At 39.1% G+C, this 987,742-nt stretch overlaps 10 protein-coding genes across 11 annotated transcripts in view; 6 read left to right on the top strand and 4 right to left on the bottom strand.

Moving 5' to 3' along the window:
* The first annotated feature begins 251,291 nt into the window (after nucleotides 1–251,291).
* On the top strand, nucleotides 251,292–251,966 carry LOC130867772 (60S ribosomal protein L19-like). The gene has a single exon (XM_057759940.1). The coding sequence runs from the start codon at nucleotides 251,308–251,310 to the stop codon at nucleotides 251,896–251,898; it is 591 nt and encodes a 196-aa protein (XP_057615923.1). The 5' UTR covers nucleotides 251,292–251,307; the 3' UTR covers nucleotides 251,899–251,966.
* Nucleotides 251,967–327,808: 75,842 nt separating this feature from the next.
* Irs4 (insulin receptor substrate 4) lies at nucleotides 327,809–341,203 on the top strand. The gene is given in 2 exon segments (XM_057760052.1): nucleotides 327,809–331,521; nucleotides 340,219–341,203. A coding segment is annotated over 1 exon segment (3,696 nt). The 3' UTR covers nucleotides 331,505–331,521; nucleotides 340,219–341,203.
* A 25,154-nt stretch (nucleotides 341,204–366,357) lies between these two features.
* Col4a5 (collagen type IV alpha 5 chain) lies at nucleotides 366,358–560,150 on the bottom strand. Its single transcript, XM_057759380.1, has 51 exons — nucleotides 559,929–560,150; nucleotides 496,722–496,781; nucleotides 493,010–493,099; nucleotides 486,241–486,285; nucleotides 481,239–481,283; nucleotides 481,095–481,157; nucleotides 478,615–478,668; nucleotides 478,255–478,281; nucleotides 476,609–476,689; nucleotides 475,249–475,311; nucleotides 472,136–472,171; nucleotides 472,004–472,045; nucleotides 471,746–471,838; nucleotides 470,293–470,346; nucleotides 470,151–470,207; nucleotides 469,129–469,173; nucleotides 465,448–465,501; nucleotides 464,294–464,335; nucleotides 461,913–462,045; nucleotides 453,539–453,712; nucleotides 453,027–453,110; nucleotides 448,298–448,390; nucleotides 446,736–446,806; nucleotides 446,275–446,466; nucleotides 445,238–445,406; nucleotides 443,833–443,925; nucleotides 443,635–443,739; nucleotides 438,663–438,760; nucleotides 437,034–437,184; nucleotides 421,727–421,840; nucleotides 418,626–418,793; nucleotides 417,631–417,720; nucleotides 416,841–416,990; nucleotides 413,673–413,771; nucleotides 412,362–412,451; nucleotides 411,514–411,653; nucleotides 404,497–404,623; nucleotides 396,606–396,686; nucleotides 395,277–395,375; nucleotides 393,810–393,860; nucleotides 392,416–392,601; nucleotides 383,270–383,403; nucleotides 382,397–382,469; nucleotides 382,011–382,082; nucleotides 378,440–378,568; nucleotides 377,830–377,928; nucleotides 374,276–374,488; nucleotides 372,795–372,972; nucleotides 370,345–370,459; nucleotides 369,762–369,934; nucleotides 366,358–367,520 (listed from the first exon to the last, which is right to left on the bottom strand). Exons 1-51 carry the CDS (start codon nucleotides 560,007–560,009, stop codon nucleotides 367,439–367,441), a joined length of 5,058 nt encoding a protein of 1,685 aa, XP_057615363.1. The 5' UTR covers nucleotides 560,010–560,150; the 3' UTR covers nucleotides 366,358–367,438.
* A 1,522-nt stretch (nucleotides 560,151–561,672) lies between these two features.
* Nucleotides 561,673–877,648, top strand: Col4a6 (collagen type IV alpha 6 chain). Its single transcript, XM_057759972.1, has 45 exons — nucleotides 561,673–561,889; nucleotides 562,095–562,146; nucleotides 708,437–708,520; nucleotides 804,544–804,678; nucleotides 811,207–811,251; nucleotides 818,253–818,369; nucleotides 821,126–821,194; nucleotides 822,986–823,021; nucleotides 825,806–825,868; nucleotides 827,100–827,135; nucleotides 827,320–827,361; nucleotides 828,320–828,412; nucleotides 830,003–830,056; nucleotides 836,892–836,951; nucleotides 838,414–838,458; nucleotides 838,824–838,877; nucleotides 839,585–839,654; nucleotides 840,637–840,744; nucleotides 841,818–841,967; nucleotides 843,499–843,603; nucleotides 844,790–844,950; nucleotides 845,646–845,825; nucleotides 846,354–846,537; nucleotides 851,937–852,008; nucleotides 852,262–852,369; nucleotides 853,331–853,552; nucleotides 853,922–854,083; nucleotides 855,700–855,870; nucleotides 856,661–856,804; nucleotides 857,639–857,764; nucleotides 858,142–858,323; nucleotides 860,098–860,161; nucleotides 861,164–861,238; nucleotides 861,585–861,692; nucleotides 861,789–861,896; nucleotides 864,179–864,250; nucleotides 864,515–864,640; nucleotides 868,888–869,004; nucleotides 869,331–869,492; nucleotides 869,642–869,740; nucleotides 871,564–871,710; nucleotides 872,753–872,869; nucleotides 874,268–874,459; nucleotides 875,156–875,442; nucleotides 876,165–877,648. The coding sequence occupies exons 1-45, from the start codon at nucleotides 561,879–561,881 to the stop codon at nucleotides 876,423–876,425; spliced, it is 5,076 nt and encodes a 1,691-aa protein (XP_057615955.1). The 5' UTR covers nucleotides 561,673–561,878; the 3' UTR covers nucleotides 876,426–877,648.
* On the bottom strand, nucleotides 691,970–692,495 carry LOC130867789 (huntingtin-interacting protein K). Its single transcript, XM_057759971.1, has one exon. The coding sequence runs from the start codon at nucleotides 692,490–692,492 to the stop codon at nucleotides 692,124–692,126; it is 369 nt and encodes a 122-aa protein (XP_057615954.1). The 5' UTR covers nucleotides 692,493–692,495; the 3' UTR covers nucleotides 691,970–692,123.
* LOC130867788 (40S ribosomal protein S2) lies at nucleotides 740,555–741,495 on the top strand. The gene has a single exon (XM_057759970.1). It carries the CDS (start codon nucleotides 740,574–740,576, stop codon nucleotides 741,453–741,455), a length of 882 nt encoding a protein of 293 aa, XP_057615953.1. The 5' UTR covers nucleotides 740,555–740,573; the 3' UTR covers nucleotides 741,456–741,495.
* Nucleotides 877,649–879,237: 1,589 nt separating the features above from the next.
* On the bottom strand, nucleotides 879,238–902,745 carry Atg4a (autophagy related 4A cysteine peptidase). Its single transcript, XM_057759189.1, has 12 exons — nucleotides 902,635–902,745; nucleotides 898,775–898,860; nucleotides 896,912–897,010; nucleotides 893,407–893,508; nucleotides 893,128–893,200; nucleotides 889,769–889,848; nucleotides 888,981–889,168; nucleotides 888,781–888,859; nucleotides 884,807–884,952; nucleotides 883,425–883,481; nucleotides 880,874–880,982; nucleotides 879,238–880,213 (listed from the first exon to the last, which is right to left on the bottom strand). Exons 3-12 carry the CDS (start codon nucleotides 896,970–896,972, stop codon nucleotides 880,143–880,145), a joined length of 966 nt encoding a protein of 321 aa, XP_057615172.1. The 5' UTR covers nucleotides 896,973–897,010; nucleotides 898,775–898,860; nucleotides 902,635–902,745; the 3' UTR covers nucleotides 879,238–880,142.
* Nucleotides 902,746–931,386: 28,641 nt separating this feature from the next.
* Psmd10 (proteasome 26S subunit, non-ATPase 10) lies at nucleotides 931,387–940,270 on the top strand. 2 transcript variants are annotated; one of them, XM_057759190.1, is made up of 5 exons: nucleotides 931,387–931,517; nucleotides 935,004–935,102; nucleotides 936,322–936,468; nucleotides 936,560–936,726; nucleotides 939,872–940,270. In XM_057759190.1, the coding sequence occupies exons 1-5, from the start codon at nucleotides 931,404–931,406 to the stop codon at nucleotides 940,023–940,025; spliced, it is 681 nt and encodes a 226-aa protein (XP_057615173.1). In that variant the 5' UTR covers nucleotides 931,387–931,403; the 3' UTR covers nucleotides 940,026–940,270. The 2 variants fall into 2 exon arrangements, with proteins under 2 accessions (XP_057615173.1, XP_057615174.1); XM_057759191.1 differs by having other exon boundaries at nucleotides 936,560–936,647; nucleotides 939,872–940,011.
* Nucleotides 940,271–952,973: 12,703 nt separating this feature from the next.
* Nucleotides 952,974–953,594, top strand: LOC130868182 (vacuolar protein-sorting-associated protein 25-like). Its single transcript, XM_057760437.1, has one exon. It carries the CDS (start codon nucleotides 952,974–952,976, stop codon nucleotides 953,499–953,501), a length of 528 nt encoding a protein of 175 aa, XP_057616420.1. The 3' UTR covers nucleotides 953,502–953,594.
* A 13,185-nt stretch (nucleotides 953,595–966,779) lies between these two features.
* Vsig1 (V-set and immunoglobulin domain containing 1) overlaps nucleotides 966,780–987,742 on the bottom strand; it is a 109,543-nt gene continuing 88,580 nt past the window's right edge. Inside the window, exons 3-7 of the mRNA XM_057760147.1 lie at nucleotides 981,444–981,642; nucleotides 973,895–974,050; nucleotides 973,415–973,534; nucleotides 969,211–969,352; nucleotides 966,780–968,132 (exon numbers count right to left, since the gene is read on the bottom strand). Coding sequence (XP_057616130.1) covers nucleotides 967,784–968,132; nucleotides 969,211–969,352; nucleotides 973,415–973,534; nucleotides 973,895–974,050; nucleotides 981,444–981,642 — 966 coding nt within the window. The 3' untranslated portion in view covers nucleotides 966,780–967,783. The remainder of the gene's footprint in view (nucleotides 968,133–969,210; nucleotides 969,353–973,414; nucleotides 973,535–973,894; nucleotides 974,051–981,443; nucleotides 981,643–987,742) is intronic.

A 987,742-nucleotide genomic window follows, 5' to 3' on the forward strand; every position in this document is an offset into this window, starting at 1 on the left:
AAAGTAAATATAAAAAAGTAGAAACATAAAAAATGTTCAAGTGTTCAATAAGTTATTAATATGAAATCACTCCTGGTTTTGTTTTTTATGTAGGATATTAGTGGTCTGAATGTCCTTTTAGAACTGCCTTAGTTTTGTCTCATATCTTCTTGTATATTGTGTTTTCATTTTCATTCAGTTGTGAAAAGTTCTTAATTTCCTTCTTGATTTCTGTATGGACTAAATTTTCATTTAAGTGTGAGTTCTTGTGATTCCACAAGTTTGGATGCTTTCTTTTGCTTCTGTGCTTGTTATCCAGCTTTAATCCATGGCTGTCAGATAGGATGTAAGGTGTTATTTCAATTTTCCTTTATCCAATTGAAACTTCCTTTGTGTTCTACAATGTGGTCAATTTTGTAGAACTTTCCATGAGCTGCTGAGAAGAAAATATATTCTTTAATGTTTGGGTGGAACGCTCTGTAGATGTCTGTTCTGTCATTTGATAGATGCTGTTACTTTACTCCAATGTTCTCTGTTTAGTTTTGTCTGCATGACCTGTTTATGTTGCAAATTTGGTATTAAAACTACCAACTATTATCTGTGTGAGGGTCAATATGTCATTTAGTTGTACTAGTATTTCTTTTATGAAAGTGGGTACACTTGTGATTGTAATAGTCTCATGGTGGATTTTTCTTTTAATGGGCATATGGTGTTTTTCCCTATCTCTTTTGATTAGTTTCAGGTGCTCTATTTTGTCAGATATTAAAATGGCTACATCTGCTTGCTTCGTGCATTCCTTTGATTGGTATACCTTTGTAACCTCTTCCTGGGCGGTGGTAGCACACACCTTTAATCCCAGCACCCGGGAGGCAGAGACAGGCGGATCTCTGTGAGTTCGAGGCCAGCCTCTTAAATATACTTTTAGACTAAGGTGCTATCAGTCCTTGATGGTAAGGTGCATTTCTTGGATGCAGCAGAAAGATGAGTTCTATTTTTAATCCAACCTGTTAGTTTATGTCTTTTTATTGGGGAGGTTGTGACTGTTAATATTGAGTTATTAATGAGCAGGGTGTATTAATTTATGTTATTTTGTTGTTTTGTTGTAGGTATTTCCCCTCTTGATAAATTGTTCTGGGGTTATTATTCCTTGTGTCTTTTTGAATGTTGTTAACAATCTCTTCAGACTCATGTTTTCTTTCTTGTGCCTTCTGTAGAACTTTACAGGTGGACAGAAATAGTTTAATTTGTTTTTATTTTGAAGTGCTTTTCATTCTCCTTTGATTATGATTGATCATTTTTCTAGGTATGGTAGTCTGGGCAGCATCTGTGGTTTTGGGGGGTTGTAGCACATTCATCTAGCCCCTTTTGACTTTTAGAGTCTCCATTGAGAAGTCAGGTGTAAGTCTAGTAGAGTTGCCTTTATATGTGCTTTAGGCTTTCTCCTTGCAGTTTTTAATATTTTTCTTTTGTTCTGCACATTCAGTGTTTTGATTATAAAGTCTCCTGGGGAGTTTCTTTCCTGATCCTGTCTTGTTGGTATTTTATATACGTCTTATACCCTGATAGGCGTCTCTCTCTCTCTCTCTCTCTCTCTCTCTCTCTCTCTCTCTCTCTCTCTCTCTCTCTCTCAACCTGGGAATTTTTATTTTGGTGTTGTTAAAAGTATTTTCTGTATCTTTGACCTATTGTTCATAGCTTTGACTTCCTAGGTGATTCGTGCATCAACCTTTTTAGATTTAGCATTTCTTTAACTGAGCTATCCACTTCCACTTTCTTTTCAAGAAGCAAAATTCTCTTTTCTGTGTCTTTTAATCTATGACTCTTACCTCTTAAGTTTTTGTTTGACTTCCTGAGTTTTCTACCTCAAAGTTTCCTTCCATTTTGCTTTTCTTTGGCAATTCTATTACTTTTTAATGATCTACTTTGTGTCTTTAATAACTTGCACTATTCCATACAACTATTTGTGCTTTTACTGTCTTCTTTACATCATTTATTGATATTCTCTTAAAGATACTTGAACATACATGTAATTGCTAATTTGAAGTCACTGTTTTTTTGCTTCAGGTAAAAATGCTTTTCTCAGGGCCTTTTACAATAGAGTTGCTGGCTTCTGGAGATGCATATTGTCTTGATTATTCATGTTTTTGTTGTTGTGATATCTTTTGTAGGGGGAGCTAGACATCTGGAGTTGTTTGTTGTGTTTTGGGTATAGCTATCTGACTTCACTATTAATAGATGAACATTCTATTCTTTGGTTGCTGTTGCTGTAATCAGGATCCTAGCCAAGTGTGGTAGCTGTGTGGTCCCTGGTAGCATAGTTTTGTGTGTCAATAGAGAGTCACTAAGGAATGGTGATACACTGAAAGTAACACCTGGGTCTAGCCAAATGCGGTGGCTGTGGGGTTCCTGGTAGAGAATGGATCTTCAATTCGGCAGAGATTCACAAAGGAACGTAGAAGAACTAGAAGGAATGGCTGAATGGGGGAGTGGAGAAGAACTACACTCAACTGATAGGTTGAATTCCAGCTTATGGACATGGTCTGCGATGAAGGCTCAGGTTGAGAGGCAGCCTCAGGTCTAAGGATAATCTGAAGAGAGTGGAATGGAGAGTGAGAGGAGGCTAAAGGTAGCCTACCCAGGTCCTAGCCAAGTGTGTCAGCTGTGGATCTCTGGTAGAGCGCTGTTCTGTGGAGCTAGGAGTCACAACGGGATAGAAATTGGCTAGAAGGAAAGGTTGAAAGGGGTGGTATGGAAGAACTCTGGGGACCCTGAGTTCACGCCAAGAGGATAAGTCTCAAGGGGATGGAGATGGCCTGGGGGCAGGGACTCATGCTGGTAGACAGAAGAAGGTTCAAGAGTAGTCTGGAGAGACCAGAGTTGATGAGGAGAAGCAGGTCCCTAGCCACATGGTTATTCAGTGCTGCAACTGACCCAACTTAGAAACAGGTCCATTGCCTTATTGCTTAGAATGTTCTCTACTTACTCTTCATTCTTTTGCAAATTGCTGTTGAATTAATTAGTTTCTTGCTCTTTTGCCTGCAATACTCCCTGCTGAATTGATTTGAGATATGGATTTCCCTTAGGTCAGCCTGTCTTTAATTGCAACATTCCTTATAATGGATGATAGGGGACAGGATCAGCATTCTTCTCAGGGTGCTATCCATCTTCAATGTCAGTGACTTAGAATATTTTTTGGGCCTCTTTGATTTTGCAACATCTCTGCTCCCCTTACTCTCTCAGGAGGGGGAGACTTTTGGCAGAGAGCTTTAATGACAGCAGCAGAAGCAGGGGAAAGTAAAAAAAATATTGAGTAAGCCTATGGGAGTGGGGTCCTCTTCTGAGGCTTAACTATTAGGCTTAATTCCAATTGAGACTTTGTGACTAGAACAGGTCATTTGCCTCATTTGTGGGAGGGGGATCTCAGTTTCAGTTATGAAGAAAGTATGGATTTTATCAGTGTTTGTAAGCCTTATTTCACCTCAGAATCACTAGGCAATGGTAACAGTAAGAAGGCAGAGGCAGGAAGATCTCTGTGAGTTCGAGGCCTGTCTGGTTTACAGAGTGAGATTCCAAAAAGCTCCAAAGCTACACAGAAATACTGTCTCAAAAACAACAACAACAGCAACAACAACAACAACAACAACAAAACTGATTCTAAAATGATATTACTGCTTCCACATCCTTACCACAAACCTGTGGAATCATGGTGAGAATTTTAAAAACACTAATATTTCTTTTTTGGAGGTGTATTCATAACTCAAACTGCATTTATTTTGTAAGGAAAATTCTACTTCTTAATAAAAACATTAATATTTCTAATATACCAACAAGGTTAAGCTAAATTAGGGCTTCTCAGCTTTCAGTATGGCTAAAAGTCACCTGGGAATATTGTGTAAATATTTGTTTTTTTCTGATTCAGTAAATCTAGTTTGGGGACTGAGATCTTGTTTATGTAACAAGTTCCAAGGTGATGTCTATCCTGAACTTTGAGAGAGAAGGCTGAAAGTTAAGAAAGTTTGCTAAATATGCAAATACCATCCCCAACAGACATTCAGCAGTCTCTGGGGACACTGTGGGTTCTTACAAGTGGGAGAGGTGTTACTGGTATCTAGTGTGCTAAGGAAAAGCATAGTGCCAGTCATCATACAATGCAAAAAAGAGAGAGCTCCTGTTTCCCCAAAGCAAGGGGAAATTTGGCCCAACATGTCAGTGCTGGTGGTTGAGAGACACTGTACTAGATGGTCTAATTTAAGATCTCATAGGAGTTTTACATTGATTTAAGCTTAAAGTTATATATGGTGACTAATAATCACTGAAACAACATTTTATTTCCTAGCCCCCAACTAAAATTTTTCCAAAAGATCTGTCAAGATTTGTTTTGTTGTGGAATAATCTTTTAATACACTGTGAAGATATGTCTTCGTCAAGGTGCCTTCTTATTGGTTTAATAAAAAGTTAAATGGCCATTAGCTAGGCAGGTATAGGTATAGGTGGGCCAGTCAGACATAGAGGACACTGGGAAGAAGAAAGGCGGGGTTACCAGGAGACACAGAGGGAGCAAGACATGCTGGAGGCCAGGTAAAGCCAGGAGCCACATGGCAATATGCAGATAACAGAAATGGGTTGATTTAAATTGTAAGAGCTAGTTAGTAGCAAGCCTAAGCTATGGCCAAGCTTTTATAATTAATAAGTCTTCATGTCATTACTGGGGAACTGGTGGTCCTGACGAAAAGGTCCAACTACATTGTTCAATTTACTTCCCTGAAAATAACACTTGAGAACTGAGAACAGAAGAACTATTCAGGGTGAGAACCTAAAAGGCCTTTAGCAATCAATTCAACTCAAGACTTTCATCCTACAGATGGAGATATTAAGGTCCATAGAGGGAAGCCATCAGCCAAGCTAAATTGTTTTAAGGAAATTCTTCACATAGTTAAAGTTGTTAAGGTACGCAATTGTTTACAAATAGCAGTAGTATTATCTGCTTCTAATTGGCACACTTTCTTTAAATGAACTGGGTAAGGAGGCTCGTTCTCTCATTTGGACACCACTACACTTGGATTCCATTTCTATTCACATCTTTAGAATAATATTCTAACAAGCTAAATGCCGTATTATTTGCAGCTATTCTAATAGGGCAGGGTTTGGGAGAATTCACTTTGGGTTGTAGTAATGATTACATATAAATATTTATTGGTGGTTTATAATATATCAGCTTTTATGTACTTACCTGATATTAAAAAAAAAACACCAATTCTATTTCATAGATCAGGAAACTGAGCAATGCAAAGATTAGTTCATGTGTCCATGGTCACACAATCACTAAGGGGTAGTATCTCAATTTAAGCCCTGTAATTGGATTCTAGTGTTCATTAATTATAGAATGAATGAAGAATGAATGCTGAAATTTGGCCAGCCCAGCAAAGAAAAACAAATAAAATAGTATATACACTTGTTTCCTTTTGCTATGAGCATTATCTGCAGTTGTCACAAGCCCCGACCACCCACTCTATAGTGTAAGTAATCAGAATTTTCTCTTTCCCAAGGTAAATGCCATATATGTCAGAGCTAGGACAGCCAAATCTATGAGATAATTCATGTGGCTTAAGCAAGAGGCCTAGGTTAAAATGCTTTAAAAGTCTTGGGCTCAGGCTGGACTCTTCAACTGCCTTCACTTTTCACTGCCGTTGATTTCATTTCTCAACTGACAGTGACAGGCACACATTTGCAAAATGATGTCTATAAGGAGACCCTGTGATGTTGGACCAAGAACCTCTTAAAGCTTCAATGAAGACAAAGGACAGCAGTGGGCAGACAACTGATAAGAGGGGGGAATCATATTGAATTTGTTGAAAGAAATGATGAGCCAAACTAGTTGGAATGAATAAATATCTTGAGAAGAACTTTTTTTTTGCAGATAGGTTTGTGCAGGAATAATTGTGCAGGAATAACCTGGAACATGGTTAAAGAACAAAGAGGAAGTTGCCAGTCATAAAATTTTGAAATCTAGAGAAAATCTTTATTCCAAATATTCATGCTATTTTAAGTGAGTGTTGGTTTTTTTTTTTCTTTTCTGGTAATAAGGAAAGTATCACCAGGAGGACCAGGGCTGTTGATTATGAATACAGTGAAGTTAATAACCATGATTTTCTGCCTACACATGGTAGAACTATATCTAAATCTAATCATAGATTGCATCTAGATCATAGATGTTCTTGTATCAAGCATTTTATATTTATAACTGCTATGCTATAAGTAGCATGTAAATACATTGGTGACCTGGAGGAAGAGTTTTAGACTTTGGACTGCAATGAGATAGGTAGGATCACTAACTGAGTTATCAGGGTTATTCCACAATATCATAAGGACATGACCTGCTATCTCTACGGAAATATTTATAAATGATAGCTCTAACAGAACACTTGACTTATACATCACAAGACTGTATTAATCCTAAGCCTTTTGCAAAGATCTGTCATAGTTCAACATTGAAAACCTGGTGAATTTATATCTCTTTAGACCTCGGCATTCAAACTAAAGGCAGGGGACTGAACTATATAACAGATTTCTAGTTTTCATATTTGCCAAATATGTGGTAGTCTTAAATAGAGACATGGAGTTGGGCTTTATACTAGGAAAGCAAACTGAGATTATATCTTTTTTTGGCATCTAAAGGAAGAAGAGTACCAATAAATACGTTAAAAACCTTTCTCTTGTTTCATTATTATCAAAATGTGACCCACTACCTTCAAGGAAAAGGTGTGACTGTGGGTAAGACTAGGAGCGGTGTTTATGCTCCGAGACCTTGCCTTGTGTTTTGTGTTTGCCTAGATTCACACATGGTCTAAAACTTGTCTGTATTGTGCCTGTATTGTTCCAACTTCCATCATTTCACTGGTTCTAGAAACTTGCTTTAACCCCAGTTCTTTCTGTTTTGGTCATTAAAGTTCAAATTGGTCCCTGGAGTTGTCTACAATCATCTTCTTTCTTTGATAGAATAGATCTCCCTATCCAAAATCATGACTGCAAGCTTGAAAGCAGCCTAGTTAGTGCTCCTTTCATTGGATTCAGTTTCCTCCAATTTACCTTCTTTGGCATTTATTCTCTATACCAGTGTCTAACATCTTGGGCCTCACATTCCTCTTGAATGAGGTGAGAATCTTTAGGTGTGAAGAAGCTAGATAATCCAATACCCTCGGAAAAATGCCACAATAAACATTGCTCAAGTGAGGAACTGAACAGAGCCAGTCTGGTCCTCATACGTGGAAACTCTTCACCTGGCAAAATGCCCTCCATGTTTGCCAAGAGTCTCTAGGGTCCCGGTGGTCCTCACCTGGCAACATAATGGTGCTGTGTGTGACACAGTGGCCGTTGGCCCTGACTGGGGATGTGTTAGGAAATATTTGGAAACTTTGTGGTTAGAGATAAAGCCCTGCTTTGCCTATTTTCATGGTGAAAACATGGCCACTGTGGTTAATTATAAGCTAGTAGAATGATGCTACAAAATATGAAGCTGAAAAGAGAGCATACAAATTGCCATCCAGGAAGTGGGAGGACCTTGGTCTTCCTGTAGGGCAGGGAATTTGGACTGCTCTTCAGTATCGAGAGGGAGGGGGAATGGACTGGGGGGAGGAGAAGAGGAGTGGGGATGGGGGAGGGGAGTGGGGGGAGGGGGCAATGTGTGGGAGGAGGGGAGGGAAATGGGAAACGGGAAGCAGTTGGAAATTTTAATTAAAAAAGAATAAAAAAAATTGCCATCCAGAGGTAGTGTAGGCAAACTCCAGTGTACCACTATACCACCCAGTAATTGATTGACTGACCTGAGGCTTTGGGAGCTATTAAGTCTCAAGGAAAGGAGAGAGCGATACTTAAACAGTCCTGCCTCCTCCACCTGTTCCTTGGAAAAGAGGTATTAGAAAATCTAAAAATAGCCCACTGAACTGAATCCCTGAAGGTTTTTCAGATGTTCACCTGGTGGCCTGGAGCAACATGAAATTTTATATCCTATCTGCATGACACAGAGCTTATATATATGCTGATGTGGAATGAGAATGTTCAATTCATGTTTCTTCATTAGCCTGCAATATCATATATGCTGAGCTCTTCAATGGGAAAGTGGAAAATAAACTTTAACACGAAAGAAGTAATTGCTTCCTCTTTCATGGAATGCCAAGTTTTAATTCCAAACCAATAGTCAGTCCAAACAAAGGACTATCTACTTGGCAGTGTTTGAGGCTATTGTAAAATGAAATTGTAACTCTGATTTAAGAATACTTCTCTAGACTCTGCCAAAACAAAGATGAGTGTTCATGGTTTGGTTGGCTTTAAAATGAAGATATTTTTCATTATGTGTGATATGATAGCCAAAAGAACAATTCCATGTTTATAAAATTAGACTTTAGAGCTAGAAAGATCATAGGAAACAAAATGTCAATACTAAAAAGCATCATCATCTACATTGGGGTTTAATCATTCTTCCCCTCCCAAATCAATCTGGACAAATGGCAGTCATCTTGGAAGAAGTTTAGCATGCTGCAAAATGTATACTGTACATATAAGTCGGGAACATTTTCTTGGACAGCTGACATTGCAGATTTGTTATTTTCTGCTATTTCTTGCCTTTCCCAATAAAAGAAAGGACACATATGGCAGATAAATTTATATATATATTGGAGAATGCGACTATTTGCCACTATAGTTGGGATATAAATGGTAACTTAAGAAAGCTTGTTTTAAGGTTGAAGCAACACTTGATAGCAAATAATGAATATAGCATTGGAAATTTGTGTAGAATATCATTTACTTAAAGATCCCAGGATGAAAGCTCTGTCACACCATATTCCTGAAAATCTTTTTTTTTTTAATTTTTCCTTGCATTTAACTCAAGAAAAGTTTCATTTCCAAGTCCCCTCAAACCATTTCCTTTTTTTATTGTTTTCATTGAGCTATATATTTTTCTCCACTCCCCTCCTTCCCCCTCTCTTCTCTTCTATCCTGTCCCATGATACCCATGCTCCCAAGGAGATCTTGCCTTTTTCTATTTCCCATGTATATTAGATCCATGTATGTCTCTCTTAGGGTCCTCTTTGTTGTCTAAGGCTCTCTGTGGTTGTGAATTGTAGGCTGATTTTTGTTTTATGTCTAAAAGCCATTTATGAGTGAGTAAATACTCTATTTGTCTTTCTGGGTGTGGGTTATCTCACTCAAAATGATGTTTTCTAGATCCATTCATTTGCCTGTAAATTTCAAGATGTCATTTTTTTTTTCTGCTGTGTAGTACTTCATTGTGTAAATGTACCACATTTTCCTTATCCATTCTAGGGGCATTTAGGTTGTTTCCAGGTTCTGGCTATTACAAATAAGGCTGCTATGGACATAGTTGCGCACATGTCCTTGTGGTATGACTAAGCATCCTTTGGGTATATACCCAAAAGTGGTATTGCTGGGTCTTGTGGTAGGTTGTTTCCTAAGTTTCTGAGAAATCTCCATACTGATTTCCAAAGCAGCTGTACCAGTTTGCACTCTCACCATCAATGCAGAAGTGTTCCCTTTACTCCACATCCTCTTCAGCATAAGTTGTCATCAGTGTTTTTGATCTTGGTCATTCTGACAGGTGTAAGATGGAATCTCAGAGTTGTTTTGATTTGCATTTCTATGATGGCTAAGGATTTGAACATTTCCTTAAGTGTCTTTCAGCCATTTTAGATTCCTCTATTGAGAGTTCTCTGTTTTGGTCTGTACTCCATTTTTTATTGGATTATTTGTTCTTTTGATGACAAATTTCTTGAGTTAGTTGTATATTTTGGAGATCAGACCTCTGTCTGATGTGGGGTTAGTGAAGATCTTTTCCCATTCTGTAGGCTGCTGTTTTGTCTCCTTGACTATGTCCTTAGGTTTACAGAAACCTGTACTCCACAAAATTGGAAAACTTAAAACAAATTGACAATTTTATGAATAATTATTATTTAAAATTTTGTGGATAATTATTATTTAACAAACTTAAATCAAGACCTATAACCACCAAAGAAATAGAAACAGTCATCAAAAGTCTCCCAACCAAAAAAAGCCCAGGATCAGATGGTTTCAGCACAGAATTCTACAAGATTTTCTAAGAAGAACTAATACCACTACTCCTCAAATTGTTCCACACAATAGAAACAGAAGGAACATACCCAAACCACACAAAGACATTACTAAGAAAGAGAATTACAGATCAATCTCCCTCAAAAAAAAACACTTTAAAGAAAGCATATACCATAATAAATAGAGAAATCCCCTTCTTGGTACCTAATAAGCAAGAGGATCTACGCTGTAGTTCAGCAGAACTGCCTAAAATGAGATTATATCAGTGAAATCAATCATCAGATTGATGGCTCTACAATAAGGACAATTCCTTTCTTTGATTTATTTCATATATGTTGTTTGATAGATGTCATGAATAATATTGATGTATATTATTGCATTTATTCAATTATGTGTCTACCTAACCAATAGTTAAATGCTCAGATATTTTACAGAAGGGTGAGGAGATGACTTAGTGTGTGAAGTGTTTGCTGTGGAAGCAGGAGGACCTGAGTTTAGATTCCCAGTACTTATGTAAAAGCCTCAGACCTCAGCATATGTGTCTGTAGCCCAAGCACTGGGGAAAGGGTGAGGGTTGGAATAAATACATGTGAATCTCAGTGCTTCACTGGCCAGTGAGTTTAACTGAAAGAGTCAGTGAGCTCCATGTTCAGTGAGCAACGCTCTCTGAAACAAACAAATAATAAAAACACAAGACAAGAAGACACTTGATGTCACATTCTAACTTCCACATGCATGGGTAAGGATACTAATACATGTATACACATGCATATACACAATGTTATATAGATAACATCTCACATATTGTGTATTGAATACTCACTATACACTTTGTCCTTAACTGTGGTAAATACCATAAACACAGAATTGAATGAGCTATAAAATAAAACAGCTCTCTTAAGTATGTAGTCTCAGGAAGGCTGAGTTCTGATTCCGACTTTACCATTGACCTATGAGACCTAAGCTCCTGTTCTCATGCATCCCTACAATTTACAAACATCAAGAGAACATGATGAAAGGTATTGAAGAATCATCAAGTTTTCAGAAGAGAGGTGAAGGGGTTCTAGGTGTTATGCAGTTTTCTACTGTCTTTCACAGATCCTATGGGGGAGGAAGAAAGAGTTGCTTTTGCTGGCTGTGTGTTTCGCAGTTTGACCCTTGTTGTTCTCTTTTCAGTCCCTTCAGGAGAAAAATCCTTAGAAGATACACTTGAAAAAATGTCCAGTGGAGTTGTCAGTCCCTTGCTTGTTTGGGCAGGACAGCTGCGCATGACGCACCCCATGTGTTTTTGTTTAGTGCTTCCAACATTCTAAACAAAGCATGCCCCTTCCCTTGAATTCTTCCTTGGATGTTTTGTCCAAATCTTTCTTGTCTTCTGTAAAGTCAATCTGCTGCAATGTGTTGTCATCTTCCCTGCATATATAAAGCATTGAAAAACCGCTTTTGTTTGTTTTTGAAAGCTCTGGCCGTGAACATTCCTCTGCACCATCATCATGACTGCAAGATACTGGATTTTGTTTGCACCAGGAAGAAAGGCTCTAGTTCCCAGGAAGTAGCATAATGTTGGCTGTGTCAGGGGTGGGGGATGTGGAAAACCCTGGTACTTAGATCTGGGTCTGGTTATTATTATAGAAATTAAAGGGCTGTTATAAGAAACCTACACCATGACTCAGACAGCAGTGCTCCCTGAACATCATCAACATCCTATGTCTTTCCATCTTTTTCTTTCCTGTCCTGTCTGTTTCCCCAGTAGAGTAATAGCTCCATGAGGAATCTAAAGTAGGATAATCAGGCAAATTATCATGTAATCAATGTAGTCTTAGAATAGGCATAATGATTCAGTCAAGACAACAGGAGTGAACTAGTTTGTCTGAAGCAAACCAAGAGACTGGGTTCCTTACCACGGAAGTCACAGAAACTTCAAATCTCCAGGATGTGTGTCCAAGGTAGTGAATCCTATTCTGTGCCTACATGTGACATCACAGGGATGCCTAGTGGAGTTGCTCAGGACAGCGCCGTAAAATGAAGGAGCCAACTAGCTAGTATTCTCATGTAGACATCTGTGCAGCATGTTGTTGGGTAAAATTGCTGTGCTGAATGCAAGAAGGAAGAACAATTAGAGCATCAATTAATTAGAATCTTGCTTTTATTCTGCTGTGAAAGGTAATTTTTTTATTAGGTGAATAAAATTTTAAGCTTACCCCAAGCTTTAATTATAGTGCTATTATTTTAAAATATTGGCTGGCCTTGTTCCAAGATACAGAACTGTTTATATTTCAATAATCTAAAGGTTGTTCAAACACATTATAATTTTCTGATAAATACTAATGACCTAAAAGAATTCTGGATTGTTTTGTTTAAACAATTGATTAAGATGACAACAGACCTGGAATTACACTAAACCTATTTCTCTCTTTTTTAATTTAAATAATATTTTTTCCATTTATTTTGCATACCAACCAGTTTCCCCTTCCTCTTCTTTTCCCATTCCTTTCCTTTTCCATCTACACCTCCCCATCCACTCCATCTCCATTAAGAAAGGGGCAGGCCTCCCATGGATTTGCACAAAGCATGGCACACCTAGTTGAGGCAGGACTGAGCTCCTCCCTTATGTCAAGGTGGGGCCAGGTAATCCAGCATGGGGAACAAGTTACCAAAAGCCAGCTAAGCACCAGGGAAAGGTTCTGATTTCACTGTCAGAAGCCTTACTAAGAGACCAAGCTATACAACTGTCACACACATGCAGAGGGCCCAGGTCAGGTCCATGCACATTCCTCGACTATAGGTTCAGTACATGAACTCCTGGGAGCTCGGGTCAGCTGTCTGATGCCGCCCCCCCCCCCAGCTAGTTCAATCCCTCCTACCTTTCTTATGTAAGACTTTCTGAGCTCAGCACAGTACTTATCTGTGGATCTCTGCCTCTGCTTCCATCAGTTACTGAATAGACTATCTCTGATGGCAGTTATGAAAGTCACCAATCTGCTTAGAGTAGATGGCCAGTTCAGGCACCATCTCTACCATTGCTAGGAGTCTAAGTTAGGATCATCCTTGTGGGTTCCTGGGGGTTTCCCTTCACCAGATTTCTCCATAACCCTGAAATGGGCCTCCTATAAGGACATTTCTTTTGTTATTCTCCCCCTCCATTCTGCCTCCAACCTGCTTCCTGCACCCAGCTGGTCCAACTCTTACCCTCTAGTTCCCATCCCTCCATCCTCCCAACCCCTACCCTTGGTTTACCAAGGAGATCTTTTCTACTTCCTCTTCTCAGGGAAATCCATGTATCCCTCTTTGGGCCCTTTTTACTATTTATTCTCTCTGGGACTTTAGATTGTAGGTTGGTTATCCTATACTTTACTCCTAATAACCACCTACGAGAGAGTACATACCAAGATTGTCTTTCTGAACCTCAATAAGAATAATTATTTTTCCTTCTTCCCTTCTGCAGGGATACGGGATCCACCAGCTCAGCCTGTTTGGGTGCTGGGACAGGGTGCTTAGGGCAACAGGGCCAGTGGGAATTGTTTTGCTTCAATAGCCTGTCTGCAGCAAGGTAGCCCCTTGTTAGCGAGGTTCCTGGCCACCAAGGGAACCTGATCCTGTTCCATAAGATCCACCGGATAGTATTTGAAGGAAGACATGGGCAGGCGCCAAGGCAAGAATTCCTCCACCAATCTGAAAAACAACATGAAAACACCAGAACCCAGTGATCAGACAACAGAAGGTCGTGAACACCCTAATCCAGAAGAAGGGGGAAAATTTGACATTATGAAAGCGATAGAGTCCCTTAAACAGCATGTAAAAAACGCCCTCATGGAAATGGATGAGAAGTATAACAAAAAGTTTGAAGAAATGAATAGATACGTAAATGATACTCTGGGAAACCAAGAAAAAACAATCAAACAGTTAATGGAAACAGTTCAAGAATTAAAAACTGAAATGGAGGCAAGAAAGAAAACAGAAACAAAGGGCCGACTGGATATGGAAAATCTAGGGCAATGACCAGAGACTACAGAAATAAGCATAACTAATAGAATACAAGAGATAGAAGAAAGAATGTCAGACTCTGAAGACACTATTGAGAAAATAAACGCACTGATCAAAGAAAACAGCAAATCCAACAAATTCTCATCATAAAACATTCAGGAAATATGGGACACACTAAAAAGACCAAACTAAGAATAATAGGGATAGAAGAAGGAGAAGAATTACAGCTCAAAAGCCCAGAAAATTTATTTAACAAAATTTTGGAAGAAAACTTTCCCAACATAAAGAAAGATATTCCTATGAATACTCAAGAAGCATACTGAACACCAAATAGACTGGACCAAAAACACTATCCCCTCGCCATATAATAATCAAAACACAAAACATACAGATTAAAGAAAGACTATTAAGAGCTGTAAAGGAAAAAGGGCAAGTAACTTATAAAGGTAAACCTATCAGACTTACTTACATGGAACTTCTCTATGGAAACCATGAAAGACAGAAGGTCCTGAATAGAGGTACTGCAGAAACTAAGAGACTATGGATGCAAGCCCAGACTACTATACCCAGCTAAGCTATCATTCACTATCAATGGAGAAAACAAAATATTCCAGGATAAGAACAAATTTAAACAATATGTAGCCATAAACCCAACCTTACAGAAAGTAATAGAAGGAAAATCACAACCCAAGGAATCCAACATTGCCGACACTGCCTATAATAACTCAGAAAACAAGTGACCCTTCACCAGCACAACTCAAAGAAGGGAAACACACAAACTCTATTACCAAAAAAATAATAACAACCGGAGTCAACAACCACTGGTCATTAATATCACTTAATATCAATGGACTCAATTCACCTATAAAAAGGCACAGGCTAAGAGATTGGATACGAAAACAGGATCCAACATTCTGCTGTTTACAAGAAACATACCTCAACCACAAAGATAGACATTTACTCAGAGTAAAGGGTTGGGAAAAGGTTTTTCAAGCAAATGGACCTAAGAAACAAGCAGGTATGGCCATACTAATTTCTAACAAATCTGACTTCAAACTAAAATCAATCAGAAGAGATAGAGATGATCATTTTATACTCATAACAGGAACAATTCATCATGATGAAGTCTCAATCCAGAATATCTATGCCCCTAATATAAAAGCACCCACATATGTAAAAGAAACATTACTAGAACTCAAGGCAGACATCAAACCACACACACTAATATTAGGAGACTTCAACATACCCCTCTCACCAATGGACAGGTCTATCAGACAGAAACCTAATAGAGAAATAAGAGAATTAATGGAGGTAATGAAACAAATGGACTTAACAGACATCTATAGGACATTCCACCCAAATAGGAAAGAACATACTTTCTTCTCTGCAGCTCATGGAACCTTCTCGAAAACTGACCACATACTCGGTAACAAAGCAAACCTCCACAGTTACAAAAAAATTTTAGTGACCACCTGTGTTTTATCAGATCACCATGGATTAAAGTTATAATTCAACAATGAGGCTACCCCCAGAAAGCCGACAAACTCATGGAAACTGAACAGTCAATTGCTGAACCACACCTGTGTCAAAGAACAAAAAAAGAAAGAAATTAAAGTCTTCCTTGAATTTAATGAAAATAAAGACACAACATACTCAGACCTATGGGACACTATGAAAGCAGTGCTAAGAAGAAAGTTCATAGCACTAAGTGCCCACATAAAAAAAATGAAGAAAGCACACATTGGAGAATTAACAGCACACCTGAAAGCTCTAGAAAAAAAAGAAGCAGACTCACCCAGAAGGAGTAGACGACTGGAAATTATCAAACTGAGGGCTGAAATCAACAAAATAGAAACACAGAAAACAATCCAAAGAATCAATGAAACGAAAAGTTAGTTTTTGGAGAAAATCAACAAGATCGACAAACCCCTATCTAAACTAATCAAACGGCAGAGAGAGAACATGCAAATTAATAAGACCAGAAATGAAAAGGGGGACATAACTACAGACACAGAGGAAATTCAGAGAATCTTTAGATCTTACTACAAAAGCCTATATGCCACAAAACTGGAAAATGCAAAAGAAATGGACATCTTTTTAGATAAGTACCATATACCAAAGTTAAACGAAGACCAAGTGAACAATCTAAATAGACCTGATAATCACAAAGAATTAGAAACTGTTATCAAAAATCTCCCTTCCAAAAAAAGCCCGGGACCAGATGGTTTCAATGCAGAATTCTACCAGAACTTCCAAGAAGAGCTAATACCTATACTTCTTAATGTATTTCACAATATAGAAACAGAAGAGTCATTGCCAAATTCCTTTTATGAAGCTACAGTTACCCTGATACCAAAACCACACAAAGACCCAACAAAGAAAGAGAATTACAGGCCTATCTCACTCATGAACATCGACACAAAAATTCTCAATAAAATACTGGCAAACCGAAACCAAGAACACATGAGAAAAATTATCCATTATGATCAAGTAGGCTTCATCTCAGAGATGCAGGGCTGGTTCAACATATGCAAATCTAGCAATGTAATCCATCATATAAATAAACTGAAAGAAAAAAAAACATATGATCATTTCATTAGATGCTGAAAAAGCATTTGACAAAATTCAACATCCCTTTATCATAAAGGTCTTGGAGAGATTAGGGATACAAGGGTCATATCTAAATACAATAAAAGCTATTTACAGCAAACCGACAGCTAACATCAAATTAAATGGAGAAAAACTCAAAGCCATCCCACTAAAATCAGGAACACGACAACAATGCCCACTCTCTCCATACCTCTTCAATATAGTGCTTGAAGTTCTAGCCATAACAATAAGACAACATAAGGGGATCAAAGGGATTCGAATTGGAAAGGAAGAAGTTAAACTTTCGTTATTTGCAGATGATATGATAGTATACACAAGCGATCCCAAAAACTCTACCAAAGAACTCTTACAGCTGATAAACACCTTTAGTGATGTGGCAGGATACAAGATCAACTACAAAAAATCGGTTGCCCTCCTATACACTGAGGATAAGGATGCAGAGAGGGAATTCAGAGAAGCATCACCTTTCATGATAGCCACAAATAGCATAAAATATCTTGTGGTAACTCTGACCAAGGAAGTGAAAGATCTATTTGACAAGAACTTTAAGTCTTTGAAGAAAGAAATTGAAGAGGATACCAGAAAACGGAAGGATCTCCCTTGCTCTTGGATTGGGAGGAGCTACATAGTAAAAATGGCAATTCTCCCAAAAGCAATCTATAGACTCAATGCAATCCCCATTAAAATCCCATCAAAATTCTTCACAGACCTTGAGAGGATAATAATCAACTTTGTATGGAAAAACAAAAAACCCAGGATAGCCAAAACAATCTTATACAATAAAGGAACATCTGGAGGTATTACCATCCCTGACTTCAAACTATTACAGAGCTTCGGTATTGAAAACAGCTTCGTATTGGCATAAAAACAGAGAAGTCAATCAATGGAATCGAATAGAATACCCAGATTAACCCACAAAACTATGAACACCTGATTTTTGATAAAGGAGCTAAAAGTATTCAATGGAAGAAAGAGAGCATCTTCAACAAATGGTGCTGGTAGAACTGGTTGTCAACCTGTAGAAGAATGAAAATAGATCCATATCTATCGCCATGCACAAAACTCAAGTCCAAATGGATTAAAGACCTCAATATCAATCTGAACACACTGAACCTGATAGAAGAGAAAGTGGGAAGTACTCTACAACATATGGGCACAGGAGACCATTTCCTACATATAACCCCAGCAGCACAGACATTAAGGGCAACATTGAATAAATGGGATCTCCTGAAACTGAGAAGCTTCTGTAAAGCAAAGGACACTGTCACTAAGACAAAAAGGCAACCCACTGACTGGGAGAAGATCTTCACCAACCCCGCAACAGACAAATGTCTGATGTCCAAAATATATAAAGAACTCACAAAACTAGACGTTAAAATGCTAATTAACCCAATTAAAAATGGGGCACTGAACTGAACAGAGAATTCTCAACAGAAGAAGTTCAAATGGCCAAAAGACACTTAAGGTCATGCTCAACCTCCTTAGCGATAAGGGAAATGCAAATCAAAACAACTTTGAGATACCATCTTACACCTGTCAGAATGGCTAAAATCAAAAACACCAACGATAGCCTTTGCTGGAGAGCATGTGGAGTAAGGGGTATACTCATCCATTGCTGGTGGGAATGCAAACTTGTGCAACCACTATGGAAAGCAGTGTGGTGGTTTCTCAGGAAATTTGGGATCAACCTACCCCAGGACCCAACAATACCGCTCTTGGGAATATACCCAAGAGATGCCCTATCATATGACAAAAGCATTTGTTCAACTATGTTCATAGCAGCATTGTTTGTAATAGCCAGAACCTGGAAACAACCTAGATGCCCTTCCACAGAAGAATGGATGAAGAAAGTGTGGAATATATACATATTAGAGTACTACTTTGTGGTAAAAAAACAATGACTTCTTGAATTTTGCATGCAAATGGATGGAAATAGAAAACACTATCCTGAGTGAGGTAACCCAGACCCAAAAAGATGAACATGGGATGTATTCACTCATAATTGTTTTTTAGCCATAAATATAGGACATTGAACCTATGATTCGTGATCCTAGAGAAGCTAAATAAGAAGGTGAACCCAAAGAAAACCATACAGTTATACTCCTGGTTATTGGAAGTAGACAAGATTGCAGGGAAAAAATTGGGAACTTGGGGGTGGGGTGGAATGGGGTAAAGGGGAGATGGGGAGAGAAAAGTGAGAAGGGGAGGATGGGGAGAGCTTGGGGGAATGGGATGGCTGCGATAATGGAAGGATGGATATGGGAGCAGGGAAGTATATTTCTTAATTAAGGGAGCCATTTTAGGGTTTGCAAGAGCCTTGACTCTAGAGGGGTTCCCAGGGGTTCGGAGAGATGTACCCAACTATGTCCTTGGGCAGCTTAGGAGAGATAGCCTGAAATGGCCCGATCCTATAACCATACTAATGAATATCTTGCATATCACCATAGAATCTTCATCTGGCGATGGATGGAGATAGAGACAGAGACCTACATTGGAGCACTGGACTGAGCTCCCAAGGTCCAAATAAGGAACAGAAGGAGGGAGAACATGAGCAAGGAAGTCAAGACCGCGAGGGGGGCACCCACCCACTGAGACGGTGGGGCTGATCTATTGGGAGTTCACCAAGGCCAGCTGGACTGGGACTGAATAAGCATGGGATAAAACCGGACTCTCTGAATATGGTGGACAATGAGGGCTGATGAGAAGCCAAGGACAATGGCACTGAGTTTTGACCCTACTGTATGTACTGACTTTGTGGGAGTCTAGCCGGTTTGGATGCTCACCTTCCTAGACCTGGATGGAGGGGGGGAGGACCTTGGACTTCCCACAGGGCAGGGAACCCTGACTGCTCTTTTGACTGGAGAGGGTGGGGGAGGGGAGTGGGGCCTGGGGAGTGGGGGGAGAGGGAGGGAAAAGGGAGGCAGGGAGGTGGCGGAAATTTTTATAAAAAATTTTAATAAATACAAAAAACATCAAAAAAGGAAAGAAAGAAAATATATTTTTTATAGTTCCATCCATTTCCTTGTAAATTTCACAAGGTCTTTTTTTTTCAGCTGAGTAGTACTCCATTGTGTAAATGCACCACATTTTTCTTTCCATTCTTTGGTTGAAGAAAAGCTAGGTTGTTTCCAGGTTCTGGCTATTATGAATAATGCTGCTACAAACCTTGTTGAGCAAGTGTCCTTGTGGTATTATTGTGAATCCTTTGGGTATATGTCTAAAATGGGTATAGCTAGGTCTATAAGTAGATTGATTTCAAATTTTCTAAGAAACCACCATACTGATTTCCAAAGTGGTTGTACAAGTTTGAACTCCCACCAACAGTGGAGGAGTGTTCCCCTTACTCCGCATTCTCTCCAACGTAAGCTATCATTAGTGTTTTTTATCTTAGCCATTGTGACAGGTATAAGATGGTATTCCAGAGTCATTTAATTTGCATTTTTCTGATGACTAAGGATGTTGAGCAATTCTTTAAGGGTCTTTCAGTTATTTGAGATTGTTCTATTGAAAATTCTCTGTTTAGATTTTAATTGGACTGTTTGGTATTTTCCATTGTATAATTTTGGCTTCTTTGTCAAAAATCAGGTGTTCATAGGTGTATGGATTTATGCCAGGGTCTTTGATTTAATTCCATTGATCTATGTGTCTGTTTTTATGCTAGTACCAAGCTGTTTTTATTACTATAGCTCTTTAGTAGAGCTTGAAGTCAAACAATCATGTACAATATAGGAACTTCTAAAGGTATCATCATTCTTAATCCTATTTCAAAATTCCCTTGGCTGAGGAGCATGAAGATCCAAAAATGGCTATGCTTCTGCTAATGGATATGTGAATTGTCATGAAGGACTGCAGCAGAAGGAAAGAAGAGAGTGGTGGTTTTTCAGGATCCAGGTCTGACTTGGCATTCCTGTTCTACTGTAACCACAGCAGCTTCATAACTCATGGCAAGTTCCTAGCTACTCTAACTTTAACATCCCCATTTGGTTAATGAGTCAACATATGTAAAGTGATGAGCACTCTGTAGTATCCTATTTGCTACATGATACATGAAAACAATTCCAGTTTGCTCAGTTGTCTTGTTTGTAATGGCATTTCCTCATGCACAGCTCTCTAGAGTTTACATCTGAATTTGTGTGCATGTACTCATGGAGATGCATAGATGTGCATTTCAGTGTTCAGCAATGAGTACCTCATTCTGCATCTGTGTGAGTTACAGCTGCATTCATATATTGAGGAATAGAATGTGTGTATGAAGATGTTCTGTCTCCACAGCTGCACATATGTCTCTATGTCCGAAGCATTATTTCTCTACTTTTAGTATACCTTTTCTTATTTGACCTTGATTTTATCCTTATGGGGGTGACCTAAGTCATATAGATGGTTTGGTTTTGTTTTTATCTGTGCTGTGAGTGTATGTAAACAAAGGATTTATATCCCATGGTTAATTATTGTGTTTCTTTATTCCTCATTTGTTTCCCTCCTGCTCTCAAATGTCTCTTCTTTCCCCCTTTTTAATATACCATCTTCCTGGCTTTTTATTCCTACTAGAGCATTGGGAGGTGGCATCTAAAGTGGATAGATCAATCCTGAAATGAGGTGTGAATCCCTGGTTGACTTGCCCTTAGCTGCCCTCTCCTTTCAGGTACAATTCAAATCCCAAGAGAATGTTTCCGAGGGCTCCCAGAATTCAGAACTTGAGAATAGAGGCTCACCAAGTGGGACAGAAGCAGATTAGCCAGACCATTGTGAAATGGTTTTTGTTGTCTTTTTCCAGGTTTGATTTTTCTTTCTTTCTTTTTGTCATTTAAGAAGCAGGCCTAATGACAGCTTTCTATATTTCTGCCTACACTTAAATAAGCATTGTCCATATCTTCTCAAATTATCCTTCTCTTTGTTCTTGTTCAGTTAAATCTCCCATTTCTTTCTTAGTAGAACCTATTTGTTAAGAAGGAAATATTTCCAATCATTTTAATTTGACTTACAGTATGAATTGTGACTATATTAATTTGCTTATTTTACTTGAAAATTAAGCACAATATAATCTCAAAAATAATGTACATTTTGAGGGAAACTTGAGTCTAATAAATGGAGATAATACTATTACCTTTTTCATAGGGTGCTGGAGTTGAGTGCATGAGAAAAAGGCTAGAGCAAATGGCTGATATATATATATATATATATATATATATATAGTGCTATATTTTATTAATAATTCTATACAGGCCATATATTAATAATAATAATTCCTTACACTTTAATGTATAGACTAACAATATGTTAACTTTAAATATTAGGAAACAAGACTGGAGAGATGGCTCATGGATGAAGAGTATGTGCTGCTCTTCCAGAGGAACTGAATTCAGCACCATATCAGGAAGCAACTCACAACTACCAATAACTGCAGCTCCAGGGGATCCAACAGCTTCTTCTGTACTCCCTGGGAACTGGCACTCACATGCACCTATCCACACACAAAACAGATGACCAGGAAGTCTGAGGCTGGATAGCTCAGAGAACTATGATGCAAAAAAATCAATAAAATGATTCCTGATGATATTCCTGTATACTCATAGATCAGTGCCTCCAATCATTATTACAAAGACTTCCCACGGCAGCTGATGGAGGCATATGCAAAGACCCACAGCCAAACATTAGGTACAAAGAGAACCCAAATTGGAAATATCCATAGAGTCCATTCCTTCAGAGCTCTGTGAACCACAAGGAAGAGGGAGAGGAAGAATTGTAGTAGTCGGGGGTGGGGGTGGGGTGGAAGACACCAGGAGAACATTGCCCACAGACATTAACTAAGCAGGGCTCATAGTGACTGAAACAGCAATCATTTAGCCTGCATGGGTCTGCGCTAGGTCCTCTTCATGTATGTTATGGTTGTTTGCTTGGTGTTTTTGTGGGACTCCTAACAGAGGGAGTGGGAGTGCCTCTGACTTTTTTGACTGCTCTTGGGACTCTTTTCCTCCTACTGGGTTGCCTTGCTCAGTATTTATAGAAGGGGTTGTGCCTAGTCTTATTGTATCATGTTATGTCATCTTCTGTGGATATCCCTGGGAGGCCTGTTCTTTTCTGAAGGGAAATCTAAGAGGAATAAATAAATAAATAAATAAATAAGTGATTTTAAAGAACGTTTATAAAATTGAGGTTCAGGGAAGGCTTGATCTCATCAAGATCAAATATACAGTACGTGTATAACTAGTGCTAAATTCAAGTCCATATGGTTTTAGTAACTCAGAACCACTTTGTACTTTCTATTTTCTAGCACATTGTTTGTTTTGTCGTATTTATAGTGTATATGATAGGGAGAAATGATGATTTATGTGCCAATCCTCCTCACACTTACTTTATTAAGTATAATACTTATTGCCTTTCCATACAATTCTATTTTTATAAAATTTATTACTAAAGGGTAGTAAATTACTGAGTTGTAATTCATCCCCATGCATCTAAATTTTGCATTTGTATTTTATAATAGGCACACTGGCAGTGCACACTTTCATACTCTAACGTCTGTAGCCCAAACCTAATGTTTTACTTAAGCTATTAAATCAATGCACCATACATTAGCATTATCAGTAGAATTCTGAATCGTGAACTTACAAACTGTTATTTTTGCAAAAGTGATTGCTTTCCTTTCAATTTGTGACTGACACAAATTCTACCAATGTAAAGGAACAGTAAACACACTTTAGTAGAAGTAAGATAATGAGGGCTAAATACATGTTTGTGGAGAGGAAAATAACTGTGTGTGTTTCATGTTCTGGATGAGCCTGCCTCTGCCAAAAATAAGCAAACAACTAAGCTAAACAAACCTTTGTCAGTTGTCCAATCAAGCTGAGAAGACTAGAAGACTGATAGCGTTGCCTAGGCTTTCAAAATGATGGGAAAGAACATTTGACTGTCTGAATGGAAAATACTCAAGGTAGAATTGCTGTTTGGAAAAGGTTCTAAAAGATTTGGAAGTGGGTTGTGCCTTTAGAGACCCTGAAGCAGGTATGCCTTCACACGTGAGGTGCAACCTCAGAGTGATGAGTAAAGTTTCAATACAAAAATATCTGAATTTCATACCCCAGTAAGTGCTGTCATCTCCAAAACAGAATCTTTCTTCTTAACATTAGCTTTTAAAACATACTTTTAAAAATTCTTTTCTGATGTATAAAACTGTGTCCCCTTACTCCAGAAAATGGAATGGCTACCGGGAACTTGATAGGGTTTCTGAAACCTAGAAAACAGCTCCTATCTTCTCAGCCATTACTCAAGATGATTACTTGGGAAACTAAAGGGGCACTGAGTTTTTTGTTATACTAAATGGAGTTATTTACGCAGTTAAAGGCAGTGAGATTCATATGGCCTGGGATATTCTCTTAGGTCTAACTCTCTCTTCTCTTTTGTTTTTAAGTTGAGTAGGTGCTAGTCCATCATGTAGGCATTTATTTTCGTATGGATAACTAATGAAGTTAAGTGAAAATATTTTATGAAATATACCACATGAGACTCATTCATAGATGCAAACAAAAACAAGTGACATGTCAGAGGGAAATGGGGTGATACAAATCTGAGTAGCTAGATTTTATGCAGGTGACAGACGTAACTGGTTTAGGACTGTTGTCCTAGAAGCCTTTTTAAAGAGCTTGATAGTGTACATGGGGTTTGTTTTAGCAGAAGCTTCAGAGAGGTTCACCATTTTAAAAACATACAACTATTCTTTACATTTAATAAAAATACATGAGAAAGGAGTGCCTGACTAGCAGGCAGGCCTCAAGGTCCCTGCCAGCGAGTGTGGGCCTCTGCTTCTGGGGCTGCAGGGTCTGCTGTGCTCTCCTGGACCCGCCCTGCCTGCCTTCTTCCCTTGGTCCCTGGCTCATTGGGCTACCAGGTGTCCCTGTGTAGTTGCTGAGAATATCCATCTGGACAGGTGAGTGTGTACTATCCAGGGGCGGACTGTCCCTGAATAGAGCACAAACCCCCCTCCCCCAGCTCCTGCTGCAGGGCTTTCTTTCCTACACCCCCCCCCCAAGCCTGCCTTGTCTGCAAGGTCCTTTGCTGAGGAACAGCTTCCTGCTCCTACACTAAGGCTACCCACCCAGAGCAGTGAGTGCCTGCCTACCGGGCAGGCCTCAACAACCCCCAAAAGGGAGCACAGGCACCTCCAGCCTATGCTGCAGGGTTGCCTGTGTTCTATTCGACCCAGACCTACCCCCTGCATTCGCTCTTTTGTCTGCGGGTCATTGGACTACCAGACGTTCATGTTTTGGTGTTGAGGAGTCCATCTGGAAGTGAACAGTTCCTGCCCCTACACTGAGGAGATAAATCCAGAGAGTTAGTCACAGCAAAGACTGGACCAAGACACCAGGCCTCTCCTGGCTCCATTTGAAGGAAAAGATGGGCAGGCACCAATGCAAGAATTCCTCCAACAACCTGAAAGGCAACGTGACATCACCAGAATCCAGGAATCCCGAAATAAGAAGAATTGTACACCCTATTCCAGAAGAATTAGAAGAATTCGACCCAAAAGTGAATTATATGAAAATAATAGAGGACCTTAAACAGGAGGTGAAAAACTGCCATATTCAATTAGAGATTACAAACAAAAAGGTAGAGAAAATGAATAAATCTCTCAAAGATACCCAAGAAAACCAAGAGAAACAAGAAAAAGTAATCAAACAGGTAAGGGAAACGGTTCAAGCCTTGAAGAATGAAGTGGAAGTAATAAAGAAAACACAAACCGAGGGAAGGATGGAGATGGAAAATTTGGATAAACGAACAGGAACTACAGAGACAAGTACTACCAACAGATTACAAGAAATAGAAGAAATAATCTCAGACACTGAAGATACCATAGAGAAAATAAACACACTGATCAAAGAAAACAGCAAAACCAACAAATTCTCATCACAAAACATTCAGGAAATCTGGGACACAATAAAAAGACCAAACCTAAGAATAATAGGGATAGAAGAAGGAGAAGTACAGCTCAATGGTCCAGAAAATATACTTAATAAAATTATAGAAGAAAACTTTCCCAACCTTAAGAAAGATATTCCTTTGAAGGTCCAAGAAGCATACAGAACACCGAATCGACTGGAAAAAAAAAAAACCATCTCCTCGTCATATAATAATCAAAACACAAAACATACAGAATAAAGAAAGAATATTAAGAGCTGCAAAGGAAAAAGGTCAAGTTATCTATAAAGGTAAACCTATCAGACTTACACCTGACTTCTCTATGGGAACCATGAAAGCCAGAAGGTCCTGGATAGATGTACTGCAGAAACGAAGAGACCATGGATGCAAGCCCAGACTACTATACCCAGCCAAGCTTTCATTCACTATAAATGGAGAAAACAAAATTTTCCAGGATAAAAACAAATTTAAACAATACGTAGCCACAAATCCAGCCTTACAGAAAGTAATTGAAGGAAAATCACAACCCAAGGAGTCCAACAATGCCCACAATAACTCAGACATCTAATGACCCTTCACCAGCACAACTTGAAGAAGGGAAACACACAAACCCTACTACCAAAAGAAATAAAGAAAGAAAGGAAAAATGACTGGAGTTAACAACCACTGGTCATTAATATCACTTAATATCAATGGACTCAACTCACCTATAAAGAGGCACAGGCTAAGAGATTGGATATGAAAACAGGATCCAACATTCTGCTGTTTACAAGAAACACACCTCAATTACAAAGACAGACATCTACTCAGAGTAAAGGGTTGGGAAAAGGTTTATCAAGCAAATGGACCTAAGAAACAAGCAGGTATGGCCATACTAATTTCTAAGAAAGTTGACTTCAAACTAAAATCAATCAGAAGAGATGGAGAGGGACATTTTTTACTCATAACAGGAAAAATTCATCAGGATGAAGTCTCAATCCTGAATATCTATGCCCCTAATATAAAAGCACCCACTTATGTAAAAGAAACATTATTAAAACTCAAGGCAGTCATCAAACCACACACACTAAAAGTAGGAGATTTCAACCTCCTCTCTCACCAATAGACAGGTCAATCAGACAGAAATCTAACAGAGAAATAAGAGAATTAATGAAGGTAATGAATCAAATGGACTTAACAGACATCTATAGAATATTGCACCCAAATAGGAAAGAATATACCTTCTTCTCTGCAGTGCATGGAACCTTCTCGAAAATAGACCATATACTCGGTAACAAAGCAAACTTACACAGTTACAAAAAAATATCAGTAACCACCTGTGTCTTATCAGATCACCATGGATTAAAGTTAGAATTCAACAACAATGCTATCTCCAGAAAGCCTACAAACTCATGGAAACTGGACAGTCAACTACTGAACCACACCTGGATCAAGGAAGAAATAAAGAAAGAAATTAAAGTCTTTCTTGAATTCAATGAAAACGAAGACTCAACATACTCAAACCTATGGGACACTATGAAAGCAGTGCTAAGAGGAAAGTTCATAGCATTAAGTGCCCACTTAAAGAAAACGGAGAAAGCACACATTGGAGACTTAGTAGCCCACCTGAAAGATCTAGAAAAAAAAGAAGCAGACTCACCTAGGAGAAGTAGAAGACTGGAAATAATCAAACTGAGGGCTGAAATCAACAAAATAGAAACACAGAAAACAATCCAAAGAATCAATGAAACAAAAAGCTGGTTCTTGGAGAAAATCAACAAGATTGATAAACCTCTATCCAAACTAATCAAACGGCGGAGAGAGAATATGCAAATTAACAAGATCAGAAACGAAAAGGGAGACATAACCATAGACACAGAGGAAATTCAGAGAATCATTAGATCTTACTACAAAAACCTGTATGCCACAAAATTGGAAAATGGTAAAGAAATGGACACTTTTTTAGATAAGTACCATATACCAAAGTTAAACCAGGACCAGGTGAACAATCTAAATAGACCTGTTAGTCGCGAAGAATTAGAAGTTGTTATAAAAAACCTCCCTACCAAAAAAAGCCCAGGTCCAGTCGGCTTCAATGCAGAATTCTACCAGAACTTCCAAGAAGACCTAATACCTATACTCCTTAAGGTATTTCACAATATAGAAACAGAGAAGTCATTGCCAAATTCCTTTTATGAAGCTGCAGTTACTCTGATACTAAAACCACACAAAGATACAACCAAGAAAGAGAACTACAGGCCAATCTCACTCATGTACACCGACGCAAAGATACTCAATAAAATACTGGCAAACCGAATCCAGGAACACATTAGAAAAATTATCCATTATGATCAAGTAGGCTTCATCCCAGAGATGCAGGGCTGGTTCAATATACTCACATATATCAATGTAATCCACCATATAAATAAACTGAAAGAAAAAAACCATATGATCATTTCATTAGATGCTGAAAAAGCATTTGACAAAATTCAACATCCCTTTATGATAAACGTCTTAGAGAGATTAGGGATACAAGGGTCGTACCTAAGTATAATAAAAGCTATTTATAGCAAGCCAACAGCTAACATCAAATTAAATGGAGACAAACTCAAAGCTATTCCACTAAAATCAGGAACACGACAAGGCTATCCACTCTCTCCATACCTCTTTAATATAGTGCTTGAAATTCTAGCGATAGCAATAAGACAACATAAGGGGATCAAAGGGATTCAAATTGGAAAGGAAGAAGTTAAACTTTCATTATTTGCAGACGATATGATAGTATACATAAGCGACCCCAAAAACTCCAGCAAAGAACTCCTACAGCTGATAAACACCTTTAGTAGCGTGGCAGGATACAAGATCAATTCCAAAAAATCAGTTGCCCTCCTATACACAAAGGATAAGGAAGCAGAGAGGGAAATCATAGAAGCATCACCCTTCACGATAGCCACAAATAGCATAAAATATCTTGGGGTAACCCTAACCAAGGAAGTGAAGGATCTATTTGACAAGAACTTTAAGTCTTTGAAGAAAGAAATTGAGGAGGATACCAGAAAATGGAAAGATCTCCCTTGCTCTTGGATTGGGAGGATCTACATAGTAAAAATGGCAATTCTACCAAGGGCAATTTATAGATTCAATGCAATCCCCATTAAAATCCCATCAAAATTCTTCACAGATCTTGAGAGGACATTAATCAACTTTATATGGAAAAACAAAAATCCCAGGATAGCCAAAACAATCTTATATAATAAAGGATCATCTGGAGGCATTACCATCCCTGACTTCAAACTCTATTACAGAGCTTCAGTATTGAAAACAGCTTGGTATTGGCATAAAAACAGAGGAGTCAGTCAATGGAACCGAGTAGAAGACCCTGATTTTAACCCACAAACATATGAACACCTGATTTTTGATAAAGGAGCTAAAAGTATTCAATGGAAAAAAGAGAGCATCTTCAACAAATGGTGCTGGCAGAACTGGTTGTCAACGTGTAGAAGAATGAAAATAGATCCATATCTATCGCCATGCACAAAACTCAAGTCCAAATGGATTAAAGACCTCAATATCAGTCTGAACACACTGAACCTGAATGAAGAAAGAGTGGGAAGTACTCTACAACATATGGGTACAGGAGATCACTTCCTACATTTATCCCCAGCAGCACAGACTTTAAGACAACATTGAATAAATGGGACCTCCTGAAAATGAGTAGCTTCTGTAAAGCAAAGGACACTGTCACTAAGACAAAAAGGCAACCCACTGACTGGGAGAAGATCTTCACCAACCCTGCAAGAGACAAAGGTCTGATGTCCAAAATATATAAAGAACTCAAGAAACTAGACTTTAAAATGCTAGTTAACCCAATTAAAAAATGGGGCACTGATCTGAACAGAGAATTCTCAACAAAAGAAATTAAAATGGCCAAAAGACACTTAAGGTCATGCTCAACCTCCTTAGCGATAAGGGAAATGCAAATCAAAACAACTTTGAGATACCATCTTACACCTGTCAGAATGGCTAAAATCAAAAACACCAATGATAGCCTTTGCTGGAGAGGGTGTGGAGAAAGGGGCACACTCTTCCATTGCTGGTGGAAATACAAACTAGTGCAACCACTCTGGAAATCAGTGTGGCGATTTCTCAGGAAATTTGGAATCAACCTACCCTAAGATCCAGTAATACCACTCTTGGGAATATACCCAAGAGATGCCCTATCATATAACAAAAGTATCTGTTCAACTATGTTCATAGCAGCATTGTTTGTAATAGTCAGAACCTGGAAACAACCTAGATGCCCTTCAATGGAGGAATGGATGAAGAAAGTGTGGAATATATACATATTAGAGTACTACTCAGCAGTAAAAAACAATGACTTCTTGAATTTTGCATGCAAATGGATGGAAATAGGAAACGCTATCCTGAGTGAGGTATCCCAGACCCAAAAAGAGGAACATGGGATGTACTCACTCATAATTGGTTTTTAGCCATAAATAAAGGACATTGAGCATATAATTTGTGATCCTAGAGAAGTTAAATAAGAAAGTGAACCCAAAGAAAATTGTATAGTCATCCGCCTGGATAGGGGAAGTAGACAAGATTGCAGGGCAAAAACTGGGAACTTGCGGGTGAGGTGGCTTGTGGCTAAGGGGAAATGGGATGAGAAACGTGAGAAGGGGAGGATGGGAGGAGCTCGGGGGATTGGGATGGTTGGGATATAGGAAGGGTGGATACGGGAGCAGCGAAGTATATATCCTAACTAAGGGAGCCATCTTAAGGTTGGCAAGAGACTTGACTCTAGAGGGGCTTGCAGGTGTCCAGGGAGATGTCCCCAGCTGGTACCTTGGGCAACTGAGGAGAGGAAACCTGAAATGATCCTATCCTATACTGATGAATATCTTACATATCACCTTAGAACCTTCATCTGGCGATGGATCGAGATAGAGACAGAGACTCAATTTGGAGCAACGGTCTGAGATCTTAAGGTCCAAATGAGGAGCAGAAGGAGGGAGAACATGAGCAAGGAAGTCAGGACCACAAGGGGTGCACCCACCCACTGTGACAGTGGAACTGATTTATTGGGAGCCCACCAAGGCCAGCTGGTCTGGGACTGAATAAGCATGGGTTGAAACTGGACTCTCTGAACATGGCGGACAATGACGGCTGATGAGAAGCCAAGGACAATGGCACTAGGTTTCGATCCTAATACATGAACTGGCTTTGTGGGAGCTTAGCCTGTTTGGTAGATCACCTTCCTGGACCTAGATAGAAGTGGGAGGACCTTGGTCTTCCCGCAGGGCAGGGAATTTGTACTGCTCTTCAGTATCGAGAGGGAGAGGGAATGGAGTGGGGGGAGGAGAAGAGGAGTGGGGATAGGGAAAGGGGAGTGGGGGGAGGGGGCAATATTTGGGAGGAGGGGGAGGGAAATGGGGATCGGGGACAGGTGGAAATTTTAATTAAAAAAGAATAATAATAATAAAAAATACATGAGAAACATTTAAAAAGTTTGAAGAAGTTACAGGGCATCAAAGTGACACCGGACATGGCTCAGGTAAATGTTGTGGCATGTGCATTTCATGTCATGTGTATAAACAATGTCATTACAATGTTGTCAAAACAGGACAGACACAGACGGAGTCAAGGGCTCCAGGGCATCCAATGTTAGACGACATGGGTGAAAAAGTAGGAATGAATTGCAATATTTATTATTCTAGTTTCCTTTCTGCTGCTGTGATAGAATACCCTGAAAATAAGAAACGTAGGAGATAAATGGATTATTTTAGCTCACAATTCTGTGAAAATCTATTCCATTTAGCTTCATATTCCATTACTGTCCATCACAGTAATGGGAGATGTCACATTGGTAGGAGCTTAAGGGAGTTGGTCACATCATATCCGTAGTTAAGGGCAGAGAGCAATAAATGCATACATATTTACTTATGCTCATCCCCTCCCTATGCTTATATAGCCCTTAGCTATGGAATGATGCTTCCCACATTGTTCTTTGCTCTTCCATGTAAGTTAATAGTCAAGTTAAAACACTGACATGTCCATGGACCAATATGATCTATGCAATCCCTCAATTGAGACTCCCTTTTCAGATGACTCTGTGTCAACTTGACAATTAAAACTAACCATCACATTTGTTAAGCATTTGCGATGTGCTAGGTTTCTTCAATACTTTCCTTTAAATCAAGCATGGAGGCAAAAAGCCTGTAGTCTCAGTTACTCGAGAAGCTGAGACTAAAAATTCCTCCTCCCATCTTCCCAACATTCTTCCTGGCCCGAAAATCCTGCCTAACTATTGGACGTTGGGCATTTTATGAAATCATTCACAGTGCCATATCTTCACAAAGTGTAAAGGAATATTCCACAATGGTTTAAAGCCTTCCTGGGCTATACTGAATTGCAGGCCAACCGAGGCCACTTACTAAGATCATTTCTCAAATTTAGAAAACAGAAACAATGACTATGGCTACAACTCAGTGGTAGAACATTTGCCTAGCATGTGTGAAACCCTAAGTTCAGTCTCAGTACTGATTTAAAAAAAAAAAAAACAAAAAAAAAACAAAAAAAAAAAACTGTGTGTGAACTAGAGCTTATTTCAAGGCTGAAGAAACTAAGACTAAGTAAGGGAACATGCACAATGATGCACATATACTAATTGATACAGCTAGTGTTGGTCACAGACCTCACAGACTCGCAATTTCATGTTCTTCTTTGATATATTAAGTCACTCTTCAAAGACAGGTGCGTCTGGATTTGCTCATGGAGAAGAAAGAGCTACAATAGAACAGCCTTTTGAAAAATACTAACAGTCTGAAGGAGTGGAAGCCAAAAAGGTGACCAGCTAGCGATGGTGAATATAGGAGAAATAGTGAAGTTTTGAATCAAGTGTGTAAAGTGCTATACTGCTGACCAGCACTAGCCAGCACACATTTTTTTTTAGACTGCAAAATGAGTTTTGAAAATGTAAAACTTCTTAACAGGGTCTAAAATGAGAAAATGACACATAAAAATGCTGGTTTTTAATTTTATCCCCTGCCCCCTGGAAAACCCCAAAAGCCTGGAAACATAAAGCCGAAGATTCTGCAAGGCAAAATTGGGTAGAGCCAAATTGTATATGCACTGGATACTCATGTTCTAGGCTTCAGAGTCAGTACTATAGCTTAAACACAGGCTGCTTTTGCCATTTTTATTTGCCAACTAAACCTGATCATTATTGAAACTTAAATTACCAAACAAGGCAAAGGTTTTCAGTACCCCAACTCCTGTACCTGAGAAACTGACAAAAAGGAAGGGTTTCAACTTTCCACTCTGTCAGAGTTGATATCACAAAATGGTTCAAGTTTCTTTCAAGCATTAGGTAATGAGCCATGTAGAAGTTTGAGCATGTTAAGGAACCTCATGAAGGATGTCACACCCTATTGTCTTTGCCACCACTCTCAGAAAATGGCATTTTATTCAAATAAACATCCACAGTAAGCATCTACGCTACTACTTATAAACCAAAATATTTTAGAGTGACCCTGACCAGCTATATGCAGGTTGGTAGCTCATATTCAGTTACAATGAATCCCTAAAAAAATGTCACAGCCTGCATTGCATTGCTCTCTAAACTTGAAGAGATTTCTCGCTTTTTGCTGGGGTTTCCACTCCTCCTTACCTTACCGAAAAGCCTTTAAGTCACCATGCCTTAAGAAGGTCAGTTATGTCTTTAAGTTAATTAAACAAGCTGAAGATGTTTTTCAGGACAGCGGTCCCATTCAAATGAAAAACCTTGTTCCTCTTCCCATTTCCGTGTTTACCTCACCCTCACTGCTCTCTTCAGTGTGTCTCTTTTCTCTCTCTGAGCACAGATGAAAAACATCATTGAATAAGAAACACAAACTAACTAGTCAACTCACTACAATACAAAAAAATAATCCTCACAGTATAATGATGAAATGGAACTTAGAATGGAAGGCTATGCACGAAACAGAGATAGGTAGGAAAATTCTGTATGTTAACATATCTACAGTGGTGGGGTTGAGAGAGTCTCCTTGTCCTTTCCAGCAGTTTCTTTTATTATGAAACCTCAACACATGCTTGAGAAGCCCCACAGAGTATCCAAAAAACAACCCTAGACCTCTGGAGAGCCCTAATGAATAAAAAAATGAAGCAGGGTAAGGAACATGGTTGTTGGAGGAACTAGTTTCCACCAAAGAGTTTATAAACTGACCAGGAGCCAGTACTTCAGCTCTTAGACCACAAATAAATTACACTAGTTATGATAAAAAGCTTTTCTATAGATGTAGAAAACAATAGCTTTAAAGAGGAAACTCCCAGGCAATTCCTAGTTTTATCTAAGACTTCCCTTTCTCAATTTAAAACGCAATGATTTCCTCCTGTGGTTTTTCTCAATGGGCCAGAGGTCTGATAAGATTGTTTCCTTTCTGCACTTGGAACTTGGCCATCTCACTTGGAAGAAGTAACAGATTTGTCTTTCTTGTCTGGCTCTGAGCTCAGTGGGATAAAAGGCACTTGAGATGTGGGTTCAGAGAGTGCAGAGAGGGATGAATGTGCCTAGCCTAGGGTAGCCTTTGACTCGAGTCCTTTACCTCAGTTCCTGAGAAGGCTAGCCTTTCTACAAATTGCCTTGGTTTGCCAAGATGTTCCAGAAGTTGAATAAAGGCCATGTGTTACTATAATACAATGTTAACTATAAACAACAGATAATTATTTTCTAGAGGTCTGGAGTTTGAAAGTCTAAGATCAAGGGTTTACAGTTTCGGTTTCCTCTGAACAGAACAGGTTCTGTTTCTACTTCAAAGATGATATACCTCATTGCTATATCTCTGGAAGGGAGGAACATTGGACCTCAACATGGTGGAAGAGGTGGATGGAGAGAAAAGAAGTGAACTCAAGTCAGATTCTTTACAAAAACATCTAGTCATATTCATGAGGACATAATCACCACATAAGTACACCACATAAATGTAATTAGGTTTCAACACAAATTTGCAGGGGCATCCCGACTATAGTCTTGCTTTTGTTCACAAAGGAAATCTATTTATTATATTTATTTTTTATTTATTTTATGTTATTTTATTTATTACCTCAGCCATGCTTTTTTCACAAGTAAAATGTATTTATTACATCTTAACAACCTTAGATGTCTTTCTAGCATCTATATAAAATATAAAATTCAGAGTATCAAAACAAAGAAACAAAAAAATTCAGAGTATCATTTAAGTCAGATATAAGTTAGGCTCAAAGAAATGTTTTACCACCCGTCCAAACTAACAGCCTATGAAATAAAAGAAGTTATATGCTTCCAAAATATATTGATGAGACAAACAGAATAATTATACCAATTCTAAAGAGGAAAAAGGGGAAATAGACAAGAAGAAAACAGTATTGGGTCCCAAGTAAGTTCAAAATGCAAGAAAGCAAACAACATTTAAACTTGATGGTTTAAGAGCAATCTGATTACATGTCCTATCTTCAAAACTCACTGGGACAGGATTTGGGATCCCAGAGTTCAAGGGAATCCCACTTGTACAGGGTTGCCAGACCCAGCTCACATTGATGCTTTCATGTGTTGATATGTCTTCCAGGTTAGGACTGCATGTGTGAGTAGCTGTATAGTTCTGGGGGCTTCTGGGTAGCCCCCATGGCTTCACTAAGCACTGCTTTAGTGTGAAATTTCTGTGGTGTCCCAGACCATACTCCGCATAATTTGCACCCTTTGAAATCTGTAGATAGAGGTGACCTTGTACATAATGAACACCTACAAAGTCAGAAAAGCTTGTAAGTCGCCAAAATGAATGACGTGAACTCTTTGTACCTTAACCACGTGATCCACAAATAGGGTAGCTAAAGAGGGTTGGAGCAGAGTTTAAGGAGTGGAAATGTGGGGTTGATACTGGCAATCACACATGAGGTCCTAGAGGCTCCCAGTCTCCTGCTTTGAAATTTTTCTTCTACTAAAGTCTACCTTGATGGGCCTGTGATGGGACTAGATACCTTAAAAATGTATAACATGTCTTTGAACTCAATCTCCAACTATCTTTATTAGTAGCACCCAAATGTTTTTTTATTTTTTAAAACTATCTTTCTTTTTCAATTTTACATACCAATTCCAGTTTCCACTCCTCCCCTCCTCCCTTCCTCCCACCTTTCGCCCACTCAACCCCCATCCACTCCTCAGAGAGGGTGAGGCCTCCCATGGGGAGTCAACAAAGTCTGTCACATCACTAGAGGCATGAACTGTCTTTTTGGGGCTCATTTCCTATGGAGGGATACCTTGCACCGAGTTTTTTAGCCTTAACTTGGCTTTGGCTTTCTCACCCAAACAAGCATGTGTGTGTGTGTGTGTGTGTGTGTGAGTGTGTGTGTGTATATGTTCATATGTGTATTTGTGTATGTGCACACAAATGCACACACACATTCCCAGGCTGAGCATTTTCCAGGTTGTTGTTTTTCCTTTGGTTAGAAATTTCAGCTTTTAATCATGTCTCCCCTTCTACACACTATTGTAACAGTTCAGAGAAGCCACATAGTGCCCTAAATTCTTGTTGATTATAGTTTAACCTTATTTTCTTCATTCATTACTCACAAGTTCATTCCAGACTCCTATGACATTGACACAATTTGGCCAACGTTTTTGTGACTTTATGAATAAGGTTGGCCTTTCCTCCACTTCCCACTACCATTTCTATCAGACAGGGCATAAGAAGAGCCTTTATGTTGGCTCATTCCTACCAGTGTCCTGTACATGGCCACCTGCATAGAGGCTTTCATTGTAGTTTTCCTTTCCTGAGCCCTCTCCAGAATCTCCTTTGATGCTTAAATCTAGCCTTTCTCTGCTGTCTTAGTTGGGGTTCCTATTGCTGTGAAAGGACACCATGACCTTTGCAACTCTTATAAAGGAAAACATTTAATTGAGGTGGCTTACAGTTAAACATTTAATTGAGGTGGCTTATAGTTTCAGAGGTTTAGTCCATTATCATAACAGTAAAACATGGTTGCGTGCAGGCAGACATGATACTGTGGCTGTAGCTGAGAGGCAACAGGAAGTTGTCTGTTTTTATGGGTATGTTGCTACTGCCTGTTGTGAGGTCCCCATTTCCTGGGGGGGGGGCAGGGGATGAGAAGATGCGGAGGCAACAACACAGACTCCAGGAGACTCTAACACAGAAGGTCTTTTTGTAAATAGGTTGGGGGTTTTTATGGGGTTGGGGAAGATAAGCAGCCACAGCAACATTCCTGGTTGGTACTTTTGAAACTGGCAGGTCTCTGCTGGCGTGTTGTGATTGACTAGTAATGCACGCCATTAGTCATTGTGCTTTTGGTCAGCTGACAGGTTGTCTTGACCAATTTTGCCTACTTATTGTGAGTTTGTATGTGCTTGCTTGTGCTTTTGCTATTGCCCTGCCTCAGTCTGTGACACTAGGTGTGGCTTGAGCATATATGAGACCTCAAAGTCTGCCTTCACAATGGCACACTTCCTCCAAAAGAGTCCTACCTATTCCAACAAAGCCACACCTTCTAATAGTGCCACTCCCTTTGGGGTCCATTTTCTTTCATAACACTCTACCCAGTATTCACTAAACAAACAAACAAACAAAGGAACTATTCCAGGTTTGACTCACCACCTAGGTCCAAAGCCACTTCCCCATTTTCAGACATAGTAACCTGTCAGATTAATTTCAGGACCTCTGTGAGAGCAAGAGTCTATGGATGCTCAAATCCTTTGTTAACAAATAAAAAGGTGTCATTGACCCTGGAGAGATGGCTCAGTGGTTAAGAATACATATTGCTTTTCCAAAGTCCCAAGTTCAGTTCCAAGTATCCTTGTCAGGGAGTTCACAACTACTTAACTCCAGCTCCAGGGGATCTGACACCTCTGGCTGCTACAAACACCTACATACATGGCATATACTGCCACATACACATGACTAAAAATTAAAAAAATAAATGCTTTTTCAAAAATGGTGTATAATTTATATACAGTCTATGCTTATATTCCCATATGGTTTGAATAACTTGTAGATTATTAATAATACATAATAGAATGCAAATACTTTGTAGCTAGTTATTATACTTTTTAGGAAATAATAACAAGAAAACAAACTTGTGTGGGTTCAGTAGAGGTGTAGCTTTTTACTGAAATGTTTTCTTTAATTTTTTAACTGAAAATAGATTTCTAATACAATATTCTGATTACAGTTTCCCTTTCCCCAGCTCCTCCCAAATCCTCCACACTTCCTCACTCCCCCAGATCCACACCCTTTTTTCTCATTAGACTACAAACAAGCATCTTTAAAAATAAGAAAAACACATGATTATCTCATTAGATGCTGAAAAAGCCCTTGACAAAATCTAACACCCTTCATGAAAAAAGTCTTGGAGAGAGATGGGATACAAGGGACATACCTAATTATAATAAAGGAAAATTATAGCAAGCCTGTAACTAATATTAAATTAAATGGAGATAAACTCAAAGCACTTCCACTAAAATCATGAATAAGACAAGGCTGTCCACTCTCTCCATATCTATTCAATATAGTACTTGAAGTTTAGCTACAATAATAAAACAACTTAAGGAATACAAATTGGAAAGGAAGAAATCAAAGTATCATTATTCGCAGATGATATGATAGTATACATAAGTGACCCCAAAAATTCTACCAGGGAACTCCTACAACTGATAAACACCTTTAGTGAAGTGGTTGAATAGAAGATTAAAAGCTGAAATTTCTAACCAAAGGAAAAACAACAACCTGGAAAATTCTGAGCCTGGGAATGTGTGTGTGCATTTGTGTGCATATACACAAATACACATATGAACAAACACACACACATACACAAATACACACACACACACACACATATATATAGTTTGGGAGAGAAAGCCAAAGTCAAGTTAAAGCTAAAAAACTCGGTGCACGGTATCCCTTCATAGGAAATGAGACCCAAAAGACAGTTCATACCTCTAGTGATATGACAGACTTGACCTCACCCTCTCTGAGGAGTGGATGGGGGTTGGGTGTGGGAAAGGTGGGAAGAAGGGAGGAGGGGAGGAGAGGAAACTGGAATTGGTGTGTAAAATTTAAAAAGAAAGATTGTTTAAAAAAAAAAAAACATTTGGGTGCTACTAATCAAGGTAGTTGGAGATTGAGTTCAAAGACATATTACACATTTTCAAGGTATCTAGTCCCATCACAGGCCCACTCCTGGGCATGCACATAAAGCATGTTCCATCCTACCACAAGGACACTTCCTCAGCTATGTTCATAGTAGCTTTATTCAAAATAACCAGAACCAGGAAATAAGTTAGATGTGCCTCCATTAAAGAATGGCTAAAGAAAATGTGGTACATTTGCACAAGATCTCAAGTGGAGGCATTGGTACACCAATCCAGCTACCAACTCTTCAACCTACAGTTTTCCTGCCTACAGAGTGTTCTGGAACTGAACCCTAGCAGAATTGTCATCAAAGAGACCAGAGAGATTTCAATTTCATCCACCTACCAACTCTTCAACCTACAGTTTTCCTGCCTACAGAGTGTTCTGGAACTGAACCCTAGCAGAATTGTCATCAAAGAGACTAGAGAGATTTCATCCAGCAACTGATGGGAGCTGATGCAGAGTTCCACAGCCAAACATTAGGCTGAGCTCAGAAGTCCTGTGGAGGAGGGAGAGGAGGGCCTAGAGGGGTCAGAGAAACTAAGAGGACACAAACCATGGAATCAAATGACAGGGACTCATGGGGCCTCACAGAGATCTGGGAGCCTGTAGGAGCCTGACATAGGTGTCATTCATTGTACTATATTCATACACGAATACAATGTCTATTGATGATGTCCATGTATCCTTCTTTAACTGAGCCCTCATAGGATGGATATTACCATTAATAGAGTCTGCCTTCAGTCTCCTTCCAAAGGCCTCCTCTACCAATACTGTTGAATCAAAGACTTGACTTCAGCATCAATTCTGGCAGAGACAAAAACTTACAAGTCACAATACCACAGTGTTCCTCAAATTTTATCATCCATTTAAGTTATCCATAGAACTCATTAAAGTGTAGAGTGAACACTGAGTATAACTTTTTCTATACCTTTTACAAGGCAGTGATCCATTTGTGAGACCAAATGACAGAATCACTTTCCCAAGTTTCCTACCTATTCAATTACCACTAGAGTTGGTAACAAGTTCCAACAAAGAAGCTCTGTGAACCATTCAGACTCTAGTAGTTTGGACGAAGTCATGTGTCATGCATGATTCTTGGGAGTATCCCAGGGTTCAAAAGAGTATCTTTTTTGTTATTGGCATTCTGGCTAATACAGCTTCAGAGACTTTATTCATCTGAACAAATACCATGACCTGAGAAAGTCACTGTATGGATCTTCTAAAGGTAAGAGCTCTTGAGAATTTGAACAATGGGACAGAAAGTTAAAATCACTTTCAGTGGCTCTGGTGCTCCTATACCCTAACCATTTTTTTTAAAATAACAGAACAACCTTTCTACTTTGGCAAATGCCCCTGGTGACCCAACAGTATGAGCCTCATCCCCACAATTGCCTTTTCAGAAGCAGAATAGACAGATCTCTTGTCTCCACATTTTCTTTGCTTATAATATGCTTGGCATTCTATCTTTTGAGGGCGATTCCTTTGGGTTAACTCCTATTCTAATTCAAAGATATAAAGGAATAGTGTCACATCAAGCCACCAACTACATTTAACAGCTCTGAAAGAGTCCTCTGTGTAGTGAAAGGAAAAGCAACTTCAGGACCAATGTAATCAGATGTTACAGAAAATTTTTGAGCAGGATGCTGGATAGAGGAAAAAAGATGGTCGTGCTAAAACGACAGGCAAAAGGATGCCAAAGACAACCTGCCATTCTGAAGTAGTAGTTGAACTCAGAGGAGAATCCTTAGCAAAGGGGACCTTTGTGCCTTCCCTGATCATCTCAGATAACTGACTGTTTTCATTTCTACTTGCTCCTTATTCACCTTGGACTTCTTGTTTCTCTCTAACTTCTTCTATGCTTGGGTTTCTAAGATGCCAGAGGAAGTCGTTAGTGTGTCTTTGCCTCCATCCTTATTGCCATCCCAGCTGGTGTCTCTTAGGACCCATGAGGATGTCAAAGACATCATATTCACAGAATTAAATCACATATCAGTCCCCAAATTTTTCATGAGTGATGTTAATGATCAGTTTATTGATGGATTATAAGCAGCTGCATACTTAGTCTGTTTTTCCAGGGCTGCACAGGGAGCCCTGACAGCTATGACTGCCTTGGACTCTGAGTTCTGTGGGACTGGAAGGATCAATTTGTATGGTTATTGGAAACCTGTTAGAATTTCTCTGTGGCTTTGGAACCTGTCCTGGAACTTGCTTTGTAGACCAGGCTGGCCTTGAACCTACAGAGATTTACCTTCTGTGATTGAAGGCATGCACCACCGCTGCCTAGCCCACTGCATGAGTTTTTGTAAAGTAAGAAAAAGGTGGGGATGGTTGTGAGTTGAGAGTGAAAGAAGTTCTGATTGCACATGCTGTCTTGTGAGCATGAAGAATGTGGCATGATATTTTCATGCCAAGTACCTCTCCTTGTAGATTATAGGAACACAGGAAGCCTCACGGTAATTTTTTTTTAACGTAAAGGACACTGGCAAGAGAGTGTGGGTCACAGGAGTCCTGACCTCTGATTTCTCTGTTCTAGAGATTGAAGCAATAGTGAGAAAACTCTTTCCCATATATGTTTCAAGTGCCAAGTTTGTTCCTGAGCCTCAAAAGTAGTCTAGGCTTAATTGGCTCCTTCACTCAAGAGTTTAGCTGCCATTGAGATTTATAGCTGACATGAGCAGTAAGAGGTTGGCGAGTTTGTTGGCACTCTTGGACTAAGCAGAGTCTTGGGAGCTGGTCAGGTGACAAAATGGTGGTAGGAATCAATACATGAGAATGAAGAGGAGGCCCATATGAAAGTTTTCCAGAAAATTCAGTGATCTTTGAAGTCTACACTGGTAACTTCCATTTTGTGTAAGGCAATGAACAACATTGGCTATGCTTACTGAGCTGAAAGAGAGAATGAAATCATATATTTGAAGAACATTGTCAGATTTTCTGTTATCCATAACCCCTTAGAGAAAGGAGTTAGAAACACACACACACACACACACACACACACATACACACACACACACACACATTTGTAAGATCCCCAAATAACACTGTGCCTTGGTTATAACCATTATATGCATAAGAATAAAACATCCTATTTGGGACACACATTAAATGCTAATTGACTGATAAAATATTGGAAACCCAGAGAGATGAAGTGTCTTATTGAGTTCCTACAGTGAGAAGAGGAATATACTTATACTGTAACTCCTGTTTCACTATCAGAATAACTTTTCACCATTGTGGCCACAATAGCAAAATCAAAATTCTGTACTTTTGAGAACTTTACACTAACTTTTATTAATTAAGATGGTCAATTTGCCATAAGCAAGAATAGTGAGGGTGAAAGAAGTGGTTAACCCTCACATATAAAAATCGCATTCCCCAAGTAAATTGTATTTCTAAGAATTCCCTGTAGACTTGTAACAATGATAATACTATTAGTATTTTTCCCATATTTAAAATTAAGATCCTGAGGCATCATATGTTTGGTGTGTCTCTGACACATTTCCCTTTAAAAACAAATTTCTTTTTCATTTTATAAAATGCTAAGCCATACAATGGATCCCTTTGCGCATTCATTTTCTTCTTGAAAATATTATTCTTTAAAACCTTGAATCCATTGGTTTATAGAAGCAAGCTTTACTGTTAATGACACTGCATCCAAGATGTTGCTAGCCAATTATTAATTATGCTCCTGTTTTTTTTTTTTTTTGCTAGTCTTCATTTTTCTCTATCCTGTAACTATAAATAATGTCCAACTTAACATGCCTGCTTTTAGCATGTTCTCCTAGCCAAGGTCCTGGGGATCAGCCAGTCTTTTGTAAGTTTGATTCTGACACATACCCCAGAGTTTGTCCAAGTCTCCAATCTGTCAAACTTGCCTAGAAATCTCCTAAAAATTACTTTTCTGCTGTACTCTATACTTTGGATTTCCAGAGGATCTATTCAGTTGGGTCTTTGTTTTCCAAGAGGTACTGTTATGCTGGTATCTGAATCATATCTATCTAAACAAACTGAGCAAGCTGCTGAGCTGCCTATGTTGTCACCATCAGAAGACAGTTTCCCCCTTCATTCATATTTTATCACATTTTCCAACAAACATTAAGTACTTGGTTGCAGAGGGAAAGACACATTCCCTGGACTCCTGGGCTCTTGTTCTGCAAGAGTCAGTAGGCACACAACCCATAGACACACAGATAACAATGACATGGCTTGGAAATGCCGAAGTTGACAGAACTGAACAGTGCAATATGTGCCCGCGTGTGTGTGTTAAAACTACATAAATGGGCTAGGCAGATGGCCAAGTAGGTAAAGTGTTCTCTAGCACCTAAGTAAAAGCCAGGTGTGGTGGAGAATGTCAGTAACCTCAGCTCTGGCTGAGTGGGGAGGTTGTGGAGACAAACATCCAGGAGGGTTGTTGAGCTGCCAATGTAGTTGGAATGGCAAGCTCCAGTTCAGTGAGAAACCCTGCCTTAAAAATAAAGTTGAAAGCAATTGAGGAAGAGACACCCAGTTGACCTCCAACTTCCATACACACATAGAGGGGTACCAGTAATCCCGTACAGCATGCACCCCTGTACACATACAAATAAATCTATGCATAAAACAGAGGCATTTTCCCCTTAGGCTTTTGTTTTTTTCCAGAAAATTGGGAACTGGAAAGAATATAACCTACATAGAACTGTTAGTCAATAATAGCCTTCTAGGCTAGTGTTCCCCATAATAAAGGAAAAGAAAATCCTGCAGTGATGCAGCTATATTTTAATTTTATTTAATAGACAAAAGTCTTCCCATCTTATATGGATTATCAATTATTTCTTGCCTTTCTTCTACTTCTTTACCCATTTCTGCATGTTGCTTCATAATCTCTTGCTCCTTCAATCTGCTCCCCTCACTTCCTTTCTTAACTCCTAGAGAAGGAGTTGAAGAGATGGGAGAGGGGGAGAGAGGGAGAGACAAAGAGACAAAGAGAAGGAGGGGAACAGAACGGGAGGATGAGATGGAGCTAAATAACCTTCAGCTGTGTCCCAATTATCCATAAGTACTCTATAAAGAGTATAGTCTGTGTCACCTTTATGAGGAAATCATCATTTATTTATCTGTTAAACTCATAGTTACAAACTTGCTATTGGAAAGGAACAAATCCAGATACTTTTGAGGACCCTCCTCTACCCAGGGATTTCTTGCATTTAGCTTACTGTCTTTGAAATGCTTGGCTGGTGGTCACTTAAAACTACCCATTCATACACAACTCAAACAAACAAACACAAAGCCTCCCTACTTGGTGTAGACTGTAGTTGATTTTTATTTATTCTTTGCTTTTAGTGGGCCCACCACCCAGCTCTCAAACACATACACGGAGACTTATTCTTACTTACAAATGACTGGCCTTAGCTTAGTTTGTCTCTAGTCATATTTGCTAATTTAAATTATCCAATTTCTCTTTAACTATGTTTTTGCTTCTGGGCTTTTTACCTCACTTTATTCTCTGTATCTTGCTTCCCTTCTTAATCTGCGGCTGGCTGTGTGGCTGTGTGGCTGGCCCCTGGCATCATCCTCTCTTTGTCCTTTACTTGATCCTCCCTCTTTCTCTCCTTCTATTTATTCTCTGCATGTCAGTCCCAGCTATTTCTCTCTCTTGCCTAGCTATTGGTCATTCAGCTTTTTATTAGATCAAGTAGGTGTTTAGACAGGTAAAGTAACACATTAACATTTCATTTGTTAAACAAATGAAACATAAAAGAATGCAACACGTCTTTGTATCATTAAACAAATATTCCACAGCATAAGCAAATGTAATACATTTTAAAATAATATTCCTCAACAGTAGATCAAACTAGATATTGCACAGACAGTAGTGAATAATATAGCATAGACAAAGTTTCATGGGATTTTTTTCTAGTTATAGAAGTAGAAACCAAAAAACTAGGCAAAAATATAATCTCAACAAGTGCTATGATGAGTCCAATTGGTAAGAACAAGCTACTATGAATAAAAAAAGTCATGGACACATACTTAAAGAAGTATTGTTTAGAGTAAGGTCTGGAGAAGGACAGAACATTTATTCTCATGGACAGAGAAAAGGCTTACCACAAAAGAAAATACACTTTTACCCTTCTAGCTAGGGTTTTTTGCTTTCTGACATTTGTCAACTATAATCATGCTAAAATGTCTAAAAGTATTAATTGGAAAGTTCTGGAAATGTTAATGCATGCCCTCTTCTGAGTAGACTTATGAAACATTGCAGCATTTCTTGTTGTTCTACCTGGGATGTAAACCATCTCATTGTCAAGTATGCTTATGCTGTATACCCTACTTATCCATTAGTCACCAAGGAGTCATCTCAGTCATCAGACCAACTCTCTCAGTATTGCAGCATTTTATATAAATAACCGCTATTCAACCTAACCTTTATATAACAATAGCATTAAAGTACAAAAACAGTTTCGTTGACAATTTAGATACATCAAGGATAAACAGAATACAGCACTTTTCCTGTAAGTGAATTCATAACAGATTCTTGACTTAATAAAGGAAGAAAGAATTGTACATTGACGTTTCTTCTGAGGTAAGAATGAATTTTCCATTTTTTGAAGTTAAAAATATGAAAATAGAAATTAATGCTAGTTTTTCTGTCACCCCTCCCAAATGCAAAAGCTACATTCCTAGTGCAGGTCAGGCACTTAGTAGAGATATTTAGGAGGCATCAAATTCAGTTTTGTACAGGTGAACTCACAGGTTATGTAGGCTTTCCATCTACTTGTTTTCAGGTACTTAACAAATGTCTGGAAACATACATAATTGATATACAAGGGAAATATTGAAGCTCTCATTTTGTAGTGTGAACAAGTAGAACAAATATGAAGAACTGAAGGCTAAGGTTGTGCCCAGGGTATAAAGAAAAGACAGTACATGGTACGGTGTTATGAATAAATCAGACTATCATACATCTTTTTGAGTATACAGGCATGTAAGGCATTCTTTCATCAAACTACATAAGCATGATGATGCCACTGCAAAGATTTCCAGGGCAGTCATAAATCCAAATGTTCCATTACTGTTGCCAATATCACATTTTAGAATGAGTATACATGTTACAATTTAGAGTTTAGAGAATATGGTATAGCTATCTATATCCTGAAGTATCTGTCCCATGTTTATTTTATAGGATGGATAGGTGGGCTACAGAAAGTTTGTAAATAATGAAGGAGACTAGTGCTCAATATATAGTTGGCTGTTTATATATGACTGGTGTGTTATCTTTGTGCTGCTGTGTGACCATAATAGCTAACAGAAACAGGGGAGGATATCCTTCTTCCTGCTTAAAGTTTTAGAAGGTTTCAATCTGTGTTAATGGCTAAGACGTAGAAGAATAGCTTAGTTAATGGTGGCACACGAATGTGGAGGAAGATATTTACATCACAACAGACAGGAGGCAGAAAACAACGCTATAACCAGAAATCAAACCAGAAATCTTCAAAAGCTTGTGTTTATTGACCAGCTTCTGCCAGGTAGGTCTCACCTTCTAAAGAACCTACAGCCCACTCCCACTGCCCACATAAACACCATAGCACTGCAAAAACAAACACAAATAAAAGCAAGCAAGCAAACAAACAAAAAACCCACAAGCATTTAGAGCAGTAGTTATCAACCTGTGGGTCGTAAACCCTTTGAAGGTCACATATCAGACATCCTGTATATTAGATATTCACATTACTATTCATAACAGTAGAAAAATTAGAATTATGGAGTAGCAATGAAAATAATTTTGTTTGGTGTTGACCACAACATGAGGAACTGTATAAAAGGGTCACAGTGTTGTTAGGAAGGTTGAGAACCACTGATGTAGAACAGAATCTTGAAGTGTTTTACTCAGATAATAGAGTGCGTACATACCGTGGGTAAGGTCCTGGATTCAATCCTCAGAATTAAATATGCACGCACACACACACACACACACACACCCAAACACACCACACACACACCTGTCATGAGCCTGTTTGAGGACATTTCCTTTTCAAACAAGAACAAATGGGTTCTAGGTCCATGGAATAACCCAATCGCAGACCAAAAATAATATAAAACAATTTGTGAATATTTTTAACCAGCCAAATTTGACCTTTTAGAGAGAACCAAAAGTTGTCCTTTCACCTCCACAGGTATGCTGAGGTACTCATGTGCCTACATTCACACACATACAGATAAAGAGATTGAGAGAGATGATAGATATTTTCATAAATAAAAACAATTGTAACAAATAAATATTTTTAATGTCATTGAATAGAAAGGTCAGGAATAAAATTTAAGGGTTTAGGGCAGTTATATCAAATGAGGTCTTGAGATTTGGGAATTCTTTTTCTTTGGTCACCTGCCATGTAGTGTATGGGTGAAATGGCTCAGAATAAAGTCATGGGGTTGAAAACTCCCTAGTTTTCTCAGCAAGAATGTGTGCCTTTTTTGAGTTAGGAGGCTGGTTCTCATGAATAGCATGAGGAACCCAACAGCTTCTGCCACTACCTCTCCTCTTCCTTCCAGCACACAGGTCACATGGTGCCAAAGAGAGGGATATGTGAAGGCTGGGTTTAGCCAAGGGAAGAAAAAGCCACTTAATCACTGTGTGGTTAAGGTTAATAGAAAAAAAAAGCAACACTACCAATAGTTCTTGAACTATTAAATAGGCACAGCAAGATGTTTGAACACTTAGTGGAGTGGATATGATGTAAGCTGGGGGGCAATAGTGCTCTGTGATAAAATATTTGAGGATTTACAAGCACACAGATTGAAATCTAATCCCATATCTGCCATTCTAGCTGTGTGATCCTGAGTGAGTTACTCTACTTTACTGTACCTCAATTGTCACAGATAGAGAACAAATTTAATAAATTATTGCTGAACCACTTTAGTGAGGTTATATATAAACTACTTATCACTATACTAGGCATAAATTAAATGTATATAAGTAGTGATTTTTATTTGGGAACAAAGATGGGTGGAGTCTCCCATCTAAATTGTATCCCCAGGTGCTTGCAGTCAATAGGGCTTGGGTTGGTGCTTAATAATGCAGAAAAGTTGTGAGGTGGAAATTAGCATTGCAATGATTGAATTCAGGGTGCATTACTGATACAAGAGACTCCTGCAGTGAACTTAGCAATGAACAGAATTCACACTGTTGTATAACCTGTTCTAGGAAAATTCTAGTTGTATAGGACTAGATTATTCAGATATTGGTCTAGGATTGGGCTTTTCAGTGATAGATGGAACAGCCACAAACTGGCAGATCCAGAGGGTAAATGCAAACCTTTTTCTAAAAAGTACTGAAGATCTAGATGAAAAGAGCACAAATGAAGAAATCTTAGAGAGCTGTCGGAAGACAGAAAAAAAATCCATGCCAAAAACAAACCATTAGGGATCCGATCTAGAAGGAGTGGGGACCAAGAGCAGCAACCTGATGTAGGTGGGTCTTCTTTCTATGTGTTGCTTTCATTGGTTAATTAATAAAGAAACTACTTGGCCTGATAGGTCAGAACATAGGTGGGTGGAGTAGACAGAACAGAATGCTGGGAAGAAGGGAAGTAAGGCAGACGCCATAGCTCTCCTCTCCGAGATGGATGCAGGTTACGATCTTTCCCAGTAAGCCACTACCTCGTGGTGCTACACACATTACTAAATATGGGTTAAAGCAAGATGTGAGAATTAGCCAATAAGAGACTGAAACTAATGGGCCAGCCAGTGTTTAAAAGAATACAATTTGTGTGTTACTATTTCGGGGCATAAGCTAGTCAGGCGGCTGGGCACCAGGCTGCAACACAGCCTGCTGTTCCTTCTACAGCAACCTTGTTGGGGGAATTCTAGTTGGCTGACATAAAGCAGACTTGAAGACTAACTTTTGGTTTTATTGAAAGTCTGCTAAGTAGTAGCTTGGGTTGGTATAGGCTTGGGGTGACAGTTTTAATAATTTTATTAGGAGGATATAATTTCTCTTATGAGAGGAAATACAGAGCTAAAGGTATGAAGCAATTTGTCTAATGACACTCAGTTGATCCCTCAAAAACATAGAATGGTGGAAATGAATAAATGGAAACCTTATGTAAGACAAATCACCGTAAATAAAAGAACATTAGCAGTTAGATTATTTTCTCAGAGAATTTGTAAATTAGAATTGGGATCATAAAGAATGCATTATAGTTTAATGGCTAAGAAATGTTTACTGGAGTCAATTTATCAGCTGTGTGGTCTGGAGCAAATTACTTAACCATTCAGTGTTGCAGGTTTCTCATCTGTAAAGTGAACCAACAATAGTGTACTTAACCCTCAGTATCTTTAGTGAGATTTGCTCCAGGCTGCCTTGCAAAAAAATCCCAATCTACAGATGTGCAAGTTCCTGATTTAAAATAGTAGAGTATTTGCACGGAACCTGTACACATGTTCCTATATACATTAGCACTTGCATTGAACTTCTTACATGAATTTCTGGAGGGAGAAAAAGAATTGAAAAAAATGATATAATGATATTCTAATTTCAAAAATAAAAAAGCTAAAAGTTGTTTCTAAAATAATTATTAATAATTAATACAATACAAATGTCACTACTTGTTATGTTCTGTTGTTTATGGACTAATAACAAGAAAATGGACATATTCATATTCAGTACAAATGCAAATTTGTAGATGGAGACTGCAATTTCATTTCCCATCTGCCCAGACCCAAATAATCACACAGAAACTATATTAATTACAACACTGTTTGGCCAATGGCTCAAGTATACTCCTAACTAGCTCTTACATCATAAATTAACCAGTTTCTATTATATTTTACCACAAGGTTTTGGATTTGTTACCTCACATCTTGCTTTTGGGGCTGCTACATGGCATCTGCTTCTCTCCACCTTAATTTATTTATTTATTTATTTATTTATTTATTTATTTATTTATTAATTAAAGATTTCTGCCTTCTCCCCCCCACCACCTCCCATTTCCCTCCCCCTCCCCCATCAAGTCCCCCTCCCTCATCATCCCTAAGAGTAATCCGGGTTCCCTGCCCTGTGGGAAGTCCAAGGACCACCCACCTCCATCCAGGTCTAGTAAGGTGAGCATCCAAACTGCCTAGGCTCCCACAAAGCCAGTACATACAGTAGGATCAAAAACCCATTGCCATTATTCTTGAGTTCTCAGTAGACCTCATTGTCCATTATGTTCAGCAAGTCCGGTTTTATCCCATGCTTTTTCAGACCCAGGCCAGCAGGCCTTGGTGAGTTCCTGATAGAACATCCCCATTGTCTCAGTGTGTGGGTGCACCCCTCGCGGTCCTGAGTTCCTTGCTCGTGCTCTGTCTCCTGTTCTTGATTTGGACCTTGAGATTTCAGTCCGGTGCTCCAATGTGGGTCTTTGTCTCTGTCTCCTTTCATCGCCTAAATGTTTTTCTTTGGGTTCACCTTCTTAATTAGCTTCTCTAGGATCATGCATAATAGGCTCAAGTCCCCTATTCATGGCTAGAAACCAAATATGAGTGAGTACATCCCATGTTCCTCTTTGTGGGTCTGGCTCACCTCACTCAGGATAGTGTTTTCTATTTCTGTCCATTTGCCTGCAAAATTCAGGAAGTCATTGTTTTTTACTGCTGAGTAGTACTCTAATATGTATATATTCCATACTTTCTTCATCCATTCTTCCATTCCCGACATTCAGTTTAGCTTTCCTGTCTAAGTTTTTTTTGTTTTGTTTTGTTTTTTGTTGTTGTTTTTGTTTTTTTTTGAGACAGGGTTTCTCTATGGTTTTGGAGCCTGTCCTGGAACTAGCTCTTGTAGACCAGGCCGGTCTCAAACTCATAGAGATCCGCCTGCCTCTGCCTCCCAAGTGCTGGGATTAAAGGCATGCACCACCACCGTCCGGCTTCCTGTCTAAGTTTTATTCTTAACTTTATTCTTCCCTGCAATATGCCAAAATAGCTTCTTTATTAATCAATAGTAATAAAACATATTCACAACATGCAGAGGGTAATCCTACATCATTTCACCTTTTCTGTATAAAGAAAGGAAGGTTTTAACTTTAGCATAGTAAAATTACTTATAACAAAACAGTTACCACACAAGAATTACAGTTACAATATTTAGTCTATTTGTATTATGCAAAAATTAAAGAAAATATTCTATCATCTATATCTCTTTGTGAGGCTTAAGTTTCATATCTAATTTATCTTTTATCATACCAAGAAAAACTATACCTATAACTATCTGTCTTCAACTCCATCAAAGATCTAAGAAGGATATAATATTACCTAAGTAAACAGAAAGTACATAGTAAGCAACTTCCAAAACTCTAGAATTTACAGAGACATCTCGCTGCCTGGACAGTCACCCAAATTTGTTCTGTAATATTTGGTTATCTGTCTTTAGCCTACAGACCCATAATATCTGGCAGACTTTTCCATGAAGCAGGAAATTTGAAAGACTGTTTGCCTATATTGGAAGTTTGTCAGCCACTTTCTTCTGTGTCCAGCAGAATGTCTGGCAGACTCTTTCATAAAGAAGGAACCCTGAAGGACTGTCTCACCAGTATAAACCAAGCAGCCATCTCTTAAAGAAGCCATGCCTCTCTGTTTGTGGCCAGCAAACAGCCTATCTGAAAAAAGTGTGACTACCAAGAAGCTCCAAGTGACTCATGTTTTTTGTGCATATAGAAGCCCTTTTTAAGCTTTATTAGGCTTTATGTGAGTGCATGTTTCTGAACATTGGGTGCCATTATGTGGATAGAGACTGTACTTTCGTTTTCTGGCTGCCCAGATCCAAATAATCATACAGAAACTATAGTAATTATAACACTGTTTGGCCAATAGCTCATTTGTATTTCTAGCTAGCTTTTACATCTTAAATTAACCCATTTCTATTATTTAATGTTTTGCAATGAGACTTGTGTTTATTACCTTATATCTTGCTTCTTGGGTAGCTACATGGTGTCTGCCTGACACTGCCTTCTTTCTCTCAGAATTTAGTTTAGTTTTCCTGCCTACCTATATTCTTCCCTGTCATAGGCCAAAGCAGTTTCTTTATTAAGCAATGGCTAAAAAACATATTCACAGTTTATAGAGGGAATCATATTCAGTACAGATCCAATAATTCATCCAAATAACTTCAGCACATACTTCATTGAATCCATAGATGTAAAACCTGGGGAAATAGTACTGGTTGTACCTACTGCTTAGGAATGTTCTATGACTTAGTTAATATAAATAAAGTACTTATGATAGTGTTTAACTCAGAATATGTACTACTTAATTGTAACTATTAATAACATTATTACTAATAATTAAGATTATGAAGATTAATTTAACTAACATATATAAAGAATGTTTTAGAATGCCTTTACATTATAAATACTACTTCATTATAAATAAAACACTGAGAATTAAATTAATATAGACCTCAGAGGAAATGAACCAATCTTACAAAACCATGGTAGACTACCATCCTTTTAGACATCTGAGAGAGACCAGTTGGTCAAAAAGAGTTCTTTATAAAATATACTTTCAGTTTTAAACACTATTTAAAGCATATTTTATTTTATCTTTTTGTGTTGAGGTTTAATCCAAGGACTTTGTAAAAGCCACACAAATTCTTTATCTCTGAGTGACATCCTCTTCAGTGCTTCATCTGTAATGTGCAATCACCAGAATCTGATTTCTTCAAGGAAGGAGAAAGGGAGATGATAGTCAGTACTAAATTTTGAGCTATTCAGTTAAAAAGCAGAATAATGTATAAAAGAATACAGTGGTTCCAATGGGACCACTTAAGTCAAACTTTATGACCCAATATTTCTTTGAGATAGCATTAAGAGTTGGGCATTGACACATGAGTCCCATACTGCTTAAGTTCTTATTTTCTTGAGATCTCAAGGGACTTCAGGATCAGAGATAGCCCCAAAGCTCCCAATTTGTAAATGCCTTGCCCACATGAGATAGCTCTACCTATCCTTGGCTGCAGGGGGACACTTGATTTTGCTCATTACCATGGGTTCTATTTATGTTATGGGTTTAATTTAACATTAGTGATGCATTCAGAGAGGAGGAGAAAGAGAAGAGACTCTTGGCATGTGGAACCATTTGGAAACAGGAGTGAAGAAATCATATTTACTGACTCAGGAAACAATATTACTTGCCTGGAAGAAAGAATTCAAGATAGACAGTAACAGAAATTCGGTAAGGAGGGCTTATTAAAGAGGGATTTGACACATAACAAATTTGAATTTCCTATGAGAAGTTATTTAATATCTGAACAGAAGAATTATATGCAAATACCCCAGGAATATTTTGGTTACTTCTATGCCCTGCACTGGAAGAAGGTAAGACAGAGTTCAAGAAGGCTTGAAGATAGGGAGTTCTCTGAAAGACGATGAAGCATTCCCTTTTGGATACAACTGTATGGAAAGAAAATCAAAGCCATAGGAAAAAGACTGGAAAGAAGGGATAACAAGAAAGTAAGTGGCTGATATCAAGAAGGCTTGCTGGTCTATTTAACTATGTTACTGTTTGAGATGAGACCTCTGCCTGGAACCAATTTTTACTTTTCTTTATTTGCCTCACATTCATTCTTCTAGATAGAATCCATTCTCCACAAAGGTTCTATGATCTCTCAGACCAACTTAAAATGATTGGCTCATGTATATGTTTCCTGTACTATGTTGTGGGAGCTCAATCTGTTTAGTCAATGACAGACTTGCCATGGGCTTGGTTTTCTCTGATAAGAACTGAGGTGAGAGGGAGCTCTCTCTCACTTGGACGTGGAAGGCTTTGTGACCACCATTTGGTGACCTGGTCCAGAAATTTCTCCATTCTTCCATGGTGGACAAAAAGGCAATGGTGTCACTTCCCACTATATTTGTGAGTGTGTGTGTTCCCTATTTTACCCCTTAATAAAGTTTTCTTCGCAGGCATCCTTGAATTTCTCGTAATACCTTTACATGGAGAATTTCTTCCCTTCCTCTGGACTTCCCATTCTCTTTCCCCCTCTGTATCCTCATTTTCTTCCTTTCCCTCCTCTTTTTCCCCATTCTCATTTTTCTTTAAATATTTTTGAAGACTCAATATAATCTAAGGAAAACTAAAGAATAATTGAAGACAAGCATTTCCTCTGACTGACTGCACCATGTCTGGAAAGTGATTCAGTTTCTTATGTGGTGCTATTCTAAAGACCATCAGAGAAAATGAAATCCAGTGTTGCCAACATAGAGAGTATGGTATAATAAATAATGCATTTTGGCTAGGAATTCCCTGAGTTATAGGTCTGCCTTTGCTATGCTAATTAAAGAGTCAAAGTTTGTAGGATACAGAGTGGTTGCCAAAAAACCTAGCAACATAATTAGAAAATTGGAGCTAAAAGGAAACCTTTCATGGAAGTTGGGAAGGCTATAGACTGAATACAATTGTGTGGCCAATGATTTAACTAATTATGCCCATGCAATGGAACTTGATATTGAACATATTAATGCATTGGAAATGCTATGTGCCTGGATTCCACAGAATGTTAGAGACTTTGTATCACTCCCATCCTCAAGACCTTGCCTTACATATGTCTTCATGTGATTATTCATTTGTGTAATTCCTAATAAAGTGGTAAGTATCAGTCTAACCAATAACAAAGAATTAAACCTCAAAAGGACTATGGGATCACTAGAATTTGGAGCTGGCTGGGAAGGAGTGTGGGAGGTTTGAGATTACTTACATTTGTAACCAACATTTGAAGGGAGGGGAGTTTTGTGAGACTCTCCCCTAACTCCAGGTATTAAGTGTCCAAACCAAACAACTTCATTCTTATCTTGAGGAATTGGCAGTAATTCTATACACCTAACTTCAGGATGGAATGGATAATCATAGTAAACCAATTCAGTACCAGATAAATAATATAAGAAATGTAAGGGAGAGTTGAAAATGGTGTATTATGAAGCCTTGACTTAGCAGCAGAGCAAGTACTAAAGAGAAATAGCATCAACTTATGAAATGGGTATGATTATTCTAGCCTATAATGCAATTTCAAGGATCTTTAAATGTGTGAGAGTTGGGTAGAAAAGGTTTCAGAATGGTGTAACATGAGAATTGCTTGATTGATCATTGCTGCATTTGAAGTTGGGATGGAAGAAACCATTACCTAAGGTATGCAGGTAACTTTGAAGTATAGGAAAAAGAATAGCTTGCTAACACAGGGTGTTTCATTTCAGCCTTATATTAAATTTATGGTAATTTCTTATAGAATCCCCAGGAAATTAATACAGACTCATATTGTCTTCACTTTCCACCATTATCCACACTGGCCTTTCTTGTGTTCTGATAGATTACAGAATGATATTTTGGTTTTCCTACATTTTTTGAGACTTATCTTGTGTCCTAAAATGGGATATATTTTGAAGAATATGTAGTCTTTAGTGTTTGGGTGAAATATTCTGTATATCTGTTAGGTACATTTGGTTTATAATGTCATTAAATTCCAATGCTTCTCTGTTTTCTTTTTGTTCACAGGTGTGGGAGGTTCTTCTGTCTATGTGTTGCTTTTATTGGTTAATGAATAAAGAAATTGGCTTGGTCTATGGCATGGGAGGAGGAAGGTGGGGTTAGAAAGACAACAACATGGAGCAGCCACTGGAGATAGACATGCTGAAATGTTGCTGGTAGGTCACAACCTCATGGTGATGCACAGATTAATGGAGATGGGTTAAATGAAGATGTAGGAGTTAGCCAATAAGAAGTTAGAGCTAATGGGCTAAGCAGTAATTTAATTAATACAGTTTTTGTGTGGTTATTTCACCTCTCAGCTAGCCAGGCAGCCAGAAACCAAGAAGAAGCCTGCTGTTACAAATTGCTGCCAATGTGGTGAACTAAATATACTTAAAAACCTGAGAGAGCTTAATTATAGACACAAAAATACAGTTTAACACAGCTTCTTGCTGTTTTCTGGCAGCATGTTGCAGCTCCTTTAAGAGAAGTTTTCCTGATTCAGCTGTAGCAAAAAAAAAAAAAAAAGCCATTTTAAAATGCTGGCTTTCTGGGCCTAGCATTAACTCTGACTCTTTCCAGCAGAAAGTCTGGATAAATGTATGTAGGCTTGGAAGAGAGAAGAAAAAGAATATAGAGAATCATAAAAGGAAGTTAATGGTTTTAAAAAAGAGTCTTTAAAGAGGCAGAGTACAGATAGCCATAGATTAAAAAGAGGAGAAAACAATAAGCCACACAGAGAATCTAGATTATGTATATTATTGTGTTTTCTTTGAATTTTTTGACTGTGAATGAGCTAAGTACAGAGAGACATTTCATTGTATGGGCTGCTAAATTAAACCAGCAGGTATATTATAAAGGTATCGTGATTTCCAAATTTGGATTTAAGGATATGTTGCTTTGGAAAGAGGTTCTTCTCTTGTTTCCACAAAGGATGAGAACCTATGGATTGCTTCCAGATTGCTGTGATTTGATGGAACAAGAACCCCCCCCCCAAAGGTTGCTGTAAACATCCCCCAAAAGAAAATTGTTAGGTGAAATGGATATGTAGGATCTACAGAGAAATGACTGCTGAACTTGCCTAAAGGTGAGATGATCCTTCAGGGTTCCTGCTTCATGAAAGTGTTTATGAGACATTCTGCAGGAAATAGAAGAAAGTGACTGACAAACTGCCAATATAGATGAAACTGTCTTTGAAATTTCCTGCTTCATAGAAAAGTCTGCTGGATACTATGGGCCTGTAGTCTGAAGATGGATACCCCAATGGAACAAAAGAACTTTGGGTGACTGTCCAGGCAGTGAGATGTCTCTGTCAATTCCAGAGTTTTGGAAGTTGCTTACAATGTACTTCCTGTTTACTTAGGTAATATTGTGTCCTTCTGGAGTCTTTGATGAGGTTGAAGAGTAGATAGTAATAATATAGCTATGATAAGAGATAAAGTAGATATAAACATTTTAACTGTAGTTATTGCTTGGTATATGTTTTTCTTTCTAATTTTACTATGTTAAAGTTAAAACCTTCCTTTTTTATTTAAACAGAGAAGGGGTGTAACATAAGGGCCTGCTATGTTGGGGTTTCTGTCCTGCCCAGTTCCCACAGCTGGCAAGTCCCAAAGAAAACCACACAGAGGTCTCCATAAGTTATGAATTGAATAGCCCATTAGCTCAGGCTTTGTATTAGCTCTTATAATGTATATTAACCCATTATCCTTATCTATGTTAGCCACATGGCACAGTACCTTTTTCAGCAGGGCAGGTCACATCCTGCTTCTTCCATGTTCTGGGCAGGACTGTGAAGGAAATGGCTTCCTTCTTCTTAGAATGCTCCTGTTCTCATTGCCCCGCCTCTACTTCCTGTCTGGTTGACCCAGCTATACTTCCTGCCTGACCAATCAGCATTTATTTAAAACATAATTAACAGAATATGGACAATTCTCCCACACCAAAGGGGAAATGGTGTGGGAGGTCCTTCTATCTATGTGTTGCTTTTATTGGTTAATAAATAAAGAAACTGGCTTGGCCTATAGCATGGAGGAGAAAGATGGGGTTAGAAAGATGTCATGAACTTTGCTGGTAGGCCACAACCTCATGGTGATACACAGATTAATGGAGATGGGTTAAATGAAGATGTAGGAGTTAACCAATAAAAAGCTAGAGCTAATGGGCCAAGTAGTGATTTAATTAGTACAGTTTCTGTGTGATTATTTCGGGTCTATGCTACCCAGGTGGCTGGGAACCAAGAAAAAGTCTACCGTTACAGTTCACATGACCTGCAATCAACAACAAGCTGTCCTCTTATTTCCAGGTGCTTGAGATGGCATACAGGTGAATGCAAACAGACATACACACACACACAATGCACATCAAGCTGTCCTCTCATTTCTAGGAGCTTAAGATGGCATACATGTATATGCAAACACACAGACACACACACACACACACACACCAAGATGTCCTTTCACTTCCAGGTGCTTGAGATAGCATACATGTGTACGCAAATACACACACAATTCAAAAGTAAAAATTATTTTAGATTTATAGCTTTAAATATTTTCAAAGAAAACTCAAAACTTGACTATCTTCAGTAGTGAGTGAATCCTATCGTGTATTCAAAGAAAAATGAATACTAATTTTTCACAAATTTTTTAAAAATCAAAGGATAGAAACAAATTTCACCTTATTTTATAGGTTCAATGTTACCTTGATATAAGAATCTGACAGTCATAACAAGGAAACTATAAATCAATATTCCTTCTAAATATGGTGTAAAACATGTTGTATAACAGTTTCCTCTGAGAGTGAATCATTCCATCCTATAAGGAAGTTCTTTTAAAAGGAAGGTAAACAATTCAAAATAGCTTCAAGAAATCCCTGAAACTGACCAGGTTCACCAGGCTTCTCCCTTCCAGAGTAAGCAGAGCTAAGCTTCACAGAAGACTCTCAGAGGAATGAATATGCCAAGAAGACTCTCAGACAAGCTCAGCTGCAAAGGAAACTCTAAGACTAGACCAGATTCCTGGAAAAAAGCAGAAACCAGCTGAGCTGCCTAGAACAGGTTTAGACCACTGAGCCACTTGAAAGGCCATTCTTCAACCTGCTGAGCTGCCTTCAGGCTGTAGGATGTCCCAGCTTCGTGAACTATCATGCACACTGCAGTGGGCTTTCTTTGGTGATGTAGCTATCTTTGACTCATTTCTGCTCCTGTAAGCAATGCCTTGCCCATACTCTTGTACGTAACCCCAGTAAAATCCATTGGTTCACCAAACTGGACTTTAGTGGTATCCATACTTTGGTCTTTCTGGGGTTCCCTATCTGGGGTGAGTAGACAGGTGTGCTGCATCTCCCCAGGGAAAGTTTCGTCACACAACATTTTCATCAAGACACCAACAAAAAAAGTCCATTAGCCCATGACAAGAAGTGTTCTACAAGGTAGAACAATGTACCCAAATCAGTATAACACACCATGATAGTACAATATAGGACAAAACTCACATGAAAATCAAAAGACAGGGAAAAGGGATTTGAATTAACATAACACACATTCATGATTAAAATTCTCAAGAGATTTATCAAATTATTCTGAAGAACTTTTATTTAAAAACCTAGCTCACGTATAACCCTTAGAATTCAGCCTTGTGGTATGGACCCAGGGTCCCCTACTCTTTCACCCACACCTTCTAACCAATCTACATGCCTTTGTGACTCTCGGTCCAACTGCAGAACAGTTTTCTATCAGATACCCCAAAGCTACCACAATTAGCTGGGATCCACGCAGGCTACCTGTGACTTCCTTCCCCTTCTCCATTCTGGTCTGAAGTTCCCATTTCAAAACAAAAATACATACTAGAGAAAAGACAGCATCATCAACAAATAGTACTAATCACACTATATAGCTGCATGTAGAAGAATAAAAACAGATCTATATCTATCCCCCTGCACAAAACTAACTCCAAATGGATCAAGGACCTCAATGTAAGACCCAATACCCAGGGAAGAAAGTAAGGAATAAGTTTGAATTCATTGGTACAGGAAAGAACTTGATGAGCAGGATCTGACTGTGCAGGTGCTAAGAACAATAACTAATAAATGGGACCTCCTGTAGCTAGAAAGCTCTGCAGAACAAAGACCACCACCATTCAAGCAAAGCAGCAGCCGACAGAATAGAAAAAAATCTTCACCAATTATATACCTGACAGTGAGTTAGTATATAGAATATACAAAAAACAAACAAACAAAGAAAATGAACAAACAAACAAACAACAACAAAAAAAAAACCCAAGACCTTGAGCATCATGAAATCAAATAACCCAATTAAGAAAAGAATTTAGAACTAAGCAGAGATTTCTGGAAAGATTAAAAAAAATGTCTGAAAGCCAGTTAAAGGAATGTTCAACATCCTTGGTTGTCAGGGAAACGCAAAATAAAACTACTTTGAGATTTCATCTTACTCTAGTCAGAATGGCTAAGATTAATAAAAATCAAATGACATCAGGTACTATCAAGTATGTGGAGAAAGAGGACACTTATTCCTTGTTGGTGGAGGTGTAAACAGCTATAACCACTATGGAAATCATCATGCAGGTTCCTCCAAAAGCTGAAAATCCATTTAGCAAACATCCAGCTATACCACTCTTCGGGATATAACTGAAAGATTCTACAGCTTATTACAGAGATACTTGTTCATTCACGTTAATTACTGTTGAGTTCATAATAGCTTGAACTGGAAACAGCCAGATCTATAATGAATATGCTACATTTATATAATGGAAAATTATTCAGATGCTAAGAACAATGAAACTATGATTGCAAATAAAGGAATTGGTTTAAAACAATCATAATGAATGGCATAATACAGATCACAAAAGACAAATATTGCATATTTTCTCTTATAGGTGAATGTTAACTTTTAAGTTTTTAAATGTGTGTGCTATAATCAAAATAAACACAGATGTTAGGGGCCTAATAATATACCAAGGGGCAAAGGGGATATCCCAAGGTAGGAGAAATAGAATATAGTGTTGTTGAGTGGTAAATGGGAAACTAGAATCAAAAGATTAAATGGGGAAGAGGATGGGAGAGCAAGATAAAGGAGGGACTATAGAGAGGAACAACTATACTAGAGATCTTTTTAAAAATTATATGGAAACATACTACTATAAAAGCTTCCTAAAATACATATATGAAATGAATTTAAATGGAGTCAACATATAATGGGGCAGACAATGCCCCCAACTAGACATTTTATGCTACCAAGTAAAACCTCCAGTTCTAGGAATTGGTTTTATCTTTTTAAGTCATTGATCAAAGGGGTCTGATAAAATGCCTCCAAATATCACAGGTAATTTCCAGGGCTGTTTCATCCTGATAGTAGGGTCATATTGATGAAGTCAACATCTATTTATATCATCAAACATGGAGCTAGTGCCTAACTGGAGGCTTCATTCCAACTATCATTCGTGCTGGAGAGTACTCTGCTTCCTACAGGGGGAGTAAAGTAATCAATCATCAGCACCATCCAGCTAAAAACCCTGTAAACTACAGTATCAAGACATACTGGTGTCATAGTGGTACCAATGTTATGGGAACAACCAACCACTTTATTAAATTGGATTTAAGACCTACACTATGAGATTTATCCCATACCTGACAACTGCTAAGGTGATCAACAACCTGAGATTAGATATGCTATGGACCTACAAGAAAACTCTTATTACTCTTCTGAAAGAATATAGCAATAAACTAACTCCTCATGACATATTATTGTATTCATAGATCATTGCTTCACTCAATACTCATTAAATAATCCTCAATAATCTTCTTCTTGGAGTAGATGGTAATTAACACAAAAAACCACTACTAGACATTGTGCAGAGAGTGAGAGATTTTGAAGTCCTCAACCCTAAATTGAATGTCTTTATCAAACTCCTCTCCCCCAGGCTCAAGGATCTTGTATATGGGGAGGTGCAAAGATTGTCAGAGTCACAGGCAGTGGATTACTCCAAAGTTTTAGCGTTTTTCAAATATGACAGTCCTGATACACATATGAACTTACATACATCGTGACAGCATGCAAAATACCCTGCACAATTTAATGCCAAACAAAACTTCACATGGAGAAGGGAAAGTGAGCAAAAAGTCCTACCAAGAAGCTATTTACAGTTCATAGCTGCTGGGGGAGGGAAAATCAGTTTTCTCCAATGGAATGAGACTGGATAGATCAAACAAACTCCTGGATTGGTCTCATATCCACTAGGTGTTAACCAGCACAAAATGTACTCCATGATTTTTTGTTTGTTTGTTTTTGTTTTGTATTACTGGGTTTTTTATTTGTTTTTTTTGTTCAGTTTTTGTTTTTGAGAAAGAGAGCTAGAGATTGATAGTAAACAAACATGAAGTTGGGGAAGATCTGAGAGGAGTTGAAATAATATGATAAAAATAGGTTGTATGAAAAACATTAAATAAAATTTAATAGTTAATAAAACATAATAGTTAATATTTTTATCTCTCTAATGCATTTTCACTTAAGCTTTGCATTTGAAATGTAATATGCAACTCAAAGTTCACTTATTTGCATTTATACCACTAACATTTGCTGAAAATAATTTTGTTCCCACAAAGTTTTTCTTGAAGGTTTGTTAAAAAAATCAATTGTGTACAAATGTGTTTGTCCCATGAACTTTATCCCTATATAAATTCCCTGTACATCTTTATGCCAATACCATACTCTCTTCATTATCATAGCTTTATAATGTATTTTGAAACCAGGTACTGCTAGCTGATTCTAACTTTGTTTTTCTTTTGAAAATGTTTACCTATCACAGATTCTTTTCACTTTTAGAGGAATTTTACAATAATCAGCTTGCCACATTCTATATGAAATATCTCTGGGAATTTGGTTGGAAATGCATTGAATCTATGGATCAATTTGGGGAAGAATGACATATTCATGTCCCACTATCTGAATCTGCGAATCGAGAATCTAAATTCTCGATTGATTGAAATCTTTACATTCTCTCAACAATATCTTCAATTCTTATGGAAAGTCTAATGAGTGTTTTATCAGTTTTGTCACAAAGAAAGTGGTGCTTAACATTTTATCTTTTTGTTAAATATATTTTATACTTTAATTTACTATATATGATTGTTAACATCCAGACAATCAATTTTAAATTATGAATCTTATATTTTGAATCCTAGATGAACTCATTTATGGTCCATAGTTTGTTGGTTTAGTGTCATGAAATCTGCAAACAAAAAGAAAGTTACTTTGGTTTGGATATCTTTTATAATTTTATTCTTATGTCATTGCACAGATCAGAATTTCTTGTCAATGTTATCTAATGATTATATCAAATTTCCATGTCTTATTCAATGTTTTAGGGGAAAAGCATTTTCACCTTCACCATTAACTATGGTATTTCCCGTGGCTTTATTTTTGTATTGGCTTTTTTATACAATAATTTTGATCATACTCTTTTTGCTCCTGTAACTCCTCTAAAAAGACAAAAATATATCTCAAATAAAACAAAATAAAATGCACACATACAAAACCACAGAGTTCGTTTTGTAATGGTTACCTACTCTTGAGCAAGAACTTGTTTTAAGGAAGCTCAGTGAACTTCAAGTAAGTGCAAAGAGACAATTCAATGCAATAAGAAACAAAACGATTTTATCCCATGTTTTTTCAGTAGCAGTCCAGCTGGCCTTGGTGAGCTCCCAATAGATCGGCCCCACTGTCTCAGTGGTTGGGTGCACCCCTCATGGTCCTGACTTCCTTGTTCATATTCTCTCTCCTTCTGCTCCTCATTATAACCTTGGGAGCTCAGTCCGGTGCTCCAGTGTGGGTCTCTGTCTCTATCTCCATCCATCGCTAGATGAAGGTTCTATGGCGATATGCAAGATATTCATCAGTATGATTATAGGATAGGTTCATTTCAGGTTCCCTATCCTCAGGTGCCCCAATGAACTAACTGGGGACATTGCCCTGGGCATCTGAAAAAACATGGGATAAAACCGGACTCTCTGAATGTGGTGGACAATGAGAGCTGACGAGAGGCCAAGGAGAATGGCACGGGAACCTTCATCTGGCGATGGATCGAGAGAGAGACAGAGACCCAATTTGGAGCAACGGTCTGAGCTCTTAAGGTCCAAATGAGGAGCAGAAGGAGGGAGAACATGAGCAAGGAAATCAGGACCACGAGTGCACCCACCCACTGTGACAGTGGAACTGATCTATTGGGAGCTCTCCAAGGCCAGCTGGACTGGGACTGAATAAGCATGGGTTGAAACTGGACTCTCTGAACATGGCGGACAATGAAGGTTGATGAGAAGCCAAGGACAATGGCACTAGGTTTCGATCCTAATACATGAACTGGCTTTGTGGGAGCTTAGCCTGTTTGGATGCTCACCTTCCTGGACCTAGATAGAAGTGGGAGGACCTTGGTCTTCCTGTAGGGCAGGGAATTTGGACTGTTCTTCAGTATCGAGAGGGAGGGGGAATGGAGTGGGGGGAGGAGAAGAGGAGTGGGGATAGGGGGAGGGGAGCAGGGGGAGGGGGCAATATGTGGGAGGAGGGGGAGGGAAATGGGAAACGGGGAGCAGTTGGAAATTTTAATTAAAAAAGAATTTAAAAAAATGAGAAAAAAAAAAGAAACAAAACGACCAAACAAAAATTTATTAGAGATTGAAATCACAGTTATGGGTCACATAAAGAACATTTGGGACAATGATGAACCCCATATGCAATAACAGACCCATAAGATTAAATCATCTAGTCATGCTATAGAGATTCGAGGTTCTGTAAGTATATATGGTTTTTATGCCAGCCCTACATAAATAATGCTGTTAAAAAGATAAAAGAAAATATTGGTAATTTTATGCTATGTGTAGGAGTAACTATGCAATTTCCATACTCTGATTTCAAGAACTTAATAGGTTCTCTTAAGGCCTCAAATCCCACATCACTAACTCTGGTTTTCATTGTGGTTTTAATTAATGACACTTTTCATACAACATATTTTAATTATTTCTTTGGGAAACACGCTTTCCCAACTCACAACTGCTCCAAGATCCTTCCCACATCCATATCCATATCCATCCAACTTCGTGTTTTCTCTCTCTCTCTCTCTCTCTCTCTCTCTCTCTCTCTCTCTCTCTCCCCCCCTCTCTCTCTGTCTCTGTCTCTCTGTCTCTCTGTCTCTCTCTCTCAAAACAACAGTAAATAAGATGAGAGAGAGAGAGAGAAAGAGAGAGAGAGAGAGAGAAAGAGAGAGAGAGAGAATATGAATGTCTGTCTGAACCACATGGCCCAGAAGTGCAGAATTTGTGCTTAATTACCCAAGAATTGGCCTTCAGGAGAAGCTGATTCTTCAAGATTCATAAGGAAGGAAAGCCCAGTGTTATGAAAAATTGTGGCTAAGGGTTGTAAATGGCAACAGGCTCAACAGAATGCTTGAGAAACCAAAGATAATCTAATATTTAATCTATCTTTGTTTCATTTGGTTGAGGAATTAATAATTAATTGTGATTGCCTAATAAAAGACTACTTTTTTACCACAAAATAGTTCTTTCTGTCATACACACACACACAGACACAATCTCAGAACAAGTTGGTTATGAGCTGTTACAAATTATGTTTATCATAATATTGAGTGAGGTAACCCAGACCTAGAAAAACAAATAACATATGCACTCACTCATAAGTGGCTTTTAGACATAAAGCAAAGAAAAGCCAACCTACAGTTTACTGCCCCAGAGAACCTAGACAACAATGAGGACCCTAAGACATACATGGATCTAATCTACATGGGAAGTAGAAAAAGACAAGATCTCCTGAGTAAATTGGAAGCATGGGAACCATGGGAGAGAGCAGAAGGGGAGGGAAGCAGAGAAAATGCATAGCTCAGTAAAAACAATAAAAAAAATTCTGTTAATAATTACTCAAGTTCCAAACTGGTTGTTTCTGTGCCACTTTGAAGAAATATGTTTCTTTAGGATAAATGGGAATGTTTTCACATGCTTTTGGTAACAAAAAGGAAACCATTTTCATTGGGCAACAATCTCACAAATTATAAGTGTAGAAAGCCTTCTCTTACATTTTAGTAACAAACAAATTTTGATATCATGGAAAATGAATTTGGAGACACAGAAAAACTCATTTACATAGTATGCCTTTGAAACCAAAGGGCTGTCATTCCTTGACCATCCGGGACTCCCCCTCTATTATATATATATATATATATATATATATATATATATATATATATATACACACACACACACACACACACACTTTTAAAAATCACTGGTTGTTTCTAAACTCTTCGTGGCCATGTTTTCTGTATGGTAGAGGGATGGCTGCTAAGGTGCTCATATTTAGGCAAAATAATATCCTTGCCCTAAAAAGCTATTAGATTATTATTTTATTATTGTTGTTGTTAGATTTAAGCATAGGCTATTTTCCAATCTGTCTCTTTTTTGCTTCATAAAATTCTATAAGTATATTTGGAAAATGGCTCTGGGCTTTTAACATACTTTACAAAGAAGGGAATAAATACCTTTCAAAATACTATATTGATGCACCTCCTGTTTACTTAGGTAATATTATATCCTTCTGGAGTCTTTGATGGTATTGAAGAATTGATAGTTATAGTTTTCCTTAGTTATGATAAAAGATAAAGTAGATATAAATACTGAACTATGGTTCTTGATTGATACCCATTTTTCATATGTAATTTTACTATATTAAAGTTAAAAACCTTCCTTTTTATTTAAACAGAAAAGGGGAGGTGATGTGGGATTCCCCTCTGTATGCTGTGAATATCATTGGTTAATAAAGGAACTGTTTTGGGCCTATTAAAAATACTATATTTTTCTAAATTCAAACATGTTCTAGCATTATCCAAGACCAGTAATTCTTTCCTGTCTCTTTCATGTTTCCTCTACTTAAAGTTGTTCAGAGAATGAGCATTCCATTCCATTTTGGAAAACCCATTCTTAATGTGCCAAAGTTCAGTTCCTCAATGGCACTGAAATGAACACTGGCTTAGGGCTAAACTCTTTGAACTTCATTTTCCTAATCTGTAAATCAATAAGACTGAATGACATTTCCAAAACCACAATCTCAGAAGCTTTATTTCTGTCAGTTAATGATTCATAAATCATTTGCATATTCATTGAGTCATCAAGTATTTGCTGTGCGTATGGCATGCGTCAAGTCCCAGACCAAGTAAGGATGTGATAGGGTAGCAGATAAAAGCATTAAAAATAAATGATCTTAGTTTTTATAAAACTCTAGTAGGGCTTCTTTTCATGTCCAAGACCCTTTCTTTAGGGAATGAGAAATAATTAGTGGTCTTATTTTGGATGACGAGTCATATCTTATTTGCATTTAGAAAGCCAGGTGTGATTTTGTGGAAATTAGTGAAGAGGCACTTGCAAGGTTTCAAACAGTGAGAAGGACTTGAAGTAAGGAGATTCAGGGCTATATCAAGTATTGGCAATATAAAGCAGTGAAATTTGAGGACCTCTTGAGTGTTTAGTATTGTAACTGCTGTAGGACACGCAAAATAATATTTGATTCAACCTCTCTCAGCTTAGTTTGAGAGTACATACTTCCTTGAGAAAAGTCGAAATACTTACGAACACCCAAATGGAGATGGGGGAGACAATGTTGTGGAGTTCATTCTGATGATTAATTCCTCAAAGTGATGCAAAGCACTACAAGAAGTGAAGGAGAAGAAAGATGTCCGCTAAAGTAGTAAAGTAAAACATCATGGAGAGAGAGAATGAGAAATTTTTGATAGGGGCAAATATATGTAGGCAACAGGACACAAGTTAGGAATACCAAGTGGGTTGTTGGCAGACTAGCAAGTGAAAGTGGCAGAAAGTGCTAGTGGATAGATGTTAAAGCAATAATTAAAGATAAATTTGAATTTTTTACATTGTAATAAGATCTAGGAAGGCATTAAAAACTGCACTAGATAGTTAAAATTTTAGGGAAGATGGTGGAATGGGAGTTTCAACCATTATCTTTCCAAAGTAAACCAGTTATAACCACCAGCTATGAGTGTTTTACTTTGTTTTGTTTTTTTCTTGTGTGTGTGTGTAGGCCTTGTAGTCATACAGGTAAGTTCTAAGCAGAAGTTAAAGAATATATACCTTAAAGAAAGTAAGAAGTACATGTTCAATTTATCTATAGAACCCCACCCTATATTTCAAGAGAAAGTCTGCAGCCTTTTATTCCTCACTGTTGGAAAGAGAGGACAAACTGAATAGACATCAGGTATGTGGGATTCAGCCTCCATATCTCATCTCTTTCTTGGTTCATACACAGTACTGAGAAGATTTGCATAGCCAAGTGACCAGGAGATGCTTAAAAATGTGTATTATGTGGGCGAAATAAAGTTGTCTATAGCAATTGAAGATAAATTGCTTTTAGATTAAAGTAATTGCTAAAGCTATAAAATGTGTATAGTCTTCATATTAACCACAAAACAAAATATATAGTAAATACATAAAATGCAAAAAGAAAGGAATGAGAACACATAAAATGTTCAAGCAAAAAAGGCCACAGCAAGAGTTAGAAAAGGGAACAATGAAAGAGACACAAATCAATGAACAAAATGGCAATCATAAGTCTACCTATCAATAATGACTTTCTAGTTAAGTGAGCTAAATTATCCAATCAAAAGACAGAAAGTGTGAGCCACCAAGCTAGCTCAGCTGGTCAAAGCACTTGCTGTGTAAACCTGATGACCTGAATTCAAAGCCCCTGTAAAATTGTCCTCTCTCCCCCAGACCCATGATGTATCATATGCATGTCCACATGCACACACCATAAAAACCACACATAATAATAACAGTAAAACAGAGTTTTAAGATAAGTAATTTTTAAAAGACAGAGAGTGACAGAATGCCTTTGGAAAGGCCAAGAACTGGGTCTGGAGAGTTAAGAGCACTTGTTGCTCTTTCAGACAACACAGGTTCTGTTCATAGCATCCACATGGCAATTCCCAAGCATCTGTAACCACAGTTCAATGCACTCAGACACTCAGGCACCAGCTGTTACATTGTGCACATATATGCCAACAAAACATTAACACACCTGAAATACAAATTAATCAATCGATTTTTATAGACCAAGAACCAGCTATGGACTGCATATATACACTCAATTTAACTTTAAGAAAATTTGGGTTGATGTTTAGATTAAACACAACTGTAATCCCAATGTCTAGGCGACTGACACAGGAGGAGAACAAACTTGAAGGAGAGTCTGGGATGTAGAGTGAAGCTCTGTGTCACCAGAGTCAATGATGAATGAATTAAAGGAAGAAAAAGAAAGAAAGAAGGGATGAAACAAAAGAAAGAAAAAAAAGACTGAAAGGAAGTGAAAAAAAACCAAAGAAGGCACTTTATTATTATGAAAACCAAGGAAACACGACAACTATACTTAAAGACTAAAGAATGTATTTTAGCTAGGTATTGGTGGCGCACACCTTTAATCCCAGCACACCAGAGGCAGAGGCTGGCAGATCTCTGTGAGTTCAAGGTCAGCCTGGTTTACAGAGCAAGTTCTAGGATAACCAGTGCTACAAAGAAAATCTGTCTTGAAAAACAAGAAAAATACAATAAAATAAATGCATTTTAACTAAAAATATTTTGGAAAATATCAACATGGTCCTTATATAATAATAAAGCTGTCAATGCAATACTTCATTTATATATATGAATCCAATATCGCAACAATATAAATATATAATAACAATGCATATAGCAAATATTTACAGACGTGAAAACAAATGAACATTTGTACTTACTTGTGGGAAAGCAATGTTTTCCTCAATGATTAGACGAGAATTCTTATTGTATTCAATACAGTACTAAAGGCTTACATAGAGCAATTAGTTAAGAAAGAAAGGAAGGAAAGAAGGAAGAAGGGAAAAGTGAGAGTAAATAGGAAGGTAAGAAAGGAGTAAAGAAGACAGAAAAGAAGAACGATCATTCTGAATGAATAGGAAGATGAAAAATTGTTTCTGCAGATTCTATGTTATTATTTATATAGAAAACTCTATATACTTTGAAAAAACTCTTAGAACTAAGAAATAAATACACTAAGCTTTTGTTATACAAAACCAACAATCAGTGACATTTCTATATTTTATTAGTTAGCTTTATGTTACTAGAAGGAAATGTCTGAAGTAGTTAACCTATAAATATAAAAGGTTTGCCTTTGCTTATGGTACTAAAGACTGTGTGTCTTCATGGCTTTAGGCCTCTTGTGAGGACATCAAAGAATAGTGATATCACATTGTGAAGCAAAATCCCTCACCACACAGGGCATGAAGTAGATCAGATTCCCATAATCTCCTTTAAGAGTGGTTTCCCTTGACATAAGTACCACATACAAAACTCCACCTCTCCAAATAGTGCCACCCTTTATCACATGACCATTTGAGGGACCATTACACTAATCATATTATTATGCCCGGAACATCTAATGGCTCATGGTTCATGTCCATTTCACAATGAAAATTGTATTCAGTTCATTCCTGAATCTGCACAATCTTTTTTTTCTCATTTTTTTAATTTCTTATTAAAAATTTCTGCCTCCTTCCCACCTCCGCTTCCCATTTCCCTCCCCCTCCCTCTCCAGCGGGAAGAGCAGTCAGGGTTCCCTGCCCTGTGGGAAGTCCATCTTAACTGTTGCAACATCATTTAAAATTCAAAGTGGAAACTCTTAGAATAAAGGCACTTCTGTAAGTTTTAAAAGTGAAGGCCAATCTGGTCTACAAGAGCTAGTACCAGGACAGGCTCCAAAAGCTACAGAGAAACCCTGTCTTGAAATACCAAAAAACAAACAAACAAAAAAACTGAACAGAGAATTCTCAACAGAAGAAGTTCAAATGGCCAAAAGACACTTAAGGTCATGCTCAACCTCCTTAGCGATCAGGGAAAAGCAAATCAAAACAACTTTGAGATACCATCTTATACTTGTCAGAATGGCTAAAATCAAAAACACAAATGATAGCCTTTGCTGGAGAGGATGTGGAGTAAGGGGAGCACTCATCCATTGCTGGTGGGAATGCAAACTTTAGAAATCAGTGTGGCAGTTTCTCAGGAAATTCGGGATCAACCTGCCCCAGGATCCAGCAATACCACTCTTGGGAATATACCCAAGAGATGCCCTATCATACTACAAAAGCATTTGTTCAACTATGTTCATAGCAGCATTATTTGTAATAGCCAGAACCTGGAACAATCTAGATGTCCCTCAATGGAAGAATGGATAAAGAAAGTGTGGGATATATACACATTAGAGTACTACTCAGCAGTAAAAAACAATGACTTCTTGAATTTTGTATTCCAATAGAAGGAAATAGAAAACACTATCCTGAGTGAGGTAACCCAGACCCAAAAAGATAAATTTGGTATGTACTCACTCATTAGTGGATTCTAGCCATAAATAAAGGACATTGAGCCTATAATTAGGGCTCATAGAGAAGCTAAATAGGAAGGTGAACCCAAAGAAAAACATATAGTTATCTTCCTGGATATTGGAAGTAGACAAGATTGCCAGGCAAAAATTGGGAACTTGGGGGTGGGGTGGGGAGAAGGGGAGAGAAAAGGGAGAAGGGGAGGATGGGGAGAGCTTGGGGGAATAGGGTGTTTGGGATGGAGGAAGGGTGGATATGGGAGCAGGAAAGTAGATATCTTAATTAAGGGAGCCATCTTAGGGTTGGCAAGAGACTTGACTCTACAGGGGTTCCCAGGTGTCCAAGTAGATGTCCCCAGCTTGTTCCTTGGGCAGCTGAGGAGAGGGAACCTGAACTGGCCCTATCCTATAGCCACACTGATGAATATCTTGCATATCACCATAGAACCTTCATCTGGAGATGGATGGAGATAGAGACAGAGACCCACACTGGAGCACTGGACTGAGCTCCCAAGGTCCAAATGAGAAGCAGAAGGAGGGAGAACATGAGCAAGGAAGTCAGGACCGCGAGGAGTGCGTCCACCCACTGAGACGGTGGGACTGATCTAATGGGAGATCACTAAGGCCAGCTGGACTGGGACTGATGGAGCATGTGATCAAAGCAGACTCTCTGAATGTGGCTGACAACGAGGACTGACTGAGACGCCAAGGACAATGACACTGGGTTTTGATCCTACAGCATGTACTGGCTTTGTGGGAGCCTAGTCTGTTTGGATGCTCACCTTCCTAGACCTGAATGGAGTGGGGAGAACCTTGGACTTCCCACAGGGCAGGGAACCCTGACTGCTCTTTGGACTGGAGAAGGAGGGGAAGGGGGAGTAGGGGAGGAGGAGAGAAATGGGAGGAGGGGAGGAGGTGGAAATTTTTAATAAAAATAAAAAATAAAAACAATAAAACTATTTTCATTGTTAAAAGATGGTGAAAAGTAAGAGTAGATGTTTGTGTTCTAAAAGGAGAGAGGATTGGCCCAATGTATGACAAATACTTAGCCAAGCAAATGTAAATTCCCAAAGACCTGTGCCTGACATCAAGAGGACACAGTGGTAGGTATGGTCCTTCAAGGGCTTGTATAAACACACCTTTATATACTGACAGGTTTTAGCCACCATAGCCATTCTTGGTCTTGCTGTGCACACTGCCTGTACCTTTCCCAATTGGCATGTGCTGCTGACTGACTCCTCTCCCTTCCTTAGTTTCTATTGTATCTTTGAGTTTACTCCCACAGTTCTATTACATACTAACTGTTGGGGGCTTTGCCAAGGGATTTTCACCCTGTGGCATATGGCCTGACCACACAAGATTTCCTTCGCAGTATTGATGCAAGCTGCCATGACCTTGCCCCCCGCAAAAAAAATAAAAAAGCCTATTGTAATTCTGCATGTCTGAAAGATCACCACTACATAGATTATATCAAGTACAAACTGTACTTGGACCTCTTGGACCTCTTTAATCTTCAACTAGAGCATCCTTTGAATGTCTTGGTCACTAAATATGAGAAAATGATGCCATGAAAAACTCCGATACAGTTCTTGTTGTAGAGAGCACCACGAAGCTCTTTTCTGAAATAATTCTGTCCTGGAATGTTTTTAAAATCAATGTGCATTTCTGTACCTTTGAAACTGTGGTAATGATGTGAGATGATAGAATTATAATTATCTTTATTGGGTAATTACTTTCATGTACGTGTGTGTATGTATGTATGTATAGAACTATACTGTAGCAAGAATTCTAATTGATCTTAATAATAAAAACCCAGAGGCAGATATAGGAGTTAATGCTGAAGATCAGAGAAACAGAACAGCCAGCCACTAGCTCCTACCTTTACCTCAGACCAAAGTGGTGGTCCTCTCTCCACGAATCCTCAGACTGAATGCTCTCTCTACAAAACCTCAGCCTGAATGTTCTCTACAAATCCTCAAACTGCATCCTCAGATTGAATCCTCAGACTGCCTTCAGAATGAATCCTCAGGCTGTATCCAAGCTCCCGTCTCCTCCTGCTTTATACTCCTCTCTCCACCCAGTCATATCACTCCTGTCTCCACCTCCCTAGTGCTGGGATTAAAGACATGTGATCCCAAGTGCTAGAATCACCTTTATGTAAGTTCTCTCTCTCTTTTAGACAGATTCAATCTTGTGTAGCCCAGGGTGGCCTTGAAATCATAGTGATCCATCTACCTCTGCCTCCTGAGTACTGGGATTAAAGGTGTGTGCCACCACTGCCTGGCTTCTATATCTAACTACTGGCTTAGCTCTGCACTCTGGTGTTCAGGCAAGCTTTATTTGTTAGATTACAAAAAAAAAATCACTACATCATACCATGAACCTTAACTGTAAACACTTTTTAAAATATTTCAACTACATATCAATACAACTGGAAAATGTATTGTTAAGAGTTTATGCTGAATATACTATAAAGGTGTAGGTGTATGCATTTAATTTTCGAGATTATAATTACAATATTTCTCCCCTCCCTTTCCTCCCTTCAAACCCAAATACCCATTTTTGCTGTCTTTCAGAAGACAGGATCACTGCTATGGGCTTCAGTAAATACATTTGATGATAATGTGGAAGTTGAATCAAAGAAGAGATTGGGAGTTCGATCAGGTGTCACAGTATATTATGCTCAAACAGTCCACCTTGTTAATTCATCACTCTTTCTCTGTCTCTTCATATTCTTCCTTTTCTGTCTCCTCTCTTCTTCCCTCTCTCCTCTCTCCTGTTCCTATCCCTCTAATCCCTTCTCTTTTCCTTTTTTAACCTCTGGCTCCTGGTTTAATAATATCCTTATGCATTTGTAACTACTATTCAAAAGGCATGTCTCGGTTGGTCTTGGTAAAGAGAAAGCTTTTTTTCTATGTTGGTTCCAGTCACCTAGATTCCTTCCAAGCACCACTGAGTGAGCGGCCTCTTGGAACTGCCTGAGTCTAAGGCTCAACCACCTCTTTGCCTGACATGAACTTCGTGTCTCATTCTCCTACCTTTCTTAGCCGGTCTATTTTCCAAACACTTACAGAAACAGCTTATCTGCAATGTCAGGTCCACCGCTCCAGCACATGGAAGGCCCTGAAACCACAGTGACATCTTAAGAGTCAGCAATCATTACAGGTGTCTAAGAATTAAAATGGCATTAGCAGACTCAGCCCAATTAGCTCAGGATAAGGAAAATTTTCTTCCCTAGGGTAGCCTGTGTTTTATTTCCTAGAATGTCACAGCTAATGGCTTCCTCCGAGATTATTCTTTCATGATAAACTTACAAAAATCTGCAGAGAATAAGTAGATTTTCCTAGATGACTCTGCTAATTAGTAAAACCTGGGATGAAGTACCATTTCTAAAGCCCCAGGTCTGCCTTCTTTTCATTATATTAGGCTCTCAGGAGAGCATTGTTCTGATGCCTGTTGCTACATACTAAAGAAAAACTTGCTCTCATGGGGCTATTTTTCAGGAAATTGAAGATGTGCAGATAAGAAAGATTAAGAGACCTGTTAGAGTGATTAATCAACTACTGGGAATTGCAAAAGAAATCAGAGGCTGCATGTGAGAATCACAGAGTGGCCAAGAACAGAGCAGCAACATTTAAAAAAAAAATCTGTTGTGTTTATACAATTCATTTTAAACTTAAGTTTATTTACTTTGCTTGGACAGTCTCATGCACATCTTTAAAAACATTTTTATATTTTGAAGTTAAAATATAAGTACATCATTTTCCCTCTTCCCTTTCTTCCTTCCAATGTTTTCCATGTACACCCTTGCTCTCGCTCAAATTCATGGTCTTCTTTTCCTTAATCATTCACACACACACACACACACACACACACATCCTCCTTGGTCTGTATAATGTCACTTATATGTACATGATCTCAGAGCTGACCACTTGGTACTGGATAACCAACTGGGGGACCTTTTCCCTGGGGAAGACTATTTTTCCTGCTCTCAGATTGCCTTAGGTGCCTGTAGTTCTTTGTCTAAGGTTGAGACCTAGTGAGCTTTACCCCCTTCTTTGTTAGCATGTCAATTGATGCTGTCCTTGTTCTTGTCTAAACTTAAATTTTAATTAATAGAAACATAAAATGTATTTACTGATAGGTACAGAATAATGTTTCAATACATACATACATGATACAATGTTTAAATATAGTTCAATACATTATCTCTAATATTATTTCTTTATGATGAAAACTGTCAAAGTCCTAGTTTCTTAAATTCACAACATGTTATTATAATTTAAATTCTTTAATATGCAATATTGCACCTCACCTTCATGCTCCTGTCTAACTATAACAATGATGAATATTTTCCAGAATTATATTCTCTATAGCCTCTAATTATACCTTTTTCTTTTGTTTTTTTCTTCCCATCTCTTTTTGTTTCATTTGTTTTGCTTCCTGCTCCCCTCCCTCCACCTTTCCTGCAGATGAAAGCAATACTGCATTTTAAACTTCAGTGGCTTTATGCTCATTCCTTTATGTTGAAACACTGTACTTGGTTTTAGCACTTTGATTTTACATTGCAAGCTCTTGTTGAATTAACATTTCTTTTGAAAGATTTATTTTTAGCTTCTTGGGAAATTCTATGCAGATAAATCATATTATCCCCCAAAAGGGAAGTATTTATTTCTTCTGGTATATAAACTTTTATTTTCTTGTTCTTTTGCATTGCACAGAACTCCCTTTACTGCTTGCAAGGCAGTCACTTTTCATCATTTACTGTAATGCTAGTTTCAGGTACCTTTCAAATGCTCTTCCTGCTGAGGAAATTTCCTTCTACTCCTATGTTTTTCCTAAGAGAAATTATTATGAATGAATGTTGAATTTAATCCAATTGCTTTCCTGAATAGACTGATATTAATATGTACTTTTTTCTTTTGTAGACTGTTAATATGCTGAATAGCACAGATTTTCAGATGTGAACCAGACTTTTGTCTCTAGAGTAAACGCTACTTAGTTATTGTGTATACTTCCCATTACATACATCTGAGTTTCATTCTTAGTATTTTGTTAAGGATTATTTTGCACCAATGTCTATGAGTCATGCTCTCTATAACTTCTGTTTTTATACTATCTTTGATTTGAGTAACGGGGTAATAGTAGTTCCAGAATTCTCACCCCTATTTTCCCTCCAAGAGATTGTGAAGAGGTTGAATTAATTCTTTTTTAAATTCTAGGCTGGTGACAACTACTGTGATTTGGAACTAAAACCAGAAAACCAGTGCAAGACATAAACTACATCTTTTCAAGTTTTTAATCAGTGGGGTCCTATTGGCCCACTCTTAAACATTATGGACTATTGCTACTGTTTTCAGTTACTCTCAAGAAATTTATAGAAAGACCTTGTTATTAATAATGCCACACACTTGAGTCACGGAAAATGGAAAAATCAAGATGGTACTAATCTGGAAGCTTCATTACTATTGGCTAACTTTGGTAGCTCTAGAAGGTTCTATGCATGCTATCAGGGTAGAAACGTAATCAACAGCCTTACTGAGCTATAAACCCTTTGAACTTTAGTAATGTTATGTGTACTGGGGCAACATTGTCATAAATTTTATGGGTGTAACCAACCACATTCTACTAAGTTTTAAAGTCTACTCCATAAAACTGAATATACACCTGGTATTATTAACTGGGAAAAAAAACCTGTGTTTTTCTAAGCCGTAGATTCTAGAGGAGAACCTAATAACGCTATTATTTGATTAAATGGACATAGTATTTTTCTTCCCCATAAGTTCTTGTCTTCATACCTATAGGTTGGTACATCTCACAGCCCTCATCAGAGGAGCTTTTTTTTTTCAATAGCTGGAAATTAATACAGAGATCCACCATGGTCAACATTCAGAGAATAAGATTGTGGATAACAAGTTCAAACAAGCCACCTTTTTCTCACCGTCTCTACTTAGTGCTCAGGGATCATTGCAGAAGAGGGGGTGGGAGACTACAAAAGCTAGAGGTAGCAGATGTTTGCAGCAAAATAATATTTGGCAGACATAACAATGTTGCTGCACACATGAACTCATGAAAGTTGCAACTGCATATACAAGATCTGCACAAGAACAAGTCAAAATTCCAGCATGGACAGGGAGAGTGTTTTCAAGTCCCATGCCTAGTTTAGAAGCTATAGACAAGTGATGGCATCTGGGGGGGGCAGTCATTTTTCTTCAGGGATGTGGCCTTTGTAAGGGTACTTATATTCCAGGAGATGATTGCATACCTATGAACATATGGGTATCACTAAGTGAGGTTTTTTTAAGTTCATGGGAAGTTGGGAGAGGTGGTGAAGGTGTTAGGGGGAGAATTGGAGAGAAAAAGCAGGGGAGTGGTAATTTTAATCAAAATACAATAAGTGGATATATGAAATTCATAGATAAGAAATTTTTTAAGATCATATGAAATGTTAGGTCATTGAAATCTCTCTTCCTTATTGAGTCATGGTAGTTTTATTTGCATCCTTAATTTGTATCATTTCCTCTGCTTGCTTTGTGTTTGTGTTGCTTTCATTTCTTTGAGATTCTAAGGGTTGAAGTCACTGATTACATAATTTACTTTCATGCAGCACTGTGCATTATCATTTGGGTGTTATTTTAGCTAGCTCCTAAATGTTTTATCGATGTTTGAATTCAGCTCAACATATATATATATATATATATATATATATATATATATATATATATATATTTTTTTTTTTTTGGTTTTTCGAGACAGGGTTTCTCTGTGGTTTTGGAGCCTGTCCTGGAACTAGCTCTTGTAGACCAGGCTGGTCTCGAACTCACAGAGATCCGCCTGCCTCTGCCTCCCTAGTGCTGGGATTAAAGGCATGCGCCACCACCACCCGGCTTCAGCTCAACATATTTTTGAAAAATTTTCAACTTAATGATCCATTGATTACAATTTGAGCTGCCCATATGATTCTGGGTGTTAGACCATCAAACAGAGTGTGACCTCCTACCAGGAACCATATCCTTAAAGAAAACTGACTCTTCCTCCTTCAGAAGCTATCAATTGTTCAGTTCCTCACTTATGGGCTGATGTTAATGAACCCCTTCCTACTCTATGCTAGAATATTAACTGGCTTGACCTTCTATAGACCTTGTGCAGGCAACCACAGCTTCTGTGAGTTCATGAGGGAAGCAGTTGGTCCTGCCATGTACAGAAGACATTGTTTTGCTCAGAATCTCCTGACCTCTGACTTTTATAGTCTTCCTGTCCCTCTTCCGTGGTGGTCCCTGAGCCGTGGGATGGGTATGTGATACAGATGTCCCATTTGTGGTTGCACACCCCATAGTCACTTATTTTCTGCACTTTGAGCAGTTGTGAGTTTCTCCATTAACTCCCATCCATTGCACAAAAGTATCTGTGATGAAGCCTGAGAGTTACCCTACAGTATAAAGAGAGAGAGAGAGAGAGAGAGAGAGAGAGAGAGAGAGAGGAGAGAGGGAGGGAGGGAGGGAGGGAGGGAGAGAGAGAGAGAGAGAGAGAGAGAGAGCGAGAGCAGTTTTATACTACTTCCATTTAGCAAAATAATGGTAATAGGCTCAGCTCTGGGGCTCCAGTTATGGTTCTTGACCAGATGTGCTTCCTGATGAATAGCTCTCACATACTGAATGAGTGCTATGAGGCTGCTGGAATTAAAAAAAAAAAAAAAAAAAAAAAAACACGATCAGTTTGACCCAGTTGCAAACCCTGTAAACTGCAATAATGACTGGCTTCCTATTCAGCATTGACTTAATTTCTTCATGTCCTGTGACCAATGTCTGCTGTGCCTGAGCAATACTATCACATTCAGATAAGCAACCAATTGCAATGGCAATAGCTTGTATCATCTGGAGAATCTCTGGGATACCTATGACTGATTGGAAGGGAAACATGCCACATCTTACATTTTTAAAAAAATTTGGTAACTTATAGCTTCCAGATGAGAATAATCTCCTGTGTGGATGGATAACTCTAATTATACTTTTTATATGAAAAATACATATAATAAATAGTAGAGCTTCATATGGCTGTGAAAATGGACTTAGAGTTAGTTATTCCTCCCCTAATCTCTTCAATTTTTTTTCTTCAGTGTTTCAAAGTTTTCACCAAACCTTGGTTATGTTTACTTTAAGGGATTTCTTTGGGTTACTATGAATGGGATTATTTCCCTAACTTCCTTTTCTGTATGTTTTTCAGCAGTGTATAGGAAGGCTACTAATTTTTGTATGTTAATGTATCCTGTTACTTTGATGAATTAATTTATCAGTTTTAAGATTTTTCTGGTGGAAATATAAAGGTGTTTAATATATAGAATCACATTGTCTGTAAATAAGGATACTTTGACTTCTGTCTTTCATACTTGTATCCCTTTTATTTTCTTCTCTTGTCTTACTGTTCTAGCGAAGACTTCAAGCACTATACTGAACATGAGACGGGGGAATGGACATCCTTTCCTCATTCCTGATTTTAGTGGAAATACTTCAAATTTTTCTTCATTTAGTATCATCATCTCAATATATTTAAAATTTTTATTTCTATTTTCTCTTTGATGCATGGGTATAGAAGTATGTTGTTTAGTTTTTAAAAGCCTAAAAATGCATTTATTTTCTAATTAGAGCTGTGACCGAAGAGCACAATCAATATGACTTTATTACTTTCAGATTTGTTGAGGTTTACTTTATGGTCATTAGTATAATCTAGTTTTATGGCTCTCCCATAGTATCTTGAATATAATATGCACTAAGAATCTACATTCTGTTACGTTATATACACTATATATCTATATATATAGATATATATCTATATCTATCTATCTATCTATCTATCTATCTATCATGAAGACTTTCTTAATTGATTGTGTGGTTGAATTCTTCAATAACTTTACTGATTTTTCAGTATTAATTCTCCCAATTATTGTTGAGAAGAATGCTGTAATCTCTATCCATAGTTGTGGATTTGGCTATTTTAGCTGTGTCATTTTTTATTCAGCATTCTGTAACACTATTGTTTAATTCACATACATTTACTAAGTCTATGTTTTTCTGGTTGATTATACTTTTGTTATTATGTACTTTCTCTCTGTCCTTGGTAAATATATGTGTCTGATGTTAGAATACATTTGTAGGTAGTCTAAGATTATATTTTTCCTTCCAGACTCCCACTCTTATTAAAAGTATAATATACTTTTAATAAAACTTATTAAAACTTAGGTTGTTTACAACTAATGTAATTTTGGTATAGTACGGTTGATTTCTGCTTGATTCTTTGTTCTTTATTCTGCTTTCCCTCGCTGTATTCTCTTTTTTCTACCTTAGTATACGTTGCTTCAGTACACATTTAAAGTCACACCAGAAAATATACATTTTGCTTCAAAAATTGAGAATAAGAGCACAAAATGTGTGGAAAGCATCTTGTATTCACCACAGGTTTTTTTCTTTGCTTTCTGAAGTTTAATTATTCCTTCTTTTATTGTTTTTCTGCTACTTAGAAAATCTTTGGAGAAGAACGTTTTTCTTTTTTTGAGACTGATTTATTTTCCAGCACAGTTCTGAAGGCTATTTTGACTGGGTGTAGTAATATGAGTTAACAGTTTTATCAGTACTGGAAAAACTCCAGTGGTGCTAGTTTCTAGTCTCTACATTTTATGTGTGTGGAAAATTTGGTGCCATTAAAATTGTCTGTGCATAAGGTGCCATGTCTCATTATAGCAATATACTTTCTTTGTAATTAAGTTTTCAAAAGCTTAGTTATATGGGGTATGAATTTTTGAGTTTTCTCATTTGGGTTGGCTTAAATTCTTGAACACTTGATTATTTATTTGAACGTTCCTGTTTCTTCACCAAATAGATATCTGCATTTGGTTCCAATTTATAATTATATATACTGTATGATGGAGGAAGGTCATTGGTTAAATAATAAAGAAACTGCTTGGCCCTCATAGGTTAGAACATAGGTGGGTGGAGTAAACAGAACAGAATGCAGGGAGGAAGAGGAAGTGAGCTCAGATGCCATTTCCTCTCCTCTCCAGAGCAGAGGCGATGCAGCCAGCCGCCAGGTCAGACATGCTGAATCTTTCCCGGTAAGACTAGTGCTACACAGATTATTAGAGATGGGTTGATCGGGATATGAGAATTAGCCAGTAAGGGCTAGAGCTAATGGGCCAAGCAGTGTTTAAAAGAATACAGTTTGTGTGTCGTTATTTTGGGGCATAAACTAGCCAGGCGGCCCAGGAGCTGGGGTGGCAGGAATGCAGCCCGCAGCTACCACTACAACTGTATTTTATTTAAACATTAATCCATTTATGACGATATAGATTGATTCCATATTTTCTCTATTGTGGATAGAGCAGCAGAAATATGCTCATGCATGTGTCTCTTTGACATACAGATACATTCTGCCCTGGATATTTTATGAATAACTAAAAGAAAAGGCTTCAGATACATAGCAATAAAAAGAAAATTGAAATATTAAATATGCTGGTTTGGTTAGTATCTACTGTACACCAAATTTTAAATGTTAACTTATGCCCTATAAATTTAGAGAATTAAAAATAATCATTAACTTTAGTTTTTTTGTTTGTTTGTTTGGTTGGTTGGTTGGGTTTTCGAGACAGGGTTTCTCGGTGTAACAGTCCCTTTGTAGACCAGGCTGGCCCAAACTCACAGAGATCTACCTGCTTCTGTCTCCCAAATGCTGGGATTAAAAGTGTGCTCTGACACTGCCTGGCTCATTTAGTGTTTTATTTTATTTTATTTTATTTATTAGTAAGTAACAACAGTTGTTCAGTTGAAGTTGAAGAGAGGAAGGGAGAAGGGATTTTATGAGCAAGGGTGGTCAAGATCATGAAAGGGAACTCCACAGAGGTTTGTAAATTCCCCTCTATATACTGACAGGTTTTAGTCACATGATCTTGAGGGAGTTCATGGACTAAACCAACAGTTGGGGAGCCAGCATGGAACTGAACTAGGCTCTCTATATGTGGAAGACAGTTTTGTAGCCTGGTCTGTTTGTGAGACCCCTGGCAGTGGCACCAGGATCTATCCCTAGTGCATGAAGTGGCTTTTTAAAGCCCATTCCCTATGGTGGAATGCCTTGCTTGGCCTTCATATGGGCATGGGAGGGTAGGGAGGAGAGGCTGGATCTTGCCTCAACTGAATGTGCCAGGCTTTGTTGACTCCCCATGGGAGGCCTTACCCTTTCTGGTGAGTGGATGGGGGTGGGTTGGGGGTAGATGGACAGAGCTGGGAGAAGGGGAAGGAGGGGGAATTGTGGTTGGCACCTAAAATGAATAAATAAATATAAAAAAAATAAAGTAAGAGATTATGTATTGGAATTTTTATTTTTATTTTTTTTAAAAGAAAACAGTCTTTTTTATTTTACATACAAAACCCAGTTCCCACTCCCTCCCCTCTTCTCATACCCTCTACCTCCTCCCCATCCCATTTCCCCCCAACCACTCCTCAGAGAGGATAAGATACTATGCTTTGGGAAAGGTTCAAGGCCCTTCCTACTATATCTAGGCTGAGCAAGGTACCCATCCAAAGAGAATGGGTTCCCAAAAAGCCAATACAAGCAGTAGAGATAAATCTTGGTTCCACTGCCAGCGACCCCACAGTCTGCCCCACCCATACAACTGTCACCCACATTCAGAGGGTCTAGTTTGGTCCTATGCTGGTTCCTTCCCTATTCGTCCTGAGTGGGTGAGCTCAGTCCAGTGCTCCACTGCGGGTCTCTGCCTCTGTTTCCATCAGTTGCTGGGTGAAGGTTCTATGGTGACATTTAAGATAGTCATCAGTCTGACTACAAGGCAAGGCCAGTTCAGGCACCCTCTCCTCTATTGCTTAGGGTCTTAACTGGGATCATCCTTGTGGATTCTTGGGAATTTCTCTAGTTCCAGGTTTCTTGCTAACCCCATAATGGCTTCCTCAATCAAAATATCACTTTCCTTGCTCTCATCTCTGTCCTTCCTCCATTTTGACTATCCCATTCCCTCAAGTTCTCTTCACCCCTCCCATTCTCCCCTCCTCCTCTTTCCCTTTTACCCTTCCTTCTCCCCCACCCCCATGCTCCCAATTTTGTCAGGCGATCTTGTCTATTTCCCATTCCAGGTGGATCTATGTACGTTTTTCTTAGGGTTCACCTTGTTACTTAGATTTTCCAGAGTCATGGACTTTAGGCTTGTTATCCTTTGCTTTATAGCTAGTATCCACATATGAGTGAGTATATACCATGTTCATGTTTTTGGATCTGGGTTACATCACTCAATATGTTTTTTTTTTTAGTTCCATCCATTTGCATGCAAATTTCAAGATGTCATTGATTTTTCACTGCTGGACAGTACTCCATTGTGCAAATGCACAACATTTTCTTTATCTATTCTTTGGTTGAGGGGCATCTAGGTTGTTTTCAGCTTCTGGCTATTACAAGTAATGCTGCGATGAACATAGTTGAACAAATGTCCTTGTAGTATGATTGAGCATTCTTTGGGTATATGCCCAAGAGTGGTGGTATTGCTGGATCCTGACGTAGGTTGATTCCCAGTTTTCTGAGAAACTGCCATACCGACTTCCAGAGCGGTTGTACAAGTTTGCATTCCCACCAAAAATGGAGGCGTGTTCCTCTTATGTATTGGAACAATCTTAAGGGGCTTCTTTAAAATATTTGTCAGAAAATTTTACTATCACTGTCATCTTAGAGTTATATATTGATTTTCTTTTTACTGAATTTGAGATCTTCTTAGTTGTAGGCACAATAACAGTATTTACTAAACCGTGGACAAGTGATGTGTGCTATATTAGACTCTGCTATCTATCTTGGTTGCTTCTCACACTGCATTGGGAAAGACAGGCACTTCCCTTATTGCTGCCAGGTGAGAGTGGAAGTCCAAATCTATCATTCACCTTCCTTTGACATTGACACTGCATACATTCCTTATTGTTCTTGCAGAAGGTGGGAATTCTAGTGCCTTTACTAGTTTACACAGATACTTCCCAGTTGAGAAAGGTAAGGAAGATTTGCTATGTCTTTCCACATGCCATTGTGTCTGCTGAGGGTAGTCCAGTGAAAATGTGAACAGACGGTGCAACTGTCTCTTTGCTATATGGACACCGTCTGCCTTGGTAAGGGTGGACTTAGTATTGCTGATCAGTGAGGAAAGTTCTTGCACTTTGCTATGTTTCCTGAGAAACCACTGCAGCATGGAGGAGGAAGGGTACCTCATTACTGCTGGGTTCCACTGGCATGTGGAGATTAAGGAAGGTGTCTTTATTTCCTGTTTGCAATGATAAAAATCCCAGCTCCCTACTTGGGCTTCTCTCACAATAGCCTGTTGCTATTTAGCTGCCTGGTCATAACCCCGAGAGGGTTGTAGGCAGTCTACATGTCCTTTACTGGCATGTGTGTGATGGGGTCACAGATTTTTTTTAGTGGTACTTGGCTAGAGTAGAATAGTTATTATCTAAAAGTTTTCTGGCTCACTAAGCTGTCCCTTTCTCTTGTCCTTTGGCTAGGGAGTATAGGCACTGGGAACTTTTTGTTTCCACTCATTGGTATTTCTTAGCTAAAGACTTCTTCAGTCTCATTTCTGGGATATATAAGGCAAACAGAAAATAAAGGGAACACACCATTATGTTATTCCTTGGGTTCCCAGGTCACTATTTGTCCTGATTTCTGTCTTCTACTTGTTTTATATACAATGTTTAGTGTTTTACCTAAAATTGGGTTGAATTAGTAAGGGAAAATGAGTCTATTCCATATTTACAGGATCAGAATAATCAACTGTCTTTTGAAGTAGAATTGTGTGTGTGTTTACTCATGTGCCTTTTCTCCCTTTGATCAATTTCCTTACACCTGACTATTTCACGTAGTGCCTTATTCACTTATGCTAAGAAGGCGCATTGCATTGGTCTAAGTCTGTACTCCAGAGTGTTCAGGGGCAAAAACTCCAGAGAACCTTATCTTGGGATTGAGTCCCTGTTCTAGTGCTCTGAAATCTTTTGAAAAGTTACTTAACTTTTCTTGCCTCCCTTAACTTTTGCTTCATTCCTGGAATAGGTATAATGAATGCACTGATCTCAGAAGATAGGAATAAGAATTAAATGAGCTAATATGTATATATTCAAATTATCATTGGCCAAATAAATTAAAGTGGTGTGCTTGTACTTTACACAATTAAGAAGGATTTCTTGTTTATGTCTGCTAAGTCAAACTCTGAATAGTTCCCATCTCTCCAGCTGTAACACTACTCTTCTCCAGTTCCCTATAAACCAGTTACTCTCAATTTTACACACTTCCACAAGTTCATAATGGTGTCCTTCAGCTCCCATCCTCCACAATTTATCATCCTCATCGTTGACATGCCATAGGTACCTTTTAAAAAGCATATCAGTACTTTGTTTTCCTGTAAAGCACTGTTGAGTCACAGTTCTCAGCTTCAGATACAGCAGCAAGAGATCTCTGATCACTTTTGGTGGCGTCTTTTTTTTTTTTTTTGAGTGCAATAATCCAGTGAGACTAAGTTTAAGATACAGATACTTTGAGAAATGATTTTGGTAAGTGTTCAGAATGCAAATATGTATAGAACTTGTGAGAGTATAATAGGCTAGCCTGAAAAAGTAAAAAAAAAAAAAGAAAGAAATCTGTATTAAATCTGCTCTATAATTTCACTAAAAAATAAACAAAAGACCCCGGATTGCCAAACAAATGTTGAACAAATTGAGGAATGCTTGAAGTATTACAACACTAATTTCAAAGTATACTATAGACCTGTAGTAACAAAAGCAGCATGACACCAAACAGACATGTAGATTAATGAACGGAATCTCATATAGGACACAGAAACAAATTTATTCAGTTACAGCCACCAGAGTCTTGACAAAGGTGCCAATGAAAATTCATTGGTGAAAAGACAACCTCTTTCATAAATAGTTCTGAGGAAACTGGACATCCAACATGATTCTTCAAAGAACTTGAAAGAACAATTTTCATCTTCATATAGAAACACAAAAAGCTTAGGATTGTGAAAATGCTGCTGAATGATAAAAGTACTGCTGGAGGCATCACCATACCCACTCTCAAATTAGAGTACAGAACTATAGTAGTAAAATCAACATGGTTTTGGCACACCTGCCCCCCAAAATCAGACATGTTGATCAATGGGATCAAGTTGAAGTCCCTGACACAGGTCCACACACCTAAAGACACTTGATTTTTGACAAAGTAGCCAAAAATATCTAATGGAAAAGAAACAGCATCTTCAACAAATGGTGCTGATCAAATTGGATTGCTGCATGTAGAAGACTCTAAACAGATTCATACCTATCACCCTGTACAAAACTCAACTACAAATGGATCAAAGACCTCATCATAGAACCAGATACACTGAATCTGATAGAAGAAAAAGTGGGTAATAGTCTTGAACTCACTGGTACAGGAAAAGACTTTCTGAACAGATCAGCAGCAGCACAGGCACTAAGATCAATGATTTATTGGGACCTCATGTAACTTAAAAGTTTCTGTATAGCAAAGGACATCATCATTCAGACACAGCAGCAGGCTAAAGAATAGGGGAATTTTACCAACTACACATCCAATAGGGGTCTAATATAAAAATATATAAAGCACTCGAAAAATTGAACATCAAGAAAACAAATAACATGATTAAAAATGGAGTACAGATCTAAACAGAGAATCCTCCAGAGAGAAAATTCAAATGGCTGAGAAACACTTAAAGAAAAGTTCAACACCTTTAGTCTTCAGGGAGATTTAAACCAAACCAAAACTACTTTGAGATTACATCTTCTACCAATCAGAATAGCCAAGATTAACAAAGCAGATGATAGCTCATGCTGGCAAGGACGTAAAGTAAGGGGGAACACTCATCCATTCCTAGTAGAAATGCAAACTTGTATTATTGAAATCAGCATGGCAGTTCCTCAGAAATACGGGAATAGATTAACTTCAAGATCCAGTTATATCATTGTTGGGCATACAACCAAAAAATACTTCATCCTATGACAGAAACCCTTGCTCAACCATGGTCACTGCAGGTCTATTCATCATAGTCAGAAATTGGAAACAACCTAGATGTTTGTCAGTAGATGAATCAATAAAGAAAATGTGGTACATTTATACAATGGAATATTACTTAGTCATTAAAAATGAAATCATGAAATTTGCAGGTCAGTGTATAGAACTCGAAACAATCATCCTGAGTGAGGTTAACTCAGGCCCAGAAATACAAATATGGTATGCATTTGCTTATATGTGGGTGTTATCTGCTAAGTTATTGACAACCTACAAATGGTATAACCACAGAGGTTAGGTAGAGAGTAAGGGACCAGGGGGAAGAGATAGATTTCACTAGGAAGGGTAAATAGAATAAATAGTTATGGATTGGTGGGGGGTTCTGGAATGGGATGATCAAATGAAGGGGGAAGAAGGGGTGGAGGAAAGGAATACAGGAGGGAAGGCTAAAACTGAGGGTCACTGGAAAAATAAAATGGAGACCTAATATAGTAGAAGCTTTCTATAATATATGCATAGATGAAGTGATCTAAAATGAAACTGCCAAATAAGAGGGGAGACAGAGGCCTAGTCTCTTGTCACACCACATGAAGCTTCCAGTACCAGGGTTGGGTTATGTATAATTGACTTGGCCTAAGTGGTCCCATGGGAACTCTTAAACAACCCAGGCTTTTGCTGAAGTTTATTGGTGGCTATCCACAAACTGAAACAGAAGCCCCTACTGCTAAAGATAAAAACCTATACAACTCATCGGACATGGAGGAGTTGAGATGGTGCCTACCTAGTGCATTCACCCCTACAGATTAGTATTCATGATACTGGAAGATACTATGCATGCTACCAATGAAAAAGGGTAAATATTAACCCATCTACATACTTTTTGATTCACAAAGAGTGGCCAGATTGTAAAATAAACTGGTTTAATAGTGGCAAAAATCTTGTGTGAGTAACCAACCAGTATCTGATTTGAGTTAAGTCCTATTCTATGGGATAGAAGCCATGTCCAATACTACTCAGTTGACCAAGAATATGTGAGTAGATATCCCAGGGACCTAAGGGAAAGCAAACACTACTTCTCTGTTAAATGACTCTAGCAATAAAACTATTCCTAACAACATTCTGCTGTACTTATAAATCTGCCTTGCTCAGCCATTATCAGAGAAGCTTCTTCCTACAGCAGACGGAACCAAATACAGAGACCCACAGGCAGACATTACACAGAGAGTGGGAGACTTTAGAACACTCAGCCCTAAAAGGGACGTCTCTAATCAGTCCCTCCTTCAGGGTTCAGAGGATTTTTTTAGAACAGGGGGCAGAAAGAGTGTATAGTCAGAGACAATGGAGGACACCAAAGAAATAAGGCATTCTCGACACTACAGGGCTGGCTCGCACATGAACTCACAGAGACTGAGACAGGATGCACAGGGCCTGCATGGGTCTTCACCAGATGGGGTCCTAGAGCTGAGAGTGGAAATGGACCCATGCCTCCATTCCTAACCCAGAAGCTATCACGAATTGGCAGCCACTTGCAAATGAAAAATTGATTTTCTTCAAGGGAGTCTTATTAGAGAAACAAACCACTCTTAAGGGTAGGCTCCAAGCCCAGCAGTAGATGGCTAACATGGAATGAAAGCAGCAGCATTGGAGGGTCTTTGTCTATTGTCGAGTCAAGACACTTTTTTAACCTTACAGTTCCTTTGTTTGTATATTATGGCTTCTTCTGGTTGGGGTTTTTTATGGGATTTCTGTGTGTGAGAATCTCTCTCTCTCTCTCTCTCTCTCTCTCTCTCTCTCTCTCTGTACGTATATGCATTTCTTGTGTTTTTTCTTTGGATCTTTTTCTTGTTTGGTTGTTTGGCCATATTCTGATTGGCTTGTTTTTTAATTTATCTTATTGTATGTATATTACTTAATTATTATTCCTAAGAAGCCTGTTGGTTTTCTAAAGAGAGACAGAAAGGGTGTAAGTCTGGATTGGAGAGAGAGTTGGGAGGAACTGGGAAGAGTGGGGGAGGGAGATCAGAATATATTGTATGAAAACAAACTATTTGCAACAAAAGAAAATGCTGTATATGGAGAAATACATTATTGGCACATACAACCTGCAAGAAGGGTGAATAAATGCTAACTTGGCAAGGTAGTTCATAGAGTTTTCCAGCTCCTAGGGGAGATGCCAGAAAAGGCCGTGTGTGGCCTTCAGCTGCAGTTAATCACTGCTGCCTTTTACCTCCCAACTTAGAGGTCATGTGTCCACTGGGCCCTTTCTGTAGGCTCTTTCCCCACTTTTTCCCTTCACCTTTAATCTTCCGGCCTATTAGTCTACCATTGTGAGCTCTTCTGTAAATATCTCATCTATCTTTCTCTTTTCTCCCATCCCTGTCCAAGGTCAGTCTGGTTCTTTTGAGGATTAATGCTGAAGGCAGATAAGCTACGCAGCAACTGTTTGTCATCAAAGTTTGCTGACTTTTTGTTCCCTTACTGCGCCTTGCATATGGCTGCATTCTCACTGAGACTACTCTTAGTCAGGACTCCATTATCTCACACTTCCTACACATTTTTCTCGACTCTAATAACTACCATCCCTTCAATGCATTCTCAATGCCATTCCCAAAATGATGTTCCCATTGCACACTTTAAAAATATAGCTCTTTGCTGGGTGAGGGTGGCATGCACCTTTAATCCCAGCACTTGAAACGCAGAGGCAGATCTCTGTGAGTTCAAGGCCAGCCTGGTCTACAAGAGCTAGTTCCAGGACTGGCTCCAGAGCAACGCAGAGAAACCCTGTCTCGAAAAACCAAAACAAAAATATGGCCCTTTATCAATCTGCCTTTAGGGTAAAGGCAACAACTTTCATCTAGTTTCAATTCCTCCTATATTCTTATTCCAGTCCCTTCCCCAATTCCAGATCCTGCTGTTCGGCCTGAAGAGGATTTTAACACTTAACAAAATACCCCACAGGCTCCCTTATATTCTTGTAATCTTTGTCATCCTTGTAACTAGAGTAGGGCCATTTGGACTGTAGTGACCAGTAAATAGTGAGCTATGATGTATGTTATTTCCAAGCTTCATCCAAGTTTAGAGTGAAAATACCCATATGACCTGTCTCTTCTACCCTGCTGCAGCAACTGTAGAAATATTGTTGAGTTGGCAGGGTTACAAAATGTAAGGGAAGCGGTTCCTGAAGTACTAAATGAATGAGAATCCTTATCAATCTGCACCTGACTGCACAGAAGTTCAAAATCAGTTCTTTTTTTTTCCAGACAGGGTTTCTCTGTGTAATAGTCTGAGCTGTCCTGGAACTCACTTTGTAGACCAGGATGGCCTTGAACTCATAGAGATTTGCCTGTCTCTGCCTCTCAAATGGAGAATTAAATGCATGTGCCACCACCTTCCAGCCCAGTTCTTTGGTCTCTTGATAAGTTCAGCTTTATCTTTTGCCTTGGTCAGCACCACTTATCTTGACAGTGTAGCCGAACACTTTATTGCGCTCACTCAATTCCAACCACTTCCATCAGCTTCAGCAATGCAATAATCACATTCTAGATACTACCATACTGAATTATTGGACCTCCAGAAAACTTATCTCCAAATTTTCATGTTCTGATTAAAACATCTAATAATCTTCCATTCAATTTGCATAGATCCCATTGGAATTGTTCTTCATTATCCTTGAGACACTAGAACACTTGCCCTTTCTTAGACTCAGTCTTTCTAAGTACATCTTCATGTTCAGTGTGCAATTCAGGAGCTATGATCACTTGTTTTCTTTCTTAACCCTCACCTTCCATTCCCAAGTCTAGGCATTTATCTACTATATGTGTTAGACAAATTTTCTCCCACCACCACCAACTGAATATGAAGGTCCATTTGGTTTTGATTTTTAGATTAAAATATACAAAACCATTGCCCCAAATGGCATAAGTACACTGGTGGAAGTCATGTCTTCAAGTTTCTAAATTCATATGTACTCTCAAGGTTGATAGCCAAAATTTTTTTCTGATAGGTTGCCACTCATTTTTTTTAATTTGTTTGGGTTTTTTTGAGACAGGGTTTCTCCGTTGCTTTGGATCCTATCCTGGAACTAGCTCTCATAGATCAGGCTGGCCTCGAACTCACAGAGATCCACCTGCTTCTGCCTCCCGAGAGCTTGGATTAAAGGCGTGCACCACCACCACCCGGCTCTTCATTTGTCACTAACATCTGTAGCAAGAGAAAAATTCTCCCTGGTACTGGAAAGCTAGATAACTGCCCAGGGCTAGTGAGATCATGAATCCTAGAAAAGATTCTCCTGATGCCACTCTGCCAGATTAGCCAAATTCTTAACTGCATTCTCAATAGTTATCCTTATACTTTCAGAGAGGCATAGCTCTCACTCCTCCTCAAAAGAGTTTTCCTTCACAGCATATGGAGATCATTACAAGAAAGCACAACTGGTCCAGATGCAGACAACAGCTGATGAGAGCGTACCCAGAGCCAGTGACTATATCTACAACACAACTTCTACACCTTAGCTTCAGAGAGAAACCTCAGAACTACCGCCAGAAACATGGTCCCAGCCGGAGGAGCTGGAAGTCTGTGAAAGTTTCCAAGAAATGCCAGGGAAGATACACCCCTGATACAATGCAGCTGCCTAAACAAGATCTGAACAGTGACAGCACTAATATAGATGCTGATGAGCAAGGGGGAAATCTCACAGGGCGACTAAGGCAACTAAGGAATGCTGAGAACAGAATTATGCTTCCCTGGGGATGAGCTCCTTAACTGGCTACCATTACCAAAAGGAATATGATCCCCCCTTTTTTAAAACAAGAAATTTAAAGCAATCTTGAAGAAATCAAAACAACCTTATATTTGTTTTGTTTTCTCTTTTCTTAGAAGAGGGTTCTTCTTTTTCTAGGACAAAAAAAATCTTACTGGTGATTTGCCTCCACAGTCATTTTCCATCATACTTTAATTCTTCCTTTCCCAGTGATGTACATCTACACCCACCTAGAAGCATATATTAAAATCCTGTGTGTTAAATAAGTCACCTACCTTAAAGACTAGATCTCCTATTGTCCCTTTAATGATCTTTATGGCTAAAGAGCAGTTGGCAGTCAGTGGCTTTTTTTTGTGGTTGTTGTTCTGAGTTACTCTTCGGTCCTCTGCACTATGTCTGTTCTTATCTCTGCTGGAACCAGTCTTAGGAGATGTACCGATTAAACCAGTTTCAAACAACAAAAGAACGCGTCTTTTCTTACAGTAGAAAAGCATGCTTGTCCCCTCAGCAGCATGCAACTCTCCTCTGCACTGTATCTTTCATGGCTTCTGAAAGTCCACTCTCTCCTAGTTCTGTGGCTGATTCTGTTTCTCTATTGATTGGTACATGCTTCTGCTCTTGATATTTCCTCCTTTGACTTCTTATGTGAATCTAGAATGTTAAAATTCTCCCTATACTTGCCTGTATTCATCTGCTCTGTGGGAGCTGCTAAGTACACTTATCTGATTTGCTATTTTTCTTTCTGCTTAGATGTTTCATAGAATCTTAAAAGTGAGGATGCTTAGCCCCGTGTGCCCCAGATAGTATCCGTTTTAGGATTCTCAGTCACAGAAGTCTCCTGGATGCTCATGGCAGAAATATAGAGCTCATTTTCCTCCCCTTCATCGTGCCCAGTCTCCCTCTTCCTAGATTCTCTAAAATCCTAGTGCAAAATCGTGAGTTCTGTTAGAAATCTTTATGGATTCGGGCCTGGGGAGCTGGATCAATGACTAAAGAACATATCACTGTAGTATGAGGACTGGAGTGACAATTCCCAGAACCCAAGGAAATTTCCAGCAGGTGTAGTGTGGTGGCTGACTCTTTGGAATAACAGCACTGGGAAGGCAGAGGTAAGGGATCCCTGGAGCAAGCTGGCTAGTTAGGCTAACTGAATTGCTGAGCTGAAGGTTTGAGGGAGAGACTCTGTCTGGATATACTTGCATGTGTGTACACACACAAGTGAAAACCACACACATGCAAATATGCACACACATGTGCACATACACATACATAGGCATGCACCAAAAAGATAAAGTTTTATAAATTTGCCTTTGTTTTTGGTTTGTTTAGTTTTGAGATTGTAATTTAGTCACATTTCTCTCTTCCCTTTCCTCCCTTCATACCCTCCTATATACTGTTTCCTTCCTCCAAACCCTCTCATATACACCTCCTTGCTTTTTTCTTTATATATTTATATATTTGTTTATATATTTATATTCCTTATTTCTGCAAAAGCCTCACAGAGTGTCTCTTTGATACTGCTATCTATTACCTACAATAATCCAAATTGACTTCTGAAAGCACCACTGATTGCATCAAGCACTCCCAATCTTACATGGCCATTCATTGTTCACAGCATAGCTTTCAATCTTGACATAGCATGCAAGGTACACTTGATACACTTTAATCCTACTTTTTAATTTCATCATCCTACACTCCCACACACTCGATGGTCTAGTCACATTGAGTTATTGCCATTTTCAAAATATCTTGCTCTTTTAACAACTTTGCCATTTGCCTACACGTTCCCTCAGAAGTGATTATCTTTGAATTCCTTTCTGTTTATTCTGCTTCCATCTTCAAAGGTCATGTTTGCTGTACCTTCAGGTGTCTTGGATTGCTTCTGAAGTACTTAATTTAGTGTTAGCCTTGGCCAATGAATTTATGAGATAGTGCCCTTTTCTTTTTGTTACATAATTTCGCTTTCCTCTTAAATGATTTCATTAACTTTCTTCCAAGGTTCATGCATTACTTTTAATCTTTGAGCATATATATATATATATATATATATATATATATATATATATACCTGTTTTGCTTTTCTTTATTAATCCTATCTCTTCTGGAATTTCTGGGTCTGTTCCTATGGAATGATTTTTTTCTTGTAGTTATGTAGTTATGCAGGTTCTTGTAGTTACAGTTTCCCGCTAGTATTAATGCCTAATTTTCCTATTACTTGAAGTTGCAATTGTGAATATCATGCAATTGATGTGTGATCGTCTTATCTTCCTGCAAATCTAATGGATACTTTTCTGGAAGACTGTTGACTTACTTGTATATCATCTTAATCCTCTTGGGTCTTTACATATATGAGATGGTCTTTTATTTTTCATTTCTGCTGAGGAGTGACTGACAAAATTGTTTTCACATTATTAAACATTATATAGTTATTACCACAGTCAAACTAATCAATATACCCACCATCATTTTCTGATGAGAATTTTTAAGATGGGACTGATATGTTAGTTTTAGCTTAATTTTTTGAGGAAACTCTGCATTCTCTGTAATTGCTATACAGTTTTTATGCCAATCAACAGTATATAACAGCGTACACTATATCTTTGGTGAGACATTATCTTTGGACATTCCAACAGCAATGATGGTGTGATAAAATAAGGTTAGAGGTATTCCTTTCTCTTTGGCTTTTGGGAAAGCATAGGGGGGATTGGGATTTATTCCTTTTTAAAGGTTTTGTAGTATCTACCAGTGAGGCAATTGGATCCTAGGCTTTCTTTTCAGGCAACAGTTATTTTTTTTTATCATCAACTTAATATATTTTCACTTTGTCAGTGTTGAGGTTTTCTCTTTTCATGAGCTGATTTTGATAGATGGTATGTTTCTTATGATCAACTCATTTCTTCCAGGTTATTCAAGTTGCTTATAAACTCACATAGTAGTTTCTTATGAACATTTTATTTCTGTGATATCTATTACAACATCTCATTTTGCATTTCTTATGTTATCTATTTTGATACAAAACACAACTTTTATTCCAGGGAAATTTTGTTCAGAATCAGATAAATGCTCATGTGACAGAAACATGAATTCAGTTTGCTACAAATAACATATTCCCTCAGGAAGGTAGTTAAATGAATAAAATTACAAATCAAAACATTTGTCAACAAAGCCAGTACGTTACAATGCTGGGGACATCATATTGGTGGGTTGTAACTAAATGGGGAAAACTCTGTTACAGGGTTTAAATGTTATCTGATGACATTCTCAGCTATGGAGCTGTTGTAAATTAGTGGTCAGCTAACAAAACAGTCCACATGTTTATCAGATTGTCAGAAGATGTTAGATCAATGTAATATATATATATATATATATATATATATATATATATATATTCTGTGTAAGTTTTCTATGCAACACAATGAATATTATACAGTTCAGTGAATATATACAGTGAAAGAAGTTTTAAATTTTTAAAAAGGATGTTAGCTCTGACATAGGTACACAACAAATTTAAAGGGACTAAATATAGACCAACAGAATTCTGTTTCTGGATCTGCAACATTTTCATTATCCAAGACCTATCAGTCTTTAAATCTTATACAATCGTCAACATAGACATAGCTTTTTTTTTTTTTCTGGAAACTTCCATACACCAGCTCGACTAGCTAAAGATTTGACAATTTTGTTAGCCTTAAAACAAACAAACACATTTTTTTCCTGATTTTTTTTTTGTTCTTTTTCTCACCTCTGCTTTACTTTTGTTCTTTCTTTTGTTATTTACTTCCTTGCGTTAACACTGGGAATGTTTTGTTCTTTTTATTTCCAGATCCCTGATGTGTAAGCTTTATTTAAACTGTTTCTTTTTTCAGCATAGATGTTGATCAATGTAATTTTCATTCTTGTCTGTTTTTACTGCATTTCTCAAATTTTGGTATTTTTATCTCAATTTTAATCATAATATTGCATTAATTTCCCTATTAATAATTATTTTGACACATCTGTTGCTCGAAAAATTACCATTTAATTTTCACATATTGTAGATTTTACATTTTCCTTTTTTTTCCCTTCAAGAAAGGGTCTCACTATACAGCCTTGACTGGCCTTGAATTCACAAAGATCCTCCTGCCTCTGCTTCCTGAGTGCTGGGATTGAAGGTGTGTACCACTATTCCTGGTCTTCATTTTCCTTTCGTTATCATCTTCTAGCTTCATATTGAAAAAATATTTAATATGACTCAAAAAATTTTAGTCTTAAATTTATTAGCACCAGGTTTGAGGTATAATATATCATCTGTTCTTGAAAATGTTTTTATGTTTTAGATAAAAAAAATATGTTTTGCTGCTTTGTGATGTATTCTATGAATACCATTGGTTAATAAAGAAACTGTCTTGGGCCTGTGCAGAGCAGAATGGAGGTAGGTAGGGAAAACTAAACTGAATTCTGGGAAAAAGAAAGCAGAATGAGGAGAAGCCATATAGCCCACCACAGACAGATGCCAGGGACAGAACTTTACACAGTAAGCCACAGCCACGTAGAAATACACAGATTAATGGAGATGGGTTAGTTTAGGATATAAGAGTTAACCAGAAACACCCTTAAGCTATTGGCCAAACAGTATTGCAAAGAATATAGTTTCTGTGTGATTATTTCAGGTCTAAGAGGCTGGGCATAAACAAGCAGCCTCCAACAACAGCTTTGGGTTAAATGTTTTATTTATTACTGTCCGACTAGGTCAATTTGATCAAGGGGTAATTCAAGTCTGCTGTTTCCTGTCTCACTTTGTGTCTACATGATGTGTTAATTATGAACAGTGAGGTATTGCTATCAGTTTGCTAATTTTTACTTTGTGTATGTGCTGCAATGTTTGTATATATATCCACAACTATGGCAGACGGCTACTCTATCGTTTTGATCTCTTGCTACACTTGCTTTCCTTCCTTTCTTCCTTTCCTCCTCCTCCTCTTCCTCCTCCTCCTCCTCCTTCTTCTATTTATTTATTTGTCTTTCCATTTGTAAGTATAGCTGCTTTTGTCATCTTTTACTTTCCATTTTCAGGAATACTTTTGCTGAATCTTCACTTTTAACACATGATACAAAGATTTAAAACTAAAATAAAGTTTGTTTAAATCCAACTTGACATTTTGTGTCTTTTGTTGGATAATTTGTTCTATTTACACTTAAACCAGCTATTGATGATTGTGCTACTATTAATATTTCAGTTTTGTTTTTCTGACTGTTTTGAAGTTTCTTTTTATTTTTCTCTCTCTTTTTCTTTGAGTTGATGACTTTATCTAACAGTATAATTTGATTAATTTCCATTTCTTTTATTTTTCTACTAGATTCTTGCTCTTTAGCTATTAAGAGTTTACATTAAGAAATTAATATATTCAATTCTCTGTTTTATGGTGATGACAAGTTAATTTCAGTTACACAACACATAATATTTTCTGACATCTCAATTTGTGTTTCTTTATAGTTCTTAGAACCTCCTTAAACAATGATTTGAATTTCTGACATCTCAATTTGTGTTTCTTTATAGCTCTTAGAACTTCCTTAAACAATGATTTTAAATTCTTTGTTCCATAATCTCTAGGTCTCATTTGGGAGGGGATTAGCTAATGGAAAATTCACTGTATTACTTTTGTCAGATTATAAGCCTTTAATTTTCTTATAATTCTTAAAAGTCAGAAATTGGTTAGCATGTAAAATGAATTTAAAAATTTAAATAAAAATATTTAAAGTCCACCTTGCTTATTTTGTATTTATAAAAGTAGTCCGTGACTATTCCCTGACTCAGGAAAAGATTTTGAAGTTTTTGCATGTTCTCTATGGATGTTCCAATTCTACAACCTTTCTTCCATTTGGGGTATACTAATTAAGATTGTACGCCTTCTTTAGTCACACAAAATACAAAAGGATTTTAGAGTCTCCTCTTTGTTTCCTAGGACAGTATCGTGAAATACTTCTTTCAGCCACATAGAGTCAAGTCAGTTATCTGCATGAGACATTCGTCTCTAGAAGTACATTCAGAGGGCACATAACGCCACCCAGCTCAGCCTGCCTGGGCGCTGGGGTCGAATCCTCAGGGCAAGCGGGCTGGGCGGGAGTTCCTGTGTGTCAATAACCTGCCTGCACCAAGCAAGGTAGGCGCTTTGTTTACAAACTACCCAACCAGCACGGAGATCTGTTCTCGGTGCCAGGAGAGCCATCTTTGGGGTGAGTTTCTGACTCGCGGCAGTAGCCCCGGACAGGGAACTCAGAAGTTCCTCATTCCCCACCCCTATACTTCCTGGGCTCCCTGCAGGGGCTCTACTCCACGCATATTGCCTCTCTCGTTCTATCCCACCCAGCTTACATCCAGAACCCTCCTCCCCTCAGCCTGCCTTCCCTCTTTGGGCACATAAGGCCACCCAGCTTAGCCTGCCTGGGCGCTGGGGTCGAATCCTCAGGGCAAGCGGGCAGGCAGGAGTGCGTGTGTGTCAATAACCTACCAGCACCAAGCAAGGTAGGCGCTTTGTTTACGAACTACCCAACCAGCAGGGAGATCTGTTCTAGGCGACAGGAGAGCCATCTTTGGGCACGGAGATCTGATCTCGGCACCAGGAGAGCCATCACTGGAGCACCAGGAGAGCCATCACTGGGGAGTGCCATCACTGGGAAGGTACATCAGTAGGCAAGGAGACCTGATCCTATAAAAGAAGATCCATAGGGGAGCACTCAGAGGAAGAGATGGGCTGGCGCCAATGCAAGAATTCACCCAATAATCTGAAAAACAATATGAAACCACCAGAACCAAGTGACCTCACAACAGGAGGTCATGAACACCTTAATCAAGAAGAAGTAGAAAAAATTGACTTTATGAAAGTGATTGACGCCCTTAAACAGCATGTAAAAAATGCCCTTATAGAAATGGATGAGACGTATAACAGAAAGTTTGAAGATTTGAGTAAATCAGTGAATGATACCCTAGGAAATCAAGGAAAAACAATCAAACAGATAATGGAAACAGTTCAAGACTTGAAAACTGAAATGGAGACAAAGAAGAAAACACAAACAGAGAGCCGGCTGGACATGGAAAATCTAGGTAAACGAATAGAGACTTCAGAAACAAGCATAACCAACAGAATACAAGATAGAAGAAAGAATCTCAGATTTTGAAGATACCATAGAGAAAATAAACACGCTGATCAAAGAAAACAGCAAGGCCAACAATCTCTCATCACAAAACATTCAGGAAATATGGGACACAATAAAAAGACCAAACCTAAGAATAATAGGAGTAGAAGAAGGGGAAGAAGCGCAGCTCAACGGTCCAGAAAATATATTTAATAAAATTATAGAAGAAAACTTTCCCAACCTAAAGAAAGATATACCTATGAAGGTTCAAGAAGCATACAAAACACCAAATAGGCTAGATCGAAAAAAAACATCCCCTCGCCATATAATAATCAAAACACAAAGCATACAAAATAAAGAAAGAATATTAAGAGCTGCAAAGGAAAAAGGTCAAGTTACTTATAAAGGTAAACCTATCAGACTTACACCTGACTTCTCTATGGAAACCATGAAAGCCAGAAGGTCCTGGATAGATGTACTGCAGAAACTAAGAGACCATGGATGCAAGCCCAGACTACTATACCCAGCCAAGCTTTTGTTCACTATAAATGGAGAAAACAAAATTTTCCAGATTAAAAAAAAATTTAAACAATACATAGCCACAAATTTAGCCTTACAGAAAGTAATTGAAGGAAAATCACTAACCAAGGAGTCCAACAATGACCACAATAACTCAGACATCTAGAGACCCTTTACCAGCGCAACTCAAAGAAGGGAAACACACAAGCTCTACTACTAAAAAAGTGACCGGAGTTAACAACCACTGGTCATTAATATCACTTAATGTCAATGGACTCAACTCACCTATAAAAAGGCATAGGCTAAGAGATTCGATATGAAAACAGGACCCAACATTCTGCTGTTTACAAGAAACACACCTCAACCACAAAGACAGGCACCTACTCAGAGTAAAGGGCTGGGATAAGGCTTATCAAGCAAATGGACCTAAGAAACAAGCAGGGGTGGCCATACTAATTTCTAACAAAGTTGACTTCAAACTTAGATCAATCAGAAGAGATGGAGAGGGACATTTTCTACTCATAACAGGAACAGTTCATCAGGATGAAGTCTCAATCCTGAATATCTATGCCCCTAATATAAAAGCACCCACATACGTAAAAGAAACATTGCTAAAACTCAAGCCAGAAATCAAACCGCACACACTAATAGTAGGAGACAAAAACACTCCTCTCTCACCAATGGACAGGTCAATTAGACAGAAACCTAACAGAGAAATAAGAGAATTAATGGAGGTAATGAATCAAATGGACTTAACAGACATCTATCGAATATTCCACCCAAATAGGAGAGAATATACCTTCTTCTCTGCAGCTCATGGAACCTTCTCGAAAATTGACCACATACTCGGTAACAAAGCAAACATCCAGAGTTACAAAAAAATATTAGTAACCACCTGTATCTTATCAGATCACCATGGATTAAAGCTAGAATTCAACAACAATGCTACCCCCAGAAAGCCTACAAACTCATGGAAACTGAAGAGTCAACTATTGAACCATACCTGGATTAAAGAAGAAATAAAGAGAGAAATTAAAGTCTTCCTTGAATTCAATGAAAATAAAGAAACAACATACTCAAACTTATGGGACACTATGAAAGCAGTCCTGAGAGGAAAGTTCATAGCACTAAGTGCCCACTTAAAGAAAACAGAGAAAGCACACATTGGAGATTTAACAGCCCACCTGAAAGCTCTAGAAAAAAAAAGAAGCAGACTCACCTAGGAGGAGTAGAAGGCTGAAAATAATCAAACTGAGGGCTGAAATCAACAAAATAGAAACACAGAAAACAATTGAAAGAATCAATGAAACAAAAAGCTGGTTCCTGGAGAAAATCAACAAGATCGATAAACCCCTATCCAAACTAATCAAACGGCAGAGAGAGAATTTGCAAATTAATAAGATCAGAAATGAAAAGGGGGACATAACCACAGACACAGAGGAAATTCAGAGAATCATTAGATCTTACTACAAAAGCCTGTATGCCACAAAACTGGAAAATGTAAAAGAAATGGACACTTTTATAGATAAATACCATATACCAAAGTTAAACCAGGACCAGGTGAACAACCTAAATAGACCTGTTAGTCACGAAGAATTAGAAGCTGTTATCAAAAACCTCCCTTCCAAAAAGAGTCCCGGACCAGATGGTTTCAATGCGGAATTCTACCAGATCTTCCAAGAAGACCTAATACCTATACTCCTTAATGTATTTCACAATATAGAAACAGAGGAGTCATTGTCAAATTCCTTTTATGAAGCTACAGTAACTCTGATACCAAAACCACACAAAGACTCAACCAAAAAAGAGAATTACAGGCCAATCTCACTCATGAACATCGACGCAAAAATCTTCAACAAAATACTGGCAAACCGAATCCAAGAACACATTAGAAAAATTATCCATTATGATCAAGTAGGCTTCATCCCAGAGATGCAGGGCTGGTTCAACATACGCAAATCTATCAATGTAATCCATCATATAAATAAACTGAAAGAAAAAAAACCATATGATCATTTCATTAGATGCTGAAAGCATTTGACAAAATTCAACATCCCTTTATGATAAAAGTCTTGGAGAGATTAGGGATACAAGGGTCATACCTAAATATAATTAAAGCTATTTACAGCAAGCCAACAGCTATCATCAAATTAAATGGAGAGAAACTTAAAGCCATCCCACTAAAATCAGGAACACGCCAAGGCTGTCCATTCTCTCCATACCTCTTCAATATAGTGCTTGAAGTTTTAGCAATAGCAATAAGACAACATAAGGGGATCAAGGGGATTCGAATTGGAAAGGAAGAAGTTAAACTTGCATTATTTGCAGATGATATGATAGTGTACATAGGTGACCCCAAATACTCCACCAAAGAACTCCTACAGCTGATAAACACCTTTAGCAATGTGGCAGGATACAAGATCAACTCCAAAAAATCAGTCGCCCTCTTATACACAAAGGATATGGAAGCAGAGAGGGAAATAAGAGAATCATCACCTTTCACGATAGCCACAAACAGCATAAAATATCTTGGGGTAACTCTAACCAAGGAAGTGAAAGATCTATTTGACAAGAACTTTAAGGCATTGAGGAAAGAAATTGAAGAGGATACCAGAAAATGGAGGAATCTCCCCTGCTCTTGGATTGGGAGGATCAACATTGTAAAAATGGCAATTCTACCAAAGGCAATTTATAGATTCAATGCAATCCCGATCAAGGTCCCATCAAAATTCTTCACAGATCTTGAGAGGACAATAATCAACTTTATATGGAAAAACAAAAAACCCAGGATAGCCAAAACAATCTTACACAATAAAGGAACTTCTGGAGGCATTACCATCCCTGACTTCAAACTCTATTACAGAGCTACAGTAATGAAAACAGCGTGGTACTGGCATAAAAACAGCGAGTCGACCAATGGAATTGTATAGAAGACCCGGATTTTGCCCCACAAACCTATGAACACCTCATTTTCGATAAAGGAGCTAAAAGTATACAATGGAAGAAAGAAAGCATCTTCAACAAATGGTGCTGGCACAACTGGATGTCAACCTGTAGAAGAATGAAAATAGACCCATATCTATCACCATGCACAAAAATCAAGTCCAAATGGATCAAAGACCTCAATATCAATCTGAACACAGTGAACCTGATAGAAGAGAAAATGGGAAGTACCCTACAACACATGGGCACAGGAGATATGTATATGTATAACCCCAACAGCACAGACATTAAGGGCAACATTGAATAAATGGGACCTCCTGAAACTGAGAAGCTTCTGTAAAGCAAAGGACACTGTCACTAAGACAAAAAGGCAGCCTACTGACTGGGAGAAGATCTTCACCAACCCCACAACAGACAAAGGTCTGATCTCCAAAATATATAAAGAACTCAAGAAACTAGACGTTAAAATGCTAATTAACCCAATTAAAAAATGGGGCACTGAACTGAACAGAGAATTCTCAACAGAAGAAGTTCAAATGGCCAAAAGACACTTAAGGTCATGCTCAACCTCCTTAGCGATCAGAAAAATGCAAATCAAAACAACTTTGAGATATCATCTTAAACCTGTCAGAATTGCTAAAATCAAAAACACCATGGATAGCCTTTGCTGGAGAGGTTGTGGAGAAAGGGGTACCCTCATCCATTGCTGGTGGGACTGCAAACTTGTGCAACCACTTTGGAAATCAGTGTGGCGGTTTCTCAGAAAAATTGGGATCAACCTACCCCTGGACCCAGCAATACCACTCTTGGGAATATACCCAAGTGATGCCCTATCATATGACAAAAGCATTTGTTCAACTATGTTCATAGCAGCATTATTTGTAATAGGCAGAACCTGGAAGCAACCTAGATGTCCTTCAATGGAAGAATGGATGAAGAAAGTGTGGAATATATATACATTAGAGTACTACTCTGCACTAAAAAACAATGACTTCTCGAATTTTGCATGCAAATGGATGGAAATAGAAAATACTATCCTGAGTGAGGTAACCCAGACCCAAAAAGAAGATCATGGGATGTACTCACTCATAATTGGTTTCTAGCCGTGGATAGGGGCCACTGAGTCTATAATTTGTGATCCTAAAGAAGCTAAATAAGAGGGTGAGCCCAAGGAAAAACATATAGTTATCCTCCTGGCTATGGGAAGTAGACAAGTGTGCCGGGCAAAAGAATTGGAATCTTGGGGGTAGGGTGGGATGGGGGTAAGGGGAGATGGGGAGAGAAATGTGTGAAGGAGAGGATGGGGGGAACTTGGGGAAACGGGATGATTGGAGGTAAAGGAAGGTTGGATAGGTGAGCAGGGAAGCACATATCTTAGTTAAGGGAGCCACCTAAGGGTTGGCAAGAGACTTGAACCTGGAGTGGCTACCAGGTGCCAGGGCAATGTCCCCAGTTATATCCTTGAGCAGCTGAGGATAGGAAACCTGAAATGACCCTATCTTATAGCCATACTGATGAATATCTTGCATATCACCATAGAACCTTCATCTAGCGATGGGTGGAGATAGAGACAGAGGCCCACACTGGAGCACTGGACTGAGCTCCCAAGGTCCTAACAAGGAGCAGAAGGAGGGAGAACATGAGCAAGGAAGGCAGGACCATGAGGGGTGCACCCACCCATTGAGACAATGGGTCTGATCTATTGGGAGCTCACCAAGGCCAGCTGGACTGTGACTGAAAAAGCATGGGATAAAACCGGACTCTCTGAACATGGCGGACAATTTGAGCTGATGAGAGGCCAAGGACAATGGCATGGGGTTTTGATCCTACTTCATGTTCTGCCTTTGTGGGAGCCTAGACAGTTTGGTTGTTCACCTTCCTAGACCTGGATGGAGTGGGGAGGACCTTGGACTTTCCACAGGGCAGGGAACCCTGACTGCTCTTGGGTCTGGAGAGGGAGAAGAAGAGGAGGGGGGAGGGGGAGAGGGGCGGGAAGAGGGGGAGGGAAATGGGAGGCGGGGAGGAGGCGGAAAATTTTTTTTCAAAAAAAAAAAAAAAAAGAAGTACATTCAGAGACAGGTCCAGTGGGCAATAATGGGTGAGTTACATGGAATGTTCCAAATGCCTGCTAATGATAAACATCTCAATTAGCTCACAAGAAGGCTTACTGAGTACAGAACAGAAAAATTCTTTTCCTATGTTTTCTTGTCTTAACCTCACCCAAATACCTGACCATGCCAATGACCTTAATATTCTAGGTAAAATGAGAAAAAAAATGAGTCTCTTTGGCAGCATCCTGAATCAATTCTGAGCTGTGCTGCCATGGGGATAGATGGCATAGGCAATCAAATAATAAAAAAAAAAAAAAGAAAAGGAAAGAAAAAGCTTTTCTCTCGCTTTTGCATGTATTGCTTTTCAGAATTATTTGTTCCAAAGGTGTTGGAATTTCTCTGTAAAACTCCTGATCTTGCACCGAAATACTCTCATCCGGTGGCAGTTGTGGAAAACATTGTTAGATAATTCCATCATCTTGTTGATGTCACTCCTAAAACAGTCTGTATTCTTGGCTCATTTAGAGATATTGGCAAGCTCCTGTGTGCAGTGGATTGATTGCTCTAGGTGCTAAGACCACTTTGTTTGGCTGGTCGAAAATTTAATGCCGTCCAGTCTTCAGTGCATTCTGGGAATTATTTAACTTATATCTCTCTGGTTATCCGGCACCTGTCTCAGAGTGTCACAAAATGCATGCACCACTGATTTATAGGCAGAGACTACAGGGGCCCAAGCACTCTTTCTCCTCACACAATCTACCTCAGCAAAATGGCCAGTTTTCTGTGTTTTCAACTTGGTCTAATCACTGCAGTTCTGTTGGTATTTCACTGGCACTGCGCTATAGTACAGAAAATGGCTCTGAAAATATTTTCTCACCTTAATTTTTGAGAAAATAGACATTAACAGTTCAGTTACCTGATGTACATTTCAATAAGGTCAGGAGATCAAATCACCTGATTCCCATCTCTGAATAAAAAAAGAAAGAAAAAAAGAATGATAGAAAGGAAAAAAGAAAGGAAGGAAGGAAGGAAGGAAGGAAGGAAGGAAGGAAGGTTGAAATGCTAATTCCTTAGCATTTCAAAATCTTTATCCTGATATGAAAAGTCTCAAAGTTCAAGAATTTGGCTCTGCTATACCTTACTATTGTTTCCTGTTGTATGCTTGCAACACAGTATTTTTAGTATATTCATTCAGAAAAGATAAAGGAAAGGACAGAGACAGAGGGAAGGGGCCAGGGCGTGGGAAGCATAGAGAATGAAGAAAGAGAAGGAACTTTCCCCCTTTTAATAACTTCAGCAAACCACCAGGATTTGAATTCTACTTTCTTTCCCAGAGCCATCTAATATGTCCACTGTAGTCCACATTGGGATGTGCTTTTCCCTCCTGCAATTGCTTGTGAAAGCAAAGAACACCCAAGTAACAACTTTGCCATGGATGGGCCTGACTTGACTTATGTTGGTCTACTATTACATATTAGTCAATGATCAGGACACACACCTAAGTAAAAAGGATTTGAGGGATGCGCCATGGTGGATTATCTAAGCAATCACATGTCATATGTGCTGCAACAAGGCTCACAGAGAGAACATGTGCTGTCTTGGGTATGATATCGCTAATCCACAACAGAACCTGCCTCTTGCCAGTCTGACATTGTGCTTCAGTTGATAATGAGACTGCTCAACAACAAACTTTACAAGTGGCACTTGCCATGCTGCCATTATATGGAGTGATCATATTCCCGTGGAATTTGGGAGAGCCTGCAGACAAACCAAGTCATTTCCTTCTAGTAAGACATAACTGAAGAAACTGAAAATTCTACTCTTGACCCTGGGTTCTGATTTAAAATTTGTATGTAAGATAGCTTCTCTGTTTATAATGCTGGTTTTTACCAGACACAAAGATGGAAAATTACCCATCTTTTCCATTTTCACCCATTTTCACCTCCTTATTCTTTCAGGCCTGGACATTACATTCAGGCCACTTAAAGGCAGTCAGAAAGGGTTGTGGTATGTTTAGTCTTGAAATTAACTGAACTTTCATCAAGTTGATGGATGACAGAGCCAGGAAACAGGATCATGAATGCCTTAGCTTGAAGGGGTAGAAAACATACTCATCATCTGTCTTGACTTGGCAGGTGAAGTAGGGACCAAAAACAATGGAGATATTCTTGTCACCAACTTAATACCCATCCACTTCTTCTGGCTTCTTGAAAAGTTCCAGAACTTGTTCTTTCAGTAAGAGAAAAATAATAGGGCCAGGTGGTAGTGGCTCATGCCTTTAATCTAACCAGAGAGAGAGAGAGAGAGAGAGAGAGAGAGAGAGAGAGAGAGAGAGAGAGAGAGAGAGAACGAACATACCAACAAGCAAGCAACCAGACAATAAAATATACAAACTCATCAAAAAGCTAAGTATAAATTTAAAGCAGAAAAACCTTACAAACACCCTATACACAATGGTGATAGTAAACTTTTTAAAAAACACTCCAAAGTACTCCTTTTCATAAAGTACTTAGCTTTTCTTTAATGAATGATATGTCTTATGCTTTGTGAGTTCTAACAATACGGAATACGAAATCATATATTATATAGTTTGAGCTAACTAAGGGTTTTATTGAAGTAACTGATAGGTTGCTAGGTACCACTGTTATGGTTTTATTACACAAAAGTGGCATTCTGCTTTCCCACAATCTCACTCTTCTGGCTTGTGGCTTCCAGGTCTACTCACTGCTTACATGACTGGCTCTGTGAGGACAATGGCTGTGAAGACTAATCTCCTGTTATAAAGTCTCCTGGACCTCAAACAAACACAATTTGTCACAACAAAATAATATCAGTACTTAATTTACCTAATAAATTTTTCATACCAACTTTTTATTTGTTTATCTATTTATTTGTTTTACATGCCTACCACAACCTCCCTTCCCTTCTCTCCTCCACTCCCTACTCACTCATCTCCTCATGTTCCCCTGAATCTACCGCTCCTCTGTATTCTCTCAGAGAGGTGCTGCCCTCCCTCCCCTGTGATTCAGCAAAACATGGCCTATCAACCTGCCATAAGACCAAACACTTCTCCCTGTATTCAGGCTCAGCCAGGCAATCTAGCTTGAGAAATAGGATCCCAAGAGCTGGTCAAAGCATTAGGGACAGTCCATGCTCCCATTGCCAAGAGTCCCACAAACAGATCTAGCTACACATTATCTCATATATGCAGACATCCTAGATGCATCACATGTAGGCTCTCTGGTTGTGGGTTCAGATTCTGTGAGTTCCCCTGAGCCAGGGAAGCTGTTCATGTGAGCTTTCCTGAAATGTCCCTAATACCCCTGGCTCCTCCAATCCTTCCTCCCTCTCTTCAGCAAGACTATCCAAGCTGGTCCAATGTTCGGTCTTGGGTCTCTGGATCTGCCTCCAACAGTCACTGGATAAAGGCTCTCCTCATATTCCAATTTAAAATTGGGGTACAGACATAAACAGAGACTTCTTGACAGAAGTATCTCAAATGGAAGAGAAACAGTTAAGCTGTTCAACATCTGTAGCCATTAGGGAAATACAAATAAAAGCAACTTTGAGATTCCATCTTACACCTGTCAGAATGGCTAAGATCAAAAGGACAAATGAAAGCTTATGCTGGAGAGAATGTGAAGCAAGAGGAACACTCATCCATTGCTGGTGGGAGTACAAACATACATACCAACTTTTTTAAGTTTCTTCACTTAAACTAATATATAAACACTCTGATATGTATAGGTAAGTATACATACACATATATTTAAAAAGTCAACAACTTTATTTTCCAGGTTTCAGTCCATTTCCATTTAATTTCACTTAAAACCATTTCTCTTAATATGAATCATATTTTGGGAAACATTGCTTTGAAGACTAATTGACAGAATAAAAGAAAATATCATAATGCTTTCCCTCAGTCATCCTAAGACTTAGGAGACCTATTTCAAAAGCAGCCAGTACCTCACCAAATTCCATTCTTTATTGCTGTAATGTGCAAGTGTGCCCTGAAAACAGCTTCCTGGTAAGGATTTCTTACATCTAAGCATGTATAGCTATGTAGGTAGCTTTGACCAGATAATACATATGAACGTGATGACTTCATTTCCCAACCACTTCGTTTCCTTTTCTTTTCACATCAGTAGGCATGGGAGGGGCACACATTTTCTTTATACTGGGTATATATTCAAATATATACTTACATAATAAATATACTTACCTCTCAATGCCAACCCTTTCTCAAGAGGCAATGTATAACTTTTAAAGATAGGCTTGAAATCATACCAATGTTAAGTAGTGTCCTAGAAAATTTCATCACGATCTCTGGAGAAAGAGCATAAAAACTATCCCATTTATTAGTAGAAAGTTTCAAGGCTGTTAAGATACAATTTATTGACTCCATTGCAAGTTATAACCACTTGCAAATGACAATTTAGTTCCCTCCAAAGAAGTCTCACTGGGGATACAAACTACTCTTCAGGACAGGATGAATGCCCAGCAGTAGATGATCAACAGAAAACTCAATGGCATCTGTGGAGGTTCCTGTTCTCATAATGTCGTATCAGAACTTTCCCTGTTTAAAAAAGTTATTACTTTTTGTTGTTATTTCATTTTATGCACACACATGCACACTTCTCTCTTTTTGCCCTATGTGTCTTTTGTACACATGTTTTGTCTTACAACTTAGTGTTTTTATGGGATTCTTGAGTTTGCAAATGAATGGATCTCTGTTTTTTGTGACTTCTCTTGGGCTCTTTTTCTTTTGTTTTGTCCAATTCTGATGTGTTAGTTTTTAATCTTATTATATTTTATCTAATTATATTATATTTTACTATTATCCATTAGAGGCCTGTTTGTTTTCAAATGAGAGAAAGGGGGTGGATTTTGATGGGAATGGGAAGTGGGGAAGAACTAGGAGGTATAGATGGGGGATAAACTGTTATCAGAATATATTTTTGAGATAAAAATCTATTTTCAATATAAGGAAAATATTTTAAAACATTAAAATAATAAGAATATTAGAATAATATCAATAATATTACAGATTAAGATGTCACAGTGACTATACTTTCTCTACCCAAAAATAATGAGTGAAGAAATGCATACTACTGAAAATTTTTCTAAAAGAATTCCAATTCTTTATGACTCTCATTGGTTAATAAAGAGCTCACTGGCCTATAGTTGGGCAGGAAGAGATTGTGGAGGAGAGCCAGACTAGGACACTGGGAAGAAGGGCAGAGTCTGAGAGGCTGAGAGGCAGATGCAGTTCCTCTGTATCTTCTGCATGATGTATAGAAAATGAGGTAGAAAGCCATGAGCCATGTGGAATAACTTACATAATAAATATGAGTTAATTTAAGATGAATGAAGTAGTTAGTTACAAGCCTAAGCTATCGGATGAGAATTTATAATTAATATCAAGTCTCTGTGTGGGACTTGGGAGCTGACCATTGGTCTAGATTTAAAAAAAACTTTGCCTACACCAAATTATGCTGGAGAAAATCTATGAGGCGCATAAACCAAGGATGGGCCACATAGAAAATAATAAAAAAAATTACTTTTGTCATCCTTCTGCTTAGTCTTAAACAACTTACAGCTCCAGCAGGGATCTCCAGTGAGGGGAGAAGGATGACCATAGTGATTCTAGCAATCACTGGGCATAGAAGCTCATTGCACCACCGAGAGCCCACATATCTTCACTGTCTCTAAACCCAGTTAATAGAGAAACTCAGAAGTAGATAAAATTATAATTTAAAAAAGTAGCAACCACCATAACACCATGAAAAAGCCACCATTACACTCTCAACAAAGAAAGAACTATTCATGTGCCCTTCATTCTTCGCCCCAAGGCAAGTGCCACTGTTACACCATATTTTTGTTTGGTCAGAGTAGCTGCTATATACTACACCTTCTTCCAACCTCTAAAACTTCTTGCGGAGAGCCCCACATACCACCAAGTTACTAAAGTTTAGCTCTGAGACCACTCAACAGACACCTGTGCCGTGTACACTGGTGCTGCCACCTCAACAAATGTGACCATATACCATATTTAGTGCCTTGGGCTCTTGTTAGTGCTGTCTTCCATCTGTAGGTGAAAATAAGAACAGGGTGACTCCAGCACCTTTTTCACCACTGAGAACTCTCAATGCTGATACAGACACTAGCATCCTTGACTGCCAAGGATCCTGACAATCTTCCAGGGCATTGACTTTATCTTATAGAATGGCATAAATATTAAGATATTGCAACCTCTCTTAATCTGGAATCTCCAAAGCTGAAACATCTAATGTATTTCCTTTCTGAATCTGAGACTGTCATAATCCACTCCACTCAGCCAGGACCCCTAAATTCACCCATAAAGGAAATTTCCCAACAAAAACAAGTCTTTAAAATATGGAAGAAATGGCTGATCACTTAAATGTGAAGGCATTGTTGCGAAAAGAAGTGTGTGTGTGTGTGTGTGTGTGTTGTGAGTGTGACAAGGGAACAAGAAAACATGATGTCCCAAAAGGTACATAATTATTTTTCAGTAACTGACCCTAGAGAAGTGAAGATCCATTAATTGTCTGACAAGGACTTTAAAACTCACTTTGAATAAGCCACAAGAGAAGACAGATGAACAATTCAATTATATCAGAAAACACTACAGGAATAAAAGAAGAGGTTCAAAAAAGAAGCAACCAGAGTGAATGAAACAGTTTCTGAAGTGGGGGGAAAGGCAATATATGAAACACAAATCAGATGAAGTTTCAACTGCAGAAATAATGAAGCAGGGGGGAATAGTCTATTAATTTTAAGACAGACAATTGTTTGATTTACAATGTGCTTTTTTTTTTTACTTCACAATGGTAGGAAAACAAAATGTAGACAGAAGAAAATGCAATATGAATTTTAGATTTGTATCTTTTCTCAAGCAAGCTATATGTGGTATTATTTTGTCCTGGGATGCTAAGCAGTAGCAGTGAGCCTTAGCAAACAGCCACAGGACCACAAGAGCAAACATGACACTCTCTAGTACTGTGTTAACCTATGCTGCTTGGAAGTTAGTATAGTAGATGAAATTTGAATTTATGATACTTTCAACATATATTAGGTTTATTAGGACAAAATCCCCTGGTAAGTCTAAAGGGATATGCATCTAGTCAGAAGAGAAAACAATAAAGATAAGGAAAGGAGAAAATCTAGGGCAGTTATAGTAGGTTATCAAGCAAAATAAGCAGATTGTGAAATTCTTGTAAGAAAAAGAGAGAAAGTGGAAAAAGAAATCATGGTGCCAGGTACAGTGGCACACACACAGCACTTACAAACCTGAAGCAAGAGGAAATCACAAGTTTGAGATGATTGTAAACTATACAGAAAGTTTAGGACCAACATAGATTACAGAGCCATACCTCATCTCAAAAACTAAGCAAACAATCAAACAGCAACAACAAAAAATTACTTATAATAATGGTAATGGCTAAAAAGTCCTGTAAGTATTGATAGTAAAACTGGCATCCAGATTTATGAAGCTTAACCAGGTGCCAAGGCACATGCCTGCAATCCCAACACATAGAAAATAGAGACAGAAAGATCAGCAGTTCAAGAACAACCTCACCTACATAGCAAATTTGAAGCCAGTATGGGTTTGACACATAAGACTGTGCCAAACAAAATAAAGTAAAGCACAAATTCATGTAGCTAAAAGGTCCTCACATAATAGTGTACCTCTATAAAGTACATGAAGATACATTATAACCAGTGTCAAAAGTCAAGTTAAAAAGAAAAACTTGAAAGCAATAGAAAAGTAACTCATGACCCATTACTTGTGCTCCTTAGATTTATGTCAATTTGACACAAGCTAGGGACATTGTTTTATTTACTTTCTATTGCTGTGATAAAACGCCATGCCACAGGTTACTTATAGAAAAAGGAGATTGAGGTTTACAGTTTCAGAAAGATAGAGTCTATGACCATCATGATAGAGAAGGTGGTAGTAGACACTGGAGCAGCATCTGAGAGCTCACGTTTTGAGATACAACCACAATGCAGAGAGACAGTGTCACTGGCAATGGCCAGAGTCCTTTGAAACCTCAAAGACTACCCCCAGTAGCATACCTCCCCCCCAAAATGCCACATCTTCTAATTCTTCCAAAATAGTCTCACCAACTGGGGACCAAACATTCAAACATATGAGCCTATAGGGGCCTATTCTCATTTAAACCATCACTGTCATCTGGAAGGATAGAACATGAAATGAGAAAATGCCTCTAACAGATTGACCCATAGGCAAGTCTGTGGGACACTTTGTTAATTAATAATTGAGGTGGAGGGCCCACACCACTGTTGGTAGTGCCACACAAAAACAGCTGGTCCTGAGAGAAAGGTAACTGAATGTGAGCAATGAGAGCAATCCAGTAAGCAGCATCTGCCTACCCGCACCCCAGGCATCTGCTAGTTCCAGCCTCTGGGTTTCTGCCTTGATATTGCCTTGATTTGCCTCGATGACAGAGAACATGATTTGTAAATATACCCTTTCCTCTTCGAGTTGTTTTTGAACAGAATTTTTAATCACAGCAATAGAAAGTAAGCTAGGATATAGCCAAACCCCATAAGACAAATACCAGAGTTCACAACAGAAGCCTAGCAAAAGAAACTAAGAGAATATTCCAAATAGCAAAAGAAAACTGCCAACCATGAAAGCTATACCTGTTTCAAAAGTTCTTTAAAAATGAAAGAAGAAAAATCTTTCCACGGGAAGCAAAAACTGAGTGGGTTCGTCAGTGGTAGACCGTTTTACAAACTATGTTTAAAGAACTTCTTTCAAATTAAAATGGAAACATGATAAGGAACTGTGCAAAGGCATAGAAGAATAAATCTCACAGAGAAGAGCAAACACATAGATGTACAGATTATTGAAACACTCTAAAGGTCACAACTAAATTACTTTTACTTGAATATAAAAGTCAGAAAATCAAATTTGTTGCCGCTGACTGACTACACAGTGCAAATGAAATCACCCTAGACCTGAGTCAGAAAGTGTGTGGCGAGAGCAAGAAAGTTCAAGTGATTTTTGTAAATGCAATTGAAGTTACACTAACTTAAAAGAGAAAGAGGTAACCACAAACAAAAATCCTTTTATGTAGCAAACATGGTACATAAAAGTTAAAGGGAACCAAAGCAAAGAAAATCCCTACAAAATGCAAATAACATAGAAAGGAAGGAAGAGAAAGAAAAAACACAAGATATTCAGAAAACCATTCTAAAATGACAGTCGTAGGGTCTTGCTTATGAACAATGACTTTAAATATAAATGTACATTTATGACCAACCAATATGACTAAATGGATACAATAAATTATAAGCCTCATCAGAATGTTGTTTGTAAGAGTTACATGTTTGAACTAGAGACACACACTGGATGAAAGTAAGTAAAGGGATGGCCATTTTTTTTTTACAATATTAATCCTACCTTTCCATGAGAATGAGGTGACTTTTCACTTTCTAGTATTTTTCTCTATCTTTCTTTAAAGATTTATAGTTTTCATTATAGAAGCTTTGTCAGTGCCTTGGTTACATTTGTTCTTAGATAATTTATTTTCTCTGATGCTATTATGAAAGGAAAGATGTTCATGATCTCTTTCTCTGTGTGTTTGTTGATGGTGTACAGAAAAGCCATTGATTTTAGGAAGTTGATTCTGTATCCTGCCACTTTAAGTCCAAAGTTACCAAAGTTAGGTATCTACCTTTTATTTTTATAACTGTGGTTTTCGTTTTCCCCAAAAGGGAGATTATATAGTATTTGTCTTTCTGTGTCTGAATTGTTTCCCTCAGAATAGTGCCGTCCCATTTCATGAATGCTGTCACAAATGGCTGACTTTCTGCTTCTTATGTGAGGGATAATCTGTGGTGTATGTATACTTTCTATCTTATTTATCTGATGACAGACATTTGTATGTCTTGGCTATTGTGAATAGCACCAAAATGTGAATGGAGCTGGAACTATTTCACTGAGGTTCACATTTCCTTTTCTTTCCACACCCAGAAGTAGGATGGCTGGATCGCATAATGTAGTTTGAGACTTTGAGGAAACTCCATACTGTTTTGCAAAATGATTGTGCCAGTGAACAATCCCATCTGCAATTTTCTCTACACCTTTATCAACACCTGTTGTTCTGTTTTTCTGACAATGCCATTTGGACAGGTTTAAGGTGATATTCCATCTTGCTTTCAATTTTCCTATTTCCATCCTTGCGATGAGCAGAGATGCTTTCCACGCACCCTGGATATCTATACATCTTCTCCCCCTCCCCCTTTTTGAAGATCTAGGACAATTTGATCAGAGTTTAAAAGAAACAAGCAAGGGCAGTCAAGCCGTAAATCATATCAACTGTCTGAAGGAGGGAAATGGAGAAGAAAAGGAGAAAGATAAAAAGCTATACTGTTTGAGTTAAGCCCAAATGGAGGTCAGGCATGTGGTGGGAAATGGGGCTTTAGAAAATAAGGAGCTCTAAAGTACCAGGAAATACCAGGTTCTAGCCAGCATCCAAAAGAAGGAAATGGAGGTAAAGAGGGAAGGAAAAGAAAAGTTACACCTTCCTAAATCAGAAAGGTGGGCACACCTAAGGAAGGTATAGCCTATTCTCTCCTAGTTTTTAGCATAGGGTGAATCTGCCTTCCTAGGGGTAATCCTGCCTTCCTGTGAAGTTATTGACTTTACCCAAATGAAATATTAAGTCTCCACCAAGGTCAGAGATATTATCCTCTTTATCAGAAGGCAATGCTTTTCCTTTAATCGGCCTCCACTGCTGCTGTGTTTTTTTCCCTTCTGAAGAGAGGATACTAAAATCATTTTGGAGATGAACTGAAATTGCAGAATAGACATAACCTATTCTTACCACGAAAATCTAGGGATCTAGCACCAAAGCTGTTTTCCAGAAGGAATAATTATGTTTTGGCTAGAGTTTTAGTTCCGACTTTAAGTATAGCCTCTGGGTGGGGATGCTCATTTAAGAAGAGATAAGAAACCAGAGCTCCCTTGTGCCATTCCCAGCTAGAGAAACAAGAACATTTCTGGATCGGTTGCTTGTGGGGTCCCTGCCCTGAGCTACCTGTCCAGTTTTGCCCTTTTGTTATCTTAATTCCCTTCTCTGAAGAGGTAATCCTAACTGCCATTAGGAAATTGGGGCAATGACCTGTCTAGCTTCTGACAGTTGAATGGGAGCATCCGGTGTCACAGGGTATTCCTCCAGTGGGTCAGTTATAAAGACTCTGAAAATGTCACAGTAGTTTTACTTCTGTAACTATCAAATGTGGGGAGGGAGGAAAGGAAGCCCTTGAATGGCACCTGGAAAGAAATATGAAGGAAAAGTCAAGGCAGGAGTTAGCACCACATGCTCTAGACAGGGGGCCGGGAGTGCCAAAAAGGAAGATGATTTTAAATTGTTCAAAGTTCATTAGAATCTCAAGAGCATCTATCCACTGGGTTCCTCCTCAGAGATTTTCTCTTCTTTTGGGACTCAAGAGTGAATCCAGGATCTACTTCCAGGCACTTGGATAGCTGTTGGAGTTGCTAGACTCACAATCTGAGGGAGAAGAAATTCAAGTATCATTCTGTTTGCAGGTTAAAACAATAGCAGGCCTGTCTTGGTAGCAGGTGGATGCTGCAGTGTTGAAAACCAGCCAAGTTCTGAACTACTATATCTGGGTAACATTCTCCTTCTTACAAAATTCTTTAATAAGGAAACAGTTGGTTAAACAACATTTCCTATGGTGTTAAAAGCCTAATGTCTAGGGAATATGGCCTTTTGGAGTATTAGCTTAAACCTTACACAAACCACTAGAGGCAATTGAGGTTCAGAGTAGGAGAAATTGTCTTCCTCAGGAACGTGTACACTAGTGCGCATCAAATATCAAATGATTAGCTCTGAAAACATGTATAGACTCAGCAGGTTACATTTAGAAATATGTGTGTCTATCTATCTATCTATCTATCTATCTATCTATCTATCTATCTATCTATCTATCTATCTTCTATTTATCTATGCATGACTGTAACAACAATTAACAAAAATGGGCCATGAATTTGAAAGAGAGCAAGGGGATATTTGGGAGGGTTTTGAGGGAGGAAAGGGAAGGGAGAAATGGTATAATTAAAATATCAAAAAGAGCATGCCAATTACTTTAATCTTTAGCTATATTTTCCTGTTGGGTATTTAAGGCTATGTAGGTAGCCAAAATTAGCCATTTTTCTTTTTTACTCTCAAGGTCAGTAGAAGATATGGTTGTCGGGGGTCATTTAGATTTGGGAGGAGCTGCTGGCCCCTACACATCTTCTTTTGATAAATACGTGTTCAGTATTTCCATGGCCCATTTTAAAAGGAGGTTATTTGGTCTGTGGATTGGGCTGGTTGTTTTGTTATTGAGTTACACAGGTTTTTTACATTTTGGATATCACTTCCTCATATTAAAACTTTTCCTCCATTATAAAGATTGTATTTCTATTCTTCAGATTCTCCTTTGTGGCCCAAGGGCCTTGTGGTTTGTTACAATTCTATTAGGCTACTTTTATTTTTGTTGCCTGTATTTTTTTGTATCTCAGATAAATAGCTTTAAATTTCAAGGAACTGGATAGACAAAAATAAAATAAGCTTAAAGTTAAAAGTAGGAAGAGGGGGCTAGAGAGATTACTCAGCAGTTAAGAGCACTTGCTGCTCTTCTAGAGGACCCTGGTTCAATTCCCAGCATCCACATGACAGCTCACAAGTATCTGTAACTCCAATTCCAGGGGATCTGACACCCTCACACAGAGATATATGCAGACAAAACACTGATGCATATGAAATAAAAAATATTTTTTAAAAAAGTAGGAAGGGAATAAAAGAGATTCAAACAGAAATAAGTCAATATACATACAGGGAAAATCAACAAAAAAGACTGATTGGTGTTATAAAAAAATAAAATCAACCGACTCTGAACTAGAACAAGAAAAAAAGAGAAAAGACTCAAGTACATAATATTATAGATGAAAAACAAATATTACAATAGATGCCTCAAAATAAAGTGGATCATGAAGGACTATCATGAATAATTATATCAACAAATTTGCTAAGTAAGAAGCATGGTAACCTAGAACAAGTGGAAAATTCTCAGAATTGCAGAGCCTTCAGTATTGCATTAAGAATAAGTGGAAAACTTGAACTGTATGTTAACAAACACAGAGGTTGAATTAGTAATGAAAAAACTCCCGACAAGAAAACTCTAGGACCAGTTGCTTCGCAGGAGGAGTTCATCAAATATTCAAAGAGCAATTAGTGCCATTGTTTCTTAAACTCTCACAAATAAATGAACACACACAATAAACTTTCAAATTACTCATTTTCTAAGAGAAAGTGTCAAGTAGTTCCTGATGACCTCAAGCTCTATGTGGTTGAAGATTACCTTAAATTTCTGATCCCCAGGTTCTGGGATGGCCTGTTTTCTATGATACTGTAGATCGAAACGAAGGTTTTGTGCATACTAAGTAGGTGTTCTACTAACTGAACTGCATCTCCAGCTCTTCCAATTCATTATGTAAGTCACTATTTCCCATCTACCAAAGCTAGCAGAGATGCCGTAAGAAAAGGAAAGGATAGATCGATATTCTAAATGAATATTCATGTGAAACTCCTCAAGAAAATGCTAGCAAACCAAATTCAACAGTCCATTAAAAGGATTATATGTCACAGTCTGTGAGGGTTATGATTTGAATATGAAGTGTTACCCACACGCTCCCCAGCCGGTAGTCACACTTTGCAAGGTGTTGCAAACATTAGGAAGTGGGGCCTAGATGAAGGCAGTGGGTCAACAGGGATGTGTTCTGGGGAGATATACCTTGTCTGTGGCCTCTTTTTATCCCCTTTTCTCCTTTCTGGCCACTCTCTTCATTCAAAGCTTCTGCCACATTCTCCTGCATGTGGGATAGTCTGCCTTGTGTCTGGACCAAAGTGGTGAATCTAGTGGGCCTTAGACTGAAATCAGTGCAATAAATCATACAGTGTAGTAATTATTCCAACTTTAAACCATTTCAGGCATCAGTATTTGTTATTGAGACAAGAAGTCTGAATAACACAATGAGAGATGAGGGTGGTTCAACATACATACATTGTTGACTATGATACACCACATGATCAGAAAAAAAAACGTTCCATACATGATCATCTCTTAATAAAAGTCTTTGAAAAAAATCAGTAATCATTAATAATAAAAGCACTCAATAAACTAAGTATACAAAGAAATTACCTTGACCCAATAAAGAACAGATAAGAAAATTTCACAGTTAACAGTTAATAGTGGAAAGTGGAGAAAACTTCTAAAATATTTAACAAGGTAAAGATGCCCATGACTACCTCATTATGTAGCACAGTGCTTGACGTACAAACCAAAGTAATAATCAAGAAACATAAACATGCTGGGCATGATAGTGCATGCCTTTAATCCCAGCACTTGGGAAGCAGAGGCAGGTGGATCTCTATGTATGGTTAAGGACAGCCTTGTCTACATAATGAATTCCAGTATATCCAGGGCTACATAGAGAGACCCTGTCTCAAAAGCACAAAAAAAGAAAGAAAAGGAAAAAGAAACATAAATACAAAGCATCCAATGGGAAAGAGAGAATTATGTGTTTGCTGATGACATAATCTTATATATTAAAACTCTTAAAGATTCAATGACCAATATCTGTCCAAACCAGTAAACAAATTCAAGAAGCTTGCAGTATATAAAATCAATAACCAACATTTAGTGCAGTTCCTAAGCAATAAGGAGCACTCAAAAAAGAATACAAAAAAGAAATTAAGAACACTATGTCACTAATAATAGCAACCCAAACAATAAAGACTTATGTACATATCTAACAGAAAGGTGAATTTTATACTTAATTTATATACAATCTTTAATTGACAAATAGTCCTTTAACAAAAGGGAAAAAATTCAGCTAGACATGGTACCACACACCTGTAATCCTAGGAGGGTCATAGAAGGAGGACAGCCAAGACAATCTAACAAGTTCCAGAGTGGCCTAGGATACTAACACATTTACTCATACAAACAAACAAACTTCAAGTATACTCAAATAGATACTCATAATCAGTATGGTCTAAATTTTTGAAAATCTATAAGATTCTCTGTATAAAATTTTTAAAAAATAGTTCAATTTTTCTATGGAAGTCATTTCTATTACAGTCATAGCAGGTGTGGAAAAGAATAGAAGAACCAAGTTAGAGCACTATATATACTACCTGACTTTAAAGTTCTCATGATTTTCTATAATAATGACAGTGTGGTTGTGACAGAAGAAGCTACTTATAGATCAATGAACAAGAGATCACAGAAAAAGACTCACAGATTTGATTGGTTGGTTTTCTCTAAATGTGATAGTAATTTAATGATAACCTAAAATCCATTCCAATTCCTATTGGAAATGAAAATGTGAGAAAAGGTGGGACCTTACACAAAGGATACTGGAGAAAATAGATATTCAAATTGAAGTAATGAAGTCTGATCCTTATCTCTCGTCTCATACAAGGATTAACTATGGTGTATTATAACTCAAAACATAAAATCGGGACTACAGTATTTCTAGAAGTATAATGTAAAATCTCTACATTCAGAAAAGAGGCAAAATTTTGTTAGCCATAAAGTGTATTGATAGAAAACAAATTTATGAGCTATACTCTTTAAAATATAAACTTGTGATATCTGAGGAGGTGGGGGATTGAAGTGCCTGCAATATAAGTGAGAAGGCCAGAATTCAGTACCTCAGAACCCGCAGAAATAGTGGGTAGACATGGCAGCCCACTGGTAACTCCAGCACATGGAAGCCAGAGACAGGGATGCTAAGAGAAACTAGTCAGAGTAGCAAAGTGGCTGAGAGCTCATGCCTCAATGACCAAGGAAGCCTCCCAATGTCAACCTCTTGCCTCCGTATACATGTGTGCACATGTCCTTCCCATCCCAACCACACACACATATCCTACACACACATGAGAAAACAATAAATTCAGTGTCATTTGTCACTAGGCAAATGAAAATGAAACCCCGATGAAATACTAGGATATGATAATCAGAATTTCACACTTGATAATTTCCAAATGTTGGTGGAGATTTAGAACTACCACAACTCTCCTACATTACTAGCAAGCATACAAAACAGTACAACTTTGCATATGGTTTTTTTCCCCACCGAAACTTACATTGAGGTTTGACTCTGGATGTAGCAGTGTTAGGAGGCAGGGGGCTATTTGGCAGTGGAGTTCTAAGGATTGATGCGATGCCATTCTTGTGTGAGTGTGCTATCACTCTCACAAGATTTGGGTTAATTATAACCTGAGAAAGCAAGACTGCCCCTCGTGCTTTACATCATACATACACTTTCGCTCGCTCTTCCCCTTTCTCCTATGAACTGAAACAGCATTAGGTCTTCACTAAAAGGGTTGTGAGTTTTTCTTGCTTCAGAACCATGAGTTAAAATAAATACTTTTTAAAAAAATTAGTTATCTCAGGTATTTTTTCATGGCATTGGAAAGCAAGGTAAAAAAAAAGACACGTGGGGAAACTATTTTACCTTTTATTTAAACGTACACACACTACATGACCTAAGGCGCCTTTTAGACCATTATTAAAGAAAACATGCTCAACTATCATAAGTCCATATTTATGGCAGCATTATTTACAATCATACAGAACCAATAATGACACAAATGTCTATTCTCATGTGAGTAGATTGTGGTACATTTATACGATGAAATATGATTCAGTAATAAGAAATAAAAAATTACAGATATATATTATGGCATGGATAAATCTCACAGTGTTATCCTGAGTGAGTGAAACCACACATGTTTGACTCAACTAACATTAAATGCTACAAAACCCAAGGTAGGAATAGACTAGTTATTGAGTAGGGATAGGGACGGTGGGCATTGACTATAAATGGGCACAAGAACACTGATCGCAATCATGAAAATGACAAGTATCTTGATTGTGTCAAAGCTCATGTACATATACATTTTAAAAGGTGCAGTTGATTATTTTTAAATTATGCCAATATCATTAGTTTTTAATTTGTTAAAGTTAAATATTTTATATGTGAATATTAAGCTTTAGCTATGAGTGTTTCATTTATAATATCCACAAAGATTAAGTAGTGAGGAAAGGAAGGATCTCCCACGGAAAGGGAAATAAATTATAGTATTATCAAAGGTAAAGGGGAAACTAGTAGAGTAGAGGATTAAATGGGGGAAGCAATGGGAAGGCACTGTAAAAGAAGGAATAAAGGGAGAAATAACTAACACTAAAGGCCTTTTGAAAAAACATATGGGAATCTACGACTGTAGAAGTTTCCTAAAATACATACATATATAAAAGGAATTTAAATGAGTCACCATGTAATAGGAGAGACAATACCCTAACTAAATAACATATGCTACCAAATAGAATCCCAGATGCCGTGAATAGGTTGCATCTTTTTGAGACGCTGTCTAACGGAGCCCCACAGACCCGTCCAAACGTCACAGGCTTGCTGAGGCTATTGATTACCCTTCACAAACCAGTGGTAAGGCCTTATTGTTGAAGATATCACTCACTTATGTCACTGAATATGGAGAAATCGAGCTGGTGCCCAAGTAGAAGCTTCACCCCTGCTGAATAGTGTTCATGGTGCTGGGACGTACTCTACACGCCACCAGAGGAGACATATAATCATCAATCTCAGACAGTTATGAACCCCATGAGCTATAATACCGATCAGCTTGCAAGATATGCACAGTGGTGCAATAATGGCATGAATATTAGGTCAACAATCAACCATTTTTTATTGGATCTAAGGACTATTCCATAAGCTGGAACCCTTCCAGGACACTGCTAAAGTGGCCAAGAGTCTGAGACTAGATAAGTCATGAGCCCAGGAGAAAACCTGCTGATACTATTCTGCTAAATGAACATAGCAACAAAATGCCCCCTAATGCCAGTGAAGGTCATCAGGGTCTCACTCAACCTCAGCAGAGAACCTTTGTCTTGCAGTCAGTGGTTATTTGCACAAAGACCCATAAGTGAGAGTCTGGAGTACTCAGCTCTGACGGGAGTGTCTTGATCCCACTGCTCTCCCATCAAGGGTCAGAGATCTATGTGGAAAGAGAGGCAGAAAGATTACTCTAGGAGCCAGAGGTTTTAGACACTTTTCCAGACACAACAGGGCAGATGCACATATGAACTCACAGAAACACTGGCAGCATGCAAGACCTGCACACACTCGAGTTAGACAAAATTCCCAACATGAAGGAGGGGAAGTGGGCACAAAGTCCCACTTTTAACTCAGGAGCTATTTGCAATTGATAACTGCTGGGAGATGTCAAAATTAGTTCTTCAGTGGAGTGATACTGTAGATCAACCACACACCAGTGAAGGTGTGATACTCAGGAGGAGATAGCCAAGGCAAACTGGACTCCATGTTTTTGTGTGTTTTTTATTGGTTTCATTTGGTGGGTCGTTTTTATTTGTTTGTTTTGAGATAGAAAGAACATGAAGTTTGTTGGGGAAAGATTATGATCATTATCTATTTTATGGAATTCTCTAGAAATAAAAAATAGGAACAAAAACAAAATAAAAATATCTAGTTATTATAATACTTCCCTCTATTCGCTCTAGATCCCCTTACGCTCTTTGTCCTCCATCTCAAATTCATGGTCTTTTATTTTTTTGCTTTATATGTACACATAAGTGTGTAAATACAATCTGCTGTGCTCATTTAAGTCCATTTAGTTCACTTGTATGGATTTGTTTTTAAGGCTGACCATTTGATGTTGAATAACCATTAATTTTTTGAACACTCAATGAAACATACACTCTATAGTATTGCTTCTCAAAGCGTATTCCTAAATTTACATACAGCATTTGATACCATGGAACTCTCTGGAAATACAGAATGTCTGTCCCCACTGAAGAGTTACTGAATCAGAATCTATGTTTCTACGAGATCCACAGGCAATTCCATTGCGCATTAAAATCTGAGAAGTAGCAGCATAGGTGAAAATGGAAGCAGTAGCTAGAAGCAGCCCAAAATTATTACAGGGTGGAAAGGCAAGAGAACCCAGCATCATGCTCAGGTGAACAAAAAAAACACTTCTGTTATGATTGAGACACTTTGATTACTTTCTATGTACTGGTGTACTTGTATTCACTCAAATTTAAGGTTTATGATGGAATTCCATATTGTCTTGCTGTAATTCCTGAAGTAAAGTGCAAACACTAAGATGTGCCATGCATCTCTGACTTTCCTTTCTCCTGGGAGTGTATTTACTATTTAATAAGAGTAGATAGAGCTCAATATGTGGCACAGACCTATAAGCCCACCTACTCAGAAACCGCGGCAGGAGGATTATAATTTCAAGGCGAACCTGAGCATCTTAGTGACATCCAGTCTCAGAATAAAATTTAAAGGCCAAGGCAGGGAGCTTAGTACTAGAGTTCTTGCCTAGCATACCCAAGGCTCCAAGTTCCATCCTCAGCACTACAGTGACAGAGCTGGAACAAAGGCAGATATAAAGCAGACAGCACAAAGCAGATAGATAAACATTTTCTTGTTTCTCAAAGAAAGATGGTCAAATCTGAAAGCAAGCTCCCTGTGTGTGGTGCTACAAATGGTTCGCATAGGCCACTAAGTGCAGGCCTTCAGAGACTTGACAAGAAGTAAAAACCTGGGACTCTCCAACCATATCACAGAAAGGCTTGATGGCACTGGACAGAAAAAGGACCACAAATGGTTTTGTGTGTCTACAAAAGTGAGCAAAGCACCCAAAAAAGGATATTATTGAGCTCTTGCCATTACACATGCCAGATCCTGTTCTAGGTACTTGCCTGCACATAAACCAATTTGACACTAGCCACAACTTAGAGCATGAAGATTTCTCCCTTAACTTTGGAGCTAGATAGTGAGAATCTAAGAAGTCAGATCCCTTACCAGACCTCACCATAAATGCAATATAAAGCTGGAATTCGAGAGCCGCCCTTTTTTTCACAGGAGCCTCGAGCCACCTTGTATCTACCTCTTTCTCCTGATGCATTCCCATCAGCTAGTGTGAAAGAAAAAGACCTGGAGCCAGGAATGCAAGAGCCAGACAGTGAGCTGGAGCTCTATTCTGGATACATCAGAAGCAAGGGGATGTGGCCCCTTTACCACCCTCCCTACTTGGCCCCATTCTGAGCTCAATGCTCCTCACACCTGGTCCTCTTCTTTCTTTCTTCCTCCATTTTCAGCCTCAACACCCTGGCCCCTCGGAATCCCCTTTTCTCTCTTGTCTCCAGGCCACCCAACTCTTGTCTTTTCTCCCCTTCCTTTCCTTTGAGTCCTAACCAGTGCCGCCACCTCCATGCCCTCTGTCGTCATTCTGGGAGCCTCCTCCTGACCCCCACTTCCTCTCCTTTTTCTGCTCTCTGTGTTCCTTTCTCCCCTGCTCAGCTTTCAAGGTCCCATTAGGATGCCACTATCGACTCAGTCCTCACAAAGGCTAGGCGGTTTTGAGATGAAGTAAAACGTCACTAATTTGTTCTAATTGGGGGGAAAGGTCAGTCCGCATTAAACGAAAAGTATGAGTGATAGGATACGGGGAGGGGTGAGTGCAATCTCATTTCTTTCAAGTACATAAAGTAATCCCAGTGACTGAGACAAGAGGATAAAAGGCAAATCTATATGTTTCGGAGATCTGGAAGTGGGCTGGCAAATAGGCACAGTTCTTTTATAATTACGACATTCAGTTTAGGGCTATAAATGCTGCTACTGAGGTCTTCACGATGAAGTAGGCTAATATTTCTCTTGTTTACACAATTAGTCTGAAAAGAGAGCTCTTTCATCATCGATACAGGTACAGTTCTATGAGAAGGATGCACCATTTCAGACCCATTTTCTCAGGCCGCATGGCCCAGAAACAAAGTCTTTTGTTCAGTCAATTTTGGAAACGAGCAATGGTTAATGGTAATAGCAGCAGCAGCAGCAGCACCAAATACTCATTTCCCCTGGTTTGCTTCTATGCAAGAGTTATTATCAATGGACTAAATACCCTGTTGAGGCCGCATTATTTGGGGGGAAGGGATGCAGAGGTGTGAGAGAAGTAACTGAATGGACACAAGCTGAGCCAATCCTCAGCTAAGCAGCATGCTGTCAAATGCCCTCAGTTTGGAGTCTACTGATTTAGAAGCCAATTTGTTGAACTAATTACAATGGTAAACAAAAAATTTCCTGCAAAGATTTGTAAAAGTCTTTAAAACTTTGTATGCATTATCCAATACTTTCAAGGTGGTTCCTTCACTTATGTGCAATTATTAAACTAATTAGCTAAACTGCCACAAATCTTTGGAAGCACTCACCTAGAGAAAACCCGATTTGGAATGCCTTCTGCAGACTATTTTACCTTATAACTTATGAAAAATCAATCCATTTTCTTTTCAAATAGCTTGTAATTAAGATTTCCTACTTGCTAGCCTCCTCTCAGCTTGTCCTACTCCTAGCTCAACAGAGTTTCTTCTCTGTACACCGAGACTTGAAGGGGCATGAATAGGGAGCTGAATTCTACCAACATCTTTCTGAAATAGTGAGAGTTCAAAATTCCTGAATTTGCGTGCATCCCAGACCCCATCACTGACGATATAGTGACGTGTATGTAACTGGAAGAAGGGACTGTTCCAGCACACTTTAACACGTGTTATTAGAGTCACTCAGGAGTGAGCTAGTTCTTGCTATGAGGATATAGTGCATGCAAATTTATAGCCACATTTATTCAATGCTTGGGGGAAGATATTGGTGTAAAATAGCTTTTTCTAAATACCATAAACTAAGAAGCACTTTCAATTATAAGATTTATTTATCTTTAACTCCAAGAAGACACCAAAGAGTTCCTTGAAATTGTGTAGCATGTCAAAGCTAGGAAGAGAGAGGAGCAGCTTTTGTTTACAATTAGAAGTACATCTGAAGGGACTGGCTTTGTTTCAAAGCTATGATACATGCTGAACAGGGTTTGGGGGCCACTATTCTGAGATTTATGCATTCTGTGCTTGGAAAGGATCAACACAGGTTCTTCATTATCAGGATCTACTGAGTGAGATGTAGCTGCTGGATTAAAGAATATTGGCCCATACTTGGCAACTTTCAAGGCAATCTCAGAGAGTCATTGCCTTTAGCTTTCAAAGAAAGTATCATGGGAAATATTAGAATGACTTCTCAGTTGGAATTTTGGAAGAGAAAAATGCCTGAGTGTCACCTTCTATCCTCCTTCATGTTGCGTTAGCATATTTTAATGCTGCTTCAATCTAGTTTGATATGATGGGCACAAACCATTGTTGTTCAGAAAACTATCTGCTCCTATGTTCTGTGCTTTGAACTGAAGTAAGGCTACACCCTAGTCTTTTGTTGTTGTTGTTCATTTGAAGTGTTTATATTTGCTTTCAACACTGTAGAGAATGGGGATAAGGAAATTTCTTTTTGCATTCTTGCTTCAAACCTACAGAAACAAACCTGTCAAATGATCAAGGGGCTTTTTAAAACATATACCAAAAATAGTCAAATGCACACGTTATAGAAGTACAGTTTACATTGGGAGCTCTCCAAGGCCAGCTGGACTGGGACTGAATAAGCATGGGTTGAAACTGGACTCTCTGAACAAGGCGGACAATGAAGGCTGATGAGAAGCCAAGGACAATGGCACTAGGTTTCGATCCTAATACATGAACTGGCTTTGTGGGAGCGTAGCCTGTTTGGATGCTCACCTTCCTGGACCTAGATAGAAGTGGGAGGACCTTGGTCTTCCTGTAAAGCAGGGAATTTGGACTGCTCTTCAGTATCGAGAGGGAGGGGGAGTGGACTAGGGGGAGGAGAAGAGGAGTGGGGATAGGGGGAGGGGAGCGGGGGGAGGGGGCAATATGTGGGAGGAGGGGGAGGGAAATGGGAAACGGGGAGCAGTTGGAAATTTTAATTAAAAAAGAATAAAAAAAGAAAAAATAAATAAATAAATCTAAATCCAAAAAAAAAAAAAAGAAGTACAGCTTACTAAACCATAAAGCATTCACAGCAGTGTGTGTGTGTGTGTGTGTGTGTGTGTCTTTAAACTAAGCACACAGAATTTTTGGAGTTAGCTCTAGAGGCTTCCCAGGGCTTTCCAGTTAGGATCAGGGTATTCTGGATGGAGAAGGAAGCTTTGGAGATCACCCACTCTGATATTTAGTTTTTCAAATGGCTTTTGTTCAAATGTCTTCAAACGGTGCCTCCAAACACAACATAGGCCGCCACCCAGGAGGCTGAGGACTAACTCATTCCCTTGCCATTCCTTCCCCCATTTTCAAATGGAGGCAGCTGAGCTCTAAGTATCTAATAAAATAAATCACTAAAGAGCGTATGTAAGCACAGTGACAACTTTTGCTGTGTGGAGGCATCTTCAGACCGCACTCATAAGAACCTCCCTATCCATCCAATATTTAAAGCAAACTCCGTTTCCTTTAAAGAGCTGTCTCAGGGGGGAAACACATCAGAAACGTGACTTTAGAGCACATTTTTGATATAGAGAGTTGGCCAAGCAGAATGAGGGTTAAAGGTGCTCCCACTCTTACTTAGAGAGCTTCCAGTTTACTTCTTTCTGAGGAGGTCCAATGTCCCAGAATACTTGGCTTTGTTTCCTCTATGTCTAGGAGACAAGCCGGAGAATATGTGTTTGTGTGAATAAACAGTGTGTGAGAGACAGGCAGGGACACTCACAGAAAGAAACACATATACACAGTGACACAGACAAACTCACAGAGACACACAGAAAGCAACAAAGAAACACACGTACTCAGATACACATATTCACACATAGCAACAAAAAGGGGAGGCTGAGTGACGATAACTGAGTGGGAAACTGAGATGGGCACAGAAACAGAGTGGAACTAGTAAAGTTAGATTGTTAAGAAGAGGTTGAAAATATGTGGACAGAGAAATGCAATAAGAAGAAAATACTCATAAAGACAAGGGGGGAGAGAGAGAGAGAGAGAGAGAGAGAGAGAGAGAGAGAGAGAGAGAGAGAGAGAGAGAGGAGGAGGAGGAGGAGGAGGAGGAGGAGGAGGAGGAGGAGGAGGAGGAGGAGGGAGGGAATAGAAAAGAAAAACAGTGGCAGAGGCTTAGAGTGATGGAGAAAAACTGAGACATCAAGAAGAAATTCATAGTGACAAAGGCAGACATCACTCTCATTCTCTTTGATTCTCTTGTAGAATCCTCCAATGTTTGTTTCCTATAAAATGTAAATTAAATTTCACTCTTATTCATGGAAAACTACTACGAGGAAGTTAAAAAATCTGATCATTGCAAATATGTTCTTTTTATCTCATTTTATTTACATGGAATTGCGAGTGAGTCACAGTTAGAGGAATATAGGAACAGAAGTAAAAGGGTTGACAGGGGACTGACAAGGGAAACATACTAGCATTTTTTTCCCACCTTCAGTGTGAGACCTTCATAGCCCTCTATAGTCTGGCACTGCTGGCTGCTTTTGGTGCTATGCTCCATGTAAAACAGATACAGATACACTGACTGTCTGAAACCCATTTACAGCACGTCTGTGTACCTGGTGCCCATTGTAGTCTTTAGGCCCTTCTATGTAATCATGGAGTTAGGGGGTTGTACCGATCCCAGCAAAGAATTTTTCATCTTATTTCTTCCACCAGGAACTTTCCCTCTGCTGTCTAATGTTGGTTAGTTCACAGCTTCCATGGAGGACTTCAGAAGCCAGACATGGTTAAGGCCTGTAAAGCTGGTGCTCTGGAAGCTGAGGGAAGTGAGGGAAAGCTATAAGTCAATCTGAGTTGCATAGTGAGTTCCAGCCCTGACTGAAAGGTGCTATCCTGTCTCCAAAGCTGAAAAGAAATATATATATATATATATATATATATATATATATATATATATATGGTACTGGGAATACCTAACAATTTGCAAAACAATTTTTTGTTCAGTTTTGAAAGAGGCTTTTGCCGTTTAGTCCAGATTGGTCTGAACTGTTAACTCCCCTGCCTCAGCCTCCTTGGTGTTGGGATTAAAGGCGTACGTTACTACTCAAAACTGTATTGTATCTTTTTATAAGCCAGAGGCCAGAAAACTATAGCCTGAGGCCAAGTCAGAACGTCACTTATGTTTTCATGGCCTTGGTGCTACAGATTATTTTTATTTTTTAAATGGTTGAAAACAAAATAATGGTATTTCATGATACTTAAAAATTATATGACGTTCAAAACCCAGTGTCCCTAAATAAATCTGCATTGTGACAAAGCCATGCTTCTTTGTCAGAGCCTCCACCCAAGGCACAATAACGAAGCTGAGTAGCCAGATAGAACCATATGGCTTGCAAAGCCTACAATACTTTATTGTTTGGTTCTAACATAAAAAAAAAAAAAAACTAGTGACCCTGAAGCTAAGTGGTAGTTATGTATTTGTGAATATTTAGAAAGAACTGCAGAGGTGTGCATTCATGTTCAAATGCAAATAATTTTTCAAAGTATGAATAATGGAAGATTAACTAGAACTCTTTCTCAGATGCTGGATGCATCAGGTACAGAAAAATTCTGAATCAAGTAAGTCCCCCCCTTCCTTCCTTCCTTCCTTCCTTCCTTCCTTCCTTCCTTCCTTCCTTCCTTCCTTCCTTCCTTTCCCATAGATGATAAGCACTTCTTCATAGAGCTTCTTTTTTAGGAGCATCTTACAGGAGGCCTTCGAAGAAACACTGATATATAAATTAATCTACCATTACTGTCCTTTCAAATCCTAAAATGCGTAATGACTAATGACGTCTTGCAAGGAGAAAATAAACATGATTAGTATGCCATTTCCTATTCCCCTTTCAAAAGAAGAACAAAGTGGTAAATTACAAAGTATTTTAGCACTACTAGAACACCTAAGTCTTATTCGTGGTCCGTGTCTGAGTCATGCATTAAATCACTGTTAAAGGTCATCATGACTTCTCTGAACAGGCACTCATATTATTAACTAAAGCTTTGCTAAAGTAAAAATCCCCATGCTACTCTTTCTCAGGAAAATATTTGTCACTACCAAGAGGCCAGTGTAAGCCAAATGACAGTGATAAATGCACTATAAACATTTCTTGTGGGAAGCTTGCAATGATGCAATTTCTTTACATTGTCAAATTTGTTCCTAACTTAAGTTTCATATTTTGCTGTTTCCAATACTTATAAATTGCGCTATATGTCAAGGAGAACATTCCAGGGTAGAAAAGAACAGTAGCGCTGGAAAAAAAAAATCTATCTACAATATGGCTTCAGGGTGGGAAACGCATTTGTTGCTGAAAAGCCGGCACGCAAGTTTGAAATCACAGGCTAGCAATCAGACAAGCCAATGACAGCCTTTTCATTATATAGGAGTTAAATTGCATAGTCCTGTTGTTGTAGCTACCGCTGTTGCTCCATATACAATTGCAAACCAAACAATATGAGAGTGATTAAAATCTTTTGCTTCCTATTAAGGACACTTGATGCCGTCATCCAATTTGCATTCAGCTTCAGGTCTTCCAATCAAGCAAATTTCACCTGTGTTCAAATAGCTGCCTGCTCTTAAATTGGGCTTGCTGGATCCCTTCAGTGTGCCTCCGGGTCCTTTCTTATGAACTCTGATTACTTGAAGTCTTGAGAGGTTTGTCTGCAATCTGCAGCTAGTCCAGTAAACAAGAGACATTCATTTTTACACGGCCACGTGTTCTAGCATGGAAGTGCTGCAGGATTAAATGAGATAAAGCACCATAGCACAGTAGTGGAATGACTGATACTGGTGCATCTTTGCCAGAACTGCCTATTACTCAGGCTGGGGGTACAGGCCAGGGGTAGAGTGCTTACCTAGAAAGTGCAAGTTCTGGGTTATTCCTAGCACCACAAAGAAACAATGAAACAGGTGGATTTAGCAATTACTAAAACATATGATACCTATATTTTCATCATCTATTCATAAGCAAGTATAGTGCTGATATGTCAAAGCAAACGATTTCATATGCAAAGCCTTAGGATCTCACTAAAGAAAAAGGTTGTTTTGAAGTTTTGTCTTGGAGCTGGAGAGATGGCTCAGGGGTTCAGAGTGCTTCTTGTCTTTCCAGAGGGCCTGTGTTTAGTATCCAACACCAGCAGCAGGCATGCGTACACCACTTGTTCAGGAAGGTAATCAGTTTGGCATTTACAGTAAATTGGGTGGCAGTGAAAACTGAAGGGTGAGCAGAGAAGCAGTAGCTGTGTTGACTAACATGTCTGCCTTGATGGAATGGCCCTTCATCTGGGTTCAGGTCACTAGTCATTCACTGGCTATTGAGGAAATTTAAGATCCTCCTGCCTCAGCTTCCTGAACACTATAGGATGGTGAGCTAAGATTAGAGCTATGCGCCATTATGCCTAGATTGGAAAATGAATTTCTAATATGGTCCTGCTTTAATTTAGTAAATAAACCAGGAATAGCTACATGTCATTAGTGACTCCTGTACCTCATAGAACAGTCTTCAGGGGACTGTTTGCTTTGCTTAAATAGTTTTTCATTAATTGTTCTTATCTTCTTTTGTGCCATGGGTCCCTTGGGAATCTGGAAAATACTTGCTACATAATTTTAGTATTAAATTTAAGAAATCCTTCTTAAAATAAAACATTATTGAGACATATGCTCACACTATATATTATTCATCTTTTTCTTTTTTGTTTTTATTTATTTACTTATTTTAAAACAACCTTTTCTCATTTTACATACCAATCGCAGTTCACACTCCCTCCCCTCTTCCTGCTCACTTCACCTTCCTCCCACCCCACCCCCCATCCACTCCTCAGAAAGGGTAAGGCTTCCCATGAAGAATCAACCAAGTCTGGCACATCACTTTGAGGCAGGACCAAGGCCTTCCCCACTGCATCTAGGCTGCTAAGCAAGGTATCCCTCCATAGGGAAGGGGTTCCAAAGAACCAGTTCAAGCACTAGGGATAAATCCTGGTCCTACTGCCAGTGACCCACAGACTGTTCCAGCCATACAACTGTCACCCACATTCAGAGGTCCTAGAGTGGTCCCATGCAGGTTACCCCACTGTCAGTCCAGAGTCAGTGAGCTCCCACTAGCTCAGGTCAGCTGTTTTTGTGGGTATCCCCATCATGGCCTTGACCCCTTTGCTCATATTATTGCTCCTCCCTCTCTTCAACTGGACTCTGGGAGCTCAGCCCAGTACTTGGCTGTGAATCTCTGCATCTGCTTCCATCAGTTACTGGATGAAGGTTCTATGGTGACATTTAAGGGAATCATCAATTTGATTACAGGGCAAGGCCATTTCAGGTACCTGCTCCACTATTGCTTAGGGTCTTAGTTGGGGTCATCCCTGTGGATTCCTGGGAATTTCCCTAGAGCCAGGTTTCTTGCTAGCCTCATAGTGGCTCCCACAATTAAGATTTCTCTTTTCTGCTTTCCCTCTCTCTCCTTCCCCTCATCTCGACCATTCCATTTCCTCATGTTCTCTTCTCCCCTCATTCTCCCCTTCTGCTCTCCCTTCTCCCTTCATGCTCCCAATTTTCTCAGGAGATCTTGTCTATTTCCCCTTCCTAGGGGGATCCATGTATGTCTCTGTCAGAGTTCTCCTTGTTACCTACCTTCTCTGGAATCATTATCTGGTTATCCTTTGCTTTATGACTAATATTCACTTATGAGTGAGGACATACCATATTTGTCTTTCTGGGTCTAGGCTACCTCACTCAGGATGGTTTTCTCTAGTTCCATCCATTTGCCTGCAAATTTCTATGTCATTTTTTCCACTGAGTAGTACTCCATTGTGTAAATGTACCACATTTTCTTTATCCATTTTTTGGTTGAGTTATAGGTTGCGTCCAGGTTCTGACTATTACAGTAATGTTGCTATGACCACAGTTGAGCACATGTCCTACTCACCTTTTTCTGAAAACAATAGTTTTGGAACTTATTCTCAAATATTTTCCACCATCACCAAAGTTAAAAATTTATTTTTACTACCTCAAGAAACCCCATTTCCTTTGCCAAATACAAGGTCATAGAGATCTATCCTTATGTTTTATTTTAGGATTTGTATAGTATTTACTCTCATATTTAAATCTGTGAGTTAGGTTCTGAATATAGTGTGTTGTAGGTAAGCATATTCATTATTTTTGCATGTGGAAATGCAATTGTTCCAGCAAAATTTCTTGAAAAGAATATTTTTGAAGGAATAGTCTTGACACCCTTATCAAAACAAAATAAAGCAAAAACACAAAATTAGTTGACCATAAATGTTTCAATGTCTAGATTCTTGAAATTTTTCCACTGACTTATAGTTCTAACCTTACACCACTGTGACTTGAATACTAATTTCAAAATCAGGAAGTGTGAGTCCTCTCAACTTACTGTTCTTTAGGAAAGTTTTTGTAGCTCTAAGTCCATTGGCAGATTTTAGTATCAGCTTAGTTTCTATAAAGAATTAACCTGAGATTAAAATCAGCATTAAATTGAATCTATAGAACATGGGATAGTTTTTCATTTATTTAGATCTTCTATCTTACTAAGAAAAAACATTTCAAATTTTAATAATTTTCAGAGTGTATAAGCTTGGCTTTATATTTGTTAAATTAATTGCAAAACATTTTATAATATTTGATATTATTATAAAAATTGTTTTGTTAATGTTTGGATCACTCACTGTAAATATTAGAAACAACTTATTTTTTTGTATTAGCCTTATTTCCTGCAAGCACTCTAAATTAATTAATTAATTCTAATAGTCTCTTAGAAGATTCTTTAGGTATTTCAATAAACAAGAGAGCATCATTTGCAAACTGATATGCTTTACCTCCCCCTACCCAATCTGAAGGTCATTTATTTTTTCTTGCTTATTTACGCTAGCTAGAACCTCTAGTATGAGGTTTAGTATAAGTGGCAACAAGTGTGGCCATCCTTGTCTTTATACAGTTACTAGGGAGAAAGAGTCCATTTACTCACCATTTACGTATGATGCTAGCTGTAGGGTTTTCATAAATGACCGTTTCCATCCAGGTAAAGAAATTTCCCACCCATTAAGATATTACCAAATTGATAGAATAGGGTGCTTAAAGATCCATTTCAGAATATATAACAATACAGTGAGGGGAAAAACTGGAAGAAGTTTCCTTCTATTCTTTGACTATTGATAGATGTTAAACAGGGTATTGGATTTTAAATATTTTTGTAATCCATTGAACAGCTAGTGTTAATTTTTAATCTATATATTATGCATTTAAGTGCTTTTTTTACTTGCATTTATTTATTTATGTTTGAGATGGAAGGTTTCTCTATGCAGCTCAGATTCCCCTGGAAATTTTGCTATTTAGGTGAGACTAGGCTCAAACTTACTATATCCCTGACTCCAATTCCTTCTGTAAATTCTGGGATTACATGTTTGCACCACTGCATCTGGCTATATATGATTATTTCATTAGATGAGTTTTGGATGTTAAATCAAGATGGTGTGCAGTTGGAATTGTCTTTGGGCTGCCAACCAGCTCCCAAATAAAGACATGGAGACTTATTGTTATTTATGAAAGCTCAGATTTAGCTTATATGTGTCCCCTAGCTCTTATAACTTAATTTAACCTGTTTCTATTCATCTACATTTTGTCTTGGGGCTTTTTACCTTTCTTTCATTCTCTATGTTCTGCTTTCCTGCTTCCTCTTTACCTATCTCTCAGGTCCCTGGGGTCTCTCTGGTGGCTCCCTCTCTCCCTCTGCCTTCTTCTGTTTCCGCCAGTCTAGATTTCTCTTCCAACTTTCTCTGCCCAGAAGTCTCTTCTATGCCTCCTGCCTAGCTATTGCCTGTTTAGCTTTTTATTAGACCAATCAGGTGCCTGAAGCAGGCAAGATAAATAAGGCAACACTTCTTTGCATAATTAAACTAATATCCCACAACACAAATTAATGCAACACATCTTTGCATAGTTAAGTTAATATTCCCCAACACTTGTGTCCCTGGAATATTGTCTCATTGGTCACCATGTATAATTCTTTTTTTAAAAAAATATTTTGATAACTAGATCTTAAAATTCTACAGTTTACAGCCCCAAATTCACACTTGAGTCTTTTTCATTTTTTTACAAGTCTGTGCCAACAGAGACAGGCTATGAAGCTGACTGTCATATGGTTCATTTGGATCCATAAATACCCGAGTTCTCCAGCACTGGACCACAAACCTCCCATTGTAATGCATCTGTGTCTGTCTATGCTGGAGCTCTGCCATGGTCCTGCCGCTTGTGCAATGTGCTAATGCATGTAGTGTCAAGCAGGTTCCATGCTAGGAGGATTGGGAGACTTTCTGTGCCCAGGTTCCATGATCCATTAGCCATGCCTGCTTTGGCAGACATAAAGCCTTACTGAGGGTGGGGGCTGAACACCAAAGAGAAGAAGTCAAAGCCTGTACTCTATTCCTGAGTTCTATTCTGCTACACAGACAATATGGTCTCATTACTCAAATGGCAAAAAGGCAGTTTGAAGGGTACAGAGCCGCCAATGGCTTCCCTGGAACCTAGATGGAACAATATAAGTACCAAGCTGGAAAGGGCTAGGCAAGGCATCCCACTGAGAGGCTGGTGATGGTTTTCAAGTTGCAATGCCCATTGGAGTCAGCATCTTATCCTCTTGGGTCAACCATGCCACTCAAGAGAAGGTAGCAAGACAGTCTCAGAATATGCCTCTCTGCGTGCATGGCACACATACAGAAATTGCTTTAACTTCTGGATAAATGCAGAACTTTCTAGGTCAAACTAAAAAAGATTACATTCTAGTATTACCCAGGATCCAAGACTGGGTAAAAAGACAGTATTTTTCATTAAAAGTTCAGAATGTGGGGATAGAGTTTCAAAAAGCACCATCCTGGTACAAGATATGAGGACTCATGCAGAGTTGTATTTCTAGAAACATACTAAAGCTATCAGATGCAACCTCTGCTTGGCCTGCATCTTCAGTGTTCCCCCACAACAAGAGCTGGAAGTCTACTTGACCTAGTGGACTGTGGGAATGTCATAGCACTTGCTATGTAAGTATGCCTGGCTGTTTACCCAAGTCCTCCACTTTCTGCTTGGATGCTCTTTCTAGGACCCTTTCCATTTTCTGCTCCTACATCTTCTGGATGTATACCTGGGTCTGTTTCCTCTAGTCCAAACAGTCCTATTATTCCTGGATCTTTTTTTTCTCATTCCCATGTGTTTTAATTAGTTTCCTTGGTGCTGTGATAAAATACTTGGCAAAAGCAACTAAAGGATGGGGGAGTTTATTGTGCGAGGGTACAGTCCATCATTACAAAGGAGACATAGAGGCAGGATGGTGAGGCGGTTGGTCAAATTGCATCCACAGGCAAAAGGCAGAAAGTCATGAATGGTAATGCCAACTTGGCTTTGCCCTTTTTACTCAGCCTGGCACACCAGCCTATGGCATGATGCCACCTACATTTAGGATGGTTCTTCTCTCTTTACTTAAACCTTCCTGGAAATACCCTCATGAACGTATGCAGTGGTGCATCTGTAAGTGATTGTGACCCAGTCTAACTACCTTCTGAAAATTAGGCCTCACTTTGATCCTTCCTCTCCTTAGTCAGCCTTATCTCTTCAGAGATCCCTCTAGGGTTTGCTCCCATGCTTTCATGACACCCACCTGAAGCTCAGTGCATACTTTATTTTTTCAAAATATGTTGAAAGTTTCAATTGTTAATATTTTCTCAAGGATTCATGTGTTCATGTTTATATGATAATTTAGGTGGTAAAGTTTTCGTGACACCTTTTCTGACTTTGGAGTCAGGGTACTACAAGAAGCCTGTATTTAGGAAAACATTCAGTATTGATCATCTGAGTCTTTGATACAGTTTAATGAAGTCCTTTTGGTCCTTTCCTTTCTTTTGTGGGAAGTTTTGTTTTTTATTTGTGTGTGTGTGTGTAAGTGCATTGTTTTGAGCAAATGGTCTTCCTAGATAGCCCAGGCTGCCCTCCAACTTGAGATTCTACTGCCACAACTTTCTTAGTGTTCGTATTTCAAGTATATACCATTGTCTTCCCTTTCTGGGTACATTTTTAATCCAGTCTCTTCTCTTGCTAGAGATGTACTCAGATTGTATGCCCTTTTGTATTGGTTCAGTAGTTTATGTCAGTCTAGGAATTTTCCCTTTTCTTATGAGTTGTTCAATATATTGGAATAAAATAGCTAATGATATTCCTTCATATACTCCAATTTATTTTTTATAAATTTCTGACTGTAGAAATGTGACTCTTCATTTTGATTTCTCTTGGTAAAGTCATCTTAAAGTTTTATCGATTTTGTTAAACTTCCCAAGAAACCAACTGCTAGTTTTATTCAATGTTTCATTAGTTTCCATTCTAATCACTGTGTCCTTTTCTCCTGCCCTCTTTAGATTTGGTTCCCCAAGCCTCCATTTATCCACTATTGTGTCTTTTTTTTTACTTCATTTTCAAACTGTATTCCCTTTGAAATTACTGAAATGCTTCTGCTGAAAGTCTCCATTCTTGTTACCATGACCACCTTGGTATCCCCTCTGCAGACCTCTTCACTGAGTTTCAAATTGCTTGCTATTAAGAATGGAAGCTTATTATCCTTATCTGAGAAATTCACTGTCACATCGCTTTTAACATTGTCTCCATTTCTTCTCTTCCCACAAAGTTTGGCCCAGAATGTAACAGAATCATTCCTGGGCTGTGAGTTGAAGGTGCTAGTTAGCTCTTCCTTATTCCGACACTCCAGCATGAAAAAATCTCAGTACTGTTACCCAATGGCAAGCTGGTTTTGTCACATATTCAAGGAGAAATCACTCTGGACAAATATTTTTGGTCTCTGTGGTTACTTTAAGATGTCACTGTTTTTTGGGGGTGAACCTTATCCTGATCTTTTGAATAATCATTATACATTTGTCCGGTTTCTTCTCTCTATACTTTTAAATATGTCTTTAAAAATCTTTTAAAAAATAATATGGCCTCTATTTTACTTTTGGTGAAAATTAGTGATTAACTCATAAATCCAGCTGTCAACACCTGTCCCTAGAATGTTTTTCTAGTACATTCTTGTGCAACAAAGAATTTCAACATATAGGAGTGTACTCTTGTTCCTTCAGAAAAATTTAAACTAAATAGAAGTCTGTACGAATGTATTTTCTTGCCCCTTTTGATTACATGTCAATCTCATAGCCTTGCACTTTTACTTTTTGGCCAAAATTTGTGTCGGTATTATTCAGGAGATTGTCTTCAAATAGAAAAAAAATAACATGCATAGGTAAGTGATGGGAGGAAAAATGAATGATTCTCTTTCCTTTTCAACAAGCAATGTTATTTTTTGTTGTGCTAAGTAACACTTACTACAGGTAAGATGCTACTATTGGGGATTGTTCAGTATCATTTCCAAGTCTAGGTAGGTGGTCTATTTTAATACTGTTTAGTTTCTTATTTTCATACACACATTTCCTGTAAAGACATTCTCCACCACACACCTGTATTTATCTACTGTATTTCTACACTAGAAATCTATGATCCTATGTTTTCACCATCTCCTGCACATAAGCATTCTACTGTGTTGAGCTAGGTTCTTTAGTACTCGTTGGATCCACTAGAAAGTCAAAAGCTCAGACCAATAAATCTTATCATAGCATTCTTTTTTTTTTCGTGCTGATTTTTTTTATTAATTAATTAATTTAATTATTAAAGATTTCTGCCTCTTCCCCGCCACCACCTCCCATTCCCTCCCCCTCCCCCAATCAAGTCTTCCTTCCTCCTCAGCCCAAAGAGCAAGCAGGTTTCTCTGCCCTGTGGGAGGTCCAAGGACCACCCACCTCCATCCAGGTCTATTAAGGTGAGCATCCAAACTACCTGGGCTCCCACAAAGCCATTACATGCAATAGGATCAAGAACCCATTGCCATTGTTCTTCAGTTCTCAGTAGTCCTCATTGTCCATTATGTTCAGCGAGACCGGTTTTGTCCCATGCTTTTTCAGTCCCCGGCCAGCTGGCCTTGGTGAGTTCCCGATAGATCATCCCCATTGCCTCAGTGTGTGGGTGCACCCCTCGCCGTCCTGAGTTCCTTGCTCGTGCTCACTCTCCTTCTGCTCCTCCTTTGGATCGTGAGACTTCAGTCCAGTGCTCCAATGTTGGTCTCTGTCTCTGTCTTCTTTCATCGCCTGATGAAGGTTAATATTCAGGGGGATGCTTATATGTTTTTCTTTGGGTTCACCTTCTTATTTAGCTTCTCTAGAGTCACGAATTATAGTCTCAATGTCCTTTATTTATGGCTAGAAACCAAATATGAGTGAGTACATCCCATGTTCCTCTGACAAAGGTCTGATATCCAAAATATACAAAGAACTCAAGAAATTAGACCGTAAAAGGTTAATCAATCCAATTATAAAATGGGGCACTGAGCTGAACAGAGACTTTTCAACAGAAGAAGTTCAAATGGCCAAAAGTCACTTAAGATCATGCTCAACTTCCTTAGCAATCAGGGAAATGCAAATCAAGACAACATTAAGATACCATCTTACACCGGTCAGAATGGCTAAAATCAAAAACACCAATGATAGCCTCTGCTGGAGAGGTTGTGGAGAAAGGGGCACTCTCATCCATTGCTGGTGGGAATGCAAACTTGTGCAACCACTTTGGAAAGCAGTGTGGCGGTTTCTCAGGAAAGTCGGGTTCAACCTACCTCTTGACCCAGCAATACCACTATTGGGAATATACCCAAGAAATGCCCAAACATACAACAAAAGTATATGCTCAACTATGTTCATAGCAGCATTGTTTGTAATTGCCAGAACCTGGAAACAACCTAGATGTCCTTCAATGGAAGAATGGATGAAGAAAGTATGGAATATATACATATTAGAGTACTACTCAGCAGTAAAAAACAATGACTTCTTATCATAGCATTCTTAACATATGTTTTAATCATCACTTATCTCCTAGAAATCTCCTTCTCTTTCACACACCCCCCACACGCACACACGTGCGCGCGCCTAGATTCTCAAACAATTAAAATAAAAAGTAAAACAAAACAAAAGTAAGACAATGTTATGAGAAAAATACTCCCCCATGTTTCTCTTCTAGTTTAAAAATATTTATTTATATCTGTTAACTCAGTACATGCAGAAGTTTTTATCTATGGTAACCGCTAGCAGGGAAAACACAAACCTTAATAAAGCAAAATTCTCTCTTCTCACAAACCAGTTGGATATTTTCTGAAATCAATAGGAAATAAAATCAGTGGGGAGGAGGAGGTTGGAGAGAGCACTGCTTGCTAATTTTTTCTTGGACAAATTGAGCTTTCAGCCTGGCTGAATATTGCAGAGACACCAAACAGAATGTTAGAAAATCAAGCTTATCTGTACTTCCAGAATTTTATGTTTAAACCAAAATACTAAGGTCACATTTTTAGACATCTGTAGTGTTCATCAGAGCAGAAAGCTTTACTTAGACAACTTTTCTGGATGTATTAGAGATAAAATGGGAAAATAATAAACAAATGGATTTAGTATTACATTCTTGTTTACTTCATTACACTTGGTTCTGTCTTTGACCCTTAAAGTATGAGCTTTGGAAGCGGTACTAAGTGTAGTTCTAAACTACATTTTTCTGTCTTCATATCGTGTGCCATAATAAAATATGGGCTTACATCTATCTAATTATGACATCAGAGAGGCACTCCATTTTGCAGTCTATTTCCAGGAACAACAATTAGTGTCTCCATCCTTTTCCTTATCCTAATATTTCCTCTGAGCTCGAGAGTTCAGTTACCTTTCCAGGAAGTTGAAATGTGAAGTCTGACTGACCTTCCATGAATAAAAGAGAAGGATGTTCAACCCTGTTTGAAATTAAGGAAACCTTTTTTTTTTCCTAGTGACACTAATAAAGTCAATAAAATTGGATAATCTAGCTGTCTCTCCCTAAAGAAATGATCTTACTACCCTTTTTACACATCTACCATTACCTAGATAATTTAGGCAAACAGCATCTGCTTTTCCCATGAATTGCCTTGGATTGTCATGCCGTTGTTTTTAGCCAGAATTGTCTAGATTGATACAGTGTGGGTTCATGAAAGCAAAGCAGGCTACCTTCAAATAGATGTAAGAGTGGAATTTTATGCATTAGATGCATGCCATTTATCACTACTGCCTTTGATGTTTGCAAAGAATACCTTTTGTGGAGAGCACAGAAGACATGGTACCTAGACGCACTTAGGGATCTTTACACCCAAGTCTAAATGACAATAATGGGATGCAGGTTACTCTACAAAGCTTTGATGAAGTGTATACCTCAGACAAAATATTGTAGTGATCCTACCGTCACTACTGTGTGGTTGCTTTCTGGAAACATATTGGATATCTTTTCAGAAGATACTATATAAAATGTTAGCATTTTATGGAAACTAAGCACAAAATTTACTTACCAGGAGAATTAAAAATAATATAATCAGATGGTCCATACTACTCCAGTCTAAATCATCTTGATACAAGGAACCTTTAAATGAGTGGTTAGGTAACTATGAAAAGTCCCATATTGAGGCCAAGGGCCACGATATGCTGCATCTAGTTGAATAAAAGTCCTGGAGGAGTTTGGAATACTTTGAAAATTGCAATACATAAACCAGGAATGCCTTTTTTGAACAACATATAAAAAAGGAATTCACAAGTCTTCTCTACGGATTCTGAGCCCTCTGATCTTGAGGCTTTTTTTTTTTTTTTTTTTTTTTGTAAAACTTGGGTGTTCCATCTTAGGAATTTACTTACAAAGGAAAGGTGAGCAAAATTTTTCTGATGGTCTTGTGTTGGCTATAGCAATGCCCCTGTAGCTCTTCAATACTTGCCAGACTTAGTCTAGAAACCATGCAAAATATTAATGAATGATTTATTTTATCAAATTTTCCATGAAAATTGTCTTTAGAACATGACAGTCTGAACTCAAGAACAATTTCTGTTTTCCTTATGTGTTAATATTCCTAATAATCCTATACTTGATAAACCATACTTTATGAAATACAGTTTTCAAATACAGAAACACAGCCAAATAATGCTGGACCAAAGAATGTTATGTACCATTAGATAATGAATTTGAAATGATCTCAGCAACATATACAATTGGTTGATCCTAAAAACACAATCAATATTGAAAGTAGAGGTCAAATCTAGCCCTGAAGAGGATTTCCGCAAGTAGTTTTGGTTTGTTTTTATTGTTGTTGTTGTTGTTGTTTTTGTTTTTGCAAAAGACAATTTGTGACATGGAGAATGACATTTTAAAGATAAGCTAATGGTTGAGTCAAGTTCGAAAATATTTTAAAAATTTATCTGTCCATTTGATCGTAGAGATACTAAGACTGTTTAAAACAAGGAAGAGTCAATCTGTCACTGCAGTCACATGATCTAATCAACCCGAACTTAAAATGAGTTACACTGCTTATAAGTATCTGCATATTAAATAAGTGTTCTGAAGTCCTGTTGAATTAGAATTTTGACTAGGAAGAGATAAGAAAAATCTTATGGACTACAGTTTTATGAGCAAGCATTTGAAAAGGCAGGAATAACAGCTAGAGCCTACCTAGGTGAGGGAAGGTGACCAAGTTGGTAAAAAAGAGAATGCTTCTTTACAATGATATAAAGGGCTTAGTTTTACTTGAATATTATTTTCCCTACTATTATACTATATTATGGTTTTTATATATTTTTATAACTTCCCTGGCCACAGGGTACCCAGATATTTTGTCAAATATTATGCTGGGTGCATCAATGATGTTGTGTTTTAGATGAAGTTAGCTTTTTTTCTCTTTTCTTTACTTTTTGAGGCAAAGTTTTCCTATGTAGCCCAGGCTGACCATGAACCCATAATTCTCCTACTTCAATTTCCTGAGTGCTGAGATTTGTAGATGTATACCACCACAGCCAATTGAGATTGGCATTTGGTTGATAAACCAAGTGAGTAGGTCATCCTCCCCAATATAGATTGACTTTGTGCATTCAGTTAAAGTCCAGAATAAAAACAAGATGCTTAGCCTTCTGCTCCTGCCTGTTTGTCTTTATGATGTCAACTTTTCTTGGCTTTTGGTCTCAAATTAAAAAATCACTTCTCTTGGTTCTCCATTGTACAAAGGTAGGATCTATACTATCTGTTCTCCTGGATCTTCAGCTTGCTGACTATACTATAGGTAGTGTGTGTGTGTGTGTGTGTGTGTGTGTGTGTGTGTACATTCACATTCATGCATGCATGTATGTCTCCTCAGTTCATAGAAAGGGATACCCTTTTCTAAATTTGTACATTCTTTTTAATCTCACTTTCTCTGATATCTCCAATCTTTCCCTCTCCATTGGCATATTTTCATGTGACTGAAATCATATGCAGAGTTTTTTTGTCTCATCAAAGCCATTGCTTAAATCTTCCTTCCAACACACCATCCCCAGAAGCTCCCATCTCAGCTACAACTTTCTCTTTTTTCATCACTAATTTCCAGAGGAACTGGTGGGCATCTCTGGTTTCAATGCCTCACTGCTGACTCTGTTTATTTACCCTGCAGTCAGGCTTCTGTCTCTACCAAATGAAAATGGTTTCCTGGGATTTTTATTTTCTTTCTGAATTGCCAGTTTACCAACATATGGGTCCTGGGACACAGTTCAGGCTATAATAAAACAAGAGTTACACAGGAAGTTGACTATGTGGCAAACAATTCTCTTGAGAAGACTGTGCAGTAAGGACAGAAAGAAATAATAAAATCTAGTGTAGAGAATCAAGGTAGATGGAAATGTATTGTTTACCTTGAGCAAAATCTGCAGGTGGAAGAGAAAGAGCCAGTTTACAATAAAAGCCAAAACAATAAAAAAAATAATTTATAGAGCAAGGACTCGAGGTTTAAAAATGGACAGAATCACTTAGAAATATACGAGAAGTGACTGTTTTACAAGCATAGAGTAAACAAGTTAATAGACTACCTGGAATATCTATTACTACTGTTCCTCTACCCAGAATAGCTCATCTCTTTAGTTCTGCCACTCAGTTTCTGTCTCTGGTGTTGCAGCTTGAATGCCAGCTGCATTTTCCTTCCCATGGAGGAATAAACCTTTAAAACCTGCCTAGTTATAGCGAAAAGACTACAAATCCCCTCTTCAGCTGTATTATGTGAATAAATGCAGTTTTGTGATTTATTCTGGAACTCAGAGAAGTCCTTATAGCATGGTTTCTGTAAACAGCCCAACTTCACTAAAAGTCATACTACTTGTTGAAGGCTCTATACCTCTTGTGATGACATCTCCACTAGGAAAAAAATGGACTTGGGAGCTTATACACGGAAAGTACTCTCAAAGTCAATGTCAAACCACTCAAGAAAAGCAGCCCTAATTTTTGGGGACACACCTCAACTTAACCCCAAAGTAGCATTTCTCATTTCATTTGGCTTTGGCTCAAAACGGTTTCCATCTGTTACCTGAGATCAATATCATCTTCACAAAAGAAATGTTTTTGGTCTCCAAGGAAGTTCCAAAAATTGCATCCCAATCTCTAAAGACAAGGCTAAAAGTAGGTTTAGAAAGATTCTTTTGAACAATGGTAGCTTCTTTAGAATAACTTTATGAGTTCCACTTGGGTGGTGTGAGAAACGATTTCTTGAAGTTCTAATGCATTCATTTAAAAACTAACCCTAAGGCATAGGTTATTTTAGAATGCTTCTGGATTTTTGATGGATTCTTTTCTTATCTGTTCAACTAAATTGTAAATGTCATGAGCTAGGTACTGTGGCTTCTTTGTCGTCCTATATATAGTTCTAATTGACATCTTTGAAAAGATGCTAGCTAATGTATGCTTTAGATTGATAATCAGTATTGATGCAAGTTCTATTCAGTCTGATGCTTATGATCTAGGCATGTAAATAGTAGTAATGTTTACTGAACTGTTTAAAACATATCACATGTAACAGGAAAAATCCTTGCAATGAACAGAAGTAACAGGTAGAGTGGATGATGGTGGCATTCTGCCAAAATGAGCCTTTAACACGAACCAAATGAAAAAAAACAGAAGACTCTAGAAAACGAAATGATCAATCTTGTTTTTTGAGGACAAGTACAGAGCTGCATCCACAGTGCTACAACTTAATCTGATAGCCTGGCCATAACGTGCATAGTACACATTGCTCCACCTTTCTGTTTCAATTCTTACTCTTTCCAAGAGCCCTCAACCCCTCACATGTTAAGCACCTTTACAACTGACATATAATTTCTCAGGGATGTCTCTGGAAATGACTGTGGATCTTACAAACAAACCTAACTATCTCATTGTCAATTTCTACTGTCTCCTTCTAAATCATCCAGGATATATCCCAAAGACAGACATTTTCTCAATTTATGAAAGCATACCAACATTTAGGTCCGCATCCTAATGTCAAAATTTTTACAGATTGATATTTCAATACCGATGTCATAGTCTTAAAAACATGCAAATGAAATCTGGGTTATTATTGGAGAGATAAAATGAAAAAAATGATGATGTTGGCAAGAGCAAGATTACGAATATTCATGAAGAAGGACAAGCATATATTTCCCTAAAATCTAGTGCTCTCTTTTCCAGAGGAAGCCATCTGGCCTTTTTGATTGCTAGTTAAAACCAATTAACACAAAATGGTGATACTATCTTATTGGGTTTCACCACAAGCCTCCTGGTTTCATCTTTAATCTTCTGGTTTCCTTTTAAATGTTTTCTGTTAATGGTACAAATTGAAAGCAACAACAGTAACAACTCATATGTGAGCTGAACAGAGCCACGCTCAAGCAGGCATTTCTCATTAATATCTGTAATCATCACCTCGCCCCAAAGAGACCGAGATGATAACAACTCAAGCCTGCTCACGCACACAGACCATTCCCTGTGGCTTTTCAAGCAGCCAGCCAACCAGCTGACCTCCTACTTTTGGTCCACACTGCCAGCACCTGAGGTCCTGGGAGTCTCTCGAGTGAAACGACTGTGGTGTCAAAAACGCTCATGCTCCTGACTTTGCACATATTTCTTCAAAGTGGAGCACGATGACCCGAGAGCGAAAGAAGCACACATTGCTGTACAAATGGTGACAAGAAAGATACTAATTCAACCTATTTACATGTCACAGTCACTGGTACAAAACTCCAAATCCCTCATTAATTGCCTGTCTACTCCGTGTTCTGGTCCAAGATTTTTCCTCGTAACTGCTATCAGTTAAGTCTGCCTGTCTTTCCAATTTTCTTCTTCTTTGTTTTTAGTAGTGTTGGAAATTAGATGTGGGTCCTTCTATGTGCTTGGCAAGTCTTTCCCACTGAGCTGTATCTCAGCCCTGAGATTTTCTTAATCAACAGTTTTCCCCTGCGTCATTGTTTCACTTGTCACCTCTCCCTTTCTCTCAGACCTCAGCCATACTACACCTTTCCATAGTCTTCATTGTTGTATAAATGAATTAGATTTCATCGGAGGAAGGAGATAAAGGAGGTGACATACAATCGCACAAGTTTCAAGCAGATATATCACCTACCAATTTTGTGTGCAATTGTGACAGATTAACTAGATAAATCATATAGATTCAAGATAGACTAGCACATTAGCTTCCAAACTGTTGCATACATTTCTTTTGTGATCTGAGATGACTTTACATGGTACACGAAGCAACAATCTGATGTTAACAGTTGTGCGTTTATTTCATGTTATGAGTCTACACACACAAGGGAGACATAATTGTATTTTTATACTTTTCAGATACGTTTTTAGTTGTAATAGAATTATATCATTTCCTCCCTTCACTTTCCTCTCTCCTTTTTTCCAGCTGTCCTTCTTTGAGCCCCCCCCATATTCCTTCTCTCCAGTTAGTAGTCTCTCTCTTTTTTATTATTATTGTTACATACAATTTCTTGTTATTTGTGTGTATATGATTTCAGGGCTGACCACACTGCATTGAACAATCATAGGGAGTTTGTCCCTGGAAGAGGCTAATTCCCCTTATCCAAGAAGTTCTTTGTATAGAGATGGGACCCTTCAAATTTCCCCCCTGCCTTGTTAACATATCCATTGCTATTGCCATTGCTCACATCCTATTTACTCAACCATTTCTAGGAGATACTGATTTACAGCAAACATCCTGGTTTCTGGCTCTTATAATCTTTCTACCCCCTCTTCTGTGATGTTCCCTGAACCATCGAATGTGGGAGCTGTGATGTAGATGTTTTCATCAGTAGTAGACACCCAACAATCTGTTCATCTCTGCATTTTGTCCAGTAGTGGTTTTCTGAGATGGTTTCCTGTCGACCACCTTGACGGGTTACTCTGTCTAGGGTCTGTAACCTGCCTGGCTGGTCAGTTATTCCAAGGTCACGGAGAGGTGCTACCTAAGAAGACATGGGCAAGAGAGAGGAAGAAGGCCAAGCATAGTTCTTGTCAAAGCCTCCATTTATTAGAGTCATTGTTACAGCTTATATAGCCCCTGGATGAGGAGCTTGGGGGGCTGGGGCATGGGATCTTGCTGCATGGTCCAAGCCAGTCACGAGGTCTTTGGCCAGGAGGTTATGATCGGTCAGGTCACGATTCCTTGGTCAGGAAGTCACGAGTTGACACACCTACTTCTCTAGATAGTTTGGAATGTGAGGCGGGTTCCGCTAACAGATAGCTCTCTATTAACAGTTAATTTGGGTGTGGGATAGGCTTTGTCAATAAAACAATTCTCAATACAATTGGGAAGTAGAGCCCTCTGCAAAACTCAGGGCAATGATCCCTATAATAATTTTGGGGGAGGACATGGCTCCTGACAGTTTCCATTTGTTATAAACGGAGGACTCTTTGATGGGGGGGGGGGTGTAGCTACACTTATCTTTGAGTAGAAGGATAAGATTTAGAATGTAATAAAGGAGGGAGGAAGGTCATTACAGAAGGAAAAAGGGGAATGAGGGGACAGATAAAACCTGGGTTGTTTAATATAGCCTCAAGGAATCATATTATTTTATATTTACCTAGAATTGTACACAATACATGCAGGTGTATATACGTATATGTATGGGCACATGTGCACTCACCCTTGCTCGCATGCGTACGCATACGCGCGTGCACACACACGGTTCTTACCTTCTACCTTGATGAGACAGGGTCTCTCTTGTTTCTGCTGATGTGCTGAGTACTCTGTGGATTTGAACTCAGGTGGTCAGAATTTCATAACATGTGCTTTAACCCACAGAACCATCTCATTTTTTAAACAAATGATATATTTAAGTTAGGGATTGGGCATCCAAATTACTCTTCAGGCAGGAAAAAAATGAAATTTCAATTATCAGACAAAATACATCAACATCTAAAAAGAAGAGGCATAGTGGAAGGTTGATTCAGGGGAAGAAGAAATACCGGCTTTGAGGAAACAAATCTCCAGGGACATTAGAAATTATTATCATTGGTAGATAATGGAGGGATATCTTCATTTGCACAAGCATCTCACCTGAAATAACATGTTGATCTTTTAACAACACATGCACACCTCTATACATTCTATATTTGTTTAGAAGTTAATGTTCTCATGTATATTTCCATCCTCAACCTGTGAACATCTGTAGGTTTGCTGACCTATTTAAAAAAAAACAGTTGTGTTTAGTATAACATAATGGTTCAACCAATCACTATAGAATTAAAAATAAGGAAGATTATATGTCAAAGAAAATCTCTTGTGATAGTTTTAATTGTGAGCTTGACACAATTTAGAATCACATGAAAGAAGGACCTCTGAGAATATATGTGTGTATATATATATATATATATATATATATTCATTCAAAAATTTCCACTTCCTCCCCTCCTCCCATTCCCCTCCTGCTCCTCCCTCCACCTCCAATGTTAAGTGATGGCAAGGTACCCTGCCCTGTAGGAAGTCCATGGCCCTCACCACTCCATCCAGGCCTAGGAAGGTGTGCATCCAAATAGACTAGGGTCCCAAAAAGCCAGTACATGCAGTAGAAACAAGTCCCAGTGCCATTATCAATGGCTTCTCAGTCATCCCCCATTGTCAGCAACATCCAGAGAGTCCGGTTTGATCACATGCTCGTTCAGTCCGAGTCCAGCTGGATTTGGTGAGCTCCCATTAGATCAGGCACATTGTCACAGTGGGTGGACGAACCTCTCACGGTCCTGACTTCCTTCCTCATGTTCTCCCTCCTTCTGCTCTTCAACTGGACCTTGGGAGCTCAGTCCAGTGCTCTGATGTGGGTCTCTGTCTCTATCTCCATCCATCGCCAGACAAAAGTTCTATGGTGATATTCAAGATGGTGGGAATGCAAACTTGTACAACCACTTTGGAAATCAGTGTGGCAGTTTCTCAGGAAATTGGGAGTCAACCTACCTCAGGATCCAGCAATACCACTCTTGGGAATATATCCAAGAGATGCCCAATCATACTACAAAATCATTTATTCAACTATGTTCATAGCAGCATTATTTGTAATAGCTAGAACCTGGAAACAACCTAGATGCCCCTCAATGAAAGAATGGATAAAGAAAAGTGTGGAACATATACACATTAGAGTACTGCTCAGTGGGGGAAAAATGACATCCTGAATTTTGCATGCAAATGGATGGAAATAGAAAACACTATCCTGAGTGAGATAACCCAGACCCAAAAAGATGAATATAGTATGTACTCACTCATTAGTGGACTCTAGACATAAACAAAGGACATTGAGCCTATAGTCACAAGTGTAGAGAAACCAAACAATAAAGTGAACCCAAAGAGAAACATATATAGATCCTCCTGGAAATTAGAAGCAGACAAGATCGCCAGGCAAAAGTTGGGAGCATGGGGGTGGGGTGGGGTGGGGGGAAGGGGAGAGAGGGAAAGAGAAAGAAGAAGGGAAAGACTGGCAAGAGCTTGGGGGAGTGGGAGGGTTGAGATGGAGGAAGGGCAGATGTAGGAGCAGGGAAGAAGATACCTACATTAAGGGAGCCATTTTGGGGTTGGCAAGAGACTTGGCTCTAGAGGGCATCCCAGGTGTCCATGGGAATGTCCCTGCTAGGTCCTTGGACAGCAGAGGAAAGGGTGCCTGAACTGGCCTTGTCCCATACTTTGAGGCTATCTTTAGAGTATGAACTTGATTACACTAATAGAAGTGGAGAACCTCACCCTAAATGTGGGCTCTGACCTGAATGAAAAGGAGCAAATGAGATGAGCACGATCTGGTATGTATCCAACTGCTAAGGTCTGCTTTTGACTGCTCTTGAATGTGACCAGTGCTTTCAAAGTCTCGCTATTACAACCTCCCTGTCATGAAGGAACACATCCCCCAACTATGAGCTTGATAAGCCCTTTCTCCCTCAAGTTGCTTTTTTTTATCAGGGGAAAGAAAATCAAGACAATCCTTAAAATTTTGGTAAAATTTGGAGGTGATGTAGTATGAACTGACCTACATGTTTCTGCGAATTAGCAAGATACAGACTTGGAGTTTTTTTTTTTTTTATCAGAATGAATCAGAGAGAGTCATTTATTTACTTTAAACGGCCCCATACTGCTATAATAACAGTGAATGAGTTTGGGTATTATTAAGATAGAAAGACCTCTAAGTGAAGTATAAATACTGAGGTAGTATAATGTAAGAAACAAACAACAAGCATAAAATACACACCACCCAAAAGCATGTTATTCCCCAAGCAGAATTAGTACTTTGAGAAAAATCAGAAATCCTTAGAAATAGAAAGGAAAATGCCATGTTATACATAGTTTTCAAAACATCTTCCTACAATTTATTGATAAAAATTCCTGTCATTTCCTTAATGAATCTATAATTGTGACAAGACACCAAAACCAAAACAAGTACTCTTTCCCTTATTATTTAAGCTAATGTGTGCAAAGGGGAAAATACTTACTGATAACAAATTTCTGGAATGAACTCAAGCCTTCTCTCACATGAAATCATCTTTCTTTAATTTTTATTATCAGTAGTCAGAGATATTAAGAACAGCTCTGACGAGTCTTCTGTAATAGGTGGACTATACAAAAGATCATGATGTCTACTTAAATAGTTACCAATCAAGCAATAATTAGACCTAAAATGAGACATCATTTTTTAATCTTTGAAACGATGAAAAATACCCCCTTAATATTTTAGTCTTTTGACATAATCTCAAAAGATTTTCTGTTTGCTCTGTAAATGTGAGGTGGAATTAAAATCTAAGACTCCAAGACGACTTTTTAATATCAGATTTCTTAAAATACTAGCCCACTAATTACTGAGAGCTCTAGCAAACACAACCTAGTAATTATGGCTTATCGTGTGGGTACAACTTGATTAAAACTACACTGATACAGGACCATTAACATATTTTCCAAATGAAAAATTAATTCTGAAAGACATATGATATGGTACATGGAAAGGCAAGTATTTTGAATACTACTATTAATTTCTGGCCATATAAAATACAGAGATAAGGATTTAGCTAGCTATTTAATATTTTCTTTTTTCACCTATGAATATTGTCTTTTATTTTGGAGAGATATAATACAAGAGAAAGGCTTATGGAGCACACGCAGGAGACAATTACATTAAACACATTCTGATTATCTTAGGAATAAAAAAAATTCAATGAAACCCTTTGAGCATAGTTTGAATTTAATCTATAGTAGATTGCAGAGTGTCTACAAGCAAAATCCCAAGGTCGAGACATCCTTATCACCATCCATTCTTTAAGTTGATGCAGTAGAAAGAATATTTCTGACCTAAGTTATCACCTCTGACATTTTCCGAAAAGCAATAAAATGAATCAAGTGGGAGCCAGTAGGCCTGTATTCTAATCCTTAGCTGTATCTCTAACTGATTTTACCTTGCCTTTTGACCTTTTAGAGATATGTTTTTTCTATTAGTAAACCAAAAACAACATCTGCTTCACAGGATGGGCTAGAGAATTAATGAGATGATGTCTGAGAAGTACTTGAATATCAGATGTTCTGTCAATTCTGAGTATTGTTATTCTGTATTAAAATTCATTACCCTTCTCAAAACCATCTAACCAACCTGCCTCATCTGTGATAGGGTCACAACACATAGGAGGTACAAACGAGAAAATGTCCAACTGGGTGCCACATTCTTCTTGGTTTCACCTATCAAAAACTAGTTAAAATTTTCTTCCTCACTTTTTAAAATTCAGAACATTTGAACAAGTAGAATTTATTGATTACAAGCACATGGCTCCCAAAGATAGGTATTTTTCAATTTGGTCATTCTCTAATGTACATTTTAAGTAATTCTACGGATAAAAAAAAAATGCCCTCTTGGTTTTTGGAGAAAATCAACCTTCTCCACTTTTTTTCCCCATCTGTAGAGGAAAAAGGTAAAATTTGGTGTCAAATACCTGAAATGAGTAAACATTACAAAACTGAAACTGCAGATGTTGAAATTAACACAAAAACATAGCATAGAGAATCTCCTAGTACTTTTGATTGTTGCAAGATATTTAATTATGCTATGTAAAGATATGGCACTATGATTGTTGGTTTAATAAAAAAAACTGGACAATAGCTATGCAAGAAATATAGCATAGAATTATGGACAGAAAAAGGCAGAGCCATCAGCAGAGGCAGAGGGAGTGAGACTCATGAAGAAGGAGAGGTATAAGCCGCTAGTCACATGGCAACATGTAGATGAATGGAAATGGGTTAAGTTTTAAGAGCTAGTAGGACAAGCCTAAGCTATAGGTCAAGCTTTTATGATTAAAAATAAGCTTTCATGTCATTTTTGTGAAGTGACGGCCTAAAGAAAAAGCCTGCTACACTTGATTTCTACTTGACAGTTCCAGAATATATTTTTTGTTTTAATAAGTTAATAGCTTATGCCTTGAAATGAGGATAATGATCACAAATTGGTGGGAAACATGTTTAATATGATTACATTTGAAATATTTTGAAATGCTTCATAAAAATTGAAAGATTTTGATGGCCCGATAAGCCTCTCTGCCGATGCAATAATCTAAATCAGACCAAACCGAGACAAATTAGTAAAAGCCCAGGTTTAATGGATGTCAGCACTCCCAGATGGCCTTCCAGGCTCCCCAGAGAGAGGAGATAGGAAGGAAGACTGGAAAACTACAGAGAGGGGAAAGGAGAACCAGAAAGACCATGTGTTTGTTCTCTGGGGGCAGTTTAAATACCCTGTGGGAATGGTCTTGAGTCTTTCTAGGGAGGGGTCACCATTTGGTGGGTTTTTTTGGAGATGGAGTTTGGACTGAGGCAACTCCCAGAGGAGGGGGCTGGGATAAAAAGTTCTACCCACACATTCCAAACTCCTTGAATATAGGGGTACCAGGGAGCTGGGGTGACACTTCCAACCAAACAAAAATGTTTAAAAACAGAAATTGAGGCTAAGAAAGGTTTGCTATTCCACCCAAGTTCATAAAGGGAAAGATCTAATATTTACAGCATATATTAGCAGTACAAATTTCATCTAGTTTCTGTTATACTGCTTTAATTGAATAGAATTTCCTGAAATTAAAAAAAAAAAAAAAACTCTTACACTGAATGTGTAATCCTTCTAGTGATCTAGAAATCTATACAAATGGTTTCTCACCGAAGACATTGTGTAAGGTTACTCAATCTGCTTTGCCCTTCCAAATTTGTCTTTGATTTTCTTCTTTGGAGCTAGTATGGCAGGACATTAAGGAATACAGTTTCCAATACTGCTCCCTGGAGTGCTGCAGAAAACCAGCCTTCACTTGCATCTATCATACTGCTTTCCGTGCCTTTCTCTCTCTTGCTCCCTCTGTTTTCACAAACCCCTTTGATTTTTTTCTTCTAGGGCTCTGTCTCTAGCAAAGTTTCCACTTGATGTGGAGCTATTTCCTACAAGAAATTCCAGAATATAAACAGTTATACCACCACCAAAGACCATAGGCTCTAGTTCCAGCAAAAAGTCTTCTTAGCAAACAAAGTGGTTTCTATTCTAATAATGTCTCCCCTACTTGGGGAACACAAGTTTTTCATATATTGTTCTTTTTTTTCACATTAGCCCTTTGAAACACTTTGTCAATAGTTTCTTGTTTCCTCCCATTTGAGAGAGAGTATGAGGCAAGAACCCCCGTGGAAAAAAAGGCTAAAAGTTAGCCAAGTCGCTGAACGAGGGGAAAGTTGAAGGGGGAAGGCTTTAAGAAAACATTCTTAGTATGGATGGTTAACTAACAACAGGGCATAAATGTAGGACACAGGTGGTCAACACGTGTTTTTAGCAAAGGCAACATTATCCAACAGACTGCAAAACTCCTTTAGAATATTGGCATTTGCTGTATATGCTCAGAGAACTAGCAAGAGGTTTTACTCTAGGCATTGTTTCTATTGTGTCAGGAAAACCTGACAGAAAATCCTGCCTGGTCTCTAGCAAGACTGCACTCTAAGTCTACAGACACCCTAATGAATCTCTACAAGCCACATTCTAATCTAAGTCTACAGACACCCTAATGAATCTCTACAAGCCACATTCTAATCTAAGTCTACAGACACCCTAATGAATCTCTACAAGCCACATTCTAACAGAGTCCAGGGAACAGCAATATTGTATAACACAGTGCCTACTGGTGTACATAATCCACGTTCTCTGTTATCTACAAGAAGGTCTTTAAACTAACAAAGGGATTTCATTGTGGTGATCAGCTGCTGTAGTATTAGAGAAAGTCTTTTTCAGCCACTTTTAGGAACTAGAAAAGCATTACTGCTTTCTTCATTTATTGTTCCAATATGCCCTCCATACGCACAGCTAAAAACCATCGATAGATGGCTTTGGCAGAGAGGAGTGGGATTGTTTATGACTTATGCCTTCACAGTAGTTTAGCTATTAAAGAAATGTCGGTGTGATGATCTTTACTATCGATCATTACAGAAATGTCACACATGCCCACCTGCTTCTAGACTCCTATGACCCAGACAATGTCTCCTGAATTAAAGAACAGAAACTCTTATTGGTTCAGTGTCTAGTGAATTAACAGAGAGAGACTAAGTGTAGTGGGATAAATGGCTGTCATGTGAGTAGAGTCCAGCCTTCAGTCTTCTGTCATGTAGCAGTTGCTTAACTGATGGAGGTGGGTCATCTTTCTATCTGTTGTTTCATTGGTTAAGTAATAAAGAAACTGCCTTGGCCCCTTTAATAGGACATAAAATTAGGTAGGCGGAGTAGACAGAACAGAATGCTGGGAGAAAGAAGCCGAGTCAGGAGTCGCCATGATTCGCCCACCAGACACAGACGCAGGTTAAGATCTCCCTGGTAAGCCACCAGATCATGGTGCTACACAGAATATTAGAAATGGGTTAGATCAATATGTAAGAGCTAGCCAATAAGAGGCTGGAACTAATGAGCCAGGCAGTGATTAAAAGAATACAGTTTCCGTGTAATTATTTTGGGGCATAAGCCATGCGGGTGGCTGGGTGCCGGGGACGCAGCCCCGCCACTCATATTACAACACTTAACGAACGCAATTCTCTGCCAGTATGCTCTTCTAGAGGGCACCACAGCAGCACCGAGAACCTAGGTCTGAGTAGACGTAGCCAAGGAAAGGCTGGAGATGCCAAACCATGATTGAGTCAACAATTTTCTCACAGTACATGGGCAAGGAATGCTGGAAGAACCAAGCAAACTCCAGTAGCTACTGGCAAGGTTTCCCTGAATAATTTGTGTCAGTGCATTATTTGTCATCTACATGATTTCTTTGATTCTAAGTATTTGCTTAAGCATGTTGCGGTGTGGTGGTGACTGTTTGGAAAATGCTTTTGACCACAGACTTCTCATATTCAGTTTGAAAAGGTGTTCTGGGAGAAGATGGAGGACCAAGCACTTGAAGTTAAGTTCTTTTCCTTCCCCTGGACTCATTGAAATGAAGGAAACCCATTTTCAAATATAAGGAAACAATAACAGGGTGTACAAATAGGAAAGATATTCAGCAATAGCCCAGAAAGTTTGAGGTCCTTCTTAACAACACAAAGCAGATGAATAATGGGGGAAATAGAGGAGAAGAAAACAGAATCTAAATCTAAGGTAGAACAGATTCTTCCGAGAGCACTCCAGAAACATAAGTACTACATAGACTCAGGAAATACGACAGTAGAAGAGGGCCATGTGTTTTCAGTGAAAAGTTCTAGATTCAGAAATACTCATCTTTTTCCCCCTTTTTTAAATTTTAAAACAATCTTATTTTACATACCAGTCCAGTTCCCTCTCTCTCCTGTCTTTCTGCTCCCCTCACCTTTTCCCCACCCCACAATAAATAGAAAAAAAAAAACAGGATACACAGGGAACCAATCTTAAGTAGTGATATATGTTTTTGTATGGAAATATATGCATTAATAAAAAATAAAGCACTATTCAGGAAAAAATACTCATCAACAAGCTCTTTTTCCAACCCACAGCCGTCCCTCCCACTGACAGCCTTAAGTGTTTGGCATCTTGGATTTGTCGTCAGGATCATTCCTGAAAACTGTACCTACATTTTCAAGACAGGAAACTGCCAGCAAGAGAGGCTCTGGGAAGGCAGCAGTGTGGTGCTGGGTGGGTGGGTGGGTGGATTTTAGAGATCTATCTGGTTATCGAAGGGGAATTTGAGGCAGACTTTGATGTCATAATGGTTTTCTATGAGTCAAAGATTTTCCTTCCTCCTTGCACATCAAAATCTCTAGGGAGCAGTCCTGTAGAGAATCACTGCTCTGAAGCGTTCCCTTTCCCCCTTGAGACTATAATTTAATTACATCTCTCCCTTCTTTTCCTCCCTCCAATCTTTTCTATACCCTTGCCTGCTCTCCTTCAAATCCATGGCCTTTTAGTTTTACGAATTGTTTTTACATGCATATATGTATTTCCATTATATGTGTTTGTGTGTGTGTGTTACTAATAGAATCTGTTGACTCCATATGATGTTTATTTTTATTTTATTTTTGGGGTTTTCGAAACAGGGTTTCTCTGTTGCTTTGAATCCTCTCCTGGAACTCTCTCTGTAGACCAGGATGGCCATGATCTCACAGAAATCTGCCTGCTTCTGCCTCCAGAGTACTGGGATTAAAGGCGCCACCACTGCCTGCCATAATGTTACTTGTATTTGTGTTTCCAGGGCTGACCGTTTGGCACTGCACAACCAGTTGGTGCGTTCTTCCCTGGGGAGGAGCTTTCCTCCACTGCCTATAGTTCTTGTGGTAGGGTTGAGTCCTTGTGGGCTTTGCCCTATTCTATTTGCTGTGTTCACTGGAGAAAAGTAAATATCAACTCACATAACTGCATGAAAGGAAAGGTATAGCTATACAAGTTGGGAAGTGGGAAAAACTGGAGGGGTGAAGATTATTTAAAAGATGCCGATTTCAACATCTTTCATTCCTCATATTTCAAATTGATACTGATTAGTTTAAAGTTGAGTTAAGAAATATAGATTTATCAAGATTGATAAATATAAAATAATATAACAAATATGGAAAAAATAATGAAAATAAGAATTCTTGAACATAAGTTAAAATTCTCATCATTCAAATAAAAGAAATAAAATAAACTGAGCACAGAATATATCTCAAAACTATCTAAATATCTGACACATATCCACTCATGTAACTGCTTAGATAACTTCAAGGTAGGTAGTATTGTTATCACTTTAACAGAAAACTGAAGCCTAAAGAAATCAAAGAATTTGCATTAAAAAAAGTTACCAAATCAGAAAGTAACAGGAACAGAATTCAAACCCATGTATTCTCCTTCTGAATCTCTGTTGTCAACCACCAAATTATCATAACAGGGAAAGGGTCAATAGATGCAATTTAAAACACAAAGAAGGACTGGGGGTGTGGCTCAGTGATAGAATACTTGCTGGGCACGCAAAGAGCCCTGATCCAATCCTCAGTACTATAGAAAAGTAAATAAATACAACACCAAGATGAAAAGGTATTTTCTAGTTAATTTTAAAATCCTGTAAAAAAAAAAAGAAAGAAAGAAAGAAAGAAAGAAAGAAAGAAAGAAAGAAAGAAAGAAAGAAAGAAAGAAACCAGCAACCTGTGTCTTTATTCACCGGATTCAGGCCCAGCTGGGTGTGAAGATGAGGATGTTAAATCTACTTTTTAGTTTAGTTTTATGAGAAGCTTGGAAGTGCTTTGCCATGTACAAAAGCTTTTACATAAAAAAAAAAAAAAACCTACAACCAAATAAAGCCCTAAAGCTTTTAAATGCATTCAAAAGTAGGAAACACACAAAACATTCCTAGTAATTGTTTTCTAAGGTGGGATAAGGCAGGAAACTATACACATGTTTTCCATCCTCTCTGTGGGCTTTTCAAATTTCCTGCAGTTACTTTTGTCTTCTAAATTGTGGGAATCTCAATGAGTAGGTGACATTGTTGAAAACAGTAGGACTTGTTAATCCATGCATTGAAAAACAAGTGCCTGGGATACCATTGGGGAACTGCGACAAGAAGTCTAGCTCGGTTTTTAGCATGCAGTGGCCCTCCAAATCAACACGGATTCCTTTCTTCTCCATCCCTTTGTTTCTCTCTTCTCCCTCTACATGGCAAAGTAGACACCTCGAAGCGGTTACATCAAGTAGTTTGTCACAGGTTGTACACTTTTCTTTTTAGTCTTTTAAATATCAGAATCAATTCCAGAACATTAGAAACAGCTTTTATCTGAGGCTTTCATGCAACAGATCCCAGATATGCTACATTTAGCATGACCAAGATAACAAAAAGAAAAGCCTGCCTTCTTGAAAAACACTACAATTCCTCCATACAAGGCATTATTTATGGGCAGATAATTCATCTTGACAGCTTCAGAGGGATTGAATTTCTTTGGTTGTACTATTAAGGATACCCTCTGCTGGTCCAGTTCAAGACCTAGGTTAATCTAAGACCTCTCACAGTTGTGCATTTGATCAAACTAAAAAGGTGAATCTGAATCAACTTTCAGCATCGAAATTTCAAATGGGAACAACTCAACATAACCTTGACTTTATGCGGGCCGTGTAGCTCCACTCAGTGGCTATGCTGTTAGGAACAGAGCAAAAAACTTCAGTGTTGTCTACCTAGCAATGCAATTCAGACACCACCACCCCTTCATTTGGAAAGAAATCATCAGAGGGAGGGACTCGAGGACAGTACAAATAGTAAAGCTATGGAGCTACTTGTACTTCTTCCTCATTTCTGTCACAACAGGGCTGCCTTGTCAGTTTGTACAGATGTCTTATGTACAGATTATGCTGTTTGCTTGTGAGCAAATTGCAATGTTTGTATGCTCTGGCTTTTGAAGCCTAAGAGGAGAAATAAAGACAGAGTTGATGTTCATTTCGCCATTCTAGTGTATACATGAAGCTAGCAACTTGCCAGTTTAGAAAATGTCCATGTTCATCTATTCCCTCCTCCCTCTCTTCGACTGGACTCCCGGAGTTCAAACTGGTGCTTGGTTGTGAATCTCTGTACCTGGTTGAAGGCTCTGTGATGATAGCTGGGGTAGTCATCAGTCTGATTACAGGAGAAGGCTACTTCAGGCTCCCTCTCCACTATTGCTAGGAGTTTTAGCTGGGGTAATCCTTGTAGATTCTTGGGAATTTCAAGCAGGGGAGGTCTGGATCATGATGGAGAAATCTACAGTGACAGCTGAATGAAGCCTGTGGAAATTCATGAACTTGAGACTGACAACTGTGGAGTCTACATAGGACCGAACTAGGCCCTCCATATGTGGGAGGCAGTGGTGAAGTTTGGAACGCCTAAGAGGTCCCCGGCAGTAGGACCAGAATCTATCCCTGGTGCACGAGCTAGCTTGCTGAAGCCCATTCCCTATGGTAGGATGTCTTGCTCAACCTTAATGCAGAGAGGAGGGGTTTGGTCCTGCCCCAACTTAATGTGCCAGACTTTGTTGACTCCCCATCAGAGCCCTTGCCCACTGGGAGGAGTGGATGTGAGATGGGCTTCTGGAGGAAGAGTCTTGGGGGTGGAGGGGAGAAGAACTGTGGTTTGAATGTAAAATGAAATTTAAAAAGTATATAAATTAAAAAAAGAAAATGTCCCTGAACTGATAAACTGCACAAATGTTTTACTCACTAGACTATAAGGGGACTCAGAAATTCTTAGCTTTTTTGGGAAAAAATTCAGTAAAGTTTGAGATGCTCTAGAGAAGTTATGTATTATTAGTCTTTTAAGGAAGGGAACTTCCATGTATACCATTTACCTATACATGAGTATCAGGACATACTGACTGAGCTTTCTAGTTGCCTAAAATTGTAATCTTGGTATCTAGGAATTTATATTCAAGAAATCAGGACTTGAAATAATGGCCTTAGATATTGTTGGAATGATATCAAGTTCAGAATTATTAGATGCAAACTCTTCAAGAAACATTGAAAATCCCCAAGTAAGATAATTTAAATCCATGACAAGTTCTTAATTCAGAAAATATCTTAGTTAGAATATTCTCATAGGCCAGGTGGTGGTGGTGCACACCCTTAATCCCAGGACTCGGAAGGCAGAGGCAGGAGGGTCTCTGTGAGTTCTAGGACAACGAGAGCTAGTTCCAGGACAGGCTCCAAAGCTACAGAGAAACCCTGTCTCAAAAACCAAAACCAAAAACAAGAACAAAAGAATATTCTCATGAATATTTGTAGCAGTAATCTCTTTTTTAAAACATCAATATTTAGGTGTGCATTCAAAGTACTGGCTTTCATCATTCCATTTTTATATGCAGGTGTCATTATTCCTTGTTCACATTCATTCTCCATCAGCCACTGCCCTTCTGCCTCTCCTCCTCTCTCCCGTTAGTTCTCTTACTTTCTTTCCTCATCCCCTTTTTTGCTTTCTTATTATATGTATTCCATTACCTTCTCTACATCCTATGTCATCCCTTAAGATCTCTTTCTCTCCTGTAATTGATCCCATGTGTACTATTATGACGTACAAACACATAAACATATAAACATACAGAGATATTTCATTTTAAATCTGGCTTCCTTATATGAGACATATATTGCCTGTGTAGAGTCTGACTTACGTTAACATAATGATTTTTGGTTGCACCTACATACCTGAAAATGTCATGATTTCATTTTTCTTTAAGGCGGTATACAATTCCACTATAAATAAATGTGTATTTATCACATTTTCTTTAAGAATGATTGCATCTGTTGTTTGATATCTAGTTTACATTTCCTGGCTCCTGTGACTAGTGAAGCTGTAATCCATGTAAACAAAGATTTACAAGTTTCTCTGGGGTACACTGATTTAGGAGCTTTCTGGTTGATATCTTTCTGTAAGATCATTTTACTGAGGCTGTCAGGCAAGAAAGAATATCAAGGAGTTTCATAAAGCTGGCTGCAGGTCTAAGGGTGTGATGTAAGAGTCTAATTGACAGTTCCCTAGTCATACGGTTTCCCAAAGTGTACATTTCCTTCTATAGCAAGGATTTGGTGAAATGTTCAATTTCTTTCTTTTCTTAGACCTAGGGTAAAAGGCATAAGAATTTGGTGCAGCAGCTAGAACTACATTGAGTAACGTTGGATCCTTCTTGAAAGTCCCAAGATCCTCAGAGTATATATTGAGAAATGTTTTATAGTTTACTCAAGTGTAAATGTTCTAATTTTATAAATATCTATAACTGATTCTTGTGGGTATAGCTCAGTTCCTCTTACATGAGTCTTTGTACCACTCAAAGCATACAAAACAATAATTTTCCAAGAATATGACAGTGGACCTGCATGTCTGAAACACTTAAGAGTGGAGAAACACACAGTTTGTGTTTCACTACTCCTGACTTTCTGCCTCTGGATAATTTTCCAACACTAGAACAAGGGTGTACAGTCCAAGTATAAAGCAGCAGTCTCATTACAGGAAGTAAAGAGAAATTGGAGTTATGCATTGATATTGTCACTGAAAATTGGGGGGTGGGGTGGGGGTGGGCTTTAAAACTCTGTGGTAGTACGCTTGGGTTTTTTTTTTTTTTAATCCAAATCTTTAGGTTTTCATGTTCAGGACTATGTTCAGAAACATTGGTTAAAAGACTTGGGAGTTAATCAGAGAGTTCAGAATATATGTCATGCTGAAGATAGACTGGAGTGGTTTTGCCGAAGAAAACGACTTTGAAGAACATGCCAGACATTCACTTGGGGTATGAGGATGACTACATTTAGAAACAAGAACCACAATGGAAGAGCAGGGGCCGTTTGTAGCCCTTTCCATCACAAACAAAACTTAAAATTAACAATGTTTTCTCCTAAGGGTATTTGATCTTAGTTAACATGTTTTTGTTTTTTTGTTTGTTTGTTTGTTTTAAGGTTTACAGTGCTAGGAATGAATTCCCCCCTGTGGATGGGGCTCAAGTTCAATCAGGAACAGCTGGTTAATTCCATAGCTGTAGTACTACTAGTTCACAAAAGGACATAGCTTGTCTAGTAGGTTGGTCTCATAGTTAGTAGGGTTCATAGCCAATAAATTCTGCCTCAGTCTCCTAAGTGCTAGAAATACAGACACACAACAACACATCCAGCTGGTATTCTAGGAATTTTACTGTTTTGCAGAACAAAATTTGCTCTTTGAAAGAAGATAACAGAACTCAGAGTATCTGAAAAGTATCATCTACAGTGTCTAGCACAAAATAAATTAATAGATATGTGAAACCAGGAGAATGCAAACAATATTATTTAAAATTATTGGGAGATATAGAAATTATCTGGCCATTAAAATTATCAAGAATAGAGTTTTTCAGGGTTTCTCTGTGTAGCCCTAACTGTCCTAGAATAACCTCTGATCTCAGAGATCTGCTTGCCTTTGCCTCCCAAGTGCTAGGATTAAAGGTATGCTCCACCACCACCTAGTATGTTAAGAAAACATTTTAAACGCTTATTACAAGTATGTCTTGGAAATTAGAAGAAAAAAGGGAAAATTCTGTAGAGAGAAATAAAACTTAAACAAAGGGGAAAACAACTTTTAAAAGAACCAGATGAAACTGAGGGGTGGTGTCCAAAAGCAAAAACAAACAAACAAACAAAGCCTACAGATAGTCAATTTCTTACAGCTTATCAGAGAAAGGAAGCAATAAAAATAAAAAGTTATAACATCCTGTGCATGAATCTGCCTTAGTCATTATAGATACAATTCTGATTTCTTAAAAGTCACAATTAAGTAGTCAATGTCTATCCTAGTGAGTAACGTAGTAAAAAAAAAAAAAAAAACATTTTGACCATTATACAAAATTCTATAGGACATTGATTCAATGCAATTCTGAAAACACTATTAGTATGTATTTATTTATTTATGGTAGAAATTTGTAATCAGAGTATAAATTTTATTTAGGAAATCAAAAGACTTCCTAATAGTGAGACTATATAGAAAAAGAAAAACTAAAGGACTTTAAGACGTTATAGAACTTAGGACTTTATAGTGAACACCAAAATGTGACACTGACATCAAGAATAAAACTAAATAGATCACTGGGAAAGAGAGTGGTCATATATAAACTCGCATACGGTGTTTCAGGGACCGTACAAAACAATTTACTGGAACAAAGCAGTAAATTGGAACAAAACAATTGACACTAGAATAATTGAGTATCCACGTGGAAGAAAATCCTCCACTATCATAGTATCTCGTGTAGCGAACAGAAACAATACTGAACATGTCTCATAGATGTATAAAGCCACAGTGTCTTCTTACAGAGAACATATGCTATAAGGAAATGTGCTATAAGGAAAAACTGTTGTTTACTTAGTAAAAATAAAAAACTTCTGCTCATCAAATGACAACACTAAATGAAAAAAGCAAGCAGAAAACTGGATGAAAATATTTATAATGTATGATAAATAATTTATATATAAATTATATATGCATATATAATTTCATATATATGAAAGAATTTGTGTCAGTCGTAAACAAAGACCTATCCAGGAAAACTGAATAAAACACTTGAATATAAAATTCATGAAAGATAGCTGATTAGGTAATAAGAACACAAAAGGATACTCAGAACCATTGCTTTTTCAGGAAAATGAAAATTAAAAAACTATATTGGGACAATTTTGACATACTCATTATAATTGCTAAGGAAAAATAATGATAATGAAAAGTTGAAAAGCATATAGAACAATGGTTCTTCTCAACCTTCCTAATGCTGTGGCACTTTAATACAGCTCCTCCTGTTATGACCCCCAACCACAAAATTATTTTTGTTGCTACTTCATAACTGTGAATTTATTTTTATAAAATATAATATAAGTATCTGATATGCAGGATGGTCTTAGGTAACCCCTGTGAAAGGGTCATTCTAACCCTCAAGGAGGTCACGACTCACAGATTGAGAATCAATAATATAGAGCAACCAGAATGCCCATAACTTTAGAAGTGGGAGGCAAAAATGCCATAAATTTGGAAAGTTATTCAGAAATTTCTTATATAGTTAAACATATCTGCCCCATAACAAATACTTCCACCTGTATGCAGTTATCCAAGATTTGAAAACATTTGTTCACAAAGACTTCTTTAAGAATGGCATGACGTCTTCACTGATAACGATTAAAATGTAAGACTAAGCCAGAAGTCTACCATAAAGAGTATAATAAGTAGCTCTGTATTCATAAAATAAATTAGTACTCAGCAGTAAAAACAGATGAACGAGTGAATTAGTAGGCATTTTTCACAAAATAACTGCCTATGTTTAAAAAAATCAGATCACATTTACTCAGTGGTGATAGGGATAACATGGAGAGGTTGAGAGAATTTTCTGGCATCATAGAAATATTCTATATTGTGCTAGGAATATGTGAAAGTAGACATATGCTTTGTATGGAATGGCACACTGAAGACCTTAGCTTTCCTATAAATGTAAAATTATAATTTGTCTAATTCTTGTAACTCCTTAAAATTGATTTTAATAATATATAGATTCAAAGCAATAAAGTAGTTGAATTACCAACAAATTCATAAGACAAAGAAGACAGGAAAGGAGATAAATAGCAATGGGGAATTATAAGTAGAAATTGCAAAACAGTAAACTAGTCATTTATATTAATAATAATGCTAAAAATAACAGATTAAGCATGTCAGTTAAAAGATAGATGTGTACAGATGGATTTCTTAAGTAATTAACAACATACTATTTAAGAGACACACTTTAGCCTAGTGGTGGAGGTGCAAGCCTTTAATCTCAGCACTTAGGAGGTAGAGGCAGGAGGAACACTTAGTTCAAGGCAAGCCTGGTCTACAGAGCAAGTTCCAGGATAGCCAGGGCTACAAAGAGAAACCCTGTCTCAAAAAACCTAAAACCAAAACAGAGAATGTGTGTGTGTGTGTGTGTGTGTGTGTGTGTGTGAGAGAGAGAGAGAGAGAGAGAGAGAGAGAGAGAGAGAGAGAGAAGCAGACAGAGACTTTAAACATATGGACACATACACGTTGCTGTATAATTTAAAAAATACATAAATGCAGTGACCATTACTATAACCAAATATCAGAGAATGTAGCCTTGAAAAAAAGAGAGGAGAATCACCATAAGAGAGTACTAATTATGTCATTGGTGAGGGTAGGATATCCTGTGTCTTATCCAAGGCTAGCAGATAAACAAGACTATATTATAATGACAAAAGCTTCAATTCATCAGAATGACAAAGCAAGCATAAGACTTTGTTTACTCAATAACCTGTCTTCCAAATAAACAAGGAAATATTGATACAAATAAAAATTTGAGAAAATTTACATAGTTATAGGAATTTTTGGTTTGTTTCTTAGTGAGGTAGGTAGCTTTTAATTTTTAAATTACATTTATTTATTTATGTTCATTTATGGCTGTGTACAAGAATTGAAGTCAGTGGATATCTCATAGAAATCCATGGTTCTTTCCTTGCACTTTGTGGGTCCAGGGGAGGTAATTCAGGTGGGCAGCTTGGCAGTAGAGCTGTACCCCTGAACGATCTTGCCAACTCAAGGGGAGGTTGTTCATTTGTTTTTATTCTGGGAATAGAACCCAGGGCCTTGACAGTGCTAAATGTATGCTGTGTGCCACTGAGTTTGACTCCCAACCCCTCGTGGTGGGAGATGTTTATCTCTATTCTGATAATACTGGTCAGAACAAAAAGATAAGATACTAAGATTATAGAAGATTTAAATAACTTTATCGAATTTACATAACAGAACACTGCTGTGTGAAGTCCTTCTGTATATGTGTTGCTTTTATTGGTTAATGAATAAAGAAGCTGCCTTGCCCTGTGATAGGGCAGAGTAGAGCTAGGTGGAGAAAAATAAACTGAATGCTGGAGAAAGAAGGAGGAGTCGAGAGAAGTCATGTAGCCCCACCAGAGACAGATGCCAGACCAAACCTTGCCGGTAAGCCACAGCTACATGGCAGTTCACAGATTAATAGAAACGGATTAATTTAAGATATGAGCTAGCTAAAAAGACATTTAAGCTATTGGCCAAACAGTATTACAAATAATATAGTTTCTGAGTGATTACTTTGTGGTCTGGGCAGCCGGGAACAATCAAGTGGGTTCCTACTACAGAATACTACATCTAACTACTGTTAAATACATTCTCTAAATGTGAAGATTAACACTGATCAAAATAGATCAGATGTTAGATCTTAAAACAATAATCAGTAGATTTTAAAAGGCTAAAACACTAAAATAGAGAAAGAAGAATCAGTTAAATTAAATGCTCAATTTTGAAGGGAAATTAAGTAAATCTATCCAGTCTGGAAATAGATGGACAGGCATTCAAAAAGGAAAGAAAGAAAGAAAGAAAGAAAGAAAGAAAGAAAGAAAGAAAGAAGAAAGAAAGAGGAAGGGAGGGAGGGAGGGAGGGAGGAAGGAAGGAAGGAAGGAAGGAAGGAAGGAAGGAAGGAAGAAAGAAAGAAAGAAAGAAAGAAAGAAGAAAGGAGGGAGGGAGGGAGGGAGGGAGGGAGAAAGAAAGAAAGAAAGAAAGAAAGAAAGAAAGAAAGAAAGAAAGAAAAGGGAAAAGTAGAACAGAGAAATAGAAGAAAATTATTTAAGAAATCGTGAATGAACTACAAGACAGGCATCATTAGATCAAAAGTTTCCAATATGTTCCCTGCATAGTTAGAGAAAAAAAATGTCACTGTGTCTGCGTCTCTGACCCTGTCCCTGTCTCCTCTCTATCTCTATCCCTTGCACACATGCACATACACACATAAATGCAGTTAAATTATTGTAAAATTTCAGTTCCCTGGGAATTAAAGAGTTCCTAAAAGTGTACAAATTTAAAGAAATCAAGTCACTTAAAACAAATGAGAACTAAGATGTCTCAGTTTTTGCTACAGCTCTGTATACTTGGGAAATGACGACATTTGAACTGAATGGGAACTTTATTTTTCTACCAAAAATCCTATCCACAGTCAAAGGATCAATTCAAAGAAACCTCCTCGTCCCATGCACCTTTTCACAGGAGACCCATTAAAGATGAGCTTCAGCAAAAGAAAAGAATGAACAAAGAATAATCAGTCACAGTATTCAGGAAATGTATCTAAGCTAAAGGACAAGTCAGTGATGACAACCCAGAGAGAACAATTGCAATTTGAAGCAGTTGGCCAATGGATGTAACAAGATTTCTCCTGGCTCCAAAGGGTCAGGATAGAAGATCTTTGGGGAAAAATCTAGGAAGACACTTCAGGGAAGGCATTGAAAAGTGAAAGAAAAATTTACTATTAACTATGGGAAAATAGCTGCTCAGCACGCACTGTGCTGCCCAACTTTGCTCTCAAGTGAGCAATTTTTGAGCATCTATAATAATGTAAACACTGCTCACTGATTTAAATAAGAAGAATGCTCTGAGTACACAAGGAGGTCTGGGAATCCAGACAGAGAATAAGAATGAAATCCCACTGTTTTGTATTTGGGAATAAAGAGGTAACACATGGAACTAAAATACTAAAAGCAATAGAACACACATATTATTAAAGGTGATGAGTGTTATTATTTTTTATGCGGGGTTGTTGTTCGGGAGGGAGAGACGAGACACGCGGGGTTGGGGAAGGAGAGACGAGACACGCGGGGTCCCACGTGGGTAAACTTTAATGGGGGAGGGTAACATACAAGGAGCGGGAGTGAAGAGACGGAAGGGAAAAGAGGGGGGGGGCGGGTTGGAACGCCTGTTCTTAAAGGGCTCTGGGCATTCTGGGAGAAAATGTCCTGCACTTGCGTGGTTTTCCATTGTACCACTGGGGTTTGTAGTCCACTTGGAGACCGTATTTTCTGCGCATGCGTGGCCTTGTCTCCAAAAGAACAGCATTCCACCCTTTTGGTTTTATTAAAAAAATTGAGGGGGGTTGAGGGTCTTAACGGGTAGGGAATAGGGGCGTAGCCCAGTCTCTCATGACTGCTTCCTGCTGACTTTGGGCGTCGAGGGGTCCGGGGAGCATCCGAATGTCCTGATGATGTCGTATCGATGTTTTGTCCGCTGGCATCAAGTGGCTGATTGAAGAAATCGCATCTGTCTGGAGATTGCATCTGTCTGGCTCTTGAGTAGCTGGGTCACCGTTAGGATGCTGGAAAACAAAGTCGCATTAGTAGAGAGAAAAAAGTTAGAGGGGAAATTTGGGGTGGAGGGGGTTGGGGTGGGGGGTGGGGCTTCAGGAGGCCAGGGGTTAAGAATAAAAAAGTAAATGATACTTATTCCATTAATTGAATGATACTTATTTCGTTCCGCTTGTGTCTGCTTTGTCCAGGTGGGTCAGGCTGGTGTCTTGGAGCTTAAAGAAAATGTCTTAAAAGAAATAGATTTTAATCATATATTCCTTAACATTTTAGGAGTCACTGCTGCAGTCAGTGACAAACCTGTTATGTCAGGAACTTGGTTAAGAATTTGCTTATCACCTGAACCTCTTGGCTCTGTGTTTGATGATGATTCCTGTAGAGACAACTGGATGGTTATTTAGGAATTTAGAAAAGGGAGGGTGTATTAGCACAGGAGGAAAAAATGAAAAATGAGACCATTGTTTTCCTTAGGCTGGAGTAGAGGGGGTTGGACCTGTTGTCCTTTGGAACTTGAGGGAACACGGTCCCGTCTGAGTTACCGTGTAAGGAGGATTGTTTTGAGCTGTGGGGATGAACGGTTTTAGATGTGACAGGTGAATCCAGTGAGGAATTCCCTCGAGCTTGGCAGCTGTGGGAGTTAGAAGGATTACCCTGAGGGGACCCTGCCATTTAGGGGAAAGGGGTGAGGGACGTTGACCTGGAGGTGAGAATAAAACCTTATCTCCTATTTTAACTGGCGGTGGACATGTGTTAACACATGGTTGAGGTAGTGAGTGATCTGTGAAGTCCCACAGCAGTGAACGTAGGTGGAAAAGGAGGGGGGTGAGCAGGTGATCAGGAAGAGGAGAGGTTCCCGATGGGAGGCCAGGGGTTAAAACCGGCCGCCCATACATAAGTTCAAACGGTGAAATGAAAAGAGGGCCCTTTGGGAGAGCCCGAAGTCTGAGAAGGGCCAGAGGCAGAAGCCTTACCCAGTCGAGGTGAAGTTCTTGTGACATCTTAACGAGGGCATCCTTTAAAGAGCGGTTAGTCCGTTCTACCTTACCTGAAGACTGGGGGTGGTATGTTATATGAAAATTCCAGGGGATTCCAAGTGCCCTAGACAGATTCTGAGAAATCTGGGAAGTAAACTCTGGGCCGTTATCTGACTGAAGAGAAGTTGGAAGCCCAAACCGCGGAACAATTTCTTGGAGGAGGATATCAGAAACTGTCTGGGCTCTCTTGTTAGAGGTGGGGAAAGCTTCAACCCACCCAGACATTGTATCCACCAACACCAGGAGATATTTAATTTTTTTAACTGTGGGCATATGAGTAAAATCCAGCTGCCAGTCAGTTCCCGGAAGGGAGCCCCTGGCTTGGTGAGTAGGGAAAGGAAAGCTACGATTCCTGCGACCTGAGGTGGGGGTGGGGAGAATCTTCCAGCCGCTCACGCGACCTGCGGGGGCGGGGGGAATCTTCCAGCCGCTCCTGTGACCTGCGGGGGTGGGGGGAAGCCACATCGGGGGAGCTGGGCGAAATCCCTGTAGATCCAGAACGGGAGCTTGTTGGGGAACTAGACGGAGAACGGTTAGGTGACCTGGAGGAGGATTTTTTGTGCCTAAAAGAAACTTTGGAGGAAAGGGGAATGGAGGAACCGTCGTTAGATCGGGCAGAACGGGAAGGAGTAGCCCCGTGAGGCCGGGGAGGTGGAGGTTCATCCGCGGGGTCCATAGCAGGAGCAGAAGGTTCCGGGTGGGGTGGCATTGCTAAGAACATGTGAGCAGGTGAGCACTGAGAGACAGTAGAAGGATCCGTTTTTAAAGCCATGTAAAAGAATGCCATAATATACATCATTTCTTTCCATTTAGCAGAACGGTGGCAAAAGTTAGCTAGTTCCCGTAGAATATCGGGGTCAAAAGACCCGTGCGATGGCCATTTAAAGCTTCCCTGTAAGCCATAGGAGGGCCACACCTTAGAGCAAAGACGGATGAGTGTAGATAATTTAACAGAAGGAATTAAGGCGTGGGGCTGTAGAGCTTCCAACAGCTGTCCCAGGGGAGAAGAAGGGGGAATTGGTTTAGCAGGCTTAGCGCCCATGGCTAGAACCGTGAAAATATCTGCAGAAGGCACCCGAAGATGCTCCGAACACAGTTGCTCTGGACACAGGCGTCCGAGTACCTAGAGGACCGTGCTATGGGCTAACTGATCCGGTCCTAGTTTTTTACGGGAGACGGGGGTCTCGGCTAGGAGGGGACAGTTAAGCCCGAAGGCTGCCCGTTGCAGCCGAAGCCGTACGTACAGAGGACAGAGAAAGAACGGAAAGGAGAGGAAGAACCAAAAGCACCAAACTTTTGGGCGCGGATAAAAACAGGTCTAGCCTAGGGCGGAAGGCCGGGGGAAGAGGGGGGGGGTTAGCAACCACACCCAGGACACGCCAGAGGAAGCCGGGAGCTCGGCCGGCCTCCTCCAGGTGAGAGGGGATGGTTAGCCAGCCCAGGTAAACTCACGAATTAGCCGCTGACGGTTGGAGAGGGCCGTGTCGAGATGGCTGGAGCACGTGGAGTGGTTGTAGGTCGTCCGGTTCTGACCTTGTCCCGGGGGAGGCCCCGAGCTCCAGGAGGCGCCAAAACCCAGAGTCGAGGCCTCAGGTGAGGGCCCCGGGGCGAGAAGGTCCCCGAGCAGACGGCACCAATGTTATTATTTTTTATGCGGGGTTGTTGTTCGGGAGGGAGAGACGAGACACGCGGGGTTGGGGAAGGAGAGACGAGACACGCGGGGTCCCACGTGGGTAAACTTTAATGGGGGAGGGTAACATACAAGGAGCGGGAGTGAAGAGACGGAAGGGAAAAGAGAGAGGGGGCGGGTTGGAACGCCCGTTCTTAAAGGGCTCTGGGCATTCTGGGAGAAAATGTCCTGCACTTGCGTGGTTTTCCATTGTACCACTGGGGTTTGTAGTCCACTTGGAGACTGTATTTTCTGCGCATGCGTGGCCTTGTCTCCAAAAGAACAGCAATGAGGTATCAAGCTAAAAGGTCAAAAGGAACTGAGCCTGAGGAATGGAGAGTAGGCAAAAGTGAATAGAGAACAACCATTTCCCATAGGCCTACATGTTTGTTTGTTTACTTGTGTATTGAGCTCTTGTTATTTCTGTTTTCTCATTCACAAATATAGATAGAAAAATCACTGATTTTTTTTAAAATAATAAAATAGATGTTAGAAAAAAAAACTCTGGTGACCAGAAAACAATCAAGGAAAGCCTCTAATGTAAAAGAAGTTGAATCAATAAAGATGATCTTTGAACATGAGATTCTCTATGTGAAAGTGAAGACAACTGGAAACAACATTCACACAAACCACATCCAACTGGCTTCACAGATACTGTGAAGAAAAGTGCCTAGAGGACAGGGGATTCGAAGTTAAAAATATGAGTTTTGAAAAAGAAACAAAAATTCCAATGAAAAGGTTGAGAAGTAAAGAGAAGCAAACTTCCTGTTCTTTATGTATATACAAAGTAGAAATGGAAAATAAAAATAGTTAGAACAAAAGACAGAGCAATGCAGAGAAAGATCATTTCTCTATACATGAAAGTGACATTCTATAAATTAAATGTTTCTAAAGCTACTTGCCTTAATGATTTTAAGAATTCCTAGTAAAAACAATTAGGCCCGAATGAGTGAAATGTGATTGGTGTAAAATTTATCAAAATCAGATTCTAGAAGACAATAGAAAAATGCCTCTAATGTTCTAGGACATGTGTTCTCATCCACAGTTTTAAACCAAGAGAAATGTATCAATTAAGTAAGGGAGTAAAATGAAGACATTTTTCAGACAAGGAGAGACTAAACAGGCTTACTTCGCTGAACTCACTTAAAAATCGTTGTGGCAAAATGAAAGAAGAAACTGAGAATAAAGAAGTGGGAGCAAAGAAAAAGTAAAGAAAACTTGGAATCTCAAGAAGTCCTTGATCAGTCACTATATTGCAGCAGGTATTGGAAAAATAAAAGGGGTCTCTGGGAGAATGTTCACTAGCATTGATGTGCAGTAAGCCAGGGCAGTGGGGACCATCTGTCACAGTTGTAGGCTATAAGAGGATGCAATTTAAAACCCCAAAATTTAAAATGATGTAAAACAAAATAAAAGTTATCCAGCTTTTATTTTTTATTGCCACCATATACCAACAATTCTTTTTTTTTTTAAAGCAACAATAAATTATCTATCCCCGAAAAACTCTTTTGGCAACCTTTCTAAAGAATTGCTGTACTTGTTTTGGAGTCAGCATGATTGGATCCACCCTCCCCACCTGGCCCCAGCCAGTAGATATGTCAATGGCATCTAGCAAAAACAAATGGGAAAGATTAACACTAATACTATAATTAAATGTTTAATAGGTTGAAAATACTAGAAAAATACATAAACAAGCCAGGCAGTGGTGGCATTGTCTTTTAATAACAGTACTTGGGAGGCAGAGGCAGGTTGATCTTTGTGAGTTCAAAGCCAGCCTGGTCTACAGTGTGAGTTCCAGGACAGGCTCCAAAGATACAGAGAAACACTGTCTCAAAAAAAAAAAAAAAAAAAAAAAAAACAAGAAATGGAATGCTATCATGTACACTGGAGAATAGAAATGGTACAATTTAAATTTGATATATAGCATTCTCCATTGATAAGAGGAACAACTATGTAATAATTCAATTTGGCTATACAATGAACATGGTAGTTATAATGATAGAAGCAATCATATGTTACTTAAGTATGAGTGCCTAACAGGATGCAAATATTACTAGTTACTTAATTATAATTACTTAACACTATATAAAAATAAAAGCATGTAGTTGCTGACAAGGAGTGGGTGCAGGAAGAGGGTGTGTCAATGTGTTGATCTTACCAAGTGATATCAGTGGACAGGGAATTAGAGGAGGTTGAGCTACATTGCAGAGGCAACTAGGTGTGGAGCTGAGAATGCAGATATAAACTATTCCGAGAGGAGCATTGACTAGAAGGGTATAACTAGCATAACAGTATATTAATAGAAAATATCTCAAGGTAATTAGGATTTCATTACATTATCCTGTTATTTGGGGATATGAAAAAACATATGGAAAAATTTAAATGTTTGGAAAGAGATTGCAACTAAGGAGGAAGATTAAGGGTAATGAGGTGTGGGCAGGGGAGAATTGCTTTTCCTCTTTTTTTACTATAAACCTCTCTATGCTATTTGATCCTTTGATTGTGTATTTAACCTATTACTGTGCTAAACTTATTTAAAGTTTTAAAAAATGAGTAACTTTGAAGAATTTTATAATAAACTCTTATAGAATAAAAATATACTCTCTAGTCTGTAGTATGCTGTGTTAACAACTTATGGAGCTGGGCAAATGGTTAAGCTGATAAACCACTGGCCATACAAGCAAGAGGAGAAGAATTGGGATCCCTAACACCCACGTAAATGCCATGTCGGAATGGAAGTCCGCCTGGTATTCCAGTGCTCAAAAACGGATGATAGGAGATCCCTGAGCTAGCCAGACCTTACCAGTGAGCTCTCAATTTGACTGGTCGACTCTGCCTCAGTGAAGAAGGTGGAGAGCGACCTCAAGGAAGGTTCTTGGCATCAACACTGAACCTACACAAACACACATTGTTGGCTTGCATGTGTGCATCCAAACACCCAAACACTGATCAACATAAAAACATATGCCCCACATGGAAACACATACAAAACAATGTTGTAGGAATTTAGCAGAGTTACTATATCCGGGTAGACAGTAGAATGAACCGCTAGTTTTTAGAAGTGCTTTGACCCTGAAGAATCCTTGTGGAAACGAGTAATCGTTTTTCATGATTTGTAGAATTGTTTTGCTGAAGGGGACACTGCAGCCATCCCATGACTTTCGTCACAAGACACCTCAGGCACATCTGAGGGGCCTGTATTATTATTGTGTATTGTAAATGATACATAATAAAGGACTAGACTCATAGGGACATGTGATGCTTTCCTTCAGGAAGATATGTAAATTATATTAGGGACCTTGGTATGAGGAAGTACTTTGTGTAACAATTCATAAATATGCCTTTGTATGGCTCTTTGGGGTACAGTCCATCAGACAGGCTGGACCTTCCTGCTGCCACAAAGGCCTTAAAATTTCATCTTGGAGTGTCTTCTTCCACTGACCGAAGCTACACACGGTGCACTCTGACAAAACAAATTTTTAAAGAATTTATGAAAGTGCCATATAGAGTGCAACTCTGCAGCCAATGTAAGCATGTGTTTAGAAGACTGTTATTTCTATTTGTCTGAGTTACTCAACGACTGATGCTAAAGAGCAGTTAAGTCTCCATAACCATCCACGTTCATGATGGGATTTCATTGTAGCTCAAAGAGACAAGAATTCAGAACTTGAAATACCCAAAGTGGGATAGTAGCATATGTTGTACCATCATTGATGGTTAGAAAAACAAAACCATAAACCATATATTCTTTTCCTTAAGAGCCTCAGAGAAATTAATATACCTTAATATGAATTATAGGGAGCAAGCTAACTGGCCATCCTTTAAGATAACATTTGGGTAGCCATTTTAGGTAAAGGATTTATACTGTAAAAATCAAGATTCTATTATTATATCTAAAATAATCACTTTATTTAAAATAATTTCTAAAGAATGAGTTTGTACAATACATAATTCTCAAATTTCTTTAAAGGGAATCTTGTTTTTATAACTATAAAAATATTGGTGTTGAGTACCACTTACCCACACAATACACAAATTCATTTCAAACCTATTTTCTAGATATAAAACTGCTCTGTAACTAACTTTCCTCTAATTTTATTACATAGCCACTGCCACTAATAGGAGTGAAAGGAATGAGGACACATATAACAATGTCATGGGTCAAGGTTTTTACCCTTAGAATGTCTAAATCCAACTTTTATGTAGGTTATATAAACAATGTCTTGCTTTATTTCTTTCCCCACACTAAAACCTTAATTTAGGAATAATTTACAGACCTGCTGTCTACCATAGAATGGTACCAGAAGCACATGCTACTGGCTGCTCTCTCTATATGCATTTCTCTCTAAAACATCCTTTTGTAGCTTGCTTTGTTATCAAAGCTAATTGTCTTTTGTTGTTTTTCTTTTTTGTTTCAATTTCTCCTTTTCCCCTACCAATCCCTTAGGCCAGCAGTTCTCAACCTGTGGGCTGTGACACTTTTTGGCGCGGGGAGGGGTGTCACATAACAGGTATCCCGCATATCCTGAAGCAGCAATGAAAATAATTTTTTGGTTTGGGTCACCACAACGTTAGAGGGCCGTAGCATTAGGAAGACTTTAGGTCTACCACTGGCAACCACGGCATTACTAATTGTACCCAACCAGTAGCATTGTTTTTTTGTTGAAGAAAAATTTCTGATATTTTAGTTAGCACATCAAAATTCTTCCTCTATTTTCAGATTTCATTTTTTTTCCCTACTGTAGCCTGACTCTGCTTCTAAGTGGCACCACTCTAAATGTCTCTTATTAATGATTTTCAGTATGCAAATGCTACTTGCCTTCCATGTTCAGCATGAGATGTAAGAAATAATGCAGGGGCTTAAGAAAACAAACTTGAAAGTCTTAGGCATGACTTGGCAAACAAAGTCCAAATGGGATGTTTATTAGGAAAGCCCAGTTCTTCTGAAGGAAGATGCCAGTGATGCGAGGAAATGGGCCCATGGGCTGAAGGAACCCACTCCTATAAATCAACACAAACTTCTAGTTCTGTTTGAAGAGGTTAATTGAGGGAATACCTCGAGAAGGCATGCTCTGGTGTCTTCTGTCTCTAAGAGGCAAAATGCATTTTTCAGGCACTTGTCTGAAAAGATAACTCGTAGACAGCCTAAGCACACCTGCTTTGTCTAAGTCCCACAATCATAATTGCATTTTCCAACAGACAGTAGACTTGTTTGGATACCACGCTAAGTATATGCGGCCATTTAGTTGTCCTAATTTAACAACTGATCGTAATTTAAAAATGAGATTGGTTTTCTGCTACAATAGCAGAGCCTGGCTTCTCTACACCATGTGCTTTCTCATTTAATAACTATACAGAGGTCGCACAATATTCTCTATGACAACCACCTCTGTTCAAAAGGAACACTGAGCACACAGTCGCTTCTTAATTAACTCAGGTCATAGGAGAAAGGCAAGGTAGAGATTAAGTCTAATTCTCCAGGTAAGCCCTACAATACACTTTTATCCACTCATTTCTACCTCTTTCCTAATCACGGGTTTTATGCGGACCCTTGATAATTAGGTAAATGCAGAGATTTACGTTTCACTTCCTTTCTTATCCCTAATGAGCAAAGAAGTGAGGAGGGGGAAACAAGAAGAGAGGTATTATCTGCTAATAGGGCACATAGTCAGTCACTAGGTCTGAAAATTTCCGCGAGTTTATTATTAAGACAATAAATTAGGAGTAAAGTAAATAAATAAATAAAAACTGTCAAATTAGTAAGCTTCACTGCACATTTCTATCTAGTGTGTGAAATATAACCAGCAACTATGTAGTTCCAGGTCCAGAAGTACTCATTTCGGCAGAGTTAATCATGATATTGCCTTATCTTCCTTTGAAATCTTTCTAATCCCAAATTTCAGTTTCTCATCTAGGATATTCAAATTGTGCCATGGTGAGTTTGAAGAAAGAGTAATAATTATCAAAGCAGCTATTTTGTACAAAAGTTTGCACAATCACTCTGCTGGTCATTTAGCTATGATCCATAGACATTCCGAGCTCCATCCAGTAAGTTTCCCTGGGAAAATAAGCATCCATAGTCTCCAATTCTTAGCCATGTGAACGTCCCTGTAGATAAGGCTCACCCTGCAACCTTCTGCAGCAGTTGGGAGTAATCCTAGGCCAGAATGCCATTTTCTCTGCCCAGCGCACACAAGCAATGAAAACTACTGTCTATGGGAAGGGGTGCACTGGCAAATAAAAAAATAGTCCTTGCTTCATTTGCAATGTTCCTCTCTCCTGGCCCCCTTCACTGTTTATCTGTAAAGTGAGGCAGATGGACGAGATGCTCTCTCAGGTACCATCCAGGGAGTCTGAAATTCTTCTCATAAAGCTTGCCAGTTTACCCTTTTTTATTTTTTCCTTGGAGCTTTGCTCTCGACAGAAAATCAAAACATCTGAAGTCAGCTCAAATGGCTAAATAGGAAAAATAAACACAGTCTTTTCCCTCTTTGGGTACTTTTATCATCCCCTATAGACAAAATGCTGAAATTAACGTGGATGCAAGTCATAATTTTTATATTCAAGACCAATATCTTTGTCTGGTGATCTTACAAATTTTACTAAGTCGAGTCCTTATGTTAAGGGAGACTTGAAAACCAGCCAGCAAGATGTCTTAACAAGGAGAAGTGTGTGTCACACAAGCCTAACAACAGCCCGAGTTCAGTCCCCACAACTCGTGATGGAAGGAGAGAGTCAGTTCTCCAAAGTTGTCTGTCTTTCTGATCCCCACATGCACATTTTGGCGTTCACGTAACTGCTCTCTGCTCTCTGAGGGCGCATGCAGGTGCAAGCACACATGCGCATACATAGACACACACACGCACACACACACACATGTAAACAAAACCAAAATGTAAATTAAAAATAGAACTGAAACAAATAAAATATTACTGTGTAACAGTGACTCATATTGGTCTTGAGGACAAATATTTTTCCACTGTAAAATACTGTTGTTATTTTTTACTTACAGATAAGATACACACTCAGAAAGAACTGATCACTGTTATCTATATTCCAGAATAAGTCAACAGTGAATTTCTTTTTATTTATTTATTTATTTAATTAATTATTAAAGATTTCTGCCTCCTCCCTGCCACCGCCTCCCATTTCCCCCCCTCCCCCAATCAAGTCCCCCTCCCTCATCAGCACGAAGAGCAGTCAGGGTTCCCTGCCCTGTGGGAAATCCAAGGACCTCCCCACTCCTTCCAGGTCTAGTAAGGTGAGCATCCAAACTGCCTAGGCTCCCACAAAGCCAGTACATGCAGTAGGATCAAAACCCAGTGCCATTGTTCTTGACTTCTCAGCAGACCTCATTGTCCGTTATGTTCAGCGAGTCCAGTTTCAGGCACAACAAAAAGATGTGTGAATAGGTAAATAATATGTGTTTATATATGAAAAGGAGGTGTCATGACAAGGCAATAATCAATTTGAAATAGGCAAGGAACATGGCCAGAACACAGTGCAAGAGGGGCAACATATAGGGGGCTCAAGTTCAAGGGCCAGATCATAGAAAACTGTTATTAATCTATTACATAGCTTCAGTAGTGTGTCCCCAAGTGTGCTATACATGGGCAATGTAGTTTTGGTTAATATAATTTTAATAGTTCTACATTTCTTTTAGTATAGTCAATAAAAAAAGACATTCAAAACTATTGTTTCACAGATGTTATTTCTCAGGACAAAGTCAGATTTTTAAATGAGTAAAAATTTTTAAAAATTACTGCCTAAAGAATATTACAGATGGTACATAGGTATGGCAATAAAGGAACAGAAAGAAAAAGAAAATATGCGTGTGAAGATCAGATTACTGATATGGGAAATGGTAGTCTATGGTGTCTCTTGTAGGGATTTTAGGCAGTGGATTGAAACTATTAGATTAAAAATTTTGAACTATCTACATGGCTTGGAGTGTTGTATGAGGTTTTACTCTTTTGGGCTCCTCTTTTGGGGGGCCTGCCATCCAGCTCCCAAATAAATCTCACATGGAGGCTATTTCTTGTGAATGTTTGACCTTAGCTTGACTTGTTTCTTGCTAGCTTTTCTTAAATTAACCTGTCTACTTTTTCTCTCTGGACATTTCTCTTTCTTAATTTTGTATATCTTAACTTTTCTTCTTACTCTGTGACTAACTGGGTGACTGTGTGGCTGGCCCCTGATGTCCTCCTCTCCTTGTTCTCTCCTTTGTTCTTCTTTTTTTCCTTCTCCCAGATTTTTCCTTCTATGTATACTCTCTCCCTGCCAGCCCCACCTATCCTTGCACCTGCCTCGCTATTGGCGGTTCATCTCTTTATTAGGAGCATCAGGTATTTTTGACAGGCACAGTAACACAGCTTCACAGAGTTAAACAAATGTAGTGTAAGCAAAAGTCATACACCTCAAAATAATATTCCCCAACATTGGAGGACAGATTAAAGGAGAGTGACTGGTCAAGAAAGTATTGAAGTAAAGCCTGAACTGAGGGAGTCACCGTGACCCTGGGAGGAACAGATAGATAGGAAGGGTTTTAGTACTGCTTAGTGACCAAGCATACCAACCTTTGATCCAACCTGTAAACAAGAAACCATACTTACTGTGATGGGGAAACTGAGGAGACAAATAGAATCGCTAAGCTACACACAGATTAACAATGTTAGGAAGTCCTCCCAGTCTTTATTTTTAGTTTTCACATTTTGATACATAGAATTACAACATTTCTCTATTCCTTTTCCTCCCTCTAAATCCTCCTGTACCCACCCTTCCTTGATCTCCTTCAAATCCATGGTCTCTTTTTTCACTAATTGTTATTTATTGTATCTATCTATCTATCTATCTATCTATCTATCTATCTATCTAGTCATTCTTAATAGAATATATATTCTTAAATATAATCTACACAGTACTTATAATGTTATTTTATGTATATTTCCAGGGCTGACCTTTTGTCACTGGACAATCAGTTAGTGTGCTCTTCCCTGGGAGGATCACATCTCCTGCTCTCAGCTTTCCTCAGTTGTCTGTAGTTCTTTGTATAGGGCTGAGGCCTCGTGTGCTTTCCCCTACTCACATTGTCATGTCCATGAGTGTCATTCTTGTTCAGGTCACATTGGGCAGTCATGGTGGTGATACTTTATGGATGCCACTTCTGATGTTACTAGAAGGTTCATTCTCACAACAGGCTAAAAGCAGATGAGGTTGGCACAGACCAAAACAGAGGGTATACTTGAAAATTTGGAATCAGAGAAAACTTTTCCAGGGATAGCTGCAGACAAAAAGGGTTGGCTGGGAGTATAATGTCCTTGATAGCATGCTTGTTTAGCATTCACGGAGCATTCACAAGTTATCATTCAAGTTTAGGTACCCAGCACCACATCAAAATGTGTGTATGGTAGCATATGATTGTGATCTCAGGAGATGGAGGAAGATAGATCAGGAATTCAAAGTATTCCTTGCTAATACAGTAAGTTTGAGGCCAGCCAGGGCTACACAAGATTCTGTCTCAAAGAAGAAAAATAAGAGATGGAGACACATTGCTGGCCTTCTTTCAAGTTTCACTTAATATAAGTTTCACTGTGGTAAAATTTGTTAGACCACCAAGACACTAGACTGTACTATAGAAATTATAGCTTGCATGCATATTAATTTCAATTTTTTATCTTTAGAATATGATAAAATCACCCCAAACATTGGTAAGGAGCATGGCTTGGTAAAAGAGATTTCATAACTTTTCTGGAGGTAGTTAAAAGCAGGAACATAATTCATTCAGGGTAGTGTAGATACTGAGACTATGAAAGGAACAAGGATGAGGCTTCATGGGAAACTACAATTAAAAAATTAGGCCAAGCAGGTGTAGTGTAATAGTGGAGTGCTTCTCTCACTTGCCAGTGTCCTGGGTTCCATCCCCAATACAATCAACCAATGCTACAGAAGCACAAATGAGAGAGGGTCTCAAGATGGAAATCGTTAATAATTCAATATTTACCTAGAATTATGGAGTAAAACAATCAAATATATAAATGTATATTGATTCTTATTTTACTTCACCATTAAGGAAAAAGAGTCCATGAATCTGAAAGAGAGTAAAGGGGTCCATAGGATGTTTAAGAGTGAGGAAAGGAATGGGAGAAAGGATGTAATTATAATCTTAAATAGCTTAAAAAATAATAAAATAAAAGTTCATGGGTTATGGCTTAGTAGTTTATCAATTTCTTTTGGAAGAACAGTTTCAATGGAGGTTTAGGGGTATATAGCAATTTATTACACTGATCTTTAAGGAACATGGGAAGTGAGGAGAGATTTGGAGACAGTGATATGGCTCAATTTTAGGAGGTCTGCTTTAATGGTTATTCCTGGTTGTCAACTTGACCACATCAGGAATGAACTAAAACCCAAATGGATGGACACAATTCTGAGGGACTTTTTCCTTAATTAAACCATTTGAAGTGAGAAGACCCACTTTTAATCCAGCTCTTTTGAGGTGGCAAGACACACTTTAATCCAAATCTTCTGAGGTGGAAAGATCCACCTTTAATCTGGGCCACACCTTCTGCTGGCCCAGAAGGACACAGAAGAGGGACATTTGCTCTCTTTCTTGCTTGTCCTTGTTCTTGTTGGCAAGCCCATCCCTTCACTAGCACTAGAGCCTACTTCAGGATTCTGAATCTGGTGAGGTGGGCTTCTTAAGAGAGTTTGGAGATGGTGACATAAGAAGCTTTGGCCTTGCTACTTGGGGATTTGCCGAAGAACTACAACCCTGGTGAAACAGCTGAAAGTTTTCTGGGATTGGACAACACAAATTTGACATTCATTTGCATAACTTCCTAATGCCCTTCAGTCGGTTTAGTAGTATTGGTTTTGGAAATTGAAAACTGAGAAAGTGGAATAACACAAGATTTGAAGTTAGCAAATCAACTATTTCAGAACAAGAAGTGGTGAGTACTTAAATTGTTTCTCAGGGTATTGGTTGCAGGTTTATGGGTGTAGCTTGGTTGGTAAGATGTTTGCCTAGTGTAACATGAATCTCTGTGCTCCCTCCCTAGAACAATATAAATTGATCATAGTGATGTCTCATGTAATCCAGAATTTGAGAGTTGTCAGCCAGAAGAGAATAAGATCAAGGTCATCCTCTTGGCTAAATTGCAGGTATAGAAACCGTTTGAGATATGTGAGACCCTGGCTTCAAACTAACTAACTAACTGTCTATCTTAATTAATTAATAATACCAAGAGACAGTGTTTGGAATGTTGGAAAGGATGAAAATGAAATTTTTTTTGAGAGAAGATTTCTCTGTGTAACAGTCCTGGCTGTTCTGGAGTTCACTTTGTAGACCAGGCTAGCCTTGAACTCAGAGATCTACCTGCCTCCGCCTTCTGAGTGCTAGGATAAAAGGTGTGTGCTTTCACCACCTGCCAAAAGTGACTTTTTAAAAAACTAAAGATGTTGTTAGCCAAATCACTCTTCTGAAATCATAAATGTGACATTCTCTTTGTTTCTCTTTAGCTTTGTGTTTTTGAAAAAGTAAGTAATGAATTATGGAACGTTCTATGAGTTATATCCTAGCTATAGGATGCATTGTTTTAATAGATATCCATTTTACAGCAGACACAGCTGAAGCTCAAGGTTATTGGGAAAGCTAGTTATTAACAGTTAGTTATTAACACAGAAAAGTTCAAATTCCAATCTGTCCAATGTAAAATTCACTGCACTTTTCACTAGTCCATGCTGTCTAAGAAAAGTCAAAAGCAATTTAAATTTGAGTTACTACATGATCAAAAGAACATGAAGCAGTTTGGGGAGAGCAATACTTCCCAGAACGAAGACTCGAAAAGGGACTGTTGGTGGACTACAAAGGTCACTGTTCTGTAGATTGATCTCTTGTATGTGTTAACATTTGTAGAATGGCAAGGTCTATACTTTGGTTTCTGACGTGAAGAAGTAATTTGCTTATGACATTTAAACTAGACATCTCCTCATTGGTGTCTCATTTAAAGTAGTGCCAGGCTTCCCATTAGTTTTCAGAAGTTTGCTTTTTTTTTTTTGCCTTTGGCAAATGAGAGGTGGAGATGCAGGTGATCCACAGAACTTTTCCTGGATCCATAGATTAGAAGAGACAGAAAGCTACTACATCAATGTCCTGGAAATCGTGTCTTACCCTTGGGACTTAGTTGAAGAAGTGACTGTATTTGAATGAGGTAATTCTTGACACTCAGAATCTTGACTACAGTTCCATAAAGGCCTTGAGTCAGGAGCAGATTAAAGTAACAAAACAGCCAAACCCATGTTTTGAGGGAGGTTGCTTGTTCATTTCCCAGTCACCCAGACACAAAATAAGCACACAGAAACTGTATTAATTAAAACACTGCCCTACCTATTAGCTTATGTATATTTCTAGCTAGCTCTTACATCTTAAATTAACTCATTTCTATTATTTTATATTTTACTACGAGTCTTGTGGCCTACTGGCCAGGGTCTGGCTGGCAGCTAACGTCTTTCTCCTCTGGCAGTTACATGACTCCACCTATTTTCTCGCAGCATTCAGTTTAGTTTTCTAGCCTAGCTTTATTCTGTCCTATCCCAGGCCAAAGTAGCTTCTTTATTCATTAACCAACAAAAGTAGCACATACAAAAGGACTTCCCACGCCACCCATGAGCCAGAAATGAACATCCTCAGCTAGAAACTCTCTTGAACCTAGTCTTCAGCTGAGAATAATATAGCACAGCAAACTCCACTAGACTTCAATCCTTGCTTCCTGAAAGCAGAAAATGGCATCATTTTATCTGCTAATTTAGGGATTCATTCAAATATCTCAGTAGTTACAGTATGTTGTATGATGATCTCTGTCCCATTAAATACTGAAATAAAAGGAAGTAAACATTTCTTAGAAGTAAATGTTTCATTGAGCTTGTCTAGCACTTGTGATATCCTCATCATAACCCTCTGAGAGGTCTTATATGCCACAGTTCAAAAACTAGACACAAAGAAGTAAATTAAGTTTCTCAAAATTATGTTCCCAATAAATAGCAGAAATGGTATGTTTCCTCAAATATACATGGCTTTGAAATTTCCTAACACCATAAAAAACACTGAAGTAACAAGTAACAAGGAGGAAGACACTTTTGATTGTGATCTAAAAAGGACATTTCAACCTACCTGTCCTCAAACTATTAATAACCAACCATGCTACCTGGTAACTTTTACTATTGTTCTGAAAAAACAATTGCATGTGTGCATGTAGATGCACAGGGATGCACACACACACACACACACACACACACATATATATATATATATGAATGTATAAGGAGGCCTAAGGTAGATGCAATTTCTCATCCTCAAACATCTTCCTCTTTATCTTTTGAGATAGGACATCCCATTGAATCTGAAATTTACAGATTCATCTAGACTGCCTGTTCAGTAGTCCCCAACCATTCTCCTGTCTCTGCCTTTCCAGTTATGAGATTACAGGCACACACCATCACACCTGTTCTTTTCCTTTCCTTTCTTTATTTTTTATTTTGACATAAATTGCAAGAGATCAAGCTCAGGTCATCATGTTTATGCAACAACTACTTTACCAACCGAGTCATCTTCCTGGCCATATAAAATTACACATCACAGATTCCTCTAGGATTCATAGAAGCATGTTTTATTTTATTTTGGATTTGATTGGTTTAGTTTTTGCATTTTTTAAAATTTTTATTATGTGGCACATTTACACATTAGAGTACTACTCAGTGGTGAAAACCAATGACATCTTGAAATTTGCATGGATGGAACTAGAAAACAGCATCCTGAGTGAGGCAACCCAGACCCAATAGATGAATATGGTATGTACTCACTCATAAGTGGATACTAGCTATAAGCAAAGGATATTGAGCCTAAAGTTCATGATCCTAGAGATGCTAAGTAACAAGGTGAACCCTAAGAAAAACATATATAGATCCACCTGAAAAGTCAAAATAGACAAGATCACCTGACAAAATTGAAAGCTTGGGGGTAGGGGGAGAAGGTAGGGTGGAAAAGGAACAGGAGGGGAGAAGAAAAAAGGGAGGAGAACTTAAGGGAACTGGATAGTCGAGATGGAGAAAAGACAGAGATGAGAGCAAGGAAAGAGATATCTTGATTGAGGGAGCCATTATGGGGTTAGCAAGAAACCTGGCTCTAGATAAATTCCTAGGAACTCACAAGAATGACCCCAGGTAAAACCCTAAGCAATAGAGAAGGTGCTCTAACTAACCTTGCCCTGTAGTCGGACTGATGAATATCTTCATCCAGCAACTGATGGAAAGAGAGGCAGAGACCTGCATTGGAGCACTGGACTGAGCTCCCAAAGTCCAGTTGAAGAGTGGGAGGAGTGAGAATATGAGCAACGAGGTCAAGACCATGATGGGGACATCCACTGAAACAGTCTACCTGAGCTAATGGGAGTTCACCAACTCCAGCAGGACAGGGAAGGAACCAGCATAGGACCAAACTAGTCCCTCTGAATGTGGTTGACAGTTGTATGGCTGGGTCAGACTGTGGGGCCACTGGGCACCAGGATTTATCCCCACTGCTTGTACTGGCTTTTTGTATTCTCTTTGGAAAGATACCTTGCTCAGCCTAGATATAGTAGGGAGGGCCTTGGACCTTCCCCAAAGAAATGTGCCTTCCCCTTTCTGTGGAGTGGTTCCGGGGAGTGGAGTAGGGGAGTAAGTGGAGGAAATGGGAGGAGGGGAGGGAGTGGGAACTTGGATTGGTGTGAAAAATGAAAAAAAGATTGTTTTCTTTTTAAAAAATAAATAAAAAAGAAGAGTAACACACATTTCACATATATGTATTGACAAAATATATTAGCTATTATTGTACAGATGTTTTAATATACATACATTCACAGTATGTGTACATTCATGAGTATAGCTGCAGAATTCCTGAATGAAAATCATGGATTATAAAAATGTCAGTTTCTTAGAATTGTTCTTTTTGTTTTGTTTTGTTTTGTTTTGTTTTGTTTTGTTGTTTTTCGAGACAGGGTTTCTCTGTAGCTTTGGAGCCTGTCCTGGAACTAGCTTTTGTAGACCAGGCTGACCTCAAACTCACAAAGATCCACTTGCCTCTGCTTCCCAAGTGCTGGGATTAAAGACGTGTGCCACCACTGCCCGGCCAAATTTTCTTTCTTTCTTTCTTTCTTTCTTTCTTTCTTTCTTTCTTTCTTTCTTTCTTTCTTTCTTTCTTTCTTTCTTTCTTTTTTCGAGACAAGGTTTCTCTTTAACTTTGTTGTCTGTCCTGGAACTAGCTCTAGTAGACCAGGCTGGCCTTGAACTCACAGAGATTGCCTGCCTCTGTTTCCCGAGTGCTGGGATTAAAGGCGTGCACCACCATGGGCCCAGACTTAGACTTGTTCTTACATTGCTAGAATGTAAAATAGTAATATTGAAGGGATATTTGTGAAATGTATATAAACTTCTTATTTTATCTTTTCCAAATATAATGAATCCATTATAATTTATGAATTCAATGAAAATAATATATACTCCTTCAACCTATGTATCATAAATTAAAAATTATTGTTTCTAAAATTGTTTTATCATGTGTGAGTGTATGACATGTGTCTGTAAATGCCCACACATACATAGTACCACAGCCTGTGTGTGGAGGTCAGAGGACAAATTGTGGAGTCACTGTTCTTCTTCTTTCAACTTTATGTGAGTTTCAAGACTCAAACTCAGGTCAAAAGGATTGTGTAGCAAACATCTTTGCCCACTGAGCCACCTTTCTGGTCCCTGTCTTGTTTCTTAGTTATAAGACAGTATCACACTGAAGCCCAGTCCATGGAACTCATCATGTAATTCAGGCATGTCTAGACCTCTCCGTTCTTGGATAATAAAATATGAGGCATCACATTACAAGTCTAAAACCTTTTTGAAATGTTTAAAATAAATCATATTACAAAAAGTACACTAAACTGAAATATGGACATCAAATGTTAAAAATATTCAAGTGGCAGTACATATGGTCTTTACTGATATTATCTAATAATAGATCTAACTAAAACTTAAAAACATATTTGGAGAAAATAACTCCTCAGTTTCTCTTAGATATTAACAAAAAATGAAGGTGGTGTTTTTCTATAAAATGTTAAACTTGAATTCAGAACAAGAACCTCTTAAGAAAAAAAGGAGCTCTACAATGAAGATAATTAAATTTTTAGGACGTTTGCAAGATGATTGTATCCACTGCCCAAAAGCAAATTATTTTTAATAATAATTTTACTTATTTTTAAGGAGGAGTGGATTGGGAGGATGGGAACAGAATGGATTGGGGAGGGACTGTGAGGAGAAACTGTGGCCAGAATATTGAATAAATAAGCAAATTTATTTTAAAAATTAGTTTTTGGAATTATTCTATAATTGCATCAATCCCCTCTCAGACTCTCCCCATTCATTCTGCTTGCTCTCTCTCAAATTCATGGCTTCTTTTTTTTTAGTTGTTATATAAATACATACTTGTGTACAGAGATCTTTCTAAAGAAAGAAGTACAACCTCCTCAGTCCATACAATATTACCTGGTTATTGGAAATTGAAAAAAGTCTACTGTATATTTATGCCACATTTAAAAACTCTATTTATTGGTCGATGAGCATCTAGGCTGGGTCCATAGCTTAGCTCTTGTATAGTATAGCCATTAATACTGACATGCCGGTATTTCTGTGGTGTGTTGACATAGATTCTTTTGAGTATAGATTCAAAAGTTGTATAGCTAGATTATATGATAGCTTTATTTTTATTTTGTTATTTAGAAACCTTCATACTAACAGTTTTATTTTTATTTTGTGTTTTAGAAACCTCCATACTAACTTCATTATGTCATTGGCTGCACCAGTTTATACTCCCAGCAGCAGTGAATAAAGGTTGTTTGTCTTTCTCCGTGCTCTTGCCGGCATTTGTTGTTATTTGTTTTATTGATAATGGCCATTCTGACTGGGATGAGATGGAATCTCAATGTGGTTTTAAGTTACATTTTTCTGATGGCTAACAATGTTAAGCATTTTTTTTCTGGTATTTATTGGTCACTTGTATTTCTTCTTTTGATGACTGTCAATTCATTTGCCCTTTTATTGACTGGATTATTTGCGTTTTTGATACTGAATTTTTATAGTCCTTTAAGGATTCTATATATTGATTCCTACTGTGTTATACTGGTTTAAAAATAAACTAATCATACTGAAAAGGTTATGATAACTACAAAATAGTTTCTTAATTCTTTATTGCATTTTATTGTCTATATTCTCAAGGTTATTTATTTATATCTACTGTATATGTATGGTGGAGATACTATATATTGGCATGTTACTTATAATTCTTGATATTTAATTACATTGAGTTGATAACTTGATAAAGGGTGGGGGAAATGAGTTTTTAATCCTGCAGAGATATCTGTTTAATATTTAAAATCATTCTACTGTGTTCCTGAGCTCAATATTAAGAATATCTGGTAAGACAGGCAACACATATATCTCTATGGAACTCTTTTCAATATCTAATAAAGTCTCTTTCTTTTCTTTTCTTTCTTTCTTTCTTTCTTTCTTTCTTTCTTTCTTTCTTTCTTTCTTTCTTTCTTTCTTTCTTTTTGCTACTACATCTAAGCATAATCCACAAGAAAAGAGTGACTTCATCTAACTAAAGACTTATTCAATGAATAAGAATCAAAAGACAAATCATAGCCTGGAAACAGCACTTTCTAATCAACTGTTTTAAAAAGTACTTGTATCTAGAATATTCCTAGAACACTTAAAGCTCAATAAGTGAACAACCAAATGAAATAATGCATTAATGAAGAGATATGAATATCAAATAAGCCCATGAAAAGATCTAATTCATCATTAGAGACATAGAAAGTAAAGGTACAATGAAATGTCACTAACCAAACACTACAATGGCTGAAATTTAAAATTAAAATTTAAAGTAGTGATTGCATCAAGTATAAGCAAACATGTGGAATATCTAGAATTCTCATACATTGGTGTTAGGATCATAAAATTGTACAACTATTTTAGAAAACAGTTTGATAACTTCTTATGAATATTAACTTTCTCCTATCATATGACTCAGTAAATCCCCTTTCATGTATTTTCACAGGAGAAGTATACGCTTACACAACTGCATATATGACTGTCCAGAGAGCATCATTGTTTTCAATAACTAAACTGGAACCAGTCTTTTGTCCATCAATAAATGAGCAAATAAAAGGACTGTGTTATAATTAGATAGTTGATAGTATTCAGAAGTGAAAATGAATGTTATTAATACCTTTAACTTGAATGAATGCTGAAAGTTATACTGAATGAAAGAACCAAGCTAATAAAAAGTACACATCATACTATTTCACTTACAGAAAATTCTAGAAGCTGCAAATTAATGTGTCATAGCATAAAGCACATCCTTGGTTTCCTTGGGGACGGAAAAGAGAAGTGCAGAGCATAAGGGAGGAATTACAATAAGGAAAGCTTGTCTGACAGATAGACACATCCATAATCTTTTGATTGTGCTTACAGTTTCACGGGTATGCACATATATTAAATTGTGCACTTTAAACATATGCAGTGTAGTGTATACCAATTATACCACAAATAATCTGTTTGTCAAAGAGTAAGATTGAGCCTATTAGCAAAAAATTTTAAGTGGCACTACAGCAAAGAGCTGCAGAGATGGCAAATGAAATAATCACACACAATTACTGCAATTTCTAATTGTTTTTGAGATCTCCTTTGGTGTATTGAGTCACTGGGGGGTCGGCTTTTGCAGAGATAACTGTTTTAGAATTACTAAATGCTATTCTCACAAAAGTCTGAATATCTCCCCTAAATGTAATTCATGTATGCCCCTCCATATTTCCAGTTTTAGGTGGATATATTTGTGAAGAGTAACTAGTTTTTTTTTCAAAAGCAAGCATGATGAGACAAAGACAGTAAGCAACATGTCTTAGATCATCCAGTAGCTCAATAGCGGAAATGGGACTATTTTCTAGACCTCGGTTTCTCGGTAGTTCTGCAGAGTGATCAAAATTCTTGTCAGGTTACTGCAAGGTAAGCTTGCCCATTGGACGAAACTGTTGCACTCAATTCTAACAAGACGTTGGGAGAAAATTCATTATAATCAAAACAAATGTTCGAAGGACGTTTTAAGTTGGTTAGAATTATTGCATCTTAATCAAAAGGTCTCTTATCAGGATTCTGTTGCTTGATATTGCTAATCTGTTCATTTAGTACACAGAAATCTCACATTCAGCCACAGACCCAGGAACAATATCTGGGCCAACATTTCATTAACTTGTATATTTTTCCCAAACTAATGATTGGTCGTGTCCCCCTTTCCCTGCGCCTCCCCTTTTCTCTTTAAATGTTGCTGGGGTGATTTTGGCACTGCTGAGAAAGAGGCGGAGGGAAATGGGTAGGAAAAGGGGGAGTTTGAGGGTGAGTTACCAGGGGCCACTGCTATCGCTCTCAAAACTTACAAAAAGGAAAATAGAAGAGTGGGAAAACTCGGGCTATGTGAATTCTGCCGGAAAATTTAAGGTAGCTCTAAGAAGGCAGGCCACAATGGTGATTGAAGATGTTTGTATATGCCTATTTAAGGACCGTTTGCAGATAACATCCAACCGATTACTCGCAGACCCCTATTCTTCCTTTGGAAGCATACACAGAAGCACACCCCCCCCATGCGTACACAATGGCAAACAGAGACCTCGCTGGCCGCTACAGAGACACGTGCACTCTCTCAGGCAGAAACAAAGAGACAAAGGGACACATCCAGGAAAACACACGTTTCAAGCCCTCAGAAGATTAGTTAGGCACAGAGGGGGGAAAGAGCCATAGGTGGTAAGAAAGGTGGGGTGGGCTGGGGTGGGGGGCGGGAGTGGAGGGGGCCGCTGTGAGAGATTGGCTTAGCAGTTCAGTGTGAAAGAGAGAGGGTAAATGAGTTAGTGTGAGTCCTTAGAAACTTCACCTAAGGGATTAGCAATGATTGAGCTACAAATCTCCCCCAGTATTAGTGTTTCTGGCTACTAAAATAAATTCTAATCACATTCTAGACGTCCTCTAGTAGAGTCACTTTTCCAGCCCAAATTCCAACCCAATTCCACAACTGTGGAAGCACAAAACGATGATACTAGTGTGCGTGGATAGACTGCAACTTATTTATTAGAGCCTCTAGTGTGTATTTTTAAGGAAATGAGCTTAAAGCTCAGGTGACAGACAAAAAGCCAAATAAAGAAATAATGAGTTGCTATCTGAGAGGATCTCTGAATCGCCGAAATGCATAACTACAACAAAGTGAATGAGAAAAAAAAAACAAACAAACAAAAAAAAAAAAACAAGCTGCCTTTTTCTCCTTTAAAATTATTTTCATTGTTGGCACACTTTTGAAGGCACACGTAGAGATTCTAAACCAATGCTCGATATAGTTTTACAAACGGGAGTCTTTGGAGTCAGGGTTTGGGTAAAGTAATGAAAAATTTTAAATACACAGTGTTTTTAAAAACATGCATTTTTTATTACTTTTCAACTGTGGCAAGACATTTTTGTTTCCATAAGGACCTGTCTCCGTAGGGTGCAGAATGGATTGTTTAGTACAATTGCAGTCACCCTGAGCACAGCCGATGAGTTTTCAATGAAACAGATTCCCGTTTGGCTCTCCCTGAGAAATGACAATAGCGCAGATTTAGAGACTATTTTCTACATACAAGGCGCTGCCGGAAACAGCTCACACACGTCTTCACATATTATTCACAATTACATTATGAAGTCGGTTCAATGAGTTTTCCCATTTTACCGATAGGGAAACTGATATTCAGGGAGATTTGTTATCTTACTGAAAATCAACAGTTAGTCCGATGCACAGCCCTGATTGGAATCCAAATAAGCCGGCTCCAGAGGCTACGCTGTTAGCCAGTGCTGTACTGCTTCTAACAACCATTTGCTTCAGGTTGAAAGAAAAAAAAAACTGTTATCAAGAATTTATTTTTAAAGCGAAAGCAAAATTCAGAGTGTTTTTGGCATCAGCACACAGTGAACACTCTCGTCTATATTCTTCATCTCTGCCACTACATACGTGGTTCCTAGACTCCCTGACTCACAGTCCTGAGCCCCGGGGTTTGCACGATCCTCAGGAATGGAAAAAAAGAGCTAGTTCTATTCAGTGAACTCCATAGCTCAAGTTGGAAAGTAAACTAACACTTTTCAGAGGAATTGATAACTTGTGTTGTAAATATAAATGTTTTCCACTTAATTTCCAGTGAACAGGAAAAGTGAATCAATTACGACCTCCTATTGCTGAACAATCTAAGTAATCAAGGCTGTGCTGCAGTAAATGTAACAATTGTTTAGAGGTATACTAAGGCAATTCTCCAATAATAACATCTGTCTGGCAAAAGCTTTCCTCTCTTTTATTTAGCTAGAACATAGACGAATTTTTATAGAGACCTGCCTTGCTGTAACAGTGAAAGATTGTTAATTACAGGAATCTAGATTAGGAAAGATGTATGTGTTCACTAGTGATAATTGTAATATGATCATTAAACATTATTGTTTAGCAAATAACAGTACTAGATGAATCTGTGATCATTATGACTATAGACCAAAAAATCAAGGAAGAAGATTGAAGGAAAACCAAAGAATCATATTATGATAGGTTTAAAAGTTAAAAGCTGTTGGGCAAGTTGCCATGGATACCATGTCCTGCATATAATTCCAAGCTTTTCCTCTCAGTTAAACACTAAAGGCCTGACTCTCCAGCTATACACCTCCTTCCTGTGCACTCAGCAGCAGCTACTTCATGTGGAAAGTCTGTGTTTTGATGAGTGGGAATGGAATGATACATTTCCCATACAAGAATCCTGACGTGCTGAACAGGTATTTGAATGAGCGTAAATCCAGGAGAATTTTTATCCCACTTCAGTTTCATCCAAGATTTCTCAATTAAAACTCAAGAGTACAATAGCGCTTAGAAATCTATAGTAGAGAATCAGAAATCAGGACTTGGTAGAACAATAGACTTACATGGCTTCTTTTTATGTTTTTATCAGACACTTACCACCCAAGGGTGAACATTCGTATTGCCCGTTTATTGGGATTTCACAGGATCGTGGCAGAACAAATAATACAGCAGATTAAGAATTCCATCTGTGTATCACAAAGACAGGCATGCCAGAAACATTTATCAAAAGAAGTACCTGTGTCAAGTGTTCACTGACAGTTTCATATTTTTTGATTTTAACAAAATGGTTACAACATTTCTGGTGAGTTCAGCTATCCCATTAGAGGGCTCACAGGAAGAGACAAAAAGCCGAGAGTGTGCCAGTCCTATGTGCAGCCACAGACTGCAGAGTGAAGCAGACCCCAAATTAAGAGTCTGGTAGCTGGATGATTTGGGGTAGGTAGGTAAATTGTTCAGTCTTGCAGAGCTTCTTATATCGATATGTTCTAATTTTATAGTACTGTAAAAATAATGGGAGGAATACCTGTACTATCGAGTTGCTGTGCAGATAAAATAAGTCATGCAAGTAGAAAACATTAATGCTGATTTTTCACAAAGTGGCAAGATTTCAGTTATTCTCTAGCACCACAAAACCATTTGTTTTATTCTTTTCCTCCTTTATTTATCACTTATCTTGTCCACAGGCAGTCTACCTTCATTTTATCTTATCCCTGCCTCACCTGGCAATGTCTGCTGGGCAACTCACATTTTTCTCCATTTCCCCTCTGCTCCATGGGAAACAGAACTTCCTTTTTGTGTGGTCTTCATTTTCTTACGTCATGAGCTAAGTGATTTTCCCACAACTTCTTGGCACTTTACCTAGTTCTCAAGCTCTCAATTTCCTCTTCCCCCGCGTTTTTATTTTTCTGGCCTCCTGCATAATCCCAAATGATGTTCTCTATCTCTGTCTCTCTTGGGTGGGGATATTCCTAACTGTTTCCCCACCCTGTTTCGACTCTATTGTGCCTTCCCGTGAGTTCCATGAATGGGCATCTTTCAAAAGTTTCATATTGTTAGCTAGACTCTTCTACACACTTGAAAACATAAACATAAAAATTCTAAGTTTAACTAATTAAATATTAACAAGCCTGATCAAGAAAAATAAAGGAAAACTGTAAATCCAGATTGTAAAATTGGTAGATAATACTACATATAATTTCATGGAAACTAAGTCAAAAGACTAGGTGCAGTGTACTATAAACAAGATGACACAATCAGTCCAGAAGAAATAGAAATGTGCAGAGTAATACTTATAAAAGAAATGCAAAAATAATCAAATATGTAATCCCTCAAAAACACTTGATGGCACTCGGGAGGCAGAGGCAGGTGGATCTCTGTGAGTTCGAGACCAGCCTGGTCTACAAGAGCTAGTTCCAGGACAGGCTCCAAAGCCACAGAGAAACCCTGTCTCAAAAAACCAAAAAAAAAAAAAAAAAAAAAAAAAAAAAAAAAAACCACTTGATGCCTAAATGGTTTAACGGTCATTAGAAGGAGAAACTTTCTAATCAAACTGGTCCACAGCATGAAAAAAAAGAGCACTCTGCACCTTATTTTCCTTCTGTTGTACACCTAGAAGAAAGAAAAGAAGGAAAGGGAGCTGTAGATGAGCATAAATTAGGGATGTTTTCTCAAACAAATTGTTAACACAAAGGATTTAGGAACAACAAGACTGGAATCTCAGAAAGGGCACATAAATCTTAGAAACATCAACAATGAAATGTATGCATCAACAGACTCCAAAAGAAAATCTACCAAGGGACATGCATGTCTTTAAATCAGAAAAGTGATTTGATCTTTCATCACTTAGAATTTTTTTGTTTTGTTTTGTGTTTTGAGACAAGGTTTCTCTGTGTAGCCCTGGCTGTCCTGAAATTGAAACTGAAGACCAGATTGGCTTTGAACTCACAGAGAACGGTCTGCTTCTACCTCTTGAGTGCTGGGGTTAAAGGCTTGTGCCCCCACTGTCCAGCATGACTTAGAATATTTTAAGACATTCCTCCAAACAAAATATTCCTCAATGCAATGTTTATTGTAGCATCATTTATAAATTGACAAGTACAGAAATATAATAATTATCTACATAAGAGAAAATGATTCACTAAAATAGAGTACAACCCAATAACTTAGCAAAGCATTTATCAGGAACTTGTATCAAGCATTATGTTTTACCAGGAATAATTAATGCTTCTCTGCTTTTCTACTAAAATTAGAAACAAAGCAATGAAGCCGGACATTAGTATTATTTTTTAATATAATACTAGGGTCTTGACTAATAAAACAATGTGAAAATTATAGAATTTGCCAAAATAGAGACATGAAATACTCTTAGAAAGAGGAAAACATCACCCTTTTATTGTTTTCCTAGAAATCTCCCAAGAAAAGTGTTGGTCAGGCATTGTAGCACACGTTTCTCATTTTAGCAATCAGGATGCTAAGGCATGAGGTTTGTGTGTTCAATGCCAGCCGGGCCACATAAGTTAGTTTTAAGAAAAAAGAACTGATTAATATTGTAAACAGCTCCACTCAGATAGGATGCAGATACGTGGGCATGCGTGTACACACACACACACACACACCTTTTTATTACGTGTCAGAAATAACCTGATTAAGCCGGGCGATGGTGGCGCACGCCTTTAATCCCAGCACTTGGGAGGCAGAGGCAGGCGGATCTCTGTGAGTTCAAGACCAGCCTGGTCTACAGAGCTAGTTCCAGGACAGGCTCCAAAGCCACAGAGAACCCTGTCTCGAAAAACCAAAAAAAAAAAAAAAAGAAATAACCTGATTAAAATAGGTAGGTCAATGGAATAAAATCTAGGAAGAGAACAAGAATCACATGAAAAAATTTCGGGCTGGACATATAGTTCAGACAATGCTAACAGGCATGAGATCCTAGGTGAGATTACCCCCACACGGAGCCTTATGGTGCATACCTGTACTCCAAGAACTTTATAGGTAGAGTTCAATAACATCCTTGATCACATACCAAGTTCAAGTCAGTGTAAGCTTCATGAAATCTTCTCAAAAGAAAGAAAACAAAAGAAAAAAGGAAAGAAGGGAGAGAGGGATTGTATGGTATAAAATAATGGTGGCTTTTTATATCTCCGGGGTAAAGATGGCTTTCTGATAAACAGTATTGGGACAACTGGATAATCATTTGGCTTTTTTATATATAAAAAGAAAGATGCAGCCATGCAGTGATGGTGCACGCCTTTAATCCCAGCACTTGGGAGGCAGAGGCAGGTGGATCTCTGTCAGTTCAATGCCAGCCTGGTCTACAGAGGGAGTTCCAGGACATCCAGGACTACACAGAGAAACCCTGTCTCAAAAAAGGGGGGGGGTGGGAAGATCCATAGCACATATCATAAACAACAAACCTCAATGGATGAAAGAGATTCAATGTAAAAATGGAAATAGTAGCAATTATGTTATTGGAAAAAGCTTTTTACATATAACTCAATCCCAGTACAATAAAAGAAGTACTGGTGAATTCAATATGTAGTTCGTTATATCCCACATAGAATAACTAAAGGAAGGACAAATAGACAAATCACAAACTGTTAGAAAATAGCCTTCCTAAGCCTGGATGTAGCCAGAAGGGCCTTAGACTTCCCACAGTAGGACTGAAAGGGCGTGGGAGGGAAGGGTGTGTGTGGGGGAGTGGGAGGGAAGTGGGAGGAAGGGAGAAAGTGGGAATTTTGATTGGTATTATTTATAAAGTAATAAAAAAATAGTAAAAAAACAGAAAATGATTTTGATGTATATCAGTATCTCTATTAGAAAAACAACCCATACATTCAGTGATTGAAAGACCAAACCCCAATTTAGAAAAAAAAGGTGTGTGCGTGTGTGTGACTAAAGACATGAACAAATAATTTTAAAGTGATAAAAAATGCCTCATAAAAATATAAAAAAATGTCCTGTATCACTCATAGTAAAATAAGTAGAAATTACTTTGGATCTAATTAAAATCTTTTTAACCTACCAGACTGGCAAAAGTTCAACAACTTTAATAAAACACTTGGAGAAGCTAAGTATAAAGGTCTCTATCACACTTGGCTGAGGACAGAGTAGAACACGTTGGATGCTTCTGCATTATTTAAGAAAACTACATGTGCTAGAGAGAGCCTGTGGAAGCCAGAGGTTTGCTTTTTGTTTGTTTGTTCGGTTTTTTTGTTTTTGTCAGCTGTCTTCCTGCATTGCTCTTAAGATTGAACTTGGAGTTGCCCAGTTTGGCTAGGTCATCTGGCCAGCAAGTCCCAACAATCAATCCTCTTGCCTTTGCCTCCCCGGTGCTGGGATTGCTGCTGCACCTGGCTTTTTTCTATGTGAGGCTGGAATTCAAGATCAAGTTATTAGGTCTGCATGACAGACAAGCATGTTACTGACTGGACCATCTCCCCAGCCTCCAGAATTGCATAGGCTTTTGGTCAAGTAATTCCACAGTAACTTCTGCAGTGCAACTTTTGTGGTGGTATCATTATTTACAAATACTGGAACAAAATAAATGCCCACTTAAGAGAAATTGATTCAGTAAAGTACAGTACCCCCTTACATAGAACACTATGTAGCTGTAAAATAAATGATAATGATCTTCATAACTGATATGGAGTAAACTCAGCGATGATTTAAGATCTTGAGAATGTCATGTGCAAGAAAGAATGTATATATTTTGAAATATGCCACTTTAATGTTCCAGCAATTTTCTATCTTCTACATTTGGCTGTTAGTCTCTCCTGTTTTGAGGGGCAGTGGTGACCTCACCTATTTGATAGATATGTTAAGAGATGTTGATGTTTTTAGTTTGTACAGCATTTTATTTGCTTTGAGTAGAGCACAGGAATAACTTTCAGCTTCAGGTTTCTTTTCAGTTCCAGTGTTTCTTAACATGAGAGTTTTTTCTTTTCTTTTCTGCTTTGTGATTTCTCAGTGGCTATTAGTAGATGTTTATTTCCTTTCTCTGTACTACCTGAATTTTCTTTTTACCATGGGCCTCTATTTACATATTATTTCTGCAAATGGGCATTAAGTTTAATTAAAGAAAAGGACTCCTGGAAAAATAAAGTCAAGCTGTGTAAGGGAGGACACGCTAGGTGCTATGTCTTTAAAGACAATCTTAGCAAAGATGACCTTCCATGGATGAAAAACAGCCAATACTGAGACAGCAAAATATTCTATGAACACTGTGCTGGAGTAAATCAAAAAGAAGGCAGAAGAGTTTGTGGCATATGCTCAAAGTCTTTCATTTCATATTCTGAAGAGTTGTAGCATCTATTTAGGCTTCAGAAACTGGAGATATGGAATACATGCTAAAAATAGGGAAACATACCATATGGAAGGCAGCCTGGAAACATAAGTAAATAGTCTGGTATGGCAGCTTGCAAGAGGAATCAGTTCTAAAACAAACTCAAACAAGGAATGTATCCATTAAGGTTCTTAGAAAAAAAGCACATTCCAGTTATGTAAAGCAAGAAAAATATTTGTAAATAAATGTTACGTAGTCCTGAGTGTCTTTGGTGAGGGAAGGTTGCAAGTAAAGGATTAACCCTAAGCTTTCAGGAATAGTGTCCAAGGTCTGGAGCTGTCCAGATAATGAAAAGCTGTGGTTTCTGCTCCTGGCAAACACCAAGTGCCAGGACCTTTAATTGACTTTATCTGATAGTACTGCCAATGCCAATGCCACATCTGTGCTGTTAGTGCTCCCATGATTTAGATCTGCCACCACTTGTGATAGAAATATGAGACCTCCTCACAGAGCCAGTTTGTTACTTGCAAATCAATGTCTCAGATGACTGCCCTTGTTTGGCATATCCTAGGTTACAGACTTGTTTCCTAGCTGCAAAGGAGGCTAAGAATTTGAGATACGATTTTTATATTTAAAGAGTGAGCTTCATTACATAAAAATGTCCCTAAATATATAAAACATATTCAGAAGATGATGGAAATATCAATGATGTTCATTGCAAAAATGTTCATAATCAGACAGAGACAAGACATGAATGCCTTTGTAAAGAAGCAGACGTTTGCACATGATGGGGCTCCTCAACATTTCATCATGGGAGGAGGAGGGCCTCATGAGTAGCTGTTGACAGTCGATGTCTATTGAGAGTAGGGGAGTCATTTTCTTCAGTGGTGTAGCCACAGGCATGAGTAAGTTGTTCATAATCTAGTAAGTAACCCCCGCCCATGTTTATGCCAGCAATCCCAATTAAACTGAGCAGATCATAAAGAAAGACAAGAAGAAGAGGAAAACATGTTGGGGAGAAAAATGAGCAGTGTTGTGCAGAGGATGAGAGAATATAAGAGGAGAAAAAAGGAACAAAATATCTCATAGATGTGTATGAAATTGTCAAATAATGTTTTTAAAGTAAACATAAAATTACAGTATACCTCTTTGGACACTAACAAGGGTTAAAGGTTTAATAGTAGGAAAATATTTTAGAATATTAATAAAACTTAGTAAAAAGAACAGAAGGTAGAACAATAATAGGGGATTTTCAGGTATATAGAGAAAATTATTTTAAAATTTCTGGGCTAAAGCAGGTGAGAGTAGGTAATAGGAGTTACTATAGGATTTGAGGTCTAGAGGGATCAGAATCGTGTTTTACGATATTGGATAGAATAATGATAAATCTTGGGATTTAGAGGCAAGGAAATCAGAGAGGACAGTACTGCAGTGGTGCATGTGAGACATAATAAAGAGTGATAGATGAGTGTACCCCTTACTCCGCAACCTCTCCAGCAAAGGCTATTATTGGTGTTTTTGATTTTAGCCATTCTGACAGGTGTAAGATGGTATCTCAGAGTTGTTTTGATTTGCATTTCCCTGATAGCTAAGGAGGTTGAGCATGACCTTAAGTGTCTTTTGGCCATTTGAACTTCTTTTGTTGAGAATTCTCTGTTCAGTTCAGTACCACATTTTTAATTGGGTTAATTAGAGTTTTAATGTCTAGTTTCTTGAGTTCTTTATATATTTTGGAAATCAGACCTTTTTTTTTTGTTTTTTTGGTTTTTTTTTTGTTTTGTTTTTTGTTTTTTTGTTTTTCGAGACAGGGTTTCTCTGTGGTTTTGGAGCCTGTCCTGGAACTAGCTCTTGTAGACCAGGCTGGTCTCGAACTCACAGAGATCCGCCTGCCTCTGCCTCCCAAGTGCTGGGATTAAAGGCGTGCGCCACCATCGCCCGGCTGAGATCAGACCTTTCAATTGTAGGTGGGAATTCAAACTTGTGTAACCACTTTGGAAATCAGTGCGGTGGTTTCTCAGGAAACTGGGAGTCAGCCTTCCTCGGGACCCAGCAATTCCACTCTTGGGAATATACCCAAAAGATGCCCAATCATACTACAAAAGTATTTGTTCAACTATGTTCATAGCAGCACTATTTGTAATAGCCAGAACCTGGAAACAACCTAGGTGCCCCTCAATAGAAGAATGGATAAAGGTGTGGCACATACACACTTTAGAGTTCTACTCAGCGGTAAAAAACAATGATATCTTAAATTTTGCATGCAAATGGATGGAAATAGAAAACACTATCCTGAATGAGGTAACCCAGACCCAAAAAGATGAATGTGGTATGTACCCACTCATAAGTGGATTCTAGCCATAAATAAAGGACATTGAGCCTATAATTCGTGAACCTAGAGAAGCTAAATAAGAAGGTGAGCCCAAAGAATAACATAAAGTTATCCTCCTGGATATTGGAAGTGGACAAGATTGCAGGACAGAGGTTGGGAGCACAGGGGTGGGGTGGGGTGGGGATAAGGGAAGATGAGGAGAGAGAAGGGAGAAGGGGAGGATGGGGAGAGCTTGGGGGAATGGGATGGTTTGAATGGAGGAGGGGTGGATGTGGGAGCAGGGAAGTAGATATATTAATTAAGGGAGCCATTTTAGGGTTGGCAAGAGACTTGACTCTGGAGGGGTTCCCAGGTGTCCAAAGAGATGTCCCCAGCTTGTTCCTTGGGCAGCAGAGGAGAGGGTGCCTGAACTGGCCTTCTCCTATAGCCACACTGATGAATATCTTGCATACCACCATAGATCCTTCATCTGGTGATGGATAAAGATAGAGACAGAGACCCACATTGGAGCACTGAACTGAGTTCCCGAGGTCCATATGAAGAGCAGAAGGAGAAAGAACATGAGCAAGGAAGTCAGGACCGCGAGGAGTGCGTCCACCCACTGAGACGGTGGGACTGATCTAATGGGAGATCACTAAGGCCAGTTGGACTGGAACTGATGGAGCATATGATCAAACCAGACTCTCTGAATGTGGCTGACGGTGGAGGCTGACTGAGAAGTCAAGGAAAATGGCGCTGGGTTTTGATTCTAATGCATGGACGGGCTTTGTGGGAGCCTAGTCTGTTTGGATGCTCACCTTCCTAGACCTGGATGGAGGCGGGAGGGTCTTGGACTTCACACAGAGCAGGGAACCCTGACTGCTCCTTGGACTGGAGAGGGAAGGGGAGGAGAGAGAGTGGGGGGGGGAGGGAAGTGGGAGGAGGGGAGGAGGTGGAAATTTTCAATAAAAATTCAATAAATAAATTTTTAAAAAAGAGTAATAGAGAGGGAATGGAGAGGAAGAAAAGGATCTCGGGAGTAGAATCGATTAGATGTGAGCTGCAAGGAAACAGAGCAAATGTGACAATGAGGTTTTCAGCCGGGATGCAGAAGGAGGTTTTACTCACGGTTAGGGCTAATTAAAAAGCTTCGAAGAGGAACATCATAGTAATGAATACCTACATCAAGATGAAGAAGTGGAAAAACTATTTAGATAATTTGAATGGGAAAAGCTGCTACTCATTCTAGAATAGCTCTGCACTTCAGAACACATATTGTTCTTGCAGGGGATCTGAGTTTGGCACCTGCCCCCATGTTTGGCAACTCACAACCACCTGTAACTACAGATCCAGGGTACCTGACACAGTCTTCCTCCATGAGCACACACTCTTAAATGTACATACCCACATACCCCCCCCCACACACAAATTTACAAAGATACATACACAGATTTAAAAATAAGGCCTTTTACAAATTGTTTAAGTATGAGTGTTTTACCTATATGTATGCCTATATATCATGGGTGTGCCTGAAGCCTGGGAAAACCAGAAGAGAAGATTGGATCCCCTTGAATTGGAATTGTATATAGTTATGAGCCACATGTGGGTTCTGAGACTTGAACACAGATCCTCTAGAAAAGCAGCCACTGTTCTTAACAACTGATTCATTTCTGCATTTCCTAAAGTTCTTTTTTTTTTTGTTTATTTTTCTTTTTGTTTTTTGAGACAGGGTTTCTCCATGTAACAGCTCTAGCTGTCCTGGAATTAGCTCTTGTAGACCATGCTGGCCTTGAACTCACAGAGATCTCCCTGCCTCTGCTTTCCAAGTGCTGGGATTAAAGGTGTGCGCCATCACCACCCAGTTCTTAAAATATATTTTAAAAGCTATTACCGAGGGAAAAGGAAACTTTTCACATCTTAATTAAGAGATTTCATCATCTAAATTACCCTATACTCCCTTTTATCATGGTGTGTAGACAGAGGTGTGTGAATTCATGAGAAATGTGTAGTCGTAAATTATGGTATTTATTGATAGGAGAATAAACAGTCTTTATCAACTAGTAATATGTTCAATGTTATTAGAGTGTTATGAGGGCAAGAACTTTGCCTGTATATTCACAGCCATAACTCAACACAACTCAATTTGTACCTACTGTATAAGAGGCAGTAATTAAGTACACACTGAAAGAATTATTATGTATAAATGAATGGAAAAATTTTACTGTGATCTAATTTCTAATGCCATCTTATGGTAACCTTGCTGAAATAGGTAGCCTCTGCAAATCTAGTAGAAAGCCTACACAACATGTAAATCATAGGGATCCTGGTGTATGAAAAGAAGAAAAAACTGTTTCTCTTTTGTTCTTTTTGATCAGTGAAAATATTCACTAACCCATGTCAGCTGAGTAAAAATGATCGTTTTTGTACCCCTTTCCTTAAAAATGCAGACACTACCATATCTGAATGCAGAAAGCAATAAAATTTGCAAAGAAACAAACAAAAATGGGGGTCTTGCTTATTTAAAAATCTAGTTAAATGGATTAAATATAAAGTTTCTTTCTCTTTTTCTTTTTCCCCCTTTTTCTTTTCTTCTGTAGTTTGCTGCCCTGTTCCTCTTGACCTTCCACAGTGTTTTCTCATTTTTAGTGATATTTGAAATAATAATTATTAGCATAAAACTTTACCACTCCATCATTATACAGTACACTGTCAATTTTAGATACAAACATAGGGCCTTTGAATTTGTCTATAAAATTACCTAAATTATAAAATCTGTACCACATAAAATAATGGCAATATTCTAGCTCAAACTCATGTTGTTTTATTTAAACAATAGAAACACTGAACAACACTAACTTATCTTTTTTTCTCTTCTTAGCATGAAACTCAAATTCTACCAACACATTCTCTCTTCAGCTTACTGTTGAATATGGAAGGATTCAAAATAAAAGAAACCTTGATTTGTTCTATCTTTCCCTTTTTTGTATGCATTACTTTCAGATTGAATGAGTATATGCTATATGGAAGTAACATAAAGAAGAACGTGGTAAGCTTTCTTGATAGTTCATGTTTTTAAGTTATTGTGTTTCTATATTAGAGACAAGCTCGTTTTTGTTTTGTTTTGTTTTGTTTTTCTAGACAGGGTTTCTCTGTGGCTTTGGAGCCTGTCCTGGAACTAGCTCTGTAGACCAGGCTGGCCTCAAACTCACAGAGATCCATCTACCTCTGCCTGCCGAGTGCTGAGATTAAAGGCATGTGCCACCACTGCCCGGCTAGAAACAAGCTCTTATAAGCAAGGAAAGCATGGGCTGTTACTTTTTAACGGCATCTTTCTTATTAATGTTAGGCTTCAATATTTCTAAACTGAATGAATCTACTGGAATTCTGCATGGTAAGACACAAAAATACTATATGCACACGCAGTATCATGAAGACATACATTCATGTTGAATTTATGTTCTCTGCTTAAATGCTTGGACGATTGTCCCATATGACTAGATGGACAGTGTAAATATTGTTCATGTGTTGTCTTATAAAACATAACTAGCAAAAATGACTAAGAATACCAAGATAACAATATCAGAGTTTTAATCAAGCACAAGGTTCCTCTGAGTGTGGAGCCCTGAGTGACTACCTGGTCAATTGCATGTGAGCTGATCCTTGACCTTATTTGTTCTAACTCAAATCTTACATTGTTGACAAAGGATGTGGATACTGATGTCAAATTTAGCCATCATATTGCACTGCTCAGACAATTTATAATGAAAACCATGAAAGAAAAGTTTCAAGTCACTTTGGTCAGAAAAAGAAGAGGCTTAAAAATAGGAATATTTTCCTATGACAGTCGTAGCATCTATGAATATCTTTATTTCCACATAAATAGGTATTGTCTTGAGATTTTTCTCCCCATTCATACAAATCCTTTACATGCACACAACCATAGTTGATCACAGCCACCAAGGACTCCTAATGTACAATTCTAGGAAAAACACTTACAAGCTGAGTAAAACCTCGAAACAGGCAAAATGTCTACCACCATAGGAAAAAAAAGCAAAAAAAAAATGTAAATAAAATTAATAAAAAAGAAATGAATGAGGAGAAAAAAGTTAGAGAGGGATGGGAAATGGAAAGGAGACAGGCAGAGGATATATAGACAAACAGCTAAAAGAGGAGTGAAAATTAAATGATGGATTCTAAAGAAGGGACAAAAAGGAGTGAGTTAGACCATGGCGCCATTCTCTGTTGACACTGAAAACAAAGTTGAGAAGTTGAAAATGCTGCTGTGATTGCTAATAAAGTTCAAATCTATCTAACGACACGAAACACCATCTATCTCATTGATATATAGCTACTGGAGAGATTAGACAAGATTTGGAGATAGCAACAGAATCAAACAAGAATAATGCCTTCTTTTACTAAGACACAGAGAAGAGCCCAACAATCCCCATCTCTAACAGCCTTTATTTAATTTCTTACGAGGAAATTGAGTTTCCTACCTCATTAACCATATCTAGGTAAAGTTAGTAAAGTTAGTAGCATATTGTTTCTTACTTTATTAAGATTCATGGGATGCCTGTTAGTTTTAGCAACTAGGCATCTGTGCCCACAGGGTCACAGCCAATAAGAGTTTGAGTCTGTCCTATTGGGGTGGGGGGGAATATAATGTCTCCAAGGAAACAATGCAGGACAATTGTACCAGCTGCTGTTTGGATTCTTGAAAAGCCATTGGAAGTGAATTCTTAGAAAATTGAGACCTTATTTAACTTTATAGTGCATTTTCCTCCAAGGACGGCAGCAAACACAGTATTTTATAAAAGATCATTATTATCGGAGAGTAGGTCAAAAGCGCTGCACATTTATTTGGTTCGATTTTAGTGCTCCCTCTCTACTCAGCCACTTTATTATTTTATTCTATTCTATTTTCAGGGTGTAATTGTGGTCTTCTTGTCTATATGAAGCCAGGTTTATGTATTAATTTTTAGTAGCTGTGGTCTTTTTGTCTATATGAAGCCAGGCTTATTTATTTATTTTTTTTATAAAAATGATACTTTGTATTATTCCAGAATCTTCCATGAATCTAATCATGGTGTTGCCCAGCTGTGTGGCTGGCCATCGCAATATTCAAAAGAAATGTTATGTAAGTTGTTTTCCTTTTTCAAAATTTGCGTGGCTGATAAAAATATCAATTCAAATATGTGAAAAATAATGAAAGTTATTTGAAAAGCATCCTAAAAAACATGCCTAGTTTTAATGGTGAATGAAGAGGCCATGGAAAAAGGAACTGTTTTTTATTATTCTACTTAAAATTATTTTATTATTTTATGTGTATAGGTGTTTTCCTTGCATGAATGTACCATGTACATGACTAGTACCCATGGAATCAAAAAAAGTCATCAAATCCCCTGAAGCTGGAGTTAAAGATGGTTGTAAGCCACCATGCGGTGCTAGGAGCCAAAACTGGGTCCTCTGGAAGAGTAGACAATGCTCTTAACTACTGGGTCATCTCTCCAGCCCTCTGATCTACTTCCTTCCACTTTTCTTGAAGTTTAGCTGTTAAATAAAAATTATATATATAGTACAGCAAGTACTGGTTTGATATATATGCACATTTAGAATGATTAATGCAATCAAACTAATTAATACATTTATAATACCTAATGACTACTTGTATTTCTTGTGATGATACCATTTAAGATCTACTAAGCAAATTTTAGGTCCACAATACAATATTATTAATTACAATAAGGGACTGTCCCCTGAAATAGTTCAACAAAATGATATATTGTTTAGAAAACTCTTTCATTAACTGACTTTACAACAATTCATTTAACTACATAGATTCTTGCAAGATATAATAAATCTGTTTGAAACTTGAACTCAAGGTTTTACACATGCTAGGTAAGTACTCTACAACTGAACTATGCAAGTTGCCACAAGGTAGGGTAATTACTAATCCATACTCAGCATATGTTTTAGGGCTCTGAATTCTCTAGCTGGTCCTAGCATTCGTTGAGTATATGCTGGCTGGCAATAACAAGATTATCATTTGAGTATCTTTCTCCTTTCAGCAACTTTGGGTTCATTTATGGTAACATCTTGCTGTTGTTTTAATTTGTATTTCATAGGTGACTAATGAAGTCAAGCACCTTAATATATTTACTGACATTTTAGATGCCTTCTTTTGCTAGATGCCTGTTCAAATCTTTGTTTTCTTTTTTGTTGGATGTTCCATATTCTAAGAATTAGTTTGTTCTTTATATGGTCTGGATATATTTTCTATTAGCAACCTAGATTGCAAATAACTTATTGTTTGACTTGTCTTACAATAGCAATTATTTGTTAGACACCAACAATGACTTTCATCTAACCTTAGCTTCAGATAGATAGGAAGCAGAAATTCTATTTTTTAACTATGGAATATATATATATATATATATATATATATATGCATTAGATCTGGAAATTTGAGGTAAAGGTTATTAGTAAAGTATTTGCCTAGCATCCTTGAAGGCTATGATTTGATCTCCAGTATTAAAAAGTAAAATATACATTAAAACCCAGACAATAATTAAATTATGCTCATTTGGGGGAAGCATTAATATCATCTTCTGTTCTGGATTCTTGGACATTTCATCCATTCCCTGAAGTCATTATATTTCTACATACAGTTTGATCGAAAATTTACATTTGGTTTTCTCTTAAAGGACGCAAGATCAGTTTTTATGTCTACTATAATCAAATATGTTTCTCAAGCTAGGAGCACATGTCATTGTTTTTGGTCTACTGACAGATTGTCTTGGCCAATTTTGTTTACTCATTGTGAGTTTGCATGTGTTTGCTTGTGCTAGCACTATTGCCCTCCCTCAGGCGATGATGGTAGTGCCCAACTTTAATCCCAGCACTTTGGAGGCAGAGGCAGGTCTACAGAATGAGTTCCAGGAGAGCCAGGGCTACACACAGAAACCATGTCTCAAAAAAAAAAAATCTGTTTTGAGGTTTGTAAGCCTTTCTTTGTTTCCACAAAGACTCACAACTTGTTTACCAATTTTACATATTTATGTAAGATTAAATGGGGGTGGGGGAGCTGGTGGAAAAGGACCTCGCCAGTTTAAGTACAGGTAATTCTTGCTTAATAATGTAAAAAAAATCACACTAAAATTTTAATGCCTGAGACTAAATACTAATATACAAAAAAAGTACAGAAGAGAAAAATATACTTTCAGAAGCTTACTCTATATTCATTATTAGTGAAAAGAAAGGTTTCTTTGTCTCTGGATAGGCCCTTGAAGTGTATAGCTGGTGTGCAGGATGCACTCACTAATAATTAAGAATAAGATTGTCATAAAGTAGGGAAATGTGTGTCTATCACAAACAGGTAAATTATATATCACAATGTCTGTACCCTTTACTTGGAACAAGTGGAGCGAAATTCATAATGTTGTATATTTCCATTTTAAGCAAGGTTCATTTCCCTTATCCAGGTACTCTTCATCATCGAGGTAAAAATACCCCTTAAATTTTATTTTCTACTTAAGGATTTGATCTTCATTAAAAGTGAAATTTGAGAATTAGAAGTAAAGCATACTAACACATATGTGTGAAAATACCGTAATGAAATCCATTATTTTATATGCTGCCTTAAAAAATAATTTAAAAAAAATTAAGAAACATTTCAATTTTAGATATGGAGCGATGAACTAACAACAATTCTTCAAAGTTCTTTTAGATAATTTCCTGAGAATACTTGGATGAGGGAAAGCATGTGTATGAGAGATATAGCGCAGGCTTTTAAGATATTGTAACTTGAGTGGTGAAAGCTACATACATCTTTGGGCATAAGGATAGGTATTCAGAATGCAGTCAAAAATTATACTGGTTTAGGAAACTGGCAGCATCCTCTAGGGTTCATGGCCTCACCAGCCATGGATAGATGACTAGGTTAATAGTATCAAGCATGAACATATAATGTATAGGGAAAGGCCATAAATTTAGGAGGGAATTTTGTGTGGGGGGTGCTGAGGAGTTGGAGCACGGAGATGGTGGAGTGGACATGATGTAAATATAGTTCTTTGCATGAAATTCTCAAAAAGGTAAAAATGAGAAGTGGTAAGATTAGGTTATGCTATATTCCATGTTTACAAAAAGAAAAGATATTAGGGCTTAAGAAGGGGGTTTTAACAAATCTTTTGACTTGAACACAGATTTCTCCAGGTGTATTATCATCTGAGAAGAAAAGTACATTTTTACACTCTTTTCAAAGTTAGAGTTCCTGCTCCACAAAGTATCATTATTCACCAACACATACTTAGAAAACAGCAAAAAAAAAAAAAAAAAAAAAAACCTGGATACTAAAACAAGTACTTAAAAGAATCTGCTTCAGCAGAAATAAACAAGGATAATTATTGAGCAGCATGTCAACTATTTTACGTGAATCATTTCATTTTAAGGTACTTGAATACAATTACTATTATTTTATGAAAACTGACTAGAGAAATTTATATCTAGTCTTAAATCTTTTCTATTTGGATTGTCTCAGTTTCTGAACTGATGTAAATAAAATTTATGTTTCTTATGTCTATGTTATATGAATACCATATGTATGATTAACTATTAACACATTATGCACAATATTTAGTACAGTGTAAATGAAATATAATGATACATAGGAAGAGGTTTATCAATAGATTATTGATTTCATAATTTACAGCATAATACATAAATATATCAAATAGCTAAACATCAATGTCAGGTGATATTAAAGAAACTGAGGATATAGGAGATAGATATTAATGTAAATAAGTCATTGAAATGTGGTTAAGAAATATAACTGTGCAAAACACAATATCACAAAAGAAAAATTGGTTTTGGTATACATCATTACGGAAGTCTTCTAAAAAAAAGCAACATTGAAAAGTATTGAAAGAGAGCAGAAGCTGATTGACTAGGTAAGTAGGAAATCATTTCAAGAAGAGAAACCAGAATTGATAAAGGTAGTGGTAGGTCTGGATGGTTTATGTAGAAGAAATTTGGGGTGACAATTTTTATGATCAGAAAATCCAGAGAGCTACTCTTAAAGTGATATTATCACCGTTTCATAGAAGACACACCACTGCTTCAGAATTTGGCTATTTCTTTGGATTGGCTTTGGAAGACTGATAGATGCTATTAAAGTTTTAAAGCTGTATTAAATTTAATCTACATGAAAGGACATATTCAAAATCCCTGTGAGATACAATAATAACTATTCTAGCAAGGTATGTCTACTGGTACAATAGGGCATGAAAGTTATGATAGTAACTAATTACTTTCCTATTGAGCTTAATGCCTGATCCATGAGGTGGTGCCCATATCCGACAGCATTATCATGGCTTAAAACATATGGTGAGACAGGTCATAGAACCTTGGGAAGAGCCTGCTACTATTATTCTGTTGAATGGACACAGTATCAAATTGACTCATAATGACTTATTTTTACACCCATAGACTAATGCATCTCTCAGTCCTCATCAGAAAAGCTTCTTCTTGTATAAAATGGTAGTTAGCACAGAACCCTACAACTGGTCAAAACGTAATGAATAAGAGACCACAAAGTGCTCAGCCCTAAGTGGGATGCCTATAACACATTCTTTCCCCCAGGACTCAGAGATCATTGCCAAAGAGGAGGTAGGAAGATTATAAGACCAATAGATGGTGCATCACAAAACAAAACAGAGATACAAAACAGTATTTTCTGGACACAATAGGACAATAGTGCATATACTGATTGTAAAAGCATGCACAATCCTTTTTTTTTTTTTTTTTTTTTTTTTTTTTTTTTTTTTTTTTGGTTTTTCGAGATAGGGTTTCTCTGTGGTTTTGGAGCCTGTCCTGGAACTAGCTCTTGTAGACCAGGCTGGTCTCGAACTCACAGAGATCCGCCTGCCTCTGCCTCCCAAGTGCTGGGATTAAAGGCATGCGCCACCACCGCCCGGCGCACAATCCTTTTTTGAATTTAAAAATCCTAGCATGGAAGGGGAAGGTGGGCATGAAGTCCCACCTTTAGTTGAGACACTATTGACATTTGACAACTGCTGAGAGAAGCACTGTCAGTTTTCTTTAGAGATGCGACTTTTGGGACGTTGGTCATGCTCCTGAGCAAGCTCCACACCCAAGAGTATTTGGGCAACAAAGACTGGACTTGGATGGTTTAAAAATCAGATAACAAGAATTTGAGTGGATAAGGAAGCAGGAGTGGATCTGGAGGGAGTTGGGGCAGGAGGATGTATATGACCAAAATATATTGTAAGAAATTCGGAAATAAAAATATTATTTAAAAAAAACAAAAGAATAACAATGGATTGTTTAAGCTTTGCAGATACATCCAGATATGAGGTAGCAGGGGTGAGAGGTGGTAACCATTCCTTCCCTAGTAAAAATGACAAGGGAGAAAGCTTTCAATGTAGCAAATCACTATTTCACCTTCCACTGAGAACAGTAGATAATTTGAAAGTAGGATACATTTGTCTTTCTGCAACCAAAATAATTCACTTGTTGAGTTTTAGCAAGAGAATATGCCTTCATTAAAGTCATTGTTTCCTATGATTAAGCAGCATCGTATTTTAAAAATCCCATCAATGTTTGAAGACATCTATCATGTACTACACAGCAAGTGGTACCATAAATACTTTTATAGCTTTCTGCTTCTGCTGCTACCACGGGGCCTGTGAAAAACCTTGTAGGGAAGAGAAACATGAAATGAAGCAGGTTTTGAAGTTCTCCTTAAACAGCATCTGCACCATAGAAGATGGGCTCATGGATTCTGCCAATTTTGAGCATCTCCTCTGGTAGAGAACAGATGGAACCTGAAAATCTGGGAATCTTGGTGGAAAAGTTGTAATACTGAAAGGAGCAAGTGCAAGATTATTGCAACTTCCAATAAGTAGTTGAGATATCTTGTCAAATAATATCTGAAGAAGAATAATGACATGACTTGTTCCATGTGGTTACTTAGAGCCAAGAAAATTGAGTATTATGTGACTTACACACTAATTAGGATGAACAGAAAGAGGACAATGACAATTAAAATGCAGTGACATGGAATGTTTTGTATGAATTTATAAATAAAATTTAGGAGTAAACAGCAAAGATGTGATTTTATACATTGATCATTATAATGAAGGCATTAGGATTAGCCAGTTGAAGGAAGATGGACTTCAAATGATGATTGGCTGTTTTTCACGCTATAAATGAAATATCACTGGTCAGGAAGATGATTTAGTGGTTAAAGGCTCCTGCAGCCTGATGACCTGAGTTCAATTCCTGGGATCTTCATGGTGGAAGGAGAGAACTCCTACAAGTTATACTCTGACTTCCATACACACACACACACACACACACACACACAACTTAATAAATGATGCAGCTCCTACCCCCCCATACTGCCTCTCTCTTCTTGCCCCACCCAGCTTGCATCCAGAACCCTTCTTCCCTCTGTCCCCTTTCCTCTTTGGGCACATATCACCATCCAGCTCAGTCTGTCTGGCGCTGGGGGCAAATCCTCAGGGCAAGTAGGCAGGCGAGACCTCCTTTGTCTCACTGGCCCGCCTGCACCAACCAAGGTAGGCGCTTTGTTTACGAACTACCCAACCTGCACGGAGATCTGATCTCAGCACCAGGAGAGACAGCAGTGCGGTGAGTTTGTGACCAGCGGCGGTGGAAGCAGCCCTGGACAGGGAACTCTGAAGTTCCTCATCCCCCTCCCTATACTCCCTGGGCTCCCTGCAGGGGCTCTACCCCCCCATACTGCCTCTCTCTTCTTGTCCCACCCAGCTTGCATCCAGAACCCTTCTTCCTTCTGTCCCCTTTCCTCTTTGGGCACATAACACCATCAAGCTCAGTCTGTCTGGCGCTGGGGGCAAATCCTCAGGGCAAGTAGGCAGGCGAGACCTCCTTGGTCTCACTGGCCCGCCTGCACCAACCAAGGTAGGCGCTTTGTTTACGAACTACCCAACCTGCACGGAGATCTGATCTCGGCACCAGGAGAGACAGCAGTGCGGTGAGTTTGTGACCAGCGGCGGCGGAAGCAGCCCTGGACAGGGAACTCTGAAGTCACTCATCCCCCTCCCTATACTCCCTGGGCTCCCTGCGGGGGCTCTATACCCCGCATACTGCCTCTCTCTTCTTGTCCACCCAGCTTGCATCCAGAACCCTTCTTCCTTCTGTCCCCTTTCCTCTTTGGGCACATAACACCATCCAGCTCAGTCTATCTGGCGCTGGGGGCAAATCCTCAGGGCAAGTAGGCAGGCGAGACTTCCTTTGTTTCACTGGCCTGCCTGCAACAAGCAAGGAGAGACATCACTAGAACACCAGGAGAGCTAGCACTGCAGAGAGCCATCACTGGGAAGGTACATCAGTAGGCAAGGAGACCTGATCCGGTAAAAGAACATCCAGAGGGGAGCATTCGGAGAAAGAGATGGGCAGGCGCCAATGCAAGAATTCACCTAACAATCTGAAAAACTATATGAAACCACCAGAACCCAGCGACCTCCCAACAGGTGGACATGAACACCTTAATCATGAAGAAGTAGATAAAATTGACTTTATGAAAGTGATTGACGCCCTTAAACAACATGTAAAAAATGCCCTTATAGAAATGGATGAGAAGTATAACAGAAAGTTTGAAGAATTGAGTAAATCAGTGAATGATACCCTAGGAAACCAAGAAAAAACAATCAAACAGATAATGGAAACAGTTCAAGACTTAAGAACTGAAATGGAGGCAAAGAAGAAAACACAAACAGAAGGCCAGCTGGACAGGGAAAATCTAGGTAAACGAATAGAGACTACAGAAGCAAGCATAACCAACAGAATACAAGAGATAGAAGAAAGAATCTCAGATTCTGAAGATACCATAGAGAAAATAAACACCCTGATCAAAGAAAACAGCAAGGCCAACAAATTCTCATCACAAAACATTCAGGAAATATGGGACACAATAAAAAGACCAAACCTAAGAATAATAGGAATAGAAGAAGGAGAAGAAGCGCAGCTCAACGGTCCAGAAAATATATTTAATAAAATTATAGAAGAAAACTTTCCCAACCTAAAGAAAGATATACCTATGAAGGTTCAAGAAGCATACAGAACACCAAATAGGCTGGATCAAAAAAAAACATCCTCTCGCCATATAATAATCAAAACACAAAGCATACAGAATAAAGAAAGAATACTAAGAGCAGCAAAGGAAAAAGGCCAAGTTACTTATAAAGGTAAACCTATCAGACTTACACCTGACTTCTCTATGGAAACCATGAAAGCCAGAAGGTCCTGGATAGATGTACTGCAGAAACTAAGAGACCATGGATGCAATCCCAGACTACTATACCCAGCCAAGCTTTCGTTCACTATAAATAGAAAACAAAATTTTCCAGGATAAAAACAAATTTAAACAATATCTAGCCACAAATCCAGCCTTACAGAAAGTAATAGAAGGAAAATCACTAACCAAGGAGTCCAACAATGACCACAATATCTCAGACAACTAGAGACCCTTCACCAGCGCAACACAAAGAAGGGGAACACACAAAATTTACAACTTAAAAAATGACCGGAGTTAACAACCACTGGTCATTAATATCACTTAATGTCAATGGACTCAACTCTCCTATAAAAAGGCACAGACTAAGAGATTGGATACGAAAACAGGATCCAACATTCTGCTGTTTACAAGAAACACACCTCAACCACAAAGACAGGCACCTACTCAGAGTAAAGGGTTGGGATAAGGCTTATCAAGTAAATGGACCTAAGAAACAAGCAGGGGTGGCCATACTAATTTCTAACAAAGTTGACTTCAAACTTAAATCAATCAGGAGAGATGGAGAGGGACATTTTCTACTCATAACAGGAACAATTCATCAGGATGAAGTCTCAATCCTGAATATCTACGCCCCTAATATAAAAGCACCCACGTACGTAAAAGAAACATTGTTAAAACTCAAGGCAGCCATCAAACCGCACACATTAATAGTAGGAGACTTTAATACTCCTCTCTCACCAATGGACAGGTCAAGTAGACAGAAACCTAACAGAGAAATAAGAGAATTAATGGAGGTAATGAATCAAATGGACTTAACAGACATCTATAGAATATTCCACCCAAATAGGAAAGAATATACCTTCTTCTCTGCAGCTCATGGAACCTTCTCAAAAGAGAGCATCTTCAACAAATGGTGCTGGCAGAACTGGTTGTCAACGTGTAGAAGAATGAAAATAGATCCATATCTATCACCATGCACAAAACTCAAGTCCAAATGGATTAAAGACCTCAATATTAGTCTGAACACACTGAACCTGATAGAAGAAAAAGTTGGAAGTACTCTACAACATATGGGTACAGGAGATCACTTCCTACGTTTATCCCCAGCAGCACAGACATTAAGGGCAACATTGAATAAATGGGACCTCCTGAAACTGAGTAGCTTCTGTAAAACAAAGGACACTGTCACTAAGACAAAAAGGCAACCCACTGACTGGGAGAAGATCTTCACCAACCCTGCAACAGACAAAGGTCTGATCACCAAAATATATAAAGAACTCAAGAAACTAAACTTTAAAATGCTAATGAACCCAATAAAAAAATGGGGCACTGATCTGAACAGAGAATTCTCAACAGAAGAAATTCAAATGGCCAAAAGACACCTAAGGTCATGCTCAACCTCCTTAGCGATAAGGGAAATGCAAATTAAAACAACTTTGAGTTACCATCTTACACCTGTCAGAATGGCTAAAATCAAGAACACCAATGATAGCCTTTGCTGGAGAGGTTGTGGAGAAAGAGGCACACTCATTCATTGCTGGTGGGAATGCAAACTTGTGCAACCACTTTGGAAATCAGTGTGGCGATTTCTCAGGAAATTTGGGATCAACCTACCCCAAGATCCAGTAATACCACTATTGGGAATATACCCAAGAGATGCCACATCAAATGACAAAAGTATCTGTTCAACTATGTTCATAGCAGCATTGTTTGTAATAGCCAAAACCTGGAAACAACCTAGATGCCCTTCAATGGAGGAATGGATGAAGAAAGTGTGGAATATATACATATTAGAGTACTACTCAGCAGTAAAAAACAATGACTTCTCGAATTTTGCGTGCAAATGGATGGAAATAGAAAACACTATCCTGAGTGAGGTATCCCAGACCCAAAAAGAGGAACATGGGATGTACTCACTCATAATCGGTTTCTAGCCATAAATAAAAGACATTAAGCATATAATGTGTGATCCTATAGAAGTTAAATAAGAAAGTGAACCCAAAGAAAATCATATAGTCATCCGCATGGAGAGGGGGAAGTAGACAAGATTGCAGGGCAAAAACTGGGAACTTGCGGGTGAGGTGGCATGGGGCAAAGGGGAAATGGGATGAGAAATATGAGAAGGGGAGGATGGGAGGAGCTCGGGGGATTGGGATGGTTGGGATATAGGAAGGATGGATACGGGAGCAGCGAAGTATATATCCTATCTAAGGGAGCCATCTTAGGGTTGGCAAGAGACTTGACTCTAGAGGGGTTCGCAGGTGTCCAGGAATATGTCCCCAGCTGGTACCTTGGGCAACTAAGGAGAGGGAACCTGAAATGACCCTATCCTATACTGATGAATATCTTGCATATCACCTTAGAACCTTCATCTGGCGACGGATCGAGGTAGAGACAGATTCTTAATTTGGAGCAACGGTCTGAGCTCTTAAGGTCCAAATGAGGAGCAGAAGGAGGGAGAACAAGAGCAAAAAATCAGGACCACGAGGGATGCACCCACCCACTGTGACAGTGGAACTGATTTATTAGGAGCCCACCAAGGCCAGCTGGTCTGGGACTGAATAAGCATGGGTTGATTCCGGACTCTGAGCATGGCGGTCAATGAAGACTGATGAGAAGCCAAGGACAATGGCACTAGGTTTCAATCCTAATACATGAACTGGCTTTGTGGGAGCTTAGCCTGTTTAGAAGCTCACCTGCCTGGACGTAGATAGAAGACCTTCGTCTTCCCGCAGGGCAGAGAATTTGGACTGCTCTTCAGTATCGAGAGGGAGGGGGAATGGTGTGGGGAGAGGAGAAGAGGAGTGGGGATAGGGGGAGGGGAGTGGGGGGAGGGGGCAATATTTGGGAGGAGGGGAGGGAAATGGGAAACGGGGAGCAGGTGGAAATTTTAATTAAAAAAGAATAAAAAATTAATAAAAGAAAAGAAAAAAAAAAATCGACCACATACTCGGTAACAAAGCAAACATCCACAGTTACAAAAAAATATTAATAACCACCTGTATCTTATCAGATCACCATGGATTAAAGCTAGAATTCAGCAACAATGCTACCCCCAGAAAGCCTACAAACTCATGGAAACTGAATAGTCAACTACTGAACCACACCTGGATTAAGGAAGAAATAAAGAAAGAAATTAAACTCTTCCTTGAAGACAATGAAAATAAAGAAACAACATACTCAAACCTATGGGACACTATGAAAGCAGTTCTGAGAGGAAAGTTCATAGCACTAACTGCCCACTTAAAGAAAACAGAGAAAGCACACATTGGAGACTTAACAGCCCACCTGAAAGCTCTAGAAAAAAAAGAAGCAGACTCACCTAGAAGGGGTAGAAGACTGGAAATAATCAAACTGAGGGCTGAAATCAACAAAATAGAAACACAGAAAACAATTGAAAGAATCAATGAATCAAAAAGCTGGTTCCTGGAGAAAAATCAACAAGATTGATAAACCCCTATCCAAACTAATCAAACAGCAGAGAGAGAATTTGCAAATTAATAAGATCAGAAATGAAAAGGGAGACATAACCACAGACACAGAGGAAATTCAGAGAATCATTAGATCTTACTACAAAAGCCTGTATGCCACAAAACTGGAAAATGTAAAAGAAATGGACGCTTTTTTAGATAAATACATTTTACCAAAGTTAAACCAGGACCAGGTGAACAACCTAAATAGACCTGTTAGTCGTGAAGAATTAGAAGCTGTTATCAAAAACCTCCCTTCCAAAAAAAGTCCAGGACCAGATGGTTTCAATGCGGAATTCTACCAGAACTTCCAAGAAGACCTAATACCTATTCTCCTTAATGTATTTCACAATATAGAAACAGAAGAGTCATTGCCAAATTCCTTTTATGAAGCTACAGTAACTCTGATACCAAAACCACACAAAGACCCAACCAAGAAAGAGAATTACAGGCCAATCTCACTCATGAACATCGACGCAAAAATCCTCAACAAAATTCTGGCAAACCGAATCCAAGAACACATTAGAAAAATTATCCATTATGATCAAGTAGGCTTCATACCAGAGATGCAGGGCTGGTTTAACATACGCAAATCTATCAATGTAATCCATCATATAAATAAACTGAAAGAAAAAAACCATATGATCGTTTCATTAGATGCTGAAAAAGCATTTGACAAAATTCAACATCCCTTTATGATAAAAGTCTTGGAGAGATTAGGGATACAAGGGTCATACCTAAATATAATTAAAGCTATTTACAGCAAGCCGACAGCTAATATCAAATTAAATGGAGAGAAACTTAAAGCCATCACACTAAAATCAGGAACACGCCAAGGCTGTCCACTCTCTCCATACCTCTTCAATATAGTTCTCGAAGTTTTAGCAATAGCAATAAGACAACATAAGGGGATAAAGGGGATTCAAATTGGAAAGGAAGAAGTTAAACTTGCATTATTTGCAGATGATATGATAGTGTACATGAGCGACCCCAAAAACTCCTCCAAAGAACTCCTACAGCTGATAAACGCCTTTAGTAATGTGGCAGGATACAAGATCAACTCCAAAAAATCAGTCGCCCTCTTATACACAAAGGATCTGGAAGCAGAGAGAGAAATAAGAGAATCATCACCTTTCACGATAGCCACAAACAGCATAAAATATCTTGGGGTAACTCTAACCAAGGAAGTGAAAGATCTATTTGACAAAAACTTTAAGGCATTGAAGAAAGAAATTGAAGAGGATACCAGAAAATGGAAGGATCTCCCTTGCTCTTGGATTGGGAGAGTCAACATAGTAAAAATGGCAATTCTACCAAGGGCAATTTATAGATTCAATGCAATCCCCATTAAAATCCCATCAAAATTCTTCACAGATCTTGAAAGGACAATAATCAACTTTATATGGAGAAACAAAAGACCCAGGATAGCCAAAACAATCATATACAATAAAGGAACTTCTGGAGGCATTACCATCCCTGACTTCAAACTCTATTACAGAGCTACAGTAATGAAAACAGCGTGGTACTGGCATAAAAACAGAGAAGTCGACCAATGGAATCGTATAGAAGACCCGGATTTTAACCCACAAACCTATGAACAACTGATTTTCGATAAAGGAGCTAAAAGTATACAATGGAAGAAAGAAAGCATCTTCAACAAATGGTGCTGGCACAATTGGATGTCAACCTGTAGAAGAATGAAAATAGACCCATGTCTATCACCATGCACAAAACTCAAGTCCAAATGGATCAAAGACCTCAATATCAATCTGAACACAGTGAACCTGATAGAAGAGAAAATGGGAAGTACCCTACAACATATGGGCACTGGAGATCGCTTCCTATGTATAACCCCAGCAGCACAGACATTAAGGGCAACAATGAATAAATGGGACCTCCTGAAACTGAGAAGCTTCTGTAAAGCAAAGGACACTGTCATTAAGACAAAAAGGCAGCCTACTGACTGGGAGAAGATCTTCACCAACCCCGCAACAGACAAAGGTCTGATCTCCAAAATATATAAAGAACTCAAGAAACTAGACTTTAAAAGGATAATTAACCCAATTAAAAAATGGGGCACTGAACTGAACAGAGAATTCTCAACAGAAGAAGTTAAAATGGCCAAAAGATACTTAAGGTCATGCTCAACCTCCTTAGCGATCAGAGAAATGCAAATCAAAACAACTTTGAGATATCATCTTACACCTGTCAGAATGGCTAAAATCAAAAACACCAAGGATAGCCTTTGCTGGAGAGGTTGTGGAGAAAGGGGTACCCTCATCCATTGCTGGTGGGACTGCAAACTTGTGCAACCACTTTGGAAATCAGTGTGGCAGTTTCTCAGAAAAATTGGGATCAACCTACCCCTGGACCCAGCAATACCACTCTTGGGAATATACCCAAGAGATGCCCTATCATATGACAAAAGCATTTGTCCAACTATGTTCATAGCAGCATTATTTGTAATAGCCAGAACCTGGAAGCAACCTAGATGCCCTTCAATGGAAGAATGGATGAAGAAAGTGTGGAATATATACACATTAGAGTACTACTCTGTGGTAAAAAACAATGACTTCTCGAATTTTGCATGCAAATGGATGGAAATAGAAAATACGATCCTTAGTGAGGTAACCCAGACCCAAAAAGAAGAACATGGGATGTACTCACTCATAATTGGTTTCTAGCCATGGATAGGGGCCACTGAGTCTATAATTTGTGATCCTAAAGAAGCTAAACAAGAGGGTAAACCCAAGGAAAAACATATAGATATCCTCCCAGCTATGGGAAATATACATGACTGATGGGCAAAAAATTGGAACCTTGGGGGTGGGGTGGGATGGGGATGAGGGGTGATGGGGAGAGAAAGGTGTGAAGGAGAGGATGAGGGGAACTGGGGGAATCGGGGTGATTGGGGGTAAAGGAAGGTTGGATAGGGGAGCAGGGAAACTCATACCTTAGGTAAGGGAGCCACCTAAGGGGTGGCAAGAGACTTGAACTTGGAATGGCTACCAGATGCCCAGGGCAATGTCCCCAGTTAGTTCATTGGGGCACCTGAGGATAGGGAACCTGAAATGAACCTATCCTATAATCATACTGATGAATATCTTGCATATCGCCATAGAACCTTCATCTAGCGATGGATGGAGATAGAGACAGAGACCCACACTGGAGCACCGGACTGAGCTCCCAAGGTTATAATGAGGAGCAGAAGGAGAGAGAACATGAACAAGGAAGTCAGGACCATGAGGGGTGCACCCAACCACTGAGACAGGGGGGCCGATCTATTGGGTGCTCACCAAGGTCAGCTGGACTGCTACTGAAAAAACATGGGATAAAACCGGACTCTCAGAATGTGGCGGACAACGAGAGCTGACGAGAGCCCAAGGAGAATGGCACAGGAACTTTCAACTGGCGATAGATCGAGAGAGAGACAGAGACCCAAATTGGAGCAACGGTCTGAGCTCTTAAGGTCCAAATGAGGAGCAGAAGGAGGGAGAACATGAGCAAGGAAATCAGGACCACGAGGCGTGCACCCACCCACTGTGACAGTGGAACTGATCTATTGGGAGCTCTTCAAGGCCAGCTGGACTGGGACTGAATAAGCATGGGTTGAAACTGGACTCTCTGAACACGGCGGACAATGAAGGCTGATGAGAAGCCAAGGACAATGGCACTAGGTTTCGATCCTAATACATGAACTGGCTTTGTGGGAGCTTAGCCTGTTTGGATGCTCACCTTCCTGGGCCTGGATGGAAGTGGGAGGACCTTGGTCTTCCTGTAGGGCAGGGAATTTGGTCTGCTCTTCAGTATCGAGAGGGAGGGGGAATGGACTGGGGGGAGGAGAAGAGGAGTGGGGATGGGGGAGGGGAGTTGGGGGAGGGGGCAATGTGTGGGAGGAGGGGAGGGAAATGGGAAACGGGGAGCAGTTGGAAATTTTAATTAAAAAAGAATAAAAAAATGGAAAAAAAAAATAAAAAAAAATAAATGATGCAGCTCCTTTGCTCAAAGTATGGACCTAAAAGATAAAAGGCTGATATCTAACAAAAGCCTGTTAAATGTCATGTAACTAGATTCTTCTTAAAATGCACATGAGCTCTGGAATAAGATAAACTAAGTTTTATATCCAAATTCTGTCACTTGCAATTTGCTTTTCCTTTTGTATTCAAAGGATTCATTTGACATGAATATAAGTATCATTAACCTCCTTGTGCTACCAATGACAAGCTGGGTGCTAATTTGTTCTGCTTAGGCAGAACCATGCCTGACAGCTTCCTTGGTGTTCGAAGCCCTTCTTTAGGGATCAGGCTTGAGACTACAGAAGCTTTTGACTCTAGACTCTTAGTATCCATAAGTATGCAAATCTAAAGACATAACTTTATGTGCTCAGGACAGAGAAATCTCTGGGCCTTCAAATCCTCCTACTTCTTCAGCTAGTGTTGGAGTCCTCAGCTCTGGATGTTGGAACCCTTGCTCACTCTTAGTTCTTGACACCTCTGGAACTAGTTCTTCCATGACCAGAGCTCTCTGCTTCAGCACTTTGTAGCCTCTTGCCTTCTGGAGTTAAAACTGTCCCCCACCTCCTATCTTCTCAGTAATTTAGAGTCTATGTCTCTCCAGAATTCTTCACTCACCCCTGTCTTAGGCACTGAATGACCTGAAGGCTTACAGATTTTGGAGTTTCTGTGGCTCATAGCCTAAGTAATTAACCCCCAGCTGATGTGTAGCTCCTAGTAGTCTATGTGCTTGGAAGCCAAAGGTTTCAACACTCAATACTGTCAGGTTGGTCCACTCTACCCATGATTTTTTTTTAGGTTGCTATAAAAGACTATTCAAGGAAGGTCATGTTGTCTTCTCGGGGTTAAAAACACAGGAGAAGCTTCTAGTTAAGCCAAATGAGAAATCCCTTTTTTATTTAACTAGAAAAGGAGCGCGTCACACTTGTGCTTAGTTAGCAAGTTCATCAAACATTTCCTTGCACGAGCATGGATTCCATCTCTACCTACCACAAGTCATGAGTCTTGCCTATGAAGTAACCATAAGCCTGAGAACTTATTTGACTGAGTCACTGGAGAAGTGTTTCCCCCTCCTGTACTGAGTAAAATAACTGCAGGATGAGCAGAGTTGCCTGAAGCTTGTCTTATCCAAAGTAAAGCCTTCCAAAACTAGTGCAAGTTACCCAGAGTAGCCAGAAATGCAGCAAAGCCTTCTGAACAAAGCCTTTTGCAGCACTCCTGCTTACAGTGGTGTTTGTGTCTGAAATGCAGTTTCCTCGCAGCTGTCATACAGTGTACAAATCAAGGAGGGGCTTTCACTGGATTTCATTGACAAAGAAGGGCCTATCTAACACACAGCTCCTTGTTTCAGGCATAAGGAGAGGGTCTGTCCGCTGCCATTCAAGGCACCAGATGGCCAGCACCCAACAGTTTTGCTCATTCACAAAAGAAACAGAGTACTTAAAATGAAGACTTAGAGCTAATATTCTTAACAGTATTTAACAATGCTTAACTGCTTCCCAAAGCCCAGGGGGAGGGTTAGGTCCTTCTAACCTCTATGATCTGAGCCTTTGCTCCCTCGCCATCTTTGGAAGAGGGTAATAAGATAAACACAGATTTCAGTGGTCAGGCATCAACACATTTTCATTTTTGTTCTATTTTGTCATCATTGAATTCCTGGAGTGAACTGTTAATACTGTGAATTAAACATATTTGAGTCATTCTACCCTCTAATTGGTTTGATACAGTCCCTGAAAACTCAGAGTCACATCAAAGGGCAACTGTTTGTATCACATCAGCCTCTTGCTGTCATTGATACCATGAATTGTTATGGAATCCTAAACCTATGCCTCCTCAGTCTTGTCTTCAAGAATATTAGTCTTCATCTGGTTTGAATCTCATATCTCATATGTGCTTCTATAATGTCCATTTCCACACTTTTACATCAAAGCATTTCCCATTAGCCTTAAGATTCTTACTAGGACTTTTTTATTCCTATACAAATGAAACAGTGTCTGTTTTTGGAGAAACTGTTAGCGCTCCCCAAATCAAAAGGACTTATAGACTTTCTCATTAGGAGAAGGCGAAAGCTAGTTACTCTAAAAGCTGTCGACAAGAGAGATGGAGGTACTCCTTTCTTGAATGAATTAATAAATCAGCCAAGCTAAAAGTGTTATCAAGAGAGATTAGCAGCTAAGTGCTGATTGCCCATGGAGTTGACTTCTGATGAAATTCAAAAGTCACCATCCTGCACAGTTCTGAATATGATGGGTTTACTTTGCTAGGGTCAATACCTCCCATCTTCTGAATTCAATTATCGTCTTCGTGGATGACACACAAATCTACTTGTCTGGGCTGCACTTAATCCCTGGGTTCAGTGCTGTATAACTAAGGCAACCATATTTTCTGCACCAAGAATCAGAAGGCACATGCATGGCCCGACAAAAGATTGCTTTCTTTTTTTCTGATGTGTGAATTATTCATACGAAGACTTGCAGAGACAGAAAAATTCAATCACACTTAGTTGTACTTTTAATGAATTTACTGAAAAGATATGTAGCAGATGTCTATCGCTGTCACCGTCGGTATCAACATACATTTATCCTCTGTAGCTTTATCCAGCTTAAACTTTTCCTACAGTCAATAGGAAATGTGATCATTGTTCTTGTGTCCTGAAACAGGTAACTTAGGGTAATGTTCAACTCACCTAACCACGTGTTCTGCACACCGGATTAATCCGTACATGATTACTTCTTTGAGAAAAAAAAAGTTTTTCTCCCTATTTTGCTCTTCTAACTCTGCTGCCACAGTCATGATACTAGCTGGCAGTGATCAGCTTACGTATGGTAAAAAGAATTGGCAAAATGTGTCAGTGTGATAGATTCTTGGGTCTAATCCTTATAGACCCTGGTTTAACACAACTGGGGAAAGAGCTTGAGATTTGTGTATTTTTTGAAGCAGGGGTTCGTGTAGCCAGGCTGTCCTCAAACTTGCTATGTAGTCAAGGATGTCGTTAAACATATTGCTGTCTTTCCTCACTCCCTGAGTGCAACACACCAGGTTTATACAGTGTTCAGGTTGAAGTTAAGGGTCTTTGCATGCTAGGCTAGCACCCCACCAATGGAGCTGTGTCTCCAGCTCTGAGGTTTCAGTAGTTTCTGGAACAGGTAATCCAAGCAACAGCATTCACTATGAACAGTTTACTTTGATATTACATATTTAAATTTAGTTGTTTTAGTAAAAGCATCTATTTTGAACTGTAAACGCATGTGGAAGGGAAACTGCTGTCTGTGATTGAACTGAAGATAAAATGTGTCCAGTGGATTTAATCATTCTACTGAATAAATCAGGACAAGTACCTCCTTCCTCGTCATAGCAACGTAATCTCATTGTGAGGCAAGTACCTGATGAAGAAGAGGTAGCATACTAAAAATCACCACATAATAGAAATGAGAAAAATAAAAAGCCTCCAATGTGAATGGCTGAACCTCAATGTAACTTGCTTGTATTTTGAATTAAGTGGTATTTGGAAACTTTTTCCATTACTTACAATTTGTTTGCTTGCCTAGTTGTAACGTTGGATGACTGAAGTGTCCATTTTAGCATGAAAATTTACAAAGACAGCATAATGTGACTTTAGCATTGCTCCCAACTAACTGGATCCACTTCCTGATTTGTGATGGTGGAGGCATTCCTGTTTCCCCAACTTTCATGTTACCCTGTTTCCCAGACACTGTTTTAAGTCCTGTATAGAAATCTCTGCAGACACAATCATTAATTATCACTGTACTTCAAATTCTCCAATGTAAAATCAAAATCCTCTTGAAGTTTGTTAGGGTTTGTAAAGGTTATCATTTTCAACAGGTAGGCATACCGAGACCCATTGCTATCTTTTTACCTTTACCTTGTGTAAAATTAACAATCTGTTGAGATTGGTATTCTGCTTTTGTATTTGTTAGTTTGGGGAAGAGGACCCCATATATACATATATATGTATGTATATATATATATATACATACATATATCCCCATATATACATATATATGTATGTATATATATATACATACATATATATGTATATATAACTTTTCCTCATATAAAGGGTAATATATAAAATTTTCTCCACATTGTGCCATTTAATAATTTATTCTAGACAGTTATCCATATCAATACTCTACAGTTGTTTCTTTAGTTTTTGTTTGAATTTCTGCCAATGTTCCATTCTACAAATGGAATGCTCAACAACTAACTGAACAGATTTCTTAATGAAGTATCTAGACTACCTCCTCATAGTAATATAGCTTGCACCTTTTCATATGGATATACCCAGGCAAATTATCCTGCACTTAGTATTATTGCACTGAAGGGTTTTGCTGTTTTTGGTTTTTGTTGTTGTTCTGTTCTCTTTTGTTTTGTTTTGGTTTTGGTTTTCCGAGATAGAGTTTCACTGTGTAGCTCTGGTTGTCCTGGAACTCACTCTGTACACCAGGCTGGGCTTGAGCTCACATAAATTCACTTGTCTCTGCCTCCAGAGTGCTGGAATTAGAGAAGTGTGCCACCACTGCCTGGCTTCACTAAGGTTTAAAAACTTCAATATGAAAGATTTATTCCTTATGGACAGGAAAAATCTTCTGTATTATATTTTATTTTTAAAGTTATAATTTGTTTTAAAATTAACATATTCTTCCTTTAAATGTTTGAATCTATTAGAGTAGTAATCCTCTTTTACATTACTTCCAAATCAAGCTTAATAAATTTTGTCCTTAAATAAAAACTATTTTGAATGTACATTACACTACGTATTTTTTACTCATGTGTAGTATATATATATATTGGAAACACATATGGACAGTTATAAAAACATTATATTACTCTACGGTTTAAAATTGCATAAAATTTACCTTATTGTGTATATAATTTCCTATATGTTTAGTACTTAGCAATCAGTAGAATTGTCTTAATATTGTTTTTTTTTTTTTTTTTAAAAAAAAAAGATGGTTTCTTTCTAAAGCTATATGGTATCCCTGAAGGGTCAGGGAAGGGCTTTGCTAATTGTGATCACCCAGAAGTTTATTTAATAATAATATAAAAATTGTTGCAGTATATTAAGCATTGATATTTTCTAAGGTGGAAGAAAAGGAAACTATTCATAGTTGCCCACTTATCAAAGAATAACTCATTATGCAGAACTAGACATACAGTCTCAATTAACAATAAGAGAACCAACAAATATATAATCTTATTGTGTGCCAAAGAGAGTAGAGCTGAATAACAGTAATGCCTCTAACAGCAAGGAGCACATTTGATGAGTTACAGGCTTTATATGCCTTTCATTTTTTTTTTTTTAGTTTTATTATTATATTATATTATATTATATTATATTATATTACATATCCAATCAAAAGAAATGCAACTAGCATAACAAAGAGATAGCTGCATGGCCTATTTACTACAAGACTTTATAATAGCTAAGATATAGAATCAGCTTAGGTACCGATCAGTGGCTGAATAAATACTTCATAGCAGTTAGTGAGATGGCGCAGCAGGTATACAATGTAATATTATTCAGCTACAAAGTCTGTTGATTTACATAGAAGTCCTCTAAATTATTTGTCATCTTTAGGATCAGAGAGGACTCCTGGCCCTACAAGATGGGTGAGTGATGAGTAAACTTTTTTTTTATTATTCTTTTTTACTTAAAATTTCCAACTGCTCCCTGTTTCCCATTTCCCTCCCCCTCCTCCCACATATTGCCCCCTCCCCCTGTTCCCCTCCCCCATCCCCACTCCACTTCTCCTCCCCCTAGTCCACTCCCCCTCCCTCTCGATACTGAAGAGCAGTCCAAATTCCCTGCTCTACATGAAGACCAAGGTCCTCCCACTTCTATCTAGGTCCAGGAAGGTGAGCATCCAAACAGGCTACGCTCCCACAAAGCCAGTTCATGTATTAGGATCGAAACCTAGTGCCATTGTCCTTGGCTTCTCATCAGCCTTCATTGTCCGCCTTGTTCAGAGAGTCCAGTTTCAACCCATGCTTATTCAGTCCCAGTCCAGCTGGCCTTGAAGAGCTCCCAATAGATCAGTTCCACTGTCACAGTGGGTGGGTGCACCCCTCGTGGTCCTGATTTCCTTGCTCATGTTCTCCCTCCTTCTGCTCCTCATTTGGACCTTAAGAGCTCAGACGGTTGATACAAATTGGGTCTCTGTCTCTCTCTCAATCCATCGCCAGATGAAAGTTCCTGTGCCATTCTCCTTGGCCTCTCGTCAGCTCTCATTGTCCACCACATTAAGAGAGTCCGGTTTTATCCCATGTTTTTTTCAGTAGCAGTCCAGCTGGCCTTGGTGAGCTCCCAATAGATCGGCCCCCCTGTCTCAGTGGTTGGGTGCACCCCTCATGGTCCTGACTTCCTTGTTCATGTTCTCTCTCCTTCTGCTCCTCATTATAACCTTGGGAGCTCAGTCCGGTGCTCCAGTGTGGGTCTCTGTCTCTATCTCCATCCATCGCTAGATGAAGGTTCTATGGCGATATGCAAGATATTCATCAGTATGATTATAGGATAGGTTCATTTCAGGTTCCCTATCCTCAGGTGCCCCAATGAGGTAACTGGGGACATTGCCCTGGGCTTCTGGTAGCCATTCCAGGTTCAAGTCTCTTGCCAACCCTTAGGTGGCTCCCTTAACTAAGGTATGAGTTTCCCTGCTCCCCCATCCAACCTTCCTTTACCCCCAATCACCCCGATTCCCCCAGTTCCCCTCATCCTCTCCTTCACGCTTTTCTCTCCCCATCTCCCCTCATCCCCATCCCACCCCACCCCCCAAGATTCCCATTTTTTGCCCATCAATCTTGTCTATTTCCCATATATGCCTTTCATTTTAACAGACATTATTAAATTATATTCCCATATAACAAACAATGCCGGTTTCTACTCTCATTTATTCTTATAAATGAGAATTCTTACTCTCTGCTTAGCATTGCCCCATTTTAAATTGGGTTCTGTATTTTCCTGAAGTCTAGGATTTTTTATTTCTTTATATATTTTAGATATTAACCCTCTATTGAATGTGTAGTTGGTAAAGAATTTTTCCCATTCAATAGCTTGTAACTTTCCCCAAATGCTGGTGTCGTATGCCATACAGAAGCTTTTTAATTTCATGGGGCCCAATTTATTAATTGTTTTTCTTAGTGTCTGTGTTATGTCCCCTTCACAAAGTCTTGTGTCAATTAATTCAAGCCTATTCTGCAATTTCTCTTTTATCAGGTTCAGCGTATCTGGTTTTATGTTGAAGTCTTTGATAAATTTGTAGTTGAGTTTTGTGCAGGATGATAATAAATGCAGACCTTTTTGCATTATTCTGCTTGCAGACAACCAGTTTGACCAGAACCATTTATTGAGGATTCCATCTTTTTCCTGGTGTATATTTCTGGCTTCTTTGTTAAAAAAAAAATCAGGTGCCTGTAGGTGAGTGGACCTTTGTCTGGGACTTCAGTTTGATTGTATTGATCAGCCTGTCTGCTTTTATGCCAATACCATGAATTTTTTTATTACCATAGTTCTATGATGGAGTTTGAAATCAGGTATAGTGATACCCCCAGAAGATCTTTTATTATATGGGATTGTATTAGCTATCCTGTGATTCTGTTTTCCCATATGAAGTTGAGTATTGTTATTTCAAGATTTGTAAAGAATTGTGTTGAAATGGGGGGTTGTAGTGAATCCGTAGACTGCTTTTGATATGAGGGCTGTTTTTACTATATTAATCCTACTGATCCATGAGCATAAGAGATCTTTCCATCTTCTGATATCCTCTTCAAATGCTTTCTTTGAATACTTGAAGTTTTTTGACTCTGAGATTCCATCTTACACTTGTCAGAATGGCAAAGATAAAATACACAAGCGACAGCTCATGCTGGAGCAAATATGGAGCAAGGGGACACTCCTTCATTGCAGGGGAGAGTATAAACTTGTACAGCTATTTTGGAAATCAATATGATGGTTTCTCAGAAAACTGGGAATCAATCTACCTCAAGACTCAGCTATACCACATGGACATATACCCAAAGGATGTTCAATCAACCCACAAGGACACTTGCTCAACTATATTCATAGGAGATTTATTTGTAATAGACAGAAAGTTGAAATAACCTAGATGCCCCTCAACCAAGGAATGGATAAAGAAAATGTGGTACATTTACACAATGCAGTATTTCTCAGCTGTTAAAAACAATGATATCGGTAAATTTGAAGGCAAATGGATGGAACTAGAAAAAGTCATCCTGAGTGAGGTTATCCAGACCCAGAAAGAAAACCATGGTATGTACTCACTCATAAGTGAATGTTAATTGTAAAATAAAGGATAGTCATGCTACAATCCACAGACACAGAGAGATTAGGTAACAAGGAGGGCCCAAGTGGGAGACACATAGAACTTCCTGGGAAAGAGCAATAGAGGAGATCTCCTGGGTGGACTGGGGGTGGATGATCATAGAAACTTGAGGTTGGGGTTGGACAGAGAGGGGGAGTGCTGAGAAAGATAACTGGAAAGGAGGTCTTTATAGGGTTGGGTAGAAGCCTGATGCAGTGCTGTGTGGGACAACCTTTATGTATGCTGTATATATATGTCACTTTCATTGGTTGATAATAAAAACTGCTTTGGTCCATTGCAAAGTAGAATATAGCTAGATGGAAATCTAAGCAAAGATACAGGAACATGAAGGGTGGAGTCAGGAGAAGATGCCAGCCGGCCACCTGAGGAGCAAGATGTATTAGAGCACAGGTAAAGCCATGGGACACATGGCAAAACATAGATTAATATAAATGGCTTCATTTAAAGGTAAGAGCTAGTTAGTAATAAGCCTGAGCTATTTGGCCAAGTATTTTGTGATTAATATTAAACTTCTGAAGATTATTTAGAAGTAACTGTAGGACAGGATGAGACAGAGAAACGTGATTACAATGCAAGAACTCCCACAAGTCCACAAGGATGGTACCAGATAAGACTACTGACAGCAGTGGATGCATAACCTGAACTGGCCATTCCCTGTGATCAGATGAGAGTCTTAATTCAGTGGCCAATAGAGGCGGATTCAGAGACCAAACATTAGGCTGAGCTCAGGTAGTCCTCCTGAGGGGAAGGAGGAAGGGTTGTAGGAGCCAGGGGCTCAGGGACATAGCAGGAAAACCCACCAAAACAGCTTACCTAGCTCATGAGAACTCACAGAGTCTAAACCAACGACCAGGAAGCCTGTATGTGACCAACCTAGGATGCCTGTGTATATGAGACAGTTGTGTAGCTTGGCCTATTGGTGGGACACTGGGTAATGGGAGCAGGTCTGTCCCTGGTGCTTTGGCCGACTCTTGGAACCTATTCCTCATGCTTGATTGCCTTGCCTAGCCTGAATTCAGGAGGAGGTGTTCCATCTTATGACAGCTTGAAAGGCCATGCTTTGCTGAATCACAGGGGAGGGAAACCTGCACCTTTCTGAGAGATTATGGAGGAAGGGTGAATTAAGGGAATGGTGGAGGGGAGAGGTGGAGGAGAGGAGGGAGAGGAACCTGTAGTCAGGATGTAAAATAAATAAATTTTAGGAAGGACTTGAAGATTTTATCATGCAAGCTTTTTACTTGCTCAGTTAGAAGTACCCCAAGATATTCTATATTATTAGAGACTATTGTGAAGAGTGTTGTTTCCCTAATCTCTTTCTCAGTTCATTTCTCATTTGTATGTAGGAAAGCTACTGATTTTTGTGTGTTGAGTGTTTATCAGCTGTAGAAACTTTCCTGATATAAATCACATTTATAATCCCTTTACTTTTCTATGCTTGTTTATCTTTCTTCTTAGCCATTTATCTTTTAAAATAATGTTTTAAAGTATCTTTTAAATAATATTATTATATCATTTCCCCCTTCCCTCTCATCCCTCCAATCGCTCCCAGGGACCTTTATGGTTTCCCTCAACTTTTTGCCTTTTTCTTTAACCATTTTTACATAAATACATACATATATATGCATATATATATTCCTAAATACGTAAATACAACTTACTCAGTTTGTATAACATTATCTCTAGGTATATGATATATTTACTTTTAACTTATAATTCATGTAAGGTTTTTTATAATATGCTTTTTACAGGAAAAAGTACATTGAATATGTAGAGGTGGCTCAGCTGTCAACAGTCCTTACTGCTCTATCCAAAAGGACAGAGTTTGGCTCCCAACACCCACATCAGGTGGATCCAAAACACCTGTGACTCCAGATCCAAGAAATTCAATGCTTCTGTCTCTGTGGATGTCTACAGACACGTTTGTGTGCACAATTGTGTGTGTGTGTGCACTCACAGATAAAACATATCTTGAAAACTGGAAATGTATAAATATGCATTAGAATGTATTAGGAGGATGGAGAGAAATGATTTCAATGTTTTTCAAATACCTTATTCTGAGACTTGCTTGGATGTGTTGCCTCACAACATTTTCAAGATTTAGATTTTCCTAAATGCTGATCACTTCCATTGTGCTCATTTTTTCCCTTTTGAATAAGTGATTAACCAAAGGTCAACACTAAAAGTAACAGTTTGTGGGTTTTTCTTTTAAATTCCATTCTGTTATTGTAGAGTCATTTTCCCTAATTGGTCAATGTCCTTCGGTATTGAACTGTGTCTTTGAGAATATTTAGCTTTCCTTGTGTAATTTACCATCATTTGTAAGCCTGACAAGTTTTTCTTCAAACATATATCACAGACAAAACTACATCCTTAAATATAATTGTTCTCTTGATGACTTGATTACAACTTCACTGTTTTCTGATTGCTGAGGATTTCTAGTGGCACAGCTATTTATTTCAGTTGTGGTTTGCAGCACCTAGTAATACTCCTGCTAGGAAGAATCACCAAAGTAACAGTGTCCCTTACAAGGTAACAACAGCCAGGCCTGCTAAGAACAACCGAAGATCCCAGAAGGCCAGCACAAATGAATTGGTCAGCACTCACACCAGGCAACAGTGCCTGGATAAAGCTCTTTGCATTCACTGTGCCTTACTTTTAAAAATTATCCGTCCCTCTCTTTCATATCTAAAATCCACTCCTTGGTCAGTTGCCTTGGTTACATTTTCATTATGAGATCACTATATAGTAGAATGCAATCCTGTTTGGTGTTATTCCAATCAGAAAATGAAGGCAGGAAGATTTCAACTTATGACAAAAAAAAATGTTCTTACAATTGGGGCTTATTCCAACAGTAAAACAGACTGTCTCTAGAAATAGGTAGGCTCCTGCTCCCCAGAGGTATTCAAACAGAGGTTCAGATAGCTCCCATTTCCCCCTAAATTATACCATCTGTCATCATTAAAACCAATTAATTCAATTTTAAATGAAAATGTCCATTGTGTTTTTGAATACACATGAATATTGCAAAACATTAAAATCATTCAGAGAAAATGAAAGCTTACCTTATTATCACGTCCTTTGGGGTCTTTCAGTGTTAATAATTCCATAAGTGTCCTTCTAGACATTTAATTTGTCTGTGTAAACATATTGATTTTACATAAATGAGATTATGCAAAATCTGTACAATTTTCTATAAACTTATTTGTTCAGTTAAAAGATAGGATATGTTTTCATGTCAGTAATAAATATTGCTGTAACTTAAATTGACTCTATTTTAGTATGCAGAGCATATGTCTAACTCAAAATCAAGAAGAATTAAAAAATAGTTTCAAAGAGAGAACATCTAAGTTTGTTATGAAAAATTTCAACCTTCCAGAGAAATTGAAAGAAAAGTACAGGGAATTCCTATGTGTTCACTTCCTCGATTCTGCAATAATAACCATTCCACTTCCTTTATCACATAGCAACCCATCTTAATTTTTGAGGCCTTTCAAAGTAAAATGTAGAACTCATTACACTTTACTTCCATACGTCTGTCTTTAGTTGGAATCCAATGTTTATTCATGGCTCTTAAGTCAGAAAAATCATATTCTGCATAACTCATATTTTCATGGGAACAGCTATTTAACAGAATCATGACTAATGCAGCCTAAACCTTTGTCAATATACAAAATACTTCAGAAGAGCAGTATGCAGGTTTGTCCTTCTTTCCATAGAGACCATATTGCTTTATCATTCGGTGCCAAAAATTATAGATCTCATTTCTCTCTTATCATTATAGAGCATTTCTATATTGAAAGGCCAAATGACTACCACCTCCCACATGGTTAGAGTGAACAAACAATACAATTTTGTAAATTGTTCTTGCCTTTTCATTTAGAACATATATTTTTGATATCTTCCTAAACCGTGTGTTGAACTACTAAATCCTTTAACAGAGATCTAATATTCAATAATATATATGCAAAAAATTATCCCTCACTAACAAACATCTGAGATGCCCAGTTCTTCCAGAATTACCAATGAAACTATAATGAAAGGCATTTATTTCCACAGTTATTTTGTTATATCCTTAAAAATATCCAGAAACCATATAGTGGGGTTTTAGACAAACTTTATTCCCACACAGTCTGCATATCCCAAAGGCAGTATATGTGATTTATATTATTTGAGAGCATTGGTTACCTAGAGCTGACAAGATGAAGCTTATCTTCTGAGGTTGAGAATCTCAGGACAGAACCAAACTTGGCCTTCTAGGCTATGAACCCAAGCATCACAATGGTCAGAATCAAAGGGAGCTGAGATAATCATTATAAGAATATCAAACCCTGAAAACAATGTATGATCAACCTTGTGCAGGAAAAATGAAGGAAGATGACATATAATTTTCTACGGAATTCATAAAGTGTACAAATTCAGAGGAGTGAGTCTGAGACCTTCCTGGCCAGCTTGTTATGCAGACTCCTGAGCTGTACCCTGGTATTTCTTATTCAGAAGGTCTTGGATAGGAAGTCAGAATTTAAATTCTAACAAGCTGTTAGATGGCATTGCTTCATTTGGTTGGGGGGGCTACACTGGCATTTTGAGAATAAAGACTGGCAAGGAAACTTATATATTTCTGCTTCTACTGGTGGAAATACTATTCTGGTTCTTCACTCAGGCCATTCTGAACAAGTTCATATTATAGAGAGATATTTAGTGATTACTTTCAACATTTGTTTGACTATGTTTCCTTGTGTTCTTAAAACCAAATCAAGTCCCATTAATCTCTGCTTCCTTAATATTTCAAGTCATTAAATCACTATTATTGTGCCAGCATTATAAATTTTAATTTTAATTAAAAACTACTTTCTGGGCACGGCGATGTTTGCCTTTACTTTAACCCCAGCACTTAAAAGGAAGAGGCAGGTGGATCTCTGTAAAAGCCAGACAAATATGCAGAGAGATTCAAGTCAACCAGGGATACACAGTATGACCTTGCCCTAAAAGAAAAATGAAGAATTAATTAAGTCTCCCATTATGAATTTATCAAGTACTATGTTTGAATGGAAGGTTCAGTTTTTTGTCACGTTGACCTAGCTAGAGTCTATCCAGACAAAACGCAGATTTGATATGTGTAGCAGAAAGTTGAATTATTTACTTTTCTCTAGAATCCACATTAATTATGTTAATTTGCAGGGCTACATGCCAAAATTGAAATCACACTGAATCAGAAAAAGCAAATTAAGAGTATCAGTGATTGTGTATGCATGCACACACTATTCCTCGGGGCTATTTAAATTTTGAGATATCAAATTTACTAGTTGCTCAGAAACACACCATGTCTGTATGTCACAAGATTTCTTGTAAATAATCAATATATGTATATATATATATGTATATATATCAGGATAGACATATATTTTACATGCCAAATTCTATTCATCTTATATTATACTGACATTTTAAATAAAACAAAACTTTATTATTAAATAAGAAGAGGTAGCCAAAATAATATTAGATTGTATTGCTTGAAGGTACATATATTTTCAATTAGATACTCACAGTGTATTATTCACTAGATACTATGTATACAAATTATAAGAAGATAACAACTCATGTTCTTGAGCATTTTAGTCAATCTAGTGAGAGAAACATGTAAATAAGTAACTTCAAGGTATATAAAAAGGGTTATCGTAAAAGTATGAAGAAAATGCCACAGACTCAAAAGAACGATTCACCTTTTTGTTTTGCTAGAGTCACAAAAAAATTACAAATATTATAACATCTTAATGGTGTTTTGAAGACGTTGTTTGTTCACAAAGATAAGAAATTTTCAGTTTCTCAGAAAATTTGGAATTGATCTACTTCAAGACCCAGCTATACCATTATTGGGCATATACCCAAAGGATGCTCAACCATACCACTAGGACACTTGATCAACTATGTTCATAGCAGCTTTATTTGTAATAGCCAGAACCTGGAAACAACGTAGATGCCGCTCACCCAAAGAATGGATAAAGAAAAAGTGGTCCATTTAGACAACGGAGCATTACTCGGCTGTTACAAACAATGGCATTGCCACCTGTGGCAGGCAGGAGAGCTGACCTAGCCCCTCAACGACTGTAGCACTAGGGAAAGCAGTACCTGAACCTCACCTAAGCAGCACAGTGTAGCTGACCCTGTTGGCTGGAATGACGGTGAGCTGGCTCCCAGAATGTGAGAATGGAAGATCTGGTCCTGGCCCTCATCTGCCATATGATGATGTGAACAAGGGGGAATGTTCTCCCCACTCCCTCCTCTCAGCACCTGTGGCAGGTAGGAGAACTGGCTCTTAGGTCGGGATAACTGGTGAGTTGACCCAGTATCTCACTGAAGCACTTGGGAAAGCAGGTCCTGGACTTCACCCGGGCAACTCAGTAGAACTGACCCTGCTGGTGATGGTGCATCTGAACCAACCCTGAGCGCCTAAGGGTGGGAAACCTAGTTAGTCCCACTTCTTATCTGTCATATAGTGTGGGCAGGGGAGAGAGGTCCCCCTTGCCCCTCATCTCCTGCTGCCTACAGTACTCAGGGGAGCAGGCCCTGCACCTCACCTGGATACCATAGTAGCGCTGATCTTGGTGGGGGCACAGGTGAGCTTGCCCTGCAGTTGTAAGAGTGAGGAAACTGGCCCTGCACCCCTTGTCTGCCATGTGGTGGTAAGGGAGAGCGAAAGATGCCTCCCTTTGCCACCTGTTCGTCCCTTGTCCCCTGCAGCAGACAAAAGAGTTGACCCTGTGCCTCACCAGATACAGAACTAGGAAGAGTTGGTCCTATGCCTTACCTGAGCAACACAGTGGAAGGGACCCCCATCGATGGAGGTGTGGGTAAGCTGGCCCAGAGAACATGAGTGTGAGAGGCCAAGCCTCTCTGAATAGAAACAAGAGGAGTGGATGCAGGCACAAAGAGGGGTGGGGCTGGTAGGAGAGGACAGAGGGGGCACTGTGGTTCAGATGTAAAAAATAATAAAGTAAAAATAAATAATTTTTTTAAAAAGGCCATTTTGAATAATGGGACTTGTACAAAAGTTGAAGTTTGGAATTTTAAAAGGACTTAAGGTATAACTGGGGGTGTAAGTCTGTGGTACAATGCTTGCCTAAAGTTTGTATTGCACTAGATTCGTCTGGAAGAAGAAGAGAAAAATACCTTTCCATGGCTGAGTTATAGGTGACAGAGATAGAAGTGGTGGGGTGGAGGTGGAGCAGGAAATGCAGATGAATGTATGGGCTATGGAATCCATGCTAAGGACTTGGGGAATTAGACTGAGTATTGAATCTTCGAAGAAAACATGATGCTTCTCTGTTAGAGCTAAATATTTCAGTTCCGCTGGCACAGCCCTTTACACCAGTATAGTCAGCTCCTTCCTTTCCCTCCTTCTTTCTTCAACTAGTTTAGTAAGTACACCAACTCTCTATCATATTGAAGAAATGCCTGAGATGAGCAACTTAATGAGGATGGCTTTTGCTTTTGGTTTCTGTCTAGTGTCATTTGGCCTTACCATTTGGCACTTGTGGTGAAGCATGATTTGGAGCACATTTTTTTTTTTTTTGATTTTTCGAGACAGAGTTTCTCCGTAGGTTTTGGTTCCTGTCCTGGAACTAGCTCTTGTAGTCCAGGCTGGCCTCGAACTCACAGAGATCCGCCTGTCTTTGCCTCCAGAGTGCTGGGATTAAAGGCGTGTGCCACCACTGACCGGCTTGGAGCACATTTTAAAAGAAAATGGCACACTCAGCTGTCTATGGTTGCTGGGAAGCAAAGCAATAGAGAACAAAGGGCTTGTATTCCAGTACCTCTTTCAAGAGCATGTCCCTAAGAGCCTAAATTCTTTCTGCAAGGTTCCACTCTCCCCAAGTTTTCATAGACATCTCCAATAGAACCATGAGCTGGGGTCCAAGCCTTCAATACCCGAGCCTTTGGGGGCATTTAAGATCCAAACCATAGCAGTGACAGTCTCCGAGTTGAAAAGCATTATGCCAAATCAATTGAGTACTCTGAAGAGAAATTGAATAGCACCAGATAACATGATCTTAACTTGTGGTCTAGTAAATTGCTCCTGTTGTACAAAAGGGACTTGAGAAAGTGTAAGGAGGGTGCTTTGGACTGATTGTGTCCCTTAAAGTTTACATGTTAAAACCTATCCCCTGATGTTGTCATCATTAGAGATAGCATTTTTAGTAGGTGATTGAGGTCAGATGCATTCTCCCCTGCACCCCGCGCCTAGCTCTACCCTGCCCTATCAACAGGCCGAAGCACTTTCTTATTCACCAATGGCATTCACAACATACAGAGGTGAATCCCACATCTCCTCCCCTTTTCTGTTTAAAAAGGAAGGTTTTAACTTTAATATAGTAAAATTACATATAGCAAAACAGCTATCAAGCAAGAATTATAGTTACAATATTTATATCTATTTTATAGATTATAATTGTTCTTCTCTTCGTCTTCTTCGTCTTCTATTGGTCTTGAGTTCTTGGTCTTCTCAGTCTTCTTCGTCTTCGTCTTCTTCACCGCAAAAGGAGGGAAAGGAGGACGCAAGACACAACAAAACTCAGCCTGCGAGGTTTATTGCGGCGTGCAGGAGAGAAGGGGAAAAAGAGAGAGAACAGACGGCGTTTCAGCCTTTTTAAAGGGTCCCCAATGTGCATGCGTCAAGCGCCACGTTCTGCGCCTGCGCAGCCTTTGCGTGGAACGCTAGGGGCTCCTGGGAAATGTAGTTCCCCAGGCGAGCCAAGCTCAGGGGCCTTCTGGGGAATAACAATAATAACTAAAGAAAACTATAACTTTTATGATTAAAATTTCTGCATACACTGGTGATTCTATCTTATTATACAACTTCAAACTGCAGATTTTAGTGGGTGGAAAATAAAGCAAGATGCTATATCTGAAAGAACTTTTCATAAATGTCTGAATCCAAGCTTATATTTATTAAAAAGAATTCAAATTCTAATAAGACTAGCCCTCTGGATTAAGTCAGTAAATATAGTCAAATTCCTTTTTGGGTGAATACCTGTAATATAAATGTATTTGTATCAAAATATGGGGTTATTAACATTAAAAACCTGACTGTAAAACTTCCTAAAAAAAAAAAAAGAAAACTATAACTATAAATTATTCAACTCCATCAAAGACTCCAGAAGGATATAATATTACCTAAGAAAATAGGAAGTGCATTGTAAGCAACTTCCAGAACTCTAGAATTGACAAACACATCTTGCTGCCTGGATAGTCACCCAAAATTCTTCTGTGCCTTTGGGGCATCCATCTTCAGCCCACAGGCCTATAGTATCTGGAAGACTTTTCAATGAAGCAGAAAATTTCAAAGACAGTTATGCCTATATTGTCAGTTTGTCAGTCACTTTCTTCTGTATCCTGCAGAATGTCTGGCAGACTCTCTCATGAAGTGGGAACACTGAAGGATGGTTTCACTTTTAGGCAAGTTCAGCAGTCCTATGTGGGTCCTGCATGTCCAGTTCACACAGCATACCATCAAGCAGTCCAGGCAAGGGTAGTTTCTTGCACAGATGGCTAACAAACTCCATGAGGAGGAGCCTCAATGATACCCATCATCCTTTTGAAGTAGATTGGTGCTACCAGGAGCAGATGTATCTCATTGTCATGAAAAGTCCATATATATATATATATATATATATATATATATATATATATGATTTTTATTGAGTTCTACATTTTTCCCTGTTTCCCTTCCTGCCTCTCCCCTCCCCTTCAATCCTCTCCAATGCTCCCCATGCTCCCAATTTACTCTTGTCTTTTTCTACGTCCCATGTACATTATATCCATGTATGTCTCTCTCTTAGGGTCCTCATTGTTGTCTAGGTTCTCTGGAGTTGTGATTTGTAGGCTGATTTTCTTTGATTTATGTTTAAAAATCACTTATGAGTAAGTTCATATGATAATTGTCTTTCTGGATCTGGGTCACCTCACTCAAAATGATGTTTTCTAGCTCCATCCATTTTCCTGCAAAATTCAAGATGTTATTTTTTTTTCTGCTGTGTAGTACTCCATTGTGTAAATGTACCACTTTTTCCTTATCCATTCTTTGGTCGAGGGGCATTGTAGGTTGATTCTAGGTTCTGCCTATGACAAACAAAGCTGCTGTGGACATAGTTGAGCACATGTCCTCATGGCAAGCTTGAGCATCCTTTGGGTATATTACCCAAAAGTGGTATTGCTGGGTCTTGAGGTACGTTGTTTCCTAATTTTCTGAGAAATCACCATACTGACTTCCAAAGTGGCTGTACCAGTTTGTACTCCCACCAGCAATGGAGGAGTGTTCTCTTTACCCCACAACCTCCCCAGCATAAGTTGTCATCAGTGTTTTTCATCATGGCCATTCTTACAGATTTAAGATGGAATCTCAGAGTTGCTTTGATTTGCATTTCTCTGATGGCTAAGGATGTTGAACATTTCCTTAAGTGTCGTTTGGCCGTTTTAGATTCCTCTGTTGAAAGTTCTCTGTTTAGGTCTGTACTCCATCTTTTTTTAATTGATTTTTATTGAGCTCTGCATTTTTCTCTGCTACCCTCCCTGCCTCTCCCCTCCCCTTCAGCCCTCCTCCAGGGTCACCATGCTCCCAATTTACTCAGGGGATCTTGTCTTTTTCTACTTCCCATGTGGATTAGATCTATGTATGTACTCCATATTTTATCGGATTATTTGTTCTTTTAAAGACCAATATCTTGTGTTCTTTGTATATTTTGGAGATCAGATCTCTGTCTGATGTAGGGATTGGTGAAGATCTTTTCTCATTCTTTAAGCTCTCATTTTGTCTTGTTGATCATGTCCTTTGCTTTACAGAAGCTTTTCAGTTTCAGAAGGTCCCATTTATAAATTGTTTTTCTCAGTGTCTGTGCTGCTGGGGTTATATTTAGGAAGTGGTCTCCTGTGTCAATGTGTTCAAGTGTACTTCCTGCTATCTCTTCTATGAGGTTCCTCTTAATGGATTTTTCCTGTGACTAATATGAAATGTCCTTCTTTATCTCTTTTGATTGATTTTAGTTTGAAGTTTATTTTGTTATATATTAAGACAGTTGCACCAGCTTGTTTCTTAGGTCCATTTGATTGGAAATTTTTTTCCCAACCCTTTACTCTGAGGTGATGTCTGTCTTTGAGGTTGAGGCGTGTTTCTTGTATGCATCAGAACGATCAATTATATTTTCGTATTCAGTCTGTTAGCTTGTGTCTTTTTATAGGTGAGTTGAGTCCATTTATATTAAGAGATATTAATGACCAGTGATTGCTATCTCCTGTTAGTTTTCATTGTTGGTGATATTAATTTGTGTGTTTTTCCCTTCTTTGGGATTTGTTTCTGTAGGATCATCAATTGTCTGTGTTTTTGTTGATGTAGCCAACTTCCTTGGGTTGGAGCTTTCCTTCTAGTACTTTGCATATGGCTGGGTTTATGGCTAGGTATTGGTTAAATCTGGCTTTGTCATGGAATATCTTGTTTGTCCTTCTATGATGATTGAAAGTTTTGCTGGGTATAGTAGTCTGGGCTGGCATCTGTGGTTTCTTAACATCTGCCTACGCTTGACCATGACCTTCTGGCTTTCATTGTCTCCAATGAGAAGTCAGTTTTACTTCTGATAGGTCTTCCTTTATATGTTAATTAGCCTTTTTCCTTGGCAGCTCTTAATATTCTTTCTTTACTCTGTATGTTCTGTGTTTTGATTATTATGTGGTGAAGGGACTTCTTTTTGATCCAGTCTATCTGGTGTTCTGTAAGCTTCATGTGTCTTCCTAGGAATATTTTTCTGTAGGTTGCTAAAGTTTCCTTCTTTGTTTTTGTTATATATATTTTCTCTTTGAGTTGAACTTCTTCTTCTTCTATACCTATTATTCTTAGGTTTGGTCTTTTCACAGTGTTCCATATTTCCTGAATATTTTGTGTTAAGCTTTTGGTAGATTTAATGTTTTATTTGACTGATGAGTCTATTTCCTCTATTGTATCTTCAGAGCTTGAGATGCTCTCTTTCATCTCTTGTAATCTGCTGTTTATGCTTGCATTTGTGATTCATGATCTTTTTCTCATGATTTCTGTTTCTATAATTTCCTCAGCTTTCATTTTCTTTATTGTCTCTATTTCATTTTTCAAGTTTTGAATAGTTTCTTTCATATGTTTGATTGCTTTTTCTTGGTTTTCTTTAAGGGGTTTGTTGATGTCTTCCAATTTTTTGTTTGTCTTTTCTTCCTTTTTTTTGAGGGAATTTCTCATTTCCTCTTTAAGAGTCTCAAAAATTTTCCTGAAGTTTGTTTTTTTAGGCCATTTTCTTCTGTTTCATCTAAATTTGGTTGCTCAAGTCTTGCTGTTATAGGGTCACTAGATTTTACTGGTGTCCTGTTGCTCTTTGTGATGTTATGTGTGTTCTTAGCATGTTCTATTCATGTTTTCCTCTAGTTGGTGCAGTTGTGGCTGTCTGTGACTCTGGTGATTAATCTTCCAGGTGCTAGTGGATCTAAGGCTCAGATGGTTGCTCCTTGTGGTGCAGTCAGTGTCCAGGTTCCAGTTACCCTGTTAGTCACTTCATGTTCCTGGAGTTACTCAGCGCTCCCAGGGTTTGCTCTGCTCCTGTGGAGTTTGCCTGCTTTGGCCTAGGTTGCCGGGTCAGACCTGTTTCTATAAATGCCCCTGATCTGGATCTGCTCCTGCAGAGGTTTCTGGCTTGGAGTTGGTCCTGCAAAGGTCTCCGAATCTGATATACTCCCTCGAGGTCCCAGACTCGGGTGTGCCCAGATCCACAGAGGACTTGGCTCAGGCTTACTCCCTCAGAGGTCCCAGACTTATGCCTGACCTGCAGAAGTTTCTTGTTCCTGCTTACTCCCTCAGAGATCCTAGACCAATGCCTGAAAAACAAAGGTCCTGGCTCAGTCTTACTCATTTAGAGGTCCCAGACTCACACTTGGGCCCACATGGGTCCTGGCTTAGGTCTGTTCCCTCAAAGATCCCAGATTCACCTCTAGACTTGCAGATGGCTCTGGCTCTGACCCACTTTCTCAGCAGTTGCTCCCCTGTACCAGTAACTGTTCCTATGGAGCTCGCCATCTCAGGCCTGCTCTGGTCTAGGTCACTGGCTCAATCCCACCCCTGTTGAGCTTGCTGCCTCAGGCATGTTCCATCCTAGGTTGCTGGGGTTCACCATCCCAGGCCTGCTCTAGCCCAGGTTGCTGGCTCAGTCCTGCTCTTGTGGAGTTTGCTGCCTCAAGCCTGCCCTGACCTAGGTCACTGGTTTAGTCCTGCCTCTGTGGAGTTCACTGCCTCAGGCCTGCTGTGGTCAAATGCATTCTTAAGGATGAATTATAATTTGATAGAACTGATGATTTTATAAGAAAAGAAAAATATTCTCTGTGAATGTGTCTGGATTATCCCCTTTCTCTCATCCTACATACAAACACCAAGATGGGCCATGTGAGCACTAAGTGACAGGATGCCTTACACAAGCTAGGATGTGGGCCTTCACCAGAATCTATCAAGGGAACATGCTGATCTTAGACTTTCAGATTCTAGAATAAATTTGTCTATAGTTTGTGGTCTTAAAATCCCAAGACAGAGTGGAAAGATATTACTGAGTTGATTTTGTATGTGTAAGATTGAATTAAGGGTTGATTTAGGCCAAGTGGTAAGTACTTGAACCAATTGTACACTAACATTTGATGTGAAGCAAGTTAGTGATAAGGGATTCTTCCATGACAAGGCAGCCCATTTCATAACGGATAAATTGTATAAATGGAAAAGTTTTACAGGAAGATGTACTGTCTATCTTAATTGCTACCAAGTCATCTTATTCTGTAGAGCCCCCCAGCATCGATTGGTAATTAAATAGTGGGAAATGTTCAATTAGAAACCTGACATCCCTTTCAACAACTTTGCACTTACAAACCGGCATAAGGTTGAAGATTTATGCTTTTCCTGGGAACTACACTTGAAAAATGTAAACTGAACAGGAATTTCAGAAAATTTACCTTAAACCACTTACCTGTTATATAATAACATGAATGCCAGCAATAGCTGCTGAAAGCACTTTGATTTTCCTGGTCTGGCTATACCTTACAAGTTCAAGTTCCATTTGCTGTGATGTTGCTCCAGCTCCCAAAGAACTTTCATTGTTGATGCAGCATGCTAAAGTATACATACATGCTACTGCAAGGAAGTCCTTTTCTTTCAGAAATGCAGGCAGTTTGATTGGATTATAAAGTAGGTTATGAAAGAAACATCCTAGATTACTTACCTTACTTATGAATATATGATAAGAATAAAATGAAATTTTTTTTTCTTTTTTGGTTTGTCAAGACAGAGTTTCTCTGTGCATCCCTGACTGTCCTGTAACTCATCTTGTAGACCAGGCTGGCCTTGAACTCAGAGCTTCACTTGTCTCTGCCTCCTGAGTGCTGGAATTAAGGGTAAGCACAACCACAGCCCAGCTCAAAAAATTCTTAAGAAGTATGCTCGACAAAGACTTTCTCTAAAACCTCTGGAGAATTTTGATTCTGCCAAGATGTAGTAAACTTGTTTTCTTTCTTTTTTCCACAAAGTACAACTTATATATGGACATTATATGTATGTATGTATTATGCATGTACATATATTTACATATATGGGTGTATATATGTTGGTTTCCTGCATCCTCCAACAGCAAGGGCATTCTAGTCATGGTGTAATAAGGGAATTTAAATATACTTACTGGGGGTGCCGGGGAAAGTCAAGTGCAAAACTCCTTAATATTCTATTGCTGTGAAGAGACACCATGACCAAGACAACTCTTAAAAAAGAAAGCATTTAATTGGGTAATTGCATATAGTTTTAGAGGGTCAGTCCATGACGATCAGGTGAATCTTCCTATTCTCTTAAGAGAAGATGGTCATAACCACCTCAGTGAGGAACACTAATTAAACTGCCAGTCAGATATAGCAATCGTATGTCCTAGGACAACATATTTTTCATCAAAATTTTGTAACTTTGCCACTGGGATGTCATGCACACAGTTCACAAGCATATAGTACAATGTTTAAATAACTGAAAAAGCAATTACAAACATTCTTGCAACAAATAGAAAGCCTTGGCAAGTAAAATGGTAACAACAAATAAGTAGAAAATATAAAAATGAATAAAATGAAATTTATTAAGATCATGGACTATAAGAGCAAAACATAAAATGGCTATATTTATATTTAATACACTAAAAATGAGTAACCTAAGAAGAAAATAGTTCAAATTCATTTTATGATAGTATCAAAAGAATAAAATACATAAAAATAAATCTAGCAAAGGTAGATACTAAATTAAATATTAGAAATTATAAAATATTGCTGAAATTAAAGAACACCTAATTAAGTAGAAAAATCTTTCTGGTTTGGAAGGGCTAATACATTTAAGACAGAAATGCTTGACCAAGGAACCCTAAATTTTAATGCACTGTCTAACAATATCTCAATTATTTGGTAGGAGAACAGAAATGGCATGATTGATATACAAGTTTATAATGGCATTGACAGACACACAAGTAAGCAAACAACAGAGAGAAACACAAAGCTGGAAAACTCACATTTGCCAGTTCTAAAACCAACTATAAAGGGAAAGTAATCAAACACTATGTTACTGGGCTAAGATAGATCAGTAGGTAATGGTACTTGGCACCAAGTCTTACTACTTGCGTTTGTTCCTTGCTATCCACACGCGACCGCACACTTTGCATCCCCCGCCATAGACATACAATAAAGAAATGCAACAAGATTAACTAAAATATTACCAGAATATATATAATAGAATACATACACATATGCATATATGATATCAATCATGCACACATACTACGATGGAATAAGTAAATTTTAAAATTTTATGACCAACTGATTTCTAATAAGGGCGCCAAGACTATTCCATGGGGAAAGGTCTATCTCCAACAAATAGTGCTCAGACAAATGGGTAGCCATACATAAAAGAACTAAATATAGAGCTTGCTTACCCTATATACAACATAACTCAACATTAAAAAATTAACTTTTATCAAAAGATCTAAATGAAGGAGCAAAACAAAACTCTTAAAAGAAAGTGTAGGAAGAAGTCTTCACAGCTTTCAATTTAACAATGTTTTCTTAGGTATGATACTAAGGACATAACAAAAAAAACCCAGATACACTTAGATTTAATTGAATTATAAAACACTTATGAGCCAAAGGACACAATAAACAAAGAAAAATGGCAACTCCCAGAACGGTAGAGAGGCTTTATATATTATGTGTCTGCTAAGGTTCTAGTATCTGAGTGGCATAAAGAACACATATAACAACCACAGAAAGACAATTCAATTTAAAAATGGCCAAAGGTCATGAATAGAGATTTCTCCAAAGAAGATTACAAATTGTCAACAAACACACAAAAAAATCCTCAGAAATATCTATTCTTTGGGAAAATACAATTCAAAAGCACAGTGAGATCCTCCCTCACTCCCACTAAGATGACAGAAAGAACTAGGAGGAACAAGCAGAGCAGCAGGCAGGCAGGAGCATGATCTAATATGCTTGTGAAAGTATTGGAATCAAATGATGTTATGGGAAATATAAAAGATCCAACCATTATGGAAGGCAGTTTCTACATTCCTCAAAAAGGATGAAATTATTTAAGATAAGGATTACAAAATTGGATTAGATGTTACCAGTTTCATAATTTTAATTTTGAGTGGACAGAAACATTGAGATCTTGCTATATGGAAAGCAAAGAACCTGGAAGAAATTAAAGTCAAAAAAACAAAAACAAAGAAATAGAGATACCATGGAGTAAACCCAGAATTCTTGTGTTTTATACCTGAGTGATGGTCCAAGCTCAAGAAAATAATTTTTAAAAAAAGTTGACGAATCTGATTTCAAGCTTTATATCACAATACTTATATCAAAATACACAAGAGTATAGGTAAATGTTTACTAAATAGAGAAGATAAATATACAAAAGGGGAAAGAATCTGGAGCAGAGACAAAATTTCAGGATAAAATGTTTGAATTTTTTCTTGAAGTAATGATAAAAATTCAATTAATAAATTCTAAAAGTACTAGAAATGTAAAGTGCCTCTCAAAGAGAAAGAGACAGCCTTGAAAGAAAAGTGCCCTGAATAAAAAAAAAAGAAGCAGATTATCTTCAAGGCAGCAATTGAGATTCAAGGTTGATGTTTCCAAAGCAACAAAAGAAACCAGAAAACAAGAGAATCATAACTTTACTTAGCTTAATAACAACTATCAGACTAGAAGTTAGCATTTACCAAAAATATTAATTAGAGACAAAGATAAAATAAATATTTTTTTCAATCAAACAAAAGCTAAGATTTCTATTATCAGATCTCAACTATGACTGAGGTTATGTGTAAATGATTCATATTAGGAAAAAAGAAGAGATAGAGTAAAGAAATGAATAAGCACATGGTTAAATCTAAATGAGCATTGACTCTGACACAACAATAATAATTGTGGGACAGGAACAAGAGTATAGAGATTTTGAGGTGAAGAAAATTAAAAAGTTCTATGAAATTATGGAAGAGAAGTTTGGGCAAGAACGTTAGGGCTATGTTATTGGAAAGATTATAAGTAAAACAAACTACATATGAATGTAAATCAGGACCTCATAGATTTAGTTATTTAGTGACATGGTGTCAAATATATAGTAATTAGATGAGGCTAGACAGAAGTTGATTACAATGAAGAAACAAAGGAGGTGAGAGATGAGCACAATGTATAAAACAGAACAGAACAGTAACCTAGATGTGAAATAGTAAGAGCCATAGCTACAGGGGAGGCCGTGAGAGTAAAAGGTAGCGATAATATGAGCACAATTGGGAAAGAAGACTAGGTAGACGAGATGAGAAAAACTGACAGTCAAGGTTTTACAACTGGAAAAATAATCTGTTAATGGACATGGTTAGATTGCAATAACAGCCACTTTTGCAGGAAAAGTAGCAATGCAGTAATTATAAAGTTATTTCAAGAGTCACTGAATTGAGATGAAGAATCAAATGTAAAAAATCAGCAGGAAGTTAAAAATGAACAGAGTGTAGGAACATATTTGGACCATGATTTAAAAAAAATGGGGTGTCATGGACATTTTGATGCATTTGATGTGAGAGACTGTATGCACACAGAAAATCAGAGGACCAAATGTTAAACTGAAGTATACACATTTGAGAGATAAGATTATGAAGGAATACAGCAATGGTAGAAAGACAAAGAAAGCAGTGGTGACAGAGGTAGGACAAGATCAGCACAAGGTACAGTGTCATGGAAACCAATAGAATAATATTTCAAAAAGGAGAGGATGATCTGCATTAAGAGTTTCAGGCAAGTACAGGTGCAGAAGAATGGAATCATTTGAAGAGGCCCTTGATCCATCACCCATTCTATTCTTGCTTTTGTTTGTTTGTTTGTTTTGTATCATACTCAGTTTTTTATTGAAGGGAGATAAGTCTCTTTTGCAATCCAAAGAAAACAGAGATTGAATTAAAGATCACTTGCATGCTATCTTTCTTTTTTGTATAAATCCAACCTTGTCTAAGAATTTTCTGATGAGTCATTACGCTCTTCAACAAAACTAATAGGGACAGATGATATAGGAACAAGAGGGCTCAGAAGCCTCCAAGAGTTCTATAGAATCACCTAGAAGATGAACTGTGGTATCAACATCTCAGGTGGTGAGTTGAAGATGTAGGGCAGCTTTGCCTGTCCTTCCTCCCTTTTGTTTTTCTTCTTTTAACTGACAAAAACAATTGCATGTATTTTGAAATATATGTATATTGTACAATGACCAAATTAAGCTGAATGTTATAGCATATTCATTACCTCCCATACATATTGTTTTGTGGTATGAACTTAAAATCAATATGTTTAGTGATTTCCAAAAGAACATTGCTGTTATTTAGTCACTTTGTTATTCAATAGATATTTTTAATTTATTGCTCTAGTCCAACTGGAATTTTATATGCATTCATTCAACATATCCTCACTGACCCCAAGCCCTGAGAACTGTCATTCTTCTCTCTGCCTCTATTGATTCAACTTTTCTGGATCCTGCATACAAGTTCAGAACACACACGTGTCTTTCTGTGCCTAGTTCATTTCATGTGCCATTATGACATCCAAGTTCAGGATGTGACAGGGCTGCTTTCTTTTAAAAACCTTTATGATATTCTTTTGTATACATTCACCTGCCAGCAGAAACTTAGCTTGATTTCCTCTTTTGGCTACGTGAAAAATGCTGCAATGAACTTGGGAGTATAGTTATGTCTTCAGTGTACTGATCATTTCTTTTGCTATATACACAGTAGTGGTATTGCTGGGCAACTCAGTTCTTTGAACATTTTGTTTCTTTAGGAAGATCCATACTGTTTATGATAATGGATATTCTAATCTACATTAGTAGTGTACAAGAATACTCTAGTCCACACCCTTGCTAGCACATGTCACTTATCAATTGCTAAAGGCATATTTTTTTAGCTTTAGTAACACTTCACCGTTAATTACTGTGATGTCAAGCAGGGTTTTGTCAATTTTTCTCACAGTATATTTTGATCATGTTTTCTCCTTCCCCAACTCTTCCCAGTTCCTACCCACCTTCATAAGCACAAAACTGTTTTTCTCTCTCTCCCTCTCTTTCTTTAAAAAACAAATAAATGATAAAAATTAAAACAAAACAACAAACAAGAAACAATGAAACCCCATAAAACCATAAGAAAAATCAAAACAAACAAGCAAAAGACCAATAATACAAAAAATGCCCAAACAAAACAAAATGAACTAGTCAGCCTTTTGTATGCTTTCTTTGAAGATATGCCTATACAAAACTTTCTTCAATATTTTTTTGATCTTAACATGTACTAAGTACAGAGAGTATTGGATCTTTTGGCTTATTCATATATATGAGTATATATACAGACATATAAACGAAATTCATGACCCTTGCCATCCTCATTCACCTTAGCCTCCTACCTCCACTTTGTCTTTTTCTCTTCTAAAACAGTCCAACTCCTATTTCCCTGTCATCTCTTATTTTTTTCCAAAGAAAATATGTGATACTTATCTTTCTGATTCTGACTCATGTTGTCCTAAGTCAATGATCTCCAGTCCTAACCCATTTTCTGGCACACACCGTAATTCCTTTCTTTCTGTTACTGAATAATTCTACACTGTGTCTATTTACCCCCACTTTCTTCATCCATTCAATACTTTATGGGAGTTTTACCCTTTCCCTATACCTTGGTTATTGCAAATCATGTCCTAATATATTTGCAAATGCCAGTACCTGTGAGCGTTTGTTTTGCAGTTAATGCTGGAAGGAAGCAAAATGACATCTCCAATAGATTGTGCAGCTCCTCTCCTCAAACTTCCTCCCCACTCATCTTGTTGTCCCAGACGCTAACTCCTACAGTCTTTCTCTGGGAATCCATCAGCCATACCTGACAGAGAAGCAAGTAGGCCAGTGAAGTAGACAGGTGAACCTCAAATTTTCACTCTCCCTCCTACTCTGCATACACTCCAGTCCCCCCCATCTCATTCCCAGATCTGTAGCAAATTTCCTGCTGTTGTCTCTCCACACTCTTTGCCCCTATTCCATGGAGGCTAAGCAGATCCTGGTGGGGACACCCTGATATTGTCTCTCCTGGAGACTCCCTCATTATCCTTCTTAGCCCATCCCCATTCCTAAGTGTCAGTTCCCAACACACAGAAACACATTTTACCCAGAACCTTCAGTGGTCCCACTTACTTTTAACTGACAAAAATAACTGTGTGTATTTTGAAATGTATGTATATTGTATATACATCATGGGATATATACCACCGTTTCAGAAAATTTTCCTACCAGGTAACGGAAAGCCACCACACTCTCCTATGAAATGGAGAGAGGAACAGTAATCAGGGAACAAAACACCCACCCAACAGAGACAAAACCAGACTTCAACAAAAATTAGAAATACAATCTCCCCAAACCCAGATCCTTACATGTCAGCATGAAAACATGATCAGTAGTAGCGAAGATAGTATGTCTCCATTAGGGCCCAGAAACCCCACGAAACCCCACTACAGTAGACCCTGAGAACTGCAACATAGTTGAAGCACAAGACAAAGACCTTAAAATAAGCTTCATAAAATTGATATAGGTCCTTAAAGAAGAAATAAAGAAATACCTTAGAGAAATCTATGAAAATGGGAAGGGAAACTATGGTTAGTATGTAAAATAAAATGAAGGAAAAAGAATAAACACTAAACAAAGCTAATTATAAAAAGAAAATCTGCCTTTCGCTGCTGCGTCCGCAGCCATGAGTATGCTCAGGCTACAGAAGAGGCTTGCCTCTAGCGTCCTGCGCTGTGGTAAAAAGAAGGTCTGGTTGGACCCCAACGAGACTAATGAAATCGCCAATGCCAACTCCCGTCAGCAGATCCGGAAGCTGATCAAAGATGGGCTGATCATCCGGAAGCCTGTGACTGTCCATTCCCGGGCTCGCTGCCGGAAAAACACTTTGGCTCGACGGAAGGGCAGGCATATGGGCATAGGAAAGCGGAAGGGTACTGCCAATGCCCGAATGCCCGAGAAGGTGACCTGGATGAGAAGAATGCGGATCCTGCGCCGCCTCCTCAGGAGATACCGTGAATCCAAGAAGATTGACCGCCATATGTATCACAGCCTTTACCTGAAGGTCAAAGGGAATGTCTTCAAAACCAAGCGGATTCTCATGGAGCACATCCACAAGCTGAAGGCAGACAAGGCCCGTAAGAAGCTCCTGGCTGACCAGGCTGAGGCTCGCAGGTCTAAGACCAAGGAAGCAAGAAAGCGCCGGGAGGAGCGCCTCCAGGCCAAAAAGGAGGAGATCATCAAGACTCTGTCCAAGGAGGAAGAGACCAAGAAATAGAACTTCCCTAGAGTCTGTACATAGTGGGCTGCCTGTGACCTCAGGTGGATCAGTCATTAAAATAAAACAACCCCCCCCCCCAAAAAAAAAAAAAAAAGAAAAGAAAATCTGTGAAAACACGAATGGACAGTGGAAGGAAATAAATAAAACAGTTCAAAATCTGAAAGCTAAAATAGAATCAATAAAGAAAATCCAAACTGAGGGAAATCTGGAAGTGAAAAATTAGGGAACTGGAATAGGAACCACAGAGGCAAGCCTCACCAACAGAAATCAAGAGATGCAAGATAGAATCTTGAGTACTGAAGACATTATAGAAGAAACACCTTTTTTTCAAAGAAAATGTTGAGCCTAAAACAATACTGGCAAATACATTCAAGAAATCTGGGACACTATGAAAAGATCAAATGTATGAATTATACAAATAGAGGAAAGGAAAGAAACCTAGGTCAAAGGCAGAAAAAATATTTTCAACAAAACCTTTGAAAAGAATTTTCCTAATCTAAAGAAGAAGGTGCTTATCAAATTACAAGGATCACACAGAATACCAAATAGGCTGGACCAGAAACAGTTAAACTAAGATCTGAAATCAACAAAATAGCAACAAACAACAACAACAAAAATGATACAAAGAAGTAATGAAGCACGTCAGTAAAAGTGACAAACCCTTATACAAATTAACAAAATAAGAAAAGAAAAGGAGGACATAGCAGCAGATACTAAGGAAATCAGAGAATCATAAAGACATACTTTAAAGACCCATGCTCTACCAAATTGAAAAATTTAAAAGAAATGGTTACCTTTCTTGATAGGTACAACTTGTCAAAGTTAGATCATGGCCTGAAGAGGTGGCTCAGAGGTTAAGAACACTGGCTTCTCTTCTAGAGGCATAAGTTCAATTCCCAACAACCACATCCTGGCTCACAACCATCTATAATGAGATCTGGTGCCCTTTTCTGGTATGCAGGCAGAACACTGTATGCATAATAAATAAATCTTAAAAAGAAAGCAAAGTTAAATCATATAAACAAATTAAATAGACCAATAAGTCCCAGTGAAATAGAAGCTGTCATTAAAAGTCTCCCAACCAGAAAAAGTCCAGAGCCTGATAGTTACAGCACAGAATTCTACCAGACTTTCAAAGAAAAGTTAGTGCCAATACTCCTCAAATTGTTCCACAAAATAGAAACAGAAGGAACATTACCCTACTCATTTCATGAGGCCATAGTTACTCTAATACCCAAACCACATAAAGACTCAACAAAGAAAGAGAAGTACAGACCAATTTCTCTTATGGACATAAATGAAAAAATACTCAACAAAATACTCGCAAATATAATCCACGAACACATCAAAAAGATCATCCACCATGATCAAGTAGTCTTCATCCCAAAGATCCTATGATGGTTCAATATCCAAAAATCAGAAAACATGAACCACTCTATAAATAAACTGAAAGAAAAAACACATAATTATCTTATTAGATTTAGAAAGGCCTTTGAAAAAAATCCTATACCCATTCATGATAAAAGTTCCAGAGAGATTAGGATACAATAGACGTACCTAAGCACAATAAAAGCAATTTACAGCAAACTTATAGGCAACATCAAATTACATAGAAAGAAACTCAAAGCAATTCCACTAAAATCAGGAACAAGGCAGTATTATTATCCACTCTTTCATACACAATCAATCTAGTACTTGAACTCTCAGCTAAAGCAACAAGACAACTGAAGGAGGTCAAGGTCATACAAATTGGAAAGGAAGAAATCAATGTATCATTATTTGTAGCTGTTATGATAGTATATATAATTGATCACAAAAATTCTATCAGGGAACTCCTACAGTTGATAAACGCTTTCAACAAAGTGGCAGGATACAAAATGAACTCAGAAAAACCATTATCTCATCTATATACAAATTACAGACTAAGAAAGAAATTAGGGAAACAACACCTTTCACAATAGCCTCAAATAACATAAAATATTGTGAGGGTAACTCTAGCCAAATGTGTGAAATACGTTTATGATTAAAAAATTTTAAGACATTGGAGAAAGAAGGAGGAAGATATCAGAAGATGAAAAAATTACCCATGCTCATGGATTGGTAGGCTTGACAGAGGAAAAAATAGCCCTTCTACCAAAATCAATCTACAGATTCAATGCAATCCCCATCAAACTGCAAACACAATTACTTGCAGATCTTGAAGGAACAATTTCCAGCTTCATATAGAAATACACAAGACCCAGAATAGCTAAAACTATCCCGAATAATAAAAGCCCTGCTGGAGGTTTTGTCATCCCTGATTTCAAGTTGTATATAGTTCAAGAGCTATAGCAACAAAAACCACATGGTGCTGACACAAAAACAAATTTGTTGATGAATGGAATCAAATTGAAATTCCAGACATAGGTTCATACATCTATAGACACCTGATTTTTGACAAAGAATCCAGAAATGCACACTGGAAAAAAAGACAGAATCTTCAACAAATGGTCCTGGATAAATTGGGTGTCTGAATGTAGAAAATATATATATTCTCACCCTTAACAAAACTCAACTCCAAAGGGTACCTCAATATAAAACCAGATACCCTGAACCTGATAGAAGAGAAAATGAAGAATAGCCTTGATCTCATAGGCATAGGAAAAGACTTTCTGAACAGAACATTGTTAACACAGGCACTAAGATCAACAATTAATAAGTGAGACTTCATGAATATGAAGCTTCTATAAGGAAAAGGACATACAAAGAGGCAGCCTACAGAATGTGGAAAGACCTTTACTCACTATACACTTGTTATAAAGCTAATATCCAATATAAATAACTTAAATAACTTAATATTGAGAAAACAACCCAGTTAAAATGGAATACAGATCTAAACAGAATTCTCAATAGAGTATTCTCAGATGTCTGAGAAACACTTAAAGTAATGTTCAACATCTTTAGCTATCAGGTAAATGCAAATCAAAACTATTTTCAGATTTCATCTTATAGCAATCAGAACGGCCAAGCTCAATAAGACAAGTGACAGCTCTTGCTGGCAAGGATGTGGACTAAGGAAAACACTCCTTCATTGTTGGTTGCAAACTTGGACAGCTGCTATGAAAATCAAATGGCAGCTTCTTGGGTAGATGGAAATTGATTTACCTTAAGATTCAGTTATACCACTCATGGTCATAGACTCAAAGGATGCTTCATCCTGCCACAAAAACACTTGCTCAACCATTGTCATTGTTTTTCTATTCATAATAGCTAGAAATTGGAAACAAGCTAAATGTCCTTCAACAGAAGAATGGATAAAAAACATGGTACATTCGCACAATGGAGCATTAATCAGTCATTTAAAAATAACATCATGAAATTTACAGGTATATGGATGGAACTGAAATTAATCATCCTTACTGAGGTATCCCAGACCCAGAAAGACAAATATGGTATGTATTTGCTTATATGTGGATATTAGCTATGAAGGACATGATAACCAAATTACAATCTATAGAAACAAAGAGGTTAGGTAAGGAGTACTGGACTGGGTGGGGGAGGGTACATGGGTCCCCCTAGGAAAGGGAAATAGAGAAGATAGTAATGGATAGATGGAAGACTGGATGGAGACTGTTTGAGGAAGATCAATGGAGAAGGGGAGGGAGAGGGGAACAAGGGACAACTAAAATTAAATGGCATTTGAGGGGTATAACAGAAACCTAATACAGTACAACATTCATAAAATATATACACATATGAAGGTGATACAAATGAAATTGCTAAATAATGAGAGCAGCAGAGCCCCACTTGGCCTCTCTTGTCACCAAATGACGCTTCCAGGACCTGGATTGTGTTGACCAAAAGGGTCCCATTAGAATCAAAACATGCCAGATTGTTGCCAAGACTATAGGTTGCTTTCTATAAATTGCTAGTAAATCCCCATTTCTGAAGACAGCACCTATACAGATCATTGACCATGGAGAGGTTTAACTGCTGCCTATATAGAGCCTTCACACTTACCTGCTAGTGTGTTTGGTATAGGACAGTACCCTTTACTCTACCAAACAAGAAATGTAAAAACAAACCCACAAACAAACCCTATGATCTACAATGGTGTCCTGTCTACAAGATATGCCAGCATAATGATGGCAAAAGTTCATGAGAATAACCAACCAATATTGTATGATTTGACTTAAGTGCCACCCCACAAGATGGAATCCATACATTTCACTACTTGAGTAACCTAGAACCTGAAACTAGATAGGCCAAGAACTTAGGGTAAAATCAAGATCAAGTACTACTGTTTTTTTTTAAAAAAAAAATGAAAAGAAAAAAAGCAATACAATGATTCATAATAACATTCTTCTGTACTCACAGATTAGTGCCTACCTCAGCTGTCATCAAAGAAGTTTCTTCCTATATCAGATGGGAAAAAATCAGGTTTGTCAAGGAAGACCACTTGAAAAATCTCGGGTAGGAACAGATGGCCCAGATATCAGAGTTATATATCCAGAACAGATTCAAGATGCTCCCTGAGATGATCAAGCCTCACAGGATACTCCAGTCAGGACTTGATCATAATTCTTAATTTTTTTAGGTCCCCATAAGATTAACAGCACCCCCAACCAGCAGGTAGTAGCCTGGAATACTATGCCTACATTCCCAAATATTGAACTATGTATGTTCTTTTTTTAAAAAAAAAAAAAAAAAAGAGGGAGGGAAGTGGTGTGGGACAATTGTCTATATTCTGTCAATTATGTTTTAAATAAATGCTGATTGGCCAGTAGCCAGGCAGGAAGTATAGGTGGGATAACCAAACAGGAAGTAGAGGTGGGACAATGAGAACAGGAGAATTCTGGGAAGTAGGAAGCCCATTTCTCTGCAGTCCTGTCCAGACACCAAAGAAGGAAGATGTAACCTCCCTGCTGAAAAAGGTACCGAGCCATGTTGCTAACACAGATAACAATAATGGGTTAATATAAGCTATAAGAGTTAATAAGAAGCCTAAGCTAATGGGCCAATTAGTTTATCATTAATATAGACCTCTGTGTGATTTCTTTTTTTTTTTTTTTTTTGGTTTTTCAAGACAGGGTTTCTCTGTGGTTTTGGAGCCTGTCCTGGAACTAGCTCTGTAGACCAGGCTGGTCTCGAACTCACAGAGATCCGCCTGCCTCTGCCTCCCAAGTGCTGGGATTAAAGGCGTGCGCCACCACCGCCCGGCTCTGTGTGATTTCTTTAGGGCTAAATGGCTGTAGGACCTGGTGGGAGAACAGAAACTAGGCAGGACAGATAACCCTGTCAACACAAGATAAGCAAATTAAATAGATCTATAGCAGCTAAAGAAATAAAAACAGTCATCAAAAGTCTTCTAACCAAAAACCAAAAAGAACAACAACAACAAAAAAACCACAGAACTAGATGGTTTCAGTGCAAAATTCTATAAGATTTTCAAAGAAGAACTAATACCAATACTCCTCAAATTGTTCCACACAATAGAAACAGAAGGAACATTGCTAAATTCTTTTTACAAGGCTATAATTACCCTGATACCCAAACCACATAAAGACATTGCTAAGAAAGAGAATTACAGACCAATCTCACTCATGAACATTGATGCAAAATACTCAATAAAATACTGGCAACTGAATCTAAGAACACATCAGAAAAATCATTCACCATGATCAAGTTGGCTTCATGCCAGAGATATAGGAATGGTTCAACATATGAAAAACTGTCAATGTAATCCACCATATAGACAAACTAAAAAGTAAAAAACACATGATCATTTCATTAGATGCTGAAAAAGCCTTTGACAAAATACAACATCCTTTTATAATACTTAGAGAGAGCAGGGATACAAGGAATATACCTAAACATAATAAAGGCAATATACAAGCCAACAACCAACACCAAACTAAATAGAAACTCAAGCCCACTGAAATCAAGAACAAGACAAGATTGTCCACTCTCAAAGGTGTGTGCCACCATGCCTGATTGATAATTACCTTTTTTATTTAGAGACTTATGGGAACCCAATCATCTTCATTTTCTTTCTTGTGTCTGTTTTGGAATAGGAATAACTATTTTATGTCTGTATCACCATTGTACCATACAAATTTGTAAATATTTTGCTCTTGTCCATTTCTTTTTTATATATAATTTATTTCTATATTATGTGCATTGGTGTTTTGATTGCATGAGGGTGTCAGAAGCCCTGGAACTGGAGGTACAACAGGTGTGAGTTGCCATGTGGGTGCTGGGAATTGAGCCAGGCTCCTCTTTAAGAGCAGCCAGTGCTCTCAACTGCTGAGTCATCTCTCCAGCCCTATCTTGTTTATTTCTTACTTCAGAGAAATTTGTCTGAGGAATAATTTGATTTTGAACTTCACTTACACTTGATTTAAATGTTTTTGAGATTAGATTTTAGAAAGATCACCCATGCTCTTAGGTAGGCAGAATTAACATAGTAAAAATGGCAATCTTCCCCAAAGCAATCTACAGATTCAACACAATGCCCATCAAAATCCCAGCAAAATTCTTCACAGACATCAAAAGAACGGTAGTCAACTTCATGTGGAAAAGCAAAAAATACAGAATAGCTAAAACAATCCTGTACAATAAAAGAACTTCTGGAAGCATCATAATCCCTGACTTCAAATTCTACTACAGAGTTACAGTACCCAAAACAGCCTGGTATTAGAATAAGAACAGACCAGAGGATCAAAAGAACCGAATAGAAGACCTGGACATCAATCCACACACCTTCGAACACCTGATTTTTGACAAAGAAGCAAAAAGTATCAAATGGAAAAAAAGAAAGCATATTTAACAAGTGGTGCTGGCATAACTGGATATCAACATGTAGAAGAATGAAAATAGACCCATATCTATCACCATGCACAAAACTCAAGTCCAAATGGATCAAAGACCTCAACATAAAGCCAGCGACACTGAACCTTATAGAAGACAAAGTGGAAAGTACACTTGAACACATTGGCACAGGAGACCACTTCCTAAATATAACCCCAGCAGCACGGACACTGAGAGAAACAATTAATAAATGGGACCTCCTGAAACTGAAAAGTTTCTGTAAAGCAAAGCACATGGTCAACAAGATAAAATGACAGCCTACAGAATGGGAAAAGATCTTCACTAACCCCACATCAGACAGAGGTTTGATCTCCAAAATATACAAAGAACTCAAGATATTGTCATCAAAAGAACAAATAATCTAATAAAAAATGGAGTACAGACCTAAGCAGAGAACTCTCAACAGAGTAATCTTAAATGGCTAAAAGACACTTAAGGGAATGCTCAACATCCTTAGTCATCAGAGAAATGCAAATCAAAACAACTCTGAAATTCTATCCCACACCTGGCAAATGGCCAAGATCAAAAACACTGATGACAAGTTATGCTGGAGAAGTTGTGGGGAAAAGGGAACATTTCTGTATTGCTGGTGGAAATGCAAGCTGATACAATGCCCTTGGATGTCAGTGTGGCGATTTCTCAGAAAATTAGGAAACAACCTTCCTCAAGACCCAGTAATACCACTTTTGGGTATATATCCAAAGGATGCTCAATTGTGCCACAAGGACATGTGCTCAATTATGTTCATAGCAGCATTGTTTGTCATAGCCAGAACATGGAAGCAACCTAAATGTTCTTTGATCGAAGAATGGATAAGAAAAATGTGGTACTACACAGCAGAAAAAAAAATAATGATACCTTGAATTTTGCAGGAAAATGGATGGAGCTAAAATCATTATTTTGAGTGAGGTAACCCAGACCCAGAAAGACAAGTATCACATGTACTCACTCATAGGTGGTTTTAAACATAAAGCAAAAAAAAAAAAAAAACCCAGCCTGCAAACCACAATCCCAGAGAACTTAAACAGCAAATAGGAAATACATAGATCTAATCTACCTGGGAAGTAGAAAAAGACAAAATCTCCTGAGTAAATCGGGAGCATGGAGACCTTGGGGGAGGGTCAAAAGGGGGAGGGGAGAGTCAGGAAGGGGAGCAGAGAGAAATGTAGAGCTCAATAAAAATCAATTAAAAAATAAACTTTAATTAAGAAGAATGATTAGATTTTTAGATGCCAGAGTTGATGCTGGACCAAGTTAATTGTTTTGAGATTACTATGATACATTTATTTTACTCATGAGAAAGAAACTATTCAGGGTGTAAGAACAAAATTCTAGAGTTTGTCTTTGTGACCCCTCAAATCCTATTGAAACTTGAGTTCTAGTGTCGCAGTATTAAAAGATGGAATCATCAAAATATGACTGTATTGTAAAAAACCATCCAGCATGAAGACCCTTACCACAAAAGTTTTTACAGTGTTTGGCCCCTTTCCCCATGTAATTTCCTTCAATGTAAGTACCTAACATTCAAGGAAGAATCTTACACTGAATACATTGCCCCCTTAACCTTCAATTTCCTCTATTCTGTAATATTTGTATATATTATTATAACATAAAATAATATAGAGAATAAAAGTAATATTTTGTTCTGTATAAGCTATCAACTTTTCAATATTTTCATCTAACAGCAGAAAGTAAGACATTCCATGTATTAAGTTCCGTTACTCTCATTAGTTTCAAATTTTTTTCTTGTATTTAATAGTCATCAAGTTGACAAAAATGTACCTACACATGATTTTATTTTTATTTCTTCTCCTTTGAGTTTAGGTCTTCTCATTGTTTTGCAAGTTATTATTTAGCACCAAAACTGAGTTTTACAGCACTTTTTAAAAAAGTATTCTTCCTGGGGGTAATGAGAAGAAAAGATGAATCTAAGACTTTTTTTCTTTTTTAAAAAGTTGTATTAGCAGGGAAGGTCCTTGGGCAGCTGAGGAGAGAGAGCCTGAAATGGCCCGATCCTATAGCCATACTGATGAATATCTTACATATACTATAGAACCTTCATCTGGCGATGGATGGAGATAGAGACAGAGACTCACACTGGAGCACTGGACTGAGCTCCCAAGGTCCAAATGAGGAGCAGAAGAAGGGAGAATATGAGCAAGGAAGTCAGGACCGCGAGGGATGCATCCACCCACTGAGACAGTGGGGCTGATATATTAGGAGCTCACCAAGGCCAGCTGGACTGGGTCTGAAAAAGCATGGGATAAAACCGGACTCTCTGAACATGGCAGACAATGAGGGCTGCTGAGAAGCCAAGGACAATGGCACTGGGTTTTGATTCTATTCCATGTACTGGCTTTGTGGGAGCCTAGCCTGTTTGGATGCTCACCTTACTAGACCTGGATGGAGGGGGAGGACCTTGGACTTTCCACAGGGCAGGGAACCCTGACTGCTCTTTGGACTGGAGAGGGAGGGGGAGGGGAGTGGGGGTGGGGAATAGGGGGAGCAGGAGGGAAAAGGGAGGCGGGGAGGAGGCAGAAATTTTTAATAAAAAAATAAAAAGAATCAGAAAAAAAAGTTGTTTTAGATTTATTTTTTTTAAAGAATTGTTATTATTAAACTATCAACACTACCCACAGCAATCTGCCTAGTCAATGCAATCTCCGTCGATAATGCACTGGCATTTTCCACAGAAATAGATGACTTTTACTTTGTGGAGCCATAATAAAGTGGAAGTGCACCCCTGCACAAATCCCAAGTGGACCTTGTCCTCAATCCACCTGTGATGAGGGGACATGGCATGAGCTTGACCTTTCAGCTCTTCTCGTTACTCTGAACAGAATGGTATCCTTTGCTTTTTGCAAAGCTCCCTTGATCTTCCCTAAATTACTAAAATAAAATCAGCATTCAAAAAAAAAAAGTGGAAGTGCAGGAGAAAATATCTACTTTGCAATCAATAATAGCTTTTAGATCCCCATGTAGTACTCTCTATTAATAAAATGTTTTCAGATATACAAATATGGAAAAGAAATTATTTAATTCATATGTTGGATTGCTATGAAATTCATTCATTCTATTCTGATCATTGAATATTCAACATGGAGAAAAGCATAAAGTATATAAATAAAAGATTTCACATAAAAGTTAGCATATAAAGGACATCAGAGTTTGATAGCATATATGGGTATATATAAAATGTGAGTATTTGAAAATAGTCACGATTAATAGGTAAAAAGAAATAGAGGCAAGATGCATAGTAAAGAAGATGTTCTTAAAAAGAGGAAACAATACACACATACGTTGAAGGTGTCATTTCCATTGTTATTCATGTTACATATTGTTTTACAAAATTTTTCACTAATTGGGGGCAGCTATGTATACAGTAGGGTCTTAATAAGAATGTATCTATGTGGTGCTTCTTCCTTTCCCTGTTTCTGAGAAAATAAATGCAGACAAGAACAGCTACACTTTGTTCTTGCAGTTCACCTCATTGGACAGGACAGATCCTCTCTTCTACCCCAGTTCATCATCACTTATCATATTAGTAACTATGGCGTGATGATGTGTTGTGCAAATGAGTATGCTTGATCATACTCACTACCTATGAAGGAAGGGTTAATAGATGAAGGAAGCAGGGAAGCATGAATTCAGAGTGATTTAGGCAGTAGGAATAATAATTACACTCTGAGGCCCGGGAGGCCCAGCTAAACAATGAATGAAAAGAAAAGCTTCGGACCCAGGTGGGAGAGTGAAAAAGCAGGAGTCTAACAGAAGAGTCAGTCAGGGTCTGATGAATTAGTGCAAAAGTCAGTAGGCTTCTGTTACACTCTGTCTCCTTTTGTGTTTTTTGATTTCTTTGTCTGGTTCTTCCAAGCTTTCCTTTTCCCTCCCACCTTTTCCCTCTGGCTGTCTCTGAAAGACCAGTTCTTCATCCCTCATCCAGTTCCCTTTGTTCTCACTCCTTCAAGGGAGTTCATCTATTTTCCTCATTTGTATATTCCGGGTATACAAATGATTCTAATACAACTAGCACCAGTACTGACTAACAAACTTTGGACTTGTTTTTCTGTTTTCTAGTTCTATTGCCCACAAGGTATTTTCCCTCGAGTTTCTTATTGTCTCCTAAAATTTAATATGTCAAAATCTTAATCATTTTCCTTTCTCACTTGCCTTATGCTTTTCAACACAAAAATCCCTCCCAAAATCACCATTAGTTTTCCAGTGTCTTATTCTTACAGTGGTTAAATGTTTTTGATTCCTTTGAAATCTTTATATGCTACCAAATTTTTCATATCCTTTCTCTGTAAGGCTCCTTGTATTTTGACTTTTTTTCCTTCTAACATCATAGAAAGTAATATTTGGTTATCACAGTATCTAATTAAATGGCTCCCTTGCCCCAGCTTCTCTTTGCCCTGGCACATCCGTCATAAAGATGCTAAATTTAAATTCTATTACTCTACTTGTCTGAACTTCACACATTATCAAACCAAAGACTTTTGCCTAGAATTCTTAGCCTCCCCCAGCTATCTTTATGTCTTTGACCTTACCATCTCTTTTCTCACTTATCCCCAAAGCAGAATCACAGCAAGGACGCCATGTATGTATGAGGGATACATTTCTAAAAGTCAAAGTAGATGTCTGGGGCCCATGCATATTATCAAACCTTATGTATTTATTTATGTGCTTTTTTCAGTCTAAACCTAAACATTAACCTGTGTAGCCACCCTTTCCCCACAGTGACATATGACATTCATATTTCAGGGAATCCCTCCATATAGGTTCTAGACTTTCTGGTACATGTTGTAATCTGTTAGAGCATGTTTTCTGTTCATATCTTCTACCCACTAATGTAAAACCTGTTCCCCATTAGCAAAGCACTTGCCCCACTAGTGGTTATACCTTTCACAGTCTTAAGCATGACAGCAAAAGGGGTGGATTTTATTTCTGTCTCCACCATTTTCAGGGTAGGAAATTCATCCTTGTAAGAGAGCTTAGCAGCCTCGGGATATGACCTTTCCCCTTATTTCACCCTTTCACTTATGTGAATCACTGTACAACTCCTTTGGCTTATCTGAATTGCTGCCATTACTGTTTTGCTGGATGGCAATCATTACGTATAGTGTTACTCAAAAAATCATGATACTACTGTGAGAGAAGAGTAAATGCTAAAGGTCTAGTGGGCTGGTAAAATATACAAGATGAGAATTCTGGACAAAGAAAGGAGCCATGTTCCATGTAGGATAGGCTAATGTGGGGCAGTACGATATTTTATCATACTACCTAGAATGGCACACAATTCTAAATATATGAGTTGCTGACTTCTGAAATTATCCATTTAATATCTTCCAAGAGTGGTTGACTATGGATAATTGAAATAGCAGAAATCAAAACCTGGGATTAGGGAGGACTCTTGTAATGTATGGATCTTTATTGGAAATTGCATCAGGCTATCAGAAAAGATTCTAGGAATTAGATGTCAAAACTGTGCAGGTACGTACATTAAAGGAAGAAGTAGATAGAGTGCAAGGGAGTGCAGTATGACAAGAGAGAAGAAATCAAATAGCAACAAAAAAAGAAATCAAATGGCAAAATCTTGAGGTAAACAAATCCTTGAAAGGAGACATGAAGAGAAAGGCCAGCAAAAGAGCTTGCCAAACACAACTACAGAAAGTAGATTTTAAAAATCACTTAATTAGTGCCTATTTTAGGTAAAAATCACTTCATTAGTGTTTACTATATATTAGGTGTTTCATGAGTAAGTTCCTGTAGTCCTTGTAACTAGTGCAAAGGTGTACATTATCACCCATTTGGTAATGCAATCAAAATAGTCATACAGGCCAAGTGTGACATGCACTGTAATCTTAGCACTCAAGAGACCGAGGCAGGAGAATCATACATTGGAGATCAACCTGGGGTACAAAGTAAACTGTAGGCCAGCTTGGGCTATACATTGAGAATATTAAAGAGGAACATGAGATGTACTCACTCATATTTGGTTTCTAGCCATAAATAAAGGACATTGAGACTATAATTCGTGATTCTAGAGAAGCTAAATAAGAAGGTGAACCCAAAGAAAAACATATAAGCATCCTCCTGAATATTAATTAACCTTCATCAGGCGATGAAAGAAGACAGAGACAGAGACCAACATTGGAGCACTGGACTGAAGTCTCACGATCCAAAGGAGGAGCAGAAGGAGAGAGAGCGAGCACGAGCAAGGAACTCAGGACCGCGAGGGGTGCACCCACACACTGAGGCAATGGGGATGTTCTATCGGGAACTCACCAAGGTCAGCTGGCCGGGGTCTGAAAAAGCATGGGACAAAACTGGACTCGCTGAACATAGCGGACAATGAGGACTACTGAGAACTGAAGAACAATGGCAATGGGTTCTTGGTCCTACTGCACGTACTGGCTTTGTGGGAGCCTAGGCAGTTTGGATGCTCACCTTAATAGACCTGGATGGAGGTGGGTGGTCCTTGGACCTCCCACAGGGCAGGGAAACCTGATTGCTCTTTGGGCTGAGGAGGGAGGAAGACTTGATTGGGGGGGGATGGGAGGTGGTGGCGGGGAAGAGGCAGAAATCTTTAATAATTAAAAAAGAAAAAAGAAAAGCAAAGAGCTGAGGCTACACTTTAGTGGGAGAGTGTTTGCCTGACATGAACAAGGCTGTGGGGTGTACCCCCAGGACAGAAAAAGAAAAATCACATAGTGACGGGAACTGAATTTTAATCTGAATCTGCATCTCTTTTAATTGAATGGCTGTATTTTCATCGAAGCACACTGCAAATGAATGGAGAATGAGTGATGACTATAAATAATCTGCTTTTGATTAGGAAGAGGGCAGAGTACATCACAGAGCTGAGTTTCTGTGTGCACTGCTACACAAATGAAAACTGGAGCTTCCATGGGGAAGAGATGAAGCCACATCTTGAGTAGGTAGTATAGTTAAAAGAAAGTATATTACAGTAAGGGAGTCAGATTCTACTGGAGCTGGAGGTTGTGTGCTACCCAATGTGAGTGCTAGGAACAGAACCCTGGTCCTCTGAAAATGCAGCAAGCACTCTTATCTGCGAACCATCTTTCAAGACCCAATTCTTCTTTCCTTCTTCATTTTCTCTTCTGAAACAGGGTCCCATGTAGCCCAAGTGGCCTGCCTGAAACTCAATACATAGTCAAGAATGACTTTGCTCCTGAGTGCTGAAATTACTAGTGTGTGCCACCCTGCCTTATTTAGCAAGGTGCTGAGTATCAATTCCAGGGCTTGCATGCTAGGTAAGCACTTTATCAATGGCGGTGCATCCCCCAACCCACAGTTACTTCTTAGAGACAGACTAGAACAAGGGAGAAGGAAGATAAATATTTTGAGATTTGAAAGCATGGGCGTTCTCTGTCTGTGTAAGGAGATCAAGAAGTTACAGTGATGATCCTTTCACAATAAAGGTCTGCAGTATTCCAAGCTCCTTCCATATGTTCTTCTTCCTGCTAGATTCCTATAATTTTATTCATCAACCAGTTTACATAAGAGGAAACAAACAGAAAACCCTGGCCAGATCTTCCCAATACCCTTTGCCATTTCTTCTGTAGAGCATATTTGCCACTCCTATTGGCTCCCTTTATCTCCTGCTTTTTCCACTGTCTTGAAAAATGCCAGGCGTGCTCTTACCACTGGGCTTTTGCACTAGCAATTTCCACTACTGCAAAATCCCCTACCCAGCATCTGCATAATCTCTCTCAGCCCCTTCAAATTTCCGCTCAAATGTCTCTCTGTGAAGGCAAATCAGACAATTCAGCTTAAATATCTTCCTTCACACTTAAACCCCAATCTCTACCATTTTGTTCTACCCTACTCCACAACACTCAGCTAACATGCTATATAAATTTCTGCTCTTTGCTAGTTTTCTGTCTGTATATTACAATATGAGCTGATGGACAGAAATCAATTTTTTGTCCCCTTGAAAATGCCAGAAACAGTATCTGACACTAGTAACTGTCATTGAATATTTACTGGACAGGTGAACAAGTAATAATGAGAGGTCAAACTCAGAAGCTGGAGGTAGAAGAGCTACGAGAGGTAACACAACCTCATGGTATAACCTCCCAAAGCAGGCCGATGAAGTCATAAGGAAAAGCATAGGTACTATAACCCTGGACTCTTAGCACTGGCATGTAGACTGCATTGCTTAAGGAATCCTGCATCCTACAGTTGCTGCATTCAACAAAAGACTACACTTCCTTAAAGTCATATGTTCAAGACTTTTTCAACAGGTTTCCCTTGCTTACTTTGTTTCTAACTGCTAGGAAACCAAACATGCTTCAGAATTTTGAATCAAACTTGGATGTACATTTCTTCAGAGAAAAAATGGAGGTTATAGCTTGAGAAAAAAGACAAAATTAGAAATAGAGTCAAATGGGATGACTCAGAGAGAGAAAAAAAATTAAGCCTGACCACCGCCTGACGACGACCTGAGTTCAACTTTTAAATCTTAATATGAAAGAACAGAACTGACACCCCAAAATTGTCTCCAACCTCTCTCCATGTGTACAGCAGCATGTGTGTGCTTGCATTAACCCATGCACAGCAACAACAACAATTTCAAGAGAGAAAACTGAGAATTGACTAGTTTAACCTTAACCTGAATCAGAAAGTATTTGGAAACAGAAGGTCAGGGAAGAGAGATAGAGATAGAGATGATCTATCTATCTATCTATCTATCTATCTATCTATCTATCTATCTATAGAGGGGGGAGGGAGGGAGGGAAAGAGAGAGAGAGAGAGAGAGAGAGAGAGAGAGAGAGAGAGAGATGGGTTCGTATTAGGAGAGGAATAACTGTTTAAGAAACACGGCACCTAGGCCTTCTTTCTCTCGCACATACAAAGCATATGCAGCTATGCTCACAGTTAACCTCCAAATTTCACAAACTCTATCCTTCCCACAATGTTTATGCAAGTTGTTTCATGACTTGTTTTGTCAGGAGCCGTGTCCCCCCAAAATTTACAGGAAGCACCGCCGTGAGGAGTTTTTGCAGAGAGCTCCACTTCCCAATTGTATTGAGAATAGTCTTATTGACCAAGCCTATCCCACACCCAAATTAACTGTTAATTGAGAGCTATCTGTTAGCAGAACCTGCCTCACATACCAAACTATCTAGAGAACTAGGTGGGTCACCTTGTGACTTCCTGACCAAGGAATCGTGACCTGACCTACGTGACCGGCGTGGACCACATGGCAAGGTCCCATGCCCCAGCCCCCCAAGCTCCCCATCCAGGGGCTATATAAGCTGTAACCATGACTCTAATAAAAGGAGGCTTTGACAAATATGCTTAGCCTCCTTCCCCTTATCAGCCTATGTCTTTTAGGTGGTGCCTCTCCGTGACCCTGGAATAACTGACCAGCCAGGCGGGTTACAAACCCTAGACAGAGTAACCCGTCAAGGCGGCTACATTGTTTATGTAAAGATACAGATTGATATAAAAGTTCAAATCTCTCTGTGTCTGTCTGACTGGCTCTCTGGCTCTCTCAAATACATACAAATACATTTTTGACGAGCCTGAATACATATTGAGTCATATACCATTCCCTTACACAGATAGACACAGTCAACTCCCTCCTATCTGCCATACCACTAATTTCCCTCCTACCCTTTCTCTCCCTTCTGTCAGTGTGCACAGATATAGATCTGTGCACAAACATATCTCTCAACAAGCTTCCATCCAGAACAACACACCTCCACTGCCTTTTTTCAATTACCATCTGCAATGGAAAAGAGTTTCTGGTCTTCACAAAGACTAGCTACTAAATTAAATAGTCAGGAAGTAGGAAAAACATTTGTTTCCCATGATGTACAATTTTGTTGCCACTAATTTTAGTAACCAGATCAACAAAAGTGCTGCTCTATGGGACCATCTGCAGTGACATGGAAATCCCTGCTACGAAGAATCCTTATACCAAGATTATTTTACCTGCAGCTATGAGAAGGGGCCTGCTGGCAGTTTTAATGTGCACATAAGGGACATAGAAGCCTATTTAAGAGTATAGGCCTTGAGCAGCTTCATTTATGTTCAAATAATTTCAATTATTAATGATTATTATCTCTTTGTTAAGGCACTTTGAAGTCTCCTAAATTCTGTTCCAGTTAACAGATTACTGAATTTACTTGAACGTAATACGATCACATTTCTTTCAAAATGTTCTATTACTTGGAGTTTCCCTTAATTTAGATGAATCTTTACGGTTCCTTTGTACTCACCCCCAAGCCCCACTCTGCAATTAGAGTAAATGAGGGGCAGTTCTCAGTGTATGTAAAGATTTAAAGCTTTTTCTCCATTTCTGCCTTGTACTGGAAGGAAGTGAAGGAGAGAGCAGAAAGTCAACACTGGGACCCCAGAGGGGGAACTCTGGGAGGTCTGAGCAGGTGGATCAACAAGAAGAAAAACAAGAGGGGGATTAAGATGGAAGAAGGGGGAGAGGTTTGGGGAGATGGTACAGGGAAAGGGAGTGCACAGAAGAAGAGAGGATAAGACTGAGGAGCAGGGGAAAAGGTCCCAGGGAAAGAAGGACTAGGGAGAGACGGAAATAGAGATATGGACAGAGACACAGAGACAGACAGACACAGAGACAGAGACATACACAGACACAGAGAGACAGGGAGACATAGAAAGAGACAGAGACAGACACACAGAGAGATCTCAAGCATGTTTAATTAAAATGTGACCAGATAAATGGTAGTTTCCTTACTAAGTTCAAGATAATTATGCATATAAATGCAGCCCATAAATACTGACCCCCCTCTTTCCTTGAGTTTCATTTTTTTATATTTATTTATTTATTATGTATACAATATTCTGTCTGTGTGTATGCCTGCAGGCCAGAAGAGGGCACCAGACCTCATTACAGATGGCTGTGAGCCACCATGTGGTTGCTGGGAATTGAACTCAGAACCTTTGGAAGGGCAGTCAGTGCTCTTTACCGCTGAGCCATCTCTCCAGCCCCTTGAGTTTCATTTTTTGCTCGTTTAAGCAGAACTAAAATCATTCCAACGTAGCTGTTTGACCATATTTCCTCTATTTTTATTTTCCTAACTTTGCCATGATTATTTCAAAACTTCTTTGTTGATTGACTTTGTTTTCTCTTCATTCCTCTCCCACAATCCCCCTTCAACTCCCCTCCAAATTCTTTCCAACCACTGAAACCTCTGAAGCAGCCTGGTGATCCTCCACCCCCATCTTGGCCTCACAGCAAAGGAGACTTCTCTATAGGAAGATTGTGGGTGTGTCAGGAGACAGCTGGGGAGCTGCTCTCAAATGCGCATACTCTTGGGGTCACTTTTGAGGCAGCTGAGATGAGTTAGCTACTAACATCCCTATGATTAGCAACTTTCCCTGAGACTCCCTGAGGGTAATCTGCTTAGCAGCTCAGTGTCCCCTCTGCTACAGACTCAGAGCAAGCTGTCAGGTGCAAGGTTAAACAACAGTTTTTCACATTAAATTATTTGTTTTGAGGAAGAGTCTTACTCTGCAGCCCACAGTAGTTTTATACTTATTGTTTAGATCACATTTACTTTGAACTTGTAACATTCCTTCCTTGGCATCCCTACTACTGGGATTATGTGACTGTATCTAACATATCTGGTAATTAAATAAAATTGTAATTGATACATAAGAAAACAAAAATTAAACACACGAAAGGGGACAGCATTACATTTTCATGCATACGTACATGGCAATATTTGAGTCAGGCTTAATGTAGCTGTTTTTTCAAATAGTTAACATTTCAGAAGCCTGAAATGTCCAAATTTTGAAATGCAAAACTCATTGCTACTCTTAAGAATTAAAACTTTTTGCAGTGCTGACATTGAAACCCAGGGCCATGTACATAGCAGGCAAGCAACCTATCACTGAGTAACAGTGTCAACTTTCATTGCTGATGTCTAGGGCTACTCTACTGTACAACTGCACACACCGAAATGTCTTCTTCCTGCCCCAACCCTCTCTCACCTGCATGTTTCTCCATTTCTGCAGTTTTGTCTTCTTATTCATTCCAAGTCTTAAGTGAAGAAAGCCTCCTTCATAAAATGAAGCAGCGAAGACAGTCTGCAGTCTTCCTTAAGCATCTACCTTTTGGGGAAACCTTTCTCACTCTGGACACTATAATCACAGTGATCCCTTTCCATTGAGAGTGGAAAATGGAGAAAGCTTTTCTGTCCTTTTTTTTGTGCAGAAATACTAATCTTGGTCTTCAGATCTTCTCCACTGACTCCCAAGGGTCTTTGCAGTGCTGATGCAATTGCACGCAATGACAACGATGAATTCTATGGGGCATAGGGATGTAAAACCATGAGATGAACATTTCCTTGTCTAGATACCAACAATGCAGTTCACTGTTTTCTAGATGGACAAAGGTTAAAAATAGGAAAGTGAACAGTGTTCTAAACAGGGCAATCTAGTAGCCCACAAGATTTTGGCCTCAAGATGCAGCAAGTGACCATGTATCAAGCATCTGAGCTATATGGGGTGACACATTCTTCAACATATACCTTCAATATCTTTGATTCCCAGGACCCTCTTAGCAGATCACTCACCTAGCTATCTAGTTTCTTTGAGCCTTGGTACAGGAACACTGGACATAGATCTTTCAGAACCTGGGTTCTCTATCTCTGTACAATGAGACTCAGGAATTCAACATTACATCTTGGGCTGTGAGTTAATGGGAAAGAGTAAAGAAGAAAGGAAACGGAGATAGATGAGGAGGTGAAAACTGTGAAACTCTATATTAGGAGCATCTCTTGTGACAGAGACAAATGTGCACATACCTATAGTCTTAGAGGAAAACTGTAAACATGTCTCCTTTAAGTTGATTTCAGGAAACGTTCCCTAGGAGACTTCCTCAGTACTGAGAGTGTTTGCAGAATACCGTGACCACCATGTTCTGTCAGCACCAGAGTAGCCAATTAAGAAGATGGAGCCCCTCCTGTTCTCAGAAATGAAAGATGCTTCTAACTCACCCATCTCTGAGAAAACTGGGTTTGGGGGGTTGCATAGTCCTGCCTCAAGAAAGCTGATGACCCAGTTGCCTGAAAATACTTCCAACAAATCCGACTCTTTACTGTCCAAATATTAACAGGGCCAGTAATTATCTAAAGCAAAAGTGAACTCTATGGTTCAAGATTTAACAAGTCATTCAGTGCTTGCAGCATGCAATTTCTGTCTACACTTCAGCGACTCTGAGAGTGAGTGCCTCCCTAAATGGTGCACTCCGTGTGTGTTCCTTGGCTAATCCTATTTCTGGCCCTGTATCTCCATCAAAAAAGAACGTAGAAACCCAGAGCGATATCTCAGCAGTTAAGAGCACTGACTACTTTTTCAGAGGGTAGGGGTTCAGTTCTCAAAGCCCACATGGCAGCAGCTCACAACTGTCTGTATCTCCAGTTCCAGACACACAGTTCCAGACACACAAGTGAAAAAATAATTAAAAATAACTTAAAAATAAATCATTTTTAAAATAAATAGAATTATTGTTTAAAAAAACAAAAAGAACATAGAAATACAAGCAAAATACCTGTGTCTCCAACTTCAAATTTACTGTCTCAAATTTCATACTCTTTGATGATATCTCCCTGATATTTTGCCGTGTCCTAAGAATCAGCAATAACAGCAATAACCAACAATTTTTGTAAGTCTTCTCAGGCCTTATAGCACATCCTGGATAAGTTCTCTTAGAAGATTCTAGGGGGTCCACATTTCACTTTCCTCCAACCAGTTCTGTACTTCTGATGAGGATCTTAAAGATCAAGATGTTACTCTCCCGAGGGTCCGCATCATATTCTCCTGTTTCCAAGAGTATTTGTTGCTCTCCCATGTGAGTTATCCTTTTCACAAAGGTTTAGTTCACTACTCATGGTTTGGGTTATTGTGTTCTGCTATCTTTCTCATATGTATCGGTATCTATGTACTTAAAATAGTATAGTAGCCTTCTCTCACTATTCCCATAACTCTCATTAACAACTTTAGCCATGCCATCTTTGTCCCATTGGCCATAGGATTCTGCTATTTCTTCGAGTACCATCTTATACATAAAATGTCTTAAATAAAGCATATATCTTCTATGCTTTAATGATTCAAAGTCTGCTTTATTTTGTCTTGTTTTACTAAGCTGTGACAAATTTACCTAAAATTCAGTTACCGCAGCAATGGAAATCCATAGTTTCTCATGGTCTTGTTTAGTTCAAATTCCTCCTATGATATTAGATTCTAGCACTGCTATTTGTTTTTGTGGATGCTTCGATTTTTGTGGCTGTGTTGTATCATTCACAGAATGTAAAATTCATAAGTATGTTTTGTAGAAGAATGGTGACTAAGAGCTGTGCGAGATGTCTCAATGTTCAAACACTTTCATAGCATGTGCAATACCCTAGGTTCCACCAACACCACAGCAACACCAACAATGAAAAGAATGACAGTGAGATGGACATATAACCAGCTTAGCTTTAACAACAAGTATGTTTAACATATCATACTAGAGAAGTCTCTCAGGATGTTTTTCTCATATTTGAGGTTGAACTTCAATGTGGATCTTCACTTTTATGAACACTATTGGTAAAAAAAAATGTATTTAAGGACCCTAATATGACACATTTGACATTGCTCTCGTAATGTCAAATTTTGCTCAGTACAAATATAAAAGTAAAAATGTTTCCAAAGACAAATAATGCAATTTACAAATAAATAGTATGTAAACTTTACAACAACAATTTTAAGAATGCTGGCTTGTTGAAGTAAATGACTTCCATCACTAGGGTTTAGACCATATGACTACCAATAAAGAATAAAGTTGCAGAAATTCCTTCATTATGACAGAGGCCAAAGGCCAGTTTAGGTATCTTCTAAGCATTTTCGAATCATAAATGTTATGCTGAAAATATAATTCTGATAGTGAATGTTTCGTGCTGTATGATCAAGAGATGAAACCTTAGGCTCTGGGCGATTTGTGCTTATGTTGAGAATGGTTGAGGATTTGGAAACTCAGCCATAAATTCTGAGCTTTGGGATAGTCTTACAACAATTTTACGGCCATGTGACTAAACACTCTGTACAGAGGCAGGCACAATTTTATATTATATTATTTATATTATATAATATACAATTTTTATATTATATTCCACCCCGAGTGTAATACAACCATGCATATATTATTTATATTATATAATATACAATTTTTATATTATATTCCACCCCGAGTGTAATACAACCATGCATATGTCAGGAACAGAATGAATACCTCTTGTGTTTGAATTTCTAGTTAACGGTTTGTGAAATTATCATAGTGCATTTGCTTTCTGTCTTTGTTGAAGTTAAGGACAACACCGTGGGTGCCATTCTTTGGCCAGGTTATATCAACTGAAATGGACAATTTACCTGTAAACGCTTCCCTATCCAGGAATTCCTTTGGGTGCCATGAATTCAGAGTCTTGCAAGAGAGGAAACCAAGGAGAAAAATCAAACCCTCACAGTGAAATAAAATACAAATACACATTTAATATATTGCCGAATGAGGAAAATAAAAGGGAAGGTATGGAAGTAAAGGATACCCCAATTGTTTGGGGTTGTAAACAATTGGACATTTTCTAAGGCAGTTGTATAAATATCTCAAACAATTTTGTTCTCACAAAGGGAGGGACTTCTCTGTTATGACAATCTCCCCTTAGGTAAGGTGGGCAGGTCACTTCTGAATTCATAGTGCCTTAGGAAAAACATAGCCTGAAATTTATTACTGATTTTTTGTTTCATTTCTAAGATTTTGAGTTATTTCTAAGTAACATCCAAGGTTATGCCATTTACTATCAACGATAATAATACCTGTAGTTCCTTCTGGTGACATGGTAGACAGGTCGAAAGAGAACGGAACTTATGATTAGACAGGTAAATGCAAGAATGGGTTGCACAGGAAAGAATACTCAATGGGCAAATGATAGAGATTGGTGTTGGCATCTTAGAAAGGTTGCTTTTCCCTGCCTGAATTATGAACCAATTATGAAATAAGACAAAATGGTGAGTCTTGATTGCTGATCAAGGGCAGATTAGAGGATTCCCTGACTATAAATCCCAGACTGAATAATAATATCCTGGTCACAGACGTTGTATGGGGGCAAGCTTGTCCCCACAGGATGTTTGGGGAAGTATTTCCTTTACTAGAGCAAGATCAGATGTGGAGCATCTCTAAGAACGAAAGAGAAAGATAATTAAATACAGCTTTTATTTTCAAATGAATTTCCATAAACATGTCACTCTACCTCTACTGAGAGAGAACAGTGAAGTCTGGAGAGAGACTAAGTGATGGCTGGAGATAGTACATGGATGACAATCTCTTCACACAGCAGTAAACTCTAGGAGTGAAGAACTACCCCATCCCAAAATAGGCTTTTAAGGGAGAAAAAAAAACAAATGGCCACATTAGCCATTTCTATTTATTGGGAAGTATTTTAAAAGATCAGTGGTGTGCTATTAGTTAAGTCGATGCATCTAATTTCACTTAGCTCAGTATAATATTCAGTTATGTACTGCCATGATGAGAAAAAGAAATTCACCATATTTAAATATTCTGTACTATATATAAAAAGCTTTACCCAGGTTAATCATCACATAAATAATGATGACTTTTGCCCAGTTTGATACAGATTCAAGGCCTAGATGTAAATAAACATAGAAACTGGTTGTGATTTAGAATAGAATCCAGATAACCTTAGAACTTATTTAACTAACAAATAAATTTCCCTAAGTCTCATCTTTTAGTCATAAACACATGAGTAAAGTATTTTGTCCTTTAGATTTTATAATAACAGCGATCTCTCCTGCCAGCTGATAGGAAATTAATGTTTTTCATTACTCAATAAGTCAGCTGCACCAACAAGACAAAACTTTAATATCCTTGTCTATCGATCATTCTTTATAGGTGGACAAATCCAGCTTTGGTCTTAAAGTTATGGTAGAGGATGTTAGGCAACAAACAACATGACAAAGATTTAATAATATGGCATGAATTATGAGCCAATCTCCATGAGAATTTTAGGGTGAATTCTGGCTGGAAGCTATTACTTTCAACATGGTTATTTCTAAATCCAAAATTGAAAACACACATTTTGTTAATAACCAAACACAATTATCATTTGCATTATTCTTCTGACGCTTAAAAAAAAGTCTGCATGCAATATAAACACAATTTGGCTCGGGACAAAAGAAATACTGATATTAGAAGAGACTTGGTTATTAGAACGTACATATTACGTTCTGTGCCCCAATTTTGTTTCTCCCTACAATTACGAGGCTTCTCTCCTCTTAGATGAGGTCAAACTACCAGATGGGACAAATGTAAAAGACGACTAGGAGCTTTAATTGATCGCTGCACAAGCTATGAAGCACTAATGGGAGAAGTAATTAACAGTATTGCTGTCAGTCGAAGGAGTTACACTCTCCCTTTGCTCCAACACCCGCAAGGAAAACCACCAGCCTGAAAATAATGCAGCCAAGGAAATGTTACTAGTAAGGCTGGTAATTAATAGCTTAATTTTAATACCCTAAAAACTAATCATTTTCAAACCAAGAATATCTACTTCCCAAAGTTTCTGAAACACCCAAACCCATCTGAATTTTAAAGGACCCTAACATTATTAAAGCAAAGGTTTCTCTTACTCCATATACTGGATAGAAAATTTTAAATGGTTTTTGATTTTAGTTCAATACATGTATTTACCCTGTTGGTGACTACAATTCCACTCTTTCTTTGGTTTCGAAACTCCCTTTTTTGGCTCTTTTTACTTCCCACTATTTATAAAGGCAACCAATATTTATTGAACACTGACAGTCCAGACAGTGTGCAGGTTGCTGGGGTTACAAAGATGAGTAAGAGCCATTCCCCACCCTCAGGTAGTAAAAATACTTCTCAGACTAGTATCATTAAATCCCTAACACCTAAGTGAGAATTAGTTTTATCGATTCCTTCTTGTAAGAGATACTGGGGGATAAAAAGGCAGTTGGAAAATGAGTGTGCTCTAGATTTAGAACGACAGCGAAAGGCATAATTTTGAAATGGGAATTTAGAATTTGCTTCTAATATTTATTCATGTTTTCTCTTGGAGTCATTAGCCTCTTTCAATTTTATCTGCAGTATACTCCAAACACATGAAATAAACAGTTATTATGTAAAATTTTGCTTTCTCTCTTAATAAGTTCATTTCTTCAACTACTGGATAGAAACAGTTTCTGCAGTAACATCGTAATTATCAGTGAAGATATAATCAGAGTACAGTGAAGAAAGTCCTTGGTTTATGGGTGGAAAAGTCTTATATTTCAGTCTTAACTCTGCTTTTCACTACTTGCTTATTTGAACATCTTATTTGATCCAAAACTCTGCTTCCTTGTGTATGAGTGAGAAAAATATTGTATAGTGTCTGGCTCACAATGGGTGATCACAATGGGTGTCCTTTCTCCTTGTGATGTGTGAAGAGTTGTCCAAGCAGTGAAGTCTGAGGACTCTTTTATTAAATTTTATTTAATGTATATATTTTTTCCTAGATATGTGTATTACAAGCATGTGTGGTGGGATTATTACCCTGGAACTGGTGTTACAGTCCGTTGTGAGCTGCCATGTGGGGTGCTGGAAATTGAACCTGGGTCATCTAGAGAAACAGACAGTGCTCTTAACCACTGAGCAATCTCTCCAGCCCCTGTCTGAAGACTCTTACAGGTCTCTAATACTTCCTCAGAGGATCTATAGGATCAAAAGCACTTTACAATAATACTAAAATATCACTTTGCATTTCTCTAATCCCCTTACAAATTTCCAGTACAGTGAGATATCAGAAGACAAAAAGCAGAAATAGATATGAGAAGCCAGCTGTCTTCTATTAAGCCATTCATCAAAGAGACATGCAAAGATATAAAATAATGTCACTCTTCTCACTTTTTTAAATTTGGAATTTTATACTAAACATTTGCCATGTTAACATAAACTAAATAAATGGATATGTTTAACATATCTTGGTTGTAATTTCTAATATATGAGATATTCATAAACATATCTGGTAGATTTTAAGGAAACATTTCGGAGTTTTAGGACATTTGAAAATTATTCTAACTTTTAGCCAGTCCTCAAACCTAATTTTAAGTCTTTGCTTTCCTGTATTCACCTCTACACTTCCCATAATGACTATCGGCTGATTTAAAGTTTGTCCCACTTAAATTTTATCCCTCATATTTTGACTGAAATGTGAATATGCCAGAAACCAACCAAAATATCTGCAAAAGGAGAAACAAAGAGCTCCAAAATTCCACTAGTGGTTAATCTGCTCTGAATAATTGTTAACTATAATAGTTAAATAATATCATATGGTGTGTTTTTAAAAGTGGTATTTATTTAGGTACTAAATTTATTTAAATTAATATACTAAAATTTACTTCTTTAGTGTCTAGCTCTGTGACAGCTAACAAATAATACAGTTGTGTAACTACAACTGTAGTCCAAAAAGTTATCTTCCCCTTTGTAATCCCCCCATCTATTGTCAGTCACTTATTTATGTCCTTATAGAGTTTCATTCCACAGAGTGTCATATAAGTAGAATCAGACAATATGTAGCCTTTTGAATCTGATTTGTTTCTTCAACAATACATACTTGAGATTAATCTATGTTATTACAGGTTTTTAAAATTACCTCCTTTTTACTGGGCAGTGGTGGCACAGGCTTTTAATCTCAGCACTCGGGAGGCAGAGACAGGTGGATCTCTTTGTGAGTTCGAAGCCAGCCTGGTCTAGAGAGTGAGTTCCTGGACAGCCAGGGATACACTGTAAAGAAATAGTTTCCTCCTTTTTATAGATGAGTTGTATTCATCCACTAAAAATGGATGACTATTTGAATTGTTTTCACTGTGGAGAGATTATGTATATAAAGCTCTATAAGAAAGTATGGCAACTCTTTTTCAAAGTAGCTGAAACTGGCTTTTCCATGCGATAGGCCAGTGATAAAGATCATAGCTTAAATAAGAGCATCTACCTCCATTGGAGAGCTTTTAAAATGAATGATCTTTATCTATCTTCCCTTTTCCATCTCTCTTTCCCTCTCCCTCTCTTCCTCTCACTTTTTGATATAATGTCTCCTTCTCCTTCTGTATCCCAGGCTAGACTCAAACTCAGCACCTTCCTGCTTCACTCTCTTGAGTGCTGAGAACGAGGGCATACTGTGCTATGCTCAGCTCCTCTGCTTCTCATCTTAAAATGCAATTCTGAGAAACTGTTTTTAAAAACATATAATTGCTGCACTCTTCAGCTTTTGTTCATTATGGAAATGTTATTTGTATTTAATAGCCATTAGAAGATATGAGTTCATGCATGCTGTTTATGCTATTGTAACAAAATCCATAAACTTTTGATGGTTCTTTTGTCTGTCATCTACCACAAAGCATAAAGCAAAGATGAGAGAAAGCACTTCCTTCTTACTCAGGGCACAGACAGTGATTTCTTATTTAAAGGCACTAACCTAGCAGTGCAGTCTCATCTATGAATTTCAGTAAATTATTAGTGGGCCAGTTAGAATCAGGACACACATAGCCGTGCTATAATTCTTTTCACATTCACAATCATGCAACACCAAAGGCAGTTGTTTCTAGGATAACAGACCGAAGACTTGAGAAAAAGTAAAATTTTAAGAGCCCATTTCTCTATCAATAGCTACAGATGTGCCTTCTTGATGATCCATCGTAAGAAATGCACTAAAGAACTCAAAAGCCGCCTACAATTTCAGGTAGATCTTTCCCACACTTATAGAGTCTGAATTAGACTGAAATATACATATATATATATATATATATATATATATATATATATATATATATATATGAGAGAGAGAGAGAGAGAGAGAGAGAGAGAGAGAGAGAGAGAAAGGACACAGCATTTAATCACATGGCCCCTTTGGTTAGTGATGGTTACAAGTGTGACTTCAGAGTCCATGAGAGAAACCCTTGTAGCTGTAAGAAAATGCTACTTACTTGACTATTAGAATAACTGTCAGAGTTCTACTGGGTAAGTTAGGTATCTCAAAGTTGAACTTTGAGAATATTTGTATAGATGGAATTTCCTCTTTAAAACACTTGGTTACCTGGCAATCTTGTCTACTTCCAATATCCAGGAATATGACTATATGTTTTTCTTTGGGTTCACCTTCTTATTTAGCTTCTGGTGGGGTGGGTTGGGGGTAAGGGGAGATGGGGAGAGAAAAGTGAGAAGGGGAGGATGGGAAGAGCTTGGGGGAATGGGAGGGTTGGGATGAAGGAAGGATGGATATGGGAGCAGGAAAGTAGATATCTTAATTAAGGGAGCCATTTTAGGCTTGGCAAGAGACTTGACTCTAGAGGGGTTCCCAGGTGTCCAAGGAGATGTCCCCAGCTAGTTCCTTGGGCAGCTGACGAGAAGGAGCCTGAAATGGCCTTATCCCATAGCCATACTGTTGAATATCTTGCATATCACTATAGCACCTTCATCTGGCGATGGATGGAGATAGAGACAGAGACGCACATTGGAGCACTGGACTGAGCTCCCAAGGTCCAAATGAGGAGCAGAAGCAGGGAGAACATGAGCAAGGAAGTCAGGACCGCGAGGGGTGCACCCACCCACTGAGACGGCTGGGCTGATCTAATGGGAGCTCACCAAGGCCAGCTGGACTGGGACTGATGAAGCATGTGATCAAACCGGACTTTCTGAACGTGGCTGACAATGAGGGCTGACTGAGAAGCCAAGGACAATGGCACTGGGTTTTGATCCTACTGCATGTACTGGCTTTGTGGGAGCCTAGTTTGTTTGGATACTCACCTTCCTAGACCTGGATGGAGGGGAGAGGACCTTGGACTTCCCACAGGGCAGGGAACCCTGACTGCTCTTTGGACTGGAGAGGGAGGGGGAGGGGGGTAAGGGGAGGGAAATGGGAGGAGGGGGAGGAGGTGGAAATTTTTAATAATAATAATAATAATAATAGAATAAAAGATGCAAAAAATAAAACACTTGGTTATGTCTTTTTGTTTTGGCAAATGTAGATAGATCTTAAAAAATTTCTTAGACTAGACACCAATCATTCTTAAGATACTGTTAAGTTTTTAAAGCTTTGAACCTACAGTCAGATAGATATGTTTATCCATTTTGTGTGATGTGTAAGTTAAGACATTGAAGAGGAGACCAGGGAGGTTTTCATTACCCGTAGTACTATAAGAAAAATTGGACAGTATCTTCAACTGGTCTTGATACTTCTCATTTATCTCACTCTTTCTTTCTCTGTCTCTGTGTGTCTGTCTGTCTCATCATTTTCTGTGTGTGTGTGTCTCTGTGTCTCTCTGTCTGTCTCTATGTCTCTTCCTATCTCTTTGTCTCTGTCTCTCTGACTCCTCTATCTCTCTTCATGTCTCTGTTTCTGTTTCTTTCTCTCAGTTTGGTTTTTTTGAGACAGGATTTCTCTTTAACTCTGGTTGTCCTAGAACTTACTTTGTAGACCAGGCTGGCCTCAAGTGGAGATCTGCTTGCCTCTGCCCACCCTCCCAGAACTAGAATACTTCTCATTTCTTTTACTGATCTTTCTTCTCAGTTCCAGGTAGCCTCTCTCTATTCACAAAAGAGAGCCTTGCGGTAACTTTAAATTCAAAGCAACCCAGTATGCCAGTGAGGTAGCTCAGCAGATAAAGGCTCTTGCTCCCAAGCTTGCTGACCTGAGTTTGATTCCCAGAATCCACATGGTAGAAGAAAACCAGCTCATGCAAGTTGTCCTCTGACATCCACATATGCACAGTGACATATGTGTCATCATAATAAGTCAATGTAAAAATGACTTTAAAAACATTTATACTAAAAATAATCTTATTCTTCCAACTCCTTAATGTTTTGTTCTTCCTTAGAGTGAATGACTCTAGTTACTACATAAAATAATTCATATTATGACATAAATACTTGATAGACTCAAACTTTCCATGCAAGCTATTTTTATTAGTTTGCTTCAAGATCAGTTCAGTGGCCTTGGAAATGATTGGATGGGCGGTGTCAACCGGACCTCTTGTCCCAATGATGCCATTATCTTTGGCCAATGGGAGGTTCTAGCAGGCGATAAAAGGATAGCACAAAGAGATCAGGGTATTTGTTTCCTGAATTCCTGCTTTCTTGCACTATTACAAGTTAGCTAAGGCTATCAAAGTCTATGTGATCTGTCACATAGTCCTTTCATATAGCTTGTTTTGAATTCTAGTGGTTGTGCAGTCCTTTTTCCCCTTTGTGCTAATATTTTTCTCGCGGTTTTTATTAGATTTGATCTTGCACACATTTTGCTAATGTGTAACTTCAGTAAAGATTCCTCATTGTCCTCTTTTAAGTGTACCATATCTTTCCTACTAAGACCCTGATGGACCTGGTCTCTTACTGTTCCTATCCCCTTTTCACATACAGGAAATGCACATTACAATCCCAAACAGTTACAAAACCTACATGAGATGTAAAAAAAAAATGTGCTATTGAGCTTACTGATATTTACACTGTTCTTAAATGTTTAAGAACCATCTCTGAATATTTATCAAGATTGTAAAGAAGGAAGCTCATGGTGATTCATCATATTATTTAAACACTTTCTAAGACTCAGGAAATTTTCATGACATGTTGATGACTCCTCACAATAACTTGGTCTATTATTCTCATCTTAATTTTCAGAAATTTAACTGTGAAGTGTCTTGACATGGATCAGTTTCCATTTATTTTTGTTTGGGATTCATTCATCTTCTTGAATCTAAAAGTCTCTGTCTTTTGCCAAATTTGGAAAGTTGTCAGCCATCATTTTTTGCATCCTCTTTCAATTCTACTCCCTTCCTATTCTTTATCTGAGACTCTGCCAACACAAACATTAGGTCTTTTATCATTGTTCTACAGGTTGGAAAGTTCCTTTAAAATTTTATTTCATCGTCCAGGGAGATGTCCCCAGCTGGTACCTTGGGCAACTAAGGAGAGGGAACCTGAAATGACCCTATCCTATACTGATGAATATCTTGCATATCATCTTAGAACCTTCATCTGGCGATGGATCGAGGTAGAGACAGAGTCTCAATTTGGAGCAACGGTCTGAGCTGTTAAGGTCCAAATGAGGAGCAGAAGGAGGGAGAACATGAGCAAGGAAATCAGGACCACGAGGGATGCACCCACCCACTGTGACAGTGGAACTGATTTATTGGGAGCCCACCAAGGCCAGCTGGTCTGGGACTGAATAAGCAGGGGTTGAAACTGGACTCTCTGAGCATGGCGGACAATGAAGGCTGATGAGAAGCCAAGGACAATGGCACTAGGTTTCAATCCTAATACATGAACTGGCTTTGTGGGAGCTTAGCCTGTTTAGACGCTCACCTTCCTGGACATAGATAGAAGACCTTCGTCTTCCCGCAGGGCAAAGAATTTGGACTGCTCTTCAGTATCGAGAAGGAGGGGGAATGGGGTGGGGAGAGGAGAAGAGGAGTGGGGATAGTGGGAGGGGAGTTGGGGGAGGGGGCAATATTTGGGAGGAGGGGAGGGAAATGGGAAACGGGGAGCAGGTGGAAATTTTAATTAAAAAAGAATAAAAAAAATTTATTTCATCTAAAATACCTGTAGTTTAGCTCAGATAATGTTTAACAACTTATCTTCAAGTTTGCTGATTATATCCTTTGTCTTCTCTACTCTATTAATACAATGATCCAATTACTGACTTCCCTGAAGAAGACAAGTCTCTTATGGGCTCAGCATAGATGAAATTCCTTTTTGCTGTATGATCCAACTTCCCAATTGTTCCCTGCCAATGAGAAGATTTCTGGCATACAAAAATAAAAAGACTTTCAGAGCCAGGCTTGTGGAAGTGGGACTTCTTTTGTCAGTCTGCTATCAATTGATTTCTCAGTAAGGAAGTAGAGTATCAGGCATACCAAGGTCACTATGCCTTGCAGCCCATTGTCAACAGAACCGAGCCTTGCAATATAATTGAGGGAATGATTGCACTCTTTTTCAAGAGTATGTTCCTCTGAGGAAGTAATTTGAAGGCATGGAACTGAGATGTATTTATTTGACTTAATTGAAGCAATTCTTACTTTTTGAAGTATACTTTATTGGAAAAATTATTTTTAAAATGGGCCATTTTGTAGCTAACATTCCAGTGTTAAATAATTTTCCAAATCTAAATGTTGGAGAATGAGCTAAACTTGCCACTCCTGAGAATTCAATAAAAGAAAATTGTTTTATTTCTCTTTGCTTCTGGAACAAGAATGTCATTTTTGCATGAAACCTTCTAAGGCCAAGTCTTATTTCTATGACTATTTATTGATATTCACTAAAGTCTCAAATGAGTTGCTGTGCTGATCAGCTTTATGTCAACTTGACACTAGCTAGGATCATTTGAGAGGAGGGAGCCTCGACTGAGAAAATGTCTCTTTAAGATTGGGTTGTAGGAGCCGGGTGGTGGTGGCACACGCCTTTAATCCCAGCACTCGGGAGGCAGAGGCAGGCGGATCTCTGTGAGTTCAAGACCAGCCTGGTCTACAGAGCTAGTTCCAGGACAGGCTCCAAAAGCCACAGAGAAACCCTGTCTCGAAAAACCAAAAAAAAAAAAAAAAAAAAAAAAAAAGATTGGGTTGTAGGCAAGTCTGTAGGATATTTTATTCATTAGTGATTGATGGGGGAGGGTCCAGCCCATTTTGGGTGGTTCCTGAGTCTAGAAGAAGTTGTGTTGAGCAAACCACAAGAAGTAAGCCAGTAAACAACACCCCGTCATGGCCTCTTCATCAGCTCCTGCCTCCAAATTCCAGTCCTGTGTGTTCTTTTCCTCACTTCTTTCAGTGATGGACTATTATGTAGACATATAAGCCAAATAAACTCTTTCCTCCCAAATTTGCTTTTGGTCATAGCAATAGTAATACTAATTAGGACAGTTGTCGTACTTCCTGTAGTTCATACCCATCACAAAAATAGAGACATCACAAAAATAGAGACATCAGCACAAGGGGCTTTTTCACTCCACCCTACAAGTGGATCAGGATTTCATCATGGTGATGTAGACACCAGTAAACTCTACAACATTCTCAATACCAGCGTTATTCTATTTGATGTTGGTGGGATCTCGCTCCTGAAAGATGAAGATAGCCTTCCCATTAATAACAAGTTCCCCATTCTCATCCTTATCTCTGTCCTGGAGCTTGTGGGCAGAATTATATTGGAGCATGTAGATGAAATGAATGAGCAGGTCATTGATGGCAACAACACTCATTTTGCTGGAGTTGAAAGCAGCCCTGATAGTCAGCCACACAATATGGCCAGATCCCTTGACTCTGACCTTCATCGTTGTGCCTCAGGGTGAAGGCTTAAATAGCATCAGATGAAGCGACTCTCTGGAATGGAGAGAAGAGACTCCAGCCCTTAGATATTCAAAATGGGTCTTGCTATATATACCAGACAGGTTTCAAACTGATAACCCAGCTGCCTTGGTGTTTTACTTTGCTTTCTGTTTCTGTGATAAGCATCTGCAACCAGAAGGAATTTAGGGAGGAAAGGGTTTATTTGGTTTACATGTCAGTTCACAGTTGATTGCTGTGAATCAAGAAGTCAGAACAAGAGCTCAAGTCAGGAACATGGAGGGAAAAACTAAAGCAGAAGCCATAGAAGCACACTACTTTATGGCTTACTCCTATGTATAGTGTACTGGGCCTTCCAATATCAATAATTCATCAAGAAAATGCCCCCACAGACTTGCCTGTAGACAATTTGATGGGGGCATTTTCTCAGTTGTGGTTCCCTGTTTTCAGAAGACTCTAGCTTGTGTCAAGTTGACAAGTCAGATAGCTAACACACTCAACTTCCTGAATACTAGGAGTATTACAACCATGTAGGCATGAAATTTCCAAATCTTTTTATTAGCTTGTTACATTTTAGTTTGGATGGATTATTTTTAAAATGCCCTCCATAGAATGTGTGCAATCTAAACTTATAGCAACAATGCATTCCCTTCACTCTATCCAAACAAAATATTACAAGCATTCTAAATTATATCAGTCTAACAGGAAAATATTATGTCATAATTATATATATACATATAATACTTTTTAATTTTTATTACTTTTATTTATGGGTATGTCTGTGCTTGAGCACATGTATACACCATAGCATATATGTAAAGATCAGAGGAAAACTTGCAGAAGTCAATTCTTTCCTTCTACCATGTGGGTTCTAAGGCTCAAACTCAGGACATCAGGCTTAGTGGCAAGTGTTAAGGTATCTTGCCGGCCCAATTAGCATTTATTTTATAAGTGGAGTGAAGAATGCATTCATGTATTTCCTAGCCATTATTTTTATTTCCTGAAAAGTATCTACTTTAACTAGTTTGCGTAGCATATTATCAATTCATTATCTTATTAATTTTTTATACAGTAAAAAAAAAGCTGGTTAGCCATTTTGAAAAATAATCCTACCCAAAGTCACAATTCAAAAATAGTTCTATAAAGACCTAACATTTAAATATAAAAACAAGAAGGTATTGGTAAATATATACATTAAATACTGTGATGAGATGAATTTTCCAGTATTAACTTAAAAGCAAAATACATAAAGGAAAACACTGAACTATATAAAAATCTTCATATAAATAAAATTAAACAGCAAACAATTAGCTTTATATGTGCCTATGCTTAGAGAGACAAAAATACAGACAAAAGAAAAGGGGAGACTGAAAAAGAGAAAGCAAGCCTAGAAAAGTCATGGTGATATATGCCTATAAGTCCAGCACTCAAGAGGCTGAGGCAAAATTATGAATTCAAGGCTAGCCTGGGCTAAGTAGTGAGACCTGCTTGAAAATGAAGTTTAAAGGGACAAGGAAGATAAGCTGTGTGGTAGAGAACTTCTCTACCTTAAACAAGGTCCTGGAGTTTACTTCTGTAATTTTTCGGTAAGCTTAGCAATTTTATCAAGCTAAAATGTTGGAGAAAAGTGGCATTTAACAAATCATTATTGTGCATGCCCACAATATGTGCACATGCCCATAATGTCAGCATTTTGAAGGCATCAGATTCACAAATTTGAACAAGTTTGGACTAGATAGGAAGATCAAGTCCAGACTAGCTCACATAGTACGACCCTGTCTCCAAACTTAAAAAACAGAGGAAATGAGAGGGGAGAAGGTGAACATAGAGGGCAATGGAGGAGAAGGGAAGGGCAAAGAGAAGAGGGTAAAATAGGCAATATTGATTAATCAAAAATTAAAATGACAAAATAAGCGATTACTATAGTAAATAAGGAATCTTCTAAAAGCTCTTATGGCAACACCTTAGCAGCTGCAGGATAAATTTATCGTCCTCTCTAGTACCTTCCTCCATGCCTTGGAACACAGATTTGGTCAGAATAGATTATGTGGGGTAAAGCTTGCTCAGTCCCTTAAACACCTGTAAGAGTCAGTAACCTCTTTGGGTCTCCAGATTTGAAGGGCAGCCTCTTTCTCCCTCCATGGCCCATAGTGATGCCTAGGATGATTCTGTATCTCTCCTAATGTTCTCCCACGTCAAGACCTGTACACACCTGTGAGTGATTGTGAGGTCCTCACTCCTAATAAAGCTCATTTTAAAGAGCAATTTCATACCAGCTGTTTTGTACAATCTTTCTCTCTCTCTTTTTGTCTTTCTCTCCCTCCCCACATCTCTCTCTCTCAGAAATAGAGGTTTCTCATAATTCCCGTAGTCTCTGTATTCTTATCATTCCAATATTAAAATTTATATTAAAAAAGAAATTAACTTAATTCCTTTCAAATAACTCAATTGCTTGAGTTCCACATGACTTTCTCAGTTGTTTTTCATATTTATCAAGTATTTATTAAACACCATTAGCTGTTAGGTATCCAACTAGTATTTTTGGGTATGTACAAGCAGGGCAGGAGATAGAGCCCAGGGCTTATATATAGTCATCCAGCTCAGAGGTCACACTGAACTATAACCCTACTCTACCCTGTCGTTTTGGCTTATTTTGAATTTCTTTAGAGGCAGGGTCTCCATTATGTAGACCTGGATTGGTCTCAAACTCATGATACTTCTGCCTTTGTTTCCTAAATACTGGGCTTACAGGCATGTGCCAACACCACTGGATATATTGTTTTGTTTTAAAGTACTTTTTAAAGTCATATGCAAATCAGGAGGTGAGGTAGATGGAGCATCTGAAAACAACTGAGGAAATTCGGGCAGTTGTTGCCAATAGAATATCAAAATGCTTCATGACAAATATCAGGATTCATGATATAAACTACCTGACGGTGGTAGCTAACTTCATTTGTGATGAGTGTATGGAACACTATTGAAAAAAACTCAGATAGTTTTGGAGATGCTTTATGAATTTATTATAATTCTTTTTTCTGGGACTATCTTGATGTTATTATAGAAACATTGGAAATAGTCACTCAATCTCTGGCATCTGCAGAGTTCAACCTGATGTACCTCTGCTGCTGTTGTTTCTCAGCTGAGCATAGAAAGCCACATTGTTTGAGGTTTTTATATTCGGGATGCCCTTGAAATGTTTCTTCTGTTCTCCTTGCTTATTATTTTCCCTCTGAAGATCACTACACTGACTTTCATCCATCCTTTTCATTTAACTTGCCAAGCAAGATTCTATCTTGCCATTTCAAGTTGTGGCGGGGTGGGGGCGATCAAGGAAGACACTAATGAAAAAACTTCAAAGGTTATCAGGTTCTTCATAGCCATCTATGATTGATAATCGGGAAGCATGCTGCAACAAATGTTAGTGGTTTTGCTAATCTCAAACTACACTTCTGTGTAACCTCGTGGCAGGGCTGTGTTTCTGTTGTTATCATTGGAGGTAGGGTACATAATTCAATAAATACAGTCTGTCAGACTAGAAACTTAGCCCAGAGGCAGAACAATTGCTTCCCGTGCACAAGGCACTGGGTTCAGTGCTCAGGACTGACAATTTTTAAGAAAAAGCTCTACAAAACTACTGTGAAAAGAAGAGTCTTCTTCCTCCACCCAACTCTATCAAAAGAAATTCTAGTTTTAGTCTTTTAAATAAATAGTTTTACATGTTCCTGTGTGTGGTGTGTATAGGCTTACACTTGTGTATGAGTGGATGTGTGTGTGTGTGTGTGTGTTCAGTGGGTGTGCATAAACATTTATGTGTGTACATGTAAACTCCTTAGGCTGACACTGGGACTGGTCTTTAATCAACTGAACAACTTTACTACTTTGTATCACTCATATAATTGATAGTTTTCTGGCTGTTGAATTGTGCTATGGTATTAACGCTAAGTAAATAATATATTCTTCACCTATCTTCTAAATATGTTCTTCAGAAAGAAAAGTAGTTGAATTCATTTGCTGTCCTACTTTACATGTGTTTGTTCTTTCTTCTTACAGAATATTCCATTTATATTTTCATTTTTTATTTCTCAAGAGATATTTTTCTATTCTCTAAGTTTTTCTTTTCAGATATCACCATGCTATTATTTTACAGTTCCAATATCTTATTTAATGTCACAAAAGTTATTGATTATAGCTATAATTATTCTCTCTACATGTGACATAGAAAAGCCATTGCTTTCTACTATGTGGAAAAGTGTAAATGGCTAGGCAGCAGGTGGCAAGGATTGATTTTTCATGCCATAAATCTGGCAAAACTGTTAAATGTAGAACAGTCACCTGGGCTATTTTATAAGTCAAATCCCACAATGATGGCCAAACCTGCAGTGTTAGAGGAAATGGCTTTAAACATTAATAATGTTAGGCTTGGGAAGTGACTTGGTAGATAAAGTGTTTTCCATACAAGCATGAGAACTGGATTTTGGATACCCAACACCCACAAAAGGCCCGTTGAGCATGGCAGCCCACCTGTAATTTCAGCACACAGGATTCCTAAGAGGAGCTGACTAGCTAGACTAGTTGTAATTGGTACACTTAGGGTTCAATTGAAATAACATGCCTCAATAAATACAGTGCAAATCTGGTGTCAGCTTTGGGTTATACACGCATGTACATGGGCTCGCACACATATATATCCAGACACTGCCACATAGAAATTCCTTCAAACTGAAACATCATGTCCGAGAGGAAAATTCCTCGAGATCCTGAGAGTTCTAAAAGAAGGTTCCTTAATACTCAAGAAGTAAACAACCCACAAATCTCATGAAGTACCTGAAGCTTACCACATTCACAAGTCCTCTCTTGCTCCAATATTATATAAACTGCATGGACTGCTGAGGATTGGAAACTCTATAACCTATAGAGATAAAAGTCTTGCAGAGAGTTTTTGTGAGTCATCAACCACTCTTGGGGTGGTATAGCTACTTCTGAGTAATCCCCATCCCTCTAAATAATCTCTCACCAACAGTCTTACAAGTAAACACAGTAAAATCACTTGTTTATCAAAGTCAACTATGAGGACATCATTCTTTTGATTTTTTGCTCTGGGGTGAGCAGTTGAACTGTCATACAACATACACACACACACACACACAAAATACACACATACACCACACACAAAAATTATAATGTTGGCATGTTTTACTTCTTTTAGATACTGCACGAGAGGCTGCTTTCTAGAGATAACTAAAATAAGGGATGTTTTGCTTGTGGTTTATAATCTAATTTTACTGAAGTTCCTATAACTTACAGAACTTGCAAGCTTATACAAACCAATACAAACCAATTAATTTCCAGAAAACAATTAAGTTGACAATGGTAGTAATCCATAAGAGATTTTTTTTTGTAAGAGAAAATTGTGGCCTTAGGCACATGTGCAAATAAAGGAAATTCTTTCTCACTTGAACCACTTTAATATGATTTCCTAGTATCAGCTCTTCAGGTGAGGTAGAAGGGGTCAGGAAAAACGTGTGGAACACTATACAGAGCACAAAGGAGGTAATAAAAAGATGGCCCCAGAGAAAATCATCTTTCTATGTGCTTACTTTCTCATTGAACTGGCCAGAAGTGATGAGAATAGAAGCTGTAAGTTTTGCAGGGTATAGAATTGCCAAAGAAAGACTTCTTGGTATAATGAAAGTTTAGATGTTGCCTTTATATGAATTGGTAGAAAGGGTAAAAATAAGCAAAACTAGACTTTGTTCCCAAAAGAGAAAGAGGGGCAATTCAGAAATCAATGAAAGAAGTAAAAGGACATTAAACTAGCATGAAAACAAATAAACAAAAACAAACAAAAAACAATGTGCTCCTGCTCTGCAATTCCCTGCAGAGGATGGAGGACTCAGAAGCTGATATTAAAAGGTGGGAAAACTGGCAAAATTTTCTTTGTCAGTGGTAGCAGCAGAGGGAATGCTATCTATACATGGGCTACATCTGGCATCTTCTTTTGTGAGACAGGGTCCAGAAGAATTTAGAGAAGGAAAAGGCAAGGTCAGACAAAGCCATTATGTATAGTACCCGTAGCCACCACATTGTGGGCAGCCTCCAACCCCAACACTGTGACCAGAGGAAAATTTTGTGATGGACTTGAGAACTCAGCATGATCAAAGTCCCAAACTGATATTTTGTGCTGCTAGAAAACCCAAATTGATGGTGAAATTCCTCCAAAACTCCAAACAGAACAAGAGATCATTTATAAATTTGGGAAGAATTGGGTGGAATGTAGAACATGGTGCTGTATCTGGATAGCGACAAGACACCATGGAGATAGCATGGTAACAGAGCCTGAAATAATAGACTTCCAACACTACCCACTACTACCATAGGAACGACCAGTTATACAGTTCACCAAAAGTTTGAGATTGAACTTAATGTGATACCCTGATAGATGGAATTAAGTTAAATACACAGGATCAATTCCTCCCCAAATGGAAAGAAACATTGACTGAGAACATTATATGTTCTGTTTTATTTAATTGCTCATCTAGGCTTATATAACTTCAGATTTTAAATCAATTTCTATTTCAAATATGTATGTCTTTCTTTTTAATTTTATGTTTTTTTCTCTTAGTAGCATACTTTTGTTTCTTGAGGACTAGTAAAAAAAAAGGCTCCTATGTCTGTCTGTCTTTTCCCCAACTCTAATATATAACATTTTATCTACTGATTTTGGATACGAACCTAGCCTTTAACAATCAAGCCTTCTCTTCAGCCCTGATTTTCATACATTGAACTCATACTTTATTTAAAATTATTATTGTATACACTCTCACTCTTACGTCATTTTCTTCTTAGCTTTAAAACTGCCTTTTACTGAGTTCCTCTGAGACATTGGTAATTCTGTGTCAAACCTTACACAAGATAGGGACACACAATCTTACCCTGAAGTGAACATTGTGGCTCAGATCAAACAATCATAACTGCTCCAGCAGTTGACTTTCCCCTGTCCGCTCTGGCATGCCTATTGTTGTCCTTGTTCAGCTCATGTTTAGAGAATCATACTGATGAGAAGTCATGAGTGTAGTTTCAGATATTACTAGAAGAAACAATGTTACAACAAACTCCCTGACCTCTGGTTCTTACAATCCTTCCATTTCCCTATTACACAATATTCCCTGAACCTTAAGTGCAGAATTGATTTTATAGATGTATTCTTTGGGACTGGGCTCCACAACTCTGCATTTTGATTGCTTGGGATTTTTCATAATGATCTACATCTGTTACAAAGAGAAGTTTCCTTGATGAGGGGTGAGGATTATACTTACCTGTGGAATAAAGACAAATATTTAGAGTATAGTTAGAGACAATGCTGGTTTCTTAAAGCAGCAGTTTTAGGTTCTCTTGCAAGAACCATTACTTCAATAGCCCTAGGTAGTTGGCTACTTTTCCAGTAGCAGGCATGATTTATTGAACAGGTCCTTAAGTTCAATTAGAGTTATTGGTTATCACCAAGGTATGTGTGCCACTATTGTACCCTTAAGGTTATCATGCCATGGTGGTCATTGTTATGGTTCATAGGTGCTATAGCTGGGCAGGACTCATGGTTGCTACCTCCTTTGGAAGATTTCATGACATTCTCTGGTGACATGAAAACTGATCCCCAGGAAGGAGTCTTTCAGATCAGTTCCACCTCAGGGGTCTCTGACCCCTGTGTATGAAGTGCATAATGTCTTCAACAATAGGGACTCACTTTCCTCTTGGAGACAACCAAGGGCAATAGCAATAGCCTATAATAAGGTCCTTGGACAACCCTTATCTGAACAGCTCAAAAGAGGGCTTCTCATGCATGGTGTTGGGGTTTTTGTTACGTTTTCTTTGGCACTTGGAGAAAGCATTGTCAGACCAGATGAGAAAATTTCATTGAAACTATATGTATATTTATAGAGAGACTTACATGTAATATAGGTTTCCTTTAGGTAGATAGTTAATAGCATGATTCCTCATGATATTTTCAGACATTACTGTTACTTCCTGTTATTTGACCTTCCATTCTCCTTCTTTTGTATTCCCCTTCCTCATTCCTCCCTAAAAAAGAGCCTTCCTCACTTCTCCCTGATTATCTCACACTTACCCTGCTATTACCTCTCTCTGTTGTTCCTCCACCAAGTCACACCCACCTATACACAGTCAAAGTTCCCTTTTTCTGGTTTCTTCAGTTACACCAGAACATCTGAAGATTTGGGGCTAGGAGTCTCTGATGAGAGAGAACATGTGATGTTTGTCTCTCTGAGTCTGGGCTACTACTCTCGATGTGGTCTTTTCTACCTAATGACATACTTTTGAATGAACTGTATGTCATTGAAGAGATCAAAGAGGAAGTTAAAACGATTACAAGAATCAAATTAAAATTAATATACAGGTTACCAGAACCACTAGAATACAGACAAGGCCATCCTAAAAGGAAAGTATATACATATTCTTGTTCACACAAAGAACCAGAGAGTTCTAAAGTGAAAACCTCATGTATCTACTCAAAGTTCCAGAAAAGCAAGAAGCTTGATCCAAATGCTGGATATGGGAAAAATCTGGAAGATCATTACATTCTAACAAATTGGAAAATCTAGAAGAAATCCCCCATTTTTTTTGTAAAAGATGTATTTCTTTTCCTCTATTTGTATACATATGTACCACATGCATACAGGAACTGGAGCTACAGGCAGTTGTAAGCTGCCCAGTGTGAGTGCTAAGAATTTAAATTGGAGTCTCTAGAAGAACAGTGAGTTTGTTACCACTGAGCAGTCTCACCAGCCCAAATTTTTAAATGCAGGAGCATACAAAACTTAAAAGGAGAAGACACGAATAAACCTAAACAGACCTTTAGTAAGCAATGAGATTGAAACAGTAACTAAAAATGTTTCAATAAAGAAAACCCCATAATGGATAAATTTGCTATTATGTTTCCAGTGTGTTTGCTACTTACCTTTGATATCTATAGACAGATAGGTATGCAGGTTCTATACCGAAAAATAATACTGGCCAATCTCAGTGAAATCCATATTTATGCTACTTATATGTAATCTAAAATTACTCCTGAGTGAAAAGTTCAATGCTTTAAAAAAATAAATATTGAAGTTATCAGAGTTAAAGAAATGCTAAAAGAGAACTATCAAAAATATAAGGTGAATTTCAAAGCAAATATTGAAAGTCATGATTGAACTTTATTGTAACAACAGCCAAAAAAATTAAAAACATTTATTAAATAAACATTTATTAAACAAACATTTATTAAATAATTATAAAAAATTATTAAATAATGTTATATATCTAACTTCAATATGCAAAGAAAATATAAAAATTGCAGAACTTGCTCTCTCTTCTTGTCCCATCCAGCTTGCATCCAGAACCCTTCTTCCTTCTGTCCCCTTTCCTCTTTGGGCACATAACACCATCCAGCTCAGTCTGTCTGGCGCTGGGGGCAAATCCTCAGGGCAAGCAGGCAGGCGAGACCTCCATTGTCTCACTGGCCCGCCTGCACCAACCAAGGTAGGCGCTTTGTTTACGAACTACCCAACCTGCACGGAGATCTGATCTCGGCACCAGGAGAGACAGCAGTGCGGTGAGTTTGTGACCAGCGGAGGCGGAAGCAGCCCTGGACAGGGAACTCTGAAGTTCCTCATCCCCCTCCCTATACTCCCCGGGCTCCCTGCAGGGGCTCTACCCCCCCATACTGCCTCTCTCTTCTTGTCCCACCCAGCTTGCATCCAGAACCCTTCTTCCTTCTGTCCCCTTTCCTCTTTGGGCACATAACACCATTCAGCTCAGTCTGTCTGGCGCTGGGGGCAAATCCTCAGGGCAAATAGGCAGGCGAGACCTCCTTTGTCTCACTGGCCCGCCTGCACCAACCAAGGTAGGCGCTTTGTTTACGAACTACCCAACCTGCATGGAGATCTGATCTCGGCACCAGGAGAGACAGCAATGCAGTGAGTTTGTGACCAGCGGCAGCGGAAGCAGCCCTGGAAAGGGAACTCTGAAGTTCCTCATCCCCCTCCCTAAACTCCCTGGGCTCCCTGCAGGGGCTCTATACCCCGCATACTGCCTCTCTCTTCTTGTCCCACCCAGCTTGCATCCAGAACCCTTCTTCCTTCTGCCCCCTTTCCTCTTTGGGCACATAACACCATCCAGCTCAGTCTGTCTGGCGCTGGGGGCAAATCCTCAGGGCAAGTAGGCAGGCGAGACTTCCTTTGTTTCACTGGCCTGCCTGCAACAAGCAAGGAGAGACATCACTAGAACACCAGGAGAGCTAGCACTGCAGAGAGCCATCACTGGGAAGGTACATCAGTAGGCAAGGAGACCTGATCCGGTAAAAGAACATCCAGAGGGGAGCATTTGGAGAAAGAGATGGGCAGGCGCCAATGCAAGAATTCACCTAACAATCTGAAAAACTATATGAAACCACCAGAACCCAGCGACCTCCCAACAGGTGGACATGAACACCTTAATCATGAAGAGGTAGATAAAATTGACTTTATGAAAGTGATTGACGCCCTTAAACAACATGTAAAAAATGCCCTTATAGAAATGGATGAGAAGTATAACAGAAAATTTGAAGAATTGAGTAAATCAGTGAATGATACCCTAGGAAACCAAGGAAAAACAATCAAACAGATAATGGAAACAGTTCAAGACTTAAAAACTGAAATGGAGGCAAAGAAGAAAACACAAACAGAAGGCCAGCTGGACAGGGAAAATCTAGGTAAACGAATAGAGACTACAGAAGCAAGCATAACCAACAGAATACAAGAGATAGAAGAAAGAATCTCAGATTCTGAAGATACCATAGAGAAAATAAACACGCTGATCAAAGAAAACAGCAAGGCCAACAAATTCTCATCACAAAACATTCAGGAAATATGGGACACAATAAAAAGACCAAACCTAAGAATAATAGGAATAGAAGAAGGAGAAGAAGCGCAGCTCAACGGTCCAGAAAATATATTTAATAAAATTATAGAAGAAAACTTTCCCAACCTAAAGAAAGATATACCTATGAAGGTTCAAGAAGCATACAGAACACCGAATAGGCTGGATCAAAAAAAAACATCCTCTCGCCATATAATAATCAAAACACAAAGCATACAGAATAAAGAAAGAATACTAAGAGCAGCAAAGGAAAAAGGCCAAGTTACTTATAAAGGTAAACCTATCAGACTTACACCTGACTTCTCTATGGAAACCATGAAAGCCAGAAGGTCCTGGATAGATGTACTGCAGAAACTAAGAGACCATGGATGCAAGCCCAGACTACTATACCCAGCCAAGCTTTCGTTCACTATAAATGGAGAAAATAAATTTTCCAGGATAAAAACAAATTTAAACAATACGTAGCCACAAATCCAGCCTTACAGAAAGTAATAGAAGGAAAATCACTAACCAAGGAGTCCAACAATGACCACAATATCTCAGACAACTAGAGACCCTTCACCAGCGCAACACAAAGAAGGGGAACACACAAAATTTACAACTTAAAAAATGACCGGAGTTAACAACCACTGGTCATTAATATCCCTTAATGTCAATGGACTCAACTCTCCTATAAAAAGGCACAGACTAAGAGATTGGATACGAAAACAGGATCCAACATTCTGCTGTTTACAAGAAACACACCTCAACCACAAAGACAGGCACTTACTCAGAGTAAAGGGTTGGGATAAGGCTTATCAAGTAAATGGACCTAAGAAACAAGCAGGGGTGGCCATACTAATTTCTAACAAAGTTGACTTCAAACTTAAATCAATCAGGAGAGATGGAGAGGGACATTTTCTACTCATAACAGGAACAATTCATCAGGATGAAGTCTCAATCCTGAATATCTATGCCCCTAATATAAAAGCACCCACGTACGTAAAAGAAACATTGTTAAATCTCAAGGCAGCCATCAAACCGCACACATTAATAGTAGGAGACTTTAATACTCCTCTCTCACCAATGGACAGGTCAAGTAGACAGAAACCTAACAGAGAAATAAGAGAATTAATGGAGGTAATGAATCAAATGGACTTAACAGACATCTATAGAATATTCCACCCAAATAGGAAAGAATATACCTTCTTCTCTGCAGCTCATGGAACCTTCTCAAAAATCGACCACATACTCGGTAACAAAGCAAACATCCACAGTTACAAAAAAATATTAATAACCACCTGTATCTTATCAGATCACCATGGATTAAAGCTAGAATTCAGCAACAATGCTACCCCCAGAAAGCCTACAAACTCATGGAAACTGAATAGTCAACTACTGAACCACACCTGGATTAAGGAAGAAATAAAGAAAGAAATTAAACTCTTCCTTGAAGACAATGAAAATAAAGAAACAACATACTCAAACCTATGGGACACTATGAAAGCAGTTCTGAGAGGAAAGTTCATAGCACTAACTGCCCACTTAAAGAAAACAGAGAAAGCACACATTGGAGACTTAACAGCCCACCTGAAAGCTCTAGAAAAAAAAGAAGCAGACTCACCTAGAAGGGGTAGAAGACTGGAAATAATCAAACTGAGGGCTGAAATCAACAAAATAGAAACACAGAAAACAATTGAAAGAATCAATGAATCAAAAAGCTGGTTCCTGGAGAAAATCAACAAGATTGATAAACCCCTATCCAAACTAATCAAACGGCAGAGAGAGAATTTGCAAATTAATAAGATCAGAAATGAAAAGGGAGACATAACCACAGACACAGAGGAAATTCAGAGAATCATTAGATCTTACTACAAAAGCCTGTATGCCACAAAACTGGAAAATGTAAAAGAAATGGACGCTTTTTTAGATAAATACCATTTACCAAAGTTAAACCAGGACCAGGTGAACAACCTAAATAGACCTGTTAGTCGTGAAGAATTAGAAGCTGTTATCAAAAACCTCCCTTCCAAAAAAAGTCCAGGACCAGATGGTTTCAATGCGGAATTCTACCAGAACTTCCAAGAAGACCTAATACCTATTCTCCTTAATGTATTTCACAATATAGAAACAGAAGAGTCATTGCCAAATTCCTTTTATGAAGCTACAGTAACTCTGATACCAAAACCACACAAAGACCCAACCAAGAAAGAGAATTACAGGCCAATCTCACTCATGAACATCGACGCAAAAATCCTCAACAAAATTCTGGCAAACCGAATCCAAGAACACATTAGAAAAATTATCCATTATGATCAAGTAGGCTTCATACCAGAGATGCAGGGCTGGTTTAACATACGCAAATCTATCAATGTAATCCATCATATAAATAAACTGAAAGAAAAAAACCATATGATCGTTTCATTAGATGCTGAAAAAGCATTTGACAAAATTCAACATCCCTTTATGATAAAAGTCTTAGAGAGATTAGGGATACAAGGGTCATACCTAAATATAATTAAAGCTATATACAGCAAGCCGACAGCTAATATCAAATTAAATGGAGAGAAACTTAAAGCCATTCCACTAAAATCAGGAACACGCCAAGGCTGTCCACTCTCTCCATACCTCTTCAATATAGTTCTCGAAGTTTTAGCAATAGCAATAAGACAACATAAGGGGATAAAGGGGATTCAAATTGGAAAGGAAGAAGTTAAACTTGCATTATTTGCAGATGATATGATAGTGTACATGAGCGACCCCAAAAACTCATCCAAAGAACTCCTACAGCTGATAAACGCCTTTAGTAATGTGGCAGGATACAAGATCAACTCCAAAAAATCAGTCGCCCTCTTATACACAAAGGATCTGGAAGCAGAGAGAGAAATAAGAGAATCATCACCTTTCACGATAGCCACAAACAGCATAAAATATCTTGGGGTAACTCTAACCAAGGAAGTGAAAGATCTATTTGACAAAAACTTTAAGGCATTGAAGAAAGAAATTGAAGAGGATACCAGAAAATGGAAGGATCTCCCTTGCTCTTGGATTGGGAGAATCAACATAGTAAAAATGGCAATTCTACCAAGGGCAATTTATAGATTCAATGCAATCCCCATTAAAATCCCATCAAAATTCTTCACAGATCTTGAAAGGACAATAATCAACTTTATATGGAGAAACAAAAAACCCAGGATAGCCAAAACAATCTTATACAATAAAGGAACTTCTGGAGGCATTACCATCCCTGACTTCAAACTCTATTACAGAGCTACAGTAATGAAAACAGCGTGGTACTGGCATAAAAACAGAGAAGTCGACCAATGGAATCGTATAGAAGACCCGGATTTTAACCCACAAACCTATGAACAACTGATTTTTGATAAAGGAGCTAAAAGTATACAATGGAAGAAAGAAAGCATCTTCAACAAATGGTGCTGGCACAATTGGATGTCAACCTGTAGAAGAATGAAAATAGACCCATGTCTATCACCATGCACAAAACTCAAGTCCAAATGGATCAAAGACCTCAATATCAATCTGAACACACTGAACCTGATAGAAGAGAAAATGGGAAGTACCCTACAACATATGGGCACTGGAGATCGCTTCCTATGTATAACCCCAGCAGCACAGACATTAAGGGCAACATTGAATAAATGGGACCTCCTGAAACTGAGAAGCTTCTGTAAAGCAAAGGACACTGTCATTAAGACAAAAAGGCAGCCTACTGACTGGGAGAAGATCTTCACCAACTCCGCAACAGACAAAGGTCTGATCTCCAAAATATATAAAGAACTCAAGAAACTAGACTTTAAAAGGATAATTAACCCAATTAAAAAATGGGGCACTGAACTGAACAGAGAATTCTCAACAGAAGAAGTTAAAATGGCCAAAAGATACTTAAGGTCATGCTCAACCTCCTTAGCGATCAGAGAAATGCAAATCAAAACAACTTTGAGATATCATCTTACACCTGTCAGAATGGCTAAAATCAAAAACACCAAGGATAGCCTTTGCTGGAGAGGTTGTGGAGAAAGGGGTACCCTCATCCATTGCTGGTGGGACTGCAAACTTGTGCAACCACTTTGGAAATCAGTGTGGCGGTTTCTCAGAAAAATTGGGATCAACCTACCCCTGGACCCAGCAATACCACTCTTGGGAATATACCCAAGAGATGCCCTATCATATGACAAAAGCATTTGTCCAACTATGTTCATAGCAGCATTATTTGTAATAGCCAGAACCTGGAAGCAACCTAGATGCCCTTCAATGGAAGAATGGATGAAGAAATTGTGGAATATATACACATTAGAGTACTACTCTGCGGTAAAAAACAATGACTTCTCGAATTTTGCATGCAAATGGATGGAAATAGAAAATACGATCCTTAGTGAGGTAACCCAGACCCAAAAAGAAGAACATGGGATGTACTCACTCATAATTGGTTTCTAGCCATGGATAGGGGCCACTGAGTCTATAATTTGTGATCCTAAAGAAGCTAAACAAGAGGGTAAACCCAAGGAAAAACATATAGATATCCTCCCAGCTATGGGAAATAGACATGACTGATGGGCAAAAAATTGGAATCTTGGGGGTGGGGTGGGATGGGGATGAGGGGTGATGGGGAGAGAAAAGTGTGAAGGAGAGGATGAGGGGAACTGGGGGAATCGGGGTGATTGGGGATAAAGGAAGGTTGGATAGGGGAGCAGGGAAACTCATACCTTAGGTAAGGGAGCCACCTAAGGGGTGGCAAGAGACTTGAACTTGGAATGGCTACCAGATGCCCAGGGCAATGTCCCCAGTTAGTTCATTGGGGCACCTGAGGATAGGGAACCTGAAATGAACCTATTCTATAATCATACTGATGAATATCTTGCATATCGCCATAGAACCTTCATCTAGCGATGGATGGAGATAGAGCCAGAGACCCACACTGGAGCACCGGACTGAGCTCCCAAGGTTATAATGAGGAGCAGAAGAAGAGAGAACATGAACAAGGAAGTCAGGACCATGAGGGGTGCACCCAACCACTGGGACAGTGGGGCCGATCTATTGGGAGCTCACCAAGGTCAGCTGGACTGCTACTGAAAAAACATGGGATAAAACCGGACTCTCGGAATGTGGCGGACAATGAGAGCTGACGAGAGGCCAAGAAGAATGGCACAGGAACTTTCAACTGGCGATAGATCGAGAGAGAGACAGAGACCCAAATTGGAGCAATGGTCTGAGCTCTTAAGGTCCAAATGAGGAGCAGAAGGAGGGAGAACATGACCAAGGAAATCAGGACCACGAGGCGTGCACCCACCCACTGTGACAGTGGAACTGATCTATTGGGAGCTCTTCAAGGCCAGCTGGACTGGGACTGAATAAGCATGGGTTGAAACTGGACTCTCTGAACATGGCGGACAATGAAAGCTGATGAGAAGCCAAGGACAATGGCACTAGGTTTCGATCCTAATACATGAACTGGCTTTGTGGGAGCTTAGCCTGTTTTGTTGCTCACCTTCCTGGGCCTGGATGGAAGTGGGAGGACCTTGGTCTTCCTGTAGGGCAGGGAATTTGGACTGCTCTTCAGTATCAAGAGGGAGGGGGAATGGACTGGGGGGAGGAGAATAGGAGTGGGGATGGGGGAGGGGAGTGGGGGGAGGGGGCAATGTGTGGGAGGAGGGGAGGGAAATGGGAAACGGGGAGCAGTTGGAAATTTTAATTAAAAAAGAATAAAAAAAAAATTGCAGAACTTGTCCCAATTACATAGTCTCCATATATAAAAGCACAATGTTATAGAAATACAAGACGTGAAGAACAAATGCATCATTATACTGAAAAAATTTATCACATTTCTATCAAGAATTAATAGATCAAGAGAATGCAGTGTAGCTCAATGTAGAGTGCTTCCTTAACGTGCCTAAGGTAGTGGAGTTGTTCTCCAGCACAGCAATGCCATATAAAAATGATGATCAAGGAGATATTTCCATAAAAATGGAAATGTTCAGTGAAATAAATCAAAGTTTGATAAAATGTACGTGTATAAATGGACCACTGAAGCCAATTTTTGAAGACACATATATAAAACTGAGAAAATAATTACCTATTCAGTTATAGTATATGACTCAATAAGACACCAAGTGACTTGTATCATATAATTTTATTTGGCCAGACCACAAGCATTTAGAAATTATCAACAGGCAATGATTACTAGAAAATTTCCAAATGTAGCAAATTAAGACATACACTCCCATATAATTGGCAGTCAAAGAAGAAATCAGAACTAAATTAGAAAATAGTAATGAACTATAGAAATATCATACGGAAAACCCATGACCTAAACATAAGTCAATAAAAGAAAAGTTTTAGCTTCTATGATTTTAGTGAAAAAGGGAAAAATAACTGACAATTAAAAGTATAAGGAAATTTCTTATCTGATGAAAGGGGTCTAAAATATTCTTTAGAAGAATGCATGTACTCATCAAAAAAGGAAGATATTTTTAAAGATCATGTAGAAGGGCATAACTGTCCATTATTACAACTTCTATGCTTCATTGTAGTGAAGATCCTGGCTAGAACAATAAAATACAATGTGAAATTGAAATAAAATACAGCAAATGTGTAAAGAACAGAATAAATGGGAAAGAACAAAAAGAAGAAAAACTCTTATTTTTTTTCTCAGGTAGTACAATATGCCCAAAATATACACAGCTAGCGCAGAGAACTCACTAGAGTTTAGCAAAGGAGACAGACACAAACTCTGTCCATAAAAATAATTACATCCATATAATACAGAAACAAGATACTCTAAATATTAAAATGTCATTAAATCATAGAAAAAATTTCAAATGGAACTTAATTCACTAAATATGTACATTTTATGATGAAAACTATCAAACATTGTTGAAAATAGATATAAAGCGAGCATTATATAATATTTACAAATCGGAACATGTAGTTAAGAAATCAATTCTCATCAAAGTAAACTAGAAACCAAAATAATGAGGGAAAGAAATAAAAGAAAATAAAATGTTCTAGTGAGAACACAAGAAAATTGGAACCCTCACATATTGTGAATACCCATATAAATGTTGGTTATAACCATCATAGTGAATGGCAAGCAGTATTCTTTGTGATTTTGATTTTAGTTTCTCTGGAGGCTAAATTTTTTTGGAATTTTTAGAGCTCTAGTACAATTTTATTAGAGTTTTAAAGTAAAGCTTCATGGTGGCACGCTGTATATCACAGCATCTGCCCAGAGGAGGGATATGGAGGAGAGGAAGAAAAAAATAGTATGCAATTTTATTTGAACCAGCATGGAGTTTGGTCATATGGTGGACAGGCAGCCAAATGGCAGGGAAGGGGAGGGAAGTTTAAAGAAAGAATGAAGCTCAAAATATTAGAGAAAGGGTGCTTAAGGAAAATAAAGAGAAAAAGGAAAAGTTAGTTACACATTTTTGTGGACTGATATCTATCCTATTTTGAATATATCTATTCAAAAGTAGTGTGTTTACACTCCAGGGACTATTACTCAGTCATAATAAGTAATAAAATTACTAGCATGTTCTGTAACATGAATAGGTCTTATTTATTGTAAGTCAAAGAAATCGGATTCAAAAGACTGAGTTTTGTATGATTCTATCTACATAAAATTACCAGAACAGGATGGAAATCACATTAGTAGGTATTTAGAGATAATGGAAGAATCTGCTAATGGGAAAGGTTTTTTTTTTTTCTGGAGTGATGAAAATGTTTCACAATTTTTAGTAATGATGCTAAAACTTTTTAGATATTAAATTGTACTTTAAAATGTATTAATTGTGAGGCATGTGAATTCTTTTTCAAGAAGGCTACTTAAAATATGTCACTTGATATAGTTGGAGGTAGAGAAATATAAAATCTTGCAGAAGCTACAAATGTTTTTAAACTTAACATGATAGTGTTACATAGCTGTATACAATTTTGAGGTTTATTTTATTTTTGTCTGTGTAAGTATTTTGCCTGCATGTGCACCATGTGTGTGTATGATGCAGACAAAAGTCAAAAGAAGGCGTCACACTCACTAGAGCTACAGATAGTTGTGAACCACCATGTGAGTGCTGGGAGCTGAACTTCAATCTTCTGCAATATCAATAAGTGTTCTTAACCACTGAGCCATTTCTCTAGCCCAGAGTAAACAAATTAAAAAATTAAGGTACAATTAAAGCAAATACTTTATTTATCCATTTTGTATGGCCTGGTGGCTTGTGCCATTTATTTTTTATTTATGTACTTACTTTTAGAGTATATTTTATCATTCATCATCAACAACATACACACACACACATACACACACACACACACACAAATATCTTCATCTGCTCCTACCACTTTCTCAACTCATCCCTTGCCCATCATCATTAACTCTCCTTTAGTTTTTTGGTAACCCAATGACTCTAATGTGCTGAAGCTAGAATGTTGACTGATCTTGTTATCTTCACCTTGTGAAGATACAATGCAGGCTATCAAAGGGATAATTGGTTCATGATTGTAATTGCTGCATTATGCCCCAAAGACAGCATTTCATGGTACTCCTCCCCATCCTCCAGCTGGTTAGTTGATTCTGTGGGTTTTCTTGTAGTGTCCTTGGCATCACTGGTCCTACAATCCTTTCTTAGTTTGTTTTCTTACTGTTGGACTTTAAAATTTCCTTGTGCATTTTGACTACTAGTCCTTTAATACATGTTTTGTTAAGAATTGTTCCTAGACTGTGGGTGCTATCTTTTAAAAGGTTATATGGAGGAAGGACAATTGTACAAGTGAAGTGCAGGTTCTCATAATGGCTAGAAAAGGGTATCAGAGCCCCCTTGAGTTAGAGTAACAAGTGGTTGTGGGTCTCCTAATGCGGATGGTGGGAACTGAACTCTGGTCTTCTGTAAGAGAAGTGTGCATTCTTAACTATTGAGTTTTCCCGCCAGCTCACTGTGGATAGCTGCATGGTCAACCTTGATGTCAGTTGTAGATTAGAAGTTTTTCATTTTAATGAAGCTTAATTATCTATTTTTCTTTTATATATTCTCTTTTGGTGTTATGTCTAAGTACTTATTATCAAACTAATGACCATATGTAATTTTCTACCCTATCTTCTTGTAGATTTTACAGGTTTGCATTTTACATTTCCAAGATTTGAGCTTTAGTATAGCTTACTTTGGTTCTGTTGAATCTTGTTTCTGTTATATATAGTGCTTCCTTTTTTTTTTTATTGAAAAAAAAATTTTCCGCCTCCTCCCCGCCTCCCATTTCCCTCCCCCTCCTACCGTCCCTCTCCCCCTCCCCCCACTCCTCTTCTCCCTCTCCAGTCCCAGGAGCAGTCAGGGTTCCCTGCCCTGTGGAAAGTCCAAAGTCCTCCCCCCTCCATCCAGATCTAGGAAGTTGAACATCCAAACTGTCTAGGCTCCCACAAAGCCAGAACATGAAGTAGGATCAAAACCCCGTGCCATTGTCCTTGGCCTCTCATCAGCTCTCATTGTCCGCCATGTTCAGAGAGTCCGGTTTTATCTGATGCTTTTTCAGTCACAGTCCAGCTGGCCTTGGTGAGCTCCCAATAGATCAGACCCACTGTCTCAGTGAGTGGGTGCACCCCTCGTGGTCCTGCCTTCCTTGCTCATGTTCTCCCTCCTTCTGCTCCTCATTAGGACCTTGAGAGCTCAGTCCGGTGCTCCAGTGTGGGTCTCTGTCTCTATCTCCATCCATCGCCAGATCCTTTTTTTTTAAAGGTAATCTGAGTAGTCTCAATTATCAATTGCTTGTTTTAAAATTTAGTCAGTGAAAGTTTATTGAGTGGTAAGTAAGTGATCACAGAAAATGTTTTCCCTTCCATGTTAAAGATATTGGAGAGCCGGGCGGTGGTGGCGCACGCCTTTAATCCCAGCACTTGGGAGGCAGAGGCAGGCGGATCTCTGTGAGTTCGAAACCAGCCTGGTCTACAAGAGCTAGTTCCAGGACAGGAACCAAAGCTACAGAGAAACCCTGTCTCAAAAAACCAAAAAAAAAAAAAAAAAAAAAAAAAGATATTGGAGAATACTAGTAATCTGGAATAACTTAACTGTTTATTTGAAGTCTTGGGTTTGATAGAAAGATGTCCACTATGTATTTTTACTAAAAGCTACTCATGTTGAAGTTTTCTTCTCATCATGAATTTTAGGGATAATATTTTTTTTTCAATCGCATTCAGCACTTAACCCTCAAGACAATCAATTTTCCATTGGTGTGTTGAGGAGACAGATTTATATTTAGATTATTCTTAAGTCATGATCAAACATTGAAGTTCCAGATTTATGTATGGGGATTCTTTTCTTAATTTTTATTGCTTTCTAAATAATACATTTAAAATTTCACTTCCTCCCTTCCTCCCACTTCCCTCCTGCTCCCCCACTCACCCTCTCCCAGCCCCCTCCAGTCCTAAGAGAGGGCAGGGTACTCTGCCCTGTGGGAAGTTTAAGGTCCTCCCCCATCCATCCAGGCTTAGGAAGGTGAGCATCCAAACAGACTAGGATCCCAAAAAGCCAGTACATTCAGTAGAGACAAATCCCAGGGCCATTATCATTGGCTTCTCGGTCAGCCCCTGCCAGCTAGGTCCTTAGGCAGTAGAGAGGGAGACTGAACTGGCCTTGTCCCGTAGTCAGACTGATGTATGGAGATTCTAACTGATGCCATTTTGAGAATTGCTGGAGTTTGACTTCTTGTTCTATGTCCATCCTCCAAAAATCAAATGTTTAATTTCACCTAGTTTGGCAAGTGTTACCAGCTTTAATACTATACCTAAATTTAGGTTATCAGCTTCTGGAAACTTTACCACCGGCCTAACAAGCCACTCTGGTTAAATCATAAAATGTACTAAGATATTTTTGTTTGACTTAAAGCGTTATTGCTTTTTCAGATGGAGAATCAGTTTGAGCATATAGAATTATAGTTAATAAAATACAATCTCACATAATTTCAAGGGGCTAGTACATAGAGGGGCTTGTGTTTTCCTATATTTCGTTTGGGAGAAAAATATTCTGCTGATTTATATATTTCTTTAAAGTCACATTTTAATTTTGGATCAGCCATGGCTAATAATAAAATACATCCCAAGTGACTAGAGTGGCTAGAGACATTGTATTATTAGTAAAAACCAAGTCAATTCTCTCAACATCAGTCTTATCAATTTCCCTTTCTTTCTTATTGAAGATCTGATTGCAAAAGACAACTTTGAAAAATTTGATATTATTAATTGCTTCATATTTTCTGAGAAAAAATATCTTAAATGCAGGTCTGTTTACTAGTAAACTTAAAAACTTATTGAAACTTTTAATGTTATCTTTCTACATGGCTGATGCAAGTTAGGAGAGCTTTAATAAAGCAGTATGGTAGTTACTATGGATTGTAGGGCTCAATATTTCAAAGCGTGAAGGTTTATTGTGAATGAACTATTCTACATTTTTGTTGTTTGTTTGTATTTTCACTTTTTAAAACTGTAATGGAATTATAATACTTTCATCCTTCCAACCCCTCCCAGCTACCCTGCCTTGCACCTCTCCTATGGCTCCCTGACTCTCAAATTGATAGCTTCTTTTTAATAGATTATTGCTGCACGCACACACACACACACCTTTTGAGCCAGTTCTGTTGTTTGTATGTAAATGGTTTCAAGACTGACCACTCTGCATTGGACAACCAATAAAGGAGTCTCTCAGGAGTCATCAGCTGCCTGTGTTTCTGTTTTTCTGCTACCACATTAGAAACCGGCTTGTCTTTATGGTCAGTGAGAAAACTCACCCTCTTTGATGTATTGAAATGAATCTAGGATGGGATAAGAGGCTTTACGGTTGGGGAAGAAGGAGGTAGAACCACGGAGGAAGAAAATGGAAGGAGAGATGCAGATGTGGAAGAACATTGCAGAGCTTGAGGCAGAGAGATGAGGGAGAAAAACAAAAAGAACATCATCCAAAAGGATTATAAAAATGGTACAGGGAAACATACACTTGTATACTAATTTTAAAGCCAGTGAAAAAAAAGTTGAAACATTAGAAAATAATACAAAACAAAAACTCATGCATATCCAGGAAATTATGCTTGATAAAAAGGCCAACCTCAAAATATTCTGTGCTATACAACTATATTTGTATAACATGCTTGAAAGAACAAAAGTATAAACATAGAAGACAAATAACAGTTGGTAGTTGTTAAAGGTATACAAGAGAGTGGGTGTGGTTACAAGGCAACATTTATGACATTTATAATGACAGTAAAACAGGTAAAATCTAAACATATAGGAATATTGTGACAGATACCTGTTTTTAATATTATGTTTCGCATGGTGACACACTGTTGAAGGAAACTGGGTAAAGTTCATAAGGTCTGTATTTTATTTTTATTTTTTATTTCTTCCTGCTGCAGTTTATTCAGGACCTTTTGACAATGCGTTCTCTCTTTCCCTCTATCTACCTCTCTCCCTCTCTCTCTCTGGGCAAACCTCTCCCACCCCTTAAGTAGGCCTGGGCCGCCAACCCCAGATTGCCAGGTGGGCACTGCCCATAGGTCCACGCATATGCAAGCAGCTGACAATCATTGGGTGATAATAGCATAAGTCAGGCCTAGTTGATATTAGGAGTTGATTATCACAGACAGCACTCGCTTTCGGGATCGCGGAGGGTGGGAGCCAGCACCATCAGGTGCGGCTCCATGCAGCTCTCTACACATTGCCATCAGGTGTGACTCCACACAGCTCTCTACAGTTCCCCCTTTTTGTTTTGCAAAGCAACAGGCAAGAGTAGAGGTCTGATCTCTGTTAAAAATGGAACATGTACTAGTGTCTGTCCAGGTGTCATCCACCCAGAGAACACTAGACCTGTCCGGTGTCTTTTTACAGAGGTGGGGGTTAGACACCAACCCACATGCAATCAGACTTGCTCTTCCTGAGGTCGACTTCTCTGACCTCAAGTGCAGTGCGCAAGCCTCGCATCCTGTGCTCAAATATAGATAACCAAGCTTGAGGGGACTGTCTTTTAAATTTAAGTGTATTCTTCAAAACCTTTATGCGTACACAATGTATCTTGACCATATCCATCCCTCACTCCCTCTTTCCATCTCTCTCCAACTCCACCTCTGCGGTACATCTTCTCCACTATGTCCAGTTAGTGCTATCCACATGCACATGGGTGTGGGACTACAATAAAAGTTCACTTTATGGGCTGGAGAGATGGCTCAGTGGTTAACAGCACCTGAGTTCCAGTCTTGAGTTCAGTTCCCAGCAACTACTTTTGTCTCAGATGATTTCTTTGAAAGGAAATACTAGTTATACTGATCATAGATTATATTTTCCTTGTCTGTCTATTTAAGATTTATTTTGACTTTTGAAAGCACGCTCCTAGTTCCACCATTTTATTAAGTCTCTTGTTTTCTTCCATAGCCACGGAGAAGTCAGGTTTTGTTTGTTAAATCATTTTTATATATTGCATATAATCTTGGTCTTTTTGAAGTGACTTTATAAAGTAATCTTGTGGGCTGGACTTCTTTGAAGTATGTTTCAAAAGATTAGCAACAGCAACACTTTATCACCACTATCCTAAAATAGAATAATGAAATTATAGATATTTCTGATTTTTTGCTTACAGTAGTTTGAAAAAGTAATTTCCGCATCTGTAATATTCTCTGTAGCTATTTCCCACCTCTCAATACTATATTCTTTATTTTGAGTACTACAAATCTCATTATATGGACATCATTGTTTGTTTTATGCAAACCTCAATTGCAATTTTCTCTCTGATGAAACACTTGACTTGTGTATTTGTGAGTAGCTGAAGTTTTTCAAAATATCAGCACTGCCTGGATGAGAAATTATTTTTATGCTTGTGAAGTCTTCTATAACTATATGCTACTGACTTTATATACCCTACATTAACAAAATGTTATTCTTTTATACTCAGAAATTGTTTCCTTTTTCTTGTCCAATTTTATGTTTGTAGTAATGTATAACCATATGCAAACAGCAAATTAAAACCATCCCTCTATCATTGTTGGATTCAACCAACTTTAGATCAAAAGTCTTAAAAAGATTGCTTTGCTAGTAAATATGTATGAGGTTTTTTTGTTTTTGTTTTTTTCTAATCAGTATAGCCAGACATTATAACATAGTAATGACTTATAGTGAATTTGTATTGTGTGATGTATTATAAATAATCTAGAGACTGTTAAAAAATATACAACACAACATATGTGAGTAATATGCAGATACTACAAGATTTCTTTAGGGGACTCGAATATTCACAGATCATGGTATCCCGGATACACAGGTACTAGTATGTTTCCATGCATCTAGGCTGGACCTTGCAGAGTGTATAAGGAGCCTGGCGTTATAAGTGGCTAGGGTTTTTTTTTTCTACTAGATTGCTTAAGAACTTGTTACACATCCCTCCCTACATGCTGGCCTACATTTTGATTTAGCTGTTTTTCCTTTGAAACTTACAGAAAAAAAACTACAAAATTATGTGTATTAATATTGTGTTCTTACTTATTTTTGGCTCCCTATATATGTCAATTGTTCATTTAAAAAATTGTTATCCTAGATTGCCCCCAATTTTCTTTGTACCTCTGTCATGGCCCTGACCCATTTTCCATGCTTTTCTTTAGTTTCTTTTACTCTAGCGTGATCTATACCAGCCTGCCTTTTCTCCTAGATTGCTTTATTGATTTTCTATTTTTTTAAAATAAATAGAAGATTCCTGATGACATTTTGTTCAAGAGAGGTCTAGTCTTTCTATGTCACCTTCAATTGTAAAAGTTCTTTGGATTCTGAAGAATTTTGATTATCCACATTTTTTTCTTTGTGTGAAATAAATAATATGCTATAAAATATTAGCCTACAAATTTGAACCTTCACTGTCTATGTGGAATATTACACTGTGTCTCTTCAACTGTATTTTTTCATGTTTTCAAATCTAAATGCGCAATAGCGTATCCATTTGGACTGCTATCACTTGAGGCTAACCCAGCAGACAGAAAATGGTCATTATATAGCTTTACTGTGCTATATGTGTTTCAATATTTATCATCAGATACATGGTTGTCTTCACTGGACAGTTACACCTGCTAATATCTATTCTACCAATATAATTTCTCACTAATATACCAGTGATAAATTCACCCTCTTTCAAACCCTGTGGCATCATACCAATGCTTTGATCTCATCAAAAGATCTTTTCCTATTTTAACTCACCATTTTAAGAGATCTTTTTTCTCCTCAGGATGGCAATTGCTGCCCTCATGAAGACAGTATAAGTCCTCAGTTATGTAAAACACATTAAATTTTTTCATTGTTTTTATTGAGCTGTATGTTTTTCTCCTCTACCCTCTCCTTCTATCCTCTCTCATGGTGCCCATGCTCCCAATTTACTCGGGAGATCTTGTCTTTTTCTACATCCAATGTATATTAAAACCATGTATGTCTCTCTTAGGGTCCTCTTCATTGTTTAAGTTTTCTGGGATTGTGAATTGTAAGCTAGTTTTTGTTCGTTTGCTTGTTTGCTTGCTTGCTTTATGTCTAAAAGTCACTTATGAGTGAGTACATATGATATTTGTCTTTCTGGGACTGGGTTACCTCACTCAGTATGGCGTTTTCTAGATCCATCCATTTGCCTGCAAATTTCAAGATGTCATTATTTTTCCCTGCTGTGTACCACGTTTTTCTTATCCATTCTTCGGTCGAGGGGCATTTAGGTCGTTTCTAGGTTCTGGATATGACAAACAAAGCTGCTATGAACATAGGTGAGCACATGTCCTTGTGGAATGATTGAGCATCCTTTGGATATATACCCAAAAGTGGTATTGCTGGATCTTGAGGTAGGTTGTTTTCTAATTTTCTGAGACATCGCCATACTAACCTCCAAAGTGGCAATACCAGTTTGTACTCCCACCAGTGATGGAGGAGCGTTCCCTTTTCCCCACATCTTCTCCAGCATGATCATAAGTGTTTTTGATCATGACCATTCTTACAGGTTTAAGATGGAATCTTGGAGTTGCTTTGATTTGCATTTTTCTGATGGCTAACGATGTTGAACATTTCCTTAAGTATCTTTCAGCCACTTTAGATTCCTCTGTTGAGAGTTCTCTGCTTAAGTCTGTACTTCATTTTTATTGGATTATTTGTTCTTTTGATAACCAATTCCTTGACTTCTTTGTGTATTTTGAAGATCAGAACTCTTTTCCCATTCTGCAGGCTGCTGTTTTGTCTTGTTTACCATGTCCTTTGCTTACAGAAGCTTTTCAGTTTCAGGAGGTCACATTTATTTATTGTTTCTCTCAGTGTCTGTGCTACTGGGGTTATAATTATGAAGTGGTCTCCTGTGCCAGTGCATTCAAATGTACTTCCCACTTTCTCTGTAATGAGGTTAAGTGTGGTTGGTTTTATGTTGAGGTCTTTGATCCATTTGAACTTGTATTTTGTGCATGGCGATAGATATGGATCTATTTTCATTCTTCTATATGTTGATATCCAGTTATGCCAGCAACATTTGTAGAATATGCTTTCTTTTTTCCATTTTATAATTTTTTTGCTTCTTTGTCAAAAATCAGGTGTTCACAGGTGTGTGGATTGATATCTGGGTCTTCAATTCAGTTCCACTGGTCCTCTTGTCTGTTTTTATACCAATACCAGACTATTTTCAGTACTGTATCTCTGTAGTAGAGTTTGAAGTCAGGGATTGTGATGCCTCCAGAAGTTCTTTTATTGTACAGGAATATAGGATTATTTTGGCTATCCTGTTTTGTTTGCTTTTCCATATGAAGTTGAGTACCATTCTTTCAAGGTCTGTGAAAATTTTTGCTGAGATTTTGATGGGCATTGCACTGAACCTGTAGATTGCTTTTGGTAAGATTGCCATTTTTACTATGTTAATTCTTCCTCCCCAAGAGTATGGGAAATCTTTCCATTTTCTGCTGACCTCTTCAATTTCTTTCTTCAAAGATTTAAAGTTCTTGTCATGCAGGTCTTCCACTTGTTTTGTTAGAGTTACTCCAAGGTAATTTATTTGTATGTTATTTGTGGCTATTGTGAAGGGTGATGTTTCTCTGAATTCTTTCTCAACCCACTTATCATCTGTGTAAAGGAGAGCTACTGATTTTTTCAAGTTAATCTTTTATCCTGCTACATTGCTGAAGGTGTTTATGAGTTGTTGAAGTTCCTTGGTAGAATTTTTGGGGTCACTTATGTAAACTATCATATCATTAGCAAATGGTGAGAGTTTGACTTCTTTTCCTATTTGTATCCCCTTGATCTCCTTTTTCTGTCTTATTGATTTAGCTAGAACCTCAAGTATATATTAAATAGATATGGAGAGAGTGGACAACCTTGCCTTGTTCCTGATTTCAGTGGGATCGCTGTGAGTTTCTCTCCATTTAGTTTGCTGTTGGTTTGCTGTATATTGTCTTTATTGTACTTAGGTATGTTCCTTGTACCCCAGCTCTCTTCAAGACCTTTATCATGAAGGGATGTTGTATTTTGTCAAAGGCTTTTTCAGCATCTAATGAGATGATCGTGGCTTTTTTTTTTTTTTTTGCTTATATGGTAGATTACATTGACAGATTTTTGTATATTGAACCATCCCTGTATCTCTGGGATAAAGTCTAATTAGTCATGGTGGATGATTTTTCTGATGTGTTCTTGAATTCGGTTGGCCAATATTTTACTGAGTATTTTTGCATTAATGTTCATGAGTGAGACTGGTCTATAATTCTCTTTCTTAGCAATGTCTTTGTGTGGTTTGGGTATCAAGGTAATCATACTCTCATAGAAAGACTTTGGCAACGTTCCTTCTCTTTCTGTCATGCAACACATTACATTTGATACTGTACCTGCAATTTCTGTTTTCATTGACAAAAATCATACTGATTCTAGGGTAGCCAAAAGCTATGATCGAACTGTTTAGCTTGAAGATAGCAGGTTAAAATGCATAGTGTGGTGTTTAGAGTTTGAAGCTCTGCCTTCGAGTACTACGTTTAATTATACACCTTGAAACAGTTTGATACTCGGTCTACTTCACAACTGTTGGGGAAAAGATTAATGTGGACAAATTGCTTAACGTTAAATCTAAAGACTTCCATGTAGATTATCTAATCCAAATATAGATTTTTCACAGATCACTAATCACAGGCTCCTTAGAAGGTCGAGAAGTTGTTTGACTTCACTAGAGCTGGTAAAGCAAAGCGGCAGCTAGAAGGCATATGTTCTTAATCTACCCCTCTGCCACTGTTGTTGTTGTTGTTGTTATTCAACTCACGTACTAGGCACTCTTTAGTCTGTCTTTGCAAAGTATTTGCATAATAGCTAGCACTTAGTAACACAACTTGTGATACACTCTCTTGTAAACATTTGGAGTATTTTCACATTTAATCACAAGGATGACCGGATGACCTCAAGGAATAGGTCATTCCTATTTTACACACAAGAAGTTGAATGTCACAAGATTAAAGCTTCAAAACTGAATGAGATAATGACATGAATGGTTGGCTAGAAGTGATACTATTAGTTACTAAGACATGATATTGGAGAGAACAATTAGCAATAGCAGAAGTCAGCTGCAAACTCAGGCTATCTCTGTTTAGAGTCCATGTTACCAAATAGTCCTTTGTCTTCCATGGTCTCTCATCTTTTTCTCTTTTTCCATCATTACTCTCATAGGCCTAGCTCTTAACCTTCTCCTTGAGGGTTTCCTTGTGCTTTTGTTTTTTCCCCTACACTCAATGCATACCTCTGTCTGATTGATAATGCTAGGCTACCACTTCATTCATGTCATTATCTTTTCTTCAGGAAAAAGTCATTACTCCAAATTGCTCCAACAAATCCAGGCTGTATTACTCAAGTTTCTCTGTAATCTGAGCTCTCTTGGTTACCTGATATGATTGTCCAGTGTTCATCAACATGAATCCTTTGCTTTAGTCAAGAGAATGTGTGGTCAAAGCCCAATCTCATTTCTTACCTTTATATTATTACAAGCTCTTGGAGTGTTCATCCATCAGATAGGATTCTCTGCTGTAAGCACTGAAAAAAAAACCTTGAGCTGTCTCCAACAATAAACAAAATTTATTAGCTTACTGAACTGAAAAACGTCAGATAATAGCTTTAGGCAATGATTGGTTATTGGTTAGGTGATGTTAGCAAGGATCCAGATACATTCTGAGTCTCAACTCTAGTACCAGGGGTGTCCATACTAAACCCCAAGGACCATATTGGATTGATTCACAAACTTGATTCAGTTAGAATGATTATAAAGTTTTTACCCCTCACACTGCACTACCAACTGCAATACATCCATCTGTGCCTTTCTAGAGAGGGTGTAGTTGTTAACTTGGACCAAATCCTTTATCTACTTCAAATTAATCACTGGACCCTGAGGAGTAAGATGTAGTAATTGGCTTAGGCTTGGGTTACACGCCCACTCCTAAATCAGTCGCTAATGCCAGAAGGATAGAATGTCCTGATTGACTTCAGACAATTATGATGTGCACCTGGAGCTAAAGTTGTCTCTGCTGAAAGCACTTGCCTAAGAATTGTGGATATAATGATTTCAAAAGTAAGAGTTAAATGTTGTTGCCATTTGAAAAAAAAAGGAATGTTGCTTTGTTTTGGTAATTCCTTAGGAAACATGTGCTGCAGATCTCCCTTCTTTTTCTTCAACAGCTCCCATAGTTTAGAGCCAAGTTAACTTTGCTCCCTGCGGCTGGTACCAGTCTCTGAACCCATATTGATGGTTTGAGAGCCATCAATACAATCTACTTATATTTAGACTGTTTTTTGCTTTATGTATTTACAGCTAGTGACCACAAGATTATATGGCATGGGTTATGTCTTCCAACTTTCTGTAGTCTCTCCCACCCTCATCATTTAAAGTATTTTGGAGCATCTAGGCAGTGCCCAGGAGCACCTGTTTATTTGCTGAGTTAGGCGGGACCACTTTGTTCATTTTGGTTACTGTCAAGATGCATGCTGATTGCTATGCTTTGTTCAGTCATTTGCTTTTCCACAACGTGAGGATCAGAAAACAAATGGATTTGGTTAGGCTTCGGTTCATTCACTTATAGATAGATGCAGCACTGCTGGGAAATACTTGATGTATGTTCCCAAATCATGTCCCATGTTATTGTGTATGGTTTTGAAGACATGTCTTTCTGCTTAGCTATAGCTATTATTAAAACCATTTCTATGGAAAACCTTCTCGAGTAATTGGTTACATTTGACTTACTGGAAAGAGCTTTCCATTTGGTAGTGTTTACTTGTATTAACAATTGTACCCTATTTGGTGTGCATCTACCTTAACCTTATTCTACTTTGTTGTATTTTATTTTTCGTGTCTCATAATCAAAGTTCTGGAAAACAGCATTAGCTACACTGAGTGTAGGTCATCTTGTACGAAAAAGTCCATTGTGAATCTAATTTCCCTTAAGTGGAACACTCAACTTTTTCTCTAGATCCATGGGACTCTTATTTTTTTCTGCTAAGAAAAAAATTAAGTGCATCCTAGAGAGTTCTTTTGTCCTTTCTTCTTGAGATGAAAGTTTCAAAAGCTTATTAGAACATGAAGTGGACAGCTGAATACCAGGAAAATGACTGGTAACAAAGAGGAGGAATGGAGAGTATATGATTTGAAGTCGGGTGAAACCAGTGAAAGTTCTGCTTGTACCTCTTATCTGTATGACCTCAGTAAATTCAACATTTTGTGATCTTTTCTTTCTACCTAATGGACAATTGGTATATATAAGAGGATGTGGAAAAATAGTGTGTGTGGACAGGAGTGAGATTCTTTCAAGGACTTCTGTAGAATGCTTCCACTATAATCACTGCAAAAGGATGCTTAGAAACTGACCTTCTGTATAAACCAAAATTGATTCTTTTGTCTTCTCCAGTGGGTTCTTCTTAAGCCTGAAGAGCCCTTTGTGTTCTAGCTTTAGTTTCTTCAGCTTCACTTTCCCTACTGTACTGCAGATTCCCTCTTAGGATCAGGTCTCCAATTATTATAGAATTGATTTGGTTGCTGTGAAATTGTGTCTACTTGAAATGTCGCAAGTTACACCCATGAAGCTTCACCAACATGGCTGCCCAAACATGAGCTGCTTAAGTGGGACTGACATGCAATATGGAAAGGAGAATGTTCATGAGGCCTCAACCCTAGACAAAGAGCTAGAGGCAACTGAAGAATGCTGAGAGTGGAGGAAAAAACTCTTTCCCAGGGAAGAGCACACCAACTGGTTATCCAATCGCAGATGGTCATCCCTGAAAACACCTAGCTATGTAACATTACCCAGATTGAACAGGTTGCATTTATATACTGAGGGATGTATATGTTTACATATATACATACACACATACATACACATAATTACACACATATAAATCTATATACAATAACAATGAAAGTGAAAGCAGCTATAAATATGAGAGAGAACAAGAGGAGTACAGGAGAGGGTTTGGAGAGAAAAAAAGGGTGGGAGTAATGATACAATTATAGTAAAATATCAAAAAAATAATAACAAATAAATAAAAAAGTCTGAAAATTTTGGCTCAGGTAGCATAAAAAAACCTTTGTTGGTGTTGGTAGTACAAAATATGGACCAATTTGATTATGTAGAAACTAAAATGCATATACCAGTTCTTTCAATCTGTGTTAGAAACATTTGAAGACATGTGACCACCCTTCCATTGGTTTTTATTGTTTTGAGTATTTCATATATTCACGTGTTTTGATCAAATCACACATTCTCCCTCCTTCACTTTCTCCCTTGTCCCTCCCCTACATCTCATAACTTTCTCATATGTGTGTTTGTTGTTGTTGTTGTTGCTTTGTTTTGTTTTTAGCTCTGATTCCAGCCCACTTACTGCTACCTGTCTGTTGGTGGGGGTGGAGTCAGCTGCTTAAACATGGATGGCCTCTCTAGGGCTGCCTGCCTGAGGAGGAAAACTGCCTTTTTCCCCTAGAGGCCATCAATTCTCAGGAGCTTCTCAGCTAGAGGTGGAATTTCACGCGTCCCTCGCTCATTTGTGATTGGCTTTGGATTGGCTTGGTTCAGTGGAACTCAGACTTTCTGTTTGGAGTTGAGCTTTCCACAGTCTCTTATCCTCTGCATGTTGACTGACTGTGGGTCTCTGCATTAATTATCACCTATTGATGAAGGCTGAGAGAAGCATTGATCCTTGTGTATAAAGGTTAAGAACTTGTGAGTAACTACTCCAAACTGTCAAACAAGAATAATCATGAAACAGTAGCATTAGCCATAGCTGAAGGAGTACATGCAAAAGTTAAGAGACGCATTGCAATCCAGCTGCCCAAAGTATCTGTATTCATGCCAAATGTCTGAGATGATCACATTTTAACATTTTAGACTTTCAATTCACATAAAGGCTATACATAATAAAAATATTTTGTATTACAAGATATGTAAAACTAAGGACATTTCTCAAATACTGGGCCATCATGCCTTGCTTTTTCTTTTGGCAAGAGCCTACAGAATGACCCTCTGACCAAGTAGTCAACCCAGATTCAAAAGTATTCTGAAAACTTTCAAAATTGATTTGTAAAATAAATTTTTCAAAAGATTTCTTAAATAACATGATGCTTTTATATTTACATTTTAATAACTGTAACTGTACAAACACCCTGAAGCATACAATTAATGGTTATAATTGTTTCTAGAATATCTACATCATAAAACGTTACGTTTTTATGTGCTTATGTCCTCCAGCACATTCCTCTGGTTATAACAGGGATGATGCAAAGGAGTCTGAAGCTATCAGAATATGATATATATGCATTTGCAAAGAAAGCAAAAGTATCGGGTGACTACAGAACTAAGCTGTGCAAGGCCCATAGAAGCGGAACAAGGGACTGTCTCTATTCTCATGAAATGTAGACTCTTCTTGATTAGAAAAATTACACTAAACCCTCCACTGTCTTGTGCACATATGCAAATGATAGAAATGCAAAATGATAGAAAAGGATTATTCCAAGAGAAAAGGTAGGTCTTCCTTTCTTAATATCAGCGTGAGCTATGAGGTGCTATACAATCTAGGTTTCCATTTTGCACAACTCACTTTTGAAGTATCTTTGGATCCTTGAGGACTGTAGGGGAGTGTTGAATCATGTCACAAAAATAATTTTTCAAGAAATCTTTTTAAGTAAGCAAAATTATTTTTGTTTTTAGTAAAGAAATATTAATTTTGTGTTCTGGGGACACTTTATATAAGAAACAAAATTTATTTCTTAAGCGCTATACTCAAATGTTAACGTTAGTCCCTCCAGAATATTACTTAGCCAAAAGAATGACTGACTTTGAGTCAAAGTGAGGTATTCGAGCTCCCTTCTTTGAATGTTATTTTTTCCTAAAATCTCACTGGTTGTAAAGTAGATGATATACATGGAAAAAAAGATGTGTAGTCTAAATAACTACAAACAGAATATCCATGTAACTATCAACATTTAAGCAAATGCAATCATGCATATTTTTTATGCATTATCACAAATGGAGGGGCCAGCACACTGGGATAGAAGAAAAACTTTTCTTGCTCCCAGATCAAAAATGAAAGTGTATTTTCGCTGGTTTCTTTTTTCACTTGTTCAGTTTCAAATTTCAAAACGAACCTGAAATACATAAGCACAGATATTTTACTTCCTAACTTCTAAACTCAAATTACATTCTTTAGAGAAGAGTTCATGATCCTCCCTGATGGTGTATTTAAAGGAAACAAGGAACATATCATTATGGAAAAAAATTAAATATTTTAAACGTACCCTGTCATACATTTATAATCATGATTTATTGTCCTGTAATGTTGCTCTTTTAATATACCTTACATAGAAATTTTTGACAAGAAAGAATGATTAACAAGCCTAAACAAAATGCGATCTCTAACAATGATTGTCAACTACAATGGCCCTAAATAGTAATGAGTGTACTGAATGAGCTGGTATTTCATCTTTTCCACAAAATTATACATTGTCTTCTGGTTTCATCACCTTAGGTAGCATTTTGCATTTAGGTAAAATTCTTCATTCAACTTTAATCACTGAATCCTTTGCACTGTGAAGGAGCTAAGAATCATATTGCCTGCCCTCAGAGGAAGGGGTCTTATAAAACATTAGGAAGATAAAGCATCCATTCAGAGGCAACTGAAAAGTGTTTAGAGCCCATAATCAACCCTCCAGTACAGGAGGCTCCACAGGGAGACTTAACATGGTTGTTATTTAAGAACGGTTCTTTTCTTGAAGATTTATTTTAATTAGTTTTGATCGTGTATATGTATCTGTGTGTGAGTATTTGCACATGAGTGCAGGTGACCATGGAAGCTAGATGCTTGAGATCTACCCGAAGCTGGAGGTACAGGGGTGTTGGAAAATGAATTGGGATCCTCTGGAAGAATAATACCATCTCTGCAGACCCCTGACAGCTGTCCTTAATATGATTATTTGGAAACTAGAACACATTTAATTGTCAGAAACATTAGAAATAATTGCTGATTGAATATATAGATTTGCAAAACAAAACTCACTTAAGTCATAATGTGTGGAAGTTTTGTCTGCGTACTTGCTATGAAACTGTCATAGGAAGAAAGCAGACAACAAGGTAAAATAAAAATGATTTTGAAATTGGGTTTAATGTATATGTTGAAATATTTTTGAATGGTCTTGATTAGCAAGAACATAGTTACTTAAAGCACATAGGTGAATATTTCTGTTGATCTTTTGATATGGACCGTGTCCAAGAACACTTTCAGTCCTTGAGACTTCTCTATTTGAACTTCAATACACATCATTTTTACTTTCATTTACTTAATAAGTATTTATTGAGGATCTCAACTGTGTACTTAGGTGTCTCTTAGCGCTGGAAATATATAAGGAGCATAACATGAAGAATACATGATGAAGCAGAGAGTTCATATTTTAGTGTGAGAATGGGAAATAAAAATAATGATGTTGATAATGTATAAGTGATTTTCTTGATGGAGGTTTATAACTGGTATATTTTGCTTTATTCCCTAGTGGACCTTTAGACAGAAAAGAAAATATAGGAATACAAATATTCTCTGAGGTTTCTGAAAACAGTTGTAATATGGGAAAGGAATATATGTGTGAAAAAATATTTGCTTCCCTTGATAGATGAGAGAATAAAATGGGAATGATTCCTTTATGGAGGAAGAAATTGGAAAGTTTACATCGTTGAGAGCCTGGGAAGTGCTAAAAATAACTTGGAAGTTGAGGTAGCCTGCCCTAATCATCCAAATCTATCTGAGGCATTTTTCTCCATCTCTCCCTCTCCCTTCTGTTCTTCTTTTCTTTCCTTCTCCTGTTCCATTGCTCCACACCTTCCATACTTCTTTATTTCTTGCCACCTCTGAAGTAAACATGTATTGGTGATTGCCAACCAATCTTTTAGGTAGTAGAGACACATGGCCATATATAACATAGTTTGGGTTTTCAAAAAGTTGATGATCCACACCAATGTTCCAATTTCAAGGACTAGTGTACAATTAGTTAAGGTAATTTTAACTATCAGCCTGTAAAACAGTAGTCAACAAATTAGACAGAATTTATGCTGTCAAGGTTTAAGCACAGGGGGCTTTCAAGTCCCCTATAGTATTGGCAGTAATAGTGCTAATGTCATGCTTACAGATTCTGAGTGATGAAGAGATGGGCGGGCACCCTGGGAAAAGTGCTGGAGTTGCCAGAACAATTAGATGGGCAAGAGGAGGCAAACATTTTGAGAGAACAGATACTTACCGAGTGGCAGAAAAGTATTTCTGCAATCTAACAATAACTGTCATAAATAATGATCAGAGTATAGCTACAGATATAAGCTAAGTCCTTAACTCTATGTATATCCAATGCTTAAGAAGATTAGGAGATGGGTATAGTTGGATTAAGGGAGGGAAACTCTCTTGGGTATTAATTTAAGTCTTAACAAAATTGTGTCAGTTGATGAAGAGGGAGATGGTATTATGGACATGAGACATAGCCCACATATAGAGTGAAATGCATAAATTACATACAATATGTTGCAGGGAAGTCAATCTACCTGAGGATATGGACAGTGACACTATGTCTTAATAGAAAAAAAGAGCAAGTTTTAATGACTTCTAACTTTATAGAGAATAGGTTATATACAAAGAGGACAAGAAGGCTGGCTGGGATGCCAATAGGAAGAGAAAAATGTACATACTAGACTTAAAATCTGGCTGTGATATGGTAGAGAAATGTGGAGGAGTTTTCTACACATACAGGAGCAGAGAGTACTGATACATTATCATTCTATAAAAATACCAAAGAAGAGAGCCAATTGGAGAGCAGAAGGAATGGTAAAACCTAGCTGATAGTTGCAGCAGCCCATAAGAAAGGGACATCCACATTAAACCTAATGTATATTATCTTCATATATTTTCTATAACACTTAAAAGAAAATGCAGGTAATCTCAGCTACTCAGAAAACTGAAATAAGAGATCACTTGAGACTAGGAGTTTAACAATGGCCTGGGCAACAGAGCAAGATGTTTCCCAAAATAAAACAGAAACCGTACATTAAATCATAAAACTTTAAAAAAAAATAAGTTAACCATGACATGATTCTATTTGCTGAAGAAGTATTATAACCTTTGAAGACAAGTGGGGAAGTATGAACCCATGTTTTCTGACACATGTTAGCAACAAGTTACAGTGTAACGCTTTCTATTGTTCCTTTGTTTTTATCAGGATACACAAAGTCTATAGTGTGAAACCATTTACATATATGTGAAATCTATCCTAGTTCATTGTCCGGATGTTTAACAAACTTACTAAAAGTAATTTGCAAATAACTTTTTCTCTTTCGGAGGTGGAAAGGAATGCCTAGCTGTTAACAGAGTTAATTTTCAGTTGACTCTTAAGATAACAGGGCAGCTTTAGGAGCCTAATTAAACCACATAGTTCCTCTAATTACTTTAGCCACAGACTGCTAGTTAACAAAAGCAGCTACCAGGCAGGTTCTGTGTGCAGCAGGCAGGCTTTTTCACCATTGTTTTCTTCAGCAGAGGGTTTGAGGAGAATAAAAGCTGAGAGGCAAAGCCATCATCTGCAGAAGGAGGCGACGGTCCTTAGCTCTGCCTAGTGGAGAAAGCATATTCATCACGCACGGCTTTATTTATGTTCAAACACAGAAAAATCAATCATCATCCCTAGCATCATTTTTGAGCATCAAGAATCCTACCACATTTTGATATACACAATTGGACATTAGCTCACAAAGATAAGAGTTAATAATTATAGGATAATTTGTACATTGGGTAAGAATAATGGCTCTATTATGCTGGTAATTTCTTATGCTTTAGTCTCTTGAATAATGTCTCTTGAAACTGTTCGTATTTGATGTAATAGTTTGATTTTTCAGCTAAGTAAATTCACATTTTAATTAGCAACTTTTATTTCAATGCAACTTAGAATTTGAATACTGGTAATCATGTGGATGAGGGAAGAGTGAACTTTTACTCTGGGGACAAGTCAGTCAAATGATTTTTTTTTAACATGATGCCTAGAAAAATCTTTTAAAAGCAAACCCCATTAAATACGGACTTTTTATAGGAAGGATAAAGATATCACAATGGTTTATCCATTCCCTTTGCTTTCTAGATGTGAAATACTAGCTGGAATGATTGTGGAGTATCCCCAAGCTAAACTAGTGAACAAAATATGAACTAATGTAGACATTATTACTTCTTACCTATTATTTTAAAATGACGTGTATCAGACTAAGTACAGACTCCAAATTTAAAGGCATTAAAGACTGGACATGTAAAGTAACTTTTGCTTTCTTGAGTCACAAGTCCAAAAAAAATTAAATAAAACAGTCAAAAAAAAAGCTTTAAGACACAACAATATCTAGGCAAAGGGAAAACGAGCATTAAGGAAAGTTCTAGCTAAATACAAAGTCTTCACCTTTTGTCCGAACCACTGAGATGCTTGTGCCAACCTTCTGCTTTATTTTGGCCTTAGAAACCTGACCTAAACTAAACAACTACTCCATATCATTAAGCTGTCCGGCAAGATGAAAGTTTAACTCTATGCCAGACGAGCTGCAGCACCTGCTGCGTTTCAGTAATGGTGGTCTTTCCCAAAAGCTTCTATGCCAGAAGAACGCTAGGACAGCAGAGCTTTGCTTGGCCTGTGGGAAGAAAATGATGCTCTTCCCGTCAGAAGTTCTCTCTGCTCACCAGGGCTCATGCTTCCAGATGCGCTTCTATTGTTAAGAAACATACAAAGGAAAATCCCTGCACGAAACATCTCACTAGAGCTCTAATTCCACTCTGCTGGAGTCAAACAATATACCTCGGGCACAAAGTGATCAGCAGTTAACTTTTCACTGCGGTTGGTCAAAATTTATTTCTAGTCTTCTTAAATACATTGGTTTCCCCTCACACCAGAAAATACCGTAGTCATATTGTTTCAGAATGTTATATAAAATTGATCTAGTATAGATTCTCTCTAACAGTTAGTTAACATGAAAACCAAGTTGACTTTTCCTTTCAAAAAGCATCCAAGGTCAGATAAGATCTCTTAAACAGATGTTTACAAGTGATCCTGATAGCTCCCTGGTAGCTTGCACTACAAAACACAGTGAGGAAAATTTATAACTCTCTTTAAAATAGAAGGGACAACAAAAGGGACTCAAGTTGGATGTGATTTTTTTTTTTAGTTACCAGCTGAGAAAAAAAACCCTTGTAACAAATATGATAAAATTTTAAAATCTTTATTATGTAAACAAATCAATACATAAAATATGAATTCAACAGATAAACCAAAGGCTTCAAAATGGCACTTTATAGAAGAAAATACATAGTGGGTAGACATGCACATAGATAGTTTACCTTACTGTCAGACAGAAAGTAAAATTATAACAGTGGGATAGCATTTTGTTTATCAGTATCTTATTTTAAAGCAAGAATATTTAATGACTACAAGTGGTGTGATGGCAGGGTAAAGTCATATAATAGTTTTAAAAATAATGTATGAAATAGTCATAGTTTACCTCAGTAATTCTCATCTTCAGTTTGCAAAGGTAATGATTTCAATGTTTAAAGTCATAGATTCAAGATATTAATGGAAGTACTATTTGCAATACTGAAAAATGATTAATTAGAGCTAAGAATATATTGTTTTATCACAACTGTGTGAGATATTCGGCTTCTTAAATGATGTTTAGGCTGATTCATAGAAATATGGAATAGTATTGCTATATACTGTTGAGTTAAAAGAAGATACCAAATTATAAATATGTATATATATATACACACATGTATATAATAAGTCTATATAGAAACTCTGTGTACATAGGTGGTAAAGCAACAAAGACTCTTGAATCTGTTCAGTATTTTCCAAATTTTATTAACAAGCACCTTAATGTATTTGACATATTTTAAAATGTTATGTTGCATTATTTTCAAATACATTTCTTTTTTTACAATTCTATCAGAAGCAAAATCATGCATTTAGAACGTTATAAAATACCACGAACAGTTCAAGTTAATGTATCTGTGATTGTTTGAATTCTAAGTGCACTGAATCTTGCACGTATGTGACTAAGCAGTTGAAACCTGTGGGTAGCAACCTCATTTCATTGGCATTCCTCCGGTTTCCAGCCCCTTATTCATCCTGCCTCCAGCCCATTCCCCAAACCACAGCTGCTTCTAGCACCTGTGCATTCTCTAGATTTATAAACTGCTGGAAGCAAAAGACATGTTAATGATTGTTCCTAGTCTTTGCCCCCCACCCCGCCAACCTGAACATCACGAAGGAAGGTGCCATCTATTTTAATATATTTCTTCTGTTGCTAACAAAGAGAATTCTTAAAAGGAGATGGAGTCTATTTTTAATAACGTATTCCTGCCTAGTTTGCTGTTGGATTTATAAATGTTAGCGTTTGTAGTATCTACTGAAGGACAAGGATGAACTGACATTATATTCTTTGAAAGAAAACTATTTTCTCCCACCATCCCTCTTTTCACATGCAGTCACTTCTTGGTACTTTAATAACATCTCAACTTGTCTCCATCCTTGAGCTTCTGAAATGAGATAAAGACTCTGCTGAGAAGGAAAAGAAAGAAGAGGAGAGGAGAGGAGAGGAGAGGAGAGGAGAGGAGAGGAGAGGAGAGGAGAGGAGGAAAGAAGAGGGAAGGGGGAGGGAGGTAAGAAGATAGGAGAGGAGAAGAGCAAAGAGACAGTTTTCAGGAGGTTGCACTTACACCTTACACTCCGGCACTTTCTCCAACCAAAAAGGAGGCAGTAGGTTCTTATTTTTGTGATGTCAATTTGTAAACTGAAATAAAGCAAAGACCTTCTTGAAGTGAAGGATGTAAAATACATTCGAGGACATTTATTCAGCACAGTCCTTTGTTCTAGATAGCAGCTTTTCTTTTCGTAAAGTTTTCCAGTCTCCTTCAAGGAAAAAGAAAGTTAGGATTTGTAAATTCCTTAAAAGGCACCCTTCAAAGCCCTGCCCTCCAGAAAAAAAACATCACGACAGCTCAAGGCTGTTTTTCGGTAAGAATCAAGTCCGGCTTTTTCCAACATGGCTGTATACTTCGCAGGCCCCCAAATTTGTACTTTCACAGTCGTCATCAATCAAATAGAAACACCATCTCCAGCGAACCTGTGTTTCATGGACTAGAAATACACTCTGTGTACAGATCGCGTTCATTTTGACCGCATAACTGCTATTCCTGAGTCTTAAGAGTCGCTGGCTTTTGTCAGGGTTGGAATGGGCGAGGAAGTCTGTGTAGCTTGGTGTGCAGCAGGTCTGAGGACCCAGGTCTTTAGCATGTTTTCAGAGATTTTTGTCATTTTCGCTAAGAAGCACAGCTCATAGTGAGAGGCGGGAGGGACTAGAGCCGACTGCAGTCGGAACGGAAAATGTATGTGAGCTATAGGGAGGAAAGAGAGAGGTCTCCCGGCATAGAGTCACCATTGCTCTGGGATTTGCAGGAATTTATCACCACCATTAACAGCTATTTTCCGAGGGTTGTTTACCGCCTGAGCCTGAGACAACCAGATAGAGAAGCCCACTCCGGGACCCCAGCCACGCCCCCTCATCCCTAGCCACCCCTGTCCCCAGTTCCAATTATGAATTCAGGGCCACCCCTTGCTGGACCCTCCCATTTGCTCGTATCCTAACCAATCAGAGCCTTGTACAGGTTTTACCTGGTCCCCGCTTCCTAAATAAACAAACAAATCAACCCTCACTGTGCCAGCCCCATCTCCCCTTACCACCTCTAGCCCCCTCAGGCTTATCGAGTGTGAGCTGTGGCGCCCCATCCTCGCCTGGTGTCAGACTGCTCTGTCCTCTACCCCTTACATTCACCCCCTGCCCCAGCCTTCTGGGACTCCAATCTAGGCTTGGTGTGGCTAGAGAGCCCCGCCTCCTCCCGTCGGTTCTGCCTTGGACCAAAGGCTCTGGAGGTTCATCTAAAGTGCCTCTGCCAATTTGAAAATGGCTCTGCATCCCTGTCCCCTGGTCCCCGTCCCTTGCACACCTCTACTGGTGGCCGCTTGCGCCCCTCCATCTTTCGGGGAGCTGGATCTGGAGCGGGCTGCCGCGTGAGGCTATGGTCACGTGTTGTTTTGCCGCTGTGAGCCCAGTGGAGTGGGCGGGGACGCGGGCCTAGGCGGGAGGGGTCTGGGGCGGGCAGGCAGCGGGGGACGGCCTCTTCTCCCCCCCAGCCCTCCCTTTCCCTAGCCCCCCCTCTCCTCCGCTCACCTTAAATACACCGCGCATCACCATGGCTAGTTGCTCCTTCGCTGGCAACTGAGCGCTAAGGAGACTGAGAGCTGCAGCAGCAGCAGCCTCCGCAGCTCTAGCAGCAGTGGCGACCACCCCGCTTCTTTCCTCGGGAACCCCGACCGCACTCATTGGGACCGGGTCGTCCTGTCCGGGAGCCATGTGGCTCCCCACGGCCACTGGCTCCCGGTCAGACTCCGAGTCCGAAGAAGAGGACCTCCCCGTCGGGGATGAAGTCTGCAAACGCGGCTACCTGAGGAAGCAGAAGCATGGGCACAGACGTTACTTCGTCCTCAAACTCGAGACCGAAGACGCCCCGGCTCGGCTCGAATACTACGAAAATGCCAGGAAGTTCCGGCACAGTGTCCGCGCCGCGGCCGCTGCAGCAGCGGCTGCCGCCTCCGGTGCGCCGGTCCCCGCGCTCATCCCGCCCAGGCGAGTGTTCATCCTGTACCAGTGCTTCTCCGTGAGCAAACGAGCTGATGCCAGGTACCGATACCTCATTGCCCTTTTCACCCAGGACGAGTACTTCGCGTTGGTGGCCGAGAACGAGTCGGAACAAGAAAGCTGGTACTCGCTCCTCAGCCGCCTCATCCTCGAGAGCAAGCGCCGCCGCTGCGGCTTGCTAGGCGCGCAGCCGGACGGAGAGCCGGATGCCCTAGCAGCAGCAGCGGCGGCGGAGCCATGCTTCTATAAAGATGTGTGGCAGGTAGTAATAAAACCCAGGGGGCTGGGGCACAGAAAAGAGCTGAGCGGCGTGTTCCGGCTGTGTCTTACCGACGAGGAGGTCGTGTTTGTAAGGCTCAATACCGAAGTGGCCAGTGTGATCGTCCAGCTCATGAGCATTCGTCGCTGTGGTCACTCAGAGCAGTACTTCTTCTTGGAAGTTGGCAGGTCGACTGTCATCGGTCCAGGGGAGCTGTGGATGCAGGTGGATGACTGTGTGGTGGCCCAAAATATGCATGAGTTGTTTTTGAAGAAGATGAGAGCCTTGTGCGCAGACGAATACAGAGCCCGATGCCGCAGCTACAGCATCAGTATCGGCGCCCACCTGTTAACCCTGCTGTCCACTAGGAGGCACCTGGGCCCGCACCAGCTGGAACCCTGTGGCTGGCTCCGAAGATACCGCTTGGAGCACTTATGCCGCCTCAGGGCAATCAGTGACAGGGAAGAGATGCTCTTTAACAGGCGCTTCAAACCCTCTGAGCCTCTACCTCCCTCCAGGCTAGGAAGGGGGCACCTGCCCAGAGCCCGCAGGTCCAGGAGAGCGGTTTCAGTACCACCCACTTTTTCCCACCGCTTAGCACCTAGCCCCCCGGTACGTGTCTCGCACCCCAAAGAAGTCTCCAATTCTAACAACTCTGAAGAAAAAGACAAGGACACTGAGGAAGGGAACGAAGGTGATTATATGCCCATGAACAACTGGGGCTCAGGAAATGGCCGGGGGTCAGGAGGTGGCCAGGGCTCAAGCGGTCAAGGCTCCAGTAGTCAGAGCTCAGGAGGAAACCAGTACTCAGGTGGCAGGCAGAGATCTGGAGGTGGCCAGGGTTCAGGAGGTCAGGGTGCTGCTGGAGGAAACCAGTATTCAGGAAATGGCCAGGGCACAGCAGGTGGCCATGGCTCAGGTGGAGGCCAGAGGCGTGGAGGTGGCCATGGCTCAAGTGGTGGCCAGGGACCTGGCGATGGACATGGCTCAAGTGGTGACAAGAACCCAGGAGGGGCCAAGGGCTCAGGAAGTGGGAAAAACTCCGATGATGGTGACCATGGAAAATCTCTGAAGAAAAGATCGTACTTTGGTAAATTCACTCAAAGCAAGCAACAGCAAATGCTGCCTCCGCCGCCACCGCCACCTCCACCCCCATCAACTGGAGCAACTGGTGGGAAAGGGAAGTCTGGGGGAAGATTCCGACTTTATTTTTGTGCGGACAAGGGAGCCACAAAAGAACGCAAAGAAGTCAAAGAGGTGAGAGATATGGAGACCCTAGAAGGTGCAACCCGGGCGCCTTACAGAGCCAGAGCTTTTGATGAAGACGAGGATGACCCTTATGTGCCAATGAGGCCAGGGGTGGCTGCTCCCCTTGCGTGTTCCAGTGACTATATGCTAATGGCTCCTCAAAATTCCTCCGCTTCAAAGAAGGGCCACTCTAAGTCACCATTTGAGGACTCCAGAGGGTACATGATGATGTTTCCCAGAGTGAGCCCACCGCCACCTGCCCCAAGTCCTCCAAAAGCACCGGATACTAATAAAGAGGATGACTCTAAGGACAATGACAGTGACAGTGACTACATGTTTATGGCTCCTGGAGCGGGTGCGATTCCTAAAAATCCCCCCAATCCTCGGGGAGGCTCTTCCTCCAAAAGTTGGAGCTCTTACTTCTCTCTGCCAAGTCCTTTTCAGAGTTCTCCCTTGGGACAGAGCGACCATAGTGAGTACGTTCCGATGTTGCCTGGGAAATTCCTGGGGAGGGGTCTAGACAAAGAAACCTCCTTCAGCCGGGGCACCAAAGATGTGGCTTCGGAGACTGAGTGGTCATTCTCCAAACCTGGAGATAAGGGGTCACCTGCAAAGCCTTCAGATGACGAGTTCCCAGTGAACAAGGCTGAGGGACTTAACCGACTTTCTTTTATTGCAGAAGGAAATAATATCAAGGCCAAACAAGTAAAGCCCACACAGGAGCAGAGAGGAGCTGATAGCTCTCATGACTATGTCAACATTGACTTCATTAAGAGAGAGCTCCGTGAGCCTGCTCTCTCTGATCAAGGACTGCCAGATTCGTGGGGCTTAATTATTGACCCCAGACACACAGGTATTTCTAGTTACCTGAATGTTGAAGTCGGGGTGCCCTTTCCAAATTCAGCAATACGTCTCTCAGATCTTTTAAGAGTTCTACCAGGCGCCAGCTCCATCTCTCTGGCCCGTACTAGGTGGCCCTTTTATCCTTTTCCAGGCAATGCTACAGGTAGTATTGTGGAAGAGGGTGAATACATTGAATTATTTTTCAACCCAGTCATGAGACCAATCGTGCCTTTTGCTGACCGTGCCATTCGCTATGATGCTCTAACCGGTGAAATGTATGTAGTCGACCCATTTTCTGAGTGCTGTATGGACGTTTCTCTCTTTCCTGGTCGATTTTCTCATCCGCCACCTGTAGCTAGGCTGCTGCTGCAGGAAGAAGTGCAGGAGAGAAGACGCCCACAAAGCCGTTCCCAAAGTTTATTCGCCAACATCCGAGCCGCGGTCTCTGCTTTCCCCACTGACATCTTCGACAGAGATTTTCCCGCCGTTTCGGCCAGGGTTGCTGATGTAACTGAGGAGCCCCTCTTGGCAGTGAGCCAGGCATTAGCGGTGGTCTCTGCTCTCGCAGCGGCCCCTGGCTTTGGCGTTCTCTTTGGTGGCTTCCAGAGCACTGCCAGATTTGACTCCGCCTCCTCTAGCTGGTTCCAACCTGTTGCTAATGCTGTGGGTGCCCAGGTTGTAAGAGGGGTCCAGGACATTGCAGCAGGCTGGAATCATGGAGCAGGTAACCAAGCTGCCGGAGGTGACGACCTGGCGGCCGGTGCAGCCGCTCCCCCATCTCCACCTCGCCAGCGAAGGGTGCTGAGACCCCCAGAGAGCGAGGATTCCGAGGACAACGACGACGATGACGACGACATTTACGTGAGAATGGACTTTGCCAGACGTGACTACAAGAAGTGACCACTCTGCGAAAAGAGGTTGGTGACTTTATATTTTAAATTTCTGCAGTTAACGGAAATTACCTAATGAGTGAGTTGATGCGCTACTTGCTATGGTATTAGCGATAAGTGAGATGGTAGTTCATTTACTATTGTTATTCGAGAGAGTAGAATTCCGTTTTCACTTTTCACATGGGACCTTTCTGGCCTTTGCGATAACATAGGCTTTGATCTAACCCATAAATTTAACTGACAGAGCCAATTGTTAAAGACTGGATTTACTTCTCAGGTGCAGTTAAAACTTAAAGCCTCACCGCATGAGGTTGCTTTCCTCTTCTCTAAGTCCTTCAGAAACTGAGCTCCATCGACTAATTTTCAAGCCTACAGCTAAAGCTGCTTTACTACAAGTGCCCAGTTTAAGCGCAGGGGTTCAATGAAAGTACGGAAAGTTTAGCAGTAACCAGCCAACTGGTAACATAGTTACTTTCTATAAAACAGTCATCGTTTGCCCAGCTTGCTGGGATTTGTCCAAAAGGTTAACTCTCAGTTGTCAACTGAATGGTGAGAGGGTACATAGACAATCTCAAACCCCAGGCAATTAAAAGGCAGCATTTGCTCTGGAAAGTTTTTGTGTTGATCTGTTTTGTTGTTGCGCAGGCTGAATTGTGAGAAACTGTGAGTGTTCCTTTTCTCTGTCACTGGTAGGGAAAGACCAGTCACTTTTGTTGGGCTTCATTTTCTTCTTCCACCCCTCCCCCTTTCTAGAGAAGCTGTAGTTGCATCTTGATTATGGATATGAATATTGTTTCAAACGTTTAAAAAAACATTTAAAACATTTAATTGATGTATCTTCTGGGAAAGCAAGGAAAGCAAGGTAACAAGACTGGAGGAAGAAGACAGGACTCCAGGGGCAGCCCACCCTGAAGGGAGGGGGTCAAGGCCTAATTTTGTAAAGGAAGGGGAGGATTGTAAGAGTGAACCTTCTCCAAGAGTTCACCATATTGTCTTGAGAGGTTCTCGAGAAACGTCTGCAGACGATGACCCTGTAGCCTGCCCTGCCTTCTCTCTTAAGAAGACTATGCTTCCTTCCCAGTGAAGGGATGGTTCCCAGCAGCTCTCATTCCTCTGGTCAGTTTCCTGCTTTCCTTGTGCTCTGGAATGCTTTTGTGACTGGATCTTTGCCTACTGTGCTTGATCAGGCAGAACAAGTTGGGGGCTGATCACAACAGCCACCTTACAAGCTCCTTATTTAGTGCAGGTGTAGCCCCCTGCCTCTTTCTCTCCTTGCTATAGAAAACTTGCCATACAAAAACTCACACTTGCAGCACAGACACACCAAAAGAGTGATTATTAAAGCCACAAAGGGATGCTTTGGCTTGCCAAAGGACTCAATTCAAAAGTTCTTTAAATTGTGAGACTCCTCCCTCCCCAACACACACACACACACACACACACAGAGAGAGAGAGAGAGAGAGAGAGAGAGAGCACTACTATCATAACTACATATTTAAAAGTCATAATTCCATTTCCAAGAACTTAAAATCAAACAATCAGCCTTTCAGAGAATAGTAAACAGAAAGTGCCCCCCCCCAAATCACCCTCAAACTTTTGCTGGAGCCTAAACACTGAAGGTACAACTTGGATGTAAAACTCCACATCAAAAAAGATGATGCATCGGAGTAGCTGCTTGGGACCCTGTGATTCTTAGAAATGATGCCTACACTTTCTAATACTCTAATCTTTGTTCACACATAAATTAAAAATAGTGAAATCATACTATTTTTCAAATAAACTCTGATGGCTGAGGATTATTGAGATCCAGGGCCATTATATTTTTTAATTACTGACTAATGGCTTTGTAGCTATTTTGGAGGTTTAATACACTTCAATTCTATTCTTTATTGAGGAAATTTCTGACTTTATTGAGGGGCTACACCACTGAAGTTGTATCTCATAGACAGGCCAGAGCTTACATTGAAAGAAACGAATGAGCATGGAAGCATTTGGGAGCATGAAATCACTTTGCAAATATAATGGATTTTTAATTTGTCATTGGTTTAACGCTGAAGTGAAATTTCAAGCATTTAAACTAATGATTTAGTTTTTCTGACAACTAGCTAATTTCTTGATGCTAAAGGGAGATTTGAGATGTAATTTTCTGCAATATATCACATGGAAGGGCTTTCGAGGCTGTGTGGTACTGAAGCAACCTTTTGCAGAAAATGACTTTCATTAGCATTTTAATGTGAATTAATAAAGTGTTGTCTGTGAAATGTTCAAAACAGGCCAGATGACTCTGATTATGTTTCTCTGTAATGCTATAGGAGAACTTTCACCTATTTCTGTTTTGTCTTTATTTTCTTATCTAGCATTTAAAAATGAAAACATCATGTCAAGAAACAAATAGTACTGTGAACAAGGAACAAAGACATATCATTAGGAGTCACATAGCTCAATAAGTTAATCTCAGTTTAGGGAGTGTTTAGAGCTGGAATAGAGAAGAGCTATGTGTGCATTATTATGTAGTTACAATCACTATTTTGGCTGTGACTGTTAACTACCAACTTAGAAACATAAAGCTAAGTTAAAATTCTGTGTTTCTTTTTCATTAGTCTTTACTTTCATTAAAAGTGTCACACATGATTATTTACAGGTGGTATCTCTGTATTGAAATGTGTTTATTATGTGAGATTATAATTTATTAAGACCAGTTTATCACTCAATGCAAAAATAATGAATGTACAACTGTACATATCTACAGTAAAGCTTCATGTAAGTATTTTATAGTTGCTCATTGAAACCATTTAGAAAGAAACACCCAGAATATAACTTGAGTATGAATTTTTTTAATGAACGAAATTATTTTAAAGCAATCCCTTGATGATGAATGCTTCAGGTTTTGAACACATTAGCATTTAGAAGAGTGTCATTTCCCATGTGATTTAGTCCATCCCTAAACCCTTGTGTGCCTTTTTGCTTCTTTTAATGCTTTACCTGATATAAAATTGATAGGTTGAAGTGATTTGGGATGTAGATTTCTCTGGTATTTTTATTCAAGACATAGCATAGGAGAATGAAATGGGCAGCTGTAGATGGCAGGAAATAATTGCTCAACCAAATTAGTTATGGCGTGGTAGTACTTGGTATTAACTGGCCAAAAACTAGTAATTAACTTTTGACAATTAGGTCCTGTTATCACCACATAGGAAGTCAAAGCTGTTTTTCACTGTCCTGCTGCCAAGTCCTGTTGCTATAAATTGTGGGTACTGAAAGCAAATCATTTTTTACTATATTAAATTTATTGTAAATAACTAGAATATAATTTCCAAATACCAGAGATTTCCCATTTATAATTAATGGGTCACTTATTTTATGTAGCATTTATCATCTCCCCAAATCTGGCTATTCCTTTGGAGTAATGAGGTATTTGACCTAAACAATTAAGGAGGACCTCACTCAGTTAAAGTTAGCTAAAGTTGTTGGCAACCATTATTCACATGCATTCATTCTATTTTAAGACTGATGCTTCCAGGATAAAAATGTCAGCTACGAGAAAAACATCTCTTTGAAACAAGGGCCAGGACTTTAATTAAGCACACACATTCATAAATACTCAACCAGGGTCTCCAGCTTTCTTTCCTTGTCTCTAATCGCCAAACTTGAACCAAAATACTTCTAATCATTGGCAGGCGTTTATCTTGGGGAACAAACTAAGGTTTCTAAAAAAAAAAATACACTTCATGTTGGAACAGATGCAGCTGTCCATTGCAGAAAGAAGTAAGGATTACTGTGTGTGATTTCAAATGAACTGTTGTTAAATTGATAACTTCTTGATTGAGGGAATGCTTTCCAGTTACAGATTGATTTCCTTATATTTTTCAAAGCACATTCACATTCATTATTTCAGTGATGGTAAGTACTGGAAGTGAAGCTGGAGTTAAGAATTTTCCTGTGTTCACAAAGGTAAGTGGCAGAGTTGAAAATGTAACTCATACGTCTGTTTTCCAACCTAATGCTCCATCTAGCACATCACACTGCCCTTCAACCAAGTGCTTAATTTGTCACTTTTACATTGATGAAAGTTACTGTATATGATAGCATTGGGAGCAAAAGCGTAAGTACGCTTTAATTCAGTGGTAGCAAATTTCATTGCAGTTAGCTTAGAGTGTTACAACTGGATCAACTGTCAGGGCTCAGGTGATGTTCCTTCATTGAACTGCTTGCCTTGGCCCTTCTAGAGAAAAAGACTCTGACATTAACTGCAATTCAATGTTTTAAATTTGATCTAGGGAAGAGTTAGTTACTCTGACTTCCCAAACACAAATTGTGTGTGTGTGTGTGTGTGTGTAGCAGGAATAACAGAAAGGAAAGAAATTGAAATAGGGGTGTTGTCAATAAATTCCAGTTAATAGTGATTTCCTTAACTGAAGTTAGATTTCTAAGGTTTTGCTGATAATCTAATGACATTTGTCAGTTATTGCAGGTCTCTTAGTTTATTCTTTCTGCATAAATCTATTATTTTAATATAAACTACCACACTGGACAAAACAGGATAAAATAAGACAGGTAGAGAAAAAAGTAAGGTAGAAATGTATGGGTTTTTAATGTTTTTTGTTTTCTTTTTGTTCTTTCTTTTTTATGTTTTTTTTTTGGGAGGGGGGTTGTGCTTTGGGCAAGTAGATTTTAGACGTCTTGAGAACCAAATCTTTTCTGTGGGGCATTAAAAACTCCATATTTAACATTAAATTCATTTTCTTTATCACCTTTTTCAAGACTTTAAGACTGTGTACAAATAGCCCAGATGTTTTATTGGCAGTTTTGGGATATGTCTTTTATTTTATTAAATACTTAATTAAAGTTTGTGGTATGTTTAGTGTTAGAGGGGCTGTCGAGTTCTTAGACCAAGGAGATCATTTACTCGGAGAAAATTGAGATTTAAACAATTACTTTTTAGAATAATGACTACATTATAATCCATTTGGGTTTTCTCTTTTTCTGGGTATGACTATCAAAATGCAAACTTTAAAAATATTGATGACATTGTTAAGATTTTATACTTGCTTTATGAGCATATAAGATGTCTTCTCTAGCAACTCTGCATTGATTATTAAGAAAAAAGATGTGGAATCATAGGCTTACCATTTAAAACATGGGAAATTTTAGGATTTTTTTTCAACATAGCATTTTTATTAATTTTTCTGGGAATTTCACCTCATGCAACCTGATTTTGGAGCTTTTTTAAACATAAACATATATGCTGATTTCAATTTACATTGATTTAAAGAGTATTTTTCAACTTTAGACCGATGAATTAATTCCCTGTAGAATATAAAATAATGGATTAAATATTTTATGTAGAGAAACGAGAAAGTGATCTTTTCCCCCCTGTATTCTGATACACCTTCATCATTGTTAAGGTTACCATTGCTTGTGTTCTATGACTCGTACTGTCAAGATGCCCCTTATCTGGCTTATGCCCTTCATTTCACTAAAAATGCCCTTATATTGTCTCTTTCCAACAGCAAAGGTGGGGAACATTCTAAGACATTCTAGGGCACATGAAGAACTACGCCTGGATGTCCTCAGCCCCAGCTTGCTTGAACTCAGCTGGAGAGAGCAGCTTTCCTTGTAGGGACTCCTGTTGAACATTTCTGAGGCTATGATGCCTGGTCCATTGTCATTTGTTGGCACAGAGGTGGCCAGGATGATATTTAAAACGATTTCCATACTTAAATTGACCACAATATGTGAGATGTTAATCAGACCTTCAGAACTTGCTGAATATTCCATTTGTCATAAATTTTAGTCACTCGAGCTAGGTCTAAAAAGTTACATAATTTGCCTCAATAGGATTACTGATTTCCTACTTGAAGACTTTAAACGTAGAAAGAATGTCAATCAACTGTACATCTCCAAATTGATATTGAAAATTGCTCACAGGTTCAACCACTGAGCCCTTGAGTAAATGACCAGGGAATGTGATTTTAAACTTTTGAGTTTAGGAAACATTATTATTTCTATCATCCATCATGACAAAAAGACCTATTTCACTGCAGTCCCAAATTGAAACTTCCAACGCATCTCACAGAAATGATGGGATAAAAAAGTTCCTTTCTTGGTTCAGGAACTGAAGAGATTAAATAGAGTCATGTGTAGACAGTTTTCTATGAGGTAATTTATTCTGAGTTCCAACTAAACAATGAGCGTGGGACTATATGTCTTTTGTAAATTGAGGAGTGAACATATTAAATTCTAGTAACTTGCATTCTTCACATCAGCAGTAACTAGGCAGCAGAGGGAATGAGCCAAGAGTGTGTTGGGAGTGGAGAGACTAACCTAGGATGAACAATAAAGTGACTGATCCCCAAAGAGTCAATTTTAGACAGTCAGGACTAGAATGAGCCAACATATGTGGCCCAGAGCCTGATCGTGATGGGCAGATGTGAGAGAACTAGGCTTCCCTTTAAAAACACGGACCTTTATAAGTAGCATCCATTTTCATTCCAGATTCTTTTGCCAATTCTCTTAGGAAATCAGTGCCACTGCGGAGAAAAGCATATTTTATCATTTCATCTCAGAAGTGGATACTATGAGAGGTGCTGTAAAGCCCAGCAGCAGTTCTTGCTAATTTTCACACTTTAGGGACAGTACTTCCTGTTTATCAACTTATATGGAATCGTCATCCTGTATAGTCATCAAGCCCAGAAAGGTGTGGGGACAGTTCTTATTGAAGAGATGAAACTTGCATAGAATCCCAATGACTGCTAAGTTAAGTAGCATGATTGCGTTTTTATATACTTTATACATTCGCGTAGGGGCCGAGGTTTTCCTTACCCTCCACTCACTCTGGTTGATTTACTTGATTGCCTCTGATAATATGATCACCTGTAGACTGCAAAGACAGCATACTGTCTAATGAGTAGTGTTTTCAATACGACTTTGAGAGGAAAACTTAAAGTTGAAAAGATAACCCAGCTTGGGAGGATGAAAAGAGAGTGAGAGAACACTAGTACACATTGTTGTGTACTAGCAGCTCTTTAATATGCCCTTTGTAGACTTTTTCGAATTGAGGTTTAATCCTGAATTGCTTTCTTCCACTACTCAGCAGACTTGTGAATTGCTTCCTTTGGCTGATCTTTGGAATGTGTTCAGGGAATGTAAACTTCTTTTAATATGGGTCTAAGAAAAACAGAATTATAAATGTAAATCTGTGGCTCCAGTTCCCACCATGCATTTTTAAAGCAAGTTATAATATTTTGGGTTTATTCAGGTTTGGGAAGCATTATTCCTGTCTACTAGCATAATTAAATAGGAATTGACTAACACATTTTGTAAATTTAAGATTACAATGACAATTTTCTGGGTTTTAGTAGGTTATTCATGCTTCCCCCAATGGTGACGCAAGTGCCATAGGAAAGCATCAACTCTTTATTAGAGCTGCTATTGTTTTTGGAAAGGAAAGAATAAAGGAAAGTGACTCCAATGTCAACAAATGGTCCTAATTCCAAGACCTGTCACTTAGGTAGCTTAGGAACTTAATTTACATATTTCTGCAAAAAATGTATGAATTGAAGTGCACAACCTATGATACTCAGAAATTCCCATTTGAAGTAATTGAAATATACTATATATATATGAATTATGAAGATGTTGTATATTAAAAATAATAAGCTAAATTACTAAGATATCTTTGTAACATCACATTTCTGTTAAAAACATGTACGTGATATTTGAACAAATTCCATGATCCCTACCTAGCCCAATTTTGTCACAAGTAGATGAGCTGCTAATATGCACACCCGCAGTTAATCCGTGATGAGCACACATACTTTTTATCCTAAAGCTAAAATTCCCCAATGTAGCACTCATGGGAAGACTTAATACTTCCTAATTTAGGGTATTTCTTTCTAAGCTTTTTAATATGAAGGAAAGAACAATGAGCATGACTAATAACCACAATAAGTAGGGAAAGGATGGAGACTTTGCTGCTCAGTCTTGTTGCATTCATTAAAATATCCATCAAAAGAAATAGATACTTACAGTTTAATTAAAGATCTTTTACTTGAAGGCTACTCTAGAGGAAGCTTTCTATGGATTCTTTTAGCTCATTTCAGGTGACATGAAATACTGGGTACTTTGATGTAACCAGAGTTTAAAGTAACCTTGACACTCCATAATCCACTTGCCGGCATTTTCTTTCTCTTTTTCATTCCAGTAACTTCCCCCATATACTTAATTCCCGCTGCTCTACACACTGTGCTCCCTGTTATGTGCCCTCGCATTCAACTGATAGTTAAGAGATTCATATCTTTTTGGTAGAGAAATAGAAATGTCAACCAAATCTTTGTGGTTATAGCTAGTTCTTTCAGAAGCAATTCCATGATTAGGTCAGAAGACCCTTATCACTATTGTCCTTAAATCCGTTGACTTGTGTCATCCAAGGCAAAGGTAGACTTATGCATGTAGGAGAAGCCTGAACATTTTCTCTCTAAGGCTCCATTCAGGTGGCACACTGGGCTGGGAACAGGAGTAACTATCCTAGTGTTTTTGTCTAGCTTGTGTTTTCTCTGTTCAGGAAGCCCAGGATGTTGATTAACCATGTCTGTGCCAAGGAAATATCTTCAATGCATCTCTCGGGAACCTCTTTAGGTTTTGTTTCCTTTTGTTCAAAAATGTGGAGGGATGACAGTTCTTTACTCTAATTTTGAAAATAATTTTTGTCATCTTTTTTTGTAGAGTGATTACCTTGCCACCAAAACCAAACACCTTTTAGAAGAAAAACGACACAGAATTTCATCTTCATCTACTCCAGATCTGCCTAAAGGAAAGAAAATGCTGAGACTTCTGTATAGAAACCAGTCTCTGTTCCTACCAGTCAACTGGACCGTGGCAGCTGAATGAGCCTGTTCTTGGAGTTCATTCTCACTATTGCCTCCTGGATCCATTGATTGACTTAAAGATGTTCACACTGTACATAGGCTTTGTGTCCTAGCTTCCTTGACCTGTCCCTTTGAAAGGAATAAGATGCTGTAAGTTAGTATCTCATAACACTTCCCTTTTCCTCTCTAAAAATGTGTTCAGTCTATGTAAATACAGCCAGCACAAACTTTAATGACATATAATACTTGGATGAATTTCAACGTGAACATCTTTAAACAATGGCAGATAAATAAATATGTATATATATATTAATGAGAAGGTAGGTATGATCTGGAATCTTTTTCTGATCTGTGCACACTTAAAACATTTCTTGATCAAGGAATTAATCTGAACTGAACTTCTTCTAACTTGACGAGGCATTTTCAGTATTTTAAAGACATGACTAAAGGGCAAATTAACTCAGATTTTGCCCATTAACAATACTGTGACATTCTATTGACACTAACTATCAACTAAAGTGATGTCTTGACAGAATATCTTAAAGGCAGAGCCAAAGAGCAGGTTGTCTACTTGTTCATGTAGAACCTAGCCATGCTCTGCTAGTGGATTGGACATTTCCAAACCTATTGTTTTGAAACCTACATTTATCCCTGAAAAGAGGCAAGCCTCCATCCCAAAAGACCCTTTCTGCCTCTCTGGAGGCTCCTCCTTCCTACTCTTCAAACTATCTCCCCCTCTTTCTGGCCTTTCCCCCAGTAACCATTGTTCCTCCCATGCCCAGGACACCTATAAAGAAATTTGTTTCCCATATCAGAAATTAGTGTTACCTATCAATTGATCATCTGCCTAAAATTTAAGCCAAACGGAACCTCTTATAAGGCTTTTTTTCCTTCCAGAAAATATAAGCCAATATAAGACGTACAAAATTTAAAAGAAAAAAAATTCAGAGCAAGCTCGCCCCACCCCCATTTTTGCTTGCCTCTGATGGAAACTGAATTAAGATTTTAGGAACCTGGACCTTTGTGGACATGACAAGATCAGGTGGTGACCACACAGGATAGAAACAAAGGTCCTGAAGCTTGCTTAGAGCTTTGTTATGTGGTGGCATACAGTTCTTGACTGTAGTACCATCACTGGCAAACCTCAATCATCTCACAGATGGGTGTGAGTGTTTGAGCAAGTGTCTGCAAAAGTGTGTGAGTGCTAGTGTGTGTATGCACACATTTGTGTGTATGTGCACCTTTGTGTACCTGTGAACATGTGATTCTAGACGTACCTGTTGTGTGTAACTCTGTTTTAAAAAAATATTGCTTCGCATTTTACGTGCAACTTTGAAGTAGTGTAATATTTACCTGAAGTTCTTTGCCACTCGGTTCCTCCATCTTTGAACGTGTGCTTCTATCTTTAGCAAGCTTCTAGTACATGTTGCTGAACTAACTTTCTAAAGAACCGAGTTGATTTCTATTGTTTCTCCCTACCTACCAAGCAAAAGGATGGGGAGTGCTCCTTTTTCCCTGTGTGAATTGTGCTGAGAGGATGTAGCTTCAATGCCAGTCACTTACCCAGTTTCTGGTCATTGCTAGGGCATCACTTTCATCCGTCCCTTCAGGCTCCTCTCTTGGTCCTACCTAGTCAGTAATGCAGTGTGGCTTTTGTTCATCGTAGCAGTGTACTCTTTAGGCAGCCTTCCTTCAGGGCTTCTGTTACCATTTTAATTCAAATATTCAAGTAAGTTGTCATAATCGTTCAGAAGTGTAGCAAGAAAAGATTATTTGAGGGAAACTGCTGTATTACTTTATTCACATATTCGGTTTAGGGGCTGCCAATAGACAGGGTACAGAACGTAGAGCACAGAGGTAGCACAGTTGCTGAATAAATGAATGGAAACCTCAGACACAACAGTACATACAATTAGTCACAGGTACAATTAGTTACAGGTACAGCATAACAAATATACAGTCTTTGGGACACAACTTCTTAGTTTACAGATTTAAATAATTTATTCAGTATTGTGCTGGAAGAATCTATGGAATATGTGTACCAACATACCACTTACCTTCCAGTGATGTTTATGCTGCTGAGAAAAAGAAATGATGGAACGATTTGTGTGTGTGTGACTACTACATTAGTTTGGTGTCATACATAGTTACTTGGTCAGTAAAAACTAAAGCTTTACAGTTCCAACAGTTCATTGCATTTGCTATTTCTGCTTCACAGACCTGCTTTGAGTTGCTCTGTGTTTGTCTTCCTTTGTAAATACTCTTAAGCTTTCTTGTTCGTAAGCATCTCGTTTGCAGTTTGGGGAGACAACCTTGCAACTCTGTATAGTGTTTATATATATATCTGACTTGCTTTTCTGTAGAGCTACTTGCAATAAATGTGTTCGTGTAACTTATTGGCGTGAAGTTTCATTTTTCATTGTACAATCGTCTCAGCTTCATTATCAGTATATTTCCCTGCTCTTGAAGAACTGATTGCCAGCCATTTCCCATAATGAAGCAGTTGGGGTGAATAAACCATGTCCAACACTTTCCCCACAAACATGAAGCTTTTTGACATAGTTAATAGAATCAACTCACTTTTGAGTCGACAAATGTAGAGGTGATACTAGTACAAAATAATCTATGAAATGAATGCCCTGAGTTTACACTTGGACCTTTACCCAAGGAGAATGAGGTGACTGTTTGTAATTAGACTTTATCTCCTTGCCACTTAACATTTTCCTTTGACAGAATCCCTTTTCATTGACTTCTCTTTAGTCATGGGGAAAATACACCAATAGACAGAAAGCATTTTCACACTAATGGACTGTAGAAGGAAGGGTAGATTGAATATTATGAACTCGTTTATAAATTATATTAGTCTTTTTGAACTCCACAGGCCTTAAGAAGTGCTAAAAATATGATTACCCTATTACCTATTTGGTCTTTCCCAAGTTACCCTTACCACATAGAAAAATGAGAACAATTCTGGAATCCAGTAAGTGCACACAGGTCAGATAGGCCACAGTGCAAAAAGACAGGTCTCAGATTAGATATAGATGAGCTGTCTCTGTGCAAACCGCTGTTGATTGTACAACTTGTGTTTTCTGGGTACATCTCAGAAGATGTACATAAAAGATTATTACAATGGTAAGATATAATTAAAGTTTCTTTATCATTAAAGACACCACAACACAGCCGGGGTGGGAGAGAGATGCCCTTCACCCCAACATAAATTTGGGAGAGAGGGTCCTGCACCTCACATAGGGAGCAAAATAGAGCCAACCCCATTGGTGGAGGTGTGGGTGAACCAGCTTCGAAGTTGAGCATGGGAGAGCTATCCCTATTATCCATCTGTCATGGAGGGATGAGTAGGGGAGAGATGCCCTCTCCCCACTGCCCATCAATGCCTGGGGCAGATGAGAAAACTGGCCCTGCCCCTCATCAGCTGCAGGACTTGGAGAGTGGCCCCTATGCCTATCTGGGCAACACAGTGGGACTGACCCTGAAGGTGTAGGTGTGGAAGATCCAACCCTGAGGGCATGAAAGCAGGAGAACTGGCCCCATCTCTTGTTGGAAAGGGTGAACAAGCCAAGGTAATACGTGGAGAACTCACCATGGTGCTAAGAAAAATGGAGAGCTGGCTGGATGAACAACTCTGCAACTACCCAGGCTCAGAACTAGGGTTATGTGTTACTCCACCCCAACATCCATCCCATCAGTGATCTGCTGGAGTATATAAAAGGAATGATCTTGCAGATGCAAAGCTGCAGGGTCCCTATGATACAGGACAATAGTAGGATATCCAAGAGGAGTCCCAGTGAGTGCCCAACATAGACAGTGTAGCAGACACCAGAGGCCTTGAACCAGACCAATGACCCTTTGCAATGGACACTTGCATATAAAGATATATGGATAAAAGGTTTTACTTCTTAATTCACTGTGTCACCCTACAGCTTCCATGATGAGAATAATTTTTTTCTTTTTTTGTAGTATCGAGGGGGCTGTGTTTCACTGCCCAGCTAACTCTGCCCCGAAATAACCATGCAGAAATTGTATTAATTAAATTACTGCCTGGCCCATTGTATCTAGCCTTTTCTTGGCCACCTCTCACATCTTGATTTAACCCATTTTCATTAATGTGTATCACCACTTGACTGTGGCTTACCAGCATGAGTCTAACCAGCGTCAGTCTCAGGCAGGGGAACCATGGTGTTTCAACTCTGTCCTTCTTTCCAACATTTAGTTCGGTCTACTCCTCCTAACTAAACTGCTGCCCTATCAAAGGCAAGGAAGTTTCTTTATTCAACCAATGAAAGCAACACAAATATAGAAGGACCCCCTACATCATTTTTTCATTTAAATTTCATTTTTCAGAGGGAGATTGCAAGGACAGAGGGTGGACATAAAGGGACAGTGGAATGAAGGAGATATGAAAGTCGCAAACAATAAATAAAAAGAAAAAAAGAGATGCCACAACAGATAGAACTTTAGTTACTCTAATTTCATGAATGTAAATAAAAATTTATAAATACTAATTCACATACAATATACAAATTAGATATATAAATATTCATTTCATTGTTGGAGGGAGTGAGCCACTTGTTCTTTCCAGCTCCCTGGCTAGCTTAGACCCAAAATAATCACACAGACACTGAATTAATTAAATCACTACTTGGCCCATTAGCTTTAGCTTCTTATTGGCTAACTCTTACATATTAATTTAACCCATTTCTATTAATCTGTGTATCGCCACATGGCAGTGGCTTACTGGGTAAACTTCCCAGCATTTGTTTCCAGTGGCTCCATGACTTCTCTCTCATTCCGCTTCTCTTTTCCCAGGATTCAGCCTAGCTTTCTCCACCTACCTAAGTTCTGCCTTGCTATAGGTTCAAAGCAGTTTCTTTATTCATTAATGGTAATCACAGCACACAGAGGGGGACTCCCACATCATTTCATGGAACTATATAAGTATATATACATACATACATACACACACATATATAATTTCCAATGGATTTTCAAAGTTAAATGCATGCATTGGTGCTTTTCAGTTCACGTGCTCTTCGTATGCCCACTTAGGTGTTAATTCTTAACAATTTGAATTCCCAGAACAGTAGGGACAGACTGCTGACTATCAACACAACTCAGTAGTAAGAAGCACCTATATATGAGTGCAGAAAACTTCAGCTTCTTTACTCTTCTTTTCTTATGCATGGTAACCAAATAGTCTTTGTGAGATATCAAGGGATTCTTTCATTTTTTAATATGAAAATTGGGGACAAATATTTATTATACATGGTGATGGGTTTTATACAGTTGTTTCCATGCAAATATATCATGTATTTTAACGTCATCCAACTCACGCTCCATTTTCTCCACCCTCTTCTTATTCCCATTCATCCCTCCAGATAGTTTTGCCTCTGTTTTCACATTCTATTCTCAGTGTCATGTTACAGAATCAACCTAGGTGTCAATTAAGGGAGAAATGAATAAATAACATGGGATATGTTTACACAATGAAATTTTATTTACCTATAAAGTATAGAAAAATGTGTCATTTTCAAGAAAATGGGTACCGTTTCTTTAAGACATAAAACCTTTCAGAACACTTGTCAGATAAAAGATGCCTAAGTAGACACTAGTTAAGCACATCCAGTGACTGTTTAGAAAAACATTAATAGGTGCTAATTGACCTCAAAAGACATCTTGGAAATGCACCAAAATGCTTTTAAGAAATGTTTTGCAAACAAAGCTGACATTAAGGCATAACCTGGAAAATGTGAGCATGAGAATTTATGTGGGTAAGTCAGAGCATGACCCCTCATTTATAAAATGTGCAAAAGTGAAATTATGCAAAATTAATGCACGGAATGAGGTTGGGCTGTATTCCGTTTTAGAAAATCCAATTCATTTTCCCTCCAAGATATGCATGTTAATAGATGCTGGCTTTCACTCAGCTACCTTAAGTCCCAGTTTGCTGCTTAAGTGTACTTCAGAGATAAGGAATGCAACTGAGCTGTACAAAATGAGACAACTTCCCTCCCGTCTCTTGTGCATGATAAATGCTAAAGCAATTAGGAACCACTGTTGCATGCTACATTGGAATTTCTCAGAAACATACAGTGCTGTGCTATGTAAATGGGGTAAACTTACACAAAGTCTTGAGACTTTAGGAGGAAACTGCTGGTTTTACTTAATATTAAGCATTTGAGTTCATACAACTGAACTAGGAGCAATCACCTCCTTGCGTTTTCAGTCTCAGAATATCCATTATAGGGTCTTCTATGCCAGTGGAAGCATTCTGAATTAGCATTTTAACTAACAAAGAAATATTAAAATGGAAAACAGATTCTTATGTATCACCAGAAAAAACAATGTGAGGCTTATAATTCCTTCTATATTTTAAGACTCGTAACACCTAAGAAAATTTTCATCATTTTTGCATTTTGTATCTCATTTCCAGGGACCACATGTATGCAGGACCTTTAAAATATATCCTACTTTAGATTTTTGTTGTTGCTGTTTTCACATCTTCATCAATAAATTAGGAAACATATGGATAAGCTTGTTTCTGTGCTGTTTCTTTCCCTCTTATATTAAGCTTATGATCATTCCAGGAAGACCAAAAGTATTGGAGGTTGCGCTTAGTTCATAGAGTCACAGGTCAAAATATCAGTTACAACCCATATAGCCCATGTAAGTTGAAAATAGCTTGTTTCAAAAGACAGTCAGATCTTTTTGTGGGAATGTAACAATAGCATTATATCAATGTTTCATCTTCAAACTAATAGTTGACCCTTTTAAAATACTGGAACTGGGCGGAGATATACAAGGATTTTGAGATGTGCTATAGACCACACTCTTCCAGCCTTTCAACAATGTCTTCATTCACTTTTCTTACTTGGAGTAGTTATCTTAATCATATTTTCTAGTTATCATTTTTCTACTTTTATTGTTTATGGTTTATTCATTTTACATAGCAACTACAGTTCCTCCTCCCGCTCCCTACCACCACCCTCTAGTTCCTACCCACTCGTCAGAAAAGATAATCCCTCCTATGGTATATCAAGTTGACAAAGGACCCAGTCCCTCCTCCCTGCATCAAGGCTGAGCAAGGTATCCCACCAAAGGAATGGGCTCCAAAAAAACCAGTTCATGTACCAGAGATAAATCCTGACCCCACTGCCAAGAGCCCCCCAAAGAGACAAAGCCACACTACTGTCACCCCCATTGAGAGGGCCTAGTTTGGTCCCATAGCAGGCTCCTCAGCCTTCAGTTCAGAGTCTGTGAGCTCCCACTAACTTGGATCAGCTGTCTCTGTGGGTTTCCCGATCCTGACCTTGACGTTCCTTGCTCATATAATCCCTCCTCTTTCTCTTCAACTGTACTTCAGAAACTCGACCCAATGCTTGACTGGGGTGTTTTCTAGTTGTCGTAATCATGTTTCCTAGTTAACAAAGTTCTGATAAAAAGTCTAATAGGAGGCCTTGGTGAGTTCCCAATAGTTCAGCCCCACTGTCACAGTGGGTGGGTGCACCCCTCGCGGTCCTGACTTCGTTGTTCATGTGCTCCCTCCTTCTGCTCCTCATTTGGACCTTGGGAGCTCAGTCCGGTGCTCCAATGTGGGTCTCTGTCTCTATCTCCATCCATCGCCAGATGAAGATTCTATGGTGATATGCAAGATATTCATCAGTATGGCTATAGGATAGTGTCATTTCAGGTTCCCTCTCCTCAGTTGCCCAAGGTACTAGCTGGGGCCATCTCCCTGGACACCTGCGAGCCTCTCTAGAGTCAAGTCTCTTGCCAACCCTAAGACGGCTCCCTTAATTAGGATATATTTCCCTGCTCCCGTATCCACCCTTCCTTTATGACCAGCTGGACTGGGACTGATGAAGCATGTGATCAAACCAGACTTTCTGAACATGGCTGACAAGGAGGGCTGACTGAGAAGCCATGGACAATGGCACTAGGTTTCGATCCTACTCCATGAACTGACTTTGTGGGAGCCTAGCCTGTTTGGATGCTCACCTTCCTGAACCTGGATGGAGGGGGGAGGACCTTGGACTTCCCACACGGCAGGGAACCCTGACTGCTCTTTGGACTGGAGGGGGGGGGAATGGAGGGGGGGAAGGGGGAGAGGAGTGGGAAGATGGGGAGAGGAGTGGGGGGAGGGGATAGGAGTGGGGAGAGGGGGAGGGAAATGGGAGGCGGGGAGGAGGCAGAAATCTTTTCAACAAAATAAATAAATAAATAAATGGTCTAATAGGAAATAGGATGAATTGGCTGGGGAGAGGTATTCCTAGTCTGGAACTCATGACTCATGATAATCCATGGAAAATGAGAGGGATATATAGATTTTTCTCTTTCTTTTTGAGACAGAGTCTTGTTATACAACCGAGGTTGGTCTTAAAATAACTATGTAGTCCGGGGTGGCTTTAATGTAATTATCCTTCTATTTTCAGTACGACTTACTACTGTTATCACGTCCAGTACCATATAAAAACAAAAATTATGACTTTCTCTTTTCCCCTTTTTGAACACTCTTAACACCAAAAAAATGTCTTTACTATATCTATTACTCAAAACGTCCTTGTTTGCAAATTCAAAGAATTTAAAACAAGAAAAAGGAGGGTACTATTTGAGGGGAGAAAGAGGTTCAACAAGAGGCAGTTCAGAAGGTTGAGGGGGTACAGTGAGGTAGAAATATGAATAGGAATGAAGTATAGTAAAATTTATGCATGAAATGTCATAATGAAACTCATTACTGTATCCACTAGTTTTAAAAATAATTTTTAAAAAATCTAAAAGAAAAATTTCTACTTTCCACATGAATGATAAAGTGAAACTATGCATTGTGTTACATATAGACAATGGGAAAAGTATATTAATTCATGTTGTAATAGGAGCGGCGGGTCTGCGTCCCCGGCACCCGGCCGCCCGCATGGCTTATGCTCCGAAATAATTACACGGAAACTGTATTCTTTTAATCACTGCCTGGCCCATTAGTTCCAGCCTCTTATTGACTAGCTCTTACATATTGATCTAACCCATTTCTAATATTCTGTGTAGTACCATGAGCTGGCTTACCAGGAAAGATCTTAACCTGCGTCTGTGTCTGGTGGGCGAATCATGGCGACTCCCCGACTCAGCTTCTTTCTCCCAGCATTCTGTCTGTTTACTCCACCCACCTAATTTTCTGTCCTATTAAAGGGGCCAAGGCAGTTTCTTTATTACTTGAAAGTAATTCCTCCATCATTTCCCCTTTTTCTGCGTTGGGCGCCACTCTGTTGTAATATGAGCGGCAGGGCTGTGTCCCCGGCACCCGGCCGCCCGCATGGCTAGCTTATGCCCCGAAATAATTACACGGAAACTGTATTCTTTTAATCACTGCCTGGCCCATTAGCTCCAGCCTCTTATTGGCTAGCTCTTACATATTGATCTAACCCATTTCTAATATTCTGTGTAGTACCACGAGCTGGCTTACCAGGGAGGATCTTAACCTGCGTCTGTCTGGAGTGGGAGAATCATGGCGACCCCCGACTCGGCTTCTTTCTCCCAGCATCCTGTCTGTTTACTCCACCCACCTAAGGGCTGGCCTATAAATGGGCCTAGGCAGTTTCTTTATTATTTAACCAATGACCTTCCTCCATCAAATTCAAACTCCAATCTTTAAGTTGCAACTGAGGTAAAAGATTAACACAAATATTCATAGTACAAGACACTGAAAGTTTAAGTTGTTATACAGTAACAATGTCCTCTGGAACGAGTTTGACCTAATGTTGAAAGAAATATGCATTCTGTGTGCTGGCACAAATTCATTCTAAGTAATGAAAGATAAAAAGATTTAGAAAGACTTCCACCCCTGGCAAAGATAGAGAATATTTATCCTTCCATCTCAACAAGCAGACAAAAACTATGGAACAAAGCTTTGCGAAGAAACATTGGACATGAAGCAGTAAAAGACTAGGATCTCAGCAAGATGGGAAACTTGATGAGCTCTGTGACTATCCTGGCTCACTGCATTTGACAGGATGGGAGAACTGGAGAACGCTTCCTGAATTGAAGAAGCAGAACATCAGCCATTAATTTTACCTTTTCCAAAACTGCATTGCATTGGAGTGGGTTTGAACAATTCAGTCTAAAGGCAGAATGTATATAAAAACATAATTTGAACATATGTCACCTAGCAGAGAGCCACTGAAGTTGCAGGTACCCACACATAGAAATAGATGAGTTACAGTAGAAAGTGAGCCATGAATACAAAAGACCTAGAGCGGTATATTAATCTAAAAACAAAACAAAATAAACAAACAAATAAAACATCCCCGACTTTGGAGATAAAGTTGCTACTACTGAGACTGAAAGATATTTTGAACCATAAGAAAATACAACACTTATATATACAAGTAAGTTTAAATTCCCACAGTATATGAAATAAAATGTTAGAACTGAAATCATGAATATACAATTCAACAATAAAAATTGCAGAACATAATACTCCACTTTCGGTAATTGATAAAACAAATAGGAAGTGATCAACAAGAAAAGTAGAAGATAGCCTGGAAAGTACTTAGTGATTAACAGCACTGGATGCACATATAGAGGACCCTGGTTCAATTCCCAATACACACGGCAGCTAACAAGCATCCGCAACTCCAATTCCAGGGGTTCCATTGCCTTCTTCTGACCCCCAAGGGTACTGGGGACACACGGGATATACACACATGCACTCAGGCAAAACATTCATTCACATAAAATAAAAACAAATAAATCTTAAAGAAAAAGACAGCAGAGAATTTGAGTAACAATGTGTTCAAACTAGGCCTAACAGATTTCTAAAAAAATATGTCTTAATTTTTGATGTTATAATATAACATCATTTCCCTTTCCTTTCCTCCCTCTAGGTCCTCCCATGTACCCATGCTTGTTCTTTTTCAAATTCATGGCCTCTTTTTTCGTTAATTGCTGCTGCATACCCACATATATGTACATATATATGTATTATTGAAAGGATCCTGAAACAAAACCCATTGATCTGTTGTCTAAAAGTCTCTTATAGAATACTTTTCTCAGTAGCAACTGAAGACGTATTATTCCAAAGAGTACCTGGGACATATCCTGAATGACGTCATATGTTACTTAATAAAACACCCATAAGAAAGGTAAATCTTTAAGATCAAAAAATGTACATCCTCTAACTATATTGTATTGGACTAATGGAAAATTCACAAAAATGTGGAAAGTAACTAACGTCTCCTGTAATAATCAATGGATAAGAAAATAAGTTGCCTTACTAGGGACTATACCCTTAAAGAAAGCTGAGCCTCCATCTCCCAACAGCTTTTTCAACAACTCCTCTCTTAGAGGCAGGACTTTGTGCCACTCTTCAATGCTGGGATTTTGTTTGGCTTGAGCTTGCACAGGTCTTGTGCACGCTGTCACGACCTACATGATTTCATTCATGCAACTGGCCTGCTGTGTTTGGAACGCATATGCATTTTAGTATCCACCACCTCACTCTTACAATTTCCCTGCCTGTCCCCTTTTCTACAATGATCCCTGAAACTTTGGAGTTTAGGGCTTGTGATATAAATGCCCAGTTAAGTATGAGCTCTCTACCATCTCTTATTGTCTGCCATTGGAACATCGCACATTCAGGAGCATATATAAGTAGAACAATTTAGACTTGATTTTTAAAAAGAGGTACAAAATTGGGTGGGTAGAAAATGAAAGTTGGATCTGGTATGAGTTGAGGAAGAGGACTGAATAAGATCAAAAAACATTGGACTAAATTCTCAAAGAACTAACTTTTAAAAACGAGAAAGAAAAAAAGACAGAAGATGCCACTTTAAAGTAAATAGACATCTAGCAACACTTGCAAGGCATAGGTAGCATTTAAAGGGAATTTTATTTACGAAAATGTCTGTATTCAAAACCAGAAAGAGCAAATGAGATGATGGCTCACCCAGTAAAAGCACTTGCTGCCAAGCCTGAGGATTTGAACACCTTTCCCTGCGGCCCACTTGGTGGAAGGAGAGATCAGAATTTTTCACATTGTCCTCTGATCTCGACATGTGCACCATGGTGATCATATGCTCCCCCACTTAAATAATGTCATATTTTTAAGGTAAAAAGAAGGGATAGAGTGATGCCTTAATGCTTAAGAACACTTGTTGCTTTTCCAAAGGACTTCAGTTCAGTTCCCAGCACCCAAGTCTGGTGACTTACAATTGCCATAATCTTTGCAACTCCAGTTTCAGGAGGTTGGAAACTCTACCCCAGCCTCATGGGCATGCACACAAGTGGCATATATTCAGACACAGACACACACATTAAATAAATAAAATAATAAAAACCAACCTTTAAAAAGACTGAAAAGGCAGAAAGAGCTCAAATCAATAATCTCAGTTTTACCTTGAGAATTAGTAAAGAAAACAAAACTAACTGGGAAATAAGCAAGATAAAATAATGAAATGTACAGTAGAAACCAATGGTGTAAACAGGAGATAACAGGGAGAAATAACAAACCCAAAAGTTGGTTCTTGAGGAAAATCAACAAAACTGATACACCCCTGTTTAAATTAGTAATGAAAGAAAATTATTAACCTGAAAGAAATGATAATAGTTACAGAAGAACACTGTGAACGATTGTATGTAAGCCAATCAAATGCATTAGATAAAATAGACTAATTTAGAGAAGGATATGAACTGCCAAACTTGACACAAGAAAATGAAAACTGCATGGATATAATAAATAATAAAACAAATCAATACTTAAAGACCAGGAGAGATAGCTTCATCAGTAAGTCATATTAACAGTGTTTCTTCACAAAAATCCCACCCCTAAAAACAAGTGAAAAAGGAGGTAAAATGTCCCAGTGTCTCCGAGGTTTAAGGGATCAAAGCAGGATCCTCCAGCATGCTAGGCAAGCACTTGGCATCTCTCACCCTCGTTAATTCAATCTAATAGTGTACTGGAGTTTCCGGCCTATTCAATCAAGGAAATATATAAAAAGCATAAAATTTGTGAAGGAAGAAATAAAGCTAGGTCTGTTTGTATATAATACTACCTTAAATAAAGAAAATCTCAAGGCATTCAGAAAAATAATATTAGAGGTAATAAATGTATTGACTAAAGTTTCAGAATACATTGTTAATACACCAGAGACATATATTCTTAAATAGTAGCGATGAAAAATCTGTAAAAGGATATTTAAAACTATCCCATTTACAGTAGCATAAAAAGATAAAAGACATAATAAATTAAACACAAAGATACATACATAAAACCATAAGAACTACAAAATGTCATTGAAGAAATTAAACTGTACAGAAATGGAAATATACATGCCCATGGAACAAAAGACATAATAGTGTTGAAAGACATTTCCCAAAGTGATAAACAGATTCAACACAATCTATCAGAATTACAGTTGTTTTCTGTTTCTTTTTTCCACTAACTGATAAGCCAAATCTAACATTTATACAGACTTGCAAAGAAGCCTGAACAGCAAAAGCAGTCTTGAAAATAAGCAAAGTTGGAAGGTGTACACTATACTTGTTCTAAAAATGACTGCAAAGTTGCATTAATCAAGATGGTTCAATCCTATCACAAAGACAGACATGTAGGTAAATGAAACATAATAAATGTTCAGAGATAAATCCATGTATCAATGAATAATTGATTTTTATATAGACACTGACACAATTTGATGAAGAAGTTCTTTTTAACAGATACAGTTGGGATGACTGGACACTATGTAAAAGAAGTTAGACACTTATCACACACTATGTATAAAACTTAATTCAAAATGGAACAAATACCTAAACGTAAGTGATGTGGGAAGGTCATTTTTCAACCTGTTGTTTCATTGGTTAATCAATAAAGAAAACTGCTTGGCCTGATAGGTCAGAAAATTAGGTAGGTGGAGTAGATAACTCTTGGAAGATAACTCTTGGAAGAAACCATGCCCTAAGATTATGAAAGGATTGTTTGGATATAAATGCAAAAACAAAAGAAGTAGCTAAATGAGAGTTTGAGAAATTTTAAATGTCTTGAGTTTTAAATATTACCATCAACATCAGTACTTAGGAGGCTGAATGAGGTAGGAAGATGGTCTCAAGCCAGCAACATGAAAAAAGGTTGGGAAATTGCCTATCTGATAAGGGACTTGTTTCTATAGTATGTCAAGTATTCTTCCATCCAACAAGAGACAAATATCCCAATTTCAAAATGGGCAGTGCATCGTCCTACTACATATTGCTTTAAAGAAAACATACAAATTATTAATAAATGTAATGAGTTGCTGGGGAAATCAAAGGTCATGGTTAATCTGAAGTACATAACCAGACCATTAAAAAAAATTAAAGAATGAAAGAAAATAGAAAAGTGAGTAAGTTTGGGTAAGAAGGTAGAAAAACTGAAACCCTAGTACTTTGCAGGTAGGAATGTGAAATAATGCAGCTACTATGAAAAGTAGTTTGGTAGTTTTTCAAAAATATAATAATATAGAATGAATCCACAACCCCAGAACACTACTCTTCAGGATATATCTGAAAGTGATGAAAAATGTTTAAATAGATACTTGTAGATGGGAGTTTACAGCAACATTCACAATCAGCAAAAGGCAGAAGCAACACAGCTGTCAGCAGTGAGATAAACAACACAGTGGGTTAGCCATACATTGAGTTCTTCTGCAAAACAAAAAAGAATGAAGCACTCACACACGCTCGCATGCGAATGAAGCTTGAAAACATATGCTAAATGCAAGAGATCAGGTGAGAAAGGTTGAACATTACATGACTCTCTTCATATGCACATCCAGAATTAGTAAATCCACAAAAGCAGAAAGGAGATTAGTGGCTATCAGGGTTTTAAGAGAAGACTTAATGGATGTGCTATTCTCGTTTGGGGTGAGGTGAGGAATATGTTTTGCAAGTAACTAGAGATGGTGGTTAAAAAACACTGTGAATGTTGTAAACACTGCTTAGACTATTTGCCTTAAAATACTTGGTTTTATATATATTTCATCTCAATTTTAAAAAATCAAAAATTGAACTATTAGCACATGGTATAACATTGATGCAAGTTTGGAGCATGTGATAGTAAATTGTGAAAGACACAGTTAAAAGATCATATGGTGTCTGACAGTATTTCTATAAAATGCCTGGGAGGGCTGGAGAGATGGCTCAGAGGTTAAGAGCACTGGCTACTCTTTCAGAGGTCCTGAGTTCAATTCCCAGCAACCATATGGTGGTTCACAACCATCTGTAATGAGATCTGGTGCCTTCTTCTGGCCTACAGGCATACATGCAGGCAGAACACTATGCACATAATAAATAAATAAATCTAAAAAAAAATTAAAAATACCTGGGATAGACGAACCTGTAAAGACAAGTGTATATTAGTGCTTTCCTAAAGCTGAAGGAGGATGAGGTAGGAAAACAATAACAGCTAATGTGCATGAATTTTGGGGGACAGGTGCTCAAAATGTTCTGGAAATATATTGTAATGATGATCAAAGCTTATGAATATGGTAAAATCATTAAATTATACTTTTAAAATAACCTTTATACAATTTGAGTTCTATATAATAACAAGATAATATAGTATGTAAGCAAAATAATGACAATGTTGTGTGGGCTTATAATATGTAAGAAATATATAGAAAGTATAAAATATGAAAATCACCCAAAGCTTAATGTCAGAAAATTGACAGTATGTTTTGTAATACTCTTATATTTGTGAGATGGTATTATATGATGCGAACATAAATACTTTGAAGTTAAACATAAATATTAGAAACTGTATAACAGTCATGAGATTAACAAAAGACAGGTAACTAATATGTTATTAAGGTGATAAAATGAAATTAGAAAACATATTTTATACAAAACAAGGCATTAAAAGTGAACAAAATACAAATTGGATCAATAGCAAAGTTCTTTAAGCCAGGCATTGTGGCACACACCTGCAATGCTGATATTTGGAAAGTCGAGTCAACACGACTGTTAGTTAAAGGCCAGACTGAGTTACAAAGATGGAAGCTCCATAACAATATTGTCTAGATCTACAGATAAGTGTGTCCAGTGATACACACCCTTAGGATTTGTGCTTTAAGTACACAGAAAAGACTATAAAGTAAAATGATTGGAAAAAAAAGTGTCTCAGGCTCAGATTAACAGAAACAAAGCTGGAAGACATATTGCTATCATGTAGACTTCACTACAAAAATATTAATTTTTGTTTACTATATTACCAGCATCACACTGAAAAAGAGATCATTGCAGCAAGAAGACAGAATAATAAAACATACTTATGTACTTACTAAAAGATTTTCAAAGTAGATGAAGCAAAACAAGATAAACTTGCAAAGAGAAAAATCTCCACACATTTTTATACACACATGGCTGCTTCTGCTTGCTTATAAAGGATAAAAGAAAGAATAGGTTTGGGGGAAGGAAGTACTGGTGAAACTGGATACAGAATGATAGCACTTTCTGTTACATGCGGAGACTTTTCTGTATTACTGCTGGTACAAGGGAAAGCAAGAGCTACCTGCCACCTTGGACAGTAGAATCAACATATGGAAATTCTTACAGCCGGCAACCTCAAAGCCAAGCTGTTTTATTTCCTAATTATCATAGGCTAGCCAAGGTACTATTTTGACATAGATTCTCAGCTTATCTTTAACCCTTTGGCTTCTTTAATCTCATAGATTATCATGTACTGTTTGGTCTACTTGACTTGTTCCATGCATATTCTGAGAGCCAAACAAGGAAGGCAAGTTATAGATAAGTTAGATTACAGGTAAGGAAGTCAAGTTGCTTCTCTATGTGTAAACTGTGTCAATAAAATATAATAAACTTTCCAGTTAGAACTAAACACTAGTTTTTGCTTTGTCCGTAGTACTGCTTCCAGAATTACACAAGCAGTCCTTACATGGGCACTAGTAACATTAGAGAGTTTCCAAACCAGAAAATTCAAACTCCAGGAGCCTTGAGGATGCTCACAAGCTAGGAACCAAACCAGATCCACAAAGTTATCTTTATCTGTGGAGACAGAGTGTATGGATATGAATTCCCTATTGCAGAGTGGACTCATTACTAGTTCTCCATTTCCAAGTGACAATTTGAAAGAATCTCCTGTGCTTCAATGATGACAAGAAACACATTCATTCTTTCTTAGGAACCAAAACTCCCCAAACACACATTTTTCATGAAACAGAAAGCCCTGTAGTAGGCCTTTATTAATTTCTATCACACTCAGGATTCTGGTAGTTTATTTGTTTGTTTGTTTGCTTGCTTGTTGTCTGTCTGTCTCTCTCTCTGTGTGGGGGGTCTGGCATGTGATAGACAAAAGGATACTGATTGAATAATATCTTCTGAATTTTGTAAAATAAGACAATTTAATGCATAAAGGTGGTGATTAAATTTTGAGTGAAAATGAAGAACTAATTTGTCTTAAATTTGAGGAAATTTAGTTGACTACTCCAAGGCTCATCTTTTGCATCTCTAAGTTGGACACTATGCTAGCATCACTTGAATATACCAGAGTTACTGAGACTCGTTTGAGATATAGGAAGAATAAAACTTTACTGAGGCCTGATTAACATTAATCATTACTCTCACTACCGACTACTGAGGCATTATTGGTAGTTATTCTGAGATCCCAAGGAAGGGTCATAATATTGTGTCAAAGGAAGACACAAAGATTTGAAATCCTGTTTTCCAACTGTGTCTCATGGCAGAACTGGCATTAGCAGATGCCTTATTGACCCTGAGAAAATGGACCAGAAAAACAATTTCACTGAAAATGAAGAATGTTAATTTTTTGGTAGGTTCTATGTGACCCGGGTTGAAATTAGGGGTAGTCTCAGACAAACTGTGGCCTCCAATCCCAGGTTGGAGTTCTATAATTTCTACTGGAAGCATTTTCTCTGACACCCTAGAGAGCAGCAGATCTGAAGAGCTTCTGCAGGCTTACATTGGACAGATATTCTTGAGCTTCTGCAGGCTTACATGGGACAGATGTTCTTGAGCTTCTGCAGGTTTACATGGGACAGATGTTCTTGAGCTTCTGCAGGCTTACATTGGACAAATGTTCTTGAGCTTCTGCAGGCTTACATGGGACAGATGTTCTTGAGCTTTTGCAGGCTTACATTGGACAGATGTTCTTGAACTTCTGCAGACTTACATTGGAAAGATGTTCTTGAGCTTCTACAGGTTTATATTGAACAGATGTTCTGGAGGCTAGAATGAGAAACTTCCCATTTATCAGCTAGTAACATTTGGACTATTTCTGTTGGCTTGCAGGCATGGAGACCTAACTTGGCAAATTTTCTCTTGGAAGTAAACTACCAACCAAGCATTTCCTCTCAAAGATCTCTCAAAGATCAGTTGTTGGTATTCAGAAACTAGTCTGCTAATAGAACAAGCGATTTTTTTTTTTTTGCATTTGGAGTAGGACCATGCAAGTCAAATGGCCAACAGAAAGAAGTCAAAGTGCATTACTCAAAGATCCAATGTTTGGGAAAAGTAAATAATTTTGTACCAAGATGAACACATTTTGTCCCATTTCACCCTAAGAAATGTGGAACAAAGCTTCCAATACAGAGTACTAAGCCAGGTTTTGAACTTGGTAGTGACCTGTCTTTCCTTTCAACTGGAAGATCCTTAATCAAACATTTGCATATGCATAGCTGCTTTATAAATTAGCCCCAATTTACCATCAATAGGTACCACTGCTACACTCTGGGAACTAGAAGCAACGCTGTATTAATCACATTATCGGTAGCACTGAGACAACACACTTACAATAATTAGACAAGTGTTTAATTAGCAAAATACCGTAATTAGTGAATCTATGTCTATTAAGAGCTAACTTGTGAGAAACCGCCACACTGCTTTCCAATTATTTTTCAATAATTCGGGATCAACCTACTCCTGGACCCAGCAATACCACTCTTGGGAATATACCCAAGAGATGCCCTATCATACAACAAAAGTATATGCTCAACTGTGTTCATAGCAGCATTGTTTGTAATAGCCAGAACCTGGAAACAACTTAGATGCCTAGATGCCCTTCAATGGAAGAATGGATTAAGAAAGTATGGAATAGTTCCAGGACAGGCTCCAAAACCACAGAGAAACCCTGTCTTGAAAAACCAAAAAAAAAAAAAAAAAGTATGGAATATATACATATTAGAGTACTACTCAGCAGTAAAAAAACAATGACTTCTTGAATTTTCATGCAAATGGGCGGAAATAGAAAACACTATCCTGAGTGAGGTAAGCCAGACCCGAAAAGAGGAACATGGGATATACTCACTCATAATTGGTTTCTAGCCATAAATAAAGGACATTGAGGCAAGCCAGAACCAAAAAGAGGAACATGGGATGTACTCACTCATAATTGGTTTCTAGCCATAAATAAAGGACATTGAGCCTATAATTCGTGATCCTAGAGAAGCTAAATAAGAAGGTGAACCCAAAGAAAAACATATAGGCATCCTCCTGAATATTAACCTTCATCAGGCGATGAAAGGAGACAGAGACAGAGACTCACATTGGAGCACCGGACTGAAATCCCAAGGTTCAAATCAGGAGCAGAAGGAGAGAGAACACGAGCAAGGAACTCAGGACCGTGAGGGGTGCACCCACATACTGAGACCATGGGGATGATCTTTCAGGAACTCACCAAGGCCAGCTGGACTGGGTCTAAAAACGCATGGGATAAAACCAGACTCGCTGAACACAGCAGACAATGAGGACTGCTGAGAAGTCAAGAACAATGGCACTGGGTTTTGATCCTACTGCATGTACTGGCTTTGTGGGAGCCTAGGCAGTTTGGATGCTCACCTTACTAGACCTGGATGAAGGGGGGAGGACCTTGGACTTCCCACAGGGCAGGGAACCCTGACTGCTCTTCGTGCTGATAAGGGAGGGGGACTTGATTGGGGGAGAGGGAGGGAAATGGGAAGTAGTGGCAGGGAGGAGGCAGAAATCCTTAATAAATAAATAAAAAAAGAAAGAAAGAAAGAAAAAGAACTAACTTGTAGCCACACCTAGGCCACAAAGGATTATTAGAATTTCCCCAAGAGGAATAAGGGCATTCCATTGAGGACCACAAAACAACCTGAAGTGATCCCACAGAGAGGGAGCTGTGAAAATAAATAACCCTAATCCTACTAGTGTCATTCACAGCCCCCCACCCAGCTATCCGGTTTGAGTATCCTGCTGATTGAGCCCAGAATCTAGAGGGCCTGGGAATCCTCTATGTGCAAACAGCAGGGTGAAGAATGTAATGCGAATCTGACGTGGAGAATAATGATAACAGCCATAAGTAGCATAAGCAGCTACTTACTTTCCTGTAGGTTCAGGTGTTTGGCAAGCTGTTGTCTCAGAAACATAGAGAACTAAGGTTATCCAAATGGGATTTGGATCTGTTCTTGCATTGAGGAAGAGGCTGACAAACAAGCTTCTTCTGAATATCTACTGTAGGCAAATACCCGAGATTTGTACTAGAGTCGGGAAGAGTTGTCAGGAAGAGTTGTAATTCAAGACATAATAGCATGTCTTTTCTGCCTATCACACATCGTGGTGGCCACACATCATCTGGTTGAGTGTATACTGGATTACTGTTTGTTGTGGTATAGTAGGGCTAATACGGATCCAATGATAGCTTATTAGAATACACTTTGGAGGACAGGCTTCTCTGGGTTCAAGTTCTTCACTGTATCTACATATGAGTTATTTCCATCACAGCAATGTTCAAATCATCATGCATAATTCTAAAAACAAACAAGCAAACAATCCACAAAAATTACGCTTAAAACAACGATGGTATTTGATTTTTAAATACCATTCAGTTTATTTCGAAGTTGTTTGGGGGTGAACATGGCTAAGTAGCCTAGCCTGAGAAAAGAGATTCTATGCTAACTAAAGCCAACAGAAGTCTTGGCCAAACAATAGTGGTTTCTTTACTTGTGTGTTGAGAGGCTAAGGAAGTGTTTTCAGAGCCAACTCCTAATTAAGCTAAGTATGGAAACTTTGACATTGAAGATGTATTTTCAGTCTGGATGCAGATACTGACAATTATTTTCTACTGATTTTTATGGCAATGAAGAAACCCATGACACCTAAAACACAGGCTAAAACTGACGGAGGAGGGTCATCTTTCTATCTGTTGTTTCATTGGTTAATTAATAAAGAAAATTGCCTTGGCCCTGATAGGACAGAAAATTAGGTAGGCGGAGTAGACAGAACAGAATGCTGGGAGAAAGGAAGCCGAGTCAGGCGGTCGCCATGACTCTGCACTTCGAGATGGATGCCTGTTAGACTCGTCCCGGTAAGCCACACTCAAGTGGCAATACGGATATTAGAAATGGGTTAGATCAATATGTAAGAGCTAGCCAATAAGAGGTTATAACTAATGGGCCAGGCAGTGTTTAAAAGAATACAGTTTCTGTGTAATTATTTTAGGGCATAAGCTAGCCGTGTAGGAGCCGGGCGGCCAGAAGCGACCATGCCGCTCCTCATTACAGAGTGGCACCCAATGTGGTAATGAACTCCACGTAAAACCTAAGAGGGCTTAAAAAGGAGAGAGAGAGAGAATTTAAGACAACTTTTTGCTGTTTGTGGGTTCCATGCCACAAAGAAATTGTCCTGACTCAGCAGCAGGAAAAAACTGGCTGTTTTAAAATGCCGGCTTTCTGGGGCAACTAGACTGGCTGTATGCCTAAAAAGAAGTCATTATGTGCTGTGGCTCAGAGGCATAAGCAGCTCTGCCATGCTAGTGGTGCAATGTGTAAGTATCAGAGGCACGAGCGGCTCCGCCATGTTGGACTGGGCGGGGCAAGCTGGCAGTACCTGTTTTTGACCTAGGAATGTCACAGCTTAGATTCTTAAGTGTTCAACAATTTCAAAGTGCAAAACAAAGTGCTCCTAAATAGTAAAAAAATTACAGATTCACAATAGAAGAGATTTCAGACATAGAAGACCTATAAATGGATCACAGTGTTGGATGAATGTACGTAGGCTTGAGAGAGAGAAGAAAAAAAATAGAAAATAAAGTTAATGGATTGAAAAAATAAGGTAAAGTCTTTAAAAAGACAGAATAAAATAAATTGATAGAATAAAAATAAGTCACGTAAAAATGGAAAATTTACAGAGTCTGGATTATGTATATTGTGTTTTCTTTAAAATTTTTGACTGTGAAGGAGCTAAGTACAGAGAGACATTTCATTATATGGCCTGCCAAGTGGAACCAGAATGGATATCATAAGGGAATTATGGCTACAAAATTTGGGTCTAAGGAAACGATGCTCTGGAAAGGAGTTTCTTCTTTTGTTTTCACATAGGATGAGACCCTGTGGATTGCTTTTATCCCAATATGGTATGATAGACCACGCCCCCCTGAAAGGTTGCTGTGAACACCCTCAAAAAATTACTTTGCTCAACTGGTGACTGAGAGGAACTTAGCACACAGGTTATACCATGAAAGACCTGAATAACAGTGCCCCCATTCAGCAGGAAGCAGTTTGGAGAGAAAAAACTATGCCCATATTTCCAAATATTGTTTATAAATGTTCTTTTACATTTAAAGGGGGAAATGATATAGGTATGAATCATTTGCATTGGCGTGGATTTTAAGGTCAATTTTGTTATATGTATATGTGTTTCTGCTCTTGATTGAGGTATTGTGATTGTGTAGTTCATTTAAAAATGTAATGTATAATTAGGAAATATAGGTTGTTAATGGATAATCATCAATAACAGTTAGGCTTGTAGTCATGTTGGTTAGATTTTCTAGATATATAGAGATATATCTCAGTTAGATAGGCATTCTTCGTATCTTTCAAAGACTACAGAATATGGCATTTAAAATATTTTAATAACTTAGGGCTTTTCATGACAATGAGACACGTCTGCTCCTGGCAGCACCAATCTACTTCAAGAGGAAGATGGGCATCAAAGAGGCTCCTTATGGAGTTTGATAGCCATTTGGGCAAGAAACTGCTCTTGCCTGGACTGTTGCATAAACTGGACACAGAGAACCCACAGAGAGAGGACTGCACTGCTGAACTTGCCTAAAGGTGAGATCATCTTTTCGGGTTCCTGATTCATGAAAGAGTCTGCGAGACATTCTGCAGAACACAGCAGATAGTGACTGAACTGCCTTTGAAATTTCCTGCTTCATGGAAATGTCTGCTGGAAACTATGGGCCTGTAGGCCGAAGATGGATGCCCCAACAGTACAGAGGAACTTTGGGTGACTGTCCAAGCAGCAAGATGTCTCTTGTCATTTCTAGAGTTTTCTTTTTTTTTTTTTTTTTTTTTTTGGTTTTTCGAGACAGGGTTTCTCTGTGGTTTTGGAGCCTATCCTGGAACTAGCTCTTGTAGACCAGGCTGGTCTCGAACTCACAGAGATCCGCCTGCCTCTGCCTCCCAAGTGCTGGGATTAAAGGCGTGCGCCACCACCGCCCGGCTTCTAGATTTTTCTTATTTCTTGTTTACTTAAGTAGTATTATATCCTTCTGGAGTCTTTAATGGAGTTGAAGAATGAATAGATAGTTATAGTTTTCCTTAGTTATGATAAGAGATAAAATAGATATAAATATTGTAACTGTAATTCTTACTTGATAACTGTTTTGTTATATGTTATTTTACTATGTTAAAATGAAGCCTTCCTTTTTGTTTAAACAGAAAAATGGGAAATGATGGAGGAGGGTCATCTTTCTATCTGTGGTTTCATTGGTTAATTAATAAAGAAAACTGCCTTCGCCCTGATAGGACAGAAAATTAGGTAGGCGGAGTAGGCAGAACAGAATGCTGGGAGAAAGGAAGCCAAGTCAGGTGGTCACCATGATTCTGTTCTTCGAGATGGATGCCTGTTAGTCTCGTCCCGGTAAGCCACACTCAAGTGGCAATACGGATATTAGAAATGGGTTAGATCAATATGTAAGAGATAACAAATAAGAGGTTATAACTAATGGGCCAGGCAGTGTTTAAAAGAATACAGTTTCTGTGTAATTATTTCAGGGCATAAACTAGCCATGCAGGAGCCGGGCGGCGGGAAGTGGCCACGCCATTCCTTACTACATAAAAGTTCATACAAACTCATTGTCACCTTCAACAATGGGCTCAACAAATCTTTTTTTGTTTTTATTGAGCGATACATTTTTCTCAGTTCTCCTCATTTCCTCCCTTTTCCCCTTCTACCAACTCCTGTGACCACCACAACCCCCTATGACCTCCATGCTCCCAATTACTCAGGAGATCTTGTCTTTTTCTACTTCTATGTAGATTAGATCCATGTATGTCTCTCTTAGGGTCCTCATCGTTGTCTAGGATCTCTGGGATTGTGAATTGTAGGTTGGTTTTTCTTTGCTTTATGTCTAAAAAGCACTTATGAGCGAGTACATATTATATTTTTCTTTCTGGGTCTGAGTTACGAGTTACCTCACTATGTTTTTTTCCTAGATCCATCCATTTGCACATGCTGGTACATTTTTTTATAGGCAACACTGCCATCTTGTGTTAACTTCTGTATAAACTGGTAATGGCTCACAGTGGTCAGTGAGTTTTCAATTAACCACGCTAATTGAAGCAAAGAACCTCATTGGCACCTTAAGATTTGGAAAATGGTTTTCAAATTTCATTGGGAGGAAAAAACACTATGAAAGCACAAACTGTTCAATAAAACCTCTGTTGGAAGCAATGAGTACTACATCAAGATGGTAGACCAAGCCAACCTAAGAAAGGAAGACACACTTATAATCGGTATTTAAAAATCAAAAACTATTGTTGCTTTAAGTGTAATATTTTTGTGGGGTTTGTTGGTTTGAGGTCTGTCTATCTCCGTATCTATCAAGTCTTCTGAAAGTTAGAGGTATCCTTGGAACAAGTCTTCCATCTAGCACTAGAATAGTTGGAGTTGCTCCTTACGCAATATGTGAATAATGAAATAAATTTATTAACTGGTCAGACCACATTTGGTACATAAACATGTTTCATAGTAAAATGAGCTGCTTTAGCAGAACAACTGATCCACTGTTGGCCCATGTGGGAAAACCATGAATGACTGTAACGCTCATTAAGGGGAATTCCTAGATTAGCTAGATTCATAACAGTTTTTGAATAATCAGTGTCAGGATAGGATCATCAACATCAAAGGGCTTTACTGGGTTGAGTTCATGTCCTCAAACAACACAACAGGCCTGCAGAGAAGTAGAGGCTTTAAGAAACACAATATTATCTGCACATGCAACAATCTAAAAGTTGAAGGCTGTTTTTCAAAGTGAAATTTCAATCAGACATACATGAGCGAGGACCCAAAAACCCACATCTGCTCTTGCAACTCAAGGAACAACACTCAGATGTATGCCACATTGAAAATGATCTGTGGAATGGACATAGGGGTTCAGTTAGAATTACACAGTAGTATTTTCATGAATTGGTCTACATGAAAAAAATAATGTTAAAATAGTTATTATTACTTAGAGTCTACAATTTGCCACCATACTTTCTAAGCTTCAGATTGCCCATAGGTTCATATTGGAATCTAAAACTTTAAAAATTGTTTTGGTTACTGCATTTTTAGCTGTCATACAAACTTTATCATAAAGGCTTTAAAAGTCCTTTTATCTTTAAAAGGCCCTGGGTTGTTTTAGAGAGCTACATGTGGCTCGTTCTTAATTATTAGAAATATTAATTTACTGATCTGTTTTAAGCATTATTGATGAATTATTCTGTAAAGAGAAACTTGTTCTTTACTGTCTATCAATACCACATTGTCAAGAAATTTGGTATTACCAAAGCACCTTCCAGTAGTTTATATTTATTCATGGGAAAAGTTTCCATTGCTATATGTTTTCTGCGAGCGATCATAATGGTCAAAGACACAGGAACAAATTGCCTGAGGAAGAAACATTTGAAGTAGCACTTAAGCCAAATAGAGAGACAATGAGCCATAATTACAATATATAACTTTAATTAAGTTGATACTGGTGAATTAAAAAACATTCAGTGAAAAGATGACAGTTAAAGAAATAAGGTATTCTATGACTATTCATAATAAAATGTTTAAAATAAGAAGCTTTTTAAAGTCCATTGGCTTTCTGTAGTTGAAAAGAGAAGACTAACCAAATATTGTCTTCTTACACAAGTGAGCTCAAAGGAGAATAATTCTTACATGAGAAGCACCAGGATAATAAGAATCCTTAATTATTTGGACAAATTTTTTTCCTCAAAAACTGTTGGGAGCAAGCAAAAACAAGATATAAATATATGCAGTCGGGGCAGCTGATCATGAGTGTCTTGGAAAATGTATAAAAAGGATTGCTCCTTTGGCTATGATAACTTGATAAGCAGCATAAACCATTAAAATTCTGATCAAAATCACTTAAATGATCTATTTTTTAAAGTCAGTTAATAACTTAAGGAATAAACGTCCCAATTTATTTGCTTTCAGTAGTAAGTCAATGAAAGGATAAATTCTCTCCCATGTAAAACCTTGCTGTCTACAGTGTAGGCTTTCATACATTTTCAGTAAAGAAGGGTTTATACCAGATCACATCTAAATGACTCGACGTTTTGAGCTGAGGCTGTTTACAGAATATACACATTCTTTACTTACAGAGCAAAATAAGATTAACACCTTTCTATTAAAAACCTGGGGTACAGTAGGATTAGTAGCACCATGAAAAAAGAATTGTTCCCCAAACAGCAGTCTTTCATTTTACTCGGTATGATTCTTCCCTTCATTGAATTTTTAATGTGCCATTTTAGAAACAGGGCAAAAATATATAAACTTCTTCATCTCATACTCCTTGAAAAATGATATCCTGGACCCCAAAAGTATAGTCCCTTTCCCATTTCTCTCGTAAGAAGTAAGGCCTTGCTCTGGCACATTGCTGAGGTACATCTGCATCTCCGTGGTGACTTGTCAGCATGCTTTGTCCTAGAGTGTATTAGCACCATTGGTGGTAGCAGTAATGAAGTTTGGGGGAGAGTAACTGAGACATTGCATCCTGGGAATCACATATAATAATTATATAATCACATTAAAAACAAAAGGAATTCTTCAAAATGTTATGTCCTCTTCATGCATACTTGACATCGGCTAATCCGTGTCCTCAAGTCTCCTGCTTTCAGTGTCTCTGACTGAGGTTTACTAGGAAATAAAAAAAAATGAGACAATCAGCTTTGCTTTGTTGATTTCAGTTCTATACACTTCTGCTATTTACATTCTATTATAGGCATGCATTCACATATAGATATTCTCTTTTTGGTAAGCAGCTTTCCCAGAGACTTAATGCTTAATGATTTATTTTACTTTAAAACAATCTATCTATTTATCTCTGTCTAGCTATCTACTCTCTCTCTCTCTCTCCCTCTCTTTCTCTCTCTCTCTCACTCCCTCTCTCTCTCTCTCTCTCTCTCTCTCTCTCTCTCTCTCTCTCTCTCTCTGTGTGTGTGTGTGTGTATACAAGTATACCTTCTACAGCATGAATGTAAATGTCAGGACAAGTTGTGAAGCTCGTCCCCTCCTTCTACTGTGTGAGTCCTAGGAACATAACTTAAGCCATCAGGCTAGGTGGCAAGTTTCTTAACATGCTGAGTTATATTGTTGGACCTTAATAGTTTACTAATACATTGATTGTTATGTATAGTGTGAGGAGCAGTGGGCGGGCTGCTTCCCACCACCAGGCTAGCTTTACCCAAAATAATTACACGGAAACTGTATTCTTTTAAAACACTGCATTTCTGATGTCCAGTAAATGTCATCTGTGTTTCTTTTGAAGTCAAGTATTTACAGCAGCTTGCTAAGGCCATCCTAGGTGGGTCTCCCTTACTGCCTGGGAGCGGCCATCTTGGATTCTGAAAGCACAACCAGGAAGGTCTCAGCTGTTATTTGTTTCCAAACTTTTGATTAAACGTTGAAAAATAAACCAAATTTCCTTATTCACTATAAAAAAAGTAAATAAAACACTGCTTGGCCCATTAGTTCCAGCCTCTTATTGGCTAGCTCTTACATATTGATCTAACCCATTTCTAATATTCTGTGTAGCACCATGAGCTGGCTTACCAGGAAAGATCTTAACCTGCGTCTGTGTCCGGTGGGAGAATCATGGCGACTGCCTGACTCGGCTTCTTTCTCCCAACATTCTGTTCTGTCTACTCCGCCTACCTAATTTTCCACCCTATCAGAGGCCAAGCAGTTTTCATGTTTATCATATATGTTCACACCTATACCTTTACCTTTCTCCCTATATTCCATAGTCTTTTTTCTTTCCCTAGACAAACTTGTTTCTACTTAATTTCATTTGTGTGTGCATGTGTATGTGTGTATATGTGTAAAATCTTAGATTCAGCAATGAGAGAGAAAATATGGATATTTGTCTAAGTTTAGTTTATTTTGAATATCATGGATTTTGGCTTCATACATAATGTAATTTTGCATGGCAGAATAAAACTCTGCTGTATATCTATCTATACCTCATTTTCTATATCTTCACATGTATTTCTGTGACTGCTTTCCCCACTACTGTTATCTTCATATATTTGTTTCTCAGCTGCTGTTTTTTGTGATACCTTTCCTAATATTCATAAAATGAGAAAAGTTTAGGCAATTGATGTGCAATACAAGATGAAGATTATGTGAAAAATATCAAGAAAAAGGCAGTACATAAAAATAAAGACAAACTTCAAAACCGGACTCGCTGAACATAGAGGACAATGAGGACTACTGAGAACTGAAGAACAATGGCAATGGGTTTTTGATCCTATTGCACATAATGGCTTTGTGGGAGCCTAGGTAGTTTGGATGCTCACCTTAATAGACCTGGATGGATGTGGGTGGTCCTTGGACCTCCCACAGGGCAGGGAAACCTGATTGCTCTTTGGGCTGAGGAGGGAGGAAGACTTGATTGGGGGGGGGAATGGGAGGTGGTGGCGGGGAAGAGGCAGAAATCTTTAATAATTAAATAAATAAATAAATAAATAAATAAATAAATAAATAAATTGAGGTAGTCAGAAATATAAGCATTATGTGCTATTTTATTCCATCAAAGACTTGGGATGAAGTCCCTGAAAACATTCTTAGAAAAGAATTGTGAAATTGGGCTAGACTAGTTTCGGTTTTTGAAATGATCCCATTTTAGTAGACCAAGTCCTGATATTTTGTTATTGAAAGGTTAATGCTAAGCTACCTATAACCATACTGCCCTGCCATTAGTAACATTAGTTTCTATATGACAAGTTAGGTAGATATGGAGTACAAGCTAATACTAAATAACTCAGTCCAACAAATTCCTCAAATTCACAGGAGATATACCACCCATTAATAAAATCTCTCTTTACTAGTATCTATGAAGAAGGTTGTAGGCCTGAACTAAAGCCATAAGCGACTTACCTGAACATGTCTGACATATCAACAGTGGCCAGCCAAAAGCTATAGGAATTGGCATAGTAGTTGCATGTGCCCCGCCCATGACATTCGATGAAAGGAGCCGAACGAAATTCCTCCAAACAGGAACCAGGAGAGGCTAAGGCTTGGCCTGAGCCTTCTGCTCCTGCACTTGTATGCTAAAACAAAAGAACATGTTCTATAACACATATGTACTATAATGCTTTAGTGATTATTCAATATAAATACCTAACATGGTCACAAGTTAGAACACAATAAAGAAAACTAGGACTAAAGGTAAGAGAACAGTCTCCACATCAAGAGCAATCAACAAAAGCAATGGGCATAAATATATAATCCACATATTATACCATAATATTATATATATATATACTTATATGTATAATTCTTTAATACATAAAGATGTATTATAGAAAATGTGAGAGGGAGAACACAGTGCTTGGACAGAAGCTATTTGGTATTCAAACTTATTACTACACAGATAACTGAGCTGTCTTCAAGTTGGGAGAAATGGACATATGATGGAGGGTCAACTGTGACGAGAAAAGGAAGGATGGGTGTTCCATACCATCATGAAGGAATAACCAATCCACAGAGAGTCCCACCCCTGAGGACAATGTGGAATTTGAATAGTCTGGCTGTGAACTGCGATCACCACAGCCGGTGCCTCACACACTGCACATCTGGTAAAGGAAAGGGAGAGAGAACATGAGTGAGTATGAAGGAAACAACAATCATTCTTCACATGCCTTCTGAGGCCCTTGACCATGTCCTCAATGATCAGAAGAGGAGAAAAATGCATTTTGAAGATCATTTTTGCATAAGAACTCTCTTCCCACATGCATAATACATTTATAAGCAGAAACTGCAAGGCTTTTTTTTTGAGACATTGTAGTATTACAGCTACTGCATTTTCATTTTCCATTGTGACATAAATTTGCATCAGACTTGCTGTAGCCAGTGCTGTAATTGCCGTAGGAGCTTGGCTTACTGAGCTCTACATACTTGTAGTCAAAGTGCCCAACTGGAGGTAGACACTTAGTAATGTATGACTGTGGTAAGAGCAATGTCTGTTAAGCTGGAAGACAAGAAGCAGATATTTTCTTAATCTCCACCCAGTATTCTTCCTCCAAAGGACATTTATTAGTCTTTTGGCCACATTTGTGTAAAGACAACTGACCCAGAAAGGCTGGGGAGGTGTCCAGGCAGCACATGAGTTGTGGTTGAAAACTATAACGTGAGTAAAAAGAGCCACAGAATAAATATTGCTGCATATATCAAAATTTTAAAAAAGAGCATGAAGGAACATCTTAAAATATGATGGAGGTTAATTTAGCAAAATTTATCTGCATAATACATAATATATTATGGAAACTTTTAGTCCATAAAGTTGAGACTGAAAAAAAAATTCTCCCCTAAACACTTCCATGCATTGCTATGCTCCTCCACCCCACAACACACATGGATTTAGGTAAATATATAACCAAGGGAATCATGAAACTGCTAATAAAGACAAAATAGGTAACATCATTGTATTCAGTGTCAAAGAAATTAGACTTAGTAGTTAGCCATCCCTTCAGGTTACTAGAACCCTGTATCATGATCACAATATCAGTAGCACTATCCAGTATTCTCAAGAGATCGCTTTAAGTTACTGCTCCAAAGTGAAAAACAAAACAAAACAAAAAACAAAAACAAAACAGGAAATCTCTGCTAATGGGACCAGCCTCTAACAGTTACTTTAAGGGAATGCCAAATCTCATCTATTACTTCAACTCCCGATTTCTGTTTATCCTAATAATGTGGTGTATATTTTCCACTGTGAGATATAATCCAGTCACATCAGGACCACAGCAATAATATTCATTGTAACAGAACTCTAGCCAAAGACTATCCCTACGCACTTCAAATACATTGATAGTGCATTAATCTTCTGTAAACTTTATCTCAAATAATTGTTTGAGGGGTGATAGTGCTGCTCATTATAATATACCAAATAAATTCCAAGCTATAATTCGGCAGTTAAAGCATTCTACTATCTGTGCTCAAGATAATTTTCTAATCTTTCTCCCTATGGAAACTTTACATTCTCAAGACCTTTGTCTATTTTCCATTCTCATTTTTTTCCTTACTACAACTTTCCTTATAATTATATGTGTAGCTCTTAACCTCTGAGCCATGTCTACAGCTTGGCCACACATGGGGCCCAGACCACACAGCTGCTATGGCAGGCTGCACCAGGTTCCAGGAAAAGCCATAAGCTGACACCACCCAGGGAGGGCCAGCATCTAAAGGCAAGTACCTGACAACCCAACCATAGACAGGATTAGATAAGATCACCAGATCTCCCTGAGCCCAGGACTCATCTATTCCTCTTTTGCCAAGACCCCTAGACAAATGTCAGCCAATCAGGGTTCTGAACCTTGGAAATGCCCTCACCCCAACCTCTACTATGATAAACAAACAAACAAAAAACCCTATCCCAACTGTGCTGTGCACTCTGCTCTCAACCACTGCATCAGACAAACAGAGGGTCCAAGCTTAAGCTTGAATAAAGATTCTTTGATTTAAAAAAAAAATTACATGTTTAGCTAGTTGTTTTCCAATCTATCAAAGACAGAGCAGTACAAAATATATTTCTTTGAGATCCTCAGGTGTCTCCAGTTAGAATTAAACATCCTTTCCTCCATACTTTTGCCAAATGTTTTATTTGATCTTGTGTAGCACTTAGCCTAAGCTGGATACATACCACATTAGTACAAATTAGCACAAATATATACAAGTATATTACCTAGTGACTAGACTGAGTTCTCTTTATATTAAAATGCTTGTCATAGGACCTGATCAAAAGTTGATCTCCAACAAACACAGTTCAAACCAAATATGGAGTTGATATTAAAAATCACTCTTGTGTATATAACTTGGGTTGAATAGCACTGATTATCCATTTTAGACTGATTTCTTACAAGTTAAACTAAGCTGAGATTGGTAAAACTAAAAGCTAAATCACTGTCTCACCGACTAATGAATGGCTGGATGCTCTGACCCTTCAGGGGTTCCATGCTCATTGGCATGGGCTCTGGGGTGGAAAGCCAGTAAGAATAGTCATTTCTTGAAGCAAAGTTACAAACATTGTTAATGTTGCAGAACATGAAAGGCATGGTACTAAATCGACGAAGGCAGCTGCCAGCGGTTCCTAGGAAGAATTGAAAAGAAAAAGATGAAGGAATACATTATGATGTTTACTTTCTCCTGAAATCATAAAAACAATGTTTTATAAAGAAATTGTGCACATTTCTTAGATTAAAAAACACAGGTTTTTGAAATCCAAGCTTTCACTCATTTTGTCATTTATAAAATCAAGATGTATTTTACAATGAATGCAGATTTCATTGTTATAGATAATTATATATTCCCAGTGTTGTTTTTAAATTGGTTATGGATCCTGCAAACAATGGTGTCTACTGAAGAACTTCTATACATTTTTTGAGTACACATAAAAGAGACATACCAAATCTTTGCAGAATCTGTCAATATCCATGCTGCCCTTTTTTCTAAGATGTGTTCAGTATGCATCTTGTGTGGGCTAGGAATTTCTTCAAGTGTATTAATAATATTAATAATAATGCTGACCAATTACAGACAGGTTTAGAGATAAACCGAAAGTTAAACAAACACGAAAGAAGAAGGAAAGATTGCAAGAAGAACAAAGAAAAGGAAAGTCAAGGTTAAATTGATGTTTAATCTAGATTCTCAACTTCAGTGCACTGAGACATCCCTCACACCTACACAGTTAGCAAAGCACACCTCTAGGTGTGTTTGTTTCCTGATAAAGGAGAGCCCATCTTGAATATGGATGATACCATCCAATAGGCTTGGCATAAAGAAGAGGAAAAAGAGAGAAAGAAGAAAGCCCATTAGCACAGACTTCCATTTCTCTACTTCCTAGTCACCATGAAACGAGTATATCTGCTCTTCAATGCCCTTCCACCATGATGTTTTGCATCATTAAGGTCAGGAGACAGTGGCACTAGCTGACCACGGAATAATATGACACTATGAGAGAAAATAAATCCTTTATTCCCTCCCCACTTTTTGGTTTTTGAAACAGGGTTTCTCTGTGTAGCCCTGGCTGTTGTAGAACTCACTCTGTAGACCTGGCTGTGTAATCAAACAGCTGCTCTACTGTAGAGAGCCCAGAACAAATATTCCCTTACTAAGCTAAATAAAAGGAAACATGGTCCCTTTGAAGTCATCTTGTTTTAAGCCAAAAATGGTACCTTGTACTAGCTACAATGACTTTAATATTTTTAATTGAACTTAAAACTATTCATTTAAAATCTATAGTGACTGTAGTTAGTTGGCCTTGACATTATCTTCAATTTGAAGAACCCAAAGAAAAGAGGTATGTACTTTGTCTAAGATCACTCTATGTCCTAAGAGGATTTTTAAAATAAACACAAAATGCATAGAGAGAAATTTGATGCCAACTATCTTACCCAAGTCTTGACCGTGGGCTCTTTTATTTCCTTGTACATACAGGAGAGAAAAGCCATCATAGATATGCACTGTTCCCTGTGGGCATTGTGGGGCATCTGTTGTCTGGCTGTGGCGTGTGATGAGGAATCCATGGGCAACTGAGGTGGTTCCAGGGGGACCTGGAGGTCCTTGCAATCCATCTGGTCCTGGGGGACCATCCAATCCACGCATACCTAATTTTATGAAATCAAGATTAAGTAAGCTTTAAACCACTATTGTGGCTATTAACAAAGTATAATGACTTAATTTGAATAGTTAATTTATTCAATATTCATAGGGTGTCTATAAAAGTATTGTCACATATAATGGTCAGAGAAACAAATGAGATTATTTCCTTTGCCCTCAAAGTGATTGTATTTATTTCCTCCTGGTATTGGCTAAAGACATTGAGACCTAAAATCCTAGAAGAATAGAGTTTTCGGTGGGACGAAGTGAGGCCTATTAAAAGCCAGTATGTTATTTATTCTCTTGCTATACTAAAGGAATTTGACTCTTACAACCAAATTTCAGCCAGCTGTTTTGTTCATCAACAGGAAAAGAAAGGTATGGTTTCTGCAGTTCTTCCAGCTTCAGTGCTGACATCTTTTCCTTTCACTACTCTGGAGAACTGTTCTGAAGGATACTTGCTTACAACATAGGAACACACTCTTAAGAAGCCTCCAAAATGCACCATTTTAATACACTACTAGATCTCCCTTGAATGAGCTTATTTAAAAATTCTTTTATTTATTTATTTATTTATTTATTTATTTATTAAAGATTTCTGCCTTCTCCCCGCCACCACCTCCCATTTCCCTCCCCCCTCCCCCAATCAAGTCCGCCTCCCTGATCATCCCTAAGAGTAATCCGGGTTCCCTGCCCTGTGGGAAGTCCAAGGACCACCCTCCTCTATCCAGGTCTAGTAAGGTGAGCATCCAAACTGCCTAGGCTCCCACAAAGCCAGTACGTGCAGTAGGATAAAAAACCCATTGCCATTGTTCTTGAGTTCTCAGTAGTCCTCATTGTCCATTATGTTCAGCAAGTCCGGTTTTATCCAATGCTTTTTCAGACCCAGGCCAGCTGGCCTTGGTGAGTTCCTGATAGAACATCCCCATTGTCTCAGTGTGTGGGTGCACCCCTCGCGGTCCTGAGTTCCTTGCTCGTGCTCTGTCTCCTGCTCTTGATTTGGACCTTGAGATTTCAGTCCGGTGCTCCAATGTGGGTCTTTGTCTCTGTCTCCTTTCATCGCCTAAATGTTTTTCTTTGGGTTCACCTTCTTAATTAGCTTCTCTAGGATCACGCATAATAGGCTCAACGTCCCCTATTCATGGCTAGAAACCAAATATGAGTGAGTACATCCCATGTTCCTCTTTTTGGGTCTGGCTAACCTCACTCAGGATAGTCTTTAACCACAGTTTGTGCTGAGCTTTGCTTTTAGGACACTTCATACCCGTGATAAAATACATCACTAATTTGTTCATTCTCTGGAAAAACAAAGTTACTAAATTGACAGTGTTGGCTCTAGGAAGGCCCACATGAATCACTACTTTGTATTGTCACCAATGATACATTTTTCTAACACACATTTTTTATGTTTATATTATCTTGTTATATATATACACACACACACATACACACAAAGCCTACGGTTATTAACATGTTAACAATCTATTCAGTTATAATCTTCCTAATTTTTTGTTATTGTTGCTTTGTTTTGTTTTGTTTTAGAGACAGGGTTTCTCTGTGTAGCTCTGACTGGAGCTCTCACTCTGTAGACCAGGCTAGCCTCAAACTCACAGAGATCTTCCTTCTTTGCATCCCTAGTGTTGGGATTAAAGGTGTGTGCCAAGACCACTCAGCTTCTATTTTTTTTATTTTAGCAATCATATTAGTATATTTTCTTTTACAAGCATAATCAAATACTTTTTGGAACTAGGTTGACATCAGATAGGAATTTAGGAAGCTGAGTCTCATCACTCAGGAGGCTGAAGGAAGAAGATTGTTATGAATTTTAGGCCAGCCCAGGCTACATTATGAAGCCTGAGCCAATCATTATTGCATAGTGATATATTGAAGCAAAATACAAAACAAGATGAAATAAACTTAGTAGATATAAAGGTCAATATTTTTTTATGTTTGTTTATTTCAAGACAGGGTTTCTATGTGCAGCTCTGGCTGTCCTGGAACTCGCTTTTTAGATCTGGCTGCCCTCAAATTCAGAGATCCCTCTGCCTCCTGAGTGCTAGGATTAAAGGTGTAGGCCACCACTGTCCTGCTCCAAATTAATATTGTAAAGAGAACCTACTAATCACTGACTTACACAATCTGGATATTAATATATCTTCGCAGCATGAGATTTCACCATGATCTTCAAAGTTCTATGGTTATCATTTAAGATTTTTAACCTATATTTATTGCATTTTATGGGAAATTATCTTCTGTAATATTAGAAAATGAAGAAAGATTTAAAAGTTGTTATAAGGGAGTTGTGGGATTTAAATAAACACTCTGAAACTTAGTTGAGTAGAGCTGGAGATGTGTCTTAATAGTAACCTGCCCAGCACACTCAAGCCCTGGGTTTAAACACCTGCTACAATAAAAATAAAATAAAAATAGTTCAACTAGTAATTATTTTGGGTACTTGGAAGAATATTTTGGATTTCTAGTGCTTTATATACAAGCAAAATCCAAGTAACATGTTTATGTTTGTCTGATATAGCATAGCTCCTTGGTTGTGCCTTCCTATTTTGCCCTAGCTCTGGATGTGAGGAACATGGGATGTACTCATATTTGGTTTCTAGCCATAAATAAAGGAAATTGAGCCTATAATTCGTGATCCTAGAGAAGCTAAATAAGAAGGTGAACCCAATGAAAAACATACAGGCATCCTCCTGAATATTAACCTTCATCAGGCAATGAAAGGAGACAGAGACAGAGACCCATATTGGAGCATCGGACTGAAATCTCAAGGTCCAAATCAGGAGCAGAAGGAGAGAGAGCACGAGCAAGGAACTCAAGACCACGAGGGGTGCACCCACATACTGAGACCATGGGGATGTTCTATCGGGAACTCACCAAGGCCAGCTGGCCTGGGTCTGAAAAAGCATGGGATAAAACCGGACTCGCTGAACATAGCGGACAATGAGGACTACTGAGAACTCAAGAACAATGGCAATGGGTTTTTTGATCCTACTGCACGTACTGGCTTGGTGGGAGCCTAGGCAGTTTGGATACTCACCTTACTAGACTTGGATGGAGGTGGGTGGTCCTTGGACTTCCCACAGGGCAGGGAACCCTGATTGCTCTTAGGGCTGACAAGGGAGGGGGACTTGATTGGGGGAGGGGGAGGGAAATGGGAGGCGGTGGCAGGGAGGAGGCAGAAATCTTTAATAAATAAATAAATTTAAATTTAAAAATTAGTAAAAAACAAACAAACAAAAAACAACAAAAAAAGAAGTCACCACAGCTACAAATACAGGCTCACATCCAGAGCCCTTGAAAACATAAACATTACAACCAGCAGCAGTCATTTTACCTGGCTGTCCAGGCAGACCTGGGTCTCCTTTGCGCCCTCCTGCACCGTCAAAGCCTGGGAGCCCATTGCGCCCTGGATCTCCTGGAGGGCCAATTGGACCTACAGGGGAAAAAAAAATGGATTTTAACACAGTTGAGTCATTTCAGTTAGCATGCCCAGAGGAGTTCAAAGAAATATGGTTGGACATAAAGGGTGGTTGTGCGAGATTCTTCCTTCCTTCCTTCCTCCCTCCGTCCCTCCCTCCCTCCTTCCCTCCCTTTCTTCCTTTCTTCCTTCCTTTCTTTCCTTCCTTCTTTCTTTCTGTTTTTCGAGACAGGGTTTCTTGGTAGCTCTGGAGCCTGTTCTGAAACTAGCTCTTGTAGACCAGGCTGATCTCGAATTCAGAGATCTACTTGCCTCTGCCTATCGAGTACTAGGATTAAAGGTGTGTGCCACCACAGCCCAGTTTGAGATTTTACTATTTACAAGAAAAGTGGAGGTGGGACCTGTGGTGGACTGGCATTCTATTCATAGCTGAGACTATTATTGTCAGAGAAAAACTCTTGACATGTAAGGATCAAATTAAGGGAATGTTCTCAGATAGGTCTGAAACAATGATCCACAAAGGTACCTGGTAAGCCTGGAGGGCCTGGAAATCCTGGTGGACCTTTTAATCCAGGTTGGCCAGGAACCCCTGGAGGACCAGCATCTCCTTTGATTATAATGCTCTGTCCTGAAGGACCAGGTAACCCAGGAGGACCTGAGAAGCAAAGCATACAAATGTGAAGATGGTGAAGAGAAATGTCAGAAGAAACAGATGCCAAATTGGTTTATGGTCAGCAGATATATTTTTTAAACTATTTGTTTATTGTGTATACAGTGTTCTGCCTGTATGTATGACTGCAGGCCAGAAGAGGGTACAGATCTCATTATAGACCGTTGTGAGCCAACATGTGGGTGCTGGGAATTGAACTCAGGGTCTTTGGAAGATTAGGCAGTGTTCTTAACCTCTGAGCCATCTCTCCAGCCCTCACCAGATATATTTTTATGACAAACAAACAAGAGAAAAGTATTTAACTGCTGTAACTACTGCCAGCTCAAACAGAAGTTTATTTGGGGAAACTGCAATTACTTCATCAAGAAAATCAAAACTAGCCATGTCAGTCCTCTGATACATTCCAGGAGTCCTCACCAGGAGGAAATCTTCAGAGCCACACAGTAACTCCATCTTACCATACTGAGAACCTTTGTTCCCCTCATCTCTAGGCAGAAAGCCTAGTTCCAGCTGACAACTCTATCTGTCTTTGCCAACTTCATCCAACTGTTCTTAACTCTCTAATAAAGTGACACAGATTAACAGATTGCATCAGAAAAAAAGATCTCTCTTGTTTTGTTGCCTTCAAGAAACATACATAATGACCAACGATAGATACCATCTTAGGGATGGAAAAAGATATAATAAAATGAATTTAAAAATTAAATATAAGGTAGCTATTCTAATATCTGATGAAATAGACTTAAAACCAAAACTAATCAGAAGAGATAAGGAGTAAAACTTTATACTCATTAAAGGAAAAAAATCCAACAACAGAATTTTGCAATCCTAACCATGTGTGTACTAAGAACAGGATACAAGTGGCCAAGAATCATTTAAAAATGCTTCAGCCATCAGGGAAATGCAAATTAACATTACTTTGGGATGTCATCTTGCCCAGTCATAATGTCTAGAATACAAACAAAACACATACATACACATACAGCACACACAAACAAACAACCAAATAACAAAACAAAATGACAAATGGTGGCATAGATGGAGGAAAAGAGGAACACTTGTTCCCTGATAGTAGGAGTACATCCTTGTGTAGCCACTATGGAAATCAGTGTGAAAGTTCTTCAGAAAGCTGGAAATAGATCTACATACAATCCAGCTTTATCACTTTTGAGTATATAAGCAAAGGAGATATTTGCTCATCAGTGTTTATTGCTGCTCTCTTCACAATAACCAGGAAATGAAAACAGCCTAGATATTAAACAGCTGATGAAATAATAATGAAAATGTGATGCATTTACACAATGAAACATTTTTCAAATATTAAGAAAAATTATAACATGAAATTTGTAGGTAAATGCATGAGGCTGGAAACAATAATTCTAAGTAGGTAATCCATAAACAACAAGGCAAACATCACTTGTTTTCTCTAGTTTGTGGATGTTGGCTTTGAGTCATCAGATAAGTGTGTTTCATTTGGAGTACTCATAGAGGTCGAGAAAATAGTAAGGGAGCATGGAGAGGGGATTTCTGAGGAGGAAAGACAGAAAACACTTATTAAAGGTTCAATGGGAATAAAGGAACGGCAAGTGTTAAAATGGGGTGGGGAAAGGGAGTGCAAGGTAGAGGAGGGACAATGGGGATGGATAAATAACATTAAGAACTTTTGAGAATATCACATGGAAACCTCCTATTGCAGAGTAGTAGGTAGTAATGATATCCCTGAAGATACTATAGGCTAACAAATGCAAAGCCCACTGCCAGGACTAAGTTACTTCTTTTGAAATTGTTGGGCAGTGAAGTCCCATAGACTACTCCAGACATTACTGCCTCTTGGTTCCTCGGAATTTGATGGTAAGACCCCCATTGCTGAAGACACCAGAGACTTGAGTCAAAGAATTTGCAGAAATCAAGCTTAGTACTGACCTGGAAGCTTCATCTCTACTGGCTAGCTTTCCTACTGTTGGATGGGGCTAGGCACACTAGCAGAGGAGAAAAGTAATCATAAATCGTACCCAGCTATGAACCTTATTATCTACAATAATGACTGGCCTAGCAAAACATGTGTACTGGTGCAAGAGTGACAAAAAACATCATAGGGGTAATCAACCACTTTCTCACTGAGTTCAAGTGCTGCTCACAAGGTGAATCCTATACCTGGCACCATTATTAGGTCAAGAATCTATGGTTAGACAGGTCATAGGCTTCAAGCGAGAATATACTATTACTCTGCTAAATAGGCATAGTATTAAACTGACTACTAATGATTTACAATTATACCCATAAATGAATGCATTTCTCAACCTTCATCAGAGGAAGTTCTATTTGCAGCAGATGTTAATCAACACAGTGATACAGAGACCCAAAACTGATGAAGGTACATAGAATAAGAAATCGAAGAACGCTCAGTCATAAACACACACACACACATACTCAAAATGCATCTGCACTTCCAAAACTCAGGAAGTGCTTTCAAGGTTGTGCAGGAGGAGGTCCAGAAAGAGTGTAAAAGCTAGTGGTGGTAGATGATTACAAGGCAACACAACAGAGAAGTTACACATATGAACTCACAGTAGTTAGGATGGCATGCACGAGACTTTGTGAGCCCAAGTCCCAGCATGGAGAGGGGAATTGGGCACAAGTTCCCACCATCACTACGGAACTACTGGCCATTGTTAGCTACTGATAAAGAGCAAATATGTTTTCTCAAAGAGTGTAGTACTAGATAAGTTGGCTACGTTCCAGTGGAAGGCCATATATCCAAGAATATCTCAGCAGCACAAATTGGTCTTTTAAATATTATCATTGTGGTTTATTGTTTTTTAATGTTGAATGTGTAGAGAAGAGGCTAGGTCTAGGATGAGTTGGGGGAAAGTAAGTAATTGTGATCAAAACATGTCCAAACTCTCACAAAAACTAATATAATATTTCTAAGTGATGTTTAAAAACTAAATATATTTCTTAGCGTTGGTGAAAAAAAATAGAACTTTCATGCCTCTCTGTCAGGGATGACAGCCCCACTCCCTGACAAGCCCCATCTGATTCTGCATTATATACAGTTCTTTGTTGTTTAAGACAGTTACTGAAACAATCAACAGCTATCCTCTTTTATGGTTTATGAAAAATCTCTTTAACTCTATTAGCATAAAACTTTTAATTTAAAAATATACAAATATACAGAAGCAACTTGTTCTTATAATCTGGTCAATTGAATATGGTAATATTAGCATAAATAAAATCTTAAGACTTTCTTGCTGATATTGAATCTATCTTAAATTTAATAGGCTGGTTATCAATATAACATAACTAAAGAGTTTAAGAAATTAGGAAATTATGTTGATAGTTTGGAAAGACAGAATGTGACTTTCAAAAGTCTTTCACGTTTCTAAGTAACATGCATAAACAACCTTAGGAGAAGAAAAATCCTTACCTGGGGGCCCGGTAAGGCCTGGTTCCCCATCGGGGCCAGTTGAGCCTGGTATTCCAATGGGTCCTTTCATTCCTTGAAATATAATACATAAAATAAAATCATATGGAAAAAGCAACAAGACAGCCTTTACACAGGAAAATGAGAAAAAAAATTGATTTTACCAAAGGAGCTTAATATAGTCAGCACTAGTTGAACTTAGTATGTTTTTAAGAATGATAATAATAATAATAGTAGTAACAATAGAAGAGTACGTGAACTTGGGTGAGCTGGAGGAAGGCAGTGGGGGTGGAGATGATAACAATGTACTGAATATATAAAAAGTCCCAAGAATAAGTAAAAATACTTTAGAAATATAAAGGCAAACCTTAAAATATCCTTTCAAATACCTGGGAATCCTGGAACACCAGGGAGACCAGGATCTCCTTTCATTCCATTGAGACCTGGCCGGCCAGGATTACCCTAAATAAGTAACAATCATTGGTGTTAGAAAAATAATAACAAGGAAGGGATAGAGAAGAGGAATGAAGATTCAAATGTCGCACAGTGTCTTAGAGAATTGTATTTCCAGTTACACTTGAAGGATTCAGATTCTAACTCTGCCTCTTACTACTTTGTGGCTTTTAAATATTTAAATCTAGGTAGCTAGAAGAAGAACGGTGGTATGGAAAAAATAAGATACTGGAAACATGTTAAAGATAATGATTTCTACTGTAAGGAGGGTTTCACAGTTAGAAGACAGACCAGAAAGAATAGGCTGTCTACCAGGAATCTGTTTGAATGAAATAAGTAAAAGTTTCTGACTCTCTGGGTTATTCAAACAAGAGAGAAAGCACAGGAGTAACTGAACATGTTATTCTCTTTATAGGAGAAGAGAGAGAGCTGGGGTGTCTCTTCTCTTCATAGACGCAAAGCAAACCATGTAGTGGAACTCAAACCTGGCCCTGACTCTGGTGATTTCAACATCTAAACTATGCCCATGTACCATGATTACTTTCCTATGGGTGTATTCATCCAAATGCAATGCACTGATGTGTACATGTAAATTTCCTTTTCACAGGTTTGCTTTCACCAAAACCCCCTTTCTAAAAAACAGCAAAGACACTTTAGTGGGAAGACTAGGGGCCTTGTCTTCTCCTTTATTTTTACTTCATCAGTGAGCCCCATAGTGAGAATTAATAAAATTCTGCAGCTCAGAATTCCCATTTTGAAAGCTCTCTCACACACTCTTCTTTCATCAACTATCTAGGCCCATTTCCTACCGGGAGTCCTGGTGGTCCTTGATTTCCTTTCAAACCAGGTAAGCCAGGTTGCCCAGGTGGGCCTGGGTTTCCCCTCTCTCCTTTAATAGCTCCATTTCCAGGGGGACCACGGGGACCTTCTGAACCTGGTAGACCTGATAATGCACAACAAATGGCCACATTTGAGTACAGTATGTCAGACTTTTAAAATATCAGTTATCTTTGTGTTTGCGGGGTAAAATACAGAGATGCAGACTGAGTAATTTCATAGTGTAAACGTGGGTTCTTTTTATTATTAATGCTGTTTTGGGGACATTTCAAGTTTACATACTTTTCTGGATCAGCATCTCAGGTATCTCAGATTGTCCTTAAACTCACTATGCAGCCAAGAATGACCTTGAACTGCTCATCTGTCTGCCTCCACTTCCCAAACTCTGGGATTACAGGGATGCACCACCAAGTCTACTGTGTGGCATCCTGGGGATTGAATGGAAGGTTTCGTGCATACTAGCAAATACTTTACCAACTCAGATCTAAAGCAACTCTGGATGTGATAGTATTTGCTTCTGTAGTCCTCACAGATGCCCTGCAGCAGGGGAAGCTGCTGGCCTCAGGACCAGCACTTACAGAATGACTGCTGGAGAGCGATCAGGAATTCATGCCAATTCTCTTGTGCAATGAAAATTAAATTACTTAGGGATGAGGATGTAGCATTGGACAAGGTCTTGAGTTTGATTTCCAGTATAACAAAAAGCTCAGTTCCTTTATTCATAAGAAGCTATATTCATTCAACTTTTATTACTATGAAAATTTTGTAGTGTGGTGGATCAAGAATGTGGCTTTATGTATGCTAGGTAAGCATCTAGCTCCTGAAAAATGACTTCTTAAGCAATTGACACTTAATCACACTAACTTTAAGTTCATTGTAGTGACACATTTGACACATGGAATGTGTTTTAAATGTTAGATATTTATTGTTTCAGTATAGTATGTATAAGATTTATTTCAAAATATTTTCATGTTTTTTCTAATCTTTAAAAAAATTGCACTACATTCTTAATGTACCATTCTAAATAAGAATATCAGTTCTGTTTGGCAACCAGGTATTTGGATCACTGCATAAGCCTTTTGTAGGAAGGTAGAGTTTAGTAGCTGAGACTGAGAATATTTAGTCTTTCCTTAAGAAAATAATTACAAAGCTCCAACAAAGTGAGCATGCTTATCTTCTCTGCTGTGGTTGTCTCAATTTTTAAAATTGATTTTAACAAAAATTATTCAGTTATAGTTTTTAAAAGGAATCATAACCTACCTATACATGTAGGAATTTAAAACAGTGGGCTGGAGTTTACCCATGGACAAAGGGTCTAATTTTGACATGAGATTAAACTCAAATTTTGATCACCTTTTCTAATTTTCACTACTGCAAAGGAAAGGGTATATACTGGTGAGAAAGACTACCACAGTGATAAGAAAAACTGGATACAGAAATTACAATGCTGGGTTCAAATCCAGCTCCATCAGTGTTTAGCTCTTTGACCTTAACAAAATTATTAATCCTTTCAGCTTCAATTTCTTCTATGAAATAGAAACAAAAAAATGGCCTTAGCTTTCACCTGATATTGGGAAAGATTAAATGAAATAGCAGGTAAAAATTACTTAGTTCAGTGCCTATCAAATAGTAAGAACCACGAAATGTTGATATTTATGTAGTTATGGTTGCTATTACATTATTAGTAGTAAAATCAAAGAGAAGAATGAATCTTACAAGTTTTTTTTAACATTTTAAGGATTTTTCAAGTGATTTCATAAAGTGTCATTTATCTGACTATGACAAAGAGGAAGCAAGTTCATGATAAAACAGTAATTAATTTTCACATTTAGAAAACTTAAATCACACAATTACCTTATCTTGGCATGCAGACACCACAATCACAAAAGTGCCTTTCCCCATTCTAAAGAAAGGTTTGGGGGTACTTTGTATTTCGAAAAGAAAACCACATCTGCTTAGCTCAAATACCCTTGAATAAGCTTTTCTAAACCAACATGGTAATTTGCCCAATTTAGACTAGAAGTCTGGTAGAAAATTGGGCTGTTAAGTAAAAACTAAATGAGCTCTGAAAACCAAATGACAATGATGAGTAAAAATTTCAGATGGGAAAACTGAACACCTGACTGCCACCTCTCTGAAGTTTCTAACAGGCTGCATCATTTGATGAAGAGGCACTACTCTTTTCTCAACTAAAATAAAATAACAGGAATTTTATGTCATTTCAGACCTGGCACTTGTACTGTCTCCAAAAATTAAGTTAATGACATAGTAAGGACATAGGAATTTAATTTTAACTGTATACTATAGCTTCCTTCCTCTATTACTGTAAACAGCCTTGAACACACAACTCAGGGCAATTCTGGGCAAAAAGAATTATAAAAACATAAAGTCCATATTCAGGTACTGGAAATTATGTAGATGCTTGCTTAAATAAATATCTTGCAGTTTACAATGTGACTGTGTTTGCATATCTAATTAAAACTCACCATTTATTTACATAAAAGAATCTATTACAAACAATCGAATCACAAAGATCTGATATTATTCCAAACTCAACAGTAAATACGTCATATTACCTTCTCCAAAATGCCAAGACCCAATAGGGTAGTATTTAAGGATAACATTACTTTTCAATGATTTCTGAATTACAGCAATAAAGTGCGTTTCTCTTATCAAATATATAAAGTATTTAAAAAAAGAGAGATAACTGACCAGTGAAGAGTCTAACCTTGGAAACCTGGGAAGATCAGAGTTCACCAAAGCCCAAAGATCGATGTTAGCAGTGTCAGACACCACACAGTACAAAATAAGATTATGAGTTAGAAGTGGTTCACATTATGGAACAAGTTAAACAACAATCCCCTTTGTCAGCATTTCTTATACCTACATCACAATCAATATGCAAACAGACCCATTCAGAAATAGAGAGAAAAAAATCTTTTTCACATAGAGCTTATTCTAGAGAATAAGCTGTTGGTCACTAATTTAATGGAGGGCTCTATTTAAGAGACTATGTTAACATTATTATACTACTATGCACTTCTAAAAGTTAAGCTGCTGAAAACATTCAAATTGACAAGATAGTACCACTTCACCAAGAGCCTTCTTTCTTTTTCCCTTTAACAAAGAGGTAACTGTGAATAAATATTTAGGCATATCTTAGCTCTGCCATCCTTTAATAAAAACGTGAAATGAAAACTTATTTGGATGTTCAGAGTGACTCAATATGATAACAGTTAACTTTCAAAACATCACAGGCAAAAATTTGATTACAAAGCTCACTTGTGACTCAGTGGAAAAATAAAAACCAGGGAACACCATTGTTAATTGTACTTTTGTCTTATTCAAATACTGTTTCATAAATTCACATTTTAACTTTTTATAATAAATCAAGAGGCCTTCTTTTATAAATTAGTATTTGTAATAAGTACTTAAGCATAAAAAGCCATTGAACATAAAAACAAATATCTGAATTTTCCAATGATATGAAGTCTATTAGTGAAGGGGTACTTTAAGATATTCTAGCATGCAATACCCCACCCCAAGCCATTTAAAGTATGACAACAACTTTAAAAAATTATTACTTAATGCACATATTATCAGACTATTCACCATTTAAAGGGAGGTAATTACATAAAATACTAGAGTCTACAAAAGAGCACTCTTTGGTTAGTGTTAATTGACTATAAACACGGTTTCTTTTTTCTTAGAGTTCTTGCTATGATTTATAAACATTGGATATTAGAGAGAATAAATTGTGCTAGACCCCTGAGTTCTAGGTGTTAAAACACCTTGGAACTTCCTCTTGACTCTGCTATTTAGTTACAAAATTACTCTGGACAGTTCAGTCTCTGAATGTAACAAGAATAGTGTTGCATACACTATCCTCCTTACAGGTTTACATAAGGATCAAAGTCAATTTTGAAATATAAAACTACTGTCCGACATGTGCAAGATGCTAAAAGAAAACAATGATGATTAAAACCAGAGCTTTAAAATCATTTGAGAATTTGAAATGTAGAAAAATGCATTTCTATTTATTTAAATAGTCTCCAAAACACATATAACAACTTAACCAAATACCTAGATTAGAATTGTCACTTAGTATAATTCATAGGAAAGATATTTTATATGCATATTTGATGTAGAAGAACCTGATAATAAGAATACTCAGAAAGATATCTTATTGATGTAAGACATCTTAATAGTTCATCAGCAAGGGGATCTTTGGACCACATCATAGCAAAACTTCTAAGACTTTATTTTCTGAAAGGTTACATTTTAATGAGTCATATGCCAAGTCAATTTTATGTACAAGGCCTCAATCCACTGTTCTTCAAATCACTTAATTAAATTTAACTGAAAAAGAAATCATATATAAAACCATAGTCTTATATATAAGGTGGTGATTGCTGATGTTAAATTATAGAGTCAACTAGTATGTTTTAATTCTAAAGCCCTCTTAAAGTTGCTTTCTTCGCCTAGAGTAAACATCACAGAGGCTAGATTTCAATAACTACAATTTGAACATATTTAACAAATGGGAAATTATTAAATTGGTTTTTAAAGCAATATGGTTATTTTTCTCTTTTTTCTTAAATATATTCTAGTGTTTCAGAAAAAAAAAAATCCTAGCTGGTAGTCCAATATGTGATCAAAGCAGCAGAATTCTAGGCAAGTTAAGTAGGAGTCAAAATTGCTTCAAAATACCACCTAATTTTGTTCTTATCCTGTTGATAATTAAATCACACTCAGTGTCTATTTTTTTACATTTTTAATTTATTTTTATTGAGCTTTACATTTTTTCTCTGCTCCCCTCCCTGCCTCTCCCCTCCTCTTTCAATCCTCCCCCAAGGTCCCCATTTTATCTTGTTGACCATGTGCTTTGCTTTCGTTACAATGTTAAAAATAAAACAAACAAACAAAAATCACAACAAGCTAAATAAGACTAAAAGGAAAAATGTTTTGCCATCTTCCATCTATAAAAAATTCCTAGTAAAACAGGACAAAACGGCAGCCCACAGAATGAGAAAAGATCTTCACCAACCCCACATCAGACAGAGGGCTGAACTCCAAAATATACAAAGAATTCAAGAAATTGGTCACTGGAAGAACAAATAATCCAATAAAAATGGGGTACAGACCTAAACAGAAAATTTTCAACAGAGGAATCTAAAATGGTTGAAAGACACTTAAGGAAATGTTCAACATCCTTAGCCATCAGAGAAATGCAAATCAAAACAACTCTGAGATTCTATCTTACACCTTTAAGAATGGCCAAAATCTGACAACTTATGCTGGAGAGGTTGTGGGGTAAAGAGAACATTCCTCCATTGCTGGTGGAAATGCGAGCTGGTACAACTGTTTTGGAAATCAGTATGACAATTTCTCAGGAAATTAGGAAACAACCTACCTCAAGACCCAGCAATACCACTTTTGGGTATACACCCAAAGGATGCTCAATTGTGCCACAAAGACATGTGCTCAACTACGTTCATAGCAGCATTGTTTGTAATAGCCCAAACCTGGAAACAACCTAAACACCCCTTCACCGAAGAATAGATAAGGAAAATGTGGTACATTTACGCAATGGAGTACTACACAACAGAAAAAAATAACAACATCTTGAAATTTGTGGGCAAATGGATGGATCTAAAAAACATCATATTGAGTAAGGTAACCCAGACCCAGAAAGACAAATATCATATGTACTCACTCATAAATGGCTTTTAGATATAAAGCAAAGTAAAAACATCCTACAATTTACAAATCCCAGAGAACCAGGACAACAATGAGGACCGTAAGAGAGACATACGTAGATCTAATCTACATGGGAAGTAGAAAACGACAAGATCTCCTGAGTAAATTGGGAGTGTGGGCATCATGGGAGAGGGTAGAAGGGGAGGGGAGAGAAAGAAAGGGGAGTGGAGAAAAATATATAGCTTGATAAAAACAATAAAACATTCTTAGTAAATAAATTCTTTTACATAAAATATTTTGTGCATGTGTCTATGTATGAACAAATGTACATATGTATGGGTTGGTGTGGGAATAATCAAATTTACATAGAGATTCATGGCTTCCCCCACAAACTGAGTTTTTAGTTTATTCGAAAAAAAAAAAGGACTCCCCATTCTCAAAAGCTAGACTTCAGGATGATACTTTATCTCCACTTTACTTCCTTTCTAAAAATGACAAAATGCCGGTTTAATTTAAAAAATAATAAATACATTGAAATACATGAAATATTTTTCATTCCCGAGTAGGTACACATTAAAAAAAATTAGAAATCCACAGTTTTTTTTCCCCATTAGGTGACTTTTGGTAATTTTTCTTTACTGTATTTTTATTTGCTTGCTTTTGGGTTTGTTTTTGTCTGCTTGTTTGCTTTGAGACCAAGTTTCTCTGTTTGCTCTGGCTGTCCTGGAACTCACATTGTAGACTAGGCTGGCCTTGAACTCACAGAGATCTACCTGTATCTGCCTTCCAAGTGCTGGGATTAAAGGCATGCACCACAATGTCCAGCTATCTTTGACGAGTTTGTTTGCATATTGAGTGATGAGCATGTATATTATTGTGAGCCTTTATTCTGTGCTGGTGGCATTGAGGTTTTTTATTTATGCGTACCACTTCTTCACAGCAGTGCAATTTAAAATATGTGACAAAGGATTGAACAGATGGCTCAGCGATTAAGAGCACACATTGCAGAGGACCCAAGTTCAGTTCTCAGTACCCATATTAGGCAGCTCACAACTTCAGCTCCAGGGGAGTTATATGCCTCTGGCCTTAGTGGGTACCTGTACTTTATCTCCACTTCACTTCCTTCCTAAAAATAAGAAAATGACATGTGTGTGCACATTCCCACTCATGAATACACAAATGTGTTCATAAGTCAAAATAAAAACAAATATTTAGAAATATGTGACAAGTCAAAATGTGAAGATGTCTGAAACCTTATAAAAGTCTCTGTGTGTGTGTTTTTAGGCAATCAAGGATTATATTATCTGCACGATATGATAATCCACATTATTTTTAAAATGCCTTTTTGAATAAGTTTAGCTTCATTGCATTAAAAGTTTATAAGGAAACAATAAAAAATATAGTCTACAAAAAGAAAAGCATTTTTGACAAAATTGAGTACTATAAAATTTCAATTAAAATGGCCCAGACATATGAATTTTGAAGCATTTAATTTAGCTCATTTTCCTAATTAGATAATGTGGAGCCATTCTGAGAGAAATATTGGTATCCACAATTTCCTCACAACTTAGGTCCAAGCCACCATTTAAAAATTGAATTGGCATATGTTCTTAAAATCTATTTAAAAACTTAAAAACATTAGGTATAAATACAAACAGTCACATACATGTATATATACAAATGCATAATATATGTACAAAAATACATAGGTAAAATTTCCCAATCCATGCAGTTACTACTGTGAAGTTAAGGAGCTAACCTGGAGGACCTGGGTAGAGACGGAAGTTCACCAAGGCCCAATGTCATCATTAACGAAAAGGAAAATATCAAAACTGTTAGAAACATCAAGAAACTAAAGCATTATACTAAATACTTTCAAGTTAAAGTTGAATTTAATAATAGAACACTCTGAAAGTCCATATTTATGCATCTCATATAAACCAAATTATCTCCATTTAGTATTAATGCTAAAGTGAAAATTGTACATTGTACACACACTATAGTTTAAAAGTTCAAAAATGATGTTCATTATTACAAGCTAGGCTCAACATTCAATTCTAAGAGAAACTGGTTTAAAAATTTATTTTGGATCTGTAGTTCATAAATAAATCAAGAAATCACTCATTAGATATGCATTCTTCTAAAAACTTTGATTGTTCTTTTAAAATAGTTATTGCAAAAGCATGTTTCTGATGACTGCTTTTCTGTTATTATTTTAAAGGAATGTCCATCAGAGAGCTCCATTCCTAGTAACAAATTACCACAGTGCTAATTAGAATGGAAAAGGACAATATTTGGTTTATTTGAATTATGACATACAAACAAAGCAAGTTATATTGCATGCAAGACAGTTAATGTGGCTGAGAATTTTTTGCTGGCTTTCTTTAGTAGTAAGCAAAGGAAAAGCAACACCATCTAGGAACAGTCAAGCCAACTCACATTAAATCTGACTTTGAAAACGGTGCTCTGAATCCGGTACATAATGTCTAATTCATGTTTTTTGGGCACATGTCAGTGAAATCAAGTCCAACTAACTCACAATTTTATTGTAATTTAAATGTAATTTTTCATTTTAAGGTACACTTTAAAAAAGAATTAAGAACTTTCAAACATCAAAAGGACAATCGCTTGATTTCTTTCTATCTCAAATTTCTCTTCTTTAAAAAAAAAGACGGCCAAATTTTCAGCTACTAGAAAAAAGTGAATATAAAAGCCCCTTAAATCTCTTAATAACCTATCACCAGCAACTGGGCTCAGCAGCGTTAACCTGGGGTGAAAATGAACATTTCCCAATTAATAGAATGGAAGGACATAGCACAGACACGAAATGAAACTGTGAACCGTGGATGCAAGATGGATCGATTAAAGAGTGGGCAGAGGAAAGGCAAGGTATAGAATGAGGTATGAAGAGATTATCAAACTGATCATGCTGTGAAGCTAAAGATAAATTTGATTGCCCAGTTCCTAGAGATCAAGTTTTTTATTGTGCCTCGTGATATCCGCTGATCATGTGACAGAACCATAGCAACAGCTTCTGGTATGGAACACAAGCATGTATTTGGTGATCACTAGAATGATTTCTGTGACGACATGCTGAGAAGCTTACATTACAAAATGTAGATTGCATTTTGATGCCAGGTTATTCATATACTTTTATCATTAATAACAATACTAACATAACCACCATTTTTCCTTCTTTTCATTTAAGTTGTTTTGTTATACTGGAATTTTGAGTAAATAATATATGCATTACTAAAAAGAACATGTATAGTAGAATGAGCTAGGTATGAACCAAGCTCTTTTCTTATAAGGAGTTCTCATGTGACAAATTCTAAAACCCTGAAAACAATAACCTGGCAGCAAAATGAACTACACAAACTGGTAAACAGACTATTTTCTGTACCATACATGATCATACCTGGTCTCCCAGGAGGCCCTTGAGGCCCAGGGATTCCTTTTGGACCTTCCAAAGCCGGACCAGGAGAACCAGGAGGACCTGGGGGACCTGGCATACCAGGGAATCCCTGAAAGCCTGGTTCACCCTTTGAACCTGGAAGACCAGGATTTCCTGGAATGCCAGGTAATCCTCCATCACCCTTTTGACCTGTAGAAATAAAATTAGTGATATAGTAAACAATATTAAATGCTGAATTATAAGATGGTCTTTAAGTCATATATTTGATAAGCTAATGAAATTCACTAATTTCAAACACATGCAAAATATATTCTCTATATTAAAACCATGTATCTGTCACCATAAGTACTTATTAGCAATGCAGAAATAATGACAGCATCCTAAAAGGTATCCTTTGTATTAGGACATAGAACAATGATCACATGACCATTAGTTATGAGCAAAATAAGACAGACAAGATATAAAAAGCATTAAGTATCTTCAAGAATTGGTTCAAGATGGATACAAAAACTGTTTAACACTTTGGGTCTAATTTTGAGAGTAATGAAATTCAATGGCTGCTGTTATATTCAGACCATGATATTAAAGGTTTATAATCACAATCTAGACAATCTGCTCTTAACATTTTATTATAAAACACGAATACTTAAGAGCCATAAAACAGTAGCAAATTAAAGCAGCACTTTTCATGAAAAAAATACTAAAATTTATAGGAGATATAATTTTAGTGTGAGAAAAGCTTTTATGAATATCAACATACAAATCTGCAATTATTCAAATTTATGTTAACTATTTAGTGCTTATTTTAAGATTACATTTGGAGAAAGAAGACAGACATGTATCCAAACATACATATTCCCTCCCCCACCTCAGTTCTTGCCAGGTAGAAATAATGCCAGCTCAGGCTGACTGGAAATCTAGATATTCAAGGGTAGAATACAACGTACTATCCTCTTGCCTCAGCCTCAGATATAGGCCACCATGCTTAGCTCTTAGATGAGTTTTCAAGAAACATTTCTATCATTGGTACATATTTCTATGGAAATGTCTTATATGTTACTCCGATACTGTTTTTACAGAGAGAAAAAAGTGGGTTTCTGAATAAATGAAAGCTTCTAAATTTCCTACAATTTTCATCTTTTTTCTATATTACGTCCTCAGCATTTATGACAGGAATGAAAGGCTACTTATTGAATTTTCCATAAGGATGTCATTTTTGTTAACACAACACTTCATATTAAGTAGCATTGAGAAATATTATAAAGGTAAATTGAGCTTTAGGTTTTTTTGAATATTCAGATGCATTTTATAATAGTAAATGGTAGAGATAAAAAATAAATGGACTGGGGAATATTTTCATTTTACAGGTAGATATTACTTGTTTTGTTAAGGTTTACCAGAAAGTCCTGGGAGTCCAGGAGGTCCTGGGATTCCAAAGCCTGGTTGACCTGTTAGGGTACAAAAATAGAGATAATTTCAAATAGGTAATTGATTGTTGAGGTTTCTAATATGTGTTATGTATATCAAACATGCTGAAAATTAATTTTTTAAAATTTCCTCTCTCATTATCCCCTTTCTCTCACTCCCTTCCTTTTCTTCTGTCCTTCCCACCCCTTCTTTTCTTGTGCTACAGACAGAACCTAGGGGCTGCATGTTAGGAACATGCTTTACCACTGAGTTACATGCCTAGTCCCTGAAGACGGACTTCTAACATAGAACAATTCTAACGTAAGAAGACTAGTTTCAGCTCAGCAGTAGAGAAACTGAGTTTGGTTCTTCCAATCCACACAACAGTGGTTCACAACCATCTGTAACTCCTAGGGGATTTAGCACCTTCTTCTGTCCTCTAAGGATAGAAAGGCATGCACATGGTGATGGAGGGAGGTCATTGGTTAATAAAGAAACTGCCTTGGCCCATTTGATAGGCCAGCCCTTAGGTGGGTGGAGTAGACAGAACAGAATGCTGGGAGGAAGTGAGGCAGACGCCATGCCTCTCCTCTCTAGGTCAGACGCAATGAAGCTCCAGCCCAAGATGGACATACACTAGAATCTTCCTGGTAAGACACCACCTCGTGGTGCTACACAGATTAATATGGGTTAAGCGAGATGTGAGAGTTAGACAAGAAGAGGCTAGATATAATGGGCCAGGCAGTGTTTAAAAGAATACAGTTTGTGTGTTGTTATTTCGGGGCATAAGCTAGCCAGGCAGCCAGGAACTGGGTGGCAGGAACGCAGCCCGCAGCTCCTTCTACAACATGGTACATATACATATATGCAGGCAAAGCACTCAGACATATAGAAAAAACAGACAAACGTTTTTGGACATGGGTATAGGCTTACTCTTTAAGTTATCACTCTATATCGTCACTTGATATTTGCCAGTTGCATTATAAAGGAAAAACTACAGAGCTGGCAAGATGGCTCAGGAGGTAAAGGCACTTGCCACCAAGACTGATGACCTAAAGTCAATCCCCAGGCGTTTTGAAAAACTGAAAACCATATACATGCACACTCTGCTTCTTGTGACTGACAGACATACTTTGTATACTTAAATCAAAATACATAAATAAAGTACAGATTGAACAAAGAAGAAGAAATTTAAAAATTTCTGGGTCAGTTCTTGTTGGAAAAGCAAATGAACAATATTTAAAACTTTTTTTTTTCCTTTAGGGAAAAGCAACCTGTTCAACAAACATGACTAGTATCTTCAGGATGCCAAGGAAGAAGCTAATTTGGAAGTGGAAAATGTGTGATACCTTAGAAGATAATAAGGAAGACAGAGTTTTCCTGTAGCTATGAAAGGTCTAATCAGAGCATACCAGGAGAAAATTATAAAATTAGAAAAATATGAAAAGCTATAATACCTGGTTCTCCCTTCTGTCCTGCTGGTCCAGGAATGCCATCTTGACCTGGCTTGCCTTTTTCACCAGGAGGTCCTGGTGGCCCAGGACGCCCTCCACCACCTACACAATAGCACAACAGATTATATTGACCCTTTTAACTTCCTTCCACATCCTTCCCCATCTTCATATTAAAGTGCCAAACAATTCTCTCTAAAACTAACAAAGTAGAGCAAGGTGAGGTGGTGCATGCACACCTTTAATCCCAGCACTGGGAAGAGAGAGAGGCAGGAGGATCTCTATGAGTTTGGGGTCAGCTTGGTCTACAAAGTGAGTTCTATGACATTAAGGGCTACATGGAGAAAACCTGTCTGGTAAAAAACAAATGACAAAACAAACAAAAAGTAATAAAGTGGGCGGGAGAGATGGCTCAGCTGTTAAGGGAGCTTGCTGTTCTTCCACAGGACTTGAGTTTTAGTCCTAACATTCAAGCCAAGTGGCTCACAACCACCTGTAATTCTAGCTCCAGCGGCGTGACATCTGTATTCTCCTGAGCACATACGTTCACAATGCACACTCACATAGTCAAGAAAAAAAAACAAAATATTAAAGTGCTTCTGAATTACTCCTTGAAATCATGAAATCTATTTTTTTTTCAGGACAAGGTTTCTCTGTGTAGCCCTAGCTGTCTTGGAACTAGCTCTGTAGACCACGTTGGCCTCAAACTCACAGAAATCTGCCTTCCTCTGTCTCTCAAGTTCTGGGATTAAAGGCATACATCATGACTGTCTAGCAGAAATCATAAAATCTTCCAGAATAAAAAAAGAAAGGAAATGATGACCATAAGAAATAATCTAATAACTCATTATCTAAAACATTCAAAGGAAAATGTGTGCTTCATAGGCATAGGGAAGACAAGGGATTTACTTTAAAAGTTATTAAGTAAAAATATTACTAGAATTTACCCTTCTAGAGAGAATTATTCTCCTTGGAAAATGTGTGCCTAAACAACAATGCCTACTTAAATATAGTTTTTTTTTTGAGGCAAGTTTTTTTGTGTAGCTTTGGTAGTTCCTGTCCTGGAACTAGCTCTTGAAGACCTGGCTGGCCTCGAATTCACAGAGATCTTCCTGCCTCTTCTTCCTGAGTGCTGGGATTAAAGGTGTGCGCCACCACAGACCAGCTCAATTTGGCAATTTTTAAATGAGAAGTTATTTATTCAGTTATGCAATGACAAGCAGATGAGCACCACATTCCTTTTTCTTGGAAATGCTCACAGTAGAACAAGATTTGACCTCCCCACACTGACTATGAAAAACCATAGTCTTAAAGGATGACATTTTTCATGCTTACCTACAGGACCAGGCTCTCCTGGGAGGCCAGGGTTACCAGGAGGACCACTCATACCTTTTGGTCCAGGAAGCCCCGGGGTTCCTAGAATAAAAAGCCCAGTTTAACAATTAACAAAATAAACACATTGCTTTATGAGCTATAATTCAAGCTTAAATTTAGAGTACTAGCACTGAAATAATAAAGACCAAAATGAATCCAAAAGATGTTGATGATTGCTGGATAATTTTCAACTAATTTGACAGAAGTCAATATTATTATATATTCATAAGTATAAAGGTAACTACAGAAATATTTTACTGGTAATAAAATTTTTAGCACTTCATTCAATACTTGCTTTTATATCCAGTCATCTCTTGTTGGACAAGATTTTGCTGTCAGGTTTCAGGTATAATTAACAAAGTAACTAGGGATATTTTACATAGCTTTTTTTTTTGTAGACATATGTCTTTATCTTGAGTAAATGGTAAAGAGTGGAATTTCTGGGTCAGAGTGAGATTTGTTTTGTGCAATATTAAAAAAACACTGAAAAGCTATTTTAGACATAGAACAGCAGCATATGTGAAAGTCAGTTGTTCCAGATCTACGTCAATCTATGTTTTAATATCAATTATTAAAAAAACCAATCCCAGTGTTAGCCATGTGATTTTAATGTGTTTACTTCGATGGTTAATGAGATTGGTCACCTTTTCATGTGCTAACTGGCCATCAGTATGTATTACTTTGTGAAATTACCACTTCAAAGTTTTCCTCGTTTTTAAAATTTGGATTATACTTCTTCCTATTAATTTATAGGAGTTATTTATGTCAGGTTTCAGGCTGTCCAATATGCTAATAGTTTTAAATCTGTAGCATTTTTGCTTATTTTTCTAAGGGTCTTCCTTGGTGAATAAAGTTTTAAATTTTGTTTAAATTAAATCTATCAATTATCTTCATTTGAAGTTATTGTCTTTGTACTTTTTATAATTTTATTTATTTATTTTACACCCTGGCTACAGTTTCCCTCCCTCCTCTCCTCTCAATCTTTCCCCCACCTTCCCTTTGTTCCCACCTCCCAATCCACACCTGCCTCCTTCATTTCTGTTAAGGCAGGTCTCCTATGAGTATCAACAGGACATGGCGTATCAAGTTACAATAAGGCTAAGCACCTCCTCATGAGCAAGGTGACCCAGTATGAGGAATAGGTTCCCAAAAGCTAGTAAAAGGGTCAGAGATAGCCCCTGCTCCCACTGTCAGGAGCCCTACAACAGAACCAAGCCATATAACTGTAACACATATGCAGAGTACCTAGGTCAGTTCCATGCAGGCTCCCTGGTTGTTGATTCAATCTCTGTGAGCTCTTATGAGCCCCAGTTAGGTAATTTGTGAGAGCTTTCCGTGGTGTCCTTACCACTCTGGATCCTACAATCCTTTCTCCCCCTCTTATGCGGGATTTCCCAAACTCCACTTAACGTTCGGCTGTGAATCTCTGCATCTGTTTCCATCAGTTGCTGGATGAAGCCTCTCTGATGACAACTGGGCTAGGCCAATCTGGTCACAAGAGATGGCCAGTTCATGCTATGTATCCACTATTGCTAGGAGTCTTAGCAGGGGTCATCCTTGTAGATTCCTGGGAGATTCCCTTGCCCTGTTTTTACCTGACCCAGGAATGCCCCCCCCCCTTTCCAGTAGTCTCTTTCATTACCCTCCCATTCCACCCCCAACCTAATTGCTCATGTTCCCGCCCACACACACCCTCAGTACACGAAAAAATCTCTTCTATTTCCTCTTCCCTGGGAGATCTGGGTATCCCCCATGAACCTTACTTGTTACCTATTCTCTCTGGGTTGCAGCGTAGTTATCCTTTATTTTATAGCTAATATCCACTTACGGATGAATACATACCATCATGGAGGGCCAGAGAGATGGCTCAGCCGTTTAAGGCTAGGCTCACAGCCAAAACACCAAACAACCTTTAGCTAAGAGCCTTTACTTTCCCTACTGGATTTAATTGGAACCTTTATTCAGGTCATTTTATTGTATAACATGTGTCTTTATCTATGTTCTATGTTTTCTTATATAAATCTACTTATTAATCCTTATGAAAGTACCATACTACCTTAATTACTGCATCACTTGAGATCAGGGAGTGCTAGCCCATCAACCTAGTTTTTTTCAATGCAGGTTTTTTTTTTTTTCAGTATTGTTTCAAATATGCCATGCCCTTTCCATTTCAGAATTAATTTCTTAACTTTTTTCTTTTTTGACTTAGTTTATTTATGTATATAACTGCTTTTGCCTGAATGTATGTGTACCACATGTATAACTATTGCCCTTGGAGTTCAGAAAAGGTTGTCCAATGCCTTGGACCTGGACTTACAGATGGTTGTGAGCCGATGTGCAGGTTCTGTGATTTGCCTGGGGTCTGCTACAAGAGCAAACACTGTGGCGATGGATGGAGAAAGAGACAGAGACCCACATTGGAGCACTGGACTGAGCTCCCAAGGTTCAAATGAGGAGCAGAAGGACGGAGAACATGAACAAGAAAGTCAGGACCGCGAGGGGTGCGTCCACTCACTGACTGGACTGGGACTGATGGAGCATGTGATCAAACTGGACTCTCTGAATGTGGCTGACAATGAGGGCTGACTGAGAAGCCAAGGACAATGGCACTGAGTTTTGATTCTACTGCATGGACTGGCCTTGTCGGGACTAGTCTGTTTGGATGCTCACCTTCCTAGGCTTGGATGGAGAGGGGAGGACCTTGGACTTCCCACAGAGCAGGGAACGCTGATTGCTCTTAGGACTGGAGAGGGAGGGGGAGAGGGAATGGGGGGAGTGGGAGGGAAATGGGAGGAGGTGAAAATTTTTAATAAATAAATAAATAAGAACAAGTTGAAGAAAGAGGAAGCACTGAAGAAAAAAAAGAGCAAACACTGTTCTTAACCCCAAAGTCAATGCCCCTATGTTTTTGAAAAATTGTTTGTCATTTTGAATTGATGAACCACTCTGGTGTCAACATTTAAAAATTTAAAAAATTTAGTTTTTACTCTGTTAGTTTACTATTATGTAGTACATATATTATATATATAATTATGTTAATCTACTTAGCTATTTAAATTTTCTTACAGAAAGTTCTATTGTTTGCAAGAAACAGGCATTTTTCATATCTTGTTAAAATTGTGATAAGGTCTAAAACGCCCATCAATGTAGGATCAAGTTGATTCTTAGGTAACTGAATGCCCTTCTAGAATATTCAACTTTTTTTTTGTTTGTTTGTTGTTTTGAGACAGGATTTCTCTGTGTAGCTCTGGCCTGGCTGTCCTGGAGCTTACTCAGTCTGTAGATCACAGAGATCTGCCTGTCTCTGCCTCCTGAATCCTGGGATTAAAGGCATGTGCCACCACCGCCCTGTGAATTTTTGGCATTTTACCAAGAAATTTAGAAGAATCTGGAATCTCTAACACACACACACACACACACACACACACCATTTATAGCATTCAGTGCATGTGATGGTTTGAATGAGCGTGGTCTCCATAGACTCATAGTGAATGATTGGTCAGCAGTTGGTGGAAGTGTTTGCAAAGGATTAAAAGTTGTGGTCTTGTTGGAGAAGGTGTGTCAGTGGGGGTGAGCCTCGAGGTTTCAAAAGTTCACATCCATCCCAGTCAGTTCTCTTTGTGCCTCATAATTGTGAATGGAGATATGAGCCGGTGTTTCATCAGCACAATAGAAAAGTAACTCAGACAGCACATAACAAATGATTCCACATATGAATGTGAATCTTAAACAGTAGAAAAGAACAAACAACAGAACTGGATACCTGTATTATTAGAATATTAAAATACGTAGAAAACGTCTTTAAAAGAGATATTATTGTTGTGGTCAAGAACCTACAGCCATGGCAACTGATTATATAGTTCAGAGGAAAAGTGTGCACATGTGATTTCCTGGGTTCAGTACCAGCACACACACAAAAAAAAATTAACAAGAAAAAGAAACTCACAGATAAAAATGTAAACAATGAGTGAACAAAATGGTCAGTTTCTGGAGAAATATGGTAACCCTTCAAAAGAAAATGGAAAACTAATTTTCTTGTGGATATTAACAGCATATAGAATAAATCAGGAAAAAAATTCAGTAAACATGAAGGTAATTAATAACAGCTGTGCAAATTAAATCTGACAACCTAAATATGATCCCCAAACCCCACATGGCAAAAGAAGAGAATCCATTACCTCAGGTTGTTCCTTGATCTCTAAATATGTGTTTTCACACACACACACACACACACACACACACACACACACGGAGAGAGAGCAGCAGAAAGAGAGAGGCAAAGACAGACATACACACATAAAAATAAATGTAAATAAACATAAAAAACAAAACCTCTACAACCAGTGAAACAATATTGAATAACCTATTACTAATATAAACGCACTCCAAAGAGTGGGGAAGAAATTCTGAAAGAACTACATGAAGAGCGAATAGCTGAAACTTCTGAAAGTTCTTCCAAAGTAACAATCTTATTGATTGAGGAATAACAGTAAAAAAGAAGGAAAGAAGTAAAGAAAGCAAAGGAAATACAATGACAACCCACCATGAGAGAATGGAACGAATCAGTGATCGTGGGTGGAGAGATGGTTGAGTGATTAACATGGAAGAGTGCTCATCCAGACGAGCAGAATTCAGTTCCTATTACTCACAATAAACCTGTAACTCTAGCTCTAGTGATAGGAAGCCTTGTTTTGTCTTCCTTGGCACCTGATGCACAATCACAATATACCTACACACACACACCACAAAAAACATATCTTTAAAAATGGCACTGGAAATGGAAATGTATCCAGAAAAAAGCAGGGTATAAGCATACAGGGGAGATGATTTAAAAACAATGATTTATTATCAGGATACATATTGAGATAAAAATAGTAGAAAATACTCAGTGATGAAGAGGGAAAATGTCAAAGATTTCTAGCTGCTAGGAATGTGGCTCACTGTACAGTGTTTTCAAGCCAAAGCCGTAGGACTCAAACTCTAGAACCCTACCCCCACTGAGTTAAAGTTTTCTTACAATGAAGGTAAAGTAAAGGCGCTGTCAGGTAAATGTGACATAATTTGTCTCCAACAGTCACTTCATAATAAACGATATTTGAAAGTACATCAGGCTCTAGAAAATAATACCAAATGAAACTCTGATATAAAACAATGTAGAAATATTCAAATTGAAAATACACGGGTACATGGAAAAGTAGTTCTCCTTACTACAATAAATTATTTAGAGTTTAATAGACAGCTTAAAACACAGATAAAGTTAGAGAAAATCTCAGTGGTAGAACACTTGCCTAGCATGCAGAAATTCTTGTGTTCTGTCATCAACAATTAAAAAGTGATAATAGCAATTAATTATAAGATTAATCATGCACATAAAAATTAAATCCATAAAGACTGTCACAAAGATCCTGATAAATAATATATTACATATGAAATGGTATAATGTTGTTTTGGTATGTGAAAATAAAAGTGTTGGAATATCTAGAATAGTCATTTAAAATAGTGTAGAGAGGTAGGGATTAAAAGTCAACAAAAGAGAAAAAAACTGAATAGGAAGTAAAGTACTAGCTAACTTTCAGCGATTAATAAAATCCAATGAATGACTAATGTAGTGACTTGAATGTGAATCTCCCTCGTAGGCTCTGGCACCACTAACTTGATCCCCAGTTAGTGGTATTGTTTGGGGAGGCTTAGAAGGTGTGGTCCCCATGTATGCATGGTCCTTCTGGTGTCTACAGTTTCTTGAGAAGAAATTGGGGTAGACTCGTGGAATATATTCCAAGTCACAGCACAATGTACTAAAGAAATGTTCCAGTGTATTTCAAAACTGAGATAAGCTACAACCTCATTTTGTGTTTATAGGGGAAAATACATACATACATACTACATACATACATACATACACACTACAAAAGAAGGTTGTAGTCTCTCTCTCTCTCTCTCTCTATATATATATATATATATATATATGTATTCTTTCTATCTGTCTGTCTATCTGTCTGTCTGTCTTTCTGTGTATCTAGTCTTTCTTCCTCAGATTACTGAATTCACATCTTCCTATTCTGTTCATATACAGTATTGATAACTCAGTTTTGAGTTTTAAACAATTATTTGGTAGTATTAGCATTTTTATTTATGGCTCGTTAAATTATAACTCCTTCAGTATTTGATAAAAATATGAACATCTTGAAAAAAAATCACAAGATCTTTGAAAGTCCCATTGTAGAGTTAGCAAGTAACGGGGCTTCAGGAATCAGATGAAAAGAACTAAAAGTCATTTTTAAATTAGTACATTAAAAATTCTGTAGAAGGATTCCTGTTATGAAATGAATCCATAACCTTTTCTCCCTTATTAAGTCTAGAGGGGAAGATCACAAATAAGCCGCTGCTGAAGCTTTGGTTTTTCTCACATTTTCAAAATAGTCTCCCAACAATCCATTTTGAAAAGCCCTGGGTCTTCAAAAATAAAATCAAAGTTACACTAAAGTTCCTCTTGAAAATAGCTCAACCAGTCCACTGCACAAATTTTATGACAAACGTTTAAAGATTCATGCTACATGAAAAATGTACAGTTCCAAACTAATTTAACATTTCACATAACTAATCCAGAGGGGAGGCCACTTTAAGCTCAATGCCTGCACAAATTTTAACTGTTTAAGAGAAATCAGAGCATATTTCCATCAAAGATATATAAAGGAATATTAACTTCATTTTTAATAATAGTTTTAAATCATAAACACCAAATAGTCTGTCAACTAGAAAATACATAATTGATTGTGAAACAAATTTTCAATTATTACACAGCAATGACAAGAAATAACTGACATGTGTCTAAGATTAGTGAATCTTAGACATAATGATTAATCAAAGAAATCATGCACAATGATATAAGACAGTGGTTCTCAACCTGAGAGTCATGACCCCCTCCAAGAGTTGCATATTAGATATCCTGTATATCAGATATTTATATTGCAATTCATAACAATAGCAAAATTACAGTTATGAAGTAGCAAGGAAATAATTTTATGGTAGGGGTCACCACAACATGAGGAAGCATAAGGAAGGTGGAGAACCACGGGATACATAAAGTGTGATTCCACTTATGTGAATTTCAGTAACATGCAAAATTAACTGATGGTACTAGAAGTGATGATAATAGTTATCTCAGGATGAAGTGTTGGGAGGATGAAGACTGGTGTGCGTAAACGAAAATAACATTTCGATTTTGGTTTGTGGTGGATTCATAGGTATATACTCTTCCAGAGACAGGAATGCTTCCATTAAAAGGTCAAGAAAACATAACCAAAGGCTCATCTATAACACTGTGAAATCCAGAAGCCAAACTAAAACTTACACAGAAGCATGAAATGACAAATACAATCACCTAGGCCAGGCTCTCTACTGGACTATAGTGCTACATCTCTTTGCTTGACTCAGTTCTCGTCATCTGAATGAGCAGCGTAATTGTCCTTCCAACAGCTACCAGCTGTGTGTCTGCGTCCACCGTTCTAAGAGAATCAGCAGCAGGCCAGAGCCTGGCAGAGTATATTATCACCTGCAAAACTACTAAAGCCTTGGAATTGATTTTTGGCTAGCAGTGAAAGATTGAAAAATGCTTCACCAAACAAGTGTCTCTGCCCACAGGCTATTGTCCTGCTGAGTCATGAGCACTCTTTCTCTTCTACTCAATTTATACAGAAAGGCAGGTGGGCAGAGAAAGGTAAAGTTCTACTTGGAGACTGTGTTGCTAACCAATACAGGATGCAAGTCTGGGAAATAAGAAGTTGCTTCCAATACTAGTTAGGGTGGAAAAGAAAGGAAAGGGAGAAGGAACACTAAGGAAAAGAACACCTACCTGGGAATCCAGGCAGTCCTGGCTGCCCTTTTGCTCCAGGGCTTCCTGGTAATCCAGGCAGGCCAATACCTCCCACAGAACCTTTGATACCTGGGTTTCCTGGATATCCAGGCAGACCAGGTTCACCCTGAAAACATGAATGAAAAGACAAAACTGAAGTCTCTTTGTGACGTTGATGGTATATCAATGCAATATTATTTATAGGGTTTTTACTATATGCCAGAAACTCTGCTAAGTGCTTTATACAAATTGCTTCCCTTAATAATCACAACAGCCTGGTAAGTTACATCTGTCATTCCCACTGATAAGCGTGAAGAGCAAATCTCAGAGAAGTCAGGAGCCTAAGGTCTTTAGTGAGTGGCAGAATTAAGATTTGAACTGAGGTCTGTCAGACTCCGGAGCTCAGGCTATTCCCGTGCTACATGGATGTATCAATCTCATTAATCCTTGCCAATCCTATTAGATAGGCAACATCATCAGCATGCTATAGTGATACAGCTAGCAAGTGGTGCAATCTGAATTTTAACTTCAGAACTTGCGATTATCATCCTTAATAATTTAATCAATTCATAGCTTACATTAAGTCAATAGCTACACTAGGTTCTAATGAAAAAGGTTGATTTTTATCTTACCATGAACAATCTACCAATTCTTCAGTGACTATCTAATAGTCTGTTTCTTTCATGACATTATTCTTGACAAGTAGCCTACACGGCCCATGGGCTGCATGCAGCCAAAGAGAGCTATGAATGTGGCGCAACACAATTTTTTTAAAAAATTACATAAACATTATAAGACCTTTGCATTGTTTGGGAACTTCATTGTGCAGTACTTGACCATGAACTATATAGATGACAATTTCATGTCACAATATGAGAAGATTGGACACACATGTGCTATAAGGATAGAGTCATATTCTTTTATTGACTATAACAATTTTGTATATGCAAATTATAACTCTTGAATTTCATTCCAAGTATCTTTGTGGCCATAGGCACTGTATATGTTGTTATTTTCCTCAATGAATTATTTACATTATATTTCTTTCAATAAATTCTTAGAAGAATTCCTATCCACTTTAATAGTTTTAAAACTTGTCCTCAATACTGATGAAAACAGTGTACAATAATTCTAACAGTCTCCCATGGTACTCATTCTCCACTCATGGGGAACATGACCTCTTTAACAGCACGGTCGTACTCAATATCACCTACAGAATGTCTTCTTCTTAGGCTTGCCTGTGTGAATAAGACTTGCTGTTTAAGTCTTGTGTGTTTCTATATCACGCAATTAGGTTTTAAAAATAGTGTCCCACTTCCTTACATTTTTTTCTCAAAAGTTAAGAATCTTGGGCTGAGGATGTATGCATTTTTTCCTGACCCTTTATGAATCAAACACATAGCCCATTTGGGGGCACATAATGGGTATCTCATAAGAACTTGGCTTGAATTGATCCCACATTAGATGTTTATGCAGATAAACTAGGTAAGTGCCTAGTTTCATCCTAGCCTGGCCTTCATTATTTATGAATGAATTAAATTCATATTACAAAATAAAACATAGAAAGAAATTCTAATATTCTGTTATGGGCAAACCTGAGGAACCCAGCACATTTCTGATTATTTATGATAAATAAATTATGTTAAATTCCACAAATGATACCAATCTCTAAGCTGTATTACCTCTGTCCCTCAATACAGTTTTTATTAATCACATGGCAAGTAAATTTTAAATATTTTATAAGGACTTCTGAAGTGAATTACAATTTAGTAGCTTAAGTTTTATTTAACATTTTATTATTTATACATTTCCAGAGGGAAACTATGGGTTTCAGAAAAGACAAACCGTAAAGAGGAGAGAATTTAGACAAATTTTTTTTGATTCAGACAAATCAAAAGATCAGACCAGGAATCTCATACATCACCACAAGAATGCAAAATTCAAGTCTGTTTGCACCTTTAGCAAAGCTAGGAGTGACCTGAATACAGGGAAGTTTCAAATATTTGCATTTATTCCATACTCAACTTTGATAAGATTCTTGAATATGAAGCATATCAAACCAAAAGGAGCCAAATTTACTCCTGAGCAACTATCTTGCAAACGTAGTATATTTTTTTTCTTTTTAACAAGACTGATACTAGAATTGACTGTAAGGTCACTGTGTTGTATCACATACACCATGTAGACTAGAAACACCATTTAGTATCTGTTCTGTTGCTAAAATTCAAATTGGCAAGCTAAGTATTTTGGTAATAGTCAGACTTTATTGTATCTTAACAATATTAGCATCTTATCTTCCATGCTGCAACCTATGACCCCCAAAATATATTTGTAGTTTGTCTTATTTTATAAACTGCATCAAAGTTAATGGAAAATCTAATCTTTGCCTTCCTGCTTGAAACTGTAAAATTGAAGAAGCAATGCTACTGGTAAAAATAAAAACAATGAGCTGAAAATGTTTGATTGGATAGGAAAAACCCCATATTATGCTGAGTAGCAACATTAAACATAAAATGGCAGCCCATAGGCTGGAAGTTGTAGTTCCTATGTGATGATTCATTTTATAACCCTATTTACACATGGGGATGAAGGATACTACAAAGAAATGTTTTAGTTCTACTTTGGACAAAAAAGTTAACTAAATGAACATTTTAAAACAGGGCGTCTATGCTATCCAACATGTCCACTTGTAGTTATATGACCAAAGAAAACAAAATCACTGTGTCAAAACGACACCTTCACTCCTATGCTTACTGTAGCACTGTTCAAAATAGCCAGGATGTAGAACCTATTTAGAGTCCTGCAACAGATAAATGGGTAAATAAAATGTGGTTCACTAGACAAATAGTAAGCTCCAAAACTGCATGAAATTATGTTACCTATGACAATGTGGATGGACGCAGGGCACCTTATGCTCAGTGAAAAAAAGCAGAGAAAGATAAGTACTTCTCAGAGCAGTTAGGAGTAAAATGCTGGTTACCAGAGATTATAGAAAATAAACAGAAGAGGGCTGGAGAGATGACTCAGAGGTTAGGAGCACTGGCTGCTCTTCCAGAGGTCCTGAGTTCCATTCCCAGCAAGTACATGGTGGCTCAACCATCTATAATGAGATCTGGTACCCTCTTCTGGCCTGAAGACACACATTACAGAACACTGTACATAATAAATCAGTATTAAAAAATTATTTAAAAAGAAATAAAATAAACAGAAGAGACAAGCAGAGGGTTTAGTTAACTAAGTATGGTTTTATCGGAGATAGATGAAATATATTTACATATTTCATACCATGGCTTCATGAATATAATGAATAATAAGCTCCACGTTTCTCAAAAAGAGCTAAAAGTAACCAGGAATTTAACATTGCTTTCTGGACCCAGTTGTCCACATAAACTTTAGCATTTGGGACATCATGTGCAAGATCTATATAAGACCAGGTCAGACAAAATCCCAGCCAGGAATGTGGGCAGTGAGCATGACGTCCCTCCCATTCTATGCAAATGAGCTATTGGCAAGTCATGGCCTCTAGGAGAGGAAGAGTCAGCTTTCTTTAGTGATGCAGCACCTGAGACTCTGTTATATGGCACTTTGTCCATACACAAAAAGCACACTAAATAAACTCAGTATTAATTTTTAAATAACAGATGAAATTGACAGGAAATAGTGGAGTGAATTTAATAAAAATATATGCATACATGAAATTCTTAAACAATGAAAGTCACAGAAATTTAAGGGGAGCTATCTGCCCAATGTATAAGCAAATTAAATGTACCTCATAAATATACACAAATAGAATTATCAATCAAAAGATAAAATAACAAAAAATGGCCGAACAGTATTTTTGGCAAACTTTAGATATTATTAATGCAAAATTTGTACATATTAAATGCATACATGTTGATGAGTTTGGATAAAAAGATGTAATTCTAATCCAAACCATGTTACCTCCAATATTTTCATTCTCCTCCTTTTCATGTATGTGTGTGTGTTGTGTGGGTTGTGTGTGTTTTGTGTGTGTCTGTGTGTGTGTGTGTCAACAACATGGTTAAAAGAGCAGGTATAGTGATGCATGCTTATAATTCCAGCAGTGGGTGAGCTAAGGAAATAAACTACGGAGTTCAAGGCCACCCTGGGCCATGTGGTGAGTTTCAGGACAGACTGAGCGGCAAAGTAAAAATGCATATAAAAAAACAAACCAAAACAAAAATCAACCCAACAAACAAACAAAATCTGCATAGCACATAATGTAAAATGAATTTTCTGAACATTTTCAGATGAATGGTAATGTCAACCACAGGTACTGTATTATATACCACCGATTGCTGGAACTTATTCATCATGCTTAAATGAAGTCTGAACAAACTGAACAATACTGACATTTTATCAAAATAAGCGAGAAAGATTATATAATTAGTTCTTCATGTTTCCTATGTATCTAGCTCTCTCAACTAGGAAATATCAAGTTAATACGGAAAACTGATAAGTAATAATAACAGGCTGCTTGGCCAGGCCAAACAGGGCCACAAAGGGTTTAATACATGTATGTAAAAGGTGATCAACACAGCTAAAACATGGCATTATACTTAAGATGATGAATTCAATATTATCTTTTAATTAATTAAGAAAATATTAGTAAGAATATTGCTCCAAATACCAGGCTAGCATAGACAAAAGTGGCTCAAATTGTCACAAAAACATCAAAGAAAATGTGACTTATAACATTAAACTATGTCATATTATTGCTGCATTATATGTAGCTCTACAATTATTTTAAATATCTTCAAAACCAAGTGCAAGGAAACAAATATCCATTTGTTCATCAAATATAAGGATTCTTCAACTTAAAGCATCCAGAAATTAAAAAATTACCTTCAAGACAAGTGAAAACATTATGTTTATAGGTAGAAATCTTGTATTAGATTTCCCACCGCAGAGTACAAAGTATTTATGTATAACTTATTGAAATCATTTACATATCACACAAGCCATTCAGATCAGTGTTCTTAGTACATGCACAGAATTGGACAGCCATCATCAAAATCCAATCTTAGAAAATTTAATCCTCCACGCACAAAACCCACCTGCACTTGTTAACAGTCATTCCACATTCCTTTTCTCACCCTGGGCTCCAGCTACACTTCGTTCTCCTGTTTATGCCAGTTTGCCTATTCTGGACATTTTATATAAATAAAATCATGTAATATGGTATCTTGGATCTGGCTTATTGTACTTAGGGTTAATTTTGGAAAATCATCTAGGTTATATCAGTGCTTTCTTCCTATTAATTATCATATCCTATTCTATCATATGGATAAAGCATGATTTGTTTAGCCATTCACCCACCGATAGACATTTTGATTTGTTCCAAACTGTTATCATTATAGATAATGATGCTATGAGCATTTACATACAAGTACTAGTGTCTGTGACGAGATTCACACTCACTTCTTTTGGGTGTATACACAGAAGTGAGGCTTCCAGGTTATATGACAGTTATAACTTTCATGGGGCATCATGAAATGCCTTTTCATTGCAGCTGTATCTATCATTTTACTTTCCCACCAGTAACATGTAAGGCTTCCAGTTTCATTACATCTTTTCCAAGCTTCTTGGAAGTGGCTACTTTACTGAGTAGGAAGTGGTATCTCACCGCAATATAAATTTGAATTAATATGACTGATGAGATGACTATCTTTCATTATTAATATTAATAAGGTATGTGCCATCATGCCTAGTTAATGCTGAAGATGAAATCCAGGCATTCACAAGTGTTAGGGAAGTATTCTACCAACTAAACTGTATCTCACGGCCCTGTTTGATAGTTTTTAATGGAATCTGACTAATGGGTACAAAGTATTATCCCATTGTGTAATTGATTTGCATTTCTGTATTGACTAGTGATGTGGAATGTCTTTTCATGTATTTACTGGCTATTTGTATATGAGTTTTAGAGAAGAGTTTATTCAAGGCTGTTGCTTATTTTTGAATAGGACTGTTATGGCTTTCTAATAAAATTTCTGTCATCTTCATTCTTGTGCATATGGTTATCTTACTGAAGTATACTTATAAGCCACATATAAAAGAAGCTAAAAATAGTCTTGCTTTAAGAACACCATAGATAACTCCCAATTCAAACCGTTTGCTGATAAATTCAATTATAAATTCAGACATGGTTTATAGGGGTGGTTTTCACTTTACTATATGTTGAAATTAGTCCATTATAAAAAAATACACAAATTTAAGAAGTTTAAAAAACACAATTCTAAATCAGTGAGTAAGAAACAGAATTTTTTACGATGAGATTGAGTCACTTGGAAATTTGTCTGAGAAAAAGGGTACTGAACTGTATTCCCAGGTCTACAGAGTTTCCTAAGTAGCAGACAGTTTTGAAGGGTTTAAGTCAGGCCTCCAGTCCTCTCCATCATCCCTAAGACTTATGATGACTTTCCCATTTTAGCAAGAAAATATAGCAATTATTAAACTACATTCTTCATATTTTTCTCCAAACTTGCTTTTTACAAAAGCTTTCCTATCTTCCATGATTTCAAAACCAAAAACTTCAGAGTCATCCTTGATACCTCCTTTCTCTCAGATTTCATAAGCAAATCTTTCTGATTTGACTTTTGAACTATGTTCATAATTAGACCGTTTCTTATCACTTCCATTGCCACCAGCCTGATTCAAGCCAACACTATGTCTATGCTATATAGGTAAATACTAGCATAACTATTCTGTATACTATTTTGAAATCAAGAGGTTTAATTTTAAAATGGATAATGTACAATTATGATATTCTTTCTGTTTGTTTCCCATTTTACTTAGGAATAAAACCTATGCTAGGCTCCTAGATAATACATTCCTGTTACCAGCTTGACTTCACAACCTACGATAAGATTGAAGGAACAATTCTTTTCTCAGAATATGCCTTGTCTTTCTGGAGTTTGTTTAGTAAAGAATCAGAAACGAGCACAGTTCAAGAAAAGTTACAACTTCTCAGACGCATGATCAGAATAGGATTACCTTTGGACCAGGAAGACCCGGAAGACCAATGCCTGAAACACCTGGATCTCCTTTACTTCCTTTCTGGCCAGGTAACCCTGGAGAGCCAGGTTGTCCAGGAACTCCAGGAGGTCCAGGGGGCCCATCTACACCTTGAGGGCCTGTTGAAAATATGTAATGTAAAATATTTAATAAAATAGTCTTTATTCACAGCAAACCTAAGATGAATGTGATTTAGCAAAAGGATCTTTTTAAAAACTTGTGCAAACTGGGTATATATAGTGAGTTTCATGCATAGGTTTATATAACAATCTATTTCTAAAGAAATTTTAATGGAAGAGAAGAAGCTGGAGAATATGTATGTCTGTGAATTCTAACTTTAATTTCTTCAAATTCTGTCCCTTATTAAGTCACTTTTACATTTTTGTAGTGAGAGTTCTATCCATTGGTTATTTTAGAGAATGTCTTACTCTTAATCAACATTAGCTGCCTCCTCTCCCATCTCCTGAGGAATCCCAGCCCTCTTTACATACTATCACTTTGATACATACCCAGACTTTCTACTTAATCTTTTCTGATTTAAAAAAAAAAAGGATAAAAATGAGGGTTGGGTCAGGGGTCAGTCGGTAGAGTGTTTGCCTCATATGCATAACGCTGTTCAATTTTTAATACATTATAAACATTGCATGTTGTCAAGTACTTATAATCCCAGTATTTCGGGAGAAGATACAGGAGGACTAGAAGCTCAAGATCATCCCCAGCTATGCAGCAAGTTTGCTGACAGCTGGTGCTAAATGAGACCCTGTCTCAAAGGAAAAAAGATAGTGAATATTAATAAGACAAAATGACTATGACCCTCCATCACTCACCAGGAAAACCCATGTCACCAATGTTTCCTTTAAGTCCAGGAGGCCCTGTAAGTCCTGGTGGACCAGGGAGACCGGGATCACCCTTGGGACCTAGAAATGTAATGTAAACAACAAAATGGCATCATGGGACTGGAAGGACAAGTTTCATTGTATTAAAGTCCACAGATACAATTCAATGTGAAATAGTCAGGGAGTTTTCCAGAAGTCTTGTTAGTAACATAGTGGGATACAATTAAGCTAATACAGGTCTTTACATTCAACTTCATAAAAATAAAGGTAACTTTACCTGAGCACTTTGTTCTTCTCCTAAAACAAGTCCATGCATTTCATGTTCTATTTGTTGCATATCGATAGCTACCATTTTGGGGGCTCTCACAGACAAATCCAATATATAAATGTTTAATAAAACGTCAGTCATGGATCCCTGTCATAACAGAGCCCCTCTCTCATTAGGCCAGAGAGAGATAAGGGTTGGTGGTTTGCTGGAGAGATGCAGGATTGACCTGGGTGTGTTTGAGGATTTTTCTTAGAGCATCACAGGTGCTTGAGCTATGTGATGTCACCTACATGTTTGCCAGTGCCACCATATATGTCTTTTTTTTTCTTTCACAGGTGACTTCCAGCTTAAGAGAATGCAGAAGATGTTGGGAAGAAACCAGGAGAAAATTTATCTTTCTCAATCCATCAAGATAATGTGATATGGATTTGATGGCAAATGATCAACCTTCAGGGCTCTTCTGAGAGGACAAAGACCAGATGCATTTTATTCTTAGGGGCTGAACTAAAATCAAACAGCTGAAAGTTTTGAGAAGTGAGCTAATACTGAGGCAAACTGGTCACTGTAAGAGCGTTTCTGCAGAAAAAAAAAACTACAAGGAGGCCTGGGGAACTTTGGTCCTCAGAAATTTTAAAAATCAAAAATTTCAATCACCATTTTACATTGCAGAATGACTGACTTGTCTGATGGCAGCAAACAAACAAAGAACAACAACAAAAACAACTCGAACAGGTGATTTTATTCAGGCTCCAACCAGATAATTGTCTTATTTATATGCTGGCGTGTCTATACTAAAGTACAGCACATTACTTGAATCACAGTTCTACATATATTCTGCTCTGAGCAAACTATGACTCTGAATAAGCAAACTAAAATCTCCTATATATTTTGTCTGTTGAAACTTTGGCTAAATGTCAACAATTTTGTCAAGCCCAACCAGATCCAAACCATCACTGAACATGAGGAGGTCACAATTACTTTTCCAAAGATCACCATCAGCTATCCAAATGCCACAGTGGTTCTATCTTACATACCTGGTAGTCCTGGCGATCCGGGTTGTCCAGTCAGTCCAGGTTGCCCTGGGTCTCCAGGCAAACCCTGGTAGCCTTTTGGTCCTGAAAGTCCAGGAACACCTTTCAATGATAAGCATAAAAGTAAGTTAGGCTGAATCTTACTAACAAATTAAACGGATTTGCCAAAAAAACAAAAAAAAAAAAAAAAAAACTGCTTAAGTGTTGAACTGTATGTAAGTGAAAAGGAGAAACTGGCATATTCTCCCTCTCTCCCCCTCTGTGTGTGTGTGTGTGTGTTGGGGGATTGCTGCACTTGAACCATTTCTCTAATTCTGTTCTCTGTGACAAAAGCTCATTTTTCTGATAATCTACTTGATTTCTCAAATCAAGAAGACAAAATTCCTAGGACAAATGAGAATGAAAAGATGACCAAAAAATGCAGCAGAAATCAACTTCAAGATGATGCCTAGGGAAGAAAAGATGGAAAGAAACCATCTCTTACACAGCACTTGGGAGGGTAAGGATGCTCGGCAGGGCGTCTGCTTTATTTTGGCAATAATTTAACAAACTTTCTTAAATCTGGCAGTGGCAGTTGTGCAGCATCTTTGCTTCTAGCATGATACAGATATGGATCATGGATTATCAAGATGCCCCTGGAGAGTGATGGGTGTGTAGCTCAGTGAGAACTTGCCTATCATTGGGTTTGATTCCAGGCACTTCAAACCAGAACAACAACAAAATAATGTTCAATGCCCAGCCCTGCCTACCAATAGCAACAGCAGCAGTACCAAATTGGTGATAACCTGATGTACTATGGACTATTAGTTTCTCCAATTTTTACTGTCCCACCAAGAAATTCAGATTAGCCAAAAAAGCCAACTTCCTCTTTGTTCCTAACTATCTCAAAGTATTTTATCATTAGTAATCCTACAGTAGAAGTCAAATATATTTTTCCATTCCTATAATTCAGAAAACATGGCTAAAAATAAAAGAAGCCTCGTAAAATAATAACTCCAGAAACTGGTAAGACTACTCAGTGGATAATGGAACATGCCACCAAGCCTGAAGACCTGAGTTCATCCTCCAGAGCCCACATAGTGGAGCACGAGAACTCACTACTAGAAGTTGTTCTCTGACATTTGCATGGGAACTGCAGCCTAAACATGTGCATACATACCAGTCCACCAATCAATCAATCAAAAACTGATTGTTAAAAGAAGAAATACCCAGGAAAGACATTTCATTTTAGTCATCCTAAAATTTATATATCCCTGCCTTTTGGGTACTTTGTGAAAAGCTCCAGTATAAGAAATCATTTTTAAGGAAAATTTTCATCAAGTCATGCTCAATGAGAAGTTAATACTTGTTTACACACATACATGCACAGTTGACTGCATTAATAGAACAGAAAAAGAACTGCAAAGGTACTAAAAGCTACAAATTGATGACTAATTTTAAGATTTCATAATGTTTAAAAGTTGAGTTCTTTTTCAAAAAATATGTTTCTTTGCTACAGGTGCCTTATATTAATTTATGTATATTTATGTTTTGTGATAGTTTTGATGAACCATGTTGTTTTTCTATAAAAAGAAATGAATAGTGTTACAATTTAAAACCTGTTATGTACAACATTATACTATTCAGCTTCATTTGGTCTCAAGGGAAAAAAATTAAAAAGAACACCACATTTGCTAAATACCAAATGCTGTTCCAAAGTACAGTGACTTCTTTTCTGTACTTTTGTGGTGCTTCTGGAAATCCTGAAGGTAGTTATTTAAGTCTATTTTACTTATGAGTACATGTATGTATGTATATGTATATGTGTGTATCTACATGTTCGTATGTTTGTTCTCACATATCTGTTTGCATGTGCATATAGAGGCCCAAAGTTGAAATTTTGTTTATTGAGGACAGGTCTCTCACTGAACTCAAAGGTCTTCCCAGAGTTCTCATTTTCTGCCTCAAAAGTGCTAGGATTACAGGTATGTGCCTGCTTTGCTTTTATGTGGGTTCTGGGGATTCAAATTCAGTTTCATGCTTGTGTAACAAATCCTCAATTCACTGAACCATCTCCCCAGTTCCCCACATCTTGATGAATATCTTACATATCACCATAGAACCTTCATGTGGCAATGGATGGAGATAGAGACAGAGACCCACATTGGATCACCGGACTGAGTTCCCAAGGTCCAAATGAGGAGCAGAAGGAGGGAGAACATGAGAAAGGAAGTCAAGACCGCGAGGGGGGCACCCACCCACTGAGACAGTGGGGCCGATCTATTGGGAGCTCACCAAGGCCAGCTGGACTGTGACTGAAAAAGCATGGGATAAAACCGGACTCTCTGAACACGGTGGACAATGAGGGCTGCTGAGAAGCCAAGGACAATGGCACTGGGTTTTGATCCTACTGCATGAACTGGCTTTGTGGGAACCTAGCCTGTTTGGATGCTCACCTTCCTAGACCTGGATGGAGGGGGGAGGACCCGGGACTTCCCACAGGGCAGGGAACCCTGACTGCTCTTTGGACTAGAGAGGGAGGGGTGAAGGAATGGGGGGAGGGGGAGAGGAGTGGGGGGAGGGGGAGGAGTGAGGGGAGGGGGAGGGAAATGGGAGGCGGGAAGGAGGCGGAAATTTTTTCAATAAAAAAAATTTTAAAAAAATCCTGTAGCTCATGACAGGTAAATGACAAAGAAAATATTCAAGCAGAAAGCTAATCAATGAAACACCATGAATCAAATGAAATATTCACTACCAAAATTGTGAATACTGACAATTGACTTGTTGATTTTAGTAACTCCAAGCTACTTCTCTGATACTTAAAATAAAATGTCAGAGGCCAAGCAAGATGGCTCAGTAGGTAAAGGTGTTTTGTGAAAAGCCCAATAACCTGAGTTCAGTTCCTGGAATTCACAATGAGGATGGAGGGAACTAACTTCTGAAAGTAGTTCTTTGATTTCTACAAATCCAGTGAGACACACACACACACAATCATACATACATACATACATATATACATATATAAATGGATAAATATGTGTAAAGTCAAATTTCAGGGACTGGGTATGTAGTACAGTCAAAGAGCATGTGCTAGCATCCATGTGGGTCTGTGTTTGTTATCTAGTATCCTCCCCAAAATTTAACTTCACATATGCAAAAATAATGTATTTGTGAATCTATCCATTCACCTACCTGGTAAGCCAGGCTCACCCTTCTCTCCTTTTGAACCCAGGAAATCTGGATCCATTGGTCCAGGAGGACCTGGAAGGCCAGGTTCTCCTTTACCACCTTTTTCTCCTGCGGGGCCTGGAAGACCTGGTTGACCTTGCATGCCATCATCACCTAAAACCAACAAAGAACACTAAATTTGTCCCTCCATAATTAATGCATGTAAAATCATCACTTGTCTCATAACTAGGTAGACATCTAAGCTCTAAAAACATTTGTGTAACTTGATGTCTGCTAATGAATTACTTGAGTGCATACATATTTAAAAAGTCCGGTAATCTCTCTGCTGTATGGAATTCTTGGATGACGACTAAAGGCTCACCATAAGAAAAACCTGAAGCTTGCCGGGCGGTGGTGGCGCACGCCTTTAATCCCAGCACTCGGGAGGCAGAGGTAGGCGGATCTCTGTGAGTTCGAGACCAGCCTGGTCTACAAGAGCTAGTTCCAGGACAGGCTCCAAAACCACAGAGAAACTCTGTCTCGAAAAACCAAAAAAAAAAAAAAAAAAAAGAAAAACAAAAAGAAAAACCTGAAGCTTAATTCTCAGATTAGGGGTTAAGCATGTACAATGTTTCAGGTATACAGATTAAGTATGTCATCAAACTGAATACAAGACTTTTTAATTGACAAACCACAAAGAAATTAAACACTAAGCACTGCTGGTCTTAAAATAGGAAAAACAAAACCTGTATTGGTAGAACACAATGTTTCATTTCCTCTGCACACATAACTGTCACTAAACTCCACTTCTTACCTTTAATACCAGGAGCACCACTTCTGCCGGGAATTCCCAAAGGTCCTGGTGGGCCCGGAGGTCCCATCATACCTATTTCTCCTTTGGCACCTTTGGAAAATATCAGTGAGTACATTTTGTGTTTCTGGACTTTGGAAAGCCTCTCTTTCTCTCCCTCTGTCTCTGTCCACCTCTGTCTCTCTTTCTTCCCCTCTCCTTCTTCCACTCCCTCTATCTTGCTCTTTCTTCCTTTTCTCACCAAAAAGCACATATTTGTTTATTTATTTATTTATTTATTTATCTATTTATTTATTTATTTATTTATTTATTTATTTATGTGTATGGGTGTTTTGGATGAATGTATGTGTACCATGTGCATGCAGTACCTGCAGAGGCCAGAAGAGGGTACTGGATTCCCTAGGACTATTGTTAAAATTGTGAGCTACCATGTGGGTGCTGGGAATCCATCCCCAGTTCTCTGGAAGAGCAGTCAGTGCCTTTAACCACTGAGCTCTCTCTCTCTAGGACCTCAGTTTTGCCTCATGAAATTCTTTCTTAGGGAAGCCACTTTCAATAGAAGGAAGTTACAAGGATGAGAAGAGGCATTATGAATGATCAGATGGCACATGAGCTACAAACACCCAAGCATCAGAAAAGTGTCATTATAAAACTGGATTCTTCAACTCCAGACATTCTTGTGGAAGTCATATGAATTACAGAAAATAATCTGGTAAAGGAACCCCTGATTTCTGACCCACAGGATCTTGAGCAAAGTGTTTGAAAAGTAGCTTTAAACAATCACAATTTGGATCATTTATTATATAGTAATACATAACTGGTACTGTCACACAGAATAAGAGTATAGAGCAAAAAGGAAACCGAGTTTCCAATATTCATACACTTAACGCTCTTTCTTAATAGGTAGTGTCAATTTGTAAAACACGATATGAAAATTATTTGTCAGAGTCATATATTAGTTTCATTTATCCTCAGTCAGACAAATCATTAAACACTACCTGGAAATCCAGGAACACCTGCTTTTCCTGGGAGACCGGGTGATCCTGGAGGTCCTATGAGGCCAGGGATTCCAGGGGGTCCTGGACTACCTCTGTCTCCTGGGGGTCCTGGAACATCAAACCCAGGAGGTCCTGGATCTCCCTTCTCTCCTGGTATTCCATTTAAGCCTGGTTTACAAAACATTATCATGAGAAAGTATTGAAGCAGTTTCTAAGCAATGGATCTGGTTATTTTTTTCGTAAAGAACTGATAGTATCTGCATATGATAAACCTAAGAGAGTACATTAAAGACTCTTTTGGCATTGTTCATATAAAAATGACTAAAGAAGATGGAGCATTAACATTTTAAATCATATTTCTTTAAGATGGTTTTCTCAAATTACTTTTTTTAAAAAGGTATGTTTCAGCCGGGCGGTGGTGGTGCACGCCTTTAATCCCAGCACTCGGGAGGCAGAGGCAGGCGGATCTCTGTGGTTCGAGACCAGCCTAGTCTATAAGAGCTAGTTCCAGGACAGGAACCAAAAAAAAGCTACGGAGAAACCCTGTCTCAAAAATCAAAAAAAAAAAAAAAAAAAAAAAGGTATGTTTGAAGTCATTGTCAGAGTCATGAGGAAGACTCATTCAAAATACAAAACTATTTTTATTGTTCTAAAAAACCAGTTTTTAAAAATTCTTAGTTCATTGTTGACTAACTTTTTAAAAAAGTACAAAAAATACCAAAACCATGAAATAAAAGCACAGTTTTCTGGTTGGATATTCAATAAATAGCATTATAGCATTAAATTGTTGTAGAACTTTTGAATGCACATTCTTCATTGTTTATCTCATTATAAATTGTTAATGTCCCTTCTAAATAGTTACCAAATAAGTGAGTTTGTTTGGATTTAATTTTGTCTTTGTCTTACATGTTGTTTAATAATATGATACTATCAGTTCTTAGTATTTTGTATTAATTTTCTATTAGAAAATGAAACAAGTATATTAATAAGCTTCTGGCAGTTTCAGTCATGCACTATAATTCAGGGTTCGTAAGATAATAGCAATATTCTTGCTGATCACTTTACCATTTAAGAATCAAGATAATTAAAAATGGGTGAAGTTAGTACTCTGCTTTGGTGATGATAATAAAATTTACTTTAAAAATGAATACATGTAGCCGGGCGGTGGTGGCGCACGCCTTTAATCCCAGCACTTGGGAGGCAGAGGCAGGCGATCTCTGTGAGTTCGAGACCAACCTGGTCTACAAGAGCTAGTTCCAGGACAGGCTCCAAAACCACAGAGAAACCCTGTCTCAACACCCCCCCCCAAAAAAGGAATACATGTTCCATGAATAATAAAAATGTGACTTGACTTGAAAATTTATATATTGAGAGTTTATTGAATATTTTTTTTTTGATTTTTCGAGACAGGGTTTCTACGTAGCTTTTGGTTCCTGTCCTGGAACTAGCTCTTGTAGACCAGGCTGGCCTCGAACTCACAGAGATTCACCTGCCTCTTCCTCCCGAGTGCTGGGATTAAAGGCATGTGCCACCACCGCCCAGCTTGAATAATTTTTATACTAACTTTTATTAGCTGTTGAATACTATTAGCTTAGCTATAAAGTCTATGGCAAAGAAAAAAATTATAGGCAAATATATGAAAGTAAATTAAAATGTGTTAATTTGCATTGTTCTGATCCTATGCAGTCTTTATGATGAATATATGTATATATGCTATCCGAGGAGGGAAGGAGAAAGTGACACAGAAATAGACTATCAGATGATTTAATAAATAAAACAATTGCAAGTTATTAGGTACAGTTAAAAAGTACATATTAACACTTTGTATTTTATTAAGATTTTTATCAATGTTTTATTTTCATTCAGTTATGATATATGAATTCAAAATGCTTCTCTACAGCCATGCACTTTGTCAAGAAACAATAAAACATAACAGAAGTGATAAATTCATTTTATCTTTCTTTGTGAAATAGCAGGTGACATCTGTAATGGCCCAAACTAACAATCCTTTTTTTTATCTTCACGATCCCGCTGCTATTCAGGTTGGGCAGAGTGTTTTTGCCATGAATGATGAAGCAACTATTTATAGGAGCTTTGTTTAAAGCTTGCCTCCCAGTTTTTTTGTTTTTTAATGCTTCAATCAGTAACGACATGTCAGGGGCCATAAAAAGGTACAGCGTGCCTTCAAATCGAGTTTTAAAATAGTACATGAATAAAAATAGCCTTTATGGGCATTTGATATTGTTAACCACTGTTTTGAGATTTTTAATGCAATGACAGACAGCATATCTAGAATAATTGAAGGTCTATGTGTTCAAAGGAATTACATGCTCATCTGAATTGTGCTCAACTTTCTGATATGTTCATGTGAATTTAAAACAGTTAAACGTTTCATATTTGTTTTCACTTTATGAGCTATTACAATATTTTGAAATACTAAAATTCAGGCCTGAGGATGGGCCTTACTATACCCAAGTAAACAGAAAACCTACAATTTGCATAGACTCTTGTACAAATACAGAAAAGCCATACAATTACTACTCTATGGAGGCAAAACCACTAGGCTACATATTCACAAAACCCGAGTAGCTAATTTTTTAAAAAAGCTTAGTGTTCTCAGTTATAAAATTATTCCCAGTCTAGGAGTAAAAGAGAAGGAGGAGGGAATCAAATAAAAGGAAACAAAATACCTGTGATATATTTTTACAGAACACTCTTGTGGAACCTTAATTATGGCTTTTATGTGTTAATAGCATGAAAAGGTTCTACATGAAAGTCTTGTGTATTATTGCATTATAGCCACTCTGCTCTGAAATAATCAGCACTAACAGTTTGAGGTCTATGTTTCTAAAACTGTATTGTCCAATGATTATATGGCAAGGGTAACTGTGTAATTATCAATTTATGCTATTAGAAATAAATGGCTTTTAGGTGAACAGAGAAGAGAAACATTAAGTATTAAATTAGCTCTTACGCTGTGATCTATAATTCAAAATTTTATAAAATTATATACATGCGTAAATTACTTCTTAAATCACTTTGCTGGAAGGCATTCATATACGTTGCATGTCCTATAAGAGGCACATTTACTGTTATCTTACCAGGTTGGCCTATTGGCCCTGGAGTTCCTGGTAGTCCTGGTGGTCCCTGAATACCAATTCCTGGCAGCCCAGGAGGCCCTATTGGGCCAGGCTGTCCATTTGATCCAACATCACCTTATTTAAAAAAAAAAAAAAACAGTTTACATGTTAAAAACAACAGCTTCCCTCTTTTTCTTTATTCTCTCATACATTACATCCGACCACAGTTTACTCTCCCTCCCCTCCTTCTGGTGTTCTCCTCATCATCCTTCTCTCCTAGATCTACAATTCTTCTGTTTCCTTTCAGGAAAGAGCAGGCCTTCCAGTGAAATCAACCAAATGGCATAAGATGCAATAAGACTAATTTATCCAGAAAGAAAAGTATAAATAAGTACCCAAACATAAATCCCATTAATAGTTACTTATTTAACACAAGGCAAGTAGTCAAGTTCAGCATCTGTCTCAACTCTTTAAAATGCACAAAAGGTTCTAACCTATGCCTTCTTACTATCTGTAATTTATACTGGGCAACTCTTAAGAAAACATAGCTTTTAATCACTTATACTTTTTAAACAGATAAACATCAACATCTTCCTGTTTATTAACTCAAGGCCATATGGCTGAAAATGTGCTCCAGCTTCTCCCTACCTTGCCTAAAATATTTTGACATTAGACACTTTTCACTCTCTGCATTTGCTATCATTTACACTTTGTCAAAAATTATTTTATCTATTAAAATTGACTTAGACAACACTGAGGAAGAGGGAGTGGAATGATTGCAAGAGCCAGGAGTTAGGAAGGACTAGAGAAAATGAGTGTCTTCTGCAGATGCCAAAACAGCTGCGCTTAGGGACATGGCAAGATCAAACCAGTGGACGTTCCTGTATAGAGGGGACAGGGGCTCATGTGCCACCATCCCTAGTTGAGGAGTTACTGGCAGTTGATGGCGTCTGGGGAAGGGAAAGTCAGTTTTCTTTAAGGGTGTGGCCCCTGGTAGGCTGTTCATATTCTAGTGGACTCATGAGCATAGGAGCAGCACAAGTTAGACCCAGGAGATTATTTCTTTTTTAAAAGAGGACATGAAGTTTGGAGGCATGGAGAGGTACGTGAAGGATGGATCTCAAAGGCGGTTATAGGCAGGAGTGGGAAACCTACATAGTATGTATACATTTCTAAAGAATGAATAAAAACATTGTATTTAAAAGGAAACAACCTGTTCCTTCAGAGAATCATTGGATGAGCTCTGACAAATGTATTCAGCCATATAAGAGGCACTGTAATCCAGCTTTAGAACTGATTCATTGATCCTCAGAAGCACCTGTCATTGGTTGTTGGTCCTTTCCCACATGTCAATTTTCTTGCAATTACTGTTCCACTTTATTTCTTCCAAGTTTTCCATTTCCAGAATGCCATTAATGCAATCATGCAGTATGTTGTCCCTTGAGTATGTCTTTGTTCACTTAACATGATGAATGTGAGATTCATTTATGCTTATTGTGTATACAGATATCCAATCATTTTAGCACTGTTTGTTGCAAAGATTTATTTTCCTATTGAAATTGACTGTGTAAATTTTTGAAAGATACATGTCGGGCTGAGATTTATGTCAGCAGTTAGAGTGTATGTTTAGCATGCATGAGGTCTTGGACTTGATTCCTAACACCACAAATCAAATATTTCATTGTATAAATACATTACACTGTGTTAGTCTTTGTTGCTTGATGGACATTTGGGCTGTTGCCAATTCTTGTTGATTATGAATAAGCGCCTATGAATGTAGACTCACAGATTTTTATGCTAAGTTTCATAGTTTTCTTTTATAAACACCTAGAAATGGGCCTGCAGTTTAAGAGTGTAAAAGCATGCTTTCCTTTCTAATACATTGCACAAAACTTTCAAAGTGAAACTAAGCTTGCTTTTGGTTTCCATGCTAGAGACTAAAATAACTCGCAAAGTGGCTTCACTGTTTTGCATTGTAACTAGCTATAAGAAAAGCCCAGTTATTCCACATACTCGGTGGCAGTTTTCTTGTTCTTGAAAAGAAAGCCAATTCTTTTTTTAATTTATTAGATTAAAAAATACCAATTCAAGTTCCCACTCCCTGCCCTCCTCCCATACCCTCCACATACCCTCCCACCCCACCCCAATCTAATCCTCGGAGAGACACATTGCTTTGTGGAAGGTTCAAGGCCCTCCCTACTGTATCTAGGCTGAGCAAGGTACCCATCCAAAGAGAATGGGATCCCAAAAAGCCAGTACATGCAGTAGGGATAAATCCTGATGCTACTGCCAGTGTCCCCTCAGTTTGCCCCAGCGCTGCAACTGCCAATCACATTCAGAGGGACTAGTTTGGTCCTATACTTGTTCCTTCCCAGTCTGGCTGGAGTTGGTGAGCTCCCATTAGCTCAGCTAGACTATTTCAGTGGGTGAACCCATCATGGTCTTGACCTCTTAGCTCATATTCTCATTCTTTCCACTCTTAACTGGACCTTGGGAGTTCAGTCCAGTGCTCCGATGTGGGTCTCTGCCTCTGACTCCAGTTGCTGGATGAAGGTTCCATGGTGATATTTAAGATAGTCATCAGTCTGACTATAGGACAAGTCAAGATCGGGCCCCTCATCTCTATTGCTTAGGGACTTAGGCGGGATCATTCTTGTGGATTCCTGAGACTTTCTCTAGAGCCAGGTTTCTGCTAACTCTATAATGGCTCCCTCAATGAAGATATCTCAAGAAAGCCAATTCTTATAGTCATGTATCTATCTCACTGTAGTTTGAACTTATATTTTGCAGATGTCTGTCTACATTGAAGTTCTTATATGTACTTGCTTATCATTTGGTTGTCTTTTGTGGTGAAATATAAATATCTGTTTAAGTAGATGCCAATGCTTTCCGACTTGACTTTTTAATGTAGTTGTTGTTTTCTGACTGTTGAGTTTTATGGATTTTTATATTTTCTGCTTATAAATAGTTCCCTAGATATATGATATAAAAATACTTTATTTTAATAAAGTTCAAGTTAGTAGTCTCCCTTTTTATGATTATTAGTATCCTATCTAACCGTTTTTGTAGAGGTTTTGAACAGAAAGATTTTTCTCCTATGCTTTCACTTAAAAGAAAGCTAAGGGGCTGGAGAGATGCCTCAGCTGTTAAGAGCACTTCCTACTCTTCTAAAGGTCCTAAGTTCAATTCCCAGCAACCACATGGTGGCTCACAACCATCTGTAATGAGATCTGGTGCCCTCTTCTGGCCTGCAGACAGAATACTGAGAATACTGTACATATAATAAATAAATAAAATTTAAAAAAAAAAAGAAAGCTAAATTTGACCTATACACCTGTGGTTCCACTGTCTATGAGCTGAGGATACTTTTCCCATAACTTACAATGTTTAATATTGATTATCAACTTGACAAGATTTAGAACCAAGCCTCTAGACTGTAGGGCATTATTTAGATTAGATGAAGGGGAAAAGATTGATCCTAAATGTGCCTGACACCATTCAATGAGCTGTGGTCCCTGACTCTGAAAAGGAGAAAGTGAGCCAAGCACTTTCATCTCTTTGCTTCCCAAAAATCGATGCGGTGAGAACAGCTGCTCTGAGTTCTTGCTGTCATGACTTCCCATTCATAATGGACTGTACCCTAAAACCAGGAACCAAAATCAATCCCTCCTTCTTTGCTTTTTTTGTCACTTATTTGCCATATAAATGAGAGAAACAAGATTATGTGGGGTTATCCAAGAGAAGTTGCACAAAAAATATGTGGCCCACTAAATCTTAAATATTCTACTGTTTGATGTTTTACAGGAAAAAAAGGTGGAGTGCTGTGTCCTTAAAGTTTTATGTATGGGCCTACAGTCTATCCTGGGATAAAAGTAGAAATGGGGTTTCATTTGCTTGTTTCATGCACATATACACAATATTTTCTGTAAAAAGCTTCTTTTTCTATTGAAACTTAAATTTGTAAGGATAGAATTTACCCCACCCTTAGAGTGTATGCTTAGCATATGCGAGTGCTTGGATTTTATTCTTAGCTCCACAACAAAAGAATCAAACACAAATCTATTTCTAGATCTCGTGTGTCTGCATTCACATATTTCAAGATATGTTAACCACTATCAGATGGTAACAAGTCTTAAATCAAATTCTTTGAATTTTTCAACATTGCATTTTCTTAATTTGTTTCGACTACCGTAGGTTGTTCAGTTTTCCACATAAATGTTGGAACAATTACAAACTTCTGTCGTGCTTTCCTTAAGGATACGATTAGTTTATAGTTCATTTTGTGTAGACTTGATAACTTAAGAAAATTGTGCCTGCAAGTAATTAGCATAGTATATCATTCAATTTGTTTTGTGGCATTGGTATTTTTGTAGTTTTCTTTACATATAAATACTGCACATATTTTTAGAGACATGCATAATAAGAACATGTAGGAAGAAGAGATAGGAAGCATGGGTATGGGTGACTACCTAGACCACTATGGGGACATAGAGGAGAAAGTAAAGATGGAGGAGCAGGCTTCACTGGCCGTGAATTTTGTTTCTCTATTTAATTTGGCATGTGTGTGTATCTGCACTAGAAAGATGGAACTTTCTGTGGAATGTTGGAGAGGCTTGGTCTCTAGATATGAGAAGAAGGAACACTACAGAGGTAGATGGAGAGCCAAAACAAGTGGCTGAGGGACAACGCTGAGACATGCAGGTAGATCTTTTCACATCTGCTCCCAAATTCTTCCAACACAAGGCCTTGGCGAGTACACCATTTTTCCCCATGCTATCAGGAAAGGTTAAGAAGACAGAGGGTGTAGGAAGATGTGCGATGGAATTAGAAGTAAGATGAGGGAAATATAAGATGAATCCAGAAAGTGTACATCTGGATCCCACTCCGCAGCTATAGTGGGAGGTGATTTAAAGTATGGGTCCTCCATAAGGAGTGCTCTGCTCTCTGGTATGTCAAAAGAGGAGTGGCAGACTGACAGACATTGATGAGATGCTAGTACTCTGCCACAGGTTAGGAAAGTCCATAAAAGCCTCCAGTTTTTTGAGTTTTACTAATCACAAATGGTAAAAGAATTTTTTGAAAAAAAAGAAATTTGGTGCTATTTTAAACAATATTTTTTCATCTATTTTTAATTTGTAAAAATACACTTTATTTTTTGCATATGTTTCCTAATAGCTGTACTCTAAAATTGATTTTCTTTCTGTCCCAAAGTTTTGTTTAAGATTATTTTCCACTGAGTAGTACTCTAATATGTATATATTCTACACTTTCTTCATCCATTCTTCCATTGAAGGGCATCTAGGTTGTTTCCAGGTTCTGGCTATTACAAATAATGCTGCTATGAACATAGTTGAACAAATACTTTTGTAGTATGATAGGGTATCTCTTGGGTATATTCCCAAGAGTGGTATTGCTGGGTCCTGGGATAGGTTGATCCCGAATTTCCTGAGAAACCACCACATTCCTTTCCAAAGTGGTTGCACAAGTTTGCATTCCCACCAGCAATGGATGAGGGTACCCCTTACTCCACAACCTCTCCAGCAAAGGCTATCACTGGTGTTTTTGCTTTTAGCCATTCTGACAGATTTAAGATGGTATCTCAAAGTTGTTTTAATTTGCATTTTCCTGATCACTAAGGAGGTTGAGTATGACCTTAAGTGTCTTTTGGCCATTTGAACTTCTTCTGTTGAGAATTCTCTGTTCAGTTCAGTGCCCCATTTTTTATTGGGTTAATTAGCATTTTAAAGTCTAGTTTCTTGAGTTCTTCATATATTTTGGAGATCAGACCTTTGTCTGTTGCTGGGTTGTTGAAGATCTTCTCCCAGTCAGTGGGTTGCCTTTTTGTCTTAGTGACAGTATCCTTTGCTTTACAGAAGCTTCTCAGTTTCAGGAGGTCCCATTTATTCAATGTTGCCCTTAATGTCTGTGCTGCTGGGGTTATATGTAGGAAGTGGTCTCCTGTGCCCATATGATGTAGAGTACTTCCCACTTTCTCTTCTATCAGGTTCAATGTGTTCAGACTGATATTGAGGTCTTTGATCCATTTGGACTTGAGTTTTGTGCATGGTGATAGATATGGATCTATTTTCATTGTTCTTCAGGTTGACATCCAGTTATGCCAGCACCATTTGTTGAAGATGCTCTCTTTCTACCATTGTATACTTTTAGCTCCTTTATCAAAAATCAGGTGTTCATAGGCTTGTGGGTTAAAATCCGGGTCTTCTATTCGATTCCATTGGTCAACTTCTCTGTTTTTATGCCAATACCTATTTTCAATACTGTAGCTCTATAATAGAGTTTGAATTCAGGGATGGTAATTCCTCCAGAAGTTCCTTTATTGTATAAGATTGTTTTGGCTATCCTGAGTTATTTGTTTTTCCATAGAAAGTTGATTATTGTCCTCTCCAAAGAAAAACATATAGTTATCCTCCTGGATATTGGAAGTAGACAGGATTTCTGGGCAAAAATTGGGAACTGGGGGGTGGGGTGGGATGGGGGAAAGGGGAGATGGGGAGAGAAAAGTGAGAAGGGGAGGATGGGGAGAGCTTGGGGGAATGGGATGGTTGGGATAAAGGAAGGATGGATATGGGAGCAGGGAAGTATATATCTTAATTAAGGGAGCCATTTTAGGGTTGGAAAGAGTCTTGACTCTAGAGCAGTTCCCAGGGGTCCAGAGAGATGTCCCCAGCTAGGTCCTTGGGCAGCTGAGGAGAGAGAGCCTGAAATGGCCTGATCCTATAGCCATACTAATGAATATCTTGCATATCACCACAGAAACTTCATCTGGCGATGGATGGAGATAGAGACAGAGACACACACTGGAGCATTGGATTGAGCTCCCAAGGTCCAAATAAGGAGCAGAAGGAGGGAGAACATGAGAAAGGAAGTCAGGATCGCGAGGGGTGCACCCACCCAATGCGACGGTGGGGCTGATCACCTTCTCATGGGAACTCACCAAGGCCAGCTGGACTGGGACTGAAAAAGCATGGGATAAAACTGGACTCTGATCGTGTCAGACAAGGAGGGCTGCTGAGAAACCAAGGACAATGGCACTGGGTTTTGATCCTACTGCATGTACTGGCTTTGTGGGAGCCTGGTTTGTTTGGATGCTCACCTTCCTAGACCTAGATGGAGGGGGGAGGACCTTGGACTTCCTACAGGGCAGGGAACCCTGACTGCTCTTTGGACTGGAGAGGGAGGGGGAGGGACGTGGGGGGTAGGGAGTGGGGGAGGGGGGAGGGAAATGGGAGGCGGGGAGGAGGTGGAAATTTTTAATAAAAAAAAGATTATTTTCTAAGTATAAAGTCATTTTATGTATGAGTAGGAAATTTCTTCCCTTCTAATCTGTATGCTTTTAGTTTCTTTGTTGTGCCTTATAGCAATGGCTAAATGTTTCCAGTACAATACCGAAATTTTTGGCAAGTAGTTTTGTGTTGTAACCTGTCTTTTGGGGGAAAGTATTAGGTCTTTCTCCATTAAATAAACTAGATTAAACTACTTATAAATCATAAAACTTTTGATAAAAGACTATATAATTTTGGGATTTCATTATTGATGATCCTTATTCTGAAACAGAGCCTCCCACTGTCCACATGCACAGTGCCTGAGACCATGTATTCCACAATGTCCTTGAACTTGAGGAAATCTATCCTTTTCAACATACCATATTCTGAGTTTAAAGTCAGGAGCCACTATGCCCAACTAACAGGATTTCTTGCGCTTATAATTTTCTAAAAGTATTTTTAAGGAATGGATGTTGAATTTTATCAAATAATTTTAGCAATATTTAAGGAAATAGCATAGATGCAATTCTTTAGACTGTTAAAAGAGCAAATTATACTGAATAATTTCAGATGTCAAAGTAGCTTGTACTCTGAAGATAAAATTTATTTGTTCATGATGCAGTTCCTCTTTTAAATGTTGTAATATTTGATGTGTCATTGTCCTCTTGAAAACTTTTACCTATGCTAGGGAGATTGAGAGATTTTGGCTTATAACTTAGGTTTTGTTCTTTTGTTTTTCATTTGTTTTGTTTGTCTGGTTTTGATGTTTGAGTAATTCTACCCTCACTCACAACCACTGGGAAGTGATCCATTCAGTTTTCTATGGGGAAAGAAACTGTGTAGGGATGCTATTACTGCTTTTTAGAATGTTTGATACTAATTCCCAGAGATGTCACCTGCACCTGAAGTATTCTTTGATGGATGAGTTTTACACTATAAGTTCAATTTTAGAAAAAAAAAATGAATAATTTCTTTATCAGTTATCATCAATAAATTATAGCAATGCTTTATAATGGGTCCATGTTATCTGTCAACATATTTTTCAGCATGTATTCATTTACTATAGTCCTCTGCTAGTCTTTTAATGTCTACAGTGGTACTTAATATTGTCCCCATTTTCATTCTTAATATTCATAATCTTTATAGTTCTGTTTTCTTGGTCATCCTGTCTAAATATTTATCAGTTTTACTAGAGTTCTCAAAGGATCTCATTTGGATTCAGATGTGCATCCGTTCTATTGAACTTTTTGAAGAAACTCATTTGGTTTCATATAAATTTCCTGTTTTTTAAGTTTCATATGATTGATATATTCCAACCTTCTCATACATTCTTTTTCATTTGTTTACCTTCCTTATTTTCTCAAAAATAATAATTTATTTAAGATTTTTTTTTTCAAAATAGGGTTTCTCTGTGTTATATCCTTGGCTATCCTGGAACTCCCTCTGTAGACCAGGCTGGCCTTGAACTCACAGAGATCCGTCGGCCTCTGCCTCCCACGTTTTGGGATTAAAGGCATATACCAGCACCACCAAGCTTATTTTTCTTTTTTCTAATATAAACTTTAGCATACAAACTTCTTTTTTGAGCCACTAGATATGTTTTACTTTATTTTCACTCAATTAGACATGCTTGTTAATTTTCCTAATTGTTTCTCTTTTGATTGCTGGTTTATTTAAATACTCTAGATATTTTCTAAGTGTTATGATTTTCCCAAGCATATTTATCTTCCTGATATAATTTCCTTATTTAATTTTTATGGTATTACCTTCTTAATAAATATGTTTTTAATTTGCTAAGGTTTGTTTAAGCCAAGATTATGCCTTTTCTTGGTTAATTTGTGTGTATGGAAAATAATGGTTCTCTGTTCTCATTGGGTGAAATGGGCTACAAATGTCAATGTTGAGAAATTCCTGACACTTTCCTACTAGAATTCTGGGCATCTTATTTTTGTATACATCCACATAATACCAAGACTAAGTACTGTACATACTACTTAGATGAGGGAAGTCAAGACCATCTAATGATGGAAATTACAGCATTACAATTTTCTATCTGTAATTTTGTATTTGCTCTACTTAGAAGAGCTGCTGAAATTCTGTAAACTTATAATATAAAATATCATTTTTTTATATCTCAAACTTACTTTTCATAATTATAATATTTATAATTCTAAGCCCTCTTTTTATATATTATGCATTAGGTGTTCATTTAGTGAGATCATTTATTCATATCAATTTTGAAAGAATTCATCCTTTCCTTACTGACTAATGAAGATACTTCTGTGAAATACCAAGTTTATGAAGGCACATATGTATGATTTAGACACTTCTACTAGTGCGTTCGTTATTCCTGAACAGGTTCACAGTGGCATTTTATCATACATTGATGTGTATTCGGTAATTACTGAGCTTCTAAATCAGTTTCATGAAGTGCTTCTGAATGATTTCTTAAATTCTCATTGAAATTATTTACATTTATTATAAATGGGGAAATTGACAATAGCAAGCCTTCCCACTAATATATAGGATTAAAAATCAATTATAAAATTTTAAGTTGCTATTAATAGTTTATATTTTCCTTATAAATATATTAGACACATTTTTTGATTTTGAAAAAATTATACACATTTTATTGCTATCAAATTTTTTACTTCTAATGTTTCTAAATATATTGTTTCACTTGTCAAAGTATTTTCTATATTATTTCTGCTAATTAGACTATCTTTTTAAAAGATTCAGGCAAAGTGTCATTTCCTATACTTCCAAGAGCCTTCAAATGAAATAAATTAATATATGAGGTAAACAGAATGCTTTTAAAGTCATCATCTTTATTCTTTTTTCTTTTTGTATAATGAAATTGTGATATTCAGGTTTAAGCATATTTTTTACCCACATGGAGATTTCAACACAGTTATTAACTTTTTAAATTTATTGTTGATGTCTATATTGATTTGAAAATTACATACCAACTTTCTTTTACAGTTTAGTCATTGAATTTCAATATCTATTAATTGGTCTAAATATGTCTAATAAGTGAAGATTTTGGAGACATGGGTCCTGAGAATCAAAATAGTATAGTAAATTATTATGCATACAAGTAATTTACCACTTAACATAAACCACAGCCATGTTGGGCAATTTTTTTTACTGTACTGTGTTAGCTGAATTTTGACTATTGTCAAAATTTAATTTGAAACTTTATTAGCACACACATTGAAAAAACTGCTATTATAACAATACTAGTGGTTCTCAAGCTGTGGGTCTTGACCTCCTGGGGTCTCATGTCAGAGATCTTGTATACTGGATATTTACATAACGATTCATAACAGTAGTAAAATTAAAGTCATGAAGTAGCAATGAAATAATTTTATGGTTGGGAGTCACAACAGAATGAGGAACTCTATTAAAGAGCTGCAGAATTAGAAAGGTGGGGAACCACTCATCTAGATTTTTTTAATAGTGGAGAGCAACTTCTGAGATTTTTCAAGAGCAAAGTTCATACCTTTGCGTTTTTAGTGACTTAAGTATTAACATGATCCATGATATGAACATAATAATTGCTAGACAAATGAAGAACTTATATAGAAAAATGCCCAAGTATTAATTCTTTTAGTATGTTAAGAACTGTACTAGTAGCAGTGCCCAATAACTTACACCTGAGATCCTATCATTAGGGAGTTGGAAACGGGAATAATAAGTTCAACAACAACCTGGGTTACATAGAGAATTCTTGTCTCAAAACAAAAACAAAACCCAAAACAAACTAGAAAGCAAACCATCCCAAATTCTACTTAGATTTTACTATTAAAAATATGGGAATCCTAAATTTCCTTTAAAAGATTAAACAAATTCATGGTAACAAAAGGTACATGTTTCAAATATGTAGTTCATTTCTTCATAAATTATTTCTCAAAATATAGTAGGGAATTTCTTGAATTTGATTTGCAATTTTTAATCATGGCTTATAAATGAGAAAGATGAACTGTTAGAGAACACTACAACTTTAAGTGATTTACAGTCCCTCAAACTTATTTAGTCACAGATATATAGGTGCTATTAAAAGATATACACACACATGCATAAAAAGATATACAGGATTCAAAAAAATGTCACCCATTCTCAGAAACCCACATCCTCACATATATTTCATGCCAACGGCAAGGTGAAATGACAGATTTCTCTGGATTCTTAGCAAGTTTTCCTTTTTTTGAGAAATGCTTTTTAATTTTGAAGAAGTCACTCTCTCCATAAGTTATGTGCATATGAATGCCTCCTAATTGCTAATGAGATATTTCATGACAACCCTGGAAAACCACCACCCTCTTTTAGCTGAGGTCGTAATATCTCCTTTCTCTACCATCCAGAGTCTATAAAGCTCACGTACTGCTGACAATGGACCTTTAATCACAAGTACAAGCTTGAAGGTCTCAACTGGAGCTTATTTGAGTCAACTCTCTTTTCTGTTCTCAAAAAATATATATAACTCTTTGAACTAGGTCCTCTGTATGGAGCTGACAGCTGGATAGCTTTATGTGGCTGTGGCGCCTCTAGTGGTAGGTTCAGATCATGTCCCTGGAGCAGGATCTGAGTTTTCAGAACCTATTCCCAATGCTTGATGCACCTTGAAGCAGGGAGAGGAGTTTGGACCTAACCTCAACTTGATAAAACATGTTTTGTTTATTCCGATGGAATGCCTGCTTCTTTCTTCAAGGAGAAAGAGTGATATGGGAAGTGGGTAGAGTGATCTGAGAGCCAGAAGATATGTGTAGCAAAATATGGATGGTATGTAAAATAAATGTAAAGATAATAAATAAATATATAATTGTACTGAGAAGGAAAAAAAGAAATGTAGGTGTCAATAAAAGATATATAGGTGTTACTAAAAGAATTTACTTAAGAAGAAGCTGTCTCAGACTACTTTTGGGATTTTCACAACAAAACCCATTCTGGCTAAAATTAAGTGGAGATACATATTGCTTTAATAAAAATCCTTGGGAATATAGAGTTAATTTAGTTATGTCTCCAAAACATTGACCATGAGAATTCTGTTTCTTGCAAACTGACCAGTGAAATAAAACCAGCCAAGCCAGCTATGTTAATCCTATTCCTTTTTATACTTAATATCAAATTCAAGAACTTTAAAGCAATGGAGAAATGGGAAATGATATCAATAGTTCACAGGGAAAATGAGGCTCTTAAAATATGAAGTGATGGTTAATTTACTCACAGTAGGGAACATGTACATTTGAACTATGCTGAGAGGAAAGGCAAAGTACATAGTATAGTTTAAAATTTTAACACAAAACTTATTTTTACATTATGGGAGTTCACACATTAATCTATAGCTACCATAACATACACAATGTGATACTAGTTAAAGAAGAGTGAAATAGATGAATGAAATAGGATTGACAGCAAGAACAAAGATCCATATTTATATAGTATTTGACTTGATAGAGATCCTCACATAATCCACTGTTGGATTTCTATTTTAAATAAATTGACATAAACTCAAATTATTTGAGATTAATGACAGTAATAGGATAGAATGCCTTGGCAGTGCTGAGCAGACAAATATTTCTTACACAAGGCACAAGATGATAATAATAGAAAACATAAATTAAAAATAAAAACAATAAAATTTAAACTTTTATTCAAACACACTGGAAATGTGAGTAGGTAACCAACATAGGGAAAAATTATTCCTGAGTTTATTCTAGAAAAAAAACAAGTATTCATTCAGGGTATACTAGGAATACCTTCAACTTAACATAAAACACAACACAGTCCATCAATTCAAACTGGTAAGTGTTTAAATATCTAACTAATAATCCACAAGAGCAGATAAAACGATGAATGCTCCTAGTCATCAGAGAAATATAAATTAAAATGTAATTTATGATATTACCACAAAGCAAGTAAAACTTTCATGCTGGAGAGAATGACGACTAATGCTGTATTGGTGTGAATTTTAAAGGGCACATCCATGTTGGAGAAAGAACACACATGAGCAACAATTATAATCTTAGCTACATGGTTAATCAAAATGAAAACATATATTCATTAAAAGATGAGAGAACTCTTCTATAGCTTCTCTCATAATAGTCAGCTACTTGAGACAGTCCAGGTATCCTCGCAATGTCATCTTTTTTCTTAGTAATTTCTTAGTAATAAGAGCTAGTGATGAGCACAGTGGATGCTTTCTTTTACAAAAAAAAAAAAAACATGCGCAATAAAAGATGTTTTACAAGAATGTACATATTGCATGACTCCAATTACAAGGACTCCAGAACAGACAGAATAATGATATATTTTAAAACACTTATAACAATATTGGTGTAGATGTTGGAGACTGGAAAATGGAATAAGAACAGTTTCTAGGAATATATATATATATATATATATATATATATATATATATATATATTGTGTGTGTATGTGTGTATGTTTGTGTGTGTGTGCATGCTAGAACTTAGAGCATGACAGGGAAATGCACTACCAATTAGCTGTGTCCCCACCCTGAGAAATTTATATGGTATTGACTTGCATCTGTCAATCTGAAAATACATCTGTGGATTTTATATAGGAATACAATACCTATATAAGTAGACACCTTTGGAATTGTAGTGATTGTTTACCTCCTGAGTATTCAGGGGGAATGCACCGCTATTGCAATTGTTTTGATATTCATCAAAAAGAAATCAACAGATGTATAGAGATATGGTTAGGTGGACAGATGTATAGTAAATATGGATAGTAAAATGTATGTCTAGTAAAACATTCATAGTAGAACATCAGCAATGGATGTATATAGCAGTCATTGTGTTGTCTTTTCTACGTGTAATTTCCATTTCTGGGACGGAGGATTGAATCTGGGGCCTTTCACATACTAGGCACATTTTCTACTGTAGAGCTATATCTCTAGTTCATATATTCACATTATTTTATTTAAAAATACTTGGAAGCAGACAAAATGTTATACACGGGGTCCAAGAAGCAGGTAGACAGGTCATTCGATGTACAATTCTTTAATGTTTCTGTGTATTTGAAAACTTTACAATGACATAGTTTAAAAAATTATACTGATAAACCTACTTACTTCCACCAGGCAAGAAAAATCAGGTTTGTTTGTTTGTTTGTGTTTAGTTTTGTTTTAGCATAGTCAAGAAGTGATTGTGGAAAACAAGTGCTTTCATTCATTGCTGATAGGAATGCCAATGGCACAGACTGAAAGAAATTTCATAATACCTTGACAGGTTTTTACTTTTTAATGAGGAAATCAAGTTTTGTTCCTCTACTCTACTATTATACCCACACACATCTGAAATAACATGTGGCATTATTTGTAATCAGAAAAGATGAGCAAAAATCCATTCCAAGAAGTAGCAATTGATAGCATACTCATGTAATTCAATACTAGGCCACCAAATTCTTTTAAATGCTGCAAGCACTGACATGGAGTGATTCCTAAATTATAATTATACAAAACAAACACATGAAAAGGCAAAAGGCAATTATGTCCTTCATTTGACAAATGAAGAGAAAACTTCCTAAGAGTTAGTATTTTTGTAGAGAAATAACAGACAGAGAAAAAGAAACTAAACTGAGATTACATATGGGATGGGGAGGAAGAAAGTGGGGATGGGGGATGAAGTGAAAGAAATATTTCTTTCAGTTTGTCTGCTTGTTTATTTGTTTTTGAGACAGGTTATTCTGTAGCCTAGACTAGTGTAAAACTCACTAGGTGAGGATGGCCTTGAACTCCTGATTCTTCTGCCTCTGACTCCTACGTGAGATTACTGGCCTATGGAACCACACTAGGGTCTGTTACTTATGTGCAAATATCTTTGTATTACCTTTCCAAGAAAATCAAAGATTAAAAATAACTATCAGAATATGAACAAAACATAACATACTGTTATAACAGTAACAGAAGAACATCATGGGCTCTCCAATTAACTGGCTTATGATCCTTAACCTTTTCTAAGGGTTTCAACATCAATAAAAGTTTAAAGCAAATCGAGAAGTAGCAAGAGCCTCCATACCTTTTGGTCCAGGTAGCCCATCCAAGCCAGTGCGTCCTGGAGGACCTGGAGGTCCTGGAAAACCACGATCACCTTTTGGACCAGGTGTTCCTTTGAAACCTGGGAATCCTGGTGGCCCAGGTGGCCCAGGTAACCCAAATCCTGGCTCTCCCTTAAGCATACACATAACAAAACACAAGGAAAAGTCCCGTGACTTTCCTGATGCTTACCATTTACTATAGAGAATTTAAAGCAGAGAATACAAAGTAATACTTCTCTTCCATGGTGAGGAGAGGATAATTAAATGAAAAGTAATGGGCATGTTAGAGGAAACATCTGGAAGGATAGGAAACAGGGTTTAGTAAAATCAAATTCAAAGCATTGGACTGGTTTCAAAATAAGAAAGTTAACTAAAAGAGCATGAGATTAAATAACACTCTACCCAAGTGAGAAAATGTGAATATGGATTGAGAATTAGATCATTCAAATAATGATTTTAAATTTACCTAAGTCTTATAATGACATTGTGGTTTCTGTATAAATTTTCCATTTAGTTAGAGATTAATATTGAAGCAATTTCAGGTGAAATGATGTACTTTTGAGATTTGGGTTAAATGAGAATACCCCCCCAAAAAGACAGGAAAAGATTAAGTAAATGTTATTAAAAGCTTAATAATTTTGTGCCTGGGTGACAGATATATGAAAGTTCATTATATTACTTCTTTTGCTTTTGTGTTTATTTGAAAATGTTCATTATAAAATAAAAACAAGCCAACAGAGAAGTAGTTTTCTCATGAGAGCCCATCAGCTGTTTTTCCAATGGAAAACAAGTAATAATGATGAAATCCAGCAAGATTAAATCATTTAAGTATAGAAACTACATGAAGAGTCAAAATAATTACACACTGCAGCAGTTGGCTGAAGGCTGACTGAAAAGTGTTTGAGGTTAAATAAGATACAATAGAAGGAGTATTAAGGGAGTTATTAGTAGTACCCAATAGCAGTTATTTGCTTTATGTGTCTTTGGTGGAATTGGAACAGAAGAAGTAATAGAGAAAGGACTTAATACATTCAGCACAATCTCACTAATCATCACACAGGTATGGCAAGTAGGAAATGGGTTACTGTTTGTATACGTAATCACAGGTAAAGCTGATCACCGGATTCTTCCATCTAATCTAACAGCCTACCTGTCTAAACAAAGGTCTGAAACTTTTGGGATCTAAATATTACCTTTTGTTCCAAGATGGCTTGGGATTAGATATTTTATTTGTAAATGAAAATATAGTTAACTTCTTTCAATATAATAAAGACCTGGGCCAATGTTTAACTCAAAATAGGAAATGGGACTAAGGACGGTAGAATAGACAAAAATAAAAAAGAGGGGCAAGTTAAAATGTTCCCAACTGGGGCTAGAAAGATGCCTCAGCAGTTAAGAGCATTGACTGTCCTTGTAGAAAAACCAGGTTCAATTCCCAGCACCCACATGGTTAACAACTGTCTGTAACTTCAGTTCCAGGGCGCACGAGACTCTCTTCTGACCTCTGTAGTCACTAGGCACACACATGGTACATATTCATACGCATGCAGACAAAACACTCATATACATAAAAGATTAAAAAATAAAACTTTAAAAATAAACTTCCAGACCTTTGGTCCTGGAAAGCCTGGTGACCCAGGTGGGCCATCTGGACCTATTCTTCCAGGTGTTCCAGGTGCTCCTGGAGGTCCCGGAATTCCTGGGAAACCTGCAAAATAGCAAGACTTTTTTTTCAAATTCACAGGAAAAATAAACTTTAAAAAAGATAGTTACGTTCTCATCTCCCTAATCATGCTTTACACAACAACTCATTAAAAGTACATGGACATTCTGTATGTCTACTCAGAACCAGGCCTAATAGATAGACATTTGTGATTCTCTCTCACCCACTTTAGTCTTTCATTTCCACAGAGTAATGGGTGTATAAGAAGATACATTCTCCTAAAGAATATAGAATAAGTCAGAACTAAATATAGTGAATGAATGCCACATAAAAATACAGAACTTCCCTTCTGCTTACATCAAGAGGAAGAGTGGCAGAATGCCTATCATGGACCTTTACAGATGAGCTAAATGCAACTCATGTGTTACATAAGAACTGACACATAGAATCAGATCTGACATTTTAATAAAAGTATTTGGTAGAAGTGAGAATTGTCATTACAAAAGGGGCCGTGTTGCTACTCATGAGAATAATAAAGCAGAACTGTAGAAAATAAACCCCAAAATTTTGATAAATCAAGGGAATATTTAACTTGGGATAAAATAATGTGTATGTGTACAGTGAATCTGTTTTTTGATTAACACAATCTATTAATTCATTACATGTCTATTTAGTGCTTGCTATATTCCCAGGAACTATTCTAAGCTCAGAGAATACAATGAACACAAAATGCAAGAATTTCTGTGATGTTCTTTAGCACAAGAATAATTTCTGCATCTCTGAAATGCAGATAGTTTCTTATTTATCTATTTATTTTACATCCCAGCTGTAGTCTCCCCCAATTCACCTCTCCCAGTCCCACTTTCCTATTCCTCCTCCCTTCCCCCAATCCACTCCTCTTCCATCTCCATCCAGGAAAGGGTAGGTCTCCTATGAGTATCATTAAAATATGGCATATCAAATTTCAGTAAGACTAAGCACTGTAGATAGTTTTGACACTAGATTATTTTAGAAAATGAACTCCAGGTTCAAAGAAAGACCTTGCCTCCAAAATTATGGTGCATGTAGTGACTTTCTTTTTTAATATTTTATTTTTCTTATTATTTTAATTTCATGTGTATGGGTGTTTGGCTTGTGACTGTCCAGGCAGCAAGATGTCTTTGTCAATTATAGAGTTTTGGAAGTTGCTTACAATGCACTTCCTGTTTACTTAGGTAATATTATATCCTTCTGGAGTCTTTGATAAAATTGAAGAATAGATAGATAGTTATATTTTTCCTTAGTTATGATAAAATATAAAGTAGATATAAATATTATAACTGTAATTCTTGCTTGACACCTGTTTTGCATATATAATTTTACTATGTTAAAGTTAAAACTTTTCTTTTTATTTAAACAGAAAGGGGAAAATGGTATGGGAAGTCTTTTCCGAATATGTGTTGCTTTTATTGGTTAATGAATAAAGAAGCTACTCTTGGCCAATGGCTTAATCGAATATAGCCAGGCTGGAAGAGATACATATATAGAGAGTAGGCAGAGTCAGGAGATACCCATGGAGCTGCCAGAGGAGAAAGACACAAGCTGTCAGCTGGAACCTTGCTGGTAGGCCATGAAACTCATGGTAAAATATAAAATAATAAAAATAGGTTAACTAAAGGTATAAGAGCTAGCTAGCAACACACTTAAGTTATTGGCCAAGCAGTGGTTTAAATAATATAGTCTCTGAGTGATTATTTTGTGGTTTGGGCAGCTGGGAACAAACAAGCAGCCTCCTACTACAAATTGGCGCCCCAATGTGTACTAGCTAAATCCACATAAATCCTGAGAGGGCTTGGAAAGAAATTCTAGACACTAAAAAACAAAGTTTAGCCACATTTTTTCCTGATGGGCTTTATTTTGCTGGCAGCATGCTGCAGCTCCTTTAAGTAGGTCTTCCTAAGAGGAGTGGGGATAGGGGGAGGGGAGTGGGGGGAGGGGGCAATATTTGGGAGGAGGGGAGGGAAATGGGAAACGGGGAGCAGGTGGAAATATTAATTAAAAAAGAATAAAAAAAAAAAGAGAGAGAGAGAGGTCTTCCTAGCCGGGCAGTGGTGGCGCATGCCTTTAATCCCAGCACTCGGGAGGGAGAGGCAGGCAGATCTCTGTGAGTTCAAGGCCAGCCTGGTCTACAAGAGCTAGTTCCAGGACAGAAAAAAAGTGCAGTTTCAAAACAGCTGCTTCCTGGTTCACCAGCACGAATGACTCTGACTCTTTTGGGAGGTCTGGCTATGGAGCATTTAAATAGGCTTTGTAAGCAGACTGCTACAACTTGTTTAAGGGCAACACAGACCTGCTGTGACCAGACCCTAAATCTGGGACAGAGAAAATGGCTCTCAAAGGCAGTGAACATGTCTCTGCCATATTGGACTGGGCAGAGCAAGCAGGCAGGGCTGTGTTGGTCCTAGCTATGCTTACTTAGCATTTTTTTTAAAAAGGGTGCTTCTGGTCAGAAAAGAATTTCAGATACACAGTAGGACAGATTCACACATAAAAGACCTCTAAATTAGACACAGTGTGTTTAAAAAATGTACTTAGAAGAGAGAAGAAAAAACATAGAAAGACAGTAAATGTAATATAAAAGAGTATAGAAAGTCATAGATTAAAGGAGTAAAGATAATAAATATTAAACTTGTAGAAAAAGTTATAGTGTAAGAAAAATGAGCCATGCAAAGAAGAAAAATACACAGAGTCTTGATTATGTATATTATTGTGTTATTTTTTTATTTTTTTGACTGTGAAGGAGCTAAGTACAGAGAGACATTTCACTGTATGGGCTGCTAATCTAAACCAGAAAATGTATTTTAAAGGTATCTTGATTTCAGAATATGCGTCTAAGAATATGCTACTTTGGAAAAGAGGTTCTTCTTTTGTTTCCACAGAAGATGAGAACCTATGGATTTCTTCCAGACTAATGTAGCTTGATGGACCAAGACCTCCTTAAAGGTCGCCATGAATACTCCCAAAAATGCTTCACACAAAAAAAGCAGGAAGCAGTTTGGAGAGAACTATGACCAAATTCTCTAAATGATTGTTTATAAATGCTTCTTTACATTTAAAGGGGGATATGCTACAGAGATTTGTATTGGTATGGATCTTGCTTTATTGATACAAATTTAAGGTCAATTTTGTTGTATGTATATTTCTGCTCTTGATTAAGACATTGTACTTGTACATCTCATTAAAAATGTAATGGATAATTAAGAAATACAGGTTAATAGATAGTCATCTATAATGGTCAAGCTTATAGTCATGTTAGTTAGGTTTTCCAGATGTACAGAGATATATTTCAGATAGATAGTTAATATTTAAATCTCTCAAAGACTAACAGAATATGGCATTTAAAACATTTTAAGCACTTAGACATTTCATGAACATGAGGCACATCTGCTCCTGGCAGCACCAATCTACTTTAAGAGGAAGATGGGCACCAAAGAGGCTCCTTATGGAGTTAAGAAACTGCTCTTGCCTGGACAGCTTGATGTTTTGCTGTATAAACTGGATATGCAGGACCCACAGAAATATGACTGCTGATGTCACAAATAGAAAATGAGACAGTCCTTCAGGGTTTCTGCCTCATGAAAAAATCTGCCAGACATTATTTAGGACACAGAAAAAATTGACTGACAAACTGCCAATAGAGGCAGAACAGTTTTTGAAATTTTCTGTTTCATGGAAAAATCTTCTGGATACTGTGATCCAGTAGGCTGAAGATAGATTCCCCAATGGTACAGAAGAACTTTGGGTGATGGTCCAGACAGTAAGATGTCTCTGCCAATTCTAGAGTTTTGGAAGTCGCTTATAATGCACTTAGGTGATACTATATCCTTCTGGAATCTTTGATGGAGTTGAAGAATAGATAGTTATAATTTTCCTTAGTTATGATAAAATAGAAAGTAGATATAAATATGGTAACTGAAATTCTTGCTTGATACCTGTTTTGTATATGTAATTTTACTATGTTAAAATTAAAACCTTTCTTTTCATTTAGAAAAAAAAGGGGAGGTGATGTGAGATTCCCTTCTGCATGCTGTGATTACCATTGATTAATAAAGAGACTGTCTTGGCAACAATGAGGACCCTAAGAGAAACATACATAGATCTAATCTACATGGGAAGTGGGAAAAAAAAAGATCTCCTGAGAAAATTGGGAGCATAGGGACCTTGGGACAGGGTTGAAGGGGAGGGGAGGGAAGGGAGGAGAACAGAAAAAAAAATGTAGAGCTCAACAAAAATCAATATAAAAAAGAAAGAAACTATCTTGGGCCTGGGCAAGGCAGAATAAAGAGAGGTTGGGAAAACTAAACTGAATTCTGAGAGAAGGAAGGCAGAGTCATGAAAACCCATTTAGCCCTGCCAGAGACAAGAGGCCAGACAGAACCTTGCTGGTAAGCCAAAGCCATGTGGCGATATACAGATTAATAGAAATGGGTTAAATTAAGATGTAAGAACTAGCCAATAAGAAGCTAGAACTAATAGGCCAAGCAGTGATTTAATTAATAGTTTCTGTGTGGTTATTGTGGGAGTCTGGACAGTGGGGAAATAAGTAAGAGGCCTACCCCAACAGGCCTGTATGGATGTATATGAACCACGTGCGCGCCTAGCACCCTCAGAAACTACAGGAAAGCATTGAATCCATTAGACCTAGAACTAAGGCTGTTTAGGCACTTGCATGGAGATGCTAAGAAGTAAGCCTTACTCCTCCAGAAAAGCAGTCATTACTCTTAATCTCTGAACCATTTCTCAAGTCCCCAATGTGACTTTTCATTTACATTCTTTACAACATGTAGCAAAAGAATTACATTTACTTTGTTTTATATTATGAAATAGTATTATCATATTAACAGGTTAATCTCCACAGCCCAGTACCTAGTTCAACATACCTTTGGGACCTGGAGGTCCAAGAAGCCCTATCCCAGGGATACCTGGTTCTCCTTTACTACCAGGTATTCCTGGCAGGCCTGGTTGGCCTGGAAGTCCAGGATCACCTACATAAAAATAGCAGCGTAAGAATGAGAAATATCCAAAAAAAGAAGTAAAGTGATGAAGATTTTCTGAAATAAAGGCAATTCTTTGCATACCTGGAAGACCCACTTCACCATCTCTGCCTGGATTACCTGGCAGGCCAGGCTTCCCTGGCTGGGTTATGGTCTGGCCTGGATCCCCTTTAGGACCTGAAAATAGATGAATTACTTCAGAGGTAGAATCATTTACTTGACTAAGAAAACAATCCCATTTTGTATAATCTAGGGAGGTATCAAACAGAAAGATAAGACTTCAAAGAGAAACCATGGTTTTAGGTACTTCAATGATTGAGAATGTTTGATAACTAATTTTAGGTGTCAGCAGCCTGACTGGATTAAGGGATATTCAGACAGCTGACAAAGGTAGCATTTCTGGTTATGCTCAGGACCCATGAAGAGAAGGATATTTGAACCAGTGATCTAAGGAGGGAAGGTCTGCTTTCAGCCAGTATGGCTCAGCATTGTCCAATAGGAGACGGCTTGGATAGAACAACAACAACAAAATCCCAAAACATAGGAACTCAACCCCCCCCCCCATTCATCTGGAACACCTATCTTCTCCTTCCCTTGATAATCAGAACATAAATTGGGCTGGGAGGAAGGTTCAGTCATCAAAGTGCCTGCTAAAGAAGAATCTGTATTGACATTCCCAACACCCATGGAAAAAAAGATAACCATAGTAGTACATGTCTGTAACCCTAATACTGAGGGTATGGAAACAGGCAGATCCTTGGAGCTAGTCTGCCTAGATGTATCAATGAACTCCAGGTTCAGTGGGAGACCCTGTCTCTAAAATTAAGGTGCATGTTTTCAACCCTGAGAACATATACAAACAAGTAACATTATTATACAGACTATGCAGGTTGTGTGTGTGTGTGTGTGTATAAAACAGCATTTAAATCAAAAGAGACCATGAATATGAAACAGAGCAAGGGGTTACATGATGGGAGGGGTTGGAATTGGAGGGAAGAAAGGTAAGGAGGATAGTCTTATAATTATAGTGTAACTTGTTTGTTTTGTTTTCTTTTATCAAGACAGTGTTTCTCTGTGTAGTCCTGGCTATTCTGGAACTCACTCTGTAGACCAGGATGGCCTCAAACTCACAGAGATCTGCCTACCTCTGCTCCAGAGTTCTGGGATTAAAGGTTTGTGCCACCAAAATCTGGCTATTATAACTGTATTATAATATGATTTTTTTAAAAAAAAATTCTAAAAAATAGTAATGTGCATGGGTTACATGTAAATAACCACACAAATATATACACAAAAATATAATAAAAATACCAACAAATGACTGAAAAAACTTAACAAGAAATTCCATTTTAAACAAACACATTCTATTCCCTTGCTAGGAGCATATAAAAAGCCAAAGAAACACATTTCTCTTGAGAGGAAGTCAATGTTTTTATTTCTGCTTTAAGCACAAAAATTGAAATCAAACAAACTATCATAGTAAACTTACCTGGTAAACCTGGCTGACCTGGATTTCCTGCCACACCTTGTATGCCTTTTTCACCTATAGGGCCTGGGGGTCCAAAGCCAACAGGGCCCATAGGTCCCATATTTCCTGGGAGACCTGGCAAACCTGGATCTCCAGGAGGACCTCTTTCACCCTTAAAAGTAATTCCACCCTGAAAATGGAAATATTTAAGAAACACATTGATATAACTTTATGTAGGTTAGTATGAAAGAATACAACCAGGGACATGAAACAGGTATAAATACTTCTTAAATGGTATATAACTGTGTGATATTGTTAAATTGGATCTATGATTGTATCACTTACTTACTCATTACCTCCTTCAATAAATATTTCTGAACTCTATCTTCCGGTGGTACAAGCCAAGAAGATAAGTAGATCAAAATTTCTGCTCTAAAAAATTTATAATCTACCATGAGTTGAGATAGCTATCATTTATCTATCCTATTATAATACATATTTCCAATTCAAATATTCTAGACTGTATGTTAAATACAAAATGAGATTGTTGATTTATGCTAAGTGTTTGGCTTTATAGTATCTTAACCTGGCCATCTAGGCACATAAATCTATAACATTCATATATATATATAATCATATTACATTTCTTTTCATGTCTAAAAAAAAATCCCCCAGAGATATTTGGAATAAGATGTGAATCCCACACTGACTCCTAAGCATTTAATTTCCTACCCATTCATAACTAAAAATAATTGATGCAGCAATGAATTAAGAAGTTGTTTATAAAACTGAAAGAAAACAGTAAGGAAACTCTAGTTAGTAACATACCATTTCAATGTAAAATTTTATTATTTTAGGTATCAGTATACTACTCATGTAAGTACTAGGCCCAGTCTTTATTTTAATTTAGCAAGAGTTTTTTTTTGGGGGGGGGGAGGAGTTTACCAAGAATTAAATTTAGGGTCTCACAAACAGGTATGAGTTCTACCACTGAGACAGAATGTCATTCTAATAGTACTGACAATCTGACCTAAAAGGAGACTTTCAGACCAACTCACAGGCTCTCCTTTGGGGCCAGGGAGTCCTCGCAATCCATCCTTTCCAGGAGTCCCGGGTAGACCAGGAAGCCCTGGAGCTCCAGGGGAACCCAAGTCTCCTTTGTCACCTTTCATTCCCGGAAGAGTGAGGACATCGCCAGGGTCACCTTTAGATCCTGGAAAGCCTGGAGCACCTGGAAGTCCAGGTATTCCCTGAGTTAACAGATAAAAGAGGGAGAAGAAAGAAAAAAAGGAAATCAGATTTTTTTCTAACATTCTTTTCTCCAGTTTACTCCGTTAAACCACACAATAACATTCAGTATGCATGAAGTAAAGAGGGCAAAATAGGGAAAGGAAAGGAATAAAATAAACCATAATTTAGCATTCAAACTAAATTCAGTGTATGTGTCCATAAGTGAAAAATCAAAGGGCACATGGCTTCTTTCCAGTCTTTTGTGGCTCATAATAGAATCAAAGCTTACTGGTAATCCTTTTGGACCAGTCATTCCAGCATTTCCTTTTTCACCCTTCTCTCCAGGGACTCCAAGAGATCCTAAAACACACGCAGAATCATGTGAGCTCTGAGCCTTAAGACCCCAACCATGCTCGTATAGAAACCAGTGTATTACAAAATTAGATTCTAAACTGAGAACTTTATTCTACTGCATTTAAGTCCTTCTCTCATTTTCTCAATATGAAGAAATCAGACTTTCTTTTTGAAGTTTATTTACTTTTACTTTATGTGTGTGAGTGTTTTGTTCATTTGTCTGAACACCACCTGAGTGCCCGGTGCCTATGGAGGCTAGAAGAAGGTATCAGATCACTAGGACTGGAACTGCAGATGGTAATGAGCCTTCATGTGGGTGCTCTTTACTGCTGAGTCACTCTCAAGCCCGAAATCAGACTTTCTTATAAATAAATATATTTAACAACACATATAGCATTATATCCTCAGGAGTATTCCTTCGCAAAGTTTACAGCTACTAGGCACTGTGAGGTGGGGCTAGAGGCCCTATAACCATCCTATTGCCAAGGAAGAAAATAAAAAGACTGCATAATCATAATTTTCAGCTATACAATCTTCCTACATCCTTGCTAGCCCTTTTTTAGTTTGCCATTCCCTAAGATTTGGTTTATAAGTTCTGTTTGGCGCCAGAGGTTACTAAAGTTAGAAAGAAGTTACTAAAGCAGTGGCTCTACAGATGAATCTCTGCACTCTCTGCGTCATTATTACTTGGTTATTAGTTTCAAAGTTAATATTTGAATATTGCTAAGAATTTCTTTACCCAGAGCTACTGAATAAGATCACGGAGATGGAATCCAGAAAGCTGGATTTGAACAAGCCCTCTGTGTGATTATTATTTATTCCCCTTATTGAAGACAAACTAGATTGGAAGTACAGGCGATATTACTTACTAGCTCCTAGTGGCAACTATGAGGCTTGCTAAAAGTATTTCCAAACTCCTAATGAATTTGTGTCTTTGGTAGACACACTAGACTAGTAAGTAGTCTGGAATCTATTATCAGCCTGGACTCAGGCATTATGTGTAACCTCAGGAATATATAATATTGGCATATGTGAAGAGTTAATTGAATGGAATAGTTGTGGTTCTGGAAAATTATTCAAAATTAGGAGGGAGTCCTTACATGTACAAAGAATATTGGCAGCTGGTTGCCAAAACTTTAATAGAAACCTTGTTCCTTAATGACAGTAGGTGGTATATCCCTAATAACTCTGACTCTGGAAACCATACTTGGTATTCAGACAATATGAACAGTATCCCTAGTTTTCAAGAAGAAAAGTCTGACTCTATATGTCATTTCACTTTTGGAACAATGGAATTCTTTGAATAATACCATTGTAATAGAGAATGTTGGTAGAATTTGGTATTATAACCAAAAAGGTTTCATAAGAGAGGCAACTCACATTTAATAATTTGTAGACATGAGTGACTAGCTATAAACTGGGAAACTAACAGCATTACAAAACTATTAGCATGGTCATAAGAGCCAACAAAACATTTCTATAGGAAGAACATTTTACCTGGAGGACCTGGGAGACCTGGCAAACCGGGTTGGCCTGGAGGCCCTGAAATGCCAGTTCCAATACAGTTGAAGCAAGTGTCACCTTTGTCACCTGGTAAAAAACAAATATTACTGGAAGGGTCAATTAGACCTTCTTTAGATAACTTCTGAAGAAGTCTGCTGAAAGGAATAGCATTCCTACTCAACTGTGTGTCTGGAGAAGGCTATGTCTAAAACCAGTTCTTAGACAAATAGCGCCTACGATATATAGAGGACTGCTTTAAGTGTTTGGGACACACTGATAAAATACAGCAGACAAAATTTCATGTCTGTGGCACTAATTTCCTACCAATGGAAAGGAATAATAAACAATAACGGCAATAAATTATTAAATGACATATTAAATAGTTTAAAATTAAATTTAGTAAGCTTTTAAAGGTGTCTGAAAATATGTGTGTAGGGGGAAATAGGTGTGACTGAGTGTGCTAGGTAAGTAGTGGGAGAAAGGCTGAGATCAGGACAGATCTCATGGAAAGGTAACTACATAAACGAAATGAAAAGCATGGTACTTGTGTAACATGTATAGCATATTCTATGAACAGACAAGGAGCAGCAGGTAGATCAGACTGTTGAAGCTGAATAAGAAAGTGGGACCAAGTTATAGAAGCCATGCTAGACTGTAGTTTTCACTGTGCATTAAATGACAAACTGGTGGGTATTAAACAGAAGAGCCATCATTATAACAAGCCCCATTTGCCCACAATGAATATACTTAAAGTAACAAATTGTACATTCATCTGTTAGCCATACACCACTAGATATTGTAGTTATTCTCAATATGTAGATATGAAGTTATATTGGAATTATTAATACAACATGGCTTTACATCATAAATACTGTTTGGTCTTTCACATTACAAGTGAATTCACAGCCAAACTACACATTTTGCTTAAAAATTTAAAACTTTTCAACCCTAAATATCATCCCAAAGAATGTGAGCCAGTCTTACAAATCTAGCTATCATATCATATCATATTTTTATTTATTTAAATTTTTCATATACTATATTTGGATCATATACTTTCCCCTCTCCTAATTCCTCCCAGATCCCAATTCTCCTGATGGTCCTACATGCTATTCCTAACCATTTTTCCAAACATATTATCACACTCTATACCTTATAAATATTAAGTAATACACAAGGAATGAATTATATGTAAATACAGTATTAACTCATCATTTACACAAAGATACTTTAATAATCATTGGATAAGACCCTATTAGTTCTATCACTCCTTAATCTTAAATTCATTACATACTTTCCATATTGCAAACATAGTTTCAACAAAACACATTATGAATCTAATAACCGAATCCTCATACTTCAGTTTACAAAAATGTGTCCATGAACTGCTAATTTATGCAATCAAAGATAAAAATATGGTTTTCTTACTTTTAAAGGATAACAACTATCCATTGGTCTTAGGAACCAAACCAAAACATTGAGACAACTCCAAATAAAATAAATGAATTAATATTATATTATGTTAATTATGCTCATAATTTCCTTCACCTATATTTACAAAGATAATTACTACCTGTTATAGATAAAAAAGACTCATTTAAGTGAGTTTTATTGTAATTGTATCCCCAGAAGCAATATTTATCAACTTACATCATAAAACTAGAATCTCCAACTTACTAAGTATAACAATTTCAACTATATACTTAACTCTCAGCTTTGAGATTAGAGTATCATATAGTAGTGCCACTTGCTACATGATCAATTAACAATTCTCCTTATGATACATACTCAAATCTAAATATCATCCAATTCTTCAAATAATTTACTCATATTTCTTGCTATGTTCATTCTAGCTATTATGAACAACTTATTTCAACTACTAATAGCATAAATAGGGATATATGACTTCCATTACCGGAAGGATGTACTCAACAGACACTAATACAGTTTTATAATAACTTTCTAAGCTATTTGGTATAACTGCATCAAGGATGCTGGATTTGTCTTAGTTTTTCTCAAAATCTGTACAAATGTTATTTAGATGCTCTGGACTATTCGTCAACCATAACCTCCATGATGAGCAAAACATATGAAAAATAGTAGACTTTGTCAAAGCTATACAATTTACCAATAACAAATGCATGCTCAGCACTCACTGGAATACCACTCTTATCAGATTCCACTCTAAAGAGCATATAAACTTTGCAAACATAGGGAGGGCATACTAATAACTAAGCTCCTCTAACTACTTTCATTGTCACTTCCCTAACAGCTGTATGCAGCTCATGACTTCTCTTTTTCAACATCTTAGGGAAATCTGGATTCTTTTCATTAATTAATTTTAAGAAAATATCACCCATTATTAACTAAGCCAATGAAACAGGATTTCAGATGTCAAACATTATCTTAAAAAATTCCCCACTAATAACTACATGTGCGATCCTTAAACTATTTGCCTCACCATCAAGATTTTAGGCTTAACTTTATCCTATGAAAGCAATATAATGACTCTAACCTTACGACTTTATTTTCCCCACCTACTCATATTTTTTCTGATCTTCTGGATTTTTTTCCAACTACAACGCATATTGATTTACTAATAAATTAATTATTTAGTAAAATACTGCTTCAAATCTTCTAGGCTTAACCGGCTGAAAAAAAGCAGTTCTCCCAAATATCTAGTATATCCAAATGCAATCCCTTGACAATTCCCAGTGAATCAAAAAAGAATAATTAAATAATTAAAACATAAGCAACTTTTTAAATTGTACTATGTCTTTAATTCTTAGTACTTTTTAATTTACTTGAGTAATTTCAATTATAATAAAGATACAAGTAAAGAACAAGAATCCACACTATTATTCAACTTCCAAAGCTTTATAACACAGTCATAATTATTGTATCTTTACAAGACCAATTTCTTCACCTTCATAAATTTCTCAATCTCTTATATTATTAAATTCAACAAAAAGCTCTACCTCATAATTTGTTAACAGCACAAATAGAATTAACTCTATCAACAGACACCATTAGCACCTTCAAATTATTCAATTAGTGCATGGCAAGTCTGAGTGTTTTTTTACTGCCACTGCTGTGGTATATCCAAATATTAGCATCACTCCTAAGCAAAATAAAAATAATGCTACAAAAGACCCATGCAAACCTGAATATAATTCCAACCCCACCACCACTAGTAATAACTAACTTCAGTCTACCATAAATAGGTGAAGATTTAAGACACTCTTATAAAACAAAACAAAAATATAGTAATATATATATATATATTATAATTTGCATGTGGAAGTAAACTGACTAATGGCATGGAAAACCATTGTCATTATTCAACCATAGAAACTTGAATGACCAAAACCTCTCCCTATGTCATCAATATTATTAGCCACTTACATACTGATTTACCAGCCCCATCCTATTTCAGCACAATGGCAATTCTGTCTTTTACAAGGCATTGGCATGATACTACTAATTATCACAGTTTTCTATGCAGAAATACATTATACATTATATAAAATGGTTACATTTCCATCTGTCAGGTCTGTCGGCTGGACGATTTTTCCAGTATCTTTATGCAAACAGAGCCTCCATCTTTTCCATCTGCTTGTTGTTCTTCTCATGAAGAGCAAGGCCTATACTATGGACATTTACTTTCCTAGAAACTTGAAACATGGGAATTTTTTTACCACTTGCAGTAAAAGTGGAAAAACTAGGGAAGAATTTCTGGATCAAAACCCTTGGAGAAAGAGGAGGGCATAAGTCCTACCATGCTTTAAGCAATAACAGTAACTATAATTAGTTAAGAGTATATGACATGGGCACAAATGCAAGTGGGTAAGTGCATGTGGTAGCAAAGATCCATGAAATTCTTTTATTATTTTAATTTGTCAATGAAGAAGGAATCAAATTAAGAGACTTAAAATGATAGTAAATAAATATTAAAGCTTAAAAAGAGAAAGGAAGATACAGAATCAGGAAAATGGAAATCTGAAACTACTCTTGCTATAACTTCATTTACAAAGGAACACACTGATGTGAGGAAACAGCAAAGGAGGTGAGTTTAATATTAGACTAGATTTCAACGATTGATCGTGTTGAGTTATGGGTAGTTTGAGGTAGGTCTCAGTAGGTGGTGTAGGAGACCCTTCTGTATTTGTGTTGCTTTCATTGGTTATTAAAGAAACTGCCTTGGCCTAGTTGATAGGGTGGAACTCAGGTAGGCAGGGAAGACAGAACAGAATTCTGGGAGGAAGAAAGCAGAGACAGGCAGACGCCATGGTTCTTTTGCCCAAGACAGATGCTGGTTAGACTCACACTGGTAAGCCACAGTCAAGTGGTGATACAGATTATTAGAAATGGGTTAAATCAAGATGTAAGAATTAGCCAATAAGAGGATAGAGATAATGGGCCAGGCAGCAATTTAATAATACAATTTCTGTGTGGTTATTTCAGGTATAAGTTAGCCAGGCAGCCAGAACAAGGGGCCCCACTCTCTACAACAAGTAGGAGTGAAGCAATGTTGGAGTCAAGTTATTAGAGGTTGTAATCTAGAAAGAGATGCCATATGAAAAAAACATTATGGAAGAATACACTACTGTGCATATACTTGGAGTGTGGGCTTGAGAATGGCTGTGTTAAGACTGAAGTTAGAATACAGGGCATTCTGCTAATGACTTGAAAGAATGAAGGAAGGGATGCTTGGGTATCAAACCTTTCGCTCCTTGCTCTCCTTGGAGTCCTTTATCACCTGGAGATCCTGGGGGACCTGGAGGGCCTTCTTTACATATCTCATCACCTAAGGTTAAAGATAAGATAGCAAGATAATTGTTGTCAAATATTGAGAAGACTAGGCAAAAAAAGTACATAAAAACAACAGAAAGGCTAGAAAAACATATTTTCAATTACTTCTCTGTAAAAATACAACTCAATAAATAATATAGGGACATATTGTTGATAATGAACACTGCTTAAAGACCAGTATGTAACCAAAACCCCAAACTAAAAATAGCAGTATAATTTTTTAGATAATCAGAAATAGAAATAATGATGTAAAAAAAGAATTAGGACACATAATTAAAATTAATGTTACAGAAGAAAAAACTTTAAGTCATCAAATTTTAAAATATGTAAAAAAATAATGATGCCAAACTTCAGTCAGATTCACTTACAAATGAAATAAAACAAAAGACCAGCCAAATTTATCAGAATGAAATCACAACTTACGGGATGGCAAATGAGGGCCAGGAGGACCAGGAGGCCCTGGAAGGCCAGGAGCCCCAGGCTGTCCATCAAGTCCAGGAGATCCAGGAATACAAATTCCAGGGGGACCTTCATCACCTTTTTGGCCTCTTTCTCCAGGATATCCAGGGGGACCAGGAGGACCCATGACTGCTGTCCCTAAATAAGAAAATGTACCCATTAAAAGTGACCAAGATGATCATATTATATAGACAATTATTTTGATTCTCTAGGAGACAGTTGGAATGATAAAATCTGCCTTTAATATAACAGTTGGACCTTCTGTTTCCATTTTTAAAATGTAGTCTTAATATACAAAATAATGACTTGCATTATAGCATTTTCATATATATGCTCATATCCATCTCCACACTACCTTATTCATCTCTCTTTACCCACCCTTACCTATCCTCTTTCTCCACCTAGTCTCCTTTCTGCTTCCATGGTACATAATATAAAGCTAAATTCAATTCTGCATGGAAGAGACAATGCACCCTATTTTGTTTTTATTCCCTATGCTTTAAACCCCTTCTGTACCACACTTAGTGTCTGTTCAGTTGGTTTGTGTAGTAAGTTTATCTATGAGAATTAGCATTTGCAAGAATGAAGTGCTTTAAATCATGTAAATAGTTTGGGTATAAGATATGATGATTACTTAAAGTAATGGCCAGGCATAGTGGCCCATATCGTAGCACTCAGATGGCAGAGGCAGATGGATCTCTGTGAATTTGAAGCCAGCCTGATCTACAGAGTGAGTTCCATGACAGCCAGGGCTACATAGTGGGACTCTGTCTTGACAAAAGCAAACAAGCAATGGTAATTTTATGACTTTTGAAAATTACTAATAAATTAATAGCCTCTCTTTGACACTATGATGTTCTACCCCCTAAAATGCCAGAAAATTATTAGTAATGAGGGAGTGAAGGGACTATTAAGCATGGAAATGTTTCCATCGGGATGGGAAGTGGGGGTAATGTCAGGGTAGAGAGGAAGTTTAGAACATATAGAGGTGTGCCACGAAAGACTAACATTCTGGTATGACATGGCCATTGCAAATCACAAATACACAGCAGCTATGGATACTTTTATGAGATGGGTCCTTTAGTGTTATATCATGGAAAACAGAAGGGGATAACAGAAGCTAATGAACTGTAGATAAAATCATAATATTATATATATGTATATATTTCATATATAGACATACATATGTCTATATGAAAGTATTAAAATGCAAAAAGAGAGGGGGTACTGCAATATGATCAAATAAAACTTCTGGAAAGTTTTCAGTTCCACTGCCTAATTCTGCACATCAACACATGAAAACATGCTTTGTTTTCAAAACTACTAAGGAAATAATTACATATTTTTAAAAATTATCTTTCTACACTTAAAACTTTACTCATAATTACTATTAGGATCAACTTACAAATATCTCTTTAAAATCCTATTGGAATTTGAAATCTGAGAGACAGAACTTAAAAAGGTTATTTCCTACTATAATGAACTTTAAAATATTGACCTCTTACATAAAGTGTATCTTGCTATATATTTTGTAATTTCACATTATTAAATATGACTATTTAATGTGCACCATGTGATATGGGAAATAGACTTTGCCATCACAAGGTAGAACAAATCTTCAAATTTTCAGTTTCATGGAAAAGTCTGCCGGACACAATGGGCCAGTAGGCTGAAGATGGGTGCCCCAATGTTACACTGTCCAGACAGTGAGATGCTTCTGTCAATTCTAGAGTTTTGGAAGCTGCTTACAACACACTTCCTGTTTACTTAGCTAATATTCTATCCTTCTGGAGTCTTTGATGGAGTTGAAGAATAGTTAGTTATACTTTTCCTTAGTTATTATAAAAGATAAAGTAGATATCAATACTGGAACTGTACTTCTTGCTTGATACCTGTCTTGTTATATGTAATTTTTACTATGTTAAAGTTAAAACCTTCCTATTTAAACAGAAAAGGGGAAATGATATGGGAAGTCCTTCTGTTTATGTGTTGCTTTTATTGGTTAATGAATAAAGAAGCTGCTTTTGGCCAATGGCTTAACAGATTATAGCCAGGATGGAAGAGATATATAAAGAGAGAGGGGTGGAGTCAGGCAGAAGCCATGTAGCCCCACTGGAGACAGATGCTGGATGCCAGACAGAACTTTACCCAGTAAGTCACAGCCACGTGGTGACATACAGATTAATAGAAATGGGTTAACCAAAGATATAAGAGCTAGCTAGCAATATGCTTAAGTGATTGGCCAATTATTTTGAGTCTGGGCAGCCAGGAACAAACAAGCAGCCTCCTACAACCATGTGTATGCTAGTGCCTTCAGTAGTCAGAGTGAATCGGATTCTCTGAAACTGAAGTTGCAGGCAGTTTTATAAGTCACCAAGTAGATGCTGGGTACCAAACTTGAATCCTCTAAAAATGCTAGCAGCTCTCTAAACTACTAAAGCATCTCTCCATCCCCATTCAATGGTACTTTTAAAAGGCCTGGAAAGAACTCTTCCCTATACTGTTTGGGGTAGGCTCAATTGCTTTCTTGCTATTGTCAATTTCTACACATGTATTGGTCTATTCTCTTTTAATTTGTTCATATAGTCAGTTACAGCAATATAACATAGAAACAGCTGTGACATTTTAGGGTAAAATTAAATGGTGGTAATATCATAAATGATTTACAGAAATATGTGGTCAGTTTAATTAATTAATTATTTTTTGGATTTTTTGAGACAGGGTTTCTCTCTAGTTTTTGGTTCCTGTCCTGGCACTAGCTCTTGTAGACCAGGCTTGCCTTGAACTCACAGAGATCTGCCTGCGTCTACTTCCCGAGTGCTGGGATTAAAGGTGTACGCCACCACCGCCCGGCTATTTAATTTAGCATTATTATATTTTCTCTGTTAATAAATGTGTAGTGAAGAGGCAGTTTCTTTATTAACCAATGAAAGTTACACATAGACAGATGACCTTCCTACATCATAAATGAGGTTGAGCCATTTTTATTTATAGGTTATAACCTTGGTGGTTTGTTATCACTGTTACTAGATTTTCTGTTTATACTTTGAAATAATTCAAAATATGGGGATTATCTTTTTTGCCATTTTGGTAGAACTCATCCACAAAACTATAAAAAACACCTGTAAATCAACACTTATTCATGGAGAGTGTCAATATTTCAAAGTCTTCTCTGGAAGTGGTTCTCAACCTTCCTAATGCTGAGACCCTTTAATACTGTTCCTCATGTTGTGGTGATTCCCAATCATAAAATTATTTTTGTTGCTACATCATAACTATAATTTTGCTACTGTTATGAACCATAATGTAAATATATGATATACAAGATATCTGACATGTGACCCCTGTGAAAGGGTCATTGGACCCCCAAAAAGTCATGACCCACAGGTTGACAACTTCTGTTCTATGGTAATTGACTTAGGCTTCATACTCTCTCATAACAACTTTCTTTAATAATTTGATTTTGTTATGTAAGAAGTTTATATTTCATCTAGAAAGTCAAATTTATTAGTAGAGATTCATAGTTTTTTAATTACTAAAAAGAAATACTTATGGTAAAATTCTTTTTCCTTCTAATTTTATTTGTATCATTTCTGAGTTATCTTGACTATATTTGTTAATCTATCCTTGTTTCAAATTCTTTTCAATATATTTTACTTTTCATATTCACCTGTATCTGTTTTAGTTTTCATTTTACAATTTTTTTCATCCTGGTAAATTTACCCATTCTATATGTTTGTGCTTGTTTTATCCTGTGTGAGCATGTGAGTTAAGTTTATCCTTTCTTTTCAGTTCAAGGAATATAATGTCATGCTACAATCCCATTTCTCACTTATTTTTGGTATTTGTAGTCTTATAATAGAATGGGTGTATTGTTTGGGCTGCAGTCATTGAGTTTTCATGTGAAGCACATTTTATTGTGGCATAGCAGTTAGTGGTTTAGCATTGCCATATATGTCTGCCTTATCTCTGGAGTTATTTTTAACAATGTCAACATGCAAATACTAACATACGGATATTTGACATTTCCCCAGTCTATTTTACTGTGGTTTCAGAGAATCACAAGTATACATACTGTAGATTGTTTTCAAGTCAAATAGAATATATTTGTATAAATAGTCTATGCAAATTTGCACAGCATATGTATTCTTTGCTTTCTAGAACATTCTTTTTTCTCACTCATAGATAAAGCTTGATTATGTTGATCAAAGTAATTATACCCTTATTTTTAATTTGCTCAATCTACTAAGGATCTGTCAATCTACCTCCTGTAATTTATAAATTTTATACCATCATTTAAGCCTATTCATTAGATTGTAAAGGTTCATGACTTTAATCATTGTATCACTATTTATTAGATACAATACCTGTGTTGTTAATGCATATTTTTCAATGAATTTTCTTTGATTTGACATTAGAATTAAGACAGCTTTCTTTTTTCTATCAATAAATTTTAATTAATATGCTTTGTTCAATTTATTTGTAAGTTTTCTCCTTTTGCTTCAGATATACATATTCTGCATACCATACAAGTATTTTATCTCAATTTTATTTTAGCATCATCTATTTTGTGTTTGATTTTCAACATTTGTTAGAGTTAATGATTTACTTTTCATTATTTTCTGTGTCATCTTATATTTTATTTTCTTTTTTATCTTTTTAAGTTTTTATTTAATTAATATTTTTTCATTTATTTTACACACTAACTACAGATTCCTTTCCCTCCTCTCCCTTGGCCTCCCCCCTCCCATTTATCCCCTTCCCCATCTACTCTTTGTCCCTCTTCATTCAGAAAGAGACCGGTCTCCCATGGGTGTGAACATAGCACGGCATGGCACATTAAGTTGAGGCAGGACCAAGCTCCTCCCCCTAAATCAAGGCTGGGTGAGATAATCCAGCATGGGGAACAGGTCTCAAAAATAACCAGCTAAGTGTCAGGGACAGGTCCTGGTCTCACTGCCAAGAGCCTTATAAACAGAACAAGCTATAAAACTGTCACTCACATGCAGAGGGCCTAGGTTGGTCCCATGCAGCCTCCTTAACTGTTGGTCCAGAGTCCATAAGCTCCTATGAGCTCAGGTCAGCTGTTTCTGTGGGTTCTCAGTCATGACCTTGACCACCCTCCCACACTCGTACAATCCCTCCTCCCTTTCTTCAGCAGGCTCGGCCTAGTGCTTGACTGTGGATCTCTGCATCTGCTTCCATCATCAGTTACTGGATAAAGGATCTCTGATGACAATTAGGGTAGTCACCAATCTGATTACAGTAGATGGCCAGTTCAGACATCTTCTCCACTATTGCTAGGAGTCCTAGCTGGGATTATCCTTAGGAATTCCTGGCAGTTTCACTGGTACTAAGTTACTACTTAACTCCAGAATCTGCTTCCCATCAAGATGTCTCTTTCCTTATTTTCCCCCTCCACTGGGCTCTCTGAAGTTCCCATCTTCTCATTGCCCCCAATCCACCCCCAGATTACCCTTCCAAGGGAAATCCATGCATCCCTCTTTAAACCCTCCTTGTTATCTAGCCTCTCTGTGGCTGTGGATTGTAGGTTTATCCTGTAATTTACTCCTAATATCCACTTATGAGTGAGTACATACCATGTTTGTCTATCTGGGTTTGGGTTACCTCACTCAGGATGCCATTTTCTAGTTCCACCTATTTGCCTGCAAATTTTATAGTCATTGTTTTTACAACTGAGTAATAACTCTATTGTGTAAATGTGCCACGTTTCCTTTATCCATCTTCTGTTGACGGGCATCTAGGTTGTTTCCAGGTTCTGGCTATTACAAATAAAGCTGCTATGAACATAGTTGAGCAAGTTTCCTTGTGGTATGATTGAACATACATTGGGTATAGGCCCAAGAGTGGTACCACTGAGTCTTGAAGTAGATTGATTCCCAGTTTTCTGAAAACCACCATATTGACTTCCAAAGTGGCTGTACAAGTTTGCACTCCTACCAGCAGTGGAGGAGTATATCTAGGTTAATCTTTCTTTTGGCCTAATTTTAGCTTCTATTGTACAGATTGCTTTATTTTCCCTCTGATCAGTTAAGTTGTACATTTTATTTCTATTCTTCTCTAATAATGGTTCGTGTAAATTTTGATCTACATATTTAAATCTATATATTTCCTCTGTCTCTCCCTCTCCTCTATCTCTCTCCGGCCCTCACCCCAATGTGTGTGTGTGTTTGCATCACTCTTCTTGCTATATTTTGAGACAGACTTTCTCACTGCACCTAAAGTTTAACAATTAGGCTAGACTGGCTAGCACCCAGAATCCTCCTATCTGTCTCACTTTTGCTAGGATTAGAGGCATGCACTACTGTCCCTAGTTTTTTACATCAAGGTTATTGATTCAAACCTAGGTTTGAATGTTTGTGTGGCAAACACTCGATGCACCGAGCCACCTCTAAAGTCCTTAAATCTGTATTTAAAAAAACTTAGAGTAATATTTATATTCTTACAGATTAATAAGGGAAAACCAAGAACAGTATCACTGGCTGACTTCTCGTCCTCATCCTATCTGCAGCTCCCCTACCACATAAGGAATATTCACACATACAGTCCTGGATCTTTATGAATTTAAATGGAATGTATCTTATTCTTAATCCATGATTCTTTTACCTCCCACCCCTACTTTTTCCTATATTTTCCCCCTTACTTTCAAAATAAAACCTTTAGTAATGACTCAAAGGAAGGTCTGGAGGTGGTAAATCATCCAGGTATCCCATCTTCTCACCATAATGGCAGTTTAGTAAAATATAGGCTTCAAAATTTATAGTTATTTGTCCTTATTACTGTGAAAATATGTTCCATTATCTTCTGCAAACTCTTACTGTTCTGCAGGCAATGTGCCTTTTTTTTTCTTCTTAGGTAGGTTTTTCAGAGTTGTTTTATTTTTATTTTTAATATTTTATTTTTAATTCCTAAATTCTGAAATGCCAAGGTAATGAGCCTAATGGGCTTTGTAATTTTTTTATTACTTTACTCTTGGTTGGTGTTTAATAATCTTTTTACGGAGGTGCATGTGTTTGTGTTTGTGTGCTTACGCGCTTTAAGTAGATGGATTGTCACCACCATTACTTTTCCTAATACCGTTTCTTAAATATTGTTTCTTGTCCCAGTCTTTTGTATATGACTCACTCATGATATTTTTGAGAAGTCCTAAGTTTATCCCTTAAGCATCATATTTTTCCTTTATAGTTATCAACTCCTGAACTCTTTTACCATAGCCTGGGAAAATTCTTTATTTTAAATTTCAATCCATAACAGATATTTAGCTCATTGTTTTGAGATGAGGACTAAAAAGAGCATATTTAGACCATAAAGAAACTCACACTTATCATTTTCTTCCTCAGAAGGTATTGCTTTCCTCATCATAACAGTATTTTCTTAGTTACATATTTTTTAATGGAAAGAACCTATAACTCAGGGAATATATATGTGTGGTAGATACTGAAATGAATGTTTTTGTGAATTTTGCATAGATAGTTACACTTTAATAAACAGGATACATAATGACAGTTTAATTTTTGGTCAAATTTTAAGTGCTACAGTATACACTGTATCTTCTAAGGAAATGATATAAAAGTCAATACTGAACCTTAAAGTTTTATACATGGTAAAATCAACATGGAAATTTCTAATTCATTGATTTTAGAATTCTAAATGAACAGTGCTGGTTACCAATGCTGTATAGGAGACATAGAAATGTTGGCATTTATTATGTCAGTATCCTGTTCTCTGACAGCATGGAAGGTGTGATGATTCATCTACCAGATCAAAGAACTGTTTGGTACAATATATTTTTAATAGAAGGTAAAAGTGAGATTTATGGCATTTAAGTCAGCTTTTAAAAGGACATGGGAAGAATTTGGCAAGAAATACAATAATACATCTTTGGTACACTTGGTCATTTAGAAAGTCCCTGTTTGGATAGTAGAGATGGCTTAGTGGATACACTGCTATTTGGAAAACATGAGGGCATGGGGTCAGATCCACAGAGCCCACTTAAAAGCCTGGTATGGTAGTATAACCTCAGTGTTGGTGGTGCATACAGTCAGATCTTGGGGGCTGGCTGTCCAGCAAGCCTAGCAGAGACAGAAAGCTACAGGTTCATTGAGAGCCTTAAAAAAGTGCAGAAAAACTCAGTGTCAACTCCTGGCCTCCACAGGAGCTCACATGGGAGGTTACCAGCATACAGACATACATCCTACACAAACACACAGGGGGTAGAGCACAGAATACTCATGTCATCCACTGTCATGCCCAATCAAACCAATATGGATTGACTAGGATACTGAAAGCACTGAGATATAAACACAATCTCTTCTACCTGGAGGTCCAGGAAAGCCAGGTGGCCCTTGTATTCCAGGAAATCCTCGCTCTCCTTTTTCTCCAGGCAAACCAGGTAACCCAATATTTCCTTTTTCTCCCACGGTCACACCAGTGTCTGGTCTAGGAATTACCTTTTCATGGAAAAAGAAATTCAGGAAGCCAATGAAAAAGCTTGCTCTTCTAAGTGTAACCAAGCAGCTACCTATGATTATAATACTCTATTTTCACACAGTTCTTAGATATTAAACCTATCACATAGATTGAGTCTCATTAAGACTGCTCCATAGATTAGGTCACCTTCATCATTTTTACTCTCAACCAATGGGGAAACATGTAATAACAGCAATATTGAGCTCAAGACTTACAAAGCTAGAAGGATTTTTGTTGTCTCTTCTCATATCATTAACGACTATTTCCAGTCACCTAAAACCTGGCAATTCTTTAAAAAAAAAAATGCCTCTGATTTTCTTTCCTCGATCCTCTTGTCACGATTACTGCCCTGATCTCACACTTGGACTTTGCCTTTAAGTTTATTCCCTTAAATTCTAGCCTATTTACATGATATACTTGCCTCATTTTTCTATGGAAACGACTTGTCTTAAGGATAGTACTTGCTTACTCCTGACTGTATGTGATGTTACTTGTAACCCTCAACTCAGCCAAATTACCTTCAGTATCACTCCCAGCTATTTCCTTGCCTATTATTTCTAGCAATGAATTCTTATCACTCTGGCCTGTCTTTTTATAACCTTTTCACATGTATATTGTTTACAGGGGTTTTTTTTGTGGTTGTTGTTGTTTTGGTTTGGTTTGGTTTGGTTTTGGAGGCAGGCTTTTCCTCTGTGTAGTCTGGCTGTCCTGTAACTCACTCTGTAGACCAGGCTGACCTCAACTCAGAGGTCCTCCTGCCTTTGCCTCCCAATAGCTGGGATTAAAAGGAGTGTCACCCTCCTCAGTGTGCATACTTTATCAGTACTTTTTCATATGCCATTCCAAACATCTGCAGTGCCTTCCCATAAGCTTTATAATATGCCAATTTGCATATCACTCTTTCTTGAAAAAAAATCTCTTTAAAGAAGACTACATTTATATATCCCAATCAACTGAGCATGCCCAGCTTCTAGATCTTCTCATGATTTACTTGTATTCTAAATAATTTCACAAAATAACTATTTTTAAGTTGATTTGGCACACAAATCAATACTAGCAAACTATGATATTTTATTTTACCTTGAATGGATGTAAAAATATTAATAAACAGGAGGCTAAAAGTTTGATATACAAAATGGGGTAATGGTCATGGAGAAGTACGCTGCACTCGCCTGATTTTATTTTCTAATTTTTTTAAAGAAAGATTACTTTCTGGAGAACTGAAATTTTTATTTAAAAATAAAAGTGAATAAAAATATCTAATATTTATGCCAGGCAGTGGTGGCGCACACTTTTAATTCCAGCACTCGGGAGGCAGAAGTAGGCAGAGCTCTGTGAGTTCGAGGTCACCCTGGTCTACAAGAGCTAGTTCCAGGACAGCTAGGACTGTTACACAGGAAAACCCTGTCTCGAAAAACAAACAAACAAACAAACAAACAAAATTATCTATATTTGTTAACTATGGCCTTATTAGGTTTGACAATATTCTAAGTATTACTACCTGAGACATACTAGGGTAAGAAGAGCTAAAATGTCAGGGTGTATAGAGTAAGTTTAATCCACTCACTGCTGTGGATTCAATAGAATGTCTGAAGAATTACCAAAATTTCAATCAAAAACATTGGTTGAACCTCAACAGCCATTTTCTTTTTAATCTTGACACACTTGAAAATGTACATGACTTAAATTCTACAATGAATGCAAATATGGTGGCAAATCCTCAATAACACCTCCCCTCAATTATTCTTTCCTATAGCAATTTCTGACTTTTATCTAGAGGCCCCAGAAAGCACACACTCAAGATGGAAAGAGGTGTGAACCAGACAATTACAAACTGAGAAAACCTGTTAAGACTAAATCCATGTTTGCCCAAAGCACTGCAGGGGAGACCACCAACCCTGGCTTTCCCCAGAATTCTTTCTCGGGACCCTTTGTAAGCAGCAGTTGCACCACCTGCTGGTTGTTTAAGGAAGGGGTTGACAATCATAATACAAAACCACAATGTATAATTTGGGGCCTTAACTATGAAAATGTAGCACACAGACAGAACCGTAGGAGGTTGGCACTACTGGATTTTTAAAAGTTCTAATGGCTTCTAAGCCAATAAAAGTTGGTAATGATTTCAAATCTTATGTCCTGTGAGGAAAAGGTAGATAGTATATAATTTGCATACAAAAATGATGAGACAACATTAAATTTGGGAGATGAAGAATTAAGAGAAAAACTTACTAGTCCAGGAGGTCCAGGTGGGCCAGTATCACCCTTTTGGCCCTGTTCAAAGCAAATGGAGAACACAGAATTAGTATGGATGACACAAAACACTGATTGCCTCAAGAAACAATTGACTTTTATAAAGACTCAGAAGTCATTAATAAAGTTATCAAGTGCAAAGTACAACATGAGTTAATGAAATAACTTGTCTAAGCCTGCAAAGACCTTAATATTTTCTTGGATTTACTGGCCACATAATCTTAACCAAGTCAGTTAACCTCTCTGGCTTATTTAAAAGCTGAAGACATTGGACAGATTTCTATCAGCAACATTCATAGGCATGAAGAAGACAATATTCAATTGTTATTCTATTGGTTAACACTCAAGAATAGATTTCTTTCTCACACTTCTAGCTCTAGGGACATTCCTCTGCATCATGAGTTACTAATTGAGAAACAATCCCATTTTAAGTATTTGATGCTTCCCTTTATTCTAGTTATGTCTTTTAGGTCAAACTAAGACTTGGATCTGGTCTAGAGAAAAACCATCAATAAAATATGTAACTTCAGTATACTTCAAGTTTGTTTAATACTTCTTTTTAGTTTGGTTTGATATAAAGCAGTTAGAGAAGAGAGGGTACTGAGGACTGAATATTTTGTGATGGGCTAAAACCAGGCTAACCCCATGCTTCATACATGCTTTCAGAGTCACCTTTAAAGTAGGTAACTAAATAAGTGACCTTAATCAGGCTGCATCAGTCCAATGGGAAAACTACAAAGAACTAGCCGCAGATTTACACACAATAATTGCATACAGAATGGAAAATGCTTAAAAGAGACATTCTAATTTTACAGCTCGAAGCTTTTTGAGTAAGAGAACCACTGAAATAGTGCCCAATACTCTTCTTAAAAGTTGTGCTGACAGGGGTTTGCAGCAAAAGCACTGACATTATAATGGAAATGCAGTCACATGGATTTCCCCATATGCACTGTGATATAGGGTAATGTAAGGAAATTTAGCAAACATGGAATAAAAGGAAAAAATGGGTAAAGAAGCCATGCATAAATATAAATACTAATTATAATGTTTTCAGTTATAATTCAGTATCAACAGGGGAACTGTTTATGGTAGTAAGAGTAAAACCAGACACGTCAAAATGCAGAAATTCTTACCTTTTCACCATTCCTTCCTGGTTCACCGGGGTAACCAGGATCACCAGGCAAACCCTTTAAGAAGGGGGATAGGGTGAATCACTAAACATTGCAAAATAGAAAGATGCTAAATAATCATGTTCTCCACAGAAGTAATGAAAATACCAATTACATCAGCCCATCAATAGAATAGAAGATACAATCCATACAACTATTGCTATCTGAATTTCTACAAAGATGCCAAGAAAACTCATTGGAAATAAGAAAGTATCTTCAATGAATAGTATTGGAAATCCTGGCTATCAACATTCGAAAGAGTAAAACTGGATTCCTATCTCTCACATTGTATGAAACCCAACTCCGAATGGACCAATGGCCCCAAAGAAGACATAACACCCCCCAAAACATGCTTCACCATAGAGGTATGGGCAAGGACTTTCTGAATAGGAGTTCAGTAGAACTGAAAATAAAACCAATAACTGATGTGGTAGTTTGAATGAGAAAGTATCCCCTGCCATAGGCTTTACCATTTGAACACTTGTTGCCTAGTTTGTGGAGGTCTAGGATACGCGGCCTTACTGGAGGAAGTACGGTACTAGGGGCAGGCTCTGAGGATGCAAACCCTTGTCCCATTCCTAGTTTGTTCTCTCTGCTTCCCACTTGCAGTTCGGGAAATGAGCTCTCAGTTTGCTGCTCCAACTGCCATTCCCGCTGCTTCTCTGCCATGAGAGACTGACAACCCCCTGGAACTTGAGTCCAAACAAACCCTTCCTTCTTTCCTTCCTTCCTTCCTTCCTTCCTTCCTTCCTTCCTTCCTTCCTTCCTTCCGGAAGGAGCCTAGGCCATGGTCTTTTGGCACAGCAGTAGAAAAGTAACTAAGACAATCGACACGTGAGATCTCATGAACTTAAAAAGCAAAGGAAACTCATTCAACTGAAGAGGCAGTGCACAAAATAGAATAAAAATTTTGCCTGCTATACATTGTCTGACTGAGGACTGGTGTCAAGAATACACAAAGAACTCATAATACCAAATAAGAAGAAAACAAGCAACCCAGTTTAAAAATGGGCTGCAGAGTAAGAGAAAATTCTCAAAAGAAAAAAAATGACAGGAGATGGAGAGAATGGCTCAGTGGTGAAGAGCGCTTTCTGTGCTTGCAGAGGATCTGTTGCTAGTTCCCAGCACCGACATGGTGACTCACGATCATCTAGAACTCCTTTTGAACTCCTCAGACATGAGACATGCACATGACACAACACATATATGCAAGCAAAACACATATAAATAAACAAACAAATCTAAAACAAAAAAGAAAACAAAACATATGAATGGCAATTAACAATGTACTGGTCAACACCCTTACTGATTAGGGGAATTCAGATTAAAATGACTTTAACACTCAATCTCTTCCCAGTTGAAATGACTGTCATCATGAATATCAGGAACAACAAATGCTTATGCAGATGTTGGGAAAGGAGAATACATTGTTGCTGCTAATGTAAACTAGCATAGCTACTTTGGAATTCAGTCTGGGGATTTCTCCAAACACTAAAAAACTAGTATACTATAATATGTATATATATATATATATATATATATATATATATATATATATGCGGCTATATCACACTAAGCCATATGAGACTGTATATCTTACTACAGACATACTTGCACACCCATATTCATTGCTGTTATACTCAGAGTACTTAGAAACTAGAGGCAGCCTAGAGTCAAGTGATGTGGGAGGGATTTCTTTCTAATCTGTTGCTTTCATTGGTTAATTAATAAAGAAACTGCCTAGGCCCATTTGATAGGCCAACCCTTAGGTGGGTGGAGTAAACAGAACAGAATGCTGGGAGAAAGAAGCCGAGTCAGTTAGTCGCCATGATTCTCCTCTCTGAGGCAGATGCAGGTTAGGATCTTACCGGTAAACTACCACCTTGTGGTCTTACACAGATTATTAGAAATGGGTTAATCTAGATGTGAGAGCTAACCAGTAAGAGGCTGGAACTAATGGGCCAAGCAGTGTTTAAAAGAATACAGTTTCCATGTAATTATTTCGGGTAAAGCTAGCCGGGTGGCAGGACGCAGCCCGCTACTGCTCATACAACACCCAAGAACTGATGAATATAAAGAAAAATGGAATTATAAAATTTGTGGGGAAATGTATGGAAGTGAAAAGTATTCTAAGTAAGAAAATCCAGTCTCCCAACTACAAATGGTCTCTCATATGAGAATCAATTCTTTATTATGGTATGTCTCATGTACAGTACCTGTGCAAACCAGCAAACAAGGAAAGAAATGGGGGTGCAGAGAGGTTGCCATAAAGGATGGAGGGTGATAATAGACCATAAGAAAAGAGAAGGGGATACTGTGTGCAAAGGTTTAGTCAGGGATAGAGGGGCGAGACTGGAGAAATAAGGATGTGGGTGTGGGAGGCTTGACGAGGATAAAGGGAATATCAAGAAGCCATTTGGAAAGCAAGATGTTTCCATTTGTGTGGTAGCAGCTTGACTTGTGGTGGGATCTAACCAGTTGCCCTCTGAATGGATTCCAGACTCACTCAACATGAGGCAGGTGTGAAGAGGGGAACGCAATGTCTAGTATAAGCCTGGCAAACAACCTAGAAGAGGAAGTAGGCCCATGTAGTGAATATCTTCTGATGGTCAACTTCCAGACCTACCAGCTAATGCCTTCTAAATACCTCTGCTCATATCCACAGACACAGTGATCCCCAGCCTTAATCAGAGAAGCCTCTCCTAACAATGAACAGTGGTAAATGCAAACACTCAGAGCTGCCAGTGATACCGAATATAAGTGACAGTTGTGGGCCCAGCCACAAACAAGTGACTTATACCACCCCCTCGAAGGCTCAGTGGACATTGTGGATGAGGAAGCAGGAAGTATGTAAGAACCCAAAGATAGGGTGAAGGGCTACTAAATGCCATCAGCAGCACTTGATTCCGCTACTGTAATCGTTAACTCACCTCAGCTGAAGCTGCCTGTACTGCGACCACACAAGACCAGTTCAGACAGAACAATCAGTCAGAAAAGGAGGGGAGACTCATGAGGCCCCATCCTCTGCCACTGAACTACCGACTTTTAATAGATTTTCAGGAGGAATCACTGTCTTTAGTTATGTTCCCTCCTCTGCTGAGTCCTCCAACGGAGAGCCCCAGACTCAGTCTTACCAAGGGCCTGGATTCATCTTTCTGGGCCACAAAAACAAAATGAATGGATATGAATACATGCGAGAGATTTGTGTGGAGGAAGGGAGGTGGGAGGCGAGTGAGGTGAGGGTGGTCAGTATTCAAGATAAACATATATGAAATGGTAAATAATAATAATAATAATATGTGGTGTGACCAGCCAGTCTCTGCTCCTGCCTCCATGCCTTCCTTGCATGCTGCATGTCTTCCCCACCATGGTGAACTGTATCCTTATGTAGAAGCTTTTATTATGTCATTACAGCAACTGGGAATGAATCTAAGATGATAAAGCATGCCTAATTACATCTACCTTAAAACTAGAGATATTTCAAGTTTATGTTCAAAGTGGTGATGATAATTTCCATTTCTTTAAGCTATTTCCAAACTCCATACTGTGTACACCTACCTTTTTACCACTACCTACAAATAGCACAAACATTACCAAAGATTTTTGTTGTTGTTGTTGTTAAAGGAAAGGGCCATAGTTACTCACTGGGATTCCCGGTTGGCCAGTCTCTCCATCTTTGCCTGGTTTACCCTGTACAATACAAAGAAATGGTGGAGCAAGAGCAAAAATTTGTTATTTAGGAAGTAGAAAGTTAAGGACTATAGCAATCATTAATAGTATCTTTTTTTTTTTTTTAATTTTCAAGACAGGGAGTTTCTGTGGCTTTGGTGCCTGTCCCGGAACTAGCTCTTGAGACCAGGCTGGCCTCGAACTCACAGAGATCCACCTGTCTCTGCCTTCTTAGTGCTGGGATTAAAGGCGTGCGCCACCACTGCCCCGCACATTAGTACTACCTCGAACTAGATAAATAGACTTTATAATGACAGTTATTATAATAAGTTATACATGTAGTGATATTTTTCAGGCAGTGAAATTAGGACTTAGAAAGAAATATAACCACATGTGTGTTGCAGAAATTAACTATGTAAAAATGTGTTATATTTGTTTATGCTGCAGAATATTACTTTAACTATGTAAATGTGTGTTACATTTGCTTCTGCTGCATTTGTTTAATGATGTGAGGATGTGTGTTTAATTATGTAAAGATATGTTGCATTTTGTTTACCTTGCCTGCCTAAGGCACCTGATTGATCTAATAAAAGGCTGACCAGCCAATATCTAGGCAAGAGAGGGATAGGCAGGGCTGTTAGGCAGAGAAAATAAATAGGAGAGAGAGAAGAAGAAGAGAAGGAGGGAGAAAGAGAGAGACATGCCTGGAGCCAGAAGCCAGGCAGTCACTGGCCCAGACACGAGAAGCAGTCTATGTAAGATGTACAGAAGGAAGGAAAGGCACGGTAAAAGACCCCAAGGCAAACGTAGCTAAAGAGAAACAGATTAAGTTATAAGAGCTAGCAGGAAACAAGCCTAAGCTAAGGCTGAGCATTCATAACTAATAATAAGTTTCCATGTCGGGATTTGGGAGCTGGTTAGTGGCCCAAAAGAGAAAGCCTGGTACATATAGCATCCTTAGAATTTTTATAAACACTACTAATGATCATAACACTTACTCTTCTGCCTGGCTCTCCTGGCTCACCCTTTTCACCTTTCACACCACCTGGAGGACCCTGCAGACAAACAGTAGTTTCATGAGATAGTGTATATCAGCACCAGCTCATATTAAATGATTCTAAAGCATCTTAGGATACTTACTGGAGGACCGGGTATTCCTGGAGGTCCAGGAGGTCCTCTATCACCAGGAACTCCCTATTCAGGTATAGGGGAAAGGAAAGCACATTAATACTAGAATATGCATTCTCACTCTACTAGAACTCAGTGGAGTTCTAACTACTGAACATGTTTAATAATGTGAATTTTAGGTTCATCAGATATAAATAGACAGCAGCGTGTTTTTAATTCAAAGCTGAAATCGGAACACAATATAAAATTCTTTCCTCACTTCAGTTAATGTCTGGTATCAATACCAGCTAAATAACAAGATATGTAATACGAATTCTTTTCATTCATGTAAAGTATTTTACAATAAGCAAGAGAATATAAAACTAGAAGATTTGCCAGCTGCATAACAATGTATCTTTTCACAGATAATTAATTGGTTTAATTTGTATTGATAGTAGATTTTAAAGACATTTTTCTTTTATTTTCAATGTTCTTATCAGCATTGAAGTGAATTAAAATGCATATATCTTGCTTGTTTAAAGGTAGGTCAGTGTGCACTGAAAGAACACTTTGTCTTCTTTCATGGCATCAGAGAATGAAAGTATTATAATGACAATGTACCTTAGCACTTCCTGAGCTTAGCCATGAATATAAAGCAAGGAGCAAAAATAGAAACATCCCAAATGGTCGTCAGCAGATGAATAGGTAAGTAAAGCATTTACGATATCCACACAATGGAATATAATTTAGCCATAATAAGGATAAACTACTGCTACATGCTAAAATTAATTGAAATAAAAACATTAAGTCGTATAAAAACAGACAACAATGAAGGCCACGTATTGCATGATTCTGTTTATATGAAACACCAACAATAGACAAATCTACAGAGCAAAGAGATAGAAAATGGAGAGTTAGGGGAGAATGTGAAATAAAAATTAATAGGCATGCGTTTTTACACAGAGTAGATGAGAATTTTCTAAAAGTACACTGTGGAAACAGTTTGTCTACCTTGTGAATAGTAACTAGTGGATTATAGATTTTAAGGATTAATTGTTTGGCATAAAAATGATATCTTAATAAAGTTAATTTTTAAAAATTTAATTATTTGAAGTCCTTGTTATTAAAAGAACATCCACATTTAAGAGTACATTTCTACATAGAGTTTGTTTTAACAGAAAGCAAGGTTTTTTAAAAATGTTATAGAATTTTTTAAAATTGGATTAAAGGAGATATAAGTGACAAAAATTGTACATATTAATAATGCAGGGTGGAGGTGCAGAAGGTAGAAGTGGGAGGACATGGAAGGAGAGGAGGGAGGGGACTGCACGCAGGATGTAAAACAAATGAAAAAATTGATTAATAAAAAGAATGCACAATGTGATATCTGAATATTCCAATGCACCCTGAAATGATTACCACAACCACAAACAAGATAATAACATAGTTATACCAAAATATCAAATTCCCCTCCCTGGGGACTCACCTGATCTCCTTTCTGAAATTCTACATCAATTGGTCTTTTCTGTTCACCAATCTGTCCAGGTGGACCCGGTGGACCCTGAAGACCTTGTTCACCCTATTTACACAGCAAAACATACAGTAGTATTTAGTGTCTACTACAAGTAATAATATAGACAAGCTATGTCCATTGGAAGAAACAGGGCAAGAAAAAAAGGCAGTACAAATGAGTATGAATGAAGAAACATGAAGGCTGAATAACCGACTCTTTTTCTTTACTCACTTTTTCACCTTTGGGTCCCTGGAAATTTAAGCCCATATTCCCCTGAAGAGAGAAGTTTCAGTTTAATTTCTCATTAACAATAAGAAAAACTAATCTACACAAAATAAATGATGTAACAAGAAAGAACATTACCTTTGGTCCTGGTGGGCCTGGTGGACCAGGAGGGCCCTTAGAAGACACGGAAAAGAGGAAAAACATTATATTAAGATGTTTCTTTACAATTATTTGGTTTCAATACGATTTTTAAGACTAGAGATATAGCTCAGTGATAAAGTGATAAAGTGCAGGGCCACAAACAACCTATTTTTTCATTGTATTAATGTCACAGTTGGAATTGATTGAAACAATCTAGACAAATGTAGAAACTTCTGGTGACAGGATGGGAATTGACAGGGGCAGAAAGCTAGGACTGATGTGAGAGAGGGGTAAATAGTACAAGTGCCAAAAACAAATAACTAATTAGCTTGAACAAACACGTTTTTATCAGAATACGGGTAACAAAGCACCTACAACAATGAAGGTGATTTTTAGGAAGCGCATGTTCTTCTCCCCCACCCCCACCCCTTTTTTATCTTTGAGAAAGCATTTCTTTGTCCTGGAACTCGATCTAGAGACCAGGCCAATCTGGAACTCACAGAGATCTGCCTGTCTCTGTCTCCCAAGTGCTGGGACTAAAGGCATGCACCATGACACCTGGCCATGTGCTCATTTTTAATCTAGCTACGTTGTAAGAAACTGTATTTGTGTTTCTGAAAATGTCTCAAGGCATGATAATTTAGACATTTCTTGGTCACCGTCCATAACTATATAGTAAGATCCAATTACTGAAGACAGCTTACACTTTGGCTGCGGTAAACAGAGAAACCAATCTCAAACACACCAGGAAACTTTCTCCCTGCTAGCCAGATTTCATAGTGCCAGAAGGTTCTGTGTAGAGTGCTAGGAAAGAAAACACATCAAACATATTGATGTGCAACAGTGCCATGACTGTTATTGAATAACTAACCATTTTCTGAGTAGACTTGAGGCTTGTTCTGCAGGAAAGAATGCCATACCTCATACTGTAACCCTGGTCAAAAGGCTGTGGCTGGGGAGGGCTTAGGTCCAATGGTAGAACTTGCTATTGCTATTTAGGTAAATGATCATGCTGTCTACATGCCTTGTAGATATTTATTTTTGTACCCATAGACCCGAGTGGGTCTTTAACCTTGGTTAGAAAAGCTTCTTTTTTGTATTAGGGAGTAGTCAGTGAGAGACATATATAACTAGTCAAAGTTCGGAGACTAAGAAGTTGAGTACTAACTACTGCACGCAGATTATTTTATTTACTGTAGTTCATTGCTGAAAGGCCATCAAGCATTTTCCCTTTTCTCTATGTGTTTCACTGAGCATTTTTATGATGTCGTTTATCACGGCAAATGAAAAGGTTACTTGCTAAGTTGGATTTTGAAAAATCAAGGTTAGGATCAGAAAAGAGAAGATTTCACTAACATTTCTCATCAATTCTCCTCCCACTGGGCTCACACAAACAGGCAGACAGCAGCGAACCCAGAATCTTTGCAGACAACAGACACATCAACTGAGCTTATAGTCAGCCCAGAAACCTTAGCAGAAGGTGGGGGTGCATCTTTGAATGACACACTGATGTTCAAGGTAGACTAGAAGAAAGACCTTGCATTGGGATGCTAAAACACCTAACACCTGGGCAACAATCAATGATTTGAATTTCATCAACATGGAAGTTCTAGATGTGCCTTTGTTTTTAGTTTAACTATATAAATTGTCATTTGATGTTGGGAATAATCAAACTGAATGAGACTGAAACGATAAAGAAAATGTCTAAAATAGAAAAAGCAAGCAACTGAGTGCTCAGCCCTAAATTGGACATCTGTATCAAGAGCCCTTCCTAAGGCTCAGGGAACAATGAAGAAGAGAAAGTAGCAGGGCTATCTGGAGGATGAGAAGGAGGGCTGTGAGTGTTGCCTTCTAGACATGACTTGACCATTGCGCTCTTGAACTCACAGAAACCGAGCTTACCTACCCAAGGCCTTCACAAGTTCATACCAGCAAAAATCTTAGTATAGATAGGGTAGACTACCTCCAGGCTCCACCCCTCATTGAGAGGCTATCACCAGTTGACAGTTGCGAGAGAAAGGGGCAAGCATCCTTTCTGGAGGATGTGGCCACTGATAGAATCCCCATGCTCCAGTGGATGGCTTCACATCCATGAACATATGGGCAGCAAGAACTGTACGTAAAGGATTCCTTTTTAAACCATGAGGTTGGGAGGGAAATGTTGACAGAGATAGAGGGAGGGTTAAAGGGGTGATATGTGGATGAAGACGATCATATTTCATGTATGAGATTCTCAAGAATAAAGACATTTTCAAAGGAAAAGTTAATTAGGCATTTGTTTGCCTATGTATGACACTTCTAATATAAGCATTCTCTGCATTTATGCATCATATCTTAGTGACACTAATAACACTTTGCTTCCTCTGTTATTGAATAAGTGTCTTTTGAAGGAATATACAGAAGTGTGGAGTGACTCGGTTAAGTAGTTTGCAATGGCTAAAGAAATTCAGGGTTTGATACCAGACTCAGATGACACCAATACTGTGAAGAGGTGCCATGGCTCAGAGTCCCCTGCTTTGCAGGATGTTAATAATTAAATAAAAGTGAAAGGGGGCATATTTAAGCCTTTTCTAAGGAGTTCCAGTAGATTCTTCTGGAATTTAGCATACATTATTTCCGCTAGTTAAGTGTAAGAACCGATTGTCACAAACAAAAATGCAGGTATAATGGAAATTGACACTTAAATACATGGACACAAAATGACATGTGAAAAATTACTTTGACAGGCATACAATTTTGTTGGCTTTTTTAAAAGAGGATGGCAGCAAAGATCTAACTCCAATCACGACCAGAATGAAATCTAAGCATTACAAGAGGATTTATTATCTTTATCTTTTCTGTGCAGAGCCTCATAGATGCTAAACAAGCATTCTCCCATATGTCCAGCTCCCATTTCACATGCTTATTTTTATGTGTGTCATTTTTTTACCTGTATAAAAATATTGGGGCTTTACTTTCTTGGGATTCACTCTTCACTACAACAGTCACCATTAAATAACAAAATTGAAGACATGAATATTAAAATTAAGTTAACTTTCAAGTCATACAATTAGTAATCATATTTGTGTGTCAGAAAGCAAAAGAGGAAAAATATAATTATAGAAACTTACCATTAAGCCTGGTCGTCCTGGAGGACCACTTGGCCCTGATATACCCTTGGGACCAGGTGGACCCTGTTATAAAGGGAGTAAAGAAAATGATGAAAAACAAAATCCCCTAAGTTTAACTGTTTATCTTATAAAAAATAAATGTTTCTGACTTGTTATTTTCATAATCTATACCCCTGCAATAATATCAGAACTTAAAATTATACAAACAGAAGGGTTAAGTATCTTATATGGTAACTCAATGAAAGAGATTGGATACAGCTTTCAGAAAGACTGTGTTCTATAATGATAGATAAAAACATATGATAAATACATAATGAAAAACTATAAAATAAACTACAGCCAAACAAAACAAATGATGAATCTTAACAAGTCAAGAGGCACTATAGAAAATTACATGACTATCACATGTAATAAAGGAAACCTAATATAGTTTAGGGAATAAAGCTACTTTAGAATCAACAATTTAATCAGGACACTAGCTATATATTGAGAAAATACAAAAGGATGTGTCTGTCAAGTAAAATCACATTGATACAAAATTATTTGTGATGTTTTAGTTCTTAAACATTCTGTAGGGTTTGAGAGTATTCAAAGATGTTCATTTTGCATTGTATCAGCATATATTCTGCATGTACTGTTATATTTTTATGTTACATGTTCATAATAAACTCCATGAGCTATCAAGAGCAAGATTGAACAAACTCAAGAGAGTGTGACTGGTAATGTCAGGTAAAGAATGAAAAGAGAAAAATGAAAAAAAAAAACAACCCAACATTGTACTTTGGTGATCAAATAGCAAAATCTCCTGGTTTGTATCTTTGGTAAAGGGATTGATTCTCCTAAACTAGAAAGCACTTCCTTGTCTAAATATACTGAAAAGCCTTTGTTGGTTTTCTGTATATTATCTATAAACTAACATTTTTTTGTAAGATTAGACCTGATATTTACCATACATAAATTGCACTCCTCCAGTCTTCAAAGTATGATCATGCATAAGTGATACTAATACAAATGACATTTTTTATATCTTAAGAAAGATCAATGATTTTTGTTTGTTGAAAAGCACACTCAAAGTGGATTCTACTGCTATCTATAGCATAAGAAGAATGTAGGAAGTTATTTTTGATGCTAAACTCTACTGGCACATACACTAATATCCATGGACCATGGATATAAAGATAAACAAATGCAAATATGGCTTGTTAAAACCTCTCTGTCTCACGCTGTTTTTTTATAGAATACATTGATGCCTTGTAAACTTCAAATGCTAATTTGTATAACTAAAACAGGGAATACTGAAGGACTTGCACAATCTTCTGATTTAATCATGCAGCAAGGAAGAAAATCCCTATATGCTTACTTGTATTCCAGGAGGACCTGGGTATCCTTGATCACCCTTTGGTCCTGGCAGTGATGTCATGATTATACTACCTGGTTCCCCCTAAAAGAAACCAACAATGTGAGTTATAATCGTTATTATACATGAAAATCAGCAAGATCATAAATAGAAACCTGAGAGTTCATTTTAGCATATAAATACAGTGAAAGATTAAGTACACCGATAATTTCATGAACAAATTTACCTTTGTAAAGTAACTTAAGAAGTAGCCTTAGTATACTGAAGTACCGTGAATTTATTACAAGTTTGTGAAATGTTTAGCTATTCATTAATTAAAAATATGTATTAGACATAAAATATTTGTGCAGAATTGTGTTAGGTTCTGGGTACTTAGGAATAAAGAAAGTAGAGCCTCTTTTTTCACTTGGCTAACAACATAATGGGGAAAAATAAACCAAAGCAAGTATAACAAGAAAGTAGTTCTCTCACAGTCTCTAAAGTAAAACAAAATGGCCTAGTGATTAATATGTAATATAGAGAGTTAGCTAGGTAGTAAAAGAAGAGTAACATGTGAAAGTAATGAGTAGGTCTCAGCCTGCAGGATAAGTGTCATTTGCCTTAAGTAGCTAAATGCTGTATTGACTCAGTGGCAGAGTGCTTATCTAGCATTCATGATGTCTCGTATAAAAAATAATAATAATATTAAGTTCTCAAATGAGGTAATTTCAGACCAGTGGTACTAGTGATCCAGGTGACTTAAGATAAGGCCATTGCTACAACAATACCCAGCATGACAAGATAGCGACATTACTGTTATGGAGTATCTGGCTGATCTCTAACTAGTTTTAAGGCTCACTCCACACACAATATGAAACTCATGCCTGGTAGTGTAAATCTGGCCAAGAGTCCATTGCTGGGAAGCTCATAGGCATCAGTGAGTAGACCTAGTACTATAATTTTATCAAATGGGCAGAGTATCACACTGCCCACTAAATTCATCTGTCTCTACCCATTAGATCTCATCAATTCAACCCTTAGATCTCAGGAGAGAAATTTCTTTGTGTGCTGGAGAATGGTTAATGCAGAAACTCACAACTGATAAAAGTACAGAGAATAAACATTAGTGAAATGGGGAAATGTGTATCACATTCCTCTTCCTAAGATTTAGGGAATCATGGGAAGGAGTCAGAAAAATTACAAGCATTAGAAGTCAAGGACAAAACAATATCTTCTGGACATAATGCAATTCATGGTGTCTGTGGTTGCCTGTACAAGACCAGCACAAGATTAAGTCAGTCAACATTGCAGCATGGAGGGAGGTGTGTCTCATGAAACCCCTCCCCATCTGAGAAGTTATTGATAGCAGATGGAAGCTGGAGGAGGGAGAATCAATTCTCTTTAAGGGTATGGCACATTTTCAGAGAGAACCAAAGGTTAATCCTACCAAAGTACAATACAACAAAGTCTAAAGGTGGCAGAAAAGAAAGATTTGAGCACAACACATACATTTTCAAGAATGTCAGTATAGAACATTACATAGTATATTAATTAAAGAGTTTCTCCATGTATACCTGCATAACTTCTATATATACCCATTTGGAGGCAGAGACTATAGACTTCCTACATATTTTATTTAAACTGTTTATCTTATTATCATGAATGCTTACCTTCATACCTGGGATCCCAGGAGGTCCCTATTATTAAAAAGAAAGAAGGGACTTTTATACAAATTGGGCAGGGGTAAACAAAAGAATACATGCTATACAAAAGGAAAATAATCTGAATAAACTTCCAGGGGGCAATTTCATAATATTTTATATTATAGGATTCTTATAGGTAACATTTCTATCACCTAGCATAGAATCCATGGTTTTATTCAACAGGAAGCCCTTTAAGCCACTTCTTTTTTTTAAAATACTCTAGTTTGCTACTTTAAATATGTGATTTGTTCCATATGAACAAACTTTGTATTCACAGCTTTTCTGTTACATCTTGAATTCATTTTAATTCTGAATTTTAGAACTTACTGGAGGACCTTGTAAGCCAGGAAACCCAGGACTGCCTGGAAATCCACGCTCTCCCTAGAAGGAGTTAAAAAGAAAGAGTATAGAAAATGATGAAACAGTAAATAACTGTATAAGCAAACAATGACTCTCTTCAAATGCCATTTGAAATATACCAGATTACCAAAAAGTCATTAGCATCAACTTCCCGATTATTTCAGAATCAACTATCTGTAGCAGTTCAGGCTACCGAGATACTTTTAGCCCTACTCATCTTCCCCGACCGAAACTAAAGGAAAAACTCTACCATAGTCATTTGTTTTTCAAAACTCTATTTTGACACCATTACACCGCAGATTTCTGATTATTGTCCCATTTAATAGTTAATGATTTGTCCCAATTTCCTAACCATGTGTTGTATACCTTCTTATTCCAAAGTTATCACTTCATTTTCTTTTATTGTAAACTATTTCAAATTACTTTTTGTAAAAAGGAAAAGATGGCAAAGAAGAAGACAGTAACAACATTTCTAGCAATTGCAGGCCATTACAGTTTTAGGTACCCATTTTGTCTCATTCACTGTTGTAAAGTAGCAATATAGACATTTAGTTTAGAAAGCAGTTAAAATAGAGGGAGAAGAACATCAATGCAAATTCTTTCCAAATACCCATGTATGCTATAGCAATTCTGGGAACAAACCTGTCAGAAGGTTTAAAATGGGAAAATTACTACACCTTTGTGCTTTTGAGTTATTGTTCAATGACTTTCTCTGTATCACCTTTTACACATTGAAAAAAAATAGGTCCAAAGAGAAAGGAATGAGTGTACATATCAAGTTTAGAAGACATTAAAGAAAAAGAACCCATACATCGAGGATGCAGCATTCATATGTTACATGCCTAGTGAGAAATGTAAGAAAATTCTAATCTGGCAGTATGCACCATAAAATTATTTAATTTATATAAAACTTATTACATAAATGATGCCTGCCCTAAAACATGAATTAATTGTTAGATATTGGAAAGGACTATTTTTGTGAAAAGGAAAAAAGATATCTTTAATCATACAATATATACCTGCACATGCATTTGGCTTCCCTCTTTAAAGTTTTGAGTACTGGTTTTCTTGTTGCATAAGGCGTGCTGGCAACACATACACCCCACCCCACACACCCACCCACACTTAAAAAACAAAGAAACAAAAACATAGTTGTTCCACCAGAACAGGGACAAGAAAGTAGTTTACTTCCTCATGAAATTGTTTATTGTCATAACTAATAATGATCCTATCATCAAAGACTGCCTGAGCTAGAATGAAGAACACAAATAAATCTCTCAAATATTGATATTTGCCTTACAAATAAATCTATACATTAAAAATTATAAGTGTTAGGGCATACATGGTGCACATTTAGTTCCAGAACTTGGGAGGCAGAGACAGACGGATTTCTGTAAGTTTGAGGCTAGCCAAGGCTACATAGGGAGATTCTGTGTCAAGAAAAAAATGTTACTATTGGCAATCATTAAAGAGACCTGGGAAATACTAAGGTTGAAAATTATTGTGTTGGTTTTGTGTATGTTTTAAAGGTTCTCAGAAAACATGTTCATTGTAATGCAAAAAATTAAAGTGCATACCCTAATGTAAAAATACGGCACATGTCTTCATTAAAAATATATAGGGTAGATGTAGTTTTATAGAATATTATGCAGAAAAAAGAAAATGCTTTAAAAATAAATAGTGCATTTATGTAAAAGAAAATGCAAAACAAGAAAATAAGAGGCCACAATATATCATTTTACAAGAAGAGCAAATTTTCCTCTCTCTATTGCTGTATATTAATGTCAAATTTTTGACTCAAAACAAGAAAAGTGCCATTATCTAACAAATTCTTCTGCAGTTAAGTGAATCATTTTTGCTGATGAAAAACATGTAGTTTTCACGGTGACAGCTAAGGAAGTTAAGAAAAATAAAGCATGAGTCAGTGAGATGGTTCAGTAGGTAATGGTACCTTCTGCTAAGACCCAGACAGTTTGAATTTGATACCCACATCCCACATGATGGAAGGAAATAATCAACCCACGTAAGTTGTCTTCTACCTCCAAGTGTGTTCCACGGCATACATGAGCCCCTTCCTCCACTGTATAAATAACATTCCATAGAATTTTTAAACTCAAAACATAGACTATTCAAAATATAGACAGCATCTATTTGTAAGGCAAAATTAATAAAAGATATTACCAAGTATTATTCATAGCAACTTCTATAGTATGTGAAACACATATATCCTAATTCACTTTTAATATCCAAACTACTTTACATGAAGGTTTTGTAAGTAACCTCTAATCCAATGCACTACTGCCACTTGTCAGACAGGCTGAAATAAATTACTGATATCTACGATACTGAAAAGGCTGACTTAGACACAAAGTCACTTTATTGTTTTTCAGACTTTTAAATCTAGTATGATCCACATACTGTCCACAATTAAGCTCAATAAACCTCACCTTTGTTCCGTTGCATCCAGGGATACCTTGAGGTCCTGGAGCTCCATCATGGCCTGGCATTCCCTTTAAAAAGGCATACAACACACTTATAGCATTCCTTAATTATCTTTCAAAAGATCTTAAAATAATCAAAATCATACTTACCGGAAGACCTGGTGTCCCCGGAAATCCTGGAAGTCCAGGAGGACCCTATAACAATAAATAAATCCCTTGAGGTAGTGACGAAGCTATTACCAACCACTGTTGTTTTAATAACCACAGAAAAACTCTTTCCTTGAGATGTTTTGAAAATCCCTTTTACAGAAAACTAGAGGCTCCTGTTTGTAGGCACATTTGCTTCATTATACTTACTAGCTGCAAGCAAAGCCGTGGAGGAAATGTCCTTCTTAACAAAAAATTCCTTCAGATCTGTGATTAATGAATTTACTAGGAGATGAGAGGATAACAAATGGATCTTCCGCTGAGGACATTAATGTAACTAACCTCAAACATCTTTCAATGAAATTTCCCTTTCAGGACTGGCACAATCCAACTTGACAACTGTTTCTGTTGGCGAGGATATAGGGAAAACAGTACTCTCATCAGTACTGTAAACACAGACTCAAGTGTTATGGCAGAATATTTGGAAAGAGCTACCAAAATTGACATGCACATAACCTTCAACCTAACAACTCACTTCTATGTCTCTATCCCAGGGGCACACTACAAATTAGGAAACACAATATGATATTTAAGGTTTGTGACTGCAGCACTATTATAGCAAGCTTTGGAAAAAATGAGCATAAAACATTTCTGATAGATTGCATGTCGGAAAGCAAGAAAGTCACAGTGACCAGTGACTTTGGTAAAAAGCACAGTGGGCAGGAATCAAACTTAAAAAACTCCTACCAGGTCAAAGATGGGACAAAATGGGGTTCAAAAGAATAATATGCAGTGTTCTCAGCACTGTCTGCGAGTTTAATTAAGTCCAGTTAAGTCTACCGAGTAAGACCTTATCTAAAAAAAAGTAATAACTACAATTTAATGGAAAAAAAATCCTTCCTTGAACACTACTTCAAGTAGTTGTTCAAAAAGTTCATTCACTTATTAACATTCCAGCTAAAACGGTGGCCTGAGGAAATTGGGACTGACTTGAAAATAATCTACAAATTGTTACCGTAAAGCAAGAATAGAGTGGCTAATCGTTACTGAGGCACGCTGAAGTTTTCAGTGGCAAAGTGAAAGACGTGAGGGATTTGCTTTATAATATTTGCATAAATCGTGCTTGTTTAGAGACAAAATGTCAAAATGTTCAATTGTTTTGAAGATAAAACTAAGCACAAGAAAGTTGAATCTATTGTGTGCTCTCTGCATTTGTCTAAACGTAAGCCTTTTCACTTTTAAACTGCATATAATTTGAGTCGCCTGTTAGTATTCAGACACCTGTACTGACCTGACCCTGGGGTATAAGTCCTTAGCTGTAGCCACTAAGAGCTCCTCCTGTGCGCGTTCACAAAGTTCTCTTTTAAAAGGGCCCTGCCCACCTCCCATCGCTCTCTTTCTATCTCTCCCTCTACACACATACTCTCCTACACACAAAATCAATCTCCCTCTCTCTCTCTCTTCTTTTCTTTTCTTTTCTTTTCTTTTCTGACACTCCTGTCCCCAGAGGGTGGTCTCCCCTCCTCCCTCACCTTTTTATCTTCCCTTTCCTCTAATAATGCCTCCAAGTGAATTCTGTTGCATGGTGTCTTTCTCTTGAGCACTGTTTTTTTTTTGTTGTTTTTTTTTTTTTTTTTTTTTTTTTTTTTTATTACAACATCAGATGGTGGTGGCGCACGCCTTTAATCCCACCACTTGGGAAGCAGGTGGATATCTGGGAGTTTGAGACCACCCTGGTCTACAAATCAAGTTCCAAGACAGCCAGAGCTGTTACACAGAGGAAACCTTGTCTTGAAAACAAAAGAAATAAAGAACAACAACAAAAACAATAAACAACAAAAACAACAATGAAAGTAGTCTGTAAGCTGAGACCTAAAGATACGGCTACCACATCAAGCAGTTCTAAAGTTATACTTCAGAAACCGGAACAGGGTCTAATTGAACACCTCCCAGCTATCTAGAAGCAGCCATTAGTAGAATGACCAATTCGTTTTAGTTTCCACAGTATGCAGTATGTACCATGCAGTAGCTATAAATGGCTATTGAGAGATACAGTGTTAGTATTATAAAGAGCTTTAACTGTATATATGTGCATATATATATATATATTACTACAAAAATCAGTTATACCTGACAAATTAAACAAAAGGTTTCGACTTTCTTAATTTTTTCCATACTGTATCCACAGCAGTCATAAATACCACTTAAGAAATTTACATGAATTTTTTTATTTTGGTTTTGAATTTTTTGGAGACAAATTCCCATTTCTGTACAAAATGCTGGCCTGGAACTCAAAACAATCTTCTTGTTCTGAGTATTCCAACTGCTAATATTACATATACGATGTGCCAATCTGGGATACCACATGGCACTAAAAAATTATGTAGCCAATGGAATATTTTTGAAGTTTTGTGCAAGATTTATTTATCTAAATGTTTGACTATCAAAGAATTACAATATTTTAGGGATGTAATAATAATTCATATATGAGCAGGCACCTAATAGTCAAAGTAAGAGATATTATATTATAAACAGAAGTTTGGAGCTAAAAGAGACGTTGGAGATATACTCTTTACCTTTAGCAGTGAAGAAACTGAAGGTCAGAGAAAATAGATCTTGTCTTTGGAAAAATCACCACTATTGGTAATAAACTACTATCCTCTAATTTTTCTTATTATTCACTCTATAGACCAGGCTGGTCTTTAGCTCATAAATCTGCCTGCCTCTGCCTCCCAAATGCTGGAATTAAACCAGGCCTCAGTATTCTATAATTCTAAAACCAACCATATGCATACCAGCACTGAAGAAAGGTAGGCATTAGCTGTCAACTTGACAGAGTCTAAAATCACCTGGGAGATGACATGTCTGTGGAGGATTATCTTGATAACATCAATTGATGTGGGAAGACATCGAAATTGTTGGCATTTACCTTAAGCAGGGGATCCTGAACTGGATAAAATGCAGAAAGTAAGCTGTACACCAGTGTGGATGTATTCACCATGTTCTGCAGCTGATTGTAAAAGTCATGTGACCAACTGTTAAAAACTTTTATTGTCCACCGTGATGGACAGCTTGAACTCATGAACTGTAAGTCAGAATAAACCCCTTCGCCCTTAAGTTGCCTTTATCAGGGAATTTTTTCATAGCAACAGTAAAAGAATTAAGATGGACATTGGTAACTAGAATTGGAACCATTGTTGGAATAAAACTGACCATGCAGTTCTCAGGCCTTTAGAGCTGATTTTCAGGAGGAATGTGGAAGAGTTAAAATAGTGAGTTGGAAAAGTCCCTGAATGCTATAACCAGAGGATAAAGCCTTTTCTGCTGGGAACTTGGAAGACAAGAACACTGGGGGGGGGGGGGGGGTTGTAAAGTGGAGACTGGTCATTGAGATGTCAGAGTAAACAAGGACTCTAATTAGCAACTGGGCTAGGGGCCATTCATGTGATATTTTGGCCAACAGTCTAGCACTATGCTGATTATTAAAAGTCGATTGAAGGTAAATTTCAAGATAATGGGTTAACTTGTTTGGCAAAGGACATTTCAATGCAGGAGAGAATTCAGTTCGGCATTGGTAACATAGTTATAATTGTTACAAAGGTCAGAACTACTAAAAACAAACATCATACATTGCATCGGGACAAAAGAAATGGTGTCCTGAAGGCAAAACTCCAGTCACCAGAGGTCCTTCAAGAGCTAGCAGTAGAACTTGGCAATGGAGCTCATTTGAGAGACATGGAAGCTTGAAAAAGAATGTAAGGCCAGAGGATTTGTGGTGTGGTTGAAGTTCCTGCAAAGAAGCCCTAAGAGGTCAGTGTGTGAACTTGTAAAGGTAAACCATAAGTTACAGCTAAGACAACAGGATAGTGGAGATACCAGGAATAATGGACAGCTGCCAAGGAAAGCTGTGGGCATAGAAATAAGCCAGCCTAGAAAGACTAGATGTGTGCTTCAGGGGGCAGAACTGAATGCATGAGGCGGATCAAGTGGTTTGGACTCCAGCTGATGAGACTACAAATCCCAGAGTTTGGCCTTGAAGCTGCAGGATTTGATGTTTGTTCTGTTTGATTTTGTTTTATGTTGAAGTGATTATTTGTGGCTATGTCTGAGTTCTTCTAATTTAGAATAGGGGTATTTACTCTGTGCCAATATTATGCTGGAAGTATATACCTTGTTTTTTTTTTTTTTTTTTTTTTCATTTTACAGACGCTCACAGTTAAGACACTGAGGACTATGGGGACTTTAGATGTTGGATTGAATGCATTTTACATTATACCATTCTCATGGGTCTATGAGAGCAAGGCATGGAAAGTTATGGCTTAAAAGTGATGGGTTTAGGTGTCAAGCTTAGAAGGAGTAAAGTTGTAATGTTTTATTTTAGTTGTCAACCTGACAGAATCTATAATTACCAGAGAAACAGCTATCTGGACATGCCTGTGAAGATTATCTTGATTACATTAATTGGTATGTGAAGATCCATTTTAATTGTGCTCAGGATCGTTCACTGGGAAGGGGATCCTGGACTAAAGATGATAGAGAAAGTAAACCGAGCACAAGTATGCTGGTTGATCTTGGCTTTCCATTGTGAAAGTGATGTGATCAGTTGCTTCAAACCCCTGCTTCCTTGACTTCCCCACAAGAAAGGATATTACCCTTCAATTGTGACTCAGAAAAAATGCGCTAACATGAATAGGGAAAATTTCACAGGTCCCCACTCTCAGACAAAGGAAGAACTATAGATAATTAATTACTCTTGAGAGAGGGTGACTTAATGATCCCCAGGGAAGAGCTTTCTAATTGATTATCCAGTAACAACTGGTCAGCCTTGAAATAGTAAGCATTAGTACACATAAAAGCAACACTAAATAGATTCAACATGTTGTAGCTAATATATTTATATGTTTGTACAACAATAACTAGTTTATCATTGTTGTCTCCTATCATTTCGCGTGTTTTTATCTATTGACATCAACAAAGCGTTTACCATAGGCTGACTATTGCTTACCCTGATTCCTTTTGGTCCTGCTGGCCCGGGAATTCCATCATCACCCTGAAAAACACAGTATGTTTAGTTCTTTTGTCCTTCAAATCAGTCATCAAATGACTAATTTTCCATTATAGCAGCCTTAAATTTTGTAAAAATATCTGAAAGTTTGTGTTAAAATCATACACCCAAAGAAGATTTACTATTAAGAGTAAACACACTGATAAATTATATGAACAACATCAAGAAAAGTCATTATTTTACTGGGGAAAGTGCTGACATGAAGAAGGAATTTTACATGCATAAAGTTGTATGCAAGGCATACAAGAAAAAGAAGATAAGCTAGCAAGGCAGCTATTTCCCAAAACATTTGTGCAATAAAAAAAAAGAATGTAAGGAAAACAATCTCAAAATTTTGATGATTTCTATGGCATATTTAAGCTGCAGTTGTACGTGCTGTTCTTGAATTTCTGCTTTTATCTTTTCATTTATTTCAGAAAGCACCTTCTACTGGCAGAACTTAACAATCATGAACTCGCTCTTCCAGATTCTGCTCTCTACTCCTGGCAAATACTCCCTAACCATTTCAAGTCACGCCTGTATCACTGACATTTTAAATCTAACCTCAGTGAATTTTTTGTTAAGGATTTTCTTTTAAATTTTTAATAAAGAAAAACTAATATTTGATGTAAAGTAGCATATCCACAGGTTCTGGCAGCAAAGATGTGGATATTCTTAATGAAAAGGCCATAAGTCTCCATGAAATATTCTCCTTTTTAAAAGTTTAATGATATACTCATTCCAAAGCAGATGCAGTTACAAGATTAAATGAATTCCGATTCCCAGTTAAAATAACTAGAAGACTTCTTGTTCAATAAATATTTTATGCCTGCTTACTGTAGGCAGAAATAAGGCAAGAATCCTTCAACATTGCACCAGTTAGATCAAGCAGCAAGGTTAAAGCAGAGGAATAATTTTAGAAAAGAAAATTGGAAAGCTAGAAGTTATGGAGGACATCTATCATCTCAACACTCAAGAGCCTAACGCAAGAAAATGGCCACAAGTTTGAGGCCAGCATTATCTACATACAGAGTTCCAGGACAGGTAGACCACAGAGTAAGACTATTTTAAAACAAAACAAGAAAGAGTGGGAAAGAATGGATCTGAGGTTACACCTGGATAGGGCATTTGCCTAAAACCTGCAAGGCCCTGAGCTCAATCCCTAGCACTACATTCAAAAGGAGAACATTTTACAAGGAGGAGATAAAGCCACGATTTGCAAATGATATGACTGTATGCCTGAAAACCAAGGTATTTAAACTACTATAACAATATGATGAGTTTACAATTATATATAAAGCTAATATTAAAAACTCAACAGCCTTGTTATAGGACCACTTTAGGAGACTTAATAGGAGAAAATATCCCACCTATACATGGTAAAACAAAGTATTTTGTAGTGAATTTAACAAGAAAATGCACAAGATTTATAAGAGGAAAAATTTAAAACACTTGTGAAGTTCACAGACAAATAAGTAAAAAAAGAAATTCCATGCTGTTAAATAAAGGAATTCAACATTTCAAAAGTAAACCACAAATTTTTGTTAGAAATTTTATACAATGAAAATAGAATTAGATGGCAGCTGTAAAGTTTATATGGAAAAAAAACTCAGCAATATCTTTGAGGATAAAGAACTGTAAAAAGAAAGAAGTGAGTGAACCCTCCACCAGTCAGATATGAAAGTGGAGCATAAGTTTCAATCATTAAAATAGTTTGAGTCTTAGATTTGAATAAACTGAATACTGGAAGACTATCAGAAAGGAAGTTCATATGAATTTGGTATGCATAAGCCACTCTTTATCCAAAGAGGATAATTTATAAGATCCCACATACGTACCTGAAACTAGGAAGTACCCAAACTTATGTATGCTGTATATTTTTTCCACGTACACAGGGTAATCTGACACATTCACACCATTGCACGTAAAATAAAGTTAAATAAATTATAAAAAATTCTTTAAGAATTTGAAATTAAACTAAGTCCTATACAATTGAAAGCACTGTCTCAAATAAAAATGAAATAAAGTGAAAAAGAGAGTTGACTGTATGCTAAGTGAAGTTACTAATATGTTCTGAAATATGACACCTTCCCTGCCCTCCACCAGGCTGGCCTCGAACTCCCAGAGATCAGCCTGCATCTGCCCCACAAGCGCTTTGATTAAAGGTGTGAACCACAATCACCTGGCTTTTATTTATGTTTATTTTCTCATTGCTTTTCCTAAATGTATGTCTTTGAGAAGGTTTTTGATCTTGAATATATAAACAGTTGTGAGCTGCCATGTGGGTGTTCGGATTTGAAACCAGTGTTCCCCTGAAGAACAGTGCTCTTAACCACCAAGTCATCTCTCCAGTACCCTTTTCTTTTCCTTTTATTTCTTTCCTTTCCTTTTCTTTATTTCCCCCTTACCCAAGACCAGAAGCTAAATGATTATGGTGTTTTTCTTTGCATGTAGAGTGTATTGCCTCAATCTGGAGATATTGATATTAAATTGTGGCCATCTAGAAGCAAGGAGACAGAGAACAAAATGGACCTTGAAAATATGTCTCATGGTGGCTACAATCTTGCTGAGGTCAGCACTCAAGATGGTTACCAGAGCCACCCTCTTAAAAGCTTCCATCTTGGTGAGGTCAACACCCATGCTGTCTGCAAAGGACCTTCACGAAAATGTTTTGAACTGTGAACCCCCTCTACCACCCACCCACAAACACATACACAGGGACAGACATGGGCACACTGAAAGAAACAAATAAAATTTAAAATTAAACTCAATGTATGAGAGAGTCACAGAACACAGCAACAAATATATATAAACAGATATAGCAAAATGTATAGACATTGTAAGAACTTAACAACTAAGAATAATATGAAACAAGTATAGCAGTATATTTTAATAAGTTCTTTAAAACTAATAAATCCTTAATTTTAATAGCTTTTCAGCTTATTATTTTCAGACAGTGGCTGGCTTCACGCAATTGAAATAATGAGAAATAAAATTACAAATCAGGAATGACCCCTGCATAGCGATGATGGCATTGGAAATGAGTGGAGAAAAAGATACCAGGATGGATCCCACGGGTAAAAAACAAATTGACATACTGAAAGAAAATCTTTGAGAAGTAAGGTATATATAACCTTAAAGTGTTCAAGATTTGTTCAGCTAAAAATCCATATATATGACTTAAGAAAAGATCGCTGAAAAACAGAGACTTACAAATGTATATACTTTCATGCACATACCTAGCAAAACCAAGGACAAAGGGAAAAATAATGCAACTCACAGTATGTGCACAGAAATAATCTTACTAACAAATAGCTCGGCAAAATAGGAAATTACCAAAACTCCACCAGAAAAAAGAGCAAATGTTATGAGTATATAGGTCGTAAAAAACAAATGACACCTCTATCTGTGAGAAGCATATTCTTCCTCATAGAAAGAGAAACGCAAGCTGAAAGTACACTGACAGATCACCCTTCTACCATACTGACAAATAGGAATGTTTCACAGTAATGGTGATAAAGCTGGATGGAAATGTAGCTTCTTTTTTGATGCTGAATCAAAGGTAAGTTATATATAGCTGACAAATGGTGATCTGGTAAGATCTGAAAAAAAAAAAATCACAGGTGCATACATATGCAGGCAAGATTTGTGTGTGTGTGTATGTGTGTGTGTGTGTGCGTGTGTGTGTGTGTATACGTGTCCAGTGATCCAGGAACTCACTTCTCATAATTTATCTTACAGATTCATACTTATTGATACAAAAAGAGTAAATCAAAGTTTTACATCTTAGCAGTTAGGTTTACAGCAGCAAACTATTGAAAACTGCATAATATATAGGGAGCTGGTTATGACATTATAACATATATATGACATTATAACATACATATACACACACATGAAGTTGAGTGTAGTGAAACTAACATGTTCTGAGTACACTGATATAAGGAAAAAACAAACTAAAAACTAAACATGACATCTTATTTTAAAAATAAAGGGGACGAAAGTATGGGTATGGGACCAATGAACAGAGATGGAAAAGAGGGTTTTGTATACACTATATTTATCTTGAATAAAACAAATATACTACCCATCAAACAGGAACCACATTTTATTCAATAAAGAACTCTTTTGCAACATTACATATATATTCTATATACATTTATACAAATACACATGCATATATATGCATGTATTGTTTTATGTATGTATGTATCTCAGGACCATATTCTAACCAACTAAGCTATGTGCCTGGTTTATTTTACAAGTCTATACTTTCATAAACTGGAGTATATCAATGAAGTATAATTCTATATTTTTTCGCTTTATAAACACCCAAATAGCCAACCACACAAAAAGTACATTTTGGGTGTAGAATCTAAGATGTTTAGAAATCAGTATATATTCTCACTTTATAAATAATGAAAACGAGTTGCATCAAAGATTAGAATGCTCTCCAAACTTTATCTGTATAGAAACACATCTTCATAAACTATTATACTAACACTAAACAGCCTCAGTTAATGCTAAATTATTTCAAAATAATTTTAATATAACTTATTTTAATGAAACACAAATATTTATTCTTAATTTGGATGGCATGCAAGAAACTCTGACCCTGATCCCAGATAAACGCAAATTTTAAAAATGTAGTTTTTTTCTATAATTCAAATTACATTCTATTTCAACACACCCAATTCCATAACATAGCTGAAAAATTAATCAATTTGTGTTCCCACTTCAGTTTCACAAAACTGTGCTTATGTTCCCGTGTGTTGAGAAGGGAGAGGCTTTAGCTGTGCTTCTATATTAGTGCCCAATTCCATCAACTTTGCTGCTTTTAGATCTCTGTGCTACTTCTTTGCCATTCCTGGGTGGCAAGCATCATCCCGCTGCTCTTGCTGTGTTATAGCACCTAGGAAACTCAGTTGAATGGCCCATCTACAAAATTCTATTCAGTTATTTAGAGGCTTGGTATTTCCTTAGTGTTCACGTTCTATCCAGTGAATTTCAGCACAGGTCCCACTTACTGCTGAATCCCACAAAACTACCTCCTCACAATCGCGCCATCATTCTCTCAACATCTAACTTCTGGTATAACTAAATATATATATAAAGTCTCCATGCACTTAAGTTTACTCCATTTTGTAAAACTACCTGGTGCTGTCCATTTGATTTTCTTACTCCTCTAATGATATGGTACAGCTTCATTATATGCAATAATAAAGCTAGAAGGAAAATGTCATCAAGTCAAATTTTGCTTTTTGGGCAACTGGATATAGCTGGCCTTCCATATATCACTCTATCTAATACAGATAGAAAAGAGCACTGAATCAAAAGAGCCACTATAAACTAAAAGATACTTCTCTCAGTCTCAAGACTCACTGTTGTCTTCCCTACTACCCCATTTTAACATGCACATAAAGATGCTACCCTTACTCATGAGGGTGTGTGTGTGTGTATGTGTGTGTGTGATTCAATTTGTTCTGTTCCTCTAGAGAAGCCTAACTAACCTACAAGGTCTATGATAGTGATAACGGAGCTTTAACACTCTGGTAGATAGAGTCCAGTTATTGACCCTCCCCCACCCAGCAGCTGCAATGATCTAGGGAGATGGCAGTTAGGAGGCTGATTCAAAGTGGTAGTCAACAGCAGCCTCCAGGAGATCATTATCCATGACACATCTCTTTTAGAGTTACCCACACTTTTATAAGTGATCCCTTACTCATGCTCAGTTAGCAAACCCAATAAAGTCATTGTCAACAACTTGGAATTTGGCTAAATCCTACTTTGGTCTGTTATTGGTGCCCACCTGGGGTGAGAAGAAGTTTATTTGCCTCTCCCCAGGAGAAGTTCAACGTAACAATTCCAAAGGCCGTATACAACAAATAACATCTTCAAAAAACAATCTGAATTTGGTAGTAATGTTCAAATTACAAAAACAAACAAACAAAAGCCCTCACTAAGGTGAAGAGCCACCCTTCATGAATAAGTGTAGCTACCACTATTCCCCCAAAGAGCATCTCACCACAGCAAATGGAGCACATCATAGAAAACTTTAACTTGTCAGAGGGATCAAGAGAGGAAATTAGTGTATTGTGGGGAGCCCAGCCCTACATCATCACCATTCCTGCATCTATGGCTCATGGGACATCACAGAAGAGAGGATGGAAAGAGTCTAGGAGCCAGAATACCAAGAAGTTTGCTGTGAAACAGTCAAGACTGCCATAATATCAGTATGGGACAATTTTATGGGGTCCCAGTCCTTTACAAAGAACTACTGGCCTCTCCCAGGGATGAACCCCCCTGTTAGCTGTTCGGTGAGAGTGGTCAGTCCTGAAACCATATGCATAGAAATAACAGAAACAGATTCAGTAGGTTGCATGTATGTTTGTGTGCACATACACATACATACATATGTATGCATATGTAACAATAATAAAGAGAAGTGGCCATCAACTTTAGAACGTGGGGCTATGGGAGGAGCTTGAGGGAGGGCAGTTCGGAGGAGCTTGAGGGAGGAAAAACAGGAGAAAAAGAAATGCAATCTATTTCAATTAAAAACATTTACAAAACAAATTCTATGATATATAAAGTGTACAGAAAACAATTGTCTCTTTAATTCTGTTGTTTGGTTTAAGCAGTAATTTCTTATTACAATTCAGTGAGCTTTTTAGTTGGACTGACAGTTTGTTTGACATTTATGGTGGTTGGTTGCTATGGAAACAAATACCTTTTGTCCCCGAGGTCCTGGAGGTCCTTCTGGACCTGGAAATCCTGGCAGACCTGGATGGCCTTCCAAACCTGGAAATCCTCGTTCTCCCTATAATTGAACATATAAAAGAATATAAAGGAAAGTCATTTGTGAACTTTTAAATACAAGCATAGTTGAATTTCAGAAAGTTCAAATGACTGTCATATGAATGTAACATAATATACTGATACTATATGTCCACAGTATCTACTAACATGAACAAATCCAGAAGACGTGAGCAGAAAAACATAAATCATCCAAAATGTATATAATATATAGTAAATGTAATCTCTTTGCTACTTGAAGAATTAAACAGTATCAGACATAAAGTGAGGATATAATAGCAAGAGTTTTAACCTCAACTCAATTATAAAGAAGAGGGAAAAAATAAGATTTTCACCATTTTAAGAGCTATATTATCTCAGATTATTGAATGGTCTGCTACTAGCAGAACTAGGACTAAAACTCTGATCAAACATTCCACTCAGATAGAAAAATAAGAAGGAAAAAAATCTAGATTAGTGTGTTTCCCTAAGTACAAAACAGCTGCATGTTTGGATTTCAGCTGGTATTTAGAAAACAGCTCTGTCAAAAGCACCGAGTACGTCATGTGCACAGCAATGTATATTTTTAAAGCAAAAGTGCTATCTGGGTTACAGGTATAAAGAAGAATAAAGCAAAGACGGAAAATAGAGGATGCTGACTAGCAGGGTGGCTAGGCAGGTAAAGGCACCTGCCACCAGGCCTAATGATCTGACTGAGTTCAATCCCCAGAAGTCAGAGAGTGGAAAGAGAGAATTGACTCCTGAAAGTTGTCATCTAACCTCCACTCAGACACTGTGACATGCACGTGTACACATACACAAACACAAATTTAAAGTTAATTTTTAAAAATGATATGCATTTTTAATTGAAATTGAATTACATCATTTATACCCTTCCCTTTTTTCCCTCCAACTTCTATCTGGTGCCCACCTTTCAACCCTCCCATACCCTCCACTCTCAAATTGATAGGCTCTTTTCCTCTAATGATTTTTGTTATATACATATATGTATATGTATGCACAAGCAAAATTTTTAAGGTAGGATGCTTAATTATGTTTGTATCAATTAAGATATTATACCTTTTTAATGTTATATCTTGAAATTCCCTCACATTATCACAGAACTCAAGAAAAGCAGATAATATATAGTAGCAAAAAGAATTAGAAGAGCAATTCTGAGACTTTCAAAGGTAGAATATTTGCTAGAGTATAAATATATATATATATATATATATATATATATATATATATATTTCCTGTGCAAGAATGAGCTAAATGTAGGGTTTTCCACCTAATTTATAAAGTGAATAATAAGAAAAGTTAAAGGTAGTTGTGTGCCTACCTTTGCTTCCTAGGTATTCATTTACTCCTTTTAAACCATTATAGATTTGACTATAATTTTCACATATTCATAGACTGAACATGAAATGGTAAGCCTATTTCTGAAAGACAAGCTGTAAAACATTTTTTTAAAAAAATCAAAAAGTAAAAATAATCCTGACTTATCCTGAATGCCCATGTTTGGAGTTTTAAAAATTCTTTGTCAAGTAGTATTTTTCGCCCTTTGTTATTTTTTAAATATTAGTATTACTCTAGATTGTGCCATTGACTTCTCTCTTTCCCTGGGAAGTCGAAAATAGTAAAGGTAAGTTCTTATTAGCAAATCTTAAGGATTTCCACTGGCACTTCAAGCTCAATGACCTTAAAAATAGTTTGCTTGTCTTGAGTGTTTTCCCTTTGCCAGATTCTTTAAACTCCTTCCAGGTTTTACTTCACTTGCCACTCTCCATGACAAGACAAAGTAAAATTGTTATTCCGATTTTATGTGTGAATTCATGACAAAGAGAAGTTTTCTAATTTTTCCTAATGTAAACTTGATATATAGAACACTCCATTGTCTTTCTACCACATCTGCTCATCTGCTTCGGTCAGATATTATCCTGGACACCACCTTCTCCTTTAGCCCTGCATGGAAACCATCATGGCTTCTTCAACTTTGGATTCTTAGTGTCCAATAGAACAAATATTCAGGAAATAATCTATTCAATAAATGAACTTCCTTAATGGGTTACACAAAATTTTTAGCAAATATTTTTAATTCAAATCCAGAAAAAGGTAAAAATTCAGATTTTGGCAAATTATACAAAAGGAAACCATTTTGTGACAGTCTAATTCATTTTTTGTGCGGTGATATCAAACTTCCAGGTTCACAAACACAAGCCAAGCACTCTACCACAGAGCACAACCCAGCTCACCAGTTTAAAAAGGTTAACTGACTGATTAACCGTGACTATGACGCTTTGTAAGCATTTAGCCATCCTTCATCTTGCAGACTGAGAGAACTAAGCAGTAATAAGTACATACATGGAAATTCACTATGTGCTTCTTTTCTTTCAAAAGATGATCCCTTTCACTTTCTTCCTTCCCTTATGATCCCAAATGAACCCCTTTTAATATTTTGACACTATAGAAAGCATTCTTGTTGCCAAGCTACTCCCTTAAACATGTTTCCCACATAAGTGTTATGTAGAACAGCATTCAACAACTCTTAATAGCTGTTCTGTTAGGAGACAGTGTGTTACAGGGCAGAATGGGACTTGAAAATAAGATTCAATAAAATAAATAAATGAACTTATAACCACCAGGACCTTTAACACCTTTTATTATGCTAATGAATACTTCTATAACTAACTGGGATGTTCACTAAAGATACGGTCTCTAACTTTTCCTCATATATAATTAGCACTATACAGTCATTTTACTCATTTAAAGAAGTTTATTGAGTTAAGAAGAAGGAAGAGTAATAATGGAAGATCTCTGTCTGCTAGTACAAATCTGCAATTCATTATCCTATTTTAAATTTCTAATTTTGATATCCGTTACTGACATACAAGGCTGGAAGAAAAAACCCCTCAAGTTAAATGTCATCTGAAGCATATTCGGACTGGACTAAGAGCTAGGATTTCTTCTTCGTATTATTATTAAATTGTTAAAAATCCCTGTAAGGCTGGGTATGATGCCTCACACCTTCAGTCTCAGTACTTGGGAGGCACAGCCTTATTATTTGTGAATTCACGGTTATCCTGACCCACTTAGTGAGCTCCAAGCCAGCTTGGACTACAGAAAGAGACTCTATTTTAAAACAAAACAAACCAAATTCACTGGTAAAGTAAAAGGTTTCTAGAAAGGATTTTCATCTATATTTCATTTTGTTGATTCTCCCCAATTCCTACTCCCTGTTTTCTTCTCATTTACTTGTCCTTTCCCCTGCTGCCCCCTAAGATTTTTGGGTCAATGTTCAATAGCTCTTGTGGGTTTTGTTATTGTTTGGGGTTTTTACTTTTAGGAACCAGGGATGTGTCACAGTTGGAGACTGTTTGCTTATCTTGTGCAAAGCCCTAGATACAATTCCCAGCAAAAACAAAACAAACAAAGAAAAAAAACCTAAAATTTAACAGAACTTCTGTGTACGAAACCTAAAATATTTATTATATGGTGTCTTATGGAGGACGATTGCTGATCCTACATACAGTCTCATCTTTATAAGTTCCCCTGTAATGCAGTAGAATTCGTTGTATTTATTTGTGTGTTGAAAGAAGCCTAAATCCATTCACAAACAGGATTTGATTGTTTTACTTAGAACATACCTTTTCCCCCTTTATACCACTGCAGTCACATTTTGATCCAGGAGAACATCCATGGCAGGCCTACAGGAGGAGAAAAAAAAATCATTGAATACAAACTTGAAAGCAAATATGACTTAGAACTTAACTGAATTCAGCAATTCAGACTTGTAGACTCAATACAAGAAAAAAATCTGAAAGGATATATACAAATGGCAATGGCATTTTATATATATACAAGTTTTATTATATGCACTTCCCTTTCAACTTCCCTTTTAACAATGGTCAAATGAATGTTCTATAATTTTAAGCTAATAAATATCTTTTACATTTTACATTCATTTGTACGTAGGGGTGGGTGGGTGGGTGCATACACGTTGTAGCATGAGTGTGGTGGTAAAAAATTAACAAGAAGTTGTTACTATGTAAGTTTCAGGAATAAAAATCAAGTTGCTGGGTTTGATAGCCATCTCCTTTACTTGTTGAGAACTATCTTTTTATTTTCTTCTTTTTGAGACGTGGTCTCTCTACATAGCCCTGGCCGCCCTGGAACTTAATGTGTAGACCAGGCTTGTCTTGAACTCATAGAGATTCCACTACTTCTGCCTGCTTAGTGACAGGACTAAACGTGAGCATCACAATGCCCAGCTGAATATCTTTTTTAAATATGCTAAAATGAAAAGAAAATTCATATAACATTCTGGTTGATATGGTTTGTCCTTGTCCAGGCTGCAGGAGCACCTTACTTTTTATCCTAAGATCATTTGTAACAAATTACTTCTCAATCTGTATCAGCAAATGGCCTTGGAAACTAGCCAAGACTAGCTACCACTTGAAGTCAGCTTGTTTTCTGGCATTCATAAGTAATCACACAAGGATCATAAAACATGTAATGCTGTATTTTACCTCCTTTTCCCCCTTGTTCCTGCTTTTTCATCAATAATAGCTCGATTTTTTAACCTTTCCGAGTTTACCACAAAGTCTAGATTCTCTGAATCATTACTAACAATTAAATTTAACTACACTAGGGAGTGATGTCCTGAAGCCAGAGAAATATATTTCTCTAATATAAAAGCATATAGAGAATGGGAAAAGAGTAAGTGACATCTAACATCCAGAACTATCTGTTACATTACTGTCAAGCTGAAATGCTTAGAAAAACTAATAATAATTGGAATAAGATATACAGACAGCACAGTGTTGATGTATAAGAAAGCAGAACACATTTTGTCAAACCAACTACTGAAAACATTTGTAAAAGAAAAATATAAAACATTGTTAATCACTGTTCCATCTTCATAGCCCGTGGTTTAACAAGTAAGCCAGCCTCCTGTCTTGTCTTCCAAATTTTTCTTTTTTTTTTCTTTTTTTTTTTTTAAGAACCTCCCGAAACCCTTATCAACTGACTACTGCTCAAAATAGAAGACAGCATCCTGTTGAAACCTGTTTTCTTGATTCTAAAAGAAAGCTAAAATGGTGTAATGATAGAAGCATACCTCACACTGCAAGAGTGTGTTCCAGTAAAAGTGTACTCTGATACTTCAACTTAAATCTGTTGTGTGCCAGATAGCTTTTGGTCAACTTGACGCAGGCAAGAATCATTTGGAAAAGGGGGAACTCAAAACTGAGAAAATAACCACTGAAGGAAACCCTATGGAGAATTATTTTTTCATAAATGATTGATTTGGGAGGGCCCAGCCCACTGTGAAAAGTGCCACCCCCAGCAGGTGCTCATGAGTTGTATAGGAGAGCAGGCTGAGCAAGCCACAAGAACAAGCTAGTAAGCAGCGCTCCTCCGTGGCTTCTAATTCAGTTCCTGCCTCCAGCTTCCTGCCTTGAGTTCCTGTTCGGACTTCCCTCAATGATTGACAGTGATTGGGTCATGAAATCAACATAAAGCCACTCCTCTGCAAGTTGCTTTTGGCTATGGTATTTATCATAATAATAGAAGGCATATTAGTTATACAATCATTACTACTATATACAGGTACTTAGAATACACTCTGTTTTCAGGATTACATGTTAACTACATTTTAACTCTAAAAGTTTCATATAGGCTTAATCATCCATCAAATGAGAAGTGTTACTATTGAAGGCAAGAAAACTTGTTAGGCACAAAGATATAAATATAAATAAACCCATATAAAACAGTAAGTTTAGGAACAGAAGCTAACACAAGATACATAATTCTGGCCTATGCAAAGATGAATTATTGATTCTAAACTATGAATTTACAAAATTTAGGAACCACACATTCACAAATTCTTGAGAAAAGAATAGTCAACAGTCATAACACCTGGATTAGACTGTGCATACTGTCAACTGTCATAACACCTGTATTAGACTGTGCATACTGTCAACAGTTAATTGCATTATCATAGAGGAACAAAGAGTAATGCTCATGCACAATGGCTACTAACATGAGACTAATGTTTGACATCAGGAAGTGGATCTACAATTAAAGTAGCATGCACATGAGATTTTGTTACAAATAAAATTACATCTTTTTGCATTTTCAGACATTTGAATCAAGGGATCGTCCCCAAAATACAGATTCCAATACTGAAAATAATGCAAAACCAGCCTAATAGAATTCTTTTAATAAAAACAAAACAAAATTAATTCCATTACACATATATTTTTCCTTCAAAATATCTAACAATAGTAAAATATAATTTATGAAGAAATAACATTTTATATTCTTGTATATGCAATGTTTCTCAAGATTAATGATTTCATCATATTAAATATCTTTATCAACTAACATGAAGTATATTTTAAAGATAATTCCCCTTAAAACATTTAGGAATATAGAAAAGTTTTTTGAATTTAATTTAAAAATTTAATTATAATCTATATATACCATATAGGCTGTAAAAATTACTCTGTTACTCTTGGGGTTTGAAAAAAAAACCACCATAAAAGCCAACTCATTGTAATACACACACCAACCACTAGGTGGCACTTTCCATGCAGTTATTAATGGAACGCCACAAGGGAATGGCCCTAATTAGACATCTCATTAGGTGGAAGAGCTTTCCATTTTTAAGCAGTAGCTATTCATATCGACAAGGTGCCTAATAAATACAAAACACAATGTTATATCTATGACTGGCACAAAATATGGAGACCTGGGTGCTTGCTGCCTTTAAGAAATTTGCAATCTAGTTTTTAAGAATCTTGCCATAAACAAATGAAAATGTAATTAAAATTAAGTGGAATAATGCTACAGCAGTAATGAAAAAGTTATAACACTCAAGAAATATTCCCCGACGTTTCTGTAGCAAGTGAATCGTTCCGAGACCATTGATAAGTTGACTCCACACTCTAGGACTTGTTTCTCCTTTATAAAAAGCCAGTCATGGATAGTACCATTTCACTCAGTAGATTCACCAAGTAAAAGAAAATGACTGGTATCCATGGTTATGAGAGTTAATAAAGCTAGTTGCCTTGAGGCTGAGAATTATTAATATCATGTGGAAGGTAGGCAGAAAATCTTTCTAAACTAGGAAAAAATCATTACAGCAAGCAATATGATTAAAGACAAATTTGGGTGAGGCAAACAGTGAGATAAAAGAACCATTGCGTATCTCAGTTTAAAAGACTTTGTAAGTATGATAGGAAAGTATCTTGATGAGATAGTTTATAGCCCAGACGAACATGAACTGGCACTGCTCTCACATCAGCCTCCCAAGTGACAGAGAGGTAGCAGGGCCATCAAGCCTACTTTCATCTTTTCAATACTGAGGGAGAAAGTTTGTTTCTACAAGAGCACAGATGATTGTTAATGCATGAAAATTACTAATCTATAGTAATGTTTCTAGTTTTTATTCTGTGAGAAAATATCAAAATGAAAATCAAGAAAGGTTTCTATTACCCCATGTTAAAATACATAATAAAATTATATGTAACTATAATAATTAAAACAGTATAGAACTGCCCCAAGATTTATTGTTCAAAAATAATTAATCATTTAGTATATGGTATTAAGTATAGAAGATAATACTTTTAGATCTTAAAATATAAAAATAAAAACATAGATTAGAATAGTACCTGAAATGTTATGGGCATTTTTGTCCTTTGCAGATTGAAACATTTGTATATAGATAATGAGATATCTTGAGGGTAAGACCCAAGTCTAAACATAGAGTACATTTTCTATTTCTTATATACCTCCAACACCCTCCCAAGCAGAGCTACCAAATGGGAGCCAATGTTCAAATATTAGTCTGTGGGGGGCATTTATCACTCAAGCCACTACTTTTAGACATGGGAAAGAGAAATCAGATTATCTTTTCACATGTTAAGATTTGGAATTAGGAACCTCAGCAAAGATAGAACATGTGTCATTTGTCTTTCTAGGTCTGTTATCTCATTCAATATGATCTTTTCTAGTTCTATCCATTTATCTGAAAATGATTCATGATTTCATTTTTATTTATAACTGAATAGTTTTCCATAGTAGATATGTACCACATTTTCATTAGTCATGCGTAGGATGACAAATAATTTAGGGTTTTTTTTAGCTATTTTAAATACAGCAAAAATGAACACGACTGAGCAAGTATCTGTGGAATAAGATATTGGTTCACTTGACCACATGCCAAGGAGTGGTATTTCTGAGTCATAGGCTAGATTTATTCTTACATTTTTGATGATTCTCCACACTAATTGCCAGAGTGACTGGACCAATTTGCAACCCCACCAGCAGTGAGTAAGTGTTCTCCCCTCCAATTCGATTCAGCATTTGTTGTCAGTTGTTTTGTTGATCTTTACCACTCTGACTGGGGTAAGGCAAAATTTCAGCTTTTTTTTGACCTCTTTTCCCCATTGGCTAGGTACAATGGGAATGTTTTGAGATGTTTCACTGCTATTTGGTTTGTTCTTTGAGACCTCTCTTTTCAGGTAGGGCCCATTTTTGAAAGGGTCATGTTTGTTTGTTTGACTATTTATTTTTTTGAGGTCTTTGTATATTCTGAATATTCACCTTCTGTCAGACGTGCAGCTGGAAAAGAGTCTCTCCCACTCTGTGGGCTTCCGCTTCACCTGGTTGATTGTTTCTTTAGCTGTGCAGAAGTTCCAGTTATCATTTTTTGGGCTTTAATTCTTGGGTAAATGGAGTCTTACTCAGGAGGTCCTTTCTTATACCCACATTACATAGGATAGTTTCTGCCTTTTCTGCTAACAGTTTCAGTGTTCCAAGTTTCAAGTTGAGGTTGGTGATCCATTTGGCATTAGTTTTTGAATATGAAGGTAAATACAGGTCTAATTTCATTCTGCATGTGACATTCAGGTTTTATTTATTAAGAGTACAATTTTATTTGTAATCTTCTAGATTAAAACTTAATTACAATATGTTTCCCTTCTCTTTTCTCGCTCCAAACTATCCCATATACGCTTCCCTACTCTCCTTAAAATTCACGGACATACATTTTTCCCATCATTGTTGGTAGAAGATGATTTTCTTCAGCTTATATTTTTGGCATCTCTGACAAATATAAAGTGGCTAAAATCTATGGTTTTTTTTGTTCCATTGGTCTACACATCTCTTTTTGTCAGTACAATATTGTTTTAATTGCAAAGGTTCTGTGATATATCTTGAGATCTGGAATGGTATTCTCTCCAGCATTGTTCTTTTTGTCCAGGATTGTATTTGGCTATCCTGGGTCTTTTATGACTCCATATGAATGTTAAGATTTTTTTCTTCAAATGGGAAACATATTGAAAGATAAAATTATAAAAAAATTAAAAGAAAACATTGGAATACATATTCTTGATTTTTGCTTAGTCAGTTCCACTTAGAAATTCATCTAAAGGGTAAGAGAGGTGGCTAAACAGTTAAATGAACTTTCTGCTTTTGAAGAGGTTCAGAGTTTAGGTGCCAGCACCCATGTCAGAGGCTCACAACCACCTGGAATTCCAAACTATTCCGTTCTTAGGCATATATCCAAGAGAAGTAGAATAATGTCTATAAAAACATCTTATATGTGACTATTCATAACATCATTACAAATAATATTTGAAAAGATAAAAAAACAACCCAAACATCCGTCAAGGTGAACTTATTAAATAATATGTAGTATACACAGTCAATAAAATATTATTTGACAAGGAAGAGGAGGGAGGTATTGTCTCATGCTACGACACTCATGAACTTTGGAAACATGGTATTAAGTAAAAGAAAACAAATACAAAATTTCACATTGGAATGAGTTTACTTACGTTATATGTTGAGAATAGACAGAACTATAGAAACAATGAGACAGGCATTTGCCTGTGACTGTTGTCAGTGAGTAGAGAAAGTTAACGAATGTGGTTTTCTTATCATTTTGCAAAGAAATGTTCTAAATTTTATTTGGTGAATGGCTATAAAATTCTGTTCATATTCTCCAAAACTACTGAACATATGCTTTAAATGGACAAAATGAACTGTGTAAATTGTGTATCAATATGCCACCAAAATTCATGTAAAGAAATATAGGAAAATATATAGTCAAAAATTAAGAGGAAGTTAAGAAATTTGTCTACTTGAAAACTAACAAATGAGCTTTGCTCCAGTATTATGGGACAGTTCTAAGAATCAGACATAAGAATGTACTACTCAAAGCCATAGCCTGGGCTTCACTAAGTTCCCCTTTCCACAGGGTGATGCTAAGCAGACAAATGAACCTTCACACAGGTCACACTGCTGGCTCTTGCTGAAGAGAAATAATGTATTTAAAGAACTTATGTATCTCATTAGGCACAGTAAATGTTTTTCTTAATATCTTGTTTTTATTATAGTATAAGGTAAACATATCTGACTTTTTCTTGCAAATGGAGATAACTATCACTATTTCTCAAGTCATTTATTAGAAAACATCCTTGAAAGTAAAGTTCACTGGGAGGACAGCTCCTCTACTCCCAAGATGGACAGAGGAGGTCCATGGAAAATTTTCATGAAACATCATCTTGAAATTTGAAATTTTAAAAGAATAAACAAAAGCAGAACATAATAAACAGCTATAAATGGCACTATCCTTTAAGATGATTCATTTTCTTAAGGGTGATAATTTATTAGTGATTAATGTAAGACATGATTTGTGATGAGGTTGTTAGGTATGGTGTCATGCTGTCTGTAAGTTACTTTTAAAATAATCATTCGACATGCACACACACAAGGCATCAAGAGTAAAAAGTGTAAAGTAAATATAGGAAAAAACACTGACAAATACCATGTCTATGTGAAGATATAATTGTTTTCATTACATAGTCATACTATGTTTTGAAAATGCTTGTAAAATCTTAGGTAAGTACCTTGGGAAAAATGTAGGAAACAAATATCCTTAGAACTTCAAAAAAGGAAGCAAATTTCAGAATGTATGATATGATATTTATCAGAGACATCAAAAGCCTAAGATTACATAGAAAAGTTGAAATAAAAGATGAAAAAGCTATGCACAATAATAACCAAAGAAAGCTGGTATCACTATATTAATTTTAGACAAAAATGGATTTTAAGGCAGAACACATTACAAAAGATAAAACAAGGTCACTTCAGAATAATAAAAGATTTGGTTCACAAGGAAGACTCTCTTTAAAATAGCTTAAATTATATACATTAATAACATCTTCAAAATACATAAAGTAAAAACCAACAGATTTCTAAAAGTACACAAATCTATGTAGTTGAAGATCTTAAAGAAACCTCTCATAATTGACTGATATAACATGTAAAGAAAATAATCTTTGAGGGCATACAAATATTTGAACATCACTAATAAATTTATTCTAATGACCATCTATAATGCAATGTATCCCTCAAATGAACACAAATTGATATGAGAAAAACCCTAGAAACTTCCTAAAATTGACCATACACTGTTCTTTAAAGTATTTTAAACAAATGTAAAAGGTCATAGGATCAAATACAACATAATATTTAACCATAATGTTATTGAGCTTGAGTACAGCATTCCAATCTAACTGAACAGTATCAGAGAACAGAACAGAAAAGAACAGATAAAATTAGCCTAATTTTATTACTAAACTTACATATGAGTGAGTGTGAAGGATAAGTTACAGATTTATTTTACCAAAGAGTATAGGTGTAAAAACGCTACATAAAACATAATGAAGCTAGATTTAACATAGCACTAGCAATTTTCTAAGGAAAGGAAAGTTTAGGAAAGAAGCACAAATGTCACTCAGATTAAATGACTGAAGGGATAGAAAATCCAAAAGAATTTCTGCAGATAATAGTTTGATAAAACTGTTGAATATAAACTAATATATTTACATGAATTAGATTTTCATATGCCAGAAAGTAACAGAGATCGTGTCCAGAGATGCTTCAGTGTAGTCTCCTAGGCTAGGGGAAAAGTGAGTGAAATAAACACACTATAGCACTTTTTGAAACATAGCTTAAAAAATGCATTGCAAGAATAAATAAAAGACCCACAATTACAACCAACAGTATAGCAGTAATATTCACATACCTAAAATATGAAAACTTACCAATTTAATTGAAAATAGAATAATAATAGGGTGAAGACTGAAAAGAGGACATAAGTGTTGATAAACAACAAAAAAATTATTTGCAAGTTTTTACCCTTGAATAACTGATTGAGGGATTCAAGAGTGATGAAGAACAAGACTAATGATTTTTAGAACAACTTAAATTTGGGGACCATAAGTATACAGTCCAGTACCATGTCATCCTAACACACAATGGCTCTTCTTTTGAGTTTAAGACACAATTAGAAGGCATTATTTTAGTTGATTTTTATTTTGGTGTGTGTGTGTGTGTGCGTGTGTGTGTGTTTTGCCTCTATGGATATCTGTGCACCACTTGTGTCCCTGACAACCACAAAGGCCAGAAGAGGGCATTAGATACTCTGGAACTTGAGTTAAAAATGGTTGTGAGCTGCCATATAGGTGCTGGACACTAAACCCAGTTCCTGTGGAAGAGCATCCAGTGCTCTTAAATGGTGATTCATCTCTATCAACATGGAGAAGAATGAAAATAAATCCATATCTATTGCCATGTACAAAACTCAAGTACAAATGGATCAAAGACCTCAACATAAAACCAACCACACTGAACCTCATAGAAGAGAAAATGGGAAGTACACTTGAATGCATTGGCACAGGAGATCACTTCCTAAATATAACCCCAGTAGCATAGACACTGAGGGAAGTAATTAATAAATGGGACCTCCTGAAACTGAAAAGCTTCTGTAAAACAAAGGACACAGTCAACAAGACAAAATGGCAGTGTACAGAATGGGAAAAGATCTTCACCAACCCCACATAGGACAGAGGGCTGATCTCCAAAATATACAAAGAACTCAAGAAATTGGTCATCAAAAGAACAAATAATCAATAAAAAATGGAGTACAGTGCTAAACAGAGAACTCTCAACAGAGGAATCTAAAATGGCTGAAAGACACTTAAGGAAAGGCTCAGTATCTTCAGCCATCAGAGCAATGCAAATCAAAACAACTCTGAGATTACATTGTACACCTGTAAGAATGGTCAAGATAAAATACACTGGTGACAACTTACGCTGGAGAGGATGTGGGGTAAAGGGAACACTCTCCATTGCTGATGGGAGTGCAAACTTGAACAGCCTCTTTGGGTATCAGTATGGTGATTTCTCAGAAAATTAGAAAACAACCTACCTCAAGACCCAGCAATACCACTTTGGGGTATATATCCAAAGGATGCTCAATCATACCACAAGGACATGTGCTCAACTATGGTCATAGCAGCATTGTTTGTCATAGCCAGAACCTAGATACAACCTAAATGCCCCTTGACTAAACAGTGGATAAGGAGAATGTGGTACATTTACACAATGGAGTACTACAGAGCAGAAAAAAATAATGACATCTTCAAATTTTGGGGCAAATGGATAAATCTAGAAAACATCATTTTGAGTGAGGTAACCCAGACCCAGAAAGAAAAATATAATATATACTCACTCATAAGTGACTTTTAGACATAAAGGAAAAAAAAGCCTACAATCCCAGAGAACCTAGACAACAAAGAGGACCCTAAGAGAGACATACATGGTTTTAATGTACATGGGATGTAGAAAAAGACAGGATCTCCTGAGTAAATTGGGAGAATGGGGACCATGGGAGACGGTAGAAGCGGAGGGGAAAGAAAAGGAGGGGAACGGAGAAAAATATATAGCTCAATAAAAAGAATTTAAAAAGATAAATATTAATCCATCTCTCCAGGCCAAGACATTATTTCAAATTGAATTTTTAAAAAGAAGTTGTTTTGAACCTGATAACATAACACAAAGTCTCCAATTGCAAAATCTTATTGAATTCAAAGCTAAAATTTTGGGATATTTTCCTATAGTCTTTCATTGATATCCTACCACAAGCCATAAACATATATATCTTTATAATAAATGCTAAAAATAAAATGGTGTGAGAGGAATTGTAATAGATCTTATAAATTAACTAATGTATTCCTATCATTATAAATGTAAAAAACATGCAGAAAAATACAGAGCCCATCAGTAGCAGAGGCAGAGTCAAAACCATTCCCTTGACTTCTCCAATATTTCCAAATGATTCTCATTTGCTTCCAAATCCTGAGCAAAAGCCAAGCCATCTTGCCAGATTTTCTATGAAGAGGAAACATTTTCTTCTCACTATCATAAAAGTGTTCTTTAAAAATCAAATTATTGATGAACACATTAATTAGTTGGAAAGCCTTTTAACCAAAACAGCACCTGCCAGTTTCTCTATATTCAGAGCAAAAAAATATTAAGTGACTCACTAAAATGTGATGCAGGAGCAGGGGAGACTGTTCAGTGGGTACAGCACTTTTATACAAATTTGAGGAAAAAATGAATTTATGCTCTGGAGATGCTGAAGCATGCCTCGGGAGCCCTTATAGGCAGGTCTATTGAACCTGTCCATATTGGGTTTCACGGTCTAAGTTGATGAGGACAACTGACCAGGTTTCTTTCTCAAGAGGGCACCAGATCTCATTATAGATGGTTGTGAGCCGCCATGTGGTTGCTGGGAATTAAACTCAGGACCTTTGGAAAAGCAGGCAGTGCTCTTAACCGCTGAGACATCACGCCTTTAAAACCAGCACTCAGGAGGCAGAGTGGATCTCTGTGAGTTCAAGGCCAGCCTTGTCTACAGAGTGAGTTCCAGGACAGGTTCCAAAGCTATAGAGAAACCCTGTCTCAACAAAACCCAAACAAATGTGAGGAACTGGGGTCAAATCCTCATTACTCAGCAGTGCTACAGCACTGGGTATCTGCCATCCCAGTGTTTCTTCAGCAAGATGGGAGGTGGAGACAGGAGAATTCCTAGAAGCTCCCAAGGTCAACTAGTCTGTTGTATGAAGAAGAGCAACAGATAAAAAAGAAAGCCTGCCTCAATCAAGATGAAAGATGAGGACCAACACCTGAAGTTTCTGTCTGACCTCTGAAGACATGGAGTGGCACACATACATCCACACACATGCATCACACACAATAATACAACAATTAAAACTTGTCAGATTAAATGTTGATGCCTACAAGTAATTACAATTATAATATATAATATACTAATGATACTTGACTTCTTATTAAAACTTTGAAATTTATTAAGATAGTTGAAGAATAATATATATTTCTTTCTAGTCTAGGAACTGTGTTGCTATGGTTTATTTAATTGGGAAGAGGCTGGAATTGGGAAGAAAATGGGGGTTATAGAAGGATGCCTATAAACTCACATTGATCAAAGTGAGCCCAAAGATTTGAAGACATCTGTGGTGCTTTGAAAGAAAATGGCCCTTAAGGAAATGATGCTATTAGGCAACATGGCCTTGTTGGAGTAGGTGTGGTCTTGTTGGAGGAAGTGAGTCACTGTGGACACAGGCTTTGAGGCCTCATATATGCTCAAGCCACGCCCAGTGAGACGGACCACTTCCTCTTGCCTCCACAAATGTAGAACTCTCAGCTCTTTCTCCAGCAACATGATGATAATGAACTGAACCTGAAACTGTAAATGAGCCCCCTCAATGAAATGTTTTCCTTTATGAGAGTTGTCATTGTTGCAGTGTCTCTTCACAGCAGTAGAAACTCAAGGACAACGTCAATTCACAAATGATGGCATTTCTAGCATTTACTCTGGACAATTTAGCAATTACTTCATTACTAATACTGTAATCTTCGAAATCCACAGATAAGTTTCTCAGATTAGCAACTGTAACTTTACATTTGGTACAAGGAAGACAAGCCTATGTCTTCCATTAGGTAGAGTTTTTTTTTTTAATTTTAACTTTTATAAAGATGTACTTATTTTTAAATTTATTTAATTTGTGTAAGTATGTACCTGCACATATGTATATCACATGCATGTGGTACTAATGTAGAATAGGTAGGGCTTTAGAACTCCTGGAATCAGAGTTACACGCAGTTGTGAGCTACCTAATGTGAGTTCTGGGAACTGAACCTGGGTCATCTGAGTTCTGTGAACTGTGGAGACATTTGTCCAGTCATTGAGTAATTCTTTTATTTACAAGTAGTTCTAGTAGAACTTATATGAAATGACACTCTTTTTTGATTAGTTAGGTTAGATAAATAGGTCTTTTATATACAAAAATTACCTAATTTATATTCTTGTTACCTCAAACTTGGGATAAGAAGTTGGTCTTGCTTAAGGTAACTTGTATTTGGTTTTAGTTTATTTTTCGAGACAGCATTTCATTTAGCCCAGGCTAGCCTCAAACTTTCTGTGTTCACGACAATGACTTTGAATTTCTGAGCCTTGTACCCCACCCCAATATAAAAATTGGAGGCATCTACCCTTATACTTGGATCATTTGTTTATGTTATAATCATAGAGTGTATTTTTGATGAATGTAATTCTGACTTAGGGTAATTTTTATATATAAAAATCCTATCATGCATGAAGCCCTGGGTTCAATCTCCAGCCAAATGATACTAATAATGAATTAAACTTAATAATTTTAAAGAAATGAAAACTTAAACTCTAAAAATAGAACATGTTTAGTAAAGTCTCTTATTGGGGTTTACAGATGTTTTACAGAGATGAAAATGTTTACTATCATCATATGCTCTGCATTAATTAATATAGAACTGGTTAAAAACTCATGTTGTAATGATTGTCTTTCAAGATTTTAGCTTGGAGCATGGCAGATTTAATTTTAAAATGTTGTTTGGAGAGGTGATTGGAGCAGTTTCTCAGTGGTTAATAGCACTTATTACTTTTACAGAGGAACCAGATTTGGTTCCGAGAACTCACAATCATCCATAAGTCCAGTTCCAGGGAATATGATGCACTTATCTGACCTCCAGGGGCAACAGGTACACATATGGTAAACGTGCTTGCACACACACACACATACACACACACAAATACATACACACACGAGAGAAAAAGAGGGGAGGGGAGGGAGAGAGATACAGGCAAAATACACATGAAAAAAAAGCATAAATACGAAATTTTTCTTTGTTGATAGGATCTTGCTACATAATTGTGGCTGAACCTGGAACTTACTAATTAAGCCACATTGCTCCCTAACTCACAATCCTCCTTCCTCAGTGTCCTCAGTCTTGGGAGTTCAGGCGCATTCCTCCATGTGTGTTTGGTAAGAGCTCTATCACAGAACTACATCACCAGCAGTTTTTATTTATCTGAATACAGGGTGCTCCAATCAGTCATCCTTGAAATTGCAATTCTCCTGTCTCAGCTTCCAGAGTAGCTGAGATTATAGGGTTGTGCCACAACCTCCAATTACAATTTTTTAAACTAATATGCAAATCTTATAAATATTAATAGATGCATGTATTCATTATTGTGATTGTTAATATTATTAATGTGACAGGATCTAGAATCGCCAAGGAGACAAACTTCTAGGTATCACTGAGACAGAGTTATAGATTGTGTTTTGGTGGGAAGACAGACCCTAAATGTCAGGAGCATAATTCCACTGGCTAAGATCCTGGATGCAATAAAAAAGGAGAAAGAAGTCTGTGTACTAGAATTCATTTCTCTGCTTCTGGACTGCCTGTAAGGTGGAGTCTTTAAGAGATAGGAAAAGTCTTAAAAAAAAAAAATCACTGTTTTGTACAATACAGGGTAACTTAGTAATTTAGCCTGTTCTTAACACATGGATTCTCAAGTATATTGTCATATTTCCTTATCACATATGAAATTACACATATAAGGTAAATAAATTAGGAAATTTGTGATAAGACCTTACAAAACAACAAAAACACCACTTGTATAGTTCTTTGCAATTTATAGGCAAGATGATAAATATTTTATCTCTGTAATACTTTTAGAATGTATCCAAATGTAGTGATCTATGTTTTTAAAATGAAGAAATTGAGATTTACAGGGCTCAAATGACTGTGTAAGACCACAGAGTAAGGTGATACTTAAACTCTCACATCTTTTAATTCCTTGGCCTTTCTGTTTGGTTACAGCCTTTGTTGGACTACTCAAACTATAGCCTAATAAATCCCCTCTTAATATATTCTATCAGTTCTGTTCCTTTAGACAATCCTGACTAAGAAACTTGGCCTTGGAAAAGTACTAACATCATAGATAAAAGCAGCAAGCAAAAAAACCACAGAACCATGATTATAAGAATAAAACCTTAGAGTTCTGCTGAGCATAAATATGTCTGGAATGTCTCCTATGAACTAATCAAATTCTGTGTTCTAAGTGCATTTAAGACCCAGGGTGTCCAAATCCAGGGCTCTATGCCCATGTAAAAATCCACTAAGATGCCCTAGGCCTACTTGTTGCCTACTTACAGGAAAAAAGAAAGAAGAGATTGTTTTTTCCCTGAGGAGTGTACTCAAATATTTTGAATGGAATTACTTGTTGATCATCTTAGTAACTGCTATTCACAGTCAGAGGAGCTAATATGATATTAAACTCAACTACAGCTTTTAGTCAGAAAATGTTCTATATGACATTTCCTCACTTCATGCTTTCCAAGAAACAAAAATCACATAAACACATAAAACAAGAATGTTTCAGTTCTACTTGTTTCATTAGTGAACAACGGGAAAAGACAAGTTATTTTAAATAATGTAACTGTGTCACTAGTTACTTAATTACAACATATGAAGTGTGGAAAATAATATAACATTCCCACAAACCCATCCAAACACAAAAGCCCAGTACCATACTGTAAAATTATATATGTGGCACCACCTATATATTGTCAATACATAGAAAACTAACTAACAACATTCTAGTAAAGTTGACAGTACTTTTTCCATACTCAGTCACATGGGACAATTTAATTTGTTTGCATGTTGGTGATGGAGGTCCTTCTGTCTATATATTGCTTTTATTGGTTAACGATAAGGAATCAGCTTTGGCCTATAGCAAAGCAGAACTTAGCAAGGCAGGAAAAACTAAACTGAATGCTGGGAAAAAGAAGGTGGTGTCAGGAGAAACCATGTAGCCCCACCAGAGACAAATGCTGGAACTTTACCCAGTAAGCCATAGCCTCATGGTGATACACAGATTAATGAAGATGGGTTAATTTAAGATATAAGCTAGCCAGAAATACACTTAAGCTATTGGCCAAACAGTATTGCAAATAATATGGTTACTGTGTGATTATTTCAGGGCTGAGCAGTGAGGAACAAACAAGCATCCTCATACAACAGATATCTTTCATTTTATTTAAACAGAAAAAAAGGTGGCAATGTGGCATTCCCTTCTGTATGTTATGAATCCCATTGGTTAATAAAGAAACTGTCTTAGGCTGCACAGGGCAGAATATAGGTAGGCAGGGAAAACTAAACTGAATGCTGGGAGAAGAAGGTGGAGTCAAGAGATGCCATGTAGCCAGAGACAGACGCCGGAACTTTACCTGGTAAGCCAACAGCCTTGTGGCATTACACAGATTAATAGAAATGGATTAAATTAAGATGTGTTAGCCAATTAGAAGCTAGAGCTAATGGGCCAAGCACTGATTTAATTAATACAGTTTCTGTGTGGTTATTTCAGGTCTGGGAAGCCAGAAACGAACAAGGGGCCTCCTACAACAGTATGCTGTTCAAAATGTATTGTCACTTTATATAATTATAATGACAAAAAAATCCGTCTTCTTCTTAGTCTTGCCTAGATGAGATCAGTGAACACAGTTGAGAAGGAGATGGCTGGCAAACAGATATAGAAGATGGACATGTAGAGTTTCTTATGAGAGAAAGGAATCATCTAGGATAGGCTTGTATAAAAGGAGCAACCATTCAGCAACTGGCTTTGAAATCTCACTTTAACATGAGGTTATACATCATCACTATCACTACTCCCTAAAGGGAATTCTGTGTGAAAAGGTCTAATACCTGCATAGCAACTTTAGAAATTCAAACCTAACTGGATAGCTATTACATGCCCACATTCATTGAAACACTGAGCTTGAAACAAAAACAATGAAATAAATGTGATATATTAGAAATTAAAATGGGGGAGGGGTAGAAAGATTACTCAGTGGTTAAGAACATTGACTTTTTCCTCAAAACTCCTGGGTTCAATTTAGCACCAATATGGTAGTTCATAATTGCTTGTAACTCCAGTTCCAGGAGGCCTTATGTCTCCTTTGACCTCTTCATACATCAGGTATGCAAGTTATACACAGTCATACACACAGACCAAACTCTCCTACACACAAAATAAAAAATTTTAAAAAGACATTAAAACAGTACCTCTGGTGAAGAACAGTTACAGATCTGCAATCAGACAAAATTGGAATAGAATGTATGATATCATTACCTGTACTAGATTTGTGGGAGTGAAATGTCTCTGTTATTAAGAAAACACAGGATATATTTCTAGTTACTAATAACCTATAATATATAGGCACATAAAGAGATGAGGTATATACAAGTTGGTTCTATAAACATTTACATGAATCTTAATTATCTCAAAAGCAATGTGTAGCCGGGCGGTGGTGGCGCACGCCTTTAATCCCAGCACTCGGGAGGCAGAGGCAGGCGGATCTCTGTGAGTTCGAGGCCAGCCTGGTCTACAAGAGCTAGTTCCAGGACAGGCACCAAAGCTACAGAGAAACCCTGTCTCGAAAAACCAAAAAAAAAAAAAATGTGTATTGTTTGAGATAGAGAAATATTATACAAATATGAATTAGAATACAGAATCCACCCTATTTTGTAATTAAGCTGGACAAACAGAGGCAAATAAATAACTCCTATGAAATAATATCAATAGGAAACAAAATTCTGTAATAAAAGGAAGTGTAAATTAACTGATGTGACTTTGGTGTGGTGGCACATGCTTGTATGGTTGATAAACAAAGATTGTGAGTTTGAGGCCATTTTAGGCTCCATAGTGGTAACGTTGTAGCATAAATAAACAAACAAACTAAATAAATAAATAGGTATTAGAAAAAAGGGGAGCCACTGTAATTTGGAAGGGAAAATGACAAAAGAAAGTCAATTTGATTTTTATTGAAAACTTTAATGGAAATAATATGGTCAATTATATATTTGGATGTTATAGTCAATACAATACAATAGAATTTAGACTATGTAACATCTATAATTAAACTAGTTCAGGTTGAGATTTTCTGTGAATGAAATCTATACACAAGAATTAAAGAATGTAAATCTTACTCTCAAATGCTAACATTTTGAAAAGATAATGTCTATGAAGAACTGCAAGAATGAGAAATCCACTTTGCAAGCAAACTACAATGGGAAAGAAAATAGGCACATAACCAAATCAGAGATAAAACAGAGAACCCTGACTAACTTAGCGTTTAAAACATGTAAGAACATTGACTGTGGGAATGAAGAGAGGCAGAATCAAAATAAAAATATAAAGATAGAGAAACATAAATCTGAAAGAAAACTAAAAATCAAAATCTAAAAGAGACCAAAGTCTTTGGGGAAACCGCTGAGAAAAACAAAAGCAGCAAAGACTTGGATGCCCTGGTATTTGAATAACATTTTGTTCAGTTTAACTGCAAAAAAGAAGGTGGTCTTCAAACTAATGAGCATAAAAACCAATTCCTTATCTACGGGTAGACAATGTAACAGCTAAAATAGCCACATTTTTAGATTTGAATAAATTCTGTGCTAAGCTATGTGAACTTTTTCATAAATACAGCTAAAGCATTTTTTTTTAAATATGGGAAGTAGGAAACAACACAATAAGATATAACACAATCAGAAAAACTTTTGCTGGTGTTAAAAAGAGAATGAATTAGCCGGGAGGTGGTGGCACACGCCTTTAATCCCAGCACTCAGGAGGCAGAGGCAGGTGGATCTCTGGGAGTTCAAGGCCAGCATGGTCTACAAGAGCTAGTTCCAGGACAGGCTCCAAAACCACAGAGAAACCCTGTCTCGAAAATCAAAAAAAAAAAAAAAAAAAAGAGAGAGAGAGAATGAATTACAAGGAATGTAGAAACCACCACACAGCCAAGTTAAGACAACAGTTTTGCATATAAGGGAACTAAAATAGCCCAGTTACTAGAATTCTCAGCAATCACATATAAGTGAAATACTGAGCAAAATTAAAATTCAGCTCTATATACTCCCTAATGTCCTGCCCTTGAACCATAAGGGGGTTCTGCAATGCCTACATTCTCTGCTATATCCCTAGCTACATTTCTTAATATTATCCTCTTCTCCAATTTTATTCTATTACCTAACTCCTGGAGTTAAACATAAAATTAGTGCAGTTTTCCTGAGTGGCTGAGACTGTTTTTGAGTTCCAGGCAATGTTACCTGATGTTCAAATTTACTTGATAATTATGCTCAATTATTAGAGAAATGTCCACTCTTAATAGTAATAACATTCTGAAACTTATAATGGTTGATTTATTCATAGAAAATACTCCAGAGAATCATAATTGTTATGAAGAAAATTAAATTTAATAAGGTTTGTTAAAAGTTTGCTTATATTTATTAGATTTTTGCATATTATCCTTAGAGTAGTCAAAATTTTGGTACTGAATATACCATAAAAGTACAGTAATTAAGACAGAGAGATATCTGCATAAGGATAACCAAATCAATGAAACAGAAGTGAGATGGCATGTGGATAGTTTTAAATAAAGCAATAAAAACAATCAAAGAGAAAAATATTTTCCAAATGGTTCTGGAACAATCGGATGCCCCTATATAGAAAAATAAGATTCAATATTTGCCTCATACCAAATTTGGAATGGATCATAGACTAAGAAACAAAAACTCAAACCAGCAAAGTTATTAAATGAAAAAAATCAAAACAAATTTCATAAACCAATGTGAATAACAAATGCTTATAATTTGAGTTTAAACAAAGATTGTTGAACAAGACATAGAATAGGCATAAATAAAACATCAAATAAAATTTTATCAAAATTCAAAATTGAATTAATTAACATATATCATCTTTAATATGCTTAATAGGTAGGACAGATATGGGGAACACTTATTTACAATGTATAATCTGACCAAAACAAATAAAACAAAATTGTATATCCAAGATATAACATTGATTAGGTGAAATTTTACCACTCTATGTTTTTCATTTGAATTTTTAGGTAGATAAACGTACTGAGTACTTTTTCATGCAATTTTTAGCCATTTGTATCTCTTCTTTTGAGAAATGCTTTGTACTATCATTTGTTTGTTTTTAAATTGGATTGTTCTATTTTGTTAAGGTTTGTAAATTCCTTATAGATCTTAATACTCAAACCAAACAAGAACATAATTATAAGTTATAAAACAATATATTCAACTAACACAGAAAAAGATACTGAAGAAAAAAGATTTGCTAAAAGACAGGTGATACCAACCCCACATCTGACAGGTCTCCAAAATGTACAAAGAACTCAAGAAAATAGACATTAAAAGAGCACATAATCCAATAAAAAATGGGAGATAGACCTGAACAGAAAACTCTCAACAGTGAATCTCAAATAACTTAAAGACACTTAACACCCTTAGCCATCAGAGAAATGCAAATCAAACAACTCTGAGATACTATCTTAAGCCTGTCAGAATTGCCAAGATCAAAACCACTGATGACTGCTTATGCTGGAGAGGATGTGGAGTAAGGGGACCATTCCTACATTGCTGGTGGGAGTGCAAACTTCTACAGCCACTATGGAAATCAGTATAATGATTTCTCAGAAAATTAAGAATCAATCTACCTCAAGACCCGGAAATAAAATTCTTGGGCATATACCCAAAGGATGCTCAATCATACCACAAGGATATTTGCTCACCTATGTTCATAACAACATTATTCATAATAGCCAGAACCTGGAAACAGCCTATATGTCCCTCTACAGAAGAATGGAAAAAGTAAATGTGGTACATTTACACAATGAAGTACTACTCAGTGATAAAAGTTAATGACATTTTGAAATTTGCAGGCAAATGGATGGAGCTAGAAAAAAAATATACTGAACAAGGTAAATGAAACCCAGAAAGACAAATATAATGTGTACTCACTCATAAGTAGCTTTTAGGCAGAAAACAAAGAATAATTAGCCTTCATTCCACAACCCCACAGAACCTAGACAACAAAGAAGACCCTAAGAGAGCCACACAAGTATTCACCTAGGAAGGAGAAAAAGACAAGACATCCTGAGTAAATTGGGAGCATGGGGGGGAAAAAGGGGAAGAAGGGAAGAAGGAAGGGGAGTGGATAAAATATAGAGCTCAATTAACAACCATAAAGTATAAAATACAGGTGATAGATATGAAGACGGGGAAGAGAATAATGGGAGAAGGCTTTAAGTGGGGAGATGGATTGGAGGGTATGGAAGAAGAGGACATAGGGGAGAGATAACTAGCACTTAAGATGTTTTTAAAAGCCATATGGAAATCTACTATTTTATAAGCTCCATATGTATATATACATATATTCATACATTTTTCACATAATAGAGTTTAATTGGAGCTATCCTACACAGTGTATAATGTTCCTTCTCAAAACTATTTGCTGCAAAGTTAGTAGCCCAGTTCCAGGTATGGCAAACTTACTCTCATATTGTTGGCCACAGGTATCCTAAAGATCAGCTAGTCCCATAGTTCTTTGTTGCCCACCAGAAACTGGGGAAGGTGAGTCTGGGAGGAATTAAGGAAGTAAATATAATCAAAATATATTATATGGAACTCTCAAATAATTAATAAAGTAATACATTAAAATAGAAAGTTCCAGAAAATAATTTGTTTTTTTTTATTATTATTAATTAATTTATTTAATTATTAAAGATTTCTGCCTCTTCCCCGCCACCACCTCCCATTCCCTCCCCCTCCCCCAATCAAGTCTTCCTTCCTCCTCAGCCCAAAGAGCAAGCAGGTTTCTCTGCCCTGTGGGAGGTCCAAGGACCACCCACCTCCATCCAGGTCTATTAAGGTGAGCATCCAAACTACCTGGGCTCCCACAAAGCCATTACGTGCAATAGGATCAAGAACCCATTGCCATTGTTCTTCAGTTCTCAGTAGTCCTCATTGTCCATTATGTTCAGCGAGACCGGTTTTGTCCCATGCTTTTTCAGACCCCGGCCAGCTGGCCTTGGTGAGTTCCCGATAGAACATCCCCTTTGCCTCAGTGTGTGGGTGCACCCCTCGCAGTCCTGAGTTCCTTGCTCGTGCTCACTCTCCTTCTGCTTATGGATGAAGAAAGTATGGAATATATACATATTAGAGTACTACTCAGCAGTAAAAAACAATGACTTCTTGAATTTTGCATACAAATGGACGGAAATAGAAAACACTATCCTGAGGAAGGTAAGCCAGACCCAAAAAAGAGGAACATGGGATGTACTCACTCATATTTGGTTTCTAGCCATAAATAAAGGACATTGAGACTATAATTCGTGATTCTAGAGAAGCTAAATAAGAAGGTGAACCCAAAAAAAAACATATAAGCATCCTCCTGAATATTAACCTTCATCAGGCGATGAAAGAAGACAGAGACAGAGACCAACATTGGAGCACTGGACTGAAGTCTCACGATCCAAAGGAGGAGCAGAAGGAGAGTGAGCACGAGCAGAAAATAATTTGTTTTTAAAAAAAACAATAGATTCTAACAGCACATAAAAATTATTATTCTCCAAGATGAAGTAGTATTCATCCCCCAGAATGTAAGGATAGTTTCAAGTAGATAAACACATTACATCAACAAAATAAAAAACAATAATTATATGATTATCTCAGTAGAGGCAGGAAAAGTATTCAGTAAAACTCAATATTCCTCTGTGATAGAAAACTATGAAAAAAAATCAAGAAGGCTCATATCTCAAAGTAATAAAGGATATGTACAACAAACCCACAATAAACACCATAATGAGTTAGGAACAAATAGTGTTTTTTTAAGATCTAGAACAAAGTGAGGATGTCCTGTTAGTCAAGATATAACTGGAAGTATTAGTAAGAACAACTAAGCAAGGAAAAAGGAATAAAAGTCATACAACCATGAAGCAGAAAATCAAATTGCCCTACTTACATATAGCGTAATATATAAAGCTACAGAATCTATTTATATAATTTAAATTGATAAATTCAGAAATATGGCAAAATTAAAGTCAAGAAACAAAAGTCAGTAGAATTTTTATGCACCAATAACAACCTTTCAGGAAATTAGTATCACCCAAACTAGTACAAAAATAAGTAGTAATTAATTTACTGAGAATGTAAAAGGCAAAAAAATGAAAATTAAAAAGTACTAACCTAAGAACTGAAGACATATATACTACATAAAACGGAAAGATCACATTCATGACCAGAAAAATTTATATTGTTAAACTATTCATAATATCATAAGTGATTTTTTAAAGTTCAGTAAATCTCCACCAATGACACATCATAGACTAGAAAAATAAGCCTATAATTCCTAGGGAAATAAAAAGACCTTCGATAGTCAAACAGATATGAAATAAGAAACCATAGCTAGAGGTACCGCAATAACTATTTTCAAGAAACATCTTACAAGATGGAGATGTAAATTAATGGTAGAACTTTAAATATGCCAGATCCTAGTGGTAACTCTTGGCACTGAATAAAAAAAACAGATTGTTGATAAAAAGTATCAAAAAATAGGCTAGAGAAAAAATAGTCTCTTCAATAAATGGTGCTTGGAAGATAGAACAATCAAATAAAGGACATATTATTTATAACACGTATCTATCACCTGGTATAAAAATCACATCACAATTTATCAAGACCTACATGTAAGACTTAAAACTAGAAAACCTTTGAGGCACCATTGCCACTGGCCAGATTTCATAGTGCTAGAAGGTGCTGTGCATGTTCCTGAAAAGAAAGGTTTTCATCAATACTACCTAGCCGTGAACCTTGTGTGCTACAACAAAATCTGCCTGGTAGCATAAGCCCCTGGTAAAACAGTGACAAGAAGGTCATTGGAGTAACCAGCCATTTTCATGGGCCCTGGTGGTAGAGCCTACTACTTGTAGTCTGGTAATGGGACATAGTATTAAAAACCAACTCCTACTGGCTTTTGGTTTTACCCATAGATAAGCAAATCTCTGAAACCTCATCAGAGAAGCTTTTTTTTTCAGTAGAGGGAAATTAATATGGAGACCCATAACTAGTCACGATGAAGCGAGTGACTACAGAGTGCTCAGTCCTAAATGGGGCATATACATCATACTCCTTCCTCCCAAAACTCAGGGATTATTGAAGAAGAGGCAGAGGAATAAGGGGCAGAGGTAGTGGATGACTACAAAAAAACAGGGTTTTCCAGGTACAATAGGGCAGTTGGGCACACAAACACACAGCAGGAGTGATAGCATCCAGCAAGAGAAAATCCCATCATGGAGGAGGGAGTTGGGCCCCTAGCTAAGGAATTTTTGATAATTGAAAAGTTCCAAGGGAGAGAGAGCTAGTTTTCTTTAAGTTGTGGTCCCTGGCAAGTCTAACAAATTCCAGTGGAAAAGTATATAGGTAGTATTAATGTGTTTTTTAAAAATTAAACATAAACTTGGATATTTATGGAACAGGGCAAGTATGGAAGAAGATAAATAAAGGTGAAAATTTCACAACACAATGTTAGAAATTATCGAGGAATTAATAAAAATGTCTAAAAACCCCCAACTAGGAAACTACTTTGAAATAGCAGTGTAAGGGCCAGAGAGGTGATTCAGCAGCAGGTGAGGCACTTGTCTTTAAGCCTGATGATTAGAGTTTGGTCTCCAGCACCCGCATGGTGGATGGAGGAAACTCCTGAAAGCTGTCCTTGTAGCTCCACCTGTGTATCATGGTACACATCCACACATTAAATAAATAAACATCATAAATTTTTTCTGAAGGATTGTATCAGTATAAACAACAACTTCTTGGATATGAGTAGCAAAACAAAGGCCCCCCCCCAAAAAAAAACCCAAAAACTGAAAAGTGGGGTTATATCAAACTAAAAAGCTTCTATACAATTATACAATAATTAAAACAATTGACAAAGTGAAGAGACAACTTATAGAATGAGAGAAAACATATGTAAATTGTTTATCTCCCAAGGGAATTATATCCAGGGCATAAATAAGAAAGCTTTTCAAGACTGTAACAGTTTTATAAAAAGATCAGGAAGCCAACTTGTTAACACTACTATTACTCAGGTACAGAATACTTTGTTTTAGAAAGAAGCATATTTAATATTTGCTGAATCCCATGAAATACCTTTAAGTGTAAGAGTACATAATTGCAAAAAAAAAAAATTGTCATGCTCACAGGATGAGGGAGAACCAATTATCTTGAATAATAAAAGATTTATCCCGGCTTTCCAATATGAAAAACTGTACAATTTTTGTGCTCTTGGTTTTAAATTTGACATTTGGAATATTTAATTTTCACTAATATCACAACCATGTTAGTTTATTCTGCTTGCCATAACAAAATATCACAGATTGGGTGACTACACCAAAATTAATTTATTATCCCACAGTTCTGGAGGCTTAAAACTCTAAGATCAATGTTCCTTCAGGGTTTAATTTCTTTGATGTCTCTTTTTGTGGCCGAGAAAAAGCAAACTGTGTGTGTCTTTCTAAGGATACAAATCCTATGACATTAGGGCCTTATTTGACTTTAATTAGATCCTAACTCCAAATAAAGTAGCACCAAGTGTCAAAAATGTGCATGTGTGCGTGTGTGTGTGCACGCGCATGCACATGCATATGTGTGCATGTGTGTTTTAGGTAAATATAAAATGATGTTTCCTATGGCTTTTTCAAACATTCCTCGTCTCATTTATCCCTCACCAGTCAAAGGTCCACAGACAGCATTCTTTACATCCTTCTGTCATGAGGAAGAGAGTTTAAGACACAAAGTGTTTTTTAATTCCCCTAATCAACTGAGGAGCTCCCTCAAGTGAACTATAACTATGATAACTATGCAGATGGAGTGTTCATGTAATCTCCTTTAAGAAACAAAATTGAAATTAAAAATTAGTGCATATATTTGATGGAGGAGGGTCATCTGTCTATGTGTTACTTTCATTGGTTAATAAAGAAACTGCCTTGGCTTTTTGATAGGGCAGGATTCAGACAGGTGGAGTAGACAGAACAGAATGCTGGGAGGAAGAAGGCAATGAGGCAGACGCCATAGCTCTCCTCTCTAAGATAGACGTAGGCTAGAATCTTTCCTGGTAAGCCACCACTTCGTGGTGCTACACACATTAATAGATATGTGTTAATCAAGATGTGAGAGTTAGCCAGTAAGAGGCTAGGGCTAATGGGCCAAGCAGTGTTTAAATGAATACAATTTGTGTGTTGTTATTTCGGGTATAAAGCTAGCCGTGCGGAAGCTGGGTAGGACAAAAAGCAGGCCTGCTGGTCTCATCACTACATATATTGTCTCACAGTTTCCACTAAGAGCAAGATTCATCAAGTGGAGTATGCAAACAAAAGCCAGCTTAGGACACAGCAAAGAAGATGCCAAGCCACTCAGTTGAATCTATCCCCAAAATGGCTTAATTGAGGGGAAAAAAATCTTGCTGATCAGTTCTCCAAGTACATTTCCTATACCTTTGACATGAAAATAGAAAGGAGACCGGAAAACATAACTAGGAACAGGGAGAGAGGAGCATGGGAGAAAGGGATGGTAATGGATGAAAAAGATCAAATACATAATAAACAGCACTTCAGAGATGGCTGTAGGAAGGTTGTGAGTTCGTGGCCTGCGTAAGATACAAAGAAAGACCCTGTCTCTAAACTCTGAACAGAAGAATCAAATATATTTCTTCATAGAACATAGAGGACTAATCAGCATGCATGAAAAAGAAGCCATCAACTACCACTGAGGAAATGAGATCAAAGACACAAAGAAGATACCACCGGAGACATGATGGTGTCCACTCTAAGAAACAAAGGGTTATTGAGAATGCAGAGAAATCGGAAACTCTTATCCATTGTTGTTTGGAATACAAAAATGATATAGCTTTGAAACAGTAGGCAGATCCTTTAAATCATAACAGTGGAATTATCCTATAATCCTGAAATTTTACTCTTGGGTATATGTCCAAAATTATTAAAAGTGGCCCTCTAATGGATACTTGTATATTTCTTATGAGTATGAAGTTATCATTAAAGTTTCTCTGAATTACTTTTATATAGCTCTCGCTGTGTTGATAAAATTCCATTTCTTAGCAAATATGATATTTGTACCACCTTGTGAGAAGATTGTTAATTTTTATATTTTTTCTCTTTGTGTGGTTCTTTTTTATGAAAACAGAACATTTTGAGCTAGGAATGTAGCTCAGGCATGTAGTGCTTACCTACCAGGTAGCAGAAAAGAAAAAATGACATTCTTCATATTACAATGAAATAAATAATAAAAATCATATTTCCAACCATCTCCAGGGTTTCTTAACAATGCTTGAATTCATTACTGCTTGTTTGGTATTTTTCTGAATTGCATTTCTATTCTCCAGTCTATGTTGTGTGTGTTCACTAAAATTTCTCCCGATTGTGTCAGCCGGGGGCTATTAACCATTTGAGACATATTTCTTATGATGCCTAAAACAAAGTCCTATCTTCCACCACTCACACCGGAATTCTCCTACTCTATGTTAGGCCTCATTTTCGGTCACACAGACTTGAAAGTTTGAAGCCTTCTCAAGTCTCCTCCAAACAACATTGCCCTGATTATTCCAACCATGTTATTTTTTAGGCTTTCATATCAAGTTTTTAAAATTGTTTTTCCAGCTGGTATCCTTAGCCCCAAGAACAGCTGATAGTGTATTAGTTTTAAATATTTGCCATAAATGCACCTAGGCACCAACTTTCTCTTTGAGACAATTCTGAGTTCTTAAAAACAAGCCCTAGATGCTGACCTTTTACGAGGTGTTTATACTGGTCAAAGTGGAGTAAACACATTTTTTTTTTTAAGAATAAGGTCTGGGGACCATGGGAGAGGGTAGAAAGGGCAGGAGAGGAAGGGAATGGAGCGGAGAAAAATATATAGCTCAATAAAAACAATAAAAAAAAAGAATAAGGTCACTTCTACTATCTCCTGTTCTAGGAAACTATACTAAACAGACGAATGCAGGGACATGTAGATGGTTCTCTTCAAGGCCTTTCTAAGTCATGGGGTAGAGAATTAAAGAAGGGTACGTACAATGGTATAAATTCCTGTTACTGAGATTCAAGGGTTTTTTGTTTTTTTTTTTTTTTAATTCTCAAGTATTTTTCTGGTTGCTGCAAATTTCTAATTAAACTCCGGGATGCTACAAACAAGTTGATGGGGGAATTTGTAGAAAGATACAGTTGTGAGGATCTGTACGATGCCATTTCTGTTGGACTCATACTTGATTACATCTTACAGCATGTTCAACTCAAAAATTAATGAACAGCTAAAAAATGGGAGAACATAGGTACACAGCACAAGAGGACCTCTACAATTTAAAAGATAACAATGTAGCTCCAAATTCTAAAATTTTTTCCTCCAATTTCTAAAACAAAAGACTCTATGAAAAAAATTAATTCAGAATGAGCCACCGACTTAAATCATATGATTGCAAATGTAGAAAAATAAGTGTAGGAGAAAATCTTCACTATCTGTAGCCAGGTAGAGAGTTTTAGCTTACAACACAAGCAAAATCAATGAAAGGAAATAGTTTTGACTTAGACTTCGCTATATTCGCCGTACTTATGATCTTTCTATTAAAGTTCTGCTTGAAGAAAAAAAAAACTCAGACTATAGACTCAGGAAAAATATCTGCAAATCACATAGTCAACAGAGTACTGGTATCTAAGATATACAAAGAGCTCTCAACAAACAGTAGAAAAAACAGACAGTTCAACTAGAAAATGTTGGGAAAACCCTGATGAGCTATTTCACAGAACTGGAAGGACAGGTAGCTAACAGACACATAAAAGGTACTCAACATCATTAGCTACCAGGGAACAGCAGGTTAAAAGCACACTGAGATATCACTATGTACCCAAAAGGAGAGTTAAAATACAAAACAGTCATGACAGCAACAGAAATCGATGATAGTGAGATTTCAAGATTACAAGATTGTGGCTTCTATATGTAACTACAAAATGACAGAGCACTTGCAGCTGTACTCATTTATACTAAAGACAGAAAACATGTTCACACAGAAATATGTGCAATAATATTTATAGCACTTGCATTTGAAAGAGTTCCAAATTGGAATTCGTACATTCAACATGTAAGTTAACAAGCTAATACATATAAAATGTGGAATGTGTAACAGTAATTTTAGAGTGAAAAAGGGGGAAAACAGAAAAGTAGGGGAACACAGTGGCACACTGTTATAATCCCAACAATAAGGAAGTAAAAGCAAGTGAATAATAAGTGTGAGTCCAGCCTTGGTTACATACTGAGTTTGAGTTTATAAAATGCTCACTGTTGAGAATCAACTCAAATTTATAGTGCAGATTGAATAACCTTTCAAATGGTGTGCTGTCTTTAATACCGAGATTTTGGTTGTTTTTTTGTTTTTTGTTTTTTTATTTTGGTTTTTCGAGATGGGGTTTCTCTGTGGTTTTGGAGCCTGTCCTGGAACTAGCTCTTGTAGACCAGGCTGGTCTCGAACTCACAGAGATCCGCCTGCCTCTGCCTCCCAAGTGCTGGGATTAAAGGCGTGCGCCACCACTGCCCGGCAATACCGAGATTTTGGATTTATAGGTAGCTATGAAGAATAATATAGAGAGACCCCCTAATACAAGTTGTCCATTTCCTTTCAGGAGTAACATCTTGCCAAATGATTGAATCTACTCATGACTAGGATATTAGTGTTAATTATTACATACATTATACCAGTTTTATTGACAACCACTACAGTTATCATCCTAATGCTTTCTATACTATAAGCATGCATCTTGAAACTGTCCTCAGCTACAGAATCCACTAATCTCTTCTTCCTTTCTAAAATTTTATCATTTGAAATGTTATGTAAATATAATAACGTAGCATGTTGCCCTTTGTGATTGACTGGCCTTGTTTATTTTCGGGGGTTGCTCCAGTTCTGACAAACTTTTGTTATATAACCCAGGTTGGCTTCAAAATCAGTATGAAGCCCAGGCTGCCCTCACATTTAGAATCCACATGGTTTCACCACTTTAATGTTGGGATTATGGGAATGTTATATCCAAGTTCATTCATTTATCCAGTGCTAAAGATGAACATAGTTATATCCTGTATGCCTTCATAATATAGTGAAAAGACACATGGAGTGAAGAAGTGTTACTGACTCTGATAAGTGCTATAATGGACGTTATCTACAATGCCGTAGACAAAGCTAGGAAAATGATTTATTGTTTGATGTAAGAAAGTCTAGAGCTGTTTATGAATTAGTGAACGCATGTAAATATACATTGAACTCCTAACCTTCCTGGAATGTGTCTTAGATATTGAGGGAAAAATTGCAAAACACGTCACAATTTTAAACCATGCTATTCAAATTCTAGCCATTGGTAAATTTCTAAATAAGGGAAATTCTATTTTTTGTGGAATATAAAATAAATTTTATAAGTATGATATGTAATAAGTAGCAAAAGCTTGAGATAAATCTCTTGAGTAGTTCAAATCATTTAAAATGTACTGATATTTCATCCTCTGCAAACAAATATTTAACAGAAATTTATAGGGAATTCTGATTAATTTGTTTGTCAATTATGATATGTAAACTGTACAATGAGAAGTTGATGAAACCATAAAATATATAAAGCACTCTTGGCTTGAGTTTGACCTAAATGTGCTCTCTGGAAACATCCTGCTTATTTGCGCTAAGGAACATGAAATTGAAGACACTGTGCTCATCAATTCAGAAGCATCTTAGCCATTACAGCATTTACTTAAATTGTAATAATATATATACATATCATATTTTATAAGCACACATTTTCCATATATGAAAAATGCTTACTATTACACAACAAATGAATTCAAAGTAAAACCAAAATGGGATGTTTTTAATTTATCCTATTTGTGAAGATGTAGTATTTCCTCACTCATTGTGTTGCTGACAATTGAAAAAAAACACATACAGTGCACATATAAACACAAATTGGCCCAACCTTGAAAAGGGCATTTTGGCAGTATTCATCAAAATGATGAAGGTAACTACCATCCAAATCAACAATTCCATTTCCAGAAATTCAATCTACAGATGCACATATCTAAAATGACCTCTTACAAGAATATTAATTACATAAATGCAATCATAAGTGACAGGAAACAAGCCTAATATCTCACAATAGTGGACTCATTAGATAAATTGTGCTACATCTGTATGACTGTATGATCAAATATTACAAGATCATAGATCTGTCCAACATAATACAAAACACTGTAAAACAAAATCAAGGGAACAAGGAATGTATGAATATGTTTGCAAGTGTCCATGCTTGTATACATATGGAATTTTTCTGAAGTTAAAAACAAGAAATGTTAACAGGGGCAAGGGTAACTGTGAAGGGGTGCAAAGGGTGAGAAGCTTTCAATGTGTGTGTATGTGTGAGATAACTTTTTTTTATCTTTGCTGTTTTTTTTTTCTTTTTATTAAAAATTTCCACCTCCTCCCATTTCCCTCCCCCTCCCCTCACACCTCCTCCCCCTCACTCTCCAGTCCAAAGAGCAGTCAGGGTTCCTGGCCCTGTGGGAAGTCCAAGGCCCTCCCCCCTCCATCCAGGTCTAGGAAGGTGAGCATCCAAACAGACTAGGCTCCCACAAAGTCATTACATGCAGTAGAATCAAAATCCACTGCCATTGTCCTTGGCTTCTCAGTCAGCCCTCATTGTCAACCACATTCAGAGAGTCCAGTTTGATCACAAGCTCCATCAGTCCCAGTCCAGCTGGCCTTGGGAACTTCTGGAAGCACTACCATCCCTGACTTCAAACTCTATTACAGAGCTACAGTAGTGAGATAACTTTAAAATTCTGAACCACATGAACATATAACCTAATCAAAAATGAATGGAGGGGGCAAAAAGAAAAGCAATCCAAAGCACAAGCCATCTTCCAGGTAAATTATATAGTTAATTTCCTGTGTCTAAATAACACCATGATGAAAGACAAGAACCAAAGGTGCCATTTTATTTAGTCACAAAATAAGCAGACAAGTTTATTTTGCTTCTTTTATGGTTAATACTCAAATTTTCTGATGAAATGCTAAGAGACCTTTAGCTTTAGATGCTCCTTCAGTCCCAGAATTTGGTCAGAAAAAAAAAAAAAAACCAATATTCTAGAATAAATAACCCAGGGTCCCATTATATATTGGTGAGGGAGCTGCATTATAATATCACAAGTATAATTATTTTTAATTAGTTAAATGGAATAAACTGTCTCATTTGATTTTTAAATTTTTATTTATAACTCCCCCCACACACAGTACACAAACACATGCATTGCAATGTAAAAGTTTGAGGACAACCTTCTCAATGTCCTGCTCAATTATTTATTTATGTTTTCAACCATTCTTATTACACTAAGTCACACTAATATAGAGGCTTCCTTGAATTGCAACAATTTAAAAAATTCTACTTTTATCCGTCTCTCTGAACATTAAGAATAGTACTTTTTTATTTGGTGCATTGGGTCAAACACATTAAAGTGTAAAGATGATTTAATTTTTTTTTCACAGTATGCCATTGCTTTATTAAAGATCTTGGAAAGTAAATAACATTTTTTATTAATTAATTAATTTATTTAATTATTAAAGATTTCTGCCTCTTCCCCGCCACCACCTCCCATTCCCCCCCTCCCCCAATCAATTCTTCCTCCCTCCTCAGCCCAAAGAGCAAGCAGGTTTCCCTGCCCTGTGGGAGGTCCAAGGACCACCCACCTCCATCCAGGTCTATTAAGGTGAGCATCCAAACTACCTGGGCTCCCACAAAGCCATTACGTGCAATAGGGTCAAGAACCCATTGCCATTGTTCTTCAGTTCTCAGTAGTCCTCATTGTCCGTTATGTTCAGCAGCTGAGAAATTCTTGTCAGGCTTAGGGGTGCAGGCTTGGAGGTGTAGCTTATAATCCTAGCTGCTCAGGATGTTGAATAAGGAAGATCAAGAGCTCAAATTTTTTCTAGGCTACAGAGTGAGATTAAGCTTAGTTATGGCATGTTAATGGGTCCCAGTCTCAAGACAACACCAGATATGGGAAGCTGGAGAGATGGCTCAGTGGTTAAGATCACACACTTGCTATTTTTACAAAGGACCTGAGTTCAGTTCCCCACGCCAATATGGAGGTTTACAGCTATCTGTAACTCTCCTTCCAGTGGATCTGTCATTTTCTTCTGGACTCTGTATGCACTGGGCACATGTATGGTGTATATCCCTCCATGTAGGCAAAAACACACATAAAATGAAAGTAAAAAAATGTTTAAAAAATACAAAATTGGATAAAGCCATGAATCAAAGCTAGAGTTCTTGCTTAGAATGCGCAAGGCCTTGGTTCAACTCTCACAACTGACAAGTAAACAAACAAAATGAGGAAGGAGAGGAGAACAAAAGTCTCTTATGCACTGGGTATTCAATTGGATAGTGTCCTCCAATGCATGCACTCTTTACTGTCCCAGAAAGTGATCTTAAAGATATGGATGGAGGTGGGTGGTCCTTGGACCTCCCACAGGGCAGGGAAACCTGCTTGCTCTTTGGGCTGAGGAGGGAGGAAGACTTGATTGGGGGAGGGGGGGAATGGGAGGTGGTGGCGGGGAAGAGGCAGAAATCTTCAATAATTAAATTAATTAATTAATAAAAAAAGATATCATTAGCACATATGAGTTCATACTTGGCCTTAACCCAGGAAAAAATATCCTTACAAGAATGAAGGAATTTGATCAGCAACACAAAGATGGAGAATGCCACCATGATGACAGACTCACAAACTGGAAACCATACTGTAAGGAATGTTGACAATGATGAGGAGCAAGGAAAAGGAGAAATCAAATTTAAAAACAGTTTGGCCAATGCATCGACTTCAGACTTCTAAGCTTCAGAACTGTGTGACACTAAAGTCCACTATTTTCAGACACTTTGAGCTTGTACTGTTGGAATAGCCCTCAGAAATGAATAAACATGGAAAACGAAGCAGCCAAAGGAAGGAAAATGGAACAGCTGGTGCTAATAGCACTACATACTTTTGAAAAGCATTGCAACATTTCCCAGCCCAATTGTGATAATATATTCAACAAAGGAGTAAGGACTATTTTTCCATGTCACCAAAAATGTAGATTTGTTAGCCAGTTTCGTCTCAGAAATCATGCACAATCCTACTTTCAGATTTGTTTCAGCAATTCAGCCCCTCTCTCAAATTTCCGTACCACTATATCCCTTCACGTGGCCAGTCTACTTCTTAACTGTTTTCCAAGGGTGGTCTCTGATATTACTCACATCTTGGAAGCATTCCTCAACATAAAAAGGTCATAGTAATGTCTCACTTCAGCTAATACTGAAAATACTCCTTGATAAGAAATTCTTGAACATATTTTTGTCCAATTCTAAAATCAGTCCCTAAATAATAACTTACATGGATTTATAAAATTTACTATAAAATATATCATACTCAAATCTATTTGCACTTGCTCTTCCACTGGACTATGTTAAAGACATATCTTATATAAGAAGTGAATATGTTTTATGCTACGGATTGGTTCAGTCCCCATAATATACATAGAAGTAACATACAGACTGGGAAGGTTATATTTATGTATTTATCAATATATGTATATACACATATACACATGAAAAACTAATTAAATTTCAGTTACTTTGGAAGTTGAGGCAAGAAGATCATGCATTAGCAGCTAGCCTGGACTACACTGAGCATCAGGCCAACCTGAGCACCTTTAGTGAAACCATATCCTAATATTTTCTAAAGGTCTAGGGGTTATAGCTGAGTGTAGAGCCTGACCCAGTAAGCACGAGACCCCAGGTTTGATCCCCATTACCACATACTGAAACATATAATTATGTGTGTGCATATACATTTCACATATAATATATGGATATACTATATATCATTCATATATGCATAAATACTGCTATTTCATTTCTGTCTCATAGAATAATCTTAAGCTAGATAACGTGATGGTTAATTTATACTGCCAGCTTGACAAGATTGAGAAGCACCTGGAAGATTAATTACTCAAGAACACTTCTAGCATCTCGACCGTTCTGTGAGGCTGGTTCCTGAGAGATTGACCAAGGATTGAGAGCAGCCTCTGGATGACACCATGACCTAATCAGGACCTGGAAGAACTAATTGGGAAAGGGACACTCTGACACTGCTTCTGGGAACTGGGCATGAACTGTTCTGTTCTGCTCTGCCCTATTCATTACAATGGACTAAAATGTCTGTAACTGAAAGCCCAAATTAACTCTTCCTTCTTTCAAGTAGCTCTTACCAGTATTATGTCACAGAAATGAGAAAAGTAACTAATATTCAGCATCCGTAACATTCTGACAGATGTTGTAAACTGGAATTTCAATCCGAAATTTTAGCATCGCTCAAAGAGGGGAAAACTAATATGGACATCTTTCTGATCAATATTTTCATAAGGCAAGGATTTTCAAACTTACCATCAGTTTAAACTTCCCATGGAAGGTTTCAAGTTATTTAAGTTGAAAATAAAGACTCATTTCTTCTTTGCCATTATACCTCCAATCCAAGCACATTATCAATCTTTATTTTAAACATTTTAGAAATGATTATCTTTTAAAATTATTATTTTATTTTTATGAATATGAATGTTTTGCTTTGCATGTATATTTGTATGTCCCCTGTGACTTTTGACCACAGAAGCTAGTCATCGTATCCTCTGGAACTAGAGATCATGATGGTTTTGAAGCATCATGTGAGTGCTGGGAATTAAAACTGGACCTATGGAAGGATAGGCAATGCTCTTAACCACTGGACCATATAAGGTTAAGTAAATGAGTCAATCAAATTTCAACTTAAACATTATCATTTGACAGCTAGCTTCCCTTTTAACCTATGAACCCCAGAACCACATAGAAACACATGGCCACTGTCTTATACAGAGCCTGGCATTTCCAAAACTTCATCCTTAAATATAAACTACTTTAAAATTAGTAAATTATTCAAACATGAGAAAAATTATCTTTACTAAAATATGTGTAATGTTTTTCACAAAGTTCTTCTGGTTCTAAGCATAAGACAATTGTCAAAGAAACGTGCTTGCTAGTCCAGGTTTATTCGAAGAATAGAGTCTGCATTTGTGAAAATCAAGAAACGAAGGAAATTAATAGTGGTATATGAGAAGGAATATGCTCACCATTCAATATATGCATATAAAAGCTTTACAAAATGTTACATGTTTTTAAAGGCAACACCTAATACAGTATTTAGTTACAGAAGCAGTATTGCAGGCTGGTTGATTTGTTGCCATAGAAACTGACTGAGTAGCCATGCTGGGCATTGTAGGATGCTTAGCAGCATCACTAGCCTGAATCGCTAGAGAGTTTTAACAGTAAAGAATATCTTCAGATATTGCCAACTGCTTGCTGGTGAATGAAGGATAAATCTGGGAGGAGATACAAAGAATAGTGACGGGTGAATAGTATCAAAATATACTATACACACATATGATATTCTAAAATAACAAGAATAAAATAAGTGAATATGAAAAAGGCAAGATTAATTGGGTCTACAGTTTCACAGGCTTCTATCTACCCATGACTGGCTGATTCAATTGCTGAGTTTAAAGCAGGGCAGAAATTACAGTAGAGGGTGTGGTACATGTGGTAGAGAAGTACCCTTAAGGTGGCCAGACAGAAAGCAAGATGTATGTTGTGATAGGCAGACAATGAGAACAAAATAAAGGACTTCACCCTTTAAAGTGAAGCCATCAGTAATCAACTTCCTCCGTATAGGTCACATTTCCATTAGAACTATTAAATTCATTCAACTTTGAACTCAAAACTAGGACTTATCTACTTACTGATTAAATTAGAGCCCTTATGAGTTCAATAATCTCTTGGGAGCTCATCTCCGAATACCGGTGCATTGAGGAGCAAGATTTCAAAGCATGAGGTTTCAAGAGATATTTCTAAACCAATCACTCCAAAATTGTGCATATAAAAATTCCTGAATAAGTTGTAAAACTAATAAATAATAGAACTACTGCACCAAAATATACAGGATACTGCTGGAAAACTTAAAGAATAAATAAGCTGAAAAACAGGAGCTGTGTATAAATGACTCAAAATTGTGTGAGTTTATAAGAGGAATACAAAAATCACAAGAGAGACTTCCTAACGCAGTTTTAGCTGCAAAAACCTTGCAGCTGTTTTAAGAGGACATGTCAGAAAACACTTAGATGGTGTTTATGAATAGCATCAGCATGCTTCTTAGTGGTAGCAGGGACCTTGAAACACCATAGAGTTGTGGCAATAAACATGGCTCCAGCCAGTACCTCTGCCATGAGGCTAGACTCTCAGAAAGCTAAGGAATGGGATGAATCCAGCCATCAAAGCCATGACTTTAATCCTACCCGTATTGCTTAGCTAATTAAAGACTCATGTGGTCAAGAAAAGAGAGATTTACAGTAAAGATAGAATCAGATGAAGAAAATCTCTAAATGATTTACAGTGTTTTAAAATATATGTAGGCTTGGAAGAGAAAAGTAAAAGGATAAAGTCCTTAAAATAAAAGAGAGAGTAGCTGGGCAGTAGCAAATGCCTTTAATACCAACACTTAGGAGGCAGAGGCAGGCAAATCTCTGTGAGTTCAAGAACAACCTGGTCTACTGAGTGAGTGCCAGGATAGCCAAAGATACACAGTGAAATCCTGTCTCAAAAATCCAAAAGTTAAAAAGAAAAAGAAAAAAAATAGAGTTTTAAAAAAAGCCATGTAAAGATGGAAAATACAGAGAGAGTCTGGATACTGTATGTTATTGTGTTGTCTGTGAATTGTTTGAATGCTGAGGAAGGAGCAACAGCTGCTAAAGGACATTTGATTATAAATGTTGCTGAATTAATTTAACATATATATTTTGGAAATGCCTTGACTTCAAAATTTAAGTCAAAAGATATGTTAATTTGGATAAGAGGTTTTGCTTTTGTTTCCAAAGGAAATGAGAGGATGTGATTCATTCTGGATTAAGAAAAAATCAGGTTTAATCAAGAAAGACCCCTGAAAAATCTCCAATAGGAGCAGATAGCCCAGATGTCTAAGTTCTACATCCAGAACAGTTTCAAGACTGCTGGCTGAGATGACCAAGTCTCACAGAATACTCCAGTCAGAACTTGATCATAATTCTAAATTTTCTTTAGGTCCCAAGAAGATTTTCAGCAACCCTAATCAGCAGGAAGTATTCTGGAAAATGATGTCCACATTCCCAAAAAATGGATTATGGATGTTTTTCTTTGCTTAGAGTGTTGGTTACAAGTTGTTATGGATAATAGTCAGGAAGAAAGCTAAACAAGGGAGATTAGATTTCAAGTTTCTGTTTTGAAAACAAAGGAGGGGAGTGCTGTGAGATATCCTGTAAAGATTTGTTATTTGTATTTTAATAATATTCTGATTAGTCAGTAGACAGGCAGGAAGTATAGGCAGGGCGGCAACCAGGTCAACGAGAACAGGAGAATTCTGGAAAAAAGAAAGAATCAGTCTGCAGTCTTAAGGTAGAGGCAAAGGAAGCAAGATGAGAATGTCTCACTGATAAAGGTACCAAACCATGTGGCTAACATATACAAGTATAATGGGCTAATATAAGTTATGAGAGTTAATAAGAAGCCTGAGCTAATAGGCCAACAAATTCATAATTAATGTAGACTTCTGTCTGCTTTCTTTGGGACCAAACAGCTGCAGACCTGGGTGTGACAGAAACCTCTGTCAACAAAGAAGTACTAAAAATCAAAATCAATATAAAAAAGAAAAGCTATTTCTTCTTTTTCACCATTCATTATTGCTCTGTCATTCTAGTCCTTCAAGGAACTGTATATTAAAACACAATTCTAACAGAAGCTATAAGTTGTTACAATGCTTGATTAGCATATGTGAGGCAATAGGTTTGAGTGTCAAAATTGCAAAAGAAAAATAAAAGTTAACTATCAGCAAATGAGCACTAATTTCAATAGAAGACATAGAAAGAGAAATGATCTGTGCAAAAATATATTGAAAAGACTATATAAATGACTAACTGCAGTACTCAATAACAGTGATATTAGTACAAGGTAAACATTTCCTGTTAAATATTAGAACATCTATTTATTAATAAAAAAACCATAGCATGCAAAGAAAAATGAAACTATGACCAAATCTTGAAGTTTTATTCTTGAAAACTTTGAGACACTGACTTTATTGGACAAAGACTTTGAAATATCTGTCTTAATTTTACTCAAGGAAATAAAGAAAATTCTGTAGGAAATTTGTAAAAGTAAATTGAAACCATAAAATCAATATAAGAGGAAATGAATATCAACAAAATTACACGGAACAAAGTCAAAAGTTTGTTTTATGAAACAGGGTCTCTCTATGTAGACTTGTCTATTTGGGAAATCACTATGTAGACCCTGCTGACCTTGAATCAAAACAGAAAGTTCATAGCTAAAAATCCCAAAATTGAAATGAAAATTTCAATCTAGGGAGTCAATAAATTCAAGTTACTAAAAGAAACTACCACAAAATTTAAAGCTAAGACAATTAAAATTATCTTGTTTGGAAGATAAACAGGAAAATTAAAGAAAATTAAGCAGAGCCTGAGTCATCTTAAATGAACCCATTAAACATACCAGCATTTGCTTTATGGTAGTCTGCAACAAAAGGACAGAGAATGACTCAAAGAATATTTAAATAAATAGTATCAGAAAGCTTTTCTAATATGGTGAAAGATATTACTATGCACATCAAAAATTTCTATGCAGAGTAACTTCAAATAAATTCACAGAGATCCCTTATAATCCAACTGTCAAAAGACACAAAGGTAAACTTGGATACACAAGAATTCAGAATAAAATAATTTTATAAAGAGACTTAAGTAAACTATTAATTTTGCAGATGACATGATAATCAGAAAAAAATCTCATACAATCTAATAAACAATGAACATATTTGATAGAATTGATTGGAATCTGTTAATAAGCAAAAGAAAACTTTGGCACAAATAATTGGAATCTATTAGTAAGCAATGAAAATATTTGGCACAGTTGATTGTATAAGACCATGGCAGAATTTTTTATACACAAATACAATGAAACAATTCTAGGGGCTGGAGATATGACTCATTGGCTATGAGCACTGGGTGTTCTTGAAAGGACCCAATTTCAAATACCAGCATCCACATGGTAGCTCACAACCATCTGTAACTCTAGTTCCAGGGATCAGTCATCATCTTCTGGGCCCCACAAGCAGGAGGCATTTATGGAGTATACATATACAGATGCAGACAAAACACCCATATACATAAGATAAAATTAAAATTAAAAATTACTCTTACAGTATAATCCAAACAAATTATTCAGGGATAAAATTTAATCTAAGAGATAAAACTACCAAACATCAAGAAAAAATAATTTCAAAAGACCCATGTATATAGAAAGACTTTGTTATGTTCCTAGATTGAACAATTTAGCTTTTTAAAGAATTACAATATTCAAAGCAACCTATATATTTAATGAAATTATTGCTAATATTTCAACAGGTCTTTTTTCAGAAATGGTAAAGCCAGTCTTCAAACTGCATGGAAGTTAGTCTTCAAATCTTATGGAATTGCAAAGGGACCCAAAGACCAAACAATCCATTTAAAAATAGGGTACAGAGCTAAAGAGAGAATTCTCAACAGAAGAACCTCAAATGGCCAAGAAACACTTAAGGAGATGTTCAACATCAGGGAAATCAATGCAAATTAAAATGACTCTGAGATTCCATTCTACACCTGTCAGAATGGCTGAGATCAAAAACACTAATGACAGTTTGTGATGGAGAAGATGCGGAGCAACAAACACTCCTCTATTTCTAGTGGGAGTGCAAATTTGTACAGACACTTTGGATGTCAGTGTGGCAGTTTCTCAAAAAACTTGAAATCAACTTGCCATAAGACCCAGCTTGGGTATATACAACTCTTGAGCATATACCCAAAGGATGCTCAATCATACTACAAGGACACTTACTCAACTATGTTCATAGCAGCATTATTCATAATAGCCAGAACCTGGAAACAACCTAGATACCCCTCAACCAAAGAATGAATAAAGAAAAAGTAGTCCATTTAGACAATGGACTCAGTTGTTTAAAAAAATGACAGGAAATTTGAAGGCAAATGAATGGAACCAGAAAAAAAAAATTATCCTGAGTGAGGTTACCCAGACCCAGGAAGACAAACATAGTATGTATGTACACACTCATAAGTGAATATTAGCTGTAAAGTAAAGGATAACCATGCTACAATTCACAGACCTATAGGGGCCAGGTCTCTCTAGGTGTGAGGTGGGGGCGCACATGGATCTCCCTGGGAAAGGGAAATAGATCTTCTTGGTAGACTGGGAGCAGGAGCAGATGGGGATGGGAATATGAGGGATCAAGGGTGTGGGGTGGATGGAGGAGGACAGTACTAAAAGACATGACTGGAAAGGGGTGACATTTGGGGGTCAGATAGAAACCTGGTACAAGGGAAACTCCCAGGAATCTATAAGAATGACCCCAGCTAAGACTCCTCGGAATAGTGGATACATAGCTTGAGCTGGCCATATCCTGTGATCAGATAGGTGCCTAGTCCAATTGTCATCAGAGAGCCTTCATCCAGTAACTGATGGAAACAGATGCAAAAACCCACACCCAAACATTAGGCCGAGCTTGGAATCCTGCTGAAGTGAGGGAGGAAGGATTGTAGCAGCCTGAGGGGTCATGGACATCACAAGAAAACCCACAGAAACAACTAATCTGGGCTCAGTGGAACTCACAGAGTCTGAACTGACAATCAGAGAGCCTGCATAGAACTGATGTACTCTGCATCTTTTCATGTGTTGCATAACTATCTGTACATCATTTTTGTAGAAATATCTATTCAAGGCCTTTACTTATTTATTCTATTTTTTAAAAACTATCCTTTCTCATTTTACCTACCAATCCCAGTTACCACTCCCTCCCTTCTTCCTACTCCCCCACCTTCCCTTCCACCACTCTTCCTCCACTCAGAGAAGGTAAGGTCTCACATGGGGAGTCAACAAAGTCTGTCACATCACTTGAGGAAGGACCAAGCCACTCCCCCCTGTATCTAGGCTGAGCAAGGTATCCTTCCAAAGGGTATGGGCTCCAAAAAGTCAGTTCATGCACTAGGGATAAATCCTGGTCCCACTGTCAATGGCCTCACAGACTGCCCAAGTCACACAACTGTTACCCACATTCACAGAGCCTAGTTTGGTCCTATGCAGGTTATCATTCAACACTATAAAAATGAAAAGTGAAAATATAACAAATAAATGCAACATGTTTAATTAGGATGACCATATTTGATGGAGGAGTTACTTTCATTTAATAAAGAAACTGCCTTGGCCCATTTATAGGCCAGCCCTTAGATGGGTGGAGTAAACAGACAGAATGCTGGGAGAAAGAAGCCAAGTCAGGATTCTCTCACTCCAGACGCAGGTTAAGATCTTTCCTGGTAAGCCAGCTCGTAGTGCTACACAGAATATTAGAAATGGGTTAGATCAAAATGTAAGAGCTAGCCAATAAGAGGCTGGAACTAATGGGCCAGGCAGTGTTTAAAAGAATACAGTTTCCGTGTAATTATTTTGGGTAAAGCTAGCCGGGTGGCGGGACGCAGTCCTGCAGCCACTCTTATCGCTACACATATTAAAAAATTTTAAAGATATTGGTGAAGATATGTTAAAGCTGGAATATATGATTTTAGCTCTATGAAATATTGAGAATGGATAAATCTAAATGATGGAATACTGCATGATGGTTTTCTGAGCTTAGGGATGGACAGAATGGACACGATGTACTTATTGGATGTCAGGTATTATTTTGCAATAATAAAAATATTTGGAGCTAATTAGAGCCTTTATTTCATACTGTACAGAAAAACAATTCTGAGTGGTTCAAAAGCATTAAGTAAATAGAATAAGTATAAAGAGTTCTAGTACACAATGCAAAAGGAATGATAAATTTTTAAAAATGAAAATTAGGATGATGTATAATTCCATTCTGTAGGCTGTGTACACCACTGGTTAATAAAGAAACTCTTAGGCCTGTGCAGGGCAGAATAGAGAAAGGTAGGCAGGGAAAACTAAACCGAATTCTGGGAGAAAGAAAGTTGAGTCAGAGAGAGGGCATGTAGCCACTGCTGGAGACAGACGCTGGGACTTTACCCAGTAAGCCACAGCCTCATGGCAATATACAGATAAATGGAGACGGTTTAGTTTAAGATATGAGTTAGCCAGAAATATGCTTAAGCTATTGGTCAAACAGTATTGTAAATAATATGGTTTCTGTGTGATTATTTTGTGACTGAGAAGCTGGGAAATAAACAAGTGGTTCCTTACAACAATAGCACATCATAAAAATTTTTAAATTTTCCTAATTCAAATATACAATTAGGAAAAAGAAAATATTATTCACAGACTAGGCAAATAATTTGTGTATCCTTGGATCACACACAAACAACATATATTTTAATACACACATGATAACAATGCATAATTAAAGTGTGTAAATATCTTATAATTACAAGTATACTCTAATTTTTATAATATTTATAACATTTTAGGAAGATATTTGTCTCAAAACAAATGTTCAATAACCGCTTGAAAAGACTATCAACAAAAATGAAAATGCAACTTAAAAGAACAAGATAATTACTTCATATCCACCAAGATGTCTATAATTAAGAATATCCTAATTGAGAGCTAGTTGTGGAGGCTCACATTTTTAATCCCAACATTTGAGAAGCAGAAGCAGGTGTATCTCTGTGAGTTCAAAGTCAGCTTGGTCTACACAAGAAGTTCCAGGCTAGTCAGGACTACCCCATGAGACCTTGTCTCACCAATAGAAAAAGGAAAGACCTCTGTACATACGTGCTGCTCCAGGATAGAAAGCATGCCTATCATGTGAAAGTCCCTGCATTCCACTCCCGGTAGGCAAAATATCCTACAAACCTGCTGGTGGAAATATAAAATAGTACAATCCCTTCAGCAAATGCTTCTAGTGTTGATTATAAGGTTAAACATATACTTGTATGACCCAGGAATTTTATGCTTTTCATTCATCCAAGAGAAATAAAAATCACATGTCCAAAGCGTCTTGTATGCAAATATTTACAGTGACAAAGCAGTTTGACATTTTTTTAATGTACCAGGGTAAAGCGAAATTTGCAAAGATAGGAATCTGTGTGACTTTATTTAGAGTGCTGAAACTGGTCAGTGCTTAATTGTTGTGTCTAAGCATGTTTGTCAAAATTAGTTAGTCTTTCTGATAAGTCTTGGTGCATGCTATTATATGTAAATTATACTCCAATAATAATTATTTTAAAAAGAAAATAAAAGAGGAGGCAGAATTGAGACCTGGACTCTTTCAGTAAGATGTCCCCAGGCAACTCCCATGAGGGATGCTTCATTGAGGTCTCTGTTTGTGCCAAGGAATGCGGAGGCAAAACATTGTTGGAATAGCTAAGTTATTCACTTGTTTCCTTAAATTTGCTAAATGCCATGCTGTATTTACAGAAATATTCAAAGTATTTATTTAAATTGCCTTTGGGTAATATGGCATAATCAACATATGTTTAACATATATGCAGAGAGACATTCTTAGCTCTCCTTTTATTATCACTCAGTTTAACCAGAAATAATCTAGCAATTTAAAATCTAAAGATGTTTCCTACAAAATTAGAGAAAGTACTTTCAACAGATCTTCCCTGGAGCTTCCTACCAACTTGTTAGCTCTAATTTTCTCTTTAGAATTATTCCAATTGCTCCATTTTTCTATTTCTCTGTTGGCAACATTTCATTTCCAATCATCTACCACATTTCCCAAATTACATCTGTTTTTAATTACATCAAATATCGGTATATACACAAATGATAAGATGATTAACAAATAAGCATAGAGATAAACTAAAAACTTGTTTTAATACCATCCTTTGGACTTATGGTAAAATGCTAGAAACAAAGAAAATTGACTGAAAAGTGAAACAAATAATTTAGGCCTATGATTGATTCTACTTGTATTTCAATATACATTACACATATCACTCACACAAACACACATATATGTATACAATTATAATTTGATCTTAGTTGTATTTGAAGAAGACATTACAGATCCCATAGAAAGTCAGTTATCATTTAAGGGATATTAACTCTTTGTCAGATATTATTGCACCTTAGTCTAATAATAATAGTGGGATTGATAGAACAAGAAGCCATAACTAAAATCAAGTATGATATTAGTGTTCCCAACTAAACCATTCTACTACACTGCCTTAGGCACTTCAAAGTTAGCTAGTGCATACATTTAGGACAACCATTCTAAGCGAGAAACATTTCCTGCCTACTGCACAGCACCAAAATGTTAAACCAGACCGTCATCCCAATTACTCATTTTTTTGGTATCCAAGATAGACTCTGAGCATTCCCTCTCTGCTTCATTAATAAAGTCTAGCCTAACAGCTTGCTGTGATCAAACAGATGAAGGCAGCAATGTGGAAAAGCTAAACGTACCTCCTACACTCCCTTATGACTACCTGACAAAGGAATGACTAAGAGATGTGCAGAATCCTCAAAGAGCATGAGCATGGCATGCCTAAGGGAATGCCATTCTCATTTCTCCCAGCTGCATTCCCCTTCACACTTTCAGACACAATGAGAAAACCTACATCTCCTTGGCAATAGATACCTTTGTTCAAATCTCAAAAAGGTTGCTGTACATAACTAATCATCAATGTGCTTAGAAATTCTAACTATAACTAAGAAAATGGATAAAAGAAAAAAGAACTAGTGTATTTTATTGCTATCGATCATACTCTATTAAACCTCTTTCCCTCTATTTAATTTTTAATAAGTATTTATTATAGGGAAGTCCTGTGCTACTACAAAAGGTCATACCGAGTCTGCTATTGCATTTATACATCCTCTGCACATCCACAAAACCTTCATTTCAGCATTATTAAAGAACTGACTCCCAACTAAATTTATCTATGTTGACAGAATTTGTTTGCCTTGAAAATTTACACCTTGGCTAAGGACTGGTAGCAGCAGGTAATACGACTCCACACTTTCAACAAATAATGAGAAAAGGGCAAAGTGATAGAATTTTAATTTTATTAAGGCTTCAGAATAAACTATAGTACTAAATCTCAATTTCTCTTTGATTTTATATAAGTGTTTCTCATGGAGAAACTCTATATCACTAAAAATTATTTTTAGGTTGGTATTTTGTTGAGGGGGTTTGACTGGGGTTTGACTGGTAGTTGTCCACTAAACTACCTTCTTAAATGTCTACTAAAAAATTGCCACATAACTTACAAATTCAAAATGTCCTTAATACAACCAGGAACATTTTTTGAAAAACATTTAAAATTCTTCCTTTTGGAAAGTTGCTATCATTTGCCAGAAATAGTGATTAAAACAATAAAATTTTTATTTTTTTCTTCATCTAGTCTTCTTTTCCTTTGATAACAATGAAGCCATAAAACAAATGCAGGCAGAATTAATGAATAATTTGTTTAAATCCAAAACCAATCTGGGTAAGATTGTTCATGTTTTTAAACCCAGAACTCAGGAAGCAAAGGCAGATAGATCTCTGAGTTGGAAGACAGACTAGTCTACAGAGTGAGTTTCAGGCCATCCAAGGCTACACAGTGAGCCAGCTCTGTCTGAAAAAATTATTCAAGAAAGTTAAAATATGAAATAAACTAAAATTCAATGTTTAGCCACATTTTATTGTAAAATTAACATATATTAGCAGAGAAAGACTTATAAGAGCAAAAAATGACTCATAATCTTAGGGCCAGTATTTTGTATTAGTACATGTCATCTTTTAAATGTTTCTACTCTTTAACTTTTAAAAACACACACACACACACACAAAACACTTCAAAGCCCAAGCTGGCATGGGATTTATTATGTAACACAGGCTGGCCATAAATTCATGATAATCTCTCTGCCTCGGCTTGAGCCCTGGGATTATAGAAATAAATCACCATATCTGGTCTTCTCTTTCACTTTAAATAAATGTCTTTTGTCATATGCGTTACAGCAAGAGACCCAGCCCAAAGCTGCTTTCAGCAGCCAGAGGAACCTCCTAACCTTTTATGGACCTCTGTTCAGGTAAAGTCAGATCCTTGATTTCCCCACAGAAAAGAATATTACAGCTGGCTAGTGTGATGCACTGTTGGAGTTTCTTGAAAACAGAAAAAGGGCACGCAGGGAAAGAATACAGCATATACAACAAGGCTGTGGGGTTTTCACTAGGAGAGCTGTGCAGTAAATGTCATTTTGGTGGCTTTCAAATTACATGCCAAAGGGTTGCTAAAAACCTTTTATTCCTTTCCCTTTTCTCATCTAGTTCATTCTTTAAGTATATAATGCACTCTAATTACTTCCTCTCTCCATCCTCTCTTTTCTCCCTCCCTCTCTTATCCCTCCATCACTTCTTCTGCTTCCTAAACTACAACTTGTGGGATTTTGGGTGTGAGTGTGTCTGTGTGACCCATTTACTTTAGCCAGGGTAGCCTGTATGAGCACTGGATCTGGACTATCCACTGGAGCCTGGCGGATACACGGCAGAAAGCAGTGACTATCCCTTTTCCAGAATCGATTTCAGCAGTGGGCAGTGAGTGGTAGGGCTCCCAAGGTTTTTTTTTTTCATTTATGTTTAGATTGACATACCTATCCTGCAGGCATCTGACACTACTAAGAGTTCATGGTTACAATGGTTATGTCTTGCCCAGAAGATGTTTTTTCAGCAGCTTCTTTCCCTGTTTTTCAGCTATTAAACTCTGTCAATTAGCTCTTCTGCAATTTCCTAAGCCAAAAGAGCATAGTATAAATATCTTGTCTAGGGAAGAACAATCAACCATCCCTAGAAGTATAAGATAAAAACCATGGTCCACAAGGGTTTCACAAGGAGGTTAACATATGTCTTTTGATGTAAATGGGATTTCTAATGAGATTCCTAGGTAGGAAATAAGAAAGACAATACACACTTAGATTTTAAGCACAATTGACTGCTATTTCAACACTCTTTAGAGTATCTCTAACTAAAAGATGGACTTGGATGGTAGCTGGTCTTTTGTGTTCCTCTTCTCAATTAAAACACAAATCTCCTTTATCTACTTTTCACTAAACAATTAAAAAGAACTGCATATAAAAGAAATAATTTTTCTATGCAAGCAGTCTTCACTTCAAATGTTCTTCTGAAGTTCATTTGAATGTTCATTGTGCTGGAATACTTCATTAGCAGCTGGAGAGACTTCAGTCAGACTCTGGAGTGAACTCCTTCCCACATACATTATTTCCTAATTTTCCCAGGTTTTCTATCTAGTCTCATCTTTTATAAAGAATGTGCATGATGTGGTGCAATTTTTGAAGGTGTTCTAAATGCATCTTGCATTATGATGTGGCTACAGGATTATAGGGAGTGGAATGTGGTGGTTTCAATGAGAATGGCCATCACAAACTCATGTATTTTAATATTTGGGACTACAGTTGGTGGAACTGTTTGGGAAGGATTAGGAAGTGTGGCCCTGTTGAAGAAGGTGTATCACTTGGGGTGGGTTTTGAGGTTTCCCAACATGTCTCTCTGTCTTATAGACATCACCTAATGCTCCAGTGCCTCATTGTTATGCCTGACTGTCCTGATGTAATGGTCTTGGGACCTTGGAACCAAGAGCCCTAAATTAAACTCTTTTAAAAAAAATAAATAAATAAACTGCCTTGGTCATAATGTTTTGACACAACAACTAAGATATATGATAATACAGAAAATTTACATTTGGACTAACATTGCTGTGTGTGGCGCATGCACACGTGTGCGTGTGTGTACATGAGTTTTGGCTTTCTAAACTTAAAAAGGAGCTAAAATTAAGCATCATTATATTTTATCCCAAAGCAAACAATTTAAGGTTCTAATGAGTACACATTTCTATTATTAACTGATTTCAAGAGAAGCTATATTGAAACTATTGTCTCTTGGAATACTTTCCTAGTCTATTAATGTTTAAACTCCCTTATAATAAATTACATTCTAAACATTAAGAGGTAAAACATATATGAAAAGGTACAAATGTAAGAAAATCTTGGAAAGAGTACAATTTGTAATAAATTTTTACCACTAAAAATTTCCAGCCTTTTCCAATTAAATTGAGATCTGATTTTAAAATGAAACCGAGTAGTATAATGTTCACAAAACTCAAGAAAATCAGTGATACCTCATTTTGAACTTATGATTGTTTTCCAGTAGATTAGCGATTACGTATTATAATTACTTACATATCTAAAATACAGTATTTCTGTTTTTTCTATTTCTATATCATGGAGTATAGGTACTATGAACAGCATCCTTAATATAAAGATTGTCAAGCTACAAATTCAAAAATGGCCCGTCAATTAGTCTGGAAAACAAATCCAAGCTTCTGTGGATGAACCTTTTTTAAGCCTCTAAAAAAAGGTGACCTTTTCAGTTAGATCTCGCTTGCTATTTTCCAACATTAGTCTTTGTATTTTTCCATTATACAGTAGACACAAAAGAAGGCAAGAAGACAGAAGAGAGGTCTAATGAGTTTGTACTGTAACATAAAGAAGTCTTTGCTGGAACTGAAGAGAAAAATGGAAGGCCTAAACAGGCTATAAAAGATAAGCAAACAAATAGAATCTAGAGAAGTTACTGCTAAGGATGAAACTTTTTGCCATTAACCAAATTTCTAGAACTTGAGCATACTTTCTGAAGTAAAAATATTAAGAACGCAATAATTCACATGATCATAAGATCTGGAAGGGGAAAAAAGCTGTTAGCTCTTTTCTTCCAAAATTTATCAAATATTTTTAGGAAATATTTGCTGTGATAGTGAGAAAATTCACTATCTGAGGATATAATTTTTTTAAATATTTATTTATTTATTATGTATACAATATTCTGTCTGTGTGTATGCCTGCAGGCCAGAGAGGGTACCAGACCCCATTACAGATGGTTGTGAGCCACCATGTGGTTGCTGGGAATTGAACTCAGGACCTTTGGAAGAGCAGGCAATGCTCTTAACCTCTGAGCCATCTCTCCAGCCCCCGAGGATATAAATTTTTATAAGACAGTAGAAACCTTTAACATACACACCTCTAGGGAAAATGTATAGCTTAATTTTTAAAAAAATCACAATACAAAAGGAATTGACTGCTTTATTTTCTTTTTAAAAACAGACTGGAAAGTAACATAAGCATAGCCCCTGAACAAACTGACTTATTTCTAGCTGGCTAGGAACTACTCAGAAGAGGTTTCAAAGCTGAAATACAGCTTTTTATTGTAGAAAGCTTCATAAAGACATATTAACTTCAATGAAATAAAAAATTAAGACAGGACATTTCCTCTAGGGCACTGCTAAGGAATGTTAGGAGAAATTTCACTTATAGAAAATAAACCAAATAGTGTTTTTCTTAAATATTATTAACAGTAGTTAAATGTGAGACCCATATGCTCTTTAACTTCCTGTTTTCTATAATACTCTCAAAAAAGAAAAAAAAACAGGAATATGTCCCCAGCTGGTACCTTGGGCAACTAAGGAGAGGGAACCTGAAATGACCCTATCCTATACTGATGAATATCTTGCATATCACCTTAGAACCTTCATCTGGCGATGGATCGAGGTAGAGACAGAGTCTCAATTTGGAGCAACGGTCTGAGCTCTTAAGGTCCAAATGAGGAGCAGAAGGAGGGAGAACATGAGCAAAAAATCAGGACCACGAGAGATGCACCCACCCACTGTGATAGTGGAACTGATTTATTGGTAGCCCACCAAGGCCAGCTGGTCTGGGACTGAATAAGCATGGGTTGATTCCGGACTCTCTGAGCATGGCGGTCAATGAAGGCTGATGAGAAGCCAAGGACAATGGCACTAGGTTTCGATCCTAATACATGAACTGGCTTTGTGGGAGCTTAGCCTGTTTGGACGTTCACCTTTCTGGACGTAGATAGAAGGGCAGGGAATTTGGACTGCTCTTCAGTATCGAGAGGGAGGGGGAATGGAGTGGGGGGAGGAGAAGAGGAGTGGGGATAGTGGGAGGGAAGTGGGGGGAGGGGGCAATATTTGGGAGGAGGGGAGGGAAATGGGAAATGGGGAGCAGGTGGAAATTTTAATTAAAAAAGAATAAAAATAAAAAAAAAATTTAAAGAAAAACAAGGTATAGAAAATAAAACTATGTGTGTGATTCCAGTCTTCTCTTTCTACAAACAACACAAGAAACATGACACATCACTCTCCTACAATAAAAATTAATACTTTTGATACCAGAAATTTAATTCATCATAAAATTTTGATTTTCATTAATTTAATGGAAATCTTCTGCTGGATAATGCAAAGTATAGAAGTATGAAATATGGTCACTGTTCTTGAGGTAATTCTTACTATAGGTATGAATAGATGTATAAATAAAGATAGACATACATATACATACACTCAAACATTCACACATAGACGACAACATCTAGTTTTAAGACTGTACAAATGAAAAAGATTTATGTTAAAAATATGAAAGCGAGGAATAGGGAGACGACCACATGGATGCAAAGCTTTCTTCACAAGCATTTGGATCCTCAGCATCCGTCTAAAAACCAGGTCAGGTGACACAGACCTGAAGCCTCAGCACTGGTGATGTGGAGAGAAACATATCCAGGGATTTACTGACTGACTGTCTAGTGTAGGGTTGAGCCACAATGAGAGACTCCATGTCAAAAAATGAGGTGAAGACCAATCAAGGAAGATACCCAACACTGACCTTTAGCTTCCACATATACTTGCATGCAACACAGGTAAGGAATAATAGTTTTTTTTAATGCTGAAAACAGAGTTTGCTCTAATAATTGAAGATGACAGAAAAGGTCAGCATAACTTCATACTTCCATTTTCTCTTTGGTACTGGTTCTGTAACCAACTAGGACAAATAAGACTGAAAAATCACACTCACAGCTCTCTAATCACTAAACTAGTGTGAACTAGAACAAGTTTGTGAAAAGACTTTCCACATCTGCCTCTGCAAGGAACTAGCATCATATCTCACCAGTCACTTTGTTTTCCCTGTATGGTAATAGTTCCCTGTAGAGCCCTCATTTACAAACTGTTTTAGTTTGAGGCCTTCTAGCCCTCATAAAAAGTACCAGATTAAAGATTTCTATCACTATGTACAATGTGGTAGTTTGAATGAGAATGACGCTCATAAGCTCATATATTTAAACAATCAGTCCCTTAATTCTGTTTGGGAAGAATTAAGAGGGCCTTGTTAGAGAAAATGTGACCTCATTGGAGGAGATGTCTTACTGGGGTTGGGCCCACACCAGGAAAACATACCCCTTCTCTCTTTCCTACCTATGGATCAGGATGGAAAGCTCTCAGCTACTGCTCCAGTACCATTCCTGTCTGCTTCCCACCATGATGATTATGGACTAACGTCTAAAACTGTAAGCAGGCCCCAAACTAAATGCTTTCTTTTACAAAAGTTGCCTTGCTCATGGTGTCTTTTTCACAGCAATAGAACACTGAAAGTCAACCATATTAAAATTATAACTTAGTAACATTTAAATGACTTATTCTTAGGGCTGGAGAGATGTTCCAGTACTGAGGAGCACTTATTGCTCTTGCAGAGAGACCAATAATTTATTCCCAGTACCAACCTGATCGCTAATAACAGTCTGTAATTCAGTTACAGGGGATCTGATACTCTCTCTGGGCCTCTTTGGGCATCAGGAACACACACGGCACACATACATACATGCACACAAAATAGTCATGCACACAAAATTAAAAGAATTAGTAAATTCTTACAAAAGATTTCATTTAAAAGGGGCAATAAACCCACCATTTTAGGGCAAAAGAATTCAAATGTTTAACCACAAACAACAGAAAAGAATCTATGCCTTTCTTCCATGCAAAGAGACATCATATTATGTCTAGTAGATCTTGAAACTGTGAGAAGAACCTCTCTTTCTTTAAGAAGATATTGAGGGGCACATAAAGATTATACAGAACATGTTTCAAAATTACAGTAGTGAATCTTTTAGGGGGCAGGGGACAGTCTTTGAGACAGGGTTTTTCTGTGTAGCCCTAAGTGTCCTACAACTCACTCTGTAGACCAGGCTGGCGTCTCAGAGATTTGCTTGCCTCTGCCTCCTGAGTGTTGGGATTAAAGGTATGCGCCACCATACCTGACTGTGTAGTGTCTCCTTCTTAAGGTCACTTTTCTCCAAACATCTGAATCTCTTACAGAATTAAATGTCATATATGCTATAAGAAATACTAAAATCAAACAACATAATTCTCCTACAGGTAGGAGAAGTATACAAATACTTTGATTTAATTTCTTAGTCTTATTTAATTACTGTCAAAAGCACAATTTGATTAAACAGACTGGCACTTCTTTATAAATGATGCTTTACTCTCTATATTAAATTATAACCAAATGTAAGATTCTGTGACTAAATGAACAATTAAAGAATTAATTATAGTAGAAACCTGCTTCATTTTGTAGAATTTGCCTTTGGTTGTTTTCCATTAGCAAATAACAAGGGATTCAAGAGTCCCATTTCAACAGTGTGCCAGGCGCCATCCTGCCTTTTGGTTAAAGGCCAGCCGAAGCTGCTAAGGAATAAAGGACAGTTGGACCTGTACAGATTATGAAGGTAAATATACTCAAGCATTGATGCATAAAATGAGAATCTGGTTTCTTAAAATGAAAGGAGCCTATGTGTCACCCAGCGCAGTAAAGATGCCTCTCCAAAAACCCCTTAAGTACTGCTTCTCTTAAAAGAAACTAATTTTTAATAATAAAGATTTAGCCAAGTGGCTGGGTGGTTCATTTATAATGTTAATTAGCAAGAGTATATTTTTTAAAATGACTTCCAACCCTTGTTTGCTACAGTCAAAGGAGGATGAAATGATGGAACGATTACATTCTAGAAAGAAAATCATTAGAGGATAGGGCCAAATCAGCCAACCAAATGGGTTGTAAATTGAGCCACAGTCCCTGTAGTAGATAGAAAAAAAATAATAAGATTATTTCACAGGCTCTCTTATACGTTCCTAATAGAAGTTTATTTGGGAAAATCATGTGGAAAAGTAATTTGGCAAAAGCAGGTACCCATCATCCAGGCATTTAAAGTTCACCTATTCAAATGCCACCTGGAGAAGTCATAACGTATAACAGTTTGTGACTTTTGCAGAGAAATACATTTGAATCACACGAGTTACACGGCTGGCAAGCAAGCAATAAAGCCATTTACGTATTTAGGAAGCACAAAGAGAAAGCCAAGTTGGAAGGGTACAAAATGGATGGAGAGCCACTTATTCCATATATCCTGACAAGTTGAATTTTTCTGAACAGAAGGGATGGTGGCTCTGGTGTTATCGCTTTAAGGATAAGGGAACATACATCGATTAACAGAGTGAAGCTTTTGGAGTACCACAAAAGGTAAGATGAATGACAGCGAAAGGACTAGGCAAATGCATAGCCATTTAAGGAAATGCCCACTAGGCTTCTATGGTGTAGGGATAGTGAAAAGAGTGGGGGAAGAAGGCAGAAAGGCTTTATATTCCAAAAGCATCACAAAACTCCCCTAGGGGAGGTAGTCAGTGGTTTAAAGCATCACAAAACTCCCCTAGGGGAGGTAGTCAGTGGCTTGAGATCTTGCATATCCTTATTATAGCCAGAAAGAGTGTTATTCAAAATGGGCAGGGTTCAGCTTCCACTTAAGGAAAAAAAAGAAGGAATGTATAGTTCACAAAATTAAAATTTAGCCATTGCGGATAAATACCCTAGGTAGACAAGTCAAGTGATCAGTTAAAGGGAGGGATTATTGGCGGTCAATGGTAAATACTCTTCTGACCTAAAAAGGCCAGAAGAGGGTATCTGATCCTTAGAGCTGAATTTACAGGGAGTTGGCAAGCCACCTGACAAGGATGCTGAGAATTTAACAGCCTTCTAAAGCACTGAAAGATCTCTTCCGTCTCTCCCTTTAGGGGATAATTTGATTCCTCTGTTTTAATGTGTATAAACTGGGGAATAATCTCATGATGAGGCTTTAGAGCCAGAATGTATTACTTCAAACCTTGTCCTAATCACATTAACTATATCACCTTAGACAGTTAGTTAATCTCTATGTAACTCACAGAAACACACAAACATACGGAAAGAGAAAGTATTTTATCAACCCAAACCTTCAAGTACAGAATGGATGCAATCATGAGAATAAAAATAATATGAGGAGCCGGGCGGTGGTGGCGCACGCCTTTAATCCCAGCACTCGGGAGGCAGAGGCAGGCGGATCTCTGTGAGTTCGAGACCAGCCTGGTCTACAAGAGCTAGTTCCAGGACAGGCTCCAAAACCACAGAGAAACCCTGTCTCGAAAAACCAAAAAAAAATAAAAATAAAAAAAAATAATAAAAAAAATAATAATATGAGGAGTGAGAGAAGATATTTGACATGCATATATCTGACAGGTGGATAATATTTAGAATATATGATATCCAAAAATTCAATAAAACAAAATCAAATCAAATATCTCAGATAAAAAGTGAGCATCCCTGCAACTCCAGCACTTGGGAGGCTGAAGAGAGAGAATCACCATGAGTTTGAGGTCAGAGTGGGTTACAGAGTGAGATCTTGTCTTAAAGAATCAAAAAGAGTGACAGGCAGTGGTGGTGCACACCTTTAAAACCAGTACTTGGGAGGCAGAAGCAGGAGGATCTCTGTGAGTCTGAGGCCAGCTTGGTCTACAGAGGGAGTTCCAGAACAGTCGGGGCTACACAGGGAAATCCTGTCTCAAAAACCAAACCTCCCCCGTGCAAAAGAAACAAAAGGGGGCTTGGCTATGACCTAGTGAGTAAGATTGCTTTCTGTGAAAGCATAAGGACCTTGTTTCCAATCCCTAGCACCACATAAAGACAGGCATGACCCTGTATGCCTATAACCCCCCCATTGAGAAAGTGAGTCAGGAGGATCCATGGAACTCAGTGGCGAGCCAACCTTACCCAAAGTTGAGCTTCAGGTTCAGCAAGAGACCCTGTCTCAAAAGATAAGTGGATGATTTAGAATATTTTATATAGCGAAGATAATAAAGAAGGCAACTAATGTCATCCTTTGTCCTCTCCACAAACACATGCACACGCATGCACGCACGCGCGCGCGCGCGCGCGCACACACACACACACACACAAGTAATACCAGTAAGTACTCTCAATGATATAGAGGAAAAGGCAACAGTTGGAACACTGGTTGGTTTGAGTGAAAATAAAAATCGCCAATATAAAAAGTATGGAAATGCCTCAATTATTAAAAGTAGATCGGTCATCTGATCCAGCAGTCTCAGCACTAAATATATAACAAAAGGGAATTAAATCTGTATGTAGAGACAGCTACATATCTGTGTTCACAGCATCACTATTCATAATAGAGAAGAAATCCAAGAAACCTAAGTATCTATCCACAGATGAGGAAAAAATAGCAACATACATATACATTGAATAATATCCAGCCATATAAAAGAACAAACACAAGTCATTACAACATGAAGAGAGAATTGTAAATTACTATGTTATACGAGATAAGCAAGGCACAGAAAGACGAATGCTAAAAATCTCCCTTATATCCAGGATATAAATAAGTTGAAATTATAAAAGTTGAGAATTAAGAAATGGGTTTTAGAAGCTGCAGAGAATACATAGGTTCATGTTAACACATTATTACACAGGAGGCTGACTATAGATAATAATTACGTTATTTCAATAAACTAGGAATCCAATTCTAAATGCTTTTACCATAAAGAAATGATAATGTTTAATGATGTAGGTATATTTAACCTGACTTAAACAATAAACACATTTTGAAACAATGTAGTATTCCGTTCGTGTATACAATTTAATGTATCAATTAAAAATAGGATAAAATTAGAAACAGTATTATCTCCTTAACAAACATAACTACTAAAAAGGTTCACATAATTCATATGTTGATTTATAAATTTCCTGAGTCTATTTCATCATTCAAAGTCTATTTAAGTTATTCAAAGTCTAAAAGTAGCCAAAGTGTTTCACACAGTAATTACTCATGACAGAGGCAGTAGTAGTTAAAAATTAAAATACAGAATAAGATGTTCATGGAATAAATAACTGATTAAAATACCTAGCAATCTTGAATCTTAGAAACATATTTTACAGAAGTAGGATGACATGGTGGTGAGTGCATGTCTGTAATCCAAACACTTAGAATTTGGAGGCAGAAGGATTGCAAGCTGGAGGGCAGTTTAGGTTAAGTAGAAAGACTCTGGCTGGACAAACAAAACAAGAAGTGGAACGTGTAAGTTGTGGCTTTGTATAAATATAAATAGTATTTTTAGAATCCCCTAAAATTATTGTTTTAAAATTAAGAATTTTCAAGGTAGGTGGTGGTGACTCAGGCAGAGGCAGGTGGATTTCTGAGTTCAAAGCCAGAGCAGCACAGAGAAACCTTATATCAAAAACAATACAAAACAAAATTTAAAAAACCTAAGAATTTCCATACTCTAAGATAAAGACTTCATAACTGAAAAATAATAAATAAAATTGCACAATGTATGATTTTATAATTTAACAATTAAAGATTATGTATATAAAAAGGAAAATACCCCCCCTCAAAAAATAATAGAAATTTTTTCTTGACTACTAGTAGAACGGTGGTCAAATTTTTCTTTGTTTCACTATACCTTCTCATATTTTCTAATTTCCCAACATTGATCACACATCACTTGTAATTAGACAAAAAAGTCAACATATAGATTGGTTAAATAGGGAGTATATAATTATTGCCCCCCAAAGAACTGCAAATCAAATAAAGAGAACATACAAAGTTCCCTAAAATAAATGATTGTAAAATCAAACACATACTAAACTAGGCAAAGCTAAATATTGCATTGGTTCAAAGAAAGGTATAGTAAGCAATTGCTGTGATATTATGGAGAAATGAGTACAGTCCATCAAGGCAGAAAGAACATTCTCTTACTCTTATCTATAATGTCTAACACACACACACACAGATAGAGAGAGAGAGTGTGTGTGTTGTGGGTACTGTACTTAAATAGAACAGTATACATGCAACTCTTCAGTTATTACGAGTTCGCGAATAAGCATCTGTTGAAAATGTAACATGCTAGAACTGAGCAAAAACTGAGAATCAAGAAAGAGAACCAAAATATCCACCCCACAATATAAGTGTTTTAGAAAAGCTTTCCCTAGGGCACAGTGGGAAAAGTATACTGCAGAGAGTAATGTACAAGCAAGCTGAACTACAGGAAAGACCATGATTGGCCTTTAAAAATCACATCGAGAATGAACGGAACACATAGAGTTAATTAACAAGTTAATAGGTAAGGATGTAGCTAACTGCAAGAGTACTTGTTTAACATGTTTAAGCCTCTGCTTTCAATCCCCAGCATCTCCCCTCCCCTCAAACCCCCAGAAACAGGAAATAGAAGAAAACAACAAGATCCTAATACATCAAGTATGTATGCTTAGTCAGTGGTCTTTGACTACAATTGGAGACACTGTTATGAATTTGTGATTTCAACATATAGAAACCTTTGAAGAGACTGATGTAGAAGCAGTTATATATGTACTGTTCTACTTAGTATATTGCCTACAATTGTGTGTGTGTGTGTGTGTTAGGCATTAAGAACAACTAACACAATGTGTATTTCCTCGGTCTGTCTGCTGAGAAGGGTTACGGAATGACAGTTACAATGAACAGGCCAAGTACCACATCTTGGTTTCTAAATACCCTGTTTTGTAAAAAGAATAGAAGTGGCTCGTTCCAAGTTTGGAACGAGGAAAGTAGAGATGACCACTTTGTGATGCCAGTAGACAAAGAGATGCTCCAAGCTTGTGGAAACACATCAAAGGATACAGACACCAGTGGGAAAGAACTCCAGGCTTGGCATATTTAGAATCATTTCAGTAAATACTTGCAGTGCAAAAAATTAATTCACTATAAATAAAAATGAGGCAAATACTCATTTTGTTCATTTTATATTTACAGAATTAATAATATGTAAATAAATTCAAACTGGAAATGTATTATAGTAAAATTCGATTAATTAGTATAAAACAATTTTGAAAACTAAAACTACCCTTACAAATGGAACTGTAAACAATCATTCACTCCAGAAAAATTAACAGATGTTAGAATTGGTGAAGAACTGATCATTAGAAACAGATGATTTAGCCAGTTATGGTGGCACACACCTTTAATCCCAGCACTTGGGAGGCAGAGGCAGGCAGATCTCTGTGAGTTCGAGACCAGCCTGTTCTACATAGTAAACCAGAATATGTAGAGAGACCCTGTCTCAAAAAAAAAGAAATAGCTTATTTGGATATTTGGACTGTCTCGCGATATTACCCTGTACAGTCTCAAAAATATCAGTTTGCAAGGGGAAGAAAATGAGTTTACAATTGACAAATTTGGAAGACGCTATTCGAACCAAGCAGTCAAGGGGAACTCAAGATAAAAAAAGGGTATCGTATCTTGCATATACAAAAAGCAATGGCCAAGTAAAAACACAGGGAAAAATTCTGCACTCTTATAAAATATCAGCACAGGTACATATAGAAATATATGTATTTCTACAGATACAGAGCTGAGGATGGGGTCGATTGTAAAGTGCTTGGATAGTGGGGTCAAAGTCCTGAATTTGATCTTCAGAATTACAAAAAAATACATATAAACATAGATAGTTGAATAAAAGAAATCAGGTATGCAGGTATAGGTAGATTAGTAAAAGTCGACAAACTGAATCGATCATTTTTGGCAATGCTATACCACCATATGTCCTTATTTATCACAACAGACACATTTCTGCATACTTAAAATTATTGAGGAAGCAAAAAAAGAAACATAGGCAATATTTTTCAAAGAAAATAATCTATCACTAGTTGTAAGTAAATTAAATTTTATCGAGATTGCATAAAATACACACAGAGATCAAGCTGGTCTTTAAAGTACGCATCTGTTTACATTATGCTACACTGCTTTACATAAAACGAACAGGAAGAGATGTAAATCCCATTATCATTAATACTGCACCTTCTGCAAATGGACGGAAATAGAAAACACTATCTTGAGTGAGGTGAGCCAGACCCAAAAAGAGGAACATGGTATGTACTCACTCATATTTGGTTTCTAGCCATGAATAGGGGACGTTGAGCCTACTATGCATGATCCTAGAGAAGCTAATTAAGAAGGTGAACCCAAAGAAAAACATTTAGGCGATGAAAGGAGACAGAGACAAAGACCCACATTGGAGCACCGGACTGAAATCTCAAGGTCCAAATCAAGAGCAGGAGACAGAGCACGAGCAAGGAACTCAGGACCGCGAGGGGTGCACCCACACACTGAGACAATGGGGATGTTCTATCAGGAACTCACCAAGGCCAGCTGGCCTGGGTCTGAAAAAGCATGGGATAAAACCGGACTTGCTGAACATAATGGACAATGAGGACTACTGAGAACTCAAGAACAATGGCAATGGGTTTTTGATCCTACTGCACGTACTGGCTTTGTGGGAGCCTAGGCAGTTTGGATGTTCACCTTACTAGTCCTGGATGGAGGTGGGGGGTCCTTGGTCTTCGCACAGGGCAGGGAACCCTGATTACTCTTAGGGATGAGGAGGGAGGGGGACTTGATGGGGGAGGGGGAGGGAAATGGGAGGTGGTGGCGGGGAGAAGGCAGAAATCTTTAATAAATAAAAATATGAATAAATAAAAAAATACTGCACCTTCTGTGTCCAAAAATTGTAATAGAAATAGATTACATGCAAAGGAGACAGTATAAGAGACCTAAGGACGAAGTATGAATTTAAATTTCCCAGCTCTACAATTCATTGCCTATGTGACCTTTAGCAAGTTGCTTAACCACTCTGTTTCATAGTTTCCTCACGTGTAAAGTAGTTCTCTATATATATATGTATATGTGCATATATATGTATATTCACATACATTGTAGGTCTCTTAAGAAGAGACCACAGAGCAAATGTGGTGTGTTTGAATCCCTGGGTTCAATCCCTAGCACCACAAAAAAATAAATAAATATGAAAATCTACCTTACTATACTAGCATAGTATTTAGCACATAATAAACACTAAACAATGTAAACTAAAATGATAATGAAAACAATGATGACCATTTCTTCCTACAGAACATTAAGAGAAGAAAAATTATTTCCTGGCCAATAGTCTTAGTCTTACCCTTGATAAATTCTAGCCACTGGTCACCAGGTACACAGTATGGTTTAAATTGTAGAAATGCATTGCTCTCTTCCATTAAAAACAACTCACAGATATCTGTATGCTAGAAGTAGTATTTAGAGCTATAACCATAAATCTACAAGCTTCTATATTTGACAATTTGTATAACTATAATTACCTTAACATAAAAATATGCTATTTCCAACCCTAAAAATGACCCTTCCAGCCTAAAGTTACCTTTATTTCTACTGCTGATCATTCAGTACCTGGGTTATTTTACTCTTCCTAATAAACCTTTGCCCTTAAAAGTTTTCATATATTTGTGATATCCAATTCTGGCATGACTTCAGAGGTAGAGAAATCACATAATTATAAAAAAGTAAAATGATTTAATAAGCAATTCTCTTTCTGATATAAACACCTCAATATAAAACAATCTCAGTGAAACACTAACCCAACTACGGTCAAGTTTCACTCTGCAGAAGGTCACCAATATCCCTAGCACAAGTATGGAGAGCAGATACCATTCATAGTTTTGAGATGATTAAAACTTTTGCTTAACTAGGCCTTTTATTTGTGAAGCAGGAAAAACAAATCCCTGGATTTAAAAGAGGGACAAGATTTTAATCATAGGAAATTGTCTGGAAAAACGTCCTGTAAAAAAAATGTATAGGAGAGGAAAAACAATTACTTCATAAACACTTGTTTCTTTAAGAATAAAAATAAACTTACACATAAGTTTTGTCAAGCACAAAAATCTGTTTTAATATAAGCAGATGTAAACTGGCATGCAGTGTTGTTATACACACCTGTGTAATTGGTATCTAGTGCAGATTTATTAATAGCAAGATCATTAAAAGGAAGGATTGCTTCATGAATCATCCACAAAAATCTTTGCCCCTGAGGCAAATGCTATAAACAATAGGCACTAAGATGATCTTCGAATGAGCTATTTTCTATAGCACAATTATAATTTAGTCTAACAATCTTTAGCCATATTGACTGTCTAAACATTACCCCATTAAAAATGTTCTGTACCCAAAGAACATTATTAAATCACCTATCTACTTCGGTAGAGGAAAATGATAGCATTCATAATTAAAGCATTTGCTATGTATTTTCAGCAGATTTTCCCTCATAATTATGTTGTGATTACAATAACATGAAAGTTACTTTTTATACTGGTGGTACACACATTTTTCAGGATATACAAAGGGCAATGTGATCTGAGGTGTGCTGAGTACAATAGGGACCCTGTTAGCTAACTTTAAAGTGGACCCAGAATATCTGCATCTAGGGACTGAGAGTCATTTAACCATGTGAAGGCCTCTGCTATGATGTCATATTTAAGTGATTTAAAAAAAAAACACCCATTATGATTACTCAAATAAAACACTTAAATAATGTGTCACACACTTAGTTAAGTGAAATTAAGTACCATGGCCTTCAAACTAGAGAACATTTTCTGCAAGAAAGCCGTTCACTGGCATTTACCTCTTACCTCCAGAAGGAGAGAGGGTGTTGGGACAGCAGACTGTGGCATCCATGCTACATTCCTAAACGCAAGTGGAACTTTTTGCTCTGTCATTTCCCATGTCCATCCTCCCCCACTCTTCTAACCCACAAAGCTCATGCCCATTTGAAAACTGAGAATTCTTTTCTTGTCAATAGGTGAAAGGCAAATTTTTAATTTGTTCAGGTGACTTTGTGAGTTTAAAAAAAATTGTGAACAAACAGAAATACCTAACTTTAAAAAAATAGATGCAAAACACTCCTGAAGCATAGGGCTACGCTTCTCTACTTCACTCTGATTGGTATGCTACTTTAACAATTGTATAGGAATGATGTCAACAGGACAGAAAGCAGGACAGAACTCTGCCGACCTGGGGTTGGGGGGAGGTTCATGTTGCCTAAGAAAAGAGCATACGTGAAGGGAACATCTCCATCAAGGCTATTAACACTTTGACGGTAGTTAAATTTTAGAGGAACCAAATATTAAACTATATGCCAAGTTTAAAGAGTGCGTGGGCTGGGTGCAAGTGGTGAAAAAAGCTAGCCGGCAGACAGCAACCCAAGGTGGGGGGTAGAAAGAGGAAGAAAAGTTTTAAACACCCACCAGAGCCCAGTGACCCATTAATATGTGTCCCCACAGCCCTGCCCAGCCCTAGTTCCACTCTTGTCCCAAGTAGCTGCAAGGAAGCAAGCGGCCCTGTTTTTAAACACTTGAAATTCTCCCTCGGACCAGCGTTGTGAATTGTGTTTCTTTCTAGTAAAAGCTAATTTTGACTTCGCTAGCCAAGGTCAAGGAGTAAGGAAGGTAAAGGATCCAGTGGTTTCCGTGGGAGCGAGCGGCGATGGGGCAGGAGGGAGGACTTACCGCAGCCTCTGCAGGCTGCCCCCACAGACACAGGGCCAGCAAGAGCCAGCCGGCGGCCAGGCACACTTCAGGCACTTGCATTCTTCTCTGGCTCCCGCAGCTCCTTCAGCACCCGCACGGAATCCCAGGTCCGTTCGGACCGATTGACATAATCTTGAGGGGTTATTGGGAAGAGAGCTAGAGCTAGGAAGAAGCAGTGAGTGTCCCAGTTATGCTGGTGCACTTGGGTGAAGAGAAAGCTTTTATAAGAGTGAAGCGATTGAAAAAAAAAAAAGAACAAGAACAAGAAAGAAGAAGCTGTTCTTCCCTCCCCCCTCCCCTCCCCAAAGCCAGTCTCTCGGGAGCACTTTGCCTTCTGTTGGGACTTGCAAACTTTCCGCACTCACGTCCTACAAATCTACTTTCCTCGCTCTCTTCCCTGCACCGCCCCCTCCCAGGCAGCGCTGGGGAATTTGAGTATCACTCCGCCACTGCTTCACACTGCACCAGCAACCTGCGAGGGAGTGACGCTCAGTTATTTGAGGGAGGGAAACTTCAAGATCAGTTGACTGAACACCTCAAGTCCAGCCACCAAGATTTCTTATTTGTTCATTTGCAACTTCTCTCAATGGAACTATTTCCTGATCAGTCCAGCTTTTCCTCTGATTTGAGCTTCAAAGCCACTTCCAAACAGACCTGAGCTGGGACTATTTTCTGTTTAGCGGATGGATTTCAGAGATATGGTGCTTTTTATTGTTAATCATTAGAAACAATTTTTTTTGCCTCTGCTCCCTGGGCTGCTGGCCTTTGCATTCCAAGTGCTCATGGGGCAGAGTTTCTATATACAAGCAGAAGATAAGAAAATATTAGATATCTATAAATGAAGTAAAAAAATGAACATATATATTTGTAAATCCTTAATGCATGTTATAACACATGTAAGATAAGATGTTTAAGTAGGTTAATAATTTTATAAGGTTTAATATTATCATAGATTAGTTATCTACTTTTATTTATTTATTTTTATTTACATACATTGAGTTCCATAATTAACATTTATTACCTGTATCGAGCTAACATAAACATATGACATATGACTGTCATAGTGTTTCAGGACTATGACAGGTAAATAAATAATATTAGTATAATTCCTTATAATGAGCAACACCTCATTAGAATTGTCTATAAGGAGCCAATAGTAGCTGAAGTAGATCCCAGATGAAGTAGGCATGAATATTACCTTGATAAATCTTATAGACTTTTTTAAGTACCGAAAGACCAAGAAGATACTTTATGTGGATTCATTGAAATGTCTTTCAGGAATCTGCTGAAGAACTCTTCAGAACATTTCTATTCTCAGTCCCTGGGTTAAACTACATTCTCTCTATATTTTGAATTGTCTTATGAGGACCAATTTATCCTCAGGTTCTAGTTAGTTTAGAGATTTAGACTTAGAACTACAGAGATTTCTACCCCGGCTTAGTGCACAATGAGTTAGAATAAGAGTTGGTGCATTTGGGTTCCTGGGGCAGGTACTTTCAGGTTTATCTGCCTATGTAGTAGTAGCATACTTAATTCTATTCATGCATAAGTCTCTAGAGACCTGCTCATGAAGCTTTGGGACTGTTATGTGTAGAGATGCTTGAACTGAGTAAGACAAGCAGCTTCCCAAGGTGGGGGGATGATTGACAGCAGACAACCCCGCCCCGTTCCCCTCCATTCCTTCCTCCCCGGGCGCATGGAACTATCTCCTGAGTGCTACAAGTTTTAGCGGGCACCGCTGAGTGTGTTTTCCTTCGGAGCACTTTTTTATCTAGCAGCTCTCTTAGTTTCTTCTAAACTAAGCCATTTCGCCCCCTTACACTTTCCTGAATAAGGAACAAACTGCCAAGCATCAACGGAGCCCGATGAGCCCGCGCCGTGGAGCAGCTTAGCAGTCTCCTGGGACCCAGCTCCGGAGGAGCCACAAGCATGCACCCTGGGTGAGCTGTTGCTGCTCAGAACTTTTTCTCCTTTTCAACTTTGGGCTGCATTGCCCGGCCAGAACTTTACTTGCACTTCTGTCACTGCAAAAAATAAGTGCGAGGAGACATCAAAAGGAAGCTTGAGGCTTGGGGGCGGGTGTTGCTCACTCAGGACCCTGTAAGTCCAGAGAGCCCATGTTTCTCACCCTCCCTCTTCTTTCAGATTATGGCTGTTCCTGGTTTCCTTATGCCTCACCAAAGAACTGGCAGAAGCGGTAAGGCTTCAAAAGATACCCCCCCCCCCCTTTTTTTCCTCTTATGTTTCCGTTGAGGGTAACAGAGGGTTGCACCAAAACAGAGCCTTTCTAATAGGAGTTAATAGGGTTCTTGAAGAAGAATAGTAAGCATAGTGTTAGTTTAATGCTTTTGGAACTCAGCAATCTTCCTGTCTTAAACCATTGCTATAGGTTTGGGAAATAGGAAATAGAGGTAGATAGTGCAAGATGCACAATTTGTGAATCTCTTCAGGACAACTTCAGATGACTGACCACTGATGCCTTCTTTTGATAGGCAGATCTGCAAAGCTGAAGAAACGTAGTTCTTCCTAACCTGTAAGAACACGGATTGGCACAGAAATTTAAGGATGGAAAGAAAGCATAAAGGACCAGGACTTGAAAGTAGCAGCAGTCAAATAGGGGTTAAACTTTATGTTTTCTTGTAAGTCTTTTCATCCATCAAAAAGTTGAAATGCTTAGGACAGAAAAGCTTTCTAAAACTTAACCTTTAGTGGGCTGCCTAGCTGTTATCCATGAACTTACCTAGAGATTCCCGGCAATGGAATTTGGGTAGCTATCTGGTCAAGAAAAGTTTAATGTATCCCAGAAAATAGAGAAGCCCCCAACACAATTAGTGGGATAATTTCACAAAGGTGAAATGACTAAATGATCAGAAATGCCAGTTTTCCAGTTGAGCCAGTTACTCACGCTGTTCAAATAAAAGTCATTAACTATCGAGTTCTGTTTCATCGGTTGGTTTAAAAGAAAAACTATAACAGCTAAAGTAATTTACAACACACACAATAAATAAGCATGCTTGCATTTTTCATCTTGCAAACTGAAATTATATTAACGGATTTGCTCTTTAAAAAGTTGTAAATACTATTTTAGAGCTGTACTGGCTTCGATTCAATAAGATAACTGACACATTTGTGAAAAAAAAATAGGCACTTTGTCCTGAAATGATGTCTTTATGCAAATATCAGTGAGGAGAGATGAGTTTTCCTATAAAGAATATTACCAGAAATAAAATCTAAAATTTTGTGACCCTGTAAGTCAGAATATCAACTTTTAAGTATGTTTCTGCTAGTCTTTGTAAGAAGAAATATTGATCTCAGGCTCTTGTACACACTTTTGTAAGCTGGTTCTTCCAGGATATAAGCTTAGTAGTTATGAGTTTCCTTAAGGGTCTATACTACATTTATTGAAAATGCAGCTTTTGATTTCGCTTTGTCCAGCAATCTTGTCACTGGTTAAAACAATGTAGAATACCCCCAGTAAAATGGTATTTTCAGACTTAGAATGATTTATTGTTTTTAATATGATCACGGTAGATGGACAGGTATTTCCAAGATACCGTATCTTTTCATTTCCTATGATGGAGGATAGTATTTCCAGTCCTTCAAGGCATTGAAGTGGGTCTCTACATCGGGGTTGGACACTTTTGTCTCATTGTTTTACAATGTCACATCAGTTGTCAGTTGCAGTAACTATGATACTACTGGAATAAGCCTTGGAGTCTACTGACAATACTTACTCTGTTGCCTTAAGACCAGAACTGCTGCATTCAGTCTTCTTTACTTGTACAAAGCATCCTTAGTGTTGGAAAGCTGTTTTTAATGACAAAGAGAAAGGGAGGAGAGTCGCAAAATACCTTCCCAGAAGATGCTATTATTGAGGGGATTTTTTTTCTCTTAATGTCCTTGCATTGTGTTCTCTTCATTTAGTCTCAACTAGAATCTATTCTCTGTATTTGTGCTGTTTTTTTTTTTTTTGCTTTTCAGATAGTTGTAGGCATTTGAATTTGCAATACTTTGTTTAAGTGATACTAATGCAAATAACTTAGGAATATATCAGTAGAAACTCTGTTGCATTTCATTACAAGAAAGTTTCTTCATACTGTGAAAATTAAGTTTCCGATAATGGAATATTGGTAAGCAACTAAAGAGAGGGTCATTTAGTTGCCTTTGAGTTTTTCCTTTTTAAGAATTTACAAAGCAATTCTACACAAAGGAACAGAAAGCTAAATGTTAAAACCCATTAAATTTGTTCTTCAGGTGAAGTATCTGCACAGTTTTTCTTAGTGAGACAGACTTTAGGATTGCAGAACACCAGGAATCCTTCAGTTAAATGCTTCAGTCCATAAGGGTCTGGTGGAGATTAGACGTAATGTGCAGAAATTTAAATAAACATAGGACCCTGCATGTTTTCCCTACAGTGCTGCTCATTATGTTCCTTAATGGAGACGGCTTAATAGTAAAATATCTTCATAGGAAACACTAGAAACACAAACTGCATCCTAGAAATCATGTCTAGTATATAAAATATAGCCTAAAAGTAGTGAGAGTCTATGTTTTTATTTCATTCTGTCTGTATTCAAGTGTGCTTTCATGGTAGTCTCCAATATATCCAAGCTGACATAAAGTAAAAAGACCAATAGGACACATATTGGGTGGGGAGGAGAATAAAGGATAAAAACATGTTTGTCATCCATATTCAAGTAAAGATCTGGTTGTAATACTAGCTCCTTTTTCCCCAAAAGTGTAAGCATGCCCAGGTTGGTTTTTCACATTGCCACTGGCCCAGTCATTACAGCAGCCAGTAAAGTATGACTGTTGTTTTAATGGAGTTCAGGAGCCATTGGCAATTGATGGCTGCTGGAGGAAGTGTCAGTTTTCTTCTGGACCTGTCCCCTGGTAGGTTTTTCATGCTTCAGTAGCCCTACAGTCATGCACTGGCAATGCTAAGTGGACTCAGCAGGTTAAGAAAAAGTTGACTAAGCTGGAAGGGTGAAGTGGCCATGGAGTAGGAGAAGAGAGTAAGAAAGGAGGAAATGGGCAGTGGATTTGATAAAAAAAAAATGTTGTAAACAAGCATGAAATTATCAAAAAGTAAGTTAATGTATATTTTTAAAAGAAAAAAATCAACAAACTTTCTTCCCATTTTATTAAGTATCTGTCTTTTCTTTTTCTTTTAAAAAGAATCCATACAATATAGTCTACCCCCCCTCCACTCCCCACCACCTTAGCCACCCAACTTCATGCTCTTTCTCTCCATCTCTTTCTCTAAAAATATCAAAACAAAAAAACAAAAAGTACCTAAATAAAACAAAACAAAAATACACTCACAAAAATGTGGAGTCCATTTATGTCAACCACACTCCAGGGCAAGCCTCTACCTACAGTTTTTCTATAACAAACCTTGAACTCTCCTGTATTTGAAAAGCAAACCAAAAGCCAAAAGCAAAAGCAAACCCAGAAATGTAAAAATATAAAATTTAGTTTTCTTTGGTAGATCTAACCTTTTCAATGCAATTGATACTAATTTCTTTCTTATTTTCTTCTCTTTTTTAACACTGTATTGTATTATAGCCCAGCTGAGTCTGCTCCATTACAATTGCTGGGTTTCACCTACTAATGTCTGCTTAACTGCCAAGTCCAATGATTTCCTCCCAGTATCCATTGTGTCTTTCCCATATTCTAATGCTCCCCAAATTCTCTTTCTGATCTTCAAAATACTGGTGACCTGTTGTAATAAGAGCGGCGGGGCTGCGTCCCCAGCACCCGGCCGCCCGCATGGCTTATGCCCCAAAATAATTACATGGAAACTGTATTCTTTTAAACACTGCCTAGCCCATTAGCTCCAGCCTCTTATTGGCTAGCTCTTACATATTGATCTAACCCATTTCTAATATTCTGTGTAGCACCATGAGCTGGCTTACCAGGAAAGATCTTAACCTGCGTCTGTCTGGAGTGGGAGAATCATGGCGACTCCTGACTCGGCTTCTTTCTCCCAGCATTCTCTTCTGTTTACTCCACCCACCTAAGGGTTGGCCTATCAAATGGGCCTAGGCAGTTTCTTTATTAATTAACCAATGAAAGCAACCGATTAATACAAGACCCACCTCCATCAGTGGCCCATTAACTAATGCTTTTCTGATAGTTTAACATATTATTCATTCAATGGATATTTATTGAGAGACCTCTACATTGGAAGGATGTGTTACACCCTAATATTCCAGTGGTGAACAAGTCAGAGATAATCTTTAGTAGAGAACTTGCAATCTTGAGAGTTTCATGTTCCAAAATTGTGACTTTTCTCAGCATTTCATACTTAGCCACATTTTTGCCTCAGTAACTTTAATTATGTCTCTGTATTTTGATGACAATCAAATTTAAATCTCAGTGAAGCTATCTTTTTTGAGCTCCAACCCTTTATTTCCAACTGCCTACTAAGCCTTGTCTCTAAAGCACTCAAAACAGCGCCTGGAGGTTAGTATAAGCATTTGACTAAAGCCAGCTATTACTCTGTTTTGCCCCAAACACAGCATATCAAAAGATAAAACTGTTTTCCATTCTCATTGATGTTTCAACATAACCTTTTTTCTACTTTCTTCACCATCCATGCAGTTTTAGGAACAAACTATAGAATCAATCACCAACCTCATTGTCCATATCATCAACGACTTCTCCTAATTTTATCAAAAATCCCTAGACTGGTTTTCTCAGTCACACCCCATTGATTGTAGAACTTATCATGCATCTACAGTGTCTGAACTGGCTTTCCTATGTGATTAGTGCATGACCTTCTAGTGGATATGCAAGTCTACTCCCAATAGCCTTCAGAAATTGTCTTTTCCTTGTATTTCTTAAAAGTTACTATTGACAAATCCAACATTGGTTGCTTTAATGGCAAGAGAGAGAGAGAGAGAGAGAGAGAGAGAGAGAGAGAGAGAGAGAGAGACGACAAAAAACCCTCTGGGGTCACTGAGATAGCTTGAGTAAATTCACCAGCACTTCAAGCCTTAGGACTTGAGTTTGATCCCCAGAACACATGTAAGATAGAGAGAACCAACTCCACAAAATTGTCCTCTAGGATCCACATGTGTGAATCCTTCCCCTCACACATCTCACACGACACCCCCCACACACATCAATAAAATACTAATATTTTTTAAAACCCCATTCAGTGGTGTAATATCTAAGAGAAAATAGAATCATGATTTTGCCTCTACCCATAGTTCCTAGTTGTGTGAGTGAATTTACCTGCCTTAGACTTATTTTCTCATCATCAGAAAAGGAAATGACACCTCTCTCCTTAGGTATTATTGTGCTTTTCAAAGTTAAATGAGGCAATGTGAACATACTGTGTACAAAGTAGGTCTTAAATCCCCCAGCCCACCTCTGACAATTGTCCTCTATTGTAATTTCAAAAGAATCCCCCAATTTTGGCAAATGATACATAAGAAGATGCACAAAAGAGATATCAAAAGATTCATTTCTAGAATCTATCCGCTGCAATGCTCATGCTTTAATGTTGTCCTCCTCATTGTCTTTTCCACATCTTCAGCAGTAACAAATATCTTGCAGTGTTTCAAGTTTACAAAGCATTCTCCCATTACATAACTCTAGGCTATCCTGTGAGATAAAATAGGACAAGTGTTCTCGTGGGGGGGGGGTATCTAAGATTTATCTAAACTCACAGAACTAAGAAAAGGCACAACAGCGCCCTGTCTCCAATTTAGGCTTTTTATCATCTCTTATCTGGAGTCTCTGCAAACAAACTGAACTGTTCTGGCTTCAGTGCTCAGCTGCTGCCCCACCCCCTTTGCTGATAGATAGCCTTCTTCTCCAAAAGCCACAGTGCTTATTCTAAAACAAACAGGACCATGGCGCCCCTTAGTACCATTCAACCCCTTCTCCTCTCCTGATGTCCCATGGAACTCCTTTGGATCACAGTTGTCCTTCTGATCTTGCCTCAATATACCAAGCGTCTTCCCTTTACTTTTTCTTATCATACTTTTTCTTATCATACTGTCTCTTTGCGTGGCTGTGTTTGTATCCCCTTAAATTCCAGTTTAGGAATTGATTTTTCTTTAATTTTGCCTTCTCTTTTCCTTATGGCAGCTGCTGTTTGTTCTTTTGCCCTTCCGTCAGTGAAAATTTGTCTAGAACCTACTGCGTGCTAGACAGTCTGGTTGACAATGGAAAGGAAAATGTCAACTCCTAACCCTGTGTGAGTACATTTTGAAAATGAAGTTAGAGGAATCCTAAAAACATTAGTTTAAGGCCTGTATGTACTCTGGTTTGTTTATCTATGTGAGTTTCTGCATTGTAATTGGCATTGAAGTTATTGCTGGGTATTCCCTGTGGAGTCAATCACAGTGGGGAGCCTTTATTTACAGAAGACTCACTCCTGCAAAAAATCGTATCCCTCCCCCCCTCCACATCTACAAAGTTCAGGCAAACTGAAGCCATCCTGGCAGGGGCAAAGATATCCTAAAGAGGGACATTTGTTAGTCCTCCCTTTGATTATCAGTCTCTTAAAACAATGAACTCCAAGGAAATGGAATTTCCTCAATAATCTCATACTGGGAGAAGAAAAAGAATGGATGAATGAAGCCTGGGGCCAGCCTGAAAAGGAAGTTGTCTCCCAGGAAGAGATTTCACACACTTCTGACAACTTATCAGATCACCTAGCAGGACAGGCTGGAGCCTACAGGATGGAGGGTCAGTGCTGAGTAGGATTACAACTGGACCAGCAGTGCTGAATTGAGCAAACCTCTTCCTCATGCCAGGACCTTGGTGTCAGGTCCAAAGGAACTCCATTAAATGCAAGCTGCAAAGGCCTAAGGAAGGGATTGGTATGTGAGAAATTAGAAAGGCTTCAAATTTCTTTCCCTCTTGCTTTGCTACTGTTATATTCAGTCTTCAAAAGTCCAAAGTTTGAACATATTAATCCATGGAGTCTTTTTTGGATCTGACACTTGGAAGATGGACTTGGGAGACACTGGTCTTTGTTCCTCTTCCCTAAGTGGCCATGCCACATTTAACAAACCTCCTTTTCTTGTTTTTACTATTACTTTAATATTGTATTGGTGGCAGCTGGCTATACCAATCTTGTTGAGACTGCCAAATACCAGCCTTTGAACCAAAAGACTCCCAGTAACAAAGCCTTGCACCTCTTCTCAAGCTCCTTATGGGTTCTGTATGCAACTCTGCCTGTTCTTTTCGGGATTTTAATTCTTTGTAGAATGATTCATAACAAAGAGCTTTGTGTTTAGAGACAAATACACCTACATTCAAATGCAGACGCCATTATAATCTATTGTCTTTGGAAAATTATAAAATTCATTCCTTTTTTTTTAAATGACTTTCTGTTATTCTTTTCCACTCACTAAATTGCCACTCTCCTAGAGATATTTGGTGAAGCCATTTTGGGAACAGTTTAGAGAAAATTGCTTGATTATTGTTAAGTATGTTTTGCAAGCTTCCTGTGGGAGAAAAGGAGTCAGGATTGTTATTCAACTTGTTCCAGATTACCCCAACATGCTTCACCTCTCTGGCCTTACCTTTGTGACCTCCTACAGAGATCCTAGTCTCCACCAAAGAGTCTTTCTAAAGGCACCTCTCTGGGCTTCTTTGAAGTCCTAGTCCTTTTGTTTATCATGAATGGGGCTAGTTTGGTATTATCATTCAATCTGGTTTGTTGTCTTCAGGGGGAGCCTGTGCTACTCCAAATGTCTCTGACCATGAAACATACATTTTCTTCACAGATGCTAGGCTTTCCTGGAATATATTGGCGTTGGTCTTTTGTAGGTCAAACTGATCTTCAAAAGATATATTTTTCTCTTGAGGGAACAAACATTAAGTGATACATTTTTGGACCTGTTAAACGTTTAAGTGACCATTTTCCTCTCCTGGAGGGAAGAAGTTAACAGAGAAGAATCCAGAATGTCTGTTGTCCCCCAGTTCTGCTTGTGAATATAGCAGTTCCCTTAAAGTCAGGGATACAATGCAGAGTCATAGTTCCCAGAAACCATGATCAAACTGCGTAGACACCTTCTAGTACCTAGTTTGAGATAGCCAGCGTGTTCTTATGGATAATATCGTCAATATTATCAAAGGAAAAGACATAATTTGTTAGAATATTTTTCAAATTCTACAGCCATGTATATGCTTTCTTCCAGGCAAAATCTTATAAAATCCCCCAAAATACAAACACAAGAAAAATAAGTATTTTGTTTATAAGTCACTTAGAAGAAAAAAACTGGAAAAAATGCAAAAAAAAAAAAAGCACCCAAAACATCTGAACGTGAACCATAGATATTTTAGTCCACAACATCTCTGTTTTATTTTGGTTATATAATGTTGAGAAAACTCTGATGCACTCTAATAGTGCATCTCATCAGGTAAAGGCTGTTTGGATTCATATTTCGCATTACAATCTTAAGGTATTCCTCAGTTAAACAGAAACTTATATGTCCCAGTCAATAACCACACAATTCTCAGTCTTTCTGTCTCTAACTCTCTCATACACAAACATACACACGCAAGCACAAATTAACTTTCCAGCATATACTAACATGATCAGTGCTATTTCCCAATGTTTAAATATATGGAACCTAAGGCATTTGCATAGTACATGCTTTGTTTCGCAGGGTTTTTTTTTTTTAAGTTTCAAATAGATTTGTAGTGAAATTAAAGTTTGATGTTATAGGATTCTTGAATACCTCCTCCACCCTCCTTAAAATTCACAGGACAGAATGAAATACTGTAGAAGGTTGAAAGGGGAGGAGGCCAGTGTACATTGTAGTTACTGAAGGTTCTCAACGAGACAGCAAACATTTCTTCATTGCATGTTCTGTATAGATTTTCTGGTTGATCCAAGACTTCAAGGTTTCTTCTCTAGATCTCTATAAATATAGTTGTCTTTGCCTGGATTTACATTTTACCTTTAAATTAAAAGTGTAGCTATATTGAACAGCCCTATTAAAGTATAGAGGAAGAATCAGTGTCTACTATAGGTAACAGACATGGGAGAGATGGATGATTTTCTCTCTACTGATTCCTCATTTTCAGCCAGTGTATATAGCACTGTGATAGTGAATTTTTAAATGTAAATCATAGTACCTCAGAGTCAATTGAATGCAACACCCTTCTGCATTTTAAAAGATTCATATACATACACTTATTGTTAAGTTTAGTAATGCTCACCCTTTAATCTGAGAAAGTGGTGTATTTATTTGAAGATTTTATCTGTAATAAATTTGAAATTTTTTGTAATTTTTTGATTGTTTAAAAAGTTTTTGAAGATAATCTAATATGCACAACACTAAAATGGTAAAATGACAATTTAAATAGATTTTTCTTTCACCATTATAAATTAACAGCATGACACCATATCATTCCCAAACAATATGCATTTCTTATAAACAAAGACATTCTGCTGCATAGCTATTTTGCCATTTAACCAATTATTACCATATATTTTAGCCCACAGAAATTGTGGTGCTCTACTATAATTCCAGATAAAAGGATACCCTGGGGAAAGCTAGTTAGTAAAAGTAGTCGGAGTAGGTGAGTCCTGGAGTCAATGAGAAACTGTCTAAATAAAGTGAAAACTGAAAAAGAAAAACACACTCAGTGTTAGCTTTAGGCCTCCACATGCACTTATACATGTGTGCTCACACACAGGTGAGCATGCATACATACACACGTGAAATGACATAAAACTACACAATAGAGTGTGAATGTTCTCGTTAACCATTCATCTGCTATTGGGCACCCAAAGTAGTTCCGTATCTTGACTATTGCGAGCAGTGCTGCAATAAATATGGTTGTGTCTGCTGAACACTTATTCCTTCACCTTCAGCAATAGTCTGTTTCCATGTTTTTTTTTTTTTTTTTAATCCTTTCTTGCTGGTCCTCAGTCTCTATGTGGAAAAACATAAAAGCTAGCTCATCTAGTTGGGAGGATTAGCTAGAGTATTCCTAGTATCCCTGATCACTGTATGTGCTCAGTAAACTATAGCTGCCATAGGCCGTGAATTGTCATGTCCCTGGGCTGTAACTCAGCGTTTTCTAATCACCTCTATAACATGCTTCTAGTCAACAGAGATCTTGCCAAGAGCACAGCCAGCAGTTACTGCCACAACTTTCTGTGGTTCCCTTCATTAGCCTAGTAATAGCCCTATATCCAATAATAGACCTGGTCAGGGCAGGATTTTGTGGTCCTCTGAGTCTTAGGAAGAAACTAACTGAGGTAAGGTTTAGATAAATTGTGTTGGAGAGAGAGAGATTGAGAGAGAGAGAGAGAGAGAGAGAGAGAGAGAGTGTAATTTCACCCTCCAGTTTATAACACTATTCTTAGCCTGATTACCTTAAAGCTGGGGGGGGGGATAAAAAAAGACACTTCCTCTTCCCTTGTTTGTCCAGCTTTTCTCACATTTTGCTGCTAAAGAGACTGACAAGTGAAGGTGCCAGGTCTATTAGAAAGAATACCTGCTTGCTTCATACTGGCCTGGGGCCGCTAATTTTGGATGGGGCCATTGAAGAGCCATATGACTTTCAGTTGCTATTTACTTGGAAGAGAATGAGAGGGAGGATTTATATCAAGTTACCAGTCCCTTCCCTGAGCCTGTCCTGTCCTGCCTGAGCTGTCCTCTTTATATTTTTTATGTCCACTATTAACTGCCAATAGCAGCGACACACTTCTGCTTAGATTCATAACAGAGTCTTAAAACATTTGAAAGCTCAAGCCTTTGAGAAGTACCAAGGCTCTTATGGAAGTTCATGTGCCCAGAGAGAAACAGCCAATCTATGAGGTTCCTTACCCTCATAATTGCTATCCCTTCACCTAGGATAGGATACATTACACTACACAGCAAACCACTCTCCATAGTATAGTTGTGTGAAACAATCAAGGATCATTTCTGGTTTGTTCGTACAGCCTGCACATCATGGTCACTGGGAAGACAGTACCTGTTCCTCAGTTTAGAACCCAGCTGAAGTAGTCATAATCTGGCATACTGCTTGTTGTGGCAAGACAAAGGGAGCTCCTGGAGATCTTTTACTGTGTTACTAATTAAGTATCATTTATAGCTGGGATGTGTATCACTTTTTCTCATATGTATTGATCAGCCATGATGGGGATCAAGAAATAAAGTCCTAGCATGTGTCTTGAAGACCGAGTGCTGGAAATATCCAGGGAACAGCACTAATGACCTTCCCACATTGTTGTTTAATTTACCCCGTAGAAAGATCACTGATCTCCCTGGAAACATTTTTTCTGGGTCCTTGCCTCTACAGAGTCAAATAATTTTATCCATTTGATAATTTTTGTGTATACTGCAGATTTTGCTATTTAGGGCCAGGTTTTTTTTTTTTTTTTTTTTTTTTTCTCGACTTGAATTCCTTCTACCATTTGGTGTCCTGGCTCCTGTGCCTCCCAATGATAAATCGCTTAGAAAATTCAGTGTCAAGGAAGTAGGCTCCCTTTGACTCTCACCTCCCTCCTTCTGTTTACTGCTGTGGTAAAGGAATAACTATTATCCTGTGATCCTTTGACCATAAAGATAGGATTAAATGATTTGCCCAAAGGTATGTAACTAATTGGTCCTGCAGTAGAGGAACCTGAATTGGAACTCAAGATTTCTGACTCATTGTCTGTTTTCCTTTTATTGTGCCAGGTCCTCCTATAGAGAAAGTTGTCTAACTTGCTGTGATTTACTCCCAAAGACAAGTGGCAACAACAGAATCTGGCCCTTTAATCCTGAACAGAAGAAAATTTACATCTGAATGTCTCCTTTTAAGTATTACGATAAATTCCATGTCATAAAATCAGATTCCCAGAATTTCTATGTCAACAAACCTGTGCTCTTTCTTGAAGCAAACAAATAACTGGCCTCATGTAGATCAGCCATAGGACCCAGACTTTTACTAAGACTAAAACAAGAATCCATACAGCCCTTCCTGCATTTCCTTTGAAAACAAGTCATTGGCATATGGTATTATTCTAGGTTAGTTTTTTGCTATTATTTAGGATGTCAAATAATGATCAGGAGTAAAAATTGTAAATAGAGTCAGTAAACTTTTGAAAGCATTATATAAACATCATTGTATTGTCATCCTGTCTCTATTTGGAGTCATGCTTATTGTGACATGCTGTTGTATACATCATAAAGTTCTTCAAAGATGCCGCTTACCTTAAGCAATTTGTCTCTTGATCATGGCTTAAGAAAAGGGCCCAGCTTATAGACTTTTGCTATAAATTATAGATGATAAAGGAGATGTCTCTACTGTAAAGACATGTTTTTATACACAGTAACAGTATTCTTATGAGAGCATGTGACAAGGATATCTGAAGGAATAGTTTGAGAAACCTCAGTCCAAAATCCAATATCTAGGATATTCCAGAATCTAAATTATTTTGTGTGGCAGCATGAACCAATGAGTAGAAAATTCTAAAACACAAAACTTGGTTTCATATATAAAATTTAAAAAAAATATTTTTTAAAATTGCCTTCAGGTTATGAGTATAAGGTATATATGAATAATACATGAGTTTGATGTTTAGACTTGAGTGCCATCCGAAGATATTTCATTATATACACATAAATATTCTATCCCAGGCCCTCAAAAGAAAAACCCTGAACACTTCTTTTTCTAAGCATTTCAAATAAGAGTCATTCAGTCTGTATTGTATCTCTGCCTTTTTCGGGATGTATAGAAGGAATTTGCTTTTTATATAATTAAATGTTATAATTGTATAATGTCACAAAGAAACAGTTCAAATTTTGCTCTAATACTTTTCTAAGACTAATCCCTGTGGTACCAGGTGATCTTGTTACTCTCCACACAAACACTGTTAACACATGTTAATCACAAGGCCATCGGTACAATGTCAGTTTTGTTTATGACGTATGTGTGGTAATGGAGATCTCATTCCATTTATTTTAGTCATTTATTATATCCACTTAGTAATAATGTCACTTTTTTCTTAGGGAAAATTTCATACAAAAGCAGAGAAGAGAGTGCCATATGATTCTATGTTCCTATCACTGATCTTGAACAATTTTCAACTCTCTGCCTATCTGCTTTGACCTTTGTGAATATTATCATAATCATTTGCATTTCATTTCCATAGCTTGTCTGTCAGTGCCCTTTTACTTTTATGCAGTAACTATAGATTTAAATGTTAGGCTCTTACATAATGGAGGGAAATTTATCCAAACCATTTAAAAATAGTCTCCAAAGTAGACACATCATTAGAACAGCTGGATTATGGATGCTATAAGCAATTTCTTACGATAAACTTAGATGTGAGTGAGCCAGCATTGCTCCATTAGACCTACTTATTGTATCAAATCATTTAAGAGCTAGAAAAATATTCTTGATTCTTATTACTAGAATTTCACATGTAGGTGTCAGCGGTGTGTTTATGGGGATCTGCAGGTTCTTAACTTTAAGAAACATTCTTGTAATATCAAATTAATATTACACACATAACACGAACACAAGGAGAGAGACAGAAAGACAGAGCGAGAGAGGAGAGAGAAAGAAATTAATGAGTTAAAAGAATAAACTAAATAGTATTAGCGTTGGTTAATATTTGTCTATTCATTAATCTTCCTAAGAGCTCTTCACTACAGAAGGCTCCCACATATGTTCTTTGCCATTTATCACTGTCTAAGAATAGATCCCCCCCTGAATTACTTGCAGCAAAAATACAAATAATTTCTACACCATAACTAATATATTTCTTTCTGGTTTTTACTAAGAATTTGGACAGGATAGTTTTGAAAGAGCTAATGAATAATTGCAAAGACTGATTCATTATGGGGGAAACTTGTGAAGGAAGGCTGTAAATAATGCTTATTAGCTATTCAACAGTAATAATGAATGTTTTTGAAATAATATGTGCATCTGACTCTATGCCATAAATACTGTCATGACTCCATTTTACAAATGAGAAACCTAACTCTCAGAAAAGCTCCACAGCTTTCTGAGGATCACAAGGCTACCAAGTGAAGGCACTTGAATTTATGCCAATGTCTAACTGGGCCCTAATCAGTGATTAATCATTCTCATTCACTGTTTTATCACTGAATGTAAAAAAGGGCATACAGGAAGAATGAAAAAGGGTGCAATATTCTATGCATGCCAAATGTATACTTAGGTCTCTTCAAAGACTGCAAATCTGTGGGACCAAGGGAAACAGCAGATATTCTGGCATGATTCCCTTTGTGTAATCACCTCTCTTACATTTAAAATTACCGTCCACTTCACTCTTGCCAATACTTGCTCAGTTGCCTTCCATGGTCCTCAGTGTTCTCTCTCTGTTAGAACGTGAATATTATAGCCAGATCTCTTTTAGATGTCTTATCTCCAATACGCAGCTCAATATGCATTACTTAGAAATTCTCTAGTAGCCAGGCAAGGCAGCATTCTGTGGCTCAGAACTTAAGAAGCACAGGCAGGTGGATCTCTGTGAGTCCAAGCCACAAAGAACTATACAATCAAACCCTGTCTCAAAAAAAAAAAAAAAAAGAAAGAAAGAAAGTAGAAAGACAAAGAAAGAAGAAATTCTCTTTAGGTTAGGCTTCTAAAGTAATAAACAATAATACACAATGAGAAATAATTTTGTAACTAATGAATTGAAATGAGTATGATTCGCCCAGAGGGAAAAATGATTAATATAATAACAATAACAACAATCCCATTACAAATGTGGTTAAAGAGCACCCTTTTATATGATTTGAACTAGATAGGAATTATGATACCCATTTGTAGATGAAAGCTTAGTGGTAAGTGACCACCTATATGATAAACGTGAACATTTATACAGCCACAAATTGAATTGTTTTTCTACAATTCTACATTGCATATTATTTTATCCATCTTGTGACCCAATACGCCCCATTTGACAAAAAGCTTTCTTATTTTATTAAAAGCTTCTTCTGGGTTAATCGCATTCAATCTTTTGATTTTGTCACATCATGTCATCATCTATAAAGTTCTTGCCTCATGCCCGAGAACTGTGTGATCAAGTTCCCAAAGTAAAATAGTAAAGGAATTTTATAATGTTTAATGAGACACAATAATGGGTCTCATTGTGGTATTTTCATGTGTAGATATATTTTAATAAAAAAATTAATCGTGCATTAAGTTGTAGCATGAGGTCCTGCTTGTTGGGGTTTATGTCCTGCCCAGTTCTCCACAGCCAGCAAGCCCCAAAGAAAAATCACACAGAGAGTCTGCATTACTTATAAACTGATTGGCCCATTAGCTCAGGCTTCCTATTAGCTCTTGTAGCTCATATTAACCCATTGTACCCATTGTTCTTATCTATGTTAGCCACATGGCTCGGTACCTTTCTCAGCGGGGCAGCTCACATCCTGCTTCTTAGGTGATCTGGGCCAGAACGAGGAGGGAGCTTCCTGCTTCCCAGAATACTCCTCTTTTCTTCGACCTGCCTCTGCTTCCTATCTGGTTGACCTACCTATACTTCCTGCCTGGCCAATCAGCGTTTATTTAAAACATGATTTACAGAATACAGACAATTCTCCCACATTAAGTTAGTTTACTTTTTTTTGTTAGGCTGTATTCACAGCAATCCTGGAGCTGCAGGTTAGACATATTTGGGAAGCATTAAGTCCAAGTGTAATTGGTTGGAGTGACTGAGGGAAGAACCAGTTTGAGACTGCTACAATTAGAAAAGTTTTATTAGCAGGATTTAAATTTCAGTTATAGCATGAAAGAATGGTTTGGCAGCCTCACCTATTCTTTTATAGATCGTAAAGGTAGGAAAAATTATGTTTCCCTGATTCTAAATGAAAGGGATGTTGTATAGTTTGATATGTGCTGTTAGAGAGGGGCTTATATGGTACTGTTCATAGTCCTTTAAAAACTTTATGTTTACATGAAATCAAGTAACTGGGAAGAGGAAAAACCCCACTCATTTCCTGAGGTTCATTGAAATTTTGCTGCCTCTAGAAAGTAAGAAATGGCTATTCTGGCACATGTCCATTAATACCCCTTTTCTCTGAAATCCCCTAAAATTTGTCTTCTAGACTGCAGTTAGAAACCACTGAGCAATGCTCCAATTCTGCTTCAAAGACTTGTTTGTTTTCACCACTGCTACTGTATGCTAGCAGTAGAGTTTCATTGTCTTTCTTGGAAAAAATAGGACTCAAAGCCCACAAGCTTGCCACAGTGCCTATCAAAGCTCTCCGTGTGTGCTGTTGTGATGAAATGCTACCATGTTAGAAGATTGTGGCTTCCAAAGTGTGATCCTTTTAGTAAGATGACTTTTTCCTCCATATTGATGGAAAGTGAGCCTTAGCGATGGCCTTAGCATTAACAACATCTTAGCAATTAGAGTGAAAAAATTAGAAGATAGCATCAAGATTTCTGGAACATTAGATCACTGTCCTATTATATTTTTTTTCTTCTTCGGAGCATTTTCTACTGAAACTGATCAGTCTTGTTGTTAACAGGCAGATTGAATATAATCATTTCCTCCTCGCTGACTACAAAGCATAATTGTGAAGGGTTTTATTAGAGTCCCATTAAAAACCCAGTGAAATTTCTATGTCTATGAATTTCCCTGTGCTCTATTCAGTGGCCATAGATTTAATCCTCAACTCATGCTCTTTGTCACAAATGACATGAGGAGAGAATAGAATCTTTTAATTAATGCCTCATGGGGAATGTGATGCTTCTGAAAACCTCTATTCAGATAAGAACTACTAGCCATTCCCCACATTGTCCCTAAAAACCAGTAGCAATCAATGTTTAACTCCTACTTGGCATTCGGTCTTTGCCATCCTCTGGAGTACCATGGATCAAGGATGGTAAACCAATTTTCACTTGACAAGAAGACAGCCACGACCAATGTTTCCTATTTCCAGCAAAACAGTGAAAGCTAGAAGCATCAACGTGGTTCTGGTGCCTATCCTCTCATCTTTTCATCTAGGTTTTTATAGGCTGTGCTGAATGACTTTCAGATAGAGTGGAATGACCCTAACCATCCCCAATGTCATGATTAACTCTGTAAGTCAGAACCACCATCGAATCAACTTAATCATTTTATTTCTTCTAAAACGTATTTAGAGCAAATCACAAGTTGTCACATTAGTACTCAGATTTGGAAATTCACATTTTTTATATAAAATGATTTTTAAAACTAGCTCTTGTAGCCCAGACTGGCTCTGAACTCACCACGGAAACCAGATTGCCCTTGAACAACTCTGTTGTTGTTGTTGGTGGTGGTGGTCTCTAGGGCTGGGAGACAGGAGAGGGTGCTGGCAGGGGAGAGAGAGGGGGAGGAGGAGGCTGTAGTTGATGAATATTCATCCAGTCAGTACCCTTAGTGCTGGCTTATGTAAATACCAGAGTATTAACAAGTGCACTGCACAGGAAGTGCTCTTAGGGGCTTGAAGACCCTGTGGGCAGTCCACTATAATGCCTGAATATTAACAATCTCCTTCCTGATCTTCCTGCCAGCATAGCAGGTAAACAAGAACTTTTTGAAAAAAAAAAAAAGAACTTTTTGTGACATTAGCTCCAAATAAAATTTAAAAAAAAAACTTGCATTATTTTAGCTGGCATAGAAACACTGCTGTTTGCCTATAAGAGGGAATGTATACAAATAGCAAGGATTTGCCCAACATGGACACTAGATTAACTCTTTAACATCACAAAGCAAGAATCCTAAATATTTAAGGTGTACATTCTCTTGAAAATTCCACAATAAGGTTTTATTGACCTTCTATTTTCTTCAACCAGGAATAAATGAGACCAATACTATAGACTAATAAATCCTTTCCAAAGAAAGTTGCATCCTCAGCCTTGATTCTCTGGCATGAACAGAGCAAATTTATTGGTCAGGCCTCCAGGCTGTACAAACTTTTTTATTATTCTACCAGAAGTTGGTTACCAGTAGTGGGAAACTTCGGGCAGTGCCTCCTGGTTCCAGGCAGTACTTTTGTTAGGCAGTGGCTCGTTGAGCAGCAGCTGTGTGCCCACAGTTTATAATGTGCCCAGTTGGCTCATTATAAACTGGCTGTCAAATCCCACTTTCCTCTATCCCCTCAGTCTCCTTTTCCATTCAGGGGAGTTGGGGGAGTGAGTCAGTGCTTGAGTCACAGTAGAGCCAAAAACATGGAAGGCTTTCATCACATTGGTCAGATGGTGGTAGAATGAGAGGATCTAAGTGGCATGTCAGGCTCAAGCATCCTTCCCTTCACTTCTGCTTCGTGCTCTGTCTGAGTTTATGGCTGTCCTAACATTGACTATTTTCCAACACAGCAAGCAAGAGGCTATCTCTAAGCATATTCCTTGGGAGGAAGTGCTAAGACTCTCTGGCCAATGTGCTATGCTCCATCTGTGAGGATGTAAATCATTGCCATGCCAAATCCTCTCATATAATTATAAGCCTGTGTTACATACAATGCTTGTTTTAAAAAAGATAGCTGTGTCTTTAAATCTACTGACACCATCCATCACTCCCAGAACAGCCTTTTTGGATGGGTCCCAGAACACATTTCCTGAGTTTCTTTTAAAACAAACACTAATGTTAATTTTGTAAGACTTTTCTCTTTTCCCTGATAAGGCTTATCTCTTCCCTGTCTTCATTAAGATACAGGTTTGCTTTTGCGAAAATGCCTGGTTTTGACCGTAAAATCCAGCCCTGCACAAGAGGCACCCCTGTGGCCTCCTTTGCACAGTCTCCATAAATCTTTGCTCCCTTTGATCCCATCTCTATCCTCAACATTGGGCAGGCCTTTTCTCTGAATAGCACTAGAGGGGGGGAAATGAAACTAAAGAGATGCACTTGAAATGCCTTCAGGTTCTGCAATAAAGCTTAATGTTCTCAGCATCAACTTTGGCACACACAGACACCTGGACTTACAAGTCTCAGATAATTGCAGTTCGAAGTAGTTGAAGTATATATCTCATTTTCTGTTTTTCCTGCCAATATATTAGAACATTGTGAATCAGTTAAATTAACAGATGATCTAATATCTTATCTAACCCTCTATTTTAGTGGGTTGGAATGAATGAAAACTCAGTACGAATTGGGAAAAACTTTTGACTCTGCCACTCTGACCCTTATATACTCAACTTCACCGCTTCCCAAGTTGATTCATTTAGACCTGCCCTGCTCATCTTCTAGGGTTCTAACCAAGTTTCCACATAACAGTGGATGAGTACACAAGGCCCTCTACATTGTCATAGTCTTTATTTAAGATTTTTCCCTTCTGTATCCCAGAGAGGACAAATTTACCTAGTTCTTTTATCACCTGGCATAAGTGAAATTAAAGGGTAGACTTATTAGCATGTCAACAATTTTCGTCCTTTTTGTTTCTTCATATTTTAAGATGCTTTGCCAAATGAAATGTAGCTCCCCCAAAAAGATGTTATGGCCCTGGTTTGTAATTATGATTTGCTTGCAAGATTTTTTGAAGGAGACATTAACTGCTGCCTGCCTTGGTCCAACTCTGAGCTTATTTTCCCTGCACATTAATCACCCCATTCGAGTGCAATTTATTTATTTCTTCATTTACTTCTCCTGTGTTCAAATTTTTCATCTCTTTAGGTGTTGATCATTTTACCCTCTGACAGGTTTCTCTGCTTTCTTCATATGAAGTTGATGTCTAGACAGATAACTGTTATTAAAAGTTCAGGGAAAATTGTTTCGGATTAAACAGTCCCTGTTACAGCTTTAAAAACCCAACTCATTTGTCATTGAAACAAGATGCAAATTGAGTTTTTGGTACCAATGTCATTTGGCAACACGTGAGTATGAACTAAAGTGTTATAAATGGCTGGAGGTTTGCAAGTTAAAGCTCAGTTCAGCCTAAAATAGTGACAATACATTATTAAAGATACATTTACTGAGAAGATATCTGAATGATAAGATTATAGCTAAAGAATTATGAGATGATCTAGTTATTTTAAAATTAAAACATAATTCCTCTCTGAAAGAAATTGAATAGACAACTTTTGAATGATCTTCCAAAATTGATATTTCTCAATTCTCTCACATTTTATGTAAAAAAACTATTGTCAACCAGTGAATTTAGTGTTTCTTTGAAAATGAGTATTTTCTTTAAAATGCTAGTAAAGGCCAATCTAGGATAGCATCTGCTTACTGAACACTTCTTCAAACTCCTGAGCTGCATTCCTATACTCTTCCCTTTTCACAAAATAAAATGCTCTTGCTTAGAGTACATGTTCAGCAAGTGTGAAGCTGAGTCAATAGGTAACTGAAGATTATAGAGTACTAAATTATGGAGGATCATCAACTTAAGGGCTACTGAACCACGCTTTCTTATGGCTTTCCTTGTTATGCTTTCTCTACCAGGGTCTGAAAGCAGTTCATGAGCTCCACTGTGAACTCTACCCCTGAGATAAGAATCTTCAGAAAACATACTGATTCCTTCTCTAAAATTCACTGCCCTACTGTTTGCAAGTCACTTGAGGAATCTCCTTAAAAACTCAGTTTCTCACCTTCTCAGAGAGGGGGGGAGGCGTCTTTCTCCTAAATCCCTAAAAGGAAGACTCTGGGGCAGATCTCAAAGAATGCAGCTGGAATGAGCTACTTAACATAAACAGAAACTTTGACCATACTCAGCTTAAGGAAAACATGGATAGGGACAGTCTCATTAATCATTCAATGGGAGACTTGTGGACCATCTTCACCTTTGATCTTACAATGTCATTGATGTCCTTGATAGAGGCACAGTCTTCAGCACAAAATTTGCCATCTGATCTACTCTTGGCCTAAAGTTTTCTCTACTGCCTTTGAGGGGCTATAATCAAAATGAACTGGAGCTCTAGCTTACCTAACTGTTGGGGATTTCTCGTTGTCATAGTACTTACAAGCACAAAAGGTAGTATTAGACTCAGATCCACTGTTCTACTCCCACTTCCTAGCAATGAGACCTTGCAAAAGTGGCTTCAGTCTTTTGAATTGATTTGGGCACTAGTAAAATAAGATTCCCTATGTCACAGGATTGAGAAAAAGAATAAATGAGATAATGCTTTGTACTATTTAACATACTCACTGAATGGTGCTGAGGGATGTTCCCAACATCATAGTGTCACAATAACAATTATAGTAACAAATAATAATGTTGTCTATATTTGTGGCCATTACAGAAAGCCTCTAGGATGCTCCATTTGTTATGGTTTAGGGAGAGCCGTTTGCTAGATTCCTTTCCTCATGTTCTTAGACCCAGTTGTTCTAGCCATTGTAATTCTGTCTTCTGTAAACACAGCCTGCTCCATTAATTTCAGTAAACATTATTCCTTACTAATTCCAAGACTATACACCTTAAGTGGCCCAGATCTATGATTTTTGAAGCTTTTGAATAAAAATTTTCCCCTTTGTCACCTACTGAAACAATATACAAAAGCATAATATATAAAGAATGCAAAAGCAATGTTTCATAAGCTGACATTTTTCATATGTTCATGTAGGTAGTATGTGCATGATATTCTCTACAAAAATGAAACTAGGTGTAAAGAAGAACTCTTGCAGTCATTTATCAATATCTGTAATTTAATTTTGTTCTTTTTTTTCTAAAAGGAAGTGAAGGTATTAAATTTCATGTAGATATAGTAAGTACTAGTAGGTACAGAACCAGGTCTGATATCAGAGAAATCAGGGTTTCCTTTTAGGGTTCTTAGTCTCATAAATAAAGAATTTAAAAATGGACTCAAATGGAAACTTGAGGACATTTTTATTAGAGTTTAAAATAAAAACATGCTAGGGCAAGCAAGCTGTAAATCTCTGCAGCTGCCAAGAGGAAGAAAATGGAAGATAGAAGAAAAAAAAAACCTCTGTTTGAGCTTGCATGGAGGTCAGACACATGGCAGTGGTCAGCCATGTGGTGGAGATATGGCTTTTAGAGAAAGAGTGATGCCCAGACTGTTATGGAAAACTGCCCATCAGTTCCTGAATAAACACTCTAAGACTTAATATTAAATACAAACTGTTTGACCTGTTAGCGCAGGCTTCTTACTGGCTGGCTCTACATATAAATTAATCCATTTCTAATCATCTGTATATTGCCATGCGCCCCATGACTTCCCTGTAAACTTCTGGCATCTTACTCCTCTGGCAGTTGCTATCATCTTCCTGACCCCACCTTCTTTCTCCCTGTGTTCAGTTTGGCTTTCTTGCCTAGCTATATTCTGCCTTGCCCTAGGTCAAAGCAGCTTCTTTATTAACCAATGGTAATAAAACATATTCACAGAATACAGAAGGGCATCCCACATCAGAAAAGTATGCTTAGAAAGGCAAAGTTATGCTTAACATAAGCCAACTTAAGAAGCTGCTTGGCTGTGTATCTGTAAGCTATCATGGTAGGTGGACAGGAATTCTGGGAAGGAAAAGTATAGTATCTCTTTTAAAGACTAATTATTCCACCTATCTCTTTATATCTAACTGGTGTTAGATCTCCATCCACACCAGAGATTTTATGCTCTTGACCAGGAATTTTTCATGAATGGGCCTTTAGTGCCACTATAAAAGTTTCTTTCTTTCTTTCTTTCTTTCTTTCTTTCTTTCTTTCTTTCTTTCTTTCTTCCTTCCTTCCTTCCTTCCTTCCTTCCTTCCTTTTAGTAAGTTACCCACAGTCTTAAAATTATATAAAGATTAAGTATGTAGCTCAGTGATAAGATTGGTTAGACTACCTAGAATTCATGAAACCCTATATCTATCTATATCTATATCATCTATATCTATGTACTACTATACCCTAGAACACCAATAGAAAAAATTAGGGTCTTAAATAAGCTACTTAATTTCTTCAAGACTTCCCTTATTGTAAAATGAGTGTCATAAAAATACCATCTCAGTGGATGTAGAAATCAAATAAATCATTATATATATTCTTTGAGGAACATGGTAAATTTGCAATGTGCTAGGTACAATCATAATTAAATGCTAATTGATACTGTTGTGGTTATCGCCATCACCACCCTCACCATCAGTAACATATGCTTGAATTTCTTAAATTACACTGAAACAAAATTATAGATTCCTTAGCTCCATGTGTCTTTAGGGTTTACCTAGAACACTCTTAGAAACTTTTCCTGTGACAGGTAAAATGCTTGAGCTCAAATTCTTGGTCAGCCATTGAGTTTAGTTTCCATAACGTAAGCTTGGAACACTGGTGTAGATGTCTGATTTGGTCTTTGCAAAGGTTTTGTCCAGGAGATTAGTAGCTCCTTGAAAGCAAGAATTATTTTATATCCTCATGAACTTCTTGGAGAACCATGGATAACTAATGTTTAATAAATATTTTCTCTGGATTTTAAAGAAGTTCCTCATTGCACCTTTCCATTTAAAGTAAAATTTACGTTTGGTCCTTCTCTCCATTTTCACCATCATTACTGTAAACTGCTAAGTGTTTCTCAATTGAGGGTCTTGAACTCTTGGTGGTAAGGAGCTTTCCAGTTGAAACTTCCAGTTTTTTAAAGCTTTAATATCATCTGAAGAAGGAAAGAAAATTTGTACTGTTTAATAATCACTAAACATTCAATCATCCTACTTTTCAAACTACAGTTTAAAGCTCTCTCAAGAATCTTTCATTTAATATTAATCTCTCTTGGGAGAAGCAAGAACCATTTGATTTTAGACTGTATAGTTTCTAGTTATAAAACCTGCTTTTGGCAACTATCTAAAAGTCATTAGCTGCCACAGAAAGTCATTCTATAGCACATAATTTGCTTCCATAGATAAGATTTCTCACAGCAATACTCCAGATGTTATTAAAACCCTGAGAGTTAGATATTAATATATCTCCTTACATTCTAGTATGTAAGATTAGATTGCTATTTCTTAAACACTCAGAAAACACTTGCCTACTTACTTACTTCCCTCCCTCTTGCCCTATCTTCTTTCCTTCCTCTCCTCCTTCCTTCCACAAACATTCCATCACCATCAATTTTTGCCCTCAGGAATTTAATCTCTTAGGGAAAACAGGCACACAAATTGTCTCCACATTATAACAATATCGAATTACACAAAACATTGTAAAACCTCAGCACAGAAGCATGTAAGGCAGTCTTAGTGGGCACCCTAAGGGACAGAGGGGGTGAAGATAGAAGCAGTGATTATGTCAGGTAGAAGTTATTGTGCTGAGCCCAAATGCAGGATGAGAAACAACAGTGGTATATATCAGGAATTTCAAATAATTCAGTGTTTGTAAACCAAGATGTGATAAGTAAAAATCATACCGTGGAGAATCTTGAATAATAAGAAGCCTGTATTTTTATCATGTAAGTGATAGTGATACACCAGAAGATTCTCATATAAGGCTGAGTAATAGAAGTTGTACAGAATGGTTAAGTGAAAAATTTCTTACTTACTCCCAAGTAAGTGGGAGATTAAGATAGAACAAGAACTAGGACAAGGATTGTAGAAGTTGAGTGGGGAAACACATTAGAAATATTTAGGAGATAAATTTGTCAGAATGTCATGATTTAGTACATTTGTGGTGAAGTCAAAGGTTGGTATTAAGGACAACTTTCATCCTGGTTTTCTAACTATGTGATGTCAATGACTAATATATGAACAAAATGGGAAAGGGGACAATTTAGTACGTAAAATACAGCCACAGTTTATGTAGAAATCTGATATGCCCATTGTCCTTTGGTTCATGCAAATGGAAATAACCATAAAACTATTAAAATTAATAATTTTTGGTAGAGATGTAAACCACATATAGATACCCGAATGACTAGCATATTTTAAAACTATAAATAGATGAGTTTACTCAAGCTAAATATGTGGTATTAAAAAAAAAGGAAAGTTAAATTAGGATGTAACACCAATATTTAACATGTATGTTCTGAATGAGTATGTTAAAGATTGTTGGCCCCAGACCTTAAATATGTCACATTTTAATTAAAAATGGCAATAAATTTGAAAGTATTCTCTTAAGGGCAATGTTTCTGAGGTGCTTTAGAGAACAAAGATGAGGCTGAGCAGCCTTTTTATTGATGACTTTTCTCCTTTTTTATTGATTTTTAGAGGTCTACATTTTTCTCTGCTCACCTAACTTTCTCTCCCCTCCCCTCTTCAACCCTTCCCCCAAGGTCCCCATGCTCCCAATTTACTCAGGAGATCTTGTCTTTTTCTACTTCCCATGTATATTAGATCTATGTAAGTCTCTCTTAGTGTCCTCATTGTTGTCAAGTTCTCTGGGATTGTGGTTTGTAGGCTGGTTTTCTTTGTTTTATGTTTTAAAACACCTATGAGTGAGTACATGTGATAATTGTATTTCTGTGTCCGGTTACCTCACTCAAAATGATGTTTTCTAGCTCCATTCATTTTCCTGCAAAATTCAAGATGTTATTTTTTTCTGCTGTGTAGTACTCCATTGTGTAAATGTACCACATTTTCCTTATCCATTCTTCAGTCGAAGGGCATTTAGGTTGTTTCCAGGTTCTGGCTATGGCAAACAATGCTGTTATGAACATAGTTGAGCACATTTCCTTGTGGCACGATTGAGCATTCTATTGATGATTTATTTACAGCAACTTAGCATCCTCCTTCTCTCTTTGTGTGTGTGTGTGTGTGTGCTACTATGTAGGCTTGGTTGGTGGGAGGATGGATGAGAATGTTTCTGTTTAAAAAAACACAATTGGCAACCATTACTCTAAAAGATTGACTTTAAATATAGTGAAGCAGTAGAATATTGAAGATGAATATATGGTTTGAACTAAGAGGATAAGGAAAATATGATCAATTTTTGAAAAATGGTAATGGTATATGACTAGTGTTAACTTCTATTTCATTCATTCAATATTACTAAATCAACATCTATTACTAAATATCAAAGAATACAATGAAGCTAGATATGGTGGGATGTGTCTTAAATCCCCATACTTAGAAGACAAAGACAGGTAGGTATCTACAAATTTGAGGCCCAACTGTTATACAGAACAAGTTCCAATCCAATCAAGACTATGTAGCAAGACCTTGTAACAAAAAACAAAGCAAAATAAAACTACACGAGAAGGTGAATTATACATTGTTGAAGAGGTGGAGACCCCCAACCCTCCACAATTAAGGCACCTAAGAATTGTTGGGGATGGAAAAGGTGGTCTTCCCCAAGGAAAAGCACACTAATTGGTTGTCACATTCCAAATAGTTAGCCCTATAAACACACATACAGGTTGTGTTAAATATAATGAAGAAGTTATATTTAGGAATAAATATGCATAACAATTCAGTAAAAAGAGAGGACATAAATTTGAAGGAGAGCAGGGAGAGGTATATGGAAAGGTTTGGAGGTAGGAAAGTATAATAGCAATGATGTAGGTGGGTCATCTGTCTATCTGTTGCTTTCATTGGTTAATTAATAAAGAAACTGCTTGGCCTTTGATAGGACAGCAGCTTAGATAGGCAGAGTAGACAGAACAGAATGCTGGGAAGAAGGGAAGTGAGCCAGTCACCATAGCTTTCCTCTCCAAGATGGATGCAGGCTAAGAATATTCCCGGTAAGACACCACCTCGTGGTGCTACACAGATTATTAGAAATGGGTTAATCAAGATGTGAGAATTAGCCAATAAGAGGCTGAAACTAATGGGCCAAGCAGTGTTTAAAAGAATACATTTTCCGTGTAATTATTTCAGGTAAAGCTAGCTGGGAGCCAGGCCTGCCGCTCATACAACATAACAAAAAAAATATTTTTAAGAGGTAGAGGCCAAATGAAGTGTCTGATACAAGAAATAGAGCCACATAATGTAGACTATGGTATATTATGCTTCTGAGATTGACTAGAATCAGATGAAGAGCTGTATCTCATGCTCTCCAGTGAATTCTGTCAGTTAATGTACTTTAGACTCCTCAGTTTTTCTGGTTAAATGCGACTCATGAAGTGAACTGACTGTTGCCCTTCCCAAATTATGAACTTTCTGCGAATCACTCTAGTATATTAGTTATGCTTCTGATGTTCAAGGAGGTAGAGAAACCGCATAGCAGGGTAATATTCACTGTCTTCTTCTATCCTGCTGCAGTAACCAAATGAAATAAGTTGGATGCCACATGTCTCCTTATAGGTCCATGTTTTAAACGCTTGGCCATTAGGCTCAGGTACTGCTGAAAGATTGTGAACTTCAGAAGGCACGGCATAGTTGGAGGAAGCTAGATCACTTTTAGGCTTTCCCTTGAAGGAGATAATTGGGACCCTGGTCATTATTCCTTCTCTTTGCTTTCCAGCCACCAGGAGATGAACAACTTTTCTACACTACTTACTCCATACTGGTTTATACTTCCTTTTCACAGGCCCAAAGGGGCCAAATAACCATGTACCAGAACCAGAACTTCTAAAACCATGGGCACAAAAAAATCTTTTACCTTGTAAATTGTTCATCATACAAAACTAAAATCTCACTAACATGGGAGGTGGCTTGATTTATACCAACTTTGGGAATTGTCAATAGAGGAAATAAATCTTAGGAAGTCAAACTTATAGCAATATTCAAGTTATAATTATGTAATTGTGTAGTAGAGACAGATTAATTAACAATACATTTAAGAAGTGAAAAAATGAAGTAAATATTTCCAAGTCATTAGTTTTGTTATTTGAATGAACTGTCTGCGATGTTATAACAAAATAGTAGACTAGGTAATTTATGAGGACTGGATGTTTATTTGTCTCAGTTCTGAAAAGTATATGATCTAACGAAAATGAAAACTTGGGGTGCTGTCTCCATGAAAACAGCATGATTATTAATAAAATCTAGTTTTCTGCTCTTCTAGGATCACAAGAAGCAGAGAGACAATTTTAAAAAAACACACCCAAATCAAACACAATGAATTGTGAGCTAAAACACAAACTCCAGACTGAAAGCAATGGACAGTGCAGAAATATGCACATTGAGTTGATGGGCTAGCAGTCCACTAACACTTCCAACAGCATAGAGGTTGAGGGCATGGGGAAGGGGTCTCCAAACCTAAGACCTCTGTCACTAAATAGGATATATGAAGGGACAATGGTGGTCCTAGGCTGGAATTACGTCTTCCTCAGAACAGACAAATAAGAATATTCATTGAAAAAAGAATTCCCAGTCTAGATCTGCATTTTTATTATAGATACCAGAAAAGAAAAAAAGAAAGTTCACAGAGAATGTATATATATATATTTTTTTTAAGTTAAGGATACATCATGAGCAAGCACTTTTAGAGGCTAAGATCCAAGTTTAAAAAATAAACTCAGTTGTATTTGAACAATATATATTTAAAACAGCAGTGCAATAAATAATTAAAATAAAAGATTGCAGCACAGGTGAAGAGAAACTTCAGCAATGAGAAGAAAAATAACATGTAAATATCTACAATGGAGACAGGAAAATGAAGAGTACGGTATTTGAACATCTTAACTCATACTAATTAAAGCCACGACAGTGGCAAACAGAAGGAGTTGAGGAAAAGTACTAGCTATAGACATAATTCTTGAGAATTTATCATCAGAATGGATTAAAGACATGAATTTTCCAATTGAGGAAATATTTTTGCAAATAGGGTGAGAGAAAGAGAGAGCACCACACTGAAAACATAGTGAAATTTCCAGACATCAGCAAAAAGAAGCCCCTTAAGGCAGATAAAAGTAACATTCCTACAGCTATCTTCTTAAACGTATCTTTTACAAACATCTCCAATTATTAATATTTAGATTAGATGGAAAGTTAGCAGAAATATTGCATATTTGAAAAACCCAGAAATTAGAGAATATATATTATTCTTAGGCAGGCATAGAACATACATTAAAAATTGGTGTGATATACTGTACTCTAAAACAATGACAAAATAATTAAATAAATTGTATCAAAAGAACATGTTATCTAACCACACTGAAATTAAATTAAATGTTATCACCAAAAGATAATTTTTGACATACCTATTTGCTGCATTTATATACTAAAACTACATAAAATGTCAAGAAGACTAAACTCTAGGACTAAGTGATAGAATTACTGTGTAAGAAAATTTGTGACATGAAATAAAATGCAAACATACAGAGGAATTATATAATAATTCAGTGCTTATATTAAAAACTAAAACCAAGAAAATTAAGCAAATAGATATTCAGTTAAATTAAGAAAAAGAAAATCAAGATAAATATAAAAAAATCTAAACAAAATTAAAGTAGGAAAAGTAATCAATGGAATAGGTAACATATGTGTAGTGCAGAAGATCATTAACTTAAAAGTTGATTCTTTGGAAAAAGTAATAAAACCAAATAACCCCTGGCAAGGAAAAAGAGGTCCCAAATAATCAATATCATAGTTAAGAGAACATAACTGTAGATGTTCCAGTTATTAAAAATATAATTAGAGAATGCTGTGAATAACTTTGTGCCAGTAAATTTAATTAAATAAAATGAACAAACTTTAACAATAATAATAATAGTTGCGGGTTTTGAGAAAGAGTTTCTCTGTGTAGCCCAGGCTGGCCTTGAACTCAGAGATCCATCTGCTTCTGCCTCCCAAGAGCTGGAACTAAAGGCTCCAAGAATAATTATTAAATAAATAGTTCTCCAGGGAGTGTTGGCAATCCTTCATTAAAAAAACTGATTCTCCAAGTCTGTATATAAATTCATATATAATAATTATCTAATAACATAAAAATGGGAGGATGCCACCATTTCATTCTACATGATCAAGATGACAACCTTCAAAGGAGGAGCATGGGGAACTAATGACAAAAAGAGAAAGGTAAATCAATGCCCAGTTTCTTTAGTAAGTATCCTAATCAAAACATTAGGAATCTAAATCCAGCAGTATATAAAAAAATGTCTACCACAAAATGCAACAGTTTTTTTCAGAGCACGTATTAATGAAATATTAATAGATTAAAAGAAGAAGAAAGGTCACTGAAAATATTTTTAACACAATACTGAATTGGTAACTCTTGACAATGCATTTGATCTCCATAGAAAATAAATTTTTAGATCAGCAAGGTTTTTAATATGTATATGTAATTCATTTATTTTTTAATTAAATAATTTAATACAATATATTTTGATCATGTTTTTCTCCTGTCTCAAGTCCTCCCTGATACATTCACCCACCTCTCCACCTAACTTTATGATTTCATACTCTCTCTCTCCCTCTAAAAAAAAATAAATAAAAACAAACAAGAAGCAGAAACAAAGAAATAAGAAACAACAACCACCAGGCAGTGGTGGCACACACCTTTAATCCCAGCACTCAGGAGGCAGAGGCAGGCAGATCTCTGTGACAGGATCCAAAGCTACAGAGAAACCCTGTTTTGAAAAACTGAAAGAAAAAAAGGAAGGAAGGAACCTCCACAAAAACCAAAATCAAAACTGTAAACACAGAGATAAATAAGACAAAAAATGCCCAAATGAAACAAAACAAAATAAAATGTTGGCGGAGGCTGCACATTTGTTTCCTGGCAGCCCAGACCTGAAATAATCACATAGAAACTATATTAATTACAACACTGCTTGGCCTATTAGCTTAGGCTTCTTATTAACTAACTCTTACATCTTAAACTCATCCATTTTGTATTTTACCACGAGGCTTGTGGTTTACCATTAAGGTTCCCAGGCATCTGTTTCCTTCGGTGGCTACTTGGTGTCTTTCTGACTCCACCTTCTTTTCTCTTCTATCTTTGCTTGTAATTCCCACCTTGCTCTTTTTTGCCCTGCCATAGGACCAACACAGCTTCTTTATTAACCAATGGTAATAAAACACATTCACACCCTACAGAGGGGAATCCCACATCAATAAAAAGTTAGCAAAATTACCATTGAGTTCAATTTGTATGACTCCAGGACATGGAGGCTGCTATGGCGTGTGGTTAATACCTAGTAGGATTCTACTGAAGAAAACTACTTTTTCATTTGCCAGTGGCTATAAATTGCAGATAGGTTCTTGGTTATGAGTAGGGCTGCCTTGTCCACTTTCCCTTCCCAGTACTGGACCTGACTGCCTTGATTCTGTGCAGACCTTGTCCCTGCTGCTGCAGTCTCTGTCAATTCTTATGTGCACCAGTCCTATTGTATCTGGAAGACACTGTTTCATTGATGTCATCCAAGCTTACAGTTTCAACAGTCTTTATACCACTTCTTCCTCATAGTTCTCCCAACATCCAAAGTCTCTCATGCTCTGTGCATTGTAGAGATGTGGGTCTGTGTGTTAATTCCTAAGACAAGAAAAAACGTCTCTGACGTTGGCTGAGTGAGGCACTCACTGTTCTGTGTCTCCTCACAAGGTGGCAATGGCGATTCCCTGTGAGAACGTGTTTCTGCAGGTCAGGGGTTGACACAAAGGAATGGAGATGAGCTAGAAGGGAAGGGGAAGAGGGTCAAGTCTCCATCTTAGATTGAACATCCTTTTACATTATTTTTAATGGTGACATTATTTAATATCAAATAGATATACCACAAATTACTCATTTACTCTATCATTAGTATTTTAGTGCTTTCATTATAGGATCTTTTCTTTTTATTTATTTTTTTAAATATTTATTTATCATGTATACAATATTCTGTCTGTGTGTACGCCTGCAGGCCAGAAGAGGGCACCAAACCTCATTACAGATGGTTGTGAGCCACCATGTGGTTGCTGGGAATTGAACTCAGGACCTTTGGAAGAGCAGGCAATGCTCTTAACCTCTGAGCCATCTCTCCAGCCTCATATAGGATCTTTTAAATAATGACCCAAAGAGCATCTTATGCCTGGTGATTTTGTTTATTTGATCTTCCATAGAATATATAACCACAAGTGAAAATACTCTCAAAAAATGTGTATGTTTCTAATGATGCAAGACATTATCAAAAATGAACATATTCTATTGCCTTTTGATCCATTTTCAAATATATTTATTCTTAATTTTATATTATGTGTATGCATGTTTTGCCTCCACATATGTGTGTGTCTGTCTGGTGCCTGTAGAAGTCAGAAAAACTTGTGTGAGTTCCTGGAACTGGAAACACAGATGGTCCTGAGTTGCCATGAATCTTCTATCAGAGCAGCTAGTAGCACTGAGCCATCTCTCCAGCCCTTCAGCTACATTTCTTCCCTCTCTTCCTCCTTCCCTCTCTCCATTCCCCTCCTTCTTTCCTTCCTTTTACATCTAGACTGCAGTTTCCCCTTCTTCCTCTCCTCCAAGTCCCTTTCCCCACCTCCCCTCTGACTCCCTATCTGCTCTTCCTCGTTTCAGTTTAGAAAAGGGCAGGTCTCCCATGGGTATCAACAAAACATGTCATATCAAGTTGCTGTAAGACTAGGCTCCTCCCCTTGTATTAAGGCTAGGCAAAAACCCAGTATGAGGAATAGGATCCCAAAAGCTAGTAAAAGAGTCGGAGACAGCTCCTGCTCCCACTGTTGAGAGTCCCACAAAGACCGAGCTACACAACTATAACATATGTGTAGAGGGCCTAGCTCAGTCCCATGCAGGCTCCCTGGTTGTTGGTTGAGTCTCTGTAAGCCCCTATGAGTTTTGCTTATTTGATTCAGATTCATTGCTAAGAACTCATAGGCACTTAAGATATAGTAGATTACCATATCAAATTATGGTTTAAGAGGGAGTTAACTATTAATTGATATGGAACCAAAACCATATTTCATAATATAAATAAGATAAATCAGAATGTATGACAGCTATCATAAATTTCAAGTGTAAGAAATAGAAATTGCAAAATAATATCTAGACATGAGCAGATAGTATTCTAATGATTGTAGTATAGGGAACAACTTTCTATGTATATGTAAACATCTGAACACAAAAAGGAAATATCACTACATTGGACCACTTTTTAAACCTGTTCCTATAAAATATATCATAAAAAGTTTAGTAGAGAAATGTTACATTTAGGGGAACATTTAACACATGTGAAGGAAAGGCTTAAGTTATTGCTGTCTGAGGTTACAACTAATTATCATTTATGTGTGTATATGTACTTAAATACACACAGCCTTTAAAAACCAGGATTCCAAGCTTTATCTTTTGGCCTTTTTCAGGCTTGAATTTGAAAAGAGTTCTCTTCTGAAAGCAGACTGTAAATTGCAAAAGGCTTTTTACTCTGACGTTCAGATGAGATGAGGCAGAGCAATTTCACATAGTTCCATTTGGACACCAGATAGAAGGTGCATTCCTTTCATCATTGCTCAGAGAGATAGCTCTAGTTTTAAGTTAAGGGCAAAATAAGTGGGCTATGAAAATCTTGTGGTGACTATTAAAATGCTGGAAATGTACCCGTTAAAATGAGTAATGAGACACTACTATCTATGTATGATTTATGACTAAAGTCTTTAGTGTTGTAGTGAAGAAGTCCTGCATTTTAAGAGACTCTGAAAATGAAAGGAAAGGAGCAAAGGGGATGAAGAGATTAGAGGAAGATGGCAAATTAAACTATGAGCCAAAAAACTATTTCCAGTGGTTAATGACAGAAAAATATTAGATCATCAGTAAACGGGATCAAGAAATCACTTCTTAGATTATCTTAGACACATTGTCCTAGTAAATTTGAAACTTTACTGACTTCCATTTTATAACAAAGGAGGTTAATATTGGTCTTCAGAAAAGATGTTTTATTGGCAGCGAAGTAGTTTGGATAGTACATCTTCTAGAAATAATAAAGCATGCCTTAACTGGTAGTCATGATGACAAAGATGGAATGACTTTTAAGTGCTAGGGGAAAAAACCACACACACATAGTAAACTCCCCGAAATCTGCCTTCTCCACTATGTTTCTCAGTGTGAAAATGTCAGTCCCTAGCTTACAACTCAGTGTGACCTCCACGTTAGACAAGAGGCATAAAGAACTGGCCAGGAATTTTGGAAACTTCTCTATTATCTTCATTCATCTGTTTGAATGGCTCTTTCCATGGTCCCTTTTCATCATCAAACTTTCAAACTGTTGAATAAAGAAAGATGAGTCATCACGTTATTCAATGCTTATTAAAGTCCCATGCTTTCTCTGAGTGTCTCATCCTCCTTTGAGCCCAAGCTTTCTGTGTGTTCAAAAGAACGTTGCCTAGGGGGCTGGAGAGATGGCTCAGAGGTTAAGAGTATTGCCTGCTCTTCCAAAGGTTCTGAGTTCAATTCCCAGCAACCACATGGTGGCTCACAACCATCTATAACGGGGTCTGGTGCCCTCTTCTGGCCATCAGGCATACACACAGACAGAATATTGTATACATAATAAATAAATATTTTAAAAAAAAAAAAGAACGTTGCCTAGAGGGATAGCACTTGGACAAATAGTACACTTAGAAAGAGTTCAATTGAAAACTTGGAGGCATGTTCCTGACCCGAATAGGAACATATCCTATTGTCCTTTTGTCCCAGATTTGCTTGATTTGTAGTATCTAAAGAGTTTTCAGGTTTTTGATAAATTAGTCTACTGTATACTAACCTACAATGTTAAAGTCACTGAGCAATTCTCCTTAAAACCATTAACACCAAACAATACTGCATAACATTTAAGTGTTTGATATAGCCAGGCGGTGGTGGCGCACGCCTTTAATCCCAGCACATGGGAGGCAGAGGCAGGCGGATCTCTGTGAGTTCGAGACCAGCCTGGTCTACAGAGCTAGTTCCAGGACAGGCTCCAAAGCCACAGAGAAACCCTGTCTCGAAAAACCAAAAAAAAAAAAAAAAAAAAAAAAAAAAAAAAAAAAAAAAGTATTCTTTTTACTATTTTTTATAGTATGTGTGTGTGCGCGCGCACCTATGGAAGTCAACGTACAATCTGCAGAGGTTAGTTCTTTCCTCTATGTGGGATTCTGTGGTTAAATTCAGATCACCAGGCTTGGTAGCAAAGCGCCTTTACCTCCTGAGCCAGCTCACTGGCCTTCTGACTGCTTTTCTTAAAGGAAAACAAAAATCAAAACCTGGAGTGTCTTTCTATTAATAAGAAACCAAGTAAGTGTCCTCTCTTTTTTATACCCAGAAATAGTTTCTACCTCATTTCCTACTTACCAATGTGCCTCACTGTGGTCAAGTAGGTGTAAGGCCTCCCCAGCATTTCACTGGAAGCGCTACCAAAATGATGCTCCCTTTTGGCTCTCCTAAAGACTTCATTTCATTCCAACGTGGATTCCACATTCTTCCAATTCTTCTCTAACCCTCTAGCTCCTGAGTATTTATTCTTAGTGTTCTGTTTTGCCTTTCCCTCTCATTTGGTTCGTTATGAAGTGCCATATACTTACGGGCACATTTCAGGCTCAGCAGGCTTCTTTTGTACATCAGGTTATTAGTTCATACAAGCAAAGAGATCCTGTCCTCTAAATTTCTGCTTATCCTGTGTTACCTCTTTCATTTGGGTTCTTAATTGAGGGTCTTAGTATCCAAAAGGAAGCCTTTACCAGAACTAGAAACTGCATTTCTTTTCTCTCTTTTTTCTTTTCTTTTCCTTTCTTTTTTTCTAAGACAGCTCCAACCTGCCTCTGCCTTCCAAATGCTGAGATTAAAGGTGGGTACCACCACATCCAGCTTTAGGGTGGCATTTCAGTGCAGTGGATTTCATTTGTGCTCTTTAAATTCTTAGATAATTTTTTAAACCTTGGGACTATAAAGCAAGGAAATCATAAACTTGTAGCTCAAAGGAGTTTGGCAAGATGGATCGAAGTACAGCTCACAGTCACCCCAAATAAACATCAAAAACTGTTACCATCACCCTAGAAAACAGAGTTGCAACAAGTCATGCTTGCTTAGTCTGACTTCCAAAAGGATTTATTGGTTTTTCTTGTTATTGACCTTTTGGTGTTAGGAATTGCAGTGAAATGTTTTGGTCCATGCATTTAAAAACTTTTTTTCAGAAGGTGCACCAAACCTTCACTGCCAAATGAGTCAGAGACAGAAATGACAAAGGAGTGCAGTGCAATGCACAGTCCCAGCCTCATGATTTTAAAGAGTTTTTTCTTCATGTAAAACAAGGGGGAATTTGCAGAAGTAATTGCGAATGTAAAGTGACTCATAATCTGATAATGCCTAAAATAGATGGGCAGCGCCAAGGGCTTGAAAACATCGATTCAGCATTAGTCAGTTCTTGCTATAAGGGCAGGGTGGGGAGCGTACCTTTTAGCTAAGCCAAATGAGCTATATTTAACTATTAAAAAGCATCTGATGCTCGTACTTTTGCGGTTCTTTCTTTTGTAGTAATTTTATGAATTACTGCTTTTTTATACTAAATTCTCATTTACTTTAACGCAGGGTTAAAGTAGTGTGTATAAAATAACCTCAATAACTACATGCTTATCATTTGGGACCTTGTTAACCATTTTTAAAAGAAAACGTCAGGTGATTATTCCTTCTCAATAGATACACCTATTAACATGGGATTGATTTGCTCTGTGCTACTTGTCCAGGGATGTGTTCACACTGAGGGTAGTCAGTGCAAGTCCTGCACACACAGCCAGAAGTGGATCTACCTAATTGGGAATAGATGCAAATGAACACCATTTCCCTGCAGTGCCTTTGTGATATAAACACAACACTATGCCTTTCTGGGGTTTTGGGTTTGTGAGCTTCAGCAGCCCCTTTGTGTTTGTTCCTTTTGTCTAGCATCTATGTTTTCCTGAGTATTTTCCATTCATTCAAAGCTGTCTTAGATTAGCAATTGTACTGCACTCAAGTGCTGTGACAGATGGAAAAGAAACAAAAACTTGTGAAATGAAAATAGGGGCCTTTGGTCCCAATTGCCCATTAACTCTTTAACTAGTTCAAGTACTAATGAAAGAGAGGCTGGAGAGATAGCTCAGTAGTTTAGAACATGTGTTCTTGCAGAGGACCTCGGTTCAGCTTCACATGGTGGTTCACAATCATCTCTAACTCCAGCTCCCAACGGATATGACACCCTCTTATGACATCAGTGAACATAAGGCATACACATAGCTCAGATACGCACATACACACATGCAAAACACTAATAAACATAAGACACATTTAAAAGTCTAAAACTAAGACAAAAGTTAAAAAAGAAATAGCAAGAGAAGGAAATACAAGTGCAAAGCTAATTGCATTTAATAATCAACAGTAAAATGTAAATACACTAAATATTTTTGAATGTTAAGCCTTCCTTTACAGAGGTTGAGGACAGATCATTGTGGTTAATTCATAAGCTGCTCGTAGGTTTTGGAAATTACAAGAAGAAGATGGAAGTGCAGTTACATTACCAACTAAACATATGTAGATTTCATCTTTACTTGTTCCGGACCTTAAAGTAAAGTTGGTATCTGGCTTAGTGGAAAAGAAACAGTCTGCTTGCTTGAGGATGTAGAAACCCCTGTCTGTGTGTATAATCTTTGTGGAAGTAGTGATGTATAAAATATTTTTTAATTTTTAAGAAAGTCGCATGCTCCTTGGAAAAGAATCATATGTATAAATACAAAGGCCTAAAAAGGGGAAAGGACGTTGAGTGATGTGTTCCTTGGTGTAATAAATAATCGGAGGAGAAAGAGAATTAGCATTTACCTTTGTTGCTACAGGAAGCTTCCTGGGTTGGATAGGACTGAAGTTAGGCCTTAAAGGAAACTGAAAGAAGACGGAGTCCAGGCTCCACTACACCCATACTCTTGCCTGCATTTCCACTTGAGTTCGCTACTTTGACTAAAATACTTGATAGAAACAACTTACACGGGGAAAGGCTACTTTTAGCCACCTGGTGGGGTGGCCCCAGTGGTGGCACAGAATAGGACCAGAGCAAGAGCAGGGCTATAATCGTTAGAGGTCTGTCTGCCTGTAAGGGGACTACTTCTGACAGACAGGTACTACTTCCTGAAGGCTCTGCAAAATAGCCCCACCACCCAGGGTACAAATGCTCAAAATGTGAGGCTGTGGGGGCCAGTTCAGAGTCACACCACATGAGTCAACAAACATTTCTCTTCCTGGGATCCACTACCCAGATGACATCACTTTATAAACTCTCAAGTGATGTACCTTCAATTCGTTTTCAACTTTAAGCGTTATTTCCCAACATGCCCATTGAGTGCTAATTTAGCACTGAGAGCTAATACTGGTGCATACGTTCCTGCACCGAAAGAGTTAACAGGGCTTCTATAGGTATCTCACAAACAGGAGTTCAGGCTCTGGGCCCCAGACTTTAGATAAGAGAAATGCCTTTGTGCTGGAGTGCCCTTAATAAGAGCGAGGCACCTCTGTCCAGACACATTTGATGAATTTACTCAATTTGGGGAAACCCAGGCCGGTGCTCAGATGCTCAGATGAGTAAAGAAGAGGCTCTGTTCACCTTCTTCCTTCCAAGGTTGAGCATTTATTCTCGGGAAGCCTTGAGACAGGAGTATGGACAAAGAAGAGGGGTGGAGGTGGGGGATACAGAGATGCTGACCTGAATTCCACAAGAGAGGAATGTGTGAAGAGTGAGAGGCACAGGTACAGGCTAGTGCTTTCACATACCTGGGGCAAACAGCTTTCCTCCAACTCCCATTACTTCACAGACTGTTGGCGGTGTGCTGCCGAGAGTACTCTTTTTATTTTTGAAATTGTTTTAGGGATTGTGTTCATTAATATTTATTAATATTTTTATTTCACGGTTTGCACAATAGAAAAGGAGAGAGAAAATGAACATCTTAAACACTTAAGCACATGTTAAAAAATGTCTATAAGGAGGGCCCTGAGGATGATTTAACTGGTTAAAGCTGTCCTGGATCAGACATGTTTAAATGAGTAATATGAAGAACAAGGATCATGTCTGCTTACTCCTCAGAAAACTACAGGATGGTAAACTATGAGGCAGAATGAGGCCAGCTTCTCTTATGGAGCTCTTTAATCGATGAATGTCTTGGCAAGGGACTCTGACTCTTCATGCCTAAGTTAGGTTCAGAAAATGTAAAATTTTGGCTGGGAACAACATAGTATATTTGTTCAAGGTTTTATGAAAGCTGGAGGATCAAACATAAAATACAGACATGTGATATGGATTCATGGGTTAAGGCCCTTGCCACCAAGCCTGTAAACTTGCGTTCGAGGTTTTGAGTCCCATATGGTGAAAGAAGAAAGCCAACACATGCAAGTTGTCCTCTGATCTCCTTATGCTCGAGCTCGCATGACAGTGCTCGAGTGTGTGTGTGCGCGCGCGCGTGTGCGTGCACACCCTTGCGTGCTTGTGCTCATGCACGCATACACACGCACACAAATAAATGTTATTTAAAAACTTTTGAGACAGGGTCTCTCTATACAACCCTGGCTAGCCTCAAACTCACAGAGATCCACCTGCCTCTGAGTGCTGGGATTAAAGAAGTGTGCCACCACACCCCACCCATAATTAACTTTAAAAATAAAATGTGACAATATAATTTACAGCATACAGAAATGTAAAGAAGAAGGAACTGGTTCTTCTGCCTAAATCAAACCAAACAGTCATCTACTCTATTTTGTCAAATGCGAAGCTTTTTAGATATTAAAGAACAAAGTAAAATAACTGTATTTATAGTATCTATTTACAACAAACAAACAAAAACTAGATTCGAGGGGCTGGAGATAAAAGTGACTGGTACAGGGCTTGCCTATCATACACCAAGCCTTGGGTTCGAGCCCTAGCACCTCATAAGGCAGCCATAATGTTAGAAGTCTGTAACTCCCACACTCTAAGATAGAGGAAGAAAAATTAAAAGTTCAAGATCATTATTAGGCCACTAACTAACCAGTTTAAAGCCAGCCTGGTATATATACGACTCCCCCCCTCCCAAAAAAACCCCTAAAAACTAGACACAAAAGAATATACCTTGCTGAATGGAGACAGAGAAGTGGATGGGGCTGGGTAGATGAAAGGTGGGGGACGAGGTGGGAGGAGCGAAAGGAGGTGAAATTGTGGACAGTATGTAAAATAAATGAAAAGATTAACAAAAAAATATGAAAAAGATTATATCTTGCTATGATTGCATTTTCATGAATTCAAGAATAGTCAAAATTAACTTATGGTGAAAGATAAAAGTTTGTTGGAATTTTGGAAATGCTCTACATGTTGATTTAGGTGGTTATTTTATATATGATGTGGAATAATTATTGCTGGTATGCATTCAAGTGTATCATTTGTAAATTTTAAAAAAGTAAAGATTATTCTTGTATGAATACAGGCTCGGGGTTTGATGTTGCCAGCACTACTTTCTCTGGGAGAGTATATTTGTTGAGATTGTTGAGAGGCATTCCTTTTAATATTAATTATAATCAAGTCTCAACAGATTTACCATTTGGCCCATGCCTTTGTTACTCATTGTACTTTAAAAAGAAAAATAAAGACATAAGTACTTTTCCAAGGAACATTTACAACAGTTATCAAAGGCTAAATATGCGTTGCTGCATAACCTTCCATATGCTCTCTCTGGAACATCAGATTCTGGCAGCAGTTTAAAGCAGGAAGAACATGATTTTTAGGCTGTTTTGGTCCGTTTTCCTTTGCTATAAAAATATTTGATGCATGGTAATGTATAAAGAAAAGGAATTTATCTAACTCGCAATTTGTGTGGTTCAAAGGGCATGGTGCCAACATCAGCTCAACTCTGGTGGGGACCTCATGGCCAATGGCATTATAATGATGTGCAGTGAATGCTAAAATGGTAACAATCCCTCTCTTGGGCGGTGTCTCCAATGACCTTTGCATAGGCTCCACCTCTTCAGTATCACCATCACCTCAGTATTACCACACTGAAGATTAAGCCTCTAATGCATGAGCCAGTGGGAGATAAAGTATATCCAAGCTATTAATAAGGGGCTTAGTCGATGTAGTCTCTGTATTAGTTGGAAGCAAGAAGTACCACACATACTTAAATAAATAAATTTTTCTAAAGTACTGTTTGCACTATATCATACAAATCGTGATGATTGTGTTAGCCATTTTATTTATGTTCCTATTTCTCTATTAAACTATTTTTGTTTTAAAATTTAAAATGGTCTGGTTTTGTCTTTATTTAAAATGTGAGTCTTATAGCCTATGAGATGGCCTAGCAGGGTAAAGGCATTTGCCTTGAAGCCTGACAGCCAGAGTTTGATCCTCCACACCCACATAAAGGCAACTCTGGCTATGTTTGCAGTCCCAACTCAAAGGAGACTGAGGGTCCTTGAACAATCATTAGTTCAAGGCCAGATTAAACTACAGCATGGTAACCTGTCAGAAAGAGAGAGAGAGAGAGAGAGAGAGAGAGAGAGAGAGAGAGAGAGAGAGAGAGAGAGAGAGAGAAGGAGGGAGGGATAGAGGGAGGGAGAGAGGGAGGAAGGAAGGAAAGAAGGAAGGAAGGAAGGAAGGAGGGAAGGAAGGAAGGAGAGAAGGAGGAAGGAAGGAAGGAAGGAAGGAAGGAAGGAAGGAAGGAAGGAGGGAGGGAGGGAGGGAGGGAGGGAGGGAGGGAAGGAAGGAAGGAAGAAAGGAAGGAAAGAGGGAGGAAAGAAGATGGAGTGAGGGAGGAAGGAAGGAAAAGGGTTTTAATTTTTTTTTTGCTTGTTTAACTTTTCCATTCTCTTCTTGATAGTATTTTTTAACAGTAATTTTCAGTTTGTTTGTTTATTTGTTTGTTCCAGGGGATTGTAGGGAGAGTTATTTTGCCGTGCTTATCCTCAGAATTACAAGTAGTCTGTCACAGTGTAACCTGATCATAGGTATGGAGGTGCAGAATACTTTGGTAGGTTTAAAAACAAGTGTTCTTTTTTATATTTCTTTTATAAAATTTATTAGATTTAGAAAAAAATACGAATTCAAGTTCCCACTCCCTTTGGTCCTATGCTTGTTCCTTCCCAGTCCAGCTGGAGTTGGTGAGCTTCCATTAGCTCAGGCAAACTCTTTTAATGGGTAAACCCATCATGGTCTTGACCTCCTTGCTCATATTCTCATTCCTTCCACTCTTCAACTGGACTTTGGGAGCTCAGTCCAGGGCTCTGATTTGGGTCTCTGCCTCTGCCTCCATCAGTTTCTGGATGAAGGTTTTATGGTGATATTTTAGATAATCAGTAGTCTGACTACAGGGCAAGTCAAGATCGGGCCCCTCTCCTTTATTGCTTAGGGTCTTAGCTGGAGTCATCCTTGTGGATCCCTGGGAATTTCTCTAGAGCCAAGTTTCTTGCTAACCCTATAATGGTTCTCTCAATCAAGATATCTCTCTCCTTGTTCTCATCTCTGTCCTTCCTCCATTTCGACCATCCCATTCCCTCAAGTTCTCCTCTGCCCTTCCCCTCTCCCCTCCTCTTCTCCTCCTACCCTCGCCTCTCCACACAACCTTGTGCTCCCAACCCTGCCAGTCAATCCTGACAGTTTCCAATTTCCAAGTGGGTTTATATATATTTTTTCTTTGGGTTCATCTTATTACTTAGCTTCTCAGGATCATAAACTCTAGGTTCAATGTCCTTTGTTTATAGCTAGTATCCACATATGAGTGAGTACATACTATATTCATCTTTTTGAGTCTAAGTTACCTCACTCAGGATAGTGTTTTCTAATTCCATCTATTTGCATGTAAAATTCAAGATGTCATTTTCTTTTTTACCACTGAGTAGTACTCTAATGTGTAAATGTGCCACACTTTCTTTATCCATTCTTTGTTTGAGGGGCATCTAGGTTGTTTCCAGATTCTGACTATTACAAATAATGCTGCTATGAGCATAGTTGAACAAATGCTTTTATAGTATGATTGGGCATCTCTTGGGTATATTCCCAAGAGTGGAATTGCTGAATCCTGAGGTAGATTGACTCCCAATTTCCTGAGAAACTGCCACACTGATTTCCAAAGTGGTTGCATATATTTGCACTCCCACCAGCAATGGATGAGTGTTACCCTTACTCCACTCTCCAGCGTAGACTATCATTGGTGTTTTTGATTTTAGCCATTCTGACAGGTGTAAGATGGTATCTCAGAGTCATTTTGATTTGCAATTCCCTGATGGCTAAGGATGTTGAACATTTCCTTAAGTATCTTTTGGCCATTTGAGATTCTTCTCTTGAGAATTCTCTGAAAAACAAGTATTCTTTGTGCCCAATACTTAGGAATTAATGTACAAGTTAATGTAAGCAGTGATTGGACTACAGTGAAGGTACTACTTTCATTTATCAAGTTATATGCTAGAAAATGGTGGAGATTTTCTACATATTGTGGTGTTTTGAATGAGAATAAACAGCATAGGTTCATAGATTTGAATGCTTAGTATCCAGTTGGTGGAACTGTCTAAGATGGATTAGGAGGTGTTGCCTTGCTGGAGGAGGTCTGTCACTAGGCACAGCTTTGAAGTTTCAAAAGTTCCAATCTTACTCTCTCTGTCTCCTGCTTGTGATCAGACATACACTCTCAGCTACTGCTCCAGCGCCACATGCCTGCCTGTAGTGCAAATTCTAATTGGTCTTAATAATAAAATCCTGGAGTCAGATATATGGGGTAAATGCTGAAAGATCAGAGAAGCAGAGCAGCCAGCCACTAGTTCTTACCTCTACAAAATCCTCATACTGAATGGGGTATCCTGTCTCTACAAGTTCTCAGACTGATTGCCGACTCTATGAAACCTCACACTGAATCCTGAGCTCCTGTCTCCTCCCACCTTATATTCCTCTCTCTGCCCAGCCACATAACTCCTGTCTCCACCCCCTAGCTCTGAGATTAATGGCATGTGATTCCAAGCTGAGATGAAATGTGGGAGCCACCACCGCCTTGCTCTGTTTCTCTTTGAGACTGACTCAATCTAGTGTAGCCCAGGATGGCCTTGAATTCACAGAGATCCTTCTGCTTCTGCCTCCCGAGTGCTCGGATTAAAGATGTGTGCCACCACTGCCTGGCCTCTATGTCTAATGAGTGGCTCACTCCGCACTCTGATCTTCAGGCAAGCTTTATTTGTTACAACACAAACAAAGTATCACCACGCCTGCCTGTCTCTGCCTGCTGTCATTCTGTCCACCATGTTGTTCATGGACTCTAAACCTCTGCAACTGTGAGCCTCAAATAAATTCTTTTGGTCTATAAATTGCCTTGGTCATGATATTTTAGTACAGCAATAGCAAAGTAGTTAAGACACATATTAAATTAAATCATATAATCCTTATAACAACCCACTGAGTAGATATGAAAAATACCAATGCTATCCAGTAATTAAGATCCAAGGTTAAATAAAGCCTTAGTAGATGCAATGGATACAAGAAAAAATGATATAGTGTTGCTGTGGCACATTTGAATATATCAGAATGGGAGACAAGATGTATTTTCTGGCTGCTGTGGAAGTGAAAAGGGAACCAAATCCAATAACAGCCAGAAAAGCCAAGGAAATATAGTCTCCAAAATACCAGTGAAAAATGTTATTGTTGCCCTTTTCTGGAGAAAAGTTGAAGGCATTTAATAGTAAGGATGGAAGAGAAAGTTCCTGTTCAAGAGAAAAGGAGAATAGGTTAAAAAAAATCAGTATAACCTGACATTAAATTAGTCATAACAAAAAAAGAAATGGGGAAAGAACAGAAAGCAAATGTTTCTACTTTATACCTTTTACTGTACTAACCTTAAGAAGAAGGAAGTAAATGTGTTATTAATAAAAAATGACCAACTTCATATGATTGCAAATACACACTAGACTTCCAATCATGCTATCACTATTAATAATAATGTTATTATTGCCCTGTAAATAATACTCTTGTTGCCAATACCTTTTTCATTGATTATGATTATGGCCATTTCAGGGTCACCATCTAGTAGGTCCTCATTGTTAAAATTTTTCTTCCTGTATTTTACCATATTTAATCTCCATAAAGTCTCGTGAATTAGACACTAGTATATACATCTTGTAATTATGGAAGTTGTACAATCAAGAGGGTAACTATCCAGTCACACAAGCCACTAAAATGTACATAAACAATCTAGCATGAACCTATTCATGTATTTTAGTTAATACATATAGTACTTTTTATTTAAAGGTTTTCAACATGTAAACCTTAAAAGAATTCACATTTTAAAATTGCATTTTAAGATTATTTTAGAAAATATGCTAGAATTTGGCTATATTTGGCTACCTAAGTAGAAATGTTCACTTGGACTTAATGGACTGTCCCTTTAGATTTTCAAGTCACATATACCCGGTTTAACTCACTTATGTTACTTTACCTTCCTTGTGAAGATACAAATTATAATCCGTGAGGTATAAGATATACTCACAATTCTCAGAGAGTTTAGATAAAGACAGACAAAATGATAATAACCAATAATACCTATAATTTGAATATATGTCATACTTGATAGTATATCATTTCAAGGGAACATTGACAAATGGAACATTTTTTAACCAGATAGTTTATACTTTGAAAATGGTATCAAATAGAATTGTAAAGATGGTGTTGAGGGCTGGTGAGATGGCTAAGAGGTTAAGAGTCCTGTCTGCTCTTCCAGGGGTCCTGAGTTTAATTCCCAGCAACCACATGGTGGCTTACAACCAGCTGTAATGCGATCTGGTGCTCTCCTCTAATGTGCAAGCATATATGCAAACATAGCACTATGTACGTAATAAATAAATCTATAAAACAGATGGTGTTGACCTACTTTATAGTTTCTATTTTGAAAAATGAGAGCTAAAAAATTGTAAAGACAGTGTTGATCTACTTTATAGTGAATAATACACTAATAATATAATAACAGTTTCATTGTATATCCAACATTGTAGTGATTATATTGATACATTTCTTTGAATGCTTTCACCATCCCTGTGAAGTACATTATCAGTATCCTCTTTCTTCACATGAAGAAAATAAGGCCGGTGCCAGTTTAGTGATTTATTTAAGAACATGCAAATATTTAGTGATTCAAGAGCCTGGGGTTTCTAAATTCTGGATCAGTGTCCTTTAAAGTGTAGTTTCAAAAAGTACTGAAAATTGTCCAGCTTCCTCTTCTCTAAGGAGCATTTGTAAATGGAGGAAGGAATGCTGGTGTAGAGCACTTGCAAGTGTGATTTGCCTCAGGTCTTCTACTGTTGCCTCTAAATGCCTTTCCAGGAGCTGCTGAATAAAAGATGAGACAGACCAGTAGTGGTAAAAGAGATCCCAAAAGTTAATCAATACTGCAGATTGCTCTGCATTGAAATTGATGTTATTGCCATATGGAAAAGCTTCTAGGTTCAGTGTGTATCCTGTCCCCTATCTGTTACAAAGCTCAGTAAATAACCTACAGGCCAATGGAGATTTCACTTTTCACTCTGGCTAGTGCATGAATGATCTATGTCTCCAGTTCCAAAGAAAACCCAGGTATAATAAAAGTGATTCAACTTGTTTTTTTTTTTTTAAAGGCAGTTCAGCCATTTATGAACTAGTTTACTGAGATAATCTTCTTAAGCTGTTTTATTTTTTTTCTGGCTAATGTTGGTATTTGTTACTTTTATTTGTGTAAAGAATTTTTATAATAAAGTTTGTTTTCTAAAAGGAATTACTTTTCTTTTTTAATTAATTAATTAATTTATTTATTTATTTATTAAAGATTTCTGCCTCCTCCCCACCACCACCTCCCATTTCCCTCCCCCTCCCCCAATCAAGTCCCTCTCCCTCATCAGCCCAAAGAGCAATCAGGGTTCCCTGCCCTGTGGGAAGTCCAAGGACCCCCCACCTCCATCCAGGTCTATTAAGGTGAGCATCCAAACTGCCTAGGCTCCAACCAAGCCAGTACGTGCAGTAGGATCAAAAACCCATTGCCATTGTTCTTGAGTTCTCAGTAGTCTTCAGTCCACTATGTTCAGCGAGTCTGGTTTTATCCCATGCTTTTTCAGACCCAGGCCAGCTGGCCTTGGTGAGTTCCCAATAGAATATCCCCATTGTCTCAGTGTGTGCATGCACCCCTCGCGGTCCTGAGTTCCTTGCTCGTGCTCTCTCTCCTTCTGCTCCTGATTTGGACCTTGAGATTTCTGTCCGGTGCTCCAATGTGGGTCTCTGCCTCTGTCTCCTTTCATCGCCTGATGAAGGTTAATATTCAGGAGGATGCCTATATGTTTTTCTATGGGTTCACCTTATTTAGTTTCTCTAGGATCACGAATTATGGGCTCAATGTCCTTTATATATGGATAGAAACCAAATATGAGTGAGTACATCCCATGTTCCTCTTTTTGGGTCTGGCTTACCTCACTCAGGATAGTGTTTTTTATTTCCATCCATTTGAATGCAAACTTCAAGAAGTCATTGTTTTCTACTGCTGAGTAGTACTCTAATATGTATATATTCCATACTTTCTTCATCCATTCTTCCATTGAAGGGCATCTATGTTGTTTCCAGGTTCTGGCTATTACGAACAATGCTGCTATGAACATAGTTGAGCATATACTTTTGTTTTAAGATAGGGCATCTCTTGGGTATATTCCCAATAGTGGTATTGCTGGGTCCAGGGGTAGGTTGATCCCAAATTTCCTGAGAAATCGCCACACTGATTTCCAAAGTGGTTGCACAAGTTTGCATTCCCACCAGCAATGAATGAGTGTGCCCCTTTCTCCACAACCTCTCCAGCAAAGGCTATCATTGCTGTTTTTGATTTTAGCCATTCTGACAGGTGTAAGATGGTATCTTAATGTTGTCTTGATTTGCATTTCCCTGATTGCTAAGGAAGTTGAGCACCATCTTAAGTGTCTTTTGGCCATTTGAACTTCTTCTGTTGAAAAGTCTCTGTTCAGCTCAGTGCCCCATTTTATAATTGGATTGATTAACCTTTTACGGTCTAATTTCTTGAGTTCTTTATATATTTTGGATATCAGACCTTTGTCAGTTGCGGGGTTGGTGAAGATCTTCTCCCAGTCAGTGGATTGCCTTTCTGTCTTAGTGACAGTGTCCTTTGCTTTACAGAAGCTTCTCAGTCTCAGGAGGTCCCATTTATTCAATGATGTCCTTAGTGTTTGTGCTGCTGGGGTTATACGTAGGAAGTGTTCTCCTGTGCCCATGTGTTGTAGAGTACTTCCCACTTTCTCTTCTATCAGGTTCAGTGTGTTTGGACTGATATTGAGGTCTTTAATCCATTTGGACTTGAGTTTTGTGCATGGTGATAGATATGGATCTATTTTCATTCTTCTACAGATTGACATCCAGTTTTGCCAGCACAAATTGCTGAAGATGATCTCTTTTTTCCATTGTATACTTTTAGCTCCTTTATCGAAAATCAGGTGTTCATAGGTTTGTGGGCTAAAGTCAGGGTCTTCTATTCGATTCCATTGGTCGACTTCTCTGTTTTTATGCCAGTACCAAGCTGTTTTCAATACTGTAGCTCTGTAATAGAGTTTGAAGTCAGGGATGGTAATGCCTCCAGACGATCCTTTATTGTATAAGATTGTTTTGGCTATCCTGGGTTTTTTGTTTTTCCATATAAAGTTGATTATTGTCTTCTCCAGATCTGTGAAGAATTTTGATGGGATTTTGATGGGGATTGCATTGAACTATAGATTGCTTTTGGTAGAATTGCCATTTTTACTATATTGATCCTCCCAATCCAAGAGCAAGGGAGATCCTTCCATTTTCTGGTGCCCTCTTCAATTTCTTTCTTCAAAGACTTAAAGTTCTTGCCAAATAGATCTTTCACTTCCTTGGTCAGAGTTACCCCAAGATATTTTATGCTATTTGTGGCTATCGTGAAAGGTGATGTTTCTCTGATTTCCCTCTCTGCTTCCTTATCCTTAGTGTATAGGAAGGCAACTAATTTTTTGGAGTTGATTTTGTAACCTGCCACATTACCAAAGGTGTTTATCAGCTGTAGGAGTTCTTTGGTAGAGTTTTTGGGGTCGCTTATGTATACTATCATATCATCTGCAAATAATGAAAGCTTAACTTCTTCCTTTCCAATATGGATCCCCTTGATCCCCTTATGTTGTCTTATTGCTATTGCTAGAACTTCAAGCACTATATTGAAGAGGTATGGAGAGAGTGGACATCCTTGTCGTGTTCCTGATTTTAGTGGGATGGCTTTGAGTTTTTCTCCGTTTAATTTAATGTTAGCTGTCGGCTTGCTGTAAATAGCTTTTATTATATTTAGGTATGACCCTTGTATCCCTATTCTCTCCAAGACCTTTATCATAAAGGGGTGTTGAATTTTGTCAAATGCTTTTTCAGCATCTAATGAAATGATCATATGGTTTTTTCTTTCAGTTTATTTATATGGTGGATTACATTGATAGATTTGCATATGTTGAACCAGCCCTGCATCTCTGGGATGAAGCCTACTTGATCATAATGGATAATTTTTCTAATGTATTCTTGGATTTGGTTTGCCAGTATTTTATTGGGAATTTTTGCATCGATATTCATGAGTGAGATAGGCCTGTAATTCTCTTTCTTGGTTGGGTCTTTGTGTGGTTTTGGTATCAGAGTAACTGTAGCTTCATAAAAGGAATTTGGCAATGACTCTTCTGTTTCTATATTGTGAAATACCTTAAGAAGTATAGGTATTAGCTCTTCTTGGAAGTTCTGGTAGAATTTTGCATTGAAACCATCTGGTCCTGGGCTTTTTTTGGAAGGGAGATTTTTGATAACAGTTTCTAGTTCTTCGCGACTAACAGGTCTATTTAGATCTTTCACCTGGTCTTCGTTTAGCTTTGGTATATGATACTTATCTAAAAAAAATGTCCATTTCTTTTGCATTTTCCAGTTTTGTGGCATACAGGCTTTTGTAGTAAGATCTAATGATTCTCTGAATTTCCTCTGTGTCTGTGGTTATGTCCCCCTTTTCATTTCTGATCTTATTTATTTGCGTGTTCTCTCTGTTGTTTAATTAGTTTGGATAGGGGTTTGTAGATCTTGTTGATTTTTTCCAAGAACCAACTTTTTGTTTCATTGATTCTTTGGACTGTTTTCTGTGTTTCTATTTTGTTGATTGTTGTAATATCTGCGGTGGGGCTGCGTCTCCGGCACCCGGCCGCCCGCATGGCTTATGCCCCAAAATAATTACACAGAAACGGTATTCTTTTAAACACTGCCTGGCCCATTAGTTCCGGCCTTTTATTGGCTAGCTCTTACATATTGATCTAACCCATTTCTAATATTCTGTGTAGTACCACGAGCTGGCTTACCAGGGAGGATCTTAACCTGCGTCTGTCTGGAGTGGGAGAATCATGGCGACTCCTCACTCGGCTTCTTTCTCCCAGAATTCTGTTTTGTTTACTCCACCCACCTAAAGGCTGGCCAATCAAATGGGCCAAGGCAGTTTCTTTATTAGCCAATGACCTTCCTCCATCATTTCCCCTTTTTCTGTTTAAACAAAAAAGAAAGGCTTTCACTTTAACATAGTAAGATTACATATAGCAAAACAGTTATCAAGCAAGAATTACAGTTATAATATTTATATCTATTTTATCATAACTAAGGAAAACTATAACTATAACTAACCATTCTTCAACTCCATCAAAGACCCCAGAAGGATATAATATTACCTAAGCAAACAAGAGATCCAAAACTCTAGAAATGACAGAGACATCTCACTGCCTGGACAGTCACCCAAGGTTCTTTTGTACTGTTGGGGCATCTGTCTTCAGCCTACAGGCCCATAGTATCCAGCAGACATTTTCATCAAGCAGGAAATTCCAAAGACAGTTCAGTCACTTTTTGCTGTGTCCTGCAAAATGTCTTGCAGACTCTTTCATGAGTCAGGAACCCCGAAAGACCATCTCACCTTTAGGCAAGTTTAGCAGTCCTCTCTCTGCGGGTTCTTTGTGTCCAGTTTATGCATCAGTCCATGCAAGAGCAGTTTCTAGCCCAAATGGCTATCAAACTCCATAAGGAGCCTCTTCAATGCCGATCTTCCTCTTGAAGTAGCTGGTGCTGCCAGAAGCAGACGTGTCTCATTGTCATGAAAAACCCTAAGTCATTAAAACATTAAATGCCATGTTCTGTAGTCTTTGAAAGATATGAAGAATGCCTAATTGAAATATATCTCTATATATCTAGAAAATCTAACTAACGTGACTACAAGCTTGACTATTATTTATGATTATCCATTAGCAACCTATATTTCCTAATTATACATTACATTTTTAAATGAACTACACAATCACAATACCTTAATCAAGATCAGAAATACATATACATATAGCAAAATTGACCTTAAAATCTATACCAATGCAAATTATTCATATCTATATCATATCCCCCTTTAAATGTAAAAGAACATTTATAAACAATATTTGGGAACATGGGCGCAGTTTTTTCTCTCCAAACTGCTTCCTGCTGTATGGGGGCGCTGTTATTCAGGTCTTTTATGGGATAACCTGTGTGCCAGGGTCATCTCAGTTGGCAGTTGTATGAAGTAATTTTTTGAGGGTGTTCACAGTAACCTTTCAGGAGTGCGTGGTCTATCATACCATATTGGGATAGAAGAAATCCACAGGGTCGCATCCTCTGTGAAAACAAAAGAAGACCCTCTCCAAAGCATCATATCCTTAGACCCATATTCTGAAATCATAATACCCTTGTATCCATTCTGGTTTAGCTTGGCAGCCCATATAATGAAATGTCTCTCTGCACTTAGCTCCTTTACAGTCAAAAATTTTAAAGAAAACACAATAATACAAAGAATCCAGACTCTCTGTGAATTTTCCATTTTTACGTGGCTTATTTTTCTTTATTTCTTTTAATCTATAACTATCTGTACTCTGTCTCTTTAAAGACATTACCCTTTTTTAAGACATTAACTTTATTCTTTATATATATTTTTTTCTCTCTCCCAAGCCTACGTACATTCATCCAACAGTGTCTGAATCAGTTCTATTGTGAATCTGTAATTTTTTTACTATCCAGGAGCATTTCTTAAAATGTTAAGCACTTCTTAAAAACTTAAGTTGCACCATGTACAGATAATACGGTACCACCTATGTCCTTCTCAGTCTAAACCTTAACTGCCCTGTTGTTATGGTAATTACGGTAGTTCATGCCTGAGACCAGCCCTCCTGCCTCAGAACCATTTGGTGCTGCTGAGCCACACACAGTTCCAGGCACACAGCAGTCCACATTGCCATCAGGCAAGCCGTAGCACTTTACTCCAAATGCTCCATTCAAAAGCTCTGTCTCCTGCAGGAGCCAGACAGAGATCGTAATGGCGGCACAGCCCAGAAAGCCGGCATTTAAAAACAGCCAGTTTTTTCCTGCTGCTGAGTCAGGACAATTTCTTTGCGGCACGCAACCCAGAAACAGCAAAAAGCTGTCTTAAATTCTCTCTCTCTCCTTTTCAAGCCCTCTCAGGTTTGACGTGGAGTTCATTATCACGCTGGGCGCCACTCTGTTGTAATATGAGTGGCAGGGCTGCGTCTCCGGCACCCGGCCGCCCGCATGGCTTATGCCCCAAAATAATTACACAGAAACTGTATTCTTTTAAACACTGCCTGGCCCATTAGTTCCGGCCTCTTATTGGCTAGCTCTTACATATTGATCTAACCCATTTCTAATATTCTGTGTAGTACCACGAGCTGGCTTACCAGGGAGGATCTTAACCTGCGTCTGTCTGGAGTGGGAGAATCATGGTGACTCCTCACTCGGCTTCTTTCTCCCAGAATTCTGTTTTGTTTACTCCACCCACCTAAAGGCTGGCCAATCAAATGGGCCAAGGCAGTTTCTTTATTAGCCAATGACCTTCCTCCATCAGTTGATTACAGCCCTCAGTTTGATTATTTACAGTCTTCTCCTCCTGGGCGCATCTGCTTCTTTTTTTTCTAGAGCTTTCAGGTGTGCTATTAAGTCCCCAATGTATGCTTTCTCCGTTCTCTTTAAGTGGGCACTTAGTGCTATGAACTTTCCTCTTAGCACTGCTTTCATCGTGTCCCATAGGTTTGAGTATGTTGTCTCTTTATTTTCATTAAATTCAAGGAAGACTTTAATTTCTTTCTTAATTTCTTCCTTGACCCAGGTGTGGTTCATTAGTTGACTGTTCAGTTTCCATGAGTTTGTGGGCTTTCTGGGGGTAGCATTGTTGTTGCATTCTAACTTTAGTCCCTGGTGATCTGATAAGACACAGGTGGACACTGATATTTTTTTGTATCTGTGGAGCTTTCCTTTGTTTCCGAGTATGTGGTCAATTTTCAAGAAGATTCCATGAGCTGCAGAGAAGAAGGTATATTCTTTCCTATTTGGGTGGACTGTTCTATAGACGTCTGTTAAGTCCATTTGCTTCATTACCTCCAATAATTCTCTTAATTCTCTATTTGGTTTCTGTCTGATTGACCTGTCCATTGGAGAGAGAGGTGTGTTGAAGTCTCCTACTACTGGTGTGTGTGGTTTGATGTCTGCCTTGAGTTCTAGTAATATTTCTTTTACGTAAGTGGGTGCTTTTATATTAGGGACATAGATATTCAGGATTGAGACTTCGTCCTGATGGATTGTTCCAGTTATGAGTATAAAGTGTCCATCTCGATCTCTTCTGATTGATTTTAGTTTGAAGTCAGTTTTGTTAGAAATTAGTATGGCCACACCTGCTTTTTTCTTAGGACCATTTCCTTGAAACACCTTTTCCCAACCCTTTACTCTGAGTAGATGCCTGTCTTTGTGGTTGAGATGTGTTTCTTGCAAACAGCAGAATGTTGGATCCTGTTTTCATATCCAATCTCTTAGCCTGTGCCTTTTTATAGGTGAATTGAGACCATTAATATTAAGTGATATTAATGACCAGTGGTTGTTTACTCTGGTTATTCTTATTGTTTTTGGTAGTAGAGTTTGTGTGTGTCCCTTCTTTGAGTTGTTATGGTGAAGGGTCGCTAGATGCCTTAGTTATTGTAGGAAGTGTTGGCAATGTTGGATTCCTTGGGTTGTGATTTTCCTTCTATTACTTTCTGTAGGGCTGGATTTGTGGCTACGTATTGTTTAAATTTGTTCTTATCCTGGAATGTCTTGTTTTCTCCATTGATAGTGAACTATAGCTTGGCTGGGTATAGTAGTTTGGGTTTGCATCCATGGTCTCTTAGTTTCTGCAGTACTTCTATCCAGGACCTTCTGACTTTCATGGTTTCCATAGAGAAGTCAGGTGTAAGTCTGATCAGTTTACCTTTATAAGTTATTTGCCCTTTTTCCTTTGCAGCTCTTAATATTCTTTCTTTAACCTGTATATTTTGTGTTTTGATTATTATATGGCGAGGGGATGTTTTTCTTTGATCCAGTCTGTTTGGTGTTCTGTATGCTTCTTGAATATTCAAAGGAATATCTTTCTTTATGTTGGGTAAGTTTTCTTCCATAATTTTGCTAAAAATATTTTCTGGGCCTTTGAGCTGTGACTCTTCTCCTTCTTCTATTCCTATTATTCTTAGGTTTGATCTTTTTATTGTGTCCCATATTTCCTGAATGTTTTGTGATGAGAATTTGTTGGCTTTGCTGTTTTCTTTGATCAGTGAGTTTATTTTCTCTATGGTGTCCTCAGAATCTGAGAGTCTTTCTTCTATCTCTTGTATTCTATTGATTATGCTTGTTTCTGTAGACTCTGCTCGTTGACCTAGATTTTCCATATCCAGCTGGTCCTCAGTTTGTGTTTTCTTCCTTGCTTCCATTTCAGTTTTCAATTCTTGAACTGTTTCCATTACCTGTTTGATCGTTTTTTCTTGGTTTCCTAGGGTATCATGTACGTATTTACTCATTTCTTCAAACTTTTTGTTATACTTCTCATCCATTTCTATAAGGGCGTTTTTTGCATGTTGTTTAAGGGACTCTATTGCATGTTTCATAAAGTCAATTTTTTCCACTTCTTCTGTGTTAGGGTGTTTCTGTTGTAAGATCATTGGGTTCTGGTGTTTTCATGTTGTTTTCCAGATTGTTGGTTGAATTCTTGCCTTGGCACCTGCCCATCTCCTCCTATTGATGCTATCTAATGGGTCTTTTAAAACTGGAACATGTTTCCCTGCTGGTCAGGGGCTTACAAAATGCCCTTGCTCCGTTTCCTGGCTCTTATCGTGGGCCAAGATCCCTCTCACCACTCAGAAGGGTCTTCAGGAACAGGACCCGGCTCCCCGTTTGCCAGGGACCTCACCAACAAAAGGCCTACCTCTTTGACTTAATTGTAGTGGGGCCATCTGCTCTCGGAGTTGCGTGCCGGTCCCCACCACTTGGCGTCTGTGCCACGCCAGTCCCCGCCACTTGGCTGTCTGCGCTGCCAAGGAATTACTTTTCTAAAAGACAAAAAGATCACCATCCCAGACAACAGCCCTCTGCGCAATCAGGAAGGAGTCTAGTCGCCGGAAATGGAGCAGGATAGAAAGAATATAAACAACTTTCTTGATTCATAGAGGTAAACAATAGCCTTCTTATATTTAATCTATGTAACTAAATAGACTAGGTCTATTAGCTTGTGTACTTAAAATAGTACTTAACACTGACAGCAGGAACTCCCCGGTTTAAGAATTTCAGTGAATGCACAAATCTAGGACATTCCATGTTGAAGCTTTAACATGTTAGATTATACTGTGCATTCTTGGGCTCATTATTAAATCTTAGGGCCAAGGGACGTTAAGCCTTTTAAAAAAAATCTGGTACATTTATTACAGAAATTATTGTACGGAAGTAGTATAACAAGTAAGCACATATAAATTCATGCATTTCTACATATACAAAGTATCTATTTTAAAGAAGAAAAGTCTTCTCCTGCCGAGGTACAGTCTTCTTTTGGTCTTTGTCAATAGTGAGTGAAGAGACAGAACCGGAAGTGTCAAGGGCAGAGTAAAGACTTTGGGGTCTACAACACCCAGAGGGAGCGTTCTTTCTTTATCATCCATGTTAGCTAGGTTTCCATTACTGCGATGAAACACCAAGACCAAAAGGCAAGCTGGGGAGCAAAGGGCTTATTTGGCTTACACTTCAGCATTGCTGTTCATCACTGAAGAAAGTTGAAGGACGGGAGCTCAAACAGGGCAGAATCCTTGAGGCAGGAGCTGATGCAGAGGCCATGGAGGGGTTCTACTTACTGGTTTGCTTCCCCTGGCTTCCTCAGCCTGCTTTCTTACAGAACCCAGGACCAGCAGCCCACGGATGGCACTATCCACAATGGGCTGGGGCTTCCTCCATTGATCACTAAATGAGAAAATGCTGAGGCTCCTTCATCTCTGATGACTCTGTAGCTTGTGTCAAGTTGACACACAAAACCATGCAGCACACCATCCAATATTTGTTTCAAATACGAAGCAGGGCAGAGTCTAGTATTTCCTCACCTTCAAAACACTACAATTGCATCTGCATCCGCTGTGACATATGCTGTAGGTAGCAAAGTAACAATACTGTATGAAATGTCATGGGACTTTCTTTTGTGAGTACTTGTTTTGAATCTTATTGTGTAGCTCAGGATGGTCTTGAACTCTTGATACTCACCCTCAGCCTCTATGTGCTGGGCTTTGTCTTCTGTCTTTGTGTTGTTTTCATTGGTTAATAAAGAAACTGCTTTGGGCCCTTGATAGGGCAGAACTTAGGTAGGTGGGGGAAATTAAAGGGAATGCTGGGAAGAAGAAGGCAGAATGAGAGATACACCAACCTGGAGCCGTTGGGGACCCATGCTGGGAATTTTACCCGGTAAGCAACTGCCACATGGTGATACACAGATTAATAGAAATGGGTTAAATTAAGACATAAAAATGAACCAATAAGAAGTTAGAGCTAATGGGCCAAACAGTGTTTTAATTAATACAATTTCTGTATGGTTATTTCAGGGCTAAGATATCCGGGTGGACACAAGAAACAAGCAGGCTCCCTGGAACACGACCATGTCAGGTTTAAATTTATAGATATTTAAGACTATACATAAAACATAGCCATTGTATCACTTATTACCAATGAGGTTCTCAGCAGGAAGCACAAGAAACCCACAAATGACTATTTAAAAATACTTCACCGATGTGGGTCTCCTTCTTTGGGGAATCCCCGGTGACTGGTTAACAAGGAAACAGGTTTTGAAAGGCTTGTGGGACCATCAGAAACTGCATTCTGGGACAGAGTCTTCAGTGCAGATATGCAGTACTGGAACAGCAGCCAGGGCACTATCTAATTTGCATTTGAGAGCATGCTCCTATCATAGAGCTAGAGGATCTAGTTATCATGTGGCAGCAAGGGGAGAGCAACTGCAGGGATCTATGTCAAAGGTCAGGCATCCAGGTTTAGGGACAGCTTTCAGATAAGGTCAGGCCTTAGGGCTCAGAGACACTATCCAGATAGGGAGGGAGGGAGCCCTGCTGTTAAAGGGAGTCTTCATTTTGCAGCTGTCCAGACAGGCTGAGCTGCAACCTTTAGGGCAGTGTACTCCAACACAATGAAGCAATTCTTGATAAATGTATAGACATTGCCCATGAGTGAAAAGAAGGGTACAAAAAAAAATAGAGAGTTAAACTGCAAGGCAAACAATACCCAGTGCAATCTTTATCCTGCCTTAGCCCAACCACAGTAATAAACAAACCCAGAATGTGGAGCCACAGACGCTACAGGTGCCTTTCTCCTGTGCAGACATTCTGGGACTCGGACTCCCTCCATCAAGCTACCATGGTGACTCAGCAAGAAACTGTAGGCATTTGTGTAAAGCAGCAGGTAACAAAGACTTTGTGGATCGGTGCTGCTCTCAACTAAACTCTGCTGATCAAAACGAGACAATGCACAGCATTTAAACAAATAACAGCAATCGCGGTGCTGTAAGACTTATTATGTACAAAGATAGCTGGAAGCTGCATCTGGACTGTGGTCCACAGTTTACCAATCTTCGGCCCTTTCATTCTCACATGGAACCCTTTGGGTCTGAAAGTAGCTAAGGAGAGTATATGGAAGACTACAGGGAATTTTTTTAGGGTTCATTCCCACTCTGACTAGTTTATTTTTTCTTTTCTTTTCTTCTCTTTTCTTTTCTTCTCTTTATCATATTAGACATAAGCTAGTATCACAGAGAAAAGGGAATGTCAATTGAGAAAATGCCTCCATGAGATCATGTTATAGGCAATTCTGTAGTGGATTTTCTTAATAAGTGATTGATATGGGAGGGCCCACTTGGCCATACCTGGGCTAATGGTCCTGGGTTTTACAAAAAAAGAGGGCTGAGCAAGTCATGAGATGCAAACAATAAGCAGTATTCCTCTCCTCCATGGCCTCGGCATCAACTCCTGCCTCTAGGTTCCTGCCCTTTGAATTCCTGCCTTGACTTCCTTCAGTGATGAAAAGTGATGTTGAAATGTAAGTGAAAAAAAAAGCATTTCCTCCCCAAGTTGATTTTGATCATGTTGTTTCATCAGAGCACTAGCAATACTAAGACAACTAGAAGGAGCATATGAGGAGTCTAACCATATGTCGTTTGTCAAAATTCTGCCTAGTGCCTATCTTTTGATTTTTGAGAAATATAAAATTTGATCAAAAACTACCCACCATTTCTTCTTTCTGACTCTCCCATGCCTCCCCCAAGCTGTCCTCTCTCAACTTCATGACTTTTTCTGATAACCCACTAAGTCCAGTTAGTACTGTCCATATTTGCAGGAATGTGGAGCCACACACAGAGCATGTAGAACCCACTAGCTGTTACGTCATCAGTGCAGAATGATTCTCCATCCCCAGCAGCAAGTATTCACTCACTGTAGACTGAGGCCCAGAGATCATCGACCTCATTCATGCCAGAATGTTGGCAATCTTGATCTTGGGACGGTCTTGTGCAGGTGACCAAAGCTGTTCTGAGTTCATGATTGCCATAGCCACATCATGTCCAGAAGACAGCATTCCACAGCACCCCTCCCCCATCCTCCACAGGATTATTTTCTTAATTTAGGAAATTGTATCTGGGTTTTACACATGCTAGGTAAATGTTCTGCCAAATTTTTTTCAATACAAGATGTTGTTATTTTTCCAAGGCTTGAGATCCTCTTTTTCCCAGGTTTCAGAGTACCTGGGATTACAGGCATTCCTAGCAACATATACTATGATATATGTACTGTAAAGCCTAGAAATATAAACTTTAATACAGTTAATAAATATGTATATATTTCTAAATTATGAATATATATTCTTAAATTATGTCTGTAACTCTCCAACCCTAGAGACACTAATGTATTCAGCTATCAGCTAAGGGTACTTTGAGACTCAGGCAATATGAGCAATTCACAGTGGGTAGAGTAATCCATTATTAGTGAACATAAAAGGTGGTGACTAAGTCCTTCTTAGACTAACAGCACCCTGAACATAGCCTTCTGTCTGGACAAAGGCTATTACATTTTAAGATTACATCTCAGAAATCTGACTAAGCTGTGCTATCTCTTCGTGCTAACTAGGGTGCCTGACCCAGAAGTGATGCTCATTAAAGCTTTCTGAAGTGAACTGAATAAATGAGTCCTCAAATTATTAGAACTGGAGTTCAGACATACAGTTAGCCTAGCAAGCGCGGTGATTCCTAAGTGGCATTAACTATAGAGAATTGAATTGACGTTCTTTCAATGCTCCCTTCCTCCACAATGATTTAGACTTAACCTAGGGCTTAGAGCATGATTGAAGCTGCAGGTGGGAAGCAAATAACTGTAGAAGTGCAGACTACAAATGCTGGAAATCAGACAGGGGCCTGACTCACATGTTAAGATGCCCGGAGAAAAGGTAGCATGGGAATAGATAAAGGCACTTATTCTGTACCAGAATACAAAGAAAGGGGTTAAAAGCAAAGGGCTAACAGCATTTCCCAAGATTCTCAGATGCTGCGTTAAGTTTCTAATCTCACACTGATTCTGATTATGAAATGTCTCTTCCACAGACAGCCCAGAGAAAAAACTATTTTAGCATACTACTATTTTCTTTCGTCTTTCAACAGTTTCAGTACCGATTCTGGAGACTCACAATGTGTAGCCACTGAAATGTTAAGAAGAAGCATGCTTACCAGCATAGAACAGTGATATTCACTAAGAAGGCAGATTGTTGCACAGACCCAGAGAGGCCAGGGTCATTCATAAAATAACAAGTATTTGGTGGGAGGGGGGAGAACACCTTAATTCCTGAGACAAGCATCATTAAAATGACTGGAAAAATCTGCTGTTCAAATCACTTCCTACTTCCTAGAGATGCTTTTTGGAGGCAACCTAGCTGAGTGAACAAGGCACTTCCCTGGAGATAGCAATTAGATTAGAAAGCCTGGAGCCTTCCCCCTTGATTACATAAAATGATACTAAGCCCTTGAGCTAACTTAGATGGATGGTAATGGCTTCCAGGGGACAGCCAACGTTGAAAAGACACCGCCATTGCACTTTCCTTTCCATTTGTTCACTTAATACTTTGAACATACTTTTGTAAATTTTATTAAAGAGACTGCAAGCCTTCAAAAAAAAAAAAACCGAATCGGAGTGCTCTCTCCCCATTTCAACCAAATGAATGAAATTCTACCAGAAGCTGGTAGCAACAGTCCTGTGTCCTGGAGGGTTAAGTTTTACTCTCATTCTTAAAGTGAGTATGAACTTAAAGTGAGTATGAATCAATATAATGAATCAAGTAGCCACTGACATTTTTGAAAAAAAAAAAACACACCCTAAATTGCTGCAGGTCTGTGATTATACCTGGGGAGTCTAGCTCCATTTTTTTTTTTTTTTTGGTCATGCTGTTTGTCAAGGAACTTTGTGATTAAAAAGGAAGACAGATGGAGAAATGAGAGTCTTACCTACCAAGAGATTAGCCTACTACTAAGAACAATATTTGTGTGTTGAAAGTAAGAATTAGCTTACACCCTCATTTTCTGGTGTTAGGGATCAAACACAGGGTCTCGTTTGGACTAAATAAGTGATATATCACTGAGTTCCACCCTCATCACTATATCCCCTTTGAAGTTATCCTAGAAGATGAAACTGTCAGGCATACTTGCACTTAAGGATAACTCTAGTACTTTATGACCATTAATACAGGAATAGAAAATCTATTCCACATCCAATGTATCTTAGCTACCCACATGTCACTTGGCCTGGCAGTCTTAGTTTCTCCTTTTTTCAGTGTGATACCAAACATTTTCCAGTATCAAAGTTGTGATTTGAGAATTATGTGTTTAGTGGGTTACTGTCAAGATGACTTGCCAAGTTTCCTAGCTGTACGCAGTTGCTGCAGCAGTCGCTATAGTGAAGAAGATGATGTGTGTCAGATGGACTTAGGAGTGAGGAGATGCAATGTGCTTTACGGGGAGAGTTTAATTTAAGGAGATAGTGGGAAATAACAAAAGGGGGGATAGGCAAGGAATAGTGTTGACCTGGAGTTCAGGCACCTGGCTTCCGGCCTGATGCCAAACTTCATCATTTGATAGTTCTTTGACTATATGCTTATATGTAATGCTGTAAATATGCATTTGGTTTTCATGTGAGTGAAAACAAAATTTACTTAACATATTTTCCTCTTCTCTGCCTCTGGTTTACGGAGGGCTTGTGATTAATTGGCATTATTAATTGCTAAGTCTTAATGTCAGCCTTTGCTAAGGGCTAATTAACTAGTGTGTACTTTGTCAAATTGTAATGAAAACTGATAGTCTTTTTACCTTTTTGTTTTATTTGGGGGGGGGAAGATGTATTATTTTAGCAAACATTTGGGTTTTTAAGGAGATAATACTTTTTAATTTAGCCAGTGTTTACTAGACAGCTTTCATACCGTTGGAGCACCCAAAAGAATATAAAGACAACAGTGTAAAGGAGTCGTGGATCTGGAGACCAAAACTTAGTCATAAAAAACCTGTAAACCCATAAACAACATGCACACGTGAGAAGTGTCACTAGACACTGATGTGACCGTAACGTGACAGCCTTGACTGTTACAGAGGTTCTGCTTTGGATAGTAATACAGAAGATGCTGTGCCGAATATGCACTTGGGAGATGAGGTGACGCAATGTTTACTCTTAGGTGGTAGTGGGAAACAGTGAGAGGAAGACCCCAAGGGAAAGTGTGCTGCCCTGGGACCCAGGCTACCTGGCTTTGGTCATGATACAGACTTCACTGATAGCGCTTTGATCTTATACTTGTTACTTCTTAGCTTCAAATTTGAGTCCAATTTTTAGGACTTCTTAGTACAGGAGTCCACAGTTAAGGAATTTCTAGTCAGGGAATTCTAGAATTTAAAAACCTCTTTGAGAGACATGAATTGTAAATTTTAAATCTTTTTTTGCACCCTTCTTTCTTTTTTTCAAGTTTAGGAAAAAAAGAACCCTATTCTTTCTCATTTTGCGTGCCAAATGCGGTTCTTACTCCCTATCCTCCTGTTGCTCCCTCCAGCTTCCCTTCTACTCCACCCTCATCCAGTCCTCAGAGAGGGTAAGGCTTCTTCCCATGGGGAGTTAACAAAGACTAGCACATTGCTTTGAGACAGGACCAAGACTCTCCCACTATATCTAGGCTGAGCAAGGTATCCCTCCAAAGACAATGGGTTCCAAAAAGCCAGAACAAGCAATAGTGATAAATTCTGGTCTCACTGCCAGTGGCCCCACAGTCTGCCCCAACCACACAACTGTCACTCACATTCAGAGGGCCTAGTTTGGTCCCGTACTGGTTCCCCCACTGCCAGGCCAGAGTTGGTGAGCTCCCATTAGCTCAGGTAAGCTGTTTCTGTGGGTGTCCCCATCATGGTCTTGAGCTATTTGCTTGTATTCTCACTCCTTCCACTTTTCAGCTAGGCATTTGGAGCTCTGTCCAGTGTTCTGCTGTGGATCCCTGCATCTACTTCCATCAGTTGCTGGATGAAGGTTCCATAATAACATTTAAGATAGTCATCAATCTGACTACAGGGCAAGACTAGTTCAGTCACCCTCTCCACTATTGCTTAGGGTCTTAGCTGGGTTCATCTTTGTGGATTCCTGGGAATTTCTCTAATGCCAGGTTTCTTGCTAACTCAATAATGTCTCCCTCAATCCAGATCTCTTTCTTTGTTCTCTGTCTCTGTCTTTCCCCCATCTCGACTGTCCAGTTCCCTCAAGTTCTCCCCAACTCTCCTCTTCTCTCTGCCTCCTCCCCTTCCTCCTTCCCTTCTCCCTGACCCCCATGCTCCCAATTTTATCAGGAGATTTTTGTCTATTTCCCCTTCCAAGGGGGATCTATGGATGTTTCTCTTAGGGTTCTCCTTGTTATTTAGCTTCTCTGGGGTTGTGAGCTATCTTATTATCCTTTGCTTTTTAGTTAATATCCACTTATGAGTGATACTCTCATCTTTCTGGGTCTGGGTGATCTCACTCCAGATGGTTTTTTCTAGTTTCATCCATTTGCATGCAAATTTCAATATATCATTTTTTTAACCACTTATAAATTTTTTTAACCCCACTGTATAAATGTACCACATTTTCTTTATCCATTCTTTGGTTGAGGCACATCTAGGTTGTTTCTAGGTTCTGGTTATTACAAATAATGCTGCATGATTGAACAAATATCCTTGTAGGATTGAGCATCCTTGGCTATATCACCAAGGGTGGTATTGCTGGTTTCCTGAGGTAGGCTAATTCCCAAATTTCTGAGAAGCCACCATACTGATTTCCAGAATAGTTGTACAAGTTTACATCCCTACTAAAAATGGATGAGTGTTCCCTTTACTATGCATCCTCTCCAGCATAAGTTATCATTATTGTTTTTTATCTTAGCAATTCTGACAGGTGTAAGACAATATTTCAGAGCCATTTTGATTTGCATTTCCCTGATGGCTAATGTTGAACATTTCCTTAAGTGTTGTTTGGACATTTGGCATTCTTCTGTTGAGAATTCTCCGTTTAGATCTGTACCCCATTTTTTAAATTCGATTATTTGATATTTTGATATCTATTTTTTTGAGTTCTTTATATATTTTGGAGATCAGTCCTCTGTCTGATGTGGGGTTGGTGAAGAACAAAGCGATTCCACTAAAATCAGGAACAAGACAAGGCTGTCTACTCTCTCCATATCTATTCAACATAGTTCTTGAAATTCTAGCAATAGCAATAAGACACCAAAAGGAGATCAAGAGGAAACAAATTCGAAAGGAAGAAGTCAAACTTTTGCTATTTGCAGATGATATGATAGTATGCATAAGTGATCCCAAAAATTCTATCAGGAAACTCCTACAGCTAATAAACACCTTCAGTAATGTGGCAGGATACAAGATGAACTCAAAACAATCAGTAGCCCTACTATATACAAATTGTGTGTGTGTGTGTGTGTGTGTATACAAAAGAAGCTGAGAAAGAAATTAGAGAAACATCATCATTTACAATAGCTACAAATAACATAAAATATCTTGGGATAATGCTAACCAAAGAAGTGAAAGACCTATTCGACAAGAAATTTAAGTCTTTGAAGAAAGAAATTGAAGAAGATACCAGAAAATGGAAAGATCTCCCATGCTCTTAGATAGGTTGGATCAACATAATAAAAATGGCAATCCTACCAAAAGCAATCTACAGATTAAATGTAATCCCCATGAAAATCCCAACACAATTCTTCTCAGACCTCAAAAGAACAATACCTAAATTCATATGGAAAAACAAAAAAAAACAGGATAACCAAAACAATCCTGAATAATAATAAACTTCCAGAGGCATTACCATTCCTGACATCAACCTCTATTATAGAGTTACAGCATGAAAACAGCTTGATATTGGCATAAAAACAGACAGGAGGACCAATGGAATCAAATCGAAGACCTGGATATTAATCCACACACCTATGAACACCTGATTTTTGACAAAGAAGCTAAAAATATACAATGGAAAAAAGAAAGCATCTTCAACAAATGGTGCTGGTATAACTGGATGTCAGCATGTAGAAGAATGAAAATAGATCCATATCTTTCCATGCACAAAACCCAAGTCCAAATAGATTAAATACCTCAATATAAATTTGACCACACTGAATCTGATAGAAGAGAAAGTAGGAAGTAGCCTTCAATTCAAGGACACAGGAGAACAACAATAAATAGATGGGACCTCCTGAAACCATGAAGCTTCTCTAAAGCAAAGGACATGGTCAGTAATTTTAAATCTTGTACACCTTGTAAATTTCCAACAGGCTCAAGGATGAGGAGAAAGAAAAGATTACAGGGAAGGAGGATGAACTTACATTCATGAGGCCGAAACAAGAATAAGGAAAACTCCGACAGGACAAAACACATATAAGACAGAAACTTTTCTATCAAATGTTTTAAATAACTTCCTGGAGGAATAGGAAAGGTTTAGCTTCCCTAATCCCCAAATCTAAAACCCAAAATGTTCACAAATCAAAACTTTTTGAGTACTGACATGATGTCACAAGTGAAAAATTCCAAGCTTGATTTCATGTAATGAGTGGAATTCAAAACATAGGTACATTTTAAAAAATAGAAAATTTTCTTCAGGATATTTATATAAAGTATAAATGAAACACAAATGGATTCTGTGTTTAGACTTCTGTCTCATCCCCAAGATATCCCATTGGGAACATTTGAAAAAAATGAGAACCACTTCTAGACACAAGCAATTCAGGTAAGGTCTACTGATTACCCTCAACCTGTGTCATATGCTAGAACAGACACAACCTTCTTCATTGAATAGCCAAGGTTTTAATCTTCTTTGCCTATTTAGTCATAGTTTCAGGAAAGTTCCTTACCAGAATTTTCTAAGGCATACCTAATTTTTATTGTGCTTCATTTTATTAAACTCCCCGTATACTGTGAATTTGAGAGAGAGAGAGAGAGAGAGAGAGAGAGAGAGAGAGAGAGAGAGAGAGAGAAGTTTGTTAGAAACTTGGGTCAGTCAAGTCTATTGACACCATTTTTCCCAACAACACTATCTCTCTATCTCATGTCTCAAGCTTTTTAACTATTTCCTATCTGGTATGATAATATATACTCTTCTATTTTTTTTGATAATCACTGTAACTGATTTGTCATGACCCAAGCCACACCCTTACTAAAATGTAATCTTAATTGTTAATCAGCTAATAATACTGAATGTTCTGACTGCTCCCCCTACTGGTTGGTTGCCAATCTTTTCCTCTCATTGGGCCTCCCTATTTTCGGTATTGAATCATGGCAATCAACTCTGCAATGGCTTTCAAGTATCCAGATGCCAGTTCCCCCTCCCTCCGCTGCTCCCATTCCCTTTCCCTGCCTCCTCTCTACCTCCCTCCATTCACTCCTCCTCCAGCTCTGATCAGAAAGGGGCAGGCCTCTCATGAAAGTCAACAAAGTGGGGCACGTGACCAAGCCCCTCCTTGCTGCTCAAAGCTAAGCAAGGAATCTCACCTTAGGGAAGAGATTCCAAAAAGCCAGCTAAGCACCAGAGGCAGGCCCTGTTCTCACTGCTCAAAGTCCCACAAACAGACCAAACCACACAACTGTCACACATATGCAGAAGGCCTAGGTCCGTCCCATGCAGGCTCCCTAACTGTTGGTCCAGAGTCCATTAACTTCCATGAGCCCAGGTCAGCTGTCTCTGTGGCTTTCCCCATCATGACCTTGAACACCCCTAACTGGTACAATCCCAAATGAAGATCTTTTTAGTGCACTTTATAGAAGACCAAACTAGCCACAGCATTACTCTAAGACAACTCAATTCTGTGTAGGCTGAAGGAAGTGAAGATACTTAGGAAACTTAAAACTAACGAAGCCTGTTCACAAGATTCTTTTAAAAAGAATATTTATGTGCATGGATACTTTACCTGCATGTCTATCTGTGCACCATGTACTTGTCTGGAGCCCTTAGAGATCAGAAAAGACTGTCAGATGTCCTGTAACTGGAGTTACACATGACTGTGTATTGCCATTGGGTGCTAAATATTGAATCTGGGTCCTCTGGAAAAATCAGCCAGTGCTCTTAACCATTGAGCCATCTCTCCAGCCCCTGGTTAGCAGATTTAAATAAAGAAAGTGATTCTGAGAGTCTGCAAAGTGAAGCAATACGTGCTTCTGCAGAGGCTGAAGCCATTACAGAGGAAATCTAGTAAGATAATAGATGGACGTGACTGTAGTAAATAAGAGCTTCCCAGTGGATACGAGACAACTTCACACTAGAAAGAGATTTACCCTAGACGTTCCCAGCTGGAGAGAAGACGCCAGTGCTGAGTTTCAAAGTCTCCAATATCAGAGGCCCCTCTTTTTTCCATATTTTTATTAAAAAGTTACTTTTCATTGTACATACCAATTGCAGCTCCCCCTCCCCCCTCCTGTTCCCCCACCTCTCCTCTTCCTATGGCCCATCCACTCTTCAGAAAGATTAGGCCTCCCTTAGGGAGTCAACAAGGTCTGGGATACCAACTTGAGGCAGGACCAAGGCCCTCCCCCAGTATCTAGGCTGAGCAAGGTATACCACCATAGGGAATGGGCTCCAAAGAGCCAGTTCATGCACCTGGGATAGGTCCTGGTGCAAATGAGGCCCCTCTTTTTTAAGGAATGAATCACGATGGATGAGTTTTTGAGGTCACCAATGCTCATTGTCTTAGTTACTGTTCTATGTTCGAGAAGAGACACCATGAGCAAGGCAATTCTTATCAAAGAAAGTATAATTGGAGGTTTGCCTACCATTTTGGAAGGTTTGACCATTATCATCCTGGTGGGAAGCACACAGGCATGGTACTGGAGTAGTAGTTGAGAGCTATACATTCTGATCCACAGGTAGCAGGTAGAGAAAAACAAAGACAGACACAGACACAGGGCTTTTGAAACCTCAAAGCCCAACCCCCAGTGACACACCTTCTCCATCAAGGCCACAACACCTAATCCTTCCCAAACAATACCAAGCATTCAAACATATGAGCCTATGGGGACCATTCTCATTCAAACCACCACACTGATTTACCATTTAAAAAATGTTAGGCTATTAAGACTTACACTGAAACTGCTCTGCCAGTGCTTTTTAAATAAATGGAATAACAGCTTTTCTATGACAGCACTTCTGTTTGTGACATGGCTTACTGAGACCTACTGCTTATTCATAATGCCCCTGGCCATCTGAGAGTTTTAATGGGAATGTACAATGAGATTAATGTACCTGCCAATACAACATTTATAATATAGCCCGTGGTTCAATGACCAATTTTGAATTTTTCCTCAAAACATGCATAGAAAGAGAGGCCACCAATGGATATGTGAAAAGTGGATTAAAAAATCTTGTGGAAAGCCTTCATCATTATAGATGCCATCAAGAATGTTTTTTAATTCATGGGAGGGTATCAAAATGAACATTAACAGGACTATGGGCAAAGGTTGTTCCCAACGCTTTGAGGGATCTGAGACTTAGAAGGAAAATGTAGCTGAAGCTAATGGTAGAAACGACAACCAAGCTAGTAGTAAAAGGGCTGCCTGAAACTCTGGCCAAGCTGTTCAAGTCTGATAATAAACGTTAACAGACATATTCTCACTTCCTATGGGTGAGCAGAGGGTGGCTTCTTGTGAAGGACTCTACTTTTGGTAAAAAAAAAAAAAAAAAAAAAAAAAACTACGAAAACTATTGAGATAGCAAGAAAGCATTTAGAGCATTAAATAGACTCATTTGGCAAAGCAGAAGCAGGTTTTTAAAAATCCTATTGTGTATCAATGCTGGGAAAGAGCATCTTGCACTGCTGAAAAATATTTCAGTGAAAGGAAGAGTCATTTGATGTGATGGAGTCCATTGTTGTCCTATCTGAAGATACTGCAAAAGCCACCCGAGTTTCTAAGATCCACTACCCTGATCAGTTAGCATCCACCACTGTCAAAGCAAGACCCTCTACCAGCAATAAGATTCTATTTTTTCAGGGAGAGAGGACTCAGTTGATACTGTTGTAGCAAGAAAATCCTAAATCCTGCTTTAGCTCCTCTTTAGAGACTGAGAATTTTTTAACATCTTGAATTTGTGGATTTCAGTGTTGGTTTATGTAACAGCCCCCCCCCCCCCACCCACACACACACACTATGAGACATCTTCATGCCCTGGACCAGAAATCAGGATTTGAGGCCTCTCTGCTGTTTTCTATTTGTCATTACCTAGATCTGTCTGGCCCTGGCCATTCTAAATGAAGAGAATTAGACTGCATCTGTGTTTTCGAAATGCCCTCAGATGGATCTGATTTAACTCCTGTCAGCATAGAATTTTCACAGAAAACTAAGGAAGCTTTTTCCCAAAGCCAGGCTCCACAGTCACACTTCCCCTCATTGCCAGGGGCTTCCCAGGAGCCCCTTGCTATGGTAACAACCTCATGTCCTTTATTCAGATATGCCCAGCAAAGATCTGCCTCATGATTAGTTTTGATTAGATCGGAATTCCAAACAAAAGGAGATGCTTTACCAGTCTGGAAGCACTGGGACCTGAAAGAATGGGGCCAATAGAGCTGGTGGACTAAGTCCTGTGCAATAGCCAACTTTATTCAGTGCTTCATACAGCTCATCCTCGGAGCTTTAAGAGGAGTCACAGGAGTGAAGTGTACAAAACAAGGGCAAGCCGTACATGATAGGCAAGCCACATGCAGCAAAACATGCTTTCCTCTAGAGGCACTTACGCAAATAAAAACAGCCAGTTGTAACGGATAATCTGAAGAAAACTTACTCCTATCCACTACACCCGGGGAGCACAAGAACACATCCCAAGAACAATTCTGTGGTTTTGAAGAAACTAAGGTCACAGGACTCTTGATTTCTTGGAGATTTTTCATAAGCACTCGGAATTCTCCTCCCACAATTCCATTGTTGAACCATGTTCTGACAGGAGACCAGTGAATGTATTGTAGGTACTGAGATTATGAGAGCCAGGTACTGCTTTGGGATGGTACTCTTTGAAAGATGCCCCGTTATTTGGTGTTGGGAATCATAGACTTCCCCAATGAGAAAAAAATTAATTCCTCATTTCCTTGCTGCTGCAAAGCATTTCAAATGTGTTTCAATCATTCCCTTGGCTTTATTAACTCTCTTTTCAAATAAGGGGTATAATTCTGTGTGGGAGAAGCAAAGAGGAGATTTCGCTTTTTCTTGTTTTCCATAAGCTCAGCAGCAGCTCAGCTGACTCCAGCCTCCACCATTCTTCTTCCTTGTCTCCCTTGCTTGTCTCTCTCTGCAAATACTTCTGTCATGCTCCACATTGTTCCAGTTCCATTGCTTTCCACATTTCTTCCTTCTATCACATTTGTTGGATATATATCTGTGATTCAGTGGGACATTTGATTGGGTAGTTACTGTGTGGAACACATCCATGGTCTCCTTCCTCCCAAGGCAGAAGCAGTTCCAGACAGCCACCTCACCCTTGGTAACAGTGTAATCCATATGAAGGCCAAAAGTCGGCCAGTCCAACACAAAGCAACAAAGTAGGCATCCAAGGAATTATGGCAACCGAATGTCTAACAATGTCTAGGGTTGGTTCGTACCACCTAGATGTCAATATCAATGGATATAATGGAAGAATCCTTTCTGAGCCAAGGCAGATTTTTCTGCAAAAGATCTGTGATTTGGTGGATAGCTGAAAAGCAACAGTCTGGAAACAGGAGATGACGATCAACTAAGCAAGGTCAGTAAAGAGGGCAGAGCTAGCTGAATTCTTGCCTCAATTCTGAGTGGTCTCATCTGCATCTGTGGGAGGCAAGCAGTGTTTTTCTTGTCCTCAGTATCCAACACTGCACATACACTCTTTTTTTTTCTTGCTATTCTTTAGCTTAGAATTGCAGTTCTGGTTAGAAAACTCTCTTTTTGAATGGAGTTGTACTCGGAAGCTTCTAATTTGCTGAATCCGGTTGGTTGTTGGAATTCGGCAGGGTATCAGAGCTCTCCAATCTGGAAGAAAGGGAAAACATTTAATGCATTGATCCTCCAATTGTACTTTGTTAATGAAAACTAAGTACCACTGTTTTCCTTAGCAATTAAAGAGTTGCCTATTGCCAAGCAATTGCCAAATATTGACAAGAGTGTGGGGAAACGGTTGTTCATACACACTACTGGTAAGAGGAGAAATTTATGTAGCCATTTAACAACATGTGTCAAAAATTCAATTCTATTTCTTGGTGAATGGTCCCCAAACATATAATATTTAATTAAGCATATAATGCATATTTATTATATAGATGAACTTGTAGGCATATCTGAATACCTCAAATTTGAATGCATCCTTCATTCAATGAAATATGGTATTGTCTCACACTCACAAGGAAAAATTTTATAGTTTTTTATTGGAGTGTCGGTTATAATGGTAAGATTCAGAAAAGCCTAATATGCATAAATAGAAGCCTGGATAACTAACATATTCATCCCAAATAATATCCCATGCAACTAGTAAAAAGAATAATATTGTGCTGTGTGTGATGATTTGAAAAAAGAAGTGTCAAGAAATATATAATTAATGGAAAGCATTAAGGCAAATAACATTAAGCTTAAGATGGAAATTTTTCAATGAGGCGTAATATATACATCATTTATGATATGTGTATATGTGATTTTCTGGCATAATAGGTAAGAAAATATTGTCCAAGATTTCTTCTTGGGTGAAGGTTAGCCAGTGGGAGACATTTAATTTTCATTTTGTATGTTTTTGGACAATTTGAATTTTCCTACTACGCTCACATATTGAATTTTTCTTTAAAGGCCACAAGAGGTTTTTTGGAGATAAATTACTATTCTTTTTTCTCTTTTTTATGCTTCCCTGTATTAAAAACACACAATAGATGTTATTTTAAAAAGGAAATCAATAAGACAGGCCCTGTCTCAGTAGAGTTCATAATGAGTGTGATAAACCAGAGAACAGATGGTTTCCTAGATCCAAGAATAAAGGCTTAAACAAAGGACCTGGTGGGTGTGTATGGAAGAGAAACTTACTCCATCTCTCTAGAGGCATGAATAAAGTGTCAGAGAAGATGTCATATTTGAGTTGAGGCTTGGTAGAGAAGAGGATGTTGGTGGGAAGTGGTCCAGAAAGCACAGACAGCCCATCAGACACAGCAGTCTGGAGGCTGTAACGGGGTCAGGGAATTTGGAGGGATATAGTCAGGCCAGAGACACATTCATGTGTGGGCCTGAGTTAGCATGTGGGCAGAAGTATGCATAGTATGTGCTCTGATCTTGGAGCTCCCAGTTCTTTCTCTCTAAACCTAAGAACAGCTGTGTTAAGGAATCCCTCGGAGAGCAGTAATAACAGAGACAGCCTAGAATCTGAAGGTCTGCCTGATTCTTTCCTAATGTGGTAAGATCGAGTTTTATAGAATCTGTACCAAGTGTATTTTACATGCAACCAAGACTCAAAAACCCTGGCAGCTGTCAATATTCTTATCATTAGCATTCCTGCTTCTGGAATCTGCCAACAGAGAGGGGACTCAGTAAATCTCTACTACAGAATGATTTGTGGGAGCTTTGGTGAGCTTTATGAAGAGATATGTTATGACAGGTCTTACTTCCTAATTCTCCACCCAGCCAATAATACCACAGGATCTAGAACATCTCCAACTCTAGATGTCATACACTCACACAGACACAGTATGCAAATATATACATGATTAAAAGGAAAGTGAAAAAAATTTAAGAAGAAATCTGATTCTCCCTCTCCCAGAACCTATGAGATTGTAATAGATTGTAGGAGAGAGTTTGGGTTTTGGTTTAACAGAAATGCAGCAAATTTTTCAGTACATCGAACAAATCATGTCATGATGGGATCGCATGATTGACTGGGTTTATATCTTGGTCTGTGAACATCTTTATTTCTTCATGCACGTAATAGTTTGTTCCTCCATGCATATGAAGCACCTATTATGTCCTAGGTGCTAGGTTGCCCCAGAAGTTAAAGTATACTACTGAAAAGCATAAACAAAATCTCTGTCTTTTTGCGTCTTACATTCTAGTGGGGGAGATACAAATGAATAAAAAAAAAGCACACAAACACAAAATTATCAATTGGAGTACAGGATCCCAGGGAAAGAGCATGATCATATGGCTAGATGAGACAAAAGAACATGATCTCTCTTTGGGAGTCCTGCAGTGCTTTCTGAGGAAGCATTCCAGCTGCAATTTGAAAGAGTGAGTAGAACCCATAACCCAGAAAGCTCTGCAAGCAACTGTTTCGTATCTTGCTTCATAGAAATGGAGTCTGGGGACAGGCGAATCAGTGTTCTGCAAACCACAGGTTGACACCGCCGTTTACAGCTCGTGGGTATTGATCTTGGCCAGCATTTGTTTACTTATCCAGCATAACCAACTGGATAAGGTTGAAATAGAATGGAATGAAAATCTCCAGTATCATTACTAAGAATAATTATTTTGTGAAACAATATAAAATGGTCATCTTTCTGTTGCTCTCAGTCCAAATAGTGTGAATCACTGGCCCAGATGCTGTGCCTTACCATCACACAATTATAATTTATCAGTATCCATTGGATTCTCTCGTTCCCTTCTTTTAAAGACTGTAGTCTATGTCCCTGTTCATGTTCTTTTCAGCAATAATGGAAGTAAGTAGGAAAGTGCCTACCACCATTGACTGAGTGGCTACACTGGAGTGGGACAGTGCACAGAGTGCCTTGTAAACATAATACCTTTCATTTGTCACGGTAACCCCATGAGGTAGATGCAATTCATCATCCCATTGTAGGAATTAATAAGCCTGAAAGGCTGCTGAAGAACCTGTTAGGTTTCTACCACTTATATTTGATGATCCAAGTTCTGTAGCACTTTGAATTGAGTCGATCTTTTCCTAGCAAAATCGTATCCTCATTCCTGAGCAACTGTGTATGAACTTCAAACCATTTCATTCTGGCGCAAGAAAACCCATTGTTTTGAACTGAAAAGGCAGCAAAACTAGGACAGTAATGGCATATATTATCAGTGCCGTAGCTATGTTATGTAAAAAAGAAATCTCTAAAGAAGCAAAATTTAAAAATCAATAAGCTCGAGGCCATTAGTCAGAAACAGAGTGATACTTCTCTAGGTTGGGAGACGCTGTGCTCTGCAAGTGAAACCACAAGAACAAGAACCAGGAGACAGACACCGATGCTATCAGAAAGTAAACCTGGCCTATTGAATTCCCTCCATCCCTACATACACACACACACACACACACACACACACACACACCAAGCAAAATAGGTTAGCAGGTGCCTCTGTACATTCGTACCTCAGTTACTTCATCCTTCCTCAGAAACAATGAGAACAGATGGAGGCCAGGGAGGAAACCCTCAATGACTCAGTAGAAGGAAATTAATAGTCTTTGAGAGTCACAGAATTAAAATTCCAAAGGCAGATTTTCCTAAGCCATATAATGAGCTTGTAGTTAAAGAGTTGATTGGAATGATTTGAAGATAATTTTACAAGTGGCAACCTGCACAATGATATGATGAAAAATCACTTTGGCACGGGAGTCATAAAATTCTGGTTATGGTACTGACTCTGACCCAGGTTTGGAGAAAGAATCTTCAGTTCTGTGCACTGCAGTTTCTCCAGCCTATAAAGTGAAACTGACAAACAACTGACCCAACTCTTCAGGTTGTGAGGGGCAGATATCAGAAATACATGGGGAAAATATGCTTTTATATGTTGAACAGTTTTTTTAATTAATTAATTTATTTCTTTATTAAAGATTTCTGCCTCCTCTCTGCCACCGCCTCCCATCCCTCCCCCTCCCCCAGTCAAGTCCCCCTCCTTCATCAGCCCTAAGAGCAATCAGGGTTCCCTGCCACCCACCTCCTTCCAGGTCTAGTAAGGTGAGCATCCAAACTGCCTAGGCTCCCACAAAGCCAGTACGTGCAGTAGGATCAAAAACCCATTGCCATTGTTCTTGACTTCTCAGTAGTCCTCATTGTCCGCTATGTTCTATGCTGAACAGTTCTACAAGAATATAAAGTATAAGTGTGACAGACAAGTCCTTGCACAAGGATTTACAGTGCAAGTCCAAGTTCTTGTAAGAGTTTTCTTTTTTATAGATTTATTTTTTAATTTCATTTTACATTCCAACCCCAGTTCTCCTCCCACCCCTCCTTCTGCTCTCCTCACATTCCTCCAAGCCCATCCCCATTCACTCCTCCCAAAGGGTAAGGCTTCCCATAGGGAGTCAACAAAGCCTGGCCCATTAAGTTGAGACAAGACTAAGCCCCTCCCCTCTGCATTAAGGCTGAGCATGGTTCTCACCATAGGGAGTGGGCTCCAACAAGGCTAGCTATGCATCAGGGACAGATCCTGGTCCACTTCCAGGACCCCTAAGATAGACCAAGCTACACAATTGTCTCCCATAAATGGAAGTCCTAGTTCAGTCCCAAGGAGGCTCCACAACTGTCGGCCTAGAGTTCATGAGTTCCTATAAACTTGATTCAGCTGTCTTTATAGATTTCCCTTTCATGATCTTGACCGCTCTCCTCCCTTTCTTTGGATTTCTGAAGCTTGGCTGTATGCTTGGTTGTGGATCTCTGCATTTGGTTCCATCAATGACTGGATGAAGGCTCTATGATGACAGCTGGGGTATTCACCAATCTGATTACAGGGGAAGGCCAGCTCAGGCACTCTCTCCACTTTTGCTAGGAGTCTTAGCTGGGGTCATCCTGTATGAGGGATGCATGGATCACCCTGGGAAGGGGAATTAGATGAGATCTCCTGGGTAAACTGGGAGTGAGGGGGCAGTAAAGGGGAGGGGAGGGGATGACAACATGAGGGAGTGGGATGGTTGAGTTGGGGGATGGATGGAATGAGAGAGCAATGAAAGAGATATCTTGATAGAGATGGCCATAATGAGATTAGGGAGAAAGCTGGTGTTAAGGAAATTCCTAGGAATCCGTAAGGATGACCCCAACTAAGGAATAGTTTTCAATGTAACCTATAACTAGCCTCACCTAACTCCTTTAGCATGATCATTGTGGTCGTGGAAGACATCCTCCGCTCCATTGTGTGGTTCTCTTCACTCTTCTGTGGATCCGACATTCTTCCTGCTTCTGCTACTTCATCCATGTTGTCCTCCCTGCTTAGGTTGCCCTTTCCATCTGAATTAAACAGGAAGTGCACCTTAGTTAATCATCCTCTACAATGAGGCTTTTTGCACCTTCCTTACTGCTCAAAGTACAGCCAGCATCTCCTGAGTGTCTCATCAGACCTTGAGCAGACCTATTGAGTCAGCTTTGCATGTTAACAAATTGCCTGATGATTCATCTTCAATTACAATGTGAGAGACCTCCCTAAGCACTTCCAACCCACACTCCATCCTCCTTTCTCTGAACAGCTCAAGAATTTGGGCTTGTAAATGTTATTGTTGAATTTCTTCCCAGCTTATTCTTTTTCAACTTTGAAACTACAGGTATTTGGGTGGCAAGTAAACATTTAGTGATTTTTGTGTTGTAAGACATTTTTTAAAATTGTCTTTCAATTCCACATGGGTTTATTATGAGTATGCAGAATACAAGCCCTGGTGGGTATTAAACAGTGGGTAAGATGTAGTACCTACCCCCAAAGGGACTCAGAACTTGCTTGCCCACTTTCATCCTGACATAATATGCATTAGTGGCACACATACCTTGGTGCTAACCAACAGCTCTCTGGAATTAAGACCACTCAACAAGAGGGAGGCCATGCCTATTACTGGCTGAGCTAACAGTTAAAAAAACAGAGGTCATGTATTTGAAGGACAGTGGGAAAAGGTATATCGGAGGATTTGAAGGGAGGAAAGAAAAGGGAGAAATGTTATAATCAAATCATAATCTCAAAAATTGAAAAAAAAAATCCACTGAGGACAAGCCTTGTCAGGCATTTTCTTAGTTAGTGATGATGTGTGAGGGCCCAGATCATTTTGTAATAAAGCAGGTTGACTGAGCAATCTATTAGCAGCCAGCAAACAGCACTCCTCCATGGTTTCTGCATCAGCTCCTGCCTCCTGGTCCCCACCCCATTTGATTAAGTTCCTTCTCTGACTTCCCTCAATGAACAGTGATGTGGAAGTGTAGGCGAAATAAACACTTACCTCCCCAAGATGCTTTTGATCATAGTGTTTATTATAGCAATTGTAACCCTCACTAGGACAAGGATCTTTTTTATTTAATTTATTATTATTATTATTATTATTATTATTAAAAAAATTCCACCTCCTCCCATTTCCCTACCCCATCTCCCCACTTCCCCTACCCCTCCCTCTCTAGTCCAAAGAGCAGTCAGGGTTCCCTGCCCTGTGGGAAGTCCAAGGTCCTCCCCCTTCCGTCCAGGTCTAGTAAGGTGAGCATCCAAACAGACTAGGCTCCCACAAAGCCAGTACATGCTGTAGGGTCAAAACTCAGTGCCATTGTCCTTGGCTTCTCAGTCAGCCCTCATTGTCTACCACGTTCAGGGAGTCTGGTTTGATCATATGCTCCATCAGTCCCAGTCCAGCTGGCCTTGGTGAGCTCCCATTAGATCAGCCCCACTGTCACAGTGGGTGGGTGCACCCCTCCTGGTCCTGACTTCCTTGCTCATGTTCTCCCTCCTTCTGATCCTCATTGGGACCTTGGGAGCTCAGTCCGGTGCTCCAGTGTGGGTCTCTGTCTCTATCTCCATCCATCGCCAGATGAAGGTTCTATGGTGATATGCAAGATATTCATCAGTATGGCAATAGGGTAGGGCCATTTCAGGCTCCCTCTAAATCAAAACTTAGGACAAGGATCTTTTAGAGAGTTTCTGCCCATCCAGATGCAGAGACGTGTGAATGACTGTCAGATGGTTTTGGTGCATGGAATCACTGATTTATAAAACTCAAAAAGCACCTCTTACCTTTGTAACACCCTCTATGACATCTCTACAAATAATAATCCTGCTCTATGTTTGTGCCCTTCTAATAGGACATTTTGCCTCTAGCCACATATGCACAGTTCATTTTGTATTTCACTTGTCCAGTTCTTATCAGCAATTCTAAGTGGGTCTCAGGAGATTCATCATTTCTTTTACCTGCAATAACTTCACATCACATAACACAGGTTAATACAGCATAAACCTTATACCAAATAACTTGATTGCCCTGCATCCTTCTATACCTGAAATCCCATCATACCTCAAGGCCTTGATAAGGTATAAAACAATATCTGATAGCATGACTTTTTTGATCTCAAGTCAGTGACGTTTTACTGGCCTCATATGCTGCTGTGATTCTAATGCAAGGGACTTAAATGAACATGGCTAGAGCTGTTACTCCAAGGCTCTCTCCTCTGAAAAGATTCAGGGGTGTTCTTTATGCATGCTGTCGAAGTTTTACAACTTAGAAGTTGCATCCAGATCCTGTTAAAATCCCTTGGCTAAAATCGAATACTGTCCCAGGAATGAGTTAGTGCACTGGGCCTGAGAGAGAGAGTTTCCTCCCTTGGAGGGCTGAGTAGCTCCTTTAATCTATTTACCACAAGTGTTCATTGCTCTGGGGCTCTGGGATTCTTCAGGATGAAAGCCCTCCATAAATATTTGTTATTGTTATGATAACCAGTATAGCTTCCTGAGTGAGATAAATTTGTCTTCTGGCTTCTGCTTCTTGTAGCTTCCCTTCCTATCCTTTTATTTCTCTCTCCAGATAATTTTTGTGTTAGAGAAACAATCTATTTGTGCAGTTAATTAAGCTGAGTACAGTGTGATAGGCCTTAGTGACTTTTCAGGTTGTGACTGCTAAGGGATAAAGGCTTGAGAGCTGGGGGTTCATACCATAAATATATTATTTTAAACAACCAAGGGGAAAAATCCTTGGAAACAGAATTAAAAGTGATAGCAGAAAAATAATTAAATATTGTATGGAGGGGTCATGGGGACTGGTTTCCACAAAATTAAAAATGGTAAATCAATGTTCGCAATATCCCATAACCTATCATCAGGGTAGTTCTTGTTTTCGGGCTTCTGTAAACTGACAGAATCTTTCTTCACTGAGAGCATAAGTCGTCCATGATCTATCTCCAGACTCATTTTCCAGATCCACCCTTTCCTTGCTAATAAACCATCTTTATTCCTCCTTGCTTTCAGAGACCCCTCCTTTAAGAGGTCAAGTGACAAATCCTTCATAATACTGCCCTGACTATGCTAACTATATGACATCAGTCTCTCTGCTGCACATTGAAATCCTGTATTTCTGTCCTGTTTTCATTTGCCATGTCACAGGTAGGGTAGGAAATTCTGTAGGCTTCTAATGTGAGTTATTCTTGTCTCCCAAAATATTATCAGTTTGAAAGCTCATGAGAGACAGAGCCCAAAACAGCCTGAAATGATATGTACTAGTATTCCTAAATACATCATTTCATAGTAGATACTGGATTGAGTGGTTTATTGTTAACTCCATGTTGGAAGAGAATCATAGCTGAACAAAATGGAAAGATGAGGCATGCATTTGGATGCTGATATAAATAAAAAGATGAGGGGACCTTAGCAATTGAAGTCAAAGAAAACTAAATAAATCTCTAGGGCTCGAGGTTTGTTTAGCAGTTGTTCAAGGGCAGTCAATACTAGCTACCACCCAGACACCAAACATCTGGTTACTTCCAAATATGATTGACACAGCTGTTGGTGTATATGATGATCCTTCTCTTCTGAAGTTAATGACTTCTGCACAGCTGTGTCCAGTCTTCCAGCAGCTGCTATGATTAAAGTAGTTCTGGAACACAGCTGTTGACTCTATACAAGATACATATATTGTATTGTAATATATATACATATATATTGTAAGGAAATTTTTTATTTCCTTAACGACAGATGTGTGGTGCCTGTGGTACTGCCCTGAAACCTGCCCTGAAACCCAAGGCAAATGATGAAAACTTCTATCTAGTAACTTTCCAAAGCACATGGCCGTATAAAATGAAGAGCATTTGTTTGTCCACCTGCTCGCACTTCTGCCTTTTTACATTGCTCCTACTTCAAGTCAGGAACTTGAATTAAGCCCAGAAAAACAGAAGGGGCACCTAGTAGGGGCTTATTACGTTTTTCTAAGTAGGACTGATTTAATTAAAGATCGGCTAAATGGAGCCTAAATGCTAAGCCATCTGCGTTTAATTTTAAGAAGATATGAGTAGAGCTAGGTATCATCATGAATTTCCTGGCACCCAGAAAGATGTTGTGTTGATAGTCTAACAGTGTATCCCCTATTACCATGGCAAGACAGGACAATAAGAAACCTAGAATTGCAGTTTGCTTGAGTTAGATAAAGAGGTAGCATTAACAGTGCTTTAAAGCAAGGGATTTGACATTAAACAGATTTGGACTAAAGTCACAGCTCTAGGTACGGAGTACCTGTGCAGTTTTGCATAATATAGCTCATTCTCTGGCCTTCTTCCTTTTCTTTTTTTAAAACGAATGCAATGGCATTGCCTACTTTGTGACATTGATTTGGAGATCAGAGGAAATAATGCTGGGGACTTGCACGTTTTAGGGGGTGTATATTGTGCCGCTGGAGAATAAAAAGGCACAGATTCAGGAATAGGAGACAACTTATTGGCACAGGCTTAGGGCTAGTATTTTTAAATACTGTGAATAGATTTGCTTTCACAGTTTATGATTCCTCTCTATCTTGAACCAATCATCTCTAGTGTTGATCGATCCCTAGAATTCTGAAGGTCTTTGTAGTGTATGCCTTCTTCCCATGTTTCATCTAAAAACCCCACTTCTAGAGACTATCAGAATTCCCTGTTTTCCATTTCTTATCCTACCATTTCATACCATTTCTATATTGCCAGGTCATGAATAAAATTCAAAAAAAATAAAGGCCTTTGACTTTTCTACATCTGTAGTCCAAGTCAAAAAGAATATTGATTGAGTAATTCTAAAAACAACAGAGTCAGATAAGAAAAAGTTATTAAAAATCATTAGCAATTGAATTTAGGTCTGCTTAGTTATTACAGGTAAAACAAGGTGAAGCCATATTAGTCCTTAAAGGAGTTCATATCTTTTCTTGGTTATTGTAGCTTTCAGTATTTATGTTCCTGTTAAACAAATGTCCATCAGGAGCTGTGCTTAGCACTGGAAATACAGAAATAAACAATATTTTCTCCTTTCCCTGGAGAAACTCATAGCTTAGAAAAGAAGACTAAGAAAAGTGATAAATGTATTGCAGAGTTCTGAATGCTACAACAGGGGTACTGTGAGCCTTCAAGGCCCTGTCAAATACTGGCAGATATAACAGACAAGACTTCCTAAGGGACCTGAGTATTAGTAACATATAGGGACAACCTTAAGTCTGTTTTCACCCATTTGAAAACTTTAGTACGTTAACAATTATGTCTGATAAATTAGTTGAATATAGCCTGTGAGTGACTTTAACAGGCCTATGTAATGTAAGGGTTACAAGGTGATAAAATTCTTTGTTCATTGGTCTCCTGGTCCCTATTAACCACTTGCTCAGACCATTATGTACTTAACTGTAATGGTTCTTTCCCAAAATTATTTCAAGAAAAAAAACCACAAGTTGGAGAATGGAGAAAGGTGGTAGAGAAGACAGAAGTCCCTGTAGGAAGAACAGTGAACACAATATTTAGTGTAAAGAGAATTGGTCACAGGATAAGAGAAGGTGGAAACCAGAAGCCAAACAAGAAACATTATCAGAGTGACCATCTATGTTTTGTCCTGGTTATCTTTCAAGTGATTCACAGCTAGGGAAACTGAAGTGTGGCATGCAAATGAAATTTTAGGAATGACATTTAAAGGCCAGTCCTGAGATGGTCAAGCCATCTCGTGATGCTTGTATTGGTAAGACACACAGCTCTGGGCTTGGGACTGTGATGTAGCTGTAGTAGAGCCTGGTCCTCTCAGGTGCAGGTGTGGAGATCTTGTGTGATACCATACCTAGTGTGGTTAATGATAATATTCTACCAGATCATTTTTATTTTGTTCTAGTTTCTAAATTTACAAGCTCTCTACCCATCATTGTAAGTATATGCTGCATGGAGTGATGTTTTCCTTATTTATGATAAAAGATAAAGTAGATATAAATATTGTAACTGTAATTCTTGCTTGATACCTATTTTGTTATATATAATTTTACTATGTTAAAGATAAAACCTTCCTTTTCATTTAAACAGAAAAAAGAAGGTGATGTGGGATTTCCCTCTGTATGCTGTGATTGCCATTAATATATAAAAAAATAAACTGCTTTGGACTTATAGCATTACAGAATTTGGGTAGGCGGGAGAGGGGGACTAAACAAAACGCTGGGAGAAAGAAGGGCGGAGTGAGGGAGAAGCCATAAAGCAGCCACCAGAGACAAACATGCTGCAGCCTTGCTAGTAGGCCACAAGCCTCATGGTAAAATATAAAATACTGAAAATGTGTTAAATTAAGATGTAAGAGTTAGCCAATAAAAAGCTAGAGCTAATGGGCCAAGCAGTGATTTAAATAATATGGTTTCTGTGTGATTATTTCAGGTCTAAGCTATCCAGGTGGCCGGGAACCAACAAGCAGCCTCCCACTACGTGTGTGTATGTGTGTGCATGTGTGTGTATGCGTGTGTGCATGTGTGTGCATGCATGTGTGTGTGCGTGCGTGTGTGTGTGCCTATGTGTGTATGTGTTGTGTGTTGGTGAGATAATGATAGAAACTGAAACAGCTAAAGGAATGGGAGAGAGTACAGAAAGGGGTAGTGTTAAGAACATGTGTTTAGAGATCTAAACCCTCCTTTTTTTCATTTTAAAATTAATGGAAAATATTTTGCTACTCTATTGTTATATTGTAAGAATAATGAGTTAATGTTTGCAGATATTTTCAGCTTTTGCTTTTTTCATATGAAGCAGGCTTTTGGGGTCTTATTATTTTAATGGATGAAAATTGCAGGTGAATAATTCCAGGGACATGAATGTGATTACATTGTTGAACTGACTGTATTGGGGACACATTGCCAGCTTCTTCGCACTTGTCTTGTTTAATCTGACCGCTTTTCTTGGAGAGCTCTTAGGAAGGTAATAGAAACTTGGGTTTGTGATTATTGTTTATGAAGAACTAATATTCCTACACTGGAATTTTCTGATTTTTTATGATACTTGTATATGTTATAGAAAATCTTACATCTAGGAGCTCAGAGATAATCACAAAGATCAAATTTCTGTTTCAAGTCTCTGTCTATCTGTCTCTCTGTCTCTCTGTGTGTGTGTGTATGTGTGTGTGTGTGTGTGTGTGTGAGTGTTGTTCTGCTTGTAATTGTAGAGGTTGACCTAGGATCACTGAGATATACCCTGAGCTCTTTTCTTTTAGCATTTTCATATACACTTACACCTCCCCTCATGTCCTCCCTCAACCTTGTCAAATCAGCTTTTCAAATTCATTCTATTATTTTTTGTATAAAAACATGTTCTTACCATGAGCAAGGAAGTCAGGACCGTGAGGGGTGCACCCACCCACTGAGACAATGGGACTGATCTAATGGGAACTCACCAAGGCCAGCTGAACTTGGACTGAGCATGTGATCAGACCGGACTCTCTGAACTTGGCGGACAAGGAGGGCTGACTGAGAAGCGAAAGACAATGGCACTGAGTTTTGATTCTACTGCATGGACTGGCCTTGTGGGAGACTAGTCTATTTGGATGCTCACCTTCCTAGACCTGGATGGAGGGGGGAGGACCTTGGACTTCCCACAGGGCAGGGAACCCTGACTGCTCTTTGGACTGGAGAGGGAGGGGGAGGGGGATGGAGGGAGGGATAGGAAAATGGGAGGAGGGGAGGAGGTGGAAATTTTTAATAATAATAATAATAATAATAATAATAAAAACAATTTTAAAAGAAGAAATAAATTCAGAAAGAATAAACATAGTTAAAAAAAGACATGTTCTTACTAAGTTCACAAAGCCAACTTTGAACTAACTCTGTAGCCCAGGAAAGCCTCGAACTTGAGATCCTCCTACTTCACCATCCCAAGTGACCATCAGGTTTGAACCATCAGACTGACTTCTGGGCAATTTTGCGAGACATTTTAATCTGCATTATACAAGTTCCAACCATTTGAGAGGAGAGTATTGAGAGAGAATCTCACCATGTAACTCTGACTGTCCTCAAGCCTGTCTCTGCTTCCCAAGTGATGGGATTAAAGAGGCGTGTACTACTACACTTGGTGGCAGTGGCAGCTGAAGCTGCTTCTTTCTTCTCTTCCTCTTCATCACCATCATCTTTTTTCTCTGCTTCACCTTCTCCTCCTCCACTTCCTCATCCTCCTTCTGGCTGGAGATGGAAACCAGTACCATTTCCTGGTATGCAAGCACTCTACCACTGAGCTACACTGTCAGATCCAAAATCTATTAGTAAGTTTTAGAATTCATTTCCTGAATGTCAAGATATATACTTTGGAGCAAGTGTATCCAATTGAAATCAGAATTTAGTTCCCTTCTTGACCTGCCATTTACTAGCTACTGATCTTAGGTTAGGCTTACAGCTTGTGTTTGGTTCAGTTTCCTCTGAGATTATTAGAATGTACATGTGAGGTTCAGGTGAAAATAAAGTAACTTCAGTATGTAAATCATCTAAAAAATGTCTATCCCCTAATCAATATTATTATCTGCCTCTAAATTTCTGCATTCTGATTCTTTATCATCAAACAGACATCCTCAAATGTCTACCCAATCTAAACCAAGGACTCCCAGTAATGTTCTGTAAACCTTTGATTTTCTTTTTTGTTTGTATACACTATCATCTCTAATTATCTGGCACACACACACACACACACACACACACATATATATATACATACATACCCACATACATATGTGTGTGTGCGTGCGTGGGGGTGTGGGGGTGTGAAATCACCAGATTATAAACTCCATGAGACTAGGACATCATCTGCCTTGCTCACTACATGGATAGCACGTGTAAGTGTTATTATTGGGTTGAATGAATAACAAGTAGAGAAATTCTGTTTTCGGAACCCAAACCCAGGACATTGATGCTGTCAATAAAGCTTTAGAGCACCTCCTGGGACTGTGAAAGCTAGTCCTCAGGAAAGAAGCTTTCAGATCGGGGCTTCTGGGTCCTGTGTCCAAAATTCATATTCCCCTGGCTATCCAATATCAAATGCTCAGGCCTGAAAATATATTCACAAAAGTAACATTATACATACTGAACAGGTTGTATTTATGTATTTAGAAATATCTATGTATATATGTAATAACAATTTTAAAAGAGACCATGAAATTTAAAGAGACCAAGGGGGGAACATGAGAAGGTTCGAAGGGAGTAACGGGAAGAGGGAAATAATATACTCATGTTATAGACTCAAACAATAAAAAATAAAAAAAAACATTTAAAAGGGACATATTTAGTAGGAAAATAGCAAAGAAAGCTCTATAACCTTTTTGGTATAGAAACAACTGAAACATATATTTTGAATCCTGATGTACTGAAAATTCTTGGATATTTTTAAATAGTTAATTAAGTAGGTACAGGCAAAGAATGTCACCAGAACTGGTTTAGAAAATCCAAGCATACAATCTCTGTGATGCCAGCAGTGATTGAAATATGAATTCCTGATAATGTTGCCCACTCCTCTCCCCCTGTTCTTAAGGGTCTTTGGGGGCAGATCTTGATATTGTAAAGGATATCATTTTTGTCATTTTCTATTATGCTATATAGGGAGTACTTAGAATAGTGGTAGGCACAAAGTGACTACTCAGAAATCGCTCATTCTGTGGATGAGCCTGAATCTTTTAGCACCACGACTCCATTTTGCATTGCACTCTGAAAAGCAGAGTGACCACCTGCATAGGAATGTTAAGAGGTAGGGCTGATATTTGCAGGTTTGAAAAGCAGATACATTAAAAGCAGTCAAGCCTCTTAATAAGAGATTGTTTAACCCCAGGCATGGAGATTTCTCAAAGAGACTATTGTTTGGTGATTTCAAGGTGGACTCCTTCTCAGACATTCACGTTGCCATAGAGATAGCATGTTTTTTCTTTCTAAATGATATTTACTTGTACTCTCAGAAGTCGGTTCGGCAAATTAGCACAGGTGATTTGAGAGTAGAGGAGTTGGCTATGTCGGCTTCAAGATTTGCTTCACCATAAAGACCTGGTCTGCCAAATTAAGTGGAAAAGGGAGACTTTTAAGACCATTCTAAAGGAAAGGCTATTTTGTGACTTTTTTCTTTTGCCCTCTTGTGAGTGAAGAGGTATTAATGCAAGAAAATAAGGAATGAGTTCTTGTCGAGGGCCTCAAAATGCAGGAGTGCAATTTGCCTGGAACAGCTGTGACCAGAGAAAATGGCACTTGAGGGGAGAGCTCAGGGCTTGTATAGTTGCATAGTTGTATAGTCCAAACTGGACTGACCAGCATGGGATATTTTGTGGTGCTGGTTGATCTTAGTTTACCTCACTCAATATGTGCTCCTTGAAGACAGTGACCATATCTTGCTATGAGTTACCTTAACGTGTCTCAATTGCAATGTCTCTCTCTTACCCTGGTCCCTTTTTTAATCTTGCTGATGTGTTTTTGGATAACATCACTTCCTAAAAACAAATTCATGATGTTTTCTTATCAATTGAATAAAATCATATCCTTCAGCTTGATTGATAACCTTTTCTTTAAGATTTTATTTATTTATTATGTATACAGTGTTTGTAGGTTGCCATGGTCTTCATTATAAGGCCTAGGTATGATGCCTCCATGTAGTACCTACGCTGTACTCAAATAAGTTTCCTTCACTTTGCCTGACAATGCAACAGGCTCCTTCATACTGATGTATGCTTGTAGGCCAGAAGAGGGCACCAGGTCTCACTACAGATGGTTATCAGCCACCATGGGGTTGCTGGGAATTGAACTCAGGACCTTTAGAAGAGCAGACAGTGCTCTTAACCTCTGAGCCATCTCTCCAGCCCAATTGATAACCCTTTTTAAGACCCATCTCTCTAACTTGATTTCTCACCACTTCCTTGATCTACTGTAATCTTACACATCCCAGAGTGCCTACCCTGTATTTCTTGTATGTACCCTCTGCTGTTTCACTTAGCTCTTTCCCACCACCTCCTCCACTAAATGTTGCTTCCCTTCACCCAGATACTTCTTCTTCACCCTATAATCTTTGGCTAATAAAATTCCTACCCTCTTTTAAGGCTCACTCAAAAATCCTAACTAAATTGTAGCTTGATTCACATTCATGTCTAGACTACAATTGCAGGACTTCTGGCTATCTTTTAAGGCTGGCCAAGAAGTAATCGGTATGAGAGAGCCTGTTGCATTATTGTCAGGCAAAGTGAAGGAGGCTTATTTGAGTACAGCGTAGGTACTACATCAAGGCATCATACTTAGGCCTTAGAATGAAGACCATGGCAACCTACAAACACTGAGAACAGTGGCCTTGTCTGGCCTTTCTTTATTCCACCACAGCCCTGTGCATGTAGCTCAACAATTCTTTCAAAAAGTATGCACACACACACACACACACACACACATTCTCTTAATTAAGACATATCTAGGCCAGATGTGACAATACATACCTGTAATCCCAACATATGGAAAACCAATCAATGCAAGTGTCTCATGAGTACAAGACAAGCCTAGGCTATACAGAGAGCTCAGACATCCTGTTTTAAAAACAAAACAAGAAAACACAACAAGAGAGAGAGAGAGAGAGAGAGAGAGAGAGAGAGAGAGAGAGAGAGAACCCTCCCCATCCTACAAGAAACCCTAAAGTACAAAGTACTATAAGTCTCATACAATGATGAGCAAGAATTGCCCACTGCCTACCTTGCTCAAACAACTGCATTGCATAGCTTAATGCCAATGGCTGGGCAGAAAGCATATAATCCTTGAAGAAGCTTGATATGGTAGCCCAAAGTACCAATAATCAATTCAGTTTTAATGCTTTCTGCTTTATCTGAAAAAATTCAGATTTATTTCATAATCCTCTCCCAAATATAATTATATTTGTTGGACTATTTAAAGCCATCTGTTTGTTACAGTTGGCGTTTCAAAGGCTTATTCTATGGCTTTCAAGGACAAGTTGGAACATCACTGTGTGTCTAGGTTGTATTTTCAACAGGCAGTAAAGATAAAAGGAAACAATGCATGTAGCACAGATAGGACCCATTTCCTTTGTGGTTAATTCTTTCTCAGAGGAGCTTCTTCATCCATCAGGTGAGATTGCTCGCCTCTTGAAAATGTCATCAGACTTCTCTGGAGCATGTACGCAAAGCACATTGACTCATTGACTCCTTCCTTCCTGGCAAAGCACGGGCCCATCTTTGAGGTGAACGCTTCGCTGTTCATATAGAGGAAAGTGGCTGTATTCACTAAACATAGGTTTTAAATTTCATTGAAGATCTCCCTCCCTTTCTAGCTAGGCCATGAGGAAAGAAAATGGAGGTTCCAGCTAGGAAAACAACATTTGTGTAGACATGCCCTTCCCGTCCCAGCAAGCACTCCCCCAAATGCCTGCATCCTCTGTACTCCCAAACAAGGGCTGCAAGTGCTAATATTCTGACCCAGGTTCATGTGTCCTGAAGACCTTGCCATTCTGACGGAACAGAGGAGATTTTGTATTAACATGTCAATAACCCAGTAAATGTACAATAGGTGTTTTTTCCAGTCAGTGTGTCCTAATTGTGAACTTTGTGTGGTGACTACACAGACAGCTTACCATCTTGCCTCTGTGTGTGTTCACATGTGTGTCCAAGTGTGTGTTTATGTTTCTTGCTCCCTGAAGAGGTACGGCTTTGATGTGTTTTCTTTGCATGCAATATCGCCATCGCTAGTTGGAAGTTAATTCTTATTTTGTCATTCTTGGCTTTCTCTCCTTCTTTCTGTGCTTCTATGAGCCAAACTTCCTGTTTAAAGTCCAGTCTTGTGAGACTGTTACCATCGTTGTGTTTCCCAGAGGCCATGAGTCACAGCAACAGGGTTTTATCTGCTCAAGCGATGCCTGGAAGGTTCTCTCCAAGTTATCCTTTTAACACACACACAGACACACACTACTGTCTATGTTTTTTGCTTATAACCTCATTTTTTCACATTAAACATCAAAACAGACCTATTGCTAAAAGAATTCATTTTAAACTCTGAAAGTGTAAGTAATTATGAAGAGAGAGACAAAGAAGGACTCACTCCCTAGAAATGGCCACTGTCAACATCGCTGTCTCTGCAGAGCATAAATTCATTTCATTTCCCTTTGGTAATGAAAAGGAAATTGCTGATAGGGCACGGCTCTTTTGGGGTGGCAGTGATGTGACTCGAAATGAAGCAAAATTAAGGTGCTAAGCATACGTGCCTGAGATCTGGCTGGGAACCTCTGAGGTTCAGCTCGGCTCTGGCAGAATTCACTATGGAGAGAACACAAAATTAAATGCCAGGACAGAAGCCATTTAATAAGAATCGCCTATCTTTGCCCAGGCTCAGTTGTATAGGCAACAGTTCCCCTGCTTATTGCTGGCTAACTCTGAGTTCTGGCTCTTGAGAAGGCAGTTTTCATTTCGACAGTCAACTAACTAGGCCTCCTCACTGCTGCCCACCACCCTCAAATGAGAAGTGGAGTTCATAGCCCACACTAAGTAAGATCCTTCGAAGATCACTTCTAATTTGGGGAAACAAGTTTTGCTTTTTCAATTACACGTGCCTGTGTGATGAAGAAACAGGAAGCTTGGTCTTCTGTAAAAGGCAGATTTTTTTTTGTGTGTGTGATGGAAAGATGAGTTAAGTCTTCCTTGAAGCAGAAGCCTTTTAAATATTCAGTTATATTGTTACCACCCATAAACATGCCAAGGCAGCAATGTATTCAGGGAGAACATTTTCTGTAGACATCTGAATTGAATTTGGCTTTCATTCATTCTGTTGGTTCCATCTCCCCACTACAAGTCAGTTCCTCAAATGGTAACATGCCTCAGTAGCCACCACTGGGCCCCAGGTTGGGTGCCATGCTGCTGACAGGCTTTCTGATTCAATAGGTCTGGGGTAGGGGACCTTGAATTTGATTTTCTCACAAGTTTCTAAATCATGGTGAGGATGTTGGTTTGTCGATCAGACGTTGACAAAACTGTCTAGGAAAGGATTTAGGACATGATGAAACTGAATGTTCTAAAACATTCCCGAATCGGGGTAACTTTTAGAGAGAACTGCCAGATTGACCAGGATCAGCCCCCTGCTTTATTCCTCCTACAGGTTTTATTTTTGCATCAACAATACTATTTCTGCTTGACTGTTAAAATTTTATTTCTCAGAAAGCTTTTGATGTGTAGCCAGGTTGGCCTTGAATTTGTGGTTCCCTTTTTTTCATCCCAGAGAGTGTTGGGATTGCAAGTGGGAACCTCCACATCTGGCTGTTTGGTTGAGCTGTTAGTTTCTGTTTTCCAGTGGTCAACACCAAACCCAGGGCATGCTAAGCAAACACTCTACCACTAAGCTATACACTGCCTGACAGGAGAGTGTTGTTGTTGTTGTTATTTTGTTGAATGGCTTGGATTGATTTGATTTTGTTTTTTGGCAATAGTCTTGGTCTTACTGTGTAGCCCTGGCTATAGTCGTGATCCCTCTGTAGGCCAGGCCATACCACCTGTCTCAGGATTCCAGAAGGCTGATAAAAATGTGTGTGTATGTGTGTGTGTGTTGCTACCAAACCCAGAGTGCCACCTTTTGTTTAATCATGTGATCTGAGTTTCCACCATCTTTGTCTTCAGAAAAAAAAATCAATTTCCAATCCCTTCAGGGAGCGGTGGCTGGCTGGTCTCATTTGAAATGAACATTTGGCTCCACAAATTAACAGCTGCAGGTCTTTGAACAAGTTATCTAACATCTCAAAACCCCAATGTCTACATCTGTGTAAGGAAAGAAAGCAAAATAAACAAAACAAACCCTAGGAGCATGACCATGAGACAAAATAAGTGAATGCAAGGCCTAGCCTGGGAGAGTGTATTTCTTGGGCTTCACCTAGTGCCTTATAGTCTGTGTATTTATGTTACGTAGCATGCTTTGCAACTCTGACCAATGTTGATTTACCTGTAATAGCTTTTAGATGTCTCCCTAGCAGAGCCCAGTTAGTTTTACCTCACGGTTCTATGACATTATGTGTCAAGAACAAGCAGGAACAGGTTTAATAATTATAACAAACATTTATTGATGTCTGGAACTGTGATTACCAAGAATGAGCTCATCTAATCCTAATGACAGCCCTATAATGAAGGTATTATTACTATTATTTTACAGATGAATGAGTGGAGGCCCAGAGACGTTAGGTAACTAGCCTGAGGTCACACAGATGCTCATAAATATGGAGCCAAGATTTAAAGCAAAGGCTGTCTTGCTCCAAAGTCTAAGCTGCTAACAACACTTGCTTCTCCAGTTCAGAATAATTTGTCCCTGTTCTCTCCTAGAGATGAAAGAACGGACGCCAAGGCCTGAGAGTAAGAGTCCCTGGCTCACAAACGGCAAAGCCAAAAGCTAAACTTGGGCTAGCTCCAACCTCTTCACTTCTTAGAGCGGTATAACTTTGCTGTGGTACAAGCAAAACTTTCCACTCCCTCATTTAGCCATCAGACAATGGCTCTGCTGAATAGAAACAGGGGTCAATGCTTGCATATTTAAAGAGCAGCTCTCTGTGGGAGGAGGGAAAGCCCTGCTTTGTTGCATTCCCTGATTTCAAAGGTGTAAATACTCCAGTTTAGGCCCACTGCAAGCTCTCCATGTGACTACAGGAGATGCTGAGACAAGGGCACTGCAGTTCTCAGAGCTGGTGTGGTCTGATCTATCTGTAGAAATGTTAATGTCTTGTCTCAGATGATTTCTTTGAGGGTGAATTTAAACGCTAAAACACTTCTTGGGTTGGTTTTGTTTTTATTTTGTTTGTTTAATTTCAGCAACATTAAAAAAGACACTTCTACAATGGCCCAAGGAAAATATATTTATTTCTGGAAAATAGAAAATACAAGCAAAACAGAACAAGGAAAGGAAATAGATTTTAAGGACTCTTGTTCTTCTGAGATCGAGAGACAAACATGGCTGATATCTGACTATATGGGACTTTCATATTTTTCTCTTCCTATATGCAGATATAGCCTTTGAAAAATTGCTGTCTGTGAAGGAAATGCATTTACAAAATGAAAAGCTATCATAGATTATTATCCTCTCTGCACAGGTCCTGCCATTGTATTTGTATTCCCAGAAATGGTATGTTAGCTATATTTATGCTGATGTTCCGCACGCATTTGAAGATAATACTACTAATGGGGATCGTTATCTGTGAGCCCAGATGGGGTGGAAAGATCAGTGAGGTACTGTATAGACCACTATACATAGAGACAGCTTTTGAGTTACAATTGCAGTTGTGCTGATAGGGTGGCTGATTGAGACTCGGGCTTCTAAGCCCAGAGCTCACCCCAGAGCTCAGAAAACAACCACCCCTGCATTCCGTTATTGCTGCAGCCAGGCCTGCCTGCCTGCTGCTTGTTTCCCTGCTGTCTGCAGCCTGGCCCCATTGTTTGAAGTCGGGCTTCAGAGCTGCTTTAATGGATTTTCTTCTGCCCTCCCTGCTTGGGGTTCCCTCACCATACAGGGCTTGATCTGGTATCCTGGGGCTGTCCATCCTTCATCCATGTCCAGCCCAGTGGGGCACTGGTAGAAATGGAATTTGTTCACTCCCTCTACTCACTCTTGATTGTAGTGAAACAATACCAGAGGAGAATGTGGCAGTCGTACTACAATGCGTGATGACTGACTCCGGGAGATTAATGTTTTTTTCTGAAGGAGAGATTCCTTCTCAACCTGAGAATAGCGGCCAGCGCTATGGTAAACAAACAGACCCCTCTGGAATCTTTGTTTTCCTCCCTAGTGTGGATTTCCTTGATAACTCCTCCCCTGCCATTTTTCCAGAGTTCGAATTCTTCCTTGAAGGCTAAATCTGAAAGACATGTGTGAAGAAATACACTTCTTGATAAAGAGTTGCTTAAAATTTATAGTAAATTATGTGTGCAAAACCCAGGGGTGTTTGGTCCACCAATGCTGGCATCATTTTCTGGGGTGCACTGTGTTCTTTTGTTACCGTAGCTTGACAACATCTAGAAAACAGAAACCTTCTCGACTGGAAGAAAAATGTACCAAAAGAGAAGCCAGGCCCTTGAACAGTTCATAAGAGACAGGGTTTGTTTGTTTGTGTTTTTCTTGGTTATTTTGTTCCTCTTCAGGGCTATGCACAATACTAGCAAATTGTCTCACCTGCCCTTGCTTCAATTTCCTCCTCAGTAAACACATACCACCAATGCGAGGCCGGCAAGGCCACTAGGCAGCCTACTGATCAGCCTGATTACCTGAGTTTGATCATTGAATCGCACACAAGGACTGAGTCACACAAGGTATATCCTGACCTCCACACACATGTCACGGTACCCGCATGTACAAGTGTGAACATACACAATTAAACTAAATTAAATTAGATATCTTAAAATTCATTTAAATGAATATTTCCCATCTGGGCTGACAATATTCCACACCCACACTAGCCATAGGTCATCTAACAAAAAAATCCCAACTCCTGCTAATGTACTCTTCAGAAATGTCTAAGAGACTCCAAGACCATTATATACAGTTGCTATTGCCCTTGACCGCTCTCCAGAGGTGGAAGGTAAATTCCTATTGCTGAAGACACCATGCACGTCAGACACAGGACCCGAAGGACCTAAACTGAATCTGACCTGAAAGCCTCCTCCCTGGGGCCTAGCTTTCAAGAAACCAGAGCCAATGCAAGCTTCCAAAGGAGGGAGACGACCAAAAGTCTTACCCAGCCATGTTGCTGTTTTAATTACTTTTCTATTGCCGAGGCAAGACACCATGTCCAAGGAAACATGGGAGCATATAAGGGAGCATGGCAGCAACCAGGCTGGCATGACCCTGAAATAGTAGCTGAAAGCTTCCACCTCAAGACATAAACACAAGGTAGAGAAGGCAAATTTGAAATGACTTGGGCTTTTTGAGACTTCAGATCCTGTCCCCATTGACATACCTCCTTCAAGAAGGCCTTTATTCCTAATCATTCCCAAAGAATTCTACCAATTGGGGACCAAGTATTGCAACAATGAGCACATGGGAGGTCATTCTCATTCTAACTACCACATGCACATATGAATTACAACAGATGCCAGCATGGCCCAATAACCCTAAAGGTGCAATAGTGGCACTCATACCTTGGCAGTAACCACCAGCTCTTTTAATAAACTTAAGACCTCCTCAACAAGAGAGAAAGAATGCCTGGTACTGGAAACCTAGCCAAATCTCTAGGGCTAGTGAATTTGTGGATCTTGAGCTGAACCAACAGGTGCCACTTTACTAAATCAGTTTAATCCCTAACTACATTCTAAATATCCATCCAATACCAAGTGATCAACCCTGAGATCATATACATACAGTAGCATTCTATAGACTGAGTAGGCTGTATTTATATACTTAGGAATATATATTGAGAATTGAAATGAGCAATTAAGGAAAGGTGGCTATGAATTTGGGAGTGAGCAAGACAGCTGAGGGGAAGGGGAAAATGATGCAAATATAATTTTTAAAAAAATTTTTAAAAATTAAAATATTATTTTGCTTAAAAATAACAAATGTCCCTAAAAAGACAGGTTCAGGATAAAAAATAAAGAGGACTGGAGGGTTGGAAGGAACCCTAAGTTTTAAATTTGATTTTGCTGATGAATTAACTCTCAGTTGGAATGGGAAGTTAGTGCTTACAACTCAGACACTCAATAGATGCTTCTATAGATTGAAGTACCAGAAAAAATGGTAACCTTTCGTGTCTTCCTCTTCCAAATTAGGATGGACATGAACACAATTTGCCAATTATTTCTGTCTTCAAAGGCAAACATCGCCCCCTCCCCAAAAAAATAGACAAGCAAAACAGAGGAAAGGAGAGCTTGCTATTTCAACACATGTATCCATCAACCAAAAGTGTACCAATAAAGAGCATGGAAGAACCACAAGACTCAAACTGATAGCACAGCCTCAGCGATCTATCATTAAATGGCAGGGAAAGTACAATGGGATTTTTTTGTTGTTGTTGTTTTCTTTTTGTGGATGTTCTCTGTGTAAAGATCGACTCTTTGTTGATTGTAGTGAGTGAGTACTATATCTACTTTCTCAAACCCCAAGAATAATAGCAACCTCAATCCCAAAAGAAATGTTTCTTCAGGACTCAGATGTGCATTCAAAATACCAAGACAAGACTCTGGTGCCTGAAGTCAGGCCCTAAGACCACCCCCCCACCCCCCCCACCCCCCCAGCCGTCGCCCCAGAACATTCATTTCCTCTGAGAATGTGCTTAAAGACAAAAGTTGCTTTTGTCTTTTTCTTCAAGTAAGCTGAGTAAAGCTTTCAAAAGCCCTTCAGATGGTTAGGTAGTGATCCCAGCCAAAGAACAAAGCAACCCAGGACATCTCTCCTGGACACCAAGAATAAACAAGAAAGGAGGAACAGCTTTACAAACAAATTAAACTCAACTATTTCCCTTCTGCTTTCTTCATTCTACTTGGCAGAATCCCAGAGTTTGGGGGGAAAATTTGGAACATAGATTTGTGAGTGAGATAAAACTTCAATTTTGCAGAGGCTCAGCACTTAGGGCCCTTTCACGAGGCTTTTATTTCTTTATTTGTTTTTGAGATTTTAAAAGGACACATCGAATTTTTTGGAGCAACTAAAGTCCACATTAAAAGCTATGTTACCAATGATTCGTTTATAAAGAACAGTTAGAAGAAAAATTGTTTTGTTGTTGTTGTTGTTATTGACACAGGACTTGATTATGTAGTCTTGGCTAGCCTAGAACTCCCTATACAGAACAGGTTAACCTTGAACTCACAGATACATAACTGTCTCTGCCTCAGAATGTTTTAAGTTAATATAACACGGTATGAATAGCCATCAATTGTTTCTAAATCTAGGTCCTTTGATTTCAAATTGATGAATTTACATGCAACTAGATTTTTTTTGGCATTCAGCAACTTGCTGTCTAAATCTTATCCTAATGTAAAAGTCATATTTCTTTTCCTCTGTCAAAGCGAAGTAACCCATTACTTTGTATATCAATTTTATTTAATTTCGTTGTTGTTCTTTTTGAGATAAGGTCTCACTGTGTAGCTCTGGTTGTCCTCACTATGTAGACCAGACTGGCCTTAAATTCACAGAGATCCATCTACCTCTGCCTCCCAAGTGTTGGGATTAAAAACGTACATCACTATGCCCAGCTTGTATATTAGTTTAAAGAACTCATAAAAAATTTTCAGAGAAAAGCTGCGAGACCTTCAGAGGAAATAGTCTAAGGAGAAATGCAAGTATTTGAGTGTGTATGATTTACAAATCCATTTTGTATTGAAATCAACTACAAGCTAGGGTTGTTACCTAGACAAATTCACTGCCTCAAGTGGAGGCAATGATAGACCCTGGACTGGGTTAAGTGTCTCAACTACTGCAGAACACCACATGGACATACAGGTTGGAGACCTATTCTTAACTGTTGCTCTCTCAAGTTAGAGTTTTGTTCCCTGGCTCTGGGCCTTCTATGCAAATGAAAGTTGTGTTACTTGTTTTTGTTTTGTTTTGTTTTTTTAATCTATGCTTAGTAAACTTTAAGGTACTGGATTGCCTTCCTAACCCCACCCCCATCCCAGGAGACTTCATTAATGAAAACCAATCTGTTTTCAGATGATTTTCAGTATGTAATAATGAAGAGTGGATTTTACCACTTATCACCCACAAATGGACCAAAATTACCCAAACAGCTGAAAGTCAGCATAATTACAGTTTATCTAAATAAAACACATGTAGTCATCTTCTGGAACTGACAGAAGGGCATGAGTTATAGCACCATCTGGAATCATGGACAAGACAGATACATGTTGAAGCCTAATTTAATAAAAGCTGAGCAACAGCTAACAGCCCAAGCATAGGAGATCAGCATTAATGAGATTAACTCTTAGACTACCTTGCTACATTATGCAACCTCATTATGAGGCCAGGTATAATCTTTTTAATCCCCCCTTAGCGCCAGCTGAATATGTTTACTGGAGAAGTGCACAGTATGGATGGGTGATATTTGTAACTACAGGTGGAGACCAACAGAAATTTTATGGATTAGTGATCATTACCCTGGGCCGAGAGATTTGGGAAGAATCCAGGATCAAGGATGCTGCAGTGGTATTCTGCCTGCTTCAATAGTATAGTTTGGATTTTCATCATCTCTGCGCAGATGTGCGGCATCTGTCTGAAATCAAGGATTATCAACTCCGGTTGCACATTAGAATCACATGGAAGGGGCAGGGTGAAAAATTCCATTGCCCAGCCCAGGCCGCACAGTAGATGAGTTAAGTCAGACTCTCCAGAGATGGTGAAGTAGGGATCAGGCACCCATATGTTAAATCCACTGCCTCTAATTTCAATGTGCAATCAAGATTTAAAAACTTGGGTCCAAAATGTTATCACTACAATAAGGAAAACCAGGAGGTCTGAGGACCCCCTACATTTAACTGGAAGATCAGCTGACTCCTTTATATACAACCATACAGACGGGCACCAGGTGGGTGCTGCCTTCCTCTGTGAGTAAAAAGGCAATATTTAGTGAAAATTGTATTTATTATAAAACAGGGAGTGTGTATGAAATGTGTTATGAATCTTCTCTCATTTAATCCTTGTAGCATTCATATGAATTCATATGAAGGATACATTAATCATACATATAGATATATTATTTTTGAAATTATAATCACTTCTGCCACCCCTTTCCCCCTTCCAATCCCTCCCGTGTACACCCTTGCTCTCCCTCAAATTCAGCTTCTTTTTCTTTAGTTGTTCTTAAACACACACATACACATTCCTAAGTATATAAATACAACCTTCTCAGTCCATATAATGTCACTTATGTGTCTATAATCTCAGAGCTGACACTTGGATAACCCACTGGGGACTCTTCTCTGTGGAAAACCATTTCTCCCTATCTCACCATTCCCCAGTTGCCCACAGTTCTTGGTCTAGTGTTGAGGTCCCTCAAGTTCTCCCCACTGCATGTTAATGTGTTCACTGGTGTCTTCATTGTTCAGGGTTTACTCTGGCAGCCATGTTGATGAGACTGTGGGTATAACTTCTCTGACATATTAAGGAGTAGATACAATCTCACAACTAACTTCCTGATCCTCTGGCTCTCACAGTCTTTCCGCCCACTCTTCTACAATGATCCCTGGGCTTCCTGTGCAGGAATTGTGTTGTAGATGTATCAGCTGGAACTGGACACCACAGAATTTCTTGTTCTTTGCACTTTTGTTTGTTGTGCTTTCCTATAATTGTCTCTGTCTGCTGCAAAGAGGAGTTTCCTTCATGAGGAGTAAGGACTACACTTATCTGTGGGTATAATAAGAAATATTTAGAATGTAATTTGAAAACATGCTGGGTTAGTAAAGTGTTGGTTGTAGGTTCTCCTCCAAGATCCATGACTTCAGTAGCCTAGGTTTCCAGTACTACCATGATTTTCCTCTTATTGAGAGGGTCCTAAGTTCAATTATTGAGCTGTTGGTTACTTTCAAGGAATGCATGCTGCTACTGCATCCGTAGGGTTATCTTGCTATTCTGGTCATTGTTTTTATTCATAGGCACCATAGTTGTGTAGGAATATTGGCTGCTTCCTTTCTTTGGAAACTTGCATGGGGTCTTATGATACTAATGAATCTTCATGTTTGTTAACATTTATTTAGTTATTTTTCTTCTTAAAAAGAGGAGCTATTTTAAGTAGTAGGTACTAAGTTTTGTTGCAGAATTTGACTCAAATACAATCAAAAGCAGACCTTGAGAATCTCTTAATTTTGAGTTACCATATATTGTTGTCATTATTATCTACAATTCTGTTGTCCCTCCAGCGATGTTTTCAACTTACATTCCAGAAAGGAAAGAGTCTTATTTATTGTCTTATAAATAGTAGATATTTTGTTTAAATTAAATTGGGTCTACTTGTAAAGTCTAAGTACAACACCAAAACCAAATTGCTGCACATTTATAAAGTTAGTGTTCAGTTAAACCCTGATGGGAGGTACAAGTAGTGGGTGTTTGGATTAGAACAAGGTGGGGATGGCAGAAGGAACTTGGCAAGAGCATAAACTTGTAAATATATTTGTGATTTGTGATATAACTGGGCCTGGCATATTTTTCTAAAAAACTGGAATACTACCAAAGCATTCCCAAATTTAAAAGTTTAATTATCCAAATCAGGAGGTAGAAAGGGGAGTTTAGGAGTAAAGGCAGAGTGACTAAGACCAATGCATTATAGAAGTGTATGAAATTGTCAAACAATAAAAAAAAATCAAAACTCTAAATCAAATTTTCTGGTAACTCTTCAGCATCTCCGCCAGAAATTCTTTGATGTCTGTCTCTTGGTTTTTATGTAGTCTCACTACTAGTATCACAACTGTAGATACTAAAGTTAGAAATTCTTTAGCCGAAGATGCAGCGCAGTGGTAGAGTACTTCCCTAACACACATAAGGACATATGTTCAGTCCTCCACACCATTAAACAGAACTATATATGTTAGAGATTTTTAACTACTAACCAGTGGTTCCAGCCTCTGCTTTTTGGGTACTTTGTCCTGCCTTCTGGTCCACTGTTACTTTGTTTTTCATTTCCTTTCTAGTCCTTCATCAATGAGTTTCCTGTAGCTTTTGCTTGAATATAACCAGGACTTCTGAATCACTCATTGTAGGGTTGTAGGTGGTGAGTTACGTCCTGTGAGAATGTGTATTGTTTGATATGAGCATGGTCTGGGGAGTAATGCCTTGGACCCATGAGACGGGCAAAGCCTTCCAAGGGTCTGAATTCAAATATTGATAGTGCATGCAGAAGATGTCTGTCTACCGTAGTTTTCTTCTCTTGAATGTTTACCACCTGAAGACTTCTCCCTCTATAGACATTGCGCCTACCAAGATTAGTTGAACCTGTCTTCTTGATCCAGCTGTATACCCCAAACCCTGCCTGCTTGTTTATCTGTATGTAATAACCCCGTCTCCTTGTTCTGTTGTATGTAATAAGCTCGCCTCCCTGCTCAATTGGATACAAGAAAAACACTGAGCTTCCAGTAAGAGGGGGTCTTCAGCTTCTCCATCAGAGAGCCCAGTTTCCCCAATTCCAGTTTCTCTTTATGTGTGTCTGTGTGTGTCCTTTCTTCATAGCCTTGCTGACCCTAATCTGGGTTCCCATACTCAAGCTGTACAAGATTTTCCAGGCAGTGACCTTAGAAAAAAATTAATTAGATTTTTTTCAGTGTCAGAACACAGTCCAAGAATGGAATCATGCGAGGAGAATTCTGAGCAATTGTGAATAAAAGCTCCAAGAAAACAAGACAAGAGTCTTGTGCCGTCAGTTTCTTCCAAACACCTAATTGTTCTTGCAATGTATTTCCAGGATACTCCCAGGTATAATGGATAGGAGTGATTTTACTTCAGATTATGCATTACAACTGGCTATTGTTATTTGGTTATATGCCTCTATGGAAAAACATGTTTTTCCACACGTGGTTTGTCGTTGTCATTGTACACTTTACTCGTGTGACTCCTCTTAACCCTTAGAGTATAAATATCCCGATGCTCTGAATAAAGTTGGCTATTGCATTAGACTTTAGTCCATCTCATTTATCAACTCTATTCTCCCTGGTTCCACTGTCCCTAGAGAGGTAAATCCTTTGGCATGGGGAGAATGAACTTCTTATGTGGGCAGCAGGGCAGGAACATGCATGCCCCATTTCCTCATAATATCCATGCCAAGTAGATTTTTATCAACAATATCTGGTAGCTGGGTTTTCTAAGCGACCTTTTTCTTTTTAATTTATGTATGTCTGCATATCTCTGTGCACACCACACATCTGTAGGTGCCTGAGTGAAACAGAAGAGGGCAAAAGACCACATAGAACTGGAGTTAGACATGACTATAAGCCACCTGTTGGTAGGGGCTGGGAACCCAATCCAGATTGCCTGGAAGAGCCATCTCTACAACTCTGAAGTGATTTTTGAACACTGACTCTGAGTATGTCGGTGACCCGAACAAAGTAAACAGAATAAACAAATGAAAGGAGCCAGACCCTTTACAAGAAGTTTTGAATACACAGTCTTAACTCTCAAACCAAGAAGTAATTATCCCAATCCACAGTGTACTGATAAACAAATTGAAATTCAAAAATGCTAAACATTTTCCTCATTTTCAAACCCTTAGTTCAAAATATGTGAAAATTCTAAAGGAATAAGATAGTAGTAGAATTAGTGGTACAGAATATGTAAAGAGTCATGCATGAGTTAACGCATCTTCTCACCCAAGCCCTGAGAAGTCCATATTCTTTGTCCTCATTTCAAACATCAAGCTCAGCAAAGTCAGGCCACTTATCCAAGGCATATATTGCGCAAAAGTAGCAGTTTTCAACCTGTAGGTCATGAGCCCCACAGGGATCCCATATCAGATATCCTGTCTTTCAGATATTTACATTAGGATTCATAATAGTAGCAAAAATACAGTTATGAAGTAGCAATGAAATAATTTTATGGTTGGGGTCACCACAACGTGAGAAACTGTATTAAAGGGCCACAGCAATAAGAAGGTTGAGAACCACTGACCTAGAGTAACATAATGAGAACATAAGCTTGGATATGGTTCAGCTCCAAAACTTATGCTCTTCCCATAACACCATGCTGCTGGTTCTCCTGTTGCCACTAATTGAATCTATGGAATTTTATTTGTACCTTGCTAATGACAATTAAGGTATCATTCTGTAGTCTTAAGATGTGTGATAGTAATCTTTCCTTGACTAATACAAGCTATATGTGGACAGGAATCTTTGTTTTGTTCAGTAGTATATCCTCAACATATAGAACAATGTTAAGTACACAGTAGTTGCACAATAAATATTCATTGTATGAGGATGTTTAAGTTTTACTCTTCTTAGTGAAATTTATAGACAAATGAATATTGACAGCCAATGGCTAGCACGGTGCCAGACTGTGATAACATTTCCAAAGCAGTATCATATATCATAACGCCTTACATATGAAATATCTCCAACAGGCACATGGGGCCCTAGTTGGTGGCACTATTTTGCAAGGTGTTTGTAACTTCACATGATGTGGTCTAGCTGGTAAAAGTAAGATCCTGGGAGAGTGTCCTTTAGTGTTATACCTACACTCCGATCTCTTTCTTCCTGCTACCTTGCCATCAAGAGGTAAACAACTTTTGTCACATACATCCACCTCCATGATGTGTTCACCACAGGTCCAGAAAGAAACATGAAGCCAGAAAATCATAGACTAAGCCCTCTAGAAGTCTGAAAATTAACCCTTTCTCTCCTAGTCTCTCGGACACTGGGGTCACAATTCTGCAATAGTAACTAATATATGTATGCTAACTTTAGTGTTGATGTAAATGTAAAACCTATAGTCAACAGTTACATTAAGTATCAGAGAGTGGAAAGAGGTAAGTAGTCCCCAGAGGAAGCTGTGGCACTCTGGATGAAGGGAAATGAACATCTCTTTAAGATGTCCACTTTCTTCATTTCTCTCCCTCTCGAGCAATCAGGAAGGATGTGCAATCCCTAATTCTTAGTTTAAGAATTTGCTAGGGAACCTGTGCAAGGCCAAGGGTAGCCACAAATCACTGTGATATGTGAAGGCAGGGTGGCTGTGCCCTCCGTTTTAGTTCTCATAACCTCATCCCATCCAAATCCCCACTTCTGCCCTAGTCACCTTGGCTTACAGTACTGGGAAGAAGAAATATCCCATGCCTGCCTCTGAAACCAGGCAGTTGCTGCTTAGGGAACAAGACCCATTGCTTGTTACACATTCATTTCCCTGGGTCTCCATGATAATCTTATGAGATGACAGTGATTTTTTTTAAAAACCTGCTCATTACATGTATTTATTGTATGTGTATCTCTACATGTGCATATGTACACAGACATGCCACAGGTGTGCATGTAGAGGTTTGAGGATAACTCACAGGGAACTATTCTCTTCTTCTACCTTGTGGGTCCTGGGGATCAAACTCAGGTCATTACCTTAATGGCAAGTGTCTTTATTCACAAGGCCATCTTGTTAGTCCACAACAGTAATTCTTTTTATTTATTTAAATAACGTATTTCGGCCTGGTGATGGTGGCACATGCCTTAATCCCAGCTCTCGGGAGGCAGAGGCAGACTGTAGTAAGGAGGCCTCTAGTTAGTTCTCAGCTGTTTAGCCCCGAAATAATCACACAGAAACTGTATTATTTAAATTGCTGCTTGGCCCATTAGCTCTAGCTTCATTTTTTATTATTTTTTTTCATTAAAAATTTCTGCCTCCTCCCCGCCTCCCATTTCCCTCGCCCTCCCCCCACTCCCTTCCCCCTCCCTCTCCAGTCCAAAGAGCAGTCAGGGTTCCCCGCCCTGTGGGAAGTCCAAGGTCCTCCCCCCTCCATCTAGCTCTAGCTTCTTATTGGCTAACTCTTACATTTTAATTTAACCCATTTCTATTAATCTGTGTATCGCCATGTGTCAATGCCTTACTGCGTAAAGTACTGGTGGACCTACATGGCTTCTAACTCTGCCCTTCTTTCTTCCAACATTCAGCTTAGTTTTCCCTGCCTACCTAAGTTCTGCCTTGCTATAGGTCCAAAGTAGTTTCTTTATTAACCAGTGGTACAGAGGAAAATCCCACATCACCAGACAGATCTCTATAAGTTTGAGGCCAGCATGGTCTACAAGAGCTAGTTTCAGGACAGGCTCCAAAGCTACAGAGAAATCTTGTCTCAAAAAAACAAAATAAATAAAGAAACAAATAACATTTTGTTTATTTTACATACTGACTTCAATTTCTCCTCCCTCCTTTCCTCCTGTTCCCTCCTTCTCCCCCCCACTCCTCCTCTGTCTCCATTCAGAAAGGGGCAGGCCTCCCACGGGCTTAAAATAAAGCATGGCACATCAAGTTGAAGTAGGACTGAGTTCCTCCCCTTGTGTCAAGACTCTTATACCCATATTTGAAATAGATGAAATGCAATGGGGCCAGGGTTTGTTTGTTTGGGATTGTCTGGGAATATGCTGGTTTTAGTTGGCAATTCTTCTTTTATTATCATTCTTTTGTTAACATACTGTCTTTCAGTAAATACTGAAAGTGGTTATTTGTAGGAATACTCATTTGGTTTCAGTATATAGGATATGCATAAGAGACAGGATCACTATTGTAAATCAACTAGATATATTGAAACAAGAAATAAGAAGCCTACTCTGTACTGAATACATTGTTCTAGAGTGCAATAGTGGCTTCTTGTCTGCTTTTCTTATAAGAACTTTCATCATCCGATTCTCTTCTTGCATTCCTAGATGCTTCCTAAAATCTATTGTCATGACTTAGCTTCCTCTGACCTCCAAATGACAAAATTCCCCAAGGGCTTGGCTTTATACCTTTTCATTTTTTATCATTTGTATCCCTAGTCAAACACAATCAAATATAATATAAGTAGTGCTTTATTGAGCTAGTATGCACTGGAGTCAAGTTTATATTACTAGTCCAGACCTTTACTCTGCATTCCGTGTTGATTAGGCATTCATCAGGTGTTTATCAAGTACCTATGCTGTGCCAGGCCTTTTTTCTAGGTACTTTGATTCCAACATTAAACAAAACAGAAAACAACTTTTATTTTGTTTGTTTTATGGAAAGAAACAGACAGAATATATAAGTTAACTATACAGTATGCAAGAGGATCTTAGACACTGTCATAAAATAAGAAAGGACAAACTGGATAAGGAGAAGTAAATTTGGTAAGTGATTTGCAATATTGAATACAATGGTTAATGTGGGCTTCTTTGGGCTAGGGTTGTAGTTCAGTTGAGAAAGCTGTTGCTTCCCATGCTCAGAGTCCTGGGTTTGATCCCCCATAACATCACAAAACCAGGCATAGTGGCATATTTCCTGTAATGTCAGCACTCATGAGGTGGTGGTAGGAAGATCAAAAGTTCAGGTTCATACCTACCCATACCTCCCTAGTAATTTTGAGGAGAGCCCCAAATATGCAAGACCTTGTCTTTGAAAAGTGATACATTTCCTGAAAAAGATAAAACTTGAACAAAGATTGAAATGGATAAGAAAATAGGGCTATGGCTGCCAAGAGGAAAAATGTTTCTAGCAACAACTAGTGCTGCCACCCTGCTTTTGAGAGTGTGATATATTTTAGCAAGGAGGTCAGTGTGGCAACAATGAAGTGAATGGGAGGCAGAGCTGTGGATTAGGGAGGTAAAGAAATGAGTGAGCAAAGCGTCTAGAATCTTAAAGGTCATTGTAAAGATTTTAGCCTTTACTCTGAGTAAAGCTGGTAGTCTTTGGTGGATCTAAGACAAAGGAAAGACACTGTTATTGGATGCTGGAGAAGGGCCATAAATGGATGGAAAGCATGGAAGAGCTCATTACGACTGAGCTAGCTACTTGATAGCTCTGTGTGCCCTACTGTATTCCACACAGGGCACTTAAAATGATCTTCACAAAATTCAAATGTAGCAGAAATAATAAAGACTCAGAAGCAGATATTGGGGTTCAACCTGAAGGCCAGAAAAGCAAAGCAGCCAACCACTGGCTCTTACCTCTACCTCAGTCCAAAATGGTGATCCTGCCTCCAGGAATCTCAGAATGAGACTGTGACTGAGAGCTGTCTGTCACCTCTCTAGTTCTGGGATTAAAAGCATGCACCACTATTGCCTGGTTTCTACGGCAAGCTACTGTGGCTACTGAGATTAAAGATGTGTCATTGCTACCTGGTCTGTAAGGCTGCCCAGTGTGCCTGTTTTACTTTTCCGATCTTCAAGCAAACTTTATTTATTAAAATACAAATGAAGTGCCACTACATTCAGGTCTGCCACAACTCAAAACCCTTTGTTGCTCACTCCCTTGTCCCCACAATTCTCAGAATAACCCACAATGTCTGACTCTGCATCCATCTTAACTCAGATAATCTTTCTTTCCCTTGCTTAGTATGTTCTAATTATACTTTTATGTCCTCCAAATCCCCCAATATTCAGGACCTACATATTGCTTACTGCCTTCTCCTAGAATGTTTCTCTTCCCATTAGTTTCTAAGCACAATTAGTACTAATTAGACTAATTAATAGTTATTAGTACTAAATAACTTAATGAGGCTGACTATCCGTGAATACTCCTCTAACAAACTTTCCCTTTGCACTCCCTTCTTCATTCCCTCATAGTATTTAAATCAATGCCTAGTATTTTACACTAATAGAAGCCAAACTGCCTATCTATATATGTGCAAATATAGTACTTAATGCCCTTCTTTATAATTGTTTCTTTGAATAGGTCTTTGGGTCATATATATTTCATGAGGTCAAGTACAATGTCCTTTTTGCTTTCTAGGCTGCCTTGAAACTTCTGTGTGGGGAGAGATGTGGGTGGGTGTACACAGCTAGAACATATAAGGGTCTTCAAAACGCATGTTTGAAAAATTGAGTGAAGTCTCTGACTCTTAAGCTAGCCCCATACACATCTCAAATTCCACCATTTTGGAAGTTGGTAAATCATTTTCATTCAGGGTCTACTAGGCAAGTATTATACCTGCCCTTTTGCAGGCACAAAGAATTTAGCAAAATACACCTGTCTCTGAAAACTTTCCTAAATAAGGATGCAACATACCTATGTGAAAAGATTTCTGGTAAAAGTTATTTATAGAATGTGCTGTGGCCATTCCCACTCACTAAATACCATGTACTTCTGAATACCATGAAGTTTTGTTTCAAAGGTAGTGATAGCTTAGAAGTTTTCCCAGGAAAGAGTTTTGTAGCCCTGTGAGTATCACCTTATCAAGTTCTCCACATTTCTAGGTCTACAACTAGTATACTAAAAAAACATTATTGTCAGTTCAAAAGCAATAGTGAATCATAGTCTACCCCTCAGGAAAGAAGTTTTTTCGACAGATGAATATTATTATATAGATTCCTGACTGGTTAAGATGCAGAAAATAATTTATCATAAGGCATTCAGTCCTTTTGGAACATCTACAATGAAACCCTACATCTAAAACTCAGAGAAAATTCAAGAAAGGATGGGGTATTTTAAGAGTCAGAGGACCATGGGATAATGTCTTCTAGACATGACGGAGATATGGTGCACATGAATGAAATCACAACAATAAGTTTGCCTATACAAGTTATGCATAATGACAGAAGTCAACATACCAGTGTTAACGGGGGGAATTTCACAAGGTCCCACAAGAGCTATAGGCAATTAATGCCTGCTGAGAGAGGGAAAATCAGTTTTCCCTGGGAAAGGGCTCCCTAATTGTTGTGTTACCCAATCCTAACTGCTCAATGCTTAACATAATACATATAAACAATACTAAATGGTTTTATATGTGTATATATGTATATTTATATATTTTTTTATGTTACAATAATAACTAAAGAAAAAAGGTTATGAATTTGAGAGGGAGTGGGGAGGGACATGGGAGCACTTGGAGAGGAAAGGGGAGGAGTGGAAATGGTTTAAATATAGTACTTATATATGAAATTCTCAAAAATTAATAATTCTAATTTAAAACAATCATGTTTTAGAGTAGACTTCACACTACCCAAAAAAGGCAGACACTGGCAGTAGAATATCGACTGGTTCATTTTAGGATTAGAAGAACATTATTACAGCTGAGAAACAGATGGTTACATGAACAAGTCTTCTGCCTGTAGGAAAATCCACTGGGGATGCCAGAGGATAACAAAAAGGACTCTTGGTGTACTTGGTTGGCATCATTGCAAGCACAGTTGGTTGTATCATGCTAATATGTTCTGGCAACCACGTCAGATGGGATGATCTATCTATCCTGAGGACGTGTATGCTGACGTCAGAGAACAGAAGGTAGTTTTCTTGAGCCAGAGTTTCTTCCTAGCCTTAGCGGAGCTGTATTGCCAATAAACTCCTTTTGAACATCCCGCTTTTCAGTGTTTCCAAGTCATTTTCTTCCTCCCTGTGGGCTCTCTTTCTAAGCCTGTGATAACAACACTCATTGTGTTGCTGTCAGAATTGGCTGTAAGCCTAGAACCTCTGCTGTCTCCTCAAAGGTAACTTTGCATCTCTGAATCTTATCTATTTTATATGTTGTAATTTCATTCATCAAATTCTGAAGACTTTGGTGGGTGCATTGTTAAGTCCCCTGGCATCCTTTATATAATCAAGTACAATTCTCAAAGGAAGAAACAAATAATGTTTTTCTGACCAAGAGTCATTGCAATGTTTTCAAGTGGAAATTATTCCGTAGCAGGAGCAATTAATTTTGACTTGTTGAGCTCAGCAAAATTTTCAAAAGGGGATGACGTTAGAGTTCACTCTCAAATGAGAACACTTAGAAAGTAGGTTAGAGAATATGGTATTTCCCAAATATTAAGAACAACTTGTATCAATTGTACTGAGGGCCTGTATGGTACTGTCTCATGCCAGGCGTAATAAAGTTTAGCCCATGGGGAGTTTAGAAAAGTCCTAAGTCAGAGAGTTCATATGTATCTATCATCAATTGCTTGACTCGTAGTCAGCCTTACACATACAAAGACACTGTAAGTATTTGTTATTCTAAATGAATCACTTCACACAAACCAACCCTTGATCAATGAATTGTCAAAATCGCTGCTAAGTATGCATAAAAATATGAGAGTCACTTCTCTATAAGTTCATAAAGTGTTTCACTATAGTCGGTAGTCACTGTTTGCATTTATTGAAAAATTATTTTCTGTGTTGAGGGTTATTTTAGAAGACATCTTACAAACTCTAGAAAAGTTGATAATTTCAGTGTTTGTTCAACTAAGCAGGTCTACTAGATATAAACAACAGGTCTGAACTGTTCAATATAGTAGTATATTTTTTACTTCTTTTTATAAGGTTTCTTTATCTATCCTGTGTATTAACCTGGCATAAGATGTGTGTGGTTAGCAAAGACTGTCCTCCCATTATGTAGGTTGATGATTGACTGTTTTTCTTTTCTTGTTCAGAATTTAAGTTTAATTAGTTAAAATTAAATATGATGTAAATCTCTCCCTGGTCATGGTGACACACATCCGTAATGCTACTACACAGTAGTTGAGCGAGAAGAATCACATTTTAAAGTCTAATCTAGTCTATAATTTGAGTTGCTCACCAGCCATGATTACATTGGAAGACTCTCTCTAAAATAGTTCCTCCTGACCAAACTGGCTTCATTCCAGAACCACAAAGGTGGTTCAACATATGCAAACCAATAAATGTAATTTACCACATAGAGTCAAGGACACACATCACATGACAATCACAGTAGAAACAGAAGAGGCCTTTGGCAAAGTCCAATATTTCTTTGTGTTAATAGTACTAAAGAAACTAGTAATGCAAAGAACACTTTATAATATAATAATAGCTATATATGATGGGTCTGTAGCCCAAATTATACTAACTGGGGAGGAAAGCGAGAACATTTCTTCTATCTTTATCTGTAATAACCTCTATCTTCTTCTCCAATAAAGGTTGCCAAGGTAGCTTACTAGATGAAAGCATTTGTCAAACAATTTTCATGACCTGAGTTTAGTCTCCACAACTCAAAAAAATTGTCCTGTGACTGCCATTCACAATAGTCTAAACAACAGCAACAACAACAAAAATACCTTGGAATAAACCTAACCCAATAAGTAAAAGGATTTTATAATTAAAACTTTAAAACACTGAAATAATTGGAAATGATAGTAGAAGATGGAATTAGAAGAATTCTAATTTTTCTAATTCTAGTCCCTCTCGTGGATTAGAAGAATTATATCTACAGGTTTTATGCAACCTCCATCAAACTTCCAGTGCTATTCTTCACAGAAATAGACATTTTAATGTGTGTATTGAAATATAAAAACCCCAGGTGCTCAAAGCACAGTCCTGGAGGTACCACCATACCTGGTTTCAAGTTATAGTACAGAACCATAGTAACAAAAACAGCCTGATATTATTAACACAAATGCAGACACACAAATCAATGGAATAGAGTAAAGGACCCAGACATAAATCCATGAAGCTATAACCATATGATGTTTTTATAAAAATGTCAAAAATACACATTGTTGAAAAGACAGCTCCATAAAAGTGGCTACCCATATGTAGAAGAGTGAAAATAGATTCTAGTCATTCATTCACCCTGTGGAAAAATCAACTCCAGTTGTACAAAGACCTTAACATAAGGCCAGAAACTTTGAAACTGTTAGAAGAGAAAGTAGGGAGAACAGTATAAGATCCAGGCATAGGTAAGCACTTTATATTGACTCTAGTAGCTGAGAAAATAATGCCAATGATGGACAAGTGGAATTTCACAAAATTATGAAAACTGCACGACAAAGGAACCAGTTAATCATCAGCTGAAAAGGCAGTCTCCAGGGAATGCTAACTCCACATAGCTGACACCAAATTAATATAAAGGGTGTCCAAAGAACACAAAAGCCTTTATAATAAGAAATGAAATATCTGAGTAAATAAATGGGTTGATGAGATGAACAGTTCTCAGAAGGTAAATTTCAAATGACCAGTACCATATGAGAAAATGTTCAAATTCACTAACCATCAGAGAATGTAATTTAAAATTACATTGAGAGCCCGTCTTGTTCCAGTCACAATGGCAGTCATTTAATAACAAATGCTGCCCTAAGTATGAACTGAAAGGAACCCTCAGACACTGCTAGTCGAAATGTAGACGAGTCGAACAACTATGGAAATCATTATGGAGGTTTCTCAAAAATCTAAAAATATATCTGTCATCTGACCCAGCTATACCACCCCTGGTTATATATTCAAAGATCTTGAAGTCAACACACCACAGAAATACATGAACATTGGTGTTTGCTACAGCACTATTTTCAATAGCTAAATTATCAGGAAGCAAAGGAGACAAAGCTTGTAGTGGAGATGTTTTATATATATGAAAAAGTGGGAACTTATAAGACTAGAGTTATAGGAAGGGATGGGATTACATTATAGCATTAAAAGAAGACTAATAGTTATTAGAATAGGTCAGAATTGGTAATTGAAAAAGAGTATTCTCAAAATGCATTATGTACATGTATGAAATATATGCATGTATGAAATATACTTATGGGACTAAGTAACATGTACAGTGAATATACATCAATGGAAAAAAGAATAAATGGCATACAAAAATCCTAAAATTCATGTGAAGTCACTGTATTGAATAACCAAAACAATTTTGATTAAAAAGAATAATGCTAGAGGAATCATAATATGTGATTTTAAACTATATACACAATAGAAACATTGACAAATATAATAAAGCAGAGTACTCAGAAATCCACATAACCTGAGCTACCTGATTTTAGATAGTAGCGACAAAAATACACATTGGAGAAAAGACAACCTCTTCAACAAGTGATTCTGGGAAAACCAGATGCATATTATGTAGAAAAATGAAACTAGATCACCTCACCCTGCACAAAAATCAGTTCAAAAATAAAAGTCAGAGAGGGTTGGACATCTATCTCAATTATAGAGCACAGGTCTGTCATTCACAAGGTCCTGGGTTTAATTCCCAGTACCACTAAAATATTAAAAATGTAAGTTTGGTCCCACAGTTGCACCAATCACTTTTCAGATTTTTAATGGCCAGACGTGGTTAGTGGTTATTTAGCTAATTGAACAGCACTCTTACAGAGCATTTTTATCACAGAAGGTTCTACTCAATTCCTCAATGCTACCCTAGATAATCTATTTAATTGTATATTGCTTGTATATGAATGGCCATAAAAATCATTTACTGTGAAATGAGTGCGTGAATGAATGGATGAGTTAGTATGAAAGTACAGCATCTCAAAGCTATTTGAAACATAAAATGAGTTCCAGGGTAAGATCACTAAACTGTTTAGGAAGGTGGTTTGAATAGAGTGCCAGGGTCCTGTTTGGAAAGTTGAGTAGGATATTCACACAGGGCTATGAAATGTATCGTAGCAAGAGAAAGATTTGGAATAATTCCTGAGGAGGAAATCAGATAGCTCAGAAACAGAGAAGCTGTAGCAATAATCAAATCCATGGCAATACAGAACAGGCAAAGTAAATAATGAGGTCAGAAGACAAAAACATTAAATGGATGCCAAGAAGTAGAGTAGAAGGCAGGTCAGAAAGAGCAGTTGAGGACAGAGGCATTGAACTATGTGAAGATAGCTGAATCCTGGGCTCCAAGATATAAGGACTGGGCAAACTTTCATCCCTGAGATCAAAATCTATTCCTTTCCTAATTATATCTCTGACTTTCAAGAAGGGAGGCTTGTACACTTCTACTGGGCACTGTGCTTAGACAGAATGATCTGTAAGTGCATGGAAGAATAGGATTTGGCTCCAACTACAGGTAATTTTCAAAATTTGGAAGGCTGGGGCTTTAAGTGGGCTCAGAACTGAACTTCTGAGAGTAATGGCTCTGGGTAAAGTAAAACACCACAGAGAGAAAGCAAGGGTGATAAAAGAAGAACCTATCAAAGGCCAAAGAAATGAAAAGTTAAAAGGGGTAAAGGTCAGTCCCAGAGAGAATATATTAAGAGGGAAATTTTAAGAGATCCTTATGTTGGCTATAAAGTACATGCTTATATATAACACACACATATATATGCATGTATTTTATATATAATTGTTTTTTAGCAGGAGTGAGGAATAGAATTCAGAACTAGTGGGTCTAATTTAGTTAGAAACTGCAGAGAAATAAAGTGCCAGGTTTTTGTCCTGTTTTCGGAGATATTCTACTGTCCACTCCTAGTTTACAAACTTACTCTCAGTCTGAAGTGGCAATTTAAAAATCTGGTTCCCTACATTTTTTATGGGTTGGGGCTGATGTTTGGCCACAAAGAAAATTGAATGTGAGGAGACTATTAGAGGTGGCCATTTTCAAAACCATAAATCAAGCAGATCTGATGTTTCTCTCTATCTTGTTAAGTTTAGCCTGACAATAAGATCCTCTCTTGATTAGTTTCTGGCATATTATAGATATCTAAAATCCATTTTTACTTTCATCTGTTTTTACACCCAGTGTTCAGACCAGTGCCATCTTTTAAACAAACTTCAAGAATTAGAGCAAGTAAAGCTGTTCCTACACAAGTGAACTATAGTGCAATTTCATTTTGAACCACATGGACTTTGAGATCACAGTGTACGGGCTAGAGACAGTCAGCCCAACTGAGTAGACAAGCCTTTCTTCAAACCTTCAAGTAGAGTTGGGGCATTATGAGAGCAGGCAACTACTAGGTACCAACAACGCATTTGCAAGTGCAGGACTCTCTCCCAATTCTATGCTAACCCCTTCAGTGGTTCAGATTATTGACAAGTATCTTAGATTCCTGTGTAAGATCAGTCTAAAACCACTATGTATGTGCATTGATAATACTTTACAAAAATTGCAAATTTTTATTCCCAAGGCCGTTTCTTGTTCTGATTCATTTTTTCTTTCTACCTCGTGTAACTTCACTCTTCAGCCTCCAGTTCCAGTGCCAAGGTATGAGCCAGTCTATTCAAATGTGGACAACTCTCTTGGCATGCATGAGCAATCAAATGTCCAAAGTAAATTGATGACTAACCATGTGTTCAAGAGATCCACAGAGCTTAGGGAATTAAAAGGCTTATTCTTATGGTTAAACACTGGGAATGCCATGTCATTCCCGTCCACTGATTTTTCTATTATCAGCTGGAAAGCCACCAGCAGAACCCTTGTTCATGTGCCAGGATGCAAACTAGCCCTTCTTTCAAGTCCCAATTTTGTTCTCAGAGTTAAGAATGCCACAACCATTCCAAAAAGAATCTGGATGGCACAGCTAATTGAAGATATAAGGTCATAATCACAGTGCTATAGCATCAATCTGAATATTCCATAATTTATTATTGAGTTTTATAATATAAATCTTTGCATCCTCATAGCATTGTTCACAACTGTATAGAAAAACTTCTATACTGTAGCTATTCTTGAAAAGGCAATGAATGTTGCTATTGTAACTCATATCCTGATGTGCCCAGGTGAGGAAATTGAAGCTCAGAGAGTAGAGGTAACTTGCCCAAGATTACATAGCTTGTAAATCCTAAATCAGAGTTTACTCCCATGCCTGTCTTGGTTCAGAACATATGCTCGTGACTACTCTCTGAAGATGTCTACTCCCAGCTTAACTAGTAGGAGATGCTCTGAATTTAATTTATTGGAAACTGAAAACACACTACAGTATTTATTTTATGATGGAGAACTGGACTATACATTACTATGTTACATGTCAACAATGGTGTGGAGACCCATTGCATAAATTTGTAGTGCTTTTATCATAAGTATTTATTGGGAATCTATTATGTACCATCACATGAAAAGGCGATTGAAAAAGGAAAAGAAACAGAAAATGTTGAAGAATATGTAAACAAAGAAGTAAGGCTAGAAAACCCTTTCTATAACAAAAATTAAACAAAATTTACTGTGTGATCCAGTTGTTTTCAAGCCAAATCATCAGAATACTACCCACAAATTTCAGCAGTCACAAAAAATGAAAAAAAAAATGAATCTCTGTGTTTTTCACTCTCATTAAACAACTCTTTGTTTTGGTTTTTCAAGATAGGGATTCTCTGTGTGATAACTCTGGCTATCCTAGAACTCATTCTGTAAATCAGGCTGGCCTTGAATTCAGAGTTCTGTAGATGGAAGTTTCTGTCCTGCCCGGTTACATAGCCATTCGGTCCCAACAAAATACATGGAGGCTTATATTAATTATAAACTAGTTGGCCTATTAGCTCAGGCTTATCATTAACTAGCTCTTACAACTTAAATTAATCCATAATTTTTATCTATGTTTACCCATGTGGTTTGGAACCTTTTATCAGTAAAATGTTCTCATCTTGCTTCCTATGCATCTGGTTGGTGACTGAAAACTGAGCCTTTCCTCTTCCAGAATTCTCCTAGTCTGATCACTGCACCCATACTTGCTACCTGGCTTCTTGCCAATCAGTGTTTTATTAAACCAATACAATTGACAAATCTTTACAGGGTACAAGAGCATTATCTCATGGCATTTCCCCTTTTTTCTTTTCAAATCAAGAACTCTGAATCTAATCTTTGTTTAGCTTTTTTCTGAACCATTATTCATAACAACTTGTAACTAACACTCTTTAAAAAAAAGAGAGACATCTATAATCCATTTTTTGGAAATGTGGACATAGTTTTCTAGGCTACTTCCTGCTGATTGGGGATGCTGATAATCTTATGGGGACCCAAAGAAAATTTAGGATTATGGTCAAGTCCTTACTGGAGTATTCCGTGAGGCTGGATTACCTCAGCCAGAAGTCTGGAGGTTGTTCTGGATATACAACTCAGAGGAAACTGCAACAGAGTTCCATCTACCTCTGCCTTTTAAGTGTTGGGACTGCAAGTATGTTCTACCACACCCTTAATCCCAACTCATTTAACAACTATGGTTTTTTTTTTTTTTTTTTTTTTTTTTGGTTTTTCAAGACAGGGCTTCTTTGTGTAGCCCCAGCTATCTTTGAACTACCTCTGTAGACCAGGCTGGCCTTGAACTCACAGAGATATGCCTGCCTCTGCTGCCCAAGTACTGACATTAAAGGTATGTGCCACCACGACCCAGTCACTTAACAACTCACAAGTGCTATAAGAGACACTGGGGTGTTACAGAAAAAGACACTGTCAAAAGTGGAACTACTTTTGATGGTTTAGATTTCTTTTTTGACTTAAATTCATGATACAGGGATTACAGGCCTGCACCATCACCTCTGGACCTGGGTCTTGATTTGAGAAACAAGAGAATGATCAATCAATGAATTCTGGATGGGCAATGTAGGCTGTGAAGAATAGATGATATTCAGGATTCAGAAACTCCTGGTCTAAGGAACAATAGGGAAGGAATGATAAGAGCTAGACAGAAAGAAACAAAAGGAACTCAGAGTATTAATGAACCAGCAGAGAGGAAACTCCTGTAAAAAGTTTTAGGAAGTATTACTTTTAGACGCAGGGGAAAACCAGGGACCAATGACTTAATTAACTGCCATTTGAACAATTTTATTTTTAATTTTACTTTTATATAAGCAAAGAGTGTTAAATTGGGATTATAGTTTCAGATGGTTACAGTCTATGATGGTGGAGTGAAGGCAGGGTGACAGGAAGAGCTGCAAGCTTATATTTTAAACAATAAACAGTAAGTAGAGAGGACTACTGAAATGGCATGAGATTTTCTAAAACCTCAAAACCTCTAGTGGTGTAACTCCTCCATTAAGGCCATACTTCTTAATCCTCCCAACAGCTACCACCTGAGTGTTGACAGTTTTCTGTCTCACAGGTCCCATAGCTGTTCAGTCCCAAATAAACACACAGAGGCCTATATTAATTATAAACTGGTTGGCCTATTAGCTCAGGCTTATTAACTCATTCTTACATCTTACATTAACCCATTATTCTTGTCAGGGTTAGCCTCGTGGTTTCATACCTTTCATCAGTGAGGCAATTTCATCTTGCTTCCTCTCTGTCTGGGTCACAACTGCAGACTGAGCTTTCTTCTTCCCAGAATTCTCCTGTTCTCATTGCCCCGTCTCTACTTCCTGCCTGGTTGCCCCCCCATACTTCCTGCCTGACTACTGGCCAATCAGCTTTTATTTAAAATACAAGTGTCAGGGTACAGATCATTGTCCCACAACACCTGGGGACCAAGAGTTCAAACATTTGAGCAGCTTTTAAAAGTATAATTCAATGACATTAAGAATAGTCACACTATTTTCCAAATATTTCCATTATCTAGAACTTTCTCATGTTATAAAATGGAAACCAGTTAAGCAGTTACTCCTTGTTACCTCTCCCTCCAGGATCAATACTGATCTCACATCTTTACGAATTTATCACTACTTAATATTCCATATAGCTACATATCTTAAGTCACTTTCTACTACTGTGATAAAGCCATGACCAAAGCAACATGGGGAGAAAAGGGTTTATTTGGCTCATGTTGCAGGGAGAGGGTCCCTTTGTTTGTCCCAGCCACCCAGATAGCTTACACCCAAAATAACCACACAGAAACTGTATTCATTAAAACACTGCTTGGCCCATTAGCTCTAGTTTCTTATTGGCTAATTCTTATATCTTAATTTAACCCATTTCTATTAATCTGTGTATCGCCACGTGACTGTGGCTTACCGGCAAGATTCTAACAAGTGTCCGTCTTGTTAGACACATACACCTAGTTATGGAGTTGTTGGATGGCATAATCATTCTATGTTCAGTTTACTGCAGAACTGCCATGTTTCTCCAGAAATCCACTCGGTGTGAAACAAGAGCTATGAGTTTTGAGTTGAATCCTGGCTTTGTTACTTCCTAGCTGCATGACCTTAATAAATGATATGACTTCTCAGCCTTCTCATTTGCTGTATAAAATGATTTGGGGTACTCTATGGTGCAGTGCCTAGACAGACACAATTGTCTGACATACTGTAAACACTACATGCCAACTACTAGAATTAATTTTGCAAGCCTCGTCTAAAATATGATATACAGACAAGGACCCCAGTTAAGCAGAGCCACAGCCCTCTTAGTGACTTTTCCATTTATCCTTGCCCCACCCCATTCTAGAACTCAGGAAGTAGTTTGAATTTTAAGAAAAATTTATCTATCCTGGTTCATTAACCCTTTAATTTTTAAAAATCATTTGACTGTGTATGTGACACAGAGAGTATATCTGCTTATATGTGTGTACGTGTATATCACATACACAATCATTTTCCAATGACAAATCCTTAAACATCTCAAATACCCATGTGGTTGTGATTAAAGAGAAAGGAATTCACACTTCAAGGAGAGACAGTGCAGTCCATTAGTGAACACTACATATTCTGAACAGACATAGAAATAAATTCCACCTCAGGGATTATTAGATGCATATTCCTGGACAATTGAGTTCACCCACTCTCTGAGTCTCAGTTTCCTTGCTCACAAATATGAAACCATGACAAGTAATGCCTATCTGCAGTAATTGTTTTGTGAGTCTTAAATAAGATTACCATGTCTTACTGGTAGTCACATAGCAAAAGGGTCGCCCTCTCTCTGGTGCTACAGAAATTCCCATGGCTCAAACTGAGCTTGTTTCCCACATACCAAAAGCCATCAGTGGCTCGTGGGAATTAAAAAAGTCAAGGGATTTCTTCTAGACCTGAAGGAATATCAAATGATCATAAATATTCTTCCCAAATGAAGTGAAATTCTGCTATAACAAAAGCAGTACAAGATTCTCAAATGGGTCTTTTCAGTTTCCTGCTTATGATGAGTCTCTGTTGGAAGTTATGTTTTTCTAAGAGGGATTAACTTTCCATCTGTACAGATGTTTTCTTCTTGTTAACATCTGTGGTACTCTGTGCACTCAACCTTGATCATTTAATCTGTTGTGTTTTGAGGTGTTATTTCTACTTTGGAGCTGCAGTAACTTGTTTAGAACTAGTCAGAAGCAGGATTTGAACCAAGATCTTTTCTAGACCACACTGGTCTTAAAGAATTCCTGAGATTTCTTTTGTGCTGTTGCTTAAGCAGAAACAAAGAAATGAAAAACCAGTTTTCCAGAGTTACTCAGACAGCCAATAATAAATCAGAGACTAGAAACCCATTCAAGGGATGCTAGGTCATATTACTTTCTTGCCTCTGGACAGATGAATAATGCAATGGTTCATTGGTTTTAAAGATTAATAAAAGATTGAGGAAAATCTGAAAAACAAGTTCCTCCTACTCCTTAATTCCTTCCATTTGGCCTTCCTCTTTTTCTCACTCACACTTGAGCCCACTCATAAGGAGACACGCACACATAAGCAGTCCACAGGGTTCCAATTCTAGCACATTAATGGACATTAATCACTGTGGTGTGTAGTTTTATGTGTTCACTCGGGTAGACTTTGGTTCACTGTTCATTTGAGCAGCAGTCTAGATGTTACTGTAACGAAATTCTATAGAAGAATGAACACTTGAGCTGGTAGACTTTGAAGAAAACTAAGCTCGGAAATATGGGTAGGCCACATTCAATCATTTGAATGCCTGAAGGATTTCCTGAGGAAAAAGAAATTTCGCTTCCAAAATATGTTTGGAGGACCGGAGAGAATACTCAGGATGTAAAAGACTTGCCGTGTAAGCCTGATGACCCGACTTTGATCCCCCCAGATCCCATGTTTAAAAAACAGGGTGCAGTGACAGGTATCTGTCATCTAGTAGTCTGCAGGCAAGATAGGAGGCAGAGACAGGAGAACAGTCTAGAAGTCCACAGGTCATTTAGCCTAGAGTATGCATCTGAGTAGCTGGAACAAAAATGGCACTACCTCAATAAGGAGGAAGGAGAGAAGACTCTCAAAAGTTGTCCCCTGATACCAACATGTATGCTATGATGCACATACACCCACACTCCTGTACATATGACAGGCACAATCCAAAGGATTTTAAAAATAAAATTATGACACAAAATACCTTTGGATTTTAGCCTCAACTCTATGTCCTTGGACCTCCATACTATTCTGTGGGTTTCAAACTTGCTAGCACCTACATGAATTCAAGGATAGAGCCGTTAAACCTGTAGATTTCTCCCAACATCTCTTTTCTCCCGCCATTCTTTTGTTAAAGAAGGTGGATTCTTTTGCCCTATGAGACTTTCCAAATTTTAGTGTATTGTTTCTTGATCCCCAGATTTACTTAGAAATAAATAAAGAGCTTCTGCACAGCAAAAGAAACTATCAATAGAGTCAATAGACAGCCTGCAGAAGGCAAGAAAACCATTGCCAGTTATATTTCAGACATAGACTTAACATCTAAAATATGTAGATAACTGCAAAATAGAAATTAAACACCAAGACCCAAAGCTGCCAGTCAATAAATGCACCAATGAACTTAACAGTTCATTTCTCAAAGGAAGAAATACAAATACTCAATAATTTTTTACATTTTAAGATTATAACATAATTAGATTATTTCTCTCTTCTGTTTTCTTTCCCTAAATCCTACCATATACCCTCCCTGCTTTCTCTTAAACTAGTAGCCTCTTTTTTCATTAATTGTTCTTGCATGTATATACGTATGTATATATATATTCCTAAATATAGCCTGTTCAGTCCATATAATGGTACTTATGTGTTTCTAAGGCTGACCGTTTGATTCCAGACAACCAATCAATATGCTCATCCCCAGAGAGGGCCGCCTCTGCTGTTTCCAGCTTTCCTCTTTACCTGTAGTTGTTTTTGTGGTGTTGAGACATTGTGGGCTTTCTCCCATGCAGTTTGGCAAATTTATTGGTGTCTTCCTTGTTTAGCTCATGTTTGGGGAGTGACACTGGTGAGAAAGTATGGGTGTAGTTGGTGATGTTACTAAGAGACACAAGCTCACACAACACTCTCCAATCCTTTGGCTCTTATAGTCTTTTCTGCCCCCACTTGCACAATGATCCCCAGCGCTAGGTACAAGAGATTTAAGGGGATGTATCCACTGGAACTGCATTTGGATTGATTGTAGTTTTCTGTCATGGTCCCTCTCTGTTGCAAAGAGAAGTTCCTTGATGAGAGGTGTGGACTGCACTTAATCTGTGGTTATAAGAACAGATGTGTATAGATTGTTGTTAGAGATTATGCTGGTTTAGAAAATAAATGGTTGTAGACTTTCCTCCAATAACCATGACTTCATTAACATTGAATAGTTATCTAGGTTTCCAGTTATCAGGTATAAATTCCCTCTTTTTGAAAGGGTCTTAAATCTGACTAGAGAGCTGTTGGTTATCACCAAGGTGATAACCACTATTGTACCCTTAGGGTTATCATGTCATGCTGGTCACTGTTGTTGTTCATAGACATCATAGCTAAGTAGGACTGTTGCTTGCATGATTCCTTCTGGTACCATGAAAGCTAGTCTTCAGTGAATAGCCAATCTGAGCAGTATTAGCCTAGGAACCTCTGGGCCCTGTTTCTAAAGTGCATTGTGTCTATAACAATAGCAACTTACCTTTCACCTCCTTGCAGGGTGGGCAACAAGGACAGTAGCAAAAGAATGCATGTATGGGGAGTCAAAAGCATTCACTATTTATAGCATCAGAAAAACGTAAATTTAAACTGTGTCGAGATTCTCTCCCCCCATAAAAAATGCTTGAGTAAATATGGGAAAGAAGAACATAAAGCAACAGTTTTGATGCTGCAAACTGTTATAGCCACCATGAAAACCAGTGTGGGAGCTTCTCAAAAGATCAAAACTACAGCTATGTCACTTCTGGGCACATATCTATCTGTATGAGTGACTCTACTTCACACTACACAGAAACTTTTACATGGATGTTTATGCCTCCTCAATCCATTCATAATAGTTAAGAAATGAGACCAGCAGAGATGTCCACTGTCACAAGAATGGATAATAAAACAATACAAACATACGATTGAATTATAAAGAAAACTAAATTATAATGTATTTCAGGAGAATGGACAGACCTGGAAAGCATTGTATTAAGTGCGGTAGCTCAGACACAAAGGCATATGTTTTTGTTTTTCCTCAGAGGTAGAGCTCAGCCTTTGTTAAATATGTATATCTAGGTGAGTAAATGTAGGAAATGTCCAAGAATCCAGAAAGGAGAGCATGAGAATGGAAAAATAGGCTGCAAGGCAGGGGGTGTGAAAGACAATGTAAGTAAGTAGAGGGTGGATTACTGGGGCATAATGCAAGGTTACCGTGAGAAAAAATAGAGACAAGGAAATAAGGGGGAAACAAGATGAGGGGAGAGAATCCACCAAAATGAAATGCTATATAGAAACCTGTTACTCTGTAAGCTAATTATGAAAAATCAAAATAAGTGACAGTGAGATCGTTCACCTAGTAAAGGCATCTATTACCAAGCCTGACTATCTGAGTTGGATTACTCAGTACCCAACCACACAGTAGAAGAAAGCCAACTCCTGCTGGATGTCCTCTGACACTCCATGGCATGTGTGCACTTCATCCACACACACACACACATACACACACACACACTGAACAAATATATTAAGTTAAAATAAAACATTAAAAAGGGATTGGCAATTTGGGGTTACTTAGCATGCAGAAGACCCTAAATTTCAAAGAAAATTAATCAAACTCTGGTCTTTCCAATAGACTATTCCAAAAATTGGTTCTATATACTTTCATCATTATCAATGGACAAAATATCTGTGATGTCTGTTTCTTCTCCTTTCAGTAAAGTTAGCAGCTTTTGGTGTTTCTTGCCTTAGTCCATTACTTCATTCTTGTTGCTTCTATAATTCTGGGTTTTCTTGTGCATACTTCAACACTTCATTTTAGAGAAACATCCCTTCATTAATTTTTATGATTTACCTTGAGTTATAGTTCAGTGAGGAAAAATAAGTAGAAACACTTGATTCTATTACCTTTTAACAAAAATGTTTTAAAAATAAGTTTTACCATTTACCAAAAATGAGTGGTACATGCATGCACATTCATACATACATGTATGTGTGTGTGAAGTGCACCATCATGAGTTTATGGAGTCATTAACAATGTAATCATTTCATTTACTGCAGATATCATTAATGCTCACTTTATTACTATTTGGCTAGATTACCTTTTGCCTCCTTTGAATGACCCATATGCTTTGTTGTGTTTGTACAGTGTTACTGAGTTACAGTATAGTGTTCATAAAATATATTACACAGGTTTAGACACATATACACAATCCTGAATGCATCATCATAGCCAAGGAAACAGACTTATCTTTCGCATCCCCACATTTCTTTGTAATCCTCCCCTCATAACTCTCCCTTTCCCGCAATCCTGGGATAATAAAAAATCTGCTCTTTAGTGTTCTAGAATCCTAGTCTATAATAAGAAATGTAAAATGCATGCTTTCTTTTCCAACTGTTTTTGCTCAATCTAATTATTTGTGTAGAAGGAACAGCGGGCTGCATTCCTGCCACCCAGCTCCCGGTCGCCTGGCTAGCTTATGCCCCAAAATAATTACATGGAAACTGGCACCATTTGTAGTGAGAGCTGTGGGCAGGCCTGCTTTTCAACCCGCCCGACTCCCGCACCGCTAGCTTTACACCCAAAATAACAACACACAAATTGTATTCATTTAAACACTGCCTGGCCCATTATATCTAGCCTCTTCTTGGCTAACTCTCATATCTTGCTTTAACCCATATCTAGTAATCTGTGTAGCACCACGAGGTGGTGGCTTACCAGGAAGATTCTAACCTACGTCCATCTTGGGCCAGAGCTCCTGGTGTCTGCCTCACTTCCCTTCTTCCCAGCATTCTGTTCTGTCTACTCCACCTATCTAAATCCTGCCCTATCAAAAAGCCAAGGCAGTTTCTTTATTAACCAATGAGAGTAACACATAGAGAGATGACCCTCCTCCATCATTTCCCCTTTTTCTGTTTAAACAAAAAAGAAAGGCTTTCACTTTAACATAGTAAAATTACATATAACAAAACAGTTATCAAGCAAGAATTACAGTTACAATATTTATATCTACTTTATCTTTTATCATAACTAAGGAAAACAATAACTATCTATTCTTCAACTCCATAAAAGACTCCAGAAGGATATAATATTACCTAAGTAAACAAGAAGTTAGAAACTTCCAAAACTCTAGAAGTGATTGAGACATCTCGCTGCCTGGACAGTTTCCCAAAGTTCTTTTGTACTGCTGGGGCATCCATCTTTGACCTTCAGACCTATAGTATCCAGAGACATTTCCATGAAGCAGGAAATTTCAAAGGCAGTTCAGTCACTATCTGCTGTGTCCTGCAGAATGCCTCACAGACTCTTTCATAAATCAAGAACCCCAAAGGATCATCTCACTGTTAGGCAAGTTCAGCAGTCCTCTCTCTCTGCGGGTTTTTGTGTCCAGTTTATGCAACAGTCCAGGCAAGAGCAGTTTCTTGCCCAAATGGCTAACCAACTCCATAAGGACCCTCTTTGATGCCCATCTTCCTCTTGAAGTAGATTGGTGAGCCATTTTTATTGCCACATATTTGGATATTTATGATATTGCCTATATTTGTGATCCTTCATAGATTAATGGTTTTTAAATAATTTCTCTGAGTTTTGCATTCCTAAAACTAATTCAATAGCTACCCTACTGCTTTCTTCTTGTTGCTATGATCAAATACCTGAGAAGACGCAGCTTAAGGTAAGGAAGTAGGGTAAATTTGGCTAACAGTTTAAGGGTATAGTCCACCATGACAGGGACATCATGGGATGGCAGAGGGTGATTGAGCTAGCAGGTCACATTTTGACTACAATCAGAACAGGGAGGTGTATGCTGTTTCTTAGCTTGCTTTCTACTCTCCATTCACTTCAGGACCCAGCTATATTAGCTTTCTTCTCTGCTAATAAATATCATTACCAAAAGCAACATAGGGTAAAAGCTTACAGGTTGGACTATCATTCATGGATGTCAAGAAAGGAACTTAAGTCAGGAATCTGAAGGCAGGAGCTGATGCAAAGGCCATGGAGGGGAGCTGCTGGCTTGCTCCACATGGCTTGCTCATCCTGCCCAGGAATGGTGGTGTGGCCCTAAACACAGTAGGTTTATCCATCCTATATCAATGGTGAATCAAGAAAATGCCCCCACAGACATGCCCATAAGCCACCTGATGAACAGAATTCCTCACCCGAGGTTCCCTCTTCTCAAGCGTCTATTTGTATCAAGTAGACAAAACTAACCAGCACAACCCATGAAATGGTGTCATCCATATTCAGGGTATGTCTTCCCTCCTCAATTAAACCTTTTTGGAAATGCCCTCATAGATACATCCAGAGGTCTGTTTACATGATGATTTTTAGTCCAGTCAAGTTGATGACAAAATTAATGATCAGATCTACCATAAGTAATTTATTTTAAAAATGGGATGGTGTCCAGTTTCTCAGTATGTCTCACACATCATTTTTAGTATTATATAAAACATCTTTGCCTAGTATAAGAATACAAAAAAGTTTTTCCTAATTTTTCTACTGAAAGTTTTAAGGCTTTGTGCTGACATTGTTATTCTTGTAATCTAGTTTGAATTGATTTTGTACATAGCATGAGGTGCAGACCAAAATTCATTGCTTGTTTCTTCTGTCTGTGGATGCCCCCTTGTTCTAGCAGTGTTTGCTAAAGACTTTTTTCTCTTCTGAATTGCCTTTGAATCTTTATAAAAAATCGATTGTCATTGTACATGTAGAAATGTTTCTAGACTCTATTCTGTTGCACTGATATATAAGCCAGTCTTTAAACTGGCAGTGTTGCTATAGTTTGAATCTGACATGTCGCATGAAAGGTTTTGTGTTGAAAGCATGGGTGCAGCTGACGAGCTTTGTATAATGACTTACTTGTGAGGGTACTCTAGCACATAGAAATGCAACTGATTGTTTCATTGTTCTTATACAGCTCAATATTAATAAACTCACCTGTAATTTCATACATTGATGGATTCATAATGTTATAACATTATTCAGAGATGGAAAATGATAAAGTGTTAGATAAAGTCTCTCTCTCTCTCTCTCTCTCTCTCTCTCTCTCTCTTCCATCATGAAATGAGAGGTTTTGTCTATGACACTCTTTACTCTCTGATATTCTGCCTCAATACAAGCATACAGCAACGGAGTAAAGTGACCATGAAGTGACTATCTAAAACTGTGAGCCAAAAATCTTGCCTCCTTTACATTGTTTTGCTTGGGTGTTTTATTACAGCAATGAAACACTGACTAGCACAGAGATCTTCATTGCTATTGCTTTTCAGTAACTTAAAGCTTTTTCCTTAAGGCGTTTAACTATGCTAGACACTTTCCATTTTCATGTAAAATGTTTAATTGTGTTAAACACATGGTGCCTCTTTTGTAGATTTCATACTGTGTTTTCTGTAGTTTATGTTATCTGTGCATAAGAACTTTTATACTTCTTCCCTTCAAATCTGAATCTATCTTCTCTGCATGTTTCATAGCACTGCTTAGAACCAGCACCATGTTGAATAAAAGTGAAAATGTGATAGAAATCCAGAGATGTTTGTCTTTTTCTCAATCTTAATGGGCAAAGTATTAAAGTCTTCCATCTTTGAGTGTGATGCTAATTGCAATATTATTTTATTTGGGTTTTTTGTTTTGTTTTGGTTTGTTTTGGTTGTTGCAGTTTTGGTTTGTTTAGCTGCAGTTTGGTTTTGTAGATAGATTTTAGAAAGTTGAAGACTGTACCTTCTATTTCTTGCTTTACTTTGGGCTTTTTTTTAAACCAAGAACAGAGAATTTTTTTTTCAAATTCATTTTTAACACCTACTTAGATTTAAACCAGTCACATGTAGTTCTTCCTTTCTTTCTTTGATCATAAGTATGACTGATTATATTTGTTATTTTTGAGTTGTTGAACCAACTTACAATACCCAAAATAAATTACATTTGTCCAAAATGTTCATAACTTTTATAGGAATTTGAGACCTAAATTGTGTTAAGAACTTTTTAACCTATATATCTTAAAACTATTGCCATGCATGGCCACATCTATGTTACAGGCAAGCATCATAGGATACAGATGCTCAGAAGAAATGGGAGTGGAAACTGGATGAGACAACCATAAACAACAGCTACTCTCCAAAGAGCCAGATATGACTAAAATGAGCTTTGAAATTGGAAATATACTCATGCTCCCTTCCTGCCCCACCAAACTGAAACCATTTGCCACCGCATTTAGCATAAAACATAAATTAGTTCTAAAAATGACTGCTCTATAGTAGTAATACTTGAAACAATCCCCCACAGACAGGTTTGTGGTAGAATTTATATAGGACTGGTATTTTTCCTGAATACTTGATAAAAACAAACACTGTGGCCATATTGCCCAGAAGTTTCTATTATGGGGATATTTTTAACTCTCAATTTAATTTCCTTAAAAGGTAAAGAACTTTCTGTATTATCTATTTTCTTACAAGTGAGCTTTGGTATTTTATGTTTTGTGGAAAAATAACAGAAGATGTAACTAAGGCTTTACCACAAACAGGCTTGTTAAAATCAAGTTTTTGTGTCACTTTGCCTAGAGATAGAAAGAAAAATAGACACATTTTAAAATACTGGCATGTGATGACAGATAGAAATACTGGACCACTCTCTGTGTGAGTTTGGATAATTCCAAAATATTTGACCTGAAATTTGACTTTGTTTTTGACACGTGATGATTGTGTATACAGGCATAAGGGGTCTGTCTCTCTCTGTCTCTCTGTCTGTCTGTCTTTCTCTCTCTTTCTCTTTCTGTGTGTGTGAGAGAGAGAGAGAGAGACAGAGACAGAGACAGACAGAGAGAGAGGTGCTTTTTAAAGTCAGTTTCCACTAACAAAGTAGACTACTTGACTAGTTTCTATTTTCTGCAAATGAGAAGGGATTGGGGTAGTTTCTCCTAAATTTAGAAATCCAGGCATACATGACAAGTTGATTTGCCTTGTTCATGATGCAAAAAAAACAAAAAACAAAAAAAAACTAAACTTCACTTCTGAAAGAATTTTTGTCTAAAAATTTCAGTCATAAAATAAAGTAGAAATAATTTCATCTTATTGGCAAATAAAAGCCGAGGTCTTGATCTGCTATGGACTTGGTTTTGTACTTTGTGAGATATCCCCCTTTTGTTGAAAATAGATTTTTTTCTCACGCAATGTATTTTGATTATAGTTTCTCGTCCTTCTACTCCTCCAAGTTCCTTCCACCTCCCCTCCCTTCTAGATCCACTTCATTTCTGTCTCTCATTAGAAAAGAACAGGCTTCTGAGAGGTGACAACCAAACATGACTAAATAAAATATAATACGACGAAGCAAGAACCAATGTTAGACATGGCAACCCAACAGGAGGAAAAGAGCTCTGAGAGCAAGTACAAGAGTCAGAGACTCACTCCTTCACACAGTCCAGAGGCCCATAAAAACATTAAGCTAATATTCTAATATATACACGGAGGACCTGGAGCAGACCCATGTAGGCCTTGTGCTTGTTTCTTCAGTCTCTGCTCTCATGTTCTTTCCTCTGTTGATTCAGAGCACTGTGTTCTCCTGGCTGTCTTCCACCCCTCTGGCTCTTAAACTCACTCCACCTCCTCTTCTGCAAGATTCCCTGAGGCCTGAGGGGAGGGATTTGGTGGAAATCTCCCATTTTAACTCTCTCGCTCTGTAGTGTCTGACTGTGGGTCTCTACAACTGTTTCCATCTGCTGCCAGAGGAGGCTTCTCTAATGATGACTGCATCTAAGAGTATAGTAGAATATCATTAGGAATCATTTTATTGATACTTTAAGTTTTTTAGACCAATAGTGTTTAGTTTTATCCTAGGTCTCTGAGATATCTATTCTCTCGTTATTGGTTACCCAAGCAATGTTGGGTATGAATTCCCTCTTGTGGAGTAGCCCTTAAGTCAAAACAGACATTGGTTGCTTACTCCCACAAGTTCTGTGCCACCTTTGCCCTAGCATACTTTTCAAGAAGGACATTTTGGGTCAAAGGTTTTGTGGCATGGTTGGTGCCCATGTTTCTCTTTTGGTAGCCTGTAGAGTACCTTGCCACAGCAAAGAGAATAGGATATAGGAAAGAAGGCTCCATGTAGGTATCAGCTCAACTTCTCCATGAGTTGGCAAAAGATCCTCACTGTTAGTTTGCAGAGAGTAACACCTTTGTCTTAGCAAGAGCCTAGGTTGTTTGAGAATTTCCATGAGACCTGCTTGGCAACGAACTGAACTGAATGCACCTGAGAACTATCACTGGAAGTCTTGCATAGCAATAAAGAGATGACCAGTTGAAACTACAATTACCCCTTACTAGGAGTCCTCATTAGGATCGCCTTCATAGATTCCAAGAAGTTTCCTCTGCACTAGGTTTCCACAACAAACTCCCCACAAATGCTCCCCAATCCAAACCATGTCTCCCTGCACACTCTCACCCCCACTCTCCACTGCCACCTGATATCCAAGTGTCTGTCCCCAACCACCTCTAGTCAACCTGTAAAATCCATTTGATTCCCCCCTTAGAGATATCCATGTAACCCCCAACCCCACTTTTCCTCTTTACCTAACCTTTCTGAGTCTATGGATTGTAGCTTGGTTATCATTTACTTAACAGTTAATATATACTTCTAAGTAAATACATACCACATTTATCTTTCTGGGTCTGGATTACCTTTAAGATGAGTTTTTCTAGTTCCATTCATTTGCCTACAAATTTCATGATGCCATTTTTTAACAGCTGTTAAATGTGCCACATTTCCTTTATTCATTCTTTGGTTGAGGGACATCTAGGTTGTTTCCAGTTTTTTCTAGTTATTATGAATAAAGCCTTATTGAACATGGTTGCGCAAATGTCCTTGTGGTAGGTAGGATGGAGCATCCTTTGGGTATATGCCTGAGAGTGATATAGCTTAGTCTTGAGGTAGATTGATTATGAACTTTATGAGAAACTGCCATGTTGATTTCCACAGTGGTTATACAAGTTTACATTCACACCAGCAGTGGAGGAGTGTTCCCCTTACTCCACATCCTCACCAACATGACCTGTTATTTGTGTTATTGATCTTAGCCATTTTGACAGGTGTAAAATAAAATCTCAAAGCAGCTTTGATTTGCATTTCTTTGATGTGTAGGGATATTGAACATTTCTTTAAGTGTTTTTCAATCATTTGAGTATCCTCTTTTGAGAATTATTTGCTTTTATCTGTATCCCATTTTTACTTGTTTTATTTGGATTTTTGATATCTAGTTCTTCATATATTTTGGATATTAGTCCTCTATTGGATGTGGAGTTGGAAAAAATTTTCTCCCATTCTGTAGGCTCCCTCTTAGTCCAGTTGACAGTGTTCTTTGCCTTACAGAGGCTTTTCAGCTTCATGAGGTCCCAGTTATTAATTGTTGATCTTCGTGCCTGTGCTATCAGTGTTCTTCTGTTAAGGAAGCTGTCTCCTGTGTCAGTGTGTTCAAGACTATTCTTCCACTTTCTTTTCTATCAGGTTGAGTGTGTCTGGTTTTATATTGAGGTCTTTGATCTTCTTGGAGTTGAGTTTTGTGCATGTTGGTAAGTATGGCTCTATTTGTATTCTTCTACATGCAGACATCCAATTTGAACAGCACTATTTGTTGAAGATGCTGTCTTTTTTCCAGCGTGTATTTCTAGCTTCTTAATCAAAAAATCAGCTGTCCATAGGTATGTGAATTTATAGCTGAGTATTCAATTTGATTCTGTTGATCAATGAGTCTGTTTTTATGCCAGTTCCTTGTTGTTTTTATTACTGTAGCTCTGTATTACAACTTGAAATAGGGAATGATGAGACCTCCAACAGTTACTTTATTGTTCAGGATTGTTTTAATTACCCCATTTGTGAGATTTTCTTTTTATTTTCTTTTTTTTTTTTCTTGCTGATTTTTTTTTTACTTTATACTGATTGTTTATTTTCATGAAGGTCCAACATAGAAACTGACAACAAAACAATATATAATGCATTTGATCAGAGATAAAACTGAAAAACAAATGAACAGAACAACAAAACACTTTATTTCAGTAATCAGTCCAGAATATCTGAAAATGCACATTATCCGTTGGTTAGGGCAATAAGAGCCTCCACAACGTTGCCCATGTGTTCCCGCAAGCTCCTTTCTGCTGCTGCTCGAGAGATCTCCATCTCTGTCATTATCAACTCCAGATCTTCCTTCTTGATCGTGACCTTCGCCAGTTCCTTCTCCCGCTCCTGTTTTGCCTTTTGTTCCCTGGACCGTCTGTCTCCAATGACGGACATAGCCGTCTCCAGATTCGAACTTTGGATCTCCTTCTCCTCCGCATAGTCAGTGACCCGCTCCAAGTCAGCAGCACCACTATCATGTTTCCGTGGCTTCTCGGGAGGCCGCTCCGGGCCGCTGGTCTCGGTCTCTAACTCCAGCTCCACATCTCCCTCGGTCGCCATTTCGATCTCCTGCTGATTTTTTTTATTAATTAATTAATTTAATTATTAAAGATTTCTGCCTCTTCCCCGCCACCACCTCCCATTCCCTCCCCCTCCCCCAATCAAGTCTTCCTTCCTCCTCAGCCCAAAGAGCAAGCAGGTTTCTCTGCCCTGTGGGAGGTCCAAGGACCACCCACCTCCATCCAGGTCTATTAAGGTGAGCATCCAAACTACCTGGGCTCCCACAAAGCCATTACATGCAATAGGATCAAGAACCCAATGCCATTGTTCTTCAGTTCTCAGTAGTCCTCATTGTCCATTATGTTCAGCGAGACCGGTTTTGTCCCATGCTTTTTCAGTCCCCGGCCAGCTGGCCTTGGTGAGTTCCCGATAGATCATCCCCATTGCCTCAGTGTGTGGGTGCACCCCTCGCCGTCCTGAGTTCCTTGCTCGTGCTCACTCTCCTTCTGCTCCTCCTTTGGATCGTGAGACTTCAGTCCAGTGCTCCAATGTTGGTCTCTGTCTCTGTCTTCTTTCATCGCCTGATGAAGGTTAATATTCAGGGGGATGCTTATATGTTTTTCTTTGGGTTCACCTTCTTATTTAGCTTCTCTAGAGTCACGAATTATAGTCTCAATGTCCTTTATTTATGGCTAGAAACCAAATATGAGTGAGTACATCCCATGTTCCTCTTTTTGGGTCTGGCTTACCTCACTCAGGATAGTGTTTTCAATTTCCGTCCATTTGTATGCAAAATTCAAGAAGTCATTGTTTTTTACTGCTGAGTAGTACTCTAATATGTATATATTCCATACTTTCTTCATCCATTCTTCCATTGAAGGACATCTAGGTTGTTTCCAGGTTCTGGCAATTACAAACAATGCTGCTATGAACATAGTTGAGCATATACTTTTGTTGTATGTTTGGGCATCTCTTGGGTATATTCCCAATAGTGGTATTGCTGGGTCAAGAGGTAGGTTGAACCCGACTTTCCTGAGAAACCGCCACACTGCTTTCCAAAGTGGTTGCACAAGTTTGCATTCCCACCAGCAATGGATGAGAGTGCCCCTTTCTCCACAACCTCTCCAGCAGAGGCTATCATTGGTGTTTTTGATTTTAGCCATTCTGACCGGTGTAAGATGGTATCTTAATGTTGTCTTGATTTGCATTTCCCTGATTGCTAAGGAAGTTGAGCACGATCTTAAGTTTCTTTTGGCCATTTGAACTTCTTCTGTTGAAAAGTCTCTGTTCAGCTCAGTGCCCCATTTTATAATTGGATTGATTAACCTTTTACGGTCTAATTTCTTGAGTTCTTTGTATATTTTGGATATCAGACCTTTGTCAGTTGCGGGGTTGGTGAAGATCTTCTCCCAGTCAGTGGGTTGCCTTTCTGTCTTAGTGACAGTGTCCTTTGCTTTACAGAAGCTTCTCAGTCTCAGGAGGTCCCATTTATTCAATGATGTCCTTAGTGTTTGTGCTGCTGGGGTTATACGTAGGAAGTGTTCTCCTGTGCCCATGTGTTGTAGAGTACTTCCCACTTTCTCTTCTATCAGGTTCAGTGTGTTTGGACTGATATTGAGGTCTTTAATCCATTTGGACTTGAGTTTTGTGCATGGTGATAGATATGGATCTATTTTCATTCTTCTACAGATTGACTTCCAGTTTTGCCAACACAATTTGTTGAAGATGCTCTCTTTTTTCCATTGTATACTTTTAGCTCCTTTATCGAAAATCAGGTGTTCATAGGTTTGTGGGCTAAAGTCAGGGTCTTCTATTCTATTCCATTGGTCGACTTCTCTGTTTTTATGCCAGTACCAAGCCGTTTTCAGTACTGTAGCTCTGTAATAGAGTTTGAAGTCAGGGATGGTAATGCCTCCAGACAATCCTTTATTGTATAAGATTGTTTTGGCTATCCTGGGTTTTTTGTTTTTCCATATAAAGTTGATTATTGTCTTCTCCAGATCTGTGAAGAATTTTGATGGGATTTTGATGGGGATTGCGTTGAATCTATAGATTGCTTTTGGTAGAATTGCCATTTTTACTATGTTGATCCTCCCAATCCAAGAGCAAGGGAGGTCCTTCCATTTTCTGGTGTCCTCTTCAATTTCTTTCTTCAAAGACTTAAAGTTCTTGCCAAATAGATCTTTCACTTCCTTGGTCAGAGTTACCCCAAGGTATTTTATGCTATTTGTGGCTATCGTGAAAGGTGATGCTTCTCTGATTTCCCTCTCTGCTTCCTTATCCTTAGTGTATAGGAAGGCAACTGATTTTTTGGAGTTGATTTTGTATCCTGCCACATTACCAAAGGTGTTTATCAGCTGTAGGAGTTCTTTGGTAGAGTTTTTGGGGTCGCTTATGTATACTATCATATCATCTGCAAATAATGAAAGCTTAACTTCTTCCTTTCCAATACGGATCCCCTTGATCCCCTTATGTTGTCTTATTGCTATTGCTAGAACTTCAAGCACTATATTGAAGAGGTATGGAGAGAGTGGACATCCTTGTCGTGTTCCTGATTTTAGTGGGATGGCTTTGAGTTTTTCTCCATTTAATTTAATGTTAGCTGTCGGCTTGCTGTAAATAGCTTTTATTATATTTAGGTATGACCCTTGTATCCCTAATCTCTCCAAGACCTTTATCATAAAGGAGTGTTGAATTTTGTCGAATGCTTTTTCAGCATCTAATGAAATGATCATATGGTTTTTTTCTTTCAGTTTATTTATATGGTTGATTACATTGATAGTCTTTTTATTTTCTTTTTCTTTTTTTTTTCTGGTTTTTCGAGACAGGGTTTCTCTGTGGTTTTGGAGCCTGTCCTGGAACTAGCTCTTGTAGACCAGGCTGGTCTCGAACTCACAGAGATCCGCCTGCCTCTGCCTCCCAAGTTCTTTTTATTTTCTTTTATCCCCCCAAGTTTATGAAGGATAGATTTGGTTTTCATCACCATCACCATCATTATCATGGTATATCAATTATATAAACTATTATATAGTAATACTTTGATCATATTCACCTCTACCTTACCATAATATCTTCCCTTTGACTTTCAGGTCTTAAAAACCTTAATCCTATGTATGAGAAAAAGACATCTTTTTTGTCTTTCTTGGTCAGAATCCTTTTGCCTAATATGATGATCTCATTTCATTTTCCTGTAGCTGACACACTTCCATTCTTTGATGACTGTAATTCTCCATTCTGTATGTATGCCACATTTCCTTTATCCGCTTACCTGCTGAGAGCATTTAGACTGGTTCCTTAACTTTTTATTGTGAATAACTCCATATTATCTGTGGGCGTATATCTATCTCCATCGTGCCTTACATATGCTGGATTCCTTTCTTTTAGGTATATACACTTGAGGGTGGTATATGGTATTTTTTTAAATCCCATACTTATTTTCATAATGACTGAAGTAATTTACATTACCACTAATTTGTATAAGGGTGAGGGTAGCTTTCCTATTAGTCATTCTGTTTTTCTGCATCAGAGTCCCTTTTCTGTGTCATTTTTCCCCATCTCTGAGCCAGCTATAGCTCATTTAGCTTTCTTAACACCTACGGGACTTACAAATTATCCCATCATGACTCAGTATCTTCACAGAAATAACTTAGTTTGTCTCCTGCTACCACACTTGGACTCCCTCAACTAGACATTCATTAGATTCCTTTCTCCTGATACAAAAGGCAGAAATGGCAGTGTCCTTGGCCATTTAGACTTAATCACAGAAGAGACAGTCTGTTCTGGGATCCCAATCTTCTCTGTTCCTGAAGGATATTTTTCAGCTTGCAGAGAAATAGGCAAGTCTTCTGTGAGAACGTAAGCTCCCATCTAGAAACACTAAAGGATTTTGTTTTCAACTTGCCACAAGTTTTCCTAAGGATATCATATAATAAATGAGCAGTAACATTCTGGGCCAAGCCACTAAAGCACATGAAATTTACCATGTAAATAAAGTCTAGCAGTAGCAAGATAAGCTCTCAGGGTGTAGAAGAGCATGCCCAGCCATTCCACACATTGCACAGCTGAGGAAACAACTCAATATAACCACCTGAAATAATTTTCTATGTTTTCATTGGAAAATACTCACCGCAGTTCCTCTGAAGCAGTCAAAAAGGTAGGCTATCAGTGAGGGTGATGGATGTTTTAATTAAACATTCAAAGATATTGAAAAGGAAGGATGGTGACATTTAAGAATTTGAGAAATGTTGTGCTTGAGATATAACTCAGTAAAAGTCTTATAATAAAACTAGTACCAGAGACTGAAAAGGGGAGAACATGATGATTTCCCACGCAGTGGTTGGAATATGAAAAGTACTGTAGGAAAATTAATAGCTGGTCAATGGGCTTTTGCTTTGTGACTTGTCTATTGCAATGATAAAACAACATGACCTAGGTAATTCATAGAAAGAAGAGTTTGTTTAGTTTACAGTTCAGAGGGAGAGTCATAATGGTGCGGGAGGAATGGTAGCAGAGAGAGATAGAGCAGGAAGCTAAGAGATCACATCTTTAATCATAAAAGCAAAGAGTCGAGTAGAAGCTGGGACAAGGATATAGACTCTCAAATCCCCTTCCCAGTGATGTACTTTCTCCAGCAAGGATACCTCTCCTAAATGTCCTCAAACAGCACCATCAACTTGAAACTAAATATTCAAACTACATAGTTTATGGAATACATTTCTCAATCAAACTACCAATGACCCCTATGACCAGAACATAGGAGGTCAGAAATAGGGCTCTAATAGGAAATCAAATCTCTTTCAGAGGTCTTTAAATTACATGCCTGAGTTGCAAACATTGAAGGAAGTGTATTCATCAACTATTTTCAAGAGAAGAAAGACACAATCATACCTAAGCTTTGGAAAGATGCTTCTCACATTCTTATTTTCATAAAAATTAGCTCCTTTATTAGGATTATAGTTCCTCAGGGAAATGTCTTTTTAAATAATTTTAAAAAACAATCTTTTCCTATAGTGTTGAATATTATGACTTCATATTCAGAAAATATGCCTTAAAGCTTGTCTTCAAAGCAGTGAAGTGATCTTGATGTGAGGAAATCTTCTAGTTGTATCCTTTCTATTTCAATATTTCATAGGTCCATTTCCTCTCGATAACCAACCTCCATACAACCCTTACTTGGGCTGCCACCCTCTCTCACATGAATATCAATAGCAGTCCCCTAATATTTTCCTCTTCCTCTCTACTCTACATACCACTCCCAGAAACATGTTATTTTTTTTTTCCTTTTAGAAAAACTCAATCTGACCATGTTGCTCTCCTATGAAAATTAGTGAGTTCTTCCCTGTGGTGTATTAAGCATACAATGTTTCTTTGCTTTCCCTATATAAGATGAACTCTTGTCGTCCTCCCCTTGCCATTCTTGTTTCAGTCATTCTAACCTCTTACTTCACTGCATGGTGTGCTCTCTGTCAACCAAGAGCATTGCATGTAATGTTCTCTTTCCTGGAATGAGTTTTGTCTTGCCTCATCCCCTGACCTAGCACTTCATACCACACTATCTAAGATAAAAGGTCTCCTGTCCCACAAATGAGGCCAGATGCTCAGATTGGGTATTCCCATATCCTTGAAAGAGTATCATTTGCTTTTCCAGTGTCAAATAGAAATTCCTGAGCTCAGGGCACCAAGTCTGCACCTAAGTTCAGATCAAGTGTCTGAAACAAACTAGGCACTCAATTGTTGTAGGGAGGACATTCATTCATTCCCAGCTGTCCAGACCCTGAAACTATATTATTTAAATCACTGCTTGGACTATTAGCTAACTCTTTTTTCTTTTTATTTAGTTATTTAGTTATTAAAGATTTCTGCCTCCTCCCCACCACCTTTCATTTCCCTCCCCCCCCAACCAAGTCCCCCCCCCTCGTCAGCCCAAAGAGCAATCAGGGTTCCCTGCCCTGTGGGAAGTCCAAGGACCACCCACCTCCATCCCGGTCTAGTAAGGTGAGCATCCAAACTGCCTAGGCTCCCACAAAGCCAGTGCGAGCAGTAGGATCAAAAACCCATTGCCATTGTTCTTGAGTTCTCAGTAGTCCTCATTGTCTACTATGTTTAGTGAGTCCGGCTTTATCCCATGCTTTTTCAAACCTGGGCCAGCTGGCCTTGGTGAGTTCCCGATAGAACATCCCCATTGTCTCAGTGTGTGGGTGCACCCCTCGCGGTCCTGAGTTCCTTGCTCGTGCTCTCTCTCCTTCTGCTCCTGATTTGGACCTTGGGATTTCAGTCTGGTGCTCCAATGTGGGTCTCTGTCTCTGTCTCCTTTCATCGCCTGATGAAGGTTAATATTCAGGAGGATTCTTATATGTTTTTCTTTGGGTTCACCTTCTTATTTAGCTTCTCTATGATCACAAATTATAGGCTCAATGTCCTTTATTTATGGCTAGAAACCAAATATGAGTGAGTACATCCCATGTTCCTCTTTTTGGGTCTGGCTTACCTCACTCAGGATAGTGTTTTCTATTTCCGTCCACTTGTATGCAAAATTCAAGAAGTCATTGTTTTTTACTGCTGAGTAGTACTCTAATATGTATATATTCCATACTTTCTTCATCCATTCTTCCATTGAAGGGCATCTAGGTTGTTTCCAGGTTCTGGCTATTACAAACAATGCTGCTATGAACATAGTTGAGCATATATTTTTGTTGTATGATAGGGTATCTCTTGGGTATATTCCCAAGAGTGGTATTGCTGGGACCAAGAGTAGGTTGATCCCGAACTTCCTGAGAAACTGCCATACTGCTTTCCAAAGTGGTTGCACAAGTTTGCATTCCCACCAACAATGAATGAGTGTACCCCTTTCTCCACAACCTCTCCAGCAAAGGCTATCATTGGTGTTTTTTATTTTAGCCATTCTGACAGGTGTAAGATGGTATCTTAAAGTTGTCTTGATTTTATTAGCTAACTCTTACATCTTAATTTAACCCATTTCTATTAATCTGTGTATTGCTACATGGCTGTGGCTTACCAGCAAGGTTCCAGCATCTGTCTCTAGTGGGGCTACATGGCGTCTCACAGATTCTGCCTTCTTCCTCCCAGCATTCAGCCTGGTTTCCCCACCTACCTCTATTCCCTGCACAGGCCCAAAACAGTTTTTTTATTAACCAATGGTATTCACAGCATACAGAGGAGAATCCCACATCATTCAATAGTTTTTAGTGTGTGTGTGTGTGTGTGTCAGTGCACATGCTCACAGAGGCCAGAAGTTGACATTGAGTGTCTTCATCAGTTGTGCTCTACCATATTTTTGGAAACAGCTTCAAGGATCTGTTTGTCTGTACCTTACCTAGGATTACAGGCATGTGGTGCCCTGCCTGACCTTGTATGTTGGTGCTGGGGATTAAAACTTTGGTCCTCATGCTCATACAACAGACAATTTACTGATACTGATCTATCTCCCTAGCTCACTAATATTTATTTTTTTTAATGAAGGAACAATTTTGATGTCTTTGTGTCTTAAATTTTCAACTTTCATAATATCTTGATTTTCTTTCCAATACTATTAGCACAGTTCTTATTCTTTAAGCATTTATGTAAGTTTATTCCATAAGACACAGTCTCAACCCTTTGAGATTTGTCTTTTGAGAGTTCTCTGTTTAGGTCTGTACCCCATTTTTATTAGATAATTTTTTTCTTTTGATGCCAAGATTCTTGAGTTCTTTGTATGTTTTGGGAATCAGTTCTCTGTCTGATATAGGGTTGGTGAAGATCTTTTCCCATTCTGTAGGCTACTGCTTTGTGTTGTTGATCGTGTCCTTTGCTTTACAGAAGCTTCTCAGTTCAGGAGGTCCAATTTATAATTGTTGCTTTCAGTGTCTGCACTACTGAGATTATGTTTAGGAAGTGGTCTCCTGTGCCATTGCGTTCAAGTGTACTTCTTACTTTCTCTTCTATGAGGTTCAGTGTGGCTGGCTTTATGTTGAGATCTTTGATCCATTTGGACTTGAGTTTTGTGCATGGTGAAAGATATGGATCTATTTTCATTCTTCTACATGTTGATATCCAATTATGCCAGCACCATTTGTTGAATATGCTTTCCTTTTTTCCATTTTATATTTTTAGCTGTTTTGTCAAAAATCAGGTGCTCATAGGTGTGTGGATTAATATTCGATTCTTCGATTTGAGTCCATTGTTCCGCCTGTCTGTTTTTATGCCAATACCAGGCTGTTTTCATTACTGTAACTCAGAGTTTGAAGTCAGGGTTGTGATGCCTCCAGAAGTTCCTTTATTGTATAGGATTGTTTTGGCTATCCTGTGTTTTCATTTTTCTATATGATGTTGAGTATTGTTCTTTTGAAGTCTGTGAGGGCATTCTAATTTTTTATTTGCTAAATATAGCCACTCTAATTATTTGCAGACTATGGGACCTGTCTCCTCAGGCATCTTCCAACCTTAACACACGAGCATCCTTCAGTTGTAACCAGTATCTAGACTTAAGAAAATATTGTCTTTCATGGATGCTCAGCAATATTGGCAAAGGGAAAAGTACCATCTGTTTAAAACATTATGGGCAACATTTAGATTGTGTGTTGAGCACTTGCTAGGCAACTTTAAGTTCTTTTCAATCAATGCTACATCCTTCTGAGTCCTAACTCATTTTGGATATGTCAAGCTTTTCCTATGCAATCAAGAATGCTCATTTCTCTCTGATGTCCTGACCCTGTCGGTTATGTTTGTGTATGGAGTGAATACACTTGAGCAGATGTTATAGAGAAGTGCCTTTAAGAACTACTCAGCAGTGTCCAGTGTCGGCTTCTTCTTTAAGATAAAACGTGGGTGACATGTCCATCTGGTGAGGAGCTAGCTCCCACAGCTCACTTCCTTCTCTTCTCAGACTTTCATTCAAAACCTGGGATAGAACTCAGTGTGGTTTAGCATGTGTATTTGTTTATATTTCATTGAGCAAATTTTTCTTTAGAACTGTTCAAAGTCGTATTGGATTCTCAGTACTATTAGTACAATGTTGAGGAACATTGGGATGCTGTTAAAGGGGATCTGATTTAGCGAAAAAGCATTTAGAACCAAATTTGGGATTGAAACCCTGTGACCTTGGGCAGGTGTCCATTTAACTCCTCAGTCTTCAGTTTTCTCTTCTATAAAATATGATAGTAACCGTGCCTGTTCCATGGTTCTATGAGATAAAAGCCGTGAGCTATTTAACTTAGTGCACTGCAGATATTCATGCTGTTAACATTGATGAATGTGGACCCAGGAATATGTGCAATGCACTCCAGGAAGCTTCTCTTGAATCCTGGACCCTGGCCCATAAGCAAAGAATGGTTTTTTGTTGGTTTTTCTTTGCTTGTTTGTTTGTTTGTTTGTTTGTTTGTTTGATACAGGGTTTCTCTGTAGCTTTGGAGCCTGTCCTGGAACTAGCTCTGTAGACCAGGCTGACCTGGAGGTCACAGAGATCCACCTGCCTCTGCCTCCTGAGTGCTGGGATTAAAGGCATGCACCACCACTGCTGGATGAGAATGGATATTATAAAAGAGTATTTTACTGTCTTGTAATATCTTCCTCATTTACACACTTAGCTGTGAACTGCAAAGAGAAAACCTAGCCTCAAGTCTTCACTTTGTCATCAGCTCTGAAACTCATAGGTGTTGGTGTTGTTTATTTTATCTAGAAAATGGTCAAATAGAAATTCTTTTGTTTCAAAATTAGTTATGGGACTCAATATGAAAGCTTGCAAGAAAATGCACTAATGGTAAGGTAATAATGTGAAGTAATTAACATAATCTTGAAAACTGCATAAAAAGGTGTATCTCTTTCTTTTCCTTGTTCTCCCTGGCTGTTCATTTTCAGAATAATCTAAAACTAGTTGCAATAAATCCAAGAGGAAAAAGAGGGACTAGAGATAGAAATACCTAGTTTCTTATCACAACTTGTATTTGACTCTCTGTGTTGGGAAGTCATATAATAGCTGAGCCTGCATTTCCTTACATTTAGAGAGAACTGATCATTGAGTGAGCCCCTCTTTAGGTTCTCTTGTACAATACTAGTTACTCTAAAGTTCATCCCATCTAACATTTTGAACATCTTATATATGTCCGGCATTTTACTAGGGGTATTATGTTAAACTTCAGAAAGATCTGAAAAATAATGCCAGGCATTGAGACATAGAGGATTTAAACTGATTTTTGTTATTAAAACAACCAAGGCTTTCATCTCCAAAACCTCAACATCTCAAATGATAGGTATGAATGTAATAAGGAATTGTAGTATCTCGGGTTTCATAAGCTGGTCGTGGAAGAAATCAAGAGATTTGGTTTTCTCAAATGTTTATAAATTCAAAAGGAAACAAAACTGTTCATTTCCTGGAAACTCCCAGAGTTGATTGATGCTGGTCTAAAGACTTTAAGAAGCAGTATTTTCTGCTCATAAGTCACCTCATAAGCAAGATATTCTCTGATTTTCCCAACAGAGCAGCATTCTGACCATGATACTTCCTATTTCCTTATCTTTTCTTATTCTCTTGCATGGTGTATATCATCCAACAAATAGCTCACATTAATTGCTTTACTAGAGCAGTGGTTCTCAACCTTCCTAATACTTTGATCCATTAGTATAGTTCCCAGAAATAGCATGCAGAGGGGTATCCCACATAATTTGGCTAAAGAAACAAGTTGTTGTACTTCACAATCTAAGGACCTTTGGAAAGACTGTCCCACAGCAACATGTGATGCTTGCTCAATGACCGGAACCTTGAGTGCTGAAGCTTTTCACTGATGTTGAAGTGGCTAGGGAAGATGTGAAGTGTGATTATGGCCATGGCATGTGGAGTAGTGGGATGGGAATGGCATTAAGATCACAAGTGTTAGCACATGGTCCTTCCCATTATGTCCCAGGTCAAAATAATTTCATTAGAGCCTCTTACACAGGATTCTGCACTTACAAAGTATTTGGAAAGGGTGGACCATATTTGCTTATCTAAATGCTAGCAAAAGTGGCACTTAATAGTTTGGGGCCCTGTATACTATGATGAGTTATGACCTACATTCATGCAAGTGAAAATGGGTTGTAATAATCAGAGTCCATTACATAGGTACATTTTACATATTGAAATGATTTTTGATGGCATTAGTGTTCCTAGATAAAGCTAGCAAATTAAAAAGGGACAACGTTATATTTTTTCCAGAGTATCATCATGAGCTCTTTACTGCTTCACTGCACCAGTCACAACTAAAGTCTTGAGATTTGAGTAACCAATACTATAGCCCAGAATCACCAGTTCAGCAGGATGTCATGTTTGTGTTGATTTTATATACAGCTCTTAGTCTCTGACTACTTCATTGTACTTTCCATTATAGCTAGGGATGCATTTTAAATATCAAAAATACATATTGTTTTATTTTAAATGACCCATATATCAATCAGTTCATAATATATGGATTTCACGATATCAATAAAGTTTTACTTTTTGCCCTGGGCATTACGTCCACTGCCTTGCATGCACTAGACAAACACTCTACCATTAAGCAATATCTCTAAGCCATTTTTTCACTTTTTTTTATTTTGTGGCAAGATCTCACTAAGTTGCTCAGACTGTCCTTGACCTTGTGATCTTCCTTCCTCAGCTACCCGAGTAGTTGGCATTGTAGTCCTGCACCACCAGATCAGACTTTTTGCATTCTTATAATAACTTATTCTTATCATTTTCTTTTCAGGACTACAAAGGAAAAGAATAAATACTTGTAATAGGAATTATGATAGTGGTCTGGTAGAGTTTTAGAAAAATACTGCCCTAGACTATCTCCCAAAGTCTTCATAGTTTTAATTTTCTGTAGGTGTAAATGGAGGATTGGATTTTTCAGTGGAAGTTGAGAGCACTCAATGGTAGAAAGGATTACTTAGAAAACTGAGATTTGAGTAGCCCCATACAAGTTAGGATAGAGGATAGGCTTTCTAAGGGCTTTAACTCTGCCCACCTCACTGTAATTGAAGACCTCTGTGGATACTGCCAGGGCTGACATTACAGGTTGACATCCATTGCCTTATGACTAATGAGGCTTCTCTGGTTACTTTCTTCAGTGACAGAGAACAGCGATGCCTCCCTGTCTGTCAGTTTATTCTGGAAAATTCCTAGGAAACCTTAGTTTCTGCTCCTTATGTTTTTGCTTAGCTACTATCATTGGTATTTTATTCTCCTATCTTATTGAGCTCCATGACTTCTATAGTAGAAATATAGAAGCTCTTAATGTATTATAGACCATTTTTTCACTGTTGCTTACCCCCAACCCCAGTCTGATATGATAATTTTTATGGGAGACCAAACAGATGCCATATGGAAATGGAACCTAGTTCCAAAATAAACCTGTTGAGTACTCTCAGTTGAAAGGTGTAGCTTTCTCCATTTAATAGCATGTATGGCTGTTTTCTCTTTCCACGAATTATAAACATTCCTTAAAGAGTGATTTAGAATGCATGAATATTTGGGCATGCAAATACTAAGTAATCATTAGCTTAAAAAGAAGAATGTTCAATATGAAACAATATGATATCCAGCGTGAAATCTAAAATCAGTATATCAAACCTATCACTTCCTTTTAAGGATTACGAAGGAATATATTAAATATATGTAATAGAAATAGTTGCTCTCTTAGTTTTATTTTTATTTTCTTCTTGGTCTCTACCAGCTCCAAGCTGCCTCCTCTCAAAGTATCCTTTGATCTTGCTCTCATGAAAAACTTGCCCGTGTGTATACTGTAAGGTGGAGGGCCAACTGGAAAGTGTAAGGTACCACTTAGCATGTCAAAAGCATAGAAGAGAGATAAAATATCTCATGTTGGGAAGGTGTTTGGAATCTAAAATAGTAATATTTTGTCATAGCTCTGCCATCACTACCTTATTATGGAGGTGTTTTGGCGATAAAGTATTGTGGGAATGTTTAAAGAGATAAGAGACCATCTGAAAAATTCACTGTGCTCTCTGAGAATAAGGAAAAGGCACGCGTTACACAGAGGGAGGGAAGTGTGAGACCAGCTCATAAATATGCCTTTCTTGTTGTGGAAAAAGTGACCATTATTTAATAACAACAACAACAAAACGTCAAATGATACTAAATCCACTCTAGAGATAACAGTTTGTGTTGCATATATTATCTAGAATTCAAGTTTAGCTGTTTTTCCAGTGTGTTAAGGTCAGAATGAAAGTTTTGCTCCATTATGAGTCCTTGAATTGAGGCTCTGGTAAAAAAAAAAAAAAAAAAAAAAAAAAAAAAAAAAAAAAAAAAAAAAAAAAAAAAAAAAAAAAGACTTAAAAAACACTAAGGCCCACATGTTAAAATACTTTGAGGATAGTCTTGATTCATGTCATGGTTTCATCCGGTAGTCATTAATCATTACTTGAGCGTCATCTACTGCTTTAGGCATTGAGGTTACAACGTTGTCCAAGACAGATGACATCCTTGATGAAACAGATTTTGTGTTCTAGTTGGGGAAGATAGTGTGTGATGCTACACATGTAACAAAGGAAGTAACTAGGAACCACCTGAAGGTGAGTTCTCAGGAGTGAGAACAGACAAACTGAGACCTCGCTTATGAAAAGAAGCCAGAAATAAGGAAAAACCATCGGGAGAAGAACAGTCCAGGAAGTGACACTGATCCTGTGGCAAATCAAATCACTAAAATTTTATTTTAAAGTAATTCTTCGGTATGATGGTTTTTAAGATGAAAGCAAATTTGCATGCTAGAGAAAGAGATATACTACTTATATTTGTTTTACAAATATTCTATAGAGTATTCTATAATTCAGAATATACAGCATCTTCAAGGCTTTTCAGAGTTGATCAACATTTTGGTATTATAATTGTTAATGCTGAGAATACTACACTGCATAAATGTGTAGGACAAATAAATGGCAGACACATATTTAGGACCAATTCAGAAATTGTTGGAGTGTGTGCCTTAATACCAAGTCAAAATTCATTTAATGGTTATTTATAAACTTAAGTCAACAACTTAAATGAGAAATTTTAAAAATCAAACATTCTAACATGATGAAATCCAAAGTCATACTGATCTGATACATGCTGAGTACTGATGGCCAGGAACTACTGAAAATCATTGTTTCCTGTAATTAAGTCATTATGTGTCTATAAAAGCTGGAAACTTTTCATGTTCTATGAAAATATTGCGGTTCGTCATGTGTAGTAGTCTTGAATGTGTGCAGAGGGTTCTCAGGCAGTGTGGCAGCATGCAAAGAGCAACATATTTATATTTGTGTGTTCACATGCAGTGAAGCCACTAACACAGCACAGGTGAATGCTGCCAGAAACGCCTCAGACTCATTGCATGTTTGGTTCTGAATTCGTTTTAGTGGCTGCGTGTTGAAAAACATTGTATTGTTTCGAAACTTTTTGTGACCACTCATATTCTCTGTCACATGACCCCAGATGAGGTCACAGTCTACAGTTTGAGAAGCTGTGGTTCTGTTGGCAGGGAAGTTGAAGATCACAAAGCTGTGTTTGGAGAGGACTCCATGCTGTGTGATAGTGTGGCATGAGAGAAGGTACTGAGCTGATTTGAAGAAAGTGCCAAAATGCCAGGGGAAACCACTTTATAGCAACCCACTCTGTAGCGACTAATCGAGTACCCTGGGACTCACTCTAGTCCACAGAGATCCAATTTACATGCTGAGTTTTTAAAATATAGAGAATGCCTGTACATGTGCTTAGAGCTGAATCAGCCATGGAGAGACTGAAAAAAGTTTAGACAGCATGAGCACATATCAGGTTATTTGAGGGTCTTGTAGAACTTCAATTAGTCATCATTGTTATCATCATCATCAACGTCATCAAGCAGAGTAGAGGGGACAATGAAGTTCAAGATTGCCCAGGATGCTGTGGGATGGTCCTTGAGCAATTTGAATCTGACTCATGAGGTACAGGAGAGGCACTTATAAGGTTGAATGATCTGCTGAAAATAGACCCTGAGGAGATGGCAGCAGGGTTCAGGGTGACTATTTTCATCTCCTACTATTTTTCTAGCATGTTCTCCCTGGGTAATTATCTACAACTATTGCTTTGCCAATAAGTACAAATCCATAAATCTCTGGACAACTTCTTCCACACGAGCCCCATATAACACATATTCTCTTGTATTCTGTGACTGGAATTTTTACTAATGAGGTAGTGTCTGTATCATCATTTCTTAACCAGCTACCAAATTGGCTATTTGATGAAGTATAGACTTTACCTAAAAGGATGCTAGTCAGCGTTCTCTAGAGTCAAAGAATGTATGGAATTAATATCTCTCTCTCTCTCTCTCTCTCTCTCTCTCTCTCTCTCTCTCTCTCTCTCTCTCTACATATATATGTGCATATACACACGCATATAAACATTAGATGATAGACAGACAGACAGACAGACAGACAGACAGACAGACAGACAGACAGATAGATAGATAGATAGATAGATAGATAGATAGATAGATAGATAGATAGATTTATTGGAATGAATTACAGGCTGCAGTCCAACGAGTCCAACAATGGTTGTGAATGGCAAGTCCAAGAATCTAGTATCTGCTCAGTCCCATGATGTCTCAGCTGGTCTTCTGGATGTTCTGACAAGGCGAAGGCAAGCAGGCAAAGAAAAGCAAATCCTTCTTTCTTCCATTGCCTTTATCTACACTTCTAGAAGAAAGTGTGGCCCAGATTAAAGGTGTGCCTCTTGCCTCAAGATCTGGGTGGAAGGCATGTTGTCTTCTTGCCTTAAGATCCAGATCACAGGTGTGTGCCCTCCATTGCTAGATTATAGTTCATTCCAGATACAGTCAAGCTGACAACCTGGAATAGCCATCATACTAACATAAGATGAGTCTTTCCTTCAAATGACATCATTGAATGAAATCATTAGTCCATTACTTGGTGAAGAGGAATGTGACTAAAGGTTAGATTCCCTGGGGTGATGTTTTTCCCTGGTTCATATGATCTACTAATGTTTTCTCTTTTTGAAATAGGAACAGAAGAAGTCCTATGGAAATCCATGCGGGAGTCAAGATTGCAGTGGAGGCTGTACATGCTCCCCTGAGAAAGGAGCAAGAGTAAGTTGCTTATTGCGTTGTTGAAAGACAAATAGTCACAGAGGATGTTATCTGTTTTATATGTTTCCTTTAAAATTAAATAGTGTAGAATTTACTCGTATGACCTCATACCACAAGCAAAGTGATGAGAACAAGCTGGCAGGAACCTTGTTCACTACTAATAAGCAGAAAGAGACTGGTCAAATCTCTGAGGGACCATGAAGCAGTTTCCTGCACTGACTTAATGCCAAGGCTCCCCTACAGTGTCATTGGAGTGGTTCCAAGAGCTAGTTAGATTGGGCAGAACCAGATTATGATAATGTTTGTAGATATGTGGGGAATTTCATAGCTCATTTATATCCACTTAATTTCTCTCTGCCACTCTAGGGAACAGGTGATCCCGTTTTTATCTACAGATTGGGATGCAACTTCTCCCAAATCACTGGTTTATTGGGGGTAGAAGCAAGAGGGTGGGGAAGCTGTAAAGTCCAGAAATGCAGGCAACTATAAAAATGGTTTGCAGATACTCTATTAAAATAAAGGATATGTTTTAAAATGCATTTTAGGCATCCATACAAAGTGCCATGTAAATCTCAATAAGCACATCTCCGTCAGTGCCTATGTATACTTAGCCACCATTTATTTTCACTAAATAAACCTGTGTCTTTAGTATAATGTGGAAAATGTATTCAAGGCCATCCACTCTACTAAAATTATAGGTAGATTCCCCCCAGAACTTATGACCACCGTGCCATAAGTTTAGATCTCCTAACTTCTAGAATTATGTTATGCTTGCATCCTCATCAAACTCAAATAAGCCAAAGAGCTTACACTGTCAGAGGAAGATAGTAGCATAAGTGGGTCAAGCAAACCTTCAAACACATAGGGAGAGGGAACATGGTGACCGTTCCACCTTCTCTTTCATTATCTTCCATTTGCAGTAAAGTGAAATGTCAAACTACGCCAGAGTCTGAGGGAAAAGAATAAAAGCCCTCTCTTCATCAGAAAGGATCATGCCCATTAAAGACATGAACTTAGAAAATCATAAGCTATCAGAAAAGGAAGGCATTTTTAGGGAGCTGTTCATCTTGTCCACTGACTGTACCAATTTAGAGGGACAATGACTTCCTGGCTTTGCACAGTAAATTGATGACAGATTCCTGGCTATTGTGTGGATCTTTTAATTTCTTACCTGTTTGTTTCATTCGCTTACCTACTCCTACCTTCTGGTGAAGCTGTGTTTATTGTAGCCACCAAGGCCAGTGCGTTCTTTTAAAAGGATTTTTTTTTTACATTGATTTATTTTGTTGGAGGGCACTTTATGCATGTGGAGGTCAGAGAATAACAAGTCTCTGGACCATTTGAGCCTTGGGGGCGGAACTCTCTTTTTTCTCTCTTTGTACCATGTTGTTTCTCTCTTTGTACTATTTGGGTTTCAGGGTGGAATTCTGGTTGTCAATCTTGGCAGAAATCACCTTTAGCAGCCTAGCAATCTCGCTGGCCCCAATTTACTTTTCATCAATGTGCCAGGAGTACAAAGCAAAGGTCCCTTTGAGGCTCTCTCAGGACCACTATTGTCTTTGTGACTCTTTTCTACGTGTAATCAGTAATGTGTATGCACACATATATACATTCACTCTTCATTTTAAAAAACATTTATTTCCCAAATAGAATTGAAATGTTTTGGGGAGAGGGTGTTTATTTTCAATTTTTGTTGGTGGTGGTTGGTTGGTTTTGGGTGTGTATGTATGTATATGTGTGTGTGTGTTTGTGTGTTAATCCTTAAGGGCTTTGCTTCGACCTCTAGTTGAATAACTGTCCATTTTGCTGGTAATTTTAGGTTGTTCTGTATTTTTGCCACTTCATAAAGGCAAAGCTGTCTTGAAAATACTTAAAGTTTCTTGTGCAGATAGCTACATAGATACTAAAGATCAGAATTACTATGTATCCGTTCTAACTTTTAGAACTACTGGAAAATCACCCCACCACGTATCTTTGGATTCATATCTTCATTCTCTTGGTATGTGAATGTTTGTGTTGCCACAGTTTTGCTACTACGGCGAGTAAAATGTATCCTTATTCACTGATAACCCGTGAATCTCAGCACATGTCCACATATTCACTGCAAGTCTGTGTCTTCTGGGCATTTCCTGCACATATCCTTTGAGGTGATGGATCTTATCACTGCAAGGACATGGTAAATCAAAATGGCCCATGTGGAAGCAGAGAAGATGTGAAGTTTGACAGCAAACGGTGTTTCCTGATGACTTGTGGCTGGGACAGGGTGATAAGACTCACGCATCAGGGAACTGAGGAACCCTCGACCACTTATGTTTTGGAATCATTTAACAGTGACTGAATCTGGTCCTCCAGAGCCTGGTCCTCCAGACCCTGGTCCTCCAGAGGTCGGTCCTCCACCAGGCACACATGCCTGGAGCTACCTCACTCTTTAACCCCCAGGCTGAGGTTTGATTTTATCAAGATTCTCTGAGGAACCCTCGTTTGGGTTCCGAACATTTGGAGCCCAAGTGTAACTTCTTTGCAAATGTGAGTGCTTGCTGGGCAGGGGCAGAGGAAAGTGAGCTATCACTGTGCACAGCTGCATTTCAGTATTAAGAAGACGTAGGCTCTACAGTTACTTGTGTTCTTAATGTCTGTTTGTCAAGTCTGAGATATCTGAGCCTATTTGCCAGGCTTATTGCAGTGTACCAACCTGTGATTTATGAGGAAAGAGCAAGAATGTTGCATTTTTACAAACAGGTAAGGCCCCTGCTCTTAGGACAAGCTGGGAACATAAGTGCTTAATGCCACAAAATCTCTGTGTCCTGTTTTGTCACCCTCCCAGCTCTCCTAAATTCTCAGGAACAAGCAGAGTTGTTTAATCTGGCCTCAGCACTATTAACCATGTGGGACAACCTCTTGGTCCACTTTCTGTGCAGATATCAGAAAGATTTGAGACTGTTTTCCTTAGCTGAGCAGACAGCCCCATTTGCATCTCAAGCTGTTCTTCTCCAGCTGGGAGGAAGGCAGAAGATTGGGTCACTTCTGAGCAATGCTGCAGCCCCTGGCAGGCCGCCTCCTGCCTTGATGAGACATCAGCTACATAACTTGCTGGGCAGTATGTACTTTTCCTTTGCCAAAAGCCTCTTGAACTGACTGAGATATTTCCACAACACCTAACATGCCTACAAACAGCAATCCAACCCTTTTTGGCTGCAGCTATCTTTGACTGATGTCTCCAAATTATGCCATGCCTGGTAAAAGCTCTAGCCAAATATGGAGGAATTGTGTTGTACTTTCTAATGCCCCACTGTGCTTTTTTTCATAGAGACTGTGCTACATGACTTGCTTAGCTCCTATTACTGAAATCTTAGCCTACTAAAGAAAGGACAGTTTTTAAAAGATGGCATATCTCCCTGTGCCAAATAAAAGTTATTGCCTTAAAACAAAACTAGACACTTAAATTTAACATTTGACTTTCAAATTTCTTTCCTGAGTATAAGTTTGTTATCCAGAGGAACCATTCTTTTCAGTTAGTCTCTTGATTTTTATTTTTATTTTGTTTTCCTGTGATTTGATTAACCAAAGCATTTTAGATTGACATCCACCCCTTTCATTTTTCCGCTACAGGATTGGAAAACTGCCTGTGTGTTAGTGCCTGGTAGTGTGTGTCTGTCTGAAATTTGGGGTGTGAGGAGGAGCTCTGTTTTGTTGTTGTTTGTTTTGTTTTGTTGTTAATATTATTTCAGAGTTTTACCTGTTTTCACAGCCTTCTGCTGTTTATGTATGACATGGTAAACTCCTCACTATCCACTGTATCTACAGGATCATTAACATATGATCCAACAGGATGATGAGATTAGAGCAACAGGGAATCTAAGAGGATAATGCAGGAGTATATGGGTGACAGAGGAAGGAAGGAAAGATGTACACAGCAACTGGTTACTTCACAAGAAAAATGGAGAGTCATGTCGGTAGCCATGGCACAAGTCAACCGATACAAGGAATACCAGCTGTTCGTAGGAGAATAAACTAGAGGACAGTGCATCTGGGTTCTGGACTTTCGGGTAAATATATTTTGGATGGGGGGAGCAGCAGCAGGATGGAGATCAACAACAAGAATTTGGGTCACTTGAGATCAGTTTCTCAGGAAACTGAAGCGTTATAAACTCTCAAGCTGTGTAGGACATGGCTTCCCAAATCATGAAATGGAAAAATGACCTTTACCTAGGGGAATCCAAGCAGTCTCTGCAAATTGCTTACACTAGAAAGCTAGCAACTTTCCCTGTGTTTCCTTTCCCCACCAACCCCTTCAACCTGTTGTCAATTTAGCTTCCTTAATCTATCTGCTAACCATTCAGTTTTCTGTCTGCTAGCTTATCTGACCTCGGTCTGTGTTGATTCTTGCCTGAATTACTGTCATTGAGTGTAGCTTGTTCTCCCAGCCCTTTACCTCACTCTATCCTAATTTTCCCAAAGCACACAAATCATTATGAAACTGTTGCTTGAAATCTTTCAGTAGCCATCCCTATAGATTCCCAATAAAAACTTTCATTACTAAATGTTCAAAATCCTCCAAGACCTGGCCTTTAAGTCCCTCCCCAGCATTTCCTCTCATCACTACACAACATTTGTCCCTTCACAAATGGAACAGACAAAATTTTAAGTATACATACGTAAAATATATATTTATACATATAGAACATATTTCTCAGAACCAGGTATGTGTTTTGATACTGCTACTCTGAGGCTACTATCCCTTCATTGGCTGTACTTGTTCTCTGCTAACTTGCTTCTGTTAATTCATCCTTTAAAACTAAAGACAAGCATCAATGTTCCATGAGCCATAAGGCTGGTGTTATCTACTCCATCATCTTTATTTTATGCTGAATTACAGCAAACTAATCGCTTGTTAGCACTGGCCAGTGTTATGAACACCTGAAGGACAGACACTGTCTTATACCTTGCATGGCTGGTAAGCATAATAAACTGGTCAACTGACTATGTGTAGTTCCAGTCCTTCTTGACATGTCCGGGGTTAGGTATGAGACCATTATAAAGCTGTGTAAGACTCCTACTCACAAAGGACACAGCAACAGTAAAAAAGGAGAATCCAGGGCAGGCACTTCCTCGTGTTCATTGGATCCCATTTGGTTGTCAGGGTTCCACCTTCTGGCTCTTATTGTTTGCTTTGGGATCCGGGTTTCTCTAACTCCTCTGAGATTTTTACTTTGACTCTTCTTTTGCCTGATCACTTCTTATTTTTTACTTACAAGAGATTTGTCCAAAAAATCATTTTTTTTCCTGCCATCAATCTGCTCCACCAAGATAAGAGCATTCTTAAATAATTCATAACTTTTGAACACTTATTTCCTCCTCCTTACCACCAACTTTGTCCTTAAAGCCTTTTAATCTTTCACAGAAATGATGGACTTGATCTTCACTTGTTTCTTCCCCTCGATGGGGAATAAGGGAGGCTGAGTCTGAGCAGGGAAGTAGCTGCTGGGTGGCAGTGGGGAAGGGTGGTAGGAAAGGTCCTTTATGTATGGTTATTTAGGTCCAGGAGTAACTGTAATAATCTTAAAAGGTTATTTAGGTCCAGGGGTAATTGATGATAATCTTAAATGTTAGTGTCTGTGCTCCGGCTCAAGGTGAAGGCATAGCTAAGATGTTCACAGATGATCTTAATCATTTTTTTTGATCATATTGGAACATACATGGAGTTTATTTTCCTTGCTGGAAGAGCAGTTCCTATTAGAAAGAAGCCACGTAGCTGGAGGGGAAGATGAATACATGGCTGTAAAGACAGGAGGACTTCTTTGGCTCTCCAGAGACCTAAGTGTTATACCTGAGCTTTGCCAACTACTGTTTTCTCCTTGGAGGGATTCAGTATACCTCGAAGGAAAATAAAAGCAGTGCATTGTGTGATCTCTAAGAACCTACCACCTCCCATGACGTAACTTAGACACCCTGTTACTGTGCTCTGAAGTTCTGTTTTCCCCAGAGTGACTTCTTGTGCTTTCTAGTGTTCTATTGAGATATAAAGAGCAATACTTGACAGTCATGACTTTTGGGTGGCTTTAGGAAGCTTCCTCTGTCTTCAATCACTCACAGTGGTGTTTTTTTTTCTTATGAGGTACTAGAGTTCAAATCCAAGGCCCCACATATGCAAGGCAAGCACCCTATCTCTGAACTAGGGCTGTAGCCCCGCAGCCATAGTTTCTTTCCTGCTGCTACCAAAAGCTCCTAACACTGTAGTAGGTCATTTGAAGATAGTCACAGGGATGGCTATTTACCAGAACATTCTTTCCTGCCTTGCTTAGGAATCATTCTGTTTACAGTTTTAGCTTTGAAATTCACTCCTGATTCAGCAAGGTTCAGTGTCCTTGCAGTGTCTAAACACATTTCCACCTCTGATGAGCAGGACCGAGGTCACCCTACACACCTGAGGAGTTGTATGCACAGGCATCTGTCCTTTGAGACTGCCCAGTTTTCCTTTCACTGACTCTGCTAATCCATATGACAGAGATACTGGCTATGAAACTGAAAGTGAGTATCTTGTACCTCAATCTGTAACATATCCTGTCATCCTAGAATCGGCCTTCTTTGCCCCTTGCCAGTTATTTACCCCCAATTTTGTCCTTGTTCTTTCTGCCTAGTTCCTAATTTCTTTCTGTACCCCTCTAGACTTCCCTCACTCTTGATTTAGCTTTTCTCTCTCTCCATCTCTCTTCCCCGTTTTCCCAGTCATGGTCTCCTCACACAACTTCCCTCTTCTGCATTCAGTTTGGTGAGATCACTTCCTGGATCACTAGTCTATGTCTCTATCGCCATCCTTTTATTCTTTGCCATCTATGCAAGCATGAAAAATTCATCTTCAGGGTATCAGGAAGGAGTCCTTTAAATGCACTTTACAAAAGCATCTCTTTTGTCAAAAGATTCTAAATCTCAAAGTCTAGATCAGTGGGATTAGAGGTAGGGCATGCAAGTCAATCCATTGGATATGGAAGAAAATATTATTTTAGGATTATGTTATAAAAATATAGAAAGATGCTAAGATTCCCAGGCTAGGGGCGTGGAGCTGAATGGTAGTGAATGGAGCATAGTGTGCTGAGGCCCTAAGTTTGATTCAGAGCAAAGGAAGGAAAGAAGGAATGGAGGGAGGGAAGAGGACACTACCTTTGCTGGCTACTTTTACGTCAACTTGAAACACGATAAAGTCATCTGAGAGGAGTGAACTTCAATTTAAAAAAATTGCCTCCCAAAGATCTGAGTGCAAGCAAGTCAATGAGGCGTTTTCTTGATTAGTGATTGATGGGCAAGGGTCCTGCCCATTGTGGGTAGTTCCATCTGTGGGCTGATGGTCCTAGTTTCTGTGAGAAAGCAGGTGAGGAAGTCACATAGAGCAAGCCAGTAAGCAGCATCCCTCCATGGCCTCTACAACAGTTCTTGCCTCTAGGTTCCTGTCCTATTTAAGTTCCTGTCCTGACTTCCTTCAGTGATGAACAGTGACACAGAAGTGTAAGCCAAATAAAGCCTTTCCTCCCACCTTGCTTTTGGTTCTCGTGTTTCATCAGAGAAATATTAACCCTAACTAGGACACTACCCAAGGCATTTAACATGCTGTTTCGTCTTATATATATATGTATATAGATTCATGTGCATGTCCAAAGAGTATAATGGTTATATTATTTGTGTAATTATTAGCAATCTGTTATAAGACATACAAGAGTCAAAGAAGCATGCCTTCAGTGCTAGGCATTGAGCCTACCTGGGCTTTATGTATACCCGATAAGCACTATGCTGTGATGCTACATCCCAACTCCAAAGTTACCTTTTATTAACTGGAGGGGCTGTTTAATCAAAGGACTTTAGAGACTACAGGTTACACTAAGTATTTTTCCTACTCATACCCCTTTTTGCCCAAGAAAAATTTTAAGTAACTGGTCATGTATATAACAAATCAAACATTCACTAATAATAAATAATGAAGGATCTTACCATAAAACAATTCCATATACTTATGATTTCACTATTTCTTGAAGATTAAAGTAAATTTACATAATAATTAGATAGGTTTGCTTGTTAGTTTTACATAAATGACAAATCTCTGTTGAATATTTGGTGCTATGAGCTATAGAGTGTGATGGAGTATATTGATCTCTGGGTTTGTTTCTGAGGGGTCATCTAGATTAAGTTAACAGAGGCAGGAGACCCACCCTACCTGTCAGGTAGAGTGAAAAGATGAGAGCAATCTAAGTATCAAGATTCAATGATCAGTTTCCCAACTGTAGAAATAATGTGAGCTCCTACCTATTGCTCTTGCCACCGATCACTCTCTACCATAATGGACTGATCCCCTTAGAACTATAAGCCAAAATAAGCCCTTCCCCAAGTTGCTGTTGTTTGGTATTTTGTCATAGTGATAAGATGAGCAACTGGTCTATAGCACATCTTCAACTGCTTTACAGAATTCATGGATATTTTTATTATATAATTGTTGATGCTGAGAAAGGCCATTTCACATAAATAGTACAAAGAAATATGTGTACAGTCATTTCAGAGATTCTTGGAAATAATATCATTATTCTAGGCCAAATTCAATTAATAACTCTTTATGAAACTAAAGTCAGCAACTTAAGCATCAATTTTAAAATCAAACATTCTACCACAATAAATCCAAATGTACATGTTGAGGAATGATGGTAAAAAAAATATTTAAAAGTCTTTGTTTCTTATCATTAAACCATTCTATAAGAACAAACTACTTTGTATATGTCTTAGTTAGGGTTTCTATTGCTGTGAATAGATACCATGAAAACAGCAATGCTTACGAAGAGAACATTTAATAGACACCATAAACACAGCAATGCTTACAAAGAAAACATTTAATTGTGGTGGCTTGCTTACAGCTCTGAGGTTCCATCCATTACCATCATGATGGGGCATGGAGGTGTGCAGGCAGACAAGGTGCTGGAGAGGCAGCTGCTACATGTTGATATGCAGCCAATGGGAAGTAGACTGTGACACTGGGAGTAGCTTGAGCATAAGAGACCTCAAAAGTCAGCCCCTCAGTGACACACTTCCTCCAACAAGACCACACCTACTCCAACAAAGTCATACCTCCTAATCGCTATTCCCTTTAGAGACCATTTTCTTTTAAATCACCACAGTGTTTAATTGTATTTAAACACAATTAAATACACTACAATTTATAACATATAGTGATCTTGGACCTGAGTGGATGTACTTCAAACAGCATCCATTGACAATTGTGTGGTATGCTCAGTACTGAGTGCTAGTGTTATGTGTTCAGAATCAAGACTGCAGTGAAGCTGTTTGACACCATAAAGGCAAGTGTGGCTAGAAACACCTTGGATTCATTATGTGTTTGATTATGAATTAAGATCTTCATCTTTGTGTAGCCATAAACCTTTACTATTGCTAAATTTCCACCAACCCCACATTACGTTACAAAATTGCATGTGGGCACATCACCCACCATTTGAGAAGTTGTGGCATAGGCCATAGTTAAACTACATGGGGACCAGGAAACATGCAAAAGAACTCTACATAAGAGAAAAATGGCTATCCGCAGATTGCTCAAGCTTTCCATACAGAATACTAATGCAACCAACATTCACAATACAGTGAAGATCTCAGAACTTTAAATGAGACAACGGAAAAAAAAAATTTTTAACATTATAGAATCTGCCGGGTGGTAATAGTACATGCCTTTAATCCCACAAGGAGGCAGAGGCAGGCAGATCTTTGTGAGATCAAGAGCTAGTTCCAGGACAGCTAGGGATGTTACACAGAGAAACCCTGTCTCAAAAAAAACAAATCACAGAATCTGGACCTGGAGAGATGGCTCAGCAGTTAAAAGCACTGACTGCTCTTCCAGAGGACTGGGTTTCAACTCCTAGTACCCATATAGTGGCTCCAGCCATCTGTAACTCCAGCCCCAGGGGATCTGACACCTATACTAGGCATGTGCATGGCTCACGGACACATATGCAGGCAAAACACACATGTGCTTAAAATCAATCAGTAAAATTTTGAAACATTACAGAATCTTAAACTTGGGAAGGTTGGATCCAGCTCCCATGTTATAAACCATGGGTTGTAAAAGGCTTTCATTAACATACCCAGGAATATTCTTCCTTCTCATATTAAATATGAAAATGCTCAGAAGAAAGTATCCAAAGGGTTAAGAGGCCTCCTGCAAGTGACATAGTAGGGCTCATCCTCATACTTTTTGTTCTTCCTGTTATGTCAAATAGGTCTTCTTTCCATAAGTATCTCAACTCCATGCCTTATTCACAGTGCTTGGACTACTGCAAATTGAAGAGACTTGGAGTGGAGAAAATATGCCTAGACATAGACCAAGTACTCACAAATCAATTGCCTTCCTTTTTTGTAGCCCAGCAAATAATAACTCCATACTGCCAGGATACCATCATAACATTGTTTGAATTTTAGACTGTTCCCTAATGTTTTTGTGTTTTAAAGTCTAAAGAAATGAACTTCGTGCTTAAGGAGAGCCTGGTTTTCTTCTGTGGTAACAAGTTTGGGGAGGAATCATATCATATCTTAGAGCTCTAAGCAGGACTTTTCCCTTTTTGCAGGTCACTCACTATATGGAAACTCACTTCATCTCCATACTTATGTCAGAGAAGTTATTTGGTGTCTACTCTGGGGGTGTGTGTTGATGGAAGTCTTCCAAGAATGGTCAACAAAATTAATTGCACAGCATCTCTCTTGCACACTAGTAAAAGTCAATGGGAAAATGTACATTACTTTGCAGAAATTGCCTTCATTGTCATCTTTTCAAAAGGGCTTTTATTTTAACAAATGTGGCCCATATCCAATTATTTAATGTCCTCTTTCACTTAAAAAAATCTACAGAGGTGGATGTCCTAGACTAGACTCTCTATTTCATTTTTCTTGTTGTGTTATGTGAGGTTCAAACCCTCTAGACAAACATTTAAGAAAGCACTGAGATGCCCGTGCCTCTAGGCAGTGCAAACATATTACAAACACCAGGCCTCTCCTGGAAGAAGAGACAGTGGAGTGCTTACCTACCTGGCCATGCAGATAGATCAAAGCATAAAGAGCACAAAACCCCCAAAGCAGAGAAATTTGTATGATATGGCATTACTAAGAAGATCTTTAAAATATTGTTACAGAAATGTTTCTTTGGGAATGTTAAGTTGGTGAGGAATAAATGGGATGGATTGAAGTGAGAGACAGAAAGGACAAATACCAGGCTCCTTGTTAGTAAAAGTTGAGTAGTATGTCCCAAACCTCTAGTGTAGAGAAAGCAAGGTTTACATTGTCTGCTGTTTAGATGCTATCTTTCTCCGAATGCGTCCACCTTAGAAAGCACACACATACATTCACTGGAGCTGGTGACTTGGTGCTGCCTGGCTTCTATTTAGATGAATGTATCATGCTTTTACTGTTTGAACGCTCTTGTAAATGGTGCTTGCTCCTTTTCCTCACATTCCTTCAAAGCATTTCATGTCTCCTGCTGATCCCATTGAAAGGCACTCTTCCTCAAGTCAAATGAAATCCTTGTCACAGAGGAAGACTGTGAGATAACCTTTCTCTGTGGGACATTAGAACCTCCCAATGATTTCCTATGGTATCCAGGGAGGAAGATTGTAACATGAAGGGGGCTGGGCCTGCTTGTTTGGGTTTTCTGTTCCACCCAGTACCCCACAACTGTTTAGCCCCAAAGAAAATCACACATAGGTCTCCATAAATTGTAAGCTGATTGGCCCATTAGCTCTAGCCTCTCACTTGCTAACTCTCACATCTTGATTAACCCATTTTTCTGATCTATGTTAGCCATGTGGCTCAGTACCTTTTTCAGTGGGGTAGATCACATCCTGCTGCTTCAGTGATCTGGGCAGGAGTGGGAGGAATCAACTTCCTCCTTCCCAGAATTCTCCTGTTCTCATTACATCATTTCTACTTCCTTCTGGTTTTCCTGCCTATACTTTCTACCTAGCAAATTAGCGTTTATTTATAACATGATTGACAGAATACAGACAATTCTCCCGCACCAGAAGATCAACTAGATGGTTTCCCCAAAGTCATCTATTTCCTGCTCAATGAATTTTGTTGTGGAGACTTTGAATGAAGAACAGAGGTTGGAGTATTATGGAGGCAGGAAAAGGAAGTCTTTTCATATGAGACAAAATTTAAAGTTTGGTCAATGGAAAAACAATCAATTAAGTACCTTAGTGATCATAGCAGGCTCATACTATGCACAGACTTTTTCATTTTCAAAAACTCAAAAGAAATGCTCATTCCTTCCACCTTCAGAAAGATTAATGTATATGATTTATTATCGTTCATATCAAAGAAATCATGGCTTCTGTCCCTGTGCATGTCTTTGCTAGTTCAAGTAATTGTACTGACTTGGCATTCCACAGCTTTAGTTGGGTTCCCTCACAGAGCTGACACGAGTCAGTGATTTCTGTCCCCTTCCCGTGTTGCTGGGAGAACTGCCAAGAAAGCTATGAGCAACCAAGGGAGCTATAGAGAAACATGCTGTGGGGCCCAGAATGGAGATAGAGGTAACCAGGGTTCAGGAGCCAGGTTTCCCCAGAGAGAGACAAAAAGAAAACAAACAAAAGGAAGAGACAGGTCTAAACAGGCTCCCCAAACAGGGCCTCTTTGCTGTAAGAATGGAGCCTTAAATTTCATAAAGCCCAAGGAAGGGAAGGAGCCTGGAATTAAACATAGTCTCTGTAATGCAGATGAAGAATTATTAACTAAGCACACATACAGCGAACGTCTTTAGGCACTACATGAACTAAAATATGTTCCCAAACCTGTCTATCAGCATAGATATTAATATTACTCTCCCAAATCACAAAGGTCCCACAAAAGACTTCAGAAAGCAGAGGGAGGCTCTGCAGCAGGGAATCACAGAGGCTCAAAATGCCTCTACCAGGGGTTGCTTTTCCGAAGCATGTGACAGGGAGTTGAGTGACCTAGTAAAATTCATTATCAAAACTTCAGGAGCTATGACTCCAGTTGCTTGTTCAGAATAGGAATTTGACTTTTTCCTAAGCTACACACTTTAAATCCAAACAAACTTGAGCACCAATCGCAGGATGGAAGCTGGTCTCACCAGCTCCACTCCTATAACAATAAGAAACTGAATTCCTTTTACCCTATTTACAGCTTTTAAGTTTGGCTGGCTCCATCAGAGCTTCCATGAAGATTCTCATATTCCTGGCAAGAATCTGATCCAACCTTGAACTCAGTATGGAACATTCATTTTATCCAGAGAAATCCTCAATTCTCAGAACCCTCCCAAAACACACAAACACACACACACACACACACAGAGAGAGAGAGAGAGAGAGAGAGAGAGAGAGAGAGAGAGAGAGAGATTCTGGTCCCACAGGTAGCTGGCCTCATCATATTGCCTACCTGTACATCTGTACATCAGGGATACCAGGTCACCTCTCAGGTCAGTGACAATACTTCTGAGATAAGGAACTCTGGTACTTGATCCCAGCAGGTGGCCCTGAACCACTGACCTGGTGGACCTGCTGCCGTACCTCACCCACCTGCAGCCAGAGTGGCCCTTGGTCCTTAGAAGTGGGAAAAACCAGTTAGGAAGAAGCAAACATGACATAAAATAAACTCAGCCTGGAAACTTAGTTCCAGCTTCCAAACTGGAAGTTCTCAAACATCCCTTGCCCCTCCCCAAAATGTTTACCTCATGAAAACCAAAAGGACATGTAAACAAACAGAACAGACATCAGAACCAGAAGGCCACCTTAAGGATAATGTGGTAAAGCATTTGCATCTTCCATATGGGGAGACTGAGGCCCACAGTGGAAATGAGATTTAAACTCTGAAGAATCATGATGACCAAGATGAAAGTGTGAACCAAGGTTGAGTGAGGGACAGAGAAAGATAACGAAATAAATAAAGAAGAAGGAAGGGAAGAGAGGGAAGAGAACACTATTCAAATCCCAGCAAAAGGAGTTGTGAGCAGGAGTTCTTATTAGAGGACAAATAAATGATTCTGTAAGTCTAACATGCCCTAAGTTCAAGTGGCTAGATATCATTGCCATTTCCAAGGGACTCATAGGTGCCTGAAGCATGGTAGGGAAATTTGCCATCATCAGAGTCAAATTGTATATGGTAGTTGAGAGGACAGACTTTGGTTGGAGTGAAGTAAATCAATCTTTGGAATCCTGCCTCTACTATTTACTGGATAAACCTTCTCCAGCAGTTCCCAACAGAAAGAAATGCCCCAGGGAACATTTTGCAACATCTGGAAATATTTCTGATTGCCACAAGCAGTGAAGCATCTAATTGGTAGAATACATGGAGGTTGCTGAACTCCTTACGATGCATAGCTCTGCAATAGAACTCAACATGTTAGTGGTGCCAATGCTAAGAAAGCCAGCATTAGACAAATGTCCCAACCACTGTACACTTCAGTTTCTCCATTTGTGACTTAAAAATAACAGTACTCTCTAAAGATCATTAAATATGCTGAAATATATAAAATAAAAATTACCCCATTGATTATTGGGTATTATTACTATTAAACACTCTCAACTCCTCCCACAGTTAATCTTGCTTCCCACCCCCTGCCCCCCGCCAAGCATAGCTCCTTGAACTGACTGTTCATAATGAAAATCTCTACTTTGCTTATTGTCCCTTGAACCATTCCTAAAAGTCACCAGTGGCACAATTGCTAGTTCTGTTTTCATCTAATTTAACCCGCCATCAACATTTTGAACCTAGAGGGATGGCTCTGTGGTCAAAAGTACTTACTGCTCTTGGCAGAAGAACCAGGTTTGATTCCCAGCATCTACGTGGTGGCTTAACACTTTCCAAACTCCAGTTCCATGGAATCAGGTGCCCTCTTTTGTTCTGATACCCTCTTCTGAGCTCCACAGGTACCAGGGCCTCACATACAGGTAAGGTATTTGCACAAATAAAATAAATAAATAAATCTAAACAAAAAAGAAATGTCATTTTACTCTCTCTTAAAAAACAAGAAAATGCTGCTCTTCAGTATCGAGAGGGAGGGGGAATGGAGTGGAGGGAGGGAGAGAGGAGTGGGGAGAGGGGGAGGGAAGTGGGAGGAGGGGGCAATGTGGGGGGGGAGGGGGAGGGAAATGGGAAACGAGGAGGAGGCAGAAATTTTAATTAAAAAAGAATAAAATAAATAAATAAATAAAAAAGAAAAAAATTATTAAAAAATAAGAAAATGAAGCAATTTGGCGTAACATTCAAGATACTAATTCTTTGATTCTCCTCCTACCTTTATGGACCAAGTTTCCCTTCTTATTTGCTTAAAGAAGAGAAGAACTTGGCCTGATTTGTTTTTGGAACGAGTGACTAAATTACTATTTAGAATGAGAATTAAATGAGATGATATGTATAAGGTGATTAGGACACATTAAACAATCAACAGTCATCCATGGTTACCATACTGCAATTGTTATTATCAGTGTTACTGACACTATTATTATTCTCTCTTACTAGATCTAAGCCTTTTGAGTTAGGAGTAATATGTTCTTTGTGATGAACTCTCTTGAACAGAGCTTTACTCAGTAGAAAATATATGCCTGACCATTGGTGATGGTACACATCTTTAATCCCAGCATTCAGGAGGCAGATATCTGAGTTCAAGGCCAGCCTGGTCTATACAGCGAGTTCCAGGACAGCCAGTGTTACACAGAGAAACCCTGTCTCAAAACTCCCCCTCCAGCAAAAGAATAAGATATATGGATATTATATATATATATATATATTCCAGAAAATAGTTTTCCATGGACAGGAGTAGTTGAAAAGAACATGAGAGCATGAGACTGGAGGAGAGCCTTAGGAAAGAAGCATGTAACACAAAGCTTAACTGGGGTGGGGGTGGCTAGAGGCTCATGGGACTAGGGTTCTAGAAGGGAGTTACACACTTGCCATTTGAAGTCCCTTTTTCATTAAAAAATGGGACCATAAAATGGGTGGAGTAGCCATGTGTACCCATTAATCATTCCAATACATTCCTCCCTGGGTTTGGAGAAGAAATTGGAAGATAGCCAGATGCTACCAAGAATAATGCTTATCTATTGTAACTGACAAGATGCATAACATAATTTCACTTTTCTTATAATACTAGATTAATAATATTTTATTCATCACGAACTTTGAGCAATTTTGTACACTTATCAGTTTCTATGGACAGCTGTATAAATTTACAAATGGAATTTATATTACCCTGAGAATAAAGCCCCTTGGGTGATAGGCATTAGAAAAAGTAGAGAAGTCAAATTTTATTAGAAAACTTGTGAAATTCATTAAATCCATTAGGTATTGATGATCTAATAACATAATTTCTTAGTATTTTGAGTGAGAATATAATAATTATCAAATAGGATCTTTGATTCAAGTTTCTTTTTACCACGGAAAATAGAATAGTATTTATAATCATTCAAGCCATTAACCACTGCCAACTGTAGCATTACATCATAGCCTCTTCCTTTTTCTCTTACTACTCACATACAAAAATTTGGTAAGTTGTACCATGACTTTGAAGTACTAGTAACTAAAACCCATGCAATTCTAGTTAGTCCTTGGCCATCTAAACCCTACATCCTTGCTTACTTGTTATACATCTTATCCAGAGTAAACAACCTGCTCTCCAGATGGATCAGCCTATCTGCACATTGCTAGATGGTTCCTGCCCAAGGACAGAGAAAAACATCATAATTTGTCTTACAAAATGGAAGAAATGAACCCACATATCCAAAGTATTCATTTTGAAAGGAATAACCATTAGACCTGCTGGTGTAACTCAATGCTGGAACACTTTTCTAGCACTTTCTAGTCTCTAGGGGTTGGAGTGGAGAGAAATTTTAGTAATAGTCTTTCAAATTGGTATTCATTTTCCCTTCCTAGAAGTTTGAACTTGCCAGTCAAGTCAAAATTGTTCTAAATATTAACTTAATTTCTAGATGTCCTTAACTTTTAGAGGGCCTTGTATTTAAGCCTTTCAGAAGGTGTTTAATATACAAGTGATATAAAGACCTGCATGATTTTCCAACTTCTACTGTTATTTGTCAAAGATCTTCCAGTGTCCATTTGAGCTCATAGGAAAAAAAGACTCCCAAAAGAAATGTTGGTAAATTCTTCAAGTGAAAGTTATAATTTTTTCTAGCTTTTAGTTAGGGTTCCTTATTGCTGTGAAGAGACACCATAACAACTACAACTCTTATAAAGAAAACCATTTAATTGGGGCTGGCTTACAGTTTCAGAGGTTTAGTCCATTATCATCATGGCAGAAAGCATGGTGGTAGCATGCAAGCAGACATAGTGTTGGAGAAGTAACTGAGAGCTCTACATCCCAATCATCAGGCAGCAAAAAGAGAGAGCAAGACTCGAGGCCTTCCTTGAGCTTCTGAAACTTTAAAGTCCACCCCCTGTGGACTCCAACAAGCCCACACCTCCTAATAATGTCACTCCCTATAAACCTATTTTGCAGGGCGGGGGGAGGGCATCTTCATTCAATCCACTGCAGTGGCCCAGCTGCTTGAGCCTTCTGAGCCTCCTATTCATGCCAAATGAGCTCCTATTCTAGTAATCCCATCTGTGATCCAAATGTATCCAGACCTCTCTCTCTCTCTCTCTCTCTCTCTCTCTCTCTCTCTCTCTCTCTCTCTCTCTCTCCTGCTTCCCAATGTCCTTATTAGGGGTGGGATATAGGACCTTAGGTATGCCGGGAAAATGTTCTACCCAAGAACTTGATTGAAGTGTTCACAGAGACAAAACTTTTCTGTCAGAGCTAAAAAGAGCTCTTTCACTGGCACCATCCTCACTCAATAATAAATGTAACACATACCATGAACTTAGCCATTTTTACCAGGATAAATAAAGCTTTTGCTTTGTCAAACGTTGTCCTAGGTATATAGACTCTTGTCATTTTTAATGAGCTATAAGTGTCAGGCATTTACCCTTTAAAGGAATTCAGTTCAGTGGCATTTAGTATATTCACAAGATTGTGCACCTGTTGTCACCAGAATTCCAGTTAGAGCATCACCTCATCTCATTTTAATTTTCCTTGCAGCTTTTAAGTAGTCTTTTTTATTTTAAACTTCTTTTACAGATGATGCAACTACAGTTTGCAGGGATCAAATAACTTGGCAAATTCCCACAGCATATAAGCTGTCTCTGATTCCCAAACTCATACAACATCCCCTTCCTAATTTCCTCTGTCTCTCATTTGTGCCGTGGAATAATTCTTGTTAATTCTTGTTAACAATGATACAAAAGGGGACATTTGTTGTGCCTCGTGTTCATTTCATGGACTCTTTTACTTTGTCCCCAAAGAGACTGGTTGATTCTGTTGTGGTTGCTGCTGCTGTTGTTGTTGTTGCTGTTCCTCATAACCACACATGTCTGGACTACATCATATCAAATAGCACACAGGGTCCCTGATGAAAATCTCTCTCAGATGATGATATGGGTTTGCATTAAACGTCTAAAAGGTGTGATTTTGTTAGTTTGTTTTGGATTTTTGAGACAGTGTCTCATTCAGTAGCCTAGGCTGCCCTTGAACCAAGGCAAGCTTCTTCCTTCAGCATAGTAAGTGCTAAAGTTATAGGAATGAACCGCTACACTGCAATGGAGATTTAGAAAACTGCTGTTTGATAGATCTTCCCAACCATACTTTCAGTCCCCAGTACATCATTATTCAGTATAATGATAAGAAGAGCATTTTGGTACTGAACTTATATTGTGTGTGTGTGTGTGTAATGTTTTATTTAACAACTAAATCCAAAATATTGTAGCATGTAATCACTTTAAAAATTATTACTTGAGATAATTTTATATAATTTGTGTTCATGCTGTCTTTTAAGTCCCTTGTGTGTTCATACAAGTAATTTTTATTCCATTTTATTTCTATTTATTTAAAAATTATTCCTTTTATTTTTATATTATAGTATAAGTATATCATTTCTCCTTGCCTGAAGACAGAAATATCTAGGGCTTAAAAGAAATCTCACACTGGCTCAGAACTGAGAGATAGACAGTTATTTATTTAGGGTGAAAACTACAAATTAGGATTTTTTACTTAAACAATGGATCGGGAATGGGGGGACTGGGGCTGAGAGGAGAAGAGGCCGGACATACTTCGGTATCTGGGTAAAATGTCTATGAGGCCATGCCCCAGTAGGCAGGTAAACCTTCCTGCAGCACATCCCCTTTTTGTTTAAATAAGAGAGTTCTAAACTAATACAAAATTATATACAATAAGAACAAATATCCTATTCTAACTAGCTTAAGTCTTGTATAATAAATAACTTATTCAAGTCATGAGAGGAAAGTAACTACATTTATCTAGTCTTCAACCCCATCGAAGATCCGAGAAGGGAAATAATGTTACTTGAGTGAGTAGAAAGTGCAATCAAACAACTTCCAAAATGTTCAACAAATGATAGAGACAACTGGCTACCTGGACAATCACCCAAAGTCTCATTTGCAACCTTGAGGCAAACAACTTTGACTAAGGCCTAGAATAAGTGACAAACTATTTTTAAAGGCAAGAAATTTTTCAAAACCGTCTTACCCTGTCTTGGCAAGATTTGACAGTCCTGCTTATCCATTTTTGGATACTATGTATTTTGTCAGTGGTTGAGACATGGGCAGTTCCTTGCCCAAATGCCAGTTTTGCCAAGAAGAAAAAAAAAGCTCCAAGTGGAGTGTCTTTGGTGCTCAACATTCTCTTGGGAATAGATTGGTGTTGTCAGGAGCAATTGTGTCTCACTTTAGCAGAACTATACGTTATTTAAATGCCATGTTTTATAGCTCTTTGAAGTGGTTGAAGATTATCTATCTATGCAGAATATAAACTATTATCTAAAGAACATGATTAATCTAACTATAAGTGTGACAAACATAGACGGCTATTGATCTATAATCCTTAATACCTATATAACTTAAAGACAAAGGCAATAAACAACTGTGTAATAAATGAGGACAATGACCTCCAAATGTAAACAATTTATAAGTATCTTGATCTAAGATAGAAATGTACACTGCAATGTGGTATATATTATATATAGATACATAAAATGTTTTAAACAGAGGTAGAAGCATGCATGTGTACAATATTTAATATTATTTAACTTTGTATCGATATACAAGAATCTATACCAATGTAATTGTCTATAAATAATAACTCACAAACCAATCTATTATCCATACAATTTTCCCTTTTTTTTTTAAAAGATTCCTGAGCTTATAAAATTCCTCCCCCAACCCTCAACCATATACCAATTATAATCAACCCCTAAATGATGTCCCTAAGATTCTGGCCCGTGAAGTGGCTGGGAAATCTACCTGAGAGGCATGGAGTTTAAATCCACGTGGGCACCAAGTGAAGACAGCAATATCGGGTGGGCGCTTAAAAGAAATCTCACACTGGCTCAGATCTGAGAGATAGACAGTTATTTATTTAGTGGGAAAACTTACAAACTAGGATTTTCTGCTTAAACAATGGATGGAGATCGGATCCTAAACAAGCCAAAAGAGCTAACGGGAAGAAGGGGGGCAGAGAAAAGGGGCTGGACATGCTCCGGTAAATAGTCTATGAGGCCACGCCCCAGTAGGCAGGTAAACCTTCCTGCAGCACTTTCCTTTCCTCCTTCCATGCCCTCCCATACACCATACACAGACTTGTGTGTATTATTAAAGTTTGAACTTTTTTGAGAGATAGTTTGAGCTTAGATTTTAAGTTCTGGTCTGGTTACTCCATGCACTGTGCTTATTATATAATTGGGCATTTAAAAACTGTAAGCCTCCATTTCCTCAACTGAGAAATGCCAATAATGGCCTACACATCACAGGATTGCTTTGATGTCTAAATTGAATGTATATGGTAAATGTCCCTCAAACAGCTTAATAGATGGTAGGTAGGAGCATCAGAGAATGTATAAAAGGGGCATGATAGAGAATCCACCCTGTTACATGGCCTAGGCTGCCTGCCCACAAGGCAAATTTTATATATTAAAAAAAAACTATTTATTAGGGAAGTACCTGCATTGTAATATGCCAATCAAATTAAATTGTTCTACAAATTCTTGCCAGTTTAATCAACTAAAAGCATAAAAACCACTTTTGGCATTAAATACCAGACTGCCTTTCTCAAAGCAGTCATGTCATTTTTCCATCTTTAAGAATTACCAGTGATTCCCGGCTGTCATCAAACAGCAAAACTCTCCTTGGCCTGGGGTATACATAGCAAGGATAGGAGTAACACAATGTCAATGTCAGCCAGGGTATGACCTGCCTAACTAGACCAAGTCATCCTGCCAGCAAAATGTGGCTGAGCAGAAGCAAAGGCCCAAATGTAGTTGAGATGATAACCCATGCACTACTGAGATTCAGGAGACTGGGGAAAAGATCTCAAATAGGACATAGGCAGGTTATTGGTTTAAGATTGACATGGGCATGGTAAGCAGTGAGCAGAGGTGCAAATAGGGGCTGTTGCTACATACTCTAAAAGCAAGGAACCCCAAATTTGATGATCAGTAGTTGTCCTTAGACACTTAAAATTAGTGAGACACTTTGCTAAGGACTTGACTATTGCTTTATCTAGTCAGTAGTTTGCTTGTTTAGTTAGTACTGTGATCATTTACATTTAAAGGGGGTAGACAGGGTTTAAGCTGCAACATTATAAAGCTAGGCTGCAATCCCAGATCTGTCTAGTTCAAACATACATGCACCCAAACATCAGGATGCCTCCCCAAACACAATGCTGCTAGTAACTAAAGAATACACATTTGGCCACTTGAACACAAGAATAAAATTTTCTCAGCAATAAAACTGACTCGTCACTTAACCAGATAACTGTTGAAGTGATTGTCTTCCTTGTTTTCTACTATGTGATGCTGGCAGTGTGCCAATTAAGACTTTCAGGGAAAGGCTAAGAAATCCTCTGAGCTGCATTGGAACAGATTTTTTCAGCAATTCGCTTTAGGATCTGATTCTTTCGCTGCTACTAAAGTTACTTTGCCCTATACATGCATCTTGAAATTTTTGTCTTGATTACTTCCCATAGTCTAAAGTTTCAGTGGTCACAAGCAATGTAATGGTTTCTATCACTATACCTTTATCTATGGGAGATGATGCAACAAGCTGAAGCAGGTGGCTTTTTCTTCCACTGAGAACTCAGGCTGAAAAAGCGACAGCAATTTCTGTAAGAGATGATGTCCCACTTTCCAAGGATGGAGTTTGCTTTCTACAGAAAAAGGACCAGAAAGAAATAGGTAAATGAGGAAGACAGTATTAAGTGGCAGCTTCTGTTGGGAACTGTCTGGGTCCCTTTGGAAGACAGAAAAAGGTTTGGTACCTCAGAATGTTTTCCACTCTCTAGTGGTCAGCGGGAGGAGGAAAGAATGGTGGTATAAACTATGCCCATTTTTACAGTAGATACAATACTAAAATTAACATCTGACGAAGAGAGATTTCTTGAGAATTGAGCTACAATGGTGACTGTGTTTCTGACCAAGGATACTGTAATGAATGAATTATAAATAGAATCAGTAATGTATCATGTTATCAAAGGTACAACAATTACATTGGAACTATAATAATTATGAACAATTTAGTCGTGTGCCTCATAAAGGGCAAAGAAGTACTCTACTAAAGACTATTAAAGAGACCTCTGATGTATTGTGTTTATAATATATATCTAAGATGCTCCCCACAACAGACAAGGCAATACATAGTGAGTAAACATTTCATTTACAATTTGTTTTACAAAATGCAGGGTTGGATTTTAAGAGGAGAATGGCAGGGGAGAGCAGAGAAAAATGTAGAGCTCTATAAAAATCAATTTAAAAAAAGAGTGACTATGGCTTTGAAGATCAATTTAGTTCTCAGCACTTAAATTGAGCTCCTCACTACTACATCTTACTCCAGCTCCAGGGAATCCAAGACTTTTTTCTGACCTCTACAGGTACCTGCACACATGTATACACTCTAGTCATGCACCACACATATACAACAGAGGGGGCGGGGGCTAGGATTTCCCAAAAAGGACTTAAATAGTACAAGAAATAATCTCAACAACTGACAGGATTATATGGATTTAAGAATCTTGTATATAGCAAAGGAAACAATGACTAGAGTGAAGAGAAAACCTATAGAAATGGAAAATTTCTTTGACAAATATACATCGGACTATGGATTAGTATCCAGTATATATAAAGAACTGCAAAAGTTAAGCATACAAGGAAATAAATCCAATCAATAATTGGACTGAAGAACTAAATAGACATTTTCCAAAAGAGCTACAAATAAAAGGCATCTTTATTCATTGGGTAAATGCAAATTGAAACTTCTTCAAGAATCTAACATCACAGTAACTTCCACCAAGAAAACAAATCTTAACAAATACTGATGCTGAATCCTTATTCACTGCATGTGGATGTATAAACTTCCACAGCTACTATATAAATAAGTAGGGAGATTGATTTTTAAAAAATGAAAACATAAATAAAATATAAAACAATCATACAACTCATGCCTACATATTTGGAGAACTTTAAGGCCACATACCACATGAACATCCTTGTTTATTGCTACACTTTTCACAATAATCAAGAAATAGAGCTATCCTTTATATACACTAATGTGAATGGATAGAGAAAATGTGGTACATATACACAATGAAATTTTATACAGCCATAAAGAAAAATGAAATTATGACATTTTCAGGAAAATGGATGCAGCTAGAAAACATTTCATTAAGTGAACTATGCCACTAAGAAGAAATTACTGTATATCTCCACTCATGTGTGCTATAGGAATTCCTACTGCCAGTAGCCTTTAAGTTAGCTGCCTGCTTGGGCATGGCCTCTTATACTATTTGTGCCAATGCTTCTGGCAGCTCCCATCTATTCCAGAGAGAATGTTGAACACCGAAGACACATCAACTCAGAGGTTTTTTTCTTCTTGGCATGACTGGACTTTGCCATTGATAAGGTTCATGGTATCTGGAAATGGACACAAGCAGGACATAAGGAAAAAGACTGTCAAATCTTGCCAAGACAGAGTAAGATGGTTTTGAAAATTTTTCTGCCTCTGAAAATGGTCTGTCAGTTACACTAGGCCTTAGCCAAAGTTGGTTGCTCCAACGTTGCAAATGAGACTTTGGGTGATTGCCCAGGTAGCCAGTTGTCTGTCATTTGTTGTACATTTTTGGAAGTTGCTTGATTGCACTTCCTGTTTACTCAAATAATATTATTTCCCTTCTTGGATCTTCAATGGAGTTGAAGACTAGATAGTTGTAGTTACTTTCCTCTCATGACTTGGCCAAGTTATTTTTTATACAAGACTTAAACTCATTAGGATAGGATAATTATTGAAGCATTTATCACATGTTTCTTGCTTGATATATTTGTTCTTATTTATATAATTTTGTATTAGGCTTAGAACTCTTTTATTTAAACAAAAGAGGGAGGTGTTTTAGGAATTCATACTGCCATAGCCTTTAAGTTACCTGCCCATTTGGGAGTGGCCTCTTATACTGTTTATGCCGATTAAAGCATGTGTGCAGCCTCTTTTCTGGCTGTGGGATTGGGTTGCTGTTCTTGTTTCAGCGAGGATTGTACCTTGTGAGTCTACCCCTAAATAAATAACCCTCTATTACTCTCAATTCTGAGCTAGTGTGGGATTTCTTTTAAGCGTCCTTCACATGTGTGCAATACATGTATGTGTGTATATGTGTGTGTGTTATGTGTGTGTAACTATATCTATGTACCTGTGTGTAGTATATTTATAAGTATCTATAAGTCACAAAACTGTAAAGACAATCATTAGAAGAGGAAGACATTTTAAGGAACATAGAAATTGAGAGACAGAGACGACAGAGAGAGAGCAATGGAATACATGTAATAAGAAAATAGAAGTAGGGACTAACTGGGCCAGAGAAGAGCTGGAGGGAGGCACAGAGGTAGGCAGTAGGGAAAGGGGACCCAAGCATAATGACACGTGTCTATTAAGGTAATGATGGTGACACATATTACTTTGCATGCCAACATAGAATTAATTTAAAAATAAAGGCTTTTCCCCTTTGAGGATGTTATTGACTTAGAAAAAAAGTTTATTATAGACTATTAATTTTGGAATTATGAGAACAAAGTGTTTGTACAACTGTCTTAGTTAAGGTTTCTTTTACTGTGATACAACACCATGGCCAAAAGCAACTTGGAGAGAAACATGTTTTTTCAGCTTGCAACTTTCAGATCACATTCTACCACTGAAGGAAGTCAGGACCGGAACCCAAGACAAGAACCTGGATGCAGGAACTGAAGCAGAGGTCATGGATGCTGCTTACTAGCTTTTTCCTCCTGACTTTCTCAACCTGTTTTCTTATAGAGCCCAGAACCACCAGCCCAAGGGTGGCACTGCCCACATTGGCCTGGACTCTCTCACATAAACCATTAATCAAGAAAATGCACCATATATTTGCCTATAAACCAATCTTACAAGGCATTTTCTCAATTGAGAGTCTTCCTAAATTGCTCTAGCTTGTGTCAAGTTAATATAAAACTAGCCAACACAACATTTTTATATTAATAATCATGGTAGATACTTAATAATTTTTTAAAAATTAATACATAAATCCCAAAATTACCAGTGGCTTTCATCAGGATAGGGGATTATGCATGCTGCCATGTTGCTACTTTGATGAAACTATAAGCCATCCCCAATTAAATGTTTTCATTTATAGAAGTCACTGTGTCTCTTCACAACAGTAGAAGTCCTAACTTCTACTAAAACAGAGGGGGTCACTTCTTATAGGAATAAACAATGACTCAAAGACAACTGCATTATGTGATCCCACCCCAGCATGGATGACAGCTCATAAAAATCTGGGAACCTAGAGCACACTGCACAGCCTGCAGGTAACTCAACAGGTTGGAGAAAGTCCTTTCCCAGTGCATCAATCATTTTGAACATCTTCCAGGCCACTTAGCTTTTTTTTTTCTTATTCCAGGGAACTAGTTTGGTCTCAGAACCTTCTTTGCAGCTTGGCTTGTGTGAGAGAGGCTATCAACAGTCTTTATTGTTCACTCTTGGGAAGGAGGGTCCTAAAGAATCTGCTCGGTTTCAAGAACTTCCTGAAGTTTATTTTGATTTATTTCCATTTTGTCTTAAAGAGTTTCCCTGCAGAATGGAATGTTTCAATCATAGAGGAAACTGTTATACAATAAAGCTAAAGTGTGGAATCAGGCACAGAGCTTATTTTTAGTATCAGGCATAAGAGTGGGAGAAGTAAGTTTAGGGTAGTGAGTTAGGATATGATATGGAACAAGTTAAGGGAAAGTCCAGAGGAATGAAGGAGCTTCTGGTGGCTACTATGATTGAAACCCCACTGAAGCCTGCAAAACTGATACGTAGAGTAATTGCAGTATTGCACTGATTCATATATCTCTCCGTGTGTCTCTCTCTGTCTCTGTCTCTCTGTCTCTATCTCTGTCTCAGTCTCTCTCTCTCTCTCACACACACACACATTATAATCACCATACTCAGGAAATGCAACATTTACACAATATATAGGTCAAAAATCTGCATTCCAATTTCAATTTCACCCACTCTTCCCAATGATATTCTATTAGCTGTGTTTTGTTTTGGTTTTACGGCTGAATCCAATAAAATACCGGGCATTGCATTTAGTTTGTCAGTTTCTTTGATTTCTGTTCAAAAGCTAGAGCAACATTTCTCAACATGTGGGTCACAAACTCCTTTGGGGTGTCAAACTACACTTAAACAGGGGTCACCTATGATCATCAGAAAACACAGATATTTATATTACAATTCGTACCAGTAGCAAAATTACAAATTACAGTTATGAAGCCGCAACAAAATTAATGTTATGGTGAGGGGTCAGCACTGTATGAAGGAAAGGATCACAGCATTAGGGAGGTTGAGAATCCCTGCTCTAGAAACTCTCAGATTCTACTTGTTTTTCTTTTGTCTTTTATGACATTGAGACTTTTTGAAGAGTTCAGGCCAATATTTTGCAGATGTGTCTCAACTGGATTTGTACGATTTTTTCATCACGAATGCACTGTGATTAAACATCTTTTTCACCACAATGTCATGCTCTCATAAGGAGGAATAGATGCCCCTTTCTCCAATAGTGGTGATGTTAATCATTCATTAGGATCATGTCCAACATATTTCTCTATTGCAATGCTATCAGTAAAGCTCTGAATTTGTGTGAATATATCCTGTTCAGGAGCAGCCTCTTTAGGCTGAAAGTATAAATTACTTGGTTCACTGCAGAACCTTGAGTTGAAAAGGCATTATCCCTAATTAAAAGAGAAAAAATAGAAGAGATTTATTTTAATAAAATAAGCTGGCACTAAGCTTCTTAACCAAATTCAGGAGCTATTCACATGACAAGGGACCTTATCTATTAGAGGTCCCTTATCCAAATTGTGAAATGTTTATGGATGATTATGTTTCAGTCTTTTTGGATGATTCCTGCCTTGGTCTAAGTTAGTTCCCTTACACATATGGTTTGATCAGTATACATGTCATATTGTCAGAACTGGGCCTCGTGCCTAGGCTATAGTAGAAGCTCAAAGTCTATGGAATACATTTTTACCCAATTACAACTACTGTAGTCATGAATGAGAATCTAATCACACTAAGTGGGAAATATACTTGATTTTGTCAGCTCACACCAGCTGGAATGAATTTGCATAGGAAATGACAGAGCTTTCGATTTCCATCCAGATCTTTGACTTTCTTCTTCGGGTGTTAGTCAGGGTTGTTCTGAAAAGGATAGCTTCTTTATGTTGAACTTAGGAGCTGTCCTAAGCAACCAAGGATCAACCCTGTGCTTGTTAGGATTCTGTTTGGCTGCAAATGACAGAAACCCCCAAATAACAGTGGGTTAAATACTAGAGCCATTTATTCCTTTCTGATGTACGGTTCCTCACTTCTGGCCAAGATAGCCTAACAAGAACCAGATTCACTCTTCTGCTGGAAACCAGGGGAACCAGACCAAATGAAAACAATAGCTTTCAGACTTTGGAAGTGAGGCAACAGCAACAACAACCAAAACACACAAGCAAACAAAAACAAAAAACAGTGACCCCTGGAAGACAGGAGATAACAAAGGCAAGTCCTGTAAGTTTTTCCAGTTTAGTGCCTGGAGGGCATTCAGGCAAAGATATGGGGAAAGAATACCAAAGCTGAGTTTCACGGGAGAGGAGATAATCCTTGCTCAAAGTCCAGGGGAATCACAGCAGCTAGAATTTGCACAGCAAAGTCTTGAAGAGGAGAGGGCTATGTGAAAGAACTTGAGATCTGTAGGAAGTCTCCACCGTATCTTTGACTGAGTATTGGGAAACATGTGTGTGTAAGGAATATAATCTAAAGTAAAGAAAGAGCCATCCAAAGGACAAGTAATAACAGTCACAGTCCTCAGACACATCAGTGCCTCAGTGCTTAGCCACAGTGGAAAAGGTCTTTATTCACAGAGCATCATTGGATAGAGTACTCAAAAGGTCTTGTTTCTACAGTGGTGTCAAAATAGCCTTAGATTCAAGGGTGTTCTAGACCTGGCTAATAAAATGAGTCCAGAAATATTCTTTTTCCAAGTAATTTAACTGTTTCCCAGAAAAAAAGTCCAAGGATATTTATAGAAATACAAACTGTCCAGCAACAATCAAGATAAAATTCATATATAGCATTCAATAGAAAGCTGTCAAATAAGCTGAAAATACTGAAAACTAATGAGAAAAGTCAATAAATCCAAACTTTTCTATAAGTAACAAATGACAGAATCAGTAGACAGATATTTTTGAATAGTTAATATATCTGTTTTGCACATTTCCAAGCTCCTAAAGGAAAGGGTGAACAGGTTAAGGCATTAGAAAGACCTAACTAGAGCTTGGAAAGACGAAGAATGCAATGTTAAGATGCTGTTCACCTCTACCTAGGCAGTTACATATTGAATGGCAGCCCAATAGGCACTTTCTATCTTGTTACCATTCCATTTATGATTTTCAGGTTGAGTCCAACGTTATAGCTTAAATTGACACAACTTCATTGAAACAGGGCAAAAGACTAGGGAAAACAGGACCCCTCCATTTAAAGACACATACATTTTATGGTTTGTAAGTTTGTTTTCTATTACTGTGATAAAGCACTGACCAAAGACCTGCTTGGGAAGAAAGGACTTCATTATAAAATTCTCGAGTTACACTCTATCAAGGAGGAATTTCAGGTCAGGTACTCATGGCTGGAACCAAACTAGAATCCATGTCGGAATTCTGATTACTGACTTCTTCCCATGACTTCCTCAGTCTGCTTTCGTAAATCATCCAGGACCATGAATCAAATGGTATAACCACACACAATGGACATCAATCATCAATTAAAACAATACCCCATAGCTTTGCCCCCAGGCTGATCTTATGGAAGCATTTTCTCAATTGGTGTTCCTTCTTCCCAGATGACTCTACCTTGTGCCAAGTTGACAAATAGATGTAACATCACTTTTTGCTTACATTGCATAAGCCAAAACTTTAGTACCACTGTTGGCATTCATCTGAAAGTGAAATCAGAAATTATAGTCTTTGCTTTGCCCTTTCTACAAGAATAAAGACTATTCCTAGCAACAAGACTGTTTACACTCCAGAAAATGTCAGCATCACTCAAAAACACCACAAAGTTATTATTAAGGGCCCCAGAAGAACTCTATGGAGAGACTGCAGTCATAAAAATGTAGAACTCAGTCTCCTTAGAAAGAAAAAAAAGAAACTGTAAGTGGACAAATAGTGGGGAAATAGAAAGGGACTGGCTTCTATTCGTACTATCTGCAGCTATGTACGGAGCATAGTCAGGGATGTTATAGAGAAATTCTGTTACAAGAAGATGAAGCAATTTTACACTCAATTCCCCATCAATACCATTTTTCCCAGTAGAATGGATCTATTGTTGAAATCCAAAATTTCTTGGGTGAAAAATACATTCTCAGGGTTTGGATGAAAAATACATCCTCAGGGTTTGGGTGAAAAATACATCCTCAGGGTTTGGGTGAATACAGATGCCACTTGTTTAGGATCTCAGGTACGGAAAGATGAGTTAATTTTTGAAGGAAAATATATTGAACTTGTTTCAAAATTAGCTGCCTGCTTTGGTTCAGCAAACCACAATAATTAAGAACAAAGATATCAAAACATTTTGGGATAGTATCTATGTTTCTGAAAAGAAAGAGGCTGAACATTTGTTCCCAGCTGCTTAGACCCAAAATAACCACACAGAAATTGTATGGCTTCTCTATGACTTCACCTCCTCTTTCCCTGCATCCATTTTAGTTTCCCCACCTAGCTCTGTTCCCCTAGAGCTCTGCTATAGGCCCAAAGCAGTTCCTTTATTAACCAATCATATTCACAGTATACAAAGGGGAATCCCACATCACCTCCCCTTTTCTGTTTAAATGAAAAGGAAGACTTTAACATTAACATAGTGAAATTACAAATTATCATAACTAAGAAAAGCTATAACTATAAATTTTTCAACTCCATCAAAGACTCCAGAAGGATATAATATTATCTAAATAAACAATAAGTTCATTGTAAGCAACTTCCAAAACTCTAGAATTGACAGAGACTGCTCACTGCCTTGACAATCATCTTCAGCCTACAGACCCATAGTATCTGGCAGACTTTTCCATAAAGCAGGAAATTTGAAAGACTATTTTGCCTCTATTGGAAGTTTGTCAGTCACTTTCTTCTGTGTCCTGCAGAATGTCTGGCAGACTCTTTCATGAAGCAGGAACCCTGAAGGACAGTCTCACCTTTAGGCAAGTTCAGCAGTCTTTTCTCTGCAGGTCCTGCATGTCCAGTTCATCAAGCAGTCCAGACAAGAGCAGTTTCTTGCCCAAATGACTAACCAACTCCATAACGAGCCTCTTCAATGCCCATCTTCCTCTTGAAGTAGATTGGTGTTGCCAAGATCAGATGTGTCTCATTGTCATGAAATGTCCTAAGTTCTTAAAACATTCTAAATGCCATATTCTTAAGGTATCTAAAAAATTTGAAAAATGCCTTTCCATCTGAAATACATCTCATATGTCTAGAAAATCTAAGTAACATGACTGCAAGCTTGGCTATCATAGATGATTATCTATTAACCTATATTTATTATTATACATTATATTTTTAAATAATCTCTACAAACACAATACCTTAATCAAGAACAGAAATATATATATATATATATATATATATATCAAAATGGACCTTAAATTTGTATTAAGAAACCAAGATCCATACCAATGCAAATCTCTATAGCATATTCCCTTTAAATGTAAACAAGCATTTATAGACAATATTTGGGAGTATGGGCATAGTTCTTCTCCAAACTCCTTCCTGCTGTTTATTGGGCAAAGTAATCTTTTTGATGGGTGTGCAAAGCAACCTTTCAGAGGGTCTTGTTCCATCAAACAATATTAGTCTGGAAGCAATCCTCAAGTTCTCATGCTCTGTGGAAACAAAAGAAGAACCTCTTTTCCAAAGGAACATATCCTTAGACTCAAAATTTGAATTCAATATACCTTTAAAATATATATGTTAGATTAGCTTAGCAGTCCCCAGAATCAAATGTCTCTCTGCAGTCCAAAAATTTAAAGATAACACAATAATATACACAATCCAGACTCTGTGAATTTTCCATCTTTACATGGCTTGTTTTTACTCTATTACTTTTTCTACAAGTTTAATGTTTATTTTATTATCTTTACTCCTTTAAAATATGACTGTCTGTACTCTGTCTCTTTAAAGACTTTGTTTTATTTTTTAAAAGATCATTCACTTCTTTTTATAACTCTCTGTACTCTTTTTCTTCTCTCTCCCAAGCCTATATACATTTATCCAACCCTGTGAACCATTTAGAGGTTCTTTATGTCTGAATCTGTCCTATGGTATATCTGTAATTCTTTACTGTCCAGGAGCACTTTTTAAAATGCTAAACCCACTTCTTCTTCTTCTGGAAACACCAAATGGCGGATGACGCCGGTGCAGCGGGAGGGCCCGGAGGACCCGGGGGCCCAGGATTAGGAGGCCGTGGCGGCTTCCGCGGAGGATTCGGCAGCGGTCTGAGGGGCCGCGGCCGTGGTCGAGGCCGTGGCCGAGGACGAGGCCGCGGGGCTCGCGGAGGTAAAGCTGAAGACAAGGAGTGGATTCCCGTCACCAAGCTGGGCCGCCTGGTTAAGGACATGAAAATCAAGTCCCTAGAGGAGATCTACCTGTTCTCCCTGCCCATTAAGGAGTCTGAGATTATTGACTTTTTCCTCGGAGCTTCCCTAAAGGATGAGGTTCTGAAGATCATGCCCGTGCAGAAGCAGACTAGGGCAGGCCAGCGGACCAGGTTCAAGGCTTTTGTCGCTATTGGGGACTACAATGGTCACGTAGGTCTCGGTGTCAAGTGCTCCAAGGAGGTAGCCACTGCCATCCGAGGGGCCATCATCTTGGCCAAGCTTTCCATTGTCCCTGTGCGGAGAGGCTACTGGGGGAACAAGATTGGCAAGCCCCACACTGTTCCTTGCAAAGTGACAGGCCGCTGTGGTTCTGTGCTGGTGCGTCTCATCCCTGCCCCCAGAGGCACTGGCATAGTCTCCGCTCCTGTGCCCAAGAAGCTGCTGATGATGGCTGGCATTGATGACTGCTACACATCAGCCAGGGGCTGCACTGCCACCCTGGGCAACTTTGCCAAGGCCACCTTTGATGCCATCTCTAAGACCTATAGCTACCTGACCCCCGACCTCTGGAAAGAGACTGTGTTCACCAAGTCTCCTTATCAGGAATTCACTGACCATCTTGTGAAAACCCACACCAGAGTTTCTGTTCAGAGGACCCAGGCTCCAGCTGTGGCCACCACATAAGGGTTTTTATGCAAGGAAAATAAAAGTGAATTAAGTCTGTTAAAAAAAAAATAAATAAATAAAAAATAAAATGCTAAACCCTTCTTTTGAACTTAAGTGGCCACATTAACTAGGGGAAATATGGCACTTTCTGCTTGTTCTGCCCAGTCCAGCAGGGTGGAGTTGTTTGCTGCTTCTGAGAGCCATGCTCATAGCCCCATTTTTAGGCACACAGCCAGTCTATGTTGCCATTAAGCAAGTTATAGCAGTCTGCTCACCGACTCCATTCAAATGATTCCTAGCCAGACATCCAGAAAGAGTCAGAGTTTGCACTGGCAGCACAGCCCAGAAAGTGGGCATTTCATAACTGCCACTTTTTTCCTGCTACCGCTGAATCAGGAAAACTTTTCTTAAAGGAGACTCAGCATGCCGCCAGCAAAATGCTAGCTACCAAGATGCCATGCTTAACTCTGTTCTTTTGTGTCTAAGATTCCTTCCCATGCTTTCTCAGGTTTTATGTGGATTTTAGTCCACCACGTTGGCACCCCAATTTGTTGGAGGAGGCCACTTGTTTGTTTCCCAGCTGCCCAGAAACTGAAATAACAACACAGAAACTGTATTAATTAAATCACTGCTTGGCCCATTAGCTCTAGCTTCTTATTGGCTAACTCTTACATATTATTTTAGCCCATTTCTATTAATCTGTGTATTGCTATGTGGCTGTGGCTTACGGGCTAAAGTTCCTTCTGGTTCTGGCGGGGCTCCATGGCTTCTCTCTGACTCCGCCTCCTTTCTCACAGCATCCAGTTTAGTTTTCCCCACCTTGCTCTGTTCCCCTACAGCTCTGCTATAGGTCCAAAGCAGTTCCGTTATTATCCAATGATATTCACAGCATGTAGAGGGAAAGTCCCATATCAGGGAACAGTGCAGCTGGGTAATGAATAAGATCTAAGTTCGCCAGCTACATAAGCAATACACTGGATTATTAAACCAATCTGTAGTATTTTAATGATACAATTAAAGACTTCTATTGCTTCTAGGTGTGTTCTTAATCTCTGTAAACTAGTTGGTAAATAACACAGATCAACCCAAGGAAAGCATAAAGGGGGCATTCCACAATTTATGAGGTAAAACTGTTAATCCCTTAGGCCTACAAGGTAGAAGGAGGGACCTTGAAGAAGGACTTCCTACAGCAGGGCCTGACTCCCCCAAGTTGTAGTCTAACCTCTATATGCTCACTATGATGGGTGTACACTGCCCCTAAATAAGTACATACATTCATAAATATAATATTTCAAAAGAACTAGTCCTTATTCTGGGTGGCTACTATTCCCAGATAAAATATCAGAGTTCTATCAGTTAGCAAAGAATGGGAGAGTAAAAATATGAAGGAAGCAGACCATCACCTGTCCCAGTTATCAAGAGGTTCTTATCCATGTTTGAATAACGCTGTGATTCTTGACTTTAAAATAACCTTACTAAAACTCACCATCTGTATTTTGTGAGACACAGAAAATTTAAACCTGTGTAGTTTGACTTTTTTAACTCCAGCCCCCACTCCTCTGTACACATTGGGATTCACCACAAACTGCCAGAGTTATTCCATTTTCCAAGTCAGTGGCACCAAGTTAGAAGTGGAACTTACACTTTAACTTTTACCTATATTTATTGTGTCCCAGATACCAAGGCCATTCAGTGTGTTTACGCCTTACTTCTGAAATGGCTCACCATCTTTCTTTCCTGATAAAGACATCACCATCTACATCCGAAACCAACCTTTACAAGGTCCTTCACGCTGCATGCTGTTAAACTTCATTGTCATCTTCCTGAAAGGAGTAGTTGTCACCCAATAGGTACAACCTTTTCTTTCAACTGTATAACATCTACACAGACTGTCTTTTGGTTGTCTATATAACTGATCTGAAGTGTTGAATCACCTGTTTGCTACAACCCATGGCCGTTTGAATGACTTTTCACTATTTACAGGGCCATTATTACTCTCATCACGTCAAACTGGGCGCCATTCTTCTCAGGGGATGGTAAGTGGCCATGTTGTCGGTCAATATTCTTCCTCAAGCAAGAAAGTATTGCTGGAAAAATGGCAGTTCTTTCAAGATACTGCACAAATCACATGTCATAGCTGGCTCACTAAGTGTTCCCGCAGAGCATTTTGCACTAGCTCTGTGTGCTATCTTGAGAACACAGACCAAAAGCTCAGTGGGAAGTCAAGCCTGGGTGCTTTCCAGTTGCTAATGGCTTTGATTGCTTTAACAACCTTTCCCTCAGACACTGTAGTGTGACATTTTCTCTTTCCCCCATAAAAGCTCTCTCCTCCTGTAATCATATTTGCTTCTGTATGATTAGCATCATAACCATCATTATTCTGTAGGCCAAGTCATAGTAAAGCTGCAACTTAACATGCATAAGGGTTTGGAATAGAAAGCTAGCATCTGAAAGAAGTGTTTTTGTGGAAGAAGTTAGGATGGAACTTTCGGTGCTGATTTGGATTCCCTGCTGGTTATTCTACTCTAGATCCTGAGAGCCAGCTTACTGTGGACCTGTAATGAAGCCTGTCTAGTAGTTGTCCTCTCTGCCTTGCTGTGCTCTGTCTCAGTTGATTTCCTGTTGAGCACCCAGAATCAACAGCCGTGGGCCACTTGGGAGAGTGAGAATTTCTGACTTTGTGTCAGGACCCATTTTCTTTTTGGTAATACCTCACTGTTGCTTGAGAATTGCTCATACTGCCACTCTGCTGGGCCAATGAAAGCACCCTCAGTCAAGGACAGAGTCAATTATTTGCTGACTGGGGTGAGCCATAGAGAAAACTGAGGAAGGTGGATAGAGAGGGACAGGAGGAGAGAAGAAGGGACTGAAGGAGGTATCTGGGGCTTTTGGACCAGGAAAACATGGAGAGTAGGGTCAGCAGAACATGCCTCCGCTGTTCCTTGGATTTATCAGGTTTTTAACGTCAATTTCTGACTCCCGAGGTTTATTAATACTAAAGCAATTTACATAAACACTATACCTTGCCATTGTGTAAAAGAAAAGATGGAAGTAGAAAACTGATGTGAAACCGAAACAATTTATGAGAGCATACAGATATTTTCATAATAAGGAAAATTATTCCCATAATTTTCATAAAATATTTTTCATAATTTTTAGAGGATTACACCTAATGCACAAGAACTGTCTGCCTGTCCTCCACCAGTCAGGCAAGGTATTATTTCCATAAATGGATATTAAGATGTTAAACTCCTTTCCAGGTGAAATAGAAAAATCGTTTTTCAACATGGATTTTAGAAACTTGATGCTGTATGATCTCCAAAACTAAAACTTGGTTCCATTTATTTTAAGTATTATCTCTTTGACCATGACTATAAAAGTTGGGATGACAGCTTGAACTGTCCAATACGGTTAATACTATAAATTGAGAACACTTGCTAGCTAAGTACCTCTCTTTCTGACCGCTTTCTTTTTATTGATTTGTAAAATGTAGCATTCTTTGAGCTGCTTGCACTAAATCTGTGAGTGTCTAAATCCGAATAGTGATTCTTCCCAGGGGAGACAGATCAAGGAGGGTTCTGGGGGCTTTCAGGGAAAAAACAGGAAAACAACAACAACAACAACCAAAAAAAAAAAAAAACCCGCCTTGTTGAGAGTTTCATCTAATGACACATAAAAGGCCGATTCAGCTTTAAGTTTCAGTGCCTTTCTTTTCAGTGGATCACACCTAAGCACAAGAGAGCTGTCAGTCCTCCTCCAGACAGGCAAGGCAATGGAGTTGTATTAGCAAATCAATAAATAGAACATTAAGTTTTTTTCTCCTCTGTATTTTGGGCTTCTTTGTCTTGCTCACCTTTCTTTCTTTCTTTCTTTCTTTCTTTTTCTTTTCTTTTCATGTTTTTGAGACAGGGTCTCACTAAGTAGTCCTGACTGTTCTGAGACTGGCTATGTAGACCAGCCTGCCTCAGTCTCCTGAGTGTTTGGGAGTAAAGACAGGCTCTACCGTGTCAGGTATTTGCTCTCATTTCTTAAGTGTGATCCTTCTTTAGATTTATCAGCAGAACATCTTTAAAAAAAAAAAAAAAACAAATTACTCTCCAACGACCTTTGTCCCACACCTGTCCCCATACTCTCTATTAAAGAGCCTCTGTGTTCATTCTGCCTCTTTCCCCTTGGAAGTCTGTGACCATTCTGGTCATCCTGTGTGTCATATTTCAAACCCTAAGGTTTACCAGAGTAGCCCACAGGCAGTCCATCTTCCCTTGCTGCCTCTACTCTTTTGACCACTGGCACTACGCTGAGCTTTCCTAGCTTCTAAATTTTCCCAGTCTAGTCAAACTCTTGCAGGATACAGATAAGGAAGCAGCCCCAGAAAAGAAAGTAAGTTAGGGAGAAAGTCCTGTCACAATTAGAGTATAGGAGCACCCTTTTTCTGCCTCTAGTCATCCACTTCTTCATTCCACCCATCAAGCAAAGAGAAAACACTCCAGAATGTCAGCGTTGTTGCTGTTTTATAAATAATCACTTTCCTGGCAAGCAACAAATAGTTGCTTTGAGCTATTTTCATCTAAGAAGTCAAATAAAGGGTGGAGTAGTGGCACACCTTTAAACCCAGCACTCCGGAGGCAGAGGCCGGTGAATCTCTGAGTTCAGGGTCAGCCTGTTCTACAGAGTGAGTTCCAGGACAGCCAGGGCTACACAGAGAAACCCTTTCTCATGCCTTGCCCAGAAAAGTCAAGTAAAGAAGAGGTGAGTGATCCTGTTCAGTTCCACATCCATTTCGCTGCTCTCAAATGCCCTCTTTCATTGCTAATTAAGATTGCCTAGGTAGTATAATTGTTATAAGAACTAAGATCATACATGCAAAGTAGCTGTCACATAGCATGTGTAAATGAAGAGCAAGCATTAATAGTATAGTTATTTCTCTGGAACTTAGCGTGTTATCTTTCAGTGCTATGGTTTCTGATTAGTCTATAAACGAAGAAAATTGAGATTTATGGCTATGAATACCAGTTCAAGGTGAGTTTGCCTGGTTTGTCACCATGGTGTCATTTTTGTATGTTAATTGATTGTTATTTGGCTGTCCTTTTGTGCCCCTCTTGAAAACACAGAGTGCTAAACAGAGGGTGGGGTATGAGGTTTATTTTAAGCTCAAGTCTGGAAAATACTATTCTTAGCTTTTACTTTTATAATCCGAGTGGCATAAATGAAAGAGAAAAATGTCATAAGGAATGATTATTTTTCTTGGATAAGTTCACTTCTTGAGAATTCACAAACAAATTTTCCTTACTTATAATTAATGTGGTAGATTTCTACAGAGAGATCTCAACAAAAGGAAATATCTGTTTTGGAAAAATAGTCAAAGGCATCGCTGGTGGCATTGCCTGGTTTCATGATGCAGTGACTTCCCACTTAGTTTCTATACCTTTCCCCAGGGTATTCTCCAAAGCAATGCTTATGTTTGGGGCTGGACCATCAAAGCTCAGTTCATTTACATCTACCAAAAGTTTGATTTCCCAAATCTCAATTCCAAACCTTAATTTCTTCCTGAAGGCATACACTGCTTCTCCTGGGTTTTTATCTTAGAGATTTTAATATCCTTCCTCTTCCAGTGTTCCTTGGATTTTGAATTTCACTCCCCCTTCTTTCAAATGCTTTGCTTCCTTTGAGTATCAGTTCTGTCTTATTAGAGGTTAATCAATTAACCACAGACTGCCCAGGTAAAATTTCACAAGATCCAATCAAGAGTGTAAATGTAGACACAACGACCCTAGAGTTTGAGGGTTTGAGTTGTCTGCTCTCTTATTCAGAAATTTCCACGGTAAGCAGGAACTGCCTGGCTGATGAAATTGGGAACAACTTCATAGGGGAAACTGCAGTGAACTTTGAGTGATGGACAGGATTTTGGCAGAAATAAAGTGGCATAATTTGAGTGGGCCATATCAGTAGAAAAGCACAGGATAATGTGGGCCGGCATACTTGGTTTGCCTTGAGAAAGAGATTGTCTTAAGGAGCTATTACCAGAAGAAGAGGATTTGAATATGCTTGGAATTATGCTAAAGATGACCTATTTGATAAGATGGACTTGCCTTTTAATTTAGTAATTCATTGAAGGGCTCCTCCTTCTACTTTTGTTTACTCCCTTCCATTTTCCTCCCTTTTTGAATAGTACATGTATTTCATAAAATAAAATTGATATCATCTAAAAATAATGCCATTCAAACTCTCCTAAACAGAGTTGGTTAATAGTCACACAGATACACTGCAAGACTTTCTCCCTTGAAAACATAATCATTTAAATAATTTCATGTGGAGAAAGGTGGAGTTCTAAGACTCATGCCATTGGTGCAATCCCTTCTCTTCCACAGTTTATCTACAATGATGACAGGGTCTTTCTCCTTGATTAACTTATTTTACCTGGTAAAGGTGTTGCGGTAGTCACTTTAATGATTATGTAATAATACGTAAAAATTTTTATCTGACTTTGAAGAAAAATCTTCAAGTTTCGAGAGACCCACGTGACTAGGACCTGAGAGGATCTCCTAAGACTAAATGCCAGCAGGCAACTAGCATGAAAACAGAACCTCATCCCTAAAGCCACAAAGAACTTAACCTTGTCAATGGCAAATGATCTTAAATTACACTTCGGTTGGTTCTTTGAATTCAGCCAAGTGAGTATGTTAATGCTATTTCTTATATATACTTTTTTTTTAATTCTTTGGCAAATGGACTACCACTGATGGAAGAGCAAGTACCAAGGGCAAGTGATGATAAACAGCATATCCCAGACCATATTATACCTGTGCAAAGTGGGGAATCTAGGGTTCGTACTCTAGGTCACCTTTTACTTCTGTCTTTTACATGTTAGGAGACACTATTCCTCAACTTCAGTCATCTTAGTCCAGGTACCAGAAAAGTAAAAATAACCTCATATCTCAGTGCCTGGTGAATTATTCAAACTAGCCAATCAAAAACCTATTACCATGCCTTCCATTTCTCCATAGAAACCATAGAAAGTTTGCTGCTCATGATGTTCCCCTCCCTCTCATCTCCTCTCAGTCCATGGTACTTTCCTACATGACTCTCTCTGGTAGGGCAAACTTTCTCCTCTTGGTAACTATAAGAAAGTATATTTTAAATAGCAGTCACCTCTTAACCTGGGGGGCTCCAAAAAACCCAAATTAATAATTTAAAACTCCTAGGTTTTCAAATAGTGAAGATTCCCAAAGAAGAGACCTAGCTAAATTGTGCTAACAGATGACTGCATATATTTTCATTGTTTTATGCTCCAAGGTTAATCATCTAAATGTGCAGAAATTTGTTTTGAAGCAACAGAAAAGTCGTACACATATAAAATTATATTTATTAAACTGTGATCTGTTTATCCATTTAATATAGGATATATATCACCATGGCATTGAAAGACTGCGTAAATAAATGGAATACATGAAACTAAACATGAAGCGGCATTAAAATTTGGGGCAGATGAGAAGCAAAAAATGAGAAAACATGGCAGGAAGACTTGGTGATAATAAGAATCAGTGGTTAACTTGGAAATTACCTGGAGTAGATTTTGGGACACCAAAACCCAAGGCTCACCACTTCTAGAGGTTTTCCTTAATTTGTCATGAATAGAATGGATGATCAGTGTTGTGTCTCCCTGAGTAACTCCATTTCATACCAAAGCTCTAGAACCACTGGAAGATCATGGTAGTGTATGTCATTCTGAATCAAGGTGCTCTGCTGAAAGGGAAAAGAAAGGAGATTGGCTGAAAAAGCAATTGCTGAAGAAAGCATCAATAACCCAACAGTAAGAAGACCAGGAATACTCCTGATTGTGCTTTTGCTCCTGATTTGTTAGTTTCTAATTAGGTTCTTATTAATCCAGTGGGTAGTTTTTAGGAAATTTTTGTTGGATAGAAACTTTAAGCACATGCATTTACTAGAAAGAGAGGTCTAAAGAATACCCTGGGTGAAGGAAATCTTTTGACTAAATTGATTAAATTGATGAGCACACTTAATTGTGTGCTTTCCACATGGGCTCAGAGTTAGTTGACACAATGAGTATCTAAACCACCACCCCGAGGCACTGATGCCACAGGAAACCAAGGATCCCTCTCATTCCTTTAAGAAGAAGTAAATAAACTGATTTTGTGAACCAGTAGCTGGGGCAGATGATCTGAAATACAACATGAAGAAACATCGAGAACGACTAGAGATCTAAAAGCTTTTAGGTTGTTAGAGTAAGCAAACCCTAGCACAGAGACTCTGCTTTAGAGCAGAGGAGAGGAAAGGAGAGGGCTGAGACAAATGAACACAAAAACATACCTAGGCAGTGGGGAAGTGGGAAGAGGAAAAGTGGGCATGTGTAGAAAAATAGGAAGCCACTACAGACTAACAGAGTCTCCTTTTTCTATGGTGAACATGTTCTAAAGCTGTAATGTTTACAGAACTTTGCAAACCTCCTAAGGACCTTCTAAGAGCTACTAGATTGCTGTGTGCTTTAAGTAGGTGAATTGTATGATGTGAATTATATCTCACTCAAGCTTTTTAAAGCAAAAGAGAGACATCCTTCACTCCAAAAAAAAAAAAAGATAAAATGAAGTTCTGAGGGATATAGGAGTAAAGGATGGGACAGGTTGCATGCTTTGAACATGGGAAAATAGAGATAAGGAATTTGGTGATGAGAAATGCATTTTGGCTTGTAGGCTCAGGAAAGGGGAAATGTGTTCATTAGATTTCAGGTGCTCTTAGGTATACCTGACTGCTGTCAGATGACAGGGAATCCATCTACTGATGAGTCTCCCTTGCCAAGGTGGGAGCGTGAAGAATGGCTGGAAACAGGGTGGAAATGAAGTAGTTTGCTTCTCACCCTCTATAGGATGCTGCTCCCACCAGACAGTTGCATTAAATAAGAACTAGCAATATCAACTGCTAATTAAGAGAGCCCAGGATTCCCCTCTTTATAGACTCCCGCCAAGGGAAACTTTCTGGGACTATCTCTGGTTCTGTTACATATTTCTGGCTGCAGTTCAAGATGTGCTATGTGACACACAAGCAGGTCACGTGTAGCTAGAGCACCAGATGGCCATTTCTCCCTGCCTTAAATGCTTGAGTCTGACCCAAGTCCTTAAGAGTATAAATAATTTACTTGCTATTCAACTGAGTCGAGTTAATATTATTTCCCAAAATACACTGCCTGCACTCTTACATTTACTAATGCTTTTCCTGCCAAGGTCTTCCAAATATCTCATATATTTATTTTATTGGTAAAAATACAACTTGACCCAAACTCTGAAGTAAATTGCAGATGATGGGAGCATCTTTAGTCAGCCCAGTGGGGGTTTTTTAAAGTCAAGCTGTCCCTCTCCCTTGGGACTAGAAACAACCGTGTGAGCTGCTGCTTTCCATCATCGATTTATTGGCTGCTGAGGCCTGTGGCGGGTGTGGTTTTCCTGTGTTTAGCTTTTGGAGCTCTCAGGGATAGTTGCTTGGAACAGAGAGCTGACAGGATTATTGCTCAGCAAGCTTGCTGGCCACAGCTCACAGCGCTCCACCACCAGTGACGGATTTTATGGCTGATTTAATGAGCTGAACCAGTACTTGAAGAAGCACCGTGAAGAGCTGTTGGCATCTTGTTCTGCCGTCTGAAGAGGTCTGAGCGTCTTCTCGTTAAGCCATCCTTTTTCTATCTCTTTTTGCTCAAGGTTTTGTTTTCCTTCCTGAAGTGCCGGGACAGCACCTCCTGTGCTCCTGGAGCTTCGTGTGAGCTCACTGGGGTGCAAGAGTAGGGCTTAGCTCCCCCATTTCCGTGTAGCAAATGGAAGCCCCCAAGGACAGAAAATGACTAAATTTCTCATTACCTTATTGTTCCAGGCTATCAAGACTTCTTAGTCACACTGAGAATATTGGCTTGATTTCTTAGAAGCCTTGAAAATTCCAAAAATTACCTTCACACTATCATTACATGTGAGGCACACCACCTCTTTAAGCAACTATCAACTAATTGTTATTCTGTAACACTCCAAAGTTCACTGTCTTAAAACCTGTATAATATCTCGCAGGTCCCCAAGTTTTCTGAGCATTGGCCAGTCTGGGCTCAGTCACAGGTCTGTGGCATGCTAGGAGTTCCTAGGCTGAAGGCAGTTCTGCTTTGTGTTTTTCTTCTTGTTCTTCCTCCACCTCCTCCTTCTCCACCTCCTTCACCTCCTCCAAACTTCAGTGGGCTAGACTCAGCATGTTCTTTTCATATTTAAGGCTGCAATGCAAAGGCAAACAGATAAACAGAATGCCTCTTGGGCACAGGCTCTAAAAGTCTTACCGTTAATTTCCATTACATTCTGTTAGCCAAGGCAAGTTACATGATACAACCTAGAATCAATTAATGGGAAATATACGCCCCATCTCTTCTGGGGAGAAAAAAAAGATTCATTAAAATGGCACAGATAAGAAACCAACAAAGAATCAAGGCAAAAGTGCAATCTGCCACAGGTGGGTAAGGCAGATATGATTGTTCCCGTTTTACAGATGAAAAACACTATGCTCAGAGCTAAATGATTCACTCAAAGCCACACCAAAATTTGGTGAGTGCCCAAATGTAAATCCAACCTTCATAAGTCTTCATTCGAGGTGGTTTTTGCCATTCTATGTATTCCTACTACCTTCCCATAACTTGCTAAAGGCCTCCAAGTAATTGGGGGAATGACCACTTGAGGCGTGGTCCTGTTTTCTTCCATTCATTTGCCCTTAAGATTTGGTTCATCTTCCCCTTTCGCAGTCATCACCAACTACCATTCAGCCCTGACTGGGCATGGAAGATGAATGAAATTTCCTCAGCATGCACACACACACACAGAAAAAAGCATATACACAAATTCTCTGATCTCTGAAACAGATAGAGCAAAATCTTCATTTTAAATAAAAATAAGTTTTATAAAGGAAAATCCTGACATCACATGGCAGTTGAACAAGAATAACGTTAAAGTTAACATACTGTAATGTTTTAAAGAACAGGACTATTAAATCACCACAAATCTCTCAGTCTACTACTGAGTGCTTTTTCTGGGCTTCACACAGATGTTAATAGGCCCAGGGTAGTTTGGGGTTAGAGCTTCCTTGCCTGCCTTTGTACCCCGGTGCCTCTCACATCATGCATCTGCCCCATCCTGCCCTGTCTGATCAGATAGAATTTCAGACTACAGATTCTCATTGCTAGCCCAAAGAGACTTAAGCTGATCTTTCTGACACTGACTAAGAATTTCTCTAGTGTAAGTCTCCATGGCAACTCTGTGCCCTTGTCTTTCAGCACACTTGCACTCTTAAATCTAGCCTCTGGCATCCTATAGGTAGAAGATACTATCTGACCTTAAATGTACCCCCTCTGGGCTTCTGCCTGACCTATACTGACAATGTGCTTGGCTCTTGTAAAGCTTCTATACAGAGGTCCTTGTGACTGGAGATTCTGAAAGCCTCCCAGCTCCATCCCCCATTTACTTGGCCGTTTTCTTCCCTGATCTATTTTACTGCACAACTTAGAGCAGCTGGTTGATATGGCTGTCTGGCTCTCACATTCAGGAAGGCTCAGTTTCATGTCTTTTCACTCTGATGGTTAACATGGCTCAGCCTCAGCCAAAAGGCTGAGTTCTCGTCTTCTATTTCCCAATGTTTCCTTGGAAGACTAGAAGACTGCAGACAGGAGGTAAGCGAGGAGTCTCTACAATGGGAGGACCAAGAGACAGCAACTGTCTACGAGCCTTCAGAAATGACAGCTAAATCTAGGGGGAGTGGGATAAATAAAGTTAAGGTTGTGGGGGCAATGTTCCTACTGAAAAAATTACTGCTGTTTCAGAAAGTCAATAAATTCAGACAGTGTCTGCTTTGGACCCTGATTTTCTTGCTGGATCATTACACGGAAGAGAACTGTACAGCAACCATGGCAGCAAAGATCAGGAAAGAGAAAAGAGTCAGGCTATGTGTATTGTCATGGATATGCCGTCTTCTGCTTTGCAATACTCCCACCGGGCTGTGGAAAGGAAGAAAAGATTCTGCTATCTACTCCCAACTTGCTTACCTGATGCTTGGCAGCATTGTATGATAGTAAGGAATGTGGGTTCTACACTCTCTAGACCTGAGCCTTTTTTGCTTGTGTACATTTTTGCTAAGTTTCTTAATGTAGTTTATTCATCCATAAAATGGGCACAATGCATGCTACTTCATGTGAGATTTCATGAGGATTAAATAAAATAATGTCAAAAAATAATGTCCGTAATGTTCTTTGACACCATACTGTGCTCATAGTAGGTACTACACAAATATTGGCAATTATTAACCTTAGCTGATGTGCATTTCAATTACTTTTTTAAAAAATTAACTATAGCAGTGAATTGAGACTGTGGTATCTGTTGACTATGCATTTTTAGATAAACCCTTTGGACATAACAAAAGCTTTCCTTACCTCCACTTAACTGAATTGATGGATTAACTTGACATTTTCCTTTCTACTAAAATACACGTACTCACTAATGCTTGGGATACACTGGAAGTTCAAGGCCAGTTTCCTTGCTTCTATTGGTCCCTAACACGTCTGCTTCCACACACAAAGTTGAATGCTTACCAAGAAGCACCTGTGTTGCTGACAAATCCATTACACTAGTTATAATTACATAATTGGATATACATTTGTGAAATATTAGTGCAGGGAACAACGGTCTCCATGCAATCTAAGTTCAGTGTTTGGGAAGACTTGATAAAGAAAAGTTGTCTTAAAAGCAGTTCTGTTTCTCAAAGCAAAGCAGAAACTAGAACCCAAATGGAGATGCAGCTGGGGTATCATTTATGCAAAAAAGCATCTGTGATGTCCTTGTCTGAGAACTGACCTATAAGAAAAAGGCTTAGCCTTACAGCCTATCACCAGACTGTGTGAGTGTGTTTGGATGCTTTCAGTCCTTGCATCACTTTCACCCAGCATCATTCTTCCCCCTCTGTCTTGAGAACCTATTTTGATATCCACAGACTGGCAGTGATCTCTTCAATCAACCTCTATGCCTGTTATCTTTCCCCAATTCCCATCATGTGGTTCTTCTCCCACTCCCTTTTCCCTCTGTCTTCACCCGCCTCAGATTCCCCTCAAAGTCACAACTAAACAGTGGCCCTTCTATGTTTAGACATGCTTTGATAACATCATCTCACGCCCACAACCCCGTAGCACCGTGTTTGTTTGTGACACTAAGTGACCTGTAAAGTACTTGAAGTTTTTGTCTTCTTCTAGATAGAAGTTTTATTCTTGTTGGAAGTAGATTTACGAATCAAAAAAACAAATGAAATTTTAGTTGCAACTTCAATTATTTATTATCTGTCTCCTCCAATGTGAGCCTAGGGAAGGCAGGAGTGTTCTCTGTCTCATCCACTGCTGCAATATCATCAGTACCTGGCTCGTAGACTAAGTCATACCTAATAGTTAAAATAACTTGGGCATCTTTGTTGGATCCAGACAAAATATGCTTATCAATTATTAATCTACTTTGTACATGAGTAAGGAAGAAATGAAGGCAGATGGTCTGTTTCAGAATTTCCCTGAGTCTGGAACCAGAGTTTGAGTTCATATCCTGTCTCATTACCTACATGGTGTCAGTTCACATTCCTTCGAAAATCTATAGTGTCATTTGCACTAAGCGCCTATACTTCGTTTCTCCCATATAATGGAACTATATCTCCTTAAATGAACAAACCAGATGCTGTCAACCCTGTTAGGAAAATCAGTCGTTCCTTAAACTTAAATGTGAAACAGAACCACCAAGAGTCTTTGCTAAAACATCTGCTTCTCAAACCTAAACCCAGTTTTGATTCTTCGGATCCAGAATTCCGTCTAGGAATTCACATGTGGAGATGCTCCTCCGAGTTACCCAGACCTGATTGTCTCGGAATCATCCCCTGAGAAAAGCTAAATATGAACTTGAATGAAATGTCTGCACAGAACCATGACTTGTACACATACTAGCTATCATCCAGTCTTACTATTATCTAGGCACTGGTCTGTTCTAAGAGGCTTTTATAGAAAGGGACCATATCTAATTTAAAACTCCATACCAGCATTTAAGGGAGGAAGTGTGTGATCCCTTCTTTGGCAGTCGAGGAAACTGATGCAAGAGAGGTAAAGTCCTCATCTACCTCCAAAGACTGTGCTCCTTGCCTTCTTCCAGGCTGCCTGCCTCTCAGAGGTATTTCCTTGTTCATGCACTTGTGGCTCCTTGGCAAGTTTGTTGTACACTTACCTCTCCGGTCTTAATCAAGATTAGGATCTGCTGCCTTTAAAGTGACTTGATTGCAGCTTGCCAAGATGGAGAGAAGCCCAGGCTTCTTGCAGCTCTTGGTCATGTACTCGCTGAGATAACAGGCCTCAGGAAAAGAAGGCCTCTTTTAGAAGAAAAAAAAAAGTCTGTTCTTTCTGCCCTCCTTACATTCCACATAATTATTATGTATGGAAAACACTGCTGAACCTTTGCGTTTGCTTGGCCCTTTGCCAAAGCAGAAAACACCACAGTGAGAGACAAGTTTGATTCTGAAGGCCAAGTGCTCTTCTGCAAACCAAGGCCTGAGACAGATTTAGATTCAGTGTACCGCACACGTGCAATGTGGGGAAAAAAGCCTTTAGTAGATAAAATGTTTATGGGAAGCAGACAGGGATGTATAAACAAGGTCGTCAGGGGTCCCATCCAGGATTTTTGATAACCATTGAGTGAACTCTCTTCATGCTTGTCCTGTCCTATACAGTTGATGTTAGATTTTTCCATTAACCTGCTATGAATAAAACTAGAAGCAAAAGGCTTTCTTTGTGCAGCATGACCTGAAGTGGAGAGTGTTTCAACTGCTAAGTATAATGACACATGCCTGTAATTGCAGCACTGTGGGGGCTGAGGCAGGAGGATCAAGAGTTTAAGGCCAGCCACAGATACAAAACAAGTTCTAGTGGAGCGAAGCTCAAAACAAACACAAGAGCTTGACTGAGTAGAAGGGGTGGTTAGATGGTAGGGCTTCCTCTTGTATCTATCTCTGGCTTCCACCTTCTTCGCAGAGCCATATACTGGCTGACAATCATTCAGACATTTAAGTACTATGTTTAGAAATAAAAGCCAGGGTGGGCTCTCCAGAGGTCATTAGATTTCTGCCAGACAGGATGTAAGATAAGGATAACAGTCATTGCCTGCCCATTCCACGCATTACTGTGGCTGGCTACCACAATGCAAAGAGAATAATTATGAGGCCAAAATGGACACTATAGAAAAGAATGCCAGAACTGACTAGCGATGCCTACCATGAAGGCTGGCTCTTTTGTGACATTCTTGCTCCAAGCCAATATTTCCTTAGTCTGATTGCACACAGAATTGTAGGGAACATTTAAAAAAAAAATACTAATACCTGGGGTCTGCTTCAGATAAATTAAATTAAGTTCTCCGGAGGTAAGATTCAGGTATTATAGCAACCAGAGATGCTGCTATGCGGCACCATTGCTGATTTACAGAAGATTGAATTCTGTAGTTCCCAAAGGCATTCTATTCTCTCCTCCGAGGGATGCTGGGCTGGCTGCATTAGAACCATTGGAGCTTATAAATCGTGGACTCTTTGCACCAACTCCTGAAAATTCTGATTTATAACTATAGGGGAAAGGCCCAAGAATCTGCATCTTTAAAAGCCAGGCTCAGACATACATTCCATGTTTTCTTTCATATAGAAAATCTATATTTGTGTGTGTGTGTGTGTGTGTGTGTGTGTGTGTTTAGAATCATGAAAGCATACATGTGACTATTTGGGAGAGAAAGAGGTCTAGTGAAGAGACGGGGAATACAAGAGAAGGTAATGGGTACATAAATATGCAAAGTTGATGATGTGTGTATATATGTGTGTGCATATGCATGAATGCTCTAGTGAAACCCATAATTTTGTACAATGAACATACGCTAATTAAATTTTTAAAAATTCACAGTAAGATGCTGTTTGGAACTACCTCTTATCAAATGTGATAGATATCCTGGGTTTGGTCTCCAGCACCCCCCACACTGAAAAAAAGAAAAGGCTACAGAGACAGTTCAGTGGGTAAAGACTTGCCGTGCATGCATGAGGACCAGAGTTCAGATCCCAGATTCCAAGTAAATACCAGATGATTGTGGTGGCTCACCTTGTAAAGCAGAGGTGGAGCAAGGCCAGATCTAGGAGGTCTAGTTTTATTAAGAGATGCTGTCTTGATGGATAAGGAGTAAGAGAGATTGAGAATTCTTCCTGGCATCAGCCTGAGTGTTGCACATGCACATACGAGCACACATGCTCATTCTCTCTCTCTCTCTCTCTCTCTCTCTCTCTCTCTCTCTCTCTCTCTCACACACACACACACACACACACACACACACACTTAGAAAAAGAAAAAATTAGAATCACTGCCTTAACCTATTTGTGACATTTTAGATAATTAAGGAAATTTTTGAGCTGATCCTTGTGTTCCAGGGCAGTGCATTTTAATCCTGCCTGCATATCAGAACCTCCTTGCAAACATTTAGAATAAAACCAGTGCCTGGCTTCAATGCCAGACCAATTAAGTCAGAATTTCCACAGGAGAATCTGCTTTATTTTAATACTCCAGTTAAAACTGAGAATCATTGTTCTGTGTAGTGGGACCCAGGGACTCTCATTGGAGAACCTTGTTAGGAAGGTTTCATTTCTCTCTCTGGGTTTAGAGTCTGAGTCAGTCAAACCACATTGGCTTAGTACTACTAGATAGTAGAATACCTTCTATTTCCCAATAGTTAGTAGAATACCTTCTATTTGCCAAACCAGGTTTCATGCCAGACTCTTATCATTAGTGACTGTTTGGGATGGGGCTTGGGGATTTTCCTGGGCTTCATAAACATTTGCTAAAATGATTCATCCAAATGCAGAACAGTGTAGGGAGGGGATTGCTGGGCTTTAAACCAGATTCTTACACAAACTAAAGATTTGCTTCATCACTGAACTTAGCCACAGACCCTCCTCCATTTTTTAAAATAATTTTGTTTATTTTTATGTGTATATCTGTTCTGCCTGAATGTATGTCGGTGCGCCACATATGTGCTTGCTGCCCAAAGAGGTCAAGCACAGGGTGTTACCTATCCTAGACATGGATTTGCAGGGGGTTGTGAGCTACCATGTGGGTGCTGGCAATTGAACTCAGGTTTCCTTGGAGGAGTAGAAAGTGCTCTTTCTAAATTCCTAAGTCATCTCTCCTGCCACCACCACCCCCAATTTATTTCTTAAAGCACATAATTACTGAATGTATCAGAGTGTTTGATAAATGTAGAGAGTGCAATATCTTCTGCTTGCATAAAGAAACATTTAATTTCTTTTTTACAAAATTAAATGAAATGTGGGGCAACTAATTCTCTTACGATAAAGGGCATTCATATTTAGTACTTTACAATAGCAAGGAAGCGGAACCACTTAGATGTCTATCAACAGATAAATAGACAATAAAGCTGTATTACATATACAAAATGAATACTATTTGGCTCTAAAAAATAAAATCATGAGATTTTTCAAAAAAAAAGACCAGGACTTAAAATACATATAATTCACCATGGATGGTGATATTGGCTGAAAGCAAGGGAATTCACCCCTTCCACACAACATATTTTTGTATTGTTGTTGCTGCCGCTGCTGTTATTATTTGAGTAATTGGTTGAACTTTGTTGGTGTTGTTGTTGCTGTTTGTTCATTTGTTTGTTTTCCCTTTTTTCCTAAACAGGGTCTCAATATTTAGCTCAGATTAGACAGGAGTTTTTAGCCCAGCCTGGCCTCAAAATCTCAGTAATCATTCTGATGAGCTTTTCTTTTTCTTTCTTCTTTTTTGAATTTTTTAATATTTTATTTTACCTTTTAAATTCATATTATATACCAACCACAGTTCTCCCTCCCACCCCTTTTTTCCCTACCTTTCCCCAACTCACCCCATTCACTCCTCAACAGAATAAGTCTTCCCTTGAGGAGTCAACACAGCCTGGCACATTCAGTTATTCAGTTAAAGGAGGACCAAGCCCCACCCTGTAGTAAGGAGGTGCAGGCCGCTTCCCGCCGCCCAGCTCCCAGCCACCTGGCTAGCTTATGCCCCAAAATAACAACACACAAACTGTATTCTTTTAAACACTGCTTGGCCCATTAGCTCTATCCTCTTACTGGCTAATTTTCACATCTTGATTAACCCATCTCTAACAATCTGTTTAGCACCACGAGGTGGTGACTTACTGGGAAGGATCTTAACCTGTGTCCATCTTGGAGAGGAGAGCTATAGCATCTGCCTCATTGTCTTCTTCCCAGCATTCTGTTCGGTCTACTCCACCTATCTAAATTCTGTGCTATCAGACCAAGCAGTTTTCTTTATTAATTAACCAATGAAAGCAACAGATAGACAGATGACCCTCTTCCGTCACCACCCCACATACACATCAAGGCTGAGCAAGGAATCCCACCATAATGGAATGGACTGCTTTTTTTTTTTCATTTCTTTGATCATGCTTTTATTTTTTATTTTTTTTGGTTGTTTATTTATTTATTAACATTTCCACCTCCTCCCATTTCCCTCCCACTCCCCCCACTCCCTCTCCCCCTCCCTCTCCCATCCTAAGAGCAGTCAGGGTTTCCTGTCCTGTGTGAAGTCCAAGGTCCTCCCCCCTCCATCCAAGTCTAGGAAGGTGAGCATCCAAACAGACTAGTCTCCCACAAAGCCAGTTCATGCAGTAGAATCAAAATTCAGTGCCATTGTCCTTGGCTTCTCAGTCAGCCCTCATTGTCAGCCACATTCAGAGAGTCCAGTTTGATCACATGCTCCATCAGTCCCAGTCCAGCTGGCCTTGGTGAGCTCCCATTAGATCAGTCCCTGGAATGGACTTCTAAAAGCCAGATCCTGCACCAGGGATAGATCCTGGTCCCACTACCAGGGATCCCACAAACAAACCAGGCTACAAAACTGTCACCCACATGCAGAGGATCTGATTCAGTCCCATGCGGAATCCCCAGCTGTTGGTCTAAAATCTGTGAGCTCCTGCAAGTTAGGCTCAGTTGTCTCTGTGGGTTTCCCTGTCATGATCTTGGCCCCTCTTTGCTCATATAATCCCTCTGCCCAACTCTCAAAACACATTTCTGAAGGTTACATTCATTTCCTAACTTACACTTGAATTTTTACTTTAGCAATGAATGTTTGATTTTAATACTTCCTCTTTGACTGATTGTATTTCAGTGTAGACAGAGAGAATACATTAAGCCCCTAACACGTCCAATCCCTTTGAAAGTAAGTACTTCCATTAGCTTGGTAGACGAATAGCAGAATAGCTTGAGGTTGATCCAGAAGCATACCTAGTTTATAATAAGGTACTAGGCTTTATTTTCAGAACTGGGTGGGAGTGAAGGGGAGATTCCCTGAAGCAGAGGGGACGAACTCATTTTGTTTATACAAGCTGGGCTTCTTTGCATGGGTACCTGTTCTGAACCACACAGGGAAAAGATCAGTTCTGAAAAGGAATATGAGAGCAGTGAGTGGGGCTTTACTTTAGCCACTGTTTCTTGGTAGTATAGAAAAAGGTAGCCAATTAAAATATACCACCCTAGAAATGTCATGGGGCTTTTGGACCCACTCAAATGAGACCATGCTTCCAGACCTCTGGGGGGACAGCCTAATTGACCTTGTAAATGTAGCCATGTCCTTTACAGACTCAGCAAGCCCCTTCCTGATGCAATGCCTTCAGCATACACTTAGAACAGAGCATGTGTTTTTGCCAGGGGTCAGCTACCCAGTGAGTAATGTGTTCCTATACATTTATACTCACAGTCAAGTAGCCTGGGATGTGTTTATCATCCAGAAAGGTTAATATTAACATTGTCAGGGAATTAATCCATTTTAATTGTAAATGCCAAGAAGAAACCTGCTTCTTTGGGGCCCAGATGTATGACTTTGGTTAAATATTTATAGATCAGTTGGAATGTTTACTCTTAATTCCGGAGCTAGATATTTACTTGCATAATTGCATATTCTACCCCATCTTTGGCCCTATTCAATGTCCTCCTGATGTTTCTCTCTCTAAGATACTGGCATGTTGGGAGAGGGATGATGGGAACATCTGGTCACTGCTCTAGAGCTATTGATACTATGAAAGATGGTCACAAGCTAATGAAGCACACAGTAAAATTACTGTGGCCTCAAAATCAGGAAGCCTGTGTTCTAATCTCTAGTCTGCTACAAATAAGTTCTAGGTTTCTTCTAAACCTCAATTTCCTCACCCATAAATTTAAAGTGATGAAATTGAATTTTCAGAGCTTTTTCTAGCTATGAATTATCACGGCAGTTTATGAACCTCTGAACCATTTTGGAATCCATATCAATACTAGGTATAATTCTTAAACCTTCTGGATGATCATCATACAGTACAGCTTTCTGCAGTAAAGCAAAGGTTCTACATTGGTGATGTCCTACCAAGTAGTCTCTTGCCATATATAATCATTGAACACTCGAGATATGTGGTTGAGGATTAGAATTTTTATTTTTTATTTTTTGTTCCATTATAGCCACATATGACTAGCAACTATCACGTAGGGCAAGAGAACACCATTGTCCATGTTGATAGTGGCTCCTAATTTGGGGAAGAGTTAGTTGACAAAAACTGCTTGAGTATGGTCACTTTCTCCATTGTGGAAGGTAGAATAAAATCACATATTCTGGAAGCACTGAGATTTTCAAGATACACAGCACCCAAGTTCTTTGTAGTTCCACTAAGAAGAGGAAGAGGTTAGCGAACCATTAAACTAATTTTCCTTTTTCTTTCCTGTCTTAAATAGTAATACACTTTTAGTCACATTGTGTTAAGCATCATTGTAGGACATTTTGAGGCGTATATAGCAGATTGCACAAAATCAAATTCCATCTTTCCACATTAATTAATAAACATTCTTCAAACAAAAAATAATTTGCTTACCTAATTTGCCAAATGTTTCCTTTCCATTTAATTGTTTATTGATCTGTATCTTTATGCATTGACTGCATGAAGTTATTAATCCATCTGAAATAAAAAGTGACAGGTCCATATTATGAAACTCATTGAGTTGAAAATCAGCTATGCCAGATCAGATAGACCAGCAGATGTGTGGTCTCCCTTGACTTAGCCAAGAGTTTCTATCATAGGTTGTAGAGCAGTGGTTCTCAACCTTCCTGATGCTTGACCCTTTAATACAGCTCCCATGGTGACCCCCAACCATAAAGTTATTTCATTGTTACTTCATAATTGTAATTTTGCTACTGCTATGAATCATAAAATAAATAAATCTGTGTTTACCAACAGTCTTAGGCGACCCCTTTGAAAGGGCTGTTTGACCCCCAAGGAGCTGTGACCCACAGGTTGAGAACTGCTTTTTGAGTGTTTGCAGCATCCTTGGGTAAGGATTAGAGTGTTTGAAAAATAATACTAAAGTCCAGTTCCATAAACTGGGACAAGCTGTTGATTTGTGGAATGGTCACATCCAAAGTCAATATTTGACACACTTTCTCGTGAGTAGGACTTGAATATTTTGTAGACACATGTGTCCATGCCACCTGATTAGAAGGAAGACATAGCACCCCATTTGTTGAAACAATTTGTTCTAGATTAGCAGGGTCTTCTGAGAATATTGACCTGGTTAAGAAATACAGTCCTTGCCTTAGGAAATCTCTGTATGTTTGCGTTAATGTTCTGCTCTTTCCCTTAATGGTTTGTTGTTTAGACTCATGGCTAAAACTCTTAATAGAGTTTCTATTCCATACCAAGACTGAGTTGATTCCACATGATAACACTGAAAGCACTGTCAGACAGTCTCTTATTCCTCACAATTTCAACAGTTTCAATAGAGAGGAGAGGAATCTATTTCCCTGTTCTCTTACAGTAGCAAGAACCTACGAGTCTTTACTACTGGTTCTTTGGGTTGTGTTTATGACCTAAAATTTAGTTCCAAATTGATTCTTTAGATTTTCAGTGCTACATGATTTGTAAGGTGAGAACTATTATTATTTATTAAACAGTATAATTATTACAAATGAACCATCAGGAGAAGGGTATATTTGTGCTCAATGACATTATCATTTTCCCTCCAGCTGCTTCTCATCTGCTTCTGAGCAAGCAGTGCTTCTGTTTATAAAACGTGTTTACATCCTAAAGCTTATCCCGCTGTTGAACATTCCAATTAAGTTCTGTTAGGGAGGATTACTAGCTACTAACAATCGTTTTTTTTTTCTTTTTTTCTTCCTTCCTCTTTTTTTTTTAAGTTAGAGTTCTCACTATATAGTGCTGGTGCTCCTCGTACTCACTATGTAGACCAGGTTGGTCTTGAATTCAGAGAGATCAACCTACCTCTGCTGGTATTAAAGGCATGGACACCATTTCCCTACTGCTCTCTCTCTCTCTCTCTCTCTCTCTCTCTCTCTCTCTCTCTCTCTTCCCCCTCTCTTTTCTTTTTTTTAAGACACAATAGTCTATGTAGCACCAGCTCTCCTGGACCTCACTATGTAAACCAGATTAGCCTTGAATTCAAAGAGATCAAGCTGCCTTTGCTGGGACTAAAGGCTTGCACCCCATGTCTGGCTCACCCTTCCTTCCTTCCTTTTTTCCTTCCTTCCTTCCTTCCTTCCTTCCTTCCTTCCTTCCTTCCTTCCTTCCTTTCTTCTTTCCTTCCTTCCTTTCTTTCATCCTTCCTTTAATTTTTAAAATTACCTTGTGTCTTAAAGACCCAGTATTTGTTCTTGAAATTGGTTCTTTATGCTGCCATAAATCATCTAAATCTCAGTGTGTTTAAAGCATTTCAGCCCCACTGAAGGCACCAGTCAGAAGCCTGGTCCCCAGGTTCTGCTGGAAGAGCCATTCTTCAGCTAGAGATATATACCTGCAATTTCCTTCACAAAACTGCCTTACCTCCTTCCATAGAAGTATGCCTCACACACATAGATTTCCTTAATGGAGAAAATGGAAAGAATGTCCTCCAAAGCACGTGTAACCTAAAGGTAAAGTAGCCTATGTTTGGGGCTTCTCGGCAGCTTGTTCAGTAAGAGCTCACAGCTTAAGTGAGCTCCAGTTTCCTTTGAAGATTATCTCCTATGTGCTGTTGGCTTCTTGTCTTACTTTCCTCCAACACTTAGTTTGTCTTGGGAAGGAAGGCCTTCCCAGATTATATATAGGTCTACGCTTGTAGGAAAACTTAATAAGCACCAGCAGCCTCCTAAGTTTCTAACCTCATTCTTCTTTTTCAGTCTTGTTGCTGCTCCATTCTTACACTGCATGGAATCCCACACCTTATAATCTGCCAACCCTGGAGCATTTCAATGCCCACACCAGGACTCAGCCATCCAGGTCATTGACCCCGTCTCACTACTAGACCTCGAACTGAACCTTGTCCTGTAGAATCTACATACAAAACATATAGTATAAAGTGAGTCTTCCAAATGCTAACTTCATAGAAACATGATTTTGGTCTCTGAATTACCAAGGGAATCTGAATGAAATGGATCCTCTGTTTAAAGCATCTGCAGTTCAGCCTCTGAGAATCTCTCCTTTTACCTCCCCTCCCGTTCTTTTCCTAAAGTTTCATCTCAAATCATTCAAATCTGAAATAGTTTCAGAGTCTCCAGTTTCATAATTGAAGAAGAGTATTTTATTAGTTTGAGGCTTCTGTGTTTCAGAGTTCTCACAGAACTATGATATGGAGAGAGGACAGAAAGGAACTTCTGAATGCTGTCTTGTAGTGGGCCTTTGGCAGTCCAGACAAAAAGTGCACTTTTCTACCTAGTATCTTAAGTGAATCTCACCCTCTCCCTCTTTCTCACCTTCCCTTCCTCTATCCTGGGCTTCCCTTTGAGAAATTCTGCTTTACTTTTCAGAGCTATGAAGGTGCTAAAAAACAATAGCCACTAACAGGCCCTTCCAGATAATGGAGACCCACACCTTGGTCCAATTCAGAGCAGAAATTTGCGGCCAACTCTCTTCAGGTAATAGACATCCATTTTTCAGGCTTGCTGTTCTTCTTTCTTTTCCCCAGTGGGATTTAGTGGTTTGACTAAAGAGCAAAGCTAACACTGGGGGTTCTGTGCAAGTGTGCAGCTTCTGGAAGGCTTCCCTGGCATATCTGGAGAAAAATGTATACAAAACTTGGTCAGAGTTGGATTTTTAACCCTTAAGACACCATTTTCCATTGTTGCTTTTAAAAGCCACAAGAGTTAAGAAGGCCAGATTTGCCTAGATAAGGCAAAGTAAACGAAATGCTGCACTCCATTGTTGGTTTCTCCAAGATTAACGTTCCCTTTTCCTAACCACTCCTATTCCCCTAGTCCAACACCACCCCCTGGCTTACACCTAATGTCTGAACTTTCTCTCACTCTACACAATTCCCCTGGATAAGGAAAGCTCATAAGTATATATGTATTCACAGTACCCAGCAGACTGAAAGTTCTTTCTTAAGAAGGACTCACTATTCTCCTTGTAGATCAGCAAATTGCTTTCTCACAATATTAGAACTAGAATTTGTGCTAGTTTATACCAAACATCAAGAGTTTCCCGATGTCTTGCAACTATGTAGGAATTCTAGCTCCAAAGTAGCTAGTCTGACTTCTGACTACCTAAGAGAATAGTAAAAGTGATTTTTCTTAAATTAAGAGTGAGAATAAGATTATAGACATCCCTCTGAAATGCTAGTGAAAACTTGATGCTCCAGTACTGTTGCTACCTGGATTTTGTGACATTATTCTTTTAGGGAGAACTATATATGATCAGGAAAATTATCTGTAAAGAAGTCAGGGATATAAGTCTGGAAGAAAACTAAGGAACATATATGTAATGGAAAATTGTCTGCTAGGAAATCACTCCGAGGCCCATGTAATCCTCAAACAACCAAGAAACATTTTGTGTCATCTCTGCTTAACTGTATCTTATGAGGCAGGAAGGTTGCCTCTAACTATTTGGAAGGTCTTCTTTTTTAATAAATGTTTTCCCTTTAGGCTTTACTGAATCAAACAATTCTGTAAACTTCCACAGTCTATTCTGCAAGAGTCCTCATTAGATTTGTTATAATCTCCAGTAACTGCCATGAGCAAATAAACGATAGAGCTCACAGAAACTCACAAATCGTAGAATAAAATTTCCAGGGGCCGAGAGAGAGCTTCTGGACCTATCCCAGCTTGGCCTGGGACCGTACTGGGATGCATCTATCATCACCATCTGTTCTTCCTGGGCTTTGCATGCAAATCACTGAGTGGCCTCAGCATGGGTGGTAGGGATCTGGGATTTTCATTTCAACAAATAGTTCTTGAACATCTGACTGGGTTCTAGGAATGCAAAGATGAGTCAGGCATAGCCCTTCCCTTCAAGTAGCTAACTACTGGGTGACATGAGGCCAGGATATTAATCATCACAATTCAGAAAGGTAAATGTTATTATAAAGGTGTAAACAGTGCAATGTTTGGATCCCTAGCGCAACAACGAAAAAAATAAAAACAGTGTTATGTGATTGTGTTTTGTTGACTTAACAGTGAAGACAGATTAAAGATAATTCTTTTGCTAATGACCATTTTGTTGTTATTGGCTAATGTCAGATTTATTTAAACTAGAAAGAAGAAGAAATAATTAGCAATTAGTGAACATTATAGGATATTATTTGATTATTATTTGATCAACATAAAGCTTGTTGAAAAAATTAGAGGCATAAAATTTCCCAGTTGAACTTTAATTCACTATCTCACTGTCCTTTGATCTCCCCTACTGTGATGACTGGGAACTTTGTCAGTTTCATTCACTATTATATCTACCGAGTTTGGAGCTGAGTCAGTAAATACAAAATAAAGATCTGCCGATCAGATGAATAGATTAAACATAGACGAATTATAATAACACTAGAGACCATACCAAGAGGGTCTGATAGGGGATAGTGGTCCCCGGGGAAGACACATGGGCACAGATGCATGAATTTAACATGAGGAGTAAGCTAAGACAGGTGTGTCACCCTGCAGGCAGCTGAAATGATCCGGTTGGAAAATGACTCACCTTCCCAGAATAACTGGCTGGTGTGTTACAGCCAGTGGCCTTTCTTGTTTAAATGATATTCTCAGTCTGCTACCTCCCCCATAAATCGTAAGGTTTAAATCGAAGGAAGAAAAGTTGAGATTCCAGTTATCTTCCTGTATCAGCTCCCCCCCCCCGGGTAGGATCCTGGGTAGACCACACTCCAGTGCATTCTGCTTCTTTTTTTTTTTTTTTTTTTACTTATTTATTTATTTTTATTCTTTTTTAATTAAAATTTCCACCTGCTCCCCATTTCCCATTTCCCTCCCCTCCTCCCAAATATTGCCCTCCCCCCACTTCCCTCCCCCTATCCCCACTCCTCTTCTCCTCCCCCCACTCCATTCCCCCTCCCTCTCGATACTGAAGAGCAGTCCAAATTCCCTGCCCTGCGGGAAGACCAAGGTCCTTCTATCTACGTCCAGAAAGGTGAGCGTCCAAACAGGCTAAGCTCCCACAAAGCCAGTTCATGTATTAGGATCGATGCTTCTTGAGACTCTCTTTTTGGTAGAAGCTTGGCTTAGGAGGCCCTTCCTTCTTGGCTCGCCTGGCAAAAGATGGGCCCACCATATGGAGTGAGAAAAATAGCCTGCCATCCCCTACACACTACAGCCTGGGCTATGAACAATGAGAATCAGGCAAAAGCCAATTCCTTCTTTGCAATTTGCTGATTATCACACCCCAGAGTATGGGACTGAACAGCCCGGACTGCTTTGCTCTGGCTCTCATCAAGGCAGAATGAACACAGACCCTGACAGGTCAAATCTTCCCCCAGACCTCAGAGGTTGCCTCACAAAAGACCAGGCTTAATCTCTACCCAAGGGCGTAATTCATTCGTCTGCATGGTCATGAATTCTGAGCTCTCAAGGCAGGAAGTGTGGGCATTGTGAGGGCTTCTACAGGTCCAGGGAGTCACTTAAGCCCTGATTGGACTACAGAGGGAAGGCTTTTCTAGACAAAGGCCCCTGTCCTCCAGAGAATGGGCAGACTGGAAGGGGAGACTATGTGAACAAAGAAATGGTGCTTAAGGGAGGGTGACAGCCTTGTCATCAATGCCCAGGAATTTCTTTAGATTCTGGGAGTAACAATGACAAGGGGGTTGGAATTAATCATTTCATAAACTGTAGCCAAGAGCAACTGAGATGAGTGACTTGCTCATCTCAGGGTGTTTGCCTGATGCTCGCCCACCACTTGGTAGGAAAGGAAAGTTTTTAAACACCTACAGGCCTTCTTCTCCTACTGGGTCCCTCTCAGGGAGTTGTTGGTAGTCCTTAGTCTTTGCCTGTAGCTCCCAGAGCTCCTTCACCACCACCCAAAAGACTAAGGATGCAGTGTGCTACAACGAGCCAATACTTGAACGGTAATTGGAAATTGTTTGGAACTGTAGGATTTCCTGGCCTGCCCATCTGGCTTTCCCCCTGATTCTCAGGACAGAGCTGGCAAGGAGCCGACTTTCGGGAAGTTTCCTATGCACACCTCTCTTCTCCAGTCCTGGGGTCTCAACCCACTGCGGCACATCTAGCTTCCAATTTAGAGTTCTTTGGGGTTTGAAATGCTGTATTTCAAGCTTCGTGTCTTTCAGGACACTGCAAACCGCTCTGCAATGAAGGGTATCTTAGTCACAAATTGTGTTTTATACAACTGTGGGCTCCTGGGAAGGAGGCAACTGTCATGGGGAGGTAGATAGCGCCAGAGAGAAAAGGAGACAATAGGGTTGCCGCGCCCGCTCTGATGAAATGCCCCCTGGTGTGGTGAGAAATTCCGGGTGCCCTACTTACCTTTTGATACTCTTCATTTTTGGAATGTGATGGGAGGCACACGAGGAAGCACTAAGCCCAGCTTCCCACCCCCCTCATACCGTGTCAGTGCCTACACTGATAATTCTCCATCACTCCAGTGAAGGGCTCCATTATGGTTTTCCAGCCATTATCTGGAAGGAGGTCATGCATTAAATACATTATCAGTCATTAATACTTTCCCCTGAAACACATTTATCAAATTAGTCTTAACAGAAAATTGAGACCCCTGGAGAAATAGACTGGAAGCGCAAAGTTCTATGAGGTGACAGGATTTTGTTTACTCAGATATTTTTGCTCTTTGACACCTGGTTTCTAGATCCTCAGCGCTACTTCGCGTGAGTTCATTCACCTGCCAACCAATAGCCTTATAATTGGTAGAAACATGGGAGGACTCCAGCCTATTGCATAGCAAGCAGCTTATTGCTTTGCCTCCATTCAGGGAGTCTTTGTTAAGCCCTAATTCGAGCTCTGTGGTAGGTCCTTCGGAGGATATGGAAAGTATTTCACAGTCTGTTTTAATGAGTGTGCTTCCTCCCCCCTTCTTTCCCACACTTTTCTGCCGTCCTAGCCTCTCTTTGCAGGTTTCTAATGTTCTCCTCCTGCTCTCCCAGGGAAAGAGCATATTTCTTTCGATCTTCACTCTTCTGTACTAGGTCACACGGAGGCAGCGTTTAATCATCTGATCTTCCATCTTCCCCAGCACTCCACGAGTATACTGTCTAGTGGTAGGAGATAAGTCTGTAAAGCACACAGCATACACAGTTAAGAGCTATCTGTCTAAGGGACGTGGCAAGTGCTGCAGAGTTTTGTACTGATGTTTCAGATGGAGCAGTCACACTGAGCTTTGGGAGAGAGGCAGAAATTTTCCTAAAACTTTAAAAAATGAATATAATTCTGAAGTTGTAGAGAAGAGAATGGCTGTACACAGCACACAAAACACAGTTTAGACCTGGGAATGAACCTATAATATGTGTGGAAGACTCAAAAAAGAGATAAGGGCAGAAGCTGGAGAGGACTCGCAGGTAAGTTTTCCGGCTGCATTTCTAAAGGACTGTGTTTGATTTCAGTCCCCATATGACTGCTCCCAATCTTCTGTAACTCCAATCCCAGGGAGGAATGTAACACCCTCTCCTGGCCTCCCTGGGCACCAGGCACTCATGTGGTGTACAGACATATATGCAAACAAAACACTCATACACATGAAATAAATTTAATTTTTTAAAACTAAAGGTAGAAAAATAGCTTCATATCAGAGAGTGAAAAGGAGAGGAATTTTCATTTGATCCTTTATAGTATTCCTAAAACATTTTTATCAAAATAAGCATGCCCCAATTAATGTGTACTTATTTATGAACTAAATACTTATACTGATACACTAGTACATTATAAAACTAATAGATTATCAAACATATGCAAAAATTATATCATCACCTTAGGCAATCAGTTAAATATGTGGTACCACAAGTTCCTTTGAGAGTCTGGTTAAAAACTATATATCCTGTCCTGTCACCAAAAATCCACACATGAATGCTCCACTCCTTCATACAGTTTCCAGGGAGGTATCATAGGTTTTAAAGCATCTGCCGGCCACTTTCAGATCTCAATCTAAGTTGCTCTGAGTTGACAAAGGCACCAAAGGTTTCTGAGATGCTTTTTGGCCTGGATAGCTTTCTTTGGGGAATCTGAATCTGGTCACTGTGTACAAAGTGTATTGGCAACAATAGGGGGTAAGAGCAACAGAAAGCAGGAACAAGGAGATAATATTATCAACTATTTCCACCCCTTATGCCAGAAGTACAGATGTAATGGAGGTGCCATGCATAAGGCCTCGAGTTTTAAGTAGGCAAAGAAGAGCAATGATTATTTGAGATTGTGAACTGGTTCAAGCGACAGTCTATCATCCCTACAGAAATGGTCTGGAGGCAAGGAGAAGTGTCAGGATAAAATTTAAGGGAATAATTGATTTTGAAACAGAGATTGGAAACTGGGAGTAGGGCAGTTATGGGAAGGAATAACCACAGTAGGCATTTGGGTACCAGGCACCCACATGAATCAGGCACCGTGCCAGTTCTCCAATTGCTAATAATAAGCTTCGTCATTACCACTGTTATAATCACCAAGAACTTTCTGTGTGGAAGATAATATGCCAAGAACTTTGTGGTGCATACTAGATATTTGTCATTTGTAATTGCTTAGCATCCAAGTGTCTTTCAGCTTTGGAAAGATTCTCCAATTTTGTGACATTTCGTGTAAAGTTGGATTCCGCATCTCACAGTAAAAGCCAGATACTCCCTATCTCTGTCTTTGGGTAATGAGGACGTGGGCACAGGACTTATACTGAATCAACAGGATGCATTCCATAGAACTTTCAATCTGGAGCAACTGAAACTAAGATGATGAGATGGAATTCAATCACAGGGATGTTCATTATCTATAGTGCTAGTACTCTGGCTAGATTCTTCCTATCAAGCTCCGGAGTTTGCCCCATGCCTTCACCCTTTCAGGAAGTCTTGATGTTGCAGGTTGACAACTGAAAATCTAGCCTATTGCCTATTTTTACCAAAATAAAGGAGTTTTTTTTTTAAGAAAAAAAACAATACAGATTCATTTGATTGTTGTTTCTGGATGCTTTGGTGCTACAATGACAGAGGTGAATAGTTGCAACAGATACAGTATGGTCCACAGGGCTGAAAATGTTTGCTATTTGGCCATTAACAGAAAAGGTTTGGCCACCTCTGCTGTGAACCCTTCTGGGTGAATGTATTCTGGATGAATACATGCAGAGTTTATTTCTGTTGCTTATGGTCAAGAATTTTAACTGATATAAATAAATTAGCTCATCTAGTCCTTTAAATAATGTTGACTAGTCCATGCTCCCTCTATCTGCAAGCAGAAGGTTAGAAAACTGAGATGGAGAGAGACTGTCCTTCCGTGGTCATATTAGCTAGGAAATGCTACAGATCGGAACTCTGAAGTGCTAATACAAATGAGACACTATCAAACATGAAAGAAATGGAAATGACAGTTGGTGGCTCCAGGTGTATTTTGAGACAATAGAAAAGACAATCCTTTCTCTCCCCCTGCCTAAGATGTTCAGAGAGGCGCTCAAATCATCAGCGCTTCAGAATCAGAGAGAAAGAAAGACCAGAGACAGTAGTAGCATGGGTCTAACAAGTTTATCTCCTTGGCTGTTTTCATGCAGCTAATTGGCATGTTGGTTAGAGCCTCTGTCAAAAAAAGTTACACTGACCTCTCAATTCTTAGGTCCTCGGCCAGGTTTTGATTTGCTAAGAAACTAGAATATGTTTGGATTGTGGCCCAGAGTATGCAATAGGCTGTGGTGGGTTTTTGTTTATTTGTTTGTTTGTTGTTTTTGTTTTTTTAAGGTCTTTGGGACATACACTGAATTCAGATGACAGTAGCCAAACTAATCATTGATACCAACACGAAAAAGTGCACCCTATGAGGACAAGGGACAAGGCTTGCCCTTTCATTGCACCTATAAGTTGAAACGTGGAGTCTGTGCCTTCTTCTGAGGAGGCTCTCGTGATATGCATCAAATATTATTTCACAGGCAGCCACCTGTTCTCACAGTGTGGCTGTAGTGTATGATTGCCTTCATGGTATGTGCAGGGCTATAATATTTTTGTTAAATGCAAAGATACTGGCAGATGAGCCGCAGCTTTAGAGTAGTGGGGTGGGATCTATCTAGCACGTGTAGCAGACCCAGAATTCCTTGAGTGTGATTCTTGCAAAATGCTGGCCATGGTATGTTCTCTGCATCATTTAGTTGCCATCATTAATGACAAAAGCAGTGAGCTGTTGGAAATGTCTGTGAGGAGAGAGAATCCGAATTCTGACTGACGAAGGAAGTGTCTTAGAGAAGGGCGATTGGAAAGTTCTTGAACTAGTCTCATGTGTCTGCACACTCATAGACATGCACTCTTGGTTCAAATCAAATACCTCTTCTGTAAGTGAAGTGATACGTTTTGAAAGTTTTTTTGTCTTATCTTATAATGATGTATCTTTCTTTGTGATTTCTGCTCCCAGTAACTTACTGCTGTCACAGCTAAAGAAAATATCCTAACATTGTTGGTTGGGATCTCAGAATTTATGGGGCTCTTGCAATTTTATTGCATGTGACTGTTCATCCTGGAATACCTTCTTTAACCGTCTCTTGATGCAGCCAGAATATATATTAAAGGTATCTGAAAGTAGACATGTCTTTGCGCTGGGTCAAGCCAAGCTCTGTGACCATGTAAGCTGGATCTTCTTTTAGACTTTTTGGCTATCTACCAAAGCATAAGCCCAAGAAATTTTATAAGAAAATTCATAAGAATTTTCATTCTTATGTCTTGATTATCTACAGGTAAGAAAAAAATAGTTGCTTCAAGTACTTGAGTCAGTCTGAGGCTTACAAATCTGAACCACTTCAATAGCTTCCAACAATTTTCCGACTAATCACTATCCTCTTATCATATATAGCAAGTATCGAACGCTTTTCCAAAGCCCTTTCCAAGTGAAGCTTCTGGACCTTCTCAGCCTTTAAAAAGATTCTATGATTAGGGGTCACTTTGTAGATCAGTTGTTCCGAAGCTGTGCCTTTCAGCACATCAAGTGCACAGGTGTATAGGTTCAGATACCCTGAGCCTGAGATTTGAGGCAATGTGGTATTATTTGCCAGCCCAAGAATAAGCCTAGCTTGAAGAAACAGTGCCCAGGAGCATATTTTTATGATTTGTGGCCAATAGTATACAGTAAATGACTGATGAGAGATTTGAACTCATTTGCTCTAATCCTTCCCTTTGCTGTAAAAGTCGAATCAAGTCTATTCTTTCCTGACCATACTCAGTATTGCTCCTGAGTCCATCATGTCAGATACTCCTTGAAAGTGAACACATGCATGGGTAGTCATACATGTTATGGTAATACAGTGATGCCTGATGTGATCCGAGAATAGTGGGAAATAGCTCTCTTATCGTTCTCCTGGAAAGGGAGCAAAAATGTTAGCAAAATTTATGAAAACGATTCATTCTCTGCAAGATTCCCACATGCTGAGTGGGAAAGGGATCCCGTCCAGAGTTGAGCCCACAAGCAGAAGATACAAATCATAACACTGCCTGCAGGCTTTCTCCTGAAGAGAACTAAAAGATAAATATGAGAGCTATCTCTTCATAGACATGGCATGAACTGTCAGCTTTGCGGAAGGGACTCACTTCCTTGGTGGATATGACTCCACTGTTTGAACAGGAAAGGGGCTTACTTATGTCTATCCTGGAATTAATCAGCGATGTGATTCCAAGCATGATGGTGCACCCTGCAGTCCCAGCACTTGGAAGGAGGAGGCAGGAGGATCAGGAAGGAGTTTAAGGTCATCCTTGGCTACAACAGCTTGACGGGGGCAGCTTGGACTGCATGAGTCCCTTTCTCAAATACAAATTGGTGCTACAGATTGATGTTTCCCCAAGAATATTCATTAACTTTTATGTTAATGTGTGGGGGTGCATAAGTGAGTGCACCTTTGAGAGTTCATTCACTTGGACTGTTATTTAGAGTGGCGCTCTGGATGCTCTAATTACAGTAGACTCGCCAGGAGACCTTTGATGAGGTCATAGCCTACCTTAGCTAAATACTATATGATTTAAACAATGGAACTTACTTTTCTCATAATCCTGAAGACTGTCCATCCAAGACCAGCATGCCAGCATGGCCAGACTCTGGTGAGCTCTCTCTTCCTGGCTTTGTAAGATGTCTGTCTTCCTGCTGTGTTCTCATGAAGAGACAGGTCTGCTGCCTATTATTGTAAGGGCAGCAATGCGATCGGCTCAAGGTTCTGCCTTCTGACCTCATTTTACCTGAATCACTTCGGTAAAAATCCTGTCTTTTATATAGTTACATTCAGGGTTAAAAGCCTCAATATATGAATTTGCGGAAAACATCATTCAATCCATAACATGCCTTAAGTGAGAAAATTAAATCAGAACTTCTAGAAATGAAACCAGGAATTTTTTTTCAGACTTCTAGGCGATTCAAGTATGAATCCAAGTTTTAAAATACCAGTGTCTTTCTTTGCTACTAGAGTGCAGTCTATTGATCAGTAATGTCACCATCGCCTGGGAGCTTGTTAGAAGAAGTACAGAATCGTGGGTAACACCCTCAACTTATTGAATCAGAACCTTTCTTTAATAGGATCCCTAGGTTATTCATGGGTACAGTACAGCCTGAAAAATCACTGACTGAGAAGATCTAACATGTCCCTACACTAAATCCTCTTTCTCCTTCTTTATGCAGTCAAATACTTACAACAACAGCTATATGATCTCATTAGACACTACAAGATTGTCCCCAGTACCATGTAACTGAGAGTACAGTTCTCTGATGGTTACTCAATGAAATAGAATACATCAATTGTATGCTGGTAGGCTCGTGCAGACCACTAGAGACATCCATACTGGGTGATCACGCACTCAACTGCCATGCACATTGTTGGGTAACTTCCAGACAGTATATTAAATGAAAGCTGTAGGCCCTCTTCTAAACACAGGTACCTTCTCCATGGTCTTCCTGGTGAATCTTTTTCTTTTGAATCAGTTTGACAAAAAAAAAATTGTCTTCTCTGAAAAACCGTTTGCAGCTTCTTGTTTGGGTTGTGGATTCCACTCAAATGGTTTGCTTAGTTTATTGTTGCCAAAGACAACTTTTTTTTTTTTTTAGGAGAGTTTGTCATTAAACGAATCTAAATGTTTCCACATGAACCACTCATATTTAGCTGTTTCCATGGTTCCCATATGAATCAATTTCTTTGTCTGGTCTTGTAGCAACTTAGTTGTTAATTGCATGGCAGTGTTTCTCTTTGGCTCCTGCTGCACTGGACTACATATTTTCTTTGTTGTTATAAAAATGCATTTTACTAGTTTCAGTTGTAGAACATTAAAAATGTGATGAGTGGCTGTGATGGCTGTACAATATAAACGGACTTAATGACACACAGCTATGCACTTACGCATGGCTAAGAGGGAGGATGTTCTGTATGTTACCACAATTTTAAAGTATAAAAGCTTTTTACTCATTGTGATGCAGAGTCCTTGTTTGGAACTTATAGGTCAGAAAGCATGAATATAAAACTGTTAAAAATCTAAATAGAGTGTGCTGGTAATAGGATTATACCAGGGTTAACTTCTTAGATTTAGGAAATGTATAATGGTTATGCAAAGTTACCCCAAATCGGGTGATGAGTATGAGTCTGGTACCAGGGCTGTGTTTTCGGCATTTTTTCTATACGTCTAACATTCCTCTAAAATAAAAGCTTAAAAGGAAAAATGGACTCCATTTTGACTCATGATTTTAGAAAGACCGTAGGAACGATCTGCCTGAAAGACAGGAGCAGCCCTAATTCTTTTCTTCTGCAGAGCTTCCACATGAACACCCTTGGAAATGATGGCTGCTGAAGTGCGACAAAACACCCCTCTCACACAGATATAGTGTCTCTAAAAAGGAATAAACATGAGGATGCTTTACTTACAGGCTTCTAAACCCCCCCCCCCCGCATACACACACACACACACACACACACTCACAATAGTCCTCTTTACTAGAAGGGAGTTCAGCATGTCGATTGAGAATGCAGAATCTGCGACTGGAGAGGGTTCCGTGGTTAAGAGCACAGGGTGCTCTCACAGAAGCCTCAGAGTAAGTTTCCAGAATCCAACCAATAGCTTACAACCAACTGTAACTCCAGTTCCAGGGGTTTCAGCTCCCTTTCCTGACCTTCATAGTCACTATGTACATGTGGTACACATGGCATACACTCAGGTACACACACACATAAAACAAGTAAACAAATAGTATCTTTTTAAATGCAGACTCAGCAGTCACTCCCTTAGCTGGAGCAGTGCTTCTACCACTTTTCAAATATATGAATATGGATTTATCTAACCTTCTTTGCATCATTTCCTTCATAAAGTATAGCAAATAATAGTACTTATGTCATGAGGTATTTTTCAAGCATTTAATAAAGCCTTCCTTGTGGATACTTAGTATCAACCTGATTTACAATTAGTACTAGGTGTTATTGTTACCAGCCAGGAGACTATATCTGTATCTATGTCTATATAAACACCTATTCATATATATATGAATATATATATATACACATATTTGTGTGTATGTGCTGTTAACATCCAATAAGTCTCTTTCAAAAAACTTCTAAATTATATGACACTACAGATACAATGAACCAAAGTCATAAATGTACAGCATAAAGAATTTTTATAGTAAACACCCCTATAATCCCAACCAAATCTAAGAACATTCTCTTCATATATCTCATCCCAGTTGGTGTCTATCAGAGTTTATACCATTTGTTGCTGTTTCTACTCTTGCAGTGATCCTTTTGTCTCTATCTTTCATGATTTAAGCTACTTTAGAGGTTATATAAAGGGTTAGCATGCTTTAAAAACAAAAATCATGCATTAATTAATAATTGAAAATTTGTTTTCCCCAATATTTAATTTGAAAAAAAGGTAAGTAATTTAGCTTTAAATTGAATCGCATGGCATTGCTGCTGGGAAGTTACATCAAAAATAATTTCAAAACATTCTGAAGTCCTTCCCAGTCCCCTCAATTCAATTAAGCCAATGTTTATAAAGTGTCCTCAACCAAGATTAAATGAACAATTACTCTGGCAAAGCACTTTCTTTGAAAAGAAAAGTGCACTAGACAAAAAAGAAAAGTGCATCTTCAGACGCTCCAAGCTTTACTTGGAAAACAGACATTTTGAATTTTAGTCCAAAATGCATTCTGAATGTGTCTATATGTTCTACATGTTGAATGGCAATTCACAATAATGACAGAAAAGAAAACCTTTAACATATTTCCTTGTAACTAATTACGCAGCAAATAGAACATTAGATATTTTACAGATACAGTTTGTAAATACCCCTAACAATAAATGTAAATGACCTGAATAAATTAACGAATGGAATGATTTATCATGAAAAGTTGTCAAAATTCATAAATTAAATGTCATTGCAATAGAAATAAAAATACTGTATGCATGCATATATGTGGAGGGTAATTTGGGGATTGGGGGAGTGGGTGTGGGTTTAGTGTCTCTATGGATACTTAAATTAGTTTTAAAATAAGAATAGATGGGTGCCTTACTCTTCCTATCGTTTTCAAGATGATACAGAAATGAGGGGACACAGTGAGGACAAGGTGGTGCAATAAAAGCCAGTAAACAAAAAACGTATAAGAAACAGCCCTTACCTGTCAGGAGGAGGCGAAGGGGGTGGGAGAAGGGGTGGTAGGGAGAACTGTGCTTGCAATGGAAAATAAAGAAAAAATAAAAAAGAAACAGATAATGATAATGATACAATAAATAAAATTTCAAAACAACTTAGGTATTTGTTGGTATTAGAAAAGTGTGGTTTAAGAAATGACAGAGCTTACATATCTCTGTCGCATTACAAGATGCAAATTCATTATAGTTGTGTGAAATGGTTGACCTTTTCGAGCTCTGAGCTATCCAAGCAGGACCTGATATGGCTGCTGCCCCAAGCCTGATGGCCTCCACTTCTGACTAGAAGCAGTAGAGCCCAACCTTGCCAGACTTCTTTTTTTTTTTAATTTTATTTCTTTTTTTTATTAATTAATTTATTTAATTATTAAAGATTTCTGCCTGTTCCCCGCCACCACCTCCCATTCCCTCCCCCTCCCCCAATCAAGTCTTCCTTCCTCCTCAGCCCAAAGAGCAAGCAGGTTTCTCTGCCCTGTGGGAGGTCCAAGGACCACCCACCTCCATCCAGGTCTATTAAGGTGAGCATCCAAACTACCTGGGCTCCCACAAAGCCATTACGTGCAATAGGATCAAGAACCCATTGCCATTGTTCTTCAGTTCTCAGTAGTCCTCATTGTCCATTATGTTCAGCGAGACCGGTTTTGTCCCATGCTTTTTCAGTCCCCGGCCAGCTGGCCTTGGTGAGTTCCCGATAGAACATCCCCATTGTCTCAGTGTGTGGGTGCACCCCTCGCAGTCCTGAGTTCCTTGCTCGTGCTCACTCTCCTTCTGCTCCTCCTTTGGATCGTGAGACTTCAGTCCAGTGCTCCAATGTTGGTCTCTGTCTCTGTCTTCTTTCATCGCCTGATGAAGGTTAATATTCAGGGGGATGCTTATATGTTTTTCTTTGGGTTCACCTTCTTATTTAGCTTCTCTAGAATCACGAATTATAGGCTCAATGTCCTTTATTTATGGCTAGAAACCAAATATGAGTGACTACATCCCATGTTCCTCTTTTTGGGTCTGGCTTACCTCACTCAGGATAGTGTTTTCAATTTCCGTCCATTTGTATGCAAAATTCAAGAAGTCATTGTTTTTTACTGCTGAGTAGTACTCTAATATGTATATATTCCATACTTTCTTCATCCATTCTTCCATTGAAGGACATCTAGGTTGTTTCCAGGTTCTGGCTATTACAAACAATGCTGCTATGAACATAGTTGAGCATATATTTTGTATATGGCATCTTTTGTTTGGGCATCTCTTGGGTATATTCCCGATAGTGGTATTGCTGGGTCGAGAGGTAGGTTGAACCCGACTTTCCTGAGAAACCGCCACACTGCTTTCCAAAGTGGTTGCACAAGTTTGCATTCCCACCAGCAATGGATGAGAGTGCCCCTTTCTCCACAACCTCTCCAGCAGAGGCTATCATTGGTGTTTTTGATTTTAGCCATTCTGACCGGTGTAAGATGGTATCTTAATGTTGTCTTGATTTGCATTTCCCTGATTGCTAAGGAAGTTGAGCACGATCTTAAGTTTCTTTTGGCCATTTGAACTTCTTCTGTTGAAAAGTCTCTGTTCAGCTCAGTGCCCCATTTTATAATTGGATTGATTAACCTTTTACGGTCTAATTTCTTGAGTTCTTTGTATATTTTGGATATCAGACCTTTGTCAGTTGCGGGGTTGGTGAAGATCTTCTCCCAGTCAGTGGGTTGCCTTTCTGTCTTAGTGACAGTGTCCTTTGCTTTACAGAAGCTTCTCAGTCTCAGGAGGTCCCATTTATTCAATGATGTCCTTAGTGTTTGTGCTGCTGGGGTTATACGTAGGAAGTGTTCTCCTGTGCCCATGTGTTGTAGAGTACTTCCCACTTTCTCTTCTATCAGGTTCAGTGTGTTTGGACTGATATTGAGGTCTTTGATCCATTTGGACTTGAGTTTTGTGCATGGTGATATATATGGATCTATTTTCATTCTTCTACAGATTGACTTCCAGTTTTGCCAGCACAATTTGTTGAAGATGCTCTCTTTTTTCCATTGTATACTTTTAGCTCCTTTATCGAAAATCAGGTGTTCATAGGTTTGTGGGCTAAAGTCAGGGTCTTCTATTCTATTCCATTGGTCGACTTCTCTGTTTTTATGCCAGTACCAAGCCGTTTTCAGTACTGTAGCTCTGTAATAGAGTTTGAAGTCAGGGATGGTAATGCCTCCAGACGATCCTTTATTGTATAAGATTGTTTTGGCTATCCTGGGTTTTTTGTTTTTCCATATAAAGTTGATTATTGTCTTCTCCAGATCTGTGAAGAATTTTGATGGGATTTTGATGGGGATTGCGTTGAATCTATAGATTGCTTTTGGTAGAATTGCCATTTTTACTATGTTGATCCTCCCAATCCAAGAGCAAGGGAGGTCCTTCCATTTTCTGGTGTCCTCTTCAATTTCTTTCTTCAAAGACTTAAAGTTCTTGCCAAATAGATCTTTCACTTCCTTGGTCAGAGTTACCCCAAGGTATTTTATGCTATTTGTGGCTATCGTGAAAGGTGATGCTTCTCTGATTTCCCTCTCTGCTTCCTTATCCTTAGTGTATAGGAAGGCAACTGATTTTTTGGAGTTGATTTTGTATCCTGCCACATTACCAAAGGTGTTTATCAGCTGTAGGAGTTCTTTGGTAGAGTTTTTGGGGTCGCTTATGTATACTATCATATCATCTGCAAATAATGAAAGCTTAACTTCTTCCTTTCCAATATGGATCCCCTTGATCCCCTTATGTTGTCTTATTGCTATTGCTAGAACTTCAAGCAGTATATTGAAGAGGTATGGAGAGAGTGGACATCCTTGTCGTGTTCCTGATTTTAGTGGGATGGCTTTGAGTTTTTCTCCATTTAATTTAATGTTAGCTGTCGGCTTGCTGTAAATAGCTTTTACTATATTTAGGTATGACCCTTGTATCCCTAATCTCTCCAAGACCTTTATCATAAAGGAGTGTTGAATTTTGTCGAATGCTTTTTCAGCATCTAATGAAATGATCATATGGTTTTTTTCTTTCAGTTTATTTATATGGTTGATTACATTGATAGATTTGCGTATGTTGAACCAGCCCTGCATCTCTGGAATGAAGCCTACTTGATCATAATGGATAACTTTTCTAATGTGTTCTTGGATTCGGTTTGCCAGTATTTTATTGAGAATTTTTGCGTCGATGCTCATGAGTGAGATAGGCCTGTAATTCTCTTTCTTGGTTGGGTCTTTGTGTGGTTTTGGTATCAGGGTAACTGTAGCTTCATAAAAGGAATTTGGCAATGACTCTTCTGTTTCTATATTGTGGAATACATTAAGAATATAGGTATTAGCTCTTCTTGGAAGTTCTGGTAGAATTCTGCATTGAAACCATCTGGTCCTGGGCTTTTTTTGGAAGGGAGATTTTTGATAACTCCAACCTTGCCAGACTTCTGCTAAGCATCTCCTGCTATATTAGCTTTATTTATTACTTGTTTGTTTGTTGTTTGTTTTTGAGATGGTGTTTCTCTGTGTAGCCCTGCCTGTTCCGGAACTAGCTCTTGTAGACCAGGCTGTCCTCAAACTCATAGAGATCTCCTTGCCTCTGCCTCCCAAATGCTGAGATTAAAGGTGCGCGCCACCACTGCCTGGCCTGTCATATTATCTTGGTATCATGAACTGTAAAACTAGTAAGATACAGTAGTCTCTAGAGAAAAATAAAGTCAGATTGTCAATCCATATCACAATTTAGGTGAACTATCAGTGTATCAAAACATGAGTGTGGAAAATCAAATTGTAAGTGTTAGTGTTTCTTTATCATCAGGAACAAGACAAGGCTGTCTACTCTCTCCATATCTATTTAATATAGTCTTTGAGGTTCTAGCTAGAGCAATAAGACAACTAAAAGAGATCAAGGGGATACATATTGAAAAGGAAGAAGTCAGAGTTTCACTATTTGCAGATAATATAATAGTATACATAAGCGACCCCAAAAATTCTACCAGGGAACTCCTACCACTGATAAGCACCCTCAGTGAAGTGACTGAATACAAGATTATCTCCAAAAAATCAGTATCACTCCTATATACAAATGACAAATGGGCTGAGAAAGAAATCAGGGAAACAATACCTTTCACAATAGCCACAAATAATATAAAATATTTTGGAGTAACTCTAACCAAGCAAGTAAAAGACCTGTATGATAAAATTTCAGGAAAATAAATAAAAATTTGAAGAAGAAAATTGAAGAAGATATCAGAAGATAAAAACATCTCCCATGCTCATAGTAGGATTAACATAGTAAAAATGGCTTTCCTACCAAAAGCAATCTACATATTCAATACAACTCCCATCAAAATCCCAACAAAATTCTCTACAGACTGAAAGAAAAAAACAGGACAGCTAAAATAATCCTGTACAATAAAAGAACTTCTGGGGGTATCAGCAACCCTCATTTCAGTTTGCATGACAGAGCTATAGTGAAAAAATCTATGATGTTGACATAAAAACATGTCAATCAATGGAACTGTATCAAAGACCCATACATAAATTCACACACCTATGGACATTTGATTTTCTGATAAAGAAACTAGAAATATATGATGGAAAAAAAAGAAAATAATTTCAACAAGGTTGTGCTGGTCTAACTGGATGTTTGCATATAGAAGAATGCAAATACTATATCTATCACCCTGCACAAAACTCAAGTCCAAGTGGATCAAGGACCTCAACATAAATCCAGATACACTGAACCTGATAGAAGAGAAAGTGGGAAATAGCCTTGAACACATTGCCACAGGAGACAGCTTCCTGAACAAGACACCAATAGTGCAGGCACTAAGATAAACAATTAATAATTGAGACCTCATGAAACTGAAAAGCTTCTGTAATGTAAAGGACACCATCAAAGGACAAAATGGTAGCCTACAGGATGGGAAAAATCTTCACCAAGCCCACATTTGATAGAGGGCTGATATTAAAAATTTATTTTAAAAACCCAAGAAACTAAATATCAGCAAGCCAAATAGTCTAAATTTAAAAGGGGTACAGATCTAAACAGAATTCTCAACAGAAAAATCTCAATTGACTGAAAAGCACCACTTAAATAAATGTTCAACAGCCTTAGCCATTAGGGAAATGCAAATCAAAACAATTCTGAGATTCCATCTTAGATGTCTAAGATCAGAAACACAAGTGACAGTTTATGCTGGTGAGGATGTGAAGCAAAGGAAACACTCTTGCAGTGATAGTGGAGGTGCAAACTTGTATAACCACTTTGGAAATCAATATAGTGATTTCTCAGAAAATAGGAAATCAATCTACTTCAAGGCCCAGCTATACCACTCCTGGTTATATACCCAAAGAGTACTCCATCCTATCACAAGGACACTTGCTCAACTCTGTTCATAGCAGCTTTGTTCATAATAGTCAGAAACGGGAAACAACCTAGATGTCCCTCAATGGAAGAATGGATAAAGAAAATATGGTACATTTACACAATGGGGTATTACTCGGCTGTTCAAAAATGACATCATAAATTTTTCAGATGAATGGATAGAGCCTGAAAAAATCATCCTAAATGAGGTAATACAGATCCATAAAAACAAACATGGTATGTACTCACTCGTAAGTGGAGATTAGCTGTAAAATAAAGGATAACCAATGATGGAGGAAGGTCATTGGTTAAAAAATAAAGAAACTGCTTGGCCCTCATAGGTTAGAACATAGGTGGGTGGAGTAAACAGAACAGAATGCTGGGAGGAAGAAGAAGTGAGCTCAGACTCGATAGCGCTCCTCTCCAGGGCAGATGCGATGAAGCTCTGACCCAGGATGGATGTAGGCTAGAATCTTCCCGGTAAGCGCACCTTGGGGTGCTACACACATTATTAGAAATGGGCTAGTCCAGATGCGAGAGTTAGCCAAGAAGAGGCTAGATATAATGGGCCAAGCAGTGTTTAAAAGAATACAATTTGTGTGTTGTTGTTTTGGGGAATAAGCTAGTCAGGCTACCAGGAGCTGGGGCAGCAGGAACACAGCCCACTGCTCCTACTACAGAATGAATGGCGCCCAACGTGGGGATCAAACCCACAACCCTGAGATTTAGAGTCTCATGTCTACCGACTGAGACAATTCATAGACCCGGATAGACTAGGTAATAAGGAGGGCCTGGGGAAGGGGGAAAGCTTGGATCTCCCTGGGAAGGGGAAATAGAATAGATTTCTTGTGTGGGCTGAGGCCAAATGGAGTTAGGAATAGGAGGGATCAGGTTGTGGGGAAGGAGTAAAGACTGGGAGAAACTAATGGAATTGGGGGCATTTCAGCATGAGATTGAAACCTGGTGCAAGGGAAACTCCACAGAATCTGTGAGAGTAACCATAGCAAAGAGTAAGGGGAGACACAGAGCCTGAACCAGCATCTTCTGTAACCAGGCAAGGCCTCAATTGGAGGGATTGGGACACCAACCCAGCCACAAAACCTTCTACCTACAGCTTTTACTGCCTGCATAGCAAGGCACCAAAGCCTAACAGAATTGTCATCAAAGAGACAAGAGAGACTTCATCCAGAAATTGATGGGAGCCCATGCAGAGTACCACAGCCAAGAGCTTAGGGAATCCTGCCCAGGAGGGCAAGGAAAGATCAGAGAAACCAGAGTTCATGGACACCATGAGAGCACAGCCCTCAGAATCAATTAACCAGGATTCATAGGGGTCTCACAGAGATCAGAAAGCCTATATGGGTCTGAGCTAGGTCCTCTACATATATGTTATGGCTAAGTAGCTTGGTGTTCCTATAGGATTCCTAACAATGGAAGTCAGGGCAGTTGCTGACTCTTTTGCCTACTTATGGGACCATAAAGGGACGATTTTCTTTTCTGGTATTCAAAGGAATAAAATTAAAACGACAGTGAGATGTTTATCTGTACTCTTAAGATGGACAATAGTGAAGAAGTTAGTGTTTATGAGCATGCAGGAAGAGAAAAGAAATCTCCACATATAGCTTGTGAAAATTTAAACAGATATGGCTGTATATATTGATAGAAACGATGAAAATATTCTTAAAGAAAGATATATATATATATATTTGTATGGTATATATAGAATATATACCACTGGGTGTATATTTAGAGAAATTCTCCATTTGTTTAAAACAACGAGACACTTTCAATGATATTTGTTACAGAACAATTTTTTCAATCACAGAATTATCTGTAGCCAAACTAAATATCTATTAGCATGGGTGAAGTATAGCAAATGGAATGAAATATAATACATGTATCAGAAGCAGTAAAGTAGTTGTATAAATATCGATATAGATATTTAAGATATTCTTATAAATATAAGAACTAGAATATAAGTAGCTCAAAGACATCTATCTTGATTTGAGCACAAACACATACAAAGATTATAGGTAGATACCTTGAAAGAAAGAAAGAAAGAATCGCAGCATTAGAGAAGGTACCTGAGAGGGAGCAGGAATGGAGATGAGGATGAAGGGGTATAACAGGGTTGATAAGATTTTGCATTGAACCTAAAGGTTTGATTAATTTAGGTCTCTTTAGCTTATTTACTCCAAAAGCAATCTTTTAAGTGATATGGTAAGGAAGACTCTACTCAGAGAAATCTGTTTGAAAGAGGTCACATTTGATATGAATTTCTAAGGATCGATATAATATTTGTAGAGAGTTCTGGAAGAGAAAAGTATCTTTAGCAAAAAAAAAAAGCCACTTGCTTTAAAGCCAGGCCATGGGAGAGTATGGTACAGGTCTAAGTTATTAGTAAAGAGTTATGCCTAAACTATAATAGATAGAATAAGGCAATAAGGTAGATTATTGTATTTACTTGCAAAGTAAAATAGCAACTATCAGTTTGAGATAATTTGCAATGATATGAATCCTTGTATATTGGTACAAATGTAAAATTATTTTTCTATACCTGTTTAAGATAATTTGTATATTGTTACAAATTCAAAATTATATTTGTCATATTGTATATATGTTTCTACTTATGTTTAAATTATTTTGTATATTCTCACAAATATAAGATTATTGTCATATTTTATATATGTTTATACTTCTGTGATGTAGGAAGTTCTTCTCTATATGTGTTGCTTTTATTGGTTAATGAATAAAGAATCTGAATTGGCCTGTGATAGTACAGAGTAGAGCTAGGAGGGGAAAACTAAACTGAATGCTGGGAGAAAGAAGGTGGAGTTAAGAGACTCCATGGAAGAGAGAGCACAAGCAAGAAACTCAGGACTGCAAGGGGTATACCCACACACTGAGACAATGGGGATGTTCTATCAGGAACTCACCAAGGCCAGCTCGCCTGGGTCTGAAAAAGCATGGGATAAAACCGGACTCACTGAACATAGCAGACAATGAGAACTACTGAGAACTCAAGAACAATGGCAATGGGTTTTTGATCCTACTGCATATACTGGCTTGGTGGGAGCCTAGGCAGTTTGGATGCTCACCTTACTAGACCGGGATGGAGATGGGTGGTCCTTGGACTTCCCACAGGGCAGGGAACCCTGATTGCTCTTAGGGCTGACGAGGGAGGGGGACTTGATTGGGGGAGGGGGAGGGAAATGGGGGGTGGTGGTGGGGAGGAGGCAGAAATCTTTAATAAATAAATAAATAAATTTAAAAAATCACAATTAAGAAAAAAAGAGATACTCCATGGAGACACCAAAGGAGACAGATGCAAACTGCCATCCAGAACCTTGCTGGTAGGCCGTGAGCCTCATGGTAAAATATAAAATAATAAAAATGGGTTAATTTCATATGTAAGATCTTGCTAGGAATATGCTAGAGTCATTGGCCAAACAGTCTTTCAAATAATATAGTTCCTGTGTGATTATTTTGGTTCTGGGCACCTGGGAACAAACAAGCAGCCTCCTACTACACTTCTGCTTAGGATATTTTGTATATTGATGAATATTAGGGATATTTTTGCCAAATTTTACTATACATTTCTACCTCTGATTAAGGTATTTTTGTATATTGTCACAATTTCTAGGTCATTGTCCTTATACTGTACATCTGCTTACAGATTTTTTTTTATTTTTGTAATGTGAAACTTTAGTCTTTAAAGCTACATAGGTTATTAAGAATTACAGGTTAATAGTCACCCATATTTGTCATACTTATGTTACTTAGGTTTTCCTAGATGCACAAAGATGTATTCCATACAGATAGGTAATCTTCAAACATTTCAAAGACCTACAGAATATGGCATTTAAATGTTTTAATAACTTAGAATTCTGTTGACATGAGATATGACTATTCCTGGCAGCACTGCTCATCTCCCTAGAGGATCATGGGCACCAAAGACACTCCATATGAAACTTTTTCTCCTGGAGAAACTGGCCTATTGGGCAAAGAACTTCCTTTGCCTCGACTTCTGACAGTACCACTATCTTATCTGGACAACCAGGATACAAGGAAAGATGACTACTGAACCTTGCCCAAGACAGGATAGGACAGTCTTTCAAATTTTCCTGCTTCTGAAAATGGTCTGTCAGGTATTCTAGGCCTATAGCCAAGAAGGATGTCCCAACATTGCAGAGAAACTTTGCCTGACTTTCCAGAAGCATGTACTTGCTTCTGATATTCCTTGCATCTTACAGAAGTTGCTTACTTGTACTTCCTGCTTACTCGGGCAATATTATTTTTCTTCTTAGGTCTTGGATGAAGTTGAAGACTAGATAGTCATAGTTGCAGTATTCTTGTACCTCAGCTAAGGGCATATTAAGTACAAAACTTGGATTCCTCAGGACAAAACAGCTTTTGGAGTGTTACCTATGGTCTGAACATTTAAAATATGTTTCTTGATTGATGTTGTTCTTGTCATAGTTTCAGTTTTGTTTATGTTATTACCTTTTCTTTCTTATGGAAAATACTTGATAGTTCTTATTGCATATAGTTTATGTTAGGATTAGAATGTTCTTTATTAGAAAAAGGAGAAATTTTGTGGGAGCTTGATCCATTTAGCCAATAACATTTGGAGGTGACTTGCCATGGGCAATGTTTTCTCTGATATAAGAACTGAAGTTGGGAGAGGGGTCATGCTCTCTCTTTCACTTGGATGTGGAAGGCTTCTGACATGCCATTTGGTGACCTGGTCCAGAGTTTTCTCTAGCCTTCCATAGTGGACAAAGGGGCAATGGCATTATTTCCCACTGGATTTGGGAGTGTGTATGTTCCTTATTTCATCCTTTAATAAATAAGTTTTCCTCCCAAGCATCCATGGATTTCTTGTAATAGTGTTTAGTAGAAAATAAGCCTGTGAAGACAGGTGAAAGCTGAAGGATGAAGGGCTTTCAATACCTGACAAAAGAGCCCAGGGTTTTTTGGAAGTAATAGGTGTGATTCGCAGTTTTGAACAAGGCTACAATAGGATTATAACTAGGAAGGTGATTGTCCAGAGAATGTTAGAAGAATTGCAGCTATGGTTGGATAAAGAGACTATTGCCACTCTCTATGTGTGATCTAATTATGGACAAAGATAAGCCTTGATTATTGGTTCCTAATGGGATAATAAGAAAGAAATTGACATTGGGAATTGACAATGCTTGAGAAACAAATGAGTATGGGGTCTTATTTGTATAGCAGAGGTGGGAGAGTCTGCAGGCAGTGGATGAAATCAGAAGAGGGTGACAAGATCTATTGAGCAGAATGGTGGGGGCCAAAGAAGAGGGCTATGAGAACCTAGCAGCCTGAAGGCATTGAAAGCCGTGGAGAAGATTTCAGAAAGGAAAGGTATTGACAAATACTGCAAACAAGGTCTATAGCATAATGAGTTAGCATAGTTTACTAGTTACTTCTTCAGGAAGATTCTGAAGATAGAGGCGTTTGTCAGCCTAGACTTCCAGGAATTTGAAGAATTAAAAAAAAGCGGGGGGGAGGAAGCAGAGGCATGGACTTTTGACTATTCCATCAAAAAGTTTGTTCTAGGAATGCGGTCGAGAGATGATGTGGTAGCTTATGAGGGGTAGGTAGTCAGAGACCGGGTTTTGTTTCTCCATTTTGTTTGTTGGTTTGTTTTAGTACCAAACAGATCAGAATATGTTTACAGATGAACAGCAGGTAAAACACAAGGGGAAGAAATGCAGTCCCTCCACTACCATCCTAAGAGCCATAGAGCAAGCAGCCTTAGAGATAAGAGTCAAAATAGAACAGCCTTCTTGGTAAAAGGTCACTGGGAGCTAGCCCTGGTGTATCTCAGTTTACACCTTTCTCCTCCTTGTGCCCCTTGGCCAATTCTTCCCTTCCTGATGGACTCACAATAGCACCCGCCCCAACCCAATCCACTGCCTACACTTGTTTAGACTGGTTGAAACCAGACTGACAAAGAAGCCTGTCTTTGTCAGTCAGCAAGTCAAGGAGTGATTTAGCTGCTTGGTTCTCAGTCCAGAAGACCTGAAGCACTCAAAGCCTGGGAGGGGAAAGTACCTGAGGTCTGTTTTCCACTCGGCTGGAGGAGACAAGTGTTGCTACTCTTGGCTAAGGCTGGCTTCACTGGGGACTTTATATGTACGGAATTCTCTGTTAGCTTTTTCTGAAAGATTGCCAGAGCCAGATCTAGAGGCCTTTAAAATCCTCATAAAAACAGAGAATGAAAAAGGTAAATGTGAAGGGGGAGGGTGAAATAGTGGGGCCTCCCGACCAGTTAACCCTCCCAGGCCAAGCTCCTGAGTAGCCAGCCCCCTTTGGTAAGCTTTTTCTTCTACAAGTCCCTGACTTCGGCCAGTTTTGCTTCCTTTCTTGCCTTCTTTTGCTTCCTGGTCTGCTCTTTATGCTTACTGTTACACCTTTCTTTGACAATTTCTTTCTGTGTTCTCCTGGAGTAGTTTCTACATTACCCCTGGCTCTGCTTACCTGGGGACTAGAAGACAAGCAAACTGTTTAAGCGTCTTTACTGCTCCTTACTCCTCAACAGTCAGGACACATGGAGTTCTAACCAAAATCAATGACAGAGTGCAAGTGGGAATACACAGACCATGAAGGTCTCTGACAAAATCTGATCATTTGATGAGTTTTTAGTATGTAAGCTGCTTTTCTACTGATACTGGCCATTGATCCTGACCTGGAAGTCAGAATCACTATTTCTACAGTAGCGAAAGACTTCTCTTTGAGTGGACTGTTAGACTAAGCATCAGGTTCTTCAGCCTGGTTAGATATGGCATGATATCAAACACAGTCTGGTGGATTGTCTCCAGTTATGCATCCCTACAGTGCTCTCTCTGCCTCAAGATTCACTCCAAAAAAAAAGTTGACTGAAATACTAAATAGTGCACATAACTTTTATCTACAGGTAGTTCAGACTTCTCACTTTTGGGGAGGCTAAAATTTCTAATAAATCGTCATTTACCAGGAACTGCTAGCTCCTCTCTAGTTTACTCTTCAACCTGGGGCCCAATTCTAGCTGCTTCCACAATGCTCCTATAACCCTCCCTTTGAGTACGTCCTCCCATTCAACTTCATCCTCCCCTCTGGGACTCCGGATGCATCTTGGGATCCCCAACTCTGGAAATCCCCACCACCTGCTTCATCTATTCTTCTTCTTGTTTGTCAGCTACTGTTTGAAGAACACATGCAAACACACATCCCCTAGAGCAATGTTCCTCAACCCTGCTAATGCTGTGACCCTTTAATATAGTTCCTCATGTTGTGGTGACCCTGAACCATAAAATTATTTTGCTGCTACTTCAAAACTGTAATTTTGATACTATTATGAATCATAATATAAATATCTTTGCTTTTCAATGATCTAGGTGACGCTTGTGAAAGGATCATTCAGAGGGGTGGAGACCCACAGGTTGAGAACCACTGCTCTAGCTACAATGGCACTCTTAGTGCTTCTTGGCAAGCCTTAACACTGCTCAGAGACCTTCGTGCCATGTCCTCTGCAACATCTCCTCTGCACTTTAGTCACCCTTGACTTAATTACGTCCAGTCTCTGCCTGTAGCCTGGATTCTTAAGGTCACTAAGAAAATTTAGATGAATTTGAAATCAATTTCTTCACTTCCTTCTTAGTTACACAAAATTGTCTTGAATCTTTTCTTTATACATCTCTTTTCATTCTCCAACATGGAGGACTTAAGGATGCTGTTTCCAAGATAAATCAATCAACACTGCTTGGTCCTCTTTGGCCTTTGTGTATATAGTGTATCTTTCTGATTTGGACAAAGAGTTGTGTCTCACTTAAGTTTCCATTGATGCAATGAGAAACCATGACCAAGGTAACTTATAGAAAGAAGTGTTTAACAAGGGGTTTGCTTACAGTATTAGGAGGTTAGAGACCATGTCTGTTATTGCATGAAACAAGGGAACAAGAAGACAAGGAGGCACTGGAGCAATAGCTGAGAGCTTACATCTGATCTACATCCACAGGGCAAAGAGAAAAGGTCCAAACATCACCTATAGATAATTCAGAATTATCACTTTTGGTGAGGCTAAAATTTCTAGGAAATCATCATTTACTAGGAATTGCTAGCTCACTTTTATATTACTTTCCAACTATGGGCACACTTTTACCTATTTATCTAGGGATGGCATGGACTTTTAAAACCTCAAAGCTCATCCCCAGTGACACACCACCTCCATAAAAGTTACAACCTGTTGTCAGAGGCAACATTTCATTTCCCGACCACCCTGACTCGAAATAATCACATAGAAACTATATTATTTGCAATACTGTTTGGCCAATAGCTTAAGCATATTTTTAGCTAGCTCTTATATCCTAAACTAACCCATCTCCATTAATCTGTGTATTGCCACGTGGCTTTCGCTTACCAGCAAGGTTCTGTTGCATCTGTCTCCTGCAGGCAGCTACATGGTTTCTCTCTGACTCAGCAGCCTGGCTATATTCTGTTAAGCCATTGGCTGAAAGCAGCTTCTTTATTAACTAATAAAAGCAGCATGTATACTTAGGACAGGATCATTTTGACCATTACATGGAGTCCTGAATATGAAAATACTTTTTAAAATCCAAAACTTCTCCAATACAGACACGTAGCTTTTATTCCTAGTACCATGAATAGCTCTGGACCTTCTATGTGTCACATCTACGGTAGCTTCTGCCTTCATTTTCTTGTGCATACAGATCTCGATTTCAACTGCCCGTCAAGTAAAGTGAAAATAAATCAGAATGTGAAGTCTTTTCCCTTCAGATTCCACCTCCCTGTCTCCTCTTTGGCCTATGTGTGTCAATGTGGATGCTCTTACTAGCCCACAAGAATAATTGCATACAGTAGGAGCAAGGAAAGGCAAGGAGAGCTATAAGTCATCCTAGTTTATTGAATTTAAATTCACTGCATCTTTTTCATCTGTATGAGTGTGGATATGAATGCTGCTCTGGTTCTAAATGAACACAGGGCGTTTTCATTTAGAGATTATGTGAATACATCGTTGTTATCCTTTTCTTACCTGTCCCCCTGAGAGATCCCCGAGTTTTATAATAAGTGAGTCCTGGTAGAGAATTCCTTTGATCCCATCATATTCCTGTTTAAGAAGCAGTAGTTAATTGCTCTCTGTTACCTCTCAATTGCCGAAATTTGATGGATTCTCACAAGAGACTGCAGGAAGCCAACATTGGTCCAGATGCAATCATCTCATGCCAGCTCAGTATTAGACCAAAGATTGTGTAGTACAGCAATGAAGGATAATTTATTATGTCAGAGAAAAGTGCTGCAAATATCCCTTATCTAATGGAATAGACACAATAGAGCAAAAATTATTCTAAAGTGAATCTCTGGCAGGTTATATTCTGCTGTGATTTTCATTACAAAACCATGGCTGTTTTGATAGGAAAACTGAAAGAAATACGCTGACTCTCAATGGTAATTAAACTATATGTTTAAAAATAAACCACATATTTTAGCAGTAAGTCTTATCACTCTGACATTATAATGAAAATCCCGTGCCAGATCATTTGCCTCCACCTTTCACTACTTCAAATTCTGTTCCTAGCTTCATTCAATCTTTTTCTGGCAAAACCCCTTCCTTGTGAATCTTTGTTCAAGGGCTTATTGCCTTAGGAGTCTAATAAATGAGAGTTTTGCTTTAAAATTGGAGTTTACTTATTCACTTTTCCCCCAAAGCAAAGCTTTGCAAATGGAATGAGCGCATAGTTCCTTTTCCCGTGTGTCTCTAGTAATGATCAAAGCACTCTAGGAACCAGGACAGATAAGAAGCCCATTTTGTTGACGAGAAGACAGAGGCCTAGAGATTAACCACCTTCCTCCAAATCATACAGCAGGAAATTGAGAGTGAGGAGTTGAACTCAAATCTTAAAATCTGATACTGTGTAGAACAGGATTTTCAGAGAGGCAAAGGCAACACCAGTTCACGTGTGCTGGAAATTGTAAAGAGGACAGCACGATTGAATCATTCTCAACATCTAAGCAGGAAAAGAAAATTATAACAAATTAAATATTCCAAATTTTCGCAACAGATATACTGGTTGTAGGTTAAGTTGATGCCAAATAGACCCATATGTATTTTCTCATACATGACACTGGGGCTCTTTGTATAGACTATGCATTCACATTCCAAAGAATGAACAAGCTCATTCAACCATTTATAGTACTTCCAGAGGTGTTTATTTTGTTTCTATTTATATGGTCAAGTATTGCCTATATTTACAATTTTACTTTTAGTTCTTATAATGTTCAATTATTGGAAAGTTGCTTCTAGTTAGGTTTCTGATATAGGACTTAGGAACTTGTCACGGAGAAGACTGACCTGCAGATTCTCTAATTACTTGCTTCTCTCCAGACATTCCCCCAGAGATGAGAGAAAATGTGAAATTTAAAAACTAAATCTTCCCATTTCTGCTTTACATAATGATTATAAAATAAGCCTATCACATCCATAGTCCCTCATCCACTGATAAATTAATATGTGACCATTGGAACACTTAGAGCATCAAAGTATGTCTACCAGAGCCAGAAAAACTATCCATTACCCATAGGCCTATTAAAGAAGATATTTTGATTACAGAACAACAAGAAATCCTTTATATTTGTAAATTTTAGGTAGTGCCATTGCTTGAAGTACATTTTCTTACTTTATTAAATTCTATTAGCATATTTGTGGTTCTTAGTGCTCGTTTCGGTGAAAAGTTTTGGTGATGTGAGATAAAATTCTTTCATATCAATAAAAATTAACATTTTCTGTCCAGAAGTGCTCTTATTGTGGCTTTGTATTTCTCTGTTCAGAGCATTGTTCAAGGTAAGGAAGTGGTACAAAGAAGTCATCACTACATTTGGAAACAGAACTGTGAGTCTCGAGGTAGAAGAGAGTGATGGAAAGAGTTGCCTAGCAAGAGTTAAAATTATCATTCTGGGATTTGTCCCTCCCAGAGTTCCAACATGCTGACAACAGCCGATGGAACGGGTATATGTGTGTCGGCAAACAAAACTTGTAGATACATGTCTTCCTGCCAAGCTGGCTCTTTCAAACACTGATTACAGCTAAAGAACTAGAATAGAAATGTTTTCATCTATGCACAGAGAGCCAGATTATGATACTTGTCCTTAGTGGTGACACAGACAATTTGGAAGATTGAGTCTTTGAAAGATGCCCATAGCTATCTTTCTACACAATCCTTGTATATGTTGTTTGTTTGTTTAGATAGGAAGGGTTCTTCCTCTTGATGGCTGGCAAAATGTGGATGATGCTAAAATTATCAAATCAAACTAGAGCTTTGTGGGTTGTAAAATTCTGTATGTCTTCATAAGGAGATTTTTGTTTATGCTGTTATTATTTGGAATTTTTAATTTTTTATGGTTTTTGTCTTTTTATCTGTTTGAGTCAGGGTCTCTTGTAGCCCACACTGGCCCCACATGACCTGTGTAGCCAAGAACAGCATTGAACCCTGATCTTTCTGCCTCTAACTCTCAAGGGTTAGCATTACTGGGTATGCACTACCAAGCCCAGCTAAAGTCTTTAGTTGCCAAATACTACCAATATCCTTCCACTGCCAGTATATTTACTTCTTCGTTCCTTCCATCGACAGTGGTATTCCTTTAGTGCTAGTATTAGGAAAATAGCCTCAAAGGGTCCTGGATTTGCCTATCTCAATTTGTTCCAATAAAGGAGCATAGAATTGATTGTAAAGCTCTAACACTAGCTGCACCACTGAGCACCTACTGGGCTTTAAGTGCCATTGGTTAACTGCTTCTCAGTTTGATACTCATAGCTTGCATCCGGAAAATATTGCAATGACTCAGAGGAAAGGCAAAAAAGGAAAGTGTTTTTCTGAATTCCTAAAGTATCTCTGCTCTTGAACATGTATTTGTTAATATTGCCTTACTATACTGTATGGCTAGTGTCTTTTGACCAGATTCTGTCAAATTTTTCATCCCCCAAACACATACCCTATAACTAAGATAAGAATAAGAATTACAGTTGTAGATTAAAGATGAGTTGTAAAATTCAAGCCAGCTAATATCTAATACCTGTGCAGGAGCTCAGGGATCTTTGTCCTCCAGTTCATGGGAGCTCCTGGGGACATTTCAAGCTAGCAACAATTATTTAATCTCATTTTGCTCCTAGTTAGTAAGACTTGGAAAGAACCTTCTAAATAAATCCATGTGCACATTTTTTTTAAAAAAATATTTATTAATTTTCATCCCGACTACAGTTTAAACTTGCCTCCCTCCTCTCGTCCCATACCCTCCCCACACCTCTCCTCTGCCTCCCCCCATCCACTCTGTTTCTGTTCAGAAATGGTCAGGCCTCCCATGGGTATCAACAAAGCATAGCATATCAGGTTTCAGTAAGGCTAAGCACCTCCCTTTGTATTAAGATTGGGGCAAGGCAATCCAGTATAAGGAATAGGTTCCCAAGAGACAGCCAAAGTGTTAGGGACAGCCCCTGCTCCCATTGTTAGAAGTCTCACAAGTAAACCAAGCTACACGACTGTCCCACGTGCACATTTAATTCTCTATTTTCATTTATTTCACAGCTAAGCTTTTCTTTCACAATTATGTTTTCAGAGTTGACCACACCCTAGATACTGCATGTCCAAAGATGCAATGAGTAAAACCTGCCTCATCCCTTGACTTCTCAGATCTTCCAGGCTAGTGTAAAAGCATCATTGAACCTCACCTCAGCTGTTCCCAGACTTCTTAAATATAGACTATCCAAACAGGAACTCCTCATCTCCCACCAAGAGTTCTGCATCTTCTAGGCTTCCTCAAGTCAGTGTGGAGATTCCTCAAAGGCCCTATCAAATAAGATCAGAGTCAACCTTTGCACCTCCCTCAGTTTTACTCATCAAGTCCAGTCTAACACAAAATTGTGCCACCTTTAGGCTCTGAACTGTTGCTCAATGCTGCCTTCTCCCCATCCCCAGTACTAGCAATCTAATTGTGACCACTAGTGTTTCTAGCTGAGAGCTCACAGCATCAATACTCTGGCTCTGGCTGTGCTGTCCATACACTTCATTTTCTCTTATATTGTGGCAAAATGAGAAAGAAGTTGAAGTGCCTTGAGCCGTAGGAATAAAAGAATTCTGGGGGAGTTATTGAAATTTTGAACTCCTGCTCTGCACAAGTCAGTCTATTAAGTAATAGAAATATGCCAATAACTATAAATTTTTATTGCACAGTTATTCTTCTAGGCACCCTGCAAAATGATTTTCAGAAGAGATTCTCCAGTTGTCCTCTCTCCAGTAGCATGAATGTCACCTGGGACCTTCTTAAATACACACATTCTAAGCCACACCTAACAATTCTGAAATGGAGCGTGGGGTGTGGCTGTCTGTCTTTTAACATGTTCAGGTGAATCTGCTGCATTCTAAGTAATAAAACCCATGCTTTCCATTCATTATTTCAGCATACTGTCTGTAAGTGCCCAGTGAAGTAGACACTAACATTATTATCTTTTTTTTATTCTTTTTTAATTAAAATTTCCAACTGCTCCCTGTTTCCCATTCCCTCCCCCTCCTCCCACATATTGCCCCCTCCCCCCACTCCCCTCCCCCTATCCCCACTCCTCTTCTCCTCCCCCCCACACCATTCCCCCTCCCTCTCGATACTGAAGAGCAGTCCAAATTCCCTGCCCTGCGGGAAGACGAAGGTCTTCTATCTAGGTCCAGGAAGGTGAGCGTCTAAACAGGCTAAGCTCCCACAAAGCCAGTTCATGTATTAGGATCAAAACCTAGTGCCACTGTCCTTGGCTTCTCATCAGCCTTCATTGTCCGCCATGTTCAGAGAGTCCAGTTGTCCCCAGCTTGTGCCTTGGGCAACTGAGGAGAGGGAACCTGAAATGACCCTATCCTATACTGATGAATATCTTACATATCACCTTAGAACCTTCATCTGGTGATGGATCGAGGTAGAGACAGAGACCCAATTTGGAGCAACGGTCTGAGCTCTTAAGGTCCAAATGAGGATCAGAAGGACGGAGAACATGAGCAAGGAAGTCAGGACCACGAGGGGTGCACCCACCCACTGTAACATTATTATCTTTATTTGATACAAAGCTGAGGAAATTGAGGCCATCCTTTGTGCCTTGTCCTACAGCAATGAAGAAGCGATGCAAAGCCAGAACTTTTTACTCTGAATCTTTGTCCCCTCATCTACTATGCCAGGTGGTCTCTCAAAACTCCAAAGTCAACTGGGAGACAATGCAAGGCTTAAAACATAGCTTCTGAATTATAGGAAAGACTTTAGGGTCCAGAGGTTTTTACAGCTACTCCCTCCCCCACTCTGCTCCAGCTAAGCCTAGCTCCTGCTCACAGAAGCTAATTTCCTCATTTCCATATGCCTGTTGTTCTCTTCCTTTGGAATGCATTCCCTACCATGTTATTAAGGCTTTCCTTATGTCTCTAACCTCTTGCTGGATCACACATCTCTGAATTCCTCTGGCACTCATGCAGTACAATTTTTAAAATTTATTGCCTACAAGTTCATTCCCAACCACTTCTAATGATGAGTCTTCTCATTCCCAAGAAGCAGGGTGGGCCATGTGGCGTGTTTTCCTGTGCACTATCACTTCATTAACCACACATCGCTACATACATGTCTAGTGCAGACTCTGCCTGAGATGAAAACGGTTGAATGAGCTTGTTGCTGGGCCATGCACAATTGTTTTCAAGTCACAAAACTGTAAGCACCACAAATACAGAAACCGATTCTTCCCCACCATCTTCCCCTGAGTGCCTGGCACAGGGTAGGTGCTGAAGAAATTCTCTGTTGCATAGATACCATTCAGTATCGGAAATAAAATCATTCCACTCGGAACTCAAAAGAGAGAGAGTGCTCAGGAACTATATATCACATATAAACGAAATCAGCCTTTAAAGGCTCTAAAAGGTTATCATGCTACTGTGTTTCTAAAAGTCTAGAGCTGATATTGGATGAACTCAGGTAATTCTCTTTTTCTCAATCCTGAACTGGGTAATTCTCAAGTCCTATGCAGCTCTCTTTTCTGTGGTCTGATGAGAAGTCATGTCTTGGTTGCACTCTCTTGCAGCTGTCTAGATTTCCCAAGAAGATACTGCCCTTTCTGAGCTCCTGGATTCTCAGTATGTATACTCATCCAGTCATTTTCTCCATCCATTCAGATGAGCACTTGACTAGTCTGTGGGAAGTAAGAACATGGCTCTCAAGGAGTTCATTCTATCTTCAACGAAGGGTACTGGCATATAATCTACAGCATGTAACACATAACCAAGCCACATCATGGGCTAGGAGTAATGATGGAAATCTCCCTGAAGAAACTGATGAATATCTTTGCTAGAACCTGCAGGCTACATAGGAACTAGCCAGGACAACAGAGACATATCACATCCAATTGCAATGTGTCAGGATGCCCAGCCAGAGCAAAGCAAGACTGAGGATGCTAAGCTAATGTGGAAACATTACATACAGGTGATGAGGAAGTCCTGATGCAAAACTACGGCAGTAGAGACAGACACATATGACTGGCTAATATTTTTGACGTTGGGTTGACAATCCTTGCTGATGATGGGTTGAATGTGAGAAAGGAAAGAATGTGGACGAACCCTGGCTTTCTAGATTTACTGAGTTGCCTCCAATCATTCTGGAGAAAGGAACAAGTACAGGGGATGAGACTGTAGAGAAAACAATACGTCAATAAGCTCTTGCTGCGGTTGAATGGGAACCTCACAGTGCAGAGACCAGCTAAAACACTGGTTGTAGCTTATGGCATATTCAGAGGAAAAACCCAGCTACAGGTTCTCACTTTGGACAATATTAAAATGTAGCATAAGAATAAAGTATGAGCAGACACTGAGGACCCCAGTGTCTGGGAGAACTAGGACACAATCTATAAGGAATGGAGAATTGGTCTCACGGAGGCTGTCTGTCAGTGCCCATGCCCCATTGTTCCCTGGCATCCCCCCTCCCTGCCTAAAAAGGCTTCTCAATAACATCCATGCATCTTTCACTTAAACTTCAAGCCAAAGGTAAAAATTACTCAGTCCTAACTTCTCCATTCTATCATGAACGATACCTAAAGAGGAAAGGGAATTGAAATTTTTCTTCTAGGTACCAGGTGAATTGTACAATCATTGACTCACTGAAATGCTAACAATGATCCTACACAACAGTGAGTATAGTACACAAACCCTTGACACTCAGAATAGCTGAGTAACTTCCCTAAGAATACAACTCCATTGCCTTTGAGGAGTTCCGACTCCAGGACCCCGTAGTAGTGCTGCTCCACCTCACCACCTCCTAAAGTACAGCCGGATCCTCAGGAAGGCTGCCCTCTTCCTCTCCCGGCTTTGTAAATATCACTCGCGTCTCTGGCCTAATGTTTTGCTCTCCATTAAAGGACAAGCCTCCCTTTGGGAAAAGCAAACATCAAAGTTGTCAATCATCCATGCCTCAGTGGGAAAGGGTTTCAGAATCTTAGGACCAAATTTTAATTTTATGAGAGAAGACCACTGGAATCTTGGGGGAGGGTAGATAAAAAGGCAGAAATCCACCAAATTATGCAGTCAGATTCTTCCATCAATTTTGCCATCCCACTTAGTTTCGGGTCTGTTCTTCTGAGATTCTTAGATGCTGGTTTTGCCTATTTCTACTACGGTATGGGCACCTCCATTAACAGGTTCATTACTCTGGTTGTCTGATTCTAATCAATGGTAACCTAAAGCTGCACACCCACTCCAAACCACCATAATCAGGAGGAGATCGCCAGCTTGAGCTCTGGACCTGTAGCTCCTGGCCTTAGACACAATTCCCAGCCCTTGAGAATTAGGTCCTGCTGTGCACATTAAAAATACTGAGCAGATGGAGGCAGGAGAGCTTGTTGGAACAACGTGGAGGAGTCCCTTCTGCCCTGGATGGGTCCATCTGCCAAAATAAATGACATGTATCAGGGCATGGCATTAGTCCAAGCCCATTGAAATTCTGCTAGCCATCCAAACAGCGACGGCGCTGCAGACTGCTCTGTGATCAGGGTTAGGAAGACAGGAATGATGAGAGAGCATCTGGCTGCTGCAGCCTGCTGATGGGGACGGTCCCAGAGGAGGATCTAGGGTGAGCAGGAGACAGTCTCGAGGACCCCCTAGGAAATCTGCCCCTGCCTAGTGAGCAGAGAGCCTAGCACCGAAAGGAGATGGCCTGGTTTAAATCTCATGCTGTTCCTACTAGCTATGTGATCTTAAAAAAAAAAAAAAAATCCTTCTTCTCTTCTTCTCTCAGTCTCCCCCACCCCATATAAAATAAACCCTGGGGTAAATGGTCTCCAAGGACCTTTCCTTCTTGAACATCCTGTGACTTTTCTGACACTGGTTTGATTTCTCTTTCTGTGTGAGAAAGGCCCACCCATCCACTTGTTTATCTTCAATCTCTATGTTCTCACACTGACCTCTGCTGGCCATTCGAAAAAGTGTCGTAGCTAACTGCAGGGGGGGAAGCAAATAAATCATACTGCAGTCTATCAGTGATTCAGTATGAAGCTTGAACAGCACACTGAAACCTTAAGCGTTGGAGATGAGGGTGGGGGAAAACCCAAGTAATGTTAAGCACAAATCAAGAACCCCACCCCCACCCCCGCCAAAAAAGCCTCTCTCCTTTTCTCATGGCTGCCTTCATCTGTCCGCGGTGCTCTGTGCCACAGAGTGAAAGAATTTCAGTGGGTGGGAAGATTCCTTGTCTCGATGCACCACAAGGCCTTGGCACCGTGCTGGGAAGGCAATTCAAGATAAGCATCCATCAGAAGCCTCCAGACACCTACCCGGCAGGATCCTGTACTGAAGTCAGCCTGAGAGATTTCCTGCTGGGCTGCCAATGTAGCCAACCAACCTCAACAACCTGAGCCCAGCTGCAGAAACCTTGTTTCTCCAAGAGATTGCCTCTCAAAAAAAAAAAAAAAAAAAAAAAAAAAAAAAAAAAAAAAAAACCCTTTGGGATTTGCTTGTTTGTTTGTTTTTAATCTTTAGGGGACTTGTAGGCAACATTCTGGCTAATTTAGCATCCTCTCTCAGACAAGAGAAAGGAAGCAGGCTGCTCAGCCAGCCTCTGCTGGACCAACTCAGAATTCTATTAAGTTCCTCACCATTTCTCAAGCCTGAGTTTCCTAGTTTCCCTGGGCTGATGAGCACCTGTTTAGATAGATAGGAGAGCAGAGGTGGATCACACTCGTCCACGTGCTCACACTGGCCACTGCTTGAGCTCCCACAGCAGTACAAGAATGGGAACTGGCCGCAAGACAACCCCGCTCTCTTAGTAGCGGTCCAGTGATTGACCAGGTACACCTACCCTTGATGGAAGAACCTCTCTGGCAGGTCTGAGATTTGAGCCAAGCTTTCTGTGGTCTGACTGGATCTTCTCAGTTAGTAATAATACAGTCCCATCAAGCCCCACCCTGCCCTGTCCTTCACACCCCCCCCCCTCAACAGCCCTCTCCTCCAACAGCTGCTGCTTCTCTGCCTCCCTTGTTCCAGCCTCAGGCAGAACGCCTCAGTCTCGGTGATGTTCATGCTGCTCCTTGAGGGGCTAAAACACTGAACACTGCTTTCTGCCCAGCTGCTTCTCCGGATCTTACCACACATGCCAGCACCTTTCCTGCTTAATTTGCCAGGCCCATTCCAGCTGGAGTTTGCTTGGCCTTCCCAAGTAGCCACGACTCCCACAGCCATGGGTCAGGTGTTGTGCTCCACAGACCTCCTCAGGCAGCCTTTCCGCTTGAAGCTCTCTGGTCCACACTGTATTATCAGGGTACTGTTCCGTTCATCTTGAAACCTAAGTCCAGTTCCCCACTCCTTCACTCATCCTTAACAAATGCTACCATAATGTCTTTAAAGCATTGCGGGTTTTTCCCCTCTTTAGTAGTACTCATGCTCACGCATGTATGCACACGTGCGCAAGTTTCAATGACAAACACGAGAATGATTTTAAACAAAATCCCAATGGCACCTAAGAGCTTAAAAAGTGAATAATCATGGGGCAGTGTTGGTGCACTCCTTTAATTCCAGCACTTGGGAGGCAGAGGCAGGTGGATCTTTATGAGTTTAAGACCAGCCTAATCTACAGAGTGAGTTCCAGAAAAGGCTCCAAAGCTACACAGAGAAACCCTATCTCGAACAAAACAAACAAACTGAAAAAGTGAATACTCAATATCTACCCGTTACTCTCAGAGGTTTGTCAAACAGTTCCTGGCCTGCACCATGAGCATGGGAGAGTTTGAATAGCAGATAGTGTTCCAGAGAGTTGCATCTCATTGGGTAGAACAACTTTCACTCCTTGGCAAGAGTTTTAGGTCTTCACAGGTCTGATTGACACTGCAAATTATACCCCACAGGACCAGCACAGCTGGTGGGCGCTTGCTTTACCAGGACATAACTCTAGACACAATTGTTCTGTGTTTAACCTTTTAAAATGCAAAGCTTGAAGGTGATGAGAAAGGGCATGGTTAATGGGCTTTTTCAGAGTTTTCGCAGATTTTTAGGAAATTATGGACAGTCACGAAAGGGGTGAGGAGGAAGGACTGGAAGCATTTATGAAAATAGGCTTTCTACCAGATACAAAATTCTCAGATAGGTAATGCACATTGCTAATGGTTTTTACTTTTCAGCCAAAATAAGTCCCTACTGGGATTTGTTCTAAATGATAGTCCAGGCTGTCTTGTTTTGCACCTACTGGGGTTAATTCTCAGTCTCAGTCTGCTTTAAAATGTCAGCCTGAACTCTCAGGCTTAATTGTTACAGACATTTTATAACCAAGGCATTCAAAATCTTCAGGCTGCTCACTCCTGCTACCATAATTGATACTTAACAAATATGTTCAGGCTCTCTATGCTTTATACATTGGGTGATTGCAAATAGGGGGAGGGGGCTGAAAGGGTGTAGGAAGAAAGAATGAGCAATGAGTTTGTGTGTGTGTGTGTGTGTGTGTGTGTGTGTGTGTGTGTGTGTGGTCCCTATGAATATCCGAGTATCCGTTGCCAGGTACAATGAAGGGATCCTGAGATGAGCTGAATTTTGAGCATTGTCCGTTTCTGGAATTACTCTCCTTTGCCCCCCCTGGGGCAGCATCCGTTAGACATGGCCATTTCTGAACTTCACTACAGGCATGTAGTTGGCCATTTGGATGAAACTTAGAAAATGCCATGATGCTCTCCAGTGTTCTGTTCTTTCGCTATTTTGACATTCTGATGGATGGCCTGGCATTAACTGGGAAGGGGACAATATTATCCAGCCTGAATAACTAATCTCCTAAGAAGTACAAAGTTGAAGAATCTGGGTGCACATGAATCTCATTAAATGTGCTTATAAAATGTGTTCTATCCAAATAAGCTTAGCAGCCCCGAAAATAGCCTTTTCTGATCCATGTCTGGAACGTTGGCATACCTCACAGGTCTCTAAGCCAAAAGTGTTTAGTGAAGTGGTGCCTTACTTTGTGCCTGAGAAAATTGAAAATGTTGATATTAAATCTTCTTTTGACTAATTTTCAGTCATTCTGTCCATCTTTAGGGACGCCCTGGACCAATTGGAACTCAAGGTCCAGCAGGTCCTCAAGGATTTGCTGGTCCTACTGGTTTATCAGGGTTGAAAGGAGAAAGAGGCTCACCGGGCCCTCTGGGACCATATGGATCAAAAGGAGATAAGGTAAAATGCATTTTTGATTCAAGGGCTGTAAGTACAAAAGTCAAATGTCCTGTCTCAGTTCTCAGGAGAATATTGTTGTCCCTAAATATCCTGGTGTCAGGGCATATGCTTTAAGGCAAGCTGAGCCAAAGTACAGTGTGTACTTGTGTGAAATGTGTCTGTGAAACATAGCACTATATGTAATGACTATACTGAAATAAAATAAAACTATGAAGAAGAAAAAAAAGGAAAGGAAGGAAGGAGATAAAGAAGGAAGAAAGGAGGGAAGGAAGGAGAGAAGGAAGGAGAGAGGGAAGGAAGGAAGGAAGGAAGGAAGGAAGGAAGGAAGGAAGGAAGGAAGGAAGGAAGGAAAAAAGAAAGAATGAAAGTTGACCTGAGTATAGTGGAGGACATCTGTGATCCCAGCACTCAAGAGGCAGAAGCAGGCCCAGGTCAGAGACCTCTGTGAGAGCAGGCCTGAGACAGGGTTGCGACCAGGCCCAAGACAGTGACCACCACCAGAGCAGGCCAGAGCAAACAACCTCTGCAGGACCATGCCACCAGGCCTGAGCCAGCAACCTCCACCAGAGTGAACCCCAAGGGAACAGGCCTGAGCCAATGACCTCTGCTGGACCAGGCCCTGGGCCTGGAACATCCACAGGACCAGACCCAAGCCAGCAAACTCCGTAGGACCAGGCCCAGGCCAGTAACCTCCACCAGAGTAGGCCCAAACCAGGGATACCCAAGGGAGTAGGCCTGAGCCAGTGACTTCCACAGGATCAGCTCCAAGCATGCAACCTCCATGGAAGCAGGCTAGAATGACTTACGGGATTGCAGAGCGACCTCCAGAAGCACTGAGGGATTGTAGAGCAACCTACATTAGCGCTCAGCAACATCTGGGAATGCCAAGTGACCTCCAAGGTAACTGGAACCATGGTCCTGAATCTAGCACGAGGAGCAACCATCTGAGCCTTGAATCCACTGGCACCTGGAAGATTGATTACCAGAGACACGGCCCCAACTAGACCAATCAGAGGAAAAGATGGGTAGACAAGGTGAGAACACATTCAACACCACAAAGAGCAACACAACATCAACAAAAACTAATAGCTCTCAAACAGCAAGCATTGGCCACCCCAATACAGATGAACCAGAAGAAAATTACCTAAAAAATAATTTTAGGAGAATATTTGAGGCCCTTAAAGAGGAAATGAAAAATTCTCTCAAAGAAATGGAGGGAAAAACAAACAAAAAAAGGAAGAAATCAACAAATCCCTTAAAGAAAACAAAAAAGCAATAAAATGGGGGGGGGGAAACAATTCAAGACTTGAAAACCAAAATAGAGACAATAAAGAAAACACAAACCAAGGGAATTCTCGAAATGGAAAATATGGGAAAACAACCAGGAACCACAAATGCAAGCATAAACACAGAATACAAAAGATGGAAGAGAGAATCTCAAGCATTGAAAACACAATAGAAGAAATAAACTTATTGGTCGAAAAAATGTTAACACTACCAAAAGCTTAACAAAAAATATCCAGGAAATATGGGAAACCGTGGAAAGACCAAACCCAAGAAAAATAAGTATAGAAAAAAGAGAACTTCAAGTCAAAAGCACAGAAAATGTATTCAACAAAATCATAGAAGAAAACTTTCCCAAACTAAAGAAAGATAAGCACATGAAGATACAAGAAGCTTACAGAACACCGAATAGACCAGACCAAAAAAAAGTCCCCTTGCCACATAATAATCAAAAGAGTAAACATACAGAATAAAGAAAGAATATGAAAAGCTGAAAATGAAAAAGGCCAAGTAACAAATAAAGGTAGACCTATCAGAATTACACCTGACTTCTTAATGGAAACAATGAAAGCCAGAAGGTCCTGGTCAAGCATTATGCAGACATTAAGAAACCATTGATGCCAGCCCAGGCTACTATACCCAGCAAAACTTCCAGTCACCATAGATGGACAAAACAATATAGTCCATGATATAACCAGATTTAACCAATACCTAGCCACAAATCCAGTTCTACACAAAGTCTAGAAGGAAAACTCCAACCCAAGGAAGTTGGCTACATCCACAAAACACAGACAATAGACACAGACACAGCAACAAATCCCAAAGAAGGGAAAAACACAATAACATAACCAACAACAAAAACCAAAATAACAGGAACTACAATCACTGGTCATTAATATGCCTTAATATAAATGGATTCAACTCACCTATAAAAAGATACAGGATAACAGATTGAATATGAAAACAGAATTCATCCTTCTTCTGCATACAAGAAATACATCTCAACTTCAAAGACAGACATTGTCTCAGGGTAAGCAGTTGTGAAAAAAATTCCAATCAAATGGACCTAAGAAACAAGCTGGTGTAGCTATCCTAATATCTAACAAAACAGACTTCAAACTAAAATCAATTATAAGAGACAAAGAAGGACATATCATATTTGTCACAGAAATAAATCCATCAAGAGGAAACCTCAACACTGAACATCTATGCCCCAAATACAAGGGCATCTTCATATGTAAAAGAAACACTACTAAAGCTTAAGTCACACATAAAAACCCACACACTAATAGTGGGAGACTTTAACACCCTATTCTCACCACTAGACAGGTCTTCCAGATAGAAACTGAACATAGAAATAAAGGAACTAAGAGATGTTATGACGCAAATGGACTTAATAGACATATATAGAACATTGCATCCAACATGAAAGAATACACATTCTTCTCAGCACCTCATGGAACCTTCTCAAAAAAGCCCAGTTCCAGATGGTTTTAGTGCAGAATTCTACAAGATTTTCAAAGAAGAACTAATACCAATGCACCTCAAATTGAACCACATAATAAAAACAGGAGGAACATTGCCAAACTCTTTTTACAAGGCTACAATTACCCTGATACCCAAACCACACAAAGACATTATTACTAAGAAAGAGAATTACAGACCAATCTCCCGCATGAACAATGATGCAAAAATGCTAAATAAAATACTGGCAAACTGAATCCAAAAACACATCAGAAAAATCATTCACCATGACCAAATAGACTTCATCCCAGAGACACAGGGATGGTTGAACATATGAAAATCTGTCAATGTAATTCACCATATAAACAAACTGAAAATAAAACCACATGATTATCTCATTAGATGCTGAGAAAGCCTTCAACAAAATACAGCATCCCTTAACGCTAAAGGTCTTAGAGAGAGCAGGGATACAAGAAACAGACCTAAACATAATAAAGGCAAGCTACAGCAAGACAACAACCAACATCAAACTAAATGGAGAGAAACTCAAAGCGATCCCACTGAAATCAGGAAAAGAAAAAGGTTGTCCACTCTCTCCATATCTATTCAATAAGACAACAAAAGGAGATCAAGGGAATACAAATAGGAAAAGAAGAAGTCAAACTCTCACTACTTGCTGATGATATGATAGTTTACCTAAGTGACCCCCAAAATTCTACCAAAGAACTTCTACAACTCATAAACACCTTCAGTAATGTAGCAGGATATGAGATTAAATAAAAAAAATCATTAGCTCTTCGTTATACAGTTCATAAATGGGCTGAGAAAGAAATCAGAGAAACATCACCCTTCACAATAGCCACAAATAACATAAGGTATCTTGGAATAACTTTATCCAAACAAGTGGAAGAACTGTATTACAAGAACTTTAAATCTTTGAAGAAAGAAACTGAAGAAGACACCAGAAAATGGAAAGATCTCCCTTAGTAAAAAATGGCAATCTTACCAAAAGCAATCTACAGATTCAATGCAACGCCCAGCAAAATCCCAGCAAAATTCTTCACAGACCTCAAAAGAACAATATTCAACTTCATATGGAAAAGCAAAAAATCCAGGATAGCCAAAACAATCCTGTACAATAAAGGAACTTCTGGAGGCATCACAATCTCTGACTTCAAACTCTACTACAGAGCTACAGTATTGAAAACAGTCTGGTATTGGCATAAGAACAGACAGGAGGACCAATGGAATCCAATCAAAGACCTGGATACCAATCACCTACAAACACCTGATTTTTGACAAAGAAATATATATATGAGAAAGAGAGAAGCATATTCAACAAATGATGCTGGCATATCTGGATATCAACATGTAGAAGAATGAAAATAAATCTATATTTATCACCGTGCACAAAGCTCAAGCCCAAATGGATCAAAGACCTCAACATAAAACCAACCACAGTGAACCTCATAGAAGAGAAAGTGGGAAGTATACTTGAACACATTGACTCAGGAGATTACTTCATGAATATAACTCCAGTAGCACAGACATTGAGAGAAACGATAAATAAATGGGACCTCCTGAAACTGAGAAGCTTCTGTAAAGCAAAGGACACAGTCAACAAGACAAAATGACAACCTACAGTATGGAAAAACATCTTTACCAACCCCAAATCGGACAGAGAGATGATCTCCAAAATATACAAAGAACTCAAGAAATTGGTCTTGAGTTCAAGGAACAAATAATCCAGTTTTTTAAAAAATGGGGTATAGACCTAAACAGACAACTCTCAAAAGATGAACCTAAAATGGTTGAAAGACACTTAAGGAAATGCTCAACATCCTTAGCCATCAGAGAAATGCAAATCAAAACAACTCTGAGATACCATCTTACACCTGTAAGAATGTCCAAGATCAAAACCACTGATGACAATTTATGCTGGAGAGGTTGTGGGGTAAAGGGAACACTTCTGCATTGCTGGTGGGAGTGCAAACTGGTACAGTCACTTTGGAAATCAGTGTGATGATTTCTCAAAAAAATTAAGAAACAAACTACCTCAAGACCCAGCAATACCACTTTTGGATATATATCCAAAGGATGCTCAATCATGCCACAATGTCATGTGCTCAACTATGTTCATATCAGCATTGTTTCTCATAGCCAGAACCTGGAAACACCCTAAATGTCCCTTGACTGAAGAATGGATAAGGAAAACGTGATGCATTTACACAATGGAGAAAAAAATTACACAGCAGAAAAAAATAATGACATCTTGAAATTTTCGGGCAAATGGATTGATCTAGAAAACGTCATATTAAGTGAGGTAACCCAGACACAGAAAGACAGTTATCACATGTACTCACTCATCAGTAATTTTTAAACATAATGCAAAGAAAACCAGCCTACAAACCACAATCTCAGAGAACTTAGACAACAATGAGGACACTAAGAGAGACATACATGGATCTAATCTACATGGGTAGTAGAAAAAAGGCAAGATCTCCTGAGTAAATTGGGACCGTGGGGACCTTGGGAGAGGATTTAAGGGAAGGGGAGAAACAGGAAGGGGAGCAGAGAAAAATGTAGAGCTCAATAAAAAAAACAGTAAAAAAAAGAAAAAACCTATCTTAAAAAAAGAGGCGGAAGCAGGAGGATTGCCACAAGATCAGAGGAACAGCCTTACCTACAAAAACAGCCAAGCGAAAAAAAAAAAAAAAGTCCATCTCAAAGGAAAAGAAAGAAAGAGAAATATAATGGAGTGAGTAATAGTGGTGGAGAAAACCATTTCTGGAGACTCTCTGTATCAAGTCAACATATTTGTTGCTTGCAAAGTTGGTGCACTCATCAAGTTATGTGGGCTTGAGCTGGGCTCAGGTAGAGAGAGTGATCAGCTGCTCAGTAGAGATCAAACATCAATGGATGCGACTAGCAAGCAAGAACTCAGAAGACTTAAAAGCATTCTGGTCCACAAATATAAGGGAATACATTACAAATAAACACACATGGTAATAACATGGTGACTGGCTTATTGAATTTAGAGACTCCATTTAGACCCTCTGTATTTTCATCACCTCCTATTAATTTCTTATTGTGGGAAAGGGATTGCCAAAGTAACTTTAAGAGTAGCTGAAGCTCTAACATTCATCTGGACACAAGAGGCTGATGGCAGTTTCCTACTCATGGATGGCATGGATGGAAACCCACAAATCATTTATATTCACATCTTAGGGAAGGGATTATTTGCACAGCATGTAATGCCACACACTTGTACTTAACAGAGTGACAGATGACAGGCTTTATCATCAAGACAGTGTGGTGCCCTGGTTCTTGAATGAACGTGTGATTGGCTTGTTTGCTTAAGTCAGTGGCCTGGCCTGCACTGAAACTGTCATCCATGGATAAGCAAGAATTACACGTGTCCTCTGATAAGAAGGGTTGTCTAACCTAGGACGCTTATCTGAAGGAGCAGAAGGAGAAGAAATTTTTTGTTAGATTAGTCAAAACCTTTCTGTTTATAACCCAAATGTAAAGGTTACTTGTAATATTGAGCATTAGTTTTTAGTTTCTACTATCCTGTTTAACACAAGAACTGGTCTCAGAACACAAGCGTGATCAAGACCTTAGATCAATCCCTTCAGCCTGGGGTCTATGGCAACACAGCATGAGGAAGGAGATGTAAAACATCAACTTAACTCATCGAATCCCATCAGCAAACATATTAAATCCAAGAGACATTGATTGTATTGTCTCACACATTTCTCTTCCTTCTCCTTTCTTCAGGGTCCCATGGGAATTCCTGGCTTTGTTGGCATCAATGGGATTCCGGTGAGTTTGTGCACTAAAGCAACTTTTTTTAAAAAAAATGTATTTATTTTACATCTCAGTCGCTGTTTCCCTTCCCTCCTCTCACCTTCCTCTGTTCTCATCTCCCCCCCCCCCAATCTGCTCCTCCTCCATTTCTGTTCAGGAAAGGGCAGGTTTCCCATGAATATCAACAAAACATGGTATATTAAGTTGCATTAAGACTAAACAGCTCCCCATGTGTTAAGCTTGGGCAAGACAATCCAGTATGAGGAGTAGGATACCAAAATCCAGCAAAGAGTCAGAGACAGCCCCTGTTTCTACTGTTAGGATCTCACAAGAGGACAAAGCTACACAACTGTAGCATATGTGCAGAGTGCTCAGGTCAGTACCATGCAGGCTCCCTGATTGTGGGTTCAGTCTCTGTGAGCCCCTGTGAGCCCAGGTTAGTGTATTCTATGAGTTTTCTTGTGGTATCCTTGACCCCTCTGACTCCTTCAACCCTTCCTCCCCTCTTCTGCAGGATTCCCAGAATTTGGCCTAACGTTAGCCTGTGGGTCTCTGTTTCCATCAGTTTCTGGATGAAGCCTCTCTGGTGACCATTAAGCTAGGCACTAATCTATGTGTATAGCAGAATAACGTTAGACATCATTAAATCGATATATTTTTCCTCCACTCGTATTTGGTTCTATCTTAGGTCTCTGGGTCATGTAGCCTGTGAGTCATGGTGCTCTGGGCAGTGTCAAACATGTCTAGAAGGAGCTGCGGGCTGTTTCCCACCACCTAGCTCCCGCACGGGTAGCTTTACCCAAAATAACAACACGGAATCTGTATTCTTTTAAACACTGCTTGGCCCATTATCTCTAGCCTCTTATTGGCTAATTCTCACTTTATTTTTTATTTTTTTTTTTTTTTTGGTTTTTTGAGACAGGGTTTTTCTGTTAATTCTCACATCTTGATTAACCCATTTCTAATAATCTGTGTAGCACCACGAGGTGTTGGTTTACCAGGAACGATCTTAACCTGCATCTATCTTGGAGAGGAGAGCTATAGTGTCTGTCTAACTTCCCTTCTTCCCAGAATTCTGTTCGGTCTACTCCGCCTATCTAAATTCTGCCCTATCAGGCTAAGCAGTTTTTTTTATTAATTAACCAATGAAAGCAACAGATAGAAAGAAGACCCACCTACATCAGACATGGGCTTACTCTCCTTGCACAGGTTTTAGGCTAGACTGGTCATTGGTTGACCACTCTCTCAATCCCTAGGCCATCCTTACCTCAGCACATTCCTTAGGCAGGACAGACTGTAGGTCGAAGGTTATGTGGCTGGGTTGGTTTTCCAATCCCATCACTGGAAGTTACAGATGACCAGTTGAGGCTACCTATCCACCGCTATTGCTAGGAGTCTTAGCTGGGGTCATCCTTGGAGACTCCTGGGAGTTTTCCTTGTGCCAGGTTTCTGTATAACCCTGAAATGGCTCCCCTTTCCAGTAGTCTCTTTCAGTACTTCTCCCCTCCTCCCCCCAACCTGATCACTCATGTTCCTACCCGCACCCACCCATAGTCCACTCGTACAATCTTCTGAAGCAACAACATTAATATCACCTTCTAGGTTCTGCCTCCTAGCTCAAGTACTTTTTCCTTAGATACATTGTGTCCTGTGAGAGCATGCTCAGAGCCATGCACTGCAGTAAGTGTGGTGAGGTGTGAAAGGCAGGAGTCCCACACATTTAGCCTTCAACTCAATAGTTCTGGCAGCTATTAATCAGATGATTTAAGAAGAGTAGTGGCAAATCATCCATACGAATATGGCTATGCCTTAACCTAAGTAAGAAAATAAATACAAAGAGGGCGCTGAAGGGAGCTTCATCTAGATGTAGAGGGGTTGCCTCTGAGTTTGCAGAGGCATTTAAGAACATGCGTGTACTCATTACAGGAAAGCAATAAGGTGCACAAATTATGATAGAAAATTCCTTAGTGATAACTTGATCATTTTATTTCAGTAATTGGTTCTCATCAGGCTCATTCATTTCCTTTCAAGAGGAATGTTCCTTCAGGTTTTTGTTGTTGTTGTTATTGTTTGCTTGTTTGTTTACTTTTACAGACATAAGTGGTAGATTTGAAGCTTGTAAACAGTCCCTTTCCCCATCCCACCCAGTCCAACCTCTTAGATTTCCCATTTGTATCCTGTATTCCCACTTAATGCACTGATTCTGATTCCATGATGCCAGTCCACCAAAATATAACACTTGGCCCTTACTGGCTATCACTTTCTAGTTTTGTCCATATCGCCTTTTCTTCTACATTTAAAACATAACCTTGGCCATGTTTGTCTGGAAGGCTTTTCAGTCTTATCGAAGAGACCAGAAAGGGTATGGACACTTGGACTACACAATAAAGAAGAGGAAAGCTTGCCCTTATCCTTCTAACAACCCCTGAGAGGTTCTTTGAACCATATCAAAACACTATTGGGGAAATGCTAGACTACCCATTGTCTTATGTTATGCTATACAACCTTCTGATATCACCAAAGGTGTTTCAGATCTCTTTGTTCCAATCTCTAGGCAATAATGTCTTGAAGATCTGCTATGTGCTCATACCCTCCCCTGAGGATATACAGGAAGGATATGGTTTTGCCTTCATAGATACTATTATCTGATCTATTTCTCTCTCAAGTCTAGTAGACATTTGTAGATCTGGAGACTGCAAGACTCAGTTTATTTGTAATTCTGGCTTAAATCACATCACCCATCTGCATTTTATTCAACTTCAGTGTCTAGAAAATGTCCAGAAATAGTTCAATTGGAAAATTAAGTGAACAGGGATAGCCATTGTTTTTTTGACATGCACCTACATTTTCTTATGGCTGTGTACCTATGGCTGCACAGGGCAGAATCCCTGCTCAGAGTACATCTTCCAGGCTCAGGAAATGAATATAACTGCTAAACCAGAGGGTAGCCTTGCACAGGTGACTGGAACTTGCAATGTTACTATCCTCCCCACCCCGATCTCTCTTTTGAGCTAGAACTGAGAAGAAGTTAACAGAATCTTGTGCTGCCTAGGCTATCTCTAAATGTATGCTGGAACTGGTCCTCAAGTCCAGCTGGCCACTTATGCCTCCACCTTATGACCAGTGCAGGTATTGATCACTCCTTTTTATGGTTTCATTGCTTAGGAGAAAGAGTTACAGCTCCCCAGAATTCTCCAAATGAGCTGGCTGCTCCCAAAGACACACCCACTTCCTTGCCTTTTCCTTGACTAAGGGTTGGCTGTGTTTCCTCTAGACTTTTGATTTTTCTAGTTTCTGACTTTCCCCTCTCCCAACTGTCTAAGAAGTAGCTTTTTGTTCAGTACTTACCTCTTCCTTCCCTCTAGAAGATCTCAGGAGTCCTTGACGTGTGATTCACTACTCTAGTTCCACGATGAATACAGACCCCTGGTGTTGATTGTTTTGTGTGATAGTTTCATCTAACTCCTTAAAAGTACAGGTAATGTCTTCTGTTCCACCCTGAGGCCCAAGAGCCCCAGTAAGCCTAACAAAATGGAAGAACTCCTACTTCTAGTATCAGTAAAAGCTGGAGTTCTCAGACTGCTGGAGCTACCTCAGACAGAAAAACACAGAGCCTACAGGCTTTGTGTCACTAATCAATCTGTTCATCTTTTAGCAGCACGTATTAAACCATTCAACAGAAGCCAACAGCTTCTCTGACACCTCTTCCTAACCCGGACTACTGCACAGATCTAGTCCCCTCCTGACAATAGTTGACCATTAACATGTCACTGGGTCTCCAAATTCCATGTTTTGCTATTATGTAGACAATTTCAGCATGATAACCCGATTCATTGAACCAAAGGGCCCAACAGCCAGTGGAGAGCAAACAGAGCTTGCCTGCCTACTAGGATATTCAACAGCAGCACAAAATGCATTGGGAATGGTACAACTCAGGGTTTTGAGATATCCCAGCTGTGAGTAAGGGCTGTTGGCACTGCCACAGACACATATTTATAAAATATATGTAAAACATTTATTGAAATGAGTTGAGAGCAGAAGTCTTCAAGATGTACTTTGAAATGAGGTTTAGCTTTTCCCAGGGTGTCAATCGCCAACTTTTCCCTGTTAAAGAAGCACACTAGATGTATATCCTGAAAGTGAACACATAACCGCCATCACACAGGAATTTCTCCCTTTGGACTTGGGTCTAGGGAGCACAACTTTTCTGGATCTGGAGCACAGCAGATCCTTTCCCTTGTGGATACATAAAACCATGAGGTCCCCTCAAAGAGCTATGTCCTTAGAATCTGGCACACATCAGCAAAATCATCATAGCCAAGGAGGGCACAGTGCCAGAAATTCTGTGGTCCTGAGAATTAAGAAGAAGTAGAACTCTGCCCTATATCTTATCTTATACAACTTTCCTGGATCAGGACTTATCAACCATTTACCCCTTTGTTACTTAGTAAACCTAATATCAATTGATGTGAAGAATAGCACAATGTTGTTTTTAATGTTGACAACCCTCTACAAGTTATGTATTGTTTGCCACCAGTTTCCCAATGGAGAAATAGAGTGCTCCAGCTGGGAAGTAGTAAGGCTGGATTAACCTATAAGTCTGACTGCTCAAAACTTTCACCGCACATTGTATCAGCAGAGGGAAAAAGAGGCAATAAGTCTGAGTTGGCGATGGTCAGAGGTTAATTCCAGAGAATTTCACTAAGGTAGAGAAGGAGTAAGCAAGTTTCCCAACCAGTGAGAGGTGTTAGGAGTTTCGATGAGAAAACCAGAGAGCCATAACATGTGGATACCAAAAGATAAGAGTCTAGATAAAAGTTTTAGCAGCCCAGGAGTAAGGAAGACCTTTGATACTGAGCTAGACTATTCCGGCTACATAGCTGAAAGATAACCCTTAGGAAATTGGGTACCCCACCCAGAGAGCTCGACTAAATAGAGTTGAATAGAGTATATTTAGAGGATATGTCAGGATTAAGGGAAGCAACAGTGGATTATAGAACAACTGACTCCAAGCCATTAATACTGAAACATTACAGAGCTATTTATTATAAAGCTGTTGTTCAACAGGTACTAAGACTATAGGGAAATATGGCTATTAAAAAAAAGCAACAACAACAACTCTAACTTTCTGTATGAAAGTTCTACATGGGAACTGAAGCTGGGTCTTGGTTAGCAGAACGAATTAAGTTCACAAAGCATATCCTCTATGGAAAGCTGCTCAGCCACAATTTAGCAAGTCTTATAAAAGCCTCTCTTATACTCTGTTTGCCACAATCACGGGTCAGATAATTGCTTCAGCTAAGGCTCTGTCTCTTCTCCGCTTCCTCATATGCACCACCAGGGCAGTGGTTTAGCTGGGGAGTTAGGATTTTCATATAGCCCATTTGATTTCAGTAAGTTTCAGAGTTGGAGTACATAATGTCCTAATCTAGTAAAAACCAGTAGCATTTGGTATTTTGGGCATGGTGCAAGCAGATGAGTTTAATAGATGATCTGGACAGGTCAATGAAAGGTAGGTTCCTACTTTTCCTTGAACATACTTTCAATAGGAAAATGTGTATTTAATAATTTGAGGGAAATGTGTCATGTGTTCCACCTGAATCTTTCAAATTACCAGTAGTCCCTCATTATCCATGAAAATAACTCATGAATTCTAAATTGCACATTGTTCTGAGTGGTATAATGAACTCGAATGCCAGCCCACTCCATCCTACCTGTGATGGAAATCATCCCCTTGTCTAGCATATCCATGAATATTTATGCTATATTCTCTAGCAGCCTATTAGTCACTAAGTAGCTATCTTTATCAGATCAATGTTTACAGCAGTATCACAGTATTGTGCTCATATGCTCTATATTTTACTTAATGGTGGCCCTAAAGCAGATTAGTGATGCTGGCAATTCGGGTGTGACAAACAGAAAAAGAATACTTATTTTCAGTGAAGACATAAAAACTAGCTTAAAGAGCAAAGAAAAGACTCGTGTACTAAAGTTACTACGATCTAACACAAGACAGAATCTACCCATCAAGTTGTGAAGCAGAAAAAGGACATTTGTGCTAGTTTTAAGGTCTAACCTCAACCTGCAAAAAGTTAGGTCAACAAAAGCACAGGTCTGGGGCCCTTCGCCAGGAATGACACTAACCATCCCAGCTGACAGGAAGAAGTTGAGGACTCGACTCAAGTCTGCTGAATGTTTCCCCTGCAAAGTTGAAACCATCACTTTAGTAGTCTGTTTACTCTCTACAAGTCTAATAAGAATATAAAATGAGATGGAATTCTGTGGCACATTTTCTCTACAAGAATATGGTTACTAACCCTTTCTCTGGTATAGTAGCCTGCCTTATTTGTTTGGGATGTAGTCTAAGATGCCCAATGGTTGCCTGAAAACATATGAAAAGGCATGGGATTATAAAGTTTGCTGCTATCTAGGTTTTTGGGAACTGTACTTTTGTTGGTAGGGGGGATAGGCTATGCCACACAGGTTTCCTAGCTCTATGTAGACTTTTGTCTCCTAGCTGTATGTACACTTTTGGAGGCTTAGGCTGGAAAGAAAACTAGGAAAAGAAAAGGCACCTTTGTCTTAATTCTCCCTTGTTCTTCTTCCCCAGAAAGTTATCCCAGGATCTGTGTGGTCTGAGGAATCTGAAACCTTGGGATAGTTCTCTATTGATAGCAGTTTAACTGCCGGACAGCTAAATCCCATTTTAGTACTTTTCTATACTCAATGAAGGTGAAGTTACGGTGCCTTAACTTCATATCTGTCCACACTTGAGCCCTTTAGTTGCAGCTTGGATCTTATTAAAGCACCAGTTGTCTTTTTGAGTGGGATAACTTGAGCTGCGATTGGCAACATACATCTGTGTATAAAGGGAAAGTTTGAGAACATACGTGATGAAGATAAGAAAACTAAGGAGCCAGAATTTAGCGGGGCACTTGGTTGTTCTCATTGTGGAGTCTTTTGAATTAGCTGACAGTCCTGTGCCTGACTTGATCCCTTCTTTTCTTTTTGAACAGGGTCACCCTGGACAACCAGGTCCCAGAGGTCCACCTGGACTAGATGGCTGTAATGGAACTCAAGGAACTGTTGGGTTTCCAGGCCCTGATGGCTACCCTGGGATTTTAGGACCACCGGTATGTTACCAGATCCTTGTACCTTAATGTAAATACCCTTCCAAAAGTCCTCCTTTTTGTTTCCTTGGAAACTTCATTAAGTCTCTACAGACAGTCACTGTGCCACCTTGTCCAATGCAAGAGTTTCCACTGGTGGCACAGCAACAGCAAAATTCTAAATGAACAGCCAGTTGCAGGATGCCCATGTTACATGGCTTTAGGTTACTTTTTAATGATACTTTTGGAATTGTCAAGATTATTAAAAAACAAACAAATAATAGCTATAGTACCTTTCAAATTAAAACATGTACTTGGGCTATTTGGCATGTTCCAATATTAGGTTGCACTGAAATATGCCTGGAAGCCCTTGTGATCATGAGCATATTAACAAGAACCTAGAGGCATGGCAAGCTTGGTTTATACCAGTAAATCTTAACCAGGCTGATTTTGCTTCTTGGGAAGTATTTGAATTAGTATTGATAACTTTAGATGTCACAACTAGGGCACAGGATAGGACACATACTGCAACATCAACAGATCAATTTGTCCAGTGTCAGTGATGCTGATGTTAAGAAATGCTGTATTTCATTTGTTTTCCACCCCACATCATTATTCTGGGTTCTAAGCTTAATATTCTAATTTTTGGTCTCATGTCTCCAGTTTTGTTTAATTTAATTAATTCAAATAGAGCTATGATATTCGGATATCATGCCCTTTACAGATATCATGCAAATGGTAGATATCATGCCTTTACAAGAAGTAATTTAGGAGTGGATGGAAAAAGAAAAAGAACACATTTCAAACTCACTATTAACCTAAATTGGAAAACCTAAATCTATAAGAGTTGTGATATGAGACTTTCTCTAAGCTACAAATCATGTCACCAATTAGATAGATCTCCTAGTTACAGGTATTGCCTTCAGTGGCCAAGTTGTGAGGTATGAGAATATTTGTGAAAATGCAACACAGAAGACAGACAAAGTACAAGCTCCAAACTGGCATGAAGGATCCCTACACCAAACTAACATACAGCAGGAGGTAATAGGGAAAGCTGTATGAGTCATAAAGGCTCCTGAAAACTGTCATGGCAACAGAAAGGGGAGGGGGGTAGAATAGATAATGCAAGTCTAGCAAAGCAGGACTTCCACACCAAGAAATGGAATAAAGATTTTGAGGTAACAGACATCCTGTGAATGACAGAACTCCAGAGTGGAAACCTAACCCCTGCCTAAACTATCGCCTTAAGCTGAAACAGAAGTTTGGGTATGTATTTATTAAGCTGAACCTCACCTCCTGCTGAACATCCATTCACTAAGCATCTTTAAAGCTTCTTGGAAAAGAATAGGAACCACAAGAGTAAGGGGAAGCCGACAATGCTAAGAAACTAATTTGTATTTCTAGGCCCTTGTTGTCCCTGAACTTTAGGAATTCATCATCAATCAACAATTTAATCTCCAAAGTGTACCCCCAATACCAATCCTTGGTGTAGGAGGTTATTCTGTCTATGTGTTGCTTTCATTGGTTAATAAAGGAACTGCTTTGGGCCTATAACAGAACTGTAGGGGAAAAGAGCTAGGTGAGGAAAACTAAATGGAATTCTGGGAGGAAGAAGGCAGCAGAGTCAGAGAGAAGCAGCCACGGAGCCACAGGAGACAGATGCTGGGAATTTTACCTGGTAAGCCACAGTCACATGGCAATATACAGATTAATAGAAATGAGTTAAATTAATATAACAATTAGCCAATAAGAAGTTAGAACTAGGGACCTGGAGAGATGGCTCAGCGGTTAAAAGCACTAACTGTTCTTCCAGAGGTCCTGAGTTCAATTCCCAGCAACCACATGGTGGCTCACAGCCATCTGTAATGAGATCTAGTGCCCTCTTCTGGGGTGCAGGTATGCATGCAGGCAGAACACTGCACATAATAAATAAATAAATCTTTAAAAAAAAAAAGAAGTTAGAGCTAATGGGTCAAGCAGTGTTTTAATGAATACAATTTCTGTGTGGTTATTTCTGGGCTAAGCTAGCCCGGCAGCTGGGATGAACAAGTGGGCCCTCCTCCAATAAATCCTGACTCCCCCTTAGATGTAAAATCATTCATTTATTTCCCCAAGGGGGACATAATGGTATCAGATATGAGGCAGCATTTGCTACTAAGACAGGGAAAAAATCTGGCTGAAAGACTGGAATCAGGTACACTGGACTGTTTTTCATGATAATAATGAGGCACACCGGCCTCTCCAAAGGTTCAAAGCTGAGTTTTTGTGGTAGAAACTCAGGATGAAATTGGTTTCATGATTATCTTTTAGACCAACGGCCTACATATTGGTCCACAAAAGCACCTTTTGTTGACTTTTGACCTAGACCAAGACCCTGTCAGTAATATAGAACCTGTAAGGGGTAGAGCTTTCCTTAAAGCAGTGTTCTGACTAGATCTAAAGTCTGCTACTTTCTAACCCTCATCCCTTCACAGAGCCTGGAGATAGAGATAGAAGAAAGGCAGACAGTCTCAAGATGAGCTCTGCATCAGCTGGGTTTTGCCCCTTAACATGGCCAATATTTTCCCAGCCCAATAAACATACCTTCAGGCTCTCATTGCCTGATCCTCTATATAATCAGTTCATATTGCTAGCAACTCTCTCTCTCTCTCTCTCTCTCTCTCTCTCTCTCTCTCTCTCTCTCTCTCTCTCTCTGTGTGTGTGTGTGTGTGTGTGTGTGTGTGTGTGTGTACGCAGAGTATAAACAGAAATTTCTCACAAGTTTTTCACGTCTTACCCAGGGGCTGCCTGGTCTCAAAGGTTCAAAAGGAGAACCTGCTCCTTTTCAAGACAGCATCATAGGAATGAAGGTAAGAGCTCCTAATGCCGGTAGCTGTTGGTGGGAAGTGAGGTTCCCCCGGGGCTGGGCCCCACCTCAAAACAATTCATTTTCAGTGCTAGCACCTATGTCCCTTCTTAAGGAGCGTCCTGGCTGCTTTAAGGGGGCTCCCAAGCTTTCTCGCAGTGGGAACATTAGCAGAAACATTTGCAACTAAGAGATTTGCCTTCCAGAATCTGCACCAAGAATAAGAGACAGATTGACGAACAGTTGTCAAAGATCATTTTCTTTGACAAGCCAAAACCTTTTAATTTTTTACTTTTTTTAAAATTGATTTTTATTGAGCTCTAAAATTTTTTCTGCTTCCCTCCCTGCCTATTCCCTCCCCCTTCAACCCTCCCCCAAGGTCCCCATGCTCCCAATTTACTCAGGAGATCTTGTCTTTTTCTAGTTCCTGACAAGCCAAAACCTTTTCTAGAGGCAGACACTTCCTTGTTTCCTCTAAAGTCCTTCATGTCCATGCACCTTGGTTTGGATCCAGATCATTACACAGTTTAGTGTGGCTACCAACCCAGCATCCTGTGACTAGAACCCCAGCATCTTGGCCCCACTCTTCTCTAAATCCCTGAATGTCTAGAAAAACTTGCCCACTCTCTCTGTAATTGATCAGAATTTGATCTCTTGTCAGGAATCTTCTATTGAAGCTTGCTCTCTCTATGCACTAATTGGGGGTTTTGCGATGTTTCAATAAACCCTGGTTCCAAATGATTGACTGTATTCCTCCCCAGATTGGGAGAAGAACCCATCACTGCCCAGGTAGCAAATAGGAAATTGTGTGCCCAGAATTGGAGGGGAGAATACACCTAGGTTACTGAGATAATTAACACTACTCTTCTGTCTTCCATCTGGGTACAGGGCCAGGACCGTTGGAATCTGACTGTAAAAGCAAAGATGGGAATGAAAGAGCAGGAAAACTAGAGAAGAAGCAGGGAGATTTGGGTTCTTGACTGTGGGTGCCTTAGCAGAAGACAGAACATTAAAGTTGGCAAGGGCCTCGTGGTTCTTGGATTCATGTTGCTCATTTTACAAGTTGAAAATCTAAGGCTATGTGACTTACTCAGAGGCAGATGGCCAGATCTCTGAAGAACAAAACCTCAGGCAGTATTCTTTCCATGCTACAGGGAGTTTAGAGGTTTTTACTATAAGCCAAGTGGGGCAAGACTAGCAGGTGTCAAAATACAGCCATTGTCTTAGTAAACATTGATTAAATGGTTTTGGCAGAAATCAAAGAAACCTTGGATCCAGTGGAACACAGCAATTTCCACAAGATGGTTATATTACAGATTCATACAGTGGCTTAAGATGCTGCAAAGTAATTAAAACGTAATCAGAGTCTGTATGCTCTGTTGATTTTCCCTTGAAATGTCTGATTTGCATTGTATACATATAGGCACAGATTCTCTGGGGATGGAGGCACATGGGAAGGTAGCTTTGCTTTCCTCCAAAAAGAGCAGGAAATCACCAGCCTGCAGAAGTCATTTCTAATTGATAAGTTCCTAGCAAATGTGAAAATTAATTAATCTAGGTAAAATAGAAAATCTTGTTCAGCCAAGGCTGTAATATTTGTTTTCTAGAGTCCAGAATGTTCACAGGAAAACAGCAAATGGTTAGATGCAACCAAGTCATGCATTTTAAAACAGCAGACCTTGACAGGGGCCCAAGTTGCAGCGATGTGTTTCTGTGCCCATGAATCTGAGGTTGGTTGTCTGCAACCCAGTGGACTTGATTGATTAATCTCTTCTGTTTGTTCTTTGTTTCTCAGGGGGATCTTGGGCTGCCTGGACTGGATGGAATTGCTGTAAGTCGTGCTCCTTGTGTTAACACCCCCCAACCGCACGTACTTTGTCAACTCCCAAATGGTTTCCTTTCCCTCTTCTTGGTGGTATCCAAAGGTCTCCAGAAACTTACTCAAGGAAAATCCAGAGTGTTGAGAGAGGACAAGTCATACTGCCTGCATTTTCCAGACAGAAAATCCTGAGAAGATGAACTGGCCATCTCAGTTTTAAGACAGGCAGTCTTCAGACTTTAGATCAGGGATCCGATGCACCCCTTCCTTATTGGCAGGGGATATGTTCTCCAAGGCCCCTAGCAGATGCCTGAAACCATAGATAATTCTAAGCCCTATATAGACCATACTTTTCCTATGTACATAGACCAATGATAGAGTTAAATTATAAGTTAAGCACAGTAAGATATTAGCAACAATTGCTAATAAACGATAGCACACTATAGTAAGATAAGTAATAAAAGTTGTTAGTGTGATCCCGCACCAGCAACAACCTGAATTCCTTCTCAAAAGAACTTAGTGTACTGCACGTAGCATTTCTCTTCTTGTGAAGATGTGAACAGCACGAAGCCTATGTGATGAAGTGAGGTGAACAATGCAGGCTGAGACATAGCATGGGTGACTATCGAAAGGTGACTTGAACATAAGCACTTTCCCACTTTTCCTGTTTACTGGGATTGATGGAGTAACCGGAAAGGAAAACAATGGATAAGGAAGCCCACTTTATTCTCTTGATGTCTTAGGAAGGCACCGGGCCTTGCATTCTGCCACCATCTACTAAGTGTTCTTCTGTGTGTTTAGTGTTTTATATACACTTCTTTTAAAGATATTGCATATAGAAATTCATTTTAGGACATTGATGAAAAGTCCACAAGTTGCACTCCTAAGAAATTTCTGTTTCCTTGAGATTCCACATTGCTGCTGCTTCCTTTTGAGGAAGCCTAAAAACCATCCCTGGTTTCTTGTATGTGTTCTCTCTTTTCTTCTTTTGTTTTGTTAGTCTTCAGTACATAAAGGGTACCCACTAGGAGTCAAGTGCTCGGAGTGTTCCCACAGGCAATTTAGACACTGTCCCTCCCACAAAGGATGTGAAAATGTAAGGGTAGGAATGTGTCAGAAGAATTCCAGAAGGCCTTAAGGAAGAACTATGTATCTAAAATTCTGGTAGGAGATATATATCTATGAAAGATAATGTCGTTTCTGAGAAGTATAGATGAAGTTTAGACTTGCTAGCAGTGGATATTTATAAAAAATATGAAGTATGTAAGCCCACATACACACAAAAAAAAAAACAAAGATAACTAAGGATCAAGGTACAGAGGGACCCCAGAGCTAAACAAAATTGCCTTTAAAGGTGCGTTCATTAGATTCATATAATAATAACCACTCTGCTTGCTTCACAGTTTCTCTTAGGGATTCAGCCCCCTCCCCACAGATATACAGTGTTTACCTGTCAATACAGACATTGATGCCAAAAAAGGACTTAGCTTTGAGAACAGGATGTTTGGTAGCGAAACAGCAGGTTAGTGATCAATAAGGTTGTTCCTGGTTGTCAATCCAGAATTCCATTAAGTCACAGAACATGAGCATCACCCTGTCCCTGTCCCACCCTAAAGATGGACACCATTGTAATTATTCTGTGTAGTTGAGTGGATCGTGGCATCTTCATTTCTAGATAATCTTCTAATTTCTCTTTCCCTTCCAGTTGTCCATACCTTGACCTCCCCTTAGGCTGTCCATCCTTTTTTGGGCATGTCCCACCTGCATCCTGCTACCACTCTGAAACGGAGCCTTCCATTTCCCCACAGCACCTTTCTCCTCATTTCACTCTGGCTTTCAGTGGGGATACTCACTTCTACACATTTTCTAATTCTCCGTGTGACTTTAGTCTCCATTTGACTCGTGGAATATTTAGAAGTGTTTTTTCATTACCAAGTATTTGGTTACTTTCCAGCCACCTTTCTCTTATCTTGTGTTTAATCCTGGGAAATTTGCTGAAGTTGGGTTTATGACCAAAACTTGCAGGCAACATATATCCAGCAGTTGGTGACTATAATGATTTAAGCAATATTTACTATGTCTATGTCGTTGATGGCGTTTTGATAGTTGGTAACCTGACCGTTTTTGTAAGTTCTATGAATTACTGAGGGAAATACTGAAAATTTTAGTGATAACATGTTTTTTGCATGGCTTGTTTTGCCTGTACTTTTATCAGGTTTTACTTTGTGTATGTTGAAACTCTCTTGTTATGTATAGATATAAATAATACTATGATGTCTTCTGGAATTGACCCATTTTTTCATTATGAAATGCCCCATCTTTATATCTAGTTAATAGTATTAACCTTGAAGTCTGTTTTATCTGATACTATATAACATTCCTTTTAAAAAAACTTTAGTAGTAACAATTCAAATACAGAGCTAAGTATAATTAATTTTACAATAATTCTTGTTGTGATTATTCTTCAGTATAGATCAGTTTTTACTAATCCTAGGGAGTCATATATAGGGAATAATATCATATGTAGACATTTGGGTCTAACTCCCATTACCACAGTGCTTTTGAGAGTCATCCATATTGTTCCATATATAAATAAATTTGCTGGTTTTCTCTCTTGTATGTCACACTTCATTTATCAATCCCTGTATCAGTGACTACTTGGAACAGTTCCAGCATTTTCCATTATGAATAAAAATGCTGTAGCAACTCTCATACAGTTCTTGTGGACATATATGTTGTTTTGTTTTGTGAAAAGCTACCATGCCTTTTGACCTTGATAAAAACTTCTGTCTCCAGGGTCTATCAGGATACCCTGGATCTCCTGGAGATGCAGGACCCATAGGACCACCAGGCTTACAAGTAAGACCAACTTTAGACTAGTGTGTAGTGTGTATTTGCAGTATTCCCTTTCTTCACCAGGCCATGGACTAAATACAGACCTATGTAATATAGGCTCTCTTACAGAAGGGCAAAAGCAATTTCTGGAAGATTATGCTGAAACATGTTCATTCTCTTTATTCCTCCCTCCCTTTTCTCTCTTTTAGACACAGGCCCTCACTATATAACCCTGGCTATCCTGGAACTCACTTTGTAGACCAGGCTGGCTTTGAAATAATAGATATCCACCTGCTTCTGCCTCTTAAGTGCTGGGATTAAAGACATATCACACTCCAGTTTTGAAACATACTCTTGCTAAGTTATTTGTTGGCCTTGCTGGCCAGGTTTTTGTTTTGCTTTCCCTGACCATCCATGATGTGCCCCCAAAGCTTGCTAGTATAACTCAACCTGAGGTATAGCCAAGAGAAGACAGATACTTGATACATCTGCTTGTGCTGTTTGCTCCCTAATTATGCCATGCATTGTTAATTAATCAAACCAACCTCTATCATCACCATTCTAAGAATACTTCAAAATCTTGTCAGCCTTGCACCTTGGACAGCTGTATCTACCTGTTTTTTTGACACTGAAACTAAGTATCACTGATAAAGGAAGACTATAGCTAGGCCTCTTTGCTTCCAGGAAGGCCTTATCCCCAGGTCATTCTCAATGCCTAAATCCTTCTACTTACTACTATGGCTGAACTTCACCAAGTCACACTGAAACATTCCTAGCATGTTATGAGGAATAACATGCTATTTTTACTGCCTTCACATGAATGGGAGTAGCAGGTCAGTTTGGGAGATTTCAAAGAAGAATAAAAGAAACAATGATGGGTACTGGAGCGATGGATCAATGGTCAAGAGCACATACCACTCTGGCAGAGGACAAAGTTTGGTTCCTAGCATGAACACTGGGTAACTCAGAACAACCAGGAGCTCCATGAGATGCAATCACCATCTTCTAGCCTCAGCAGGCAGGCACTGCCCTTCTGTGCACAAACCCACACTCAGGCACACACATATACACAGAATTAAAAATAAAAATCTTTTTAAAAGAAATCATGAGAAATGGAGCTAGAAGACCACTATTGCAAAGCTAATTTGCATTAACCTGGGAGCCAGCATATCCCTGCATGGCTATGGTTTTGTTTTGTTGGGGGTTTTTGTCTGTAATGAAGAAATGCTCACTCTTTTATTACTTGTTAATCTAGGGTCCCCCAGGCCCTGCTGGACTTCCTGGTCCAGACGTAAGTATGCTTTGGGAGTATTTATGTCCAGCCTGCCAGTAAGTCCTCTAATTTTTTTCCCACAAAGATACTGGCTGAAACCTGTTTTGTAGTTAAAAAATAAAAATAACACATTCCAATTTAAGTTGGTGAAGCTTATTAGTAATTGATTTTCTTTTTTCTTTCCTGCACCCCTGTGCCCCAGGGAAATATGGGGTTAGGTTTCCAAGGAGAAAAAGGAGTCAAGGTAAATAGATTCTCTAAATACAGTCTACATCCCACGCGCTCCAAGAAATGTCTCTAGGTTACAAATATATGCATGCTTCTGTAAATGGGTTTGTTTTCCACCTTAGAAAATGGCCACTTCCCATCTCATCCAGTTCCCATATGGGATACATTGAGAGCTACATGCCACACACATGGGTTTTTGGAGTCTTCTCTTTCAAAAAAAAATTCACCCTGATTCCTATGTATAAGTCTATGCTGTCTACAAATATACCCTCTTAAGATATATTCTTTGCTTTCTTTCCACCTAGGTATTTATCTGCATTTTGCATATTCTATTGCCTGCATGCATGAATGCACACATGCACACAAACACTCATACACATATTTCCTAGCTCTTCTGTGCCACTTCATGTCTCCTTCACTAGTCCCTTTTCTTTCCTGCCTGTCCACCTTTGAACCAATCAGACATGTCCAACATTTTGACACTGTGACACAATTTTCATAAGAGAAAAATCACAGAAAAGAATCTTATAATTTTTTTTAAAAGTTGACAATTTTGTGTTGGGCCACACCCATAGCTACCTTGGGCTGCATGAGGCCATATGCAACCTATGGACTACAGGTTGCACAAGGCCAATAGAATCTTATCACTGTGGGCAAGAGGTAGCTGTTCCCCTTGCCCAAATCCCTTGTGGCTGTCTTCTCACTGCCCTTTTGTATATGAGCATGCAACTGGGAATCTGGTTTTCTCTCACTCGTTTGCTTTTTCCTTCTGCAGTGACAGCACAAAACTCACTCTTGGGCTTAGAATTCTTATCCCTTATAAGTGAAACTTTGGTTTTCTCCTTGGCAAGGGTAAAAAGAAAAAAATAATGGACAATTTTTTTTTGTGGATTACAACCAGAAGACTAGCTTACCTTTTTCAAAAAAATGGTCTGTGTAACTATCCTTTGTTCAATATCTCTTTGATTTTACAGGGGGATGTCGGCCTCCCTGGCCCTGCAGGACCACCTCCATCTACTGGGGAACTAGAATTCATGGGTTTCCCCAAAGGAAAGAAAGGCTCCAAGGTAGCAAACCTTTATTATAGGGAAAATTACCTGACCCTTTCTTGTTAATACTAGAATTCAAGTCTAATAATCAGACTAACCTGAGCCAATTCCAAAGTAGGAGTAATGGGTTTTGGCAGGAAAGGCAAAGCCTTCTTTGTTTTGTTCCTGAGTTGGTTTTCTGGTGTGCAGGTGTGAGTATACCTGTATCTGAGTATTCATATAAGCCTTTTTCTGCCTCAGACTTGCACATTTAATTTTTTTATTGATTTTTATTGAACTCTACATTTTTCTCTGCTCCCCTCCCTGCCTCTTCCCTCCCCCCTTCAACCCTCCCCCAAGGTCCCCATGCTCCCAATTTACTCAGGAGATCTTGTCTTTTTCTACTTCCCATGTAGATTAGATCTATGTAAGTCTCTCTTAGTGTCCTCATTGTTGTCTAGGTTCTCTGGGATTGTGGATTGTAGGCTGGTTTTCTTTGCTTTATGTTTAAAAACCACTTATGAGTGAGTACATGTGATAATTGCACATCTAATTTTAATATGCCAAATAATTTTTTAAAAAAATGCATACTTGAATTATTTCCCTATGAACTCCAAAGCTCTCAGTATTTAAGTTGTCCACCAAACACATTGAGTATAAATGTTTCCTTTGTGAATTATCATTTTGAAGAAGTCATTTGCCCATCAAGCTTTATTCAGTAGTAGAGAGCTTACTTAAAGGTCCTGAGTGGTCTCACAGCACGGGGGGGGGGGCAACAGTTTCATTCCGTTCAGCTGCGCTGATAGCTTGCAGGAGCCTGCATTCCCTTCCTTCCCTAGGTTCCTTTGAATTTTGCGATTCTGTTTCCATGACGAAGGAGCCCAGATGGAAACATTCAGAGTCTCCTCCCTTAATATTGCCTTCATGGACAGCTCCATTCCCTCTAGCTCAGTGGTTCTCAAGCTTCCTAATGCTGTGACCCTTTAATACAGTTCAGGTTGTGGTGACCCCCAGCCAGAAAATTATTTCATTGCTACTGCATGGCTGTAATTTTGCTACTGTTGTGAATCATGATGAATCTGACGCACAACCCCTGTGAAAGTGTTGTCTATGACCCACAGGTTGAGAACCACTGCTCTAGCTTTGTCTAGAGGAAATTCTTGATTTGGGACCAATCTAAGAGTATGTAGAAGATTATCTGCACCTCCAATCCCTCCTAAATCATGAGGAGCTTTTCCATGGCCTTTGTAAGATAAATTTGCACTACAGGGAGAGAAACATTAGAAATGTTATGTGTCTCTTTCCAAACTTTGATTGATAAAATTCTCTTCTTTATAGCCTATATGTTCGAAGTGGCTTCTTCCACAAGAAATAAAACAGCTATCCATTCTCCTGTCCCAATTCACCTGAGTGTTTGAGATTATGTATTAGTCATTGACCTTCCATAGGCCAAGGGGCTTCCTAAACTAAGACATCACGGCAAGCATACCGATCTACGCCACTATCCTGTGCCGTAATACTCATACTTATTGGTTCGCTACTGGGTAGCCCAAGTACTTCAAAGAAGCCTCTAGCATTCGTGTTCATTGTTTCCTGCTGCTACTCATTAGCCTTTGGTTAACTTTCCAGGGTGAACCAGGGCCTCAGGGGTTCCCAGGCATGAGTGGCCCTCCAGGGTTCCCGGTAAGTCTTCTCACTTGGTAAACATATATTCCTGGGTCGTATTGGATAAAATGCACCGTGTGATTAACAGGGAGACCTCCACCCATGCTTATTATTGTGAATGCTGTCGTCTTTACTGAGGGCCTTGAAGGAAATATTCTTGTTTCTTGACCTCATGCAACTTTGAACATGACTCTCCATGCTCAAATTTCAGAGTTAAATCAGATCTAGGCTTGCCTTCTGGGCCAAGAATTTCTTACTATTTCTGACTTTTGTTCTCCTGGCCCACAAAAGAGGGCAGTGATAGAGTATATCTGAAGATGAAATGAGATAAGACACATGAGAGAAAGCTTTGTACATAGCTGGAGCTTAGCAAGTGGTCAGTAAACAATATCTGTTCTGAGTAACCCTATCTTTACTTTCCTATCTGCCTTTCTGGCTTAGATTCTTACGCTCAGCAAATGCTTTTGGAAGGCTTCTGTGTACCAGATTTTCTGCTGACCTCAGAGGCTGTAAGAGGACCTAAATAAGAGTTCCTCTCTGTCCTCGAGGTTACCTTCTAATGGAAACGTGATAAAGAATGTAGAAAGCATGAATCAATAGCAAATTCAAGAGCTGTGATGTGGCTCAATGGTCACTGTTGGCTTAGCATGCCCAAAGCCCTGGCTTCTGTTCCTAGCAGCACAAAGAGAACTGAGCTAACCAGAAAAAGTCCATACAATGGTGACATATAAAAGATGGAAGATGAATGCAGTGGTGGAGTATAGGTGGGGGAACCACTCGGGAGAGAATGGTCAGCAAAAGCCTCTCTGAGGAAGTTCTGTGTAAGCTGCGGCCTGGATAATATCAGTCATGTAAATGTGAGAAAGACTGCCTGGAGACTGAGGGAACCATAAGTTCCAACTCCCTGAAGTTGAGAAAGCTCAGCACATGAGAGGCGCAGCAGGTGAGTGGCCAAGGTCTGCAGAGTAGCATATAACCCTAATCCTACCAACTAGGAGGCTGAGGCAGAAGGATCGTCGTGAGTTCTCAGCTAGCATGGACTACACAGCAAGACCCTATCTCAAAAATCAAAATAAAGCAGTCGAATGGAAAGGAAAGGACAAACTGAGAGACATAGGAGTCAGGTCAGAGCCAGCTTCAGAAGTCAATTGTGGCTTTTATTTGTCATGAGCAGCTATTTGTGAGTGTGTGTGCGCACGTGTGTGTGTGTGCGTGTGTGTACATGTGCATGGTGTGTACTTATGTTTGTGTATGTGTGAGTGGACCTTTGTATGTAAGTGCATATTCATGCATGTGCACGTGTGTGGAAGCCCAGAGATGACACTGGATGTTGTCCTAGATTGCTCTTCACAATATTTACTGAGACAGAGTCTCCGGCAGAATCCAGGGCTGTGCCCGGGATCCTGCCCTCTGTCTTCTGAGTGCTGGGATAACAGGGTGTCACCATGCCTTCCCATCTCTTAAGTGAGTTCTGGAAACTTGCACTCTGCTGCTTGCAGCAACATTGCAAGAATTTCGTTCCATCTCCCCATCCGTGGCTTGTATTATTGAAATCATACTGGCTGGGTGAGGGACAGATGGGAGGATCTGGAGCAGTAAGCACAAGTTATTATAGCAACCCAGGTAAAAGATGGTGGTAATCGCTCAGCTCATGGTGATAGCAATGGAAATGGAGAGAAGTGGAAAATATGAACATGCTCTATTTTTTACTGTGGAACATTTCAAATGCATACAAATAGAAAGACAACGGCATAATGGTCTTCCTGGGTGCTCATTACGTTGCTTCCACAGTTAGCAGCCCATGGTCCATCGGAAGCATATAATCAACATATTTCATCCTAAATGCTTCAGTAATTCTCAAAATAAGGATTCTGGGAACTTGCTAACCAGTTATTATTTCATTTCAATTAAGAAGGCAGAAATCTATGATCATAAATACATACAGTTTTCTGGTGCCTTGTCTGTATAAGATCTGGAATGAGGACACTGCATTACAGGTGGTTGTTTTCTTCCATGACAAAATGTGGTTTGAAGAAGCTGACAATATTTTCACGGATTGCTGTTAGAGACTGGGAGAAAGTGACTAAATCCGGGACAGCAAGACCTGTCCCCACTTGCTAGCACAGTGGGAATAACTGTGGAGTCCAGTCTTTGCCAGTAGTACTTTGAAATAGTCTGTCTCACCGCGCGACCAGGAAGCGCAGCCTGGGGAACCAGTGGCACAGATTGCTTCCTCGGGATTCCTGTTACCCCACAAAAACAAAGGGGCATAGAGAATCATTTGTTCTACTCCCTTGATTTTAATCAGCGTTGCAGCTAGTGAATGGGAAAGGGGGTGAGCTGGGGTGTTGGAGGAAAAGAGCACCCTCTCCTTAGACTCAACTCCAGCTCTGGGGCTTGGACAAATGGCTGAATTGCTTTCTGTCTATGTGCAATGTGGCAGCAACTATTGCTAGTCTTCCTTCTGAGGCCCAAATTGCACTGTATTGAAGATTCTTTACAAAGCTTTCCTATGTGACGTCATAATCTGTAGCTCCATATGGCTACGGAGCTCTTGAAATGAGACGAGCTGTACTGTAAGCAAATACAAACTGAATCTCAAAACACCCGTATGGAAAGAGTAATTTTAAACAGCTCGTGGTTCTGTTGGATTTGGATAACTGTTAAAATCTCTTTCTCATTTTTAAAAAAACAGCTACTAAGAAACTGCCGGTATCATACTGGCTCACGTTATATTTCTATCAGATGGCGTTTTGCTAGGAGGTTTAGGAAGAAGCATGGCACCTTTCTTTGTAGAGCATCTTGTTCAGACTTGTCACCTGGCATCATCCCTGTGAGGTGAGCGAGTGAATCCAGGTTTGTCCCTCTTGCTCAGAGTCACTTGAGAGCTGAGACTGCCCTTCATTGTTTCTGTTTTCCTGGTTTTTTTCCCTCAGAATGTGTTGTTTAATCATTTTTCACCAATTACTTTTTCTTTTATTGAAAATAGTTTTTTCTCACATAATGTATGCTGATTACAGTTTCCCTTCCCTCCACTCCTCCCAGTCCCCCCCCCATATACAGTCCCTTTCTGGCTCACATTAGAAACCAAATAGGCTTTGAAGGGGTTGCAATATACTCTAATAAGATAAAACAAAAACTAACACTTTGGAATTGGACAAAACAAACAAACAGAAGGAAAAGAGTCCAGGAAAAATCACAGGAAACAGAGACCCACTCATTCGCACACTCAAGAATCGCATAAAAACACTAAACTAGAAGCCATGATCTATACTCAGGAGAGCTGTTCCAGACCTGTGCAGACCCTGTTCGCCTTTCAATACTGTTTAAAGCTAGCTGCTTCAGAATTTATTTCCTCATACCACACTGCCCCCTGCAGTCCAGTTTATGAAAGTCACCCAGTGGAAGTATTTTGGCCCTAAAATCGCCAAGATTTTGTGATTCCCCTCTGCTGCTCTGGGATTTAGGATTCCCTGGCTCCTGCTGCCTCCTTCCCCCTTTTTTCACGTAGATTTCCTCTGCCATGATAATGTCGCAATCCCTTCCCTCCTGTAAGAGAGACCGACTGAAGACAACGTGTGGCGATAAAATCACAGTACTGTTCCCAGCTCAGTGTTCTCAATGTTGTAAAAACAGAAACCTGGCTGGAAAAAAAAAGTATCAAAGTTGGGGAACGTCTCCTTGTACACAGCACGCTGGACTGCATAGAATGGGAACCAGGGAAGCAGTTCTAAGCTCACTCCTACACGGATTCAGTGGGGGACAGAAGTCAAATCATGTAACACCTTCACCCCTAACTTATCTGCCTGCTTTATGGGAACATTGATTAATACCCTGATTTGCCTGAGAGCAAAGTTAGGAGAGGAAAGGGGATGGCTATGGGAGGTATCATGAGCTTTACAGAGGTGCATTTCTCGAAACTAAAGCCTCCATCAGACCAGCTTTCGATTACCCGGAAAACAAGACCTTAAGGAGACAGAAATCTCTAGAGATCCCAAGTTGTTCCTCTTCCTTCCCATTTTAGCCCCAATCTTTGCAGGAGACAAAATGCACAATCTGATGGATGTGTGCCCTACGTTCTTTCTCTTGCACCTTTTGTAGTTTAAAAATAAATATATAAACTAATTAGCTAATTAAATGTAAAAAGCCCTGATTTTCTGGCTTGGTCCCAGCTTTAATCATTTTTACCTCTCTTGTCCCCAGCAGCAGGCTCACAATTGTAGGCCACCGGTTCCTCCATGAAGGCTGTCAGAACTGCTCACACATGTCCACGGAACATGGACACATAGGAGAAAGTAGAACGGCAGTGGTTCAGGGCAAGAGCAGAGATGAACCTGGAAAATCCTGATCGTAACTGTTCAGTAGATCTGAGGGGAACTCCTGGGTAGGTGAAACTCTCCGACTGAATCTCCTCAGAAACGAAACGCAGCAGGAGCCTCTAGGTCTGGAGAATAAGGCTCTAAAGAGCTAAGTTAGTACTCTAAGAAGGCTTCCGGGCCATGACTGAGTTAAAGGGTGGGGGCAGCCATGACAGGGCTGCTCGCCAAAGCCAACAGTAATGGATCAGGTCCCGGGATATCTAGCTAGAACAGCTTGTTCAGCAGGGTCTCTGAACAGTGCTTCCCTGTTCACAGTGGCTTGCCAAGCCATTTATCTTTTATTGGCTCTAACACACAGAAAGATTTCCTTTTTACATTTTCACATGTTTATTTTTGTATACATACTTTTTGCAAACTCTGAACCTCAAAATGGTGAGCAAATACAAGTTCTCTCACTTTTTGAAGAAATAAAAGACTTTCTTGTATTTATCCTCCTGGGAAAGATGGACAGGGGCATAGTTACAGTTCCTGGGCATTTATGTTTGTTTGTCTGCTTTCTTTTGCCATAGTTGTATTCTCTGCGTCACTATTGCCTTAATTCGGCAAGTATTTTCTGGATCACTTTGCATACGTGCCCTTGGTAATAGCATGCTTCAGAGGCGGATGGGAATGGCTGTGAGAGAAATCTCCCACTTGGAAAATTTTCTTTTATAGAAGACTTGGGATTAAAGAGTTTGCAGCTGCCATAACACTTTGGGACAGGTCAGGAAAGGTTACTAGAACTATTCAACTTCTCAGGCCACTAGACACATTCTGTCAGTAGGCAGCATACTTTTGTTTCCAATTTGAAATATGAGGTAAAGAAAGTTAAGATTTCAAACAGGTTTGCATTACATTTGATTTTTTTAACTATGCCTTTATTTAATCTTGGAGGATCTCAGAGAATATATTTTGATCATATTAATCCCCTTGGCCCCATGTCCTCCCAGATTCTCCCCCACCTCCCTATACACCCAACTTTATGTACTCTTTAAAAATGGGTGAGTCCAGATAGTGTTGGCTGACCACAGTCCATTTAAATTATACACCGTATTCAGCATGAGGGCTGAAGTATATCTATAAAAGCAGAGAAGAAAACAGAGAAGTAGGAGCCAAAGCCCCGTTTCAACTGCACCTCTCAAAGACACCTTCCCCACAATGAAAAAGCAATGGAAAATCCCACATTTGCTTTCTTTAAACTCCTGAGTCTATGAAGGGATATTCATTCAGGTTTTAGTACTTGTAATAACACACAGATTCTTCAAGAGAAAGCAAAGGATACAGATGGAATCAAGACAGCATCCTCAGACCAGCTGAGTCAGCGCCCATCAGGGGAACAATGGGAGATATGCCACAGCATCAGTTAGCATCTTTTGACAAGCTTATATCTGAGAAACCTTCATTCCTCCTTTACTCTTACAACAGGAATAAATACTATTTGCTAACAAACAAAAGAAAAGCCCTATGCTCCAATATGTACAATTTTAAACAGTTACAAATGGCTTCAGCTAAGTTTCTTATAAAAGATTTTATTCACTTTGGTAACGAACGTTTCTATAACTTGGAGGGTTTGGATGTTGGCCCTGGATCCAGGGTTGACAAGGCTCTCTCTCCATCTGCTCTTAGATTTCCTGCTTGTCTCTACAGAGCCCAAAAATCAAACCTATGGCTCTAAGTCCTCACTTCTTATAGCAAGGCAAAAGGAACTGATTAATAATCCCCTTTGGTTTATTCCTAGGATGTGATGAGATACTTAATAGTACGAGTGGGAGACTGTAGGTAGAAATATTCCTTTCCCATGGAAAAGGATGTTGTGGTCCTCTTGTGTATCTGAAGGGGAAAATGTCTTCCTTCTAGTATGAATTCCCAAACATCTACACAACCTTCTGTTGTTCTGCCAAGTTCCTCGGTGGCAGAATGCAGCAAGCTGGCTCTCGTAGAAAAAGCTCTGGGATCACAAAAGACTCAACTTACTCATTGATTCTTACCCTTCCTGGACGTTTCTTCTCATCTGTAAAATCAGTATGGGAGTTTCGGCACTTTATTATTCCCGTGCTACTTGCTAGTGATGCCCCCAGTACATGTGAGAGTGAGAGTATTTGATGGAAAGGCATTACTTCTAGAACCACAAAGCGATACTGAATGAATGGCCCAACACATAGTCATTCTCTATGTGCTTTTCGGCAAGATGCTCAATATAAGGAGATTACCTGAGGACTCAGTAGATCTGGTTTGAAATGACTTCTTCCCCTTGAATGTAGCCATGCAACCAATGAGAAAATAAACAATTAACTGACTGAGATAGAGTCTTGCTAAATATTAGCCTTGGTTGACCTGGAACTCGCTATGTAGCCCAGGTTGGCCTCGAATTCACGGCATTCTTCCTGTCTTAGGTATCATCCCACCATCCCAGTGAGAAAATGAGTGTATTAATTTCTGACTTCTCGGGTTTTTTTTGTTGTTATTTGTTTGTTTGGTTTTTTTTTTTCCTGCAGGAGTCTGGATCTGTTGGAGAGAAAGGAGAAAAGGGAATCCTTGGTTTGCCAGGACCTAGGGTATGAACTTGGAGTCTCATTTGCCTGTGTTTATCAAGTCATCTGACCCATTTTCTTTCCTTTAATGAAATGTAGCTCTCTTTTTTCTTCATTTTTTTTTATTGGTCCCTTGATTGTATAATTTGATGGGCTAAGCTTCTCTTATTTCTCTTCTCAACTTTCTGGCAGGCTTACCTCTCCACTTACCCCATTCTCTTGACTGTCTGGCTCCCTTGAATAAGGAATGATGTAACTGCTCCTCCTAGGTGGCTCCCCAGCCTGCTTGGGCTTTTGACTTTCGTATACAGTTTTCTCCTGAGCTGCAGAATGGTGCACATGCTTTCTTGCCTTTATTCTTTTATACTCCAAGGGAGTGTGAGCAAGAAGGATAACAGGAATGGAAGAGATCCAGGTGTAATCTTCACAGGACATAAACAAGTCTGGAAACTTCTAGAACATAGTGAATAACGTTTGAAGTTAGCAACTTTCCAAAATAGTCTTACTTTGAATGGAGAAATGATTATCGTTCCTTCTGATTCCTAGCTTTCAGAAACTGAGACCTTGGGTTAGAAGAAGTTGGTCAACTTTTACCTTACATAAGCACATTTGAGAGAATTGTGTTTTTAGTTTGTCCATAAGGATGTTGTTGTAATAAGAGCGGCGGGGCTGCGTCTCCGGCACCCGGCTGCCTGCATGGCTTTACCCAAAATACAAAAAATACAGAAACTGTATTTTTTTAAACACTGCCTGGCCCATTAGTTCCAGCCTCTTATTGGCTAGCTCTTACATATTGATCTAACCCATTTCTAATAATTTTGTGTAGCACCACGAGCTGGCTTACCAGGAAAGAGCTTAACCTGCGTCTGTCTGGAATGGGAAAATCATGGCGACTCACTCATTCGGCTTCTTTCTCCCAGCATTTTGTTCTGTTTACTCCACCCACCTAAGGATTGGCCTATCAAATGGACCTAGGCAATTTCTTTATTAATTAACCAATAAAAGCAACAGATTAATACAAGACCCACCTCCATCAGGATGTTAAGTTTCTGAGTATTTAGCAATATTTAATTATTGTTATGCCATTTCTTTTGCTCCTTTCCCTTATCCTTTGTCCTCAAAACTCATAATCACCAACAAAGAATATGTTTAGGGTAGCAGACAAGAAACAAGAAACCGTCTAATAAAAACATCTGACTTGAAACCAATGTAGCTAAGTATGTCATCCAACCCTCCTACTAAATTCCTACTGCTACTTAAAATGCTTCCATTTGTTTAGCTCTTTAAAAATGTTTCATGAAGCTATTCATCCTGGTGGATTAATGCCTAGAAAGAAATTAAGCCAAGACTAGGAAGGTTTTCTTACCTGGTTTTAGCAGCTCCTAAATCTTGAACTCAGGTGGATAACTTTGTTATATGAGTCTAGCAGCATATTTTTTCAAGTGTGATCGATTCACTTTCCAAGGTGTGGTTCTTCACTTTACAGGGTCCCATGGGTTCTGAAGGAGAACAAGGACATCCGGGGAGACAGGTATTTTGATTAATATCCATAAAGCATTGGTATGCAAAATCCTAATCAAAAGATCACCGTGCTTTACTTAACATGGCCAAGTGCAGACATTGCTTATCATGCAAATATAATGCAAATTGTCTATGTTCTAATTATGTAATTTTATAATCCTAGTCTCTCCCCTGCCCCGCTTCTCTCTGTTTTCACCCTTATGCACTTTAATATGCAGGTTAACTACCTAATGCCATATTATCATCTGTAAGAATTGGCAAAGCTGTCCACACTCTGAATGACAGCAAGATCCCTGTACTATTTGCCTTGGCACAATCGACAAAGCAGCTCACCTTATATATTTGAACTTAGTGATAACTATGTTTCTATCACAGGGAAAGAAGGGGACTTCCGGTTTTCCAGGGATTAACGGGTTCCCAGGAATTAAGGTAATATCATTGGGAAGTACAACTCCAGGATTTAAGAAGTGAAAAGGTGAAGAATTCATATAAATGCCTACTTAGGATACGGAGTGTTTTTAACGTTTTGATGCTTTAGATGTCACCGTTTTCTTAAATGCATGTGCCCCATGCTATAAACAAAGCTGATGAACATTCATCAGATGTTACCAACACTTAGTGTTTAAAATTCTCTGCCGACAGTGCATCCTGCCTACCCTAGTACCCTCTCTGGGTATTCCCCTGAATCAGATTCTAGTCACTGAGTCTGTCTTTGCAGAGAATTAGGACTCTTTAGACTTCCTTTGCCATCACTCAAACAATAAAGGTGGTAGGCGTTAGAATCTCCAACCTGCTGAGAACAGAGGAAAACAGTTGAAATCTGGTGCCTCCTTAGCTGTGCTTATGCTCCACTTCCTGGGCCCAGAAACAGGATGCCTCATAGTGGTGCGGCAAAACAAAATTGAGATCCCTCGTCCTTGACAAATGTGCAGATCCCATTTGTTGATCCAGCTACCTTGTGTCATCGTCATCTTCGGTTTCTTGTTCTTGGAAATTAACCTCTGGACTAGATGATCCTGGAAGGCAGGGGTCAAGGGGGGACTTGCTACTTCCCTGGGGTTTTGCTTTGAAGGCACATAGATCTTGGGTGATGCAATCAAGGAAAGTTTTGTGTTCGATCTATTTCATCTTTACAGGGTGAAAAGGGTGGCGTTGGTCTGCGAGGCCCAGACATTTTCACCGATCCAGATGGCGCTGTGATCTCAGGTGCAAAGTGTTAAAACCTGTGTCTCCTGTAATTGTTGAAAGAATACATTGTTAGCCACTGAGAGAAGAAAAGACAAGGTGTTAAAACCTATATTTCCTGTAATTGTTGAAAGAATACAGTGTCAGCCACTGGATGACTGACAATATCAAGGTCCACTCAGGAGTCCAGAGCTTGGTGAATGAATCGAATTCCAACCTCTTAGACAGACAAGCCAAGTGCAGCCTCCCATTTTTGTATTGATCGGTCAGGATAAGAATCTGGGCTTTCCTAGGCCTGAATTTGATTAACAGGAGGGTTCTCCTGGAATGCTTAGGGGAGCAGCTGGGCTGCCTTTAGCCTTAGATTGTAGAATACTCAGGGTTTCATGGAGATGACCGCAAGCATGCTGCTCATCTTCGAGCCCAAAGCAGTATGTTATTTAGAAAGTTTGTCCTCCTCTGTCCTCGTCCTAGTTACTGGGTATGTTCCACCCTTCCTCTTTGCCTTTGCTAAACATCTAAATGCCCAATGTTGATAGTGGCCTCCAGAGTTCTACTCCAAAGAAACCTATAGTGATAATTATTAATCACTTTAACACCGACAATAAACATCTAAGGCTGTAGCAGTAGAGACCCTTCCTAGCACTTTCCAGGGCTTGTCAGAAAAGTAAAGCTCTAACAAGACCAAGTTTGAAGCATTAGTAGTGACTTGGTATGATGGTACATGCCTGTGATCCCAGAACTTGGAAGTCTGAAACAGGAGGATAGTAAGTTCAAGGCCACCCTGGGTTACATCTTGAGATCTAGTTACAAAATAAAATACTAATGGGGCCTTAGCTCTGGAAGGCCATTATCACTAAGATCATTAGCAACTAGGAGACCTGAGAACAGCAACAAAGACTGCTAGGCCCATAACAGTTCCCTTCACCTCTTCCCCGGCATTTTGTGGCAAGTGCGAACATGCACTGTAGCATTTTACTCTTCTTTTTCGTTGTAATGCCAGGTTATCCTGGAGATCCCGGTGTGCCAGGCCTCCCAGGCCCTAGAGGAGATGAAGGCATACAAGGCCAACGTGGCCCTTCTGGCACCCCTGGCCTCCCATCGTTAACAGGTAAAGCAAACTAATCCGTTCTGTGCATTGACCAGTCTCCGCTGTGCTCCAATCCCTAGCATCTCCCTCTGAAACTCAGGAACCAGGAACCTACCCAAGGTCAAAGGAAAGGTAGACTGGTCAGTAGGTTTTCCCATAGCTAGCCTAACGCTAGTGTATACATAGAGTCGGCCTAAGTCAGTAGCTTTCCTTTGTGTTAAATGAGCACCACAGACAGAAAGACAATTCCAGACTACCATCGAAGCTGGAAGTGATCGAGTGGTTGGAACCCTCTCACTCTTCCCCTGGATGTGTCATTTGGTCTTCTACCTGCCAGGGGAGTTTAACAAAGAAGAATCTGGCTATGCCTGGATCCTCAAGGTGGCTGCTAAAAGCCTTCATGAGGGGTGGCTAAAGGTGTAACCTATTTGGAGTTTCTTGGTATATACAAAGCCAAGTGTTCTATTCTTAGCGTGAGATGAATAGAGAGACAGATGATAGATAGATAGATAGATAGATAGATAGATAGATAGATAGATAGATGATAGATAGATAAATAGATAGATAGATAAAACTGTACCTAGACCCCCTTCTAGGCTTAACTCTAGCACAGAATGGCCCAAGGATCCTTTGGGTGATACTATTCAATCAGTCTCCATAGGAGAAAACATAGATTCCATTGTACAGGGCAGAGAAACAGCATGCCAGAGTCTGGGAGGCAGGGCTGGTCCTAGTATAAACACCCAGACATGTCTATTAAAGTCACTAGTTTCTAAATTCCATGGAGAGGGCCCCCTGTAAGGATATTTGTGTTTTGAAGGCAGGCCATTCATAGAGGTACAGCTGGGTCCAGCACTGAAGTAGAACCAATAGAGCAGTCAGTGGCTAAAAGCCTAGCTTTTCCTCACAAGTTAACCACAGTTTCCTAGGCAATTAGGTAATCGATTCTCAAGGGACGTTCCTGTCATGAAAGAGAGGAGCAAATGATTTCCCGAATGCTTCCCTTGTGTTGGTCTGTCTCTACACTGCTGATCAGAATGTGCCCAAACAGTAGGGTGCTATGGTGAGCATTTTGTGTGGGCTTATCTTTCCAGGTCTTCCAGGTGCCCTAGGGCCTCGGGGATTTCCAGGCCTGAAAGGAGACCAAGGAAACCCAGGGCGCACCACCTTTGGAGATGCTGGCCTGCCTGGTAGAGTTGGTTTGCCAGGTTTACCAGGTTTACCAGGCCCATCAGGCCCACCTGGTAAGTTATTCTTTCCTTCCTTTGGTGTTGAGACCTAGGTCTGGTTCAGAAGCTTTATGATTTTGACAGGGCCCCTCCCAGGAGAAACAGTTCAGTGAGGACCACCAACAGCAGTGGGGGCAACAATGAAGGCTCTATCCCCTCTGAGTCAGCTCACCTCTACTGGCAGTAACAGTAGTGCAGTGTGCGTTGCGTCAAGAAATGGGCAGGCTGATGATGACCAAACACTAATGTCTGTATTCATTACCCTTCTGTCCTGCACGGCTCTCAGTGCCCACACCCCTACCACCTCTGCCAGGACTTTGGCTTTTCAGATACCAGGGAAGTAGAATTGGACTTATTTTCCGAGTTTCCTGAGCTCCAGTGAGGTAGGCTGAGGATCTGAGAAAGAAGCCCTGCCTTCATCTTCAAGGTGTTTGCCGAAAGCCTTCATGGGGAGGAGGCTAGAGGTGTGGCCCAGTTTGGTGGGGTTTTGGCCTGTGCAGGGCAATGGGCTCTGTTCCCAGTATAAGATATTTGATCGAAAGACAGACAGAAATATAGATAGATGATAGATAGATAGATAGATAGATAGATAGATAGATAGATACAGACAGACAGACAGACAGACAGATAGATAATAGATGGGTAGATTATAGATAGATAGATAGATAGATAGATAGATAGATAGATAGATAGATAGATAGATAGATACAGACAGACGACAGACAGACAGACAGATAGATAATAGGTAGATGGGTAGATTATAGATAGATAGATGGATAGATAGATAGATAGATAGATAGATAGATAGATAGATAGATAGATAATAGATAGGTAGATGGGTGGATTATAGATAGATAGATAGATAGATAGATAGATAGAGACAGACAGACAGACAGACAGACAGATAATAGGTAGATGGGTAGATTATAGATAGATAGATAGATAGATAGATAGATAGATAGATAGATAGATAGATAGATAATAGATAGGTAGATGGGTAGATTATAGATAGATAGATAGATAGATAGATAGATAGATAGATAGATAATAGATAGGTAGATGGGTAGATTATAGATAGATAGATAGATAGATAGATAGATAGATAGATAGATAGATGACAAAATATGAGTATCTACACAGTGCTTATTCTGGACTGTGAGAGAGAAAGGCTGGAAGTATTATTGCCCAACATGTTTCTTTACAGCCTAAATCCCCTGACCACTGCAGCTGGCACCTGCTTCCTCTTTGCCCAAAGAGGCTTTCTTGGCTAAAGCCTGGCACTGCTGAGTTATTGAGTTACTTTGTTCATCTCGGAATCTAGTGCAATGTGAGGCACGTAACAGTCATTCTGCTAGTACAGTGAATAGAGCCAAATGAGAGTCCTGTTGGCTCTTCCGCGGCAGGCTTGGCAGAGATCCCAGGCTCGGATTTTTTTTCTCCTGCTCTGCTCTGTACGTTGACCCTCAAGGATCCAGCCTTCGCGACTGAGGTGAGTCCTCAGGTTTATACCAGCCTCCAACCTTTTGTGTTCTTTCAAATCCTGCAGGTCGCACATTTGAGACTGGACCCTTGCCTAGCATAGAGTCTGGGTTCCCAGGTCTCCGAGGAGAACAAGGTCCAAAAGGACATCAGGGCCTCAAAGGAATAAAAGGTGAATTTTGTCTCTTAAATGTCATTGTCCCCCCAAATCCCTAGAGAGAGTTTAAGGGGATTGATCAAAACAGTGGCCTTAGGAACCTGAACAGAAGTATTCTGGGCTACAGAGAGAAGGTATAGGACTCATGGAAGTGTTTTAATTGGAGCTCTAAGAGTGAAGCTGGAAGTTGAAGTCACACAGGACAAAAAAAAATAGGCTTATGGGCTGCTCTTTCCACCCCTTGAGCCCACGATTCAGCATTCCAGGGTGCTAACCAGTCCAGCTAATTCACAAGGCTTTGTCCAGACACTGCTTCCCAACACCGTTAGCCTGAGGACTCTGTAGGTCAAGACCTGAGGTACTGAAAGGGCCAGCTAGCTCCAGGAAAACAAGTGAGGTCTCAAGAGCTGCCTCATAAAGCGGCTCACTCAGGAGGTCTCGGGTCACACTTGAGAAATGCAAATTCACTATGCCTGCGATGCTTGGGATCAGAGGTGCTTCCAATTTTGTGGCCTTGGATTTTGAAATATATTACATCAGTTCTGCCAGATAAGCATCCCTAATCTGAAGAATTCCAAATCTCCCTTGCTTAGCGTTTGTGCTCAGTTTTCAAGTGATCCGAGAACTAGACCATTCTCTCAGAGTTCCCAAGATCTCAGTTTTCTAAAAGAGCAGAAGAGATCCCTCAAGATCATAGGGAAATAGAGCCAACCACATTTGTTACCACCTGTCATTGTGCAGACCGTGCTCATGTTTCCATGATACTTATAGCTCCTTTGTATGTCTTCAGAAGTGCTTTGTTGAAAATGAGCTTGGGGGCACATGCCTACGTGAGTTTGAGACCAACCTACATTGTATGAGACCTGCCTTTGAAAAATGCACTTCGCTGAAGCGCCTGCCATCATCAGTCACACCAGTATGTGTGAACTAAGTTCTAGGCCCTCGGTTGTTTTAGTGGCCATTGGTGGTCAACATGAGACTCGATGGTAGCTGGACCTCTTCCAGGACTAGCAAAAACTGACGCACAAGCCCAGCTGTCTTCTGATGGCCTTAGGCTCCTTGAGTCTCTGTAAAGCCCTTTGATTTTCCCCCAAGGGATGCTTGTCAATCCTAGGTAACTACTCTTGGAAAAAGAACCTACTTCATTAGTTGTCGTCATCCGTACTCTTCTTTGTTTACTTGTTGTCTCTCTTTCCTTCAGGAGAGGCTGGGTTTTGTGCTTGTGAAGGTGGTGCACCCAACATTGGACCAAATGGGGAACCAGGCCTGCCTGGGGCACAAGGTCTCATCGGCCTCCCGGGTATTAAAGGGGCTAGAGGAGATCCAGGCTCTCGGGGTGTATCTGGCCCAGCTGGGGCTCCAGTAAGTCTTAATTAACTTTAATACAGAAAGGGGAATGGAGAAATTCAAATGTTCTTTGCTTCCCATCAATCATTTTTCTAATGAAAGATAGGGGTAAAATAAATGTATGATAACAATCTGTGAAGATTTTGCTTACATTTCTGCAGTTAGCCAAATCAATCCTTGTTTCCCATTGACAAGTAACCAATCACAGTGGTAATTGGGAGCACAAGAAATTCCCTCAACAATTGAAAAATCAGAAGCATTCCTTTTGTAAGCCTAGGCTCTAATTGGAAACTGTGCTGATGAATTAGTGGAGAAAATCTTCTGCCGAGAATAAATTAAGAGCAACTTTGAAAATAAGTAAAAAAGAAAACAAAACCATGGGCCTTTGTCACATGAAACAATCTGACCAGATGGTCTCTAAAGTCGCTTTCTGCTTTAACCTACCATTGTTCCCTCCTTCCCTTGCACACAGTAACTTAGATTTGCCCGGCTGAGTGATACTGCTTAGAAACTAAGAGGAAGCCCAGTCTTCACAGATTTCAAAATTTGGAAAAGATGTGAAGTAATTATCCAAGATAGCTACATAATCACTTGCCCAGAACACTGTGAAAGAATACCCTTAATCACACCCGTTAGGTCATATCGTTGCTCAGCACAAGAATTCTATGAAGCCTGCATTTCCTGATTGCTGCTTTTTATTTCTTTATCAGGGGTTATTTGGATCTAGAGGACATACAGGCCTCAAAGGAAAGAAAGGAGAACCAACCATCAGTAGAGGATCAAAACTGTCAGGAGACAAAGGTGACCCTGGTCCCCAGGGGACCCCAGGTATGGCAGGAGCTCCAGGCAAGGATGGAATACCAGGTTTACCGGGCCTCCCAGGCATTCAGGTAAGTAGATCATTCCTAAATGGTTAGCTCCATAAACCGTCTTACTGGACTCAGGGGAAACTGCTCATTACATTATGGAATAAGATAGAACAGAGTCTGACTCCCCCCAACATGTTAACTCCATGCTTTAATTTTCTGTAAAATAAGATTTTTTTCTCTATTCTCTCATTTGATAAGCACTAGGAATAATTAACCATATCAATTTCAAATGATTCGGCTTCCCAATGACTTACTCTCTCAAGTAATCCAGTCACTTTCTTTGACTACAAGGGTTGTTGGTGCTATTCTCATTCCCTACTTCTTTCCCCTAGCCTTATCTAGAACCTCTTTCAAAGTCAGACCACCCAGAGTTGGCAAGACTCATTTCCAGTCAGCAAACTCAGAGGCTGGTTGATAAACTAGAATGATGGAGAATGTTCACAAAACACAAAGCATTGTTCACTGACTACCTCGTTACTATGGTTAGAAGCCTTTTCGGATGATAAGTCTTAAAATGATCTTTCTTTCTCTTTTTCTTTTATTGTTTAGGGAGACAGTGGATCTGGCTTCCAAGGTGAAAAGGGGTCACCAGGACTTCCTGGTAAAAAGGGCCTTGATGGTCCAACTGGACCACCAGGAATTGGACTGCCGGGGCTTCCGGGGCCCCGTGGACTTTCTGGAGATAAAGGAATAGATGGGTTACCAGGGCAACCAGGCCTCCGTGGAGCTCAAGGTGAGTCATACAATCAGATGGTTTTTGACTTGAAAAGTCGGCCTTTTGTGAAATGACCATGACTCATAAGCATGAAATGCGTCAGAAAAAGAGATCTGACTAGCTGTAATCACTCCAGTCAATCCTCAAGGGGTTTCAAGTAGGAAATGGCTCATCACTGTATTGTGGTAAGTTTATAAGGTAGAACAATGTGGATTTCAGCTCTTCTTAATGAAGACTCTCCTAATTGAGCTGAAAATGTCACGGAGCTGCCTAGGTAGGTTATGAGCTCACAGTCCATAGAAAAGTTCGGGGAGAGGATGGATGGTGTTTTTGTAAATACCATCAAAGTAGTTAGTAGAAGGTTTGATAAATAGTTCTCTAAGTTGTATGGTTGTTATGGCTATAACATCAGGAGACAAAGACCTTTCCCAAATGACAGACCCTCAGATTGCTCAGGGATTCTAACCTACCACTTATATAATACTTAACTCTCTTTTAATAACTTAGTTTTCCCACTTGAATTTCAAGGATTATAATAGGCAATATTCCTGCTTATATAGTCTGAAGTTCCCATACTGTAACTTGTCTTTTGTGCCGTCGAAAGACCTCTTCATCACAGCTCTCGTGGTCTGTGACTTTTCCTTTTCTATGAATGGCACCACACTTCTCATAGTCATCGAAGTTTAAAAATTTAAGGTGGTCTTGTTCTTGGAAATGCCTCCCATGATTACTTTGCTCTTCTTGTTGATAAGTTCTCAGTATATCATGCCTAGTTTATCAAATGCCCAAGGGCTTTTGGAAAAGATAGACGTATGGTTGGACGGATGGATAAGTGAGCAAAAGACAATTTCCTATGGAGTTTTTCTTCTGTTCCTTGCTGAATTTTCCCATTCAGTTCTATTTATGCGCAGTGCTGACAATTACCCTTCTCTTTGCTTTTATACTGTACCATTATTACTTAAATTACTGCTTCTATTAATGGTTTTTTTTCTTTACCAACAACATTGTAAAATCTCCAGGTACTGAAGAAGGTGAAGCTTCTTACCCTTTCAACCTGCCTAGCAGAGTACAGCATTCCTTGAGAGACCAATATTTATATACAGAAGAAAAGCCCTTCCTAACAACCTTGAATGGTTAACAAATAAACATAATATATCCCGTTTTATATGTTCATATTTTAAAATCGACTTTGCTTAATGTGATAAGCATGGTGGCGCAGGCTAAAGCCTCATTCAAGATTCTTGAAACCAAGTCAGGATTTCATTTCACAAAGGTTTATGGAAGCCATGAGAAAGGTCTGTGTTTAAGTGCAGGCCTTGTACAAGCTAGGAAAGAGTTCTTCTTCCCTAGTCTGTATCTTGTTAAATAATATCCATTTTCCTTTGAGAAGTTCTGATTTCAACTCTATTCCCTGGGGTTATTAGTTACAGTCATTCTATTGCTCTTCACCTGTTGTTCTCAACCCTTTTTGAAGGCAAGTAGGTTTTAAATTTGGTTACAATGCATGATACCTATAAACTTGTACACCCTCAAACCTTTTAAATATTATCAACAATCTTTTTGTTTGAAATGAGGCTGCATCAAGGAAGATACCAGTGGGATAGTTTCTATCCCAAGCTAGTAAATATAGAATGTTCTCAGGAACACAGTGCTGGTAAGTCTATTCTGGAAGGTGTCTTATGTAGAGAATGTTCTTTTGGAAGTACCTGGATTTTCAAATAAATCTTCATTAGTTTTGTGTTGGGGGGGGTTGTTTGTTTGTTTGTTTGAAACAGGATCTCTCTACATGACCTTGACTATCCTAGAACTCACTGTGGTAGACCAGGCTGACCTTGAACTCACAGAGATCAGTCTGCCACTTCTTCCTACATGTTGTGATTAAAGGTATATAGCACCACACACTGCAAGTACTTCATTTAGAATACTACATTTCTTTTTATCTTCAGTAGCTAAATATAACTCACTAAATATAATATTCTTTCCAATCATTTACAAGCACCTTTATGCATTATAGCCAGCTCTGTTGTCACCAAAATGTAAGATGGTGTTCCTAAATGTTGCCTATTCCTACCAGAACCAGACATTTGTATCACCAGGGAAGGGCATGCAGTCATCAGAAGCTGTTCAACTTAGTGGTATGAATTATTGCAAACTCTGGGAACACTGACAACTGATGGTCCCTATAGAGGCTCTGGCTCCAGATTTTCAAAGTAATCTATCACCCAGGTTATTACTGCGAGCAGTTTTCTGTGTACTTGATTATGTGTGGGTGCCAGCACTCTACTCAGTGCCCATGATGAATGTGGTTGGCTAGTAGATCTGGTCTGTACACAAGACCTCCCTTAGGACGCAACAAACATGTGTCTCGGTTTCATTTTTTTTCCTGCCCATGATTGGTCTAGGTGATTATTGCTGCAGCAGGGAGAAAGATGGTTAAAAGACACTTAGACATGGCGGGAGGCCAGAGCTCCCTACATCTTCAGGTTCTCAGACATGGATGTTGGTGAAACACCTTTTCTCTTTTGTTCACCTTTGCCTCTGCCACTCAGAATGCCTTAAATACTACATTGCACCCTTTTGGAGGCAGGGTAACTGTGAGACGAGGCTGCAGAGGCTGTCACTGGCCACTGATACTGCTTTAAGGGCTCCTTAGTACCTAACTACAAGGGACCACAGGAGGAAGTGGTATGCAGTCCCTGAGAGGGGCTGATTTCCTTCACCACACGTGTTGATGCATTGGCCGGTTTCTCATTGCATTTTCTGAGCTTTTAGTGGGTTCTAACTTGCCTTGCAAGGTGCGTGTGCAAGGAGCCACTCATGTCTAGTCTCTATTATTTAGTCTCAGAATAAACGCAAATAACAGAGTCTTGAAAACTAGAGGTACTTTATATTCTAAAGATGAATTTTGGTATTCGTGGTGGAAATTCTGAACAATGTAGTCATCTGTTGCACGCATAAAGCAAAACCTGGCTAAAGCTGACTTCTGCTTTATTGTGAATGGTCGGAATTCAGGAATGTGAAGCTGAGAACATGGCAATATATAGTAAAAGCAGACAGCATACAAAGTGATGTGAAGTCCTTAACTTTCCCATCATTTTAAAGCCCTCCTTTCAAAATATAATGCAGGGCAGTCTGTGTCAGAATGGTGAGGAGGATATTGTGGAGGGACTTGTTGCCTTGATTTCTTCTGGTTTCTACCTACCTTTCTTTGTCACCAGTTTCCTTCCCTAGAATGGATGGCTGGCCTCAGTTCCGTTTTATAAAAGCTTTTCTCTGATCTGGTTCTCATGGGTGAAAAGAATCTATGAAACTCATCTGATAAATTGGGGACGTGGGTGGCTTTACATTTAAACTCCACTCAGGGATATTTATATTGTATATAGTTTGTTCTGTGACATGATTAAGGCAATAGAAATACAACAGTAAGATACAGACACATTGAAACTGATGGGCTCTGGAGTTAGTTGAGTGGCAGAAAAGTCTCGTATAGGGTCCCTTTCATGACACCAGTTCCAGGGGATATCTTTCCCTTTCATTCAAAAACTCTGGGCCCCAGCAGAATACAGGACTGGAAGTTCCCTGCCAGTGGGAACCATCTCACTCTGAGGTGCCTGTCAATAGCACACATTTCCACAATGGAGAAACCTCTGCCACCTTAGTGTCTGACATGGTGGAGGTGTCTGCTCGCACATGGGAGAGGATTCATGCTTAGGGCCGTCTTTATACCCGCGGGGAATATGACCAGAAGAGCACAAGGTCTAGAAGCCTTCCAGGACCATCACAAGACTGCCTACGGCGAAACACAAGGCGCTCAAGAACAGAAGCTCCTCTGAACATCTTTCCAGGAAGATACGAGCTGCCATTCCCTGAGCAGGCAGCAGGGGCCAGGCACGGCATCAAGCACTTCTGTCTCTGTCTCATGGACTGCTCACAGACACTATTGGATAGGTAGCTCCCCTTTGACGTATGAGGCTCAGAGAACTCAAGTATTTTCCCATACAGTTGTGTAATAACAGAAATAAGACACCAGCTTAAGTTCTGTCTGGCTCCTGAGCCCAGTATAACCAATACAATATACCGTTCAATTCCCAATGTTGACTTAAGAGTAAAACAAGTGAGTCTGTTCGTTTGTTTTATTTTTTTTTCTTTAAACAAGACTTTATATTGGAGAACAGAAGCAAGTAAAAGGAGAGATAGCAGTTACTTATGTAAGCAGTCTGAATCATAGGCTTTATACACAGTTTTCAAAAATAATCCTACGCTGTACTCACAGTTTTTAGAGTCGTGTTTTTTCGTTATTGTTTTTTAACAAATGCTACAGAGTTTTGTTGGAACCAGTGACACTGTGGTTTAAGAAAGACCTTGGAGGATTGTTTTAATGAATAGGGCAAGCTGATTTTAATTAGCATAGCAATTGTTTGTAAATGGCACTCAAGGAAGTCCACAAACAGTCTGTCATGGAGAGTTTATTAAAGGTCCCCTCTGTGATCCTACAGACTATTTGCAATATGAGTGAGCAAAGAATTTCCTACAGAAAAGGCTGTGAATGCTAATCCCAGTCTTGAATACTGAAATTGACTGTCTCTGTTCCCCAAGTAGCAGAGTTTATAGTTTTCAAGAAGAAGCTGAGGAGTCTCAATTTGTCTGTCATGACCAAGGGAGTGATCTTAAGTGTTTACTTAGTTTAGAGATACACATATCTGAATAAGGATGGCCAATAAATTTTAGTGGACTCAAAATAATGAACTGCTTTAAAAGAGCCCCATGCTTTGAAGACAGCCTTCAAAAAAAAAAAAAAAAAAGGGCTTCAATTCCCAGCACCTACACAGAAGTTCACAGCCATCTGTAACTCCAGTTCCGGGGGATCCAACACCCTCTTCTGGCCTCCACGGGGCCTCCCCACCAGGCACACATACAGTGCACAGCACACAGGCAGGCAAACACCCAGATGCATACAATTTTAAAAATAAATATATAATTTTTTTTCAAAAGAAGAAGTGTAGGTGTGAACTCAAATAGCTGTGGCTTCAAATTATCCACTCTAATAATGCAGGCACCACAATCCCTTAGTGCTGAAACCTAAGTGCTAAAAAGAGATGCTAAGGGAACAGCAAGCAGACAGTTGCTGCTCACGGCTGCTCCTGCATGGGTAACTCCCTCCGCCTAGATGGCAGCTTGCTCATCAGGCAGTCATGGTTTAATAAGTGATACTCTGGCACCTGAACACTAAGAACAAGGATTGCGCGCGCCAGTTGCGTCTCCCAAGGGTTTCGGAGGCCAAGCTTTCTGTGTGTTCCTAGCTTCTGAGTGGGGAGACCACGGTTGTCCACTAAAAAGAATTGGAGGAAAGGAGCCTAAGCGGGGGGAACTCTTCTCTGTCTTGGTGAGTTCACACTTCCACGTGTTATCATTTACAGGAGTAACCTTGCCTTGTGTTATTACTGGGTCATACGGTCCGTCGGGATTTCCTGGAGCTCCTGGATTCCCAGGTATGGAATGCGGCCAGAGAAAGTAAGCACTCTTTAAAGGCCTTGAATCAAAGGAAGTGGAGGATCCCTTAGTGATGAGTGTACGGCTGAGGGGCTTCTCAGCGACTGAGGAAACGGTGGCTGGAGACTGTGGTGTTGGGGGGCAGGACTCAGGGAGGCCGGCCAAGAGAGGAGGATTGTTGGCTAAACACCATAAATCTAGCCTCTCCTTGCTAGTGTCCCTTTCCCCTCACTACCTGCACTTGGGTTTCAGGCTCTAAAGGAGCTCGGGGCCTCCCTGGAATTCCAGGCAAGCCTGGCACTCATGGAAGTAAAGGAGGGCCCGGAAGTCCGGGGTTAATTCATCTTCCAGGATTGCCAGGTAAGGAAAGGAGGCACCCCTTGTGTGTATGTTGGGTTGGGATTCTTTCCACTCACCACAGGTGACAGTAAGCTAGGTCTGCTCCCTGGTGTGGCTGAGATGGTTTGAGTTTAGTCACTTCCTGGCAAAACGCAAGAGAGAGCCATAGATAGAATAAGGGCCTAACATGGCAATAGGGGCCATGTCAAAAACAACGGAGGCAACCCCTTGACTCTCAGATGAGGAAACCATACCTCAAAAAACCCACTGTGACAAAGCCAGGACTCTGCAGCTGTCTGCTTACCAGTCTTGTGGCAGTATTCCAGATGAACTACTTGGAGGTCAGAGAGAGTTATTCAGATCGGCCCAAAAGAAGCTGAGCTTCAGGCCTGCAGTGTCCCATGGCTTCTCCGACTGTGTCCCCTAGGTCATCACCTGCATCACCTGGGAATTTAGTAGTCATGTCAACTCTCAGCCTGTTCACAATATCCAGTGGGCAGAACCTCCAGGACAGTGCTAGCAATCTGTGTATCATAATATGTTCTGAACTGCCATTGCTCTAGCACTCAGGACCTCTCCTAGGCCGTCTGCTCTAGTGTGTTGTGTTGCTTCAGGTCTTTCCACTACTTTCTACCCACTTGAGAAGAAGGAGGGCATGGCAGCTGGAGCTCAACAGCTACAAGAGAGGCTAAATTTTGACCAGAGGAGCTCCGTATGACTTGGGTTATTAGCAACTACTGAGCCCCAGGAATAGGAGCAGGTTGCTAAGCTGTGCCGACTCCCAGCCTCCCAGAACTAGAACTGTTTTCCACTCATGTGCTGTAGTCTCTACCTCTGCACAAATCCATGGAATAGAGACTGCTGATCATTATTAATATATTAGCTTTTATATTAGAAAAATCCGTCTCAGATCACTATCCAAACAAATTGCTTCTAGGCATCATTGGCTTTTTTTTTTTAATCTTTGCCTCTTTACATTTAGGATTTCCTGGACCTCGTGGGGAGAAGGGATTGCCTGGGTTCCCTGGGCTTCCTGGAAAAGATGGCCTGCCTGGGAAGGCTGGCAGTCCAGGTTTACCAGGTTCCAAGGGAGCCACTGGTGATATCTTTGGTGCTGAAAATGGTGCTTCAGGGGAGCAAGGACTACAGGGATTGCCAGGGGACAAAGGATTTCCTGGAGACTCTGGCCTTCCAGGGCCCATGGGTGATTCTTCTTGACCCCTTACTTAACAATGAACAGAAAGCTTTATAATAACTGCTGTCTTTGCATGAATACAAGCATGGAATGCATGGCTGAATCTGAAATAATTAATTGGGAAGCTGAAATGACATTCTATTCTGTCTCTCTGTAAGGGGGGATTTTCCTTATGTGGTTGGAGTCTATTTTCCTATCCTAGTGATTCCAGGAGTAGCTGTAACCAATAGTCAATTTTTTCCAAAGCTGCTGACAATAGAGGACAATTCACCTGAGCTGAATCCTGGGCTAAAACTTCCATTGGAAGATGGTTTGGTGACCCAGTGCCTCCCTGTGATCCAGCCTATAAACATCTGCCCCCTCTTTTTTTTTCATTAGGTTTGACTGGGAAGTCTGGTATGCAAGGCCCCAAAGGTGAGAGGGGCAACCCTGGAACATCAGGACCACCAGGAGAGCCAGGACCCTCAGGGTCTAGTGATGCATTTGGCGTCAAGGGCACATCTGGACTCCAAGGAGCACCAGGCCTTCCTGGCATCTCAGGTAGGTCCACTGGAGGAAGAACCCCCAACTTGACCAACTTTAGCTAGGCTTTACTTAGGCTCAAGCATCTTGGGGACTAATAGTGGCAGTGTGACATGATCAGAATCTAGGAGATTTGACTTTTCCTAATCTCTCAAGTGTCAAATCCCAAGTTACCCTGGCTGTGCCAGGCAGAAGGCATTGTTATGGTTTAGCTTCTGAGTTATGACAACAAATCTCTGTCATTTCTGTCCTCCATGGCCTCCTGCCCCCTTTTGATGCTTGGGCCTGCCTCTGGCCTTTCTCTATTTTTTTTTAAAACCACCCTGTGTTGAGTTGTGTTGTACAGTCACTGGGGCTATGGCGAACCTGCTTTGAGCTACAAAGAATCTGAAGCTGAACTCCTCCCACCCCACAGTGGCTTGCCTGTCAGAAGAACAGACCTCTGAGAATCCGTAGGCTAACAGTGGCTTTCACTCAGTACTAAGGAATTCTATACCATCATCCTCACTCTGTCTGCTAGACTAAGCGGCTGAAGCTGAGTTATTGGCAGAGCCATTAATATCCACTTTATCTCCTTTGTCCTTCTGTTTCTGGGGTCTTCGTATAAGATGCTGACATGAAGAAGAAGAAGAAGAAGAAGAAGAAGGAAAAACAACTCACAAGCTCACCGACTAAGACTCCCCACTGGGGAATTATCTGATTAGCCACTCTAACATGGCCTTGCTTACAGGGCCAGGGATCCCTGAACCCTGCTAGAGCACTGGCTCCCATTGTATTCCTCTCTCTTGTTAAAGAGCTCTCTTCCCAGCTTCCCATTGGAATCCTGGGGCTCACAGCTACTTGACGCTTTTCATTTCATGGAAAGCTAAGTCAGCCATTCATTTAGGTCCTTGGGAGCCCAAATACTTCTGTCTTCATTGATTTAATCCTTTGGGGTTTTTTTTTCTTTTAATTTCTTTGCTTTGTACCTGGACATTCCACTTTGGCAGCAGCTCAGGAGGTTAATCCCATTGACCAACTTAAAGAGTGTGGTGAAAGGCGACTCAGAGTACCCAGGAGATCAAATGGGCCTTGCAGGTCTCTACAGTACTTGGCACTAGGGGGCCTTTCAAACCTAATGCCAAGGAACTGGCTGATTTAACCGCTTGCTTGAGGGATTAAAAGGGCAACCCTGTATCCAAGACTCCCTGGGAAGTTAGAACAACAGCTCATCTTTACCCTCTGCTTCGTGAATTGGTTCAGGAAACAACCATTGTAACTTGATTCGGGGGTGCAAGTGCCGAGAAACTGGAGCCCAGCTGCCACCCTGGCTTCCCAGAGCTCGATTCAAAGGCTCCCGTGTAAACCACATTCATAAAGGAAGTAGTTATAGTCTCAAAGGGGTTGCTTTTCCTGCCCACCACTGTGCCATGCTTGAAGCAATATGTATTTAAGTGTGGTGCGCTGGGTGGTAGGTACGGATGCTCTCACCAACGTGGCACTCAGCTAGCTGACAGCTCTCACTGGGTATTGTTAAAGGACCACGGGCAAAGCTCGACAAGCCAGCCAATCAGAACCAATGGGAATAAGCTAAGCGGTGGCCCAGATCTGACCAGAATCTCGCTTACTAGCTGACCTATGTTCTCTCCATTCAGGGAAGCCTGGCAAGAAGGGCCAAAGAGGAGACATAGGTCAACCTGGGTCAACCGGAAAACGAGGTCTACCCGGGATCAAAGGCCTTCCTGGTTCTCAAGGGTCAGCTGGCTTCCTGGGAAGCCTGGGTTTGCCAGGAGTCACTGGGTTGCCAGGCCTCCCAGGTCAAAAGGGTAAGTGAAGTAAAATGGGAAGATCAGTGAAGTGGGCAGGGGCTCCCTAAATGGAGCATTCACTCTGAGCTACCCAAAGTGTTCCCTCCTCTCTATCCAGGAGCAGAAGGTAGGCAGGGCTTTCTGTAGCAAGATCTTTAAACCAGACTGGTACTAAAGGAAGACAGTCAGCTAATGTGAGCTCCTCAAACTACTTGCTGTGAGGAACAGTGGGGTGATCGACATGCCCAGCAAGGACCAGGGCAATAACAGATGCATCTAGATCACTCTGCATGACACCAGACCCAGGAGCCTGACAGCCCTCACTTCTTATTGTCATTGCAGGGGTTAGGTGTGTGGCATCTCTCTTTTAAACAGGAGAAAATGGCTAGTCTCAGGGCAGGACACGCAACTGGTTAGCACAAAGGGGCAAGGGTGTGCTTAGCTCTTTGCCTCTCCTTGCCTCCTGGACCCAGGTGAGGGTTTTTGTTTGTTTTTTTGGGGGGATGGGGGTTTGGGGGGGTGACACGTGCTCTGAACTTAATGACGTAAAACAACCCACATTATCACTTTTTTTTCTCATGCTTAGTGCTGTGTGCTTGTTCAGAGAGTCCTTGAATGGGTAATAACTAACCAGTTTGGAAAAAAAAAAACTATACTTTAGAGTTAGAGAAACCTGTGTTCAAATCCCTTCTCTGCAACTTCTTAGCTCTGTGACACTGGACAAGTAGTTAGAGCTTTTTCTGCCCCCCCCCCTTTGTCTCCTTGTATGTACTGCAGACATGATAAAGAAAGGCTTGCTTTTCAACAGGTGAAAAGGGTTCCTCTGGGCCAGCAGGATTTCCTGGCTTACCTGGCCTTCCCGGTATCCCTGGAGCTGATGGATTAAAGGGATCTTCTGGTTCATTTGGAAAGGTGGGACAACCTGGACAGGCTGGTACTCCAGGTGAAAAAGGTGAGAGGGTGTGTGGGGGGTGGATGGATGGGTGGGTGTATTAGACAGAAAGAGAAGCGACAGAGAGAGATTCCAAAGCAAGCACTTTGGTTTTCAAAGTGTATTTTGCTTGTCACCTTTGCCATTCGTGTGATAAATGTCAACTCTATATTGAACAAAAACTTGAACTTCTTAATTAAGTCCTTTGAAACCAAAATCCTATTCACTTCAGAGTCAACACTACGTGTTATGGACTATGTTAGTCAGCTTTTGAGTACTGAAAAAAAATACCTAGCATCAAGAGCTTGTAAGACGGCAAGGGCTAACTTTAGATCTTAGTTTCCGAGGGTTCCAGCTGTGGTCAGTTGACCTTGTTGCCTCTGGGCCTGCGATATCACCGTACATCATGGAGCAGAGCTTATTTCATGGCAGCTGGGAAGCAAAACTGAGGAAGTGATAAGAAAGAGAGTCCCATCATCCCCTTCAAGAACCTGTACCCACTAATTTGACTTCCCCCACTCCACCCCATGCATCAAAGGCTCTTTCACCTCCATAAGAAGTCAATAGCTGAGAATCAAGCCATTACTACCCAGATTTTTGGGGGACACTTATTCAAACCAAAATGGAGAATTTTGAGTAGGGTTTAAAGTTACTGATGACTTTGGGGTTGGAGAAAGAGAAAGCATACACAGAAATGTCAAGTTCAATGACAGGATAGGGAAGAGGACAGAAAGGCCTAGAAACTGGGCTGGGGGTGGGTAGTGTGGTAAGAAACAATATGAAACATCAAACCCAGTGTGACTTTGTGTGTAAACTGTCTCTCTCATCCTGACCACCTGATCTTCCTTCCTTCAGGAGACAGAGGGGATCCAGGGTCAGTTGGCGCAACCAGTCCAAGACCTCCAATGCTGAACCTTTGGTTCAAAGGAGAAAAGGGCTCTAGAGGTTCTGCTGGATCAATTGGATTTCCTGGGCCCAGAGGTGCTGAGGCAGGATGTTCAGGAGTAATTCTCAAGAAAGGATTTATAGCTATCTTAGGCTTCCTCACCATGAAAAGCAAAGTTTACCCCCAAGAACAGCAATATGGGAGGCAACATGGGGTTCAAGGAGGCTACCTTCACTTTTGCTGAGTCTGTGGTACCCCAGAAAGAAACTGGTAGAAAGAGAGGCATGGATATTGAGCTGCTTGCCCAATGCTAAAGCTGGAGTGACATCAATGGCACTTCCCTACCCCCACAAACTAGCTTCCCCTTCACCTGAGAATACACTTGGTATATGGCTTTGGGCACCTGCACCTAGAAAGACAGATATTTTTGTTGCCTCTAGCTTTTTTCTAATAGATTTTGCTTCTTTCCCAGGTGAAAAAGGAGAGTCTGGCATCCCAGGGTTACCAGGTCCACCTGGAGCTCCTGGCCAGTCCAGTATCATCAAAGGACTCAGTGGGAAGCAAGGTGCCCCCGGATCTGTGGGAAGAAGCGGATTACCTGGCCTGAGGGGGTCCCTGGGGATCACAGGTTTCCCAGGATTGCCAGGAAAAAGTGTAAGTTTATCCAGATTCCTGTCTCTTCACCACAAAAGAACCTTCACTGCATAGGCACAGGCCCCAGGTTCCCATTTTTCTGATTTTAGCCTACTTCCCAACCCTTACCCTCAAGATAACCTCTGGGGTTTTGTTCCCATTACTGGCCCCTTGTAGCAAAGAGGTGGGGTAGGGGCTGTAGAGATGCCTCAGTGGTTAAACATACTTGCTGTTCTATTTGGATGGCTTACAACTTCCTATGAAGCACAGCTCTAGGGAATCCAAAGCATTCTTTTGGCCTCCATGGACACTTGCACACATGGTAGCATGGTAGTGGTATTCTCTGTCTCTCTCTCTGTCTCTCTCTCTGTCTCTCTCTCTGTCTCTCTCTCTCTGTCTCTCTCTCTCTCTCTGTCAAACACACCCACACACAAATTTAAAAATATAAATAAGACCGAGTAAACTAGAGAAGGTTTGACAGATGGCCTTGAATTTGAATGTCAGTAGGCTCCATCACTCATTTGCTCTGTGATCCTGTGTATCTTGCTTAATTAACTTCACTGAACTTTATTTTTTCATCCATTAAAAATAGTAGACTCATAACAAACTTATATCAGACAGTATGAAGATTAAATGAGAGGAGACATGCAAAGGCCTTAACATTGTGTCAAACGCGTGGAATGTTCTACATAAATAAGAGTCTGATCAGATGAATTGGGCCCAGAACACCTGTACTCCCTACAAACAAATTACTGTCTTTCAAAAGTGTTAGTTTATCTGGTAGAGAGGGTACACTTGCATGGCTATAATATTCTCCCAAGAAATTCTTCTAGGCGAAAAGTCCTGACAACTCAGAGGGAGGGGGATAGAAAGAAAGTGGGAATGCATTTAGGGAGGAAGGGATCCCGGCATAAGCAGAGACTGCCATTAGGAACATCTATATCTACAGCAGTGTGCTATAAGAAGGCAGGCAGAATGGAGGGGATGCCATTGAAGGTAGTGGGCCAACAAACCCAGGCCATTACTCAAGTCTCCTGTGTAAAACACTAACTGACTGCCTTTTTCCTGGGTCTATCTCCAAATCCCTCAAGCTGTACTAGATACTGTGAGAACAGCTGAGAGCCACTGACATAACCACTGCCCAGATGCACTGCTTCAGAAAGTTGTCACTGAGCGCAGGTGAATATGGAAGCTACTCATCCAAATGCAGATTCACACCTGCGCACTGACAGCCTGCTACCTGGTGACGGGGCAACCTCTCGTTCCTCGTGGAGCCCTGCAGCAGAGATCTAGCCCTGCTTAGGAAAGCGAGACTGCTGTTATTGTTTTTCCAGTTTTGAGGCAGGGTCTCACTAGGCTAGTGTGGAACTTGTGAAGTTCCTGCCTCTGTTTCCTGAGTGCCGAGATTATAGACATGTTCCCTCAGACCTGGAGGAAGCAATGGTTATGTGGCATGACTCTAGGGTTTTGGACAAAGTGTGGTAGCTGACTACCAGCAGAGCAGACTGAGTGCCTCACCTAGGGTTCATGTCCTATGTTTTCTGAGACTTAATAGTTAATGCAGCCATACACTGATTCACCAAGATTTTGATTCTGGTAGGCTATGAATGACATGACTAGGAGTAATCTACAGATGGAATATCCCCCCCCATAAACCCTAAGTATGCATGCCTGTCCCTGGCTCAGCCCCTTCCCATCTACAGGCCTGTCCCACCTAACACAGAATATGTAATCAGCATCTCTCAGGCAATGGCTGGGGGTAGGCAGAAATAATGATTCCTCTATTGCCTTGAAGGGTTCACAGGGTCGCACTGGAACTTCTGGCCCACTGGGAGCAACTGGTATCCCAGGTTTAAAAGGTAGGGGACATTTTCTCTTTTGATGTGTTTGCCTAGACCAACATAAGGTTTTCTACCAATCCATAACTCAGGGCTGAGCAGAGTTGTGTTTAGAGGGAAAATAAATTTGGTCTTCATTTCCCATTTGGCCAAACACCTTCCACAGTTTTTGTTTGATGGAGGAGGGTCATCTGTCTATCTGTTGCTTTCATTGGTTAATTAATAAAGAAACTGATTGGCCTGATAGGTCAGAACATAGGTGGGTGGAGTAGACAGAACAGAATGCTGGGAGAAAGAAGCAGATTCAGGCAGACACTATAGCTCTCCTCTCCAAGATGGACACAGGTTAAGATCCTTCCTGGTAAGCCACCACCTCGTGGTGCTACACAGATTACTAAATATGGGTTAAAGTAAGATGTGAGAATTAGCCAATAAGAGGCTGAAACTAATGGGCCAGGCAGTTTTTAAAAGAATACAATTTGTGTGTTGTTATTTTGGGTGTAAAGCTAGCCATGCAGGAGCAGGGCGGGAATGCAACCCGCTGCTCCTTCTACATTTGTTCTTCAAAGACACAACAGTGGTACCTGCCAAAATCTCTTTCCAGGGTTTTTATGGCAAAGAAATAATAAGTGTTCCTTTGGTTTTCTATTTTGACCCATCTGCTTTCAAAACAGCAGGATAAAAGAACTTCAGGTCAGGGCAACTCTTCTGCTGATGAGCACAGGCCCCAAGGCAGGAACAGTTCCCATCTTTACAAGAATCACTGTTATATTCTGATCACATCTCGGGGCCCACTTACCATCTTCTCACACGTACTAGGCCTAGTGATGTGTTGCCAATGTTCTGTATAGGAACATCTCATGCCAGTAGCTTGCCAGAATCCTAGGTCCCTTTACCCAGTGGGCGGTTTTGTCAAGAAGCTCCTCTGGCCACAATGAATCTGAACTGAGGAAGGAAAGATTGAAAAGATTATTTTGGTGAAAAAAAAATGAACATTTGAAAAATTATTTTTTATACCTGCAGGAGATCAAGGCCAAACACTTGGCATTTCTGGAAGCCCCGGACCCAAGGGACAGTCCGGTGAATTAGGTTTTAAAGGTAAGGCTGAGATAGTTTTGTGTATACCTCACAAGTGCTTTAGAACTGAGGACTAGAAGGAATTTTGGAGACCAGCCCCCAAGTTCTTCAGCGTCCATTCAGGGGATGCTTACAGTTTTCCCAGGCAAAATAATTTGTACACTGACAAGGACCTTTAGCATGGTGTACACCTAAAACAGTTTTCAACATGACAACAGTTTCTAGAATCTTTCCAAGCACTTCTTCATTGAATCAAGTTCCCACGCCATCTCTAAATGCTTTCACCTTCCTACTCAGGCTTTCTCGTGGAGGATATCAATTCCAGCAATGGGGCCCTAAGCATCCTGCAATTTTCTTGACCTTATAGGTGTTAAAGGAAAAGATGGGCTAGTTGGTGACAGAGGTTACCCAGGAAACAAAGGCGATAATGGAAAAGTTGGTATTGCTGGAGATCCTGGCCTTCCTGGGTCCCCAGGTACTGTGTGCTCCTTGACAACTTTCTTCTGAGAAGTTATAATGAGCTTCAAGACATATACCCTATTCTGAATGTCTGCCTTGGACTCACATTTAGGACTTCAAGGGATTTCAGGTATGAGAGGAGACCCAGGCCTCCCAGGTTCCCCTGGCCATCTGGGGTCAATTGGCCACCCTGGACCCTCTGGCTTAATAGGACCTAAAGGTATGTGTGTCTGTGAGGAGGAAGTGGGAGGGAGTGTCTTTTCCTCAACAACAGATGGCAACTATTTCATCTTAGAATGGAGCAGCTAGGCTGACGCCCTTAGACTGAGGTGTGACCTGAGGATTAAAGGAAAAGGAGAATGTGGAATGGGCTAGAGAGCTGGCTCACTGGTTAAGAGCACTGACTTTCTGCAGAAGACCTGAGTTTGATTCCCAGCACCCACCTGGTAGCTCACAACCAACCGTAACTCCAGTCCGAGGTGATCCAATGCCCTCTTCTAACCTCCATGGGAACCAGGCACTTGTGTAGTACACAGACATACATGCAGGCAAAAATCTCATATACATTAAATAAATAAATATTTAATTGGTGAAAAAGAATAAAGAAGAAGGGTGGTGAGCAGTTATGAATGGGGATAGAAGAACGTGAAAGCTACAAAGAAAAATATTAACAAGAAAGGCATATTAGTTTTCCATTACTATAGTGAACTCCCTGTTGTTGGTTACTTAGAAAGAAAATAGATTAAGGCTATAGTTTTTGAGGCAGTAATTCCAAAGAGCTATAGCACTGGCTTTAAGGAGAACCATACCGTAACTATGTCACCTTATGGGGGATACCATCGTGGCAGATTGTGTGTGTGTGTGTATGTATGTGTGTGTGTGTGTGTGTGTGTGTGTGTGTGTGTGAGAGAGAGAGAGAGAGAGAGAGAGAGAGAGAGAGAGAGAATGAATTACAATTCAATAGGAGGCCAAAGTGAGGGGTAGAGCTAGTCATTCTCTTCTGTAGCAATTCACAATTATGAGAACTCAGGGTCTATAATAACTACCTTATTCCTTTGTGGAGAGTCCCAGGGACGAAGCCAACTTTCACTAAACCTTACTTCTTAAAGATCCCACCAGCTCTCATTATATCACAATACAGACCTTGGGGAAAATGATAAAACCATATCCAAGTGAAATGGTTCACAGTGTTAACTTGGTAAGATCTAAAATCAGCTAGGAGACAAGCTTTGGGGACACCTTTTAAGGGACAATGTAGATTAGGTTAGCCTCTGAGCATGGCTGTAAGGAATGATCTAGATTTGAGTTAATGGAGGTGGTTAAATGCACTTTAACTACAGGAAGTTCCATTCCATTGGCTGGAATCCTGGACTGAATAAAACAGGTGAAAGTGAGCAGAGAACCCGCATTTATTATCATCTACTTCATGATTATGGATGCAATATAACCATTTGCCTCAAGTTCCTGCTGCCAAGTCTTATTCAGCATGATAGATGGTACCCTCAAATTGCCAGCCAAAATAAACTTTTTCTCTTTTTAAGCTGCCCATGTCAAGTATCTGATGACAGAAATGAGCAACGTAACTACTATATGAAGCCATAGTGAAAAGTTATTGCCTAACATGTGTTATCTTTCTTTGCTCTAATTTTCTAGAGCCAATTTTTGGGAGAAGATAGCTCAAGGTGCTGGTATTGCTACTCCTACATTCTGTTAAAAATACCCACTGTGGGGTAGCTCAATTGGCAGAGTGCTTGCCCGGCATATACAAAGCCCTAGGTTCAATCCCCAGCACTGCGGAAACCAGAGTGGTGCCACACACCTATAATCTCTGCACTCAAGTTGTGGATGCAAGAAGATGGGAAGTTGAAGGTCATGCTCGGTTACATGGAGAGTTACAAGCATCCTGGGATACATGAGACTCTAACTCAAACAAACAAAAACAAGACCTATTGATTTGGCTCTTGATTTTAGATGTTTTAGTTCTCAGTCGTCGTGTGGTTTGACTATAGCTAGACTTTGGTAAGGAACAATATCATGCTACGGAGTGCATTGCAGAGTCAAACTGCTCACCTCATGGTGATCAAGAAGCAGAAAGAGTCAGTGCCAGGACAAAATAGACCCATTCCTGCCGTGCCTCCAGTTAGCTACCTCCTCCAATTAGGCCCCACTTCATGAAAGTTCTTGTCCACTCAGTAACTTAGTTAAGTTTTGAGTCACATTGAATGAATACATTTCTAAAGTTGGAATCATTGTAGTCTATTGATTTCCTAAAGGCTCTGCCTCCTTCAACACTTGGGCCTTTGGGAGACACTTTAGATCCAAACCCTAACAGCTAATTAACTGCCATATTAATCTTAAAGCAGCAGTGGTCCTTATAAGAATCATAAAAACCCAAGGTACAAGGTGTATGCTAGAAACTGGCTATTCTTCCATAAGGTAATGAGTAATGCCTCAATAAAGATAAAGATGGCTGGAGCCATTTCTGATCTTTTCTATCCTCAGGATTCTCTGGACCTCCTGGTTTACATGGACTGAATGGACTTCCAGGTACCAAGGGTACCCATGGCACTCCAGGTAAGAAAAGCCCTGAAGGTCAAGTTTAAGGACATAAAGCTCTTCTAGATGCCTGGAAGAAGTCAGCCATGACTGTAGCATATCCCATATCGTGGTTCTCCTCATCAGTCTTCAATTGGAGGTTCTTAATATGAGGGGGAAATAGGATGTTTTGTCTTTCTGTGGGAATGAGCTTTTCTTCCAGGTCACAGGGAAGTCAACTATGACAACCTAAGGGCTCTCTCCCCCCTGAGCTCTGTCCCCTCCCTCTGCATTTCTTCCTAGGAGCCAGCATCACCGGTGTTCCTGGGCCTGCCGGCCTGCCTGGTCCCAAAGGGGAAAGGGGAATACCAGGAATCATCATCGGAGATCCAGGAAAACAAGGTTCAAGGGGAAAAAAAGGTGACCGAGGTATGTTAGCCCAAGTCAGACCTTGTAGAAACTGAATGAGGTGTTGGCAGAGGACCAGGGTTTGGTGTATATCAGGGCCACGTGGTTCACCGGGATGAATTGTGCTTGCCTGTACATCTTTGAACGTCTAAGAACCCTTATATGACAACTAAGAAAAGGATGATGGGCTATTCCTATGGCTTCCCAGTAAAGAATGCTGGGAAACACTCTTCTAAGTGCCCTCTAACCCCCAGTTCCCTGGCTCTTTCTGATGAAGCTCTGGACCTCCTTTTTCACACCTGTCTAGAGCCAGGATAAATGCTGCGAAGAAACAGAGTTTGTATATCTAGTGAGATCCTAACTACAATTTCCTGAATGCTCTTTGAGGATGGAAGGCACCAACTGGCAGAAGAAACCCAAGACAGAGAAGGGCCTCCTGAGGCCAGGCCCACAGTCTCTACTCTATCAGGATGGGTTACTCTCTTTCTTTCTTTCTTTCTTTCTTTCTTTCTTTCTTTCTTTCTTTCTTTCTTTCTTTCTTTCTTTCTTCCTCCTCCTCCTCCTCCTCCTCCTCCTTCTCTCTCTCTCTCTCTCTCTCTCTCTCTCTCTCTCTCTCTCTCTCTCTCTCTCTCTCCTCTTTCTCTTTCTTTTTTTTGATTTCCCTGTGTAGCCCTGGCTGTGCTGGATCTCCCTCTGTAGACCAGGCTGGTCTCGAACTCACAGAGATCCACCTGCCTCTGCCTCCCAAGGGCTAGGACTAAAAGCATGCATGCACCAGCACTGCCCAGCCTTCAGTTATAGTCTCATAAACCAAATTCCACCCTGATCTCAGCTCCCCACACTGCTTTCTGCGTGTCCCTCTCAGAAAGTAACAGCAAATTTCCATTCTTCCGTTTCCTCAGCCGTGTTCTGGAAATCCATACTGACTCCCACTTACAGGAAGCAGGAAATGAATGCAGTATAGCCTCATGACTTAGAGGATGACCGTTAGGTTCAAATTTCAGTTCTCCCTTTCACTAAGCTGTATGATCCTGAGCAATGATGTTACATGCCTTTCTGTGAAATGGACATAACAACAGAACTGTCTCACAGGGGTTTTTCTGAGGATTCTAGCAACAGTAGGGCAATGTGTGTCCAAGAACCTATGTCAGTGTCCTGCAGATGCCCCGAAACCCCAGGGTACTATGCTATTACATGCTACTTGGGAAGTGATATCTGCAGTATATTTGGGGCCTTAGATCTCACCACACTTTCCACTAGATTCATGTATTAATGCATTTCCTGCTGCACTTGGAATTGGGGCAGCTGTTGTTTTTGTGTTTAATCTTTCCATTGGTCAGGATAAACTTGTCCTTCTGGGGAAGTCAGGAGTTTCTCCAGGGGAAGGGGCTCAAAGCAGGGTTTGAACCTGCAGAGTTATTGTGGCTTTTTTTCCCCAGGACATAGAGAAGATGGGACTGGAGGGAAGCATATGGCATTTCTTCTTCTATTTGTAAATCTTGACTGTGAATTTCTGGTTATCAAATTATTCATTTACTTTAGCCGACATGAAATCATAATTACAATTGCAGAAAACAGCATACATCAAGATGGATATATTATAGAAACATAATTATGAGTAGCGGCACGTCACAAAGGAATACATTTGGTGTGCTTCTGTCATTAGACGTTCAAAAATAAGCAAAACAACCAACATACTGTTTAGGGATACAAATATTCATGAACAAATTATGATGAAAAGGAAGGATGTGAACACAGAATTCGGGAATGATTGTCTCTGAGAGGAGGGGGTGAAATCTGTGGGGGCTACACAGATAATTAACAAGATAATTACATCTCCAATGGAGAGCAGATGTGTTCATCATACCTGGATTATTCTTTATTGAACCAATTTGTTTAAAAAGAATAACACATGTATTGTACCCACAGACAAAACTGTCTGTCATTTGCTCATGGAAGTAAAACAGACTCAGCCCAAGAACACTCCATTCCCTGGGCTCACAATACCTTTAGCTAAATGAGTCGCAATTATACTGTTGTTTTCATACTTGCAACTGAATCCTTCGAGCCTACACTTATGTATTTAGAGTTTCTCAGGCTTTGGCTTTGTAATCAGTTAGCAAAACAGTCATCTTATACTTGCAGCTTCTCATTTAGAACATTATAGCTTTCATAAAAAATACATACGAGGGCTTACAAGATGGCTCAGTGGGTAAAGGCACCTAAGCTACAAGCCTGACAACCGCGTTTCAGCCCTGGAACCAAAGTTAAGGCTGACGGAGAGACCCAACTCCACAGAGCTGTCCTCTGAGCTCCACTCATGCCCTGTTGCACACCACCCTGAGCACACACAATAATGGTAAGTTGTTACCAATATGAGTTTTGGACACTACTTTAGGGCAGTAGTATATTTATTTAGCGTTTGATGACCTATTAGTACAACTATAAAGTCAAAAAGCAGGTAAAGAGCAGGCAAGTCTTCACAAAACTGACATGGGGGACTCAGAATCTGTGGGCTGCTTGCGCTTATTTCATTTACATGTGCTTTTATGGTATTTTCCTTGTCGTCTCTGCATAATTTCGGCTGATATAAAATGCACGTCTGAAGCTCTCTTTCCCGGAAAAAGCATGCACTATATCTTTCTTTTCAGATCCTTACCTTAATTAAAACGAGAAGTACTTCAGAGAGTCATCGTGACACAGTTGACAATGTACCAGTAGCAACATGTAATTTTTTTTGTGCTTACTCGTGTGTTTTCCACTTGTCCAGGACCTAAAATTAACCAAAGCCTGTTCCCTAAATCAACCTTCTCATCTCCAGTTTTCTTTGTGATTCAGCACATTAATGAGCTATTTTTAAAGGCCTGCTTCAGCTAGTCTACCATCTCTCTTTACAAGTTTACATGGATTTCCCAGTTTCTTTTAAAGGTAGATATATGATAGGAAAATGAGCGCTAATATTTTTGGATTTTTCTTCTCTCACATGCACAAAGAGAATCTCAACCAACAGATTTCATAGAGCAGACACACTGAATTTTCTTAGTTGACTCTCCATTAGCCTGTGCCAATTAATACATCTGTTCCATGCCTACTGGGCAGCAGGAACTTCCGCACATGTGTCGGTAGTTTTGAACTTTCCCCAACAACACTGCCATATGTGTATTTCACATGTATTAAATAAATATGTTGTCATCTGATGAAAGGTTTTGTTTTTTAACTTATGGTAGAAATCATTCCACAAGTCAAAAACATGTAAAGTAGTATGGGAGTCTGAGCAGAGGATTTTGGATTTTTTGTTTTTGTTTTTTGTTGATTTTTTTTGTTTGTTTGTTTTTTGTTTTTTGGTTTTTTTTTCCCCTGAGACACGGTTTCTCTGTAGCTTTGGTGCCTGTTCTGGAACTAGCTCTTGTAGACCAGGCTGGCCTCAAACTCACAGAGATCCACCTGCCTCTGCCTTGCCCTCCCCCTTGAGTTCTGGGATTAAAGGCATGCGTCACCACTGCCCAGCTGAGCAGAGTATTTTGTAAATACTCTATTATATAATTATTCACTTTGACCAAAGGGGAACAGATACCTGTTACAGAGATGTGTGTTCAACAGGCTCCTAGGCTCCTAAGCAGTCATTCCACCACTATGACACCTATAAAAGACAGGTTTTTGTGTTTTTTGGGGGGGAGGGGGTTGGGATTTTGTTGTTGTTGTTGTTTTTGTTTTATTGGTTTTTGTTTTTTGATTTTGTTTTGGTTCGTTTGCCTAGAAGTGCCAGGAGATAGACCAGAAACCAAGGATACACAGACAAGGGGGATCCATAGTACTCTTGCTGCCTCCGTTCTGGATGGTCTGGGTTGGGTCATACAGTAGCCATAACTCTTTGGCAGCATCAGACAGCTGTTGGGAAATTTTGTTCCATGAACCGGTATGTTTAATAACAACACTTGGGAAATGTAAAATCCAGCTGCTTGGCCATGCCTTCTTTTGTTTATGATTTGGAGAAAAAGCAGCCTAAAATATTTCCATCATCAGTGAAATCGGGGAGCTAGAAATTTCCACAGCTCTGTTCAGATAAAATGAAGCTCCAGCCGGAAAGGAAGAGCCGTTCTTATTTAAGGCTGTCTACTCGCTTGGAAACGTCCGCTGAAGAGAGAAGAGCCCTCTGCTGGTGTCCGCTGGTCTTGCAGCTACCTTAATAGCTTCCATTTTCTGAGTTCCCCCTACCCTCTCCTGAACATGGGAAGCCCACCAAGCCCCATTTTATTTATTCTTTGTAGGTTTCCCAGGTCTCCAAGGTCCTGCTGGTCCCCCTGGAGCCCCAGGCATCTCCTTGCCCTCAGTCATAGCAGGACAGCCTGGTGACCCCGGGCCGCCAGGCCTAGATGGAGAACGAGGTAAAAAACAAGTAGCCCTAAATAGAGGTGGCCACCCGACTTGGATGTTTGCATATATGCTTTATATAATGCAGCCCTTTCCCTGATGCTGAGCATGTGTGGATCTGCTGGGCCGCAACTTATTCCCTTCCTCCAAGATCTGAGGGACTAGAACTGGCTTCATTTTGCTGAAGTGTTGTTTCAGAAAGCCAGGGCGTGGGGACTCCATAGACAGGAAAAAAAAAAAAAACCCTCAACTAGGAATGGGCTTTGGTTACCTAAGCATCTAGGCTTTCAACAGTTTCCCATCTTCCTACACTTCATTTCTTTTCCAATCTTATCCCTAGGCCGCCCAGGCCTTCCAGGACCTCCAGGTCCCCCTGGCCCATCCTCAGACCAAGGTGACACTGGAGAGCCTGGCTTCCCTGGAATTCCAGGCCTTCAAGGGCCCAAGGGAAACCAAGGACTTCCAGGTTTTTCTGGCCTCTCTGGAGACCTAGGGCTGAAAGGTAGGTCTGTTCCACCCACTATAAGACCCATCAGTCACCACTGCATAGTACAGTGGTCCCCAAGTACAACCCGTGGAAGGGTTTTTTGCTGTCTGGTCTCCCTCGTCACCATGTCAACACCTGACCTGTTTTCCTTTGGCCCTTACCAGGCATGAAAGGAGAGCCTGGCCTCATGGGGACTCCTGGCAAAGTTGGGCCACCAGGAGACCCAGGATTTCCTGGGATGAAGGGGAAGGCTGGGCCAAGAGGTGAGTCTAGGCCAAGCCCCAGCTGTGGAGGGAAGGGGTGAGGCATGAGGCTGAGGTTCTTTTAGAAGCCATGCTGTCCAGCCACACCACAAAAGCAACTGGGGATCGTGTTCCCCAACCCAAGAGGGAGTTTCTCTACTTTGGAGATGCCTCTGTCCCCAACTGCTCCTAGGACTGAAGGGCCTTATTGCTTTGCTGCCATGGCTTCTGCCACTGACAACCCCACACACACACCGGAGTACTTCTGCGTGGCTTTTAGACCCCTACCCTCGTTTTCACAGTTCAGAAAAGCAACCTTCTCTCTGTCCTCAATCCTACCTAGGCATTCAGCCCATCAGAAGTCCCTGAGGGCTAGATCCCCTAACAATGCCTTATACCTGCTCACTTTGCACAGGCGCTGCAGCTACCTGGAGGTCCAAGCCATCAGCATTTCTCATGTAGCACGCCTCCTCCCAGCAACAATCATTTTCTCACATACAGTTGCCAATAAAAAACAAATCATTCTATTCATGGCATTAAAATGAACTAACTATAACCCATAAAATCATGTGTGGCAACTCCCTTCATGCCGGCCTGTCCCTTTATTGTTCATTGGCCTCTCCACTATTCTCCCAGTGACCTTCTTGTTGCCCCCTTCTCTCCTTCCTACTAGTTCCCTTCTCCCTCATTAGTCCCCTCCTCTGTTCATGTCATATATATGTAAGTCTCTCCATATCTCACGTAGTATGGTACTCTCCAGTTGTACCCGTTTGTTTGTATATGGCACACTTCTCCTTTCGTTATGACCGAAGAACAATCCTTCATGTGTATGTGCCGTATTTCCTTCGTCCATTCATCTGGTAGTGGATGCTTAGACTGGTCCCAAACCTTGGCTATTATGAACACTACAGGGAGAAACCTGGATGTGCAGGTATCTCAGTGGTGTGCTGCCTTGGGAGTCCTGTGGGTATATTACTGGGAACAATGCAGCTGGATCATAGGGCACATCTAGTTCTAGTTCTTTGAGGAGCTCCAATATTGATTTCCATGGTGCCTGCACTAGTTTACATTCGCATCAATACTGTACATGTTTCCTGATGCTCTCTTGCCCATCTCTTCTTAAATGTTTAGCTCCTTCTGATACTTCTGATGTTTCAACAGTTTCAGCTTAACAGTCTCTGGTTATGAGCATCCATTGGCGACTCTAAAGAAGACCCCTCTACCCATATCACCCCATGTTCCCTCCCATTGTATCTGCGCTATTCATTTCCTTCACAGTCCTCCTTAAAATTTGCATGATGGGGTTAATGGTATTGACCAAATTGTGCATTGTTCGTCTTCATCACCGAGCCACACAATCTGTCCCTCACTGCTCTAAATCTCATACCTCCCAGGACTTTGGCATATAGTCAGCACCTAAGAAATACCCGCTTAATGAATCAGTAAACAAGTTATTCTACTTGTAAAGTAACTGACTTGGGTGGGGCTCTTAGGCTGGGATGCCAAGTGCCCCTTTGGGTTGGATACATCTCCACAGCATCTTTGGTGCTGCATTATGACCAGTGTATAAGTGCGTAACTGCTCTATTCCTGAGCCAAGTCTCAGTCTACTATATTTGTAGCAGACATTTCCTAAGTGCCTTCCACCTAGTAGATTCCATACTGAGCTATGGGGAGTCAACCTGGGTATGACTTGCTCCCTGCCTTGCCCACAGGGACCCACCAAGCCACCAAGAAGGGTCATCAAGGGTTATGTGGTCTGTCCTGGAGGCAGACAGAGGGAGGGACATCCGTGCCACTCCTCTGCTCCCAGCCTGACACTGCTATTTCCCCACCTGCCTTCAGGCTTTCCAGGCCCCCAGGGTGTGCCAGGACACACACCAATTTCCGAAGCTATTCAGGCTCCTCCAGGACTTTTGGGTCTTCCAGGCATTGATGGTATCCCTGGCCTCGCAGGAGACCCTGGGCCTCAAGGCTCTGTGGGTCCACAAGGTAAGAATGACACTAGAAAAGGGGGGCTCCTGGGAAGCTGAAAGGCCTTGGTTAAGAAGCTGAAGATTCTGTGGCTTGACCTAGTTCCGTTTTCTTTTTCTAAGATTTATTTATTTAATGCGTACAGTGTTCTCCCTGCATATGTACCTGCAGGCCAGAAGAGGGCATCAGATGTCATTACAGATGGTTGTGAGCCACCATGTGGTTGCTGGAAATTGAACTCAGGACCTCTGGAAGAACAGCCAGTGCTCTTAACCTCTGAGCCATCTTCTAGGCCCTGGCCCAGTTATGAGAAGGCACCTTCATCAAGCTTTCTCTTGCTACTTCACAAGACTCTCACACTCCATGCCAGGGAAGGGAAAATCCAGAAAGCCAATGAGGCAGTGTTTATACTGGTCCTTGAAAAGCTCCTGCACCCTGATAAGCTTCTCTGCTGATGCAGCAATCCAAATCAGACCAAATCAAATGGAATTAGAAAAAGCCCAGGTTTAACGGATAAAATGCTCCTGGATGATTTTCCAGCCTCTCAGAGAGAAGCCAGGGAAGAGAGACTGAAAAACTACAGTCTGTTTTTTGAGGGACACTTTAAATACCCCGCGGAAGTGGTCTTGAGCATCTCTGGGGAGGGGTCATCATTTGGTGAGCTTTCTGAGATGTGGCAGGGTTTGGGGAGAAATGGAGGAGGGCGTTTGGGGTGGAACTTCCATCAGAACATTTCAGACTCTTTGGGTATAGGGATGCCAGGGACTGAGGCGAAGCTTCCAGTAGAATAGTCTTCAGAGAACATGGGAGTCTCTCCCCTGGATAGCTTGCCATCTCTAATGTTCTGTTTGAAGATAGAGATGCACTGAGTGACAAAGGAGAGCACACAGTAGTGGAGAAAGCACAGGGCTGGGGACAGGAGACCTGGCTTCTAAGTCCTAGCTTTGCTCCAACGGGGGTAAGTTATCTCTCTCTCTTGGACTTCACATGAGGCTTAGGAGAAAGACTCTAGACTTCCACACTGAGCCTCCCCTGCCTTGTGCATTTTTCTCTCCTACAGGTTCTAAAGGTCTACCTGGCATCCCTGGCAAGGATGGACCCAGTGGGCTTCCAGGCTCACCTGGAATCCTAGGTGATCCTGGTCTCCCTGGACTACAAGGACCTCCAGGATTTGAAGGTCAGGTGAACAAAACTTGGAGACCCAGTCAATCCTGTGGCGAATTTGTCATTGTGAGGGGCCTTGCAGGCTGAGTTCTTGTCTACCTTGATGTTCTATTGCTGTGCAAAGACACCATGACCAAGACAATGGTTACAAAAGAAAGCATTTAACTGGGGGCTTGCTTACTGTTTCAGAGTGTTAGTTCATTATAGTCATGGACTGAGCATGGTAGTGGAAGGGTAAGAACTGGAGCAGCAGCTGAGAGCTATACCCTGATCTGAGAGAGAGAGAGAAAGAAACCCTCGGCTGGGTTTAAGCTTTTGAAACCCACCCTTAGAGACACACTTCCTTCATAGGAGAAAGAGGGGGGGGGGGAGGGAGGGAGGGAGGGAGGGAGGGAGGGAGGGAGGGAGGGAGGGAGGGAAGGAGGGAAACCCTCAGCTGGGTTTAAGCTTTTGAAACTCACCCTCAGAGACAGACTTTCTGCAACCAGGCCACACCTCCTTATCTTCCTCAAATAGTGCCACTCCCTGGTGACTAGGCAGTCAACTGTATAAGCCTATGAGGGCCATTTGTTATCCGGAGCACTGCATTGCCCTTCTACCCTGCAGAGTGCACAGCCTCCAGTCTATGAAAGAAAGTCCTGCAGCACTCAGGAAGGCAACAAACTCTTGCAAATCTTCGTCAAATCCTTGCCTGGGTTCTCCAGCTTTGTTATGGAGCAGTGTCTTGCTGCATAGCCCTGTTTGCCCTCAAACTCATTATGTAACCCAGGCTCGCTTCAAACTCCTGATCTTCCTGGCTTTGCTTTTCATGTCTTTTTGTCTTACTCTGACATGGATGGAGAGGTAGATCAAGCAGTACTGTTGGAGATGAGTTATGTCTGCCCATTGTTTTACTACTTATCTTTTCTACCAAGGACAAACGATTTGTTGTCCTTGGTAGAGAATACTTCCGAGGTTCAGTAGCAAAACATTGCAGTTCATGGCCAAGAGAGGGGAATGAAGCTTTATGCTTCTAAAGCTAATGTTATTTATAATGCGTCTGATTCGGCAGCTAGTTATGTCCTGGGAGAGACTTCAAGGCTGTGCATGAGAGGGTTTCCACTAGTCTCACTCTTAGAATCCAAGGCCAAGTGGCTAGAAAGGGACAATGGTGTACTCTTTAAAAACGGGAACTGTGTATCTGGACACACGTGAGTTGGCGTCCTAGCTTGCTGATCTTGTACCTATGGCAGCTCAGGGCTCAGTTTCCCTATCTGAAGAGTAGGCTGATAACAGTGCCAGCTCCTGGGAACACCAGGATCATGTGGCTTGGTACATATATATGATGTGCCTTACACAATGTTTAGGACCAAGAGTGGCTAGTGTCACTGTCATCTGTGCCATACTTACTTGTATGTTCTTTTCTTCTCAGGTGCTCCAGGGCAGCAGGGTCCCTTTGGGAGGCCTGGAATGCCAGGGCACAGTGTGCAAGTGGGCTACACACTGGTCAAACACAGTCAGTCAGAACAGGTGCCGCTATGCCCCATCGGGATGAGCCAGCTGTGGGTGGGTTACAGCTTACTGTTCGTGGAGGGGCAGGAGAAAGCCCATAACCAGGACCTGGGTAAGTACTGGCTCTGACATCCAGTCCTTGTTACCTGTCCCTGCAAGAACTGAGAACTGACCTCTTACGTTTCCCAGCCCTTTAGACCTGTGGTTGTGAAGTCAGCCACAAGCACCAGTTCTGGGGTCAAAAGGAATTTGACTCAAAGTCCTACCACTTCAAAGCTACATACCCTAGCTAAATTATCCAACCTCTCCAAGCTTTTATCCTCCCTTAATGGGGCTGAACTATTTCTAGTACGTGTCACATAGAGTGGTGTAAGGAATTCATGAATCAAATAATGTAAAATGTATTTAAGCCTCCATTAAGTATCAGCGATTAGTTATAACAATAGTAGCGTGCCCCGCAGAGCAGCGGTGATTAGGTGATTACTCCAGGATTAATTGCATTAGCAGCAGGTGGGCTAACTCTTAAATGTGAATTCCATCTATTAAATATTAGTTTGACAAAGCAGATTAATTAGGGAGTGATTATTCACTTTATCAAGAGATTCTCATCATTATTCAACTCCCCTGGTATATTTATGAAATGATTTGATCCTCAGGCTCCAGTACAGACCGGAGTCACCCGACTGTAGGAGAGAGCTGTCGTGCTCTGGGAAAGCATTTAGGTGGAAAGTCACATCGTCAGCTACTCAGGCCTTGTGCCCCTGCCCTTTGGCCACCACTTAGCCGATCCTTGTCCTTCTCTTCCCAGGGTTTGCTGGCTCCTGCCTGCCCCGATTCAGCACCATGCCATTCATCTATTGCAACATCAATGAAGTGTGCCACTACGCCAGACGCAATGATAAGTCCTACTGGCTCTCCACGACTGCCCCCATTCCCATGATGCCCGTGGGTCAGAGCCAGATTCCCCAGTACATCAGCCGCTGCTCTGTTTGTGAGGCACCCTCGCAAGCCATTGCTGTGCACAGCCAAGACATCACCATCCCACAATGCCCTTTGGGCTGGCGCAGCCTCTGGATCGGTTACTCCTTCCTCATGGTAAGGCCTTGAACCATTCTGTCCCCGAGTGAAGACAGAGGTAGATGGTGGGAGAGAAGTGCTCAGGGCAGGCTTTCCCATGGATCTCAGGCTCCAGGGTCACTTAGAATTCAACATAAAGAAAGATGAAGATGGGAATTTCAACCCCTTGTGGTTGTGGGGGAAGGAGAGCAATTTGAACCTGGTGTTCTGGACTGAGAACATGGATGAGTCGCAAGCCAAGGCCTTATTCTGTGTGTTCTTCCATTTTGTCACTATCAAAGGAAGAATATAACACATTATAATCTGCACTTGTCACTAAGCCAATGTTTGATTCCAGAACCAACCTGCACATAAAATAAATAACTATAATTTAAAAATTGTCAAGGTACACATATCTGTGGAACACGGGAGTTAAGGAAGGCAGATCTCACACAGCTGGGAAGCCTGTGTGATAGGAACAGATGGGAAAACACTAGGTGAAAGGTGACCACTGGCCACGCAGCATGGTTAGGAGGGTACAAAGGAGCCAGGAGCGGGAGGCTCATCCCACAGCTCCCTCAGGGAGGATGGCCAGTACCTGCTCCCAAAGCCCAGGTTCAACATGCCGCCTAGAAGCTGAGTGATTTCAGGGTCCAGACTTCTGAGATGCAGCACATACGCAGTCCTTTAACAACAGGACGTGAGGTTCGTCCACTCTGAGTTCTGGCACCGCCCCCACGGTCCCCTTCCTTCTGTTTCAGCACACGGCTGCCGGGGCTGAGGGCGGAGGCCAGTCCCTTGTCTCCCCTGGCTCCTGCCTTGAGGACTTCCGGGCCACTCCTTTCATTGAGTGCAGCGGTGCCCGTGGCACCTGCCACTACTTTGCCAACAAGTACAGTTTCTGGCTGACTGCAGTGGAGGAGAGACGGCAGTTCCGGGAAGAGCCTGTTTCGGAGACACTGAAAACCGGGCAGCTCCACACCAGGGTGAGCCGCTGCCAGGTGTGCATGAAACACCTGTAGGGTGTTGTCCATCATACGGCCCCTGCCCTCCCTACCCCCTCACAACAGTCACCTCACAAATCCGGGCTGTCTGAGAAAGGAAGGCCTGAACCCATTTGCCTGTCAAGTTGTACATCAGAGTCTCATTTGGACTGGACTACTGGACACTGGGCATCCCAACCCTCAGGCCCAACAGATGAGCCCACTGTGCTAGGATTCGCAGCTCTATGTTCATCAATCTGGTGCTAATGTTCCATTTGGACATGTGTGTGATTATCCATGGTTACCTCAGAAAGATGTGCTGGACCGCCATTTTCAAAGACTGCCTTGACCAGGAAGCTCTTTATCACAGCTATTTCTTTATGATGAGATGTCACCACACATTATTTGACTTAAACTAGAACTCAGGCTTTCCACCCTAAAAGTATGGCTCTGGCTAAACATTACAGACAGCTCAGGTCTGCCTAGGGCTAGTCCTGCCTACTTAAGGCAGCCTGCTGTATCTAGGCAGGCAGTAGGATTGAGATGAGGAGCCAGCCTATAGCCAGAACTGAGCTGTGATTCCTTCTAGAGTTTGTTAATGCCCCGTCTTGACTAGGAAAAGCTGAAATACCAGCATTTGGTCCTAGACAAACCACTGTCTCCTGACTGGATCTCTCCACAGCCAAAGAGATGGACAACTTGGTCTGGTCCAAAGTAGAACAAAGGATGCAGTAAACGTGACCAAGTTCTCAGTAGGAAATGAGAATCACTTCTCTTCTTGGCTTAGGGCAGAGGGATGAATAGACATGGAACTGTCAGTTTTGCTTTTAACTCCAGGAATAAAAAGGTAAACCTCATGTCCCCATTTCTCAGAAGTCCCTGATTACTCCAAATGCCACCCAGATCTATGCAGGGTGGCAAAGTGAGGCTGCAGTGAGTTGGCCCCTTGCATTCTGAGGCTGTTCAAGACTTTCCAATGAAAATGGCCGGCCATCCAACTACTCTCTCACAGGTAGCCTATTAAACTATTTGTAAGTTTTTTTCCCCCAAAATCTCATAAAAATCCAGCACACACCACTGTTAGCAGACCCAAGGCACAGTCTGAGTTGCCCATGAGGTATACTTTGCCCATACTATCTGCTGTTTGAAGCGATCTATTTTAATTAGCAGTTGCCTAGAACACACTCAGTTACGTGGACACGAAGCACTCCCTTCCGGGTGATTGCACTTCTTTGGGTACTATATAAACTGTGCCCACACAAGCAAAGCATAACCAGTATAATCTGAGCTGTTGTCATTATCACCTCCTACATAAGTAAAGGATGGTGTTAGCTTTGTACATAGCAAATAAAATTAATGAAATGTGAATGTTTGACTTTGAGACTCTTTTAAAATCTACTCTCACTCAACTTTATAACCAAACAATGAAACAGGGAAAATTGGAAAATGATTAAGTCAAAGGGCAGAAAGTTTTCCCCTGGTTAACAGGGCCACAACATACTTTACAATAAGCATACACATGATTCTATCTTTATCACATGCTAGAGTTTAAGAAGGGACTTTCTATTCTTCAGTGGCCTCAGGATCATTTACAGATAAATTAAAAGTAGGGAAATACTGAAGTCCAAGAAATGAAATCTTGCTGTGCATTGATGGCGCACGCCTTTAATCCTAGCACTCGGGAGGCAGAGGCAAGCAGATCTCTGTGAGCTCAAGGCCAGCCTGGTCTACAAGAGCTAGTTCCGGGACAGCCAGGACTTCTACACAGAAAAAGCCTGTCTCTAAAAAAAAGCAAGAAAAAAGTAAATAATTAAAACGAAATGAAATCTTGTGACTGGAGAGACTGCTCAGCAGCAAAGAGTGCCTACTGCACAGTCTGAGGACTGGAGAGTGCCTACTGCACAGTCTGAGGACCAGAGAGTGCCTGCTGCACAGTCTGAGGACTGGAGAGTGCCTGCTGCACAGTCTGAGGACTGGAGACTGGGTCACAACACCCACACAAAAAAGCCATGAGTTCTGTGTGTGTCTGATCCCCAGCTTCAAGGGAAGTAGAGACAGGAAGGTGACTGGACCTTACTGTCATCCATCCTAGCCAAGAAAATGTGAGCTTCAGGTTCAGGGAGAGATCCTCTCTGAAAAGACTACGGAGAGAATGATAGAAGAGGATACCCAAGGCCCCCCTCCTCAAGCCTCCATCTGCTCACCGAGCTGTGCACACAAACATAGGTGCATATGCTCACACAGGCACATATACACAAACAGATACAGAAAAACTAAATCTAAACTAGATGTCTGCAATATGCGTATCTTACAAGTGCATATAAGTTAAACATGTGTGTGTGTTTACATATGCATAAAGCAATCTTGGGGAAGGATAAACAAGAATATCCCAGAAGTTTTCAGAGAAGGAAACTGACCTGTGGGAGGGAGAGATTTCAGTGAATACCATTTTGCATCTTTTGAATTTTTAAACTATAGAATACATAACATACTAGCAAAAAGAAAAAGGAAGGAAAAGGAAAAAAGGGAAAGAAAAAGATGGAACCTAAGGAAATAAATGGGTTGGTCAGTGCTAGTTTCAAGACGCCAGATGCTGGCCTCCTGTGGAATTCTTTAAAGGATGAAGATGAAATGCGGACCCATGTGAAACTGAAAGGGGCAATGGAAAGAAGACGGAGAGGTGCTGTGGAGAACAGCATCCTTCACAACACACGTTCAGCACAATAATCTGATGGGTCTGTGCTTCAAAATTTAGAAAGCTGTTGGTCCTCAATGACTTAGACATGTATTTAATAGATTAAATGTCACCATATGAATAATTCTTTCTAAATATAGTTATCATTCAAAGCAATATAATTCAAACAATTTATTTCATCCTTCAAACAAAAATGAACACTAAGTGAGCGACTGGTAAGGTCATAGCCAGCCCTCCACTTCCTTTCGTAAATCAAGTTTTATTAGATTACAGCCATGCTCAGTCACATGCATATTGTCTAGGGCTGTTTTTACAGCATAGAATAGTTACGACAAAGGCCACATGGCCTACAAAGCCTAAAATATTATCTACCTACTCCTTTACAGAAAAAGTTTGCTCACCTCTGATTCAAGTGATCATGGTTTGACTTAAGGATATGGTGACATCAAACAAAAGCATCAGTAAGGCTGGCAACTGTGGCCTACTGAACAGGTTCCTCCAAACTGGAAGGCAATTAAGAGGTGTACATTTGACATCTTTTCTTTGACAAATATTTTGGTAAAAATTATAATTATGTGAAGTACACATTCAAATAATTTAACAAGAGTATTTCTCCCTGGTTTACTTATTTTATTATTTGAGCAAGAAAACAGGCTTCTTCTTAGTACTTCTCCCCAAAGAGGTCACACCTGAAAAGATGAGGAAGAACAGTAGAACCATCTCTCTTCTGCTGGTGCTTGCAACAAGATGGAAGTCACTGTCTGTCTTCCAAATGCTCCCATTCCAGCTGCTGAAGACTTGATGTCCCCAAGTAAGACAAGCTGGAAGCAACGGATTCCAAATCTTTCTTCTAGACGCCATGATTTTTTCTTTTCAGGGAAGTGTAGTTGCCATTGATTTTTTTTTATTTCTGAAAAATCATAATTGGCTCAGTCATAATTGGTATTGAGTTTGTATGCTGTTGGCATATCAGGCACTTGCTGACCAAAAAAGTTTTATGTAACAAGTTCTTATGGAGTCAGATGGAAGGCAGAAGACCTTCACATTGAGTTCTCGCTATCTTACACACTCAGAATCTCAAAATCTTCCTCCAGGTCAAAGTCCTCCAGGTGCTCAGTAGAGTCTATGAATTCTGTTGGAACACAAAGATGAGAAAGTAGAAACACTTGACACTTGGGCTGATGTTCTCAATCAAGATACTACCCAGCCACTGCCACTTTGCCTATCTGAATCAGTTTGATAAGGCAAGGTTTGTCTGGAGGAAATGTACAATAGGACTACTATAAAGAATTAGACATTTTCTCTAAGACATGAAACAACCAGGCCTGTTTATACAGAGCTGCTCACGGTGGTCTGGTTAAGGCTCACTATGGCACCTCTTTGTCTTTCTGCCATTTTATTTATTTGTTGAGACCAGGTCTTGGGATGTAGCTTACGTTGCCCTGGAACTTACGATCCTCCAGCCTCATCATTCTGAGTGTTTGCAGGCACACAACTACCAACCCAAACCTCAAGGTACTTTCTGAGTTCCCAGGACTGGGATTCGCTATTCCAAAAACAAATTCTAGTCAACTTGAGTTTGCAATGACAAATCCTTTACAGCGTGTTGTGTTCTTTTGGTTAGCAGTCTTTAAAATGAACAAACACCAGCTTCTTCAAAGATTAAAAGAATCAGGCTAGACAAGTAGAAATTTTACTTTTTCATCAGCAGTATGAGCCACAATTGCTTTTATCTCGCCAAAGAGTTGCAACATATGGGTCTGCTGGCCGAGAGCTTACAGAAGCAGCTTACCTGCACCTGTGGTTGTCACTTCCGGCTTGGCTGGAGGTACAAAGGGAGGCCAATGTGATGGATGCTTCTGAACTAATTCAAACATCCTCAAATTCTCCTTTAGAATTTCCTGGGTAGACAAAGGAACAGCTGTAAATGTCGAGGAGTCATCACACTTCTGTTTACTTGCCAGTTCAAGAGCCTGAACCCTGAGAGTAGTCCAGTAGCTGGCAGGTGGGACCCAGCAAACACATTCACCCCCCACTTGCATCATCTGAAGACCTCAATGAAGGCATCATGCTGGATCTGGTTTACAAGGCCAGAAGGACACTGGAGCAGACAGCTAATGGAGCCCAGTGTGAACTGATCCAGTCACGGGGCTCAGGGAATTCATCAGGTATACAGGTTCACCCAAATGTAGGGGGGAGATAATCAAAAAAGTCATTTAATCAAAACAAAATATGCCCCAAGAGAATTCTGATACACATCTGCATGTCTTCGGTTCTAGTCCAAATTCGTCTTGGTTTAAATGATACAGTCATCATGAAATTGTCATTCTGGCTTTAAGCATGAATATAACATTGATACATTCTGAAATGGAAATGCTTCCTTTAGAGAAATAATCTTTGGAGCTGAACACTTTGCTCAGTGGTTAGGAGCACTTCCTACTCTTCCAGAAGAACCAAATTTAGCACTGAGCACCCACAATGGGCAGGTTACAACCCATACCTAAGGCTCCAGAGGATCCAATGCCCTCTTCTGGGCTCCATTGGTACCTGCGTACACAGAGCATACTTACACAGACAGGTAAGTAAATTTAATAAGCATGGATCTTTAAAGAATAACTCTGTTGATTGCATGTGTGGGGGCATATTCCTCAGTGGAAGCCACTGGTAAGTTATTCTTATTCAAGTAATTCAGGCAACTCTAATTAATTATAATGATTACAAACAACAAAGAAAAAGACGTGAAGGCAGAAGGGGAACTTGTTGAGAAGAAAGAGTTTGATTGCGAAGGGTAAGAGAGGATAATGGCAGAGAATGTGAACAAAGTACATTGTGTATGTGTTTGCGTGTGTGTGTGTGTAAAATAAAACTTTGAAGAATATACATATATGTATATATAAAACACATTACATGTCTTCTTTGTGAATAATATTTACATAGCTACAGCAATAAGACCGCTTGTTTTTCCCATTAGAAAGGATACTAATTCTCTTGGGCTGGGGATATAGCTCAGTGACAGAGCACTTTCGGACATGGGTTCAGTCCTCAGAACAGAGGCAATAGTGATAACAAACCGTATTTTTCTTGAACTGGGCATAGTGGCGCATATCTATAGTCTAAGTATACCAGAAGTTGAGGGAGAAGTATCACAAGCTTAAGGCCAGCCTAGGCTTCATACTGAGTTCCAGGCTAGCCTGGGCCATACACAATAACTTCTCTCAAATAAATAAATTCTTGTAAAATCTCCATTTTGTTTCACTAAGCTATTATCTGAGGTCACAGATTCAGTTAAGGACATCGGTGTTAGTCATTTGTTCACTATGAAGAAGAAGATTCCCTCCATTTGTTTACAGCACGCTGGGATCCTGCAATCCTTTGGTTTTGGAAGACAGAAATTCATGTCTGGTACCCCAGCAGACACTTTAAAAAATATTTTCTATGATCTCCCTAAATTCATTCAGTGAACACATATCAATATATAACATCTCATTTGTATGTGTTAGAGACTGGCAATGAGGGAAACAGAGATTGGTGAGTCAATACAATAATTCTCTTCTACACAATATGCCAAAAGGAATCACTCATCATGGACTTCTGCAAATGCTGATCCCTTTCAGTGGTCACATGCCTGTATCTTAAATAAATAACCCAGTTAGTAGAAGAAAATGTCCTCCAAACCACAATGGTATATACTGCATTATAAATGAACCACTAAACACCTAGAAACATGTCAGTCTGTTTAACCATCTCAATGTTACAAACACAAAAATGAAATTTTGAAATTTATGCCCTGGCAATGTTGAAGTATACATGAGCAGCCCATATATGGCAGTTATGCTGAACTTGTCCATATTGGGTTTCATGGTCTAAGTTGATGAGGACGACTGACCAGGTCTCTTCCTCAGGCGGGCACCAGACCTCATTACAGATGGCTGTGAACCACCATGTGGTTGCTGGGAATTGAACTCAGGACCTTTGAAAGAGCAGTCAGTGCTCCTAACTGGTGATCCATAACATAGTAGAGAAGAAATTGCAGTTTGAGGTTAAAACAGCCCAATGTTAGCTGAATGTTTCTGGTGCCACATGGCCTTAGCGAGGTGCAGCATTCACCTTCAACACTGAGTGTACCATTTAGCTGACACACTCACAGGCTTGACTTTCTTCACTTGTCCCAAACTTATGCAGAGTTCTCCACAACTGACAGGTTCTTTGTTATCTTAGTTTCCTCCTCTTGCAACCAAATTATGTCAGAATGGTTTTGTTATTATGTATAAGTAATCTTTAAACAGAGTCAGATTTAGTAGCTTTCATGTTTACACGGGTTTTTTAAATCCATACATCCTTACCTTCTGAACAAGGCTACACCAATTGTCAAAGTCTTTCTCTTCTTTGCAGAAAAATCCCTTGGGTGGGGAAGAAGAACACTATTTAGAATTTCCCTTTACAAGATGAAGCTATTGTCCCAGAGTTAGGAGGTGGGCCACTTTCTTGCCACACGTTTTCCTGGACTGACTGGCTGGGCCCTCTCTCCCTAAAATCACTGGCTTACATAAGCACATACATAACCATTCTGTCTCTTTCTTCCCTCGTGTCTCCTCCCTCCTCCCCTCCCTCCCGTCCTCATTCTCCCCCTTTCTCCTTCCATCTTCCTCCCGGTCTCTCTTTCTTGCCTTCTCCCTCTCCCATCAACATTGTTAGACACTGTAACTTGAAGGTCAGTCTCCAAAGCATGGGGTTAATTTCATCACATTCACACATGCATGTGCGCAGGCACGCATGCACACACATTTATACACACATACACACACATAGTATAAAATATTTTATTGCAACAGGACACAAGAGCTTCTACTTGTACTTTTAGCTGGATAGTACTTTTAGTTGGATAGTCTTTTAGATGAAAGCATTACTTTAAAAGATGGTTGACTCTGAAAAAATGTCTGTCAGAGTTGCAAGAAGCTGCAGTATCCTGCCCTGACAATCACCACTCAGTAGGACAAGAGTGGTCCAAAACAAGAGGGGAGTATCAGTCCCTGATCACTGGTGTTCTGATGGGCGAAACAGGAAATGAAGATGCAGAAGGGCCTAAGAAATACTGACTGTTTCATAGGCAGGAGCCCTTTCAATATGTGTTGATAGCAATCACACTTTCTAGAGCAAACCCGAGTCTTCCTGGATTGGGGCATCAAGAAATAGATACCTCTCAGGGAGTCCTCCTCCCTTAATCGCTTCCTAGTCATTTCCCACCTTATATTGATATGGCAAACATTTGAGGGCAGGAAAGAATAAGAGGAGAAATGCTAATGCTACGACTAACATTGACACCGTGTTTGCAGTGTTCTGGTCCGGGGCTGCGTGTGTGTGTGTGTGTGTGTGTGTGTGTGTGTGTGTGTGTGTGTGTGTGTATAGATATATAGATATATAGATACATATATAGATTACACCTCACATAAGCAAACAAAGAGGCAACTATTGTTTCCCTTGTTCCCAGATATGTGACAATTGAGGCTCAGAAAGGTTACAACTTTTCCTACATAGTTAAGTAGCCGAGCTTGGGCCCTAACTTGATCAGTTTGGACCCAGGGTCAGTTCTTTAGCTGCCATATCACAGTGCCTCATTTTGGTGGTGCAGAGCAAATGCACTGTTGCTATGCTACCTAACAGCTTGGGCAATTACCAAGGAATCGATGTTTAATAGCTTGCCATCAGAGCTCCTTCAAATACCCACCAAGGCCACAGAAGGATCCAAGTTCAGGATGTTCATTCGCTGTGGAGACTGCAGGCAGTGGAACGTCTGATCGTCTACAATTCCACTTTCTTCGGTGTCCACAAAGGTCTGGGTTGTGTGAGGGTCCAAGAAAATCAGCTCATCGCCTGTTTTACAAAGACATGTTTAATCTTTGAAGAACCTCTGGCCCTGGCCCCACTGCTATCCCAAGGATGTACTTTCCCTGACGCCACCCATAGCTCTAAAATCCCCTTCCCTTGCAACAATGAGAATGGGATGATAGGAAGCCCAAAGCCAGGGTAAGCATGCTTGAGAGAAGCCATATGTGCCAAAATCTAATCAAAGAGACAACTTGACCTAACACATCTTCCCTGAGTCCAAGTCCCAGAATGCAAAGGGATAGGTTTGGGGAAGGTGGGAATGAGAGAACACAGGATGGCATGGCAGGCTCTGTGAGCAGCAGTTGCAAAGAGGTGCTGATAGGAGAATCCCTCAAGCTGGGAGCTCCAATGCTACTAGGGGGCACACTGCCTCTTTTAGCATTGGATGGCATCTTGAGATACACAGCTGGTTCTCAGAACCAAACTCAGAGAGCATCTCTCATGATGGAAAAAGCTTTGGCCTCCAAAGGAAATTCTACCTGTACACAACAGGAAGCTAAGCTCTGTGGATCAAAACCCACTAAATTGATGCCTGTTCATGATTAGCAATTAGCTAGTGAGTTAGTCTTTGTGAGCAGGTCTGTCAGTTCCCATCAGAAAAGACAGCCTTTGTCATGTAATCATTGGCATAGATGAACATCACTGGAAAAAAACCTACTTGGATTGACTGACGTGTGTGTATGTTGCTGGAGATAAAACTCAAGAGTTTGTGTATACTGTGCAAGCATTCTACCACTGAGCCAAAACCTAAGTTCAAAATGACTAAGTTTCACACAAAAGAGAAAAGCCACGTTTCAGTGAACTGCAAAAGTTCAACCTCAAAATGACCTTGGAGGAGATTGAGATGATAAAATGTCCACCTTGGTCCAATGTTTAAAGGGCAGAAGTTCTTATGCCAATAAGTAGACATAAATACCTCAGGAAACATCTGATCTCACTGTCCAGGCCCAAGGTCATCTGGGTCTCTATGTCCTCAATTCAGGTGACAAAAGATTTACAGGCATCAAAAAAATGTCCCCAAAGTCTTTGGAATTCCATATGGAGGGTGCATCTATGTGATTCTACTGGTAAAGAATATGTTATGGATGCCTGGTAAGTTTCACTGTTCTGTTTCATAGACAAAGACAAACTGCTTAACTCATTTGCCTTTCAAACACTCTCATTTTCAACTGGGGTCATGGGGCCTGTTCTAGTACATTAGATGGTATATAAGAACCAGAAATGTTCACCTCTGTGAAATGTATGCAATACAGTACCTATTATAAAGCTATTTTAATGATCTCACTTTGAGCCAGACATATTTACTCACAAATACATAGCTAGGAAGTACGGAAATCAGTGTCTCCGTATGATTTGCCACATGAAAGTGATGGCACAAATTCCTCACTAGATCAGGTGAGTAAGATCAGTAACCCAATAGCCTCAGATCACACTGAAGAGCAACAACCAAGATGTTCAGCAGGAAGCTTGTCTAAGGCCTTACAAAACGGTAGTTGGAAAGGGAAGTTGGGGACATAAAGATAGACATACCAAGAGGGATAGAACCTAACCATTCACCAGGGTGCTTTAAGTTGGGTGTTGGGAATGATGATGGCTTGTCATCGTATAGCCATAACCTTTCCCCATGAGTGGAGAGGGGAAAGCTTTGCAGGCTGCTTTTTTTTTCTGAGAGTTTCTATAAGAACACAAGACATATGACGTCCAAAAATGGATGCTGAGACTAACTAAGGGTCTTCACCGAGGCCCGTGGAGAACAGGCAGGCTGCACAACCATCTGCACAGATGGGCCTAATGCTATAGATGTCCACGTGGCAACCTGTACCCAAGAGCAAAGAACAACAGTTCCCTCTCCCTAAGCAAGCAAAATCTGACAGGCAGAGTATTAACATGGCCAGAGCTTCCCACATCTGCATCTTCTCCAGCTGCGCACCTGGCAGGAGGGCCCTGGGGAAAAAATGGGAGGTGGGGAGGGCAGACAGAGATAACCAAACTGTAATCAAATCCTGATGTTGCTGCTTGTTAGCTGAGTGACACTGAGAAAATAATCTCTCTGAATCGTCATTTCACTATGTATCACAGGGGTGATAATGATGATGAGAAAAGTATGGATGTGTTCAGTACAAACTTTTCCCCAAGAATATTGCTGATCCATGTTTAGACAGATCTATCCATGGGAAACCCACAGACACTAAGATAGTGACGGCCGTACATTTTTGTGTCACTTTGTTTGACAAGGACTCCAAAGTTTAAACAAAGAGGGCATCTGAATGTTCATAGCTCCAGATTTTCTATTAAGTTGTAATTTTAAGGATGGATCAATAGATGGCAGCATTACAGAAACAGAGCAGCTGTGTGGCAACCCCTACAAGAAAGACAGGAACAAAGAACTAAGGAGGGACAGCAGTGGGTGGCTTTGGGTGGGGCCATCTCTCACTGAACACTTACTACTATATGTCTCTTTGCCAATTAGTTTACCATGAGATGACCTAACAGAGAGTCAAGTGCTGGCTTATTTTAAAGGAGAGAAACATGATCCTGAGTTATCTTTCTCCAGAATTCAAGCCAATACCTAGTAAGGGACTCATGTGCTATGTGTGTTACCATCCCACCTCCTGGTCTACAAAGAATGGTTTGGGGAGACGAACAGCATCCTCTCTGCTTTATTCTCTGCGTATTCTCTCACGGCACTTGCTTATAGATATTCTAGCTCTTTTTGCCTGGCAAGCAGTCTAAGGTCATGGCTTTCTTGAATCGCAATGTCTGACCACTCTATTTCTAGAAGAGAACGTCCTGTGCCAAATGTCTGTGGCTATATCCCTCCTCTTCTCACAGTCTACAGTACTCATCGGGTATCCAGGTCTGGTTCTTAAATCATGGTCCAGAAGCAGCACTGAAAACCCTTAGAAAAACATGTCTCAGGCCCCATCTTTAACTTAGTGAGTCTGTACCTTAACAGGTTCCAAAAGGGATGAGTGAACAAATGAAGTCTAGATAGACCCTCTAGCATGCCGTGTGCTAAGGGCCTTAAACGTCTCTGGTCACAGCTAGTGAGTAAGGTGGCAAGATTGCCACCACATGCATACAATGATGAACTAATAATTAGAACCCATATTAGGAGGTTAGTAGGTTTGTTTTATTTTTGAGACAGGATCTCACCATGTAGCCCTTGCTAGCCTAGAACTCACTATGCAGACCAGGCTGACCTCAAACTCATAGAGATCCACTTGTTCCACTTCCCTAGTATTGGGATTAAAGGTATGCTCTATCACACCTAACTATAGAGAACTACAGAGGTTCGTATTTTTTAAGGCTTAGTCACAGAAAAGCTACAACTCTGCCTTTGCATCTTCTAATTACTACCTAATCATGGTTCTGAATAATAAGACAGAAGGTATATTCATAGTGACCTGGGAAACCAGTGGATGCTTCAAGGCTGTTACCTGAACTTCAATAGGAAGGAGATCAGCAAAGGCAGAGTACTAAAACCCAACTGTCCTGGGACCCACATGCAGGAGAGAACCACTCTGAAGCAATGCCGTGACCTTGTGTCTAACCAGAAGAAAAGAGCAAAGCTATCCCATCAAGAGGAAAAGAAGTAGAAGCATGAATGGGGACCTGGCGTCCATCAAGCACAAAGAAGCAAAAATCACTCTGTATAGGTCAGGTTGGAGACAGAAGGAGCTGACGAGAGGCCACAGTATACCTAGGCTAAAGCAATGCCCACTCACCGGAACTTCTTTTATCCCATGAGCACCTTTGCCCCACACCCTTCCCTAGCCCAAGACAACTTACTTGCAATCCATCCTTTCTTACCTAAGAATCCTATGAAATAATAGGCGTTATTTGGCTTTCCTCCTAAAGCCCCTAAAGACTGTGGCATCTTAAAACACTCCTAAAGGGAAAGAGAATGCAAGATTCTCAACTCACTTGTGGACTGCTGCTCACGGATCTCTGTGCTGACATGGCAGTGTGATGGGCAGGCAGCAATGGGCTCGAGAAAAAAAGAGACTTACTTTGAATGCTTCAATATACACAGGATTGATTTGGTTTATGCCCAGGCGAAGGGGCACAATGAGCAGCAGGGGTTTCCAAGCTGGGCACATGGTAGAGGGGCCTTTACTCTGATTGGAGGCCGTCAGAGAAGCAGGGGGGCTCTCATCAGCTGTGTCGGCTCCCACAGGAAGAACACAGCACATCTTCTCTAGAAACAGAAGGCAAGAGATCTGGATGAGGCAGGAGTATCTAGAACTAGGGTCTTCACAAAGGTAAAACAGAGGGACCTTGCATGCAGCCCTTCATGCCTGGAAAGGCCCTCTCCTTTGCCACCATGGACCAGTCGGCCCCATTTCCCACAGGAATGCCATGCTGTTCCTTCAGCTTGTCGCTCTTCATATTGGCCACTGAGCACTTGATTAGTGGCCAACAGGTATTCTGGGCCTGTTCCAAGGTTCTCATTTCTAAATTAGTCTTTGAGGGCCTTGGAGTCACAGACCGTGTTTTCGGTTTTCCTACCCTTCATGGTAGAAATAGCAGGCCTGGGCCAGAGCAGGCCTCTATGATCCATCTACTCTGATTTGACAGATCATACACACTTTCCTCCTGAAGCAAAAGCCATGGTACACCTATGAGAAAAAGGTTTTCCGTTTCAGAAGACTGAAAAGGAAGGGAAGAGAGCCACTCTGCTCTCCTGGGCTTCCCCGTCCTTGTGGGGCAGGCCGAGGTTATCTTTCCAGCTCCAGATTTCTGAATTAGAGAAGGGACTGCACCCACCAATAAGAAGGCTAACAGTCTATGGACTCACTGATGTCTTCAATGACCACTGTGTTATCCATTGACACATAAACAGCCAAGGAATTCCATTCGTCAAATAAAGCGAGTTTTCTGTGAAGCAACATATAATGAAATCACAACTAGAGAAGATGAAAACATCAGTTGGAAGTGGTACGCTATACCCCCAGCATTCCTAACGCCACCGCACACTGAGCCACAGAAAAGCCTGTGTTTGGGTTAGCTCTGGCTTGACATGTACACCCATTCTCTCTCTCTCTCTCTCTCTCTCTCTCTCTCTCTCTCTCTCTCTCTCTCTCTCTCTCTCACACACACACACACACACACACACCTGCCTCATCCAGATCTCTTGCCTTCTGTTTCTAGAGAAGATGTGCTGTGTTCTTCCTGTGGGAGCCGACACAGCTGATGAGAGCCCCCCTGCTTCTCTGGGAAATTCCATGTCTGGGGATTTGCAGAATACCACAGAACCACTGTATTTGAACTTCTAAAAGAAGGTTATGCTTTATAAAATGGAAAACTCTACCTGATCAAATGGCAGTATTTCTAGTAGAGGAAAAAGAAATGATATCTATGTATCTGTCCTGAAAATTTCAACATATTTTGTTTCCCTAAATAAAAGACATTCTCAACTATTGATTTCCTTAAAAAAGAAAAACAGTAATGCCATTAAAATATATATTGGAGGCTGGTGTGGTTCAGTGGCAGAGTAATTGACTAGCATGTATGAGGTCCTGGATCCATCCATCCATCCATCCATCCCTAGCACCTAAAGTGTGTGTGTGTGTGTGTGTGTGTGAGAGAGAGAGAGAGAGAGAGAGAGAGAGAGAGAGAGAGAGAGAGAGAGAGAATGGGTGTACATGTGAAAGGATGTGTGTGTGTGCATGAGACAGAGAGAGAGAGAGAAAGAAGAGAGAGAAGAGAATGGGTGTACACGTGAGAGAATGTATGTGTGTGTGAGTGCACGAGACAGAGAGGGGGGGGGGACGATGTCAGGAAGTCTTCCCTCAGTTGCTTCTCTACCATATTATTTTAGTCAGGGTCTCTCACTTACCCTGAAGCTCACCATTTCAGCTAGACAATGACCCCTGTGATCCTCCTGTGTTTGTCCCTGAGGACTGGGGTTGCAGGCGCATGCTCCTTGTTCTTTTCTTATTACACGGTTCCTGGTGACCCAAATTTAAGTTCTCATGCTTGCACAGCCAAGAACCTTATCCACTGAGCCATCTCCTCAGCCCTCATTACACTTTTAATTTACTAATTTTAACTCAGTGCCTTTCTCAAAATAACAATGATGTGATTATATGGTCTCTGGTTTCACTTACGATCGTTATTACTACTTTTTTACTTTCGGAGGGTGTGGAAGTGACAAGCATTCAGCAGAAACCAGACTTTGAATTTTGAACTGGATCTCATTCCCAGGGCTAGTCACACACAGTGTAAGACCCTCTGCAGATGCCGAGCAGTGGTAGGGAGCTACAACTCCAATCAGCCAGCTGATTCTCAGAGGAAACAGCTCACTTGTTAAGCTGTACTGTTCAATAGTTTACATATAGTAAATACATTTTGATTTCCAAATTATGATGTCTGTCTTTAACTGTGTTAAGGAGCATATGTGCTATTGTTAACAGAGGCAATCACACACAAAAAAAAAAAATCTGAGCATACTTAAATCCTGATGAGAATGGAGATAGATGAGAGAGGGCAAAGGGACAGATGGGACATAAAAGAGGAAAGGAATCTTGGGGGTCAGGCAATCAGGGAAAGACAAGAATAACCAGGGGTGGGGAGACAGCGGGAGGCAAAGCATAAAACACATTGATTGCAAATGTCATAATGATATCTAACACAATATGCTGATTTTAACAAGAAATTAAAAATGACCTTCCATTTGTTTGTTAAAAAACCTCAAAATATAAAACATAGAAGAAAAAAATTCTATTTGAAACCAGATTCGGGGCTCAGCCTAGTGACTCTAATATTTTATACATTCTTCTCTGGATCTGTTCCTACTGCACTTCTGGAATACTGCCAGTTCCTCACTCAGCAGAGGCAAGGATGCCCAGAAGGTACTCTGACTAAGGCAAGAAAGTGAACCCAGTGAAGCTGCATCTGTAGCAGGGAATAAAGCCAAGATACAAGTGTCCCTGGGTCCCCAGGAGATCCACACTACTCACCTCGTATGCACAGCTCCACGGGCTATTCACTGAAGACTGGTTAACCGCTGAATCAAAGCCCCTTCTCTACTTTATACAGAGCCATAATAGCCAGGAATTGAAATACACTACACCAAAGGAGGCCTAATGATCTCCATCTTCTGATCCCTACATCTAGTCCCAGGTTCTGGCTGCCAATTTCATTTATTCATTGAGTGCTTACTGGGTGCTTCTATGTAGTAGGCAGTTTTATGAACCACTGATACAGAATGAACAAGACAAATACAGGCTGCCCGCAGGGATATTTCATCCATTGGCAAATTGTCAGGAAGGAGAGAACTACACGTGAGAGAAGATGTGGGTACTGATGACACTCACCCTATTTACACTGTGACCCCTCTACCTCACCTCTTGGTAGAACACAAATTATGCAATATAAGATGGCAATTAAGAAAGTATCACCTTAAACCTGCTAACAGATACCAAACTAATCCCAAGACTGCCTTGGGATTGGCATCCTCCAATAGGCAGTCAGTCCATTGAGGTGAGGACTGTGTCTGTTATCTCTGTATACCCAGTACTCAACACAGCAAGGCACCCAGTAAATGCTAAATGAACTAGTGAGGTATTTTTTTTTAAAAAAAAATAATACTTTATTTAGGGGGAGGTACATTCTATGGTACGTGTGTGGAGGTCAGAGGGCAACTTGTATGGGTTGGTTCTCTTCTTCCACCATGTGGTGGTTCTCTCCTGCCCATGTCTGATCTCGGGTCATTAGGATTGGCAGCAAGCACCTTTACCCACTGAGTCATCTTCCTGGTTCAGTAGAGGCCTTTATTACTATACAGGATAGGAGTCTATTTCTTGCCTAATCCAGTTAAGCCTCTGACACTTAGTATGAACCTATTAACTTCAAAAGACCCCACAGGCTGATGGTTCCCTGGCAAATGAACATCCATCTGTAGGACGAGAAACAGAATGAGTCCTGGAGTAGAGCCACCTGTGCTGATACCAGTGACAACAGCTCTGATATACCAAGACAGAGGCCTATACTTATGCACATCTAAGGAGTATCTGAACAAAATGGTAGAGATGTTTCACGGCTTAGCAGGAAGGATGGGATTGCAAGCATACTTAAGAGGATAGGAGTTTAGTTGGCTGGGGCGGTGGAAGCATAAAAGCAAGTAGAATAAGCGGGCACCGGACTTTTACTTACTTTAACACCTGTGCGACTGTATTTGGTCCAAACCATTCGCCAATTGATTTCCCTTCTCCTACACCCATTTGTGCTGTTGTATGTGAAAAAATTAACAAGTTAGCAAAATACCTTTTGTGAGCCACAGACTCCTGTTTTGTTTGTTTGTTTGTTATTTTGGCATGAAAAAAGCAGACAGACAACTTAGTGAAGTTCCATATAAGGTAGGGAAGGAAAAAGTTCATAGGCAACGATCTTGAAAATCTACAAAATTTGAAAGTACAAATCTGATGATCTTACCCATCTGATGGATTGAATAGCAACAGTCTTTTCTATCTAGGAAACACTGCAGGATCCTTTGGTATTCTTTGGGCTGTTCTTTTTGTTTCTCCCAGTTCCAATCTTTTGCAGGGAGAGGGGATAAAAAAGGGTTAAAATCAGTTGTAACTGTTATAACCCGGCAATAAATTAAAAGGAAAGCAAGAGAGCTTCATCGAGGAGGTAGGCTGGTGAAGCTGGCATATTTCTGAGTATCTTTCATTTAGATAGCAGATGCTGCAAAACTGACTTCTATAGATTTGGTGGGGATAAAGTGAAAGCCAGGGCTGGGGAATGGAGATCACTTGGCTAGCATGTGTGGGGTAGTTAAAAGCTGAGGATGGAGTGGAACAGAGACTGAACTTGCCCCAAGGGCTGGAGCTGGCCAGCAATTTCATAGCAACAGTGTCACAAAGCTATTTTCTGGCAGCTATGCTGCAAGGATATAACCCAGATGCCATAGTGTCTCATCTCTACACAAACAGCAGTGGCTTTTGTCCTTCCATTCTGGCAGTATTGCCAAAGGGTCTCATGATGGGAAGTACTATTCTGATATATGAAAGTTTATGTGGAAATAGTAGACACAATTCACTGCTAAGGAAGTGTTTTTAAAAACTGTATATTGAGAAGGGAAAGAAAAAAAATCTTATAATATCAGCATTCAGAAGGTTGAGGCAAAAAAATTTCAATCTCATCGCCAGTCTAGACTATATTGTGAGTTCAAGATTAGCCTAAGCTATATACAGCAAGACCTTTTTTTCAACAAAACAGCCAACCAAACACAAAGCAGGAGGGAGATGATTCCACTGGTAAAACAATGGCCAGCATGAGGACTGGAGTTGGAAACCCAGCACCCATGGAAACAGCTCAGTGCAGGAGTAGTATGCACCATAACGCAGTGCTGGGGAGAGAGACAGGAGGATCTCCAGGGCTTACTGACCAGCCAGTCTAGCGAGGTCAGGAAGCTCCAGGTTCAGTGAGAGACCCTGTCTAACAACTAAGGTCTGAATTAATGACTTTGGCCATGTACATGAGTCTACAGGATCATCTTTGGATCCCTCAGCTCCCTTCTGCTCCTAGTTTCTCTGAACCCAAAGTCTTAAGCTTCAACTCTATCATATCCACTAGGACAAACCACAGCCAACTTATTTCAATAGCTACTCAACTATCTGGTTCTGGGGAAATCTTGATTAATATGTAGCTAAGGGCCACCAAATACTTTTTGATGACTGTCACATGAATACCTCATCTTAATTGTAAAGTGACTGAATAAAATCCTTACAAAATTACCTCTTCTAATTCACTTTAACTACAAGCTCTATCTAAATCCTCCCTGCTATTTGCTTTTCTGCTAAGCAACAGTGACTGATAACTGTGCAGATTTTTCCATCAGGTCCCCTACTTCAAGAATTCACTTTCAGAACTAACTCACCTTCAGTTTTTAAAAAACGAATTAAAAGGGGTAGTAAGACAGTTCAGCAGGTGAATGTGCTTGGTTCCAAGTCCTATGACCTGAGTTTGGTCTCCAGGAGCTTCATGGTTGAGACAACTGATCTCCACAAGCACACTGTGGTACAGAGTGCATGCATACATGCACACACACACACACACACTCACTCAGTCACACACGCACGCACGCATGCACACACAGTAAATAATAAAAATAACTAGTAAGGATGCAACTGGGAAATAAAAGTAAGCCAATCTCACAATGATAAGTATTGCAAGTTTTCTCTCATATGTGGAATCTAGGGAGAAGAAAGTGAAGCATGAAAATGAAAGAGGGATTATGGGAGAGTAAGAGGGGACAAAGGAGGTGGGGAGGAGGGATAAGGAATGGCAATAGAGGGTCTAGAGAGATGGTGGTTAAGGGCACTATGCTGCTTTTGTGAAAGACAGAAGTTTAGTCCCCAGAACACAAGTCAGGTAGCTCGCAACCATCTGTAACTTGAGCTCCAGGGGATCAACACCCACTTTTAGTCTCTGTAGGCACTACATTCATGCACACATATGCCAATCCACACACAATACATACAAACATAATATTAAAAACTAAAAATAATTTTTTAAAAAGAAATGGTAATAGAGAAACTATAGTCAAAATACAATGTATGGAAATGTCACAATAAAATCTACTACTTTATACAATTGATGTATGCTAGCAAAATGCAGATTTATCCCTTAAAACAATAATAAGTCTAGCTTAAGAAGTATGTGTAGTATACTTGCTGGACACAGAATCAAAGTATAGGCATTTTAATCACACATCTAAGCTGCTTGCCCTGGGACAAATCACCTCACTGCCATGAGCCACAGTTTTCTTGTCTGTGGGCTAGAAATGATGACAGTACACAGAGAAAGCAAGCACAGAATAGCCAAATCCCAGCAGGAAGGCAAGAAGCTGGAAAACCTCCCCCAGCACTTTGCAGATCCTCTCTAAAAGCTGGCACAGGACCTGTGAGTCCGCACAGTGAGATTAACAAGAGCCAGCAAGCTCAGCAGCTTGGTAGCATGGGAAACTGGACTTTTACTCTAGTGTCTGAACTGGTGTCCATCCAAGATCATCCTCCAGAGGTCCATGAAGAAGCATGCATATGTCACAGAGAAAATAAGAATAAGAATAACCAGAAGGTTCTTAAATAGTGAAGCTGCCTCCTGAGAAAGCTAATTTAGGGATTTATTCATTATCAAACGGACATACTCAGGGAACCAAAACCAAAATAGTACTGGCTTCCTCATTAAGCACTTCCTTTAGGTCATTTATATCCTGAGCTACATGGGTATTTTAAAAAAAGTTAAGAAACAGACTGATCACCACACCCTTCTTCCTGTTTTCTTTGTTATCTTCTCATTTTGTTTTGGTTGTTTGTTTTGTTTTGTTTATTGAAACAGCATCTTGCTCTGTAGTCCAGGCTGGTTGGAAACTTAGTATGCAGGCAAGGCTAGCCTCAAACTCACAGCAGCTCTCTTACCTCAGCCTTCTGAATGGGAGGACTTTAGGTGTGAGCCACCATGGCCACAGCTTTTCATTTGGTTTGGTTTGTGTTTTGAAACAGGGTCTCTCTAGGAAGTTTTGGCTGTCATGAAATTCTCTGATAGACCAGGCTGGCCTCAAACTCACAGAGATTGGCCTACCACTGCCTCCTGAGCACAGACAGGATTGCCACCATGCCCAGTTTAGGGTCACAGCTTTTTTTTAATCTAACATTTTCAGGACCCATTCAAACAGCAGTAAAAATGGAAATTTTAAATGACACATCTGCCCCAGGTTAGTTCTGTCCCCGGAAATAACTCTTGCTTGGTGAGTCATAAGGAAGTATCAGCTAGTTCCTTCTCATGATGGGCTTGGTTAACTTTTCAGCCCAACACTTGAGCTGTTAGAAGGCAATTTAGGATCTGCACTCTCATTACTGAATGTTCTTAAAGCCCAGCGGCAAGTGATATGGCAGATGTCTCAGAAACCATTTGTAGAACAAATGGAACTCACCCCTTCCCAAGTGTCTACAGATAAGGGCTTGGGCCAGCATCATCTGTCCACAGCGTAGCATACATCCCCAGCCAGCATCAGATGAAGGACCTGTTCCCCCTGTTGGCAAAATGGATGGGCATGAAAACGTGTTTCTTAAATTAATCTTTTCGTGATCATCAGCATACTTGAAACTACAAACACATATACATATACATAAATTCTGAAAAGAGAGACAATGTATTTAGAGCTCACACGGGATTTGAATATAGGAGTGGAACTTGTAAAGACAATGCTGAATCAAAGGAAACAGAGTCTACAGTCAAAGACAAAGCAAACAAATAACTAAGCAAGCCCCCTTGGGTTTCTTGCTTGAAGACTTCAGAGTATGCATGCTCTGAAGTATTCAAGCAAGTAACAATCAACAAGGAGATTACCTTGACTAAAGCACAAATACTACCACCGAGGGTGGACATCAAAATTATCAAAGACATATGAAAGGCTCTTGACTAGTCCAAATGTACTTAATGAAGTTTACAACAACAACAAATAAATGAAAGAACCCTAGATTAGGCAGAAGACCAATACAAGCTAAATCTCAGCTATACGTTGAGGATAATAGCATATACTCTACCTATTATCGGTAGGCATTAGAAGAATTAAATGAGAAAATATTTCACAGTTATAGAACCCACAAAGGATACTCGGTATCATGAGTATGGTCTTATATAAAATCCTATTAATACATTACAAATGTATTACATCTTTAAAACATATAAAACCAGTTAATAAATGAGACAATGGGTGTCATTTGAAGGAGATTTGATGTAAAGTAAAAGTCAAACATATATACAGGATGAGTTCTACTAGGGTCCTATTCAAAAGGCCCAACATAATCAGATAACTTGACTTTCTTTTTCACCTCAGAAGCAGAAGTCTTCCGAAGGTATGATCCCAGAAGTCTAGTTCCGAAGAAGTGAGCACTCTTGTGCAACAGGTGGGCCAAGCTATTCTCCTGCATCCCAACCCCTTTGTTGTAGGAACTGTGAGGGGAACTGCCATGTCAAGACTAAGGGGGTGTGGATAGATTTCGGAGCTGGAGGAGCGCCCTTGGGCTGTTGCTAATGCTAGGATTGAGGTTATATTAGTGCAGGAAAGGTAGGGTGAGGCCCACAAAAGAACAGATCAGCTCTTTCTAAACACTGTCAGAGTTGACTAAAGAATTGCCCAGCTTTGCAAAGGTCTCTTCCCCCAGTGAACATTAGCAGTTTAGAACCCCAAAATACTAAAGATTAGTCTGCTGTGTTACTACTACTTAAAAAGCAAAGAAAATGTTTGGGTGGACTTCAGTTTGGGCCCAGCACAGAAAGGTTAATTTCACTCCAATTACTAGGTCCAACCTTGGTCTGACAAGCTGCTCTTTAGGAAAGTAACTTCCACCGCTTATAGGACTCTTTCCCTAGCTTTCCATGCTACTAAGGCATGGCTACGCTGCTCACAAACGCTTTACAAATCCTTTTAACTTATCAAACTATCCTTGTCTTTTTCCCTAGATGGCAGCTAGGAATTCTAAGGAAATCTGTCTCAATTTGTCTCTGAATATCAAAGTGCTTTCTTTTCACGAGAAAATAATAGAAGGAACTATTTTCTTTCCTTCAGGGCCTAAGCCTCTTTTATAGTCAAATAGTACCATACGGCAGTGAAAGGCAATTTAATAGTTAGATATTACCTAGTGAAAGCTTATTTGATTCTTTAAATACCATCTGTTGCATGAACACTTAAGGGTGGGCCAAAATTACTACTGGTTTAACACTACAACACCATGGAACCACACATGATGGGCTACTTCCACAATGACATTTTGGGATGAAATGTTAAACTTACCTGCTCCCCTAAATCAAATTCTTTGCCACAGTGAGCTGTTAATTCTGAGGTTTCTGTGATGTCATTGATAACCTCAAGCAAGCTATCTACAAGAAGGAAAGCACAGCACAACAAATGATATACCTACCAATCGGTGAAAATTTCCTTCTGTATGTAAACCATAGACGAGCACTTATATCAGACAACAGCTTAGATTTTTCTGTAATTAAATGTGAAATTAAAATTAAATCATCATATCCCATCTTTAAAAAATGCCTACATTTGACTTCTACGTCAGCAGCAAGCTTACTTTCAGATAGCCAATCAAGTTGATTGTTATAGAACTAGGGAAATTCACAGGAAACCTAATACCATTTGAGCCTACTAATTTCTTTCTTTCTTTTTTTTTTTTTTTTTTTTTTTTTTGGTTTTTCAAGACAGGGTTTCTCTGTGGCTTTGGAGCCTGTCCTGGAACTAGCTCTTGTAGACCAGGCTGGTCTCGAACTCACAGAGATCCGCCTGCCTCTGCCTCCCGAGTGCTGGGATTAAAGGCGTGCGCCACCACCGCCCGGCTAATTTCTTTTTTTTAAAATATTTTTATTTATTATGTATACAATATTCTGCCTGTGTATATGTCTGCAGGCCAGAAGAGGGCACCAGACCTCATTACAGATGGTTGTGAGCCACCATGTGGTTGCCGGGAATTGAACTCGGGACCTTTGGAAGAGCAGTCAATGCTATTAACCACTGAGCCATCTCTCCAGCCTGAGCCTACTAATTTCAATACCTCTCTTTACCTTCATTTTCACCAGAGCTATTCTACAGGTTCTTCTAATGATATGAGATACTTCCTGTCTCCTTCTCAAAGATTTTCAGGATCCTGAAAGGTATTAGCACTGAGGTCATGCCCAAACGACAAGAAATAAGAAAAGCAAGTATCTTCTATAATCCACTAAGGCAACTATCTCTAGCCTAAAGGATGATAGTATCAGTGTCCATCGTCTATTATCTAAAACTAGGAGTGTTTGGAAGAGCTTCATGTGTAGGAAAAGGGGTACAAATGCATACATTTAACTAAAACAGAAATGCTCCTGCTAACTGCATAGGAACTTTATCCATAGTATCTAGTGCCCTATTTTCATGTAAGTGAATGGATAATATCAAATACCTTGCATACCTTTCCGAAGCTTATTTCTTGCGTTCTATGATGCAAATTCACTTCAATCACTACAATTATGGCTTCTGCATTTCTTCCTATACTTGGGTATGGCTCTGTCTTCTCTAGTCGCCTCTCTCCCTCTTAATGTCATATATGCATATGTGAATTTAGTATAAAATTTATAGTCATTGTGTTTTCAAAAGCAGAAGGGAAATTTAAATTTTACTGATAGTCTCTAATTCCATCTTTTGGAACAAATCAAAAATTAGAGTTGTATGTATTTCTTTGTCCCCAGCGCCTAGCCCCCATTTTGAGAGATGGACAATGTTCAAGAGTAAGAGTTCTTGGACTTTCAAAAACAGCTCAGTGGTTATGAGCACTGTCTGCTCTTCTAAGAAACCTGTTCTCAATTCCCAGCACCCACATGGTGGTTCACAACCATCTGTAGCTCCATTTCAGGGCATCTAATGCCATCCTCTGGCCTCCTGGTACACAGACCTGAATACAGGCAAAATACCTATACACATAAATTAAATAAATAAACTTAAAGAATGTTGAGTTCTCTTTTCTTGTCTTTTTAAGCACCACCCCAACAGGGGCTCATGTACCCTACAATGGCTTCAAAATTTCTGAGAATGATGTTAAATTTCTGATTCTTTTGTCGCTATCTTTCTTTTTTCTTTTTTTAAAAGTGTGTAGCCCAGGCTGGCCTTGAACTCGTGATCCTCCTGCCTCTGCCTCCTTCAGCAAATCTTACCGGTGTGTGCCACCACAACCAGCATTCTGTCTCTAACTTTCTAGTGCTAAGCTAACAGGCATGGCCACCAGCCCCAGGGTGCTGGGGATTGAATCCAACAACATGCTAAGTATTCTACCAAGTGAGCTATATCCTCAACCCAAGAGTATAGTGACACATTCTTATAATCCTAGTACACAAGAGTCTAAGGCAGGAGAATTTCAAAATCAAGGCCAGCTTGAGCTACATACTGAAACCTTGTAGCAGGGATGAGACTTAACTTGGGTCTGCTACTTACTGTATATATAAATTTATTACTCAATTTTTCTGTTTTCTCATCTATAAAATTGGGAGTAGCAATACCTACTTCATTAAGGATATGCATATTCAAGAAGATAATTCACATAAAGTCAAAATATGCATACACACACATATATATACACATTTATAAAGCACTTAGTTGATATCTAGTATGTTGTAAGTCTATGCCAAATGTTGCTATTTTTATATGCCTGACCCTTTAAACGTTCACACAGATCATTCTTGCCTCTTCAGCCCCTATAGCTTCCAGCTTGGCTCTATGCTAGGGAGGAATTCAACTTGCAAGGTCTTTCCCAGCCAGGCATAGTGTCAAATGCCTGTGATCCTAGCACTTGGGAGGTGAAGCAGGAGGATGGCTGTGGATTTGAGGTCAGCCTGGTCTACATAGTGAGTTCTAGAGTTCCAGGTAAGCTTGAGCTATGGAATAAAACCCTTTCTCAAGAAAAAGAAGGGAGGGAAGACATTTGCAAATTTAATATCTGAATAAGGGCATACTCCACATCCTAGATTTTTCCTGTTGTTTGGAAAGTAGAACTAGAAAAGGTCCTCCTCAACCCTTCACTGGAAGTCCTGGAGAAGGAAGGGAAGGTTTGGAGAGAAAGCCCCTTATCAAAGTCTCCCTAATGGGCGCAATGATTCTCAACTTTTCTAGTGCTGTGACCTTTTAATATGGTTCCTCATGCTGTGGTGATCCCCAGCCATAAAATTATTTTATTATTACTTCATAACTGTAATTTTGTTACTGTTATGAACCATGAACCATAATGTAAATATCTGGTATGCAGGATATCAGGTACGTGTCCCCTATGAAAAGATCATTTATCCTCCAAAGGGGTCACGACCCGCAGGTTGAGAACCACTGGGTTATGAAGCTAAAGTCTCACAATGGCTAGCTTTGTGATCTTTCCACTGTTCATAACTTTCCAATAAAACACTGACGCAGGAAAGGGCAAGGCTTAACTTCTTCGCCTGCCCTTTGATCAGCTTCCTCCTATCCATTACGCTATGCTAAGGGCTTCTGTAGATCTCCCCTTGGGAAGTAACACATCCCAGAGCCGCCCCTTTCCCATCTCAGGCACTAGGCCTTCTCTATCCTTTAAGAATGCATGTGATAAGTGGGAAAGCTCAAGCCTCCTTTCCATCTACTGCAAGTAACTAGAAGTTATATACAGAAGCGGAATCAACTAACTAGGGCACTGCAGTCATCACAAGAAGATCTAAAGCAGAAGGTTTCTTGTGTCTGATATTGTTTCTGACAGCCGTGGCTTATGTGGAAGTTCCCAGGTGTTTTGTCTAGAAGCACAAAGACATGATAAGAATAAGAAATATAGAGCCCGATGACTAGATACGGCTTAGTAATAAATACTATGAATGATTGCATGTGTTTTTGAGTCCCAAGTCTTCAGGAATGGGAGTGGAACTTCTTTACAGAAAAGAATAAAAATATATTGCTTTTGTAAATCATGCCAACAAAATCCTTTGTAAATGTTTGGCTAAGGCCTCTTGGGGCCTTGGAAGGAACTATGCTTAACAAGTGATGTAGCATTAGCCCTTAGCAAGACAATGTTTAGTTAACCCTAGAAGGAAAATGAGACGCCCTTAACCCCAGGTACCCCTGGCACCTGCTTTAGCTGGGGCCTCCCTGATCAGTGCCGCCAAACTTACCTGTCTTAAGAAGATGCTGCTTTCCCAAGATCCATACCAGCTCATCTGTATCCGGGAATTCTTCTAGGTAGTCAGTGAAAATAGTAATCTGGTTTTCATACTTGGACATAACTAAAGGAAAAATGAATGAATGTAAACATAATCTCATACCTAGGGCTTACTCCTGTGATTCGCTGATTTCTACCTTTGCCCTGAAGTTAAAGGTCATCAGCTTGACTCTAAAGGAATATTTCAATATTTAAATAAATGGGTAGATAGCAAGCATTTTACTGAGCCACGTCCTCAGCCCTTCATATTTCATTTGACCTATTTCTCATGGTACATTTAAAATGATGTTTGAAAAGCCACATGCCCAGAATTGTTTGAAAACTCCTTTCACAGGCCTCCTTCATAAGCACCCACTTATCTAGCTTCTCCCCCACAAAAGCAGACCAAAGTAAGACAGTTATGCTGGCACGCTTGGCTCCTGTCTGTTCTCAGGGAATACTACGGGGTTTATATGGTGAGGTTTCTAGCAGCCAAGGCCTTGGAGGAGGCTGTGACACGCCCCGAGAACATACAATTGTTGGGATGATAACATTGTAGCTAGAAGACTCGATCGTTTTAACGTGCTTTTATTTTCCATCATACATATGGCTCCCACAAAGAAAGCTCTTGAGGCTGATCATAACTAGAACCTGTTCTTGGGATTCACAAATGAGCATTGTTGTTGCGATATAAAAAGAACTACATATGTGCTCGCTGCCCCCATTTTCTGGCACACAGCTGTGAAAATCCCTGTAATTTCCTGAGCACCGGGATGTTAGATGCATCTCTTTTTTTGTTCTAGTATTTGGTCTCCGACCCCAGTTCCAGACCTGGAGATCTTAATCCCTTAGAATTTCATGGGTAATAAGAGTGTCTTCATTTTAAATAATTTAATCATTTTTGGTAAGCACTCAGATGGGTCCAGTCACCTAAAAGACTAAGCAGCGATTATAAGCATGGAAGCTTCATTCCAACTCCCGTCCTGCAGGAAGGGGAGAGAGGCTAGAGCCCGAGTCAAAAATAGCTCCTGCTTACATGATGAAGCTTCCATAAAAAATTTCTGAGCGCCAGTGTTTGGGGAGGTCTGGATATGTTAAACACATAATGGAACCTGCAGAAGAAACAGAAGCTTCTTGCCTCTCCCACTTCCACACATATCTTCTGTCTAGCTATTTATCTGCATCCTTTGCAATGTTTTTTTAAATAATAAATGGGGAAATATCAGTAAGTACTTCCCTAAGCTCTGTGAGCAGCCCTTGCAAATGATTAAGCCACAAGCAGGGAGGAATGCAAGACAGTGGTCAGAGGAACTGTGCTTTATTGCCAGTTAGTCAAAAGAAGAGGTCACAACTGATAGCTCAAGTGTGGGCAATTGTGCGAGACTGAAATCTTAACCTATAGGATTGATCCCTGACCCCAGGCAGACGGACACTGTAAAATTAAATTAAATCATCGGAGACACAGCTGATGTTGCTAAGGAACTGGTGTGTTGAGAACCCACACCTCCAGACCAATATGCTTTCAGAGGTGCTGAGTGGTGGATGTGAATAGCAAAAGCCAGTTTTCCTATTACATTCGGCTACAGTCATCTCTCAACCAAGTGAAAACAAGCTAAATCCCATCTGTTCTCAGACTCTACTGTGAGAACTTACAACTCTGTGATCTGAGAGGTTCAAGTTCACAGTCACTTCTGCAGCAGGGAGGAACATGTGGCCTAAAAGATTCAAGACTAACTTGAATCAGACTTCGAGAGGTCCTGCCTCCAAACTGTTCCTAAGTGATTTTCTTCTGAGGCAATAGTAATAATAGAGGTGGTGAACAGGTTCCTAAGACAGCATGTCAAAATCTGTTTTAATCTGTAACCAGAAAAACATAAATTGATAGCTATAGTTCACAATTTATGGTTCTATTTGCATGAGAAAATGCACTGTGAGCCCAAAGTAAAGACATCCCATCTCGTGGCTTTTGAAAACTCCCAGCCCCTCCCCAAAAGGAAACTAGGAGAGAATAGGGACCCTTTTGTTCAGCTACAAGTAGCTACAAGGACCCTCCCAAAGCAGTCCCCAAGCGTCCCATGGGTGGATTTTCCTGGGCGAGTGGCACTGGCCCTGTGGGATATGCTGAAGTCACTTGAAAGGTCAGATTGTTTGCCTTTTGTTTTCTTTTTTTTTTTTTATAATATTTTTTTAAAGGCAAAGGGATCTTTTTTTTTTTTTTTTTTTTTTTTTTTTTTGGTTTTTCGAGACAGGGTTTCTCTGTGGTTTTGGAGCCTGTCCTGGAACTAGCTCTTGTAGACCAGGCTGGTCTCGAACTCACAGAGATCCGCCTGCCTCTGCCTCCCAAGTGCTGGGATTAAAGGCGTGCGCCACCACCGCCCGGCTGCCTTTTGTTTTCTAAATCAGAATCGTGCTGTCTTTGCAGAAATAAATACTCCAAAGGAGAAAGGAGACCTTGCCAAGCCTAAAGGCAGGTGTCTCTGCTTAGAACATTTTGTTGGAGTTTGAAGTCACAATCCATGCAAGCACTTTTAGAAACATAGTTAAGTAGGAGTATTTTCTTGAAACATTATAGAATTCTCACCTTTCAGGAATGTAAGTAGCCTTTCTCCGTTGGTTTGTTTTCATTACTAAGATTACAGTCTCTGTAGTGTTTCAAACCTAAAGAACTTAGCCACGAGACGGCTATCTCATTCCCCAGAGAGCATTCTGCCAGAGAACCTGTGCCCTCTTAACCTCTCTGCCTCTGGCCTCAGGCCCTGGCCCCCACACAGGAAATACCAGGCTAAAAATGATCATTCAGGTCAAGCCCTTCCCAGGGGCTGGTGGGTGACGGAGGCAGGGTAAATCACATGGTGTACCTCTCCACCCTACCCTTAGCCCATCACAGGCAGGAACAACCAGGTGGAGATGAACAGCCAGTGCTCTTCCACAGAAAGAGAGAGACTTTTTTTTTAAGTACCTTGAGAGGAGCATGGGGAAATGAGAGCTTCTTGGACACCCAGGCAAGAGTGAGGACAGGGGACACTGTATCAATATACAGCGTGGATGCATGGAAGCCTTGGATCTGTTTTTAGTATGGCCCAAAGGAAAGGATTTCTCTATTGCCAACTCTGCCACAGTGAGTCACCGGCCAGCTATCTGGTCACTTTAGTGCAGCCCTTTTAGAGTCCGCGACAACTGCCCTGCTTCATTTAGGATGGCTCCGAATAAAATGGTAGCCAAAGAATTTGACTCTGGCTCTTCACCCATTCTCAAGCTGTGCTAGGCCTGCAAGAAGGTCATTATAGCTTCTATTTGTATCCTTTCTCCTCTCAGAAGACAGACTCCCAGAATGCAGCATGTCTGCTGCAGTAAGTCCTGAGCCAAGGCTGCGCATATAGAACAAACAGAAGATGAGCTTAGCAGAAATGGCAGGAGGGGCCCAGAGTTTCTATCTCTAAGTGCACATGGGAAAGGAAGAATAGGACCAACACAAGGAGTACTCAGACAGAGGACAAAGCCACCTGAGAAGTGCTTGAGGTAGTGACAAAATAATCTCATTTCTGACACAGTTGCCTCGGACTACCAGCAAACCCTTTAACTCACCTCAGTCCACCAACTCCACTTGGCTAGCCCTTCATGTTTAACACGATACCAAGCTTATCCTGCTCTTTCAGGCTGTTTCGAGGTGAGGATACAAACATGCCATTTGGTTGACCAAAATTAAATGCTAGTAGGTCTAAGGGAAAATAAACTCCACCTTGTTGGAATAATTTTTGTACTGACGTCTCTACTGGATCAGCTTAATGATTAAACCAGGATTTCCTTTAAGTCCAGTACTCAAAGTGCCTCCCATCCTTGACCAAGGGGAAGCTATACTTATGTTAGGGTATGTCTTCACCTCCAACCCAGTCAGGAGATCTCTCCGTCTTCTATTTTCTGCTTGTGTAAAGCTCAAGAATGAGAAAAATGTGTCCTGGATATGCACACAGCCTTGGGAATGTAACAGCCCTGAGTATACATGTGTTTTCTACATTCTCAGGACTATCTCAAGCTTTTAGAAATCCCCAGGGTATCTCAGCCCTCTGTTTTTCCTTGGAAGCTTTCTGGTTAGTTAGCTGGAAAGGTTATCTACTGCTTCCAGCAACTGAAAAATTAATTGTCTAATGGTTTAAAAAACAACACTCTAGGTAAAAGGCTTTCTGCAACCCAGAGATGAGGTCAAGTAAATAAGACTTCTAAGTGGGGCCTTCCAAGGAAGGACTAGACAGAGGACATGGGGATAGTTCTTTAGCGAGGCAGCTGGCGTTTCTGTGACTAAACTGTTGATTTTCAAGGATATTCTAGCTACAAAGTACAAGGCCAAAGACGGGGCCAGACAAGAACTACCACAAAGTTCTTCTTCCCAACATGTTGGTTTTCTTGGTTGCATGGACCCTGAATTGGTGCAAGCTTTTCGTTTCCAGAATTCTGAACACATTGACTGACATGTGCTGCCTTGTTTTCGGAGTTTTTGTTGTTATTGTTGTTGTTCCATTGCCATTAAGGAGAGAATTTTCAAAAGCCCTTGTTCTGCCATTTTTGCTGATGTCATACTTTTCCCAAGGAATGGCTATATTTTCTCAGGGTTGTTTTGGAAAATCACAAGTAAATGAAAAAAGAAGATTGCCTTGAAAAACAAGATGTTTTTTACTACAGTTTAACAAAGACCCTTACAAAACAAGGCTCCAAGATACTGTGAACCTTGTGCTAAAGAAAGAAATACCACAAGCTCTCGAAAAAGGCCACAGAGTCTCAGGGCCAGGAGGGATTTGTGATAGAGGTTAACTCCTTGCAGGTTCCTCTTTCTAACTGCAAGCAGGGACTGTTGGTTCCAATCAGCCTCCTCAGCAATGCATGCATATTTAACATACTGCTAGGTCACATCTTCAAAATCAAAGCATTCACAGGAGAAAACACTTACACACAGTTCATTCTATAAACTCTACAGGGTGCCTTCTATGTGCTGGGCATGAAGAAAAGCTAATCAGTGAGATACTGCAATAGTCCTTTGAAGGTTTTTTGAATCTACAAGGGAAGATGGTTCTGGAATCAGCTAATAGCAGGATGTAGAGCATATAAAGTATGGTAGAAGGTAAGAAAAAGAAAGGACACAAGGTCAACTAGGGTGTGGATGGACCATCTCAAGTTTAAGAGCACATATGTAGTACTTACAAACTGGGAAGCTGGGGCTATATGAACACACGGGCATATTAAAAGTATACCAGAAAAAAACAGGCCCCAAACTTATCAAACTCACCAGACAGGCAACAGGTGCAACACCTGCACCTAGACCCTGAAGGACACCTAGTACTGCTATGACAACAGCCTCTAGTGATGCAGACCACTGATCACCTGGTATGTTTGTCAAGGTACTAGCAGGTACTTGTGACTGTCCCCCGGGCTTCAGCTCAGCTCTGTCCCTACAGCTACTCAAATTGCTGTCCATAACTCAGTTAATCCATCTATTAGACTTTGTCTCTATGGTTCAATTTAGTTCAGCCTGCAACCCCTGCAGCTCAACCCTGCAGCCCTACAAGTCAACTTTAGCAGCTTGCCAACTGGGTACCTGATCTTACCACTGGAGGGATGTTCTTTGCATCTGCACTGGATCTCTACCTGTCTCCAGTGAGGCCTTTTTGAACCCCTTGAACTCTGCTCCAGCCTTTTCGATACTTCTGTAGCTATCCTACAACCTTCATACATAAAAATAGAATTACCACTTGTTGTGCAATGTATGCTCTGAGATTTAATATTAGTAATTAATATTATAATAAAACCAGGGCTACTTGGCAAACTGTAGCCAGCAAGCTACCAGTATAACTTACGAATTTGTTGTTGTTCAATAAATTCTGATTTTGTTGAAAGACATAAACATGTCCATCTGTTTCTCATATAGCACACTCACAACAATGGCAATAAGATAGAAGCTGTAATGGGGAAGGGAGGAACTTCCTGGTTGAGGAAGCACTGAGTGGACTTGGCAAGCAACTCAGTGTAGGGTGGGACAGGTGAAATTGAGAGACTAAAACATAACTTGTAGCTTTCAAGTGTGAGTGATGAGATGTTGACAGAAAATACAGGAGTGGGTGGGCGGGTGATAGGATTGGAGAAACCAGAACAGTTTAGACTCGTAGTCATGGTGCCAAATTTCAAAAGGGAAGAAGAAGCCCACCTACAAAGGAATTTTGAAAAGAAGCACAGTAGATGGCAGGTTAATTAAAAAGGCCTAGAAGTCAGAAGAAAAATCCAGAACACCAAAATTCTGGCACATGGCAGAATGTGCCTTCATTTCCTTCTGCCTGGGTTTATTTATTGCTCTGGTTTCCCCCAGTCTCTGCTGACCTCTGCAGAGGTCCTGCCCTCTTCATTTATTTCCTTCCCTGTGTCTGACTCTTCCGGGTCTGACAATCAAGAAGTTAGAAAATTTTAAACTGAACAATGATGAGTGTAGCTCTGGCCATAGCACCATGTATGTTTGCTGAGAAGAGGGCAGCACACTGGATACATGGATGCAGAACAATATGTAGTGGCCATATAATGTAAGACCTGAGCCCCTCTTCCACAACGGAGGTGAGAAGACCTTGATTCTTCACGCTTTCTCCATCCACTCAGTCGCTGCCACATGCAGTGGGTTAAAAGTATCCCACCTCCATGCTCCATTATACCAGTAACACTGGACAAGTCAAACCAAGCTAGCACAGTTGTAATCCTCAAAAACCGAGCTCATGATTCATGCAGAAAAATGAAACTGACACTGTCCAGTCAAATGGCATGCTAACTGGTTTTCTGATCCTCATCTATGATTCTCTGGGATTTTCCATACCTGCCATGGTAAAGAGAAGGAAGTTCTGTTGGAAATAGTTCTAGGCTAGAAACTCCAAAATGTAAGCTGTACCCTCACGCTGCCATTTCACTTAACCTGTGACCTTGGAGGATCCACTGCACTTCTTTGGACCTCAGATTCTACTTTAAAATGTATGATGTATTTTTCAAACCCTCAGGTCATACTTCATCAAGGGTTATGAAATCTACATAGTGTGATGTAGTCAGTGCTTTCGGTGGACATGGCCACACCTTGACAAGGATTGATTAGACGTGCATATCCATGACCTCACTTTGATCTCACTTCAGGCCCTCAAAGACAGACTTGTGTGTTTGGTGAATGTCTTTTTCCCTCTTCCCAGTGTGGCCACATTGAATCAATCTCCTTTTCCTGCTTTCCACTTAAAAAAATAAATAAATAAATAAAATTGAGAGTTGGAGAGATGGCTCAGTGGGTAAAAACAATAAAGTTTGAGTCTCTAACACTTATAACAACAAAAATAAAGCAAGGCATGGTCTTACTTGCTGTAATCTCAGTTTTGGGCTATGGTAGTTGGGGGAGGCAGTTATGGAAAGATAGGCAGATCCCAGGAACTCACTGGCTGACCAACCTAGGCAAAAGATTAAAGTTCAAGTTAAACTAAAGACCCTGTCCCAAGAGAATAAGGCAGGCAGCAATAGAGCAAGACATCAAACATCCTCCTTATCTCTATATGCACATGTACAGACAAGCATATAACACACAAGCCCCACACACAAACAAGAAGTGAAATTAAATATCACAGAGGGAATTGGCTGATTCTGCTTACATTTATATAAACTAGATTACAATCTAAAATGTATTTTTCATAGTGTGATGATCAAGGTTAGAAAAGTTAGAAAAAACTGGAAAGCCACTTGTCCAATACAGTAGTTACACATGCCTTTTAAAATTAAATCAAGATGTTTTGAATGTAGCTCAGTGAAAGGTAAAGTGCATGCTTAGCAGGTATGGGGCCCCAAGCTTAAGCTTCAGCACCAACTTAAAAATCAGTTCTTCACTTCTGCATTGCTGGTGGGGGTATAAGCTGGTATAGCCCCTTTGGATGTCAGTGTGGTGATTCCTCAGAAAATTAGGAAACAACTTTCCTTAAGACTCAGCAATACCACTCTTGGGTATATATCCAAAGGATGCTCAATCGTGCCACAAGGACATGTGCTCAACTATGTTCATAGCAGCTTTGTTTGTCATAGTCAGAACCTGGAAATGCCCCTCGACTGAAAAATGGATAAGGAAAATATGGTACATTTATACATGGGAGTACTACACAGAAGAAAAAAATAACGACATCTTGAATTTTTTAGGAAAATGGATGGAGCTAGAAAACATCATTTTGAGTGAGGTAACCCAGACACAGAAAGGCAAGTATCATATGTGCTCACTCATAAGTTGTTTTTAAACATAAAGCAAAGAAAAACAGCCCACAAATCACAATTCCAAAGAACTTAGACAACAATGAGGACACTAAGAGAGACTTACATAGATCTAACCTACATGGGAAGTAGAAAATAAAAAAAGACAAGATCTCCTGAGTAAGTTGGAGCACGGGGACCTTGGGGGAGGGTTGAAGTGGGAGGGGAGAGGCAGGTAGGGAGCAGAGAAAAATGTAGAGCTCAATAAAAACCAATAAAAAAATCAATTTTTTATAGCACTAAGCTACATTTCAGTCACGCAAAAAGCACAATGAATAACTACTGTGCAGGGCAGCATGGGCATTAAATGTTTTCATCATCTCAGTAAGTTATCATAACCATTTATATTCTAAGGGCTGCTATAGAACCACAGAAGTGGGGGTAGAGTGAGCTGACAGTAGGAATACTCCAAGCCCTGGAAAAAGATAAGTTCATGTGTCTCTCTTAAAGTCTGAATGTGAATTTTGAAGTAAATGAACTAATAGTTGTGTTCTGAACTTGGTACTGTGAGGAATACAGAAAAAAAAAACAGAAAAGAGTCTCATAAATATTTACTAAGTGTTAAGTGAACCAGCTAAGGATATTAAAATGATTTAACGTGAGCCTTATGTAAAAGAAAGAGATAAGGATAAAAGGCAGTTCACAAGGCCAAGTATTGACAACCACTAGGTATTGTCAAAATCCAACGAAATGGAAATCAATAGGTATTAGAGGATGCAAACTGACTTGGTGTCTAAATTTTTGCTTGAATTTAACAACAATGAGAGAAGAAAATACTCCAGATGAGTAGAACACTGTGTGTGTGTGTGTGTGTGTGTGTGTGTGTGTGTGTGTGTGTGTGTGTGCGTGCGCGCGCACGCGCATTGGAGAGGGGTAGGTTCTGGGAAATATTGAAATGTGAGGTAAGAGAGGTAAGATGGGACGGCGTTATAGAGGGTAAAGGTAGCCAGTGCAGCCCAACTCTCGGTAAAGCCATTCATGGTTTTTAGAGTACTTGTATGCAATCCTGGACTCAGACCCCTTCAGAAAGACAGAACAAGAACCACCATTTCCATCTTAGAGATGAAAGGAAAAGTCTTAGGAGAGGTGGTAGAATTGTCAAGGGCCATATGTCTAGTGAAAGTATAACCCGGACTCAAAACTAGTTAATCTTATTGTTCATCCAGCATTCTTACTGCTCTGTACTATTCTGGTGCAAACTGTATCCAGAGACCAATGAAAATGTAATAATTGAGGCCTACAGCATTCAAGGCCTGGCTTTACACGGCTAGAAACCAGATGCCATAAAACAGACTGGAATGCAGTACTCACTGCTTATAGAGGAAGTAGATAGGATAAGGTTAGAAGAATAGAGTTATATTTAACTGGAAGAACCTAAAGTTACCCTAAAAGTAATAACTACCAGCAGTACAATTCATATACTGTATCAAGAATTTTCCAGACAGCAATGTTTTGGAAATGGTTCCTAAGCAAACAACATTTGATGTATTTCTGCATTTTTATAAGGCATTTCTGCCTTGGTAGTGTTTTTTCCCTTGTCAATTTCAATGTCTGCTTCTTAGAATGTATTGGTCACTTATATCTGTTATTTCACATAAGTTTTCACTGAAAAAAGATATGATGTGAAAAGAGCTATAGGCCAAGAGGTTTTCTATACTATTCGACATAGAAATTATCTATACTGGTTTCCTTCAAAGATCCTAAGGTATGTCATTCATAGATTAGTCATAAGGGAATTTCTGTTAATGTCACTAGACTTTAAAAAAAACTGTCCCAGATTTCTAAGGCTATTGCACCTGACCGGGGCGGGGGGGGGGACCAAATGCAAACTCATCAGCTTGGTATTGAAGGGCTTCCCCAGCAGGGCGGCTTCACACAGCTCCCGTCGGGTCCTACTGCCCATTTCAACCTCACAGTATCTACTCTCTTAGGCCACAAATAAGCTGCAAGATACATGGAAGATTTTTATCTTTGCTTATTCCTGTCTTACCTGCCCTTAAGTCTTTATCTCAAATGCCACTTTCTAGTTTTTCCCATTAATTTTCTCAACAACAAAACATCAGGGGAAGTTCTCTCTTCTAAATCCACAGTACTTTATTTATATCTCTATTATAGCACCAAGCCCTTTGTACTTTAGATTACTGCTATTTGTGGACATCTCATGTCTCTGTATCAAAATGAACTCTGTAAAGTCTCAGGGCATGTAGTGATTATCTGTTCCCTGTAGCTCTGGTCATAAAGCTTTGCCAGAACCATCCCTAAGGTTAATAAAATGTTTACCAAATATATGAACACACTAAAGGTCTAAAAGACCAGATACAGAACTACATGCCCGCACATGCCTGTAATTCTAGCATTTAGAAGACTGGATCAGAAGGAACAGGAATTCAAGGTCAGTCTTTGCTACATTATCAAATTTGAGATTATCTTGGACTACATGAGACCATATCTCTGAAATAATTAAGCTTGCTGATATATTCTTCTAAACATGAACGCCAATCTTCAATTAGTACCAATCAAGTGACCAGTCTGTGACTAGCCCACGGAAATAGAGCATACTTTCTGGTACGAGAAATAAAAAGTTAATTTTTGTGCAGTATCATAAGCAACGATAGTAGGGACAAAAGCAGCACAGATGTAGTTTGCCTAAGCCAGTTTGGGGTCCAAAGGAGGCTTTGGAAAGGAAGGTGACTAACAGAAAAGACAGTTCAACAAACTGGGTAGGGAAAAGATGCTGCAGGATAAAGAAGTATGAACCAGGGCCAGAGGAAAATTGCTCAGTTGACAAAGTGCTTGCTGCACGAGCATGAGAACCTGAGTTCAAATGCACAGCATCCACATAAAAGCTGGGTGCAGTGATGTGTTCATGTAATGCCAGTGCTGGGAAGTGGAGACAGCTAGATCTCTGGAATTCACTGGCAAGTCATTTCAGCCAATCAGTGAGGCTCAAGTTCAGTAGTAAACCCAACCTCAAAAAATAAGATGGAGATTTATTGAGGAAGACACCCAAAGCCAACCTCTGGACTCCATATGCATGCATATACATGTGTACACCTACCACATGCATTCACTCACCTGAACACAACCATACAAACATGGATACATCACACACACACAGACACACACACACACACACACAAACCAAACACTGAGGACAGCGAGAAAGAGGGAGAGATAGAGAGGGGGGAAAGGAGAAGGCGGGGGAGAGGGAAAAGAGAGATGGAAAAACCATATTACTGACATCATGTGTGGACTGCCAAGGGTTGAGGCTAGGGAAACATTCAGTACCAGAAGATGCTGACCTTGGCAGCCTTAATAAGGATTCTGGAATTGACTCAGGATTCATGGAGCCTCTGAGGATCTCTAATACCTCTGTAACTACATACAGAAAAATTTAAATTTATAGGCATAGTATATCAAGTCATTGTCCATTAAAATATCCCCATGTCATTTTTTAAACATTCATCACCGATTAAATGCTTTTAAGAAAACAAAGACAGTGAGGGAAAAAGGACAAACTTTAAAAAAAAAAAAAAAAAGATGGTACTGTGAAAATAGTTAAGGGTGGTCTCCTTCTGGTCCCTCTGGTAGCATGCTAAGTGTCGGACCACCTCGGGAGAACTGGAGTCTTTTCCAGGAACTCTATTCCTCATTTTGAGAACTTTCCCAGTTTTACCCTCATTTACAACCACCTCCACATCCTCCCAGACCTCAGGAATTTTCCCCATACCCTTTCAATATCACACTTCATTAGGAAATGCTGCCAGCAGACATATGATGCTAAAAAAATTCTTTACCTTTGAAATAATGTAAAATTAAGTTGCCAAAGTCAAGTTTGGCGATTGCATAAAATCGCAAGTGTACCTTCACTTTCAAAACTAAAGATGCATTCCAAGTTGACCCCAAGGAAAAATTCTATAAAGTAAACTGGTTTCCTGTTATTTTATTATCATTTGAAGCATATTACCCAAGAAAAGACAATTAATTTGACACTATCCAAAAAAGATAGACCTTGTAAGTAAATGGCTCCTCGTCCCTAATGTGCACAGTATGTACCAGACACCAGGAAAAAAAATCCCTCCCCACAAGCATGAAGAGTCAGCTTACTGGCCAAAGTAAAATGTTCTCGAATGTCTGCCAGGCAGAGAACCTAAAATTTCTCAAGAAAACATGGCAAATTTTCATCTTTAACTATGTTTCTTCAGAAAGTGTCTCCTTATAAGATGTCCAGACAAAAGTTCCTTCATTAAGACATTTCTCAAAGAATTATTAATTAAATATACCAGAAGAATTCCACATTTAGATGTTAGTTCTAAGAAACCAGTGTGTTGTGAACCAATATGGTTTAAGATGCCTAAATCAGCTGTAATTTATAATATCATGAACTTAAAAATAAATCAAAATCAATCAACAAAAAATGAAGTTTAAAATATGGCCTACCATACACAAGAATATTGCACAGAAAAAAAAACTGGATATGACAGATAATGTATTAAGCAAAAGAAGCCATATATAAAAGAATAATCACAGTGGGATTCTATTTAAATAAAGCTTAAATCAAGCAAAATGAATATATGATTATAGAAAACAAAATAGTTATTACCTCAGGAGAAAGTATTCACTACGAAGAGAAAACAAAACTCTCTAAGGGACAGCAAACGACTATACTTGATTTTGGTGACATTTACAAACATAAAATTTTTTTGAACTATACATTTAAAATTTGTGTGCTTAGTGTGCTACATAGGATTATCACAAATTCAAGCATAAACTGGGTTACATCATAATTTCAAGGATATCCTGGTTTACAAGCAAGTTCCAGGCCAGCCTTGGTTGGATAGTGAGATTGTTTTTTTTTAAAAAAAAAAAATTGTACTGCAGAATTTGAAGTTTGGTATAGAAACCTAGTGTAGTGGAAATTTCCTAAACTCTATGAAGGCAATCCTAAAGAGGTCTTCAAATAATTGGGGAGATGAAGTCCCAACTGACCATCTCTTGTCACCAAACGAAGCTTCTAGTACTGGGACTGGGTTACATTAAACTGGGTTGTTGGCCAAGGGGTCCCATGGAAACCCCCCAAACACCCAGGCTCTTACCAAGACAATAGTTTGCTCTCCACAAACTGACAGCAAGCTGCTATTTCTGAAGACAGCGTTAACACAACTCATTGACATGGACAGGTCAAGACAGTGACTACATAGTGACTACATTTCACCGCATCTTCTAGTATCTTTGGAATGGGAAGGTATTATTCAGGCTATCAAAAGAGAAATGTAAACCCCAACCCTGCCACAAATCCTTTGATCTACAATCTTTCCTGCCTACAAAATATGCTAGGACAATGGAGGCACAAAACTCGTGGGAATAATCAAGCAATGTTTGATTTCACTTTAGGCACACTCCATGAGATGAAACCCATACCCAACACTGCTTAAGTCACCAAGAATCAGAGACCAGATACCCCAGAAACCTAGAGTCAAAACAAATACTACTTGTGTTTTAATAAAATGACTCCCAATGGCATTCCGCTATACTCACAGACCAGTGCCTTGTTCAGCCATCATCAGAAAAACTTCCTCTTGCATCACATAGGAACAAATACAGGGACCCACAATCAGACATGGGGGGGGGGGGCAAAGAGACAGACAGACAACCTTGGAACACTCAGCTCTAAGTGGGATGTCTCCATAAAATCTCTCCCCTTAGAGCTCAGGAAATTGAAGTATGATTAATAAAAGCTCAGAGACAGATATTGGGTTCAACCTAAAGACCAAAAAAGCAAAGCAGACAGCCATTGGCTCTTACCTCGACCTCAGTCCAAAATGGCGATCCTGCCTCCAGCAATCTCAGAATGAGACTGTGTCTGTGAGCTCTCTCCTCCCGTTTTATATTCCTCTCTAGGGCTGGGATTAAAGGTTTGCACCACTGGGATTAAAGACATGCACAGCTCAGTTTCTATGGCAAACTAGTGTGGCTACTGGGATTAAAGGTGTGTGTTACCACTGTCTGGGCTGTAAGACTGACCAGTGGGGCGGTTTTATTCTATTTTCTTCAGGCAAGCTTTATTTATTAATATACGAAGGAAGTATCACTACAGGAAACCCCATGGAACAGGAGGTGGGGATGGAGGACACCAAGAAAACAAGGCCCTCTGAATCAACTGAGCACAGCTCTTATGAACTCAGAGTCTGAAGCAGCAAGCACGGAGCCTGCATGAGTCTGCACCAGGTTTTCTGAATATATAGTTAGCTCTCAGTTTAATGTTTTCACGGGACTCCTGAGTGTGTAAATGAGTGGATCTCTATTATACTTTCCCTTGGGACTCCTCCTGTTGGGTTGCCATGTCTAACTTCAATATGATATTTTTTGCTTCATCGTATTATTTTTCATTTTGTCATGTATGGCTGTTATCTCTTGGAAGACTGCTCTCTTCAAATGAGAGACAGAAAGGGAGTGGATCCAGATGGGAGGGAAGAGAAGGTGGGGAGGAACTGGGAGGAGTAGAAGGATGGGGAACTGTAATCAGGATATATTATATGGGAAAAGTTTCTTTTTTCTTTCTTTCTTTCTCTTTCTTTCTTTTTTTTTTTTTCCGAGACAGGGTTTCTCTGTAGCTTTGGAACCTGTCCTAGAACTCGTTCTGTAGACCAGGCTGGCCTCGAACTCACAGAGATCCTCCTGCCTCTGTCTCCTGATTACTGGGATTAAAGATGTGCGTCACCACCACCCAGCTCCATTTTCAATAAAAGGGAAAAATAAATTAAACTATACATTCACATAAAAATTGTACTTTACCCTTTTCAGCTATAACTTTATAAGAAAAAAGAAAATGCTAAATTTCTACATTAGACTTACTTCCAGGACTTACTAGTGATAGACATCAAAATTATATTAACAATATCATTTGCCAATATCAAAAATTAACATATAATGAATTTATTATATCATCCTGTATACATATATCAAATCTAAGTTGGTTATTATCAGGATAATATATTGAATTCATTCTTTAATAAAAAGCTAGTGGGAGTGGTTAGGATATGGTTTAGTCAGTCAAGCACTTGGCCTTGGAAGAAAGAGGACCCGAGCTTGATTCCTCAAACCCAAGTAATAAAGCACCACGTATGGTAGCTATATTTGTAATCGCAATGTTGCGAAGGTAGAGAAAGGAAGAACCCTAGGGATTGGTGGGATCTTGCCTAGTTGGTGGGTACCTAATCATGACAGACCCTACCTCACAGGAGGAAGAAAGTGTTTTCAAAGATGACCATTAAGGTTGTCCTTCAGTATTACACACAAATATGCACACTCACACACACATACACACACATGCATAAAAAGTATGTGTGGCAGGCCATTAGGCTAAGGGAGCGCCAGTGTCTTTGATTCCTACTTCAGCAAACCAGACTCCAATGGTGTAAATAGGAAAATGAAATTTAATTTTAACCAATCAGTAAGGGAATTTACTAATTACAAACTATCAACTAATCTCTGGGGGCTTTCCATTTCAATCAATCAAGCATTTCCTTTGTCTTACATTCTTTCATGCCCCTCTGTGAAGCTTAACCCTCCAGTGACTTGGAGCTACCCAATTTATAAATCAATATATACTGAAACGAAGGCTTTGGAACTTTAAAGCACTCAACTGTATATTTTAAACAAATTTGCTCCTTAAATCTTACTGAAGAAATAATAGCAGACTGACTGGACTGTTACCCAGGATCCAAAGGGTGAGATTCTATTTCTGGTCCACCTGTTAGAGTCATGTCATCTCAGGTCACTCTTACAAGTTCTGAGATTCCCTCCCCCCGATGCAGAAAATGCTGATAATACTCTCCCTCCTGGCTCTGCAGCGACTATCTAATGAGAAAGCTAACAGGAGAGTGCTTTATCATATACTGGTAAAGGAATGATAATATGCCTCATATTATGGCCAATGAAAACTGAGCTTCAGTTTCAAAGTTTGTTACATATGCCTTGCATTTCAGTTGAGTCAGGATCAGCAACACTAAAATTTAACATATCTGAGATGGTGAAACCATTACATTATAAGTATTTAAAAATGGATGTATCAAGGGAAATGCAATTAATAACTTCCTTGCCTTTTCCAGTTATGAGTTTTAGATGTCTCTTTAGTCATGCAACAACCACTATATTAATTTCCCACGTGAACTCTGAAATGCTTCTGCACCACCCATGCGCTATCTGCAGTACTGTAGACCCCTTGGAGTCTGAATTTCACACTAACTGCCCATGAAGGCCACTCTCATTTCTGCCATTTGCCATCTACCATGAAATTTAAAAATATGCCTCACTCTGTATGCCTTGCCAACGCCCCAAGTGCTTCTCTTTGCTGCCCCAAATGGAAGGTGCCTTTTGTTATATCACATTTCAGAGTTTCTTTCTTTGATGAGAGGAAGTGAGGCAGGCTAGAACTACCTCAGAATGCTTCCTGTCACCATTTGCTCTTTTCAGCAACCCTAGCAGACAACCCCCAATTGGATAGTCCTGCAGAATTAGGAGCTTGAAATAAAAAAAGTGTGCGGGGGGGGGGGGGGGGGAGGTGATCTGGTTCCAGGAGCTCCAAGGGCTCGTGTTCCGGGTGATGCAGTTCTCAGTCCCATAATGAAGTTCTCCATATAAGTGCAAACTTGCAGATAGCCAAACAAAATACCCAGAGACAGTGAATCCAGACCATCCCATGATCCTTGAAAAGAATCCCCTTCAGACATTAAGTTCAATGAAGAAGCTTACTGTTGACCCTCAGTACGTAGGAGGTGGGGCCAATTTTGCAAATGTAGGTTGAAAGCAGCAAAAGGGACAAGAGTCAAAATTATTAAAACTAAATATGAATATAGGGAAATGACTCAATTGGTAAAGTGCCTAACTTACACCATGAATATCTGAATTTCAATCCTCAGAACCCATGTTAAAACCAAGCATAGCTACCTATGTCTATAACCTCAGCCTTCGGGAGGAGTAGATAGGGATTTCTGAATCTCATTTGCCAGCCAGGCTACTCAAACCTGTGAGCTTCAAGTTCAGTTCTGAAAAAATAAAGGTGGAGAGCCATTGAGGAGAGATATCCAATATTGATTTCAGGCCTACACACATACACATGCATACACCCAACACCACACACACACAAACACATACACACACATACACACACGCAAACAGAGAGAGAGAGAGACGTAGCAAGAACATTGAAACAATTTAGTACAAAAAGCAAACATGAAAAAAATTTGCCTTAGAATATCATGGTTCTATGGGATAATATAAAAATTTAGAGTCATAATAATAAACTTACTCGCCGGGCGGTGGTGGCGCACGCCTTTAATCCCAGCACTCGGGAGGCAGAGGCAGGCGGATCTCTGTGAGTTCGAGACCAGCCTGTCTACAAGAGCTAGTTCCAGGACAGGCTCCAAAAAAACCACAGAGAAACCCTGTCTCGAAAAACCAAAAATAATAATAATAATAATAATAATAATAATAATAATAATAATAATAATAAACTTACTCAAAAAATAACTAAATTATAGTCCATATACTGTAATTTTAAGATTGTAAGGGGTCACCACAACATGGAAAACTATGTTAAAGGATCACAGCAGTAGAAAAGTTGAGAACTACTGATCATGACCCATGCCTATAACCCCAGCATTTGAAAGGCTGAGATGGGGCTGCCATGAGTTCTAGGTCAGCCTGGGCTATAGAGTGAGAATCTTATCTCATAAAAATCCAAAGCAAAGAAATCAAGTTGAGAGAGTAGGGTTTTTTTTTAAAAAAAAATAAAGAGAATTCTATTGGGGTGGTTAAAATGTTAGAGCCTCATAATTCTCAGATTGGAGGTGTGTGTGTGAGTGTGAGTGTGTGTCACGAAAATACAAAGACCATTTTTCTTCCCTTGAATATCTAAAAGTCTAAGCAGTCAGATTAGTTGAATCAAAATAGAATGTGTATAGTAGGGACTAGGAATGAAGGTCAGAGTGATTTTATCTATTCTTAACTTTTCACCGGGAGAGAGGTTATAACTAACACAACATCCATGTTTTCTTTAAGCAATCACTTACATATTCTGGTTCCAATAAAACATGGAGTAGATTTGTCTTTCCCTGTTCATCTTACTAAATACAGCTAAAGCCACAAGGTATCATAAATAAATACATTCATCTCTCCTAAATCTCTGAAAGGTAAAACGGATAAGGTATTCTGGCTACTAGGGGCCTTAGGGCCTAAGTGATAACATGGAAGTGAGCCCTCTGGGTTTTTAGTAACATATGTTGAACCTTATGACAGAATAGTCATATAATGCAGCAGTGTAGACACGCATACACGATAAATGTCCCTCAAAAGTAAGCTATTTCTAGCCAAAAGAACATAAAAGTAACAAACTATAAAGAAAACTTTTATTAGGCAATAATTATCCAGTCAAATACAATAGAATTTAATCCTAATTCTTATCACAAAATGGGATGGCTGGATTTCTACCTTCATCTGGATTTAGTTACACACCAACTTCCCCATCTCTCTGAAGCAGTTTTAAAAAGACAGAATGGAGATCCAGCACTTTCAACCATGCCAGGCATCAATGACTCCACCACTACACAATGGCAGTAGAGACCTTTCTCTTAAAGTCAGGGTGTGTTAGTGGAGGCCTATTGAGGGCCTTAAATTTCACCCCTGCCTAGTAATAATGGCATCCCTATCCCTACACTGAGGATAAATGGCTCATGAAGGCAGAACTTGACTCCCATTTCTACCCAGCAATATAAAAGTAATTCTCTCTTCCCCCCACCATAGTGGTGTCAAAGTAGGCTTGTCAAAATGGGAGAACGAAATAAGATCCAGAGTCACAACATAAAGATTCAAAGACATGGTGCAAGATCATTCATGATACAAAGAACTAGGAACATATCAACTTGAGTGGGAAAAGGCGTTTAACAGACACCAACACGGAAATGACACAAATATTGTAATGATTCAACAATTTTAAGCCACTCATCTTAAAATGCTCCAAACAAGCAACTCTTAACTCTGCAGAGCCAATTTTTAAAAATGGAAAATCTCATTAAAGAAATAAAAGGCATAAAAAAAGAAGCACCAGATTTTTAGAATGGAAAAATACAATAATTAAGATGAAAAATTCAAGCCGGGCGATGGTGGCGCATGCCTTTAATCCCAGCACTTGGGAGGCAGAGGCAGGCAGATCTCTGGGAGTTCGAGACCAGCCTGGTCTACAGAGCTAGTTCCAGGACAGGCTCCAAAGCCACAGAGAAACCCTGTCTCGAAAAACCAAAAAAAAAAAAAAAAAAAAAAAAAAAGATGAAAAATTCATTGGCGGATCACAATAGAACAAAAGAAGATAATGGGGGAAATCAGGGAAATTAAAGATGGAATAATAGAGAATACCCAGTATGAACATCAAAGAAATCATGTTGGAAAAAAGTAAACAGAGATTCAGGGACATATTGAACTAAACAGTACATTAAATATCCATGTCATTAGAGTTCTAGGAAGAGAAGAAAAACAGTATGGTGTTTAAGAAATACAGAAAATGTAATTGGTAAAAAAACAAATCCCCACATTTCAGAAAAGGGTAGTTTATTTTTAAATTGACAGGCACATATGCTTTATATTTGTAGTATAAAATATGTTTTGACATATATAAACATTGTGTGATGGCTAAATAAAACTAATTACCATAAAATCTCCAGTATTTGGCAAAAATTCTGAGCAACAATAAACCAACAAGATATAATTGGGATACACAGAAAATTCTACATAATAAGAGCAGAATATACATTTTCAACCTCCCAAGAGACACTCACAGAGTCCACATCCTGAGTCTTAAAACATACACAAATAAATTAGAAATATTTGAAATTATGTAGAATGTATCTCTGATGACAATGGCACCAAAGAAAATACTTCCAAACAACTAGAAATTAGATGTATCTTACCTCTAAATAATCCATCAGTCAAAAGGCAAGTCTCAAGGGGAGTTAAAAATACATCTTGAAATAAATAACATATAGATCCAATGACAGACAAGAAGAGACGGTTAGCAGCTGTTGAGGATATGCATGTTGGGAATAGGTGAGGGTACTGACTATAAAGGGGTAGTACAGGAGAGATTTTTATACTGCCAGGATAATTCCTGGTTGTGGTATTTGTTAAACAAATCTATATGTCAAAATAACATGGCCGAGCTAGAGAGATGACTGAGGAAAAGGCAAGCACGAGGACCTGAGTTCAGATCCCCCGAGACCCACATGAAAAGCTGGGCTTGGTGATGCTCAACAGTCATCCGGCACTGGAGAAGTCAAACAGCCCCCTGCAACTCAGTGGTCAGCCAGCCTAGTCAAATCGGGGTGCTCCAGACCAGTGAGACACCTTTTCTTAAAAACTCAAGCAGAGGGCAACTGAGAAAACTACTGACATTGCCTTCTGGCTTCAACACACACATACACACCCATGCATGTGCACCTACATATATATGAATATGAATGTGTAAATACTGAAATGCCATACTTATGAATGCACAAACAACACACACACACCTTGAAGCTGTTTACACACATGTTAATGCATCATCATTGTGAAAATACCTGAGAGAAACAACTTAACAGAAGACAGTTGATTTTGGTTTCAGAGGTTTCAGTCTATGGTTGACTAAGCCTAAGGTGAGACTAAAGTATCATGTGGAAGGGCATGACGGAGGAAAGCTTCTCACCTCATAGCAACCAGAAAGCAAAAGGATAAACAGGAAGAGGCAGAGATAAGGCATAACCACCAGAAGCATACATCTCTGAGACCCATTTCCTCCAACCAGGCCCCACTTCCTAATAGCCCATTCAATATGAACTCATCTAATGAATTAATCCTTATGATTCAATCACCTCTCAACTAGAGAATCAAGCCATCAATCCACGACCCTTTTGGTGGCGGGACAGTTTCATTCCAAACTACAACATGACAGTATCAATTTCCTGGTTTTGATATTGAATTTTAATCTATGACCATGACACCCTGAATGTGCCCGATCTCATCTGATACTGTATTATAATTCTGTACAGTGTAGTGGATGAGGTAAACATAATGAAGAGCATAGAGAACCCTTCTGGGTACCTGTAATTCGTTGTGATTCTTTTATTGTTCATAACAAAAAATAACAAAATCATTTACAAATTACCTAGAAGCAAAAGCATGAATGCTAAAGAGTGGTAAATAAAACGACTTAGTAAATTGCTATAACAGTATGTCAGTTTTATGATGAAATAGATTTAAATGGGAATATTTTGAATAGACCATTGACATAAAATAACAGGGACATTTTAACAGTGGCATCAAAAACAAATATTAAAATGTCTTATTTTAAACCTGGTAAGTGGCAACTGTAAAGTGCTGACAATATGACACATAAATTACATTTTCAAATAAGTGAAAAATCAATTTCAAAAAGCTTGGAGTTTGCTACTCAGCCCTTAGCTAGTAAGTAGTAGGAATAGAGGAAATCCATGCCCGGTAACTAGTAAGTAGTAGGAATAGAGGAAATCCATGCCCGGTAACTAGTAAGTAGTAGGAATAGAGGAAATCCATGCCCGGTAACTCAAAACCTATTCCTGTGGCTGCCATGTAGTTTATTGAACTGCATATATTCCCTGTCTGGCATTCCCATATTGTCTATCATTATTTTCTCACTTCTGTCATGGAAAGAATATTTACAATGACTAAAGTATTTGCTGATAATTAGAAAGAAACAAATGAGGGCCAATCACCTTTCTCTACACAATCCAAAATGGTGAACACTAGCCATAAGGAGCTATTTAATTTTAAATTAAGCAAAAATTTTTAAAAATTCCTAAACACATTTTAAGTGCTCACTAATCCTGTATGGCTAGGGGCGCCAAAGTAGAACAGTATAGATACAGAGAGTTCTGCTGTACAGCACAAAAATCTTGTCATTTCCCCCATAGTCATGCAGGTACAGTCTGGAGCCCTCTGACAGGGATGGCTATTACAGGATCTGGGGTCTGTATTTATACATAACTGTATCTTCATCAATATCTAGCAACATGTTATAGCGGTTACATTCTAGAGTTTGGGAATAAAACTGCCTTAATTTGTACGTAAACTCCAAGTTTTACTAGGCATGCTACTTTACATCTACAGTGCTTGTTTTTGTTGTTCATTTGTTTAAAACTTCATTTTTAAAAATGCAAGGCCTAGCCGGGCAGTGGTGGCGCACGCCTTTAATCCCAGCACTCGGGAGGCAGAGGCAGGCGGATCTCTGTGAGTTCCAGACCAGCCTGGTCTACAAGAGCTAGTTCCAGGACAAGAACCAAAACCACAGAGAAACTCTGTCTCAAAAAACCAAAACAAAAAAAAAAGCAAGGCCTGGAGGGTACTAGTGCCTATCTCAAAGGTTTAGTGTATGAGTTACGTGAGACACATGATCTGATACTTGTGCTCTATAGACGCTAATTATCAGCATGTGCTTTACTTAAGTCTGGAAGGCTAAGGCTAACATGCTTTTTCTAGGGCCTAGAATCTATGTGGCCAGCAGAAAAGGCAATAGGGAACAGTCAATCATCTGAGTAGCCAAGAAGTCAGACACTGACGGGGCCCCTTTGTGACAAGACGAACGTAAGCAGCAACTGCATTGTTCCTCCAGAACTTGGGACCAGCACCACAAAAGACAAGACCTTTTCCTGTAAGATCTATTTACCATCTATCTTTCATAATATAAAGAGGAGGCTTACCCTTAGTGTCAAGGAACTCCAAATCCAAAGTTAACTACCACATCTACCAAATAAAATAAAAGCACATTATACTGTCTATAAAATAATATGCAAGCAAATCACTCAGTATGAGGTATGTTGGGTCCTGTTCTTTTCTAAGCTGTTTCTAGCAATCACATTGCATTCCTTGATGCATTATTATGGTTAAATGTCAGTAATACCAATTCCTTTTGTAAATACAACAGGCCTCCACAATAAAATGGATAAATATTTATAGATCACCTACTACACATGGGGCGCATTTATTCTACACTGGTCATTAGCAAACTATAGCTACAAGACTAAATTTATCTCACCTTACATATTTTCTGTGGAAAGCAAAGTAAAAATGATGTTTACATTTTGAAACAGCATGGAAACCACCTTTTCAACCACAATTGCTGAACACTGGCTAGCTTTGGAAATTAGCTTTTGCTGCCAACTTGATAATTTGTCTTAATTCAACCTAAAGTTAGAAAACAAAAATTCCAAGTGAAGATGGAGTAAAACCATTTTAATGCCTAATATTGTCTGAACTATCAGGGATGGCAAGACCCTTTATATACTTCTGGTACTGGGACAAGTCAAAACAATGGAATGGTACTTCATACCCACTACTAGCTATAATAAAAAGAAATATATTGATACATATAGGTCATTGTAGAAAGTTTTTCATCCAAATTCATTATTGTGGGAAGATAAAATAGCCACTTCGGGAGAGTCTGATGCTCCCTCAAAAAGTTAAATGGAGTTGTTCATATGACTTTGATCCAAATATTCCACCCCTAAATATTTACACAAAAGAAATAAAAGTACATGTCTGAACAGAAACTTACATATAAAGTATAGCAGTCATATTTAGAAGAAACAAAAGGTAATAATAACCCAAGTGGCCATAAACTAATGAATGGCTAAACAAAATATGTAACTGACATAAAATGGTATATATTCATTCATAAAAAGAAATGGAATGATGACACATTTGTATAAATTTTAAAATAATTCTATTAAGTGACAAAAACAAGCCATGAACTACCACATTATTATCTTATTTGTATAATTAATGTTCATAAAGTGGAAGCCTATAGAATAATGTTTGTATAAGGAGAGCAAAAGGAAGAATGACAATAGATACAAATCTTCCTTCTTAGGTACAGCAGATGATTAAAAGCAAGCTTTTGGGAGTGGTAACATAACTCTGTAAATACTTATAATCATTAAATTGTGTGCTTAAAAAATTACAATCCAAAAATCAGCTTGGGAGTTGTCAAGAACAGTGTGTGTAGGGGGGGGGGAGGAGTGACCACAAAGAAGCATGTGACAATTTGGGAGAATCATGGAAATATTTTATATCTCAACTTTGGTGTTGGTTACACAATAGTATATATTTATAACCAAGTACACTGAACTTTTAACACCGGGACACAATGAGATTTATTATATGCAAATGATATCACAATATAGCTGCCTCTTAGCAAACGGTAAACAGGAGCAGCATCTCCAATCGTGCACGAGTTTCCAACATATATTACACTTGAGTTCACACTGAAGTTCTAGCAGCAGTTTTGAGACTTTAAGGCCAAGTAGAAAGTGGAAAGGTTATTCCCGGAGCCCAAGATCCACTTCCCTGTGCAGGTGAGGAGCTTTCACCTAACCGTCAGTTGGAAAGTGATTAATCTGCAACATAATGGCATTCCCCAAAGCAAACATGACAATAGACTTATTTCTCAAGCAGCAAATATGGTCAGTTAAAATCCTATGCTCCTGTACCCCTATCCAATCATAAGAAAATAGACTTTTAAAAATACCTAACAAGTACACTTCAAAACTACCAAAGTCAGCAAAACAAGCAAAATCTGAGAAACTGTCACAAGCTTCTAAAGACACAGAAACACCATGTGATTCATGGGACCATGGATGGGACACTGCCCACAGAAAAACTAATGAAACTGGAGCAAAGTATGGAGAAAAGTTGATTACAATATACAATGTGTATTTATCTGTTGTGATAATGATAGAAAAGTGAATTAAAATAAAAGATTCAACAAATACTGCTAGAACAATCTGGATAACAACCTTAGCTAACCTGATGTTACACCATATAGAAAAGTTAACTCAAAATGGATCATAGACTTAAATGCAAAAGAGAAAAACCAAAATTCCAGAAGAAAACATGTGGAATCAACTCATCAAAATCGTACCATTCGAAAGTCTTAACTAGATACAACGCCAGAGAAAGAGAAGATCTTGAGGTAGGAGGATCACTATGAGTCTGTGGCAAGCCTGGGTTACACAGTGAGTTGCAGGACGGCCTGGACTACAGAGTGAGACCTTGTCTCAAAAAAAAAATCGCCAGGTGGTGGTGACCCACACCTTTAATCCCAGCACTAGGGAGTCAAAGGCAGGCAGACCTCAGTAAGTTCAAGGCCAAATTTGTTTACAGAGTGAGTTCCAGGACGTCCAGAACTGCTACACCGAGGTCTTGAAAACAAACAAACAAAAAGTTCAAAACCTTTTCCTTCAAAACACATACCATTGTGAAGAAAGCCAAACAACAGGGGCACACCTGAAAAAGCAACTGGGGAGTCAAAGGCAGAAGGATTGCAAGTTTGAGACTAGCTTGGGATACACAGTGAGACCATGTCTCAAAATAGCACAAACAAAACCAAAACAAAGCAAAAGGAGAAAAAAAACAGAGGACAAAGTAGGGGTAAGTATTTGCATATCATATACCTGCCGGGGACTTGGATTTAGACTGGAAATAATTGTTACAAGTCAACACATAAACAACAACCCACTTTGAAACTGGAAATAAACACAGAAGCAGATCCTTATGTATAGAAGATACACCAACGGTTTAAGAGCACTTAAAAAGAAGTTTACCACCGCTAGCCACTCCATATGAAAATAAACATTGTAACTAATATATCATTTCATACCAACTTATATAGCTACATTTTAAAGAGTAAGGCACATACCTGAAATCCCAGCATTTGGGAGGCTGAGGCAGGGGGATTGTGAGTTTGAAGCCATCTGGGCCTCACTCTCAAAACAACAAGAGCCCAGAAAATAACAAATGTGCATGATGCAACAAGAAGCCTCCTGCACAGACTGCAGCTGCTACTTTGGAAAACGGCTTTGTAATTGCTTTAAAAGCTAAACATAAATTGTCCTGTTACCCAGGAATTCCACCTTCAGATATCTAGTAACAAGAGATGAAAACAAACATCCACACAAAGATGCGAAAACAAGTGTCCTAAGTAGCATTAGTCATAATAGCTTACAGCGAGAGAAAAAAAAAACCCACTAAGTTTCTATCAATTGGTGAATAGGTACCCAAAAATGTATTACCCGTACACTGTAATATTATTAGGCAACAGAAGTAAGGAAGTACTTACGCATGTAACAATATGGTTAAGTTCTCAAAACCATTACACGGAGTGAAAGAAGCCAGACTCAAAAGACCACATATTACATGATTTCATTTACGTGAAATGTTAATTAAGAATGGGCAATTTTATAAAGACAAAGGGTACACTAGTGGCTGCCTGGGCAGGAAGTGGGGATAAAGATGAACTGAAAATGGGCATGAAATCTTACTGGGACGATCAAAATGTTATACAACGGATTCATTGTGATAGCCGCACAACTCTGAAACTTACTAATAATCAGTAATTAAATAAGTGTGTTTTATTTAGCTTTGTAGTGCCGAGTATTGAACCTAGAGCCTTGCACAGGTCTGCTAAATGTTCTACTATTAGGCACCCCTAGCCCCAGTTGAATTTTATGGTGTGTTAAGTTATCACAATCAGGTTGTGAACTAGGGAGGGAAAGGTAAAACTGGGTGGAGAATATGTAGGAATTCGGTTACGGCCTTTGCAACAATTGTTTTGAGATAGGGTCTAGCTATCAGTAGTCCTGGCTGTCCTTGAACTTGCACCGTGGACCAGGCTGGTCTCAGACTCAGAGAGATCTGCCTGTCTCTGCTTCCCAAGTGCTGGGATTAAAGGTATGAGTCACACCACCCGACTTTGCAACATTCCTATAAATCTAAAACTGTTCTGAAAAAAATGTTTAAATTTATTTAAATCAAAATTAGAACTGGTGACCTTAGAGATGGTTCCACAAGGAAGTCTGATGAGTTATGCTAAATCCTCAAGGCCATATGATGGAAGGAAAGAATCAACACATTCTCCAACTTCCACATGCAATGCCAAGGCATGTACACACACGGGGGGGGGGGGGAGAGACAGACAAACAGAGACAGAGAGACAGAGACACACACAATCAATAAAATAGTCTTTAAAAAAGAATATGGTTGTGGATTATCAATATTTGGCAGTAGCTTTCTGTGTCAAAAGATATTTCAAAGACTTTCCTATCGATTAAAATGGATAAAATCTCATTAAAGAACATCTGGAATTGATTTTGATGATAGAGAATAATAACCTTAAACCTCAGTTAAGCAAAATATTACGTCCCTCAAAGAATTCTGATCTCAGTATTTCTGTGTGAAAAATATATTCTACTATTATTATATCTAGAATTTCACCAATTTTGTCATAACTTGTCTTCTGTACTTGGTTTTACCATTTGCCCTGAAAAAGCCTAAAATATCTATGATCTGGCATTTTACATAAACTTTGCTAAGCCCTGTTCTATCCCACAACAGGAGAGACATAAACATAATCAGTTACTTTTAAAATATATTTTCAGCACTTTTCTAATACACTTTCGGATATGCTCTATAAAAGACAAGCCTTGCATCTCTTCTGCTACAGCACTATTTGGAATTTCCCTCTTTAAAACCCACATTGTTAGCTTAACATTTTAGCAAGCCTCGATGTAATTGCCATTACCATGATATTAAAGTGACATCATCATGCCCCGGTATCCCTAAGGTGACCGTAGTTAAGTAGCGATGTCACCAGGCTACAGATTCACTGAGATCTCTTAGATATCGAGTGGCTCCTATGGCATCACACCCTGTCTTTAGCATCACTCTGGCACATCACCTCTGTATGGTGTCATGTGTTAACCGCGGCTGTGGCAGAATCCTACTCTGATGCCACTAGCCGAGATGCCAGGGTAACTAGTCTGCGCTTCTTTCCGCTCCTTGGACAGTGGCAGGGAGGGGGAGGGTAGCTACAGTCAGTGGTTCAAGCTCAAGTGGTAGTACTCAGCTCCAACTACTGTCCCTTCCGCCTGCCACTGCAAGTGAGGGCCCAGAGGGACAAGATCTTTAGGGTCCCAGAAGGCTCTTGGCCTGGTATAGTATCCCTTTCATGTGACCGATTTACTGGCCTACCAACGACCACCCACCCTAGCTCTTTCACACAGTGCCTCCAGAAGCCGCTCCCATTACCTGACTCCATTCTCCAGCTGTCATCCTGGGCCAATTCCACCGGCAACTTGACTACGGCTTTCTCAGAGGATCCTGGGACTTGTAGTTCCACACTGCTAGGCGCCGGAACCGAATAGCAGGCTAAGCCGCCTTCAGGCCCGGAAATGCCATCAAACTGCAACTCCCAGAAGCTCCGGGCTGTGGGACGGGCAACACGGAAAGCAGAGAGAACAGTGATTGGAGAACCTCGAGCTCTTTGATTGGCTACCCGAGCAGGAGCCGTGAGTGGGCGGGGCTTCACGGAGATTCTGGGAAGGCGAAATGGAGGGGAGTGTGTCTAACGTAATGGTCTGCAACCTGGCCTACACCGGGAAGCTGGATGAGTTGAAGGAGAGCATTTTGGCCGATCAATCTCTAGCCACTAGAACCGATCAGGTAAAGCAGCGCGAGGGCCTGGCGCTTAGCCGCGGGCGTTAGCGAAGCCCTACGAGGCTTCCCGGTCCTGAGTTGGTCCAAGGCCACTTCTGAGCTCCTCCCGCCCCTTCCTCCCGCTTGTAGCCGTGGGTTAGCTCAAGACTTGCAGTCCGACTCTAGTCCACAACTGACATTTTGGGGGGAGGGGGAGAGGCCAACCACTAGCTCGCTGAATTTCTTATATTCCTAGATCATCCACGGCTTTTCTCAGAAATACCCCGGCTTCAGGACACAGCTTTTTATGTGGATTTCTTTTTCTTTCGTTGTAATCCCATTAAATCGACCACGTGTAACTGAATTTTGTGCCAGGGAGTTTGAGAGGAGCCGGGAATTTTTGTTATGTAGAAAAAGTGGGCAAAACTGAAATAACGAAAAAAATCATCTTATTACATATTGTAAACTTCCCCCCGAAAGAACTTTATGTATTCATTTCCGAACATGGAAAGGGAAGACTCTAGGAATAGTCAGAAAGGGCTTTGTGTAGAAGGGGAGGTTATTTCCTCCGTGAACAAAGAATGGATTTCCACCTCGAATGGGATTGAGTGAACTGAGGACAGTGGGAAATGATTCTGTTCTGATCAACAACATCTCATGTTTTCTTCATAACTTTCTAAATCATAGATTGCTTTCTGTTTGATAGATATGGTGTTAAACACTAGTAAACAGTGTATAATACTTCAAATTCTCCATGTTCTGTCTTTTTTAGAAGATAACTCAAAATGAAGAGACTGTTTCCTTTGAAATTTTCCTTTATTACTCAACAGGAGAATTCCCCTATGTTCACGCAGTTTGCTTTTGTTATTGTCTGGTAATATGGTTTAAATTTAATAAAATGAATTATATTAAGACTTATGAAAATGTAACCATGCTTCAGTCAAGTCAGTGGCATAAAAGAGAGAGTTAGGATTATGAAGCCTAACAAACAACCAAATGCAATTAACTTATGGATATGATTTAAGATATGATCTTTCTATGTAACCCAGGTGGTCCTGCTTGAGCCCCTCCTATACACTAAGTCCTGGAAGGTTTGCGTTCCATCCGTGACAAAGAGTTAATGTTAATGTTAATTTTAAAAATCTAATAATGATCTTGTAAGGTTTCTTACAAAAACACCTTTTTTTGGTATTTTTGAGACTGGGTTTCTCTGTAGCTTTGGAGCCTGTCCTGGAACTAGCTCTTGTAGCCCAGGCTGGCCTCGAACTCATAGAGTTCTGCCTGTCTCTGACTCCCGAGTGCTGGGATTAAAGGCGTGCGACAAAAGCACTTTTATTTTGTGGGTGCTAAATAATTAGAGATGAACAATCATGACATTTAGGGTTCTGTTTTAAAGAAACCTCAGCAGGGCCAAAGAGGTAGATATGTACTCTTCAACTGAACTGTGAGAGTTGGGCCCAGTGCTCCACTGCGGGTCTCTGCCTCTGTTTCCATCAGTTACTGGATGAAGGTTCTATGGTGATATTTAAGATAGTCATCAATCTGACTACAGGGCAAGGCCAGTTCAGGCACCCTTTCCTCTATTGCTTAGAGTCTTAGCTGGGGTCATTCTTGTGGGTTCTTGGGATTTCTCTAATGCCAGGTTTCTGGCTAGCCCCATAATGGCTCCCTCAATCAAGATATCTCTTTCCTTGCTCTCCATTTGAAGAGTGAGAATACAAGCAAAGAGGTCAAGACCATGAAAGGGACACCCACTGAAACAGCTTATCTGAGCTAATAGGAGCTCACCAACTCTGGCCTGGCAGTGAGGGAAGCACCATAGGACCAAACTAGACCCTCTGAATGTGGTGACAGCTGTATGGCTGGGGCAGACTGTGGGGGCACTGGCAGTGGCACCAGGATTTATCCCTACTGCTTGTCTACTGGCTTTTTGAAGCCCATTTTTTGGGGGGGATACCTTTCTCAGCCTAAATATAGTGGGGAAGGTGTTGGTCCTGCCTCAAAGTGATGTGCTATACTTTGTTGACTCCCCATGGGAGGCCTTACTCTCTCTGAGGGGTGGATGGGGAGTGGAATGGGGGGAAAGATGGAGGGAGCCAAGGGAGTGGGAACTTGGATTGGTAGGTAAAATGAGAAATGATAGTTTTTTAAAAATAAATAGTAAGAAATGTTTTTAAAGTAAAGAAAAATATTTTTTTAAATAAAAAGAGTATATGCTCCTTTTCCAGAGGACCAGAGTTCAGCTCATCTGGCCTCCGCACGCACATGAGGTCATGTGCACAAACCCACACACATGCACACAATCAAAAGTAAAATAACTCTTAAAAACTTAAATAGTAACAATCTAGAAGTAGATATGGTGAGATATTTTTTGTTAAAGCTAGGTAATGTGTGCATGTGGGTCTCTGTCTCTGTCATATTCCCTTTATTTTATTCGTATTTGAAATTTCCATAAGGTTTAATTGCTGTCTGGCGACACTGACAGGGAAAGCCACAGGTGTCCACAGCAGTGAGACTTCTAGCTGGCTCCCTCCCTGGACACCAGCAAAAGCATCAAGTGATGCCAGTTCTTCTTTTCCTTCTTCTAGAGCCTCTCCCCCAAACCAGGCAACTCCCTGAGTGTCACAGTTAAGTTACTTTAAAGGCTCAGTGGTAGAGCACTTGCAGGAGGCCCTAGGTTTGGTACACACACACACTATACATATATACATGCAATCAACACTTTACAGTACTCAAGACTGAGAAGCATAGCAATCAACACAAATAGGCATTCTCCTTGAGAAGCATGATTCCTATCTTATTTTAAAAAAAATCAATTTTATTGCGCTGATTCTATGCAATTCAGCTCTCATTTCTTTCTCCATAACATTCGTGTGTTCACCAGATACAGTGGCATGCGCCTATAATCCTAGCACTTAGGAGTTGGAGGAAAAGGATTGAGAATTTGAAGCTAACGTTGACTTACGTAGCAAGATCCTGACCACCTCCCCCCCCCAAAAAAAATTCACATCTTTGTAGAACCTCACTTGAAGTCTGTGTGGTAATAGAGATTTCACAGTCACAGAGCTTGGATAAATTGTGTGGCCCTGGATCCGTTGCTTATGTGAAGTAGTCTGAGTGACCTTACGTGTAAAATGAGGAGTAATAGGGACCACAGAGCATGGTGAGGGTCCAAAGAAATGATGTATATAAAAGTCACAGTGTTTCTCATAGGCATGCGTAAGTGTTGGAATTATACACAGCACATCTCCATCTCTGCCACTGTATTGGGACTAATGCTTTCATCATTCCTTTCTGCCCAGAATTCCTTACATTCGTTGACACCACTCAGCCCATGTTACTAATACCTTGGCCTCTCAAATGCTAGTAAGTAATACGGTTTAAGGTTACCTACCTGAGGACCTGGTACTCTCCATTTCTTATGTTCAACCTGTAGGTGTGCTGGCATCAGTAGTTTTCTGCCTATTTGTCTTCAGGAATGTTGATAGCTGTGCTCCCCTGTTTCCCACATAGGACAGCAGAACAGCATTGCACTGGGCATGCTCAGCCGGTCATACAGAAATTGTTGAATTCTTGCTGGAACTTGGCGTGCCGGTGAATGATAAAGATGACGTGAGTACTAGGCACATTTGATAAGCTCTGGGTTATCTTTAGACTCCAGCCTTGTATTTAGTGAAGCCTCAATATAAAGCTCATAAATAAAATTTGAACCTTTATAAGTAGGAAGTTACAGTATGGCCTTAGTGACTAGGCCGGAGGCTAATGATTGCATTATTTTAGAATGGTAGTGAATGTCTGTAATTCAGGGTGGAAATACAGAGCAGGGCTTATTATGAACTCAAAAAGACTAAACATTGTCATGTTAAAATTGTTGGTGAATATTGCCTGAATAATAAAGACCTGGGTATATGTGTGTTATGTAGAAGCATTTATTATAATGGTATTGATTATATTAAGATAAGACTTGTGGGGAGCTGGGGAGATGTTTCAGTAGTTAAGAGTGCTTGCTGCTCTTGGAGAGGACCAAAGTTTGGTTCCAGTACCCATGCTGGGTGCCTCACAACCTCCTGTAATTCTTGCTTCAGAGGACCTGACACCACATTTTGGCCTACATGCCTATACACATAAGTAAAAAGATAAGACTCACAAAAACTGAGAATGGAATGTGTTTTGTTTGTAGGCACAGGTTAATTTTCAGAGATGTTTACTGAGGTAATGTTTCTAAGAGAAAATGAAAAGAATTTTATGGGGCAATGATTAACTAGAGCTAGGGATACATACTTTGTACCTTAATATGCCATCAGTCATTCCAAAGAATTGCACAAACATTCTTAGAAGTAGAAATTGTGAAAAACACACCTCACAGAACTTCTTATACGCTGATTCTAGTTTTTATTTTTTTTAAAGTTATTGTATGGGGGAAAACCCATTAGAATTAGTATAATACACCATGTCTATGTTAGGATTGTGGCTATTTTTAAACGGTTTATTTTGTTTTTATTTGTGTGTATCTGTGAGTGAATTCCAACTATGTGCAGTTGCCTTTGGAGGCCAGAAGAGGGCATCAGATCCCCAGGGGCTGGAATTACAGTCCATTGTGAGCAGTCTAAGTTAAAGGAAGGTCCTTTGAAAGAGCAATAAGTGCTCTTAACCACTGAGCCATCTCTCCAGCTCCTCATTTTTCGTTTGTATAAATTTTTATTTCCAAATTTTCCACAATGCTTAAATGGAGTGGAAGGAGAATACAGAACTATAAACCTTGAATAAATGTTAATGTTCATACTTCTGTCCCTTTTCTCCTTGACTTTTGTTAAACTCACCTTTTCTACAGGCAGGCTGGTCTCCTCTGCATATTGCTGCTTCTGCTGGCCGGGATGAGATTGTAAAGGCCCTTCTGGTGAAAGGTGCACAAGTGAATGCTGTCAATCAAAATGGCTGCACTCCTCTCCATTATGCAGCCTCAAAAAATAGGCATGAGGTATGCTTCTATCCCTGCATGATTTTCCTTTGAGTTCTAAACATAAATAGAAACATAGATTTCCTCATTGTTTTCTTGTCCTTCTTTCCAGATTGCTGCCATGTTACTGGAAGGTGGAGCTGATCCAGATGCTAAGGACCATTATGAGGCTACAGCAATGCACCGGGCAGCAGCCAAGGGTAACTTGAAGACGGTTCATATTCTTCTGTTCTACAAAGCATCCACAAACATCCAAGACACTGAGGGTAACACTCCTCTGTAAGTGACAAATAGCAGTCATTTTTATTCTGCTTATAAATGCAATACATGCTAAGAACAAAAGAAATTGGAAGGATGCCAAAGTATAATGACAAAAACTAAAATTGCCTATCATTTTGCTATCCCCAAAAAATATTGATAGAAAATTTTGAGTATTTTTCCAGTTGTTTATATGCAGATATACACAAAATTGAGATCATGTAACTTATGTTTTAATCTCATAGCACATTATGAGCATTTTTCAATGTCATTAAATATGTTTAAAACATTCATGATGGCTGTATACAATTCCATTTTATGGATGTGCCATGATTTAATCATTCCTGATACTGTTTACTTAAACAGTTCTGAGCCATTGGCCATTTTAAGTAACGTTGCATTGACCAATATGCTTTAAAAAAAAACAAAACAAAACACCTCTGCCCATATTGCTGATTATGGCCTTAGATAGATTCCTAGAAGTTGATTGTTTGTTTCAACAAATACACATACTTGAAGACGAATTGCTTCCAGAGGAGTTGTCTCATTGTGCCCTCCCAATAGCATTTTAACAGTACCTAATACCTCCCCACCAGCACTCAGATTACCCTCGTGTTGTATGATATATGACATTTCATGCTTAGAAAGTACATTTTGTTACAGATTTTGAAATTTATTAATGCCTAAGATTGTAATTTTGCAGCCTTTCTGTTCCCTTTTAGGGGAATTTCTTTATTTTGACAGGTTTTTTTTAACTTTATTCTTTAGGCGTTTCACGTCATGTACCCCAATTCTATTTACCTTTTGATTTCCCTTTATCTTCCCCTCATCCCTGCAGTGCCTCCGACAAAAAAAAAAAAAAAAAAAAAAAAAAAATAAGTAAGCAAGAAGAAGCAAGCAAACAAAAACAAAACATAAAAATCCTCTTGCTTTTCCTTTTCCCCAACTCTCCACCACCTCTCCGTTCGTCCTGGTGGCACTGGGGGCCTCAGCATGTCATACAGTATACAGTTTGCCCTTTTGTCATTTTGACTGATTTTTCAGTGCTCTTGACACAGTAAAAGTAGGAACATTATGCCATATCAGTTGAAAGTATTTTCCCAGTCTGTCTGTTTATTTGCGCATGATTTTTCAACTATTGTCAGGAGTTATCAGTTACTATGTGGCCAAACCTATTAATTTCCACCACAACTAGAAAGCCTGAGATGAATGAAGTATTCACTTCTGTGACTCTTAAATCCACCTGGGATTAACTGACGTGGATAACTTGAAGCCAACCTTTACCTTGGTTGGTGTGTGTCTGTGTGTCTGTATGGTTTTTCATACCCATTTTTCTCCTTTGTTGAATCATGACTTCTTGAATCAGAAATTTGGGGTCTTTTTTGTAGTGTAGAATAAGGCTGAACCTTTTCCCTTCTGACTTTAAGACAGCTTTTGAAAGTATTGTTTTCAAGGGCTGAACTTGGCAGCACACGCCTTTAATCCCAGTCCTGGGGAAGCAGAGAAAGGCAGATCTCTGTGAGTTAGAACCAGCCTGATCAACACTTCACTCCAGCCAGGGCTCCATAGTGAGACCCTGTTTACAAAAACAAAAGCAAACAAACAAACAAAACTGCTTTGCCACGGTGGTGCATACCTTTAATTCCAGCACTTGGGAGAAACAGGAACAGACACACCTCTTTGAGTTCAAGGCCAGCCTTGTCTACACAGCAAGTTTCTATTTTATTCAGGGTTTCATAGAGAGCTCCTGTCATAAAAAGGTATTGTTTTCTTTTTTTATTGAAAATAGATTCTTCTTTTATTCAATACATCCCAACCACATTTTTCTCTTCCTCCAATCCTCTGTGTTTCTCCTACCTCTCCTCTCCCCCACGTCCACTACCCCTCATTTCCTCGTTATTAAAGAGCAGGCTTCTAAAAGATATCAGCCAAACACAGCACAAGATACAGTAAGACAAGGCAAAAGCCCTCATAACAAGGCTGGATCAGGCAACCCAGTTTGCAGAAAAGATTCCCAAGACCAGGCAAAACAATTCCCCAATAACAAGCTAACTAACAGTCATAACATACATGCAGAGGACCTGGGGGCAGACCCATGCAGGCCCAGCTTGCTGCTTCAGTCTCTGTGATCCCAAATGAGCCCTACTTAGTTTATTTGGTGGGCTATGTTCTCCTAGAGTCCTCCATCTCCTCTGACTACAGCCTTTCTTCCCACTCTTCCACGGGGTTCCCTGATCTCAGCGGGTAGGGACCCAATGGAGACCAAGAAAAGTATTGTTTTCTTAATTCTTACTTGAAAATCTTTCTTGTAGGCCTAAGCAACTGTGTGTTTCTTTTAATGAATATTCTAGTTTATTTCTCCATGACGTATTAATCACTTGGCCTGGAAATAGTCTAGGAATCAGATAGTATAGGGTCCTTGGGAGAAAGTAGGATGTAGAATTGGATGGATACTGTTCTTCAGTACAAAAGCTGCCACTTTGTAACTACATTACGCGTGCATGTTAAGGAACTTAACCTTCCTTCCCCTCCGTAATATTATAACAGTAATTTCTTCCTCACTGGGTTAATGTGAGGTTTAAATAAAAGGCCATATAAAGTGCTGAATTCTTTGCCTGTCAGAGTCTATAGAAGTGACTGGCAGAGGTTGGTTTCTTTATTCAACAAGTTAACTGGTGAGCTCTGTCATTATAACAAGACCTTTAACCTCTGTGACAACTTGTACTGTATAACAGTGCTAATTGTACCTTGGTTTGTCCGTGTAGATATACCAATCAAGTGAGATCAGCTCTTTTTCTGAAAGTCACTACTTGTTACAGAAGCACAACATGAACTGAAGCTTCTCTCAGTTCCAATCCTGCATTATGATTACATTGAAGTATTTGGAGGAAATTACCAGTAATATCCATCGAATGGGGAAGTTGTGCCTTAGGCTAGCATTTAGAGCCAACTAGCTGTTTTAGTAGAGCCAGGAGTAAGATAGGTAATCCGGTGTTATATAATTATTCTAGTTTAATTTATACTCTTTGCCGTGCTAATTGATTTCCCTTTCCTGATGAAATAATTTTCCAATGCCACCACTGTCCAGCGATAAACAGTTTAGACTGGAAATCCTAACCATTATATAGAACTGGTAGTGACTAATCTTTGTGATTCCCAATTTCAGACACTTAGCCTGTGATGAGGAAAGAGTGGAAGAAGCAAAATTACTGGTGACCCAAGGAGCAAGTATTTACATTGAGAATAAAGAAAAAAAGACACCCCTGCAAGTGGCCAAGGGTGGCCTGGGCTTACTACTCAAGAGAATTGTAGAAAGTTAAGCAGCTTGGATTTATTCTTTATATGTTTTGTTGTCCTCTCTGTCCTGGAAACTGTTGTATTGTGCACACGGCATCTTGAACTAACAAACATGTTTTCTCACCTCCATAATCTTAGAACATGTTGTATTGCTCCTGCTGAAGTACCTGTTCCAAGCTTACCACCCACTTTTAAGGCATTGGAAAACTGTTGGAATTGTTCTATTGATGTCATTTATTGTTCTCCATTAAATCTTGATGGATTTGGAGTAAGTGGTCCTGTGGCTTTTATGAGTCTTGAGCATCCTCCCATCTATCTGCTGTCCTGTTGTGGAACCGAACAAGTGCAGAAACAGGCAGCCAGTTGTTTTGTCTAGGTGGGTTCTACACAGGCAAAACAAATCCTGACTTGTTTTTCAAGTTCATGTAGAGACCTTTGTCAAATTTCTCTTTTCTCAACTATGAGGTTAATTTATTTTTGTTACGGGGGAAATCATGTATTTTAGTGAACCAAATTTTAAGTTGAAGTATATGTTCCTTGAAGAACATATACTATGTGGCAGGTACCTTTTTGACTAGCCATTTTCCTCCAAAATGAGACAGTGGTTTTTCCAAAGAAATAAAAAGTGTCTATATTGACTCACCTTGTATTGAAAAGAATTGTCAAGCTTATTAAAGTGATATATAGCAAAATATATTTTGATTCGTATTTCAGGTACTACAAACTTATATTTCAAGTACTACAAGCAATAAATTGTTGAAAGAATCTCCTAATTTCTCTTTCAAGTCAGTTACACATTCACGTAAACCTTAGAATCTTGAACTAAGATGTATTTTTCAGTTTGGAATAGTTCTGAAGTCAGTAAAATTAATGGAGCTTGAACTGCAGCTAAAATCCATAAAATATCATAATCTTTTGAATTGCCAAGTTAATGTAGAGCGAAAGGAAATTAATAATAAACTTGAACTCTATTTAGTGAAGCATCTTAATTGATTAGTAGTGAGCAAATGTAGTTCAAGTGACTCTTAATTTTAATTTTATCCTTCAATTATTGCTTCAAAGATGGGATCTAAGTAAATCTGCAAACTTTCATTAATTTTGGGTCAAAGACTTAAATGACCAGTAACTAAAATGAGTCTTGTATATATGAGCTGCATTATTGATACCAAAACTTTTTGCCATGAATATTGAGTGCTAATCTTTATTAGAATGAATTAGGGATGTATTTTCTTATGAAATGAACATTTGTTAAATGTTGGTGGGTAGAATTGATGAAATTATTCATTTCTGGTTTGTCTTTTTCTAATAGGATCAGAAAGTAAGTCTTGTCTAATAGGGTCTGATGGGGGGCGTGGGGTATAAAATTTTACAAATTTTAAGATTTCTTGATTCAACAGTAAAGATCAAACAAAGCTTCAGGAAATTAGTAAGCTCTTAATATTACTTAAATCATTTAATTATATAAGCCAGGATATTAATTATCTCGAACATTGATCAAATTGCTACTTGTCCCTATAGGAAACTAAATAGCAACAAACCTCATTCAGGTCAGTAGGTCTTCTAATAACAAAATGAACTCAGAGAATATGATAATTCAGTTGTGATGCTAACCAAGAATATAATATAAAAGTAGGTTACTTGAAACAAATATAAGGTCTTATTTTTATGTGAAGATGCTTTTGTTTTGAGTGTGGGTTTGTGTATGTGAATGAAGTGCCTGCCAAGGCCAGAAGAGGTCATTGGATTCCCTAGGGCTGGATCCCCCACGGCAGTGTGAGCTGCCTGACATGGGCGTTATGTACTGAAGTCGGGTCCTAGGCAAGAAGAGTACCTGCTCTTAGCCACAGAGCCATCACTCCAGCACTGAAACTGAAAAATACTACATCCTTAAGTTTCTATTATAGAAAATATAATGAAAGACCCTGGAGAGGACCTTCCCTCAGGAGAAGACCCCGGGATCCCAGGAACAGTCCAAGACCACAGGCTGCAATCAGCAAGAGGTTTCTTGAGTATACATAGGTACCTGCGGGCGGCAAAGTCTCTTGGGAGGACTTGCGCTCATGCAGACTGGGAGAAGGTCTTTTTATAGGAAAGAGGGCGGCAAAAGCAGGTTTACAGAAGCAGATGCGTGGTCATTGGTCGGTTGGAATGAGGCGAGGGGGCATAAGTGGTTTTTCCTCTCCCAGCACAGATGTATGGCAACAGATATCCTGTTGTATAGATGTCCTATTTTACAGATATCCTGCTTTGCAGAGTGGCATTACAGCAGCTAAGCTGGGGTCTTCCATAGGGGCAACTGTTCCTTTTGTAAACTGCTAACATTTTAAGTTTGGCACATGTGCTGACTATAGGTATCCTGTTTTCCTAAGCAAACGGGATGTTCTCATGAGAGCAGGCTCAAGCAAACAGGTTGTTCTCATGGGAGTATGCTAGCTGCAGGTTCTGAGAGGGGGTCTGTAGCGCGCCACGGCGCTCTGCGCACCACGGCGCTGTCAGCTGTCATGTTCCGATGTAGCGCGCCACGGCGCTCTGTGCGCCAGGCGCTTTGCGCACCTCGGAGCTGTCAGCTGTCATGTTCACAGGGTCTGGCACTAAGCCCGTTACCGCCATTTGCTAGTGTCCCTAGTAGTAAACAACTTCTGCGCACGCTCGCTACCGGCCCAAGAGTGGTTTGAATCCACCTATCAATTGCTCACACGTCTTGCTCACGCAATTGCATCAGTGTGGGCCGAGCCAATCAAGCAATGACACATCATAGGCGAACCAGGCACTGTATATATTCCCCGCGCGGTCGGGCTCGGGGTCTTTTCGCCTCCATCTTAACTTCAGTCTTCTGCGCTCCAATAAAGTACGTTCCAAGAAGAATCCTGTTGTGGTCGTCTTCTCTGCTGGCAGAGTTGCGCGCCGCAGGGGTCTGTAGGGTCTTTCAATAACACTTAACATATTAACATGAACATAGCATATTTAACATTTCAGTTAGGTTTTACATTTGAGGTAAATTTGTGTCTTAGTTTATGACCTCCAGTATTTTGATTCCATAATTCCTCAATTACACCAGTTACAATGAATTTCTTACATGGTTATGTCTGGTTCTTGTCTGTTTTCATATTCTCTTATCATTTTTATTGAGCTCCCAAATCAGTCTGTTGGTATGTTTGCTAGAGTATGAAAAGTTACTCCCTTAGGGGATCATGGCTTCAGCTTTACAGTTCTGTCGACTGTCTAAAATTGAAAGCAGAGCTTCGTGTAGTTTTTATCAAACTCTCAAAGGGAGCCATGATTCCCCCGAAATGTTTCTCTGAATGATCCTAATAAAGAACACCAAATCAGCTGTCAGAAGATACAGTCCAACAATAGTAGTAAGTCTCCATATGAAAGTTTTTCTTACATCCTTTCGCATTGTAATCTCTGAGAGAAATCATCTCCATTTCAAAGATAAAACACTGAGAACTGCAGAAACAGCCAGTCACAAAACCCAGTTTCCTTGGAACCCAAGCTATTTCTTTTGTGTGTACACTCCAACAATGAACCAAATAGATGGGACTCTGGCCTTTTCATAATCACTGGGATTAGTTGTAACACCTATCCTGTACCTTGTTTTAAATTAGCAGTAGCTTGCATCTATTCGGTTTCACTCCTGTGTTCTAACCTACAGCTCCCCTCTGGTTTCCTGTGTGCTAAAAGTAAAAGAATACCTTAATACATACATCCTACAGCCCTTTGAATTTCCTGAGAGTCCGGAGCAACTTGTTTCAGTGATCAGATCTTGATGGGCTTCTGGAGCCTCGGGGTAAGTAGGGACTGTTCACTAGAATGGACTGTGATCAAAATCTTAAAACTTCAGGTTTGCCACTTCTAATACTTACCACGTCCTCTTCTACCGGGCTGGAGGTTCATTAAGCTTATGCGTGAAGTCTCTACAGAAAAGCTCCTAAGCTGTAGGGCTTGGTGGCCTTCCAAGTTGCTGAATACATCCACATGCCAGGAGAGTAATGCACCCTGACTCCATGGGAACAAGACCCTTCTGTACCTCCTGCTAGGTACCTCTTCAGATAGTTGTGCATGAGGATCTTTTGCAACATTCTTTCCAATTAACTAGTAAATATAATCTAAATATTTCTGTGAATTCTATGAGCCATCAAAATAGCTTATTGAAAGCTCAGTAGGAAATTATGAAAATTCCCAATTTGTGTCACATGGAAGTGTAGATGACCTAAACAGTGATCATGAAAGGTATCTGGTGTAGACAAATAGAGGACAATTGTGTAGGTCTCAGCCTTTGATATGTGGGGTCTGTACCAACTCAGGTAAATGGCAGAATTGAATTCAATTGTAGAGGACACAGTTGATGCCCACAGTAATTTGCAGTGTTGTTTGGTGTGAAAATTTTGGCATCAGAAGTTTTTTAAGCAGCTATAATGGTGTTCCTTTCATTGACATAACTTAAAAGTTCTCTGGAGCCCTCATTGTGTTCTGTATCCTTTGATTTTAAACCCTGCTTTTCTCTCTCTCTCTCTCTCTCTCTCTCTCTCTCTCTCTCCCTCCCTCCCTCCCTCCCTCCCTCCTTTCTTTCCTTTCTTTTTTTTTTTTTTTGAGACAGTGTTTCTCTGTGGCCCTGGCTGTCCTAGAACTTGCTTTGTAAATCAGGCTGATCTCAAACTCAGATTCGTCTGCCTTTGCCTCCCAAGTGCTGGGATTAAAGACACGAGTAAAGACAAATGGGGTTATTGGCAGTTTTTTTTTTCTTTTGATTCTTTTATGGTGCCTTGTAACTTACTTTCCAATATTGCAAAATAAACTTGTTTTTTGGTTTTGTTTGTTTGTTTGTTTGTTTCTCAGACAGGGTCTCACTATGTAGCCTTGGCTTGCCTGGAACTGATTATGTAGCCTGAGCTGATCTTGAACTCCTACCTCTGCCTCCTGTGTGCTGGAATCAAATACATGCACCACCATACATGGCCTCAAAACTACCTTTTGTTATTAAAACGTGCTTGTTTCATTGTGATTGGGTTGGTGCAGTTGCAGGAGCATTATTGTACTTGGAACCAGCGGTAAGGTGTAGTCTTTATGTCATCTCACACCATTTTACCTCTTCCTAGAATTTGCAAAATTATTAATTAATTAATTTTATGTATATAAGTGCTCTATTGACTTTAGGCCAGAAGAGGGCATCAGATCCCACTATAGGTGGTTGTGAGCCATCCACCACATGGTTGCTGGGAATTGAACTCATATCCTCTGGGAGAACAGTCAGTGCTCTTAAGTGCTGAGCCATCTCCCAAGCCCCCATTTTACCTCTTTTACCCCTCTGGAAACTAGGTGAGTGTATACAAGGACACCTGTTTTTGCAAAGTAGTGGCCCAACTATTGATGCACACAAGACTATCACTGTATGTTATCGAGGCGCTCCAGCCCTCTCCCTGTCAGGAGTCACTGTGCGGTACTGGAGTAGGAAAAGACCTGAGCACTGTTAAAGTTCTCTACTAACCTCAGGCTCTTACCGAAAGCTCATCACAGACTTGAATTGTACACAGGCCGCTGTAAAAGGCAAATAGTAACTTCTTGGCATACAGCACAGGAGAAGTGTCCCCTTTTCCCCTAAAGTCATAAGCAATGTCAGACTGGCCAAGAACTCGTCCACTGGCCAAGAACCCTACTTTGTATCATAGATCACTGTAATTTGGAGACTCTCCTCAGAGAAGTGCAAATTCCAGTTTTTCTCTCCTGTGGTCAACATGTTATTGTTGATAAAACACAAGAACTTTCCAGAATTAGCAAAACTGCATTCTCTATGAGGGCAAGGGCTATCTCTGATTGAGCTCACCCTTGTGCTGCCAGAATACGCAGCAGTCATTAGAGCTCTTCAGTACATGCCCAGGGTGTGGTGGGAGAAAGAGACAAATTCGGGTCCATAAGCGTATGAGGAGGGAGTTGAGAAGGGAGGATGTGGTCAGATCTGTACAGAAGGAAGGATGGAAGTGCCATCGTGGAATGCATCAATTTGTCCAATTAATGTTCGAAATTTCAATACTTGTTAGCCTGTGGTACTTAGTAGAGACATTGTTGCTCTGATAATGTGTTATTCTATTTATGCTTATGCATATATATAAATGTACACACACACACACACATATATATATATATATATGTTTTTTCGAGACAGGGTTTCTCTGTGGTTTTGGTTCCTGTCCTGGAACTAGCTCTTGTAGACCAGACTGGCCTTGAACTCACAGAGATCCACCTGCTTCTGCCTCCTGAGTGCTGGGATTAAAGGCATGTGCCACCACCACTTGGCTTGTATTTTATTTTATATTATTTATATTTTATTTACATTTGTATGTATGTATTTTAGGAAGACTCTCCAGCAGTATTTTTCCATATGACTTTTTGAAAGGTACTTAGTGTTTTCCCTCCTTGGCAGGGGAGAAGAGGGCTGCTAAATCAGAAAGAAGCCTTGTGCCAGGCATGAGCTACCTGCTTATGAATTGTTGACCAGTGAGTTCCCATAGAAGCCTAAACACTACAAGCTATTGCTGTTGCTCTGGGCTACACTCCAGAACTTGACATTAAAACCCTGTTGCTGAAAACACTACATATTTGAGTTGGAACATGGAGAGATCAAGCTGATCCTCACCTGGAAACTTCATACCTATTCACTAGCTTTATATAATGCTGGGCACGTACTGTGTACACTACTAGAGAAGAAAAGTTAGCATCAATTTTACCTAGCTCTGAGTCCTGAGAGCTACAATATCAACATACACGGCCAGTCACAGCCCTTGCTGCAATATCAGCATGAATGTCATGGGAGTAGCCAGCTGCTTTCTGATTGGGTTTAGGTCCCACTCCACAAGTTAAAATACATGACTGGCACTATCACAGCTAAGGACTTGTTGCTTGACAGGTCATATGCTCTAGAGAAGAACCTACTACTATTACTCTGCTCAAAGGGCTTATGTCATAAATGACTGTTATTCATGCCAAGCAACTGCCATCTTGGGAGTTCACCTGTACACTTTGCAAAAGACTATTTTGGCTGGGCTTGATGAGTTATATGCCACTCCTCCCTTAGCCTGAGTAGTCAACTGCTCCCTGTTATTTGACAACTATATCTGTGCCCTGGGAGAAGCCAAGGAAGACTAGATTGGGGGCTCTATGCAGCCATGAGGAGGCCCTGTGACCAACTGAGGATTGCCTGCACCTGTTAATAAGCTCGCCTAAGTTCTCTGTAAGCTCAATAAATCTATTAGTTCCTCAGGGGAAAGTTTGGAGGAATTGCACCCACTTTGTCACTGTGACTTTAGAAGGGCTAGGTGCTTACATCTCCCTATGGGAAGGAATTTTAGCTTCAGTGCAGTATTAAAAGAATCCTAATGATTTATCATTATACCTATAGATTAGGACAACATCATCCCTTACCAGAGAAACTTCTTTTTGCAGTAGATGGCAGTTAACTTGGAGACTCAGAACTGACCAAGCTGCAGTTAGTAAAAGAGACTTTGGAATACTCATCCTTAAAGCTCAGGAATCGTAGAAGAGAAAGGAAGCAAGAAAGAGCCGGAGACAGTGGATGAGTACAAAGAAATAGTGTTTTTCCAACACAGCTGAACAGTTCCACATGGAAACTCACGGGGTTGGAAGAGTATGCACAAGACCTGTACAAGCTCAAGCCAGACAAAATTCTAGCATTGAGAGGGGAGGAACACATCCTACCCCCAGCTCAGGAGCTAGTCACTGCTAGCTGATGGGAGAGTCAGTTTTCCTTAAGTGTGTGATTCTGGTAGGTTAACCATGCTCCAGCAGAAGGCCATATACCCTACAGTAAATGGGCACACAAGGATGGGTGGATATGAATTGTATGAAATTCTCAAAAGAACTAATAAGAAATGAGAAAAAATTATAATACTAATTCAACAAGCTATCTATAAGCAGAGATTGCTCTTTCATTCCTGGCCTCCCAGATCTGAATAATCACAGAGAAACTGTATTAATTACAACACTGGTTGGCCAATCACTTAGGCATATTGCTAGCTAGCTCTTATATGTTAAATTAGCCCATTTCTATTATTTTATATTTTACCACAAGGCTTGTGGTTTGTTACCTCTTGCTTTGTGGGCAGCTACATGGCATCTCCTTGACTCTGCCTACTGTATCTCTTCCAGCCTGGCTATATTCTGCCCTGCCATAGGCCAAAGCAGTTTTATTCATTAACCAATAAAAGCACATATACAGAAGGACATCCCACATCAGCTATCATTATATTCCTATTAGAATGTCCAACATCAAGCTGGGTGATGTGGGAGTCCCCTCTGTGTGCTGTGATTACCATAAATGAATAAAGAAACTGCCTTGGCCTGTTGATAGAGCAGAACTTAGGTAGGAAGGGAAGACAGAACTGAATGCTGGGAGAAAGAAGGGCAGAGCCAGAGAGACGCCATGGAACTTAGCTGGTAAGTCACTGTAATGTGGTGATACACAGATTAATAGAAATGTGTTAAACTAAGATGCAAGAGTTAGCCAATAAGAAGTTAGAGCTAATGGGCCAAGCAGTGTTTTATTTTTTTTTTTCTATTTCAATATTGGTCTCTTTTTTTTTTTATTCTTTTTACTTAAAATTTCCAACTGCTCCCCGTTTCCCATTTCCCTCCCCCTCCTCCCATATATTGCCCCCTCCCCCCGCTCCCCTCCCCCTATCCCCACTCCATTTCTCCTCCCCCTAGTCCACTCCCCCTCCCTCTCGATACTGAGGAGCAGTCCAAATTCCCTGCTCTACAGGAAGACCAAGGTCCTCCCACTTCTATCTAGGTCCAGGAAGGTGAGCATCCAAACAGGCTACGCTCCCACAAAGCCAGTTCATGTATTAGGATCGAAACCTAGTGCCATTGTCCTTGGCTTCTCATCAGCCTTCATTGTCCGCCTTGTTCAGAGAGTCCAGTTTCAACCCATGCTTATTCAGTCCCAGTCCAGCTGGCCTTGGAGAGCTCCCAATAGATCAGTTCCACTGTCACAGTGGGTGGGTGCACGCCTCGTGGTCCTGATTTCCTTGCTCATGTTCTCCCTCCTTCTGCTCCTCATTTGGACCTTAAGAGCTCAGACGGTTGATCCAAATTGGGTCTCTGTCTCTCTCTCGATCCATCGCCAGATGAAAGTTCCTGTGCCATTCTCCTTGGCCTCTCGTCAGCTCTCATTGTCCACCACATTCAGAGAGTCCGGTTTTATCCCCTGTTTTTTTCAGTAGCAGTCCAGCTGGCCTTGGTGAGCTCCCAATAGATCGGCCCCCCTGTCTCAGTGGTTGGGTGCACCCCTCATGGTCCTGACTTCCTTGTTCATGTTCTCTCTCCTTCTGCTCCTCATTATAACCTTGGGAGCTCAGTCCGGTGCTCCAGTGTGGGTCTCTGTCTCTATCTCCATCCATCGCTAGATGAAGGTTCTATGGTGATATGCAAGATATTCATCAGTATGATTATAGGATAGGTTCATTTCAGGTTCCCTATCCTCAGGTGCCCCAATGAACTAACTGGGGACATTGCCCTGGGCTTCTGGTAGCCATTCCAGGTTCAAGTCTCTTGCCAACCCTTAGGTGGCACCCTTAACTAAGGTATGAGTTTCCCTGCTCCCCCATCCAACCTTCCTTTACCCCCAATCACCCCGATTCCCCCAGTTCCCCTCATCCTCTCCTTCACACTTTTCTCTCCCCATCTCCCCTCATCCCCATCCCACCCCACCCCCCAAGATTCCCATTTTTTGCCCATCAATCTTGTCTATTTCCCATAGCTGGGAGGATATCTATATGTTTTTCCTTGGGTTTACCCTCTTGTTTAGCTTCTTTAGGATCACAAATTATAGACTCAGTGGCCCCTATCCATGGCTAGAAACCAATTATGAGTGAGTACATCCCATGATCTTCTTTTTGGGTCTGGGTTACCTCACTCAGGATCGTATTTTCTATTTGCATGCAAAATTCGAGAAGTCATTGTTTTTTACCGCAGAGTAGTACTCTAATGTATATATATTCCACACTTTCTTCATCCATTCTTCTATTGAAGGGCATCTAGGTTGCTTCCAGGTTCTGGCTATTACAAATAATGCTGCTATGAACATAGTTGGACAAATGCTTTTGTCATATGCTAGGGCATCTCTTGGGTATATTCCCAAGAGTGCTATTGCTGGGTCCAGGGGTAGGTTGATCCCAATTTTTCTGAGAAACCGCCACACTGATTTCCAAAGTGGTTGCACAAGTTTGCAGTCCCACCAGCAATGGATGAGGGTACCCCTTTCTCCACAACCTCTCCAGCAAAGGCTATCCTTGGTGTTTTTGATTTTAGCCATTCTGACAGGTGTAAGATGATATCTCAAAGTCCAAGCAGTGTTTTAAATTAATATAGTTTCTGTATGATTATTTTGGTTCTGAGCGGCTGGGACGAACAAGCAGCCTGCTCCCTCCAAAAGCTGGGCATGGTGGCTACACCTATAATCCTAGTACACAAGGAGGCAGAGGAAGATTGGTCATGATAAGGTCAAAGCTAGTCCTTCCAGGTCTACCTGGAGAGAGTAAGCATCTGCTACCCCAAAAAGTTGTTCCATCGACTTCAGCATACTCTTATTGATAAGTGAATGAACAATAGAAAGAATTTTCTAGAAATCCTTTGTGTAACAAAAAGGCATGACAAATCAGCCCAGAGCTGGTTTGACATTTGACTGTGATGACTCACTACTTTTAACTGTTGGGCAGCAAAATAAATGATTTAGCACTCTCACTTAATGGGTATTTTGCCAAAATAATGTTGTCTAAGATTAATTAGAATATTTTCTGGCTAAATGATAAAGTGGAAAAACCATACTGGGTCGTAATTTTAGGGCTGTTGTAACATACAAGCACCATTTCCTGCCCCGGTGAGATTTAATGGACAAATTTGTTATGTCACTATCTTTCAGAGGCTCAGGACTTAAAACAAGTGCACATATATAGGGCATATGATGGATGCACAATTGAGACCGAGATGAAATTACTCTGTCCAGAGTGGCCTTATATAAGTAACTTGAGTGGAAGACAACCTTTTTGATTTCATTTGAAACAACTAGAGGGGTTCTCCCTTTTTCAGATATTCTTCTCTGGATTGTTCCAGTACCTGAAATCTCAAAATTGGCTGTTGACCTGAGTTTGAACTCTGGGCCTCAGAAGAAGGAAAGAAAGAAGCAGCTTCTCACTATGTCCTGACCTCCATGTAGCATGCACATATCCAGAGAGACAGACAGACAGACAGACACAAAGAGACAGAGAGAATGATAAACTGGAAATACTTGTGGTTCACATCTGTAATACCAATACTCAAGAGGCTGAGTCAGGAGAACTGTCAAAACTTCAAGGATAGCCGGAACAACATAGTGGGCCCCTTCCATGAACAAACAAGGTAAAACTTCTAACTCAATGTGGTGAAACACACTGCATTTGCAGCTCCTCAGGAGGAGGAAGCAGGAGAATCACTTAAGCCCATGAGTTTGAGGCCAGCCTGGGTAGCTTGGTGAGACCCCACTTCAAATAAAGAAAACACAAGAATGAGCAACAGCAAGATGAGGGGAGAACACACTCTGCAGTTCCTGAAAGCAACTGGTGCCAGCTTAAAATAGATAATCATGAGCCTTCAAAGACTCACCCTAAATGGTTTAATTCTATGTACGGTATAATTCTGACCTCTTAGTGTTTTACAGACTTATTAAGGCATCAAAAATTGTCATCCCGATAATCTTGCTAAATAAAATGTGGGTATATACTTGTTTACTCTGACAAGTAAGTATTTTGTATTGTATACGTGAAATATACTTGTACACAAACCTGTGCTTAATAAGCAACTGTTTCCTCAATTTGCTAAGAGATTAAAATTTTTGATTGTCAGTGCTACAAACTTATTCTACTAGATGAGAGTCTAAATTTTTCTTTAGAAGTAGTTGTATATTTCTGTGTCGTGGTGCTAACAGTTGCAGGCTCTAAGTGTAGATGCCTCTTAAAGATTGATAGCTATCAAATGTTTGTAAATACATATGTGGTTACTTAATTTTCAAGTTTGTCTCTTGTTTCTGTAAGGCCTTATAGCTGGCTCTTGTATTTTAATTTCTGGCTTTTCCTTCCACGAGTATATAATTCATTTTGTTGAATTCAATGAGTTTCCAAGTCATCAAAATCAATTTTAATCTGTTTTGTCATATAGCACAACAGCCATTCAAATCCCCCAGGAGGAAGACATCCACAAATTTACTCACTGTGCCTTCTGTGTTGATATTTAAGTTAACTGTCAATATTTGGGTTCATGGACCCTGTAAGTCTATTAAAACTCTTTGTGACTCCTGATCTTGGTTGCCAGTGAGAACACACTGGTAATACCCTATTGTTGAAGATACCAATAACACTTTAGGCAGAGGACGTGGAGAAATAAAATTGATAGTGTCAAGGACCTGCCCTGGGGGTGAATTTACTAATAATATTTTGCCAAGTGGATAGATTGAATTTCCTTCTAAATTTGTATCTGTCTACCACAAATTAGCACAGCCCTTAGACCTCATCAGAGAAGTTTCTTTGTACAGTGTATGAGGTTAATGCAGACGCCCACAACTAATAAGAGGGCAGGAGCGTTCATTACAAATGGGATATCTGTATCAACCGCACCAAGGCTCAGGGAACATATTAGAACTTGGGAACAAAAAGACTGTAAGAACTAGAGGTTGGGGAAGACTGGAATGGAATAGTATTCCTCTGGATATGATAAGGCCACTGCATTCATGAACATGCAACAGCTATGGTTACCTATACAGAACCGGTGCAAGAGCAATTTTAGCATAAAGGGGAAATGGACTTATGAGCCGTACCCTTAACTGAATAGCTATTGACAGTCAATGGAGAGTCAGTATTAAGGCCTCTGATAGGTTGACCTTGCTCCATTAAGATGGCCCCACATGGTTTTTCTGGGCTACTACGATGGCGATGAGTTTCGAGTGGCCGTGGCAGTACCGCTTCCTGCCCTTCCTTACGTTACAGCCAAACGTGGACACTCGGCAGGAGCAGCTGGCCGCCTGGTGCTCTCTGGCTCTGTCCTTCTGCCGCTTGCACAAACAGTCCAGCATGACGGTGATGGAAGCCCAGGAGAGCCCGCTCTTCAACAACGTCAAGCTACAGCGGAAACTTCCTATGGAGTCAATCCAGATTGTATTAGAGGAGCTAGGAAAGAAAGGGAACCTCGAGTGGTTAGATAAGAATAAGTCTAGCTTCCCGATCATGTGGCGGAGGCCAGAGGAATGGGGGAAACTCATTTATCAATGGGTTTCCAGGAGCTGCCAGAACAACTCTGTGTTTACCCTGTATGAACTGACCAGTGGGTACGAAGAGGATGAAGAGTTCCATGGGCTGGATGAGGCAACCCTACTTTGTGCTCTGCAGGCCCTACAGCAGGAGCACAAGGCTGAGATTATCACTGTCAGTGATGGCCGAGGAGTCAAGTTCTTCTAGCAGAGACCTGTCTCCCTCCACTTCTTACCTCCCACCTTTCCAGGGCTTTCAAAAGGAGACAGACCAAGTGTCCCACAGACTGGATCACTCACTCCACCAGACTCTAAGGGCTCAAGTCCTGAAAGCTCGGACTTAATCTACATAATCCATTCTGCCTACCCCTGGAACAGGATGAGCCCACGGTGCCAGGGAGAAAGGATGTTTCTTGCCCTACCTCCTTTCCCATCCTAGACTGTCTCTGGGCCAGGGTGTATAAACCTGACACTTTACATGTGTTCTCACACATAAGTACACACCTACATGCGCCTGCACACGCTTCTTTCTCCTCCCCCTCCCACTCCTTTAGCTGCTATTGCCTCCTTTCTCAGGGTGGTGCTGGATCCTTCTTAGGGGATGGGGAAAGCCCTGGCTGCAGGCAGCCTTCCAGGCAATACGAAGATAGGAAGCCCCAGAAGGGGCCTGGCAGTGAAAGGCAGGCCCACTCTGATTTAAGATATTAAAATCTCTACTCCCCCCCCAAAAAAAAGATGGCCCCACACCCAGGAACCCAGGAGTATACAGGCAACACAAATTGGACTTAGTGGGTTCTCTCTCTCTCTCTCTCTCTCTCTCTCTCTCTCTCTCTTCCTCACACACACACACACACACATCCAGACACACACACATCCATCCACCCATCCTTTCTTTCTTTTCTTTTATTTTTTTTTTGAGACAGGGTTTATTTATATAACAGCCCTGGCTTCCCTGGAACTAGCTCTTGTAGAATCAGGCTGGCCTCAAACTCACAGAGATCCACCTGCCTCTGTAGTGCTGAGTTCTAGAATCATTCCCTGGGCCACTGGCCCCACCCACCTCCCTCAGCCTTCTACACAGGGAAGGGAAGAATCAGTACCCACGTGCAGTAGGCGTGGCCACCTGGGAGCCACTTGTGGCCATTTACAGGTGACATCATTGGGCCTGTCAATCATCCCTGTGTCCCAACCCTATCAATGATTCCTATGTTCCTGCCCCATGTCAATCATCCCTGTAGCCCTGCCCCTGCCGATCATCCTCTATGTCCCGCCCCCGTCAATCATCGCTATGTCCCGCCCCTGTCAATCATCGCTATGTCCCGCCCCGTCAATCATCTCTATGTTCCGCCCCCTGTCAATCATCCATATAATCCCGCCCCCTGTCAATCATCGTCATAATTTCGCCCCTTGTCAATCATCCATATAATCCCGCCCCCTGTCAATCATCGTCATAATTCCGCCCCCTGTCAATCATCCATATAATCCCGCCCCCTGTCAATCATCCATAAAATCCCGCCCCCTGTCAATCATCGCTATGTCCCGCCCCCGTCAATCACCCTCATAATCCCGCCCCTGTCAATCATCTCTATGTCCCGCCCCTGTCAATCATCCATATAATCCTGCCCCCTGTCAATCATCCTCGTAATCCCGCCTCCTGTCAATCATCTCGCTTTCCCGCCTTCTGTCAATCATCCTCATAATCCCGCCCCCTGTCAATCACTTCTATGTCCCGCCCCTGTCAATCATTGCTATGTCCCGCCCCTGTCAATCACTGTCAATCATTGCTATGTCCCGCCCCTGTCAATCACTTCTATGTCCCGCCCCCTGTCAATCAATCTCATATTCCCGCCTCCTGCAAATCATCCTCGTAATCCCGCCCCTGTCAATCATCCTTATAATCCCGAACCTGTCAATCATCCATATAATCCCGCCCCCTGTCAATCATCGCTATGTCCCGCCTCCTGTCAATCATCTCTATGTCCCACCCCCTGTCAATCATCCATATAATCCCGCCCCTGTCAATCATCCTCATAATCCCGCCTCCTGCCAATCATCTCAATGTCCCGCCTTCTGTCAATCATCCTCATAATCCCGCCCCCTGTCAATCATCTCTATGTCCCTCCCCCTGTCAATCATCGCTATGTCCCGCCCCTGTCAATCATCTCTATGTCCCGCCCCCTGTCAATCAATCTCATATTCCCGCCTCCAGTCCTCGTAATCCCGCCCCATGTCAATCATCCTCATAATCCCGCCCACTGTCAATCACTTCTATATCCCGCCCCCTGTCAATCATCGCTATGTCCCGCCCCTGTCAATCATCGCTATGTCCCGCCCCTGTCAATCATCGCTATGTCCCGCCCCTGTCAATCATCGCTATGTCCCGCCTCCTGTCAATCATCTCTATGTCCCGCCCCTGTCAATCATCCTCCTAATCCCGCCCCCTGTCAATCATCGCTATGTCCCGCCCCCTGTCAATCATGGCTATGCCCCTCCTCCTGTCAATCATCCTCATAATCCCGCCCCCTGTCAATCACTTCTCTGTCCCGCCCCCTGTCAATCATCTCTATGTCCCGCCCCTGTCAATCATCCATATAATCCCGCCCCTGTCAATCATCCTCATAATCCCGCCCCCTGTCAATCATCTCTATGTCCCGCCCCCTGTCAATCATCCTCATAATCCCGCCTCCTGTCAATCATCGCTATGTCCCGCCCCCTGTCAATCATCGCTATGTCCCGCCCCCTGTCAATCATGGCTATGCCCCTCCTCCTGTCAATCATCCTCATAATCCCGCCCACTGTCAATCATCTCTATGTCCCGCCCCCTGTCAATCATCGCTATGTCCCGCCCCTGTCAATCACTTCTATGTCCCGCCCCTGTCAATCATCTCTATGTCCCGCCCCCTGTCAATCAATCTCATATTCCCGCCTCCTGTCCTCGTAATCCCGCCCCATGTCAATCATCCTCATAATCCCGCCCACTGTCAATCACTTCTATGTCCCGCCCCCTGTCAATCATCGCTATGTCCCGCCCCTGTCAATCATCCTCATAATCCCGCCTCCTGTCAATCATCGCTATGTCCCGCCTCCTGTCAATCATCCTCCTAATCCCGCCCCCTGTCAATCATCGCTATGTCCCGCCCCCTGTCAATCATGGCTATGCCCCTCCTCCTGTCAATCATCCTCATAATCCCGCCCCCTGTCAATCATCGCTATATCCCGCCTCTGTCAATCATCCTCGTAATCCCGCCCCCTGTCAATCATCGCTATGTCCCGTCCCCTGTCAATTATAGCTATGCCCCTCCTCCTGTCAATCATCCTCGTAATCCCGCCCCCTGTCAATCATCGCTATATCCCGCCTCTGTCAATCATCCTCGTAATCCCGCCCCCTGTCAATCATCGCTATGTCCCGCCCCCTGTCAATCATGGCTATGCCCCTCCTCCTGTCAATCATCCTCATAATCCCGCCCCCTGTCAATCACTTCTATGTCCCGCCCCCTGTCAATCATTGCCATGTCCCGCCTCCTGTCAATCATCTCTATGTCCCGCCCCCTGTCAATCCTCGCTATGTCCCGCCTCCTGTCAATCATCTATATGTCCTGCCCCCTGTCAATCATCCTCATAATCCTGCCTCCTGTCAATCATCTCGATGTCCCGCCTTCTGTCAATCATCCTCATAATCCCGCCCACTGTCAATCATCGCTATGACCCGCCCCCTGTCAATCATCGCTATGTCCCGCCCCCTGTCAATCATCCTCATAATCCCGCCCACTGTCAATCACTTCTATATCCCGCCCCCTGTCAATCATCGCTATGTCCCTCCCCCTGTCAATCATCCTCATAATCCCGGCCCCTGTCAATCACTTTTATGTCCCGCCCCTGTCAATCATCGCTATGTCCCGCCCCCTGCCAATCAATCTCATAATCCCGCCCCCTGTCAATCATCGCTATGTCCCGCCCCCTGTCAATCATCTCTATGTCCCGCCCCCTGTCAATCATCGCTATGTCCCGCCCCCTGTCAATCATCTCTATGTCCCGCCCCCTGTCAATCATTCATATAATCCCGCCCCCTGTCAATCATCGTCATAATTCCGCCCCTTGTCAATCATCCATATAATCCCGCCCCCTGTCAATCATCGTCATAATTCTGCCCCCTGTCAATCATCCATATAATCCCGCCCCCGTCAATCATCCATAAAATCCCGCCCCCTGTCAATCATTGCTATGTCCCGCCCCCGTCAATCACCCTCATAATCCGGCCCCTGTCAATCATCTCTATGTCCCGCCCCCGTCAATCATCCATATAATCCTGCCCCCTGTCAATCATCCTCGTAATCCCGCCTCCTGTCAATCATCTCGATTTCCCGCCTTCTGTCAATCATCCTCATAATCCCGCCCCCTGTCAATCACTTCTATGTCCCGCCCCTGTCAATCATTGCTATGTCCCGCCCCTGTCAATCATCTCTATGTCCCGCCCCCGTCAATCATCCATATAATCCTGCCCCCTGTCAATCATCCTCGTAATCCCGCCTCCTGTCAATCATCTCGATTTCCCGCCTTCTGTCAATCATCCTCATAATCCCGCCCCCTGTCAATCACTTCTATGTCCCGCCCCTGTCAATCATTGCTATGTCCCGCCCCTGTCAATCACTGTCAATCATTGCTATGTCCCGCCCCTGTCAATCACTTCTATGTCCCGCCCCCTGTCAATCAATCTCATATTCCCGCCTCCTGCAAATCATCCTCGTAATCCCGCCCCTGTCAATCATCGCTATGTCCCGGCCCCTGTCAATCATCCATATAATCCCGCCCCCTGTCAATCATCCTTATAATCCCGAACCTGTCAATCATCCATATAATCCCGCCCCCTGTCAATCATCGCTATGTCCCGCCTCCTGTCAATCATCTCTATGTCCCACCCCCTGTCAATCATCCATATAATCCCGCCCCTGTCAATCATCCTCATAATCCCGCCCCCTGTCAATCATCTCAATGTCCCGCCTTCTGTCAATCATCCTCATAATCCCGCCCCCTGTCAATCATCTCTATGTCCCGCCCCTGTCAATCATCTCTATGTCCCGCCCCCTGTCAATCAATCTCATATTCCCGCCTCCTGTCCTCGTAATCCCGCCCCATGTCAATCATCCTCATAATCCCGCCCACTGTCAATCACTTCTATATCCCGCCCCCTGTCAATCATCGCTATGTCCCGCCCCTGTCAATCATCGCTATGTCCCCCCTCCTGTCAATCATCGCTATGTCCCGCCCCTGTCAACCATCTCTAGGTCCCGCCCCTGTCAATCATCCTCCTAATCCCGCCCCCTGTCAATCATCGCTATGTCCCGCCCCCTGTCAATCATGGCTATGCCCCTCCTCCTGTCAATCATCCTCATAATCCCGCCCCCTGTCAATCATCGCTGTATCCCGCCTCTGTCAATCATCCTCGTAATCCCGACCCCTGTCAATCATCGCTATGTCCCGCACCCTGTCAATCATGGCTATGCCCCTCCTCCTGTCAATCATCCTCATAATCCCGCCCCCTGTCAATCATCCATATAATCCCGCCCCTGTCAATCATCCTCATAATCCCGCCCCTGTCAATCATCGCTATGTCCCGCCCCTGTCAATCACTTCTATGTCCCGCCCCTGTCAATCATCTCTATGTCCCGCCCCCTGTCAATCATCCTCGTAATCCCGCCCCCTGTCAATCATCGCTATATCCCGCCTCTGTCAATCATCCTCGTAATCCCGCCCCCTGTCAATCATCGCTATGTCCCGCCCCCTGTCAATCATGGCTATGCCCCTCCTCCTGTCAATCATCCTCATAATCCCGCCCCCTGTCAATCACTTCTATGTCCCGCCCCTGTCAATCATTGCTATGTCCCGCCCCTGTCAATCACTGTCAATCATTGCTATGTCCCGCCCCTGTCAATCACTTCTATGTCCCGCCCCCTGTCAATCAATCTCATATTCCCGCCTCCTGCAAATCATCCTCGTAATCCCGCCCCTGTCAATCATCCTTATAATCCCGAACCTGTCAATCATCCATATAATCCCGCCCCCTGTCAATCATCGCTATGTCCCGCCTCCTGTCAATCATCTCTATGTCCCACCCCCTGTCAATCATCCATATAATCCCGCCCCTGTCAATCATCCTCATAATCCCGCCTCCTGCCAATCATCTCAATGTCCCGCCTTCTGTCAATCATCCTCATAATCCCGCCCCCTGTCAATCATCTCTATGTCCCTCCCCCTGTCAATCATCGCTATGTCCCGCCCCTGTCAATCATCTCTATGTCCCGCCCCCTGTCAATCAATCTCATATTCCCGCCTCCAGTCCTCGTAATCCCGCCCCATGTCAATCATCCTCATAATCCCGCCCACTGTCAATCACTTCTATATCCCGCCCCCTGTCAATCATCGCTATGTCCCGCCCCTGTCAATCATCGCTATGTCCCGCCCCTGTCAATCATCGCTATGTCCCGCCCCTGTCAATCATCGCTATGTCCCGCCTCCTGTCAATCATCTCTATGTCCCGCCCCTGTCAATCATCCTCCTAATCCCGCCCCCTGTCAATCATCGCTATGTCCCGCCCCCTGTCAATCATGGCTATGCCCCTCCTCCTGTCAATCATCCTCATAATCCCGCCCCCTGTCAATCACTTCTCTGTCCCGCCCCCTGTCAATCATCTCTATGTCCCGCCCCTGTCAATCATCCATATAATCCCGCCCCTGTCAATCATCCTCATAATCCCGCCCCCTGTCAATCATCTCTATGTCCCGCCCCCTGTCAATCATCCTCATAATCCCGCCTCCTGTCAATCATCGCTATGTCCCGCCCCCTGTCAATCATCGCTATGTCCCGCCCCCTGTCAATCATGGCTATGCCCCTCCTCCTGTCAATCATCCTCATAATCCCGCCCACTGTCAATCATCTCTATGTCCCGCCCCCTGTCAATCATCGCTATGTCCCGCCCCTGTCAATCACTTCTATGTCCCGCCCCTGTCAATCATCTCTATGTCCCGCCCCCTGTCAATCAATCTCATATTCCCGCCTCCTGTCCTCGTAATCCCGCCCCATGTCAATCATCCTCATAATCCCGCCCACTGTCAATCACTTCTATGTCCCGCCCCCTGTCAATCATCGCTATGTCCCGCCCCTGTCAATCATCCTCATAATCCCGCCTCCTGTCAATCATCGCTATGTCCCGCCTCCTGTCAATCATCCTCCTAATCCCGCCCCCTGTCAATCATCGCTATGTCCCGCCCCCTGTCAATCATGGCTATGCCCCTCCTCCTGTCAATCATCCTCATAATCCCGCCCCCTGTCAATCATCGCTATATCCCGCCTCTGTCAATCATCCTCGTAATCCCGCCCCCTGTCAATCATCGCTATGTCCCGTCCCCTGTCAATTATAGCTATGCCCCTCCTCCTGTCAATCATCCTCGTAATCCCGCCCCCTGTCAATCATCGCTATATCCCGCCTCTGTCAATCATCCTCGTAATCCCGCCCCCTGTCAATCATCGCTATGTCCCGCCCCCTGTCAATCATGGCTATGCCCCTCCTCCTGTCAATCATCCTCATAATCCCGCCCCCTGTCAATCACTTCTATGTCCCGCCCCCTGTCAATCATTGCCATGTCCCGCCTCCTGTCAATCATCTCTATGTCCCGCCCCCTGTCAATCCTCGCTATGTCCCGCCTCCTGTCAATCATCTATATGTCCTGCCCCCTGTCAATCATCCTCATAATCCTGCCTCCTGTCAATCATCTCGATGTCCCGCCTTCTGTCAATCATCCTCATAATCCCGCCCACTGTCAATCATCGCTATGACCCGCCCCCTGTCAATCATCGCTATGTCCCGCCCCCTGTCAATCATCCTCATAATCCCGCCCACTGTCAATCACTTCTATATCCCGCCCCCTGTCAATCATCGCTATGTCCCTCCCCCTGTCAATCATCCTCATAATCCCGGCCCCTGTCAATCACTTTTATGTCCCGCCCCTGTCAATCATCGCTATGTCCCGCCCCCTGCCAATCAATCTCATAATCCCGCCCCCTGTCAATCATCGCTATGTCCCGCCCCCTGTCAATCATCTCTATGTCCCGCCCCCTGTCAATCATCGCTATGTCCCGCCCCCTGTCAATCATCTCTATGTCCCGCCCCCTGTCAATCATTCATATAATCCCGCCCCCTGTCAATCATCGTCATAATTCCGCCCCTTGTCAATCATCCATATAATCCCGCCCCCTGTCAATCATCGTCATAATTCTGCCCCCTGTCAATCATCCATATAATCCCGCCCCCGTCAATCATCCATAAAATCCCGCCCCCTGTCAATCATTGCTATGTCCCGCCCCCGTCAATCACCCTCATAATCCGGCCCCTGTCAATCATCTCTATGTCCCGCCCCCGTCAATCATCCATATAATCCTGCCCCCTGTCAATCATCCTCGTAATCCCGCCTCCTGTCAATCATCTCGATTTCCCGCCTTCTGTCAATCATCCTCATAATCCCGCCCCCTGTCAATCACTTCTATGTCCCGCCCCTGTCAATCATTGCTATGTCCCGCCCCTGTCAATCATCTCTATGTCCCGCCCCCGTCAATCATCCATATAATCCTGCCCCCTGTCAATCATCCTCGTAATCCCGCCTCCTGTCAATCATCTCGATTTCCCGCCTTCTGTCAATCATCCTCATAATCCCGCCCCCTGTCAATCACTTCTATGTCCCGCCCCTGTCAATCATTGCTATGTCCCGCCCCTGTCAATCACTGTCAATCATTGCTATGTCCCGCCCCTGTCAATCACTTCTATGTCCCGCCCCCTGTCAATCAATCTCATATTCCCGCCTCCTGCAAATCATCCTCGTAATCCCGCCCCTGTCAATCATCGCTATGTCCCGGCCCCTGTCAATCATCCATATAATCCCGCCCCCTGTCAATCATCCTTATAATCCCGAACCTGTCAATCATCCATATAATCCCGCCCCCTGTCAATCATCGCTATGTCCCGCCTCCTGTCAATCATCTCTATGTCCCACCCCCTGTCAATCATCCATATAATCCCGCCCCTGTCAATCATCCTCATAATCCCGCCCCCTGTCAATCATCTCAATGTCCCGCCTTCTGTCAATCATCCTCATAATCCCGCCCCCTGTCAATCATCTCTATGTCCCGCCCCTGTCAATCATCTCTATGTCCCGCCCCCTGTCAATCAATCTCATATTCCCGCCTCCTGTCCTCGTAATCCCGCCCCATGTCAATCATCCTCATAATCCCGCCCACTGTCAATCACTTCTATATCCCGCCCCCTGTCAATCATCGCTATGTCCCGCCCCTGTCAATCATCGCTATGTCCCCCCTCCTGTCAATCATCGCTATGTCCCGCCCCTGTCAACCATCTCTAGGTCCCGCCCCTGTCAATCATCCTCCTAATCCCGCCCCCTGTCAATCATCGCTATGTCCCGCCCCCTGTCAATCATGGCTATGCCCCTCCTCCTGTCAATCATCCTCATAATCCCGCCCCCTGTCAATCATCGCTGTATCCCGCCTCTGTCAATCATCCTCGTAATCCCGACCCCTGTCAATCATCGCTATGTCCCGCACCCTGTCAATCATGGCTATGCCCCTCCTCCTGTCAATCATCCTCATAATCCCGCCCCCTGTCAATCATCCATATAATCCCGCCCCTGTCAATCATCCTCATAATCCCGCCCCTGTCAATCATCGCTATGTCCCGCCCCTGTCAATCACTTCTATGTCCCGCCCCTGTCAATCATCTCTATGTCCCGCCCCCTGTCAATCATCCTCGTAATCCCGCCCCCTGTCAATCATCGCTATATCCCGCCTCTGTCAATCATCCTCGTAATCCCGCCCCCTGTCAATCATCGCTATGTCCCGCCCCCTGTCAATCATGGCTATGCCCCTCCTCCTGTCAATCATCCTCATAATCCCGCCCCCTGTCAATCACTTCTATGTCCCGCCCCCTGTCAATCACTTCTATGTCCCGCCCCCTGTCAATCATCTCTATGTCCCGCCCCCTGTCAATCATCCATATAATCCCGCCCCTGTCAATCATCCTCATAATCCCGCCCCCTGTCAATCATCTCTATGTCCCGCCCCCTGTCAATCATCCTCATAATCCCGCCTCCTGTCAATCATCTATATGTCCCGCCCCCTGTCAATCATCCTCATAATCCTGCCTCCTGTCAATCATCTCGATGTCCCGCCTTCTGTCAATCATCCTCATAATCCCGCCCACTGTCAATCATCGCTATGACCCGCCCCCTGTCAATCATCGCTATGTCCCGCCCCCTGTCAATCATCCTCATAATCCCGCCCACTGTCAATCATCGTCATAATTCTGCCCCCTGTCAATCATCCATATAATCCCGCCCCCGTCAATCACCCTCATAATCCCGCCCCTGTCAATCATCTCTATGTCCCGCCCCCGTCAATCATCCATATAATCCTGCCCCCTGTCAATCATCCTCGTAATCCCGCCTCCTGTCAATCATCTCGATTTCCCGCCTTCTGTCAATCATCCTCATAATCCCGCCCCCTGTCCATCACTTCTATGTCCCGCCCCTGTCAATCATTGCTATGTCCCGCCCCTGTCAATCACTGTCAATCATTGCTATGTCCCGCCCCTGTCAATCAATCTCATATTCCCGCCTCCTGCAAATCATCCTCGTAATCCCGCCCCTGTCAATCATCGCTATGTCCCGCCCCCTCTCAATCATCCATATAATCCCGCCCCCTGTCAATCATCCTTATAATCCCGAACCTGTCAATCATCCATATAATCCCGCCCCCTGTCAATCATCGCTATGTCCCGCCTCCTGTCAATCATCTCTATGTCCCACCCCCTGTCAATCATCCATATAATCCCGCCCCTGTCAATCATCCTCATAATCCCGCCTCCTGCCAATCATCTCAATGTCCTGCCTTCTGTCAATCATCCTCATAATCCCGCCCCCTGTCAATCATGGCTATATCCCGCCTCTGTCAATCATCCTCGTAATCCCGCCCCCTGTCAATCATCGCTATGTCCCGCCCCCTGTCAATCATGGCTATGCCCCTCCTCCTGTCAATCATCCTCATAATCCCGCCCCCTGTCAATCACTTCTATGTCCCGCCCCCTGTCAATCATCTCTATGTCCCGCCCCCTGTCAATCATCCATATAATCCCGCCCCTGTCAATCATCCTCATAATCCCGCCCCCTGTCAATCATCTCTATGTCCCGCCCCCTGTCAATCATCCTCATAATCCCGCCTCCTGTCAATCATCGCTATGTCCCGCCCCCTGTCAATCATCGCTATGTCCCGCCCCCTGTCAATCATGGCTATGCCCCTCCTCCTGTCAATCATCCTCATAATCCCGCCCACTGTCAATCATCTCTATGTCCCGCCCCCTGTCAATCATCGCTATGTCCCGCCCCTGTCAATCACTTCTATGTCCCGCCCCTGTCAATCATCTCTATGTCCCGCCCCCTGTCAATCAATCTCATATTCCCGCCTCCTGTCCTCGTAATCCCGCCCCATGTCAATCATCCTCATAATCCCGCCCACTGTCAATCACTTCTATGTCCTGCCCCCTGTCAATCATCGCTATGTCCCGCCCCTGTCAATCATCCTCATAATCCCGCCTCCTGTCAATCATCGCTATGTCCCGCCTCCTGTCAATCATCCTCCTAATCCCGCCCCCTGTCAATCATCGCTATGTCCCGCCCCCTGTCAATCATCCTCATAATCCCGGCCCCTGTCAATCACTTTTATGTCCCGCCCCTGTCAATCATCGCTATGTCCCGCCCCTGTCAATCATCGCTATGTCCCGCCCCCTGTCAATCATCCTCATAATCCCGGCCCCTGTCAATCACTTTTATGTCCCGCCCCTGTCAATCATCGCTATGTCCCGCCCCCTGCCAATCAATCTCATAATCCCGCCCCCTGTCAATCATCGCTATGTCCCGCCCCCTGTCAATCATCCTCATAATCCCGCCTCCTGTCAATCATCGTTATGTCCCACCTCCTGTCAATCATCCTCATAATCCCGCCTCCTGTCAATCATCTCTATGTCCCGCCCACTGTCAATCATCTCTATGTCCCGCCTCTTGTCAATCTTCTCTATGTCCCCCGTCAATCATCGCTATGTCCCGCCCCCGTCAATTATCGTTATGTCCTGCCCCCTGTCAATCATCGCTATGTCTCACCCCCTGTCAATCATTTCTATGTCCCGCCCCCTGTCAATCACCTCTGTGCCCCGCCCCTCTCAATCATCCTGTGTCCCTGCCCTCCCAAGTTCTCGGATTAAAGACATGTGCCATGCACCTGATATGGCTTATTTTTTAAAGAGTCAATAAGTTAGGAGGGGAGTGGAGATGAATCTGGGAAGCATTTTGGGGAAGAATAGGGAGTTAATATTGTCAAAAATACATTTCATATTCTATGAAATCCCCAAGTAATAAAAATTCTATATTAAAAACATAAATCAACTGTATGTGACGTTTGCATAAGCATTTTCAAAGGCTAGGGATCCATAGTCTTCCTAGACTCACAAGGTGATCTGTGAAATTAAAAATGGGGAATAAATATCATTAATCAACTATTAATCAGTATTCAGATGGAACAGTTATAGTAAGTACGAGATTATTTAAAACCACCAATAGTGACAATCTACCTAGTTAACAGTGACCCACCAGAAATTTGGGCCAGTAGTGATTGACTATTACAAGCCAATCTCTTCTCCTTTGATTTACCCCATAATAGAAATTGGCAAGAAAAATAAATTTCAACTACTTAGCCATTTTTGTAATTTTGGTATTTGGTTTACAATATCTAAAATTTAGGTCATTCTTAGGACCTTCAGGAGTTTTCTTCCTATGCCCATCAGGCGCTATCTATCATAGCATTCATCTATTAATGGAAACACTGGTGCTTCAAAAATCCCCAAGAGTAACTACTAATTGACACATCAAAGAAAATACACAAGTAAAAGCCTGCTATCTCTTTTCATGACCTGGCACAACTAATAAATATTAGTTCTCTTGACTGTAAAATGTCTGTAGAGTCTACCTCAATTGATAAGTGGACATGATCTACATAGAGAAGAGTTTTCAGTTAAGGGAATTCTTTACACAAATCCTAGATGTGACAGAGATCTGCTGAAAAGTATTTAGAAAGTCAGATATGAAAGTTCAAACTATATACCATTCATATAAAGATCAGGGAAAAGAAAAGCTAACTTTTAGAGATGGAAAACAGGGCCCAATGGAATTATAAAAGGGGACATAAGAAAACATTGTGGGCTGGTGGAAATGTTCTACTTCTACATAGATATGGGTGTGCACAACTGTCAAAACTCATCAAATTGTACAGTCAAAATGTATACAGCTTATAGTACATAAATTATGTGACAATAGTTATTAAAAAGAATTTATCTTAGTAGTCACTAAATGAGATTTTATTGAGCATTATTATTGGGCCTTAAAATAATATTTCATATAGGATTGATTACACAAGTAAAAAAAAAAAGGAAATCTACTTGCAAATTCTTCAGAGTGGGGTGTCAGTGAAAAAGCTTTTAAGTGAAGGGGTTCATCATTGACATAAGAGTGATGTTTCTATTAATGTGGACTATAGAAACAGTAAAACAGATGATTTCAACTGTCAGTTTAGATGATCTAAAATAGACCGTGTTTACTGAGAACACCATCCTAGCCTACCGCCCAAACAGATAGCAGCAGACAGTGAGTGGTAACATAATAGCTTTTTCAAAGGTATGTTCTAAACTGCCTACAAGACTATCACTTTATGTTCACCAAGAAAAAGTTTAAGTTGTTTAACTGTACACCTACCTTTTTGCAGTGAAAAAAAAAGTTATAAAAATTGCTATGCTCAAGTGTTGGACACTGAGATGACTTATTAAAGATTTAATATGATAAATTGTAAGACTTTGTTCTAAATTGTATGTACTAATTGACACAAACCCTCTTATTTTGGGGAAATGTTTTTTTTTTTTCTAATTTGTGAGCCAATGGTATCAAATTGCTTTCTTAGTGGTAAATTCAAAAAATGATTAGGGAAGAAAGCTTATCCTAAAATGAATATTGAATCATATTAACTCTACCTTATCATGTGTACATGTGACCCATGAAACAGAGTGACTACAAAATACAGAAAATATTTTTGTGAATACACTGCCAACTAAATTAGAAATGAGCCACGCATCTTGGCCTTATCATTTGTTATGTTTACATATTAGTACAGTTTTAAGTAATCTATACTAAAAACAAAGAAACCTTTGCATTTCTTTAGTAGTTGCCTTGGTTTATTTATTTTTAATTAATGGTGAGTATGAGCATGTTGTTAGATGAGGGTTGTCCACGATGGAAGGACAAACTGGGGACTGGTTAAGTCCACCAAACCTTAAAGGCCAGGAATGGGTTCATAAGTGAGAACTGCCGTATTTAATGCCGCGCCTCTCTATGCCTATGCCTTAACTGAATCCTTCCCCTCCTCGCGCAGGGGCTCAACTATAATTCCAGGCTGAGGCTCAGGCTCAGGCTCAGGCTCAGACTCAGGCTCTGTCTCTGTCTCTGGCTCCAGCTCCGGTTCCAACTGAATCTCCAACTCCGGCACTGGAATAGGCTCTGGTTCAGGGTCAGGGTGTGTGGTGGTTTCAAGCTGGGGGTCAGGCTCGTATTCTGGCCCTGAGATGGCAGTAGGAGGTTCAGTGGACTGGGCGCCATGGATGGAAGATGGCTGAGTTGCTTCTAGTTGGATCTCTTCAGACGGAATGACTTCATTGTCTTGGGAATGGCTTGCCTTTGTCATTGGCCTATAGGAAAAAAAAATCCCCAGAAAAACCTTAGGGAACTTTGAACTTGAAAATTTCACATGAAGTCTTAGTGACAAATAGGTCCTAGACCAATGGTTTTCAACCTTCCTGATACTGTGACCCTGTAATACAGCTCCTTGTGTTGTGGTTACACCCTGCCCCCCAACCATAAAATTATTTTCATTGCTACTTCATAGCTATAATTTTGCTACTGCCATGAATCATAATGTAAATATCGGACATGCAACCCTCAAAGGGGTCGCTACCCACTAGTTTAGGCCATCTGTTTGTTCTGATGTTTTGACTTGCTGTCAGACCACATGTGTCCATTTTGGAGTTCAGAAAGATTAGATTTCAACAATATGAAAGTCCAAGAAAGATACACCAGCATTTAAAAGGTGGACAACTGAGAGAGTCTGAAAGGGTAATAAGGCGTTTGAGAGTCAAATCCATGGTTCAGTTGCATCTGTGTCTTCAACTTGTTAGTTTAAGACTTAGGGTTCCTAATGGGTATACAAAACATACTTGTGGAATCAATTAGGTTAAATTAATTAAATCAATTAAGTTGAATCAATGAAAGTAAATCCAGGGAAGGACACACCAATTGCTTATCCAATAGCAAATGGCCAGTCATGAAAATATGCACACAGGTAACTTTATCCAAACTGAGCAGGTTGTCTTTAGGCATATATATGTGTGTTGAAAGAGAGCAGGGAGGAGTATATGGGAGGATTTGGAAGGAAGGAAGGAAAGGAGAAAATGCTGTAATTATAGTCTCAAATATATAAAAAAAATTAAAAAGAAGAGGGAAAGGTGAGCAGGTGGATAAGCATCGCCCTACACTGCAGAAAAAAATTGCAGTGTAGCTAAAAGCACAGGCCTTGGGCCAACCAAATTCTGATTTTCCTGGACCCTATGCACTTTTGCCTTCGGAGGTCTCCTGTTACATTAAAATAGCCACAATTATGTTTATGGCTGTGTTGGTGTAAAGATAAATATGTTAGTATATCTTAAAATGTTTTTTCTCTGACCTAAAAGGACTTTTGTGATGATTAAATTAGTTGATATAAGGGCTTACTCAAGTTCCGTGCTCGGGTTTAAGTTCCTCTTTCTTTGCTTTGACTTAACTTTGTTCCGTGCAAAGTACACCACACAGATGATGACAGCAGCGCCTATCAGGGCGCCAATCAAGGCCCCAATGATGATCCCGACTTCTGGATCTGAAGGACACAGATAGGCAGTTGGTAAAACCAAACACATTTTCGTCTTATATATATGCATTTGAGACTGATGAAAAATGATCTGGAAGGCTCACAATGCAAGAAAGTGACAGGTACAGGTAGAAGGAACAGAAATTCCCAGAATTCTGCTAGTTGAGGTCGACTGTGCAGCTTAACATTGACATGCGCACCAGTGAGGAAAACTGTGGCCACTTGGCAGGCAAGCCTGTTTTTAAATCCATATTTAGGGAATAGAGTTTTCAGTGTGCCTTTATGTGGTCAGAGACATGTCATGGCAATCTGGTAACCAGAAACATGCTCTGTTGGAAGCAAGGACATTTCATCAGCTTTCCTAAGGCCTAAGTGAAATAAAATAAAAAGCTTCCCCAAACACTCCCTGCTCATGAACTCTATGAGCCACTGGGAAAGAACATGGCCATTTGGATAAACAGGCATCTGGTTTATTACATCAGTCTATGGAAAAATTGAATGAGTGTGAGACATTCCAGCTGAGCACCAGGCCTCCAAGCCCAGACATGTCGTCCCTGACAGAACATGTCTGGGTCATAAGCCAGCCCATACCCATCTATTTCCCCTTAAACAAGGATCAACTGTTTATATTTTGAAATGAAAAACTAAGTTTGCATAATAAGTCCCTCATCTTCTTAGGATGGAAGAAATCCATGTAGCTGGGCACAGCAGTGCATGCTTGTGAACCTAGCACTCAAAAGGCTGAGGCAGAAAAATCCTGAGTTTCCAGACAGCCTGGGCCATATACATGGCAAGACCTTGTCTCACAAAACCCTCAATGGGACAGCTCAGCTGTATCAGCAAGACTGGGGGAGCCCTGCAGAAGAGGGGATGGAAAGAATGTAAGCCAGAGGATGGGCAGCAAAAAGACATCTGGGTGTGATGCAGCTGTTGCACTCACGAAATCACAAAGACTGTGGCTGTCTGCACAGGACGGAGCCCTTGAACACTTCATCATGAGTGAGTGAAGGACCCCCTCTGTGGCAGACTACCGGCAATCAACAGATGTTGGAGGAGGGAATGCCATTTTCTTCAGTGGTATATCCACTGATAAATTGGCCTCGCTCCAGTAAATATTCTCCCACCAATTAAATTCAGTAGGCTACAAAAAAGAAGACATGAAAGGTGGAAGGGACTTGTTGAGAAAATGGGAGTTAGTGTGAGAGAGGCAAGTGAGGGGGCATGGAGGACTGAAAATGACTAAAAGTCATTATATAAATGTATGAAACAATCAGATTGGTGAGTAACCCAACTAACATCATGGAGCCATCATCCAGCAACTGACAGAACCAGATGCAGAGAGCCACAACGAAGCCCCAGGACAAGCTCCGGGAATCCAGCTGAAGAGAGAGAAGAGGGTATATATGAGCAAGGGAGGTCAAGATCCTGAGGGGGAAATCTACAGAGGCAGTGGAAGCAAGCTCGTGGAAACTCATGAACTCCGACAGCTGTGGAGCCCCCATGGGATCGAAGTAGGCCCTCCATATGTTAGAGACAGCGGTGAAGCGTGGACTATCTGAGGGGCCCCTGGCAGTAGGATCTGTCCCTGGTGCGTGAGCCAGCTTATTGGAGCCCATTCCCTATGGTGGGATGCCATGCTCAACCCTAATGCAGGAGGGAAAGCTTTGCCTAGTTTTTTAATACATTCTCACTAGTTTTGAAATCGGGAGGAAATAATCACTTCCTTTCAATAGACTCGAACACAATGGCTGTCTCTTTATTATGGTTCCATCTCCCAGTGATCTTTTCTGTGGCTCTTCCTCATGTTCCTTCGCCATTAACCAATTATCTTTCTACAGCTGCTGCTCTGCTTTTGTTCTCCAACCAGCCTACCAATTTTACAGAAACAATAGCCTTTGCTGGTACCTTCAAATACCAACTCAAATAGTACTTGGTCAGCGCAGCTGCTCCAGAGCTTTAACCATAAGTGGTCCTCTTTTGGTGTCTATCCCTGTATAGACCTATACGATAGCGTTTAGCACATACAGTCTTTGCTTAGCCCTCTAGCTGAATGGTGAGGTGAGCTCCTTGAGTGAAAGACCTTTCTTCTTAATGTCGGTCTCTGCATCACCTATGATGATCCATAGTAGATAGTCAATAGGTGACGTAGGAAGAAGATAAGGACAGGAGGGCAAAGAAAGGAAAGGAAGCAAGAAGGGAGAGGAGGGGGAAGAAGGAAAGCCAGGAGAGTGCTGGAGATCATTGGAAAGAAGACTCGGGTACTAGTCTTACACAACTGGACATCCGCCATGTGTGTCTATCTCTAGAAGGGCAGGCAACAATTGAGTGAGGAGTCAAGAAAGACAACAGAGGACCATGCCTGTACAGACAGGTCTCAGGAGAAAGGCCAGAGGAAAGAGCTGAAAGTAATAAGAATGGAGGGCAGATGCCAAGGCTCTAAGTACTCAAGCGAGCCCTAAGAGGTTCGGGAGACATCCCTCGTGAGGGCTTGTCCCAGGATTGACCTAGTCTGTCAGTTTCAAGGCTCTTTAAGTATGAGTCTCAGAGAGCAAGTAAGTGCCTTTCAACTGGAAGTCTGAGGTGTTGCTCGTGTAGCAAGTATAGTATGGGAAACAATTTAATACAAATAGTAACAATAGTACTCATCAGGTATTGTGATTCTAGATAGGGCTGTCTGGTTACTATAGGCAGATTTTTGCCTTTAAACTTTTGGGTTTTATTTCTTATCAGAATGTAGATACTGCATTATGGGTATAAATATGTTTTCCTGGATATATACATGTAACTTAGATCATGTCCACATCCCTGTTACTGTCTCTCGTTCCACTTCCACTCCCCTCCCACTGGTCCCCTTTCTCTTCCCTAACAGCCCCCTTCTACTTTAATGTCTTCTTAAAAATCTAGATCCTGCCTATGAAAGAAAACATGATATTTCTTTTTCTGGCTTACTTCACTCAATATGGTAATTTTCATTTCCATTTTCCTGCTAGTGAACTGGGGTGTCCATCAGGTGATGACAATCTATGAGTCTGTAACATGGAAATAAACAAGCTTATCCAGCTTTCTCTGTGGCATGCTGACTTGAATTCTTTTAGTTATAGACCCAGAAGTGGTACAGCTGGTAATTCTATTTTTAGATTTTTGAGGAAGCTTCAGACTGACTTCCATTGTGGTTGCTTTAATTCACATTCCCACCATCAGCATGTAAGGGTTCCTTTTCCTACATATCCTTGTACACGTTTGTTGTTTGAGCTCTTGATGATAGTCATAAGACTTGGGGGAAATGGAAGCTCACCATAACTCTGACAGCATTTCCATGAAGGTGAAAAACACTGAGAATTTTTTTTCATATATTTATTGTCTATCTGTAATTCTTCTGAGACCTGTCTTACAAAACATCTGCTTATTTATTGACCAGATTATTCGTGTTTAATTCTCTTGCTCCTCATCTATTCTGAGTGTCAACCCTCTATTGGCTAAATGGCAGTAGAGGGTTTCCTTCCGTTCTCTAGGCTGCCTCTTCATTCAGTCTCTTGTTTCCTTTACTGTGCAAAAGCTTTTAAATTTCACGCAAGAACAAGCTTATTTATCAGTTCTCGCTATTATTTTTCTGATCTACCAAAAACCTGCTCAGAAAGTCCTGCCTGTGCCTTATCTTGGAGGGTTTCCCTGTATTCTAGAGGCTGGTCTTAATAAGGCAGTCAAGAAGCAGGAAGTCTGTGAGGCATATATTTGAAAAGAACAGCTAAGGGACGAGCTGGAATTATCAACTGCAAAAGAAAGAGCATCCCAGACTGCTAATGACACTGCTGTTTTTTATTTGTCCAAGAGTAATACCTACTTTCTAATGATTGCAGGATGCTTAAATAAACTACCCGGTGAAGAATTTAGGGAACATATTACTATGTAGAAATGAGAGACCTGGATGGCCATTCATTATCAACTTACCAATAAAGCACAGACATCTCCAGAGAGGCAAGAAGGACTAAGGAGAGACCCTAATTAATCTGTTCAATGGGCAGGCTTAACTTAACTGAAGGATAAAGTATGAAAGCCATAGAGCCAACTCACGTGAAGAGGTTAAGTCAATTTCACAGGAACTATTGCCGAGACTGTTGATGGCAGTACACTGATAATAACCTTGCTTAAAATTTGTCAGATTTCCGATAACCAAAACTCCAGTGGCCGAGTCTGTCAAAACAAGAACACAGAATTTTTAAGATCTCTTGTCATGTTAGTGTACGCTGTTTAATGCCTGTCCACTTTCTCACAGTGGCCTTCTTGAGATGAATAGGCTCCACCTAGGTCTCTTGCAATGCTCTACAAGCAGCCCAGCAAAGGCCCTCCACATTCACCACCTCTCAGCCGAATTCTAGACTCTGAGAAACAGACACACCACAATCCTCACGTTTGCAGGCAGGTATCATGTTAAGCACACGTCTGCTCCAGACACACACATGCACACACTGACATCAAGGGAAGAAACATTTGAGGACCTCAGGCAAGCATCGAGGAGCACATCCAGTGGAAGTTAGGAAACGCGATACTCACCGAAGCTTTCTTTTACTGGCACAATGGTGTTTCCCTCAATCCTATACCAGTAATACGCAGGGGACGGTGTTCCAACGGCAGAAAGGCAAGACAAGGAGATTGGGTGGCCTGCTTCTGGTCTTCCTTGGATGGTACAAAAGGGCTTGGAAGGTTTGACTGTAAGGCAAGGACAAAAAGTGAGCTTCCTGTAAGAAAATGACAGTTTTGTGACATTGGCAGCCACTTCCTCACTTTCACTGTACAGATTATACGGGTATTTGCTTATTTAGTTTATTCTTAGAAACCTTGTTCTGGGCAGTTTTCTGCTTGTACCACCAGATGGGAGCAGAGCACTTCAGCTACGGCAACCATCTAGTCAGGAGGCCATTAAGATTCAAATAGTGTCTCTTCTGTCTGCCTTGTCCCCTGATTTATAACCATGCATTTCCTCATTGGATCCTAAAATATGCCTTTATTAAAACAGCCAAATGTAACCAAACTCTGAGTAGAAACATAGCTTGTGCTTTAAAAGCCATCTTAAATGAAAACAGAGCCCTTAAATACTTGGAGATAAAACCTTTCTAGAAATTCCTTTTAAAATAGTCCACTAATACTTCCTTTTTTTTTCTATTCCTTTGTGAGGCTAAGGCAGTTTTTCATTTATTCATCCATAGGTGACCCAAACTCTCTGGAAGGCTTGAATTTGCCCGAGTCCTCCTCAGCAGAGGAGCCCACTTTGCATTGGTGCTATATGATGTCACAGTCTCGATTTTTCTGCCACTTGGCAAGCATTTAGCTAGGTGCCGTCTGTCTATCCAGTACTGGACTAGGCGCTGCCTAAGTGGAGCTAACGGTGGTGAGAGATGAAATAACAGAACACGGGGGCTCGCGGTAGGGAGGGCGCTGTTTTGCACGGGGAACAGGGAGACCACGGAAGGAGTTTGAGAAAGGTAGTAATGATGCTCTTTCTAGTACTTCCCATGCAGCTCTCTCTGATACTGAGGGTCCCTGGACCAAGGGAAAGGTGATTCAAGAGGTATTAAGAAAAGAGTCACAGGAGCTAGTGACCAGCTAGCTACCGAGGAAAGTAAGGATCTATGCTGATTCCCAGGCTTCGGATTCTGTATCCATGATCCTGCCATCATCCAAGAGAAAGAATTCAGGTAGAAGAACAAGCTTTAGAGGATGGGATGAGGAGGAAGGAGGGATGCTGGGGGCAGTTTGGGACATGCCGTTTTTCAGCTGTTTATGACAACACCTGGACAGAGACCTGGATCAAGGAGATGCTCTCTGGGTAACTGTGAATCACAATCTCACTTTATGCCACATAGTCTGTCCCCAATAACACACACAGGTGATGACTGTAAGTTTTGGATGTACTTTCCAATGAACAGCCATCCTTTGGTTTTCTGTTCCTCTGGGTAGTTGGTTGGTTGGTTGCTGGGTTTGAACTTGAATCTGGCCTCTACCTTCCAAGTACTAGAATTACAGGCATATGATACTGTACCCAGCTCTTCTTCCTTATCTTAATCCATCCCTCTAGCATCTAATTTATGAAATTTATAACTTAAATGCTTCAGACTACCCATTGGTTCTCCTGGGACATGTGATCACAGATCTGGATCCACACAGAACCCGAGCTATGCAACTTTACCTTATAGGGGCCCCATAACAACGACTCCACCTGGTTGATATGACGTCATGATACTGATAGCGCTACTACAAGACCTGTTTTGGGTACCAGCTGCACAAGACGATCCCAACTTGGTTAGCTGAAATGGTGCACATCTTATACAACATTCTGGCCAGACCTGCACACAATACTCAGAGACTATTTGCAATTTTAAAAGACATTGATCTTAAAATTTAACCATCATTTTACTTTCACAGGATCCCCCAGAAAGAATGTCGCCCTCATGACAGCTGGAAGTAACTCTAGAGGACGACGTCCCCTCTTCCAGGAAAGTTTGCCCTTGGGTTTAGGGACATCATTTAGGGGTTGATTATAATTGGTATATGGTTGAGGGTTGGGGAAGGAATTTTATAAGCTCAGAGATCATTTGAAAAAAAAAAGAGGGATAATAGATTGGTACTTGTGAGTTATTGTCTTGAGACAAATGTATTGGTATCGATTCTTATATACTGATACAAAGTGAAATTATATTGACTATTGTATGCATGCATGTTTCTACCTCTGTTTAAAACATTTTTATGTATTGACATATACTGTATTGATATATATATTGTATATATTTACCATATTGCAGTGTACATTTCTATCTCTGATTAAGATACTTACATATTGCTTGTGTATTGATATATATTTACCATACTGTAATGTATATTTGTACATTGTTCATATTTGGAGGTCATTGTCTTCATTTGTTTCACAGTTGTTTATTGTCTTAGTCTTTAAGTTAGATAGGTATTGAGAATTATATAGATCAATAGTATTCTGAGTTTGTCATTTATAATTAGACTAATCAGGTTCTTTAGATACATAGAGATTATACTCAGTATAGATAGATAATCTTCAACCTCTTCAAAGAGCTGTACAAAATGGCCTTTAATCTAACTCAGAGTTTTGTGGTAGTGAGACAAAATTGCTCCTGGCAACACCGCTCTACTCCCGAGAGAATGTTGAGCACCAAAGACACTCCACCTGGAGCCTTTCTTCTTGGCTGAACTGGCCTTTGGGTAAAGAAATGCCCATACCTCAACCACTGACAGAGATACAGAGTATCCGTGAATGGAAAAAACAGGACTGTCATATCCTGCCAAGACAGGGTAAGAGAGTTTTGACAAGTTTCTTGCCTTTGAAAATGGTATGTCAGTTATGTTAGGCCTTAGCCAAAGTTGGTTGCTTCAAAGCTGCAAACGTGACCTTGGGTGATTACCCAGGTAGCCAGTTGTCTCTGTGATTTGTTGCATGTTTTGGAAGTTGTTTGATTGCACTTCCTAATTACTCAGGTAACATTATTTCCCTTCTCAGATCTTCGATGGGGTTGAAGACTATATAAATGTAGTTACTTTCGACTCATGACTTAGCCAAGCTATTTATTATATAAGACCTAAGCTAGTTAGAATAGGATATTTGTACTTATTGTATATAATTTCATAGTAGGTTTAGAACTCTCTTACTTAAACAAAAGGGGGAGGTGTTGCGGGAGGTCCTTCCGCTCCTCCAGCCAATAGCCGCCGAGATACCAGCCCATTGGGGTGTGGTCTCTTTCCCTTTAAAAAAGCGGCTACTTCCCTCCTCGCTCTCTTTACTTCCTGCTCCGGTTCCGGTGACTAGACTTCTTCCTAATTGCGCAGAGGGCTGTTGTCTGGGACGGTGATCTGTAAGTTTATTCCCCTTTAAATAAATACCACCCTATTAATCACAATTCCAAATTGGTGTGGGATTGTTTATGACTTGCGCCTTCAGTTATGTAACTGAACTAAGCTTCGAGTTGTCTCATCTATAAAATATGAATAAGAAATGATCTTGGGCTGGAGAGATGGCTCAGCGGTTAAGAAAATTGCCTGCTCTTCCAAAGGTCCTGAGTTCAATTTCCAGCAACCATCTGTAATAAGGTCTGTTGCCCTCTTCTGGCCTTCAGGCATACATATAGACAGAATATTGTATACATAATAAAAACATAAATATTTTTTTTTTAAAAAAGAAAGAAATGATCTAACCTCTGGCCAGCCAAAAGTAAATACCATAAACAGAGTGTTGCACATGGAATTGCTGTTGGCTATGGACTGGACTAATTTTTGATACTAAAATCAATCTTCTACCAGCGTCTGCTCTGATAAGCCATCTCAGACTCAAACCCTTGTATGCATGAAGAAGACAGGTAAGCACAACTCTTCAAAATGCTCCACTATCCTCTGAAAACTGGTGCCTTTTGAGTTAGAGGATTTTTCTATTTAGATTTCAATACTCTCCCTATCAATGGCTTTCTGAGATGGGAAAAACTTGATTCACCCACCTTAAACTAGGCCATTTAACTATACCATTCAACTAAGATTAGGCTTAGTGTCTTTACAAAATGGTCTGACTGCTATAGCCCCTGTATAAGAACAGAACAATCTGAACAGAAAAATGTGGGCATTTCAACATTAAAAGTCAGGCACCAGGACTAAATTATACATAGCAAACTAGAATAACTAGCACTCATTCACTGAGGCTAGATTCAAATCTAGATTAGGATTCTTCTTGTTGTTCTTTTTCTCCTTCTATCTCTTCTTTTTTATTATTAACAAAACACTAGCTGACTCATTTTGAGACAAGCTGCAAATCTATATATCTTCTAAAACTACTGAATCCGAATTGAGCTGACATTTCATCCAGCTAAAGTACCCCCAAAGAGTTACTATGTTTTACTGGCAAAGCCATTGATCTACCCTTTGGCTTTATTGCTTTCATCAGGATTTGGGTGGAAGGAAAAGGCTCATCCCAGAAGACAGATGAAAATGCTTCAGTGTGTTCACAAAGCTCCTCTAAATTAATAATTTTTATGCGCCAAACTGCAGAATGGAGATGGTGCTCATTCCAAATGTACACATAATAATTATTCAGAGTCGATCTGGGAGTTTTTCAGAGATTGATTTTAGAGGGTTGTCATGACTAATGGAGGTTTCTTAAATGAGTGGCCATCCAAACCACCTGCTTCTCGGCTCCCGGCTGCTTTCTTCACCTGAACTGTACCCTGCCACTTCAGCCTCTGCTCTACCTGACACGTTCTTGGACATCCTTCCTCGGCCAGCACAAGTCTCTTTCCCTGATAAGCCTTCTCTAGCTCCCCTTCTGTAGCTTTCTCTGTGTCTTTACAGCTCTCCTCCCACTGAAAGTGTTCGTGCAATCTGTCTCTTTCACCAGATTGGGTTTTTGGAGGGCTGGAACCCTATCTTTTACATCTTACTATTTCCATTGCTTGGAACAGTAACTGAGGCATGTTTTCAGACTCTGATTAAGGAGTGCATGAATGCAAAGCAAATACACGGGATTGATAGCCATGCTCGGTGAGAAATGTCTCAAGGATACATGGCTATACTATACCCACGTTCATAGCTGTTTACCTATAAACATCATGTTTACCTATAATACATCATAGGTAGAGTATAACATTTTGCATAACATACACATTGGTGTAGCATAGCATTTAGAAAGGAGACCAAGAAAGGGTACTATTAGGTGATGAGAAGAGATGGAATGCAGGCAAAAGGACGCATGAATCATAAAAGAGAATATAAAGCTAATTGGTTTTCTAGTTTCAACTGACTCATAGATTTTTCGTTTTTATAATGCATAACTGACATTGAAAGGGGAAAGGCCTAAGCAAAGCTCCATGACTTCAGCATGGCCATTCTAACTTTTCATAAGATCATTGGGTTGCATTGAGCTTGGGCCTGGGTAAGTGTTTGAGTGGTTACCATAACCTACCTGTGGGACATTTTTATTTGTGAGTTCATTACAATAAACAGATTCTTTTAATGTAGTGCTATGAAGAACCATCCTCGGTGGTGTATCAGTTAACTCTCCTTACAAGTGCCCCCTCCAACCCACCCATCTCTACTTGTCCCAGGCCCAATCAGGGTGTTCATGTGCAATGGGACTTGAGAATTGTGAACAGACTTTGAAAATTTAGAGATAATTTACTATCACTAATTTCTGGAAAGTTGAAACTCATAGGAAAACCTTGTTCTTTTCTGAATTAATGAAAATGAAATTTTTGAGTATGTCTGTGGAAGGAAATCCATGGATTGTTTAGTATCTTTATTTTATGGTTTCTGACTGCTTCAAGAAAAATCATGACAAACTCATGGCAAGACTTATCTGATTCAAAGACTCAAAGGGAACAAAAAAAACTAGCTTAAGATATCTTTGGCTTATGGAAATTCACTGGGAATCCTCTGAACTTCAAATTTAAGAATATTAACCTTCTTGTCTAGCTTATCTCAGGGCTATTTCCAAGCCTTTTCTTGAAAATTGCTTCTGCTCAGATCACCCCAGAGACACCGAGGCAACAGAAAATCATTAGATGATTAATCCCTCAAATTACTTGAACATTAAAAGGCTCTTTAATCCCCAGCACCTAATTGGATTCTCATAATAAATCAGTAAAGAAGACAGACTTAAAATCTATCTTACAATGGCCAGAGAGTAGTGGACTGCATTGTATGAGGTCACCAGGAACAGAAAAAGGTCTAGAACCTAAGTTTACTGATTTTCCGTCTCGTGGTTTTTGGCATTCTTACCACGGTTTTCCCCCATATGACTGATTTTATGAACTGTCACACAAATTGTCCTAGCAATGGGTTCATCTATTCCTATGCTCCAATGCCAAGCACAAGGCTCAGCACAATAAAATACAACTGATTTGAGAAAGCACTCTCTTAAACATTAGTTCCGATGTAACATTTCCCTCTTACTTAGGAGGGTAAATACAATGGCAGACCTCACAGTAAGCATCAATTGGTGCCTTTTAAAATCACATAGGTAGCAAGACAACTGTGGATAGTTCTCGTAGATGTGTATCTTGCTGTCATTTGTTGCTTCTTTAAACCAACTATCTAGTAGCTGACTTGGCCTACTGCTTCCTTTCCAATGATTCATATATTCAAGCGGACAGGAGCAATGTCTAGGTCAGCTCCATTCGGGCTACTGGTAAGGGCTTCAAGCCCGTTCCCCTTCCTTTAATACTTTCTACTTTAGAGTCTGTAAATAGGTACTCAGCCCCTGCTGTGTTCTATAGAGTTTGAAGGATCCCTAGAAAGCAAACAAACTGAGTATTCCTCATGGGCAGAAGCCATGTCTCCATCACCACCATGCCTTTATTTCCTTTTACAAAGTAGGGAAACCATAAATCCTGAACAAATAAGCTCTTCCAAGTCTAGTTTGAGAGTAAATGTGACTTGTCCAATATCATATAATAAACACGTGCTCATCATAACTTAATTCTTAATAATGCCTTAACAAGTAACATTTTCCAAATATCATTAGCAGTTTTAAAAAGTGAGCCCCCCCCTCCACGGATCAAAAATCAAATTAAATAGTTACATAGCAAGCTCAAGGCTAGCTAGAGGAGCTATGGTTTCATGAGACTCTGCCTCAAAACAAAACAAAACATAATACAAAATAAATATAAACGAAGTGGATGTTTCTGCCTTTGAAAGAATCAGTTCTTGGTAAGAACAGTGGTTGGATTGAAAAAGGGAATATAAGTTGACAATTGTTTCTTGTAATTAAGTGTGGCTTTAATTACAAGTTCCTCCTGGAAGAGCTCATTGGTGATCATTTGGTGAGACAATGTTTGTCTCACTGTATCCTTTCAAGCTAGGGATGCTACTGTTTCTGTACATTTTATGATAATTTTTAGGTATCACTATACAGATTAAGTTGGAAAACTCTCTACTGATAAGATAAATCTTAAATTAATAAAACGGTCTCTGGCAGTGAAAGGAGCAGGGAGAATATTTAGCCCCAGGGGCATAACTGACACCATAACTCAGTGCTTTGACTAATTCACTGTCTTTAGTTGCTTCAAGAAAACAAAAGACATGAAAAGAATGCCCATACCTAACACAGTGACAGCAAGAATGCCTTGGTTTTTGCCGACAAAATCTGGAGGGTTGTTGACATCACAGATGTAAACTCCACTGTCCACTGGTTGCATCTGCAATATGGTGATCGATGCGTTCCCTGGATTAGTTGACCCTATAATTCGATCCTTGAATTGCCCAATAGCCGAAGCTTGTCCACCTTCATAGTAGTAAATCTAGTGTAGAAAAATAGTAAAACTGAGAACCTGGATGAGGAGAAGTTTCCAGAAAGTCCCTTCTATCTGTGGTGCCTGTAGCCAAGATTTCTCAGTTCAGTGGGGCATTCAACTTTCTGATTGCTGGTGTCATTACCTCATTTGTCTCCAACAGCTCTGTGATGTCACTAGATCAGAGACTAGGAAGTCCATTTTACAGAAAAAGAGACAATTGGAGTTCAGAGGATTTAACTTCTAACCTTTGGCTAGGAAAACAAGCATTCACCTGCTTAGTCTACCTGGTAGAAACTCACCAGTAAATAAGATAAATGTCAAGAGGTATTTCCACTTTATGAACTTCTGATTTGAGTTTACCTTGCCCACTGAGACTATTCTCCCTAAAAGCTCAAATGTTCATGTTTCTTTCATGCATACATATCTCTCAGATCGTGCAATTGGATACATTCTGTTTGTTAGAAGTAAAATACTTCAGGGCAGACTATTCCGTGAGAAATCAATTGCTCTCATTCTCTCATAGTAGCCGTGGTAGGATAAAACCAGGTAAACCAGCAAAAGGCCTGCAGTGTGCTTGGTCCATGTTACCTGCCATCTTTCTCTCCATGTCAAATAACAGAGCTAAGAACTTCAGGTGACACATCTGAAGGCCCAGGATTCACTTGTTGCTGCTCTTGTTATCTTTACAATGTACTGAACTTGAGCCAAGCAGGGACATAAACCTGCAGTCTCGGTCTCTTGGGGACCACCTAAGCTAAATAGCAAGACTGTCTTTACAAACACTCTCATGAATGCTCAAGCAAGACCAAATCCTCCATGGAGGGGAAAGGCAGGCGTGAAGTCCACTCCTAACTGAGGAGCAATTGGCAACTGATAGCTGCTGGGAGAGAAAGAGCCAGTTTTAAGAGTGTTGTCCCTGATAAGTCAACCGCCCTCCAATGGAAGGCCACCCATGCAAGAATATATAGGCAGTGCAGATTGGATTTGATGGGTAGCAAAAGAGGACACAAAATCGGGTGGGTAGGGAAGCAGGTGGATCTGGGAAAAGTGTACAGGGGGCAAATATGCTCAAAACACAGTGTATAAAGAAAAGCTACAAGGAGTTAGTGACTGCAGAAAGAGGGAGAATCAGTATTTACCAGGGATGAGCCTCCTAATTGGTTATTCAGTACCAAGTAGCCAGCTCTAAAAATATATACATATGGACAACGCTATATGGACCCAACGGGTTGTATTTATATATTTACTCTTATATATGTAATAATAATAATTAAAGAAAAACACATGAATTTGAGAGGGACCACAGGGGAAGGGAAGATAAGGGAGAGGAAGACAGGAAAGGGAGGAAAGAAATAATTTAATATAGTACACATATACAAAATTTAAAAATAATAAAGATACTAGTATTTAGCAACATTATTAAAAAATTTTACAATAAAATAATTGATTAAAGAAAGATCTGAATTCTACTTACATTTACATTAAATTGCATGGCTCTTAGGTATTAATGGCAACCATGGGATAAGAGTGACGTGGTTGAGAGAAGTCTGAACTAAGTGTCACAAGATCTAGGCTTTCCCCACAGCTCTGCCTCTGATGTGATGTAGTCACATGAGGTATTCCCTAATTACGTCTCCATAGCAACTTGCTAAGTGATAAGAGGCAAAGATAGCTAATCTCTCTAACCTTTTGGTTTCCACATGTGCACAAGGAGCTAGAACCAAGTAGGACAGTGATTTTCAGTGATGTCCACATGAAAACCTACTAATTTTAATATACACAAGAGAAGCACATGGAGCATAACAAATATGTAACTTCATGGACATTGTTGCTTAGGTGACACTAAGGTCTTTGGATTTAAAAAGTCTCAGTCAATATAGAAAGGATTAACTGAAAAATAGTTCTGGGGATACACGAGTATGACAGAAATTATGAGGCTGGGGCATGAGTGGCTGCACCTTGGGAATCACTAGATGAGTTAATACGATCTGAGTTCCCTTCTTAATACACACATTCTGTGTACACAGTTTGCGAAATTAATATAAATGTGTGTCATTCCACAATTGGTGCTTATGTCCCGTAAATTGGGATTGCTGTAGTCTAATGAGACAAGTTATTTTCATAAAATTTTCTAGATGGCTCTTCCAGTTCATTTACTTCATTAGCCTGGCTCTAAACAAGAAACTGAAGCCAGGGGAGGATTTGAAAATGTTATAAAAGTAAGTTGAGGGATGGGTGTGACGCTGAATGGTAGAGTGCTTGCCTAGCACGGATGGTGTCTTATTTTCCACCCTCGGTGGGGGAAAAAAGGGTGAAACACAAAAGCAAAATAAGTTTAAGCAGAAGTAGAACCAGTTCCCCTAATTCCTTGCCCAGGGCTATTTACCCAATCTATTAAAAAAGAGAAAACAGTCAGAAAAACCAAAAGAAGATGCTATCTAGCGCACTTCAAACCTCTTCCCCTTTATGCAGAAAGGCAATGTTAAAGCAAGACCAACAAGCAGAATTTTGAGGGAAAATTTAAAAAATGAGCATAATTAAAGTGAAAGGAACTTATTCTCTCCGTTGTCTCCTTTAACATTCTTTCCTGCCCTAAATACAGTATCCTATACTTCGTTTATTCATGCCTCCGGAACTGAAACCCTGACGACATGCGTTTGCCTGAGAACCCAGAAAGCTACGATTAACTCAAGGTATTCAAATGAGACAGGGATAGATTTAACTTATTAAAGGACTGTGCTACCCCGGCAGGCAACACTAAATCTATTTACTTCTTAATGTACAGCGTGAGGTCCTGTGGTCACTTACCTGGAACACAGCCTGCTGCCATCAAGACAGTCCTTTCTAACCTAAGCCTCTGACCAGTTCCTCTGCTCCCAAGAGGAGGCAGGCCAGCCCTGCTTTGTGACATCTGATGATGTCACAGTGAGATACAGCATCAATCCTGCCACAGGAAGTCCTAGAGGAGCTAAGTGAAGGGACCTTGATTATGTAGAAATGAAGGTTACAGAATACTTTTAAGGCAAGGACTAGGACACGGAGGGGTGCAACAACAGAGACCAGGCAGGGTGGCACAGGCCTAGGTCTCAGATGTGCACCTTACCTATGAAAGCCCCTCATCATCCCTTCTATCCTGCTCCTTACACTGTAGTCTAATCCATATTTCCCTCACAGATGATAGATACTACAGGGATATGACAGGAGACCTAAAAAGTAAAGGCCTTGAGTTTAGGCTGCTGTCTGGGAAGGGAAGTTCCAAGCATTAGATAGCCAGATGTACAGAAGGGGCATTCTGCTTGGCCAAGTCCGCCCTGCTAACTCTGTCCTTGGAAAGAAAACAAGAAAGGAATGTTTTCTCCAAACTGCTTATCTAATCACTCTGGAAGGGCTACAAGTTGGTTTCATTTTCCACAAAGAATAATACTTAAAAGATCAAAGCTAAGTAAAAAAAAAAAAAGTTCAAGCTGAACAACGGTCAGGGCATGGCCCATACCACTGACATCCTTTGCAAAGAAAAAGTATTATCAGTTTGGAGACCAGAGCTACTGAGGTCAAGGAAAAGCCTCCTGTGTTCAACAGGCCGCATCCTTGCAAGGATGAGAGGAGCCCGGCTTTAAGAGAATCCATCCCCATGTTTCCTAAAGTAGTACTTGTTCAAAATTCTACCCATCGCTGCCTGTGCCCATATTCATGACAGAGTCCCGCTTTATCTCAATGTCTCCTCTTCCTGCCCTCTTTGCCATGCTGGTGGCTGGTGGGTAGAGTCACAGAAGCCTGGTAGTGTCTAGATCCTCTTTGAGATCACTCAGTTCATGTCACTAAGGTTCAGGAGCCTTCAGGAGCCTGCTGGATATTGGACATATGAGACAAAGGTGGCCCAGCGTCTAGAAGTAGGAGTAGGCCAGAGGGGACCATGGTATATGGAGGAGCTGGTTTACCCTATAGAAACAAAATGCTGGCCTAGCCAGTCACAATATATCTGCTGGCCAAACCAGGCCCCGAGCCTCCAGTTTGCAAATTCGAATTCATTCTCATCTACTGCAGAGGACACTGAGGCCCTGATAGAGGAAATGATTCTTCCCAAGGTCAGAGAGCCAATTCATAGTCAAACCTGGAACCCAAGTCTCACGGTTCCTACTGTGAGCATTAAGTAGCACTCTCAGTCCTGCCTGACACAAGGCTGATGATTTATCTTCCCTTTGGGGCTGTCCCACTGCCTGCGGCCATCTCCCTTTCCTCCCTCCTGCCCATTGGTGCCGTTTCCTGGTCTGCTGCTTCTATTACTGAACAGTTTGGCCACACAATACACTCCACATTCTCCAGCTGTGCCGCAGGCTGCTCCGTATCTTTACACGGCCGCCTTCCTCGGCCCATCATGCCAAGTTCCTAGTCACACAAGGCTGCACAGTTGGCAGCCAGTTGTTTCCTCCAGTTTGCACTCCCACTCCCAAACAAGAAGCTTGGGATATGAGCAGGAAGGCTTGAAAGGACCCCATCTGCTTTCCATTGGAGTCAGAGTGGGCTTTACTAACTGCCATTAGCTTCCAGAGCTGCTTTCCAGGTTCCTTTGGGAGATATGGAAGCCTGGGCGTCCATAGCTAAACCACACATTCTTTCCTTTTCCTCCCTTCCAGCTCCCTGCTTTCTGGCCTTACTCCTAAAGCAGCTAGGCATGGGTGGGGAAGCGGCAGAGGGTTCAGGCCCGGAATGTTGTCTGGCCTATACTGCTAAGGCTAGGATTGTACAGAATAGAAACAGGATACTGCAGGAAAGGCTCTCTTGTCCCATTTCACCAGCTCGTTATTGCTTGAGCCATCCACCGTTTGAGGGACTGCTTTGCATAGTTTTTGGTTGAACTAATGGGCGATCCCTGACTAGGGGCACTTCTTCAACAGAAATGAAGTAAACTCCAGAGCAGATAAACACCAGTGAGAAGAGATGGAAGCCTTGTAGTGATCTTCCCTGACAGCCATAGTAGCATTTGGGACAATTTGCTGCATGGCTTTGCTGCATGGCCTTGCTGCATGTGTTGCAGAATATTTAGTAGCTCTAAGCCAGCACCCACCAAATGTCACTAGGGGCTAGAGGTTCAAAAACAATAAAATCAATGCCCTCTCCATTATTAAATTTCCCTGAAGTGATGGAATACACACATACACACACACACCAAGATTACAGAACCATTTGAAATGATGTAACCTACAGGAAAAAATGGTTTTAAAATGTAAGAAGCCAGAAAATATGAAGACAATAGATTTAGGGGAAGGAGTTGTCTAAATTGTAGACATGTTGTGTATATGAGGGTGGTGAGGAATTTCTTCCATTGCGAGGACTTTAGGGGAGCATTATCTAATGGACCCACACTAAACAGGGTCAGTGTGCATTTTATTCATGTCTAAGTGTCGTCTCTAGCTTTAGCATAACAAGCTAGCCTGGAAAGGGAAGAATCTATAGCCAGAGGGGCACCAGATCTCCCCAAACTTCCTTGTTAGCCTGCATGTGCCAGGTGAGTTTCCAGAAAAGGGTACCCCCTGAGGGATGCTGCGAAGCTGTCCGTATTTCTGAACACAGGACATTTCTGAAGGGAGGACCAAATGGATAGTTTCTGTCCTCAGGATAGGAGAACTTGTGGCAAGAGCAGTTTCCATGCACCAAAGGGACCTCCCTAGAGAGGACATTCAATGGAACACAGAATCTGGCCCTGGGTACTGAGAAACTCTAGGCCCGAAGTCAATTGATATTTAATGCAATGACTTTGAGGAGGAGGAGACAGGCGTGTGGCAAAAGCTGGCCACCAGCCTGATCAGAGCAGCTCTAGGGCCTGAACCTTTTTTAATTTTGTTTTTGTTTTTGATTTTCGAGACAGGGTTTCTCTGTGTAACTTTGGAGCCCATCCTGGCACTTGCTCTGTAGACCAGGCTGGCCTCGAACTCACAGAGATCCGCCTGCCTCGGCCTCCCAAGTGCTGGGATTAAAGTCATTCACCACCACCAAAAGATTCATTGGGAGGAAGAGGAAGTAAGCTCAGATGCAGGGCAGCTCCTCTGAGAGACAGACGCCATGCTCCCCTCTCCCAGGCAGACACGATGAAGCAAGCTGCCAGGTC

Source organism: Chionomys nivalis, chromosome X (assembly GCF_950005125.1).
Source record: "Chionomys nivalis chromosome X, mChiNiv1.1, whole genome shotgun sequence".
In the NCBI taxonomy this organism is placed as follows: Eukaryota; Metazoa; Chordata; class Mammalia; order Rodentia; family Cricetidae; genus Chionomys; species Chionomys nivalis.

What these genes read in the sequence shown, in the direction of transcription:
- LOC130867789 (XM_057759971.1), bottom strand. Translation starts at nt 692,492, where the DNA reads ATGGCGACCGAGGGAGATGTGGAGCTGGAGTTAGAGACCGAGACCAGC.
- LOC130867788 (XM_057759970.1), top strand. Translation starts at nt 740,574, where the DNA reads ATGGCGGATGACGCCGGTGCAGCGGGAGGGCCCGGAGGACCCGGGGGC.
- Atg4a (XM_057759189.1), bottom strand. Translation starts at nt 896,972, where the DNA reads ATGCTACGCTGTGGACAGATGATGCTGGCCCAAGCCCTTATCTGTAGA. An exon ending in TTATTTCATAGGATTCTTAG is followed by an intron (nt 884,953 to 888,780) that starts GTAAGAAAGGAT and finishes TTTGTAAAACAG; the next exon opens with GCGATGAGCTGATTTTCTTG. An exon ending in AGTGACAACCACAGGTGCAG is followed by an intron (nt 880,214 to 880,873) that starts GTAAGCTGCTTC and finishes GTGTTCCAACAG; the next exon opens with AATTCATAGACTCTACTGAG.
- Col4a6 (XM_057759972.1), top strand. An exon ending in TGGCCTCCCATCGTTAACAG is followed by an intron (nt 840,745 to 841,817) that starts GTAAAGCAAACT and finishes TTATCTTTCCAG; the next exon opens with GTCTTCCAGGTGCCCTAGGG. An exon ending in TGGTACTCCAGGTGAAAAAG is followed by an intron (nt 856,805 to 857,638) that starts GTGAGAGGGTGT and finishes TCCTTCCTTCAG; the next exon opens with GAGACAGAGGGGATCCAGGG.
- LOC130868182 (XM_057760437.1), top strand. Translation starts at nt 952,974, where the DNA reads ATGGCGATGAGTTTCGAGTGGCCGTGGCAGTACCGCTTCCTGCCCTTC.
- Psmd10 (XM_057759190.1), top strand. Translation starts at nt 931,404, where the DNA reads ATGGAGGGGAGTGTGTCTAACGTAATGGTCTGCAACCTGGCCTACACC. An exon ending in CCTCAAAAAATAGGCATGAG is followed by an intron (nt 936,469 to 936,559) that starts GTATGCTTCTAT and finishes CCTTCTTTCCAG; the next exon opens with ATTGCTGCCATGTTACTGGA. An exon ending in ACTGAGGGTAACACTCCTCT is followed by an intron (nt 936,727 to 939,871) that starts GTAAGTGACAAA and finishes TCCCAATTTCAG; the next exon opens with ACACTTAGCCTGTGATGAGG.
- LOC130867772 (XM_057759940.1), top strand. Translation starts at nt 251,308, where the DNA reads ATGAGTATGCTCAGGCTACAGAAGAGGCTTGCCTCTAGCGTCCTGCGC.
- Col4a5 (XM_057759380.1), bottom strand. Translation starts at nt 560,009, where the DNA reads ATGCAAGTGCCTGAAGTGTGCCTGGCCGCCGGCTGGCTCTTGCTGGCC. An exon ending in TGGTGCTCCTGGTATTAAAG is followed by an intron (nt 416,991 to 417,630) that starts GTAAGAAGTGGA and finishes TGTTGGTTTTAG; the next exon opens with GTGATGATGGCATGCAAGGT. An exon ending in GATATGTCAGACATGTTCAG is followed by an intron (nt 367,521 to 369,761) that starts GTAAGTCGCTTA and finishes TTTATTTCCTAG; the next exon opens with TAAACCTCAGTCAGAGACAC.